At 37.6% G+C, this 1153433-nt stretch overlaps 1 protein-coding gene and 2 long non-coding RNA genes across 4 annotated transcripts; 2 read left to right on the forward strand and 1 right to left on the reverse strand.

The window, feature by feature from the left end:
* The first annotated feature begins 195092 nt into the window (after nt 1-195092).
* Nucleotides 195093-206475, forward strand: BMP2 (bone morphogenetic protein 2). Of its 2 annotated transcripts, none has more exons than XM_027069595.2 (3): nt 195093-195233; nt 196484-196833; nt 204471-206475. In XM_027069595.2, exons 2-3 carry the CDS (start codon nt 196491-196493, stop codon nt 205313-205315), a joined length of 1188 nt encoding a protein of 395 aa, XP_026925396.1. In that variant the 5' UTR covers nt 195093-195233; nt 196484-196490; the 3' UTR covers nt 205316-206475. The 2 variants fall into 2 exon arrangements, with proteins under 2 accessions (XP_026925396.1, XP_053056212.1); XM_053200237.1 differs by lacking the exon at nt 195093-195233 and adding an exon at nt 195920-196159.
* Nucleotides 206476-293560: 87085 nt separating this feature from the next.
* LOC128311152 (uncharacterized) lies at nt 293561-956809 on the forward strand. The gene is made up of 6 exons (XR_008289203.1): nt 293561-293962; nt 445468-445604; nt 483315-483409; nt 679049-679150; nt 778804-778887; nt 954907-956809. It is a non-coding gene; the product is annotated as an uncharacterized LOC128311152 (long non-coding RNA).
* On the reverse strand, nt 394761-396544 carry LOC113602587 (uncharacterized). The gene is made up of 3 exons (XR_003424074.2): nt 396348-396544; nt 395010-395072; nt 394761-394896 (listed from the first exon to the last, which is right to left on the reverse strand). It is a non-coding gene; the product is annotated as an uncharacterized LOC113602587 (long non-coding RNA).
* Nucleotides 956810-1153433: the final 196624 nt, after the last annotated feature.

A 1153433-nucleotide genomic window follows, 5' to 3' on the forward strand; every position in this document is an offset into this window, starting at 1 on the left:
AAACTGCCATGTCCTGAGTATGCATAGTGAAACCAAGAAACAGTCCTGCCTGTTTCATCTCAGATTCACAGGAAAGTCTCTTTCACCCTCCCCTTCCCTTGCGGGTAGATGCTTTGATTAAGGGCAGCATATTAAAACTTTAGGCTGCTATTGTATACTCCGTACTGTGAAGTTTTAAAAGTTGACAAGATGCCATGAATGCCATTGTGTGAAGTCAAACTTGTGTTTGTTTTACTTACTGTACATCACAGTACACTTCCTGATAGCTGAGAGTTTGTGTTGTTTTGACTAACTCTGGACAAATATGCATAAAATGTGTATTCAACAGATACTTCGCTTAAAAACAAAGAAAGGTTTGTGTCTATAGATTGCCCCAGAACCTGAGGGCTACTGAGAATTATAAATAAATTTGGCTTCACAGTCCTGCAGTCATAAATGACATTTTTTTAAATGATGGAAGGAGGGAGATTTCAGTCATACAGGAACCTTCCATTTAACTGCCCTCCTCCCAAATATGTCCAAAATTTAAAGAAAGCTCCTCTAAATATACCTCTCAGTTGAAAAGGAGCTTTTGATTCCTAGTTATTGGGGAAAGACCTGTTTAACTATTTTTACTATTGCTTTGTTTTCTTAAAATCGATGCAGAAGGAACCTGGGTCCAGCCCCTTTAAAATCCTATGTTTTATCACTCTCCGGTTGGTGGGCACAATCCAGCATGAGGAAATTAGAAACAGCTGGGGTAGACACAATACCTTCTTTTTAAAAACAGTCACAATTACTCAAGAAAAATAGAGATGGCACTGGAACAACATATCTCAAAATGTGGTTACTGGACAAGCTGTATCAGCATCACCTGGGAGCTTATTTAAAATGCAGATTCTTGGATCTCACTTGACCTACAGAATAAGATTTCTGGGGTAGGGCCAAGAGTGTGTGTTTACACACACACACACACACACACACACACACACACACACAAATACATACCTTATCCCAGGTTCTGATGCACAAAAAGGGGCTAAACATAAGACTTAGTCCACAGGAAAGAGTAGCAAGCAACAAGAACCCTGAAAGGTCAGAAGCCAGAAAAGAGTGATTTGGGGACAGTTAATGATCAATAACCATGAAAGGTGCTAGTCAGATGTTTAATACCTATACTCCAACATGCGTCTGTTTCTAAATCTGAAATTACAAAACAGACTATAAACAGTTTCTGAAGACAATGGAAAATACCATCCAAACAACTATCTAGACTTAGGAAAAATGTGGTCACAGAGTAACAATAACAGTAATTTCACTTCGACTTAGATTTTTTATCTTGTAAGACTTAATCTGGGTAGTTTTCACATTAGTAAACAAGATACAAAAATAGATGCATATATGTAAATTATTAAAATGTACAAAGTGTACTTTTGCTTCCTATAGGAGGAGCTTGTAGCAGACAAATGTCCTGCTGAAAAAAAAAAAAAAAGCTAGAAACGCTGTCTGAGCAGTCAGATCTTGAAAAGAAGGGAGCTTGCTGAGAGAAGACGAACTTCTGTGTCCAAGTTCCCCCTGAAGGCATACATACCCATGGCCTAGCAGTTTCATTCTTCCATCCGTACCCAACAGAAATACAGACATAAGTGCACCAAAAGACATGTACAGAAATTGTATAAATTTACTATGTGCAGTAGCCCCCAACTGCAAACTACCCAAATGTTCATGAACCACAGAGCAGATGAATGAATTAAAGCATATTTACATTAGATGATAAGCATGAATTAATTACAGCTGTATGCAACAATATGGGTGATTCTCACACAGTGCAATACATCCTACTTACATAAAGTTCAAAATTATTCAGAGATCATCTTTGGTGTTAGATGTCAAGATAATGCTTACCTTTGAAGATGGTGGAAAATGAGAGGGATGATGTTCTGGGTTCTGGTCATGTCCTCATTGCTGAAGCCTGCACTGTGTGTTTGCTTAATGGAACTTTAGCTAGCTGGACACCTGTGATTTGGGCATCTTTCCTTAAGTACTTTTATAAAAAACTTTTTTAGTTTTCTAAGAACTCTTTACAAATGTATTACGAATATTTATTGTGGGGTACTAGAGTGGCTCAGTCGGTTAAGTGTCCGACGTCGGCTCAGGTCATGATCTCACGGTTCATGAGTTTGAGCCCTGAGTTGGGCTCTGGGCTGACAGCTCAGAGCCTGGAGTCTGCTTCAGATTCTGTGTCTCCCTCTTTCTGCCTCTCTACTGCTTGTACTCTGTCTCTCGCATTGTCTCAAAAATAAATAAACATTAAAAAAATTAAAAAAGAATATTTATTGTGACTCTGTCATCTTTGTTTGAAACCCATCAAATGTGTCTGTGCCATCCTGTGATGGAAACACACATTCTCTGTGAGTAACTGGAGGCAGGAGAATGTGGTCATTACAACTCACAGATCAGAAAACAGGCTTGGGGGTGAACTGCTGTGGCTTTGGGAAGCTCTTTAACCAAAGTCACATTTTCCCCTCATTTTAAAAAAATATTTATTTTTCAGAGAGAGAGAGAGAGTGAGAGGGGAGGGGAAGAGAGAGAGAGGGAGACACAGAATCTGAAACAGGTTCCAGACTCTGAGCTGTCTGCACAGAGCCCAATGCGGGGCTCGAACTCACGAACTGTGAGATCATGACCTGAGCTGAAGTCAATTGCTTAACCAGCCAAGCCACCCAGGTACCCCACATTTTCCTCGTTTTTGAAGCCAAGGGTGATCATTCCAGTAGCAGCTAACTTGTAGAATTGAGTGAGGATTAAAAGAGGAACTCCATCTGAAGCACTTAGCTATTAACTGCAGGGTCCTGGTGGAAGTGAGTGCCCTAATGGCCAAGAATGAAGGTTGTTTATCTATGACCCGTTGAAAATAGCCTTTCTAAGACCCCTGTATTTGTGACTACACTCCTAGTGAGTAACAAATATGCTTACTCACTTGGCAGAGTAGATATCTATAAGAAATCAAATGATGTTTTTTTAAGGATAGCCAGAGAGAGAGAGAGAGAGAGAGAGAGAGAGATGGGTGAGGAAGACATGCCACCATGACTAGGAACTCTGTCTGATGGATGGCCATGGAAACTTGATAAAAATATCACCTGTTCTGAACAAACCAGAAGTGCTGAGAAATTAAAGCTCTCTAGGAGAATCCTTCAATGAATGACTGATGGTAGTTGGTGGATACTCCTTTGTCCCTTGAGCAAGAGAACACTGAGGCATGCGTTCCACCTCATTTTCCAGAGATGCCCAGTGGAATTGAGTTCCAGTCGTGTACAATGGTAATTTGCTTGGCAGAGTGCCCAAACTTACTGCCTTCCTTTCCCTGTATCACTTTCCTCTTCCTATAGCACTGTTTTCTGATATCACCTTCCAAATAAATTTCTTGTATTCAAAACCTTGTCTTATTACCAGTTTCTGTGGGAATCTGAACTCAGTCTTTGCCCTTATACAACTAATAGTACACTCTTAGTTGTTTTTTTTTGTTTTTTGTTTTTTTTTTCTGGCAACTTCTGTCAGCCAGCACACCATGGCTGCCTCCTTTGAGGTAATTACCACCATGCTGCTGAGGAGCCTGCACTGTGCACCATGGCTCTGAAAGAGACTTCTGTTGGCCACTGCTCAAACCCACTGTGCAGACCCTTCCCTTCACTCTTCCAGGCATCAGGAGAGGGATAGCTGCCCCTGCACTGCCTAGGCAGTGGCCACATCATTTTACTTCTTTTCTTTGTATCATGAAGATCCAGTAAAGCCAGAAAGAAATAACCTTGTTATCTTTCAGGGACTAAGGCCTCCAGCTGTTTCTCCTTGCATTTATTTCTTTGCTTGGCAAAAACCAAAGAGCAAAAACAAAAACAAACAAACAAAAACAAACAAAAAAAACCCTCCCACCCGCTTGGTAGTAGTTAAAGCCTTCTGCCTCTGCTCACCTCCTCTGAGAAGTTTTGCTTCTTCTCTTCTCTCCAGGTGGACTTGCTCACACTAGATCTGCATATTCTTATTGCTCCTTGTTCACCAGAGTCTCTATCTTGGTCTATAGGATTAGTATTTCTGCTTTTGGATCCTAGACCATGTGTAGAACCAGAAAGTTCCAAAGGAATCCTCCCATGAAGACATTGGGATTTTTCAATACATGATTTTATGCCAAATCTACAATAATCTCTCCAAAAGAATCTTCCATGTTAGGAAGTTTTTGGGGTTTAACTTAACACAAACAACATCTTAACACAACCTAGACTGATGGTAGCTCAAATAGGAAGAATGATCTAAATGTACTAAATAGTCTAATTGGAACCCATGAAAATGCCCCAAATCTTACTTTATCAGCCTCCACCTCTGGTCACAAAATTTATCAAGGTGCCTTTTCAGTAGCAACACAATGACTCACTAGTTTCACTTCTCTCTAGGCATGCTAAACCAGTACAAGAACACTGATAAAGATGTTGGACAGTTGGGTAAAGAAGACCAGGACAGCACTAGCCTGGCATCTTAGCCTTGGAAGGAACCTTGAGGGCATGTAGTCCAACCTGTATTCCTTTGGTGTAAAGCATTTTGTCTCCCAAAAGGCAGGGGAAACTTTGCCTGTAGTGGTGTGGGTTGCAATTCTCCAAGGATGTTTCTAAGAATCACTTTATTAAAATAGCTTCTGAGCAAAAGGCTGCGATTCTCAAAGCCACTTTGAACACGTGTAATAGGCAGGGATGAAGTCATCTCCCTAAAGGTCAGCTGCATCCCCAGATGTGTTCTTACCTCAGCCCTCACCCACAGAGAGCCAAAGAATGGCTCATCTTGGGGAAAGTGCAGGAACGCATGCCCACATGTCTGCAGCAGAACCAGTACCTGGCCAGGCCTGGCAGCCAGGAATGGCCCCACCCCTTGTTCTCTGCCAAACATTGTTCCTTGTACCTGGCCAGTGCCTGGGTTTTGCAGCCTCAGACACTTAACCACCTTTTCCGAAAGGACCTCACCCACTTTACCTCAGCCCCACCCCATCCCATCCCTTGGCCAGACCTGTAATTACTGGACCTGAAAAGCAGCCTCAGAGATACCACACAGGGGCAGGGCAGCCCCCAGCAAGCAGCCAAGCTGTAAGATTTTCTTTCTACAACATCTCTTTACTGTGGCCATCCTGTGTCATCTACTTATTACCTCCCACTAGGGGCTTGCCAGCTACGCCTGCACCTCACACTTTGAGCCCAGAGCAAGGGAAAAATTGACCCCCCTGCCCCCGGCCTGTGGCCCAGATCCTTGTCTTTCTACTTTCTGGCTCTGTCCTCTGGCCCACACTTGTATATACACACCCTATTCCATTTCTCCATGCCCCCGTGCCCTCCTCAAACAGCAGCCTCTTGTCATCCCTTGGGCTTGTACCTGTACGCACCCATAAGAAGACAGAACCTGGAAAAAGACCCCTGCAGGTCCTGAGTGCAGGAGCAGATCTATTTGGTCAGGGAATTCTCAGGTCCTGTGATGCCTAGAGTGTAGTCCAAAAGGAGAGGTGTGGGCTTCTAGAGGGTACATCCACTTGGTCGTGCATATATTTTGCCCTGTGGGGAGGGGTTCAGCCACAGAAAAAGCAGAGTCGAGCTCCCTAAAAGGAGGGATCCTGGGCAGAGAACCCCACTTCCTGTTCTAGGCTTGGTACCATTACCAACTTACTAAGGGGTTTCCTGGCTTCTTGTGTCTTCCTTCTGCCTGCTGGAGTTTGCTCTAGATTCAATCCAAGCTGTTTATGGCTCCCATTGTCCTCTGAGATAAACACAGCTTCTCTGCCAGGTCATCTACAATCTGAACCCAACCTAACTTCGGAAATCCTTTTCTTCCCATGCCCGAACATTCTGTGACCAGCAAACAGGATCTTAGAAGAACCAGAGAGCAAAGGGATATGAATTAAGTGGCTGCTATGTCTTCTGAGAATAAGGAAGTCATCTGCCATCCCTTATGGCCTTCAGCTTCCCTGGTTTTTGCTTCACTTATTGGAATTTGGATAGAAGGAGTTTATGTGGCATATCAAAGTCATGTGTCTTATCTATCTTGCTGGAGATAATATTTTGTGTTTCCTGATAGTTGTGCTGTTTATCCAATTTCTGCCTTCTTCCCACACACACTTTAGCCATGTAGATGTACAGACCACACCTATGAGGACTTGATCTCTCCTTACTGATACTTCTGCTGTAAGAGCTTTGGTCATTGGCAGAGATCGGTTCCCCCAGGACAAGGGGCCAATACCCATTTCATTTACACAGTCAGAGCAGCTGCCCTACCTCATTCTCCTAGGTCATTTCAGAGGTTTCCCTTACCCTCCATTTCTCTGAGGAGGGCATAATTTTCTTCCCAGATTAATCACTATATCTTAACCACTCCCAGCCCATGTAAAGCTCTCCTTACCCATGCCCTGCCCCTCCTGGAGCTTTATGTGTCCAAAAACACAACTCAAGATGGCGAAACCCTGGCCCTTTTTCCTTTCCCTTTCTCAGCTGATGGCCTGGTTTACATGCCCAGTGAGAAGAGGTTGGAGGTTGAGACTCAGCCGCTTCCATCCCTTTTTGCCAGTTTGCATCCCCCTTGATCTTGGTAAAACATCTGTATTTTCCCTCTGGGTGGTCTTCACATATCTCAACAATCATCAATTCTAGGCTGCTTTAGGAGAGCCAGAGGCATCTCTCACAATTCTGTCAGCAGGGACCAGAAAGTTCTCTTGTCCTCTTGTTTCCCACAGGCAAGGAGAGCCATCAGGGAATCTCTCAGAGCCTGGCTCTCACCCAGGTTCCGTCAGCACTGGCCTCAGTTTCCTTCCTCAGTAAAGATCTCTGCCCAAAGCTCTTCCCTCTCCCTTCCTTCCCTTGCTCTCCTGGGAATACCAGTTCCTGACTTCTGTTTAAAACCGTCATTAATCGGTGGGGCAGAATTCCAAGTATTCCCTCAGTAATGGCCTCTTAATCATCAATTATAGACATGCATCGAAATGCTAACTTTCATTATGATTAGAAAATAAAGTGTTTTTTTTATCTGACCTAAGAAGAAGGGGTGAGATCCAGAAGAGTGTTTCTGAAGCTTTGCCGGTAACCTGTGGAGCTGGGGCCAGCAGGCTCCAGGAGTAACAGCCTACACTCATGCCAGCCCTACCACTCAGTATCTAGGTAAATAACTTCTGTGGGCCTTGGTCTTCCCATCTGTGGAATGGGGATAATAGAAATTAGATACCACAGGACATGAGGATGCAATGAGATAGTGTGAGATTCATAGCTAAGGGCCTGATACATAGTAAGTACTCAATGCATACTGTATACGTTATTGTATTTTTCAATTATTTAAATTATTATTGCTGGAAGAGAAAACTGCCCTGAGGGAGAATCATGAATCCTCATATAGGCTCATCTTGCCTTACAGAGAATAATGAAGGGAAGTCTTCACTTACAATAGAATTGTTCCTAAGATGCAGAAAACCAGTAATTGAGAAGGATCTACTGAATCAACCAAAGAATGTGGAAAGCAGTGCTGAAATGGGTCACCATTTTACAAGTAATACTGGCTACATCTTTTGAAAACTTAGCAATGGCCAGGTGCTCTCATAAGAGCTTGACATTAATTCATTTAATCTATGAACCAACAACTCTATGGGGGTGGTACCATTATTATTCCCATATAAGGATGAGGGTGTTGAATGACAGAGGGATTAAGCAGCTCGCTCAAGGTCACATAGCAGTAAGATTCAAGGGCAGGACTTAACCCCAGGTAGTCTGACACAAGAGACATCACTTTTCATAGTACTATAGGCTGCAGATCATAGCCTAGAAGCCAGAGGTTAGACAGATGGAGTCTACTTGTCTTCACATGGAGACTTGCTTTCCATTATGGTCAGCATCTGGACCAATTACATTGCATTTAGGGAAATGTATTTCTTATTTATGTAGACTTAACTTTAGTATCTCTGCAATATTGGTTTGGGAGATATTTGGTCTTATCTCTGAATGACCAGGAAGAATTCTTGTTTGGCTTCTATGATTGGTGGAGAGGTCTTGAAGACAACCAGGCATGGAATCCCATTGTCCACCCTGGACTATCAATCTCCAGCCTTACCACCACCTCCTCCACCTTGTCCCTGACTGAATAACTTAGATTTGGGTGAATGTCCTTTTGAAGATTTACAGTAAACCCCATATGGCCTGGTGTGGGATGACAGTGAACTCAAGCTAGCACAACCTTGTGAGTTGAGGTTAAAATTCCTTTGGTTTGAAGAAGGAAGCACTTTCTCTGAAGGAGCAGATGAGTGTATGTGGCAGCAATACTCAGCACTTTATTTTCTTTGGATGATTGGAATGTTACACAAAGCAGACAGTTTAAACTTCTCTGAATATATACCAACCAAAGTTTTTTACTTACTGAATTTGGTCTATATCATGGAGGACCAAAAGCAAAATGTGTGTTTTTTACTGTCATAAGTGGACAGTATCATTGAAGAGACAAGAAGAATGGATGGAAGAACATTTGGTGTTGGGTCAGAAGATATGTTACCAAATCCTAGTCATTTAGCCTTCCTGAGCCTTTTTTTTCTACCCTATAAAATAAAAGGACTTGATTAAATGACTTCTTAGGTAATTTTGTTCTTAAGAGAATGGGGTAGATGATAAGCACTTGCAATATTATCTTTGATGCAAGTATCATTGTTATATTTCATTTAGTCATTCAACAAAAATTTGTTGAGTGCCTAATGTGTGCCAGATACTCTTCTGGGAACAGAAGACCCAACAGTCAAAAAAGAGGTGAAGAGCTTGTCAAGGATATGACATTACAACAAGGAGAGACAGATAATGAACAATAAGCAGATGGCAGTAAGTAATTATATATTTGAATGTGCCATAAAAATCTATACACAGAGAAGACTGAGTTTGCAATTTTAATTCTGGATAGGCTTTATTGAGAAAATGACATTTGAACAAAGAATTGAAGGAAGTGAGGTAGTTGTATGTGTAGATATCTGAGGGGAGAACTTTTCAAACAGAGGGAACAGCCAGTGAAAAATACCTAAAGTGAGGGTTCATCTGATTAGAGGAAGAGCAGGGAAGTCAGTGTACCTGGAACTGAATAAGCAATGGGGAGAAAATAGGGATGACATGGTACCCATACTGTGTGGGGCTTTGCAGGACATGGTGAGGGTTTTAACTTTCACTCATTGATGAGTGAGATTGGAGGCAAGGGGCTTTGGAAGGTCTTAAGCCCAGCAATTGTAACAGGATGATTCTGGTTGCCATTGCTGAGAATAGCCAAGATTAGAGGCAGAAGGACTAGTTCAGAGGCTACTGTTGGGATCCAGGCAGGGGATTGTGGTGGCGTGGGCCAGGGTGGTAACAGTGTAGGTGGTAAGAAGTGGTCATTATCTGGATATATTTTTAACATATGTTCAATGAGGTTTTCTGACTTTCTCCATTTGGGGGATAATGCTGTCACTCTGGGGTTTAGTCAAGTCACTAGTACTCATCCAGGAACAACAAATAACTGGTGGAAATTTCTTCCTCCAGTGATTGTTATTGATAAGAGGTTAGTGTGAGGCACAGTTCTTCATCTCTCCCTCCACCTCTCAATTCTGGACCTTTCCCTCTCAAAATTCATGCTCTCTATATGCCCACTTTCTCGCCGTTCATCTCATCCATAAATGATTTTGGTGCCACTCATCACCTTATTCCTATTTAGCCATTGTGAATACTTCCTGCAACAAATTGTAATGTGAGTATTTATGTGTATTTCTAGATTGATAGATGCATAGTTCTCAAGTAACCAAAAATGTAGATATAATGATCTCTGCATTTGTTTTGTGTTTATAATATAAACAGTATAATATAGAACACTGCACCAGGATTGAGCAAAGTGTATAGTTCTGATGTTGTTACTTAGTTACTTAGTAGGAAGTAGGAAGTAACCACAGGAAGGTATTCAAATCTCTTGGACTTCTACTTTTTACCCTGCAAAATGGAACAAGTGGGAAGTTGCCCACTAAGGACCATTTAAGTTTATCCATCACACTTTGCTTCCACTATGTCACCTATACCTTTGTTATTTCCTTTTATTTCTCCAGTCCTTACCCCCTTAGCAGCTTAGCTTAAGTAATGTCTTTCATCATTTCTGATTCCTTTTTGTCCTTACTGGCATCATGAGCTTTCTCCACTGTGTGCCTTTTTCTCCCAGTAGATGGCAGTATTCAGTTTTGTTTCCCAGTGGTACTTCTTTCCCCTGCTTGGAAGGACTTGGCCAGCTGCCCTTCTGCAAAGCTTGTGCTCTTTTTCCTTTAGAGGTGATCACAAAAGAGGGAATCAAGGGAGGAATTGATGAGTGGTTTAGAGGATCCCCCCCCGGAAATATTTGGGGAGACCAAGGAGCCTCACCTTGCTTCTCAAGGAGGTTTATTTTATTTTATTTAACTTTTGGGTTAGAGATAAAACAACAGGAACTATTTTCCATATTTCAAAGAGTTATTCCCACTCATTTGGTCCCTTAACCTTGTGAGAGAGCTAACACAGATCTCATATACTTCAGGTCTTGAGGCCAAAAGTTGTAACAGGATGACTCTGATTGCCATTGTTGAAAATAGTCAGGGTTGGAAACAGGAAGACCAGTAAGGAGGCTACTACCATGGTCTAGGCAGGTACAGGCCAAGAGTGGCAGTGGGGAGAAATAGTGTGGAGATGGAGAACAGTAGACTGAGCTCTAGGCTTGTTACCTGGAGAACCAGAGTCTCCTCTAGCACTGCTGTGCACTGACCTCAGGCAACACTCAATTTCTCTGGGCCTCTGAAGTCCTTCCCTGCTCTAGGATTCTATGGAACCATGAAGAAAAAAAAAATAAAAAGATCTACATGTAGCTTTCAAACCACTTGAAAAGGGATACACCATTAGTTAGTGGAGTAAGAACTAGAAGCCGGGTCTTTAGCAGGTGCTTCACCTTGCCACTGATTGAGGATGGTGTGAGAATGAGTATTTCAGCAGTCAGGTTTCCTTTCTTCCCAGAAGAAATTTCAAAGGGGAAAAACAGTACGTATAACAAATCAAAGCAACTTTCTCTGGTTGAAGGTGAGTAGAGTAGTCTTCAGCCCTCTTGGGCCGGGAGACTGTAAGGATCAGAGTAAAAATCCCAGAGAAAAGTAACAGCCCTGCTAATGGGCCTTCACACCTCAAGTGTTGTGCTCTGACCTATGTTAATTGAAGACTTTTGGGATCTCTTTTCTTCAATCACCTTGGGAAGATTTTTCAGGGAGGAGAATATAATAGAGGTGTGAAGAAATTTTATCTGGGGTAGCAGAAGCTGTCTGGGTGTGGGTTATGTTGGAGTGGGCGGTGTCACACTCCAATTTAAAAACACTTTATGGTTCTAAATTGCCTTTATGATCAAGTTCAGACTTGTTAGCAAAGAGATCTTCATAATCTGTCCCCCTTTGACCCCTCCAATCCTGGAGGGCACACTATACTCCTGGCATATACTTGAAGATGCCATGCCCCTCAATACTCCTATTCGTTCTGGAAAATATGGCTCCAAAACCTTTTTTTTTTTTTTTCCCCTTAAGCAATACTCCTGGCAAGCATTCATAGTATTCTGTACATAATTCTGTTGTTATAGCCCATTTCACAGTGTTTGTCTTCCCACCAGCTTCCTCCCTTGTCTGTGACTTGCTTGAGAACAGAGATTGTGTCTTACCCATCTTCAGCATCAAGCATAGTGTCTAATCTAAGAGCAGGTCTCACTGTGATAAACCAGTGAATAACAGGAGATGTTCGGGATTGAATTGTACTGTGAGGGTGAGAGAATGCCAAAAATGAAGAAGCTAAGAGATGATTTAGAAGATTATCACAGAGAACTTAGTCAAATAAGGCCACCATTGCCTCACAAAGAAGTATATACATATACAGTTGACCAAAATATTGACTGTCTGCTGGCTTAGTAACAAAGAGATTTTTATTTGTTGTTTGTAAATGACCTTGTCAGAGTTTCTTTACAATCTGATGAGCAAATAGGGCTTCAGTACAACCAAAAATATTAGAACCCCTGAGTTCGGCATACATGATAAATAAACCAGGACTATTTGATGTTACCATCCTTTTCAGGGAAGAAAAATCATCTTGTTCAAATTAATTGTGAAAACAGGATTATAGTAGAAACTCTGACCTGCTTAAAGAAAATGAGCTAAGCTACCTTATTGCACACTAATGGCACTAGTTTGTATACAAAAAATAATAAGGTTTATTTGCATATCTACATTTAATCACTCATTTGTCTATTCAAAGGTAATGCAATGTTTTATATTGGAGCTTTTAATTATTTTTCCAGTTGCTCCGTTAAATTGGTCTTATGATTAAGGATGATACTTATGATTAAGGATGAACTCCTGGCTAATATTATTACAACTGCTATATCTTATATCCTTTAGAATTTAGATCTTTTTTAAAAATTTAGATATTTCGAATGACTGTTTCAGATTTGAAAATATTCCCTGAATTATTTGAAAATATTAGTTTAATTAGTTTAATATCAGTTTAATCCTAAGTAGTGTTTCTTTAGATAAGCAATTTAAAAAATTTCCTGTGGTCTTAAATTTGTTCATATTTTATGAACAAAAGAAAGTGAAGTGTGGGCTTTAGAGCCCTGTCTCTGCATGACTCTGGACAAGTCACTTTCCCATTTTGTGCTTCATATTCCTCCTCTGTAAAACAGTGGAAATAACTGTACCAACCTCCTGGAGTTACTGGGAGCATTAAATGAGTAGAGATATATAGAGGTTATAGCTAGGAAAGGCAAGGAAATGAGGCCCCTGGAGTCTCAGAAAGGAAACAACACCTCTACGTTAGCCCAGTGAAACTGATTTTGGGATTCTGGACCCCAGAACTGTAAGAGAAGAAACTTAGGTTTTACATTTGTGGTAATTTGTTACAGCGGCTATAGGAAACTAATATCGATTATGGTAACGTTCAGCTAATCACAGGCAGAATTATTCTGTAAGAACAGATCTCTAGCATTACCATAAAAACCAGTAGAAAAATACAAGGTCACTTACAAAAATCCCATTTGAAGTCTAATTTTTAAAAAATCCTATCAGTTTCTGATGAATAGAAATTAAAATTAAAACTATTAAAAATATTAATATCAGTTTAATATTAGCAATATTTAATCAATATTAAAATGTTAAAGACATAAGTATAGGAGTCCCACATCCTCTTATTACAATGGAATATTCCATAAGGAAGATAGTAAAATGTCCCAGTTTAATTTAAAAAAATCTTTCAATTCTTTCATCAACATAGAATTTAGTCTGATGTTCTGAAAGACAAAATGGCCCTTTATTTTGGGGCATTACTGCAGACCACGTTCTGGTCCTTTCATTTTCCACTGAACAGAATTTACCACATGGGAGGGGCAACTGTGTGGCTCAATTGGTTAAGTGTCTGACTTCAGCTCAGGTGATGATCTCTTGGGTTACGGGTTCAAGCCCTGCATTGGGCTCTGCACTGACAGCTCAGGGCCTGGAGCCTGCTTTGGATTCTCTTATCTCCCTTTCTCTTTGCCCCTCCCCAGCTCACGCTCTATCTCTCAAAAATAAATAAAATATTAAAAAAAAAAAAGAATTCACCACATTGGAAAGTAAATCAAAAGAAAGGAAGGAAAGAGAGAAGGGCTCAGGAGGGGAGAGAGAAAGAGAGGGAAAGAAAGAAAGGTAACCCTATTTACAAGTAAGAACAAACTTTACAACCATCACCGACAATTTACAACTCTACCCCCAAATACATGCAGACTTATAATCTTCTTCCATTAAGTCTATAGAAGTTTAACACTACAAAGGATATGAAACATTAAAAAAAATCCTCAAAGTGTATGCACACACATGCACATTCTCCAAGTACACACATGCCCATAACCACTGCTACCATTAAATAGTACTCATTCAAACACTAACCCAGGGGGCATGTGGAAATTATCACCCATCCCCTTTAAGTAATTTCCTTTTCTTCATACTTTCTGCTGCCTGTATATAGCCTTGGTTCATAATCTGTGTTTTTGTTTTGGGGACTTTTTTTTTTTTTTGGCCAAGATACATAAAAATAACCTTTCTAGTGCCAAATACATACAAAATCCCAAATACATGTCAAGGTATCTCAAACTACTTGCAAATAGTTTTCAGTAATGATTTTAATAATATTGTTTAGCTGGCAACATTTGTAACCAGCTCATTGACATGTTCTAATTATCACCTTTTTTGCCTGTGTAAATCATGCTCACAGTATTTGACTGAAGTTGGTGTCAACAATCTGATTAGTGCTAGACAGGCCTGTTTGGGGGAGGGGTCCTTGGAAACAGCTGATTCTTTTCTCACTTCCCAAGCCCATCCAACTCAGCAAAGAAAAACATTATTTATAAGAATCAAGGTAAATATTGTGTATACATCAACACAGGAGTTAAAAGTGTAATTTTAAATTTATATCCTAGCTCTAGGCAAGTTTATAAACACTTTTAGATCCCATATGTACACATGGTAAAATTGGGCAATTTTCTTTCTAAAGAACTAATGAAAATTAAAGGAGCTAATGTACCTATGATCAGTTTTCAACAAAGTTTATTATCTCCATTGCTGAGAAAACCAACCACCAGTAGCAGTGACACTCAATGCACAAGCCAGAATTATCTGAATAATGCTGAATTCATTATCTGTGAAAAGACAGGTAATTCATTTGGGGGTGGGGGGGTGGATGTTGCTATCCACAAATAAAGCAACTGTCCATGTTCTGTGGTCATTTCTGAGACTGTGCATTCACTTAGACTGCTTTCCATTTTAGCATGCCCGTTTTGTCTCTCAACTTGCCAAATTTCTTCCTATTCCTCATGAGTCTACCTCCTGATCCTTGCTCTCATAGGGAACTCCCATTATTGCCCTGCGTGTTGATCATCGCTTTTTCTGAACTGCTGCTCAGTCTGGCATTTGACCAGAGTTTGAATGATGTAGATGTGAATCTTCCAGAGACCCACTGAGCTGGAAGGAGCATTATAAAGCATATAGTCCAACTCCCTTGTTTTATGGATAAAGAAACTGTACTCTAGAGAGTGAGGGCATCTCACCAAAGATCATTCAGAGAAAGTAGCCAAGCTAGAATAAAGATCCTGGCTTCTTGACTCCTAGTCTACACCTCTTAAGAACTTTGCCACTCAGATATGTTGTTGCCACTGTCTATATTTCTTTCTGATCTCTCCTCTTGGTTGTAAAACCCCATTTCTAATATTTTGATCCTGTCCCTTTTGTTGGGGAGTACAGTGAAATATAGCTTCTTTTTGATTATTTGCATATAAATTTGTGTCACATCCATCTCAATATAGAAGTTAAATAATTCCTGCTCTTCCTCAATTTGTCAGTATTTAGGGGGCAATGTAAGCAATAGCTTGTCAAACTGCATTGTTTCCAAAACTACGATCTTGTTATTCTCTCTCTCTTCTTCACATAATATTTTATAAGTGTATGCCTATTTTACAAACTGTATGTTCTGCTGATAATCAAAATGTGCACAAAGACTATACCTATAACTTCCATGTAATATGCACAAACACAGTGAGTTCCATTAAACATATGTATGTTTAAAATTATCCCTACCTCAAACCCCATTCTAATAAAAATTGACCTAGAATCTTAAATAATGTCAATATTGTAAAAGATACACACACACAAAAGAAACTATTTCAGATTAAAGGAGTATGAAAACAGATGACAATAAAGTATAGTGACCCTGGGTTGGGTCCCAGAGCAGGAAAAAATGAGGTATTTCCTTAAGATATTATTTGGACAGTTATGTATGAGAATTAGAGAATGTCCTTTTTCTTAGATACATGATAAAGGTTTTAAGGTAAAGGGGCTTCATGTCTATAGCTTATTCTCAATAGTTTAGATAGATTGGATGGATAGGTAGATGGATGACTAGATAGATAGATAAGATAGATGGATGTTGAAAAAAAGAGGAAAAGAGAAACTGACAAAAAGAGAATTCATGTGATAATGCAAATAGACTAAAGTGCAGAGTTTTTAAATGTTAAAATTCCTACCAATCCATATGCAAATGTGTTTTCCTTCTCCTATGGTCCCAATATGGAGCCCAGCAGCTCTTAAAGCTCTACATGCCTCATTTTTCATGACCATCACAAAGGAGAAAGCATTTTGCTTCAGAATTTCACATCTCCCTCACCTCTTCAAAAAAGTCCTGTGATTGACTCTGGCCTGTCCTTGTTGCAGGACTACCTTTGAACCAAGCACTGTGGCCAAGGAAGGGAATGCATGGATTAGATTAGTTTTAGTTATGTGCTCTGGTCCTTGAACTCTGTATGAGTAGTTGGGTTCTGCAGAACTCCTTAGATCCCCAAACCAGAACAAAAGAAATAAAAACAAATAAGCTAGATTTGGTTTTAACTCCTGGGTAAGATGCTAGTAAATAGTGACAGTGTCTCAAAGTGGGGAACCAAAAGGAATTCAGAAATGAAATGTGCATGGACTATTCATCCATGACTTAAAACTATTCTAAGGGCTGTTGCCTTCCAATATGTTGTCAGTCCCTAGCTCCTTGGTGTTAATGTGTTCCTGATCCTTTTCTGAAAAAGTTTGTAAAGACCAAGGAGATGGAACAGAGGAAAGCCCCTGTGTAGAAATGAGAATCTAGAACCTACCTTCAAGGGCAGGCTTTATACATGCCACAATTTTCCCCAAGACATTCTCTTATAACAAACACTACATTCTGCTTGATTTATCACATAAAACAAATGTAGAAATAAATGACTGAAGATCTTACATTTATTAAAGATATTAGCAGTATTGTCTCCAGACTTTGAAATTGACTGAAATTGTATACTTGACTTGAAATTGACTGAAATTGACTTGAAATTGACTGAAATTGTATAGTTTTTGGTGGTCACCAAAAGTGGTATTCACTTTTACCTAACCCATCTATGTTGACCAAAGGGTCATATTTAAAGGCAGAGCAATGGTCTCCCAATAAATAAATAAAATTAATATGAATGTCCCCTGCTGTCTTTAGCATCCTCTGAGAGAAGGGAAAAGGAAGGGAAAAGGAGGATAAGAGGAAAGTCCCCAGAACTGTAGAGTATTCATTCGCTGAGGCTTTGGGATTTTTTTTTTCCTATCATCAGTTTTGTTTGCCTCCTAATTTCCAGGATCACTCCTATAAATTAGGAGGGAAAAGTACATGCAGAAGATTTTTGATTCAAATCTAGGCTTATCACTGGTTACCTATGGAATTTTAGATCATCTGTTTTCTTTTATGAGCTTATGAACACAGAAGTGGCCCTATTTTGATAACATGGATGTTCCAATAAAAAGAAAAAAATTTACTTTTGGGTAAGTCAATATGTATGAAACTTTGATTGGAGATAGTCAAAGGAGCAGATAACACAAAGATATAAGAATATTTCATGATATTTGTTCATATACTTAGGAAAATTCTGGGTCTGAAATTTACTTTGCATGCTCTAGCCCATTCCTGAACATGCAACAAAATATTCAGATTCCTGGGCTCTATCTAGATTTCTAATAAATCAGCACATCTGGAAGTGTGGCCAGAAGATTTGTATCTTTAAATGATCTTTAGATGATTTTGAACAGCTAGATTTGATATAACCCAGTAGTAGTACTGGCACTTGGCATGGAAATCAGAAACCCCAAATTCTACCCTTGGCTCTGCCATTTATTACATAAAATTGGAAAATTATTAAGTAACTTGGACTCTAATTTCTTCACTTATTAAAAAAAAGAACTAAGATAAGATCATCTCTAAATTTCTCTCAGCAATAATGTTTATGAATTTATGAATGATCCTTCAGTTAGTCTAAAGAAAGTTGTGAATTAGAGAATGAATAAGAGACATTGATACCAATAGGTCCTGAATTAAGAATATGCTCTGAGGCTCACAAACTCTGACATGAAATGTCTCAGAGTTACTCTATCCATATATATCAGCCAAGGCTCCGTGACCACAGCTCAGCAGTTCTCTCGTCAGAAGCTGCCTGGCAACGTTAGTGTTTCTGATCAGTACAAAGAAGGATCATGTAAATATTCAGGGCTCCCACCTCTGACCTGTGCTCAGGGAATTTTCATGGGAAACTCCCATGCCTACAAATTTGGTTAACGTGCGAAAACCCCGCTGTGTTAATGGGGGACAGTCAGTAGAATGGAATGCCAAAAGAGATGAGCCAAACTGATTGACTGGCATATGTGGGGCATAAATTCTACTCCAAATATAGGCACCTAGGTTCCTTCTCCTCCCTTCTCTGCTTTATCTTACCATGGCAAAAACTGTTTAGATAAGACACATTTCCCAGAGCTTATTAACCAATTGCAGTTAATGGCTTCAGGCCAGTTTTTTATCTTCAAGAAATCCCAGTCCTTAGGAAATGATCTTCAGCTCTGACCATCATGCCAATCATCTTGTTTGGGCCCATTTACAATGGGTGATTGAATTAAGAGGGTAAGGGGGATGGAAGAATGCATAAGCTGGGGCTCTTGCCCTTGTCTGCACTATTGAGTCATCACCATAATGTGCCAGATTACTCAAATAAGTCTGGTCATGTTCACATTCAGCAGTAAGGAGGATACTCTGTATGACTTGCATGAGGACATGAAATGCCAGCGGGATCCATATAATCAACATCCTGGCTTGTGCCAAGAAGGGTGGGTGGAGTCGTGTGCCACATGCAAGGGATTCCTAAATGTTTACTCTAATTTGCTGCCTGGTTATATTTGACTTCTGTGGGTTGGCACAGCAACCATTCTATTTAATTCTGGCTCTTCTAATTGTAGGAGGAACAGTCAGGGGCTTTTAAACTAATGTTTAAAAAAAAAACAGTTGTTTGGGGTCATTGTTCCTTCTCCTTTAGAGTAATTGTTGAACATAGTGTTGTGGTTAATAACACAGGTTCCAGAGAAAGATGGGTTTGGATTTCACTTCTGGGTCATACTCCTAAGCTATGCCTGACTTTCCATGCCTCTGCTTCCTTCATTTCCATAATGGGGATAATTAACAGCACCTGCTTCATGGAGTTGTAGGGAAGATTAAATAAATTAATATTTGTTGAGTACTTAGCATGATGCCTGGCCCATAGTAAGCATTCATTTTTTTTGCTGTTGGATTATAAGCACCAATAATTCATTATTTTGAGTTGGCCCATCTTTCTGGATGGCCTAGTTTTTCAAACACTTTTATATAGAAATGACCTTCACTACCCAACAGTCAACAGAAGCCAAGACTCATGAGGTCCCTTCTGTGCTATAACCAAGGAAGCCATTTGACCTTGAGAGTTAATTTCTGGCCCTGACCAGAAGTTTTATTGAAAAGTCTTATGGCAAAATACTTTTGACTATATGCTGCTATATACCTGAACTATAAAAAGACCTGCAAAAAATGATTTAACTTCTGTACTCTATAAAACCATGCTTAATGCTCTCTCTCCTAGGCTAGTGACTCTCAAACTGTAATATGGACACAAATCATCTGGGTATCTAGTTCAAACACAGATTCTGATGGAGCAGTTCTGGATGGAGCTTGAGATTTTGTGTATCCAACAAGCTACCCTTCGGAGAGTACAAACTTTATTTCAGGGACCACATTTGGAATAATGAGATTTTTGGCTGCTAGGCTGGATCTCATGCAGCCCTACCACATTGTCCTGGGGGAGGCTAGAGGCATTGGTAGTGTGGCACTAGACCAGTGCCCATTTTATCAGTAATTTTGTGTGTGTGGTAGGGCTGGAGAGAGGAAATGGAAAATCAAGGATGCATATCAATATCACTTGGGGAGCTCTAAAAAAGTATTCTAGAATCCACACTAACCTAATTGGATAAAAAACTCCAGAGGAGATAGTTCAAGCATTAAAAAAAAATCCAAGCTGATTATAATGCACAGCCAGAGATGAGTACCACTGCTCTAAGACAGTGGTTTTCCAACTTTAGCATGCCTCAGAATCCTAGGATAATCTGCTGAAATTGAGTATTGGGACCTCCTCCCCAAATTTCTGATTCAGTAGATCTTCAGGGGACCTAAGAATTTGCATCTCTAAGTACCCAGTGAAACTGACACTGGTCTGTGGAGCATACTTTGGGAACCTCTGTTCTAGTATATAGAAAGTATTTCACTCATTCATTCATTTATTTATTCAGCAAATATTGGCAGAGCCCTTATTATGTTACATACAGCATCCTGGATGCTGGGAATATAATGGTGAACAAGAGGGTAGCTTAGAAAGGGAGTGTACAGCTAGCAAGCAGTGCTACACATTCAGATATATATACAGGAGAGGCACTAATCTCAGGAAAGTGATGTCCAAGTGGAAAACTTATTTAATGAGTCAGAATTAACCACAGATTAGGTCCATGTTGGGTGAGAGGGGCAGGGTAGGAAAGACTATATCAAGTGGCAGACTCTGTGTGTGTGTGTGTGTGTGTGTGTGTGTGTGTGTGTGTCTGTTGAAGGCAGGTCAGAGTGCATCTAAGCTTTTCAGTGGAGCATTGGGTACTGGGAAGGTGGGAAGCATTTGAGAGACAAGGCTGGGAAGATAAATGGAAGCCAGATCATAAAGAACTTTATTTCAGGGTCAGGAGGGTGCCAATGAAGGCTTTTAAATAGGAGAATGACACAATTAGCATTGCTTCTTGAAAATATCATTCTGGCCTCACAGTGGAGCATGGAATAGAGTGGAAGTAAGGAAACTGGTTAGGTGTAAGAAAGGCAAAGCTATTATTTTAAGATATTTACTTGTAGTGGCACCTGGGTAGCTCGGTTGATTGAGTGTCTGACTTCAGCTCAGGTCATGATCTCACAGTTTGTGAGTTTGAGCTCTGTATCAGGCTCACTGGTGTCAGCTCAGAGTCCACTTTGGATCCTCTCTCTCTCTCTCTCTCTCTCTCTCTCTCTCTCTCTCTCTCTCAAAAATGGATAAATATTAAAAAAAAGATATTTACTTGCAAATAAATACTTACTTAGTGCCTTTTTTCTAGACAACTAGATGTCATCCGGGCCCTCTCAGTGTATGAAGACTGGAATGGGCATAGGAGAGTAATCACAGAAGAATGGGTCCTCTGGGGGCACCTGAGGGGTTTAGTGGATTAAGCATTGGACTTCAGCTCAGGTCGTGATCTCGCGGTTTGTGAGTTCAAGCCCTGAGTCAGGCTCTGTGCTGACAGCTCAGAGCCTGGAGCCTGCTTCAGATTCTGTGTCTCCCTCTCTTGCTGTCCCTCCCCTGTTCATGCTCTCTCTTTCTCTCTCAAAAAAAAAAAAAACATTAAAAAGAGGAAGAGGGAGGAGGAAAGAAGAAGAAAGAAGAATGGAGCCTCTGTAACGGTGGGGAAAAAGGAGTGGGAGTAGAACATCTACATGAGGCGTTTATTTGTGTTTAGGCCAGAGTAGAAGTGAACAGAAAAGAGAAAATTTACTTTCAGTTCAGTGTTTATTTGGAGCTTATTTAGAGGAATTACCAGCTACTTCAACAAACATTTAGCAATAAACTCTTAGTCCAATTCTGTAAGAGTCTCAGGATCATCTGAGCTCAAAAACAAATGGCTGAGATGGGTGTACATTGTAGCTACTTAAGAGTGCAGCCAAGTGAACATGGAAGGTGTCAACAGGGTAACTGGGCAGTGGTCTACCCCAATGCCTATCTCACCCCATGCTCAGAACTAGTGTTCTTTCTGAGATGCTTCCAAATATGATTAAGAGACATGGTGCTGAAGGGGTAATGGAGATCAACTTGTCTTCTTTCCTTGTTCCACAAGGAAATAAGAGTAGTGCACACTTCTCCCTAAGTGTGGAAAACTGCAACAACACTTGCTCTTCCTGAAATTTCTATGGATTCACAAACTCCTGAAGCACCACATTATTTTGAAATTAGAAATTTCTGAACAGATGGAGAATTCAGAGCTCTTACAGCTAAATGCTAAGGAAATATTTATGGATGTCAGGATACTTTAAATTATGGTTTTCTCTCTCCCAAAATATGTCCTTGCCATCAGATTAGCCACTGAAGGAAATCTTTCAGCATTTCCAATGCTTGCTTTACTCCTAGTAGCAATGGACTTTCAGACAGAATTTCAAGCTGCTCTAGAGACAAAGATGTTCTACTTTTATTCCCCACAATTAGAAGGGCAAATGCATTTATTGGCTTATTTAATATATTATTTAATTGAAATACATACTTGATCTGTACATTAGCTTACTTAGGACTCAGAGCATTGCTGTGGGATAGATTTTCATCATTCCAATTTTTACAGACAAGAAAATGACATTTGTAGAAGGGAACTATGATGTCCACAATGACACGGCTGCTATGCCAGAGCACTGGGTTCAGGTCTGCCTGATGGCAAACATTCTCTGTGAATTTACTTCCAGGTAAGGGGGTCACTTGACTTGGAGAAAACTAAAATTAAATTCAACCATCACCTCAGGCCCTTCAGTTGAGAGAAAAGCGAAACCTGGGCTATGGTGAGGAGCTACAACTTGCCACAAGTTTAGATCTGTTAAGGCAGGACTTTCTCGTGCTTTGAATCTCAACCTTGATCTTCATTTTAGTCATATGGAATGGAGCCTTAAAAGGCTACACCCCAGTGAGGGATGTCCCCTTAAATGGACCTGTAATGCCTCCTGATCTTTAAAGTCACCCTGGAACAGAGTTTAGCAAAGAGGAAGTAATCATTATTCCTCTTTACGCTACTAGTACAGCTAGTAAGAAAATTCTCTTCCTCTATCTTTTCACCTTGGAGACACATCTTTCTTACCTGGATTCCTGCCTCTCACTGAGACTATGGGGCTTAAAGCTATATAGTGTGTTGTTCATCACAACACTGAGAGGTAGGTGTTTGAATAACCACCCATTTAGTTGTTTCTTATGTGTTTATTCACACTATATCTGACCCGGTGTCACTGGGCAAGCATATAAGATGCATTGTTGGATAACTTTTGAAGCCAAAGCTCAATTGAGTGGAAATGTAGTTATCTTGTCTTCAAGCAGATTCCCAAAGTGTTTTTTAGCTCCTTGCTACTCAAAATGTGGCCTAAGTATCAGAAGCATTAGCATTACCTGAGAGTTTATTAGAAGCACAGGCTCCACCACTGTGTAGTCAGAATATGCATTTAACAAGGTCCCCACATAATTTAGGCACACAGAAATGGAGGTCTAGAGGAGTTTCAGGGAAGCGGATCTCTCATCCCCTCCAGGATACACAGGCAACAAGAAAGAGCCTTGGCCAGAACCTCTGAAAATGCAGTTCCTTTCAGAGCTTGTTTCCTGTTTGATAACTCACCAAATCTTTATAACTGGAATGTGAAGCGAGGGTTCAGCCAAGGAACTGGGTGAGAGTTAATGGATCAATCTGCTCTCCCCCATCAGTGCTTTTACTGCTGACTTCTGGAATGTGTTTGATGAAAAGAGAGCAACTTCTTCAGACAGAAGATACTGATGTAGCCTGCTGAGGTTAGGACCTACAGGAACAATACACCAATGTTATCAGGACTTTGCTTGCTTCCAACTCCATTCCAAAACTGACAACAGGAGAGAAAGCATTTTTTAAAGCCCTTGCTGTCAGTTGTCCTTATTATAAATAGCCATATGCTCTGCTTATCCCTGTGTGTGTGTGGGGGGGGGGGCAGGGGTGGCAATGTAGACATCATTGTTTAGTTCTTGTTTGGATTAGGAGTTTCTTTTCAGTAGCTTTTTAGAAGTGGATCTGAAAAATGGAACTAGTAGCAAAGTAACATTGCTTCAATTTATCTTTCCAAAAATTTCAATATGTTGAATGTCAAAATCAGAGAAGGAAGTTCCTACCTTTTTTTCTATCACCAGCTTTGAGTGCCCTTTACCAATGGATAATTAACAAAAAAGTTCTATTTAATGCTCTGTGTTCACCCCAGAATTTCAGTAAAATAAGTGAATAAATAAGAAATAAAAATAAGGAGGTCAAAAGAATCCTAAATCACAGATGTCTCCATCAGTCCCACCACTGGTGACCTCTAACACCAGTGGAATTTCCAAATAAACATTTTTCATCTTTCTCACTACATAGCTAAGCAAGGTTATTAATACAAACTAATCTGAGTCTAGGTTTCAGAATGTGGCTATAAGGAGCAAGTCTGACCAATGGTTAGTAGGTATATTACAGGAAAATAACATCTACTGGCTCCATCTGAAAAGGGCAGTTTTTAGAGAAAAGAAGGTCTGGCATCCATAGTGGCAGGTGCAAGTGAGAATTTTGATTATAAAGAAACACCCATGACCCATTCACAAAATAGCACTTACTTTTCAAATTCTATATCTGGAAGTGAAAAAGTATTTGGGTATATTGACCTGTCTCTACCAGATTCCCCTCTTTTGTTAGTTTGGCAAGCATTACAAGGCAACTGGAATCAGTCAGTTAGCAAACCCACTTGGGGTCTGTAAAGATCCCTTTTACTTCATTAGCACTAATAAAACCAACCGGTCAACACCTAAGGTCAGTGAGGAAGTATAAATGTCCCGAAGCCATGGGACATCTAGTGTGAAATTGGGTCCATGTTAGGGCCCAAAGCAAAAACCACCTGAAAGACTCAAGCTCACTAAGGGACCCTGTTGGCTTTAAGAAGGAATTTCAAATTTTCCCACTAGCTAAATCTATTAATGTCAAGTGCTTTATTAGATTAACTGGCCTCTGGTAGAATTTTCAAGTCTCAGGTTCCACAGCCCTCACTGTCAACAAAAGTTTCTGTTGTGAAATGGTTTATTTCTGTGTTTCCTCAACTGTAAAGGTAAATGTGGCTCTTAGAAGGGTGAGGCTGTTGTGAAGGAATTGATGGACAGCATCCTGGTGTTGGGTCTTCCATTGCGTGACTCTTCCTGAGTATAGTCGGGAGCACAGGTATGCCTTTATGTGAAAAAAGAGTTCCTCTAGAAGCACACCTGATCATACTCAACCTGAATTCAAAGAGCCCTGCACCATGTCAAAGGAAAATGTTCTAGCATAAATCTCCAGAAACGGAAAAGGTCAAAGTCACTCTTGGTAATTAGCCTGCTGAAATACAGTGGTTCTGCTTTTTGTTTAACCTTTTAAGAAAAGGGCCACACTCCTACTTGTCTCAACAAGCAGCTTTTTATTAGGCACACCCTCGATACTCTTCTAAACCCCTTCTTCTAAACCCCTTCCCAACCTATTTTTAGTTTGTTGCTTAAATTCCTTAACTTTGGGTGGATCAGTGTTCCCTTCCTAGTACACTCTATGCAATCCTAACTACTTTAAGTTACTTTAATACAGCCCGTAAAGAAAAACTATCATTTTAATCATCCAGAAATATCTTCAGGCACGTACCAGCAGTTAAAAAAATGCTTGGCCACACAGTTTAGTAGTAAGTATGTTAATTTTGGTTATTGTATAGAACTGCTCTGTCCAATAGAATAGCCATTAGTTATGTGAGCACTGGAGGGCTAGTCTGAACTCAGATATCCTGTAAGTATAAAATATACACTGGATTTGTAGACTTCATATGTAGAAAAGAATGTGAGGTCTCTCATTAGTAATTTTCATGTTTATTACATGTTGAAATAATATTTTAGATATATATATATATAGGGTTAAATAAAATGTATAATTAAATTTGATTTTACTTGTTTTTTTTTGTTTTTTATAAAGTAGCTATTAGAAAATTTAAAATTATAAAGGTGGTTTGCATTGTATTTCTGTTGGATAGTGCTGATGTAACAGATCAAATTTTCCATACACAGGCAGAGAAAAAAGAGCAATGTGATAGGTTTGATATGGATATCACATGATTTGGCACATAATTTTGCCCTACTTTGTATTATTTTTGTTGTTTTCTTTAAAAGATTTTTTTTTTGGTATAGTTGACTGTTGTTTCTTGATTCATCCTCTAGTTATATTGAGACTTTTCAGGAGACAGATAACCATTTTAAACTTATCCTGTGACCCGTATTATACCTAGCAGAGTGCTGGGCACATGGTTAGGATGTAATCAGTGCTTGTGAGTGGAGTACAATTCAATGGTAGGAAATTATTTAGATGGGTAGATTTCTTTTGGGGCTAGTGTAAGGGTCAGAATTCAGTTTTGGTATAGCCACTAAATCTCCTGGCTGAATATGTCTAGCTATCCTTGAGATCATGAGTTGTGAATAAAAGTGACGTGCCCATTCCAAGCTGAGTAATTAATTTTCAGAGTAATCTTTTATTTTCTGCCATAGTGATTAGAGAATGTTCCTGGTAGCTTGGGGTCCCCAGTAACCGGCAATAGATGTGTAGCCTGCACAACAAATAATCCCTTATTGTTTTCAGCCATTGAGGTTCAGGGATTCTTCGTCATGGTAGTACAACATGCTGCTGACTTGCCCTTGATTTGATGTGAATGCTTGCCCCTGCTGACTGATAGAGAATGGCTATTTGACTTTAGGTTGGTTTTCAGGCTGCTGCTCCAGCTTTGTATATCTTATATGTTACTAACGTTTATTCTTGATAGCCAGAAAGAAAGAGGGTCAGTATTATATTCATCTCTTGAATCAATGATCTTCAGTTTTAATGTCTGGAGTCAGAGTGCGATTTAAACATTTGTTGAATCTTTAATAATAGTAATAAGTTAAGAATGCCAGTCAAACTGCTCCCCAGGTAGCTTCCCCTTTGAGCAAAGTTGGCAACTGAAAATGAAGCAACACATTTTAAAGGGCGTTGTGTAATTCCTTGGCTGACACCGATTGATGTTTGTTGGATCACTTGGTTCTCCTTAGCCATTATTTTTGAGAACTAATTGTGCCTCCTGACATACCACAACAAACTGATTTAACAGGGATGTAGCACCACCACAGGGGTGTCTTGGTGAAGAGGTATGATTGAGGGATTCTTGAGGATGGAAAAAGTGGTGGAGGAAGATGATAATCCCAGTGAGGTCCCCAGGCAAAAAGTGAAAGACTTTAAGCTAATCTCATCACTTGGCAGGACAGGACAAGTCCTGAACTTTTAGATGACACCTTTTACTTAGAAAGAAACTCCAGTTCCCAAAGATGCCCCTGTTATTGTCTTACTTCTAAATAAAATACTTATTGTTTCTAAGTATTTCAGTTCCTGTGTCTCATCTCAACTTGTAGAAGAGTTTCCATCCAGGGCACTAATTAATAAAGCAGAGATGAATGAATCATTTTACTCTAAACTGGATGGGGCAGTGTGGCTAATGGGCTGTATGTTTAGCCCTGGAAGGTTCTGGGATTCCTCACACTGGAGCCATCACCTAAAACCTATTGTCCTGGAGACTCAGTGAATGGTCACTGTGTCACCAAACCGAAGTGCAAATTCTTCTTTGGACCTACTAAATACACACCTTGTATGACAGTATAGTAAGGAATGAATTTCAGACTCTGTAGGTCTTTTCCTGGCTGAAACAGTGGAGAGAGGAAGAGACAGAATAGAGATATCTTTGGTTATTCTGAGAACAGTCTCCTTCAGGCCAGTTATTAAGTAAGTCAAGAACTTAGTTGCTCATCTTCCCAGTTAATGTCTTGCTTGTCTTAGGTTGGCTTTCCTGGAAGCAGAGTTCAAGACCGAAATTCAGCTACATATAATTTATTGAGGGAGTGTTCTAAAAAGAAAGAAAAGGGGGCACCTGGGTGGCTCAGTCAGTTGAGTGTCTGACTTTGGCTCAGGTTATGATCTCATGGTTTGTGAATTCGAGCCCCCCATCAGGCTCTGCGCTGACAGCTCAGAGCCTGGAGCCTGCTTCGAATTCTGTGTGTGTCTCTCTCTGCTCCTCCTCTGCTCATACTCTGTCTCTCAAAAATAAATAAATGTTAAAAATTTAAAAATAAATAAAAAAGAAAAGTAAGGGAAGAAGGATGATGTAGTGGTAGAGTATGAGCAAAGAAGTGATCTAGCTGTAATCCAGCCTCAACCTGATCCACGGGGAACATAGGATTATGAGTTATACCACAGAAATGAAATGGTTCCACCTTAATGTAAGGAGGGATATTCTTTTGTATTTCTGTCTCAGTCATTAGGTCTGGGCTGCCCTAGAGAGGGTCATAATATCTTTGGCAAGGTGGCTCCCTGTGGTTCATGGAAATTCTCTAGAGAAGATAGAGTGAAAGACAGAGGGGGAGCCATTAGCAGCCAACACTTAGAGTAGCAGGGAGATGCATGCACCTGCCCAGTAAAAGGGCAGGCCACCAACAACCCACCCACTGCCCTGCTCCAGTTATTCCTCTAGTCATGCTCATGAGTTTTCAGGCCACTATATCCCATGCCTCTGTGTCCCTGGCTTTCTGATTTCGATTCACTAATCTAAAACTCAAGCTCCAGCTGCTTTGCCTAAAAATGAGAGGGTAGGGGTGCCCGGGTGGCTCAGTTGGTTAAGCAGCCAACTTCGGCTCAGGTCGTGATCTCATGGTCCATGAGTTCGAGCCCTGCGTCAGGCTCTGTGCTGACAGCTCAGAGCCTGGAGCCTGTTTCAGATTCTGTGTCTCCCTCTCTCTGACCCTCCCCTGTTCATGCTCTGTCTCTCCCTGTCTCAAAAATAAATAAACGTTAAAAAAAAATTAAAAAAAAATGAGAGGGTAGACTCACTGTTCTCTAAAGCTCCTTCCAACTTTGTGAATCTACTGTGTTCTCTTACTAGGCCAAAGGCTAGCAAAAAGCTTATCCTTTCCTAATAACAAATTGACTTTGGTAGAGAGAATGTCACCCCAAATGAACATCTCTCAAAGTAGAGATTTCCAGGCATCATCAGACCAATTAGGTCAAAGAGAACTAGGTGTGGAACCTGGTCAGTGCTGCTCAGACACATCTGTGAATTGCCACCTGTGCTGGTTTGCTGGTGGTCTGACCTTATCAGGCACCTGCACACCATCTGCTCTCTTCTTGATGGTGCTGCACTGAGCTCCGACATTAAGGAAACCTAGTATTGTTGGGGAAAGTTGTGGTAAGGGGAAAGGATGTCTGAGGATGAAGTCAAGAGATGGAGCCGTTTCTGGTCTGCTGTCCTTAACATATGTAGTAACAAGAACCATATCTGCTTCCATCAGTCTGCATCAGCCCCCTTTGGTAATTCTTTTTTGTTTCCTTTTGAACTGTTACTTTTGTCTTTCCATTTCTTCCCTCTACTTTTTTTCTCTTCAAAAGAATGTAGTACCACAATGATCAAAACCCACTGTGTCATCCTTTCTCTGGACAGTGACTTATAAATGGTGAGGGACTTATAAATGGCTAGATTACTGACACCTGCCAAATGCAGATATCCTTAGAATAAGTTGTGTGTAGTCAGTGACTAACCGGCTTAGGACATATCCTGCACAATTCTTCATCAGGATAAACTGTACTGTAGTGACTAGGGGTTGGGTTCTGTAATCAGACAGCAGAATTTAAATCCAGACCCTGCCATATATTATCTGTGTGATCATGAGCAAGTTACTTAACGTCTGTGCATCTTCAGTTTCCTGAAAGTTTCTCTAAGACTTGAATCTTCACATGTAATGGGTACGTGTTGTCCAAAACGAAAATGAAACAACACTAAATAATCAACACTAAGATAAATCTTAATGAAGCTATTAAAACACAAATGTAAGGACAGACTTTCATGAGTATCTAGATAGCAAAAGCAATCACTAATTGGAGAGATGTCAGATTGCTCTCAAAAGTCTATACAGAAAATACTCGAGACACAGTAGGACAAAGTCCTCAGAATTCTGAGGGAAAAAAATATGAGCTGAGAAGTCCAGCGAAATTGTCCTTCAAGGATAAAGTCAACACATGAACATTTTTAAATATGCAATAATTCATGTATTAGAACACCCAAGGGCTCCTCTTGTGGGAAAAAAAAGCCCAAACAAACTACTGAATTATTTAGTCTTGTCAATAAGTCAAAGAAAATATTAAAATATCAGAAATGAAGCAACCATGATAGAAGGTTGGTCATGGGCATTGTGGTGCTATTAACATATAGAAATAAAATGAAACAACTATTGGAATTACTGTCATGGAACAAAGTGTAATGGTCCTAAAACTCCATTATAAACAAGAATATACATAATAAAATTAGGAATGCTACTTTCCACATTTTTCACAGAAGAGTCAGTAGATACTACCTAACACAATGTTTTTCAGATTGTTTCTTTTAGAGAATTTAGGAACTATTTCATTTTTGTGAAGAAACATTTTTGTGTGAAATTAAATAATTCTTTGGCTTTTTCTTCACTTTTAAATTCAAGAAAAATTAAAATGAAATCTTTTATTTCAAAATGCCATCGTAACATAATCCCATGTTCCTATCTTTATATCTATAAATTGATTTATCAATCTGTTGGTGTTCTTCCCTTTCTTCCTCCTTCCCTCCCTCCTTTCCTTCCCCTTTCTCTCCCCTCCTCCTTCTATATATATATATATATATATGTATATATATATATATATATGTATATATATATATATATATACATATATATATATATATATACACATACGTAGAAAGATGTCTATGGTGAAAATCCTCAAATGTTAGTAACCATTATTTCTGGATGAAATAATTTTTAAGTCATTTGAAATTTTGTTGTCTTTTTTAATAACTTGAATGATTTACTATGGATTTGTGGTATTTTTTGGTTTTTTTTTTTTTTTGGTTTTGAAATAACAAATTTATTTGTTACACTTTTGGAGGGATGTGTATCATTTTTACAAACCAATAAAGATAATTTTCAGGGAGAAGGATGAAGAAATATATGTGCTAATATTGTTAAGTACAGTACAACCCCATATGTGTAAAACAATGGATATAAATGTATGTAGATGACTAGATATTTTCAGAAGGACTCAATTAACAGATAACAGTGACTGCTTAAGATGAGGGGTCAGGGCAGTGATACTATAATGAGAAGACTTTTTTTCTTTTTTCCCCAAACTTTCTATAACATTTATATTGTAATAATGTTGGAAACTAAAAAGAATAAAACAAAACTGACAAAGGCCATCTTTGGACTGGCATAAGAAGGCTGTTGAGAAGTCTATTACTTTATTTCCTTGTGTAGTCCTCAAATCTTCACAATCAGTAGATTCTACCAATCAAGGATAACAAGAAAGCCAGTAGTCAAGTAATAGCATTATTTTCAGGTCATTCCTTTTCTTTGCCTTATAAAATCTCTTTAGTCTCAAAATCAAGTTCTTGCTTGTAGTAACTCTTCATATAAGGCATAGTTTTGCCTCTCATATATTAAAATATTCCAGGTCAGTAGCATGTAAGAAGGGCCTAAGACTAAAGAAAATGTGGAAACAGGGACCTATCAGAACAAAGGCAATGATAAATATCAATGGATTGTTTCAATACTGGGGAGCAGTGAGCTCTATGATGGACCAGAGGCATATACTGTTTAGAGAGGACAATCCCACTCAGCTGTGACCATTTGTTTCCATGTTGGAATGTGGCATAGTGTGGTAAGAGCCTCTGGAGAAACTAGAAATGTAGAATTTCCCAGTTTTAAAATGTTGTTCAACAAATTCAGATTTTAAAAAGGGTACTATGAAGATCACTCAACACATCCATGCAGGCTGACTTGGACTGTGGGCTGCTGTTTTTTGACTTCTGCTGTAGTTTATGAAAGGTATGTATTTGAATTTCAGTGGGAATTGTTGCAGACTTATTAGCTCATAGATAGACGTGCCTACTGTCTGGGTAGGCATTAAATTATGTGGCCCTAGAGAAGGATGTTTCCACTCTTCCTCCTTCTAGCACACTGGAAGCCTTTCTTCAGGAGATGGAAGGCAAACCAGTGTCCACAGAGGAGATGACACGTGTTGTCACCTGTGGGTCAGAATCACAGAATTTCTCAGGCTCCTTGGGTAGAAGCAGCACTGACCTTTAGTTGCGGGAAACAACCCTCACCAATGTCTTGGTTGGATCAAACCAAAAATCCATTCTTTCTTTCTGGGGACCTGACATATCCCAAGGGCAGATGTGGCACGCAGTGCTGAATTTGGCTTTGAAGGCTGGGCTTTCCAACTCAAAGCAGAAAAGGAATGATAAGGTAGGGTGAGACGTACATAGAGATGGAAAATGAGTGACCCCTTTGAGCTACACAAAAATAAAGATGCCCATGTCTTCTGGGCATGCAAGTAAATCAGGTACTAATATCAGACACTGACTCAAAGGCAGTGAGAGATGGTGAAGGGATGCAGATACAGCAAACAATAAACCTGTCTCCTGAATATCCTTGGCTTTGCAACTTAACAGTGTTTTCTCCCAGATTTTATGCCACTATCATGAATTGACAGGAATTAGGGCTATTGTTTCTTTCCTTTCTTTTCCAAATGCCCCCACTTTGCTTCCTGCTAGGCCAGTCCTACAGTGGGGAATCAACTTTTCATCCTCTCCTTTTTAATTCCTTCCAGAGAGATAAGAACCCTTGCCATTAAAATGTGGGTGGTATAGTTTTGTATATTAGTTGGCACTTTAGCTTCTACTGGCCCATTTGTGCCACCTAAGGTGTAGCTTCTCTAGGTACTCTGATTTATTGCATTTCTTTCATAAAAATGCCTTGGACATATAGCAAGCAAGGTGTTAGCATGCAGGGCAACATGCATTTCGCCAAGATTTTAGAATCTTATTACAAGATAAGGCCTGGGATGCCTCCTACTTTTAAGGATGTTCTATAAAATGGCCCAACATGCCAACAGCAACTTGATTAATAATCTCATGTGTTTCACTCCTTGAATTTATTCCCAGGGAAAATGTGCCTTTGATCACTAGGTGCTGACGAGGGTATAACCTGGCTCGAGGTGTTTCCCTGGAGTGAAATATGCAGTACTTCTCAACTCCCAATTCCATTTAATTTATTGTTTGTTTTTGCTCAAGAAGAGGCTGTTTTTACAGCTGAGCAGATTTGGAAGCTGGTTTTGGGTGTTTCATTTCCTTACATAAAGAGTTGTAATGTAGGGGATGGTAACCAGCTGTTTCTACCTTCACTAAACACAGAGCAAACAGGAATGAGCCTCTATTGCAGCAAAAGGGATTTAGGTTAGTTGTAAGAAGGAACTTCCTGAGAGAGTACAAAGGGATTCTAGGACTCCACCCTGGAGGGCTCTTAAGGGTATTCTGTTGTTTCTCTCTGAGATGGATTATATGAGACTGAGATTAATAGCATTAAACTCCACTTAACAGCCTGGCTCTGTTCCTTCTAGTATCTAATCTCTGTAAGATAACTATAACTATTAACAGGGGCTGTGCTTTTGTGGATAGTTGAGTGATTGAGAGTAAGAATATTTTAGGGGTTTCTTATGAATCTTGGAAGAGATGTTGTTCCTTTACATCTGATTTTCAAGTAAATTTCATAGTAGTGATAGGCTTGCAGTGGTTCCTGAGGGAGTCAGCTGTTGAATGTTTAGGATTTTTTTTTTTTTTTGGCAAGTCAGTTGTTATACATAGCTGTTATTACAAATTAAATTATACAAACTGACAAATTATATTAAAAACAAAGAGTAAGAAATACATATAACTCACCACTTCCTCATTATTTTGTTTTTATATATGCTTTTGAGGTTATTTATATCTATTGTATCTATGTGGTGGAAATAGTATATAATGGGACAGTACTGCACATTTCTTCTTAACTTCCATGACATTGGGTTGGTATGTATGTGTGTATGTATGTATGTATGTATGTATTTATCTATTTTGAGAGAAACACACCTAGCACATGAGTAGGGGAGGGACAGAGAGAGAGGGAGAGAGGATCACAAGCAGGCTCTGCACTGTTAGCGCATAACCTGATGTGGGGCTCTATCTCACAAACTGTGAGATCATGACCTGAGCTGAAGTCAAGAGCTGGACACTTAACCAATGGAGCCACCCAGGTGCCCCAAGTTGGTACTTTAAAATCTGTCATGGAGATTGACAGACTTTATAAATTGAGCCAAGTATTAAACATTTATTGGCATACCTACATGGATGAAAGAAAGAGGGAGAGAGAAAGGAGGAAAGGAGGGAGAGAAAGAAAGGAAGGACAGAAGGATGTGAAAAGAAAAGATAGAAAAAAGAGGAAAATGAGAGGACAGGAGGGGAGGAAAGGGGAGGGAAAAGAAAGGAGGGAGGGAAGGAGAGAGGAAGGAAGGAAGAAAAGAAGGGAAGGATGGAGGGAGGGGTAAAAGAAAAATATTGCCTTGGTGACCTTTATACTTTCTCAGTATTTTATATTTTCTTAATATTGTTTCAATCTTTTTATTTTATTTTTAAAATTTTTTTAATGTTTATTTTTGAGACAGAGAGAGAGAGAAAGTGATTGAGTGGGGGAGCGGCAGAGAGGGAGGGAGACACAGAATCTGAAGCGGGCTCCAGGTTCTTAGCTGTCAGCACAGAGCCCGATGAGGGGCTTGAATCCAAGAACCATGAGATCATGCCCTGAGCCGAAGTCAGACACTTAACAGACTGAGCCACCCAGGTGCCCCGATTTCAAATCTTTTTAGAGGTAAGCATATGACAAAGCCATTTTTGGAAAAGAAGATGCTCAGAACTTCTTAAGTCCAGAAATGCATTCCCCCTTTTTTAACCTTGAACTAAATTAGCTTGAATAAATATGTCTATGGTGGTACAGTTAATACATCAGAACTTCTTCTGCTTTACCACTTACCATCTAAGCCAGTACTGCCCAATAGAAATATAATGTGGGCCACATAAGCAATTTTAAATTTTCTAGTAACTAAATTAAAAATAAAGTCCAAAGAAATAAGAGATATTAATTTTAGTAATATATTTTATTTAGCTTAATTTTTAAAAATTATTATTTCAACATATAATCAATATAAAAGTATTAGGTGTTTTAACTTTTTTTGTAGTAATATGTCTTTGAAATCTAGTGTGTAGTTTACACTTAACAGCACATCTCAATCAGACTGACCTTATTACAGTATTAAATAGCACAGGTGGCAAATGGCAACCATATAGGACAATTGAAGTCTCTATTCTCAAAGATGCAAAGGCAGGGAGATGGCTATTGCCAGTGTGCATTTTCACACTTTCAGTATGCACAGAAAGTGTACATAGATTCATCTTGCATTGGTGGAGTTCCCATTCTCAATTTGTAGATGCAAGGAAGACTGAATTTCAGGGATATTGTTGACTTGTCCTGGTTTACACATGGGTATGATCAGTGCTTTCAATTGGATCTCAGACCTTGGGTTCTGAATTGTACAGTGCTTATGGACCTGATGCATGAATCAGACTCCCAACTATTATATCTCCAAGGCTCCCTCAGCTACTGGCTAAGTGATCTGGGCAATTACTCAACCTCTCTGTGCCTCAATTTTCTCATAGATGAAATGAGAAAAATAATTGTATATTCCTCACCAGGGTGTTCCTATTTGTATTCATTAAAGATACATTATAGAATACTTAGAATAATTATTGATGCCTAATAAGTATACTATCAATGTTTGTTCATACTGTGAGAATATTATAAAACTAACATTTTAATAACTTGGGTAAGAGAATTCAAGTGCTGGGAATAAAGGGAACACTATTGGACAGTTCTTAATCTGGAAAAGCTAGCTTGCTTTATAATTATTTGGGCAATGTATTTGTGCAAGAATGTATAAGTTACATATTTGATTGTTATTCCTTGAATATTTAGATAATAGTTTTGCCTTTTGTTTAAAAAAGAAGAATTACCTTCTGCTTAGAAGTGTCACTGTTCTTATTAAAGTGGTGAATTTATTTTTTTAATTTTTTTATGTTTTTTATTTTTATATTTGAGAGAGAGAGAGAGACAGAGTGCAAGCTGGAGAGGGGTAGAGAGAGGGAGAAGCACAGAATCTGAAGCAGGCTCCAGGCTCTGAGCTGTCAGCACAGAGCCCAATGTGGGGCTTGAACTCACAAGCAGTGAGATCATGACCTGAGTGGGAGTCAGAGGCTTAACCGACTGAGCCACCCAAGCACCCCTGTATTTTTAATGAGACTTAATGCTGATGCATAATAATGCCAATTTACTATTTATGCAGTTTAAAATTCCAGAACATATCAGAAGTAAGCTGCCACCTATTCTCAACATTTCACCTTCCAGGTTCTCTTGAGACACATGCATAAAAACAGAGTTTCCACTTTACATTGAAAATTTCACAGGGGAGTTTGAAAAGGAAATTGATCAGCAAGCCAAAATGTAAATATACAGCTTCATAACGTTTGTTCACCTTCACCAGAGGTCTCTAGCGTTTGGTAACTGATATTTCTCAGTATACTTTTCATGCTGCTTTGTCGTGTCCGTGTGGGCCACTCTTTATTTGATCAGCACGAGCTTTGGCATGCGTTAAAGGAGCGATGGTAAATGCAGCTAGCATAGTTACTTTAGAAGTGGGATGGCATTTTCATTACACAGGAAGGTGTTGTAATTAATGAGAATACATGCCACAGGAATAAAAATTGTGACAAGGCTAATACTTTAGGATGCTGTCAGTATTTTACTATCAATGTAATTTTTCTGCTAATGCATATTTCAAGTTTGGCCAGGAAATTTTAGAAAACACTGTTTAATTAAATTGGAAAAAAGAACCTGAATTCACTAGTACATTCAGCATTGTTGCAATTAGGGGATACTTTTAAAAATGTAGGGGTGCCTGCCTGGGTGGCTCATTCGGTTAAGCAGCCAACTTTGGCTCAGGTCATGATCTCACAGTTTGTGAGTTTGAGCCCTGCATCCGGCTCTGTGCTGACAATTTGGAGCCTGGAGCCTGCTTTGGATTCTGTGTCTCCCTCTCTGTCTGACCTTCCCTCAGTCACACTCTTTGTCTCTCTCTCCCTCAAAAATAAATAAACATTTAAAAAAATTGTTTAAAAATGTATATAATATAGTTTTTCCATTAAGTACCTTTTTTAAAGTTTATTTATTTGAGAGAGACAGAGATAGTTTATTTCAGAGAGAGATAGTGTAAGTGGGGGAGGGGCAGAAAGAGAGGGAGAGAGAGAATCCAAGCAAGCTCCTTGTTGCCATCGCAGAACCTCACAGGGCTAGAACTCATGAAACCATGAGATCATGACCTGAGCCAAAACCAAGAGTCAGATGCTTAACCAACAGAGTCACTCAGGCACCCCTCCATTAAATACCTTTAAATGTCATTGGGTAAGGCTAGGCATGCAAGAGCTGGGTAACAGGGTAAAATAGTAAGTGATTATGTCCTCAAATGAGTATAGAAAATTAATTGTTTGGGCCTGAGGATGGGGAAATTAGATAATACAGACATCAGTTTATATTTTATAAAGGTATTATGCCTTGAAGGAAAAAAAATTGTATTCATCCCACATGTTGGTAAATAATGAATGAGAGCCAATTTGATGAAAAATACTGCCATTTGAGACTTGAGAGCTTAGAGTTAAGGTCTTTCAAAAACTCATCTACTGACTCCAATCCCGTATGTCCAAACCAAGATGGGTAGATCCCTGAGGCTCACTACTGAGTAGAATTCCAGCTTGGCTTTCTCATTTCTGCATGAAGTTTAGGGAATATTAGATTTAGCAATTGCAATGAAATTAACCAATTGCATTTTCCTTAAGTAACTAAAATATTACTGAATTCATGTCAGAAGCTGATTAATTAAAAAATTTGAGAACTTTAGTTCCATAGGACAAACTAAAGATGTTGGAAGGCAGGTGACTATTTTTTATAGGGTAATAAGGAAGAAGTAGATCTTACATCAAATTTCTTTAGGTTAACCAAGTGTTGTAATTGACTTTTGTTCTTATTATATATGGTGGGTGTATCTTATCTCTGTATTCTGAGATCTATTATGAACTTTCTATCCCTAGATAAATAAAAACACCAAACAGAAGTGTTGAAGTTCTGTATATTATAAATTGAAGAACCTTATAAACAATTGCTTTGAAAAGAAATCTGGTGCCTTTTATTTCATTTGCCTTAGCACACAACAAAGTTATATTCTTTCCCCTTATTTCTTATAATGAGATATATATTCTTTAGAAAACATTAAGTGATATCAATGTGTCTTTTTTACCCCCAAAGATCCTTTAAAAATTTTCATAATTACAAAATAGTCTTGGCATTGTTGGTTTTCTGTGGTCACAGAGGGGCATTTTTCTATGTCTTCATCATACTTGTGGCATGTATCCTTTCCATGTATGGCAGATTCCTAAGGTACTATCTGTCCCCAAAAGATAAAGGTGCCTTCGTTAGGTTTCCATTCCCTTAATATAGGAACGAACAAACCTGGAGCTCTGGGAATTTCCATGTTTCTCATTTCATTTCCCCAGAATCAAAATTTCTAGTGAAAATAATTTATTTGGAAGGTGATCCCAGGAAATACTGGTAGGGGGAAGAAAGATAGTAATGGATACATTATCAAGCAAGTTACACTGTGGACAACTGGAAATTATAACCCTGGGGAATTCTGAGAGACAGTATAGAACATGCACCTCAGAGTTATCTTTTGAGGGAGAAGGATATTTACCTACTCACATTCATTAGTCATTTACAGAGGGGCACTTCTGAGTGGCACTGATTACCGACCAGCTCTGGTCTTCTTTGTGCATGGACAGAACAGATATTGGAGGCAAGGGGGAGCTTAACGCAAAGAGTTGCCAGTACTGAAAGCTGGAAGTTAGGCTGGCGTGCCCAGAAATATTAAATTCCAAGGAGATAGAAGGGGAAGAGATGACTAATAAACTTCTACACAGTGTAGCAGAAGAGACTATTTCCACATAGATTCACAGGTAAATACACATTCAGTAAATACTTCTAGAGGACTTTCGTATACCTTGCACTATGTGTTAAAGAAGTGCACGGTCCTTATGCTCATAGACATGTCGCTCTAACTGACATGCATTTATTGAATGCTATGTGAAGTATTCTCAGAAGACCTGAGAGCTCTCAAGAGTTGCCTAAGGAGAAAAACCTCAAACATTTCTCATAGGCATATTTCTGTCCCCACATTAGTTTTTCTGTCCTTTTTGTTTTTGCTGCATAGTAAATAACTCCAAACACAGTGACTTCAAACAATGACCTTTTTTTAGCTCATTATTCTGCAGGTCACTAATTTGCTAGGTGGCTCCATTGATCTGGATGAGGTTTGGTTGGTCTTGGCTGGGCTCATTTATGCACCAACTGCTTTATGGACTAGGGGTACCTCAATTCTCCATGTGGCTGCTTGTTCTCCAGCAGGCTAGCCAAGTCTTGTTCCCATCTAGAGAGCAACCTTCAATGTATAAGTGTTTGCATCAGGATTGCCACTGTTCCACTGGCCAAACCAAGTTAGGAGGTCAGCCCAGTTTTAGGGCTGAAGAAAGGCTCCAACTCTTGATGAAAGGAGACACAGTCGCATTGCAAAAGATGTGGACATAGAGCAGGGAGGAATGTGTGACTATTTTTGAAACTACCACAAAGTGGAAGGTTTTGCAATCTACTACCAAGGCAACATACATAGCCTTCCATGTAGAGAAAATGTTTAAACAGAGAACATGTATAGGGAACTAATAAACAGAGAACATGTAGTGCCATGAGCACTTGCCCCAGAGAATTTGCTATTGCATTAGCTATTGTGGTCTGTGTGCCTGGCAGCATTTCACAGTTCTTCATTAGAAAATTGTGCTTCCTATAGTGCCTAGCTGACTCAGTTGGAAGAATGTGCAACTGTTGATCTGGAGGTTGTGAGTTCAAACCCCACATTGGGTGTAGAGATTACTTAAATAAATAAAATATTTCAAAAAGTTTTTTTAACGTTTATTTATTTTTGAGAGAGGGTGGGGGAGGGGCAGAGACAGAGGAAGACACAGAATCCTAAGCAGACTCCAGGCTCTGAGCTGTCAGCACAGAGTCTGATGCGGGGCTCAAACCCACGAGCAGTGAGATCATGACCTGAGCCAAAGTCAGACGCTTAACCAACTGAGGCACCCAGGCACCCCCAAAATAATTTTTTTTAATCAATAAAAAAAAAAAAGAAAATTGTGCTTCCTGAATTTCTGGGATTTATACATCTCAAGCACATTTGTGAATCAAATATGCATCAGCACTCTAGGTTGACAATGTCAGGCAGTTTCCAGTGCCTTCCCAGGAGTCATCAAAACTACTACAACAGGATGAGCCTGTAAGATAGCAAATTACATTTGTCTTGCTTCATTGCTAGAGGAAGTGGTGCTGACTGATTAGCTATATATTCATGGAATATGACTTGGAATAATGCCAGCAGATCTACATTTTTTGGTTGCCCTGATAATCACCATCCCATCCTTTTCAGCTTTATGAATAGGAATTCCCCATTAACTGATTTCCTTATTCTGGACATGCATAAGAAATTTGTATTTGTGAGCAATAATTTACTGGTCCTGAAAATGTTTTAACCCCAATAACATTTTTTCTAATGGAAAAGTATTGGATAGTCTCTGTTTTCCTAGATTAAAGGTCTGATATAAATAGCCTTCCTTTCTCTCCCCCACACACCCTGGTGACAGGTGTTTATAAGCAGCTTGGAAAAGAGAGCATGGATCCTGGGCAGATGATCTGAGGTGACAAATGAAGAGTAGTTCATCCCAGGGCTTCAAGCTTTTTTTCTGACAGGCATCTCCCAATCCATTGTCTAAAATCACTAGGAGGAGCATAAGCTAGGGCCTGCCCTAGCCCCTCCCCTAGGTATATATTATTGATATTCTTCAGGGAACTAGATCACAGAAGAGAGGGTATATATTTATATACTTGTAGTTATATTGAAATAGAAATATCAAAAAATATATATGTATGTGTATACAGAGACTACATATGTGAAAAATAAAAGCAGAAAAACAAAACTAACTCAATAGCTTATAGCAAACAAAATAGAATTAATGTATTAGAGCAAGAATTTAAAATAAATTAAATGAATGTGCTCAAAGTGATATGGCAGCGTTTGATAACAAGGAACTGAAACAAGAGGTTATAAGGGAAATCGAAGTATAAATAGGAAGTATAAAAGATAGTTGTGGTAAAGCAGTGGCCCTTAAAGTGTGATCCCCAGACCAACAGCATCAACATCACCCCAAAGCCTGTTAGAAATACAAATTCTTTTATCCACTTGAGATATGCTGAATCAGAAACTCTGGGAGTGGGACTCAGGCATCTATGTGTTAAGATACACACCCAAGTAATTCTGAGTCATTCAAGTGCTATAGAGCACCAAATTCATCACTTGGGTTGAACTACAGAATGGTTAGAGCCAAAGAATTACTAATTGAGCCAGAAAATGAAGTTGAAGAATTCCATCACAGCGTATTAGGAATGGAGAAGGAGATGGAAATATGTATGTGTTAACAGTCATAGTGGATAGAAATAGAAAGGTCAACATCTATATAACAGGATATCCAAAGGAGAGGAAGAAAAACTGGAGGGAAAGGAATAAGCCTGTTGACCAACAATTTTCCAGAATTAAATAAAAACTAGTCCATTTCACATAAAAGTCCAGGTTTTCATCTTTTTCTTGATAAATTGGAAGGTCTGGTAACACCGACCCACATTTTTATATAACAATACACCCAAACTGACTAGCAGTTGTTCCTTTTAAATGAGGCATTCATAGAGGACCAGAATGTGGGGTCTGGTAACAGACTGGCAGGGCTTCTATTCCAGCTCCACCACTTACTGTGTGACTTTCGAAAAACTTTTGAATCTCAATTTCCTCATCTACACAGTGGGGATAATAAGATACCTACCTCATTTTTTTAAGATTAAATGAGTGTGTGTGTGTGTGTGTGTGCGGACACACACACATATATACACACACACACACACACACACACATATAGACTCAGTACAGTGCTTGCTACTTAATGTTTTAAAAATGTTAATTTTGCTTGTCATAGCCCCTACCTGCCTCCAGATGCTTAGGTTTTTACACCTGACTTGGCTTGCTTCCATTTAAGTTACCTGCTTGCTCTCTTTTGGAAACTCAGTTTGTGATATCTGTTCTATCCCTTCATAACCCTGACTTTGGTTGGTTTGTTAACATATTTGGGTCTCAGTTTCCTCTTCAGTAAAATGGAATAATGACCTGCTTTGACCTCACATGTATATACAAGTGAAATAATGTTTGTGGACATGATTTCCATAGAATGGGTACTTAATATATGATTATTAATTTTTTAGTCATTAATCTTTGTATCCTGTGCAGTAACTAGCACAGGATGCTGTGCTGTAGCCAGCCCATAGTGGCTCAGGAGAGCCAGTTGCTAAATTTTTAGGAATTTTGAGAGCTGGTTGTTCAACACAGCCATTATTAAAAACTAAATCCTATAAACTTACAATTAAATTAGTTATGTTCAAAATTAAGGTAATGAATTCTCAAAAAGCTATCTCTTATTTTTACTACATTTTACCATAATCTGTACTATTGAGGTGAATTAAGTCTATTGTGTCTTTATGCTAGAAATCCTAAAGAATGGTGTTCTGCATACTTCTTCCCAAGTCCTGGTTCAGTGACATCATGTTGGTAGATTGAAACTGGCCATGATTGAAGTATTTATCCCATGGAATTTGGCAAATACTTCAAATCAAGGCTGTATTTCCCCTCAAAGGGTCAGTTGTAAAATATTTACCAGGGCATTAGTAAGATCTTTAAAATATCTTTGAAAAACAAAAGAACCATAAAATTATGTTTATTACCAGTGGGCCTTAAAACATTGTGAAGTACTCACAGTGACCATAAAAAAGAGGAGTTTATTATAAGTTTGCCCTAAAATTCACAAGCTAGGTATGGCATTAAATGTCTAATATATTTATCTTTAAAAGGTTAAAGTTGTGAATGTCCTAGAATTCTATGAAATATGCTACTCAAACATGATTTTTTTCTCCTTCTGTAATTAAACCACTGCAAACAGCATTCTCTGTGAAAGAAGGTAGGGAGAATGGCTGTTTTGTTTATGAAGTTCAGAGAATGAGAAAATGGGTTGATACTATGGCATTAAGGATTTGGCTTAAGTTTGTCTGAGTCTGTCCTGTGTGTGCGTGCATTTATGTGTGCCTGAGTTTGTACTGGGAGTTCGGATAAATGGGGATGGAGTGGAATAAGGTTCTCATTAACAATTTGTTGTGTTACATGGAGAAATGAGGGTGTTCATTCCCTGGAGTTCTCTAAAGGATAGAGTGCTGTTTGTGTAAATGGTTTAGATTTTGATCGGCTTAATTGTAAAGAGGATGGTGTATTCAGGATCTTTCTAGCCCTCTGAATTCATAAACCAGGTCTGTCGGACCATCTTTCATTCTGAAACATTTTACGAGGTGATACAGAAACCTAAATAGCTTCTTTTTTTTTTTAATATATGAAATTTATTGTCAAATTGGTTTCCATACAACACCCAGTGCTCATCCCAAAAGGTGCCCTCCTCAATACCCATCACCCACCCTCCCCTCCCTCCCACCCCCCATCAACCCTCAGTTTGTTCTCAGTTTTTAACAGTCTCTTATGCTTTGGCTCTCTCCCACTCTAACCTCTTTTTTTTTTTCTTCCCCTCCCCCATGGGTTTCTGTTAAGTTTTTCAGGATCCACATAAGAATGAAACCATATGGTATCTGTCTTTCTCTGTATGGCTTATTTCACTTAGCATCACACTCTCCAGTTCCATCCACGTTGCTACAAAAGGCCATATTTCATTTTTTCTCATTGCCACGTAGTATTCCATTGTGTATATAAACCACAATTTCTTTATCCATTCATCAGTTGATGGACATTTAGGCTCTTTCCATAATTTGGCTATTGTTGAGAGTGCTGCTATAAACATTGGGGTACAAGTGCCCCTGTGCATCAGTACTCCTGTATCCCTTGGATAAATTCCTAGCAGTGCTATTGCTGGGTCATAGGGTAGGTCTATTTTTAATTTTCTGAGGAACCTCCACACTGCTTTCCAGAGAGGCTGCACCAATTTGCATTCCCACCAACAGTGCAAGAGGGTTCCCGTTTCTCCACATCCTCTCCAGCATCTATAGTCTCCTGATTTGTTCATTTTGGCCACTCTGACTGGCGTGAGGTGATATCTGAGTGTGGTTTTGATTTGTATTTCCCTGATAAGGAGCGACGTTGAGCATCTTTTCATGTGCCTGTTGGCCATCCGAATGTCTTCTTTAGAGAAGTGTCCATTCATGTTTTCTGCCCATTTCTTCACTGGATTATTTGTTTTTCGGGTGTGGAGTTTGGTGAGCTCTTTATAGATTTTGGATACCAGCCCTTTTTCTGATATGTCATTTGCAAATATCTTTTCCCATTCCGTTGGTTGCCTTTTAGTTTTGTTGGTTGTTTCCTTTGCTGTGCAGAAGCTTTTTATCTTTAATGTCCCAGTAATTCACTTTTGCTTTTAATTCCCTTGCCTTTGGGGATGTGTCGAGTAAGAGATTGCTACGGCTGAGGTCAGAGAGGTCTTTTCCTGCTTTCTCCTCTAAGGTTTTGATGGTTTCCTGTCTCACATTCAGGTCCTTTATCCATTTTGAGTTTATTTTTGTGAATGGTGTGAGAAAGTGGTCTAGTTTCAACCTTCTGCATGTTGCTGTCCAGTTCTCCCAGCACCATTTGTTAAAGAGACTGTCTTTTTTTCAATTGGATGTTCTTTCCTGCTTTGTCAAAGATGAGTTGGCCATACGTTTGTGGGTCTAGTTCTGGGGTTTCTATTCTATTCCATTGGTCTATGTGTCTATTTTTGTGCCAATACCATGCTGTCTTGATGATTACAGCTTTGTAGTAGAGGCTAAAGTCTGGGATTGTGATGCCTCCTGCTTTGGTCTTCTTCTTCAAAATTACTTTGGCTATTCGGGGCCTTTTGTGGTTCCATATGAATTTTAGGATTGCTTGTTCTAGTTTCGAGAAGAATGCTGGTGCAATTTTGATTGGGATTGCATTGAATGTGTAGATAGCTTTGGGTAGTATTGACATTTTGACAATATTTATTCTTCCAATCCATGAGCAGGAATGTCTTTCCATTTCTTTAAATCTTCTTCAATTACCTTCATAAGTTTTCTATAGTTTTCAGCATACAGATCCTTTACATCTTTGGTTAGATTTATTCCTAGGTATTTTATGCTTCTTGGTGCAATTGTGAATGGGATCAGTTTCTTTATTTGTCTTTCTGTTGCTTCATTGTTAGTGTACAAGAATGCAACTGATTTCTGTACATTGATTTTGTATCCTGCAACTTTGCTGAATTCATGTATCATTTCTAGCAGACTTTTGGTGGAGTCTATCGGATTTTCCATGTATAATATCATGTCATCTGCAAAAAGCGAAAGCTTGACTTCATCTTTGCCAATTTTGATGCCTTTGATTTCCTTTTGTTGTCTGATTGCTGATGCTAGAACTTCCAGCACTATGTTAAACAACAGCGGTGAGAGTGGGCATCCCTGTCGTGTTCCTGATCTCAGGGAAAAAGCTCTCAGTTTTTCCCCATTGAGGATGATGTTAGCTGTGGGCTTTTCATAAATGGCTTTTATGATCTTTAAGTATGTTCCTTCTATCCCGACTTTCTCAAGGGTTTTTATTAAGAAAGGGTGCTGGATTTTGTCAAAGGCCTTTTCTGCATCGATTGACAGGATCATATGGTTCTTCTCTTTTTTGTTGTTAATGTGATGTATCACGTTGATTGATTTGCGAATGTTGAACCAGCCCTGCATCCCATGGTGAATAATTCTTTTTATATGCCATTGAATTCGATTTGCTAGTATCTTATTGAGAATTTTTGCATCCATATTCATCAGGGATATTGGCCTGTAGTTCTCTTTTTTTACTGGGTCTCTGTCTGGTTTAGGAATCAAAGTAATACTGGCTTCATAGAATGAGTCTGGAAGTTTTCCTTCCCCTTCTATTTCTTGGAATAGCTTGAGAAGGATAGGTATTATCTCTGCTTTAAACGTCTGGTAGAACTCCCCTGGGAAGCCATTTGGTCCTGGACTCTTATTTGTTGGGAGATTTTTGATAACCGATTCAATTTCTTCGCAGGTTATGGGTCTGTTCAAGCTTTCTATTTTCTCCTGATTGAGTTTTGGAAGAGTGTGGGTGTTTAGGAATTTGTCCATTTCTTCCAGGTTGTCCAATTTGTTGGCATATAATTTTTCATAGTATTCCCTGATAATTGTTTGTATCTCTGAGGGATTGGTTGTAATAATTCCATTTTCATTCATGATTTTATCTATTTGGGTCATCTCCCTTTTCTTTTTGAGAAGCCTGGCTAGAGGTTTGTCAATTTTGTTTATTTTTTCAAAAAACCAACTCTTGTTTTCGTTGATCTGCTCTACAGTTTTTTTAGATTCTATATTGTTTATTTCTGCTCTGATCTTTATTATTTCTCCTAAATAGCTTCTAAATTTGCATAAATATATCTTTCTTAGCAAGACTTGTCCTAAATCTACAAGTCATTTCTGTTTGTCATCCAGAATCTATCCCTAACATCAAAATGCCTTTTTTAAAACGTATGTATCCATCACACTGCCCAAAGACAATATAAGGGTATGTATCACCTCATGTCCACGCAGAGTTGAAAGAAGGGTGCAGACAGGGAGTTAACAGTGCATCTTGACAATTTCAGTTCAACTGGCATTTTAGTATGTGCGTACATGTTGGTGGTTGCTTTTGTCCAGGGCTGTGGTGGACTCTGATTTCATCCTAAGGAACATTTGAGCTGTTCTCAAAGGCGAAGAGTCCCAGAAATATGTATTCCCTCCAAACATGTTTTAGGAGGTGGGATCCTTGGGAGGTGAGTAGGTCATGACAGCAGAATCCTCACGCATGGAATTAGTACTCTTAAAAAAGAGGCCCAAGAGAGCTCCTTTGCCCACTTCTGTCATTTGAGAATCCAACAAGAAGTCTAAAACTCAGAAGAGGGCCCTTACCTGAACATAGGTGCTTCTGATCTAGGACTTCCAGCCTTTACAACTGAGTAATAAATATGTGTGGTTTATAAGCCATCCATGCTATGGTAGTTTGTTATAGCAGCTTGAATGGACTCAGACAGTAACCTATTAGTATATGAAAAAAACCACTTCAACTTGGTAGCTTAAAAATCAACACATATTATTTCTCACAGTTCTGGGCATTGGCTGGGCTCATCCCCTTGTGGTTCTTACACTCCATGTAGTGTTATCTGGGATCACTCATGCAGATATATTCAAGTATGAGCTTGGCTTGGACTAGAACATTCAAGATAGTTTCACTCACATGTCTGAAGGTGGCTTTGCTCAGGTTGGGTGTCCAGAACAACTAAAGGCTGGCTAGACCTTTCCTTCTCCACAAGGTCTCTCCAAGCTTATTTATTTACATGGTAGCCGCCAGAAGGGTGAAAAAGAGTGAGAAGGGAAGCTTCCAGGACTCTTAAGTCACAGACTATTAGTTTATCACATTAACTTGGCCAAAGCACATCACAAGGCCAGCCCTGATACAATAGGAAGGAAAATAGAGAGAAGTGACAATCACATACAAGAAACTGTTTGTGGTCATAATTGTAGATATCTACCTCATTACCTATCATCCATTTTCACATTTTTTCTCCTTAGTAGCAGAGCACTGAATTTGCTTAGATATCTGCCCTTCTACTTGTGGTCAAGGGCTTCAGGTAAATCCAAGGGATTCAGGTGAATCTCTAACCCTGGAAGGTGGACATTGATTGTTTTAAGCCACATTTTAGTCTCATTTTTAATGCAAATCTAGGCATAAACGAAGAATAAAACTTTGGCCAGTGAAATTTGAAAGGAAATATGCTGGAAAGTTTCTGGGAGAGGTTTTGTAGCTCTTAAAAGGATATATAAAAAGGACCTAATCTTTTCCATCTCTGGATATTGCTGTGTCTGTTTGATCATCAGTTCTGCCTGCATGAGGATAAAGCTAACACAGAGGAGAGAACAGAGCCAAAAGACCTGCGAGGATTGTCTGTATCTGATAGCCTTCTAATTCTGCAGTTCCTTTATTTTCAAAATTGAGTTTTCTGTTACCTTCAGTTGAAGCCTCCTTATTGATGAAGACCATGTGGAAAGATAGAGCAGTAGAAATGCAGATAAGAAGAATGCTTATCTCAGCTATGTGTGGTGTATGCTTTACATAAGCAAAGAGAGGAGCACAGGCTATCTGCTAAAAATCCTCATTGGATGGCATTTGCTTTCTTGGTGAAAGTACACAATCTGGTGTCTAGCACTCAACTTTGCAAACTAAGAATCCTGAACTTGCTAATTCATCAAGAACAATTCCATCTTTCAGAGCCAAACTTATGTTATCCCAGCTTATAAGATGGATGCATAAACTTTTATGTTACCTTATGAGTTATCCAAATTCATAAAGATGGCATAAAACTAAAATGTCAATCGCAATTTGTAATAAATCCTATAAATATTGAGGAGTGAGAAACTTTGAGGTCATCATGACCTGCACATTCTGGAATCAGAACAAGAGGAACTAGATGAATTAAATTTTAATGGTAGCTAAGATAGTCTGATTCATCTACTTTACAGTGAGAATATTTTTGTCAACAGGATCAAAACATCAAAAGTCTGATGACAGGCCACTCTGTTTATCCATTTTCATGTTAAGAATGTTCTTGCCAGTGGGATGGGATATAGCCAAAGATGACTGATTATGACCCTCTCTTCCTTGGATGGTGCAGGGGTAGACATAACAAATGCTGGTCTCTGTTTCTCATTTAGTCCATGTTTCCATGACTGACCACACTCTTTTGAAAAACCCATTATGTCATCCTGGGGTAATGGTTTTCAAATGGTTCTTTGGGTAGAAATTGATCCTTGATAAAAGTTGTAATGGTCTGTGGCAAAATAAGGACACATTTATACAAACTCCAACACACACACACACACACACACACACACACACACACACACATACATCAGCTTCTTCCCTTTAAGAGTCACCTTTCTTGAGTTTCTGTCCTGAGATATCCACCATCAGCTGCCTTGTCCAGTTCCCATATCCATGTGGACCATGATGTGGGTGGATCATGGATAGAGCCCTTCCTTGGGCTGCCTCTTTCTTTGCACAAATCACAGTTCCCTCTCCTTCTTGGTGTGTTCCATTTTTCTCCCATTGCATCAAAACACCAGGTTGTAGCTGTACATCCATGTATTTGTCCAGGTCAATTAGCTACCAATACCCATCTCAAACTTAACACAATAAAAGTTTTTCACTCCCATAAAGTCTTGGGAAGCTCTACTGATTAGATCTCTTTCATGAGGTACCTCAGGGACTCAGGCTTCTTCCATCCTGTACTCTCCTGGCTTTGAGGTTACTACAGAAGGGAAAAATGAGGAAGAGTCATAAATAGCAGATGCTTTATTAGCCTGGCCTGGAAAGGGCATACTTCACTTCACTTGCATTCCATTAATATGAGCTCAATCTGTGGCCTTCACCTGACTACAGGGGGTCTTTACCAAAAGGGGCTTATAATTAAGTTATGTGCCAAGAAGAGGAGAAAGATGGACATAAGTTAACTTCAGCTGAGTTTTCCTAATGATTTGAGATCTCTAACAATAATAACAGATGAAAAAATTCCCGTAAAATTACCCAGTAAATATGATCATCTGTAGGGAAAAGCTTATTGGTAAATTATTTGTCTGGTCTCTTATGGGCATATGCATTACTTAATATTACTCTCCTGATTTGAAATGGAGGACTTTCTTCAAAATGCTACTTTTTCCAAATTCTATTTTTATAGTTTCCTCTCCGTAATGCATTATGCACTTTCATAGGTCTGATTTATTCAATTTAGAATGCCACCCTGAGGTAAATGCTTTAGTAAGGTGTTCAAGGTGGTCTTTGATACTCCATGTCCAGAGGAAAGTCCAACCAGATGGCTTATAGATACATCCATTTATTCTTCCTGATTGACCAGACTGGTAGTATATATATTCACACACACCTTCAAAGATATATAACATCTTTTAAGATTAAATATTAATTATAAAAAAAAACTATAGTCTAGACCAGAGATTTAGTAAACTGTGGTGCTGGGGCCAGATTTTTGGATATAAAGTTTTATGGGAAAGCAACCACACTCATTTATTCACCTATTGCTATGGCTGTTTTTACACTACAATGCCAAAGTTGAGTATTTCCAACATAGACCATATAGCCCACAAAGTTTAATACATTTATTATCTGGCCCTTTACAGATATAGTTTATCAATCCCTAGTATAGACTAAGGGTAAAAGTGTCACATGCCTAACGGGCCAAATAGGCAATGTTGATGGATAATAAAGTGAAACAGCTATAATACACAAAGCAGTATAATTTTTGTTGAGCTTAAAAGGACATTCATACCTGTCTGAAAGTATTCAATTTTTTAAAAGATTTATTTATTTAAGTAATCTCTGTACCCATCATGAGGCTCTAGCTCACAATCCTGAGATCAAGAGTCACATGCTCTCCTGACTGAGTCATCCAGGCTCCCCTGAAAGTATTCAATTTTTAAAATAATATGAGGGCCAACAAAATACATTTTCACACCAAAATAGACCTACCATCAACCATTTTACAATGGAATTAACTCCATTAAGACAAAGAAAAGTATTTCTTTACTGCTCATAATGAGCAAGGCTGCCCTTCTACAAACAAGCTTGGTCACTAGATTGTTCCTTTATTATGTGAAATAGGGTCACTTCATTTACAACACCAGCACCTGAGCCTCCTGTCCACACCCATCTTCAAATTGTGACTGCTTAGATTTCCTTAAATAAGAAACTGGTTATGCTCAGCCATATCTCATAATTGCTCTTCCAGAAACACAAAGACTAGGCAGAACTCTGACATAATAGCTTGTTAGGATTTGATTAAATGCTTAGCATGGGCCATTTTACTCCTTGATCCCTGGAGAAAGGGATTTCATCCTTCATGATATTTTATTATTTGTTGTTCTAATGTCCTTCCTTGGCAAATTTATAATCTGGCAACCTTGGGTTTTATTTCATTTTGAAATTTTACTTGTCTATAAAATCCCAATGTATGGGAACGATTGACCTAAGTGATATTATAGCATTGTATGATGACTTTGCTAACTTCTGTTCTGATCCATCATTAGTAAATTTATATAGTGTAAACTCTCATTGGCAAGCCTGTTCCTCTTATGTCCAAGTTTTTAGGTGACTTCTCACTGAAATCAGAACTCATTACTAAGAGAAATACCACGAAGATGGTGCTTGTTTCTGGCTCAAGCTTAAGCAAGGGAAACCTGAATCCTGAAATGTCTTGTCTTGAAAGAAATGTCTGACACACAGAAAGACCTTCAGAACTATGTGTGCAGCAAAAACAAGAAGGCAGAAGTTACAGATGTCCTGCTTGTGGGCCAGGAGGGTAGAAACTAGCCTTCAGTTAATTTCTGCTATGTGTAGTTCCTTTAACAAAATGTAAAAAGTAGAGTTTACTATCTCTAATTCATGGATTAATAATTTGAACCCTACCATGGTTAAGCCAACATGTCAAGACTAAGCAAGTAATAAGTAAGTGGTAAATTAAGTATGACTGAAGTAAAAGGTTTTATTTCAAATTAGAGAACCAGCTAACATTTCTTCTTTTTCTCCTTCTCTTTTTTTTCTTTTCTTTTTTTTTTTTAACGTTTATTTATTTTTGAGACAGAGAGAGACAGAGAGAGACAGAGCATGAACGGGGGAGGGGCAGAGAGAGAAGGAGACACAGAATTGGAAGCAGGCTCCAGGCTCTGAGCCATCAGGCCAGAGCCCCATGCGGGGCTCGAGCTCATGGACTGTGAGATCGTGACCTGAGCTGAAGTCGGACGCTTCACTCACTGAGCCACCCAGGCACCCCTCTCTTTTTTTTTCTTGACAAAAATAATAACCTTGAAAGTGTAAAAGACTTATTAAAACTATCCTAAGTCTGCTGAGAGAAGAACTTAGAGAAGAACCTAGGGAAAAAATTACCAAATTTCTTTACACCAACTCATATCTTCAAGTGAAATCCAGGGGTATTGAGACAGCATGTAATGTGCAGAATTCTCTCACCTGCCTTAGGGAAATCATGAATAGTAAAAATGCCTCCTTCCTGAGAGAGATTTCCTAAAGGAAATATTGATTGATATCTACACATTTTCAAGGAGAGAAAAAGATGAGTTAGAGCCACCAGTGAATTAAAGAAAATCCTTGAATAATTTATATTTTTTTATATTGAACAGAATGATCATTTGATCATTGGCAAGCTCTTAGAAAAACAATCTTTCATGTAACCGTTTGTAGGCAATAGAAAGTTGTAGGCCTATCTTATAGAAGGAAAAGCCTCATCTGTGTTGTATAATTTAAAATAGGGCAAGAAACCATACCTTCATCTTAGTATAAACTACTCAAAATTCAAAGTCTTAGGAGAGAAGCTGTGATTAGCCAAGCTTAGTCACATGCCTGCCCCCTTACTCTATAAAGGTGATAAAGGGAGGCTCTGGACCCTTCGATGATTATGGTCTGAGGTAGGAAGTGAGGTTTGCCTGTTTGCCAAAGCTGCAGACACAAGGGGGTTATAGTTCATTCTCTAAAAGAAAATCAGTATGTTTTTTTGAAAAGAAAATGAGATTCTAAACTACAAAAAATTGAAAAATAGATTGGATTCATGACATGTGTACCCCTTTCATTTTTCAAAAGTGTTTTTGGACAAGTAGTTATATGTAGATGGTTCATTATCAAAGTCCTTGGGAGAATCTAGTCTCATGAAAGTCTCAAGATAGAAAAATGGAAGCTGGCAGATGATATGCTCATAGCTAGTAGAATAATATGAAAAACAACATTGAATTGAATCTCAACAAAGATCAAACTTTTGAGAGAGAGTGCTATAATATTTTCTAGTTCAACATGGTAATGAGGCATTTGAGTAGGAAAAATAAAGAGTAAAGCTCTATTAATTGCAAGTGCCAGAAACTCAACGAGAAAATTTCAGGAGTGAGGCTATAAGCACAGTTTGGATTATAAAATTTGACTGATATGATAAAAATACTGTCTTTCTGGGGCGCCTGGGTGGTGCAGTCGGTTAAGCGTCGGACTTCAGCCAGGTCACGATCTCGCGGTCTTTGAGTTCGAGCCCCGCGTCAGGCTCTGGGCTGATGGCTCGGAGCCTGGAGCCTGTTTCCGAGTCTGTGTCTTCCTCTCTCTCTGCCCCTCCCCCGTTCATGCTCTGTCTCTCTCTGTCCCAAAAATAAATTTAAAAAAAGTTGAAAAAAAATTTAAAAAAAATAGTCTTTCTCACCATCTCTTGGTTCTGCTTCCTCTCTATTGGCTTTATATTATATAAGCTTCTCCATATGATGGCAAAGATGACCCACATAATTCCATTTTTACATTCTATCAAGGGAGAATAAATCCCAGCAGAAGCCCTGAGATGATTCTCATGACCTGACTTAGTCATGTATTTAATCCTGAATCAATAATGATAGGCCAGGGTAATAGAGTATTCTGATTAGCCAGGCCAAAATCACATTCCCTTCCATGGAGCCACGGCATTAGATGAGCTCCACCCAAAGTACTTAGAGAATGAAAAAGAATGGTTCTCAAAAAAAAAAAAAAAAAAAAAAGAGATTTTATTACAAAAAAGGGGGAGTGGTTCTGAGCAGGCAAATATAATGAACATCTTTTAAAAACACAAATATCTTTTAATGCATAAAATTGAGAGAAATAATTAATATTGATAGGCTAAAGATTCAAAAGATTTCAATAGGCTAGTGGAGTAGGCTTAAAGTAACAAAATTAAATTTAATTAGGAGATGAAAAATCCAACATTGGCAGCAAAATCTTAGTTCCATAAGTAATTTTGAGGTAATTTACTTTAGTGGTAAATTGTGAAAGTTTTAGTTGTCTATACATTCAATTATTTCTTAATTCAGTTACCTAAAAAGCTAACGCAATTCTAGGCTGCTTTATGAAAACTAACTGCCGAGCAATATTGATCCTATTGTATCATGCACTGCTTGGGTCATTTCTGGGTGTCTGTGTTCAGTTTGGGGCACTGACAATGACAAACTACACAACCAGAAGAAGATGCCCATAAGAAGGACAGACACTTTATCGACAAGGAAATTACTCACATAATATATGCCAAAATCAAATACAAACATTTTCTCCATAATTCATATCCTGTTTATTACATATATTAGTAAGCTATGACACATCTAGAAAGTTACATCCATTAGCGAGTGGTTTATCTAGTTTACTCTCAGATACTTGGTGTAAGAGAAGCAACATATACTTTGATTAAGGTATTTATTATATAAGGTATTTATTGTCAAGGGGAAAAGGCTCTATTAAACACAGACATCAAATTGAGAGTTCTTTTGGCCTTGATTTAAAAGAAACTAGTCATCAAATGCCTTTTTAACACAGACTCACATGTTATATATATGTGGATGAGTGTGGCTATAAATATATGTACAAATGCAAACCAATGCATATACTGTGCATTTGTCTAGCAAAACTTTGGGAAGTTTTTCTGCATAAAAATAACTAGTGCAAAAGCATGGGGACTGTTAAAAACCATGGGAAGGGCTGTGTTATCTTAAATGTTCTCATTCTGAACCTTCCTTTAGCGACACATTAACCTCTGTACTGTTGACTACAGCACAAACCAGTTTCCCTCACTTCCTGTTATCCTGATCCTACTTCAGAGTGAAGCTCAGGGGGTGCCTGAGGGGAGGGAACATTTTGGTACAAAGGCAATTGGCAAACAGGAAAAGCAACCAGCTTGCTAGTTATAGGTTGATAAGGACAACAGAGAAGTTCCTTAGACTGCCCTTGGGCTGGTCACCTTCCCTTGAGGTCAAAATGTCCTAGGGAAGCTTTAATTGATTTTTACAGACAAGGAAAAGTGTTTCTGCGTGCCTGTAAAACAAAAGGAACTTCTGGCTCAATCATAAATGTTCATGATCGACAGAGATCTTCTAGTTGTGGGGACTTGATGAGACTGGTGTTAGAATGCACTTTGTGAGCCATAAAGCTCTACAGAAATAATGTGACTGTCAGCCAAGGGAATTTCTAGGCAACTTCGTATACCACATCCTTTTTAAGTGCCTAAGCAGTTAAATATTGAAGCATGGATGAAAATTAATCTAAAACATATTGCTTATTTTCTTATATTTTTAAATAAAGTATATTTACCAAAAATAGAATCTTTCTTAAATAATATAGTGTGATCATCATGAACAGTAGGTTTTGATATAACAGGCCAATGTACAATAGTTACCATTCGTTGAAAATTTATTGTGTACCAGGCACTGTGTTAAGCATTATATGCAAAACTTAGATGATTTGGTCTGTAAAACAGCCTTGCAAAGTCAGGGTTATGCCCATTTACCCATTTTACATAAATATAAACTAAGATCTAGAAAGTTTAAGTAACTCACATGAAGTTAACCAGTAAATGGTACGCATAGAACTAGAATCCAGTGAACCAAAATGCAAAATCCATGACTGAAATTTCCAGTATTTACCTTACAGCAGTGTTCTCAGAGTAGCACTATGCTGGTGTTTAACAACCAGCTTTTCAGAAAAAAAAGTATATAAACACACACACATGTTTATTATAAATTTTAGTGATATAAATACTGATATCTTTATTACAAAGTCCATATAGCCACTTGACTATCACAAATTGCTTTTTAATTTTTTACCAAACTCTTATATAAACTTTGAGAAGAAAAGATAGGAGAAAATCTTTGTGACATGGAGCAAAGTGGACACCTGGACAAAGAAGTTTTACAGAAGTACAATTCACAAAAGAAAAAGAAATTGGACTTTGACAAAGTCAAAAACATTTTTATTTCAGGAGACAGCATTACAAAAATGAAAAGGTAAGCCATGGATTGGGAAAATAGGTGCAAATAATATATTGACAAAGAATTTATATCCAGAACATAGAGCTCTCAAAACTAAATAGTAGTAAAACAAGTACTGCATTTTAAAAAATGGGCAAAAAAACTTGTCAGACATTTTACTAAAGAGGCTATAGGGATGACAATTAAGCACATGAAAACATTTTCAACACTATTAGTCATTAGGGAAATGACAATTAAAACTATGATGATATACTACTACACAGGTCTGAGACCAAAATTTTAAGCATACTGAAAATACAAGGTGCTGACAAAGATGTAGAACAGCTAAAACTCTCATACATGGCTGGTAAGAATGCAGAATGGTATACCACTTCTAGAAAATAGTTTGGCACTTTCTTACATAATTAAACATACCCTCATTACAAGAGTAGCCATCTTAACTCTTTGGTGCTTATCCTGGAGAAATGAAAACTTACATCATACAAAAATCTGTATCGTAATAATTATGGTGGCTTTAGTCATGATTGCCCCAAACTATAAGCAACCCTAATAGCCTTCAGCAAATGAATGAATAAACAAACTGTGGTATATCCTTATGATGGAATATTACTCAGTAATAAAAAGGAAAAAAACTACCATATGTACAACAATGTGGACGTATTTCAGAGGCACGCTGCTGAGTGAAAGAAACCAGTCTCAAAAGATCACATATGAATTTATTTATATGAAATTATCAAAAAGAGAAAACTATGGAGATGGAAGAACAGATCAGTGGCTGCCAGAAATTATGGGTAGGAGGAAAGTATAACCACAAAGGGGTGGCATGATGGTTTTTTGGGATGATGGAACATCTCTGAATCCTGGTTGTGGTGGTGGTTCCATTAATCTACATATGTGTTACAACTCTCAGAACTGTACACCAAAAGGAAAAAAAGTCAATTTTATTGCATATTTATTTTTAAATTTAGTTAAAATTTAAAAGTTTAATTAAAATTAAATTAAAAGTCAATGCTTAATAATATTAAAGTCTGACCTTTTGAGCAATTCAGACCTATAGCTGCCTAAGTGTTCTGAGCCTTGAAATTTCACCATGCCTTTACTTATAAAACAGAGCAGGAGACATAATAAAAAAAATACTTGTTTCAAGGCAACTATTTGGGATTCTCAGATATAGGAAGAAAATGCACTAAAAGGTGAAATTTTTGACAACTTGTTTTGATGCTTTCTGTTCTGAAAGACTGAAGGAAGAGAATTAGCCACACAGTTGATCTCAGGAAAGGTGTATGAACCTTGCTTTTTGGATTTGGGATCAAGAGCTGAAGTTGCCTGGTACCCCTTTGCTTGTCCTAATTCCCTCTGACCTGTGTTGCATCTGAATTGGGTTAGTGTGTTAGTTAGAGCCTAACTGGGGATTAGAAAACACTTGATTTAAATTATTTAAAGCAGAAGGAATACAGTGCAAGAAATCAGTTATAGAAGTGATAGAAGCTGGAAGAGCCAAACAAGGTACAATGAAACAACTCCAAAATGAGCAATAGTTGGAATCCCCTACCACTCCTATGCTGGAAGGACTGAGGGAAGAGGTGGTTTTATTGGCAGCCAAGGACTGGGATCACTTAGCAGAACATGGAACCATAGCAGGCCACAAGGAAAGAGTGTGAGCCCACCTGCAAGATGCATCCCTTCTTCCTGGGAGAGATGCTGTCCAAGGCAGAGAAAAAGGAGAAATACCCTGATCTTTCTCTTCCTGTCTCCCTCTAATCTCCCATTAATGACTGTCATTGCCCACAGTCATCCAGAAGCCAGCCAATGTGGGATACTAGAAAATGCAGCATGACAGGATCAATTCCCTCCTTCCAAGAGAAAGCATGGAAAATGGAGAAAAATGGATCTGTGGGAAATAGGCCCATGACCAGCCTGGTCAGCCTGAGACTGACCACAAATAAAGGGGTTATGGAGTCTGATTTTTGGACTTCCCTCCAGAAAATGGAGGATTTGTAATCAAGTTGGGAAGTCTTCTATCATCTGCAACAGCTAAAGTGGCAGCTATGAAAGGGATCTATATAGTTTGGGGGAGCTTCGTAAAACAACCTTCAGACTCTCAGCCTTTCCCTATGGGCCACTTCAAGGAAAAGGCCCTCTATTCAGTCTGTAATCTTCTTATGATCCCCCAGGTGAGACATTCTACTCTCACAACATTTGCCTAGTGTGCTCAGAATGACACAGTTCATTTTTATTACTCCCCTGTTACACACTGTGCAAAACCATATGCTTTTGGTACCTAATAGTGTCCCCCACAGGTTGCTTGTTATAGGATGTCAGTCTTTCTTCTTGGTGTGGAAAGCAGAATCCTGAATCCCTTGAACCTCTCATCAGCTCTTCTGTCATTTTTCCCAGTGATCTCTGATGCCTTTCCCAGTACTAACTTCCTTTAAAAGTATGAAAACAATGACTGTAGAATTCTAAACTGCCCTCCATGGCCCCCCTTCCTCCAATTACTCCTGATGGAAATTTTTATGGAGAAATAGCCTGATAACCACATATACTCTAGCAGAAGAAGGGCTTCCTGGTTGTATCAGTCATGGCTCAATCATGAGCAGAGGCCATACAAGGCACTCCAGTGGAAGGAATTTAATATGTGGAACTAGTTACAATGGTGTTGTGAGAACTGAAAAACCAGACAAAAGCCAGTGAGACAATGGCTTGAAGGTGCTACTAGTCCTAGTAGGGCCAGAAGGATAAAGAGAAGAATTGGAGTTATCAGAGCCTAAGAATCAGAGTCACCCACTGGAGCTAATTGACAGCAGAGGCTTCATGATAAGAGCAGGAACCAGGGAGGATGTACAGGCACTGCCAGAGACCCTGGCTGAAGCTGAGAGAAAAGGGAAGAAACACCCCAATTCCCCTTCCTCCTGCTCTCTAGTCTTCCTGGTTCCCTTTATTTGACTAAAACAAGCCAGAAGCCAGTTGGCAAGAGAGTCTAGGAAATGAAGTTTGCAGAGGAAGGATAGGGAAAAGACTTCAGAGCAAACAAACAAATGACCAAGCATACTGGTTGTAATATTCATCCTTAAGCTGTACGCTTTCTGATCACTCCGAGATTTCTGCTGTTCCCCCAAAACTTTTATTGTTCCTGAAGAGTCCATTCTTAATACCTCAGCCTCTTTCTGCTAGTGGTTTAAGAGGCATGCAGATGCAGAATGTCACAGGACTGGGTCTAGAGCATTAATTTGGTTTCTCATCTGATGTTAAGTCACAATTTAACAATCTGTTGTGAACTGTACCCTCCAGCCCTTACCTCTGGCCTGCTACTCCCCACCCAAATATTGCTATGTATTAATGACCATAATATGCGGGAAGACACATTGGTGCAAATGTTGATGGTTAACAAAGCATGCATGTGATTGTTAGCAAAGATTATACAAATTATTGGTATACCTTTCACTTGCAGTCACTGACTGATCCACTGAAGTACTTCTGTAGCTGGTAGACCCCTCTTGCCTTCCTCCTACCTCCTCCATGATCCCTTTATCTTTTCTGTTGTTCACTTCAGGGAGTCATTTTTGGCTCCTTGCTGATTCTAACCATTTGTGAAGAGCAGTTATGACTATGGAAGTGATTTATGTTTACTGTGAAAGCTTATTAAATGTTTATGAATTAACATTCTTGCTAGAATCTTGATCCATACTAATCTCTCTCTCTCCCCCCACTCTGTGTGTATGTGTTTGTGCTTTAGCTTCCTTCAAATGGTATAATGTTGCCAGATTGAGTCTTTCTTACTCAAGAGAAGTTATTAAATTATTCTTGTTTTACTTCTATTTGTGATCTTTTAAGTATTCAGTTTCCTCTAACTGGATTGTGAGTTTCTCTAAGGGTCCTCACTCCTCTTGTACAGAGCACCGTGTTTGGTGGGCTGTAAGACAAAAGAGCTCTACAGGTTCCTGACTTGGTTGATAAATGAGAGGAGAGAGGCAGGAGGGGCAGGAGTTAGTGATGATGAAAGGCTCTCTACCCCAAGCCAGCAGGCACTACCTGGTACCACCCCCACTTCCTACTTTTTCTCAGAAAGAAAACCTGAAGGTGTAGGGGACAGCTCTTGCATTGCCTTCCAGACCCACAACTTCATTTTTGAGAATTGCCAGAACCATCAACTTGCTTCCATGTCTGTTGCTCCCACTCTGTCCAAGCCACTTGGACAATTGCAATGGCTTCCTCTTAGTTATCACACTCAGTGATAAAATTACTCAGTTATCACACTGTAGATTAGTTTTGTATTGTTATATAAATGGAATCCCAAAGTATGAACATTTCTGTCTCCAGAATCTTTTTCTTAACATTGTGCTTATGGAACTTACTATGTAGTTTCATACATCAATAGTTTATTCATTATCTTTGCTGAATATTATTCCATTGCTTTAACTTATTTGAATGGATTTCTATTTCATGCAGTCGAGCAAGCCATGACTAAGGAAGACAATGAAGCATGAAACTGTCCTTCCCGTAGAAACCACAGGCATGGAATAAGAAGTCCCTCAGGAGGCCTTCCCTGTCTTTCCCTTATCAAGCTGGGACATTCCTTTCATATCCAGTGAACTTCAGAGCAACAGCCAAGTTTTGATGAATGGGTAGAGCTCCATATGACAAGTGTCTCAGGTTCTGGCACCAGACCAAAAGGTGACATTTCTTCTTTAATATTTGTCTACCATATGGTTGCTCATATCTGAAAATCTTTCATTGTAATCTTCCATCAGCTGAATGCTATGTAGTATTAATGCTTTGCATCCTGCAGTGTTGAGCTTCAAAATTGCCATTTTCCTGCAGTACTCTAAACTACTAGAGCCATAAAGGTGGGAAAAGGACAGTGTATATTTTCATGTATTATCAACAAACCGTTCACTGAGTCTTTACCAGTGTTTCCAGGATTGTGGGAACTTTGTAAATCAAGATGTCTTCTATTTTTTCATAATTAGTTGAGAAATTTGAGTTGAGATAAAGGATTGGGTGAAGCCACTATGATTTAGGCAAAGATTACTCTCATTATGCATGTGTTTTCAGATTTACAATTCTGCTTGGTAAGAGTAGCACAGTGTGGGTGATACATACTTATATTATGTAATTACATTCTATTTTCCTCAACGGTAATAACATCTTAAAGGGTGCAAGGAAGTTAGGGAATTATATTTCCTAAGCATTTCATAATTTTAAAAAATGGCACTAGGGATATCTGGGTTACTTAGTCACTTAAGTGTCAGACTCTTGATTTCAGCTCAAGTCATGGTCTCACAATTTGCTAAGACTGAGCCCCATGTTGGGCTCTGTGCTGACAACACAGAGCCTGTTTTGGATTCTCTCTTTCTCTGCCCCTCCTTCACTTACTCTCTTTCTCTCTTCCAAATAAATAAGCATTAAAAAAATGACACTGGAAAACAGTGTGGAGGTTCCTCAAAAAATTAAAAATAGATCTACCCTATGATCCAGCAATAGCATTGCTAGGAATTTACCCAAGGGATACAGGAGTGCTGATGCATAGGGGCACTTGTGCCCCAATGTTTATAGCAGCACTTTCAACAATAGCCAAATTATGGAAACAGCCTAAATGTCTATCAACTGATGAATGGATAAAGAAATTGTGGTTTATATACACAATGGAATACTACTTGGCAATGAGAAAGAATGAAATATGGCCTTTTGTAGCAACGTGGATGGAACTGGAGAGTGTTATGCTAAGTGAAATAAGTCAGGCAGAGAAAGACAGATACCATATGTTTTCACTCATATGTGCATCCTGAGAAACTTAACACAAGACCAAGGGGGAGGGGAAAGGGGAAACAAAAGTTACAGAGAGGGAAGGAGGCAAACCATAAGAGACTCTTAAAAACTGAGAACAAACTGAGGGTTGATGGGGGGAGTGGAGGAGGAGGAAGTGGGTGATGGGCATTGAAGAGGGCACCTGTTGGGATGAGCACTGGGTGTTGTATGGAAACCAATTTGACAATAAATTTCATATTAAAAAAAATGACACTAAATAAATTATTCTTGAGAATATACCTGAGAGATGGGTTGGCATTTCCAAAGCCAGTAGAAACTGAGACATGATAATGACACTATTTGTCTTAATATTCTATAGAACTTTAGTTTTGAAGGTCTGCTTGTTAGCAGGCTTAATCTCCTTGGTCCTGCTGTAGCTCTGCTCACGGGATGCTTTGTAATCCTACTCTCACCAGGAAATGGGGACATTTTCTAACTAAGCTAATGTAGCATTTGAGGGTATTCACTCTGAGAGAGTAAAAAGAAAACAATGTCTGTAGTAGAGTAGTGGACTCTCCAACCCATGGACCAAATAAAATGGATGGTATTTGGTGTGTTCTAATTTCTAGTCACAAACTGGCAAAATGAATTCACAGTCAGAATTCTCTGCCTTTTTTTTTTTTTTTTTTTTTTTTTTTTTTTTTTTTAGATAGGGAAAATCAGATACAAAGTAAAGACAAAATAAAAAAGTAAATGGCCATTTGTCTGCTGGGGAATAAGAGACCTACTCAAAGGTGGAGGCAGTTTCAAACTGATTGATCCCCTCATGACCGACTCTTGTCCTTATTGGACCTCTCTTCTTTCCTTCTGTCTCTTTCTTTGTCCCTCCATTTCCTTCCTACCTTCTCTCTCTTTGCCCCAGCCTAAGGTACAGATATAGGTTTTGTAGGACTTAAGTTTATATAATATTTTCTTCAGGTACTAGAGTAGAAAGAGAAATGATGACATAAGTAATTGTGAAATAAACATTTATTTATAATTAAAAACTAGATTACTAGAAATTACAAGTTCTGAAAACCTGAAAATGGCTCAAATATCATACAATCACAAAAAGTAACACAATGTTTTTTAAATTAACTGCTTTATATATTTTCCTACACGTTTGGGTGCATTCCACTTACAACCTCTTCATGTAGCAATGGATTTCGTAATGTTTTTCTTGTAAAGAAAAGAAGAATAATTTAGTCTTTATCTTCACATGGTTGATCAAAATTTATTTTTTATTATTGATGAAATGCATAGAGCATCCCACCTCATACATAAGCACACTTTTTTACTACTGTGACAAGTTTGTACTGTACACACACAGGGATTCTGATAAATTCTATTTCACTTGTTTCCCATCAAGAAAGAAGAAAAAATTATATAGGTGCATTTATCATTGTATAAGCTGAGAAACAGTGTATATTCTGATAGAACTTGCATTCTTGAATTTTTGACAGGTTCTCAGTGAGAACGGAATTCTCCACTTACAACTTCACAAATCCACAGTCTATCTTCTGACTCCCTACACTCAAGCCTTCCTTGTTTCTCCTCCACTGCCATAGCTCCAGTGTCAGGTGCCATATACCATAGGACTATAGGATGCTGTGACATGACTTGGATCCTGTACCTTATTATCATGATACTGGACAAGATTACATAGTGGGCACTGAGAGTATTTCAGGGGTCCATTCCTATGCTGGGGGAGAAAATAATCACATATTATACATTATATAAGTGACTATGAACTGCTTACCAATTTACCACTAAATGAAAATGGAATATATCCCTATTAACCTTTCCTTTATACAGACTCTCGAAACTCCCCTTCAACTCCCATTCCCTAACACAAATGGGAGTGTAATGGAGCAGAAGTCAGAGTGGAAAACAGATATCAGTCTTTATTTATAGTAATTATGATTACTACATCTTGGGGGAAATTTTGCAAAATCAGAAGACAATATGAATCACTTTTGAGGTCTGTCCCAGAGCTTGGAGGGGCCCTGTGGGAATGAGGGCCCTGACACTTAAACTTCCTGGCAAATCTTCCTCTCTTCTTGCTGTCAGCTCCAGGTTTTGTGCCCTATTAGCTGTTCTTCCAACTCCAGCAGTGTGAAGCTCATAGTCTCCGAGGAAGTCCATGTCCTCTGGTAGGATAGTACCATGTGTCCTAGAGCCTGGATGCTCCGGGAAAGATAGGTCTGACAACACACAGAGATGGGCATTGCTCCTGGGATTTCCAGGTGAGGGATGTGTGACTGATGGCCAATGAAGTTGGTGCTTTGGGAGTTTGGTCCTTTAGTGTTTGAAGCTGAGAGAGAGAGACCCATGTAAATAGACTGATAAGAAGCCTTGTGCTGTGCATTTAACTCCTTAAAGCATTTTCCTTTTATCTTATTGGATTGTCCTGCTAGGAGACAGAACTAAAAGCTTAGATACTAGATTTTAGTTCTGAACTGCCTGTCTTGTACCCTTAATACTTCTGAGCCTCGGTTTCATCATCTATTAAGAAAGTGGGTGAACTTGCCTCCCTTACCTTACTCACATTGGATTTTTCTGGGTCTTAATGTTATGCCAATTGCACATGTGATATTGCAATCTGTGAGGTTATGTTCTAACCACTAGGTTATGTTCAATGAATATTAATAAATCAAAGCTATGAAGTATGTGCTATGAACCTGGCACTACACCAAGTGCTTGACCTGTATAATTCCCCAACAATTCATGTCTTGGGGAAAATGTATTGATCACTTCAAATGTCTCAGTTAGTCTGAAGCCCATATCATGCCATTGGACACAAAATGTCATAAAACTGACTGAAGTGTACAATTAAATCCTCTTAAGAGATGAGTGATATTACTGTCTTTCTTATTTTGGAGAAGAGGAAACTGAGGCACAGGAAGTTTGTGGTGACTTGTCAAAGTCACACAGCTAGTGCATGCCATCATTATTGCCTCAGATTATCCCTGTGTCACAGATGAAAGCAATTAAATGATTTACCCAACATTACGCTGCCTCTAGATGTCAGAGATAAAAGCAGAATCTCATGGCCTCTAGATAATGGGACAACTAAGAAAAACCAACTAACCTGAGACCATTTCTATTTGCCACATGAAGTTGGCAATTATTTCTCCAACAGGAAAAATTTTATCCTTGATTTTGGATTTATCTTTTGGATTTAAAAAGGGAAGAGAAGAGTATCTCCTCATAAAAAGGTAGGAAGTAGAAACTTGATTTTGGGGGGCAATCACTTAATTTTTGAATCTGGGTTTGATTGGTTATTTAGTTTAAAAGAATACTTATGCCAAAAAAAATTGAATAAAACTGCTGTCCTGGCATCAAATATGAAAGAAATGGTCAATGCTACCATCTACATCCTAGATATCTTCCCCTTATTTAGGTAGGACTTATTGTGGTGCTCCACCAGGTGGTGCTCTAGTGAAGACATGGCTCTAAAGCTCTCCAACCCCAGTGCTTATGCTTTAAAGTATTTTGAGTAGGTTAAGTCGTTGCTCCCAAGAGGCTCAGTCAAAAGGATATGGTTGCCCACCTTGCCAATAGGACACAACTTGTAGATAGGGGAATGTCCCCAAACAGGAATCATCAGATAAAGGACAATGGTTTTAGAAAAAGGTCATTCCCCAAATATCTTCTAAGGAGGTATTAGGATAGTGGTCTTGGATAAGTCCTATGGTACTAGAATCAGGAATTTGAAGTTGTATCTCTGCCACTAAACTGTGACTTCTTTGGAGACTTTCATGCTTCTCTGGACTTCAGTGTCCTCATCTATAAAATGTGTATGTGTTGGGGGGGGGGTGGAGGCAGTTAGTCTTTATCAGAGTTCCTCAACAGGGGATCATGGACCCAGTCCGTGGAGTTTGTGATCCAACCTCCTAAAGTCTTGTGAAAATCTATATACATGTCTTTTTCTGGAAAGAAGGCCCATTACTTTCACCTGATTTTAGTCAGAGGCAGTGAGTCCCAAAATATAAACCATGTCTGCATGAGGTAATTTCTAAGGTCCCTCTAGCTTCAATATTCTACAAAGCTATAATTTTTCTGGAAAGGAATCTACAGCTGTCAAATTAATTGGATTAAGTCCCTGGACAAGTTCCAGCTACATCCTTTCTTATGCTCTCTCTAATGATTTTGTTGGGGCGGTCACACCTAGGTCCAAGGAGTCCTGCAACACCCTGTCTGGTAGATTAGGTGGCATGTCATGTGACTGACGTGGTTCATTAGGGAAAAGTTGCAAGATGAACCAGAGGAACTATAAGAGCAACATGCCAGATCCCACAGGAGTTCAGTGGTAGAAGCAGGTGCTAATTATCATCCTTTGGATGAACAGGATATGCATTTTTTGGGAGTGGGTAAGAATTTCTGGTTAGACAAGCTCCAAATTCTTTGGCCTACTTAGAAGGCACTGCCAGTTCCATCAGCAAAGATGAGATTTTGTTTCCTGATGAACACCTGCTCAGCCAAGAAGGAAGGCCCAGCAAGGAAGTGGGAATATTATTTTCAAAGGCATTGTCATTCAAATAAATGCTCCTTCCAAAACCAGGCTATAACTGTGAGGGAGTGTCATGGTCTCCTCCTTTCTAGCTCAGGAAAAAATATCTCTTAAGTCTTTTTTACAGGAGTAGGTTTGGTAGCTGAGTAATATAATTATATAGATTACTAACAGAAACTGAGATTTCAACCTGTCCTAGATATACATTACTTGTGAAGGGAGGGACTTGGAGAAGAAGGGCAGAGATATTGATTAGAAATGCAACCAGTGGAGAGCCCCGTTATTAAACAGAGGATACTGTCCATGCCTTGCATCCTCAGGAGAGCTTTGACATATGGAGATGCTGGGAGTCAAGATTTGTGCTCGAGGAAAATAGCTGGGAGATACAGAAATTACTCCAAAGTATCAGTGTTGTCCATAATGTGGGCTGAGTATAGGAAAAGACTTTTTTCATAGGACTTTGGAAGATCTAGACTTGTTACCTTTCACAATGGTCTGACCTACTGCCTCGGCCAGTGGGTCTCTGTCCTGACTACACATTAAGATTACTCTTTTAGGGGCGCCTGGGTGGCGCAGTCGGTTAAGCGTCCGACTTCAGCCAGGTCACGATCTCGCGGTCCGTGGGTTCGAGCCCCGCGTCAGGCTCTGGGTTGATGGCTCGGAGCCTGGAGCCTGTTTCCGATTCTGTGTCTCCCTCTCTCTCTGCCCCTCCCCCGCTCATGCTCTGTCTCTCTCTGTCCCAAAAATAAAAAAAAAAAAAAAAGATTACTCTTTTAAAAAATTACTGATGCCTTGAGGTCACCCAAACTCAATAAATTAGAATCTCTGAGAGTGGGGCCTGGGCATTGCTTTCTTCTTCTTCTTTTTTTTTAAAATCTCTCCTGGTGACTTGAATACACTGAGAACCACTGGCTTGACCACTGATAGAAAATATGGGAGATATATGCCAGTAATCCCTTCCCAATCTCAATGTGTTTAACAATTAAAAATTTCTTTGTGCAATATCAGAATTGTGCACGATGCCTGGTACATAGCAGATGCTCAACAAACATTCACTCAATTGAATGACAGTGGGGGGAAGAGACGGGAGGGCTGGTGATACCTTCCATCTGAGAATCAATGTTTCAATTTAGTCTTTTTCATAAGAAGGCAAATGAAAAATTAGGATTTCTACTGACTATGCTTCTGCTATTTGAATTTTTCTTCCTCTATTTTTTGTTCTTTCTGCTCCTTTCTTCATTTCTCTCCTTTCCTTGATATATACACTAACTCCAGGAGGTTGGGGTAGAAGCCAAATGCCTGAAAAGAAGGAGGAAGAGAAGATCAAGAACAATCTCACAGTTTCCTTGACTATTTGTCTCAGGGGAGCATAAATCTTCCCCCCCCCCCCATACTGCCATGCCAACCTCAAAGAGAAGGAGCTGTGGCTCTCAAGGCTGAACCAATGAGGCTAATTGGCCTGAGTTGGTAGTAACATTTTCAGGGTGATAAGTAAAGGGAATAGAAATAAAATTGGACCATGAAAATGTCTTCTTCTGAAAGAACTCTTCTCTTATTCTACCACGGTGTTGTCAGTGACCGGGCTTGATTGTGAAAGTCCATGTTGGATTCAGGCAAAGGAAATATAGCCTTGAAGAAGGGTAGGCTCACTCCAGACTTTAGGGGAAAGAGGCATTCCTTATGTCATGAGGGTATTCTCTCTGGAGGGTCAAGACCGGTATTTGGAGGGAAGAAAAAAGGTAAACTTTTTAGGTTACTTCTAGTTTAAGTCTTCAGTTAAGAGGACAAAAGAAATCTTTAAGACTTGCACAAGGGCCAATTCAATTCTCCAGGGACTCAGAGACCTCCTAGAAATAGAATGTGCTTTTGTCCTTTGTCCAGTAGATCCTTCAGGAAGGCTTTCCTTTATGCACTTATCACAGGTTAAAAGCATGGATTTATTTATTGTCTACTTCTCTCATTACACTTGTGGTTCCATGAGGGTGGAACTGTGAATATATGTTCACTACGGAATCCTCAATGTCTTGCATACTGGCATGTGGTAGCCACTCAAAATTATGTGTTGAATGAATAAAAAGGTTAATAAATGAGATAAATCTAGTATGGCAACCATCTGCTAGTAGGGATTCAAGGATTTTTTATTTGGCCATGTCTAAATGGAAGACATGATTAATCATCTCCTTCTTCCTACCATGTCCTTTACTTTTTTATATCATTGTGTAAGACATTCTCATGCATTTACTGTCCAAAGAGGCAGAGAATGAGTGGTAGGGTTTACAGTTATCCTAGTTTGTTTTTCATTTTAAAAATAATTTTTTTGGCTTTCTTTCCTTAAGAAAGTTTTCTTAATTTGATATGGATTTTTTGAGCTCCTCTATATGTGTGATGGGAGGAGAAAAATAGAAGGTCCAGGCTAAGTCCTGTGAACCTTCTTGGAGCCCATAGTCTAGAAGGGGAGATCATTGATGGGACACTTTTGAGAGCTTTGCTAGGTTTCAGGGTACTGTAGGGACACACCAAGAGATACCTCACCTAAATAGGAGTGGCTTTCAAACAAATATTTGGGAGGAAAACTCAGGCAAACAATGCTTTGAAAACTAAGGGAAGGGTCACCTCCAAAGAGGAAAAATGCCTCTTCCTGGAGAGTGGGTAGGATTGGATTGGAAAGGAAACTGAAGACTGGTGGGTAGGTTAGGTAACCACTGCAGTAAATAATCAGTAATAAAGATGGAGGCCTAAAATAAGGCAGTATGTGGAAATCAGGAGGAGGGACAGATAAAGTTTGCAGGAAAAGTGAAGGAAAGAGGACTGAGGAGAGAAGCTAGTGATGAGGGGAGCCTGGGTGGCTCAGTCGGTTAAGCGTCTGACTCTTGATTTCGGCTCAGGTCATTATCTCACAGTTCAGGGGATCAAACCCCACATCAGGCTCTGCTCTGGCAGTGTGGAGCCTGCTTGGGATTCTCTCTCTTTCCCTCACTCTCTGCCCCTCCCCCACCCTTGGGCCTGCTTGCTCTCTCTCTCTGTCTCAAAATAAATAAGTAAACTTAAAAATAAAAGAAGCTAGTGATGAGACACATTTTAGGGATAATGGAGAAATAGGAGCCCATAGAGGAGAGACTGAAAAGGAGAATCTGTAGCAGTGAGAAAACCAGGAAAAAAAGGAGCTAGGAAGTTAAATTAGTAAACTGTAATTGGAGGGAGTGGTCAGTAGTGTCAGCTGTTGGTGACTTTGGCAGAAACAACAGCAATAGTGAAATGGAAACAGAAGGCAGATGACAGGTGAGAGAAGAGTGAAGTGCAGACCAAATTTTCTAGATGCTTCGCTAAGAAAAAAAGGAAAGGTAGCATGGTAGTTAGAGGGAGATGTAAGACCAAGGTATGGATTTTAAAATAGAGGAGTATTTTCCATTTGTATAGGCTGAGAGGAAGTGTAAAGAGAGAGCTAGAAGACAGAGGAGAACAGGGTATGTGTCTTATCCTTTTTTTTTTAAATTTTTTTTTAACGTTTATTTATTTTTGAGACAGAGAGAGACAGAGCATGAACGGGGGAGGGGCAGAGAGAGAGGGAGACACAGAATCTGAAACAGGCTCCAGGCTCTGAGCTGTCAGCCCAGAGCCCGACGCGGGGCTTGAACTCACGGACCGCGAGATTGTGACCTGAGCCGAAGTCAGACGCCCAACCGACTGAGCCACCCAGGCGCCCCTGTCTTATCCTTCTTCTATGGGTTCCATTCTTAAACACTTTTGTTATAGCTTTAATGACCCTTCTCTCAAGCAGTTTTAGAGTCTCCTACTGCAACTAATCCTAAATTAGACTGCAAGCATCAGGTAGCATCCAACCAAATCTGATCCGTCATTCCCACTTAGCAGGCTCTGATAGTTGGGTTTCTTTGTCCCTTCTTTCAAGGATTCTTAATCTGGTATTCACAGATTTCCCCAGGTATCCATAGATAGAATTACACTTCAATAGAATTCATTTTTTTTCATAATCATATGTATTTTGTGCTTTTGGAAAAACTGAATCTGTGAGGGAATGTATTACTAGCTTCCCTGTCTGCCAAAGAAGTCTATGGCACAAAGATACTTTGAGTGACAGTCATGACAAGCCTTGTATCTAGAAACACCTTTCTTTGGCCTCCTTTTGCTCACCCATTCACCTCCTTTGTTTCAGATTGATTGATGAAATTGAAGAAATTGATAGATCTGAAAAGCCTTATGCTAGCAGTTCTGCAACGTTGGGTAAGAATCGCCTTGAGAAGGAGGCATAAAACATTAAGAAGCCCATATTTTAAAATCTCACCCCATGTGAGCCTGATTTAGTACATTTAAGAAGACAGCTAAGAATCTGCATTTTAAAACAAGCTCAGTTCTGTTGCATATGGACAACATGAGGAAACTTATTACACACCTTTTTCTAGCTTTTTTGTTTTTGAATATGTCCTAAATACTTTGCAGTTCTATCAAACAGTTGCAGTGACTTTGGGAAATGCCAAGTCCTCAAAATTAAATCTTTTCCAAATTTCTCCAAAGAAATACTGCCATCTCTAATATTTATACACATGTACAAACCACCCGTTACTGGTATCTGTGTTAAGTATTCTGAGAGGCTTGTCACATCATGGTCACAGAACAACATACAAATCACTGGAGATGGAGGAGAAGATGTGTGTGTGGAGACCTGCAGGATGGAAGTGTGAGAAATAAGCACAATGACCCAGTCAAAGGAGGGACATGGAGACTCGGAGCCCAGTGAAGCGAGGCTTTAATCAACATTCTTGCAAGAGCAGTATCTGATGGACAAGCACACTTGTGGCAGACACAGCAGGCAATTTATCTTCTAGCATGCAAGTCCCTCTGCTGATTCCCCATTGGCTGAGTACTACAGCCTTACCTGGGAGTCTCCTATGCCCACGTAAGGCAAAAAATACATCCCTGAGGTGATGAAGAGATTTCAGTTCTTTGGCACATGCTCATTGCAAAGCCCATGAAAATAAGCCCATGAAATGGAGAGGAGGGAAGAAGAACCAGGAAGTGAAGGGTCTAAGGGTTCGGGACTCCATTTGGCAGGGTGTGATGAGGGGTGGGGAGGTGGATGGTTCATACATATTTCCAATAGGTTGTAAACCTACTGTTAACTAGACAGCACTGCCTTTATTTGGTATTTCTGAAAATGAATCTTCTCACTTCTCACAGAAGGAAAAGGGAAAGCTGTCTGTTGAAAAGTAGAGTTTTAAATTTTTGAAAATGGGGTGCCTGGTTGGCTCAGTCATTAAGCATCTGACTGTAGCTCAGGTTATGATCTCATGGTTAGTGAGTTCGAGTCCCACATGGAGTGAGCTTGAACCCCACCTCCAGTCAAGCTAGAGTCCTGCTTGGGTTGAGTACAAGTCCCACTTCAGGTAAATATGAGCCCCATTTTGGTGAGCCCTGATTCTCTCTTTCTCTCTCTCTCTGCTCCCCCTCCCCACCCTTCCTGGGATTCTCTCTCTCTGCCCCTCCCTCACTTGTACCCTTTATCTCTCTTTCAATAAACAAATAAATAAATAAAAATAAAATTTTGAAAATAACAAGGTTTGTAAAATATAGGAAATGAGTTTAAGAGAAGATAAAATATCATAGGTAATGATGAAGCCAAAGCCTAAATAATACATTTGACATTTTTTTTCCTGTGAAAGAGCCACAGAATAATAGATCATGAATCCTGTAATACCAATCACCAAGCAGATTTTCCATCAGGTTACTCCTTTTACCTGCTCAAAATTTCAGATGATCCCAAGGGACATGATGTATAAAGATGTTGCATGCTGAGGAAAGTTAATAATTGCAACACTCTGACAATACTAGTTTGAACTTCAACTGATGGATGAGTTTGCCAGATCTGCTTAATGATTCCAAGGAACAGTGGAGTCACTAATCTTCTGGATCTGGGAAAACCTTGTGTGGGGCCTTCATGGTCTTATCTTTCTGAGTTGAAGAAGAAATTGTTCTTTCATCTTCAAGTCAATGGTATAGGCTGGCTTCTATTCCCAGGTATGTCAAATTCCTGCCAATAAAGCTGAAATGGACTATTTCAGCACTTTGCAGCTAACTGAGGAATTTTTGAATTAAGCTAATAGGAGAGAGGAAGATATGTCTCTCGTATATGCACTTTAAATAACAGCTTATATTCCAGTCATAACATGAGTTGAGTCTTTGCATCTTTTGACTTCTCAATAATGTTGGGTTTTAGTGCACTTATAAAGATATGTCAAATGCTGTACCTAAATTTAAGCAGTCTGTGATCCTTTTGGTTTCCAAAAATGGTCTATTTTATGGTGCTCATTGAAAGTTTTGGTTGATCTGGTAGTTACTTGAAAGCGGCTTTTACATTTGTAAGGAATAAAAGTTAACAAGAGCATGTATACTACTTCTCCAGATCCAACAAAACCATTTTTCTAAAATGACAGCCACATATGGGCAGGAACCATCAGTTACACAACAGCAGCCTATGGATGGCAAGATGAAACAGGATGCATTTCTGCTGCATTTCTCTGACCTAATAGGACTTCAAAATAATCTTTGAAGTCATAATGTTGACAGGGTGGTTTTTTTTTTTAAATATTTTAAGTTATCTCTACACCCAACATGGGGCTTGAACTCAATAACCCTGATATCAAAAGTTGCATGCTCTACTGACTGAGCCAGCCAGGTGCCCTGACAAGGTTCTTTTCTTATCAGGCATTGGATGTCATTTTATAAAGCATTTTTGGATTCTTCTGCTTTTCTGCCTCTTTGGACCAAGGGAAGCTATGTGCAGAACATGTTCTTCCCATGTTCTCATGGTACATCAGGGGTCATATTTTAATTATATATTTTTAAAATATATATATTTTTATAAGAATATATCTTCTATCAAGATAAGAATACAATCTTAAGTCCCTCTGGCAGACTCTTGATTGCTACATAGTAGACACTTGTCTATTCTTTCTTTTTGCTCATAGAGCCCTCCTCTTATTATAGATATGGAAAATGCCAACACTTTATTTTCCCAGCCTTCCTTGCAGGTAGGCTAAGGGCATATCCTGGCTAGTGGGAACTGAGGAAGAAATCTGCTCAGTAGGTCTCTGAGCATTTTCTTCCTTAATAAGAGACTGATGTTTGAGGCGTGATCTTTTCTTTCAGTATTTACAGGTTTAAACCCAGTATTGTGAGGATATGTGCTCCTAATTGTGGCAGCCATCTTGTGATGATAAGGAGGAAAGCAAGAGACTGACAGTGAAGTAGATTCAGTGCCCTGACATGGTTGAGCTGCTCAATTTACCAACTCTGGAAACATCTGGACATCTTATGAAGTTCTGTTGTATATTGTGTTACTTGCAGTCAAAATCTTCCTAACAGTGCAATTATATTATTTAGAAATTAAGGATAGGTTTCTTTCCTTCCTTCCTTCCTTCATTCAATAAATGTTTGCTGAGAGTATTCACTAAAGGTTGGGCATGGGGCTATTATAGTGAATATAATAGACATTGTTTCTGCACTTTTCCCACTTCTTCCATTCTAAGGGAGAGACAAACTGATTAGGGGCTATAATATATAATATTTAGCTTGATTTTGTTGGGGGTTTATGGTCAGAGAAAGCTTCTCTGTGGAAGTATTGGTTGAGCTGCTATCTGAAGAATGGGTGGGAACTCATCAGGTGAACAGGGTTGTTCTCATGGGGACTTGTGAATTAATTAATTTAAAAAATAATCCCTAACAATCAGTGAAGTTAATGAAGAGAATCACAAGAAAGAAAATTTACCCACAGTTGTCACACTGTGTAGCTGACGATCTCTGCAATCAGCGTTGATCAGGCAGGCTTTTTGTAGACTCTTGTCCAGATCCTCCTACCACGGGCCTTCCACAAACCTTATTGTGATCATTTTTATAAATAGAAAACATCATAATGCTTGTGGTAGCTGAGGACAGGGACATCAGTTTTCATTTGCATGTTGTGCTCATTATAAACGATCTAATAAATTATCCCTTTTAGCTAAGAATTTCCATAATTGGTTTTAGCCTAAAGGCACTTTTTTGTTTGTTTTAAACATGCAGCCATTTTGATTTATGTGAATATGAATATATATACTTTTTTCCTGCTTTTAATCCAATCTACAGAATATTATTTTGCACAAGGAAAACTCCAAAATAGCTGAACCTTTCCACTTATTTAGATTTCACCAAAGAGTCCCCAGGGTAGAATGAAAACATCTCCGAGCTGGGGTAATTTTACAAAAACTGCTTAGAGCTCAACAGCTATTTCTGTACTTTCGGAATTCTGTAAACATATGGGGGAAAATCTGTCCACAGTTATGCCGGAGCAGTGCCCGGGTCCTGAATTCTCCTATCGTTTCATTGTTGGGAAGGGCTAGAGCCCGAGGTTCAATGTCTGTGTTGGAAAGGCCCTGGAGATCCTGTACCTTTCTGCTTTTACCCTGTTAGACAAGGTCTGCTGTCCTTTCTTCCTTGAAAAATATAATTGCTTTTTTCTTCTTCCTTTCTTCTTCCCTCTCTGCCTGCTTGCCTTTTTCCCTTCCTTCCTTTGCTCTTCCTCCATTTTCCTTTCCTCCGTTATCTCATTTCCAGATCTTTGATTTCCCCAGCCCTGGTATTACCATTCTCCTGTGATTGGGAATCAGCCTTCTATGTCATAGATCAAACACATTGTTTTATAGGTGGTAATAGAATACTTGCTATTTACATCAGAAGGTGTTGTTATGATTAATGGCAGGAATGATTTCGGTTTATGGGTGAAGAGAGGGAATGCAGAGAGGGAAGTTTGTCTTAACTCTTAAAGACAGGGAGCATTTCTGAAGTAAAATATGCCTTCTTATGTATGCCAGGGCCCTGGGTGGTGACAACTCCAGAATATCAGCCTTTTTTCCTTTTTGACCAGGGCATGTCACGGGCCCCTTCACTGTGACCTCACATTTATACTTTCCACATTCAAATTACTGTATAAATAATATTTTTTACATTTTCTTTAAATGAAGTTGTACACACAAGTGTACTGTTACAGAGGTCAAAGATGAATCCATAGATACCCATCCTATAACATCAAACTCACGTCATTTTAGCTGAACCATATAATTTCTAAGGAACTATAAAATAATATTATTTATAAATATATGTGCAAATTTTATGACCATCATAATTATATTGCATAGTATTTTAAAATTAAAAGTGTTGCCACTTGCCAAGGTGGCAAGGTAAATATCAAGGTAAATATCTAAAATATTTTGTAATTTTTAAAATCAAATGATAACATTGCTTCATTTCTTAATATTATAGGAGCTTATCTTAAGCTTTTCTTGACCTCTTGCATATTTCACCCCCAGAAGTATTCTTTTTGTATTGTGAACATTAGCTTGCTAATTATCTGAAATCTAAAAGGATACTGTTATCAGGTAAGTGCAAAACCCCATTAGGTCAGGCCTTTCTTATCTGAATTTTTAAAAATCTGGGCCTGTTTGGTATAATGTTTATTGAGATAAAATATTATTTATTATGAGACAAAGTAGTATTTATTAAGACAAGTAACATTTCTTCCTCTATGTATTTTTTTCAATCTTATTATTCTTGAAATCTCAACAACATAGCACAATGTTTAGCATATAATGGGAGCTCAGTAACAGTTATTAAAGGGAAAGTTTCAAGGAAGAGAAATGTATTCTAGAACAGGCAGTTTTCATGAACTGAGAAAGACTCAAGGGAAACAAAAGGAATCCCAACTATGTACCTCAAATTTCTAAGTCCATGAGTTCATTTTTAGTGGAAGTATAAGTATGAGACATTTTTGGTTAAAATACATCTTTTACTTTGTAGGACCAACATGATTTTAAATGTCTTCATATTACTTAATAGAAATTACTTGTATCTAGTTTACAATGTGCACTGGGTTTTAAGGAATAAAACTGAATTTTTAAATAATGTAACCTTTTCAGTAAATAGGATACATTGATCAGTATACTTCCAAGTACTTGGTCTAGGAAGAAAAGGGGGGGGGAGAAAAAACATGAAGATATGTTGAAAAAGATTCTTTCTCAAAAGAAAAGGGATATTCTGTACATAAATTTGTCATTGCTTATCCAGCCCTTATGTCTATAAGACCTTCAGCTTTAGAACCAGACACAAGTTGTAAGATACAAAATCAACACACAAAAATCAGTGACATTTATAATATACAATGAACTATCTGAAAAGGAAATTAAGAAAATAATTCATTTGTAATAGCAACAAAAGAATGAAATACTTAGGAATACACTTAGTCAAAGAGGTGAAAGATTTGCACAATGAAATTTATAAAACATAGATGAAGGGAATTAAAGGAGACACAAATAGAAAAACTTTCTATGTTCATGGATTGGAAGACTTAATATTGTTAAAACGTCCATACAAGCCAAAGTGATTTATAGATTCAATGCAACCCTATCAAAATCCCAGTGACACTTTTACAGAACTAGAAAAAGCAATCCTACAATTCATATGGAATTACAAATGACACCAAATAGCAAAACAAACTTGGGCAAGAAGAACAAAGCTGGAGGCATCCCACTTCCTGATTTCAAATGATATTACAAAGCTGTAATAATCAAAACAGGATGGTACTGGCATAAAATCAGACATATAGATCGATGGAACAGAATAGGAAGTACAGAAATCAGTCCACACATTTATGGTCAACTGATTTTCAACAGGGTTGCCAAAAATATACAATGGGGAAGGATAGTGTATCCAATAAATTGTGGTGGGAAAACTGGATATCCACATACAGAAGAATGAAATTGGACCCTTACATCACACTACATAAAAAAATCAACTCAAAATGGATTAAATATTTAAACAGAAGAGCTGAGGGCCACCTGGGTGGCTCCATCAGTTAAGTGTCCGACTTTGGCTCAGGTCATGATCTTGTGGTTTGTGGATTTGAGCCCCACATTGGGCTCTGTGCTGACAGCTCAGAGCCTGGAGCCTGTTTCAGATTTTGTGTCTCCTTCTCTTTCTGCCCCTCCCCCGCTCATTCTTTGTCTGTCTCTCTCAAAAATAAACAAACATAAAAAAAATTTAAAAAGAAGATCTGAAACAGTAACGCTAACTAGAAAAAAACATAGGTAAAAGCTTCTTGATAGTGGTTTATGCAGTGATTTTTAGATAAAACCCAAAAGCATAGGCAACAAAAGAAAAAAAAATGGGATTTCATCATACTAAAAAGATTCTGCACAGTAAAGGAAAAAATAAAGTAAAAGACAAACTACTGAATGTGAGAGAATATTTGTAAGCCATGTATCTGCTAAAGAGTTACTATTAAACATATATAAGAAACTCAACTCAATAGCAAAAAACAAAAACAAAAACAAAAAACCACCCAACCTGAGTAAAAAATGGAAAAGAACTGAATAGGTAGTTCTAAAAAGAAGACATACAGAAGTCCAACAGCTGAATGAAAAAGTGTTCAACATCACTAATCATCAAGGAAATACAAACCAAAATTATTGAGTTATCCCCTCACAACTGTTAGGATGGCCATTATCAAAAAGGCAAAAGATGGCAAGTGTTGGTGATGGTGGAGAAAAGTGAAGAAAAGGGAATGTTTGTACACTATTGATAGGGATGTAAATAGGTACAACCAGGATGGAAAACAGTATGGATATTCCTCAAAAAGTTAAAAATAGAACTAGAGTATATTCCAATGATCCGTCTTCTGGGTATATAATGAAAAGAAATGAAATCAGTATCTCAAAGAGATATCTGCATTCCCATGTTCATTGAAGCATTTTTCACAATAACCAAGATATGGAAACAACACAAGTGTCTGTTGAGAAATAATGGATAAGGAAAATGTGGAATATACATTGGAATATTATTCAGCCTTAAAAAAGAAGGAAATCCTGCTATCTGTGACACTATGGATGAACCTGGAGGAAACTATGCTAAATGAAATAAGCCAGTCGCAAAAAGACAAATACTGCATGATCTCACTTACATGTGGAATCTAAAATAGTTGAACTTGCAGTGCCTGGCTGACTCAGTATGTAGAGCATGTGACTCTTGATCTTGGGGTCGTGAGTTCAGGTCCTATACTGGGTGTAGATCTCACTAAAAATAAAATAAAATAAAATAAAATTGTTGAATTCATAGAAACACAGAGTAGAATCTTGGTTTCCAGAGGTTGAGGGTTGGAGATGTTGTCGAAGGGTACAAAGTTTCAGTTATACAAGATAAATAAGTTCTTGAGATCTAATGTACAGCATGGTTACTCTAGTTAACAATACTGTATTATATACTTGAAATTTGCTGAAAGGGTAGATCTTCATTGTTCTTACCACACACACACACACACACAGACACACACACACACACACAAGTTGCTATGTGAGGTGATGATGTTTTAAGTAGCTTGATTGTGGTGATCATTTCATAGTGCTTATATATATCAAAGCATTGTTCACCTTAAATATATACATTTTTTATTTGTCAATTATACTTCAGTAGAGCTAAACAATAAGAACAACAACAACAACATCAACAACAAAAAAACTAGCCCCAAGGGCACATTGACTAGCTGATTCTTTTACTGAATCCCAGAATATCAAAAATTACTATTTTTGTTTTATCTCTGTATCTGTCTTTTCATGGATGTTTGTCTATCCATTTCTACTTGTCTATCCCTTTATCTGTTTTTCTATCTACCTACATGCATGCATATCTGAAACTAGTAATAATTCCATATGTGAAAGTCTAAAATAAAAAGAGATCTTGAAACAATTCTTTAAATCAAAAAGAATACAATCTAATATTGTCACATTTTTTTCATGATTTTTGAAATTTATTCCAGAAGGGCCTCCTACACAGTAGGCCCTGAGATGTAAATAATAACAATGATAAATGCTATCAAGGAAGAGGTCAAGATGGTCTCAGAGGAGGTAGATTTCTAATCAAGTTTCTCTGGAAGGAAGGGAGGGAAACACATTTTACATTGAGCAAAGTTGATGGAAGTATGAAGTAGCACAGTATTTTCTAATAATACTGAGAAAGAACTTTGGGTGACCTGAATGGAGGATGATTTTAACAAAGAAGATGAGAGAAGATGCTGCCAAATAGGTTCATGTTAGATTTGGAAGGACATATGTGTTATCCTAAAGAATTTGTAGTTTCTTTTTTTTTTTTTTTTTGGTCACTCCAATTATAAGCTCCATATGTGGCTGTTGAGTCCACAGTGACATGGCAATCATGCATTGCATCTTGTAGGTGATCAGGAAATACAGTGTGACTGTATTGACTGTATGACAGATATGTGTTTTTAAAAAGAGAGGTGATGGGATCAGATCAGTGTTTTATTTAGTTATACAAGAAGAAAAAATTTCAGAGAACCTTTATGGAGCAAGTAGGAGCAGCTCTCAAGCAATAATGATGAGAATTGGAAGATAAATACCCCAGCTTCCTCCTCCTCCTCAGCAGTGATGAGCCCTAGTTGCTAAAACACTTTGTATTGATTTTCTTCCTTTTCTGTTTCACTTCCTTACCTCCCCACACATGTTTCCCTGGCTAACCTTGCAGATAGACTGTCCAAACTTGAGTCATTATCTCAAGTTTAGCTTTTGGGAGAATCTACTTGAAGACAGAGTCAGATGGTTATTTTAATGATCTATGCAGAGATTGTTAGGGTCTCAACTAAAGCAATGGGCCGTGGAAAATTAGAAGGCAGAAACTCCTCTCATAATCTCTCCAACACATACATTCCCTCATATACACAAACTTCTCCCAGTATTCTATCAAACATTTTTGTCTTGGTGCTGCCATGAAGGGATTTTGCAGAAATAGTTAAGGTCCCAAATTAGTTCACTTTGAGAAAAGGAGATTATCTTGAGTGAGCCTGACCTAAAAAGTGGCTAGGATCTTCCTGGTGAGAGAGATTCAAACTGTGAGAGGAATTTGATATGAGGGAAATTCCCCATCACTAGCTTTAAATATGGAAGAGCCATAGAGCTTGGAACGTAGGCCTCCAAGAGCTGAAAGCAGCTCCCAGCTTGACTACCAGCAGGGAAATGGGATCTCAGTTCTACAACTGTAAGGAACTGGATTCTGTCAACAGGCTGGAAGGGCTTGGAGGCAGATATTTCCCCAGAACCTTCAGATGAGAACATAGCCACAGTGAGACTGTGATGAAAAGACTTAGCTAACCCAAACTTCTTACCAAGTAAACCATGAGATAATAAACTGTTATTTTAAGCTGCTAAGTTGTTTGGTAATATGTTTTGTCGCAGCTATAAAAAGCAATACATAAAAAAAAGATGTTAGGTGTAAGATATAGGTAGTAGTCAAGTTTAAAATTGCAAGGATTTGGTGGCTGATTGTATGGAGTGGTTGAAAGAAAAAGAGGAGTGACTTTAAGAGTCTAGTCTGGATTCATAATGATGTCATTAATGGAATACAAAATGTGCAAAGAGGAATCTTCTTAAACAGTTTGTGTGTGTGTGTGTGTGTGTGTGTGTGTGTGTGTGTGTGTGTTTAAGTTTTCCATGTTTGAGATGAAGTTGTCTAACAAATGATAGAAAATAGAATCCAGAACTTGGGGAAGATTCTTGGTCTGAAGAATAAACTTTAGAAAGTCACTGGAACATGTTGAATGTTGAAGCCATGGGAGAGCATGAGAGAGCTTACCTCTCTGGTGTCAAGATGTTCTTCACTGATCAGCCTCTCTGATGTTTGCTAATAGGGCTTTCTTGAGTGAGGAAAGATACTAAGTACTTACGGTAATGGGAATATATTAGATAATGTGTTATCTCAGTATTGTGTTTCATCTTATTTACAGTAAAATAATTTTTAATATTCTGGCTGAGGCACTAGGGTGGATGGCAAAGAGATGGCACTAAAACTACATTTCCCAATTCTGAACCTATGGTAGATACTATAACCAATGTTATCATTTTTCCTGAGAACCAGTATCTTTTTCAGTCCAGTGCTCCATGCAGCAACTAACTGGTTATGGTAAAACACACATCTGCCATCCCCGGTTGGTTTCAAAACCATACCTTTTAATAACAGATGAATTGAATTGAAAAGAACTTGATTTTTTTTTAAAAAAAGATTTTGTTTCTATTTTTCTCACACATGATATTATCTCATCTGTCTTCTGAATGATATTAGTTAGCTTATGGTGGAACTTATTAAGATGGCAAAAAGTGGTTCTTGCAGCCTGTAGACTCTGGGTGACAAATTTTACAAATCTAAATTTAAGGGTTAGGGGAAAAAAGTAATTAGGAATTGAATTCATTCAGTTTTTCAAATAGGCTGAATAGTATTGTGTTTACAAGTCATAAAGGTCAAATATTATGATTTCCAGTTCCCATACTGGGGACTAGGGGCAGTTCTTGCTGTTCTAAGAATGATGGCATAAAGTTAAGAGCCAATGTAAATGCAAAGGATTTGATATCTTTCTAACAAAAAATGGTTAAGGGTTACACAAAGTCATCCATTATTAATCATCCATTTGTTGCCCTCATCTGCCACATCATCTCGGAAGACACTGAAAACTCTAGGACACTACCTGAGACACAATTAATATGACCCAGACTAAAAAAGGTTTAGGCAACTCCATTTCTGGATCACAGGGTGTTAACATATTAGTCAACCCATAAAAGCTCCTACTGATTTATATGGAGTTGTATCATTGCATCACAGGCAAAGGGGCCTAAAATTGTTTTCGGAGAAATATAGGCCTCTGTCTTCAGGATCATGACCCATGAGTCACACCCAGGATTCCCAAAGCCAAGACCAGTGGGGACAAGGAAGGACTTGGCTTAGACACAGGCGTATGACTCATTAGAAAAGATGAACTGGTTTTGAAAAATAACAAGAACCACCTTCTATTCTCTGCATATCTACCTTCATTCAATAACTCCCCCCTACACACACACACACACACACACACACACACACACAGAAGCAACCTAGGATATTTGGAAGTATTTATGAGATATATAAAAATATTATTATCATTATTTACTTTTAAAATTCTTGGTCCATGTTGCTATTAGAGGTGTTGTTCAAAGTTAGCCTTTGAATAACAGATTGACAAAATGACACTTGCTCTACTTTAAGAAACTCACTTGCCAAATTTATACATTCAGTTGAGTAAAGTTGTAACTTCATATGATAGCCAGGCCCAACTTCCTAAAGATTTAAAGAACTCTGATTAGTGATTTATAAAGCTCATTAACAAAAAGTCCGAGGTAATTTTTGGTTTACAGCTATAAATGCAGTGATAGGTGACCTGCAGGCAGAGTGTGGTACCTCAAATATGGGCAGGGTGGCCGTTACACATTCCCAAGTGCACACAAGGGGAAGTGTGTAATCTCTCAAAAGGTAAAGTATATATGGTTTGGGCTAAAACCACACTATGATTTCAGGCCACAAGTCTCTTGTTTTGTGATTTCCAAAAATTAGCTTCAAAATAGTTTTAATATTTTAATATTATTTTTGAAATTTAATAATTAATATTTAGTATTGATCAATATTGATGGTTGAATTTTATTCTAAATGTATCTGAGAAACAGTAATACAAAATATCAAAACTTACCATTTCCTTCTTCAATTTTTGGATTTTAGGCCTAGAAATGTCACAGCATAGAAAGAGTGGAAAACTCTAGCCTATAGGAAAGAGGAGAGTGAGTAGAGATGTATCTGACATTCTGGAAACAAGTTCAATTCAACTCTTCTCTCCCTATATAGTTAAGCTGGGTGAGAAGAAAAGTCTACCCACAACCACCTGTCTGCTGGCATGAACCTGTGAGCTTTGGAGTGCCTTTTGCTCCATTCCCACCTTGACCCCTGCCATACCCACCACATCTCCATTAGCCACTCATGGTGGAGGCATTTCCTTCCTTTCTCATTCCTTTGCTTTCCAAGGAGTGGTTCCGATTTCCTCTCTTGCAGTGTTTTTTCCAATGTATAGCTTTTAAGTCTACCTCTCAGATTTTCCATCCCCACCTGAAAGGAAGAAATTCTGCCACTGTTATCTTGCCTGAATTTCTGCCTTAGTGGTCTTTCTAGTTCTACCATTTGCCACCGCCAGCCATTCTATTTCCAGAAGTCAGAAGCACAGTTTAAAAAGCAAACATGATAGTATCTTCCCTGTTTTAAACCCTAAATGATTTTACATTGCCTTCAGCATAGTCTACAAGGCCTTAGATGACCAGCCATGCCACCCACACTGGCCTTCGGACATTTCCTCAGAAGCTGGTTCCCACAGCAGGACTTTTGTACATGCTACTTTTTCTCTCAGCCTAGATAGACCAGTCATGTGCTCTGTCCTCAGCTCTCACAGAGCCTGCAGCACTTAGCACGTGGTGGGTATATTGTTTCCTCTCTGCCTTCACAGTTGCACTGGGAGTGCCCTGAACAAACCAAGAGCTTGTCTGTGTTCCCAGGGCCTAGTACAGAGTTTGCCGCATGCATAGTAGGTACTCAATAAATACTCACTGAATCCTTCCTAGAAATGTGTTGCTTGTTGTTTTCTAATCATTAGATTTCCTTATTTGACCATTTCTAGCAAAGCAATTGCTTTTGTATTTAACTCAGAATTCCACTTGGTTCATAAATTATCTCTTTCCCACTTCACAGCCTTTGCATGCTATCTCCTCCACAAGGACCAACACTGCTCGGGCTCTTGAGGCTAAGCAGTGAAGATGAGTTTCTGGAATTATGAGTATTTCCCCAGGGCTTCTATAGAGCTTTGCAGTTGCATAGGGGAATGTCCTTAGGGTTGTCAGTAAATATCTGTTGGATGGATGCATGGATGGAGGGATGGAGGGATGGAGGGATAACAGACAGACTGAAACATGGTGCTCTGCATTTGTGGACAATTTCCTTAGTCTGTTTATCTCTAAACTGTTTTCCCCTGTCTGTGAATGAATAGTTACATCCCTTATTCTCTAGGGAAACTGTTAGGCAAAACACCCACTAGTACCTGCAAAATAACTAAAACAAAAAGAAATAGCAACAGAAGCTTCTACCCTCAAGGCAGTCTTTAAGAGGATGAATTACTTTGTGTTTCTAAATACTTAAAGGGTCCTTGAGGAAAAACTGAAAAAAAAACTCAATGACGAGATCATCATCTCAGACTGCCTATTGCTCTGTACAGTTCTTTAACTCTCCTTTTAATTGGTGATTTTGAGCATGATCAGAAAGAGCTCTGTCTTCCTCTTCTAATAGTGAATCTTCTCCAACAGATAAATGTATTACCAGAGAGATGCTGAGAACCTCAGCCTACTCTACTTGGGCTTCCCCTCTGCAATTATGATGAAACCTTACTGGTGAGTGAATCCTAAGCTCTCTTCCTCTCTGGTTCCCAAGTAGCAGGAACCCCCCCACCCCCTTCAGACCAAGACTCCCGCAGTTTAGTCCCACTTGGCTTTTCCCAGTTTCTAAGTGAGGTTACATATACACATGGAGCCCAGAACTCCTTGCCTTTTTGGAAAGGGCAAAATAAGAGGGGATTTTCCATATTCACATTTTTCCACAGAAATGTATTCATAAGCTTTAAACTTGCCCAAGCTATGTTAATGTATGTGGTTGGCTTCTGTGCCAATTTTCATTGTGAATAAGATGCTAAATAAAAGGGTTCTTGTCTTTCCTTTCCCTCCTCCTTTCCCATAATTTTAAGTTCATAAGCCCATTTTGTAACTGAATCAGGTCTTAGGAGAGAATCAGAAACGATGTTGTTCTTTTAGCCGCTTACAGTGTTTGCTTTCAACCCTTGATAGGAACATGGGGCTTGTGACAGCAGTGGCTGAGGTAAACAGATGACTTTATATATAATGCTTTTTACAAGGTGGTTCAGTTCATTTCTAACCTTGGTCTTGGCGTCATGGAATGAGCCAGGGAAATTCCACCCCTTAACCCTACCCTGCATCTCCTCCCTTGAAGGTCCAGAAAATGTCCATTTTCATAGCCCTTTCCCTGTAGTAAAGCTTACATCATGCTGTACCCCCAAATACTAGAGAACCCCAATAGTGTGAGCAGGTGGTATTCTTAGCAGTATTGTTTTAACCAAGTGACTGTGAATGTTCACAGTAAGAGTTGCAACCTTTATGAGCCATGAGCTGGCGTGTCCTGGCATGTCCTGGCTGTCAAGTTTCAGTGCGTTTTGGTTCAAATGTTCCCTGCCTGTGTTTATTCCTGGTCACACCACACCTCCTGGGACTCTCTTTGTGGCTTTTGCTCCGCTGCTGACTCAAGTTGCAGAAGACATGAGGGTCAGTAGGGGCAAGTCTGCAAGATTCTGGCCTGAAGAAACAGCCCCAATGGATCCACACTTCTGAGATGTGGAAACCTCCCACTCTCTTTCCCTGGAAGTTTCCATAATCCCAACTAGTGGAGAGTATGTATGTCTAGAAGGGCATTAACATAAGTGGTACAGTGAGGACCAGAAGCCCTGATATAAGGAAGAGAACATGAATTTTCTGTCAGAAGCCTGGATCCAAATCTTCTAAGGAAATATCCAGTTCCTCTGTGGGACCTTCGGCAAATTCTTCAGTCCTTGATTTCTTTATCTACAAAACAGCCATAATAATAGAAGGTTGTATAAAGATTATATGAGGAAATGAGAGTACAATGCACAGTCCATGGTCTGGTACGTGGTAAGATGTACCTCTGGTACATGGCAAGATGCCAAGCCTCTTTTTCTTCATCAAGGAAGTGGAGATATTAACGTGGATCTTGGAAAAAAACCCAACTCTGTAGGTTTTTTGTGAAGATGAGTAAATGGCCTCACACAGTGCTGGCCCATCAGTTTGGAATGAAGCATTGCTGTTTTTAATATGAGGTTTGTGTGCCCTTCTCAGGACCTCTATGAAGGAATTCATCTTTTGCTTGTCAGCAAGTGTGACCATGTCATTCCAGCCTGTGGAAATGTGATGCTTAAGAAGGATGCCTAAGCTGCCTATGAAGGATGCTGCATGAGAAGGATGGCCGGCTAAAGGTAGGCCTGGAGATATGCAGGTGTGAGGCTGGACACTTGGTCTGGTCTCCAGAAGGTGCACCCTCAACCCTACATGTTCTAGTCTGGGCCTACACCATAGTTTCTGTCTGGCAGACTGCTGGCCATAGGGTACAAGCTGCAGTCTATATCAACAGGCACCCAGGAGGAATGGCTTGGATGCTCAGTGCACCTGGAGGGTCCTTCTCTCCCTGTCACCTTTCTTAGCTCCCTCCTGTCTGTGGGAGGGGCACAGGTGGAAGGTGTCAGCCTGGATCTTTCTGGCATATTTGGAAAGACCAGGCTGGCTTCTCCATAGTTTGCCTGTTTCTTTAATCCAGTTTGCTGCAGGTACATGGATCTTTGACAGTCTGGTGAACCCTGTGGCCTTTTTTTCTGAGTAATGTTTTAAATCCATAAAATATAGTATTTATATTACAAAAGAAACTAATTATATACCAAAAAAATTAACTTGCAACATAGTAATAGATGTGTTTCTGTAATAATCTGTTAAATAGCAAGATCTAGCAAGAGACCTAAAAACTATCATCATTTTGAAATAGTCATGAGTGAAAATGGCACTATAAGTTATCTCTGCAATATAAAAACATCTGTGATTTTTTTTAAGAGTCATGGGTCCTGCTAATAATACTTTGGTTCATTGTTAAAGGATTTTACTCAGAGATTAGTACAAACAAGGTGAAATGTTCTCCTTGTCCAGGTTCATAAACCCAATGACAAGGACTTCTGCCTAAGCCTGCTTTGCTCAGCTGATCAACTTGTCTCTGTGCTATTGGAGGTCCTGACCCTAACTTCTCATTGCCCTGCCACCTCCTTTTCATCATGGTCCCCCGTGCAACCTCCACATGCTTCCTAACCTTCAAATAGTACCCCTGGACCTGTCATCCTGGTCACACCAGATCTGTCTTTGCAATCCCAGAATTTGATGACAGAAACTACTTTCTATTTTAGCCCCTTGAAAATCGCTGGATGGGGGTGTCTGGGGGGCTAACCTGGTTGAGTGCCTGACTCTTGATTTTGGCTCTGGTCATGATCTCATGGTTCATGGGATTGAGCCCTGCATTGCACTGACAACACAGAGTTTGTCTGGGATTCTCTCTCCCTCTGTTTCTGCCCCTTCCCTTGCTTGTGCATGCTCTTCTCTCTCAAAGTAAATAAAACAAACCTAAAAAAAAAAGAAAATGGCTGGATGTATTTTTAAAACCACACCATGCACAAAAATCATGTGGAACACCTGCTGAGGTCCAGATTGCTGTCCCAGTACCCTCAGTCTGGTTGCTGAGTGCAAGTTGGGACCTTGGTTTCTGTATTCTAAAGAACTCCCTAAATTCTTCTGAGGCAGGTGCTCTGTGAACAAAAATGATACTTCTGTTATGGGACAAAACTTTTCCATTTTGAAAGCTATTATTTTTATTACTATGTATTCTGAATGGGACGTGAATGGACAGCCAGTGTGCAGTGGTATGATATGCAGACAGCGATGCAGTTGCAAAAGTGTGGAGGAAAGAAAGGAAGGAGGAAAGAAAGGAGGAAAGAAAGGAAGGAAAGGAGGGAGATAAAAAGGCATCTTAAGAACCATTAAACCTATGGGAGAAGAAATTTTTATCAACAGAATCCAGAAATAAATATACAATCACAAGAAGAAGGATGTGTTGATTTCGAAATTCAACAAATATTTATTATGTGTCTATTATATTCTAGGGCAGGGGTTGCAAACTCAAAGCACATACAGGAACCAGGCAAGAAGGTGCTGATATAAAAGATTCAGGCCCTCTCTGTCTTCTGTTTACCCACTTTGAAGCATACAGTTCTGCTGTGTAAGAAAAACAAGAGGCTGGTTTTAACAATTCATACCATCAAACCTTAGTTCATAGTGTCAGGGATAACAACTGTGAAAAACTGGAGAGTACATGTCCATTGACTGTTTTTCCCATCTACTAGCCATTGGGTATGCAGGGAGTTTATCATATCCTCCAATTCTTCAAGAAACTCTGAAATGTTATGGGAAAGCCCTGTGAATAAATGTTGGAAACTATTCTGGTTACTATTTTTGCATAAGGAATTAACTTAAAACTTATTCATTTACAAACAACCATTTTTTATTCTCATGGACTCTCTGAGTTACCATTCACAGGCAAAGTGGTAATGTTTTGTTTTGGTTCCACCATCTTCTCTGATGCCTCAGCTGGGGAGACTGGAAGGCTGGGGGCTGGGATCTCTAAAGGCCTATTTACTTTTGTGTCTAGTTCTTGGGTTGGGAAGACAATGACTAAGACTGCCAGTTGGAGCAAGTACGTGTGGCTTCCCCATGTGGCCTGATTTCCTCACATTATGGTAGCCTCAGGATAGTAACACTTCTTCCATGGTGTCTCAGGGTTTCAAGCACCAGTATCCCCACAAACAGGAAGAAAGCTTCATGGCTTTTTATGGCCCAGTCTTAGAAGTCATGCATATCACTTCAGCCACAGTAAATTGGTTAAAGTAGTCACAAGCCCACCAGATTTAAGTCTCTGCCTCCAGGTGGGGTAGTGACAAAATCACATTCTAGAAGAGCATGTGGGCCAAGAAGTAGTGTCTCACTCATCTTTGAAAAGTAAGATCTGCTGCAGTAGCTAATTCAAAACTTCATTTTATTTAATTTTTTCAAAACTTTATTTTAAAAGTAAGCATTGTATATACTGTATCGTATAAAGCAAGTCTGTAGGCTAGACATAGCAGGGGGCTACTCATTTTAGACCTCTGCTCTAGGGTATAAAAATTCAGATATGGTTAAGATTTGGCTCCTCTCTTTCAGAAACAAAGTATAGTGTTGGGGATTTTAAGAATTTCTATGAATTGCATATTCATATTTTTTGTACCCTTGTTGGAGCTGAAGGGGCATTGGTGGGGGTGTGCTGAGACCAGGTAGTACTGTATATGAGAATACCCTGGAAAGTGAATCCCCCATTTCCAGCTCCAGGAGGTTTATTCTATATCAAGAGAAGGGATATATGTATTTTTTAAACATTTATTTTGAGAGAGAGAGAGAGAGAGAGAGAGAGAGAACAGGGGACAGGGCAAAGAGAGAGCAATCCCAAGCAGGCTCTGTGCTGACAGTGCAGAGGCTCAAACCCACAAACCGTAAGATCATGACCTGAGCGGAAATCAAGAGTCAGACACTTAACTGACTGAGCCACCCATGTGCCCCAGGATATATGCATTTTTATTATTTATTTATTTATTTATTTATTTATTTATTTATTTATTTATGTTTTCACAGAGTACATGTTAACATTTTAATTAATTTATTCACAGAGCACATGTTAACATTTTTATTTATTTATTTATTTATTTATTTATTTTTAATATTAAATTTATTGTCAAATTGGTTTCTATACAACACCCAGTGCTCATTCCAACAGGTGCCCTCAGTGCCCATCACCCACTTTCCTCTCCCTCCCACCCACCATCAACCCTCAGTTTATTCTCAGTTTTTAAGAGTCTCTTATGGTTTGGCTCCCTCCCTCTCTAACTTTGTTTTTTCCTTCCCCTCCCCCATGGTCTTCTGTTAAGTTTCTCAGGATCCACACATGAGTGAAAACATATGGCATCTGTCTTTCTCTGTATGACTTATTTCATTTAGCATAACACTCTCCAGTTCCATCCACATTGCTACAAAAGGCCATATTTCATTCTTTCTCATTGCCAGGTAGTATTCCATTGTATAATAGATATGTGCATTTTTAAAATGCTCTTGAGGCTCAGAAACTTGAGTTCCCTCCTGTACCCTGTTGAGAAGCACTGTTCAAAACAGACTTCCACATTGTAACTGGTACTTGTGAATTCAGAGATCATTCCTATGTGATGTTACCTAAATTCTTAATTTGCTTGTAAATAACATGTAGCTCTGGCTCCAGAATAGCCTGTTCCTTATTTCTCTCCATCCCTTGCCTCCCTCTATCTCTCATGATTGATCATTTCTAAATATATTTGGAAATTGACTTGAGGATTCAAAAATAACTTAATAAGTATCCAGTAGCCCAGATAAGGACATGTGCTTTATAGTTCCATCATTGTTCTCTAGTCCCATTCATAGTAATAGTGGCCTTGGAAAAATTCTAGAGGGCCTCCTTCCCATCTCTTTCTCCCCAGCCACAGTGTATATGGAAAGGTAGAGCTAAAAATCTCTGTCCTTATTGGTTAATAAGGGACCTTTCTCTCTGTTCAGTATTGCTTCTTGTTGTTTTACTTACAACCTGTTCACCAATTCACATAATGTGCCTTGTGAGGTCTGTTCATTCCAGAAGGTGATTCAGAAGGTTATACCTCAAATATACCAGGAATTCTGTGCCCTTCACCATGATCCTGTGTTCTAGGTGTGTTGGTAAGGTTCAGATTTATTGTCCAAACGTTAATTGTATAAACAAAGTGGCAGCCCAGCAGCCCAATCCCAGCCCCCTCTGCGCTGGCAGGCGTCCAGGGAGGTGTGCTCTAGTATAGCTTCTGTCTGAGCTCACCTTTGCAGGTAATGGGGCAGGTATGTGGCATTAAAGAGCAGGAAGGCCAGCAAGGTTGGTAATTGTTTAACTCTTCCAGTGGCACACCTCTGAGTACATGGACCACACCTGCAAACCTGGCAGGACGTGCTGTGCATGACTGGACAGAGGTGCTTGGTACACTCGGAGCCAAAGAATGGGTTTAGGCGGGAGCCCGGAGCTGACAGGGAGCCCAGCCCCTGGCCTGCTTGAAATCTTAGGACTCAAAATGCCTGTGCTTGAGGGAGGCAGCTGCTCATTAGTTAGGTGAAATTAACGAGTCATATCACTTTTTGGCACCTCAGTTTCCTCCTCTCTATAACAAGAGGTGAGCATGTGATCCCTAAGATGCCTTTTCAGTTCTAGCATGCTGTATGTACTGCAGTGATTCTCAAACTAGAGGAACTATCAGAATCACTTGACAAGCTTTATAATACACAAATTGCTTGGCCCCACCCCCAGAATTACTGATTCAGAAGGTCTGGGTGGATCCCAAGAGCTTGCATTTCTAACAAACTTCCAAGTGTGGTTAAGCTCCTGGTTTGGGGACCGTACTTTGAGAACCAGTATTCTGATCTGCGATGTTTGGCTATGTTTTGAAGATCTTCCTGGCTCACTTTACATAGCTTCAGTGTGGTGTGCGGAGGACTCCTCTGTTCACAGAATGAGAGAGGTTTTGTTTTCTCAATTTTCCCAGTCCTTTGCTGTTGCTTCTCCCACTACCTTGACTATTTTTGGAACACTGGAGTTTGAAATAAAAAAGCAAATGAGACATAGCTCATTTGGCCAGGCCAAGGGGTTATATTCTACTCAACTGTATGTCTCATGGCTTGTCTAGCACTGTTTCTTGAACATGAGAAACACTGGAGAAGTATTTGTTGGGTGACAAATAGGCTCAGTGGAAGAGAGGAGATTACAGATAGTGTTCAAATGAGGTTTACCTGCAGATTACAGGCATCAGTGTCAAGGGGTCTTTGATGCAAATCTTGCAGGGACCAGACTGCCAATGTAACAAAGTGAATCTGTTGTATGTCAGGCAAAAGGGAATTGTGAGTCTGTGGTGAAAAGAAGAGGGCAAGTGTTTTAAGGAACTTTAAATATTTTCAGCATTGTACTGGCCATATTGGAGCTCTTACAAGTTGTAGTCTGTAACTGTGCCTTTCCAGTGTGCCCATTCCAAAGAGACAAGGAGGAGAAGAGAGTGGGTGAACATTTACTGAGCTTATTTTTCAGCTTGCATTGCCTTTGTTCATATTGCTTATAATTTATTTTGAAACACTTTCAGCATGGATAATGTGACATATACTTGAGAGATAATTTTCATCTGTACTATAGGGGCTTAGTTGTTTAAAAATAGCTCTCAGTGATTCCCACCTACTGGTATCCACACCCTTGTATAAAACCCTAAATTTTAACGTGGACTGAATCCAGTGATTTGCTTCCAACAAATGAAATATGGTAAAAATGAAGGGATATCACTTCTGACATTAGATTACAAAACAGTATGACTTCAGTCTTTCCTTCACTCTCTCTCTTGCTAGCACTCTCTTTCCTTCTCATTGCCTTTTCTTCCATGCTGGATGTGATAATGAAGCAGGAGACATCAACATGGCAAGGAGCTGTGGGCAGCCTCTAGCTAACTTCCAGCAGAAACTGAGGCCCATACCCTCTAGATTAAACTTAGAAGTGGATCCCTCTCTAGTCAGATCTTCTAGTGAGACCATGAATGAGGCCAATACCTTGATCACAACCTTCTAAGAGACCTCAAAGCAGAGGAATACCAGCTAAGTCCAACCAAGATTCCTGAGCCACAGAAACAGATAATAAATGTGTATTGTATTCAGCTGCCAAGTCTGGTGGTAATTTTTAATGCAACATTAGGTAATGAACACAAAGCTGTTTGTTAACGTTGGATGTTACTTAGAGTAGTCAGCATTTGGAAAACGCAAATCATAAGACCACACTCAGTGGTGTCCAGGAGCTGGCTTGAACCAGCTCATCACAGCTGCTTGTATCCATCTCTTTTTAGCTCTGCCTTCAGGAATGTCATGCTAAGGACTTAAAATCAGTACGGTGGCAGTACTTATTCAGTGAAAATTAGCAAACACTGTTGTTTTGAGATCCAGTACAGATCATACTTCTGTACTTCAAAAGCCTTCTAAGCCCTTGAACTCTCTTTACTTTTAGCAAGTATAAGAAGCCTGGTAAATTAGTGTAATAGGTATCAGAAGTAGTGTTGCATTAGTGGAATTGGGGTTCCACTGTGTTCAAGCCATTTGTGGCTTGTGTGGAGACACTATGCAAGGTTCCCCGCCTTGTATGAACTGGTGGATGAGTCCAGGAGTCTGCAAACTTTTGAATAGCACCTTCAGTTTAGGAATAGATAGGAATATTAGAAAGATTTGTTACCTGACTAGGGCTCACTTCTGCTACTAGAATCTTTTTTCATCTGCTTGAAGTAAAGCTTCTGGACAAGGATCTGTAGAAATATTTAGCAGAACAAAGAAAGAAGTCAAGAATTCATCCGCTTGGCACCTGCTTGCAAATAAATATTTATATCTGGGGCAAATTTCTCTCTGAGAATTGCTTTAATTGTTACATAATACCTGGTGGGGTGATTAGGGGGAGATGGGCTCATTTACCTCTCATTATTAAAGCTACCTACATTACTCAAAAAAGGAGTAGTAATTATGAAAGATCAAACTGACTTAGGTCAGCTTGAGGTATCAATCATTGATAGCATTCATAACATACAGATATTACTATAATCCTCATTTTATAGTTGAGGAATTTGGAGCATAGGCATGGTGGTCATCTAGCTGAATTTATATAGCTCACACATGACAAAATTAAAGAGCTCCAAATCAGCCCTGCCCCCAAAGTCATGTTTCTAACCTCTCTGATAGAACTCGCTCCTCCCTTAGTGTTACAGTCTAAAAACCTTAGAGGGGAACTTCTGGGGAAGGAAACTCCACAGACTCAAATTTCACAGTCTTCCCTGACAGGAAATCCTCACTAACCTTGAACTTCAGGGTCATCTGCTGTGGTTTGACATCCTTTTTTCATTTCCAGTTAAAAGAACAGCTCTGCTCACTGTCCCTTGCATGTTCTGCCCCTAAAACGTCTCAACTTCCCATTGTCGCTACCTGAAAATCTGATCCCCAGATAACAAGTCCTCCAAATTCAGATGATATTGATCCTCCTTAACTAATTGCTACATTGGCATTTGTAATATTAGAAGGTTTTATTTTTTAAGAAAATCTGGGCCAGTGCCTTAGTCAGTCTTCCCATCTGAGAGCACCCCAGAAATATAATTGTGGCTGTTGCCAGAATCTCTACGCATAAATAACCAAACTATAGGTGTTGAGCCCTGGGACCCACACACTGTTCCCAAGGGAAGTAATTATTTCCAGCCTTTTCACTGTGTGTCTGTACATCTCTCTGTCAACTAGGCCTTGGGGAGAAATCCACCTAATTTCATGTATGAGGCATTATAGATAGAAGTAGAAACAATCAATGTTCAAACCATAGTTTTGTCTCTTAAAACCTGGATAATCCTGGACAAATTACTTAACCACTATGCTTGTGTTTCTTATCTATGAAATGGAAGTGTTAGTACTACCCATCTCATAAGTCATTGTAAAAACTAAATGAGTTAAGAAATACAAAGTGCTTGGAACAGTGTGTAACACACAAAAGTGCTCCATTTTTGTTACTTATTATGATAGGTGGTTCTGTTTTTCACTGGTGCTTCCTGGAAGTGCCCATGCATGATGGAAAGGATGGTTTTTTGCTGTCCTACTTGCCATCAATCTGTTTTTCAGTTCATTCGGCTTGTCTTTCATATACCAGGAGTACTGTGACAGCTAGCTATGTCTGTGCAACAAATTTCCCTAAATTTAGCAGTTTAAAACAACACATTTTTTAAATCTCATTTTTTTTTTTTTGTAGGTTGGAAATCCAGGAATAGCTTAACTGGGTAGTTATGGGGTTTGGCCTGTCGTGAGGTCATAGTCAGTCTGTCCTCTTGGTTGCAGTCACCTCAAGGCTTGGCTGGAACATGATCTTTTTCTAGGCTCACTCACATGGATGTTAGCAGGTGTTCATTCCTCACAATTTGAACCACCCCACAGGCTGTCTGAATATCCTTGTGACATGGCAGCTGGCTTTCCCCAGAGCATGTAATGAGAAAAAGGGAGAGAATCCCACATAAAAACCTCATTTTATAACTTAATATCACAAGTGGCATCCTGTAACTTCTGCCATATTCTGTTCACTAGAAGCATGTCACTAAGTCCAACCCATATTGAAGGGGGTGGGGATTAGGCTCCACCTCTGTTGGGACAAGGATAAAAAAAATAGTGAACATATCTTTAAAACCATCACCAGTGTCTTTCACTATCCCAAAGACCTTGGAAATCTGAGACTTCTCACGTACTTGGGAGATCAACTAGCACAACTGCTAGGAAAGAGGGATGCAGTGACTTGTCCAAAGTCACACAACTAGCCAACTACAGAGACGGGATCCAGTTCTCCTATTACTATGCGTAACTGTACGTTGTTTCGAAGTCATGCTGCTGGAGTTACTCCATTGATACTTCATAGCATATCCTGATATCCCAGCATATTGAGAGATTAGAACTTGTATGCAGTTTCTTTAGACCAGTTTGCCAATAACCACATGTGTTGTAAGCAACATGTGGCACAAAATATACATCGTATTCCCAAGACTAGGTATGAATAAAAGAATGTAAACTATTAAGTATTTCTATTTTGATTACATATTGAAATGTGATGATATTTTAGATAGATTGGGCTAAGTAAAATGTTAACATTCACTTTCCCCATTTCTTTTCACTTTTTAAAAATGTGATTCCTGGAAAATTTGAAATTTCATATATGGCTTGCATTGTATTTCTATTACACAGTGCTGTTCTAGACTAGACAAGCCCACATGCTCATTCTCTGCATCTTTGGTCTGTCAGGGTTTTGCCTGTGCTTCTAGGCCCGTTTTTGGCCAAGGTGCTAGAGTCACTGAAACATAGGCTGCTCCCAGGCCTCTCTGTCCCAGTTGAAGTGATTGTAGAGTCTGCAGAGTGGGTGCCTGTGATTTTATAAAACTACACTTTTAGATCTTCCTGAAGCATGCTAATAACTGAGAGTATGCTGGGCAACTTGTGACAAGGGTTTCTGATGTCTTCTATGGTCTGATGAGTCAAAACCTTCCCTAAGGATTGAACTTCCACCCAAAAGCTGGCTTCCAAAACTCTCCTTCCTCTTTTGAAAGACGATGGCAGACGAAGTAACCCCAACTGGATCCATTATATACTGTTCCTTCACTCCTTTCCTTCCTTCCTTCCTTCCTTCCTTCCTTCCTTCCTTCCTTCCTTCCCCCCTTCCTTCCTTCCTTCCTTCCTTCCTTCCTTCCTTCCTTCCTTCCTTCCTTCCTTCCTTTCTTCTTTCTTTTTCTTTCTTTCTTTCTTTCTTTCTTTCTTTCTTTCTTTCTTTCTTTCTTTTGTTCTTTCTTTCTTTCATTCTTTCCTTCCTTCCTTCCTTCCTCCCTCCCTCCCTTCCTCCCTCCCTCCCTCCCTCCCTCCCTCCTTTCCTTCTTTCTTTCCTTCCTTCCTTCCTTCCTTCCCTTCCTTCCTTCCTTCCTTCCTTCATAAATATGAGTCATCATAGAAGAATTCAAGCCCAGATTTGGTCTTGAAGACTATCGTAAATAAAGTGACCAATTGCATTTCCCTGGCTGAACTGAACATTTGGAAGGGTGGGTTAGTGGGAGCTGTTGAAACACAAACAACATAGGGTCTCACCATTCATTGAACACATTTTAAGCCCCATCTTCTGTAGAGTATTGTATTTAGGAGATCTGCTTGCTCAGGACTCTTGGTTGTAATTTGTCCATGTCTGGGGAAGATAAATCTTTCATGCATGTTGATTCAAAGTGAGTTAGTCTGCTTACTCTTTCCAAACAGCTTCCAGTTTTGACTCCTCTCCTTATATTGATCAATGAGTGAGCTATGAAGCCTCTTGCAGGCCTCTGCCCCAAATCACCCTTCTTGTTGACATTCCAAACTGTTAAGCTCACAAATGTACTGGGAGGACAGTAGCTCGAGGACACTTATTCCCTTAGAGAGAATCCTTGACTTTCACGGTATGTGACTTCGTTATTTTCCCATCCTTGTAAGGGCTTGACATTGTTTCAGAAAATAGTGTTTGATTTGGGGAATGTCGTTTCCAGTTGCTCTCTCACTGACCCATGCCATTCAATGTCTTCATTCTCCTCAAAAACCTTTTATGGAACGAAGCAGAATATTAAACAAATAAATAAATAAAACCTCCAATGTAAAAAGAGGTTGGGTAGTTTGAGGATTTGTTCCCTCTTGAACACTAGAAGGAAGATAAGGGCTGAAATCAGAAAAGCTGCTATATTCTAAATATAAACAAGAACACTGACTAGACAAGGACCATCAGGTAAATATAGTAAATCATGAGCAATCATTATTTGATGGCTTATGATTGGATGAAGGCACAAATCAGTACTTCCACTTTTTCCAACTGCCGTTAGAAATTCCACAACAGTGGTTAGGTATCATCTATGGTTGTGGCCACAAGGGATACTGAGATCTGCTAAGAAGGGCCAGGATCAGACCAGGAATTGTGTTCAGTATAAGTAAAAGGAAGGTTAAGTAAGGAAGATGGTTTGGGTAAGAAAACATTTCTCCCCCACAAGAGAATTTTCTGGAAGGTGGCATTTTTGGGGGATCCAATTTGTTAAACCTTTTGGTTACAAAGAATAAAATCATGTCTGTGTCACATAATGGAGGCTGCTTTAATTTACCATGGCAACAAGGCAGGCAGAAGCAAGTGCCTCCCTTAGACTAAGATAGTAGTTTCCAGCTGGGGGATGTTTTGCCCAGGGGGGACACTTGGCAATTTCTGAATATATTTTTGATTGTCACACCTAGGGAGAATGCTGCTGGTATCTAGTGGGTAGAGGCCAGGGATGCTGTTAAACATCCTACAATGCACAGGACAACTCTCGACAGCAAAGGATTAATAGTGCTAAGGTTGAGAAACTATAAACTAGGGAATAAAGTACCCCTGTACTCCCCTTCCTCCCATACCTGTGCTCTGGAAGATTCTGCATATCAAAGATTAAAAGGCAAAGAATGATGTTTTTCTAGCATTCATATGAAAGTTCTTTATTGAACAAAAGGCAGTTTCAAGACAAGAGAAGCTAAGGAGGAATCGCCAACAGAGCTATTAGAATCTCACCTGGAAATAATCATGCAAAGGCAGTATTATTAAGCACTATAACTGAGAGATAAGGACAAGACTCTCTCATCCCTAAAGATCTGAAGTAGTGTGGAAACCCAGCTGCCTGGAATGCTTAAGGGAATGTCCTCCAAGGTAAGCAGGCAGGACAGGAAGTCCTAGAGAGATATACTACGTCTCCACTGGTGACTTCAGTTCCAGATTTTATGTTTCAAAACATTTTAGAAATGACTCAGTAACACACTCTACAGAAAAATTGTGATGCACCATTTAAAGACTTCTCAAAAACACTGTTTATGACATTATTGCTTACTATACTATCTTGACTATAATTTTGCCATGCTTGTGTGTACTCCACTCCCTTCTAGATCCATCAGCCACCCTTCTCTGCCTGCTCTATATCCGTGGGGGCTGATGCTTTCTGACCATCTCATGGGGATTCTTTTGTTCTCTAGCTCCTACCTGGCTCAGCTAATAGGAGGCACTGGCAGGAGAACAGCTGGTAGGAGGAGAAAGAGATCAGGATACTTATTCCCCTGCCTCCACTTGGCCTTGTCACCTCTTTCCTTGGCCATTGCTCTAGGACTCCATGATTATGGCTCCTTCCTGGTTTCAATTCTCCCTGGGCCCTGCCAACCCTGCTTTCCCTCCTTTACCCTTCAGGTCTAGGAGTGGTTACAGCTTCCAGCTATTGCTGGTCTCAGAGTTTCTCAACATCTTTTGTTGCTTCCATTAAAACCACCCACATCTCAAAGAGCAACATGAACCCTCACTGATTGCTGGTGGGAATACAAAATAGTATAGTCGTTTTAGAAGACAGGCAGTTTCTTACAAAGTTAAGCATAATATTACTGTGTGATTCAGTAATTGTGCTCTAATGTATTTATTCAAATGAGTTGAAAACTCATGTCCACGCAAAAACCTGCACATGGAGGTTTATAGCAGCTTTATTCATAATTGCCCCAAATTGGAGGCAACCAAGATGTCCTTTTTAAAAAATTTTTTTAACGTTTTATTTATTTTTGAGACAGGGAGAGACAGAGCATGAACAGGGGAGGGTCAGAGAGAGGGAGACACAGAATCTGAAACAGGCTCCAGGCTCTGAGCTGTCAGCACAGAGCCCGACGAGGGGCTCGAACTCACGGACCGTGAGATCATGACCTGAGCCGAAGTCGGACGCTTAACCGACTGAGCCACCCAGGCGCCCCCCAAGATGTCCTTTATACGTGAATGGATAAACATACTGTTACATTGAGAAAATGGAATATTATTCAGTTATTTTTAAAAAAATGAACTATCAAGTCAGGGAAAGACATGGGGGAAACTTGAACACATATTAGCTAAGTGAAAGAAGCCAATCTTAAAAGGCTATATACACCATGGTTCTAATTATGTGACATTCTGGAAAAGACATAGCTATACAGATAAGCAAAAGATCAGTGGTTGCTAGAGGTAAGAGGAAGAGAGGAAGGGATAATAGGTGGAACACAGGTGATTTTTAGAGCAGTGAACTATTCTTTATGATACTTTAGTGGTAGATACATAGCATTATGTACTTGTCCAAACCCATAGAATGTACAACACAAATGTACATGTGTAAATTTTTAACTTTGGATTTTAGCTAATAATGGTATATTAGTATTGATTCATCAGTTATAACAAATGACCACACTAATGCAAAATGTTACTGGATAAAGTGTACAGGGCATAGGATGTATACAAGAACTCTATATTTTCAGCTCAATTTTTCTCTAAACCTAAAATTGCTCTAAAAAAATGAAGTATATTAGTTAAAATATATTAATTAAATAAAGGAGTATATATAAACATAGATATGTTTATAGAATAAAGTGGATATATACAAAGCAATATATATATATATATATATATATATATATATACACACACACACACACACATATGTGTCTCTCTCTCTCTGTATATATATGTGTATACATACATGCACACACACACACATATATATATACATATATAAAGTTAAAAAAAACCTTAGCCACCTCTCTGTGCACAGTCTCATATTAATTTCTCTTCAGTTAAACACTTTCCAGAGAAATTCTGTTTCTTGCCCAGTCCCTGACTATTATAACTTGCATCAAAAAGACATTGTAAAAATACAGAAAAAAGGTAAAATGAGGACACTAAAAATGTTGCTCATAAAATACATGTTAGAAGCCAAAATACTGGTGGGTCTTTATTTTATCAATCCAGAAAATTTAATTAACAGGTATATGTCTCTGTTTCCTTTAACTCTCTGGGCTTTAGAAAATAAAGAATACAGACATTCAGGTGTACCTGGGACAATCCTGATTTGGGTCTATTTTCCTGGATGTAATTATTAACAGAACTTCATTTTACTCAAAATATCCTGGTTTGGACAATAAATTACATTACAGTTGTGCTTCTAAGTCTTTTCTTGGGAGAGAAGAGGAATTAAAAAGTACTGTGAATGGAGTCTAGTATATTTACCCCAGTTTGTCTGTTTGGACAATGTCTGGAACAAATAGACTAGACTGAGAACAAAGGTGTGTCTGCAAAGACCAACTGTTCCAAAAACAAATAGCTTTATCAGATGAAACTATAACCTAGATCTTACAGTGATTAAATGCAATTTCTGTGGTAAAAAAAAAACAAAAAAACTAGCTTAATAGAGTATAAGGATTTGTTAAAGTTGAACCTCAGGCCATATGAGATTCTCAAGAACTTGAACCATAAGGGGTGGTGCAGGGGAGCTTTGAAGGTCATCTGTGTACTGCCTGCATTATGGAAGAGGTATGGAGCACACAAGACTTGCTTTTGTACCATCATGCTACCAGACAGCCCCAGAAGCTAGTTTCCTGACTTCCAGGACAGAGGATGTCTAATTACTCTTCATTGTTATCCATTCATTTAACAAATACCTACTCTAGCTATTGAAAATCCAATGGTGAATAAAGCAAGAAAGAAAATTCTATTCCAATGGAAAGAGACAACCAATAAACAGTTCATCAGATCAATGAAATAATTCATATAATGGTGAATGCTATGAAGAGTATAGACAGAAAATCCTTGGATAGGAGAGAGAGAGAGGACTTCTCTCGAGAGACAATTGTTCATCTAATTCTGAAGAGGACGGAGAGACAGCTATGTGAGAACTTGGAGGTTCAGCCCACAGTCCCTCTAGAATTAGGGAAACTACTGAATAAAGTGTCCCAACAGGAGACACAATAAGTGTTTGAATGATTTTTCTTGATAATAGAAAAGGAACTCAGCATTGCAAGTCATATGTGTTGGTACCCCAAGCTCTAGAAAAGAACTCTACTGGGGTACCTGGGTATCTCAGTCAGTTAAGCATTGATGATTAACTGATTAATCAGTTGATTTTGGCTCAGATCGTGATCTCTCCCTTTGTGAGTTTAAGCCCCACATTGGGGCCACGCTCTCAGCACAGAGCCTGCTTGGGATTCTCTCTCCATCTCTTTCTGCCCCTCCCTCACTTGCATGCACTCAAATGCATGCATATACACTCTCTTTCTCTCTCAAACTTGAAAAAAAAAGAACTCTCCTGTTAGCAGTCATTTGTTATTGATCATTGTCACCATCATAATGTATCTCTAAAACTAAGCTAAATCATGTTGACCCATTTCCTCTACTCCAAGTCTCTCTCAGCTTGTTCCAGTCACTAAGTCTGCCTAAGAAATTACCCTAAAAAGTAGTTGCTTAAAACAACACAACACATTTTGCTCATGGTTCTGTCATTGGGGCAGGGCTCCTTGGGACCTTCACTTTGCTCCTTTTGCTGTGAGCTAGGGAAGCTTAAAAGAGGGAGTCTGAAATCATCCAAAGCCTTTTTCATTACATGTCTGGTAGTTGGTATTAGCTCTTAGTTGAGCTCCTAGCTAATGCTGTTGGCCAGAAAACCTGCATGTAGCCTTTCTATGTGGTCTGGACCTACCTGGCTGCTAGTTATCCTGAGAGCAAGCCAAATAAAAGCTATATTGATTTGATGACCCAGCTTCAGAAAACCTATCACATCACTTCTGCTATCAGTCATAGCAGTAATAGAACCTGTCCAAATTCAGGGGAAGGGAGCATAGATCCCATCACTCATTGGAAATCACAGTGTAAGAAGAGCATATGGATGGAATAAAAGTAACCATCTTTGGAAAATATAATATTCTAGAAATCTCTATCTTTTGAGCTTATTACCCTTCTATTTTTGCACCTTTCTTCTTGTTCCTACATTAAAGAAGCCCCAAAGAGTACACTGGGCAACTGCAGAGAGTAGAGAAATGGAAGAAACACAGTGGGGAAAATGCAAAATCCTCATTGGTGACCAAGCAGACATGAAAGCCTAGAGACTCATTTTTTAAAATATAATTTATTGTCAAATTGGCTAGCATACATTGTGCACAGTGTGCTCTTGGTTTTGGGGGTTCATCACTTACATACAATACTCAGTGCTCATCCCAACAAGTGCCCTCCTCAATGCCCATCACCCATTTTCCCCTCTCCTCCCCCATACCCCCCTATCAACCCTCAGTTCTCTATATTTAAGTCTCTTGTGGTTTGCTGCCCTCCCTCTCTGTTTGTAACTATTTTTCCCCTTCCCTTCCCCCATGGTTTTCTGTTAAGTTTCTCAAGTTCCACATATTAGTGAAAACATATGATATCTGTCTTTCTCTGACTTACTTATTTCACTTAGCATAATACCTTCCAGTTCTGTCCACGTTGCTGCAAATGGCATGATTTCATTCTTTCTCATTGCCAAGTAGTATTCCATTGTATATATAAATCACATCTTCTTTATCCATTCATCAGTTGATGGGCATTTAGGCTCTTTCCATAGTTTGGCTACTGTTGGAAGCACTGCCATAAACATTGGGGTACATGTGCCCCTATGAATCAGCACTCCTGTATCCTTTGGATAAATTCACAGTAGTGCTATTGCTGGATCATAGGGTAGTTCTATTTTTAATTTTTTGAGGAACCTCCACACTGTTTTCCAGAGCAGCTGCACCAGTTTGCATTCCCACCAACAGTGCAAGATGGTTCCTGTTTCTCCACAATCTCGCCAGCATCTGTTGTTTCCTGAATTGTTCATTTTAGCCACTGTAACCAGTGTGAGGTGGTATCTCAGTGTGGTTTTGATTTGTATTTCCCTGATGATGAGTGATGTTGAGCGTCTTTTCATGTGTCTGTTGGCCATCTGGATGTCTTCTTTGGAAAAGTGTCTATTCATGTCTTCTGCCCATTTCTTCACTGGATTATTTGTTTTTCGGGTGTTGAGTTTGGTAAGTTCTTTATAGATACTAACCCTTTATCCAATATATCATTTGCAAATATCTTTTTCCATTCTGTCAGTTGCCTTTTAGTTTTGTTGATTGTTTCCTTTGCAGTACAGAAGCTTTTCATCTTGATGAGGTCCCAATAGTTCATTTTTGCTTTTAATTCCCTTGCCTTTGGAGATGTGTCGAGCAAGAAATTGCTGTGGCTGAGGTCAAAGAGGTTGTTGCCTGCTTTCTCCACTAGGGTTTTGATAGCTATCTGTCTCACATTTAGGCCTTTCATCCATTTTGAGTTTATTTTTGTGTATGGTGTAAGAAAGTGGTCTAGTTTCATTCTTCTGCATGTTGCTGCCAGTGCCTAGAGATTCATTTATTTGTAATCTATGCCCTGTGTGTTGGTTATAGGTATTAAATTAAAACAAGTCACTGTCAAAGAAGCTTAGAAAAATTTAAAGAAACTAAAATAGTTTTCTATATTTCCTATCTTCTTAGAAACCTTAATATATATGTGTACATTCTCAAAGAAGGAAACATAGTAGGAATTTTTTTCCCATCTTGTTTGCCCATTGAACCCATTTTGCATTCAATCCTTAAACAACTTATAGAACCATTTAGAAAATTTCATTTAGCCAATTTGTCCTAATAGACACACAGAGTGGGATGTCTCATGGGTTTATGAGGGGCTGGAAAAATTAGTCTCTTCTAAGCTGAAGCTGTGAAAGGAATGTAATATCTGATTTTCAACTCTGGTTGGCAGAATATTGTACCCTATGGCACCTGAGTGAAATCACTAAGTTGAGTATGTTCAATAAATATGTTGTTTCTGGTGTGCCAGAATGCAAAACCAGAGCCCATCAGCATGAATGCTTCAAGGGATTACCACTGATGTAACCTTTCAGAAGAAAGGCTGGTTCATCTACAAATGACTCAGGATGTGATCAATGGTAGGAAGCCAAGCCAGTGAGTAAGGAACCTACATATGCTGCTGACTGAGCTCAGGTTCACTCTGCCTCATTTGACCAAGTTCATTACTTGAGAATGATGAAATGAGGCAAAGGAGAATGTCCTCCAAGACCACAGAAATGTACATAAGTACTGTAGGTTAGAAATCTAGACTGACCTCATAATGCCAAGATTCCGCTTAGAGAAAAGGGAAATACATCTGTGAAAATTAATGAGAAATACAGATATTCCATGGGAGTTCAGAACCTGGAAATTAGTAAGGCCAAGAAAAGATCTAGAGGGACATGACAGAGGGCAAATTTCACAGGAGTATGCAACATGATATTTGAGTGGAAAGGAGTTTGGTTTGCTTTCAGCAGCAGGAGGAAAATCTCCATTTCGCATACTACAAAAAGAACATTTTTGCTTTTGGGGATCCTGGTGAGGCCACACCTGGAATACCATCTTTGTATTGGCGCCTTGTTACAGTAGGGAAGTAGATGACCCCACTAAAATTTCAATAAGAGCCAGAGGAGTGCCTTTGGGCCTGGGTACACTGATTAAATAAATCAAATCCTTTTGGCCTTCTGGGCATCTTAGCTCTCAGTGATCACCTTAGATCACATTCAGGAAGACTATGAAAACCCTGGAAGATTCCAAGGGAAATGTTCCTGCCCACAAGTATATGAAGATTGAAACAGCCAAGGAAGGAAGGAGACTATTGCTCTTGGAGAGTGTGGAATTCCAACCAGAGACCAGAGAAGATACTCCATCCTCAAGATACATTAAATTTCACATAAGGCCTCTCATGGACTGCTTGGACACAACCTGCCTCTAGACACTTCAGATTAGCTTCAGTGCTAGAGTGTTTGATGATCTTTCAAAACCCATGAATCCTTCCTGACACTGGCAAAGAATCCTGGAAAAGAGGAAATGCCATATGTTATTCAATAGGGAAATTATTGTTAAGTAGTATTCTTTTTTCTTTCAGTTGAATAAAATATGTTTAAAGAATGAAACATATTAAACAAAAGGTATTTATTCTGAGCCAGAAGTCAGATTTGGGCAAATCTTTACTGCAGTCAGGATTTTAATAACATGTATAAAATTTGTGGCATTAATTAGAAAATCTACCCAAACACTGAAATACTAAGTTTGCTCATTTCTGCCCTCTCTGGATCAGCTTTAAATGACTGATTTTCAACATTCTAATTCCATATTGATGGGACTGTTGTAGGACTGTTCCTATTCCCTACTTGGTAGGGGTTTCCCCCCCCCCCCACTTCCTTCTTTTGTCTGTACTTTTCATCCTTTTCTTTCTTCACCTTCTTCCTCCCCTGGAGACACTACCCTCCTTTTTATTCACCCTTATTTTTGCTCCTAGTTTTTTCCCCTTTGTCTCATATCTTGGTTATAAACAACCCTTTATATGCAAGAAATTTCTTCTACAAAGGAATTTTCTGGCAGCTGTCTTCCCATTCTGAAAGGATCTTGTGTGGATGATGAAATTACTTTATTAATACAGGTTTTTCTCCATGAACTGTTTGGTGTTCATCCCAAATTCTGAAGAAGGGAATTGATGTCTATTAATCCATTTATTTAAAAATTTCAAATTACAATGTAAGTGCTGTGAAGAAATATAAAGATTGGTCTTTTTTTTCTCAAATTCTTCAATTCTGTCGGCTGACAGAATTCATCAAACTCAAATGATAATTTGATGAGATGCCTTCAAAGACAGGTAGATATCACAGCTATGATGGACCAGAAGTAAAGAGATAGGATATGAAGTTATCTTTTGGACAAAGGAGCCAATGTAATATGAAATTACTGGGTCAGAGGGAAAGAGTGATGAATGCTGTTAGAAAGGTGGCTGAGGCCTTAAGTATAATAACAGGTAATGAATACAGAAATACCAGCACATGCTTTGGAATCATATAGAACTGAATTTGAATCTAGACTTCTCCACACATTGGCTAGATTATCTGGTTGAGCCTGAGTTTCTGATCTTTACATTAAGATTAATTAATTATCACTTACCTTTCACTGTCATGAGAGCTAACATTTTTCAAGTTGTAAAAATTAAATTAGGGGATGAATGAAAAATTCTTTGCATGCCTCCCTCCCTCTCTGTAACTTTTTTTCCCCTTCCCCTCCCCCATGGTCTTTTGTTAAGTTTCTCAAGATCCACATGTGAGTGAAAACATATGGTATCTGTCTTTCTCTGCCTGATTTATTTCACTTAGCATAATACCCTCCAGTTCCATCATGTTGCTGCAAATGACCAGATTTCATTCTTTCGCATTGCCAAGTAGTATTCCATTGTATATATAAACCACATCTTCTTTATCCCTTCATCTTTTAGGGACTGAGAACAAACTGAGGATTGATGGGAGGTAGGGGAGGGAGAAAGTGGGTGATGGGCATGGAGGAGGGCACTTGTTGGGATGAGCACTGGGTGTTGTATGGAAACCAATTTGACAATAAATTATATTTAAAAAATAAAATCATAACATTAAAAATAAAAGAAAAATTCTTTGCATTGTGTCTAGTACATGGTAAACTTCTAATACAGAATGGCTATTATTAATATTATGATCACCCTGGGAAGGTAGCACTATTACAGAGAAAAAAAAGAGTGGGCTTTCAAATCATGTTATATGGCCCAGTAATTTCATATTACATTGGCTCCTTTGTCCAATGTGTAGGTATTTGGAAGGAAATGAGATCACACCTGCATACATAAAAGTGTATATTTATAATAAATTGCATTGTTAGTCCCAATTTTCTACCTCTTTGCATATCCAAGCTATTCACCACATATGCAGTATCCTCCTACAGTGGGATGCATGTAATTCTCCACTCGAGATATGCCATAGTCACTGGGTTTGGTGACAGTTATGACATAAGAAGGGTCTTGAAAAATACTTTTACTCTTTCCTCTCTGCCATCTTCATGGGCATAACATGCCAGGCCAGCCCATAATTCCCAGGAAGATGATGAGTCACCTGGTGTAGAAACATACTATACAACCCAGTGGAGACCAGAAGAACTACCCAGCCAAGTGCAGTGTAGATCAGCCATCAGCCTGCAGACATGTTTTAATGAGTTTGAGTGTGACTTGTTATATAGCATTATTGTGACAATAGATAATTGGTACAATATGAAATATATGTATACTATATATACATGTATATAGATGTGTATGCCTGGAAAACTTTAATTATAATCTTTAATTTCCTGCATAGATAATTGCTATACAGTATCATGAATCTTAAACATTTTTTTTTTAATTTTCCCAAGATAGTAAACTGTGTGTTTATAGGATCCTTCCTGGTAGGTAGTAAACATTTACACCTCCATGATTTTTGAAGAGGTATTTATTTGCCTTAGGAAGCTGGGCTATTGTTTACATAGCCTAGGCTAGGCCATTGTGTTGTACTGAGTATGTGTCAATGACTATAATAGTGTGGGTCAAACTATGCAATAGCAAATTATCATTACAACACATTTTCTGTTATGAATTTTTAATTTCTTTCTAAATTCCAAGAGAACAGAAATATTGGCATTCATTTCAATAGGACACCATCTTAATTGCCATTTATAGAGAGAATGCCAGGTACCAAACCATTACTACAAATGTGGCTCCATAATCATCAATATAGTTGCCACTTTTTCTCATCAGAATTCACTCAAAAGTGCACAAAAATGGGCAGTGTCTCCCTATCAAAATACCAACAACATTTTTCACAAAGCTCAAGCAAATAATTCTAAAATTTGAATGAAACCACAAAAACCCTGAATAGCCAACACAAATCTTGAAAAAGAAAGAAACTTGGAGGTATCACAATTCCAGACTTCAAATTAGATTATAAAGCAGTAGTAATCAAAACAGTATGGCACTGGCATAACAATAGATACATAGATCAATGGAACAGAATAGAAAACCCAGAAATAAACCCACAGTTATATATATGGTCAGTCAATCTTTAACAAAGGAGGAAATAATATATGATGGGAAAAGTTCTCTTCAACAAATGGTGTTGAGAAAACTGGACAGCCACATGCAAAAGAATGAAACTGGACCACTTTCTTACACCATACGCAAAAGTAAACTCAAAATGGTTTAAAGACCTAAATGTGAGATCTGAAGCCATAAAAATGCCAGAACAGAGCTATTGGGACTACATCAAAATCAAAAGCTTCTGCACAGCAAAGGAAACAATCAAAAAAACTAAAAGGCAACCTACTGAATGGGTGAAGATATTTGCAAATGACATATCCAATAAGGTGTTAGTATCCAAAATATATTAAAAAACTGATACAACTCAATACCTCAAAACCAAATAATCCAATTAAAAAATGGACAGAAGACATGAATAGAAATTTATCCAAAAAAGACATACAGATGACCAACAGACACTTGAAACCATTCTCAGCATCACTGATGATGATCACTGATGAAATGCAAATCAAAACTAATGAGATACCACCTCACACTTGTCAGAATGGCTAAAATCAAAAACATAAGAAACACCTGTTGATGAGGATGTGGAGAAAAAGGAATCCTCATGCACTATTGGTGGGAATGCAAACTGGTGTATCCACTGTGGAAAACAGTATGGAGGTTCCTCAAAAAGTTAAAAACAGAACTACCCTATGATCACAGTAGTGGGTATTTACCCACAAAATGTAAAAACACTAATTCAAAGGGGAGCATGCATTGCAGAATTATTTGCAATAACCAAATTATGGAAGCAGCCCATTGTCTATTGATAGATAAATGGATAAAGAACATGTGGTACATATATAAGTGGTATATATTTATACAATGGAATATTATTCAGCCATGAAAAAGAATAGAGTCTTGCTGTTTCAACAACATTGATGGAGCTAGAGAGTATAATACTAAGCAAAATAAGTCAGAGAAAGACAAATACCATGTAATTTCACTCATGTGGAATTTAAGAGACAAAACAAATGAACAAAGGGGGAAAATGAGAGAGAGAGAGAGAGAGAAGCCAAGAAACAGACTCTTAAGTATAGAGAACAAACTGATGTTTACAAATGGGGAGGTGGTAGGGGGATGGGTGAAATAGATGATGGGTGTTAAAGAGCACAAATATGATGAGTACTGAGTAATGTATAGAAGTGTAGAATCACTCACTATATTGTACCCCTTGAAACTAATGTAACACTTTATGTTAACTATACCAGAATTATTTTTTTAATAATTAAAAAATGGTCAATGATATGTCAGAAATGGTTCAGGAAGTAGTTAGGAAGGTAAAAATGTGGAGAATAGTTTGAACCATCAGTGGGAAAGGTTTAAGATGGTAAAGAAGGGACTTTGTTAAACTGGGCAATTTTGCAGCAGATCAAATGGGGGCATTGGATAATGCTTTCTAAGTGTCTAGCTATTGGATGAGTCTGAATTTCAAATTTGAAACAAAACAAAGCAAAGATTAATTCCCCTAGAAGTTATCCTTGAAAATGTTTTCTCCTTGTATTTTGACATTTGAAACAAGCCTTTATTATATTCACATATCCTATTTGACCTGAAACCTATATTAAACACAAATGCACAGCCACCATCTTTTAGTCTAATGGTCTCTAAATAGAGATATTTTCTATTCTCTCTCTTCATTTTTCTCCTTCTCCGGGTTTAGCATTTTGACAGTTACCCTTTCTGGGAAACCCTTCCAGGACCATGGAAGATAAGTAAATGTAAAGTTGTTCCCTGCCCTCACCAGGGCTGAGACTCTGGTGTATACTAACCAGACAGGCAAGAACTTCATGAAGGACAAATGAGTAACAGAGCAATCATTTCTAAAGAAAGAGAAATTGTAAGAAATGGGAGGAGTGTTTCATTTTAAGTAATCTTTCTCATATACAATTAAAAATTAATTTGGGAGGCATGGTGGACAGAAACCTGGTTGAGTGTCAGTTGCTTGCTTTCTAAGTAAGAATGTAGTGGACTGAAGAATTGTTCTTTGTCCTCTGTTGGAACTCTGTATTTCATATAAATAAATTAATCTGATGGCAGCTCAGAGGCATCCTGAATTTTGTGAAGATTGCATTCTGCTTTTGCTACTTTGGATATCCAGAACTGTATCTATGACCAAATTCAGCTACTATTTAGCTCCTATTTCGTTTATTTTCAATTCTCTTGTCTTACATCTGTAAATTACCTTACATCCTTATTTATGATGTGTAGGATGACTAGTGAAAACTATAAGGAAGTCATTTATCTTCCCCACCTCTCAGTTTTCTCAATTATAAAATAGAAGGCTTGGATTAAGTTAAACTGAGCTTTTTTTTTTTTTTCTAATGTTAATGCTTAGGATTACATGAATGAAGGCAAGATTTTCCAGGAATGAAGACTAGACTGATTTAGTCAATACTTAGAAGCACTAGACATGGAGACTTCCTATGTAAGAGCATAAATAACTTGATTTAAAGCTGTGAGGAAAGTCAATATACTACAGGGTCTCAATTGTAAACACTTCCTGCATGCTAGAAATCCCCCAAAGAAGACATTTATTCAGTTCTGAGGATGGTTAGAATATATAAATGCATAAATAAAGAAATGTATATAAATAAAGAAATGCATATAAATAAATACATTTAAAAAGTACATATATGGTACATCAAATCTATCAACAGTATTTATTACGGGACATCAAATTAATAATTTCAGTTGGACAAACTTTTAAAAAATAACCAGCAATTTTTAAGGTTTATTGACTATATCAAACATATATTCTTAGAGAAAAAAATAATGTGTTTATTCCTTACCCGAAACAAACAAACAAAACCCTAAAGAGTGCGCCAGTCTTATGTCATTATCCATTGTCATTTGGCAGCCAAAGCTAACAGGGACAACTTCACAAAAAGAAACATTTGTTTGTTCTTGGCGGTGGTTTTTCTGGGAGGGCAGGGAGAGAAATATGAGGTGAAGAGTATGGAGAGGAGAAACTTCACCTAATGAATGGTAACAATAATAGATAGTTTTAAGCAATTAGTAGGGGCTGCAGTGCTAGTAAGTTTCTGAGCTGTTCTCATAACAACCTCACTTTAGATTCTGGATGAAGTACATTTCTGGGCTTTTATAAATTTAATTCAGTTACATTTAGCTTGATGATCTACTATCTCTAAATATAAGACTAAACAAATCTAAAAGAATATCGGAGTAAAAATGCAGAAGTGCTAGTAAATAGAGGCATAAATTAAAGATAATTAGAAAGCAGAGAGAAAAATAGAGACTTTGCTCTGACATCTCACTCCAGCTTGATGTCACTTATAAATTATTCGGATAATCATGCTCTTAGCACAAAATTAAATTTACAATTAGTCCAATCACAACTGAAATTTCTAAATAAACAAAATAAGGTTGCTTCTAAGCCATGAGTAAGGAATTTATTCCTCTAGGAATTAACTAATGTAATCATTACATACTATTACGTTTCGTAGTTCCAAATGCTTCACTTCCCTGGAACAAAAAGGTGATAAAACGAGACAGAAAATAATCTATAATGACTTTGGGTAGAAGCCCTGACCTGAAGTTTTTGTAGATCAGTAAAAAGAATCATCTTTCTGGATAGGGACATCACAGAGAAGAAGCATAATGTTAACTGCAGCAGCATTCATGTTCAAAGGGAGTTGTGTTTGGAAACTATAATAGAGGTTTCCGTAGCTGTGGTTCTTAGGAATAAATGAAAACCCTATTAGGCCAGGTCAGTGGGGAGAAGAGCAGTAAAGGTATTCAACAACTCTAGTTATCTTTGGCTCTGGAATTTATTGGTTTTTTTTCCCAGTAAAATTGCCTTTTGTTTAATATTTAAACTTGTTTTTAAGCTTCATTGAGTAGTGAGTGAATGGTGGGTTTCCAGAATTATGCCGGGGGGAAGTATAGGCAGCCTGGTATTGCTAGATAGCATATCTGTAGGTAATAACTAATTTAATATGCTGGATTTCAACTGTGTATTGAGTATTGGAAACAACCAAGGCAGAAGAACATGTATGTGTTTTAAGATCAAAATTCTGGTTGGTCCTTGGGGCGCCTGGGTGGCTCAGTCTGACTCTTGGTTTCAGCTCAAGTCATGATTTCATAGTTGGTGGGTTTGAGTCCCAAGTTGGGCTCTGTGTGGAGAGTGTGGAGCCTGCTTGGGATTCTCTCTCTCCCTCTCTCTCTGCCCCCCTACCCCCACTCATGCACACATTCTCTCTCTCTCTCACTCTCAAAATAAATAAACATTTTAAAAAAAATTCTAGTTGGTCCTCATTTCATCTCCAGTGATACCACCATTCTAAGAGATATTCAAATCAGGAATTATTTATTTCCTCTGTGTGTCCAAAAGTCCATAATGAAAAATCCAGAGAAGATCGTGCTTCCAAGACTCCCATTCCCTGGTAATCCCTCTGAAGTTTTCTCTCCTGGACAGTTAGAGATTCTGCTAACATAAATCATTTGAACTACCTGTGGTTCAAATAAGAGCGAAAGCCAAGATGAAGTACCCCTGTTTTCTAAACTAACCTTCTTTCCAAGTCATACCTCTGATGCCCATTTCCCAGTGCCTGAAATATGGAGAGTTCATGTGAATGTCTCTTTGCTCCTTAGAAATCAAGGAGGTAGGAAGGGGCCCACATATTCTGACACTCTTCTAGCAAGATGAAACCAAGCCAGCCCCCCCAGTCATAGTGGACCACCCAGAGCCACAGGGAAGGGAAGACGCTTTGCTTGAACAACGTCACCATTTCCTGGAGGCCAAAGGGGGAATTTCTTCTAAAATTCCCTTGCTGGCCCAACAGCAAAGGCAATAAAAGTCAGTAGCAGTGCCTGGCTCCTTTTATTCTATCTCTTTGTTTACTTTTGATTAACATTTTACATTCTTTTATTTATTTTGGATTGCTTTAAAAAAGAAAATAGAATGATCAGCTCCCACCCTAGAGGCTGAGAGGGAAGTAGCAGTGGGGATTTTTGATTGGGTACATTTCTGTTCAGGGATTGGCAAACTAACACATTCTTAGGGGGTTTTCAGAATGGTCTGATATCTTCCAAGTAAAAAATGGGTCACCCTCTCCTGTGACAAAGGGAATTGGAGGATACATAGATTTTTAACTCACGTCTAGACTCTGATTTAAAAGGGAGACCATGGACATCACCTTGAAGGGCTCTTTCAGCTAGTGGACAGACTTCTTTTTTCCTTTGTTTACCTGCTTTGATCTTATTTTCCATAAAGACGTATTTTTTGGCCCTGCCACTTGTCTGCTTAACCTTCTCACATCTCTTCCACCCAGTGGCTTCCCATCTGATCGAAAATAAAATTTGCATTTGATGTTACCCTCCAAGACTCTATGTGACCTGGCCCTTACCTTCATCTCTCACATTACCTAATCCATCCAGCTCAATCCCACCTTAAGGCCTTGGGATTATGGTTCCTTTTTCTTGGAATATTCTTTCCCCTGATCTTTTAAAGTCACATCTCCAAGGTCACCTCTTTGGAGGTGATTTTTTTGTCCCCATCCCTCCTATCTAAACCATCCACATGATCACATCACCTGTTCTATTTCCTTTCCAGAATTTATACTGTAATTTTCTTATTTATTTACTTATTTGTTATCTCTGTTAACAAGCAGAATATAAACTTCAAGATGGCAGGAATATCTGATATAAATGGTTGTATCTTTGGTACCTGAAACACTTCCTAGCACAAAGTCATTACTCAAAGAAAGATTTTTTGGAGTGAATATTACTATCATATCATTTGTACTAAGTCAAACTGAGTAGCCTCAAATATTTTATCCCTTCTTGTAATAAATTCTGTTCTCTTTGCATGTGGCGTTATCCCCCAACCCCTACTATGCCCACACACATGCGTACTTTGTCCACCTTGCCCTTCAAAATTCCATTTGCTTATCATCATCATCATCCCTCTTGGCCATTCCAGAAAGGATGTAGTGCTTCCTTTACCCTTCTTCAGGTGAGAGCACTAGTCATACTAGGTCATCATGTCTCCTGGAGGCAGAAGCAATTCTGTTTCTTTCAGTCTGTGGAGTGTCCAGGGCAGGGCTTGCCTTCTCAGTTGCCTTAATACATATTTGTTGAATACATGAATGTGTAATCAGAATGTTTTCAAATATATCAACTTCATTATCTTTCCATGTTGTGCACAAAATGCCCGTGATACCTATTTGTTGAACACATGCATGCATAATGAGAATCCTAGAATGTTTTCAAATGTGTCAACTTTATTACCATTCCACATTGTATGTAAAATGCCCATGGTGTTCTACAGGAAAGGCAGAAGTCATCAGCCTGGTTCTTTTCTTATCTCCTGTTTCACCTGGTAATTAACACCCTTAGAGTGCTTATGTTTTGTCAGGCTGCAGCTGAGGCCTTTGCCTGGTTAATCTCCCTCAGCAACTGCTCCAGAAGGTAGGAGGTGTTGGAACCACCACCATATACTTGATAAAACCAAAGCTGAATTGCCCAGCATCACACGTCAGTAAATGTTGGGAGATGAACCCAGATAGTCACTGATGGCAGAGACTTCACTGTTAGTTAGCTTTATAGCAGGTTCAATATAAATTATACCAGCATCCTTTTCTGTCCTTGCACACTCAGTATGATTGCCAGTATTTTATTTTAAAAATATGATTATGTTATTTCTGTTTTAAAGAAAATCTCTGTGACCTCATGAAGAACTAATGAATAAATTCTCAGCCTCCTATTGTAGCAGTCAGGCTCTTCTTCCCGCATACTTTTCCCACCATTCATCAACATGAGCAACTCCTCTACCCCAGGTACTCACAGCCTTTTGCTGGTCCTTAAAGACACCTTGATTCTTTATCCTGTTACTTATTCATCTTTTCCTCTGGGTTCTATCCATCCCTCTAACACCAGCTCACATATTATTTATCACCTCCTCTCAGGAGCTGTTGTGCCCCCTTTGAGGCATCTACTGCATTTGATATTACCTTTATTATAGGTCTCACTGCGGTGAATTTCATGTGTTATTTTATTTCTCTATCTCTCTTACAGGACAAATCTCTAAAATCAAGGTCTGGTTCTTTGTGCCTATCCCAGTGTATGGGATATGCCTTGGAACATGCTATATTCTCAAAAGCTGGCTAAAAATAAAAGAATGCACATACCAGAACAGCTAACATGTAAAGATGAAAAACACCAGTGTACAAGCTCTTTGGAGGACTGGCCTATTTACTTAAGCTGAATAAATCATGTGACTCAACAATTCTCCTCCTGAGTATATACACTAAAGAAATAAGTGTTTATGATCATCAAAAGACTTGTTCAATAAGATTTAAAATAGTATTATTTATAGTAGCCAAATGCTGGAAATCACTCAAATACCTATTAATAGTAGAATACATAAATTGTGGTGTATGCATACAAAGGAATACTACACAGCAACGAGAATAAGAGAACCAGAACTTGGATATCATGGATGAATTCCACGGATGAATATTACAAATACTGAACAACAACAAGTCAGACACAGAGTATGTCTGTATAACTCCATTTATGTAGAGTTTAACAACTGGCGAAATGAATCAATGGAGTTAGAAGTCTGGAGAGTAGTTACCATTAGTGGAAGAAGTAGTGACTGGAAGAGGACACAAGGAGGCTTCTTGGGTGCTGGTGATTTTGTGTTCTTAACCTGGGAGCTGGCTATAGAATTGTGTTTAATTTGTGAGAATTAGCTAAGCTGTCATACTTTTCCTGTGTCCATTTTGTGCTCCAATAAAAAGTAGAGATAGTATAAGAGGAAGGGAGGAGAGAGGAAGGAGGGAAGGAAAGAGAGGAGGGGTGGAATTTATGAATAAATGAAGTTGTCAACCAAATAAAATTGATTTTTAAAAAAGTTCTGCCTTTTTATGAAATCCCAAGTCCCATGATTTACTTTATCTCTTTATCCAGTAGAGCCATGAGAACTACACCTGAGTTGGCACAAAATACTATTTAGTTAGCTGGAGAATTTTGCCAAGGCTGATTCTATATCTAAAATTATATTCAAGTGAATTCTCCATGTTTGTAGGGCCCAACATGGCACCTCTGAGAATGGATGTGTCCTTTTAAGCATCCACATAGCCACTGGGGAGCAAATGAGCAATTCTAACTCATTCAGCTTAAAACATACTTGTATTTAGGGGTGGCTGGGTGACTCAGTTAGTTAAGCATTCAACTTTGGCTCAGGTCATGATCTCATCGTTCATGGGTTCAAGCCCCACATGGGGCTTTTTACTGTCAGTGCAGAGCCTGCTTCAGTCCCTCCCACACATGTGCGTGCACTCTTTCTCTCAAAAATAAACATCTCACAACAAAACAAAGCTTACTTTTATTTAGCTTGCCAGAGGATTCCTGATTATCAATTGTGCCTGAAGGAAGTGGGCATGATTAGGTATAGACATTTCTCCCTTTGCAAATGGTAGAAATGATGGGTGCACACATCTGCTAATTTGCGGTGACTGGATTTTATTCACAAGCCAGTGGTTCAGCCTGACAGTATTCACATTGCAATGGCTGCATTTACCTTTTCTTTACGGTAAGTCACAAGGTTATATTTCCTCCCCATGTCACAGAAGTGGGATTGATCTGTGTGTGTTGGCCAGGGGTAGACATGTGAAGATCAAATGTGAGCTTTGTCAAACAGATGCTTGTGCTCTCCTGAGGAAAATGACTTTTTCCCCTTTTCCTAATGCAAGTAAGTGAGAATTTTAGGAGTTATGATAGTGTTGAATTTCAGATCAGGTAAACCGACAAAGGAGCCCTGTTGTGAATCAGAGTGTTTCATTTTGTACGTTTGGCAGCTCCTTGAAAGCAGAAAGTAAGCCTCAGACTGTCAGCCTTTGTGTTTGATATTTCTTGATGTTGATACTGGATATGAAAGAACATTGTGCATTTGACTTGAAAGGTGTGTGTGTGTGTGTGTGTGTGTGTGTGTGTGGTCAGTACATTAGAAATAACTTGAGGATAAACAACCATTAGGAGAATCACAGGTCATAAGTCAGCAAGTAAAAATATTTGAATGACATCCCCTAGCTGCTAACCTTTTCTAGAAAGGTACACACCTTTACTTTTATAGACAGTTAAAAGCAATTGTGTCTGTCCTGTATGCTTATAAGGCTTATAATTGTCTTTGGTGTGCATACGAGGCTGTGTGTTCACATATATATTCAACTGTCAGAGCCTCATCTATGAGATGAAAACCTTCAGCAATGTTTTATTAGTGGAATGCTCAACAACTGACCTGACGCTTTTCCCTTACTGCTTTGATTAAAATTTCACCCAAAGGTATTTAGAATGATTTGGATTCCTTACAGATAGAGAGAATCTATCTCTTCTATTTTGTGCTTCAGTACCACTTCAAGTAAAAAAAAAAAGTGCCTAGAAATTATTTGCCCTTAGTTGTTATCAGTTAAAGCATATAAATGTAAGATTCTTTCCCATAGATTGGTTTTAACTGCAAGGGAGTGATAGTGATAGGCTCCTGGGAGGAGCAAAGTGCAAGGAGGGAGGGAGAAGGAGATTTTCAGAGGAGCAAAAGAATGTGTTAATATGTTCTTAATCATTTGAGAGGACTCACAGACTCCTTTTACAATCTGAGTAAGACTATGGATTCCTTCTTCAGAAAAAAAATGTATGCATGTATGTAAGTATCAAATGTTGATAACCGTCTTAGTTTGGACTCCCCCAGAACTGGACCTAGGGCAAGGATTTGAGGGCAAGTAGTTTATTTGGACAGAACAAGGAACTATACTGAGGTGATGGGAGGGGTTGACATGGGGGTGGGGGTGGGAGTGGGGGTGGGAAACAGGTAGGCATTAAAGGATGTATTATTAAGCTACTTTCCACAAAGGTGACTGAAGTGTAAGTCCATGGAGAAACTCTGAAAAAATGTGCAAAACAGATGCAATAGTATTTTCCCAACCCAAAGACCCCAGCACTCACCAGTCATTGGTTAGGGAAGCCCTTGGTGAATTCATTGGCACATCTGTTGGCAGTGTGTAGGGCAAAGGGGGTTCTGGCAGCCCAAAGGCAGTCCTATGACAGAGATGCAGCTGTTAGTCATGGGCTATCAGGCTCATGTGCACAGAAATGGTAAAAAAGAATGAAAAGAGTATAGATAAGTAGCGTTTGCAGTAGATCTATCTCATGATCTCTTATTCATTTGATCCCCTAAAGTCTTCCTAGACCACTTTCTTAATTCTGATTGTGAGGAAAGAGACGCCTAAAGGCAAGATGGCCAATTTGGAGATGAATTTACCTATTAACATCTTTGAGAAGGGCCAAGTTATATGCTCAACAGTACTTTTAAATTGTAAAGTTATTCTAGAAGGAAGGGATTCAGTGAGTCAGTGGACACCTTCAGAAAGATTGTGAAGAGTCCTGGAGACTCTTTAAACTCCTCTGACTCACTGTGCCTCATAAGGGCCAATCACATGACCCCTCTTTATGAGAAAGTCTCTGTGTAGGGAATGGTATGACAATGGACTTCATCATTCTGGAGACGAAGGGTGCCCAGGCCCATGATGCCATGAGACTAGTAGCTTCAACATCTCTGTATGATGCTCTTCCTATTTGTAATCTCCTTTACCCCAAGCAATGAGTTGAGTCAACAAGACAATCCTATCCCAGACTTAAGGAAACTGAGTCTGGAACATCAAGATGATGTACCAGAATCACCCAGTGAGTCACTGTCACAGTAGGAATTAGGCACTAGAACATCTATATTCCAGGTCATTCTTTAGCTCCCCAGGCCTTACCATCTCCTCCTGGAAATGGGTGTTAATAATAGCCTTGGTTCTTCCATGAGCCAGAATGACTTATTCACAACCTGGGGACAGTGTCATCCAGAAGAGTTGAGTTAACTCTTTCAGGCCATCATTCCATAACAAAGGCCAGTCAAAAAGCACTGGAAAATGGTGGTAGTACATATGTGCATTATTCCTGTGTTCCCTGGACTGGGAGCATGAGTTGTCTGACCCATTATATACTTGTGTCACTGGCACATTGCTGCCAATAATGTCTTTGGCATTCATGGTCAGGATCAGGAATCCTTCTGATGTCTTTTGAAATGTTCAGATGAATGAAGAAATGGCAAATTACCTTTGGAAAAATTTGGAAGTTTCTTACAGTTTTTTTCTATATTTGTACACTTACCATATGACCCATAAATCCTGCTCCTGGGTATTTATGCAAGAGAGATGAAAACTTAAGTTCACACACAAAAAAACTATATGCAACTGTTTATAGCAGCTTTACTTGTAATTGCTAAAATCTAGCAACAATGAATCACTGGTAGGCTACTACTCAGAATGCTTAAAAAAAAAAACAAACTACAGATTGATGCAACAGCAGGGGGAATCTTCAATACATTTTGTTACATCAAAGAACTAGACACAAAAGGCTATATACTGTGTAATTCTGTTTATATGGTATTATAAAAGAAAGAAATAAAAGAAAAGAGAAAGAAAGAAAGAAAGAAAGAAAGAAAGAAAGAAAGAAAGAAAGAAAGAAAGAAAGAAGGAAAAAGAAAAACTATAAGGACAGAAAACAGATTAGTGGTTCCCAGGGCCTGGGGATTAGGGAAGAAGTTGACTACAAAGGAACAGCAGGAGAGATTTAGAGTGAGAGAACTATTCTATATCTTGACTACAGTGATGGTTACATGACTGTATGAATTTGTCAAAATTCATAGAATTATACACTAGAAAAGGTAAATAAATGATCCCTCAGTAAACCTGGCCCACTGTCCCCCACCAAAAATAATTTAGAAGAAATGGTAGATCCATACTAGGTCATGAAGGTGGTCACAGGGGAGGAAATTGGAAATAGAGAAGTGTTAGAAGACCCAGAGAGAGATCTGACAGTAATATAACAATATGTCACGGTTCCTCTTTCAGAGCCAAAACCATGGGCAGTAAGAGCCCAGGAGCTCAGAAGTTTTGGGTTTGACCCTCTCTGGCAATTACTATATTTTCTCAAAAGCCAAGCCTCCCTCCCTCTCTCTCTCCCTCCCTCCCTTCCTCCCCCCCTTCACACACACACACACACACACACACACACACACACACTCACACACTCACATGCTCACACACACATACAGAGAATAACAAGCTTTGCAAAGTGCAAACATTTCCATTGCTGCCAAAGGTCAGGCTGAGGATGAAGCTCGAAACCTCGAATTTGTCCAGCTGTCATCTCCTGGGTTCCGTCAATACTATGAATGTCCAGTTCTATCCCGAACATACCTACAAATACATCTACTTGGAAAATACTGGCACGTAAATTTAGAGAGGTTTAAAGTGGGAATGAATACCTCAACCTACGGAGTGGAAAAAACCTGTGCCCTGCTCCTTGTGGGCAACCCAACCTGTTTGAACTGCTAAAAACACTCAGGGCAAAACAAGGAGAGCTGAAAAAAATAAGCTTTTAAGAAAACAGTTCTCTCAATATTCCTAAGTTTAATGGCTCAATATTTAGCATGTGTTTCATAACTCCAGCTTTTTTTGGGTGGAGGTAGGTAGGGGAAATGGGAATATAGTAAAGGGTTTTCAAAACACTTGCTATTTGTAAGGCTTCTTTTTTTATGTACCATAACGCACGCAGCCTTCTCAGGCATGGGGTCAGGATGTTTCCTTGCAGTGGAATGGAACACAAATGAAGGAAAGTGGGAAACTGGGTTATAGGCTACCATGGAAAATATGAAGAGTCCTGGAAAACGTCAGCCCAGGGTCTGACAGTGGTTCCAGGGTTACTGGAAGAACTCCTTTTCCCTCTTTCCTCCAAGTAACACTGCATTATCAGAAGGTCCTGTACCCAAAAACCTTGCAATCCAGTGGGATGGATAAGACAGGCAGATCAGTAGATACAATTGTCACAATAAGCCAAATGTCACAACAAAATGAGAGGAGGGCTGCTGCTGAGGCAGCTGACACTAGTGGAGACAGTGTCCCTGTTTATCTTTAGCTCTGTTCTTGCTGGCTGTGTGGCTTTGGGCAAGCTACTAAACCTCTCCGAGTCTCAAGTTTTTCATCTGCCAGGTGGAGATAATGGCACCACCCAAAAGTGTGTTTGAGGTTTAATGAGAAATTTGTGCAAAGCACTTTGAACAGTGCCCAACACGTAGTAATTGGTCATAAGTGTCAGCCGTGACAGTGATTTCATAGGAAGGGAGGGGGCTGGGTGGAGGCTTTACAGCAGCAGGAGTGTTACAGCTGAGTGAGTCTTCAAGAAAAAGCAAGCACAACCTAGGCAGACACAGAGTATCTTGGGCTGAAAGGATGTTTCAAACAGGGGAAGAAGAATATGAAAAGGGTTGTAGGTGGGAAACAGCTAGAAATATTCAGCTTAAGACCAGAGAAAGACCTTTGGGGGACCTAAGGAGTGGTGGGACCTCAGTATGTAGCCCTTCCCAAACGTAATGTGATATCAGTTGGTGTTAAACCGTAAAGCAAGTATGAGCCACAGTTCTGATTGACTTTTAACAGATTAGATGCTTTATTTTGAAATTTTAAACCTCAAATTTCTTCAAAAGACAGTTGCCTTTGTTGTTGCTAAGAATGCTGAATCTCTCTATAGGGTCATCCAGGGACCTCATCATTAGCTACGGATGGAGTGGTTGGGGATTCGGAAGGATGAAGATTGAAGCTGGGTTGTGAAGAATTGGGTCTTTGGAAGCTTTGAAGGAGGTGGGCAGGGAAATTTTGGTAAAAAAAATTTCATGTTGGTTGACTGACATATAAAGGGAACTCTGGTGGCCTTGTGAGGAATGAGTTTCAGTGGCAGTTCCCATCAGGAATGGGCAGTCCTGGGGGGAGAGCAAAACTGCCTGAGAAGCCTTTTATAAATACGCAGAAACCTTTGTCTCTTAGGGTGACAGGGATGGGGATCATTGGGTGAGCCATTGAGGAGCTAAGATGAAAGAATCCAGAGACAGAGATTGTTTGGAGGCTATTAAAATATCACGTTGTTAACCTTATTATTTCCTTCTACTCCTGTTCCTGTCAGGTTTAATTTCATCCTGCCCCACTAATATATATAATATTATATATTATATATATATGATATATAATATATTATATTATTATATATATTATATATATAATGATATATATATGATATATATTATATATTATATATATATAATGATATATATCATAATATAATTTCATCCTGCCCCACTAACATATATAATATATATACAATATAATATAATAAATTTCAGAATGTGTACAAGCATTCTGAATGGCTATCTTATACTTACGTCAACTCATACATACCTTCTTTGATCTAAACCAGAAGCTAATCTCCTTTTCATTCTGTGTGAAGTCCAGAATTAGCAGGTTATTCAGGTGAGGGTGGGAGACTTTCCACTCTTGACATGCATCTAGTGCTGTGGGACAAACTTCAAGCCAGCTTTCTGGTCCCACATGTACTTGGTAAGAATTTTGTGATCTCATCTTAGTGTGGACTCAAATCTTTGCTTGTTTTTGGTATCTAGAATTTCTACTTCTGTTTTCACCCCAAGTTTGTTTACTAAGTCAGATGTGCACACACTCATGAGTGTGAACACACACACACACACACACACACACACACTTACAAAACAAGAGTGAAATCAGATTCAAGGAGTATGGCTACCCAAAGACTTCAGGCCTAAGTAAAAGCTAACGGCTATGTATTGTATCTGTGATTTGGTGTGGTGGTTGTTACTATTCCTTTTTGCTGGGAAGCAATATGTGGTACTTTTGTGTCATATTTAATGACTCTCAATTGAACAACCTTGGATATTTAATGGAATCATGGTTTAATCACTGAATATTTTTCAAGATCTGGGAGCATATTTTTGGTACCCTCAGAACTTGATCCAAGACCTGCTTCAGATACCAGACACTCTGTCACATTCTATAAGTCTCTTTGAAATTCACATAGCTTTTATTTTCTGAACTTTCATTTGCTTTGTGTTAACTTTTTGTGAGTTTTAATAGCTTGCCTTCTCATTTTCATCATTACTGATAAATATTTAATATCTGCAACATACAAAACATCATATAAGTGTTCTCTATGTGTGTCCAACTTGGAAACTTCTTTTTAATTCAGAAAAACACAAGAGAATAATATAACAAAGACCCATAGAGTAAGATTCCAGAATTAACATATGTTAACATTTTATCATATTTTCTAAAGATAAATGATGTATGTGTCAAAATAAATAAACATTGCTGGTAGAATTAAATTCCTTTCACTTCCTATGTTTTTATAGATGGATCATAGTTTAAGTTTTTTGAGAGAGTCAAGGCTTAACATGACTTTCAAAAACATCCATAAGTTTATGAATAGCTATGTGACTTTTTAGGCAAGTTACTCTTTCTAGGCCTCGGTTTATTGATCTGTAAATTGGGAATAAAAATCACATCTATCTCAGGGTTGTTGTGGGGATAAACTCAGCTCATACATGTGCGTGATGTCTAGTAAGGTCTAAATAAATGTTAGCTAGTGTTATTCCTTTTTTGTTGTTGTTGTTAATTAATACACTTCCTCCTGGGTTCACAGTCCAGTGCAGAAGCAAACAGAAATCTTTACAACATAATGATAAGTGTTGCAGTAGAGGTTAGTGCGAAGAAATATAGATAAGAGAGTGAACAGGGAGGTGAGGAAGGCTTCACAGAAGAGGGGTGAACTTTGATCCATTTCCTGGAGAAGAAACCTAGTTTCATCAGGTGAAGAAAGGAGAAGTCATCCAGGCAGACAGAAAGGCCATTGCAAAAGAACCACACAGAAATGGGCCTGATGATGGTATGCCTGTGGGGTCCAGTGTGTGGTAGATAGAGGGGAAGGAGGTGTGGCCAAGGGGACGGGTTGGAGCATGTAAAGTTCCATGCAAAACATAGTAGACTATAGATATATACTTCCATGCATTTGTGGATATCTGAGCATCTTTCTTTCTGGGAACTTACATTTCAAAGTTGAAGATTATTGCATTATTTATGAAAAGACTTACAAGTAATGCCCTTCCACCCCCACATGTCCATTCCTGTAACATTGGTAACTCACTGATATGCCTCTAGGGGAAAGACCCTGAAACACAGTCAGGCTACTATGAGTTGTGATGCCATTAACACTGACAACCAGGGCCACCTGGGTATTGGCTGTGAATTTAGGGCTCTGCAAACTTCAGTGGTCCTCTTATAGTCTAGAAGATACAACATTGCTTCTTATGCATCTATCACACAGCTTGACCTAGTGAGAAGGTACAAGATCTCTGGACTCAGAGAGTACTGGGCTGTAATCCTGGCTCTATTCTGCTGCTTATATGCCATTTGGTCCCCAGGCCCATTCTGTCTTCTTTTCTACCCTGCTCTTGCATGAGGGAGCTGACCCTCTGGATTCCACTCCAGGCTTCTTGACCCTCTGGCTTTTGTTGGATTCAGGCAACCAGGGGGTCTGAAAGGAAGTAGGAAGCAAGAAGAGAGAGAGAGAGAGAGAGAGAGAGAGAGAGAGAGAGAGAGAGAGAGTTTGGGATATTTATTCTTCTCCCTTCTTCCAGGCTTCTCTCTGGTTCTGGTGGTGGCTGTGCTTTTTGGTGGTGATAGCTCCTACTTTCATCAGGCTCCAGTGACATCCATTTCTTCCATTTCCCCCTTAACCCTGCTGTTGCCAGTCCCAATGCCTGGGCATCCCCCATGGATTCCTTTAGCTCTGCCCACACTGCCATAACGAGCCCCTTTATTAAATTGTCCTCAGTGAAACTCTTTTGAACATTTCACCTCTCGTCTGCTGAGACCTTGACCAAATAACCTATATACTATTTGTGCATGACTTTGTCCACAGACTTTAACCTCTTGGAGTCTGATTCCTCATATCCAAAATCAGGATGGTGATGTTCTCTACCTCATAAGGTTGTTTGGAGGAAATGAGATCATATTTTTGATAGTGCTTTTAAAGCCTCTAGCATGATGCCTGACACACAGAAGACCCTCAATAAATATGTACAATTGTCATTGTAGCTGTTACTAAAATTGTTATTATTGTTCATTAGAATCGAAGTATGTCAGGTCTAGAAAGTACCTGGGACATTGCCAAGGACAACCCCATCATTTTATATTTGAGGAAACTGAGGCCCAGAATGCTTATGTAAATTCACACAGCTAACTAGTGGTAGAACTAAGGATAGTATCAGCCTATATTGAAAGAAGGCCAGCTGTGTTTGCATCAATTCTGTTTAACTTCTTTAATGAAGGTGTTGATTCCTTCAGTGACGTCGCCCACTTGTTTTAGAAATGAGTTACATAAGCCTGACTCCCTGCGCTAACGCTTTATTTGCTCCCTCTGAGAAGAGCATCATCCCGTCCCAAAATAAGCAAGAATTCAAGAGAAAACCCCTGTTTCATTTGCTCCTGCTCCCTGCTGCTGACTCATTCATTCCTGGGCCTCTGAGCTCTGGCACATCAATCATCCATCCTCAGAAGAATGCTGGTCAGCCTCACAAGCTCAGGCCCTGCTAGAGCTCAGCAGTGCCGCCCTGGGGGCTCTGCTCCACCACAGGGGGGGCCACTTTCAGGTTCTCCTTTCTGCACTGAGGGTGGTACCCAGATAATGATCACATCCAGCGACTGCCCTTTTGCTTTTTAGAATCTATGTCAGGCCATCCTGGAAGAGACAGAACCCAAGCAGATATGCCTTTTAACCCCACACTTTTGAAACAACTAGATTAACAGTGAGCCTTGGCTTCGTCATCCTATTACCAGCAGTCAGGTCTTTCTAAGTTTTAAGTAGGTACACAAATCGCCAAACATTTCAGGGTGATGATGTCTACTCCCAGAGCAGGGGAAGAATTCCCTTCCCAAGCTCAAGTAATAAATGCTTAATTGCCCTTTTTTTCCCCAAAATGGTAATAAACTTTACCTTCTTCTCGTTATCCAAAACATGCTTTTGCCCAGTCTGTGTGTGTCTGTCAATGCCAAGCTGATGTTACCTGATCCTATTGCACAGAAAGCCTGTGTTTGCAAGATGCCCAAATAAGTGGTTGATTCAGGGAAAAAAAATATTAGTCAAACCATTTGTTTCACTGAATTAACGAATCAGTTCAGGTAAAGTAGGCACGCTTGTAGCCCAGAGTAGGCAAAGCTGCGTGTCCTGGGATGATCTCTCCTGCCTGCGTTACAGGGAGGGCTAGTTCTCAGGGCAATCCTGAAGGAACTGCTTTGGGCTCAGGACAACATCCTCTCGCAGCAGCTTGTTCCTCACCATTTCCAGTGGACACTTGAACACCTTCCCAGGCCACCTTCAACCCAGTCACAAGTACTTCTTCATGCATGAATGTGGAAAGAGAAAGCTAAGACCTGAGCTCTCTCTTTTTTCTTTTCCTGATTTGTAACATGTGATCTTTTAAAAACAACCCCCCAAAAGGTATGGGGGTGTTTGCAATGGCATATAAATGGCAGGGATGAAGAGAAAGTTAAAAAGAATAAAGGGATATTGAGAAAACTTGTGTGAAAATTTCAAAAATAGAGGAAGGAAACTACTCCATGTAACATGCCTACTATGTATCAGGCATGTTCACATGGATTATCTTAATTCTTACAGTAACCCTGTTAGGTCTGTGATACCAGAGCACCTACATGCAGTGGTTTATGTTGTTTACTGCACAAGAGGTACCCCAGGAGGAGGAAGGGGCCTTGGAGCCTAGCCTGTGCTCTGCCCAACTTGCTGTGGGCCAGCCTGGAGGATGTTTCTTTCTCTAATTTGCCCAAAGGCATGATATTACTTTGGGCTCCCCAAACGCAGGGTTCGAGCAAGGATTTGGGTGCAGGAAGTTAATTGGGAGGTAATTCCTGGAAGCACAGTAAGGAATTGAGGTGAGAAAGAGAAGGAAAGAAGGAAGGCCAAAAAAGGGTGAGTTGATGAGTGGTTGCTCTTATGAGCCACTGACATGTAATCTCACTGTGGACGCTCTGAGATACTGTGTGGAGCATGCCTCAGAATTGTCCTAATGCAGGGCAAAGAACCTGGGGTATTTCTTCACCCACTCCCATGCCTCATAAGGTAAGGGTTGCTCTGGGGCGTTAATGCCTTGGCCCATTGGTCAAGCACAGTTCTGAGGGAGAGAGACATACAGGAAGCCATCTGTGTGTTTGGGAACTGCCTGCAGGTGACTCCAAGTGGGCCAAAGGGCTCTAGGCAGGTTTAACAGCCAGAATACTCAGAGAAGCAGGCTATCTGCATACAGATATGTTTTGGTCCATTGGACATCTGTCTTTCAAATGTTCCTCTTACAGTTATTAAAATGATTATTAAAATAGCAATTATTTTAATGAAAGGAAAGTAAATGGCAAAAGAGTAATTCCAGAAGGCTGGGAATCTGATCACATTCCAGGTATGGGATTATCATTTCGTATCATTTACATGAATTCTCAATAATGAATAATTCCATTTTAAAATATGAATAGACAACTTCCCCTGCATATGAAAAGTTTTACTAGCATTTTCCATCTCCCTGAATTTGTTCAACATGAAATAGGTTGGTAGTGGTTAAATGAAGATGAGAACTTAAATAACTCTGGCACACCTCAGAAGTTTCCATGCTACCCCTATTTGTTCTGTAGTATTAATGAATCACAACATGGCACACACTGATTAGTCTAAAGAAATATGTCCAGAAATGTTGCACAGATTCAGTGTATGCAGTGTATGGTGGGGTGTGTGTGTGTGTGTGTGTGTGTACTCGCATGACTGTGTTAATGCATTTGGATCCTTCCACCACTTGCCCACTAGCACTGCATGGATCGCCAGCCCTGTCAACCCTTTGGAATCCCCCATGCTCTCCACTAAACACTGAGGCCAGGGCTATGCTGCCCACGGTAGAATCCTACAGCCATGCAAGAACTCCTGGCACCACTCTAAGCAACTAGGAATTCTCTATGTCTGCCAAATGGTGACTTAGAAACTTTCACACTGTGGTGCTGTTTTGTTGTTTCATGTTAACGTGCCCTAAGCATTTCATACTTAAAGATGGAAAAGAAGACAGGAAAGAAATCAATGCTAGTTTCAGCAAGGTACAGCATGAGCAGTGTATCACACCATGATACTAAGGCTAAGAATTGTAAGTATTTGAGTGACAATGGCTTATGGTTATGTCAAGTATCCTATTTTAAGGTGAAAAAAACCAAGCCCCAGGCAACTGAAGTGGCTCATTCAAGGCCACAGAGACCGGGTCTCTTCTGTGCTGGGATGCCTGTGTTCTCTCTCAGGCTCTGTCAGCAAAAACTTAATCTGTGAACTTGGAAGTCACTTACTGTGATGGTTATTCTCTGTGTATCTCCTCACATGCATCCTCTGCCCTTCCTTGCCTTCCTCTGTGTTCAGGAAGCTGGGACCACCCCCTCTACCACCTAGTTTCCAGCTGATGCTGGAAGGCATATTTATCTTCCACATCCCTTCAGGTCAGGCTTTGTTTGTCACAGTGACTGTGCTCCTCAGGAATAGCCATGTCTCCAGGCAGGTGGCCCCCCTCCCATTTCTTATGGAATTCTAGTCACACTGCATGCTCCCTTTTGCTGTAGATCTGGGGGGGGGGGGCAAAGGCTTCCCACTTTTGCTGCCCTCTGGATGGCTCACCTGGCTCTGTTCCTTCATCCTGCCTGTGCATCTGTATGCATTCCCTTCATTAAGATATTTACAAGTAAACCATCTCAGTAAGTGAGGGGCTTCTTGGCAGGCCAGAGGATTCACTTAGAGAAGGGTTTATCCTTTGACAAATGGGGATAAAAACTGTCTAGTCAGGGGACACTTGGGTGGCTCAGTTGGTTAAGCATCCAGCTCTTGGTTTTGGCTCAGTTGTTATCTCGTTGTTCGTGGGATCGAGCCCCACCTCAGGCTCTGCTCTGTGATTCTCTCTCTCCCTGTCTCTACCCCTCCCCTACTTGCACTATTCCTGTCTCTCTCAAAATAGATAAATGAACTTAAAAAAATAAAACTGTCTAGTTGGAGTGAAATAGGTGAAGGAGATTTAGGGTACACATTTTCAGTTTTAAAATAAGTCACGGAGATGAAAAATACAGCATAAGGAATATACTCAATAATATTGTAATAACATTGTATGGTGACAGATGGTTACTACAATGATCATGGTGAGCATTAAATACTGTGTAGACTTGTCAAATTACTATGCCATACACTTAAAACCACTATAACATTGTATGTCTCCTACACCTCAATAATAAATTTTTAAAAACTATCTACTTAGGGTTTTGGTGAGGGTCAAATAAGGTCATGTATGTAAACACATTATGTCTGGTCTAAATGCACACTTGTTTCGACCATCAGTTGGGTCAGAGATTTTGGCCCAACCACTATGCTTTAACTAGTTTTCATATTGACATATGACAGTAGCACCTCAACCGTCCTCCATTTCTCAGGTCAGCTAAATTGATACCTCATGGCAGAGTCTTCCAGCTTTCATTTTGAAGGCAATCAAATCCTTGATCTTGATGCAAAACAGTGAGACATCCTGCCTTTTGGCTTTATACCAGACAGCTGCTCCCATTGATCTGCAGAGGATGCCCTGCAATCTCCTGCCTCCACTTCTTACTTGAAAGCCAAACCAGACTGACTCACTGATGGCCTAATGCAGGAAAGAAGGGAAACAAGTTCTCAGCAAGTGAGGTGTCTCCAACAGTATTCCACTTAGAGTTCTGAGCACAGGATCTGGGACCAGCCTTAGGGAAAAGATAAATGGGGGATGTCTGCTGTAAGGCTCTCTCCATTCCATAGACCTCACCCAACTCTGCCAGTTTCCACCCTCTCCCTTGTCCCTACTCCCGCACCCTTCATCTCCAGAATACTGACTCTCAGTTCTGAGGAATTTGCCGAAGTTTAACCCATGCTCCTCCAATCTCAGTCAGTAAAATTCCACTAACAGCTATGAATACCTACAGCATGCAGGTACCATCTTAGGTGTAGGGAAGACAAAAATGATCAAGACATGTTATTTCATCCGTGCCAACAATACAATTGTGGTTATCTGTGAAATTGCCTGATTAATTGCAATAAACATTCCAAACAACCCGCTAATCAGAGGTGGCCCCTGTAGTTGGTTCTGGCTGTGCTTTGTTAGTGGTTATGAATGTGTATGTGGGAGCCCATCTGCCCTGTGTTCAAAATTCCGCTCTACCATATACTTGCTCTGCAACCTTGACGGGGTAGCTTAACTTCTCTATCCAGCATGTGCTGGAGCGGACTTGAGAAACCCAATTGTGGAGAGCTCTTACCAACCCTGCATTCACTGACATCATGTTGGTAGTTTAAAATCTTTCATGACATAGTGAAGATTTAGCCAACAGAAATTGGTGAATGTTACACACTGGAGCTTTTTCTGCCAGGAGAGTCAATGGTTAGTGTTTACCAGCACAGCACTGCCTCTTTCCTTATATATTCCTTTGCCTCTAGAATAGAACTCAACAGTATTTACCTCATTGGATTGCTGTGAGGATTAAATGATATTGAAGACATGCCTGTCGAATGGTGTTTGCTAAGTATACATGCCCTGCTAATGATGTGGCTAATGATGCCACATTCAGATATACTAGAAATTGCAGGCTGTGCTGGCCAGGAGGGATGAAGCTCCTTCTAAAGTCCTATCTAGACTACTCTAAAACTCAAGTTTTCTAAAACAAAGCCAAATAGGAAAGTAACTCCTTGCTTGGGAATGACTCAGCTCCCTTTTAGGGAAACACGACTCTGCTTCCCAGGAATCAACAGTAACTAGTGATAGAAGGAATAACCCCCTTGACCCTGTGTGATCACCAGACCTCTGGGGAAGGAAGGAGCTTGTTGATTAAGTGCTGACCTGCAAAAACCGCCAGCACAGGTGTCCAACAATTTCACCCTTGAGAAGGTGGAGTTGAGTTTCTGGGGTTGTTTGGGAGGTTCAGGACATACTGCAGGGTAATAGGAAGGACATGGGGTGAGAAAAAGGTTCCTGCCAAGTACTAGGAGACACATGATAGCTCAACTGGGAATGGAGAGTCAGGTTTAATATTGTTTCTGCTCCACACTTAATAATTGAGGTCAATGGTTTATCAAGTCGTCACTGAGGGCCACGGGGAGGCCAGGCTTCTAAGTGCAGAGAGGCAGCCATGAAGTCTGAGGCTGCGAGAAATATAATCAGAGCTAGAGCACTAACCCTTACCTGGTGATGTGATTAGGAGACATTCAGAAGACCCTTGGCCTTTGACTTCTCTCTGTGTCAAAATTCCCACTATTACACTAGGTCTTGAAGAACCTTTAGAAACTTGTGCTTCCTCCCTCCACCCCCCCCCTCAGTTAAGGCAAAGTTACCTAAAGACAAGTATCATATTATAGCACATATCCTCCTATCTGATCAATTACCATCTGTGATCCCATATCTGGAAGCAGGATCTAGAAACTGCACACTGGATAGTCACACTCTCTTTAGATGAGATGTGTGTGTGTGATGAAAAGTGGAAAAAGACTTGATTTAAGGAATGCTTGACACCTAGGACTGTGGGAAGCCAGAAGGTATGTCTTCTTTTGGAGAATAAGGTGCTGGGTACAAGGGGGCAATGTGAGGCAGGGAGCCTGGCCAATATGTGAGATGGGAACTTAAGGTCAGGGGTGGGGCCCACAGGAAGCACAAGGGACACAGCTGCTTGCTGGACCTTTCTTTCTTCTGTGCTAATTGATGAGTTAGAAGGCTCAACAGGAAAGAAACTTCAGATAGCAAGCAGGGTCAAAAACGGGAAGAGCACTCAGAGGGCAGTAACCATGGTGGGTGCTGTCTTGTCGGCAGCAGGGAGAGTGTATTTTTGGCCTGTGGATCTTGTGAGCAGAGAGAAATCAGGAAAGGGAAGCTGAGCATTTAATCCTACATAGATCATGGGCTAATCACACCCTATTTAGTGCTTGTAAATGAGAAGCTGTCAAGGCTTTTCGACAGCCTTGAAACCACAGTCATTAGTAGATGGCCTGAGCTCAGTGGGAGGCCAGTCCATTACCCAGTTCTGCTTTAACACGCTTCCCAGTCATTAATACTCCAAAGTTAAGCAAAATGTTAGTAATAGTGCTCTAATTTAGTCTATATGCAACCCCTGCCCCCACTTCTCTCCCTCTCTCTTGTGCCCCACCCCTCTTGTCCTGAGAGGCATCTGCCATTAGGAGCAGAGGTTTTGAATCTTCCAGAAACCACCTGAGCGTGCAGGAGAGAGATAATCTTTCCTTCGTCAAGTCAATATATATTGAATACACTAGATGCCAGACATATGCCTTGCACTAGGATGTAATAGTGAGGGGCGAGGCCTGGGGGGGGGGTTCCTCATCCTCCTTTCTGTTTTATCATTTGGCTATTTCAGGAAGCTTCAGAGCTGGTCATCTCAACTCTCTGGACTCACCGTCTTCTATCTTTTTCTCTTGCATTTTGGGAAGCAAAGTAAATTCATATCTAAGGTGCTGAGTGTAGAAGTTTCTTTTGTAAGGATTCAAACTTTATTTTTGGCCTCTAAATTTGGCCTGTCACCCACTCCACTTTGAATCAACACCCAGGGAATATTATCTGTAAAACAATGAAAGCTCATGGTTCATGCTCAGTGAAACCAAGTGAGGAGTCAATGAAACTATGAATGCAAAGCACTTATATAGTGCCTAATGCTGAGTGTTGTTGGTGGTGTCAGTATTTAAAATTGACCAAAACTGTATTGGGTATTGGCCCATGAACTATGTATTAACATAGTTAGGGACTGAGTTCATATGGATATTGTTGAATGTCTGAAGAAAGGAGAACTCTTTATATGAAGATTTGCTTATTCCTGGTAGACATGCCTACCTGGTGAAAGGTGAAAATGATACAGTGTTTTGCTTTAAGATAAAGAAGGAAAGAGAGAGAATGTACAAATAAATGTTTGGTGAGCAACATTTTCTCTTGTCCTTAAGATACATGGCAAGATTTTTATGGTTGACCCTTGAACAAAACAGAGGTTGGGACACTGACCCCACACAGCCAAAATTCTGTGTGTAACTTTTGACTTCCCAGAAACTTAACTACTAATAGCCTGCTGTTGACCAGAAGCCCTACCAATAACATAAACAGTCAATAACATATATTTTATATATTGTGTGTATTATATACCATATTCCACAATAAACTAAGCTAGAGAAAAGAAAATCCTATTAAGAAAATCTTAAAGAAAACACATTTACAGTACTATACTGTATTTACTAAAAAAAAAAAAATCCTCATATACATGGACCCATTCAGTTCAAGTCCATGTTCGTCAAGGGTCAAGTGTATTTTGTTTTAGAATTTTCGGTTGTTTTTTCTTTTTAAAGTGCACCTTCCGAGGAAACAAATCTTTCTATTGACATTGAAAATGAGTCATAAAAGAAGTGTTGCTCCTTTCCATTTGAGGGATTTTTTTAGTTTTTCTTTTTCCATTAAGTTTTAGCAACAGGAAAATATGGACTTTCAGCATCCACAGGGATATGATAAAATAGAAACATACGTCCCTTGTTTGTGCATTAGTACAAACTACGAGAAAACTCATGAATCACTCATAGACTTTCTAGAAACGTTGATTGTCAAACAGCCTCCTTCTCCCTTTATTTTTCTAAAACCAAATGAGCATTACTGTTTCAAAAAGGTGAAGTTGATAAAAAGCAGCTGATAAAAGTCCCAAACTGCATGTGGGTCAGTTATTTTTATTGCGGGAACACTAGAGAGTGGATGAGAGATGAAACCATATGCATGGAAGCCTGCCTGCACCTGCACACACTTCTTAGCCTTTATTACTAAGGAAGCCAATATGTCAGCAAGTGATTGAAAACCCCTCCTTGCCTTTTCTTCAACCATGGCCACATTTGGGCAACTGCAAATGAAAGATTGGGCGTAGGCAATAACATATGAGTTAAAGATATTTCTCAAAGCTTTGAAAAATGAGGGGGCTTGCCCAACATTGCTGAGAATGCTCTACAGGGACTCGTTTTTAGAATCGTTCATCTTTGCTTTAGCTTTGTAGCATAGAAAGAGCATATCTAAACTTCTAGACATATTTTGACAAAACCAGATTCCTTTCTGTATCCTCAGCACCTGTAGCATTGCTTGATGTTGAGTGGGGAAGGACATGGTAAACATGTGTGGGCTGGAAGGACTCCATCAGCGACACAGGCACCCAATTAATTTAATGAACCTGATTAAGATGTTCAACCATCATGGCCAAGATGCCTGCTTTCAGTTAAAACACTTGTACCCTGAGGAAGTGAAATAATTTGGCCTCCCTGGCCCTCCATTTCCCCTTCTGCAAACAAAGGGATTGTACTTTATCTGGTTATTTCTAGCTTAGTGAAGGAGAGAGGTCAAATTCACTGTATGTAGTCATGGGATTTCATTTTTCCACATGAGATACATGATTTTTAGGTTCCTTTCCTTTCTTTTTAACTTTTCTCCTGTTCTTTCTGCTTCTTCCTCCTGCTTTCTCAGTATTTTCTTCTTACAATCACCCACTAGAAAATAGGAAAAGGCAGGTGGAAAGCATATCTCAAGCCCTAATTCTGTTCTTTAGTGTATGTTCTGTAAAACCTGATCATGGAAACACTGTTAGGTGTATTGCAACTCTGGCTATAATTTCTATCCTGGATAAGGTGAAGAATAAAACTAATACATGTCCTTTCAGCTGGGCATTAGCAAAACCCACCTGATGTTCCTTGAGACATCTTGCACCAGCCACCTTGCAGCGTGGCTATTTTAAATACTTCATGTGATGATTAATCATGTGCCTAAAGTAAATAGATAAACCTTCAGATACAGTTCAGCTCAGCAAATGTTTATTCATCATCTCCCATGTGCCTGGCTTAGGAACTAGGTGTATAGTGGGTACAAAGATGAATGTGTCTAAGCCTATGATGGAGGAGGCAAGAGAAGCTGAGTGAGAATTTACTCATGTGCAAGTTTACTTATGTATCAGAAGTAAGATACAAAGTGCTTAGAGGATTAAAGCAAGGAAGAAATTATGTATGTTTGGGGGGGTGTTTGGAAAAATCTTTGGGGTTTGACAGGGTGCACAGGTATGGAATTCAAACCTTCCTCTGTTGTTAGTGGGGTGTTGTGGGAGGCTTTTACACCAGGAAACCATGATCCCACTGGCACTTTGGGAAGATAAATCTGGCAGAAGTGTTTGGAGTAGTTGGGGGTCCAGGGTGGGGGTGGGGGCTGGAAGGAAATTTCTCTATGTCTTGCTCCTGGTTGTAATGCTTCTTTGCCAATCCCCACTCCAGTGGTTGGAGCAGCTCACAGCTATAAAAATGTGTTGACCCAGGAGGTTTAATATTAACCAAAGTTATAGTCAAAGTCAATTTGGAGGATTCAAGAAAAAATCTGATGCTAATAGAGAAATAGAAGTCAATATTTGTAATGTGAGTCACAGGCTCAAAATAGAAAAGTAAAACACATCACTGCTACAGCTCCCAGAGGGCTGTGGGTTACACAGTGCAGCAGATCTGTGAACCAGGCCTGACCACCCTCTAGTGCTATTTTAAAATTTCCTCTGGCCCCTTCCTCTAATTCCTAAATTCCAGAGCATGATATTCTAGTGGAACTTACCAGATATCCAGACCTGATGAAGTCATGGCTTGTTTTGAGTGGGTCAATGGAAAAAAGGATATTTTTTCTCCTAGTTGTGTGTAAACTTTCTCTCTAGTGACGTGACATGGAACTAACTTATCATGATTTTATTTTGTAATGCAGCTTCTTTCCATAGTGGCTATCACTGTTTAAGTCCTAATCTCTTGCCTATTGCCTATTTTGGAGAAGGCAAAGAAGAGGTACAGGAAATAGAAATATCCAGAATGACTTATATTTTTTGTTTCATTCAAGATTTGATATATGAATACCAAAAAGGGGGATGTTGTCCACTGAGAGGTTCTGAAAGGTTGAGGAGACTTTGGAATTTTCCTTGGTAAGATGTTCCTTGGGAGCATTGATGTGGCTTTGTTCTGACTCTGATGTGAATTCAGGACTGAAGCTTGAATGTGTTTTACTGAGAACATTTGTTGGAACTAGAGAATTAATGAGGATAAAAGAGAAAAATGGGCAAAGTGTAGGGAGCATACCCTTTGAATGTATGTTACTTTCTTAACATAGTGCTTTACTCAGTTGATGTGGAATGTACAACAATAAAGGCTAAAATTAGCTGCACTTTATCCAATCCAGTGTATTGGAACATCACGGAGCCAGATAACATCTTATCATTAGTGCCCACAGGAAGAGAAACTCATTCAAAACAGAGGCTTCAAGAGCTACAGTGGGTTTCATTTTAGTCTGATGTTTACAGTTCAGAGTGCCTTTAAGTTGAACCCTCTGGAAGGCCTGAGAAATGGTTATACTCAGTTCCCCCTTGATTCCTTTTTATTTGGTTTGAAGTAAGCCCAGCTTATAAAGTTCTGCTTGGACAATCCCCGCTTTAGTAAGGTACTTATATTACCTGGTGATGAGGACAACAGATGACCAGACAAAGAAGAAACAGGGAGCAGTGATGAGTGATGGGGCCAGGGCAGGCTTGCCTGGCAAGTATGGGCAAAGTTAGGCAAATAGCTTGAATGCTCTGTCTTAGAGTTGGCCATTTTTCCTCCTTCCCAATCCAGACCTGGTCAAGATTGGGTGGTTTATCATAAGTCACCGATGCCTGACCTAGCATCTGCTTCCTCATCAGCACAATGGTCATAACTGCATCTCCCTCCCATCATGTTTGGAGAAGTAATTAATGCTTATGAGGTGTTTTGAGATCTCTGATAAAAGACACTCTACCTGCCCAGGGTGTCATTACATTATTTTATTTTCCTCTTTATAGACAGGATCAAGCCAGTGATAATTTAGAAATGGGACAAATTTGTAAAATGTGTAGAGTGAAGGCCACCTTAATTGGATTTATGTTGGACTGGACATTGCAGTTGAACTGCGCACATAAGAAGAGGTGCTGAGATATACTTGGGAAATTGCAATTGCTTTCAGATTGGACTGTCAGGTTATATTTCATGACTTTTATGTAGACTTCCTTAGAAATTATAAATTATTAAGAGCATCTGCACACATCTAAGTCTATCAAAACAGACTTAGTACCTGGCTTCAGAAATGCCCAAACTACACATGACCTTTTGCAGATTTGTTTCTGTTCCTCTAGAAGTTTGTGTTTCTCTTTGGACAATAGACAGGATGTATAGTAACTGGTAATTTCAGTTTATTATGCTCATGTGAAAATTGGATAGTCACCAAACCCTTCAGGATAGGATCCTCCTCTTACAAAACTCAGAACTATGATGCATGTGAGGCACAGATTAAGAGGGCTTTTTTTTTTCCTCCTCAAGGAAGGGGCACTGGCCCAAAAGCTTTCATGGTTATTACAGGATACTTCCATCAGATCTTTCGAAAGAAAGGTGGAGATGACCAAAGGGCAGGAGGTCACCTACGTAATAAGATCCACGTGAGACATTAATTAAAATGGAATGCTGAAGGAGGATACCTGTGTCCTGGCTACATAATTCCCAATAAAATTACTCTAAGTTGATCTTCATTTTCCTTGAGATTTTTCCAAAAGGCCACATCCTATTCCATCTTATTTACAAGAAGTTCATGGATGATAAAACTCAGGGGATTGGCAAATGTCTTGAAATGAATGCAAATGTTATCCACCTGTGCATTTCTTTTTCTGGGAAGATAGTTTATTCTTTTTTCACATTATTTCTAACATGGTCTGGGACCCTTAGGAACCACTGTATCATGTGTACAGTGTAAAAAAATCATGCATATTTGAGCAAAAATGTGAGTGAAACATATGCAGGATAGATTTGTCTCTACATTCAGATTAGGCACATTATTTTCAGACTGTATTTAATTGTATTTTCCTTAATGCCACATCCTGCTTTTTAGTGTCCTGTAATCCTCATCCAATCACAACTGTTCAACCAAAGTCTGAAGTTGCATATGAAGTATGTGACCTTTATCCACTTGTATGTACAAAAAAGCATCCTAGGGGTGTGTCAATCACAGCCCTTCTCAAAAGAGAGCAAAGATCATCTCTTGGAATTTTGCCTAAGGTTGAAGGGGGAGGGGGCAGGGACAAAGGGTCAGTGTCAAGGTGGGGCTGAGACTGTACATTCCAATCAGTTTCCATTTCCCTTTCTCCACCCCATGTAACATGCCACACAGGTGTTTTAACCAAGAGACAGACTTCAGGGAAAGGACAGGTCATAAGCTAACGATAAATCCTGGAACAGGGTAGAGATATACAGAGAAGGAAAAAGGGACATTAAACTCTGAGTTGAGAGAAGAAGTTTGGGGAATACCCTGTGGCCCATGTTGTACAAATGTCTACAGGGTTACCCAGACTGATGATCAGGGCTGGAGGTAGGGAGAGGCAAAGGGGATCACTCCCCAACACAGTTCTCTTACGAAATGTATGTCTTTGAAAGGCATAAGCTTTAAGCTCCCCTTCTACCACATGAATAGTGAATATGCCATGAACATGTACACCCAGAGCATGCCCCAGCCAATGTCTTGAGTGGACTAGGGTTAGCTAGGGCACATTGGGTACCTGATCTGGTGAAGAGAGAAACTGAGTTTAGGCAGGGCAAGAATTTAGAGGCCCTTTATATATCAGCCTGGCTACATAGAGCAGAGGTTGCCAGCAGTCCAAACCACAGGGTCTGTGCTCAATCTAGCATATGGAGATGCCATCCCCAAATTTCCAAAGTCTGCACCGTATGCTACTCCTCCCATCAAGAGAGAGAATGTTTCCTTACCTCTTGAATATGTGTTGATCTAGGGATTTGCTCTGACCACTTGATTGCTGAGGAAGGGAACACTCTGAGATTTCCAAACTCAGGATTGAAGAGACCTTATAACTTCTGCTTTAACACTAGTAACTCTGCATCACCACGTGAAAAAGTTCTGCATCACCACGTGGAGAGAGAGGCTCTGGAGGATGAGAGACCATTTGGTGGTCTCTTGAGGAGAGACCAGGGGGAGAAGAACCAGTGTGTTCTAGCAGACAGCCAGCATGGGGGCCATTTTGGTTCTCCCAGCTCTCAGCCTAACTCAGCCAGCATCTGAGCGCAGCCACATGAATGAGTCCCGCCAACCCCGAAACAGACAAGCTGTACCACTCAGCCCTGCCCGAATTCCTGACCCACAGAATCATGGACAATAAAAAGATGGTTCTTTTAAGTCACTATGTACCAAGGCGATATATAACACACAACTGTAGATAATTACAACAGTGTCTAAGTGGTCCTGGGAAACTCAGGCAGGATGTAAGATTGGATCCTCTCAGATGTGCTAAGTGATGTTTGGAAGTGGGAGACTTAAGCAGAAAACTACCAGCACTGTTATCTTTCTGGTTTAGAATGAAACTCCCGGATTTCTAAAGCATAGCTCTCTGGGGACAAGAGTGGCAAAATTAAGAGCATAAAGGCTGAAGCCCTCAATGTAGACTGTATAATGTTCACAGAGGTCAATCCATCCATCCCACCCCTGCTGTGCTGCTGCTGAGACTTCTAACAGGCTATCTGTCTTGATTGGAACTACTGTGGATGGCTCTGTAGACTGGTCGCTTGGAGTGTTTGCTGGGGTTACCTCAACCAGCTGGTGCTGCTCTTTCTACCAGTTCAAATGCCCACTGCCCAGTGGAAAGCAGAAGAGGAACCCATTCTTGCCAAACAGACACTAAAGAAGGTTTTGTGTCAGACATTTAACTATCACACAAAAAATAACTAAGACATAGTTCCTATTTGCAAAAAGACCTCCGTATTGGGCTGTACTTTATTATTTGTCTTCCTTTCAAATTCTCCCTTGGTATTAACTTTAGTCAGATCTCCCATAGCCAAAGCATGCCAAGGAGATAGAAATCTCCTAGGAGAGCATTCTCTGCTGGCCTCAATGACAGGAATTCAAGCCTGAGTACAGACTCTACAGTTCTGCTTCTCATCAAAGGAGGGCACAAAGCTGCATGGTTTTGTTTGTAAGTCTGATACCCACAGTTTTTTTTTTTATAAGCAGATTTATTCTCAGTGACTCAGTGGATAAAGAAATATTTAAACATTCTGCAAGAAAGTACTGAGTCTGTATTATATGAGCTACAAGCTGAGCCAAATAGCAAAGCCTTCTTGATATATTTTCCTGGGCATAGTATTCATTTGCTGTTGCTGATATTTGTGTTATAACTAATAGGTTTTGATATCTCCATGTTTTGTATTGAATTTCTCAGAAGTGTGGAGAAGTTGAGGCAAGGGTTAGAATTTAGATCATCAATTCAATTCCTCAAATACAGTTTGGTAAGCGTGAAGAGGAAAGGGGGGAAATAGATTATCTATAAACTAATCCCTCTTGCTACTCTTTAACTGAAACCATGAAGAATGAACCCAAGCTTAACACACTTTCATGTCCTATATTATGTTTGTGTGCATGAGTTACAAGGGTATTGATATTGCATGCATCATTGTTCCTTTTAGAGTCCTTAGTGCAATCCCATTAGGTCCCTATTTAGCCCAGCAAATAGTGCCATAGATTTGGAACAGTTTACCTGCCTGGTCTAACTGGGACAGACTTTACTCAGATTAAAAAGGGTTAAAGTTCCAAAGGAATCACTAACTCTCTTTTGTTGGGAAAAATCCTCCTAATCTGACATTTCCTTACATTCCACCCATACCTTATGCTGGAGGAACTAGATTTCCTGGTCTATGGTGTATGATTTAATGATTTGTGGAAGGCAAGAATGTTAACTTAGTTGATTAGTCAAAACTGGCTGATAAGGTATCAGACAGGTTAATTTGCTACTTTTCTAACCTCTCCCAGAGAACTTGAACTGAAGCCTCCTTTTCCATAGATCATCCTTATTGCACTCCACCTGAAAAGCTAAGAATTTATGAAGGAAACAAGCATTTTGTTCCTTGTGCTTCCATTTGTTCCACCATTTCATTCCAGGCCAATAAGCCTTTATTTGTGATAACCTAATCTTTTCTTCAACAATCAATGGTGATGTCACAATTGGAATATTTTTACCTCAGATAGAAAAAGAGCACTGTCAGATAGACCCTGTTTACATTGAGAATAGGGTTTAGCAATAGGGGTAAAGAGGCATTCTAGATTTCATTCAAACACCAACTGCTATCAGAATGTTATCCCAGAGACAAACATCCAGAGATCCTGTGATCTAAGCAAATGCTTTTCTCTTGTGTCCTCATTCCTTGCAACCATCACCTCCATTGAATCCTAGAACCCCAGACCTAGAGGTAACCTCCAAAGAGCAGCTAGGCGGACCTACCCTTTGCCAGTAGAGGTTTATGAATTATTTGCTTAGCGTAGTCTGAAGAGCCTTTTTATATGTATTCTTGAGAAGGTGATAATCTGAAATGAGCTAATAAAGGAGTTGTTGCTTTATACACCTTTATCTCAGGAAATGAGAAGGTTAAAGTCAAAAGGTTTAAAAGTGAATTATAAATTGAGATTATCTTAACTGCATCCTCGAAGTACTTGGCATTTAAGAAACTAAAGACTGTTTCTAAATGATAAAAAAAAAAAAAAGCCCTTTGGGAGTTCACATACTATTCCACAATATATTATAATCTCAGAGATTTTTAAAAAATTCTACCAATAAGATGCAAATATTTATAATAGTACGTACAGAAGATACATTCAAGAGTAATTTAACCTAGACCCCCAATAAATATTCAGACATTTCAAGATAATCTATACTTCTTTTTCTCTGCTAAGGTTTTGTCATTATTAAATCACACATGTGCTTGCATGCTTTTACATGCAAGTACACTTTTTTTTTTCAATTTAAATGGGTGATATACTTGTGAGGAGTGTGGGTATCACATGTGGGCTGAATGGGAAGTAAAACTCAGATTTAAGTATTATCACCTGTAGCATTATGTTGTTAACATTACAATAGGCACAATAATGCCTCAACTTTGAAGACCAGGGTAGGACAGAGTTTGGAAAGAGTGGTGGTCCTACAAAAGGAAATGATAAATATTTAGCATCAAGTCATATAGACTCCAGTAAGAATTGCATTGTAATTCTATGCATTAAGCAAATGTTACTCAATTTAACTGACAATGAGAAAAATGAGAATCAGGCAATCCCTTGATTGTTTTTTTAACCCAATTTCCTCCTAGTTTCAGAGTAGAAGCAGGCTTATATATAAGACAGCCTCTGCAGATATAGGGATAAGGAAGCCCTCCACTTGTGACCAGGTAAAGAAGATTTTCATTCTCCCTGCATTATACATGCATAGAAGGCTTTCCAACAGGGTTATATACGTGGGGCTTCTGATCCCCTGGGATTTCTAATCAGCCCTACTCCTGGGTTTTCATTTATTCCCTGGTACATTTATTCTGCCCTAGAGTGTTGCTAGTGACAAAGGAAGAAAAGAAATGGCCAGTTTAAGTTCAATGTTTCCAACTATCCCAAACTGCATTATAGTAAAAACAACCCACAGAATGCCTCACTCCTAATTATCTAAGACAAAATGTTAAATAGCACTTTATTGCTTACCGATTATTAAGAAATGAATTCTTTCAACCCTTGGGCTTCTTTGAAGCAATTATTACATGTGTAGATCAGATGGACAGCTGTAGAACAGAATGTCACAGACATAACAGTCGTGGTGCTGTGAAATCGGTGAGAGGAGGGGGGTGCTCAAATGGCAGAAGCAAATCATATCAAGGAAAAGCAATGCATGTGACAAAGGAAACAGAGAGACCAGGGACAAGGAAAGAGCAACCAGGAGTTAGAAGGGATGTAATATGTGGTGTTTAGGGCATGAATTTTTCAGCCAGCCTTGGTTAAGTTTCATAAACTAGTTCTGCAACCTCCTGGCTATGTGACATTGGGTATGTTACTTAACCTCTCTGATTCTCAGCTCCTCACCTCTAGAATTATTCTAATAGTGCTACCTTCAGAGTACAGTCATAAGGGGTTAATGGCATAATGTACGTGAAACATTTAACATAGTGCTTAAAACAAACTCAATGCACAGTTGGTGTTGTATCAGAAATTGTGTTATTACTATTATTAGTGTGAGCTTTAAAAGCTTCTGCCAGAGGGGTGCCTGGGTGGCTCAGTCGGTTGGGAGTCCGACTTCAGGTCAGGTCATGATCTCACGGTCCATGAGTTAGAGCCCCACGTCGGGCTCTGTGCTGACAGCTCAGAGCCTGGAGCCTGCTTCAGATTCTGTGTGTGTCTCTCTCTGCCCCTCCCCCGCTCAAGCTCTGTCTCTGTCTCTCTCAAAAATAAATAAACATTAAAAAAAATTTAAAAGCTTCTGCCATAAAATGCATATATGCCCCCAAAAAGGTCTATGAAATGAAGCCATTTGGAACTAAGTTAACATGTGTGCTAATTAATATATTCAGTTGAGGAGGAATTCCTATTCATTATTTCACTCATTTAACTAGTATTTATCAACCACATTATTCCAGGAACTGTTCCAGTTATTTAGAATACAAAAATGAATAAAATAAAAGTTCCTGCCTTCAAGGAACACCTAGTCTACAAGGCAAACAGCCACATAAAATATAGGAGGTAAAATAAGTTTGCCATTGTAACCTTCAGATATAGATGGCAACCTGGAAGGTCATTAATTCATATTGGAAAGTCATGACAGCCTGCTTGGAGACAGCACCCATTTTGAGTCTTTTTTTTTTTTATTCACATTTTTTTAAGTTTATTTATTTATTTTGAGAGAGAATGTGAGCATGGGAACGCCAGAGAGAAAGGGAGAGATAGAATCCCAAGCAGGTTCCATGCTGTCAGCACAAAGCCCAATGTGGGGCTTGATCCTATGAACTGTGAGGTCATGACCTGAGCCTAAACCAAAAGTTGGATGTTTAACTGGCTGAGCCACCCAGACACCCCCCAATTTGAGTCTTCTGAGTAGTTTTCTAGACTGCAGAACAGAGGAAGAATATTCCAGTTAATGGGTCCATCTCAGCAAAATTACCAATGCATAAAATGCCATAGAGTGCCAAAGAGTGGAAATCACCTGAATGTGTGGGCCAGGGAATTGTGGGAGATGAAGATGGATAATAACATAAGAGAATTTCATATAACAAGTTGAAGGGTAGGAAAGGAGGCAAGAGGGAGATAGAGTTTGAAGATGAAGAAGCTGGTGGGAATAACTGATCCAAGCCTGAAAGAAATAGGATGAGACATATCAGGAGTGGTCAATGCAGAAGTGACTGGGTCTGCCCTGAACAGAAGGAGAGACACCTCATCATCTGAGAATGTGGACAAAGAAGGAAGTAAAGATGGGTGTGGGTGAAGATAAGTTTATAGATAGTGGAAGATAGCAGTCCACCTAGGAGAGCTTCTCTAATTTTAATGTAACAGAAGCAAAGCTACTCATTGAGATTAAGAGTGTGAGCTTGTGCTAAACTGGAAATTTGAAGAGGGTGAGAAAGTCTGGAGGAGCAGTTCAAGGAACTAAGAAACTGTGAATGAATGAATTGTCAAGTTGTGCAAGGGCCCAGTAGAGGCTAAGACAATGTGTTTGTATGACACCAGTTGGCACACTGAGTAATTTTCTTTAGCCAGATTCAGTTTCCCAGGTTTAGGAAAAATAAGGGAAAATAAATGATGGTATTGCTCCAGATGCAGCATGAAAAAAAAAAAAAAGAAAGAGAGAACATAAGGAAATTAAGTGTGCTTGTGAGAAAAGAGTTGGGATGATCACACAGATGATCCAGGCTACATAGACAGAGACAAGAGGTCAGGAAACAGTCAAGATATCAAGGATGGAAGCATTAAAAGGTCAAGGGTCACCATAGGGAGAGCAGAAGAGACTTGGAAGGATGGGAGGTCAGAGAGTAGAATGTCAGGGTTTAAATTCTCTGGTATATAGTAGTTCTGAGTAGTGGCCAACTAGGGTGTGGGTCTTGGAATGGGTAGCATCAATGGAGTGGAATTAAAGTTAGTTTTAAAACGTATTAGATGGGCTGGCTATATGGATATTGTAGACTGATCACAAAAGGTAGATTGGAGATTATGGTTACAATTCCAGTGTCAGTCTCCACCAAATGATGGGATAGATCAGATCAAAAATGACAATGACAAGAGCAGGAAGGTGATGATACAGTCATGTGGCTTGAACTTCAAAGAGGGCTTTTTTTGTGCAAGGAAAATAAAAGATGTTTTGGAACCATGAAAAGACTACCTTTATGATTTCACAGCACTGGGGATTTGAGACAATGGAATTTAGGGTCATTCCGTTTTGAAGGAGAATGGAGAGAAGAGAACCACTAGCCAGAGAATACAGTCTAGATGTTGTGGGGAAGGAAATACTGGTAGGCTGGAGAGTTCATGAACACATGGCCACTTTAAGTGTGGTCTAAGACCAGCAGCCTTGGCACTGCCTGAGAGCTTGTTAGAAATGCAGGATCTCAGGCCCTAGCCTAGACCTATGCAATCAAAATCAGCATATTAACAAGATCCTCAGGTAATTTGTATGTCAATAAAAATTCTAGAAACACTACTCTAAACATAGTCAGGAATGATTACAAGTGGGAAAGGTAAGAGTGAAAATAAATTGTTTCTGATGATCTTAGCTCTCTATTTCTGCTCACATGAGAAATTAAACTTCTCCAGGGAGTAATAAAATAGTACTCTCAATTCAGGATGTCAAAGCACCATGAAAATATCAATTTTTATTCCTTGTAGGCTCAATGAATTAGTTCCTGTCTTACATTAATTTATGTGAGGTGAAAGAGTGTCAGTGACCAATAGGTTTCTTCCCTTGGCTTCAGAGAGAGAGAGAGAGAGAGAGAGAGAGAGAGAGAGAGAGAGAGAACAACAAAAAGAGTTTTCTAAGGGGTACATGGCTTTCAGATCGGTATTGGTGGGGGAGCCAGGAGACAGAGCCAGGGCTCAGACTTCTCCACAACTGTGTGTTCTATAAGCATCGCACCACACTTCCTCCTCAGCTAGTCAGTCCCTCCTGGCCAAAAAGCCAAGAAGAAACGATGCCAGGGAACCGGTAATTGTATAGCTTTTCCAGTGTACTGCTCCAGATCCACATAACGGACATGTCAAAGCCTACTCTCCCCTCTGAACATTTAGCAGTGACCAAATGGGCTGGAGGAAGTGGGAAAAATACCGTGAAAAATCCTGGGCTGCACCTCAGAGACTAATAAATAATTACTAATGGGAAAGAAAACAGAGGAAAGAGAAAAGGCAAAGTAGCAGGCAAGACAGGCAGAATGGATTCTGGCCCACAAAAGGGGAATAGACTGGGGGTTAGGTACAATTGAAAAAAATCTAACACACACCAAAAGCAGTGACCCAAAGACAGCAAAAGACAGAGAGTAAAGCTAATTGGGGAAACTTTCTGTTCTCACATTTGATCCCTCTGTTCACAACATTTCAGTGACTTACTGAGGCTTGGAATTGGACTGCTAAATCATTCAGCATATGAGATTTGTCCCAAGTTAAATGGATCACTTCCCCTTGTAGGTTTTTGGATACTGGCTTATTTTTAGGGAGAGAATTTGAGGGACTCTGCTAAATTATTGATGTGAGGGAGACTTTAACCCAGGCATCAGAAATGACCGAATGGAGAAGCATGGGCAGGTGCCATATTGTAATTTGTTCATCTCTTAAATTATGTAGCATATGTATCACAATATATTGAATTTAAAACCTGAAGTATGACATTCAGTGAATAATTCATACTGGCTCTTTCATTAAGTGTGAGATGAGGCTTAGGGTAATGATATCAGATTTTAGCTAGTGCCTCATTTAAATACAGATGTGGAAAAGGAAATTTCTTTATCACTGCTATAGAGAAGGTATTCATGGCTGTGTAGAAAACTGGAACTGAATCATAAACACACACACACACACACACACACACACACACACACACCCCTTCTTCAAGAATGATCCAGGATAAAAGTAGATAATGCATTACTTTTAAAAAACATATTTCATTCATCCTTTTCCTGCCTAACAGTTTCTTTAAAATATAGAACTTAAAGATGATTATCTCACTAGGAATATTGTTTTCTTCTCACAGAAGATTCTGATCCCGAGAAACATGCCTGAGATTTGAGGAATGTCTGTGATTCATAGAGCAAATGTCCATAAAACACATCCTCTAAGTCTTCCTTCTCTGGATCTCACAGGGAACCCACAGCCCAGAGATAAATCTCTAGTGATCTAGTTTGGGAGACTCTGCATGCACATTTGAAAATTGAACTACCATGCATAATAACTATGCATGCAACATTTCAAGCACTATGCATCTTGGCTTCCAGTGACTGATACTACTAAAATGTGTTCTGTGATTTTGTAGAAAGGAAAGAAGTTGGGGTTGATGTGGTTACAAACATCTGAACTGGAAAACTTGGGTGGAAGTTAATGTCCCTTCACTCACTCCTTCTTACATCTGCTTACATTTGCTATTTTAATGCTTTTTCCAATATCTTTTCTTCATAGACTGACCAACCATCGTGGTAACTTTTAAAATTTTATGGAACTTTTGGAGGATATGGTCAAGGGGCATGATTCCTTCCTTTCCTTTATCCTCCCATATCATGTTTGAGATAAAGATATAAGCAATAGAATAATGAATAGAGAAAAGACTTGTCTATAAAGCCAAGGTAAGTTGTTTTTAAGTTTAGTGCACCCAAAGACATGATTTTTTTATCCTGATCTTGATTAATGATTTGGTACATATTTGCATATATGGACAATATGAAATGGGCACAAAGTGCTTCAGTCTTTTAATAGGAAATGAATCCCTTGGGTAAAATAACCATTGTGCATGAACCTGTGCAAGGTGAGGTGTCAACTTCATAAAATACTAAGGGCTGAGAGACAGGAAAGACCACTTCTGGCTGAAATAATTGGAGACAGTTTATGGAAGAAATGTGTTTTGTATGAGTCTTTTTTTTTTCAAATTTTTTTTTAACGTTTATTTATTTTTGAGATGGAGAGAGACAGAGCATGAATGGGGGAGGGTCAGAGAGAGAGGGAGACACAGAATCTGAAACAGGCTCCAGGCTCTGAGCAGTCAGCACAGAGCCTGACGCAGGGCTTGAAATCATGGACCGCGAGATCATGACCTGAGCCAAAGTCAGACACTTAACCGACTGAGCCACCCAGGCGCCCTGTGTATGAGTCTTATTAATTAGACATTGGAAGCAGAAGGTGACATACACAAAGACACAAAACCCTAGAAAGACAAGGAGCATCTGGAAATGTGAAGCTAGAGAATGGGTTTGACATGTAGCAGTGGAGGGGAAACAAAACTAGAAATGTAAGTGGAGGTTGATTTTGAGGGGACTTTGAATCCAGACTAGGGAGGTGAAAGGTATTGGGTGAGTAGTGGAGAGCCTTGGAAAGATGTGAAGTGGAGAAAGATGTAATCAGAATGCACATTCAGAAGATTATTCCAACATAAAGTGTAGAATTTGTTGAGGTAGGGAGGGGCAGTGATTAGGTGGGTCTGTTATGAGGCTACTGCCATGCATTTCAGGTACAAGATAAAAGTACCTGAAGGAACATGGTGATAAAGGGAAATTGCCATCTCTACCTTCTTGCCTCTTCAGTCAGTTCACAACCTACTGCTGTTTGGCTTCCTCTACACAACATATCCCAAATGCAATTTATTGTCTTCTTCATAAACTTGCTCTTCCTCTTATAGTCCACATCTCACTTATGACACCATCTACAGTACCAACCAAACCAGAAACTTTCAGGTTAAGTCTGACTCCTTCCTCTGCTGAGACCTACTTCATCCAATCAACCTCAGGTCCTCCTTATCTAACCACATAAACATTTCCTAAATCTAACCCTTGTGACATCCACACTATCCCAACCTGACCGTGTAACATCTTGCAGTCACTTTCTATTTGGTCTCTCCACATCCAACCATAAGAAATAATGTAGTGGTTCAACATTTGAACTTCTGTGCCAAACTGTCTGGGCTTTCCTATTTCTTAGCTATATGGCCAGGGACAAATTTCTTCATTTCTTTCTGCTTTCTTTGCTTCATATACAGAATGGTAAATAATGGTAATTCATATCTACTAAGCCTGTTAGGAGAATTAAATGAGTACTTAGAAGGGCATCTGGCATGTAATAGGTCCTATTTAATGTTCTCTGTTTTAATTGAAACAAAAAATAATCCACCCTCTACCCTGGGGAGATAAGATTCAACCAAGCCTCTCTTCCCAAACTCTATAGGATGAACTCTAAGCTGTGTGATGTTTACAAATTTTTCCATGGTCTAGACTGGTTAATTTTCCCACCTCACCTCTTACCACACCTAACCTCATAATTTAATCCCAGATATTAAACCACGTGTAGCTATCCAAATCTACCACATTCAGTCACGTCTTTCTGGTTCTTCTCAGAATAGTCTGCCTGCTTACAATGTATCCATCCTCCTTTCCTCGATACTGCTTACTCATTTGTGAAATGCAAGCTCAGGAATCATTTCCCCCAGGCAGCCTTCTGTGAATGCCCAGGTAGGTTAAATGCCTCTCTTCTCCACCTACAAGATAATTTTATCACGGTATGAATTGTATAGTGCTGAAGTCATCTTTATGATCCTACTTCCAGACCAGACTGAAGACTTCTTGAGGGCAGAGGCTATGTCTTATTTACCTTTAAATCCCATGGAGACAAGTACCATTCTAGATCTAGAGTAAGTTTTCATAAACAGTTGTTAAAATAAAGGAAAAAAACAGACTTGGCAGTTAGCTAAATGTGGAAGTACTGAGAAAGAGAGATTGGAAGCTGATTCCAAGGTTTGAAGTCCAAGTTACCACAAGAATCAAGGTCATATTTATAGAAATAGGGAAGTCAGAAGGAGGAACTTCTTTGAGGGAAAAGAAAAAAAAAACCTGATGAGTTAATTTTTAAACAAACTAGGTTTGGGATGCCAGCAAAACACAATGAGAAATATACGCTGTGTGTATTGGAAAGAAGCTATGGTAGATTTGAGAGTGATTGTGTTTGTTCTTTTTTGCTAGATTATGCTGCATAACAAACATCCCCCAAATATCAGTGGCTTATAACAACAAAAGCCTATTCTCACATAACATGTCACCTGTTTGTCAGCTACAGTTCTGTGGTTCTGCTGCTCTGTTCCAGGCTACATGTGGATCTGGTACACACTGTTCTAGTGGTGAAAATTCAGAATAAGAGTGGGCACAGAGCCAACCACACAAGCACACTGAAAGGCTGTGCTCAAATGTGACATATAGAATATGCACTCATATTCCATTAGCCAAAGCAAGTCACATGGCCAAATCTGAAGTCAACGGTGTGGAGAAGCATGGCAAGGGTATGGTGGGGAATAAGATATTATAAATAAATAATGCATTGTTGCACAATGGGAATAGTTGAGATTATGTGTATAGATCAGATCATGGTCTCAATTTCTTTTTTTTTTTTTAAATATAATTTATTGTCAAATTGGCAACATACAGTGTGCTCTTGGTTTGGGGGGTAGATTCCTGTGGTTCATCACTTACATACAACACCAAGTGCTCATCCCAACAAGTGCCCTCCTCAATGCCTATCACCCATTTTCTTTTCTCCCCCACCTCCTACAACCCTGTTTGTTCTCTGTATTTAAGAGTCTCTTATGGTTTGCCCCCCTCTCTCTCTGTTGTAACTATTTTTCCCCTTCCCTTCCCACATGGTTTTCTGTTAAGTTTCTCAAGTTCCACATATGAGTGAAAACATATGATATCTGTCTTTCTCTGACTGACTTATTTCACTTAGCATAATACCTTCCAGTTCCATCCATGTTGCTACAAATGGCATGATTTCATTCTTTCTCATTGCCAAGTAGTATTCCATTGTATATATAAACCGCATCTTCCTCATCTACTCATCAGTTGATGGATATTTAGGCTCTTTCCATAATTTGGCTATTGTTGAAAGCGCTGCTATAAACATTGGGGTGGCATGTCATGCACTCAATTTCTAATTCAAGAGGAAAGAGAAACAAAAAGGAAGAAATTAAACAGCTTAAAGTCAGTCAGAGAGAGATAAAGGGGGAACCAGAATAATCAATTGTAATGCAAATCAAAGGAGGAGACAGTCAAAGGAGAGGAGGAACACTTTGTCTGGTATTACAGATGTCAATGTAAATGAGAAAATGTGAATATGAGGAGACTTGAGAGAGAAGGGATTCATTACCTACGCTGAGCCCATTTCTGCACAGATTTCTGTTCAGGTTCTACTTGGCTAATCTAGGTTTAGGGTGGCACTCATAAGAGATTGCCTAGAACAGTTTCGGACAGTGTCCCACAGCAGCTGAGTTGTATGGATCAGAAGATAGGAAACAAAAGACACATAACATAACACTCATACTCTCATCAAATATTAGGGAGATTACTGGGGGGAGGTTGGCACCTCCAGACCTTGGGCTAGTCTAGAGAACAATATTCCTGAGAAGTAGCTGATGATCCTAGGAGACAGAATTTTTCTCAATTAGAAAAAGAAACTTCTACAGCCTAGAAAGTCCAACAATGGAATAGTAGCCTTCATGAAACAAACGACTCTCAATACCACTGGAGTCTTCAAGCAGAATCTAGATGACCACACAAAAATTACGCTATGTAAAAGTACATACACTGGCTAAAAAGGCCAATAGATCTTCACTGTCCTGTCCCTTTAAAGTATAAATTGTATTGTTTTATGATCATTACATGAAATATGTTGGTTTATCATATATCCACTATTTATTATTTTTGCTTCTCCAACTCCTTGCCATCAGCTTTATATTCCCTATTGAATAGGTGTTTTTAGGTATCTGAATGTAGTGATTTGAGTTAAGTACCCTAGAATATTATTTTGAAATCCTAATCCCTAGTACCTTAGAATGTGATCTTATGTTGAAATAGGGTCTTTGCAATGTAGTTAAGATGAGGTCATACTGGAGTGACATTGACCTTTAATCCAACATGACTTGCATCCTTATAAGAAGAGAAGACACACACACATACACACACACACACACACACACACACACACACACACACAGAGGGCCATGTGATGATAGAGGCAGAGATTAAAGTGCTGTAGCAGCAAGCCATGGAATGTCAAGGATTGTTGGCAACTACCAGAAGCTAGGGAGAAACAAAAGATTCTCCCCTACAGGTTTCAGAGGTAGCATGGCCCTGCCAACATTTTGATTTCAAACTTCTAGCTCCAGAACTGTGAAAGAAATTCCTATTGTCTTAAGCCACCTAGTTTGTGGTACCTCATTAGAGCAGTGTGAGGAAACTAATACACTGTCGAAAAGGGGCAAAGTAGCTTTTGAAGTGTCTGCTGATAACCTTGTTGTGAGTATTTTAATTAAAGTAGGATTCTTTTTCCTGAAGTTTCAAAATTCCAGCAGTATGAGAGATTGATAGAATTCTACCACCTTTGAAAAGGCAAGAAAAATGAGTAATATCTGCCTTCCTGTAACTTGTCACGAATGAAGGAACATCCCTGTTTGTGAAACTTAATTTTAGTAATTGTCTCTACTTGTCTTGTTTTTACTGCAAATCTGATTTGTTTTAAATATCTGAGCTCTAGTTTGAGGTAAATACTTCTCGAAATTCTAAAGAAACTCCCTTGAGATGTTTACTAGTTGTAACTGCTTAAGTGCTTAAGGAGAGAGTGAAAATACAGATTCTCATTTGATTAAATAAAATGCTTAATGCTCATTGTGTGAAACGCAGCTGCAGTGGAAATTTTATATTCCATTATCTGCATTTTCCTGGGAACTGCTTGGCTTCTGGAAGTTACAAAACAAAGGATATTAGGATTTTAATCTAACTGACAGTGTATGTCTTTGGGACAAGTGATTAGTGTTGCAGAATGTGTACTTGGCAGCTATGGTAGGATGCTCATACAAATACATATATGGGCACAGACTCAAAGACAAAGATACAGTGATGTCTGGAAGCAGATTAACCCTTGCAACCATTAATGTTAAATACCTTCATCTTACAGGGAAGGCCAAGAGATGTGCTCAAGGCTAACCAGACCAAGCATAAACTGTCTGAATTTTACTAAACTCAAGTGTTTTTTAAGTACCAACTATGTGCATCTGTTGGCCAGTCACCTGGAGGTTACACATGATAATATCCATAACATTTGAGCACATAGGTGTTGTTCTCACATATTTCCAGGTAAGACAAGTAAGTCCGAGACAGATACTGTTACCTTTCCAGCATCATATAACAAGTAAATGGCAGAAAGGGGTCTGGGACCCAAGTCTCTTTCTTCCTAGTGATTTAAACGTATCCTACACTCAAAAATCATGAACATCATGGTTCATTTTCATATACATTTGTGTGAAAGGCACATCAATGTGTGCAACTTGTACCTCTTCACTCTCATAGAAATAATCCTCAACCCAGACTCCAGTCTGCTAAAGATGTTCTCATCAGCAGCTTTGTTTTATTTTAAGCCAAGACTTTCCTTCCACTTTGAAATGCCACCAACAATTATATGACTAGAAGGAAAATCCATTCCAGTTCAACTGTTGTCATAAAACCTTAATCATTTCGGCAAGTAGCCATTTCCAAACTGCCTACATTCTGCACTGATACTTCCTTTAGAAACATACCAAGACCTGTGTATCCATAGAGAATACAGAAGTTTGCAAACATTTTGAGAGTTTGGAGGCAAATCACAGCTGAGTCATAAGAAAGTTACCTTCCTGGTCCTAACGCCAAGGGTTCTGCCATTAAAAAAAATCTCATTGCTGCTGTATCCTGACGCCATGGAGATCCATGGATTTCCCTTGGATCTTTCAGTTTTATTCAAGAACCCAGTTCAAGAGTCAAGAACCCACATTGGATTCATGGTCATGAGGGCATCCTAAAGGGAGAGTTTTGCCTAGAAAAAAGACAAGGTTAAAACTAGCTAGCTATAGATGTAATCAACAATAATAGAAGTAAAGATTACTGGATTTGGACACTTATTACATGTCAGGAACATTCTATGTATTATTTTTACCATACCCTACAAACTAGGGTTGCTTCTAAACATTTTTTAGAAATTGATGTTGTGAATTTTATAACTTAGAGTCACCAAGCTAGAAAGTGGCACAGCTGAAACTGAAAGATAGGAGTGCCCAACTGTAAAATTCTGTGCTTTTTAAAATACCACATTGCTGCTCTTCAAAGCCAGCTTCAATATATTGAATAGAATGTTAGCAGAATAGAAAGTGTTCAGTACTGTCTTTGCAGCACTGTGCTCACAGCCTCCTGCACACAGGCAGGCATCACCATTTTGCTAGTGGAGATGAGTCTGGAGAGAACCCTTTCATGGTAGTAAGTGAGGATGCTAGCATGCAGAGCCAGGTCTCTAACCACAAATCCTGGCCTCCTGGTTGTCTCTCAATGGAACAATGGAAGGGAAGCTCCACACACTAATGACTGAAATTTCAGTAGTGTTCAGCTAGTGGCCTGAAACAATGATCTGCTCTCGTAAGACCAGATTCCTTTTAGACATACCCTCTTTCCACTCTGATTTCCCTGAGCCCCACAAAAATGGGTGTTGACACCCACCAGTTGTCACTGTCACCAGATTCCCTAAAAGGCCATGGAGACCAGTGTCCTGAGAAATCATCCACATCCTAGACTATTCATCTGAATATCCAATTAGTAAGTATTAATAAAGTGATAAATTTCATGCTTGGCACTTGAAAGCTCATTGTAATTATTCAGTTGTTCTAGTCATAAGAAGATATCTGCACGGAATTGCCTACTCTGCCATGTCAAATCCACATGTTTCTTTTTCTCCCACCTCTTTCTTTAAAAATGCTATCTGGTAAATGTTCAAAGTTAACCCTCATTAAAATACATCATTGTAATGTGCCATCTGACTGGATGCACTGGGGAGGGCCCAACATTATTTTTGGGATATTTTTGACCAAAAAATTATAACTTCAGTCTAATCCTGAGAAAAGAAAACCAGAGAAACCCAAATGAAGAGAAAGAGACACTCTACAAAATGAGCAGTACCCTTCAAAAGTGAAAATATCATGAAAGACAAGGGAGACTAAAGAACTGTCATAGGTTGGGGGAGAATAAGGAGACCACAACTAAATGCCATGTGGGATCCTAGATTAGATCCTGGAACATGAAGGGAACATTATTGGGAAAAGGAGCAAAATCCAAAAATATCTGTAGTTAATATTGTATCAGTCTCCATTCCCCTGTTTTGATCATTGTATCATAGTCATATAAAGAGTTACCATCAGGGGCAGATGGGTGAAGGACATACAGGAACTCCTTGTGCTGTTTTTGAATCTTGTCTGTAAACTTAAAATTATTTCAAAATGGAAGGTTTTTATTTTTTAAGTTATGTTTGTCAAATAGAGGAGGACTCGAAATCAGACTAAGGTGTTGAAAGCAGACTGGTTGATCTGGAATCTTGGCTCCACCACTTCCAAACTGTCTGGCTTCAGACAAATTCTCCAGTCCTCTCTAAGCTTGAGATTCTCATGAGTGCCTCATAGGTTTGTTATAAGCATAGTATAAGATAATGCATTTAAATTGTGTAGCACAGTTCTTAACACATAGTAAGTGCTCACAAATGGAAGCTTTTGTCATTATCTTTTAATGACCTTTTTATGACCTTTTTAATGACCTTTTTAATGACCTTTTTTCCCCCTCTTAGCTGGGTTCCTAATAACCATACCCTCAACAGGACAGTAATGACTAATAGTAATTTATCATATTACCTTTCCACAAATATTTGAATGTTAAAGAAAATGTATAAAGGTGCTGTGAGAGAATTCAGTGGCAGATTGTATTCTCTAAAGATGACACCAACAATATCTCTCATCCTAAAAGCATTTCTAGAACCATGCCACCCTCCATCAAAAGGTAGAGTCTATGTACCTTTCCCTTGTATCCGGACAGCTTTTATAAATGCCATGACCGATAGTGCATGGTGGAAGCGATGCTATGTAATTTCCAAAGACATGTCTGAAAATGCTGTGTACTGACTGATAAATGCCTGTTCTCTTATGATGCTCACTCTTAGAACCTAGATACCATGCTGTGATGAAATCCAAGCAGCTCATGAAAAGGCTCATGTGGAGAGGAACAAAGGGCTGTGGCCCATACCTCCAGCTGCGTTCCCCCTGACAGCCAGCACCAACTTGCCAACATATGAGTGAAGCATCTTGAAAGTACACCTTCCAGCCCTGGTCAAGACACTCAGCTGAAACCACATGGAGGAGAGATGGCCTGCCCCCATCAAGCCCTGTGTAAATGACTGATTTATAAGCTAGAAATATTGCTGATGTTTTAAGCCATTAAGCCTTGGGGTGGTTTATTATACAGCTATAGGTAACATATTTTGATGGCAGAAACTTGTACTAGAGTAGGGACCAGGAACATAAACAAGACTTTTAAAAACGTGGGCATAGTTAAGAAGTGGAGCTGGAAGAGAGCTTGTATAGACATGAGGAATATTCAGTGGACTTCATAGGCATTTACCTCTCCACAATGCAAGGAAACTGTAAAGTAGTGTTTGTCCAACAGACTAGAAAATGGAACAAAGTGCAAACATTTGAAACGGGACGTATAATGTGGGGCAGAGCCTTGCGTACATTCTCAGGAAGATAGTGCCCACCATCAGAGTGGATATGAAAATCAGTCCGCAGGCTGGTCTGCTGTAGTAGATAAAGTTTGAGGTTTAGGCTACCAATTAGTCATGCCTCTTCTTCTCTCTTGGTTTAAATCAGCTGAGAACAGAGCCAAGTGACAAGAATTCAATCCACTTTCAGAGTTTTGACCTCCAAATGGGGGGAGGGGGGTTTCTGGTATTTTGTGTCTGAGAAAGACGTGGCTTGGACCTAAAATCAGAAGGGAGCTATCCACCCACTCTCACACCTCCTCATCTAGAATGCACCTGCAGGAAGGCCTGGGTTCATGGAACAGACATTGGCTGGGTGGATGCAGTGTGGTCACTGCCTGTCTAGCTCACATCTCAGGGAGGGGCCCTCAAATTTCTAGGCCTGACTCTAAAAGGCCATCATCACCTGACCTGCACCAGATGTGCTTGCTATAAGGAAGCAAAACAAATTCGAAGAGTAGCTGTGAGCAGGGAAATCTCAGAACCAGAGCCAAGAGGGCCCAGTCCACATGGAGAACTGACTGCCTTATCTCATCATCAAGTAAGTGATTCCCCCACCCCCTCATGGAAAAATCAGGGAGGATCCAGGAGAGAAAGACAGAAGCTTTCTTCCCAGACTTTGTGAAAAGGCAAGTACTCAACTTAGGATCTGAGACTAAACCTTGGGAGACAAGAGTAATTTTCTAATTAAAATCAAGCATGTGTCTGAGAAAAACAGTGGCTCTAACATTTGATAGAGCATCAGAATCACCTGGAGGGCTCATTAAAACAGATTCTTGGGCCCCATCACCTGAGTTTCCAATTTAGTAGGTCTGTGATGGGGTGGAGAAATTGCATTTCTAACAAATTCCAGGTATGATGCTATTGCTGGTCCAGAGGCCACACTGTGAGAGCCCTGATGGAATTATTTTTCAGTTCATAAGATACCTGTACACAGGTTGTCTCATTTATGTCATTCATCATTGACAAATGGGGGCTTTGGGGCTGGCAGGGCCTAAAGGTCTTCTCTAGCTCACACCATACTAACTTAAGACCAAGATTTCAAATCCAAATCTTTGGATGCCAACTTGGGGATTCTTTTCACTGACCTATAGCTGTTTAGGGGAGTAGAAGCAAAACAAAAAGAGAAGCAGGAATCCTTTAGGTATTTAAGAATTAGAGGTGGGTATTTTGTATACTCATGTTTAAATATTTTTGTAATTTCTTTAATTTTATAGCTCCTTATGAAACATTTTGAAGTGTCTTGCATATATTAAAGGAAAAAAAGATAGGAAGAAGTTGTGTGTTCATCTGTTTGTTTTATATGCACCTAGGCCAGCAGAGGTAGGTGAGTTGAATACCTCCAGAAACAACCATGGTTGTGGTAACAGCTGCCATTTTGCCTGGTGACTAGGTCAAATGGGGTGCCTTTGGAGTAAGGAGTGGGAGTGTGGGCAAGTTATGACTGGTAATTCTTTTCAAAATGGAAACAGCTTTTTATGGATGAAAAGCCTGAACCAAAATGAATTGACAACAGTGCTATTTCATACAATATTGGGAGGTATTTTAAAGAATGAGTACTTTACATTCCCTTCATATTTGTTCCATTTAGCTTACAAACATGACTGCAAACTCTGTTATCCTGAAACCCTTTTAATTGTTGAAAACCAGGACCAAAGACCAACTGGCATGAGGGATTAATGAAGACCATGAGCTGATGGGTTCGATTTACCACATTTCCTTTTTTATGCTGCTAAAATGAATCTTTATGGACATTTCCAAAGATTCACACTAAGTTTTATGATACATAGTTATTTAGTTGTCATAGGTATCTTCCCTTAAAAGTATGTCTTGATGGCTTATCTAGTACACCTCTATTTGGTTTCACAATTATTTTAGCCTCCTTGACAATGACTTGGACTGCCAGGCACCTGCTCCTGCCCCATGACCCCATTTTATGAACTGCAGTTGGCAGCATGCCTGGCCAACAATTTTCTCAGTTCCCTTAATGTGTGTGTATGTGTGTTTGTAAGTGAGGGTGGGGAATTGAGAATATAAAAGCTTTCCTACTTTTTGATTCTCTTTATTGAATAACATATTTACAGAAAAAAATGCACAGATTATTAAGTGCAGAGTTTGAGGAGTTTTTACAAACTAACACACCCAAGTAACCAGATCAATAAACAGAGCATTACCAGCCTTATGAAAGTTCCTGTTATATGTACTCTCCTCCTGTCCCTACGCTTGCTAAGGGCAACCACAATCCCAAGTTTTAACACTATACATGAGTTTTAGAAATGTACATAAATGGATCATATGGTATGTACTCTTTTTTTTTTAATTTTTTTAACGTTTATTTATTTTTGAGACAGAGAGAGACAGAGCATGAACGGGGGAGGGGCAGAGAGAGAGGGAGACACAGAATCGGAAGCAGGCTCCAGGCTCTGAGCCATCAGCCCAGAGCCCGACGCGGGGCTCGAACTCACGGACCGTGAGATCGTGACCTGAGCCGAAGTCGGACGCTTAACTGACTGAGCCACCCAGGCGCCCCTGGGTATGTACTCTTTTTTGATCTAGCTTCTTTGGCTTAACATAATGTTAATGAAATATCCACATTTTTATGTCTTATATGTGCTATTATGTGTATAATCTTTATTCCAATTGCTGTGTGGTAGTCTGTGGTATAAATTTACCACAGAGCATTTATCTACTCTACTATGGATGGATACTTAGATAATTTTCTGCTTGGAGTTATTACGAATAGTTCTGCTGTGAACATTTTAGTACGTGTCCCTTCATACACATATGTATGTGTTTCTACTATGCAGAAACCTATAAGCAAAATTGCCAGATCACAGATTTAGGTGTGTTATCTTTTAGTTCATAGTCCTAGTTTTCAAAAATGATGATATCAGTTATACTACTCTAAGACAGCACGAGAGTTTTGTCTGATCTACATCCTTGCCAATGCTAGGAATTATGAGTGTTTTTCATTTCAGCCATTTTAGTAAGGATATGATGGTAACTCATTTTAGTTTTAATATGCAGATGTTGGATATTTGGATAATGTATCTGTGAAGTGCCAGTTTAAGTCTTTTGCCCATATTTCTATGACCATCTTAACCTCTCCTGTCTTCTTTACTGTCTTTGCCCCTTATAAGGCTGTGTCTTATTGCCATTAAAAAAATGCAAGAGTCCAACAGCAGGTAAATGGATAAATACACTGTAGCATACTCGTACACTGAGATATTACCCAGCAACAAAAGTAAATAATATCCTAATACCCATAACATCAATGAAACTCAAAAGCATCTTGCTGAGCAAAAGAAGCCAAATACAAAAGAATACATACTGTATGATTTTACTTGTATGACATTCTAGAAGAGCAAATTAGCTTATAGTGACAGAAAACAGGTTTCTTGGGGTTGGAAGACAGTATTGACTGAAAATGAAGGAATGTTTTAGAGTGATGGAAATGCCCTGTCTTGATTTCAGCAGTGCTTACATGGATGTAGACATTTATCAAAACTCTTTGAACTCTACATTTAAAATGGGTAATTTAATTGGTTAAATTGTACTTCCATAAAATTGACTAAAAAGAAAACTTGTACTGAGCTCTACCATGTGTAACCCATAGGATATGGTCAAATTAGGGCTTTTTTTTTTTCTTTTGGCCACAGTGATCAGTCAAGATGCCCAAAGATCCATATGTACTCCATTGGAGAGTCATATCACCCTAGAAGGAAATGCAGAGTTGCCAACATCTTCTGAAATAACTGTTTTGATTGAAGACATCACAAAAGCCTGGTTCTGGCTACTTTGGCCACCTCATACCCCAAAATGGTTTAGTTTCCGCTCACTTACGACTGCTTGCCAGTCACCCAGCAATCCAGCCAGCACACTTAACAAGCTGGCCCATCACCACGTTTAAAATATACAAGGAGAACATAGGCATGCCCAACCCTGGGCCGGGGAGAGAAACCTCCCCAGCTAGTTTTCCCAACACTTTACCTCGTAGGAGCCAAACTGCAATCACTTTTTCCTTTGACTCTCAAGGGAAACCTGACAGGGACCACGTTTCAGAAAGCTCCTCTTCCATTGAGCACCAGAGCTGTGGTATTTTAATAGCCTCTCCCAGCCCCTCCCCTGGGAACATATTATTATGTGATCATTAGTGATGGGCAAACCTCCCTGGGTTTCCAGGTTTGAGTCTATGCCAGAAGTTGAAAGTTCCTCCTTTCTGACAATTCCAAATCTCCCCCATTTCTCCCTATTTATTTATATTTATTTTTGTCTTCTTGACCTAAGCATGCTCTCTAACCCTTACCTACTTTTCACCACAGAAAAAGGAAAGAGAAGGAGATAGGGCAGAAGGGCAAGAGTTCCCTGCTGCTCTCTGACCTGGCAAGCATGCCACCTCTCTCTGCTGATATGTCCTATACCCAACAGAACTGTAATCAGGCCCCAATTGTTGGTGAGCCAGAAAAGAATGACTGGAAACTCATTGTGTGCCCACAGCCATACTGCTGGAGGTTCCCAGTGAATTTGCAGGCAAAGAATGAGGTCTATCCTTAGAAGGCCAATAGATGTAATTGACAGAGGCATGCCAATATCATTCTAAAATAATATCATTCTAAAATAAATCAAGGCTATGGGCAGGCTGAAAAGGGAGCTTCAAGAAGTTGTGAGACGTATGGGCACATTCCTCATTTGAAGCAACAATTTCTGTTCCTGGAATACGAGAGTAATGCCTTAAATGTATTATATCTAAACTCAAACACTGCTGATTCCTGTCAATATTTTTGTACTTTAGAAAACAGGAACATTAATATTTATTTCATGAGCTATTTTGTTTTTAAGGAGCTGAGTGGAGCACTGGATTTTTAATTAGGGATTATATTTAATTCAGATCCATAGAGCTTCGATCACAGAACTGGCAGTCAAATCACCTGTGTTTGTAAGCTCGACCCACCAGCCAGGGACTCTTAGGGTCATGGGGACAGTGGGGGACATGTAATTTCAAGCCTTTCCCATCTTCCATTAGAAGAATCCCAGAATACAGCATGTCCCGTGACCTTGTAGAAGGCTGGGAATGTCAGGTCAGAGGCAGCAGCTGGCCTAGGAGGGCTGCCAGAATTTCCAGGACACTGATGCATTCAGAATAGGAGAAAAGGGAACATGGGAGGGGGTGCCTGATGGTGGGGGAAAAAGGGAAAGAAAGCATAGAGGGCCCTGAACTGATAAATTCTGATTTGCGTATTTCTCTCAGTCTGAAAACACAGATGAGTCATTTATGCTAATATGTATTTTCTTTTAACACATTTTCCCAAGTTGGTCTGAAACTATACCGTGTCTACTATGAGTAATTTCACACACTCGCAACACAAAATTTGTTTTTCTGCCCAAAGAGCAGCCACTTGTTTTTGGACCAGATTCCCCCAGTGTGTAGCTAAATCAAGGAGACCATTTCTGCCACAGTTAAGGACCTTCCGCTGCTTTCTGTGAAGCTGCCTTGAATGTACATGTTTCTTAAGGAATTTTTCTAACACACCAAAGAGATTTGTGCCCTATTAATTTTCTTGGTCCACTTTGAAAAGTAATTTTGATTCTGCTTGAGCCTTTGTTTATCACGTTATATTGCCATCTCTAGATAGTGTCAGGCAAAAAAAAATGGAATGCATATTCAGAATATTATCTGTTTTCTAATTTTTTCCTTTATTATTGCATTGATTTTCTTTTAAAACTGGTTTTACAAACTGGAAATTGACAAAGTAGAATATTCATACAACAAATGATGTCAGAAATACATGGTCAAGCAAGCTAACTAATTATCATCTCGGGCAGCAACTTCATCGATTAGCAGTGACTGCTGGCAATATTGTGCTAAGAAGGAACCTGAGGCCACTTCTAGGCTTAGCAAGAAAGAGGGCAAGGAGCTGATTAGTAATGTCTGCCATGGTGATGCCTTCTTGGATAATGGGGGAGGGAATGGTCCCGGGAGTATCAGCACAGACATTATGAATTTGCCATTTCCAGTCTTGGCAAAAATGTTCATTCAAGCAACGAATACATCAAAGGAGTTCTATAGTAATTGATTACATTGACTGGAGACCTGAGCACTTCATTTTGAGTCTGTAGCTGGATCAAAATATATCTAAGGGCACTTCTAACCCAAAGATTCCTTATCTACATAATAAAATTTTTACCCAGACACAGAAATAAAGGACTTGAAGACTGCCTTCTAGTTTAAGGCATAAACAGTAGAAACACATTTGTAATTTGCTTCAGGAATTCTGAAGTCCTTTTTTTTTTTTAACGTTTATTTATTTTTGAGACAGAGAGAGACAGAGCATGAAAGGGGGAGGGTCAGAGAGAGAGGAAGACACAGAATCTGAAACAGGCTCCGGGCTCTGAGCTGTCAGCACAGGGCCCGACGTGGGGCTCAAGCTCACGGACCGTGAGATCATGACCTGAGCCGAAGTCGGACGCTTAACTGACTGAGCCACCCAGGTGCCCCTGAAGTCCCTTTAATGTAAGTATATTGAACATAGTTCCTACCCTCCTTTCAGCCTTGTTTCTAGCTCCATGTTTCTTATGTGTCTCAAACAGAAGCTGTGTGAGTGATGCTCAAGAGAAAGAGAGACATTTGAATGAGAAATAATGGCATCATTCTTTTTAAACTTGGATTTGTTTCTCTTGTTTACCTAGAAATCAGATAGAGAATTGAGCAGAGATTTTTGGTCTTAGCCGGGACTGAGAAATCAGGTCTAACTGGTGAGTCAGAAGAGAAATGGTTCCTCTTTTGCAGTACGTAGTCCATGAGTGCATGACCTGTAGGAAAAGTCCTTGGACAAGCCTTAAATCTTTAACTTTAATAAATGTGGTTATTGGTCTGAAGAAAATGAATCACAGATTTTTGGCGTTAAACAGTAACTTTTTTTCCTCATGTATGATATGATTTCCTTAGCTTTGCTAGCTAGAGAGGATGTAGGTTACCCTTTAGTCTAAATCAGGGGTTATTTACTCATGGGCTAAAACAATAATAATATGCTGTATTAAATGTTCATAGTAGGTGTTCAAAAAGGGCAGATATATACGATTGTGCTAAATAGCAAAATATTTGCTTTTCAGCACTGTATTATTAGTCAGCTCTTGCCACAATGAAGGTATATAACAAACCACTGTCAGGGGCTTATAACAGCATTTAAGTTGCTTACTAATGGTCTCTAGGTCAGCCAAGACTCTTCTGCTTCAGGCTGGGGGTTGACTAAGCTTGGCTTGGGGCTTGGGTTGGGTTCAAATATACTCCATGTGTCACATTTTGGGTCTCAGGCTGCTAATGCAGTTGCTACCTGGGTAGTACTTTTCTTGCTGTGATCATAGGAGTGGAAGGGGTAAGTGAAACAGCATTTTCTGAGAACTGGCACACAGTCATTTCCACCCACATTTCATTGATTAAAGTTAGTCATGCGGCCAACTTTACCATCAATGGATACAGAAATTGACCCCACCTCTAGGGAGATGAAATGCAAAGTTACATGGCAAAGTGTGTGAATATATAATTTTAAAACAGGAAGGGCATGGGAATTGAGAACAATGAACCAATTTACCAAAAATACTATTAAGCTCTGTCAAAAACATTGAGGGAGGTAGTATAATGAGGTAAAAAAAAAATGTGTATATATATCAGGCTTTAGAGCCAGGGAGATCTGAGTTTGAATCTTGGCTCCATTCTTTTCTGACTGTGACTTCAACAACAAGAAGGTCTTGCACATGCTAAGACTAGGAAAGTGCTCTCCAGCAGGACTTTGTGGAAATCTCTCCCTTGCTCTGCCACGGATGAGACTCCATTTCTTTTTGCTTGTCTTTTCCACTTGTCTATCTTCTTTTCATATTTGGCAGTTCAGATTCCTGAAATAAGGCGTCTACTTGACTCAGCTAAAAGTCATTGTGCCAGTTGGAGTGTATCATTTTGCAATGGGCCACATCTGTTCTAATGGCCAGTCTGTGATCAGGGCAAGTGCATACTTGGTTCAATCAACCATGGCTGCTGGGGAGTCACACTTAACTTCCTTTGGGAGGCATGGCTAGTTTTCCTCCAATTGAGTCATGCTTTTAGTGCAAAGCTGCTGTTAGGCTGGAAATTCTTTTCCTAGAGAGGTGCCACATTTCCAAGTCCTTCTTGAGTATAGGTTGAGCCATGTGACTGTTTTCCCAATGGAATACGAGAAGATTATGAGTACCACTTCCAAACAAAGAGGCTGAGATGCTGGTTTCTTACTGTCTATTTTCCCATTTAGTACTTCAACAGTGAAGAATGCAAGACCCTAAATAAGGAAAGAGCTACAAAATGGAAAGAGCCTGGGTGGCTGACTTATCATGTAGAGGGCTTCCTATGAGTGAGAAATAGACATTTAGGGGTTAATATTTTAGGGTTGTTTTTCTATCAATTAACAAAGACTGTCCATTCTGCCAGATTGAAAGAGAGCAAATGTCCTTTAAAGGGGCTGATGGCATGGTAGTCACTGGGATTAGAGTGTGGAATGGAGAAAAGAAATAAAGGCTAATTAACTGAGCAAAGACTTCAGCTGGAGAGGCCCAGTGTGCCCCCGTGGCGTGGCTTTGCTGATACCACACTCAGCTGAGAAGGTTGAGTTCAATAAGAAGTCAACTATAACTGTTAGGGAACATGGCCTTTGAGAAGGATGAGCTCCAAATCCAAACAGTTGTCCACATTTCAACTCACACTCATGAAAGAGAGTTTTCATTCAATACAGGAAAGTAAGGATTTCCTTTGTGAGCCCACTGACCCCCTGGACATGGTTCCTGAATTATCTTTCTTAAGAACTAAGCTTCTCTCTTTCTTTTAGTGGCTCTGATCACCTGAATCAACCAGTTTTAACCAAATTTGAAAATCCATTGTCTCTCAGTGTAAGGCCCACTTCCCTCTTGGCCTCCATTAGTAACCAACATTGGCACCAATTATTCTTACTTACACTCACTGATAAGGAGGAGGACCAGGGAGCCGTTCCCTCATTGCTGGTCATACCTTGACCTTCCTTGATAATAGTCTCAAATTTGGAAGCCTCGTGGAAGGTGGGGGATGATGGTATCCTGGGTCAGAAGATTCTGTTAGACGAAGACCAAACAGGAGTGAGGAAGAAGAAAGTCCCCTCTCTTGAAGTTCTCTTTCTCTCTGTCTCTCCTTGTCTCTCTCTCTCTCCCTCTCCCTCTCCCTCTCCCTCTCCCTCTCCCTCTCCCTCTCCCTCTTCTCTCTCTCTTTTTCCTGACACAAATCCAGTTATTCAGTTGCTGCCCACATCCAGCTGGCACACCATGCACCACAGTTGAATTTGGTCCATGCTCCAACACTTTCTCTGTGAGCTGCACTACAATTGCTTCTGCTTCTCTGGTTAAAGAAGGTTCCTGTCTCCCCTTGCTGGATCTATACTGCTTGCCTCTCATTGATAGAGTCTGACTTCAGCCTGTGTGTTGCTTCCACCCCACTCAGCCAGTTCTGTTCTGTCCTTTGTCAGATACACCTTTTTACCATGGGACTGACTTCCTTTTGGCCCCAAGAGTCTGCTAGCTTGGTAGGTACTAGTCATAAGAACAAAAGCAGAGACCCTCTTTTGGATCTCTGTGGCATAGTCATAAGCAAGGACCCCACAACATCAGTAGAGGAATTGTATCCATTCAGCTGTTCAAAACAAAGGTTTCAATTCTGAATCTTCTTTCCCCAGCTGATAACCAGTCTGTCACGGCAACTTGGGAGGGTGGGGGTGGCAAGGCATGGAAGAAAGGGAGGGGAGTGCAGAGCGGCAAGCTTATTAACCTTTCCAAGAGGCTTGTGATTCAAGCTTGTGGAGCTTAACATTTTTTTTCTCTCCCAATTATTTTAATGATGCTGCAGAAAGTTCTAACTTCTGTGCTGAGACTGTGTTGCTGCCACGGTCTGGGCTGATCACATGGTAACATTCCGACCGAGGCTGGGTCACCCCGTAAGGAAAATCAGCTTGGGAAAACCACTCCTCCCGCTGAGTGCAGTGCTCTCTCTCTCTCTCTCTCTCTCTCTCTTGCTCTCTCTGTGGGCAGGGTAGGGGGGAGCCTCTTTTTTAAGACCTTTGAAGCTTAAATCTCAGATGTGAGCTTTGCCTCAGAGTTTATTAGTTATTTTTTATCCCCATTCACCACCCCCCTCAAAAAAGTTTATGTTCACTCAGAATGGCAATTATTTGACTCTAATTCAAACCATTTTTGTGTCATTTAGATCCAGGCACATTGCTTGATCTCAATAATAAGGGAACGTACCAAATATTTTTGTTTCTAAAGGAACTATAGTCATATAAGCCAGTTCATCAATCATGCTTTTTTTTTCCTTTCACAGTCTTAATGTATTCCTCATTTCATTTGAGCAAGAAAATTAAGCCTATAACATAAACTTAAAAGCCAACTACTGTAGTCTGTACTTTGAACCCAGATACAAAAGCAAACATTCCTTCCTATTAGGTTCAGATCAAGATGTATTGATTTAGGAGGTTAACTAATACTTAGCAGGAGGCTGATTAGTGGCTGGAAATGTGGGAGAAAGAAGGCAGGGGAAGTAGAAGAGGAAGTGACTTCTTGTATATGCATATACACACTTTATCTGGAGGCACTGCTAATTTTCAGTAACCCTCCATGAATGTCATCATGGCTGTGGGGATTGCAAAGACAGAGAACATCTTTCTGCAAGGCCACCCTCCCTTCCCATTTAACAGTAGCAACTAGATACTGCTGGGGATTAGAGATCCATTCTAGTCTGGATGTCACCTAAGAATTTGTAATTTTTTAACCTTTTACTGGCATATCACCTACAGAGGAAGAAGTGCACTTACTGTAAGTGTACAGTTTGGTGAATTTTAACAAACTTAACACACCTGTGTGATAAGCATCCAGATTATGAAATGAAATATCAGAAGCACCTTAGAAGCCACACAACCACCCAGTCACTATCTCCCCAAAGAAAATCTAAGTTCTAATATCATAGATAAACTTTTTTTTGAAATTTCTATAAATGGAATCCCATGGAATGTAATTTTTTATATCTGGCTTATTTCATTCAATATTATATTTGAGAGGTTCATCCTTGTTTTTGTGTGTAGTTGTAGATAGTCTACTGTCTTTGCTATTCATATTCTATTGTGTGAGTACACCAAAAATTACAAAATTTTGAGGGGTATTAGGGTAAATTCCTGTCAGGCTATTATGAATAGTACCATACATTCTGATATATATCTTTTTGTGAACATATGTACACATCTTTTCTGGGTTTATTCCTAGGACAGGAATTGCTGTGTATAGGCTGTGCATGAGTTTTAGTAGAAAATACCAGTTTTGCAGTGTCTGTAACCAATGGATATTTTTGTGTGAGAGTTCTAGTTGCTCCTCATTCTTGTCAGTATTTGATATTTCCGTGTTTATTTTAGTTCTTCTGGAGGGTATGTGGTGATAATCACATTGTCAACTTACTGTGAATGTCCCACGCCCATTAATTTTCATTTCCTATCATCCTTAAGCTCACAAGAACTAACCTGACCATCAAGTCTTCCCTCTACAGAGACTATATTTTCTATACTGATATGCCCACATCACTTCCTCCACTCACCCATGTGGACTTTTCCTTTTGTTGAGCTTTTGTTGAACTTACGCATGGAGCCACCCCTTTTATACTTTTTTTAAAAATAAAATTTAATTAATTAATTTACATCCAAGTTAGTTAGCATATAGTGCTATAATGATTTCAGGAGTAGGTTCCAGTGATTCATCCCCTCTCTATAATACCTAGTGCTCATCCCAATAAGTGTCCTCCCTAATGCTCCTTACCCATTTAGTCCATCCCCCCACCCACAACCCCTCTGGCAACCCTCAGTTTGTTCCCTGTATTTAAGAGTCTCTTATGTTTTGTTCCCCTCCTTGTTTTTATATTATTTTCATTTCCCTTCCCCATATGTTCATCTGTTTTGTCCATCTTAAAGTCCTCATATGAGTGAAGTCATATGATATTTGTCTTTCTCTGACTGGCTAATTTCACTTAACATAATACCCTCCAGTTCCACCCATGTAGTTGCAAATGGCAAGATTTCATTCTTTTTGATTGCTGAGTAATACTCCATTATGTGTGTGTATCCATTGTATATATGGAATATAGATACAGATATATAGATTATAGATATAGATATAGATATAGATATAGATATAGATATAGATATAGATATAGATATACACACACCATATCTTCTTTATCCATTCATCCGCCAGTGGACATTTGGGCTCTTTCCATACTTTGGCTATTGTTGATAGTGCTGCTATAAACATTGGGGTACATGTGCCCCTTCGAAACAGCATACCTGTATCCCTTGGATAAATACTTAGTAGTGCAATTGCTGGGTCGTAGGGTAGTTCTATTTTTAATTTTTTGAGAAACTGCCATATTGTTTTCCAGAGTGGCTATACCAGTTTGCGTTCCCACCAACAGTGCAAAAGAGATCCTCTTTCTCCGCATCCTCACCAACATCTGTTGTTGTCTGAGTTGTCAATGTTAGCCATTCTGACAGGTGTGAGGTGGTATCTCATTGTGGTTTTAATCCATTTATACTTGATTAGCCCCCTGAGTAGTATTATGCTCCAAGTGTTTCTCCTGTGCTATTCTATCTTCCCAACTGAAGACTTAGTCTGTTGAAGATAGAGTCCAGCTCAGCAGGCCATGGGGACCCACACAAACCCACCAGGCTGAGTTCAGATGGATGTGGGCTATGCCCCAATTAGACTGGACTTTGCACTTTTTGCTCTATCATTATCATGCCCATGGGATTTAGCCTAGATGCCTGACATTGATTAAAACCACCGAAGTCTCAAGGAGCCTGGCTCAGTCTGCTAAGTATCTGACCTCAGCTCAGGTTATGATCTCCCAGTTCATGGGGTCAGGCTCCACATCGAACTCTATGCTGACAGCCTGGAGCCTGGAACCTACTTTGGATTCTGTGTCTCCTATCTCTTTGCCCACCCATCCCCCTCAAAATAAATAAACATTAAAAAAAAACACTGAAGACTCAAGAAGTTAAATAGGGCAGGAAGATGAGTAATGTAAAATAAGTTATGATTTGGAACCTCAGTTCCCACATATACAGAGGGAGAAGAATAGAGTTGTAAGGAGAGTTCAACAAGGAAACATATCAAAGTATCTGGCATGCTGCAGGTGCTGGAAAAGTCCATTTCTTTGTCAAGGTATCAATCTCTCAGTCTTGTAAGAGGGTGAAACTCAAACGGCTTTGTACACCTTTTGGTCTGGGATTGCCCAATCCTATTTTGTTCCCCCAGCCTCTCTGAAATCAAGCAGTATCCTAAATTAGGTGATGACATAACTGATTTTTGACATAACTGATTTTTTTTTTGAAAAAAAAAATTAAGGAGAATTTCTTTTCTGAAGTCTAACTTGGTCCCTTGATAGCAAAACCTTCTTTGAACCAAGGCAAATGAAGAGCCTTCTATGTAATGCCCATCTTTCTATCTGCTCAGACCACTATGTCTAGAGGGAGATACCTTAAGTACAGATGATACAAGTGGCATCCAACTCTGCTCTTAGGTATGTGGTTAAAGTTCAGGCATCTCTGCTTCCAAAAGGGCTCTTAGAAAAGGGAATGAGGGAAAAGATTGGTTCTAGGTCTTTTTGTTCTTCCCTGGAGGTTTTTAGCAGCCCTTCTCCATGGGCAGGCAAGCTCTGGAGTCACCTACTAACTTTGCCCTGTTATACTGACTCAGGGCTTGGAATGGTGGCCTCTATTTTTCTTCTTGAACACTACTGCTCTGTGCCAGGGTGGGTTGGTGTGGCCAAAACTAATTTGGCAGGTCGTTCATTTGTTTCCTCTGATAGTGCTACACTGAAGGCAGGGTTACAAAACACTTTCCAGCTGGCTGGACTTCTGATAAGAGTATCTCAAAAAGGTTCCATGGCCTTTCGTTACATTTAGTGGTCAAGGTTTTCATAGGCTTACCTTTCTCTCTCCTTTTTAATTTCCAGCCAATTTCAGTAGAACCATGTTATAATAGAGCTCAATGTATTACAAAGAATTTTTAATACCAAAGGTCCAACTATCAAGTGGGGATCTTGGATGTTAATCCTGTAACCAAATTTGTGTATAAAGTGATTTCCATATAGATGCTTTTTTTTTTATTTGTTTGTTTTGTTTTGTTTTGCCCCTGGTTGATGACGAATGGGAATGTTAGAAGGAGAGACATGGAAAGTGAATTTCATGACTTGTCCAAGGAAGTAATCATGTACCAAGAGAAAGCAATATTATTATCTCTGTTTTACAGAGATGAGAAAAAAAAAAACAAAACAGAGCGGCTTAATATCTTGTTCAAGGTCACATAGTCTTTTGAAATTGGGATCAGAATCTTGGGTTTATCTAGCTCCAAAGCCTGAACTCTGTCTTCTCTCTTTCTTTTCTCCTCTCCACCTAGAATAAATGCCACTTTGACACAAACCTTTCAGTATTAGAGTTACGTATGACTTAAGAGGTCCACTCAAGCCCTATTATGTATAGGCATTCCCTCTATAAGGTCCACAGAAGCTCATTGAGCTCCTGGTGACCTACAATAATGAATACCTCATTCCTCCACAGGGCAACTGATGGCTATTTTGGATGACTCTTCCTCTTATTCAGACAAAATTCACTTCCTTGAGACTTCCGCCCAGTGCCACACTGGAGCAAGTTGATACTTACTCACACCAGCTCAAGAGCTGACTGTGCACATCTGTTCCCAACTTCACACTTAGTGACCTCAAGATGAAACCTTGAAATCATCTATAGGTGGTTTACAGCACAGACATTTGCCAAAAGTTACAAGTCAAGCCATATCCTCCTACCTCCCATACTAAGAGCCCAAATGATAAGCATTTATCAGCATACCACCACTTCTCCCCTCTGGGGTTGATTCCACCCTTTGTCCTTCTAAAGGAAAAGCCCAAATCTTCTTCCACAACAGCCCCTCAGAGATTTTGGGACAGTTCTTTTGTCCACTCTGTCTCTGTCTGATAGATTCAGAGAGACCTGAGTTTGAGTCTTAAGTGGATCGCTAAGTTGCTATGGAACCATGAACAAATTAGCTAATCATTCTAAGTTTCAATTTCCTTGTATGCAAAATAGGCATGATAAAAACCATATCTTACCTCTAGGGTAAATGTGAAACTTAAATGAGACAATGAATATAGAATACACTGCCTGATTTACGGAAAGGTCTCAATTAACTTTGTTATCCGAATGATCATTGTTCATAATGTCATAAGCATTTAAAGAGTTACTCAGGACTTCTAGCAAATGAAATTATACCTGTCAGGATCCCATCAGGAGCAGATAACCCATACAAAGGGTTTGATTCCAGAGAGTTTAATGTCCAGACCATGTGCAGAAGAGTGAAGTACTTAGATAGTTGAGGGAACTGTTAAGGTTTAATGAGATGTCCAGGATCTACCAACAGGAAGAGATTGTTCCCACCCCATTTCTGATGGAACAAGGGAAGGGAGTAGTAATGCCAATAGGGGCTGCTACCTAGGCAGCACAGGTACAGGAACATACTCCCAAACATGAGACCCAGCAGGAAGAGGCAGGGGAATTAATACTGTGACTTCATCTCTCTCCTGCCCTCCAACCTCCTGCCAGTACCCTCCCCTCCCAGAAGCCAGAGGACACAAGGGATGGGATGATTCCATCCATAGATATCACCTCATGGGACACAAAGCAGGAGAGAGCAAAGAGGAATATGGATTGAAGGATGGGGTGGAGTGGACATGCATATAAACAGAGAATAACCAACGAGTATTTGAATTTTCAATCTTATATTCCGTCTTCTGGATCCACCTCTAACTTCTTTTTGCTGTAGAAGATCCAGGTGAAGAAATCGTACAAAAACATAGTTGTCAAGAGTGGTGGAAAGATCTCAGTGTGAGGAAGTGTGCTTGCTTCTTGGACTTAATTATGCATTAGATTTGATGTGATCCATTGAAAAAATGTTTAAACCTGGGACTGGCAGAATGCCTATTATCCTGTGATTTTAGAATGCCCCAAACCCTCCAGGGAGGAAGGTCCCATGTTACCTTATTGACTTATAGTATAGTATCCCATTCATTGGTCTTATCCAGTGCTTGCCTTTATTTTCTTTTCCTTTGAAAATGTGTCTCTTGGTAGATGTCATTGCTGTTTACTATGCATGTGTGTGTTTCATATTTTAGGGGACTTTAATTGTTCCATTCTAATAGCATTTCCCTCCCCTTTGAACTACCTCTGTAGTCTATTAAAAAAAATCTGCAGGACCTGAAATGTATTAAAGTCTTCAGAGATCTCCAGTACAATGTTTCCATCTGTTTTTTAAAAGAGACACTTTATAGCTCTGGGAGAGCCACTTAAAAACTTCATCTGCTGAAGCAACACATACCCCTGTGTGCTGAGAAGCCTTGACTGACAGAAACAGCTTTCCCTCTCACCTGGATCTCTCTAAACCTTTCTAAACCTGACTCTTCCCTCAGCGTACTGTTTACACAAAGTCCTGTGGTCCTTCACACAGTTCATTAAGGGTAGTGTCAATTAACTCTTAAAGGCTATTTCCAGGAATAATTTCTTATGAAAATGCAAGAGGAGGTTTGGTGGTTCAAATGAAACCCAATGATCTGAGCAGAGAGACTTTTGAGCTGTCTTCTAGGCTACATTTTTTTAAAAGGTTTATTCATTTTTTAGAGACAGAGACAGAGCATGAGTGGGGGAGGGGTAGAGAGAGAGGAAGACACAGAATGCCAAGCAGGCTCCAGGCTCTGAGCTGTCAGCACAGAGACGAATGCAGGGCTCAAACCCACGAACTGTGAGATCATGACCTGAGCTGAAGTCAGACACTCAACCAACTGAGCCACCCAGGAGCCCCTAAGCTACATTTGTGATGTTTATTTCCACATGGCTCTCTGCAGAACAATGACAGAAGTAATGACACTTTCCTAACTGATCATATTTGTACCACAGATTGACCACTGTCACACTTACTGTAATTTACACTCTTCTGTAATAAATAAGTCTAATTCAAGGGCACCTGGGTGACTCAGTCAGTTGAGCATCAGACTCTTGATTTTGGTTCAGGTCATGATCTCACAGTTTGTGAGTTTAAGCCACAAGTCGGGCTCTGTGCCTATAGTGCGGAGCCTTCTTGGGATTCACTCTCTCTCCCTCTTTCTCTGCCCCTCCCCTGCTTGTGTGTGCACTCTCAAAATAAATAGTCTAATTCAGGCTCTCTAACTCAAGCGCCTACAGCAGCCATGCAGGTAACATATATGAGCGAAATAAAACAGGTATTAGGAAAACACTCCTTAGCATGCATGGATGCTCTGTGCCTATCTCTGTTTCCTACATTTGATGCAGTTGTTTGTACAAGATGCATTTTACTTTTATTCTGTATTAAGAAAAACAGTATTGTAAGTGTAATGATAAATGGCAAGACAGACTGAGGAGACAACAGGAAGTGATGGAGTCTGGAACACTAGGGAAAACATATCCCAATAGGGGGACACCTCTCTGCTTTGGCCCAGCACACTGATGTTATATGGGAATGAAAAGTTGGTGTTGTCAAATCTTTATCTTTCAAAAAGAATTCCATGTTTTTATGGAAAATTTTTAAATTTTAAATATTGGTAACAAACATGAAAAAATTAAAAAGTATTTTATAATCCATATCTAATCATTTTTAAGCTAGAAATCACCTACTAGCCACCAGACAGCAGCTGCTAGACTTGACAAGTCCGTGAATGAAAGGCCACTGGGCAGAGTTTTACATGGAGTAAGAAGAGGGATGGTTGCTCCAATTTCTTTCCTTCTTTACTTGGTAAAAGTACAGAAACTGTGGGGGGGAGCTGGGGGGCTCAGTCAGTTGAGCATCTGACTCATGATTTCGGCTCAGGTCATGATCCCAGGGGTGTGGGATCCAGCCCCACAGTAGGCTCTATGCTGAGCATGGAGCCTACTTAAACTCTCTCTCTCTCTCTCTCTCTCTCTCTCTCTCTCTTTCTCTCTCTGTCTCCCTCTTCCTCTCTCTCTCTCAAATTAAAAATTAGAAATTAAAAATAGAAGTATAGAAAGTAGCATGTTCTAAAAGCCAGTAAGAAGGTACTCAACTGCTTTCAAGGCAATCCTGACTCCTTGTTGTCTTCTTTCTACCCCCAGAATCACCTCTTCCCCATCACCCCCATGCACAGACACTCTACTCTGACACACACACACACACATACATACACACACACACACAGTTACACATTCTGCATGGTTATCTAAGACTGTCCTTTTTGGACATTCAGTCTATATTTGGATGATGTCCCTTCTTGTGCATTTTACTATTAGGGTGTGAAAATATCTCAATAACTATATTGCCAAATTCTAATTTGTCCTTGATTCAAAGTCATCTAAGCACTGCTGTGGAAAACCTCTGGCTCACGTGATCTATTAGCATTTCCCAAGTGCCTCTTTGCTAGCACTGTAAGTTGATTGCCGATTTGTCAGCACTCACTTAGATCTCCATGAGAACAACACAAGGTGTACTAAACACTATGGAGAATGTTAGGATTGCACAATTCATTGATCTGGTAAGAAAATTCATCTAAATTATTGTTTATTATTGTGTGGATAAAGGCTCCCCAAACAGGATCAACATGGAGAATTGGGGATGCCAGAAAACATCCTTCAAGACTTTAAGACATTTCAGAGAAGCCCTGTGGCTCCTGCTTGGAGGAGGGGCATTTCACAACCTTACGGTATCTGAGTGCAGATTACAGAAATGGGATAACTTGAAGTTAGGCCAGGGTCAAGGGAAGAAGAAAACTCCTCCAAAGGCAGCCTTCCCCTGAGCTTAGCTCTCTTCTGGTGCAGCCCACTTACAGCTCACGAGCCAGTCTGCTGCCTCTGTCTCTTCTTCTACCTCTGCACTGTCTGCTTGGTTCTGACATTGGCTTGCTGGCTGGATTCACATCCTCTGGCTTTCTGAAATGGTCTGTGCCCTGTTTGCTGCATCTGCTTTCCTCAGGTTCTGCTGTCAGTGTTTCCAACAAGAGTGCATTAACTTTGAACCCTTGACTCCTTTGCTAAGAGGATGCTGTCCTTGGCAGCATAGGGCCAATTTCCCACCCCCTCCAAGACCATCTACCTCATGGAAGGATACACAAGTTCCTTCCCCTGACAACAACCCCTCTTGCCAGATGCCATGCCTTGGAAACCTTGCCTTATTTAAACCTGAACATCACCCATTGTTTGCACTGAGTTTCGTTGGCTGACTACTTGTTCACAGGACATACCAGAGTCACAGCATTGGAATTATTATTTTACGTCTTTCCCTCTAGTTTAAAAAGGAGATTTAAAAAAACTGGTTCCATAATGAACAGAAAGCATGACGTTATTGACCTGAAAATAAAAAGGCAAATGCTTATTAAGGCGTGTTGGTCACTATGTGTTAGAGGACAGGAATTCCTGGTGATGCAATCTGCCTCATCCAGAAACTGAGCACAGAAAACCTTTTCATATGTGCTAAGTCTGCAGCTGCAATAAAGCCTCCGTGCAAACAGTCAGCTCTGACTGCAAGTCTAGCTTTTCTACTGAGGTTCACATCCCTGGGGGTGCAGTGGCATTTCCTGATGGAACCTGGCACCCAAATTCTATATCCAGTCCCCCAAATTGATATCATGAAAGTAAATTAATGGTTTATGGGGAAGGATTTCTACTAGTTGTGGTGGCCCTGAGATCAGTAAAAATGTTACTTGAGGAAGAGAATCATCAATGTTAAAGATTATCTATTAAATCATAATAGTGAGAGTAGCTTTTATAATGGATAATGAGCTTTTATGCACCACATGCCATGCATGAGTTTGACATACTGCCCATTTGGTATGACAAAACAGAATGTGTAGTGAAATGCCCATAGGGAGGTGAATTAAAGAGAATTTGATTGCATCTGAGTAGATAATTCCCTCTCTTGAGCAACTCAACTCTCATGTCCTCTAAGTAAGCAATTACAGTTACTCCTATGTATATCATAAATGCAGCTCAGCTCAGGAAAATAAAAATTAGCATGAGTGTCATAACATCCTGCACTATATAACTAGTGCAGTTTTTCTACAAAACATCAGGTCAATAAAACACTGCTACTCCTATATAGTTTAGGTCAGAAACAAACAAAAACACTGCTTATGGGTATTTGTGAGGGTCCAGTCAGGAAAACTGGAATTACTCCAGGTGTTTCAAACAGAAGGGATTTAATAGAGGGATTTGACAGAGATGTGAAGTAGGGAAGGAGCCCTATGGAGGATGGTGAGGCAATCCAGAGATTAGTAACAGCAAGAAATAGATACCACCCCTAAGGTTAGCAGAAGGAATGTGGTTAGCAAGACCAGAATCTGCGTGCATCTGTTGGAAACTACAACCAGGCTGAGGTCTCCTCCATGAATGTTGAAATCATAGAGGAGATGATATGGTCTGAAGCGGAGAGAGTAGGGGAGAAATATCCTGGCTTCTCCCATATTCCATCCCCAGATCTTCCATCAAGGTCTCCCTTTGGCTGAATCTACCAGGAAGCCATGGTGCAAGAGGGCCTGGGAAATGTAGTTTTCACAGCACAATGTGGGAAGTATTGCAGACCAGCAAATGACTAGCACATTTGGCATCTCTGAAGACATGTATATTTGTATATTTGCATTAGCTAATTGACCTGTAAGTGGATGTTAACAAGCAACTTTTAGCTTCTTTTTTTTTTCATTTATTTTCAGCTGAAAAATGAGTGAAAGAAAACCACGGATGATCAGGCTATGATGTGTTTGCCAGTAATTTACCCTGTGAGATATGTAGTTCGGTCTCTCTGTACCAATATATCTTCATTTTTCCTTAAATGTTCTTTGCTGCCTCCCCTGCTTCTTTTTATTTTAGCTTTGGGATTATCCAGTAAACAGGAATGATGATTTCATTCATTTTTATAACCTAATCCCTCACAGGGTGAGGCAAACTGCGGAGTGGGGGAGTACATGTTGGTAACTATTTTAGACTTGTAAATTTTATAAGTTCAAATATCTTACTCAACACTAGAACATGAGTAGGAAAATGCCTGGTTCAATGATGTAAACACAGCAAACATCATGCTAGAATGGAAGAAGGGAAATAGAAGCAAAAGAGGTTTTTCAGGAGCATCCCTGCTTTTCAGACATTAACTTTTTTTTTTTTTTGTCTGAATTGCTCGTGTACATCAGAGCTAAAACAACCTTTTCACTTGTGGTGATGGGGATCTGTTCTCTGAAATATAAAATGCAGGATGATTTTGAACTGTATTAAGTGCAATCTGCTTGTAAACTTGTGAGGCACATCTTAAAGGACATGTATGTTTTATTTAACAAATACTTCCATAATGTGCCTTATTTGCCAGCACTAATCTAAGCTACTAATACATTTGACCATTTAAACAACTGCATAAGGTGCAGATAAGACCACAGGTGGTATGTAGCAAACTACTTTTTATCCTTATTTTATAAATTAGGAAACTGAAGCACAGAAGGATTAAGGTTACTATGCAGCTGGTAGTTGGTAGAGTGAGGATTTGAACCCATGTAGTTTAGCTCTAGAGTCTGTGTTTTTAACCAGCAAGCTATGCCATCATCTTCAATGTGGCAGCCTTGGGATAGAATCATTCCTTGTCTACTCAGGGCTCCACAAGTGAGTGGAGTTGGTGCTACCTGGCCTTTTGTGTTTTGGCCTCAGATGTCACCTAGTGTAACTTCCTCTGTAATCTCTTGGCCAAAGCAGTGGCAGTCCCACTCAAATCCAGGAGTGTGACAGGGATGTCAAAGTGTCAAGCAATTTGCAGCAATGCTTTGAAGCCATGAAGCAGCAATAACCACAATATATGATACCCAGATATACCCAAAATACCAGCAGCAATAACCACAATATATGATACCCAGAATGGTGGGTTGGTTTTTATTTGCTGAAATGACCTTATGGTTTCCTTTATTTGGTCTTCATTTATCTACAGCAGGAAATGGAAGGAAATAGAGTCTTTCCTTAAGGCAGATCTCTGTTCCAAGTAGTATTCTTCTAACGCCTCCCTTAGCTCTGACAGCCTTCTAAATGGCATCGGACAAGACTTCCACCGACTCAAGTTTCATTGATGTAGTTGTACCCAAATAGAAAATGTTCTGTTGCCTATATTCAAAACACATTGCTAAGCCAATTTTCTTTAAATTCTCCTGAATTTCCTCCCCTGGGAGGATTATACAACTGCCAAGTTTGAATTTTAAACTTTCAGATACTTTTGAGTAATACTCAGCGGACAGGGGGAAAAAAGTATTTTGGTAAGGTGGTGTGTGTGTGTGTGTGTGTGTGTGTGTGTTGTCCTCAGAGAAAATTGCAGGTTTTCTACTTCAACTTAACTGTAAAATGCTGAACTAATTTAGCTCAAATCTTTTGGATACAGGTTCAATTTATGGGTCCAGTGACTATCAAAAAATTTAAGCTGAAAAATATTGGAAAACCACTCAACTCACCAGAATTCTGGTTTTGATTAAAATCTGAGTTTGTGACCAATGTTGCTTTTAAAAAAATAGCTCTGGTGAATGCCACAATTAGAGTATTCAATGACATTTCTTTATGATGTGTCCTGAGGGAACAATTTGATTGGTATATAGGGAAAAATTTCAAAAGAGGAACATTTCCTTCTGTGCCATGGTCTAAGACAGGAGTTCCACATGCAGACAGGCAAATATTGTAGTGATCGGGCTGGTTCCTCTGTCATGCCTTCATGGCCAAGGTTAATTCTAATTACATGGCTGGTGGCCAAATTTGTCCTTTTCTCTCTCACCAACGCATAAATAGACAAAAGATGGCCTACTGCAACATAACTGCCCTCTGGTAGTATTTTCTGTGACTACCTCTAAATGTGTAAACAAAAAATGTTAAAGGGACTATCGGTGAAATTGTTTTTATTGATTAAGGATGGGCCAGTATGAAATCAAGTCATTTAACCAATTCAGTAAGAACTTGAATAAACACAATTGTGAGAAGTGCTTTCCAATTAGGTCAACTCTGCAGCTTTCCTAGGGCAACCAAACTTCTTTTAAAGTCCACGTGTATAATATAGAAAGCTTAATATGTCTTGGACTATGGTTTAAGCAGCATAATGTCGGAGTTAAAACCACCATTTCTGGGATTGGACCTCCAATATTTGAAACCTGTTTCTACTACTTGGAGCTGAGTGGCTTTGGACAAAGTACTTAACTACTCTGTCCTTTATATTTTCCCTCTATAAAATGAGGATAACAGAAGTGCACGATTGTTGCCATGAGGATAAAATGAGTCAATCTATGCTCAGTGTTTAGAAGAGTAATTGGTGCATTGGGAGTGCTCAATAAACATGGCTATCGTTTATGCTATTGTCTGATTCTGATATTCTTACCAATTTATCAGTATAACTTCTCTAGCCATCACAACTGAGAAAGTAGGGTAAGTCCTACCTTCAACATAATCATCTGGTGCCCTTGGGAAAGTCATTTACTTTCAATGAACCTTGTGGGATTATCAGGCTGTTCTTTCATGGTGGCATCTGCTTTTAAACCAAGCTAGCTAAAACATGTGAACCTGGGCCCAGTAAATAGTTGATATTCATAGACCAAAGTAAAATGGCAGAGTGAATCCATTCTTTGCTTAAGGAAAAGAATGGATGAGAAAGGGAAAGAAAGAAATATACTTCTAGGAATCAAATAAAGGAAAGGGTACATTACTCAAATCAACACCTTTGAAATGTGACAGAGTCACAGAGAAACTAGAGACTTTGGTGTCCCCCACATCCAAAATGCACCCCTAATTTCTACTCTACCTCAAACAGATGGAGGAAAGATTGTGAAGGGTCATCTACCTCCAATTTAGAGAGACGTACAATCAGAGGTTATGAAGGCAACCTGAGGTAAGTGTAAATAAACTTGTTCGTAAATAACCTTACAAGTAATTCCAACAAATGGAAAAGAGAAGGGGATTAAAATATATAACACAAGAAAATGTTACGTGAATGAAAAATTATTTAAATTAACAAGTCTGTTAAATGTGTTATATAATGTGTTCTAGGATAAACTAATAAGTAATGACAAACACAGATACATCCTGCTAAAATTTCAACTTCAAGGATCAAGATGATTTTCTTTAGAAATACAAGTAGAAAAAGCAAGTTGGATATTAGGATGAAAATCAAGCTAGCCTCATACTTCTATCTGGCAAATATCTATTGCCAGAAGCAGTGGAGCAATGTCTTCAAGTTATTTGGGAGAGAGATAGGATAAAGGGGGTTGACAATAATGCTAAGCTGAGCCAAGAGGGCATATAGGTTTAATGCCAACTGAACTACATGCCAAAATTCAAGAACTATAAGTTTTATGAATAAATTACTTCAGATTTGTAAAACACTTAGAACTGTGCCTGATATACAGAAAGCAAAATATAAATGTTAGTTAATTAATTAAATGGGAATGAATTGAATCTCATGAAATCTATGAGTTCCTCTTAATAAAACCTGTATTAGGAGAAGCCCTGATAGGACTACAGGTGGATACACTAAACCTCTTTACACCTAAAACTAAAATTAAGTTAATGTGGGAAATAAGATTTCAGAAAGTCCATATTCGAGTTATTAAAATTTTTAAATAATAATAAAGCAACAGGAAATCAGGAGGTAAAGAGCACAGTTGAGAAGATGTGTCAGTGTACTAATTTCTCCATTTTTTTCATATGGTGAATCAGTAATTATACCTAAAGTTGATGAATGAAGATATAGATCTTTTTATTAATTATGTACACAACTAATATTTTTCAAAATATACTCTGGGTCAGGCACTGTTGTAAGTAGTATGAATTTAACTACAAACAAGGCATATCTAATAGGAGGAGATTAGTCCATGCAATTAGATAAGAAAAAAGAAAAAAAAAGAGAGATGGACAGATCAATGAAAGAGTCCCAAATATAAATGGGATAAAGATGATACATGACACATGATAAAGATGTCATTTCAAACCAGTAATAATAGATGGATAATTTAATAAATGTAATGGGACACTGGCAAGCCAAAATAAATTCCCAATGAGTCAAAGATTTAAAGAAAAATAATGACTCCATTCAAATATTATAGGAAAACATTAGTGTATTTATGACCTTGGAGTATGAAAAGTCCTTTTGAAGTAAGACATACAGCATGAAAGTCACAAAAGTAAAGATTAATACATTTAATTACAAACATATTTAAAATTTCTATATAGAAAAAATTGCATCATAAAGTCATAAGTCAGCCATCAGATGGAGAAATATTCATAACACATCTCTGACAAAGGACTCATTTCTTTAATATGTAGAGATCCTGCAAAAATTAATAAGAAAAAATTTAGGAGTGAACATAGTATTATGATATTTTTGATTTTCTGCTTTTCAAGTCAGAGAAAAGCAAGCAACCTAGAAAAATGAGTAAAGGATCTGATCAAGAACTGAAATACAATGACCAGTAAGTATAAGATTTCTCTCATTAATAATAAAAATAAATGCAAATTAAAATGAGGAACCATTTTTACTTTACCACTTAATGTTTGATGACACACAAGGTTGGTGATGATTCTATTGCTGTTAGAATAAATCAGTACACACTTTTTTGAGGGACAGTTCAGCTATCATCTTTAAAATTTTTTTTAAATGCACATATACTAACTCAGAAAATCTATTATTAGAAGTGTACCCTCTGGATATAGTTAAACATTTTTTATACAAATTTATTGAGGTATTTTTATAAAAGAAAAAAAAGACTGGAAATATCTAAATGTCCATCCGGAGGGACAAATTAACTTTTAAATACTACCTTTAAAAACAATAAGACATATCTGGGTGGAAAGATCTCTAAGACATATATATATATATATATATATATATATATATATATATATATATACACACACATATATATATACACACACACACACACACACACACATATACATATATACATATATATGTATATGTATATATTTAAAAAGCAAAATAACTAGGAAGATGTGGCTATCTGTCCTTTGTGCAAAATATTGCATACAAATATACACATATGCATATGTGCATATGCTAGCAGGCATGTAATATCTTGATTTTCATAAGGTAATATATGTATCTGTAACCCGGATTACCTTTAGCAAAAGTCATTCTGGGCAGAAAAAAAGGAGGGAGACCTTTATTTTCATTTTGTGTGTTTTTGTACTGTTTAAATTTTTTAACATGTGTGGATTATTGTTTTTGAAGTTAACAGAGGTTATCTGGGTAACAGAATCTTGAGTCATAATTTTCTTTCTTTCTTGACTAAAAATATTTCAAAACATCATTTAAAATATAATGTGATATCCTTATTCAGTTTTTAATAGTTTTTAAACTCATGTTAAAATGAAAGTGAATTCCTGAAAATATTCAGATATTTTATAAATGGGAGCAATGCCTCTAGTTTACCGTGTGAGGGGTTTCTGGGGGCTAAGCAAAGCTAGCATTTGCCATTTGCATGTTCCTTCTCTCCTAATTGGCCTTTTTCCTTGCTTCTTCCCTGAACCTACCTTCTCCAAAGTGAGATCTTTAAACTCTATTTAAGGGGCGCCTGGGTGGCGCAGTCGGTTGGGCGTCCGACTTCAGCCAGGTCACGATCTCGCGGTCCGTGAGTTCGAGCCCCGCGTCAGGCTCTGGGCTGATGGCTCAGAGCCTGGAGCCTGTTTCCGATTCTGTGTCTCCCTCTCTCTCTGCCCCTCCCCCGTTCATGCTCTGTCTCTCTCTGTCCCAAAAATAAATAAACGTTGAAAAAAAAAATTAAAAAAAAAATAAACTCTGTTTAAAAACACATATCCCTGGAGGCTTCCCTGTTGGGTAGAGTTGGAGGAGAGACCATAGAACTCAGAAACAGCATGAAGCACATGAGGTTTTCCATGTAACTTAGGTTATAGTTTGAAGTGTTCATTAAAGTGGGATTTAATAGAAGAATTCATTAGTTGTTTGTTTTTTTTAATATACGAAATTTATTGTCAAATTGGTTTCCATACAACACCCAGTGCTCATCCCAAAAGATGACTCTTCAATGCCCATCACCTACCCTACCCTCCCTCCCACCCCTCATCAACCCTCAGTTTGTTCTGTTTTTCGTTTTTAAGGTTAGTCCACCTAACACATTTCAAAAAGAGGTAGACAATTGGAGAAGAGCTCTTACCTTTCAGTTTCTTTTGTGGCTTAATTAAAGCCAAATTAACACAATGGGAGAAGCACCCAGTTGCAACTTTTAATTACTGATGTAGGACATGAAACAAGAGTCAACTGATCTAAAAGTTACTTCCTATGAAAATGAAGGAAGACATGTGGGAATGCAATTCAGACATCTCCCAGTAGCTCCATAATGATAATCACTTAAAATACGTAAATGAAGTAAACTATAGCAAAGGTACTTATACTAAACATAGCCAAATAATTAGCATTCTGTCTGATTCTGATTTGGCACTTTGGATACTGTATTAACTCTCTAGCTAAAGTGAAGCTAAAATTCACTGAATTCAAACTTATTCTGAATTCAAATAACAAATAATTCTCAAATAACCAGAGAACTTGATTCCTTATACTACTTTTATGACAAACGAACAAAAAACAGGTAGAACTAATTTCTTTCCCCTTCCCTTTCTCCATTCCTTCCTCCTTTCCTCCTCCCTTCCTTCTTTGAAACAACCATTCTATAGTGTCTCAAATAGTCATGACAAATATGATACAACTTCTATATATTTTAAAATAGCTGTGCAAGGACTTGGTCATAAACATGATCCTGAGGTTTCCATTATAGGAACCTAACCAAATGTAAAATATTCAAAGACAGATTAAATTGTGTTCAGTGACATTTTTCTTATAATTATGTGTAATATATAAGTAAAATGTAAAATTGTATTTTGATTTCATGTTTGAATTGCTACATATGCTAGTTCCATTCATCAGTATATTAAAATTACCAACTCCCTTAAATCCCTATCTTTTCTGTATACGTAATAGTTTACTTGTCTAATAAGATGCTAAAACTGTAATTTGCTGAATCAATACCAAGTTAGCAAAAATTAATTGTTAGAAAAGCAGGAGGTCTATTGTCAACATTAATTCTTTAGGCATTTAGTGTAATGATAGCTTAATCGTTTTATAGCTTTTTCTGCTCTGGATTACACCAAATATTGTCCATCTGTTAGCTCCTTTGTGTATGTAAATTGGTCTTTTATTAATTAATTGTTCAAACATGAAATTGCACCCTCATAACTTAAAATGATTCCTTTCCCATTGTAAGCAGACTTAGTTTACTCTTTGATATACACTGACTAGCATGCATGAACTTGGGGAAATAATCTTAAGGACATAATCATTGACAGTTGGGAATTGAAATTTTGAATTCTAGAAGCCACATGAGTTTTCTCAAGAATTTTCTCCATGTCTATACACTTGTAAATTGAGCAGGTTCCTTCTTCTGCACTATGCTGGTTAATGTCATGTAATCCTTTTTCATTCCCTGTGGACCGTTAAGTGCCATCAGATCTTATCTTTTCAATCTCTTATAGCCTTCTCCTTTGCTCCATGTTTCTGCCGAGTTCAAGGACTTCTCATCTCTTGCTTGAATAATTACAACAACCTTTTAATTTGTCCTTCTGCCTCTAATCTGGCACTACTCCAAACCATGATCGTGCTCACTTCTACCAAAGAGATTTTTCTCAAAGTACATCCTATAAGGAAAAGTCCAAATTCCTTTGCCCAGCAAAACGCTGGTACCCCCTGTCCTCTTCTGTCCAGTCACACTAAATTGCCAACCATTCCTTTAATGCATCTTGATGTTTCATGCTTTTCTGCCTTTACCCCTGCTGTTCCTCCTGCCTGGAATCCCCTTCCCCCTTGCCTATCTGCCCAACACCTGCTCAGTTTTCATGATTTGATTCAACTATTATGTCCTCCCAGGAAACCTTCTCTGACCTCCAAGGGAAGGTGGTAACTCTGTTGGTTCAATTTTTGTACCTTATGTAAACTTCTGTTTGATGGATTTGTGTAGATTGCAGTGTTCGTCTTTGTAGCCCCAGAAACTTAGCAGTGCCTGGAAAAGTAAAAGTCGTTAAAGGAACAAATGAAAAAAGTGCAGGAAACAGATCTCCAAAGCCAATGATGTTGTTTCATTCTTGGCGGAGTGCCATTTAAATCCAAGGCCCTTCCGATAGGTACTATCTCAGGTCACTAGATATTCTACTGAATATCACCCAGTGTGTATTTTGAGTTCCACCAGAAGCTGATTCTAAAACAAGGATTTGAATACCGGTAGGGTATAGGGAGGTGGAGGAACACAATTAGGGGAATAAAGAAGTGAGGCAAGGAAGGGAAGGCAGCCAATAAAGGATGCATTACCAAGCCCTTATCACTGTAGGTGACTAGAATTTGGGGAATCAGTTCAGATCATGCACCATCCAGGAGCTGTTGTTAATGTACCAGCACTTAAGGCTGTGGACCTGCCTTGCTCTGGAAACTCCTTCTTAGGCATTCTAAGACAAATTAATGTGGTCTGCTTTTCACTTCTCTAAAACTTTTTCTGCAATATCTTCTACACCTTCCTTGGCAATCTCTTCCTTTCTAAATGGTTAAGACTTAGCTCAGAAAACTGCAATCCAATCCCCTAATCCTTTTCCTGAACTCCAGGCTGGTGTCTAATTATCTGCTGTGTACTTCTATGAGCATATTTAACCACACCCAAAAGAACCACGCCCAGTATCTCCCATCTGGCTCCTGTTCACACTCCTTACTGTTAATAGCACCATGGTTTTTTGTCACCCAACCTCTAAAAGCTGCAGATATTGATTCTTACCCTCCCCAGCCCTACTGTCCATCTCAAGGCCACACCTCTGAGCTCCTTTACAGCTTTCATGTTGGCTTATTATTCATGTGGACTTTAGGCCTCCATTAACACTCCATCACTATTACATGTATAACTACAAGAGGTACTATCTGGTCCCTTTACCTACAGTCCCTCTATTCTCCCTATTCTTCACCACTATACTCTACCAAACGTGAGATGTTAAGGTGTTTTCTTAACATGCATCTCCAGCTCTACCATTCCTCTGGTAAAATTATTTCACAGTGATCCATGTATATAGGACAGAGGCCAAAGGCCTTAGAGTAGCAGTCAAGAGTCTTGAGGTCCTGAAGTCGGCTTACCTTTCAAACCTTACTACATTGGATATTCTCTCCTTGTACTCAAGGTCTACTCTGTACCTTGCTCTGGGCCTGAGAAGTTGATTTCTATGGGCTGCATAGAATGAGATTCTCAGCCTCTGCATAGTCCCCTCCACTTGTGTATGATCTGGATCCATGAATATAATGGAAATATTACTCCTCTTACTAGGTTATATTGTATAGCAACAAGTGATGGGATTTTTTTTTAATTTTTTTTTAATGTTTATTTATTTTGGAGACATAGAGAGACAAACCATGAACAGGGGAAGGGCAGAGAGAGAGGAAGACACAGAATCTGAAATGGGCTCCAGACTCTGAGCTGTCAGCACAGAGCCCGACGTGGGGCTCGAACTCACGGACCGTGAGATCATGACCTGAGCCGAAGTCAGACACTTAACCGACTGAGCCACCCAGGCGCCCCTCTGCAGATGTAATTAAGGTCCCTAAGCAATTGAATTTGAGTTAATGAAAAGGGAGTCAGGCCTATCCTGGATGGGCCTATAATCAGTTGAGTCTTTTAGAAGAGGGTCTAGTAATCAGAGAGATGTTTTTCTGTTGGAGCTGATGAAAGAAGTGATCATGAGTGAGTTTTTTAGCTGCAAGGAAATGAATTCTGCTGACAGCCCCATATGCTTCAAAGAGTACCTTGAGCCTTAAATGAGACTGCAGCCTTGTGAGAACCAGCCAAGCCACACCTGGATTTGTGACCCACCAAAACTGTGAGATAATAAAGGGGCATCAAGCCACCAAGTTTGTGGCAACTTGTTACACAGCAATAGAGAACCAATATACCTGTCCTTCTAGTTAAATTAGGTCAATGGGATATTTCAACAGATGTTCAGAAAGTAGGAGAAAAGAAAATTTGAGATATTTGTTTTCCCTGCCAGCTCCTCCCCAGCTGACCTTGAACCAGAGGTGCCTTACTTCTGCCAAAGGCTGGCTCCTACAACTGCAGCTTTCTCAGGGCCCTGTAATGGTTGCTTCTGGGCCCCCGTAAGCCTTAGGGTTGTGCCTTGGTTTGGCTTCCTAATGTAGGGCCAAGGTGCTTCACTATCTCTTGTCATTTTCCCTCAACTCTGCCCACGCCTTTGTACAATGGCTTTGTTAAACTTCCTTAAAATTTTTTAAATGTATGTTTGTTTGTTTGTTTGTTTGTTTGTTTTTGAGAGAGGAGAGAGAGAGAGAGAGAGAGAGAGAGAGTGAATGGGTGAAGGGCAGAGAGAGAGGGAGACACAGAATCCAAAGCAGGCTTAGGCTCTGAGCTGTCAGCACAGAGCCCTATGCGGCACTTGGGCTCATGAAACTGATAATCATGATCTAAGCTGAAGTTGGACACTTAACCAACTGAGCCACCCAGGTGCCCCAAACTTCCTTAAATTTTTTCTTAAAAAATATGCCCTCACTTTCCTGCTGGGACCCTGCCTGAAGAATAGACTTACCTGTAATATTACCTTATCCCCATCCAAGCACACATCCAAATATGAACTACCACCCATACTGCTCAAAACACTACCCTATATTTTCTTATCTCATGTTTTGGCTTTGGGTTGTTCCTACTGTCTGGAATTGAGACCATTAGCATGGTAGGGGTAGAACATGGCATGGGGGCATAGTAGGGAGAAATACCCAAAGGAACAAAAACAAGAACTCTAGAATAGACTACTCCCTCACTGTGTGACCTTGGAAAAATGGCTTAACCTCCTCAAGCACATTTTCTTCATCTGTAAAATGTGGTAGTAACACCCATGAGCAAGGTACTTGTGAGGGTCAGGTGGAATAACAGGTAGAAAGCAGCTAGTGTATGAAATGCAGTAACTAACAACATTGGTGGCCATCTACTGCTGTTAATGCTGACATTCATGAAGACACCTACCATTCCTACAGAAATTCTTGCCCTAAATGTTCCTCTGTCCAATGTCCTCCCTTCTATGAATGTAATGACTCTACATTTCAGAAGTGAAATTGTTCTTTCTCCATTAAACCTACAGCAATTGTTTTTTACTTCTGACACTGTTTTGTTTTGTTTTGTTTTGTTTTGTTTTGTTTTGTTTTGAGAGAGAGAGGTGCATGTATGAATTAGGGCAGAGGGAGAGGGAAAGAGAATCTTAAGCAGGCTCCATGCCCAATGGGTGCTAGATGTGGGACTCAATCCCACAGCTGTGAAATCATGACCTGAGCTGAAATCAATGGCAAGATGTTCAACCAACTGAGCCACCCAGGTGCCCCTTATTCTTATTCAGATATCTTATATTTATTAATCTGCAAATATGTTTGATCTCTTCTGCTGAATTCTAAATGTATTACATGCAGAGACTGTGTATTTTGTATTACCTGGGACTTAAATAAATAGTGCTATGGGCATAATAGTTTCTCAAGGGGCGCCTGGGTGGCTCAGTCAGTTAAGCGTCTGACTTTGGCATGATCTCACAGTTGGTGGGTTTGAGCCCATGTCAGGCTCTGTGCTGACAGCTCAGAGTCTGGAGCCTGCTTCAGATTCTGTGTTTCCTTCTCCCTCTGCCCCTCTCTTGCTCGTGCTCTGTCTCTGTCTCTCAATAATAAATAAATGTGAAAAAAATGTCAAAAAATAGCTACTCAATAAATATTTTGAGACTGGATATGTAAAGAGAAATTCTACATTTAATGCCTGTGGTGACTCTTCACAACCTAATTAACACAAGATCAAAATATTTGAGTATCATTGACAAGATAGGAAATATGTTGATATATGCTAATAAAATGATATCTAATGGATATCCAATACATTTTTGATATCTACCAAGTACAAAATAACATAAAGCAAATTTAATTTCAGAAGAACCAATGACCTTAATTTGCATGTGTATAGTAATTCAAATTCTGCAACATTTCTTTTGACACATTATCTTCTCATTTATTTTTCACAACAGCTTTGTGAAGAGATCAGCTGCTAATCTCTGCATGTTATTCATGAAAGAGCTGAGACTATGAAAATTTGTTATTGTCTAAGATCAACCCAAGTGCTGACCTTTCTGACAAAATATCCACTGTTGGCAATATGATAAAAGCTGTTAGAGGAAAAAAAAAAAAAAAAAAGAAAAGAAAAAAGGCATGCAAAGTCCTATCTCTCAAAATCAGGCCATAATGTTTCCGGCAGAAAGATGAAAAACACATTTCAAGATACATCAAGTAGCAATCAGGATCTTGTGTTTGTAGGGCATTTTTCAATTCTCCAATTCCACATGTTTTATGCATTTGAGCTTCATGCTGAGGCAGGCAGAACATATATTTATTTACTCTGATCAATAGATGAGGCCAAGAGATGACCATTTAAAATATTTTTTAAAAGTTTATTTTTATTTATTTTGAAAGAGAGATAGAGAGCAAGTGGGGGAGGGGCAGAGAGAGAGGGAAACAGAATCCCAAGCAGGCTCTCCACTGTCAGCTTAGAGCCCAAAGGAGGGCTCAAACTCATGAAATCTGAGACCATGCCTGAGCTGAAATTAAGGGCCAGATGCTTAACCAGCCACCCAAGCACCCCAAGAGATGACCATTTTAAATTCCACCATGCACAGCTGAAACAGAATTAGAACATAATATCACCCAGTTAGGTCTTGGGTTGTAATCAATTTGCTTCTAGACATAATGTCTATAATAATAGACATATAATGTCAACATAATAGACATAATGTCACCCAATTAGGTCTTGGGTTGTAATCAATTTGCTTATAGAATACCTACTGTGCGCATCCTAAAATACAATCTAGTCGATTCACAAAACTCATTCTCACTTAATTTTTAAGACATAGTCGTCAGTATTTGCTTGAAAGCAATAACACTGATTAGGCCTCATAGGCCTAGTTTTGCAAATAAATCACTCCAGCTTCCTGACCCCTTCTACCATATGTAATCATACACCAAACAGGTACGTGTTTGATTGACTAGATGCTGCTTTTTTTCCTCATCCAGTTGAAGTAAGTTGGAATTGGTGTTGGGTGTCACACTAGTAACAAAGTGATAAGTATGGTAAAAAGCCAAGAGGTTTGTCAGGGGAGTTGCCACAGGTTTCAGTGGAATGACAATTACAAGGTAGATGGATCATTTAATGCCTGCTGTGACCTTTACAATAGTAAGGATCATTATTTTAATGTTAATTTGCATAATGGTTGACCTAGCAAGAACAATGGTGAATGCTAATAGCTGCAGGATGCAATAAAATTAAACATTATCTGGGCTGAACTGCTAAAGGAAAAGTTGCCAAAGTATGACTCTTTAAGCACTTAATTTCATCCTAAGTCATGTCCACACATAATCGAATGTGGATTTCCAGTATCTCTTTAAAAAACTGGTGAGAAATGACTGGAAGGGAATAACAGCAACCTCCTTTATACAGAGTTCTTACTTGATAGCCTTTGTTCTTTGTTTTTTTGTTGTTCTTTGTTTGTTTTTAACATAACTTGCCTGTGCCCTCTTGAAACTACCATCAGCCTTTCCCCCAAACAACTCCACACCCCCACTCTGGCCACTCCCCACATTTGGCAGGTACATCAAATTTGATATGTCCACAAAGAATGACTATTACCTTATGGGCTGAAGAACTTATAATGAACCTTTGAAAAAGGTAGGGTTGGCCACAGTTAGTAGTAAGTGATATGTTCAAGGCACACAGACACTGGCACCTAAAGTAATCTTGCATTCTGACTTGCGGGTGGACGGTGGCTACTGGAGAGAATAAAAGGAGAGATAGGTCATCTCCACTTGTATTTATCATTTTTAATTATTTCTATTGCTTGGAAAATGAGCAGGTATGATCACCCTGTAGTTTGTATCCCAATGCAGCCTGTGGAGATTATTTACTTATTTACTTATTTATTTATGAACTTTTTTCTCCCAAGAGTTGGAATTCATTTCCACCACAAGAGGGCAGCCATCTCTAAAAAACAACCAGAGAGCCTGGATCTTGGACACATAGGGCCAAAATTTAGGAAGTTATGTTTCAGAAAGGCCTTCAGTAGCCTCTCAGAAATCCTATATCACACATAAAAAAGATCCTGTGATGGCAACACTGAAATAAAATGGAGGGTCCAGAGGTGTCCATTTTCTCTCAGAGTCTTGACTATCGAAGACCATTTCATAAACCGACAAGGTTCCTGTTTCTCAAGTTGATGGCCTAAAGCTGCAAGACATTCTTGATGTCATCATCAGAGATTTATTTTCCATCTTTACTCGAGGAGCATCCAACAGCCATCATCTTTCCCCTCCTCTTTAAAAGCTACATATGATTCAGGTCTCATAAGTTATTTTGTTTTCTAAATCTCACTTATGACAGAAACAATTGTTAATTTCTCAGTTAAACTTGATATGGAAGGAAATCACTTTGGAAGCACAATAAACATTTTTTAACATAAGTGTCTATCAGTAGACTATGTTCTATTGCCGACTTGTTTGGTGGCCAATGATTTGAGGGACAATCAGCTTCCATAACACTTTATTTTCAAGGAGAAAAAAGTAGCACGTTCCTGAATACTTTACCCTCCCCCACCCCATTTATTTTCCTAGTAGGCAGGCTTCCTCTGAAATACCTTATTTGACCTTTATACTTTCAGAAACAGCAAGTGCCTAATTCCCCTCTGTGGGTTGCTAATCCGATTTACGTGAGCAGAACCTAGAATTATTTTAGCTTCCCAACTGAAAAAATAATACACATGGATAATACGCTGTTATGAGCTCCTGCTTCAGACTTTTTCTGCTTTGCAGGCTGTAGGTTCTGTGCAGGCAGAGTTGATTTTGCTGATCTGGTGTTTCCAAAAATTTTCTGCCCTTGGTTTCTGGGATCATTTGGGCAACCTGGATGTGTTATGCATGGAGGATCCTGGAATCCTGGGAGGGACAGAAAGGCTTAAACTGGAGACTCCATGGTGCAGCAGATTTGGGGAATATTCAGCTGAGGAAGACAAATGACCATATGTTATATACTTGCTGCTGGGGCCTGGTGGGTCAGAGGTTCTAAGGTCTCAAACCAGAATAGTCTTGTATGCTTCGTTCACACTGTGCATTATTTTACCTTCCTCTGAGCTGCTAATCGCCTGCTTATGAGCTGGGCAAGATAAATATCACAAAGCATGAAGTGAAATAGAAGGAAATAATATCCTGTCCTCGCACTACCACACACACACAAGAGTCAACGTTGTGAGTATGTATGGCAGGATGACATCTGTTTCGCATATATAGGTATATAGACGTATAGAAATGTGCTTTGGTTAGCACATACATTTACATATATGTATATATTGACAGAGACATATACGAGTATTTTTGTATATTACATGTATATTTGAATAAAATAGTGTATTTACATAAACATAAATGTATACATATATAAATCTAAATGCGGACTCATGCATTTTCATACGTACTTATGTATATCTGTATGTGTTACAATTTAAAGGACACCTAGTTTGCAACCTCCAGTGTTCTTTTAATTCTCCTACCCAGGGGAAACACACAAGTGTCTACCCAAGCCTATGTCAAGATGACTTGTAACTTGGTTGAGGACTTCTAAAAAAATTTTTTGGTCGTCTATTACCGAAAAACTTCAAACTGAAAGTTGAATAACGGGCCAGGTGGGAAATAAAGACTCCGTGTTTGTTATGAATTTCGCCCCTGCAGTCCCAGCGAGCTTCCAGGCGCTCTAGTTGCTCTCGCCTTAGAGTGCAGGGGCTGGAGGCGCGAGCGCCCCCCTCGGCAGCCACGCGTCCCCGCCCTCGGCCCCACCCCGCCGCGGCTGCCCCGGCGCGCCGTCCACACCCCTGCGCGCCGCTCCCGCCCGCTCGGGGATCCCCGGCGGGCCGCGCCACCGAGGGGGAGGTGTTCGGCCTCCGCGGAGAGGGAGACGGCAGGCTGCGTCCCCTTTAAAAGCCGCGAGCGCCGCGCCACGGCGCCGCCGCCGCCGCCGTCGCCGCCGGAGTCCTCGCCCCGCCGCGCTGCGCCCGGCTTGCGCTGCGCCCGCCGCTCCGCTTCCCACACCCCGCCGGGGATTGGCAGCCGCCGCCGGACATCAGCAGCCACAGGCTCCGCCACCGACCCGAACGACCTCGCGGCGAGCGGCGAGCGTCTCGCGGATTACTGGGGGCTCCGAGGCACCAGCGCGCCGCAGACCTCGCGCGGGCTGGAGCGCCCGGCCGTGCGCGCCACTGCGCCGTGGCCTCAGCTGCCCGGGCCGCGCCAGAGCCGAGGACCGGCGCGCAGAGCGCCGGGGAGCCGGGAGCCGAGCCGGAGCGCCGCGATGCCGATCACCTACTGCCGGAGCTCGGGGGCCTGCGACGCGCCGGCCGACGTGTGAGCGGACCCCAGGCTGGCCACAAAGCGCACCGCAGCTTGGCCCGGGGGCTAGGAGAGCTAGGGGAAAGCGCGGCCACCCGCCTTGGCGGCCCGGGACTCGGCTCCACTCGCCGGAGAATGCGCCCGAGGACGCCGGAGCGCCGGAGCCGCGGGGGTTTCAGCTGGCTAGCGCTAATGGGGGTGCGCTGGAGTAAGGCAGAGTGATGCGGGGGGGCAACTCGCCCGGCACCGAGATCGCCGCTGCGCCCTTGCCCGGACCTGGCGTCTCCCAGGATGGCTGCCCCGAGCCATGGGCCGCGGCGGAGCTAGCGCGGAGCGCCCGACCCTCGCCCCCCGAGTGCCGCAGCCGGCCCCGCGCGGGGCCACGCGTCCCGCGGGCGCTGGTTCCTAAGGACAACGACAGCACCAGCTTTTCCTCTCTCCCTTCCCTTCCCTTCCCCGCACTCCTCCCCCTGCTCGCTGTTGTGTGTCAGCACTTGGCTGGAGACTTCTTGAACTTGCAGGGAGAATAGCTTGCGCTCCCCACTTCGCTTTGGTGCCTTTGCCCCAGCGGACCCAGCCTCGCCGTCTCTGAACCCCGCGCACCTCCACTCCGCCGCCGGGCCCGACCCCGAGACGCCGTTCCCTGCGCGAGGAGAAGGACTGCCCCGCCGGCACCCGGGAGGAGGAGGTGGCAAAGGAAGGGAACCCAGTCCCTGCGCCAGGTCCTTCGACCAGAGCTTTTTCCATGTGGAGGCTCTTTCAATGGACGTGTCCCCGCGTGCTTCTTAGACGGTCTGCGGTCTCCTAAAGGTAGAGGACGTGGGCCCCGGGCTGGGACTGGGGGGTTGGGCGCGGGGCCCGGGCGGCCCCTGCAGCCGAGCCCGTCCGGGGGCCGGGCCTGGCCGGACGTAAACAGACCCCCTCCAGGTCCACGTGCTGCTGAGCCCCTGCGGGAATGCCCACATCCTACCGCCCCAGGCGACCGTCAGCCTGGCCCTCCTGGCTCGCACTCTTCCGCCCCTCCTCCCTTCCCTCTTTTCAGTATTTTATTAGGGCTGTTAACACTTAGATGACTTAAAAAAAAAATCAAAGAAATCCCTTCGAGAAGGTGGCCCCTGGATTTCACCCGTTAGTTGCCAACCTTTAAGCTCTACCATGGCTGTCTTTTCTCCCTTCTTCAAGTTTCTCAGGAAGACCGGCTTTCTACTCAGTCAAGTCCCATTTAGGAGAATACTAGAAGTTGGGGTTCTCTCTGTTTGTTTCCAAGAATGCGAGGCGGATAGTACTTCAATGTCACCTTCTACTGATACGTGAATTAATAGATATTAATTATTTACGTAACTCCAGGAATATATATGTGTATCTTGACTGCATGGGGGAGGGGGGAGGGCGAAGGGGTTGCAGTGGCCTGTCCTGACACCTCGGAGGTTAGAGGCAGGGGTGGGGGGGCACAAGTTGCAAGTGGCTTGGGAAGTTGTGGCCTTGAGTTAACTGGGTCTGGAAGTTATAGACTCTGTGTGTGTGTGTGTGTGTGTGTGTGTGTGTGCGCGCGCGCGCGTGTATCAGGAAGTTCTATACAGTGCCTGTAAGGAAGTCACATGCACCATTAGTGCGTGTTTATATTCGAGCTGGGCAATGTGTTTGGGTTTGTTTAGGGAACGGAGAGGTGTCAGACCAAGCGGTGGTTTCCCCAGGTTCCCTGCACTGGCTGTCAGCGCCAGTGTCACAGAAAAAAGGTGACAGTCATTGATTCTGGTGTGTGTGTATGTGTGTGTGTTATGTATGTATGTGTGTGTGTGTGTGTGTGTGTGTGTGCAAATCGTGTCAGATGGGTGAGAGTGGGATGGAAGAGGAAAAGCCTTCGGGCTCAGGAACTCGGGGCTTTTTATTCTCCCAAACGTTCAAGCTTCAGCCCCTTTGAAGTATCCCCACGAGTGTTGCAAACCAAGTGGGCACCCTGGAGGAGGAGGCAACAGACCCAGCGGGAGCTGGGGACGCGGGGGCGGAAGGGGTGAGGGTTGGGCGGGGAACTCGGTGACTCACGTCGGCCCTGTCCGCAGGTCGACCATGGTGGCCGGGACCCGCTGTCTTCTAGCGTTGCTGCTTCCCCAGGTCCTCCTGGGCGGCGCGGCCGGCCTCATTCCCGAGCTGGGCCGGAGGAAGTTCGCGGCATCAACTGGCCGCTCCTCGTCCCAGCCCTCGGACGAAGTCCTGAGCGAGTTTGAGTTGCGGCTGCTCAGCATGTTCGGCCTGAAGCGGAGACCCACCCCCAGCAGGGACGCCGTGGTGCCCCCCTACATGCTGGACCTGTATCGCCGGCACTCGGGCCAGCCGGGCGCCCCCGCCCCCGACCACCGGCTGGAGAGGGCAGCCAGCCTCGCCAACACCGTGCGCAGTTTCCACCACGAAGGTGAGGTGTGGAGTTGAGAGTGGGGGCGGAGATGCGGGCGGAGAGTCACCTCCCAACGCTCCCCACCGTGGGTTGAGCGTTGGCATCCCTGGAAAGGCAGCTTGGCCAGGACTCTGCAGACGTTTCCATTCTTGACTTTGTAAGAACCTTTCGGAACCTGGCTTTAACGCACTGCCTGTGTGGTTCGGGAGCCAGGGATTCCCCTTTGGTAAATCCGCACCCTTTTCCTGGCTTGCAGCCAGAAAAACGACTCCTCCTCCAGGAACTGGAGAGAAATCAAGTGATGGGGAAGATGAAGGCAAAAGGCATGCCCCTAGTCAGCTAAACGTGCAAGAATTTCATAGGGGGAGAATGGAAAGAAGGGGGGCAGATTGGGATCTCTTTAAGTCTGTTTGGAAGCCCTTGCCCTGTAAATCTGCTTCCCCTGCTTAAGCCAGGGTTTTAGGCCAGACACAGCCAAGGGCAGAATTTTCAGAGATACTATTGAAAAATCAAAGCCCAGGCCCCAAAGTCTTTCTAATTTACAGTTGATCTGGGCCTGCTTTGGAAGATTTGGAATCCCTATCTAATCCCCGTGGGAGATCAATCCCACAATCAATCTTATTGTTTCCACAATGACTTTCTTGTTTTGTGCTTAAATCTGAGATGAACTCCCTAGTAGAGACAAGGCAAGCCTTCAGATAAAAGTTTTGCAGCAGCTGCCTGTTTTTTTTTTTCATGTGCATTGAAATGTGGATTTTTTTTTTCTTTTATGGTACTGGATGTGGTTTTCCTAAGGTAGGATATTTCTGCTTGTTTCATCAGAAAAACGTTTAGTGGATTTGAAATGTCTTAGAGCAGCTATTGACATCTGTTGTACCCAAGTTAGAACAATTAGTAAAAATATGTTTCACTTTAGTTCTTTTTCTACACTTCTAAATGCCACTTTGGCTTAATACATTCCAAATCGAGAACAGGTTTCGTCAAATACTAGAGAATGGTCCAAAGCTGTGTATCAGACAGCAGCCACTTGTAGGTTACTGGAGACTTGGGAGTAAAGCTCCTTTTTCTTGCCTAGCCCTGTTGAGGTGGTAAATTTCAAGTGGAAATCTGTGATCTGTTGTAAACAAATAAGAAATGTTACAGCCAGGCCTTTTCTGCCAGCGTGAAGGGCGACTACACTTGTGAGAACAGCACTTGGCATTGGGAAGAAGTCCCAAAGGCAAGTTGCATAACAAAATGTACTTCATCAAAGCAGCTGTATGTTCTGAAGGGGACATTGAATTGATAATCAGTTCATTTTTCAGCACGTTCCAAGTGAGGTGCTTTTTGCAGTAGCAATCCAATGGGAAAAGACAGAAGATAGCCTTCTACTCCCTCAGGAGTCATTCACTGAAGCGGAAGTTGTCTGTTGTCATATGTAGAAATGTTTTCATTCCTGTACATTCTGTCAACATAACCTTGGGATGATTATAGATGCAGCTCGTCATTCCCAGCTGATACTGCTTAGAACTGTTTTTCTGCATAGAAAAGTAACAAGAATAGCTATTTCAGCCACCTCTCCTGGACATTTAGCCTGGAATCATTCTTAACTTTATTTTTAAGGCCAGGAAGGTATTGTGTGCCTTCTTCTAACTTAAAAGGAAGAACATTTAAGTCTTTTGACACTTAAAACATTGAGTTGCAGGATTCCATTAGTGAAGTCTGTGCCTTTCTCCTTCTTCCTCCAGAAGTGGCTTCATCAAAACTAAACAGGCTACAAATTATTTGAGTGTTATTTTAGCTTAAATAGCATGCTTGAGTTTATAAGTCAGAATTTATATCTTTAAAAGCATAAATGTTATGTGCAAAATAATACAGAAGTTACCAACCTGCTTAAAGTCAATTTATAGTAATGTCAGATCTTAGTGCAGTTAGATGATACAGAAAAGCCATGTAATTTTTGCCTCAAATTTCATCAAATCCATTTCTTTTCTTGTTATGACTAGTATATCACTATTAGACCACATAATGCACTTTTTGAAGCCATTTCATTTTGTTGTTACCCAGAATTTGGTTTTTATAAACATCCTTGTGCCGTGCGTGGCACCAAAAATCTTCTAATAAACCATGCAATTAAGGCAGCTGGCTTCAGAGCAGAACTTGGCTCATGCTGCCTTAATGGGCATTTGTTTGGTAGGGGAGTAAGGGCTCGATTCCAGGAATTACCTGTTGGTTTCATTTGTGGGTGAGATCTGGATGATTTGGTGAACTTACAACACAAGAGATATCATGGTTTTTACATCTCAACCACTGTATGAAGATAATGGGACCACATGGTAGGCGATCTGAGACAAAAATTACCTGTTGTCATTTCTCCTATTAAACTTGGCCTAGTCCTCTGTACAATACTTTTCACTCAGGAGAGCCCAAGTGCTGCAATAATTTTCTCTTTTTCAGTCATTAAAAAGTGCTTTGGCCACATAGACCTTGCACTACTGCCACTGAGGATAGAAAAATCACTTCTCCAACTGGAAAGACTGTTCTGTGCTTGCTTTAGTTAGAAACACATTGAAATTGGTTGCTTTCATTGGCCCTGCAAAAAGTCTGTATGCTTTCCTGTCAGGAGGGAATACAGAAGGACCATGTGCTTGCTCTCTAGACCCTGAAGGACACAGACTTCTTTTTTCATGAAACAATGGAATTATGACTAAAGGCTTCAAATAGAGATTAGCCCTTTTCCCACAAATGTAATTATCTTGAAAATATCCAACCATTACCCTGTGAGAGAGAACTTGTATCATAAATGCCCAGTGTAAGCACAGGATTTGGCACGTACAGCCCACAAACCAGTGCTTAGCTGATGTGCTTTCCTAGGATCCCCAGGTATTTAGTCTTGTTAAGAAAGGCCCCATCGAGTAGAACAGGCATTCTCTTTAGAAATCCTCATGGAGATTGAGGATTTGGTGCCCAATAATTGTTCTTACGCTAATATTTTCTGTCCTCTTTTAGTGGCTTCTGTGTATTCTTCCTTGATCCCTTCTCATTGAGCTATTTTGTCTTTTTCTTAGACTTGCCTTTGTGTATTTCACCAAGTAGTCAGAGGACAGTAAGAGGGCACATGATCATTCCAAGGGCGTTGGAGTTAAGGGTGGGCAGAAGCCAGATCAGGGTCAGTGAGGGTGACCATACTTTCCCTATATTTGCCATTTCTTTTGTTATCTTTTTTTTAAAGACTGTTTCCTTTTAACCTTTTTATCTTATATTATTTTCTCCTTGATGTATCAATTTTCTTGCCCTTATTTTATATTCTAGAAAGTAGTGTTTCTTATTCTTAGCTACTTTCACTGAAGGGCAGTGATTTCCAACCATACTGATTAGCTACAACATTCCCAGGTTAATAGTCATTTTTGGTCCAAAGAATGTTGCAGACTTCTCAAAACTTAATGATAACTCACTTTTTTGCTAAATTCCCCATTCTTTAGGACAAAAAGGCAGCTGCAAAATATCAGTGGTTCCAAATAAAATCTGCATGACCGAGTAGTCTGTGCCACTTTACTTTCCTGATCTTTAGTTCTTTCTTCTTTCCACCATACTTGGGTGGTAGTATATTTCTATCCCCTTTGGTGGGGAAAGAACTCACCCTATGGTTATTATTGTATTAAATTTAAAGTTTCCCCTGATGGCTTTGACTTTTGCTTGAGTTTTTGACTCTTCCCTCATGTTAGGTAGTGTCATCTAGTGGCCAGAAACTTGGAAACTACAGTAGACTCAAGCTCATAACCCTGCTCTTCATTTACTAGCTCTGTGACCTTAGGAAAGTCACACAACCTCTGTGAGGTCCAACTATTTCATTTCCAAAATGGAGATAAGAGTTCCTCTCTAATTGATCCGTTATGAGATAATTCATGTCAAAGATCTTAGTGTCAGATATGGCACAAAGAAGCATTAAGCACACTAATTACATTATCATGATGATTTATTTCTCTTATGTCCTATATTCCCCCTTGTCTAGGGAAGAGGAAGCCAGAGGGAACCCAGTGTGGCTAAGAGAATTCAGCCTCATCTTTTGTTACTTTGATGTAGATGAATAATTGACAGTGTATATGATTAAGTTAGAACTTCACTTTTAGAGGAGAGGTCAAATGTCACTGGTGCCTTATTTTTCTTTACCAGCCCCACATTTTTGCAGCCATAGCTCCATCTATTTAGATAAGAACTTAGAGGTTTAGAAGTTCAGGTCTAAACTTCACCCATATGAGGACTTCAAGAAACAAAACAGATGAACATAAGGGAAGGGAAACAAAAATAATATAAAAACAGGGAGGGGGACAAAGCATAAGAGACTTAAAAGTATGGAGAACAAACAGAGGGTTACTGGAGGGGGTGTGGGAGGGGGGATGTGCTAAATGGGTAAGGGGCATTAAGGAATCTACTCCTGAAATCATTTGTTGCACTATATGCTAACTAATTTGGATGTAAATAAAAAAAATTAAATTAAAAATAAATAGAAATAAATAAATAAATAAAGGTCTAAAATAGGCCAAAATAACCAAAGCCCTTGACAAATTCAGCTTATTCAACAAGAGAATTAACAACTATATAAGCCTCCAAAAAGCATACATCACCTGTTTCGGTAAATATATTTTCAGAATCTCTAGGCTTGGATGATTTTCAGCTTTTTTTCCTTTTCCTTTACTTTATTTGAAATAGGTTTTGATTTTTCTACCCTCAAGAATTAATTCATTCCTTGCAGATCAAAGGACATGGTGGTAGGTGCCCCAAACTTGAATAGTTTTTTTTTCCTGGGTTTGGGGTTTTCTGTGACTTTCTGACTTGCCTCTGTAGCCTGAATCTACAGGGGCATCACCACAGCATCCTTTGTATTAAGGACAAATAGGGGTTCTTGATGAAGCTTGGCAAGTCAGGGAAGGGTCTTCACATTACTTCACAGTACTGTTGTTTAATAGTGCTGTTCTTCCCTTTGGTAAGGTTGCTAAATGATATCCTTTTTTGCCACATAACCTCCAGTGAGATTTTGAAGTATGTTAAATTGCTGGCTTTTTTTTTTTCCCTGTCAAATCAAATCTGGTCAAACGGTGGCAATTTTATATGATTCAGTCTTACATATATCTTCAGGAGGGTTATTCTGTTTTATTCCTCTTCTATACCCATCTTTACTTATTTTACCAGTCTTTCATGCTGGTCTTGGTGATTGCCCCTTCATTATCATCCACTGGCTGTGTGTGCGTGTACGTGTGTGTGTGTGTGTGTGTGTGTGTCCATGTGTCTGTGTATGTTCATTACTTCTTTCTTTTTCATTTATGGATTTGGATTCAGAGTTTTTGTTTGGTATTTCTCTGGACACCTTCTTATGACAGCTGTTCAGCAAATACCCTGAATAATTTGCCTTTCCTTCCTCCTCTTTAAAAGAAAAGAGAGCATTCTTAGGTGTGCTGGTTATCAGAGAAGTCAGTAGCTCAAACCAGATATGGCCTTATGTCATTAAATCTGGGGGACATTGCTGAGTTTTATGTCATTCCTTTTTCTTTGGTATCTGTTGGCTTCTCTGCTGAAAGAACGCCTTCAGTGGAAACATTGGAGGGCTCCTGAATTAGAGGAAAGGAAAGAAGGAAAGAAGCTAAACACAATCCTTGATACTTGTTGGATCCACTAAGGAGAGCCCTGATCTGATTGGTTGTTGAAAATAGTGCGTGGTCCGAAGTACCATTAGCTTAGAGTGAGGTTTAGAGTGTGGATGGCTCCCCAAAGGTATTCCTGACAGGTGTAGACTGGCAGCCACGAGGGGACCATGGAGGGTTTACTTCTTGTCCTGATAGCCTCCACATCCCAAATAGATGAGCTTTGGAAGATCTTTCTGTTCCATGGGCCCACCTCTTACTCCTTGGCCAACACTAGTGTTTCTTCTTATTTTTGTATTATTTGACCAAAAGTCACTTTAAAATATGCTCCTGGAATTTACACTTGAATGTGAAAAGCATCCTTTAAAATCTTGACCCCCTAGGGGTAGTCCATGAGCTCCCAGCATCACCTCACTTGGGAGCTTGCTAGAAATGCTGCATCACAGGTTCCACCCAGGCCCACTGAATCAGAATCTGCATTTGGAGATTGAAGGTGTCTTAGGAGTTTTGTGTGAAGACTAAAATTTGAGAAGCATCACATTAAAGCATTACTCCGTAATTTCTTGTAAACTGTCCCTCTTGAACTTGGCGCTTCCACTTACCTTGCCTTGATGAATGGTGATTTGATGATGAAGGTTTACACAAGTAGAACCTTTGAGTGAGTGATCTGAAGTGATTCTGCTCTGCTAACACATCTAGATTCTCTGTGTTCAGCTTATAGCTATTTGACTTAGGGGAAATATAACCATGATTTCCTCTTATGAGAAAGATAGGGCCAAACAGATTTTGGTAGCACTTAGGTTGGATCCTGAATGAAGCAGGTTAGGTTTTTAGATAATGAAAGGGCAAGGATGTGGTAAAGCTAGAAGAAAATAAACCCAAATGGCTCAAATCCTATTGGTATTTACTGCCAATTTAATGATAACGTGTACCTTTGATGATTTGCAGATAAAAACATTCAAGGTGCTATGGTATATTTTATTGTTTGCTTGGAAAACAGTACTCCTTAAAATTTAAATTCAGGAATCTTAAATCAGAAAGACATTTTATGCACAGCCCACTTCAATGGCTGTTTTGAAATGATGATAGTAGATATAGAATGTTTATTCTGTCATAGGATGACATTATCCCTTATGTCACAAATATAATGGTATTTTTTGTAAATTTTCATAATTTTTTTGGTTTTGTGTCTATTTGGTAGGTGTATGTTTTTAATATGGCTTATTATTATTTTTATAAGGACAAAGGAATTAAAAACAGAAGAGAGTCCTTCCCCCCCCCCCCCAAAAGTATCTAAAATGAGATTTGGCTTTTGAGGTCATAAGGAGGTGAGAGAACAGACAACAGTTGGGAAGTTCCTTCTCTTGAAATTGTCTGGCCTTAATTACTACGGGTGTCGTAGTACCACCCTTATGCTTCCAAAGAAGTCGATCCCTGTAAATGCCTTTGTCTCTGGACTTGGAGTAAAATAGTAGGGTGTGCTTTGCAAAATGTCATCGTTGATGTTGAGTTTCAGACTCTTTAATTAGGAAACTGAAATCTGTATATCGAGATTTGTAAATCATCTAAATTGCAGAGTAATGATTTAGAATACCGCTTAAGGGATTGACATTAAAGCCTTTTTCTTTTTAAGAAATGCAATAATTTCCTCAAATCCTCACTCATTAGACCTCTACTAACTATAGTGCTGACTTTTTTTTTTTTGCCCTAAAGTCTGTGAATTCCAAAGAAATGCTTCACCATTTCCCCCATTATTATAGCCACCTGGAAGCAGTATTCATGTATTGGATTAAAAACATAATAATGAATTGTGAAGTTTTGCTTCATGGTATGCATGTTGACATAAACACACAGAAAAAGGAGGATTCCTTTTTATTGAAAGGGGAGTTTTTTTATTTTCTGGTTGCAAACTTTTACGTGGGTTGAATCAAACCCTGAAATGAGGTTTACAAATTCTCATATATCATCAGATTGTTGTTACTTATTTTACTGAATGAGTTTTTTCTTCTCCTTTTCCACCTTTCTCTATCAAATTAGAATCTGTGGAAGAACTGCCTGAAATGAGTGGAAAAACAACCCGGAGATTCTTCTTTAATTTAACTTCTATCCCCACCGATGAGTTTATCACCTCAGCAGAACTTCAGGTTTTTCGGGAACAGATGCAGGAAACTTTGGAAAACAATAGCAGTTTCCATCACCGAATTAATATTTATGAAATTATAAAACCTGCAACAGCCAACTTGAAGTTCCCTATGACCAGACTTTTGGACACCAGGTTGGTGAATCAGAACACAAGCAGGTGGGAGAGTTTTGACGTCACCCCTGCTGTGATGAGGTGGACCGCACAGGGACTCACCAACCACGGATTTGTGGTGGAAGTGACCCACTTGGAGGAGAACCAAGGTGTCTCCAAGAGACACGTCAGGATTAGCAGGTCTTTGCACCAAGATGAGCACAGCTGGTCACAGATCAGGCCACTGCTAGTAACTTTTGGCCACGACGGGAAAGGGCACCCTCTCCACAAAAGAGAAAAGCGTCAAGCAAAACACAAACAGCGCAAACGCCTTAAGTCCAGCTGTAAGAGACACCCTTTGTATGTGGACTTCAGTGACGTGGGGTGGAATGACTGGATCGTAGCTCCCCCAGGGTACCATGCCTTTTATTGCCACGGGGAATGCCCTTTTCCCCTGGCAGATCACCTGAACTCCACTAATCACGCCATTGTTCAGACGTTGGTCAACTCTGTTAATTCTAAAATTCCTAAGGCGTGCTGTGTACCAACGGAACTCAGTGCTATCTCCATGCTGTACCTTGATGAAAATGAAAAGGTCGTATTAAAGAACTATCAGGACATGGTTGTGGAGGGTTGTGGGTGTCGTTAGCACAGCAAAATAAAATAAATAAATATATATATATATATATATATATATATTTTAGAAAAAAGCAAAAAAAAAAAAAAACCAAGTTGACACTTTAATATTTCCCAATGAAGACTTTATTTATGGAATGGAATGGAGAAAAAAAAACAGCTATTTTGAAAATATATTTATATCTACGAAAAGAAGTTGGGAAAACAAATATTTTAATCAGAGAATTATTCCTTAAAGATTTTAAAATGTATTTAGTTGTACATTTTATATGGGTTCAACCCCAGCACATGAAGTATAATGGTCAGATTTATTTTGTATTTATTTACTATTATAACCACTTTTTAGGAAAGATAGCTAATTTGTATTTATATGTAATCAAAAGAAGTATTGGGTTTGTACATAATTTTCCAAAAATTGTAGTTGTTTCCAGTTGTGTGTATTTAAGATGAAAAGTCTACATGGAAGGTTACTCTGGCAAAGTGCTTAGCACATTTGCTTTTTTGCAGTGCTACTGTTAAGGTCACAAGTTCAAGTCCAGAAAAAAAAAAGTGGATAATCCACTCTGCTGACTTTCAAGATTATTATATTATTCAATTCTCAGGAATGTTGCAGAGTGGTTGTCCAATCCATGAGAACTTACGTCCTTATTAGGTGGAATATTTGGATAAGAACCAGACATTGCTGATCTAATATCGAAACACTTTCCTACCCCTTAATTTGCAGAAAGAATAAAGCAGGACCAATAGAAATAATTGGGAAAATGATGAACCTGCAGGAAAGTGAATGATGGTTTGTTATTCTTCTTTCCTAAAGTAGTGACCCCTTCAAAGGGGCTGGTCTGGCCAAAGTATTAAATAAAACATAAGATTTCTTTGTTATTAATATTGTGGTCATGTATATTTAAAATTGATATATAATGGCTCTCATGAAGAATTGGAAATTGATTTGTTTGTATTTAACTTTTACCTCATCTGGAAGCTCTTTATGCTCAGAAGGGCCCAGTTTTCTAAATTTGTCCAACACACAGAAAAATTGTGCCCATCATGTTTTCCGCCCACTGCCTATTCTCTGTTCGATCAGCTTGCTTTTCTTTCCAAGGTTATGTGTTTGAACACATTTCTCCAAATGTTAAACCTATTTTAGATAATAAATATCAGAGCTCTGGCATTTCATTTTATAAAGTCCAACCTGTAAGAAAATGGTGCATTTGTATAGCATTCATGATGATTACCTTGTGTTTGCATTTTTTTGCTTCTGAAGTTACTCATTTTGGAGGGGGGTGGGGAAAAGGGAAGGAATGGTTGGAAATTTGCAAGCAAGTCACTTGATAATTCATATTTGCCTCAAAGGAATTACCAATGATTTAGTATTTCACATGAACGTCTTTGGGGGTTCATGATTTAAGAGAAAGATTTAAGAGAAAAACCAAAGCTCCAAAACAAGCAAAACCTGGGGAACCCAAGATAAAGTTTCAGAGATGATATCCCATGCAACAGAGGCAAGGGTGCCAAAAAATTAGAAAGGGAAAGTGTCTGAGATCAGCTTCTGCAAGGACATCTGCCAATTGGATGGAAGCCCAAGCAGAATGAAGTCAAATTAGGCCGCTCAGAGTGAACTCTCACAGTGGCAGAGCTTCTGTGCTCTTGTGTTGAAATCAGACCCAAAGAAGGGTTCGGTGGGTATGTCTGTATGGCCAGGGGACCCACAACTCCCCACTGTTGTACTGGAAGTATTTTAGGTCAATTTCTAGGGCTCTGTGTCACCTCTGATCCTGCTGTGATTGGTGAGGCCTGGTTCTAAACTTTCCTAGCCTTCTTGGAATTGGCTGAAAAAATCGCATGCTCATAAAGGAACAGACGGTTACAATCAGATTCTCCTCAGGAATTAACTTGGAATGGATATAGTAACATTTTGATTGTGATAGATTTAACCCTTGTCTTGAGATTGCGTAGATTATGTTTTTAAATTTATGTTAGTTATCCTTTACTCCTTCCACTTTTAAAAACCTTTCCATTCCTTTTTAGCCCTATCCCTGTTGCTTTTGGGTGAGAATCATTAGTCTTAGAACCAAGTTTGGAGGGCAGGATGGTCTCTCCTCCAGCCATCCTTCACCCTTGTTTGCCATGGATAGGAGGGACAACGTGCACTGTCTTAACATCTTAAGAAATAATAACCATGTTTTCTCATCTCCAAATACTCTAGATGAGAGATTATAGTACAAGAGTTTCCAGCCATTTGGCAGTTCAATCCATTCTTTTCGATTTTTCTGCTTCATTGGTTCTGATTTTCTTTGTTAAAATGGTTTTCAATGGTATCAATTCAAATGTGTTCTCTTGCATGTTTTATATGTATATAAAATGTACACAAACGTAAATATACACACGTAATATGTAATATGTATAAAAACATATGAAAATATGTGATATATATTACATATGTCAAGATGATGGTATTTTCAGCTTCAGTTTAGTTGAGGACTCTGACCTTGGCAGTTCATTTGAGAAACAGAATATTCTTACATACATTCTACATTCTTACAGACCTTTTGGCTCACATTTTTCATTCTGAGAAAAAGTGTCATAACTCCATGACATGGAATCTTTTGAATCCTCAGTGACTATTCTGTAGGAATCCTTGAATCCTTTTACAGTTGGCTTTAAAAAAATGTATCAGTTTCTGAATTTTGGAGGATCGCCTTTCAAAATTGATTAAATTGTGTCATCTGTTTTTGTGCTTGTCTGGGCTGTGTGCTCGCCCTGGCATGGTTTCAACCTGTATGGCAGGTCCCAATTGCTCTGTTCATTTTTTGCATTCAAAATTGGAGTGGGGGAGGGTGAAAGTTTACAAATTTATCTGTGCTTCCACCCTCTCTTAATTTGTACTCCAATTGCTACTTTAAATTGTACCTCAAGAGGCCAAGATTATCACTAGATAATCTAAACGTTCCATGTCTTTTCCCTCAATTTTTTATTGGGGATGGAGAAATCTTTTGTGCAACTCAAAGCACTTTTTAAAAGAGTGTGTTTCTATTCTGCAGTCATATTAGTGTTAGATGCCACAGCCCCCAATCTGTTATAAGGCAAAAGAAACATAACCTTGCAATAAAGAATAATTTAAGTGTAGAATAAGTATGATATACGTGGGCAATTACAAAGAAGTAAGATTGCTCTATTCCTCTCCTTGCCTTCTTTTTTTTTTTTTTTTTCCAGGGGGCAAGTAGGGTGAGATGGATAAAATGCAAGTCTGCTTTACTCAGGTAAAATGCTTTTCCTTTTTTCTCTACTTTGTTGCCATAAGTTACAACTTTACTATATTCTTTGGGGCAGAGTTTTTGACTATCTCCCTCCTGTGCAAATTTCAAAGTGAATTTCTACCTAACTTGGGGGACCGATGCTGTAAATAAAACATCTTAGATTTTAATGTGCATACGATTCACCAGTACTGACTCAAGGGGAATACAAGTTGATGTGTATACAGACCCCTTGGGATCATAACATAGGTTCTGTTTCAGTGAAACTGTGGTGGGGCCTGAGAGTCTGAATTTCTGAGACGCTCCCAGGTGAAGCTGTTACCTCTGGCCCATGGACTACACTTTGAGTAGCAAGGCTCTGATAATTCTTTCTCAATCACAACGGCAGAAAGTTGCACTGAGTTTAGGCCCCTCTCTAAGAAGTAGCCATTAAAGGAAAAAAACAAAACCTGTGTACAGGATGGTATTTGAATACATTTCACCATATCTGAAATGATGTTCTACATATTTTTTTCAAAGGCATTCTTTTCCCCCACAAGATGACTGGCAATTTTGTGTTCCAGCCACCCTCAGACATGAAAACACTTGGTTGCTTATCTTGTAAAATCTGCTCTGCGTGCTTGCTTGGGCATGTACGCAGTCAGTTTAGTCAAATACATGTCAGTACATCTATGTGGATGGGGGAGCAGGTGCAAGCCCTTAACGTACTTTAAAAAAGTTTAACACTCAAGTCAGTCCACTGACTTGATCCTGTGTGATCTTAGTGCCAAGCGTCTGAGTTAAAAGTTTTCCCTTTGAAGGCAGCAAATAGATGTCATACATTTGAAGCATTTGTTTATACTAAAAATGATACTTGATTTTTTTTTTTTAAGTTCTAAGGCAGTTCATTGTATAACACCACTGAGCCTAGAGGGTGATATAAAGCTTCGCAAGCTGGTATTTGAGATTAGATTTAATGGATACTGGAATTTGTGATGCTGCAGTTGGCTTCAAATAAGGTGGTGAGGTGAATGGGCTCAGGCTAGAAAAAGCAAAAGGAAGTGATTTCCCTCTGTAGTGGGGGTTAGCAAAGAAATATCTCTGTGTTGGTGCCTCCTTTTTAGCAAAATGTCCTATGAGGGTCATCTGTTTTGCAGCCTCGTTTTTACTTTTTAGGGGACTACTATTAAGATTTCTTATAAGCAGCACAGATCTGAATATTTGTTGAAATGCTGAGATGAAAGAATTCCTAATCTTCAAACACACACACACACACACATATATATAAAAATATATATATAATACATATATATAAATATATATAAATATATATAAATATATATTATACATATATATAAATATATATAAATATATATAAATATATATTATACATATATATAAATATATATAAATATATATATTTAATACTAGACACATACATATGTGTATATTTAATACTAGACACACTAATAATATGTCAACATATACTATATATATGTGCATAACATATACGTACACATATACATATATATTTTTCCCATATATCCAAAGGAAAAATCTTGATTTGCCCTTGTCTGGAGTCCATATGCTGAGTGTAGGGCACCTAGTGTTTTTGTTGTTGTTGGGTTTATCATTTCATTTATGTTTCTACATTTTGAATTGAGTTCCTCTGAGATGCTTAAGCGGTATGCCAGATGCTGACATGAACACCCACTTCAAGGCTGTGTTTGCCTTGTACCCTGGGCCCCACTCTAAGGCAGGGCCAGGAGTACATTATTGTTGTCGTGTGTTCTGATGGGGAGATCTCTCTGCAAACCACCGATTTGCTTAAAGCTTCCCTCATAAGGAGCGGGATCTCATCTGGACTGCATTTACACTGGAACCACTTGGCCACAACACTATGAGAGAATAATTATTGAACTATTTTACTGTACAACTATTTCCAAATTGTTGATTTTTTATTGATTTCAGGAGGCAAGCTAATTGCCCCATGGCAACTTGATGTGAACGTTTAATGAAGATCAGGAAACAGAGTTTATGAAAAGCTTTTGTATAGTAACTGCAAAGTTTCAAGAACTGTTTTATACTTCCTGACAGTGCTGGGCCTAGCTTAATGGTTTGTTTTTATTACTTAAGAGTGTAAACCTTGCTTTAGCCCGGTGTGTGGAAACTATACCCTCATCCCGCATTACGCATTTTCAAGTTGCTTTTTACTCACTCCTGATTTCCTTTCCTGCCATCTACAATCAGGACTTTTTCTGTTTTAATTGTCTGAAAGGGAGTTTCTATCTTTGCACGCTGAGAATCTTAACACGCGCACACACTCATGAAGTTAAGTGTCTGTATTGTTTCACTTTGTTTTGGGTGGAGTTTCTTTTCGGCACTTGGTTGCTAGACAACCAAGCAGACAAAAGTTAAAGATTGAAAAGGCATTTTTAAAGATGTCGAATCTTGGCGGCTGAAGTATTTTATCTTTGTCTTAATATGGAAGGCTTAGTTTTCTTACCAGGTTACCCTTCCTTTTGTTGGGTAGAAGGCTGGTATCAGATTTTTTGAAGTCAAGCTCTTTAGGTATTATCTGTTTGAGAACTTGCTAAAGGTTTCCCCTTTGCTGGAACACACTTCCCACCTGAATGGACAAGAAAAAGACAGCTCAGTTTCCAAGCGTGTGTTTTAAATCATTAATAAAGTTGAACTTGAGCACTCAGCCACTTCGATTTTTGTGAGGCAAAGAGGTAGAGAAGAGATCACTTTTTGAGGCAACATTCAGAAACTCAAGACTTTGGTTTGTGGAGAACACTGTCTCTGAGAAACTGCTTTTGCTTTTTCGGTGGATCTATTGGAAGTGTTTTTAAAAAATTCTTAAAAGCCTACTTTTAAATCAAAGTCATTTAAATTGCTCATTTCAGTAAGATGTTTCAGGAGCGTGTTATAAATACATGATCTTTATACATCTGCCAAGTTGGACGTGTGTTCACAAGTTCGTCTCGCATGTGTACACAATTTGTAGCTGACGTGCTTTCCTCATTCTGGGTCTGCCCCTTTCCCTTGTTCATCCTCTGAGATGCTGCCTTTCTGTCTCTCCTCTTCACAGGGTTCCCTATGCTGGAATTCAGTCAAATCCATGGAAAACTTTACCAACTTTACTGATTCATTTACAGGCAGGATTTCCTGGCATGGGGATCAAACAGGGAGTCCTGAAGTTTGTTCATCATAGCCTGTCTTGGAAACGAGGATCTTCTGAAGCCTGTCTGGCCTGTACATATAAATTTGACAAAATGTTCTCCTATAAAGAAATCTTACTACTGACTTAAAAATTGCTCAATCACTTGGTTTAACCAGTAAAGCTACAAGTCCTCACCAGCACATGAGTATTGTCAATATTATAAGGCACAATATTTAAAGACCAAAGCCCTGGAATGAATCAGGTTTCAAACCTCATGACAATCAATAGGTGAGCTACAAAGAAATAGGAAAATAGCCCCAGGAGAAGATTCTAGTATTTTCTAATCTCCTAGGATTAAGTGCGTGTTTGCTGCCTGAAGATAGCTTGGCTGAATAAAAGAAAATGGAGAACAATGGAGAACTTTGGGGTTATTCGTGGTTTAAAAAATTTACATATTTGTGCATATATATGTGTATATATATATATAAGATCAATTATATATATATAAGATCAATTATATATATGTGTGTGTGTATATACACACACACACACACACACACACACACACATATATATATATATATATATATATAGTCAATTGGTCAATGCAGCTTTCATGAGCAGAAGAGTGATTTTTAAATACTATCATAGCATAATAACTCCTTGGTGATATTATGGAACATTTTGCCTGTGTGGAGAAGGGCTTAGAAGTTACTTTTGATGGCTCCCTTTTTATATACCTGGGAAGAAAGAACAGTTTTTCAGCTGAGGAATTCTATTTTTTAAAAATGTTTATTTATATATTTTTGAGAAACAGAACATAGGGGAGGGGCAGAGAGAGAGGGAGACAGAGAATCTGAAGCAGGCTCCGCACTGTCAGCACAGAGCCTGACATAGGGCTCGAAGTCACTCAGATGGCAACCTGAGCCTAACTTGAATGCTTAACTGACTGAACCACCAGGCCCTCCAACCTGAAGAATTCTAGAATCCATTTACAACAACAGCAACCCTAAAGAAAATATAACTCTGCCTTGTTGGGGAAGGTTATTGTTATATAATATAATGATATATATAATATGGAAGTGAGCTCCAGATCCTCTCTCTCTTTTGTGAGCACTTTTCTTGCCTGAATATTACTTTCACTGATGAGGCCAGGTTGAGGTCTGGATGTCAGAAGGATACTTCCTTTGTGCTTTTATTTAAAATTTTTTTTCAATGTTTATTTATTTTTGAGAGATAGAGACAGAGCATAAGTGGGGGGTGGGGGGAGGAGGAGGGAGGCAGAGACAGAGAGAGACACAGAATCCAAAGCAGGCTCCAGGCTCCGAGCTGTCAGTACAGACAAATTCACAAACCAGAGATCATGTCCTGAGCAGAAATCGGATGCTCAACTGACTGAGCCACCCAGGTGCCCCTCTTTGCGCTTTTGTTTAACCTCACCCCTTTATATACTTGTGGGTTCACTAAGGTAATTTTAAGGACACAGTGTGAAGGAGTAGAGGGAGTGTTGATAGACATTACTAAAGCATAATGAAGTGCATTCTCATAGCATGGTGCTCAGTGTCCCAAACAGTTCCCATTCTCAGAACCATTAATGTTAGAGGACACTGAAACTGTAACACTGCTGTTCATCTTAGGGATATTAATTAAGGAACTTCCAGGGATGGGGACAAGTCCATGTATTACATGCCATTTCCAGGAAGTTCAGGGGGATGGCGATGTTTCAGCCCCATTGGTGTAAAATAAGAACCTCCCTCCATGGCAGCTGTTGCCAAAACATAACTCTCAGGAAGGCGCTTGCCTTAGTAGATCTGTGAGGCTTTGACCTCTGGGTCCCAAAGGAGTTGGGACTTACAAGGCTGTCAGGCGATGAGGTAAGGTAAATGGTGGTCCTTCTCTGGCAGAAGTACAAATTGGTACTTTAAAAAAATTTTTTTTAATGTTTATTTAATTTTTACAGAGAGAGAGAGAGACAGAGCATGAGTGGGGAAGGGGCAGAGACAGAGAGAGGTAGACACAGAATCCGAAGCAGGCTCCAGGCTCTGAGCTGTCAGCACAGAACCCAAAGCAGGGCTCGAACTCACAGACTGCAAGATTGTGACCTGAGCCGAAGTCGGATGCTCAATCGACTGAGCTACCCAGGCACCTCACAAATTGGTACTATTAATTTGGTACCTATCAGTTACCCAATCCTCAAAAAACCAATTAGAATTTTCCTATAGTTCTATTTTACATTCAGCTCTCTTTCTCTCTCCCTTCCTCTGGGTATCAGGACCTTCCATGGAGATAAGGAAATAGGTAAAGAGGAGCTGGAAAAGTCAGCCTGATTGGAGAGGGAGAGGGATTTGGTCCTATGTCATCACAAACTTGAGAGTTTGTTGAACACAACTGAAACTGTGCTGAAAGTCTCTTCTAAGATGCCAACTTGGAGAAGGCACAAAATCCCATTGTTATTTTTCATTTCCATGGTGACGGGCTTGCGTTTTGGGAGAGGAGTAACTCCACAGACTTACCTTGTGGAAAATGCTTGTTGGGGGCGGGGGAGATATTGTTCTTCTATTCACAACCCAGCTTCTGAGCTGCTGGGGAGAAGGGCCGCTCCAGAGGGTGGGGGTGTGGTGGTGGGGCAGGGAGCAGGCAGCCAGTTGGCCTTCCTCAGAGTGTAAGCCCAGAGCAAAGTGCTCTGCTTTGCAGCCAGAAACAGTGATTCATTTGATTTTAATTTTGACGTTAGCATTTTTCTCATGACTCATTTGATAATTTCATATGGAATTTAAAAGGCTGAAACAGTTATTTACTTTTTAGGAACTTAAAACATTCACTGGGTAGAACACAGTATTATCCTCTGAAACAGAAGATGCCCTTAAGACTTCATTAAAAAAAAAAAAAAGAGGGGGCATTACTCCCATCTTTCCCCTCCCAGCTGCAACATAAGTCTCTACCGTAGATGATCTCACTAATGTTGACCGACTGTCAGACTGTCAGGCAGCCTGTTTCATCTTAATGTTTTCCTTATCTTGACTTCCTTTCATCACCATATAGGAGATTTGCTGTAGGTATTTTTAAAAAGATGTTTCCTTATTACATTGAAGAAATTCTCCTCTATTTCTGTGTTTTGAGAGCTTTTAACACGCATGAAAAATGCATTTTACGCTTCAATGGCTGTGATCAATGATTTTTCTGTTTTAGTCTGTTAATATGGTACATTACATTGATTTATTTTCAAATATTCAGTCAGCCTTGTATCACTGAAATAATCCCTACTTGGTCATGGCACAATAGTTTTTATACATTGCTGAATTCTATCTGCTAATGTATTATTAAAAATTTGTGCATTCATATTCATGAGGGATATTGGTCTACAGTGGGTTTTTTTTGTACTATTTTTGTCTGGTTTTGTTATAAGGATAATACTGGCTTCATGGAATGAATTAGAAAGCGTTCCTTCTTGAATTTTCTGGAAGAGATTGTATAAATTTGGCTTTAAGTCTTTGAGCATTGGTAGAATTCTTCAGTGAACATCTGGGTTGAAGATTTCTGCAGAGATTTTTAATTATGAATTCAATTTCAATTTTTAAAATAGTTCTAGGGTTATTCAAATTACCTATTATATATTAGATGATTTATGATAGTTTGTGCTTCTGAGGAATTGGTTCACTTTATTTACGTTTTCAAATATATGTGTAGAGATGTTTGTAATATTCCCTTATTCTTTTGGTGTCTGCAGGGTCTATAGTGGTATCTTGTTCTACTGTAGATAATATTAGTTATGCCTTTTCTCTTTTTTCTTTGTCAGTCTTGCTAGAGGTTTGTAGATTTATATTCAAAGAACCAGACTTTCTGCTCATTGATTCTCTAATTTTTTCCTGTTTTCAATGTCATTAATTTCTATTCTTTGTTATTTCCTTCCTTCTTATTTGGGTTTATTTTTGCTCTTCATTTTCTGTGCTCCTGAGGTGAGAGCTTAGTTCCTTTATTGATTCAAGACTTTTCCTCTTCATGAAAGCAATCTAGTACTACGATATTTCCCTCTCAACACTACTTTATCTATGTCTTGCAAATTTTGATATATTTTCTTTTTCAGGGTTTTTTTTTTTTTTTTTTTTTGCCAGTGAGAATTTCCCTTTGACTCAGCGTTTATTTAGAAGTGTTGTTTGTTTCCAAGGGTTAAAATATTTTCTTTCTGCCTTCGGAATGCTGTTGATTTCTAGTTTGATTACATTGTGGTCAGAGAACATACTCTATACAATTTCAAATCTTTTAAATTTGTTGCCATTTGTTCTGTGGACAAGTTTGGTCTATCTTGGTATATATCATGTGAAGAATTGAAGATGATGTGATTTCTGCTGTTGTGTGGAGTGTTCTGTGAATGACTTTAGAATTTGTTGGTTGATAATGTTGTTGGATTTTCTAAATCCTTGCTGACTTTCTGTCTTTTTATTCTATAAATTACTGATAGAGGGGTGTTGAAGTATTCAGCTATAACAGTGGATTTTTCGATTTTTCCTTTTAGTTCTATCAATTTTTGCTTTAAATATGCATTCACATAAAATATACAGCATCATATTATCTTTTTTTTTTCATCTTTTTACTTTCAACCTACCTAAATCTTTATATTTGAAGTTACTTTCTTGTAGGCAGCACATAGTTGGGTCATATTTCTCAATCCACTCTGCAAACCCTTGTCTTTTAATTGCTACGACGTCTTTTTAATGACATGTAATACATGGTTGATAATTGCCTAAGTCTTCCTTTTTATTATTTCTCTTTGCTCTCATTGCCTTTTATTTTCTTTCTCCTGCCGGTCTTGAACATTTTTTAGAATTCTAGTTTATCTACAGTTTGTGTGTGTGTGTGTGTGTGTGTGCATCTCTTTGTAAAAGGCATTTTTGGTATATAACTCTGTACTACAGAAACTAATACCTTCCCTCAGGTGCCTTTACCCATCTCCGCTGAGAACATGGGTGTCCCAAATAATTTCTCTGCATTCATTGCCAACCACATTAGACAAGGTTACAATTTTTGCTTCAATCGTTAAAACGTAATTTAGAAAAGTCAGGAAGAGCAGGACAGTTGATTGTGCTTAACCCATATATCTGTTCCTCCTGTGGACCTTTTTCATTGCTGACATCCCAGGAGTCCTTGAATCACTACGTGGGTTCACAGCTGCAGCCTGGGAGGCGGCTGGATGCGCATGCGCACTGAGAATGGCGCGCGGCGCCCTAGAGAGCAGGAGGCCCATAGAGTTCTCGGCGGTGGCAGCAGCGGCGGCGGAGGCGGCAGTAGCAGCAGCAGCATGGTGCAAACTCCGTGGCGGGCGGCCTGGCGGCTTGGGCCGCATTCCCCGTCCCTGTGGTGGTTTGCGCCACTCTTTAGCTACTCTTTTAAGGTAGGTTGGCTGGCAACAAATTCTTGTAGGTTTTCTTCACCTGAGAATGTGTTGGTTTCACCTTTATTCTTGAAGGATCCTGTCAACTGGGTATAGGATTCTGGGTTGATTTTTTTTTCCAGCTCTTAAAAAACATTGTGCTATTTTCCTTGCCTTCTGTGGTTTCTGGTGACAGATGCTCTGCTCTTTGAATTGTTTTTTTACGTCTAAAAGCAATGTGTCATTTTTCTTAGGCGCTTTTGATATTTTCTTTGTCTTTAGTTTTCAAAATTTTGACTATGGTGTGTCTTGTTAATAGATTTCTTTGGCTTTTTAAGTTTATTCTGCTTGAATCTGTAGGCTGCCCCTGCCCCTGCTACTTGGCCTTTTTTTTTTTTTCCAAAATTTAGGAGATTTTTTTGCTGTATTTATTTTTTCAGTCTTCCTTCCTCTTTCTAGGGCTTTGATGACAAGGTCTTTTGTTGCAGTTCACATATCCCTGAGACTGTCCATTTCTTTTAGTCTGTGTATACTCTTGTGCTTGGATTGAGTAATTTCGATTATGTTTAGGTTCACTGATTCTCTCCTCTGCCTTGTTCATTCTGGTGTCAAGCCCATATGTGTAGTTTTTTTTTATATCAATTATTTTGTTTTTTAGTTCTAAAATTTCCATTTGGTTTTTCCTTATATCTTCTGTTTCTTTGCCAGGACTTTCTGTGTATTAATTTATTTTAAGTATGTTTGTAACTATTCTGAGCAGTTTTATGAAGCCTGCTTTAAAATCCTTGTGAGATAATTCCAATGTATGTATATCATCTTGGGGCAATCTTATGATTGTCTTTTTCTCATTTAGTATGAGTTCTTCCTGGTTCTTGGTATAACAAATGATTTTTTTATTGAAACCTGGACAGTTTGGGTTATTAACAGATTCTAGGTCTTATTTAAATCTTGTGTAGCAGTCCTCTCTGATAGTGTTCTGGTGAGTGAAGTAGGGTTGCCACCTCCTGCTGCCAGGTGCAGGTGGAAGTCCAGGTTCTCCACTCTGCCTCCATTGACACCCAGGGAGTAAGGGACTTCTTGATGGAAGTTCAGGGTCCCCTTATGGCTTCCACTGACACTTATGAGTTGTAGTATTCTTGTTACACTGAATACTGGTGAAAATTTACTCTTCATTAGGCTTCTTTTGACATACTCCCAAGGAAGAGAGAATTGAGGCACCTTGTTACAGCCTGCCAAGGGTGCCTGTGTAGCTAGGTTCTCCATGTGGCTTTTGCTGTCAGAGGTAGGGGTTCGGCTGCAGTTCGTTTCTGTGTTGTTTGGCTGGAGTAGACTTTGTGTTATCTAAACGTTTTTGTATTTCTGGAGTAGACTTTGTATTATCTAAACGTTTTTGTATTTTCCTGGTTCTTTGGCCAGAGAGGGCAGGCTTTCCTTTGGGCTGCTTCTTCCTCCCCTTCCTTCCTCCCTCACTCCCTCTCTCTTTCTCTTCCTGCCTCTCTCTTTCTTTTTTCCTTTGTGTCTATGACCATAGGGTGCCAGTTCTACAGTCTACTCTGGAATATATGAAGCAGAAAAAATCCCCAGAGAACTCACTACCTATGTTCTTCTGGCCCAAGGTCCCTAGATGGACTGCCTTCCTCTAATTAACCTTTCAGATATGCTTGTGTTTGTTTTATATATAACATCCGGGGTTTTTAGTAGAACTTAGCAGGAGGAATAGGGAAAAGTACGTCTGCTCCATCTTCTTGGAAACAAATACCAGCAGGTAAGTTTCATTCAATCTTTAAATGCCCTCACAAATTTGCAGATCAAAGGTGATAAATTATTTCAATTTTCTGAGGGAAAAATTGAGACACTTAGAGGTAATTTACCTGATCAAAGTTGCTTAGAAATGTGGCCTTGGCTTGAAGTAAAATCTTGGAATTTTAACAGTTATTATTTTGCTTTTCCTTTTTCTTTCTATGTTTGTTAGAAAGAAAAATCTGGGTGTAGGGGTGGTGAGAGTGGGGAAGGAAGGAATAGTTACTAAAGAGAAGACTAAAGGATACTTACTTGTTCATAAGCAGCAACTGTTTAGAATTATAAAACTAGGACTTTTTAGGTGGGTTTTAATTGACCTATGAAATGTTGTTAATTTCCACAAATTGACTCCATGATCTTCATAGTTACTCATTTATGCCTCATTTGTAAATGAATGGCTTCAATTATTTATACCGTGTCCTGAAACTCAAGTGGCAAGGTACATATTTAGTAATCACTGCCACCTCCTTAATTAAAAATTTGCATAGACATGGGAAGGATGGGGAAAATTTTCATCACTTTGCAGTGATGAAAGCATGTATAAAACTTGCATCTGAACACTTTTGGTCCTGTAAATTTTCTAGATTGCTTAGTATTTCAAAGAAGATTTTATTTTGGAATGCTATCTTAAAGCCCATTATTTAGAGTTCCTGAAAAGTTTCCAATGCTGCAAAGGCAACAATGAGCTCAGAGAATTAACTTCCCTAAGCACATTTTCCTAATTCTAATATGTTTCCTAATAGATAGAGCATTCACAGCTTCCTCTTTTCCTATTTTAGTCTTGATCACTAACACCACTCTTCAGAATTCCTGAGTCTGAAATTAAGAAGGGATAGGAAATGGGGAAGACCTTTTAGAAACTAGTGAACTGACCTATCTGCTTGATCCTTTTGTGGCCATTTTAGTTCAGCCAATTCTTAGGAGTTCAGACCTGGCATATATTCTAGGAAGAGGGTGAGCAAAACTCTGTAAATTCTTGAGAAGAATGTGGGGCACAACAGAGGGAAGTTGGGAGGGTAGAATGAAGTAAGGGTATAGTCATTACTATGGAAAACTATCCTTGCTTCTGAGTCAAGAGTTATGACAGTTCTGGTTTTACGAAGGAATTTGGGGTTCCATTTAAACTACCTACTATTCAGGAATCTCCTGGAGTGCCTCCATCTTCCATCCAGTCTCCTGGTCTTCCCATAGAGCTCGGTGGGAAAAATGTCTCTTTGAATGTAGCAACTTCTAGTTTTTTGTGGAAATTTTAGCTGTAGGGATTTTTTCCCCCCTAAGTTGTTTATAGTATGTTCCAGCCTCTCAGCTCTAGAACCACCTCCACTGAGGCTTTCAAATTTGTCTCAACTTTGGTTCAAGATGCTTTTTTGTTACTTTAATTGTCAGGGAAGGCAGTGAGCCTTGCTCCCTACACTTTCTTTGTTGGAGGGGATAGGCTGATTGCTGCTTGGAGAAGGGAAAAGTGGGTGATAAGATCTGTCTCCTGCTTCCTCTTTTCATTTTCCACGCTATACTTCTCTCATGAAAAAAGACAGCCACACATAAACTACTTGGACATAGAGGAACCCATGAACTTGGCTGGAGGCAGGCTTAGAGTTTAGGGGCAGCTGAAAAATCTGTTATAAGTTTGCAGTCATTTCCATGAGACTAATTGTCACCTCCAGAAATCAGACCAGAAGGAATAAATATGTGTTTTTCCCTGGTAAGGGAAGGGGAATGAGGAATTGGGGATTGGGGATTAGCCCTTTCACAGGAAATGACTGTGCCCCTAAAGATCATCTGAGGTCTGCTACCCAGCAGAAAAATGAGATAGGTGGACCATGTAGAGTTTATGTTGGCCACTGGCATTGCCTGCTGTAAAGGTGGTTATTCTTTGTAATACCAGAAAAATTGCTTTGTTAGGGTATCAGAGGTCAAAAGTCTGTTTTGCTTTTTTTTTTTTTTTAATGTTTTACAGTCTTCCATTTGAAATTTTTCTTCTCAAGATAATGGTTTCTCTTAAGACCTGTCATTCTCGGTGAATGTGTAGAATTCCAGAAGAATCTGTGTCTTTGCTCCCTCTCTAGAACACAAAGCTAGTGCTACAAACAGTAAGAATGAATATTTTCTAATTAGAGAATATTATGTGAACAAGAGTATCTTATATCAACATTCATTTCTGTATCTCAGTTTAAATTTGGATACTTTGTGTCATTTTTAATTTTTTTTCAAATGCCACTTATCCTTGTTCCATACCAGAGGCCGTCCTAAGAAGTTTGCAAAGAATAATGCAGTTTACTTCTAAGCTCAAATATTTAGTGATCTTTGTATATAATACTTCTAATTGCAAAATTTTGTGCACCTGGAAAGGAGATCCGTGTTTCTAAATATTGATGTTTCAATAGGGTTATTGAGCTTATCTCTTACACATGTTCTCAAGGAAAGACAACTTCTGTAACTTTTCAGTTTCAAAGTACAAGTGTTCTATCATTTATTCATTTTTAGATTTCAGAATCTATTGAGTGTTTTATTTTTTATATATATTTGTAAAAGTTTATTTTTGACAGGTAGAGAGAGGAGAGAGAGGAGAGAGAGAGAGAGAGAAAGAAAGAAAGAAAGAAAGAAAGAAAGAAAGAAAGAAAAGAGCACAAGCAGGGGAGGGGCAGAGAGAGACAGAGACAGAGGATCTGAAGTGGGCTCTACACTGAGAGTGGAGAGTCCGATATGGGGCTTGAACTCACTAATGGAGAGATCATGACCTGAACTGAAGTCAGAGGCTTAACCAACTGAGCCACCCAGGCGCCCCTATAATTTTTTTTAAAGTTTCATTATTTATTTTGTGTGTGTGAGAGAGGGTGTGCTTGCATGAGTGGGAAAGGGGCAGAGAGAGAGGGAGAGAGGGAATCCCAAGCAGTCTCCACACTGTCAGTGCAGAGCCCAACACAGGGCTCAGTCCCACAAACCACAAGACCATGACCTGAGCCAAAATCAAGAATTGGCCGCTTAACTGAATGAGCCACCTAGGTGCCCCTAATGAGTGTTTTAAATAATAGTGAAAGGCTCAGAAGTTGACAGTTGTGTCTGAAGAGGAGTAATGGATTACAAAGATCTGTTAACTGGCTACGTATCATTTTCCCAGTTTTTGGCAGATACTCTTCAAAATTTAACAGATATTTGTAGGATACATTTTGGGCACTGAGTAATATTGTAGGCCCTGTGAATTCAATGGTGGATGAAAGCTTACAGGCCCTTCCCTATCTAGTCCACATGCCCACTATTCCTTTGTACTCGAAGTGCAGACTACCAGTGTTACCTGGGATACTAGAAATGCAGAATCTTAGACTTCATTCAAAATTTCCTGAACCAGAACCTGCATTTTACCAAGATTCTCAGAGTTTTCATGTGGACATGAAATCCTGAGAAGTTTGCTAGTGGTCAATTGAAGAATTCAGGCTGTAGCCAACCATTGTGTGCCATTCCTTGGACCACAGGAATTGGCTCAGAAATGGGTATCTTTTCAAGGAGATGATGGTAAAGGAAGTTCTTTTTTCTGTAGAGAGAGCCAGAGGAAGGAATAGTCCCTTTCTCCCTCTGTCTACTATGCTGTTGAGGTACAATTCCTGAAACTGCTGCAGCCTGTTGATGAATGTGAGGATGGGCAGAGGCAAGAGTATCACAGGAACATGGAGCAGAACCCTGATTGAACCATATTTGATCCCCATCCTCCCCTTGGGCCTTGTCAGTTATGGAAGCCAATATATCCTCTAACATCCTAACTGATTCACTCAAAGAGGCTATATTCTAGAGCCTTAGTGGAAAGGCCCATATGTCAGAAAACAACATATACCAGAACAGGTAAACTTGGTCAACAGCATGTCAGTCCTTAGTGCTGCCTGCCAAGGGGGATAAATGAGACACAGTTTTGGGAAATCTCTGGGCTTGGGACCAATTTGGGAGGCAAGGAGGAGGAGTGAAACTACATGTTTTGCTGATAGAGGAGAGTGGTGAGTCATAGAGATATACAGATGCTTGGGGTTGTTGTGAAAGAGAAGGGAGAAGTCCTTGGATTCCTAAAATGGGATCTGTGAGGTGGCCTCAGGCGGAATCAGTCTTCTCTGCTCATTTTGCCACCTTCAATTGCTCTCACCTTCTTTCTACTACCACCTAAGGCAAATCAGTGGCTTTCTCTACCTTCTGTTCAGTGCCCTCTCCCTTCTCACCTTTCCTACTTCCCCTCCCACCTCATCTAGTGGCACTTTTTCCAAATCCAATAGGGTTGTGAGGCTACAGTGAGTCCTTGATGTTTGTTTTTTAGGAGTGCTTCCTTAGCATGACTTATCCTAGCATAAGTCCAATAAAGGGGAGGGATATTGGGTGTGGATTCCCACCTTCACTCACACAAATACCTCCATTGTCAACCCAGAGGACATCCCCTGGGCATATGAAATAATTATAACTATGACAATTGATGGAGCATTTATATTCCAGGCTCTGTGTTATATATTTGAAATGCCATATCTGAATCACTGAGGAACAAGGAATAAGGCATGAAACAAAGAAAACAAAAAAGCAAAGTGGCATGTAAATGAAACCATATCAATAACTACACTAAATGTGAATGAGTTAAAAATTCTAGTCAAAGGTAGAGATTGTCAGACGGGATAAAACTTTAAGCTCCAGCTGTATGCTATCTATAAGGCATTTTTTATCCAAATAGGTAAAAATCAAAAGCATGGCAGTGATACACCATGTAAATGATAACCTTATTATCAGAAAAAATAGAACTTAAGATCACATGTGTTACTAGAGACCAAGAGGGGCATTTTATAATGTAAAAGGGCCCATTATCAGGAAGATATAACACTTATCTAAGTGTAAACACTTAATAACAGATCCCCAAAATATGTGAAGCAAAAATAGAAAGAATTGGAAGAAAAAATGGCCAGTAATAATAGTTGGAAACTTCAATACCCTATGCTCAATAATTTGTAAAGTGGTATTGTGTATGACAGGAAAATTTACAAACATGCAGAAGACTTAAATAACACTATCATCCCTGTGGGATACTTCACCCAGCAGTAGCACACATGGAACATTCTCCAGGGTAGACCATATGTTAAGCCATAAACAAGGCTCACTAAATTTAAAATGATTGAAATCATACAATTACATCCTCAGACCATAACACAATTAGAAATCAACAACAGAAACAAATTTAGGAAATCCCCTATTTGAAATTAACATATTTCAAATAATCCATGGGTCAAAAAGAAATCATATGGAAATCAAAGTATTTTAAACTGAATAAAAACCAAAGCATGGCAAATCAAGATTTGTGGGGTACTGCAAAAGCAGATTAAAGAGAAGCAGGTTAAAGAGAAGCAGGTTAAAGAGATTTAAAGCTTTAAACACCTACCTTTGAAGTGAAGATAGAGCTCAAATCAATAAGCTAGCTCTTTGTCTTAAGAAATAGGAAGAGAAGAACAAATTAAATGCAAATCAAGCAGAATGATGGAAACAATAAAGATTGAAGTGGAAATCAATGAATGGAAAACAGAAAAGCAGTAGAGAGTATTAATGAAGACAAACATTGAAAAATCAACAAAATTGACAATCACTTAGCTAGTGTGACAAAAAAAAAGACACAATCAAAATCAGGAAGAGGGGAGTATTATTAGTGCTAACCCTGAGAATTTAAAGGGCTTATAAGGGAATATTATGAAGAATTTGATGTCAACAAATTGGCCAATTTAGCAAACCAAACGCAGCAACATATATAAAGGATTATAATCCACTGGCAGCACAGAGCCTGAAGCCTGCTTCAGGTTCTGTGTCTGTCTCTCTCTGCCCCTCCCCTGCTCATGCTCTCTCTCTCTCTCAAAAATAAACACTAAAATAAATTTGTAAATACAAATTAAAAAAACTTATAGAAGAAAACATAAGGGGAAATGTTCATGATCTTGGGCTAGGCAAATGATTCTTAGATATGAAACCAAAATTAAGATCCATAAAATAAAAACTTCATAAAGTGGACTTAATCTAAATTAAAAACTTTTGCATCTCAAAACAAAGATTTTTGCACCTCAAAAGACACCATTAATAAAATAAAGACAAGTCACAAACTGGATGAAAATATTTTTAAATCATATCTGATAAAGGATCTGTATTCATAACATATAAAGAGCTCTCACAGTTCAATGCAGTTGACCCTTGAATAACATGAGTTTGAACTGCACAAGTCCACTTATACATAGATTTTTTTACATTACTGCAAATATATTTCTCTTATGATTTTCATAATGTTTTGTTTTCTCTGGCTTTATCATAAGAATACTATTATAACATACAAAATATGTGTTAATTGGATGTTTATGTTATCAGTAAGGCTTATGGCCAACAGGAGGCTATTAGTAAAATTTTTAGGGAGGGGAATCGAAAGTTATATATGGATTTTGATTTTGAAGGGGGTTGGTGCCTCTAACTCTTGTGGTGTTCAAGGGTCAACTGTACTGAGAGTAACAACCTAATTTAAAAAAATGAACAAACTATTTGAATAGGTATTTTACCAAGAGGATATACAAATAGCTTATAAGCATATGAAAAGATGTTCAACATCATTGCTCCTTTAGGAAATTCAAATTAAAATCACAGTGAGATACCACTGGAAAGATGACCATAAAGAAAGCAGATTAAAGCAAATATTGGCAAGGATGTAGAAAAACTGGAACACTCATACATTGCTAATGAGAATGTAAAGTGGTGCAGATACTTTGGGAATAATTTGACAGTTTCTTAAAAAGTTAAATATAAATTTGCCATACAACCCAGTAATTCCACTCCTAAGAATCTACCCAAGAGAACTGAAAACATATGTTCTCCCAAAGACTTTTGTTATGAATGTTTGTAGTAGCATTATGCATAATAGCCCCAAAGTGGAAACCCTCTGAGTGCCCATCAACTAATGAATGGATAAACAAAACGTGGTGTATTCATATGATGGAATATTATTCAGCAATAAAACAAACTACTGATGCATTCTATAACATGGGTGGATTTTTAAAACACTATGCAAAATTAAAGAAGCCAGAGGCAATAAGCAATATATATTGTATGACTCCCAGTATATGAATCGTATATTTTATATGAAATGTCCAGTAAAGGGAAATCTATGGAGACAGAAAGCAGTTCAGAGGTTGTCTGCAGTAGAGACTGACTGCAGATGGGCCTAAGGGATCTTTTGGGGTGATGGTAATGTTCTAACCCTGGATTGTGGCAATGGTTGCACAACTCTATAAATTCACGGTAATTTGTTGAAATACTTAAAATGAAGAGTTTCTGGTATGTAAGTTATGCTTCACTAAAACTGTTAAAAAAAAAAAAAAAAAAAAAACAAAACCTCCCAAGTAAAGCCAACCAACAAGCAAAGCAAGCAAACCAAATACAAAAATACATATACAAAAAAAAACTAAAAAAACAAAACAAAAACAAAAACAAAAAAAAGTCAGCCTCGCCTTGAACTTCTTGGTTAATGTTGAAATAGTGTCCCAGAAACAAGGCTAATTTTTCAGAGTAAGGATTAATACAAGTACCCTGCCCTTTGAAAATGGTAGGTGCATCATGTAGTGTGCATTCCTAAAAAGCCGTAAGCTTTAGATACTTCTTTCTTTCATTTATTTGCTATCACCTGCCTTTCTCCGCCCCCCTCCCCACCTCGAAATCCCCAGTCAGAGCTCAGTCACTATTGACTGATGTCCCTGAAAGAGCTTGTTGTCTCCTCCCTGTCAGGGGAGAACTACATGTAATCCTTTCTCAACCTAAATTCTTGTGGGAGGACAGGGAGGGCACAGAGCTATGACCTGATCAGGACTGAGCTTCCTGTATGGGCCAGCAAAGATGATTCTGATCTATAACGACAATTGTCACATGTCCTTACTCCAGAAGGGTTCTTAGAGGGCTCCTGGCTGAACTCACTTCTTCCCAGCTGGTGACCACCTGTTTTAGGGTCTCTAACACTTTGAATTCCAGATAGTAAAAATATGTGCTCTTATTTCTGTGGCTCAAGGCGAATTTTAAAGATTTAAAGTGTCCTGGGTTCTTTGGGAAGGATTTCTTCCTGTAAATATAAAGGATTCTTATCATTACCAAAACATTCTGAAAACAATAATGTTCCTGGCATTTGACCCAATTTCATATCTGTATACAAAATACTCGTGCATTGAAGCCTTGCTATCTTATGTTTTCAAGGTTCCAGAAAGCAAGAAAGTGGTAAATAAAGGGCATATTACAAATGGAATTTCTCTACAGTCTCACAGTTAGTCTTCTGAGAATATCATAAGCAAAAATGCTAAGTGAAAGAAGCCTATAAAATCTGCATTGTTCCCACTTTTCTGTTCCATGTTTCCTTAGAGTCCTCAGGCTTAGAGACCCCAGGGAACTGGCAGGTGCAGATTTCCATGGAAACCAGCCCTAAAAGAATGAAATCCAAAGAGAGAATTGTGTGAAGTGCCCTTGCTCCTGTGTAATTTCCTTGCCAACAGTTTTCGAGGTCAACCTAGCTTATTTCATGAAATTAGAGGCCCTGCTGTCAGGATTTCCCCAGCAAGGAGGGTTTGCTCAGTTCTGTTGGTTGGAAGTCCACAGATTAGGGTTAGTTCTCTGCTTCTAGAAGAACAGGCCTCATTACTTGGCCTGACTTTCAAATACCTTTTATTCTAGCCTCATTTTAGTTAAACAGAGCCATGCTTTTTTTTGTTTACTTTCTTCATTACAAAATAGAGAGGTGTATTTTTAAAGAACCAACGAGAAGAGGTTTTTATTATTACACATGTATGAATTTTATATATGTGTTCACATATATATGTATTTTATATATGTATTTTACATATATATGTATAGTTATAGTTAAAATTTCTGACACTATAAAAAGTCAAAAAGGAAAATACCTGTGAATCCTTCTTCCCAAAAGCAAAATGGGTGTAAGTTGTAGGAGTGAGTGTGATTCCTCCAACATTGGCCAGAGGAACACTCTTTACTAGTATCTGCCAGGGTGGAGAAATGGGCCTCAATTCTAGAAAATCTCAGCTTGAAATCAGTTTGGGAAATGTCTTACACCTTGCTTTATGATTTAATAAAAATACAGCTTAGAAGACTTTCTTCATCCACTTACAGATCCAGCTCATGTAGTACATCAGTGGTTCTCAAACTTGAGAGCATATCAGAATCACCTGGAGGGCTTGGTACCCCGCCCCAGATGAGAAGGTGCTACCCTCAGAGTTCTTTATTTAATAGGTCTGGGCTGGGGTCTGATAGTTTGCTTTTCTAACCAGCTTTCAGGTGATGCTGTTGCTTCCACCTGTGTACCATTCTTTAGTGCTGTGATTGAGTGCTCTGAGCAAATGTAGAGATCCATGTTAGCAAAGCAGTACTGTATGAATTTATCATCCTATTTTTTAACCAACTCTGTGTCATTAAACATTGCGGAGTTCTTTTTGTTATCTCATTGTCATCCTCACAACGATCTTATAATGCAGTAAGACGAATAGTCACCATTTTTAAGTATATACTATGGCCAAACACTGTGAATTGTTTTATCCTCACAGCAACCCTGTCTTGAAGGTACTTCCATTATTCCCATTCTATAGATGAGAAGACTGAGTCTGAAAAATTACATAATGCGATTGAGTTCATACAATTAATAACTTAAGATAGATTTGCCTGATTCCAGAACCCATGTTCTTTTCAGAGTGTCTGTCTACAAGGAATTTACAGGCTAGTGGGAGAGTTAAGGATGAAACACAAAGGACTAAGAATAATAGAGAGTGCTAAGTAACTAAGAAATACAGAGAAGTTGACTTAATCAAAGAAGGGATCAGGGTGTATAGTCTCTTGTGGTCCCAACCTTAGAAGTGCTGGCTCTTGTTTCATGCTTTACTGTCACTAAATTTTTAAACAAAGTTAAAGCATGTTTTCACTTTGCACTTGGTCATACAAATTATATAGCCACTCCTGGAATGGTTAGTCTTCAAAAGCTTTAACAGGGGGCGCCTGGGTGGCGCAGTCGGTTGGGCGTCCGACTTCAGCCAGGTCACGATCTCGTGGTCCGTGAGTTCGAGCCCTGCGTCAGGCTCTGGGCTGATGGCTTGGAGCCTGGAGTCTGTTTCAGATTCTGTGTCTCCCTCTCTCTCTGCCCCTCCCCCGTTCATGCTCTGTCTCTCTCTGTCCCAAAAATAAAACAAAACAAAACAAAAAAAAAAAAACAAAAGAAAAAGCTTTAACAGTACCTTTAATAACCACTAAACTGGGGCACCTAGGTGGCTCGGTCAGTTAAGCATCTGACTCTTGATTTTGGCTCAAGTCATGATACCATGGCTCATGAGTTCGAGCGCTACATGGAGCCTCATGTGGAGCCCTGCATGGAGCCACTTGGGATTCTCTCTCTCTCCCTGTTTCTCTACCCCTCCGTCATGCACGAGTGTTCTCTCTCTCTCTCTCTCTCTCTCAATAATAAATAAATAAAAAAACTTAAATAAACACTAAAATGATATGCCCACAAAGTTCACTCTTCACTGTTCATTCACTGTTTACTGTACCTTCATGGAGGGAGGGAGCATTTTCAAATGATTTGTGCAACTTTTTATTCTATACTGCTTTGATTTTGATCTCCAAGTAGACACCCTCCTGAGATATAGATATATATAGATATATAGATATATATATAATTTTTTTTTACCTGAATACATTCAGAGAGGCATTCATTTGCCAAGCAAAAACATCACTGGGACAGTAAATCTGAAGGAAGATAATGCCAAACACAGCTTTCCAAAATCAGCCAGAAAGGATGTTTTGGGGGAGATGGAGGGGAAGGGAAGAATCATTTTTTATTTCCCATCTCCTGGTCCACATTTATTTATTAGAATATTGTTATCTTAACTATAGTTTGCAGCCTCTGAAATTTATTATTCTTATGTCAAGCAAAGTAGAGATTCTGAAATTTTTCTACATTAGCTAGTTTTCATATATTTTGCAGGGAGTAAAAATTATTTCCACTTCTGTACACTGGGAAAATTCCATTGTGAACACAGTGCACATCAGCTATGCCCCAGGGGAGTGCTGCCTTGTGTATTTCATATTTCATGCCATAACAATGTTATCCGATTTTATAATTAACATTAAATTTTTATAGGAAAAAGTACCTTGTTATACTAGTTGTTAACCTTTCGATGTATTTAAAGCTCATTTCATAAGGAGCCATATGCTTCTTCATCACCATCCTAAGTGGGCTCTGTTGCTAAGTGTTATGGGATCTGGTAATGAAAGATATATACACAATGTGTTTGCCCAATACCAGGGGCAGAATTAAGGGAGCAGTGGGAGCCTTAATTCTTGAATTTCCTGACTTCTGTGGGTTTCATTTGCAATTTCAGCATTCCAGTGATATTTCCTTTCTCACACCCATTCTTTTTTTAGTTTCTTCCTCAACATCCCTACCTCCTCTCCAACCCAGATAACAACTACTTAAACATTCATACTCACTTTCCTACCACATCTGAGTTATATGATTCATTATACCATAGATTAATGTATTAGTGCCATCTCTCATGGGGCTTAATTATTGCTTCAGTGTTCCCAAACTATGGCTCAGTGACACAAATCCATCTAGGACAAGACATGTAATAAGCAAGCAATGGTGAACCTAACAAGTTTTTATATACTTTTCCAAAAATGTAAGTGGGTAACAGCTTACGTGAGAATAGGTTTTCAAGCTTGTATTTAAAGTAAAAATAGAGAATGGTAAAATTTGCCATTGAAAATCTTTTATGTCATTCCTTAAGAATATGGGAGCATGTGTGTTTAATGTAACAATAATTCTTACTAAAGCTAAAGTTAAACAACAACCAAGTCACACCAAAAGAAGAAATTAAAGAAGAATCTTTATGCAGACAACTGGGCAGCCAAACTATTTGTGTTCTGACACCTACCTAGTGGAGGGAGAGGAATGGATGGAGAGGCTAATGTGGTCTTCTTGTTTGCTGGTTTATTTCTTTCTGTTTTAATATTAAGCATCTCCAAACTAGTTTATAGTAATTGCTTGCTCATGAGGATTAAGAGAAATGGTAGAGTCTCATCTTACAGAGGATGAAGTTTTGAAGTCAGCAGCTGAATTAAATTTGCAGGTGGTGCAAACATACATTTCTAGCATTAATTTGAATTTTTGTAACATGCATACTCAGAAAGGTAAGTAAGACATTTGGGATTGCACTATCATTGAACTTATAGAAAAAAGTGATGTTCCATTTAGGTGGTATGTGGCCTAAAATAGTGCTTCTCAAACCTCATTGAGCCTGTGAATCCCTTGAGGGATCACGTGGATTTAAAAGGTCTGAGGTGGGATCTGAAATTCTGAATTTCCAAGTTCCTGAGTCACCCTGCTGCTCTTGGTCTGCAGACTATACATTGAGAAGTCAGAGTGTAATGGATTAAGTGTTGGGAACTGAGGAAAGAGTGGTCATGACATTTACCTTCACCTCTGCCTTTGTGTGCTAATTACTGAAAATGCCTTAATTCTAGTTTCTTCACCTGAAAACAGTGTCAGGAGAACTTTATGTTAGTAAGTTTCTGCAACAAGTAGATGTTTAAGTTAGTTGGAACAGATGTACAGGTACTTTCAACTTGAAAATATTTGTTGCTTTTTATAATTTATACATTATATTTTTGGTTTAATATTAAAAAAAACAGTGTTGCAACTTGGTAGGTTCCAAGGAGGTTCCAAACTTAGAAGACCAAACACATGCAGGTAAAAGCATCTCTGGTGAGTAAATCAACTCCTGCTTGCCCGCCTTCCATGACTGGTGGCTGTCACTTTTACTTTGAAGGTATTCCCCTAGCCTGAAATTTTATAACCTTATTTAATATAGCCCCCTCAGTATTTAAGTATCTTTTTGATTAAAACCAATTCTTTGTGTTTAATTTAAGCTCTGCAATTGAGAAGTTTTTGTCCCTGAACTTAGTTGAGTTACAGATATAAATCCACTGCCCATTTAAAGGAATCACGGTAGGGTAGGGTTTATTTCCCATAAGCCATGTGATTTCCTTTCAAATTAGCAAGACATTTTTGGCTTAAAGGGGAATTTTTTTTTTAATGATGCAAACTCTGTATAAAAATAATATCATGGTCTATAATCCTAAGCACTGTCATTTTTCTGTAGAATAGGCATTTCAGTGGATTCGTCTAATAACTAGAGCTTCATCCTCATCCTTTATTCTGTAAAACAGTGTCTATTGCAAACAGTGTACTTTGACTAGACTCTTTAAAATTGAAAGCATATCATGAAACTTTGATAATTCAAAGATTCACATTTTAAAAATATTTACACTTATTTAAAAAAAATCTAGACTGGATTTCCTACCCACTGAGATAACTTGGAAAATAATAGTACAACTGGTAGTGAAGTTTTAAAATTTCAGTTAACCAATGTGATAAAAATAAATGGTTCTTTCCTTCATGGGCAAAATAGAGTCAGAAACCCAGGGTATTTCTTTAGAAGAAGCTGCTTTTGGATATTTGGTTTCTCCAGCATCCTTTCACCAGGAGGATTGGAGACAGGGTCCCTGGTGAGGTTAGGGTGAGAACTAAGGGTATTGAGAGCAGTGGGAGTTCAGGGTGAGGCCGCTGACCAGGGTGCTGAGAGCGGAGATTGTTAAGAGTGTAGCTGTGTGTCCATTCCAGTGAGCAGTGGAGATGGATAAAGCTTGGCATTGACTCTGTGGCTCTTCCTGTTGGGGTGTCCAGTGTGGAGTCCACTGGGTGATGTAACAGGGGTAGTTGCTTTTGCACAGCAGTAATTTAGAAAAGAATTGGAATTATTGTGATCAGTGTAAGACTTCCCTGTGTGGAATACTAGTTGATATTTTATTTGTCCAATGAAGTTAAAAAGATGTTTTAAAATACATTTTAGTTCATGCCTTTTCACAATCTTGAATTATTTTTCATGTGACTGGATGGAAACTCAATGAAACTTTTCCTTTGGTCCAATTCCTTTGCTATATATAATTGAAAAATCTCTGTTGCTAACCATGATACTTTTAGGATGTATCATTTGGTAATTGCAGTTTTCAAATACTTGTATTTTATTTAATTTTTTAATTTTTTTTCAATATATGAAATTTATTGTCAAATTTGTTTCCATACAACACCCAGTGCTCATCCCAAAAGATGCCCTTCTCAATACCCATCACCCACCCTCCCCTCCCTCCCACCCCCCATCAACCCTCAGTTTGTTCTCAGTTTTTAACAGTCTCTTATGCTTTGGCTCTCTCCCACTCTAACCTCTTTTTTTTTTCCTTCCCCTCCCCCATGGGTTTCTGTTAAGTTTCTCAGGATCCACATAAGAGTGAAAACATATGGTATTTGTCTTTCTCTGTATGGCTTATTTCACTTAGCATCACACTCTCCAGTTCCATCCACGTAGCTACAAAGGGCCGTATTTCATTCTTTCTCATTGCCATGTAGTACTCCATTGTGTATATAAACCACAATTTCCTTATCCATTCATCAGTTGATGGACATTTAAGCTCTTTCCATAATTTGGCTATTGTTGAGAGTGCTGCTATAAACATTGGGGTACAAGTGCCCCTATGCATCAGTACTCCTGTATCCCTTGGGTAAATTCCTAGCAGTGCTATTGCTGGGTCATAGGGTAGGTCTATTTTTAATTTTCTGAGGAACCTCCACACTGTTTTCCAGAGCGGCTGCACCAATTTGCATTCCCACCAACAGTGCAAGAGGGTTCCCGTTTCTCCACATCCTCTCCAGCATCTATAGTCTCCTGATTTGTTCATTTTGGCCCCTCTGACTGGTGTGAGGTGATATCTGAGTGTGGTTTTGATTTGTATTTCCCTGATAAGGAGTGACGTTGAGCATCTTTTCATGTGTCTGTTGGCCATCTGGATGTCTTCTTTAGAGAAGTGTCTGTTCATGTTTTCTGCCCATTTCTTCACTGGATTATTTGTTTTTCGGGTGTGGAGTTTGGTGAGCTCTTTATAGATTTTGGATACTAGCCCTTTGTCCGATATGTCATTTGCAAATATCTTTTCCCATTCCGTTGGTTGCCTTTTAATTTTGTTGGTTGTTTCCTTTGCTGTGCAGAAGCTTTTTATCTTCATAAGGTCCCAGTAATTCATTTTTGCTTTTAATTCCCTTGCCTTTGGGGATGTGCCGAGTAAGAGATTGCTACGGCTGAGGTCAGAGAGGTCTTTTCCTGCTTTCGTCTCTAGGGTTTTGATGGTTTCCTGTCTCACATTCAGGTCCTTTATCCATTTTGAGTTTATTTTTGTGAATGGTGTGAGAAAGTGGTCTAGTTTCAACCTTCTGCATGTTGCTATCCAGTTCTCCCAGCACCATTTGTTAAAGAGACTGTCTTTTTTTCAATTGGATGTTCTTTCCTGCTTTGTCAAAGATTAGTTGGCCATACGTTTGTGGGTCTAGTTCTGGGGTTTCTATTCTATTCCATTGGTCTATGTGTCTGTTTTTGTGCCAATACCATACTGTATTGTTGATTACAACTTTGTAGTAGAGGCTAAAGTCTGGGATTGTGATGCCTCCTGCTTTGGTCTTCTTCTTCAAAATTACTTTGGCTATTCGGGGCCTTTTGTGGTTCCATATGAATTTTAGGATTGCTTGTTCTAGTTTCGAGAAGAATGCTGGTGCAATTTTGATTGGGATTGCATTGAATGTGTAGATAGCTTTGGGTAGTATTGACATTTTGACAATATTTATTCTTCTAACCCATGAGCAAGGAACGTCTTTCCATTTCTTTATATCTTTTTCAATTACCTTCATAAGCTTTCTATAGTTTTCAGCATACAGATCTTTTACATCTTTGGTTAGATTTATTCCTAGGTATTTCATGCTTCTTGGTGCAATTGTGAATGGGATCAGTTTCTTTATTTGTCTTTCTGTTGCTTCATTGTTAGTGTATAAGAATGCAACTGATTTCTGTACATTGATTTTGTATCCTGCAACTTTGCTGAATTCATGTATTAGTTCTTGCAGACTTTTGGTGGAGTCTATCGGATTTTCAAATACTTGTATTTTAAAGCTTCAGAGACCCAAGTCATAGGGAACTGAACCAGAGAAGAATTTTTTCCTTTCTTTCTCATAACATGAAGTTTGGAAGAAGATAGTGCAGGGATGTAGTGAAAATTCTATAGCCCTACCAAGGTCTTAGGCTTGTTCTTTCTTTCTGTTCTGCCATCTTTTCAGAATTAATGGCTGTTATAGCACTAGCTATGGCATTTACTCTCTAGGCATGAAGAAGGAGTAAGGGAAAAAGGAGTCTTACAGTTCAGCAACTCCCCCCTTTGGATAATTCTCCCAGATGTGCCGCATAATGAGGACTTTCCCTCTGTTTCATTATCCACACTATTCTTTTAGAGTCACTGGGAAATGTAGTTTGTAGCTGCCTCCAGCAATATAGGGATTTTGTTAGTAAGAAGGAAGGGTATTATGAATATTGAGTAGAGAACTAGTAGACTCTTGTCCCAGATGTTTGGCATTTTAGTGAAACATGCTCTTTCATGATGCTATGACATGTATACTCTTCATTCAAGATGGTTTTGTTCATGGGCAGGATGAATTTTCCCTCATGTGACCAGAGTAGCTAGACATATTCCTTACATGTATTAAAAAAGAAAAAGAAAGAAAAGAAAGGAAGAAAGAAAGTAAGTGCTACAATATGATAGAGTGAAAGGTGAACACTTAGGTGTCACAGTTCCAGTGTGGCAGATGGAATTGTTCACTCCTTCAGTGCCCCCTTGTGCCCAATATACTGTAACAGGATAATAAAGTTAAGCACTGTAGAAAGAGACCTGTTGAAAAGTTTTCTCCATTACAGTTACAGTGTAGCAATGTGTGGTTTTAGCTACTAGGAAAGTAAAAAGAGAAATATATATCTTCATGATATTGGACAAAAAGTCACAGTGTTGAGGTGTATCAATTTATTTAAAATTTCTAGCATTTGTTATTTTTGAGAGAGAAATAGAGTGCAAATGGGGGAGGAGCAGAGACAGTGGGAGACACAGAATCCAAAGCAGGCTCCAGGCTCTGAGCTGTCAGCACAGAGCCCTATGTGGAGCTCGATCCCATGAACCTTGGGATCATGACCTCAGCCAAAGTCAGATGCTTAACCAACTGAACCACCCAGGCTCCCTGAGGTGTATCTTTATTATGCTAAATGGTTTTCTCATCAAAATAGTAAATTTTACTTACATTTAAATTAGGAGTATTTTCCCCCCTGAAATTTATGCATAGACTGACTATATTTATATTTATTCTATAATCTGCTAATCTATGAATGAACTTGGATAATAGTTTACAAACAGATTTGATCATTTGGAATTCAAGAGGGATTTTTTGAAAATAAAATACTCATTTGGTTTGATGGACAACAAACTTTATTAAAGAGGGTGTGGATCAGAGACTTTCTGATGGACTTAACAGGAATTGAATAAATCTTTGTTATACTGACACAAACCATGAAAGACTATGAGCATCATTACTGTTTGTTTACTTTATAATTTACCTTATAGTATATGTTATAACTAAAGATACTTTTTTTTGAGACAAAATGGACACTACTTGATTGCATCCAGATAGTAGTGTTTCATCCTTGATGTGTTGATACCAGGTGTTTAAACTTGACTTGTTCATTCCATAGAAGAAAAACTGGCAACAGACCTCTAACGTAGTCTGCCAGAGATAAAGCATCAGTATAAATTCCAAATAATTTTTGTTCTCTATTTTAATGCAAACTCAATTTAAGCTAGATGCAAGAGTTTTTATTTGTTTTTTTGGTTTTCTGTAACTGTCCGAAAGACATTGGAACATGTGCTGCAAAATTTACCAGAAGCACTGTCAACTGATAATTGATAAAAGTGGGTATCAAAACGAAAGCACCCCACACCTTTGTTATGGGTAGGCACCCACTAAGCATTGAATTGGTCTTGCTGATTTGGATTCTCTAATTGCCCCTAGGCAGATTCCACTGGAAGCAATATTTAGAGCTATAATCATCAGTAGTGACCATCTAGCACAATTCTCTCTTTATACTGAAGAAGAAGCTGAAGTTACAGAGGAGAAACAAATCTTTTCATAGTCTCATGGGCCAGAGCAGGAGCTTGAATCAAGGTTTCATCCAGAGTTCATGTTAACTTCAAACTACTGCTACCATCTGCAGAGGCTCATAGGGGTAGCTGCTTCCATATGTGTGTGACTACTCCGAAGTAGGACTGGGAGTAAATCTTACATTTTTTCCTGTCTGCTGCTACATTGTCATTGTCACTCTGTTTTCCTTCCCTAATTTGAAGACTTGACCCATTGCAGACCTCCATTGGAAGAAAATGGGTCAGTGTATAAGAATGCCATTGGACTAACACTGTCAATAGGAAAATTAAAATTTTTATTCCACTTGAAATAAAGTGTTCGCAATTTAAAGAAATTTACCATAGGCAAAGAGGATGGGGAACCTTTGGAATTTATTTTCAATAAAAGATCCTGCAAGTAGAAGAAAACCCCTGAAACTCTGGTTTTATTAAGGCCTATTAACATGTGTACTTGAAACAAGAGTATGAAGCTTTTAAAATTTGCCCTTTCAAAAACTTCGACAAGTTATGTAGGGAGTTACAAGTACTTAAGATGAAAATGAACACCTTCCCTTGGTAAATGTATTTCAGGAACATTGAGAAACCATAAAGAGAAAGTTGAGGGTAATAGAACCTCACCTTGTAATTTTCTGGGGTGAGAAGACAAGGCAAAATGGCCCTGGGCTGAAAGGAAAAGGAGAAAGAAGGACAACTCATTCCTAAATAATGTGTATAAATTTCTGCCCTGAAATTCTTATTTTGGGTAAGAACTTTTACTTTCCCTAACAATATGATCAGACTTAAGAGTTTGATATAATGTTTAAATAGTCTTTGTGTTTCTAGTCAGTAAAAACCTAAATACAAGTGAAATATCTTTGCTTATTCTATACCAGTATTTAGATGGAGAATGGGAAAATCCCATCAATGTCTTACTATACAGTTCATCTAATATTGCTTTCAACTGGATTGTAGAGAATATTCTTTATTTCTGCATGAGAGTCTATTTGCTCTATTGTGGACTTTTTCCTTACCTTAAATCCATCCACAAGTGGCCATTATATCCTGGTCCCAAATGTAGTGAGGAAGTGAGTAGGAAATCCTTAACATCCATTTCCTCTGTTCTCTATGTCTTTGCTTCTGTAATTGCTGTCTGAAAGCTGGTCACATCAGTATCACCTGGGAGCTTGCTTGAAATGCAGATCTCAGGCCCTCATGCCAACCTGCTGAATTAGAACCAACGTTTTTAAAAGATCCTTGGGTAAATTGTAAGCCCATTAGAGTTTGAGAGGCTGCCACGATATATATATATATAAATAACACTTCTTCAGATCTAAATGTTGATTATGAAGTTGATAAAGTGTAAAATAATCTTCACATGATTTAAATGCCTACTCTTGAGAGATACCTGGGAAATAAAATTAATGAGATGATCTGTGTGTATATAGCTTTCTATGGCTCAGCTTGATGTTTCTCCTCTTTTTTATGCCAATGACTATTCTACCGAACCAACTTGGCTTTTGAATGGTTACTTGACTTATGCATTTCATAAATCTGTATTAAACACTCTAAGTATCAAGAATAATAAAAAGATGATGAATACGTCCCTTTCTTCTTGAGAAATTTAGACTATGGCCAGGGGAGCAAATTTGTGTTTCAAGGAGCCCTAGCTCAGATATTCTTAACTTCAAGTGGGTCACAGACCCCCTTGATAGAATGGTGGAAGCTAAGGAAACTTTCTCAGGAAAATGTCCACAATTTGGGGTGTTAAAGTAACCAGATTAGACCCAAGATGGAGTTGCTTATGCTATACCTTCTGTTGCAAACCAGAAAACTTAAATAAGTTTCTATGCTCAGCTCTCCCGGAATAGGAAGGCTTTAGGTCAACTAATCAGCACTTGCCTGCTTAGCACAAGTTACCTGACCTAGTTCCAGGACTTCTCTTTGTTCCATATAAGGAAATCTCCCCTGCTTTAACCAGTCAGCAAATGCCCAGTATAACTTCCTTGATCCTGCTCACTTTGGTCTATAAAAATCTGTTATCTTGAACAGCTCTTTCGACATCCTTTCTGTCTGCTAGATTGGATGCTGCCCGATTTATGAACCACTGAATAAAAGCCTGTGAGATCAATAAATTGTTTATGGAATATTTTTCTACATGAGGAATTTGTGGTACCACTGAAGCCCATCCGTAGGCCTCCTCAGATAGTTTTCCTTATCTGGTTCACTTTGGTCACGGTGTCTAGGATTCATGAATCTCAGAGATATTTCAGACCTCTGATATCTTATATAAAATTCTGTTTATGTGAATTTTTTTGTGTGAAAAGAAACCATGATAATAATCTGGTTACCAAGAAGTCCAATTCTCAAAAAGCAGGTTTAGTAGATTTACACAGGTTTTTACATAGAAAATCCTTCACCTGTGTTATCTTTAGTAACTCAACAGAAGCAGTAAACAGGAGATTCAGAGGTGGGACCCAAAGAAAAAGGTGAATTGGTCTAATTTCACACCCCGTCTCCCTTTCCTGGCTATTGAGCTTTAGGAAAAGCTTTAGGGGCCTTCTCCAAACCCCATATACACCATTTTCACAGGTGTTCCCAGAGAAGTAGTCCTCCATGGCATCATCAGCCCTCACATGTCAGGAGGCCAATTGTGTCCTTGAACAAGAAGCAGACTCCCAAGGTTCCTATAGTGAGCAGGGAGAGCAGGTTTAATTTGGAAGATCTTCATGGAAATTAAGAAAACAAAGTAAGGAAATGGAGGAAAAGGAAGGAAATTAGCTTGGAAGAGTAGAGGAAGGACATGCAATGCGATGACATTATCTTTCATGGATAGTATCAAGGCAATAAAATGGAAAAAAAATGTTTGCTTAAAATGCAGCTAAGATGTAGGCAAGATATCTCTTTTGGCAGGGTGGATTAAAAGTTATTTGAAGTTTAATATAATAAAGCTCTTTAAATGGAGAGCCTTAGCTTGCCTGAAGTAATCCAGTTAGTAGAGCTTCAGCTTTATGTGATAGTGTTGGTATTTCAAAATATAACTTCGCATTCTCTTTTTCTTGAATAGTCTTAGATGTCCTCACAAATTTAAAAAATTGTAATACATTTTTCTTTGATATATTTGTGCTTTAAAATATTTATTTTCCCTTTGTTTTTTAAGGATAAGATGAAGTAGGCAATGGGCTAAAATATATTTTTTTCTTTAATGATAAATTTGTGAATTGTAATCTTAGTTACATATATAGAACTAGATGTGACAACTGGGGAACATCCTGGGTTAGGAAAAGTTGGCATGTTGCTTCTTTGAGCTACTTTTCAGATGATTAAAATTTTGGAAAAACTTCTTTTGAGTAGAGTGTTTTGTGGATTGCTTTAGAATATATGTGACGGTTCTAATTTTTTAAAGCTGGAATTCATGTATGAATTATAGTGCCTAGAACAGTCTTGTTATTTCATTTACCTACTAGTAACAATTTACTCTAATTGAATCTTTTAATCGAGAAATACCAGAGCAGTTTACAAGCATTAATTAATGTTCCCAACTCCCCAATGCGGTAGGTACGTGTTAGTCTTGTTTTATAAATGCAGAATTAAAGAAAGAGTTAAGTGACTTGCCCAGGGCCACCCAGGAAGCCAAGAGGTGAAAGGTAGAGAGAAACTAACCATTCTTGGCTCTGAGGGAGCATCCTTGTGGTTCTTGAGCTGGAGGAAGGCCTGCTTTTTGGTTTATGTGGTGGTATGAGAGAATAGGGAGAAAACGTGGAGATCCTCTTATCTTCATTCCTTTATTTCATAGATGAGGAAATTAAGTCACAGAGCAGTGATGTGACTTCACTGCCCAAGATAAATTCATTCATTCATTCATTCATTCATTCATTCAGCAAGTATTCACTGAGTACCTATTGCATGACAAGCATGCTTTAAATTCTGGAAACACACTGAACAAAGTCCCTGTTTTCAAGGAGCTTATATGACAATGGGAGGGAGACAGTCAATAAACAAGTAGACAAATAAATTTTATGCTGTATCTTTTGGGAAAAAAAAAGTCCAAAAAAGGAGAGGAAGTGTGTGTGTACTGGAGGGGAGGTGTTGCTGTTTTATACATGGTGTGCAATAAAGGTAATAAAGCATTTGAGCAGAGATAATATGTATTGTGGGATCAGAATATTTAGGTAGCTGGAGGAACAGCTTTCCGAGGAGAAGGAAAAGTATAAATGGAGGCAAAATCCCTGAGGTAGAAGAGTTCTTGGCTTACTTGAGAAAGAGCAAGAAGGCCAATTTACCTAAGAAAAGCAAGCAAAGGGAAGAGTCTCAGGCAGTGAGATCAGAATGCAAAAGGGGGCAGTATTTGAGAGGACCTGGTCAGCCATTGTAAGGACTTCAGCTTTTACCCTGACATGTGAAGCCATGAGACAGTTTGGGAACAGGAGTGATGTAATCTGACTTACGTATAAGAAGGATCACTCTGGCTGTTATGTGGGGAAGAGTTACAGGGGTTTGGGGGAAGTGTAAAAATAGGGAGATCAGTTAAATGAGCAATTTTATGCTAAAATCGAATATTGACCAAGACAGATGTCAGGGAATAGGAAAAGCTGTCATGAGCTGAATGGCTAGGACATTAAATTCCAACTTTAAAGCACAAGCTTTACTCCTTGTGATGCTAGGTATTTAATTAGGTTCAGAAGGTTTAAAAATATTCTTTCTGTGTGAGTAACAGCAACTGTATCTAAATTTTCTCTAATGTGCCCTCTTTAAGATATAGATGCCAAATGATGGCCACTGAGCAAGCTGTACATTGGTGTGGATATACAGGTCACTCAAGTGAGACACTTCCTAAGATACTTACTGGGTAGAGAGCTAATGATGGGCCCAGCCCTACCTGGAGGCTAGGGGTGGTGCTAGAAATAAGCCTGTGAACATCATGTCAGTGGACGTGGGTTCAAGTCTCAGGTCTGTCTTGTAAGCTGGGTAACCTTGGATAAACTTACCTCTCAGAACTTCAGTTTCCTCATCTATGAAATGGGTTAACAATACCAGCTCTTTCATTAGGTCAAATCATTCACAGGCTCAGATTATTGAGGTAAAATGCTTAATACTATTTTTCATTAGTCAGCCTCATTAAAGATTAATTTTTATTATTTTTCAGTTCATTAAAAGAAACTTTTCCATGGAAATGCTTATAAAACAAGTCACTTTTATACTTCAGCCTTCATTGTTACTGCTAAAGATCTTCAAGAAAGTTTAGCAAGAAGATTATAGGCCTCAGTAACTCTGTTGGTTCTTTGTCATCAGGTATTTTTAAGTGGACGCTACATTATAGAGTCGAAGATTTTTAATGAGTGAGCCATCATCATTTAGCAGGAAGATTCTGTGTGAGTGAACATATCAATTAGGAATACTTTGTGCTGAATGTAACAGAAAGATATGATGAGCAGGGTCTTAAATGATAAGGTTATGTGATAATTTTTTACACCAACGAATCTAGAGGTTGGTTGTTGGACCAGGAGCAGTGTAGTGGTTCAAAGATCAGAGTCTGATTTGTATCTTACTATTTTATCATTCTTGGTGTATTAGGTTTTCATTATCATGCTGTTTATCTCACATCACAAGATGGTTGCTTATCTAATAGCTCTGGACTTATATCCTTATGGTAGTTACATTTGGAGAAGTAGTGATGGGAGAAGAAGATGTTGTTCTTACCAAGATTACTCTTTTTATTTTAGAAAGGAAGCTCCCAGTAAATATCCTCCTACCTCTCATTAGTTGGTGTAGGACCACATGATAGTTCTAGACCCTTTTGCTTCATCATTGAAGGAAAGGATTACTGTGTCTGCAATAGAGTAATCATGTGTCATTTCGTATAGATGAGAGGAGCCTGCATTCCCTAATACTGAGATCTCTAGGGGCATCTGGGTGGCTCAGGCTGGTGGGTTCTAGCCCTGCATTGGGCTTTGTGCTGAGAGCAGGGAGATGGCTTGGGATTCTCTTTCTCGCTGCTCCTCCCCACTCATGCACTTTTTCTGTTTTTCAAAATAAATAAACTTCTAAATAAAAAAGTAAAATGAAAAAAGAAAAGATCTCTTTGCCTGTTCTTTTTTAAAGTTTATTTATTTATTTTGAGAGAGAGAGAGAGAGAGAGAGCGAGCATGAGTGAGGGAGGGGCAGAGCGAGGGGGAGAGAGAGAGAGGGAGGGAGGGAGGGAGGGAATCCCAAGCAGGTTCCACACTGTCAGCACAGAGCCTGATGTGGGGCTCGAACTCACAAATCATGAGATCATGACTTGAACTGAAATCAAGAATCAGATGCTTAGCCAACTGAGCCACCCAGGTGTCCCCTGCCTGTTCTTTAAAAAAAAAAAAAAAAAGTTTATTTTGAGAGAGAGAGAAAGCATGAGTGGGGGAGGGGCATAGGGAGAGGTAATTCTAAGCAGTCTCCATGCTCAACATGGAGATCATGATCTGAGCTGAAATCAAGAGTCGGACGCTTAACTGACTGAGTCACCCAGGTGCCCCTTGCCTGCTCTTAAAGAGTCAGGATGCTTTTAGCAGGTAAGACGTGCACTTGTGTTCGCATATGGGGCTGGGGCAAGAATGACAGCTGGGCAGGGGAGTATCTGAATGAGTACTGTATCTAAGATACAGTAAAGCCAGTGGTTTTTCTGGAAGTGACATTTAAGCTGTGGTCTAAATTCTCCCAGGGAAGAGGAACCCAACCTGGTATGTTGGAGGAACAAGCATCTGTCTATGGTGGCTGGGTTTGATGGGAAATGAACTTTATAGGTAGGCAAGGCCAGGTTAAGAGTTTGGATCTTACTCTATGTAAAATGGGAAGCCATTGGAGGGTTCTAAGTACAAGAATGACAAGATCTGATTTCTGGCTTCTGAGTGGTTAATGAATGGAGATGGCAAGAGGAGAAGCAGGGATGTGGATCAGTGGGCTCTTTCAGGCCCCTAAGCAGTTGTGTGTAGAGGGTTAGGCTAGGATGAAATGGTAGCCAGCTTTCACATTTGCCTACAGTGATTCTCTATTGATATTCACAGTCTTCTGTTAGCTCCCACATTTTGCCATGGTTAGTCAGAATGACTAGTAGAATATAGCAGAAGTGATGTTCTGTTGCTTCTGAGATTAGGTTATAAAAGACTATTGCTTCCACGTTGGTCTCTCTCTTTCTTGATATCTCACTCTGGGAGAAATGGGCTACCATGTTCTGAGTTACCACAGAGAGAAGCTCATGTAGTAAAGAACTGAAACCTCCAGCTAGTGGCCTTCAGGGAACTGAGCATGCCAACAACTTCCTGTTTGACCTTGACATGACTGCAGCCCTGCTCAATGCTGCAGCCCTCTTGAGTTTGCAGCCTCATGAGAGACTCTGAGCCAGAACCACCCAGCAAAGTCTGTCCCAGATTCCCGACTCTCAGAAACCATGTGATATAATAAATCCTTGTTGTTTTATGGCACTATGTTCTGGAATTATTTATTATGCCAAAATAGATGGCTAACATAGGTGGCATCAGTGGAGATGGAGAGAAATAGAATTTTAGAGAATTTTAATTCAGCAAGAATTTCAGATGGATTATGTGTAAGGAGTGAGAGAAAAGAGTCTGATCAAAGTTAGCTTTCAGATTTTTTACTTGAGCAAATGGGAGTGTTTTTGTGCTGTTTACAAAAATGAAGGCATTTAGAGAGAAGAGCAAGTTTGGGTAACATAATTAAGAGTTTTGCTTTGGGGTATGTCACGTTTGAGATGCTGGTTATTTCTCAGATGGTCAGTTGGCTATGAGTCGAGTTCTGGGGAGAAATCAGGAATGGAGAAATGGATTGAACAGTGTCTAGAATACAGGTGGCATTTACAGGCTGTAGAACTGGATGAGATAACCTAGAGAGAGTGTAAAAAGAAAATAAGGGTGCAGGGCATAGCCTTGGGCCCCTTAACATTGGTGTTCTTATTGTGAGCATTGACAAGGGAATGAAAAATGAATTTTAAAACACAGCTCACTTTACAAATTAAAACTCAAAATACGTATAAGTATTGAGTTGTTCATGCTGGGCCTATTCAATATTGGGCATGTCTACTGAAGAAACCTTTTAAACCTCTTTATGATGTGGCATTTGTACATTGTGGGTATGTTAAGACTACTAGGGGACTTTAACTCTTGAACTTCCTGATACTTGGTATACTTTCATTTGAAACTTTCCTATTGTATGACCATAAATTTGAAAGTTAAACATGTATAGCTATGCACAATGACTTCTGATGTGTCTAAATTTCCAAGAAACATGTACCATGGTATTGGCTATTTATGAGTGTGGAGAAATTTAAGGAAATATATTTCTATTTCATGTTGTATAGCAAATTACAGCTCAGTATGGGCCTTTAAAAAATAGATTTGCTTTACTTCAAACAACATGCTTACCCTGAATTTTTCCAGGAGTGTTTGGTACATACACTTCTGATGGTTCTTTTATAAATGATGTGGTGTACCAGAACCTTGTCACCCCCCAGGCTCCTTGGAAACAGGCAGAAGAGGTTATCTTTTGCCTTTGGGGTTTGCCTAGGGAAAATTGAAAAGCAGTCTTCCATTTGAGGTCAAGTTCCTCAAGATACACAGCAGGATAAAACTTATAGTCTTCAAGATACACAGCAGGATACAAAATTATATCTCCAGCGGTCAGGGGAATGCATGTCCAATATAGCTTGTAGAGGGAAAGGTAATGGCAGGTTAACTGAATCTCTTGTATTGGTGGAATAATAGGACTGAAACATACCCAGAACTTCTTGAAAGTTGACTGTGAATAGGATCTTTTCCCTTTGCTTTCTGGACTTTTCTTTTCCCCTGTCAAGAAAGACTGAGTCCCCATGAAATGAAGACTTTTGATTTTGGCCTAAAGCTTACAACTTGCGTTTCCCATGAGAATACCAACACCATGCCTTGTACGTCAATCATGATATGTCACCAGCAGGTGGCAACAGCGGGTGCAATAGAATGAAAACCCTAGGTCAGTATCTCTGTGGATAACTAAGAAGGGTGGCATGCCAGTGTATGCAGAAGGGAAACAACTGCTATTTGTTTAAAAATAAATGTGTTTTACCACTTTATCTCACCTCTCCAAAAGCCCATTTTCTTTCTTCCACCAACATTGATTTGGACCAGAGGTCAGTACTCTATTAACCAGAGGGAGGTCCTTTTAACAGCCTGTAGATCTTTTCCTCTACATCAAGGGGAGGGTGGTTTGCCAGCGTTTGTTAAAGAGTTCTCATTTTTGACTTGCCTGCCCCTATGGGCCTCTTAAAACAACTCTGAAAACAAGTGGCAAAGAATAATTTATTACTTAGAAGACTTAGTGAGAGCCAACTAATTTGACCCCGTTAAGTGGGGTATTACAAAGCTAGGAAGGGATGACTGAGTTATTTGCCAACATGAGAGAACAACAGAATTCATTGGCTTTTAAAGCTGGCACAGCTGTGGTCAAAGGGGTTTGCTGTCATCGACTCCCAGCCTGTTGGTGAAGAGTTCCATTTCATTGCGGATGCCAACTCAGAGAGAGGCACTTGCCCCTTGCAGTGGCTTCTGTGTGATTTCAGAACTGGTGTTTTGACAAACACACTATGGCAGGGTGGACATGCTTGGACTTGCCACAAACACAATGAGGATCTCAAGTTTTCTTTCAGATCCAAAGAAAAAGGCTATTTGAAGAATGAGGTCAACGGAGTGAATGTTCTTGAGGGTACATCTGCTCCATAGGGGTGTAGATCCTTGGAAGGGCATCCTTTGCAGACTGAGGATGGGACAAGCCATAAATGAGGATAAGCTTGCCCTGTGCTTTAGTCTACTCTGAGCTCAAAATTACCGTATATGCTTAATAAATTAGTTAGGCCTCAGGTATCACAATATGTCAAGGAAAAGAAATACAAAACTATGAGGACATGGTTGTAGGCACAGTCATAGCAGGGCAACTGTAAAAATGATCCCTTTACATTCCTCTGAAAGCCAGCCTGTGAGCATTTTGCAGAAACCTCTTGCCTCCTATCTCACTCAGAATCTGAACTGTTAGTAGCTTCCCGAGATGCAGTTTTAATCATCCATGAAGTCTTTTCCCACTTCACTGTCTCTAAGAGCAACAACTTTTCATGTTTTTAAGAAGGTGGGATCTGTATTTACCTTACCACATAAAAGAAGCTCAGTGTAGGAAGTTGGGCTATGGCTTTGGTCTGGCCTGAAACTGACATTTTAACTTCTTATAAGTAAAAAATGTATACATTTCCATTTAATCATCTATCAAATAGGGTAATAATCCTACCTGGGAGACATTATAGAATATATAATAATAATAACTAATTACGATTATAGCTTATTTATGTGCTAATTGCTAGACCATGTGGCTTGACACTTCACCCGTCTATCTCAGAGAAAAGCCGAAATCCTACCATTGCTTCCAGGGCTGTGTGCAATCCCACTCCCTTACCTCTGACCTCATTCCCTCCTGGTTTCCTTTCATTCTTCAGGTCACTGTGCTGGCCCCCTTTCTATGTTTTGAGTATACTGGGGTCTTTGCATTGCTGTACCACCTGGCTGGACTGCCCTTCACACAGATATGTACAGGGTGAAATTTCTCACTGCCTTCTGTTCTGTCAAGTGCCACCTTCTCAAGGAAGTCTACCTGGATCATGCTTTTTAAAAATGCAACCTGCCCCCTACTGACACTCCTAACACTATTGATAACCCATGTCTGACTCTGTGTTTTCTACATTTCAAAACACTTCTCTGTTAATTATGATTATTTTTTTGTTGTCTGTCTCCCTCAATTAGAACATAAATTCTTTGAGTGCAATAATTTTTAACTTTTTCTTAGTGGAGTATTTTAAGTACCTTGAATGTGGCTAATATACAAAGGCATTCAATTTAACTTTTGGTTGAATGAGTGACAATACAACAATCCTGCAGTTAGGTACACACACACTCTCATCCATACTCACATGTACATTTACTCACAAACTCGTACTTCCACACACCCCTCACACTCTCCTATTCATACACACTAATACACGCTTACATACAGGATTTATTTTTGATATTGATAAATTTGGTTTATAACCTATTTTGTGTTCCTATTACAAAGGTAACATAATTAGAGCTGCTCGAATATACATTTAGGTGAATTGGGTAACCTTTTTCCCCTAGAATCACTTCTATAAAAGAAAATACTTGTATATTATACAAGATAATATCTTATTATGCAGGTATTTGTTAGTATTGTTTTTCTAATATGAAAAATTATGAGATGGTCGGTATAAATATGAAAAATCAGAATCTATGAATACTTTACAGATACACAGTTTTAATGTTAAAGTAATAGTAAGGAAGCTACTAAACTATTCCAGATAAACACTCTGCTAGATGTAGTTGAATGAATAGATAAGGATCATTTACAATTAACACACTGTTGGATAATTGTAAATGTGTTTGAAAACAATTTGCTCCCTTAAGTAAATTTTAACGCCTCCCACCTCCACTTTTGTTTACATTAATTTGTTTAATCAATCTATTTTTTTTTATAATGGAAAAGTAAACTGTAGAGACATAGACAGTAGACAAAGTTGTATTTAGATTGTCACAAATTGTAAATTACAAATCTTAATTTAAGGTACTTTTTTTTTCTCTTGAACAAGTGCTTTTCTATAATATAACTACCATTTGATTTGTTTTGATGGTTACTTTTGACCCACATTCATACTTCTTTATCCAGAATCTTCCCAAATCACACTTCGTTACCCAAATCCTCATTCAGAAAATGATTGAGCCACAAAAATATGGGTTTTATTTTGTTTGCAAAGGAATATTGGTAGTAGAGAGGAATGATGATTTTTAAGGTGTATTTTAGTTCATCTGATATTTGGTTTGATAAATTTCTCAATTTTGGTGGGGAGGGAGGAGGCATTGTATCCAGGAAGCCTAGCTCCTTCCATTGGGTACTTTCCCTTATTTGGAGTTCTGTGAATCTGTGTCTTCTGCAGCTGCTCAGAGTGACCATCTGGTTTTGGTTGGAACATTCCTGCAGGGCCTTACTATTTTCCCAAATAGAGCATTACAGGATTGCATAGTTATAGGTGTTACAGAGTTCCTCCTCATGTATAGCTAAAATTTGGTTTCTTGGGGTTTCCCCAACTGGTGGTAGATCTAACACTGTGGTAAGGTCCTAGCTACTACTTCTTTTTTCCTCTACATGTCAAGATCCTTTTCTCAAGAAAACTAAGAGTGACATTATTCCTGTTTTTTCTTCTGCAGGAGAGACCAAATATATCCACTTTCTTAATTTTTTTAAGAAGGTGAGTATCTATACACACACATACACACATATGGTTTGTGCCATCATTTTTTGAGGTTTACCTCATTTTTAAATGAGATCCTGTACTTTTTGCCTCCAGGAAGAAATCTTCTCCGATTGGTGCAAAGTCATAGGGAAAAGGAAACAGTATTTGCATTGAAGAGACTCTTGTCCAGACAGCTTCACCCTGTCCAGACAGGGTACATGCCTTCTGTAAAATGAGGCACAACTATTTCCTGGTGAAGTCTACATGTGCACCCTGTTACTGCTGTTTATTTCTTTCAGGTTGGATTGTAGGCATTCTTCATTGGCCCTCAGAACATCCCCGAGACTCGTCATTGCTTCTACTGTTCTAGGGAGGATAATCTGGAGGTACACATTGACTGGGAACCTGCCCAAATATTACACAAATCTAACCAAGAATCAAATCCAAATCTTTGGACATATGTGAAAAACAGAAAGAGAAGACAAATGGAGTGCATGTGTCTGCATCAGCGAACTACATTATTGTAAGTGATGGTGACTTTTAGTCTTAGTTGTAATGCCTTAACCTTTTCTAATTGATCAAAAAGCAAGGGGATGTGGAAGAAATTGCTAACCTTGACAGTGTCTTAGGCCCAAGTTTGATCTCCAAATTCTGGATTGCTTTGAGAAATAGCTGAACATATAGCAATGACCAGTTTAAGAATTATAATTGTGGAATTATGTATTTTTTTCTCAGACCCAGATAACAGAATCTTCTGGAGAAGATTAATATCAAAATAGAGTAGGGTAAAAAAAAATCACGAAGGAAAGTCATCTTCAACTTAAAATTAAATACGATGACATCTAACATCAAAGAGGATTCTTGCAGTGTCTAATTGTTTAGTTGTTAGTATAGTCATTTTCAAAACCAAATTTTCTATTTTATCTCTGTAGTAGTTTTTGTCTACTGGCAACTGAGGTGAAGGCCTCTGGGCTGTTGGAAAGATTCAAGCTGTTTTACAGAAGTGCTTGTGGAGGGCAGGAGAGAATGGACTTGTAAACAAATGGCTATTTTCAACTATCACTGAATTGTTAGTAAAGGTGTCTGAGCATTTTGATTTCCCTGATGTACCCAGACCTGTGCTTCTCACTACTTATTTCCAAACTTTGGGAAATAGAGTTCGGTTTCAAAGTATATCAAATGTTTTGTAAACTATGGAGGGAAAATCTGTGATAGGATGTGGTTATCAAATGTCGCCATTGGGAACATTTAATCAGAATAAACAGATAATGTGCCCTTGGATCACATTTTAATTAGGAAGGTCTTAATTGAAAGCTGAGAAGCTGTCGCTGAATTTATATTCAATTTGTGTATTAAGTATATCACCTATGATATTATGCAAAAGAGGATGTTTTGCATCCTCAGGTTTTTCCAGATTTGCTTAATTGAAGTTTTACAGAATTGGTGCTTATTAAAGTTATAAAATGTGCCACACTATTATATTATAAAGACTATAGCTTTTATTTTATGTTTTTCATTTCTTAATGGCTTCTGATTATTTGACTAAAGTCATTTGACCATTGTTAAACAGAAGATGAAATAAGCATGACACTTGCTGGACACAGTCCCCTCACCTCCCTGCACCATTCAAGTTTAAAATAACATTTATGATTTTTTACACTTACACACTATCTCTGTGATAGACATCATATAAATTTGTAAAAAGTATAAGAAGAAAATACTAGCCTGATCTTATTGCTCAGAAATTAGCAGTTAATATTTTAATGTTTCTTTCCTGTCTTCTACTTCTGTGTGTTACATAGCTTATATCCTTTTGTGTGTGTGTGTGTGTTTTACAGCACATATTGTTTTGTGTATTACGAGCTCTTCGTAAACATATTTTGTAATATCCTGTTAGGATGGATAATTAATAGCACTAATTACCAAGCCTTTCTGTATTTCAACAATATTGTTTAGGAAAAACATACTTTTAGATGATGAAAACCATGAGACTTAAAAAGCAGAGCTTTGTTTATGATTGATCACTAACATGAGAATATTAAGTGCCCATTAAATGCCCCTTAGTTTCTTAATTCTCCAGCTCTCTTGGGACAGTGGTTTAAAGCCTTCATTTAGATATTGGGAGTAAATTTTTGAAAGCCAGACTTGAGACTGGTAGACTTACTGGGAAATAAAACCACTAAGGAAAAACTTAGAAATTCATGGATCTCCTAGAGAAAAAATGATGTATTTTGTGTTATTTTAAATTAATGTTAGGCCTAAAGGAAGGCTGCAAATGATGAACTTTTAGGGACTATATTTTGTGCTATGATGTTAAATGAAATGGAAAATACTCCCAACTTCTGGAAAACATACATATATCACAGTTTATGTCTTGGTAACATTTATAAAGGAAAAGATGCTATTTTCTGAATTTCTCTATGATAGTCATTTATATTTTCCTTCTGATTTAATTTTCTTTGTGGAGGGGGGTATGGGGACTATTAGTACAGTTTCCAAGTCAGCTGAAACTTTTTAAGTAGGCTGAAAACCTTTGAACATATCGATACCCTCCACCTTATCACACAACTCTTGTTTATGTAACAGGAAAAAACAAAACAAAACCAAACCAAAACCTCGAACCAAACACCAGTACACCACTCTTCGACCAAATTGTTCTCTTTGCTGTTTCTCAAAGAGTCTAACACATGGTTAGTGGGATATTTTAGCTGCTGACACAGCATTCTTTTTTTGTACCCAGGACTTTGAGAATTTTGGATTTTCAGGACTTTACCCTGAACATTCTATCCCCCAGGTTGATGTCCCAAGAACATCAGATGCATTTTTGGGTTCAGGAAGACATTTAAAAATGCAGTGGCACGATTGAGAGGTAAATTAATTCCTCTTTAAATTTAGAGTTAGAAAAAAAGAACTAGCCATGAGTACTTGCTGGAAATTTTTAGGGTTTCTTGTTATAAAAATTTCAGACCTGGAAGACACTTGAGACTTCTTTATCTTGTCCATACCAGTCCTAAAGCGTAAAGTGTTAGTTTGCCTAGGACAGTCCCAATTTATGTCTGTTGTCCCTGTGTAATTATAAAAGTACCTCCTGCTGCTCTCAAGAGTTTGTGGTTTAAATAATAAATTATATATTTACTAACCTTACTAGGAAGGGAACAGAATCTCAAGTCTTGATAGGGCTGCACAGGTTTTTCAGCTAGACCAAGCTAAGTTTACAAGAAAGTAGAATGAACTCTTCTAACTTCTAAAATAGGGTTAGGTTATTATACTCATGGTATTCATGATTTAGGATGAATTGAATAAATGCAAAACCCGTGGATTTTTGACTAAGCAGTGCATGTGCCCAGTGGTTCTCAAAACGTTAGCTTGCATTAGGATTACCTGGGGGGCTTGTTAAAACAGATTACTGGGCCCCACCCCTAGAGTTTCTTATTTCAGAGGTCTAGAAATTTGTATTTCTAATAAGCTCTCAAGTGATTCTGGTGCTGTTTATGCAGTGTGCTCACATTTTGAGAACCTCTGACATAGTATTAAAGTGGCATTTTCATGAATGTCATGACTGTGAACCTTCCCTAGCTGTAAATGTTCACTTTTTCTTCTCAATATATAATTTATGTTATATGTGCCAGAATTTTCTTACAGTGAAAACTAGAGGGGTGTAAATGAAAAATTAATTTGAAATACAAAATTAATGGAAAAACGTAGGGTGATTTGGGATTGGGCTGGTTGTTTTTTCATCAGCAGGCCCAGAACCAGTCTGTGAGGGCAGAACTGGATGGTTATCCAACTGGAAGGGAGAAAATTGCTTCTACATGTATGCTCAAGAAGCTTGCTACTCAGAGTGTGTTCATGATCCATCAGTATCATCTGGAGATTGTAGGAAATGCAGTTAGGAGCTGCTGGGGCTCCTCTGAGACCTTCCTAAATCAGTCTTGGTTAACTGGTACAGTGAGTGAGTGCAGAAGTTTACCTGGAGATCATGGAGACATCAAGAAAGTCTCAATTGCAGAAATTCCTTCCCATTGAAACATTAGCTTCAATATTAGCAGACAATCTCTGCTTTCAAACCACTGTGAAGTAAGGTTAAAGTTTACTGTAAATTTATCTGAAATAGTTTTGTATTTTCAACACTTTATAAAATCCTGAACCTGACAGAAATCTAGGGAGAAAGACCTGCTCCACTCCTACTTGGAGAAATACCTAACTGGAAATAGATGGGAAACTAACATCAAGGTAAGAAGCTAAAGGAAGGCTGAGTTTAGAATCATAAGCATCATGTCAGTCAGGGAAGAGCATGTCTCAGTGGTTGCCTTAGCCTAGGTTAGAGGAATTTAGTTGGTAAGAATGAGGTTATGTATTCTTGTATCCTTTGGGTAAATATCTAGCAGTGCAATTGCTGGATTGTAGGGTAGTTGTGTTTTTAACTTTTTGAGGAACCTCCATACTGTTCTCTAGAGTGGCTGCACCAGTTTTCATTCCCCCCAACAGTGCAAGAGGGTTCCCCTTTCTCTGTATCCTCACCAACACCTGTTGTTTCTTGTGTTGTTGATTTTATCTGTTCTGACAGGTCTGAGGTGATATTGTGATTTTGATTTGTATTTCTCTGATGATGAGTGATGTTGAGCATCTTTTCACGTGTCTGTTAGCCATTGAAGGTTGATGGAGGGAGGTGGTGGGAGATGGGCTAGATGGGTGATGGGTACTAAGGAGGGGACTTGTAATGATGAGCACTGGGTGTTGTAGGTAAGTGATGAATCACTGAATTCTATCCCTGAAACATTTTGCACTGTATGTTAACTAAAATTTAAATTAAAAAACAATGAAGTTATGTATGGATAACACCATTGAAATCAAATTCACCTGGAAGTTCTGAAGGTGGAATTAATAAGAATTTCCAGTAATGTTATGTCAAATACTTTGGGTTTTCCGGGAATTAGACCCAAATGATAAGACATTGACATTGGATTTTCATTCCCTGCCTTTTCTTCAACAACAACAACAAAATGGGAAAACTGTTTTTCTGTAAAATACATGTTAAAAACAGAATTTTGTGTGAGTCAAGCAGAATCACCTTTGCAACTGTAGCAATGGTGAGTCACCATTTTAAATTACTTGTCAACTCTCAAAACCCTGTGGTTGCTATGAATGACATCGCCTTTCCTGGAGCAGGCCTTGAAGATAGCCCCAAAGAGCACCATTTTCTCTCTTTTAAGAGGCCAAACGTTCAAAATGCACTTCTCCTTTGTGCACCTGCGGTTTTGAGTCAACAAAAATTGCCAACCCAGGGTGATAAGCTCCATATAAATAATTAATGACATGGAACTAATTACTCCTGCATTAGGCCACCTGCACCCTCAAAGCTCAAGAGCCCCAGGTGTGAAAATTGCAGGGGCAGCTAATTGTGAGCTGCATTTCATCACGTAAACCCTGCAGATGAGGCCCTGGCTGTTTCCTGCTCATGGTTTTTCAGGGTTCAGTAGGCTGAGCATGGGTGGGACTGGCTGCATTGGTAACTATCTCAGAAGGCAAACCAGACAACACAGTGACTTGAAAACCGAGCCCTTAGAGGCCTCCAGGAGGTAATAGGGATTAGGTTTAATTAGAGGAAAATACGCCTTGAAGGATATGGCTGGAAATTGTCCCTTGAGGTATGTGAAACCTCCTGCAACAACTCTAGGTGAGAATGTTACATTTAGGAGCTAGGAGACATCTGTTTGATTATTCAAGTAGATTATTCAACTAGAGGACTTTAGAATTTCCGTCTGGAAATATGTGAATTAAATTATGTATCTATACATCTGAGTTTCAAGTGTACTTTTTGGTGGGGATCTTTGTTTGAGTGCATTAGTGCTGCGTGTGTGTGTGTGTGTGTGTGTGTGTGTGTATGTGTGTATGTGGTGTAGACTCCCCCAACCAAGATCTTAAAATCTTGTTTAGAAGGAAATCTAAAGCAGAGAACTCTATGCTCACTTAAATACCTGTAGAAATTCTCAGGCTGTCTTGCAGAGTACTCATTATTTTATGTTGGCTTTGGAATGAGGAATAACAGAAAAAAATAATTAAAGTTACTATGTCTAGCAGCTTCAAATGCACTGTTGAATTTTGCTTGATCGTAAAGCATGGTCTGAAGATCCAGCTTCTCACTTACTTATCAATTATTATTCCTATCTCATGGTTTGAAGGTGAGCTGAGGAAAGGAGTATTTATAAAGTGATAGGATTAAGTATTATAAAAGTAGTTGGAAAAAAAATTCCAGCCAAGATTGTTCAGCTGTATATTTTTCCTTCTATACACACACACACACACACACACACACACACACACACACACAGAGTTTTACATGAATTAGATCATAGAATACATACTGTTTTCATCTTGTAAATTGAAAAATTTGAAAAAAACACCTTTTTGGGGGCTTAACTCCCTTATCCAACAACCTACAGTGTTTTTCTATGCCTATTATAACATTTAATAAATGGAGAGTGGTCTCTAACCATTTTTTTAATGAATAGACTTTTGTTGATAAGTTGTAGGTTTACATAAAAATTGAGTAGAAGCATAGACATATTCCATAAACCCCTCAACTCTTCTCCCCCAGTTTTTCCTATTCTTCAGTCTTACGTTGATGTGGCACATTTGTTACAATTGATGATCCAATAGTGACACTTATTACACATTAATTAAAATCCATAGTTAGGGTTCTTTCTTGTGTTGTACTTTGTGTGTGGTTTGACAAATATGTAATGACACAGTATCCACCATAACAATATCCAGAAGAGTCCCACTATTTCTAAAATTTCTAATCATGTCTTCACAAAGTTTGGATATATCTTCCTTCTTTTCTCTTAGCATCTCTTGAGTAAACTGACTGGGCAAATCTATCTCTTTTACTTTCTTTGTTGTTTTCCATGGTAGGACTATGCCACAGTTTATTCAACATTTTCCCTTGTGGAGTAGAATTTAGCATTATACCCTTGTACATATTATGCTTTTATACCTCAGGATTAACTCCCAGGAGTACGGCTGCAAGATCAAAGGCTGTGTGCACTAATACTTTTAATAAGCACATGGCTTATTGTCACATGGCTTTTAAAGATAGCTGCATCAGGTGACATTTCTATGAGTAATATGTGTGTACTTTTTTGGATCTAATCCCCATCAGGAGCAGGTGTTTTTTTTTTTAACATTCAGTTTTATTAGTATTTTTTAAATTTATTTTTGAGATAGACAGCTCCATTGAGGGAGGGAGACAGCTCCATTGAGCTCTCTCTCCAGAGAGAGAGGGGTAAAGAGTACCTGAAGCAGGCTCTGTGCTGACAGTAGCAAGCCCAATGCAGGCTCGAACTCATGAACTGTGAGATCACAACCTGAGCTGAAGTCACTCAACAGACTGAGCCACACAGGTGCTCCTAATATTTGTGGTTTTGTGTGTGTGTGTGTGTGTGTGTGTGTGTGTGTGTGTGTTTTTGCAACAGTTGGTATTTTTAAAAACTTGGTAATTCTTGTTTGAGAAGGAGGCATGATATACTAGTTAACTTATATTGGCTCTGAATTGTGATTGGCTTAGAGTTCCAGTTCTATCACTTTTTGCTCTTCGACCTCAGGCAATTCACTTCACTCCTAGTGTCTCAGTTTCCTCATCTGTAAAGTATGGATGGTGATTAATTTTTTTTTTTTTTTTTTAGAGAGAGCAGGCAAGGGAGAGGGGTAGAGGTAGAGAGAGAGAATCTTAAACAGGCTCCATGTTCAGCATGAAGCCTGACACAGGGCTTGATCCCACGACCCTGGAATCATAAGCTGAGCTGAAGGTTGCTCAACTGACTAAGCCACCCAGGTGCCCCTGGATGGTTGTATTACATCATAGGGTTCATTGGGTGATTCGACTTAGACTAAGCATTCAGGTAATGATAGTTTTTGTTGTTGCGGTGTTACAGATTGATCATCAGACCGTTTGAGCAGTATCCAGGAATACTGCTTCATTATGATATTCCTGGATAAATTCTAGAGTTCTGTCAAATTTGATGATAATTAGTGGGATACAGAGCAGGTGCAGCATTCCCTTTTAATACCAAACCACAGAATATAGTGACCTGAAACAGAAGGCTGTCTCTGATCATAGTTCCTCTGTACACATGCAAAAAAAGATTAATTGAAAGCCAGGTTGTTATAGAACCTTGCTCTGTATAAGCATGAACCTTTTGTTGGAGTTGAAGCTACCTGGCATATCAAATTTATTCAAGTGTTAGTTCTCCTTCTCCATTTTTAAAGATAATATAGAAGCTGTTACTCTTAAATTATTAAGTAGCTTATTTCTTTACAGATTTTATTTAAAATCTTTTGTTTAGGCAGTTTGTAGACTGTACCTCAGAGCACATTTTACGTTCCCTGTGATTCTTGGGGCCTATGACTCTCTCTGACTCTCACCATAGCCCATGCTATTTTTGCTACTCACTCACCAAAAATTATTCCTTAAAAGAAGTTGGGAGCATCCTTTGGGGAGAAATATAGGGGAAGGAGGAGGGATGGGTATTTATCTCTATATTTGAAACAGAATCATTATCCTCCAGAAGCCTCCAGACCAATGGCAGCCAGGTGACAGGGAAGGTGTTCCATTCTAGTCCCAGGTGAAGTGGCCCCTCCCTCAAATGAGAATTCTTGTGATAGACTGAGAAATTATGAACATGCTGAAGGTATAGATCCTGGTCTTATGCTGGGCAATGTTAGTTGTGACAGAAAGTTGGTTGTAGTGGATAAAGACCTTGAAGAACCGTGAGGAATTTTTCTTGTTTCTCTGGGGGCTTTTGTTCTGTACTGAAGCAGGAAATATGGCTTATGAACTGGATGACCTCCTAGGAAGCATGCGCTGCTACATCAACCCTTATTTCTGAACCAGAAGGCAGGACATGTTGTCAGACAAAGGCGTTTTCATTAGCTGTTGTGAGTAATGCCAAACATTGAAATTTTCAAGACCTTTTTGCTATTTTATGGGATTTGTGAAAAAGAGTATTCTAACCAAATTGGTAGTGACTTGAAGAATCAGTAAAGTTCAGTTTCTGAACAGTAAAATTGAAAATCAGTTGTGCTTTTTTTATCTAGCCAATTTTTATACGACTCCATACCAAAAATCAATTTATGTTCTGTACATTTTAAATTATTAATTTAATAACACTCACTGAATTCCCATTATATGAAAAAAAAGGCATCAAAAGTCTAATAGGCCTGACCTAACTCCCTTCTAAGCTTACTGTCAATGGGAAATACAACACTTGTCAGTAATTATATGTGTAAACCTCTGAGCAAGAACTGACCCTGAGTGAGTGTGAGAAGAAGGAATAACTTCTGTTTGGAAAGTCAGCAGCCATATCTCATGGGCAAAGAAAAGGGGCCAGGCTTTCCAAGATGGGTATAGATTCCAACATCTTTAGGAATCCTTCCTAAGAAGCTGTGATGTGTAGGCTAAGAGTGCGAGGAACACTTAATTAATTAATTATATTAAATATAATTTATTGTCAGATTGGTTTCCATACAACATCCCGTTTTCATCCCAACAGGTGCCCTCCTCAATGCCCATCACCCACTTTCCCCTCTCCCCACCCCCCACCAGCCCTAAGTTTGTTCTCAGTATTTAAGTCTCTTATGGTTTACCTCCCTCCCTCTCTGTAACTCCCCCACCCCATGGTTCTGTTAAGTTTCTCAGGATCCATATATGAGTGAAAACATATGGTAACTGTCTTTCTCTGCCTGACTTATTTTGCTTAGTATAATACCCTCCAGTTCCATTCACGTTGCTACAAATAACCAGATTTCATTCTTTCTCATTGCCAAGTAGTTTTCCATTGTGTGTGTGTGTGTGTGTGTGTGTGTGTGTGTGTATCTGTGTATGTGTGTATACACCACATCTTCTTTATCCATTCGTCAGTTGATGGACATTTAGGCTCTTTCCATAATTTGACTATTGTTGAAAGTGTTGCTATAAACATTGGTGTACAAGTGCCCCTATGCATCAGCACACCTGTATCCCTTGGGTAAATTCCTAACAGTGCTATTGCTATTGCTGGGTCATAGGGTAGATATAGTTTTATTTTATTTTTTCATTTATTTATTTTTGAGAGAGCACAAGTGGGGGAGGGGCAGAGAGAGAAGGAGAGAATCCAAAGCAGGCTCCAGGCTCTGAGCTGTCAGCACAGAGCCCAGCGCAGGGCTCAAACCCACAAACCGTGAGATCACGACCTGAGCTAAAGGAGGATGCTTAACTGACTGAGCCACCCAGGGGCCCCTATTGTTAGTTTTTTGAGGAACCTCCACACTGTTTTCCAGAGCAGCTGCACCAGTTTGCATTCCCACCAACAGTGCAAGAGGGTTCCCATTTCTCGACATCCTCTCCAGCATCTATAGTCTCCTGATTTGTTCATTTTAGCCACTCTGACTGGCGTAAGGTGGTATCTCAGTATGCTTTTGATTTGTATTTCCCTGATGAGGAGTGACGTTGAACATCTTTTCATGTGTCTGTTGGCCATCTGGATGTCTTCTTTGGAAAAGCATCTATTCATGTCTTCTGCCCATTTCTTCACTGGATTATTTGTTTTTCAGGTGTGGAGTTTGGTGAGTTCTTTATACATTTTGGATACCGGCCCTTTATCCGATATGTCATTTGCAAATATCTTTTCCCATTCCGTCGGTTGCCTTTTAGTTTTGTTGATGGTTTCTTTTGCAGTGCAGAAGCTTTTTATCTTGCTGAGGTCCCAATAGTTCATTTTTGCTTTTAATTCCCTTGCCTTTGGAGATGTGTCAAGTAAGAAACTGCTGCGGCTGAGGTCAAAAAGGTTTTTTCCTGCTTTTTCCTCTAGGGTTTTGATGGTTTCCTGTCTCACATTCAGGTCCTTCAACCACTTTGAGTTTATTTTTGTGAATGGTGTAAGAAAGTGGTCTAGTTTCATTCTTCTACATGTTGCTGCCCAGTTCTCCCAGCACCATTTGTTAAAGAGACTGTCTTTTTTCCATTGGATACTCTTTCCTGCTTTGTCAAAGATTAGTTGGCTATACATTTGTGGGTCCAATTCTGGGGTCTCTATTCCATTGGTCTATGTGTCTGTTTTTGTGCCAATACCATACTGTCTTGATGATTACAGCTTTGTAGTAGAGGTTAAAGTCTGGGATTGTGATGCCTCCCACTTTGGTTTCCTTCTTCAATATTACTTTGGCTATTCGGGGTCTTTTGTGGTTCCATACAAATCTTAGGATTGCTTGTTCTAGCTTCAAGAAGAATGCTGGTGCAATTTTGATTGGGATTGCATGGAATGTGTAGATAGCTTTGGGTAGTATTGACATTTTGACAGTATTTATTCTTCTAATCCATGAGCACGGAATGTTTTTCCATTTCTTTGTATCTTCTTCAATTCCCTTCATAAGCTTTCTATAGTTTTCAGCATACAGATCTTGTACATCTTTGGTTAGATTTATTCCTAGGTATTTTATGATTCTTGGTGCAGTTGTGAATGGAATCAGATTCTTTATTTCTCTTTCTGTTGCTTCATTATTGGTGTATAAAAATGCAGCCGATTTCTGTACATTGATTTTGTATCCTGCGACTTTGCTGAATTCATGTATCAGTTCTAGCAGACTTTTGGTGGAGTCTGTCGGGTTTTCCATGTAGAGTATCATGTCGTCTGCGAATAGTGAAAGTTTGACTTCATCTTTGCCAGTTTTGATGCCTTTGATTTCCTTTTGTTGTCTGATTGCTGATGCTAGGACTTCCAACACTATGTTAAACAACAGTGGTGAGAGTGGACATCCCTGTTGTGTTCCTGATCTTGGGGGGAAAGCTCTCAGTTTTTCCCCTTTGAGGATGATATTAGCTGTGGGCTTTTCATAAATGGCTTTTATGATGTTTAAGTATGTTCCTTCTATCCTGACTTTCTTCAGGGTTTTTATTAAGAAAGGATGCTGTATTTTGTCAAATGCTTTTTTTGCATCCATTGACAGGATCATATGGTTCTTTCCTTTTATTAATGTGATGTTTCACATTGATTGATTTGCAAATATTGAACCAGCCCTGCAGCCCAGGAATGAATCCTACTTGAACATGGTGAATAGTTCTTTTTATATGCTGTTGAATTCTATTTGCTAGTCTCTTGTTGAGAATTTTTGCATTCATATTCATCAGGGATATTGGCCTGTAGTTCTCTTTTTTTGCTGGGTTTCTATCTGGTTTGGGAATCAAAGTAATGCTGGCTTCATAGAATGAGTCTGGAAGTTTTCTTTGCAAAGAAAAGGGGCCAGGCTTTAAAAGATGGGTATAGATTCCCAACGTCTTTAGGAAGCCTTCCTAAGAAGCTGTGATGTATAGGCTAAGAGTGTGAGGAACATTCTAGAGAGATTGAACAGGTTGATTTGGATCCCAGATGCATGGGGCCAGTGTTAATTTCAAATATTCCCATTTGTTGTCTTTTCATGAAAATAAATTTGTGAATCAGTAAAAAGAAAAATGCCTTGTCATGCCATGTGTCTCCACTCAGGGCTGGCAAAGTCAGTTCATCCAAATGCAAGAAAAATGGTGGATAGTGACTCTCAATTTATGGAGGAACTGTAATGTGGAGGATTTTGAATAACAGATGTTAATGGACCACCATTCTGGAGTCCATAGGGAATTATTAAAAAGTTTTGAGCAGGCATGGTGGTGGAATTGTCAAAGTTGAGACTGTACCTGAGAGAGTCAGAGCAGAAACAAGACTTGCCAGTCACTTATATGGAAGGAACAATGGAATGGGAGAAACCAGAGATGAATCTGAAGTTTTAAACTGTTGTGGATTGAATGAAAGGTAATGTAATGATTGATTGCTTGAGCTGTGGAATGCACAGATATAGCTTGAAACTCATTTTTCTCACTTCCTAAGAACAACTTTGGGAAAGTTTTCTTATCTTTAAAACAGGAAACCTAATAGAATGGCATTATAAAGTTGTCTAAAAAAAAGTCTGTGCTCCAAAAATTATAGTTATTTATATCATTTGGACAATATTTCAGGTAAGAAATCGTAGGCATTCTGACTGAACTGCCCAAGTCCCTTCCCTTTGTGGAGTCAGTATATCAGAGGCAGAAATCAAAATTAGCATAAAATAATGTGTAGGATTTTGCATTGGTTTTCCATTTGTAAATTGCCTGTAGAATGTCCTGGATTATTTATAGAAGTTCTTCTAGTGAAGGATAGAGAGGAAAAAGAAAGGATAGGAATGGTAGGGTGGGATGTCCTTAAACCAAAGCAGAGAATTACTAGGAAAAGGATATGTGATGGGGGGATGGGAAACTGGCAGGAGGAAGCCTGGATCATGTGTGTACTCATTACACTGCTTATTTTGGAAAAGATGTGGAAAATTGCATGCAGAGTTTGAAAATGACTGTCCCAGCTATGATTCACTAGAGAAGTCACTCTCAGCCTCATCGACCTTGGCATTTTTTCAGAGGTCATGTTTACACATAATTTATAAAGTTATAACATGTGGTTGAAAGTTTCTCTGGCATATTTATAAATGTCAGGGAGGGCATTTCTCACTATTTCACTCTGCCTGCCTTCAGTTTCTGCCTATGTTTTAATTCAGTAAGTATTTATTGTGCTTAAAGCAAAGAAGGGCTCTAGTTTTGTGTGCTGTGAACCACAAATCTGGAGCCCTCTGGAGACTAAGTTCTCAGCTGGCCACCTTTAAACGGTGAAGAAATGTCTGTGCTGTGGACTCTGAGAACATCGTTCATCTGGCCCCTCACATTGGTCCTCTTGATTTTCTGGGTCATAACTGAAGAGACATTTTTTTAAATGCTTTGAAGAAAAGTCATCAGGTTAGGTGTATTAGTGAGTTCCACCTGGCTTCTGCTTTTCCCTTGTGATTGGATACCATTAAAGGGAGGTCACTTCTTTAAAAGGTCCATCTCATTCCTAGGCAGTTCCAGTTGCTAACTTACTCTTCCTTAAAATCTGTGTCTATCTTTGCTTGTTGCTTCTGGAACTAATTAGAATAAATCTATTCCCTCTTTTGCATTAAGAGAGATTAATTTGGATGGTATTGTGTTTCCATAATCTCTCCTCATTTTTTTTGTCTTTTATAAGCTAGACCTACCTCAGTGTTTTCAATAAGTTCTCTTTGACATGGTCAACACTGTTTTACATTCCCCCTTTCTAATATTTGAAGTTTGTTCTACCAGTAATTAGCAATATAGTATTATGTCTTTAAGATAACTTATCTTGATAGGTGTACTAGGTTTTCACATAGATGAGCAACTAATTTTTAAAATTAGTTTCTCTCTGAAAGTTAACATGTTGACTTGTGGAGGTGATAATTTCAGTTATGTGGCCAAATTCCTGAGGAAAACTCCTTTGGCCTAATTTTGAGGGTTTGCCACTCTGCTTTCCAAAGAGGTTGCTGGTGACCAAGTCAGATTTGAACTTGCTTCAGATTTTTTTAAAAAAGGAGTTTCTAGTGTTTGGAGCAAAATTATTTTGTATTATTAATTCTTTTATAGCAATGTAAAGTGGGCTTCTTTATTCATTTATTCATCAAACCTTTATTGAGTGCCTGATAAATATTAGGTGAGAAGTTGTGAAAGATGGATAATGTTCCTGCCAGTCACCAAAAGCTCTCTTGGTGTCAGTTGGTCTTGCTCTTCCATTGATAAAGCTCATTATGCTGTTCAAAGTGCTTTCACGTGCACTATGCCATTTGAACCATGGACTCTGGAATCTGGAAGAGTAGAGAGAAGCCAGAGGTCACACTCTCATTGAGAGCTGAGGTACCTGAAACTCAGAGTGGAAATGTCGTTTGACTTTGTCTCATCCTGTTCACCAGGCTCTACAAACAAGTACGAAGTCAACAAAGTCAATTTGGGATTGAACAACATTGTCCTTATTTTGAAGCCATAAGTGATATGAGAAGTTTTAAAAGTTATGTGAGTTATTTTTCATATTTTTGAGTGGAATATGTTACTTTTTGTAGATCTTAGAGACTATATCTGGAGTTAACCTGAAAGGGACAATGCTCAGGGAGATGTTTAGAGGCCATTATTAAACTTCCTGATACCTCTGAGTTGATAACACATATTTATTGTGATTTAGCAACAAATTTATCTATAGGACATTTTTCTAGCCACCTCAACTTTGGGAAATATAGACAAAAACCCAGAGGGAATAATAAAAATTCTTTGAGCAGCCAAACAGATGTTGCAAGTTCTATAATTAAGCTTTAACAAGAAGATTTTGTAAATTCAAGAAATAGCTAAATGTTGTTTATACATTATCCTTAAGATGGAAGGGAAGAGTTTAATCAGTTTTAGAAAGATCGCTAACAGGTAGAAATCTTCAGTTACGTGGAAAGTGACATTGGATACATGAGTTATTATTAGCTGTTTAGTGGAGTATAAAAAAAAGTTGAATTTGAAATTGAAGATGGCTTTGGAGAGAACAATTAATACAGGCCCAGGAGGGAGGGGTGTGTGTGTGTGTGTGTGTGTGTGTGCGTGTGTGTGTGTTTTAGTAATATTGTTAAATAAAAAGACATTAGAATATAAGCCTTAAGAATGTTCCTCAGCCCTTTGAAGCTGTGATTTTAGCTTTCGGCTATGTGATGCATGTCTCTTACCTCCATTTCATTACCATCTTTGGACCCCATAATTAAGCACATTATTTAGAAGTGTAGGTCAAATTCTTTTCAAACAAATGCTACTAAAATGAAAAAAAGATTCCCAAATGTCACTAATTTTACATGGCATTGCATGTAATAAAATTCCAGAACTATAAAATAACTTAGTTAAACCTGAGAGTTTATTGTATAAGAGAATTTGGATTGTGCCCAAGTATCTGAAGTGTAATACTGGTATCCACCTGGGTTGAGCTTGACTTCCCATGAGCTTTGGTACTGAGGTGGGGGGGGGGGGGTCTTGAGCTAATTAGTCACTTTTTGCCAGAAGCCAGGGATTAAATCATGTTTACTGGAAATTGTATAATTCTGTAGATGTGTTTGCAAAGTTTTGTACCTCTCACCAGTGTCACTCATCTGCAAAGTTTCATGGTATTTTTTCCACCAGTATTTGACCATATGGATGTAAAAAGAGAGAAAGCTCATGGTTGTTGATCTAGGTTTGGAGGTGTGGCAAAAGGACAAGACACTAGGAGTTAATAGGTAAAGTAGAAGTTGAAAGAGCAAACCAGGGTGACAAGACTGCTTAGTAAAGGAAGCCAGGAGGAGGGTCTTGGAATGGAGGGAAAGGGAAGCTCCTAGAACTGGAGGACATAGTGAGTGAAGGAGGAAAATGGAAGAATGTGCTCAGAGGGAAGGGTATATGGAATTAAAATTTCAGAAGTGGAACAATCCTGAAATTCAAGTTATGGCCATGAAGTGGATTAGCAAAGACAGTAGAAATTTTAGAATTGGGTTCAGGCAGACAGGGCATCATAGGTATCTGATAATGGCTGTGCTGTCTACTTGGGTGTTGCCAATTGGCAAGAGCTATAGTGATCTAAGAATATTGTGATCCAAGTACCAAAGTATTCAGTTGATGGAGGGATTCTAGGAGCCAGTAGATATCAACCCTGTGGAGGGACAGGCAGTGATGGAGTTAGGTGTCATGAGCTTTTGTGGAGAGGGAGTTTTGCAGGAGCTTAGAAGACCATGAGGAGCAAGGAGAATGCTGATGTTGAATTCATCCATCAGTGGTGGGAGATTGAATGTCTTCCATTAGGAAAGTTGCAAGGGGGGAGTGGAGTGACTACGTGAAAGGGCAGATTTTGCTTAGCAGGGGGATACGTGTTGAGCTTCAGTTTCCTTAATCTGTAAGACTCTTGGAATCTGTTTTCCACATTTAGAATTCTTACCACCATCTTTGGCAAAGTGACCAATGCTACAACCTGCATTAAAGAGATCTGGTGGCTTGGTTTTAACACCTTGTTTGAAAATCAGCAGCCTGAATCGGCAAGCCTCATCCTTCCCCCATAATGTCCCACAGCTGTGAATTCTCCAGTTAATTATATGTTGGGTAATGAGGATTGCTTTTATCTGTACTAAATTTCAGTTTTAAGCTTTATTAATGGGCTTTCATTTTGGCCCTTGTGGGAAAAGGGCAGTAAAGAGGCCTATTAAATATTCTCTTGGGTTTTTATACATCTTCCTTCCTTCCAAGTAGAATAATAAATATTTGCTTCCTTTCTTCTGTAACATTCTCTTCATCTCTTTTAACCCAGATGCCTTGTCCAACATTTCTGGATCCCAGGTATGCCGCTTATTAGTTCTTGAGCATCTCTGTGCCTCAGTTTCCTCATTTGTAAATTGATTATAATGTTATTTATACCTCAGAGGCTTGTTACGAGGGATAAGTGAACTGGTAACATTTGGAAAGCAAGAATAACAGGATCTGGCAATAATAAGCCTGATGAAAAGTATTTGTTAAATAAAAATACTGTGTGTGGGATTCTTTAATAGTAATACTTGCTGCGAACTTGGCCATAGAAGACAGCAATGTAAAGCCATTGACTGGTGTTGTCCTCTTTTAAAGATGAAATTCTTCTTTTTCTTGGAGTTCCCCATTGTGGTTCTGCATATTTGTATATCTCTAGAAGAATCTTGTGAATAGACACATCCTCAGTATCAACTTCATAACTTCCTTTAACTCTGTCACCATGGGCCACTTATCTCTCCACTGTCTCACACTTGTTCCAGCCAAAGATTAGGAATTTCACTCAAAGCCTTGGTAGTGGATTAGAAAGCCTTCTCTGCTTTGGTGCTCTATACCAAAGCCTTTCAAGGCTAGTGGTTGGGCCATTACAGGGCCTGAGCTGAACTTAATTGTTAACCCACTTCCTAACCAAACCTCTAACTCAATTAGCACTTATTTGACTGTCTAAATCTTTGGCTTGAAGCACCCTGCCAGTTTGGGTGGGAGCTTTTGGTATGAAAAGACACCCTTTTCCTGGGAACTCAGCCCGGACAAACCAATTCATTTCACACTTCTTTCCAACCGCCTACAAATGGGAAGCAAATCTTCATCCCAGTTCATCTCTTGGGATTGCAGCCAGAAAGCTGATAGATCCCATCAGCCAGTCCATCTCTGAAGTTTCCTGGCCTTTTTAATACTTATAATGGCTTTTGAGTAACACCTTTACTTTAAATAACCTTTTCATTGGGAGGCTTCTGTGCTTGCTGGCAACTCCTTTGGGGAGAGCAGCAATTTTGAAGATGATATTTGTGTCCCTCTTAATGCCATTTTATAACTTGAGCGTTAAAGATTGTTAAGCAAACAAGTACAGCCTTTGGTTTTGTACTAACATTTTATGACTGGTGAATTCAGTGACCTTCTACTTTGGCTTTGATCTTAATTATTTTAAATATCATAGGGTCTGATTCACAAGGCAGTAACGGCAGCTCATTATTCCTGGCATGATTAGTCTAGGTTAGAAATTAGCTTTGAGGCCCCCGGCACTATGCTCTAATACTTTCTGAAATGGAACACCTGTGTAATGGCTGCACAAATCATTTGGTTAAATCAGTCTCTAATTTAATGAGCTCTGACTTCACATTTGTGTTGTGATCTTTAAGAGTTAAATATGTATGCATAGTTTTGAATTTGCCATCCTGTACAATTATGTGCATGCTCATCTTGTGTAACTTATTGCTACTAATTCATGTAAGAAACCTTTGCATAGATAAACATCAGTAAATTGAAAATCAGCCTTTAGTTTAGAAGGAATGAAATAGAAAACCATAGTAATCTATCTATACTTCAACCCACTTGCCAAAATGTAAAGAGCAGCAACAGAATGTCCTCATGATTTATCCTCAGAAACTGGATAAAGTCATAAGTGAATATGAGATTTTTAGTGTCCGCATCAGAGGTTCAAGATTGTATGTACATGGCCAGTTGCTATTTAGTAGGTTACCCTTTCATTTTGTGGTCTTTGGATCATCACATCACTTGGGAACTTAGAAATGCAGAATCTCAGGCCCACTCTCGGTCTGCTCAAACAGAACCTACATTTTAATAAGATCCTCAGTTAATTTATCTTTTAAATAAGATAAATTTATATTAAATCTATTTAAATAAGATAGATACAGTGAAGTTTGAGAAACACTAATTAGCTTATTCGCATTAAGCTGATACTGACTCTGCCCCCACTGTTGGTATTTAGGGTCAAAAGTCCTGGGGAGATCAAATGAGACAGCACTAACAAAAGCTAATAATATAATGTGGATTTCTAGTGACATTAGAAAATCCTGAACTCAGCCTGGACCATCCTACCATCCTTTTCTAAGCCCTCATCACCCTTTGCCTAGATTATTACAAGAGCCTCTGAAGTATTCTTCTTGCTTCTACTTTATCTGTTACTCCCTCCAGCTTCACTATTTGATCATAATCTGTTCTCCACAATGCCAAGTAATTCTTTCAAAACTTTAGATCCATTCCTCTCTTCCTAAATCCTTCTATTGAGTCCTTACGTCACTCAGAGTAAAAGCTACTGTTACATGTAGATTCAGTCTGCTCAAACATTATGAGCCAATGGGCATGCTTAGAGCCATGTGAATTCTTCCTGGAGTGGGTGAATATTGGGCATCATATGGTGTCCACTTCTGTAATCATATTTTAATACAGAATTATTTTTCACTTCCCCAAATCTTTGAAACCACGAGTGTTTATGTCACAGAGCTTCCTTCACTGAACAAGGGAAGGGACTGCTATTGGCTGCCCAGTTCTCCTTGCTCAGAATTCTAGGAAATCAGGCTATGGGAAGGAAAGGTGGCATGCTGAAAGACAGCATGTTTGAAGTGTGGTGCCTAGAATTTGGCAGCTGTTCAAAAGAGTACCTGGTGAAATCTTGTGTTATGCCAATAAAATTGCATATCTTGCCCTCCCCTCTTGCTGCCTTTCTCTTTCTCTCTTGCCATCTAATTTTTCTTTTTTCTAATTTTCTCTCCCTCTGTCTCTCCCTCATGTCTTCCTCATGTTCCTTTGAGATCTGAAGCATATTGTAGGTTGCCGGCTATATTCAATTGTCTTCATTTTCTTTTCTTATTTAAAAGATAATTTGTTACTGTTCATATTTGTTTAAATATATGCCCTAGCACTCAAAGATCAAGAATTTTTTGGTAGCAATTTAATGGATATTCAAAGAGGAAAACCCACACCTTTGCTCTGAATGTTCAACTGCATTTGAGCAATGCTACTCAATTAGTTCACTTGCAAATACCTGTCTGTGGCTGATTTCTTTTTATGGGCTAAAGTTTTTGCAATCGGGTTTTATAAACATACCTTGAGATTTGTTCAGATTGTATTTTTCATGGATGGCAGCAATGATATCTCTTATATTTTCTGGTGCCTTGACAAGCTGCTGTCAAGAGGTAAAGTCCACATCCCCTCTCCTTGAACCTGGATGGGCCATTTTAATTGTGTCAGTGAATGAAGTAAAATGAAAGCAAGTACTCTGTGATTTCTGAGGCTGGATCACAAAAATGTGTACTTCAGAACATTTGGGATGTTGATCTGTGAGAAAGCCAAGGTTGCCCATGGTGAGACCACATTGAAAAGGAACCATGGCCCCTGGCCCCTAGCTCCAGCTAAGCTATTAGCCAGTATGCAGCACAAACTGAGCATGGCAGTCAGCCATCTTAAAAATGGCTCCTTCACCCCCTAGTTGAGTTTCTGGAAGCACAGATGAATAGTCTCTACCAAACCATCTCAAATTGTATATTCATGAACATAAGAAATAATTGTGATTGTCTTAAATTTTAGTGCTGACTTATCTATGTTGCTTAGATATTTATTTTTGTATTTAGTCAAAGTTTGAAAAACACTTAATGATCAAATAGTACAACCCACTTATTTTAAAACAGTACCAACACCCCACATAGACTAGCCATTGTTTCACCTTTTCTGAAGCATTTACTTTGTCCCAGGGCCATAATTTGAATGCAAAAGTCTCTGGAACTCTGCCCAAGATTAGTTTAAATTCTAACAACTTATCACATTAGGAAATTATGCACTACTGTTTTCATGCCTATTTCAGACTCCTAGGAGCAGTGATGGATGACCCTAGAGAGGCTTTACATCAGGAATGAAAGTAGCAAGTGTGAATTCCAAGCCCAATCACAACCATCATCTGAGAGGCTTTATAGATTTGTCAGAGGGCAGGGAATGAAGACATGATATAAAAAGGGAGTGAGTTTTGGGGGAGGAGCAAGATTGAGGCTAGTGGGACTAAGGTCTTCAGAGCTGGTCCCCAAAGAACTTGGATAGCAACTAAGTTAAGAGAAGGGTTGTTGTATATTAAACATTTTGACAGTTCTTAGTAGCCTAAGAATCCAACCTGCTAGGTATGGCTGGGAAGTTCTGGGCAGAAGCAGTGCTCAGTGCCAGGCAACTCCTAAGCAAAATCTCCCCATGTCAAGGTTGAGGCCCTCTCTAGTGTCTTCAGTCCAGCCTTTCTAGGAGAGAGGCCAGCCTGTCTGAGCCCCCTCAGTCTGAAGGGGAACTGAATCACCAGCCAGTGAGGAAGCCAGACAGAACTGGCTTCCCTCAAGGGGGCTAATTTGTGTTATTATTGTTGCTCTATTTATTGCATAATATTGTTCAGAATATTTCTCAGGCTCTAAAAAGCAAAATGGAAAAGTATATTCATTCGTAACACTGTTAACCTATTTCCGAAGATGTTTGCCTGTCATTTTTTTTTCTTAACGTTTTACTGATTTCAACACAAGCTCTAAATTGCTCATTTATTTGTCCTTGCAAACTGCACAGACCCATCTTAATTATAGATCTGCAAAAATTTTGGAGGTCATCCCTTAGGTAAATTGATCCTTCTGCCAGTTTGCAGAGGTGTGGGGGGGAAGCAGGCTAAAAGCAGGTGAGCTGCAAAGAGGATTATCGGGTGATTCTATGGGAGGAAGAAGCATGGGAACGAGGCCTGAGAACATTGAAGCAGCCTTAAGAGCAACTTGGGACAGTTTGGTTCCTATAGAAGAAAATTAAAAATGAAAAAAAAAAGTTCATGTATGTGTCTTTTATTTACTGTTTTATTTCCAGAAATTAGGGCAGTTCCTGGCATAAGGTAAATGCTCAAAAATATTTACTGGGAGAAAAAAACACACACAAACCCTACAGCTTCCCCAGCATATTTCTGGGATAAGCCCAGGCCACTGGCCTTAAATTTTCAGTCCCTGTAGCCATCTTCCAAAGTCTCTTCTGCCTCTTTCTTTAAAATTATTAGTGATAAAGAATAGCAAGAGCCCTTTTAATCAGAAATTCTTGTCAGTATTAGGAACAAATTATTTTGACCATCTTCTAATTGATTAATTGGATCTTCCAAATGTATTGGGATAGAGACTGTGAATTCTAAGGCATAAAAACCAAAGTGTCCCTGGTTTCCTGCCTCTCTAATAAAGCCGCTTCTAATTTCCTGCTTTTAATACAGGTTATAATCAGACACTATTAGTTTGGGATCCTTAGTCTTCTGTGGTAGAGGCTTCTTCCTCTTGATTCAAATGTCCAAAGAGTAGAGACCTGCCCTACCTCCCGTCCCCCCTTAAATAAAGAAAAACAGAAGTTAATTCATTGGAGAGATCTGTGGACATGGCCAGGTTACAGCTTCCCGGGGGCAAGGAAACATGACTCTCTCTTTAATAAGCAGATGGTTGACCTTGGTGACATCCACTTACCACTTTTCCTTTCTCATTTGAAGCCCGGGAGGTGGGTTTCCTCTCTTCTCTAACAGATATGTTATGAAATTCCAAACATAGACAGTTTCAGGACAGAGAGTAAGTATTAAAATGAAGCAGATTTCTTTCACGTGTTGAAATATTCATAGGTCATCCTGTTGACTGAAATGGTCCTGGCCTTGTGGTTCCATATCCCAAGAACAGAAGTGTCTGCATATCAAGTTCATTTTTTCCCAGGTCTGGGAAGATCCTAGTGAGTAAGAATTTTGTGCCTCCTGCCACATTTCCTCTGTAGACCTTGTGTTTCACCCTCAGCACATTCTACACTGTTTTTGAGAGGGTCCCCACAAGATGGAGCCCCACTATGCACAGTGAAAACAGATCAATTCACTTGTGAATTGGCTGTCTCTCATGCCTTATTACATCATTCTGGGATCATTCCTACTTCCTATGGGATCATCTCTCATATATGCTAGTTGCACACAAGTCCTTATCTCAGGCTGTACTTTTGAGAGAACCCAAACTAGCACTGACAGTATTGCAACACACACACACACACACACACACACACACACACACACGCACACATATATAGCACATGGAAAGTGATGTGCTAGTTATCAGCTCTCCCAAAGAAAAGCCCCTGATTTGTAGCATTTGCCAGTTTCTGTGGTGTAAATATTTCCACTCTGGCCGATATCAAGCCACCAGCATGCTATTGCTAAACTCAGAGTGGGCTGAGACATGCACCATCAGCCCTTCAAATGCAGTTTGGCTCCAGCACATCACTGCCAGGAAGCCCAGATCAATATAATCCACATAGCTGGTCATCAAGGAATATCAGTTAAGACTACAGATACTACTAATGTTCTGTTTTCTATTAGGTGCTCTAACCCATTGTATTAAATATTGCTTTATTAAAAAATAGATTGCTTTATTTATTTTAAACATTAAAAATACATATTTTACCCATACACCTATAATCAGAATGTAAGTCACTGACATTTGGAACTGCCTTTGTGTAATCATGTTGCACAAAGGGCAGTTGCCATCTCCTTAGAGGGAAACAGGTGGCACCCTTACATTGAGATAATTTGAAGAGAGTTTAGTGAAAGGGCTCTTTACAAAGAAGTAGGCAGGGGATAGAGAAAGGATTTATGCAGTACCTCTGGGTCTATGTTATTAATCCTAGGCCTGAAGGGGCAGAGAAGGAAGATATAGTTATCAGAACTGAGGACAGGGCTGTGTGGAAAGAGCTAGCTGACAGAAATCAAAAATTTGCAAAAGACGTAGCCAGCCCACAGTAACTCATGGTGGTTGCAGGGATAATTATTCCAGCAGCTCTGTCCTCCTTCCTTCCAGTCTCCTACGCGGGCAATCCATTGGCAAAACCATCTCTGCCCTTAAGAAGCTTACATTCTGGTTCTAGTAGGGTCTGTACTTTCATTTGAGCCTCAAGCTTAAGAACCCATTTTCATAAAATGAACTAATTGAGGCCTTTAAGAATTAAGTTACCATAACATTAGGTTGCAGTTTGAAATAATAATAGCACTTGGGCTGTTTGGAATGATCAGGAGAAGTAGAATCAAATGCAATGCTGATCTGTTTGCTGGGAAAGCTGTACTTTAACTAATGAAAGTACCACAATTGAAATTGGAAGAGTGGAAATTTATGAGGCAAGTATGCCAGGGAACATTCTGAAGGAAGTCCAAGGGAAAGGTGTCTAGACAATATTAAGGAGTGGCTGGACAACGCCGTCAGCTGGTGACACAAATAACTATCCGTAAAGTTCGCAGCTCAAAATGGTTGCCATAGATACTCCTGGAATGGAACAATAGGGTTTCTAGCAATGCTTTTTTCCAACATACTAAAATGCTTTAAGGAAATCTCCTTGATTTTATTTTTTAATTCTTGACTGCTGACCCCTCCACGTGGAAAGCCCCAGTAAGGTTTTAGATATGGGCCTAGGAGCACTGTTCTACCCTGACCTAGATTTTGACCTCATTTTCCTTTTTAAACATTGGTCAATAAGTTTCGAAGAAATTACGAAGTTCAAGACTTGGATTTTGATCTTCAGCATTGGTTTCTATTAGTGAGAATTTGTGGGTAGGGTGAGGTGCAAGAAGAGTTACTTTCAGTAGGAACCTTTTGAAAGATGTTCAAGGAATTGAGCTTAGTGCCAGTGATCCTTAACTTGGAGTCAAGGGACTCCTCGCAGCTGAAGTTTCTATTTGAGTTTCAACCAGTGTTGCTTATAGGGCATAAAACTTCCTAGAGCCTGAATGACACATACCAGACTGTCATACTGCATGGCCCTTCCATTCTGGGACCACAGCTGTAGTATGACATATTTCTGGAGGGCACTAGGAATGTGGTTTGGGCTAATATTTATAACAGAGAAGGAAGGAAGTGAATGATGATGTGCTGAACAAAAAAGCAGAGGGTTTATCAGGATGCTTTGGTTATAATTAAGACAAGAGCCAACCCAAACTGGCTTTAACAATATGGAGTTGTATTGGTTTTCACATCTGGAAAGTTTATAAACTTCAGCATGGTTTGTTTTTGGTTTGTTGTTAAAAAGTTCAAGCTCTTCTTTTTAATGAATCTCTCATTTCAGCTCTCTACTGTGAGTTGTTTTTATATTCATGGTAGCAGAAGAGCTACTGTGGACTAGCTGCATCACCTAGAGCATAACAGTCACTGTTTCAGAATTTCAGGAGTTCCCAGAAGTCACTATGATTAGTTTGATGTAAGTCACACACCCACCCCGGATCAGTCTTGTGTCAGCGTAGTAGAGAGTATATCTTCTTGAACTTCAGTCTGTGCCTCTGGAACCACATTCACACAAAAGGAGGCATGAAATGGGCAGTAGAGAGATCAGCATGGCACTCATTGCAAAGAGTGATGGACAAATGATAACAATAATTTATTTCTACTATTATATACTCCCAAGGTGGTAGTTACTATATTTTAGAGTAGTTTTGGTGATTATAAAAGATAGTATCACTAAAGGATTTGGAATAAATGGGAAGAGAAGTAATATTAGAATTAATGATAACAATACTGCATAGTTTATTTAACATTATATAGCATATAATTATTATTTATCCCTAATACTGTATTACTAATTTTATAACGTAAATAATTCCAAGATACAGATTTGAAGGGCAGCACTCCCTTGATTATTTAAATTTTGTAATAGAAGCTTATAAGATTTGCCTTATTACTGCATGGCTCCATATCATAGTCATTGCAAAAGACCAATAAATAGTGCTGTAGTGATGGCTAGGATTCATAATTATGATTTGTTAGTAGTTATTACTAAAAGGTTAACTTTATGATGTATTCACTTGATAACAATTCTGTGTAATTTCCCCCTTTTAGTATTCAACACCTAATGTGTACAAAGATATCATTTTGAGAAAACAAGGTACGGATGGCCTTGCTAGGTTATGCTTTCAATTACATTCTCAGTCACCTCTCTTAGCAATCTTATTCTCATAATCTACTTTTATAAGCTTAGGGGTTTTAGGTGGTAGGTAAGATGAAAACTATATATAATGGCAGCATTTAGTGTATTTATATTCTGAATTGTCTTGCCTTGCAACACTCAAAATTGTAACATTTCTCACATTGTATTCTCCCATATTCACTGCTAGTTGGTCATTTATCTCTGGTACTTTTAGTGTTTAATTCCTATGGCAGTCTTGTTTTTAGTTCCAACTGTTATCTTTCTTCAAATGTTTCTGTCATATTCGGTGGTTAATTTCAGTCTTATAAGTGACATGAACTTTCCTCTAATCTTTTCTAAGTCTATCTTACATGACTTTCTGGTTTCTTTTCCATCTTCCAACTATTTTAATACATCCTAAAACAATTAAACCTTTGCTTAAGTCTCAGAAACACATACAAATATTTGGTCAGGTAAATAAATGATTAGAAACTCATAGTATTCTTAAAAATATGTCTGTGCTGTATTAAATTTCAAATGAGACATGAGTTTGCTATTAGACAATATTAAAAATTCTACCTTACTTATAATGATTAAGTAAATAAATGTTCAGAAATGCATATAGTTCCTACTAAATGCCATTACCTGTCTCCTTTAAGCATTGATATTTATCAACTGACTGACTTGTTTTATCAAGTAGTCACTGTATGTGTAGACATGTTTTGCTAGTCACTTCATGTGAAAATCACTGCTACTGAATCTTAAGAATGCACACATACATGTACACATATTCTCCTTATAGGTTATAGATCAGATGAAAAATGATTTACATTAAGAGATTCATGATAAAGTGCATTTACTTTTCTTGGAATTTGATCACCAATTAAATGAAACTTTGAGGGCTTTGTGATACTAGGAAGTAATAAAGGATGATAAGTTCTTTGCACAGAGTACATTTTAGAGTGAGGTATGCCTTACAAAACATGAAAACTTAATTCTAAAATGAAACCATTAAAAGAAGAAAAAAAATCCTAGGGCTGATGAAATGATAGCCCCAGTAAGCATAGGGACTGTAAACATGACTAATCAGAAATTATTTACAACAGAACAGAGGAGATAGCAGGAAAGACATTCCTTGGTTAATGCCTCCAAACTCATGGAGTAGGACCAGATTTTTCTCTAAAAAAGTCTGCTGTAAAAAATTCTTGGAGACTTACTTTCAATGTGATGCATTTGGTGAAGGATGCGCTTTTTCAGGCAGGAGGAAGGTTGGGTTTTGGCGGGAAGGATGCTCTTTTAACCTCTAATCTATTTCAGTAAAATTACAGCAGTATATTAAGGAAAGAGTAAATAAAAAATAATTGAAATAAAATTAAAATAAAATTATCTTTATATAGAATATTATAATTATATATTATATGATGTACAATATCATGTACTTGAAACCAGAATTGCCTTGCTTAATCAATTTAGATACATCTTAGAGTGCTTTATGCTTAGAGCATATAAGTAACACATTTATGGTTATTGGCATTTAGTATTTGGCATCAGACCCCTACTACACTAGTGATCCATGACTACTACACTAGTTATCCATTGTGACTTACAGGCTTGTCCTTTTGGGTAACATTTTAAGGAATCTAATGTGCCTTGGGTAAGAAGATTGTATTTATTCATTCACATCCACTGGTATCATCTGTGTGTTGACTGATTTATAAATATTAAGGAGGAGTTTTGTTTCTGTGGGGTTGACATTAGCTATTAAAGTGGTAGGTTTGTGGAAATCTTATGTAGTTTTTTCCATTTACCAGTGAGTTGAGTAGAAAGACTACTGAAGGGTCCTGATTTTTTTGTTGTATGATTTGGGGCAAGTTGCTTTCCCTTTCTGAATCTGTCACTTAATCTGTAAAATGAGAGGGTTTGAAGTAGATTATCTTTAAAATGTCCTATTTGAAATTTTAATCTCACTGGGTGAATTAGCAAAGTAGAACTTACTCATTGGTAGCACACTGATATGGGAAAGGTAACTAACATGGGGCACAACTGTGTACCTCCTGTCTCAATCCAGTGCGTGGAGATGTAGTTCACTTGGTTTGTAGGTATTTGCTGACCATGAGCATCTCAGCTCAAGTGAGCATACATGGAATTAGAAAACAGGGGGCTCTCATTTCTTATTTGAGCTTTCTTCATGTGGAATAATATTTCCTGGGTCTCCTTGTGAGCTAATATGAATAGGGACAGGAAACCCAATTAAACTGAACTCCTCAGAAACTTTCCTTATCCTAATAAACCTTCACTCCCAGCCCAAAAATAACCATTTTAGGTTTTTGACTAAAATGTTACAAGTGCCTTTAGAGTTTTAGAACTTTTCTTTAATGTTAAACCTCAGCTTTCACACACACACACACACACACACATATATATATATATATACACACACACACACACATACATACGTATATATAATGTATATATATATGTATATATATGTATATATACACACGCACATATATATATTTATTTATTTTTTTGCCTATATATTTTTGATACATTATTTTTATGGGAACCCTACTTTCAATATTTTATTTTTCCCAGAACATTTCTGAGGATTTTCTCACCTACTTTTCTCTGTCTCAATCTTGACTTTTTTCCTTTATGATGTTTGCATTTATTTTATGTAGGTGTGTTCACTCATTTTTCGGTTATTTTCCTGTTAGAAAAGAATTTCCATGAAGACAGAACCATAACTATGTTGTTTTTCTTATATATCCAGTGCCTAACATTTAAAGGAAGCATAATAAGTATTTATTGAATAAATAAATGAAATAAAGTTTATTGTCCAACATTCCAGGGAAACATTATGTTAAGGATTATCTAATATCCTCCAATCATTTTGAGGTGGGTTAAATTATGATATCCTTTTTGATGGATGGAGGAACTAAAGATCTAGAATATATTAAACTCTCCTTTAAAAATTATTAGGCTTGGGCACCTGGGTGTCTCAGTCAGTTGAGCATCTGACTCTTGATTTAGGCTCAGGTCATGATCCCAGGGTCATGGGATCAGGCCTCATGTAGGGCTCCTCAAGAGTGTGGAGCCTGATTGAGATCTATATACACATATATAATACATATTATATATTATTATATTATATATTACATTATATATGATATGTTATTATAAAGAATTATATATTAAATACAATATATACATATGATGTGATATATACACATATATAATATATATATGCATATATAGCTTGAATATTTAAAACAAGGATGTGACAGTGATAAAAAAAACAGCCAATTTAGTAATATATCTTATGAGAGACCAAGCAAAATGATAAAACAGGTTGAAAAACTGAGAGATGGAAAAACATCCACTGGAAACTACCAGAAAAAAATGGATAAATCTACAATTTAAAGAGATATTTTTACACATTTCTCTTAGAAGCTGACACATCAAGCCAACAAAGGATTATCATGGATACAAAAGTTTCAGCAATTAACAAGCTTGATATTAAGCTTATACGCCAACTTGGCTGTTGCTTCTGTCAACTCTTTTTCTTTAAAAATACATTATTGAAGCATACTTTATCTAGAGTAAGATGCAGAGATATAAGCTGTACTGTTGGAAGTACTTTGACAAATACATACACACATGCAACAATCACCACAATTTATTAGAGCATTTCCTTTACCAGAGAGTTCTTTTGTGATTCTTTCCAGTCAGCTCCCAAACCCCACCCTCCAAAGGCAACCCTGATCTGATTTCTGTCCCTAAAGATGAGATTTTTCTGTTCTTGAACTTCATGGAAATGACTCATATAGTATGTTCTTTTACCAGTTTGGCTGCTTTCACTGCACATACTATTTTTCAGATTCATTAATATTGTTGCATGTATTAGTAGTTCATTCTTCTTTATGGCTAAATAGACTTGTATGGATTTACCACAGTTTGTTTATTCCTTCACTTGTTGATAAACATTTGGATTGTTTCTAGGTCTTGGGTGTTATCAATAACATCTTTATGAACATATCTATGAACAAATCTTTTTGTAGATACATGCTTTCATTTCTTCTAGGTAAGTACCTAGGGAAGGAGTTGCCAGATCATATAACAAGTGTAAGTTTAACAAAATTGCCAAACTGTTTTTCAAAGTGATTGTATTATTTTACATGCTGACCAGCAGTATATGAGCATTCCAGTTGTTCGACATTCTCACCAACCTTGTTTTAATCATTATAGTGGGTGTGGAGTGGGGTGTAAAGTAGTATCTTAGTGTAGTTTTAATTTACATTTCCTTCATGGTAAATGATGCTGATGATATTTCCATGTGCTAATTCAAAGGTTATGTCAAGATTAGAATCTTTTGTCCCCTTTAAAAACACTGGGTTGTTTGTTTTATTAAGTAGCATATGATTTTTATATATTTTGGATATAAGTCTATAGTAGGCAGAATGCTTCCTTCCTCTAAATATCCATGCCCCCATTCTTGAATTCTATGTATATGTTACATTACATAGTGAAAGGGATTTTGCAGATAGAATTAAGGGCAGGGACCTGAAATAGGGAGATTACTTTAGATTACTGTGGTGGGCCCAGTCTCATGTGCCAGTATAAGCAGAGAACTTTCTCTGGCTAGAGGCAGAAGAGATGAGGCAGAAAGAAAAATCAGAGAGATTGGAACAATGAGAAGTATTTGATACACTGTTGTTGGCTTAAAGGTAGAGGGGACAATGTGACAAAGAAATAGGCAGCCTTAAGGATCTAAAAGAGGCTCCTGGGTGACAGCCAGCAAGGAAATGAGGACTTCAGCTTAAAAGTCTCAAGGAACTGAACGCTGCCAACAACCTGAATTAGTTTGGAAGTGGATTTTCCCCGAGAGCCTCCAGTAAGAGTTCTGGATGGCTGACACCTTGATTTTGGCCATGTGAGACCCAGAGTAGAGGAACCAGTCCAGCCCACCTGGACTTCCAACCTTCAGAGCTGTGAGATAATACATTTATGTTGCTTTAAGTCATCAAATTTGTGGTAATTTGTTAAAGCAGCAATAGAAAACTAACATAAGAGTCGAGTCATTTGTCAGATGAATGCATTGCAGATACTTTCTTGAAATCCTGATTTGGCTTTTCATTTTTTTAATGGTGCCTTTTGATGACCATTTTTAGCAGTTTTAAATTCAGGTGAAGTCTGGTTGTGTGTGTGTGTGTGTGTGTGTGTGTGTGTGTGTGTGTGTGTTTTCATTTCTTTCATCTGTCTTCAGTAATCCTTATTTTGTTCTTTGGAACTTACCTCTTTTGTTAGATCTCCTCTTCCAAGAGATTTTGGACTTTTTCAGAGTTGTTAAGATTTGTCCTGCAGCTCCCAGTATTGCTTAAGAACAGTTAAAATGTATGAGATCACTGGTTAACCCAGGGACCCTAAACATCACACACACACATTTATGGGCCAAGTTCTCCCTATATACAGAATCATTTATTCTTATTTTATGAAGTTGATTTTTATCTATTTTTCCCAAAACATTCTCTTCTCTCATAATTTTATAATGGACTGTTTCAATTCTGACAGAAAGTAAACCATCTTCAACATATATTTCCATTTACTGAGTCTTGTAATGTGGCAGGTACTCTACTGGGGACGTGATAAACCTCTAGTCTTCATAATAACCGTGAAATGTAGGTATGATCGCACCACTTTAAAAAATAATACTGTAGCTTAGTATTTGAAAGAAAACACAAACATTCTAAAAGTTTATTGCGCAGAGTTTTGCCACTTTTCAGTTCTGATATCCACTAGGATATTAATCTATGTCCATAAATTTCTCTTCAGAGTAGAGAGTTAGCAGTTTTTGTTCTTTAAATAACATAATTATGTATAGATATTTTTGAATTCTAAGATATTTCTGTTTACATATTTAAGAAGAAAAGTGATAGGGAAAATTTAATGGGGAGAGGGATCTTAACATGGTCTTTAGATAAGGAGCAGAATAGTAAGTGTATAGTAGAGCAGTCATTTAATACCTTGACACAGTGATCAAAAATAACATTGTAAATATGGAGCAGCTGGACATTATGTGCCCTCCAGGTGTGATACCCTGGAAAATAACACATTATATGTGATATTCTAACTGGGAGTGTATCAACTGAATATTAACAGGGAATATCAGATCTCAAAAGGGGAACATAATTTTTTTTTTTAAAAAGGACCATATTCTTAAAAAAATGTCATTGTCTGAAGGAGATACTGAAGAACATTCCCAGATTAAAGCAGACTAAAAGAGATATGTACTCATATCTCTTTCCAATTGGTGTTCAAAAGCCAGATGTACATCTGGCTTATCTCTTTCCAATTGCACATTCAGTGATTTAATTTTGGTAGATTGAAATTGGTTATGGTGAGAGTGTTTACATCGCAGAAATGACAAATGTTACGAATGGGCGTAGTTATCCACTGGAGCACTGGTTGTTAAACTTTTACCAGCACACCACTAGAGACTGGACAATCAAGCACAATATGTGATACTAGACTGGATCTTGAACTGGAGGGAAAGATATGCTATAAAGGATATTACTGTGTCAGTTGAGAAAATTGGAATATAGATGGTAGAAGAAAAAGAATATTGTATCAATATTAAATTTACTGAAGTTGGTAATTGACTGTGGTTATGTAAGAGAATATTTTTATATTCTTGGTAAATACACATTGAAGTATTTAGTACTAAAGCACTCTATGTATGTGACTGACATGTTTTATGTCAGTATATATAAAGTATATAAAAAGCGTGTATATAAAGAGCAAATAATAAAACAAATGAGAAAAGGACAATATGCAAACTAGATAAAGATTATATGAGTTATTATTTTACTCTTCTTGCAACTTTTCTGTAAGCTTAAACTTACATTAAAATAATAGTTAAAAAATATCCTAAAAGGCAAAAAAAAAAAGTTCTGGATGTCTGACACCTTGATTTTGGCCATGTGAGACCCAGAGTAGAGGAACCAGTCCAGCCCACCTGGACTTCCAACCTTCAGAGCTGTGAGATAATACATTTATGTTGCTTTAAATCATCAAACTTGTGGTAATTTGTTAAAGCAGCAATAGAAAACTAATGCAAGAGTCGAGTCATTTGTCAGATGAATGCATTGCAGATATTTTCTTCACTATGAGAATAAGTTTAAAAAAATCAGAAGATCTACATATGCTTTTCGTTTCATGACATCTCTTTTTTAAAACAAGGCAGTATTCTCCTCAGTTATACATGGAAAAGATAGGGAATTTTATCACCTGGAAATTTTACTTCCCTTGGCAAATTCTTTCTTTTGGCAAGTTTAAGATGTGCCCTGGCCGTTGTGGTTTTATTGTATCAATGCCACTTGGATCAAAGATTGTTCAGACTCTCACCTGCATTGGGCAAACACTGCTACATGAAACTCAATCCACTCCATTCATTCTCTTGAAATCTTTATAAAGAAGTTTCAGGGGAAATGCATGGATAATTACTGTTTATGCTCAAGGACCAAATTTACCCCTTTCATTGGGTTTGAAGAAGATGGTAATGAGCTTCTTTTGTGGCCCTGCCATTCACCAGAAGACAGCTCTTTCAAGCTGAAAACTGGTTTAATTCTTTCTCACTGAATAGCAGTTCAGCAAGGTTTCTAGGAGAATTATATTTTTGTTATTATTTTTTTTTTAGTAAAGGCATTACATACTAACATTTAAAAAGTCAAACTATACTAGAAAGGAACCAGATGAAAAATAGCAATTATATCCACTAACTGCACCCCCATACTCATTATGAGCTATTTCTTATATATTTCTGGGGAAAGAGGATATACACATACACTGATATGTATGTTCTTTAAAAAATATACAAATGATTCCTTTATACAGTACATTTTTTCTCTATATCTTTTTTTTTAATTTTTAAAAAATGTTGACTTATTTTTGACAAAGAAAGAGAAACAGAGCATGAGCAGGGGAGGGGCAGAGAGAGAGCGAGACACAGAATCCAAAGCAAGCTCCAGGCTCTGAGCTGTCAGCACAGAGCCCGATGCAGGGCTTGAACTCACAGACGGCGAGATCATTACCTGAGCCGAAGTCAGACGCCCAACCGACTGAGCCACCCAGGTGCCCCCATTTTTTCTCTATATCTTATATTTTCCCCACTTCTAGTAATATATCTGGGACATCTTATCTATTAGATAAGTATGATATGCTATATGAAATTGCTGTCCTGGTGGTTTGACCTAATATCTCAGGATATTTTAAAAAATTATAAATTATATAGAATATATATTCATATAAAATTTACACATTCATATAAATTCATATAAATTATATGTTGATATTTTTGTGACTTTATCAGTTTGATAAATTCTTATACTAGGAGAATTCTACGTCAGAGAAAATGTACATTTTTAGTCTCAATTTTGTCAAATTTCCCTCTAACAATGTACCACTTACAGGGACCCTAGCAGTGCAGGACTCTGCCTCAACGCTGTTGTAACTTAGGAATTTAAATTTTTGCCAATCTTAATTTTAGTTAAAAATTTTAGTTTTTATTTGTTTTGATTGACTTTGAGCATCTTCTTTATTTGCTTTTTTATCTTTACAAAAAGATCTTTTGTATCTTTGCTTTTTGCTTTTTGTAGCTTTACTTGCTTTTTGTATCTTTTTTAAATAAAAGTTGCCTGTTTTGAATCTTTTAGAGATCATTATTTGACTCATTTCCATTGATTTGTGGGTGTACTGTGTAAGTTCAAGAAAATAGCTATTTATCATATGTTCTGCAAGTATTGAAGGGGAGTGAGGAGCATAAGTAAAATGTTAACATGGTAAAAGTAATGCTGAGACTATGTCACAGCTTACATATAGAACTTTCTTTTTTTTTTCAATTTTCATTTTTTAATTTAATAAAAATTTTGTTAATATTTAAAACAATTTTGAATTGCTTAGTAGATTTAACATTTTTCTGGCTTCTCTATTTTGTGTCTAACTTACAATGACTTTCTCCAAAATTATTAAAATTTCATCCCTATTTTCTTCTAAAATTTCTAGGACTTCCTTGTTTACCTTCAAAGAAGCACATGTGTCTATGCTTTTCTAGGAGAGTTTTGATTACAAATATTCCATTTTAGTATCAGACTATGCCACCAGAGTTAAATTCAGGAAAAAAGAAAGCGTATCTCCAGTGACTCTTTACTACAACATAGTTGTGTCATGGTCTGTTATTAAGCATCCCTTAAAACTGCTTTTACCTGCTCCTCTAGCTCCTGCCTGATTTATGCTCCCTAAACAACTTTCCAATCATTATTTTAGTTTTTTTTGGAAGGTGATGCTTTGGAGTAGGAATGTAGCTGAAAACCCACCTGTAAATGATGAATTTGTATTCTGATGCAAAGGAATGTTTTCTGAAAGCCAGGTTTCCCCTTGACATTGCAGACTTGCAAAGATGAAAACTAGCTCACTCTGGAAGCTAGAGGTAAGAGTGACTTGGAATTACACGTTTAGAAAGGAGTTAGAGCCTGTTTCTGATTTAGGTTCCCATTTGAAAGATGGCTCAGATACTTATCCCACATAAGCCAAAAAATAAAAATAAAAATAAAAAGGTGTCCAGGTAACAAGATCTTCACTGGGGCAAGCAAAAGTTAAGGCAACAACGTTGGGGGGTTTGTTGTTGTTTTTGTATGTATGATTTGTTGCTGGCTTGTTTTTTCTAGGAGTTCATTGGACTTAGGCAGCTCAGCCTTCATTTAAGAAAAGGTTCATGGGTGTCTTGTGGGCTTCACTCCACATACCTCTGCTCTGCATCTATGACTTGCGAAAACAAGCATGTGGGATGCTAATTCAGTCTTTGGTTTCTTTCTTGTATCGAATACTGCCAACTTGGCCTTAAATGTGTGCCAGATGTGCTATGGTTTTATGATGTGATACTGTTAGGAAGTCTGGGTTAAGTATGGATGTGAGCTGGCTTCTGTTCCCGGAGTGGTTCCTGTCGCTGATGGCTGGAGCATAAGTTTGGGATCCCCTCTTTGCTAGGCATCTTAGCGAGAAGTGCCTGGCAGCAAATGGTCATCAAATCCATGGTGACAACTGCAGATTCCCTGGTTAGTTCTCTCCTCTCTGGTGGCTGATTTCTGAGTCTTAGGAGAACTTGCAGAGTGCTTGCCTGGAGGAGGGATGCTAAAGCTTCACCAGAATGCAGCACACACTGTGGAAGGCTTGTCCCAAATATCCTAGGGTAACCTCATGATGTGCACAACTAAGGCACTGTTGCCTTGCCAACTAATATTTTAAGGACATTGTCATTGCTGATGGGCCTGAAAACTAAAACATATTTAACTTCTGAGTAAGAATCGAAAATCAAATGAGAGTTACCCAAATTAATAACTAGGAAGTTTAAGGAAAGTAAGATCTCTTTCAGATCTCTTTCAGATCATCTGATTTGAACTGAAATGGTCTCTTTTGGATGCTGAAATATATGGACAGTTTTCCCAGTTCTGTATATACACTTTTACAAGAAACATATCCCAAACATTATAAGTGCTTATCATTTACATTTTTCCACTTTTCATTCTGTTGCTTGCAATCAGACAAAACCATGGTTACAATTTGGTGCTTTGTTTCTGATTTTGACAAAACCTGGTATCTCTCATGAACAATTGTGATCAAAGATACTACCAAATTATGTTAAAAATTTATACACTTTAAAACTAAACTATCTTATGAATCAGTGAAATGCTCACATTTTTAAATCTTGAAAATCCAGGTTTGGTTGATCACTGGGAAGACTTGAATATTTTATTTCTGAAATCTGCTTAATCCTCAGTTTAGGGTATATTAGGTTGTACATGAATATTAGTGGTTCTGATAATAGTAATAACAGACGAGAGGAAATCATAGAGGAAAGCATTGATGTATCTTAGGCATTATGTACCTAATAAGGTGTTTCCAAAATGCAGGGCAACAAAAGAGATTTTTACATTGCATCAAAATGAAGTACCAAAGACCAATTTGTTTTCAGGATGTGGCAGGCAGCGACTCCCATTTCCTGTAATAGGGTCATAACCTCTTGCTAACAGCCTACCTTCTCCTACTCGTTGTGGCTCCAAAACGATTTATGACTCTTGCTGTCCAGAACTGTATTTACTAAAGGGAGCATATACTTGTAAATGTGGGATAGAGGTAGAGAATATAGTGTATTTCCTTCATTTCCTTCTCTGTTTTTTCAAGCACTTCTGTTAGGGCAGAGCTGTCCAATAGAACTTGCTGATGGAAATGCTCTAAATCTGTACTAATATGGTAGACAATGGCCACATGTGGCTCTTGAGCCTTTGAAATGTGGCTAGTGTGACAAAACAACTGCATTTTAAATCTTAATGAAATTTTAATTAGTTTAAGTTTAGATAGGTAAATGTGGCCAGTGTTGCTTTGGACAGTGCAGCCCTAGACTAGAGTTTACATAAATTTTCCAGTGACATTGGACTTAGGCAGAATACCACTGTGCTTCCTAAATAACAGCACAAGTGTAAAAAAAGTCAAGTAAATATTTACATTTTTCAGAATTTGGCTTCAGCAAGATTTCATAGGACCCTAGTTCCCTCTAATGGCTTTAGGGAAAAGTCATTGATTATATAAAAAAAAGCTCCAATGCTGGTTTATAAAATGTTCAAACAAAAATGCATTATTTGATAAATCTATTACTTAGATCTTAGGGATTTTCTTCTTCTGTGAAACACGTTTAAGTTATTCTGATGTGACCTTGTATCAGGTTGGGTATTAATTTGGAAGTCTCTTGTATTTATCCCAAACTGTCTCAATAGAAATCTTATGTGACAAGATGTACAAAAGATTCATCTTTTTTTTCTATGTTTTGGTGATTTGTTTTCTTTTAAATCATGAGGAGGTGGATGAAATTACTCTCAGAAAAATATTCTTTATTTGACTTTGCTTCACAGCTCTGGGAGGAGCTAAGTTTTTGTTTATGTGTGATCCAAGATGATCGATATCATCCCAAACAGGATACCACCCAAAGTAGGTTTTCTGTTTCCAAGTGAGTGATTTTTAAGCATGTAAACTAGTGGTCACCAAGAAACATGGTCTGCATCATTATTTTCCTATAAGGGACGTAATATGATAAAAGGTGATACTGAGGCACAGAATTTAAGAGATATCAAACATCTGTAAACAAAATTACATGCAATAAATTTAGTTTGACTTCCTGGGAACAAACTTTATTCATTAACCTCTTTTGTCATATGGAAATGCTCTTACTTCTTTCCTGTGAAATCACTGTCTAAATACGATTTCCATTTCCTGTGTGCGTATGTGTGTATGTGTATATAAAAGCACTGGACTTTGTATGTGACTTCTTAGTTGTGTGACAAGTATCTTCATTCTTCAGTTCTCCAGGACTCTTTTTAATCATATGTGTGTGTGTGTGTGTGTGTGTGTGTGTATACATTTATATTTTATTATATATGTATTATTATGTATATGTATTGAGTATTATGTAGTATGCACATACTACTATGTGTATATACACATATAATATGTGTGTATTATATATGTATGTATGTATACATATATGTGTATTATAAGTGTATGTGTATCAGATATATACATGTATCCATATTGCATATGTATAATTTATTATTTATTATATATATAATTTTATACATATATTTAAAACTTTAAATTTACTAAACAAATTTAAGGCTACCTTCTCAAAATTCTTTGAAGAGTAATAATGCGGTAGGAATACTTGAAGGTCATTGATCACAGAATTTTAAATATTAGTTGCTGGTTGGGGTTCGAGTGCAAGGAAGTGGAAAGGTGACGGGGGAAGAAAGTGAAAAGAAGGCAAGGTCATGAATAGTTACCCACTGTTAGCAACTAGAGCTTATTCTTGGGAGATCTGGAAAGCTATGTAGAACATACCTTAGGGTTGTCCCATCTGAAGGACAAGGAAACTGATGTATCTGTCCATCAATTTATCACAGCATCACAACATCAGTGCTTGAACATTGCTCTGCAGGTCTGTTCATTGCCAAGTACTACAATTAATGGGCAACTAATGAGCAGAGTGGTCTTCGATGGCATTGGAAAATGCCTGCAAGCAAAAAGATGCAAATACTGGCAGTTGGAAATAAGATGCACAATGAATTGATAAAGCTAGGGTTATAGGTGGAGCAACACCATCATTTGCTACATGGGAGTAGAGGGGTCCATAAAGTCCAAAGAAGAGTCTTATTGGGTTTCTTGTAAACAGCCCCTGTGGTGTACTGTACTTCAGATCAACTTTGCTATTCACTCCTGAGTGATCTTGGACAAACCATTTGATATTCCTCTTCTGTAAAATTCAGCTTTTTATAAATACAGGGTCTCAGGTCCCAATCCAGAACTAATGGGTCAGAATCTTCATTTAGCAAAATGCCAAGGAGATTCATACCCACATTGAACCCACATTGAGAAGTAGTAGGCTAGGGTATTGTTTCTCATGCTTCTTTCCTTTGTAGTGGGAGGGTGGAAGAAATTTTCTGATGGAATGGCTACACAGCTGGAGCTTAAGTGAGTGTGGCAAGAGTGGTCTGCCACTTACAGCTTCCATCTCTACAGCCTCAGAGAGAGTAACTGTCTTGATCACTCAGCTGGCTCATCCACCCAAAAGCAAGAGAGAGTGTTCTTTCCTAAGACTTCATTCAGCTTTGTTATTTTACAGTTCTAAGAGCAGATGATGAAGGGATCAGATAGACATGTAGAGGACATGACAGCTTGGAAGGGTCTTTGTTCATTTGAAATTTATTTTCTCCCCAATTTGTTAGAAAAAACTGTGGAGTTTGAATAATGCTAAATGACAGGATACAAAAATAAATCTACATTATGAATCAAGTAATATAAGAATCATTTTTACAAGTAGACATAACATTTAATTCAGTTGTTGAGATTAGTAAAACTAGGGGTAAACATTTTTTGCTAGCAGCTTTTTTTTTGCATATGCATTTATTTTATTAATGGTAATAGTGTTCTTTATTTTAATAAACCCTTATTGAACAACAAACCCATGTAAGATATAGTCTTTAGATCTGAAACAGTAGGGAAAATGGGTACATATGCAATAGTCTGGTAAGAGAGAAAGATGAAAAAAGCCAATAACTATAACATGAGGTGTTACCGTTAGAGAGATGTGTCCACTGTGCTTTGGGAGATGATTATGATTTCTGGAAATCTCCATAAAAATGTTAGGAAGTTCAGCTTTTCTATATAATGTATGATTTAGTAGGAAAAGATTTTACCAAATTCTACACAGTGCTGAATACTCGAAAGAAAACCTGACAACAGTGGCCTATGGCCATGTCAAGCCCACACTTGGCTTTTGTTAGTAAAGTTTAATTGGAACATGGGCACATTTATTTGTTTATGTATTATCTGTGGCTGCTTATATGTTACAGTGCCAAAGTTGAGTAACTGTGACTGACTCCATATGGCCTGAAAAGTCTAAAATATTTAGTATTTTACTCTTAAAAGAAAAATTTTGCTGACCTCTGCTTTATAAATGTAACATCTAGAAGGTCACCATAACAAGCCCTTGCTAGAGACCAACTCCCTGGAAGTCATCAAGACGAGCCCAGGAAGGAGAAACCTCTGATCACAGTTGGGCATTTTAAAGACATTGGTTCTTCTTGATTGCCTGCCTCTTTCTTGGCATGATCTAGGTTCCTGCTCATTACTGGTATGCACCCAGAATTTCACAGAAAGAGTTCTCTTCCTGTGTATATCTGGAGTGATACATGTACTCATTTCTATATTAAGGAAAACATTTAACAAGACTCCAGTCCTGTTCCCACTTGGAAGCTTAGTGGCATCAGGTATGAATCCTCCTTTGGTGCCTAATGCTTTAGGAAGTCTCAGTCTACTTAACATTTGGAATGGAGGACCCTGGTTTTAAGGGGTGGCAGAGTAGAAGGATGAACTAGGTGTGAAAATACCTTCTCTGTTAGATAATAGCATCTTCCAGATGGCAGTGGCCCTATCACTTTGTACCCATTTACGGTGCAAAAACTCGATAAAGTCCTTCAGCCCTTTCACTGACATGAAAAGCTTTCTCCAGTATTCCTTCTATTGACCAAAATAACAGAAATGTGTTTGTCTTCAGAGAGAACTAATCAGAAGCTCCTTTAAGTATCTGATAGATTTTCCCCATTTTATGTTTCATTTGTTATAGCTTGACTTCTTTACCCTTGAACAATGTTCTTCCACCACTTGTACTACTTTTATTTTTTCTTTAGCAAAATATAGAGGTTATATCCACTGGATTTCTAAAGGAAATAAGCATTTGCCAGTCAGGTTTTAGAAACTGTCTTAGATTTTTGACTTCTGACAGTATTCAACAAAACTGTAGCCTGGCACAGCCTGTCAAATTGTATAGCTAGCCTTTTAATTTGGAAGGACCCCACTTTATAGAGGGAAGAGCCTTATAAAATTCTTAACTTCACACATATTGCTGGATTTGGGCATCTCTGAGGCCAGAGGCAGACTTGGCCATGAGGGATGCCTAGAAATTAAAAGTTAGGACAAACCAGAGAGAATGGAAGAATAGATAAGAGGCTATAACTTGGACTTGTGAGTCCCCAAGTAATCAAATATTTCATTCACCCATTTGTAGCTTTTTACTCTAGAGTAATAACAAATTGGCTGTGTTTTTCTCACACACATTATGCTGTTTCATATCTCAGTGGCCTGACCAGGCTATTTTAATCCATTTATCTATTCATCTACTAACCACAATGTGCTCCACACTCTAAAGAGAGCCAGTGGTTATTGATTACCTACCATAGTCCAGGCACTGTGCTAAAGCACTTTGCTTGCTGGCTCATTTCCTTTGGAAATATACCCTGTGAGATACATAGTACAGTAATCTGCATTTTTCAAATATGGGAATCAAAGCAAAGAGGTTAAGAAACCTTCCCAAAGTCATATAGCTAGTGGGTAAATGACCTACTGGTTTCAGGTCACTCTACTATTACTAACTCCTTACCTTCCTTCCCAGATATAATATGTTAGTCATTCCAGGCCCTAAAAATATAAAAAATTGTCATATATTCTTTCTGTCCTAACAGAGGCACAATGAGTGAGAAAGATAAACAGATACATGTGATCAAAAAATGTTAAGTATGACAACAAAGACATACATGGAATACAAGAGGAGGAGAGTGGAGCAGTATGTGGCACTGCAGGAGGTGAAAACAGAGAGCACAGGTCAGAGAAAAGCTCTGGAGAAAGTAATTTTTCAGTAATTTTTGAGTTTTCTGAATGGTTAGGAACTGATCAAAGGGAGGTGGGGTGGGGAGAAAGGCATTTAAGACTCAGAGAACCTCAAGAGCATAGAACAGAGATAAGGAACACCTTGCAAGCTGCCAGAATGTAGAATGTATTGCATGTAGGGAGGGATGCACAACAGAACATCAATGTCTGTACGGGTGATTTCAGGAGAGTGTTATAGGCATTACTATGATGATTGCAGCTAGTGGGGAGCCATGAAGGTCTGTAGATAGTGGAGATGCATGTCTTGTTTGCATTTCAGACAAATCACACTAGAAGCTGGGTGGATGATGAATTTGAGGAAGGAAACCAGTCAGGGAGCTGCCGTGGTTGGTGCAGGTGAGAAATGATGAAGAGCTTGGTGAGCAACAAGGAAGCGTTGGTTGTGGTGATGGGAAGGAGAAGAGTAAGCTGGACAGTATTCATGAGTCAAAGTTAGCACTTGGGGATTTCCTGGATGTGAGGTACAATGGAGTACGAGGGGCAATACAAAAATAGGATTCAGTGTTCTACTTTGGGTGGCTGGGCAACCAACAACTGTGTCGGAACTGTGTGGAGGATAAATGAGATTCAGGGAGAGATAATGGGCTAGAAGTGCACCTGGGATATATCTTCAGGAAATTGACCAGAAAGCTGTGAGATACATAAGTTGAGGTTATTGAAGATGTCTGGGTAGGAAAAAGAGATTTAAGAAGAATTATTCTGGCAAGTTAGTTACCCATATATGGGGAGTGATGGACCAAGATCATCAACTTGTAAAATAAGTCAAAGTAAAAGCAGCCTGTGGAGGATACAAGGAAGGAATAAGGCGGATGAAAAAGAGTGTAGCATCATGGATAGGAAATAAGTAGTTTCCAGGTCACCATGGTACATAGAAGATAGAAGAGAATGAAACTGTTCTCTTGACCTTGTGGTTAATGGGGAGTGGGCAGGAGGGGAAAGTGGGTGATGGGCACCTGTTGGGATGAGCAGTGGGTGTTGTATGGAAACCAATTTGACAATAAATTTCATATAAAAAACATGATAAGCATGTAGCCCCACTGTTGACTGTTCCTTTGTCTCTCTGACTCTTTCTATGTTGTATCCCTGCATATTCTACACATTCTTCAAAACTCAGTTTAGTGGCATTGCTTCCTTAGAGCTCCACTGGTCTAAGCCACAGTAGGTGCTTCTCCATCTGCTTGACCTCTGTCACTGCAAGACAGTACTTTACAAACTTTTCTCTCTGTCCTGCAAGCTCCTCAGGGCCATTGTGGTAGACTGATGTGCACTAAGGACCCCACTTTTTCATGTTTCTCTGTATCCACTCCCTTTGGTAGTGTCCTCTCATACTTGGAGTTGACTGTGTGTCTTGATGTGTCTTTTGGGGGGCAGTGGAATAGTAGCAAACTTGATTTACGTAAGCAGAGGCTTGAAAAGTGTCTGTGCATTTTCATTTTCCCTTTTAGAATCTTGCTACCACAAGGTGACAAGTCTAGGCTAACATGCTAGAGGAAAAGAGATGGCTTGTAGCTGAACCAAAGCCATCCTATACCATCCAGCCCCTAGCTGACCCCTTTGTTGCACAGCAATGTCTGACACAATTAGAAACCCTGTCTTACACATCTTTTTACACATTAACTGAATACTTAACACAGAATGAGTGGTCCATAAATATATGTTGAACTGGAAAGCATAGAAGAAATGGGACGAGAATTCCAATCTATTGCAAAGCATTTTCCCTCTTCTTTCTACCAAACATCATGACTGAACCCCAACTTACTTACTTTTACCTCTGAGATCTCAGGAGCTAAGACTGTAGGGGAGGCTGTGGGAATTCCAGCATGCACAGTGTGGTTTGAAATCCACAGACAAGGGAGCATGGCTTCCTTCCTTGGCCTGCTGCCCCACGCGCGGTGAGCAGAGCAGCCAAGCCAAAGTGGCAGCCACAGTGTGGGAGCCCAGCTCTGCTGCCATAAATTAGCCAGGGGCAGGAAGGAGCAGTGAGAGTCAGCGGTTTCAGCTACCTAGTAGTTCATTTTTGTTCTTGTTTTTCAGTTAGCAATCTGTAAAATTTATTGCAAAATTAAGCTCCCTGCTCCAGAGTCAATAATATTCCTGGTGCCAGGTGGTGTAATAATTCACAAAAAGGGCAGGAGCTGGAGAGAATGAGACTGATTTAGGAAGTAGACTTCCAAGCCCGATTTGCTGCTGCCTACTCCCTGCTGCTAAAGGTCAGGTAAGTAGAGGGCTAAGATTACAGACTCATAATATCCTTGGAGGGCTAGAATTTCTATTGGGTATAAAATTTAAAACAAAATTTTCTTTTGCGTGATGGATTCCTTTTATCCTTCCCACCTCTGTTTCCATTTTAGCATAAAAATAGAAACAATCAATTTTCATATTCTGTTTCTGGCATCACAAGGAAGAGGTGCTTGTTATAGAAAACTTGGCCTGGTGCAAGCTTCCTATAGTGCTTTCTAATACCCTGACATCAGCCTCTCTAACTGGAGGGGCAACTGGAGATTGCTCTATTCTAGCATCTTCATTTATAGATGCAGACACCAAGTTTTGGTGTCATTAATGACTTTTCATCTCCTACCTGGCTACCTACCTGGGATCAGAACCTAGATCTGATCCCCAGGTCATACACCAGCTGCTTCATTAGACATTCTGCTGCTGAAGGAATTTCAGGTTGTCACTTTGGCTTTTCTTGATCATATCTAGTATCTTCAAAAAATTGTCTCTTCATTTGCTGTTCTCTTTTTTTTTCTTGTTTTGAAAAATGATCACCACAACATGTCTAGTTACTATTATGTAAGTTATTATTATTAAGCCTTATTATTTCTCAAAGACTCTAAATTACATGTCTGATTACAAAAAGGACCAAAAAGCCATATTTTCATTTCAGTTGCAAAGCACAAGATATTATCATTAATTTGCTTTTAATTATCTTTATAAAGTAAGTCCCTGAAAGATAATCAGAGAAATATTATATTTGGTTATTCCTCATGATTTCTTCCTTGAAATGTCTATAAAATCATATTTTCAGTCTGGGGTGCAAGGTTAGTATTTCTTGGGAGACATTTAGCAGTTGGGAATTATACTCTACAAATTAAGTGTCTATGCATTTTGTGTTCCACATCACCATTTGCTCTTTTAGAAAATTTAGGTGGAATTTCTTTCTTTCAAATCTTTGTTCTTTTTTATTGGTGTTGGCGCTTTAGCTACTGCTCAGGGCTGGCTGTAATGCTTAGATTAGAAGGAATTGCTTTGATGTTTTTCAAAGTCAAGAAAGTCTCTGGGTATCCCTTGACTGCAGGTAAAGAATGTACTTCTCTGGACAGGTACCAATTAAAGCTAATTGTATATGACCTGATTGATCCATGGAGCGCTTAGAGTTTCTAATTGAATTTGCTATTGTCTTCATAAAATGAAGATTTGGTTTAGTTGCAAGTTGTGGATTGGAGGACCTGGCTGCATTCTCTATCTGACTGCAATGATACTGTCAATATAATGACCTAAAGGGGGCTGTGCACATCCACCCTGTCACAGAATTCCTCCTCTATTACCCTTGTAAATTAGGGATAGTTTAGAACTGGCTCCCAGCACCTGAGAGGGAATACTAGTTCCACTTCTTAAGAGCTGATACTTTTTTTTCAGTTACTTGTATGGGGGAAAGGAATGGGAGGGGTAAGAGTGTTGTGAAATTTTTGTAACCTGACCTGGGACTGAGCAAGAGGAGCCTGGCTTTAAGTTCCACCAAGACCTTGAAACTCAGCCCAAGCTGATTAAAACTCCTGAGTCCTTTCAAGTACGCTAATTGTGTTACATTGTGGACAGAAACCATGAAAAATGGGTGTTTTAAAATTCCCCAGGTTGTGGTGCATTTTACTTCTAAGATGATTAAATATCTGTTCCATTCTGAGATTTGGGTCAAATCTCAAGTGAATGAACGGTTGGAAAACAACCGTTTTTAAATAGGCATAGTTAGTGGTCAATAAAATGGATACACATTCTGGTGACGTTTATTCTAATCTAGTTAAAAATAAATGCCTGAAATGGGTATCATCTTTCCAGTCTGTCTACCAGTATGTTCAATAAAATAACTGTTGTTTTTAAGAAAATTGGATGTGAAACTTACTGCATATCCCAAGTTGTTTCAAAATAGGAATTTTCTTAGCCAGACTTTCTTAAAATTACTTTCTCTTTGTGTGTGTGTGTGTGTGTATACATACATATATATATATATATATATATATATATATACACACACATACACACACACACGTGTGTGTGTGTGTATGTGTGTGTATGTGTGTGTATAACATTCTGTGATCTTCCATGAAAAGTAAGATTAAATGTAAGGATATTATCCCCCCTTGCAAAATAGTCAGTTGCCTTCCTTACCTCACACACATAGATACACTTCATTCATTCATCTATGGACTCCCTGGACATTGAGTTACAGTGTCAGCCTTTCAGAATTCATGTCACACAATGAAGAGCAAAAAGAAAAAAGGCATTTCCTGAACTAGCCATTTTCCCCTCAATTTGCATAACAACAAACTGTCCACAATTGATTGTACATGGAGCAGATGTACAGGCAGTATATAATGTTGTGGTGAAAGATATGTACTTTGAAACTGCCTGAGCTCAAATTTCTGCTCTGCCACTTATTAGCTATATGACCTAGGGCAAGTTATTTAAACTGTTTGAGCCCCAGTTGGCTCATCTACAAAGTGGGATAATAATTCCACCTATCTCAGGGGATGTGGATGAAACAAATCAATCTACGTCAAGTCTTTAAAATAGTGCCTCGGTGCTTTTACTCTTATATATACAGTATACATGTTTCTTTTATAATACCCTAAGTGTCTTAGGTATATTTGTGAATTCAGGTAGTCTTGAAGTAAATTGAAGCCAGACTTACCTAATTAAAGTGCTCCAATTTGAGGTTGTTTTGTATCGACATGCCACCTTTCCCTTGAAATCAAGGATCTTTTGCTTGTGACTTAGAGCCCTTCTTGTAAGGCACACATCATGAATCCACACTTTAGAGATTTAAAAAAAATCCCTGCTTTTTCTTGGGGAATAATAATTTTATTTTTGTTACCATCACAAAGGAGAAGAAAAGCTGATGCACTTGTTGGAATAATTTTAGTTAGGGAATGAATGGAAATGAACTTGTTTTAGCTGACTAGCCTCTTCTGGCATCTTCTCACCCTCCATACAACCCCTTAAAATAGTAAAATGCTATTTTTGTAGAGTTATTCTCTTTGAAAGTTTTAAAAGACCCTATTGGAAGCTCATTTGAAAGCTCATGGTACTCAGGGTGATGAGGTTTTCTTGGTGTAAGGATTTGTTTCAGGTTGTGCCATAAATCAACAAATGTGCTGCTTTTTCTGGTCCTCTTTATGATCCTGATGGGGGCTAAGCCATTCTTTAACTTGAAGCTTAAAGATGGTATAAAAGAAAGGAAAGGAAAGAAAAGAAAAAAGAAAAACTAAGCCCTCAGGTTTTAAGGAAACCCACCTACCTACCTCAGCTCTCTTCTCTAGTCTTTCACTAAGATAAACTTTGATAAGTTGCCTCTCTGTTAAGCAACAGGATGAATGAATTCACAGGTTTCCATGTCATAGGACTTTTATTCTTTCATACTGCAAAGTGGATGGATGATCTCTCCTAGCCCTTTCTTGATGTGTGAACTTTTAAATTTTGATCTCAAATATTGATTTTACTCCTGTATGGGTAATGGCTCCATTTGTTCCCCCTAGTTTGAAGTTTGTCCTCATAAATTCAGGTATAATTGTTATTTATTTATGCTAATTCAATAGCTTTTGGTAATTTGATCAGTTTATTGGATAGAAACACCAAGAATTCTTGAAGCGTAGGGCCCTTGGCTTAGATGATATGCCATTCCACTGCTTGAATCTTGATTTCCTGACATTTACTCCAACCTAAAGAACCAGCATAATCTGTATGTGGGACACATTTGCAGAAAGTACTTTGGCCTTGTGCCTCAACACTGATGGGTCATTAGTGGAGTGACTCTATCATTTATCATTAAGGCCAGAGCATTTTTGAGAGTGAAAGGAAGAGCTAGTAATAACTATCCAGGACAGCATAAATTGGGATTATTTCACACAAATAATTAAGTGGGCTAAATTATCAAGAATTTACTGGGCAGTACTGCCAGTACTGGGCAGTAAATAAAAACTTATTCCAAAGAAAGGGAGAAAATCAAGAGGAATTACTGTCTTGCTTTAATGTTGAGAAATTGTACTGTGTACTTAGTATCTATTAACTCATCATAGTAACTGTCTTAGATAAATGTATACTTTTATGGAAGCACTGTCATTTTCCCAAGGACACAGCATATTATATGTTGGAGATACTATTGACTTTAAAGAGGTTAGAAATCATGAAAGGAACTATCCACATGAATGAGTGTGTGAATGAATGAATAAAATGATGAAAAGTCCAGCATATCTCATTCATGAGGTGAAGAGAATCCTGTGCATATTACCGTATGGGTTTTCAGAAATCTGCCAATTTGAAAAATATTTTTAGCTCATTTAGACTTCCTACACCTATTTTATAACATCATAAAGATGATAGCAAGTTCCAGCAAGTAAGAAAGCTTAGGACCATTGCTGTGGATAATTTCTCCAAATGGTAAAATACATAAAGCTTTCCAGTCATATATTTGACTGGTTGAAAAGAGTTCTTACACTTTTATTTAGTAATTTTATTTCTAATAATATATTTTATGGAAATAGAGCTGGGCCTTTTTACCCTTTGCATGGGCCTATTGTTGGAACCCAGGGCAGCAGTTGAACCTTCAGCCGGAGGCTTTCTTTAGCCAATGATAAGCTCCAGCCAGGGACTCAGGTAGGTAGCTGTATGACCTTGAGCAAGTTACTTTATCCTCTCTGGTTATCTGCTTTTTTATATTAAAATGTGGATTATTAGTAACCACTGTGTTTGCTGTGCATGGTTATTGTGGGAATCCGTGAATTGCCACCGTGTCTCAAAGCATCTCAGAAATGTAAAACATGAAACAGAAGAGACATTGTTGTCAGTCCCGTAGCCCTGAATGATTTTTTGCTTTCCAGTTTGACTGTTGGTAAGTACCTGATCTTTTTAAATGAGCTCCTTCAGTGGCACATTTTGGCTTTGCAAAGGCAGGCATATTGAACACATTTCTTCTCTTTATGTTCTAGGAGAGACTATATACATTTTTTGTTCAATTTATTTTTAGTTTATTGATTTATTCTGAGAGAGAGAGAGAGAAAGAGAGAGCGAGCACAAGTGGGGGAAGGGCAGAGAGGAGAGAAAAATCCCAAGTAGGCTCTGTGCCATCAGTGCGGAGATCCTGATGCGGGGCTCAAACTCACAAACTATAAGATCATGACCCAAGCCGAGATCAAGAATTAGATGCTTAACTGACTGCGCCACACAGGTTCCCCTGGAGAGACTATCTTTAGAAAGGTAAATATGGTGGTAGTAACAATCCATCACTATCCTTACCTCCTAGACTTCCTGCCCATATGTAATTTCCTTTCCTTGAATGTAGGCAAGAAATGTGATTTGCTCCTAACTGATAAAATCTGGCAAAGAGGGGGATGCCTGGGTGGGCTCAGTAAGTTAAGCATCCAACTCTTGATTTCAGTTCAGTCATGATCTTGTAGTTCATGAGATTGAGCCCCGTGTTGGGCTCTGCATTGACAGCGGGGAGACTACTTGGGGTTCTCTCTCTCCCTCTCTCTCTGCCTCTCCCCTGCTCATGCACTCTTTTTGTCTCTCCCTTTCAAAATAAATAAATTTTAAAAATCTGGCAAAGAGGATGGTTTGTCACTTATGTGATTATGTTACATTAGATTGTAACTTCCATCTTGCTAGTGGACTCTCTTCCTTGAATCTCTTCCTTGCTGGCTTAATGAGGTAGGCTGCCATGTTGGAGAAGGCCACATAGCAAGGAACTGAGGATAGCCACTGTCTAATAGTTAGCAAGAAACTGAAGCCTTCAGTCTGATAACCCAAAAGGAATTGAATTTTGTCATCATCCATGTGAGCTTAAAAGCAGATCCTTCCCCAGTTGAACCTCAGATGAGAGTGTAGCCCTAGCTACCACCTTGATTACAGCCTTGCAGAGGACCCAGTTAAGCCATGGATTTGTGATCAACAGAAACTGAGATAATATGTGTTGTTTTAAGCTGCTGAGTTTGTTGTAACATGGTTATACAGTCACAGATAATTTAAGACACTTGAGTAATAATAATACACTTTCAAAGGTGTATATTCCTTAGTTGTTTCTCAGAAATTGGCATTTTATAAACCAAGTCAGTTTTTTATTCACTTAAATTGTGACCATATCACTGACTACCAGTACAAGAGAGTTTACTACAAGAGTATTGGGGAAAGGTGCATGTATCTCAAACCTAGGAATGAATTCTGTCTATCTGTAGTACTCAGTAGCTGTGTGACTCTGAGAAGGTCACATAACCATTCTGGGCTGTAGCTTCTTTATATTTCTGGTGAGATAATATTTACCGTACAGGTTTTATGAGGATTAAATGAGATGATGCATGTAAAGTGTGTGACATAGTCCTCAGTTGATTCCAGTTTCTCTCATTTATCTCAAAGGTTGAATGAAATTTAATTGAACTAACACACTCAATAGACAATGTCAGAGGAAGAGCATTCATTCATGAAACTGAGAGAAACTGACTTTAGTAAAGGATGTTTCCCTTATTTCATTGTGATTAGATTAACCAAGTTAGCTGGACATTAGCTACATTGGTTTTGTCCACTAAGGCAAGTTTTGCTAATAAAAATGATAAGAAGTTTGGAAGTAAAATTTTGGGTGTTATTCAGGCTTCTGAAAGGTCTAAAGAGATACCACATTAGTGACTCCTATGTGCGTGTTCTCTAGGTAGAAAATGTCTTTATTCATTTAGCAAGTATTTATTGAGTACTTATTATGTACTCGGTACTCTCTGTGATGTTAGAATTTTAATTTTATTTGGATATCTGGATATATTACTCTTCACTGAAGGTCGACAGACTTAAATTTTCAGAGATAGACGTTCCTTAAGCCGCATTGTACAAGATGATTTTTTAAAAGTTAGGATTATTGTGGTATTTATATAGAATGGTATACAATACCATCAAGAAGAGCAAACCAGTGATATATACAACAACCTGGGTGAATCTCAACATCATTATGCTGAGTGAAAGAAGCCGAAAAAAGATAGTACATATTGTACAATTCCATTCATACAAAATTCTACAAAGTGCAAGCAAACTGGTAGTGGTTACCTGGGAATGAGAGGGACAGAGAGATAGTTTGACCTGGGCTTGAAGATAATTTGGAAGTAACAACAAATATTTGATATTTTTATTGATGGTGGTGATGGTTTCATAGATGTATAGATATGTTAAAATTCTTCAGAATATACATGTTATATATGTAGTTTATCATTATAAATAACATCCCAATAAATTTGTAAGAATGTTTCTACAGCATTTGAGGGATAAGTGATGTTTATTAAGTTAGCTGAATAAATAATTTATATCTAATGTAATTTAATACCTATTTTTATAGTGGAATTTTAGTACCGTCTAGGGCAAGAAACAAAAATACAATATTGCTTTTTTAGCTTTTTAATGTTTATTTTTGAGAGAGAGAGAGAGAGAGAGAGAGTGAGCACACACATAGTGGGATGGGGAAGCAGAGAGAGAGGGAGACACGGAATCTGAAGCAGGTTCCAGGCTCTGAGCTGTTAGTGCAAAGCCTGATGCAGGGCTTGAACCCACGAACTGTGAGATCATGACCTGAGTCCAAGTCTGATGCTTAACCAGCTGAGCCACCCAGGCATCCCTGCAATATCTTTTTGACTGTAGATCACATCAACTGATAAACAATTTGTGAACACAGTGTGCAACAGTGTGCAAAGCCATCAAAAGATATGAAGCACTGTTTCTGGGGACATATAGCATATTTTTTTAATGGACATATAGCATATTTCTCTTGATTTGAGCAAATTAATTGTCCTACCATAAAGTTTGGCTGGTGACTGAGTACAGAAACATACATGGTGATTTCATAGAATCTGTAGTAATTATAAACCAATTTTAAATCTTTCTATTGTCCATGATTCCTCTTGGGGATTTGTAAAAACAAAACAAAACAAAACACAGTTTTAGGTCTCATTCAGCTAAACCTTCTTTGTCTGAACATAATTTTTGAATTTACAGTTGGGCTTAGATCAATATGAACATAAATATGAACATCTGAACGGGCTTATAATAACCTAGCAAAGGCAAAGAGTAGACATTAAAAATTTAAATACTCTTCATTGAAATGTTTTTGAATATTTTTCTACTTTTGCATTATTTGTTTTTCTTTAGGTTGAAGATGTGTAGTATTTCATAGAATTCTTTTTCTAATAGAGGAAATAACCCATCTGATGTGACTACTTGACTTTGGAAAAGAAACAACCTAAACAACTTAGAAATAATTATTGTTCATTATCTGTGCCATTCAGAATGACTTATTTTTTCCCTTCTGTTTTTTTATGACTTCTATATATTTATCTTTTCCTTTGTGTATATAATATCTCAAGATTATTTTCTAATCCAGTTAATTGATTTTTTGCAACAGCTAATCTGCTCTTCCCTGTTTCCAATGACTTAATTAGACAGTTTTATTTCTCATCCTAAAGAGGGGCCTCCTACTCTGTTCAGAGTAACACCTTTTCAGACCTGTTCCGGTCTTACAGATATGTTACTTTGGGAGACATAATAAGGTAATAAATTCAAGACCTTTAAGATCTTCTCCCTTTCTTACACTGTGTTACAAAGTATTAATTATTCTCCTTTCTCAGGTTCATCTTTTTCCATCTACATTTGATTTATTTATTTTTAATCTGTTCTATGAATATATCACAATTTATTTTTCTGTTTTACTATTGTTGGACCTTTAAGTTTCTTCTAGTTTGGGGCTATTACAATAATGCTATTATGGCCGTTCTTTTAATGTTTATCTGGTTCATATAAGCTTTTTATCCTGGTTATAAAAAAGGGAGTGGAATTGTGGGGTCATGTGTATGCACATCTTCAACTATACTAGATAATGCACAGCTGTTTTCCAGAGCAGTTGTACCAATTTATAGTCATATCAGTAATGTTTGTCTTCAGTTGATAGACTTTGTAGCAGAAATTGTTGGTTCCCTACCCAGATACTCTGACCCTCGCCATTTTCATGCATGGCCAAATCAGGGGCTTTGAACTACAAATACTTGCAATTCTTTGCTTGAATTTTTTTTTTTTTTAACTGCCAGAGCTCACTTATCTCACAAATGGAGCAGTTTGGAAATGTCCAGGAGTTAATCTTCTCTCCACCCACTCCTGAAAGCTGCCCTCAACAAACCCTAACCAGCAGGGTGTACAACTCCAATTTCCTCTTCTCACTGCTGGGATAATTCTGAGATGTATTTGCCACCTTTGGTGTTTTTCATGGGATATTTCTCAGAGATAGCTTGCTTAATAATACTTTTTTGGCTTCGTTCTCCTTCTTATCTCTCTTCTCTACCTTGTATATTAAAGTTTACTAGGATCATCTCCCAAATAAACTGTTTACACTTGAATCCTTTACTGATATTTCTCAACATTTATGGAATGAGCTTCCCTCTTGTTTTTTCACACAGCCTTATAGCCTTACTGTAGATACTTCTCACACTGCACTGTCTTCCATTGAGAATGTAAGCTCAGTGAAGGAAAGGACTTGAAGTGTTTGCTTCACAGCTTTATTGCTAGTATCTAGCAAAGTTTCTGGCATGTAGAAGGGGCTCAGCATTTCCTAGAGGAATGACTCTCTCCAACAGTATCAGGAGACCGAAGGAGCCAGGATGAAAAATAAAGCATTGAAAGGTGATAGTGAATATAAGGAAGTAGTAATACGGAGTATCTCAGAGAATATCTCTGAGGAGGGATATTTGACCTCAGTGGAGTATAGGAGCAAGCTACGCAGATATCTGGGGAGAGAGCATTCCAGAAGATAGGAAGAGCATGTGCAAAGGCCCTGAAATGGAAGCATGCTTGACACATTCGAGTATAAGCTTATAGGCTCCTATGGCTAGAGCAGAACAAGGAGAGAGTGGTAGGAAACGAGGCAGGAGAAGTAGCCAGTGATAAATGTAAAGTGATAAATGAGTGAATAAATGAGTAACTGCGTAGGATAAATGTCTGAATAAACATACGCTGAGAAGCAGCAGGTATAGTGAAAAGGTAACAGATTTGAGTTAGACTTAGATCTTCTTGTGAATAAACTTCTTAATTTGTAATATGGGAATATTAATGTTTAACAGAAAGGGGTAGAGGATAAAAAGACAGTGAGCAAATTGCTTAGTCAGAATAGGCTTTCGATAGAACTTAGTAGGAGTGGAGTAGTAGTAATAGTAGAAGTAGTTAGTAGTCATTCTGGTGTATAGTTAGTACTAAAATACTCATAACTGTGGTAGAAATAATTAACCTTCCCAAAATTTTCAAGGACGGCTACTGAAAGCAGCTAATATTTGAACTAGGTCGTAACACAAAGAAATTATGAAAATAAATCCGCCAAAAAAGAAGATTGGCTTTCTAGAGATTACATTTTGCTCATGTAAGTAAGTAAAGTCATTTCTGTTTTCCTAACAGGATACTGACTGAGTAACTTTGATTTCATGGACAAGTCTGGGATGTATCGTATATATTTCCTCCAGTTATTTTAAGTTGGAATCTATTACTTTCAACATAGTAACCCAGGTGATGCATATGGTTTATAATAGAAACTCAAGAATTGATATCCCTAAATAAAGTACATCATAGTAAGCCCTATGGAGACAAAATCAGGCAATGTAAAAAATATTTGATAACATTGGGCACAGATATTTCATATAAATTGCTCAGAAAATTAGGAGTCTCTCTTTCCTGCTCATCTTTTCTCCTGTCTGCCTCACATATCTTCATTCCAACACCTGGATTTTACAAATATATCACTCAAAGCATTACCCTTGCATTGCATTAATACGCATTATTAATGTTGTTAATGTGAGCTGGGTGTTGTCTGCTGGTTCTAAATGTTTACCTGCTCTTTGACTGACTGACAAGTACATCGACAAAGAATGTTGAATCAAAACCACTTGACGCTTAGGTAGAAGAGACAGGCTGATGAATTATGGACAAGTTAATACTTCGGGAATTCATGTATCATAAAACCTGTGGCATTTGGAAGTTATTACTATTTTAGATGTTTAAAAAGTCCTGCATGCATCATTATCTATTGCTTACAGAATCCAAATTAACGTATCAGTGAAAGAATTAGTTACACAGTTGATGGAACAGCCAAGAAGCCAAACACTGTATATTGAGATAACCTAGATAATTGCAACAGCAGGAAGCTATTACCATCCCAGTGACTGGAAGAACAAGAGAGGGATGTTATTACCAGAACTCAGGGACCAGGTTCACTCGGTAGAAGCTAGAACCATGGTGGGCTTGCCTGATAAGGGCTGGAGTGGTGGAAGAGATATAGCCACTGCCAGAGATGTCACCTGAGGCAGGAGTAGACATGGGCAGGGAGAGATACCCTGGTTTTTCTAGCATACTCCCACTCCATTCTTCCGCGAGTGCCTCCTGTGGGTTGAACCCAGAAGGAAAAGTGCTGATATGGAATCCTAGGAAACAGTCTACAGAGGTTAGCCCCACCATGGCACAGAGCAGAGAAAGCAGAAAAAGAGCAAGAAATGTATCTGAAGACAAGTTCGGGGACCAGTACACCAAGGAATAGTTGAACAAAGTTCGAGGACCTTAGAGAGGGGAATCTTCTTTTACGAACTCTGTTAAAAGTAACTTTCAGCTCCCAATTCAGTCTGATTTTCAAGGGAGAGAATCTAAGTTGTTTCAAGTCTTCACTCTTATCCAAGCACCCATGGTCAAAGAGAAGGATGAGCTAATACAAATGTGGCAGACTGGCAACTAATCGCTATGGATTCCGTTTCGGAGATGGGTGGTTCAGGGGCTGGGCATACACTACACACTTTGCCTGACTACTAGATTTCAGTTACCTAATACCTTCCTCAGGGTTTTTGAATCTGTATTCTTAAGTGAGATTGGCCTATTCCAGGATGTATTTGTCACATTTGGGTATCAGTATTATACTTGTAATATGATATTAATTGGCTAGTTTTGAGTATTTTGTTGTTTATTCCAATAGTTTATTGGAAATCAGCAGTAAAATAGTCAGAATCTCATTTTAGAAACAAGCCTTGAATAACTCTTCAATTTTATTCTTATTTTTGGCCCTTCATTTGCCAACATTTTTACCTTCCCCGCAAATATAAATATTTTTAAGTTTTACATATGGCTGTGTGTATTCTTTTTTAAATTAAAAAATATTGTCTCAGTTATATCTATGTTTTCATTTCTTCAGGGTTTAACATTTGTTAAGAGTTCTTCGAGTTAATAAGAAATCAGTTACACATTTTTTTCTACTTTACTAGCTCACTAAAATTTATGTACCGAGTTTTTCCTACTGCCTATGCATTGTGTAAATTTTGTTTATTTTTCAATTCAGAAATTTGCCAGGACATGTTTATGTATCACTTAATCTCTCTTCACTAAACTTGACACACTGTTTCAATATGCTTGCTTATTTTTCCCCCTAAAGCTGTGCGTTTTTAATGCTTTTTGTGATTGCTTATGTTTTAATTTTACTAGTTTTCCTTTTGAGAATACACTGAAATTGTTGGTTAGATAATCATTTCTTCATTTTTCATTTTTTTCCTTGCCTTCCACATTGAGGTAAAGTGTGAAAATTTGTCCTCCCCTTTGTGTGACCAACTGTCCCAGTTAGCCCTGGATTGATAGGTTTGTGATTCATAGAATTTTCAATGTGAAAACTAAGAAAGTCCTGGGCAACCAGAGACAATCTGGTTACCTTGACTGCATATCACTGAGTCAGTGTCTCATAGTATCAGTCCGAATTTTACCCTTTCCAGCATTCCGGTATGAGTTTTAATTATCTTATTTTCTTCCTCTCCTCTCCTCTCCTCTCCTCTCCTCTCCTCTCCTCTCCTCTCCTCTCCTCTCCTCTCCTCTCCTTCCCTCTCTTCATTCATTCATTCATTCAGTTTTAAATCCAGTTAGTCTGCAGTGTTATATTAGTTTCAAGTGTACAATATAGTGATTCAACAGTTACATACAATATCCAATGCTCATCACAAGTACAATCCTTAATCCCTTATCATGTATTTCATCCATCCCCACATTCACCTTCCCACTGGTAACCATCAGTCTGTTTTTTTGGTTTCTCTTTTTTTTCCTTTGTTTGTTTTATTTCTTAAATTCTACATATGAGTGAAATCATATGGTACTTATATTTCTCTGACTGGCTTATTTCACTTAGCATTATATTCTTTAGATCCATCAATGTTGTTGGAACTGGCAAACTTTTTTAGGGCGCGCGCGTGCACACACACACACACACACACACACCCCTCATCTTCTTTATCCATTTCTCTATCGACAGACACTTGGACTGCTTCCATGATTTGGCTTCTTGTAAATAATGCTGCAGTAAACATAGGGTTGCATCTATCTTTGAGAATTAGTGTTTTTGTATTCTTTGGGTAAATATGCAGAAGTGGAATTTCTGGATCATATGGTAGTTCTGTTTTTAATTGTTTGAGGAACCTCCATTCTGTTTTCCACAGTGGCTGCACTGGTTTGCATTCCCACCAGCAGTGTACATCCTTGCCAACACTTGTTTCTTGTGTTTTTGATTTTAGCCATTCTGACAAGTGTGAGATGATATCATTATGGTTTTGATTTGCATTTTTCTGATGAGTGATGTTGAGCATCTTTTCATGTGTCTGTTGGCCACCTATACGTCTTCTTTGGAGAAATGTCTTTTCATGCCTTCTCCCATTTTTAAATTAATTATCTTATTTAAAAAATTGTTTCCTCTCATGGTTCCTTACCTCAGTGCTCTCCCTTTCCATCATATCCTATATTCTTTGACTTCAGTCTGTCAAATTCTTTTGTCTTCTGTTTTCAACAGTTTTTTCATCCATCTAGTAGTGATGCCACCAGTTTTGTTTAAATGCTATTTTTGTTTTCTATAGTAATTCTCAGTGATGGTATCTTGAAATTGTAGCCTGATGTTCCTTTTCTATTAGTATGAATATGCAAACAACATTTTTAAGACCAAAAATAGCCAAATATCCAAATTTCCATAAGATTCAACAAAATTTTATCATGTAGTCATTTTCTTAGACCCTATTTATTCCTTTAATTCATCCTTGAGAAGTACAGTTCATTCGTGTTTGCTTTCACCAAAGATAAAGAATGTGAATTTAACCTTGACTGTTTAGGTGCTATCCATTCTCAGATCCAAAGGTAAAGAATGGACTTCTATCTATGCACATGGTATAGGCTAAGCTATTCTGCTTCCTTTTATGGTCTAGGCTCTGCTGTACTCTCTGTCTCTTCCTTGACTACAAAAGGAGTTGTAATGCCTGTAAGTAGTCCTTCCAGTGCCTCTCATAACTTACTTTTGTGAATTACCTTTTTGCCTTCCTTTTTTATCTTCCCCTTCTGTACCAAGTTTTCTTTTATAGCAACTTCTGTTTTGTTTTCTGAGAACCAGAAATAAATGCAGAACTAGAAGGGTTGTACTAAACTTAGTCTATCTTCCTTAAGTACAAGCAAGAATGTAACAACAATAATAATAACAGCAGCATTCACTGAGCACTTGCTATGTGTTAGACATTGTGGTAAATGCCTTAGATAGTGTGTCACTTTATCCACTGAGTAGCCCTCTTTTCTTGTTAATAAGGAAACTATGGACAGATAGTAAAGTAGGGTAAAATTTATTCCTACCTTTTTTTCAGGTAAGCAGATCACTAATTCTTTTTGTCTAACCAACTTCAACATTCTAGTTAGTGACAGTTTCTTCTACCAGCTTGCTTATCAATTTTCATTATCAAAATTTTTGAGGGTTGTAATATTTTCAACTGTCTTTTCAAATATTTTGATGAGAATTTAAAAATTATTCTTTAATACTTGTAACTGTATAACCTTGTTTATAAATTGGAATCCTAGGAGACTTTAACAGATGGAAATACTATGATTTTTTTTTTTATTGCAAGTAGTACAACATATAACTCATAAATAATAAAAGGATTTATTGGATCATGTTATTTTAGAGTCAAAATTAGGATGGATGTCAAGTGCAGTTTAACTATGGTTCTGTTTTTTAGTGATTCTTTTGGCTTTTCCCTCACCTATGTTCATTCCTTGTTCTCAGACTTGCTTCGCTAATATTGGCAAATTTGTGTATTAAATTCTGAACATTAAGTCATGCAGAAAGAAAAGGTTGTTCTGTCAAATCCTTGAAAAAATGTCCTAAGCTGTGTTCTACTTCTACAACTCCTGAATTACTCTTTGTTTCTGGGATGGATCACCCAGGTTTACCCTGGAACTATAACTGTGGTCAGTCATTCCCAAACCCCTTGGTAGCTACTCACACAAGATAGGGGGAGGGGGCTGGCCCCAGGAAGACAAGTTCATGGTTACATATTCATCTACATTTTCTCAGAAGTTGAGAATACACTATAATGGCCAAGGCCATGCCTCCTCTTTCTGAAACAAATATCCAATAGGTGGATTTGCACTTTTGAAAATTTGGACTAAAATATTTCTGGGGTGAGAATATATTGTTCTTTGATTTGGAAAACTCTTCCTCCTTTGACTTTGAGTTTTCAGTTCTTCCTTATCTCTTCAAAGGTCCTTCCTTTGTCTTACCAAATCATGTAATGAAATAAGTCATATTAGTCTTACTTTCTACATTTCTTACTTTTACATCTAGGATATTTACTCTATATCTTTTTGTACTGTTACTAGATGAATAAGACATGATTTCTCACAATGTTTTCACTACTAAAGCTTTGCATGACTGGTCTGTTATTCTTATCTTTCCTATTAAATTAAAAGTACATAGGAAGTGAGTCTGATGGATTCTTGCCCTCACACCTTTTGCTTTATGCACACAGCAGACACTAAATAAAAACTCGTTAAATAAAAGAAATAAAAATATTCCACTGGGTTGGAAAAATTTGCTCCAACACAATCACTACCTACATAAGAGCCTCCTATCTGTTCTCTCATCTCCATCCAAATTACATACTCAGCCTTATCTCTTCCCTCTAATTACACCCCTCTTGACCTGTAAATGATGGGAATACCTCGCTGACCTTTGCTGAACTGGTTTTAAGTTTCTTTCCTGTTTGCAAATGTAATGCATTGAATTTTTTTTCTCTGTAAGTTCTTGGAAGGCTGTGTCAAAGTCTATATTTTTTGAGTTATAATACACCAACCCTGATATTAAGCCCAATTTGGTTCATAAAAATTGGTTTATGATTATATGGTTATTTATTATTTATATGGTGTGATTATATTGTGTGGCTCTGAACAAAGTCACATAAAATGGAAGTACATAATATCAAGGAATGCACCTTAAAAAAAACCTGCATTAATTTGAACCTTATGTAAAAGAACAGAAATACAGAGGGTACTAAAATAGGGGAATTTAAATGCACTTTAATATTTTGAAAGGAAAACCAAATTCTTCCTCTTTTTATACATTGTATATGTGTATATCTATACCATTATTGGGTGAAGAAGAACAAAAATTATACTCAGGCATGAATATTTTTGCATCCTTAGAAATAAGCTGACTCTTAAATCTCATTCCTGAAACTAATCTTCTGTTTCATTTTTAAAAAATGTTTATTTATTTTTGAGAGAGAGAGAGAGAGAGAATTCAAGAATGGGGATGGGCAGGGAAAGAAGGAGACAGAAGATCTGAAGTGGGCTCTATGTTGACAGCAGAGAGACTGATGCAGGGCTTAAACTCACGAACTGTGAGATCATGACCTGAACTGAAGTCGGATGCTTAACCAACTGAGCCACCCAGGTGCCCCACTAATCTTCCATTTCAAATTGGAAAGATCTATGAGTTTTATTAAATTTTTAAAATAGTTCAGAATAATAAATAGCAATTTTGAGATTGATTTAATCTTTTACTTTTACTCCCATAGCAACAACACTGTTGATTTACAACAGTCATCATTTTTCTCTTCTTGTCCAATAGACCTGTGAATTATTCTGGTGTATCTTAGAAAGGTGGGCTATAATATGAAGTATGCCGTCTCCTCTTCCATTTCCACTAAGGGAAAAATGCAGTGAATCAAAATGAAATTAAATTATTGAATAGATATAAACTAAAAGTAAGTAAAAACTTCTTATTTTTGTCACAATATTTAGATGAATGAGAAACTCCAATGGTTTAAGTAGTCCAAAGGAGATATTAGTATTCTGAATTTAAGAGCATTGAATTCTCTTAAATTCTGAAGTGCTAACAATTAAATTAACCCAAACCAGAGGAGACTATTTAAATAGAAGCTGGGGGCTCCTGGGTGGCTCAGTAGGTTGGGCATCTACTTCGGCTCAGGTCATGATCTTATAGTTCGTGAGTTCGAGCCCTGTGCTCACAGCTCAGAGCCTGGAGCCTGCTTGGGATTCTGTGTCTCCCTCTCCCTCTGACCCTCCCTGGCTCACTCTCACTCTCTCTCAAAAATAAATAAACATTAAAAAAATAAAAAAAAAAATAAATAGAAGCTGAATAACCCTCAACTTTGGCACTATCTCTAAATGTTGCATGGATATTAACTTATGTTGTATTTTTTACTTTAGATTTTGTGGATGTTGGTTTTAAAAAAATCAACTAATCTCTATAAAAGCTGCATTGAAAGCTAACCTGGATTGATTACCCGGTAGAACAGATAGCTCACATTCAAATGAAACTGACAAGATGTCCTGTTGCAAGGATAGTTTTAACACACTGAACATGGAAAATTGATGCTTAGTGTCAAGGGATGAAGTAAGATATTATGGAAATGATATTTATTGCAGACATACTCTTCTGTGACTAAACTAAAAAAAATACCATGTTCAACATAATTCCTACTACCCCTGAAAATGATGTTAGACAAAATCCATGGCACACTCCATGTACAATGTGGCAGATAATTTCACTTTATTCTCAAGCTATCAAATGAATTCACAAAGTTGGTCTTTGCAAATGTCAATTGAAAACACCGAACTGTGTAAATCTACCTCTCTTGTTTTTGTTTTTTGTTTTTTTTTAACTTAGAGCTTATCATATGAATCAGTAGAGTTCATATAGATTTAACAGTTAAGTGATATATTTTATGATCATCTATCAGTCACCCATGATTCCATGGGGTGGTAGTGAGGCTGTGTATGTGGAGTATACACTGTCGTCTAAAGAATGCCCTTTATCAATTGGGGAGGTTGCTTTCTCAATTTGAGTTGTAGTGGGAAAAAATAACCACAGTTTTAAGGGAGGAAAGGAAGTATATTAACAGAGTATTAACAATGAACATATTTATCTAATAGTTACTTGCTCCAAACACTGTGTTTTACATGGATTAGTCCTCATAGCTCTGTGGCTTAGGAGGAGTAGATGCCCCATTTTGTGGCGGAGGAAACTGGGTCATAGATTATTCAAATCTACAGAACTAATACATGGCAGGGATGGTATTCAGACCTATGCTTTCTGACTTAAGAGCCTTTTCCTTACATACTGGTATTTCAGTAAAGGTTGCCTTACTTCCAAGAAGTGGAATGTACACTAACTTACACAAGGACAGAAAGCCCAGCTGGGGTTCATTGGAAACTGAAATATAGACCTGGAAAGCCATTGGGAGCTCAGTCTCTTTGATAATATCAGATATCTCTCTCCAGGTCTGTCTTCTTTCTTACTTTGCTCAGTAGGTTTTCTCTTTTAAATTTCCACATGGTCCAGCATTAGCAAACAACATTTTAGTGTTTCTTAATTAAAATTCTCAAGAGACATACCCCAGTTGATTGAGCCCATCTCTCACAAGTTTCTGGATAGACAGTGACTTGTCTTATTAAGATTTACAGTCTCCACCCATAAATGAGAGAGTGCAAGAGCCATATGGACTAGACTAGAGCAGCCATGGACCAGGTGAAGGATAGAGACATTGCAGGCTATTGACATTGACCTTCAGTCAACTCCCAATGTTTTGGTTCTCTGCAGCTTTGGGGTTGCTCTCATCAACTGTGTAAGGACCAGAGCCCAGGAAGGAGCTACCTAAGCCCCCAGTTCACTTCTCTGTGTATGATGAGGGATCATTAAACATTAGGCTGCCTGGAATTACAGTCACTTTTAGTTAGTCTCGGCAGGAAAGAAGTCATATGCCCATTTTTTGTTTTTTTTACATTTGTGCGAAGGAACTGGGTCTAGGAGGTGAGTGGGAAGTGGAAGGAATACCTCTAAACCTCTCAGTGAGAGAAGAAATTTTTTTTTTGCTGGGTTCATACCTGGAGATTTCAAAGGATCCAAGTAATTGCAGTGAGGTAGGTCTCTTTTCCTCTTACTCTATCCTCTGCCCCTTTATGGGGCACCTCTACTCACCTTCATGCTGATACAGTATCCCTCAGGGAGATCCCTCAGGGCAGCTCATACTTCTTCGTCTTTGTCCTTCTTTACAGAACCCTTTTCCAGTCTCCGAGAGTTCTCTGCTATTCTAGAACCACCATTGCCTCAAAGGTGTGAGCTGAAAAACTTCACTTTTGTTGGCGTCATAGTGAAATTATTCCTGTGTAGTTTTAGATTCCCCAAAGTAAAACATTATTGTGTTATGATTCTAAGCATTAGCCTCTTCATTCTGGTATATGCCTTTGCTGGCAGAAAAATACTGGTAACATTATGGATCCTTAAAATTCTTTATACATAGTTGAGGAAATTATGGAGTAACTTCTTTGTCACCTTTGGTTAGCTTTCTTAAGTTGGCTTTAGGATTTGTTGGCTTGGCCTCTGAAGAATTAGGAAAGTTTGACCTTGCCTACAATTAACTCTCTCAGTGCATGGAGTTTAAAGCCAGACCCCCATTTTTCACTGCAGCCCCCTCAGCCTGCTCTTGGACCAGCAGAGGCACCAGCTCTTGCAAGGAAAAGACAACTTTTGATGTAGCAAGGTCAGAACTAGGATCCCAGGAAGCAAGTTTGACTGCACATGGTCCCTGTAATTTCAAAGCAAAGCAATGTAAGGAGACAGCTTAGTAGTTGTTTTATTTTCTCTTGAGTGGACTTATGTTGTCAGTGGCAGAAAGCCATGAACCACGAAGATAAAATAATGCTAACCAGAGTGCTAAGTAAAGAAAACAAAGATGGCTTCACAATTAGTAGCCTTATATATGTTAGTGCTAAGTAACAACAGATGTGTCTACAGGGAGTGAAGCATTCCTTGCAATCCATCAGAAACCAAAGTTCTCTGACATCACAAACCATTATGGTTGTCTTGGGCTTGGAGGAATGATGGCTGGGTCCATTGGGTCAGCAAAGTGAGGATGCATTGGAGGGTGTTTCAGTCTACCTGTGTCATCCTTACCATGCTGCACACTTGTGCTGAGTTAACAGTGTGATGCGTGCTGTAAATCCGGTTCTGTAAAGACATGCACTAGCCATGAGTCATTAGCAAGCATGCGGAGCTAATTGGCAAAATACTCATAAAAGATTTTGAAGGTGGGTTAATTACAATTCATTACACTGTAAACTGTCCCCAGGCTATTGTTAAAAAATGCAGGAGTTTCAGGGCCCATTATTTTATGATTCATTTTGCCATGTTGTGAAAAACAGACTCTAAATCAAACTACATTTATTATAGGTCAGACCACAAAATCTTTATTGGTTTTTCCAACATTCCACCCTCGTTATATGAATTCATATGGACTGCACATTTCTGTCAATTGGCAAGAAAGCATGAAATAAAATTTATGATATTTTCTTACTTTATCCTCAGTGCAGCCTTAAAAATCACAAGATCTAATTGCTTCCCCTATTTCCCCAAGTTCATGAGAAAAATAAGTATTTCAAAATCAGCCCTAAAGTTCTGATTATTGGAAGCAACTAAAGGATAATGAAGTTTGTCTTCTAAAGGAAATATTTTAAAGAATAACCAAAGAAGCATCATCCAGTTGAAATGTATTAAAGCTGTTTTCCCCCCACATCTACAAAAATGACTAGAATGACCTTTTCGTTTGGGGATAATTTGAAGTCCATTGGCATCCTAAGCATTAATCTTGTTATCCTCATCCCTACCTTTGGAAGTATCTTTTTTTTTTTTTTTTAACAAAACAAGACCCCATTTATTTCTGAAAAAACTGTGATACAATTGTATGCCTCCTGTTATTACTACAGACAGACTTGGTAAAAATCATGTAAGGTCTCATAAGTAGTCATTCTGTACCATTATATGTAATTGTTTGTTGATTAATGCTTTCAATTATGTCGATTTTCACTATGTGACCCAAACCACCTTGACAGCGACAGCCTGGTATACTCATTACTGGGGATGAGCAAAGAACAAAATGCTAGGTTCACTTCCAGCCCTCAAGAGCTGAACAACTCACTTGAACCTTATCTGAACTATCAAAAAGTTTCGACTCTGCAAAAACCCGTGTTTGAGGAAGGGCAGGGAATGTGTGGTGCGAGGAAGGCTTGAGGGTGGAATGGGAGGGGGATTGTTGTTGGAAATTGTGCAAGAATGAGTTTCCTTGTGAGTGATCTGGTACTTCCTGATTCTGGCTGGGCCAGAAATACCACAAAAGGCTTTCTTGAAACTTCCAAGATCTTTGGAAAGCCTTCCTCCAAGCAGTTTGCCACTTCTGCATGCCTGGGCTTTGGCCAGGGCTGGAGACAGAAGTATGTGCAAGGGGAAACAGTTTAATAGAAAGTTACCTGGATACTTGAGAGTTGTCAAAAGAGGTTTACCTCTAATGGAATAAAACCTGAGTGGTTCGGCCAGGGTCAATGATCTTAACCATTCCATTTTTTATAAAAAGATGGAGCTTAGAAGGCAACAGTAGAAATTACTAGAGTGACCTGCTTATTTTATAGAGAGAGTCAGGATACCCAGAGGAGCCATGTGACTGAAGCTATACAGATGTGGACTAGAGTGAAGTTAGAGTCAGTGGAGGAGTAAGAGGGAAGGAGTGAGCTGAACAGATTTCCAGAGGCTTGAGTTCTATCTGTATTATGCCACTAGTGGTATGATATTGAGCAAGTCATTTCACTTCTCTGACACTTTGTGCAACATTTCAAATACAAAATACTAAATTAAGCATTTCTGTGGGATGATAGTGCTAGAAAGAAGTGATTTAGAAGCAAGACCCAGCTGCATAAGAACATGTCAGATAGGGAAGAGAAAGAATGACATCCAGGGAAGGCTAGTGAATAAGGAGAAGACTTTAATGAAAACGTAAGGAACCTGATGAGGAGTGTTATATTGGGTAATAGGCAGATAATTACTGAAACAAAACAAAACAAGAAAAAAAAACCTAGAGAAGAAGTAAAGTTGTTTGATGTAGTTTTTAATGAAGTCATAAGAATCTAAGTTTTGTGAAATAAACAGAAGAATCTGAAGACAGGCATGAAAGGAACATGTTCCCCAGAGGGGGCAGCACTAGGACAAATTAGTTTCCTAAACCATGCTTTGTGGAACATAAGGCAAAAAGCATGGGGTACCCTAAGTTTCTCCAACCAGAGTGATCTCCAGTTTATCTCTTGAGAGTAAGTTTTTTGTTAAAGTTTTCTAAGGCTAAAAAGAAGCTTTGCTAATTGCTGAGCTTGCATTTAGTCAAGAACACTAGTGGCGTGTTTATGAGTTCATTTCCTGTGACTCTTTAAAATTTTTTTTAATGTTTATTTTTGAGAGAGACAGAGCATGAGTGGGGGAGGGGCAGAGAGAGAGAGAGAGAGAGAGAGAGAGAGAGAGAGAATATGAAGCAGGCTCCAGGCTCTGAGCTGCCAGCACAGACCCCAAGATCATGACCTGAGCCGAAATCAGACGCTTAACTGACTGAGCTACCCAGCCGCCTCTACTATGACTCTTTCAAAAGATAAAATTCCATGGTCTTGAGTGGGTAAAGTTCTGAAGTGGCTGTCCTGTATAAAATACTAATGAAAGTTGCAACACTACCATTCTCATTGGGAGGTAACTTTGGAACTAGAAATCTCTGAGCTGGGCTGTCCAAAGGAGAGGAACTGGCCATCTTACAGGACTGACACTCCAGTTTGGTCATGGTCTCTTGACCAAGTGTTGCTCAGTGTGTGAAGGGGAAGTCAAAAACCAGGATCCACATCCCTCCTACCTGTCTGGCCTGCAGTGAGGTTGACCTCCAGAAGTATCTGATTAGAGTAGAGTAGGGAAAGACAACTATAATCAGTAGCTCAAGAGTATAAACATGGAGAAGGAAGACCATCCAGGAAAACAGAAACAACAAACATAAATAGTATGATAGAGAATCATGGATACTCATCAGTGCAAAATTGGTCTGGTAGGGAGCAGTGTTGACCCTGGAGTCTGGTCAACAAGCCTTCTTGTGTTGACATGGTAACTGCATGCTGGAAGCAGGTTCTGAGAAGGGATCCCTGTGTGGCACCATTAACATTAGGATGCTTCTCCCAGGTATGGAGGTCATTTCTTTTTAATCATTAAGTGAAACAAAATCATCTTCTTTTCTTTCTCTTCTGCCCACAGGGCCTTCTCAGTTGCAGCTTCAAAACTGCTTCCTCAGTGTGCTTTTACTCTGAGGCATGAAAGTGTTAGCCAGTACCTCATTTTGCCCCCTGCTGGGGGTGCCTCAACTGAATAGAGCAGAGGGACTTGCAGATTTAAGAGTTAAGTCCAAAAAGCAGCTGGCTCCTAACTTTTTGTTCAAGGGAGCCAAGCAGAGCAGAGCTGATGATTGCCCTGGCCAGTGGGAGCAAGAGCCAGGCACCTGTCAAATGCTGCGCTGCCCACTTTCCTCTGCACTGTTCCCCAGCGTGCCTGCCTTGAGAATGACAGTTCACACCACCACTGTCTCCCTCCACAGAAAGCCAACTGCCAGCATCCTCTTAAATTCCTTCTCTAGCAGATATTTTGATTCCTAAACAAGTTTCTTTCTTTCTCCGCTCCCCCCACCATTTGGCAGGAAAAATAATGCCCAAAAGGGAAAATGATGATGTCTTTCTTCTTAAATGAGGTTATTAAACACAACATGCCCATTCTTTTGCTTTGGGAATGAGGGAGGGCACATGGTATCAACTGTGTGTGTGTGTGTGAGGTATAGTGGGGGAGGGGATTTGCACGTGCACATTTGTCTGTTATCTGGGTCTTGAGAAGCTTGAAATCTGTATCTAGAAGGGCTAACTCTCCTCTTTCCTCAGTCCTAAGTTTTTTTTAATGTTTATTTATTTTTGAGAGAGAGAGCGCAAGCAGTGGAGGAGCAGAGAGAGAGGGAGACACAGAATCCGAAGAAGGCTCCAGGCTCCGAGCTGTGAGCATGGAGCCTGATGTGGGGCTTGAACTCATGAACCACGAGATCATGACCTGAGCCAAAGTCAGACTTGACCGACTGAGCCTCCCAGGTGCCCCCTCAGTCCTAAGTTAAAATGTTAATAAATACTCTGTGGATTTTTTCACTTCTGGGTGTGCTGGTTACAGGGCTGACCCCCGTAAGAAGACATTGTAAATGGCCCCCAAGGTTCTGGGTGTAAATTGAAATGAGCACTTCACAGGTTCAGGATGAAAAGGATGGTTTTCTCTCCTACATCAGAAAATGCTGCCCACTGGACTGACCCTTTGGTTTAGGACACAGGCACTGGCTTGAGCATCAAAAGAACTAAATTCAAGATCAACTCTGTTGCTAACTCACTTGGGACTCCAGCAATCTTTTTTCCTTTGCTGGATTTCAGTGCCGTCGTTTGTAAAATGAGAGGGTTAGACATCACCTCCAAACTGCTATGATTTTCATGAATTTGGCTGTACTTAATCTGTGGAGCCTGTGGTCCTAACCTGAAGCCTATGAACCAAGTAAGCCTACTTCAGTTTAGTTCCTTTCTTGACACAGGAAACAAACAGAACACAGTGTTGCAGAGAGCCCAGAGACTAGGTCTTGTTTTAGGAGAGAGCCTAGAGATGACAGCAGCATGCATGCATGCCTGGCACATTCCTGCACCATAACCACAAAGAGCCTGCATATATTTGTTGTTGTTTTTAATTGCAAACTTTTCTAACAATCTGCCCTTTAGAAATGATTGCCCCTCTCCGAGGATCAGATCACAGCCTAGGCAGTTCTCAGAGAAAATTAAATGAAGAATGCTGAGCCTGGAATCTATGATTAGGGTGCCTGGCTAAGTAAAGATGATCATGTACTTTCGCAAATGGGTCAGCTGTGGCCCCGGATATCCACAGTAGAGCGGCAAATGATTCATGCTGGCTTGATAGCCTCTCTAATGGTAGATTTACAGCTGGATTTAGGGCTAAATGTTGCAGGTAAATCTAAAGGAGCAGAAAGAGGCTAGGGAGGGAATTGGGAATCACGGGAATTTCCATCAAAGCTTTTCAGAAGCAGGAATCCATTTTACCTTTGTCGATGACTGTGGTTTGCTAGGATCAAGATCAAAGGAATCACCGTGGGCAGAGCCATGACAAATGCGAGGCACAGTCTGGTGAAACCTAGCATTAGCCCCTCTCTTAGGCTGCCGTCTAGACTGGAAGTGGGTGCTTGTGCCAGACCAGGCTGAGTGTGTAGTCAGGGTGCTCCTTCATGACTGGGCAGAGGAGGTATAAAAGTTCTTCTTGATCCCCACAGGGAAGTTCACAGCCAGGGCCAGTCCAGTGAGGCCCAACACAGCTGTAGCTCCAATCAGAAGAGTAGTTTTGTAGGAAAATGGGGGACATGATGTAAGCATAGAGCTAAGTAGTTGATGGAGATGCAGAGCTGTTTGTTAATGAAATCCAACTGCCTTGAGTTGTGCTTCTCCTTTTCCCTTTCTGATAGCTTTGGAAGACTCCTTCGAAAGTCTAAGAAGTTGTTCACTTGCAGGACCAGAGACATTTGAACTGACATTAACCAAGAAGAGCAACTACTGGAGACTTTTTTTCTTTCTGATGGTCCATATGGTTTTCCAGAGCTTCAGTTACTGTTTTAAGACAGCTCAAGTAGCTGATGAAGGGATATTCTGGACTCTGAATGGGCAATGATGCGACACGTTCCATATTGTCTTTTCCATAGCATGCTAGCATTGACCAGTGTTTAAATCTTTATTTGCCTTTTGGGAACACCAGCATAGAAAACACCCAGCACCACCCCCCCCCAGAAAAAAAAAAGATACCAATGACATTTTCCAAGATTTAGTGCATACATTATCTCATGTGGCAATTACATTGACCTGAAAGGTGGGCAGAGGGTATCCTTCTGAACATTTTAAGAGTGGAGCTAAGAGAACTAGAAAAAGAGTCAGGACTCAGTGCTTTCAGGACTCAGTGTTTTCATTTTCTTTGGGTAAATACCCAGTAGTGGAGTTACTAGATCATGATAATTCTACTTTTAATTTTTAAAAGAGCCTCCATACTGTTTGCCACATTGACTGCCCCAATTCACATTCTCACCAACAGTGCGAGTGTTCCTTTTTCTGCACATCCTCTCCAACACTTGTTATTTCTTGTCTTCATGTCTCTAGCTTTCCTGACAGATATGAGGTGATATCTTTTTGTGGTAGTGATTTGCAATTCCCTGATGATGAGTGATGTTGAACATCTTTTCATGTGTCTGTTGGCCATTTGTATATCTTTGAAACAATGGTTATTAAGGTTCTCTCCCATTTTTTAAATTGGATTATTTGTATTTTGGGTGTTGAGTTTTTATTTATTTTGGAAAACAAAAACACTAATTTGAAAAGATAAATGCACCCCTGTGTTTATTGCAGCATTATTTATCATAGCCAAGGTATGGAAGCAACCCAAGTGTTCATCCATAGATGAATGGATAAAAAAAGATGTGGTATATAAATACAATGATCTGTTACTCAGCCATAAAAAATAATGAGATCTTGCTATTTGCAACATGAATGAATTTAGAGGTTATGATTCTAAGTGAAATAAGTCAGAGAAAGACAAATACCATATGACTTCACTTACATGTGGAATTTAAGAAACAAATCATAAACAAAGAAAAAAAGAGAAAGACAAAAAACCAGACTCTTAAATACAGAGAACAAATTGGTAGTTGCCAGAGGGGAGGTGGGTCGGGGGATGGGTGAAACAGGTGAGGGGATTAACAGTATACTTAACTTGAAGAGCAGTGAGTAATGTATAGAATTGTTGAATCATTATATTGTACACCTGAAACTAATATAGTACTATTAGTTATACTTTGATTGAAACAAATAAGTAAATAAAAGTCAGGAATCAAAGTTTCAGTTCTGCTTCTAGTAATCGTTGTGGTGTCATTCAAGGCAAGTCTCATTTTCCTTTTCTATGAACTTGTGTTTAAATTGGGAGTGCTAAGATGGGGATGAGGGTAGCAGTGTACGAATCCCAAAATAATTATGCCCATTATGGATGTTTACCAGAAAGAATAATTTGTAGCCTTGAAAAATGACAGTTGTGGATATAATGCAAAAATGATCATGATATAATGCTAAATAAAATGTCAACCACAAGATTGTATATGGAGCTTACAGTTTTGCAAAACAATGCATGTGGAGAAAGGGAAAAGGAAACAATGTAAATTTTAGCCAAGGTTACAGTAGGGTAATTATTCAGTATTTTCATATTTTTCCCCCCTTTTTTAGAGAGACCAGGAAAGAGGAGCAGAGGGAGAGAGAAAGAATCTTAAGCAGGCTCCATGCTCAGCACAGAACCTGATACAGGGCTCAATCCCATAACCTTGGGGTCATGATCTGAGCCAAAATCAGGAGTTGGATGCCAAACCGACGGAGCCACCCAAGTGCCCCTTATATTTCTATAATATGATTAGTTATATCATTTTTTACATATCTAAACATAAGTGAGTCTGTGAAGTGAAAAAGAGATACTTACCCCCTCCACACACCAAATCTCACCAGCCCTACAAGGGGATTTTCCACTTATTAAAGTCTTGAGCAAGTTATCAATTCTGAGCTTCAGTTTCCTTAACTATAAGAGGACCATAAAAATTTTAACTTCTATGTATTAATTTCTTACTTTGTGCCAGACAGTCATCCTGAGCATTTTCACTTGTACTAACACATTAAATCCTCATTATAACACAAAAAGCAGGTCTTATTATTTTCTGTATTTTAAAGATCAGGAAACAGAGGCACAAAGAGGTTAAATTAGGTCACCCAGCTGAGGGTGGAGGATTTCTTAGCAAATCAGGACAGAATAATACCAAACCCCCTAGTGTCAACCACTGAGCCAGACTACTTTAAGGAAGAATGGTTACAAAATTGAATCCTGTTTCTTGGGAAGGCCCCTCTTGCAGAACTGGTACATCACACATACTAAACAGATCTAGTTCTTTCTTAGATTAATTTATTCCTAAGGCTCACATGTACATTTGTTAAATTACAAAGCTGAAGATTTAGAGACTGGGTGCTGAAGATATCAGTGTAAATTCATCATTTGGTTAACTTCATTGGGGTTAATCAAGTGGGGCTAGAGATGATGAAGAGATACTTTTGGGAATCATGTGGCTGAATTTAAAAATGCATGTTTTTCTCTAAAGCAAAGTCATCTTGAACATGTTTTGATATTATCTAATATTCCTGATTTGTTTCCATAAATATCTAAGACTCAGAGAAAACCTGAGCCCACCATACCTAGAAAATCTTTTAAAACTTTTTTCTTCTCCAGTAGTTTCCCTCAATTATTTGAAAAGTCATTTTTCTCCTTGCTCTAGCTTCCCTCCCTTTAGGTTTAAGCTCCTCTGAATTTTATGACTCATCCAGTTCTATATCTGTCTAAAAGACTGAAGCAAAGGTTGGTACTCTCTCAGGACTAGCGTGCTGATGTTCATTTGTTCATTGGAATTTAAGCCTTCCTTTGCCAGGAGTAATAACCTTCCGTGTCCTTCAGACCTCTGTGGCTGTAGAACCTTGATGCCAGCCTGGGGCAAGGGAAGGGAGAAAAGGAAAGAATAGGGGGAAATTTAATTTTTCATAGACTTGTTAATATTTTCTATGGGGAATTCTGATGCTTAGAAAAAGTGCACTCTTCAGGTCACTCTTTAGGGAAGATAATCCTGGAAAAAGAAAGGAGGGTTTGTAGTTTTGGAGCATCCTTACATTAAGAAATAGAGGAAAAAATAGAGAAAAAAAACCAAAAGGCAAAAACAAAACTAGGGAAAACCAGGAGCAACTTGAAGAACAGACGAAACAGTGCGTCAGGAAAAGAGGATGAGAAGACTGTTCTCTCTGTCCTCCTTTCCCTTCTCTTTATTATCAATCTTCATTGAATAAACAAATATGTGTATAAAGACCCAGTGAATGAGTAAATTTTTGAATGAATAAATGAATGAATCAATCATAGGTTCATTTTCTCAACTTGGCTTATCCTCAGAATCAGCTGGAAGCCATTTTTATAATACAAATCCCTGGGATATCCCCCTGAAATCTGCTTCATTAAGTCACAAATGGAGCCCAACAATCTATTTTTCAGCAGCTTCCCAAATGATTCCAATGGTCAGCGACATTTGGGAACCCAAGGTCTAGAACCCAGCTATAATCTAGATTCTGTTTTTATTCCCACTCTGAATGAGGGCACCACACTGATTGTCCCCATAGTGAACGTAGTTGAAGATTAATTAATCAATCGTTACTCCCTTCTTGATCAAAGCAGCTGATTCCCCTGCTTGTCATCCTTATGTTGCCAATGAAACTTAGTGATAATTTGCAAGAATTTGTCTTAGAAGCTTTTTGAAATTAAGCTTTTCATTTTAATTCCACTAATTAACATACAATGTTTTATTAGTTTCAGGTGTATGATATAGTGATTCAACAATTCTGTACCTAACTCAGTGTTCATCATGATAAGTATACTTTTTAATCCCCATCATCTGTTCACCCATCCTCCCACCCACCTCCCCTTTGGTAACCATAATTTTAGAACTTTTAAATTAAAATAATCATAAGAGTCTCCATCCTATTCTATATCTATTTTTTGAAATTGTCCATTCCCAAACCAAGAATCCTCTTGCTTAGTTTACTTTTCATTTCTGGTTAAAAATGAGGATGCTTCTAAGATCCATAGGTTTTAGAAATGTCTGAACTCATCTCTCTCTCCCTGCTTAATCATATGTATTTTTTTGATAAATATGTATTGAACATCTCTAGGTTGCTAGGAACACTGAAGATACAGAGATGACCGATACCATCCCTTTCTTAAGGAATTTATAGACTAGTAGGTAAATTGCATAAGAAAATGATTATTCTACAATCCAGGTATGGTGAAAATATGCATAGATTAGGAAAGTAGGAATATATGTTGGGTCAGGAGGGTGATAGGTATTGATGAACAAAACAAAAACCAAGATTTATATGATTAAGGAGGACTAAAGCATTGTGTCCACTGTTTTAGAGATGATGCCCTTAAACCCTTGGATAACTAAAAGCAGTGCTGTGTGTATGTTGGAGATGGTGGTGAGCATGATGTTGGAGATGCAAATAGAGACCATTTTATGATGTATCTTGAATATCTTCCTAAAATTTTGGATTGTAGACTGAAGTAGTGGGACTCTCATAAGGGACTCAAGCATGAGATAGACACAAACATGTAAACGTTTGAAGAAATGCTGTCTCATTGTTGCGAGAGGTTTGCCTAATCTGAAATTTGTCAGACTGGAAGCTTCAGGACTACGGAGGAAGTGATAGGGACCTGAAGAAGTTACCCTCAGGAAATCTAGAGAGAGGGGACAAGGGAAGAAATGAAGTGGTAGAAATAATCACTGAACATTGATGATTGGGTATGTTTATATGTGTCATGGGTAGTAGTGACAAAGTAGGGGGATGTTAGAATGGCCCTTAATGCTTTTAAACCTTGGCCATTTAGAGAATAGTGGTATGATTCATAGAACCATTTGTTTAGCTGATTTTTATTCATTTTACTGTGGTATCTAGAGAAAATGCTGAGAGCATCACAATGCAAGGACCCAAATCCAAGCACTTGAGCAACTGGCTTTCTTTCTTTCTTTCTTTCTTTCTTTCTTTCTTTCTTTCTTTCTTTCAGTTCTTATCAAGGCTGAAAGATCTTCTAAGCACACTTGAAAGAAACAGCAGGGCCAAGACTACTTTGAACTTACTGCACATGATTCCTTTCATATAAGACATGCTTGACAAACATTAATTAAATCTCCAAGCACCTCTTTGAAGTAATGTAGGAAATATGTACAGGTGGGTAAACTGAGGCCCTGGGAACTAGAAGGAGAGCCTGAGGACATACTAGGGCAGGTGCAGCATTTGAAAAGACCCTCATATGAGGCCCTTGTTTCTCTGATGAGGCCAGATGGAGGTTCTTGTTTCCAAGCAAAGATCTTCCAGAAAGTCCTCTAAACCAGGCAGGATGAGGCAGGCTGGTTAATTTACTCCAGTGGCCACATTGTCTGAGGTCAGACTTGGCAGCCATGGGCTTTATAGCACACCCTGTCTACTTATAATCCAGATGCATCATCTCCTTCCTCAAATCTATAGCTATGTTGTATCCCTTCTGATGTTTGCTTTGTCTTGTAACTTGCTGGTGGTCATGAGAGTCAGAAGGTGAGGGCACTTGACTTTATGGCCAAAAGAAGTAACCTGAGTCATTTTTGTACCTGAGTTCCTGATTTTTAGATTTTTTTTTTTTGCAGGGCATTACAGAGTAGGAGTGGGCACATGGAAGAGTCGAGCTGTGATGCAGGCCTGCCAGCAGCAGCCTTGGCCAAACTTATGGGGAGCTCTGGAGCTAAAATGGCCCTTCAGAGTTGTTCCAAGTGGTTATGATGGGCAAGCCCTTTGTACTTCCACACTGACCAGTCATTGGACATGCCTATCCTGAGAAGGGCTTCTGCTGACCCAACCTCTGAAAAGACTGATAATGGTGGAAGGCTGTGCACAGACCATATGAAGAACCTCATCTTCTGTTTAGTAAACTGGATACATCCAAATTATGGGCCTTGGTCACTTGTATCTGCTGCCTAACTATTGATTCTACTCAGAGAGTTATTCTGTATATCCATCTGTCTATTGCACCTGTAGCACCTATGATGCCAGAAATGATGTTAGGTGATATAATGATAAAAGAATAAGTACCTGTGGTCAGGAAGCTCTCAGTCTAGTGAAGGAGACACAAAATAAATAGACAAACAGAATCAACTCAGAAATAGCTAAATGCTTCAGGAAATAGGAGAATCAGATAGAGAGGAAATACCAAAAAATAAATATATGCACATATGTTGTTGAAGAGAAAAATATGGGAAGGACTTTTGCTCTCATCCAGTGGCATAAAAAGCCTTCCTCATGATAATGCAACAATATATGCAGATCATCACCAATTTAGGAGGTTACAAAGTTAGGAGACATGCTTGAAATTTATGGCAGGTAATTGAAAACTGATTTTTATAGTGCAGTAGACCTTCCTGGCAAAGGGAATGAATTAAAAATAATCACTCAGAGGGAAAAAAAAAACATGTTTTTAAACAGGAGGATTTGGAGTTAGTGGAATTGTAAACAGTTTTCTGCGTAATACATCAGTAATATGAAGTGAATATTTCTTCACTGACTCTTTTTATTTCTAATATATTCTTCTAAATCCATTGTCCTTTATTGTGTGTGTGTTAGAAGTTTTAATTTTTTTTCCAGAAGCATTTCTCAAAGAAATCTTTGACTACAAATATATTCAGTTGCCTTACTGTATGTAATGGTCCCTTGAAAATCCTGTTGCAGTTAAAATTTCTAAGGAATCCATTCAGAGATGAGAGGCATCTAGACATTTTGTTCATTAGTTTGGTTAACCATTGGTTTTCCATTTTATTTACTACATTTTCCTCTTTCTGTATGATTTAGTTCTCTAAAACATTTGGGCGGTTTGCATGAAAGGGGCTATATCATAAATGCTTTTAAGGTTTATATGATTTATACGTACAGCACTCATGATTCATGTCTCAAATGGCCATGTTGGTGGATTTTTTTTATTAAATTCTTGATTTATGTGAAATAGATAAATACACGGATCATTCAGAACAAGGGTGTCTGTGTTTGGGGGTGGAGAGGGAAAGGACTGGAGGGATTTGGATGCATGAATAACTCCCTATGGGTCCTAATGGGATTTGCACAAGGAAGACTCCTGTATTCCAAGATACACTCTTTCTTCATCCTAACATGTGGTTAGGTATATGTTATTGATATCATAACTTTAATTTCCGAGCCATGTTAAATAGATATGTGTTTTAGATGTCCCCCTTAAGGAATGAAACATGAAAGAATATGTCTTTTTTCTTTTTCCTCTCCCCATGTTACATATGATAGATTACCTTGACATTCTAAAATGTCTATCTACCTGATTTTTAAATCCCTTGAAGGCTGCTTGTTGGTCTTTCTTTGTATTATGAACAATCTATGTTTCATCAGTATTTACCATCATAATAGCTGCAAATGGAACCAAGAATGCTTCTTAACAATGGGAGCATTTCATAAAGACGATACTTAAATAGGGTTTCCTGTAATAGTAATAAAACATTTTCAGGTTCACTCTCAGCTGAAGAAAGGAACTTTCACCCTGCTTAAAGCTGGAGTTGTGTGAGAAAGTGTGCATGTGCATGTTTCAAATAACCAAACCAATAAGTCCTATTTCTCTCCTTATTATAATCAAGGGAACAAGCATTCTAATAAAATTGTGTTCAACAGTTCCTCTATAAACTCCCTCCCTCATCCTAGCTCCACCTGGTATAATATAAAATGTAATATACTTTGGAGGCGTTTTTAATAAAACTTTTTCAGATGACTCTATGTGGCAACACAATTCATTTATAGTTTCCTATTAGTTCACCTTTATAGAGGTTTTAGTCTTTCCTATCTCATGGGGTAAAAGAGTCACTTTTTTTTTTTCGTAACCAACATGTATTTCCATTGATTTAATCTCTCCATTTCTTAATGTTTCACATGTAAGACAAAGGTGGGGGCAGGGGGAACAATTAACTTGCCCCTACCCCTTTGACATTAAGATTGATATTTTATGTGACTCCTACCTTTCCCTGATACTTTTTATTATAAGGCTCTATATTAACTCTGTTATTTATAAAGATGGAGAAAGAGGAGGGAGGAGCTAATTCATGATTTGTTTTTATTAAAATAACTGCACGATTATTCTTTGTTATCCCCAGGGTCAAAATAGTGTTATTCATTCAGACCTTTTTTTTTGATTTATTTATTTTGAGAGAGAGAGAATGTAAGCTTGGGAGGGGCAGAGAGAGAGAGAATCCCAAGCAGGCTTTACAGTCAGTGCAGAGCCCTTTGCAGGGCTTGAACCCACGAGTTGTGAGATCATGACCTGAGCCAAAACCAAGAGACTGACACTTAACCAACTGAGCCACCCAGGTACCCCATTCAGAATGACTTCTTATGTAGATAAGATGATTTAGGTATGGTGAGAATTTGGAATGCCTCCATGGCAATAAAGATTTGTGTGAGTCATGATGTGAGCATGGGATAAGGAGTATCCAAATTAAGAAAGGTCACTCTAGCAATGGCTGAAACCCAACTGCAGACAATTTGCACATCACTCCCTTCTAGTCTTTAAGGGCACGGTTTAGTCCAAGAGAGGGGAAATTAGTTCTTTAGGGAACCTCATAGCTTCTTAAACTTTTCACCAGTTCTGCTTTTATTCTTTCCCTCAGCCCAACGTTAGTGGGGCTGGAATTGCATGGAGGTACCATTGGATCTGTTTGACTCATGACCATGTTTCAACTGTCATCTTAATATTCTGATTCTTGGTCCCATGGACTGTTCTAAGTGATAGCCAACAGAGTGGAAAACTGAGAAGCAACTCACTACGTATAGAAGAATCTCCCCAAGCTTAGGAATTGGAGGCACTAGATACCTCCACAAGACTGGCTAGATAGTTTGGGGGATGTTCAGTGCAAAATGAAAGAGTAGAGCCTCTTGTTAAACAATCATGAGGGATTCGAAAATTGTGAGAGTAGATCATTAAACCAATTATGGGGACCTTTTAAATGCGGAGCCCTAGTTCTCCGCACAGGTTGCTCCCAAGAAAGCACCCCTGCCCTGCCTCCAGATACTTCTATATGTGAGAGTAAAAATCAGGCTAAAAGTCAGGAATTTTGACTAAATATCTATTTAAGGAGAAGTTAGACACCAAATTCCCATTTCTACTCCACAGAACTGGGCTGCTGTTCCCTTGCCCTCCCAAGCAGGATGGTGAAGGTGAACATGCAGGATATGGACTTTGATACCCCACTAGTTTGCTGCATGTAATTGAATCAGTGAAATTACTTCCCTAAGCCCTCGATGCCTCAGTTTTAATATAATAAAGTAGATTTTTAAGGTATTTAAAAACTTTAATACATAACAGTATTCAAAAGCAAGATAAAAAAAACTTCAAAAGCAATCATATGGGGTTTGAAGCAGCCTCTTGGAAATTTTGGGGCAAGAAGAGATTCTTGGGATTACTGATCATTAACATTTTTCTGTAAGGATAGTTGTGATTTTCTTCAAAAGGTAGTAGTGTGTTGGAACACTCTTGAATGAATGATGGCTCTTTTATTAGCTGTGTGATCTTGGGCAAGCATCTTACTTCAGTGAGCCTCTTATAAAATGTGATCAGTGGTAAGTACTGGTATCAGAGGGTTGTTCATGGGTTCAGTAGATAATAGCTGGATGGTACTTCTTAAAGTACTTGGCACATAGTAAACATTCAGTAAATGTAATTGGATATGGATGGCAAAGAAGAACATGATGATGGTGGTGGTGGTGGTGGTGATGAAAGTCATAGTTGTTAAAAAGGTGGGAACTGAAATGAAACCAATCTGTGCTGAGTCTTACCACTGCTACCTGTGAGAACTTTGGCAAGTAACTTAACCTCTTGGTGCCTGTATCAGTTAAGGTATCACTGAGTAACAAACCAATCCAGAACTCAGTGACCTAAAATAGCTATAATTTATTCTTGCTCATGTGATTACACAGGAGTCAGGTGAGCTAGGCTGGGCAGCTGTGCTTCAAGTTGAATATTTAGTTGGTTGGCCTATTTTTGGAAGTTTTGGCAATTTGCTATCCCTCTGGGATTAGCAGTCTGGCTAGAACATAATACTTTCATGTTATTGGTGGAAGCATAAGAGTAAAAGCTCCCTATATGTAAATCCATTTTAAGGTTCTGCTCACTTATGGCTATGAACATCCCGTTGGCCAAATTAAGGCACATGGCTGAGCCTAAACACAATGGGCAAGGAAAACATTTCACTCTGGTAGTGGGAACAACTCATATGGCCAAGAGTGTGCATATAGAGAGGGAAAAGATCTTGGTCCAATAATTCAACTTCCTTATATGTAATATGGGGTTAATAAAATGACCTCCCTCATAGGCTTGTTTTGAGGATTAAATGAGATAATCCATGTAAAGTGTTTAGCACAGTGCAGGCACATAATTAGCACTTAATAAATGTCAGCTATGTTTATAATGATGACTCTGATCACTCTATGACCCAAATATAATGAAAGATTTTTGATGAGAAAGGCATATGTGGGTAGGGGTAGTTGGAAAAGATTTAGTTGTTGAGCTTTTAGCTAGACCTTAGAAGAAAAGAAGTTCCTGGATAGGGAGGAACAAAAGCAAAAAGTCTAAAGGCAAAATAACGTGGACTTAGAATGTTGATTGTATTTAGGGTTTTAGGTGAATTAACTACCTTTCATTTTCATAATTTTTCTTTTAAAATCCTCAAGGTGAATTGTCATTCACAATCATGCTGTTTGTCTGGAAAGAGAACAGAGCATGTGTATATAATAAACCAGCTGTAAACCTGTGTTCTCTGCTTGAAACTTCCTTGAGCATTTTCCTTCTCTGAGCAGGTGCTGCTTCCCATGGGTCTGTTTCCATTCTGAATGGAAGGCTTGTCCACATGAATCCAGGATACTAGAAATTATGAAATGTTCCTTGAGGGCTCAGTCTTATATTGTAGCCTTTGAGAATGGCTGTTGCTTTCTATGCAAGGTTCTCGTGAGGACCTTGGGTCTCTGGGAATTGTATTGTTCATGAGGCAGAAGACCCTGTGAGCAATTAATATTGTAAGCTATTTTATTCCAGCTTCTTGCACATGCCATGCCTGATCCCCTCAGTTCCACCATCCTGCTACTTTGATTGCACTGGGGTGTACTGATGAACTAACAGGGGCAGAGAGCCTGCTGCTCACACAGCCCAGGTTGTCCAGGTCTGTTGGCATCCTTGTGAGTAGCCACAGCCTGAAAAAAGAGCTTTCTTCCCCTACTAGGTAATATATGTGTACTCTGAGGGTACTCTTTTCTTTAGAAAAATCATACATACAATAAAGTCAAGCATAGAGGTGGAGCTTGGAACTCTTTCAGCTATGATGTTGTCCCTTTGGCTCTCTTCTCATCTCACCCGACCCTACTGTAAGAAGCATAGTTTGAAAACCTCTCTTCAAACGCCTTATGGCTTTTAACTCTAGCCTTATAAATCACTTTTGAGAAATCGCTATGCAAAAAAACATTTTATCTGGTTATCCCAGTTGATATTGGTGCTCTCCAACGTTGTTGTGCCCTCACACACTTCTTAAGAGATGCAAATCAAAAGAGACAGTTATGGCAGCCAGAAGTTATTTAACAAATATTCAGTGTAGTGGATAATGTGGTGTGCTGATTAGAGTTCCCCTCCAGGACCCTGAGGAGGAACTCATTTCTCCATTTATTGGGACTTTTGGCAGCTAACATCTCTCAGCTGCATTACCTCTCTTGTCTTTCTGCCCTCAGATTGAGAGGGGCACTCCTTCTGGGGGCAGCCCACATCCATGATTGGGCGTCAGTGGTAAACAGACACCCCTTTTGCCTCAAAGTGGGACAACTCAGAAGGACTGTTTCAGCTCCAGAGATGCCCTTGGGGTTCTCTAGGACTTTTGTTACACCTTATGCCTCTGCTCAGTCCTGTGCCCCTCACTCCTCCATATGTGTTAATACTGAGAACATTCTGCAATACCTTCTTTACAAAAGTCTCGTAGAGTGGCTATACTCAGGAATCTGACCTATTCCATCTGCCAACTGCCATTTGGCTCTTGGACCTTTTCACACCTTAGCTCATTTAATTTTCACGGCCACCATCCTAAGCCCTTGAGGAAACTGGGATTGGATAGTAACTTGCCCAAGATTTCTCTCTTGGTAAGTGGCAGAAATACCTAGTTTTCTCCAAATTCCATAGTCTGTATACTGTCTCATAGTTAAGAGCACAGGCAGCTGAAAGTACACACAAATGTGAATTACTTGGTGAATGACTGAATAAATGAGATGTCAGAGCAGACAAAAAAGAAGGGTGTCAAATGTACTCAGTGAAATGATCTTTCTGTATGAATGTCAGGGATGAGTGCCAGTGATTCTATACTGTGACTCAGGTATGTCTGGGTGTGTCTGATGTATGGATAGGTCTGCAGCCATGGGAGAAATCAGCCCTGTGAGGAAACTGCATTCTTGTATGTAACCAGGGTGGGGGTGAGAGGAGGAAGTGGGGCATTTACATCCTACGTACATGTGTGGGGTATTTGAGGAGAGTTTAGGGAAGGGACTATTTACAGAAGTGTGGGAAGATTTAGAAGAGAACAAGGGATGGTGAAGCTCTTTGGGTATAATGACAGTGGAGAGCTGTTGCCCCCATAAGGTTAAAAAGGCAAGGTTGGGGAGCAGCTGTTGGGTGGAGTTGCTTAGATGGTAGGAGAGGGTTGCCTGACAGCCTTGAGTGGCGGATTGTGTTCAAACTACAGACTGATGGAAGGAGAAAGGAGAAGAAATACTCCAACTACTCTCCTCTCCTGCCCTCTCATTGCCTATTGACCAAAGAGTATAAGCCAGAGGGCATGGGAGCGAGTTTCTGCAGTCCATTCATGCTAGCCTCCCAGGGCACAAAGCAGGGTGGACTGGAGAGAAGGAGTCTCATGGGGGCAAGTGGAAGGTTCTGGCACAGCACTGAAATGAAGGAGTTGGTTTCTAGAGACACTGAAATAAGGGCACCAAGTAATACTTATTTCATGGTCAGATGCCAAAACATGAGCCAAAGTTGGGGAGAGTGTATCTTCTCCACTATAAAAAGGAATGTGGCCTGAAAGTGGATGAAAGAGACAGCAGCCTCACCATGGCCCCTGAGGGTTGGCATGTTAGGGAGCACTGGGAAGCATCGCCCTTGGCATGAATCTCAGCTTGAGCAGAAGCCACAAGTTATGATCCTTAAGTGGCTTCTCAAGCCACATTTATCAACAAGGAGAGGCCAGGAAGGAAGAAGAGGTTAGCATTATTTCTGGTTTCACATGAAACAAATCTGGGGACCCTCAGAAATGACAGAAAAATCTGAGATGGAGTCTCGAATGTATTGGGTTGCGGTGGGGCATGGGAATTAGTAAAATGAGATGTTACAAATAATGCGATGCCTTTGTACCCATAAGCCAGTGAAATCTGGGGAGCAATTTAAACATAAAATCATGGAAATTTAGAGAAAGAGGAACTTGAGGTCCAGGCCAGAAGCCCTTTCATTCAGCCTACAGAAAGAGAGGCAGCTCATTCAGTAAATATGTTTGAACACCTTTTGTAAGCCAGGTACATGCTGCTAGTGCCTCTTAACCTGAGGTCCACTGAAGTATAAGGGTCTGTGTATATTATAGGTGGTGCCATGGGCTGAGAAGTAAAAATGTCACATTTATTTTCCCTAACCTCTACCTGAGATTTATCATCCTTTCCTTCAATTATAAATGTAGGTAACAAGGGGCGCGGGGGTGGCTCAGCCGGTTGGGGATCTGACTTTGGCTCAGGTCATGATCTCACAGTTTGTGAGTTTGAGTCCCGCATTGGGATCTGTGTTGACAGCCCAGAGCCTGGAGCCTAGTTCAGATTCTGTGTCTCCTTCTCTTTCTGCTCCTCCCCTACTCACGCTCTGTCTCTCCCTCTCTCTCTCAAAAATAAAATAAAAACATTTTAAAAAATTAAAAAAAATAAATGTAGGTAACAAAACACAGTAGGAGTTATTGAGGATATATTCATGTATCACATTATGATTATTAATAGTGTTTATGTTCATCACTATTTGAAAAAATGGTAATTTGATTAATGTATTAATAAAGAAGCATTGTATTCCTGTATCATACTTTTTGGAAAATAACTTTAATAATACTGTTTCGATATGTTTGTTTCCTTTTTAATCCTGTGCATTTTACTTTACACATTTAAAACATTATTTGGAGAAGGAGTTAGAAGCTTCACCATACTGCCAAAGGGGTTCATGACACAGAAAATGTTAAGAACTCCTATGCAAGGTACTGGAGACACTGTATCTACTTTTGAGGGGCTTTCTTCAGTGTGGGGGAGACCTTCAGAATTATGCACAGGGCACACTGAGAGCCACAAAGCATGGCAGGACTAGCCTACCTAAGGGGCAGAGAAAGACTTCATAGAGGAGGCGATTTCTAAGTTAAGGTTTAGAAGATAAGAACAAACCCACCAGGTGGGCAGTGGGGTGGGGTCAAGGGAGGAGATGACCAAGGAGGGGGAGCAAGGAAAAGGAGAGTTCTTGGCACAGTATGCAAGGTACTGAGGAATGAAAGAGCATCCATGTGGGAAAGAGAGGTGGCAGAAGGTGCAGTGAGCTGGGCAGAAATCAGGTGAGAAAGTTTGCAGTATTTCCATGAGTTCTTGGAGAGCCGTTAAAGGACTCCATGCTGAGCAGGGAATGCTCACACCCAGCAGCTGTGTGGAGGTTGAAGGGAAGTGTGTGATGGGAAATAAGGAGACACATTAGGACGCTCTTGCCAGTATCTAGACCAGATATCACGAGGGTCTGGCATAGGGTACAACAGGCCAGCATGGTTGGCCCATTTGGAAGTCACTGAGTAAAGTTCTAAAACACCCCAAAGGCTTCCTATGACTTTCTTCTAAAGGCATTTTCTGGAAGAAGGAAAATTCTTGGCCTGTGTACATACTCTGAAGGTGCTAAGAGAGATAATGTCCCAGGAGCTGCCATTGACAACGAGGGATGGAAGTTGGTTGGTTGATAATTCAGCTCCCTCACCCCCAGGCACACTGTTCTAAGGTGTGTCCTGTGTAGCCTCTCAGAGGGCAGCTTTAGCTGCCCATAGCAATGACCTGCTGTCCTCCTCCTCCACATTCACACTGTTCTTCCTGGGGTCACATCCCAGATAAACCACTTGCACCCAAATCCGGTCTCAAGAACTGCTTTGAGAGAACCCCAGACTAAGACAGGGAGTTTCGCTGGGTGTGGAGAGATGAGAACATAGAAGAAAAACAGCTATGAAAGAGGTGGGATTGCAGAACCTAATCATTCATCAGATATAAAGGTGAAAGAATAGGGTTATCGAGGATGGTGTTAATTTTCCTCTTTGCCTTGTGTGGCTGGCTCATAGAATGATCTGCAGTTCTCTGAAATAAGGATGACAGGACGAAGAACAAATTGGGAAGGTCATGGTGACTTTGACACTGGACATGGGACATAGACAGGATACCTAGTAGGAACTGGGAAATGCAGAGGTAGAGTTTATGGAGGGAGGGTTAGGCTGGTGGGCCTTACTTAAAATCATCAAGGATTTGGGTGATATTTTACACTGCAAATTTAGGTAACTTGAACCTAGTCCTTTAGAATAGAACATCTGTGGAAGCTGCTGTCTTCCAAATTGGTCTTTATCTTACCCTAATCCTGATTCTGCTGCATACCCCTAAACGCTGCTTGCTCTGACTTAGTGGAAGGTAGTTTCCTGCCTAAAATTTCTGCCAGTAATAGAAAGTCAAAAATATTTTAATTTTTTGGAGAGATGGTCAGCTGTAGGTGTGTTGACCAGAGTGTATGCCTGCCTCTTTATTCTTTCAGTTTCTACAAAATCAAGTATTATTTGTACAGTCATGTTGTTTATCATCCAAATCAAGACACTTTTGAGAGTAAAAGGAATCAGTATTTCTACCTGGGTAGTAGACATAAATTGGAACTATTTTAGATGAGTGAAGGTATATGGTTACACTAATTACCTCATTAAACATGTAGACCACGAATCTTTTTAGAAGTATGTAGATGTAGAAATGAGAAAGTGAGAGACAAGAACAGAGAGCAACAGAGAAAAAGAGAGCAAAAAATAAAGGAGAGGGAAAGAGACACAGATAATGAGGATAAGTCATGTATCTGTTTTAAGAGTTCTTTGTGACGTACCGCTACCTGGAACATCCTTTTACTATTTCTCTACCTATTTTTTCGTATGTATGTAAGGTATGTATGTATGTATGTATGAGGGGGGAGAGAGAGAATCCTAAGCAGGCACCATACTGTCAGTGCAGCACCCAACACGGGGCTCAAACTCAGGAACCATGAGATCATGATCTGAGCTGAAATCAAGACTTGGATGCTTAACCAACTGAGCCACCCAGGCACCCCTGTAGTGTTTATATTTTCTGTTACTCAGTTTTTTATCTCTAACCTATACCCACTTCCCAGTACACACCAGTCAGTAAATGATTTTTTAATATATGAATTAGCAGATTATCTTTTAAAATGCTCATAAAAATTCCATTTCCCAACCATTCTGGCCCATATGGAATTTTTCTTCCACTGGAGTCCTGTGTTACCACTAGTTTTAATCATTCAAATATTTGATGAAATACTTTCCTGTTCTATTGATCATTTTAGATCAGCATCTCTACTACTCTGTTGCACTGATCCTATTAAAATGTCCTGATTTGGGTTTTTTTCTTTTCTGTAAAATGAGGATAATTATAGTGCCCACCTTGTAAGATTGTGGTGACAATTAAGTGAGCTAATAAATACAAAGAGTCTGACCCATAGTAAGGGCTAATTTGATATTAATTATTGTTGTTGTTGCTTTTATTATCTCTTCAAGGTAGAGATGGGGCCGTTGCACTTATTACTATTTGGGCAAAAAATAGAGACTCCATTTTTGAACGGCTTAAAAATACGTTAACCCGTATTTGGTAAAGTGGTTTCACTGAACTCAATTCTTCATATATGATCTACTCATGAATGGTATTCAGTGAGCAGTGATCCCAGATTTTAAAACTCTGTGTGTGTGTGTGTGTGTGAGCATGAGCAAAATAATCTAATTTCAATATTTGAAGCTATGTTTCTGGATCATTCAGTTATTTCTTCCCTTAATATAGGAGCATATTGGCTGTAGCAAAGTGGGTGGGGGAAAATGCCTGGAATTTACATTAAAAAAACCTCATCCAAATTGAACTTCCATGAGTTTTCTAAGAGTGAGAAAACCTTTTTCTAGTATTATTGTTTTTATTTTTCTGGATTTCATAGCATAAATATTAAAATTAAAATGTGACTTTCAACAGGTCATATTAGCAGAATGTCTAACTTCTGCAGATACATGAAACTTAGCTGATCTTAGGCAAGTATGTCAAAAGGGCACCTGTAATAGGGTTGTCTCCCTGCTTGAAGAAACCCTCTAACCCTCATGTCAGAGCTTGAACTTAAAAGACCTTGCATTCTTTGTCGCTAGTTTGCAAGTTTCTCAATCCAACTTTGTGCCCTTTCCCCTTTGAATACATTCTGAAACACATTCATCATCTGCCCCAGTTCTCTCATCTCTAATGGAGACAAATGCCATGTTTTATGTTCTTTTTGGCCCTTGTCATCCTCTCTTCTCCTGACTTCCTCACCTAAAATGTGGACAGTGTTTTAATACTTCGGACATTGCTTCATTTTTGGCTCACTTAATCATGGCTCCTTATTGATACAGGAGAATCTTAAGACTAGGCTGTCCAATAGAACTATTATATAATGATGGAAATGTTCTATATCTGCGGTGTCCAAAATGGTAGCCACTAGGCACATGGTGCTGCTGAGCATGTGAAATGGTGGTTACTGCAACTGAATGCTGAATTTTTAACCTAATATTATTTTATTTTATTTTAATTAATTTAAATCCATAACCATATTTGATGGTGAACTTAGACTGTTTTTTCCTTTAAAGATTTCATCCAAATTATAGTTCCTAGGGAAAACACAAACACAAACAAAAATGAACAAAAATGCTGTTTATTTATAGTCACAGTTACTGTTTAAACCATGTGTCTAGGTAACCACAAAGAAATTTACTGAAATTGTGAGGTGCGCTGGGACTTTGGCTTAATTCAAAGTTTTCCCTTGACTTTGGTGATGCTGTTATTAAACTTTTGCTTTTCCTTCCACTTCTGTCATTTCTTGTTAGGTAAATATTGCTGTTTTTTTTTTTTTTTTAATGTTGGAAGTCCTCAGGAATGAGTCAAAGACTCTCTCTTTTTTAGCTCCATATTCTGTTTCTAGGTGACCTTATCCATGCCTAAGTTTCAGTAATCTCTACATCAGTGACTCCCAAATGTATACCCCTGGTACACACTCTTTGAGGCTTTCTCAATTACAGCATGTTCAAAACTGAATGTGTGACTCTTTTCACAATCCAATTGTTCTTTAGATCGTTGAATGGCATCAGTCTAGTCAGGCAAGCCTGCAATCCAGAGACTATCCTGGAAACCTCCATCTCCTTGCATTAATTTCCCACATATAAGCCATCTACAAGTCTAATTAATTTAATTTGGAAAATAGCTTTCAAATTCATTTACCTCCCTTTATTCCCACTGTTGCCACTATAGTCCAAGTTGTCATCATCTTTTTCCTGGACATTTTGCTGAAGGTTTCTACATGGCCATAGTTACACAGACTTTCTTTTGAATTTTATAAATGTGACATGCTCCTTTCAGTCATGGAGCCATTGCAGTGTCTCTAGAACTAATGCTGCCTGGACTGTTCTCCAACCTCACTTTCCCAGCTATCCTGTCCTATTCAACACCTGGTTGATCTGCCTGAGGATTTACTGAGAACTTAGCTCAAATTCCACTTTCTTAAGGATACCTTTCCTAATATCCTAGACCATATCTAAACTCATTATACATTTTCATATCACCCTGTATTTTCCCTTCAGAGAATTCACCATAATTGTAATTAATTGTTCTTTGACATTGTCTGTGCTGCTAAAAAAGTAACTTCCATGAGGTCAGGAACGTGTGTATTCACCACTATTCTCCGTGTTTACCTCAGTATAGTTGACCCTTGAAAACACAGGTTTGAACAGTGCAGGTTCATTTATATGTGCATTTTTTTTCAATAAATACAGGATAGTACTGTGAATGTATTTTCTCTTCCTTATGACTTTCTTTTGTCTAGCTTACTTTCTTGTAAGAATACAGTATATAATACATATAACATACAAAATATGTGTTAGTTGATTATGTTATCAGTAAGGCTTCCTGTCAGCAATAGGCTATCAGTAGTTAAGTTTTAGGGGAGTCAAAGGTTATATGCAAGTTTTGACTTCATTGGGTGATTGGCACCTCTAGCCCCAGCATTGTTCAAGGGTCAACTGTAAATGCACTTAGTAGGTGCTTAATCAATATATGTTGATTACATAGTTACTTACTTAACTGGAATTTAAACTTATACTCTTACTTTGTGGGATTAGTAAGCTGAACTATCACTCAATATCTGAATCAGGAAATTGGTAGGGAAGTGAGTTTGGTAACTTGTCATTTCCATGTGATCTCAGCTCTCAAAACAGTGAGTTTCTCTGTGAATAAAACAATAAGTTACTAGAATCTTGGAGTTATAAAAACAAATGCTTGATGTAAACCTTTATGCTTTTGTTATTGCAGCTGCAAACTGTCCAGCTGTTCTGTAATATTTTAAATGTGTTTCGAATTATTCATCTACTACTTTGAGTATTCTTCCAGAATACATTTTTGTTTTTTAAAAAATTTCAGTTATTTACTAACATTACTCTAATTGTTATTATTTTGTAGAACAGTGTTCTTCTAAGAGTTCATGTCAGAGACTCTCACCAACACCATTAACTGCTCATGGTTACTGATTTCCAAGAGCCACCCATCCTTCAGGAATAATCTTTGGAATCAGTTGTCTTTATATATCTGGCATGACACAAGTCTACTAATTGTATTATTCAAAAGTGGCACTTTTAAATTTCCTTTGTTATTGTTCCCAAACATGGATTTGATACTTTCCATGAAGGAAGGGAAAATGAATACTTCTGAATTTGTATGAGACTTTTTGTCTTTGCCTATTAATTGCACAACTGACCTTGTAACTAACTTCCTCTCTTTGATCTGATACTTTCTTATTTCGCGCTTGCAGATGTTTTAAAATGTTCCAATATTTTTCCCCCTGGGAAAACTGGATGCTTTGTGGTAGTTACTGACGTAGTTTGCTTGGCCACCAAGGCTTAATTTGATAACTTTTCCTAGCAAGTAGGACCTTTAGATTGAGGATGAGAAGGAATACCAGGCTACACGAATCTGAATTTTAGATATTCTTCATTGGATTGCCTCGTTAGTGAGTTAAATGATTTTTTTGGGGGGGGGGAGGAAGAAATTGTTATGTATATCCTGCAAAACATCTGATTTTACAAGTTCACAATAAATATTTATACAAATTAAGGCTGTTTAAATATAAATTGCTTACAGGAATTTATAGGCTTTTAAATATTCAGAAAATTGACTTTAAATCATAATTGTTCCGTTTCTTCAGAATATTTGAGACAGGTCATATCAAAGTTGGAAAAGTTAACCATGTAGCAAACATCCAAAAAGTTATCAAAGTACATTAATTTTATTGAATTTAATAATTAAGGTTATAAAAAGGTCAAATATTTATACTCATTTATTTTATTTTTGAGAGAGAGAGAGAGCGAGGGAGTGCATGAAGGGGGAGAGGGTCAGAGAGAGAGGGAGACACAGAATTTGAAGAAGGATCTAGGCTCTGAGCAGTCAGCACAGAGCCTGACATGGGGCCCAAACCTACAAACCGCAAGATCATGACCTGAGCTGAAGTCAGAAGCTTAATGGACTGAGCCACCCACGTGCCCCTATACTCCTTTATTATTAATAACTATTTTGAATGATCATTTTCTAAGGCCATAGAAACCTGTAGTTATATTGATGAATGAATTAATAATGTTCAACTTTTGTTTTTAGAAACATGCCTTCTTTTTTTCATTTCTGAGACAAATAGTGATTTATTGTAGTTTTGTCAAGGGTCAGACTTTAACTATCATCATGAAATAACAATTAAGAGATTTAATATAATTCTTTGAGTTGAGGAGAAGCTGTTTACAGATGATGATGATGATAAAGATAGTCACACATACTTCTTCTGTTAGAAGAAAAAATAGGAAAATGAAACCAAATTATATCTAAAGCAAAAGTACAGCTTTTACATGAGCATGTGAAATAACTTCCTAGATGCTAACTCCAACGCAGACTGGAATGTTCCAGTGTGAGAATCAGAGGGCGTAGGGCACCACATGGTGTAGCCACTCTAGAGCCTTCTCTGGAGATGGGTCTTAGGCATTAAAGTTGTACACCCAAAAGGATAATTACTAGCTTCAGGAAATCTATGCCATTAAAACCTGAGCTGTTGTAAATTTTCAAATGGCTATAAAAAAGTAGGTTCTAATTTCTTTTCTCTATTAAAGTGTACCTGATCAGTGTCTCAGGCTGCATCTTGTCCCTATTCTGGTATCTGTGTTCTGCACGCCTTTTGGGAAGGCCTGCTATTCCACATGGGGTTTGAGAACTCAGCTCTGTGCCTCAGGTGAAATCCTGACCTTGTCCCTTCTTACCTTGGGTATGTCACTTAACCTCTCTGAAGTTTAGCTACCACCTCTATAAACCATAAGGATAATTACACCTAATTCTTCAGATTCCCGTGTGGATTAAATGAGATAATGCATGGAAGTGCACCAAGACTGTTCAATAAATGCTGGCTTTTGTTAGTTCTAGTATTCCCTCCATGGACTTTGAGTGAACTTTCTTGGTCAGGCCTCAGAGCCCTTCCATCTCTTATTATCTTTTTATCATCAGAAAGGGATGGAGTGTTAGCCTCTCTAAGTCGGCATTTGCTAGTGGAGGGTCTGGTATGCAGGGCACCTGGATTTCTCAGAAGAATAGCCATTAGCACCAGATTTGGTGCTTCTGCCAACAGAAGCAAACTACTTTAACTTCATTAGCACAGCCCTGCAAATAGCTTATTAAGTGGTCAGGACAGTATTCAGTTGGGGCACTTTTTCCCTGGAGAGGTGACTTACATCTTACAACTTGAGAGGGTCTCTGGACCCAGTCTTGGAGCTTCCACACAGCTGCTGATGCCAGACCCACATTTCTCCTTGCATTTGGCATTACAAACAGAGCTTCATAGTCAAGGGGAGGGCCTTCCTGTCATCTTGTTGACAAGTGACCTCTTTTCCCCTAGGCTTCCCCAAGATTTTCATTAGGCTTCAAGTGGGAATCAGCAAGCACAACACAATCAGAATGGACGGTATTTTTTTCTTTCTTTCTTTTTTTGATTGCAGGTTTTTTTAAAGTTTATTTACTTTGAGAGAGAGATACGGCGGGAGGGGGGAGAGAGAGAGAGAGAGAGAGAGAGAGAGAGAGAGAGAGAGAGAGAGAATCTCAAGCAGACTCTGTGCTGACAGTGCAGAGCCTGACATGGGTCTTGAACTCACAAAGTATGAGATCATGACCTGAGCTGAAACCAAGAATCAGATGCTTAACTGACTGAGCCACCCAGACACCCCTGCAGTCTTTTTTTTCAGTTAAACTGTTTATTTGAGGTCATAATAGATTTATGTGTAGTCATAAGAAATAATACTGAGTAATGCTGTGTACTGCATAACTTATAACCTTTACCCGGTTTCCCCCAATGGCAACACCTTGAAAAACTGAAGTACAATGTCTAGAATATTGACACTGATCCAGTCAAGGTACAGAACAAATCCATCACTGCACGGATTCCTCTTATTGACATTTGTGCCACATCCTTTCCACTTCACCCCTTTCATCTATGACCTCTGGCAACTACTAATTTGTTTCCATTTCTAAAATAATTTTGTAATTTTAAGAATATTATATAAGAATATTATATAATAATCATACAGTATGTGACCTTTTGGCATTGTGTTTTTCAACATTTTGCATGATGCCCTGGAGATTCATCAGAGATGCTGTGTATATCATTAGCTTGTTCCTTGTTATTGCTGAGTGGTATTCTGTGGTATGAATATACTATGGTTTGTTTAACCATTCATGCATTGAAGACATCAGAGCTGCTTCCAATTTTAAGCTAATATGAATAAATCTGATATGAATAGCGATACACAGGTTTCTATGTAAACCTACATTTTCATTTCTCTATAATGTCCAGTTGCAGAGGTATATTGTGGTTGCATGTTTAGTTTTATGAGAAACGGCCAAACTGTTTTCTAGAGCTACTGTACTATGTAGTATCCTACCAACAGTGTATAAATGATCACATTTATGTGCATTCTTTCCCACATTTGGTGGTGTTACTATTTTTTTAGTTTGGCTATTCTGACAGGTGTGTGGTCATAGCTCATTATTGGTTTTTTTGTTTCGTTTTTGGTTTTTTTTGTTTTTTTTTTTTGCATTTCCTCAATACCTAATGATGCAGAGTATCTTTTGCAGTAGTCTTTTAAAATGGTATAACTGAAGAGCTGGAAAGGACTGGGGGGACCCATTTCAATGATTGAACCCAAAATTAATCTATTTGGATATGAGGTCTTAGCAAGATTGGGGGATTGGGGGCACTTCATTCTGAACTCGAGTGTCTTAAATTCCAGCCCAGTGATGTTTGCACAAGATCCTGATTTTCTTGCTCTGAGTGGTAAGGTAGACCAGAATTGGGTGATAAGGCTAATTAATAATGTATGTAAGTATTCTAGCAATTGTGCTTGTAGCAGTTAACACATATCTGGCACCTACTAGAAACTCAACAAATGGTTGAAAATTTTTGCATGGATTCAATAGTTGAATATTTTGCATGCATATATCTCATATTCTCCTAGGAGGTAAGTATTTTTCCTTTCCTTAAAGTAGGCACATTCAAGTTTATCTCATACTTTCAGAGCAGGGAATAAAGAAAATATCCTTTTTGTCATTTCAAATATTATCAAAAGAAAAAGAGAAACGATAAAACCATGTCCATTCAATCTGTGCCGTAGGTCTCATGTATGATTAGGATTAGTAATGTGGGTGCCTTGATGATGAAGGCATTTACTCTCCTGGTTTGCAGATGCCATTAACTTAGAGGCACTTTAAATCTCTCTTGACCATTTGCACTGGTTACCAGAGGGAAAGGAGCAACCTATGGCACTGGGAGAGGGTTTGGGAATATGCTAAGGAGATAAGGTTCCAGCTTCTGAAGCATCATAGAATACGTTACAGAAGCAACAACCTCCTGAAGTGAAGTGAGGGATTCCTAGAGGCCAAGGGAAATGCCTTTGTTTGGGGTTTTGAAAGATGTACTTTTGAGCATCTGTATCTGACTGTTAAAAGAATCAAGAGCTCAGTGTTCAAGAGGCTTGCTGACTTTCTTAGTGCTCTTACTGGAGGAGGAAGAGGTGAGTAGATAGTGTGAACCACAGAGAATCATCTTCCATCACCATCTTCCTGGAGAAAGCTGCACAGCAAGGCTGTTATTCCGCTCAATTTATTCCTTGATAACAATTGTGTTTGTTACTTCATGTCCTGAAGCAAAACTACCAAATGTAATAGCTGTTGAAAAAAAAATTAACTGGTATGATGACTGATTTATAGCTTCATCATAACATAAATTATAACAGGAGATGGAGGGAATGGCTTTTTGGAAGCACTGCTTTTCTGTAGAAGTGCAAAGCCCTTCTTTTCCAGCTATTGTTAAGTTTGCTAAAAATAAGGTCTGTGAGATATAGAAACACTATCCCCTCCCCCAGAATGAAAATTGTGAATTATTCAGATACTAGAGGCAGGAAAGGGTCAGTTGTTGGCCTAAAGTCTTAAGTTCATGTCCCTGACAGGCTTAGGGTTTGTCAAAACTGCCCTTCAATCTCCTTGCTAATCGTATGGTATACTTCAGTTACTGAACCGGTCACATAATTAGAAGCATACTCCTCTGGCTGGGAAGAAATCTGCTGGTACACTCTAAATTAAAGAAAACTGACGAGTTGTGCCAGGTTATATAATTTAATGAAGAAACTGTAGAAGGAGCCCTTTAAAAAGTGTGATGGTGCACTCATTTCTGGTATAATATTAAGTACTCAAGCAGAACATTTCTCTTTTAACTCCCAGCCAAGACTCATCACTGTTGTGTAAATGAATTAAATGCAGCCAAAAGCCCCATCTGGTTGACAGGACAGAGTCCAGTGCGACCTGAACACGCAGGGTCTGTGTGCACTTGCTTTGTCACATCTTGGGCAAACCAGCACTGATGTCCAGTGCAAGAGGCAGGAATTTCTGGTTTCATCATTGCTACAAGCCCGATTTTTCTTTTTTAACCTCTTCTCTATTTGTTCTTTAAACAACAACAAAAAATCTGGTGGTAGATCCATCTGACCTCATTGAATCCAAAACAGCATCTCCCTCTCCTTGTTCTTTCTCTCTGGCCACTCCTTTATTTTTCTTCTTCTCTTTTTCTCTTTCATCTGGCTTCTCCACCCAAAAAGCCAAGGGAAGTGAGGTAACAATAACTTTGTTGCATTTCACCTGGCCCACCCAGAGAAGAGCTATTTCTAGGCAAATGCGGAAAACCGAAACCTTGTGGAACGAGACTGGCCCTTTAATCTAACATCCTCTGTGTGCTGCAGAGCCTAATGTTTAATTTGAAAAACAATCTGAAAATAGCATGAAAGGAAACGTGGAATTTGCATAGCTATATATATGTTTAAGATAGTCATAGTCGTTTTCGAAAACACTGTGTTTGAGAGCTGACCCTTTACTTGAAGTTGCCCGAATTTCATGGACTCTTCTGAGATAAGGAGTGTAATTTTCACTTGAGTGATGGTTGCTTTTTTGCAGTCTTCTTGGTATTAAGGAGACAGATGTCAAACCCTGACATTCTGGAAAACTGATAGAGCTGTTTGACTAAAGCTGAAGTAACAATAATGATGAAGATGTGGTTATTTCTGATATCTGTTGAATTGTCACACTTTTGAGAATCTAAAATCTGTTTTTCTTTCTTTGTATTTCTACCTCTCTCGCTTTTTTTCTTTGCCATTATTTTGGCCTTTTTTCCTTTTTTCTTTTTTAAAAAAATATTTTTCTATGTATTCTTTATTTTCAAAGTTTAAATTGCACCAAAACCTTTCTTTTTGCAGGCAAAGCTTTGATTTGGTTTATTCTGGTTGCTTACATGTGGACTTTTTTTTTTTTTTTAACCATCAGGCCCTTTGGAGACTGACTCCTGTTTCCAAAGCTCTAAATTTAATAGCTGGAGAAGACAACAAAAATCTCCATCATTTCAGGATTTCTAGAGGTTCCATCATATTCAAGGTGCCTTTTAAAACAATCTTACCAATAGGTGCTAAAAATCCATGTGGGAAGCATAAGATCCTTACTAAAAGAGGTTTGCTGTACAGGCCCAGGGTGTAAGGCAGAAAGGGTGCAGAGCTCATAGTGGGAATAATTTAAGGAAGATTTGTAACCAGTATGTAGGTCTTTACACAAAGGATTCTTATTTTGAGATCCACCAAAGTACCCATGGATGGAAGTATGGGCCCATGAACTTAGATAGGAAAAAAATTACTTACTTATATTACCTGTGCTTTTGTTGAAATGTAGCTTTTCCATCAATTATAAATATGGAAAAAATCCCATGGTAATACTACCATTCTGTCATATTACATTGAAATTGTGATAAATATTAAATCTACCACTATATTTTTATTTAAAGCTTGAATAAAAGAGCACATACATTACTTAAACATAATTTAAAATATTACAATTATTTCAATATAACTGTTTTTCTTAATAATCCTATACATTTTATTAAATGTACTTAAAATCATTATTCTGATAAGGTGTCAGTGGGTCTCACCAGATTGCCAGATGAGTCCATGGCACAGTAAAGGTTAAGAATCTTGGTTTGGAGGTTAAATGATTCCTCCAGCTGGACATTTTGCAGTCTTAGATTTTGGAGAAGGGAAGTGGTGTAGAAGAAGAGGAGAGAGGGGACCATGGAGTTTGGTTTGGGTCTAGTAGAGCTTGTGTTTGCCTCTGTTGGACCTGCACCCAGAGGTGAACATCTGACTAGCCTTCACAGAATGTAAAGAGAAGGGAAAAAGTGCATGCTGGATAGTAGCAGGTAGGGAAAATAACAAAACAAAACAAAAATTTAAAAACCCACTGTTAAGTCCCATATCAAAATGGGTTCCTTATCATTTCTTCCCACCTTTTTTTGTATAAACTTTTCCTGGTTCCAAATCCCCAAACTCCTTTTCTCCCCCAAACATCTTTAAAAATTTTTTTTAATATTTATTTATTTTTGAGAGAGAGACAGAGTGTGAGCAGGGGAGGAGCAGAGAGAGAGGGAGACAGAATCTGAAGCAGGCTCCAGGCCCCAAGCTATCAGCACAGAGCCTGATGTGGGGCTTGAACTCACGAACCGGGAGATCATGACCTGAGCTGAAGTTGGACACTCAACCGACTGAGCCACCCAGGCACCCCAAATGCCTTTTTTTTAAAAAAAAGCAGTTTTAGATACACTAGGAGATACTCATCCCCTGTGACATCACTTTGCATAAGCACTTGTAGCTTGTAGTCAGGCACTGGTGCTGTACCAGCGACTGAGACTTTTATGGAACCTTTGCACACTCCCAGTTGCCATGCATAACTCGTTATTAATATTGTGGCAGTAACACAAGGCCAGCTTGCTCCAGGAGGTAGTATGATCCATGGGGATAGTTGGTTTCTTTGCAAGACCTACATCAGCAGGGGCGAGAGATGTAAGTTGGTAGCCGTTACGTGTGCTAAATTAACTGGGGGAGTTAATTGAAATAAGGTGAGTCCAATGTGACATAATGTTTCCCTAGAGTTTCTGTTAAAATAGTCTCTTCAGAATAATATTGAGAAGAGGAAGCCTTGTCAGAAAAAAAAAAGCTATTTTTTGCTTCTATGTTAACTTCTGATTCTGCAAGGTGGTAAGAAGAGAAAAAAGGAAGGAAGGAAGGAGGAAAGTGGGCAGTAAATGCAGAAAGTGAAGTTTATGGGGACTGGCAGGTAGGAACAGATTTTAGAGTCAAATGGAGATAGGTTCAAATCCCAGCTCTGCAACTTGCCTGTCTGTGTGATTTTGGGCATGTCGCTTAACTTCTCTGAGCTTCACTTCTACATTTGTGAAATAGTATTGCAGTACCAACTTATGGAGTTATTGTGAGAATTTGATGACACATGATATGCAAGGCGTTTGGCTCTGTGCCTGGTACCAAGTAATAAGAACTCAATAGAGGATAGCTCCTGCATGGGAGGTGCCAAGATTAGATGAGTATGTCAACAGGAAGAAGAGAGAAGCATATGAGCAGCTGCTGTCTTGACCCATCTGCTGGGTTTTTCTTTGTGATCACCCATCCAGTTCTATACCACTAGAGTGTCCTCTACATTGGGCTGCCAGCAGCTGGGCTTTCTTTCTTTGCTCTTAATGATCTTGGTTGCTTTATTGAATAACTGGCTTGACTCAGTTTTTCTAGCTACGAAATAAGTGTCCTAATGATAGTTAATATCTGCCTATCTCACACGCTGGATTAACTAGTGTGTGTGTGTGAAGTCATCATATTTCTTAAAGTCAAGAGAGTGACTTCACTACTCTTGTAATGAGGGTGTGAGCACTGAGGTAAATGCATTTATAGATGCATATCTGTACCTGGGTTTTTCTCTCAATGTAGTACTACCTAGGTAATGTTTTAAATTGGATAATCATTTAACTGGTAAATAAGATAGTCATGTGAAAGTCTTTGTACATAGTAGAGCATTATGAAAAGCCAAGGTTTTACTATTATTTAAAAAAAAAATTTTTTTTCAACGTTTTTTATTTATTTTTGGGACAGAGAGAGACAGAGCATGAACGGGGGAGGGGCAGAGAGAGAGGGAGACACAGAATCGGAAACAGGCTCCAGGCTCTGAGCCATCAGCCCAGAGCCTGACGCGGGGCTCGAACTCACGGACCGTGAGATCGTGACCTGGCTGAAGTCGGACGCTTAACTGACTGCGCCACCCAGGCGCCCCTATTTTTTAAAAAATTTTTTAAATTTATTTTTTAAATTTCCATCCAAGTTAGTTAGCATATAGTGCACCAATGATCTCAGGAGTAGATTCTTTGATGCCCCTTACCCATATAGTCCCCCTCCCACAACCCCTCCAACAACCCTCTGTTTGTTCTCCATATTTAAGAGTCTCTTATGTTTTGTCCCCCTCCCTGTTTTTATATTATTTTTGCTTCCCTTCCTTTATGTTCATCTGTTTTGTATCTTAAAGGCTTCATACGAATGAAGTCATGTGATATTTGTCTTTCTCTGACTAATTTCTTGTTGTTGAAAATTAAAATAATTTGGTCTTTGGAAAATGCCCTCTAGAATCCTTTTGCCCACTTTCAAGGAAGAAGTTAAGTCCCTCAGAGGATATGAGATCTCTAAGCTTTAGCCTTGGCTGATCACTGAGGAACCAGGATAGTTCCTGAATGATTTAGAATCTCATCTTGCTCTTTTGTGGGATAATATCCTAGGCTTAACCCATGGTTAGCCTTCTTAATAATCATTCTTGGAAAATGATGCTGCAAAGTGGTTGACGGAGAGTATGACAGATGAAATTTTGAGTGATCCTGCTTATACCCCCTGCTTCTCCCAATAATTGAAGATATGTCTTATTTGTAGAATAACACCTTTCTTGAATCTATTTATTACTTAGTAAGGCCTTTCTAAAAAGTCCAGAGAGTGGTTGTAAACCCCCATAATAATGCTAGGCTCCTACAACAGTACTGTTTGGACCTGGACTAACTTGAAAAGGAAGCTTGCCTTGCCTCTAATCACCCCGTGTGTTTTACTTAAATAAATAAATAAATATACTTTACACCTGTTATTTTATAGCTTAGGTTAAGCTGTTTTGTTTTTGTTGCTATTGTTGTTAAAAGAATTCCACAAGGAAAGGCATAGCTCATTTTCTCTTGGACTGAGATATTCATGTGGTTTGATCATAGAGATAGAAACCTATAAATTTTGCCACTTATTGTATACAAAACTGGGTTAGATACTGGAAGGGAAACAGGGAATTAAGACATAACTCTGCCTTTAAGAATAAAATGATCAACTATGTTTAACTGTCAGCACTTCATCAAGCCAGTGAGAAGAAATCAACTGGCTGTCCAATATGGGATTTTTACTTGTTTGTATCTGTACTGGCATCCGAAGCGGCAGCTGGGCATATGTGCCCATGCCCACAAGGTGATTCAGCCAGTACTAGTTTTCATGATAGCTATTATTAATAGTACTAGGCTAGTTTGCATTAACAGTTCCTTATTCAAAGTGATATTGTGCCTGTTTTAAAGACAGTTTGGAGTGATAACTTACTGGCAGAGTAACTCTTGAGAAAGGCAAAGAAAGCTCTTTACCAAATTGGTTGCCAATATCCAGGCTTGGTTTGAAAACCATATTTTGAGGGAGACTCATTTCTTCTGCTTGGCTAGAACAGCTTAGAGATGCTGAATTATAATTTGCTCCTTTTAAATCCAAGATTTGGCTATCCATTTAGGTTAGTACATGCAAAACTGGCAGACATTGATTTCTAGCTTCTTTTTTAATGTTCAGGTTTGATCATTTCCCTCTGGTTAGTGTAGAGAGGACTAAAGCCTTCTGTTCTGACCAAAGAACCACAACCCAAATAGGCCAAGACACTTGGAAAATACCAGGGCAAATGAAATGAGGAGTGCCATTTAGAGCCGCCAAACTGAGGCATAGAGCTTAAAACCAATGCTAGGGCATGCCTGGGAGATTTCTGAGGAGGCCTGATGGCACTTCTTATACGAAGATCTAAAGTCGGAGCTGTTTACATTAAGTCAGAGAAAAATTCAAATTCTCTATAAGTCTGTTATGCTCTTATGTTCTCTACCTCTGTGTACCATTTTGGTAAAAGTGTCTTTATTTTATGAGGATCAATTTCTTCTTCACGTTCAGTCCCTAAAGTTGGATGACACTGATTCTCTCTCTCTCTATCTCCACCAGCTCCATTGATGGTAACATAGCCCATATCTAACCTGACTACTAGTCAAATCAATCATAATCTACCATTGGATCAGAGAAAGTTAGTTTCAGGACTTTTGCTAAAGATTTTAGAAAAGAGATGCTATCCTTCTTCTAGGGTAGATACACTGTAACATGTAAACTTGCCACTTCTGGAGGCTGTCTTTGTCACCACATGGAGGGGGTTTATCTGAGAATGAAGCCAACCCAGAGGAAAGCAGAGTTGAGAGCTGGTGACAGGTATACTTCTGATGACACCATTTGAATCATGTTAAATGAGGATCTAAGTCCAGCTTTGCCTAGAGCCATACTTATAATTAATTGTTTTATTATTATTTTTTTTTACATAAGCCAGTTTGAGTTGGGTTCCTGTTGCTTGCAGTGGAGGGTACTCTGAATAAGATACCATCTTTTACAGACCCTGTGTATCTGTCAGCTATTGCTACAATAATGCTGAATAACAAAATACTTAAAAACTCAGAGGCATCCAACATAGTCATTCTTTCTTTATTATGTATTTGTAAGTTATCTTGGATTGGGTTAGTCTAAGCTGGGTTCAGCTGGGCTTGATTTTGAGGTTGGGTCAAATTTACTCCATGTATCTCTTATCCATTTTGGGCCAGTGGCTATTTGGGGAACATTGCTCTTTTCATGGTGCTGTCAGGAATGCCAGTCAGCAATGCCAACCACACGAGTTCAAGTTTTTGCTTGTGTCATGTTTACTAACATTGTATTAGCCAAAAGAATAACTTGCAAGTCCAATGCCAAAGGGAAGGGCAAACGTCACCTTCAATGGAGGCGGGGAGGCAAGAGGGGATATTTGGTGAATAATAGCCCTACCTACCATAGCCTGAACTGAAACCAGAAGAAATAAGGACTACTTATAAAACAATATAATTCTAAATCTACAGGGCTATAAATATAGTGATAAATAAACAATGTAAAATATTTTAAACAAATTAATGTAACAATTGACAATTTTTTTATCTCTGAGAGCTGCGTTTTACTGTAAGATCCAAGCTTCTAATTTATTTAATAATATGAATGATGTCAAAATTAGTTTTGAAACAAGTAGAACATCATAATAGGTGCCTCCTTCTAAGGAATTATTACAGCCATATATGGCACATATAGCTATTAATTGATGCAGACATTCAATGAGAATTTGTTTAATTTGATTTTGAAATTCTTATATCACACAGTGCACAAATATTATGAATACCATACAGTATACAATTAAAAGAGAGTATCTAAATGCAAAATAATAATATATAATAGTAATAATAATAACAATGCCATCCATTTAATTGTCTCTTATGTTTCATGTACTTTGTTAAGTGAGGCTTAGTGATCTAAGAAATTTGTTCAAAATTCCCAAATTTTGGCGAGGGCCAGAGAAAGGGAATCAACCTGAGTCTGTCTTGGGTGAAAACTCAAGCCATTATTTCATTATATTATAGGAAGTTTTGGTCAGACAATGAGGTTGAGTTGGCAGCTTACTAATGGTGGTTATGAATCTTCAGTTTTAGAAAATGCTACTGCATTGATAAACAAAACCATTGTTCCAGTCCTGTTTTAAGCAGGGGGTTGGGTTAGGCGAAGAGGCATTTGGTTAGAGAAGATAACTTGGGGATGCAGCTTGGTGCAATAGTGAAGAGTATAAGATCTTGTGAGACTCACCTGGGGTTTTCTGTGACACAAGGAAAGACAGTTGTCCCAACCTATAGATTCGTTGTGAAGAATTGATGCCATACTGTGTGACAAGGTGTTTATGCAACCTGTAGCTGAGGGAGCACAGTTGTAAATTTCAATTAAAAAAATACAAAAGCTAGTTCTCCCTCCTGGTGATTCTATAACTGACTGCTCTAGAGACTGAATATGATAATCTCTTGAAATCACTTTCAACCTTTAGTTTTTGGGGTTGTTTAGATTTTAGGACTTTTCTAACCACTTGTAAGATAAATTTTAACGGGAGGCACTGTGCCTGGTTTTGTGGGAATCCTGACAGTTGGTGTCCAGGCTGCCTAAATGACCACAGTTGAGCAAAAAAAAGTTCCTGAGGAAGTAGAAACATTAGGTTTCAGATTCCACTTGAATTCTTATATCTGAATGCAAGTTTTCATAGTAAAATCTTTGGATTGCAAACGGGATTTTTTTTTTACCTTTACTTTGAAGAGAGGTAACACTGGACTGAGGGATGAGAGTAAAGTAGCTGGAGGCAGTAATATAGTTTCCTCCCACTCAAGAAAATGAAGAGTGAAAAATACCTTCTCAGAATTTGTCATGTCTCTGTTGTACTGTTTAATAGTTTATGAGTGATAATGTGGATGACAGCCATGATAACATCTAGGATACAGTTAATATGTGAATATGATTTTGTTTATAAGGCACTTTTCAAACTAGGTAAGCACAGCTTGAAAATAATTGCATGGGGAGGGATGATTCCAGACACGTGGAGGCATGATTCTGGATTCTAATTTGAGAGTGGAGATGATTAGATTTAAAGCATGTGCCCACTTTTCCTGGGGTTGTCAAGGGGAAGGAAATCTTGATATATTTTTGTAAATCTCCTTCTCTTTTATTTTTAGGATGGGAGGGTTGCTTTACCGCTTGGGTGAAGGTACTGAGCAAACACACGGGATTGGTAGCAATAAAAAGCCCGGAAAACTGAGTCAGACACTACCCTATGGCAAAAATCCTAAGTGAATAGATGGGTGCGCTGAGTGGCAGCAAGGAGGTGATCTGTCAGAACACGAAATGAGAGGAATTCCGAAGTTACAGCCTTGCTCAGAGAATATCCAGCTTCCCACTTCTGAAGATTAATGCTGAGAACCCAGAAGGAGAGCACTGCATTACTCCTGAGAGATCTGTTCAAAAAGAGAGAAAGGTGGTTGAGAGCTTCAACTATTCTGAGTTTCATAGGCAGAGTGACATGACCCAGCCATGCTATTATTTTGTGGACTGTAGCAACTTTAACCCTTCTTTCTGTGTGTGTGTGTGTGTGTGTGTGTGTGTGTGTGTGTGTGTTTTCATTTGAGGAAATATAGTGATGGGTCAAATCAATAGCTTTAAAATTGTGAGCCTTGGAGCCCTTGCAGTTCTTGGAAACCTCAGATCTCAACACTGCTACAGATTTGGCAGACAAGTAGGGCACATGAGGACTCTGCTCCCTGTACCCCTTTCACTTAGAATTCTTTCACATTTTGAGTTTGGTTTATGACTCTGAACAACTTATGCATTTAACTTCTTGGGAAGCCAGGGTATTATATGGCTTTAAATTTTCCCATTAGCTTTACTGTCCTTGCTGGCCCAGGTTCAGAATTTATTCATTCTCAGAAGAAACAAAGTCCAGCATTATGAGTATCACATTAGGCTGTAGGGATAAAGGAACAAAAAGATATGATCCCGTCCCTCAAGGATATTATGGTCAAATGAAGAGAAGGACAGGCAAATTCATGATTGTGCTACACCAAAGCTATTGACTAAATGGAGGTTGATGCCAAGAAGAGAGAGAACATTGTGGGTAGCTTGCTCAAGTCTGAGAGAGTAAGAGGAAGCTTCAAAGAGGAGACCTCTGAGCTGTGACTTGATAGATAAAGAGAAGTTGTACAAGCAGGTGTGTAGGATTTAAAAGTATAATTCAGATATGTCAGACCTCTGCTTGAAATTCTCCAAGTGCTTTCCATTGGATTGTAAAATCCAAACTCTTTAGTATGGCGTTAAGGCTGTTATGATATGGTCTTCTGTCTTCCTTAGACACCTACTCCTGTTCTCCTCCATGCTCGTTATTCTTTCATTTCCATTCCCTAGCACTCCATGCTCATTTTCACCTGTGGCTTTTAACTCAGCTGTTCCCTCTTCATGAAATGATTTTCCTTCAGATTCCTCAGTAATTACTTCCTCATCACTTTCATGTCAGTATAAATGCAGCAGCCACTTGTGAATGTTTCCAGTTTTCCTCCTTCTGGTTCCAAGGGATTGATCATAACTTAGTGTCCTCTTGAGGTTAGGAAACACTAAGTGACTCTTGGTGAATGTATTGCAAGTGGAAATGCATTCCAGGCTGAAGCATTTACTTTCTAGTGTGAAACTCTGGAGTGCTGCCTTCTGCCATCAGGACGCTGGAAATCTGTGCCGATATGGAGGAACAGTGCTGAGCCATTACATATTGGACAAGTTGCCGCACAGTTTTCAAGACGCATAGGAGACTCTACTTACCTGAGAAATAAATGTTTATTGATTTTTTTGCCATTGACATTATAGGTTTTTTTTTTTTTATCACAGTATAAGCTAGCCCATTCTGACTGATACAGATCCTTTGTAACTACTGGTCTTTAAGTTGCCACTTCCCCTTGACTACAGATTACTTTCTATGTGTATTTGTATTTTGTATTGCACCTATCTGAAAAACTATGCTGCTTGTACATTTGTTTGCTATCTTTCTGTCTCTATGAAAATATAAACCTCATAAGAACAGGTGTCTTATCTGTCTTGTTCTATATCTCCAGTCATTAGACAAGTTCCAGGTATAAAGAACTCAAAAGTTTTTGGACAAATGGAGAACACAAAGTCTATCAGTGTCACATGGGATGATGTGGCTAGCCTCTGGAGAAAGGCAGCATATTTAGAAAGGCATGTGTGAGAAAGCTTGAATCAATGCCTCCCCCAACCAAAGAAACTAAGAAAACACGTATAAGGGATATAAGTTATTTATATAGTATTTCTCAATCTGAGTTTTTTAGGTCTTAGACTCCAGATGTAACAATGATGAAAGACGGTGGGATTTACCCTAAAATCTTAATTATTTATTGATAAAGAAGATATAAATTTTGTGCCTCGTTTACAACGTAGAATTCCAATGTTATAGTGAGCTTAGTGCTTTTTGTTGTTTGTTTGGAAAATAAGCCTTATTAAAGTTTACTACTCTGGTGCAGCAGAAAGACTATGATGGCGCCAGGGTCTTATATGATCTTTCTTTAAGAACTGAGAATTGGAAACTGAGTCTTCATTTGTTTCATTCATGTTGAGATTGTTTACCTCTAGTACATTACTTGAAAAATAAATCACATATAAGAACACAAAAATAGAACAGTTGAGAAGTTCAGTTGGGTAAGATAGTGATTATAAATAATTTCAAAACTGAGTAACTTGTAGCAAAAACTTATTTTAAGAAGAGGCATTTAATTGTCTGTATGACAAAGGAATTAAAATTACTTTGAAATAAAGTATTCCATTGCAGTGGAATTGAATTGCTAACCTTTCTGAAATTACTGTGGCACTTTGAAGCCTGTGGTGTCTGTTATGATCATTAGAACTTCTAATGCAACACAGAGTGGTTTCCAGAAGAAAGCTCTAGTTTATTTTTCAGTAGTAATGAGATGAAAGATCTTAAGGGTGAAGACCTTAAGGATGACTTTTCGGAAGGTGTACTCGAATTATTGGCTTTGCACTTACCTAGCTTTATAAGCTGAACTCTTTTTAGAGTTAGATCATCGTCCATTTGGGAGCTTAAGGTACTGTCCATTTCCACCTGTATTAAAAAATTTTAGGATGATTAAAACCTTATGGAATTAGTGAAATTAAATCATTTGCATCATTGCCCAGAAAATCTCAGTATTACCAAGATAATTCTCTTAAGAAATCCGGAGTCAAAAAATGATATTATCATACTTTTCATAATTGCAAACACTACCAAGTGGATTCCTTTGTTCCAATACAAACTTTGGGCATCTTTGATATGTCTTTCCCTCATATCATCATTCCAATTTGTCAACAAGGAGCTATACAACATGGTAATATTAGTCAGACCTGCTTTTGCTTGTACCCATAACAGAGATAAACTATGGAAGCCATCTCCACTTTGCTTATCTGATCTTTTGCACTAGTGAGAATTTCAGTCTTTCTTTTCATCAAATGTATAAACTGCTGAAAGGAGTAAAATTATCCTCAGGCAGTATGAAATATGCAAGGGCATGGGGAAGGTCTTTGTGCATATTGGACAGGGATAGACTCAGGGTTTGCTCAGAGCCAGCAGTCTGTTATTATTTTTTCTTTTATAGGATTCTTTATGTGAAGGTGCTGTTTTCTTTTAAGATAATCCTTGCAGTGAAATGGTAGAGAAGAGAAATCCTGCCCAAGGGAACTCACAATATGAGAGATTCACAAGAGAGTACGTAGCCATGCATATGGGTAATTACACTGGCTGTGCAGAGCGTAGGCAGATCATTTCATGAGAATATTGCCTTGTTTGTGAAGGCAGGAATGGATGTTCACTGTGGTAACCTGGCAACCAAAGAGATAAAGTGGGGGTAAAACATGGGCTAGTCATGGTGGCAGAGGCTATGTATTCTTAGACATATTTGGAAGTTTTCCTGGGCTTTGTCACCTTCTTTGGAGGTGCCGCAAAGCTGCTCCTGAAGGGAAAGGCCTATGTGGACATGTTTACACCAGATGGCCTTGCTCCAATGGTTAAACTAACATTAATTGGACTAAAAAGGACCTGTGATCCAAGCTGACCAATCATATTCAAATTTGAACTAAGATACACAATACCTAAAAGCAGTAAATATTAGATGCTGTCATGTGCCATCCAAAACCATGGGACCTTACCACTGTAGAGTAGTGTGACTGTATATCCCAAAGCTTGAGAGTTTTTTCTGAGTCAAAGGTGACTTTACCCGTGATCATACCAGGCCAGAAGCACCAGATAATTGATACTCCCTAGGAGGTGCTCTTCAGGAAAGACTTACAGGAGTCGATGCATAAACACCCAGCTTTTTTCTCCTTGGATGGGGCAACTCTGAGGTACATATTTTACACTGATCCCTAGAGTTTCCCAGCAAGATTCAGTTCTAGTTACCCACAGTGGTAACTAGCTTGATAATACACATTTAATTGGTTGGCTTCTCTTTCCTGTGTCACTTTCCCACACCTTTATTGATATTTTCTGGGGTCCCCTCTCAAGTAAAATCTTACACCGTGTCAGAGTACACTTCTCAGGAAACCTAAATTAAGACAGAAGCAATAAAGTCAGGGAGATTGAGGTGAGTGTTCAGTTAGAGCAACACAAAATCACAGATGTTCAAGTTGAAGTCCTGGGGGAAGTAAAATTAAAAAACCCCTTAAACTGGTTTGATAGCAGAGAGAATGGCAAAAGGAGCAGAGGGTGGAGATGAGAGACCATACAATACAGGGAACCAACCTGTAAGTCAGATAGACTGCCTGATAACCTTCTAGCATTTGGGTTCTGTGACAAGCCTCCTTTTCTTGAGATAGTATGAAACATATGTATTTATTGCTTTTTAAATATCCCTAACTGAGACCAAGGTCAACAGCCAACTATGGGGGAAGATTTAGGATCAAGAAAAGTGTTTGTAAGGAAATGCTAATATGTTGTCCCTATGTTGAATGCAAAGAATATACAAAATACCAGCACCGAGAGCTTAATAGGGAGGAGCGAAGGATCTGAAGGAATTGGTGCAGGAGGTGAGAAAATTAAGTTGAGGTAGGAAATAGGATGACACATATAAAACTTGGAATATAGTAATGGAGAAAATGGCTAAAAGAGCTTTGAGCCTTTGTTGAGGTGGATGGAAAATGTAGGTGAAAACCTTCATGTCACATGGAGTGTTGTGTTGGGTGTCTTTATAGTTCTTGCTTTTCAGGTTCTACAGGGATGGGATTGTGCAGAGTTCTGAGTTTTGTGTTTTTATTTTTTTTATTAAAATGTTTTTTAATGTTTATTTTTTTTGAGAGAGAGAGAGACAGAGTACCAGTGAGGGAGGGGCAGAGAGAGAGGGAGACAAAGAATGCAAAGCAGGCTCCAGGCTTTGAGCTGTCAGCACAGAGACCAATGCAGGGCTGGAACTCATGAACCACGAGATCATGGCCTGAGCCAAAGTCAGCTGTTCAACTGACTGAGCCACCCAGGTGCTCCTATTCTTGTTTTTGAAACAGATGCTCACACTGTCAGTTTCAGGAACGGAGAATATTAGGAAGATGGAGTTGGACGATAGGCTTGAGAAGGGCATGCCAATGTTCAGCCAGCACAGGGCTGGAGCACTTCTGAGGGCTAAATGGAAGTTATCAGAGCAATGAGTTTTAAGAATGATGAAGAAGTGATGGGAGTCACTAGATTATGGCTTTTTTAAGATCAGCTATAGGAGGAGAATTTGGAACAAACTTGTCACTACCAGGAGATTCTCCTGAAGCTAACCAGTACTTGAATTAAATAAGTAAAAATCAAAGGACACCTGGGAAAAGGAAAGGAAAAGGACAGGGATGTGAAAATAGCAAAGAAAAATCAAAGATGGAGATCCTCTATGGTAAAATTCTCTTAATAGATCATTCCTAAACCGGCTGATCATGACAGATTTTTCTCCTTGTCAACTCTTTTATTTTCCTTGTGTTTTTGTTACTCACACCCCACCCCAACCGTCTTTATTAGAATTTATTAGAATTTAATTTTTTTTCAAAATTTATCCACGGGCAACAACTTTATGAATTATTTCCATTAGAATACACAAATGGATTAAAAACCCCTTCAAAGGGAATTTAAGGGGGTTCTGGTAGATAGTCCTATTGGTTTGTTACTGTAGGAGGCTTAGAAAGAGGAAAAAGAGAGTATCAAGAAATGGTTTGAGCCCCAATATACCTTCTTTATGTATCTAAGAATTGTGATGTAATAAGGAGTTAAAAAGGAAACGTATATCGAGTATTGAATTCATTCAAATTCCAGTGTTTTACTAAAGCGAGGAGTGTCTAGAATTAACTGAATATTCAGTTATAACAATAACGTTGATGAAAACTAGCAATACCTTTTGGAGTGTCTCTTGTAAAAAACATGATTATATGTGAAAAAATACATTCTGCACTATTTGCATTTGTCAGGGATGTATAATTCAGTTTCATTTGTAGTTATCACTGCTATATTTGGACTAACTTCTTAAACTTCTGATTGGTAGGTTTTCCCCTTACCTCAAATTTTTCTTTTTGTTATTTCTTGATTTGAATCTGGATAACCAAGATTTCTTTATTTTTCTATTAATTCGTTTTATTTTTTCTTCCTTTAATGTGGATATTATACATTATTTTTTGGTTAATTTTGCTGTGGTTACCCTTGTGTTTTGAACATGTTGTTTTGCTCAAGTGACAAATCTAGAGTTAACCAATATTGCAATCCTCCTCCAAAACAATACGAGGAACTAAAGGCGCACATCAACTCACCATCATCCTCCTTGCTTTTGTTTAGTTTTTTCTTGATTTCAAATGCACTTAAATGACTAAGTGCACAATTGTTGTTGTTTGTATTGGTATATGTTCACCAATCTGTATATAATCCTGCTTTTTATCTGAGTCAATTTTCCTTTTTTATCTGTAGAGTTTCCTTTTAATGCTTCTTAAACTATATTTGTGCTATATTCATATAATCTCTTTTTTCATTATATTTTTATTTCTATATGTAGTTCTTTAACACTTCAAAAAATTTATTTTGTAGACAATTAGATTGCTTTATAATTTCTCCTTTTCACGATGCTGATTGTTCTGTTTGGTACTTCCAGTGACCCCCAGTTAATGGTGAGTGTTTTTCTTATCATTTATGATTTTTTGTGAGCTCACCTTTGAGAGAGACCATGGACCGTGGATGTGTCTCTGTGTCAGCCAGGGGCCCAGCAGCTTCATGGTTTGGACCAATATTATGGATTAGGATTCTACCAATTTGCCTTGGATATAAATCAAAATTTGATACTTATACATGTCCTATATTTGTGGTTTTGATATCATGTTGAGACTTGATTTCCACCAAGAGCCCAAGACAAGCCAAAAACTTTTATTACCACTTTTCTAGGCTATCAGACAGTATTTTTCTAGTATTCTCTTCATTTAAAAAATTACTAATGAATATCACTTGTTATGGTGTGCTTAAGAGGAATATAAGTGATAAATATTAATATATTTATACAACATTTATTTAGTAATCTGTTAGCTCTCCAAGATCAGAGATAAAATCTTATTTTCTTTATGTATAAGTAATTATCAACAACTGAGAAAATAATTTGTTGCAGATATTGTTCTGGGTTCATTAAATATATCGATGCTTACCTTTATACCGTATACTCAGTGTGGTTGTTATTCTCCCCATTTAACAGATTAAAAAATTAAAACTCAGAAGGACATGTATGATGTCTGTGTTCACATTCTTTGCTAACTTCTCACAGAAGAGGAACTGAGCGGGTTAAGGGAAACAACATACCACAGAATTTTAAGTAACAACTTGTCATACATTATTTTACTTCAGTATTATTCAATGGGATTTCTACAGAATAGGGAATTCTGTAAAATGCTGTATCAAAAAAATAAAAAGATTACCTGTTCAAAAAAGTGCAGGAAGGCTGGAGCTACCATTATTTGAGCTGTATCTTCATCCCTTCTTTTTAGATTTTTAACATACTGCAGGTGGGTGAACGGACCCATAATTTCCTATTTTTTGTTAAACATAACACCTGTACTGGTGCCTGGGTGGTTCAGTCAGTTAAGTGTCCGACTTCGGCTTAGGACATGGTCTCATAGTTTGTGGGTTCGAGCCCCACATCGGGCTCTGTGCTAACAGCTCAGAGCTGGAGCCTGCTTCAGATTCAGTCTCCCTGTCTCTGTCCTTCCCCTGCTCATGCTCTGTCTCTCTCCCTCAAAAATAAATAAACATTTAAGAAATTAAAAAAAAATAAAAAATAAACATAATACCTGTAAACATCACTGAAGCTAGCATTTTGAAGAATTAATTTTTGGAAATGCTATGTTTCCCCTATTCTTCCACTCTCAAACTCTCCTGTGATATTGAAAGGACAAGTTGATATTTGGCAGACATTATAAAACTGAGGGTGAAAGATGCAAGATTATATAATGATTGTTCTCAAATGAAAATTCAGAACTCCATACAGCCAACTCAGTACTACTTCAGCTACCTAATGGTTATCAACAGTATTAAGTGATATCTGACATAAATTATCAGCTTATTTAAAAATGTGCAACTGTATTTTTTATATATATTGTGAAGATTTAGGATAGTGGTAGGGAATTGCAGAGTCTACAGAGATGTGGGCTGATTGTATTTCCAAATATGGCCAGTATAATATCTCTTGTTCTATGTACTATTCTTAAAATGTAACTTACTTACTCTTCCTGTTGAGCTCTGGGGGTCTTTCTCCTCCCCTTGAATCTGTGAGCATGTGACTATGGCAAAAGTGATAATCCGTGATTTGTAAGTCCATATCATAAAAGGAGATAGAACTTTCTCCTGGTTGCAGTGGGATTCTTGCTCTTGAATTCCAGCTTCCATGCTGTGAGGATGCCCAAGAGACATGGAGAGGCCATGTGTAGATTTCTGGCCAATAACTTCCAGTTAATAGCCAGCATCAACTGCCAGACATGTGAGTGAGGGATCCTTGGAGATAAGTCCACCAGCCGCTATCTAACTGCAACAGCATGAGAAACCATGAGTAAGAACTTCTTGCTGAAAATGGCCAACCCTCAGAACTGGGGAAAGATAACAAATTGATCTTTGTTGTTTTCTGCTATTGGGTTTAGGTTTGTTATGCAGTAAGATAACTAATACAGAGTTTAAATCTTCAATATAGATATTTGCCTAGATCAACTGAGAGGCTATTCTAATAAGACCCTCATACCATTTAAGATCTTAGAAATAGGGAGCGTGTAAGTAGATTCTAGAAAAGAGACATTTTGAATTTAATTGATTTTAAAATGGTACATATTTAGTAGACATGAAAAATTCAGGAATGTACACAAAGGAATTTTTAAAAACTTAAATTTGGACAGTATTACAGATATCAGTTTATATTGTGATTTTCTCTATTATTATTTCTGTGGTCTTCAGTAATGTAAAATATCATATTTAATGGCTATTCATGTTTATGTAGTTCCTATAATGGCAATACCATGTTTAATGCTCTTGTTTTGTAGATTTATTCTTCCAGTAAACATTTTCTGAGCCCTTTTTAAAATATTTTTGAAAAATTTTTTCAACGTTTATTTATTTTTGAGACACAGAGACAGAGCACCAACAGCGGAGGGGCAGAGAGAAAGGGACACACAGAATCCAAAGCAGGCTTCAGGCTGTGAGCTATCAGCACAGAGCCCGATGCAGGGCTTGAACCCATGAACTGTAAGATCATGACCTGAGCTGAAGTCAGACACTTAATCAACTGAGCCACCAGGCATCCCTTCTGAGCCTTTTGTATGGGACAGATGATAGTGTGGACATAAGACATATTCTAGTGGATGTGGCCCTGGCCATCATGGAGGTGTCAGCTATTAGGTAGAATTGGTCAATAGACACTCAAACAAAAGCATAGATGTGCACTTAGAATGAGCAAAAATATTGTGAAGTGAGCGTACTTAACACTGGGTTGGATAATTAATGGGGAAGAAGTAAGAAAGCACGAACCTGAGACTGGAAAGATGAGAAGGAATGGCTACACAGTTATGGGACAGAACATTTGAGGAAGAGGTACTTGGGAGTCCTGAAGCTCCTTAAGGGGACTAGTTAAGTGGATGGAGGTTACTGTGAAGAGAGTAGCTACCATGAGGGAGGAGGAGTCAGCACAGGCTTATAGCATAGTTCTGTTAACCCTGCTAGTTAGATATCCACGTTGTTTCTAGTTATCACCATTACAAGCAATGCCACAGGAAAGATTATTATCCATAATGTGTGTCTATGTTTTCTACATATTCCTCTTTCTATAGAATAAGTTACTGGAAGTGAAACTGATGAGCCAAAGATTTTGGTTTTTGTATGGCTTTGATACACAGGATCCTTCAGAGCTTTTATTCAAATTTAACTTTAGCTTTATCCCCTCTCTTCCTCCTTCTCTTCCTTCCTTTATTCCTTCCTATCTCTTTCTTCCTCCTCCTTTTCTTTCTTCTCATCTTCATCTCTACTTAGTCTTCATTAGAAGAAATATTAAGATTAAATTTAATAATAAATTTAATGGGAAGAAATGAGCTTTGATTTTCTGTTATGGCAATATTGACATCCTTTAACTCTCCTTTAAAATACCAACCATAGGGGTGCCTGAGTGGCTCAGTGGGTTAAGTGTCTGACTTCGGCTCAGGTCATGATCTCATGGTTTGGGAGTTCGAGCTCTGTGTCAGGCTCTGTGCTGACAGCTCAGAGCCTGGAGCCTGCTTCAGCTTCTGTGTCTCCTTCTCTCTCTGTTCCTCCCCCACTTGTACTCTATCTGTCTGTTTCTCTTTCAAAAATAAATAAAGATTAAAAGAAAAGAAAGAAAAGAAAAGAAAAGAAAAGAAAAGAAAAGAAAAGAAAAGAAAAGAAAAGAAAAGAAAATACCAACCATAGGGGCACCAGGGTGGCTTAGTTGGTTGAGCATCCAACTTTGTCCCAGGTCACCATCTCACAGGTCATGAGTTTGAACCCTGTGTTGTGCTCTGTGCAGACAGCTCATAGCCTGGAGTCTGCTTGGGATTCTGTGTCTCCCTCTCTCTCTGTCCCCTCCTCCACTTGTGCTCTGTCTCTTTCTCTCAAAAATAAATAAACATTAATTTTTTAAAAATACCAACCCTATATTTAACATATATGAAACTTACCTACCAATGTCCTTGGCCCTTTTTTCTTTTGGTCAAGACTTTTTTGGCCTTTGTGTTAATTTTTCTTTCTCCTGATTTATGTCTATGTCCTTTTGACAGTGAAGGGCAGGTGCCTCTCAATACAGAGATCTTGGGGATTTTGGTAGGTTCTCAATGCGACATACATGGACTTTGGTTGATTCCTAGAGGGTAGTGATTTTTTAGGCCATACACATACATTTTTGGAAAAGCACTGGACAATCCTGCTTGTGCACAAGATGTATAAATGCATTTTAGAAACCTCACAAGAATATTTGCTAAAACCCCAGACAGAAACATTTCAGGGAGATGGGCATAAAGAAAGGGAGACTTTTGAGTCACAATTGATCTGTGGGCATGTTTACAAAATTGTCTGCTATCTAGCTAAGCTTCCTCTCAAACAAATAATTGCTTTTCCACAATGAATGGGATAAACATTTTCACATTGGAAATGTTTGCAAGTAAAACAAACCGTTCTTGGAAGGGAATAGACAAACTTAGGAACTGTTTGCTGAAATGTTTTGGAATCATTTGCCATTGTAGGCAAATTCATTGTCTGACCTGTATTGTTGATTCTTGTGAGCAAACAGGGGAGGAGCAGAGATTTTTGTACTAAGTCAAAGAAACAAAAGGGGAGATATGTAATCTGTTGAGCATTGGACACATGCAATTAATTCTTTCAAAATTAATTATTCTGATGTAAAGTGTTTTTTGTTTTTGTTTTTGTTTTTATTTTTTAAATAAATGTAGGTGTTGTATGTCAGTGTGAAAATTCCTGATGTTTCCTATGATCATATACAGGGATTTATTAATAAATATGTAGTGTTTTCATTTGACTAAAATATGGACCTAATTCTTAAAGAGTGAAAAATCTTAAACTGCATTATGGTCTATTCTTTGCTTAAAATTCAGTCCAGTGAGAAATCAGCCCTGCCCTGGGGCAAATGCATGAATTAGAGATTGGGGCCCTTTTCTCAGGACCCTGTACTGCTATCTGCCAGAAAATCATCATACTAATAAGAATACAAACCAATGATTGTGCCACGGATGGTGCCCACTATGGTTGTACAGTGCGTAACTTGCACGATCATATACAGTGGGCCTGTAGGGGATAAAATGGGCTTCATTAAATCATCTGGTAGAGTTTGACATTTATGAAATAGTGATGGTAATACGAATTTTGAACTGAGAGGGTTGGATTTCCCCACTGATCCAGGCTGTAGGTAACATTATTCCATTTTGTGGGGTGCTAATGATTTGAGGTGAATCGCTCACAATTTTTCCATATTTAATTATTGACCTATATGAAAACTACTGTGGGAAACAGAGAAGGATTTTCGGGGGTCAGGTAAGGGTCATCTTTGTCAACACCCCTGCAGAAACCTTGGGTTGTGTTGGCCAGTATCTGTGCTAATAATATATAAACTGTAGTGTTGGCAGCAGGATGGGGAGTCTCCAGGAAGACAACTTCTGCTAACCATTTTTTTTTCCTTTACCAAATGCTAGACTGTAGGTAAATGTATAGATCTGAAAATGGAGCCTGGTTAAATTAGGCAGAACTTTCAGGAAATGACAACTTAATTAAATATAATTAAAACATTTTAGACCTTTTTGAGGCCTCTTTCAGCAGGCGATGATTGCAGCATGGGGAAAGACCATGAGGAAAAGAGAGGCAAGGTGCTTTCATTTTCCTTTTTTCTTACTTTTTGGTTTCAGCTCTTTTTTTCTCTTCACTATTAGAAATGCAGCTGGATCCTATTTATAATCCATTTTCACATTTGTTTGAATTAAAATCCCAGATTGTTGTGCTTTCAAGGTTGAATGTGCACGGCAGCCAACGTTTATCCAGCCATTTCTAGAGTTACTGGGTAACTGGGCTCCAGGAAGGGAAACTACGCCACGCGTTTGAGCCACAGGGAGGAGAGAGAGAAAACAGACCCAAACCAAAAACCTCTGACATCACTGTTGTTTGGAGAGAGATTGTTCTGCTCAGAACATGTGCTGCCTACTTAAGACTCTAATTATTCTAAATGACTTAAATTGGCTCTAATACCTAGGTTTTATTATTTGATATTAAAGAACAAACCCTTTTAAAAAGAAATTCATAATGCAATCAAAATATTGGCAACAGATTCTCTCAGTAGTAAGCTTGGGCTTGGAAATACCTATGCTCTGTACTCTACCACCTGAATTCTAATCTGAGGGCTGCCGTGTGCTCTCCCTAAGTCTTTTCCAGTATCCTGTTTATGTCTAAATCCAATAGTCCAGCCATGCCAGCTTGTTACCACATGGAAAACTCCATTGCTCAGAGAAAGTTATGAATCCCTATATTCTTTATGCTTTAAGATCCACCATGACATCGCAAAGTAATTGCCAGGTAAACCTACCAGATGGTTTTTGGGGGACGAGAAATAGACTAATAATTTCCATTAGCATAATATTGTTATTATAAAGATTTAACGACATCGGCGATGTGGTGTCCTGTCCTGGTGGAAAGTTTATGAGCCAGAAATAAAATAATACTTATGCGTACCCCTGAGGCCATTTGAAAGAAGTGCTAGAGAGGTTAATGAGATCTCATGTCTCTTCTGTTCCTAACAGAAATGTTCTTATTTGAGCTAAGTGATCTGGGATGGGACATGGTGGCTGCAAGGTGACTAAACAGAGGTAAAGAGCAGTTCATTTCCAATCCCAGCTCTACTGCTGCAGTTCAGGTTACAACTGGGGCTCTGATCCAGTTTCAGACTGTACGGGATTTCAGTTCTGGCTCCATTCTTCACCAGGCTGGAGTACATTGGGCATGTTGCTTAAGCTTTCTGTGCTCCAGTTTTGTTTTGTTTTTTTATGGATATAATAACACTACCTCAATTAATTAATGGTTGCCATGGGGGATGAGGTAATCTTGACAAAAGTGGTAATAACACTACCAGTAATATAGTAAACACATAGCAAATATTATTATTTTTATTATTAGGATTATAGGGTTTTAAGCAAGTCCTCTAACTGTGCTGGACTTCAGTTTCTTTAACAGTCAAATGAGAGAAGTTGGTATAACTTTGAAATTTTGTGACTCTATGACCTAGAATTCTGATATAATTAAAACCCACTCTGTTTTGAAATTAGAGTGTGGATTTTGTTGAGACCTATCACCACACATTTTAGAAACCAGGTGTGCTACACAGTAGGTGTTAACTGTTGGAACAAGAGTTCAGAAGAAGGATCATTGAGAGGAAGAGACTGCTATGTAGGGGGCAGAAGAGATGGTGGGTATCTGCCTTGTACTCACCTGCTTGGGAGGTTGTTGCCTGGGGGGTCATGGAGAGGAGAAGAAGTGATTAGTTTTCACAGGGGCCTAAAAATGAATTGTTTAGGTTGGTCATGTTTAGTCAGCAGATATAAGCACACATCATTTTTCTCTAACATGGAAGCAGCATCCTCTGTTTTGCTATTTTGTCTACAGAAAAGGAGAAGACCTTTTGGAAATAAGGGAAATGAATCAAGTGGCTGCTATTCCTGGGCTGGATAACTCTGTCTTTTGAGTTCTGCCAGTCGTTTGTGTCTTATAGTACAAGTAACATATGCCCCTTGTTTTTACAAGGATTATTTTGGTTTCTAGTTGTCTGACCATAATCAATCTATGTAGTTGATTATACTCTGGGGATACAATTGAACAATCCATTAAGCCATTGACTCCTCTGCCTTCTACCCACAGAGCAATTGTTCTTTTTCCCATGAGGAAGAGAAAGTGCCCTTTGCCTCCCATGTGGCTTCAATATGCAAGTTCTCTGTCCTGTTATCTGTAGCTATCCTGGTGAAGAACATAAGTGTTTTTGTCTTTGGATTAGGGTATTCATCTTAAGGAGGACTGAGCTTCGAACCTCTGCACTGGTGGGATAGATGGAACCACACTCCTTTGGAAAAACAGTCTCTCTTGTTTTGGGGCAAAAACACAAGTTGGTATCTCTTTTCTCTGTCAAAAATGCCCTTCTCTTGCCCTATGGCCTGAGCCTGTGGGGATGTGCATGTACACAGCAAACACAGAATTTCTCTCCAAAACCCAAATTTCCCGGAAAGCCACACATTAATAAATGAATGCAAGGGTCATTAAAATTTCTCTAAATCACACTGCCTGATTTCCTTAAGAAGCAGTGCTAATTTTTTTTATTATTTTATTTATAAGCTACGTGTAATTCATGTGGATAACTTACATACCTTTAAACCAGCTGATTTGGAATAAATAGTACCAAGTCTTTAGCTATAGGAGTAGGACTCAAAAATCTCCTCTTTTAAGTCAACATCAGCATTTCAGCATTTGCAGTTTAGTCTGTGTGGTTCTGTTCAAGTTAAACACTCAGCCCCATGAAATTGGAGCAGTTCACTTCCTATTCAAACAAGCTAAATATGAGAGATACAAGAGACAGAATAATGATAAATTCCTCAGTAGACCAAGCAGGATAAACTGGTTGGTAAGGGGAAAGATAATTAGTCTCAAGCCAGTTCTGATTCTTTCAGGTTTTATCTTTGTGGCTCTTCGGTTCTTCAAGATGGACCTTCTGTCTCTAAAGTTGCGTGATTTCTGTCTTTCTCTCACACCTGGGGCATTTCAGTAACAAGGTCATTGGTAGCTGTAAATTCCCCCCAATAATCTCTTCATTGTGTGCATGTCCTGGGTATATTAGGAGGCAGGAAGAGGTGTAGAAGGGATGGCCTTAGAGGGAAGCAGGGTGAGGGTTCTTTTTGTGAGAAAACACTAACAACATGAAGAATCTTACTGAAGTGCTTACTGGGAAACAATTAAAACTAGTGCCTCCAGTATGCTTCATATGAGGGGATTGGTATGTAGGTTTGGAAGAATACTAGTAAATCAGCCCCTCTTTTTCAGATGTATAAATGTAAATCAAAAACCAATGTGAAGTTTTTATATTTACTTCTGTTCTCCTGAGTGGCCTGTTCCACTTATCTCCCATGTTTTTTACTCTATTCTCTTTCCTCATCTCACATACTATTCTCATCCTATCTGACTGATAAAGACCAGCAAGGACTACTCTGGTCTACAGGCATTCCTGAAAGGTCAACTGACACCTTGTTAAGCAAACTGCAGACCTACAGCATTGACATCACCTTCTGGGAGCTTGTTAGAAATGCAGAATCTCTGGACCTCTTGAATCAGAATCCTCTTTCTTTCTTTCTTTTTCTTTCTTTCTTTCTTTCTTTCTTTCTTTCTTTCTTTCTTTCTTTCTTTCTATTCTACAGGATCTCTGCATGATCTCTAGGCAGACTGAATTTTCATTACCCTTGCATCATCATTGGTTGATGGTTGCAGTATTTGACATTTGATAGACCTCAGATCCTTAATGTCAGATTCTGGCATTTAAAGAAATAGTGGACTATAATAAGTAGATAAGTTAACAGAAATATATGGAATGTAGATTTAGGGAAAAGTAATTTCTTTTCCCCTCTCTGCCTCCAATCAGCTGGGTGGCTTGAGAAAGTCACTTCTCTCTAGATCTTAGGATATTGGTAGATGACTTCTAATGATTCTGACCATAACATTGGGTGGTTGTGTGAATATAGGACTTGGTATTTATGGAGCAAGAAAAGTTCACTTAAGAATTCATTGTACATCATACAGTTAAAATAATAATAAACCAACGGAGTGAGGACTCTTCCTGTCAGTAAACTTTAATTTCATGGCTTCCAATTTTCATGGCGCACAACCAAAACTTTAAGTGTAGAGTGACTACTTGGTTGAATTGCAAAAATGATCCAAATGATTTCAGAAATAAAAATTGCAGCCAGAGTCTATAAAGAAGTGACTCAGGACTAGAGGATTAAAACTGTTTTTGTTTCCAGGAGGGCTCTTGAAATGTGCAGGTATACATGGTAAAATGTGGCTGAAATTTTAAATATTTAGGTCTGGATAATCAAGTGCTTTAAAGAACCTGAGGCTTGAATCTTTCAGCTGAATCTTTCACATGTTTTGTGTAATGTAAATTGTGATAAGGCATAATAAAGTCCTATGCGTCCAGATACAGAAAGGTAAGCAAGTTTTATATGTTTATATAGTTTTGAATATATAGTTATGAATATATGTATATATATATTTATACATGAACTACATTTTTTCAAATTTCAAAAACCTGTTTTATTCACATGATCTTCAGAAGAATCTTTGGTTTGTTAAGATGCATATTATTTTATAGCCCAACTTAATGATATTTCATCTATGAAAACTTTCCCAAACCTATTGAGACACGGTCTCTGTTTTCTTCTAACAAAGTGTTCCTTTTATTCCGACTAGCATCATAATGATTCATTTCTCAGTTATCTCGTTCACTGTGTTGTAAAATACATAGGGAAATTTCTTCTTTAATCTTTGCATTACAAGTGTCTGGTGTAGTCCCTGAACCATTGGGAGTATGTGGCAAACATTTATTAAATTGAATGGGACTAGTATTCTGTGATCTCTGGCCCTTATTGTTGCTTTAGTTAATTTTTAAATGGTCCCAGATTTTCAATGATGAAACTAAGACTAAACTACATTTAGGGATAATGGAAATGGGATAGGATCTAGAAGATTCAGAACTAGTGCAAACCTCTGAAAATTATCTCCTGCATGTACAGAAAAAAAATTTCAGGAAATTTTAATCCTCTGTAGAATCTAAGAAGACATGATTTCCACGATGCTTGAATATAGCCTGATTATGAAAGGCAACTGGTATAAGGAGAAGGAGACATGATAAAGTAGGATTAACAAAACAAACATACAAAATCTTCAACATCAGAAACAAATGTTAACTTGTGCAATGCAAGTGGTGTTAAGAATTATCTCTGGATTAGCAAATACATACATTTGCAGAGCTTCCTTAGAAATTAGAGGAAAAAGGCACAATATGAAAATTATGAGAAAACAGGTAGATCAATAAGGGTACTGAATTGAAAGATGTCTTCTGGAAGATGGGAGTTCTTGAATGAGCCACTGGGGGATATAGATCAGAAGCATTGATCAAAGGAAAAGGAGTTGAGGATCGAAGTTTGCAGAGTTATAGAAACCACTGTTTTCCTTCTCATGAAGAACAATCATGTTCTGGGCAAAACCATTGCAAAGAGGTCCCACACCTTGTTTCATCTGGGCAAAAGTGAAAGAACTTTAAAGAATTCTGCAAGCATCCAGACATGGAAAGAGGACAACGGATGAGATTATAAAATTCAAGGTGGTCTCAGGCACCTTACTGATAATCACACTAAATGTTAGAAGATAATTGTGAACAATAGATAGCTTATAAAAGAAGAAAGTCAAATTATGAAAATAGATCAATTATTAGTGATAATAAAAAACTTTAAAATAAGTAAATGTAGTATAGTCATGTGAAAAGTATTATGTAGCATGGAAAAGAGAAAAACAATGTGGAGAGTTTTAAAGCTTGTTGCAACATAGAAACAGTTGCAAAAATTGAAAACAATACAGCGTGTAGCTTTGAATTCATATACACAAGGTAAAAATAGAAAAAAAAATAGGAAAGCATACAACACACACCACTCATTACACCTATGCTTGCACCTGGGAAGGAGGGAAAGAGGATTGCACCTGGGAAGGAGGGAAAGGGAAAGAGGGACTATAAAGGACTTTATTTTCTAATGCAATATTTTATTTTAAAAATATCTAAAGCACATGTGACCCAATTTCTTTCATTTTTGAATGGCAGATAAACAGCATGTTATACTATCTTTATTAACATTCTAATTGTCTTAATTTTATTTAAATTTTTTAAAAAGTATTTGTTTATTTTAGAGAGAGACAGAGACAGAGTGCTAGCAGGGGAGGGGCAGAGAGAGAGAGGGAGACACAGAATCTGAAACAGGCTCTAGGCTCTGAGCTGTCAGCACAGAGCCTGGTGCAGGACTCAAAATCAGGAATAGTGAGATCATGACCTGAACCAAAGTCAGACGCTTAACCGACTGAGTCACCCAAGTGCCCCCTAATTGTGTTAATCTTAAAAAGAAAAGAAATTGTAGCCAAATTGAGATATTAGTTATCACATTACAAGTTAACAGTACGTGTGTGTGTGTGTATACACATACATATATATATACACATACACACATACACACACACACACATATATATATACACACACACACACATATATATACATATATATATGGGTGTGGTGTGTGAATGTATAAACATGTATGTGTAATATATATACATATTATTCATATATATGTTACTGTATACATATATATGGATTATATGTGTGTATATATATATATATATACATATATATATGTATATATATATATATAGTTGTACACACACAGACAATACACACATAAAGATGACATAACATCTCATATTGATGAGAGTTAGCTTAAGGAAGCTGTGGTCCTCTACACTTTGAGATGAAATCTATCTTGGCAAAGGAGGTGTCAAAAGCCTTAATTCCCATGCCTTTACGACTTTATCCTAAAGAAATAAATATTTAGCAGAAACATAATTTTTCATTGTATTTAATACTTTTTATTCATTTAGCGAATCTTTATTGAGCTGTATTTTTATGAAATATGTTTATGGAGTTGTCTCAATGTGCAGAGTTTTAGATCTCAGAAAGTATCATATTTATAGAAAGGAAAAGCTTGAATTAGAAATCATGAAAATGCTGAACAATAATTGGTTGGTTTATTCACTGTGTATCTATACATTTGAGAGAACAATTTTGCTATTTAAAATAATATCACAAATATAAAATTTAAAATATGTTTATAACGACTTTCCAGTAAATTCTACAAAAACACAAAATAGCTACAAACCACGTTATGGTAAAATTAGTATGTCTACTAATACATTTACTAGTATGTTTGCTAAGTATGTGTTAGAAAAAGATATTATTGGGGCGCCTGGGTGGCTCAGTTGGTTGAGTGTCTGACTTTGGCTCAGGTCATGATCTCACTATTCCTGAATTTGAGCCCTGTGTCAGGCTCTGTGCTGACAGCTCGGAGCCTGGAGCCTGCTTCAGATTCTTTTTCCTTCTCTCTCTGTCCCTCCCCCACTCATGCTCTGTCTCTCTCTCAAAAATAAATAAACTTTCAAAACTAAAAAAAAAAAAGAAAAATATTTTATTGGTGGTTATTTGGTGGGATGTTGTAAAATTTCAGGTCTTTATCTAACTATATTTTCTAGTTTTTTCAATAATTACAAATATTGTAATAGTAGATATAGTGTTTTCAAAATTAAGTATGAAAAACATAGCACATGATTTTTAAGTGGGAAAAATCAGTTCATTCTATATTTGGGCAATAAGCATAAGAGTTTTAAATTGCACACATCATTTGACCCAGGAATTGTGTCTCTTTTGAGCAACTCCTTAGAGATATTTGTATGTGCACACAAATAATCTTCACTTCAGCATTTGTTACCAAGTTAGACATTATTTTTGATACAAGTTTTATGAAGTTAAATAGGAGGTTTTTTTATTTCTAGATTTAAGTGTAAGAGCTGTAATTTTATTTAAATTTTATTTTCTTTCATAAAAATGGTATATATTAAAAAATATTTTTTTAATGTTTATTTTTGAGAGAGAGACACAGAGCATAAGCGCGGGAGGAGCAGAGAGAGAGAGGGAGACACAGAATCTGAAGCAGGTTCCAGGCTCCGAGCTGTCGGCACAGAACCTGACATGGGGCTCAAACCCATGAACTGTGAGATGGTGACCTGAGCTGAAGTTGGCGCTTAACCAATTAAGCCACCCAGGCACCCATGTACATTAGCTTTCAAGACTTAGGCATCCTACATAACTGTAACTTTGCATTTGCATTTGACCAAAACCTCCTCATGTCTCCCACCCCTGGTAGCCACTGTTCTCCCCTCTGCTTCTATGTGTACTTGACTTTTTTAGATTCCACATATAAGATCATGTGTTGTTTTTCTTTCTGGCTGGTTTATTTTACTTAATACATGTCTTTCTGGTTCATCTATGTTGTAAAAGGTAGGATATCCTTTTTTAAGGCTGAATAATACTCCATTATTATTTTTTTTTTCCATTTTGGCGTTACAGTAAAACCTTGGATTGGGAGTAACTTGTTCTGCAAGACAAGCAAACATTTCTAATAAATTTTAACTTGATAAACGAGGGATGCTTTGTAATATGAGTAGTACATGACACTGAATGTCACATGATCACAGCTGAGCCAATGGTTCTTCTCTCTCTCTCTCTCTCTCTCTCTCTCTCTCTCTCTCTCTGTTGCTGAGGGCTCGTAGCCGATCGTCTCCTATGGTCAGATGCTCAGTTTCAGGCCATAGTGTTTGGCAGAAATCAGTGATTTTTTTCAGAGTGTTGGAAGGTTCCCACAACTGGCGCTAGTGTATTTTTTGTCACTTTAAAGCACCTATGGACAGTCTTTGCTTTTCCATACAAGAGTAAGATTGGGAATGCTTTGCTTCATTCTAGGTCAGGCTGTCTGCAGATATAGACCCTTTCCTCTGCTGCCTTATTGCCAGTTACATTACAGTATATAACAAGAGTTTATTAATACTGCACTTAGGTCAACATCCGTGTGAGCACATACAATGGGCCCCATGTAGAAAATGATTGAAAAGAAAGGCGTTAAGAAGAAGGATATGATTACAGTGGGAGTTAAGAAGGGAATCATTGCGAAGTACAAATGAGGTATGCGAGTGGCCGAAATTGCAAGATTTTATAAGAAGTCTACATCTGCATCTTGTCTGCAGAGGAGGAAGAGAAAAAGGCAGAGGAATCCCTCACTTCAAATGAGATTAGGAGATGTGTAAAATGTGAGAAACATGGGAAAATTTTATAGGAAAGTACCACCCAAATTAGGCTATAACAGTGTGAGCAATGTATCTATTTAAAGACAATGCAATGTCACATTTCTGTGAAATCCTCAAAAGGAGGCAAAATCAAGTGTCATTGGATAGGGTCCTTGTTAAAGTTTCATGAAAAGAAAAAGATTCCACTGAGCCAGTAGATAGCAGTGATTTCGTTAGTGAGAGTGAAATTCATCCTACACAATAACCCTCCTCTCTCTTGTCTCCCTCACACCAGCCACGAAGGTTTTCAAAGTGCAGGTTAACTTATTTTTCTTTATGTTTTATATTTTCTTTACTATTTTTTATTATATTTCAGTATTGTAATCATTTTTATATGAATATTTTTAGGTTGTGGAACGAATCATTGTGAGTTTCCATTATTTCTTGTGGGGAAATTTGCTTTGATATAGAAGTATTTTGGATTACAAGCATGTTTCCAGAATGAATTATACTTGCAAGCTAAGGTTTTACTGTATTGCACTGACACAAATTGTATAAAATTAAATGCAAGTTTTTTAATTCTAAATTTTTTAGTGTAAGAGGTGTAACTTTATTTTTTAAATTTTTTCATGAAATTATAGTATTTAAGGTGTAAAATATGAATTACAAATATATACTATATATAGACATAAGTATATACCCTCATAAGGGAGAAGGTGTATACATATGGGAGGTGTATACATAAGGGAGAAGGTAAAGAAGAATAAACAATTTCTTTATTCTGTAGGTGGACACTTAGGTTGTTTGTATAGCTTGTTTATTGTGACTAACATTTCAACATTATTTGAAATAGCAAAAACTATAAATAGTATAAATATCCATTGATTAAGGGATTGATTGAACACAATCCACATAATGGAATATTTTGTAGCAATGCAGTGAATGAAGCAGCTCCATATAAACTAATAGGGAAGTGCAAAAAAAGTAAGATACAGAAAAATATTTTTATGATGACATATTTTACTAATTTATCTATGCTTATGTATGTATGCATGGAAGGATTCATAAGAATTTGTGCTTTTCATGAGGATAAAGAGATTTTATACTTTTCATTTTATACCATGTGGTATTATTAAATTTATTTATAATGGTTTTTATTTTATTTTTATGGTTTATCATTAAAAGCTTTTCAATATATTTGAGAAGCAATCTGAAATAAAAAATATTATTAGTATTCTCTTTCCATGTGTTCATGGCTTAGGTACATGTACATTTTATTTTATTTTTTATACATTTTATTATATTTTATATAATGTTATATAATTAAATTATAAATAATACTAAAACTCCATTCAAAGTTCTTTTGTAGTTAGTTATTTTCACTTTGTATAATAAACATTTTGAGACAGCAATAGGAAAACAGTCATAAGGATAACTTACCCCTTTTCTTTCTAAAGTATGAGCGCAGGAACTAACTTACACATAATCTATGGACACCTTCCCTTTACTCATCTTTGAGATAAGTGTATGTACCTTTTGAAAAACTTATTTCTTCAATCATTTGGAGCAAAATGAATCAGAAAGTTGTGTTTACGTTACTCCTTAGTAACTTCTTCTGCATAATAAAGTGTGCAAACTAGAATCTTTGGGCCATATGTAGCTTTCATATGGCTCTACTTTTTGGCTAAGCATAGTGCTTAACATAAAACTAAAAAAAAAAGAAGTAATTCATTGCCAACAAACTAACATCTTAAAATTGGGAGATTTCTGATAAAAACCTGTAATATTGGACCTACATTTCCACTGTGAAACAATTGGGCTGAAGCTGACGAGCAGCTGTTTCCTTTAGTTTGGGCATGCAGAAAACTATTATTTTCCGTAGTTTCCACCATTCCCTACTACCTAAGCCCTGTCAGCATCACTCATTTGCGACCATATATGCACCCCAAGTTTATAGGCCATGGATTAAAAGAAGAATCTAGACACAAGGAGAAAGTACCCCTACTAGGAGTTAAGTATAACATAAAGCTCATAAAATTAAAGCAGCATGGTAATAAACCACGGACAGACAAATTAGTTAGTGGGAATAGAGTATTAAGCATGAAATAGACCGAAGTACATGTGGAATGTTAGTACATGATAAAAATGGCATCTCAAACCACTGGGGCAAAAACTAAGTTTTTGATGTGTGAGAACAACTGGTCAACCATTTGAAAAAATGAAAAGTTGTGTTCAAATCTCTTACCATACATAAGAGTAAACTCCAAATGGGTTGGATATCTAACCACAAAGTAATGAAATCACATATATACTATAAGAAAGCGTGGATGGATTTCTTCTTAACCTCACCCTAAGGAAAGACTTTCTACCCAAGACTCAGAATCCGTATGTAATAAATGATTGATCAGTTTGACTACATAAAAAATCATGGACTAGTCAACAGACAAGTGAAAAACTAGAAGTGAATACTTGCAGTATATACCCCCAAACAGTTAATATCCTTTAATCAATAAAGGACAGAGGGCTAGAGACTTGATAGAAAAAATGGTTAATAGATACAGACACTTAAAAATGGCAATGAAAATGGTTCTTAAATATATGAAAAATGTTCACACTCCTAGTTAGAAAAATACAAATTAAAATTGTACCTTCTCTCACCTGTTGGATTGATTAAAATTGGTAGAACACGTACTGTTGGCAAGTCTGTGGGGAAGCATGCATTCCCTTATGTTGCTGGTAGGAATGCAAACTAGAAGAACCTTCTAGAGGCATCTTGGCAATATGTAACAAAACTACATGTTCCCTTATCTTTTGACCCACAATTCTACCACAAGGAAATCTACCCTAAGGTACACTTTCAACAGTACAAAAATGATTACAAACAGCGTTATTCATCTTGTATTGTTTGTGATTTTAAAATATTAGAACAACCAAATGCCCATCTGTAATAGTTGAATAAACTATGCTACAGCCTCACAGTGGAATACTGTGTAGCTGTAAATAAGAATGAGGAAGATCTCTAAAAACTTACATGCGGTAATTTCCAGGATTTCCATACTGTTAGGTGAAAAAAACAAAGTACCAAAGATACCTGTAGTGTGAACCCTTCATGTAAGAAAGAATAGGATATTGGAAAATATGCATGTAGAAAATATGCTTATTTGTGCCCAAAAGTAATACGGGAAAGATAAACCAGGAGGGAAAAAAAAGACCAATTACCTATAATGTGTGTGTGTATGTGTGTGTGTGTGTGTGTGTACAGAAAGTAGTGAAGAAAATGGGACAGTAGAGATGATAAGTGAGTGACACTTCTCTGGGTTTATCTTGTATAGCTCTGACTCTTTGAACCATGATAATGCTTGTATGACCAAAAAGTAAAAGAATAATTATAGTTATTAATTTGAATTAGTTTGTGTGTGTGCATGTACATGCATGTGTGTGTACTGGAATACATATAATGAATTAACCTAACTGTATTTCAGACATAATCTTGCAGAGGGGTGGAAAAGCAGAGAGCTATGTAACTTTAAAAGACAATATTTTGTTTAGGGGCACCTGGGTGGCTCAGTCGGTTAAGCCTCTGACTTGGCCTCAGGTCATGATCTCACAGTTCATGGGTTCCAGCCCTGTGTCAGGCTGTATGCTGACAACTTAGAGGCTGAGCCTGCTTCAGATTCTGTGTCTTCCTCTCTTTGCCCCTCCCCCACTCATGCTTGTGTGCGCTCTCTCTCTCTCTCTCTCTCTCAAAAATGAGTAAACATTAAAAAAATAATAAAACAAAAGGTAGTATTTTGTTTTTTATACTTAAGGTGAAAGGAAAAAAGAACTACTCACAAAGGATGTGCTACAGTTAGTGACTTTGTTTTGGACATATGTGTAGGTTAGCAGCTCTGGAACTACTATATGTGTATACTAGGACCAAGCCAGTAAGTAAATAAACTGGTTATTGAGAGCCAGGTTCCTCACTGGCAGAGAAAGAAGCTACAAACCAGGGAAAAGGGAAGGCTAGAATGAACACTGTGGTGGTGGGTTGAACTGAGAGGTATTAGTATAAATTTGTGGTTTTACATACATATAATTAGATGGATAGATAAAAAAATAAATATACATGTTTGTGTAGATGTGGGTTAATATATATTTCTCCTAAGTAGCAATACACGTTACCTTTCATCAAATTTTAGTTTTTAAGTATTCTTCAATAAAGGAAAAAGGGCTCCTTGGTTGATTCCGAGGTTGGGGTAGAGAAAATACAAGATGGATTTGGAATCTCTTTCTGGTGCCAGATGTTAGGAAGTGTTGAAAAAATGATAGCATGTCAGAAAGACACAGGATCTACCTTGTAGGAGCTTTTGGCCAAAACTGGGACTAATTTGAACCAAAATATGATACTATTTAATTAGAATCCTAATCCATAGAATCAAATAAATATCTGTGTATCTGATATAAATAAATAATTGAATAATAAAATGGGAGAAGGGACAGCTCTCTTGCAGTAGAATTTCAATCAACAAATAGATAAAGAATGAGGGAAATAAAAAATCACCTATAGCAATCATGGTAATAATAATTGCAGCCAAGAACCATTGATGGATGCTAAAATTAGGGGACAAAATATGATTTGCATGGTCTCAAGTACCTCCCCACAAGATACTTATTAATTACAAAGAGAAAGATAGTGAGTTTATAATGGAGAAATTTGGCAGACACCATGGTAACCAAAAGATCAAGGTTTACATGATCAATTATAAGACCTGTTGGCATCATGTACCTCCTGGTGTGATGCACTGAGAAGGGTGCAGTACCACTTCTGTGGTATTCTTGCAAAAAATGCATAAAATCAACCTAATCATGAGAAAACATCAGATAGATTGATGTTATAGAGACATTCCATGAAAAAAACCTGATTTAAAAAAAGTCAGAGTCATAAAAGATAAGGAACAGTGAAGGAACTGTCATAAACCTGAGATGAGAAGGGATAAGTCACCTAAAAATGCAATATGGGATCTTTGGATCCTGGACAGAAAGAAAAAAAAAACAGTGGAAAAATTGGTAAAATTTGAATAAATTTTATAGATTAGTTAATTGTATTAAGAATATTAATTTCTTTGTTTTGATAGTTATACTATAATGAAATAAGTTGTTAATATTTGGGAAAGCTGTGTGAAGGGTATGCAAGAACTGTCTGTGCTATTTTTGCAGCTTTTTAAAAACCTAAATGTATTTCAAAAGTTGAAAATCAGTTCTCAGTTGATCAGACTCAGACGTTGGTTTCCTAGAGTAGGTCTAAACCATTCAAGAAGGGAATTATTGAGGGGAAATGATAATAATATAAAATCAGAAAGAATGCATTGTTAATATTTTAAAGAAGGGGTAGGTTGAAACTATCTTTCAAATCATAAGGGAAAATAACTGTTATATTTAAATGAAAACAGGTGGAAAGGGAAAGCAAGAGAAAAGAGTAAAATACTAAGTTCTCAAGTTGAAAAGGAACATAAAATAGGTGTAAATGTGACCGATTTGAAGGATTTATTTTGAAAGGTAAAGTTCAGCTGGCCTGAAGAAATTGGTTTCTATATTTTTAAACATACTGTCTTGTCATCTCTCTTATTGAAGTGGACAACACTAAATAAAAATAAAGACCAGTGTTTGTTTGATAAAATTCCAAAGATGGCTGCTGGATCCCAGAAACCACATGATGTTTTAAAGATGTCAAAGTTTGGCCTTTATTCATGGCAGTGGGCTGTGAATGTTCACCTTTAGCTCTGGGTCTGTAATTAGATCACAGAGTTCATTTTTATTGTTTAAATTTCATTTCTCTGTTACCACCCAGTTGTGTAGGTAAAGCAGGTTTTATCACACTTTGCAAGTTCCTCACTTTTAATTCTATTCCTACCACGCTAGATTAAATTTAAGGGTCACCCAAGTCAGGAGCCACTGACCTTTGCCTTCTTAATGGTTCTCACCATTAATACTTGACCCTAAAAGCTATGTATACAATAAACTATATTTATAGGGGTGGAGGGAAGGGAAAAGCAGAAACAGAATGAGCCGGGTGATTATTTATTTTGCCATGCTCTTCTGAGATTAGGAATGTTCACACAGTCTACACTTGAGCTGATGAACTTGGACTGGCTGCCTTTTATGGTGTCTGAACAGAATGTTAGGATGGAATTACATTTGAGGGTTAATACTCAAAATGACACCCTTAGCTTGTTTCAACCACTCAGAGATTGCTCATACTTTACCTTCATTAGGTTCGAACTTGAGATCTCTCTTTGTTTTGTTTTTGGTTTTGTTTTGCATATGGAAGAAGGAAAATAAAGGACACATATTACATGTAAGATTATCCTCTCAGAACAAAAGGTTGAAATGGTTTATTTTCAAAGATTAGAATTGTGGAAACTGAGAACATTATATAGGAATTTTGTGAAATATCTGTCATTATTCTGTCTGATGGAAGAGAACAAAAATGAAAAGTTTTTATGGATTGAAATCCCTAGGATTTTGTTCTCATAAACTTTCCCCACCTAGTAGTTTCTAGAGTTATTTTTTTTTCTTACATTTTGGGCGAATTAAGTGATTTTGTTTGCTGCTTTTGCTTTGTTTTCTTCTTCTTAACATATCTACATGTCTAGTTTCCAGGACATTTGTTATTTGTATGATCAATTAGAAGCCGTTAACTTTTTTTTTTTTTTTTTTTTTTTTTTTTTTTTTTTTTTTTTTTTTTTTTTTTTTTTGGTGAGCACAGCATCTGAGCTGGGCAAGGGGATTCAATTCCTAGGAACAGAACTTTTAGAGCATCCAGGCTGACTATCATTTTTAGATTTACAGAAAACTTGGCTTTCAATGGCCTGTGTGAGGTTGTGTGTGCACACATGTACACTTGAAATAGTGCATTATTAGGAGTTGCTTAAAAATACACACATGCAAATATTGTGAGAAGGGACAAAGTTCATTATTGATTTACACACAGGAGAATACTACTTCCCAACTGTTAAAACCTTTTGGGGAATGACTAGACAAAATCTTTTCTTAAGCCTGGGATAATTATTTTGGTAATATACTAGCTATCTGAAAGGAATGTATGGTGATTAAGGCAAAGAATTTCTCTTTGCCTCAGATTGACAGAGAGACCTGGACTTATAAAATACTCTATTTCCTCCATTAATTGTGTCCGTGTGGAGTTGTAACCAAGTAGCTGAAACAAATAAAACTTAAGTAATATTGTTTCCTTTTAAAATATTTCACTTAATTTGTGGAAGAGGTTTGAACTCATTAAACATGCACAATTTCCCACCCCCTCTCCAGCAAGTTCCTCCCTCCCCAACCTTATCCTTCTTTTGAAACATTCCAGCAATGCCCATAGCAACACCATCCTTCTTCCCAGTGGAGGAGGCTCCTTTAGCCACCTCTAATTGGGGACTATAGGTGGAAAGGAAAGCAGAGTGCACAGTTAGCTTGGGGCCCTTACAAACCTCTCTTCTTTTACCTGGAACTGAAGGTAATAGTTGATTCTTTCTTACTGTAGTCTTCATGATAATTCTCATCTTGTAGTCTTCATAATAATTCTCATCTTTATATGCTTCTGAATAATTCACTTTGGTGAGAATTCCTAATGCTTTGAGTAGGATTCTTTATACAAAAGGATGAGGTGGTTTTATGAGGATATATTTCCCTACACAGTAAAGTAGGAAATCAGTGGATTAGTATAGAAAAGCTTTGAGACAGGCAGAGGAAAAACTAGAAAGTTTGTGTGTTTGTTTGCGTGTGTGTGTTTAAGTGGAGGGTTTGGACATTGCCTTATGCGGGTTTATTGTCTCTGTCCATTCCCTAGAGTTGAAAGCACACCAGAGTTAACATATATAGAAGCCTACTCAGAAGCAAATCCCCTCATATCACATATACATGGAGCAAAAGCTTTCTACTTCCTTCTTTTTCTTTCCCATTTTGTGAGAGAAGCCACAGAAATGGGTAATTACTGCCGCTCTTATTGTGGACACAAAAGTATACTGTCAGATGAAATGGTAAAGGCCAGTTTTAGCAATTATTTTCCTTCCATCTTTTGTCTACTGTGTACAGTCAAACTAAGTGATGAGACATGCACTTATTTAGGAACTTTGGGCAGTGTCATTTAGACAAAAGCAAGCTAAGAAACCTTCATGTGGATGGAATTACCTTTGGGTTTTATAAATTTAGTTGGAGATTATTTAATAATATATTTCTTAAATATCAATATAAATATATTTTCAGCTCCATAAAATATCAATATTATGATGCATTCATCTTTTCCTTTCATGCAATTTCCTTAATAATTGAATTCATCATTTTGATTCACTGACATGTGAGATCAGTTCTTCATTTATTCTCTTCTAAGGATCAGCATCAAGAATTTGCCCCAAACACCTCCTGGAGGAGTCAGGACTTTGAATTTAATGAGTCAGGTTTTTCCTGTCAAGCTGAGTCAAACTTTATTTTTGTCCATCACCACTAGGAAGTGTAGAACTATGGTACAGTCCTATGGGCTTAGGATGGGTTTATGGATGCATGGAAAATAATAAATACTATTAACTTTCAATATGATTCACTTCTAAATTTGAAATTTTTTTCTCTCTAATCTCTCCAATGTGAGGGAACAACATAGCTATAAATGTATTACAGACAGTGCATACTGAATGAATCTATTTTAAGTGTATAATTGTCCCTCTTTGTGGTAACATTATAATTTAAATGCACAGAGAACAAGCAAGTAGACTGTGTTAGATAGTTCAAGATTTCTTTATTCAGTGAACAGCTGAATTTCTCAACTGGAAGTATTTTAGCCGTCTATATGGCCAGAATTTAAGAAAATATAAGATTTTGAATTAGAGGATATTATTTTAATTATTTCAAAAGGAATCTTTGCAAGAATATTCACCATTATTTCATTTTATTGTGGTAAAATATAAAAGATTTATTGCATTAACCATTTTTATGTGTACAATTCAGTAGGATTAAGGTACATTCACAGTGTTGTATAATCAACACCACTATCCATTCCCAGAACTTTTAAAGGACTCTCTGTACCATTAGGCAATAACTCCTTATACCTGTACTCCCCACTTGCTGGCAACCACCATTCTACTTTTCCTGCCTATGAATTTTCCCATTCTAGGTATCTCATATAAGTGGAATCATACAGTATTTGTCCCTTTATGTCTGGACTGTTTGCTTGTCATACTATTTGCAAAGCTCATTCATGTTTTACTTTGTATCAGAACTTTATTCATTTTATGGCTATATAATATTCCATTCCATAATATTCCATTATATATGATATAATGATCCATATATATGATATATGAATGGATATGTGTATATGTATATGTATTTTATATATTTCCTATATAAATATTATATATATATGTGTGTATATATATATATATATATATATATATGTATATCTCCATGCATCCCACATTCTTTAATCTGTTTGTCTGTAGATAGGCATTTGGGTTGTTTTTACCTTTTGGCTGTGCTGATATGTGCATTGATGTTTGAATCCCTGTGTTCAATTCTTTTGAGTATACCCAAAAGTGGAATTTCTGTATCATATTGATACTTCTACATTTAATTTTTTTGCAGAACCACCAAACTGTTTTCCACAAAAGCTATGTCAATTTATATCCCCAACAGTAAGTGTCCCAATTTCTCCACATCCTCTCCAACACTTACTATTTTCTGTTTATGTTTTCATAATAGCCATTTTAATGGATGTGAAATGGTATCCCATTGTGGTTTTGATTTGCGTTTCCCTAATGACTAGAAATGTTGAGCATCATTTTTTTTTCTTTTGACTTTGATTTTATTAAAGGCATGGGATACAGGAAACAAATATCTATTCTATGGAACAATTTTCAGAATTCACATGAATTTTTCAGATAGGTCTTGAAGAAAATTTACACTGGGACATGGCTTCCAAAATCTTCTCTTAGAGACCCAAACTATTTCTCTCTATTCCTTTGCCCTAGATGTATTCAGATGAAAAATTTTATAAGTCCTTCCCTGTATTTTGAAAGTAATTTAATTTCTATTTTTTTCTTTTTCTTTCTTTCTTTCTTTCTTTCTTTCTTTCTTTCTTTCTTTCTGATTCCCACCCCCCCCCCCCAACTCACCTCCCCTCTAGTAACCATCAGTTTGTTCTCTATAGTTAAGAGTCTGTTTCTTGGTATGTCTCTCTTTCTTTCCTTTGATCATTTGTTTTGCTTCTTAAATTCCACATATGAGTGAAATAATATGGTATTTGTCCTCTTTGACTGACTTATTTCACTTAGCACTGTACTCTCTAGTTCTACCCATGTTGTTGCAAATGGCAAGACTTTATTCTCTTTATGGCTGAATAGTGTTCCTCTGTGTGTGTGTGTGTGTGTGTGTGTGTGTGTATGTGTGTGTGTACCACATCTTTATCCATTCATCTATGGATGGACACTTGTGTTGCTTCCATAGTTTGACTATTGTAAATAATGTTGCAGTAAACATAGGGGTGAATGTATCCCTTTGTATTAGTGTTTTTGTATTTTGGGGGTAAATAGCTGTAGTGTGATTCCTGGACCATAGGAGAGTTTTAATTTTTAATTTTTTGAGGAACTGTTTTCCACAGTGGTTGTACCAGTTTGAATTCTCATCAAAGTGCACGAGCGTTCCTTTTTCTCCACATGCTCACCAACACTTGTTGTTTTTTGTGTTTTTGAATTTAGCCACTCTGTGTGAGGTGGTATCTCATTGTAGTTTTGGTTTGATTTCCCTAATCATGAGTGACATTGAGCATCTTTTCATGTGTCTGTTGGCTTTCTAGATGTCTTCTTTGGAGACATGTCTGTTCATGTGTTCTGCTCATTTTTTAATTGTAATAATTGTTTTTTGGGTACTGAGTTGTATTAGTTCTTTCTTTTTGGATACCAGCCCAAACTATAATCTGAAAATATATTTGCAGATATATTTTCCCATTCAGTAGATTGCTTTTTAGTTTTATTGATTGTCTTTCACTGTGCAGAAACTTTTTATTTTGATGTAGACCCAATAATTTATTTTTGCTTTTATTTCCCCTGCCTCAGGTGACATATATAGAAAAATGTTGCTGCAACTGATGTTGGAGAGATTACTGTCTGTGCTCTCTTCTAGGATTTTTATGGTTTCATGTCTCACATATAGTTCTTTAATCCATTTTGAGTTTATTTTTGCATGGGACTGTCCAGTTTTCCCAACACCATTTGTTGAAGAGACTGTCTTTTTTCTGTTAAGTATTCATTGCTCCTTTGTCAAATATTAATTGACTATATAATTGTGGATTTATTTCAGGGTTTTCTGTTCAATTCTCTTTTTAACTCAGTATTATACTGTTTTAATTAACTACTGCTTTGTAATATATCTTGAAACCTAGAATTGTGACACCTCTGGTTTTATTTTTCATTTTTAAGATTGCTTTGGCTGTTTGAGGTCTTTTGTGGTTCTAAACAAATTTTTAGGATTCTTTGTTCTGTGAGAAATGCTGTTGATATTTTGATAGGAATTACATTAAATCTGTAGATTTTGGGGGGTAGTGTACACATTTTAACAATACTTGTTCTTCTGACCCATAAGCATGGAATGTCTTTCCGTTTTTTTTTGCATTGTCTTAAGTTTCTTTCATTTGTTTTTTATAGATTCTAGAGTACAGGTCTTTCACCTCTTTGGTTAAGTTCATTCCTAGATATTTTACTGTTTTTGCTGCAACTGTATATGGGATTGTTTTCTTAATTTTACTTTCTGCTGTTTCATTATTAGCATATAGGATTGCAGTAGATTTCTGTACATTGATTTTGCATCCTGTGACTTTAGTGAATTCATTTATCAATTCTAGTAGTTTTTTGGTGGAGTATTTAGTATTTTCTATATACAGTATCATGTCATCTGCAAATAGTGAAAATTTTACTTCTTCCTTAGGATGCCCTTTATTCCTTTTTCTTGTCTGATTGCTGTGGCTAGGACTTCCAGTACTATGTTGAGTAAAAGTGGTGAAAGTGGACATCTTTGTCTTGTTTTTGACTTTAGGGGAAAAGCTCTCAGTTTTTCCCCATTGAGTATGATGTTGGTTGTCCGTTTTTCATATAAGTCCTTTATTATGTTGTGATATGTTCTCTCTAGACCTACTTTGTTTTGGGTTTTTATTATGACTTGATGTTGTGCTTTGTCAAATGCTTTTTCTGCATTTTTTGGAGTGATTCATATAGTTTTTTTATCCTTTCTCTTATTGATGTGATGTATCACGCTGTTTTGCAAATAATGAACCACCTTGCATCCCAGGAATAAATCCCACTGGATCATGTTGTATGATTTTTTAAATTTATTGTTGGATTTAGTTTGATAATATTTTTGTTGAGGATTTTTGCATCTATATTCATGAAAGATACTTGCTTGTAGTTCTTATTTTGTGGTGTCTTTATCTAGTTTTGGCATCAGGGTGATGATACTGGCCTCAAAGTGAATTTGGAGGTTTTTTTTCCTCTTGTATTTTTTGGAATAGTTTGAGAAGAATGGGTATTAACTCTTTTTAAAAAAATTTGGTAGAATTTGCCTGTGAAGCCATATGGTCCTGGACTTGTTTTTTGGGGAATTTTTTGATTACTAATATAATTTCATTGCTGCTAACTGATCTGTTCAAATTTTCTATTTCTTCCTGTTTCGGTTTTGGTACGTTTTATGTTTCTACGTATTTATCCATTTCTGCTAAGTTGTCCAATTTGGTGGCATACAGGTTTTCATAATATTCTGCTATGTTGGTGGTTATTTCTATTATTTCAACAGTAATTTTATTTGGATATTTTCTCATTAAAAAAAATTCTTCATGGGGCGCCTGGGTGGCACAGTCGGTTAAGCGTCCGACTTCAGCCAGGTCATGATCTCGCGGTCCATGAGTTCGAGCCCCGCGTCAGGCTCTGGGCTGATGGCTCAGAGCCTGGAGCCTGTTTCCGATTCTGTGTCTCCCTCTCTCTCTGCCCCTCCCCCGTTCATGCTCTGTCTCTCTCTGTCCCAAAAATAAATAAAAACGTTGAGAAAAAAAAATTAAAAAAAAATTCTTAATGTTTATTTTTGAGAGAGAGAGAGACAGAGAGAGAGAGAGAGAGAGAGAGCGAGCAGTTAGGGAGGGGCAGAGAGAGAGGGAGACACAGGATCTGAAGCAGGCCCCAGGCTCTGAACTGTCAACACAGAGCTCGATGCAGGGCTTGAACCAATGAACTGTAAGATCATGACCTGAGCCGAAGTTTAATCAGTTTGGCTTGTTTAATCTCTCTAAATCTCACCTTTCTCATCTGAAAATTGGGATGACAATAGATAACAATAGGCTGTTCTAAAGATTAAATGAATAAACCTAGTGAAGTGATGTATACAGTTTTCAGCCCCTAAGAAGAATTATTTCATTAGTTAAGGAAGTTAACAATACTTAGGGATGATTGCCAGAATATTGCTGGGTGAAGATCACAACCCCTCAGAGGTCAAGAAATGGGTAGTCAGTTTCTATGGTTTAAGACTCCTGATATAATTGAAAATGAGGTGGTGCCAATTCAGGATCACAGCAGTTATGGGATGTTTAAATGTTTGTGTTTAACAAATTAACACTTAACACACATAGACATGGACACACACAAACACAACAGTTACATGTGACTTCACTTGCTGATAACATTAAAAGCTTAAACTTACAGACTTTAATGAATGGGAGACGTAAGCCAAGGGCACACCTTTTGCCCACTACCACCATCCCATGATAATCCCTGGTAATCATATAAAAATAAAAGATGATGGGAGTTTAAAGCTCAAAGAAACATGGATATTATTTAGTTCAGTGATTTTCTACTCTGATACCCAAATTAGAAAACAGATATAAGTAGATTTTCTGTGGTTGAGGTAGGAGAGGATGTGGAGATTTGACCCACTAGCCTCATCTCTAGGAAGCTTTGGAGACCCAAGAATAATACATGGCTTCATAGAACAAGATTAGAAACCTTTGCTTTAGTCTGATTTTATTTTATATGTATTTTCCTCTATCCCATACTCTAAAAAATAGGATTTAGAAAGGAGTAGTGCAGAAAAGTAGAAATTGTGAATTAATGACCATATACATAACATGTGGCCCTAGAGAATAAATTAAAATCAACATTAAAACCCTAAATCACAGAGAATGATCAGTTCTATTGGCTTATGTAAATTTAATTGTAAAGCATGTCTAAAGTCAAGAAAGTCTTAAAGAATCAACACAAAAATACAGAAACACAAGTAGATCTGTATTAGCACAATTATTTTAAATAGTTTTAAATTGTTCTTTTTTATTTTCTTCTCTTCTCCTTAGCTTCCCTCTCCTTTCTTAATTTCCTCTTCCTCCTCTTTCTGAAAATATTTTTTTTACAAAACTATACAGGTCAGGTTAGATTTTATTAGTTTTAGCTAAAGGTGGTTGTAAGAATAAGGAGCAAAGAGCAAGTAGACTTACCTTCATGCTGTGTAACAGCGTATGTAAATATATAGGATATCATAAGAAATTTTAGAGATCGAGTTATCATAGCAATGACAAACTATACAGATGATGCTCTCCTTAGGCATTTATTCATTTTTGTATGATGAATGGATGCAAGAAGTCATCATTAGAGAACATAATAGTCTCTGATGATGTATTTATGACATGGAAAGATGTCATGTGATGAAGTGTTTACAACATGTAATGAGGTTGTGTAACAGTCTCTTTACAGCTTGCAATTACATTGACTAATTCCTTATAAAAATACTCAACAATATGCTCTCCCTGTGCACGTGTTTGATATCACTACAATTTAGTAACTGACGCCTCTAAACTGCAAAATCAAGCAGCTTGGATGACTCAATACTGTTTCCTATCCAAGGCATATAAAAGATCCTGGGTGTTTAGTTAGTACAGTCCACGAATTGCCTTTTATTGGAGGTGACTAAGGTAACTAATATAATGCATATGTGTCACATGTTCTTATGGGTTGGAGAACTTGAGGGGCACCTTTACACCTGAAATAACCAGTCTTAATATAAGTACTCTTTCATTGTAGCAAAATAAAAAGTATGTACACCTACTCTCTGACATCCAGGGTAGTGTTCACATCTGACCCTCCACTCAGCCCTTAATTTCTCCCTTGTTTTATTTCACTAATTAGTGAGGAACATTACTTAAATGAGGTCCTCCAGATGTTAAATTGGGACAGGAAGCACCTTCTGTATGAAGTTTAGGATAATCTATATTATTAGGCAACTAGGGAGCAAGCGCTGTTCAGGGGCTAAGGGTTTGAGGTACAGAACCTGAAATGAGACCTTAAATCTCTTGCTGGGAAATGAGCTCCAAGATGTAAGTGAGAAAATTCTAGATCCATCCTTCATATGTGTGAGAATATGAATGAAAATGAGGAAATAGGATGATGAATAAAGAGAAATACAATTTAGAAATATCTACTAAACTTTGATCAGAATATGAATGAGCGGGTGAAAAGGATTCTACTTTGAAGAAAATGAATGGTATGCTAGACTGATAGAAATATTAGTCTCAGTGCATTGAACAGAAAGAAGGACAAAGCAGGGTTGAAATGTTTAATTTGTAGAAATTCAAAAAGGTATGTTGTAAAGGCTGATTTTAGAGTAATTTTAGTTGAAATTTCATCATGTCAAAAATACTTGCTTCTTTCATATAGTGAATCCTAACAGGATTTTAACATTACATAGAATATGGCTAATCCTTTTTGTAATAAGACTAAATAATATAACATTGACAGGAAGTCAATATGACCAAGTGATATATTCATATCTTGCATTTACATAAGTCTTTATAATTTCCGAAACATTTTCTGTAACTCAGTCAAGCTTCAGAACAATTCAGCACATGGGCTGGAAGAAATGTATTTGTTTGCAATTTCTCAGATAGGAAATAGAAATTAAGACCGTAAGAAGTTAAATGATCAAGGTCTTGGAATGAATTAACGGGAGGTCATGGGCTCTTCTTTCCTCATCCAGAGCTGTTTCTGAGAAAAATCACCATTTCCTCAGGCATGGTAGAGGTACCAAGTGGCCTATGGCCAAAGTAACATACCAACTAGAAGCAGTTAACTCCACACAGAGATGCCACTACATGGACTGTTTCGGCTTTTGTTTTTCTCAGCTTGTTCTATGGGCAACAATTAATGTGGAAGCAAAACAGAACTGAAAGAGAATATCTGCCACCAGAATGGTGTGGAAGCTGAGTACTAGGGTTAAGGGCCTGCTAGCTAGGCATGTCCTTTAACATGATTTCACAGAACAGAAACATCTTATTTGCTTCATCACTTCACATAAAGTTTCTTGTCTTCACCAGGAAAGAATTTACTTCAGTAATTCCAGAGATGTAATTGTGTTTAGAGAGTTATTATCCTGCTCCTCTGAGTCCTGCTGTTTCCTCTAGTTCCCGACCTCCAAAGAACTTCAAAAAGAACTCTACATGAAGAGTAGCAAAGGGATTTGAACAGATAAATTGGATTTGAAGACGAACAAGCTTTGTCAGTGATACATTAGGGAAATTTAGTTGAAATGCTGTGGCTGTTATTTTGTTTCTGCTATGAAAGTTTTATTAAATAATTTTACTTTGGTTAGTTCCAGGAAACTAGGATTCACACAGAAAGGACCATAGAGTGGTCGCTGATGGCTTAGTGACACAGTTACCATGATAGATTTTAGTCCGGGTTGTGTGCTATATTCATTTCTGGGTTATAATAATCAGTGGGTGAATTTTGATGGCATCTTGTGGTGAGGTGGGACAATGTCTTAGGTAGGGATGGAAGGGATGCTGGTACTCCAGACTTAGATGTGCAAACCTGATATTCCAGATCACAATAAGGTCAACCATTGGTTTGCTGAGAGGGAATTTTCAGTTGGTTTCTTTTCTTCTGTCAACAAGCAATGAGGAGCAATAAGATTTGCTGCTTGACCAGTTATCCCAGCAGTAGGAAAAATGTGGTGGTAGAGAAAAAATAATAGGGAGAAGTGAGAGATAAAATTCAAATAGCATTAACAGTATCTGTGATTAGCAAGGCAATCTAGGGAAAAGATGCACTGATAGGTATGTTGACAAAGCCACATTCTAGAAAATAATTTCTTTCTGGCAGAGACTTGGGCAGATTCTTCCTGATTTTAAATGTCATCTCAAAGATGTGTTTTATCTTCCATATGAATATGGAAATTGGTGGAAGCTGTTTTCCATTTACATTGGAGTAGAAGTAATTTTAAAAAATTGACATTGACTTTTGACTGTCACCCTCATCTTAAACTTCAGAGGGACATTTAATTTCCTCTTCAAAGTGAACATTCAGTTATGACAACTACAGAGTATCTCACTAACACTGTACCATATCCAGTAAGCATTCTGGAATTCTGAGTTATGAAGATAATATTTTTTTATAGTTATGCTTATAGCACCTTGAAAAGGAATAAATGTAGCACAACTTTTAACCTGTGGGAGTTATGAGAGTCTCAAAAACAATCCTGCTTAAGATGGTGAAAAGTGGAAAAGAGAGAAAAAGATGACTTGAATTAATAGAAATGACTATTTAAAAAACACAAGATATTTATGATTGGGTATTAATCTGTCCAAAATATTTATTAAGAATCCTTTTACATACCATATGATAGATGCTAATTAAAAATAATTTAAAAACAGGGGTGCCTGGGTGGCTTAGTCAGTTGAGTGTCCCAACTCTTGATTTCAGCTTAGGTCATGATCCCAGGGTCGTGGAATCTATCACTGGGGTGGGCTCCATTCTGAGTGTGGAGTCTGCTTAAGATATTTCTCTCTCTCCCTCTGCCCCTCTCCCTTGCTTGTGCTCTCTGTCTCTAAGATAATAATAATAATAAAAAGACACAGGTAAAGTGAGGTTTAAAAATAAATTTCATTAGGGCATCTGGGTGGCTCAGTCACTTAAGTCTTAAGAGTCTTGATTTCAACTCAGGTCATGATCTCACAGTTCGTGAGATCGAGCCCCATGTCAGGCTCTGCGCTTATAGCATAGAGCCTGCTTGGGATTCTCTGTCTCCCTCTCTCTCTGCCCCTCCCCAACTCTCACACATGCATTCCTTTTCTCTCTCTCTTTCAAAATAAATAAACATTAAAAAAATAAAAATGATCAAAAACAGTGTTTGAGACTTGCAGCCTATATTGCCATTACATAAGGAGATATGAGTACTTCATTTATTTTTCATTTAACTAGAATGATATTTACCAAGATCCATTTCTTTACCTCTATGATCCCTCCAAAATAAAATTGAATATTGAACGACTTCTATAATTTCTTTGAAGAATACAACCCATAAGTCAGTATTTTTATAATAAACACAAGAAGAGTCTGTTTTGTCTTGACTTGGGAGATTGAAGTGTGCCTCCATGGGTGTAGGTGCTGTTGTGTCATTTTAAATTATTCTCCATTGTCAGGTCCTTTTTCTAAAAACTTTATTTATTTTGCGGCATCTCGGTGTCTCAATCAGTTAAGCATCCGACTTCAGCACAGGTCATGATCTCACAGTTGGGTTTGAGCCCCACGTCGGGCTCTGTGCTGACAGCTCAGAGCCAGGAGCCTGCTTCAAGATTCTGTGTCTCCCTCTCTCTCTGCCAATCTCTCTCTCAAAAGTAAAGCATTAAAGAAAAAAAAGAAAAAAATTATTTTGAGAGAAAGAACAAGTGCGGGAGGGACAGAGAGAGGGAGACACAGAATCTGAAGCAGGCTCCAGGCTCTGCACTGAGAGCAGAGAGCCCAGCATGGGGTTCCAACCCACAAATTGTGATATCATGACCTGAGCTGAAGTCAGACGCTTAACTGACTGAACCACCCAGGTGCCTCCATTGTCAGGTCTTTTGTTCATAACACACTTTATAGTTCCAACAGATAACACCCATATACTCCTTTACAACAGTGTAAAAAATACAAAGTGCTTTTCTCATTACTTTATACTCATGTGTGTTATTATTGTCTTCCCATGGATGAGTAAACTGAGGTTTGAGAAACCTAACTTTCTTAAAGATTAACAATTAGTAAGTTGTTGACCCAGGAATCTATTTATGGTTTTGGAGTCTTTACTACACCTTATTGCATGCATGTAATACAAATGTATTCTACACCTCACATTTTGCTTCAGCTTGCTCTTATTTCTTATTATTCACCCTTTGAAAAATACATCTTTAAGAAATAGATAAAAGCAACATTGGGGTAGAAAGTTTGAGGGACTGAAGAAATAAGTGTCAGAGTTATTTTAACTGAATCTTGAATCAGTGACCTGTACTATGTAGATATTTGCCTTGGAAGAAATTTCAGTTAAAAATTTATTTTTGACTTTCCATGTCTAGGTATCGAGAATAGGTTGGAGGGTTTTATTGCTTGCTTTAGTTGTCATAGAATCAATAAAATTGACTTTCATTGTGTTTTTTTTTCTTTTATTCTGGAAGAAAAAAAAGAGGAAAGAAAATAAATTATTTGTGTTTCAAAGATAAGAGCTTGGGTCTTAGAGCAAATTAAACCTCCAACACTGGTGAAGGAAAGGGGTCTCCTCACCTCTGGTGGAACCTGCTTGTTAGGCTTATTTCCCAACCTCGGGGCATGGCCTCTTGATGTGACCTGCGGGAAGATGAGGGACAGTGGGAGAGACACAGGCCAGAGGGCAGAGAAATTACACTCTGGCCAGTCCCAGGACAAGAAGTGAAATGAAGCTGTCTAAGTCCAAAGGTCTGACTTTTTACAGGTCACTGAGCCCAGCCAGAGCTATTGCAACAAAGAAAATAAGATTCACATTAGGCATGACTTATATATTTTTAATTAAAAAAAAAGGTAAAAGAAAAAAGAGGCCAGAATCCGGAGTTCTAAGTAGCAGAAATTGTGTGATTTGATTTTTCCTTATAGTTTAAAATGTTCATGCATTATATTTTAATAAAAGTTTAATGCTCAGTTGAGAACTTAAAAGTGTTATTGTCATATTTGGTATCCATCAGTCCACAAAAATAGTTAAAATATCATTAAGATTTTTGCAGGACAACTGAGGCAAACGTAGTTTAGAATGATTCCTTGATTTATTTATTGCTTTTGAGGAAGTAGATTCTAATCAGGTAGGTATTACCCTAATAGAAAGGAATATATATATCACTGGAGCATGAAAATATATTTTTTGGTTTTCCCGGGATTTATTGCAATAATTAGATTTATCATAATCAATAAAATGTGTGAGCCAAGTTTACTGAAGTGTCAATTTCCCATTGCATGATTTCCCCTGGGAACTTTAATTTTTAATTCAAAAAGAAAAGTGGAAGATTTGTCTTACAGATGCCAGTGAATGTGTGAGGTTAAGGAAAGCACAAGGGTCCTTACAGAGATCAAAGTTGGGCTTAAAACAATTATCTTCCCATTCCTTCTCACATCCCTTGGCTGACCATTAATTTTCTAGGAGAATGAGATCTTGAAATGGCCCAGTTACAGATCTCTTTCCTTAGATTGCAGAAAGATGTATTGGACAGTAAGATTTGATGATTTTTACTTCATCATCCCCAACAGTCAAGAGCACTCAGGGGTGGAGAATGCTATGATTGGCTTACATTGAACAATACAAGGAAATGAGTTCATGTGTTAGGCTATTGGCATAATTTACAACCATGCATATACTAGTATTTGGAATGAAATGTTAGTCCTTCTGGATTAAAAAAAAATGAGGTTGGAAGCTCCACTAATGAAGATGAAGACATTTCTTGGCAGTATGTAGATTTTTTGTAATGGTTATATAATGCATGGATTAGATTGATTGTAGAAATAAATATCCCTGATTCTCCACCCTTCCCTGTATCCAAGCTCTTTACAGTATGTACTGGTATCTCCACTCATCAAGAGTGGAATCTGTTTTCTTACCTCTTAAGTCTGGGTTGACTTTGTGACTTGTTTTGGCCAAAAGAATGCAGTGGAGGTGATGATGGACCAATTGGCCGAACTGGCCAAGCCTAAAGCGTCCAAAGACCTTATGCATTTTCACAAAATAAAGCATTACTTTATTCACGGGGCTTAAGGACCAGAGAGAATTGTAGAGATGTCAAAATAGGGTCATTATGACGTTTCATTGGAGTGCTCATGGAGTCCTATCTTTAAGAACCACATGCACCTTTCCCCACATGCTCACTTCCTGTTCTGGGAACACTCAGTTGATATATCATTAGAACTCGAAGAGATTATAAAGGTTATCTAATCTAATCTAACACCCTCATTTTACAGATTAGGAAATAGATGGAGAACCTTTTTAAGGTTTTCTTAAGTCATATGGAAAGTGTTATTTTATTTTGTCTATGTTAGTGCACGTGTGCATTGCACATATGCGTGTGTGTGTGTGTGATATGAAGTATGGGATGTTGCTAGATTAAAACAAATATAAAACAAATTGCTAATTCTCTAAGAGTTGATGATCTTGTCTTTCCTAAATTTTGTTGAACATCAGGTGGTATCTTATCTAGAATGCCAAGTCTTAGATACTGGGTCCAATGTCCTTCTGTAGCAGTAATGGAAATGGAGAAATATTTTCAAAGGTGTCTTGGTTGCTAATGTCATAGCCCTATCATGCTACTGCGCAGAAGAGTCTAGCGCATAGATTGTACATTCACAGCAGATATGAGTCCAGTAGTACCAGTTTCCATCCACTTCCACTGTGATAAATTATTTTTTTATTTCTAATTGTGTTTCCCACTTCCTTTTCCATGGAGAACAGGATCAACTGCTTGCCAATCACTATAGGACAGCTCTTCAGATCATAAAGCCCTGTGTCGTACTCTGCACTGAGTGTGAAGCCTGCTTGGAATTCTCTCTTGCTCTCTCTCTGCTTTTCTCCCACTCATGCTTTTTCTGTCTCTCTCAAAATAAATAAATGTTAAAAAATAAAATCTGATAGAAGAAGAGATGTTTTCCCATTCTGGTGGGGAGTGGGGAGCTAATTATGTTAAATGCCCAATATCCTCAAGTGAAGCAGAATGAGGTTCTTTTTCCAAGAGCCTTTCTCTCAAGGCTCTTACATTGTGTACAGGCCAAGTAGCAAGCTGGCCTCTGTCAAGGGGTTCTAACTTGGCATCCATGAAAAGTTCAGGAGGACTAGGTACTGGTGAGAGGCACCACTCAGAAATTTGCTGCAGCACAGACCATGGATCCATGGACCCTGATTGACCTCTCCCATAGATCCTAGAATCTTGAACAATGTTATATCATTGATGTTTTACTAAGAAATATGTGAAATAATTTTTTAATGTTTATTTTTGAGAGACAGAGACAGAGCATGAGCGGGGGGAGGGGCAGAGAGAGAGAGAGAGAGAGAGAGATACAGAATCTGAAGCAGGCTCTAGGCTCTGAGCTGTCAGCACGGAGCCCAACATGGAGCCCAAACCCACAAACTATGAGATCATGACCTGAGCTGAAGTCAGATGCTTAACTTACTGAGCCACCCAGGCACCCCTGAAACAATTTTTAACAATATATGCAAGTGAGAGGCAGGATCAGAATGTAAACTGGTAATAATTGAGAAAGAAAAGAAAAGACATGTTGAAAAATCAATGATATGTGTATAATGTAGATTGAAGAATGAGTCCTTTTTAATAAAATGTAACTATTTTTCTCCCAAGTGCAAAGCAATTGATCAACAAAGGACAATTCTTCCTGATAAATGTCCAAAAAGAATTATCTGAAGAGCTCTCAAAAACCCAATTTTAGGAATAACATAATCATATATGGATGCTTGTTGCCCAAGTGCTTCTTGTATCAACATCACTGGCCTCACCTGGGAGCTTGTTAAAAATTCAGAATCTGCAACCCTTTTGAACCAGAATCAGAACTTTAACAAGATTCTCTTGGGGATTTGTGCACATCACCTTAAAGTGTCAGATGGCCTGGACCAGAGCATCCCTAAATTAGACACACTTCTTCCTGACACTTGATTCTCTCAGAGCAATATGGTGATGGATCCTTGATGAAAACCACATTATGAACTTTGTTGGTATGGCTTAATTCAGAGGTAGATGTCAAAGATTATCCATTTACATGAATGGTCTACCTATTCTTCATATAATCTCCACAAGTGTAGCTTCTTACAAGATTTTTTATAATGAATAACAGTGATTTTCTACTTGTATTTTCAGTTAAGGTCCTAGGTTATGCTTAGACTTCTTAGGGTCCTGAACATAATGAGGTTCCTGACAGGGACATAAGTGTGTATGGAAGGCCTTTCCTCCCCCATCAGAGAGTTAGCCAGGGCCCAGATTTTTCTTAGAGAAGTGTTTTGCAAACTCTGGGTGGGGAACCATGGATGGTTCATAAAATTAATATTGTGGGTCATATCCAGCATGCAAAAGTAAAACAGAATAACTGATAGCAGAAATAAATGGAGTGAAGAACCGGGGAGTTTTACTTTGTCAAACTTATGTTTCATTTATACATATACATGTGTGTGTGTACCCAGTTCCAAAGTAAAATGCAGGGTTGTTTTTTTGGGGGGAGGGAGTTGGTGGGCCACCAGTCAAAAGTTTGAAAAGTAATGCCTTAGAGCGTATTTCTGAATACATGCTTATGGAAGAACATACAAGGGAGGTTCGCTTTCTACAAAAGGTCAAGAGGAAAAATATCTTAATTTCCAGTAATCATAAGCTATATTGTATAATAAATCTTTGAGATGAAAATCCATAATATTATGTGTTACGATTTCTACACAAAAACCAATATTTACAATTTATATAAAGATCATAAAAAGAAATCCACCATTAGCACAATGTTTCTTTAGGTACATGGGTTTAGTTTTTGGAAATAATGGGATTTTGTGTATGCCGTAGAATTGTACAAATGTTGCTAGTCATAACTCCTGACTTGCCATAGCCATCCATTATTTGGACATTCTTCTGACACAAGTATGTCTAATTTGTACAAAGAAAGTCAGACCTAAGACTTTACCCGTAAAACTTATTGAGCATAAAATCTCTCCTACAAATCAGCAAATCAACATTTTATTAATTTCATGTAGAAGGATTGGCAACATACTTATTTGATTGATCATCACATTCACATGGACTTGCTGCATTTAATATCAAGAAGTATTTTTTTCCAAACCAAAATATGAAGAGAACAGTACAGAGAATTCTCTTTTACTGTAGTCAGGTTCTTCCTCAGAAAAATAAAGTGGAATAATTTATGCCTATAGCTTTGAATTAATATGCCAGAATATTTTAAGTTATGCAGTTTATTCAGATTTTCATTCCATTTTCCTTAGAAGAGCAGTTTTACAGAAATATATATGGACTTATTTATGGACTTAATTAAGGACTTAAAGCCCTTATGGTATCATGTTTATAACGAGAACTTGTACATAAAAAGTTGTTTTAAAAATAGAATAATAATTTATTATATATTATCAGAATCAGTTATTATGATGTGACTACATGAATTAAGATTCACTGGGTGTTCCCTAAGCTATAATATTTGTAGTAATCATTTTCTTTCGTTTTTCTAAAAGTTCATTCCTTTTTGTGAACAGTCTATTTTAATATATATGAGTTCATTTTATGTATCCCTTTATATATATCTAAAGTCATTCCTAAAACAATTTGTGCATACTTTCAGTTGGTCAAAATCAGTAAAGATGTTGTATACACTTGATTTTTTTAAGCAGTTAATAACTTTAGAAAAGTTTCCAGAGGATAGATACTACAGTCAAGTGTTTGTTGTTGTTATTTTGTTTTGTTTTGTTTTTGCATTATATGTGTCAAGGTGACATCAGAGAGATTTCTATGCAATATGCAGACAAATAATATTTGAATAAATTTCATTCATATTGGCTGGTTAAATGCTACCAGAAATGACCTTCCATATGGCACATGGAAAGGAACAATGCAGCTGATTAATGATGCAGAAATATAAACAGTTAAGAAGAGGTATGTTAAAACAATCTGATTTGGGATTTGCATAATAGAGAAACTCTAAGAGAGCAAAAGTGTAATTGCACACCTCAGAATAGAGGAGATCATCTGATTATCTAGTCACTGTTTAAAATAATTTAAGGTACTTAATAAAACACATAATTTAGAACTTTACCATCTAGGCACAAACACAAACACTTTTGTCCTTTGGCAAGGCAAAAAAAGTTCTGGTACTACACAACTCTGTGACATCTGAGGCCTAAAATAGCCAACTGTAATCCTTTCTGTTAGATTTACAAATAAATTATGTTTACTATATTAGAAGAAAGATTGCCTTTCTGATTAGAAGTGAAAGGAGTGTTATGTAATAAGTATGAAGAGTTGATTCTTGAAGATAAATGCCAGTTGTTTTTAAATGTAGGGTGTGTGTGTGTGTGTGTGTGTGTGTGTGCATACGCGCACGTGCATGCGTGCCTGCATGCATGCATGCGTTATATACGACCAGATGCTTTTCTGGGTTTCCCCAAAAGAGCAGTTTAATTTTTTTAAGTGCTTAAGTTAAACTGGGCTCCTGTACTTCATGGAGCTGTGGAGACATAATTGTGCCTGTGCCATGATGTGTAATTTTTAGGTTTAAGTCTCCTTTGAGTGTTTGGATGCATTGGTGATTATAATTGCTGCTCACAGCTGAAAGGTTGAAAAGTTCCAATGAACAATTCATTCATTGTCTTGTTCACATCTGGGTTAATGTTTCCTTCTTGGAGAACTCTGTACCACTCTGTTCTTTGCTTCTTGCCACAAGATAGCAATGCCAACTTCCCTCTGTTTACTTGGAAGCTCTTAAGGCTGATGTATCAGTGCTAGCCACAAATTAATGGAATTCTTTCCAGCTGCAATGCTTTAAGATATTCAAACAATAAGCCAAAAACACTGAACTACTTTGGCTGTTTTTCTCTAAACTACGTGCCATTCTCAGAGATGATGTAAAAACACAATTACTGGTTGAAATAGCCATAGCATTTACGATATTTCAAAGAAATAGATAAAACTTAAAGAAACAGTGGGTCAAAAAAAAAAGGTGGTTTTGTGTGTGTGTGTGTGATATGAAGCCAGAAGGCATATTGTCTCAGAAGAAGGAGCATTACAAAATGCAAAATACAAGGGTTCACATTGAGTAGAATGGTACGGAGGTCAAGATCTGAAGTTGAGAGCCCAGTTTCTTTCTTGGGTTTGTTTCTGGCCTGTGTTGTTAGAGTTAGCAGTATTGTTTCAGCTCTGCTATGATTTTAACCTTTGGAAAAGGACTGTAGGTTGAGGAGATGCTTTGGCAGGCTACCAGTGTGCATCTTGACATGGAGAGTGAGTCTGATGCCAGATCACCTGGTTAATCTGAGAACAGAACATCTGGTGAATTCAGCCATTTTGTTTAAATTTAAAAGAATCAGACAACTGGGGAAGTCTGGGTGCTATGGCCTTAAATTGAGAGAACAAGTGGACTGATAATGGCTAAAGAGAGACTTTTCGAAATGATAATTTGAAATCTTGGTCTTAAAGTTCCTGTTGACTCACTCTGTAACTTGGCAATCTCAACATATTTGTTGGATGTGTCAATACAAAAATTAATTTAAATATCAGCTTATTTTATTTGAATAAGTTAAAATCTTTTAAAAAGATTGGTAGAAGGCTAATTCAGTAATTTTGACTGATCCTACAATTGCCTTTTAGAATTACCTTAGGAGATTTGTAAAATATTCATGCTGGGACTTCCCTGCATATATTTAGATTCAGTTGTTTGGGGCGAGGCTTGAGTATAGGTATTTTTTTTAATTTTTAAATGTTTATTTATTAATTTTTTTTTAACATTTATTCATTTTTGAGAGTGAGAAAGAGCATAAGCAGGGGAGGAGCAGAGAGAGTGGGAGACACAGAATCCGAAGCAGGCTCCAGGCTCTGAGCTATCAGTACAGAGCCCAACGTGGGGCTCGAACTCACCGATCACGAGATCATGACCTGAGCTGAAGTTGGATGCTTAACCCACTGAGCCACCCAGGCACCCCAATGTTTATTTAAAAAATTTTTTTTTCAATATTTATTTTTGAGAGACAGAGACCGAGCATGAGTGGGGGAGGGGCAGAAAGAGAGGGAGACACAGAATCCGAAGCAGGCTCCAGGCTCCAAGCTGTTGGCACAGGGCCCGACGTGGGGCTCGAACCCATGAACCGTGAGATCATGACCTGAGCTGAAGTCGGACACTTAACTGACTGAGCCACCCAGGCGCCCCAATGTTTATTTATTTTTGAGAGAGAGAGAGAATGTGAGCAGAGGAGGGGCAGAGACAGAGGGAGACACAGAATCTGAAGCAGGCTCCAGGCTCTGAGCTGTCAGCAGAGAGTCCAACTTGGGGCTCAAACCCACAAGCTGTCAGATCATGACCTGATCCAAAGTCGGATGCTCAACTGACTGAGCCACCCAGGTGCCCCTGAGTACTTTTTAATAGCATCTCAAATGATTCCCATGTCCAGCAAAGATTAGAAACTACTGCGGTAAAGAAAATAAAAAACAAGTGAAATACAGAAGTAATTAAAAAGCCATTTAAAGAAAGAACTTTAAATTACTTGGCATGCACATTACTTTGTGTGTGTGCCCCTTTATTTTATTTTATTTTATTTTATTTTATTTTATTTCATCCTCTTTTTACATAATTCCCTCAAAAGTCATCTTTCTGTCAAGGAAGATAATTAGTTTTAGATGCAAATGTACCTGGAAACTGATATTTTTTAATGGGAATTGAAGTTAAAAACTTTATTAAGAAGTTGAAAATGTTGGGACATTCAAATCAAAACCACAATGAGATGTAACTTCACACCTGTCAGAATGGCTAAAATGAACAACACAAGAAATGAGGTGTTGGCTAGGTGTGGAGAAAGAGGAACACTCATGCACTGTTGGTGGGAATGCAAACTGGTGCAGCCTCTCTGGAAAACTGTATGGAGGTTTCTCAAAAAGTTCAAAATAGAACTATCCTATCATCCAGCAATTGTACTACTGGTTATTTATCCAAAAACTACCAAATCACTAATTCAAAGTGATACATCGGTCCCTATGTTTTTATTATAGCATTATTTACAATAGCCAAACTATGTAAGTAGCTCAAGTGTCCACTGATGGATGAGTGGATGAAGAAGATGTGATGTGTACACACACACACACACACACAGAGGAATATTATTCAGCCATAAAAAAAGAATGAAATCTTTCCATTTGCAATGATATGGATGGAACTAGAGAGTATAGTGCTAAGTGAAATATGTTAGACAAAGAAAAAAATATATATACACCACATCTTCTTTATTCATCAGTCAATGGACATTTGGGCTCTTTACATAATTTGGCTATTGTTGATAGTGTCGCTATAAACTTTAGGGTGTAGGTACCCCTTCGAAACAGCATTTTTGTATCCTTTGGATAAATACCTAGTAGTGTAATTTCTAGATCATAGGGTAGTTCTAGTTTTAATTTTTTTCTTAAATATTTATTTATTTTTGGAACAGTGCACATGGGGGAGCAGAAGATAGAGGAGGCAGAGGATCTGAAGCAGGCTCTCTGCTGACAAACTGACAGCAGTGAGTCCAATGTGAGGCTCGAGCTCATAAACTGCGAGATCATGACTTGAGATGAAGTCGGCTGCTCAACCAACTGAGCCACCCAGGTGCCACTATGTTTAATTTCTTTGAAGAACCTCCATACTGTTTTCCAGAGTGGCTGCACCAGTTTTTATTCCCACCAACAGTGCAAAGGGTTCCCCTTTCTCCACATCCTCACAAACATCTGTTGTTTGGTGAGTTGTTAATTTTAGCTAGTAAATGATGAATCTTTTGCAAGGGGGAGGTAAGATATATACAGGAAATAATTAGAAATCAAATATAAATTACCTAGAATTAAGATGATTTGTGTCAAAATTTACAGCATAATCTCAACTTTGCCTTTCAGATCACATTCTTTCTATTAATGTTATTGATTGAGGAGAGAAGCAAAATGTGCTTGAGTTTATGAAACATTGGATGTCTAAAAAGTTCAAATTTATGTACTAACACAAGAAAATAATCACCTACAAAACTTCTAGGAGAAGAAAGAAAAAAAAAAAAACCAATGAGTACATGCAAAGTGTGGATGAATAGGATAGTTGCTGGAAGATGTAACAATACTGAAATTTGATGATATATGGCAATCTGGTCTGGTCTAAAATATCTGCCTGGAAGAAATTCTTCTCTCAGGCTTGAATTTGATGAAATCATATGGTTATAAATCAAATCCAGAAATGGAAATCGTAAATGGACCATATCCTCCCAATGGCTTTGAAAAACTCTATCCTTTCTTTCCCAAGAAGAAACGTCTTGATTATGAGTGACCTGTCACTTTCAAATCTGAAATGTTAAATCAGCAGTCTTTTCAGTAGCTACCTAACATTTTCAGTGCTGAATCAGACATTTAATTAAGGACCACAAGAATGTGAACACTTGATTTACAATTATTTCTTCAGTAGCATAAATCTATGATACTCAACTCTCACTTAGTAAAACATGCTGTCTTTTCCTTCATTGGTACCTCCTCTATTACAAAATGCATTGATTTTGGCCAAGATTTTGGTAGTGAAAATTTCATAAATGTGTTCAAGTCTTCTTTGGTCCCTTAGTCTCACTAACGGTTTTTGAATAATGATGGCAATTCTTTTCTAAAACCTTAACTGCTCATTATTTCTACAAAGTATTCCCTTCTACCAGCAACACACAGTCTCACTGCCCTTTCTTTTCCTGGGAGGCTTCTGTACATCCTTCCAGATTTAGATCTAATAGAATTTTCACTGTAAGGATTTTGTAGGATTGACCCATTCCAGATAGTTTCTTTATATTTGGGGTATAGCAAACTGTTATGAACCAAAGTACACTGTTTTATTTATTTCCTTATGTGTTATTGGCATACTTAATTGTTTCAGTTCTTTTTTTAAAGTTTATTTATTTTGAGAGAGACAGAGAGAGTGAGTGGGGGAGGGGCAGAGAGATGAGGGCGGGAGAGAGAGAGAGAATCCCAAGTAGGCTTGACTGTGCAGAGCCCATCGCAGGGCTTGAAATCATGAATGGTGGGATCATGATCTGAGCCGAAACCAATATTCGGTTACTTAACCAACTGAACCATCCAGGTGCCCCAATGTTTTAGTTCTAAACAAACTATAATTCAAGTTCTGTTTCTTTAGTCATATTTTAAAATTTATTTTTATGTAAGTTCTTCCTGTTCATTGTAGACAAAATAGACACAAAACAGAAACAAGAAGAAAACTATTGTTTATGTTTCTGTCTTACCTGAAGGACAGGGAACAGTGTATTAATTTTGCATTTCCAATGCCTATAGTATTGTTTGACCTTGTAGTCTCTTAAGATTTGTTAGAAGGGTGGATAAACAGATGGATAAATGGCATGAAGAAAGGTGAGTTTACTTTACTGTCAAAGCAGTGTACCTGATCTCTTATTTTTAAATCAGAGTATACTTAGAAAACAACATTTTAGAAAGAAGAATAAATTGCTGGCTCTATTTCTTCACCTCTCCTGGATCTTCACCTAGTAATTGCCTCTTTGAGGACATAGTACATTTTTCCTTTTGATTTGGGACTCAGCCCTGGCTTTGTCCAATGTCATGTAGGTGGAAGTAGCAATGTGCCATTTCTAGACTTTTCCTTAAAGCTCATGAATTTTTATTTCCCTTCTTATGTCTCTGTCATTGTCATGAGAAACACATCCAAGTCATAGTTGCCCCTTTAGCCTGAACTGCAGAATAAAACAGGGAAAAACTTTGAGCAAGCTGGACTTTCACCCTGCAGCTGAATTGCCTCAGGTGACCTGTCCCATAAAGCAGAATCTCCTAAGATACTAAAAGCATTTCTGCCCTGAGACCAGCCTAGATTAGCCAAGCCCCAGCTGACCTGAAGTCATGTATGAGCTGTAATAACGTATTGTTCCTTTAAACTACTGAGTTTGGGGGTGACTTGTTACACAGTATTGTAGCTTTCCTGATGTAATTCTCCCCATGGCTATAGAAATCTCTCAAACCTGTTTCCCCTTTGAGTTAATCCAACTATAAAAAAATGACATAGACAGCAGTGGTGACATTTTCACCTCTGTTATTTGGATTCATGGACTCATGACATGATTCAGATGTCAAGGTTCATGGACTGCACAGTGGGAAGAGGAGTGAAGTTCTTGAAAGATACTGTTTCAAATCTTGAATCTGCTCGTTGTAGTTATGTGACACATTTCACTTAATATGTCTGAATTTTAGTTTCCTCTGCTCTAAAGTGAGGATAATGAGACCTGTCTCATGGTGCTAGAGTTAAAATCAAAATATATCATACACAAGTATTCTTGAATGCTAGTCAATTCATCTCTATGTGCTTTCCTTGAAATTTGATATTCAGTAATGTGTACTTAGGGCATTTACACATTTGCATAATAGGTTAAATAATTTCTCACTCTCTGTTTTTTTTTCGGACTCTTCCCATGACTCTCTTAGATCTTAGATGTTTCCTTGGTTTCATCCTCGAATATTCATCAACTAAAATATTGGTCAAATATCGGCTATCTGACTTTAATGACAAAGCTTAAATAATATAAAAGACAGTAAATTATTGTGATTCTTGCTTTGTATACTGCTGAGAAGTGTGAATTGTTAGTTTGAGAAGTCTTTTAAGTGTTGAATGTTCTTAAGGTTTTCGAAAGTAAATATGACCACAACAATAAGAGACATCTGCAAAAAACATTTTTAAATGTCATTTTTCAGGAAATCCTGCAATTAAAAAAATAGCTAGAAATACAAAAGTATTTTTTAGACTTGAGATAAGATGGAGAAGAAAAATCTTAAAGTCAAAATGTGGCTTAAAAAGAATAGGATATATTTAAAAATTTTTAGATGTCTAAGGGATCTTAATTTATAGATGAATTGGTATTAGGGAAAGTGGCTGTTAAAAACCAGCCTAGAGCCAGGGTGAAGGGTGCTTCAGGCTAAGGTTTCTATAGCTTGTGGTAATTCCATAGGCTAGGGAACAGGAGGAACGTGTGTTTAGGAATCTGTAGATAGCCCAACAGGAATTGAGCATAGAGATTGGGTTGGAGCAAGACAGGAAGTACAGAAGCAGTTAAGGAGTTGGGATTCATCCTGGGAGGAATGGGGCACCATCTAAGGAAGTTAAGTAGATGAGAGGCAGAGACCATTGTGGCTGTGATGTGGAGCATGGACTAGGGAAGCAAGTACAGAGGTGTGAGCTGTGTGCAAGCTTTCATAATCTGTCATGTCACAGGTGATGGTACTGTGATGAAGCAAGTGGTTCAGAGGAATCTATTCAGGCTGAAAGGAGACCTCTGCTGACTGTCTGAGAAATCTATCAAGAAAAAATACCTCATCCAAAAGAGGACCTCAGCTAGTGCAAGGAGTGGGAACTCATCTCCAAGGAAATGGGGCTGAGGGGAGCTGGTTGGGATAATCAGTGCCCTCATTAAGCTCCAGAGAGGGAGTCCAGCACCAGAGCAGAGACCCTAACTGAGTGTGAGTCCAGGGAAAAGGCTGCACCAAAGACAGTTCCAGGTTGTACCCACTGGTGGGGGAAGAGACTCCTGGTATACCAAGAGGGCCATGGAGTCTTGCTGGCTTTGGACCAGAGAAGGGCTGAGTAAAACAGGTTGTAGTCTTTGAGTCTCAGACTTGGGCAGGCAGGCATGAAGGTATGTGATTGATCTTCCGCATCTTCTCTGTAAGAATCTTTCTGAGGCAACACGGTTGTTCCACATTTCTGGCAGCATGCTGGGGTTGGCGTCACTGTGTGGCTGTTAGGTTTAGAGAGAGATGGTTTATGGTACAATCAAGAACTACCCATACTGAAAGAATAATCATTTCCATTGTAACACAACTCCTTTATAATTTGAAAATATTATTCTTCCTCTCTTCTTCACATTGAATTTTTAGTTCTCTGTATTTTCTTTACTAAGTTTCAATTCAGAGCTTTAATAGTAGACCACATTTTCCAAAAATCTGATCCAAATTCTGGCTCGTGCAGGCAATTGAATGATTTTGAATCCAGTGATTTTCATTCAGCTATGAAGTTCATGGTATAGTCTTACATTCAAGAAATTATTCTTTGGATTTGAATCATTAAAATTGTAAGTGTTCTTTAAAATAGACACACAATTAAAGCAAAATACATGATGAGGCTGTGTTTTAATGTGTAACCAAATTTAATTATATTTGCCCCAGCAATGTAATACTTTCAAAGAGTATGAACACATAACATTTTAAACTATCAGAAATTTTTGCAATTAAAATGCTTTAATTAAAATATATTTAATGTTCTAGGGTGGGAATTACAGATGCCAGGAAATAGACATCTGGCTTAATGTGAAAAATACCTTGGAGTTTTAAACTCAACAGTGCTATGAAGAATATATTATATGGAAGAATCATGTGGCTGATAAACAAGAGGTTAAGACAAGCCCAGATTATTCTTAATTCTTCTGTTTTATTTTTCTCAAATATATTTAAAAAAAAACATACTTTATTATCTCATGCCTCAGTTTGTCCATTCAAAAACTAGAATGACCGCAGTGGTATTCTGAAGGGCTAATTATAAATCTGTGAAGTAATGAAAGCAACTGTCAGAACTATTTAATAACATGGAATATATTTTAATTGATTTTTTTATTACTGACACTGTGGAACTTATAATTTGCCTTGTACAGTTTCCAAAGCAATGGATAAAATGCATAATTGTGATGGATGGAAGTGAAGTCTATTTTTATTGTTAAACTTATCCCAGAAACTTGTACTCAGACCAGTTGAGTCCTGCTTGGTTTGTTACAATTCATTGAGCATACATACTGTGATGCTCCATTAGGTATTTCTAAAGGTTTAAAACACCAAGGAAAATTTTGTGGGAATTAGTTTAATATTTAATGAGTGTCTGGTAGACCTGGATATATATAGTAATCTCTTTTTTTCTCCCCTTCCTTTGAGTATTTTGCTGTGAGTAGTGTTTAGTTAATCTATTTTGAATGTTGTATTATTGAAAGTTATTTATCCCCAAAGGAATAGGCATCGTTTTAAAAGTAGGGGAGAGATAAGAGGCAATTTGGAGCAGATGGATAAAATTTAACTTAATCCTATTTGAGGAAATAAGAAACTGAATATTATTTCAGTATGAGAAATACAGGTCAAAGGGGATTTTAGGGGGAAAAATGGGCCTCTAAAAGTTTGGGGATAATAATGGGAAAGGCTATCTTTTTAGAAGAAATAAAATAAAACGTTTGTCTTAAAAGATCAGAGAGATCTTAAAACTCTTAAGATCTTTTAAGATCGATTCAGGACTGAATAGATAAGGGTTTTTATTTCCAAATGGTGGAGTAAATAAGGCATTATCTGACATCTTCTTTTCTAGAGTTTCTAAAAAAGAAAAAAATAATAGTAAGAAACTCAATCTTTGAGTAAACTGGTAGACTTCTGGAATACTAGAGATGTAGTAGGCAAAGAAAATAGCAAATATTTGTAAGTGGTAGACAGTAAGTGCATGAAGTAGGTAGAAATGACTTAGAAAGATAGACCAAAATAACTTTGGGGCCAGGGCTGGGAGATGGTGGTATTGAAATAGATGCCACCCAATGCAGTTTGTTTGCAAATGAGAAAATGGCTAAGTAATTGGCAGGAATGAAGAGGGTAGTGGCAAACTTTGGAGCTGAAAATAGATTTGTTTGAAAATAAGTCAAAGGAACAGGCAACTTCTTGGTTCTCCCACCATTTACAGTAAAAAGACAAAATTCTCCCAACTCTTCATGCTTGCAAGAGCCTGGAAGTTTATTCTTGAGAGAAATTGAACCAGATAAATCTCAGAGATTAGGGATAAGGGCCCAGAGGAAGATGAGCTTGGGGTGTTATATTGATCATAATAGGATTAGGTAGAAGTCTATAAACCAAAAGGTGAGAAACAACCTTCCTACCTCTAGTCTGGCCTTAGATATACCCTTACTTAGGCATAACATTGGAAATTCTCTTTGCGGAGAACCAAAACAATCCCCAGAAAGAAGACCAGCAGATAAGTTTGTTTGGCCTGAGATGTATTTGGCCTTGTAGAAACTCTATAAAAACACATAAAACTTCTATTCACGTATTTAGTTTTTTGCTGTAAAATGTAAATGATAACCAAGCAACATCAGCCATTTGAGGAAATCCTATTAAATACCAAAAGAAATGGGAGAAAAGAAATCAGAGGAATAAGAGGCAATAGATATGAGAGAGGAAAACTTGAAGAAATTATTAATCATCTCGAAAAGATACATGGAGATATTATAACCATTGCATCTTAAGTTTATTCCTAAAAATGGAATAGGCTGAGAATAAGAGCTTGTAGAAGTTAAAAAGAGGATAACTGAAATTTTTAAAACAGTAGAACTGTTAGAAGAAAATTCTGAGGAAAGTATACAGAATATAGAAATAAAAAGACAAGGAGATGAGTGATAGCACAGAGGTTATTAAGAATGTTATCAGATTATTCCGGGTCATCTAACATCTAACTTATAGGTGTTTGAGAAAATAAGAACAGAAAAAATAGGACATTATTCACCAAATAATATAAGAAAATTTTTTAGAACTAAGGATGTTGAACTGTCCTACCAAGCATTCAGTATAATGAATACAAAAAAACTCATACCAAAGCAACATCATCATGATATTTTAATAAACCAGGCATAAAGAAAAAAATGCAAAAGCTTCATAAGATAAAAAAAAATGAGATCATGTAAAATAATTAAGGATAAAAATGGTATCAGATAGCAATAATGGGGCATATAATGCAATTCAAGAGGCCTTTAAAATTATGACTGAAAATGATTTTCAGACCATACTAGTATACCCAGCAAACCTATCCTTCACATGTTATGAGGGAATAAAGTCATTTTTAGATGTGTTAGTGTGGAGACAGCAAAGAGAGGTGCAGCCACAAGCCAAGGAATAGTGGCTTCTCCACTGAAACCACCAGGGGGGAGTGTGGCTTTACTAACGCCTTGATTTTGTATTTCTGGCCTCCAGAACTGTGAGAGAATACATTTCTGTTGTTTTAAGCAACAAAGGTGGTGTTAATTCATTATGGCAGTCCTAGGAAACCTATATACATGATATACAAAATAGTTCATATTTAAAACCAAATAAGGATTCACTCATTCTCCCTGGACCAGGTAGGGAGACTTGGGAAATATTTCACAAAGGTAGTGATGTTTGAATTGAATTTTGAAGGATTTCACCAATTAGAAAGTAAATAAGAATACACTCAAGAAGAAGAAACTGTGCAAATAAAGGCACAGGAGAGTGAAATGCAGTGGCTTCAGGGAATAGAAGGTAGTTTGGTATACCTGTATTGAAGACATGGAAAGGAATTTTGATAAATGGGCCTGGAAAGTGAGAAGATGTGAAGAGGCCTCGAATGCTGTGCTGAAACCTTTCATGTGGTCTGATAGGTAGTATCAATTAACCAAGGCTCTCTAAGATAGAGATGAGTGGTGGAATACAATCATAGAGGGGCCCTGTAGGGATGGGTACTAGGAGGTCAGTTAAAACAATGTTGAAGTGGTCTGGCAAGACATAAGAGAGGATGAGTGGTCTCCATGGATGTAGAATAGACTACATGTAAGAGACTTTGGTTAGATGTTGGTAGTGAAGGAGAAGAAGGTCAAGAATGACTTGGAAGACTCCAGTTCCTGACCTTGGGTGGAGAGAGGGTGATGTTGCAAAGGCATATTGCAAGTGTAGGAGAAGAAACTATTTTTGAAGAGATAAAAAGGCCTCCCTGTCATACACTGGGATGAGTAAGAAACTGGGATGCTGAATAGTGGACATGTTTGCAATTTATCAACTTAGTGACCTTGAGCACTTCACCTTTATGTGTCTCAGCTTCCTTAGCTGCAGGATAGGGAAACACTATTACTTATCTCATAAGGATGTTGTGAAGATTTAAAGAGATAATATCTATGAGAACATTTTCTAAAGAATTGTTTATGAAAGCTATGTGAAGATCAGGTATTTTTACCATTGGCTCTGTTTGGGAAATGAGAATCTTCTGGTTGTGCAGGTGGCTAGTGTCACACAGATCTGGACCCAGGAGGGGCTGCAGGTCCAGATTTGGGAGTCCTTAGCTGCCAGAGCAACAAGGGCAAAGAAGTCCTCTGAAATCCTGCAGGGAAGGGAAAGAGAGAGGGCTAATAATGCAGAGTGCCTGAGGGATACCAGCTCTTTAGGTGCACTCAAAAAATGCAAGGAAATGAAAAAAGCTGCACACTGTGGGGAGACAGAGTCTGGTGGAAAGATCTTCAAGAAGGGAGAGGGATGGTCATTGAATCTTTATGTAGTTCTGTTAATAGAGACAGATGCATGAGGTCTAAATAGGAGTAGGCAATTTTGATTACATAATTAAATGTAAGAAATTGTTGGAAGTCCTGTGTTTCTTTCAGAAAATAGGCTCTGGGGTTCATTTTTAGGGCGGCTCAGTATCACATATAGACTTGACCTGAGTGGAGCTTGCAAGTCACATGTGCAGTAAGCCCATGATGATGATCCAGTTTTTTCCCTTTTTAATCGAAGTGATGTTCGTACACATGACATTAACCATTATACATAAGATGCATAATACAGTGGCATTTATTTAGTACATTCACAGTATTGTACATCCATCATCTCTGTCTAGTTCCAAAACATTTTCATCACCACAAAAGGAAACCTCATTCCCATTAAGCACTCATGCTTTGCCCCCAGCACCTGGCAACCACCAATCTGTTTTCTAGCTCTATAGATTTATTTAGATTATGTACCCAAAAGAATTGAAAACAGGTATTCAAACAAATGCTAGTACATAAATGAAGATGCAGTTTTGAATGGGCATCTTTGATTAAGGGCAGTCTCTAGGCAATTTACCTTAGAAAGTGAGTCCTGTAAAAATAAAGGCCACATGGTGACAATGCCAATTGAGTAATTGAGTTTATTAAGACTGTGTGTGTGTATACTTTAGTTCAGACTGCTCAGTGCCAAAAGCAGAATCAATGGATGACAATGGTTTTGGTAAATTAGGTGAATTAATGTGAAAGGTGAGTTCTGGGTTAGCCATATAAGAACTTTGAATAATAGAGGCACAGAATCTAAGCTTCATTGTTTTCAGGGATTTTTTAATGGTTTTATAATCGGGGAAATTTTGTCCCTAAATGAATACTATTTGTAAATAATCCTCTGTAATTGTAGGCTTCAAATGTCTGGGCAAACCCAAAAATGACTCCCTGCTCAAGGTTTAGTAACAGTTAAGGTATTTAAACAGGAGCAGCCTGAAGAATCGTAGTGGGGTTTGATCTTAGTAAACCTGCAATTACTCATCTCCCCAGATAGACTTTTCCTGAGCAAAGTGAAGGGCAACCAAAGTGCATTAATTGTTCACCGATGACTCAAGATAAACAAAAACCTTATAATCTTTGTTTCAAATAGTGTGAGTTGTAGATAGAAAAAAAAAAAAAAAGAAGTCCCTCTTTAGTGGTGAGTAACAGTTTGCCCATCAGATTTTCTCCAAGCCCAAGTTCTACTGCCTGTGTCAGGCTTTTGAAAACTGCATATAAAACAAATGAAGCTTTACAAACGTAGTGGAATATTATGAAATACTAATTTTACAGGTGCATAAGAGCAAACTGCAGTTCCAAATACCAGAATGCCATTAAATATAATGCACTCCGTATGCAGGGGCAGTTAATTTAATATTAAACCAATAAAACATTTACCAGTGCCAGTGAAGATTTTGGTTGTTGACAGCAAGCTAGGTGTCCCACAGCCATGCCGTCTTTCTGTTTGTAGGCCAATTTTACACAGCTGCTTTCTTCTGGAAATCATGCCTCATTTAAAGCCTTTGCAAGTATGACAAATAGCCTCTCTAAGCCTTAGCGACGGTGGGGAAGCTTGAAAATATTTAGGAGCATTTATTAGCTAGGATATGAAACAAGATTTAGTTCAACTACAACCTTTGACTGTGTGGAAGCCTCATTATTAGAGGAAACGCTATCTGCTCTGGTATGTATATCTTTTGTAGGGCACTGTATAAAATTATCACCCTGAGGGCAATCCCAAATTCAAACTGCATAGAAATTCTAATGCCAATCCATTAAATGGACAAAATTAGAATAAAATATTTACTTTGAAACTCAGCTGTCTGGTGACATTGCTGATCTATGACTGGCTGCCATTCTAGGCAAAGCAGATGTAAGATAGAGCTCCTTTTACAGTGAACTTTGAGTCTGTGCAAGAATAATAGGATTTATAGGAAAAAGGTAAATAGCAATACAAGGAAAGGAAAGCTAAGGGCTACATTGTTCAAACGAAACTTCAGGTATGCAAAGCATACGGGGGCAAAAGCAGTCAGGGAAGTCTACCCAGAAGTTGGACTTTTGGATGAACAGTGGAGGAGGGTAGGGCATAGGAAACTGGCAGCATACAGGAATGAGGTGGGGTGGCATTGTGTACAGAGGATGGCATACTTTGAGAAAAAGTGGACCAGCATGACTGAGGAGTTCATGGAGGTGGGTAGAAGGAGGGAAGTTTGAATAGATTGAATAGTTGTGATTACAAAGTCTCTTGAACAGGATTAGAGATTATTATTGCTGTAGGAAATGGTATGATGAAGGCTTTGGGAACATGAGGGTGACATAAGAAGGAGGGGTTTTGGGAAATTCCATTACAGTAGCTTCTTGGATTAATTGACATGGAGAGAATTAAAAAATCTTCTATGCTTAGAAGATTAAGTAATAAGACTGGGTTGGAATTGGCAGTGATAAAAAGGAATGGAATGTTTAGAGAAACATTTTGAAGGAAGTATTTATGGGGTCTGAGAACTTATTGGGTGTACAGAGTGACATGTGGTCAGGTCCAGGCTGATTCCAGGACCTTGAGCCTAGGTAACTTGAAGAACAAAATAAGAAACTCAAAGAGGAAACTGACTTAGGTGAGGAACGGATGAGATCAGCTTTAGGACTGTTGAGAAAACTCATGTGGAGATGCCTAGTAGGCTTTTGGGAAAGTAGGACTGAAACTTAAACGGGAAATAGATTTGAGTGTCATCACTCACAAGAGAAGTGTTTGCTGAAGCAAGGTAACTCGAGATATCTGAGGAAGACTGGAGAGAGAAAGCTGTAGGGTACTAGAGACAAAACTCCTCTTTGGGTTCTAGATATTTAGTGGTGGAAGGAGAAGCAAAACCAAAGATATAAATGAGGAGTGGGCCAGGAGCCAGTGGAAAGTAAAACCTTTTGTTTCCAAGCATCTAATCAATAGTAATTACTGCACTGAGAACTGAGAAAAAGTCATTGAATTTCCTGAATAAATACCTGTGACACATCATTGCTAGAGTGGTGGGTAAGGAAACCGATTTCTTGAGGTTAAGAATGAATGGCTTCTTTGAATATGGAAGCCCTGAATACAGACTCCATTTTGGGGGGTGGGGGGTGGGTAAAAGTCAAAGCAAAGAGAAACAAGACAGTAATTTTGATGTAACGGCGCATCAAGAGTACTGGTTTTTGAGATAAGAGATATAAACTTATTTCAGATAAGGGAGAAATAAAATATCAAAGACATTAAGTAGGGTATGTATTCTCTTAGAAGGTAAAAATCTTAATAAAGCAGAATATGACTTAGAGACAAGAAATAATGAGAGATGATGGTTGAAACATAGAGGAATAAATGGGTTTATCAGAATTCACAAGGTTACTTGGAAGAAGGAATTGAGTAGCCATATGAACTGAATATTCTCAGGTATATAGAAAGCCTGATTATCTATTTGCATTAAAGAGCAGGAAAAGTTTAATTTCTGGTGAAGTTTAGTGTAACCATTTTGGAAGATTTATTTGTACAAAGAGAGACAGCCAGTTTGGTCTCAACTCTGCTGGGATTTGTTAGTGGCCGCCTGGCACAGGTGCTCTGAAAAGCTTTGAGGCTACATTCAGACTTCAGGATTGCCATGATGAAATCACTGATGTCCACCTTGAGTGTGGAGTAGGGGGATGGTAGCTCTGATGCTAACTAGTAGGAAGAACTCTTAGGCAACGATTAGTGTGGAGAGTCCAGTTCCTTAGCAGATCTTAGGAAACCTTCTTAGAATGACACAGGATTGAAAATAAGTAAGGGGGAAATTAAGGCAAAGAAGTCTAGGGTGGTATTACCTCGAGTGTGGAGTGTGTCACCTAGGATGGTTATTAGAAATGCAGATTATCAAGCTGTACTCCAGACTCACTGATTACAACTACTCATGTGAACAATATCCCAATAATTCACATGCACACTAGATTTTATAAAGGGCATTGCTGGCATCTATGCTGAAGTAACCAACCATGGGGTTCGGGTAGGTGGATTAGGAATCCAAGAAACCAAGAAGAGTTCTTAAAGTCTAGGTTAGTGGTTCTCAAAATGTGGTGGCCCAGCAAGCTGCATCTTCAGCACCTGGGAACTTGTTAGAAATGCAGATTCTCTGACTTCACCCTGACCTACTGGGTCAGAAACTCTGGGGTTAGGACCCAGGAATCTGTGTTTAACAAGCCTTCCAGGTAATGATTCCCATGTGCCTTTAAGTTTGAGAACCTTTGTTCTAGATAATATGCTGAAGTTGTACCTACATGGGTCAACAACAGGTGTAAGAAATAGGTAAAGAAAACTTTTAAAGGTTGGAATCAAGGTGGGGAGGCACTTGGGTGGCTTGGTCAGTTAAGCATCTGACTCTTGATTTTGGCTCAGATCAAGATCTCACAGTTCGTGAGTTCGAGCCCCATGTTGGTCTGTGCGCTGACAGTGCAGAGCCTGCTTGGGATTTCCTTTCTCCCTCTCTCCTTGCCTCTCTCCCTCTTGTGCTTGTACTCTCTCTCTCCCTCAAAATAAATAAATATTTTTTTAAAGGTTGGAATCAAGGAAGTTGCTACAAGTTCAAGAAGCAAAAACATGAAAAAGCAAAAGTCATCAACAATACTATATATACCATTAGGAACTTAGCTTAATCAACCAAGAAAAGATCATGGCTGTTTGGTGTTAAAGACAAAGCAAGCTGTATTTGTGGAAATTAGTGGACATAACCTTCACTTCAAGAGATGCATAGTATAAGAGAAACTGGATTATGAGAAGATAAAAGTACCATAAAACAATTTACAGGTAGACAGTGAAACTGCAAAGTAAGCAAGTCAAGTCCAGTTGGGGTGTTTAAAAAGCTAATTGCAAATAACAATGCTTCTGTTATCAAAAGTGCAGAATTGGACCTTTAGTAAACTAGCCACTCTTGTGGCAGTTATCATATATATCTGAAAGTAGTGTGGATTACATTCTTTTAGAAAATATATTGCAATTCTAACTTCTTTTTCATTTACTGCTGGAAAGCCCTTCCAAACTAATCCAAAAGTATTTAAAATGGGACTGATGGGCATTGATATCTTTGGAGTTGCCACTATCAAGGAAAGCCAACTGGTGTTCTCTGTGCTGTTGCAGTCCCATGTGGTAGCCTCTAGCTATGTGTGGTTGTTTAAATTTCAATTAATTAAATAACATTAAGAATTTTTCAGAGAAGCCACATGTACTCGCTTCATAATTTTATTTGCACAGTTCTATTTTTGCCAAGGCCTTTCATCAAGAAGGTGGCTATACCCAGTTATTTTGTCTGTGTCTATCTATCTTTTTTTTTCCTGGAGCCCTAGAAAGACAAATGAATTTTGAACAGTGACTCTGGTGAGTAGTCAACAGAGTCGGATGCCTGGCTGAGGCTGGCTTTACAGGTTAGGTTAGAGGGCCTTGTAAATTTTCAGTAATTTTTAACCTGCCTTTCTTGAAAGCAGGCTAGAAAGAGAATTGTTTTCATCCAGTCTTGCTACATAAATCTCTTTTGGGGGATTTGTTAGGTACCTTTTCCTTTGACTGAATCAAACATGCCAGAAAAGGTGGGGGAAGGACAGCAAATTATTGATTTGAAGCTAGAAAAAAGTGTTATCACCTGAAGCTGAGGGAGTCAGACCTAAGGTAAAGAAATCTGAACTGACAGGAGGGCCTCTGGAGATTTTCATCCCTCTTGGTAAGATGAAGTTTTATATAAACCTCAGGGCTAATGTTCTGATTTTATAATAACTCACTTGGTATCTAACGAAATAAATTTTCTCAGCCAATACAGCGCCACATTTATATAAACTACATAGATATAAATCTGTGAATATTCTGAAGTTCGGTAAGTGACTTTTTCCACGACAAATGTATGTACACATACACACACACACACACACACACACACACACACACACACACAGGAACTCTAAGGTTAGAAAAAGGATGGTGCCTTGGGAGACATATGAGCTGTCGATGGAGTTTAACTTAAGGGTTTATGGCAGCATTTCTTGTTTATCCTTTGGTGCCACTTGGGTAAACATACATACCTCTGTGCCTCCTTGTGCTTATGTTCCCGGGCAAAATTTTTTCTCACCCTTGTCCTAGGAAGATAAATGTTCTAAGCCTTTCTGATGAGGCTTCCAAAATCTTCCCAATGAATCTCTGTGAAAAGCTAAGAGGTCTTTTCCGGGCAATTAGCCACATATAATTTTCCAAATTACATGTTGGGCTCTGACGTGTGTCTCTCCAAAGCTGGTGTGCTATTTGTTTATTTGGTTCTGAACCCAGGGTAGAAAGGAGTCTCTCCTATTGCAGGTGACCTCCTGTGAGTCACATTGTGAGCAAATGTAGCCCAGAGAAGAGCTGCTTTGCTGGCAGGTCCTCTGTAGGCATTTTCTAAAACCTTTATGGAAGTGGAAAGCTAGCTTTCTTCTTAATTCTCATTGTCGTTTCTTTTTAAAAATATAAATACGATGGGGTGTCTGAGTCCCTCAATAGATTGAGTGTCCAGCCTTTGATTTCAGCTCAGGTCATGATCCCAGGGTCATGGGATTGAGCCCCACTATGAGTATGGAGCCTGCTTAAGATTCTGTCTCCCTCTGCCCCTCTTCCCTGCTGGTGCTGTCTCTCTCTCTTAAAACACACACACACACACACACACACACACACACACACACACACGAATTGACACCAAAGTTGTCTGTATGGAATCCTCTCAGTTTAGTACCTTTACTAACATTGTTTGGCTTCAGTTCAAAGCCAGTTGAAGGCCTTGCATGGGTAGAGAGTCCTTTTGTAGCATGTTTGTGCTCAGAATCTCTGGCTTCCATTTGGAGAACACTAGGTAAAACTTTATCCTGCTGCCACCCAGCAAAATCTGGTCAGAATCTGAGAGCTCATCAAGCTTCTTTATCTTTCTTCAAATTAAACATTTACTTAGCTTTAATTTTTCAGTGTCCTGATCCTCCTGGTGACAATGTGTCCATCAAAGATTAATTAGATACACTTACCCATGCTGATGTGGTAACCAGGTAATCTATTCTTCTTCCCCCATAAACCTTAACTCAGTTCACACAAACATGTTTCTAAGAATACTTAGGACTAATGGCAAGAGCAGGCATTCCATCCAGCAGCCCATGGGAGGAGGCACGAGGTGGGTTTGCAGGATCATATGATACTTCTAATGTAAATTTTTTTTAATGTTTTATGTATTTTTGAGGGGGTGGGAAGGGCGGAGAGAGAGAAGGAGGCACAGAATCCGAAGCAGGCTCATCAGCACAGAGCCCGATGCAGGGCTCAAACTCACGAACTATGAGATCATAACTTGAGCTGAAGTTGGATGCTCAACCAACTGAGCCACCCAGGAGCCCCTCAGTACTTCTATTTTTAATTTGCTGAGGAACTTCCATACTGTTTTCTATAGTGGCTGTACCAATTTACATTCCCACCAACAGTGCACAAGAGTTTTCTTTTCTCTACATCTTCACCAACACTTGTTATTTCTTGTCTTTTTGGTAATAGCCACTCTGAGAGGTGTGAGGTGATACGTCATTGTGATTTTGATTTGCATTTCCCTGATGATTAGTGATACTGAGTATCTTTTTATGTATGTGTTGGCCATTTGTATGTTGTATGTTGTCTTTGGAAAAGTGTTCAAGTCCTCTGCCCATTTTAAAATAAGATTTTTTTGTTGTTACTGAGTTGTATGGGTTCCTTATATAATTGTAACATCACATATCATACCACATCACTATCAGGATATTGACATTGATGCAATCCACTGAACTTACTCAGATTTCCTAAATTTCCTGATGATGATGTGTAATAAATTATGTGTGAGTGTGCATGAGCACATGTGTGTGTGTGTGTCAAGGTCTATCCAGTTTTATCACATGTAAAGTGATACCTCTGCAGCCAAGATACAGAACAGTTCCATTACTATAGGATCCTTAATGTTGTTCATGGTTTCTTAGTTGTTTGCTTTTACTGCTGAATTTTCAAACTTTGTCATATATTCTAGATACTGGACATTTGTTGGCTTCATAGTTTGCAAATATTCTCTCCTAGTCTGGAGCCAGTGTGTTTGCAGAGCAAAAGTGTTTAATTTTGATGAGGTCCAGTTTCTTTCATGGGTTGTGCTTTTGGTGTCATCTAAGTATTTTTTGCCTAGTCCTAGATTCTGAAGATTTTCTTCTAAGTCCTTTTATGAAAGTTTTTATAGGTGTATGTTTTACATTTAAGTCCATGATTTATTTTTAGTAAATTTTTGTGTAAGTCCTAAAGTTTAGATTGAGGTTCATTTATTGCCTACGGATGTCTAGTTGCTCCATCACCATTTGTCGTAAACACAATCTTACAAATTGTTTTTGTACTTTGTCAAAATTTAGTTGGACTTATTTGTGTGAGTCTGTTTCTGAATTCTCTATTTTGTTTTATTGATCTGTGTGTCTATCCCTCTGCCAGTATCACATTGTCTTGATTACTGTGGCTATAGAATAAGCCTAAACATTGGGTGTAGTTTTTCCTTTTACTTTACTCTCCTTTGTTAAGGTTGTCTTAGCTATGATAGGATCTGTGTCATTTTATATAAATTTTAGAATAATCTTGCTATGTCTATAAAAAATCTTACTGGAAGAATTTCATTAAACCTACAGATGAGGTGAATTGACATCTTCACTATGTCAAGTCATCAAATCTATGAACATTTATTTAAATTTCTTTCTTTCTTTCTTTCTTTCTTTCTTTCTTTCTTTCTTTCTTTCCTTCCTTCCTTCCTTCCTTCCTTCCTTCCTTCCTTCCTTCCTTCCTTCCTTCCTTCCTTCTTTCTTTCTTTCTTTCTTTCTTTCTTTCTTTCTTTCTTTCTTTCTTTCTTTCTTTCTTTTAAGTAGGCTTAACCCCAATGCAGAGTCCAATTCAGGGTCTAAACTCATAACCCTGAGCTGAGGTCAAGAGTCATTTGCTTAACCAACTGAGCCACCCAGGTGTCCCGAAATTCTCTTTTCTTTCTTTTATCAGCATACTAAGTCCTATGTATGTTTTGATAACTTTATACCGAAGCATTTGATTTTCTTTGAAGTGATTGCAAATGGTATTGCGTTTTTAATTCCTGCTTCCATGTATCTATTGCTACTATATAGAAATATTAATTTTTATGCATTGATCCTGTATCCAGTGATCTTGCTGAAGTCACTTATTAATTATTTTATTAATTAGTTATTTTCTCTGCCCTAAACTAGAGTATAATTTATCTGTTATTATAATTTAGGTGACATTAATATAACCACTCCTACTTCAAAAAATATTATGGTATATTTTTTCCATCCTTTTACTTTCAATATACCTATGTCATCATTTAAAAAAAATCTTTTTTAATGTTTGTTTATTTTTTGAGAGAGAGAGAGAGAGAGAGTGAGCACAAGTAGAGGAGGGGCAAAGAGAGAGGGAGACAGGAATCCGAAGTAGGCTCCAGCCTCTGAGCTGTTAGCACAGAGCCTGACCTGTGGCTCGAACTCAGTGAACTGCAAGATCATGATCTGAGCCGAAGTCAGACGCTTACCCAACTGAGCCACCCAGGCACCCCTCTATGTCATCATTTTTGAAGTGAGTTTCTTGTAGACAGTATATAATTGATTATGATTTTTTAAATCCAGTCTGCTAATCTCTGCCTTTTAATTGGTTTTAGACTGTATTTCAGGTAATCATTGATATGTTAAGGCTTAAACCTGCTATTTTATGATTTGTTTCTGTTGGGTTCTGTTTGTTTCTTCTGTTTCTTGTTTTTCTGCCTCTCAACTATTGCCTTCCTGTGGATTACTTATTTTTTAGCATTCCGTTTTTATTTATTTATGGCATTTTTGAGATTGAGTATATCTCTTTGTGTAGTTTTCTTCACGGTTGCTCTGGGAAATACAATATACATGTATGACCTATCACTGTCTACTGGTATCAACATTTAACCACTTTGAGTGAAGTATGGAAATTTTTCTTGCATTTAATTTCTTTTACCATCTCTATTTTAAATATTGTTGTCTTGAGTATCACATAGTATGACAAATTTTAACTCAGTCATAAAATATGTTTTGTAAAACTTATAAGCAGAAATATAAGTGTATTATGCGCCCATGCTTCTGTTCTTTCTGTTGTAATTTCTTCCTTCCTCATCTTCCAAATTCCTTCTTTTATCACTGCCTTTCTTCTTGAAGAACTCTACTACCTAATCTGGCTTCTAGTGACAAATTCTTTTAGTTTTCATTCACCTGTGAGGGTGTTTTTATAGTCTCTAACTTTCTTAGGAAAAGTTTCATTGGATATAGAATTTGTGGTTAATAATTCTTTCCTTTCAGTACTTGAAAAGTGTTTATCACTTCCTCTTGGACTCCATGATTTCATATGAGAAATATGCTGTCATTCACATTGGCGTTTCCTATACAAAATGCATTGTTTCTCTCTAGCTGCTTTCCAGATTTTTCACTTTCTATTAATTTTCTCAAATTAGACTATGCTGTGTTTTTGGATTTCTTTGGATTTATATTTTTTGTGTCATTCACCTTTTTAAACCTAAGTTTATGTCTTTAACCAAATTTAGAAATTTTCAGACATTATTTCTTCAAATCCCCCTTTAACCCCACTTTTTTTCCCTCTTTTCATTCTATAGCTCTGATGATACAAATATTGGCTTTCTTGTTATCCTACAGGTCCCTGATACTCTGGAGTTTTGTCTGTTTTTTTTTTATATATTTTTTTTCTCTTTTGTTTGAATTGGGTAATTTTTTTTATCTGTCCTCAAGCCCTGGAGATCCCTGATTCTATCCTCTTTCATCTTGACTTTCCTATTGAACCAATCCAGCAAGTTTTTAAAACTTTTCAGTTCCTGTGTTTTACAGTTTGTTAAGTTCTGTTTGGTTTATTTTTGATTTTTTTAAAGCAACTCTTTTCTCTTTGCTGACATTTTCTATTTTTTTCATTTGTTTTAAGAGAATTTTCAAGTGCTTGTTGAGGCATTTTTAGGATGGCTTTTCAGATAATTCCAGCATGCGATTCATCTCAGTATTGGCATCAGTTGGTTGTCTTTTCTCATTGAAGTTGTGATTTATCTGTTTCTTGATATGAGAGATAAAATTTTCATTGTGTTCTGAACATTTTGGCTATTACAATTGGAGAATCTGGGTCTTACATACATCTTTTATTTTAGTAGGCAGTCACTATGTTTAGGCTTGGCACATAGGAGCTGACCTAATTTATGAGCTGTGGTTGTAATAATAATTTAATTTTTAGAACTTTTGCAATGCTATTTTGTTCTGCTTGGTTAGTCTGGTGTTTCTGGGGCTCCCGTTGGTCCTTTTGGTGTCATCTAAGGTGGTGAAAGGGTTATCTCCAGGCTAGGATATTTGGTGCCTTTAGTTGGGGGAGGAGAGTTAAGCCTGTGGGGACAAAGCAGTTTCCTGGCCAGGCTCTTGTGAGATCCTCCTTGCTGATGCTGTCCAGTTACCTTATTGTCTCTCACTGGGGCAGGGGAGTGTCAGACCCATGGGAAAAAAACATTGTCCACTTAGACCACTTGTCCTAGAATTCCACAATCCTTCCTGTGTACCTGACCTTTCAATGTCTCCAGGTGGATGAAGGAGTCTTGATACAAAGAGGCTTCCCAGGCCAGGTGTATTTGAGGTGGCATACCTTTGCTGGTGCCATTTGTTCACTTTGTGTTTCTCTGTAAGGGAATAAACTCTCCAGGCCTGTGGAGGATCAGGCCCTTGTTATGAGGGCTCTCTATTACTCCTCTTATCAGTGGTGCTGAACTCACATCATTTTCTTAGAGGGATTCTTGTTCAATCTGGTGAAGTTATGAGCCTCCTTGGACTACTTTCTGTTGCTAGATTGGAGGTCAGGAAACACTGGGCCTTGCTTACATTCTTCTATTGGGTCAGTGAGTGGGGCAGATATACCTAAGAGACTTCCTGCTGTTTTGCTGTTCCTTCAGTGATTAGATCCCTTACCAGTCTTTCTCTTTTTACCTTTCCAAGCCCTCCTTCAGTTGCCTCTTAGACTACTTTCAGGGTTTATATCTGTATTTAGCAGGGAGCAACAGGTAGAAACAAGTCTATGCCATCTTGTGCAGACCAGAATAGTCTCAGGATTTGCTGTAACATTTTAAGGGGAATGCAAAAGTACATCCCTGCCCAAGTAATCTTTATGATTTCTTATTGCCTATATTAGAAGTTCCTTCCTAACTAGCATTAGTAATTTTTCTTTAAATGGGGTCATGTCTGAATGAAAGATGTGGCAAACAATATTGAAGCTCTTTCGAGTATTCTTCGAATTTACACACCCAGTGCATTTCCAGGCGATTAAATTCCTCTCCCAATTCACATAGTAGGTAAGTCACATTTGAAAAGAGGGAAATAGAAGAGAAACAAAATTCCCAGTAATGATCTTTTTCCTTTTTCCTCTCCACCTTGCAAATGCATACATGATGTTCCTCATAGTCTACATGGACTGAAAAGCAAACTTCCAGCCATGCTGACAAAGCCCACAACCAGCAACATGGTCTCATTTTGATCCGTTCTTTGGTATAGTATCTCTCATTTCCATTTCCTGAAACTCCTAATCTCAGTACAGCAGTTTCTTATCAGGAGGAGCTCCAGAAGTCTGCTTGCCTCACAAGAGGATTCGAACACAGCCTTGAGTATTAGGCGAGAACTGGCTTAGGCTGGCCGCCTGGGTATATCAGCTTGCTGCAAGACAGGAACCCCTGCAGGTGAGGAAATACAGTTGACTCAGCAAACTTTGGAGCACAGGAAAGAGTTGAAATGTTCCTTCTTTCTAGAGCACATAGTCAAAGGCCTGATTTTTTTTTCAAGTACCAGCGCGTAAATGTTAGTTTAGATTATTGTTACCATGCTGTTTTGCTGCAGTCAAAATTACCCTTTTCCCTCCTGGTCGCCTTTAGATAGCTAATGTTTATTGAGCACTTATATGTTAACCAGTATTCTAACCAGTATTCTAACATACAGTTTAGGTCTGTTAATAATAACAATAGTGGTAGTAGTAGTAATAATGATTTTATTGTATTAACAGTAACTAGTGTTTATTGAGCCCTTATGCTATGCAGATTGCTTTTTATGGATTAACTCATTTTGTCTGCCAACAACACTGTGACGTGGTGACTACTCTTCTCCCTATTTTACAAATTAGGAAATTGAAGCAATGATACTAATTAAGTTGATCAAGACTACACAGCTATTAAGCAGAGGGTTGGGATTCAAACTTAGGTGGGGTGGCATCAGGACAGATACTCTTGGTCATTAAGGTATAGCTACTTGACACTTCTTAGACTGCTTAATCTTCAATAAGATAAAGAAGGTGGGTCATACCACAGCAATAACAACACACACGGTAACAACACAATCACAATTAATATATCAGCAATATCAAGTACAACTATGGTTCAAAGTTTGTGCTATACGTATGTCTTCTGTTTTTTCATAACCCTTATTACAGCCTGTAGGGGGAAGAACTATTCTTACCCTTATAGTTCTGTAGACATCAGGGGACTTGTTGAGTATCATACGACTAAGAAGTGGTGGAACCATGATGGAAGCCATTCCATTTTTAGCCATTCCATTTTTAGGCATTCCATTTTTCTGTGAGTTGGAAAAAAATTCCTCAAAAATAGTCATTTATTCCTTGTAGAACTTTTGCCACAGCACACATGCATACACAGACACGTAGACACACACACACACACACACACACACACACACATACACAAACACACACACACACTCCAGTTTGGAATATATTCCTACAGATTGAAGCAGCATTCTCTCTTGAGCCATTTATCTAAGATTAGGAGCATGGAAGCAGAAGGCAACTACCATGTGAGATAATCGGAGATAGAGGTTGGTAAACTTCATTCAGCTTGTTTTTCCCCACATGCAAGATGGATTTGTTAGGCTGACAACTAAATCACAGTTTGACACTTAAGTTAACCTCCCCCTGGCCCTTGATCACGCCTTCAAAACATGCTAGGCAGTGATTTTATTTTTAAGATACATTTTTTAAAGGAGATATTCTTTTCTTTTTTTTTAATGTTTATTTTTGAGAGAGAGAGAGAGAGAGAGAGAGAGACAGAGCACAAGTGGGGGAGGGGCAAAAAAGAGAGGGAGACACAGAATCCAAAGCAAGCTCCAGGCTCTGAGCTGTCAGCACAGAGCCCAACGTGGGTCCCAAACCCACAAACCTCACGATCATTACCTGAACCCATTGGACACTTAACCAAATGAGCCAGCCAGGGATCCCATAGGGTACATTTTTCTTTATAAGTGGTTTAAACTGGATTGCTTTTTCACAGAGGATTTGAAAATAAAAAATGCTGACATAAATCACAGCATTGTAAGAACAAATACATATTTTCAAATCTTTCTATTCTAATTTCCAAAAAAGAACAGGAGCCACAAGCTGATTAGCTGAAAACTTGATTATGTCATTCCAAAGGCAGCACAGTTAATAATCTGCTAAAGTAATTCATGTTTTATTTGAACCCAGAAGAGAACATCTTTAAAATTATAAGTTATGAAAACCTGTCCATAAATTTACATTATATAAAAATAGCGTTTGTATGGCTGAAGAGATATGCAGCTTAAACTTAATTAACAGCATAGTTTCTCAGATTATGACCCATTTAACAAGGAGTTTCAGGTATTCAGATTTAATTATATGCACAAATCTCATCATGAAATTCTTTGTCCTATTTAAGATTCAGTTTAAAGTGTGAAAAAAAGACCTAAATTTTTTTTTATTTTGGTGGATTAATCACACAGTGAATTTTGATTATGTATCACACTTTTAAAAAGTTGCTTTAATCACATCTACCAGATTCATTCCCTTTCATTTACTTTTTTATCATAGAAGTTCAAATACCTCTATTATTGTGTTAGTTATATTTCAAAAGAACAATAATAATAGTAACCTAGAATTTCATGATATTATTCTTTAAAATCTCATGAGTAGGGGGTCAAACATTTGGTGACCCAAATGGAATGGGAAATTTCTAAAAGGTCTCCAAACTCTAGGCTTTCCATTGAGCTTCTTGCTCTTTGCCCAACAAATATTTACTGTGTTTCTACTGTGTGTAAAACACTGTGGGGGGCTTTCAAGGTGAATGAATCAGACAGGATCTAATCTCACAACCTGGTTAAAGAGAAGGGGTGATAAAGTACATTCACAAACAAACATGATTTAGGGAGGTATGTGATAAGTCCCGTAGAAAAGATACAGATAAAATACTAAGGGAATCTTGAGAAAGGAGACCAGCCTGGGTGGCCAGAAGAACTTCATGGAGTAAGGAGATACTAGAATAGAGGCTTAAAAGATGGCCTGGATTTCACAAAGTAGAGACACTGACAGATGCATTTCAAGCAGAGATAGTTGTAGCTGAAGCCACCATACCGAGGAGAGAAAACACAAATTGTGCTTGGGTAAGACAGTGTCAGTAGTCTAAACTAGAATTGGGTAAAAAGAGGTAACAATAGAGAATTGAGTGGAAAAGCCTAATTAGAAGTTTAGAAGTTTTGTCTCTAGGCACTGGAGAACTACTGAAGTATCAGATCATGAGCCTGGCATATTTGAAGAATGATTTGCTAAGAGAATCTCAGAACAGGGCTGGAGAAACTAGAGACAGGGAGACAAATTATGTGGCTGTTGACAATAGAATGATGACATTGGGAACAATATAAAGAGCAAATATAAGAGATACAACAAAAGCAGTATAAATAGAACTTGGTAGGATATTTGTTGGTGTGTGTGTGTGTGTGTGTGTGTGTGTGTGTGTGTGTGCTAGTTAGGGGTGGGCAGACTTAGGGAGAATGATAAAACTCTTTATGGAAATAGGAGAGTCTCTGGAGGTGAGCTGGTTGTGGTGGAAGGATGTGGTGGTGTTGAACTTGAACTGATGGGAAACAAGGGCATTGAGGAAACAGGCCTCTGAAAGGGAGTTGAGGAGACCAAATTTGATTGGACACAGAGTAATTAATTCCCTCAGGTCTCAGATCTCAAGTTGTGCAGATCATTTAGTCAATTTAAGTATACTTTTCACATAGGGCTAAGACTATATTTCAGAGCCTGCTTATGAAAAGAACTTAGCCCTCTAATTAGAATTTAGAGGGCAGGGGGCCTGGATGGCTCAGTCAGTTAAGCGTCTGACTCTTGATTTCAGCTCAGGTCATAATCTTATGGTTTGTGAGATTGAGCTCCATTTGAGCTCTTCTCTGTGCTATCAGCACAGAGCCTGCTTGGGATATTCTCTCTCTCTCTCTCTCTCTCTCTCTCTCTCTCTCTCTCTTTCTCTCTCTCTGCCCCCCATCCCCTTTCTGTCCCTCCCTTGCTTGCACATTCTTTCTTTCTCTCTCAAATAAATAAACTTAAGAAAAAGAATATAGAAGGCAATGACTACGGTTTGCGTTGTACCGAAGGCAAGAATGGAGCCAAAATCACAGACACCATACTGGATCATTGATGAGGCCAAAAGAGCTTTGAACCCTCATTCTTAATATGTATGACTGCATGTGTTTTTATTTTCCCTGAAAATCTAGAATGTTTCTTCTGGCCTGGACTGAAACAAACTCACTAATTAGCTCATACAGAAATCTACTTCTTGCTTCTTTGCATCCATCTCCTTTGCATTTATTTATTTATTTAGAAACCTTTTTTTTTTTAGGAAGTTTTAAGTTTACAACAAAACTGAGAGGAAGGTAGAAAGATTTCTCATATATTCTCAGCACCCACACATGCTTAACCTCTTCCATTATCAACATTATTCACCAGAATGGTAACTTTTTTTCTTTTTAACCAAGGATGAACTTACATTGACACATAATAATCATTCAAATTCATAGTTTACCTTAGGATTCATTATGGGTGTTATATATCCTATGGATTTAGAGACATGCATAATGAAAAATATCTGTCATTATAATAATACAGATGTAAAAATCCTAAAAATTGTCTGTTCTGCCTATTCATCTCTGATCACACTGACCACACTCCCTGGTAAACCACTGATCTTTTTAGTGTCTCCATACTTTTGCCACTTCCAGAATGCCATATAGGTGGAATCATACACAATGTAGCCTTTTCACATTGGTTTCTTTCACTTAATGATATGCATCTGAGTGTCAGTGTTTATTCGCTTGTGAAATTATCAACAACATGTTTGACTTCTAGTCCTCTTGGTACTGAGGATATTTACACATTCTTCTTTTAAACTTTCAGTAATTTTTATACTGGATTTAGCAAAATATAATAAATATAAATACATAATTTTAATATTTAAAAGCTAAATTGTTTTAAAAATTTGCCTCAAGGCAAACTTGCATCATAACTTCCTATTAACACAGATAAATGAAAATTGACTATAACGTTGAAAATTAAAAGTGTCTTACAAAAACTAGGTTTTTTCAACCTCAGGTAAACAGTAATACACTACAAATTTTTGAGGTAAGACTTACTCAGTTTGGTCTCAAATTGATAGATTTTTTTTCTTTCTCAGAACTAGATTTCAAAACTTCTAACTACAACCCTCAAATTTACCGTGTGGCACTTTCTCTTGTTTTCTTCCCATTATATCAGCTTTCCATTTTGTGATCTGTATGCCCAAAGTTGTTTAAAAAGGAGCCCAGACTTCTAGCCTATAAACATCACTTCCTCTGTCTCCTGAATTTATTTCAATGGCTGATACTTGAGCCCAGGGGATTGTTTATACTAACACCATGGAGTCAAGAGTACTTATTACCTCTACCTCAAGCTATCCATAGGTCAACAGCATATGGCAAGACCCTTGTATTTCATTACTTCAAAACCAGATTTCCTTTCTGAAACTTGGCTTTACAGGCTTTATGTTTTGGGTCCTCACTCACCCACTTTGTTGATGAGTACATTAAAATTTATGTTTGCAGCCCAGTCAAAGTGTATTTCCTTTTCCTTCCAGCTCATTGTATTCATTTACATGTTCTCTGACATTGTAGAAATGACAAATTGGCACTGATTATTTTTTAACCAACTCTGAATGTTTGTGTGCTTTCCTTTTGCAAAGAGAGATTCCCCAATCGTCCATGTCTTTAACACCTGGAAAAATGTATTGAGAACAAGCTGGATAGGATTATTTTTCTAACTTAAAAAAAAGTGGCATTTATTTGCAGCCTAAGTAGCTATGGAAGCCAATTAACAGTCTGTGCATCATATTATCTCCTAATGATACTCTCTACATGACAGATGATTTTATAATTTAAAGTTAAAAATTACATTAATATCAATTTATGAAACTGATTACCATGAAAAAAGGTAACCTAGACCATTTATTTTTAACAGACATTTCCTCTCACTGGTTAACAAAATGTTTACCATAAACTCATTTTCATTTTGGAAATGTTTCTCTTAAATTTCATCTACTCCAGAGGATCCTGAATTATAAAAGCCTATAGTAGAAACTATTAATGATGTTGCAAGTAGTTATATTTTAGTTCATCAGTGGTATGCTTTGCCTTTGGGGCATAAGCACATGCTGATTATCTAGAGGTTTCCCTAACAGTTGCAAAGGATTCAGTCCTTCTCAAAAGCCATTTTCACCTACAGACATGCCATCCCCTGGCAGTAGTTTTTGCTGTGTAGTATCTATCATTTGACCTGTTGGCATGATCTTGGACTCTTAGGGTTTTTCCTAATTCCTGATTCCCTGCCAAAGATGTGCTGGTATTTTATTCTCCAGTCCAGTGTCTCATGTAGAAACAGGACTGATTGCTTTTCAGAGATTAAGGTTGAGGAGAGATCAGTTCTCAGAATTTACCCATGAACAGTTCACTTAGGGTAGGCCAAGTGGAAAGCCAACTCCCATAATGTTATTTAGAAGGGCTGGGCCTTGCTGTTCTTGCCCTGTTCTCTTGTCTCGTTTATGAGTCAATATAAATAATAAAAAAGTCGTTTCTATATCACTTGTCCCCCACACTCCTCCCCAGTTGGGTGAGTGGTAAATGAGAGATGAAGGAGTGAGCATCACTGAGAATATACAACCTCATTTGTGTCATAGGTGGTTTTTAAGGACACCTTGACATAGTTAATTCAGAGAATTGTAGCTACCTTTGTTGAGTCCCTGAAATGCATCTGGACATGTACTTGTCACACTTACCCTGCCATTCTACACACACACACTTTAAACACGCATTCCCTTTTAAAATCCCATTGTCTAACTAGTATCAAGATTATAGTAGGTGTTTTACAAATATTTACTGAATAAATGCTTGAATGCATAACATTGTAGGACTATCTCAGATACTTGTAGGTTGACTGATGGGTTTTTAAAATGTTGATGTACAAAAGTGGAATAGGCTTAAGGATTAAAGCCAAAGGGCCAAAATCTTGATTTGTGCTTACTTTCACTCCATGACTCAGACTCTACTGTTCTATTTTGAAGGTGTAACCAACCTCATACATTCAGATAATTCTTATTTTAAATGTGTGACAATCAGGCTTTGAAAGATTTTAAATTACCATGAACTAACTAGGAATACAAAAGAGAAGTCTAGAGGGATCATTTTATGTATGTATGTATGTATGTATGTATGTATTTACTTTTTGATTTATATCCAAGTTAGTTAGCGTATAGTGCAATAATGATTTCAGGAGTACAATCCAGTGATTCATTCCCTAGATATAACACCCAGTGCTCATCCCAAGTGTCCTCCTTAATGCTCTTTGCCCATTTAGCCCATCCCCCCACCCATGGCCCCTCCAGCAACCCTCAGTTTGTTCTCTGTATTTAAGGGTCTTTTGTGTTTTGTCTCTTTCCCTCTTTTTATATTGTTTTTGCTTCCATTCCCTTATGTTCATCTGTTTTATATCTTAAATTCCACATGAATAAAGTCATATGATATTTGTCTTTCTCTGACTAATTTTGCTTAGCATAATGCACTCTAGTTCCATCCACGTTGTTGTAAATGGCAAGATTTCATTCTTTTTTATTGCAGAGTAATACTCCATTGTGTACACATACCACATCTTCTTTATCCATTCATCATTCGGTGGACATTTGGGCTCTTTCCATACTTTGGCTATTGTTGATAGTGCTGGTATAAACATGGGGGTGCATGTGTCCCTTCAAAACAGCACATCTGTATCCCTTGGATAAATGCCTAGTAGTGCAATTGCTGGATAGTAGGGTAGTTCTATTTTTAATTTTTTGAGGAACCTCCACACTGTTTTGCAGAGTGGCTGCACCGCTTTTGCATTCCCACCAGCAGTGCAAAAGGGTTCCTCTTTCTCCACATCCTGGCCAACATCTGTCATTGCCTGAGTTGTTAATGTTAGCCATTCTGACAGGTGTGAGGTGGTATCTAATTGTGGTTTTGATTTTTATTTCCCTGATGATGAGTGATGTTGAGCATTTTTTCATGTGTCGGGTGGCCATCTGGATGTCTTCTTTGGAGAAGTGTCTATTCATGTCTTTTGCCCATTTCTTCACTGGATTATTTGTTTTTTGGGTGTTGAGTTTGATAACTTCTTTATAGATTTTGGATGATAACCCTTTATCTGATATGTCATTTGGAAATATCTTCTCCCATTCTGTCAGTTGTCTTTTAGTTTTGCTCATTGTTTCCTTTGCTGTGCAGAAGCTTTTTTTCTTGATGAGGTCCCAATAGTTCCTTTTATTTCCCTTGCCTCCAGAGACATGTTGAGTAAGAAGTTGCTGTGGCCGAGGTCAAAGAGGTTTTTGCCTGTTTTCTCCTCTAGGATTTTGATGGTTTCCTCTCTTACATTTAGGTCTTTCATCCATTTTGAGTTTATTTTTGTGTATGGTGTAAGAAATTGGTCCAGGTTCATTCATTTGCATGCCACGGTCCAGTTTTCCCAGCACCATTTGCTGAAGAGACTGTCTTTATTCCATTGGATATTTTTTCCGGCTTTGTCACAGATTAGTTGGCCATACGTTTGTGGGTCTATTTCTGGGTTCTCTATTCTGTTCCATTGATCTGAGTATCTGTTTTTGTGCCAGTACTGTACTGTCTTGATGATTACCACTTTGTAATACATCTTGAAGTCCTGAATTGTGATGCCTCCAGCTTTGGCTTTCTTCTTTAACATTTCTTTGGCTATTCGGGGTCTTTTATGGTTCTATACAAATTTTAGGAGTGTTTGTTCTAGCTCTGTGAAGAATGCTGGTGTTATTTAGATAGGGATTGCATTGAACATGTAGATTGCTTTGGGTAGTATCAACATTTTAACAGTATTTGTTCTTCCAATCCATGAGCATCGAATATTTTTCCATTTTCTTGTGTGTCTTTTTCAATTTCTTTCATGAGCTTTTGTGTAGTTTTCAATGTATAGATTTTCACTTCTTTGGCTAGGTTTATTCCTGGGTATTTTATAGTTTTTGGTGCAATCGTAAATGGTAACAATTCCTTGATTTCTCTTTCTGCTGCTTCATTATAGAAATGCAACCAATTTCTGTGCTTTGATTTTATATTCTGCAACTTTGCTGAATTTATGGATCAGTTCTAGCAGTTTTTTGGTGGACTCTCTTGGGTTTTCCATATAGAGTATCATGTCTTCAAGCAGTGAAAGTTTCACTTCCTCTTTGCTGATTTGGATACCTTTTATTTCTTTGTATTGTCTGATTGCTGAGGCTAGGACTTTCAATATCATGTTGAATAACAGTGCTGAGAGTGGGCATCCCTGTCATGTTCCTGACCTTAGGGGGAAAGTTCCCAGTTTTTCCCCATTGAGGATGATATTAGTGGTGGGTGTTTCATATATGTTTTGTATGATCTTGAGGTATGATCCTTTAGAGGGGTCATTTTAAATCTCTCTGCCTATACTATCTAGTAAGAGGTTGGCTTTACGTTATTTTTTTAATTGAAGGAATTAATGAAATAGGGCTCCAGGGCTAATAAAACAGAGAAGGAGAACAAACCATTTTCAAACACATTCACATACTTTGAGAATGTTAGAAGAATTACTAACTACTTTTACTTAAATTAGAATAATTACTCAGAAAATTTTTAGGTTATTTAAGTTTGGCTAATACTAGTATTTTAAAAATAACAATAAAAATAACTTCATTTATGTAAGTTTTCATCGTTAGCCTTTTCATTACTTCAGAACGCTTTTCTATATCTTATAATATGAGTTAGGAGTTTGGGACAGAACATGGATAGAACACAGCACTCAGTGGTACATGTTGTACTGTTTTTAGGCTGCTTTTAAAGGATGCTTTTCTTTCCTGAGACTTGGTCTCAGATTTGATCTAAACAAAATTGTTGCTACTACTCTCCTAGAATCAGGATTTCTGAGCATCACCCCTCAACATTTGTTTGGAACATTTGTACTAAAGTCTAGCTTATCTGCTGTCAACTTTTCACTACCAACCCCTTTGAATAAACACCCACCCAGACAGAGAACAAGCACCTTACCTCACAAATCTCTGTGGGGAGAGTCATAAATGAGAGCTTATTTAAGCAAACTCTTACTCATTTTTATCCTACCTGGGATATTTTTTTTTTTTTTTGCAATCTTTCAGATGCTAGAAAATCCTGGCAGTGTGTATATGAGTGTGTTTTGGAGGAGGATCGGTCTCATTGAGCAGAAGACAATCCTGACACAGAAGTTTTTCACATTAATGTGATGAGGGCTGAACTAATCTAAGTAAAATGAGAGAATCAAATTAGTCTTATTTTCCCAGGATCATGAAGGACCACGACTTAAGCTCAAATGAAAATTAATTGTTTCAATTATTTTAGAATCAGAAGAGACATTGGCCACCCACTTGGTTCTTCTGAGTTCCTAAATTCCACTCTGTTAGGAACACAACAACTTTTCAGCTTTGTATGGGCAACACTTAATGCACACTGGAGTTTGGAGTGGTTTCTGGAAAATAATACTTTGCTGTGTAGAAGACTCAGTTGACCCATGCAATATACTGGGGTTTGTCCACATAAATAGTGATTAGCATTGGAATAATTTTCATCTTTATTAATTGTCATCTGCCATAAGTTGAGGAATGTTATATCTGAGGCTTTAACTTACAACTAATACATGGGGAAATTGAGAGTTTGCTTAAATATAAAATATTAGTAATGGGTATTATTTAAAAATTTTTAAGCACCAAGACAAACTCATAAGTGCATTATAGAAGAAAATGTATATGTATATAATGTGTATGTATATACGTAATTAGAAAATGTGGAAGGCATATATTATAAGCATAAATTCATAATAGCGAAAAAGCTTCCAAATCATAAATATGGGTCAATGTCTGCTTTAGATTCTGGGTACAATCCTGGGAGCCAGATTCTCTTTGTACTACTTGAAGAGTAGCCACATTTCCATGAGAATTTCCTCCTAAGTCTCAGTGTAGATTTTGATAGCACTGTTTGCATTTCCTTCCTATATGTAAGGAAGCGTTTAAAAAAGAGGAAATGTTGCATTAGGCAAAATATCAACTTGCCCTACAGATAGATATAGCAGTGCTTAAATGATAATTATGCTGCAAATAAAAAATAAAAATAGCATACAAGTAATTTGTCACCTTTAAAAGAGTTTGACTTCTTTGAAAATGTCTGTTGATATACTCATGCAGTTACTACATTTGTTCATATCTAAGGGTCTTTCCTCTAAGGGGTCTAGGAGGGTCAACAATCTTACATTACTTTTTTAAAAGGATAACCATTGTCCTGTTATACCATTCCAATTAATTTTTTTTCTCATGAAGTTTCTGGAATTTTTCTCTCCTCCCAGTTAATGCAGGTCTAAGCTCCAGACCCAACAGCTAATTTTGTTTTTTCTAATTAAATATTAAGTTGTTGCATGATCTCTTGTCTATTGGGTGAAGCTTATTTGTTCATTTTGACATGCAACTGCCTATCTGTCAACAGATAAATGAAGCCATGTGCCAAGTTATTCTATTTAATTAATTGTTTATCCTAAACTTTTCATGGAATGATATATTTCAGAGAACAAATTAACTTATTTGAACTATATGTTGAAGTCTAATATTAGCCATGAATATAAACCTTAGAGTGTGACCATATAGGAGAATACTGTTGAAAAATAGATATTGACTAGGCCCTCTGGACATCAACCAGAACTTTGATTGGGTGAATCTAAGACACATGTTAAACTTAGTTTTAGTTAATGAATATTATGATAAGCTAGCCATTTGGAACCCAGTTGATAGGTATTTTTCTTCATATTTGTGGTTTTTAATGTAATTTGAAGGATAAGAGTGTATTCAGACAATTCTCCAAGATTGAGCAGCTTTTATCCTATTTATGTACCAGACAGAAAAACAGATGACAACAATACAGGCTTTTCTGTCAAAGAAAAATAATACTCAAGGGTGCTGATTATGTCCATGGACTGGATCACTCACTAGCTGTTAGCAGTCTTTGGAGAATCGCAAAGCAGAGGAAAGGTGGCAAATGATTGATGAGAGTTAATACTGTAGACTTGGAATTGATGGACTAGCAGGTTTTACATTAAGTTTAAAAATTAATCCCCATGCAGATGGCTATTAGAAAGTCAGAGCTATAAGCACTTAGGGTTTATAAAAGCAATAGTAATGTCTACCACTGATGGCACAACAAAAACTAGAACTGCATTGTGTTTGACTTCTGCTAATCTTTATAACGAGGTTACCCATTACCATCCTCATTTTACAAATAAAGAGTAAAATACACTTCATTTTCATTTATTTATTGAGAAGTATAATTAACATACAATGTTATGTTAGTTTCAGGTGTATAATATAATTATTCAACAGTCTTGTACATTTCTCAGTGCTCATCAAGACGAATGTGCTCTTGGGGCACCTGGGTGGCTCAGGCAATTGAGCATCCAACTTCGTTTCAGGTCATGATTTCATGGTTCACATGTTTGAGCCCCACATTGGGCTCGCTGCTGTCAGTGCAAAGTCCACTTTGGATCCTCTTCCCCTCTCTGTCTATGCTCTCTCAAAACTAAATAAACATTAAAAAAAAAAAAAAAAGGTAAATGTGCTCTTAATCCCATCTATCTATTTCACTGGCTCCCCCACCTCCTGTCTGGCCACCACCAGTTTGTCTTCTGGAAATACACTCACTTTAAATAATTTGCAAGAGATCACATAAGCACAAAGTGACCTAGCTAAGAATTAGACCCTTCCTCTCCCAAATTATCTTCAACATACAACATATACACCCCTCACTGATACTTAAAAATTTTTAATTATACAATATGTGCTTACATAGATCATATGATAGTATTCGCAATTTTACATACTTTAAATAACATATTAATTATTATGATTACATAGTTACTTTAAAAATGTCAAACAGTGCACACATGTATAGAATAAAATGTCTAATAAAAAAAGTAGAAGACAGTGGATTAGGTATTGCTTTTAAATTTGTAAATAGTAAGGAAACTATTCCATAATAATTCAGGTTGGACTTGTCTTCAATATTAATGTTTCTCAGTCTGATAAGAAGATCACTCGTGGTCTATTTCAGAAAGCAATTGGAAAGCATTATTTTATCAAATGGTGCTATAGGACATCACACCAAACTAATAGCACACACATAGGAGGGCAGTGAGCCATTGGGCATATTCAGATATGTAGGGTCAGATCAGCTCTGCACATGTGTGGTAAATATGTGATGGCAAAGTGTTCCACTGAAAATCCCTTTATGGAAGAAAGGATTTTCAAATGTTCTTGCAGGATTCTTTTGAAGAACCCTAATGTAGATTAGTGTATATCCTGACAGTGACCTGCTGATATGTGAAGCAAGGAAGACACATTGATTATGTGGAACAACCAAGCAAAAACAAAGCCTATACCTGACTTCTATCCTGCGATCCATCCATCCCTTTCAATAAGATGTCTCTTGATTTACTTTTGAAAGAAACTGCTAATATGGAAATAGATATGGGAATATGATCAAATATCTATCATAGGCTGAGCCTGTAACTTCAGGGCCAAAATACCATGGCTTTTATAAAGGAGTCTAAAACAGCAAGCTTTCTTAATAATCTTGAATACTGATGAAAATGGCTAGGACCCTATGAATTTAACTTTCCCCCAGGACTTTATTTTCTTTGCTCATCAGGTAAAACTATGGAAGATACGTTATTGACCATACTTTAAAAATCATGAGCAAGTGTTACAGTAGAATTTCAAGAAACGCTTTTCAAAGACAAATAAAACTAACTTGAAGGTTAGGATTCGGTTTGCTTCTTTCTCCTAAGACAAAATATTTCAATCTCCCAGCTTTTCAATGTTACATGATCCTGGACTTAGCATCTATGGAGTGCTTGGATTATTAAGAAACCTAACATTGCAAATGGGTCTTGGAGAAAGAGAAGACAGCACAGTGGACTCAACAAAAGGTGTGTCCAGTGATAGAGTTTGCATTTTGTGCTTATTTTTCCTTTCTTCCTTTTTTTGTCTGTGGGTGGGAGGAGGGCATGGATGGGTAGGATGTATAATCAGCTGTTATCAATCAACTTTGGAAATTCCCTTGTGGTTTGACATTTTTGAGGACTGGCCTGGTCTTCCTGTTGGAACACATCCAAACCCCAGAGGAGGGCTCTTTGTCTCAATTGTAGATACTAATAAACAGAAATACACATGGTATTTTTATTTTTCTTATTCTTATTCTTGGATGAGGTTAATTAGTTGGTTTGAATTTGTAACTATGTCTTCTTTTAAAAAGTGGACTGCTATATACAGTAATTATTAGTATTTGTTAGATTTTGTTTTGTACAACAGATTTTGAGAATGAAGCCCATTATGGAAATTTATACCTTTGCTAAAGCAGTACATTGAATTCAAGAACCATTTTCTTGATTTAAAAGAGTAAGGTTGGAAAAACAGTTCATAACCAGTATAGAGTTTTGCAATTGATTTTATCCCCATATTTAAAACTAAATATTAGTTTTTGGGGGGTAAGTCTGCATAAGACTTAGCTTTTATACCATTCCTGTGAAGTACACACACACACACACACACACACACACACACACACACACACTCTTATCAATACTTATTTTGTAGGGTAAGGAGACATAGCCTTAGGAAGATTCTTTAAAAAACTGGCCCAAGTTTTTACAGCTAAAAATGGGAAGAGTCAGAATTTAAACCCAGGTCTGCTTGACTCCAAAGTTCTGCTGCTCATTTTTGACACCAAACATTGCCATCCTCCCCAGTTTTTACCCGCTGTCAGTGACAGTAATGATCACCAGTTATTTGATTTTTTACAAATGGTTGACTCTAGCCACTTTTTTATGTGAGGGACAAGTCATAGATAGATGCAGGTATAAAACCTCAAAGTTTCAAGGAAACAAAAGATATAAAGGAGGTCAGAGCAACTGTTGAATGTACACAACACAGAGGCAGTATGTGCAACCTTTTTTCTCTATTAGGATTCCTTTTAAAAGGTAGAAAGAACATAGGCTTTTCCATCACTAAACATCCAGCATTTAATCCGAGTCATTTTTAGTTCAGCAAAATTGGCACAAGCCAACAATTGCCTATGTATAGAGTTTATAGTGTGGAGAGTTTGCCAATATAGTATTACAGATTTTTTTTTCTTTTAGATTCCTTACCTTCTCACCTTCCAGAAAAATGTTTAAGTGGTTTTAAAGCCTGCACCACTTGACCTTCTTCCCTTTTCGTGTGTGTGTGTGTGTGTGTGTGTGTGTGTGTGTGGTATTTGGTATGAGGTGTCACCTTTGGGAATTAAGTTTTCATAGGGCCAGGTGCAGGACTTTTAGAATGTGATAACTCCTGAGAAAATGATAAGAAGGTTTTATTCTTCCTCTTCTCTTTCTTGTCAAGCATGAGAGGGTCTGACTTGAGGCATTTCTCTTTATTGGTTTTTCCTCCAGCATGATCAAGAAACTGATTTGTGCCAAAATCAGAATGAGTCAGACAGTCTGAAACCAACATATATTTGGACCAGTGAGCATGGATGTACTGAAATGAGCCGTAGCAAACTCTCTTTCTGGATGTTTGACCACATGCAAACAGGATGAGATGGTGGCTTCACAATGGGTGTGGTTCTTCCACCTCTCCTCCCACAAACTCCCCTTCCTCTCTTTCCCTGCATGTGTTTCAAATTGGAGCAGTGGTGGGTGGGAGAAGCAAGAGCTGCCCTGCAACTATAAATAGTAAAGCCAAGAATTCTGAGTGTTCGGAAGGGGAGGTAGAGGGAGATAGAGTGGGAGAGGTGGGAAGCTACCCAAACTTAATCACTTGCATTGCCTCAAACCAAATCAGCTTCTGTAGCATACTAAGAGTATTGAGTAAATATGTGGCCAACCTCAAGCCCAATCTTAAAACAAAATAAAACATCAACAATGATAAAAAAAAAGACATAATAGAGATGGTCCCTGATAGATAGTCACCTCTGTTAACTGTTTGGAAAAATACAGTTATAGTCAGGACTAATGTGGACCAAAACTCATGGAAAGATTGATGGAAATTCATTTTAAAAAGCCACACACATGAAAATAATTTACACAGGAGGTTTTTCTGCACCACAGCTGTGCTGGTTATTTATTTTGGACCAGTTTGTGCAAAAAGTGGTACCAAAAATGGACTTAGTTCTTGCTTGATAACCATACAGATGTCAAATTAGTCCCCTGAACTCAACAGCCCCATTACTGCATAAGTTGCTGTTTAAAGGCAGACGGTCTTTAGAGTGTCCAGGTATTCATTTCCTTAGAGCTTTCTTTAAGACTCCACCCCTGGATCTCATCGTTTGTAATCTCTATCTCTTGGTGCTGTTTCTCCTACAACTTAAATACACCAGAAGATATAGAATGGAAGACAGAAGACTGAATAGAACCACTGTTAGTATATGAACTGCCTCTGCCTTGGAGTGGGAAATGTGCTTATAAAGAGTACTTCCAGACCCATAAAAGTTAAAGAAAGGAATTGTCCAGAGCATTGTTGCTCCACCCCTAGACCCTAGATATCAGAGGATTGAGTCACATCTGCTTTAATGCTCCCTGATTTTCCTTTAAACCCCTGAACTAGGATGAGACAAGTGGTTCATAGCAGTTCCAGTGCACCTTGCAGGGTGGCACTATCATTGCACCTTGAAATGTGATACAGCTTGGTGCCTCGAAGCCAGCCAACACATGTGCAAGGGTGTGACATTTATTTAAGGGATTTGGAGAACAAGGTCTCATGCACATGCAATCAGAGGCTTCTGGTGTCGGTATTCATTAAATTAGCCTCTTGCAAAAGGATCTGGGGATTGATACATCAAAACTCTGCCTTTGTGAAAGGGGCATGTTTGTATAGTTCTGATCTGATTCATAACCATATTCATTATTTGGATTTGTACACTGTCTTTCTTTCCATGTTGCCAAAGTGCTTCTTTACTAATCTAGAATTATAGTGAATTAAATTTTTTAGGTTAATGCAAAGTTCACCTCTTAGGCCACCTCCCAATGGAATATATTTGTTTTGAAGAAGAACTTATTTCCTGAAAAGAAGGCCTTAATTTATTATGAGTGCCTTTGTTATATTTCTGACGGGAGGGGTGGTTGTTGAGATTATTTCCCAGTGCCGAACACACAGCCTTGGACATAATAGACTTAAAGTTGATGCATTTCTTTTATAGATCAATGTGTTGAAACACAAGGAATCAAAATATTGCTCCAAGACTCAGAGCTGTCTGGAATAAAATTTAAAATGATGCTAAATCCATTAACTAACACCACCCTCTCCTCACTGAAAATGCTGCATGTTGCTAAAAATCAATTTTGGCAGGCACTGAAACTCTCACTGACCCAGACCAATATATTTAATTTAGCTATGTTCTTTTCTCTGATTTTTTAATTTCCTTTCCTTTGCCAAGTTTATATTAAAATGACTAGAAGCATAAAAATTAAAATTTTACAAAGCAAATATTTTTTTCTCCCACATTAACCTACCACAATACAGATGTCAAATTCTGTTTAATGAGCAGAATCCATGATAGCACAATAGCAGAAGGGTCAATTTGCTGTTAGCTCATAAAGGATTTTTTACTGATCTAATATTTGGTAGGCTCAGTTTTACCACAATTGGAACAATGGCCCTTGATTCTTTTTTCTAATTTATTAGAATGTTTTTAAAGAAAGAGAATAAAGTTGACCTAACGAGACCTGTGAAATGTACTGTCTGTTCTTGTCAGTGCATTTTTAATTTTAATTTTGTAATTAAAAAATGAGAACACAGACACTGGATCAACACTTGACCTTAACCTTATTCTTGATTCAAAGATAAAACATGTCAAACATGTCACTTTTTGAAATGTGGAAAATCAGTGCAACCATTTGCCAAAATAAGCAATGCCTCACTTCACTCTGGCCTGATCTTTTTCTTGGGGAAAAAAATAGATGACATCCTCCTGCTGGCTTCTTGACAGAGTTGATATAAAACAGCCTTGAAAATAAGTCCTAGCCACTCAAAGTAGAAGTCCAAAGTAAAAGCAGAATGCAATAGGTTATCTTACCACTAGGGGGCGATAGATACTCCAGCAAACTGTCCCCAGGGAAAGGGATTGGTTGTGCTGCTATTTCTCTTGTATTCTTTTTCTTGTTGGTGTCCTTGGGACATTTTGTATCCATGGATATGCATTGTCCTTTATTAAATGGTACTGGAAAGAGAAATAAAGAATGACAAAAAGGCTTTGAGATTGAAAGGGAGGAAGAGGGCCAAGGCTGGTAGTATAAATGAGACAGGGATAGAGAAATTTAACCAAACATTTTGCAGATTTATGTAACCTTTGAAAGTCATATGTGAAGCTTAAATATATATCAGGAAAAATACATTTTAATCCTTTCATAGTCATGATTCTTGTAGTTACTATTTGCCATGGGCTAAATGTTTGCATCCCCTTCCAGAATTCATATGTAGAAGCCCTAATCCCTGATGTAATGGTATTTGGAGGTGGGGCCCTGAGAGGTGATTACATCATTATGGTAGAGCTCTCGTGAATGGGATTAGTGCCCTTGTAAGAAGAGATATGGGAGAGATAGTCTCTCTGCCATCAGAGGAAACAGCAAGAGGGTGTCTGTCTGCAGAGGAGAAAGAGGTTCTCATTAAGAACCAATCAACTGGCACCTTGATCTTGGGTTTCATAGCCCCCAGAACTCTGAGAAATAAATGTTTATTGTATGGTATTTGTTATAGTAGCCCTCATGGATTAAGGCATGATTGATGCCCTTAGTTTTGTTTTCTGAATTTTGTAACACTTACCTTCTAAGGCCATAAACAGTTTTTTTTTTAAATTATGAATTCTAGGCATTTTTTCTAGTTTAATTTTATGCTGTTCATTGACTGAATTAGTTTTAATGGAACCAAATAAAAAGAGTACATATTAGAAATAAAAACCTTAGACAAAAAGGTTATTCTTTTCAAACTGTTTTTGATCAGATTTGTAGTTCTTTTTTTTAAAAAAAAATTATACATTTATTTATTTTTGAGAAACAGAGTGAGACAAAGTGTGAGTAGGGGAGGGGCAGAGAGAGAAGGAGACACAGAACCTGAAGCAGGCTCCAGGCTCTGAGCAAGCAGTGAGCACAGAGCCTGACGTGGGGCTCGAACCCACAAAGTGTGAGATCATGACCTGAGCTGAAGTTGGAAGCTCAACCGACTGAGCCACCCAGGTGCCCCCAGATCTCTAGTTCTTAACCAGGATACTCCCATTCCCCCTGACTTATAGGACATTTGGGAATGTTTGGAGACATTTTTGAATGTCACTACTTAGGGGAGGAGTGTAGCTACTGGTATCTAGTAGGTAAAGACCAGAAATATTACTTTGCACAGGACATCTCTCCAAAAAGAATGACCTGATTCAAAATGTACTGAGATTGAGAAACCCTGCTTCAGAGCAAGACAGATAAGGGAATGCATCTTTCTTTTCCTTTGGTGTAATTAGTATTAGATTTATTTACTTACTTACTTACTCATTTAAAAGATTTTATTTTTTTAAAGTAATCTCTACACCCAGTCTGGGGCTCGAATTTACAACCCTAAGGATCAAGAGTCGTATGTTCTGCTGACTGAGCCAGCCAGGCACCCTAGTAGTACTGGTTTTAAAGATGATGTTCAACTAACATTTCCTGCTCCATCACAAAGAAAACATTGTCATTCAGGGTAAGAATAAAGATATGGTTGCTACAGGTGAAAAGAGACCCATGATATTAAGAGAACATGGAGGCAGGATGGCAGAAACACTGTCAGTAATTTCGCCAAATCATGGAGAATAAGAGAAAAGTTAGAATTCGACAGATAGATGTGGTGTGCCCATTTTCAGAGAGGAAAAGGCAAAATTCTGAGTCCTATTGAAAGCTGAGTGGTATCGAGTGAGGAGCCAACCAGATAGAGCTTTGACTAGCTATGTTATAGCCTTTATCTTTCTTTTCTTGGCCCAGTGGGGCAGAAGTAGTATAAGTAGATTTGAGTGAACCTTAGTTTCTTACAATTCATGTAGGCTAGGTGATTCCTTTTGGTAGATAAATAACATTTGAGTAATCCCTGGATTAACTGCATCTTGAACAGGAATATCTGATTCCCATTGCAAGGTTTTGAGTTAGTCTTTCCTATCTGATATTTTATCCAGTCTCAGGTGAAGACTGCTGAAGACAACCTGGTAGACTCGAGATAAAAAAGATTATTGCAGAAAAAGAAGGATACGCAAGTGGTAAAAGATACACTTTAACAAGGTCCTGAAAGTCGGCAACATAGGAAGAAGTTGGGGTGAGTAGACGTTTATTTAGAAAATTATTTAAGTAATTTAATGGATCATAGCTTCATATTAAATTCAAGTTAACCCCAGTGGCTTCTGCTTGTGGTAATAGATGCAGAATGTTCAGAATTTGGAGTTTAAATCTTAGCTCAGGCCACACTGGGAGGGATGCGTGTCAGACAACCTGGAGTATCCAGGCAGTAATAGCTATGCTGGTGAGGGCATAGGAGCTGTGCCATGTGATGAACAATGGAAAGAACTAGGAAAAGAGAAACAAAGGGGACATAAAGTAATTGTTTCAAACTACATAAAGGGCTCCAGGGGAGGAGAAGGTTTGGGCTTTTAGTGATTGCCCCTAAAGAAGGACCTAGCAAGTTCAGGAAAACAGATTTGGACTCAAAACAATAAACTCTGAAAATGAATGGGTTCCTTTGGTTGAGTTCCTGTCACCAGAGGCTAGACAATGAAATAATGTGGCTTTTGGTTTGTTTATTATGAGACCATTCAAACCTCTGAGCACCAGATGGACTTTAAATTATCTTCCAATTTAGGATTTAGTCATTTTTATATCATCCATAATAAGTATAAAGCCAAATACCTTTTACGCTATTCTGATTCTGTTAATAAATATTAATGCTATCACATTCATTATGAAGTAGTTTCAAATTCCCCAAAATAGGGTTTTTCTAAGTGTATGTCATGAATGGGCAAGGGTCTCTTTACATCTCATACACAAATTTTCATGAGTAAAAAATTTCAGATTATGGCATACTATATTCTTTTTTAGGGAGTCACAATGCATATTAGCATGTTAGAGGTGCTGAGAAGTAGTGCAGTTAAAAATAAGCCTTAAATTCCTTGATGAGGCACTCAGTCCTCCATTAGACCTTTCCTGACTTGTCAGCCTCAATGTCCATAACTCTCCTTAGGAACTCTTCTCTCTGGCCACCCAGTAAATTCTCCCTTGCCTTTTCCACCCTTTGGCCCTGGTCATTTTCTTTATTTGGAAGATTTTAGTGCCTGTGTCTGCCCAGGGATCACCCTTCCTGAAGTCAAAACCTAAAAGAATCCCTCTCACATTTGCACTCATATCGCAGTCTAGAAGTGGTTGCATTTCATGTGCTTTAGTTATTAGCCCCTGACAATACATTAGAACATAATATGTTCTGACGTTTGTTATAACACCTGGTATCAGGTTTCTTCCCAAGTAGGTATTCAATAAATCTTTCTGGAATTGTTGCAGGAACCATAAGGCAGTTGGAACTCAATTCTCTCATACTCAGGTCAATGTAAATGTAAATATTCTTAATATTAAGAGCATAGTCTGTGATAATCCTGAAAACTTTTTTTTTTATTTTTTGGCAAAGCATCCATATGGTTCATAGTGATTTTTTTAAACAAATTACTTTCACTTTGTTACTCTTGTTCCAAACTAGATGAGTGCCTGCCAGATGAAGGGGTGGCTTTGTAAAGATCACTGTATTTCAGTGAACAAGCCCTGTTTTCTGTTTTCGTTATTCCATTTTTAATATTTTGTTTTTATTAAAGATTCATGGCTACACCTTTGTAGCTAGATACCTGGTTTCTCACCACAGATTGCAATAATGTAGTGGTTTTGCTCTTGGGATAAATGTAATATATTCTTGATCATCTTGCAAACTTCATCTAGAAAGAGAGGAAGGTTTTTGTCTCAGGTTGTTGGAAGTCTTGTCCTGGGAACCTATGTAAGGCTCTCTAAACAAATGAAGTTACAGACCGTAAGGCTGGCAATGATTGTCCCTTTATAACTCAACAAGCAAGGGAGATTTGCAAATAAATAAACAAGCAATGCTTTTCTCTCCATTCTGGACCCCCAGCTTCTTTCTTTCCAGAAGAATGTAGTCAAAATTTCCCAAACCAGATACTTTCGACAACTGACCCAGAATCACAAATAGAATAGTCTTAGCTATATTTAAGTGGGAAGTCCATCTAAATGGAAGAGATAATTCAGAAAGGGAGGGATTATTTTCAAGGAAAGGCAGTTGAAATGCTTTACCAAATAAGATCTCTGTGTTATAATTTCCTTCTCTACAGAATTTTGGCTCTCTCAAAATTTCATCTTCCATATTTCATAACTTAGAGCTCAAATCAGCAATTAAGGAGGTTAATTTTCTAATAAACAACAGTTTAGGATAACTAAAATTACTCTAAAGTTTAAGAAAAAGGTGAAGATATTTATTTGGAAAATATTTCATCTATCTCAAAGAGCTTTCTTATCAAAATAAAGTTAGAAAATAATTGAAGTTTAAAAAGTTACTTAAGTTTGTGCATACAGAATATATACATTGTGTCTTTTCTTTAAAAAGAATTCATTGGACAATTACTTAGTTAGATTTTATTTTTCCTTTTACCTTCTTTGTCTGTGGCATAATACCAGAATTAAGGAGCATAGTTGTAATTAGCTTACCATTTCTTAGCCCTTTAGTGGTTAACATCAAATCCCTGAAAAGCTGTGATTCAGTATCCAGAAATGTCTAGTCAAATGCCAAGTGCACCAAAGGTAAACAGAAATAGAAAGAAAATTACCTTGTTTTCATTGGGTTATGAAATAAATCTTCTACAAGGATGTACATATGAAGAAATTCAAGAGTTCAATTCTAACTCTTTGAAGGATTTTACCGTCTATTTCTTCCTTGACAACTTTTAGCCAGAAGTTCATTTACTTTTCCAGGTGAGGAGTGGAAATGTGCTGTGCCCTGCTGAATTGCTCTTATCATATGATCAAGTTCTAGTTAAAGATTTTAGCTAACAAATGCCCAAGCATCTGGAAAAAGTGTGGGGCTCTCATTAAGACATTTGCATTTTTCAACATGCAACATCTAAGTCAGTTGCTACTTAGGCTATTGGGGCCTTTTCCTCTTTGCCTCAATTGGATGGTTGATTATTCACCTTCATAATTCTCCCACTCCCTCAGTAGCCTGAATGACTGAGTGTCCCCAAAGTCCTCCCAGTATTTCTCTGACTACTTTTTATCCACCTTCTTTTAAGAGACTTACCAGGCATGCTTCACATCTGGCCTTCTTTCTGCTTTTCTTTGATAAACACATGAATTTCAAGTGCAAGGTAGGGAAAAAATTTTATCCTTTTTCCTTTTAGGTTCAATACCTAGGGCTGTGTAAATTAAACTGACAAAAGACAGACTAACAAGGGAAAAAGCATACAAATTGTATTTGAAGTTAATATCTTAATTTTACATATGGATGGGATTCTCGCAGAAAAGAAAATGAAAAACCTAAAGAAGCAGTTAAACTCAAGAGCTTATATACCATTTGAAAGAAGAGTGACAAATCTGTGGAGAAGCGACAGTACAAAAGAAAAAGGGTTGGGCTTCTAGGAGTGGTAACTTGTGATGAAATAAATATATGAGGGAAATTAATGGAAGATAAGGGTTATTTCAGTAAGGTTTGCTGATGAGATTCAAATTGGTGCTGTCTCTAACTCCATAGGAATTGACCTCCTCTTCCTGGTATGGGGGAAGAGAGATACCTCTAGAAAGGGGAATCTGTGCCCTGCCTTTAGGCAGAAAGCGGAAGGATAGAGAGCTTTCCTCTTTCTGCTGTTTTTCAGTTGCCTTCACCTCAAAATAATTCTCATGCCAAAATGACATACTTTAGAATGGCATGTTCTGATTGCCTTCTGAAGCGTTCCTGGGAAGTCATTTTGAGACACATCTCCAAACTCGCATCAAATCCGGCGCTTAGGGAAGAGGCTTCTCTTCACACATTGGCACACATTGGGCAGAACTTCGAGCTTCTGCATTATCAGTAAAATTCTAGGCTCACATTTATATGCCCCTCCCTCCCTCTACCCACCGGGTCTTGTTCTCTGTCCCAGTGTCTAGTGACCCACCCCAAAGACATTCCTTCTTCCTGTTTTCTCTTGTCCCTCGTGGCCCAGGGCACTGTCATCTAGTTTCATCCTGGGAGTGAACTGGAGCATTCCTCTGCTGTCTTTCCAGTGTGCCACGATTATAGTATAAAGTCTTCATCTTGCTTCCTTCAGAACTTTCCTTTTTCATTTTCAGCCATCCTACCCCCCCTGCTCCTGCTCCTTTTTTTTTTTTTTTAATCTGTATCTTCAAAATACAAGCTTTGAGTTTCAAATGTATAATTTTTTTTTCTCATACGGGCTTCAGGAGCAACTTTTGGATATTGAAAAGTTAAATATTAACTTATTCTTTCTCTTTGAAGCTATAACAATACTAAATTATGATACTGTGGTTGCTGATGAATGACTAAGTGGTTTATATTCAAGCAAGTTGGGAGTAGGAAAGCATGAAAATAGATGTTAAATTGCTATAGTTTGTTGGGAAAATAAAAGCCACTAGTTGGAAACCCCCTCTTACTCTGTCTACCAAACCTACAGCCTTGCTTACATCTGTCTCCATGATCTTCCTTTCTATTAATATCTATATATTTTTAAATTCTCTAGCTCCTATCAAAGGTATGTGTTACCTTTCTGATTTTTTTTACTTACAGACTTCATCCTTTAAATTATTTCCTCTCATTTATGCGTTGCCAAGTTCCCCCTTTGTTAGATTTTTCCCTTTTGCATACAAACATGATTACATCTTACAAATAAATAAGAAGTTAAATATCTCCCTCCAATCACTTTCCTTTGTAGATCTCACATTACACTGCCCCCATTTCCTGTTTTCCTTCCCATCAATATTTCTCAAAAAGGAAATGTGGCCACTCTGTCTCCACTTCTTCCCTGTCCTTTTATTCCTAAATTCACTTTGATATGATGCCCATTCTCAAGCTCCACTGGAATTGCTTTTGTCAAGACTAATGAGAACCTCCAATGGCCCAAGCAAAGAACACTTTCTGCCTTCCAGTTACTTTATCTCACATTAGCAGTTGCTCTAATTGTCCATTCTCACCTTTTTTCTAGTTAACATCCCCTGACATCATAGTCCTAGCCATGGACCAAGCCTTTTCTGGTTCTTGTTTATGTGCTTGAACTTTAAACTTTGGAGTCTTAGTGAGGCCTTCTTTTCTTTTCATCTGTCTTCCCTTTCTACTTCACTGCTCTCCTCTCCTCCCTCCTTTTTCTCCTCTGATCTATTTGCCTGCTTTGCTTCCTTATAGAAAATTTCTTTGTAGGTGATCTCATCCACATTCATGACTTCAAGCAACATTCTATACACATTCTGTGAGAGTAAGGACTTGTTTATATTACTTGTTTATTAGTGCCTCACTATCTATTGCAATGCCTAGAAAATAGTAGGTTCTTGTATTAGTCAGCTTACGCTGCCATAACAAAATATGATAGACTGGGTGTCTTAACAGAAATTCATTTCTCAGTTCTGGAGGTTGGGAAGTCCCAAGATTAAGGGGCCAGCAAGGTAGATTTCATTCTGAGTCCTCTTCTCTTGGCTTGTAGGCAGGTGCCGTATCCCTGTGTGCACATCTGACCTCCTCTCTGTGCTGGTGCAGAAAGATAAGCTCTCTGGTGTCTTTTTAATAACAGTACCAATCTCATGAGACCAGGGCCCCACCTGATCTTATCTAACCCTTTTCACCTCTCAGGGGCCCCATCACTAAATTTCATCATGTTAGGGGTTAATGCTCCAATATATCAATTTTGGAGGGATAAAAACATTCAGTCTATAATAGCTCTTAACAAATATTTTTGAATAAACTATTGACTATTTAAATTTACTTATTATTGTTTTAATTACACATTTTTTTAATATTTTAATGGAAATATATTTGACATATGTCATGCAGATTTAAGGTATACAACATGTTAATTTGATACATTTATATGTTGTGATATGATTGCCATTGAAGTGATAATTAGCACCTCTGTCATGTTACATAATTATCATTTCTTTCTCGTGGTTGGAATAGTAAAGTTCTGGTATCTTAGTAAGCTTTATGATGATAATACAATATTGTCTATATTTACTATATTTTGCATTAGACTCCCAAGGCTTATTTACTACTCATTGTAAGTTTATACCCTTAAACAGCATGTAAGCTATTCCCCCAGACTTCATCCCCTGATAACCACCATTTTACTCTTTATTTCTATGAGTTTGGCTTTTAGATTCTGCATATGAGTGATACAATATGGTATTTGTCTTTATCTGCCTGGCTTATCTCACTTAGCATAATGTCCTCAAGGTCCATCCATGTTGTTGCAAATGACCAGATGCCCTTCTTTCTCATGGCAGAATAATATTCCAATAATATATAGTATATAAATATAGTGGTAGAAGATATATACTACATCTTATTTGTCCATTCATCTGTTGATGGGCAAGATAGTATGGCATTGGCATAAAAATAAATACATAGATCAGTGGAACAGAATGGAGAACCCAGAATTAAACCCCCACATATATGGTCAACTAACATTTAACAAGGGAGCCAAAAACACCAAGAGGGAAAGATAATTTCTTCTACAGATGGTACTGGGAAAACTGGATAAACACATGCAGAACAATAAAATTGGACCCCTGTTTTACACCACTTATAAAATTAACTCCAAACAGATCAAAGACTTAAACATTAGACCTGATATACCATAAAACTCCTAGAAGAAAACGTGGGAAGAAACTCCTTGACATTGGTCTTGGAAATGATTTATTACTATGATACCAAATGCACAAACAACAAAAGCAAAAATCAGCAAGAGGGACTATGTCAAACTAAAAAGCTGTACAGGAAAAGAAATAATCAACATAATGAAAAGGCAGCCTATAGATTGGGAGAATATATTTGGAAATCATGTATCTGATAAGGGGTTAATGTCTAATATACATGAAGAAGTTATATAACTCAGTAGCAAAAACAAAACAAAAATAAAATTCAAATAATCCAATTTAAAAATGGGCAAAGGGCCTGAATAGACATTTTTCCAAAGAAGACATACAAGTCAACAGGTACATGAAAAGATATTCAACACTACTAATCATCTGGGAAACGGAGATCAAAGCCACAGTAAAATACCACTTTATACCTGTTACAATGTCTAGTATCAAAAAGGCAAGTGATAACAAATGCTGGTGAGGAAATGGCGAAAAGGGTACCTTTGTGCACTGTTAGTGGGAATGCAAACTGGTGCAGCCACTATGAAAAACAGTATGGAGGTTTCTCAAAAAATTAAAAATAGAATTACCATATGATTCAGCAATCCCCTTCTGGGTATATATCCTAAGGAATAATACTATGTTAAAGATATATTCCCATGTTCGTTGCAGCATTATTTACAATGGCCAAGACATGGAAATAACCTAAATGTCCATGATGAATGAATGGATAAAGAATTTGTTATTTATCTATCTAAAATGAAGTATTTTTCAGCCTAAAGAAGAAGGAAATCCTGCCATTTGCTACAACATGGGTGAACTTTCAAGGCATTATGCTAAATGAAATAAGCCCGAGAAAGACAGATGCTCTATGATCTCACTCATATGTGGAATCTGAAAAAAATACCAAACTCGTGGAAACACATAGGAGGTTGGTCATTGCCAGGGACAGGGGTGTGGGAGAAATGGGTGAAGGTCAAAGTGTACAAACGTTTAGTTATAAGATGATTAAATTCTGGAGATCTGTACAGCATGGTGACTGTAGTTAATAATACTGTATTATATACTTGAGAGTTGCTGAGACAATAGATCTTAAAACTTCTTACTATATACATACAATAAAAAAGGTAACTGTGTGGGAGCCTGGGTGGCTTAGTCGTAAAGCATCTGACTTCAGCTCAGGTCATGATCTCATGGTTTGTGAGTTGAGTCCCACATCCGGTGAGCTCAAGCCCCGCTTAGAGTGAGCTCAAGCAGCCCTTTGGGTGAGCTTGTGCCCTACATTGGGTAAAACAAGAGCCCCATTTTGGGGTAAAACATGAGCCCCACTTAGGGTGAGCCCTGCTTCTCTCTCTCTCTCTCTCTCTCTCTTCTTCTGCCCCTCCTGGGATTCTTTCTCTCTCTCTCTCTCTGCCCCTCACTCACTTGTACCCTCCCTCTCTCTGAAAAAAAGATGAAACAACTGTGAGATGATACATGTCATCTAACCTTATTGTGGTAATCCTTTCACAATAGATACATATATCACATTATGTCATATACCTTAAACTAACACAATGTTATATGTCAACTATATCTCCATAATGCCGGGGGGGGGGGAGATGACTTTAGTGCAGTTTTTGAGATTTATGCCTCCTTTTAAAAATGATTTTGAATCTGGTCTTGAAAAGTCTTAAATACTATTTTGGTCTTCTCTTCTTGAGGTCCGTGTGTGACTTAGATATAAAGGCCACTATAGCTTTATTATGATTGTGGATGTTCTGAATAATCCTAAACAGTATTTTTAAACTATTGATAATTTGGACCAATAATTCTTTATTGAGGGGAGGCATGGGGATGAGAAAGGCTGTCCTGGGCAATGTAGCATCTTTAGATTCGTCCCTGACCCATAGGATGCCAGTAGCACATCCATCTGCTAGTTTTTACCACCAGAAATATATTCAGTCATTGTCAGTGTCCTTGGAATGGGTGGTGGTGGTGACAAATCGTCTCCCACTGAGAACCATGGTACTGAAAGATATTCTAGTCAGGGACGTCTGAGTGGCTCAGTCAGTTAAGCATCCACCTCCTGATTTTGACTCAGCTCATGATCTTAGAGTTTGTGAGTTTGAGCCCCACAGCTCTGTAGGGCTCTGTACTGAAGCATTGGAGCCTGCTTAGAATTTTCTCTCTCCCTGTCTGTCCCTTCCTCCCTCCTTCCCTCTCTCCCTCCCTCCCTCTCTCTCTCTCTCTCAAAATAAACTTAAAAAAAAAAAGAAAGATTAAGATCCAAAACATAATTAAATAAAGGATATTCTTCTCAGAAAAACTGGGCTGAGGGGCGCCTGGGTGGCTCAGTCGGTTGAGCGTCCGACTTCGGCTCAGGTCATGATCTCAGGGGCCGTGGTTTCGAGCCCCGCGTCGGGCTCTGGGCTGACAGCTCAGAGTCTGGAGCCTGCTTCTGATTCTGTGTCTCCTTCTCTCTCTGCCCCTCCCCCGCTCATGCTCTGTGTTTCTCTGTCTCAAAAATAAAGATAAATATTAAAAAAAAAAGAAGGAAAGAAAAAAGAAAAACTGGCCTGAGAATCAAAAGTAAAAGTTCCTTTTCTCTGTTAGAGGTCAGCTCAAAATTGACCTTCTCTCACAAGAGTGTTTGCTATACTCTAAACTCATTGTTCCTTCATTCTCTATTTAGCATTTTTTACAACTTCGATTACAATTATGTAAACACTTCTCAGGTTTTTATTGTCATTGTTGTTTAAGTATGTATATATTATTTATCCTAATGCCCTCTGACTTTGTGGAGGTCTGGGACTATTACAAGTTCATTTATTTAATTTCATAAAGCAGGTAGGCACTGAAACAAGTCTTTTATTTAACTAACAAAAGCTAGTGTAAAATATCCACAAAAGATCTGAGTTCACCTTATCAAGTGTGAAATTATAAGTCAACAGGCAAAATACTATCCTGTAAGAATCCCTTCATTTTTTCTCCTTTAACTGTGGAAGCTGATTATTTTTATTAGACTGTTCTAATTGCTTTACACTCCAATCAAGTGAGCTTTGGAAAAGTTTAATATTAGAACAGTCCACCTATGCTATTTCAATAGAGAAAAATAGATGTGTGGGTGTTGCTTTAAATTCAGGCACAATAGATTATGTCTGAGTGAGTAGAGGTTATTGGTTTTTAACCTGGTCTTAATTTGGGAAGTTAAATTATACAGCTCTGAAAATAGGAGTAGGTAATGGAAAGACAAGCACACTTAAAATGTGAAAGGAGTTGGATATGATTCTTCCCTGTTCTGCCCTGGGAAGTCCCTCTGAAGTCACAGGGAGGTCCCTGAACCCAGCTGGGACAGGAGCAGCCTCGAGACTTCCATGGAGACATCCACTTGGATGGCTGTAAAGTGGGGCCAGTGAACTCATTCCTAATAACCAGTCAACTCCTTTTAGTTCATTTTCCAGGGCAAGATTAGATCATGTTGGAAACCTCACCAAATAACCTTATAAAAAGAGATGAACTCACTCCCAATTTTCATCAGGTTTTGAAGCAAAACCATAAAAACCACTATCCCACCTCGGGCTACTGGAAACAAATTTGCATTTCATTCTCAGGAACAGAAATATCTCTAGGCAAATATTTCAGTGAGAGGAGTGCCTGTGTTTCTTCTTGCCTTCTCAAGAAACCACCTTGTCAGGCACTTGATCTGGAGACTAATGTAGCCCATTCCCATGCAGGCTGGATGAGGTTTAAAAGCAATTTGGGGGATTTTTGTTCCCAGCTTTGAGGAGTCAGAGCTCTTCAAACTTTTTGTTCCAATAAGAATTGATATAATTTGATTACATTGCAGCCAGCTTTTCAGTTAGTCTATATGCTTTTTCTTTAAGAGATAATAGTAACTTTTCCAATGGAAACTTCTTGTAAATGTAGCACTTCCTTGATTTACTAGGCAATTGTGTCACATAATGAAGGCACTTGTTTACGAAGTGTCATGAGGAGAACCAGTGAGTCTGAAGGGCAAAGATCAGATGGCTAGACATCCAGAGGCTTTTATTCATGTTAACACTATTTTATTGGCACTTAATTTACATTCAGTAAAATGCATACATCTTCAGCATACAGTTTGATGAATTTTGACCCGTATATATCCCTGTGACCCAGATCATAAGGGACATTTCCATCAGCTCAGAAAGTTCCTTTGCACTCTTTCTCATCACTGTGTCCCCCCTTCCCTCCAAAGTCAACCAGTATTCTGAATTTTTATCTTCATTGTGATGAGTTTTGTTTTCTTCTTAAACTTCATACAAGTGGAATAATACACTATATACTCTTTTTTATCTGGCTTCTTCTGTTCAGCATAATATTTGTGAGATTAATCTATGCCATTGCTGTATTTATCGTTTATCATTTATTGCTGAGTTGTATTTCATTGCATGAATATATCACAATTAGTTGATCCATTTTCCTGTTGTTAGACATTTTTTTTCTTCAGTTTGGGGCTTTTCTGAATAGTACTGCTGTGAACATTCATGTATGTACAAGTCAGTTTGTGGAATATATGTACTCATTTCTCTAGGGTCATTGTCTAGGAGTGCAATAACTTGGTCACAGAGTAAGTGTATGTTTAGCTTTATTAGAAGCTGCCAAACATTTTTCCAAAGCGATTGTTACTATTTTACATTCTTGAACCAGAAGTGCATGAATTCTGGTTGCTTCGTATCTTCACCAATACTCGGTATTATCTATTTTTTTGATAGACATACAGAGTGATTTAATAAATCTCCAGTGCCCATTCTACTGTAGACATTCCTAAACACCTGCCATTAAATTTATGTTTTACAAATTATAACAAACTAGCTGCTGCACTAGTAAGTTTCCTGATAAAAAATATTCCCCAATCAGTGTTCATTGATACCAAGGTTCCTGTTGTTAAATTAAAAGATGATCTATTTTGGGGCACCTGGGTGGCTCCGACGGTTAAGCATCTGACTCTTGGTTTTGGCCTAGGTCATGATCTCATGGTTTGTGAGTTTGAGCCCGACACTGTCAGCACAGAGCCTGCTTGGGCTTCTCTGTCTCCCTCTCTCTCCCCCCACCCTCCCACCAACCCCCAATTGTAGTCTCTACCTCTCTCAAATTAAGTAAATAGGGGCGCCTGGGTGGCGCAGTCGGTTAAGCGTCCGACTTCAGCCAGGTCACGATCTCGCGGTCGGTGAGTTCGAGCCCCGCGTCAGGCTCTGGGCTGATGGCTCAGAGCCTGGAGCCTGTTTCCGATTCTGTGTCTCCCTCTCTCTCTGCCCCTCCCCCGTTCATGCTCTGTCTCTCTCTGTCCCCAAAATAAATAAACGTTGAAAAAAAATTAAAAAAAAATTAAGTAAATAAACATAAAAAAAGATAATGTATATTTAATTAAGAATATATCACATGCTATACTGGTACTTGTTTCAAATGATACTTATTTCAAATTGTAATTCTGTAGGGTGAAAATAACAATCACCTTCTTTAATGATTTATTTTTTACTTTTAATTTTGAAATAGTTTTAGTCTTATGTAAAACTTGAAGACTTTGAAAAAAAATCCTATATCCCCTCAATCTCATTCACCAAATTTTAGTATTTTATCACATTTGTCTTACCATTTTATTTACCTATGTACATGCATATTAATGTTTTCTGAATAATTTGAGAGTAATACATGATACCCATTTAGTCCTAAATATTTATTTCCTAAAACTAGGATATTCTTTTACACAACTACACTGCAGTTAGGAAACTAAAGAAATGATCATTAATATAATGGTAATCTCTAATATAGACTGTATTAAGGTTTTGCCAGTGTTTTCTTAATGATTTTTTTAAATTGCAAAATGAAAGAGTTTTTCCTTATCCAGGATCCCATCTTGGCTAACTTGTTGCAATAATTGGCCCTGTGTCTTTCTTTTCTTTTAATTTGGAACAATTCTGCTATCTTTCTTTTATCATGTTGGCATTTTTGAGGAGTGTGAACCATTGCTTTTGTCTGTGAATTTGGATTTGTCTAATGCTTCTCTAAAGTTAAATTTATGTTATGATTTGTGGGAAAAAAATGCCACAGATGGGATACTGTGTCCTTCTCAGTGTATAATGTTAGGAAGCCAATGTGCATATTTTTCCAAATATTGGTGATAACTTTGATCATTTGTTTAAGGTCATGACTGCCAACTTTCTCCATACTGAAGGTATTCTTTCCCCTCTGTAGTTAAATGTCTTGAGAGGAAATACTTGAGACCATATAAATATCCTTTGTTGTTCATCACCCAATAGATTTAGCACCCAGTAATGATATTTTCATGAGATTACTATTACTAAGTTGATTGCTACATGCTGAATCACTATATCTTTCATATATTTCACCCTTGTTACTTGGTATTCTATTCTAAGGAAAGGCTTTTTCTTCCCCTCCATTTATTTGTTTATTCTTCATTTTCATATGAACTCATAGATTCTTACTTTATACTGTGGCTTATGATTTTCATTTTCATTACTTCTTTTAATGGTCAAACTAGCCTAAATCCATTGATGATTTTATTCTTGATACCATTGTGAAATCATATGCTTTACATTAAATTGTTGTCATTAGATGCTGTGTAACTGAGCCAGTTTAGATGAATGAAAAATCAATACATAATAAATACATAGATAACTTAAGTAGATTGTATGTAAATATTTTATTCTATTAAAATCTGTTAGGCAGAGTAATGGCAACCCATAGATGTCAGTGCCCTAATATCCTAAGTATGGGGATATGTTAACATTGCATGGCAACAGGGATTTTGCAGATGGAATTAAATTTGCTAATCAGCTGACCCCCAAAAAGATTATCCTGGATTATTTGGGTGGATGAATGTAATCTGATGGGCCTTTTAAAACAGAAGAGGAGAGGGGGGCAGAGTCAGAGAGAGATGAGACATGAGAAGTAATCAACTTGCCATTGCTACCTCAGAATATGAAAGGGGCTACAAGCCAAGGAATACAAGTGGCCTCTAAGAAACAGCTCTCAGTTGACAGCCAGGAAGTAAATGGGAATCTCAGACCCAAAACCTCCAGACAGATTTCTGCCAACAAGCAAGGAAACATACTCTCCCCCGACAGCCTCCAGAAAGGATTGTAACCCTGATTTTAGCCTGGTGAGGTCATGTCAGACTTCTCACCTACAGAGCCATAAAATTATATATGTATATGTGTGTGTGTGTGTATATATATATATATATGCATTTTTTTTATTATATATATATGTTTTATTATATATATTTGTTTTAAGCCACTAAGTTGTGATAGTTTCTTATCACAGCAATAGAAAATTAACACATAGACTTTATATATGTATATGAGCTATGGTCCCATCTTTACACAATTAGTTATATATTCTCACTCTTTCTCATTGTTTCACTCTGTCTGTCATTCTTTCCATCTCTCTATCTCCTTTCTGTTTCAGTCCCTTTCTACTTACTGTATCTTGATTTTTCCCTCTCTCTTTTCTCTAGTGTGTGTGTGTGTGTGTGTGTGTGTGTGTGTGTGTGCATGTGCACTACTTAAAGGGGCTAAAGAGTAAAACATAAACTCTTACTGTAGAAACCAAGAAGATAGTAACACGGTAGGAGAAAGCCAATAAACACAAATTGGCAGCAGCCAATCTTTGAAAGCTGCACTCCTAACCTTTCTGTTTTTTAGCAATGTGTTTTTGCTGCTTCCTTAGGGGGGAATCACCTAAAATGATTTTGACTTGAGTATTACATAAAATATCTCCAAAGAGTTGTTTTGCCAAGCCACACATAACATGCTAATATTTTTCTCAAAAGATTTTAACATAGCAGTCAGTCTTCTTAAAAAATAGCATGTTTCCCCCTATAACTTGGCTTCATGACTGAAGCTTGTGGTAAACAAAATTAAGTAGTCTGTAACAGATTTGAATACTTAATGGTATTCTGGACACAAGCCAATACTTCTTCTAGGTGAGATTGGTTGGTTGGGCAGGTATCTCTAACTTTGTGTAATTACCATATTCTGGAGAAGTTGTGGTCAAATTATATTTTCATAAATAAAACTATGTTTTAGAGTGATGAGTGGAGTTTGCTGTATAAAGAAATCTTATGGTGAATTGTTTGTGAACCATCAGTTATAATGTTGGTATGTGTGTGTGTGTGGGGGGGGGGTGGTTTCCAGGTAGTTTCACTGTACAAGCATACTTCAGGGATGTTGCAGGTTTACTTCCAGACCACCACAATAAAGCAAATATTGAAATAAAGTAAGTCAGATGAAGCTTTTGGTTTCTCCATGCATATAAAAATTATGTTTATACTGTTGTGTTTCTATACACTAATAATGAAATAGCAAAAAGGGAAATTAAGAAAACAATTCCATTTACAGTTGCACGAAAAATAATAAAATATCTAGGGTAAATTTAACCAAGGAGGTGAAAGACCTGTAATCTGAAAACTGTAAAACATTGATGAAAGAAATGAAGATGACACAAACAAATGGAAAGATATTCCATGCTCATGGATTGGGAGAACAAATATTGTTAAAATGTCCATACTACTCAAAGCAATCTACAGATTTAATGCAATTCCTATCAAAATATCAACAGTATTTTTCACAGAACTAGAACAAAGAATCCTAAAATTTGTATAGAACCACAAAAGACCCTGAATCACCAAAAAAATCTTGAAAAAGAAGAATAAAGCTGGAGGTATCACAATTCCAGATTTCAAGACGTACTAGAAAGCTGTAGTAATCAAAACAGAATGGTACTGGCACAACAGTAGACAAATATATCAATAGAACAGGATAGAAAGCCCAGAAATAAACTACCCCATTATATATTCAATTAGTCTTTCACAAAGGAGGCAAGAATATACAATTCAATCTTTTTAAAAAATGGTGCTGGGAAACCTGGAGAGCTACATGCAAAAGAATGAAACTAGACCACTGTCTTACACTGTACCTGAAAATAAACTCAAAATGGATTAAAAATCTAAATATGAGACATGAAACCAAAAAAATCCTAGAAGAGAGCATAGGTAGTAACTTCTCTGACATCAGCCATGTATGTCTCCTGATACAACAGAAACAAAGGCAAAAATAAATTGTTGAGACTACATCAGAATAAAAAGCTTCTTGGGTCACCTGGTGGCTCAATCAGTTAAGCATCTGACTCCTGATTTTGGCTCAGGTCATGATCTCATGGTTCATGAATTCAAGCAGTGCATTGAACCACTGTCAGCACAGAACCTTCTTGGGTTCATTCACTCCTCTCTCTCTCTCTCTCTCTCTCTCACTCTCTCACTCTCTCTGCCCCTCCCCCACTCACCTAGTATGTACATGTTCTCTCTCTCTCAAAAATAAATAAACATTAAAAAATAAATAAAAATCTTGTCCACAGCAAAAGAAACAGTCAACAAAACTACAAAACAACCTACTGTATAGGAGAAGATATTTGCAAATGACATATCCAATAAGGGGTTAGTATCCAAAATATATAAAGAACTTCTGCAACTCAACACCAAAAAAACAAATAATCCGATTAAAAATGGGCAGAAGACATGAACAGACCTTTCTCCAAAGAACTACAGCTTGCCAAAAAACACATGAAAAGATGCTCAACATCACTCATCATCAGGGAAGTGCAAATCAAAACCACAATGAGATAGCACCTCACACTTGTCAGAATGGCTAAAATCAAAACACAAGAAACAGCAAGTTTTGACGAAGATGTGGAAGAAAGGGAATCCTTATGTACTGTTGGTGGGAATGCAAACTGGTGCAGCTACTGTGGAAAACAGTATGGAGGTTTCTCAAAAAATTAAAAATAGAATTACCATATGATCCAGTAATTCCATTACTGGCTATTTACCCATAGAATGCAAAAACACTAATTCAAACAATGGATACACTCTGATGTTTATTGCAGCATTATTTAGAATAGTCAAATTATGGAAGCAAACCAAGTGTTCGTCAGTAGATGAATGAATGGATAAAGGAGATGTGGGTATGTTTATATGCAATGGAATGTTACTCGGCCATGAAAAAGAATGAAATCTTGCTATTTACAACAACATGGATGGATCTAGAGGGTATAAGGCTAAGTGAAGTAAGTCAGTCATAGAAAAACAAATTATAGTATTTCAGTCATATGTGGAATTTAAGAAACAAAATGAACAAAGAAAAAGAAAAACCAAAAAAATAGACTCTTAACTATAGAGAACAAACTGATGGTTACCAGAGGGGAAGTAGATGGAGGGAATGGGTGAAATAGGTGGAGGGGATTAAGAATACACTTACTGCGATGATTACTGAATAATGTACAGAGTTGTTGAATCAGTATATTGAATACCTGAAACTAATATAACACTGTATGTTAATTATACTGGAATTAAAGTTTTTTAAAAATTATGTTTATACTCTACTGTAGTCTTTTTTTTTTTCTTTTTAGATAGTGCATGTGAGCAGGGGAGAAGGACAGAGGGAGAGAGAGAAAGAATCTTAAGCAGGTTCCACACTCAGCATGGAGCCTGACATGGGGCTCAGTCCCATGACCCTAGGATTATGACCTAAGATGAAATCAAGAGTCCAATGCCCAACCAACTGAGCCAACCTATACTATAGTCTTTTAAGTGTTCAATACCATCATGTCTAAAAAAACAAAAACAAAAACAAAAAACAGCAACAACAAAAAAACAATGTACATACCTAAATTTAAAAATACTTTATTGCTAAAAAATGTCACCATCATCTGAGCTTTCAGTGAGTTCTGCCTAATTTTTTTGCTAGTGGAGGTTTTAGCTGCTGATTCATCAGGATGGTAATTGCTGAAGTTTTGAGTGGCTGTGGCAACCTTTAATTTTTTTTTTTAACGTTTATTTATTTATTTTTGAGACAGAGAGAGACAGAGCATGAACGGGGGAGGGTCAGAGAGAGGGAGACACAGAATCGGAAACAGGCTCCAGGCTCTGAGCTGTCAGCACAGAGCCCGACGCAGGGCTTGAACTCATGGACCGCAAGATCATGACCTGAGCCGAAGTCGGCCGCTTAACCGACTGAGCCACCCAGGCGCCCCTGTGGCAACCTTTAAAAATAAGACAAAAGTAAGTTTGCCACATTGATTGAGTGTTCCTTTCATGAACAATTTCTCTGTTGTATGTGATGCTGTTTGATAGAATTTTACCCACAGTAGAACTTCTTTCAGAATTGGAGTCAATCCTCTTAAGCCCTGCCACTGCTGTATCCAGTAAGGTTATGTAATATTGCAAAATTTTTGTTGTCATTACAGTAGTCTACACGGCATCTTCACCAGGAGTAATTTCCATCTTGAGAAACCCCTTTCTTTGCTTATCCATAGAAACAATTCCTCATGCTTTCAAGGTTTATCATGAGATTGCAACAATTCAGTCACATCTTCAGGCTCCACTTCCAATTCTAGTTCTCTTGTTTCCACCACATCTGCAGATACTTCCTCCACTGAATTCTTGAATCCCTCAAAGTCCTCCATAAGGGTTGGAATCAATTTCTTCTAAACTCCTGTTCATTTTGATGTTTTTACATCTTCCCATGAATCACAAATTTTCTTAATGCCATCTAGAATGATTTTTTTTTCCAGAAGCTTTTTAATTTACATTGCCCAGATCCATCAGTATCTATGGTGGCAGCAGAAACCTTATGAAATGTATTTTTTAAATACAACTTGAAAGTTGAAATGACTCCTTGATCCATGGGCTGCTGAATGGATGTTGCATTAACAGGCATGAAACAAAACAAAACATTAATATCATTGTACCTCTCCACCAGAACTCTTAGGTGACCATGTGCATTGTCAGTGAGCAGTAATAGTTTGAAAAGAGTTGTTTTTTTTTCTTTTTTTTTCTGAGCGATAGGTTTCAACAGTGGGCTTAAAATATTAGTAAACCAAGTTATAAGCAGATGTGCTGTCATCCAGGTGGTGTTCCATTTATACAGCATAGGCAGAGAGATGTAGCATAATTCTTAAGGGCCCTGGAATTTTCAGAATGGTAAATGAGCACTGGCTTCAACTTGAAGTCACCATTTGTGAAGACACTATAGTAGTCCCAGGGGATAGGTCCATGTAGCAAGGAAATGAGGTCCCTTGCCAATAGGCAGTGAGTTGAAATCTCTAGTCAACTGCCATGAGTGAGCCATCTTGGAAGCATATTTTCTTTCCAGTCTCAGTCAAGCCTTTAGATGATTGCAACCTCATGAGAGATCCTGAGCCACCAGTGACCCAACTAAACTGTTCCCAGATTCCCAGCCCTTAGAAACTATGTGAGATAATAAGTATTTGTTGTTATCAGCTGTTAAATTTTGGAGCTATTTGTTACATAGTGATAAATTTTACACTTTATATAAATGGAACCATATTGTATGGGTCCTTTTGCATCTGGCTTCCTTCACACAATATTATGTTTCTGATATTCTTCCAAGTTGTTTTGTGAAGTAATGGTTTCATGATTTCCCACTGCCATATGGTATTTTGTTGTATAAATATAATGCAACTATTGCTACTCTATTATCGATGGGCATTTGTATTGTTTTCCTTCTGAGTTTTCCATGGATATAATTTTTTGCTCATTTCTATACTGACTTTTTGTATTTCTCTATGGTACATACCTATGAGTGGACTTGCTGGGCCATAAATTATACATTTGGTATGTATAAATTCAGATTGTTTCCTGAAGTGGTTATATCAATCTGTACTTTTATATATTTCCTTGATGATTAATGAGGTTGAACATTTTAATATTTTGATCATTTGGATATCCTCTTTTTTGAAAGTGATCTGTGTTTTTCTTATAGACTGGCAGGAATCCCTCCTACATCTCATATAAAGTCCTTTGTCAGTTACATGTAGTGTATGCATCTTTTCTCATTCTGTGGTTTTAGTATTCATGATCTGTGTCTTCTAATTAGCAGGAGTTTATAATTTTAATGTAGCCTAAATGGTTCTAGGTTTTCTCTCTTTGGTTAGTGATTGTTGCATCTCCTTTAAGACATTTTAATCTACTTCAAAATCACAAATATGTTTTCTTTTAAAAGTACTTTACAGTTCATATTTAGTTATAAAATCTATCTGGCATTAATTTGTTAAATAGTGTGGAATAGTAGTCAAAATTTGTTTTCTTCTGGGATTCCTGGGTGGCTCACTCTATTAAGCATCTGACTCTTGATTTTGGCTCAGGTCATGATCTCCATGTCATAAGATTGAGTCCTGTGTCAGGCTCTTTGCTGAGCATGGAGTCTGCTTAAGATTCTCTCTATCCTTCTGCCCTTCTCCCCTCTCTCTCTCTCACACACAGTCTCTCTCAAAATAAATAAATAAATACATATTTAAAAAATTAATTTCTCTGTATAAATATGCAGTTAATCCAATAACACTAATTGAAAAAGACTATCATTTTCCCACTACTTTGCCTTTGTCTTAAGTGTCCATATACATATGCATGGATGTCTTTTTTGATTTCTCTGTGCTGTTACATTAGTTTGTATATTGTTGTGCCAATATCACTCTATATTGTATATTGTAGCTTCATAATATCCTTAAATCTAGTAGTAAAAGGATTTCAAATTTGTTCTTCATCTATACTGTGTTATATATTCTTGAACTTTTGCATTTCAGTATACATTTTAGAATGTTTCTTAATATACACACATACACACCTATGCAAATACATGCAATTTAAAGGGATTTTGACGAAGATTGTATTAAATCTGTAGAATAATTTGAATGGTCTAATATATTAAGTATGGTGTATTTCTCCATTTATGGTATTCTTCTCAATATTTTTTTCCATGTTTCAGGGCTGCTTATTTCTAGTTAGCTTTATTCTAATTTACTTGATTTTAAAGCTAAACTTCTTTTTATCAATTTGTTGCTGAAAAATTGAAAACACTTCATTTTTATAAATTGATCTATACCTGGAAGTCATGATAAATTTACTTAATAATAATAATGTGTAGTGTCTAAATAAAGACAAGATTATTTCTTTCTTTCTCCAACCTTTTACTTACTTTCTTGTTTGGTTTACTGGAATGTAGGACCTCTACCTCAATGTTCAATAGAAATGGGGATGTTAACTTCTTTTTCTGTTCCCAGTCTTAATAGAAATCTTTTAATATTTCACCATTAGGTATATACAAGTATATGCTTGCTATAAGATTTTGTATCATCTCTTAAAATGATCACATTTTCTCCTTATTTTGTTAATATATTTCATTGATAGATGCTGACTGGTAAACCCTATATTCACAGAATAAAGCCAACTTGACTATAATGTATCTTCTGAATTTGGATCACTGAATATGAGCTTGTAATATTTTGTCTACATTTTTGAACCTGTGCTTAGAGAAATTGGCTTATAGTTTTCCTTTCTTCTAATTGTCCTTAGCGGGTTTTATTATCAAAATTATGCTGGCCTCAGAAAACTGGTTAGGAAATAGCTGTCTTTGCTTATTCTCTTAACAAGTTTGTCTAAAATTGGACTTATTTCTTCCTTAAATATTTATAAAATTTTCTGGTAAAAGTATCTGACTCTGGAGTTTCTATGTGGGAAGGTTGTCTAAAATACAAATTTAAGTAATTTAACAGACACAGTATTATTTAGATTTTTAATTTCTCTTTAGGTATTTTTGTATGTTGTATTTTTCTAGGGACTATTAACATTTCTTAAAAATTTTTAAATGTATTCAAATAATACTTTAAATGATATAGAATCTAGAGATAAATCCTTTGTGTTTCTGATGTTGGCAATTTGTGCATTTTCTCATAATTCTTATCAGAAGTTTATTAGCCTTTGCAAAGACACAATTTTTTCTTTTTTTTCTATTATACAATTGTTTTCATATATATATAAAATATATATATATACATATATTATATATATTTGCATATATATAATATACATGTATATGTGTATATATATAATATATATATATATATATATATATATATATATATATATATATAATTTATTGTCAAATTGGTTTCCATACAACACCCAGTGCTCATCCCAACAGGTGCCCTCCTCAATGCCCATCACCCACTTTCCCCTCTCCCCGCTCCCCCCCTCCTCCACCCGTCAACCCTCAGTTTGTTCTCAGTATTTAAGAGTCTTTTATGGTTTGCCTCCTTCCCTCTCTGTAACTTTTTATTTTTCCCCTTCCCCTCCTCCATAGTCTTCTGTTAAGTTTCTCAGGATCAACATATGAGTGAAAACATATGGTATCTGTCTTTCTCTGCCTGACTTATTTCACTTAGCATAATACCCTCCAGTTCCATCCACGTTGCTACAAATGGCCAGATTTCATTCTTTCTCATTGCCAAGTAGTATTCCATTGTGTATATAAACCACATCTTCTTTATCCATTTGTCAGTTTATGGACATTTAGGCTCTTTCCATAATTTGGCTATTGTTGAAAGTGCTGCTATAAATATTGGGGTACAAGTGGCCCTATACATCAGCACTCCTGTATCCCATGGGTAAATTCCTGGAAGTACTATTTCTGGGTTGTAGGGTAGATCTATTTTTAATTTTTTGAGGAACCTCCATACTATTTTCCAGAGTGGCTGCATCAGTTTGCATTCCCACCAACAGTGCAAGAGGGTTCCTGTTTCTCCACATCCTCTCCAGCATCTATAGTCTCCTGATTTGTTCATTTTAGCTACTCTGACCGGTGTGAGGTGGTATCTCAGTGTGGTTTTGATTTCTATTTCTCTGTTGAGGAATGACATTGAGCATCTTTTCATGTGTCTGTTGGCCATCTGGATGTCTTCTTTGGAAAAGCATCTATTCATTTCTTCTGACTATTTCTTCACTGGATTATTTGTTTCTCGGGTGTGGAGTTTGGTGAGTTCTTTATAGATTTTGGATACTAGCCCTTTACCTGATATGTCATTTGCAAATATTTTTTCCCATTCCATCGGTAGCCTTTTAGTTTTGTTGTTTCCTTTGCGGTGCAGAGGCTTTTTATCTTGATGAGGTCCCAATAATTCATTTTTGCTTTTAATTCCCTTGCCTTTGGAGATGTGTTGAGTAAGAAATTGCTGTGGCTGAGGTCAGAGAGGTTTTTTTCTGCTTTCTCCTCTAGGGTTTTGATGGTTTCCTGTCTCACACTCAGGTCCTTTATCCATTTTGAGTTTATTTTTGTGAATGGTGTAAGAAAGTGGTCTAGTTTCATTCTTCTGCATGTTGGCATCCAGTTCTCTCAGCACCATTTGTTAAAGAGACTATCTTTTTTCAATTGGATATTCTTTCCTACTTTGTCAAAGATTAGTTGGTCATACATTTGTAGGTCTAATTCTGGAGTCTCTATTCTATTCCATTGGTCTATGTGTCTGTTTTTGTGCCAATACCATACTGTCTTGATGATTACAGCTTTGTAGTAGAGGCTAAAGTCTGGGATTGTGATGCCTCCCGCTTTTGCTTTCTTCTTCAATATTACTTTGGCTATTCAGGGTCTTTTGTGGTTCCATACAAATTTTAGGGTTGCTTGTTCTAGCTTCAAGAAGAATGCTGGTGCATATACATTGTTTTCTATTTAATTAAATTCAACTTTTGTATTTATTTCATAAATTCTATGTTTCTTTTTGTCTAATTTGCTATTGTTTTTAACTTTTTGAGATGCAAGCTGAGATCATTCTCAAATATGTTCCTTTTTAAAATAAATGCAAAAGTCTATGAATTTACCTCTGAACAGGACATCAACCTATCATTTTTATGTCTTTTTTTCCATATATTTCATTTTAAGGTATTTTCTGATTTCCTTTTTGATTTTGTCTTTGACCCATGGAGTTATTTATAAGTCTATTAATTGATTTCCCAATATTTGAACACCTTACATCGTTCTTGTCTTTCGTTGATTTCAGACAATACCATTTTGGTCACAGAATAATACTGGTGTTATTTTAACCCATGAAATTTGTTAAGAATTTGTTTATGAGCCAAGATTGCTGTGTGTATTTCTAAGAAATAAGCAAAGGAAAAAGTATGATTTTCAAACTTTGAGGGCAATGCTCTCTATATGCCAGTTAGATTAAGTTTGTTAATCATGTTGCTTATTCTACGTTCTTGGTAATTTTTGTCTGCTTTTTCCATCAGTTACTAAGAGAAGTATGTTAAAATATCTCACCATGAGTTTGGTTTTGTCTGTTTCTCCTTTTAGTTCTTTTTTATGCTGTATGTATTTTCAGGCAATGTAATTAGATCTATGCACATAGACAATTGTTTTAATTTCCTTAAGGATCAAACTCTTAACATATGAAACATTCCTCTTCATCTTCAGCACCTCTTTTTACTTAAAGTCTAATTTGTTCCTTAGTGTAGTAATGCCACATTTCTTTTAATTACGTTTTTCCCGATGCATATTTGTCCTTACATTTTCTCATAGGCTGCCTTTATTGTTACACTTCAGGTGTGCTTCTTGTGAGCTATGTATTGTATGGTTTCATTGCTGTTTTTAACCAGGCTGATCATTATGTTTGGATTATTTAATCCAATTATATTGAGTGAATTATTTATCTGTTTGGTTTATACCTACCATCTCATTACTTACCATGTATTTGTCTCCCCTATTTTATAGTTTGTAATCTTTTTTCTCTGCTTTTTTTTTTGTCTTCTTTGGATGAATCAATTTATTTTTCTTAATTTTTGTTCACCTTTTTACCATGTTAGGTATATACTGTTGAGATAACAGTATGCATTTTTGATTTATTGTAGTCTATTGGAATGTATTCCTTTACCACTTACCAGGTATTCAAAGACCTTATAACATTGAACTCCAGTTACTTCTTTACCACTTTTTTGCTATTTTTAAAAATATTTTAATTATATATGTATTTTGAACCCCAAAAGATAATCGTTCTTGGAGCACCTGGGTGGCTCAGTCAGTTAACTTCAGCTCAGGGCATGATCTCACAGTTCCTGAGTTTGAGCCCCGCCTCAGATGAGCTCCAGCCCTGCTTCAGATGAGCCCTTCTTCTCTTTCTCCCTCTCTCTCTGCCCCTTGCTCACTTGCACCCTGTCTCTCAAAAAAAAAAAAGATAACTATCCTTTTTATCTCTATAATCAATATTCATTTATCCTTACCCACACATTCAGCTTTTCCCTTGCTTTTTAAGTGTTCCATTGATCTCCATATTTCCATTTAGGATCATTGTTCTCCAAAACAACTCCTTTTAACAGTAGTATTAATACTTAGTACAGATATGTTGATGGCAAATAATCTCTGGCCTTGTAATGCTTTAATTTGACTTCTTTTTAAAGAAGACTTACAGAATTCTAGTTTAGTGGTTATTTTCTTTTGGCACTCAGAAATTGTCATTGTTTTATGTTAATTCATTAATATATCAGACTCATTTTAGTTTTCTCTTTGTCCTTGGTTTTACACCAATTTTAATATGATATACTATGTTAATGTTATCCTCCTTGGGGCCCTTATCTCTTCTTGAACCTTGGCTTGATATCTTTCATTATTTTGGAAAACTCTTAGTCATTATATATTCATGTGTTGCTTCTTGATTATTTTTCTCCCTCTCTCTTTCTGGGACTTCAATTATATGAATTAGTAATTCTTCAATTAGTAAGCCCTATATGTCTATTATACTCTTTTGCATAGTCTTATTCTTTTTCTCTGTGCTTCAGTCTGGGTATTTTTTATAGCCAGTCTTTCATAATTTTATATGATTATTTGTTAGATGCATCTATTGGATTGAATTTGTTATGTTAGTGTGTTCTTCAGTTCTAGAATTTCCATTTAGTTTTTGATAGCTCATGAATGCCTGTGTTAATACTTCATTTTGTATTACATTTTCTTAAAAATATTAATAACTTCAATATCTAGGACTCTTACGGGTTTTTCCTAATATTTGTATTTTCTCTTTGTTTCTAATTATTTGGATTTGTCCTAAAGTGTGAAAAATAATTCTTGTCTTATGGTATACAAAATCATTTAGGAATCTATGTATGAAAAAATACAGACATAAATGGAGGTGATGTTAATTTTCTCCAGATGGGATTTACATTTGCCTCTGGCAATCAGTTTGGATAGATGTGGTTAAACTTAATCCCAGCTGAGATTGGGTGGAGTTGGCCTGCGCTTAATCTTTGTTAATGGCTTGTGTTTTTATAATCTGGATTAACTACTAGGTTTTAACCCTTCTGGGCCTCACCTGAAAGTCTGTGGCAGATGTCAGGTTTCTTCCTTGTTGGTAGGACCTGAATTCTAAATTGTTACACCTAATCTTGCCAGATTGCCTAAAGCACTGATTGGCTTCTTAATTAAGAAGCTTTGCCACCATTTCCTCTTGGTTCTCTGACTCCTGGCTTCTTTCTGCTTGGAATTATAGTCTGGCTCAGAGACAAGGTCCTAGATAATAATGTAATCATTAAGTCTAGATGACAGTCTCCTCCTAATTTCCAGAAAGCTTCTCTCTCCTGCATTCACCATTTATGGTCCTCAAACTCATCCCTCCTCCATTTATCCTCTGGGACCTCACTTCATTGAGTTTAGGATTTTGCAAAAAGACAAATAGAGCTTTCACTGTTTCCTACTACATGTCTCAATAAAGTATCCTACCATCTTATTTGTAAGCATTTGATTGGGGGCATATTTTAGAAAGCTATAACATGTGTTGGGATACCATATTTGATTAAACCATGTAGTAAATCACATTTGTTACTATTTCTGTTACAGACTTGGCACCAAGCCCTTGATCTCGAGAATAACACTGAATAATCTACTTCTATAAGCATGGAGTCCAGTTCTAACATTTAGATTTCAAGGCCTTTTTACACTTGATCTTAGCCAAAAGGCCAAGAAGCAGTAGATTTCAAAGCCTTTTTTAAAAAGTTTAATTTTCTGAGATTGAATAGAAGGCTTTGGCATTACATTTAAATGCTCTAGGTTAAAATTAATATTTAAACTATTTAGGAAAAGGAGCGCCTGGGTGGCTCAGTCGGTTGAGCATCTGACTTCGGCTCAGGTCATGATCTCATAGTTTGTGAGTTCAAGCGCCGCATCAGGCTCTGTGCTGACAGCATGGAGCCTGGAGCCTGCTTCAGATTCTGTCCCTCTCTCTCTCTCTTCTCTTCCCTGCTCATGCTCTCTCTCTGTCTGTCTCAAAAATAAATAAACATTAAAAAATTTTTAAACAATTTAGGGAAAGTATGCAGAAGACTTTTGTTCTCTTAGCAAGGATAGCCAGACTCCACCGCTACACTGTAAGATAGGTTCCTGAGTGCAAAAGGAGTTAGAGTATTATGAGTCTGAGGGAAGAGCTTACACAAGCACCTAGGAGTGGGTGAGAACTTGTGTCTGTGTCAAGCCACACAGGCTGGAGTCCCAAGTGCAAAAGGGAGAGAGAAGCCAGAGGCATGATTGGGTCAAAAGACCTTCCTTGTATATCAGGTTTTAACAGAAGACAGAACAAGTCAAATCCTACTGGTAGCAAGGGGGCTGGATGATAAGAATGAAACTGACACAGACATTAGTGGGAAATGTGTGTGATTTAAACAAAATGGCAGTGGGATGTCTGGAAGTGGACTAATTCCACTTCAGACTAATTCTCCTCTCAGAGAGACTCAGAGGTAGAATGTATAGGACTCAGTGCTGATTGGACTTGGGTGTATAAGAGGACCCAGGTCTTTAGGACCAGAATAAGCAGCCAGTCTCTAAATATGTATGAACCAGCTGCTTTGCTGACCATGGATATGGGCCCCTTTCTGATATTATGTGTGGATGAAGTAGATGCATTGTGATCACTGGGTTGTGGAATATATGTGACTAGTGAGATGTCAGCTATGCAGACAGGCACCCTAATGTCCTGGATCCTGGGAAGTAGGCAAGAGAAGTGTTTTTCCTCCTTACCCCACTGTCCTCTTGCCAGGGAAAAACCAGGAGAGGACTCCCTTCTTTGTTATACAGGAAGTGAGGTCTTCCTGTATTAGATCTTTAGGCAGTGTCTGTTATTGCCCTCTTTTTCTCTGTAATGTAGGCATTTCTGTATTGATAGTATTGTTTTGGCATTTAGTTTCTCTGGTGTTATTAGCATATGTCTGTGGGGAAGGCTGGTGCCTCTCCAGCCTAGCTTCAGGAGAGGAGGTGTGGAACCCTGAGGACTGTGTTCTCTTATACCAGAGCATCACTGAACTCTAAGTGAGAATAGCGCTTGAAGCCTGACTAAACTTTGTGCACAAAGATAAGCTTGTAGAAAGGTATAAGACAATCTGTATATTTTTAGACCTCTGGAAAAATTCATTCTGGACTTTTTTTGAACTTGGAGCCTTAACTTTTAGGAGTGAAATTTGAGATTTTTGAAAACTAAGGACCAGCTGATAAGTTCAGTCTAGGGAAAAGCCAAGTCAAAGGCTGAAAGGAATGAGAGCAGTTCTCATAGGTCAAATGGGTGGGTATTGTTGGCCATCCTTCTTTCTTTTCCCTCAGCTTACCAGAGCCAAGTATTTCAGAACTCTTTTGGTCCTCTTCCTCCATTCAAGGGAATTAGATGTGGTATCCAGGTAGGATTGTCAAATAAAGCACAGGATACATAGATAAATTTCAATTTCAGATAAACAACAAACAAATTATATATTTGTCCTAAATATTACATCAGATATACTAAATAATTATTCATTGCATTGTATGATATTCAAATTTAATCTGCCATCCTGTTTCTTTATCTTTCCTTTGAAATAATTCTAGCTCTACAGGAAGTTGTAAATTTGTACTCACAGAAAATTCCTATGTACACTTCCCTCATTTTCTCCCAGTGGTTGCACTTATATTGTTATAGTATAATGTCCAAACCAGGAATTTGATACTGGTACAATGTGTTTGTGTGGTTCTCTGTCATTCTATCACATTCAAGGTACAGATCTATTCCATTACCACAAAAATCTTTCTCATGCTATCTCTTTGTTATCATACCCCACCACTCAAGTATATCTAACGTCTGGTAACCACTAATCTGTTTTCCATCTCTTTAATTTTGTCATTTGAAGGATGTTATACAAATGGAATCATATAATATGTGACCTTTTGAAGTTGACTTTTATTTTCATTTAGCATACATAATGCCCTTAAGATTTATCCAAGCTATTGTGTGTATCAAACAACAGAGCTACAAAATATACGAAACACTTATGTTTCAACAGTTGATAGAACAACCAGATAGAAAATCAGCAAGGTATAGAAGAATTCAACACTTTCATCAACCAATAGGATCGAATCAATATTTGCTGAGTGCTTCATCCAACATCAGCAGACTACACATTCTTTTCAAACACCTGTAGAATATGCACCAAGATAGAACATGTCCTGTTCCTTAAAACAATCCTTAACAAATTAAAAAAAATGAAATACTACTAAATATATTTTCTGACCACAGTGGAATCAAACTGGAAATCAGTAACACAAAGATAACGGAAACATCTCCAAACATTTAGAAATGAAATAACACATTTCCAAATAATCTTTGGGTCAAAGAGGGAGTTTCAAGGGAAATAAATTAGGAAAGTTGATGAAAATAAAGCAGTAAGAGGAAAGGAAATGATAATGACAAGAGCAGAAATCAATGAAATTAAAAACAAACAACAACAAAAAAAACCCAGTAAAACGAAAAACAATTCCTTCTGAAGATTAATAAAGTTGACAAGCCTCTAGCAAGAATGACAAAAACAAAAGAGAGAAGACACAAATTACTAATATCAGGAAAGAAGCAGGAGATATCACTACAGATGCTATAGACCTCAAAATGATAATAAGGGAATACCACAAGAAAACCTCTGTACACATAAATTTGACGACTTAGATAAAATGGAACAATTCTTTGTGAAGTACAAGCTATCACAACTCACCTAATATGAAATAGGTAATTTTAACAGCCATATAAAATATAAAAATTATGCAATATAAAGTAGGTGAGTATTTTTACCAGAGAACATTAACACCCAAACTAAGTAAAAAAGGGGAGGATGTGACTTTGGGTAGCAACCAGCAGTGTCAGCCACATCTTTAAGCCTACTAGTGATATACTGAAGAAACTATTAAGAGGCCATATATTTCTTTTGCTCTGATATCCAAGAAATCGTTTTAATCTATAGGTTGCTCTTATTGTTTCTTTCTCCTTCAGGACTGATATCATCGTATTCATTCATCTCCTTTCACCTCTGACATTGACATTAATGGAATGTAAACCTCAAATATGGTTTTATCTTTCTTGTAAGGATGGGCTTTTGAAATGGAGTCTTTGGTCTGTGCTGTGGATGATGACATGATGTGCTGTGGATGATTTTTTATCTCTTGGATTATCTTTCTGTTGCCATAGCAAGGCTGAGTATGGATGTAGCTAGCCTAGCACTCTGTTAGAAATTTACCCTTGAAAGAGAAAGCTTTTCCAACTTTGAATTTCCTTTGTCAGTCATTAGAAGTTGGTGGGAAATTCCAGCCCTATGAGAAATGCTGACGTTAATTTCTGTAAAATATCTAGAACAACTGATGTTGTAACATGAACCAGACCCAATCAGCTCTCAGTATAAGAAGCTCCTCAGAATAGGGGTGGAAACACAGACCCATAGTAAAAGGAAGCCAATCAAGTGTTTCTTCTTTTAATCTGGGAGTTTCCAAAGATAAAGTCATGAGTGCATCAAAGACTAGTTTGGAACAGAAAGGCATGACAGAAATTTATTTTCCTCATACTGTAACTAATGGATCCCAAATCTCCAACCCAAGGAAACCTTCAGTCATTTACCTTGTCCAGTGTCAGCAGTGAACATCTACCACCCCATACGACCCTGCTACATTAAAAAAAAAAATTATCTCATGTTGTTGAACCGCTGAGATAATGATAGAGAATAAACCTAATCAGCCTTGTTTAGAGAGCCTAATTTGTGAAAATTTACGAAAAGACATTATATCAGCTAAGGCTATATACACAAATACATTCCACTCAAATCACAATTTACCTACTGTACTTATAATTATAGGTATTCTCTGTCTAGTCAAAGTTGATTTTCAAACAGATGAGCTTTAATTTTATGGATTCTCTTAACTAGCTGCGCTGCTTGCTCTGTTTTCTTGATTCTTTGTGTAGTATAATGAGTAACTTGATATCCGCCTCATATTTTATGGGCACATAATTCATCTCAATTCCAGATGCAGGAGAATTATCCCTGCTTGACTTCCCACTGTCCTCTCCACAGTCTCAATTAGATGATTATTTAACAGCCAGTCGAATTCCCAGACCAAGCCATCAAGGGCTAGATCTTTAATTGCCCAAACTGTTTGTTCTAACATGTGGCTTTCAAACATCCTGCTGGGTCAAATTTAATTGAAAAAAGATGGCTTTCCTATCCTGAGCATATTTTAGAAGACAGAATATAAGCAGTAAGTCAGTGAGATAACAAAACATTTCAAATATATATTTACCTAAAATATGTATGTATTAAATCTCGTATACATATAAACATTTTTAAAAAACTCTGTGAAACTAGATTCTCTCCATTATTAAAAGCATTGGGAATTTAGTTTCCCTCAATGCCAAAATCTGTCTTTAATCATAACTTAAGTTGATGAAGAGGCAAAATAGATACATAGAATGTTAGAAGATTAACACTTTCTGGTATAAAGCTGTAACCTGAGTCTGATGTTGCAGCCAGTGATTTTTAAAATCCCCATTAAGTATCCAGTTATCCCAAAGGTGAACAATGGCAAAACAGAAGGGATATTGGGGGGATCATTATATTTATGATAAGAAGAATAAATATTTAACAGTATTTTAGTTCTTTGGGAAATGGTAATATCTACCCAGGATATGGTGCATCAAATGAAAATGTCGCATAGTTAAAAGGCTATAATAGGTAATCTTATGAAAGGGCTGGAAAACTCCCAAAAAGAATTTGGGAAAGGATGGAGGAGGGGCTTAAATAATGTCCATCAGTTATGCTCTTATGTGGAAGAAAAGCCAAATAAGCAGAAATGAAACCATTTCAAAGTTATTTGAACTTAAGTCTCAAAAAACATAAGAAAGGAGCTTTAATCCCAGCGCCGACCAGACTTCCTTTTGCAAATCTGAACAAATGCTGCTGTCTTTAACTTCATTGCTAAGTTTCTAAAATGTGAAAGATTGGACTTTGTTTCCTCAAGTGCCCTTGAAGTGATTCATTGGCTAATGGTTTCCAAAGACCTTTGAAAACGTAAGGGCTAAGATTTAACATATTATGGTGTTTCCCCCTTGATCATTGCATTTATGTTAATTTCTCTGTAATTCAATTTCCATTCCCCCCTCACTTTTTTTTAGATTACTGATTATTTTTCTTGAGATGTGTTTTACTGAGAAAAGGGCTGAAAGAGTCGCTCACCAGCACTTCGGAGGAGATAACTGATTTCAGTTTTATTTTCTAAAATGTAGAGCCACCTTCTCTCTTTTTCATTTCTTTTTTCTCTTTTTTTCTTTATTCCTTTGTTTTTTTTTTTCTTCTCCTTTCCTCCTTCTATGACATACTTCCAACATATAGAAAAATGCAGAGAATAATGTAAAATTTCCAGTGCATGCAGCCATGACACAGATGTTGTAGAGAATAATGTTTAGTCGGATTTGCTTCAGGTGTATTTTTAATAGAAATAAAATGTTACATATGGGTGAAGCTGCAGATGTGCCTCTTCCCAGTGCCACTTGTTTCTCTCCTTCTGTGAGTTAACCACTGTCTTCAAGATTTGTGTCTCTCCCCCAGTCAGGTTTTAAATATCTATGTAATATTTTAGAGGGCTTTAAAAATGTATGTAGTACTTTTGGGGGATTTAAATGGACACAAATGGTATGATACAGTATATAACAATCCATATTTAATTTTTTTAACTCAATGATACATTTAAAAATGTAGTTAACTTGTTGCAGGTGGATCTAGTCCATTTATTTTAACTGATACATTAATGGTCTATTGATGCACAGTAATTTATTGTCTTTTTCCACATAAATGGACATTTATGTTGTTTTCAAAATTTACTATTAAGAATTGTAATGGGGCTACCTGGGTGGTTCAGTGGCTCAGTTGACTCTTGATTTTGGCTCAGGTCATGACTCATGGTTCATGAGTTTGAACCCTGTGTCAGGGCCTGCGCTGAAGCGTGGAGCCTGCTTGGGATTCTTTCTCTCTCTCTCTCTCTCTCTCTCTCTCTCTCTCTCTCTGCCCCTCCCCCACTCATCTCCCTCTCTCTCTCTCAAAATAAATAAACATTAAAAAATTGTAATGAACATATTTGTGTACTTACTTTCTTCTGAACAGGTGTGAGGTTTCCTAGACTGTGTACCCTTGCAGGGAAATTCTTAACTCATAGGTAATCATATATTCAACTAACCTCAATATTTTCAAATTGTTTTCTATGAGTTATAATGCTACTGGTGGATTATAAGGCTCATTCTGTCCCCACAATTTCTGTAATTCTTGAGGTTGTCAGTCTTCCTACTCATTGTTCACCTGATAAATATTAATTAGTATCTTATTTTTATGTATATGTATACTTCAGAGGTATGATTTATGTATAGTAAAATTTCACCCTTTTGAATGTACAGTTTTATGAGTTTTGGCAAATGTATTCAGTTGCATAACCACCACCACAGTCAAGGTAAAGAACATTTACACCACTCTAGGAAGTTTCCATGAGCCAAACCCGCTGTTCACTCCCAGCCTTGGCAATCACTGATCAGTTTTCCATTATTTGTATATACCTTTAAAAATCAGTGAAAATATAGTTGTGCATATTTTCATGGTTCATTTTCCTTCTACAGTGTGAGTTTTCTGTTATGTAATATACCTGCTTTGAATCCATTTGGCTATAAATAACTGGAATACTTATTTATCATGACCTAAATAAAAAGTCATTTAATTTTATGAGCTAAGCAGCCTATGACTAGTAGTTGGTCAAAGATATCAAGAATCTAAATTGTTTCTAGTTTTTTCTCCATCATCCTTGAACTATTATGTTTTTATCATCAAGAACATTGTTTCATGGATGTAAGGTGGCTGATACACATCCAGGCAACATGTCTATATTCAAGACAGAAGGAATGGGTATGGGAATGTCATCTGTATCCATCTCTTTTATTAATAAAGTGATTTTAAAAAGGCTTCATCAGGTGCCCCCTTATGTCTTCTTGGTCAAAATTAGTTGTGTGTTTTGAGGCAGGAGGCTGGGACCATCGTCTGGGAGTTTACTTGGAAATGCATTGATTTTATAGATTATGGTGGAAAAATAAATATGGTATAACTGTATGCAATAGGGTATTTTTATGTATTTTGGTCAAATTTTATATTTTACCTATGTGTAAAACATTATTAGATTTATTTTTATATACACTGTCAATTTATTGCTCAATTACCAATGAATTTTTATGATTACATTTTATAAATGACATCTATGTTTGCCGAAATCTCCAACTGATTATACTTATTTTCTAATGAATCTCCTGAATTTTTTGTTCAGATGAATATTTAATCTGTGAACATTACTACACTTTGGACTCTTCTTTGGCAATTCTTTTAGTTTTCTTTCTATCCTTCCTACCCACCTACTTTGCCCCCTTTTTCAGACTTATTTTAATATTTCTCATCTATAAATACATCTGTTCTTAGTGTTATTTTTTGAAGGAGTTTCTTTATTTTAAGTAAACTCTACCCCCAATGTGGGGTGCAAACTCACAATCCTGAGATCAAGAGTCCCTTGGTCTACTAACTGAGCCAGCCAAATGCCCCTTTTTTGAAGTAGTTTTAGCATCTGTTTCTCTTGTGAATTAAAAGAACTCTTAAGCATATATTCATTTTCATATTTGTATGAGAGCCATGATTTCACACTTTTTTAAATTTTAAATATTATCATTTAACTGTTTATACCTTAGAATTTCTTTAGAAAGTTTTTGAATCTGTTTTTCCTTCATATTATTCTAAGGTTTTTTTTCTCATATTTTTGTTGGGATTTTTTTATTATTAAAAAATTCCAGATTTTCTTAATTTTTCTAATTCTTGGAAGTGCTATTTCTTCTGCTTTTTGCATCCCCTGCCTTTCCCTTTGGGAATACGATTCCTGGTGTAGTTTGGGATTTTTAATGTGCTACTGCCTTCAGCACAATTTGCTTTTATTGTGCAATTTCTAAATGCCATGGGTTGTGGAGGCATCTCTATAGAATAATTTTTGTTTTTGTTAGGGTTTGGGTAGTTTTATTGGCTGTGAATGAATTCTGATGCTAAGGTTCGGACTTGATGTTCCTACATATGAATATGGTGCTGGCTTTGGGTTTCCATTTCTCATAGGGGAGTCTTATGGTCCTGCCTTGTTTATATGTTTCTTATTATTTCTCTGACATATCAATCAGATTAATTGTAAGGTACAGGGAAGGGTTTAATAGAATGAATTAGGTTGCAGGAATTGAAGATGTGAGTTCTACAAATGGCCCCCAGACTAACAAAGTCATCCTAGCCTGAAAATCACCATCAATGTGATGGTAGAATCATGAAGCTACTGCCAGTGTTCCTGTTACTTCTGATGGTGCTGCTCTCCTCCTATGAAGCCAAAGAACAGTCAGACTCTAGACTAGTACTGCAGGAATCCCACAGTTCTTCGGCTTTGCTTACTAAAGTAGTTGAAAAGTCAGCCCAACTCTTTTTCACCTTCCGGTCTCTTCTGACTGCAGTGGTCAGTAGAACTCAATTCTCCAGATCCCTTGCTGCATGGACATCTGGGAAATGTAGTTGATTTTGGTTTTGTTTCTGATTTATTTTGTTTCAGTATGCTTTCAACACCTCTAGTTGGAACAAGGGTGTAAGGGAGCTTGAGTAATTCAGTCAGCAGTGACCACAGCTAGACTAAAGGGGGGACGGTCCTTTCAGGGAGTAGGTTTTGCCTCCCACTTCTCAGGCATTGATGGCCAAGTATCAGTTGAGTCTTCTGGGATGCCAATGCTGAGATGGAGGTGGGAGTGCAAACATTAACCCTTGTGAAATAAACAGGGGAAACTGACTGGGAGAAGGAGTCATCTGCCTTTGGTACAGATCTAAAAAAGTAACAAAGTCTATGCTAATCCAACAGGGGACTCTAGGGCATGGATGACCCATTAGAAGATTCCCCTACTGCATGAGATGGCCAGGCCCTTGAACCACTGGCTGGCTGGGTCACTGGCTGGGGCTGCCCTAGGGTATACAGCTGAGGGGGGCTTGATGGAGTTTACACATAAAGGCTGTTGGCTAATGATACTCCTTGCAGCTGGGAAGTAGGCTTTTTTTGAAGGGAGATCTTGGCAGTACCTCACTGGGTCTTCCAGAGATCACTTGTTCTGTCACTGAGTTGGTGTAAAAACCCTTACACCCACAAAGGCATAAATCTGCTCTAATACCCACATGCATTGCCACAGCCTCACCTCTTATTTACTACCTTGTTCCTTCTTCATTCTGACCACAGGAAAATCATTTTTTCTTTCTTTCAAGTATAGGTACATTATCCAGAATTTCTAAGTGTTAATAGGAGGAGGGCAGCTATTTCTTTTCACCTCAATCTTTTTACTTGACTCAATTTATCTGCCTCCCAAGACATCACTTCTTTGAGACTAGAGTCAGCACATGTGACACAATTATGATTGTCACTGAGGCAATAAGTAAAAATAATTCTGTACTTGCCACAAATCTACCTACAAACTGCCCAGGTTGCTCTGATGGTTAAATACTGTGCTATTTCTAGCTGAGCCAAATGACAAATACTTATTTTCCCTGACATTGGTGATGATCATTATGCTAGCAGATGGAGGCAAATAGAAATGGAAAGGAAATTGTTTCTGTATTCAATAGACTCTTTGTTGGATATACTAATCTCAAGGAATAGTAGAAAAACAATAAAAATTTATGGCTTGGGCCCTTCCTACTCAATGTGTGGATTGTGGACTATTGACTACACCTAAGAAATGCACATAAGAAATGCATATTCTCAGGCCACACTTTAAACCTATTGAATCATAAACTGTAGTACTTCAACAAGATCCCCATTTTGGGGTGCCTAGGTAGCTCAGTCAGTTAAGTGTCTGACTCTTGATTTTGGCTCAGGTCAGAATCTCACATTTGTGAGATCAAGCCCTGCATTGGGCTCTGTGCTGAGTGTGGAGCCTGCTTAGGATTCTCTCTCTCCCCTTCTCTCTGCCCCTCCCCTGCTCATGAACATTTATATTCTCTCTCTCTCTCTCTCTCTCTCTCTCTCTCTCTCTCTCTCTATCTCAAAATATTATTAAACACACATGCACAGAAGATACCCAGTGATTCATATATACTTTAAGGTTTGGAAAGCAGTAACTTATTTATATAAGAAAGCTATAGCTAATAGAGAAAATAATTCATTATTAAGAGAAAAACAGAGGGCCCTTAAATGGTTGCATGATAACTCATCTTAAAAGGAGAATGAACAGAATTACAAGGAAGGGACTTCAGTTTTCTGGAACAAACTGTGATAATACAATTTTAAAATCTGTCAGAGAAATCTCCATTATTAACCCAAGAATCCACTGTGCTATTCTCCTAGTAATATTTTATGGCATATCTAATAAAAAACAATTTGACTTGGTATTGACATTTATGGGGTATGTCTTCTGTGCTTCATAAGTTTTCTTTAAACACGTGAACTTCTTTGGTAATTTATTAGCTATAACTAGAATGGTTGAGTTTATAATCAATTTCACTATATAGTAAATTTTGCTATTGTAAGGTGTTTTCTGACCACAGTAAGTAGTTTTAGTTTTTGAAGTGCGGTTTTCATGAATTCCATTACATGTATACCTCCAGATTACAGAGAGGCTGGCAGTTTTATAACATGGATTCACCTTGCAGAATTTTGTAAGTGCTTTTCCCCTCTATTCCTCTCTCTTCTGAGAAGTGGAATGTATGTAATTTGCAAAGCAGATCCACATGCTCTGAAACTGTGGAAACAGGAGCTTTTGTTATAAATTAAAGTGTTCTCTTTGATTTCTACTCATATTATTAAGACAGGTAAGTTATATTTTCATGAAATGTTTCCATTTTTAAAAGCTCTGCTGATAAATAATGTAATTTCAGAGGGTCTTTCTGTGGCTGTCATCCTTTTATTTCTAATTACAGATCAGAGAGAGAAGACAAGCAAACCTTGAACTGACACTACTGATTCACAGCCTTAACATTGTGGAGACAAGAATGCCTCCAGGTAGGACTCTAAGGTAATTTTTAAAAATTATCCATAGGGATTCATATTCTATAGCATGAGTTGGAAGGTGCCTGAGGTAATCGAGGTACCTCAGAAGGAGTTAACTACAAAGAGGAATCTCACAGTTACAGAGTGTATTTTAAAACTCAGTGTATTAGGAGTGAGAACATTTGCTAAATTCCACCTTGTCTATTTAAGTGCTTCTCATCTCCTTTTTTTAATGCCCTGAGTTCCCTATTTCATAGGCAAGTTCAGATATTCAGTGATAATGAAAAAAAGAGAAGCTTTAGATAAACGAGTTTAGGCTTTATTTTAACAACTTTGTTGAAATATAATTCATATAACATAAAATTCATCCATTTAAAACATGCAATGCACCATGTATATTTAGCTGCAATATATTTAGCACATTAGTTGTGCAACTATCATCACAATGAATTTTAAAACACTTCAATCACCCCCAAAATAAGCCCAGTACCGTGTAGCAATCCCTATCTATTCCCTCTCACCCAAGCCCTGGAAAATACTAGTCTACATTCTGTCCCTATGGATTTACATTTTCTGGACTTTCCATGTAAATAGAATATTACATGACATGATATTTTGTGACCAGCTTCTTTCATTTATCATATTTTCAAAGTTTGTCTATGTGGTAGTATGTAAAAGAATGTATTCACAGAAGAACATAACTTGTCTTTCTTTAGGAAAAATAATAGATTTTTGGCAGATTAAATTATTCTTCAAGATTTAAGAAAGTCTTTTTTTCAAGTTCTTATTTCATACAAGGGGCTATCTCCTGGGTAATGTGTGTGTGTGTGTGTGTGTGTGTGTGTGTGTGTGTGTGTCTGTGTGTGTCTATGTCTGTCTATATATGTCTGTGCATACCATCATTGGGAATTACCTTTTAACTGAGCTTATTTAGTTTTAGCGAACCTCATACTTTCCTCCAGGGATCTACTCTCTCTCTCTGTCTCTGTTCCATTCTCTGGTGAGCCAGTTGATGATTGGAAAGCTAATGTTCATGTCTGAGGGCTTGGAGTTGTCTGGTTGTGTCCACTTGTCATCAGTAGAGTTTGAGGCCATAGCAAGATTTGAGGACTGATCCATACAGCATCAGTCATTTATGAGAAAAAAATGATATTTATACAAAAGAATGAAATACTTTGCATTGATCCTTGCTAGCTTCTTCCTTTTAGTTTTCCTGGCTCTTTGTATCAATTACCTTAGTTGTATGGTGATAAATGCACACAGTGACTTAGTCTTAGAATATCCTTAGAAAAAGGGTTTCAAGCAAACTAGTAACAGCAAGGAAAAGTAATTATTTAGGAGAAAGTAGAACAACTGTTTTCTTAGGAACTGTTTCTTAGGAGTTAGCTATCAAGGGTACCTATAATACTGGCTTTAAAAATGTTCCTGGCTCCTAAATGTCATAGGAAAGGGTGAAATATTTTTGCAAATTAAAGTATTGTGAGGAAGCAGTTGTTTTGTCTGAATTTCAGTTAAGGACATTTAGCTGTTTCTAGTTAATTGAGATAGATAGATAGATAGATGATAGATAGATAGATAGATAGATAGATAGATAGATAGATAATAGAATTGAGGCTTCATTTTTTTTAACTCACCAAAGATGTTCAGATTCCCAAATAATTGTGTAAATGAATTTAGCATAGCAAGGTTCTTCATGTGTCTTGTATGATGAACTTTCTGTAGCAACTATCTCTGCTTTCTTATTTCTCATTTGCCATCCATTGTCTCCAATGTATTTTCATTGTCTACTACTGAACTATGCAAATAAATGAACTTTATCAAATAAGAGATGCATAAAAGAAAGGCAGTCTAACCAAAACATGATGAGTCCTAAGGTTATCCTCCTTACTGTCTTCCTTGATGTTGTATCTTCTGTGGCTCCACAAGCCCTCTGCATTTACTTATATATTTGGCAACATATTATTTTATATTTTTTATCTTTATTTGGAAGAATTCTTGTATCTTCTTCCTTTGTATTTGTCTGGTCTCATTCACTAAGCTAAAAACTATTTCAAGGGACTTGATTTTCCCCAGGGTTGAGAGTGCCAGCACTTGTGGAGTCATGGGCTGCTCATCTGTTATATGGTGTTATATGGTGACCAACAGGCAGACCATACATTGCTGTTGTTATTTTTAATCAGGATGATGAATTCCAGAAGTTATTATCCTATGTGTGACATCCTCCTGTGTACCCTGTCATCAAGTTTCCCATCTCTGTTGATAGGAGGAGCAGTAGGCAGTCCTGCCCTGAGAATTGAGTTACTTATCTCAGCTAGAGAATGGGGCCACAGAAGAGATACTGTGCAGTTGTGTGGAGGACAAAAACGTTTGAGACCAGTGGTAATAGGAAGACAGAACCGATGTCAGTCTGAAAGCAAAGGTCTAGATTCTAATTCTAGTCTACACATTCTATTTCTGCCAAATCTTTGTGAGCACTCAACATTCAAAAGGGTCTTGACACAACATCAAATCATGGTTGCGGTGGGCTGCATTTATTTATTACTTTTCCAATCCTGCCATATTTAAGGCAGTATAAATATGACCATTATCTAACAAGTATCTTTGGAAATCATGGAGCAGAATTAAGTGAGGTAGAAATGGGAAGATTCTTAAAGAAAATTCAAAGCCAGTGGAAGCTACACTATTTGAAACACTTAAACTCTCCCATCTTTACTAATGTAAGGTGCAGCATATTTTAGGTTATAATTTGTGTTTTTATTTTTGGGAATTTTTACCCTCCCTTGGCCAAATCCTCATTTATTTGCTTGCTCTAATCTTTCCTAGAACATCCATATTTTATAGCGAGTAAAATGGCTGGTTAACCAAAGCTGCTAATCCAAGGGGAAGAGTTCCAGCAGGAAGCATTTCTAGACAGGGTCAGAAACAGACAAAATGAGCAAAGAAGCAGACTGGCTGAGCAACTTTTTGGCTAATACTGTTGGAAACAACACTCACAACCAATTTACAGCTTTTCAGAGTTTGGGTTTTAAAGCAATCCTTGTCTCCTCATTCGTTAGTAAGGTTGTAGGGTTAACAACCAAGTGATCGTTCAGGGTACATGTGTGTCAGTTCCAGAGGCAAGACTCTGTGTTCTGAGAGTATCTACTATATAACAGGAAAAAAAATCATTTTTAATATTTTAAAGTGCTTCATTTTAATTTGTATAGCTACTAACTGCCTCCTCAGTCAAGGATAGTCTAACAAGAAGTGTATAGGGGCTGGAACTGTTGTAAAGGGCTATTTCTCAAGTTAATAGTGAGACAGCTCTTTTAGAGTGGGTGAATTGAAATATCTCAAAATAAATTAGAAAGATGTAATTCCATATTCCACTTCACTTTTAAATGTTTTATTCTTATGAAATACACATAACATAACATAAAACATAAGGAAACACCTTAACCATTTTTAGGTGTGCTGAAGTTCAGTGGCATGAAGGACATTCACATTGTCGTGTGGCCATCGCCATCATCCGTCTCCAGAACTCCTTTTGTCTTGTGAAATTGAAAGTTTGTTCCTATTAAACAACAACTCCCCATTCCTCCCTACCCCTCAGTCCTTGGCGAGCACCATTCTACTTCCTACTCTATGAATTTGAATACTCTAGGTACCTCATATAAGTGGAAGCATGTAGTATTTGTCCTTTACTGAGTGGCTTATTTCACTTAGCATCATGTCTTCAACTTTCAGCCATGTGATAATGTGTGTCAGAATTGCCTTCCTTCTAAAAAAACTGAATAATATTTCAGTATGTGTGTATTCTATGTTTTGTGTATCAATTCATCTACCTATGAACATTTGGGTTGCTTTCACCTTTTGACTATTATGAGTAATGATATATCCACTTCATTTTGAAAGGAAGAGTTCTCTGCATCCAAAAAGGTACAGTTTCATCATAGTATTTCATGGTAGAGTTGGGGATAGTGAAATCCATTGAAAAACTGAGATCCAGATACATTGTATTGAAATCATAGATATTATTATTTTTTGGGGGGGTTTTTTGTCCATAAAATATTCCTGGAAGCCTTTATGTGGTGCAGAATATCTAGTCTTTCAAGCTTTGTGTTTCTGGATCTACTAACTGTATCTGTTTACAAGAGAAAGGTTGATTGCATTATCTTCCAGAATGGAGGGCTACATGTTCCGTTTGCCTGTGATATTTATGGGGAAGACTCTGTTCCAAGGATTTGGGGTTTTATGAGATTCCCCTCAGCAGGATGCCTTTTAATTGCTTGAGTTATATTAGTGCTTGAGGTAAGATCCTTTTCTCAAGTGTCCAGCCAAAGCCCCACTGATCAACCCTCCGCAAAGCCACAGTAAAATTGGCATGCTTAAATAGGGCAGGAATGCTAACATCTCTGATCTGAGAGAGGTAATTTGGTCCAAAATGCACTCCAGTGATGTTTATGTTTCGGATAAAGTGCTTACAACACTGTTGCTGCCCTTTTGACCCCCATTTCCTTGTTCGTGTGCTTCTAGGAGAAAGTGATACTTAAATTCAGATCTTTACTTTTATTAGCTCCCAGAGTAAACTAGGATTTCAGTCCAGTCTTATCTCTGCTATAAACATCCTGCTACCATTCATATCTTGAGGAAAATGATTAAATACATTCCATCAAAGGAACAAATGGAAACTCATCACAATCTCTTCCTCCCTCCCTCCCCTTTTTCCTATTTCCCTCTTTCCTTCCTTCCTTTTCCTTCATTCCCTTCCTCCCTCCTTTCTTCACCCCTCCCCTTCCTTCCTTCATTCCTTCCTTCCTTCCTTCCTTCCTTCCTTCCTTCCTTCCTTTTCAGATTTACGAGCATATGTGTTGCAAACTCAAGGCAAAGCATTTTCATGGTTTGGAATATCAGGGAGAGCACTCTGAAGTGGTTGTTGTAGGGAGGAGCAGCGTGTGAGGTGGGAACAGGGGAAGGGGAGTGAGGACTGGAGTTACAGCCTGTGTGCTGAGCTTATTTCTCAAGCTGAACCCTCCTGTGTGGACAGCATTGTCATCTCAGCCTTATAGACTGGAAAACAGCACTTCAACATGTTGCAGAACAACTCAGAGAAGATATACTTCCCAGTTGTCTTAGAGGCAAAATCTTCATGAGCCTTTTGAGGTTTGTTATTTCAGATAAGTAGGATTATACTTCCTGTCGTTGGCTCCATTCCCCTAACTCCTTATCACCTCAGTGTAACAAGCAAAGGGGTGTGAATAGAAAGGGAAGATAGCTTCAGGTCACTTAGCTGGTGTAGCCTTTGAAGGTATGATGGGAAGTCTTAGGTGGAGGTCAAAAGACAGTTAAAACCTAATATCTGGGAAAAGGCTTGTTCAGGTCAAGTCAGTAGTGAACATTTTATTTATTTGAAGATATTAGAATGGTTTAGACAAGTAGATTAAACAGCTTAATGAAGCAGAACTCTACACATAAATTTCCATTCCACAAAAAAACTTATCTGTTTGACAGAAATCAATGAGCTAATCAATGTGAAAGCATGAAGGGAACTAGAGCAAAATGCTATAGAATAATTGTCAGCACCTAGCGCTCAGTTGGTGCTTTTCACATTCGAAGTATGAGACAGGGAGCCAACAGCCTCACTGCAAATGCAGATTTTCACGAAACCTAGTCCACCCAGAGTGTTTCATAAATCAGATCCAAAGATAAGGGGCTTTGTAAAATGAAAACTGCCAGGATCTTACTGTGACCTTCTGAAGGTCCTTTTATTTTTTATTACATAGTAATATTCATTATTTACTTGAACAAAGGAAGGATCATATGTTCAGCTTCTGGCTGTAGGGGAGTCTCTTGTGCAAACAGAACTATCCTTTTTTTTTTCCCAGTTGTGAATATTTCTTGTGTTAACATCTGGACATAATCTTTGCACATTGAAATTGTTTTTATTTTCATATCTAATAAAAATACTCAGAGGAATACGCAAAAATGCAATCAAGAATGTAAATGGGAATGTATTTAGAAGACATAGAGGAAAAATAAAGATCGAATAAATCTTATTTCGTAGAACAATGAGAACACTTAAATTACTTAAATTAATAGAGGTGAGGTTGCTTTGGACTTTTCGAGTGCAGTGGAACTGAGTGTATCTAATCCAAGAACAGTTTTAAAGCACTGGCTCCATTTATAAACATGCTGATTATGTGAAATCTTCTTTATTATCAGAATCACAGTATTCATTCGGATGCTCCTCTCTAAATCCCTTACAGGCTTTCACCTGTTCTTAGAATAATAACAGTTTCTGGAAACTGCCATTTACTCATGTAAAGGACTCTACTATGTGCTATCTGTGTAAACGTCTTTCTTCCTGTGCTTCCTATGTGCTATCTGTGTAAACATCTTATTTAACTTCTGAATGATGATTAATACCCAAAAGAGACAAGAACTGTTCCATGATGAGTTATCCGTTTACATATCTGTTTCTGAGGTGAGTTGTTAAAGTGAAAGTTTCTTCCTAGGTTAATAAATCTTTGCCAAAGAAAACCATAGGATGTTTGAACATATAAAGTTTGGCATTTCATTCCAGAAAACCAGATGCATCAAACATTGCCCGATAACAACAGTAAATTTGAAGTCAGTAAGCACTCAAAACTTGGTAGTTTAGGGGTGCCTGGGTGGCTTAGTTGGTTAAGCATCCGCAGTTCATGAGTTCAAGCCCCACATCAGGCTCTGTGCTGACAGCTCAGAGCCTGGAGCCTGCTTTGGATTCTGTGTCTCCCTCTCTCTATGCCCGTATCCTGCTAGTACTCTGTCTCTTTCTCTCTCTCTCTCTCAAAAATTACTAAAAACATTAAAAAGGTTAAAAAAAACTTAGTGGTGTAAAAGAACAACAATTACTGAATGTCTCATAGTTTCTGTGGGTCAGGAATTCAGGAATTGTTTGGCTGAGTGATTCTGTCTCAGAGTTTCTCATGAGTTTTATGAGGATGAGTCTCATGAGGATGTTGGCCAGGCTGCAGTCATCTGAAGGCTTGACTGGAGCTGGAAGATCAGCCACTCAAATGGCTGGCAAGTAGGGGCTGGCTGTTAACAGGAGGTATCAGTTCATCATAATGGGGGCCTCTCCAGAGGGTGGCTTGAGTGTCCTCACTGCATGATGACTGGTTCTCCCAAAGCAAGTAATCCAAGAAGCCACAGTGGAAGTTTTAATGTTTTTTATGACCTAGACTCAAAAGTGATACACTCTCACTGTTACCGTTTTCTCTTGATCACCTGGCCAGCCTGTTTTAATGTGGCAGAAGACTATTCAAAGGCATGAAGATTGGGGAGCCTGGGTGGTTCAGCCCATTAAGCATTTGACTCTTGATTTTGGCTCAGGTCATGTTCTTATTGTTGTGGGATCGAGCCCTACATTAGACTCTGTGTTGAGCATGGAGCCAGTTTAAGATTCTTTCTCCCTCTTGCTCTCTGCCCCTTCCCTGCTCATGTGCCTAGGCTTGCTGTCTCTCAAAATAAACATTAAAAAAACCACATACACACAAAGGCATGAAGACCAAGAGCCAGGGGTTAGTAGAAAGTGTCTTGGAGGGTGGCTACCATTATAGGTATGTTTTTTCAATAATTAATATGTGTATACGTTGCATGCCCATCATATATATGCACTGAGAGAAAAGCATCATATATAATAGGCTCATTGTAAATGTATGTTGAATGGCTTCAGTGAGATATTTATTTGAACATTTAATCCATGAAGAGTAAAAGTGGATACTTTATTAGTAGTAGTTATTTGTTATTAGAATCTGAGATTAACTCCATAAACAAATTAGAACTATATAACCATGTTTAAGAAACTGAAGGGTTGACTCACCAGGTAGCCATTTATGTATGCCTGAGGAAGACTTGGCAAAGTTACTCAGAGGGATGAGTTTGACCAAGGAAACAAATGAGAGGTTTGGAGGGCAGTCTAACACCTGGCTGTGGAATTTGATTTCCATCCTAAACTCCAGTAGACCTTTTCCTTTTATGTTTTTAATCCCAAATGCAAACAATATGATAGTATTACTTCATGTTTGTACTTACTGGACTACTGTTGATCATTTTCTCCATGGATTTATTGGTTATATCTAGTTTCTCTTCTGTGAGATTTCCGGTCATAGCTTTTTGCCCATTTTTCTATTCAATTGGTTGTCTTTTTATATCAGTTTCTTTGTGTATGATTTTTGCAAACTCTTCATTAACTATATTATTTATGCAAGTTTTTAGATGGATTTGGTTGTTAATATTTTGCTAAAAATAATCAGTTTTTAATGTTTATTTTTGAGAGGGGGAAAGAGACACAGAACATGGATGGGGGAGGGGTAGAGAGAGAGGGAGACACAGAATCTCTCCAGCAGGCTCCAGGCTTCGAGCTGTCAGCACAGAACCTGATGTAGGGCTCGAACTCATGAACCACGAGATCAAGACCTGAACTGAAGTCAGACGCTCAACTGACTGAGCCACCCAGGCACCCCCGTTTTTAGATGTATTAACATACAATTATATATTCTATCTCATTCTAATCTAATCTTAATGATCTCCCCCTTTCATGAAGTCTAAAATGCTTTCTATTTTATTAACTGTCCTTTGAAATTTATTTTTTTCTTCTATTTCTTTAAACTTCTATTATCTTGCTTTTCTTTTTAAAAAAATGTTTTAATGTTTATTTATTTTGAGAGAAAGACAGAGTGTGAGTGGGGAGGAGCATAGAGAGAGGGAGACATAAAATCCAAAGCAGGCTCCAGGCTCTGAGCTGTCAGCACAGAGCCCAATGCTAGGCTTGAACTCATGAACTATGAGATCATGACCTGAACAGAAGTCAGATACCTAACCAACTGAGCCACCCAGGCGCCTCAGCTTTTCTTAGCTTCTTGAGTAGATTCTTACTTTGTTTATAAGTATTTTTTCCAATGAATGTATTAAAGATTCTAGGGTCTCCTGGGTGGCTCAGTCGGTTGAGCACCCAACTCTTGATTTTGGCTCAGGTCATGATCCCATGGTCGTGGGACTGAGTCCTTGCATTGAGCTCCACACTGAGTGTGGAGCCTGCTTGAGATTCTCTCTCTCTCTCTCTCTCTCTCTCTCTCTCTCTCTCTCTCTCTCTCCTTTCCTCTGCCTCTCTCCCTGCCCATGCTCTTTCAAATAAAAAATAATAAAATAAAATAAAATAAAATAAAATAAAATAATGATTCTAAGTGTTTCTGAGTGTTGCTCTGATGATACCTCTAGAGTTTTTGTATATATTACATTCACTGACACTTATTTCTAAATGATACTTAAATTCCATTTTTAATTTTCTCCTTATGCCTAATGATATACATAAAAGAATACTTTTTAAATTGGGTAGTTAATAGATTTGAAACGTTCTTTTAATGACAATTTCCAGTTTTATAGCATTATAAATAGAATGTGGCCTCTGTAATTTCTAATATTTGGCACTAGGTAACATTTTCTCCGTCGATTAATTAACAGGTGGTCTTTTTAAAATGTCTAACAAATGTTTAAATGCGATTCTATATTTAGTATAGAATATATTCTGTTCTCCAGTAGTCTCCCCTGTCTCCATTCTTGATTTCTTTAGTACAACTAAAGAGCCTCTTGAAGTTTCCCAAATATGTCATGCTCTTTGGCAGTTTTGGAGGCCTTTGCTCAGAGATTTGCTATTCCTGGAGTGTTCTCTTTCTTTACCTTATTATGGCTAACATCTATTCTCCTTTATAGTCATTTTAGAAAACACAAGAAATGCTATTTTCTCTTCAAAGGATTCTCTAAACTTCCTCAAGACTACACTAGGTCCACCTGTGGGGCTCTCCCCTACTGTTCTCCTCTTCCTCTTCTTATTATGGTACCTGCATATCTCCTTGATGTCTTGTCATTAGGCTGCAGACAACTTTGGGGGTCCTAGCAGGGTGACTGGCACCTGGAAGGCGGTAAATAAATATGTGTTGAATAACTCAGGAAAAAAAGTAACTATACAGATCATGAAGGAGATTTGATATTACCATATAATGGAGAGCTATTGAACTTTTTCACCATGCCAGATATTGTGCTAAGCATCATACAAATATAACCTCTAATCCTCAAAACTTTGAAATAGAAGTGGTTGTACAATACAGATAGGGAAATGGAAAATCAGAGAGGTAAGCCATTATCGATGAAAAGTACACATGTGTTAAAAGGGCAAAACTAGAATAATTGGCAATAATCTTAACATCACAAAGAATAAAAATAGTTCACTGGTGAAGTGACATCAGCCAATCAGTGAAAATGATGGAGAAACACCAAAAAAAACTGAGCAAAAAAGTCACAGTATACTTTATCAGACCTCTTGTCAGAGGTTTACAATGAAAAGAACACTCAGTAAAGAAAAAGACAACCCATGACTAGGGTCAAATCTCAGCATGGTCCACGATGACTGTTAGACACTGTAACCCAGGACAAAATAGCAGGACCTTGCTATCATGTATTGGCAGAAACCTGGGGAATGTGTGTGGGAATGTTTTCTAAAGCTGTTAGAACAGAAAGGAAGGAATATAACACTGAAAGACTGTGGTGAAGAAAAATCCTCATAGGAGGCAGGAATGTATTTCATAGAGTACATTGGTTGTCCACAACATCTGGAGTGAGAACTGGCTGAAGTGAAGAGCTATACTGATTTATGGGGCTTGCTAATGTTTTGGCTGAATGGTTGGGGATTTGAGAAAATAAAATTGGAAGATCAGTGACAAGTATCAGGAAGAAATATGTGAATGGATCTCAGAATGGACACAGAATATGAAGATATTTCTGTCCCATATAAATGTTAAAAAGGACGCCCACTGCATAGAAGACACGTAGTGATAAGTAGACAGAGTAATGCCACTGTGGATATCAGTCAGCCTCTTTTCCCAGCCAAACTAGTTCTTGCTCAATGGACCCATGAACAGAGTAGCCTTGATGGTAGGAATGTAGATTATGCATAGACCAACATGAACTTCCTTTTACTAAGACTGAGCTGGCTACCATTAATCTGTAGTTTAATCTGCCAACACTATAGATCACCACTGAGTTCCCAATATGGCACCATTCCTGGGTACCACCCTGCCACCTAGTGGCAGGTTAATTGCATTGGCCCTGTTCCATTATGGAAGCAAAAGAATTTGCCCTCACTAAAAAGAAATCTTTTGGATATGGATTTGTCTTCCCTGCCAGTAGTATTTTTTCTAACACCACCATCTATGGATTCACAGAATGCCTGATCCACCATCCTAGCATTCCACAGAGCATTGTATGAGATCAAGAAATGTATTTCACAATCAAGGTAGTGCACTAATGGGCTCTTGCCTGCAAATCAACTAGCCTTACTATGTACTTCATCATCCAAAAGTAGTTGGCTTATTTGAAAGATGAAATGGCTTACTGAAGACTCAGTTATAGTGTCATCTGTGAAATAACACTCTGAAAGGACAAAGTTCTGTTTTAAGAGTGCAGCTTTTGCTATGAATCAGAGACCATTGCATGGTATGGTTTTTCCCACAGTCCAAATCAAGGGGTGGAAATGAAAGTGGCTATTCTCACATAAAACCCCTTGCAGATTTTTTGCTTCTCATTCTGGCAACTTTGGGTTGTGCTGGGTTACCACAAGTGGGTGATGCTTCCACTAGTGGATATGATGGCTCCACAAGAGTGGCTCCACCAAATTGGAAAATGAGAATCCCACCTGAATGCTTTGGGCTCTTCCTGCCACAAAACCAGGAAGGAAAAAGGTGAAAGGTGTGTGTGAAAAAAGGTGAAAGGTGTGTGTTAAAAAGGAGAAGACCTACTGGTTGGAGTGATTGATTTTGATTACCAAGGGTAAAAGGTAAATCTGGTTGCTGCTATATAGTAAAGACAAGGAGAGGTATGTCTGAAAAATCATAGGACTCTCTAGGGTGCCACTTAGCACTTCCATATCCGATTTTTAAAGGTTAATGGAAAACTACATCAGCTGAAAATTAATAGGATGACTGGTGACTCAGAAATGAAGGTTTGGGTCACCTATCACGTAAAGAACCCAGAACAGCTGAAGTTCTGGCTGAGGTCAAAGGAATATGTGATGGTAGAAAAGATGCCATAGATATCAACTCTGACCTTGTGACCAATTACAGAAATGAGGACTGTGGTAGCCTCAAAAATGTTCTTTATGCTTATTATATGTGTATGTTTATTTGCATATGTTAATCACTCTTTTTCTTCTTCCCATTAAAAAAGTTCATATAGAGTTATTGGAGGTGAACACATTTATTGGAGGTAATAAATCAGTGGAGTTTTTGTAGCTAACAGTTATAAATCAACTGAAATTTAGGTAACAATATTTTGTAAGACTATGACTGCATATAAAGAGTGATTAATATATCCCATCATGGACACACTGAGTTGGGACTGCGTGCCTTCCTGCTTGGGGAAAGAGGGGGAACTTCCTCATTTGTGAAAAGGATAGCTGTGTCTTGTTGCAGGAAGGTTTGAATGTGCGTGGAAGAATACAAGTAAGAAGCTGAGTAGCCAAGGGTGTGAACTGTATCAGTTTTCAATTATTTGTTTCTCATCTCTGAATATACCTTCTAGTGACAGACATACTTTGACAGTATGATTTTGTGAGTTCCAATAATTTCAAGATTTTGAAATTACTGTTAGCCCTCACTATGCCTTTGCTAATATTAAATATATTTTCATTTGTGCATTCCTGATAACTCAGATATCCTCAAATAGAAATTAGGTATTTTTTTAATACACTTTTTACCATTCCATGTTCAACAAACTGCATGTTTCTTTAGTGATACATCTTGAATTCCAAAGCCCTAAATGGGGCATGTAGTTCTGGTCAAATTCAGACAGTAACAGTCAACATGAGGCCACTTCTTCATTCACAAATAATGTTCTCATTTCTGTATTTTTTTTAAGAAAGACAGGCAGCAGTTCCTTCTTTCTTTTTTAAGAATTCAATTACCAAAGTATGTCTGTATAACATCAACATTCAAAGTTGAATTCCTGATATAACAAGGCAAATCATAATAAGCCCTTCAGAAAATGATTTATCTCTTTTTCCATATATGTCTTTAATTTCATATTATCTTTGATTAAACAGCCACAGCCCTATGAAAAATATATCAGATTGAAATTTCACTGCATGAGCAGGTGGCCAAGCCTAAGTCTTCATATTATTCCATCATCATTTTAATAGGAATACTCATTTCAATTCCAAGGTATGTAAAAATCAGATGCAAAATAGTGATTACTGTGAATTCTGCATTTAAAAAAAATTAATGTTTTATTTATTCTTGAGAGAGAGGGAGACAGAGCGTGAGCAGGGGAGGGACAAAAGGAGAAGGAGACAGAATCTGAAGCAGGCTCCAGGCTCTGGGCTGTCAGCACAGAGCCTGACGTGGGGCTTGAACTCACATACCGTGAGATCATGACCTGAGCCAAAGCTGGATGCTCAACTGACTGAGCCACCCAGGTGCTTCCTGTGAATTCTGCATTTTAACTGGATTCCCTATTAGTTGGTAACTCTGGGGGAAAAAATTAGAGAATTCAACAATTTCCACATTACTTAGGTATTTAACTTCATTGTCCTTTTTCCTTCCTAATTTTCTCGTAGACAGACTTCCTTGGGGACTTTCCTTAAAGTGAATTCCAATACTCGATTTGTAGGCTTCCCTAAAACATTCTAGGAAAAAACAATATTTTGTTGATACTTAATCTAGAATTTCCAGATGTCCAGACTTTTAACCTAGTGTAATAGTAATGCATCTGTGCATTCCTGTGTGTGTATGTGTGTGAGAGTCCTATGTGTGTTTGCATTCCTGTGTAATGAAGGTGGTATGCCAGAGATGAAAATGAAAAATTGTATGATGATCTTACAACAAGTATTAAATGTAGAAAAATGTGAACTCTTTTTAAAACGACTGAAACCACATTAATAATGATTAATTCAGTATTTTTTAAGATGATATTTTATTGAGGGAGTGATAAAAATTACATTTAAAAAACTTTTGCTACCCAAGTCTTGAGAAAAGCTTAATAATAGGCACACAGGCTGAGAAGTGATGACCATCAGTCTTCCCAATAGATCTGCCTCTGGCATTATGCTGCAGAGAAGTGTTTAGTTTAGGCTTATCTTCACTTAAAAGTTACAGATAGATCAGATTAGCAATGTGACAAATAATACCCAGAAGTAAAATTGATAAGTGAATGTAAATAGGTCTTGTTGAATATAATAATAAATTATAGCCCTTTATAACTAGGTTCAAAATGACTGTATACATATTTATTTAACAAAATATTTTTTATTATTTCAAGAATAACAGCTTTTAACTTAAAGTTTTTGAATTTGAGACAAACTAAGAAAGATGATGATCAGATAGGTAGAAGGTGTGGAAATACAATGGGGATGTGGCAGCATTTCTAGCGGGAGAGACATAATAAAAAAAAATAAAAAGAAAACAAGACAATATGTAACGAATTGTTAATTATGTTTCATGTATTGAGACATAATTTTTTTTACATTTAATATAAATCTTTTTCACCATAATTAACAACCACTTCTTTATAGGCATCGATTGATGAAAATGGATGTTGTCCATTAAAAGCAGCATTATGGCTTATACTTTTCTCATCTGCAAAATAATTCAATAATATTTGTCTCCCAGGGTAGTTTGAGGGTGGAATTGACCCAGTATCAATCAAGTGAGGCAAGGAAGTCATGTTTCAGTTTCATAGCCTGTGCAACTCCAATACAGGCCTTATCTGGTGGGGTATTGAACACCCACCAGAATGGCCAATGTGGTTCAGAATATAGCGTATCTGGAACTCATATATTACCAGCCAGAGTGTTAAAAGGTACAGCCCCTTTGGAAAGCTTATAGTAAGTATACCCACCCTATGGAACTCAATTCCTACACATATATCAAAGAGTTCGTGCACAAATCTATGAGTACTATACAAAATAACTTGTACAAAAATGTTCATAGAAGCCTTAGCCAAGTAACAAACAAATATTCATTAATAAACATATTCATCAACAGAAGAAAGAAAAACTGTGATATGCTCCTATAATTGGATGTAACAGAGCAATAAAGAGAACAAACTAGTGATAGATGCAACATGGATAAATAAATAAACCTTAAAAAATTAATGTTGAAAGACAAGCCAGTCACGTAAGTTGGCATACTGAAGGCTTCTACAACTGTGAATTGGAAAAGCAGAACAAATTAATCTGTGGTGACAGGAGACAGACTGATGGTTGCTTGAGTCTTGAGGATGGCCTGGGGATTGACTGGGATGGATACAAAGAAACTTTGTGGGGTTCCTAGAAGGATTCTGTATCTTGATCAGAGTGACAATTATATGGGCATATACATTTGTCTCAAATTCTAGAGCTATACTACTCATAGATTTGTGCATTTGCTATATGTAAATTATATTTCAATAAAGTATTATTATATAAATAAATGGATAAAATAATATAGAGCATCAATTTTAAAAATATTTGATAATTGTACTATTAGTACTAATTATTATTAGTAGTAGTAGTAGTAGTGTTTTTCCATACTGGATGCCAAATGTCTATGTCATATCTATGAGGGGGATGGGAGTGGCTTGAGGTAAAAAGAAGGTAGTAGTCTGTATTGTGTAATATGATGAGCTCTAGACGTCCACTGTGGTTGAATCCAGGCTCAGTTCTTTTCTGGCTCTGTGAATTTAGGCAAGTCTGCCTAAGTTTCCTAAACCTTCATCCCCATTCTTAATGCATGGATGATAATTATACCTGCTGTAGTTTTATGAGGACTGAAACATCTGTAAGATAACATATTACATATAAAACAATATCTAACATTTTTATTTTGATCATTAGAATCCTTGGTAATTTTTGACAGGCTATGTTGAAAATGAATTTTTGGTATTATACTTTTATAGCCTTGCCAAAATACTTTTTTATGTTTTTTATTTAAGAGATTTATAAAAAATCACTTTCAAATTAATTCATGTTATCTTTTGATTACTGTTTATGGTTAATCACTCTGGTGACTAGTTGGCTTTTCTAAAGGGTTATCATTGCTATAATCAACATGATTAGTATAATCTCCTCAGAAATTAAATGCTGGTTTTACTAAAATGCTGCTTGAATGGAGAAACTTTGTTGCATCCGTGGCAATAGCCATCTGTTATGCACATGGTCCAATATATAGTACATGCATGCTTAATAAATGAATCAATAATTTAATGTATTTGGTAACAAAAAACTTAACTCCTTAGACCTGTAACATGCCCAAACTCTACTCTTGTGAAAATAAAGAAGGCTGCAATTTCAAAAGACTGGTAGTATATATATTTCATGCAATGTACGAGGAGTTGCTAAAATAGAAGTCTCAAAATAAAATAGACTTTGCTTCCAGGAAAGGATTTTATACCTGGGTCAGAAATAATTTCCTTTGGATGCGTGAGACTTTGGATGATCATAGGACAGCAATGGCCTTGAGATGTGTTGGCATGACTGGAGAGATGTGAGCAGGAGCTCAGTGGGGAGAGAGAGAGAGAAAGAGAGAGAGAAAACAACTCTATTACTAGTGGCAGCAAGCCAGTAAAGGGTGTTGGACTAACTTCTGGGCTCCTCCAAATTTCTATGAAGTTTGTCAGATTATTTTTCCACAAGTATTGTAGTTGTTTGAATGGAGCTCAAAGTCAAAACCACTCTGTTGCACCTCTGACACCCTTGCTTTTCTTTACTTTTTCCCCTGTTTTGATGTTAATGGAATTTTATCCAGTGCTTTACTTCCATAGCAGATGACAAAATCCAGACTTAAAATACAGCCACAGATTAATGTGGAAGAGTTCTGGATTAAATATCCTGTCAAAAAGCATAATTGAAATGTTAATTCTATGAAAGTATTTGGACCTATGAGTCACAAGGAAAATAGGCTGAGTTGTGAGATATGTTAAAATAAGAAAATGTTTATTTTCGCTGAATGGAAACTAGAATGGAAAGGAAAGGTCATGGAAAGTAGTTTTAAGAAGCAAATATTTGTGGAATTAGTTTTTATGTTGTAAATAGTGGGAAATAATTACAAAATCAGATTGTGTCTATACCTATTCACTGACTTGTTCATTCAGGGGGGTAGTGTCTGCCCACCTCTGGTGGAATTTGAGAATGTGTAGTATGTTTATTTAACAAAATGTGGGATACTGCTGGGATTGAGGGTGAGAGTGTGTGTATTTGATACCAATTTTTCTTTCAAAATGCTAATATTCTTGAGAAACATGGTATTATGGAAAGCAGTGCTATACATAGCTTTGAAAATGATATTGAATATAATCACAAGGAAACTGGCATACATGCCCAAATGGAGAGTCATTCTACAAAATAACTAGCATGTACTCAGTAATATAAATTCTATGAAAGATGGAGAAATGTAGGGACTGATGCAGATTGAAAGAGAATAAGGAGACACACCAACTTTATGAAATGTATGATCCTAGGCTGGATTCTGAACCATTGGGGAGAAAAATGATACTATTGGAATAATTGGCAAAAAATGAATTTGGATTATATATTAGATAATAATATTGTAACAATGCCAAATTTCCTAAATTTGATCATTGTATCAAATGAAAAATTTGAAAAAAATGCTCTTGTTCTTAGAAAATATATACTTTTGATATGAAATACAATGAACTTTTTAAAGTCATATAAATGTATAAAGGCCTATATTTGAGGCATATGAAAATATGAGTAATTTTTATAAATTTTTAATATAATTTATTTAAATATATATATATATAAATATATATATTTATATATAAATAATATAATTTATGTGCACTTATATACATTTTTAATGTTTATTTTTGAGAGAGGAAAGGGCGCGTGAGTGGGGGGGTAGAGGGGGAGAACAGTGAGAGAGGGAGACAGAGGATCTGAGGCAGAGAGCCTGATGCGGGGCTCTAACCCACAAACTAACTACAAGATCATGACCTGAGCCTAAGTCGGATGTTTAACCAACTGAACCATTCAGGCACCCCAGAAATATATGAAGTATTTAAAGTCAAAGAGTAATGGTAAATTCAACTTACTTTCAAATACAAACCATAAAACCTAAGAATGGGTATATGATAAGTTGGTACCCACATTGATACTGATATCTATATGCATACCTATATCTATCTATATAGAGAAAAAGTAAAACAAGTTGATAAAATAGTAACAATTTGCAACTCTAGGTGAAAAGTATATGGTACTTTGTTGTATTCTTCTTGGAAATTTTTCTGTAAGTTTAATTAATTTATTTACTTATTTATTTATTTTTAGTAAAAAGGTTTTTTAAAAGAATGAGATTGGGAGATAGCTAAGGGCTCCAGGGATACCTATAGAGTAAATCTACTTCTGAAACAGGACAGTTGATATGTCATATGAAATATGATGGTTTTAATTAAATAGGCTTTTGTCATATTCTATTTGTTCTGGAATATACTATTAACCAGTGATATTTCTGAGACCTAAGGAAGTGACTATGACTCATTGCCAATGTTTAAAAAAAAATTTTAAACACAAGTCAATATGACCCAAACCTATGCAATTAAAACTCAGTAATATAATACAACAATTTGTGACTGCCTTCCACCTTAACCAAAATAACAACATCTTGATTGAATTTTTCGGTTTCTGAAATGCTGTTTGGAATTAGGTAGCCCATAAAACCAATCCAGATTATTGAGTTGAGTTGAGTTGAACTGAACTTGTAATTAAACTTGTACTATCTGCCTAGTGTAGACACAACCAGACCTTCTGGTTACATTTTGATTCATGGTCAGGGTATCACTGTTTGTGGTTAAATATGAGAAAAAAAATACTAAAAACAATTTATAATTACTCTCTCTCTCCTACTGTATTGTTCTCTTATGAGGGTGTGCTCTTTGTTTTTATATACCGCTAAAAGTATATTTGAAGTGTCACTGTCACTTTGTGCTTTTTGTTGCTCAGGAGTGTACCTATACCACTTCTGACCCTTGCTGTGTCCCTGAGATGTTGTAGCCTTTACAGTTAAGGGTAATTGGCAGTTAGAATACACTTTGTTCTGTACAGTGTTAAAAAATGGACCCCTTTGTTTGGCCAACCTTCATGAACTTCCGTTTACTTTAATGGCAAATGAAACATTTGTGTAAGAAAGAAATATTGTCTTCAATGGGAAATGCATTCCATGTGTGTTATATTTCATATCATGACAGATTTTTCTCGAGCTTATACTATTTTTATTCACAATGTGAATACATGACTTTTTTCAAGGCTCTGCATTTTAAGGCAACCATTATTTGTATTTATGGGAATAAATGATAAATATTAAATATTTTTATAGTTAAAGATCGTTATTCATTTAAGTTCCAAATAAAACACTCTCATTCTTTTTACATGAAAAGAACTTGAACAATTCTTTTTTAAATAAAACATGAGACATGTTTTCATGAGACATAGGAACTGGATCTTAAGGATGGAAGGTGAAAGATCATGTCGATGTCCATATCCCACCACTCTCATGAATTTTGCTGGTTAATGTCAGCTTTGTCTTTCCCCTTTAATCTAGCCTTACTCAGCAGGTGATATTCCAGGGTGTACAATTCCAGAGGGACATGGCTAGTGGTGTTGCTAACTGGTCTGACATACTTACAATTTAGAGAATTTCTGAGCCATAGGGTAGAGTCCTGGAGACTGACATTTGTAGTGAGAATAGAAGTCTTGTAGTTACATATGTCACAGGAGAGGGGGGAGCTATAGGAGTTGGAATGGCATTGATTAGTTGTTAACAGATAGAACCACAGAATTTACAAGAGAAGAAGAAAAGTGAGAAACAAGGAGCAGACCCACTTTTATACTCTAATGAGATTTATGGATTCTCTTTTCAGAGATGTGTGTGTGTGCACATGCTGATTGGAGAATTTGCAGGTATCTGAGGACTCCATGTTTGCAACCTTGGTGACAATGCAGCAGTAGGTTTATAGAAGCCTCTGGCCTTTCTTTCTGCCTTCCTTTCTTTCTTATGAAGTGTCACCGTCTTCCCAGTCATTTTAAGAAGTCAACCTTTAGCCCTTTGGGACTTTTTTAAGTACAATAATTCCATTGCCCTAAACGTAAACCCTTTGACACATCCCCTGACAGTAATCCATTCCTTGCAGAGCTTAGGGCCTTGAGCAGCCACAGAATGTTTTCATTATAGAGCTCTGAGCTTCCTCTTGTCTGGAGCTTTAAGTACTGATGTTCAGCCACTTAACAAAGACCGCATTGCAGTCTTGGCCAAGTTTGCGACAAGGGAGTACAGTGTCCTGGGCTTATGGTCTGGCTGTATCTAAGGAATCTTGGGTTTAATGTTTCTTCTTCTTTTCAATTCCCCTGCCCCCCACTAAAAGATTCTGAACCTATTTTCTTAACTGTTTCAATATAAGTCTAGAAAGTTGAACTTCACTACCCAGAAGGAGGTCAGCATTTGTGTATATTCAACCATTATGTGAGGTAAGGGTCTAGTGTTAACAGATTCTGTGTGTAACTCAAAGAGCATCTCCTATTTATTTATCTGTGCTTTAGCAATTCTTGTTCTCAGAGATTTGCATCCAAAGTGTAATCCAGGACCAGCAGAGGTATCTCCTTAAAGATCACTACAAATGTAATATCTCAGGTGGTGCGCCAGACATGTTGACTCAGAATCTGCCCTTTAACAAAATTCACAGGTGATTTTAGTGCATTTTAAAGTTTGGGGAGTTCTAGTTAGAGAGGATTTGGTCAATGCTTCTGAATTACTATCTTATGAAGTAAGGATCTAATATGTTTTTCTACACACAAATAACTGGATGGCGTAGCATACAAATTATTCTGATAAATGGATTTTTTTTTATTTTTCCCAAATTTATTTGGTAAACTGTTTTGTAATTTTTTTGTGTGTCAAACTGCTAAAGTAAGTCAGAAAATATTTTATCCACTGGACATAAATCTTTAAGAAATAAGGCTCTGATAATCCTGACTGACAAGAAAAGTACTCAGCACACAGGATTGTGACAGATACATGCATTATGCTTGGTGCTTCCTATATTTATTCTAAACAAAAGCTACATGAAGTGAGTCTCACTCATCATATTTCCCACAGGAACACAAGAAGCCCAATGAGGTTATGATCTCACAACAAAACACTGAGTCCTCGCTCAGTGAGTCCCACTCTGCATGGGAGACAAGTCAGAAAAATGAGAACACTTTAATTCTAAGCCATCAACTAGAGCAGCTTTCTCAACCTCAGTGCTATTGACTTTTGAAGCTGGATAATTTTTTGTTGTGCATTGTGGAGTGTTTAGCAGCACCCTACACTTCTACTTATTAGATGCCAGTAGCAAGCCACCCAACTCTCAAATCATCTTCCTTCCTTCACCTCTCCCCTTGTCCCCTCCCTCACCAGCCCTACCTCCCACCACTGTGAAAACTAAAAGTGTTTCCAGACAATGCAGAATGTTCCCTGGGACCCAAATCACCCCTCGTTGGGAGCCATTGGCCTAGAAGTATGTGTAATTTTATTTATTCCTATCTTTAATCTGAGTTTCTCTGTTGTGTAAGTCTTCTTTATGAGACTGCCCCCTTCTGTTTAATTAAAAGTTCCAGGTATCGGAGGCTTTTAAGCCTTCCATAATTGCTGCCAGTTTGTTTTCTCCACTTACTTAGAGTTCCATACTTTCACAAAAAAGGACATTCATCTTCTGCTTAATTATCCTAACAGGTGAGCCCACAAGTTTGAGTCTTACTATTCTTCAGTGGTTGCATTATGAGCATTGCCTATAGGAAGATACAGAGATGCTCATATCATGGAGACAGTTCTAGTTTAGTGGATGAACAAGAAGGCTCCTGAGCCCACATGTCTCTCCACCACTTCCAATGATCCTTAGAATAGTATCTAACACAGAGAATATCAGGAATTGTTCATTATTATTTCTTTGGACATTATCTGTACTTCAGGATCTTGTCAAGGACAGAAAGAGGTCTAGGCTTTCTCTCATTAATACATTCTGTGTGTTTTTAAAACTTTATTCAGATCAAAATATTAGCCCATCTTTTACATATTTAAATTGTTTAACATATTCAGCTTCCATCACAGAATTTTCTATATAGGATGTGGGAATATTATTGAAACATGTGAGCTGATTGTTAAAATTGGCTGCTATGGATTTAATTCATAAAAAGTTCAAAAGTGGGTTGAGTGTCCGACTTTTGGTCATGATCTCATGGTTGTGAGTTCAAGCCCAGTTTGTCAGTTTGAGCCTCATGTTGGGGTCTGTGCTGACACACAGAGCCTTCTTGGGATTCCCTCTCTCTCCCTCTCTCTATGCCCCTCCCCTGTGTGTGCACATTCTCTCTCTCTCTCAAAAAAAAAAAAATCAAAAGTGAAAAAAACTAATCAGTGTGAAAGAGGGTTATCTTTGGTGCTTGGGGATGGTGGTAAATTGATCAGAGCCCAACACAATTTCTGGAGGTGTTCATGTTCCATTTTTTTTTAATCTGGGAGTTGGTTACACACAAGTGTTTAATTGTGTGTTTAATTGTGAAAATCCATCGATTTATTCTCTTATTATTTAGGCACTTTTCTTTATTTATAATTTAGTAAAAGTTCAGAAAGACACCCAGATCAATTATGGAAAAATAAACACCTTGTACACCTAAGAATATTGTTTATGAGAATAGTTAACACTCTCAGAGATAATACATTTTTGTTATTTCATTGCATTATGATTCCTGCATTATTCTAGTGGTTTTCTAGGGAGGCCTAATTTCATAAACTCTGTCTGTGTTTATGTTATAAATATGGAATGGAGCATGAAAAGAAGTTATTCTATGGTTGTTTACATTCATGTAGCCAAATACAAACCTGAATTTTTTTAACCCAGACATAATATTGAGAAGTGCTACTTGGATGACTTCAACTGTAATTTTAGCCACTCATGCTATTGTTAATGTGAAAAATATAAAACTAAATTATAGGTCCCCCTATTTTCATTATGGGACAATTTTATAGCTGTCAAACAAGTTGTATTTCACACTTCCCACATTGACAAGGCTGCATTGGTACCAAAGTTTATAAGTTTTTCTTTGGCTTTTTCCTCAGTAGGTGGAAGGTTGACATAGCAATGATTGTCTTGTAAAGTTGTCAAAATAAATAGATCACACAAAGCAAAGATGGGAAATTTAACTCCCAGGAAAAGATAAAATGTGGGTTATAACCATGGGTGGTAAATAGAGGAGCTAGGGGGGAATCACCATTTCATGCCCAGACCTCTTTCAGGCCAAGATTTTCAACACTTTAACCCTATTCCTATTCCCCCCACCCTGGCCTAGCATTGCTGAAAAGGAGGCAATTTGACTGGTAAGGTCCATGTCTTTTTATTGCTTCTGCCCTCTTTCTCCTATGGAAGCACCAGTATGCATAGAACCACAGTAAAGCCCAAGGGCATGGAATTGGTGGAGGAGGGGAGTAGAAAAAGGAGCAGTTACAGTCCTGGGTATGCCATAAAATGATTTAGAATAGATCACTTGTGAAAGAAAAGTCAATCAATATGACAACATCTTTAAATGAATAAAATTCTCTAGGATGATTTGGACAATATAATACTATTCATCATTCCAGCAAAAAACATACTTCCACAGCATAAAAACAATTAGAAAATTTCTAGTAGTGATGCTGAAACATCCTTAGTCCTTTTTTATTATGCTTGCATTTAACAGGAGGCAGTTTTAGGATTTATTTACTGAATCCTATCTTTACATATAAGCAACAAATGTTAATTTCACTGATGGGAAAAAATCATCCTAAGTTTCAAGGCGGGTTCTTGTTGAGGCTTAGATCAGTTAAGGTATCATCACAGATATCCCTTGTCTTCTCCTAAATATAAGCCATCTCTTTTTCCTCAAAGAGCCTGGTGGTTTGGCATATGGGGTTCTCACTGGTCGAGTCAAATAATAATGCCTCTAACTAAGTTTTCTTTTAAAAATTTCTTTGTCTTTTCCCATTCTGTGTGAGGTAGACCAGGCCTCTTCAAGCCCTTTTCACAAGGGAAGGCAAAGTGGTTAGTAAGAAACTGCACATTCATTGACTGGGGTTCAAAGGCTAAGAACTGGCTTCATCCCTGGGGTGGGAGGTGGAATTCTGGTGACAACATTGGGCATGTCTTTTGTTTCCTCTGTTCACTCAGAGTCTTTGAAAGGTTCTCATTAAATGCTATTAACAGGCATTAATACAAAGAATGACTAGGAAATTCCAGGGAGAATCAAACAGCAGAATGAACAGTGAGGAGAATGTGAGACAAGCAAAGTAACTAAAGTCAGACATCCTTAGTGAAATAAAACTGCCAATGACAGACATGTCTTGAGGGTAGCAAGATTGTTTCTGAATTTGACATAGAGACTGTAAAGGGATCGGGACCACCAACTACTACTGCACATGCATCTGTACCATAGAAACTCCCACATGTGAGTTTATGTATTAGAAACAAGTGCTATACACATAACCATAGAACTCAAGGTAGCAACTGCGAAGAAAGGCACCAGCCACACAAATGAATAAAAATAGACAGATAAGGGAAGGGGTTTGGAAAGGGGCATCTTTAATAACCAAGCCCGATAACAAGTTATCCTCTGATGGAAATTATACCAGTTATGCTATTTGGGAGAAGATTTCACACGACATTCCCAGGATTATTCTCTTCTGGGTCTCTTGGTTCTGTCAGTTCTTCCACCTCAGCCCAGAGCTTCTTCATTCCTGAATTTGGTGTTGCCCCTCTGTCTCAAATACCAGATCACTGTACATTTGCAGTTAATTCTTTGAAAATAAGGATCAACATAAAACAAAGTGGACAAGAGGCTAACTTTCCTCCCAAAGTCAAGTTGCCTACTGACCTCACAATTTTGGGGTAGCTTAGAGCTCCACAGTCAGCCAGCCCCTGGAGCAGGCACTATGAAGCTGAATAACCTCTGTCTTGTCCTGCCAAAAGGTTTCTCAGCTCAGTGCTACCCTTGAATGGCACTCTGTCATTATGCTATATTTAGGCCATGGAAGTTGTAATTAGCTTTGTTCTGCTGCAAACTGATCCAGCCTCACATGCGGTATAAAAGGTAATAAAATAGGTAGGCATATATAAAAACCTAAATAAGCATCCTATGCAGGAAAATTTCATGATTCCCAAACTGATGAAAGAAACAAGGAAATGGAACTTTGATGGCCTCAAAAGCAGCAGAAACCATCTAAGAAGCTGCATCTAGGTATAGTCAGCATGCAGCAGGATGTTTAGTTAATTCCCGCACATCACCTCCACACCACCCCCAACTCCCACCCACTGAAATAACTGTTCTGTAACTTGATAATATCTGCTGGAAACTGCTTTTTCTTTTTTTAATTTTTTTAACGTTTTATTTATTTTTGAGACAGGGAGAGACAGAGCATGAACAGGGGAGGGTCAGAGAGAGGGAGACACAAAATCTGAAACAGGCTCCATGCTCTGAGCTATCAGCACAGAGCCCGACGCGGGGCTCGAACTCACGGACTGCGAGATCATGACCTGAGCCGAAGTGGGCCACTTAACCGACTGAGCCACCCAGGCGCCCCAGGAAGCTGCTTTTTCTAATATGACATTTTACATCTCTTTAAGAGGCCAAATGTGTGTACGAGTGGACTTTTACAATTGTTCAATATCCCTGTGTTATCTGGTCTGGGATCTGAGCCATCTGTTTTTATCACACATGGCCATGTGTGCTTACAAGAATGGATGCTATTTATGAGAAAAAAGCTGGTAGGAAGGTATCAAAACATGTGGTCCACAGTACCAAAATCACCATTATGAGTTGATGTATCTCCTTTCGCTCTCCATCTGGTTATAAGCTCCTTGAAGATGAGACCTTCTATTATGTCTTTCATGTGTTTTAATTAAACATGGGTCAGCTGTAGATTATCAATCAGTACTCATTGAGTCATCCAGGGGATGCACTGATATATATATCAGTGCACACATATATATATACATATGTGTGTGTGTGTGCGTGTATATATATATATATATATATATACGCACACACACACACATATGTATATATATACACACACACATATATACATATGTATGTATATATGTATGTGTGTGTGTATATACACACACACACACATATATATGTGTATATATATATATATATACACACACATATATACATATGTATGTGTGTGTGTGTATATATATATATATATATATATATATATATATATGACATATGTACACACATACACACACACACACACACACTACACTTCCTCCAGACCCAGGATAAACATTTTTCAGAGCATCTTTATTCAGCCTCTTTATTCAGGTATATTGAGGTATTATTCAGCTATTTTATTACCTATTGAGCATCTTTATTCAGTGGCTTTGCTTTTCAACATCATGTAGGACTTGGGGAGCCCTTTATATATGTCAGTTTGTTCAGTGAATAAAAATCTAAATAAAAGTGATGGATGAATTTAAGGAAAGAGTTTTAAAGAAAGAACAAGTATGAATTTTATTTATCCACAGGTATAAAGAGACAGAAGAGTGGAACAAAGAAAGGAGGCCCAAAAGAAAGTAATGAGAATATGTTAATTAATTGGTACATAATGCATAACAGTGAACTGTAGGGCAGGCCATGTCTTCAGGGGCTGAGTATAGAGTGAGCATTATTTCTTGTATTTTATGGGTTACGAGAGGTGAAGTGGGTGGGGAAGGACCCTTCATCCAACCTAAAGGAGGATCCCAAGGGTAAAAAGAGCATATGGTATCATGCAGACAAGAAGGGACTTAGATACCAGGAGATGTAGAAATTTTCCCTCTGTCCTCTTCTAACATTGGGTTTGTATGTAGTAAGGTAAGCTAGACACAGGAAAACTTCTAAGACAAAAAAATCAGACAATACCTTGTATCCATGCAGCTTTTAAGAGTTTACTTGAATATTTTTGCATTAATGTTCATATTCAGTCTACATAGCTCTTTGGAATGGGAATGCCCAAGCTCATTTTTCAGATGAATGGACTGAGTCTAGAAGTCAAGAAACTCACTTGACTAAGTTCTCAGCTAGGTCAAAGCAGAGGCAAGATTCAAACCTAAATTGGCCTCCTCACTTACTGCTCATAAGTTCTTCACTTCCTGTCTTAAAAAGAGCTTAAACAGTCTTGTAAGGAAACCAGATATCGAGGATGTTTATAATTTCCAATAGGGCTCTTAAAGAGTACTTGCAATCCACAGCCAAAATTTCTTCTGCATTTTTATAGCCAGAGTGTGCAAAATCCCAGTGCTAACAGTGTCAGCTTCCGTTTCTTCATCAGCTTTAGGAGGCAAAAATACCTGTGTTCTTCCTTTTGGCCACTAATTAGAAAGCATAGAGTTTGGGGCTGACAAAGTAATTATAAAGGGAATTCAAAGGCTTTGAGAAGTTGAAAGTTAAATAAAGACATTTGGTAATTTCTGCTCATTTCCCTAATGATTTGACAATGTTGCCATTGTCTCAAAGGGAAGTTACCCAAAGTTTTAGTGCAAATTTCATCATGTTAATTGTGTGCATTCATGTCATTATAATAAATGTTTTTTTTTTGGGGGGGGAGCAAGAGGCTTAAATATTATTTTTCTTTTCTGAATATTGCATTTTCTCAGTTTAGACATTGACTATGGTCAGTTTATAAGAAAAAGAAAAGGAAAAAGTAGGATATATAAAATATTTAATTACAATTATTCTGTGGAGCTTAGCCTTGAATTTTGTTTATGGAATTTTAAAATCAATGTGTGCTTTTTTAAAGACAATATGTATTTCTTTTATGCCATATCACTATAACCAAAAGTCCAGTTCTAAGTATTTATACTGTTCATAACAAGTGATATATGAAGCAGAGGGTTTCATTTGCTTCCCCAAAGTTGACTTTTTAATACTCAGAACCAGGCATTTGACGGATTTGACATTTTACAGTTGATGACAGAAAATGGAAAAAACACAAGCCTCCTACCCCTTCTTCTGCGTTCATAATTCTGTCCTGGCTCAACATAATTTTTTTTCTCCGTTTCAAAATTTCCAAAACTTTTTATACTGTTGAGATAAGACCAAAGTCAGTGTGTTTAAGACTGGAAAGAATTCCCCTTAGGAAATGTTGAAAATGTGATTGGAAGGAAAATGGGTGGGAGGAGACTGAACACTTGTGATGCTATTTCTTTGACAAGGGGTCAGCTCAGCTCCCTCAGTACCATTCTAAAGAACAGAAAGCCAAACAAGCCATACTTTTTCACTCCAGCTCAGATTTCAACGTTGTATGCTTTTTCTTTAAAGAGGTGTGAAGGTTCTCTTTAAGAGGACTCTATCTGTCTGTACACACACATACAGGTAACTCATGAACACTTTCAGCCAATATCCAAAGGAAACCAATTTTAAAAATGCGAGAGGTGTTTGGAAAGCCTTATTATCAGGCCGAAAGCAAATAAAATTAGCCTTAAGATCAAATCTTGTAATCATCGTGAACATTAGCTTTCATTCTCTCTTTCTTTTTTGACACAAAATTCTCACAGGTGGTTCTAATTAGACATAAGTAGTGACAGTGGCCAGTTTGACTAAATCCAGATCCCAGCCAAGAGTAATGGAAAAAAGTCTCAGCTTGCCTTCTTAAAAATGGAATCTATATTGAGGCGGTTCAAGGAAATGACGCCTACAACAAGATGTAAAAGCCATGGCTTGAGCCCCTTTGTGTTCTCTTCCTTTAGAGTCAAAGCAGCCTAAAATACCTAATGCCATGTTTCTTGCTGCTCCTAATAAATTTCACGCTTCTTAGAGAAAGTTTATATTCCTCTAAGACAAATTCTGTCCACTTTGCAAACTAGTAGGAAAAACATAAGCCATGTATGTTATATATATTGTCAGTCATTTCTGTTCTTTGTTTGGCATAGGTGAATTGCCATTTGATAATACTGTCTAGTCATTTCCTAAGTAATCACTGTTTTCTTAAAACTCTCTATCATCTTTAGTTTAGCTGAGCCACACAGAACAGGAAAAATCTTTTTGGAAACAGTTTCCAAAAATCAATAGGTTAGTAAAACTTGGATTGCTTTGCCTACATGTTCTATGATAGTAAAGTTTTACCTTAGTCATGTTCTCTTCCTAATTTACACTAGTATTCTAAGAAGCAAACACTCATCCCTGGCTAAGAAATGTGTTTGAAAATCCATGCATATATTTAATGGATGTCCTGAGTAATTTTTGTATTTTCTTAAGCAAGAGCACTGCATACAGTTGTGCCACTGCATCAGGACACCCAGTCAATGGGATGAGTGAGGTTTGAAATTTAGCCCACGTGCCATTCACCCAGCCATAATTTCATCCTGACTAAGCACTGGTCTGCCTGGAAAAGAAGGTGCAGATTTTCTAAATTGCAGAGGCCAAGATTGCTCCATCTCACTCATAGGTCATTCTTGCAAATCCAATCAAAAGGTAATGAGAAGCAATTACTTATGTAATTACTTATTTTTGCCTTTTCTCTAAATATCTGAATATCAGTCAATGAATCTGAACACTTAACGCCCCCCCCCCCATTATGGTAAGACATGGTATATATAAGTCCCTGACATCTCACTTTGTGATTTCTTAAGCATGGACACCCTAGCTTGCTGAAACACGGGTGTTCTTGGTTGACTGACTCAACGCACCTTGACAGGTAGATTAAAAATTTAGAGGATGAAGGAGCAAGAAGAAATACCCAGAGAAGCCCACCATCCTCCATATGGTAGTAAATTGCTCTTGACCAAACAATTTTCAGAGCATTTGGTGATGATCTGTTTCCACTTTCTGTATACCTGTCCCTAAGATACAAAGTCAAATAGCAACAGTGTAAGCAAATAGCCTTTTATGAAACATGTCTGCATTTTTGACACCGTGTATTATAATTACTAGTATTTTATCTCATACAAAACTGTACTTGAATTTATAGTGCTCAAAATTCCTGGATATTACCTTTGAGAAGATGATTTCTCCTCATTCAGCAAGATTCAATGTGTGAAGGAAAACAAATCAAAACAGAGTCAGCGGTTTATAGACAACATACACTTATAAATTTTACTTTTTAGTAGCTCAAGTTAATCTCAGCTGAATACCCCTTGAAGTTCTTTTTCAACTCTTGCTGTTTGTAGGCATAAAATATTTTTTCATATCAGTGCAAAAATGACTGCTTTTTATCGGAGATTAGATTCCTAATGAGGCTCATCTCTTGCAGCAGAAAGCCTGGGATGTCAGTCCCACTATTTCAACTAATAGTGACAAACTAGGTATTCCTGTTCTTTGCTTTGGGGGAGTGCCTTTGATCTTAGCAGGGGATCCACTGATAATGAGAGGTATCCTAGAGAGAAATATCAGTCTGAAAAGGTAGAACATGTTATCCATTTTGCTCAAATCACTACCAATCTAAGGAATCCCAAGAGGCCTAGAGGAGTTATAAAAGATTCAGCAGCTTATCTACCAAGGCTTTCCCAATTCAGGAGAGGCGCTATATATATAGAAGAACGAATTGTCCTGAGATATTATCAGGATTTAAAGAATATTTTTTCAAGTGAGGTTCAAATTAAACACTTGCAGACAGGAATCGTTTTGAGCAGACTTGTTTCTTAACTCCAGTTGGCCTCACGGTGGATCTGCAGTGCCCCCTGGAAGAAACTTCAGATTCGTAATTCAGTTTGCCTCTATCTCAAGTCTTCACGCAAATTTCCCCTTAACAAATAAGAAAAACTTTTAAGCAGTTGATTTTGGAATAAGAAATCTTGGCTAGGAATTGTAGGGAGCCAAAGCCACCTTGGTCACATTTTTAGTTTCTACTCCCTCATCCTGCCTACCCCTCTTTATCTTGATCCTCTTCTCTGATTGTTGCTTTCTGGTTTGATTATTTGTTCGTTTGTTTGTTCGTTCATTCATTCATTCATTCATTCATTCTCTCTAGTCAGTAACAGCAGCTAGAAAAATCCCTAGACCATGTGGTGACCTTCTGCATCACCATACAGACAGCTTTGGCCAGGGTTCCTCCCTGCTTTTCTCCTAGCAAGCAGGACACCTACTGGCCCAACCAACCAGTCTAACAAGATAGATGCTCAGCTTCCCTTGGCTGCAGTTTAGATATTCATTCTTTTATCTGTGGAGCTACCTATTAGAGTCTAAACTTACTGACTTTAGAGTCTTATATTGCCACTTTTAACTTTATCACATCAGTTCAGCTTTCTCTTTTCTAGTGCTGGAAACTGCCAGTCAGGACCTCTGTTTTCTTGTTGGCATTCCTATTATCTCATGCAAGGAAGTGAGGAGGGGACTTTACCCTCACACCAAAATCTTAGACCTACTCCTAGTGTCACTTACAGTGATTGGCTTTTTCACTGGTAAGTTAACCATAGATTCTCCTCCTCAATTTTGTCATGAGCTCACCTAAAAACAAAAACAAAAACAAAACAACAACAACCAAAACAACAAACTTCATCTCTCTTTTCAAAACATAAAAAAACCAGACTATTCACAATAGGTTGCTATAGGTAATGCAAAAGGACAGTTAATAAGATGGGATCCCCAAGCACAGTAATTAAATCGTCTTCCCCATGGTGTGCTGGGAGATGACAAAGTGAACAACTCTAGGTGCTGGCTCTGAACTCTTTGGGAGTCCCACCTCTGCTCTGCTCCTAGTGTTTCCCATTTGGAATCACAGTGGTTGATGGTGATTATCTCATAGATCTCTTCCAGTTCTAATGTGATGTGTAATTCTAGATTTCAAGTGTGTACTTTTCATTTGAATAACTCTCAGAAGATGAGATGACATGATATTTTAACTGGATCACAATGGCAGCAGCCTTTTAAACTATTGTGTAAATATTTCTACTGGTAAGGTGATCCTAATAATGAAGAATAAAATCCATGGAATTGGAACAGAGCAGCTTGGGGAAATCAGTGTTCTCTCTGTCCTAGGGGTTTTATTGGCTGAGAGGAGATGAGTGGGTAGTAGCCAACCATCAGTATGCTTAGTAGACAGAACTAGTCAGGTTGTGATATAAGGGAAACAACTGAATGTGTCTTTCATCTGTTATATTTGTGTAGTGTACTCATCCTCTATGAGGTGTGAGTATTGCTCAGGAAAGAATGAGCTGATTACTAAGCTGACTTCCAGACTCCATGCCTCATGCTGGGGTCCCAGTCCCCATCAGCATTGGAAATGATGCAGAGGGCAAAGAGCTGGGAGCTAGTATAGGGCCCTAAGTCCATAGTGGAAAATTCCCTACTACCAAATAGGGAGGGCTTGGAGAGCAGGGACAGGAGCATTCCCAGAGGATGAGTGGATACAAATACCACGCACACACGCCCTCCTGTTCACTCTTCTTCTTCCTTTAGTCCTAGGCAAGCTTCATCTTCTCCTATGCCTCTGCCAATCATCTGGCCACTGAGCCAAAGTCACAACCAGCGTTTTAAAGCTAGAGTAAAGAGAAAGAGGCAAGTGAATCCTTCTCCTTGTAGTCTCTTTTTTCTCTACTTAGAAATACATTAAAAAGAATGTTTTTCTTTTTAGCAGCTAGTGGGAAGTTATATAAACTCTTACCATTTAGGAGCCCCAGGTGTCTGTCACCGCAACACCTGGTCTTAGAATTAACACATAAATGTATTAGGAAGGGAGGATGGAAAGGTCCTCAGATAAATTGGTTTTGTAACTCTTGGAAGTTTAGGGAAAAGGGAAGTGAAATCAACTCTAAAAGTTGTGGAAGTAGAGACAAGATTCTTGCTCATAGATGTTTCATTAAAACTGAACATTAAAAACTCACTATTCCCACTTGCCAGAGTTCTCTGCTGCCCTAAACATTTTAGGTGTCTGGAAGGAAGGCCTGGGTCCAGCAGGCTGGTGTTAGTGCATGAGGTTTGAGAGCTGCCTTGTATTGCCTGACAAAGAGGATAAACTCCATAAATTCTTGTTGAATAAATGAATGATTAAATGCTCGTTGAAAGAATTGATGCCAAGTGATCAGCCAATAAATGATGTATGTAGAATCTGACTCAAGGACCTTACAGGATGAGAAAAGTGGACTCAATATGAACAGTTTGGAAATGATGCAGAAATCCTATGTGTGAAAATAAATGAAACAGAGCAAAACACAGAGGCATCTTTTCCAGGAAACCTTTGTTTAATGCAGAAGTTATCTGCCTATGTGTACCAAAAGGCTGATGACAGTATCTACATAAAAAGATTTGAAAGCCAGGGTGCCTGTGTGGCTCAGTTGGTTGATCATCCGACTCTTGGTTCTGGCTCCAGTCATGATCTGTCAGTTCATGGGTTTGAGCCCCGTGTCGGCCTCTGCACTGTCAGTGTGGAGCCTGCTTGGGATTCTCTCTCTTCCTCTCTCTGTCCCTCCCCTGCTTGTGCTCTCTCTCTCTCAAAATAAATAAATAAACTAAAAAAAAAAGTTTGGAAAGTCATTTTTTCCAGTGATTTTCCATTAGCTTTTTTTCCCTCCACGGTTAACCTGTCCCATACATGCTCTGTGAATATAGAAGTCTGTCTGTTCTTTCTGGACTGTTCTTTTCAATTAGGTGGATGTCTGGGGAGCTGCATGTAATCTTAATAATACTCAGATTTGATATAAGCCATTTTAATAGAGAAAGATTCTTTGAAAGTAAGCGAAAGGGATAATAACTCTTGGCAGTATTGTTGTTCAGGAAATTTCAATTTTTTTCATAGGAAACTGAAAATACTTAGAGGATTAAAGTGAATACAAAACACAGATGAAAATCCCCATTTGGAACCTGGCTTTTCTCAGACAGTTCTTCTTTGTGGACTATTCTAACAGTTGTCCCACTTAGCCTTAGGCTCTCCATGCTGTAGGGTCCAGCAAGGTTTAAAAGATCCTTTAGCCTGATAAATCAAGTGTTGAGATAAAGCATTATGTGTGATATGCTCCCAGGTAGTATTCCCAGGTACTCTGTTGAAAGCTAACTTCTGGCCAAGTATTTTACAAGTACTGTAGTCTTTTACTTGTGTTTCAAGACCCCAAATTTCCCTGCCATCTCAGCAGAGAACACTATACACAGAGACAATGATAAACGATCCAAAGACTGAACGAACATGTGTGCTATTTACAGCAAGTCAGTCTCCACACTGCTGATCCTTAAATCTCTTTGGGCTCAACATTCAATGGAACAGTGCATTATTTGTGCTTTCTCAGAATTTCAGAATATTTTAATTTCTTACCTTTATTTGTATTGCATGAGATGTATGAAACCCAGGAACTGCACTTGAAATACAATCAAGAGTCTTTAGCTTGGGAGATTTTAAAGATGATCTAAGACTGTGATTATAAACGTTAATGTACACAAGAAATCCCTGATAATCATATTTAATTATAGATACTTGGCACTCACACCCAAACTTATTTCCATGATATGTACTATTATTGATCTGCAGAGACTGATTACATTTATTTTATAGTTATCTTCTTTGCTTTGGCTTCTTCCTTTTCTCTTGAGTTAGTTCATTAGTGTAGTTTATGTCTCTCTTGCATACCAGTTTCTTCAATTGATTATTCTGGCATATCTGTTTACACTTGCAAATGATGGCTTAATTTATCAGTATCAGTGACTGAAGTAGGTATTTGTGACACAAATGGGAAAAGATTATACCCTGAGTGTAATTACAAGCTCTCTGGCTCTGAAGAGAAGCAGGTAGGGTAGGAGGGAGGGAGGTTGGGAGCAGGTGATGTAGGTAGGTAGGCTCTCCTTTAGGGCAGAGAGAGAATTTGCCTTCTGGAGTGTTAAGGGACAAGTCTTCTTATCCTTAGTCTTGACAGAAACTTGCCTGCAGTACTGCTTCCCTTCTCACAGTCCCAGTACATCTCTGGAATTATTGCTGGGCAGATTCTCAACTTTGCTCAGAAAGACTGAATGCCCCTGAGGGCAAATGCCTTAGTTGTCAGCTACCATGGGGGCCAGACTGCCCTGTTGTCTACTAACATACCCTACTGCTCCTTATCACAGTTTCCTTCTGAAGCTTCATTATCAGATTAATGTGAAGTTGTAGTCAGAACTTTTCACTGGTTTAAAAACCAATTCTGTCCAAGCCTGTGTTGTGCTGTGAGTTCTTCACCATTTTGGCTTCACATCAGCTGTTGTATCTTCTGGACGTTTCTCATTGTTTAAGCCAGTTGATGTAATTCTCTCAGTTTTCCACTGCTGCCTTAAATTTATTCTTTTTATTTTTCTTTTCATATGGGTTTTTGGGCAGGAGAAGAGATAAATGTATGTGTTTAATAGCCAACTTAAATATGAAACTGTCAACTGACCTTGATATATGGCTGTTCCTTTACTCAGAATAATTTCTCACACTCTAGGATTTCCTACTGTGGTCTGCAATTCTATAATACTGCTGATTCTGTAGTTCAGGCCCAGTGCTAGCTGCATCTAACACAATAGTCCACTGATAATCATCTGCTAGTTGCCATGTTCCACCTCAATGCCTAGGCTCTCAGGTCAGATCAGAACTAACATGGCCAAAACAAGCTGCCTACACTTTCCAGTTAACCTTATTTTAAAAATTTTGTCAGGAGTGGAGTTGGAGGTGGGTGCTATAGACTTAGAATTTGCCCAGCAGTAATTGTCGTTGAAATGTCTGATGCAGGAAAGCCACAAGTTAAATAGCTGCTGATATCATAAAGACTCCAATAAAAGAATGGGATGGGGGAATTATAATGTTTTGACTTTGACAACGATGTCAAAGGAATTTCATTCTGAATCCTCTTCAGGTGTGCCTTTAACGTTACAGTGTGTATTGGCTGCCTTCAGTGAAAAGAATAAAATTATCTTATAATTTGTGTGTCAGAAAAGTCTCTTAGCTTTTGAAGTTTCTCTTTTAAACTCATGCAGAGAAGAAGCAGAATATAGTAAGAGAAATATATTATAAAATAAAATAATACAGATTGTTATATAGTTTGTTATCATATTCTATATTATACTATAATATATGGTAATCTATGTAAATCACAAATACATATAGTGATATAGAATGATAATGTAGAATATAGTAATATGAATATAATGTAGAAATGCAAATCAACATTAAACAATTTTGGCATTTTAGAGCTATGAGTGCTAATTAATATTTCTAGCCTCAATTTGTAATACAGCATGTGTATATATATTTTTTTCCTTCCTTATTCTGCATTGTTGATATGGAAAGGGAGCCCCTTTACATGAACAGTTCTAAACATTAATTTTGTGCAAGAACTGTGATTCTAAAGCACTATGAATTCTTCTGCTCTTTCCTGTAACTTACAATATTGTAACTTGACACATGATGACAGTAAGACGTATCACAAATATATGGGATACACATGGTTAAATCCATTTCACAGAGCCAGTTGCTTGCCACTGACTGACATGTGGAGTTGCCATTCTCTGGCATGTGAGTTATTTTTTCTCCTTTGATTACACTTACTTCTATATTGGAAACTCCTTGTTCTTGTGTTTCTTAGAACAACATCGATCTTTTAATAATTTTGTTGATAGTAGCATCGAGCTTCCTTTGTGACCCTGTGTTCTTTTTCTCAGCAATTACCCATCCTTTTTCTTTAGACCAAAGGCATTATCATCTTGGTGTATGATGAAATAGAGGTACAGGAGTTAGGCAGTCACCAGCCTCATGCACAGTATCATGGATGTTGTCATTTAGGAGACGGGCTTTGACCCCTGGGCATTTATGAATCTATGCACTGCAATGATAGGCCAAATATTAAGTGGGTCTCACCAAGGACTGTGCTAGCAAATCTCCAAAGAATGAAAAGGAAGCCCAGATTAATAGGAGATGTGGCCAGTGAAGGCTGCTTGGGAGGAGTTGGATGTTGACATTTGCAGCTGTGCCTGGTATAGCAGGATGAAGAAGAGAATTGTATTATATTCTCATCACCTCTGGCTGACTCCTAAATTTGTTATATGGCTTCTAAATAACTTTTGAGCTTTAGATGGGAACTGTGAATTTCAGCGGAATTTAACATGGGACTTTATGAGATCTTGAAAATGATGACTCCTTCATACAGTGTTGGAGAATTATCCATCTTAATTTTAAGATTCCTTTTATCTTTCTGCTTTAGGAAGATAGATTTGTAACCTGTGTGGGAAGTGAACTCTAAATGAGTGACATGGTCAAAACAACTTACAGCCTTCTCACTTCCTATATCAGTAATTCAAGAATGACTGCTCTGAAACTTGCTCTCTGGACCCTCTGCCACCAAATGCAAGAGGTATTTTGGGGTGACTCATGAAATAGTAACTGTGTCCTCATTGATAAAGACACGACTTCAGTCTTATAAGTTCATCATGATCTCAGTCATTGTCATTATTCCAGCATCTGAGAATTAGTAGAGTGTGGGATATGACTAACTGAAGACTGGAAGGACTTCAGTCATCCAGGAAACTCGGAGAAGGTAAAAATAGTGTGTGTGAATCTAAATGTTGAGGAGTTAAAATTTGAAATGTCTTCAACACGGCACATAACATGGCTGTATAAGAATAAGTCTCCTCAATATTATTCTGCCTGAGAAGGTGCTGACACAGTTTTCTGGATTACTTTTGTTGGGTATGTGAGTATTTTGGCAATGATTTACTAAATCTTTGGATATTTTAGATGTTTTTAGAGGATTATGTGATGAAGGTTTCATCATGCTTTACTGGCAAGCAGTTAGATATAATTATAAACCAAAAAAGTGCTATTTACTAACCACGGTGTGTGTCCTTCCATCAACCTTATCAGTGGCAGAGGAGAATATCTCATGTTTTTCAGCAACTAAATTTCTTTTTACAATATGTGCTGTGCTGTGCAGGGGCTGAACATGTTCTCAATTTATAGGATTATTTTGCTAGAGTATGGTATATTGCTCAAAATTTTCACTTCTCTCCATGCCAGTGTATTTTTTTTGATGGCTTCTTTTTTACCATATGCATTGAGACTAAGATGATTTAATACCCAATTTAACTCCACATGAGACATTTGGAGTTTTTCCACCATTGACTCATTTAATAATAGGGATGGGAGAGATGGAGAAAACTAGAAACAAAGGTCCCAGAAATGGATGACAGGTTATTTATTGATTTCTTTTTGTAAGTTATTTTTGAAGTTTTCCCTCTGCTGACAAAATAGAAACCAACAAAGGCAGTGATTCACTTCCTGGGCTGTTAGCTGCCACCCTATTACCTTTGGCAGTGCTCATACACATACAGACCTCTTTTCATATCCTAGGTGGTTTTCCAAGGGGAGGTCCTCAGTTTAGTACCTCTCAGGCAAAAAGAAAAAAAAAAATAAAATCACAGGAAATATTCCATTTAGGGCATATTGACTCCAAGAAAACAAAATCAGTGTGAATAAATCTGTGCTTGGTTCGTCCACCCTAGGGTCAAAGGTAGAAATTGTCTACATTTAAATGAAAATGAGTGTGTGCTTTCCTTTCCTTCCTGTTCTTAGACAATTAGATAAAATTCCCTGAAGTCCTGCCAATCAACAGGACAGTTAGTTTCAAGATGCTACTAGTACTGTGATAGTGGTATTTGCAAGTCTGGCTAGATTTGCTCTGGAGACAGCAGGGCTGTGGGTGGTCAGTCTTCTCTCCTTCTTGAAATCTTATCATTGTCAGCCTGGCTGAGATAAAGTTCATTCCTAACTTCTTTAAGTTGTGGACATAGATTTTGTCTGTAGGGAAGATTTCTGTAGTCCTTGATTTATATGTGCCACTTGAGAGCCAAAAAATCACACAGTCATTTAGCTTGAAGAGCTTAAGTTTGATGATGGAGAAGGCTACACTAATTACATTAAGGTTTCTGAGTTTTTAAGATAACCTGTTTAATTTTCCATTTAATTTCTAAAGCTACATAGTTTTAAATATATGGATGTGAAATATTTCTATAGCCATAGATTTACATAAAAGTTACATGTTTGCCTTTTTTATATGACGATTAAGACCAAGTATACTTTTTAAAAGTCTGAAATGCTACATTATTTTGAGTGTCAAAATCCAAATCTAAAGGCTGTTCATGGATGTATTCTGTAAACTTCGTTGGACATAAGGCATATGGATGGTTTTAGAACTGGGCCCTTCGGTGGATAATAAAAGAATAAAGATAAAGCCATTGTGAATCATTTCTGAAGAATAGCTAATATAAAGACTAGAAATTAGAGGACAGATCAGACTTGAAAACATAAGACAATAACTCTCTAAAATTTTTGGAATACTGAATAAAAAAGTAAAATTAACATTTAGAGTTGGATGGTAAGTGGAACACTGTATCATATATTAGGGAAAACAGTTATTTTTTGCTAGCATTTGTGAGGCAAATGTAAAACTTGCAAAGAGTAAGTGAAATGGTTTAGGAATTAAAAATTTGCCTCCAGGCAGCCATACTTTACAGTGTTACCTTAGAAATAAATATGATCAACTTCTTCCACATGAAAGACTCAATAATAGCTTTCCCTTACACCTCACCATTAGATTGCCTAAAATTCTCCTTGGAAGACATCCAGGATTTTGTCTTCAAATCCAGGTAGCAGTATCAGAACAAAACATATGGCAGCCCTGCTTAAAAGATTGAAGTCAGTTCAGATGGCCTCGCCACTTGATAGGAAGTCAGAGGTAAAGTATGTGACAAACTGCCCAAATTGCAATTTTTTTCCACATAAACCCTGATTCTCTACTTCTTCAGTTTTATTTCAGTCTAAAAGAATTTAGAAAGAACTGGGTGTCTACTTTATATTAGTGGAGATGTATGAATGAATAAATGAATCAAGAAACTAGGGTTTTCCTGGAATGACTACAATGTGCCAGACATTCTATCAGGTCCTTTTCTTTTCTTTTTATTTATTTTTTAAAGTTTATTTATTTTTTTGAGAGGTAGAGAGAGAGAGAGAAAGCCAGGGAGGGGCAGAGAGAGGGAGAAAGAAATCCCAAGCAGGCTCTATGCCCTCAGCTCAGAGCCAGATGTGGGGCTCAAACTCATGAATTGTGAGATCATCACCTGAGCCAAAACCAAGAGTCAGATGCCTAATGACTGAGCCCCTCCCCTTCCCTTCCCTTCCCTTCCCTTCCCTTCCCTTCCCTTCCCTTTCTTTCCCTTCCCTTCCCTTCCCTTCCCTTCCCTTCCCTTCCCTTCCCTTCCCTTCCCTTCCCTTCCCTTCCCTTTCTTTCCCTTCCCTTCCCTTCCCTTCCCTTCCTTCCTTCCCTTCCCTTCCCTTCCCTTTCTTTCCCTTCCCTTCCCTTCCCTTCCCTTCCCTTCCCTTCCTTTCTTCCCTTCCCTTCCCTTCCCTTCCCTTCCCTTCCCTTCCCTTCCCTTCCTTCCTTCCCTCCCTCCCTTCCCTTCTCTTTCCTTTCATTTTCTTTTCTTCCCTTTTTCTTTCTCTTTTTCTTTTTCTTTTCTTTTCTAATGTTTATTTATTTATTTTGAGAGAGAAGGAGCATGTGAGAGTGAGCAAGAGATAGAGTGAGTGAGGGAAGGGCAAAAGGAGAGGGAGAGAGAATCTAAAGAAAGCTCCATGCTCAGCACAGAGCTTCATGCAGGGCTTGATCTCACGACCCTGGGACCATGACCTGAGCCAAAATAAAGAGTTGGACACTCAACTGATTGAGCCACCCAGGTGTCCCTGTAAGGCCCCTTTTTTAATATAAATGTTTTATTTAATCTTCACTACAATTGTTTATACTTTACTGATTAGGAAACTGGCCTCCAGAGTGGTGGGCCCAAGTTTATATAACCTAATTAATGGAAAAACTGGAATTCAAATCTAGGGCTATTTACTCCTAGGCCTATTTAATTACACCTTAGTTGCCAAAGATCCTATGAGATCTAAAAGTTTCTTTTCAATTTTGTACTATTTTCTTAATGTAAGTATCTGTCTACCAACCTCCTTGAGATGTTATTGGCCATTTGATTTTGAATGGAGAGGTGGGAGATAAGCTGAAAAATAAATTTTTAGAGAGTCATTAAACATCTTTTTGGATGCAGTGAAAAAAATGCATTAATATCGTATATTTGTGGCTCTTGTATAGCTGATGTCATGTCAGTTAGAAAGGCTGGGCTTGAAGCTGCGTACAGGAAGCCTTTCTTTTAAATCAAAAGCAGATTGGCTACAATTTTTTAAATCCTACGTGGCACATGTAAGCTTGATTCTGCAAAGGTTTATAGTAAAATGAGGAACCCAGGTATCCTACTGCAGACAGGTTTGAAAAAACAAAAATGTAAAATACATTTAAAATATATACTTCATATAAGAAAAGGATAAACTGAAGTTTTGCATATATCCATAGAAATTTGTGAAATTGACATAAATTGACGTATGTGCTACGTAGCTATCTAAAGCAAGCATAAAGCTAATTGAAAAATAAAATAATTAAATGTTCGATACTTGCATTAAATTCTTACTTTCCAAGAAACATTATTCCTAAAATGATTTAGACTTGCCAGATATCTTAACTGGCTGTGTACATCACTTGACTAGTGGAAAACAGTTTATCTGTATCAGTAGGTGTCTACTAAATGTTCTTTTGTGTATGACCTGTAGTTTATCGAAATTCCCAACAGTTGTCTTGCCCTCCTCCTCCTCCTTCTGGTGCAGCATCTCCAGAGGTTTTTTATTTATTTCTGCTTATCTAGGCTTATTCTTCTCCATGCAATCTTTCCTACTGCACCTATCCTTTATGGACTCTTAACTTTATTATACACAGAGCCATAGGCCAGGCCCCTTCCAGTAGCTAACTTTCCTGATTGCTAATTCTGCCTTTCTCCTTAGATTGCATCTTTCTTAGATGCTATAATCATGTTATATACTTGTTCTATGTTTGCTATAGCTATTCTTAAGGGTCTAGAATGAGGGATTATCTTTGTACCTTATTTACGAAGAACAAAGTCCAAGGAATATATTTTATATGTAGAAACCGTTGGACTCAACGTAAGTTAAAACTTTCTAATGAATAGAGCTCTCTATGAAAGAGGAAAACAAAAACAAAAACTATGTTGAGAGGCAATAAGGGTGTTCAAGTAGAGATTGAAGAACATTTAGAAGAGATTTAGGGAAACAGGCCTGCAATTGGCAATCAGTGGATTCTTCTGAGCCTGGGGGCCTAGAAGTGTTATTATTATAATGGATATTCCAAGGAAAGAGAAGAATAAAGAAAAGGTAAACTCAGGTCCATCGACTTCTTATTAAAATGCAGCTTCTTCTCCCCAGAGCAATTCCTAATGCAAGGTCATGGTCTCAAATTAGAAATTGATTATTACTTTGCATTGCAGAGAATATTTATGAATGGAAATGTTTTTATTTAACACATATTAGAGAGTATAGGTTGTTGCCCCAGATAGTGGAAACCAAATAAAACTTGCCACCAGATTCAAACTCATTTAACTTCAGTCTCTTTCTTCCTTCACTGAAAATATGATTCTTTGATATATCAAGTTTTTCCTTATGAAAATAATTATTAATTTTAACATTTAGAAAAAGGATGCTGGGTTTGTGGCTGTGTGCTTCCTTTAGGAATGAACTGAAGGTAAGCATGGATGCCTTGCCTTATCTCTGCATTAAGGCAGAATGTGGTCTCTTGGCCTATCTGCAAGCCTCAGATGCTGGTTCCATGTGTACTTGCATTCTGGTAGCTTCCTTCATGGGAATGGAAGTGGAAAGAAGGAAATCCTCAATCTAACCCACCATGAACACATATACAACTGCCTAAAGAGATGTATAATGAGCATAAAATGTATTCAAATAGCCTTTAAAAGCATGAAGTATACTTCCACAGGAAAAGGGAGAATATACAATAATCTCCCCCAGCCAAGTAAATTCGCTACCGTATTAAGTTTTTACTCTGCAAACCTCCTGTTCCTTGTGAAATGCATCTACAATAAAGCAAAAAGCTCTAAAACAATGGCTAATGGCTCACTCTAAATCCTACTATGTATGTATGCATGTATATATTCATTCATTCATTCATTCATTCATTTACTAAAATGTTGGTTGAGAAAAACAAATGTGCCTAATTTTATGTCTTTATTATTCATTTATTTACCTGTTAGCCTGAGGATGCCAAACATTGTTTCTGACTTATTATCAGTCTTTTATTACCTTCTTTAAGAGTGTTCGAGGCTTTGGAAAATTTAGCTGTGTTCCTAGAAAATGCATTTTCACTGATCACACTCTACAAAAAGAAGAGTGTGTCCAGTCTAAAAGTCATGATTTATCACTGAAAACAACCATAAATTATTCCTCTACTCTGTGGAAGTTTCTGTCCCTGTGACACCATTCTTTCTTGTTTTTTTTTCAGAGTGATTAATTCCAAAGTTTCCATGCATTTGTTTTCTTCTTAAATCAATACATTGTCAGCAAGAGTTACTGCAGTTTTAATAAATTGTAATTGTAAAGATGATGTTAAGGCTGATTTTGGAAAAACAATTATGTTGGTATCATCAGTTAATGTCACCTTGCATGAGAAGTTCACAAAGCCTCTTAGCTTGCAAAGATGTTGGTCATGAGGCCCATGTGGGGTGCTGATGATACTGATACAGAGCCTCCATGTGGGGAGGCATTTACTATTTACTTGTAGGCCATATCTGCCCTTACAGTGGTGCCAAAGGATTCATGTCATCTCCCTGCAACCTGGAAGTACCAAAATGCCTCTTTTGGCATCCAGCTGCTATCTGGTCCTACAGATTCTCTTCCTTGAGACACACTAGGTATAATCATTTAAATATGGAAGGGTAAGTTCAGGCATAGATGTTCAGTAGCTCTGAAAAATACTTTAGAGATAGTTTTATTGTCCCTTTGCAACTTCATCCTTAAAAATAGATAAAATAAATAAAATAAAATCATCAGCTTTTAATTTTTCTTTTTTTTTCTGTGCCCCTTTTTTTCAGTTTCAAGTGTAATAAAGCAAAGAACTGAAACTGAAAAACATAGTCCAAATGAAGCCATGAGTTATTAAAATGTGGCTGTATTTTCTCAAAGGTCCAGGTTGCCATTCTTAACACTCTATTATGATCTTTTAGGCAGTTAGTAGTTGCCTGTTTATGAACTACCAGTATTTCATGTCTATGATGTGACATCAGTTATCTTCTTTTTGGATATTTGAAAGCCAATTGTTGCTGACAGGAGATTATATATATTCAAGGGCTATGATGCCTAATGCATCAGCCATTAGCCACATGTGGCTTATAAACACTTGAAATTTGACTAGTCCAACTAGATTATTATATATCAGATTTCAAAGTATTAGTTTGAAGAAAAGAATGTAAAATATATCATTAACAATTTTCATGTTGATCACATGTTGAAATGATTTTATCTCAGATACATTGGGATAAATATAATATTTTATTAAAATTAATTTCTTTTTTTAAATGTAAATTTACAAATGTGGTTCACTTTATGTTCCTACCAGACAACACTGCTCTAGAGAGCTTGCCATGTGGTCAGGCAACAAATAAAGCTTTTTGGAAACATCTGCCTTGTTCAAAAGGTGTCAGAGCACCTTCCCATCCAGAGACTCCTCAGAGATCCAAGCTACACATATATTTCTTTTACAGTGCAGGTTTGCATAGCATGTCCTCTGTGCTGATCAGCTCTATGTGAAGACCATTTTCCAATTTCCACAATTTATGGTCAGAGTAAGCATCATTTTGGTTTTCTTCCTGCTCAACACAATGTCATTTAAAGGAACATATTGGGAGATGAAATTGCTTGTGTCTTGTGATGACTGCCAAGCTTTTATTTGAAAAATTTAAACAGCCACATAAATCATGGTATTTTATTGTCCTAAGAGAAGCATACCATTCTTATTTGAAATGTGAGGTAAAGGATGTGAAATTCTCTTGAAATATAGACTGGTAAGCACTAAGGGAAAGATTTTATGAATGCAATTTCATTAACTTTTCTTCTGTCAGTGGGTAGAATAAGCAGAATAAATTAGGTAGAAGAGAATCAAATAGTCCTTGCCAAGCATGAAATCTTTAAATGCTCCTTCCCTTCACATGTGACTTCCTATTTATCAACAAAAAGTTACTTTTGTTATTAAGAAAAGTATGTCCTACATACATTGGCTCATACTTTTCATTGCCCTCGTTCCTGTACACGCACCATCTTTTCTTGCCTGGACCACTGTGATAGCCTTTTCTTTAGTCCAACATGTCCCCTTCAATACACTCTGGCACAGCAGCCTGAGTAATATTCCAAAATTGTAAATCATATGCCGTTTTTCAAATTCAAACCCTCTGTTACTTGTCATGGTGCTTAAAACAAAAGTCATGCCATTACCTACGCTAATGAGGCTGTGTATGCCCTGGTCCTTCCTTATCTCTGGTATCATCTCTCCTTTCTCACAAGGCACCCCACACTCTTTATTCCCAGAATGAACCAAGCTCATTCCTGCCTTTTAGCCTGTTTCCTTTGCCTGCCCTGCCACCTCAGTTCTTCATGTGGCTTACATTTGCTTGTCATTCAGATCTCAGCTGAAATGTCACCTCCCAGGAGAGGCCTTCCATGACTACCCATCCATAGCAGTCATCAATCAAGTCACTTTCTGTCACATGATTCTGTTTCCAATAGTGCAAATCATGATATGATTTGATCTTATGGGCATATTTATTTTCTATTGAATGTCTTTGTCTTATTCTCTAGCAAATTATCATCAAATAGAATAGTACTTGGATGTATAATGCATGCCCAGTGATTGTGAAATAAATGAGAGTATTCTTGCTTCCACACCCACAAGCTGCTCTTAGTAGTTTGAAGATGTCAGGCTTCAGAAGCTTTCATTTATTTATCACAAACTGATGAAATTTTTCTTAGAGGAGATCTCTTGCCAAAAAATAACAATGTGTAGAGATTTTGTTCAATGTCAAATGTCCATCTTGAAAAATGGGTGATGCATGGGTCAAAGAAGGACAGAAACTTTAGCTCTCTCTTGACTTTTACCCTCCATTTGCCATACTCAAGATCTACATCTCTACGGTAGACCTGACCCTGTCTGCCTGGGATTTACAGTCTCCACAGTGTGAGTCAAGACCAGTGGTTATGCTCTAATATTTTTATCCAACTTTAAATGATATACACCTTCTGATTCTTGGCTTATCTCATAGACTTAACCAGTAGCCCTCCTCCTTTGCTGTTTAAATAGTGAATTGTTAAATATATACTAAGTTCAGGGCACCCAGGTGAGGGAACAATGAATTCAGCTTCATCCTCTCCTCTACTCTGACTATGAGTGGTTTGTAGTGAGTTCCAAGTCTTCTTCTTACCCACTCCCTCTAAGAAAAAAAATTATAAATAGAAATTAAGAAGGTAGGTCTTTCATGACAGGAATGCCTCATTGGACATGAATACCTTGAATAAGTTGTATGTATTCAACTACTTTTATTAGTCTGTGTAATTGATAATAAATTCAGTTCAGTCATTTTCAGGGATTTTTTTTCAGACTACTTTAAAGAATTTCTTTAGTGAGATTTTTTTTTTCAGAGCAGAGAATTCTGTACTTCAAATAGCTGACCCATTTTTGTATTCTGTGAGTTCAAATTTAGAGATGTGATGCCAGCATCAGTCTTCATGGGCACCTGGGAATAGAAAACAGGAAATAAATAAGTTGAAAAAGTTGTACCAATCAACAAATTCAGTTTGAATAGTCTTATTTGAACTTTGTTGTATATATATATATATATATATATATATATATATATATATATATAATGCAGCACTTTCATTCTAATTTTACTTTTGAATTGTTGTTGTGCTATTTGTGAAAGCATTTAGTTCTATTTCTACAGAATCATTTTCTCCCCAAATTAGTAAACCTTCTTTTCAAACATGTCCTGCCTGTAATGGTTTGTGAAGTCACAAAGCAGACTTGATTTACAGAAAGAATGGCTGCTCATAAAACCTAAGCATAAAGAAGTCTCTTAGATACAAATGAGGTTTGCATTTTTGAGATTGTTGAAAAGATGCTACGAGGAGAAACATGTCATTTTATTCAGATTCCTAGATGGAGGCAGTGAAACCGATTTCTAAGAGGAACAAGATTTTTAACTTTGGAGTGTAGCCCAATTTTAGCAACATCATTCTTAAAATGTAGGGAATATAAAAAAGTGTCTTGTTTTAGGCAACCTGTTGATTAGGCACAAAGAAAACTTCTGGCTTATTTATAGACATCTTGAAATGTTCAGTACAGCTGAGGAATTCAACTACCTCTCAATTAAAAGAAAAAACAAAGTCCATAAAAATAAAGACTTGGCTAAAGGAAAAGAGATGTCCTCTCAAACATATATCTATCTTTTAAATGTTTTCTAAGGTGTTTTGTTTCATGTTTAATGAGCACCAACAGTGGAGCTGGATTCCAGGCTGTGAATAGATTCATAGAACAAAAGCCAAAACAAAACAATAAATTTTAAAAAATATGTATAATATATGTGTATTTATAATTGGTATATTGGCTTAATAACTGAGAATTAAATGGAAGCATCTTTTAAAGGTTATATTTAGCTTTAATCCCACCTTGTACTCTGACAAGTCTAGTCTGCCTCCTGCTGAAGAATGCTCTGGCAACCTCAGGCTGAGAGGGAGCAGATCCACTCATTCCCCACAAACCCTAAAAATGTGCATCTGAAAAAAAAAATAGTGACAGGGACTAAGTCCCAGAGATATTCCCCAGGAACTCTACCCAATATGTGGTACAATATGTGGTCTGATCCAGCTGGGCACAAGGCCGGCCGTGGTCACCATCTCTTCTGGCTGGACTCCTCCTCAAGGTAGGGTTTACCATCACAAAATTGCCAACCAGGGCCCACGTGGGTATAGAACTAATTTAGCCTCCTGTACACTTGATGAATGAAGAATTTCCTCTTGGGACTAAATTATAGGGCTTGTTGGAGTTGCTCTTTCGTGATCTGTTATTTGGAGGTAATTTTCCAAAAGAGCTGGAACATATGGCCATGAGCTAGAATAGGACTCACGGTGAACAGCTGCCATGCGCTGGCCAGCACATCCCACTGGGCTCATCCTCTCCACCAGCCTTCCCCGCCTCTACCCTTGCTTCTCCAGAGGAGGCCCAGTTAAGAAAGCTGGACTTAGGTTAGATCTTTACTTTCCTTCTTAATTAAACCACAAGAATGGCATCTGCCGACCTTTTTCTGCATCTGGGTTTCTAGAAATGTAACATCTTGTCCTAACACGCTTAAAAACAGATGAGCAGGTCTTCCCCTCAGCCCCCAATGTGGATGATTACAACCTTCTGTCAAATTCCACTTATCCTCCCTCCCCTGTTGGCTGGAAGATAAGCTTCTGATCTTCCCTTGGCTTTTTGAACTGTTGGAAGCTGTGTAAACACAAGCTGCAGGTTAGTCAGATTCTGTTTGACCCAGGGCCTGCTGAGTGCAAAGAGATTACATTTGAAAACTCCCTTGTCTAATTAAGCAATGGTGACCTATTGTGGGGTGGTTGCTGATGAGGTCAAGTAGCAAGAGGTTTCAGGCCAACCTGTTGCAGCTGGTCATTCGCTGATAAATAAGGAACAACTAATTTTTAGTGAGCCAGCTTTCTTACAGAGCTTTCATTTCATAAAACTCTTGAATTTGGTTCTTTCTGACAATTTCACATGTGCATTTCAGCCCCTTAAAGAAATCTTCAACATCAAGAATGATGAAGACTTGTTCTATAATGGCAACCTTTCTTTCCTTGGTCTTTGCACAGCAGTGCCCCATTCAGTGATTCACAAACTGATGTGCTGTGCCTCTAGCTCTATTTGAACCACTGACTTCTTCCACACCCTGAAAGTCAGATGACGGCCACTTTGAATATTGACATTTGGATGGGGTGTAGTGGTAAGGGTGGGAGAGGAAGCCCCAGGAAATAACTTACAAGACCTGGACCAAACTGTGTAGAGTAATCATGATCACTTATTGAGTATCCACTGCCGATCAGACCCAGTTGTAGGGTCTTCTTACATCTCTAGTGCTTACCATAATCCTCTGAAAAAGGGTTATTATTACTGTTTTACTGCTAAGATTTCTGTATAGAGGTCAGCAACTTTCACAGGGGCAAACAGCTAAATTAAAGGTGTGGGATATGACCCCACATGGCTTTGACTTTAGGGCTTGCCCAGTCCAGGAATCTGCACAGCTTCCTTGTGGAACTGAAAGTGTCTAGAGACTCCTGATGAGGGGCAACATTTGATGGATGCAGATTCTCCTTGTGAGTAAGTGATAAAATTAAAGATAAGAACTTTGGAACATAAGCCCTGGAAAAGTTATCAAAGAAGCCCTCCCCATTCACATTCATGGCCCTAGATAGGTTTATCCCTAAATCTCTTATAGTGGGTATCTATTGTTTCCCCACCAGAATCTATTACCCAGAATTCTAGAAAAACATATGCAGAATTCCTTTGGGAGGCCTCCAAAATTTAGCTCATATGTTTTGATAGAATCACAGTCCCTCAGATGCCCTGTTTGTTCTGATTACATTTGGACCAATCAGAATCAATGAAAAAAATATATATATTTTTATGGAAAGTTGTGGGACAGTTTCCCTTCCCCTCTGTCTTTGAGTCAGGAGGGCAGACTGGAGTTACTTCTGCCATCCTGCCACCATATGTAGTCATCTGGATGTATCTAAAAGACAGAAAGAAACTGGATCTTAGTGACTTTGCTAGAATCCTGATACAGCTATTTGTGATCTCTCTCTGTGCTTCACTTTAGGAATTTGAGAATGTTTTAGATACTTTCAAACTAAAGAGTTCAAGAAATTGTGTATTAATACCTTTTCAGATCCACACAAGCACCCATCTTGTCATGGGACAAGAGTATAATGATGTCTCTGTGTCTCCAAAGCCACTCCTTTTCCATGGAATCACACTGCTTTCTGAATTAGAAAGAGGACATTGCCATAAGTTTTCAACAATGGAGTTTTCCTTTGTGAGCAAAGGAGGATGGAGTGTGACAATTCTAAAATAAGATAAGAACAGAGAGGGAGGCAAACCATAAGAGACTCTTAAATACAGGGAACAAACTGAGGATTGCTGAGGGGTGTTGGGTGGGGGATGGGCTAAATGGGTGATGGGCATTAAGGAGGGCACTTTTTGGCATGAGCACTGAGTGTTATATGCAAGTAATGAATCACTAAATTCTACTCCTGAAACCATTATTACACTATATGTTGACTTGGATTTAAATTAAAAAAAAATAAAATACAATAAAAATAAAATCACATCTTTTGTGAAATCTTTCAACTTGTTCCTCAGTTCATTTATTGGGTATCTCATAGGTTGACCATATAACAAGTTGTAAATATTTGTGTTAATCATCCCCAAGAAAATAGTGCAAACTCTCTGATGAAAACATTTTCTTTCGCCTTGCAGCTTTAGTTTTAGACAATTCTGTACAGTATCATACATACATTTTTCTGGCTGTGTTTTCAGCTAATGCTCCCTCTTCAACACATATGTAAAATAATTTTTCATATCCCTTAAAAGCTATAGCAAAATTTCCCTAAAATTTTCCCCCTAATTTTCATCAGTGTTGGGGCATAGTGAAAAGTATCTTGTCCCCTGATTTTTCATTAGAGGGCCTAATTTCTAAACATCACAGACATTTATTTTTGCTCTCCTTGAAATTCTTGCCAGTTTCTCTGGCATCCACTCTCTATTATGGGATCAAAAACTAGATACAGGACTAACACAAATGCCACATTAATTCTGGGTATAAGTGGAACATCACAACTCTTTCATGCTGCACTCCTAAATGTATTAAAATTACTAAGCTTCCTTAGAGGCAGCTCGTTGTTCAACAAAAAAAGAAAAACAAAACAATGTGTGTCTGTTCTATTGAGTTATTGATCAATATACATCATATACATTTCAAATCTAATGATAATATGTTTTATTTGTCCAGGTTTATAAGGTTTACAGTTTCATACAATTGATCTCATTTATTCCTCTTTTCAACCCTATACATTTGATATTATTATCCACATTTTAGATAATATTATTAAACGGTTTAGAGATTAAGTGATTTGCTTAAATCTCCCTAATCCCTCCAATGGTTAGACTGTATTTTACACTCCAGTGTTCCAACCTAAGTTCGGACTTTCTATGGTTCCAGATAGCATATCAGTATCTGGAAACCTTCTTTGAATAGAGAGGAGGGGTTTGAAGTAAGAATGCCACCATGTTGCTTCTTTTCTCTAGGTTAAAGTGAGCTGGTTCTCTAAACATTTGAGAATGGCTTGTAATGTTTTCTGTTCATAGTTATCCCTTTTGGGAACCACAGGAATTTTGATTTTCCTGACCATTTGTCCTCCATTGGACCCAAATGTTTAAAGGACATTATTTTTATGTGCCAATGATTGCAGTATTTGCATGTGCAAATCAAGTAATTACTTAACTACCCAAATTGTGCATGCAACTAAGGTAATTATGAACCTAGAAAATTGCTATAAGAATCTGACCCTGGAAAAATTATGATAGCAGAAAATGAGTCTTGGAGTGGAAATTTCTTGCAAGGCTGATTTTGTTGTTGTCAGTGTTGTTTAGTGGAAATCTAAGGCTGATTAAGTTGCTTTCTTTGCCTCAACTTTGACATCTGAAGAATGAAAATAATAATGTTTGCACTACCTACTTCCAATGCATAATTTACACATGAAGGAAGTTGGGACAGTGTAGACAAGTGATTTGAGAAAAAAAAAATGGCAAAATGTTTACAAGGGGGATATTATTTTTAAGTGGACTCACTAACCTGCACTTTTGGCATAAATAGATATTAATATTTTTATATGAATCTTTGTCTCATCCACCCAAAATATGTCATATTGTGATTAAATATATGCAAAATATTTAAATTGTCAAAAAATAAAATAAGTGTTATCTGTCTTTAGGTTGCATAACAATTTCTCATATGGCTCTACTAACAATTATTATGTGGCACATGGAGACAGAAAGACTAACCATGGTTACGTATGAGGAAACTGAAGCTCACTGCATTGAAAGGGCTTGTGCCAGTTATAGGAGCTTCTAAGAGGCAGTGAGAATTTGGCACTGGGATGTCTGACTCCAATTATCTTTTTTAAATAATTTGGACACTCCTATTAGATCATATTGCCTTGACATTGGTAGCTATAGACATGAATAGGTCAAGCTACCAAATGAGTTTAGAAATGGATCTGCTTCCCAATAATTTGGTAAATGTGATAATTTGTGTTGGATTGACTTGCAGACTACTGTTGCATCATAGGTAGGAAAAGGACTTACTAAGAAAACCAATGATGTTATTAAAAACATGGAGGCTCTTAAAATTGACTTAAAAAATAAATAAATCAGTGGGTTGTGATTGTACTTTGTTAAAAGAGGTACAAAGGGATAGAGACTAGATCTAGCCCTTTGAGCAGTTAGCTTAGGTTCCTGTCCCACAAGAGGAAACTCACTTGACTTTTGTTTCCTATAATTCACCTAACCTTTGCCTCCCAATGACCCAAGTGAGGTCATTATTGTGATTGTTAGAGTACTATCTGATAAAAACATGCATGCATTTATAGTTCTCCAAACCATACTTAGATTCCGAAGCCTTTGTGCTGGTATGGAGGTTCTAAAGAGCATAAAAGATTAAAGGAGTTTGAAGTCTCCAAATCTAAATGATGTTTTGAAAGTGATTCTGAGAATGTGTTTCAGGAGTGGAGCATCAGTCATTGAGCCTGACTCTACATTCTGTTTTCCAGTCATGTGGTGTTGCCAACTCTGTCAGCAAAGATGGCTCCAAACATAAAAGGACCAGACATATCTTGGGCAGTAAATTCAAAGAAAATAAGCCACTAAGTTATTTATACCCAGCGACTTGTCAGGAAGTAGAATCATCACCTCTGTTTTAAGAGTGACCATATATCTCAAATTGTGTTTATTATGGTAAAATCAACAGTCATTAACATGATTCACATTTTCTCCAGCGTTGGAACATGACAGATATATTATCTACCATTATCCTACTCTGTCTTTTACTCATCTTTTAAGGAGCAAACATGTTTATAGCTACCCTTGCCTGAGCATTTACCAGGTGCTCATCCCCTGCTCATCCCCCCTAAACATGTGATCTTTGCCTTATCTAATTTGGCCTCAACAATAGTCCTATGAGTTAAGCATTACTGTATTCTTTCCCTAAGTTTACAGATAAGGAAATGGAGGCTTAAAGAGCTTAAGTAACTTGTCTAAACTCACACTGATTGTTTTTTTTATTTGTAAGTACTCCTGTGAGGTACTTCTGTAGGGTAAGAACAACACATCTATGGAATGAATTTTCTTTTAATTGAAGGGACACGAAATTCTGCTTCTTCCACTCATATTTATAGATTCTAATTAGCTCAGGTCAGTGTAACAGACATTTACAGGCACATATCAAGAGATAGCTACGTGCAGTGTGCTGTGGATACAAGTTGATGGAACAATCCATCAGGGGAGACATCATCATAGAGGATAGATGGAATTTGAAAGCTAGTGCTGAGAAGAGGCTCCCAGGCAAGGTTCTCCAGCTGTGGCCAGGTAAAAGAAATTCAGCCTAGATCTGTTCTATATAAACACCTTAATTTCTCTAATTTGGGGTTTCTCCATTTAATTTCTACATTGCAACTTTTTGATGAAAATTAGGAGGTAAAGGTTCTTCACCAACTCCCTAGGGGATCAGTGGTGAGGAGGAGGTCAGTGTGCTCCATTGTCCTATTATGGTAGCACAAGGGTCTTGACTACCTCTAAAGTAGTACTGCAGTGCTAGCAAACTCATGATTTATCACAATCATCTAGAGCTCTGTCACATCATAGGAGAGCTTATGAACACTTGGAAGGTGGCTAGCATGAGTGGAAATGTGCTGGGGATATAAAATACACACCAGATTTCTGGTTTAATGTGTAAAAATAATGTATAATATCTCCAACAATTTTATAATGATTACATGGTGAAATAAGAATATGTTGGATGTATTGGTGTAAGTAAAATATACTATTACAATTAATTTCATCTGTTTCTTGTAACTTTTTTAATGTAACCATTAAAATGTTTAAAATTACATATATAGCTCACAGGGTATTTCTGTTGGATAAGGCCAATTCAGAGCTTACTTACTCTCACTGATATAGATCTTTTTAAAGATACTTTCTTGGAGGACAGAATTTATATTTTACATTAAATGGCCTCCCAAATAGCCGAGAAACATTTTGAATCAATGATGTTTTCCTCCTCTTCTTGTCCAAATGCCATCCAGATTTAATAAAATGTTTTAAACATTATCTATGAAATGCAAGAAATTGCGGAAATGACCAAAGAAGGATATTTTGAAAAAATGGTGAAAATTTTTGAAAAATGGTGAAAAAATGGTGTAAATTCTTACAATTTACAAAATTGGTGAGAAACAAAATTAGCAGACAACATTAATTCTTCCTTGGCCACAACTTTCTAAATTGTTCAAAACTGAATTTTACCTAAGAAAAATAACAGAACATGGGATTTTCCTAATGTTACCATCTTTTTAATTCTGTTGATTTTAAAGTACATTAACTTAAATGATTATGATTAGAGGCTTAGTGTTCGGTAAAGACTTCACTCATGCCCTGAACCTATTTTTCTCTGTCATTCACTCTGTTCCCTTAACTTTTACAAGGAGGGACTGGAATGAAACAGTCTATGTTCATTTCGTATTTAGATGAGCTGTGTTTCTATATGCACTGTAACCTACACTTACAAAAAAATTATGAATCACTGGAATGAAATTTCTAGTCATTGTATCATTTTGCTTCATGAAAGTGATCTGATTCAGTGTTTTCCTTTTTCTCCAAAATGTTGTGTTTGTTTAACTTTGCTCTGTAGCCATGGAAAAGATGTGTAATTTATAGATTAGAATGTGTGAAATAGTAATTTTATTTCTGTACATTGAATGTTTTCCTCACAAGAAATAGGGGAATAAACTATTCCCCAAAATATTTTCGAAACTTTTTAAAAAGAGGATTTGAAATTGTAAGGGAAACAGGAGATTGCTGCCATGATTAATAAAATGTATAATTAATCAAAACTCTGTTAAGTAGGAAGCCTTTTATTATTTTTGTTACCAACCTAAATCTTTCATATTTTTAAAAACACAACAAAATCAAACTTTTGCAGCTTAAAATTGCTGAGAATTATAATAGAAAATAAGTAAGATGGTAGAACTATATTTTAAATGTATTTCATATCACTCATTATTAGTATTGTTGTTAGTAATAATAATAATAATAATAATTTTATAAGATTATATTAATTATCACCTTTCCATTGACCCACTTTGTGAATGCTTAATACTTCATGATCTCATAGTCCTATAATAACTATTGTATTAGAAACACTAGTAATTCAGGTCTATAAAGCCAATGAAAGATTGTTATAGCTGTAATTTTGTTTCTTAAACTTGCCACTTTTTAAATGTAGACATTAAACCTATGACTCAGGTGTCTACAATATTATGCTTTTGTCATTCCTTATATATTATATGTACATAGGGAAAAAGCATTTTAAAATAGTAGTTTCCTAGTAAAAAGGTGACTCTGTCTTCATAAATATACATCAAAATATTTTTTAAAAGATTTGTAAACAGTGTGACACATTTTGATAGCTTACAATCATAACAGTTTAATTAAAAGAAAATTAAGATGATGGCTTCAGTGTTTCTAAAGGGGTTTTCTCTTTAAATGTTGATGAATGCCAGAAAAAGTATTGTCTTTTGCCTTCTTGTTCCAACTATCTGGTTCTAACTTGCTAAAATGAATAAGAGGACTCGTAACAGAGTAAATAGAGGATTGGGCCTGGGTGAGGTTGTTGCAGTTTTCAGCCACATTTGAATGGTAACTGTTGCATATAATTTCACTGACTATGAAATGCTTCGTCCTACTACACAAGGGTACAGGCATGCCCCCTTGCTCAGCTCAAGCCCCCTGGTTTTAGTATGTGTTCTAAAGTTGCTAAACTGAACTTCTGTATCAAAGCTCTGCATTAACTGTACAATTGAGAGGCTTGGCCTATTATGTTAGCTCGAATTGAAGTAGTTTTAACAACTTATGACCATTTGGGCAATAACCAAGTGATAAAATCAGAATAAAGACTGAGAGTGTTAAGCTGAATTTACTGGTGGCTAAGACAGGAAAATTTTATCCAACAAACAGGAGGTTTGTCTACGCTGGACGAACCTTAGAGTATCAGATAATATGAGAGAATTGCCAGTTGGCTTGTAAATGGGTATATGCACAGGAAAACAATTCCTGAAAATACCATGTCCCCAACCAAGGTAAGGAAGTTATTTACAAAGGCTTAAGATCTCACAAGGGAAAGAGACTAGTTGGTTCAAACAGGTCTTTGGCTTGTCACTTCTGGATTGGATGGTTGTAGGGTAGTTTGGCACTGGCCAGTTGCTGAACCCCAGATCTGTTTGTGGTTTTCAGGAGCTGTGTCAACCTGCAAAACCCAAGGTTAAGTGTGGGTGGTTCAGTTGAGTAACAAACTACAAGGAGTGGTCAACCATCAGGCCACTTTTTTTTGTTGCTTTTCATCCGTTTATTAGAAACGACTGCTCTGTGAGTGCCTGGGTGGCTCTGTCGGTTAAGCATCCAACTCTTGGTTTTGGCTCAGGTCGTGATCTCACAGTTCATGAGATCAAGCCCCCACATTGGGCTATGGGCTGACAGTGTGGAACCTGCTTGACATTTTCTCTCTCCCTCTCTTTCTTCCTCTCCCCTGCTCTCTTGTTCTCTCCCAAAGTAAAGAAATACATAGAAGGGGGGTATTCTGGTTTCATCTGGAGTCAGTAACACTCACTGGTTTACAATATCATTCTTCCCAGGCACAAGGTCAAATCACAGGCTCATTGGTAGGTCCTCAAATCACAGCAAAGATTTTCTATATCACAGGTGAAATAATGGCTTTTTCTGAGCTTGCTGAGAAATAGCCATATGGAGAGGTAAATGTTAATGATGGAAGATAAAGTCACTCAAGGTTAAACCAGTACCAGAGAAATGAAATGTGATTAGTTCCTCTTATAAATATTATCTGCGGGAAGCGGGGGGCACCTAGGTGGCTCAGTCAGTTGAGCCTCTAACTTCAGCTCAGGTCATGATCTCGTGGTTCGTGAGTTTGAGCCCCACATCAGGCTCTGTGCTGACAGCTCAGAGCCTGGAGCCTGCTTCAGAGTCTGTGTCTCCCTCTCTCTCTCTGCCCTCCCCTACTCATGCTCTCTCTCTTTCAAAAATAAATAGATATTTTTAAGAAAGAAATATTATCTGGGCACCTGGGTGGTGCAATCAGTTTAGTGATTGACTTTTGATTTCAGCTCAGGTCATGAAACCAGGGTCCTGGGATCAAGCCCCTCATTGAGCCACACATCAGGCTCCCTACTGTGTTGATCCTGCTTAAGATTCTCTCTCTCCTTCTGCCCCTCTCCCCTGCTGATGCTCTCTCTCTCTCTCTCTCTCCCTTTCTCTCTCTCAAAAATAAAATAAAATAAAATAAAATAAAATAAAATAAAATAAAATAAAATAAAATGTACCATAAGCACTGTGACCAGAACCCTGTATGTGGAGGAATAGGTCCACTGTTTCAGATATCATTTTGGTTCTTGAATACTCTGATTTTAGTTGTTTAAATGAAATAATGGGACAATAAGCACATCTGTGCTTTAGTTAGCATGGGGTAGAAACATTCTGAAAGTAATTTTCATTCTGCATTATTAAAACAAAGTAATTTTTCTCAGCCACCTTGTCAAACCTTGGGGAAATATGTCAGTACTTTTATGGGACATTTTTGAGTCTTTTATTTTTGGTCTTTGCTGTTTCATTTATTTAAAGATTTATTCATCTATTCAAACATTCAAGTAATGGCAATTGTGCTAATTAATATCTTACATAAAGCATAGTTCTCTTTACTACAAAGTGGAAAAGATGTGTAAAGTTTAGTCTCTGCTCTTAAGGAATTTAAAATCTTTGGGCACCAGGGTGGCTTATTCAGGTAACCTTCTAGCACTTGACTTCGGTTTAGGTCAGGATTTCACAGTTTCATGAGTTGGAGCCCCGCATCAGACTCTGTGCTGACAGGGCAGAGCCTGCTTGGAATTCTGCCTCTCTTTCTGCCCCTACCCCTCTCTGTTAAAGAAAATAAATAAGTAAACTTAAAAAATTAAAAAAAAAAGGAATTTAAAATCTGAGTGGAAAAGTAACACAAGTTATAATATGATACTTATTATCATTGTGGTGTTAGGTATAAAGGATGCTAGTAAAAATTTTACCTGGTGCAGTTAGAAAAGTCCTCACAGAATAAAAAAGCAAATTTTTGAACTGTCTCAAAGTAGAGATTTGGTAGGTGGAGACAAAATGAAACTCTTTCCTGGCAGAAGATACTCCATTGAGATATGGAACTGAATACTATGGCCTGGAAATTGTGAGCAGGAACATGCAGCATAAACAAGGTCTGTGGGAGAGAAAAAATTGGGAAAGATAGGAATAGAAGGGGAAAAGAGAGTTTTAGATACCAGACTAAACATTCCCTTTGTTTTATTGTTGTCGTCTTGTGTGTGTGTGTGTGTGTGTGTGTGTGTGTTTATTTTTGTAACAGAGAGCCCCAGATAAATTGGGTTGTTCCTTCTTGCGGATTAGGTAGATCCCACTGTCAACATTGTGAAAGATGAATTAGAGAACATTAAACCTGACTGAAAGCCATCACAACAGTCTAGGAAGAAGACCATGAAAGTCTAGATGCTGGTGGGTGATAAGGGCCATGGGAGGAGGGAGACTGATTTTTGAGGCATCTTGGAAGGAGAAGAGACAGAAATTGATCATCAGATGAATATCTCTGGGGAGAAGACAGAAGGGAGAAGGGGAGGTCAAAGTAAAGTTGCTGTTTCTATCAGGGGCCCCCAGTAAGGATTGAAAAACAATTCTTTTTGTTGTTGATGATGATACCACTCAACACAGCTTAAGAAAAAAAAATAATGTATTGGGGCAAACACATAATGTGTCTGTTCATAACTGAAAAGTTCAGGGGTAACATTTGGCTGAGATGTACACATTCAAAACATGCCACTATTTCCTGCCCTCTCTTCATCTCTTGGCTTTATATCCTCCATAGTGGATTTATTCTCAGGCTATAGGTAATGGCCACAAGCCTGACAGTATCACCAGTCCTACATCTCCAAGTGTCAAGATCAGCAGAAAAGAGAGAGTTTCCTTCCCCTTCCCTGAAAAGTTTAGTTGGACACCACCTCTGAAATCATCACTGTGCCAATAAACATTAATTCTCTGATTGAATCTTGTGAATGAGAATAATGGAGAGGGGTTCCTTAGAGAAAAGTTGGGGTCCTGTTTCCAAGAGAAAGGGAAATGGATTTTGACTGAGCAAAGCACTGCAAGTCTTATCTTACAGTTTGTGAAACCACTAAGGTAGTGAATACAGAAGGAAGGAATGTTCAGGTGGGTGGATGAGGAAGGAGGGAAAAGGTGGTAAAAATGGTTTGCGTCTATTGCTTTTCATAGCACAATAATTATTAACAATTATCATTGAGGACCATAGTCCCTGTTCAGAGCCTGATTCTACCCAAACCAGGCAATATATAGTTTTAGCTAGATACAGCATGCAAGATATTATATTGTTTTGTACTTTCCCAAAGCAAGTGTTTTCACCCCCAAAAGATTTTGATGTGCACAGGGCAGGCACTTCATTATTAATCCATCATAAATCAGACAATTATGTGCAGATGCATTATAATGATATAATATGTTTATGAACATATGTAAGGATGGTCACATGTATTATATCAACTTTATTAACATGACATTTTTGTTTTTGTTTAAATGTCTGAAGATTTTGCCAGGTAAGAATTTTTCACTTTTTTTTCTTTCTTTGTCATATTTCTGGAAATTTCAGTTAAGTGTATCATATAGGATAGAATGCATATTGGCACACTTTATGATCAAGACTTTTATAGAAATTTTTCATTACACAGAATATTTGGAAGCATATATTTTAATTGGATACTCAATTCAGCTAATGGATAATTTCTTCAGGTACTATGTACAGTGTACTTCATGTACATTTCTTCATGTATGAATCTAAACAATGTGAATATGAGTTCATACACTTTAAAGTACATACACTTTACACTAATAATGCTAAATATTTATTTTTAAAAATCTTGCAATACTAAGTTGCTATCACTATAGATATATTTTGAAATGCCTGTACAATAATTTAAAATGTAGAAGTTACAAGTCAGGGGGGGATTTCTTTGTGTTGATCATGTGATATAACCTGACAAGTGAAGTTTAATTTGATTCTCAATATTTATTATATAATAATCTAGGCACAACTTTTATTTTTTTATTTTTTTTCAGTATATGAAATTTATTGTCAAATTGGTTTCCATACAACACCCAGTGCTCATCCCAAAAGGTGCCCTCCTCAATACCCATCACCCACCCTCCCCTCCCTCCCACCTCCCATCAACCCTCAGTTTGTTCTTAGTTTTTAAGAGTCTTATGCTTTGGCTCTCTCCCACTCTAACCTCTTTTTTTTTTTCCTTCCCCTCCCCCATGGGTTTCTGTTAAGTTTCTCAGGATCCACATAAGAGTGAAAACATATGGTATCTGTCTTTCTCTGTATGGCTTATTTCACTTAGCATCACACTCTCCGGTTCCATCCACGTTGCTACAAAGGGCCATATTTCATTCTTTCTCATTGCCACATAGTACTCCATTGTGTATATAAACCACAATTTCTTTATCCATTCATCAGTTGATGGACATTTAGGCTCTTTCCATAATTTGGCTATTGTTGAGAGTGTTGCTATAAACGTTGGGGTACAAGTGCCCCTATGCATCAGTACTCCTGTATCCCTTGGGTAAATTCCTAGCAGTACTATTGCTGGGTCATAGGGTAGGTCTATTTTTAATTTTCTGAGGAACCTCCACACTGTTTTCCAGAGTGGCTGCACCAATTTGCATTCCCGCCAACAGTGCAAGAGGGTTCCCGTTTCTCCACATCCTCACCAGCATCTATAGTCTCCTGATTTGTTCATTTTGGCCACTCTGACTGGCATGAGGTGGTATCTCAGTGTGGTTTTGATTTGTATTTCCCTGATGAGGAGCGATGTTGAGCATCTTTTTATGTACCTGTTGGCCATCCAAATGTCTTCTTTAGAGAAGTGTCTATTCATGTCTTCTGACTATTTCTTCACTGGGTTATTTGTTTTTCGGGTGTGGAGTTTGGTGAGCTCTTTATAGATTTTGGATACTAGCCCTTTGTCCGGTATGTCATTTGCAAATATCTTTTCCCATTCCGTTGGTTGCCTTTTAGTTTTGTTGGTTGTTTCCTTTGCTGTGCAGAAGCTTTTTATCTTCATAAGGTCCCAGTAATTCATTTTTGCTTTTAATTCCCTTGCCTTTGGGGATGTGTTGAGTAAGAGATTGCTACGGCTGAGGTCAGAGAGGTCTTTTCCTGCTTTCTCCTCTAGGGTTTTGATGGTTTCCTGTCTCACATTCAGGTCCTTTATCCATTTTGAGTTTCTTTTTGTGAATGGTGTGAGAAAGTGGTCTAGTTTTAACCTTCTGCATGTTGCTGTCCAGTTCTCCCAGCACCATTTGTTAAAGAGACTGTCTTTTTTCCATTGGATGTTCTTTCCTGCTTTGTCAAAGATTAGTTGGCCATATGTTTGTGGGTCTAGTTCTGGGGTTTCTATTCTATTCCATTGGTCTATGTGTCTGTTTTTGTAGGCACAACTTTTAGACTTTCACTATTCTTATAGAAAATTTGCATTTGAAGTTAAATGTAGTTCTGAAATACTCGAGTAATGTTAATAAAACTCTGTTGAAAGTTACAGAGATATCACATAGGAGAAGCACTGGATTCGGAAGGTACAAATTCAAGTTCTAATATTCTTATATTTTTAGTAGTGTACTGTGGGGTGAATCCTTCACATGCTTAGAACCTCAATTCCTTTTTAATAAAATGGGGACAGTGGGACTTATTAGGGAGGGTAGATATAAGGTGATAGACTCAAGTGAGTTTACTTGGAAAGGGGAGGGAGGCCAGCAATAAGCCCACTCAACAGCTGCAGATGGGAACTCACAGTTGTTAAATTGGAGGAGGGATGGGTCAGAGGCACAGTTTCCTTGGAAAGTTATGGAATGAATGGGGTATGGCAACACCAAGCCCCTCTGATTTTTATCCTGTACACCTTGTCCCAAACTCGTTTTCAGAATGAGATGTTAAGTTGTGTGTGAATATACTTGGCAAATTGTAAAGCATTCTGTGAATGTATGATGATACAAGAGCTGTTATTATTTTACAGCTTTTTAGAGAGAGATTGACATTTTTCTGTATAAGATAAACTGACCTACTTTCTTTTTTTTCATTCACATCGACTAAAAAAAAACAAAAACAAAAGACAAACCAGCCTTCATTTTGTTTTCATTAGATAATCTTAATGTATAGAATAAAAGAATATAGTGCCAGGCATATATTAACGTAGGGAATAAAATAGTTTGAACCATGGATAATGCCTAGTAAGTACATGAGAAAGACACAGGTTCCTAAAGGAATATAGAATTTACATAATGGGGAGAAATATATTTTGTGGGGAGTGAGAGACAGATATATACACACACACGTGCACAGATTTTTCTAGATGTAGATATATGCGTATATATATGTATATATGTATATATATACATACTTATTCTTTGTCAGGGTTCTGAATAGGATGCTAGACAGCATTTCTAATGGGTCTGTCAGGAATCAAAGCTAGCCATATGGATGGGGCATTTTTTGTTTGTTTGTTTGTTTGATCTGGCATCAATGGGTCTACATTCTGGCAGGTATCCACTGGCCATTTATTTATTTATGTATTTATTTATTTTTATTTGAGAGAGAGAGAGAGTGAGGGTGAGGTGCAAAGAGAGTGAGAGAACCATAAGCAGGCTCCATGCTCAGCACACAGCCTGTGGGGCTCAGCCCCACAACCCTGGGATCATGACCTGAGTCAAAGTCAAGAGTCAGATGCTTAATTGAGCCACCCAGGAGCTCCTAGATGGAGTGTTTAATTAAAATTAGGGCGTATGTTCAGAAAAAAATAATAACCTATTGATATAATCATTTTAGACAATTTAGTGAAAAGGTTTGGCAGACTGGTATTTGGTTTCACACTGACACAGACATCTATGTAGGTATTTTTAGTAAACCTGTAGAGTTTGATGAAACGTGGAAGTGATTGAGAAAATAATAGTTTGTGGATTCTCAAGAGTTTGGTAATCTTATTCTCTCTGTGTAGCATGGAAGCAGCTAAGCATGGCTTGAGTGACTAATATGAACAGAGAGAAAGAGAAAAATAATCTATTCTCTGTGGAAAAAGAAAATTCCCTAAAGGTTGCTGATTGTAGATAGATTAATAAAGCAATCAGTTAATAGAGTCTCTTGAAAAAAAATGATACTGAATTTTGGTAACATATTTTAAAGAATACTTTTATATATATATCAGAATTAAGAAGCCGCCTGGAAGAATTCATTGACACATTAATTGAAATAATTTTGTTGAAAATTAAGAAGATAATAAATTTTTATTTAAAGTTTTTTACTTATCAGTTTAGATGAGATATTTGAGAAGGATAATGTCCAATGCTGGATGAGGGCACTTTGAAATGAAAACTCTGACATTACTGTTGTATAGCATGATGTGGCAATGCGTATTAAAAGCTTAAAAGATGTTCTCTTACAAATTTGTCCCCATAAAATGATGTTTAAAGATGCAGGTACATACAAGAGTAAACCAAAATTTAATATCACAATAGGGGGATGTTTTGTAAATTAGTTATAGTTACTTGACAAAATAATATGCAGCATTAAAAATCACATTCTGGAGACACCTGGATGGCTCAGTTGATTAAGCATCCAACTTTGGCTCAGGTCATGAACTCACAGTTTGTGAGTTCAAGCCCCACTTTGGGCTCTGTGCTGACAGCTCTGAGCCTGGAGCCTACTTAAGATTCTGTGTTTCCCTCTCTCTCAGCCCCTCCCCCCACCTCCCTCCCTCTCCCTCTCCCTCTCCCTCTCCCTCTTCTTCTCTCTCTCTCTCTCTCTCTCTCTCAAAAATAAACATTTAAAATTTTTTTTAAAAAAATCACATTCTGGAATAGTTTGTGAAGATAATTGAAAACGTTGACTTTATACTGAGTTTTCTAAGTATAAGGGCAAGTAACAAAAGAGCACATTGAGTAGAACAGTCTAGAATGCACAATGAACAGAAAAACACTGAAATACTGGGAAAAACATGGTTATTTCTGAGTAATGGTAAAAAGAGGAATTTTTATTTTGTGTGGGTTTTACTGCAACTTCTAAATTTTGTGAAGTGTGTAATGTTACCATTGTAGTTAGGAAATAAATATTATAAAAACTGATTCTGGACCATTTTTTTGGTTAAATATCTGACCTCCAGCTGTCTACCTTTAGACTTAAACTCCTGTTTTCTCAGTGTACCTCAATTCATAGAATTTTATTCAAAGGAGTTTCCTTACAAACACACCAAAAAGAAAGAAAAAAGACTAAGGCAGGCAATAATCAGACATCATTATCACAAAACCTAATAGTTTTCTACCCTGCTTTTTCTTATTTTCAACAGTCTGAAAATTCCTGTCAACTTCTGCCTCTCATTGGTCAAATACAGCACTCACATTTCATCCCAAAACCCAAATCCTCATAGATTTCTGAGAGCCAAAAAATAGTCCACTGAGACAAGAGGACTTATTCCACAGGATTAAGAGAGGGAATCATTCCGACTAAATGCCTTAGCATGCTCAGCTCGCCCCCCTTTCGCCCTCCCCCCTCAACAGTTTACTATTCAAGATCTTTTGAGACTGTGAACATTTTTTTTTTAGTTTTCTATCCAGCTCCACCTGCTGGAGCTAACCTGTGTTTCTTTATAATCTGTACCCTTGTCTCAGATAATGTAGGGGTTTTCCTCAAAATTTGACCTCCTTTTCATATTTTCTTTTTCTGCATCACTCAGTTCCTGGCAGGAGAAGAAAGGGGGTCAGATGTTTTAGAATATTTCCTTTTGGTTTTTAAACTGTGTCTTATTTGAGTCACATTTAATTGTTTTCAGGTAAATGGATGAGCAATCCTAGAAAATACACCTCAGAAGAGTATGCCGAGGTTAGGTTTTGGAGGGATGAACTGCCAATTACCTTCTAGGCCTCCCTGAGGATAAACTTAGTAAGACTCTACTTTTTGGAGAACAGAATATTTTATTTGGGAATTCAAGAGACAGTGACTCAGATTTTGAGTTTCTTGGATCTTTTATGATGCTTGACAAGCAGGTATGAGGTTCATACCTGCTTTGGAAAGGTCGGCTGGTTATTTTCAGAAGCTTCTTGTTCTCTCTTGATTTCAACTGAATGGTTCTAGCCATATTTCTGATGATTGTTTATCTAGGCATCTCTCAGGGGTCTTTATAAACTTACCACCCTCCACCTTCATCTCTGAAAAGTCTAAACCAGTGTTAAAATACTTATCGGAAATTCGTTTGAGAAACAAGAAAAGGGGAGAAAAAAAGCATAGTAAGTGAGTGTTCTGAAGGAGTTGATATTTGGCGCACTGGCTGTTGTTTCTCGTATGGGCCCATTGATAATAATCACTCATTCATTTTTAGCATCCTTTTGCCCCATGCACTGTGAGCCAGTAGTTGGCTTTGGGCTTGATACTGTTGGCTGGATTAGCATGTGCCTGGTGAGATAGCAAGGGGAAGGTGCCAAGAAGCTGGGAGAGAGGCTGTATTTCCCAATGTTTACTCTTTGATCTAACTCTTCATGTTCTCAACTCTTTACTTGAAGGGGAAAAAGTTTGTTGTAGTCAATCCAAAGCTTCCTTCCTGGTTATTTTCCCAGAGACTTGGCCTCAAAAATTTGCTCTAGACATATTTATTTGGCATATGGTGTATTTGTTCAGGGCCCTTTAGCAAAGATGTTCAGGTACATGCATGCTTACGTACACACACACATACACACACAGAATATTCAACTCTTGGTTTGCTATGGATTTCAAGATCATGAATCATATTGAGTTATATCTACTAACAATTAATTATGGGCCTTTTCTTCACATTCCTCTGCCTAGGATTATCCTGGATTTTTAAATAGAATCTCTGCAATTTTTGATGCACAGAGCATAAGAGGACCCAAGTGAGAAGGACTGAAGATGTAACACTTGGTTACTGACATGGCTTTTGGTCACTTTTTGACTGTTTACTATTTCATATTTAAGTGTTAGCACCTATGTGTAATGAATTCTGAATCTATTATCCACTGTAACGTTTTTAAACCTAGGCAGACCTTACAACAATTCCTGAAAGACATGCAGTGTTTTTGTCCTTTTCTCCAAATTTTTGAAGTCATTTTTGCCTATGTGAAGGTAATAAGTAAAGAAAGATACCAAGACCAAGTTATTTCTGAATTCTTCCTAACACATGTGCACATTTCCCCCAATCTTCCTCTATTTACTAATGAAAGGAAGGATCAGCTGCCGGTGGTGGACAAATTCATTTCAGATATCTTCGAGTGCTCACTAGGAATGATACCAACAAAGTTAACCAGTTCTAGATATCTTCAGGTCTATGCATGTTGTTAGTATAGGGATAGTAGAGTATTGGTTTATGTCTTAGTTTGACATAGGAAGTCCTCTGCAGGCTTCTTAATATCTTTATAACATTTTCTATTTGTTTTCTCTGATCATTTTGCAGAATAGGTTCTCTCACACTGTCCCTTCTGAATTCAATTGCTTTTTTTCCACAGCCACCTGGTTTTCTGCTGGAAATAAGTATTTGCTTTAATCTCTCTTACTTTCTAAATTCCAGTGTGCTTAGCTCTACCATTTGGTTTTAAATAGTTTTACCTAAGGATATATTCATGTTCTGAGTTTCTCCAATTAAGTTATTTTAGGGTTATCATTTTCGAAGTGGATGTAATTATAGATGTTATACATTTATAGGGTTTATTCTATATTCACTAAAGCATATACTTAACTCTCTCCTTGATCTGAGGAGCTATTTTAATGCCATTTAATGATGATACTTTTACTTTATTTAAAAAAAAAATACACCACTCTATTTCAAATGAAAAAATCATACTTGAATAACTAAGAGATTGTGTAAAAGTTCAGAGTTAAAATCAGCAACATTAGCTTCATTTCTCAACATTACCAGCTATAAACTCTGTATAGTGGAACTGTTTAACAACCAACTCTGAAACAAAAACGGGCCTTGATTTATGGAGTTTGCCAATTTCCATGTAGTGTTTTCACATCCACTGTCATTAATTTTAAGTGACAGACCAGAAATTGGTAAACTGAAGTTAGGAAACAACATGTATAATTGGCTCTCTCCAGCCTGTGGGAGCCTGGTCTAACATATGACCTTGGGTGTGACACTTAACTTCCCTGAGTCTTAGTTCTGCTATGGAAAATGGATTATGTTAGGACATAATGAAATGGTCTAGGAGAAAAATGTGAAAGACTGTAGCACCAAAGATATTTTTCTTGAAATTGTCCTTTAATGTAACTACTGTATTTCAGGAATATATTGTATCTATAAAACATGCTATTGTTCTCTAAACCTTTGTTTGTTGTAAAATGTCATTTTTTGCCTCAGTGACAAACTTTATCTACCTTAGTAATAATCGTATTTTAGTGTTTTATCTTGAAATAAACTATACCTAAAATATATAAAAGCAGAATTCTATAATTATCAAGCACACTCTGTTCCTCAAGCAGTTTTATTCTGCAGCAGCTCTTACTGGTTCTGCATTAATAACGGTATTACAACTGAGTTTGCAACCTTACTCCTAAATCATAGAGAACGAATAAGATATAAGAGTCAAAATTAAGCCTGTATTTTGCCCATTGGCAATTCTAGATACCAGCGATTTGGGGCAAGACTAATATATCTGAACTATACTACCGAGGAGACTTATTTTATTGAGTCATAAAATGTTTGCCATAAATCTCTAATCAATATTGTTAAGTTTTACTTTACATTAATTGCTAATTTTTTTAAGACAAATCTGTTCTTTCTTTATTTTAACCACTGAAGATTAGGGATAATTTTCCAAGTTGAGTCATTTGTCCTTGCTCCTTTCTGTTCAGCAGCACCAATGATATGAGTATCCTTTGCTCTAATACATCTTTTTCCTTGACTTGACTGCTGACTTTGTTTCAGTTATCTGTCTCTTCCTTTCCAAAGAAAATGGTGAAGGATAAGTAAGACAGTAACAAGAGTAGTGGGCTAAGCTGGTCAAAAATAAATCAAGTACTGGGGTGCCTGGGTGGCTCAGTGTGTTGGGCATCTGACTTAGGTTCAGGTCATTATCTCCCGATTGGTGGGTTCGAGCTCCACATCAGGCTCTGTGCTGACAGCTCAGAGCCTGGAGCCTGCTTCAGATTCTGTGCCTCTCTCTATCTTTTCCCCTCCCCCTCTCACACACACACACTCTCTCTCTTTCAAAAATAAATAAACACTAAAAAAATAAATCAAGTACTTATCTAACACCTTCTAAATCACATAGACTATGGTATAAGCTCATAAAATTCTCAGAGGTAGAGGATAAGAAAGAAGCCAAGTAAGGAAATATGGAAGGATGATACTTAAGAAGAGGTCCACAAGTGCAAGATGCAAAAATAAACATTAAGAGATCCATATAGTCTGCGGCTGCTATTGTACTACAGTGGTGGAGTTGAGTACTTGCAGCATGTACCACAAAACTGTAAGTATTTATTATCTGGCCCTTTTGTTGACGTTCTTGTCCCATTTATTTATTACTCCATCCTATTGTAAATTCTTTTCTTCTTTTAATTCATTAGAGTTACTTCTCCTTGGATATTTACATGCTATCCTTTTGAGTTTTTCATGGCTTTGACTGACTTTGTGGTGCTGGTTCTCAGGTCCTGACAATGATATATTCAGTTATTTGTGCGTGTGTTTTTAAAATAAAATTATGTTGTACATGTGCGACAACTTGCCCACATCTTCCTCTCTCCCCCACTCAGTGTATCATTGACCGTTTTCCAAGTTGGTACATTCTTTTAATTTTAACAGTTGTGGAACATTTTGTCTTTTAGAGAGCCTGTGAATTTAACCAGTCTGTGGTTGGTTTGTTTCTTTTCTTAGCAACTGTAAATGATTAAAAGGGAACATCTTTATAGGTATATGTTAGTGTCACTATTTTTATGAGAAAAAAATTATAAGAAGTGGAATTGCTGGGTCCAATTAGATCTGTTTTAAAATATTCATAATGATTGCTAAAATGATCCTCATCTTCTCTCATCTTCATTTCCATTTTCTTCCAGCCCTATGCCACTGGAAACTGCTACAAGAAAAAGAAAGAAAAGAAAGAAAGAAGAAGAGAGGGAGAGAGAGAAGAAGGGAGGAGGGGAGGAAAGAAAGGAGAGAAAGGACATTAAAAATAAAAGAAGGTAGGGCACCTGGGTGGATCAGTCAGTTGGGTGTTCAACTTTGGGTCAAGCTGTGATCTCCCAGTACGTGACATTGAGCCCCATTGGGAGCTCTGTGCTGACAACACAGAGACTGCTTGGGATTCTCCCTCTCCCTCTCTTTGCCCCTCTCCCTTTCATGTGTGTGTGTGGGTGTGTGTGTGTGCACATACTCTCTCTCTAAATAAATAATGTTTTTAAAAAAGAATAAAAGAAGGCACAAAATATATAAAATAGCTTAAAATAAAGCTTACGTATTTATTTCAGATTAAGTAAAATGTATACAATATTCACAGTACCCCAAAGTGGATATAATGTACAGTCAATACTGTTTTGGTTTTTTTTTTTGTTTTTTATTTATATTTCACAAGGTAGTATTTCTTCTTGGAAAGCCAATTAGGAATCTGTCTGTCTGCTTTTTCTTTATCCAGGTTTGGAAGCTTCCCATCCATTCAAAGTTCCATTTAGTTAAATTCCATGAAATTGTAATGAAATAAATGTAATGGCAGTAGACATATTCCCCTAGCTTAATTCTCTCCCACTCTGACATACTAAAAGATTACTTCATGGATATTTATTTGATGTTAGGGCTGTGGGATTTGGATTTTGCAATTTTATATTTTTTCTTTCAACCAACAGTGAAAATTAGAGGAGGCAGATGACACAACAGTTAGGAATCAAACATCTCAATGTAGGTAAGCATCTTTTTAGATTTCAGCAAATTACTCAATCCTGCAAAGCCACAAATAGTGTTGTTTCAGTGTCAAGTTTCTGGGATATCCCTTGACCTTTTAAACTCCACAGAAGGTACATATTTATATTTGCATAGTTCTCAAAATGAAGATTTTTTGTTTCATGATAAAATTTCAGTCTTCATTTTATACAAAGATATTAGTTTTCATAAGTTGGGGGAATTGATTAGTACCATAGTTGTGAGGCTGGAAAAATCTGGGGGTATCTGAAAGGTTTCTGAAAGGTATTATCTATCTACTAATCTACCAATTATCTATCCCTAATAGATTCCATTTGATTCAAGTAACATTAAACCTAGGTTAATAAATTCATTTGTTATAATTTATATATTTTTTATGCTTCACAAAATCTGAAACTAATTATAAGCATAATTTGAATGTTTTCTTATCTATCTCTCTCTTATGCTATAGAGGCTCTGTCTACTTCTTTGACCTTCTAATTCAAGCTAACCCTAAAAAAGGTATTAAATGCCTAGCTTTGGGGATTTAATCAATATCTTGAAAATTGGTATGGATAGTGTACATAGACAGTGTGATACTTGAGTCATACAGGTCTGGGTCCAAATGGCAATATCTCTATTTACTAATATATAACTTGACAAAATTACTAAATTCTCTGGGCTTTGGTTGATTTATCAAGAAAATGAGATTGATTATATCATGTGTGCATGATTGTACTGGGAAAAAAGATGATCAACAAATAGGAGTGATTTCAAGTCTCTTCCTTACTAGTTCCTTACAGAATTTTCCTTGCAGAAATTTATTCTTGAGATTTCTTTTCCATCCAGAAAGATGGCCAGGAAAGGGCATCTCCTGGAGTATGGTTGATATAAAGCCATGTGGGTGTTGTCATTTCTGACTTGAGGCTCTTCCAGTCGAGATTCTCAGAGATGACAGAGCAGAGCTCAAATAAAAATAGCTGCTTCTGTGTACCTTCTGATGTGATGTGGCTGTTTGCATCAACCTTTTTTTTTCCTCCCAAATTTTTATTTGAAGTCTAATTAGTTAACATATAGAGTAATATTTATTTCAAGAATAGGATTTAGTGATTCATTACTTACATATAACAGTGCTCATCGTAACAAGTGCCCTCTTCAATATCCATCACCCATTTAGCCCATCCCCCCCCACTTCCCTCCATCAACCCACATTTTGTTCTCTATCATTAAGAGTTTCTTAAGGTTTTCTTTCTCTCTTCCCACCATATGTTCATCTGTTTTGTTTCCTGTATTCCACATATGAGTGAAATCACATGGTATTTATCTTTATCTGACTTATTTCACTTAGCATAATATACTCTAGCTCCATCCATGTCATTGCAAATGGCAAGATTTCATTTCTTTTGATGGCTGAGTAATAGTCCATCAGATTATACACACACACACACACACACACACACAGATACACCTTACATTTTCTTTATACAATCATCAATTGATGGACATTTGGGCTCTTTCTGTAGTTTGGCTATTGTTTATAATGTTTCTATAAACATTGAAGTGCATCTACCCCTTCAAATCTGTGTTTTTGTATTTTTGTATCCTTTGGGTAAATACCTAGTAGTGTAAATGCTGTATTGTAGGGTAGTTACTATTTTTAACTTTTTGAGGACCTCCATTCCACACCTCCTTGCAGTGTGGCTACGCCAGTTTGCACTCTCACCAACAGTGCAATCAACCTCTTTTTATAGTGAACAGACCTCTTCAAGAAATGGCAGGGGTTTGGCTTTAAGATAAGAGTAGAAAGGTACAAGAGTTCTCATGTATTTTGTGTAACATTTATATACTGAAAGATGTAAGCCCATGACAAATGGCTCCTACCACAAGATTAAGAAAATATTTCCATCCCAAACAGAAGCAATGTAACAATAAGAAAGGTCTACAAGTGATGGTGTTGTGGTTTTCATCTCATTAAACTTTAGGTCCATATTCCATCAGTAGACAGAAAAGGATTTGATGATTGACAAATGTGCATAGAGCTTATGAATGCCAAAAGCCAACAGTGAATCTTATGAGGGCATGAAATGTCAATTTATTATATGCATGCTCTGTCAGTTATTGTAAGGCACTTTATATCCACTGCGGTGTACGTAACATTATTTGTAATGAGGATATTGATGCTCATAAAGGTTGTACAACTCGATTAATAGATTTGGACTGACTAGTCTCAGAGTCTGGGATCCTTTCTATTATATTTGGGTATAATAGTGCAGCAGGTGAATGCTTTAGGATCTTTATAATTAAATAAGCATATGCATGAACAGTTCATAAAGAAATCACATTGAATGTTGTCTTAAGTTGGCTTTTCTAGAAGCAGAGCTTGAGACAGGGATTGGGTATACGTGATTTTTTGAGGGAGTACTCTCAGGTGAATGATTTAAGGCAGTGAAGAAAGCAGAAGGCAGGAAAATGTAATAAGCAAGAATATGGGTTCATGGCCTTGTCCAGCATGAGGAGCCCTCAAGCCTAAATGGCACCTCAGAGATGGTCTCAGTTTGAGGCAAGGGAGCCAGATTCTGTACTCCCTGTGTTAGTCATTGGCTGTGGGGTAGGGACAGAGGCTAGCCTCCTCGTCACAGTGGCTCCTGTTTGGTCAAGGGCAAAACTATGATGTTAAGGAGTAGCAGTTTAGTTGGCAGCAGGAGCCTGGGTCACCAAGAGTGACCACTGCATGTCATAGGTGTTGTACACCTGTACCAGACCCAGAAATTCGATGCTATTTAGTACATTTTCTACAACATAGAGCTACTAACCAAGCTGGTTTCAAGCTGAGTCTCCAAGTCACAAGTATAAATCTTAAAATTTATCTCAAGGCCACAATGGTAAAAATCAGGAATTTGAATGGCCACTAACAGCACCTACTGTGGCATTCTCCCATGTTTAACTGACTTAAATCTCATAGCATTCTCCCAGAGAGGTGTAATTCTGCCATTCGTTAAGTGTGAAACCACTTAAAAAATTATTTGGTGGTAAAGTCTGACCTGTATCAATATGGATTCATTTATTTTATAGATGATTTCTTTGAATTCATAGGAATACTTGGCAAATTATGAATGGGTTTTATTAGCACATACTGCCTCAGTTCCCACTAGCAGTATTATCTGATATACACAAAGTGTACTTTTTGACTTTGCAATATCTGGAAATTTCTGAATTCAAAACCATGTGGCCATGAGGGTTTTAGAGAAGAGATTGTGGCCCTACCCTGTTATTCCTTAAACTGAGTGAGAAATGGAAGCTCTGAAATTTTAAGCGTCTTGTTCAAGACCAAATAGCCAGTACAGGATCCTCTATTCAAATTGTATCTATGTGAAAACACAATTCCCTATCAGGGCCCAGAGATGCTAAACTATATCAGGGCCCAGAGATGCTAAACCAAGTCCTAATTCAAAAGAATATGCCGGTTTTCCTTCCCGGAAGACAAACTATAAAAGCACTGAATCTTGAAGTTGGACAGGACCTCTTAGAATCCATTAAGTAGTGTGACTAGCTTAATATAGGAATTTGTTTCACAACATCCAACCAAAAGACATTTTGCACACATCCAAAATTCATTGCTTTGTAAGGCCAGTCATTTCATAATTCAGGGAACTCCAGAATTTAGAAAGATCCTATATTGAATCAGAAAACATCTTGTACACCTTACCGATAGGCCCTAGTCTTGATCTTCAGAAGACTGTAGACCATGTTTCTTCTTCCACATTTTACCCTGCAAATATGTGAATATTTACCCTGAAAATATCTGAATAAATAGATCCTTTAACGTTTTCAATTAAGTATTTTGTAAAATAGATGCTTAAGCTCAGTTTTATGTGAATATTTCCAATTGGAAAGAAAAAGATGGCACAGCAGATTATAAACTGAACACCTTCATATAAAAAGTAAAAGCTGAATTTAATTAAGTTTAGTCTTTAACATATGTAAAGCTGTGTAAGACTTTATGTACTCTATGTTATGCATTATCATCATTTAAAATATTCTTCCTGTCTCTTCTGTGATAAATATGCATATAATAGCTTATTAACGTATTGTGTTAGATATTGCTGTTTGTGTTCCCAAAAGCCATCATGTGCCCCACAACTTTCTTTGTGCTCATTGAGAGAGCGCATTAGAAAGACTTCAAGGTGGGAACGGGGAAAGAGATTTTGTAACATTAGGATAATTTCAGATAACTCTTTTAATCTGATATCTACTACATATTTGTTGTAACATTCAGGAGAATAGTCACACTTACTTGGATTTAATTGTGGCTATATCCTTTTAATATAGAAATCTGGAATTTTAGTGCCAAAAGAGACTTAGCTTAGACTAGCGTCTTCCAGTTATAAATAGCAATTTGTATGTCATTTTTCTTCACTCTTTGAGATTAATAATAACAGTAAACAGATTTAATTTTATAATAAAATAATAAATGTTCACGTAGAAAAATTGAGAAATGCAAAACAAAAAAATCACCTTATTTTTATTTACGTTTTTAAAGTTTGTTTTAATGTTTATTTATTTTGAGAGAGAGGGGCAAGCATGAGAGAGGCAGAGAGAGAGAAAGAGAGAATCCCAACCAGGCTCCACACAATGTCAGCACAGAGCATGACACAGGGCTCAATCCCATGAACCATGAGGTCATGACCTGAGCTGAAACTAAGAGTTGGATGCTTAATCAACTGAGCCACCCAGGCACCCCTGAATTCATTTATTTTTAAAATCACTTTAGTCATCACTTGTACAATCCAGGCATAACTACTATGACTATATGGATTCCCAGCCTTTTACTGTCTTTTAAAAATATATTCTATCTTTAAAATATAAAAATGCAAATACATGTGTAAAAATAGAATATAGAAGGTTATAAAGTGAAATATTAAAATTCTCTTTCCCTCTCCTCAGTTGACCTCCACTTTTCCTGGTCATAGTTTTCTCTGTTACTATCTTTGCAAATGTGAAATATTATATCTCTTGATTTGTCTTCTTTAGCCTGTATGTTTTAATTATTTACTAAGGAGAGGAGTTTTTTCATTTTTTATCACAACTACTCTCTCTTTGTACCGATGATTTTTGCATATATTGTTAGGTTTCTGATGGGGTCAAGGAATTTGATTACCTTTTTAAGTCTTTGAATCTAAAATTCATGAATGATTTCTAATTTTATTTTAGGGTTTATTTCTAATTATTGAGGATGATGGTGCAAGCACTCATGCAAACTAGATTCTTATCTCTGCTAGTTGGCCCATAATTAATGGAGGGGGAGCCTTGGAAGATCACTTATATTCTCTGGTTCTTAGTTTTTTTTTTTTTTTTTTACTTATGAAATGTGAGATGTGAATTGAGTTCCTTGTGGCTCTGAAATTTTACTATCCATAAGTTGTTGGGGAGGGAACCACTCTTATTCCACATGTTCAGTTAGAACAGGCAGTCATGGAGACTGTAGGGTTGTCTCTAATGTCTAAGGTTTCCAACTCATTTTCTCTTTTTAATTTAACTTCAGTTGACTACACACACACACACACACACACACTCCACACACACACACACACACATAGATATATATATATATGTGTATATATATATATATATATATATATATATTCCAGTGATTGATGAAGAGTTTATTATAGGCACATACTCTTAGGAATTATGTCATAAATAATGGTATTTCCAGCAGTGTGCTGGAGACAGTTTGTACCATCTCATGGACAGCCAATTATTTGAATCTCTTCCCAACTCCACATTCAGTATCATCGTGTTAGTAAGTTGAACTTGTCCCTGATAGGAGTATTTACACCATGAAATTAGCAAACAATACAAGTCAGTGGGTTTTTTTCCTCTTTTTCCTAGAGAGCTAGTATCCAGAAGAGTCAGCATAGCAGGCCTATAATTACAATTCTTACCTAGTGTCTGGGAAGCCGGATTTTAGGAGGGTTGTCACCATTCCCTAACTTATAATAGCCTATATTGTGCCTAAACTGTTTGTGCAAATGATGTGGATTATAGAGAATACCTGCTTTCTTTCTGAGAGTCTGGAATCTTAATATGTGCTAGGCATAAGGTTATCTACCTGACCAGTTTCAAATAAAAATTTTGGGAACTGAGTTTCTAAAGAGCTTTGCAGGTAGATAATGTTTCACATATATTGTCAGAATTCAATATTAGAGGAATTATGTGTATTGTCTTTGACTCTACTGAGAGAGGACTCTTGGAAGCTGGCCCTTAGTTTCTTCTGAAACTTGCCCCATGTACCTTTTTTCTTTACTCACTTGGTCTGGTTTACTTTTGCTGTAATATATCACTGCTCTAAATAGGTTCAACTATGTGCTGAGTCCTATAAGTATTCCTAGCAAATCACCAAACTTGGAGGTGGTCTTGGGGACCCTCAACATGACCAGTTTATGAGCACATCAGTGGTCATACCATGAAATTTTTTTCAGTCATTACTATGAAATATCACTGTGTGTAATATCTGGAAAAAGGCTCATGACACTGTTAAGGAGGAAACACACAAAGTTGTAATTTATTAAGTGTGAAATGCACCTGTGTGTATGTCTTTGAAGCTATAGGAAATTATATGAAAGATTACTTGTGAAACCATTAATATGATTACTTTTGGATGATGATACTGAATACAGAAAATACAGTACTTCCTCTTCATGTTTTGTGTAATAATAATCAAAAAATAAAATAGTAGAATTTATAAATGACTCATTTTATTTTCCAATAATATTTAAAGAAAATACAGATTAGGAAAATCTATATTGCTGAATAACCTATTCATAATGTATTTTTTAGAGATCTGTATCATGGGAAACTCCAAATTTTAGTCAGATATAACAAAATTTGATAGGTTAAGGAGCCCCCAAAGCTGATGATAAATGACTAATAACATTGCTAATGAATATTTTGGGTATATGGCCTTTGTTGGTTCTGTAATTTGTCATGGTTTTCTATTCCAAACATCAAGGGAATCTTCATGCCCTATGTTTAATATTCATGCACAAGTTGTGAAATTTGTCTTCTCAAATAGTCTTGGTACAAATTTATCAAGTCTGCTCCATTTGACTTATGGTTGTTCAGCAATTTTTCTTTGGTATAGATTTGTGAATAGAGATAGTTAATCACAGGTCACTTCAGTATCAGCATGAAAGGCATTTGAGTAATTGATATAGACGTATTAAAAACAAAAAGTAGAAACATGCTATGTATAGAACTGAAGCTTGGGATTGAACCTAATGGCACTATTAGGAATATTATGATCTAGAGTTTTTTCTAGATTTTCTTCAATTCACTAATAAATAATTCAAAAGGTATTGTTTTCTCTATTTAACTCAAATACTTATTGGTAAAATCACCCCCACCTACAAACCTCAAGGAGCTATGGTGTTCTAAGTAAATATTAGGTCATTAGAGTTGCATTCATGCATATTTGCACAGTAGACAGTTAAACCAGCTCCGTTACTGTGTTCTATAAAACTACATAATTACAGACCTTTCAGAGTGCATCTTATTATAACTTGGTGCATGACTACTTCAAAGTGGACATGCTGCCGATCAGTTGAGTCAATATTCACATGGTATTTTTCAGCTTTCAGTCTTGGGAGGAAGTAAAAATACAGAGGCTTCTGCATATGTTTTAATGAGGAATTGGGCATTGAACTAAAAATTTCACACAATCATCCAGGATTTTTAACTATCCAGGTGTTGGATGCTCTGTTTTATAGCATTATATGTAAACAGAATATCCAATGATGTCCTGGATGTATCATTTTTATATACATTTGAATCAATTTATAAATACACTGTAGCTAAGTTCAGGAGAAGCCGATTGACAAATCAGAATGTAGGTTTGTTTTATCACAATAAAGAATACACATTTTAGTGTATCCACACCTAGATCCATGACATACAAACCTGATACTCTGATGGTTTCCAATTTTTGGCACCTGAGTTGCTAGAAAACTGGATTAGCCTGCAGAGGATTCTTTGGACTTTGTGGACTAAGAACAAAGGGATACGAATAAGGTTAGAGACTTTAGTGCAGACTCAGGTAAACCTGAGGAAACAGCTTCACCTTCATGAGGGAACACCTTTCTCATTCTCAAGTTCTTCCCATCCCCATAATTGGGACTGTTTGGGAAACACCAGGGGTAGGTATATTGTTGGCTTTTTCTTTGTTTCCAGGTTGATCACCTTTCTTCAGTTTGATGCATATTTCCTTTAAAAGTCTCATCAGTTAGATTGTTTTTGTGATGGCACTACCCTCTTCAGCTAAATATGCCTCTCCCCATGAGGGACAGAGAAGTTGATTATCCCCTCACTTGCTAATGCCATGTCCAGACCAGGACTTTACCACCGGATATCTAACTCTATTGTTGCTGTCCCATTTTCATTCCTTTTCTTCTTTCATTAAGAGTGTGTGTGTTGTCTCCTTCACCCCAAGTCCTGCAATCATCCTTGGGGACTTCAGCATACATGTGTATAGCTCATTCAACCTCCTGACCCAAATCCATGACCTCATTTTCAATAACTTGCCCCCATCCTAACTCAGCCACACTGTCCCATGGCTGAGCAGGCCACTAGCAATGCCTGGTTTATTTCTCAACTGTTGAATTAAAATGTTCACTTTTAGTGACCATATGCCACCATTCCATCTTCAACTCCCTGCTTCATTGATGTCCTTAACACCCATCTGACAAAACTGTAAGGCTAGACCAATCCCGACGTGTGTGTGTGTGTGTGTGTGTGTGTGTGTGTGTGTGTGTGTGTTAATGTTTACAGTTAGACAGCTGATTGTTCTGGAAACATACCACATATGCTCAAGCACACAAAGATATGTACACATGCAACTCTATAAATGAGTCATCTTAAAATCATTTGGGTCCTCAGCTCTTATGTGATTTCATATGCGGCTCTCTCTTCCCTTCTCTATTAGAGCATTTCAAATGTTCTTAAACACTTCTCTTTGAACTTGGTACCCATCTCTTCACAGATATTTTTACTTATTTCAAAGATAAAATGAGTCCTGCCAAGTGGGAACAACCCCCACTCTCAATCATTGTTCTATATTCATAGTTACTTCTATAACTGACTTTGTTGACTATTTCTTCTCTGCCTTGTTTCCCTTGCCTTCTCTCTCTTATTTCCTGTCCAACAGTATTTCACCAAGTTCAAATCACTCCTAGATGAGTACTTAAAAAGGAAATAACAACCTACTTCAGGCACCAATTGCCCCACAATAAAAGCTCTATTTCTCTCTTCACTGAAGCCAAGCTTCTTCTCTGCCCCCCCTTTTTTTTTACTGAGATTAAATTCACATAGCACAAAATTAACCATCTTAATGTGAACAATTTTGTGGCTATTTGTACATTAACAAAATTGAGCAACCACACCTCTGCCTAGTTTCCAAATATTTTCATCATATGAAAAGAAAACCATGTATCCTATTACTCCTTATGGCCCCCTTTTCCAAGCTTATGACAACCAATGATCTGTCTTCTGTCTGTATCAATTTACCTATTCTGGATATTTAAGGTAAATTCACACAATTTACAAGATATGTGACCTTTGGTGTCTTATTTACTTTACTTTGCACAATGTTTTTAAGGTTCATCCTTGTTTTAGCAACTGTTAGTACACCCATTACTTTTTATGCCCAAATAATATTTTGTTGTATGTACAAAACACAATTTGTTATCCATTTATCCATCGATGACCATTTGGGCTGTTTCCATCTTTTGGGTATTGTGAATACTGTTACTATGAACCTGAATGCATGTGTATTTGTTTGAGCACCAATTTTTAACTTGGGGGTGATATGTACCTTGGGGTTGAATTGCTGGATCATATGGTAATTCTATGTTTAACTTTTTGAAAAATTTCCAAGCTGTTTTCCAGAGTGACTGAATCACTTTACATTCCCATAGTCAATGTGATATATCAGGTTTCCAAATTTCTCCAAATCCCACTGAAACTCTTTATTTTCAAGATTTTATTGTAGGCATCCTGGATAGTGTGAAGTAGTTCTTTATGACAGTGTGGTAGCTCAGGAGATCAGATTCTCCCCTTTCCTCAGAATTTGCTGTTAATATTTGGTTAGCTATAGATGTACATTTGTTCAGTGACTTTTCCAGATAGTTTTTGCAAGACTGTAATCCTTGCTTACATGTGGTCACTAAAGTGGTTATTCTGTTATCTCAATGATCACCAGTGGCCCAACATAGATTTCCTCAAATGACTTCCTCAAACTCTGCCTTTGGCTGTGCCTTGGAGTCATACCCACTGCTTGCACAGAGTCCACAGACCCACCACAGGTGGAAGCCTAGGGTCCTCTGAGTCTTTTCGGTGCATGTGTTGGGTACTGGGCATTTTGGTTTTGTTCTGTCTGGGTGATGTGATGCAATGTCATAAGGCCTTCTCACTGAATTTTAGCCATCCTGCCCTTCATTCAGCCGTCTCCAGCTACCTGAAGATTTCTCATTAGATCCCATAGTTCCAAAACAGTTGATTCTCTTAATCTTTGTCAGTTTATGATTGTTTCAGTGGAGGGACCAGTATTTTTAGGCCTTATTCCATTATTTTCTGTGATGTTACTTGTGAAACAAAACTTGTTTTATATGTTGTCCAATACAGTGCTATTCAAAGTGTGATCTGTGGACCAGTACCAATATGCAAAATATTAGAAACATGGAGAATATTAATAAAATATTATAATGTTCAAACAGCAATCAGCTTATCTCCTTAAAAACAATATAAATCATTGCTGCACAATAGAAATGCAATGCACCCCATATATATGATTTTATATTTTATAGAAGCCTCTTTAAGAAAAATCAAGTATCATTTAGAAATACCATAATTTCAACATGAAATCAAGTGAAATTGGTATTTTACATTCATTTTTATACTAAATCTTTGGAATACAGAGATAGATAAATAAATTTGTGCATCAACACACACACACACACATACACACACACACAAATCTATATATGTATACATAAAGAACATGTCACTTTGAACAGCCACATCTCAAATGCTCAATACTAGCAGCTACAGCATTGGACAGTGAGATACAGATCACCTGGAGAGTTGTCCAATTTGTGAATTGAGTTCCATGTGACATGAGCTGCATATTTATAGCAGTTCACAAACAGCTTGAGAGGCATCGGATTAATTAACTGTTTCTAGTTTCTTATATTCTATTCAATTATTAACTCATTGTATTCTGGCATCTAACCCCACAACTCTCTGAAATGGCTCTTTTCAAGATCTCCGTGTATAACAAAATGCTATTTAAATCTCGTCATGCGTAGATATTATAAAGTCTCTCCCTTTGCTTGGCTACTCAACTACATTTAACTATATTGAACAATTCCTCCTCCTTGAAACCCTCTCCTTACCTGGGTTTTATCAATTCATTGATTTTCTCATTCATTAAATGAAGGTTTATTAAACAGCTGTTATTGACCCAGCAGCGTACAAGGTGCTGAGGATACAATGGTAGGTGAAAATAGACCAGCAAAGGTTTTACCTAATGGTGGAGGTTGCCATTATCAGAAAATAATCAAAAAAATATAAAAATTGAAATTGGCAAGTGCTGCAAAGGTGAGATACATGGTGCAAATGGCAGAAGATAATATTGGTAGCTAATATTCATCTAGTGCTTATAATGTGCCAGACCTTTTTCTAAACATTTTACATTTATGAATTCATTGAATCTCCCTAACAAGCCTATGAAATATATACTATTATTAGTCACACTTTACAAGGAAGGAAACTTAACAACAAAGTTAGATAATATACACCAGGTCACATAGTACCAAGTGTGGTATAGGAGTTCAAACTCAGGCATTTTGGTGCTATCAGCCACACACATGACCATATCACTAAAGGGGTTAGCTGGAATGGAGAGGGAGATTTTTATCTTCTAGGAGTGATGATTAAATCGTACAGACGTACAGAGCCCTGGAGGCCTGATTACAAACTTGTTCTTTATCTTTAAGAAGAAAAATTATTAAAGTGCTTTAAAAACCAGTATAATTTATAGTACAATAGTGGGTGGACTACGATGAGGATAATGTATTATAAAAGTATGAGGACAGTTGGAGGAAGACCAATTAAAAGCCAATGCAGTTGTCCCAGAAAGAGAGGTTGCTTGAAATAAAAACAGTGCTTTAAAGAGATGGATAGAAATGGACATACTTCAGAAATGTGTAGGCTATAAAAAATCATCAGTACTTAGTACTTGGGTAAATACAGTTCATGAAAAAAATGTCAAAGATTACTTCTAATCACATGATTTGCATTACTAGTGAAAAGTTGAGATGAAAGAACTCTTGAAAAGAAACAGGTGGCAGGACACGGGTGGCTCAGTCAGTTGAGCCTCAGACTCTTGATTTTGGCTCAGGTCACCATCCCAGGGTTGTGGGATCAATCCCCATGCCAGGCTCTGCCCTGAGTGTGGAGCCTGCTTGAGATTCTCTCTCTCTCCCTCTGCTCCTCCCCAGCTCGCATGGTGTGCTCACTCGTGCTCTCACACACTCTCTCTCTCCAAAAAATAAAAATAAAGAAAAGAAATAGGGGGATGGGACTTTGGTTTTAGACATGGTACATTTGTGGGACCCTTCAGACATGTAAGTAGAGCCTAGTGGAGATCTCCTAGGAATAAAATATATGATCTTTATAGGCAGTTGAAACCATGAGGATGCAGTCACCTGAGAAAATACAGAAAGAGAAGGGGCAGGCACCTGGGTGGCTCAGTTGATGGGGCTTCTGGCTTCAGCTCAGGTCATGATCTCATGGCTCGTGGGATTGAGTCCCCCATTGGGCTCTGTGCTGGCAGTGCAGAACCTGCTTAGGATCCTCTCTCTCTCTCCTCTCTCTGTCCCTCCCCTGCTCATGCTTTCTCTCTCAAAATAAATAAACTTTAAAAATTAAAAATAGAGAAAGAGGAGACAGAAGGGTCTAAGGTCACCCTCAAAGAGCATCAGCATTTAATAGCAAGATAAAGAAGGTTGATTAAGTGAAGGAGAGAGGTAATGAGAAGCATAAAGAGTAAGAGTAAAAATGGGATTTTGTTGTGCCACTAGAGCCAAGGAAAGAAGATGTTTCAACACAGTAGTGGTCATCACTGCCTGAGAGGTCATTGAGGGTGAAGACTGAAACTGTCCACTAGACAGAAGGACACCAAGTTCACTGGAGGTTTTACTCAGATCTTCCGTGAAACTTCCATGAAACAGAGGTTCTAAGTTGAGAATCTCTTTTGGTAACATTTACCACAGTTATAACTTCAGTTTGTTCCTGTGATTTTTAAATTTTTAAAATGTTTATTTTTGAGGGAGAGAGAGAGTGTGTGTGTGTGAGCGGGAGAGGGGCAAAGAGAGAGGGAGACACAGAATGTGAAGCAGGCTCCAGGCTCTGAGCTGTCAGCACAGAGGCTGATGTGGGGCTTGAACTCACAAAACCATGAGATCATGACCTGAGCCAAGTCAGTTGCTGAACCAACTGAGCCACCCAGGTGCCCCTATTCCTGTGATTTTTGATTACTGTGTATGCACCTCTAGACCTGAAGTTCCACAAGTGCAGGGACTGCTTTTTCTTTAACAACATGTGTGTTTTATCTGCCACACATCAGCACTTACCCTGCTATCTGTTTTACTGTGAGAATAGTGTAAGGGTGTATCAGGTAAATGAGTGACTTGGAAAATAAAGATTAACTGTTAAAACAGCAGCTCAAAATCCCATTCCATTTTGCTTTCTCTTTTATATTAGGCTAAAGTTCATTTGATCACTATTAAAAGTTACTAAAAGGCCTCCATCATTCCATGTGATGGTATAGGTCATTGCTGTGTGAGTAACTTTTCCTGGATATTTAGGGAAAACTTTCTAATTTCATAAGTGAACTAAAAAAATTCTGTTTGTTTATGCTAAATGCTGTTTTATACATGATGTAGTCTTCCCAATTTTCTAGAACTTCCTTTCTGAACATAAATACTACCTCAGTGTGACTGAACTTTGATTGGACTATTACGGACTTTTCGGTATTTTATTTTCCCAACAAAGTTGTATTCTAAATAAATTTCCCAGATCTCCAGAGAAGATGGCAGCATAGGAGGACGCTGGCCTCACCTCATCCTGGGAGTCACTTAGATTCCACCCACACCTGCCTAAATAACCCAGAAAACCACCAGAAGACTAGCAGAACAGACTCTCCGGAGCCAAGCATAGACAAGAGGCCCACAGAAGAGGGTAGGAAGGGCAGAGAGGCAGTGCGTGCTACCCAGACTGGCAGGAGGGAGCTGGGGCGGTGGAGTGGTAGCCCGCCCTGCAAGACAGAGCCCCCTGGTCTGACTTGCAAAAGCAGAGGGGCTAGCGTGCGTGAGTTCTGACAGCCAGCAGGACTTAACATCTGGAATGTTATGTCAATAGCTCTGCTCAGAGAGCGGGAGGGCGAGAGGACAACTGGAGGGAGAGTTGTTGAGACCCGGAAGACAGAGCTCAGCTTGGCGGGGAACAAAGGCGCTGGGAAGTGCCATCTCCCTCTCCCATCCCCCAGCTGAATATCCAAAGGAAACCAGTTCCCATCACTGAACTTGCTTGTGCCATGCAAACACCCAAAGCTGTGCTCCTGTGGATTCATCCCTCTGACTGGTCTGCCTCCCTCCCAGTGCTGCAGGGCCCCTCCTGCAGGGGACCACTGACGGCAAAGCAGCAAAGCAAGCTAAGCCTGCCCCTCCTGCCTCTGTGCACATTGCAGATCCACCCCAGCTAATACACCAGATCCCATCAAAGCAGTACCACAAGTCTGGCAGTGTGCAAGTAGCCCAGACAGGGTCACACCACTCCACAGTGAGTCCTGCCCCTGGGAGAGGGGAAGATAAGGTACACACTAGTCTGATTGTGGCCCCAGGGGTGGGCTGGGGACAGACATCAGGTCTGACTTGGCCCCACCCACCAACACAAGTTACTCCAGACAGCACAGGGGAAGTGCCCTGAAGTTCCACACCACCCCAAGGACTATCCAAAATGATGAAACAGAAGAATTCTCCTCAAAAGAAACTCCAGGAAGTAGTGACAGCTAATGAATTGATCAAAAACGATTTAAGCAATATAACGGAACAAGAATTTAGAATAATAGTCATAAAATTAATCGCTGGGCTTGAAAAAAGGATAGAGGATAGCAGAGAATCTATTGCTACAGAGAGCAAGGGACTAAGAAATACTCACGAGGAGCTAAAAAATGCTATAAATGAGATGCAAAATAAAGTGGAGGCGACCACAGCTCGGATTGAAGAGACAGAGGAGAGAATAGGTGAATTAGAAGATAAAATTATGGAAAAAGAAGAAGCTAAGAAAAACAGAAATAAAAAAATCCAGGAGTATGAGGGGAGAATTAAAGAACTAAGTGATGCAATCAAATGGAACAATATCTGTATAATAGGAATTCCAGAAGAGGAGGAGAGAGAGAAAGGGGCTGAAGGTGTACTTGAACAACTCATAGTTGAGAACTCCCCTGATCTGGGGAAGGCATTGAAATCCAAGAGGCACAGAGAACTCCCTTCAGATGTAACTTGAATCGATCTTCTGCATGACATATCATAGTGAAACTGGCAAAATACAAGGATAAAGAGAAAATTCTGAAAGCAGCTAGGGATAAACACGCTCTAACATATAAAGGGAGACCCATAAAACTAGTGGCAGACTTATTTACTGAAACTTGGCAGGCCAGAAAGGAATGGGAGGAAATCTTCAATGTGATGAACAGAAAAAATATGCAGCCGAGAATTCTTTATCCAGCAAGTCTGTCATTCAGAATAGGAGAGATAAAGGTCTTCCCAAACAAAAACTGAAGGAATTCATCATCACTAAACCAGCCCTACAAGAGAGTCTAAGGGGGATTCTGTGAGTGAAATGTTGCACGGACCACAAAGTATCAGAGACATCACTACAAGCATGAAACCTATAGACATCACAATGACTCTAAACCTGTATCTTTCAATAATAACACTGAATGTAAATGGACTAAATGCTCCAACCAAAAGACACAGGGTATCAGAATGGATAAAAAAAAAACAAGACCCATATATTTGCTGTCTACAAGAGACTCATTTTAGACCTGAGGACACCTTCAGATTGAAAGTGAGGGGATGGAGAACTATCTGTCATGCTACTGGAACTCAAAAGAAAGCTGGAGTAGCCATACTTATATCAGACAAACTAGACTTTAAATTAAAGGCTGTAACAAAAGGTGAAGAAGGGCATTATATAATAATTACAGGGTCTATCCATCAGGAAGAGCTAACAATGATAAATGTCTATGCACCAAATATGGGAGTCCCCAAATATATAAAACAATTAATCACAAACATAAGCAACCTTATTAATAAGAATGTGGTAATTGCAGGGGACTTTAATACTCCACTTACAACATTGGATAGATCATCTAGACACAAGATTAATAAAGAAACAAGGGCTCTGAATGATACACTGGATCAGATGGTCTTGACAGATATATTTAGAACTCTGCATCCCAAATCAACAGAATATACTTTCTTCTTGAGTGCACATGGAGCTTTCTACAAGATAGATCACATACTGGGTCACAAAACAGCCCTTCATAAGTATACAAGAATTGAGATCATTCCATGCATACTTTCAGACCACAATGCGATGAAGCTTGAACTCAACCACAAGAAAAAGTCTGGAAAACCTCCAAAAGCATGGAGGTTAAAGAACACCCTACTAAAGAATGAATGGGTCAACCAGGCAATTAGAGAAGAAATTAAAAAATATATGGAAACAAATGAAAATGAAAAGACAACAATCCAAATGCTTTGGGCTGCAGCAAAGGCAGTCCTGAGAGGAAAATACATTGCAATCCAGGCCTATCTCAAGAAACAAGAAAAATCCCAAATACAAAATCTAACAGCACACCTGAAGGAAATAGAAGCAGAACAGCAAAGACACCCCAAACCCAGCAGAAGAAGAGAAATAATAAAGATCAGAGCAGAAATAAACAATATAGAATCTAAAAAAAAATGTAGAGCAGATTAGTGAAAACAAGAGTTTGTTTTTGGAAAAAAATAAACAAAATTGATAAGCCTCTAGCCAGGCTTCTCAAAAAAGAAAAGGGAGATGACCCAAATAGATAAAACCATGAATGAAAATGGAATTATTACAACAAATCCCTCATTAATACAAGCAATTATCAGGCAATACTATGAAAAAATTATATGCCAACAAACTGGACAACCTGGAAGAAATGGACAAATTCCTAAGCACCCACACATTTCCAAAACTCAAACAGGAATTGAAAAGTTGAACAGACCCATAACCAGCAAAGAAATTGATTCAGTTATCAAAAATCTCCCAACAAATAAGAGTCCACGACCAGATGGCTTCCCAGGGGAATTCTACCAGACATTTAAAGCAGAGATAATACCTATCCTTCTCAAGCTGTTCCAAGAAATAGAAAGGGAAGGAAAACTTCCAGACTCATTCTATGAAGCCAGCATTACTTTCATTTCTAAACCAGACAGAGACCCAGCAAAAAAAAAAACAAAAAACAACAACAACAAAAAAAACAAAACAAAGAGAACTACAGGCCAATATCCCTGATGAATATGGACTCAAAAATTCTTAATAAGATATTAGCAAATAGAATTCAACAGCATATAAAAAGAATTATTCACCATGATCAAGGGGGATTCATTCCTGGGCTATAGGGCTGGTTCAACATTTGCAAATCAATCAATGTGATACAACACATTAATAAGAGAAAAGATACAAACCATATGATCCTGTCAATCGATGCAGAAAAAGCATTTGACAAAATTCAGCATCTTTCTTAATAAAAACCCTGAAGAGTCAGGATAGAAGGAACATACTTAAACATCATAAAAGCCATTTACGAAAAGTGCACGGCTAATATCATCCTCAATGGGAAAAAACTGAGAGCTTTCCCCTGAGATCAGGAACATGACAGGGATGTCCACTCTCACCGCTGTTGTTTAACAGTGTTGGAAGTGCTAGCATCAGCAATCAGACTACAAGAGGATATCAAAGGCATCAAAACTGACAAAGATGAAGTCAAGCTTTCACTTTTTGCAGCTGACATGATATTATACATGGAAAACCCGATAGACTCCACCAAAAGTCTGCTAGAACTGATACATGAATTCAGCAAAGTCGCAGCATACAAAATCAATGTACAGAAATCAATTGCATTCTTATACATTAATAATGTAGCAATAGAAAGACAAAGAAATTGATCCCATTCACAATTGCACCAAGAAGCATAAAATACCTAGGAATAAACCTAACCAAAGATGTAAAAGATTTGTATGCTGAAAACTATAGAAACCTTATGAAGGAAATTGAAGAAGATATAAAGAAATGGAAAAACATTCCGTGCTTATGGATTGGAAGAATAAATATTGTTAAAATGTCAACACTACCCAAAGCTATCTACACATTCAATACAAGCCCAATCAAAATTGCACCAGCATTCTTCTTGAAGCTAGAACAAGCAATCCTAAAATTTGTATGGAACCACAAAAGACCTGAATAGCCAAAGTAATTTTGAAGAAGACCAAAGCAGGAGGCATACAATCACAGACTTTAGCCTCTACTACAAAGCTGTAATCAGCAAGACAGCATGGTATTGGCACAAAAACAGACACATAGAGCAATGGAATAGAATAGAAACCCCAGAATTGGACGCACAACAGTATGACCAACTAATCTTTGACAAAGCAGTAAAGAATATCCAATGGAAAAAAGACAGTCTCTTTAACAAATGGTGCTGGGAGAACTGGATAGCAACATGCAGAATGATGAAACTAGACCACTTTCTTACACCATTCACAAAAATAAACTCAAAATGGATAAAGGATCTGAATGTGAGGCAGGAAACCATCAAAACCCTAGAGGAGAAAGCAGGAAAAACCTCGCTGACCTCAGCCACAGAAATTTCTTACTTGACACTGCCCCAAAGGCAAGGGAATTAAAAGCAAAAATGAACTATTGGGACCTCATGAAGATAAAAAGCTTCTGCACTGCAAAGGAAACAATCAACAAAACTAAAAGGCAACCGGCGGAATGGGAAAAGATATTTGCAAATGACATATCGGACAAAGGGCTAGTATCCAAAATCTATAAAGAGCTCACCAAACTCCACACTCGAAAAATAAATAATCCAGTGAAGAAATGGGCAGAAAACATGAATAGACACTTCTTTAAAGAAGACATCTGGATGGCCAACAGGCACATGAAAAGATGCTCAATGTCGCCCCTCATCAGTGAAATACAAATCAAAACCACACTCAGATACCACCTCACACCTGTCAGAGTGGCTAAAATGAACAAATCAGGAGACTATAGATGCTGCAGAGGATGTGGAGAAACGTAACCGTCTTGCACTGTTGGTGGAAAGGCAAACTGATGCAGCCACTCTGGAAAACTGTGGAGGTTCCTCAAAAAATTAAAAATGGATCTACCCTATGACCCAGAAATAGCACTGCTAGGAATTTACCCAAGGGATACAGGAGTGTTGATGCATAGGGGCACTTGTACCCCAATGTTTATAGCAGCACTTTCAACAAGAGCCAAATTATGGAAAGAGCCTAAATGTCCATCAACTGGTGAATTGATAAAGAAATTGTGGTTATATACACAATGGAATACTACATGGCAATGAGAAAGAAATATGGCCTTTTGCAGCAACGTGGATGGAACTGGAGAGTGTTAATGCTAAGTGAAATAAGTCATACAGAGAAAGCCAGATACCATATGTTTTCACTCTTACGTGGATCCTGAGAAATAACAGAAGACCATGGGGGAGGGGAAGGGAAAAAAAGTTACAGAGGGAGGGAGTCAAAACATAAGAGACTCTTAAAAACTGAGAACAAACTGAGGGTTGATGGGGGGTGGGAGGGAGGGTCCACCCCCCATCAACCTTTGGGTATTTTCAATACCTTTGGGTATTGAAGAGGACACCTTTTGGGGTGAGCACTGGGTGTGTATGGAAACCAATGTGACAATAAATTTCATATTAAAAAAAAGACTGTCTCCAAATACAGTCACATTCTGAGGTCCTGGACCTCAACATATGAATTTTGGGGTGACACAACTTTTCCCTGAACACACTGTTGCCTAGTTTGGACTGAGGCCACCATATGTAGCAAGTCTCTGTGTCCTGCAGTGACCGTTGCCAACATCCAGCCTGAAAGAAGTTGGAGATCCAGAGGAATATTGATTTGGGACAAGGACATGGGGGGTGATGACACTTGCCCTGGGTCCCATGGATTGGGCTGCTGTGGGCTGGTGGATGGCTGCATGCGAAACTGTCTAAAGGGCACCCGTGCTCTCGCCAGCACTATTCAGTCACCAAATGATGGAACTACCCATATGTCCACCCATGGATAAATGGATAAACCCACACAATGGAGAATTATTTGGCCATTAAAAAAGTGTGATGAAAATGTTTTGGAAGCAGGTTGAAGTGATGATCAGCATTTGTGCCAGACCCTTAGTCCACCCTCACTAGTGCTCCTTGATAGGTTCACTCTTCGAGCACTGAAATACATTTATTTAAACGGGAAACTCTATATGACTATCCAAATGGAATGCCTGTATCATATGCAGGACCTTGAAAAAATAAATACAATAAAAACAAAAAAGCAAACAAAGAAACAAACAATAAATAAGTAACTTTCCCAAAGAACTGAGTTTACAAGAATTCTATTAAGCCCATCATACCTTTCGATTACTTCCCCCACTTATTCTGTCTTCCTCATTCTCATCATCAAACCTGTTTTTGTCTCTACCAATTACTGCCATTCACCAGGATGCTGGATAGAAGACAAACTATAGATCTTAAAAGTTCTTTTTCTGGTGCATATTGGCATTTATATTTATTTTCTTCTGGCTACTAATGCCTAGATTTCTCTCTCTCTCTCTCTCTCTCTCTCTCTCTCTCTCTCTCTCTGTGTGTGTGTGTGTGTGTGTGTGTGTGTGTTGCAAGTATATTGGGAATAGGGCATTGTGCAAGTTCTATTCTACTTGACTCATAAAAGAAGAACAATGTGCTCAGTGGCCTAACTCTGTAAATCATTCTCATCGTACAAACCATCAATGTCTAAACTGAAAAAGAAGGTAAATAATGCAAAAGAGAAAAGGTTCATCTTAGATTGAATAAAAGCTTAGAGACTCATGATTATAGAGTGAGGAAGTACCATAAGGAAAATTACACACTGAAAACCAGGTTCTTAAACCTTGCACATTGCTTTTTCCACAGAAACAAGTGGCTTTGTTTATAGCTCCCAGTGATGTACATTGCTCTACATATAGTTCATCCTTTACCGTGCTGGTAACTTGGATTCTGTAAAGGCTTCTGACTCTCACCCACTCTTGTGCTGTCATAGTAGTCTCTCCTTCCTCTGTTCTTTTTCTCATCACCCTAATATTTAACGTGAACATTAGGGAGGCTTGATTTCAGATTTGTTCAGTGCTGGCACACTGGGAAAGTCTCATTTTCATGGCAAGCAGTTTGGATTGCTCTAAGACAGGATTTATTTTTAAAGTTCCACATTGCACATTGTTGGCTCTCCAATATCTTCTGGCAATAAGGCGCCAACAAGACAGAGCACATAAAAAAGAAGAAAAACACCCAAACATTTTCTTTCCTCTTTTCCATATTCTCCCCAAGCCAAGTTTGGAATGGCTTAAAGGAGGGGTTTTTCTTTTCCCTTTTTTCTTTGCCTAGAACTGGCCGCTATTAAGCACCTTTTTGGATTCAGACACTTTCCTGTTGGCCTTTCCTGAGGGAATCTACCATTGAGTTCTAGCACATTTTACTTACCCAAGAAACACTGCTTAAGGGGGAAACAAGCCTTTGGTTGAAGAACAACAGGCTCTACATTTTAAGGATTTTCTCTGTTGAGTGGAACTAACCACATACCTTAAGATTTAAGGCTCGGCTAAGTCTTTAACCCATTCTGACCATCTCCAAGACCACACACACAAAATAAAAATGTCATTGTGGATGTAATATTTTGTCACTGTGTAAAATGAATCACCACTAGTGGAAGGCAAGTGTTTGGGCTTTGAAATGGTTATGAGCAACAAACCTAAAGTTTCTGCTAAAGGTCTTGAGTCTTTCATTGAAAATAACTGTTCCCTTGGAGAAGGAGTCTAAATATACAATTCATCAGAGTTACCAATGAAGTACTTCTCCTTTGTTTCCCCTTTCTTTCATCATGGCAGACATCTGCAGTCCTAAGTACATGAACACTCGTGATGTATAGTTCCCTCCCTCAACCATTCCAGCTCATTATCACAAAGGAAGTTGTATTTTGTAGATAAAATTTTCCCCAATAAGTAGTGCACAGGTCATTTCACTCTACAGTTTTGCTCCAGTCTGTGGGCTGTAGAATGAAAGTATATGGAATACTGTTTACCCATTTTCCTTCTTAATAAAACAGAAGGAGAAGAAATAAATGCTGTTCTGTTCACTTAGAAAAATTAGCCAGTCAGAACAGATATCAAAAGTAGTGGTGTTTTCGTGGAACTGAGCTGAGACTTTGAATTATAAAGTAAGTTGGCAGAGGCTGAGAAGTAAAATTTAGTTGGGATTCTACCACTGAGAGAACATCTTCTATGTGTTTCCAACAGAGTCTAGGAATTTGGCAACATGTGAAGCCCCTAGTTACTTTTTTAAAGCATCAAAAACAACAACAACAAAGTAAACTCATATACCCACATACACAAACACAGCAAAGAAATAGATGTATATTACATGAGTATTACGAACAGTTATATCTATTAATAATGATGAAAAAGCCCTTCTCTGATTTATTTGAGATTTGGATATAGAGATGTTGGGGTCAATTTTAGTGAGCCCCTCCACAGCCAATCTGATGTAAGCAGATCATGAGCCAACATTCACAGGCTACACAAAGGAAAGATTTATTAAGCAGCCAGAAATCTAGACAGCTAGCAGATTTGGCATTATTCTGCTCACCACAGTAGAAATCACCCCAGACTTCATTAATGCCTGCTTGGTTGCAAATCTCTTACTGCTGCTTCTATGGTGCTCCTTGGGCAATGATCCTCATTTGGAGGAGCTGTTGGCAACAGACATTTTTTTTTTTAAAGAGTAAACTGCCAAGCACCAAATACATGCATCATCACCAAGTAACAATGATGACAGCAAAAGAAAAAGGAATTATAATCATCTGATAATCACTTTCTTTTTGGCCGACAGGGTCCTTTCTGTATACATTTATAGATAGGGTCTCTATGTTTTTGCCATAACTCTCTTTTAATTATTTTATTCCAGTAGGCACCAATTATGTTTGTGCTGTCATAAATAATACTCCCTACTCTCCAGTTGTTGTAGAATTGTATTTTCTTGACCAAGGATTACCAGAGGAATAAGACTTATGAGAGCACCAGCCCCATCGTCATGCCCTTGAAGACAGTGGATACACTTCCAGAACTCAACTCAAGTGCTAAGAATAATGATCCATATCTTTATCAGGATCAAGCTGGGTTTCTTTTTCTTAACCTCTCATTTACTGCATAGAACCAGACTCCACATTGCAAGACTTACATTGAGAAAGCACAATTCAGGTTTCAGTTAAGTGAACATCTCTTGCTTTTGGCTGTCAAAGAACCTTTTGCCCTTTTTCTTGGGGACAGCACCCAGTTTTCCTTTGTGAGCACCATCCCTCCTCTACTCATTGGATATGGTTTGAATGAGGCTAACACAATAATTTCTGTATTCTCTTAACAGGAGGTGGGGACAGGACCTATAGCTGACTCTGTTGGTGGTCTACCCATAACCCTTCACATCCCCTCTCCATTTCCATGCCTATAATCCTGGCTTCCAACAGCCAACAAAAGTATGATTGTTGGATGACTAAGGCTTTATGCTGATGAAACCTACTGTGCCCACACACAAGGCCCACACCAAAGTCCCCCTGCAGGTAGCCCTCACCCAGTAACTAGTGGACACGGGGGTATTAATACCCCAAATACACTCCAAATACCTTACTTCTTAGCAGAGGTAATTCTTACATATTTGTTTTGCCAGGGAGTATTCCTGCATTATTAAGCTCCAATTTTTCACTGGTATCTGATTTAACATCACTTGTTGGTTGCCTTCCCTGTCACCCACCTATGTTCCTTGCAACTTCCAATAAACTGTTTTCACTGAAATCCTTGGCTCGGGATCTGCTTCTGGGGGAACCGGAACTAAGACAAAACCAAAGCCTGGCACCTCAAAGCATTCCATCCCCTGGCTTCAGTGACTGATTATGGATGCAAACCTGACCCACGCCAGAGCAATGACAGACCCAAGCCTTTTCCTGGAACTATTAAATGAGAAGTACTTTCTGTCTGTTGAGATTTCTTAATGTATGAAATGTAAGCTGGTATTGTTCCTCATCTTTTCTATGACACAAGCAGAGCCCTTTTGAGAACAGTCAGCACTCAAGAAAATAGTGCCAGCAAGTATAGAGGAAGATTTTCTTGATGGATTCAGCCATGCCCAAAACTCTGATCTACTTCATTGCTTATTGTCCCCTCTCACCATTTTGAAAGTCAGTTTGAGTTAAGTTTCTTTTTCTTGAAACTGAAAGAGTTCTAGTTAATTCAGATATGGAATTAAAGATTCAATTTCCACTTGCTTTCAATGTAGTGCTAGCCAGAAAGTTGGGGGTCAGGTACCATAGTCTCCCAATTTATGATACATATGGTGGTCAGCATTAGCTGTGAATGGAAAGCATGGGCTCTGGAATCTGAATCCGGCAGAGCTTTATTTTTTTATTTTTTGTTTTTTCTGTTTTTACCACAAGAGTTGAAACAGGCCTTCCTCCAATTTTGGTTGGCAAAGAAGAAAAAAAAATCTTAAATATTTCACTGTCTTTCTTCTTACATGAGAATTTTTGTAAGATATGGGCAAATGGTCTTTGAGGACAAAGTGTTATATAGTGAAGAACTTTGTCCACATGACATAAATAATTGTCTTAAATTTTGCTGTGTAAATTGCAGGCTACATTTTTTGTTTTAATTAAGCAATGGCAAAAATGGTTTTGTGGCATTTTCCTTTTAGGATTGGGAACCTACACACATCAGCTTTGTGCATGAGAACCAGAAATTAAAACTGACCACAGCTAATGGGAACCTGCTCAGGCCCATTTTATAGGCTCTGCTGAGGGAAGTGTAAAGAGAAAACAGGCTAAGCAAAGAAGGAAAAACCCAATTCTGCCTTTTCAATAAGCTTTAATAATGTACAATCTCCCAGAAAGTAACATATGATTGGAATTACAAATTCTGGGTTTGTTGCCTTTCTACCATTAAGGATTTGTTAAATACCCAAAGGGATTTGTTGGTTCTTTATATGTTTAATTCAACTCCAGTGTCTTCAATTAGAGCATGCTGTCAGAGTAAATAACACTCTGAAAATATGTGGTTGAGAAGGCCTGATGCCAAATCTTGAGATGTACCCCCCAAGTGGAAATTCAAGGGTAGGTGGTTACTGAGGGAATCCTTGTCGTCAAAGTGGCCTCTTCTGGAATGGTCTGTTGAATGTGTGCAATCTTGCTATTCTGTGCATATTCTGTGTTTGAATCAACATATAAACAAATGGGTTTCTGGGAGATACTTGTCATGGTTATTAGCCTTTTTCAGTGGTCCCAGAAGATATGTTCTGCTTACTTTGGGTCTCTTGTTCTGGGTTCTATCTCTTTTTAGGCTAATTTTTATAGAGTGTTATGAAATAGCTCTTATTTGAAGGCACATGGCAGCTCCTAGGTATTCCAGCGCTCTCAGGAGGGGCCCAAAATATGCAGAGAGAGAACTTTTATTAACAACTGTAGTGACTTTACAGCAAGAAGGGGCTAGCAAATGTACTTCTAGTCTGATCTCCAGAGACTGCTCTTGTCTTTAGGATTTTTTCAGAATTCACTCAGGGTGGGGGCGAAGCCTGGGTGGCTCAGTTGGTGAAGCATCCAACTCTTGATTTCGGCTCAATTCTTGATCTCATGAGATCTAGCTCCACATATCAGCTTGCCACGCTGGGCATGGAGCCTGCTTAAGATTTCCCCTCCCTTTGCCCCTCCCTGCTTGTCTTCTCTCTCTCTCTCTCTCTCTCTCAAAAAAAAAATCACTCAGGAGACTGGTGACCAGCTGTATTGTGTATGTTTATTTTTTAAAGCTTCCCTATTTATTCAGTTGGCTCTCTTACATTAGATTTCACTCCATTACATGCTGTGAGCACTATTCTCTTTTTTTAAATCTCCTAGCTCTCTCTATGACTGAATCTTCCCAAAGATGAGTTCCTTAAAAAATGTGAGAAACTTAACAGATGACCATAGGGGAGGGGAAGGAAAAAAAAAGTTAGAGAGGGAGGGAGCCAAATCATAAGAGACTCTTAACAACTGAGAATAAACTGAGGGTTGATGGTGGGTGGGAGGGAGGGGCAAGTGGGTGATGGGCATTGAGGAAGGCACCACCTGTTTGGATGAACACTGTTGTATAGAAACCAACTTGACAATAAATTTCATTTAAAAAAATGATATGCTCAAAACCAGAGAAAATAGCCAAGAGTTGTTCATAATTAAGTTATAAATTAGTTGAGTGGAGAGACTCTGTATCAGTTTTCCACTGATATGTGACAAACCACCTCAAAACTTGGCGCACTTAAACAAGGATGTATTGCTTATCAAGGTTAAGTAAGCTATGGAGTAATTCTTCTATTGATTTTACCAGAGCTTACTTTAGTGGCTGTATTTATCTGTGGATTGACAGGAGTTAGAACATCTATAATAGCCTCATCCTTCTCAGTATTAAGGAAAATGCAAATGCTAAATTCAGGCCAAACTCCTGGCAAGCTGTTTTCCTTGAGGTATTAACAGGTATGAGCCTGGAGAACACAGCCCAAGTACATCTTTCTCACTCTGATTTAGGGAACAGAGGAATGTCTAGGCTGAGTCAGAAGAACAATTGCAAAATAATTACACTATTGGAGGTATTGTAAGGTAGAGTCTCATCCTAAGCTTTCAGTAAAGGTGAACAAAGTCGTTTGGAACAAAGAGACTTGCTTTTTTCTATGGAGCAGAAAGAGTAGTGTGTAGGAAAATGAAATGGTTACTAGTTGGCTCTCTGCAAATTATATCTTGATATAAATAAAGCTGTTACTAAGAAAATGAAAAAAAATCAGCTTAAAAATGATTTGAAGCATTTGCCAATTTTCTTTGTGTAAACTTAAACGCTTCAACTGTAACTAATAAGAAGCTTTTGATCAAGTTGGGGAAGCCTGCACCCAATGGACTCTTGTGAGCCTGTGCAAGCCTACTCTAGCACACTGAACAGGAATAATGAAAGAAAAAAAAACCAAAGCATGATCAGGAAATGAAAGATAGAAAGTCTCCAGTTTTGAAACAGATTGAAACAATGAGATATGAATGTAAGAATGGAGTATGGGGCAGAATCATTGGTGAGAACTGCTACCTATGCAGGAATATCTCAAGTGTTCTTGAAATGCTTGCATAGGTCCAAATGCACTAAAATATATGTATATATAATAGAAGACAATGGCAGGAAAATTGAAATTGCTTAGTTTGGCACCAAAGTCATTATTAAAACAGGAAGTAGACAAATCAGTCTGTGGGTTTGGTTTACATATCAGCACCTCTGGGAGATTTGACCTGAAGTGGAGTGTGGAATAAGATGAACACTTCACTGAAGGATGTCTAAGGAGGCTGGTGGAATGGAAAGAGACTGATGAAGAATTTAAGAATCTGGGCATGGTTCTGGTTCTGTTCTTAGCCCAATTCTTTGGCCTTGAACATTCAATTTATGTAAGTTCTAAGTTTTCTGAGTCACTTCTCTGCCCACCTTTGCTATGTAAATGTATCTCAAGGTAACCGCGATCACATGAGAAAAAAGTATAAAATACTATTAAGACAACCACGGTAAAACAATAATGACATCCCCTATTTGTGGCATAGAATCCATGGTGATCACTCAGGGAAGGGGAGGGTCCCACTGGCTTGAATTAAACAATGAGGAGACAGAATATACAGTTCTCAAAAACATCTTTGTCAGATGTTGGTCCCAGAAGAACACACGATGCCCTTAGCTGCAAGCCAGCATGCGATAGGAGGAGATGTTGCCTTCACCTGGTACTGGGTCAGGTGGTGATAGCTCACAAACAGAAGAGGAGTGCCACTCCCTCAGGGAAACAGCAGTAGAGGTGTTAATTGAAGCCCACCCCACCCTCACTCCTGCCTCCTCCACTGGTGTTTCCTCACTTGTCAAATGGGAGTTAGTATTCATAGGGATCGGGTGACAATTTTTTAACAATAGAAACTTATTCCTACTAAGGTATTTCTCTTAGGAGCATATGTATATAGATATAGATGCATATATATATATGCATCTGAGTCACTTATCTGAGTCATCTATCATCTATCTATCTGTCTCCCTTCCTCCCTCCCTCCCTCCCTTCTGTAATGTCTGTGCCTAGAACAGCTTATTAAGCAACAACAAAGAAGGACCCTGACTCAAGTTTGAGGACTGTACCATATGAAATTACCCAAAATCAATTAATTGCAAAAGTCAAATATTTGCAATACCATAAGGTTTGGACAAAATTTATCAAATATTTATTCAGCTTAGTAGGGTTCCTTAAAAATATCAGTAAATGCCAAAGTGGTTCCTTTCAGTATATATGTTCTATTTCTAGAACATGTCATGAACTGGTCTTTGCAAACTGTGAATTACATTAAATTTTCTTCTTCATTTCCCTGTATTCATTTCTCTGGACCCATGACTCACTGTACTCTCCTTGATTATTTTTGTGGAGGCAAAGGCATAAATCCTCTGACCTTCCAGTTCTGCCTTCAGAGATTCAAATGGGTTCCAGGGATACCCGCCAAACCCATTTATTCATGCAACAAATATATATGCTTCTGTTTCTCCAGCATATGTTTTTATGGCCACCTTGTGGTTCTTGGGTGTCACTGAGTACATGGCATTTTGGTTTCTTGTTTGACACATTGGTTAAAGAAACAGTTGTATGCATATAAAGTCCATCAACTCTGGAGACTGCTTACTCTCCTGAGTGTCCAGGAAAACTATGAGAATTTAAGACACTCCATAAAAGTGGAGTATACCTGTTTATTTGCCTAATGCCTCTGATAGAGGAGGAGAGGTCAGCCATGAGAGATTTAAATTTCAACTCTAGACTATTGGGACTTTACTTGAAAGGATATCGTTTGGAAGGCAATTTCAAAAAGGTTATCTTTTCTCATGAGCTGGCCAAGATCTAAACCAGATGGTCTATTTGGGTCAGTGACCTGACGAGTGTAGGGGGCTGGCCATAACCAATCCCCTTATGTTTTTTATTTTTGAGTTCAAGTCCTTTGACTTCTCAAGCAGAGAATTAGCCTACACTTCTATGGGGAAGGATTTCTCCACCCCCACTCAAGGAGGAAGAGGAAGACATCCAGTCCAAATTTCATTCCTTGTCTTACCCTAAAGTATATATTGACCACCCATGGTGTTGGTATTTGGGTCCTGCCTCTGTATCCTATTGATAATAGACTAGTAAAACAAGTACAATGGTGACTATAAAACCTAGTTGTTTATCTATATCTTCATGTTGTCACAGTTAGTGTCCACATGCCCATGACCCTGCCACTGGGTGTCCAAATAGAGTTCTGTGCACAGAGTGTTGATGTTTGAGATGCCTGGCTTGAGGTCCATGAACTAGAGGACTTTACTGTGAGTAGAAAGTACTTTGGCCAATTGTACTGAAGCTAGATAATTGGCTGCCTGAGAAATTCTCTAGCTCACCAGTCAAGCAGTTCGCATGTCATTTAAGCACATGGCCTAAAGCAAACAGAAAAAGAATTGCATCTAATTGTGCTAAGGGTGTGATTGTGATCTTATGTTGGAACTGGAATTCTTCAAAAGTACAAACTCTATCTTAGAGCCAGAGGCCTGAGCTATAGGCAATTCACCCATAAAGTTTAGAGTATGACACTGTTCAGCAGCACTTATCTCTCTCCTTTGAAACTAAGGTTCTATAAATATCGTGATTGCTGTAAAAGTCTGAAAGAGTGTCAGGTGTTCACAAGAAATTAGTGCCAGGACCTCAAAAGAGAGATGAATGGAAAGTCATTGTCAGTTCAAATTCATTTCATCTTGGTTTTTATAATTTTATCTTGTCTGTGCAGCATCCCCGCAGTGTCACATCCTCTCATGAGTCACATCTTCTATTATCCTTAGGTTAAGAGATAATTATCTATTTCAAAGATAGGTTGATTTGAAGATAGTTTTCCCTAAGCTCACAATCTTGGATGTAATAGCTAAACTGCATTGCAAATGTTGGGATGATGTGTAATTAGAACCAGGATTGGGTAAGCCAATACCATGTCCTTGCAGGTCTGGCTTCAATCCAGGACTCAGAGCCTTGATAATATACACATTAAAAGGAATCCTCCTGAGTTGGGGACTGGAAGTTGCAGTGAGGTCAAACCCAGATGCTCACAGAAGGAAGGTTAAGATTTGAATTTAAATAAGAGTAGTAAAAGTCAGTAGGGTTAGGGATAGAAACCTTTGGTTTAGTTATAGAAAACTAAGGAAGAGACTAGTAATTCTGAAAACTTGTCATGGGTTAAGAGATGGGACACGTGGTCTCGCTGCATCCATTTAGTAGGGTCTTTCTCAAGGGAGGTATGTGGGACCTGATACCTGAAAGGAAGATGGTGTGTCTATAGATGAGTTCTTCATTTTGTGTAAAGGCATGGAGTTATTTATTATGAGTAAAGACATGGGGTGACTCAGATGCCAAGGAGATTACTAAATAAGCAAATTTGGATTCTTCAATGGAGAGTAAGGAATGCCACATCAGGATGAAAACAGCCATGACAATTACAGTTTATCTTTTCTGGCATTCTTAAATCTACATAAATATTGCAAAGTGCAAACAACCAAGTGCAGAATATATATAAAACAAGAGAAAACATGTTAGTGATGAATGGTGGTCCCTTTCTGTGAGTCTTGTCAAATATAACTCTTTGTTTCAACTATTCTCCTTGGTTTGGTCCTGTTGCTCTCCAACTTAGTTTCAAGTTTCATGAAGCTTTATACTTACTTTAGAGAATGTAAAGCTACTATAAAGAACAAGAGGGATGTCAAATGCACAAGGCATTGGGGTCTGAATTGTATTTCTAAAATGTTAACTGCTCTGTTACCTTCTTTATATATTAATGTTACAGTTTTGGAGGAAAAGTTATGTTATTAAAAGTAACCACTAGCTAAGTTATTACCACCTGAAAAAATTGCATGCTTTAATTTTCCCAGAAAATATGAATATTACAAACTATCATTTAAAAAAATTGTTTTTGGTCCCAGCCCCAGTTAGTACCTTCAAAGAACAGCAATTGTCCCCAAGAAACAAAGTCTTGTGTATTGAAGAAGGCTGTATTTTTTATACAATATACCTACAAATAAGACCTGGGTGGATAAATTTCCTCTAAATATTGTTTCAATAGAAGCAGCTTATTAGATGATGAGGGAAGTGATTAAACAAGTTAAAGACAAGCTATAAATAGAAGGCTATCATTGGTGAACATGTCCTGGAGACCCTTACCTTTCCATCTTAGCCTTTCTTTCACACTGCTCCTCTTGATACAATTAGGCATGTAGAGAGCAGAATTACTTTTTTACCTGGTGAGATGACCATAGAGTGCAAACAGTATGCTGTCTAGGTAAGACCCAGTATGTTATCTTTGACTATATCATGAGGACAGAGCCTACAGAGGAACTAGGATCATCATATGCTGATGTTCACTTAAAAGAAATTGTTAAGTGATTCTGAAACCAAAGAGGCTGATGTTTAAAACTAAAAGTGTTTCCCCACCCCACCCCTACCAAAATGTAAGGCCCTTTAGAAAATCACAGTAGTCTTGGGGAAAGAGGCTGTGAATTTCCAGAGGACATGAACTGGGGCCTCAAATGATTATCAGCTAGATGTCAAGGTGTTTGAAGACCCTAACAAGGATCTGAGTTATAACAAAAATCATTTGGGTCTAAAACTTATAATTTTAAATATTATGAATTAATATGATTGAAATGTAGTTACTGGCAGCTGTTTTTACAAAGGTATCATTGCAGTGGTTTCAAATGGAGCTACCAAACAAATATGCCACTTTGTATTCCATGCTGATCTTCACCACTGATCACACTGTATGATTGTGCACACCTTCAACGTATCAAAAAGATTAACTTTGAATTCCTAATTTTTCCTACTGCCATTCACAGTTTTATTTTTGGCAGATGGAGTGGGGTAGGAGATTAACATATAACTTAGATTTGCCAGACTTCTAGTTCCCAAACTTCATATAAGGTAATTTAATAAATAATTAAATGAAAATAAAACAAAAACAAAAATAAATATCTTTCTGCTTTCTTAGCTTATTCTGAAGTTAGATTAGTCTATAGTCAAGCTGAATGTGAAGTGGCCTTAACACTATTTCCCCAAATACTCAATAATATACATCATCATACAAATTTATAGCTGTCTCTGAATACTTAGCAGGACTCTGTTTATTTGTATGTTTTTATGTGGGAGCCAACTTTTCAAGCAAGGGGAGTTTCTTGTATTTAAAATAACTTTATGTTGCCATATTTTCAATTGACTGCTTAATTTCTAACAAAAATAAAGAAATTGTCAGACTGACTATGGCAAAGAGATCAGACTATAGCTCTCAAATATGAGATGCCTGAAGGGGTCCTTATCCCAAGCCTGAGACAGACAGAAATGAAAAATTATCAAACATAAGTAGCTGGAAATGGATTTACCTTTGATAACCAGCTACCTTCCTCCTTCAAATATGGCAACTTTGCCTTCTCTTCATTCTTTAAAGAGATGTGCTTTTTACCCTGAGTTAAAATGTTTATAGGATATGGATCCAGAGGGAGCATAAATTAGAACCAATTACAAGAGCAGGACCAAGCCCTTAGGGCATTATTCCCTTTAAAGTGTGGTTTTGAGAGGAGAAGGCCAAGTGTGGGGAACATTAGCAGTGCCATTAAAGGCTCAGCAGCCTTTCATTTAGCAGATCTTCTGGCTCTGCTTTTGGAAGATGGTGAGATGAGATTCTATCTGAAGCAGTACCCATAACAGGGGGTGGAAGTGACTCAATGGTCATGGCCACACAATAGCAAAACTCTTGTTGCAAGAGGAGCCATGCTTGAATGGGGCTGCCTAAGTGACGTCTCCACATGATTCAGGCTTAGAAAGTCAATCTAACTTTTACTGGCTGACTAATAACACCCCATGAAGCTCTTCCAAGCTAAGACTGAGGAATGGATATTGAGATAGTGAAATTCTCCTTGAGACACATATGGAAACTGGGATCACAGTATAAACGGGACCTGCTTGTCACATCGAGTTTGGGAAGGCAGGCATTTCACTATTAGTGTTAAATTCACTCTGTACCCTTGGGCAGAACACCTCTATGCTCTATTTCTTTGTTTTTAAAGATAATTATGAAATTTAAGTAACACTTATTTGAGGCAGATTCTTATTTTCTTCTAAAAAAATACTGGAAAAGTTTTTATGTTTTCCTATTAGCATACAATTAGTTTCCATAAATTAAGTGCCCTTAGAAATCAATAAATACTCTTGGCAAAACAAAGCAGTGCCCGAATTTCGTTCAGAAGCCTTGTCTTTATTATTAAAGCAGAGTACCGCAGTACAGAACTTCGATTATTTGCAACTCATGCAGCAAATATCTCTGAGGATTTACTACATGCTGAGCATGCTGAGGGTATGAAGCAGATACAACATGGTCTTTGCATTTAAGAAATTTACTGTCCTGTGGAGGGGGAGGGGTAGGCAGGCAGAATCATTGTGAGTGATTGGGGCAGAAAGAAGGAAAAGATAAAGGGCACGGGTGAAGGGCAGGGGACAGCAAGGTCAGATGACAAATCCAAAAACTGCAGAAGATGAGCAGGGAATACTGAGTAGAAATGATCAGGAACACAGATAATAAAACAAGCAGCACAAAATACTAGAATAATAGAGAGCATGGCACACTGGAGGAAACTCATGTGGTCCAGTTCGCCTGCAGTAGAAGATGCAGGTGAAACACAAAATGAGACTGGAGGGGTAGGGTGGGGTCTCTCTCCTTTTATAAACCCTAAAGTCGTGGGGAAATTCTTGGCAAGGAACATCACAAGAGGAGGTGGGTAATAAGTAGTTTCTTTCAGGATAACAAGCTGTTAAAGTGGTTCTACTGGGCTTCCAAGCCATGTTTTCTGCCCATATTATTTTATGAAACTAGTGTTTCTATCCTTAGCATTATTGATAAATACCTAGATTTTTATTGAGAAAGAAAACTAAAATCATGTCAAGGAAGATCACACACAGATCTCTGAGGCTATATACCTTCATGTTTTTGCCTTGTTTTTCCATTAAAACCATACATGATATAATCATGGCTATGTTTATTTTACATGACTCCATGTTATAATCCAGATGATAGCATGTGATCTTGAAGAATAAAGGGAAAGGTTTTTGTGTGAGCCACAGAGACTGAAAATTTGGGAAATTCTAAGATCAGAGGTTATGCTTTGAGAATTAAGCTTGTTTCAGTGTCTTCAAGACTTCTTTTTCCATTCCATGCCCATCAGTTTGTGGAACCTGTGAATTGTCACTCCCAGGAACCTAGATTTGAGAGTAACATCTCATACATCCTAAGTAATTCTCCTTCCTCCTATAATGTTTTCATTTTGTATTCTGCATTTCATTTTACTTTGACTCTTAATTCTTCTGAAGTTTTTTTAAAGAGACAAAAATCAGCATGAACCAGGTAGAGTAGTGTTTCATATTTTATCATTAGACACTCACATCACACACTTGTGGAAGTGTTGGTAAGATCACCCTCTTGTTCTTGTGTTGTTCCTCATAGTAAGGCAGAGTTGTGATTTTAATTTTTCTAGCAATTTTATTCTGACAAGCAGAAGCACATAAGGGGCTTTGGCTCTCTGAATCATAGATTCATGAAAAAAATTAGATTTTTGAAGAAAAGAAGACTCTCTACAACAAGGAAATGGGGGACTTTGCTTACCAGTGGTGAAATTTGGATGAGTTCATTTCTTAGTTGGGAACTATAGGCATGGGAAGGACATGGCAAGTATGGAGAGAGGATATGGGTTTTGAAATCAGAAAGACCTCATTTCAAATCTAATTCAGCCATTGACTGCTTATGCTAGATAATATATATATGTATATAGTATACTATACATAGTATACATAGTATATATGTGTATATAGTATACTATACATACATATATGGTATATAGTATACTATAGATACAGTATACTATAGATACATATATAGTATGTATGTAAGATGAAGATTATATTCTTTTTGTAGGACTGTTCAATTATTTGTAAGTATTAATAATTACATGTGCACATATTGTCTGACATATAGTAGGGATCACTAAATAGTAGTTACTCAGGGCTCCTGGGTGGCTCAGTCAGTTAAGCTTGTGACTTGATTTCAGCTCAGGTCATGATCTCATGGTTTGTGAATTCAAGCCCTTCATAAGGCTCCATACCAAAAGAACGGAGCCTGCTTGGGATTCTTTTTCTCCCTCTCTCTCTGCCCCTCCCCTTCTCCCTCTCTCCCTCTCTCTCAAAAAGTAAATAAACTGGAAAAAAAAATAAATAGTAGTTATTAAGCTATCCTGAAGACTGCAACTGGGAACATAAAGTAGGAATATTATAAATAGCAAAACTCAGCTTTGCTTTCTCATGTGCCTCCTATATATGGGAAAGTTCAGTCATATCAATTAGAAATTGAAATAAAGCAATGATGCTGTTTGGTACTGTTTAGGGGAGTGATCAAGCTAACTGCTGGTCTAAGCTCAGAGGATAGGGCATAGAACAAAATACATGAGAAGTGGGGTGCCTGGTAGCTCAGTTGGTTGAACATCAGACTCTTGATTTAGGCTCAGGTCATGATCTCACAATTGGTGAGATCAAGCTCCATGTGGGGCTCTGCCTAGAAAATGCAGAGACTGCTTGGGAGTTTCTCTCTCACTCTCAAAAAAAAATTCTCTCCTTTCCCAACTCCCTCCCCATCTCTCTCAAAAACAAAAACAAAAACAGATAAGAGGTGTATGTAATCATTTGCCTTTATGGTAAATGGTCCTATGTGGCTATTTTAATGGTTAAAATCAACCTTTTTATAATTGCTCTGCTTTCTCTCCACCATTCCTTCTTGCTGTCTTAGTGGTTCCTCCTATCTTCAAGGTGACTTAAAGTAGAAATGCAATTAAGAAACTTGGTTTTTGACAACATTGTTATGCTAATTATACTCCATACTCATGCTAACATGCAACATGCAAATCATATGCATTTGAAACACAGTAAAATTGCTAACATTAAGCGATAAGATCTATAGCTTTCATCAAATTTCTTTTTTAATTTTTTTAATTTAAATTCAAGTTAGTTTACATACAATGTAGTCTTGCATTCTGGGGTAGAACCCAGGGATGCATCTCTTACATGTGACACCCAGTACTCATCCTGAAAAGTGCCCTCCTTAATGCCTATCTCCAATTTAACCCATCCCCCTGCCTACCTCCCCTCCAGTAACCCTGTTTGTTCTCTGTATTTAAGAGTCTCTTATGATTTGTCTCCCTCCCCGTTTTTATTTTTCTTTCCCTTCATTTATGTTCATGTGTTGAGTTTCTCAAATAATTTATTTCTAATCTATTTCTTCTTTTAAAAAAATTTTTTTTACATTTATTTTCGAGAAACAGAGTGAGACAAAGCGTGAATGGGGGAGGGGCAGAGAGAGTAGGAGACACAGAATCTGAAGCAGGCTCCAGGCTCTGAGCAAGAGGTCAGCACAGAGCCTGATGCGGGGCTCGAACCCAAGAACTGTGAGATCATGACCTGAGCCGAAGTCAGAAACTCAACCGACTGAGCCACCCAGGCGCCCCATCTAATTTATTTCTTCTAAGATGCTGGGTGCCCAATGAGTGACTAGAGAGTGCTAGATGAAATCATAAGCATTGCTATAGAGAATTTTAAGAACATGAATTTTGATTGCTCTGATGATTTCTTTCCTCTGAACTTATAATTTTCCCTAGGGACTTGAATTCCTATTTCAGAGTAAGATAGGAATTACCACATATCTTTTAAACCTGCAAAGGGAAGTGTCATTGCAAAGTAAGACCTTCAAAATTATCTATAAACTAACCAAATTATCAGCCCAGATACCTCATTTCTCTAAGAGTAAGATTACCCATGAAAATGAGAGTCCATGAATTTTAAAGGGAGCTCATGTATTGGAAATGCAGATTTCTACAGAAGAGAAATCTAGGGTTCATTCTAATTAAATGTTTCTTTGATCCATTACTGTTTAGACATGAATCCATTCATTATAGGAGGTAGAGGGCAGCTTAGGCCAAGAGGGATAGAACTGTTCTAGCCACTGTTCTCTGTTAGATATTGGCCTTTCTGTTGTTGACACATCCTAGACACCAGACAAGAGCCTGCAAATGTCATTGTGGTACTTAGCAATATCTAAGTGTTCTTCTATCACAGGATTTCTTAACACTGCAGAATAATTAGTGGAGAAAGATAGTATTTCATCACTGGCCTATGGGTCTTATAAACTCTTACTCTCTTCCCACTAGGACACTAGCAAATCCATTGGGATTTTTATTTGTTTTTGTTTTTGTTTGGATGATGATGGAGTTAAGGAGGGGATTCTAGGGAAATATCTGGCCATGATCTAACTTCCTGTCTCCCATATCTAGCACTCATTATTTCCATATTTCAAAACCAATATATATTATTTTTTCAGAATACCTGTATCTTGAAATCCTCAGTCTATTGGAATTTTGGGATTACTTACCACTCGATTCCCTTTTCCTGTGGTTTCACTACAGTGAGAGGAGTTTTAAAAATATTTAGTCTTCACATAGGACAACTTTAATGTTAAATGTTTAAATCAATGACTGTCACACAACAATTGAGAAAGGATTTACTGAGAATATATGGAAATTATTGCATTGGCGGAGGAAGACTGAATCCACTAACATGTTTTAGAGAGTAATATAAAAAGATAGGATTGATTTTTTTTTCTTTTTAGTCAAAATGTGGCCATTATACTCTACAATAGCCCTTCTAATACTTTATTGCATTTATGTTTTTACAAGTCTTTCTTTCTCACCACAGGATATTTTCTTGTGTTCCACTCACTTTGTACCTCTATCACCTAGCACAGAGCCTGGTATATATGGGATGTGTTTAATAAATAAGTAGGTCTCAAGTAGAGGAGTAACAGTTAATGGACTGAGAAAACATGATCTGGGCTTTGAAAGAAGTTGAAGAATTTTCTGTGATGAAGGTGAGTTGAGAGATCATGCTAAATAGAACATATATAAAGACATAAAAAGTATGTTAGGGTATATTCAGATCATCATGTTGGATTGAGTATCAGCACTTCAATACATTTTTTAATGTTTACCATAGATTGATTCTAAAGTATGTTCAAAAGACTCCTTTTCTACCCTGAGGATAGTGTGAGGTTTTTCTCTATCAGTCTACCATCAAGGTTATAATTAAGTCATTGAGTCTTGGCCTATATTTATGATTACAATATATGATCAAGGATTATAAACACCAGGAAAACTGTATTATCACACTGTCTAATTATCACGTTAAGAGAATGACAGCAGACAAACGTTTCATCTCTTACTAGAAAGAAGAAATCTGACAGAACCTGGGAGTTCACTTTGATGTTGGATTTGTATATGAAAGTATCAAAGATTGAACTATTTTCAAACAGAACTTATAATGTTGGTTTCATCCAGGCGGTTAGTTTTCTGCTCCACTACCATATTTTACTTTGAAGTGGCATAGCCTAGAGATTGTTATTAGGATATATTTACTGTAGGCAAAGCAGTGAAATTGAAGAAGGTGAAAGAAAAATCAGAAGACCCCAAAGCCATCAGCAGGTGTTATAAGTTGATCTGTGAAATGTGTAAGTTGCCAACAGAGCCAGTCAGTTAGTGTGAATGACCCAGAAAATCAGTGGTTACTAAAGTGTGGTCCTCATATTAGTAGTATCAGCAGTAGCTGGGATATGCATTCTCAGGCTGCACTCCAGACCTACTGAATCAGAAACTCTAGGAATGGAGCTTAGCAATCTGTTTTAATGGGCCTTATCTCAGGTGATTCTGTTGTCTGCAAAGTTTCAGAACCACTGGCCTAAGATAATGCATCAAATGGATCTCATGGATCCTTGTTACTTTTCTAATCCTAATGGCTCTCACTGTGGCATGATATCTTCCATAGTTATTCCATTCCATTTGTAAATACATGTTTCTGAACAGTTTGTCACTTAAGTATGTTCTGGATTCTGCTGCTCTCTAATTGCTTTATATGTGTTTGTAATGCATCCCTAAAGTCTGTAAATGCCACCACAAATTAGTGTATCGTATAGAACTGTACCTTCCTGACTGCAGAAACAGCAACAGACAAGGAATAAACTCTGAAAAACTTACTGACACTGCCAAGCAGCATCCATAATGGGCTCCAGAAATGATTACAGAAGAAGATAATACTGCAGAGAAAAACGTCCTTTTATTTTTCTCTTTCATCAATAGTGAAGAAGTCCCAAGTATCTTTTGGTACTCAAGTTTACAGTTAGGAAGATGAAAGAAAAGCGAATAGGATAAACTTTCATATTGAATTACTCTCTAGGACAGAGACCACGTGTAGTTCATCTGTGCATGTGCATTACATGGCACAAACCTGGAGTTAAGTGCCTCATGGTCATGACTTAGGTGTTTAAGGCTGATAGAAAAGATAATACAACTTTAGTGTTGTTACCAAGTAGTTTTGAATGCCAGTCAAGTTTTGTGTAGTGATTTTTAAAGACTTTGGAATCAGCACATTTGTATTCAAATCAAATGTTAGTATCTCATCAGCAAATTACTTAGCTTCTTTTAAACTCAGTTTTCTCATTTTAAAGGTAAAAATAGTAATGCTTTTCTCATACAGTAATTTTGAAATTTAAATAGGGAATCTAAATCTCTTAGCATAGTGAATGTAGCAGACATCCAGTCAATGATATTTGTTACTATTTACCTCTCTGCTAGGTTCTCTAGAGAAACAGAAGCAATAGTGTGTGTGTGTGTGTGTGTGTGTGTGTGTGTGTGTGTACAAAGAGAGAAACAAAGAGAAGTCTAAATTCCTTCTTCCTTTAGAGGACCTCAGTTTTTTCTTTTAAGGCTTTCAACTAATCAGTTGAGGCTTACCCACATTACAAAAGAAAAACTACTTTATGCAGTCTAGTAATTTAAATGTTAATTACATCTAAAAAATACTTTCACAGCAACATCTAGACTGGTGTTTGACCAAATATCTGGACACCGTAGCCTAGCCAAATTGACACATAAAATTAACTATCACACTGGGTGACTCACTTGACTGCAAGGTTTAGCAGGTGATAGATGTGGGGACAAAATAGAAACAAGACTTGGAGCCTGGACAGATCTACCAAATATAGTAGACCTCCAGGAAGGTCTGAATTGAAGAAGGTTTGAGAGAATTATGTCTTCCATTGTTCTCTCTCCATGCTTCAATGACTCTGGAAGCCACATGTTGAGATGGCCATGTCCAAAAATGGTGGACTTTTTATATTGGCATCAATAAGACATAATAGGGTAGTGGGAGATGGGGATAGCATGTGCTCCATTTCCTCCTCTCTCCTCCTTTGGTGCCAGAAACTCCCAGAAGGAACAGAGATTTTGCTCTCACCTTTCAGAAAAAGGTCAGTATGAGTCAGCTTTCTTTTCCCAGGTGTTAGCGAGGCCTAGCATTGAAGTAAAAGTCTCCAGCACCTCCACTGGGAGTCAAGAGGGAAATTTGGGTTGGTACCCCCACTTTTAGTGGCATGGTTTGTTCTGTAGGACCTAGTAGGAAGTAAAAGTCTTCAGCATGGAACATTCAGTCAAATTTTCTGGTTCTCACAGTGCAGTCCCCAGACCTGTAGTATCATTATCACTTGGAAACTTGTTATAAACTCAACTAGCTCACCCCATCCACCTGGTCCTCAGGCTACACTTCAATAGGTGGACTATCTGCTAAGAAAAATTAAGTAAATGGGATCTAGATTCTCACAAACAATATCCAAAATGCCCAGGATATAGAAGATCACTCCTAATATGAAGCACCGACTGGGAAAATCATAACTACAATGAAACAAATCATTTAACAGAGATGACTCAAAAGTTGTAATTCTCCAATAAGAATATTAAAGCAGCCTCATAGAAGTGCCTCAACAAGCAATTACAAGTTCTCTTGAAACAAATTAAAAATTAGAGAAATACCGGCAAAGAATTAAAAATAATAAACAGAACCAGATGTGAATTTAAGACTGAAAAATAAAACAATTGAAAAAAACTCACTAGATGAACCCAACCATAGACTGGAGGTGACAGAGGATGGAATCAGTGAACTTGAGGAAGAATCAGTGGAATTTACCCAAACTGAGCAACAGAGAGAAAAGACTCTCCCAAAGGATGAACAATCTCATAGACTTGTGGTACAACAACAAAAACACTAACATTCGTTCACATTATCAGAGTTGCGAAGGAGAGGAGAGAGTGCAATTGAAAAGGGACTTGAAGGGGCATCTGGGTGGCTCAGTCGGTGAAACTTCTGACTTCAGCTCAGGTCATGATCTCATAGCCTGTGAGTTAAAGCCCCACATCGGGCTCTGTGCTAATAGCTCAGAGCCTGGAGCCTGTTTCGGATTCTGTGTGTCTCTCACTCTCTGCCCCTCCCCTGCTCACATTCTGTCTCTCTTTCTCTCAAAAAAGCTGAGGTCCAGTCCCAGCAGGTCCAGGGGTTCCCAAAGGATGAACGGCGTCAACGAAAATAACAAATGGACACAGACAACAACAGTGTGTTAGACTGGCCGCTTTATTGTGGCAAACGTAGCATTATATTCGTTAGCAAATTCCTTATAGCGTGTGTCATCTATGTTTTCTGGCATTACCTAATTCTAAAAATGTTCCTTTGTGTAATCACCCATTAAGGAACAACAGTTATTTTCTTGTAACATTCCCTCCTGTCCTTTCAAGGTCATCTAGCTCTCAACACCTCAAGTGGAACATTTACGGGGACATGACTTCTTAATTGTTCCTTTGAACCATTTGCAGTACGAGGAACAAAAGTATTCACTTTGGTCTGGGGTGCCAGGAGGGAGCCAAGCGGGCCCTGGGAACCCACGCCTTATGTGCTCCCAGAGAGACAATGTATACCTAGGAGCTAACGAACCATTCTGTACCTTAACCCAACAGGTCCAGTTATCATCTGGAATGCCTCCAGGGGGCGAAGTGGGTCTAGGGGTTGGAGTAACTAGTACCCATAGATACGTTCCTTTGTTGCTGGAGTAGGGATTTCAAATCCATTTGTCCCCTCCTTGACTGGGAAAATATATGGGGCTATCCTTCCTTTAGGTAGAGGAGTCTTTATAGGGGGTGGCAAGGGCTGGATGTAGGGCTGCATAATTTCCCTGCGGAATCTTATTTCTTTCCCCAATGGTTCTTTTCCCGGGGTCCTATCGTGGGCAATTCCCCAACTGACAAATCCCCAGGTACTTTCATTGGTTGGGGGGCTGCCTTGACCAACGCTAAGGCCAAATTACATAAAAGCAGGAGTACAAGAAGCTTCACTTTCAGTGGACTGCCATGCAGTCCCAATCCATCCACTGCCCGGGCCCTGCCATCAGGCTGGTTGGATAGCTTGGCTTCTGGCACAAAAATAAATAAACATTAAAAAAAAATTAAAGAAAAATAAAAAGGACTTGAATAAATAATTTCTGAAAAATTCCCAAATTTGACAAAAGATATAAACCTAGAGGCTGAATGAATCCTAGTAGAATAAACCCTAAGAAATCTATGCTAAGACACATCATAATGAAAACTTTTGAAAACTAAAGACCAAGGAAATATCTTTAAAGTAGCCACAGAGTAACAAAACATTATGTGTAGGGGAATACCACCTACAAAGACAGCATTTTTTTTCATCTGATATCATAAAATCCAGAAGGAAGTGGTACATTTTTTCAAGTGCTGAAAGAAAAGACCTGCCAACTATAAAGTTTGTATCCAAGGAATATACCCTTTAGGAATGAAAGGGATATTAAGATATTCTCAGATTAAGGAACGCTAAGACAATTTATTGCTGGCAAACCAACTTGTAAAGAATGACTAAAGGAATTTTTCTAAATAGAAAGTAAATTTTGCAGAGACTGGCTAACTCGTTTCAGTACCTAACTTGACTTCATTGCTAAGCCTACAGCTAAAATACATTTCCAGCATTCCTTGCTTTTAAGTGCGATCATGTAACTGAGTTCAAGCTAATGGTATATCATCCTTATTAGTTTAAGGACTATCTTATGAAAGTCTTCCATGTTTGGTTTTTTCATGTTCTCTCTTCTTTCATTGGACTGAGTTGAAGATATTGGAAGAACAATATAAAAGAAGCTTGCATGCATCAACTGCCACTTGGAATAGAGCTTTCTACCTTCAGGACGAGCTGATTTGGAAGTAGAAATAAATTGCTGCCATTGGCTATCAGCCATTGTACATGTTCCATTCATTGTTACAGCAGCTGGCATTACCTTGACTAATAAACTATCACTTAAGAGGCAGAGAGGACTAAATAAAGTATACTTGTACTGTTTTATCATTCAGTGTTTCATTCCTTCATCTTTTGTAAGTGCAGATAATCTTTAAAGAATCAGGAAAGCAGATTTTTGGTTTATGTTTTAGTAGCAGAGATTAAAATAAAGTCGTTTTTCTCCTAACATGGAAGTGTGATTAATTTTATTTACGAAAAAAAAAGTTGGAGCACCTGAGCGGCTCAGTCAGTTGAGCATCCAACTTTGGCTCAGGTCGTGATCTCGTGGTTCATGGGTTTGAGCCCTGTATCAGGCTGGCTCCATGTCCGCGCAAAGGCCACTTGGGATCCTCTGTCCCCCTCTCTCTCTCTGCAAAAATCAGAATAAACATTAAAAAAAAGTTGTGTTCAGATTGAAGGGACAAGTAATTTAACTTTCAGGGAAGTTAGACAAGAGTACGATGTCAGAATAAAGGGACATGAGGTCACCAGGCTTCTGTAGCACAGTGGAATGGGGTGGCAGGAAAGAGAGAAGAGAATCCTAGAACTGGTTTAGGTTATAACTGGTTGGTATTGCCTCCAGTGGGAGTGGTGAGAAAAATTCTATAATTGTAAATATCAAGAAGGTGTAGGTCAGAGAGGCGGGGAGTGAATGGGAATGAGAATAAATACAGGATATATTTATAAGTAATCAAAATGCATTGTCTTAATAAATTAATGCACAGTAAATGAAAATTGTCTCTAGGTGCACTAGTATATAGATTGATGGGAAAGTCACTAGGGTTTCAGATTCTAATAAAAGAGCTCACTGTTTGGACCTGTCTGATATTTTTGGAAGAGATTTGAGGGTTGTGTCTCTTATGTGTTTGTTTTTAATGTACAGCTTCCTGCAAATGTATGTGCATATGTGTTGCATGTTTATGTGTTTGAAAGAGAGAGAAACAACAATGGAGAGAGAAAAAGAGATTATTAGGTTACCTTTCTCTTCTTCCTTTCAAATATATATATATATATATATATATACACATATGTATATATGTATATATATGTATATATATGTATATGTATATGTATATGTGTGTATATATATATATGTATATATGTATATATATGTATATATATGTATATGTATATGTATATGTGTGTATATATATATATATATATATATATATATATACAGAGAGAGAGAGAGAGAGAGAGAGAGAGAGAGACAATATAAGGAATATAAGGTTGTGTGTTTAGTTTTTAACTTAGCCTGAAGAGGAGATACTTGCTTCTTGTGAAGAATATAAGACATTGGAGGAGAACAGAGGGACTGTTTTCTGAACAGCCCAGAAAGGACTTAACCATCAAATGAAGTTAATGATTCCTGTCCTTTCTGCAGTAAGCTCAACAGTAATGTTGGGAAATATTTTCTCTGACCTTGAATGCATTTGCTAAGCCATTGCCTGAGTAGAATTTCCTCGAGATGTTAAATGGAATTCTTCCAAGTTGTGCCAGAATGAGCAACAGGGATGTGCTTCCCTGTGGGACTTGTGTAGTGAATCCGAGATGTTTCTGTGAGGTCCTGAGAATTATCGTTTTGTATCAACAGGGGGAAATCCACAGAGCTTCTGTTTTAAGACATTGTGTTCAGTAGTTAAGCATTTCTTTCAAGCCTTACCATACTGCTTTCATTTAGGCATCCCTTTTCTTTTGGAAGGCATAGTGATGGGCAGACAATATGCGGAAGCCACATCAAAGATGATAGTGATCATGGCCAGGGGGCATTTCAGATTATGTGAATGAGTAAAAGCTGCTTTTCAAAAACACCCGTTGATGTTCTGCCATAGATAGAGAGTGGCAACATTTTGTTTCCTGTTGCTGAAATTGTGGGATTGTGGTGGGGCAGAAGAAGTAGAATTGTGTGTATGAAGGAATGGCTTGGCAATTTGTTTTTTGACCAGCTCTGTTCAAATTAAAGACTTTGTTTCTGAGAAATTCTTGGTTGTTCAGAAGTAATGCCTTGCTCTGGGTTTTGAAACACGTTCTGTAATAATTTAATTTGTCCTAGGAACAAGAGCCTTGTTGGAAAGAAGTGTGGGTGGTCACCATGAATGGAGCACAGCAGTGGCCAAATATGGCAGCAGAGAGCCTGGGGCCTCAGAACTCAACATTGGGATACTGTTATTCATAAGAAGCAAATATAGCTCCTCTTCAGGCCAAGTTAAAAACTAAACATACACTCTGAATATCTTAATAATCTATGCATTACAATTCAGGCTGTGGAAACAGAGGATTGTCACTGACCCCTATTGCCTCTCCTACTTTCTACATAGAGTTTGGTATTCGTTGGGCCCCTAAGGAAAGATTTAACGATGTGGTGATTAATAACCGGTTGGACCTTACATATAGAATGTCCATATTCACTTAAGGTAACTATTCTTAATTCATTGAACATTTCACACACAGACACAATAGATCACAGTGTAGTAAATACTCAGATACCCATCACTCAACATTAAAATACTACAAATACACTTAAAGCCCTCGTGTCACCTTTTTTATTCACATTCCCCCTTCTCTTTCCCCTTCTTGAGAGTAAGAGCTATGTTATCCAATCTTAGCAGTCAACTCTATAAGTTCTATTACCCTGTTACTCACCAAAACTAGAAAAGTTTAAGTGAACTTTTGTACGTAATGTAGGTAAACTAAAATTGTTGAAATGGAACTTAAATACCTACTTAGGAGTCTGAAGTCTCATGCTCCTTATCTTATAACACAAACTTGTCTCTTTAGGTGCCAAAGCATTTCTAGGAGGATCCTAGTGTGGCTCAAAAATGTGGACAGGCTATAAAAAGATGAAAGACCACCAAGAATTTCTGTGAAAATCTGTTTTGAACCTCACAGTTTATTAAAACCATAACCCTTCAAAACTACTGTTTGATGGACCAAAAACTAAATTAATTTATTATATATTAGGACAAGAAAACAGGGGAGTAGCAGTATTCTGTCATCTACAAAATAATAATACTAACAGTTAAGAAGATTGAGTACAAACCATGTACTACTTCCTGTACTAATTACTTTATAAGGATATCTCACGTCAATAGTCATATCACTTTTTTGACATAATTAGTACTATGATTACTCCTATTTTATAGATTAGTAACCTGAGGCACAAGGTAAATGACTTACAAATGACTTAAAACAGGCCAACTTTCCTGATCATGCTGTGAGCCTAATTGTTCTTATCATTCTGTCTTTTACCGAATATAGATTGATCACCTACCACATGCCAAGCCCTTATTCCAGAGCAGTTAAAATCTTATTCCTACTAGTTAAAATCTGTTGAATCCTTCAGTGAGTTGTTTTTGCAGTTTTTATTTAAATTCCAGCTAGTTAACACACAGTGTAATATTTGTTTCAGGTGTACAATTTAGTTCAATTCAGACTTACATGCAACACCTGGTGCTCATCATGACACATGTACCCCTTAATCCCTATCAGTTATTTAACCCATCTCCCTCCCACCTCCCTTCTGGAAACCATCAGTTTAATCTCTCTAATTAAGAGTCTGTTTCTTGGTTTTCCTAACCCGCTCCCATGATCGCTTGTTTTGTTTCTTAAATTCTACACATGAATGAAATCATATGGTATTTGTCTTTCTCCAATTGACTTATTTTGCTTACCATAATATTCTAGCTCCATGTCATTGCAAATGGCAAGATTTCATTCTCTTTTATGGCTGAGTAATATTCCATTATACATTTTCTTTATCCATTCATCAGTCAATGAACATTTGGGCTCTTTCCATAATTTAGCTATTGTTGATAATGCTGCTGTAAACATTGGATGCACATATTACTGCAAATTAGTATTATTATATTCTTTGGGTAAATACCTACTAGCATAATTGCTATGTTATAAGATAGTTCTATTTTTAACTTTTTGAGGAATCTCCACACTGTTTTCCAGAGTGGCTGCACCAGGTTGTATTCCCACCAACAGTGTAAGAGGGTTCCCCTTTCTCCACATCCTTGCCAAAACCTGTTGTTTCCCGTGTTGTTAATTTTAGCCATTCCCCTTTAGTGAAATTTTAACTGTAGTTATATTTTCCAACTCCAGAACTTCCATTTTGTTCTTCTTTTAGAATTTCTATCTCTTTATTGTTATTCTCTATTTGATGCAACATTGTCATCATATGTTCCTTTATTTCTATAATTATGGTTTCCTTTAGTTCTGTAAACATATTTATAATGACTACCTTGAAGACTTTTTCTGTTAAATCTGACATCTGTTTGCTCTCACTTTCAGGTACTTTTAGTTGCCTGCTTTTTTAGAGTATAGGTCATACTTTCCTGTTTCTTTGCATGTCTCATAATATTTTTTTTGGAAACTAGAAATTTTAGATAGTGTATTCTAGCAACACTGGGTACTCATTCCCACTCCAAGGCTTGTTATTGCTATCTGGTTGTTTATTTGATTAGTGACTGGCTAAATTATTTTAGTAAAGTCCATTCCATCCTTCCCCCTACCCCTACAGTGTGATGCCTTGTTACTCCTCAGGCATGCAGTCTAGGGAATACCCAGTCACCCTAGGTGACCATGGCTTTGCTAAGGCTCTGTGATTGTCTTGTTCTCTGACCACACCCAGCTTTCAAGATCTACTAACTGCCTGCTGATTGCTCTCTTGTTTTCAATAAAGCTATGGAGGTATTACTTGCTCCAGGGATTTATCCAGTCAAATTTTGGTTCATTTGAAGGAATAGTTCCTAAGGTTACTGTTTGAGATTTGTTCCTATCTCAGGAAGGCTCCTTTCAGATGACACTTTCCCTAGCTCTCTTTGGCAAACTAGCCAGCCTACAGTTTAGACTGTATCTCAAATGAATCTACCAATCTTCTCACAATCTCTGTTCAATAAAACTGCATTGTATTTGAGAGGTTTTTTTAAGATTAAAAAAATGTTTATTTATTTATTTTGAGAGAGTGGGTGTGTGTGTATGTGTGCAGGGGAGGGGCAGAGAGAGAGAGAGAGAGAGAGGGAGAGAGAGACCCAAGCAGGCTCTGTACTGTCACATGAACATGTCATCTTGTTCCTATGAACATGATCTGAGCCAAAATCAAGAGTTGTACTGAGCCACCCAGGTGCCCCAAGGGCTTTTTAAGCCTTGAACTTCTCCATACACTGTTTCAATTGAAGTCAGTTCCATTGGGAAGAGATTCAGAGCAATCAGGGCAGTACATTTACAACCTGCAGAGGCCTAGGAGATGTTCTTCTTTTCCTGCCTTGATTAATAAAAAAAATGCAAAATTACTATGTGCCTTGGCACACCTTTCTCCTTTTGTGTTTATTTTATTTCTCTAAACATACATTTTGAGAAAGGTTTCTAAGTCCTAGGCACTGTTCAAGGTTCTTGAAAAATATTAACTTACCTACTCTTCATGCAACCTGAGAGGTATACACAGTGAGTGGTATGGTTGGGTTTAACACAGGAAGTCAGATTTCAAAGGCCCAGCTTTTAATCACTATACTATGCTACATATATGCATGGGGTGATGCAGAATGTATGTATATGGTGACATGGTGATGCACAATTATGGCTACTTTTGCAGAGAAAAAGTTATCATTCACACACTTACAAATTTGACCAGTACTTACCAACTGGAGCCCCCATGTTCTCATCTGTGAAAGAGCAAGAGTAACTACCTAGTCATGTTTTTGAGGTGATTAAATGAGATCATGTGTATGAAGTATCTGATAAGATGTCTGGCATAGTAAGTATTACTTTATCTTTAAGAGGGTATTTTGCTATTAATTTTATGGACATTCCTATAATTTGTCCTTACCTATTTGCCACAACTTAAAGAAGATCACTTTCTGATACAGGAATCAGAAGCTAAAGAAAAGATGTCTCCTTAAAATGTCAAAATCATTGCATATCAGGGTCTAATTTTAGTGATAAGACATCAGGGAAGAAACAAGGAATAAGGACTATAGAGCAATTATATAACACTCGGATATTGCAAAGGGAAAAGGAAATCTGTGGTATTGATAGATAAGGACTAGAATCAAAGACCCCTGCTCTCTGGGTTGCTCTCCTTCACAGGATACCTGTTTTTCTAGATTATTGGCTATACTATCTTGGTGTTGCTTCCTAGTAACCTGTTTTCTCATCTCTAAAACACTCAGGGATCTAGCTTGATTTTTCTAGACTTACAGTTCTTAAAGAGTGGTCCATGGATGAGCAACTTCAGCATCACTTGAGAACTTTTTAGAACTACAAACATACTAAGGGAGAAACATCGGTGGGCAGAGCCTAGCAATCTCCTTCAACAAATCCCTCAGGTGATTGTGATGACATCTGCAGTTTGAGAACACTGTCTTAGACAATTACCACTGCTGCCACTGGGCAGAGCTCATTATGCATAGATTCTTGGCCAGGAGGCTCTAAGAAGGGTTCCTTTGAGGCACCTTTGAATCAAGTGCCTACCCGTGGTCATAGGAATTGTCAAGTGTGGCATTGGTGAACACTACATTAATTCAGTATTGCCAGAACCCCAACAGAAGGAAATCTGATAATTTTCCTTCCAGTCTTCCAGTCCAAACAAGAGTATGTATTACCATAGAGCATTTAGGAGGTGACCATCATCTTCCATTCTCTAGATTCTTAACTAATTAGCTTCTTGGATTCATTGAAGTCGTCTTGATATTGCCCTTGGCCTTTTCCCAGCCTGTTCCCTGTGCCTGAAATTCTTTTTCTCTTTTTACCTTGTTAACACTTTGTCCTTAGATTTCAATTTACACTTCAATTCCTTGTGTATGGCATTTTCTGAGCCCATAATTAAAGTTGAGTTAGTCCTTCCTTCCTTTCTTCCATCCATCCTCGTAGAACTATTTCAGTTTGTAATCATCATACTCCCATTACACTTTTATTTTTAGGGTATTTGGATTCATATATGTGTCCCTGGGGAGACTGTAGTCTCCATGAGAATTAAGAGTGAAATGATTTTTGTTCACAGATACATTCTCAGTTGGGACACTCAACAAATACACACAGATAAACAAAGAGAAAGACAAACTTCTAGTTTACCAACATTTTGTGTTATCTACTAGTTAATTTGTGCCCATGTGAAGAAATACCATTTAGTTTCTGATTATTTAAGTTTGGCAATTTCTGTGCCAGGCATTATTTTCGTGCTGGAGATGAAGCAGTAAATAAAACAGACATAATACCATTTCTCTTGGAGCTTCCTCCTAATTTCTTTCAAAGACATGTAAGTAAAGAACTTTTTTTTAATGTTTATTTTTTTATTGAAAAAAATTTTTTAATGTTTATTTATTTTTGAGAGGGGCAGAAAGAGAAGGAGACACAGAATCTGAAACAGGCTCCAGGCTCTGAACTGTCAGCATAGAGCCTGATGTGGGGCTTGAACTCAGGAACCATGAGATCATGACCTGAGCTGAAGTTGGATGCTTAACCAACTGAGTCACCCACGCACCCTGATAACAGAACTTTTAAAATTTGAATTAAAATTAAGTCGAAGAGAATATAGTTAGTATAGTTAAAGAGAATATGTAGAACTGTATAAATTAGAGTAATTCTTAATTTGAGATTCCTTGTTACAAAAATTATTCTGAAACTGACAAGGGTACTTGGTCTCCAACATACTTTTCTAAAATGTAAAAGATGTCTTCACACAATCCCAATGACCTCAGTGGAAAAAATATATTTATATCTCAGAAATAAAATTTTAATTTACAATATAATTCTGTTTTCTGGCAATGGATTGCTAATGGTTGGTTGTTGAGGGGAGAGATTTAAAATGAATGGGAGCAAGTTTTTGATTCATTTGGCAAACTGTTTTTAAAGGGAATTAACTGCTCTTCAGGAGGCGAGCTACGAGAGGAGATAGGAGAGGAAAACTGCTGATCTCGCTGGCAAATGCATGCTTACATAATTTACACAAACAAATACATGACCTTGGGTCAACAGAGCAGAATAGTTAATGTCTCTAGAAATGGGTTATCCTGGCATTGGTTGTTCCTGCCCTATTCCAGATTGCTCAGGTATTAGTCTTCATGACTAATGGAGACTCAGAGATTTAAAACAAAACAAAACAAAACAAAACAAGGTGCTTGGAAGATATTAGACCCACTGTTTTCTAGAGTTGTAACTTGTTAAAGTGCTTGATAACTCCCTACGACTATATTTGGTCATCCCTGATTATTCCCACATCCATGTAGCTAGCAGCTGAGATGCAAGCAGAAATTCAGCTGAACTCTCTTAACTAAATTAAGTTCGTCATACCTGATTACAATTTCTTCCTTCTTCCTTTCCTCTGTTTGGAAGTGATTTAATGTTCTTAATTAGTTCAAATATAATATGTGGCACCCCATTTTCCACCACCAACAAGGAATTCTCCAAACCAAGGACTGATTCCTACTTCATGAAAATTAAAGATTAAAAAAATTATCTAGGAGGGATGCCTGGGTGGCTCAGTCAGTTAAACATCCAAATTCAGCTTAGATCATGATCACATGGTTTGTGGGTTCAAGTCCCACATCGGGCTCTGTGCTGACAGCTCGGAGCCTGGAACCTGCTTCAGATTCTATGTCTCTGTCTCTCTGCCCCTCCCCTACTCATGCTCTGTCTGTCTCTCTCAAAAGTAAACATTAAAAAAATTGTTAAATTATCTAGGATACTTTAATCTTTCCTAAGTGAGGGTCATTTTTAGTTTTTAAACTTGTCACATTGGAAATGTGTCACTGTTGGTTGTCAGTCATTGTTAATTCAGATACACCAGAAAGGAAAATGGAAGGAAGGAAGGAAGGAGGGAGGGAGGGGAGGAGGGACGGACCCCCTGACCACACCTTTGTGTTAGTCCAAGCCCTTTAGGGAGATTTTGTAAGCTTTAATGTAATCCCTCCTCTTATTGTAACTCCCCCATCCCCCTTTAACAAATAAAAACCTGGCGTGTCTTTGAAGTCTTAACTGCATCAAAGACTAGCTCCCATTAATTTTAAATTACCCTCCTAAAAGCCTGTCTACAGTTAGCAGTTCATGAAAAGGATGCCCTGTTTTGCTGTCCCCAGAAAGCAGAAGAACCTCTTAATTGATCTTACTGTATTTTTGCATAAAATAATAGCAGAAAAATGCCACATCTATTAGAGAACCTTGAGGCAGATAGAACAGAAGAAACGTACCTGGCTCACACTCTGGGGTTCTAGATTTAGAAGAGAACTAGAAATCTAAGAACTGAATTTACACTTGAACCCAAAAACGTACTGACTTTTGGCAGAGTAACAGCAAAATATTCTTGAACATAAACTAGCATTTTTAGGGTATTTTTAAAATTCAGTGTTATAACACAGAACATTGTTAGACTTGAAGATTTGAAGTATTTGAAAAAATTAATATCCTCTCTAAATCTTCACTAGATTTATTAAATCAATTTGTTTCATATTTTTATATTCTTTTATGAAGTATCTATATTTGTTTGTACCATTATGTAATTATTCTTCATATCAGGAAATTTCCCCTATATCTTAATTATCACATAGCTGAAGGCCAGTATTAAGCAACCCTTTAATTTTCTTCTCTTTCACCATTAGATACAAATAAATTCAGGGGAATGATGATAAAATCACCAGACTTGTGAGATTCTATCAAAATGATTATTCAGAAAAATAAATCAGCTTCATTCATTCTTTAGAAGACAATAAATTAAATTGTGCTATTTAGGTCTAACTTTTTATTTAGCAAATTAATCATGTTAAACTGTAATTGGTTGCCTAACAAGTTGAGGAAATTAAATTACTTTTTTTTTACATCTGTAGTTTTCTAAAATGTATTGTCCCTATTGCTTCATTTGTTTGAAAAATATGAAATTGAAATTAAGTGCAGTGATGCCACATATCAGAAATTATATTTCCTAAAGTCTCCTTTTTGGTAACACTTAATAAAATTCTGGGAACAGCAAGTCTAATGGAATAATATTTCCTTCAGTATGTTATTATCAATAGCAAGAACCCAGATGATAAGGAAAATTTATGTTATTAGAGCAGCTTGTCCATACTGAGCCCAGAATAGCTACTTAATCTCTTTAAACAAGGGTTGTAAAAGAAAATTAGAGTTAGCGCAGGGTAGCATGTGGCTTCCTTGCCAATCAATTGCTGCCATGAGAATAGTTATCCAAATAACTAAACTAAACAAGCAATTTATCACTAATGGAGTCCCTCTTTAATATTCAAAAATTTTTGGCTTCACCCAGCATAAAGTAAGACAAAACATTCTGAAAAAAATTTCTGAAAAAAATCTCTTCGGGTATTATTTAACCATGGTGATGTTTTATAATAACACCTAGGGGGCCACACTACAAGTATTTGGAAAGGAAGCATAAGTATTTTAATATTGGCAAATATTTTGGTGGCCATTTTGTTTAAATGATTCATTTTAGACACAGTAAAACTAAGAGTCAAAAGGATTGGTGCCTTGCCCAAAGACAGCAAATTTAAGCATAAACAGATTAAGAATATGGCGTGGCTAAGGTTGGAAACTGAATGTTAGCCATTGAGTAGCAGAGGCAAGTTTTGAGTGGTACAAAGAACCAATGGAATACAGAGGAAATCTGAGTCCAGGACCAATAAGGTAACAAGAGCAAAAACAGTGAATGGGAATAAGGAATATTGCCAAAAGATCCCATGGAATTTCTCTCTTCGCATTGAGCAGCAGTTTGATTAATTTTGAAGGTCCGTGTGTTAGTTCCATGGGGATGATTCTACTGACTTGAAACAGGCCAGAGGAGAGTCAAGAGATACACCAGCACTACTGATATGAGTTATTAATGTGATCTTTGTTTTCCAGCCAGTTTATTACTATCTTCAATTCCATAGCAAAGCTTTTTTTTTTTTTTTTTTTTTTTTTGCTGTCTTCCACCCTGACTTACATAAAGCAGTGGAAATGATTGATTAGAAACAAAAGACTCAGGCACAACTAAATTCAGTGATAAATCCCACTGAAGGTGAGAGTGTATATCTAACAGAGGAGGTTTAACATCCTGGTTAAGAGCATAGGACCTGGGGGAAAGAGTATCAGGGTTCAAATCCCAGCTCTGTCCCTAGCAATTTGACCTTGTGCAAATTGTTTCCCCTAGTTTTGGTTCTTTGAATACATCTATAAAATGGGAATAAGTAATAATAAGGCTGTAACTTAGATGAGATAACAAATATAAAATGAATAAAGCCAGGCCCACAGTAAATGATGCTATGATAGCTAAGTGATTCCTATGGAATCTATCTCACTGTAGACTCAGAAAGCACTTAAGTTTTTCTTTTTTTTAATGCTTTTTTAAAAGTTTATTTATTTTTGAGAGAGAGAGAGAGAGAGAGAGAGAGGCAGAGAAAGAGGGAGAGAGAGAGTATCCCAAGCAGGCAACAGACGTTCAACCCATTGAGCCACCTAGGTGCCCCACTTTTTTTTTTAAGGTAACTCCATATTTTCATCTAAGAAACTTAATCTATTTGGCATTATACAAAGTTTAAAAAATTTGAAAAGATAGTTTATCCATAGCTTCTATAGATGCCGTTATGAAGGAAAATTTTCTGGGGCGCCTGGGTGGCTCTGTCGTTAAGCTTCCGACTTCCGCTCAGGTCATGATCTCACGGTCCGTGAGTTCGAGCCCACGTAGGGCTCTGTGCTGACAGCTCAGAGACTGGAGTTTGTTTCAGATTCTGTGTCTCCCTCTCTCTGACACTCCCCGGTTCATGCTCTGTCTCTCTGTCTCAAAAATAAATAAACGTTAAAAAAAAATTAAAAAAAAAAGAGAATTTTCTGAAAAATGGATATTTTCTTATAATGAAAGTCAGAAAAAGTTGAAATCCAGATTTTTTGATTATTAAAATATTGGAATAAGTCCTCTTGGGTCCAAACTTAAAAGGATTTGGTTTTGTTTAAGGATTTACAAACCTTGAAAATAAGGAGATATTAAAGTTAGCAATTATGTCACACCAATTGTATACTGCTGACTATTTTAAGTATTTTAAAATCAGACCCATAAACAACTTGAGTATATTTTACAAACATAACTGTCATTGAAGAAAATAAAGTTGCAAAATATTACATACAGTACAATTACAATTAGATAAAGTTAAAAATAGGAAAAGATAATATTTTTAGTATTATATACCAAATTGATTAAAATATATTTTTAGGGGCGCCTGGGTGACTCAGTTGGTTAAGCGTCCGCCTTTGGCTCCGGTCATGATCTTGTGATCTGTGAGTTTAAGCCCGCATCAGCCTCTGTGCAGACAGCTGGGAGCCTGGAGCCTGCTTTGGATTTTGTGTCTCCCTCTCTCACTGAGTACCCACCCCCATCCCCCGCTTATGCTCTCTCTCTCTCTCTCTCTAAAATAAACAAACGGTAACAAAATTTTAAATAAATATATTTTTTAAAAATCCACGGAAGTGATTATCATGAGAAGCAGGATAGTAGCTATGTAAGGAAATGAGGGGAAGAGCGTGTGTAATAGAGCAGGGATGGATGGGGAGCCATGATTTCAGGATTGCTGGTAGATTTGAGGTATACACTTATACCACTGTACAGTTATGACAGTTATGTTTATTCAGTTTTCTAGTGTAGTATTACATTTCAGAATAAAAAGTAAACAACAGGGGTGCCTGGGTGATTCAGTTGGTTAAGCATCTGACTCTTGGTTTCAGCTCAGGTCATGATGTCATGGTTTGTGGGTTCGAGCCCTGCATCAGGCTCTGTGCTGACAGCATGGAGCCTCCTTGAGATTCTGTCTCCTCTCTCTGACCCTCCCCTGCTTGCTCTCTCTCTCTCTCTCTCTCTGTCTCTAAAATAAATATATAAACATTAAAAAGTAAACACAATTTTGAGAAATAAACATTTACAAAATTGTCATAGTTTCCAGATACTATATACTGCCTTGCTAGAAATGCTAACAATTGTGGTAAATGGGACCTGATTCAACCTGCATATGCAATCTCCATCTCACCTGCAAATGCCTGATTCCACACGCAATTTGTAGACAGGAAATACATAGCAAATTGGTGCTCAGCAGATACACCTGACAACAAGTCTAATGAAGATGGCAATGTTTCAGTACCAAATGAGGAATGAAACTTGTCAGAATCATGGTGTCTATAAAGAGGAATGATACATGAAGCATGTCATCATGCTCATCATGTCTTACTAAAATAATTTTGTGTCTTTTAAATTGAGCAATTGACTTGGAAGCAGTGTTTCAACTTGTGGCCTTGTATTAATAGAAGCCAAGAGAGTAATGGGGCAAAATATACTCAGTGATGAGTCAAAAGTGAAACTGGTTTGGCAGATCTAGCCCATCTCAGTGGCAAATAATTAATTTACAATGAAAACTGGATCCAACTACACTGGGGTGTAACTGAAGGTCAGATTTTGAAGGCATCAGCTAACTGTGAATGGGTTTATGGATTTCATGGGCTTTTGATTTATTATGGGGGATCACAGGTACTTTTTAGGTCTTCATTGAGTGATATATTTAATACATCAACCCCCAAGATTCCTAATGTTTGTTAATGAGGTTTCTAATTGGGTGCCAGATTGTATTTTCTGCAGTGGCTGCAACATTATCCCCATTCACATACGCTCTTCTAAAACCTTACTATTCCTCCATCATGACATAGAATCTGATTCTCTCCATAAGAAATGGGGTGGGTTTATGACTTTTTTTGTAATCAATAAACATTGGTAAGTATGGTGCTGTATAATTTTTGAAGCTAAGGCATAAAATGTGGTGTTATCTCTATCTTACTGGTTAGAATACTCATTATTGAAGCCTTCAAAGGCCAGATAAACCATCGATTGCCACGAGGCTGCAATGTTGTGAGGCAGCCTAAATATCCATCACATAAAGATCACATGGTGAGGACATGAAACTAAATGAAAAGAAAGAGATGCCCAATTAGATGGTTGCCGTTTCAGCCCCCCAACTTTGGATGTTGTAGCTACAACCATCATCTGACTGCAACCACAATTCAAAACCAAAATCATTTACAAAATCTTTACCCACAAAGTTCATGAACAATAACGTGTTTGTTGTTGTCTTAAGTAAATAAGATTTAGGTTGATTTGTAATATGCAGTAGTCACCTGACCAACTATCTGGGTTATTCCCTTGATCATCAGGGCTATTTGTTCTCATTGAAAGATCACATACAATATTTAGGACACTTCATACAAATATCCATGTGATATTTTTAATGGACTAGCTCAAGCTATTTGACCAATCCGTGAAAGTTCAATATCATGTATTTAATTTCTGAGGTGGCTATTTATGATAATTTTGATAAACTCATAAATGCAGACTCTTGGTCTACAATATATAATCTAAAGTGGCATCAGCAAAAATGCCAGAGTAAAAAACTTCAGAAAATCCTCTCCTCCATATAAACAATGAGAACACTGGCAATAATTGTCAGGGTTAAATCTTTCACAACTGTGGAAATTAACCAAAAGATTGCAGCAATTCCTGAAACATTTATTTAAGACAAACACTGCATCTTGGTAAGAATAATGAGTTTTTTGGCATCTTAATTTGCCTTATTCCCACCCCAGCTCCACAGAAGCCTTAAAAACCAATAGCTTGCGATCATCCCAAAAATGAGCCTGCCAATCACTGGTGGCAAAATGCATTTAGAGTTTCTTCAAAATCCCATTCTTAGAGGAAGATCAGTATTTGACCTGTTTAGTGGTTCATCGGCATACACTACTTACAAGGCTGTCTTGTTTGACCTGACTGTGAGTTTGCCTCATATAAACTGCTTTTTCATTAGAGGCATTTGTTGCAACAATCAGAGGCAGTTGTATAACATCACAGTTGCCTGAATGGGATAGTAGATAAAGGTAAGGACAAACAATAAGCAAACCAAAAAATTTAAAAGGAAAAGTTGGGGAATGAGATGCCCTTAAAGGATTTTGAAAAGCTCAGATTTGTTCCTGAGAATCTCAGATTACCCACATATGTAGGGCTATGCACATATCCAGGACTCTGAGCACGCTCATTAAAGACCTGAGAGCCTAAATGCTAACCTTTGACTAACTTTGAGGTTTGTCAGGTACCTTGAGGTAAGCAGGAAGTGAAGGCTATGGCAGTGTTGTTAAGTTGGCTGATTGAATGTTGAGGCTTACCCCAAGCACAAAGACAATCCTTCAGCAAACACGGGAAGATTATTGATTGCAAGCATTTAAGGAATCTCTGTTCAATCATTAGCTGACTATTAAGATAACTGAATAGAGACTTCAGTGAACCACAACAAAAAATATAGGCTAGAAGAGTTTTAAAGTTTTACTCTGATCTATCAGAGTATCTTGATATATCTAAGGTATCTTGAGATATCTGTTTCATTCCTAGTTAGATGGCCTTTTTTGCCCCCTTTTCCTCTTGTAAATGATATCTTTTGGGGGGACAATACTTTCATAGCTATTTTTTTTGTTTGTTTTATCAAAAGGAGCAATATAGGGGCACCTGGGTGGCTCATGTAGTTAAGTGTCCCATTTCATTCAGCTCAGGTCATGATCTTGCAGTCTGTGAGTTCAAGCCCCAGATCTGGCTCTGTGCTGACAGCTCAGAGCCTGGATCCTGCCTCAGATTCTGTGTCTCCCTCTCTGTTACTCCCCAACTTATATTCTGTCTCTCTGTCTCTCAGGGATAAATAAATGTTAAAAATATTTTAAAGGAAGGAACCATGTATTTATTTCTATTAAATTATTTCAACTACTTTCATAATTCATATTTTTATGTTTTTAATTTACTCTGTTTCATAGGCAAATAATTCTATAATCTTAGAATAAAAATAGTTTCAGTTCTTCTGTCTTGAGTGTATGTCTCCTTTTTTAATCTTTTGTTTATATGAGTTGCTAGTTCTGCAAAAAAAAAAAAAATTAGGTAATGAGAATGATGGTATCCGGTCTTGTGATTTATGTGGATGCTTTCAATATTTCATCATTTCACCAAGTGCTGACTTTGTATATCCAACAAGTATATTGTTGGATTTTATTGTTGACTTGATTTGAGTCATTTTTATCAATGGTGAATTTATAGACATATAAATGATTGTTTTAATTGTGTTGTCTTATTTTATATGATATCCTTTACTACTTCCTCTGTTTTCTCACTTTGCTGCATTGGCTGTCCTCCTTCTTCCCCCTGCCAAACAGTCACACTTGGAAATTTGGATGCATTTATTTTGTATTTTTTTTATATGGTTAATTTTATAACTGTAAATAGCCTATATAAATCATTATTCTTCATTTATTAACTTAAAAACAAGACAATATGTATGAAAAATAATGATTTTTAAATTGGTTTCTGGATTTTTGCCCTGAACCATAACTGTAGTTTACATTATGAAGCTTTTCTTCAAGGACAATGATGTTTACACTCCTTTCTGCAATGAAACTTCTCATCACCTTTGCCTAAAAATCTGTATCTAATGGAATTCGTGCTTACCACTGATTATGTGTATTTAAGCAATTACCATTCTTGGTGCATTCCTTTTGCTTACATCCTGGTTAGCTGAATTCCTTCATCAGGTAGTTTCTTTAAAAAAGCAAAAATCTCAGGGTGCCTGGGTGGCTCAGTTAGTTAAGCATCTGACTTAGGCTCAGGTCATGATCTCACAGTTTGTGAGTTTGAGCCCTGCATCGGGTTCTGCACTGACAGTACAGAGCCTGCTTCAGATTCTCTTTCTCCCTCTCTCTGCCCTCCCCTCCCTGACCGCTCTCTCTCTCAAAAATAAATATTTTTAAAAGTTAAAACAAAACAAAAACAAACAAATATCTCATGCAATTTCTGGTGCCCTTACTTGTTTGAGAATACATTTGTGGGTGTAAAATTTGTGTACAACCTTCATTTTTTGTCTCAGAACTCTAACAATATTCTGTGACCTCTGAATTTTAATTTTGCTGCAGAGAAATCTGAGGTCAACCCAATTTATCCACCTGTACAAGGTTGCTTTTTCTGTTTAAATGACTGTGGGATTATTCTGTTGTCTTGATAGTAGGAATTTCATTAGGGTACTTTGCAGCGTTCCTCATTATGCATCATTCCTTCCCAGAAAACAATATACTCCTTCAAATTGTACATTCACATCTTCTTTAAAAAAATCCTTAATATATCACCATACATAGTGAGTCTCCAAAATATACTGATTTATAGCAGTATGTTAAGTACCCATATAATTATCACTTATTTGTTTTAATTAAAGTATGACTGACATAAAATGTTCTATTAGTTTCAGGTATACAAGTTAACATATTGATACAACAATTCTATATATTATTCAGTGCTCACCATGGCAGGTGTGGTCACCATTTGTCATCATACAATGTTATTACAGTATTCTTGACTATATTCCCTATGCTCTATTTTTCATCTATTTTATAGCTGGAAGTTTGTACCTCTTAATATACTTTATCTATTTTGCCCCTCCCCCCTCACCATTTCCCCTCTGGCAACTACCAGTTTGTTCTCTGTATTTAAGTCTGTGTATTTTATGTGTTCATTTGTTTTGTTCTTTTAGATTCCACATACACTTAAAATCATAGGTATTTATCTTTAGCTGTCTGACTTATTTCACTTAGCACAATACCCTCTAGGTCCATCCATGTTATATAGCAAATGGCAGAATCTCATTTTTCTTTATAGCTGAGTAATATCCTGTTGTCTGTCTGTCTATCCAACATCTTCTTTGTCCATTCATATATTGATGGACATTTAAGTTGTTCCTTATCTTAGCTAGTGCAAATAGTGCTGCAATAAACATAGGAAGGTGTATATCTTTCTGAATTGGTGTTTTTGTTTTCTTGGGGTAAATATCTATAGTGGAATTAGTGGAATATATGATAATTCTATTTTTAATTTTATGAGGAACCTCCATACTATTTTCTACAGTTTACATTCCCACCAGTAGTGCATGAGGGTTCCTTTTTCTCCATATCCTCACCAACATCTGTGATTTCTTATAATTTTGTTACTAACCATTCTATTTTGAGGTGATGTCTCACTGTGGTTTTGATTTGCATTTCCCTGATGATTAGTGATACTGAGTATCTTTTCATGAGTCTGTTGGCCATCTGTATGTCTTCTTTAGAAAAATGTCTATATCCTCTGCCAATTTCTTATTTGGATTGGTGTGTGTTTGTTTGTGTGTGTGTGTGTGTGTGTGTGTGTGTGTGTGTTGAGTTGTATAAGTTCTTTATATATTTTAGAAATGAACCCCCTATTGGATACATCCATTGCAAATATCTTCTCCCACTCAGTAACTTGCCTTTTTGTTTTATTGATGATTTTTTTTCTGTACAAATGCTTTTTTATTTTGGTGTAGTGTCAGTAGTTTATTTTTGCTTTTATTTCCCTGACCTGAGGAGAAACTACCATAAATATGTTCCTAAGGCCAATATCTGTGAGATTACTGCCTGTTTTTTCTCTTAGGAGTTTATGGTTTCATGTTTCACATTTAGGTCTCTAATCCATTTTAAGTTTATTTTTGTGTATGGTGTAAGAAAGTAGTCTAGTTTCATTTTTTTTGCATGTATCTGTCCATTTATTAAAAAACTGTGTTCCCCCATTTATGTATTTATGTCTCCTTTGTCATAGATTAATTAACCATAGACGTGTGGGTTTATTTCTGGGCTCTGTATCCTATTACACTGATCTGTGTCTGTTTTTTTTCTAATACTATACTGTTCTGATCACCATAGCTTTTGTAATGTATCTTGAAACCTGGAATTGTGGTACCTCCAGCTTTGTTCTTCCTTTTCAAGATTGCTTTAGCAATTTGGGATCTTTTGTGGTTCCACACAAATTTTAGGATTGCTTGTTCTAATTCTGTGAAAAATTCTGTTGATATTTTGATAGGGACTACATTGAATTTGTAGATTGCTTTGGGTAATATGAACATTTTAATGATATTTTTCCAATCCATGAGCATGGAACATCTTTTCATTTCTTTGTGTCCTCTTCAATTTCTTTCATCAGTGTTTTAGTATATGTTTCTCATCCCCTTGATTATATTTATTCCTAGATAGTTTATTATTTTTGGTGCAGTTGTAAATGGGGTTGTTTTCTTAACTTCTTTTTTTGCTACTTGTTATTAGTGTGCTAGAATACAGATTTCTGGGGGCGCCTGGGTGGCTCAGTCGGTTAAGCATCTGACTTCGGCTCCAGTCATGATCTCACGGTCCATGGGTTCAAGCCCCGCGTTGGGCTCTGTGCTGGCAGCTCAGAGCCTGGAACCTGCTTCAGATTCTGTGTCTCCCTCTCTCTCTGACCCTCCCCCATTAATGCTCTGTCTCTCTCTGTCTCAAAAATAAATAAATATTAAAAAAAAGAATACAGATTTCTGTATAGTAGTTTTATATCCTGCAGTTTTACTGAATTCATTTATCAGTTCTAATAGTTTTTTTTGGTGGAGTCCTTAAGGTTTTCTATATATAGTGTCATGTCATCTACAAATAGTGACCGTTTTATTTTTTTCTTAACAATCTGCATGCCTTTTACTTATTTTTCTTGTCTGATTACTGCCGCTATGATTTCTAGTACTATGCAGAGTAAAAGTGGTAAGAGTAGACATCCTTTTCTTGTTCTTGATCTTTGAGTAGAAACAACTATTTTCTTAATTAAGAAATAATTATCATTTAAAAATAATTTTATGTCGATTTATTTTAAGTGCATCAAACATCCATGTGTTAGGTCTGTTTTCTATTCTCTGCTTTTATAATATTTTTAGAATTGCATTCTCATCCTTTTCTCTTTCTATACACAATTTATATATTTACAAATATATAAATTTATATATACATATATATGTAAATATCTGTATGTAAATTTATATATATGTATATATATGTAAATTTGTGTCATAAATTTCCTCTACCACTTTCTCGAGTTTTTGCCTTCGATAGGCTTCCTTTTCTCTTAATCATTCCCTTTTGATTAATTTAGTTGTATTATCAAGTTTATAGATTTCATGTTTGCTTTTATTGTTTTTGAAGGAGAAATTTGTTACAAGTAATTTTCTCATTTCCAAGGGTATACTGACTTCCTGAGTTGAGTATTCAGCTTTTTCTCCCTTCTTCCCTCTTTTCCTCCCTTGTGTACTTTCTTCCTCTTTCTATTTTTGTAGTCTATTTGCATGACTGCCATGCCATTTTATTTAATCGTACTCATCTGTTTTATAAATCTTCTTTGCTGGCCCAGATTTACTCCCTAACCTTCTCCCTCATGCTCAGTGCTCTGACAGTCTGGCCCATATGGATGGCATCAGTGGACTCTCTACTCTCTAGCTTCCTATAAAATTTGAACAGTGGTGAGCCCTCTCCAGTTCTGATAACCATATATTCATTCTCTTTGTCCTTTCAGGTCTTGCAGTAGCAACAATTCCAGTGTTACTAGTTTGCAGGTACTACACTATTTCTTATAGTGTTTTTACATCCTGCCCACATCTCTGTATATCATGTCTTTATTAAGTTCTCTGCATATTACCCAGTTTGAATATGCCATATATTTCCTTCTGGATATAGCAATTAGAATGAAGAATGTTCCCAGAAAACAGACCCTATATTTGAAGAGTATACTGATAATATAGGCAGAGGGAAGGAAATAAGACTCTGGAAATTCATTGAGTTCAATGGCATCACAATTGCTCAAATGATTGCTGATGGTTAGATGGAATACACTGTGGGTGGAAGCAAAGTGTTATGAGTTCAAATGACTAGTATACTTGGTCACTGTAGAAATCGTAGTGATGGTAAAATTGTGGGTCAGGTCATTGTTTTTATGGTTTTAGCACTCTCAGTGAGAAGAAGTAATTGAAATGTCTGAATATCCAGTTGAGAATGTGAGTGGACAATCAGAAAGCCTTGATAGCAGCTGTAAAGGAGTTTCTCATTTTCTGTGGTTTCAGGGCAAATATGTCTAAGACCCTAGCTTGGGGTCTGATTTTAAGGGTTACAGAGGAGTAGTATACATGTTCAACCCACCATATCTCTTACACTAAAGTACCACCTCCAGAGAAGAAAGACTGGTACTCTGAAACATGAGAGGAACCAGTTGGGAAAATAACATGGCCTGAGAACTTTGATTCCCTCAGTTTTCTCTGACCCATTCTTTCTGGTTGAGAAAGCCCCTTCTGTCTCTACTGAGAATCCATCCATCCTTTACATAAAAGCCTTACATTGACTACAAGACTTGCACATAAGGGGCATTTGTCTCCCAAGCTGATGTTAGTTCTTTTCAGGACACACCTATACCATTCCTCATTGCCTTCAGTCCTGTAATGTGCTTTAGATGCCAACATAGCCCAGACAGAAAGAACATAAGACCTGGTCTGGAAAGAGAGGAGTCTGTACACCAAAGGTGTTATAAGATTTCTGTATTGGCCAAGGTCTGAGTATCCTATATGACAGTGTAATCTAAGCATCTTAGATAAAGAGAAATACAACCCTTGAGTAAGACAAATTATTGGCATGAGTACACTCACCTAGAATTTAGGAATTAATGCATTGACTTGAATACTTAAAATGTCATTCACATTCTAATAGGTTAGCTAACTGAAGTTTGACCAAATGAGATTGAAATGCTAGAATATCCCTGGTATCCTGGAAAAAAAAAAAACTGAGACATCAGGGAGATGGAAATATCGGTGGATATATCTGTGTGTAACCTACTTCTATTGCAGTCAATCATCTGGTTTGTCCACAACTGAGGCGTTTCTAGGACATGGGATTTTTAATACTAACAACAGGATAGTCCAGGTAAACTGGGATGGTTGGTTACTCTAACTTCTGCCCTCTAACTGTGCCCTTGAGAAGCCTGGAAAACACTCTTTAAGAGGCATGAAGCAATCCATTGGTGGTGGCAGTGGTGTGGGAGGTGCTACAGCACTTTAAATTCTCTGTAGTGATTGCTTTCTCTAGAACAGAGATGATTATCAGGAACACTTTAGTGGAATTAGGTTTCTGAATGGCAGTAAGGATACTGGGATCCCACAGTCATAGAAACAGGTAGTGACCCATGAGAGAGCAGACCCATCCTGTGTTTATTTCCTGAGTCCTGGATAGAAAAGCAGAAATAGATTACTTAATAACTCACAGAATCCAGACATCGACTCTCTGACTTATAGATTGAGAGCTGTTATGGCAGGTCCTATAGAATTTCCCCTTTGTCCAAATTTTGTCCCTCATATTCTCTCATATTATAAAGCAAAAGCAATGACACATCTCTAGGCAATCTCTCAGTGACAGAGATTGGTGTTTCCACAAAACAGTTGCATGATGCTGAGATTATGATTCTTACAAGTTCACCATTTAACTTTTCTGTTTGACCTGTGCAAAAATCAGATGGGTAAATTATTATAAATTTCTGAATGTAGGTAGAAATGTCAATCAGAATTGTAGTTTTGGAGTGGTATCTTGGAACAAATCAGTAGTTTCCCTAATAACTAATATGCAACTATTGACTTAGTGTTTTCTCTCTCCTAACTAGTAACAAGATAATAGGAAGTAGTTTGCCTACACTTGTCAGAAACAAGTGTTTCTTTTACTATCTTACTTCAAGGATATGTGCTCTCTCCTGCTTTCTAAAATAAGAAACATATTTTCTTAATAACTGTTAATCCATCCATGCCAACCCTGCTAATGAATGAAAGCTATCACTATATATATATATATATAATTACATTATACATAAATTTCAATGAGAAAATTATTCACTTCACCCCCAAATCAATATAACTGATAATTGTCAGAAATAGAAAAATATACTAATTCAACAATAAAACAGATTAATGGCAGTAATAAATTAGAATTGGAAAGTAAATAAATACAGGTTGTAAATAATATTGTAGTCAGCAAATGAGGAAGAGAAGACTTGATAGTGGATGGTGGATAAGGGTATGAGGGAGTTGTTCTTTGAAAGGTAAAGAGGTTGGTGGATGTTTAGGAAGGTATTTGATAGCGGAACCACGTGTGCTTATAAAAATATTCTTTCCCTTGAAAATGTGACAATGGAAGAAGCATCTAATGTGCAAGGCTTTGGTATTTCTGTAGAAAGAATTGAATCTGTGGGTGGAAAAACTGTTTATTTGAAACATATGGAAACACTATAATACTGTTTCTTCCTGAAGCAAAGGGGCTTTATCACTCTCATTCAGCCTACAGAAGGAAAACAACACCCTTGGTTCATGTAAATGTGGTGTGCAAGTCAAATGTATTTCAGATGATATTATCTGGATATTATTGGCTAATTTAAATTGGTTGGTGTGTGTTTGCCTGAAATTTTATTGTTGGGTATCACTTCTTACGGCATATTTATGTAGTGTGTTTGGGCTGAAAAATATTTTTTTATGACCGCACCAAAAAGAAGAAATCATTGTTCACAGGTTGTTCTAACATTTTCAGAGCCATGATAGCAAAAGGTCATTAATTTATTACACATTCCATGAGTTGAGCTTCTATAGTCTAGAAGGACCCTGATCATCTTCGTATCTCAAAGAATATCACACTGGTCCAATACGTTGATGACGCTGTGCTAATTCAACCTAGTGAGCTGGAAGTTGTAAGTTATCTTGGATGCCTTAGTAAGTAAGTTACATGCATGTCCAAAAGTAGAAAATAAACCCTCAAAATCTCAGGAACCTGTGATCTGGGGGATTTCAAACATCTTTTCTCAAGTGAGAGATAAGTTATTGCATTTACATTGCAAAACATCAAGAAAGAGGCCAAGAGCACACTGTATACAATGTATATAAGCTAACTTGACAATAAATTATATTTTTTTAAAAAAAGGAACATTAAGTTGTGATGATTTACTTTGGCTAAATCATTTTGAAGCCCATTTGATGTCAAATTTTCCTAATCTATTAAATGGAATTTGCTTTAAAAGTATAAATAAATAAATAAATAAATAAATAAATAAGAGGCACAATGCTTAATGGAGCTTTTTTTTAGAGAGAGGCAATATGCCTAAATCATTGGACCCGTTTCCTAAGTTATCTTTAAGGCTGTCTTTTTGGTGGGGTCTGGAATAAAAAGAATTCTGCAGCAGGTCAGATTCTGGCTGTTATCTGAGTTGCCATGCTACTTGGGCCTTATGACCCACCAGACCCAATAAAGCTGGCATGTTTGAGGCCAGAAGAGATTTTGTGAAATCTCTGGCAAGTCCCAACAGGAGAATCACACAATAGATTGCTAGAGTTTTAGAGTAAGGCCATTTTGTCTTCAGGGAACAGATACTCTCTATTTGAAAAGCAACTTCTGGCTTGCTACTGGGCCCTGATAGACTGAATACTTGATTATAGAACATCAAGTGATTATACAGTCTGAATTACCTGTCATGCACTGAGCAATATCTGATCCACTGAACCATAAAATTGGATGTGCACAGCTGCATTCCATCATAAAAGAGGAATAATATTTATGAGACCATGACTGAGCAGGCTTGGAAGGCACAAATAAAATGGCATGAGTAGATAGTGACATTTTACCTCTCCTTTTGCTGTGCTGCCTCTCCCTCATTATACAAATATGAACTCAAGATAAGCTCATTATGACCAAGTGGCAGATGAGTAAAAAAGCTCAAGCTTCATTTTTTTTATAGGTTTACATGGCATGCTGGCACCAACCAGAAGTAGAAAGTTTTTGCTTTCAAATCTGCTCAAGAATGGCCCTCATACATAGTAATGACTGTCATATAGTGCCTACTTTTTATAGCCTGGGTGGAAAGATCTAAGAATCAAGTATTTGAAATGGAAGTGACTTTTCTATTATATATGAGACCCACATAAAGAATTTTTGCTTCCTGGCCCCATCTACTTTGGACTTGGGAGCTTTGGAGGTCCTGCTCATCACGGGAAAGCTTCTTCCAGGCATCTGGCCATAGTTCAGATGAATGGACATTATCCTCTTCATACCTGCATTTTGGACTTCCTGTGTCATTGAGCCAACAAACAGAAAAGGGGAATATTATTCTGGGTAGAGTGGTTGAATTTTATTACAATTTTATTATTTTCTGGTAGCACCTTTTAGTACTTTCTTTGCAAATACACCTAATCAGTGAAAAATTATGTAACCCAAGATTCAGATCCCACAGGAATAAGGATTGGGTCAACACTCTACTAAAATATCCCACCCAGCCAAGGTACTGGTGTAAGACAAGCAAAATAAAAAGTGAGTTGAAGGACAGTTAATTAGTACTTTAAATCACATGCATGTCTACCTATAAACCAGCTAGCTCTAAGGACTGCAACAGTGTTTTTCCTGCCATATATCTAGCTAATTCTGCATCATATTTGACATGGGCATCTCTCTTTGGGCCTTTAATTTTCACAAACAGCATAGCTGGACCTCCTGGACTACCTGCATGCCTTATCTGGGCACTGTTTTTTATCTCCCTTCAGTCCTGAGTTTACAGTCTGGATATTGATGGTGGTGTTAACTGAGCTTTCCGGTTGTCTCTGGATGGGGGATCCTAACTGGAGTTTAAAGTAGCTGTGGTTTACAGATTGAGTGAAAACTTTTTTGATACATGTTTAAATTTTCTTATAATGGAGCTCATTTAACCCACTTTGTAGTTCAGTTAGCATGTTGCCTTGGTTGTGGTGTTTGTCAATCATTACTATTATTCTCAAATTCAAGAATTCTACCTAGATTTGCTTCTGGCAATGAAAATTAACATAGTGCTCTTGTAATGTTGCTTAAATATCCTTTCCCAGAAATCAAACTCATTGTCAGACTGTCCAGGATAGGAGGAGAAATGGGTGAATCTTTTGTAAAATATGAGTTTTAATTACTGTGTTACTTGTGGATATTAAGTGTCAGATTTGTATGAGGGATTCCCTTAATGGAGTTCACATTTATTTTCGTTTTGGTACTTCTTGGTTTTAATTCCTCTTGGTTATTGGGTAAAATTGTTTTTTTTTTTTTTTGCATCCTTTCAGACATAGAAACACAATACACATTGTCCAGATAAGAAACCAAAAATTGAGTAAACATACAGTTGAAAAATTGAATAAGGAAATAAGTGGAATAAATATTATCAAAATGTGTCTTTCCCAAAATACCGTATGTCATCTGGCTCTTTTCCAATTATTGAAAGTATTCCTTAGCATACAAAAATATTTCCAGTTGATTTCATAAAGGGAATATAGCCATGATATTGAAATTATTATTCACTGTGTAGTTCACCATTGGGCAACATTATACATATTATCTCATTATTTCACAACTCAACCATTAAGTATCAGATAATATTTTATGCATACATTATAGATGAGAAAAGTAAGGTTTAAAGAGATTGAGAAACTTAAGAGTATGACTCAGTATGTCAACTTAGATATACTTGATTTCAAAAACCAAATTCTTTCTCATTGTACAAATTTGTATTCCCATTTACCACAGTGGTTCATTCCTTCACTCTTGAAATTCTCTCCATTTCCTGATTTGTATGTCACCAAACTCTTTTGACTTTTTAAAAAATCTCTGTTTCATTTCTCTGTTCTTCCTCACAGTTCATCTTCTTTTCCTGTCTCTTTAATGTTCATGTTCCACAGGATCCTGTCTTTAATCTTTCTTTACTCTTATTGTATAAACCCATCTGGACCATCTCATCTCAATTATTATATTTTATTTATAGTTTCAGGACACAGTTGTTAGATATTAGTTAAGGATTATCATCCCTATTTTCCTTTTGTCTAATTTTTCCCTTTTTCTCTCCATCTTAATATGTAACCAGAGGCATTCCATACATAAGAGGGCTTCCACTAAGTGATGATGCAACAAGAAGAAAAGGTCAAATTCTTGTTTTGAATTGTAGAATGATTTCCTGGAAAATAGGAAATAGTTTTAAAAATATAGGCTATTGATTAGCAAAAGCCAGATATTTTGTAGGTCCAAAAACAAGACCTTAAGGCAAATTAGCACAGAGATTATGCCCTAAACAATATTGCATGAGACAATTGATAAAAAGCCTGTGCTCCCTGACTAATAAATAAAAGTTCATTTGGTTGAAGTGAGATGCAATTTCAAAAAGAGGAGAATTTAAACATGAGTGAGTTCTTGAATTAGAGAATCTGTATCTTGACTGACTCCTGGATCACAGGCTAATGAACAGAAAAAGTCTATACAGAAATGGGGGCCTTCCAATGGCAGAAGAAACTTATTCCCAAGCATAGGCTTGTAATCCTGAAATTATAGCAATAGAAAGTACCATACAAATATCCTCTGTGCCAGAATGATACAGAGAGTAGAGATGGAAACTAGACAGGTATAGCTCATATGTAATGAAGTTGTTCTCACTCTCACATTCTGGTCTCCTGATGTCTCAGAGAGGTGTGGGAAAAGATGTAAATTTTCCCATGCCAGAAGATGCATGACAGCAGACCTAAAGAATCCTTATGGTGTGGAAAAAGAGAAGGTAGAGATTTGCATGATTTCTTGAAGCTGAGAACATCTTGGCAAAAAGCATCATGAATAGGCGGTGACCAAAGGTGGATGTGATAAACTACATTACAGAAAATGGTAATAGAGGAGAGAGGGCTTTAACTGCCCGAATAAATACTCTACATAGACATAACACAAGCCATCCAGTAAATAAGATTTTGCATCAGGGAGGAAGGCAGAGGGGAATAACACTAAATTAATAAGGTTTCCTTTCAAAGAGGCACCTAGCTACTTGCAAGTTGGTTAGGTGGCACTGTTGATCTTGGCTGTGTTGGTTCATATGTCTGGGTGTTAGCTAGCTATTGACTGATCTAGTATGGACTTGGCTGGAGTGTCAGTAATGGATGATACAGTTCTGCTCCATATCTCTCATGCTCTAGTAGGCTAGCTCAGACGTGTTTTCATGACAGTCATATAAAGGAAAGAGAAGAAGCAGAAATACATATGCTGTTTTGCAATTCTGTGCAAACATCACATCTGCTAACATCCAATGGGCAAAACAAATCACATGACTACATTCAGAATCAAGGAGTAGGGGAAATAGACTCCTCCTTTTCAGGGAGAAAAACTGAGAAGTAATGTGAGTCATGGGCAAGTCTGGGGGAAGAGACTACAAAGAATGGTGAGAAATTGGAACCATTAAGTACTCATTCTACCACAGGAGGGAAAGGAAAGGATGGGTGGGTGGAACTGAAAGACCTGCCAGGAGTGGTAGTACATAAGGATTTAATTAAAGAACAAACAGTAATAAAGAACAGTGAACATTTTCAGATGGAGAGATCAAAAATTTTTAATTTCCATTCCCATTAGAAACCTAGATCTAGAGGAAATCCTCAGAACCATTCAGTTCTCTCCTAATTAAATACCCATTAGGAGAAAATTTGTATCCTCTGCCTCCCTCAGAGTTTTCATTGTCAATTTTTTCCTATATTAAACTGTCATTATTTGATTCCTTTAAGCACATTCTTTTTCTCTGCTAAGCTGGAGAAAATAGGTTTGTAATCCTCTATTGACACACAAAAAACATTTCCCTTCTCGATTGGCTACACCAATTTTTTAGCTAGTCTATTTCCCAGAAATATCTGTCTGAAAAACTTTGATCATTTATATAAATGTGCCTAATTCGTAAAAAAATTCTCACAAATCCTTTCTAGTTGCAAGAAGAAAAATTAGTCTTCATAAACGAATAAGAATCTGATCACGTGGGTGAGAAGTTGAAAGATTACTTCCAGTCTTTCTTGGCATATTCCTCTTCACATAACCTAGAATCAAATTAACATATTAGTGGTCTCGTTACCAGGCTGTTTATAAAACCTTGGGTCCAATCTGGCTCCTGGATCCTTTCCTGTTGTCTTTATGCCCAGGCAGGCACTCCTCATCTTGACTGATACAATTTCTCCTGAAAATGAGGGAAACATTGACTTAACCTTCCATTCTTCAGATTCCAGTTTACTATAGACAGCTGTGAAATTCATGCTGAATTACCTGTTTTATAACCTAAATCCTGAAGAAAAATAAAGGCTGATATTAACTTTGATGGAGATATGTCTTTGGAACAGCCACTTCCAGACAATTTTAAAAGCTCTACTTTCCCTATTTTTTGGAGCATAGTAACTTTGCTATTGTTTTGTCTTTATTCAGTTATCAACCTCTCAATTCCAATGGAAAAATAAGTGTCCTAAAAATGTCTTTTGGCTAGGGAAGGTATATACTTTTTGAATTGTTTTTGTCTGATTTTGGTATTAGAGTAATGCTGGCTTCATAAAATGATTTGGGGAGTATTCCTTCATCTTCTATTTCTAGAAGGCTATCTAAAATTGGTATTATTTCTAAAATTTTTATAACATTCACCAGTAACACCATTTGGGCCTAAAAAATTTCTTACTAGAGCTGTAAAGTATGGATTAAATAAATATCTTTAATAGCTGTAAGACTATTCATGTTATCTATTTCATCTTGCATGAGTTTTGAACATTTGTGGGTTTTGAGGAGTTGGTTCATTTCATATAGGTTTTCACATTTATGTGTATAGAATTGTTCATAGTATTACTTTTATCTTTTTAAGTCTATGGGTATTTATATCATATCTCTTATTTCATTACTAATTCATTGATAATTTATGTCCTCTGTGTGTCTGTCTTATCATTCTTGCCAGAAGTTCATCCATTTTATTTATTTTTTCAGAAGACTAGCTTTTTATTTCTTTGATTTTTTGTCTGCTTTTTCCATTTGTTTTATAATTTCTGTAATTTTTGTACTTTTTAATTATTATTTTCTTCCTTCTTTTTTTGAGTTTATTTTGCTCTCATATGGTTAAACAGTGAGAAGACTGGAAGGAAAAAATGGAAACTTAATCTTCCATCTTGGTGGTACTTTAAATTATGATCTTCTTGCTGATCTGCCTATTACTTACTTATGTATTAGAGTCCTCAAATATCTGACCTATGTATTTTTCCTAGGGTTTTGGTTGTATTCAATGAAGGAGAATATAGTGTGTACTTTTATTGACTATTCAGACACCATGAGGTGGTATTTCTGTTCACGATGTAATTTTGAAAACATCAACCAAAGTAGATTAATTTACTAAGTACCTGAATTCACATGGTAAGTTCATTCCAGGGAACATAGTATATATTTAGAACTGTTTTTGATATATGTTTTACAAAGTTCAGTTTTATACTCAGATTATTACAAATAGGTTCTTTTGTCTGTTTAACTATTATACAGGATAATAAAAGATATGAGAAAATATAACTGTTCTCCATTGTACAAGATTATCTTTGACAATCATTTTAACAACTGAAAAGGCCCTAACAGATTTATAACATGCCCCCTGGGCCCACTAAAATGCACTTCCCTACATCAGTGCTGCTCAATAGAACTGTCTACAAAATGCAGTGATATCTGCACTATTCAGTATGGGGGCCACTAGCCCCATGTTGCTATTGATTAATTAAAACCTGGTTGGTGTGTCTGAGGAACTAAAATTTTTAATTTAATTTAATTTTTATTTAATTTAATTTATTTCTAATTCACTTGAATTTAAGTTGAAATCACCATATGTTGCTAGTGAATACTCTCATTCAGAGCATAACTCTTAGAGGTATGAGATAACATCCTTGAAAGTCTCAGAAGGCAAACACAGGGGAGTGACAATGGTAGAAAAAGCATGAACTTTGGGTCAGAAAGTTCTAAACTAGATCTCAGCACAGTCAATTCTAAGCTAATGATGGTAAAAATTAGTGGCGGTAATACAAAGGCCTATTTTACAAAGATGAGCCATGACAAAAGGCTTGCTCACTTCTATACTTTTTGTAATGTATTAGCTGACCTTGTCTTTGTTAAATAGTATCTTATTTATCTGGGTATATCACTTATATCTGTTAATATCATGTGGAGTCTCAAATATGTTGTCTAAACAATTAGCTATTCTTCTAGTTTTGTGCCATGCAAGCACTTAATAATCTCATCACTTAATCCTCTTATTTAAGAAGTTTAGAAACTTGTTGTATGGGAAAAAAACAGGAATAGATCCCCTTATAATAGTGTGAGGAGCCTTTTTCAAGTGAGCTCTCTTTATTGGGTAGCCCCAAATCATCCACTTTTCTTCTTGTCCTCAAAGGTATTAAGGAATTCTTGGTTAAATACCTTGTTGAAATAAAAGTTCTGATTGTCTGCCTATCTACTTACCTACCAATATATATATATATTTACCTATATATATTTATATATACATATATGTATATGTGTGTGTCTAGATATAGATAGATATAGATATAGATATAGATATAGATATAGATATAGATATAGATATAGATAGATATAAACTGGCTAATATGCTTAGAAAAAGAAATGAGATTAATTTGGTAGGATTTATTACAGAGAAGTAGTATCATCCCAATTTACAAATGAGGAAAGTGAGACACAATGAAAGTAATAAGCTTACTCAAGGTCAACTAGCTAAGAAGTAGTGAACCAAAAATGAGAAATCAGGAATTCTGACTATGAGACCACTGTAATAAGCAGCCTTTAAGATGGCTTTCAATGATCCCCTTCTTATGGTATTCACAACCTTTTAGAATCCCCTTCTCTTGAGTAACTTGCTTCTAAACAATAGAATACAGTGCCACCACACTAGCAGCTGGTATACAAGATGCTTAGTCCAATTTGACACTTAAAGCAATTGATGTTCACAGGTCTTATATATGATTTCTGAAATTTCATTCAACTTGTGTAGCTGATTTGGAATCAAATCTAGATTTAATATTTTCAGAACTTATGCTCTCTCCTCATGTACCAACTCTACCATGCTACTTATTATGAGATCACAGTTCCTTTCTTGTGTTAAAATTTTATAGGTTCTTATTTATTATGCATATTCTGATTTTGGTACATACATATCCACATTAGTCCTTTCTGTCTAGGTTTTCTCTGTAGTGCTTCTTAATGTGAATTACTGAATACCTCCTTTCTATGTTGAGACTGTTCTCTTTCATAGATGGGAGTTTTATAGTTTTGTCTATATTGAGCAAAGTGTTAGACACATGTGCATGTCCATTATGACATACAGTTCTTCATGCATCTGCTTCACAGTAGGATGCTGTAGTAACATCAGTGGAAAGAATGTTTGGAGGATTGAGTGGACCCTGGAGGATATTTTCTCCAAGACACTTTTGATAAAAGCAGCTTTATAGGAGTGGCTCTGGAAGGTCAGTTTTTATCAGAGGTATAATTTACACAAACACTGTGCCAAGAAATTAAGGCTTAATCACTGGTCAGTTGGTTCACTAAGAAGAGAAACCCATTACAGTACCATTAGATTGCCAGTTAGAAAGGTTATGGCAGCTTCCCTTCTGAATAAGGGCTCAAGTCAGTAGGAAGGATATAACAAAAGAAAAGTGAGGGTGGGTACTCCAGGGCTGGAATTGAGCTACTCTCATGTTTGAGACACCGTGTTCCTGAAAACTAGAAGCAGGCAGTGGACTTATCTGAACCAGTCCAGATACAATCAATTCAGCATGTATTTAGAGACTATTCTAGGTGCACATTTGGGAACATCTACTTATGTTTCTCGGCACCCCCCACCTCCCTTTAACTTATTACTCCTCAAGGCTATAGAACATTGAAATTTGCCTTTCAATTGATGTGGTTAAAGAGGAAAAACAGCCAACCTTAATTATATTAGAAATCTAGGCAGAACCTAGTTTTAACTGGTCTTCTCTTCTTCAACTTTTGTAGGCTAGATTTTTTTCAGTAACCCTCATGAAACTGTGCATCACATACAGATTTTATAGTCTACAGCAAATTTCTTTTCTTTTCATTTTAGCTGGAGATAGTAATCTGTGAGCAACCTGAATACATAAGAATGAGAAACTACTTCTGTTTTGATGTTTTTTTTTCCCTTAAATGATCTAACTGAATAGGACTATGGCAAAGAGCTCATCCTACCAAGGCCAACTTGGTAGTAGGCCACCTTGATGCTATCAATTTTGCATTCCCAGCTGGTGTCCTTGTGTGGTTTTAATAGGACGTCCTGCGCGTGGCCCTTACAAACTCCCCACTGCTTGCTGAGATGGATTAAAAGATGCAAACTCACTGAAATACGCCAAGGAATATAATGGTCTCTACAGAAGATCTGGCTGTGTCAACCAACAAAAAGTTCCAGCTGTGGCAGCCGTGTGGAACAAAGGGAACTCTTGGCTTAATGTGGAGTACATGCTTCTGACGTTCCAGTTCAGGCAAGAAATAAATAAAGCTATTACAAAGCCCTTGACCAGATGTGTCTAACATAGTCTAAAATGTGTTTGCACAGAAACTTCCCTATCAACGTGGCTCATTCTTATAGCAATGGACATCTGTTTCTGAAGGCTAATGGGGGGTGCAGTCCATAATCACAGTAAAGACCTGATCTGGCTGGCCTCAGAACTGCCTTTTCCCCAGCCGCTGTTGTTCACATTAATCTGCATAGTCTCAGTCATGTGTGGGTCAATGATTTATTTAACACAGAATCTAAATGCTTCTGTGTCATGGAATCAAACTCTGTCCAATAGTCAAAGACTTGAAATTTTTCATGTGTTTTCCAGGAGCAATTGTGCACATTCCCCACAGATAACTTGACACTGTTATGCCCTGTCACAGTTTACATCTGTCTTTGACTTACATTGTTCCTAAGGTTAGCTATTGATCATTGTTCTCACATGAATCCTTCATTACTCTAATTGGAACCATTTATAAACACATTCCTTGGACAGATGACAAAAGGATCCATGATGGACAGCTTCTTATTCAAAACAGCTGCCCAATATGTAAATCAAAAGCTGTTAAAGATTGTATTGAGCTGAGAACAATTATACAAGGTTCTAGCCTGTTGTGAATTAAAATGACTGCATTAGAGCTTAAGGGATTTGTAAAGAGAGTCTTTCTTTTCAAGAATGCCAGTTCAAATTCAACTCAGGTCACTGACAAGTAATGTTATGTGAAAATAATGTAAAACAAATCTATGCTTTCAGCTTTATTGTTAATAGACAGATAATATCTTTCAAAAGCACTATTTACCATAGTCAATCCTTTGGTTACCCTATCTGAAAACCCACGACTGAAAGGTCTTAACTAAATTAAGGAACTACTTAGAATTGATTTGAAATGTCAGAATTTACAATTTAGGAACTTTTCATCATTTTAGGCACATTATCAGATTTTCTTTAACTTAATCTAGTTCTGCTTACACACACACACACACACACACACACACACACACGTGTGTGTGCCCAGAGTTTCTTCTTCCCATTTTCATCTGAAAATAAAAGTCAAAACTGACTTATCATTTAGGGGACTATGGAAACAATGATAACCAATACTTATTGACTCTTTGCTACATGCCAATTACTATTCTAAGTATTCCAGTAAGTATTAGCTCATTTATTCTTCACAATAACCCCGAGAGGTAAGAATTATTATTACCCTCATTTCATAGATAAGAAAATGAAGCCAGTGAGATTAAATACATTCACTCACGAAATGTAAATGTCACATAGTCCATATTCAAACTCAGAATGTCCAACTCAAAGTCCATACTCCTTTGCTATAATTTCTCTAAGGAAGGCACATTGAATGCCAATACTTAATCATGTAAATTAAGATTGGTTACCAATCTACGATTATAAAGAAGATACATAGGTAAATGATAGATACAAAGGCAGATGAGGGACACTAATATTTACTGAATGCTTCATTATCTCCATACATTTTATCATTTAATGTCCCATTTTTTAAAGTAATTTTTTAATGTTTTTCTTTAAGTTTATTTATTTTTGAAGAGACAGAGATAGAGCAAGAAGGGGAGGGGCAGAGAGAGAGAGAGAGGGAGACAGAATCCCAAGCAGGTCCTGCACTGACAATGAGTGCAGTGGCCCATGCAGGGCTTGAACCCAATAAACTGTGAGATCATGACTTGGGCCAGAACCAAGAGTCAGATGCTTAACTGGCTGAGCCACCCAGGTGCCCCTAATGTCCCATTTTTAAAGGTAAATTTTATTAGCCCCATTTGTTTTAACATGAAGACATTGACCTACATACAGCATCTAAGAGCTGAATTTCTAATTGCTCTCACCTATTCTAAACCACACTGCAGGACTGCAGCAGGTTCACTAGGTCTTTGGCGGCAATTGATGTCTTTGTGTGACTCATCTCAAACATAATTTAGGCATATGCAGTCAGCATCCTGTGTAATACAAAAAGTCAATAAACATTTAAATTTGACTTCAAAATGTTTTTATCATTATATATTTTTTACTTTTGTGTGGTGTAGCAGAGGAAGAACAAAGAGGGTCTTGTTCAGAGTTCAGTTCCAATAGTAAAGCTGACGTTAGTGTCAGAATTATACCAGTTTTGTCAGGGTCTAGGCTTAAAACAACGTTCTCATCTCCACCTTCTCTCCCAAAAGAGACAGTGGGGTGAGGGGAAAAAAACACACACACACACAAACCAGCTTGGAATTAGAAAGACAGAAACATTTTGAGAGATTTTTTTTAAGTGAATGCATTTGATTTGATATACCTGATTATGTAATGCTACCATTTCAGTAATTACCTATGTAGCCTATTTAAGCACATAAAAAACTATGTGATGGGGGCACCTGGGTGGCTCAGTTGGTTAAGCATCCGACTTCACCTCAGGTAATGATCTCCCGGTTCATGGGTTCGAGCCCTGTGTCAGGTTCTGTGCCGACAGCTCAGAGCCTGGAGCCTGCTTTGGATTCTGTGTCTCCCTCTCTCTCTGCCCACCCCCACTCACACTCTGTCTCTGTCTCTCTCAAAAATAAATAAACATTAAGAAAAACTATGTGATGAATATTTTAAAAATATTTGTGATAAATATTTATGATATGTATGTGATAAATGTTTTATAAAAAATACTTGTGATAAAAACTCCAGGTGACAGAATACTTCAAGGATTCAAGGAAAAGTAGAAATAGCCAACTAAATAGTAGAGATATTTGATCACTGTTCTTCCTTGTCTTTTCCACTGAATTTATTTCTTTTTTCTTAGTTAACTTGCCCCGATCCTAATTAAGTGGTATAACAGACATGCTCTCTTGACATCAAGAATTCGTTCTCTCAGCTTTCTTCATAAATGACTAATAATTCTGTTTCTCTCTCTTTCTAACGACTGAATTTTTAAGATTTAACTGGGCTCACTCATTCATTCATTATTTTGGCAATGCCTACTACATGCTAAGCGCTGGGGTTGCTAACAAGAGAAGCCTACTTTCAGAGAAATCAGTGGAGGAGGAGGACAGGGAGATTGTGTGAACACCGCAACATTAAAAAGCCATAAAATTTTTTATCGTTGTTACAGAAGCTTAGAGGAGAGAAAGACCACTTATCCGCGATTGTTAAGAAAGGCTTCAGGGAAGATGTGGTGCTTAAGTATTAAAGAATTTACCAAGCATAGAAGAGAGGGGAGGCTATTCCAGACAGAGGTATAGCAAATACAGATGTCTTTTCAGGATCAATCATCTTCTGCAAAATAATAATTCAACTTAAAATATGCATTCAGAGAGGAAATGGAGACTCTATTCCTAAAGTATTGATATAGTGTAATATTTTAACTATAAAATACTTATAATCAACTCTTAATCTCCAGTTAAAGAGAGGTGGGATAACAAATAGATTAAGCCTACTTTGATCAGTATATCATAACTTCTTTCTCTCACCCTTTAAGTGGTTATTAACTGAAAATTTCAGTTTTTCAATTAATTACGTGTGTCGTAAAATACTGTTTCAATCACTATGTCAGTCTATTAGTTAAAAATGTGAGTAGATAACTTCTGTGTATGTGTTACCTTATTTTGCCTCCACTACCATATTAGAAGCACCCTGTCAGAAGAGACCATGCCTGAGGTCTCCTCCTATTTCACACAGGGTGTTACTTAGCCTGTTTCAATCAAATATTTTCATTTAACTTGGTAAGTTAAACTAAAGAACAGAAAAAGTAAATTAAGTGAATTGATATCTCCTGAGTACTTACTACATACCAGGGACAATGACAGACACATTCAGCTACCTCTGGATGAATGAAGCAATGTAAAATACAGGCTTTGGAAACACAAAGATTGGAGTCAAGTCTTATTTTGAAGATCTCTTTTCCTCTCTGTGTCTCTCTTTTTATATGTGTAAAATAGGGTATGAGTAGTGACTGATTTACAGGCTTATGGTAAGACTGAAGTGAAGTATCATATGTTACAGTATCTACATGTAGAAGAAGTGCCTAAAAGTAAAATGGTATTGGTTTATGACTAGGTGTATTGGTGTGCTAGTTTCCTAATAATGCTGCATAACAAAACCCACAACACTCAGTGGCATATAGCAATAAATGCTAATATTCTGTTCTCATCTTTTTAGACCAGCATGAAATCTGTCAATGTACATTGTGTTTGACTGGGCTTGTGTCAGAACTGCAGGCTGAGTACAGGCCTGCTCCAGCTGTTTCTTGTCTTCCTTGCCAAAATCAGTGGCAACTGAGATATGTTGTTCTTATTGCAGAAAATAGTAGAGCTAGAGAGCAAGCCCAAATTCACAAGCACATTTCAAACCCCTGCTTAAGGAACACCTGCTAACATCCCATTGACCAAAGCAAGTTACACGGCCAAGTTGAGAGTCAAAATGTGAACATGGGGGAAAACAGAAAATATTTGCTAAAAAGTGATTCAATCTGCTATAATAGTTATTTTGGAATATAGTTTCAATCTGTGTTTAAAATTCAATTTCTAAATATAATCTGAGCTATCTCTATCTGAAAATCTATAATTTAATTTTTTTAAAAAAGCTATACAATTGACTAATTTTAAAATTGATTAAGCTAACTTATTATGAAATCCCCAAAGATGAACAACAATGTCAAAAGATTAACAAATGCCAGTTATGAATAATACATTTAATAAATGACTCACCAGTCCAAACATTTGTTTTGTGCCATGTGAGAAACATTGTTACTATGTATTCTGGAGAGTCAAAGGAAAAGAAGAAAGAGACCCGGTTTTCTATGTCATTATGGCAGTTGGAAGCCAATTGTTTATCTCTTTATTTCTGTAATATTCATATGTGATTGGGCCTTTTCATACCCATTGGCTTTACCTAGTAATTTAATCATTCTTTTGAAAAATTAGTTTTCAGTGCCTACTCTATGCCAGGCTCTGTGCTAGTTCTTGGAGAAATAACCATCGACTCTGAATGGCTTTCCAAATTGGAAACTTCCATTACATGAGTGTAACAAATAATTGATTTCTTAAATTCCACAAAGCCATGAAGAACAAAAGACATAATTTAGAAAAGGTTACATGCAACCCCAAGCATTCTGCATGTATACATGTGTAACATATTCACAGGAGAACATGAGATGAGACAAAACTGAGGAGTCCTAGATGGATACTAGGTTGCTTCTACCGTGTTGTGTAAAGAGCAGGCATTTCTTATAGTGTGCGTACACTGTTACTTCTCTCAGTTGGGTTTTTAATGAGATGTTTCACTGATTTAGAATGCTTGTAATTTTTGCTTCTTTTGAAAAATGTGAATTAACAGGTACTTATTGATTTGGAGGCTTTGTGTTAAGTGTTTCTACACACTTTAATCCAAATGAGTCTAGAATCACCACACTTAGGCTACAAACAGGTGCTCAGAGAAGACTTCTGCCTCTGCTTTCCAAGTTCATAGGTGTGTGTGTGTGTGTGAAGATAGGAAGGGTCATTCCTCCCTATGATAAAGTACATTCTAAAGATGTTCTGTGAGACTCAGCTCATCTGGGCAAAGGCACAGAAATGAAGTGATTGCTCTACTGATATTGATAAAATGAAGTGATTGCTCTACTGATATTGATATATAATGACCTCGAAACTCACATGGAAATGTTGAATGGGGTACTATGATTTTTACTAGTTCCTTCTTTTTTCTTTTAAATAGCTTTAAACACATTTTAGTTGTTCGGTGACCATCATGGAGGGTATGAAAATGTGCACCTTAAAACTCTAAGCCCTGTGTAGATTTCTGTCTTATCGTTAACCTCAGAGCTCCTTGAAGAGAGAAAAGAAGAGGGTTGGTACAGAGTGTCTTCTAGAACTGTGATTAATGGCATACGTTCATCTATCATCTTACCACCTTAAACCCACAACCTGACTTTAAGTGCACCCTACATGCACACACCCAATGCTGCATTTCTGCAAGTTTCACCAAAAAAGACTACATTTCTCTTCTAATTACCATCACAACAGCTCCCATTATGGTTTGACCCTAGTAATTTAGTTATATTTATGCTGCTACAATGCACCAAATAGATAATAATGAATACTGATGCAGCCTAGGGTTGAAGCAGACTGTAATTACACAGGCTTAATGAAGTTACCAGAAAAGGCAGTATGTAAAAAACATACTCAGATTAAGCAAAGCAAAAGAGAGAGAAAAAAAAACAACCCTGAATGTTTCACATTCCTAAAGCTCTGCCTTATACTTGGAAATTCCTGGACACCTGGACATGTGCTGTTCAGTTCTCTTCCTTGATTTCTGGTCTGTGATTTCCGGACTTACACCATCACATTCTGAGCTTTCATCTTTTATTTCTCAGCATCTAACTGTATTTGACAAATCAAGACAAACAGTTGTATGACTTATAGAGTAAATCAAATGAGACACTTATTTGGCAATCCAACTTTGTCCTAAGTGTGCTAAATTAAAATTTAAAATCAGGAGTTTGGTCAAGATGTCGGCAGCCAGATCCATCAAATGAGGCAGAGCTCATGGCTGGAGCTCCTGAGAATAGCAGTTAACAAGGTTACTGCACTTGTAAATTAAAGTCATAGCCAGTTAGCATCTCAGGATCAATGAACTTGAGCCAGAAATTGCTTTTGTAAAAGTCAACATTTAACAAGAAGTGTATGGTAGGAAGAAGCAAAGGGGGTGGTGGTAGGGTTATCATGTGTTCAACACTAGAGGTGCACTGCTGGAAAGATTTAGAATATATTTGGGAATCAGTGAGACAGGACTAAAAGAATCTTACATTCCCTTGTGTTTAGACAGCAGTTTCAGTTCATTGAATAATGAGCTATGATACAGAAAAAAAGACATGCATCTGTCTCAATATTTTATATTTTTATAATTATTGTGGCACTTTTCCTGCTTTTCATTTGTACCTGATGGAAATGGGGAAGCAAGAAGAAATATGGTTTCCACGAATTGGCCATGAGTTTGAGAATTCTTCTTTGAGAAGGAGATCCTGTGGGCTTCATATTCTTCACCTCATGCTTATCCATCGTAATCTCTTTTAAACCTGAAGAATAGTCATTCTTGTATCTCATAAAGTACTTCCACAGTTACCAGTCTCTAGGAAGGATGACATCCTTAATACAGAGTCAAATCCTTATAATAAAAATTCTCCTAATGGCGTAGGGGTCATGTTAAATTATCTGTGGCTACTCAGGTTCAACTGGCTTAAATTCCAAAGATCCTTCTGAAGAGATTTCTCTCATTCTCCTCATTGTTGAATAGGTCTCAACTATTTCATGCCCCAGTAGGCCCACATTCCTATTTTAAGTGCATATCTGGGTAGCAGATTAAGAGGAAAAGGATAGAGGCAATGTTTAAACTTGCCAAAAGGATTTTTTTTTAATTTGACTTCTCCCCGTCCCATGTCTCCTCATCAATGCATAACTAGAAATAACTCTTGGCCAAACTGCATTTTTATGCTCCCTGATGTATTTCATATCTACATCACTCACTCTCTGTTATCTCTGTTACTTTGATCCATCAACTGCCCTTTTCTCTGTACCAGGTGAGTTAGCTTTCTAGCTATAGAGGGTCCAACTGTTCATCTGGTAGTCATTTGAGTCCCCGGTGTTAAGAGGTGGAGCTGCTGTGTTTTACTTCACCTGCTATATTTTTTTCTGTCTTTGTAATTGGAATTCCTGATGAGAATGAAGCTTCAGTAGGGGCAGATGTTCTTAAAATTAAAAAAGAAAAAAGATTAAGGACCAGAAAGAGCATATAAACATGAAGGTGATTTGCATTGTTAAAAATTAAGTTTGTGTGCTCTGGATTTCATACACATTTCTGATGAAAACAAACCACAGTGAACCCTGGACTCCAACAAAACATTGCTGTCTTGCAGAGAGGAGAGAAGTGGGCATGAGGGAGATGTGCTTGTTATCTCTCAAAAGTATTTTCTGAAGCTGGTCCCAAGAGTATGAGGGACTCTTCAGGAAAGTATCCCTGCTGACCTCCATCAAGGAGTTACAACAAAGAGAGGTCTGTGACTAGATAGAGTTAAGAAATGTAGGTTCTTTCTTCATTTCAAATGTTTTGACTCTGGACCAAATAGGATACATTTGCCCTCAGTCAGATTCTGATTGCTATGCATAAATAAAATAAAATAAAATATAGTAAAACAGAGTAAAGTAAAAAATGAAATAAAACAAAAGTCCCCTTGTGATCTCCCAATCATGAGATACATATCTCAATTATTAATCTTCCTCACCTATACACATTGGCTCATCCATCAGTTTTATCATGAAGTTGGCTTAAAACTGAAGATACATCTTGTCTTTCACTACGCATGATGGATTCCAGATGTTCAGATTAAATAATGGTGCTCCCCTGTAGACATAACGGACCATAGCAGCAAAGTAACTAGGCAAAATGAACAAACCAGGCACTGCAAATGATCTTAATTATTTCAACTATGAGAGAACAGAAAAGCATTGGGTAATACAACAAACAGCCCTTTGAAAGAGCAAACAAAAAGCCCTGGTAATTTACAGTTAAGTCAAACCTGCTTCCTGCAAAATATAATGTGTGTGGAATAATACAAGAAGAACTCTAGCACCATACCATTTTCATAATTGGTATTCTATGCCAAGTCTCCAGCAGCAAGTAGCATATGAATCATAATGCTAATATTCGTCCACTTTTCGATTTTTTAAAAATGATGTCCTTACACTCAAAGTATTATTGCTGAAAATGTGAATTTGCCTTTATATCATTCAAGATGTCCCTTGTGCTTCCAGCATTTGAGAAGGAAGTTACAAATGCCATAACTGAGGTGAGTCAGATTTACACAGCATACGGATATATAGAGATATATGGAATCAAATCTGTATCTTTATTCCTACTTTCCATGATTAAGAGAAAGTACATCTGATATTCTACGTGGCATAAAATTACCCAAATGCAGTCTTCTAGGCCTTGGAAAATGGTATAAAATTGTAGTTCATGTCAATGCTGGACCAAAGGGTGAGTTCTACCCCAGCAATCTTTTGTGGTTCTGTATTACGCTGTAAATTAATCTGTCTGAATCATTGACACTCTTCCACAAAGCACAGGTGGCAGTCTCCTTTCATGCACACCAAAGAGAGTGAGATAAAAATAAATTGTGCTGCCATTAAAAACATGCCAAAATAATATTTTTCCCATCTGCTAAGCCGAGCCCCTGTGGTAAGTGAACTAACAGGTTTCCATGCTCACACTTGATGAACAGACACCACAAGCAATTAATTAACATTAACATGACAGGAGTCAATTGGATTTATCTCTTTTAGACATTAATCAAAGCCAAAAACAGAATGTGTACCTTGTATAACACTCAGACTTGTGGGTCTTCAGATGTGGCTACTCTAAAGCCCATTTCTGTCTAAACATTTGCAACAAAGTTGGTCTGGTCAACAGTCCTATCAAGAGGGACTCTATGTCCTAGGTTCCATTGCTGCCAAAGCCATGGCCAGCAGACCCATCTCCACTTGGCCTGCCTCATTTTCCTCATATGCACACTACAAACAAGGACAATCCAAGGGTAAAGTTTATTTTTGCAATTTACTAGTTAGTTAAAAATAAACTTTACAGTTTCTTTCCCATTAAAAAAATATGCTAGACAAATATGTATGTTTTAAAATGTCGCTGTGGGGAGTATTAGGAAATTCAACAAATGATGAATCTTGGAATTCAAAAGCTACTAATTATCTTTAATCTCATCATAATTAGAGTATCATATTCTCATCATTACTTAGGGTAATGTTAAACTTGTATAGAAACAGTTGGTCTATTTCTATGCAAAGTTTGAACAAATGGACATATTAAAAATAGGAAATCTAGCAAAGTATCCTCTAAAACGTCCAGGCCAGAAGAATGTTACTGGTAAATTATTTCAAAATTCCAGGATAGAAATACTTCTTCTATTTACTTAAAAGAAAAACAGAGAAATAAGTTAACTCTTAAGGATCTTTTTAGAAATACAGCATAACAGTGAGGCTTCATGACTTCTAAACTGGAAAGAAATCAAGATTAAAATATTAGTGATAATGGATAAAAACAAATGAATTGTTCCCTCTCTGTATTTATGGCTTTTCATTTTGGGTTGAGTCTCAGCAGGTACACCTAGATGAAGGAGTGGAGAAACAGTAGACTCAAAAACTTGCTAATGGAAAAAAGGAGTAAATAACAGAGATGTGACATGTGATTCCACTGTATAAATAGGATGTCTAAGGATCATTAAAAATAGAGACATGAGTCCCTGTTCAATTAATTTGTTGTGTCCTGGTGTTGTTCTGGTAGGACCAAAGGACACCTCAGGGAAGCCAGATGGTGGCAGAAAGTGGTCTCTAGATATTATTTCCCCTCCCTTCCTTTTCCCTTTTCCTCCCTTCCCTCTCCCTCACACCTTCCTTCTGGCTCTCCATCTCTCCTTTCCTTTCTTTCCTAAACTTTTTCCAGAATGCTCATAGTGATCATTGACCCTGTGACTAGAATAATCTCTCCCTGATTGCTTATGCCAACTCTTCTTGTGGAATCGATGTCACAAGGGGAATGCATCTTAGTTGAGGCTCAACCCAGAGGAATCACTACAGGCAGATTTTCAATAGCTGTTATGCAAATAATTTAACCGAATCCTATCTATATCTATTTTCATATCTATCTATCTATCTATCTATCTTGCTATCTATATGTCCATTCAGATTCATTCTATTTTAGTTACTCGCATGAGCATCTGTGGCAGATAGTATTTTGCAAAGATGGCTATAATAATATCTCTAGTGCCACCTGTTCTCCTAGAACCTTGCCATTCCCCCATGAAGAGATAAAGTCTAATTCTCCTCCCCTTGTATCTGTGACTTCCAGCTAACCAACAGAATATGGCAGAAGTAACACTGTGTGAATTCCAATGCTATATCATAAAAGGTGTTACGGCTGGGATACTTGCTTTTGGAAACCACGTAAGAACCCCAGCTATCCTGAGATTGTCCTGCTGGAGAGGCCACATGTAGTAGACATGTAATTAATAGCCTCCACTGAATCTCAGCCAACAATCATAACCAACTGCAAGCTAGATGAGAGAACCTTCTTGAACATTTAACCCCGTTGAGCCTGAAGATAAATAACTGCAGCTCCAAGTGATATCTACTGCAACCATATGTAAGACTCAAAGCTAGAACTGCCTAGCAGATGCTTTCTTACCCACACAATGATGAGCATGTTTTAAGTCACAAAGTTTTGGGGTTAATTTGTTATTCAGCAACAGGAACTGGAACTGTATTCAACATTGCATGGAATGACTTCTAATTAAAGCGTATTGAAATGAAGCACACACAACTTTAGGGACAAGATTGTACAGAGAAAGTTAAATGTATTTTATAGGAGGCAAGTTTGGGGTCATATACTTTTCTGAAAGCATCTTCTTCAATGTCAAAAGTACGTAGTCATGACAGCTGTATTTCCTGTTTTCAGTTAATCTCTTCTAGACTCTGGTCTTCTTCTAGAGAAAACATTGAGTTTCCTATCTTACAATATTCCTTATCCAGGCTGATTAATATATTCTGGTATCCACTCAAGACATTCTTACTTCTTTCTAAACTGGCCATATTGATCTCTGGTTAAAAATATAAGGGAAGGAAGGAGATGAGAATCTAAGAAATATAGGTGAAGAATTTGGATACTTGAGAATGTCTCAGTTTTCACTTTAAGAGACTATCAAAAAGAACTGTACTTGGCCATTTTACATTATCTTGCACATTTTTATAATAAATATATACATATAAGTATTACTATGAGTTTTCTAAATTGACTTTTTAAAATATGTTTTGTTTTGAGTATTATTCATATATTAACCTAATCCCTATTTTCTTAGCAAATAATTTGGAGTATCACAGTTATTGAGTATATAAGAGTTTCTTTCTATAAATACTCTTTTTTCACTTTTTAACCAATTGTCTCAGTATATGGTCTTGAGTTCAGGAAAATAATCGCATTAACCTTTGAGTCTGTTATTTTATTAGCTATAAGCTGTGAAGTAATCTATGATTCAGCTTGCTTATACTGCTCTGCCCTTGTTGGGGGATGATCTAGCTGATGACAATCTGGCAGATTTATGTCCAGGGAGAATCAGTCCCACCCTGTGTGGGTGTTGGCTTGAATGGCTCTAGTCCCCATGGGGCAAAGAGGTCTTGTCACCTCAGCAAGCAAGGAGGGCAAGTTGGAGCCAGCTAACATCCGTCAGGAACTCCACAGCCAAAGGCATGATCTGAAGGGAAGAACTGAGTTCACTGTCAAATATACTAAATTGAAAGGGAAAAATAATGTAAGTTAGGTCATCTACTTGGTCCCAATCATAAGGAGAAAATTGCTAGCTGTAAAATAGCACTAGTAATTTATCTTTTAATTGTGAAGCCACTTTAGCATTTTTATGCTAATAAATATACTATAGCAGTTAGTTACTATAGCAAGAATAGTATGCATATCGTTTTGATTCGGAAATGTAAGGGAATTTAGTCGTTGAATGCTCTCATGGAGTCTTGATAGGGGAAGTCACTAGAGCCAGAGGATCCACAGTCTTAACTCTCCGTCATCTTATTTTCTCCGTCATCTTTCTCTCTTTTCTAACTACAAAATGAAAGACCTTTAAAGACATGTCTAGATATAAGATTCTGAATCCTAAAAAATTTTTTAATTGAAAAATGATTTTGAGTCCTGAAGAACATCTTCATTTATTTAGAATGCTTTTGAATTTATTGGGTTCAAGTGAAACAGCTGCTTTTTAGATTGAATTCTTAATTAACTTTAATCTAACAAACTTGTATGAGAAAGGATGGTACTGTCTTGTACAGCAAACATCACTTACCAAATAGTGCCTTAGTGAGTTTACTGTAAATGAACTGGAAGCATTTAATTTCATATTAGGTATGGGGTGGTGATATACACTTAGGTTTTGATCAAAACCCTGGTAATTGGAACAAGAGGTGGTTATGTTTGAGAAGACCAAAATTGATTTTAGAGTCACATGTTTTCAGACAAATGCATTTGTGATGTGTAGTGTGAACATTGCAAAAGGCTTGGTGTTTATTTTTATAATTGGATTTACCTTGAAATCAGAGTGGGTAGCTAAATGTTGTTTGATAAGTTATGGCTTAGAGCATAATAATGTTTAGGCTTAAGGCATCTTATGAAGATCCTGAAATGCTATACTTTTAAATTTGGAAAGGTTAAAAGTAATTTATTTTAATAGCACTAACAAAAATAGATAGATGGATGGGTGGATGAATAGATAGATAGATAGATAGATGCCATCTATGTATTTCTGTTTGAAAGACAAGAGGTCCTTAGTGTCTGTGAAGGACCAGTTAATCAGCTAAGGTAAGGAGGCCCTGCCCCACAGGCAGGAGTATATTTGCATAGACAGGTCAGGTCTGAGTCACCATTTTGGGGTTGCTGGCAGGCTGATGAAATCAGCCCAGCTCTGTGCTCTGACTAGAGCAAAATTTGGGTCAAAATCCAGGCTCTGCTTATGTAAAGAAGAAAGCAGGCATGGGCAGGTCAAGTAGTGAGCAGAAGTCTAGTATGAGCTCAAACCCATGGCTCTCAAAAAGAGTAGGGGCATTTTAGCTTAGGGCTGGGGTGAAAAGTAGAAGCAACCAGTTTTCTTGCCAGAAGTGTAACCACACCATTCCTGTAGCTTCGAAGAACTTGGGGACACATTTTAATTTGTGCAGCAACTTCTAGATTTTCTGATCTTGGCTGGGATGGTTGGAAGATTCATGAAAATTTTGTGGTAGATCATTGAGGTATTGCTTTTCAGACTTTAATGTGCACATGAGTGCTTGAGGATTTTGTTAAAATATGGTTTTGGTGCAGCAGGCATGGGGTGGGTCTCCAGCATTTACATTTCTAACAAGTTCCTAGGTGAAGCTGATGCACCTGATGTAGGGCCCATACTATGAGTCTGGCTGCATATTGTAATCACATGTGTAGGGTTACCAGATTTGGCATATAAAAATACAGGATACCCAGTTAAATTTGAATATCAGATAAGCAACAAATAATATTTTAGTATGTGCCATGCAAATATTTAGGACATATTTGGTCTAAAAAATTATTTCTTGTTTATCTGAAATTCACAATGACCTTAGCATTATGCATTTTATCTGCCAATCCTACATGAGGAATGTTTTTAAATATCAGTGCTGGAGTTCCTGCCATAGATATTTTTATTTAATTGGTCTAGTGTGCAGCCTGGGCCTGTGAACTTAACAAAACACCCTAAATAATGTGCAGCCATGGTTGAGAGTTACTGATTAAAAACTCCCTCTGTTATTAATTAATCAGATGAGAAAACCAAAACCTAAGTGGTTGTATAGTTTGGCCAGTGATGGAATGGGGATGAAAATTTAGGCTTTCAGTCACTCTTTGCCCTATACTCCCTCCATCTTGTATAGAGAGCATATTGCTTTCTTAGGAGCTTAAAGGGCAGCCTCACTTGGGAGCTTTACTTGTTTCTAGGTCCCTGAGGTTGGGGGGTTGTCTTCCTTCATTTTAGTTACCCCCATAAGCCCCCACAGGCCTCATCATAGCTAAGCATTCAGAATGCATGTCAAGATTTGCCCATTATGAATCTTAATTCCATCGATGCTTTAAAATTCATTTATTCTCATACTTAACCTCACATCTGGGAAATTTAAAAAACACTGGTATCTGGCTACCACCCCTGGAGATTGTGATTTGATTGATTTGGGATGCAGCCTAGGCATTGAAATTTTCGGAAAGTTCCCTGTGTGATTCTAATGTACATACTGGGATGAATAGTACTGTTCTATCAGACCCTTTAAATTCAGTGGACTTGGGGCCTGTGACTCTGAAGTTGTCTGTAAGTGGTGGGTCCAGCTGAGCCCATCACAGATGTGTGTAAATCAGCAACTTCAAAGGCTGGAAATACTGAGCTTGACTTCAGGGTAAACCTGGAATGCCTCATATGTTATTCTTTCAAGACTTGTCAAAGCATCTGAATCTGTTCTAATTAAAATATACATAGTTTCCTTAGATTCCGACATCTTAAAATACCTATATGAGCCCTGTATGTATTTCCACTGGCCCTGGGATATCCTGTTTCTCTGATGGAATGCAGAGTAAATAGTTATTTTTAAAAAATAATTTAAAAAATAGTAGGGAATGGGAGGGGAAGAGAAAGCCAGCATTTTCTTAATCTGAGCTTCTAACAACAGTTTCAAGGTCCTAGAAATATCTCCCCCATCCCTAGACCTTCCCTGTGATCTTGTACTTTTCCCACTCATCAGAAGAAAGTAGATCAGTTTCCTGATTTAGAAACAGCTGCATATCAGGCCTTACATGAGAAAGAAAGATTTTTTAGGCAAAGTGTTTGGCAGGAACTTGGACAATAAACAGTAAGACTGTTCTTTCTTCCTGTTTTTTCCTTCAAGAATGGAAATGCGCTCAGAGAAAGCCATGGATGAATCACTCCTATTTAAGACAGACATATGAGGGTCTTCTGAAGTCTTGAAATTCCAGAGTATTATTTCTTACATTTGTGAAGGACATTGATGGTTTTTCTATACGAAAACACATTCTTCCCACCCATCAGGGAGTGGTGAATCATTAGAGTGCTTATTAATTAGCCTGATCCCATTATATTAAACTACCCCATTACATCTCTATAAGCTTGTTGAATTTACTTAGGTTTAGAAGACTAGATCACATGATTGGAGGTTCACCAACTTGTCCCACCCAGATTTCCCAACTCCCAATTTAAATGTTCTTCACAACTGAGACAGACCACCACCCATGATTTTGTTGCATGGTTCTAGTTTTATTTAAAAAAAATAGACTTTGATTCTCCCCCTAGGTAAATTGAGAGAAAACTAGGCTAGATAGATGGGAAGATTTATTGACTCAGTACAAGGCAAGTACAATCTCCCCATCAGCTTCAACCCACCTGCAGGTTCTTACAACCATCCTGTAAAGCTATGAAATATGGAGACTCTACAGTGGTTTATTCAAGAGTGTTGTGATTTTTACTGAATTATGATATGTGCTTTGTAAATACAATGAGAAAGACAAAAAAGAAAGATGTCCACATTTATTAGATGGGGCTTCTCTTTAAATTGCTATTTGTCAGAAAGCTATATTGAGATATTAATTTGCGTTATGATCCCTTTTATTTTTCCTTTCCTCTCTTCCAATTCTCAAACACTTTGTTGTCTCCAGAGTGGTTTATGTGACAGAATTAAAAGTAGAAGTTTTCTTTGGGCTATCTGGATTCTAAGCACATGTTTTATGGAAACCTTGAAGACTCCCAGACAAGTATGGATAGAATGTGACCATTAAAGAAGCTAAGACCAACTAAAACTACTCTGTGTTGTATCCAAGAGGATAGAAGACAAGCCTGGGTTGTGTCTCCTAGAATTTGCAAAATCTGAGTTTGGGGCAGAACAGCCTTCACAGTTTGGAACCAACGCTTATCAATAGGATTTGCAGGCTCAGGCAACAAGTAGGGTTGTAAGATTTAGTACATAAAAATATAGGACACTCAATAAAATTTGAATTTCTGGTGCACATTGAATTGCTTTTTAGTACAAGTATGCCAATGCAATATTTGTGACGTATTTTTGCTAAAAATTACTCATTGCTTACCTGAAATTCAAAATTAGCTAGTTGCCCTGCATTTAATCTGGCAGACCTAGCAAGGGGGTTGATTATTATTGATTATGATGAAGTGACAGGGACATATCCTGGCTTCCATTTTCCAAATACCACACAAGCCTCCTGGATTCTTAGGTAACACTAGATGAGAGGAAGGGCTCTCTTTTAATGGCTAAAGATATATTCTCTACCAGCAGGACCTGATGAAGTCTCAGAGCAAGATTTAATTGATTTTATTTTATTATTTTTTTAAAAAGTGTTTATTTTGAGAGAGAGAGAAACAGAGAGGGAAGAGAGAATCCCAAGCACAGAGCCCAATGCCTGGCTCAATTTCATGAACCAAACCTTAAGGTCATGACCTGAGCTGAAATCAAGAGTTGGACCCTTAACCAACTGAGCCACCCAGGTGCCTTGATTTAATTGATTTTAAAGAAAAAACTTTAAAAATGCTATTTCTTGCATGTTGAACCCTGATTGTAGATGCATACTCAATATAATCATAATCCCTATCTATTGTAGACATGCTTCCTAGGAGATATGAGGCAGGGTATTTGATCACTTTCCTGTAGGGAAATGAGGCAGAGAAAAGCTTCAAAGTTTGCTTTTCTTTTTCCTCAACCTGACAAGAGGTCATTGTCATGATCTAAAAAGAGATTGAGAGACTTTTGGTGCTGTATTTCTAAAAGAGATAATGCCTGTTGTTACCAGAATATTGGTTTCAATGGAAAGTGAACTTTATAATACTTCTCTTCAAAGAATGAATGGTGGGTTTTGTCTTGCAAAGTGTATCATGTCATGTAAGTATACAGCAAATGCGTTAAAGTCAGGATGACCAGGTTGTCATGAAGAGCCAAATATTGTTAAGATTCTGAGGGAAATGGCTTACCCTTTCCACATATGTCTAGGTCTACCCATATAAGGAAAAGAACTAACACAAGATATTTATGAGACCCACTAAACCAACTGTGGCTCACACTTTCATTTGCAAGACAGTAAGGGAGCAATACTGGATGAGCCTTTCGTTTCTGGGATGGAGCACAGCTGCTAATGGGTCTAATGGGTTAGGGAGGATAGGAAGTGAAGAGGGATCCTGTTCAGGTCAATTTAAAGGTGAAATGGAGGGAAGCAGATTATAAAGTTCCAACAAAAGTTCCAGACCAAACAAAAGGATTAACATTCCTTCTCTGAATGACATTATGCAAAAGACTTGTTTTGTTTTATTATTATTATTATTAGTAGTAGTAGTAGTAGTATATTTGTTTAAATGAGCAACTGCCTGCATATCCTGAGTTTAAACGCCTGATCCAGACCTGAGTCATTGGCCCCACTCCCTAACTCCTCTACTGCAGGTGTGCTGCAGATTTCCATCTAGCTCACACAGAACCCTGCCCCTATCTCCCACCTGACAATTGTAAAATTTAAGGAGATCCTCTCAGGGTGGTATAGCTTCAGGCAAATCTGTTCCTTCCGGGGCTGTTTGAGCTTGGAAACAGTTTAAAGGTAAGAAGGTTTAAAAAGTGAATGAATTCCCAAGAATAAACATGTTTCAAAAGAACCTGAATGAGGGACTTTGTTTTTGCAGGTTTTTTTTTATGACATTTGCTTACTTAATGTAGTAACTCCTTGAACATATTGCTTTGTATGATATAATTTATTTACATAATTCTGGATTGGAAAATTATGAGCAAATCCAAAGAAAACTTCTGGAAAGAAGAAAATTTAGTTTCGTGAGGATTTTAGAATGAAATATATATGTATGTATATATGGATATATTCATACATCATATATGATGGCAATGTGTGAGGCCATATTTCTAGCAACTGACAGCGTTTACAAACAAGTGATTGTTGAATGGAGAAGTGTTTGCCTCTCTCCAAAGTGTTAACTTTGGCCTCTTTAAATGCTACTTGAATTGACCCTTGGGTGTACAGTCCACTTATTATTTGAAAAAAGTATGTTTCAATCCAAAGAGTTAATGTCAAGTATACTAATCTAAGTGGAATAATTCACAGATAACTTTTCTTTAATATATGAATTCCTTTTTTCCCTAAAAATCAAAACAAAAATACATAAATACATACATCTATGTATATGTATACAGGTATAGATTATATACATATATATGTATGTGTGTGGGTGTGTATATATATATATATATAGAGAGAGAGAGAGAGAGAGAGAGAGAGATACAGATATTTGAAAAAGACAGCAAAAATAAACTTAAATCATGAGATAATTTCCAGCCTGTTTTATGGCAAATTATTTCTTATGGGATTCAAAAGAAGATGGTGGTTTGTAATAATTCCAGTCCAAGTTTTTGCTTTTTTAAACATTCAACTTTTGCTACATTGATGTATTATAAAATGGGGGAAGCCATTTAAGTACTGAACAGGAGAGTTGGCAACTCTCATAGCAGAATCATGGTAAGGGAGAGTTTACCTTTTGTGCCTCCTAGAAAGAGAATTCCTTATCACTGTGTGGAGAGTTGAAAAATAGGAGAAGAGAGTCTTTCTTTCTGGAAGAGTAAGAGTGACTTGTTCACTTTCTAAAAAATGTTTTTTGGGTCACCCAAAATAGATTGTAAGCTTCTTTGTTTTATTTATCTATTTGTTCCCTAACTTTACCTACAATGAGATTTTTTCCCCCCTAAATCTCAAACTTTGGAAATTTAGGTAGTAGCACAGGGGTTAAAGGAAATAAAGGAAAGATGGTGGTGTTGGTGGGGGGGATCAGGTTAAATTTTCAATTATAAAAGTGCTGGAACACATTATCTAAAATGCCAAGGCCAACAGCACAGCAAGATTGAAGATTTTGGTTGTCTAGGGAAAGGGCTGTGTCATGTTGCTGAAATAATTCACATTGTGAGAGAGAAAGCTAGAATGATTGGTATAGACATTCTACCATCCAGGTTAATCCTAAATTTTTTAAATATCCCTTTTTAAAATTACTCACTATCTCATAACTGACAAACAAATTCCTAGGTAACAGGTACCTAAGGATAATTGCCATGAGAAAGCTTTCTGTTTAGGATGCTGGAATCTTTCTTATTAAGAGGTGGGAGTGGCAGTGGTTTGGCCAACAGTCCCTAAGAATAAGTATGGGACATTTAAAGTGCAATCTAAAAAAAGGAAGTGACTTTCAAATCAAGTCACTGGCTATGTTGATTTTCCCAAATCCCTTGAAGAAGCTTAGAATGAGGTCTTATTATTTTTTCCCATATTTTGATTTGACTTATGATCCTCCCATTCTCAGTCTAACAGAATTAAGCTACACTGGGATACCAGGATAATTGTTTAATCATTGTCTATTCATTGAACATAAAATAGGATTTTTAATGAGAAACCTAGAAATTACCTGTTCCACCAGATTTGATTACAAAAAAAAGACCATATAGTGACTTTGTTCTCAGTTTGATTTTGAGGAGATTATATTACCAAACCACTCTGGAAGCCTCCAGAGTCACAAAGGGTTATCTACTGGGAGTCTCTGTCTGTCTAGAGGTGGATCATCCATTGGTAGCCTCCTGCTTCAACATTTTTTTCCAAAGTTTCATTTCCCATGTCAGAATTCTCACCTGGATTCTGTCTACAACAAATATCTCAGACACACAGAAATAGTTGGTAGCATTTCCTATTCAGATATTGGAATAGGAATAATAGAATAAAAGTAATGAAGACAGTTTAATAATTAAAACAATCTGTATCAGAGTTCTTTCCTATATGAATCCAACCTTTCTAGAAATCCAGTAAGATGAGAGTATTATTCACTAGAAATTATCTACTAGATGTCTTTTGGGGGTTGGGAGTAGAGGAAGTAGTGAGAGAGAGTGAAGAACTAGACTTCTCATAAGACATTGTGTGTTTACTTCTAAATGTATTAAAGAATAGTTTCATGTTACTGCTAAGTTTCTGACTATCCTGGAGTGTCCCAGTATGAGTAGCACACATACTCTTCCTGGAATAAGAGTATCAAGAAGGAAATTCAATGAGAGACTGAGAAGTGTTGAGAAAGAGAGGCACTAGAGCTCCTGAGAGATACAAGAATTGTAGAAAAAGATGAGCTGAATTTGTTTTCAGAAGTGCTCTTATAGGGGGTAAAATGTACACCCATTTAATAATCTTGTAGGGGCGCAAGTACTTTTTTATTGTATTTAATATCCCGTGTTTCTACAAATGAGATCCTAATGTGAGGCTGAGCCATTTAACATATCCTGATTATTTGGGTTACATAGACATATTCTATAAGCCCATAAGGAATGTGAATTTTGTAAAAATAAGTTATCTTTCCTCTCTGAAACTTCACATCCTGTTGGTTCATGCTCAATGAGTAATGGTGGATTGATTTCTAAGCTTGTTGTTCAGATATAATGCTACTAAGTAAAATCCCTCAAAAATATTAACAATAGGAATAGTTACATATTTATATTGGTAGAGTATTTTCAGTTTATAAAATGATATCCCAATTTGTTATCTTTATAATGCATCACTTTATTTCTTCCTTGCAATATCTTGAAGCATGTGCAAATGTCATCCTATCCAGAAAGTATAGTCTATTTGGTTAACATGAACTCACACCAAACTCCAAGTTGTTTTGGGGTCCAAATGGAACCATCCTTAGATGAGGAGTGGTCTTCCTTTCCCTTCCTTTTTCAGCCATCTCTTCAATCTCTGGCTCCATCTGGTGGAATATTGTGAGGTCATGACCACAGGCATCATTGTTCCTAAATCTACGTTATGGGGCCAGTACTGTGTCTTTATGATCCTCCAAGGAAATAAAAGTAAGTCTGTCAGAATCTGAAGATTGGATTACCTATCGTCTCTTGTTAATGTGACTGCCTTGGAGCAGAATGTCTATTTTGCAAAAGACCACTTCCCAGTAGGGTTAAAGAAGAAAAGTCACAGGGTAGAAGAAAATCCCATCCTACTTACAAAAATAACTTATACTTTTCTTTTATATTCCTCCCCTCTTCAAATATTTTGACCATAAAGCATCCTCCATGAAGTAGGGAGGGCTGAGGATCATTTAGAAGGAAAATACTGAAAGTTATACTAATTGACTTTCCCAAAGTCAAAAAGTTAAGGAGGCAGAGAGAAGACCAAAAGCCAAATGTCATATGATCATACATGCCATGTTTTTAACACACATCACATTATTTAAAACTAACAAATAAACCTTTGTTGTATGTTCCACAATATACATTTTATGTATTTTTGAATGTCTTAGATATTATGCAGTGAAAAATATTTAGAAGAAAATTTCCTTCTCCAAAAGGACAAAACAAAATAAAAGTAAAATCAAGGAACAATATTAAAGTGAGTCTGTTTAAGATAATAAAATAAATAATAAAAATGTACTTATTTAAAAAAAGTTGATAAATTCCACCAGAATCACAAAATATATAGAAAAATATACAGAGAAAATAAGATAATATTTTTATTATTTAACTGTCAGATGCATCTCAATCGTACCCCCCACTCCATGTTTATTCTAGCTATAGTTTTATACAACTAAATATTGGGAGAGTCTTGGCACAGGCCAGCATCTGACTACATACACTTCTAATCTTATTTCTCCTCCACTATGTACATAGGTTCAGTACTAGAAACCATAGGATAGATTTATGGCCTAATATGACCTCTGGCCCTGCAGTGTGGGAACTAAACCAGTGTTCTTAGATGTGACTCCTACACCAGAATTCAGCCACACATTAACAATGCTTGAAACAAACTGCAAAGACAAGCATGTATCTCAGTATTCCCAAAGTAAATGTATCCTCCAACTCAACCATCTCTTAACCCCATTCCCCTAACCCTTATGGCACTCCAGTGCCACTCCACATGAGAAGTGTGACAAAGAGGTTGGAAAGGAAACAAATAGTTATAATCAATGTTAATTAAATGTCTTTAAATGTCTTGTTTCTAAAAATTAAAAAAGAGAAGCACATATGACTTTGTGAGAACACTCTGAGCCTTGAAAGAGTTTGTATAAAGTGAAGGACCCTGAACTTAACCTTCATTAGCTTTATGGCATATCCATCTTTTTTTAAGTTTATTTACTTTGAAAGAGAGAGTGAGAGAGAGCGAGAGCATGCATGTGTTCATGGGGGAGGGGCAGACAGAAAGGCAGAGAGAGAATATCAAGCAGGCTCTGCATCGCCAGCACAGAGCCTGACACAGGGCTCGATCTCATGAACCATAACCTGAGCTGAAATCCAGAGTCAGATACTTAACTTAATGAGCCACCCAGGCACCCTGACATAACCATCTTTGATTGCCACTAAACACCCTAACTTAAAGAAGTTTATTTCAAGTTGGTTTGATCATCACTATCTTTTTGGGGTCTCGCTGATCTTCTCCTTCAATTTCCAAGATTGTATTAGGGATATTTTTGAAAGTAAGTACTTTTGAGTAATGTGACTTTTTGTTTTTTCATAACTACCCATTGCCATGTAGGAGAAAGACCACAACTCATTCGAGATTTCAAGTGTTTTCTGTTGGTGCATTTCCAGAGTTTGGATATGGGTATCATTGGAGAAGAAAGTATGACTCATGTGACAGCAACTGGGTTAGCCACATAGTAGTCCATGTAAATGATGGTCTGTCTTCAGGCAGCAGTTGGGCATGAAAAGCATTTCATGTTTAGCACACACATGTTTTCCTCTCTAAAGTTTCTGTTCTGTCTTTTCTCCCTCACACTTTCCGTCCATCCCTTTCTCTCAGGCAGTAAATAATAAGTTGGGTCTGTCTGGCTATGGCAACCATTACTCTCGGTCCTAATTGTAACTCATATTTCTGATAGGTTTTAATATTGTAAAAACACTTTTTCGGTTCTTATCAACTACTCCACAGCCACTTCTTCTCTTGATGGTTGGAGGAAAGGCTCATCCTGTTCTAACCAGTTATGGAACTTCCCACACGTAGTATATGGAAAGTAGTCTTATGGAAGAAGCAGTGAGAGACTGTGATGTAGGATGACAAGCCCTGAGAAGCCTTGTGAATCTTTTGAGAACCCCAGTAGGCTGCTCTCTCTGGAACTAGGACTTTTAATTTCCATATGTTTTTTTAAACAGACCTTGGTTTTGGGTCAGTTGGAAGTTCACAGAAAAATTGAAAATATACAGAAATTTCTTATAAAACCCTCGCCCTCACACATATACAACCTCCCCCAGTATTAACGTTTCCCAGAAAAATGGTACATTTGTAACTATTGATGAACCTATATTCACTCATCATTATCACCCAGAGTCCATAGTTTGTATTAGGTTTCACTCTTGGTATTGTACATTCTGCATTTGGACAAATGTATAATGACATGCATTTACCACTATAGTATTTACAGAGTGGTTTCATTTCCCTGAAAATTCTCTGTACTTTGCCTAATCCTTCCTCTCCACTTTACCCTCGCCTACTGGAAACCAATAGTATTTATACTGTCTCATAGTTTTGCCTATTCCAGAATGTCATATAGTTGGAATCATACAGTATGCAGCCTTTTCATAGTGGCTTCTTTCACTTGTTAATATGCATTTAAGTTTGTCCCATATATTTTCATGGCTTGATAGCTCTTTTCTTTTTATTGCTGAATAATATTTCATCGTCTGGATGTACCAAAATTTATTTATTAATTCAATTACTGAAGAATATCTTGGTTCCCAGTTTTGGCAATTATAGTTGCTATAAACATTTGTGTGCAGAGTTTTGTGTGGACATCAGTGTTCATCTCAATTGGGTAAACCGAGGAATGAATTTTGTGGCTAGAGTATGTTTAGTTTTGTAAGAAACTATCAAACTGTCTTCCATAGTGGCTGTACCATTTTGATTTCCCATCAACAGTAAGTGGGAGTTTCTGTTTAGGATCTGGGCCATTTTAATAGGTGTGTAGTAGTATCTGATTACTGTTTTACCATGTGATTTCAAAAAGAAACTTGCAAGGTAGAGAGCAGTCACATTTCAGGGGATACATGACATCTTATGGTGTGTCCAAATCTCTGTGCTAAAGAGAGGTTTCTTTTCTTTCTCTGCCACTAGCTATGCCCTAAAGGCCAAATAGCTGATAGCTTTGGATTTAAATCTTATTACCCAGATTAAGAAGGAATTGGGATAGGTTTCCAACCATGATTACACATTAAAATCACCCAAGAAGCTTTTCAAAATATTGTTCCCTAGCTACCACAACATGTTAAGTAAACCAAAACCTCTGGGAGTGAGACTTCAGTATGGTATTTTTACTGTAAAGGTTCCCATGAAATTCTAATGTGCAGCCTTGGTTCAGGCTTACCAGGCTAAGGACCTATAATGTTTCTTTTAGTCCTTAAATTCAGTGGCCAAACAATTCTGTATGACACAATCTCCATTATACTCCTCTTTGGTAGTATATAGCTGACCCTTGAATAATATGGGGGTTAAGGATCACCAACACATTCTCTACCCCAGCATGCAGTTGAAAATCAGCATTTAACTTTTGACTCCCCCCAGACTCAACTACTAATAGTTTGTTGACTGAAAGCCTTACCAATAATATAGTGGATTAATACATATTTTGTATGCTATATGTATTATACACTGTATTTTTACAATACAGTAAGCTAGAGAAAAGAGAATTACTAAGAAAATCATAAGGAAGAGAGAAGATCTTTATAGTGCTATGCTCTATTTACCGAAAAAAATCTATGTGAAAGTAGACCCGTGCGGTTCAAACCCATGTTATTTAAGAGTCAACTGGATCTCCATTCTCAGGTACCATGGCACAAGTCTTTGAATTCCCAATTTCTTATTTCTTTATGCAGCATCATATTGTCTCCTGCCTTACTATTGAGGATAGGGTGGAGAGGAAATCTATAGATCCCTTAAGATGTCTTAAATATACATTTTATATGGAGAGATAAATGACAGTTTATTTAGAAGACTTGTGGTTCTGTTTAATGAAAAGAAGTCAGTGAATTTAGTATTCTTACCTCTTACACACAAAATCGAGTTGGAACAGGACAAATTAATTACCATGGCAAATATTACTTGTTACCCTTTAATACAGCTTTGTAGTGCTGCTGCAAATGTGTGTGTGCCCAGCGAAGTGCAGCCCTCAACACTGAATACCAATAATTTGTTTCTCTGTGAATAGCTTTCCTTTCCCTTTGGAAGCTATTCCCAAAACTTTACTTTTATTCTTTTGGCCCTTACACGTATATTATACTGCATTCTAATCATGTAACCTTGCAGCCTTTTTATGAGAAACTTGATGTAGTCTACCATTAAATTTCTGACCCTTTCCACCCACTCACCTGTCTGCTTCTGCGTAGTTTGATCTCTGTTGTATCTGTTGAAGAAAGTTACTTTTTTGCTCTGGATTGCTTATCATTCATCCTATGCCCTCAATCATATACTCATCTACCTTTTTCAGAGCTTTGATATAATTCACTCATTTATTTCCAAATGTGGCTCAGGAGAAACCTATGTATTGACCTTCAGCATCTTACTGATGCTTACCTCCACTTGGTTGTTTCACTGGCACCTCAGATAATAGCTCCAGAATACCACCCCATTCTGCTTTAATTGTGGCCCGAACTGAAGCAGATACAAGAAATAAGGGTCCCCCATTCAGGAACTCCTATCGGCCATTAGATATGTAAAGATGCATGTGACACAGCCCTTACCCTCGAGGAAGTCACAGAACTCTTTGTTAATTAGGCAGATAGGATATATGGTATATATTTATCCCACACTCACCCCTGTACAGTCACCAAAAAAGCAAACAAACAATGCAGTGTAAAGATCTGATACACGGTAGACATTCCATCCTAGTACTTATGCAAAAAGTGAACTTCAAGTGAAGCCTTAAATTGTTAAACAAATTCTAGGTAGTTTCAGGGGTTGGCAGTTTGGGTAAGCAAACAGCACTGAATAAATGTAGAACATACAGGCTTGTAGAAGAAAAGGTTTGGGCGGTAGTGAGCAAGTGTCTTTGTAGGGAGTTCCTTCAAGATCTTAAGTATGACTCACTCCTTAATCTCCTATAAACTAATTCACAATGAGGTGTCAATGGCTTAATAATACCTCTCCTAGGACATTAAAGGATTTTTTGAGATTAATGTTACCATTCAAAGGGCTACATTTCTAATGTTGGGGGTTTCACATCAGATGATAGGATGACTTTGGGGATATTTGAGGATAGGGGAACCTTTCTGGATCATCACTTAAATCACACCACAAAAGCAACTGGGGCAAGTTCCAGTGAAAGATGAGCTGATAAAATGCTGTTGGTTTTGGAGTTGCTTTGTTATTATTGTTATTGTTACTTTTAACTGTTTGGAAATTGCAGTGCTTCTATGGAGAGGTGGATGAATTTTAAATAACATGGTTATTGTATGTGAGTATGTGTGCTTGTGTGTGTTACTGTGTTTGTGCCCTGGGGCGTCCTAGGTGAAGGGCTTCCTTGAAAAATTCGAAACAAATAAATAAAATGAGAGCTGACCTAAATTTTTGCCTCAAACTGGAATGGAGTTCAAACTTTTGAGGAGGATCAAAAGCTTGATTAACTGTTGTTTATTTGTTTTTAAAGGCTTTGCTTCCCTCCAACTCAAAAAAGTAAAAGTGATCAAACACTACACTCTGAGAGAGACTCTTGTCTCAATATTTCCAACCGGGTTGAAACCAGAAAGTACTTGTGAGGCAACTGGGAAACCCAAGCGACTTGCAGCCCAAAGTCCAAGATGCAAGGGGTTAGGAGGAGTTCAGCTAAATTTCATGTTGGCATCCAAGGAAAACACAGCAGTACTGTTGTGCTCAGTGGAACTGAGATCCTAGAGGGCAGAAAACATCATTATATGAAACAGAAAAAGTGCACGTATTTGGTTTTTCACCAATGTCTGGGAGAAAGCGTATATATGGATTGATTAAAAGGTAAAAAAAAAAATACCCATGGGATATGCTGAGACCTGTGGGTCAACTTGAGGCAGCTGTTGTAAGGCAAAAGTCACAAGGGAGAAGTCAGGGGACTTGGAAGTGAGGCCCTCCTCTCACAGCTGTGTGACCTTGGGCATGCTGTGTAGCTCCTACAGAACTTGGTGTTTGAATCTGTAAAATATTCACTTGTTCAGAAATACCAGTGGCCTTGTCTTTCATACACTGAAATAGTGGTTTGGATCTTTCTGAATGGGTAAGAACCAATCATACCCTTGAGAATGGTAAAATTCAGGAGAGGAACTTAAGACACATACCAAAATCATTTTTTTTGATGTTTTATTATTTGTTTTTGAGAGAGAGAGAGAGAGAGACAGACAGACAGCAAAAGCTGGGGAGGGGCAGAGAGAGAGGGAGACATGAATCTGAAGGAGGCTCCAGTCTCTGAGCTGTCAGCACAGAGCCCAACATGAGGCTCGAACCCATGAACTACAAGATCATGACCTGAGCTGAAGTCAGACACTTAACCAACTGAGCCACCCAGGCACCCACCAAAATAATTTTTTTTTAAAGAAATAAAAGGCTATGGGAGTTTGGGGAAAGAAAGAGTCCATTTGGCTTAACTTCAATGCCTTGGAAGGCTTTATAAAATAGAATTGAAAATAGGTAGTGTTTTGGCATAGAGATAGTCATTGGATGGCAGACATTCCAAATAGAGGTAATAACCATCCAGAAAGGTACCTTGACAAGAAAAAGTAGAACTTAACATATCAAATAGCAGATAGGCAAGATCGGGTGCAGAGTCTGGAGAAAGGTTAGGGGATAATTTTGGAAACATTACTGAGGCCAAAGGATGGATATTATTGAATCCCAAGCTGCTAGTTTGGATTTTATTTTATATTGTATATTTATTTTATTTTATATATTTTATGTGGAGTAGGGGTTAATTTTGAGGGTTTTTTTGGGGGGGTCTCTGAATAATTATAACCATTTATCAAGAGTACATTCACAATAGGTTTTAAAGCGAATTAGGAAGGAAAGATAATAGAGAAAGGTTAACTAAGAGGCCATCACATCAATAGGTGAGAAGTGATATGGCCCCAACCAAGATAACAACCATGCTTATAGAAAGGAGGTTGTGCATCTCAGAGTTAAGATAGACGTAGGATCGGGACACCTGGGTGGCTCAGTCAGTTGGGTGTCTGACTTTGGCTCGGGTCATGATCTCACTGCTTGTGGGTTCAAGCCCCATGTCGGGCTCTGTGCTGACAGCTCGGAGCCTGGAGCCTGCTTTGGATTCTGTGTCTCCCCCTGTCTCTGCCCCTCCCATGCTCATGCTCTGGCTCTCTCTGTCTCTCAATAATGACTAAATGTTAAAAAAAAATTTTTTTTAAAGATAGACGTAGGATCAAGAGGATCTGGCAATTGAATGTGGCTTACAAGGAGTCAAAGAGCTAAGGCTTCACACTTGAATGATGTGGGAACTAACTTAAGGAACTTGGATAGTAATAGGCTTGAGAGAGAAAATGGTGAGTCCAGTTGAGTTTGAGGTAGGGCATCTTGCGATGAAGAGCTAGATGGTGGCTGGAGACAAAGATGGAGAGTCATCTGCATAGATATCACTGTTGAAATCATGGAAGCACTAGACGTTGATTGACATTCTTCAGTATCTTTTCCTGAGTGTGATACCAGCGGTACAGGTATTTTCTGGGCTTTGTTGACAAGCTTCCATGTGTGAGCCTGACTTTTTGCATCACTTTGTCCCTAAGAACTTAAACCCATCTCTACTGAGCTGAATTTCAACCCCTACATGAGTTCTTTAAGCCTAATCCAACATCTGCTACTCACTGTATGTTTTGACCTCCCTAGTTTTTATCATGTCCTCCATCCATTAAGTCCATGAACTGCAACTGTCATGCTGACAAGACTTAGAAATGCCTGTAAACATTTTCCAAAGAAAAATGATTTAGGCTTTCGTTTGTTCTTTATTTTTGTGATTTCACTCTTCAACTAAAACCTGTGGCTTAAGGATCTGAATGTATTGTTTAAATACTTTCCATAAGCAGTGTGCATTTTAATAATGCATTTCCAAAGAACATTCCAGGAAAGTTTCCATGCCAAGAAAACATGAGAAATTCCTTCCCTGTGTATATCACATTTTTCCTGCTTTATACTCCTCTACAAGGCCTCATATAGATCACACAGATGTCTCTTTAATATTCAGAGACATACAAAGGTAAGATGATAAAATTCTATAAAGCAGATCACCTGCATTGAGGCCAGGCTTTCAAACTTTGCAGTTGTGTGATGTTGGATAAATCATGCAAGGTTTCTGAGTGGTACCTGAGTAACATGAGAATTCAGTGATGTTCAGCATCATTCTCTGAAAGCTATGAAGAACTAAGAAATGTAAGTACTGTACCATTGGATAAAGGTATAATAAAGAAAAAATAATCACCATAGTCTAGTATATTAGAAGTGGTACTTACCATAGTAACTTTATCTTTATTTTTATGATTAGTTGATTAATTCTTATAATCAGTATTAGATTGCTAGTTACATGATGAAGAGTCTACGTCAGCTTTTGCTCATCATAACCCTAGTAGCTAGTGCTGAGTTTACCATACATACCAAAGCTGCCAGGTAAAAACTTTTGAGTGAATAATTGAATACTTTGCAGCTTCAATGCCCTCATTAGTGTAGTTAAATGAACAATTGGAATTATGAAAGGAATTTCTGTAACACATACAGAGAGAGGATGGTACACATTGATACAAAGGGGGATTTGGATACAATTTATGGATGAAAATCCATGGTAGCAAAATGAGGAAAGATAGAGATGATTGAAAAAACTGCAGCCCTAACCCTGTTTTCCTTTGGCCCCACAGCTAGAATATGCCAGTACTGAATCAATTTGCTACTAAACAGTCTTTCTTGCATTATATGTTACATTCCCTTTGCTTTGTTCTTTGTGTGCTTCTATTAAAGAGCAAACAACACTCACACTTCTTTCCTATTATTCCTTGAAGTTCTGTCTTTATCTACAGACTACTATTGGATTTGCTATCACAGAGTTCACCAGCAGCTTTATAGAACATTGCTCTTGACTGTGCTGATGACCTCTACTTGTTTTTTTGAATCTCACTTCTTTGGCTTCTATAATCAATATTTTCTTCTTCTCTTATACTTTCTTTGTTACTACGTTTTTTGGCCCCATCTACAACAACCTCAAATAGAGAGATATTCTGGAAGTTTTCAGTCTCTTTTAGTTTTTCTATAGTCTTTAGTGTTTTGTTTTGTTTTGTTTTTTACCTTCCTTCACTTGTATGGAGCCAGTTTCCATAGGTGCTTGGACATTGTGGCATGGATATATTCATAATACTCCAAACTCAAGTTATTCAAAACTTAATTTATTCAAAGTAAACCTATCCTTCTTATATTTATCCAAATTATTCTTATATTTATCCAAAGCTGAATATATGAATTTCTTACATTTTTTATCCTCCATCCCAATTTAAAAATTACAGTTTATCCAAAGCTTATCAATTTTTTACATTTTTTCATTTCCACCTCCCATCCTGATAAATTCAGTTTATTCAAAGCAGAATCTATCAACTTCTTATGTTTTTCCACTCCCATTCTTTATACCATCTGTCTATACCATTGGACTATAAAATTACCATTCAGCACTCAAACTTGCCTCTTTAAATCAATTTCTCTTTCTCTGTCTCTCCCTCCCCACTCCTTCTCTCTGTCTGTCTTATTTTCCACACCCAATAAGACTCTTCTCAGTTTTACTTCCTAGTACCCACTATGTCACTCTCACTTTTCTGCTCCAACCATTGCAGTCCTGGTTACATTTGGTTTCATTATATTAATACCGTCTTATTATTCCGCTTCTACATCATATGATACACTACTGCCAAAATGATCTTTCTAAAATTTACATCTGCATATGACACCCCTCTCTCCTCTGTTTCTAAAGTGAAAGGCCTTTTCTAACATTCATGATCTTTTAAAATAAGGATCTGAGCTATCTTGCAAATATTTTTTTTAATTTTTAATTTGTAAATGGCATGATGTATAATTCACATACCATGCAATTCACCCATTTGGGGTGTATAATTCAATGGTTTTTAGTATTTTCACAGAGTTGTGCAACCATAACCACCATAAATTTTAGAATATGTTTATCACTTCCAAAAAGAAACTCCGTAGCGTTTATTGGTCATTCCTGCCTGCCTGAAATCCCCCATCCCACCTACATCTTTGGAGACCTTTGTAGCTATTTACTTCCTCTCTCTACAGATTTTTCTATTTTGGACATTCTATATAGAAATGGAGTCCTTCAATATGTGGTTTTCTTTCACTCAGCATAATGTTTTTAATGTTCATTCATTTTGTAGCATGTATATGTACTTTTTAGTGCAAAAAATATTTCATTGTATCTATTCACCAGTTTCTAGTCTCCTTTTGCACTATTTTTTCCTCGTGCCATGTATTGTTCTCTTATTTTTACAATCTGAAATTTTTTTCTCAAGTTATTGAGTTTTTTGTACCAGATATGTTTCAGAATTGATTGTTTAAACTTCCTAATTTCCAATAGATTTTAAGATTGTTCTTTGCTCTTCATTTTATTGTTACATTCCTAGAGTTAATTTTTTCCCATAAATACTCAATTCCATTCAATGAAAATGTATTAGATCTACTGCTTTAAGTGTTTTGAAACTTAGACACGTAGGGCATATACATTACTATTCTCTCTCCCTCTCTCTCTGTCTCTCCCTCTCTCTCTGTCTCTCCCTCTCTCTCTGTCTTTCTCTGTTTCTCTCTATATACATAGTACATAGTGCCACACACACAGTTGTAGTATATATGTATGCTAGTATACTATACTATACTATATATTAGCTATATAGCATAATAACTATATACTATACAATACTATAGTTTGTACAAAAATGAATATAACCTTTTATATATACACACACACTATGTATGGTATCCATGATGCCAATATTTAAGCCTACCATCATACACCATATGGTAATTATGCTTCTACATTTGATTCAATGGCCTTTATTTATACATTGAACAACATTATTATTGGCATCCTTGATGGCAGATTATCTGAATCAGTTATTTGGAATTCCTTTGCACAAAGATTTGTCTAGTCTCTTTATTTATTTATTTATTTATTTATTCATTAATTCATTCATTCAAATCAGTATGAATACATGCATATTTATTTTGTATTTTGTCTTATAATTTGATACCATTTTGTTTTGGTTTTGCTCAAATTTTTCCACTACTGGCTATTGAGGACTTTTTCAGATGATGTTTGTGCCCCTTTGGCATTTCCCATCTTTTTTTTTTTTTCTTGTTTATTTTAACACTTCCTTACTTTCCAGTACTAAGAGATGCTCCAGGCTCATTTTGTATATTTCCTGCTGTTGCCATATAATCAGCCATTTCTCCAGGGATCCCTGGTTCCTTTGGAGAATAGCATTGGAAACTAACATTTGGGTGCTGGATGTCCTTGTTGCTTCTGAGGTGTGACTGTTTCTAGGTTATCTCAGCTGACAATTCAAGAAAGTATTTGTGTGTGTATTAATTCATGTATATATACATACGTAAAAAATTTATATACGTCCATATTGTCTATCTATATTAAACTAAATGTAAGCTCAGACATGTCAAAGACATTAGCAATGATATTTAAAGGGTTTGCAAGAAGATGCCAGAATTGTCTAGAAATGAGCAGGTTACACGTACTGTTATAAATGTTCACACCTGTTGCATTTATATTATTTCTGCTTGCTACCATGTCAGTGAAACTCTGGGAGTACTTTCTTTGCAACTAGTGTTAACATTTTCCATTGTTTAGGTTTTACTGATTAGACTTGTGAGCCAATCAAAATAAATTTTGATTGTTTTATGATCCTTATTACTACTGATTTCACCCTTGGAACAAACCTAATAAAACAAGTTGAAAACTGAAGAGAGAGAGAAAGAGAGAGAGAGAGAGAGAGAGAGAGAGAGAGAGAGAGAGAGAGAGATACAGATGTCTCTAACTCAAATCCAGTACCACGTCATTCTGTCCTCTCCACTGCCTTGCTTGTATGTAACCTCCCACCCTAACACACCTGTAGTGACAAACCATCCTCTATGAATTATACAATCCTTGTGTATATATATAGTGGTTTCAAAAATTGTATCTCAGGGGTGCCTGGATGGCTCAGTGGGTTAAGTGTCTGACTTCGGCTCAGGTCATCATCTTGCAGTTCGTAGGTTTGAGCCCTGCATCAGGCTCTGTGCTGACAGTTCAGAGCCCGAGACTACTTCAGATTCTGTGTCTCTGTTTCTCTCTGCCCCTCCCTTGCTTGTGCTCTGTCTCTCTTTCTCTCAAAAATAAATAAACATCGGGGCACCTGGGTGGCTCAGTCAGTTGAGCTTCCGACTTCGGCTCAGGTCATGATCTAATGGTCCGTGAGTTCGAGCCCAGCATTGGGCTCTGTGCTGACAGCTAGAAACCTGGAGCCTGCTTCAGATTCTGTGTCTCCCTCTTTCTCTGACCCTCCCCTGTTCATGCTCTGTCTCTCTCTGTCTCAAAAATAAATAAACATTAAAATAAACAAACAAACATTTAAAAAAATTGTATCCCATACCTCTACTGGAAACAGCCTTGCCAACTAGAGTTTGATATTCTCTGTAGAGAGTATTTTCCACTGATTGTTGGAGTGGCAACCCAAATAAAGCTTCGTCTTCAGCATTTCATAATCTAGAAAAACAAGTCCTTCAAGAAACTCTAGGCTATAACATCCTGAACTTGTTTTTTTTTTTAAAGGGGGAAAATGTAATACATAAAAGTATAAAGGATATAGAATTATAAAGACATCAGAGGTAGATAAGACCCTGGAAAAAAATGGAGTGCATTTTTTCTTCCTAACTTAGTGCATTGCAGCAACTGCCAGTACATGTGCAAGACCTTTTTTGTTAAATCTTATCGCTTATCATTTTGTGTCTTATCACTATGGTTCCTCCTAAACTGAAAGAGGACCACCAAGCAGAGCTTCAGGTCCTTACAAAACCAGCAGTGTACAGAGAACCCAGGGTGTCCTGAGTTTTGGCCCATTTCCTCTTCTTAGGAAAGTACATGGCAGTACGTAAGGGGCTGGAGAGCCAGAGAGAATGGTGAAGCTGGCCACACCACTGAGAGGGGCTTACCTAAAGTTCCTAGTGGTCCAAGAGCTTTTTTTGATGGATTTTTCCAGAAATGGTACCCATTCAAAATAACTGGCAGCTTTGGGGGTTTGTTTTGTGTTTTAGCAAATGACTTCCTACTCATAATTTCGTATTAAAAACATGTTACTTCTTTCTGCTAAGGAGGAAACCAAAATTGCCCCATGTCAGAATGCATCACTGTTTTTTATCTCTTAAAACTCTTTCTATGTTTCTTCCACACATTCAGTTACATATGGTCTATATTATAATTTCTTGTTTATAATGTTGCTTATGTTTTACTGTCTAATCTGTACTAGGTACCCTTTTTGAGGATGAGGACTTGGTCTCATTGTTAGAGTGCCTGTTGTGTAGTACGTGGTTAATAGATATTGAATGGAAAGTTCAATAACATCATAGGAAAGAATGATTCAGCATTATGGTTTTTAACTGACAGATTTTTCTAATGAAACTCAATTTCCTTGAGTTTATTTAGATAAATGGCTTTTGTTATAAACATTCATACTCATAAAAGCAAGTTTTCAAGAGGTAGTCTGAGGAATGATAGTGTCCTTTGAGTTTCTGAGAGCTAAGTTACTCGTGCTTCCTGCCAGCTTTTTTTTCTTTTTTAATATCATAATATTCTTCATTAAGTTGTTGGAACTTGGTTATATTGCTTAGAAGTTCTTCCTGTCAAGTAATGGATCAGCAGTATCAGAGTCTACATGAGGAGATTAAAAAATACAAGTTCCAGATTCATACCCCCAAATTTTTGGATGCAACAGATTTGAGGTAAATCTTGGAAATCTGTCACTTTAAGATACTTTCTCAGGTGTTTCTGATGGGAAACACTGCTTCCCATTCTGGAATAGGTGGTTAAAAACTTTCAAAGCTATATTCTTGAATTAGCAACAAGTGTCAGTACTGAATCAAAAGTCATCTTCCACATGTGTGTGACATCAAAAGTCTATTCACCTCAGACCTCCCCTGGAAACCAAGTTTGGTTTGCCTTATCACCGGTAGTAGCACAGAGCTGTATGAAAGCACCAAATGGCTGAAAAGCAAATGTATATTTGGAAACCATATTAAAAACATAGGTCAAAAGAGAAAGCCAATTTAAACACAGACAAGTGTTAAGCTTTTCATAGCATAGATTTATCAGGACTTCTCCTTTTTCAGTTAACAAAACTGCCTGGCCAGTTCTTAATGGCAAATAAATCTGGGGTTTCCAGCATTTAGGAAAGGTGACTTATTGCTTCTTACACTCTACCTATATGCCTTGTGAAACACAATCCAGTATTAAGAAACTGGCTACTCTTGACAAACTCTGAGCCTCAGGGAACAGCGCCATCTGCTGATTACCTGGGACATAGCTTACAGGAAAACTGGAGTTGAGTATTTGGGAAAGTGGTGAACGTTAATTATATATTTCCTGGCTTTCTTACCACTGTTGCTGTAACACCCTACTGCCAAGCGCCAGGCGTTCTTTCAGCTCATTGTCTGAAATGAGCCGGTATTAATTGGTGGGTGTTTTTGTTACTTAAGGGTGCACACCTCTCTTTGAGTGCCTTGGCTTTCACTAATTTGTATTTCAATATATTTTTAAGCCTTAGTAGATAACTCTGCCTGTAGGTGCTCATTCATGATCTAGGGAAGCTCAGCACTTGGGAGTATCTAGAATCAGAGCTATCAGGCAAGGCATAGCACCTTTGCCCAAGGAACCTTTGCTGGTTTATGGAGAATGTTCCAGGAGTCTGGCTACAATGGGGCTACGGGGAATTTCATTTCCTAAACAGTTTTTCTTTAGGTCCCAACAACAGCAATCCAAAGAGTAAGTGCTGCAATACTTTGAAGTTCCTGTACGTGCCATTTCCTGCTGGAACAGGTCTAACAGGGCAAAGCAGACCCCAGGGAAGCCCAATTTTGGTCAGGTTAAGTCCTTTAAGAAATGAGGTGCTATTTTTCCCATTGGTAGTTTATTTGTTTGTTTTAATGTTAGGGCATATCCCTTATAATATCCTCCCCAAGACCAGGAAAGGGAATGTTAAAAAGCATTACTGCATGTGTGTGTGTGTGTGTGTGTGTGTGTGTGTGTGTGTGTGTGTTCTAAACCAGGCCTTTGAAAGATAAACATCTGATGTAGGGAAATGTTGAAAGTAAGAAAGTCATAAGCAGGTTTCATTACATTTTTCTAAAAATATTTGGCTTTCAAAATCAAGCCCACTTAAAGTTTTCCTCCTTCTATTTTCTTTTCTTAGTCATTTCGACATATTGTAGGGGGTTTCACTGTGCCATAATAATGTTATTTTTATACAAGTTTTAATAGTGAAAATAAAGTCAGCAGACCTCATTGCCCTCCACACAGCTGAAAGTGCATTTCTCTGCCCAATTCTTCCCATACTCATGAAAAAAATACCAGACTTAAAATTAAAGTTCAGCACTTAAGCTCTTGTGAGGTCCTGTAATATTTGATCACTGTTAAAGAAAAAAGTCTATGGCCTATATTATAAATAATAGAGGGGAATAAGTGCAGATGGGACTAATTAGACTTTTCCAGTTTGATTTTACCATTTTCAAAATAAAACACTTTATTTTTGAACTAAGTTTGTTTTGTTCTGTATTCAAAGAGTGTATAATCCAATTTTCACTGCTGCAAGGACAGAAGTGGCATAAACACACTCTATTTTCTAGACTAATTTTGGGCCACCTAACTCCAGGTGCTTCAACTTAAAACTTGGCTAGTTTAAGTAAATCAAATTTGATGTTATTGTAATAATGATTATTAATAATAGTGAAATGTATTGAGAACATATGTTCAGCAATGTTTTTTTGTATGTTATGTACAATAATTCATTGAATCCGAACAACAACACTGTGAGTTAGGTACTATTACTTCTCCAATGACGTAGAGAGGCGAAGTAATTTGCATAGGAGTGTATATATCCAGTAAATGGTACACCAGAAAGAGACAAAGAGAGATACACAGATATAGATACATAGGGATAAGGCTGGGACTAGATCCCTTTGTATGCCCTGAGGATACTGCCTTAAATTTTGGCCCTTAGATGTCTCATCTATATCATCCTAGTCCTGGTCTTGAGATACCTATCAGTATCTATCTATCTATCAATCTATTTATCTATATAGACAGATGTAGATACATATGTGGGGGTTATGTGTGTATTTAGAGGAAGGGAGCAAGAGAGAGGGAATCAATATGGAGAGGGCAAATGATGTGAATAACATTAATTTGCTGTTCTCTCTTCTCTTTCTGCCTGGGAGGTTCTTGGTCACTAGCTTCTTGATTACTCATCTCCTGGAGGCTGGTGATAAGATTTGGCTCTTGCTCTCCAAGAACTTTCAATTTCATAAGCTAAGTAACACACACCCACACACACACACACACAAATGTCTTTAAAGTGAAAGAAAATGTACCCTTCAGTCATTGACATGTGGAGCAGGATCTTCCACACTTGGTGTGGAGGAAAAAGGAAAGGCTTTGGTAGAAGAGATAGCATTGTGGACCATTGGAAAGTGGAAATAGAAGAACATTTCACCAAGATGGATGAGCCCATGGTACTCTCTGTGCAGGGAACATGGGGGTATATATGAAATACAGAAACCCCATTCTATGTTTTCTTCCACTTCTTGCTATTACCTGTCTTTTTTGCAACTTAGATAATTTACCTGTAACAAGGTTTCTTTCTCTTTTCCTTTGGTGTGGGTTACTTCCAACATGACTAGTAATACAACACAATATTCAAGCGTTTCAGCTCTGGAGAGATACTGCCTGCTGTATGGTTCCCACTGCCATTTCCTAGCAGCTGTGATTTAAGGGATGACAAGAAGGTAAGAAAGGAGACAGGAGTAGGTCTTTGCAGCAAACAAGAAAACAGAGACAGAATTTCAAGGAAGGCAGGAGGGTACTGGAGAGCCATTAAGAGTGTCAGATCCTGCAGGAAGACCAAGAAAGAAAATGGCTGAGAAAAGACCTTTGGTACATCATATTGTTCAATATGTGAGCCCAACATGTGATTTTAAATTTCCTCATAACCACATCAAAAAGACACAGGTAAAGTTAGGTTTAAAATAAATTTCATTTAGGGGCACCTGGGTGGCTCAGTCAGTTGAGTGTCCAATTCTTGGTTTTGGCTCAGGTCGTGATCTCATGGTTTGTGAATTTGAGCCCATACTAGGCTCTGTGCTGACAGTTTGGAGCCTGCTTGGGATTCTCTCTCTCCCTCTCTCTCTGTCTCTCCCCCATTCACTCTGTCTCTCTCAAAATAAATTAATTTTTTTTCATTTAATCCAACATATCACAGGAATGATTTAACATGTAATCAGTATAAAAAATTACATTTTACATTCTTGATTTCACACTGCCTTTGAGGTCCAGCATGTATTTTACACTCACAACACATCTCAATTCAAATGAACCCCATTTCAAGTTCTCAGTGGCTCCCTGTGGTTTATGGCTGCTGAGTTGGATGACACAGACTTAGACAACAGTGAGAAAGTGTAGGTGGAGAAGTGGGCCCAGTCATCAAGTTCTAAAGAGTTAGCATAGAGTGGATGGTAAGGACCCAGTTGCTAAGAGTGTGAGAGCTTGGGCACATTTTTAGAAGGCAAAGAGTTGAGACCATTTTCTAAATTAATGCTTTAAAAAGACAACTGAGATGAGGATTCATTTCATGGAGACAGTCAACAAATGAAGAAAGAGAACTTGGAGATGTGAGGAAAAAGTTACAAAACAAGCATTTCCCACTGAGGGTGAGACCTGGAGGGCCCACGATGGTAACAGCATTGTGTTCTGTGTCGGGGAACAGACTTTCAGTTCTGAGGGTCATGTTTGGCCCTTGTCTTCCACAGGCCCACTGCCCATCCAAGTTAACTAGACACCTTCCTAGAGGCATTAGTGTTTGCACTTCTTAAGGGCACCAGTGGCAGGTGTAACTGGACAAATGAGATAGTCTTTTCTATGATACTAGAAGAGAATTGGTTATAAATGTATAGGCTTTCTTCTAAAATCCCAGTGTTTCAGTGGATATTTCCTGTTTTCATTAACTCCTAACATCCATTTGTCATTCATTAACCTATCCACTCTTCAATGGAAAATGTTTATTGAATTTCTACTAATTTTTTCTTGAAACTTTGAATCAGTGCATTAATTCTTTCATTCACAAACCTTCATTGAGTCCCTCACTCTCCTTTTCCATGAGTAGGACCAACCTAAGGCAAATTTTTACATGGGTGAAATTGATTTGGGGAATTTTTCCATCTTGCTTTATGAGTTCTCAGATTTCTAGTACTGACTTACACTTTTTTGACCTTGCCCAAAGATCCACGTCATCTAAACACAATGATTCACCACCAAGGTCAACACTGCCACCACCATCTTTCCCACCACCACCACCACTATCAACAACAACAATTAAACTTCTGGTTCTATTCTAAACTGTCCTGCTTATTAGTAGACAAAACAAAGTTAAAGCTCTTAACTTTTCCAGAAGCATTGGTGTTATAAAAAGAGAATGGTTATTAACACAAATGAATCTCTATTTTTTTAAGTTTATTTATTCTGAGAGAGAGAGTATGCATGAGCAGGGGAGGGACAGAGAGAGAGAAAGAATCCCAAGCAGGCTCTACACTGACAGCACAGAGCCCCATGCAGGGCTTGAACTCACCCATGAGATCATGACCTGAGCTGAGATCAAGAGTCGGCCAGTTAACCAGCTGAGCCACCCAAGCACCCCTCTATTTGTTGAAAAGTAAAATGAGTGAAAATATCTTCTTCTCCAACATTTTTAGATACAGACAATTTGAATATATTTTATAGTAAATACCTATACACCTACCACCTAAATTCTACAAATATTATTTTGTTATATTGCTTTCTCATGTATCTATCCATTTATTACTACCTCTATTCTTTCATTAACCCATAGCATTTGTTTACATATTTCAAAGTAAATTGCTTTATGCAGACATTCGGATATTTTTCATTAAACACTTTAGCAAGCATATCATTAAGTAGATTTTGATATTTCTTTTGAGATAAATTTGAAATTCAGTGCAGTGGAATGGAATCCTTAGTGTATTTTGCTGAATTCTGATAAATGCAAACAACTGTGTAACCCACACCTCTATCGAGATGGAGACTATTACCACCATCAGAAACTTCTCTAAGAGCAACAAGTCTTCTGATTTTATTTCTCCCATAGGTTTGTTTCATGTCACAAAAATGACATGAAAATAACTTAGGAAGAAAGGATACATGTGATAAAACAGTGGCCTGATGATGTGACTTCATGGAGGCTGGAAACATTAGGGGTTTAATGATGGTCTGGTTCCTCATGGGCAGAGCAGCAGTACACATCCTCTCAAAACCAAATACATTATCACTTGTCTGTGGTAAGAATTGGCCAAGATCTTGGGATAGGTAATAGGTGCTGCCAAGCTCCTATGCAGATGTATGGAAATGTGGCAAGGAGCCATTCCTCTCTGCTAACATGAGTTAGGAAAGGGCCACGGGAGACATGCTCTGAGCCCAGCTGTAATTCCAATCTGCCTTCAGTGGCAAGAGAATACTTCTGACATCATAGACCCAATCAGTGTCTTCATGATGCTGTAACCCTCTAACATAGTGTTAGGCCATTGTGTCAAGAAAAGCACAGATTGAATAAGGGGAAATTGGGGATAAGCAACTATTAAGAAACAACCTGTGGTCTCAACAAGTGAAAATAAAAATATCAGAAAAGAGTCAGAATATTCAGGAGCCTTAAGCCTGATCTTTTCTTGAGTGTCTTGTTTTCCATTTAAATCTAATTATCATGGATCCAAGATTATATTTTGCAAAAGGATTTAATGACATATTTTTAAATCTTATATATATATATATATATATATGTTTATATATTTTCATTTTTTCTTCTTTTTAATTTGTTGGCATGACATAAAAGACTATCGTAAGAATATCTTTCATTTGGGGTAAGAGCAGGTGTATTTGTTGTCTTTCTTGATCTCCTCTGTTCAGAGGAGTGAAATCATAGCCTTGTTAGTCATATCTTAACATTAGAAATGGCCATGCCCCTGTGATGGCTAGGAAGAATGGAGATTATGCTTAAAGCCCAAACCTCAGACTTGTGGGTATTTTCTCTTCTAGGTTAAAAAAAAATACCAGAAAGGAAAGATTTAACTCACTAGTTATTTTGAGAAAATCAATTTCCATACATACATTTAATTGCCCACTCATAAATTTATATTTCCCTTTCCCTCTCTGCATAATTGGTTTCCTGAATTCAGTTTAGCCCCTTGCCCCATGTTTTCATAAGAGTTTTTTATTCCTGACATTTGTCTGGTCAAGCCATTCTTTTGCTGAAAGAGCTGGTAACTTTTCATTGCCTTAAGGATGAAATCCAAAATTCTTAGTGAGACATTCAAGGCTTGTCAAAAGCTGGTCCCAAACTGATTTTCTAGCTGTACTTTCCCTGAGGATTCCTTCCCAATTTCCTCCCCTTTCCTTTCCATTTCCCACAATTCTTGCATTCCTTGTTGTTACCCTATGTGCATAAAATTTTGAGGGGTGGGCATGTGCAATTTTATGTTACCACATTTAGATGAGTGTGTGCCTATCTACCTATGTTACTGGCGACTCCTTTGTCAGAATATGATCTCCAATTTACCCTTCATTTGCTTTTTTAGGCTTTAAAACATAGTAAAATATAGGTAATATAAAATTTACTATATTAGCCATTTTTAAATGCTGCACAGTTCATTGACATTAGGTATATTCACATTATTGTGCAACCATCACCACTATCCATCTCTGGAATTTTGCATCATTCCATACTGAAACTCTGTATCCATTAAACAATAACTCCCCAATCTCCCCTCCTTCCAGCCCCTGGTAGCCTTCATTATACTTTCTGTCTCTATGAATTTGACTACTTTAGGTATCTCCTATAAGTGGAATCATACAGTGTTTGTCCTTTTGTGTCTGGCTTATTTTACTTCGTGCAGTTTCTTCAAGGTTTATTTGTATTGTAGCATGTATCAGAATTCACTTTCTTTTTAAGGATCAGTAATGTTTTATTGTAGGGATACAATACATTTTGTTTATCCATTTATCTGTTGATAGACATTAGGGTAGTTTCCATTTTAAGGCTATTATGAATAATACTGTTATGAAAATTGGTGTGCAAATATTTGAGTATCTTCTGGCAATTCTTTTGTGTATATATCCAGGATGGAATTGCTGGGTCAAATGACATTTCCATGTTTAATTTTTTGAGGAACTGCTATACCATTTCTACAGTGGTTGTTTCTACATACTATTTCTATAGTTTTACCTTCCTGCCAAAAATGTACAAAGGTTTCCATTTCCTCACATCCATGCCATCCATCCACGTTTTCTGTTTTTTGTTTTGTTTTGTTTTATAATAACCATGTTAAATGGGTGTGAAATGGTATCTGATTATGGGTTTAATATGCACTTCCTTAATAATTAGTGATGTTGAGGATCCTTTTATGTACCTATTGGCCATTTGTATGGCTTCTTTGAAGAAATGTCTATTCATGTTTGTACCCATTTTTTTCAATTAAGTTGTTTGCTTTTTCGTTGTTGAGTTTTAAGAGTTTTGTATACATTATGGATATTAAATCCTCATAAGATAGGTGATTTGCAAATATTCTCTCCCATTGTGAGAGTTGTCTTTTTAAGCTGTTGACAATGTCCTTTGATGCAAAGTTGTTAATTTTGATGAAGTGTCATTTATCTATTACTTTTCCTTTGTTGCCTGTGCTCTGGTATCACAGCCAAGAAATCATTGCCACATACTTTGTCATGAAGCTTTCCCAGTGTTTTCTTCTAAAAGTGGTATAGTTTTAGACTTCACTTTTTGGTCTTTGATCCATTTTCAGTTTTTTTTTTTATATGATGTAAGGTAAGGATCCAACTTTGTTCTTTTACATGTAGACATCCAGTTTTCCCAAGACTACTGTTGGAAAGAGTCCTTTCCCCCCATTAAATGGTCTTGGCACTCTTGCTGAAAATTATTTGATCATATAAGCAAGAGTTTATTTATGGGTTCTCTATTCTTTTCCATTGGTCATATGTCTTCCTTTATGCAAGTTTTGATTATGCACTGTTTTGATTATTATAGGTTTATAGTAAATTTTGAAATCACTAAGTGTCAGTTCTGCAACTTTGTTCTTTTACACGATTGTTTTGGCTATTAGAGGATCTCTTGAGATTCCATATGAATTTTAGGATGGGTTTTTCTATTTCTGCCAATAAAATATTGTTGAGCTTTTCATAGGTATGGAATTGAATCTGCAGATTTCTTTGTGTAGTACTGGCATTCTAATAACAGTATGTCTTTTAATCCATGAACATGGGATGTCTATTCATTTATTTATGTCTTCGTTAATTTATTTCAACAGTGTTTTATAGTTTTCTGCATGTAAGTCTTTCACCTCCTTAGTAAGTTGATTCCTAAGTAGTTTATTCTTTTTGATGCTTTATAAGTGAATTGTTTTCTTAATTTTCTTTTCAGATTATTCATCATTTCTTTTCTGATTGTTCAGATTGTTCATCAATATAAAAATGCAACTGATTTTTTTTGTTGATCTTGAATCCTGCTACATTGCTGAATTTGTTTATTCATTCTAACAGTTATGTGTGCTGCATGTGTGTTTTTTCTACATAGAAAATCATGTCATCTGTGAACAGAGATAATTTTACTTCTCCCTTTCCAGTTTGAATGTCATTTATTCCTTTTCCTTGACTAATTATTCTGGTTAGTACCTCCAATACTCATTTAACTAGAAGTGATAAAAGGAGACATCTGTTTTTATTTTCTCCCTTATGTTAGAGGAAAAGCTTTTAGTCCTTCAACATTAAATATAACGTTAGCTGTGAGTTTTTCAGAAATTACCTGTATTATGTTGAGATAGTCTCTTTCTATTCCTAATTTGCTGAGCCTTTTTTTAATCATAAAAAAGGTATCGAATTTTGTCAAGTGCTTTTTCTGTATCTACTGAGATGATATTACAGTGTTTTTTCTACATTCTATTAATGTTATATATTACATTGATTTATTTTTGTATGTTGAATCTTCCTTACATTCCAGAAATAGATTCCACATTGTCCTGGTGTATAATTGCTTTCATGTGCTGTCATATTAAGTGTTATAGTATTTGGTTGAGGATTTTTTACATCAATATTTATAATATATATTGGTCTTCCGTTTTCTTTCCTTGTACTGTCTTTGTGTGCCTTTGGTATTAGGGCAATGCTAGCCTCACAGAGTGAGTTAGGGATCCATCCCTTCTGCTCAAGTTCTGGAAAAGACTGAGGAGGGATTGGTGTTAGTTCTTCTTTACATAAGTGTTAAGTAAAATTCACTAATGAAACCATCAAGTCTAGATCTTTTCTTTGTTGAGAGATTCTTGATTATTGATTCAATCTCCTAACTAACCATGAGTCTATTCTTATTTTCTATTTCTATTTCTATTCAGTCTTGGTATATTTCTAGGAATTTATCCATTTCATCTAGGTTACCCAATGCATTAGCCTACAGTTTTTCATAGTACTCTGTTATACTGTTTTCATTTCTATAGATTTGGTAGTACTGTCCTTGCTTTCAATTCTGATTTTAGTAATTTGAGAGAAAACATGATAGCTTATAAAGTATTTGTCCAGAAAGGAAATTATAAAGGATGAGAAAGTAAAAAGGGAGAAAGAGAACATTTGGCCCTGAAGAACCATCTGAACTCAAATGACATCCCAAAAGTTTGTATCCACGTACATATCACAAAATAAGTACCTTTGAACCCAACATGTGAGATGGATCAAAGGCCAGTTGTTCATGATTGTGTGTCACTGTGGTCACCTTTTGTCACTGAAATACTGTGACTTGAAATGATGGCTTTTTCTATCCAGTATATTTCCCTAAGTATTTTGGAACCAAAGCATGGCTGAGACAACCCATGGCTGGTTGGCTTGCTGGTTATTCCTTAAAGAGGGAAAAATGAAGGGGACTTGAGTTTTTTCCTTCTGTTTTCCATAAGATTTCCATTTCTGCCTCCTGTTTGTACTTCACACAGTACTTAGAGGGCATCACTGAAACTCCCAATAAATACCCAGTATTTTTGTACATCAAAAGTTTCACAACTCAACACTTCAGGAAGTCTGATTTTATTACTTGTTTATACATTTTTCCCTTTGGCCTGAACCAAAGCTGTCTTTTGCCAAATTTAAATGAAATTTGCCCCTCATTGAATTTCAGTTTGATACTGAATTCAGAAGCCAGAAAGAGGGAAGTATGCATTTTAAATGTATCTATTTTTTTAATGTATGTTTCATAATATTCCAAGCCAGGTATATACAACAAATTGCAACACATTTCCTCAAGCAACCACTTACAGATCATACTAAATGAAGTTAATAATTATGTATTACATTTTTTAATGAGCAGTGAGGAATGTGCCTGAATGGTCCAGTTTATTAGAAACTTTTCCAGGAAAACTTCCTACCAGCGTCTCCCAGTAGAGATCACTTTCTTATTTTAAAGGCATCTGAGTTTACTCGTCTCCACTTCTCTGTCTCTCTCTCTCTCTCCCTTTCCCTCTCCTCTTTCAGGTGGTGGAGAGTCTGAGGATCATTTGCACTAATTATTTTTAGTTCCTCCTCACATAACACCTGAAGAGGGCATTCTATTTATGGGAACCAAATTACTTAGAAATATTTCCAAGCTCCTTAGCAGAGGTCAGTACACATATTAGCTGGGGGCAAAAGGAATATTCAAGCTCAGGCACCCCTTTTGAATTCACGGCTGGGATTTTTGCAGCTCCATGCTATCAGTCTGGTCCCCTTGGTTACCCTTTACCTTGCTCATAATATCCAGACAGCATGTCAGGACCCATCTCATCTCCACGTATCAACAAATGTTTGTGGAGGATCAGCTGTTCCCATGGTACCTGGGCTCAGGGATTTGTGTTGGAATGTGTGGTGTTTCCCAGACCCTGGGTTCCCAGCAACTGCTTATATACAATCTTGATTCTCTGCACCTACTGAGTCCTTCTACGATTTCATGGTGCTGCTCTGACACTTTCACACTCTGGGTCCTAACTCCCTATTACAAGCCACAGGGATTAATGAATTCCTTCCCTGAGATCTGACTGCACTCGCCTTAATAGGCCATTTGTTCCTCCCTGCTTTTTTCTCCATTAGGGTAATTTTCAAAGAAGCACTAGTAATCACTTTCCTCATTCTGAATCCATATTATAAAACTTGAATTGGGATACTTCCACTGGAGAAAATGTAGAACTTTATCTTGGTGGAAAGACTCCCTCCTTCTGTGTGTGTGTGTGTGTGTGTGTGTGTGTGTGTGTGTGTGCGCGCGCGCGCGCGCGCGCACGCTCGCGTGTTTAAGTTTATTTAGAGAGAGAGAGAGAGAGAGCGCGAAAGCACAAGCAGGGGAAAGGCAGAGAGAGAGGGAGACAAAGAATCCAAGAATCCGAAGCAGGCTCTAGGCTCTGAGCTGTCAGCAGAGTCCCATGCAGGGCCCAAACCCACAAACTTTGATATCATGATCTGAGTCAAAGTCAGATGCTTAACTGACTGAGTTGCCCAGGCACCCCCCTTCTGTGTGTTTTTTTATCCTATTTTCTTAGCTGTGTGTTTAATAGCATGTAAAAAACCCAAACTGGGTGGCCATGGATTTCATATAACAATAGACATAGTGTGGAAATATTTTTGAATAAAAATAAAATGGTGGCTACAATCTGTGTAAGTTAAGTGACATCTAAATAATAAGACATTTGAAACAAACATTTTATGAAAAAAATTCAAATGCTTCCCTTGAATCATGAATAAATTTATGGTAATGTTTCTTACATAATACTCAACTCCCCAACTTTAAAATATATATACCTTGTGTGATAGCTCTTCATTCTAAGTCTAAAGTGTGGATTTGAAAAAGAAGAATAAACAAAGAAAAAAAAACTTGAGAAAAATAAAAGACCAACTTGAACAGAACTAGCTTGGAAACTATAGATGATACAGATTCCTTTCTGCTACCCTTGGTAGGAGTCCCAGATTTACTAAAAAGAAGAAAAGACCCCCCGCCCCAAAAAAACACCCCAGAAAACTGAGATGCCAGTTAAATTTGAATTTCATATAAACAATGAATAATTTTTATCCTAAGTATGTCCCAAATATGGCAGGAGGTGTACCTGGTTTAAAAGAATTATTTGTTGTTTATTTGAAATTCAGATCTCACTGGATGTCTTGTATTTTATCTGTCTGCCTTAACCTTTAGAAGTTCCAATTCAGTTGAAGGTGAGTGGTGGAGGCCCAAATGACTAAATTTTTCATACCGTAAGCTCTGCATGGAATTCTATAAGTCAGGTTTGGAAGTCACCAAATTGTCATTTTAAGACATAACACAGACACACACACACACACAATATAACAGAGACATGATGGTGGTCTCAAATTCTGTTTCTGATAGATTTCTACTACAAATGAAGACAAAATTTTATCTGAAGTAAAAGAGAGAACATCTGAGAACATCAGAGAACATCTGAACTTGCCTTTGGGGATCCTGGCACAGGTGAGAAAATACTTGGGCATTTTTCTTTTCTTTTTTTTTTTTAATATGAAATTTATTGTCAGATAGGTTTCCATACAACACCCAGAGCTCATCCCAACAGGTGCCCTCCTCAATGCCCATCACCCACCCTCCCCTCCCTCCCACCCCCATCAACCCTCAGTTTATTCTCAATTTTTAAGACTTAGGCATTTTTCAAACCATAGTCTGAGCTATAAACTGGTAGGATTATAATCATGATGATCAATATTGTTTTGGCTGGCTAGCTTGAACTTTTGTTATCAAATATGGTTGGTTGGTATTAGATATTCTCATTAGCTTTTATTATTGATAGTGAAGTACAAGTTATAAGTAAAACCCAAAAAACTATATATATATAGTAAGTGCCTGGTATGGGGCAGTGCTGTCAGAAAATGGTAAATGAGATAGAGCCCCGCCTCTTCAGGTGCTTAAATGAGTGGTTTAGGATCACATCAATTTCCAACAGGCCTTTAAGTTTATTATGATAAGCTGATTAATATAGAGCTTTATATGCAAAATGCCAGAGTAATAGAATACCTGATTTCACAGAGCTTACAACATTAAAAAAAGTCTTTGCATTTTCAAATGTAGCAGCCTCAATATAAAGCTTTATAAAGGTGAAATCCCTTTATGGACGGTTGAGGCTATGTGATTTGGTGAGAAGATGACATTAAAGCTCTTTGTACTAACTGGGTTTATTTAATTAAGAATCAGTTATGGCATTTAATACTAGCTGATATGTTTTTATTGGTCATTGTCACATGAGACCTTTCTGGATTTTTTTTTCCTGTTAAGAATGTCTGTTGTAACCAGCCTGGACATGGGAGGCTGTGCTATGTGATGTGAAATAATGCTCCTCAGACACATGGGGGAATTTCGGGCTTTTTAGTGTAGAAAATCCAGCTCAGTTCCCAACTGTTTCATGATGTCTTTTCTGATGGTTACCGCCCACTTTGGGCTCTCATTTTCCAGATGACCACAGCACTCCATGCTGGACCATGTACTGCTCCAGCAATCTCTTCATAATGTTTAAGTCTGGTAGTCTTACAGTATTTGGGGAGGAAGGGGGGCAAGCACTATGTCATGGGCTTATGGACTTATTAAGAATTATGGACTTATTTAGAATAGTGTCTCCAGAAGAAGCCTGTAAGTATTTTATCACTTAGTTGTTTGACCTGGAAGTAATTTTGAAGATCACAACACCAAAGCAAGCAGTGTAGATAGTGAGCATCATTTGTAGCACCAAGGGTGTGTCCTGAGAAAGAGCCTAAACAAAAGTAAAACCTCAGTATGCCGGGATGAGTGAGGATTTAGGGGTAATTATTCTTTCTGGTTGGCTGGAAAATGTCTTTCTGAAAATTAAGTCCAGTATGCTACGAAAGTTGCTGTGCTTAGTATTCAGGTTTGTACAAAGAGTACTAATGCAGAGCACCTGCTCTCAAGGATCAGCTAATCCAGGTGAGGAGTTAAGAAATGTGTATGAAAACTTAATTAACAGGATAAATGGGCAGCACAGGAAGGTTATTTCTTGGCTCCAAAGGGGAGCTATTAAATGTGAGCTTCTCATTCTCTAGACTAGCTTATTTTCCTGTCCTGGTAAATACAAGATGGTGGATGGAACTGGGTCATTCTTTGGACATATTTCTTGTGGTCAATAGTCATAATAAAAAGAAAATAATAGCAGCCACTTAAGAAGTGATTAATACTTTCCAGATACTCTTGTAAGAGCTTTTTAAAATTTAACAGTTTTAATCCCCTCGACAACCCTGTGAACTAAGAGCTTGCAGAAAAAGAGAGGTGAGGTAACTTGGCCTAGTTTGCATAGCCATTAGGTAGCTGAGTCAGGCTGGTGGGTAGAGTCCATGCTGAACAGTAGTTCTGCTCTGCCTTCTTTGTTTCTGCCTATCAACTCCTAGGGTGCCTTCTAAAAAGTTACATTCCAGAAAATGTTTCCTTTTCTTTTTTCTGTTTATGATACGAAGTTGAAAGGAAAACCATCTGGTTAATGCATGGTACTTATCAGACATTCTTTCCTGGATCATTGAAATTTTGCATTGATGAGGCTGATACCTAGTCAAGGCCATTTTATGAGAGCTGGAAGAAACAGCAAGACAAACATTAACATCCACCTAACAGCCCATGATCCACAAAGAAGTTGTGTGGGATGCCAGAAGAAAGTACAGTTACCTGGAGAAATACACTGTAGTAGATAGGAAAGGGATATTTTTCTGTGAGGAACCAAGGTGATTTCTGTGAAGGAACTCTTCAGTTAACAACAAACAGGGGAAGCAATGAGCTGTCTCAGGCTTTGTAACATCTGTTATAACTGCACCTGCCTCAAAGATTTCCTGGTTCCTATTCCGGAGAGAGAAAGTCAGCAGGAAATGAGGCAAGTGCATAATGACTTCACGGAAAAAGATGGCTTTTAACTTCTTGGGTTTAATTCCTGACAGTGTTACATATCCCCCTTGTTGTTTGCTGTACTTTACAAGGTGGCAGTTTGTATAACGGAAGATGGGGGAGAAGAAAGGGACCTGTGCTTGGAAACTGTGTTTAAGGAGCACAGGAATGTCTGGAGCCATTGGTCAATTGGGTGACATCATTGCACCTGGCCAGTTAGTCCTCACTCTGACTCAGTGGGTCACAGGTGGAAATAAAGCATATCCCTACTTACCAGAACAATTTAAAGACTCACCACTTTGTCTCTCCTTTCTTTCTCTAATCAGTTTTTCTCAAACTTTAGAGTGAATCAGAATCACCTGGAAGGCTTGTTAAAACAGATTTCTGGACCTGATGCCCAGAGTTTCTGACTCAGTGTGTCTGGTGTTGTGCATGGGAATTTGCACTCCTACAAGTTACCAGGTGATGCTGATGCTGCTGGTCTGGAATTACATTTGAGAGCCATTGCTCTAATTGATTTAGACAGAAGTCCTCTATTCTAGGGCCTTTCTCCTATCAGGATTATCCAGCACCCGGAGATTTCCATCTTTTCTTCCTATCAGTACGAATGATGAGAACCTGCCTTCACTTTCCTCCTCATCCTAGCCCCAACCCCAGCCTAGCTCAGCCCCAGCATTCCTTTCCAACTTAAAGAAATTAATTAAATCACATTCCACTGGTTCCGGAAAGAAGTTGAGTGGCTGTGGCCTTCCCAAGCTAGTAGAATGAAGCAGACTTTTCCCCCAAAGGCCTCACTACACTGGTGATCGTACTTTAGATCTTTTTCGGGAATCAGATTACTGCAGATGGAATGCAAATAGCTTTATCCATCATTATTTATGAGACTTTGAACAAGTACCTAACCTTTCTGTGTTTTATGTGAAGACTATGGAAGAGTACTGGCAAATAGAAAGCTGCTTAAAAAAAAACAGTTATTACAATCAGAAACTCCTTGAATAGAATATATGCAGCACCATTCAAAGAAATAAAAAGATTATAATCTTATATGTGAACTGTTTATTATATTACTATGATTACAGGGTTTACTACCTTAATTGAATTTATATTGATCATTATAATGATCCAGATTATTTATTCTTACATTGTTTTATTCAGATATAATTAATATATAGTGTTATATTAGTTTCAGGTGTACAATGATTCAAACTTATTCAGTGATCATCAAGTTAAGTGGACTCTTAATCCCTTTTAGCTATTTACCCATCCCTCCCCTCTGTGAAGCACCAGTTTTCCATATTTAAGAGTCTGGGGTTTTGTTTGTTTGTTTCTTTTTTTCTTTGTTCATTTGCTTTGTTTCTTAAACTCCACATATGTGTGAAATCATATGGTTATTTGTCTTTCTCTGACTCATTTATTTCCATTAGTGTTACACTCTCTAGATCCATCGATGTAGTTGCAAATGGCAAGATTTCATTTTTCTTTATACTGAGTAATATCCCATTGTGTGTGTGTGTGTGTGTGTGCGCACGCACACACACACACATACACATATATATACACCACATCTTCTTTATTCATTCATCTATGGATGGACATTTGGGTCACTTCCATAATTTGGCAATTGTAAATAACACTGCAATAAGCATAAGGATGCATATATCTTTTATAATTAGTGTTTTCATTTTCTTTGGGTAAATACCCAGTTGTAGAATAACTAGATCATATGGTAATTTGATTTTTAAATTTTTGAGGAAACTCCACACTGTTTTCCAGTGACTGAACCAATTTTCATTCCTAACAACAGTACACACAGGTTCCTTTTCTTCCACATCCTCACCAATGCTTGTTATTTCTTATGTTTTTGATTTTAGCCATTCTGACAGGTGTGAGGTGGTATCTCATTGTGGTTTTGATTTGCATTTCCCTGATGATGAGTGATGTTGGGCATCTTTTCATGTGTCTTTTGGCCATCTGTATGTCTTCTTGGGAAAAATATCTGTTCAGGTCCATTGCCCATTTTTTTTAATGAGATCACTTGTTTTCTTTGGTGTTGAGTTGTATAAGTTCCTTATATATTTTGGATATTAACCCATGTACTCTGAAAGCTACAATTGTTTAAAGAAATTGAAGAGGACACAAATAAATTGAAAGTACTCCTTTCTCATGATTGGAAGAATCAATATTGTTAAAATGTTCATACTACCCAAAGAAATCCACAGAATTAATACAATCTCTACTAAATTATCAACAACATATTTCACAGAACCAGAACAAATAATCCTACAGTTTTTATGGAGCCACAAAAGACCCCAGATAACCAAAGCAATCTTGAAAAAAATAACAAATCTGGAGATATCACAAGCCCAGGTTTCAAAATATACCACAAATACGTAGTAATCAAAATAGTATGGTTCTGGCACAAAAAATGACACATAGATCAATAGAACAGAAAAGAGAGTCCAGAAGTAAACTCATGCATATATGGTCAATTAATCTACGACAGAGGAGGCAAGAACATACAATGAGGAAAAGACCATCTCTTCACCAAATAGAGCTGGGAAACCTGGACAGCTACATGCAAAAGAATGGAACTCTACCACTTTCTTACACTATTCACAAAAATAAGCTCAAAATAGATTAAAGGCCTAAATGTGAGACCTGTAACCATAATATTCCTGGAAGAAAACATAAGCCAGTAATTTCTTTAACATTGACCATAACAACAATTTTGTAGATATGTCTTCTGAGGCAAGGGAAACAAAAGCAAAATTAAACTATTTGAACCACACCAAAAAGAGGGCTTTTACACAGCAAAAGAAACCATCAATAAAACATAAAAGCAGCCTTCTCAGTGGGAGAAGATATTTGCAAATGGTATATCCAATAAAGGGTTAATATCCACATAATTTTCTCAAACTAAAAAAGTAAAATTCTATATGTAAGGCATATATAATATTTTAGTTACTTAAATATTTTTAAAGGAATATTATAGTAACAAAATGCATATTATACAAATACAATATATATTTATATCAGAAACTATAACAAATATCAATATTATATTAGGTATAAAATATATAATATACAATATCTTAAAATACATAATTAAATATATTTTAATAATATATTAATTGTATTCATGTTGGCATATGTAGAGTCCTTTAAAAAGTACCTATATTGGGACACCTGGGTGGCTCAGTCAGTTGAGCATGCAACTCTTGATTTCAGCTCAGGTCATGATCCCAGAGTTGTGGGGTTAAGCCCCATGTCTCCACACTGAGCATGGAGCCTGCTTAAGATTCTCTCTCCCTCTGCCCCTCTCCCCTGCTAGTGCTCTCTCTCTCTCTCAAATAAAAATAAATAAATAAAATGTACCTATATGCAAGGTGTACATTAAATATATTAAAATGTTACATATAGAATTAACATTAATATAGGAAAATGTTGAAAAAGGAAAATATCCAGAAGATATATTTGTATATAATATGTAATGTATATAATTTATTATATATGTTATTTACTATTTCTAAACAGTTAGTTGGTTCATTATTCACATTTAATCTATTCTGCTACATTAGTGTTAATAAAGTTATCCTCATTAATCTTATTGGAAAAATGACTCAAATTAACAAGTGTCATTAGATAATGGAAAGCTTATTTCATTTCCTTGGTACATTAACAAATGGAAACTGTGGTCTTGAAGGTCTTTGGTATGTATTTAGTGCTTTTCTTTAAGTGCATGTTTTAAATACGGAATGGTAATTAACATTATTTTTCACTTCTAAAGCAATATGTTAACTACAAAGGCTTTAAAAATTTGATATTTTCTGGGCTCTTGTTGAAAAGAGCAGTGTCAGCGTCATAGGGATCATTTTTAGGCTTCTATAATGTCTTACTGTTTTATCTTCTCTATCTTCCCACCATGGTGCCTGAAATTCCACTATTCCAGCATTCTTGATTTAATCACTATGGTTATTCTTCTAAGGAGCAGCCTTCTCCAAAATGCTTCCATTTCTTTTTTTAAGCTTATTTATTTATTTTGAGAAAGAAGGAGAGAGGAGAGAGAGAATCTCAAGCAGCTTCCACCATGTCAGCACAGAGCCCCATGTGTATCAGGAACTGTGAGATCATGACCTGAGCCAAAATCAAGAGTCTGATGCTTAACTGACTGAGCCACCCAGGTGCCCCAAAATGCTTCCATTTCTAAGAGGAATAGCTTCCTGTGAGTCCCATTATCAAAAGGTCATTTTCTGATGGCCTGTGATAGCTTTGGGTATTTAGAGTTTAGAGGCACCAAAAATACAAGAAAAGGAAGCTGGGGACAATTTTTTCCTGCTTCAGGCATCTATATGGCTCCAAAAAAAGGAAAAAAAATCAACATTGAGATCCTTATTAAGTCAGTCTTATTCTTTAATATTTTGCCAAACTGAAAGCTGATATCATAAGTTATATGGCCCTACTGAGATGTGTGACTTACAGAAGTTAATCTAAAGGCATGTGCTATTGGATATTGAACTAAAAGTTAATAATCATGCCTTGTGGAAAAAGCCATGTGCACAGAGAATTTAGTCTATTTTGAATCACCATTCAAAAGACACTGATTTAAAGTTGGTTCTATTTAAATCTCCATGTGTTTTAAGTGGACAACTATTTAAAATCAAATACACAGTGTTGATTATAATAATCCCTTCCATTTGTTCAAAGCCTGACCATATACAAAGGCTTTTCAGGGCATCTTCAGATGTTATCAAGGATGTTCTCTTATTTAAGACTTAGCTTAGACCAACACTGATTTGTAGGAGGTGATTAATAGACTTATTTTACCCAAGTAGAAACCAAGGCTCAGACTGAGGAGTCAAATAATATAAGCTTATGCAGATGATAGGTTGTGGATCCACAACTAAAATCAACCCCTTTGTGGCCAGTGCACTTTCCACCCCACTGTGCTCTCTTTGAAGACATTTGGGGTCATGGGATAAATAATATGTGCTTCCCGAGATCTGCAGATCTATCTGCACTATCTGAGTTCCAATCAAAGAAAAATTGGGACTGAGCAAGTGTAGCCAGATATTCTCTCTAGATGATTTTGGTACTCCCTCTGCATCTTTTAATGGGCTGAATTGAATGTGTCTTCCCCAAGTTTATATGTTAAAATCCCAACCCCTCATTACCTCAGACTATAATGGTATTTGGAGAAAAGGTCTTGAAAGAGGTGATAAAGTAAAAATGAGGCTGTTAGGATGGGCCCTAATTCAGTTTGATTGGTGTCTTTATAAGAAGAGGCACAGGGAACACGTGTGCAGAGGGACAACCATGATGAAGAGGCAGCAAGGGGGTAGTCATCTGCAAGCCAGGAGAGAGGCCTGTAACAGATCCTTCCTTCATGGCCTTCACAGTGACAACTCTGCTGGCACCTTGAACTTGGAATTCCAGCCACCCAGTTTGTGGTACTTTTTCATGGCACAACTAACTAACTAACACAACAACCCAAAACAATCTCTCTGAACCCCCACCTAGAAGAAGTAATGAGAGGGCAGCTTTTGGAAACCTCTCCTCAGTGAAGCTCTTCATTAACATATTAACCCCTAGAAAGTAGACCTTCCATCCCTTATGAACGTGTTTTCTTGCTTATTTACATTAAAACTTTTCTTTAGCCATTTGCACGTGGCATGTACTGAGCATTTTTATTCTGTATGGAGATGTCCCGTCTGCTGCCTCTTCCTCTTCATCGGTCTTTCCTTTGCCCCCCCTTTTTCCTCTTCTGTCACTGCTTACCCATCCCCTCTCTTGTTTCTCTCCTGTCTCCCTTCTCTCTGGTCTTTCCCATCCTCTGTCACTTTGTCTTCTGTTTTCTCCTCTCTCATTTCCCCGCTCTTATATATTCTGACATCCTTACCTAACCTCTCTTCTTCCTTTCAAAAAAATTTCTTAAAAAAAGAAAGATGTTCAATCCTTTTTACCCTAGTGTAAACATTCTTCGAAATAAATTATCCCATGGGTATTTTCTCTGAATTCAGCAGGCACTTACATGAACTGAATTGCTGATCCAACCTCTAGCTGGATGGTAGCCATCAGTGAATAGGTGTGAAGGCATTTCTGGGTTGGCACAGGCTTTCCATGTCCCCAGAGTCATACTATCAAGCAGACATCAACTCTTAACTATTCAAAAGTCCTCCTGCAGCCACTTTTATGCTAAATGTTGAGATCCCTGACCTGTTTCAGTTTTAAATATATTTAAGAGAGTGTGAGTTAGTGGGTCCAGCAAGGAGGAGGCTTCAAGCATTGACTAGCAGAAATGACTGAAATGAACAGAGATTTTTGAACTTATTGGTATACGATCAAATTGGAATTTGAAGGTTAAAGGACAGAGTGTCAAGCACACATCATGTCTTAGATACCTGTCTGTCTCCTCCAGAGCATTTCTTGCTGTATTTATGTGGGCATCACAAAATGGAGCATTGAAATATCAACACTGAAATCAACATTGCAGATTCCCCCATTCTGTTTGACACCTTCTTTGTAGGAAACAAATGGAGAAGAGCTTCTCGGCTTGTCGTAAAAACAGCACTCTCAACTCTCCCTTTCAGCTTTTTGGATTTCATCTTATATATAGAATAACATACTTGTAATCCATAAAAAGATTTCTTAAATTGCAGGAGAAATATGGCTTAACACTTCTTCTCTGGCCCAAAGAAAATAATTGGTATCCCAATAAAGTCATTATTAAAGGTAATGGATGGGCAAAGCCTGGAAAAATCATTTTTGAAAATTTCCAAACAGGCTGAAACAGGAAAATGTCTGGGTTTCACAGTGTTATTTAACAAACACACACTGTCTGCTCAGGGGACCTGCATCTCCTCAGTCATGAATTAAACATCATCTCATGGTGCCCCTTCTTGTAATGGTGGTAAAATCCATGACTTCCACATGTGGTTTCAGAATAGAAATAATAATTAAAAAAAAAAAGGAAACCAGTGAAGCTTTCTACAGTTTTAAATACTATAGGTGTTAATTACCAGCTTATATCTAGAGTGACATGAATACAGAAAGACAAGGCTTAATAAGGTTTTCAGACCATTAGAAGGTACCATTTGATAAAGGCAAACAAGAATCCTGCTCTTTTGATGGACATAGGTATCTTCCATATAAAGGTGGAATTTCAGTTATAAATCCCAGGAGGGATACAGTTGATATATTCATTGTCTAGCAATTATGGAGCTTCCTTGTGTCAACCATCCCTGAAAAAAGACTGCATATAACTACACCACTGCAATGCCCACACCTTTCTTAGGGAATCTATATTTACAGCTATTGCTGTAAGTCTAGAGAAGTGAGCTCTTTCTGCAAAGGGCCTTGCAGAAGCCTCATTTTTGTTCTACCTAGAATCAAAGTGCAACTGTTTGTTCATTTTAAAAAAAGAGAGAAAGAAGGGTGCCTGGGTGACTCAGCTGGTTAAGCATCCAACTTGATTTTGGCTCAGGTCATGATCTCATGGTCATGAGATCGAGGCCTGCATCAGCTCCGTGCTGAGCATGGAGTTTACTTGCGATTCTCTCTCTCCCTCTCTCTCTCTCTGTGCTTCCCTTGTACTCTCCCTCTCTCCTCTCTCTCTCTTTCTCCAAATAAATAAATAAACATTAATTTTTTTATTTAAAAAAGAGAGCAAAACATAACTACATCTTTTCAGAATGTCACAGCCTGAGCAATCTTTTCAGAGCAATTCACAAATTGAAATTGAAATGTATATCTAGCTCTCTATAGATCTGTGCTGAATTGTATAAAATATGAATTTTGGAAATGGGTGTTTTGGAAATATGAGTAAAGAAGGGCTTATAAGAACTCTAAATATAACAAAAATGTGCACTGAATTATCTTGAGACTACCTGATTCACATATTTGTCCATTGTTGCTCTAAGTATACTTGCTGTTGTCCACTGTTTTTCTTGCTTTGATTCTAAAAGTTGTGATGGAAAAGAATCAATGACCAATCAGGAGAGATGTAGAAGAATTATGTCTCACAGTTATTTCAGCTGTACACATGTTTCTCTGCTCACATTCACATGAGATTTGAGCTTTCATTCTATAATATCTACAGCACCAAGTCACATTTGAAAGGTTGAATGGAAGATACCTCTCTTTCGAAAACTTTAAATCATTACTCCTTCATATAATCTGAACCTCTGTTCCTCAGTTTACTCTGTATCAAATGACCATGTTAGGTTGTGTGATAGTTAAGTTTCCTCATAATCATTTTGTGAAACCAATCTGGATCAAAGGTACTCTACACTAGCCCTAGTACAGGGAGAAAAATCTACACAATATAGCAAAGAGAACACAAAGTTAGCTGTATCTCCTTTTCTGGTTGCACTGTCATGTGAGGATCTGGTTTTGCCTCTCCAGGACCTGTGACCCAGAGAGAATGGGCAGAAAATAAGTGTGAGACCATACAGAGTTTACAAGGCAGCAGATATTTTGAGCTTTTTCAAGAGTTTACAAGACTTATACAAGTAGAAGCTTATTGAAATTAATGAAAGTTACATAGGAATCCATTGTTCAGGTGTTGTATATTCCAGGGAAACATTGTCTAGGCCTTTGTTTATCTTCCCTCTCTATCAATGTATGACTATTCAGTTATTTGGAATATCATGATTTCTAATCCCAAGAGGCGTGTAGTAGAAGTGAGAGATACACTATATATGTTTGTATCTATGTCTATCCTCCCCATATGTGAATATGTGGATACTATATATATATATATCATATAGATAACTATTACTCCTGGGTAACATACCCTGAGGGGAAATGTTGAAGTACACATACAGACGGAGCTTTGGGACTTATCTGATGGCTTTATGCCTCTGTACTTTGACTTCCCAACTTCCTTCTTATTCATTGGCTTTGAACAATTGTGGAGTCTGTTGTGTAAGGTAAAGAGATAGTTATTTGAGAATAGGATAGGCTGGTTTTTAAATTATAGACAAATATTTTTTTGCTAATGAAATTTGTTTCACTGGGATTTTTAATGAATTTTCTGAACCTACTTGCTTCCTCTTGGAGGAGCTTTGTCATTATGAAGACAGGAGTGCTGATGCATAGGGGCACTTGTACCCCAATGTTTATAGCAGCACTCTCAACAATAGCCAAATTATGGAAGGAGCCTAAATGTCCATCAACTGATGAATGGATAGAGAAATTGTGGTTTATATACACAATGGAGTGCTACATGGCAATGAGAAAGAACGAAATATGGCCCTTTGTAGCAACGTGGATGGAACTGGAGAGTGTGATGCTAAGTGAAATAAGCCATACAGAGAAAGACAGATACCATATGTTTTCACTCTTATGTGGATCCTGAGAAACTTAACAGAAACCCATGGAGGAGGGGAAGGAAAAAAAAAAGAGGTTAGAGTGGGAGAGAGCCAAAGCATAAGAGACTCTTAAAAACTGAGAACAAACTGAGGGTTGATGGGGGGTGGGAGGGAGGGGAGGGTGGGTGATGGGTATCGAAGAGGGCACCTTTTGGGATGAGCACTGGGTGTTGTGTGGAAACCAATTTGACAATAAATTTCATATATTGAAAAAAAATAAAAAAAATAAAATGCAAAAAAAAAAAAAAAAAAGGGCCCTCCTGGATGGTCAGTAAATAGGTGATCATGTAAAACAAAGAATGGTTAGAAAGTCCAGATACAGGCTGTGAATTTGGCAACTAGAATTGGGTAAGCCAGGAGAGAGGTTTAGTCTTGGCTGAGTAAAAACTAAATAGGAGTTAATTAAGGTTTTAGAGAAGTGGATGGAATAAGGTGGATGGAAACCATGATCAAAGAATTTATTGGGATGTGAATTGGAGTAAGGAGATACTAATACCTGTGTTATTGTAATGTCAAGAAAGCTATTATACTTCACTGAAGAGTGAATGATCACAATGTTGATGAAAAATAGATCTTTAGTAGATTATTGATAAATGTACATAAAAAATCAGCTTGTCCAGTGGTTTCCACAATCATCTGGACAGCTTTATTCATACTGTGCACATCTATGTCTGCCCATTGTTGTCACTGAAAATTCTTGATCTAAGGCAATAGTTTATTTTATACATGGAGAGACAGTAACTCAGAAAGATTAGTGACTCGCTGCAAATCAAAGTTATTATATATAAACATACTGGCAGCAGCAGAAGGACTTCTGCATTGTATCATCCTAGGACATATGAGAATGCCTTTATTTGGGGAGGGAGGTATTGTTTTTCTTTCACAGTTATAGAATTAGGGACCCATTTGATTCTTATTGTGTCATTCTTAAATCTCAGGAGTTCAGCACTCCTTCCTTCTCCTTCCCTTTCAAAGTGTACCCACATGCTACCCATGTTTTATATCCACATCACTCAGAAGATAAAGGTTTTTAACTCTGGTTCTACCTAGGAAACACAGTCCTTCTCAGTAGTGTCTCTTACAGCCTCTGGAAAAGCCAACCATCTTTTTTTGTTGAACTGAATTGGTTGCTTTGTTTTCTTTCCTCTAGCTCTGTGAACCATGTATATTTGTCTTCATATTTTCTGTTTTGGTTCTTTTTATATTTTCATGAGAAATCCAGTCGATAATTCCTTATTACCTATATTTAGCAGGCCTCAAATGCTTCCTCCAAACACAGGCTGGTGGAGCTTTAGCCTCAAGCAAACTTCAGGTGGTTGTGGCCAAAACATTAATTCTCATCCGAGTGAGTTACAAGGTAAACAGACTGTATTTGGAATCTTAAAAGCCTTATTAGAATATTGTCTGGGAATCCAGCTTTGTTCTATTGAGCCTGCAAAAGGACTCCTGAACTGTTACTCAGGTGTTCGTCAAAATGGATTGCCATTCAGCAGGAGGAAGTGCAGGTGTCACACTGAAGAGTTGCAAAGGGAGCCATTTGGTACCAACAACAAGAGAGGTTTATTACAAACACTAGTACGTTATGGTTAAAAACACATACTGTGATTTTTTTAAACCCCTTCAGTGTTTGGATTCCAATTTTTTTCTTATGCATCCATGAAACTACTTTACAATCAAGAGTGAACATATCCGTCAACCCTAAAAGTTTCCTCATGGCTGTTTGTAATTCCTTTCTTCCAGCTCTTTTCCAGACACCCTGCAAAGCAACCCCTGATCTTTTTTCTGCCTCTCTACATTAGTTAGCTTTTCCTAGAATTGTATATAAATGGAATCACACAGTATGCATTCTTTTAAAAAAAAATATCCTTTGCTGCCTCCTTAGCTATAACTTTTTTTTTTAGTGGTTGCTTTAGGGTTTATAGTAACACATCTTTACCTTCAAAATATTTTATGCTACTTTAGGTATAGTATAAAAATCTTATAATTCTTCTATTTCTCCCCTCCCATGCTTTATGCTGTTATCACACATTTTACCTATACATGTTATACCCCCACAACAGATACTATTTTTGTTTGAAAAGCCAGTATCTTTAAAGAGATGTAAATAGTAAGAAAAATATATGTTTTTCTGTATAGTTACTACTTATAGTGCTCTTTATTCCCTTGGGTAGGTTCATATTTTCATCTAGTCTTATTTTCTTTCTGCCTAAAGGACTTCCTTTAACATTTGTTAGAGTACAGATCTGCGTTGATGAATTGGCATTTCTATTTTCCATTTTTCCTTTTTTGGCAAGCCCTACTTGAACCTCTCCTCTATTATGCATTCAAGGTCAACTGACCTGGTCTTAGATGTTTAGTTCCTCAATATGTTATTCCATATTTCACCATCTTTTTCAGAATAACTTGGTTATTCAATTTTCTTTGACTTCTCATATGAGTTGTTGATATTTACAAAAAAGTTTACTGGAATTTTTATTGAGATTGTATTATCAAATCTGTACATCAAATGGGAGAGATAACATCGTGATATTAAGTCTCCCAACCCTTGAGCAAGTATAGCTCCTTATTTTATAGGTTTTCTTTGATTTCCTTCACTAGTGTTTTGTAGGGTTTTTTTTAATACAGATATTGTACCTATTTAGATTTATACCTAAGTAATTCAGTTTGGGGTGCTATTGTAAATTGTATTATTATTATGTTTCAGATTTCAATTTATCATGCAATATAATAGTACAATTGACTTTTGTAGGTTGACATTATATTCTGAGACCATGTAAAACTCATTTATTAGTTCTAGGAATAGTTTGTGAATCCTTTGGGATTTTCTGTGTAGACAATTATATTATCTCTAAGTAAAGATATATTTATTTCTTCCTTCCCAATGTATTACTTTTCTTTTTCTTGCTTTACTGCACTAGCTAAAACTTCCAGTATGATGTTGAATAGGAATTGTGAGAGAGGACATCCTTGATTTGTTGTAGAGCTGAGGAGAAAACATTTAGTCTCCCACCATTAAATATCATGGTTTCTGTAGTTTTTATTTTTTCTTTCTTTCTTTTTTTTTTTTTAGTAAATATCCTATATTGAGTTAAAGGGTTTGCTTGCAGAGCATTGCAGTTGTTAATATATGAGACTGTGTCACAAATGAGTGTATGTTGGACTTTGTTGGAAGCTTTATCTGCATGTACTCATATGGTCATATAGATTTCTTATTTAGTCTAATAATAAAGTGAATTGCAGTGATTGAATTTTGAATGTTGAACCAGCCTTGCATTTCTGGGATGAATTCCATTTGAATTTGATGTATTATGCTATCTTTTTATTGCTGGGTTCTACTTATTAATATTTGTTAAGAATTTTTGTGTCTGTTCATGGGAGATAATGGCGTATGGTGTTCTTTTGTTGTAATGCTCTGATTTTGGTATCAGAATAATGCTGACCTCATAGAATTATTTTACTTTATTTTATTTTATTTTAATTTTTTTAATGTTTTTATTTATTTTTGAGACACAGAGAGACAGAGCATGAGCAGGGGAGCGGCAGAGAGAGAGGGAGACACAGAATCTGAAGCAGGCTCCAGGCTCTGAGCTGTCAGCACAGAGCCCAATGCGGGGCTTGAACTCATGGGCCATGAGATCATGACCTGAGCTGAAGTCGGATGCTCATCCGACTGAGCCACCCAGGCGCCCCTCATAGAATGATTTTAAAACAATCCCTCTTCTTTCATTTTCTGGAAGAGAATATATGGGTTAGTATTATTTCTTCCTCAGATGTTGGTAGAACACATCAGTGAAACTATCTGGGCTTGGAGAATTTTGTTTTGTTTTGTTTTAGCATATTTAAAACTACAAATTTAATTCTTTTAATAGATATGCAATTATTCAGTTATGTCACTATCATGGTAGATTTGTCTGTTTATCCTTTTGGATCCATCAGTTTTTGCCTCAAGCTCTGTTGTTAGGTGCATGATGTATAAAATTGTTATGTATTCTTGGAGAATTAGTCCTTCTATTATTACATAATGTCCTTCTTTATACCTGACAGTCTTCTTTGTTATGCCTTGTTTGGAGTTAATATAGCCACTTCAACCTTCTGGTTAGTGTTTGTATATCTTGATTTTAAAAAGTGTTGTTTTGGGGGCACCTGGGTGGCTCAGTCTGTTGGGCCACCGACTTTGGCTCAGGTCATGATCTCATGGTTTGTGAGTTCCAGCCCCGCGTCGGGCTCTGTGCTGACAGCTCAGAGCCTGGAGCCTGCTTCGGATTCTGTCTCCCTCTCTCTCTGCCCCTCCCCGGCTCATGCTCTGTCTCAGAAATAAATAAACATTAAAAAAATTTTAAAAAGTGTTGTTTTGGTAGAATACAGATGAGTCTTGTTTTCTACTATTGTTGTTTTTGTTTCTTTTTTATCCAATATGACAATCTCTGTCATTTAACAGGTACATTTAAATCACAGACATTTAAAGTAATTATCAGTATATTTGCATTCAAATTTATGTGGCTATCTGTTATCTATATGTTACACTTTTCCATGTGTCTTGTTTCTGCTTATTTCATCTTTTCTGAGTTGTGTATTTTTCCTTCAATTTTATCTTCTTTATACACTTATTATTTATACTTAAAAAACCTTGTTAGTGCTTGTGCTAGAATTTAAAATATACTTTTTAAAATTATTTGAGTCTATTTTTGAATAATATGATACCACTTTACATGTAGTAACAGTACCTTATAACAGTACATTCTCAATATCTTGCTCCCATCTTTATGCCAGTGTGTCATGTATTTCACTTCCATACACGTTGTAAGTATGAACGCTCTATCCATTTTTGCAGTTATCACTTTAAATAGACAGGTCTTTTTTAGGTGGGTTAAAAATAAGAAAAATAAAGTTGTATTTAACCTCATTTATTCTATTTCCAACACTCAATTCTTCATGTAGATCTAAGTTCCTGGCCTTTATCATATCCCTTCTGCCTGAAGAGCTTCCTTTAATGTTTGTCATAGGAGTGGTCTACTGACAATTAATTCTTTCAGATTTTGTTTGCTGATAAAGTCTTTATTGACTGCTTTTGCCAAACAGAGAATTCTGGGTTGACAGGGCTTTTACTTCTCTTTCAATGCTTTAAAGTTCTCACTCTACTATTTCTTACTTGCGTGGTTTCTGATCAGAAATCTGCTGTAATTCTTCTTCATGTGCCTCTGTAGATAAAGTATCTTTTTTCCTCTCTGACTTTAATTTCCTTTTTTCTTTGGTTTTCTTCGGTTTGAATATGATATCCCCAGGTTTTGTGTTTGGAGTATTTATTATACTTGAATTTCTGGTTTTGTGTCACTTGTTTTGGAAAATTTTCTGCATTATTTCTTCAAATATTTCACCTACTTTGTTTTTTCTTCATCTGGCATTCCAATTACCCATATTATTCCATTTGATATAATCCTATACCTCCTGCATGCTCTGTTCTTTTTTTTTTCTCCACAGTTTACTTGTATGCTTCAGCTTATGTAATTTTTTAATTTTTTAAAAATTTATTTTGACAGCAAAAGAGAGAGAGACAGAGAGAGTGCAAGTGAGCTAGCAGGGGAGGGGCAGAAAGAGAGAGAGAGAGAGAGAGAGAGAGAGAGAGAATCCCAAGTGGGCTCCACACTGTCAGCACAGAGCCAGGTGTGGAGCTCCATCTCATGAACCATGAGACTGTCACCAAAATCAACAGTCAGATGCTTAACCAACTGAGCCACCTAGGTACCCCTCAGCTTATGCAATTTTTATTGCCTTTCCTTCAAATTCACTGATTGCTTTCTCAGCTCTGTCAAATCTACTAATGAGTCCATTGAAGGTCTTCTTTTCTGTTATAGTATTTTATGTTTCTAGCATTTCCATTTGATTCTTTTTCATAGTTTCTATATCTCTGCTGAAATAACCTGGTTTTGCATGTTTACCTTTTCATTGACCCTTTAACATGTCTACATCGGGTTCTGAGGTCTCTTCAGAGTTTGTGTTTATTATCTTTTGACATGTAATTTTTGGTTGGAGGCTGGATGTATTATGTAGAACAGTAGATAATGAGGTAAATCTATTTATATTAATCTATCCAGGGTTAGGCTGTGTTTGAAATTTGTTGTTCCTCTGGTTCCCAGTGTTGAGGGCTATTGTTGCTATATGTACCACAGACTTTGAACTTCTCTTGTTTACTTGATTTTGTCTTTCTTCTTGGCTCTTTGTGCTCTTACTCAGAGTCTGTCTTGTTCATCTCTCTTGGCTGAAATACATTGCTACTGTTATGGGAGTTTTGATAGTGTGGGATGTAGGGAAGGAAACCAGTCTTAATGTCTGATTAAATGTTAATGTTTGGTATCTGCAGTGGGTCTGTTTTTTAGGGTATGACCTTTATAAGTGATTGTGACCCTCATCCAAGAATGGAGTTTCTTCCTTCTCCTTCTATTTCCTTCTCTCAGACATCCTCCAGTGTTTTCAGTCTATGCATCAGATGCATTCCACCCTATAAATTAAGTGCTCTTTTTGTTTTTTTTTTTCTTTTTCTTTTTTTAAGTGAGACAGGGCAGCTGAGGATAGAAGGAGTTTCCTTCTTTCAGCTGCAGTGCTTCAGTCTGGCAGTATATACCTCTGAAGATTGAATCTTTTGTTCCATCAGGGAGATGGGTCTGGGAGGATTCAGCAGTGGCTATTTTCTCTCCTCCAGAAAGCACCATGGCAAAGCTTTCTCCATATTCTCCCTGATTTTCCTTGTGAGAGCCTGGTGGGGTTTCTCAGGGAAAGCTTGCGGTATTGTGGCACCACCCCTATGATTGTGATCCCCAGGGGTTCTATATTTTTGCACTAGTCACTCTTAGCTTCCAAAAATTCATTAATCAAAATCTCTAGTTTAATGTTTTTACCAGCTTATATGGCTTCCAGTGGCTTCTACCCTAAGCAAGCAAATGCTTGGGTACCATTTCTCACTAGAGGTACCTTTTCCTCTAGGTTTCACCGTCTGTTCTAGGATCTTTCTAGGATCACCATGTATTCTGAGACCTTGTTTTCTGATGGGTTCATGAAACTTTATTAAGTAAGTATCTGTCCAGCTTGTTCTTTCTTAAGGATGGGAGCTTCTTTTTCTTCACTCTTTACATGTCTAAGCTAAAAATCAGATGTCCACCTACATTCATGATATTGGAAGGTTTTTGTTTTTTTTAAATATGTATTTATTTTTGAGAGAGAGAGAGAGAGAGAGAGAGAGAGAGAGAGAGCATGAGCAGGTGAAGAGCAGAGAGAGAGGGAGACACAGAATCCAAAGCAGGCTCCGGGCTCCCGAGCTGTCAACACAGAGCCTGAGGTGGGGCTGGGATTCAGAAACCATGAGATCATGACCTGAACTGAAGTCAGACTCTCAACAGACTGAGCCACCCAGGCGACCCAATAATTGAAGTTTTAAAATATTTTCCATCTTCTAGTTATACAAGTGTGCATTAGTTTTCTCTGTTTTCTTTGTTGTTCTATATAGGTTTTGTTGGAAGGTATGTGGACATATTTGAATTAAGAAGTCATCATTCACTCACAGACCTTTTTCCAATCCTGAAAAACAGTTCTGGCTGATAGCATACTTCTCTATAGGTTTTGATTTACCAGAATTAGAATGATTCTCCCTGGAATTTTATGGTATAGGCTCTCTGCTTCATCTAGATTCATTCTAATTTGACTTTCCCTCCCAAAGAGAGCTAACTTTAATTATATAGAATATTGTGAATCTGATCTGACTATAACAGAACTCTATAAGATGGGTTCATCTTGGGGCACATACATCAAATTTCCATGGTTAAAATTTAATTTGAATTGGCATTAATGATTATTACTACTGCCTTTTATAAGCTTTTGTGATGATTGGTTCATAAGCTCTAGTCATAGTAAGAATTTCTCATTTTTGCAAGTGACCTTTTCAGCTAACTTTGCAACTTTGCTCTTAATTATATTAAATATCTTAATGTTTTGAGTGTGGCATTCTTTTTTTTTTAAGTTTACTTATTTATTTTGAGATAAAGAGAGTTCATGTTCTGAAGGGACAGAGAGAAAGGGGGAAGGAGAGAATCCAAAGCAGTCTCTGCACTTTTAGGGGCCTGAACCCATGAAACTAAGCTGAAATCAAGATTCAGTCATCTAACTGACTGAGCCACCCAGGCAACCCTTGGGTATGGATTCTTGATTGTCAAGATTACTTTATATGATTTCAATTACACAAGGTATTAACTATCATCTACAAAGTTGCTAAACATTCCATCAACCTCTTTATCACAATTATTGAGAAAAATCTATAAAATGATATCAAGACAGAACCACAGAAATTTCCATCCAGGTTGGCATTAATCAATGCTCTGTGCATTAGTTATTAACCTATCTGTGAACCTATATAATTAATTTTGATATGAGTTCAATCCCAACGTTGTATCTGCAATATCTCATTAAGGCTGCTGGATGTTTCTTTGATATAGTGAAAAAAAAATTACCTCTATGCTTTCAGAATCCTAGGATTTATTCTTACCAAATCCCTTGATTTCCACTGATTACAATACTATTTTGAAATTTCTTATATTTTCAATAATCTCTTATGGAAATTTACCCAAGTGTAAATTAGTGATCTCTAATCTCTAGAATCTACACTTCCTTCCCTCCTTCCCTCTCTTACTTCATTATTCTTTCTTTTAATTAAATATCTACCAAACTTTGGACTATTGACAACTTTGCTATTATCTAAGTAGTTAGCAAGAGTTCTGAGATGACATCTTCATGACTTATTAGGACTATAAATGGAAATTTATCTCTGCTTTTGTAGTACCTATATACATTCATGGTAATTAGAAATTTGTTAGTATGAACGCACCTTGAGTTGTAATATTTTCTTAAATTATTACATTTTTAACTTGAAAATTAATTTATTTGATGAAATATATGGAAGAATTAAACTTTTCTTATTTTCTCAGGATAACTTTGTTAAAAATAAGGAACATTTAAAAAGCATTTATTTGAATTTCTAAATGCCCTTTAGATTTGCAAAGGCAAAAACTGAAAGGGTCCAACTCTTCCTATAGCTCAGAATTTTTCTCTATGTTAAAGAACTACAACAATTAAGCCCATAAAGAAAATATTATGGAGGATTGATCTGAAGTTGTACAAATTGAGTAATAATCAAAATTGGTAGTCACTACATATATCCCCACAGCTCTGCTACTAAACTTAATTGGTATAGTCCAATAGCATATTCACAGAAATCTTCATTCCAAAATACAATTTAAAATGAAAATTATCATGTTTAAAATGGCATCTTTAGTGGAGGATATTTAACCACAGTATCAAAAATTGTGATCATGTCTCATACCCCCAGTTTGTCTAGGAAAGTATAGATAATATAGTAATGATAAGTCCATGAATATAAAGCATAGGAGAATTAAGACTATGTGTTGAATGTACCTTTTTATTTATGAATGATCCAATGAACATGCAATGCAATATAAGAAATCTAATAGACATTTGAGTTATGAGTGCTTAGGCAATTTGAATCTTATGTTCAGATTATATACATTTAAATATTGACCTTGAAACATAACTGTATATAGCTTTGCTCACTAAAATTATTAATATATGTTTAACATTATATATACATATATATATATATATATATTCTTATGAATGTATTCTATGAAGAAAGGGAGCAAAGAAAAAACCCTCTTAAAATAAAAAAAACTAATAGTGAGCTCATTTATGACGCTACGTTCAGGCTTTGGCTATGTTGTCTTTATGTTCTTTCCTTTCCTTCCTTCTTTCCTTTCTTCATTCTTTTGTTTCTGAGTGGTTATGCCCCATATATTCTGACTATAAACTTCCTAGCAGCCTGAACAGTCTATGCCTGTGTTAGGTGGAAAGTTTACCTTTGAGATCCACATCTTCAAGGCAACACTAAGCCCTCACTTTGTTGTGTTTGAGACTGTTGAACTTCTTACTCTTAACTTCACATCTACCATATCATGTATCTCTGTGTTTTCCTTTTGCCCCTTTGATTCATTTTTTGTTTATATGTGTTCCTTTTCCTTCATACAGTCTCACATGTTGTAAAATCTAAAGTTCTCTTTGTGTCCCTCATCTTAAATTCAGTCTTCATAGGCCCACTGGGTGACCTCATCCATTCTCAATGTCCCAGAATGATAGATGAATTACTAGCTCACTAGCTTAGATAGGTATTCTGGTTTCAGATCAATATTTTCAAATGCCTTCTGAATGCCCTCCACTATATGCCCCAAACTCATCCATTCCCTTACTCATATATTTAAAAAAAGAATAATTGAGTTGTACTCTGTGCTGGAATTAAGTGCTTGATACTTCAGTTTACAAATAAACAAAGGTCTTTGCCCTCAAAAAAGTTATATTGTGTGTGTGTGTGTGTGTGTGTGTGTGTGCACGCGCATGTGTGTGACAGAGAAAGAGAAACTAATTCACAAAATAAACATTATGCTATGGTGGTTAATGTACACCCTAGGGTAAGGTAATGGGGAGTGCCTGGGAAAAGTGTGGGACTTACAGTTTGACATAGACATATCAGGGTAGGCTTTATTTTGAAGGTTTTATTCCAGCAAAATGCTGAAGGAGAGGTAGGAGTTAGGTATTCCACATCATGGGGAGAAGCATTCAAGTTAGAGGAAATACTATGCAAAAGTTTTATTGCAGGTGTAAGCCTATGCATTCTAGGACAGGAAGGCAGGAAGGAGAATGGTGCTCTTCAGAGCAGTGTGAATAAGGAGATGAGAAGTCAGAAAGGCAATAGAGGCCACATCCTGCAAGTCCACATAAGCTGTTATAAATACTTTGTCTGTTATTATAAATGAAAGGAGGAAGTCATTGCATTGTTCTCAGCAAGGGAGTCACTACTCCAGCTGCTGTGTCTTTTTTACCACAAAAAGACTTAATAATTCAACTTAAATAAATAATTCAACTTAAATAATTAAATAAAACAAATAATTCATTTCATTTACTTAGTCCTCCAACTCAACCCTACTTTACTTTCTTATGAAATTCCCCCTGTCTCCCAGGCCAGAAATACTAGAAGTTTATTTCTTGCTTATATATAATCAATGAAGGTATTCCCATCAGCAGGTGACTCTGTCTTCATTGATTCAAGGACCAAGGTTTTTGCATATTAGGGTTATTCCATCCCTTGAGGTCTCAGTCAGCAAAAGGAGGAAGGCATGCAGGAGCCCTCTCCTCTAAAGATAGCATGCATCACTTCTGTCATATGCCATTAATAAGAACTCAAGGGTATGTTCCCACTTAAATGTAACAGAGGCTGGGAAATGCAGTCTAGCTGGATGCCCAGAGAAAAAAGATCTGAATCAACAGCTAAACATTCTTTTCCTCATCAAATAATTATTAAATTGATTGATTCTACCAATTAAATACCTCCCAAAAGTATGTTACTTTTATCTCTGCCAAAACTTTTCTACTTTATTCAAGTTTTATCCTCTCTACCTGAATTTATTGAAAAATCTACTAACTGTTCTCTAAGGTTTCAGGATCTTCTACAGATGTCCTGTTTCTAATATGCAAATTTGGTCATTTTCACACTTCTTCAGGAACTCTCCATAACTACTTACCCTGGTACTCATGACTTTTTTGGATCAGATTTCAAGACTGGTCTGCTCTCGTATTCTGCTGTACTGAGGGTATGTGTTTCTATCGTGCCATGTTATCTGCTATTCCCCAAAATCATCTGTGTCCTGTCACATGCTCTGAGTGCCTAAGTCACACTGCACCATATGCACATGGCAAATTCCAACTTTTAAAGCAGCTGATCTGTCCTCTGCAAAACCACCTCTGATCTTATGAGAAAACCCCAGGAAATGAGCAATGTACTTGATGCCTCACACCTACTTAGTTATGACCTGGGACATAGACCATGGCTCTGGAAAACAGGCATATATTATAGTTTTTACAACAGAATTGATTATTAAATCAATGTCTCATTTCCTTTTCTTTCGCCTTTCTCTTTCTCTCTTTTCTTTCTTTCTTTTTCTCTCTCTCCTGTTATTTCTTTCTTCTGATAGTGTTTTACAGTGTTTGGGCTAGAGTACCTCATATTTTCAATGTGTGATTTGAATAAAATAACATCCAAGATTTCTTTTAGCACTAGAAATGATGGATTCTAAAGGTCATGAACATGAGGCCTCATCTTTTATAGAACCTGCCTTATGATTCCTGGATTGAATTTGTGAGGGCAGTGTTCCCTACAGACCCCAGAATATTCTCCAGAAACCACTATCTATGCACAACACATTTGTTGGACACAAACCATCTGATCAATATTAGATATCCGGGGGGGTAAGGAATTCAGATGCTATTTAAACAGCAAGACCTTTTCAGGTCAAACTAAGATGTCTATTCCTATCTCATTCTCTAACCCATCTGAAAAATATTTGGAAATTAAGCAGGTGCATAACATGTGAGTTTTCTTTAAGATGGAATTTACTACCTCTCTTGGTTCAGACTGCCAACAGCATTACTTTCAATTAATTTAACATTAGATAGACATGAAGAAACATTTCTCACAGGAGACTGTAGAAGATAATTGGGGACAGATTACTCTTTTATTCTAAACTGGTAATATTTTTCATGTCTTGCATCAGTATTTTTCTTATATCAAATGAAGGGCAGAAGTGTGTGCGCCTGCACCTCTGTTATCTAACCTTGATGTGTCTCCAGAAGTGGTTGAAAGTATATTATCAGTGTCTTCATCTTACTTTCCCCCCATTAAATAACAGTTATTAAATCATGTTTAAAACCAATTATTTTTAAATTACATTTACATTAGAATGATTCTTTTGTGAGAGCAGAGAATTTCATATCATAAACACAATAACTAGCACATACTGGTCAATAAATACTTGTTAACTGTGTTCTACCCCTTTAGTGGGATAAGACAAAACCCACTAAAATAAGAAAAAAAACTAACAAAAACAATAAAACAGTTTTAACTACAAAATATGATCAATTTTTAAATATTTTTTATAACCAGTTTTTGGAAATTTTAATTCATATTTTCTCCTCCATTAAAGAGATTGTCTCAAGAATAAAAAATAGCTTTGTTATAAAATAATATCTAACCTATAATGAATATTCATGAGAGAGGGATATTGACTTCATAAGCATAGGATAAACTGCCACAGATTCAAGGTTTAGTTTCATTATGTTGATACCAGAAACATACAACTATAAGACACACTATTTATACTCTCTCAATACTAAAAACTTCAAATTTACTTCTGGGATAAATTATCTTTTTTCTTTATTATAAAACCCTTTTGAGGTTTTAAATGTCATTAATATGTTCATGGATCTATACTTACATGTTGAACTGTGTGTTTATAATCTCCACCTGAGTTTTTTGCAGGTATATTAAAGGTAAAGTTAAAACTGAATTTCTTAGGTTGCTTGCTCATGTTGGTTATTGTGAATAATTCTGTGATGAACATGAGTGTACAAACATCTCTTCAAGATCCTGATTTCAATTCTTTTCGTTAAATACCCAGAAGCAGAATTGCTGGATCATATGGTAATTCTGTTTTTAATTTTTTGAGGAACCTCCATACTGATTTTCACAGTGGCTCCATGATTTTATATTCCCATTGACAGTGTACAGGATTTCATTTTCTCCACATCCTCATCAGTGCTTATTATGTTTTTTTTTCCTCCTTATAATTGCCATCCTAGCAAGTGTGAGGTAATATCTCATTGTGGTTTGATTTGCATTTTCCTGATGATTAGTGTTGTTGAATATTTTTCATTTACCTGTTGGTCATTTCTATGTCTTCTTTGGACAAATGTCTATTCAAAATGTGGTGTATAAGGGGCACCTGGGTGGCTCAGTTGGTTAAGTGTCCAACTCTTCATTTCACCTCAGGTCATGATCTCACACTTTGTGAGATCGAGCCCCATGTGGGGCTGTGCTCTGGCAGCGTGGTACCTGCTTGGGATTCTCTGTCTCCCTCTCTCTCTGCCCCTCCCCCACTTGTGTGCTCTCTCAAGCTCTCTCTCTCTCTCAAAATAAATAAGTAAATTTTTTTTTAAAGAAGTGGTATATAAATACAGTGGAATATTGTTCAGCCTTAAAAAAGAAAGAAGTCCCTCCATATACAGCAACATGTATGAGCCTTGAGCATATTATACTAAATAAAGTAAACCAGTCACAGAAAGACAATTACTGCATGATTCCATTTACACGAGGAATCTAAAATAGTCTAATTCATAGAAGCAGAGAGTAGGATCATGATTGATAAGGCACAGAGTGGGGAATTGGGAGTTGTTCAGCAAGTATAAAATTTCAGTTACACAAGATGAGTAAATCTTAGAGATCTGCAGCACAACATTTTGCCTATAATTAATAATGCTTTACTGCACAATATATAGGTGGGTAGATTGCATGTCAAGTGTTCTTAGCAAATTAAAAAAAACTAAATTCCTTAATTCTTTCTCTAGTCATTCACTTCTGAGGAAATTGCTTTATTAGTTAAAGTATTGCTAAAGCATAGCAAAACAAAAGAAAGCAAAAGGCAAACAAACAAAAATATCAAATTGCCTTGACCATCCCCTGTTTCTCACCCTCACATTCAGTCCCTGACCTATTAATTTCAGCTCCAGATTTACCTAGGATACACCCACAGTTTTACATCACCACTTTTATGACATTGGACCAATCTACCACTTTTGAATTTCTAGACTACCTCAAAATCTTCTAACAAAATTTTCATTTCACTGTTGTCTTCTCTAATATATTCTCTAGAGAATATCCAAAGCGTTCTTTTTTAACCTGAAAGATAACATATACTGTCCCATGGCTTAAAGTCCACTGTGGCTTCTCAGTCCACTTACAGTAAAATTAAAATTTCCCACCATGGCAACTGGTCTGTGCTCTGGCCTGGCTGGCCTCTGGCCTCTCTGCTCACTTCTCTCTTAAGTCACCACAATTTGACCTACTTTCATATCTTCACAAAGCTGAGTTCTTTTGTTCTTTGTTCAGGCTGTTCTGTGTGTCTGGGCTACCCTTATGCTGACTTCTGTCAATACCATCTATCACCTTCCCAGGCTCTAGTTCTCTGATTTAATGCTGAGTTTTTAGAAAGAGCTTCTGTGATCAACCTAACTATATTAATGTCCATAACCCACTAGTCCTTCCCCCACCCAGTCTGTTTTTTTATCTTAACACTACAGTTAACTATAACTTCATGAGAAGCTTTATCATTTCATATGATTAGACGCAGTAGTTGATTAGATAATTGAAATCACAACAAAAAGATAGTTCAAGACTAAAATTGATAAAAGAGTATGTCTATAAATTAACATTTTATTTAACTTAAAACATAGATACGTGCTTTCTTTTATTGATCTTTTTACATAGGGTCAAGGACTTAAGTATGTTGTTGAATGATTGGAGTTATTCTAGATCTTTCTTGCATTAGTATAACCCATACTTCTTTGGCTATGATTTCTAGTTTCAACTGCATAATTTAGATCAAATGAGACATCTAAAGACACCTAAAGACACGTGTGAAAACAACCAGAATGTTTCTAGATTTTGATATTTCTTTTTTAATTGTAGATGTGTCTCCCACACTTTATTTGGCAGGGTTTTGTTTTATTTTGCTTTTGATTGTTTTGTTTTTGGTGAATTGTTTGTATTGTTTTTCCAAATATTTTACTCATTTTTTTTTACATAGTAGTAACACAAGGACTCGGACTCCTTCCATCCTGTCCTTTGCCTTCCTCAAATGACATACTTATATTGCTCAGACCTGGAAATAGCACAGATTACCTTTACTCACATTCTATTGGCTAGTCCTCACATGATCACAGTTAACTGTGAGAGAAGCAGGAAATGTAGTTTAAATGTGTGCTCAGGAAGAAGAGGAAATGGGTTTGGTTTGCAGCTAGCCAGTCTTGGCAAGCTCTCCTTTAAGTCCACTTTAATATTGTTACACAACATGGCCCTATTTAATATAGTAAATTAAAAAAAGAAGATGACTAGATTTTGTAAGTATTATTTGTTTTTGAATGGTCCATGTAATAGTTTGTTTATTCTACTTATCCAAATCTCCTAACAGATATTGCCTGAAAATGCAAGTCAGTAGGAGACATTGTATCTTATTAATGATATCCCCCTTTAGAAATTACTCAGCACTTAGGCAGACAGGATCAGGAAAAAAATGAGGTCATAAGGACCATAATATAAGTTGGCATTATAAGTAGGATAATGTTATAAACATTGAAATATTAAAATAGTCTCTACTATTTCCTGGCCTACCCAGTCAGTTCTTTTGGCTCTCACTTACCTACTTAGGTGTCAGCAAAATATCCACGAGATTGAAAGTAATAAAAGGTACTGGTGGCTATATCAGGATTGCTTCGTTGGTCAGGAATAGCTTCCACACAGATGGATTGAGCCTGTATAGAACTGCTTAGAGGTATTGAAAATACCACCTCACTAAATATATCCTATTAGTTATCAACAGCTGTAATTCCAAAAGCCCACTATTAAAGAGACTTTACTGGTGGTGCCTGGGTGGCTCAGTTGGCTAAACATCTGATTCTTGATTTTGGCTCAGGTCATGATCTCACTGTTCATGAGATTGAGCCCCACGTCTGGCTCTGCACTTACAGTGCAAAGCCTGCTTGGGATTCTCTCTCCCTTTCTCTCTGCCCCTCCCCTGCTTGCACTTGCTCTCTCTCTGAAAATAAATAAGCATTTTAAAGTAAGTAAGCAAGTAAGTAAGGAAATAAGTAAAAATAAAGAGAATTTGCTGGATTAATCATTATCTTCACAAGACTCCTAACAAAATATTAGTATCCTAACTGGAAAGAGTAACAAATTATTGTTATTCATACATAATGAATGAATGTATTAAATTACCTAACTCTATGCAAACGGCAGAAGGTATGCGATATAGGGCAGGTGAAATTTTAATGGCAAAGGTTGGGGAGAATAGAAAACTCTGGATATAGGTACTAAATTAAATGCTTTTGGCAGGTAGGGGGCAGGCCTAATGGCATTAGGGGAGTGGAAAGGTAACACTAACTTATAAACATATATTTGTCCCTAGACATAGTGTGCATTTCTTGTACAGGGTCTGCCTGCTGCGAGTATTACTCTACTAGTTCTGTAAAGAGCATTTATAAAGTCTTTTATATTATTCAGTTGCCACTTCCATATAATATAAAATGATATCTTCTGCTATCTGAAGCCAACACCAAACATTAGACCAATCATAAGTAAATTGAAAATCAAAATAGAGTGTTGTAACAGCGTTGAGTTATGATATATTGATATAAAAACAACTATACAGATTTAATGTATATAGTTTGGTGAATATGGAGATTATATGTATACATTTCTCCATGAAACTATCACTCAAAGTCAAAGTAACAGACATATCCATCATCTCCAAATTTTTCTTGCATTCTTTCGGGTGTTGTTTTTTGGTTTTATTATTTTTATTTTTTTTAAGTTTATTTATTTTGAGAGAGAGCATGTGAACAAGTGGGGAAGGGCATAGAGAGAATCTCAAACAGGCTCTGCGCTCTCAGTGCAGAGCCCGACACAAGACTCAATCTTATGATCCACTGTCAGTGCAGAGCCCAATGTGGGACTGGAACTCAGGAACATTGAGATTATGACCTGAGCCAAAATCAGTAGTTGGACACTTAACCGACTAAGCCACCCAGGTGCTCCTGTTGTGAGAACTATTAACATGAAATCTACCCTCCTCACAAAATTTTAAGTGCACAAAACAATATTGTTGACTATAGGCAGTAGGCTGTATAGCAGATCTCTAGAGCCTATTCTCTGCTTCTATGAGTTTGACTGTTTTTAAGTACCTCTTATAAGTGAAATCATACAGTATTTTGTGATTGGTTTATTTCACTTAACATAAATGCCACACAGCAATAAAAACATCATCTGTTGGCAGACACAAATATGGTTAAACCTTAAAAAATATATATTGAGTAAAATAACACAGACACAAAGGAGTACATACCCACTGATAGAATAATCCAAGTACAAACAAAATTGCCCATGGTGATAGAAGTCAGCATAGTGGTTGTATTGGAGTTGGTCAAATAACCAGAAAGGTGCACAAGAGGATTTTCTGGAGTGATAATAATATTCTATATCTTTATCTGGAAAATGGTTACATGTTTGGTGCATTAGTCAAAGGTCATAGAACTATCCACTCGTGTTTTGGGCATTTTCATGCACATAAATTGTACTAAATACTGGTAGACTAAAAAACATTGTGTCACTTCTACATAACAGTATTATTTTTTGGTATCTTTAAAGATGCCAAAAAATAATAATTTCTCAATATGAAACAGAGAAATCAAAACTTCATCTGAATCATTTTCTATATGGCACTTTTTTCTAATAGCTCCCCAGAGAGAATGAAAGAAGAAAATGTAGAGTGAGAATATTTTCATTTCCTTTTAAGTCTGTGAGTGTAACCAAAATCTAAATTGAAACACCAAAGACATGAAAAAGAAAATTAATAACAGTAGAGAATTCAGAAGTACTGGTGAATTTGAAGCAGGTGCTCCTATAAATAGTCACCCATGGTTGCTGTGAATTTAGCACCTTGCATGTGATTCTGGAAAATATGTATACATCTGGCTTGCTGCTATTGGGCATGAGTTATAAAATTTTTGTTCAGATATATAAATCAATGCACTTAAATCCAAAAGATTAACAGTAAGAGCTCAGAGCTCACATTGGCCCCTTGGCTCTCTCTTCTGATGAACTAAAGTGGAAGGTTTGACTTAGCTTTCAGAGAACTTTAAAAGTCTTAGATGTAATATACTTAAATAAGTCTCTTAGCATTTTGTCAAGTTCAGTAAAGTCAGCCAAGTTAAACTCAGAGGTATGTCTGGGACTGATGCAGTTTTCCCCCAGATAGTTGTAGGGATTGTGCACATAAATTAATGAACTAATCATGACAATGTCACAACACAGACTTCTAATAGCTCTCCAGTTGCATAGTTCCAAAACTATTCATTTAAATTTTTCAGAAACAAAAATTATGGCCAAAGAAATTGTAAAAGCTTAGTAAAATGTTACATGGTCCTGTTTAATAGTTCTGATTAAATAAAAAACAGAGGCAAAATAAACCAATACAAATATTCTAAATTAACAGTTACAGAAAAATATGTATTCATTGGAGGACTACTTGATGGGTTAGAAAGCGCTGAGTGATCATATCCAGAAGTTGCCTGTTAATGAATAGATATCAATCTGGAAGGGATTTTTCAAGATAATCTACAAGCATTAAACCTTGGTCCTCTTTTGAACTATTTAGAATTTGGGCAGATATTCTAGATACCAGTACCATTAAATGTATGTGTCAATGCTAAGATTTAAGTCACTTTCTGTCACAACACTGCTACATAAAAAAGTGTTCCTTTATTAGATATCTATTGCTGTATAAACAAACTTAAAAATTGTGGTCACTGAAAACCACTATATACATACACACACACATATATATATAGACATATGTATACACACATATATATATACATACATATATATAGACATATGTATATATACATACATATATGTGTGTATACATATGTCTATATATATGTGTATATTTTTTCTTTTTTCTTTTTCTTTCTTTTTTTTTTTTTTTTTTGCTTATGAAACTGTGGGTCAGCAATTTGAGCTGGGCTTAGATGGACAGTTTTTCTTCTGACCTCTCCTAGGGAGAATGGGCCTCAACTGGACAACTCCAGTTGGCTAGCCTGAGCTTACTCACATGGCAACAGCATGTTCAAAGAGAGAAAAGGGAAGTGGCAAGGCCCCTTGAGGCCCATAGTCAGAAATCACACAATGTGTCTTCTACTTCTATTCTGTTGTTTAAACAAGTCATTAGGCCAGCCCAGATTTAAGGGGTAAGGAAATAGATTCCACCTGTCAAAGGGAAACACTAGAAATAATTTGTGGTTGTTTTAAATTTAGCATAGTTCTCTCCTTGGGCATAATTATTTAGATTCCTCTGATGAAAAATACACTTACCACCTCCTAGCCACCAAAAGTAGTAGTGTATGAAAACCAACTCTCTAAAGGTGAAAGAAAGAACCCTAATCTGGAGCATTTGCTCACTTCTGTGTTATCAATACTATGAGCATGCATAATTTCAAGATACAGTATTTCTATATCACTGAGTGTGAGCTGGCAAAAGATGCACACACCTCTCACAAGCTGGTATGAAGTGGCCCAGGCACATCACTGCCTGAAAGTCTCAGCCAATTATGGCATTAGACCCAAATACAATATATCCAAATCTTTATCAAGTCCAGATAGAGATGGGGCTTCTTGAGTGTGGTTTCTCTTGATCCATAGGCCTGTAAAAACATACATTATCTGCTTCCCATGTTCCCAATGCATAATTTTGAGATAGTGACAAGACAACTGTGTAAAAAGGAGAAGAATAAACATCACATAATAGACACTGGTGCACAGCAGTTTTTATACAGTGCGTATTTTCTGGTTTCCCTACCCTGGCAGCTGGCAGTAGTCCTTGGTTAGAGCCCTGATCTGTTCCATGACAGTAACTCTCTAGTCCATTGCTGTCCTTAGGTCTTGACATTACTCTTTAGGTATTTGCCTTTTCTCTGTAGGATTTTTGCTTTCCCTCTGAGATGTCTCTTTTTTTTTCCTATAAGAAATGCTGCCTTTTTCCCGAAGAGAAGTTTTCTCATCCTGGTTCTTGCTTAGTAAAATTGGGAGCCTAGGGGTATGTTTTCATTTTTCACTGTCTGTGCCACTTATAGATCAAGGTGCTGAATATCTCATGTAATGTACTGAATGCTGTACTGAAAGTGAAAAACAGGATGGGTGGATGGGTACAGAATGGTTGTAAGTGTATCAGTTGTTTACAGTTGTAATCACGTGGCTGATTGGGAGCTATGGCAGCCACTGCCCCACATCACGAGAGTACCTACCACACCTCACCAGCCAGGGAAGAAATCAAAACTGAAAGTTCAAAGTATGGTTTCTATTCAGTATGTATTATATTCATATCATATTAAAGTCAAAAAATTGAAAGTCAGGGACTGTGTGTAGTGTGATTTGGTATTATAGTGACTCCTTTTTCCTGCTCAGTCTGTGATTTGAATCCTTGGTCTTGCAAATAGAGTTCTAATATTCACCCCCATAGCCTGGATAGGAGCTGGCATTTCTGAAATATACACATTTAAAGAATGTATTTACTCCAAGCCACTAAAATTGCATTTGAAGAGAATATTTCGAGATTAGATAACTCACTAGTTTTTGTTCAGATCCAAGGAACAATAAGGAGACCACAAGATTTATAAACACACATTTGACTTACAAACATACAAACACTCTGCTCCAAGTGAGGGAACAGAGACAGGCTCACAGTAAACCATATGCATAACAAAAAGAAAGAAATGCCTTCCAAACCCAACCAACTTTTTGGCAGTCTGAAAAGTCTTGTCTACCAAGGCCGGTGGGGAAAAATGAATGCTTCCTAGGCCTCCTTTAATGGGTCAGGGAGTTGAATGCCCAGCTGAAAGAGGAAGATAGTGAGCCATTTGTCAAGGAAGGGATATTATTCTGCTGGATAACCTAGATAGATTCCGTTTCCCAGACCCCTTTTCATTTTGTATCTTGTGGTACCAGTGCTGAGCTGGGTTACCAGCAATGGATTTAAAATTTATACTCAAACTTGTCACTTGTATACAAACTCTAGGTGACAGAAGTTTAAGCTGGAAGTCATTTCACCTAACCAAATAGCAACTAACTTTTCTGTAAACATGGAAAAAAAAAGAGGTCAACAGAGGTCTGAGACCTCTGTCCTGGATCATAATCCACAGTGTATTCATGCTTGCCTGTCAAGTATGCTTCTCTATAAAACAGCTAGACAGTGAGTTTGGCTTCTGTTTTGCTGACTCTGCCTTCATATATTCCCCAATAAACTTCTATAGATTTCTATATTGTGTGAGATTAGTGGTACCACCTTTCAGGCTTAAGAGTCCGGGGTGTATATCTAAAAATTAATTTATGTAGCTGTCTCTCCCTCCTTCAAATTCTCTTCTAGTTTTGATTCAGTCTATTTATTGCTAAGCATAGGATGCCCACCTAGAGGTTTGGGAGTAGCACTAATTGGTAGAAACCAAGCAAATTTCTATTTATTTTCCATAAAATATTTTTTAGAAAATTCTAAGTGTTAAGCTCTATACTGTGTCCTAGAACAGTATTTCTGAAATGGGGATGATTTTGGCACCAGGGTTGCTTTGACAATGACTGGAAGAATTTTTGGTTGTCACAAAGGAAGGAGGGAGGGTACTATTCACATCCAGTAGTTTGAGATCAAGGTAGTTGATAATAATCCTGCAAAGCCTAGGACAACTTCCCACAACAAAGAATTATCCCATCTAAAAAGTTGATAGTACATTATAGTTATGAAACCCAGCACTAGAGATAAAATGATGCCGCAACAGTGATATCATTGGCTTGTGGCCATGACAGATAATCTTCAAAGAAGTGCCTTAGAATGTGTAAATTTACACAGCTGCAAAAGTCAAAAATCAGTATCAGAAGATCATGTAGGAAGACATGTCCAAGGAAGTCTTACTTGAAATAAAACCTGAATGTTGAGTAGAAATCAGCTATGTGCAGGGAGGAAGGAAGAACATTCCACAGAAAGGGAACATTGTGTGGGAAGGCCCTGTGGAAGGAGTAAACAGAAAGAAGCCAAAGGGCAGTGTTGATGGAGTGTCAAAGTGGAGGTGGAACTTGGTATGGAGTGAGTCTGAGAAGTGGGAAGATAGCTACATCATGTGGGGCCTTATAGGGAATGTTAGTGAACTATGACTTTATCCTAAGTGCAATGGGAAATGACATTTTTGAACTAAAGAGGTAGTGGTGGTAGTGGGTGATCATTCTGTGTACATTTAAAAATGGTTAAAATGGTCAATTTTATGTCATATATATATATATTTACCATAATACAAAAATAAGTGGTGGTATGCCATTTATTATGGTATATAAATGAAAGAACTTGAATGTGTGATTAAATTCAGAAGTCCAAAATAGCCATAAAGATTTTGAGATAGCTCTAGACTATTATTGGCATCAACAAGGCTAGTAATATGTGTGTGAACAGTTTTGGTTGCTTCTCAGCCAAGAACTTCCTTTTCCTATCTAGACCCATGAAACATCTTCCTTTGAATGTCAAAGCAGGTGTTTACTTGAACCTTGTTAAAATTTCCAGTTGATGGATTTTCTTTCCCAGATGGAAATTCTTCTAGTTCAAGTAATCTTTCAAGGAGAAAAATTTCTGCTATGAAGTTACTTAGGGTTGGGTCCTTTTTTTTCAGTATAAAAATATTTATGTCTGAGGGGAGGAGGCTGAATAATGAGGAGATGAGGCTGCCACCACTTGGGTGTTAGTGACCCAAGCAGTCCCATCTGGGGCCTGTTACTATATTTTATAGTTGTTTTTCAGAGATCGGTATATTCATTGGTGCTCAGCAATCCTAGACATCTGGCTTGTTCAGATGAAATCCTAGAAGAAATATACAACTTTTAATGAAAATCAATACTAGCACTGTTTTTCTTTCTTTTCACTTTAATGTTTTTAGTATAGTAAACCTCAAAGTATTTCATCACAGAAAAAAAAAACTGAGTTTTCCTTCTTCATGAGCATATTTTCCCAATAGACATATTTTTTAAAATACTTTTAAATGTTTATTGTATTTTTTAAATAAAATAGAGTATTTTCTTATTTGTAAGGGAGAATGGCAATGGGATTGTAAGATTAATGTATTTTTCTTTGTTTACCTAATGAAAGCTGAGACTTGTAACAGGTAATAGTGGGTGCAAACTGAACCTGATCTATGAGGGACTATTCTGTACTTTGCATTTTAGAAAGGGAGGAAAATGAGTCCTGGTACTTCTGATGTATGCCTTACTGAAGTGCTGTCCAATAAAATGTTCTAAAAATGAAGAAATACTATAAAATATTCTATAATATTTGCTGCCCAGTATGCAGTCAATAGCCCCAATGTGACTGCTGAGCCCTTGAAATATGGTTAATGCGACTGAGCAACTGAATTCTTGATTTTATTTCATTTTAATTAATGTAAATTTAAATAATTATATGTGGGTAATAGCTACAGTGTTGGAGGGGAAAATGTCTGATTGAATCATTTTAGGAGGGAAAAAGCTTCCTTTGTACTTCTAAAGCTTGTGGCACATTGATTAGCCACATTATTGATGGTGGTAAAAATTTGCCTTTTAAAACATCTTTTTTATTCATTTTTATTTTTTACTTTAATTCCAGTGTAGTTAATAAATTGTGTTATATTAGTTTCAGACATACAATATAGTGATAAACACTACATCACCCAGCGCTCATCACAAGTGCATTTCCTAATCTCCATCACCTATTTCAGTCATCCCCCCATCCCCTCTCCTCTGGTAACCATCAGTTTGTTCTCTATAGGTAAGAGTCTGTTTCTTCATTTCTCTCTCTCTGTTTTTTTTCCCTTTGCTCATTTTTTTTCTCTTAAGTTCCACATATGAGTGAAATCATATGGTATTTGTCTTTCTCTGACTTATTCTGCTTAGCATTATACTCTCTAGCTTCATCCACGTTGTTGCAAATGGCAAGATTTCATTCTCTTTCATCACCAAGTAGGATTCCATTGTGTGTGTGTGTGTGTGTGTGTGTGTATCATGTCTTCTTTATCCATTCATCTATCAGTGGACACTTGAGCTGCTTCCATAATATGGCTACTATAAATAATGCTGCAGTAAACATAAGAGTGTCTGCATCCCTTTGAATTAGTGTTTTGTATTTTTTTATAGATAGTAGTACAATTACTGGATCATAGGAAAATTCTATTTTTAACTTTTTGAGGAACTGTGTACTGTTTTCCAAAGTGGCTTCACCAGTTTGCATTCCCATCAACAATGCACAAGAGTTCCTTTTTCTCTACATCCTCACCAACACTTGTTTTTTGTGTTTTCTATTTTAGCCATTCTGACAGATGTGAGGTGATATCTCATTGTGTTTTTGATTTGCATTTCCATGATGAGTGATACCGAACATCTTTTCATTTTCTGTTGGCTAAAACATCTTCAATTAACTTTCAAATGTCAATACATTTTTTAAGAAAGCAATAAAATCTAAGTATGGATTAGTGTTAGAAAAAAACAGAAGAACCTAGTCAACAAGAAATCTACAGGAGCTAATGTTTAAAAGACACATTCTCAGTCTGCAAAACATTATAAAACAGAAATTGTAGATTCAATTCACTGGGGCTGAGTATGCAAGCATTCATGGAAATATGTGCACAATCTCAGTGAACTTCTACTGTGTAAAATACAGGGATTACAGGACACAAATGAGTAAGAGGTTAACAACTTGCTTTCTTGTTCAAACTAAAGGTCTGAACAGCAGTCCATAGGATGACCAAAAAAAAATGATTATCATAGATCTTGATGTTTAAAACTACAGATTTAGGGGTGCCTGGGGTGGCTTAGTCAGTTAAGCATCCAACTTCAGCTCAGATCACATTCTTGTGGTTCATGAGTTCAAGCCCTGCACCAGGCTCTGTGTTGACAGCTTGGAGCCTGGAGCCTGCTTCATATTCCATATCTCCCTCTCTCTCTGCCCCTCCCCTGCTGTGCACGCTCTCTCTCTCTCTCTGAAAAATAATAAATAAACTTAAAAAATAAAAACAAAACTACAAAACAGTGCTTATAACCAGTATGAAATAAATGGATCCAGGTTATGAACAAACAATTCATAGTTGAGGAAACCATACTAACCCTTACGAATAGATGTTGAACTGCACTAGTAATCAGAGCAAAAGTGAGATACTATTTCCACCCACAAAATTGGCCAAGCTTAGGAAGGATAGCAAAGATATGCTGATGGAAGTTTGAATTGATGCCATTTTGGAGATAAGTTTATAACGATGCTCTACAATATAAAAATCTCAATTTTAGGTATCTGTCAGGGCTAGAAAGCTTAACTGTTGCACATGTGCATAAGGAAGCCTATACGAGAATACCGATACATGAATTATTGTAACAAGTATTGATTGACCACCTATTATAAGCTAGATACTATTTCAGGTCCTGGGGATTCATTTATCAATGACATTTAGACAAAGTATCTCCTCTTAATGAACTTACATTTCATCCGTGGGAAGACATACCAAGAAAATAAGGATTAAGCAGGTGTATGTGGCAAGAAAAGACTTCTCTGATATGCAGAGAATAGAACACCATCTTCAAAAAAGTGAGTGGGCAATTTAGGGAAGATATTTGGGAGGGGGGAGGACAAACTTCTGAGGCAGATGCCATTCTAGAAACAGACAGGAGGAACAGAATTGTTGACAAATGTGATAAGAGATCAGGATGGTTGATGAAAAGGCTTGTAAATCATGATAATGACTTTGGATTTTATTCTCAATGATATGGGAAATTAGAGGAAAGAACTAAGTAGAAAAGTGGTATGGCTTGTCTTCTATATCACGCTGGCTGCTATGTGTAGATTTTGAAAGGCGTGAGAAGAAGGAAGGAGATGAGTTAACTGGAAGCTCTTGACATTAATCTAGCAGAGACAGAGAGATGATGATGGCTTTGATTAGCATGGATTTAGTCTGAAGACAGAGTCTAAAGAATTGGCCAATTGGTTGATAGTGAATGGGAATAGAAAGAGAAGAATCAAGGATAGAAACAGAGGGGTCAAGGATGATTCCTTCATTCTGGTCCTACTTTCAGTATTCACATTAAGTTGAAAATTGCAAACAACCTAAATGACTGTTAACAGAGGAATGAATAACCCAATGGTACATATTTGTATATTATATTATGATTCTAGAGTTAAATGATGGAATTTTATCTCTCTGTATCAATCTAAATAAATTGTGAAATCATAATTTTGAATAAAAAGGTAAGTCGTAAAATAACACCCATAATATTATTATATATCATATATCAATATAGATTGATACAATATTATTAGTATCATTAAAATATTATGTTATTAATGTAAACTTCATAAGATATAAAATAATATATTTATTATGGGTATATATATTGTGAAAATAAAGAGATCTGAATAGAGAATGGCAGTTTTCTTGGGTCAGGGAGTTGGGGATAAAAGAAGTTGCAAGGGTTTTGTTAGCCACTGCAGTCCCTTTATACAGATGTTTAAAATTTAAAAATCTTAAAACCACTCCTTGAAGCAGATGCAGCCCCACACCAGAATATATGGCTGGATTCAACACACCAACTCCCTCAGCTGAACGTTCTTAGGTGGCACCCCTGGGAAATGGGAAGTGGGACAGAGGAAGGGTTGAGAAAAAGACCATCTGTGTCTACACTTGCTTTATTTTTCTTAAAATAAAAGAGAACATCATCTGGAGAAAATATGTCAAATGTTGGGAGTATATGACCATTCTTGGTGTTGAGGAGATTAGAAATTGCTACATTGATCACTGTATCTTTTCATATGTTAGGAATACTTTAAAAAAAAATTCAAATTTTTAAGAGCTACCAACTCTTAAGTCCTCAAGTTGGCAGTGAGGGCCAACTATGTAGATCGCAGTATCAGTTTTCATTCACTCTAGGAATTTGACAGACTCCTTGGGGTCAAGCTAGGCAATTCAGTTACTAAGGCACCCTTTTCTCATCTGCAAAATGGGATAATAAACTCATCTGCCCTGCAAAGTTGCTGATGACTCATGATCTACCATTATTATTGCCATCAATGATACGACTATATATTCCCAAAAATGTGACAGAGATAAGACTAGTTGTATTTCCAATGTTAGAAAAAAGAATGACAAAGTTTAGTAAGTTAAATACTTTAGTTTTCACAGATGGTAAGAGACAGGATTCCAATTCAGATCTGCCTGATACAAAAATGTGTGATTTTACACAAACACGTGCACTAAAAGGTCATTAATTGAATGTATCATACACTGGGTGAAAGACTTAAAAATCACAAGGAAAGGAAGTGTAGTGCTCATGTGTTGTAATGCATAAACACCGTGAAGAGTGGATAAATGCATAAAGATAAGCTAGCAAAATACTGCCTTCAATTAAAAAAGGAAGTACACAGTTACATAGGTGTAAGTATGAAGGCCAGAGCCAAGAAATCACTTACCCTGGGGGTAAGTGCCTGTTTCCCATGAGGGTGCCACGCCAGTGTTTTATGAGTTCATTATCACTAAGTGGGGAAAATGTGATGGACAGGTCTTACTTTTTAACTGTATTCATAATATCTTTGTTGTATAACTTTTAATGTTATCATTTCATGGTTTCTGAGGGTTAGGAATGTTGGGGCAGCTTTTCTGTGTTATTCTGGCTTACTCTCTATCCTGAAATCACAGTCAAGCTGTTAGCCAGGACTGCAGTCATCTGAGTTCAACTGGGGCTGAAGAATGTGCTTCTGCACTCACACACGTGGCTACTGGAAGGTCTTAGTTCCTTCCTGGCTTTCTGAAGATCTCAATTTTTTGCCACACAGTTCTCTTCATTTGTTGCCTGAGAGTCCTCGTGACATATCAGGTGGCTTCTCCCAGTATACATGATTCAAGACAGATTGAGCCTAATATTTAGCTGTTATATTTTATAATCTAATTTTAGAGGTGGTATACCTTCACTTTTGCTATTTTCTATCAGTCACACAAACCAACCTTCATAGAATGTGGCATGGATTTACATGAGGGTATGAATACATGGAGCAAGAATCATTGGAAACCTGCTTATGGGCTGCCTACTGCAGGTGATCTCTGAATTAGTGTTAGAAGAACTCAGTTATTTATTCACTTTCTATTTTTAATGAACACAGAATCAGTTAGGGTAGAGATTCTTAACCAGTGGTGATTTTTGCCCCCAGCAAACATCTGGCAGTATCTGGAGATACTTTTGATGGTCACAACTATGCAGAGGAAGGCACTATTGGCATCTAGTGGGTACATGCCAGATATATTGTTAAGTATACAGAATACCCACTCATGATAATTAACCAGCACAAAATACCAATAGTGCTGATGTTGAGAAGTCCTAAATTAGAGAAAGTCTAAATAAATAGCAGACATCTTGGTTACTAAATAGATTTTTCAGCTAATTGTATTCAAATGATGTTAAATATACAAAGCAGTTTACAGTCACACTTACACACACATATCTGCAGTTGATTACATCAAACCAAAGAGTTATAACCCATAGAAGATCCCATCAATTAAAATAAAATTTGGGAGAATTTCAGGATGGTAGCTGGCAATTAGCTATTAATATCCACTGGGCCAGTGTGCTATGGTCACAGAGGTCATTGAAAAGATACGAGCTTGAGCAGAAGGTGTGATGGTGTTTCTCTAATTTCTCGCATAGTTGATTTTTTTTTGTAGTTCTCTTCCCTGTTATGTGTCGTAAGATTATTGAGTCAATGACTAACCTCCCAGGCTCATTTAAGCTATGTAAATAACTGGTAGGAAACTGAATGGCTGGAGAAGAGACGTTGGATTGTTTCCTTCTCTGTCTTCTCATTTTTCTAGCACCTAGAGTCCAGCCAGTGATGGTGTCCTTCCACGACAGCAGCTCCTTTTGGGCCGTCCCCCTTCTACAACTTCAGTTCTCAGTGATGTGATTTCCCATCTTTGCTGCTCTCAGCTCTTGAAGTAATGATGGATTTCTACTGTTATTAGTCACTGTCTCACATCTTTTGTGGGATCTCTGAATCCTGGGATCTCTCTGTACATAGGCCCATCATTATAATTTTTTTTTTGAATGCCATATTAAACTATCTTTGGCTCCTTGCTTGACCTGACATATATCTGAACAATATAATGTGGACAGAAGATCCTGACACTGGATCCCATCCAGGGTTGGGGTGAGTTTGGATAGGGAGAGGTGGAGTGAGCAGAGCTCCACCTGCATGTTTTGTAAAGTTTGTTAGAGGTTGTGTCAGAGAGAATAAATCTTTATCATTAATTTCCTGGCTGCATGCTTGTACCTTTGTGGTATAGTGAAAAATATATATTTGGTCTTTATTCCAGATTTCTGGCACAGAGCTTCTAAAACTTCCTAGAATTTCTTGAGTGAAGGAATGTCTCTGGTTATTCGTAATGAGTGCCATTCAACCACACTTGAGTTTATACTAATGAGGTGACTCAAGGCAGGGCCCCTAGATTGCTTCAGGATAGAAGCTGGTCACCATAAAGCCTATGAGGGTTGGAACTTTCAGGCCCACCTCTAGATCTCTGGAGAGGGGAAGGGGACTGGAGATGGAATTCAGTCACCAGTGGCTGATGATTTAATCAGTTGTGCCTATATTAGTGAAATTTCAATAAAATTTTTTGAACAGTGAGATTTGGGGTGCTTTTAGGTTGTTGAACATGTCTATGTTCTAAGAGCCAGCTGTAACCAGAAGGGCAATGTCTGATCCATTCACCATTAAATATCCAGGACTAGATCATGACATATATACAATAAATAATTATTTTATAAACCATGGTGGTCCCACACAGGTTAGAGAAATAAGTTAGAGTAGTGCAGTATTAACTTAGAGAATCACATAATCTAAAGGACTGTTACAGTCCAAGAAGATTGTACCATCACTGGGATGGAATTCTTTCTTAAATATCCTTCAATACCTTGCTGATCTGGATAAATAACAGAATTATGCCAAGTGTCTATTTGCCATTAATCTTAGATATCTAAATGGGAACCATAACTGATGATTATTTAACCTGGGAAAGGACAAGGAGGAAAAAGGAGGAGGATGCTAAAGAAGAATGGAAGATGATGATATTTAATTTTAGTCCTCAGAAAACACAACATGGCTACTGAGATTGCAAAACAACTGTTTATCACTTGCCCTGACATTGATGTTAGGTAACAGAACACAGAGAAATCCTGAATTGATGTAAGAACAATTGTTTATTTAACAGTTTATGCTTCTATATATGTTTGTAGGCTAGCCTTTCACTTTATGTTTCATTTGATCTATCTGCAAAATGGAGGTAATCATGACTGTCTTTTTCTATCAAGATTCATAAACTTAAAAAAAAATTAATGTTTATTTTTGAGAGAGAGACAGAGTGTGAACTGTGGAGGGTCAAAGAGAGAGGGAGACACAGAATCTGAAGCAGGCTCCAGGCTCTGAGCTGTCAGCACAGAGCCCTAGGTGCGGCTCGAACTCATGAACTGCAAGATCATGACCTGAGCCAAAGTCAGTCACTTAACCAACTTTCCCCATCCAAAAATTCTCTTAAATATGCTGTGCACCCTAATATTTGTCACTTGTTGCTTCTTGTTGCTAATATTTAATAGTCACAAAACCTATGTCCACTTACCTCTCTTTTCTCACAGACGAGTTGGTGGTTGTAAGTTATAAGTTCAGTTGTTTCCATGTCTCTGAATTAAATGGCCTCCTCCCTTCTCACTATTGGCCACATCATTCAAGAACATGTTTCCTCTCACTGGACTAATAATGAATCCTCCCACCTTGTCACCCGTTTCTTTCTGTTTCTAATCATTTTATATTATGCCCTTGGAATGTATCCAGATACAGACATGGGACAAACCTTTCAGAAATACTCAATCACTCCCCATTTTCTATCAGTTAATTAATTGATTATCCATCACCTAAAAATGAAGTGCCAGACTATCATGTGTGTGATTCCAGCCTACCTTTTAAAACTTCTTTCTCATTTCTTCTTTCCTTTTACCTACATTGAAGCCAAGTGGACCCACTTTTAGATCTTTACTATTCCCCAGACATTACCATTCCCATGTTTTTGCTTCTCCCATTTCCTTCACCTAGAACACCTTTCTTTCCTACTGTGTCAACCTGCAAAAACTCTGTCTATACTTGCTCATATTTAAGAATGATTCTTAAAATTATTTCTGACCCTACACAAAGATCCCCGAACGCAGTTGTGCCTTGCACTTGCTTAGTGAGTATGTCATTCTTTGAGGCACAATTATCTGTGTTCTCAGAAGTCAGGGTTATGTAGTGATTGAATTTGGGGGCCTAGAGTCACTGTCTAGGTTTGGAATCTGGCTGAGCCACTTACTCTGTGACTGGGAAAGTTATGTAATTTCTCTGTACTTTAGTTTTCTCATTTGTAAAATAGGTATAGTAATAGAACTTTCTTCATAAAGTTGTGGCCAGAGTTAATTGAGATAATATCTGTATAGTTTGCCTGGCACATAGTAAATGTCATCTGCTGTTGTTACTTGTTTTCTCCCTGTCTTCCCAGACCATCACTATTTTGACTTTTCTTCCTTAGTATTGCCAACTCCTGAGTCCAGGTTAAAATCATCTTTCACCCAGATGGTTTCAGTCATCTTCTCACTGGTTTCCTTGTGGTCAGTTCTGGACTTCCTCCAACCTATTTTCCACAAAAGCCAAGTGATATCTTAAATGCAAAACCACTCATATCACCTCCTTGTGAAAATGCTTCAGTGGTTTCCCAATACATACAGGATGAAGATTCAGCCTCCTAGGATCCAAAATCCCATGTGGTCTAGCTCGGCACTGTTCAATAAAATTTTCTGTGAAGATGAAAAAGTTCTATTATCTGTGCTGTCCTATAAAGTGGTCAATAATTGTATAGCCATTGATCACTTAAAATATGACTGGTGACACTGAGGAATGGAAGGTTTATTTTCATTTCATTTTAATTAATATAAATTTAAATTTAAGTCTGAATAGCCACATGTGGCCAGTGGCTATCTTATTGGACAGCACAGCTTCAGCCTCTGCCTGGCCACCTTTTCAGCTTTGTATTCGTCTTCACTTTCTGAAGTCCAGACACATTATGTTTCTCCAATGTCTCATTGCTTCCTCTTGACTTTGCAAATATTGCGTCATGTGATGGCTAATTTTGTGTGTCAACTTGGCTAGGCTATGGTATTTAGTTGTTTGGTCAAAGACCAGTCTAGATGTTGCTATGAAGATATTTTCAGATGTGGTTAACATTTAAACTGGTAGACTTGAAATAAAGCAGAGTAACTTCTGTATTGTGGGCGTACCTCATTCAATCAGTCAAAGACCTTAATAGTAAAGACTAAGCCTTCCCAAAAGAAGCATTTCTGCCTCAGGCCTTCAAGGTAGAACTTGAGTTTTCAGTCTATATTTTAGCTTAAGACTGAAACATCAACTCTTACCTGAATTGCCAGCCTGCCAGCCTGTCCTACAGATTTCAGAATTACCAGCCCCCAGAATGACTAGCTCAAGTGAATCACTTGAGCCAATTCCTTAAAATAAAATAACTGTCTCTGTAGCTTCCTGTGTGTGTGTGTGTGTGTGTGTGTGTGTGTGTGTGTGTGTGTGTCTGTGTACGTACACAGGATTCATTCTGTTTCTTTGGAGAACCCTAATTTACTCCCTTTCTTCTTCTTTTTTTTAATGTTTATTTTTGAGAGAAAGACACAGAGCATGAGTGGGGGAGGAGCAGAGAGAGAGAGGGAGACACAGAATCTGAAGCAGACTTCAGGCTCTGAGCTGTCAGCACAGAGCCCGATGCGGGGCTTGAACTCGAGACCAGTGAGATTATGACCTAGGCTGAAGCCGGACATCCAACTGACTTGAGCCACCCAGGTGCCCCTATACTCCCTTTCTATAGCACCCATTCCCAGGAAACATTTTCTTGATTATTTTCCAATTATCTTTCAGGTTTTAGTATGAGATGAGTTCTTTTGCTCCATTCTCAAAATCAAACTGAATACTTATTTCAGTTTCAGTCAATCAGCATTCATTCATTTATTCATTCAGCAAATATTTCTTGAATTTTTGTGCTGTACACATGTCCTAGCATGGAGCACACAGCAGCAGCACAGCCTCATAATTATTTATTTATTAGTGTAATTTCTTGATTAATATCTATCTGTACCTTTAGATCATAAGTTCATGAAAGCAAGTACTTAATTGTGCTTTGGTCACCAATGTATCACAGACTCCTAATTCAGTGTTTCAAGCATGTAAGTGTTAATAAATGAATAAAGTTCTGAAAAGCCGGGATATTGTGTTAACCTTCCTTATATCTGTCATAGGATTGTGCACATGGGAACACCAAGATGTTCTATAGTTAAAATAGAGTTTTATACATTTTTAACACACATAATGTTTTTTATGTTACTCTCAGATAAAACAACACCCATCTATAATGGAGCGCTTCAAAAGCAAATAGTATTTAAAAATAAGTGGAAGAGTTAATTTGGGGGTCAAATTTTTCGATTGGGAAAATGATCTAAATAATATTATTCTAGGTAAAATTTCTCTGTTCAGATGAGCAGCTCTTTCTCAATAAGGGTAAGAATTAATACTACTTTAAAAGATGCTATAAGTCTTATGTTCCACAAGCAACATGGGAAAGAATCCAACAGCTGTAAGAACCTGCTATTATCTGGGCACCTCAGGCATTAGTTCTCACAAAACCTGCAGGAGATTGGTATTTATATTAGCTCATTTTAAGAGATGAGAAGACACAGGCTTAGGGATGTTACATAACCTGCCCTGCCCAGCTCCTTAGAGACATCTGGTAGAATTGGGAGTTAGAAACCAAGCCTGTTGGGCTGAAGCCATGACCCATCCCAGTCAACAGAATGGGAGGGGTGACACACCATTGTGTCTGCATCCAGATAAGTTGATTTGGGTCAGGATCACCTAGATCCTCTAGAGAAAAGGTGGTGTAGGAGATCTTTTGCGAGATCCTATAAAAAGATATGTATGTGTTAGTATATATTTTTTTAGGATCTATATGTGTATATATATTACATATATAATATATAATATGTGTATTAATATTATGTGTGTTAATATTATTAATAAATGTGTATACAATATATATGATATATAATATATAAAATAATTATATATATTGTTTGGAATATATATTCATGTTATGAACTAAGAGATAAAAGTTGGGAATGTGTAAAAATGGACATGCTCTCTTTTTGGTCTATATTTCTGGCTGAAAACCCTGAGATGGATTGCCTCTAAACTAGGATAATATGATACAAGCAGTCCCTTGCCCTTTCTTGTTAACCCCTACCCACTAGACTTTTCCTCTCAAAGCCTTTTCTTAGCTTCTGATGTAGCAGATATGGTTCCTTTTGCTTCCTTCCCAATACAGTGTATATACCTGTTGAATTGTTGAGCTGAATATTCAGCAAGCATTAGCTGGAAAAACTCACTCTGTAGGGAACCAAAACAACAACAACCTCATGACAAAAACAGATCTGAATAAATTTGTCTGGATTTTCAGACCCTACCTCTCAGAATGTTGACAGTGAACTAAAACCAAAAACACAAGGCAACATTAGATATTTGCTGAATCAGGCCAAGAGACAGAAATGTACCTATAATACATATCTGAATATAAAGGTGATATAAGCGATCAAAAGAGAGGGAGAGTGAAAGGTCAAAGGAGAAACTCTCAGCTTGTAGAGATTGAACTACTTCCTTGAAAGCAGCTACATTCCAAAGTGGTTGCAGCAGTGGATGGGGTGCATGTAGAGGCAGGTTGCATAACCCAAGAGAGTCTTTGAAGGTTTGTGCTCACACTCACTTTCTGGAGATTTATGAGGCCATTCTAAACTCTATCTTTCCAGTGCTACATCAAAACCCTACATCTACATTTTTTAAAAGAAAGAATAGACACTACTATATTATGAATTGGGTACCAGTTGAGCAGATTTCACTCTTTATGGAAAGATTGCTTTGGTAATTATAACACAAGGGGGGAGGATTAATTCCTGATTTTTGACAATTGGATTCTGGAGCCTGAAAATATCATCATTTTTATTCCATGTGGTTTTCTCCCTTCTTTCCCTCCTGTCTCCCTCACTTCTCCCTCTCTCCCTTCCTTTTCCACTCTCTTTCCTCCTTCATTCAACAAGTGTTTATTGATGCTTATTCTGCCAGATATTACTTTAGGTGCTGGGAATGCATTAGTGAATAAGATAGATACAGCCCCTGACATTATAGAACTCAATCAGAGTGAAAGGAAGGATTGTGTGAAGGATTTCTTTGAAATTCTTATATGCTTATTTGTCTAAGAATCATCTAAGAGTTTATAGATAAGAATACAGTAGAGTTTAAATATTTCAGAATTAAGAGTATATGTCAGGGGGTACCTATGTGGCTCAGTTGGTTAAGCATCCAACTCTTGATTTCAGCTCAGGTCATGATCTCACAGCTTCCTGAGTTCGAGCCCCATATTGGGCCCTGCACTGACCCTGCAGAACCTGCTTGGGATTCTATCTTTCTCCCTTTCTCTCTGCCCCTCCCCTGTTCGTGCTCTCTCTGTTTCAAAATAAATAAATAAACTTTAAAAATTAAAAAAAAAGGAATGTGTCAAAATCAGGGTATTTTTGATGGCAAACTGAGACCAGCTGATTTGTAGAAACTATGAAGACAAGACAGTAAAGCGAATGGCTGGAAGAAGTTCTAGCAATAGATAGCAAAGAAGAATCCAGATGGGTGGGTATTCAGCTTTCAGAAGGTGCTATAGTACATGAGAGGTGATGTTCCTGCCCAGAGAAATAGCAAGTGGCTGGGAGTTGGCAGCTATCACTCTTCTGGAGGTGTGACTTATAGCAAGAACATGCATGGGAAGTTCAAGGAACTGAAGAAAAGGTCAGAGTGGCTAGATGGCAGAGTAGGGGGATGTTTGAATGAGGTTGCAAAAAATAGGTAGTTACAAGAACAAATCTTGGAAGTCATCTTAACAATCTTGATTTTTAGGGGCACCTGGTGGCTCAGTTGGTTAAGTGACTGACATCGGCTTGGGTCACAATCTCATGGTCCATGAGTTTGAGCCTCAAGTCGGGCTCTGTGGGAACAGCTCAGAGCCTGGAGCCTGCTTCAGATTCTGTGTCTCCCTGTCTCTGCCCCTCCCCCTCTCACACTCTGCCTCTCTCTCAAAAATAAATAAATATTAAAAAAAAGAATTTTGATTTTTATTCCAAGTGAAATGAAAACTTAGATGTTTTCAAACATAACTGTGCATGAAAGAGAGGATAATTTTTATACATTCTGAGTCTACTTTGTTGGCAGTGAGACTACTGTGAGACAGTAATCTAATCAAGAGAAGCTGGTAGTTTAGAATAAGGTAATGGCCCCAGATGGGAAGAGAATGGCCATCGTTGACTGCTGTTCAGAAGATAAAATCCACAGGACTTGTCGCTGGCTGCATATGATAGGTTGTAAAGGATGACTCCAAGATTTATGGTTTTGTAGCCATATGGAGGTAGCCATGATGATGATATCTCATTCTCTGAGATAGTTAACCCTGAAGGTAGAATCAATTTGGGGAGGGGGAGGATAATGAACGTTATTTTGAAACTGCTGAATTTGAGGTGCCTTAGTGATATCCAAACGACATATCAAAGAGGCAGCTGAGTAAATGGGTTTGGAGTTCAGAGGTGAGGTCTGTGATAGAGACACTAATTTGTGAGTTCTCTGTAGTGAGGTGAAAATTGAAGCCATTGGCCCAGATGGAATCTCATTGTTTTATTTTTAATTTTTTTAAGTTATTTGTTTATTTATTTAGAGAGACAGAGAGAGGGAGACAGCATGTGCACACGTGTACATGAGTGGGGGAGGAGCAGAGAGAGAGAATCCTAAGCAGGCTTCACACTATCAGTGCAGAGCCTGATGCAGGGCTTTATCCTATGAACCATGAGATCATGACCTGAACTGAAATTGAGTCAGATGCTTAACAGACTCAGCCACTCAGGCGCCCAGAGATCTCCTTGTTTTCATGTAGAATATACGATGGCCTAGGGAAAAACCTTTAAAGATAACATTTCTTGGCATGATAAATGAGATTAAATCTGAAGTGAAGATATAAGAGATATAAACATTTAAGGGGGCGGGGAACAAAGTAGCCTATGTCATAGAAACAAAGACAAGAGAATATTTTAAGAATCAAAATTCTGTAGTCTTAAGTATTGAGTTCTGTAGTATTGAGTTCTTCTGAAAGGTAAATTAAGGTAAGAATTGAAAAAAGTTTTGATTTAGGGGTCACTGGTAACCCAAGTAAAATTTTTACATAGAAGGAAGGGGCTAACGGCCAGATAGATATGAATTGAGGGGTGAAGATACCATGTTCATAAGGAAAGGCTGAGCACATATAAGACAGAACACATGATAATAGTAAGGGATTGGATCTAAAGTATAGATTGCATGGACAACAAAAAGTCAGCTCTCTTTTGAGATTGGAGAGACACAGGGACAGGATGATATAGATGCTAGAATGTTTGTAGATTTTATGGAAAGAAGTTGAGGGAGTTAGGATTAGATGGCCTCTGTTCTCTCTGAAGCATGTGGCTATTTTTTGAAAATGAGGAGAAGAAACCAATTATTTTGGGAATTAGGGCACAAGTATATCAGATAAACATAGCTTATAGTATTAGTTATCTATTGCCACAGCAGTGCTATGTAACAAACCAACCCAAAGGTGAGTGACCTAAAACAATAGGCTTTTATTTAGCTTGTGAGTCTGTGGACTAGCTTGATAATTCTTCTATAGTTGTCTGAGCTTCCTCATGTATTTTGAGATTGGCTGACTGTCACTAGGCTGGCTTCCACTGGGTCACTGGGAGGAATTATTCCTCTCCCATGTGTCTGTCATCTTCAGCAGGCTATCCCAGGCATGTTCTCATGACCAAGGCAGAGATGCAAGAGCAGAAATAGAAGTATGCAAGATGTTCTCAAGACTCTGCGTTCATCACATCTGCTAACATTCTGTTGGCAAGACCCAGTTAAATGCCCAAACTCAGGATCAAAGAATAAGGAAAGTGACTGTTCCTCTTTAGTAGGAGAACCTCTCATGCTGTACAGTTGTATGCAAGGGTGGGGGTGGGTGGTGTAGATACAGTTGAAGGGCAAGGCATTGGGCCCTTAAAGCAATGAATCCACAAGTCCCCAATAGTATTGAGAGCTCATTCATAACAATTATCATCTTTTGGTAGTAGAATCCAAAAGCCCTATCGTGTGAATTTCTTCTGAAAAATTTGAATGCTTGGGTGGAGCACCAAAAAATACGTTAAACTCTGTTTGGGAATTTCCAGAAAGTGTGAAGAAAATACAGACAGACAGAGAGGCAGGGCCATTTATGAAATAAGTTAGGTATTGTTGTGTAAAGCATCTTAAAGTATATATTGGTTACCGAGGAATATGAAGGTGTGGGAAAATGGAAAGTGTGAGGGCATTGTGAAGCCAAAAGCAAGTCATAACAAAAATAGTTAAAATATAATCTTGACAAGGAAGAGGTCAAATCAGGAAGAGGATGCTTAAATTTTCAAGGTAGAGCATTTACATAAGATAACAAGGTTCATGGAGTTAGTTGTTATGAGTGGGGAAGTGAGGTGGAGAGTAGGAAAAAGAGAAGGGTGAGCAGATGAAGTGAGAGTGGGATGTGGGTAGTGGGTCATTCCTGTAATAGGAGAAAAGATGAAAAATACTAGCCCAGTGTCAGAGTGTTGGATGAATGAGAGGGCGTGACCAGGAGGTTAGTAGATGAGACTGTGGAAAGAAGAAAAACACAGTAGAGGCAAACAGCATGGGATGCAAGAGGTGGATTTTTTGATCAGATTAGTACTATTGTTATTGTCATTGAGAATGAAGGTGAATGCAATAAAAACAGCAACTAGAAGCAAAGAAGTCAAGCTTTTCTCTCAACCTTGAAATACATGGATAGTGATAAAAACAACCAACCAATACCTGGGAGAGCAGCAACCTAGACTGCAGATTAGACCGCATTGAGGGGCCTGCAAAATTTCTTTTGGAACCAGTAGTGTCCCATATTCACTAATGCTTGCCTGGCAGTTGTAACCTAGATTAATTCTAGTCAAACTGGCATGGGTATTCCAGGTTAGGCCAGAGAACAATAAGGGTGGGAAAGGGACTGAGTTAAGGAAAGGAGGTAGGAGAAGGTAACAGAGAAACATTCATTCTCCCTCCCTGTCATCTCAGTGGTTCCTTGACAAGAAGTCAGTGCCTCCTGAAAGTAACCCCTTTTCTGCCCTCAGAAGGACAGAAACCATTCTGACAATTGATGATCTCAAAGCCTTTGTGGGAATAAATTAACCATTGTGGAGAGGATGGGAAGTAACACATGGGAATTATACAGAGATAGGGTTGCTATTTATTTTCTCCATGTGAGAAAGAAATGAGGAAAAATATAAGAAAAACATATATAGGTAAATATACATTTATTTAAATGTACATGCATTTATTTATTTAAAGATACATACATCTATTTAAAGATAACATGAGTGTCCAGGATAATGATTATAAGTGGATATAATGATCTAAGATCAGTGAGTTAACTGATCACGTAAGGAATAAATAATATATAGTATTGCACATGACTTGAGTTCGTATCCCAGTCATCTTGCTCATAATTGTGCTCATCTGGTTGGCGCTTAGATTGTGATACATAGTAAGTATTAAATTTATATATTTGAAAAAAATAATAGTCTGTCTCTTGAGGAAGTATAGTTAAGCCTTTCTGAACCTTAACTTCTGCATTTCTAGTTTCCTAATTGACAGTTTCTCTATAAGAGATTATTATCAGTATTAAATGAGATGGGAGATGTGGACGTGGTCTACAATAAAAGTTAGCAAATATTAATTGGAATCTAAATTTGCCAATGTGAAGAGAATCCTTTCCTTAGTCATCATTCAAAGGTCTCTTGCTGTCTTCCTGCATTTGCATTTTAACCCAAGCCTGGTATATAAATACTAGTGATTCTTCTTAAAGGGTTGACCTGTTATATTTACATACACATGTACTTTTTGAGGTAATCTTGAGCCAGGCTCTTGCTGATTATATTTCAGCTTTTCATGCTGTTGTCCCAGAAGACGTTGACTTCATCTGGAGACATAGTAGCGCCATCGGTCTTCAGAGGTCCAATTCATTCTGCCATCCGGAAATTCTGTCGACAAGGCGGCCAGTGTTAGAAATTAAGCTTGTGACATGCAGGACATGGCGGAGTGCAAACATTGGTCAGTGCTTCCTCCCCCAGCCACAGAGGAAAGCCACACTGATTGGTATTCAGGAAAGGGACCTCCTGTTTCGAAGGATTCCTTCATGCTGTTCAGCAATGCTGTTTAGGGTGGATTTTCCCATTTGAACTGCAAAGCTTAAACACAAATATTAACTACCTGAAGCTGCAAATAGCAGCATAGTACATTAAAAAAATAATGAATATTTTAACCAGCCTTTGCCCAACCAAGAAAAATATTATGCAGAAACGAGGCTGATTTTAGAAAAATGCCCAAGGAAACATTAAAAAAAAAGTTGAGTTTCCTTTCAAAGTTTGTTTTTGCTAAACATTCATAATTTTGCTTTTTTCCAATCCAATTTTATTATAAGAAAGGTCTCCCACATGTGTACCTGGCATTCCTTTCAAAATGATTAGTAATACACAAAACCTTTGGAAATGGTGGGTGAGTTCTTAAATGTGACAGAAAGGACAAAATGTATTATAAATAAGGGAAGGTGCTGCTTTGCATGCATATATGTTTGTAGCCCCTTTGGTTTGTAGCCCCTTTCATGTTCTCATCATTTTGACTACTTAACATTTTAATTTTGCTCATTTAGAGAATCCAAATGTAACTGCCTCTTCACTGCAAATTTTCTCCCCAGTGAAATCACTGAAGGTACCAATCACTCGTGGTCAATGGAAGACTTTGGTGTTTTGGATCTGTAATTCTGGATAGACATTCTGTTACACCTGTTGGATAGCTTCCTTGGCATTCATTTCTGTCTGTGGTGAAGATCAAAATGAAATTATCAAAACATGCTCTTCATGAATTCTCATTCTCAATCATTAAAATAGAAATTTTAAACCGATTTTAGTGAATAACAGAATGCTTTTAAAGCATTTTCTCTTTTTTACAAGCTCTTTTTTCTCAGCACATAACATTATCTCATTAACTCCTCATAACAATCCTATGAGGTTGGTATTGGTATGAATCCATTTTCCAGATGAGGAAAATATCACACAGAGATTAAAAACTGCCCAGATGGTCAAGTCAGGATTCACGTATAGTCCAGATCCTTTGCTTTTTAACCTCCCTGTTCTGCTGTAAGTAAAATTCAGTTAAAAATTAGCTAAAATGGCTTTCCTTGGCTCCTGTTACTCTGTTGTCATTCAAGGTTTGGGATGGTTTGTTTATTTTGTTTTTGTTTGTTTAATTTTGTGGATTATACATTTTATTGTTATAACGGTAATAAAACTTGGGTCAAAGCACCTAGATTCTAGTTACAGCTTACCTACTGGCTCTAAATGACTATGAGTATAGGAAACTCTCAGTCTCCCTCCTGTAAAGCAGACACAATGGCAGGTAGTTTCCTATCTTTCTCAGGGTTTTGTCCTCCAAATCCGCTGGCAATAGATTTAAAATATTATTGCTGATGCTTCTCTCCCTACACAAGAAAAATACATCAAGCTAAAGTTCATAACTGTTCAAGTTAACACTTGAATATTAAACTTCTAAATTTTTTTGCCCTAAAGGATGTTGAACCTTTTGGGGAAAGGGAAATTCTAAATTATTGGTGAATTTTTATCAAAGTTTTTGCTCTACATCAAGAATTACTACCAAGAATAAGTTGTGACGGGGCATCTGGTGGCTCAGTTGGTTAAACATCCCACTTCAGCTCAGGTCATGATCTCATGGTTCCTGAGTTGGAGCCCCATGTGCAACTCTGTGCTGACAGTTCATAGCCTAGAGCCTGCTTCGAAATCTGTGTGTGCCTCCCTCCCTCTCTGCCCTTCCCCTGCTTGCACTCTCTCTCTCTCTCTCTCTTTTTCTCTCTCCAAAATAGATAAACATTAAAAAACAAACTTTTAAATAGAAATTAAAAAAAGAATAAGTTGTGACATGCCTTTGGAACAATAAAAAACAAAACCACCTATGTTTCAGTAATATCACAAATGTGGGAACATCTACAATAATAGTCCAATGGTGAACTTAGTTTTGACTGCCAACAGATTCCTTATGCCACTCTTTAGGGATTGCTGAATCTATTTATAGGGAACCATACCCAGAAAAATGCCACAGTTGGAAAGGCCATCACAATATCTGTGAACCCTTGGCATAAATGAATTTTCAGACTATTTTAAGGCAATTTATTATTTTTATTCCCAAAGCTGTTTCTTTTAACCCACATAAGAGTATTTATCTCTATCACTAAGTTCCTGTTTTAGTCCTTTAGTCCTTATACAGCTTTCTTCTTTCTTCTTACCCCAACCTTGGAATCCAATTCCTCAGTTTTACATTGTTTAAAATAAGTCTTTCTCCTATCCTTCTCTCTCTAGGCCAGTGTTGTCCCATAAAAGATGAAATTGTACTGTAAATGAAGGAAAAACCCAAATTTAAATATCCTACTCTGTTATTTTAAAGGGATCATTCTTCGCTTTTTTCCTTTAGTACAAGCATCTTGAAAGGATGTGGTCTTCATGCCTGGAAAGCCAGAATGGTTTTATTTGAAAAACTGGAGCCCCCTCAGTTTGTATTACTAAGCACTGTGCTTGTGGTTTTTGTAATTCCTTCCCTTGGGGATGTCCTGACCCCTACCATACTTAATAATTTCACTCTTCTTCTCCCTTCTTTGAGGTCTGATAGTGACAATGGAGCAGCAGGAAAAACGATAGTGAATTAAATGATTTATTTATTAAATGATTATATAAATATTTAGTGAGCACTTTCTATATGCCAGGAACTATTTTATGTACTAGAGATATTATAGTCAAAAGTCAAATACTACTGATCACACAGCACTTATATTCGAAGTGTATTGGACAGAGAAACAGAAAAAAATTTTCTATCTTAGTATTTGTCTATCTTAATAAGCAAATAGATAATTAATAGATAATTTTGTATTATGGTATAAAAATAGAGGAAATAAAATGTGATAGAGTTTGGGTTGAGAGAGAGATGCCTTATTGTGGTCAAGATGCTGAGAGATAACAGGGGATACCGTAATTATGAGAACTAGCCATGCGAGGAACATTCTAAACAGAACAACACCACATACAAGTGAGGTGAGATGATAATTACTTGGAATGTTGAGAATTAGAAGATTAAATGATCAAGGTAAAGATGACACAGATGAGGTCTAAGAGATAGAGAGGATCATGTAGTATATATGTGGCTTTGTGGATTGTGGAAAGGAGGTGTGGATTTTGTTCCAAGTATGATGGCACAGAGAAGTGATTCTCAAACTTCGTGCACATCAGAATCACCTGGATGACTTGGTAAAGCATGCATTACTGGGTCCCCAGAGTTTCTGACTCAGCAACCATATGTTAGAGCCTAAGACTTTGCATTTCTAACAGGTAGTCCTGACACTGCTGGTGTGCAGCCAACACTTTGAGAACCATTGCCATCACAGGCATCTGTTATTTGTGCCTGCCCAGAACAGATTTCACCACAGTTTTGTAACTGAATTTGATTTTCTTGTGGGAAAAGCCCCTTCTCTACTCTTAGCCAACCCTGTGTATTCCATTACTTTGGTCACAGTGAAGACATTCAAGGATGGACATATGACTTGGCAGTAGTAGTCAAAAGTCAAATACTGGTGAAACCCAATCCAGAGCCACTCTTGTAAGTCTTGGGAGATGGAAGTTCTCAAGCCACTGGATGAGAAGCTGGTAGGCAGGGGAAATCTCCCTAAGAGGTAAGCCATGGCAGAGGAGCACTGAGCTGAAAGATGGCAAGACACCGAGCTCTGATATTCTCAGATGAGCTCCTGGATCCATCCATCCCTAAATCAACTCTATTCCTGTACTTTTCAGTTACAGGACTAATTTTCCCATTTTATAATTTAGGCAGTTTCTCTTTGGTTTCTAAAACTTATAAACCAAAAGTAATTATAAATAAAAAGCTATTGTAGATACACCACTTATTTTTATTTAAATGTACCTTAGTTCATCACAGAGATTCAGACAAGAGAGTTTACATGGCTTAGTACTGCTCTGCATATTTATGAAATAAATAACCTTTTTACAAGCCAGACTTGAGGTGTTTTAACATAGAAAGTAGCATAAAAATGGGACATGGTGGCATCACATCCCTGCCAGCAGCACTGTTACCCCATATTTCCATAATCTGACCTTAAATAGAATTTATAATTTTATGGAAACCTCATGTTCTTCACAAGCTGATGCAAGTTTTTTGTTTTTGTCTTGTTTTGTTTGTTTTGTTTTTGTCTCTTTTTTACCTCTGGCCCCTTTCAGCCATGGTTTTTCATTATAATTATATATGGCAACTTCTCATTCAGTTTTGGTCTAAACGTGATCCTTTCAAATAGCCTTGCTTGGCTGTCCTATTTCAAGTAGCATCTCCATACTCAAGTCCAACTCTGTCAAATCATTCTATTTCATTACTTTCTGAGAATTTAACATTTTCTCAGATTATCTTGTTTATTTGCTCATTATCCATCCCTTATAATAGACGATAAGCTACATGAAAGCAGTGGTGTCTCCTGTCTTATTTATCCGTAGGTCTCTGTCATCCAATTGATGAATGAATTAGTTACACATTTTCTAGAATGTAAAAAATAATGAAATAATTGCACATTTTTACTTTTTCTGAAATAACCTTTGCAAATAATAGACTGTATATTTTTAAAATTTTTTAAATGTTATTTATTTTTGAGACAATGCAAGAGACAGAGTGCAAGCAGCGGAGGGGCAGACAGAGGGAGACACAGAATCCGAAGCGGGCTCCAGGCTCTGAGCTGTCAGCCCAGAGCCTGATGCAGGACTTGAACTCATGAACTGTGAGATCATGACCTGAGCCGAAGTTGGATGCTTAACCAACTAAGCCACGCAGGTGCCCCTAGAGTGTATATTTTTTAGAGCAGTTTTAGGTTCACAGCAAAATTGAGAGGAAGGTACAGGGATTTCCCATATACTCCCCAGCTCTGTACATGCATAGCTTCCCCATTATCAATATCCTGCACCAGAGTGGTACATTCGTTACAATTAGTGAACAGTTACTGAACTTACATTGTCACATCATTATTACCCAAAGTCCAAAATTGACATTAGGGTTTCCTCTATGAGCCTGGAAAAAATATAATGACCTATATTCATGATTACAATATCATACAGAATATTTTCACTGCCCTAAAAGTCTTTTGTGCTTCTCCTATTCACTGTCTCCCCACCCACCTTGGCATCCACTGATCTTTTTAATGTCTCCACAGTTTTGAATGCCATACAGCTGAGACCATACAGTATTGTAGACTTCTCATATTGGCTTCTTTCACTTAGTAATACGCATTTAAGTTTCCTCCATGTCTTCTCGTGGTTTGATAGCTCATTACTTTTTAGTGCTGAATAATATTCCATTGTCTGGATGTACCACAGTTTATTTAAACATTCATCTACTGAAGGACATCTTGATTGCTTCCAAGTCTTTATTCAGTCAGGTGGGGGGGGAAATATGAGGACTGTCTATAATTTTGTAATTATATGTAACCTTTATGATTTCAAGATGTTGCTAGTGACCCACTGGCCATATGTGGATCAAAGTGTTTTTCTGCAGTGGTGAAGGATTTGTGCCAACCTGTCTATGCTTCCTCTCTTGTTCAACCTCATGACCACTTTGGCATTGGTTTGTGGGACAGGGTGTGGGCATTGGCAGACCTCAAACATTTTGGAAAGGAAGTTGTTTTTTGGGGGCAGTGGTAAATCTGTTTTTAGACATGTTATTTTTGAGGTGACAGCAGGCTACCAAGCATGACATCTACATGTATGGAATTGTATATGGTTAGAAATAAGGTATTGCAGATAAAAGAGATCATAGTTTGTCCTAAATATTTGAGAGTCCTAAGCCTAAAAATCTTAAAGAAAAATTGTGGATGATCACAAAGTACAGGTTGATGGTCATTTTTGAGGAGAGGCAAAGGCAGATGAGGTTATATGTGGGGAGGATCACTGAGGGGCAATCTTAAAAATTATTGGTAATCTTTTCTTCCATAATCTTGTTGGTATGTTTTCTATTATATTCAAATATCATATATTTTAAGTTAATTAAATTTTTAAAAAAGAATAAACATGGATTGCCTTTCTAAAAAAATGTGCAGTACCAGAGTAAATTTTCAATACTTTAGATGTCTTTTTAAATTTCATAAAATGTTGTTGCTTAGTTGAGAGAATTCAAGTGAGTGCAATATTTTTCCTTAGTTTCCAGCTATTTCAAGAACACTGTTTTAGTTATGAATGGATTGATGATGATGTTTTTCTCAATTCTGTTACTCTTGTGTAAACAAACATAATTCATTGAACTTTTTTTCATACTAATGCTCACTCCTCTACAAAAGACAATTTCCAAATACCTACAGCATAAAGAATAGAATTAGAGCCTATGTTAATTAACACACGATTTAAAGCATGACCTATGTATCGGTTCCTTATTGCCATAATAATGCTGTATAGCAAATCACCTCAAAATTTATTTGTTTAAAATGTAAGGATCTTTATATCATAGTTTTAGGCTGGGTGGCAGGATTGTTGTAGTCTTGGATGGGTTCATTCTTGTGTCTGCAGTGTGCTGTGGATGAGCTAGAGTGCTCTGCTGATCTTAGATAGGCTCTCTCCTATGACAGGGATACACCAACTGTTAGTTTGTCTAGAAGGAATCCGACTGGAAACACTGGGACAATTCTGCTGTGCCTTGCATGTCTTATCCTCTAGCAGGCTAATCTGAGCATCTTTCTTATGGCAGAGATAGAGGAGGGATGTAGAAGAGACATTTAAGGACTTTTCTGGAGCTTTAGTATATTTTTACAGCCTCTGTTGATGCCATGTTTGCTAACAGTTGTGGCCAAAGTAAGAATTAGTATACAGCAGAACACTCTTCCCAAAGTGGGAGGACATTACACATTATAGGGCAAAGGGCACGGATTCAGGATAGAGTAAACGTGGGGCTGTTGATGCAATTCATATACCACTACATGGCCTTGCCCTTCCCTTCCCCATGCCCTTCTGCATCCTCTCCCTGCCAATCCACGTCCTGCATCCTAGCCTTCCTCTGAGTCTCAGGTCTTGTCTTCCTGACTGTGCAAGTGATTATTCCAGCCTTTTTTCCCACCGAAGACCTTAAGTTTCTCACTGTTAGCTTCCATTGTTTCTCCTTCTGTATCTACATTCTTGAATGTTACATCATAAAAGAGTATATCCAATCAGACATGAAGGATTAAGGAAGGGTTTTGTTTCACAACCCTATAGAGTCTGATAGAAGCTGGGCAGTAATTAGACCATAATCAATAGTTTTTATTCTTTGTTCATTGATTTGTTTTTGTTAATGTATTCATTCATAAATCCTCACTGTCTCTTTCTGGAGTTCTAGTATATTAACATCTATTTTTGTTGGTAATTGAATATAACCCATCAATTCCTTCCTTCCTTTTATTGCCTTTTTTCCTTCTTCCCTTCCTCCCCTGTTTATTTCCTTCTTTATTTAGTTCTTTTTTTTTCCTTTCTTAATTTTTGAAAACTTTTCTCTAGATATAAGGATTTTAACTTATTGAAGATAAAGAGGCTCAAAACCCTTTTCATCACAGTTAATTAGATTTCTGACTCAGTCTCCATAGCTAGTATTTCTCCAGGCATATTGCTTGTGCATACCTCCCAAAACAGGTGTCAAAACACATTAAAGGCACAGCCTCCTAAAACATCAAAGTCTTGTGTTCTTTATTTTTTTTAAGTGCCACCACAAAGCTACAAGCCTGTCTAAATTAGTCATGTGAACTGTATTACTGTCAAGATGTAGTTAATTCAGGTGCTGCCCTCAGTATTGATCTCATTATCTCATTTATATATGTGTAAAATTCTGCTTTAATCCACATTCCAAATCTGAATAATTTATGCAGAGACCAAAGGTATGGCAGGCTAGCAAATAATTTCAGGACCTTTACAGAGATGCCAGGTAAAAGCAAAGAGCTGGAAAGTAGAAAAGAAACAAAACAAGTCTTGTTAGGTGGACAGTTCAAGAGGCAGGCACACTAGATATTAAATACAAGCCTCCAATTTCTCAGTGAAAGGTTCAACAAGAACCTCCAGAGTCTAGATTTTCCACCATGGAGATGACTTTAGCCTAGGCCACCAGCAACAAAGGTTTGAAAAATACTGAAAGCAAAATCCACATTAAATTTATCACAATTAAGTGGTATGTTGGAGTAGGAAAGGAAACCCTAAAACACACTTTTGAACCTAGGATCAGTTGGGCAAGAAATGTAATAAGGCATTATTACCCTCATTATATAGTTGGAGAAACTTAACTGTGTAACAAACAAAGCAGCTGAGTGACTTGTGCTACCAAATTCACACAACTAGCAGGTGCAGGAGAATCTGAGTCACTTTCCTTTGCCTCCTCAACAGAAGACTGAAAGCATCATCTTATCCTATATGTAAAATATCCCCAGATTTACTGCAAAAGGACTTCCTCACAGCAAACGTGAGTCCACTGGAGAGTAAATACAGAGAGCCTTCCTTGGTTTTTAAAGATTTTGTAATCCAAGTTAATTAAGTATCTCATTACCATCTGTTACTATTTTTTGAGACAAGTAAGAAAAACAAAATGAAAGTGATAAGCTTGGGAGAAATGGGGTCCATTTTTAAGCAAGCCCTCTATTTAAGACTCTTCTCCTTTCCTCTTTATTCTCCCACTTAAAACCAACTGTGACATTTAACTCAGTGCCTTATGATAGAATATCTCTTTCCCTTATTTTCTTTTCTTTTGATTTCTTTCTTTCTTTTTTTTTTTCCTTGAATAAACTGCTGCGTGAGCTTTCCCCCCACCTCCCTGTAGTCCTAATATACCCAGGACATTCTCTCACATGAAATCTGCCAGGTTGGTCTGCCTGCTCATGTTCCCACTGTTCTCATAAGAAAAGAGAGGAAGGGGGCTCAATGCCTGGAGTGTGTGAAAATGGGAGTAAGGTGAAGGCAGAGTGTGGCAGGTATTGTCCCGAGGGCATGAATGGATAATCACTCCTGTCACGGCAAATAGACTCTGTCACAAGGAATTCCGTGGTTTTCCAGAGGAAATGAGCTTTCCCTGCAGGCTGCCAAGCCCAAATGAGCTCCTTACAGCACCTGCAGATCTGAGCATCAAGCAATTATTCCACTATCTTGCCTAAAAACAAAGACTGTGCTACCCTTTGACAACCTCTGACCTTTTCCAGCTAACATAAACTAATTATATTTGCAGCAGGAGGGGAGGAAGGCTTTCGTAGTCCTCTGTGGGAGTTGTCCTTCATGCTTTGTGCCATGTTGTCAGTTCTGGCAATCCAAAAAATGACCACCCTTCAATCAAGGAGGTTGTTGGATGAAGCGCTTAAAGAGATACAGGGAGGCCCTTATCACAAATAAATCTCACTGCCCAGGATTTAGCAATGTGCCTGAGTGGCCCACACTGTCCATTTTGTAGTGGTACAAGGGAGCCATTGTTAAGTGTCACTTAGCAGCAATTACAGCCTGGTCAAAACAGTTTTGTTTTGTTTTGTTTTGTTTTGTTTTGTTTTTGCACAACTTATTAATGGGCTCACCATTAGGTGTAAGGAATAACCCAAGCCACGGGCACTGAAACAAGGTTAGAGGTTAATTGAGACTTTCTATCTCAACAGCCTGAGATTTTGCAACCTTATGCTGAGAAGACAGTCTTGAACAAAAAGGAGATAATATGATACAATTAGTTGGAAAGGAAGAGGGTCAAAATTCCCAGATGAGAAAGGAAAACTGGCCAAGGAAATCAGGCCAGAGGGACCACCTGGACCACTTTGGATGCCAAGAATATCTGTGGCCATTCATCTGGTGGATGAGGCGGAAAGTGGTGTGCCCGCCATTCATCACATCTCTCTTCTCTACCAAAGAAAATACAAGGTCAATGCTGTAAACAGTAGGCACCCCAGAGTAATTGAAATTCCAGAAACTGCCTCATTAGAAGAGCTCACAGGCAATCAGGTTTTTCTTTTCCTGCTAAAGGTATATTCATCCCTTGAAATTGCATGGCTGGCCTTCTTCATGGTGACTAAAGCTGCCAGGGAGGTTTTCTGAGAGTTTTTGAAGGACTGTGTCTAAATAAATGGATGCCTTCATAGTTGAGAGAAAGTGGCCGATCAGGACTTCTTGGGCTTGCTTGCTAGGCCATGGCATGCCCGAAGTCCACAACTGCTCATTCCTTCTTCTCTATCAACAGGGCTCCTCTTTCTCCATTCCTTCTAGGTCAGAGTCAACATATTGTGTCTTAAATTCAGCAGCAGCAGCAGCTCTTTATCTAGAAACCCAGGCCTTGAAAATATTGTTGTAGGTCTCTGGGATTTAGTATTTCTTAGCTTTTTTTTTAAAAAACCCCTCCCTCAGACCCACCCCCAACACAAACTTTGACACATCCAGCTGGCAGACCCCTCTGACTGGAAGTTGACTAAAAATTGCCAACTCATTTTCTTTCTTTCATTTTTTTTTCTTTCCAGTGCAGCTGGTGCCAAAATGTGATGATTTGTTTTGCTCCAGTCACTGAAGTTTTTGTTTTCTTTTATTTCAACCCCCTGCTGGCTTCCCAACTTGGTGCTGAGTCATCTGGTGCAGGTGTTCTGAGCGGCTGGTATTTATGTCACTCGCAGATGGTTTGGGTAAATTACACGATGTTCCTGCAGCCCCGTCGAGGCTCTCTCAGCTCTCTTTGATCCAAGGGCTTCCTGTGGCTCCTGCACATGTGCAGGACTTCAGGGCACTGGGTGAACTCTTGGATGGATTCTATCCAAAGATGGTTAGGTTGCTCTGAGCCCCACAGACTGATGGGCTCCAATTCAGGCTAAAAGAAGTTGACTAGGACAGAGAATTCTGAAATCACAAGGCACCACAGCTTAACCTGCACAGGGAATTACGTGCCCAGTGTTCAATAGAACATGATTAAGTTTACTATACAGCTGCCTAAGGTAATTGGGACAAAAGGGACCTCATTCTGTCTGTGAAGAAGGGTGGAAGTCATCTTAGAAAAATTAGACCTGTTATGTGGCACTGTCAAATCTTAGAAATACACGTTTAGTGTTCTTTTTCTTGCGTCTTGTTTAACCCCACTGTGTCTCTAGCTTCTATTCCCATGCTTGATGCAAAGGCTGGTCACATAAGAATCTTAAAACTTCATTCATTTATGCTTTAGACACAGAGCATTGGTGAGGAGCTTACAGATCCTTGATCCCTTCCATCTGAAAAGACTCATCACTGTACAATACTACATTGATTTTCCTGGAGTGACCACCCTTCCAAAGAGTTTCTCAGAAAGAATGACTTTCGGTGCTAAAACCAAAACAGTCCTGGGCAAGTGATGATCACCTTAATGTATGTGGAGGATTACCTGGAAAACTTGTTAAAATGCACATTTCTGGGCTTCTCTGGTACCCAGGGGTAATGATTCCGTTGGTCTGGAGTGGGGCCTGAGGATTTGCATTTGGAACAAGCACCAAGGTGATGGTAAAAGTGCCAGATCAGGGCTGTATTTTCAGTTGCAAGCAGCTAGACAATCCTTTGCTATTTTCTAGCAACTTTAGAAGAGGAGATCACATGTAGGCGAGGGTAATTGTGAAGAACACAGATGCTAGAGCAGGGCACAGACTACAGAAAGGCATTATTTCTTTAAAAAGTGACTTACCCTGAATGTAGCAGACAGCTGTTGCCATAAGAAACACCAACCAAACAATCTGGATGGCATACAACAATAAACATATCCTCACATTCACAGAATGGCAGGCCCAATGTGGCTCAGCAGATCTGGGCTCTGCTGGGGGGGCTGTGTTTCACTCTGTAGGTTGAGTGCAGGTGTCTTCAGCATACCTCATTCTGGCAACCTGACACATGTTTTTTTCTGAAGGTGGAGGTCACAAGTAGAAATATGAAAAGTTTCTGAACACTCAGACTCGGAACTGGCACAACAGTACTTTCACACACATTCCACTGAATATAGCCAGTCAAGCCCAAAGTCAATGGAGTGGGGCAGTACGTTCTTCCACTGAAATGGGTGAACAAGTAAATATTTGCTGAATAATAATCTAATCTATACAGTGAACTCAAAGTTTGAAAATTATCCAGCCTGGTGACTGAAATGTAATTGCTACGTGTCTCATAACGTGCAACTGACTTTCAGGTTCTCTTAGCACAGATGTAGAGATAGTAGCTGAAATAGTTACTAAATCCTGTCATACAGATCCCAGTTACTCTCATTTAAAAAAAAATGTTTAACATTAATTATTTCTGAGAGACAGAGAGAGCATGAGCAGGGGAGCAGGGGAGGGGCAGAGAGAGAGAGACAGAGACAGAATCCAAAGCAGGCTCCAGGCTCTGAGTTGTCAGCACAGAGCCCGACACGGGGCTCGAACTCACAAACCGCGAGATCATAACCTGAGCTGAAGTTGGTCACTTAACCAACTGAGCCACCCAGGAACCCCCCAGTTATTCTCATTTTTAAAAGAAATCTCCTTGATATTTTAATATATTTGATTATTTTGTAGGAAACCAAAGGGAATATAGAATAAACAATGTTAACCCAGTTGTAAGTTTTGTTTAGGAATAAGGGTTCTGTAATTTATTTTATTTTACTTTATTTTATCTGAAATATTTTATATCTCATTTTCATTACCTTTCCTCTGAAGTCCTTAACCAGTTTGCATTCAATTAAATAAAAGTATAGATTCAGTGGCTTTTCCCTACATAAACATTATAATATTTCATGTTATAATAAGGTATCATGTAAAAGATTTAGAGAGAAAACACAAATAACTATCAAAATAAGTAGATAAATTAAGAAATCATTTTGACTACACTAGAACTACCTTGTTCTTTAAACAAATAAGCTATTCTTGATTTTTAGCAAAGGGCTTTAAATGGGATTTATTTGTATACTAGGAGTATTTATCATTGGTAGGACCTTCTGGAGGATCAGTGTTTCCAGAATGTTGGTGGTATCATCCATTGCTCACTGATTAGGTCTTTTCCAGCAGAGCATGAGGTTGTCATTGGTTTAGCAAAGGAATGTCTTTGTCAAAGTTAAGGAAATCAATTTGTTATTTGTATGGCTCATAAAACAAAAACATTTGTTACTGAGCCCCTGAAAAGTCTCTATTATAAAAAGACTAGCTAATTTTGTAAGCTATCTTCAATCAGGATCCAGGTTATACACCATGGTATCTGTAGCTTTTTGGCTGGGTCACAGTGACCTGCACATAACCCTGGCAGCAGGCCACTGGACACAGTGTTTTCATCCTTTTGGTGTGCCAGTGTATCAAGAATCCACAGTTCTCATTGAAATGACCAATGGAAGACTAGTGCAAATAGGTCATCAGTTGGGATTGTTTCTACAAAGGGGACTAATTTTCTTGCAACTGCTATAAAGGATCAAAGGTAAATTCCATTTTGTGCTGCTAACCACTCCACTAAATTTTATGTAGGAAAAACCCGGTTAAAATGAATTACTGTGGCAGCTTTGAAGGGGAAAAAACAAGGAAAGGATTATATAAAAGTACACTATGCAACCTAATAAATATGCAGGAAAGTGGGGATGGATATTGTTAACAAGTATCTGCTACTCAAGATGACCCCTCTACTACTATGGTATTCAATTTCATAGTCACTAGCAATATGGGACTATTTAAAATAAAATTTAATTAACATTTAAAATTCAGGTCCTCAGCCACATTAGCCACATTTCAAATGCCCAGTAGCCCCATGTGACTAGTGGCTACCATATTGGAGAGTACAGATATGCAACATTTTCATCACTGCCAAAATGTCTATTGTTCAGCAATGATCTAGAGGAGGTGTTGGACTTAGTGCTTGTATACTGAAGACATAATTTATTTTAGTAGTGCTATAAAACTCTTTCTCAGCTCCTGCTCTATAGTAAAGATTACCCTAAAAGACAAACCTAGAGAATTGACTTGCCATTAATGAACAAACTGCTAGTACTGATATTAATATTTCTGCTCCTGATGAGCACTTGCTATGTGCCACAAATATGCAACATTAACTATGTCCAAAGGAGGAAGCAGGAGCAGGCTGCTGTCTGGAAAGAAGATGACTTTGTTCCATGCTTCCCATGCTTACTTTGTCATCCAAGGTTCCCTCCCCACAATTTAGGAGATCTGAGTTTTAATGAAATATAGGGTGTAACAATCTAAGGGTATTAACTAGCTTTTTTTTTTCCTTCCCTATATTTCTTTATGGATATACAGAGTGAGAGACTTCTGTATATCCATACAGATGGATGGATGGATATACAGATGAAGTGAAAAATTGTGTCTCCAAAAATTGTAAATACCTATTAGACTCCTCCATCTTGATGATATATGATAACTAAAAAGCCAAACCAATTCTTAAATGCCACGACTCCCAGGTTCCAAAGGATGTATGTAGATTGGGACTCAGATTCAGTTCTTACCTCTGTCAGAGAGGATATGGCTCCTGTTACTCTTATAAAGAATCTATGTTCCAGAATCTGCTCTACTGCACACCACTGAATTCTGGCATTTTCAAATATTGTATCATTTCGTTCTCATATTAGGGAGTAAGAACTATCTGTGGGTTACTTTGAGAAAAATTACGTTAAGAGAAAAAAGCTGACTCAAGATCACAATTAAATAAATTTATTTGAACCTAGGGCGTTTGCTTCTGTTTGTCATTTTTTTTTTACTCACAGTAAAAATTTTTTACTGGGATAACTATCTAGAATAAGACAGTAGACTCTGCCAGAAATTGGGGTTTGGGGAACGAGGGGGAATGAGGATAAGAATAAGGACTGTATCCAAGAGGAAAGGAGAAAAGAAAGTGTAGAGTATTTAAGCTCTCACCAAAGAGGCTGAGATTTAATAGGAACAGTGGGAGCAGATCCAGGAAACCAAGGCAGAAATTCAGTTATAGGATCCAAGCAATCAGAGGAAGGTTGAAGTTAGGAGATTTCTGGGTTCCCAAGCTCACCCCAGAAACAAAGGCACAAGACTGATGCCACTAAATGGGCAGATTAGGATCCTAGTTTCCTTCCAAGATTAAGTAAAATTATACAGTTTGGATATGGATTGCCATTCTCAAAGTTTTTGAAGAAAGAAAATCTGTACCCTCGTCATTTCACTTACTGAATTTAAGGTTAGCCATAAAATTTCAGAGGAAGAAGATGTCATGTATTCATTGTTTTGAATGAGATATTACTATTTACAGTCAGAATAAAATAAAGTCATAGAAATACAAACAGAACATAAGAAATTGTTGAGTGTTGTACTTCAGGATAGTTAGTAATCAAAATATGCTATTCTACTCAGTTGATAGTAAATTACTCTCATATAGGACACAGAACCTAAGTCTTAGAACACCAAGGATTGTCCAGCCCTGTTGTACTGCAGAGAAAATTTGCCATAGTTTTTGCATTTGGAAACTTTTTCTTATGTTACACAAGGTAAAAATATAAGCTCTTTAGCACCTGGAATTGTTAGTGAGGTATAACTAGGGTGACAGTATAATTTATCGTCCAAATAGAGACACTTTTGAGAATGGATGTAATTATTTATAATTACACTAAAACCACAGGTGTAAACCAGAACCATCCAAGGCAAAGCAGGGCACACTGTCACTCTAGGTATAGACCACATCTGCATGCAATTGGATTCATGACATTTTCCCACCTCAGTTGCCGAATATGACCCAAAGGCTGCTCTTTTCTGTCAGCTGATATACACGGTGATTGAAATAATAATGTAAATACACAGTGATGAAGACGTCTAACACTCACTTTAAGTAAAAATAATGAGGGTAAAGAAAAATGTAACTGATCATTGTTGTTGAGTTTTTATTTTTTAAAAAGCAGTCACTTGACATAGTACATCTTAAAAAAGGATGTCGGATAACCGATGCCCATTCAGCATGGAAGAGTATCTCTCTTTAATTTTTAAAAAATTATCAATTTCCTACAATCTTCAAGGCACCGTGTTTGATATTCTATTTTGGATGTGTCCTTAGTCACCACGGGAATTTGGAGGTTGTCACAGTGTTTGGGTGGTATTTACTCGGTGGGGACCTGCAATTGTAGATGCCCTGCACTGTGTTGGATAGTCTTGCACAGCAAAGAAGTGTCTCAGGTCCCATCTGACATTTATGTGCATGAAAAATGTGTTTATAAATACCTATGCCTAAAACTTAACTCCATTTTATATATAAATGCAAAATATCTTTTTTACACTGTTTTAATTGTAACTACCATACACATTGAAGGAATATGCCTTTTGTTTTATTTGGCACTTTACCAAGAATTGTTTATTATTTTAGAGAATCACCTCACAGAAGGCAACCCCAGTCATCACAGTTGAGTGGCGACACAACACACCTGCATTTGTAACTGACATTCAAGGTGACCCTTGAATGAGTAAAGACTGACAATTTAATTATATCTTACAATGTAGGTATGCCTAAGCAATTACGTGTTGGAATACTTACTTTATCATAAATTATTTTCCTCATAATTTTTTTTACAATTTATTTTACAACATATTTAGAGCATTATGTTGACTTAAAATAAGTGTGTGGAAGGCTCATATTATCTATGAATTTAAGTGCAGTATAGTAAATGCTATGTTATAAAATCTCTGATATAAATACAGGCCTTTGAGTTGTATTGGGCTTTGGACCAGGGATCCAAAGCAGTGTTCCCCACAGTATAGCCCTAGAATTGGCAAGGAGTTCATTAGAAATGCAGATTTTTAAGTTTTACTCCAGATCAACAGAATCATAGTCTCTTAGGTGGTATCCAAGTGATCTGTGGTTTAACAAGTGTTATAGGTGTTATACATGCTATTATTGTGCAAATTTGTGGATTACTGTTCCAGGTAAGACAAAGATGAATGATAACTTGTCTTCAAAGAATATATAGTCTAACAGGCGGCATAAAGATATCTTCCTACTTGAGTTAGTGATAGACTGAACATGACATATCAACAGCATAAAGCTAGATTCTGAGACAAGTTTAAACTACACAACCCCGATTAAAATGAACAGGACTCATGCTGTTAAGACTCGGTACAGTCCTAAAAACATACCCAGCAGAGTATTTAAGCTGTTCCAAAACACGTCATTCTCTACTTTTTAACAGGGAGTGAACAGCTGGGATGTGTTATTAGTAAGCCATGTTTTCATAGGCTTTCTGGTTTTCTTTAGCCAAAGTCTTACAACAGTCTTTGGACAAATTAGTGCCTGAAGCTATAGGAAGTCTTTAGTCGTTTTGGAGAATTGCTGAGTAAGTCAAGTCTCAAAGACAGCATGCCCACACGGACTGACTTTGCCACCTTTGGCCTCTCCACCTTGGAAATGCCTTCACAACCAATTACACTATTCTCAAATGTCTATTTACTTTTAATGACTCTAGTTAAATGTTAAGAGTTATTCCGATGACCCAGTTCAAGACTAGCAGGAAAAGCTTAAACAAATCAATAGACTAAACTGAGAAGCTCTCAAATGAATGAGCAAGAATCAAATCATCATTTTAATAAAAGAGCAACACATTGTTGAATGTCAATATGCCTTGGTGGTACTGAACCAGATCTTACCTTTCAAAAGACAATAAAGAGATCAATATGGAAGCAACGTTGGAACATGGAACACGGAAGCTTTCTGTTTCTAGACAGTCTCACATTCACTTTGGCTCCACAGCATTGTTTTTTTGTTCCAAATTGTCAGCACAGTGATCTAGCCTCTCCCATGTTAACCAAAACAACTCCCAGAGATATTCTTCCTGTATTTTTTTGTTGGGAAAAATCCTGAAACATTTTCTCCTCCTGTCATACACAAGAAACTGCCTAAGGTTCTTCCTTGTGTTGCCTCTTATTGTTGGGATCTGCATGGGTATTCAGTTTTAACTTTGTTTTATTTTCAGTGCTGCTGGTCAGTCATTACTGAATCTCAGCAAGCCCATTTATGTCAGATTCTACACCTGAACGTGTATTCAAAATATTGTTACATGCCCTTTTTTCACAACATCTAGTGTCCATTTTTTATGGCCTGTAGGCAACTTCTGTAACTGTATAACTCCCACTTGGGAGTGAGAGAGAGAGAATGGTGCCAATTCTTTTGATAATTCAGGATGCAAAAATCTATATGCTAAAGTCATCTGGATAAAAGTATAAACTCCTCACCTTACTTTGGCTGGAAACAACTTCACATTAACATTCACATCCCCTTTGGTACTGAGAGCTGCTCAAGGAAGCATTTAGCAACAGGTGGTCCTGGTTGCACTTAAGCAATTCCCCCTAGGGAACAACACATGCTTACACTGTAGATTCCCAGGCCAGTAAACCCAAGACAAAATTACAACTCCCAGTAGTCAGCTCATTTAGTTTTACACAATGGAGTCCATCCTCTTTGTTGGGAATGGAAAATGTATTCCTTTTAGAAAAAAAGTATAGTGTAATAGAAGAGGGGGAAACTCATTGGAAATTAACAGACTCAGGAGATAATAAAAGTTCTGCCAATGATCAGCCCTGGGATTTTAGTCAAGAATTTAAAATTTCTGTTCATTAACAGTGTCAGTGTGTATAAAAATTAAAAGTTTAAAAATCCTAGATGGCCTGTGAAAGGACTTTAGGAGGTGCACATATGCATTCATTTGGATAAAAATTTGGTGCTTCTCAGCATATGCTTTCTACAGATTTTTACAAGGGTAGATATGACCCCCAAAATTAAAAATCATGGGATTAAACTTCTCCAAGGAAACTTTACTACCCTAATGTTCTATTTAGTTCATTTCAGCAAAAATTTATTGAAAACTTTTAATAAGCCAGTATGCTGTGTCAGGCTCTTAAAATATATGGACAGACAATACATAGACCTTGCCTTGCAGTTTTTTTTTTTTACCATGAGTTTACAGTCCCCGACTATAAAGAGATCAATTGCACCAGATTTATCTGGTCTCTTATAATCTGGGTTTCATCTCATTCCCAGCTAAAATTTTATACTTAGTCCACGGGTGACTCTTATTCAAAAAACCAAATGTTATCACCTAAAAGTACCTGCATCCTCTGATTGTTTATTACAAATGCAGCATATCTGACTTCACCCTAGATCTCTCCCTCTTTTTTAAAAATATTTATTTAATTTTGAGAGAGAGAGAGACAGAGCATGAGCAGAGGAGGGGCAGACAGAGAGGGAGACACAGAATCCGAAGTAGGCTCCAGGCTTTGAGCTGTGAGCACAGAGCCTGATGTGGAGCTCAAACTCACAAACTGTGAGATCATGACCTGAGCTGAAGCCGGACGCTTAACTGACTGAGCCACCCAGGCGCCCCACACCATAGATCTCTTGAACGAGAATTCACATTTTAACGAAAAGTGATTCATATACATGTTAAAGTTTGAGAAGCTCTGTCTATAATACCCAATAGTTTGATTTCACCCCTCTAAACTAAAGAAATAAATGATACAATCTGTATTCTAAAGAAGCCTTAACTTTAATGTCATCATTACTTTTGTTAACATAAAATATTCAGAATTCTTATAATCACTTAGAATAATGAAAAAAAAAAGTAGAACTAGTGTGTAGGAAGAAAATCTACCTCCTTATTTCTTTGTCTAATATCTGGGCTTAATTTGTTGAGTTAGGGGATAGAATTGATATCCTTAGTATTGTGATTCATAGCAACTGCTCTATAAATTTTGAATGGACAAATATCAAAGAACAAACAACAAAAGAAGTCAGGAATATTGGTTAAAAAGAAAGGAAGTGCCTGCTACTTCTGGGCAAGGTGGAATACATCATGTTTACCCTCCCGTCTGGAACAAGAGAAAAACAGACAAAACATATGAAACACCAGTTTTCAAGACACTGGAAAGGAGACAACATCAGTGATGCCTGAGAGCTGGTAAAAAAAAAAAAAAAAAAAAAAAATTAGATGAGCTTTTCCATTACCCTAGATGACTGCCTTAAGATAGTTGCCAGAGGATAGCGTAGTGAGGGGTGCTCAGAAAGAGCCCAGCAGACTCTTTACTATTAGGAGACAGAGCTGAGAGTCTACAGAGAACAGCGTAGTTGTATACTGATCAGTCCATTTATATGACGAAACTATTTGAAGCTGAGGAAGAAATCACTGAAAGGATTAGACACAGTTCTAAGTGGACCCACAGGTACTAGAAATACTGCCTGTTCCTATTAGCCAGACTAGAAAACCTCAAGATTTCCTGGGGCACTGGGTGGGGTACACAAAAACATGTTGCCTCAGTAGTGGAGAATAATTAGTCTAGATTGAGCACTGTGTTGGTCTTACTGAACAAATCTTAAAAGCAAGAAAGAAGGATTAAACTTCCAATTAATTATCCTTAAACAAAATTCAAGAGTATTTAGAGAAATACAAAATTATTCAGCACTCAAGAAGGTAAAATTCACAATGTGTGATATCCAATCAATTATTAGCTTACATGCAAAGAACAAGGAAGAAAAGCTCATAATGAGGAAACAAATAAATCATGCCAGACCAACCCTGTACTGATCCAGATGTTAGAATTAGCAGATGAGGGCACTATTAAATTTTGAATGAATTGGGGCACTTGGATGCCTCAGTTGGTTAAGTCTCTGACTTTGGCTCAGGTCATAATCTCATGGCTCTTGAGTTTGAGCCCTGTGTCAGGCTCTGTGCTGACAGCTCAGACCCTGGAGCCTGCTTTGGATTCTGTGTTTCCCTCTCTATCTGCCCCTCCCATGCTCATGCTGTGTTTGTCTCTCTCTCTCCCTCTCTCTCTTAAATAAACATTAAAAAATTAAAAAATATTTTGGGAATAAATTAATTACTATCTTAAAAACAAAAACAAAAACAGGAAATGTCATGCTTTTACAAGAAACATCACCACCTGGTGGTATTTCCAGGTTTTGCCAGTAAAGACACTTAAAAAGAGGAAGTCTTTGTGTGGTTTTTCTTGGGGTTCACAAATACTTGCATAAATAATACAATCACTTGTGTAAATAAACATTTTAACAATTACATAGACTATTTATACTAGTAGTGTTCAACCACTTATATAAGTTATATATTCATACATTATTGTATTACTATACAGACACATATATGTATATGTAGACACATTTATGAGTTTTCAGAACTATGTAAATTATATATGCAGCTAGTAAATAGACTTTTTGAAACAGTTGTTGTACTGAAAGTTAAGTGTAATTCATTATCCAGTAAGAAAGGCCTTGTCTTCCTTATAGCATTGCATTCTTAGACATAATTTACAAAAAAAATTTTAATGTAATTTAAATATCCTATCATAACCACTCTGTATCCTATTACCTGGATTATTATTTTCATATAAGTAACTTCCATCTCATTTTCTCATATATTCATTTATGTGTTGATTGTTTAATCTCTTGCCATTAAAAAGTAAGTTCTTTGAAGTTTTATCTCCCCACTGTATCCCCAATACCTAGAATAATCTCTAGTATGTAGTAAGTACTCAATAAACAAAGTTTAAATAATTGCTTCACATTCAAAGCATGAGATGAGTTTAATGAGTCCTGAGGTTTCAACAATCAGATATAACTAGGGTATATGTAAAACATATTTATGCATTTTTTGTGCAGTTATGTGCATATTTATTATAATCCCAAATCCATTTTATAGTAAGTTTTGCATAATCAGATATCAACTTTATTGGCCAATTTTAGTTTCTAGCCAGGCAGTTATTTATTTGGCAATTTGATATTTGATATTCTAAAATAATGGTTAAAAATATGCCTATGGAGCCAGCCTGGGGTCAAACCTTGATTCTACTTCTTGTTTGCTATGTACATTGATTAACCCATTGATCAGGAAACAGAAACTATTCTAGGTATTTTCAACAGGGAGATTATAATACAGGCATTTGATTACCCTGGGAGTAGAAGGTTTAAGAAGCCAAAAGGGGTACTGAGTTCTCTAAAAGATCAGCAAAAACAGGAAGACATCACCACAGTTAACATGAAAATTCAATATATAGACTGTGTTGCAGGAGCTCAAGAGTCAGGGTCGAAGACAAGATTATCAGACTTCTGGGGACCATGGGCAGAGGGGCTGTCAGGTGAGAGCTGGAGCCATACAGGGTACACAACTACTGACAGAGATGCAGTCAAGATAGATAGAAGTAAAGGGAGAAATACATTGGTTTGCTCCTTTCTTCTGCCCTCTGTTCACTTGCTCTTATAACTCATTGGACATAACAGCCATAAGCTGTTTGGCAAGGAAATCTGAGAAAAATAGTTCTCAAAACTCTGTAGGCTCTGGTTAACCCATCTTTAAGTTGCCTAAATGAACATTTTGTCCTCTAGCTTTGCTTCAGTGTCTTTCCACAAACTTTCTCTTACACTGGAATAATCTTCCTTCACCTCTTCTCTTGGTTACCTGTTCCTAATCCTTCAGATTTTACTGTCTGTGTCACCTCTGTAAGAAGCTTCCTCTGATTCATCAGATCAGGTTAAGCTTTTCTGTTTTACATACTCTTGGAGAATTTACTACATCCCTGAAAATAGCATCAGAATTTGAGATTATGAATTTACTTGAGCTCTTGTGTTGAGAATGTCTTTCTTTCTCACTAGGTAACATGCTCCATGAGGTCATTTTTCCTCACTGTAGACTCTTCAGAATCTAACACAAAGCTGGCACTCATATATTTGTTGAAGGACATTTCTCTACCCATATCCTCATCCCTGTTTTTGAAGCATGATCAGGTCCCAGGCTTCCCAAACAAACCAAGTGCAGCCTTGAAATTTTATCTCAAATTCCTAGACATGTAGAGTACCAAGTTACCACTCAAATCAGCTTGCTTAATGGAAATTCCAAAATGAAAACCCACAAACACTTCTCAACTCCATAGCATCTTCTCTACAAAAATCCTGACTGAAATACTTAACTCTGTCTAATTCAGTTTCAGAGATAATTTTGACAATTGTGTTAGAGTTCTCCAGAGAAACAGAACCAATAGAATCTCACATATATAATTTATATGTATTAAATTAAAAAATATAAGAACATTGGCATACATGATTACAGGGGCTGACAAGCCCCAAGATCTGAAATTGGCAGGCTGGAGATCTAAGAGGGGTGATAGTACAGTTCCAGAACAAGCCTGAAGGCCTAAGAACTAGGAGAACTGATGGTGTGATTCCAGACCAAATGCCAGCAGGCTTGAGACACAGGAAGAGCCAATGTCTTAGTTCAATTCTGAAGGCATGGAAAACAAAACAAAACAACATAAAACAATGTCCCAACTTGACAGCAATCAAGCAGGAGGGATTTCCTCATACTCATGGAAGAGCCAGTGTTTTTTAAATTTTATTCAGGCTTGCAACTGATTGGAAGAGGCCCAGCCACATTAGGGAGGGTAATCTGCTTTACTCAGTTTCCTGATTCAAATGCCATCTCATCCAGAAACACCCTCACAGACACACCCAGAATGGTTTTTGATAAAATGTCTGGGCACCCCATGACTCAGTCAAATAGATGCTTTAAATTAAACATCACAAGTTCATCTCTTGTCAACTTGGCACCTATACACATCTCCTTAAACTGTACTTAATCTCAAAATAAAAACAACAGCAAAGTCCTAATATGGCCTAACATGATTCAGCTATTCTGGGTACAGCTGAAAACACACTAACTCCTTCCCCAGTAGAGGAAGTAAAGTACGCCATGACCTAAATACTACAATGTAAAACTAATAATATTTAAAAACTATGACATAAAGTCAATACATCTTATATTACATGATAAGGGAAAGAGAAGGAAGCAAAGATATTGTTCTCTTATAGTCACACACACAAATATATTCATAACAACAACAACAAAAGGAAATACTCATAACAATTACTGTCCTCATTTCTGTAACTGGTCACAAGGTCATAGCTAGCATTTACAGCTACCTTCTTCCACTACCAATTCTGTATTCCCTTTGTATTCAGCAAGCACCTCAGCTGATCATCATCCTTTTCCTGTTAGAGTGACAATAACTTTCATTCCTAAAGGGTCTGGGCCATTAGCACTCCTGCCTAGATTGGGATGTCTCCCAGCATGGTAAATACTAAGAGTCTCCTGTATTGTTCACAACTCTTCCTTAGGTCCATCATGCAGTAGTGGTTTAATCTTCCATTGTGAACTGAGCCAGCACAGGAACTCCCTTTTTGCCTTTTGATTCAGAGGAATGAAGAACCCAGCATGGCCTGGTGGCAGTCTTGATTTCCAGTTCATTTAAATCATTGTTGTATCTCCTGGTAGAAGAATTTCTCCCTTTGGAACTAAAAGCACTAGGCCACGGAATTATAACGTCACAAGAACAGAAACCAAACGTATTTGCTTGTGGGTCACTAAGGTAATAGTGAGTGGTGCCTCTTCCATTTCCACTGCTTGATTTCTGGACACATGAATCCTGGCTGTTGTGGAAATAGTACTACATTCATATATTAGACACTGACTCAGTCCTTTTGGGGAAAACAGATGTATACATGATCAAATATTGTGAAAATCACAGTATACATTCCTGATGAAAGTGTAAGTGGGACACTTCACAGAGTATGTGGCATTTGAAAATGACAGAAAGCTAGGGGCTGATTGCAAATGACATTAATGTCATATGTTTTTTCTTGGCCTGTCCCAGAAGTAGACTTCCAACTAAGAATTCAATTGCAAGTGCTTATTTAAAAAGTCATCCAGAAACAGGGGCACCTGGGTGGCTCAGTTGGTTAAGTGTCCAACTTCAGCTCTGGTCATGATCTTGTAGTTCATGAGTTTTGAGCCCCACATTGGGCTCTGCACTGTCAGCACAGAGCCCACTTCCAATCCTCTGTCTCCCTCTTTCTCTGTACCACCCTTGCTCGCTCACTCTCTCTCTCAAAAATAAATAAACATTAAGAAAAAAAAAAGTGGTCCAGAAACAGTAATAATGGTAATAATGGCATGAGGAAGTTAAGACTGGGAAGGAGAAGCCATTGTAGGGTGAACTGCCAAGCTACTCTGGGCAACTAGAGCCTAATCTCACTGGGGATCTCTGAGAAACAGTGCTGAACATGTTCCTCAGGTATTTTGCTCCTGAGAGGTGAAGGGACTGAAGTAATTACCTTCAGTAATTCCTTGAGTGTTGCTTCTGTGGTAAGTGTTATTAATTCCTTGACATTTCTGCCTTTCCATGTGCACCAACAGAGATGGCTAGAAAAAAGCTTTCAGGCGAACAGATGCACAGACTAGTATTTGATACCCAGATATACATTCTGAAATGGCAGAGTCGGGGAGAGGGGCATCAGAGGAAGACCAACAGATTTTCTACAACAGAGAAGGGAATTTGGACTTTATTCAGTGGACATTGGGAGGCCATCAAAGGCTCTCAGAATGTAGGATAGAGAGGAAGTAAAAGATGACTTTTACCACGGGTGTTGAAGAGGACAGTGGTACTATTAAACTAGTAACTCAGAGTCAACTTGATACTCCCTTTCTTTCACCCTTCACATTTGACTATTCACTTAGTTTCATTTTGTTTTTTGTGTTGTTTTTTTAGTTCATGAATATTCTCAGCTTTCTTTTATACTAATTTTTGGACACTAAAACCATGATCTCCCCTAGATATTTACTTTAGTTTCACAATTGCAATTGAACATTCCTATACCTAGCTGTTAGCTATTGTCCTAACAAATTTAACCCTCAGCTTCACTAAGGTCTCCATTTTAAATTTCAGATCTCATCAGGGGTCATTTCAGGGCCTTCATAATGTGAGTCTACACTTCCTTTCTCCTGCTACAGTAGCCACACTAATTAATCTCACATAGCTCCTCCATTCCATTCCCACTGAAATTCTCTATTTTTGATTCACTGCATATCCATTTATGCCATGGTGACTTTGGACATGTTCTAACATTTGCTGAAAAAGTCAGTTTTCCAAGTACTTATCTCTTGAGGCATTCACAGTGTGTGTGTGTGTGTGTGTGTGTGTGTGTGTCCCCAAATTCTAGCAGAGGGCATATTATGTAGTACATGTAATGAATACTTGTTTAATGAAGAACACAAGAGACAATAGATACTTTCAGGAGAGAGTTAATGAGTCCAAATTTATTCCGGTTTTATCCCAGTTGATCCTGAAGTAACTGTCATTTATTAAAAAGTGTGTAGCAAAAAGTTGGAAAGGAGTCTCTTGATACCTGGAGGAAAGTGAGGTCTGAAGCAGCATACACCTGTTTGAATTTTATTCTGAAAAAGAACATATGATTTAAATCACAAAGCACATGAGTCTTGTTTCCTGTTGCCCCCACACCTTGTTCCATTTAGAAAACAAAGGATTACTTACAAGAACAAGCAAGAACACATATGGTGGCAAAGGATAGACTATTGTAGGACATCTTCAAAGTGTAATAATTGGGAAACAAATAAGAGAACTTGAAATTCAAACTAAAGAAAAAAAATCCTCATCTGCCCCTTTGAAATCTTCCATATTCAAGTAGGACCAATTTGTGAAAGCAATAAAGATTCTACTTTCCTTCTTTCCTCACTTTCCAGTGACATTCCACATGCATCATGCTCCCAAAGCTGGGCTGATTCCTAAGTTATAGACCAAATAATTGTTGGGTAAACTAAGAGTATATATGTCTGTAACTAAGGAAGAGTAACTTGGAATGGCTTCTTCATAGAACCATATAACCACATTAGTCAGCCTTGGAGTAAAGCACTATTGTATGGTCAGTAAATTGAATATCTGTGTGTCTATTATTTCATGGTCCAGAATGAGATTCAGTATTTATCTACATGAGGAGATCTGTTGGATTTTTATGTTTTGTTTTGTAGAGATAGCCTTTCTTCAGCAACACAACAACAACCAAACTTCATGACAAGCAAACACACACCACTTTTCTTATGTTCTTTTTGGACATTTCAGGAACAATCCTTATCCAGTGACTCAGTTTGTCAGTTCCCTCTGTCTAACTTGAATTTACCAGCATGTAAAGAAACTACCTCCCAGGGTCAGAGTGTGCTGACATATGAACTCACTCAACTAACCATCTGATTTTCAGAGACAAATATAAATAATAATACATTTTTTCTTGTTGTTAATGGGCAATAAGAACCTCCAGTGTTTGAGAATTGTCTAGATCACAGATCCTAACATAAAAAGACTTCTGGAAACTGATGGGGCACTCTGTGCAGAAGAACAATAAATTAAGCCTAACCAAGAGCAAGGTGAGTGCCCAGAAGCACAACTACACAGGTGTGGATTTCTCCACTGAAAAGACATATGGGAATCAAGAGTGGAGGCAGGAGGTGCCTCTGATGAAAAGGATGTGGGAGTCTTTAGTTCACTGATAACTGTGACAAGATGTCATAAAGATGCTTTGATATTAAGGAGAACCATTCCTATAAGAGCTGGTCATTTAGCTTTGATTTCAAAGCTTACACATAATTCTTTAGAATATCCAGGGAGGAAATCTGCTAAATTCAGGTCGAGGGACTATCGGGGAATTTGTAGTATTAGGACTAAATGTTGGAAACTACTTTATGCTATCACATAAAGATCTGTTAAAGATATACCTGTTAAGGATATACCTGTTTCTACCTCAACATAAGAATTTCCACACAGCATCTATTAGTCACTTGGTCTATCAGTTCCAACAAGGATGACATTTTCTCTCCATTTTATTACATGGGAAATATCTTTTAAAAATATGCAGACTTTTTTACTCTAAAGATCTCTTTTAAAGATTTTTATTTAAGACTATGATGTTGATTACTGAGTAACTAAGATGAACATGTAATAGGATTTTCATACTTTATCTCACTAAAAAAAAAGTTAAGGAACATTTCATAGAAATGTTAGATCTTCCGTCAATAGGAGCAGTTATTCTCTCTTCATACTTTTTTTTTTTAATCCATCAGCACCACAAGGTCATGGTACAAATGATCAAACATATAATGAAAAATTAGTTCCTTAGAGCTCTACTTTCATTACTCTTGAGTGTCTACTCCAGTAAATCTTTGAGATTTCCAATCTATGTGCACTCAAAGCCAGCTTAGTGACTAGTGACCAAGTCTGAGCTGACCAGCTGATGTAGTAAACCAGCCAATTTTTCTTGTTGCCTGGATTCACCAGTTATTTGACTGGTATTATTGAATACTGAGGTAGAACTTGAAAGACTGTGCATAAATGCAAATTCAGAGTTTGCAAAGTGACAACTCATATGTATCTCCCCTCAACTATATGATACCTTTATTTCATCTCTTTGTACCATTGCAAACTCAGCTCTGCTTTAGGTCAAGGGACTGTGTGACACAGAAGCCCACATTCATTTATCTTGTATTTACTAAGTACCCATAATGTCCCAAACATTCTGCTGGGCCCTTTGAGGTACAGCAGTGAGCCAGGAGAGACACATGGACCATACACCCATTCTGAAGTCATTTTCTCTGTTGTTCATCTCCATCTTTCTATAATCCTGTTTCCTGACAGAAAAAAATATGTCCTTCTTATTTAAGCATGCAACTCTTGTTTTCTTCTGTCATACACTGGTCAGGTTGGTCCCCTATAGAACCAGCCCCTGCTAAAGTGATATGGTCTCCAACACTGTTAAATCCCACATCACTTTCCCCTTTGCTGCATGCCATGCCTTAGAGCCTGCCATTGAAGAATCACAAATCTACAGTTTGGAAGAAAAGCTGCTTCCGTGACAGGCATTAAAAAGAAGGGGAGATTTGTGGTTAGTTTAGTGAATTTGATCTTTTCACACCAATAATTTAATTTGATCTTTGTGAATATTCTAGAAGTTATGGTATCATTGAATTCAGGGCAGGAAGAGTTCCCATGAATACTTCTACTCCCTTACTTTTTCACACAAAGAACTCTGATACCAAGTGGATAAGTAAGTGTTTGTCTTTACACAGTCTGCTTGCTTGGGAATTGAAAAAAAAACAGTGAAAAAAGTAGAGATAAAATCTAAGCATAACTCATATCTAGAGTCTAATTCATTATTATGAAAACGCAAGTTTAATTAGAGTGATAAATTATTATTATTCTAAAGGGTCAAGCCTCCTTAGATTCTTTCAATTACTTCACTTAGGAAAATAACTATAATTTCTTCTTTAAAACACCAAATTAACAAAACTACTACTAATTCTCTGGGAACCAGGGGAAAGGGAGTCTAGAGCACAATCACATATAAGCATGTGTAGTTAATATATTTTTAGCATCTATAAGGAAATAAGTTTTTTTTTTCCCTTGGACAAAAGAGTCTGTATGATATAATCTGTTTCCACTTTTTCAATAAAAATATGTTGGGTCTTTTTTTTTTTTTAACACTTTTACCTTCTTTCTATTTCTAAAATTGTCCAAAGGCAATGTGATTTTTGTAAAATGTCCTAACGGTTCAAAATCATTCTACTGCCAATGTCTAATTCTAAACCTGATGTTCTGGAGAAATGTGTGGCCTAAACCATGCCAGAATGTCTCGTTTTATGTTTAAATGGTCACAGATTTAATAATGGTCTGAAAAAAAGAGGCTTGCATTTAACTACATCCTTTAGTTTTTAAGCACTCATCCAAGCATGCACAAACACAGGGGAATGCCATGCTCTTTAAATCCATGAGCATCATGGAAAAGGCCCACTCTGGGCTCTGTACACATTAACAAATTATTACCCATTAGGTCAATGCAGAAATTAATTGTGGGATTCTTTTCAAATCCACATTGTTTCCTGGCTCCGTTGCGGGCCACTCAATTAGACACCTCTCAAGGCCTTTGTGCTGGACTAAACGCAGCTAATTGTTGTATTTCTGCATGGAGTGATTCATCTCCCAGATGTCTCAGACCTTTCAGCAGCTCTGCTCCACCAATATCTCGACATATGAAAATAGAGTCATTTGGGACCTAGGCAGAGGGGAGAGATTGGGAAGCAAATAGAGCAGGGTATTCTTTACCCCTGCCCTTTGGTATGATTAATCTTCAGTGAGAAAGGACTCCTGAATCATTCTCTTGACAGGACAGCCCCCTTGCCCTATCTGGCTTCCCATGTGAGGAGAGATGGATGAATGCTTCCTTTTTTCTCTTCCTCCAGGTGCAGCCCTATTCACACTCAAGCCTGACAGCACATAATACAACAGTTTCTACTTGCCCGTTGCCTCAGCTCTGTATTCTTTTCTCCTCCATTGATTCTCATTTGTTCATCCCAGTGACAAAGCCAGTCGAACTGAAAATGCACGAAGACCCAAGGACAGTCACTTATTTCCTTGGAGCGCTGGAGTAAATGTGTGTGTGTATTTTCTTACAGGAAACATAACTTCAGAGTAAATTTATGTAAAAAAGGTCCTTACACGTCTGAGTTACTGGGTTAGCTTGATTTTTTTTTTTTACTTTGACTTTGAATTTTTGCTTTGTCTTTGTATTGTTTTCTTCAACTCTTTCCTTTGCCCATAGCAAATAATGTCTGTCGTTCATCCATTGCAATAGTTGACTATACAAGAATGAAGTTGTGGAGTAGAGAGAGGTATCCAACCCTGTTATTTCTGTGGTTTCAACCATATTTAAAAGAACCAATAACTTATCATCATCAAATATATTTTTTAGATTTAAATCAGATTGACAAAAATGCTCTGATTAAAAAGTGAGATGAAAAACTGGTACTTAAAACAATGTTTTAACTTTATATGGACACACACCTAGAGTTAGGCTGAGCCCTACCAATAATAACTAAGCTAAACATTAGTCTTAGTTTGAGTTCCCTGAAAACAGACATTGAGACCAGGATACAAGTGTACATAGCTTATTTGGGAGGTGATTGCAGGAAGTGAGGTTGGAATAATTGATGAAAGGTAAGGCAACCTAAAAGACAGCCTAACTTATCAAGCAAGTTATCACCATGGGCAGCTCAAGCTCAGTCGCAATAGGGAACTCTGGGAACCCCTATAGAACATGCAACTCAAGAGTGATCCCATCTACAGAGCAAGGGAGCTATAGTATTTATACACTAATTTCCAACAGTAGTGGTCAAAGGTTGGTCCCACAAGACTTAATTAAACCAGTGTATCAAGTAGATTATACTTGATTACTAAACAGTCTTCAGGCAAGTAAATGGAGATGTGGCTATTGAAAGACTGCCGTAGAGCACAAACATGGCAGGGCATCAGCAGAGTAGTGTCTCCTCCATTATTGTACTTTCTAAAGCTAGGACAGGAATGATCACTGGCCTTGATCTAATTAAAATCCTGCAGTGTTGTAGCATCTATGAAAACTCTTTGAACTGTAAGGCCTTCCTTGACTCTTCATTTTGTTACATCAACATTTCTAGCTGAACTTCTCTGTCCTCTGCTTCACTAGACAAACAGCATGGCTAGTTAGTCTGACATCACAACCTTAGGAGAACCTATTTGTTTATTTTTGTAAGCACAGTAAAGATTTTTTCCCCTGAACCATTTGAGAGTAATTGCTAACCTGTTGTCCCAATACTTCTGGGTATTTTAGTATATTTTATATATACTATGTGTATATATATACATATATATATATATATATATATACTATATATATATACTATATATATGTATACATATGTATATGTATATATGTATATGTATATATATTTGTATATATACACTATATATATACACTATATATATGTGTGTATATATATGTGTGTATATATATATGTATATGTAAGAGAATGTCCTTGTTTTTTATAATGTCCTTGATTATGCAAAATTAGGAAATTAACATTAATGCATTTCTACCATCTAATCATCAAATCCCATTCAAGTTTCACCAGTTACCTCAGTAATGACCAAAGCCCATCCCTGCTGCTCATCTTTTCCTTGAGATCCTCTTTCCTCTTTTCCTTGAGGCCACCAAGAGAAGTAAACACATATTGATCAATAGCCAATGGAAAACAAGAGTACATTTTGATCAAGTCAATTGCCTATGATCTACTAGCAAAGAGGTTTTTGAGGAAACAGAGTCTCCTGCTTCCCACCTCTCATTCCGTATCTTAAGAATTACTGGCTGTTCACAGTGGTGCATACTATATGAAACAATGCCCAGCATATTGAAAAATACAGAGATAAGAAAGAAAGATGCCCAAGCTTCAAGAGTTATTGCTTGCTTTGCATGGAGTGAATGAAGAGAGAAACAGAGACCCTATTTAACCCACAGTCATGCTGCCACTCATAGCAGTAGTGTAGTAAAGGTCCTAAACTCAACACAATGATTAGTAAATCCTTCTCAAACTTTTGGTAGGATATGGTACATAGTGCTGAACTGAGAGGTTAACAGAAAGTGCTTCCTTTTCTACATATTCATTTTGATAGAGTCTAAGAGAGTTACAGCATGGCTCATTCAAAGATCCTGCCTTTAATGGGGCAAAACAAAATTTAGTTCAACAAATAAAATAGAAGATAAGTGTAAAGTTCCATGTGAAAGGGACAGAAAAGTGGGCAAATGACAGTGTATGAATAAGTTTCCTTTAAAAATTGTGTGAATTTAAAGAGCTTTACAAATGAGATTTTTTGTTGTTGTTGATCTCCCCTGTATGAAGAGTTGGGAGTTTTGTCTCAGGTCATTACACAAAGACCAATTCTCACCAGGTGCTTAGGGTCATGGGTTCAGTTCACTCCTTGGTTACACTTCCTTTCGGCTCAGTCAACTAAATCAGTGCAGAAGAGAACTTAATAAAGGAAAGGAAATCCTACCAGGACCTGCTCTAAGGCATCTTAGAGTTTTAAACCTAATGCTTGGCCTCCGTATGCCTTCAGGTTAACCATATGTAAACAATTGCTACTTTTCACACCAGAAGCAGGTTACCTTTCAGTGGTGGACTGATTCCTTGGCCATAAAGTTTATAAGTCCACTGGCTAAGTTTATGAAGTGCTCAGGCATCCTTTGGAAATGAAAGGCACTGTGTAGTGGCAAGGGCTCTAGGGTGCGAAAGAAAGGAAACACAGCCAAAGAGCCTAAGTCTTATTAGCCAAATACATTACTTTTGCAATGAAATTAGACACATTCTCAGAGAATTAAGACTGACCCACAGCACTGAAATGCCCTTGAGCTGGTAAAGCAGAGAGCTGTCACATGCTCAGCCTCTGAGGGCTCTTAAGCATGGGAAAACCCAGCGGAGAGTTGAATGGAGTAAAAATAAAACATCTTTGGCTACAGTAAGTCTTGTCCCTTCTGTAAACTTAAAGCAACTCATCACTGAATGGTTCTTCCCTTGAAGTTAGTGGGAATACTATCAAGACGTAGAGAAGGCTTTGAATCAAATTTCCTCAGTTTTCAGTCTTTTTGTAAGAACTTTGACTTTCTCCCAGGGCTGCTAATTGTGCGTCTGCTTCAGAAGCAGATGAGACTTCCCTTCCTTAGTCATACATCTTTCCTGAAGCCTTTATTCCTTGTAAAGATAAATCAGATACTATTCCCTTTCAAGTTAAGCACGTAGTTTTGCCATGTAACACACCATCCCAAAACTAGTGGCTGAAACAATCTTTCTTTTCTCATGATAACGTAAACTGGCACTTTGGGCTGGGCTTAACTAGGACTGCTTGTCTCCACTTAATAAAGTGGTGGAGTTCACCCATTTGTTTGTGATCAGTTGGTGGTTGATGGCCTCATTCACATGCGTGGTGGTGAATAGCTGGCTTCAGGGTCAATGGAAGTAGCTAGACCATGTGTCATTCATCCTCCAGCAGGCTAGCGGAGATTCAGTCACATGATGGTAGTCAGAGCTCCTAAGAATAGCAAGACAGGAAAAGCCCCAGTGCTCAAGCAATTGTCATGCCTCTGTTTATATCAGGTTTTCTAATTTCTCATTGGCCAACACCTGTCACAGGTCTAAATCTAGATTCAAAAAATAGAAGAAATAAACTTCCCTTTCTTTGAGAGAAGCTGCTAAGTCTCATTGCAAAAAAGGCATGGATACAGGAAGAGAAAGAATTTGTGGTCAGCCTTGCAATTGACCATATAAGGCAAAAAATGAAAAGAAAGCTGAATATGTTCTCACTGTAAATTCATTCTGATCCAAAGAAAATGCTAGAAGACAATACCAGTGGGAAGTAGGGATGCCATATTTATTTTGGTATATAATTGTCATTATTGGAACCTTTCAGCTTATGCATGGAGAGATTTTTGAGTCTCACAGTATGACATTTTTTTCTTTAAAACTTCCCTCTCACATTATGTGCACATTGAGGAAGCATAGTTATTTCTGGACAAAGAAGCTCAGTATTCATTCTCCCCCCTCCCCCTCCCCCCCCCCCTCTCTCTCTCACACACACACACACACACACACACACACACACAGAGTGGGGGGGTAATAAAAGAAGATAAAAGAAAGTAAAGGAAAATTTCAACTAGATTTTTTCCTCCTTTTTTCCTTCCTTTAATTATTCTTTAGACTTGCTTATAAAACAAAATGAAGCATGTGGTGAACCTGTTCATACTTTCTCACTTTTAGTGACTAACTTCATACCTTTATTTCTGTATATTGATGGCACTTAGGATACATTACCCCAAAATATGACAACTTGGCATATTGACTATTTTCAGCTGAAGGAGTTTCAGAAAACAGCAGAAGAGGAAGGTCACTCTGACTTTCCCTCCGCTCTTCTTCCCTGTAACAGGTCATGAAACCCTCATATGAGAGGTGCCTTCCCTCTACCCAAAGAAAGGAACCTCCTCACCCCTAAAGATAAAGGGAACGCAAGACGAATCCTAACAAACTCCCTAACCTATACAACTAATCTATACAACTGACAACTCTTTATCAATCCTAGCATAAAAATATATTTGTCTGTGTATACGGGTCTTCATTTCCTGATGAAGCCTCCTGTGTCACTTAAAACTTATACCAAATACGTGTATATGTGTCTCTCATGTTAATGCATTTTTGTCAGTTCAATGTTCAGGTGCAGGCAGAGACCCTAAAAGGATCAAGAAAAACCTTTGTCCTCCCCTACAATGCCAGTTAATACAGTTATTCCAATACTACCACTTAAAGCTGTGTGGCCTGGGCAAGTTACTTAAATAACTGATATCTCAGTCACTTCATCAGAAAAATGAGAATAATGAAGGAGTCTCCTTCAAAAGTTGTCATAGGAACTGAAGGATTTGTTATTTTTAAAGCATGTTGAACAGTGCCTGAATCATAACTAAAGTTACGCCACTTTAAAAAAGTGTTTATTAAATAAAAGCAAGTTTGTGTTTATCATAACCATGTCAACTGAAGGCTGAAGAGGTGACCAATACATTAACCCCATTTTAGAGCAAACTCAGTTTTATTTATGAAAATTATTTAGGCAGACCCTACCATCACTGCCTACTCTTGGTTTGCTGTTGCTAATGTGGAGCAGTGTTGTTAGGATGTAGCAACAACAATGCCAGCCCCACAGGCTTGCAGAATGTTCTTCTGCCTCTAAAGCACTTTCCCACAAATTGTGTTTGATCCTTGTGTGGAGATTTACCTCAGTGGTATGTGAGGGCTACTTCAAAATATTGGCCTTACGACCAAAAGAACAGACAGAAAGCTAAGGAAAAGGGAAGGAAAGAATTAATTCTTCATGTTTTGGGGACCCACTAGCCATGCCCCTTGGAAAACTGCCAGAATTTTTTCTAGCAGTTTGGAGTCAGCAACTGTACTTACAAAATCAGGGAAGCCACAATAATCAGAAACAATTACACTTCATATAAAATTCATGAATTGTGATAGAACCATTGTAAAAAGAAGGAAATTACCAGAAATTCTTCATGACTGTAAAATAGCCCACATTTTTTTATATTAACCAAAAAGGACAACACCCTTGAAAATTTTGGATTGATATGTTCTAGTTGGGAACTTTGGATGTCTGATACATTTATGCAGTTTACATTCAGATGCTTTTTGCTGCAAAGAACAGAATGCCCAAATAACAAAGGAGCTTAAACAGTAGAAGGTTCTTTTTTTTTTAATCATATATTGAAAACTATGTAGGAAGGCATTTGTTAGCTTTCCTCAAATTTCTGGCTCTTTTCCTGATTTCAAGATGGCTGTAGTAACTTTAAGTCTCACATCCTTACAGGAGAACTTCCACATGTAGGACAGGAAATACGTCTGCTCTTCATACATTTCTCTCTTCTGGAGAGATCAGTCTTTCTCTGAGCCACCAGTTTTCCCCTCTGACATCTCCGTGACCAAGAGTGGATCGCATGGCCATGTTGTAGCAGGAAAGGAAATTGGGAAATCAAGTTTCAGCTGCTATCTTTGCTTTTACTGATGTAGAATTGCGAGGGGCAGGTGACAGGGTGAGGATCTCTCTGACTGGCAAGAAGGAAAGAGGAAACTCACACGGTATGTCCCAGTTTGCTGGGACATATATTTTGATCCCAACATATATATGAGTTTTCTCATTCTTCCCCCATATTCAGTTATATCCACATTCACAAACAATACACACTCTTTATAATATTTTAGGAATGACTATGTCTGAATTAGCACTAAGATAAGTGGATCTATCCAGGCCTAAGGAAGCTCTGAGGACCACCCCAAAAGTGGTGGATAATATAACCAATTTGTCCACATAGTGCCCCCTGGCTTAGCTGGATGTGCTATCACCTTAAAGAAACAGCTTCAGTTCTTGTCTTTGCACATGAATATTTTGATCTATGTCTCCATGTGAAATTGAGTAGAAAGCTACCCAACTAAGAGTTGTGAGTAGCAGTATTTTATGTTACCATCTTTTAAAACTTAACACTAACTCAAACCATTTTTACCATTTTCAAATACAGTATGGTATAGGACAGTGATTTTTAAAATTATTTCTTATGCCCTAGGATTCTGTTGAGGCCAAGTGGGTGGGGTGGGACTAAGGATTGCCCAAACTCTGGCACATCCATCTAGATATCTCAGCTTTTGTCATCTCTTTGATTTGGAGCTGAGAGAGTTCTGCATAAAAATTTATTTGTAAAATGAGTTCTATAGCTAAGAAAATTTCTTTAGTGAAAAGAATTTATGATTCGGTGTTAGAACTGGGCTTGGACATTAATATTCACATTTATTAGTATGCCATCAAATTATGGGCAAGTTCAATTCCTTCCCCCTGTAATACTATTTTAATGATATTGAACCCATGAATTTTGAGACATAATATAGTTCACAAAATCACCGATGCTATCTAAGTACACATTACGTTCCCGGGAACTATCAATATCTTTCCTCATTCACATTTTTCATGCTTTGATCACAGTATAGTGCCCCATTAAGTTTGTGTTCAACAAATTTCTTACTCAAATTGGATTGTTTCAAATGCTTTGTTGCAATAACCATCATTCATGCAGAAGATATTTCTTTACTCTAATATTCCCATGGAACAAATTCTAGGAAATGAGTTTGTGGATCCAAGGATATAAACATCTCTTTGCTACTCAGGAAATTTTCCCAGATTTTATTTTTTTAACAGAATCATGATTTATACTCCCACTAACAATATATCATTGTACCAGGTTTAAAAAAAACCTTGCTAATTTGGGTATTTCTTTTATTTAATTTTGGCAAATATAGCAGGTGTAAAATAATATCAAAGAGTTGTTAAATTTGTAATGGTTCTATTACTAGGGAAGATACACATTTTTCTTCATTTTTAAGGATGACTATGGTTTCTGTAAAGTGAGACAATGGTCATTATAAAAATGGAAGCAACTAATAAACTTATAGACAAGAAATTTAGAAACCATTCCAAATCCCACCATCCAGATATATTTCATTTCAAAATCAGGTAAATGTTATTCCAGAAATCTCATAGTTATCACCCTCTCACCCTCTGTCTCTCTCTCTCTCTCTGTCTCTTTCTCTCATATATTTTCACATAAAATATTGATTGAGGGTAAATAAAAATATAAGGAAAGAGATACACATCAGATCTTATATCTATATTTTATAATTAAAAGTATGATTTTTGATGAATGGTGAATAATAATGAATAATAATAATGAATTTCTCATTTCATCAGATTTAGAAAAGATGTGTTTTTCACCATTGGTGTAAAATTAAATCAAAATATTTTAAGAACCATTTTTATTATTTTTAAATCTATGTATTTTACTCTCCTTTTTGGTTTTGTATATTATTTTAAGTTTTAAAGTTTGCTAATAAGATTTAGATGTTCACATGTTGCTTTATTACTTCAGATAACTTTTTTAAGGAATTAAAATTAAGGCCAGCATTTGATTCATTTCCCTTTCCTTCCTCCATCCTTCATTAGAGGAAACCATTATTTTGAAATGAGTGTTGTTTTTTATCTCCATGCAAATGTTTGTAATTTTATTACACACATAAGGCCATAAACAGTACACCATTGTTTCCTGTGTATAGTGGACACTGGCATGCCCCTTCCAGACCCCTTTCACTGCTGGTATACTCCAGCTCCAGCTACAGTACGTGTTGGCTACTAATGGCTCTCAGCTGTCCTAGTCTCTGAGGGATTATCCTGGGCTAAATGGAAGATATTCCACTGGGAGGATGTTTCTCACAGGTCAGCCCACAGCCAGTGATGGATTGACTGGCAAGTGTGTGTGCCTGAGGTGGGGTGTGGGGAGGGAGAGTCAATGAGATCAGCCCCTTGCTCCAAGGTAAGACCAGTGCTGTGGTTCAGTTAATTCTCCAGAGCTGTTTTTGGGATCAGGCCTCAGTGAGACTCCAGCCAAGAGCACAACCTTGCTCTCCTGTTTCTTCTGCCTTGCCCTGATCCTGCTCTTTTTCTGAGAGTTGTCCCCTGATTAATCACATGTACCATGATCCCTGTATCAGGCTCTGCTTTTAGAGAGTTCCCACAGAAGAGGATGTGATATCTAAATTTACATATATTATATAAATTATATCTTGTTTCACTTGTTGTTTAGCAATTTTGCTTTCTTCACTTTATATGATATTTTGTGAGATTTATCTTTCTTCATATTTGAAACAATGTCTTTAACTGATATTATTTTATTTTAAATAAGTTTATTCCTCTAGTTCCCATCTAAGAAACTGTTAAATGTTTGTTTTCTCTCTCTTTTTTTTAAAATCTCTTGCAAACATTGAACAATTTTATGTATGTTCATCTTCATATACTTTAAAATTTCTCCATGGTTGATGCCCAAGATGAGAACTGCTGGCCCATAGGGTGGGTGGGTCATCACCATTCTTAGGTATTCCCAATTTACCTTCTGAAGTGGGATTCCAAATAGCTGTTAGTCTGAGGGTTTTTTGTTTGTTTTTGATTTTTTAAAATTTTTTATTTATTTTTTAGAGAGAGAGAGAGAGAGAGAAAACATAAGTAAGGGAGGGGCAGAGAGAGAGGAGACACAGAACCTGAAGCAGGCTGTCAGAATCTAAGCTGTCAGCTCAGAGCCTGACGCAGGGCTTGAACTCATGAACCACGAGATCATGACCTGAGCTGAAGTCAGACATTTAACCAACTGAGTCACCCAGGAACCCCAGCTTACATTACTGTTTTGTAGCATTCTTGCCAACACTTGAGGTTTTCAAATTTATTATTATTACTTCTATTATTATCACTTTGGATCTGAATTGGTGGATTATTGTTTTGATATGTATTTCTTCAGTTACCAGTAATATTGTATTTATTTAATATATGAATAAGCAATTAAAAACTTTTAATGTTTATTTATCTTTGAAAGAGAGAGAGCGTGAGCAGGGAAGGGGTAAAGAGAGAGGGGGACAGAGGATCTGAAGCAGGCTCTGTGCTGAGAGCAGAGACCCAACACAGGGCTTCAACTCATGAATTGTGAGATCATGACCTGAGCCAAAGTCAGAGACTCAACTGACTGAACCACCCAGGTGCCCCTAAATAACCAATTTGGGTTGATAACCAAGCTAGCTATTCTCCATTTCTGTTCAAATCTTTTCTCCATCTTTTTCTACCTTGCTGTCTACCTGAGAGGCTGACCTTACTGAGGCTGATCTACAGGGACATATTTTCCTGTTTAGTTTGGCCAACTAGAATAGCATCAAGAGATAGAGAGGGAATTAGGGATTTTTATTTTGGCTCTCCCTGTGTGCAGATACCATCATCTGGCTGTGTCTCTTTAATGAAAAGTCCTTGCTCCTGTTAGACACTTTTCTCCACAAAACTATTATCCCTACCCTCTTCTCTTGGCTTGCTGGACAAATGGAATATGGCAGAAATGATATGAAACTTCTGATACTAAACTTCAAGAGGGTTACATGCAAGTAGGATGGTATAGGAAGCAGCATCAATATTGGAGAAAAAGAAAATCCCTGAGAACCTTAACTGAAGCACCAAAGTTGGCAGTCCCCAAAAGCTTCATGGGGAAAGCCTACAGCTGTATAGTCTTTGGCAAAGCCCCCGCTACTCTCTAAGCCAGCAACATCAAAGAAGGTGTTTGTGAGAAGGCTGAAGCTGATGAAGATAGTGACATCCCTTCTGCCTTCCAGATGTCATGCCAGTTTCTCCTGTGGCAACCTTTAACCCAGAAACAGACAATGAAGAGCAGCTTTTCTAGCAGCTGTTCTGGAATTGGCAGGTGATATTGACAAGAAGTTTGGTTTTATTGTTTTGTTGGATTTTATGTTTAGCTTGAAAATGTTGAGACTGTCATAGGTCAGCAAACTTTCTCTGTACTGGGCCTAAGAATGAATATTTTAGGTTTTGAGGGCCAAGGTTTCAGTGGCTACTCCTCTCCTACCTCCTTCCTCATTCTTTTCAATAACTCTTTAAAAACGCAAAACTCATTCTTTGTTCTTGGGCTGTGCAAAATGTGACTGCAAGCCTTTGACCCAGTCCATAATGTTCCAAACTCTAATCTACATCTGGTATCATTGTTGAGACATTTAGATCAACTATACATCAGTTTTTTGTTGTTCTTCTTTCTACTTAGAAAATTTCAGTTTTTATCTTTACTGATTCCAAATGGATTGTATTTTAGTATACTGTACCTTCACCTCATTTGAAAGTTACACATTCTATTTTAATTCTTTTTTTAATGAGATATGATACATAGCATAAAATTAATTCACTACTTAAAAGTGTACAAGTCACTTATTTCTTTTTATATCCACAAGGCTGTGTAATCATCACAACTATTTGATCTAGAACATTTTCATCACTCCCAAAAGAAACTGCCTCAACCAGCAGTCACTCCCCATTCCTGTACTCAGAGGCCCTGGAAACCACTACTCTAGTATCTGTCTCTATTGGATTTGCCTGCTCTGTACATTTCATATAAATGGAATCATATAATCCATATTGTAGCATCTAATTGTGCTTTATTTCTTTTTATGTCATTTTATACAATACTCCGTTGTATGAATATACTATGTTTTCTCTTTACCACTTGATGGACTTTTGGGTTGTTTTCACTATTGCGCTATTGTGAATAATACTGCTATTCACAATACATTATTCATAATACTGTTAGGATTAGTGTACATGTTTTGGGGCACCTGGATGGCTCAGTCAGTTAAGCGTCTGACTTCAGCTCAGGTCATGATCTCACGGTCTGTGAGTTCGAGCCCCGCGTCAGGCTCTGTGCTGACAGTTCAGAGCCTGGAGCCTGCTTCAGGTTCTGTGTCTCCCTCTCTCTCTGCCCCTCCCCTGCTCATGCTCTGTGTCTCTCTCTCTCTTAAAAATAAATAAATGTTAAAATATTAAAAAAAATAGTATACAAGTTTTAATGTGAACAGATGTTTTCACATGTAGGATATATGTGTAAACTGCTGGGATATATGGTTGGTAACTTTTTAAGGAACTGCCAGATTATTTTCCACAACCATATATATGATATATCCATTGGTAGTGAGTGAGGTGCCCCAAATTCTATATATCTTCACTAACACTTTTTACTATCTGTATTTTTTATTATAGTTCCCATACAGGTTGTGGAGTGGTATCCCATTCAGGTTTTGAATTGCATTTTCCTAATTACTAATGATGTAGAGCATCTTTTCATGTGCTTATTGGCCCTTTGTATATCTTCTTTGGAGATATGTGTATTCAGAGCTTTTGCCTAGTTTTAAATTGTGCTATTTGTCTTTATATTATTGAATTATATGTCTTCTATATATATTCTGCACCCAGATTCTTATCAGATATGTGCTTTGCAAATGTTTTTTCCCATTGCGTGGACTATTTCCATTTCTTGATAGTGTTTTTAACATTCAAAAGTTTTTAATTTTGATGAAGCCCAATTTCTCTCTCTCTCTCTCTCTCTCTCTCTCTCTCGGTTGTGCTATAGTCTGACTGTGTGTGGGGGTTACTTAAGTCATGAAGATGGAGCCCTCATGAACAGAATCTGTGCCTCATAAAAGAGACTTCCCACAGATTCCTAGTCCTTTCCCATGTGAGAATACAGTGAGAAGGCCTCGTGTATGAAACAGGAAGCAAGCTGTCACAAACCAACACTGTATCTGCCAGCACCATGATCTTGGACTTAGCAGTCTACTGAACAGTGAAAAATAAATTTCTGTTCGTTATAAACTACCCAGTCTGTGGTATTTGTTATAACAGCCCAAACAGACTAAAACAGATTGCTTGTATTTTGGGAGGACTGTAAGACTCCCAAAAAACCCCTATGTTTTCTTTTCTTACATTTAAGTCTTTGATCCATTCTGATTTAAGTTTTATATACCGTGTGAGTTAGGACTCCAAATTCATTCTTTACATGTGGATATCCAGATGTCTCAGCACCATTTATTGAAAAGACTCTTCTTTCCCCATTGTGTAATCTTGTCACGATTGGCAAAAATCAATTGTCAATAGATGATAGTTTTATTTTGGGGCTCTTCAATTCTATTCCATTAATTTATTTGTTCTTATACCAGTACCACACACTTTTTTCCTATTTATCAACTTATGTGTGTTTTTTTTTTTTAGATTTAGTCTTACTTTATTTTTTTATTGTTTATTTTAATGCTAGTATAGTTAACATACAGTGTCATATTATTTTGGGTATACAGTATAGTGATTTAACAATTCTGTACATTATTCAGTGCTCATCGTGATAAGTGTACTCTTTAATCCCCATCACCTATTTCACTCATTCCCTTACCCACCTGTCTCTGGTAACCATCAGTTTGTTCTCTATAGTTAAAAGTCTGTTTCTTGGTTTCTCTCTCTCTCTTTCTTTTTTTCTTTTGTTCATTTGTTTTGTTTCTTAAATTCCACATATGAGTGAATTCATATGGTATTTATCTTTCTCCGACTTATTTTGCTTAGTGTTAAACTCTCTAGATCCTTCCAGGTTATCCCAAATGTCAAGAATTCATTATTTTTTACAGCTGAGCAATATTACATTGTACATATAGACCATGTCTTCTTTATCCATTCTTCTATCAATGGATGGACAGTTGGGCTTCTTCCATGTCTTGGCTATTGTAAATAATGCTACAATAAACATAGGGGTGCATGCATCCCTTTGAGTTAGTGTTTTTATATTTTTTAAGGAAATATCCAGTGGTGTGATTACTGGACTATAGGGCAGTTTTATTTTGAACATTTTGAGGAAGCTCTATACTGTTTTCCACAGTGGATGCACCAGTTTGCATCCCCACCCACAGTGTAAGAAACTAGCTGTTTCTTGTGTTGTCAATTTTTGCCATTCCAACAGGTGTGAAGTGGCATCTCGTTGTGGTTTTGATTTGCATTTCCCTGATGATGAGTGATATTGAGCATCTTTTCATGTGTCTGATGGCCATCTGTATGTCTTCTTTGGAGAAATATCTGTTCATGTCTTCCGCTCATTTTTTAATTGGGTTATTTGTTGTTTGGACATTGATTCCTGTAGCTTTATAGTAAGTTTTGAAATCAAATAGTGTTGAGTCCTCTAACGCTACTGTTTTTGAAGATACTTTTGGCTATTTTGTGTCCCTTGTACTCCCATATGACTTTTGGTATCAGCAGTCCAATTCTGGGGGAAGTCTTTGGAAACTTTGATGCATTAAATCTATAGCTCATTTTGGGGAACAATACCATCTTAACTGTATTAAATATTCCAATCTCTGAACATGGCAAGTCTTCCCATTTATTTACGTCTTCTTTAATTTCTTTTCTGAAGCATGCACACAGTCTCGCACATATGCATAGGCCTCTAGATTCCTAGGACTATGTCAAAGCTTTTCAAAGCCCCTGTGGGACATGTCATTGCTCAGCTTTTCCTTTTATGCTTTTCCATTAGTCTATGGTTTACCCCAAATGTTATGCATTGCCTCAGGCAGCCATGACATTAAAACATTTGCCTGTAAATGTTTCTGACAAATGCCCCCCAGGAGGGGCTTTCAGCATGAGATGAGCATAGAATCAGGTTAGATAAAGACAATTCTTTTGAGTGGTCTTTCATGGACTATTAGTTCAAATAATGGCAATTCTTTGAGAAAGAGAATTTGAAAGAGCTACAGTTCTGTTCTGTTCCCATCAGTACTGAGAATATTAGCTTTTTTTTTTTGATGGCTACTGTGAGTTGGAGAATGGGAAATGGGACTAGGGTAAGTTAAAACACTACAAAACTCTGTTCTTACTGGCATTCAGCTGTTTTTCTTAAATACTCCCTGGATTGCTGCAAGCCTATGGCTAAGTTCCAGAGTTCTGAAAAAACTAGATTCTGACAATTTTGCCAGTTTCTCATTGCTTTTAGAGGATGATAGAATTTTTGGAGGTCCTTACTGTGCCATTTTTACCAACATCAGTTGCCCTTAACTCACCTTAATTCTCAACATGAATTCTTTTTCTGAACAAAAATTGAAAGTAATAAAAGACTTTGTCTTCTTAATGTTGTAGGAATTTTATAATTCCTTAACTCCTATCACGCTTTTTTCTTACATCGTATTGTGAGCATGTTGTATATGTTATTTTATATAAAGACATTCTCCTAAGATCTCTCCTTACTATCAAAGCAGAAATTTTCTTTACTTATTCTGGTTACATCTCATCCTTCTTGAATATCATATCTTCCTTTTAAAAATTAATTCCAGGGCACCTACATGGCTCAGTTGCTTAAGTGTCCAACTTCCACTTAGGTCATGATCCCCACAGGTCGTGAGTTCAAGGTCCTCATCGTGCTCTCTGCTGTCAGCACAGAGCCCACTTCAGATCTTCCGTCTTCCTCTCTCTCTTCCCCTCCTCCACTCATTCTCTTTGTCCCAAAATAAATGAATAAACTTAAAAAAATTAATCCCCTTTTTATGTTGGGGCACATTCTGCAACATTCTTTTTAAGAATACATAACAACAAATTTTTGAGAACTTACAGTTCTAGTATTTTAGTTCCACCTTGTTTTAATAATCACTAAATATGTCATTATTTTCTCGTTTTCCAGCATTCAATCATTTTTTTGATTTACTTAGTAAATGTCTTTGACTACCATTCTTTCTTCTACCCTCCTCTTTCCCTTTTATTTTCAGTTTTTTCTTTCCTGAGCATATCCTTTATTCTTCATTTTGCCCTCATAATTTGGTATCCTCTTATTTACTATTCTAATAATATTCTAATATATTCTAATAATAATATTCTAATAGTGGCATTGCTCAGTTTAAGTGTGTTGTTACTGTTTTCTTTTTTCGTTTGTTCAGTTTAAGTGTTTAGACATGTTTAATTTTAATAAAAGTTGCTGATTGTTGATCCAAAAGCCTGTAAAAATTACATTTCCACCTAGCCTCATGAGGGATGAGAGGTAACATGGAGCAGAGATGAGCCATACTAATTGAAGACAGTCTAGACCAACCCACACTGAAGCTGTCCTCAGACACAGCTCAGCCTAGACCAGAAGAATCAGCTGACTGGCACACAGACTCTTGAACTGACAATATGCTTAATATATAAGCCACTGTTAAAAAAACAAGACAACAGACCCAAAATGGAGTTATTTATGCAAAGCCCCATATCACCAAATCAAGACTTAATTACAGTTTCAACTCTCCCGGAAATGGTATTTTAAACTAGTCAATCAGAAATTCCTTAATCAGCACTAGTTAGGTATCTGCGTGATAGACCCTTGCTATCTCCTAAAGTAAAGTGACATTGCCATAACCAGTCAGCTTTTTTGGTCTAGTATAACTTCTTTGTTTTTGCTTGTGAAAGTCTTTCATTTTGTATGGTTCCTCTCAGCTCCTTTCTATCTGCTGGATTGGGTTCAATAATTCAATAATTCAATTCAATGATTGAATAAATTGAATAAAGCCAATGAGCTCTTCAAAATTTACTAAGTTAATTTTGCTTAACAGCAGTAGGTTTTGAAGTTATTTATTAGGCAATATCAAAATGATACATATGGACTATAAAAAGTATCTCAAAAGCAAGATTGTAACCTAATATTTCAAATCAGGTAAATTAAGCCACAGTTTGGCTATAAGCATGGCCATAAGCATGGTTACAGTGTAGGATACAGATTTTATAGGCATTTTTGCCCTTGGAGCTGAGCCTGCAAGTGGTGCTATAAAGAGGTGGACACCTAGGGAGCAAGCTAAGACCAGTTCTCCAAAGATCTAACTCCTTATAGGTTTAATGGATACCTCCTTATTGCCAGGCATAATGCTAGTGTCCTAAACAAGGAGAGGAGTAACAGATCTTCAAAACTGGGATCAAAACTGTCAGGTAAACACTCTATCCCAAGCATTTGGTGCACATAGCTACAGGACCTCAAAAGTAATCCAAATGATAAGTTTGAAGTAAGTGTATGCATAGGCACACTTAATAATTTCCATGACAGCCCCTCCTAAAAGATAGATACTCTATGCTTTACCTAAGTACAATTAAACTATGTTCTCTGAAATTTATATTTCAAAGCAGATGGAGTCTTCCTCTTCTGGATCCATGGAGGCTGCTCTAGACTGATGAAGGTTTCCCCATCTGGATTTCTATCTTCATAGACCTGTGAGTACTGTTGGAGTTGAGAGTGGCAGAAGGTGTTTGTTCCTTCTGAACACTTGTATGGACAGGTTGCCACATCCACCTAGGATTCTAGAAGACATCTGTGGTAAGTAACTGTGGACAATACACATAAGTGTGTCTAACTGGACTAGTGCCTGATGGCAGTGTCTGCTTATCATATATTATATATAATATATAAACATAAGGTCAGTTTGGGGTAATTTTTATAATTATGGTTATAATAGTATGCATACTCAAAGGCTAAATTATATATGCAGTTTTAGGTTAAGAAAATTGTCTCCTACTTTGCCCATGCTCTAAAAGAAAATATCCCATCAATAACAATAAATAGCAAAGCTCAACATGCTCACATTGGAGAGCTACCATTACCTTAGATGCTTTCCCTTTTTTTTAGTAGAGGCTTTTTTCCCCTTTCCTGCCAACTGTACTATTATAAAGTATATTTTATGCACTTAATTACATTTCCACCAACGTCATGTCTAATGTGTGAGCATGCCAAAAAGCCATGAGAATATTCCCTGTCTTGTTGTCATGCCAAGTCAAGTATAAATTAATTTTCTGAGGATCTTGCAAATGTCTCATTTAACATTCTTTCAGCCTAAACCTGCCTAATATAAATGTACACAAGTGGTAATTCTCTGTTGGGAGGTGGATTGAGCAAAGATGTCATTTTGGAAGGAACTCTTAACTTTAAGCGATTCCCTTTAAAAGTATGCTACATATTACCTGCTCTGCTTAGCTCTCAAACAAATAGCCAGCAATTTCAAATGACTACTTTCCAAAGCAAATTACTCACACCTTCCTACTCATCAGAAAGTCTCAGCTGAACTAACATTTTAAAAGACTGTTCTCAATTCACAATTCTTATGGAACGAAATTGGATTTTTCTCCACCCCTCATTTTTGCTGTAACACTTTGGCTACCTTTACCACATGTCACTGTAGTATGCTACCAAAAATAAAGTCTTAAGTTGGTGACATGAGATCAATTCTGGTATTCATCACTGTTATTCTCTAATGCTCCATCTATTACAAACCATGGAATGTTAAATAATCAAACTTTTTTTTTTTTTTTTGCCTATCTTATTTTGGCAAGATGTTTTAGTCTTTCAAGAAAAAAAAAATGAAAGCCATGTGTTTTGAATGGGTTCCATTGCAGCATGATTACTGCAATGAAGACATTTTATTGTGCTAATTTTCATTAAATAAAACCTTGTTGAAAGCCAGTAGTTTTCCAAAACCCATATGATTTATGACATGCTAATGTTTGTAGGAATACACTCTTTTTCAATTATATGGAGTAAGTAACGCCTTTCAGAACAACTCAATAATAATATCACCTACGACAACTTTAATTTTAGACCTACAGCATGGGTGTGAGACCTAGGAACCTATCAACAAAATTGTCAGCTTCTGCACAAATTTAATCTTCATCACCTCTATGCTGTGTTTAACATCAGATGGTTGTGCTTGCCAGAGACTCCAATAATATGCTTCCAGAAGGCAGGCACTTCATAAACATTGAAAACTGGGTTTTCTATAACTCAAATATTTTTTTAAACAGCCAGCAGAATGAGGGGTTCTAGGGCCCTAAGGGAAATATGGGTGCACCTGTAGGAAATGGGCTGGATATTCCAGATATTCTCCCTGTACATTCTTTCTTTCTGTTTGATGTACCTATTTCCCACACACTGACTTTTATCCCTTCCTTAAAGACCCTGACTCTAAGTGCAAATACGTGAAATGAAAACAATATATTTTCCCATTAATTTTATGGGGAAAATGATATGTTCTATTCTAACCCCAAAATATGCATAAATTTATCACAGATAAAAATATATCAAATGACAAAAATATCAAGTTTACATAATTAATAAACAACAATTTGGAAGTACATAAGTGGTATGTACATAAAATTTAATGAAATAAATATTTATTTTACTTTTCAAATTATGAAGTGAAGAGTCGAGACTAAATAATAGTAGTTGAAGGTAGGCTCCAGGGAATCATTTTTTGGAAGTTTCATTCTTTGTGTACCATTATTTTCACTAATATATGAACCTTTCTGAGGCTTATTATTTTCTTGCATTCAAATTGAAATTTAAAATAAAATTGAGACACAGAAGAATATCGTTAGTCAAATGAAATGCTAAGCCTTTCATTGAAGTGTTCAAAATAGATGGAAATAGGGGATACATACAATAGCCTGAGGAGGCTTTTGTATGAGATACTTCTCATTGCTTCCTCTTGGTGTGAGGACGCAAAGCAACACTGTTGGTGTTGTCTAAACACAACATGCAATTCTAATTCATTCCATATGATATCCTCTGACTATTGTATTAAGGGAGTGAGTGTGATTTTGCCTGAAACTGTAATGTCAAATACCATTTTTAAAGAGTCATTAGGGTGAAAATTCATTACCTGAGCAATCATTATTGAGCTGGTCTGTATTTGGAGGGATGGGATATCCTTGGCTGTTGCAGTTATACAGTAAAAATAGTTCCTTGGCTTCTTTCTCTTCTGATTGATACTGTGCCCAGATGATGGATGCTTCAGGAAAACTTGTGAAACATGTAGGAAACAACATTCTCCATCTAAATGGAGAAATTGGACATTCCATTAAGCATATCCAATATTCAATAAGATCACTTTGGTCCTAAAATATGCTATTGCTATGAGAGGACCATTAACTAGAATGTATTTGGCACTCAATATGAATGACAGTTCTTGGTCATGTAAAAAATGAAGAAAATTAATTCTAAATTTTGCTTCTGTTTACTGATCAAAGAGCAATCCCAAGAAATAATGAATGAATTAATAACATGCTAACCAAATGAATAGAATAAAGATTCATTTTAAAATTTGGATAGTGAATTGGAGTACATTCTATTAAAGTTAAAATAAAACACCAGGATTTCAGTTTATTATTATTATACTCTTACCATATGATCCAACAATAATGCTCCTTGGTATTTATCAAAGGAGTTGAAAACTCATGTTCACACAAAAATATGTGCATGGATATTTATAGCAGTTTTATTCATAATTGCCAAAATTTGGAAGCATCCATAGATAAGTAAACTATGGTACATCCAGACAATGAAATATTATTCAGCACAAAAAGAATAAACCTGCCAAACTCCAAGTTCATACTCTTCCCTATCTCCTTCATGGTCTCCAGAAATAGTAGATGCTGAGATAGTTATTTAGAGAAGGTAATGCAGTGGTACCTAAAATAAATGTTATATATGAGGAGAGGAAGACTGTACTGAAATAATTCTGATTGATCCTCTGAAATCAGATGACTAGGTTTCTCAAAATTTCATTACATTCTGCTTACTTATAGACTTAAGCCAATGGAAACATCAGTAGCTTTCAGCCTTGCATTTGAAGCCAACTAAAACTTTCTGCGTCTTTTACGTCCTTAGAATTAACTCTCCCAAAGAGAAAAATAATCAACAATTTAAAAACATTGCATTTAATGCATTCCAAGCAATAAAAAGAAAAGGGCATCAAGACAGTCCCAATAATTAAGTACTAACACCCAACCACTACATCATTCTGACTTCATAATTAAAAGGATATGTTTGAACCTGCTTTATGTGAGTCCTTGCTCTTTAAGCCCCTATATGCACTAATGGTTATCAAATGGGTGCCTGTTTATTTTGCAAGGGAAGGCCAACCCTACAGACCGGGTTGTTTAAGTATTTTAAATAAACATTCTCTATAAACTCTAAAATGGTGCATTTACCATGACTTCTATAAAGGACTCATTTACATTTATGTGGAAAAAATAAATAGAACAAAGGATCATTTAAACCTGGTCTTTGCTCAAATTCAATCTCCAGGTTCAAGCCCCTGGTACTCCCTTTCAGATCAGGTACTTTGTGGTCAGAGTATAAATTGAGTTGGGCGTGCTAAACCTGCAGTCAGATTACACAGGATTTCTAGAATGTGCTGGGAATCCCTTTGGATTCTAAGCATCCCCAAGGTGGAGCTGTTTATAGTTCCCATTTCTTACACCATACACCCTATTTGCAAACATTCCTGGTGCTGCAGAAAGATAATCATTTGTAAAAATAAGCAGTATAATTGTATCCTTAAAAACCTAATGGAGAGAAAGTCTTCACACCCATTTGTCAGTGAATGATGTTGATATTGCTAATAGATCCTGAAATCTGCCTGTTTTAGGCACTGAAATATTCCCAGGGACAGAATACCATTGTGTGAAAATACCATGCTTTCTTTCAAATTGGATGCCCTTTGCCTATGTATACAAATTAAGAAGGAGCATGAAATGGTTTTTCTTCTTAGATCCTGCTTATCTATAGTGGTGACAAACTTTTCATTTTCTTTTTTTTTGTTTGTTTTGTTTTGTTTTGCTTTTTAAATTGAACAGCAGTCAGCATTTTCTAATAAGTTGTAGGAGTTACTCTTTGCTTTGACTATATGACATTTTATGACATAGTAAAAAAAAGTCATTTTATGACTTTTTCATGGGCTGCTCAGAAAATATAATCATTATTATATACTTTAAAATACCATATATCATCATAATGTTACAATATCTGGCATAACAAAGAGACTTCAATTGGGTGAGGGTTTGTGAGTTTACAAATATTTGGAAATAAAAGGAATTATCATTAATTCCCTAAGAGTACTCTGCTTGGGGTGAAGCTAACCAACAGTGAACAATTAGTTGAAAAGTGAAAAACTCCATTAATGGATGATTTTGCCTACACAATATTAATAATTAGCTATGCTTTTTTAACTCAGCTGAATAATTGCATCTATGATAGGTGGGCAGTGACATAGAGTAGGATGGTCACATGGGAAGAGTGCTGAGCAGTGATTTGTTCAAACTTTGCCTAAAAAATTAATCTTGAGATAGTTTTAAATGTAAATATAAATTTTATTTGTAAAGATGAAAATTAAAAAAATAATATGGAGTTCACAGATTTTCTTGGTCACCCAGATTTTTCTAATTTGAACATCCTGCTTGCATGAAGTACGACTAATAAGTTAACATTAGTGTAATACTAATAACTAAGTAAAAGACTTCATTAGAGTTTCAGTAGTATTTCCACTAATGCTCTTTTTCTGGTCCAGGATCCCACATTGCATTTAGTTTTTGTGTCCGTTTTAGTTTCTTCTATCTGTGATAATTCCTTAGTCTTTCCTTGTCTTTCATGACCTTGAGGCTTTTGAAAGAGTGCTTAACTAGATATTTTGTAGAGTGACTTTCAATTAATTTTTCTTTGATGTGTTCTCATGATTAGGTTGAACTCATGCATGAGGTTGAGATTTCTCAATACTAATGATATTAGCTCTGGTTACTTGATCATTTTTCTATACATTTACTATTTTTCTCTTTGTAACAAATAAATATCTTGAGAGAATACTTTGAGATTATGCCAATATTACTGTTTCTCAAATATTCTGTTTCTTTATGCCCAATAATTTTAGTAGTCTTTGGTGAATGTTGCCTACAACAGTTATGATCTTGGTACCACCATTTCTTGTTCTACTTGGGCTGTATTAGCTGATGAAGCCTCGTACCTTGATCTGAGTATGGAAACATAAGTTTTTTTTTTTTCTGTCAGAATATGACACGATAAATTGAATATTAAAAATGCTTGCTCAAAACTGTTGAATATCATATTCCTACCTTAGGCTCAACAGGGATAAAAACACTGCCATCTAACTTATAATCACCTGCCACACATGTATTTGATTAGACAGCTGTCAGGTATCTTTAAAATTAAGGTATTTTCCCTTAATCTCTACTCTAGAAATTGGGGTAACTAATGTTTTCAACTAGGTTGAATGTGAACTTTTTTTTGTTGATTTATTATACCCTTTTAACAATAAACATTTAACAGCAGATCTATTCAGGGGACTTTAGGTAACAGAGAAAGTGAAGACAGCTAGGAAATATAGTTTATCAAATTAAATGGAGAGCTTTGTATTGTTCAGTACAGTAACCACTAGCCACATGCAGCTAGTGAAATATGGCTGACCAAACTGGGATATGCTGTAAATGTAAAAGACCAACCAGATTTCAAAAACTTAGTATGAAGAAAGGAATACAAAAGATTTTCGTTAGTAATTTTTATGTCTGTTACATGTTGAAATGATAATATTCTTTATATGTTGGGTTAAATTAAACATATTATTGAATTCCTTTTCTTATTTTTTAATGCATCTTTGAAAATTTTAAATTACATAGTTTACATTATATTTCTGTTTGACAGTGCTTAATTTGAACTTTATATGGAATTCTCTTAGCTCCTTGAAATACAGCAAAGCAAAGTTCAAAGGTCATGGGCACTGTAGCTAAGAGACCTGAGTTCAAAACCAGGCTTTATTACCTAGTAACTATGGAAATTGGAAAGTTACTTAATCTCTTTGAAGTTTCTATTCTCCTCATCAGCAAAATGAGAACAGGATATATACATCGTATGGGTTTTGTGAGGATTAAAGAAAGATAATTTATGTCCATATTGTAGACCAGCAATTGACACACACTACGTATTTAGTAAATGGCAGCTAGAGTTGTTATTACACACTGACTAACTGAAAAGAATTTCAGATCTTTGAACTGACAACCAAGGTACATATAATGTGTACTCTATTTCTTTGTTGTTTATTGTTTAATCCTCTGGGAAAATTACAGTTAATAGCCTACTAAAGAGTCTAGTCACAGGGTAACATAAATCCATATTTGAAATTATTTTAATTTTCTCTTTTAATTATACCTATCATAATATTTTCTACCAAGATCTGTTTATTCAATAAATATTTTCTTGAGCAAATTACAAAATGCCAAGCAGGATGGACCTCCTGGGGATGCAAAACTTAACTTAAAAGAAATTTCCCTGTTTTCCTGGAGCTTACACTTTAGCTGGGGAACACAGATAATAAGTAAATTAATAAATGTCAGGTAATGATATGTGTAAGAAGTGATTAGACTCCATCCACTGGAAAACTAAATTTAAAAATAATTCTAAAAAATGGTTACTTATAGAAAAAGGGATCCAACAGGGTGGCATAAACCATAGAGGGGAAAAAAAAAAGAAAAAAGAAAAGGTGATGATGTGAGGCAGGAAGAAGGTTTCTTTGAAGGAGGAACAGTAAGAAGTCCAGTGTTCCTGAAGCAGAATGGCCAAGGGCAACAAGCGACAGATGAGGTTTGAGAGGCAATTATGGACCAGATGTGAGGATGTATATGACATGATAAAACTTTATTCTTTCACATTTAATAATGTACTTGATTATTCACCCAGCAATTTCTACTAGTAGAATTCAGAGGATTTTAGGCCCATTGTCCTAGTTCATCTTGATATGATATGACTGACTTAACTGAAACAATTTCTCTGAATACTTTGCGAATAGACAAAAGCTAGTCAGGAATAGGTTGTGGGAACTGATTAGATAGTTCTAATAATTAATATCTGGGAGGAAGAGAAAAGTGGTAGGATTTCAGATTGATTTTGAAGATAGAGCAGGCAAGACTTGTTTTCAATTTCACATGGTTTGTAGAAAAAAATGAGGAATCAAGACTGTCTCCTTTTGACACAGGAAACTGGGAGAATAGTGTGGTAACATAGAAAAATTAGAATTTTCTTGGGTGGGTGGGTGAATAGGATTTCTAGGTAGACATCTTATGTTTGAGATTCTCATTAGACATTCAGGTAGAGAAGGTAAATAGAAAGGTGTCCAGATTAGGGGCACCTGGGTGGTTCAGTCAGTTGAGCATCTGAGGTTCAAGAGGGAGAGAGGTATGTGAAATGCCCATAATTTTTGTTCCTTTCCATAACTTAGGCTTAACTTGTATGCGAGTTATATGAATATCGATCCAGCTTTGTGCATCCTTGGTGGCCTTGCTTTAATATGTAGGGCTAAGTCACCAGCCAATCCAGCATGGGAAAGAGGCAGGGCAAAGCAAGGCTTAGGAAGTAGCATCTTTGTAAAATATCCAAGAAAATCACTCATAGTTGATGCAATTAAAGACTGCAACATTTCAGTAATATAATGAAAACCCAAATCATACTTTAAAAATATCTGAACACCCTGTTGATAACTTAATTGAACCTGATGAACCCTCTATCTAGACTTTTTAAAAAATGAATGGAAATTAATTATATGGGAAGTGTAAAAGGAGTCTGACTGTTTTTTGATATTTCACTGCTAACAGATTGTAAGCCTCACCCCACCCTCTTCCCCTTCTGCCATATTCCGAGAAGCTAAAAAGTACCCTGGGTATCCCCTCTTTTGGTGCCAGTGGGAGATTCAGTGTACACAAACCCTTGCTGCACATTAGAAGACTCACCTTGACCCCACCCACTAGCACCATAAAAACTACCAGCCTTTCCTTGCTTTCTCAAGCCGGTTTTGGACCTGCTTGAGAGGCCCATCTGCATCTCCCCAAAATAATCATTATATAAGCAGTAAACATTTTCATGCCTCTTGCTGTGTGTGGTATTAGTCTCAGTAATCTGAACCATGTTTTGGGTAGAGGTCCGTTCTGTTTACATAGGAGGACTGCAATAGAAAGTGCACCTGTCAGAGAGATTTTTATGGCTATTGGAGTTGGGCTCTAACAAAATAAAATAAACTACTCGATGAACTTGCTTAATGGAAACCATAGGATATACTGGGAATCTGCATTGAGAGACATCCCCTTTTTAAGAATTCCTTTCTTAAAAATAGATTAGTGATTATGGGTACACAATGAGGATCATCGGCCAACTTAAAGCTAATCATCTATTTCAAAGCTTCTTATAAATAACGAACATTTTATATTTGCTTTCAGCTCTAATTATTCAGTGGAGATTATAAGATACATCACAGGGTATATATTTATATATTTGAAATGTATTAAATCCTCGCACCTCCCTTGGCCTTTCTTAAAACACCCTTACTGAAAAATACTGAGTGAAGATGCTTGGAAGGTTTGAATCTCCTACAGGGGCACCTGGGTGGCCCAGTTGATTAGGTGTCTGACTTCGGTGCAGGTCATGATCTCACTGTTCATGAGTTTGAGCCCCACATAGGGCTCCATGCTGAAAGCTCAGAGCTGGAGCCTGCTTCAGATTCTGTGTGTCTCTTTCTGTGCCCCTCCTCTGCTCATGCTCTCTCTCTGTCTCGCTCTCGCTCACTTGCTCAAAAATAAACAACCATTTAACATTTTTTTTAATCTCCTACATGCTTTAATGCTATTTCAGGTCTTGATTTTTATACCTACGATACAATTCCCTCCTTAATAAAACTATTGTGTAGTGTTCCACCAATTATAAACTCCAAGTCTAAATGAAACACAGTGAGATCGAGAAAGAAGTCTAATCTCTTCTTTTTATAGATGAGGAGAGGGAGGCCCATATACACTAAGTTACCTGCCCCATTTCTCACAGCCAATTAGTGGTAAAGCTGGGACTGGTCTTCTCCAGGGCTATTTGTCTTCTCTGCAACCATTCCTCTACTTCATCCCCAACATTATCAGACATTCATCTTTCATACCTCTCAGTGAATAGAAGATAGGAGGTGAACTGTCTCATGTCGTCCTCACATATCTCCACGTGTTCACAAACACTGAAATCTTAGTTTATCTTTTGAGGGCAGAGAGATGCCATATATTTTCTTTGACTGAAAATGTAAGTAGCCATTTCCAACATGCATAGCTGGGGTTGTGCAAGCTGATTCTGGACATAAAATAGAGCAAAGGCTACAAAAGCCAAGTCCAGTTGAACCTTTCCTTTCTCTGTCAGATAAATTAATCTGAGGTATTTAACATATGGCCACTAGTGCAGGAGTCCAAACACAAAGACCTCCAAATCTTATAAATACTGTTTGTTGATATGTTATGTTTTTTAAATGGTAACATGCTACAGTATCGGAAGCCTTCTTTTTTCCTTTAATTTTTTTTTTTAAATCTACATCTTCACTGAAAAATCAAAGGACTTTTGATTCACTGCCAGTGACATTAAGTTCTGTTAACAGATAACTTTATTTATTTTGGCCATATAAATAGAGACACTAGAAACAATAATACAATAGCATAGTACGCTAAGTGTGGTGCCAACCTCTTCATCTCTATCATACTATTATTCCATTTAGCCTCCCTAATAAATCTACTCCTTATAGTGAAGAAGCCATTATCCTACCAGTTTTATTATACAATAACTGAGTCTCACAGAAATTATAATTTATGGTAGAATCTGGCTACAGAACCAGGAAGGCTGGATCCAGATCCCAGGATCCAGTATCTGTGGATCCTCTCCCTACTTTAATATCCTGCCAGTCTTGTTTACTAGTTGAAGTCCAAGATCTCCCATCATACCCAATACATAATAGAGGCTCAGTAGATAGATGTTAACATGAAAAGATGAATGCACAGGCATATTTAGTTTTCTGCCTGAACTAAACAAACAGGCCAAACCTCACTTTGCAGGCAGATGTAACTCAGAAGAATGCAAGAATCTAGTGTTCATTAGTGTACCTGAGAAAGACAATACAAGTCCCTTGGATAAGGGAGTTGGTATTAATGTAATTCACCTTGAAACCAGGGGGGAATTGAGCAAAAAATCATTATGGACATAGATTGGCTGTAGAGAAGTTTGTGTAGTTCCAAGACAATAATTAAAAACACCCTCCATTTGATTGCTTTGGTAAGAATTCTGTCAGTTTAACTGCCTCCTGCCATGTCCACACCACAGGATATTAAAAAGCCACTTTACTTGGTTATGCCCACTATCAATGCTGTGATTTTTTTTTATGTTGTTTTAACATGAGAATGCAATTATTCTGCTTCTGTGAAGGGATCAGACTTCTGGGAGTTTAAACAAATTAATAAATGTGTTGATTAGGAAAGAGAATTCACCAGCTTCCTGTGTATATTTTTATTCGGCACAATACACACATAGAGCTGTGTTGTTATTTTTGTCTACTGGCTAATGAGAAAGAGAAGGATGGTTGCCAACTGTTCTCCATCACCTGTGGTGATAGGAAGGAACAAGCTTTAGCTCTAGCATGAAGTCATTAGGTTCATCACAGGGAAGCTTAACTTTTCCATGGGGTTTTAAGCCTTTGGAATGGATTGGTGAGGGAGATGGAAGCTTTTGCCAGGTAGGGAAGGTGTAATTTTTTTTTGCTGAGGTATCACACAAGAGGTACTCCTTTTCCAGTATAACAGTCTTCTGCTCCCCCCCCCCCCCCCGACACACACACTTCTTTATACATTGGTAGTTCTCAGGTGATGCACAGAGATAAAATGGAATCCTTTAAGGAGCTTTTAAAAATCCCAAGAGCTAGGCCATTCCCCAAATTAAATCAGAAACATTAGGGATAGGACCCTGTCACCAGTACTTTTTGAAGCTCCTCTGTGATTCTACACCTAACTGTAAACTAAGGGAAGCTGCTTAAGGAGAAGTTCTCCTAAACCAACTTTGGTGACTGAAGATTGTGTAAAGGACATTTCCATTGAGCCATGAGCCTGCATGTCAGGACTTGCCCATAACCTGACCCTAAATAACCTTGGGGGCTGTGGGAGCTTCTAAGCCTGTAGAAGAAAGTAACAAGAGAAACCACTTCTTTCAAAAGAGTTGATTATGATCAGTATAAAACACAGGAAGAGCAAACTATTTGAAGTCTGTGACCCCATAAGAAATTTGGGTTCATGCTAACGGATTTGTTGGGTCATTACGGTTCCTAAAACAGTGGATTTGGGGTGCAACGGCCATGCAACACCAAGTTCCATCACAACCAACAATCTTGAGCTGACGGTCCCAAGTATTACTTAAAGCAACTGGTCATCTTTTCCCATGAGATGCTGTGGCCTTTGCCTTTATCAGTCCCACAGCTGTTGAAGTCTAGGACATAGACTTGTGAGATGCTGTTCTTCCTCTTATAAAGAAGTTGTGGTTGGGGCGCCTGGGTGGCGCAGTCGGTTAAGCGTCCGACTTCAGCCAGGTCACGATCTCTCGGTCCGTGAGTTCGAGCCCTGCATCAGGCTCTGGGCTGATGGCTCAGAGCCTGGAGCCTGTTTCCGATTCTGTGTCTCCCTCTCTCTCTGCCCCTCCCCCATTCATGCTCTGTCTCTCTCTGTCCCAAAAATAAATAAACGTTGAAAAAAAAATCTTAAAAAAAAAAAAAAAGAAGTTGTGGTTTATATATACAATGGAATACTACTTGGCAATGAGAAAGGATGAAATATGGCCTATTGCAGCAATGTGGATGGAACTGGAGAGTGTTATGCTAAGTGAAATAAGTCATACAGAGAAAGACAGATACCATATGTTTCACTCTTATGTGGATCCTGAGAAACTTAACAGAATACCATGGGGGAGGGGAAGGAAAAAAAAAGGAGGTTAGAGAGGGAGGGAGCCAAAACATAAGAGACTCTTAAAAACTGAGAACAAACTGAGGGTTGATGGGGGGCGGGGGAGGGAGGGGAAGGTGGGTGATGGGTATTGAGGAGGGCACCTGTTGGGATGAGCACTGGGTGTTGTATGGAAATCAATTTGACAATAAATTTCATATTTAAAAAAAAACTATATATGAGTAAAATTTCAATGCTTTCAACTAATTGTGTCTGGTTTAATTTTTTCCATGTTTTCTCCTCCTTCTGCCTTTTCCCCCCTGCCTTTTCAAACTTTTTATTTTGAGATAATTTTGGCCTTTTTATTGTGACAAAAATGTACAAAACAAAATTTTCCATTTTAACCATTTTTTAAGTATACAATTTAATGGCATTGAGTAAATTTACATAGTTTTGCAACAATGACTGCATCCATCTCCAGAACTTTTTTGCCATCCCAAACTAGAGCTCTTTATCCATTAAGTAATAATTCCTTGTTACCTCCTCTTCCCAGTCCCCGGGAATCACTGCTCTACTTTCTTTTTCTATTAATTTCATTCTTCTAGTTACTTCATATGGTGTAATCATATATTTGTCCTTTCATGTCTGGTTTATTTAATTTGCCCTAATGTGTTCAAAGTTCACCCATGTTGTGGCATGTATCAGAATTTCTTTCTTTTTCAAGGCTGCATCATACTGTGTGTGTGTACATAAGATAACTGTAGATTCACATGCAGTTTAAGAAACAGATGAACATAAGGTCTCCCTCTCTGAGGGAGACAAAACAGAGACTTATAAATATGGAGAACAAACTGAGGGTTACTAGAGGGGTTGTGGGAGGGGGGATGGGCTAAATGGGTAAGGGACACTAAGGAATCTACTCCTGAAATCATTGTGGCACTATATGCTAACTAATTTGGATGTAAATTTTAAAAAATAAAAAATAAAATAAAAAAAAGAAATACTACAGAGATCTTGTATAATCTTTACCCAATTTCCCCCAAAGGTAACATTTTGCTATTCTTTAGTACAGTATTATAATCAGGAAATTAATACTGATACAATCTATTGACTTTATTCAGATTTCACCACCTTACTTGTACTCATCTGTGTGTGTGTGTGTGTGTGTGTGTGTATGTGTGTGTGTGAGAGAGAGAGAGAGAGAGAGAGAGAAAGAGAGAGGGAGAAATAGAGAGGGAGAGAGAGAATATCTCTATTCAATTTGATCATATGTGAATAATAGCGTGACCAACACCCGAGTTACAACATAAGGATCCCTCATGCTGCAGTTTAATATCCACAGCCATCTTCCAACCTCTCCTTCTCACTAACTCCTGGCAACCATTCATATGTTCTCCATCTCTGTAATTTTGTTATTTCAAGAATGCTATGTATATGGAATCATATAATATGTAATAATTTGAGATTGGCTTTTTCCAGTTAGCATAAGTCTCTGGTGATCCATCCCAAGTTGTCACATGTATTAAGGGTTTGATCCTTTTTTATTTTTGAGTAGTATTCTATGGTATAAATGTACCCCATCTTGTTTAACTATTCATATGTAAAAGAGCATTGGAGTTTCCAGTTTGTGGCTATTTAGAATAACACTGCTATGAATATTTACATACAGGTTTTTATATAAATATATGTTTTTGTTCCTGAAATAAAAGCACAAGAGTGCATTTGCTGGGTTGTATAGTAAAAGCATGGCTAGTTTTGTTAGAAGATGGCATATATATTCAAGCATAGCAGCGTCATTTTCCGTTCTCACCAGCAATGTATATGTGATCTAGTTTCTCTGCATCCTTGCCAGAATTTGGTTTTGCTACTTTTCCTTATTTTGTCCATTTTGATAGGTGTGTAGCGATAGCACATCATAATCTTAAACTATGTTTTCCTAATAGCTAACGAGCTAATAAGTTCAGCATCTTCTTGTGTGCTTATTTGCCATTGGCATATTATTCTTGATGACATTTATTTTTTATGTCCATTTATTTATTTATTTATTTATTTATTTTGAGAGAGAGTGAGTGAGGGAAGCAGAGATTCCCAAGCAGGCTCTGTGCTGTTAGTGCAGAGTCTGGTGTGGGGCTCAGTCCCATGACCTGACACAGTGAGATCATGACCTGAGCCAAAATCAAAAGTCAGGTGCTTAAACAACTGAGCCACTCAGGTGCCCCATTTTTGGTGAAATTTCTGTTTTTCATGTTGTTTGTCCATTTTCATATTGGATTTTCTGGTTTTGTTTTTACTTTTGAGTTTTGAAAGTTATTTTTTATATTCCAGATACAAGTTTTTGTCAGGTAAAAGGTTAGAAAGGAATATTATGAAAACCTCTATGCCCACCACTTTGATAAGTTATGTAAATGGACTAATTCCAAGAAAGACACAATCTACCAAAACTCACATAAGAAGAAACAGATACTCTGAATAGCCTCATATCTATTAAATGTATTGAATCAATAATAACCTTTTATAACAAAAGGTACCAGAGCCAGTTGAGTTCACTGGTAAATTCTACTGAATATTTAAAGAAGAAAGTATACCAATTCCCTATAATCTCTTTGAGAAAATAGGAGCAGAAGGAGTACTTCCTTAGTTATCTATGAGGTTAGCATTACCCAAACACCAAAACCATGCAAAGACACTATAAATGAGAAAACTACAAACCAATATCTTATGAATATAGATGCAAAGTTTTTCAAAAATATATTGGCCAACTGAATTCAGCAGTGTATAAAAAGAATTATACACTATGATTAAGTGGAATTTATCCCAAGTATGAGAAGCTGAATCAACATTAAAAAATCACATCACTAGGGGTGACAGCGTGTCTCAGTCTGTTAAGAGTGACTTCAGCTCAGGTCATGATCTCACGGTTCATGGGTTCGAGCCCCACATTGGGCTCTGTGCTGGCAGCTCAGAGCCTGGAGCCTGCTTCTGATTCTGTGTCTCTATGTCCCTCCTCCACTCACTCTCTCTCTCTCTCTCTCTCTCTCTCTCAAAAATGAACATTAAAAAATATTTTTAAAAAATCACATCAACAGATCAATCGGATAATGGAAACATTCAATTAGCCTTCTACCATAGAGTTATTTTTTAGGGGTCCACTGGTGTGGGGCAAGTCAAAATATCCCTTCTAGGGTATGTTGTTGCATCTTCTCCCTCTTATAACAACAACAGTAACAAAAAAAGGCACAATGCTTATCAAGTCTCTTTGGATTTTAGAAGAAGCCCATTTCTCATATGGATGTGATACTCAGGCACATTTACTGAGTAATCCAAAAATTTAAAAGTTTAGAGTGGTATGCCAAACAGGAGAAGGCCATGCCACAAGTCCAGGCTGCCACACAAGCTGCTGTCACTTGGGCTATATGATCTAGTAGATCCAATGGTACTTGAGGGCAATGGCCCATAGAGTTGTTTGGAGACTTTGGCTGATTCCTATAAGTTAATTAGAGCACAAGACCTTAAGATTTGGAGCAGGCCCTGCCATTAACTAAAGATGTCTCCTTTTGAGAAATAGCTTTTGGCCTGCTAATGGGCCATGGGCCACCAAGTTAGCATGAAACCTGAATTGTGTTTACAGCAGCACTCCGTCATCAAATAGAAGTGGTATATACAAGATTAGACCCCAACATGCCTGAAGATACAAGTAAGTTACATAAAGAAGTGACCCAAATGCCTGTGGTCTCCACTTCCATTATACTACCTTTTCACTCCCAACCTGCACCTTTGGCCTCATGGGGAGTTCCCTATGAACAGCTTTCAGGGGAAGAGAAAAGTTTCACCTTGTGTACAGATGGTTCGGCATGATACACAGGCACCCCCAGAAAATGGACAGCTGTGCACTACCACCCCTTTCTGAGACCTCCCTGAAGGACAGTGCTGGAAGGAAATCCTCCCCATGGGCAGAACGTCAAGCAGTACACCTGGTTTTTAAATTTTCTTAGACAAAGAAATGGCCAAATGTGTGATTTATATTGATTCATGGACTGTGACCAGTGGTTTGGCAGGATGATCAGGGACTTAATGAACCTGATTGGGCAATTGGTGACAAGAATGTCTGAGGAACAGATATATATTGCCCTCTGAGTGGGCAAAAAATGTGAGTATGTTTGTGTCACGTGTCAGTGCCCACTAAAAAGTGACATTATCAGAGGAATATCTTAATAATTTACCCAGCCACCCTTGTCGATACCCTCCACACTCTTGAGCAATGTATGCATACGCAGGGCTGGGACTATGTATGGGCAACATGGACTTCCTTCCACTCATTAAGGCTGATCTGACTATAGCAGCTGGTGAGTGCCCAATCTTTCAGTAGCAGAGACTAACACTGAGTCTGGAGATTTCTGGCTAATGCAGAGGAAAGCTTTCTTAAGTTTATAAAAGCGTTTATAGAAAACCTTCTACGAACATCATATATAATGGTGAAAAACTGAATGCCTCCTCACTAAGATCAGGAAGAAGGCAAATGTGCCTGTCTCACCACTCCTATATGATATTATAGTAGATGTTCTAGTTAATGCATTAAGACAAGACAAGACAAGAAAAGGTTTACAGATTTTGAAGAAAGGGGTAACACTTTCTTTATAGACAGCATGATTGCCTATAGAAAAATTCCAAAGAATTGACCAAAAAAATTCTGGAAGCTAATAAGCAATTAAAGCACAATTGCTAGAGGTAAATTAAATTATAAAAGTCACTTGCTTTTCTGTGCACCAGAAATTAACAGGTGAATTTTGAAATTAAAAACACAATATTACTTTCATTAGCACCAGAACAGAGGGAGCAGGTACTCAGAAATGAATCTAACAAAATATGTGCTATACGTACATATATATTGTATTGCAGATATTGATAAATTGATTTTAAAATTTATATGAAAAGTAAAAAAAAATCCAGAATAGCCCATACAACTCTGAAAAAGAACAAATTTGAAGGATGGAAGTTTCCTAAATCCAAGACATATTATAAAGTTATATCAATAAAGACAGTGTCGTATTGGTAAAAGAATAGACAGATAAATCAATGGAACAGAATGGAGTCCAGATACAATCACAGAAAAATGGCCAACTTATCTTTGATAAAGAAGTAAAGATAATTCAATAGGAGAGAGGATAGTCTTTTCAAGCACTGTTGCCAGAACAATAGGATGTCCACCTGCAAAAAATAAATAAGTAAGTCTAGACACTGACTTTACACCTTTCACAAACATTGACCAAAAATGGATTACAAATCTCAATGTAAAACACAAAACTATAAAAGCTTCTAGAAGGCAATATAGGAAAAAATCTGGGTGACATTAGGATTGGCAGTGAGTTTTTAGATCTACCAAAACTGTAATCTATGAAAAAAAATTGACTAAATTTGTTAAAATACATTTAAAATTGATAAAATTTAAGAAGTTGAAATCGATAAAATTAAAAACCTCTGCTTTGTGAAAGACACTTAAGAGAATGAAAAGAGAAGCCACAAACTGGGAGTAACATTTGCCAAACATATTTGCTAAGGACTGTATCCAAAATATACAAAGAATACTTAAACATCAACTGTAAGAAAACAAAAAAAAACTTAGTTAATAAATGAGTAAAAAAAATTAAGACATATATGGCAAAGGAAAAGATATTTGGAATATTTATTCCAAATATACATATCCATACATGCATACACAAACACACACAGGGAAGAAATCATCTCTGCGACAAACTTCCCAAGAAGAGTTTATCCCTCTTGTAAAAGGTATTACTATAGTGATAAACATATGCCTTAATTTGGGCCAAGAAATTTTGATTACTTGGTATCTTATACAAAATAATCATACGCCTGTGGATGTCATGATTTTAAGTATTTGTCCCTTATAAACTCCTCCATCCTCACAAATGGCATTTAAGAGACATCTTTGACTTGTCTTCATCACCCATGTTTTCAGTCACTTATATCAGTATCCTAAAGATCTTTCCTGTTTGTTCTCTCTTCTCATCCTTTGGATCCCACCAACTTCCACCTTCCTAGCCCTGACCCCTTTTACCTCATCCGTTCATGTTGTCACCATAATTACTCTGCTTTGGTTTTTAATTCCTCATTTTCAATTTGTATTTCATACTGCTGATGCAGACGGATCTCTAAAACCCAAGTAACAGTTTGATTATCTCATTCCCTTGTTCAGACATTCTTCAGTGTCTACTAGTTCTTCGTGCAAATTCTTTAAACTATCATATTAAGACTGCATGATTGTAGTAGTGTTGTATGATGACAGATGGTAGCTATACTTGCCCTGAGCATAGCATAAGGTATAAACTTGTTGAATCACTATGTTGTACACCTGGAACTAATGTAACATTGTGTGTCAACTATATTTAAAAAGGGTGGGGAGCACCTGGGTGGCTCAGTCTGTCAAGTGTCTGACTCTTGATTTTGGCTCAGGTCATGTTCTCACTGTTCGTGGAATCAAGCCCTACGTTGGGCTCCACGCTTACGGCACAGGGCCTAAATGGGATCCTCTCTTTCCTCTCTCTCTGCCCTACACCTGCTGACATGCGTTCTCTCAATTTCTCTCTCTCTCTCTCAAAATAAGTAAATAAACATAAAAAAGACCCTGAATTATTTTACTGTATAATATTTAGCTTGCTACTAGCCTTCAGATTGCTGGTGCTATAATCACACTAGAATGCACTGAGTTTTGTAAACAAGAGTTATTTTATTTTGTGTCTGATAAACCAACTTCCATCTTACCTAGATTAATACAACTAATGTATTTTTTTTAGCTTTTAGATAATTTCTTCTCTTAAACCTTTCTCTGAAGAAAAAATACATAATGCTTTCTTTCCTTGTCAATAGACACTCAGTAATTATTTTGAAAAGTGGATAGATGGATGAGTGGATGACTGAATGAATTTTAGTTATTCTCTAAGCTTGTGGAAATAGGCCTTCTTTCTACTCTATGCCCATAGAGTAAATTGGGCACTTATTTACTAAATAATTGAGAATGAATAAATGAGTATCTTCCTGAATGTATGAAAGACTGTGGGCTAAATACTGCCTTCCAAGACAATTATTTTGATAGTCCTTGTTTGAGGAATCAAGTAGTGATATTTGATAGTCTCTTCTTTAATAAGAACAACTCAGAGTTATTCTTTCTTTTGAAAGTTTGTATTTGACATCCAAAGTAGACAAAATTCTGCCCAAGTAAGTCTCTGGCCATTTTTCTCTCCTTAATGGAGTATGTCTATCATATTTTTTTTCCTTTCATCATGAAAAAAAAAGTTATGTAGTTAAATAAGTTCTGGGCAAAGCATTAATTACACAATATGTACTGTTTAGACATTTAAATCTTGTAATTTTATATGTCCTAGAGCTGAGACTCATCTTACTGACAAGCAACGTGTATCTAATGAAGATCATTTTAGGCAAAATGTTCTCCTAAGAGACAAAACCTTGCTTCTAAGCCTCAGGTAATCTGCAGCAAACACTAAAGTATGCAGAGGGTAGAGAGGAAGAAATCTAAGAAAAATAAGAAACTGGCCTCCTCTGTGGAATCCAATTTAAATCCAGAGAATTCTCAATCAGGTTGTCACGGTGAGCCACATATATATGAAAACCAAATCATTGCACTCATATTAATTAAACTCTTCATGAGAATTCAAATTACATTTATTTAGTAGACTCTAGAAACTCTAAATAATATGCCAGTCATTTTGCTTCTCATCTTCACCTTTGAGGTATTTTAAAAGAGATTATCTCTTGTGAAACATGTTGGCACTCATATCTGAGAAGATTTTGTATAAGTATATGGCTAGAGTTCTTTCAGAAGGAGAAATGGAAAATAGCCATTTGACTGCAATTCTGAAAAGATCTTACAAAACCTCTCCCTGTGTTCCGATTCCCAGAGGGATAATTCTCTTCTCTGTCCATCAATTTTTGGATATACAACTCATGGGGAAAAAAGAAATGTCTTCATTTTCAGATGAGCACATTTCCATTCTCCTTATTTTTTGTCAGTATTGTGTTTTGAGCAGGGATTAATTCATTAAGGTCAAAATTCATTCAGCTGCAGGTATGCATAGGTAATCCTTTGTCCACTTCATTTGAAGATGAAAGGACATGCGGTCCTTCTTACTCAGTTATGACCAGGCACTGCTTTCTGCTCTTTGAGGGAGCTTTGGAAGAGGATGGCTGCCATGGAGTAAATATTGGTTCTGTACATTCCATGGCTGGGCAGCTTATATTATGGCTGACTGGAAAATCTGATCCTTCTTTTTCCTTTCATGTATCTCTGCATGAATAGTAATATGCAACTAATAAAGTAACTAGGCCAGGACAGAATGAAGACAAGCCCCAAACAAACATTACAACTAATTCATCCTAATTAAAAATTGGCCTCATTTCTGCCACATGGAAAAATGCTGGTAGTGAAAACAAATACATATGCCACTTAGATACTGAGTTATTGGTTTACCTTACTTTTCTTTGACCAATGAATGTATAGGATTTGGGGCTTTTTATTTTTAATTTTATTTTACTTTAATTTGGGGGAGGGTCATCTACAGCATCAATCTGATTTATCAGCCTACTATTTGGTGAGGGCTGAAACTTGTAACTTTTTTTTTAACTTCTTTCCCTTCTGTTGTCTTTTGGATGGTGTCAACCCCTCTGTAGAAAATGAAAACAATAACAGTGGAACTGTAGGGCCATAAAAAGAAATTAGTCAAATTTGTTATGATTTTGCTTTGGTAGAAATTTAGAGAAGATAAATAATGGGATGTTCATGCTCTATTCATGCTCTTGCACTAATAGTGTTGTCATTTTCCTCCTGATTTTCCTTCCTCATTGCACCAGTATTCCACACCAGATCCATTTCTATATGCATTTAGATTTTAAATATGGAAAAAACAATAATTTATCTTAAGGGTGAGATCTTCATTTTTGTGGTTTAAAATAAAATACACACAAACATGAATAAATATGCATGACTTTTTTTTTCTAGTCACAATCTGCTACAATTTGTGTTAGTAATCCAGCCAGCCTACCACCTGAATGCAAAGGCATAAGTGAGCCCAGACAAGATTGACTGAGACCAATCCAGATCACCAGAACCCAGCTGACCCAAGCATTTGTGAAATAATAAATGGTGGTTAAAGGTTTTAAGCCACTAATTTGAAAATTCATTTCATTTGTATGCAACACATACTGACTCTTTGCTGTTGGTATTTTGTTTGTATCTTCTAAATTAAGTATCAGTACAAAATCTGCTGGGTACAAATGCTAATGGAAACAATAGATAGTTCACTGTGTTTATTTCTTCACTTGCTTTTTTTTTTTTTTTTTTTACAGAGCATACACTCTGAAAAGGACTAGCAGTAGATTTAAAAGATATGAAATATAACAAGTGATCTATAATTAGTAGTAACTTAAAAGTGGTAAGTAAGAAAAGCAAAAATGAGGATAGTAAATGAAACAAGAGGTAGAAATGAAGCATACATTTTAAAATAATGCTAATATAGTAAAACCTTGGACTGTGAATAACTTGTCCACAGGTGTTCTGCAAGATGAGAAAACATTTCTAATAAATTTTAACTTGATAAACGAATGATGTCTTGCAATACAAGTAGTACATGACATCAAATGTCACATGATCACAACTGAGCCCATGGTTCTTGAAATTTGCTTTAATATTTGAGTGATTTGGATTGCAAGCATATTTCTGGAATGAATTATGTTCACAAACCAAGGTTTTACTGTATATTCTTCATAATTAATAAGAAAAGACCACTAGCTTACATTTAAGCCCTTTTAGCACCCAATTGAAGCGTGCAAACCTGAACCAGTTACACAACTCGTCACAACCATAGCTTAACAGATGTACAATTATTCCTCTATTGGAAAGACCATTTGAATCCTAAACAGATGAACAAACAAAAACTGGCATATGTGAGATGTCTGATTGTTGAAAACATTAGAAGAAAGCAAATGTAATAAATGACTGCCTAAGAAAGGTAATACTTGTACTAAAAAAAAAAAGAGAGAAAGGAAAAAAATAAATGATGCAATGAACAAAGAACATCCAGAGAACATGAAAGTGATCTTAGAAATTAAAAATATAACTCTTCAAAGGAAAAGAAAATATAATTTCATAGAAGAAACAAAAAATAAATTTGAGCAAGTTTTCCAGTGTGTGTATGTGTGTGTGTGACAGAAAGCATACAACCAAAAAGACACAAAATTTGACATATCTAGCAGTTACAACATGTGATAAAAGAAATCTCTGAGAAAGAAAATAAAACAAAACATAGAGATGAAACAATAGTTATCAAGGAAATTGGTTTTGAAAACTCACCTGTCAAGAGCTGAATAACTGAGTGACATAAGCATTAAGATTTAAGGTGCCATTAACTGCTGAACAAAATATACATTTTTTAAATGCCTTCTATAATTCATGAATTTGCAGAACATCAAGGATATGCAGAGCCATTAAAATTTCTGGAAAGAAAGTGGTGACCTCTTACAAAGAAACAAATATCAGACTGAAACCTACTTAATTGGCCACTCTGGATCTCAGAAAGAAATGTTTTCAGTAATGTTTTCTCTGGTCTTAGAACAGATATATACATACGTATTTGTTCTAAGAATATATATATTAGAAATATCTATATATTTGTTCTATATTCTAAAACCAGCCAAAGTTTCAATCAGGGCAAAATTAGAGAGATTTTTTGATAATTCAAGGACTCAGAGTTACTTCCATATGCTCTTTGTTACACTGTATATATACTTGGCAGTAATAAAAGATTAAGAAAAAAATATACCCTAAAATGAGTTAGTTTTTCCTGCCTTCTAAGTCTGACCTAACCTGATGCTTCTAGATTTACAGAAAATACCCCACATCTTCTATATAGATTCATGAACATGGGCAATTTTATGTATCTGACATAATATGTCAGCATTCATAACATCTGGGGGAGAAATGTACTTTCTAAAGGAAATCTTGATTTAAAAGATATTTGGGGTGCAGAAAAGGAATATTTAACTTGCTTAATAAACCACTATTCTTAAGCACTTTTAAAACCACCTCAGCTATACCATCAATAATTAACAGAGTTCTAAGAAAGTATTTTCTGTTCACTATAATGGGCTCAGCAGGACTCCTGCTTACACATACTATTGTGAGGAGCTCCCATTACTGCCCCTAGTTGAAAGTAAACATATGGTGCCTCTTTTAACATTTCCTTTGTTTCCAGATTCAGGCCAACTCTCCATGTAATTATTTCAAATTGGTGGAATTGTAGTCCATTTGTTTCTTGAGCATTCTATTAATTTTTTTCATTATGGAAAAGAATGTGACTGCACATATCCTGGGAGTAAAAATTCAAGGAAATAATCTCATTTAAGTTATTTCTGATGTCAAATCACACAATCACACAATCCAGAAGTTAGGCTATAGTAAAACATAAAAAGAATAAGCTTTATTAAAAGCCACTCTAAGTTACAGGAAATTGCAATTAGTTGGATGTATTACTAGACATTTCATAAGACATTTCCATGAGATGTAAAGCCGTATTTCCGGCCTTTTTATGACCAAGTACACTCTGAATACCCTATATCTTAGTTAACAGATTTAAAGTTAAAATATGTTAATAGCAAATGTTATTAAAGTGTGTCCAGCCTGTTTTTACAGAAAATGGTGAAGCAAAACAGAGTAGAACAAAATCATGGGTTTGCTTTGGCCAATGGGTGGAGAAAAAACGTATAGTGTCTGTGAGAAAAGTTATGGCAAGAATCTATCAATAAAATCTGTTAAAATAATTAAGTGGCTTTGCAATGTCAAGGGCAAGGCAGAAAACATTTTTCAAAATTAATGCAACATTGCCTTTTGTAAAAATTCAAAATAATTTGCAGTTAGAAGGAAGAGCAGGGCACAATTCACTGTGCATATGGTATGAATATAGGAGGGTGTGCTATATATATATATTACAGATACATATATAATATATATAGCATTATGTATGCATATCCATGTGTCCATATGTGTATCATATCCTTTCTATAATGCTGCGTGTGTAGTAAATACAAACATATGCTCTCCCATCCACATGCCCATTGTCCGGAAAGAATTTAAGGCAGTTGGAGGTTTTTCATAGTTTTTTTTTAATAGTTTATTTGTGTATTTTTATGACCATACAAACAGACAAATTCAGAGATCAATATTGTCAACACCTATACCTACCACCCAGATTTAATAAATGATGTTGACATTTGGACACACTTGCTTTCACATCATCTCTTCTCTTAAATAAATCCAGTGTGGCAGATACAGTTGATGCCACCCTTACTCTCCATTTCTTTCCAGACTTTACTTTTACACTGTAACTGGTGAATATCAATCCCATCTAGGGTTATATACTTTACTACCTTCATATAGTCTGCAAACAGTGGTATTTATTTTTATGTGTTTTGGCATCCTTATGTATTCTTGTGTTACTCATTTTGTTCCCTTGAAATTCAGTTGCTCCATGATACTCCATTATATAAGCAGACCACAGTTTACGCATCCACTGGTTTCCTGGTAGCATTTAGGTTGTTAGCAATTATTGATCTTTTATATAATGACACAATGCATACTTTTGAGCAGGCCTTCTTGGGCACATGTTTAAGAGTGTTTCTACAATATATAACTCAAAGTAGAATTGCTGCATCATAGGCCATAAATGCCTTTGTTGTGTGTGTGTGTGTGTGTGTGTGTGTGTGTGTGTTTTGGAAATTGCCATAATGCTTTCAAAATAGTTATAACCATTTACATTCCCACAAAAAGATAGTTTGTCTTTCCTCCACATATTTACCAACACTTGCTATTGGTTTTCCCAGTGTGTACAGCACAATATAGGAAGAATGTTATTCCTCTCTCCCTTTCTGTCTCTCTGTCTTTCTCTCTCTTCTCTCTCTTTGGACAGTTGGGCAGTATAATACAAAAAAGTTTTAACAAGAGAAATTACAGGATTTAATAGGTATGAAATATAAATCAACCTTTGCAGACTCCGTCAAATTTTATTCTCCATCTAGATTTAGAAATGGTTTTTATTACAACAGTGTATCAGCAAATAAGTTAAATTTTAAGAAAAATAGGAGATTTATCCAGGCTTTACTGTTTGTATGAAGATATTTGGGTCAGAATCTGTTTGTTCTCAGAGCTTATTGGCTTTTCACACTATCTTAGTGTGTGTGTACCATGTTTAGTTTATGAAACACTTTCGTATATCATATTTACCTTGTAGGGAAGACACTCTATGTATATTTAAATTATGTTTCTAGTGTAAGGCTTACACATATTATCATGTAATCTAATTTTCAGAATCTTAAATATATTAACTCTCATTTTTAAAAATCAGGAAAACAAAACCTGGGGGTATGAAGTCACTGCAAAACATAATCAGAGAAACATAAGTAATGATACAAGATTCAAACATAGTTGTGCTTCCAAGTCTATTGCTCTGAGCTTTTAGTTCATTATGTTGGTTTTGTTTTGTTTTGACTGAGAAAACTAAGACAGTAATCTATAGGGACTTTGTTACATCAGAGGAACGTTAGTTAAAATTGAATTTAGGCTAATTTTAGAAAGGGCAAAGGACAGGGAATTATTGGCTTTCTAGGTCGGTGGCCTAGAAAAAAATTGTGTCAGAGCTTTTGACTGGCCAACGGGCTTGTAAGAGGCCATCCTTATAAGTAAGGGGAGGGAAATAGAGCTCAAGGTACATTTCTGAGGTTAAAAAGAAAGGGCATTTGCTTATCTAGACATGATATCAAGAACTGACCCAGATAAACAAAAGAAATAGCAAAGCACTGTTTTTTCCTCATGAAATCATTAGAAAACTATCCCACCCAGAGACACTATGGTAAATCTCCATGCTGCAATTTGCAATTTATACTTCACTCTGAGTTACTGGATTTTTTCCCACATGCAATTTGTTTTGCCACTTAATGTTTGGCTGTTCAATGCAGATGTCTCCAAGAGTCTTTGTGTTTCTTCTTTTTCAATACGTGTGAGGACATGAGGTCTTCACTACTGTTTGCATAATTAACTGTAAACGCACGGGAGCAGCAATATAACAGAGTTTTTACAAGTGCTAGTTCTGGAATCCCAGTCCTGGGTGTAATCCTGGCTCTGATTCTCATGTGCCTAGAGACCCTGAGCTGTTTACTTAAACTCAACCTTGATTTCCCCATTTATAAAATGAAGAATTTTTGTAGTTCATGGTTCATGAAGAGTAAGACAATTAAGCAGATGGAGTAATTAACAAAATTTCAGGCACCTAATAAGTATCTGATACATGTTAAACATCATTATTAACATCCTTTAGAACTACATATATCCATTGTAGAGCTTTAAGTAATAAGCTAACAGACACACAAACACATGCAATTAGCCACTAGAGTGCATGAAATTACTGAAGAGGGTAGAACACTCAGAACTATAAACCACAACTTGGCAAAACCCATGTAGGTGGTGCCTGAAGAAAGAGGATTGGGGAATGTGTCAAGAGTTTTCAGTATCGAAGGAATTCAAGAGGAAAGTTTCTAATAACAGGAAAATTGTTTGGAACAAGATGATAAATTGTATGAAGTTTAAAAAATTTGAATTTATTAAATAAGGGTGCCTGGATGGCTCAGTCAGTTAAGATTCTTGATTTCAGCTCAGGTCATGATCTCTCACAATTGTGATATCAAACCTGTGTGGGGCTCTGCCCTGGGTGTGGAGCCTGCTTAGGATTCTCTTTTCTCTCCCTCTATCCCTCCCCCACTCACACGTTCACTCTCTCTCAGAAAAAATAAAAATTAAAAAACAAAAAACATCCAAAATCTATAAAGAACTTATCAAACTCAACACCCAAAAAACAAATAATCCAGTGAAGAAATGGGCAAAAGACATGAATAGACACTTCTCCAAAGAAGACACCCAGATGGGCAACTGACACATGAAAAAATGCTCAACATCACTCATCATCAGGTAAATACAAATCAAAACCACAATGAGATACCACGTTACACCTGTCAGAATGGCTAACATTAACAACTCAGGCAACAACAGATGTTGGTGAAGAGGTGGAGACAGAGGATCTCTTTTGCACTGTTGGTGGGAATGCAAACTGGTGCAAACACTCTGGAAAACAGTATGGAGGTTCCTCAAAAAACTAAAAATAGAACTACCCTGTGACCCAGCAATTGCACTACTAGACATTTATCCACGGGATACAGGTGTGCTGTTTTGAAGGGACACATGCACCCCCATGTTTATTGCAGCACTATCAACAATAGCCAAAGTATGGAAAGAGTCCGTTGATGGATGAATGGATAAAGATGTGGTATACATATACAATGGAGTATTACTTGGCAATCAAAAAGAATTAAATCTTGCCATTTGCAACTACATAGATGGAACTGGAGGGTATTATGCTAAGTGAAATTAGTCAGTCAGAGAAAGACACAAATCATATGACTTCACTCATATGAGGACTTTAAGAGGCAAAAGAGATGAACATAAGGGGAGGGAAACAAAAATAATATAAAAACAGGGAGGGGGACAATACAGAAGAGATTGACTCATAAATATGGACAACAAACTGAAGGTTACTGGAGGGGTTGTCGGAGGGGGGATGGGCTAAATGGGTAAGGGGCACTAAGGAATCTACTCCTGAAATTTTTTGACATTTGTTCCTAGTAGCCTCATGTAATTCCCAGTGAATATAAAGTCTAAGATATGTCATTAATGACAGTAAATGTTTGGGTTTACCTAGCAAAGACGGGACTCTGAACTAAGAAAAACATACCTGTGCACAAACTAGCAAGTAAAACATCTAAATGTATTACTATGCTGTTTAGAAGAGGCACATCTCAGAAATCAATGTATGGATGAAGTTATGAAAGTTATAAAAGAAGGTAATGGTGATGATAAGAGAATTCAAAGTGAAAGTTATTAAATAGATTAAAAATGATATAACATGAAATACAAATTAAGTCAACATTTTTGCAACAGAATATTGTATATAATTCCAAACTAAAATTTTGAAAACTTGAATAATTGATTTTTATGAAAAATGTTACCCAGAAGTACTCAAGAAGGAATAGAAAACATGAATGGAACACAGAAGGAGTTGCAAAAGTTGCCAAAGAGATATACACAAGGATGTGCATTACTGCTCTGTGTATAGCACTGAAGTGTTGGTCCCTCAAGAGGAGACTGGATAAATACACTTTGATGTATTTATGTGACACCAACATGAAATAGACAATAAATTAACGAATCACATGGATATGTGCCATAAAATATATTTCAATAAAAATAGCATAATATATATGACATATTGTCATTTGCCTTAAATGTCATAACATATAAACAATTATGCACATGTATCTATTTTTGTAATTGTATAGAAATGAATAAAAATTGTAACTCCCAATTTCTTGACAATGAATACTGCTAACACAGTGTTGGAATTCAATTTTGATACACATGGGGCTTCAACAATATTTTCTCTTAAAAAATAAAGCAGAAAGATACAAGGTGAAGATGTTATAAAGCTGATTAGTAGACATTTTTATTATATTATTTTCTATTAATTTTTGTCAGTTTAAGATATTTACAAAGAAGTAATACCTAACCTAAGAGAATCACTTATAAAATATTAGAAGTAATAAGCAGTTCAATAAAGTGACCAGATAGAAGCACAACATACACACAAAATTAATGGCTTTCCTAGTAAGCAGAAGTGAGTAGAAAATGTAATGAAAACAATAAGTCCATTTTCAATGGAAAAAAAAAACTTGAATTATTAGTAACTACTCAAGCAGAAATCTACAGCTAATAAGAAAGAATATACACAGTTTTATGAAAAAAATTTATTTTGAGATGGGGAAAAATTATGTTATAAAATTTTCAATTTTTATCCAAAAAAATCTTTCAATACAATGCAACTCCAAAATTTTTTGTTTTGTTTTGTGGAATTCAATATATTTTTCTGAAGTGAATAAAGAAAAGCAAAGTGCAAGAATCAAAATCATATTTTCAAAAGGACTTTATCCTTTTAGTGTAATTGATAATCTCATTCTAAATTTTGCCTGAAGGAAAAATGTTCAACAACAAAGACATTTTTTTATAAACATGCATGCTATGGGACCTGACTTACAAGGTACATATTTTTTTTAATGTTTATTTACTTTTGAGAGTTAGAGAGACAGAGCACAAGTGGGGGAGGGGCAGAGAGAGAAGGAGACAATCTGAGGCAGGCTCCAGGCTCTGAGCAATCAGCACAGAGCCCCACATAGGGCTCCAACTCACAAGCAAGCCTTGAGATCATGACCTGAGCCAAAGTCGGAGGCTCAACCGACTGAGCCACCCAGGTGCCCCTGTAAGGTACACATTTTTGAAAACAACAATAATTGAGAGAGTGTTTATCAAACATAGATAGAATGGTGGGAGCGCCTGGGTGGTTCTGTTGGTTGAGCATCCAACTTCAGCTCAGGTCTTGATCTCACTGACCGTGAGTTCAAGCCCCACGTGGGGCTCTGTGCTGACAGCTCGGAGCCTGGAACCTGTTTCAGATTCTGTGTCTCCCTGTCTGTCTACCCCTCCCTCATTCATGCTCTCTCTCTCTCTCTCTCTCTCTCTCTCTCTCTCTCTGTCAAAAATAAATAAATATAAAAAAAAACATATATAGAATGTTGAAACAAAAGTAGCAATCAAAAAAGACCTATGTACTTATTGGAAAATTGCCTTTAGCATTAAATATATGTCATTAATATAAATCTCTTCTTGGCACTATACTTAAAAATAAATTCATAAGAGAATAACTGTAAAAGCAAAATCTTTTGAGTAGATTAGGGAGGGGATGTGACAGAAGAAAATGTGTAAGCATTCACCTTTGATTTTACAAGATATTTTTCCATTGTAATAAGAGAAAAGAATTAAGATATAAGAACAATTTTAGATTCAGTGGTAGAAAAATGAGGAATCAAGGGGGCATATCTGAACCACAAACACCCTCATACCCTAATCTCATGTTGTATCTGGCCTCAAAGGCAACACATTCAGTCAAGATTCACAACTTTCCTCTTTAGTCACGTGCAGGAGCCATATGTCTGCACTGCCATGGACCACAGGTGAGAAGCCATAGATACTTTTGATCCACAAGTTTATTTGTAAGCTCTGGAAGAACTAATAATTAACTTCCTGTGACTCAAAAGGTAATACTTGAATTATGGTGCATTTCCTTTTCCTTTTAGCCAAGTTTTGTTTTATTTTATGTCTTCTCTTTCTTTCTCAACAGTAAAGTGTTTATTTCATTGGCTTTGGTCTTGTAAGTTTAGTTATAAAATTATAACTGGCCTGAAAATCACTTCAAATCTAAATCTAAAAAAAAATTTTCAAGGTTCAAATAAGTTCAGTTGTACTTTTTTGTTTAATCGTATGCCTTGGTGTATGGTGGTTTCAGCCTGGGACAGAAGCAGGGCTATCCAGATATATGAAGAGAGCCTGTTTCCTTGTTGTTTATGACTTATGATGGTTGGAAGGATAAGAAACCTTGCATGAGCGTGGGATCATGTGTGACTTCCAGACTAGAGAGGTTTGGATACTGTTCAGAGAAATATTTAAACCTTGTGATGGGTCTTCATGGGTTAACCTTCATAGAACCATTCATCTCCAATGATAGCATTCATCCTACCCAATTTATTTAAAGGATTTCTATGGAATACACTGTTCTTGGTAGCTTTTCTGAAGTAAATACTCTGTTTGGGAATAAATACTTAGACAAAATCAAGGATGAGAGTTCCATCAAAGAATTTTAAGGGAAGTTAGAAATATTTGGGAAAAGAGGCCACATCTGTTGAAACTGATATTATCAGGTTGATTTTCTAACATGATTATATCAGTACCACTGATAATCTAGCCATTCACAAGCCCATATGTTGTATAGTAGATGGTTCAATCCAGTGGTTGCTATATCTCTGTCCACTTAATAGAGATTGTCTTAAAGTGGTGTAGGTGTATCATAAATTGCATAACCCTATAGCTAGCCCAGTAATGGGGTTTGATTTAGTCTTTTGGTTACTTTTCACAATGTGTTCCATACTTTTCAAAGAAGCAAGAGAACCAGGCAAGTAATAACTTTCTTAATCAAGAACAGAAAGATAAAAGAAACATTATTAGTTGAGGCTTTTTTTTAATGTTTTATTATTTAGTTTTGAGAGAGAGAGCGAGAGAGAGCGAGAGAGCATGAGCGGAGGAGGGGCAGAGAGGGCAAGCGAGACAGAATCCGAAGCAGGCTCCAGGCTCTGAGCTATCAGCACAGAGCCTGACACAGGGCCCAAACCCACAGACTGCACAGGTCAGACCCATGACCTGATCATGACCTGAGCTGAAGTTGGATGCTTCACCAACTGAGCCACCCAGGTGCCCCTAAAGATTTTTTTTTTTAATTTAAATGTAAAGATGAGGCATTTTGAAGACAAAGTTCTAGAGATGGCAGTCTATGGAATCATTTGATCAACTCTCCAAATAATCAGTGTCTGAAAACCTGTTTCAGTCACCAACATAATAGTGCAGCCCAAATATTTGTGTGATAAAATTAATTTTTTTCAGTCAATTTGGTTTTTATAAATACTTGGGCAAAATAATACAGAAATATCATATCACCAGCACTCATTATAAAGTTTGAAATTATTGCTTTAAAATTTTTTTATTATTGGGGTACCTAGGTGGCTCAGTCAGTTGACCGTCTGACTCTTGGTTTTGGCTCAGGTCCTGATCTCACAGTTTGTGGGATTGAGGCCCGCATTGGGCTCCATGCTGACATTGTATATCCTACTTGGGATTCTGTCTCTCCCTCTCTCTCTGTCTCTTCCCCCGCTTATGCATGCTCTCTCTCTCTCTCAAATAAATAAGCATTTAAAAATTATTATTTCTAAGACACATTTAGTTCTCAAGTTAGTTCCTTGAAAATAATTTAATTTGATTCTCAAATTCATAGTTTTACTCTGTTTTTTGAAATCCTACCTACTCTTAAAGGCAGAATTCATGATCTGTCTTTTACCTCAAATCCTCCCTAACTTCTCAAACCTACAGTAATTTCTCTCTCATTTGAACTTTTATAATGCTTCATATTCTATTCTGCAAAGGATGGATTTTTTAAAATTTTTTTACTGTTTATTTATTTTTGAGAGAGAGAGAGAGAGAGAGAGCGTGAGGGAGGGAGGGGCAGAGAGAGGGACACACAGAATTGGAAGCAGGCTCCAGGCTCTGAGCTGTCAGCACAAAGCCGGACGCAGGGCTTGAACCATGAACCGTGAGAACATGACCTGAGCTGAAGTCAGATGCCTAACCGACTGAGCCACCCAGGCACCCCTGCAAAGGATGGATTTTAAGTGCAATCTTTCTCATTATTTTTATATAACCCCCCCCCCCCCCAGAGGAAGACTTCAGGAATAATTCTTCTTCTTCACCCAAGGAACATACTGGGCAAAACCCATACAAAACATACATTTTTCATCAATTTCTGGCTGGCTTTTATGTGATCTTAGAATTAGAAGTCAAACTAAAAAATATTCTTTTCTGTTAGCAAATAGATATCAAATAATGGCAAAAGACCTCTCAGTAATACTATGTTAATCCCTAGATACAGAAAATTAGATAAATTCCACACCCTTCAATGTGATTAAGTTATTAATTGGCTTCTAGTAGTGAGTCCTCAACTAAAAGCAAAAAGCAACTTCTTTCTTTTATTTTTCTTGTTGGAGAGCCTTTGGGGCTCTCCAGTTTTATTGTCTGACTCTACTGGTGCCTAAGCACATTATCTGTGCTATTCTTGTGTTATCTGTGCTTTTTTTTCCATCTTTAATTTATTTAAATTCAAGTTAGTTAACATACAGTGTAGTACTGGTTTCTGGAGTAGAACCCAGTGATTCATCTCTTACATTTGACACCCAGTGCTCATCCAGACAAGTGCCCTCCTCAATGCCCATCACCCATTTAGCCCATCCCCTCACCCACCTCTCCTCCAGTACCCCTAGTTTGTTCACTGTCTCTAAGAGTTTCCTATGGTTTGCCTCCCTCTCTGTTTTTATCTTATTTTTCCTTCTGTTCCCCTGTGTTCATCTGTTTTGTTTCTTAAATTCCACATATGAGTGAAATCATATATTTGTTTCTCTGACTTACTTCACTTAGCATAATACACTCTAATTCCATCCATGTTGTTGCAAAAAGCAAGATTTCATTCTTTTTAATTACCAAGTAGTATTAATATATATATTATATAATTATATAATTAATTATAATTAATTATATATATATAATTATATATTCTAATTAATTATATAATTAATATATGTATATAATTAATATATATATAAATATCACATCTTTATCCATTCATCAGTTGATGAACATGGACATTTGGGATTTGGGCTCTTTCCATTATTTGGCTATTGTTGATAGCACTGCTGTAAACATTGGGGGTGCATGTGCCCCTTGAAATCAGCATTCTTATATCCTTTGGATAAATAACTAGTAGTGCGATTGCTGGGTCATAGGTAGTTCTATTTTTAATTTTTTGAGGAAACTCCATACTGTTTTTCAGAGTGATTGCACCAGTTTGCATTCCCAACAGCAGTGCAAAAGTGCTCCCCTTGCTCTGCATCCTTGCCAACATCTGTTATTCCCTAAGTTGTTAATTTTAGCCATTTTAACAGGTGTGAGGTGGTATTTCATTGTGGTTTTGATTTGTATTTCCCTGATGGTGAGTGATGTAGAGCATCATTTCATATGTCTGTTAGCCATCTGGATGTCTTCTTTGGAAAATTGTCTACTCATGTCTTCTGCCCATTTCTTCACTGGATTATGTGGTTTTTGGGTGTTGTGATAATGTCTTTATAGATATTTGTTTCCTTCACTGAGCAGAAGTTCCAAAAGCAACTTCTATTTTAGATATTCGTATATGTATTTCTTGTTTGATAATAATACCTCATCTTTTTTCTCTGCTGAAGAAATAATAGCAAATACAGTACGGTTTTATTAGCAGGGTTTAAAACTCATCACTAGATTCTTGTGTGGGTTGTATGTGTCTGCTCAGCATCTATCTTTCATCTATGAAGACAATGATGTCCTGTGGGGAACAACAGCTCTCCCCTCGAGACCACTCCCAGATGTAGGAATTGGTTGGACACCTGCTGACCACTGTGATTGATTCCTAAATTGACTTATTTTGAATGATTAGAGAAATATCAGGACTTTTTTGGAAATATCAGGAAAAAGGCATGTCCTTTCCTGTAAGGTTACCAAGAAGATAGGATATAAGCTCATTGTCATTTTGCCAAAACACTTGAAGGACCTGTATGGAAATGGGGCCAACAGAACAAAGAAAATTGAGAAAGGTGGAAATACATAATACCCTGGAAATACATAATCCCCTGTATCTAGCTGTACCTGAAGTCAGTCCTGAGGTTCTGCTGTTATTTGAGAAATATTGTGCCTTTTCTCCTTTAAGACATACTGGGTATGACTTCCATCACTTGAAACTGAAATTGTCCTAAGTCATAGAGATCATAGAGATATGAAATACTGAAATGTTTACATAAAAGAATTTACCATGCAATTTTTGCAGTTAAATGTAACTAACAGAAAAAATTTTAAATGTCAACCCTTAAGCTCTGGGTTGAAATAAAGGAGAATGGATATTTGGGCTGTACTTCTTCTCCAAACAAAGGATTACATGGGCAGAAAAATTTGAATTATGTTAAGAAAAACACATCATTTAAAAAGTCCTGCCTGTGCTTTGTGAGGCTCAGGGGCAATGATTAGACGGCCTTTTGTTTGGGAAAAACACTTAAAGGAGTTGGTGCTGTACAGGAATAACCAGGAGTTAAAATATGGGGAGACATAAACTTCTAATCAAAGTAAATAACAGAAATTTGGTTTTGGAATCAAGCAGATAGGAATCAGGGGAAGGAATTGGGAGTAAGGATTTAGAAGATTAAGGCAAATGTAACCTACAGACAGTCTGCCATGGCTGGGAAGAATTAATGGATTTTTAGGACAGGGAGATCCAATGTTCAATTATAAGGAATTTCTTTTTTTTTTTTTCTATAATCCACTACATTAACTCAAAATTGAGTAAAAGACTGTTAAATGTAAGAGGCTTGTGTGTTAAGTTCTTTGGGGGAGATGAACTGATGGGGTGTTGACCTTTGTGGGCAAAGCAAGCTGGAGAGAAGAGACGGCAGTCAGAAGGACTGAGAGCAGGTGACAGGCAAGTGACAGGGAGGTGGGGCTACAGGGCACACCAACTCACAAGGCTGCAAACTTCCCTCCTACTCCCTGAGAAATGCTGAGACATTTCAAAGGGTGAAGACCGGTTTGTTTGAGTATGAAAAGACAGAATGATTCTGGAAAGCTGAGGGTCTTGGTGTGGTGGTAGGGGGCAGGAGGAAGGCATCTGTTTGGCTAAAACCTAAATTTATCTGGTTTCTTAATCAGGGCAATAATCCCTGAAGGGCAGCAGAATATCTCATCCCTATATATGCTATTTTGTCATATTATTTGGAACTGAAGATAATGGAGAAGAAACAGATACAGGAAAGGTTCTCTGCCCTCCCTATTTGCCTAAAAGCAGGACATAAATTTGTGAAGATGTCCTCCCTGTCCTCCCTACCAGGAAGGACTAAAGTTAATCACTGGAGACAACTCTCCACAGCCCAGAGATGGTACCAGAGGTATCTATGTAACAAACCTTGCTAAACCAACCTTTATCTTTTATTAATTTTCCCATATGCTTATCTCCCTGAAAATTTCCATCCCTAAAATCTTGAAGTTCTTTTTCTTCATCTTGTCACTTCTCTACAAATTTATCATCCTTTGGTAAGATGCTATATATAAGCTCAGGTTCTGACCACCCCATTGAGTTTCTCATCACTGGGTACTCCCACGTGTCTGTGCCATGAATGTGTTGATGAATTTGTGTTTGTTTTTTCTTTTCTTTTGCTAATCCGTCTTTTGTCAGTCCAATTCACAGGACACAAGCCAGGAAGAAAGATTGTTTCCCTCCCCTGCACCCCCACAGCTGGACTGAGACCAGGATTCGTTGCAAGTAGCTTGCTTGAGAGTGATCCCAGAAAACCAAGGCAAGGAAAGAGAAGGGCAAGAAGACCAATAAAGGGTGTGTTAATGGGTAGGTTACCACCATGGATAACTGGAGTTTGGCCCCTCTGAGGACCCTTTGAGAGAGAGTCCATAGAATGCCGTCCGTGCAAAGGTTCAGGAACCTGGGGAGCCTCTGTTCCTAGTTTGTCAAGAGTAGCTCTTAGGGAATTTAGTGTACTGGCACTTTCAGTCTGCCACTGTGGATCAGTCGTGCTCCTAAAGCCAGAGGCGACCTGTAGGCAGAGATGTGACACTTAAAGGAAAACAAAAAATTGGTACATGTGGGAATTGTTTACAACCTCAAGAAGCTCCAGTAGGCTGAGGAACATGGTAGAAGGTCATTAACCACATCTTCTCTATCCAGTAATATTTCAAAGGCAGCAAAGAAAATGTTTTTTCATCAGGTATTTGTACTGGTAGAAGTCCTTAGTGGTTAGAGGAGAAAATAATAGAGGAACATGTGTGAACATTCAGAAGAAAACTTCTATATCACTCTATATAAATTATTTAACTGTATCTATATTGTTTTAAAAGGTTATGACAATAGATTCAGGGATTCTTCACGTCAACTTGCTTCTGTGGGCCTTCTCTTAATTTTCTTTTACTTTTAAAAATATTCTTATGTATAAATTAAATTAGTTAAGTATGAAGAAAGCGTTTCAATTATGCAAAATATACATGGACAAGTATAATGAATACCCATGTTAATGGCACCCAGAGTTACTATTTCCAAAGAAACCTGATAATAACATGTGCAGTGTTATATTACTGTATAGATAACAATATGTGGAGAATCAGAAAATCCTATGCATTGCTGGTAAGAGTAAATTTGTACTTTGTGGAAAAAAAAATTGGCAAGATCTAGTAAAGATGCATCTGAAACTACTTCCTAGCAATCACATTTCCAGGTGTTCATCTTAGAGAAACTCTTGCAAATATCTCCAAGGAAACATTCGTAAGCACCGTTTATAACAATAAAATGCAAAATAGTATTACTGTTTCTCCATTGATTAATAGATAAGTAAGTTATTTTATTCACGGAGTAGAAGGCAATAAGTAGCACTTAAAACACCTATAGTAGCATGTGGTATTATTCTTAAATGTTTGCTGTCCATCCCTATAAGGGGATCATGCTCCCTCATCTGGCAGCTGATGCTGACACCTGTGTTAGGTATCCTTCCCTTTGGGGAGATTAAAACTCCCCATTCCACTGAAGTCAGGTATGACAATATGACCTGTTTGGGCCAGTGAAATGTGGGCAGGAGTGATTATGCCACTCCAAGCAGCGGTGAAGAGCCATTGTGGGTCTGTTGCCTGTTCCCTTGGCCATTAGCACACCAGTGCCCCCAGACAGAGACTAGTCATTCTGTCCAGGCCCAGAATAAGGAGAAATGAAACATCCAGAACTCAGAGAGCCTGTGAGTGAGACCTAAACCTGTTGATTGTAAATTTAATCAGAGGAGAATGGGAAATAGTATAGTTTTGTAGTGAGGCTGCAAAGGCTAGAGAACCAGGCTTTATTCATTAGTATTGCAGTTGTATCAACTTCTTATGGCAATATTGGCCATCTCCAACTGATGGAAAATTAAATATCCTTGATTAATAAATGTGGGAAAATAGTTCTTTCTAGAAAATAAATTTCGGTGATCTGTGGAAGGTTTTATAGGTTGTGGATATTGGAATCAGATCTTAGTGTGGGTACTAGGCTTGCCATTCAAGGCTCTGTATCCTTTAGCTTAAATCGCTGATCCTGAAGTGGTCCTGACACAGAGGAAGCTCTCCATGTGTTATAGCTCTTATTAAGTAAAGTACTTCAAATCACCAAGTCCTCAGTGTAGATGCTAAATTAGTAAGCTTGGAAAAATATAAATACAGATGTTGTTCAATGTACATAATACTAATAATCACAAATACGTATGTTAAACCAGCCTCTGGGTCTATATGTGTGCATCACTCCATAGGTTCATACATTTTCTAAAAATTGAAGTACATACAAAAAAAAAGCATATATATGAGTTTCATGATTTTTTTACAAACTAAATCAGTAGCTACGTGGAGAAACAAAACATCACTGGCACCCCCAGAAGTGCCCCCAGTGATGCCATCCAGCACTGTGCCCCACTCAAGTTCAGTCACTCTCCAGACTTCTAGCAGCAAAAATTAGTTCTGCCAGTTTTTGTACTTTACATAAATGGAAAAATACAGCATGCATTCTTTGTGGCTGGCTTCTCTCAGACAGCATCCTGTTTGTGAAATTCATCCATATTGTTGCATGTAGTTGTTGATCATTCTTTCTCATTTCACTGCTTGGATTCTTATGATTTAGTTATCCATTCCATTGTTGTTGAATTTGGGCATTGTCGAGCTTTCGGCTTTATGGAGAGCAGCCATTCTCATACATGTCTTTTGCTAACATGTGCATGTTTCTGTTGTGCACACACTTAGGAGTGCTGTTGCTGCCTCTGTCAGAGGGCATGCATATGTTCAGTATTAGTAACAGCCAAACGGTTTTCAGATGGAGCTGTGCTGGTTTGTACTTCTAGCAGCTGTGTGCGAAAGTTCTGACTGTTCTACATTTTAGCCAAAACTTGGTGTTTTTTATTTTCTATTTTTATTTTAGCTCTTGTGGTATGTTTGTAGTACCATTTCACTGTGGTTTTAATTTTATTTCCTGATGACTAGTGAACTTTCAATATTTAGTTTTTCCCAGTCAGTGTACGTCTTGGCTTTATCAGGCTTATTGGGTATTTCTAAGCAGTATGGAGTTAGCAGATAGGTAATAGGGTGAAATGCAAGGAAGACTTAACATTTGACATATGTGACATGGTCACATAATCTTGGCATTATTTTCTAAAGACAATCAAATATAAAAACAAGCACAGCAGAACTGTGATGTACCAGGCACCGCTTTGGGAGTGAGGGATAAAATAATTCAGTAACACACAATCCTTGGCAACTCCAGAGTACAGTTGAGAAATAATCAAGTGTTAAAAAATCAAAATTCAACTGAGTGGGTTTTAAAAATCTTATCGGCTTTAATCAGAAATGAATCAGGCAGTGTCCAATATAACAGATAGAAAAAAGCTCAGAGCTGCTGTACAAAATAAAAGACTTTTATAGGAAGAACGGAGCAGGAAGTTATACTAGCAAAAAACAGACCTGTCATGGTCGTGGAGAAGTCACTTCCGTTTAGGTGATGGCTGGGTTCTGTCACGAAGATTACCTCACTAGTGCTGATCAGGTGATTCCTGATCAACTGGTTTGAGATTCCATTTCTGGGAGAGCTGAAAGTGTAATTAAGTCTGCTTAGCATGAAGTGACTCCATTTGGGGACTGCCTTCTTGCTTGGTAACACAAGGAAAACTCAGTTACCAAGTATCTTAGTTTGGGCTTCTGTAACAAACTACCATAGACTGAGTGACTTACAATGCATTTCCTGCAGTTGGAGGCATGGGAGGTCCAAGATCAAGGTGCTGACAGATCAGTGTCTGGTGAGAGGCCCTGTCTTGGTTTGCAGATGGCCATTCTTCTCTTTGTATCTTCTCCTGGCAGAGAATACCCTGGTACTGGGGATTAGATTTCAACATAGGAATCCTGAGTGGACACATTTAGCCCATAGTACCATGCAATGGTAAATGCTAAACTACACGTATTTACAGAGTTCTATAAAAGCACAGAGAAGGGAAGTCTTGAAATCTATGTGGCATAAGTATGGAGTGTGTGTGTATGGCAGGGGGCGGGGGGAGCTGGAATGGCACCAAGGAAGGGATAAAAAGTCATGCTGAATACTGAAAGAAATGTAGAATTTACTAGGCAGAGTTGGAAAGAAAATTTTTTCTAGGAATAACAGCAACACGTCAATAAGACCAGACAAGGAAGAGAGACTCTCTCCTGGAAAGGAGTAACAAGTTTGGCATCAGTGGAGCATAGGGTGCCCATGTGGGAATGCGAAAGCTGTGGAAATAGGCAGTGCCAAGTACTTGGAAACCAACCCCCAGCCCCAAGCCTGTCAAGAGGATTTTAACATCCTCCTATAGTAGAAACAGAGGATCTGTTGATGAGATCCATGCCACACAAGAACAAGATGTAATATACAGTGGCCTTTGTTTTAAGAAAATTTATTATTCAAAACCCACATTCATACAATAATCATTTTATCAGGTTGATTCACATTTTTAAAAAAGACAATTCTGAATAGAATTCTATTAATAAGCAGACGTCTTAGTGCCCTTAAGGTGAGAATTTTTCTTATAACTTATCAGGATGACATCTATTACATTACTATTGCCTTTTTCCCTTCTTAGAACATGTGTATGCATGTTGGAATTCTGTCTTGTTTTTCCTCCATAAATCCTAAGAATACAATTTCTATAATATCCAGATTTGCTTTCTTAAGAGTGGAGTAAGAATTTAGCTACCTGCAAAGTAATGATAGTGCTGAATCCTTCTATACATAAACAATTTTCCCAGTTTTTTCATAGTTTAATCTATCCTTACTTCAATTATATCACTTTAATGCACTCATATTCAAATTCATTTTTGTAGAAACAGCATTTCTCCCTTCATTTATCTGTGTCTTACCTGTGGAGTTGGGGTGTGTCACCCTCCTAGTGTGGATGTCTTCACCCACCTGGAAACTCTCTGATCCACCTACTATTAGGATTTTATGGAGGTTTCCTCATGTAGGCACAATCAATTACTAACTTCATTTCCAGCCTCTCTCCCTGCTTTGGAGGATGAGGAATGAGGCTGAAAATCCAAGCTTTATTCATGGCTTGGTCTTTCTAGTGACAGCCTTTCCTAACCACCCCCCCCACCCCCACCTGGGAGCTATCCAGGAGCCCGCCAGAGCCCCTCATCAGGACAAAAGATGCTTCTTTGTAGTGCTCTTATCACTTGGGAATTTACAAGGCTTTTAGGAGCCCTGTGTGAGGGATGGAACCAAAGACAAATACTACAGCAAGAGATGTTCCTAATGTTCTACTCGCTTAGGAAACTACAAACGTTGTAGGAACTCTGTGCCAGAAACCAGGGCAAAGAAGAGTTAGGGAAAACTATGAGGATGAAAGCAATTACAGTCAAACAGATGTGATGAAGACACTGTGAAAATGTGAGGGAAATTTTAGTACCTGAGGTAGCACCCACCTCTCATCATCTCCTTCATTTCCCTGCCTGCTGTGTAGCTAGAAAGTCACAGTTGAGCTCCCATCATGCACTTGGCAGTAATAACGAGGATGAAAGTAATAATTAAAGATGAGCAGGAAGATGAAAGAGACTGAGGCACTGACATCATAGAGCTGCCCAGTCCTGGACTCTGTAAGAAAATTAAACCCTGATTTGATTCAACTATGATAGCTGGATGTTTGCTATATGTAGCCAAATGCAATCCCTAACTGTTACAACATGTAAGCCTCTAAGAAATCTTGTTTCAAAATATAACAAAAGAATTATATCAAGGTCCAGACAGGACATGTGGGAACATAAGGCAGAATCAAATTAGGAAATGAGGAAGGCAGTTGAATGCAATCAATTGATAAAGGTAATTGGGAGCAACCAGGGAGATAAAACATTGAATTAGAGTGCACAATTAAAGAGAGGCATATACAGTCCCAGTGGGTACATACACATGGATGTTGGAACCTGTGTTCATGTAGCAAAAAGAAACAGACCAGAAGAAAGGGAACAGTGTGTTCACCCATAATGCCTGCTGATTCATCCTGGAAGCTCATAATTGCTGGATCCTGTATTGTGGTATGGGATCTTATCAATTAGCTACTATCTCATCATCCCAGTATTCTATTGAATAACTTTTGAGATGGCAAATTATTTGAGTATATCACTATGCAATCACTTGGAATATTTAAAACTAAATTATGAGATGACTAAATTAATCAAATCCTCATATTAATACTTTTCTTGTGGGACACCTGGCTGGCTTAGTCCATTGGAGCTTATGACTCTTGATCTCAGGGTCATGAGTTCAAGCCCCACAATGGGTGTGGAGCCTATTTAAACTAAAAATATTAAAAAACAAGACCTTTCTTGTCAAATTTATGAATTTCCTAAGTGTTTGTCATAAAGAGGTTTACAATTTTAAGAAAATCTGGCATTGAGAGCACCTGGTAGATTTACTTTATTATTTCAGTTGGAAATGAATAAATGATTTAGAATTATGACTTTAAATCAAAAGGTGTAATAAAATTTAATTGTTTATAAACAATAACAGAATGCTTAAAGAACCTAATTCACCATATTTATAAGTTTGAGTTTATATATTTCAAAGAGTTACTTCAGAACTTAGAGGCATTTTGCTTTAAATACGTAGTTTGTCCTGACATGCAGTAGAAGTACTTAATTAAATTAAGTGTGTTTAATTGAGGATTGATTGTAGTTTAAAATGTTTAAAGGCATTTAATTAAGCAAGGCTAATCATTATTAATATTTAACATGATAAACTTTAGTTAATTGAACATTTATAAATTAACAGTGCAGGTGATTGGAGTTGTCACAAAAATAGCTTTATGTAAAAATAAGTTTTGAAAGGTGCACTTGACATTATAAAAATAATGTGGCTTTTGAACTTGCAACCCTAATTAATGGAATATTATTTAGAACCAAAATAATTATAAGGAGCTATTTCCACACAATAGGGTTCCCTCAGACTATACGTCACATTAACATTTTTCAGTGAAGATACAGAGAGTAGAAGTGTCAGAACAGGGTTCAGGAGAAAAGGATCTGATTTTATCTTACTGTATCTTATTTTAGTAGGGTAGAAGCAATATAAACATGTTTAAATGAAGAAGGGAAAGAAAAAGATGATAGAGAAAGGGAGATGAACACACACACACACACACACACACTCCACCACCACCACCACATACACATATACAACTTTCCTTTCCTATATAATAGACATAAATGTTTGAACCAAGAGTATTGTGACTGAATATGACTTTTGAGGAAGCATTGACCTGTCTCTAACAGGAGGTGGCAACTCAAGTTAAACTATAAATGCAAATTCTGATTATTGCATTTTTATGGCAGGAGCTTACTATACTGGAAGCTGAAGAACAGTGAAATAGTTTTAATGCCTTCAGGCTGACCATTCTGAGAGTCATTTCTTATATTCTTATATACTCTAGAGGGATAGAAGCTTTAGGACAAATGATTTAGCATTTATAGATCAAGAATATAACTTCTAATAAAAATAAAGAATCTCTAATATCATCTTAACAGTAATATCACTTAGGGGCACCTGGGTGGCTCAGTCGGTTAAGTGTCCGACTCTTGGTTTCAGCTCAGAGGATGATCTCACGGTTCGTGGGTTCAAGCCCTGCATGGGGCTTTGTGCTGACAGCTGGGAGCCTGGAGCCTGCTTCAGATTCTGTGTTTTTCTCTCTCTCTCTCTGCCCCTCCCCCACATCACTCTGTCACTCTCTCAAAAATAAACACACATTAAAAAATTTTTAAAAATATATTTTGGGGGGCACCTGGGTGGCTCAGTCAGTTAAGCGTCCAACTTTGGCTCAGGTCATGATCTCATGGTTCATGGGTTCGAGCCCCATGTCGGGCTCTGTGCTGACAGGTGGGAGCCTGGAGACTGCTTCAGATTCTGTGTCTCCCTCTGTCTCTGCCCCTCCCTGACTCATTTGTTTTCTCTCTCTCTCTCTCTCTCTCTCTCTCTCTCTCTCTTTCTCTCAAAAATAAACATTAACAAAATTTTAAAAATACTTAAAAAATAGTAATATCATTTATATGGACTAGGCACAAAGCATATGAAAATTTATTTTATTGATTCTTGTTTATATAAAGGTATATCTTCCCCCATATGTGACATATCTGCTAAAAATAAAAAGATGTTAAATTAGATGGACTGTATAATCTAATATCATGTCATCACATCATCTCATTTAGAGATCATATCTAAAAGTGTTTTCTTTTTTTTCTTTTCTGCACTTCCTTTTTACTGACCCTCTCCCTCCTTAGTCAGATGAAATCACACTATCTCAAGGAGAATTAGGATTGCTTTAAAAAAAAAAATAGAATAAAGAGGAAGACTCAGTTGTATTGACTTCCAGTCTGGGCTCCTAAACTGCCAAAGAAGAGGCCCTGGCAGGAACAGCATACGGATAACATGGAGAGGAAGAGGCTGATGGACTTGCTCCTGGCCTTTCCCCCAAACCCAACCCATGTGTTACCTGGGCTGACAGAAAGTCATGCATGAGTTGAGACAATGGTGCTTTAACATGTGTTAGAATTGCTTGGATGAGTCGCTAAAATACAGGCTGTGTGGGCCTATCTCTACAGTTTCTGAGGTAAATCTGATGTGACACTCAAGAATTTGCATTTTTAACTAATTCCCAGCTGAAGCTGTTGTGGCTAGCCTGTGGAACTGAGAACCAGTGACTAAGGAGATGGGGGAATGGCCCAGAGGCAACAAGAGGATTCGATAAATCCGTTTCCAGATGGAAGTCTTTCTTCTGGCTAGCTCTGGGAAGCCATGTGGAAGTAGAGCCAATGTATGCAGATCATCCCATAGCCAATCACGTAAGAACTTACAGCATCTGGTCAGTGAAGATACTCACCAGGGCCCATCAGAGTTGCCAACTACAAGCCTATGGTTCTTTCAGCAAAAATACTTGGCCCTATTTTGAAATTTCACTAAATCCCAAGTAAACAAATTCTTGGGCTCCCACTGTTTTTAAGAGCTCAGTTATTTGTAAATACAAAAGCAAAGGATGGGGCTCTTAATAAAAAGAGATACTGATACCCATGTGATAAAGAAAGTCTTAGCACCATACCTGGATGGGACCATATGTGGACAGTCTTCTCCCACATTACTCCAATATTCCTTTCACATTTTTGGTATTATGATTCTTTATCTTATTTATGAATACTTTATAAATACTTAATTTTTCTCTTTTTTTCATGTATGTTTTCCCTTATAATCTCTCCTGGTGCTTTTATGAGACCCACCCCTCTCTGACATTAGCCAGAACCACCTAAATGTTCTGCAAGTGGAGGATATTTAGCAGCAATTACTTCTTTAAAAACATTGCTGTTGTTTCCTACAAACACATTTCTAAACTCCTCTGTATCCTACTGCATCATCTCCTTCGATGATTGTATTAGCACAGAGAGGATGCCTCTAAATATTTTTCAAGTCTAAGGTATCCAAAATAGTCCTTTGATTTTTATCCAAACATATTCACCAGTCTTGATCTGTAGGGAACAGTCAGCTCACTGCTGCTCCGCAGATGTGAAAGAACAAGTTATGCCAGAGAAATCTCCATGCTAGTCCATATGGAGCTAAATGTAAACATAAAGTCTATGTTTCATAACATCGCCTTCCAATCACATGACAAACTTGGATCTGGATGTAACATGTGAGCATCAAGCATTGAACAAATCCTGATGGCCTGTTTGGCAGTCATCATTCTGGATAAAGTTTGGGAGGGAAAACAGGCCATGAGGAAGCTGTACTGTGTCAGAGCTTAGCCCACCCCTTAATCAAGGCCCATGCCAAGCCATGCAACCGCTTTCAAAGAGTGAGCCTGGTCCTGCAAAGAATCTGGAATATCTTGATTTGGAATGTATTCATGCCTCTGCACTAGGTACGTTTTTATCAGTATGACTGAGGGTGAAACCATGTTGAAGGTGAGATAAATCCTAAGATTTATGGTTTTCCCACAACCTTTTGGAGCCACCGACTGTAGTCACCATATTATCTGATCAGACCAGGAACTAACAGTGAGTTAAAGGAATGGGGCAACATATAATTTTTCAAATAGCTTTCTTTTGTAGAAATGTAGGAAACACTGTGAAGAGAAAGAAAAACTTTGCATGGTAAATGTCAGCCACTTCCCTGTAAACACATTTTGTGTGTATTTGAGTGTCTTTTACAGAAAAGGACACTTCCAGCTAACATGGATGCATGACAGACCACCCAATAAAGCAACAATCATATCATTAGGCTCATCGATTCTGTGAGTCAGGAATGTGGAAAGAGCACAGTGAGGCATTGTGTTTCTTTGATACTTGGGACTTCAACTTTGAATCTCCAAAGGCTGGGGGTGACTTGATGGCCGGGAGCTTAAATCATCGACAGGCTCACTTACTCATCTGTCTGATGGCTAATGTGAGCTCTCAACAGGCTTATTGGCCTGAAGCACCTACACAGGTGCCCTTCATGTGGCTGCTTGTTGGGCTTTCTCACAGCATAGTGGTTGTGTTCCAAGAACAGGTACCCAAAAAGATCCAGGAAGAACCTGTATCACTTCTTATGAACTAGCATTGGAAGTCACCTTGCTTTACTTTGGTCAAAGTCACAAGCCACATTTAAGGAGAAGAAATGTAGAATCCCACTTCTCAATGGGAGGAGGGTAGAAGTCTCGCTGTAAGAGTATGTGAGATAGAAAATATTTTTCTGTGATCTTTGGAAAATGCAATTTGTCATAAAAATTATCACAGATCTCTGAATCAGACGTTTTGCCATTTGGTTGATTTACTTCTCTTGTCTCAAGATTGGGACTGCTTTTTTGTAGCATGACATGTCTCATTCTGAAGATAGGATCTTTACTTCTACATGTTAAATTGTTTTGGAGGACATAGTTACAATTCTAAAAAAAATACATACTGGATGTAAGAAGGTGGATCTTAATGGAAGAAGAGAAGAGCCTATTTTGAGTAGGAGCAAAGAGGAAGTTGACTTATTTCTATGGCTCAAAAATGAAAACCTCTATGATTTTTCTGGACCTGTGGCCCATCAACCTTATCTTGAATTCAGTGGAAAAGTATAGGTAAGATGAAGAGGTCAGGTTGAAAACTGCTTTGACTGCCCTGCTGCTAATGGTTGAAAGAAGAATACTTCATGATCAAAGCAATTATAAAACTAGAATTGGGTCCATTTGTGCCCATCTGTTCCATTCTCTGATTAGCATGGATATTTCATAGAAACTGGACAAATAAATCATGAGAGGTTGCCTAGTGACCCTGGGCAAGTCTATGGCTACTGACCATTTGAAGATATTCCTTAATGCCCCAAGTTTCTAATGACTTTGAATTTGGGGTTCCTGAGTACAGGCTTTGGTCTCATTTGCATATTTTTCCATCTTCCCCTACTCTACTGATAATTCTAAAGCTCCTCACCTTTCTGTGAACTTTATTAAAATGAATGTGCAAGAGTGAGCTGGGCCCCTTTCCTGAGTTGCCCTCTCCTCTTTCAGCTGCCTTGGAGATGAGACAATGGGTTAATTGAAGTAGCTACCTGTATTTGGGCCCTGTACAAACCTATCTCTGTGTTGCTTTTGGAGAGTAGTCTAAGCAAACTGCCTCCAAAATATTTTTTCAGAAACTTTTGCCAATATTGCAATTTTCCACCAAAGCTTTTGAGGAAAAAAGAAAGCCTTAGTGGATTGTTTATAAAAAAGCAAAAGTAATGCACCAGGCCCTTTATATATTGTATTTTATAATATGCTTATTTATTATGTGTTATGTGGAGATAATTTATAATTATGCAATAATTATACTTTTTCTCTTCTCCCATTAAGATATACCTTCTAACATCTAATGTGTACTTGTGAAATCTTAATGCCTATGTTCCAATGCAATGGAGCTGTAAGAAGTAAGGGTCCTAGGGGTGCCTGGGTGGCTCAGTTGGTTAGGCGACCGACTTCAGTTCAGGTCATGATCTCGCAGTTTGTGAGTTCAAGCCCCACATTGGGCTTTGTCCTGACAGCTCAGAGCCTAGAGCCTACTTCGGGTTCTGTGTCTCCTCCTCTCTCTGCCCCTCCCCTGCTCACGTTCTGTGTCTCTCTGTCTCTCAATAATAAATAAACATTAAAAAAAATTTAATAAAGAAGTAAGCATCCTATCTCCATAGTGGGACATGTCATGCTACAGTAAAGCAATCCCAGTCTTATTTATTTCTATATATGCCATAAGGAGAAGTGAATAACATGCTCCTCCATGACAGCATTAAAGTTACTTCAAGGAGAAGCTGTTTGGCAAGGAAAACTAACTTCTTCCTTGTCCCATAGAACAACTATTTTAAGGCATTCATTTATGGACATTGGATGATGTCTTTGCTTTCTTTCATCTTTAATGAAGGGTGAACAGTTGGATTGGGGTCTTGAGAACATAAATACTTCTATTGTTAGAGCAGAGTTTTTAAGATTTAGGGTATATCAAAATCACCCCAGTGCTTATTAAAATGCACATTGCCTCCAGGGAGCCCACACTCAGAACCACTGCTCTTCAGCTTTACTCTCAAAGTGTGCAGTGTGGGCCAGCAGCATTAGTAATAACCTGGGAGCTTATTGAGACACAAAACCCCAGGCTGTAGTCTAGACACAGAAAATCAGAATCTCTAGTTTAACAAGATCCCCAAGTGATCTGCATACACATTTAAGATGGAGAAGGAGAAACACTCTGCTAGAAGAGTAGTTTGTAGCCATTCTCTGCTATTGTTATTTATAAGTGTAATACAAGCCCTTGATCATACCTAATGTTAAAATTAATTTCCAGATGGGGCGCCTGGGTGGCTCAGTTGGTTAAGCGTCTGACTTCTGCTCGGGTCATGATCTTGTGGTTCGTGGGTTCGAGCCCTACACAGCTCAGAGCCTGGAGATTGCTTTGGATTCTGTGTGCCCCTCCCCTGCTCCCACTCTGTCTTTTTCTCTCTCTCAAAAGTAAATAAACATAAAAAAATTTTAAATAAAAATTTAAAAATGTAATTTCCAGGCAATTTTAATTGCTCTCTTTTTTTTTCTTAAAGATTATGTACTGTTTAAAAATAATCTCTAAAGCTAATGTGGGGCTTAAACTCATGAACCTGAGATCAAGAGTCACATGCTCTTCCAACTGAATCAGCCAGGTGCCCCTCAATTATACCCCTCTTAAAAAGGCAAAGCAAGTCTGTTCTTAAGCTACAAATTTAATGACATTATTATATGGATAACTATTCTAATTTTCAAAAATAATTGTTCTAATATTATGACAAATATTATGACTGGTAGTCATTTCCAATACCAGAGTCAAAACCTATAAGAGGTCCAAAGATTTTTTTGTCCCAAATAAGAATTGGAAAATGAGTATGGATAGTACTGATTTATAAGTTGTACTCAGAATAGGAATTTACAAAAATAAATGGTCAATAAGTAAATCTCAGAAATATCTGGACAGAAGAGTATGAGTTCTATGTAGATCACATCAATCTAATCATGGAGAAAGTGAGCATCATTATCCTTACTTCTCCATTAGATGGAATGACCAATAATGTGACATGGCTAACTTAGCTTAAAATACCAAAATCATCATCATCCTCATCGTCGTCGTCATCATCATCATCATCATCAAGGTTTAGTTTCCTGAGACAATTTGGAATTAGTCAAAATCTAAAAAGCTTTTAATACAAAATTCTTTTGCCTGAATATGATCTGGAATTTCAAGGAGAGTTTCAGTATAAATTCAACACAACTGATATATATATATAATCAATATTAACTAGACAAGGTAGCATATAATTCTAAAATTATTGCTTTAGGAACTAAAAAGAACATTATTTGATTGCATTGACTTTACTGGATTTAATATATTTAGAAGACTTCTGATTCCAGATGGCTGCTGGACTCTCATGTATATTCCTTCTTTCACATATCCCATTAATATTATAAAAATAAGTTATTAAATAAAAGTTTTAGGAAATAGAGACTCTGAAATATCTAAGAAGTTGAGAAAAATTTATACAATGCATGTAAAATCAGATGACAAGCAATATCTCATAGGACTAAAAATCTGCAATCCCATATAGATTTTAAAAGTGCATTTTCCTAGAAAAATCCCATGGAGGGGATTCAAGAATAGATCTGAGATAGCAAAGACTCAGAGCAGAAGAGAAAGTGCTGAGGGACAATTGGACCACAGACTCCATTCTGCTATGGAAGTTTTTCTTTCTAGGAGAAAATTAATAGAACCATTCTCTAAGTCAAGTTTCTCTGTACTAACATTTCTCAGCTTTTATGTCCATGTGAATCAGCTGAAGGTTTGTGGAAAGAGAACGTCTGATTGACTAGGTGTAGAGTGATGCTAGGGGTTGGGACTTTCTAAGAATTTTTCAGGTGACGTTGATGCTGCTCACCAAGGTCTGTACCACAAAGATGTACACCAGCAACAATCAAGTAGAAATTATAATAGAAAAAAAAAAGGTCTTCAGAATAACAAAGCTCCAGAGTGTCTGGAATAAGTCTAAAAATAATTTTTAAAAAGAGATATTTAAAACTTTCACTTTAGTATTGTAAAAGAAAATTTGCATAAATGGAGACAGAGCAAAACATGCTGATGTGTGGGACAAGGGAAAAAGTGCTAATTTTGTTGATAAGACCCTATACCTCTGCACTCAATGACTTGAATCTCTCATCTGAGCTGAAAAATGCTCTAAATGGTTCTTTGGTGCTAACTATTAAAACAAAGCAACAGAAAACCCTTAGGGGAAAGAGGGGAAATTTAAGAAATAATTTCCCCCATAATTTAAATTAGAATATAATTTCTTCCAGGCTTATGGGTTATGTGACATGATAGTGTTCTGAAAAACTTAAGCATTTCCACCTTACATGTAACTTTCTGGATGCTAATTGTCAATAATCAGTGGCTATCTCAAGAACACAGACATGGTGCTTAGCAGTATGGAAAAACACTGACTCTGATTCAAAGGATGAATATTTGTGGAATTCACAAAATATTTGTGAAAGGGCTCTCATTCCTCTTCCCAGCAACCTATCCGTATCTGGCATTGAAGACTGAAAAAATTAAGTCTACAAGTTCAGAAAGTAGAACAACTTTCAAGTGTTCTGAATAAAAATATGGAAAGCCAAGGGGAAGAAGGTAATTTCGGAAGAGAAGCATGACCAAGAGCCATGACCAGAAGCCATGAAAATCTTCTATGGTGTTATGAATTGAAAGTTTATCTCCCTCCCAAGCTCATAGACTGACATCCTAAACCTAGTGTGATGGTATTAGGAGGTGGGCCTTTGGGAGATAATTAGGCCGTGAAGTTAGAATCCCCATGAATGGGACTAATGCCTTTATCAAATGGACCCTAGAGAGTTCTCTTATCCTCTTTCCAGCATTGGGGAGTACAGCAGGAAGTAGACATTCTGAAACCTGCTGGAGGGTACTCACCAGTATCTGACCAGGCTGGCATCCTGATCTTGAACTCCTGGTCTCCAGAACCAGGAGAAATAAATTTTTCTGTAGCAGCCTGAACTAAGAAGTATGGGGTTCCTACCTTCTTATTCCCCCAGAGGCTCTGAAGAAATTGGCATCTGGTCATATTTTTGTTTGGATCCTCCTTATTTTTATATCCATAAGCTCCATGTAAAGCAAAGGATTCACCATGAATAGAAGCTATGTTAGCTTGGAAGGACTGTGCTATAAAATCAACATGTTGTCAGCCACTTCTTCTCTACTAATCCTTGCCTTCAGTTTATTATAAGTCTAAAACTCAAAGGAAACTTCTTCCAACCTAGTTACCGTGATCACAGGAAACCTTTAGAATGGTACTGTATAATTTACAAAGCACTCTTGTGCTGCGTGTGTGTGTGTGTGTGTGTGTGTGTGTGTGTGTGTGTTTATTTGATTCATAAAGGCAAAGTCTTTGGAGTTATCTTATGAAATACTGAGGAGGGGAAGTGAGACATTGAAATAGGGACACTACCTTGTTTTCAAGGAACTCATTCATTGAAGTAGGAAAGGCAAGTACTGCATTAGTGTCTTTGGCAACTAACTGATTTCTGCTCTTTCAACTGAACTGGTCTCTCTGTTGCATTTGTATTACTTACTACCCCCTTTCACCCCACACTCTTCACCCCCTATTGCTGAGATTATCTCCTCCAAGGACTCCTACCTCAGTTCTCTCTTCTGGCTCATATCCTATATGTGGATTTGTGTGTGTGACTCACTTTTCTTTGCCCAGGATGAAATGTTAGTGTTGCCCAGGTCATCACAGAAATATTTCATGATCCAGTATTGCAAAGAATGGTCAGATTAAAGATTTATATGCTTTTGTCTTAAATCCATAAAAATGCGTGTTGATGGTTGGAAAAGAGGTGGTTGTTAATGTCTTGACTTGGGCCTCTGTACCTCAGTTTCCTCAAATAGTGATGCAAATAACATTACTTCATATGGATGCTGTAAGGATTATAGAAGTATTCACTAGGTACTTAAAAGAGTTCATAGTTTGTAAAAAGTGTGTGCAAGTAGTCACAATTATTGTAGAGCATAAAAGACTGAACTCAGAACTGTCATAGGTAGAATAGGTCAGCTGCAATGTCAAATTCACAAAGAAAGGGGGGAAAAACATCAAGTCTAATGAGCCCTACAAGCAGCAGTTACAGAAGGACTGGTCATAGGTACAGAATTTGAGAAATACAAATAACAGAGTGACCTTATCTACTTCATTGGTACGAGACTAATACGTCTGACAGCATACCTTTAACTATGAAGCATACTGTTAGACACAGCCAGCCTTTCAAACACTAAGGCAGAATTCAGTTCTTAATCAAGCTTATTCATGCCTAGAGGCTTTCCACAGACAGTCTCGTTCTTCCCATAGAAAGTCCAGGAATTTATTTTCAAAGCAGGTGTCCAGCTTCTGCTAATCATTTTACAGTGACTAGACTATAACCTCTAAAAAAATAAAACACCTTGGGCTTAATGTCAGCTGTCACACAAATGTTTTCTTCATGTTCCAATGGCAGGTTATTGCACCCTGTCCCATCATATAATACACAGCTGCTATGGGAATAGATGTGTGAATTCCCAAGGAGAAGCTGAGAACAAGGACATGAGGTATTGTGTAATAATAGTAGGTGGACAAGACATCTTAAGGACAAATCATTGAAGAAATTTTTTAGGATATCAGAAGTTACATTATATTGTAACATGCCATCCTTATATGTCTGGTTCTCTTCCCTCAAATTCATCCATAGTAGTGATGCTAAGCGGGAAGATATATGGAGCCCTTTCCTCTCCTCCAATGTATGCATCACAATATATCCAAAATAGCAGGCCATCCCTGTGTGGTAATAGGTTTAACAAGAAATGCATTTTCTTTTTAGTTTGATGACCACTTATATCAAAATGCTAAAATGACTTTTTTGTGTTTATGTCTAGTTAAAATTTATAGGGCAGTTGGTCTAAGTTAGAAAGTCCTACAAATTTAATGAGTATATTTATAAAATGTACATATTGGGACAATCTTTTATGGGAATGAGGACTGGTCAAAAAGTGGCCCCATGTAAACTTGAAGAGGAGTGGAGTTTGGGAACTTACTCCCATGCCTGTTCAAGACTAGGGAGAGGTCACAGCAAAACCAAGGCTATAAAATGTTTTTCTTATTTCCAGGAATGCACAGGAGCCTTCATTTTTGTAAGTGAGCTACTAAGAGCCAGCATGTATTTGCTTTTTTACTTACCCTTTTCTCTTTCAAATGACTTGTCAGCCTTCCCTGATTTTATCTCTTTTTTATTCATCTGGCTTGTAGAGGAAAGAAAAGATCCTTTTTAAAAAAGTCATTTGATACCTACATTACCAAAAGAATGCTGTATTTGACTTCAAGCATTCTATAAAATCTGTTAATTTTTGTGGAAATAATATTTCAGAATTAGGGGACAATATAAAGGAGACCAAATAATAGATTTGAGCTATGCATTTGATGAAACAGGTACACCCCACTCATTTTCATAGGTGAGGCTTTGCCCCTATACCACCTTAAAAATGGCTCACTATATATGCTAGAAGCCAAGACAGAAAATATGGTTACAAGAACAATAGACAAAAAAAGAAAGTGAGTTTGTGGCATCAAGGTCCTTACCCAAGAGAGGAAAAAAAATTAAATTTTGAAATTGCATATACTACTGTTATTATATTATTGTTAATATTTATATATGAACAGTAGCCATAGGTAAACTATAGAAGCAATACTTTATAGGTTTTCTGAATTAGAAAATTAATTATTGCTATTGCAATTTTAATAGACAATGACACTTCTGATTCTTTTTTAAAATGTTTATTTACTTATTTTGAGAGAGAGAGAGAGAGAGAGAGAGATAGCAGGGGAGGAGCAGAGGGAGAGGGAGAGACAGAATACCAAGCAGGCTCCATGCCATCAGCACAGAGCCCGACACAGGGCTCAATCTCATGAACTATGAGATCATGACCTGAGCTGAAATCAAGAGTTAGGTTTAACAGACTGAGCCACCCAGGCACCCCAACATTTCTGATTCTAAACTGAACAGAAATAATGCTTAGACAGAATATCACCAACTGAGCTATAGATATAATGTTTTAAAATTTCTGTCTGAATTTTTTCTGAAGAACCTGCTAAGGGAAAATAATGTTATCAATACTATTATATTGGTATAAATATAATTATTATATATCTATAATATTAATACTTGTACCAATTGTATCATGTTCATATTTTAGTAATTCCTATGGGGAAGGGAATTGGGAGAGTAAATGATAGGTAGCTACAGAACCAACTGAAGACTGAAGAAGGCATTTCCAAGGTAATTTGGTCTATTCACACTGAAATGGATTTTGGGGAAAATGAACTGTGAATATACCAGTTTGTCCATTGGAAAGTCATTGAGATTTACATCCTTCCATGAGCCAGATTCTCTGTCCTTACCTAATCAAACTGTATACAGAAAAACACAAGAAAATTCATTCCCTCAGAGACCATTGGTTCCACCTTGAATGTGATAGCTGTGAACCTCCTGCGACACTGTCAGTCTTCCAGGGACATACTTAATCTCTGCTCAAGATTTTACCTGACTTTATTCTGACTTTCTAGGAAATGCTCTGCTTTTACTCTTTGAACAAACCAGTAAATCTCAGATAATACCATGGGACTCAGATTGACAAATTACACAGTGTTCCTCATGATAAGTGTAGTCTTAATGCCCATCACCTGTTTTACCCATCCCCCACCTACTTCCCCTCTGGTAACCACCAGTTCTTTTTTTTTAACTTGTTTTATTTTTTATTTTTTTCAATTTACATCCAAATTAGTATATATTGCAACAATGATTTCAGGAGTAGATTCCTTAGTGCCCCTTACCCATTTAGCCCATCCCCCCTTTCCACAACCCTTCCCATAACCCTCAGTTTGTTCTCCATAGTTATGAGACTCTTCTGTTTTGCCCCTCTCCCTGTTTTTATATTATTTTTGTTTCCCTTCCCTTATGTTTATCTCTTTTGTCTCTTTTCACATCTCAGAAGTCATATGATTTTTATCTTTCTGTGACTAATTTCACTTAGCATAATACCCTCCAGTTCCATCCATGTAGTTGCAAATTGCAAGATTTCATTCTTTTTGATTGCTGAGTAATAATACTCCATTGTATATATATATATACAACATCTTCTTTATCCATCCATCCCTCGATGGACATTTGGGCTCTTTCCATACTTTGGCTATTGTTGATAGGGCTACTATAAACATGGGGGTGCATGTGTCCCTTCGAAACAGCACACCTGTATCCCTTGAATAAATGCCTAGTAGTGAAATTGCTGGGTCACAGGGTAGTTCTATTTTTAGTTTTTTGAGGAACCTCCATACTGTTTTCCAGAGTGGCTGCACCAGCTTGCATTGCCACCAACAATGCAAAAGAGATCCTCTTTCTCTGCATCCTTGCCAACATCTGTTGTTGCCTGAGTTGTTTATGTTAGCCATTCTGACAGGTGTAACGTGGTATCTCATTGTGGTTTTGATTTGTATTTCCCTGATGATGAGTGATGTTGAGCATTTTTTCATGTGTCAGTTGCCCATCTGGATGTCTTCTTTGGAGAAGTGTCTATTCATGTCTTTTGCCCATCTCTTCACTGGATTATTTGTTTTTTGGGTGTTGAGTTTGATAAGTTCTTTATAGATTTTGGATACTAACCTTTTATCTGATATGTTGTTTGCAAATATCTTCTCCCATTCCATTGGTTGCCTTTTAGTTTTGCTGATTGTTTCCTTTGCTGTGCAGAAGCTTTTTATTTTGATGAGGTCCCAGTAGTTCATTTTTGCTTTTGTTTCCCTTGCCTCCAGAGATGTGTTGAGTAAGAAGTTGCTGCGGCCAAGATCAAAGAGGTTTTTGTCTGCTTTCTCCTCGAGGATTTTGATGGCTTCCTGTATTACATTTAGGTCTTTCATCCATTTTGAGTTTATTTTTGTGTATGGTGTAAGAAACTGGTTCATGTTCATTCTTCTGCATGTCCCTGTCCAGTTTTCCCAGCACCACTTGCTAAAGAGACTGTCTTTATTCCATTGGATATTCTTTTCTGCTCTGTGTAAGATTAGTTAGCCATACGTTTGTGGGTCCATTTCTGGGTTCTCTATTCTGTTCCATTGATCTGGGTGTCTGTTCTCGTGCCAGTACCATACTGTCTTGATGATTACAGCTTTGTAGTACAGCTTGAAGTCTGGGATTGTGATACGTCCTACTTTGGTTTTCTTTTTCAAGATCGCTTTCAAGATCTTTTTCAAGATCAGGGTCTTTCTGGTTCCATACAAATTTTAGGATTCTTTGTTCTAGCTCTGTGAAGAATGCTGGTGTTATTTTGATAGGGACTGCATTGAATATGTAGATTGCTTTGGGTAGTATCGACATTTTAACAATATTTGTTCTTCCTATCCAGGAACATGGAATCTTTTTCCATTTTTTGTGTGTCTTCTTCAATTTCTTTCATAAGCTTTCTATAGTTTTCAGTGTATAGATTTTTCACCTCTTTGGTTAGATTTATTCCGAGGTATTTTATGGTTTTTTGTGCAGCTATAAATGGGATCGATTCCTTGATTTCTCTGTCACTTCATTGTTAGTGTATAGGAATGCAATTTCTGTGTGTTGACTTTATATCCTGCAAATTTGCTGAATTTATGAATAAATTCTAGCAGTTTTTTGGTGGACTCCTTTGGGTTTTCCATATAGACTATCATGTCATCTGCAAAGAGTGAAAATTTGACCTCCTCCTGGCCGATTTGGATGCCTTTTATTTCTTTGTGTTGTCTGATTGCAGAGGCTAAGACTTCCAATACTATGTTGAATGACAGTGGTGAGAGTGGACATCACTGTCTTGTTCCTGACCTTAGGGGGAAACCTCTCAGTCTTTCCCCATTGAGGATGATATTAGCGTTGGGTCATTCATATATGGCTTTTATGATCTCAAGGTATGCTCCTTCTATCCCTACTTTCTTGAGGGTTTTTATCAAGAAAGGATGCTGTATCTTGTCAAATGCTTTCTCTGCATCTATTGAGAGAATCATGTTGTTCATGTCCTTTCTTTTATTAATGTGATGAATCACATTAATTGTTTTGCAGATATTGAACCAGCCCTGCATCCCAGGTATAAATCCCATTTGGTTGTGGTGAATAATTTTTTTAATGTATTATTGGATCCAGTTGGCTAATATCTTGTTGAGGATTTTTGCATCCATATTCATCAGGGAAATTGGTCTATAGTTCTCCTGTTTAGTGAGGTCTCTGTCTGGTTTTGGAATCAGGGTAATACTGGCTTCATAGAAAGAGTTTGGAAGTTTTCCTTCCATTTCTATTTTTTGGAACACCTTCAAGAGGATAGATGTTAACTCTTCCTTAAATGTTTGGTAGAATTCCCCCTGGAAAGCTATCTGGCCCTGGACTCTTATTTTTTGGCAGATTTTTGATTACTGATTCAATTGCCTTACTGGCTATGGGTCTGTTCAAATTTTCTATTTCTTCCTGTTTCAGTTTTGGTAGTGTATATGTTTCTAGGAATTTGTCCATTTCTTCCAGATTGCACATTTTATTGACATATAATTGCTCATAATATTCTCTTATTATTGTTTTTATTTCTGCTGTGTTAGTTGTGATCTCTCTTTCATTCTTGATTTTACTTATTTGGGTCCTTTCCTTTTTCTTTTTGATCAAACTGGCTAGTGGTTTATCAATTTTGTTAATTCTTTCAAAGAACCAGCTTCTGGTTTCATTAATCTGTTCTATTGTTTTTTTTTGGTTTCAGTAGCATTAATTTCTGCTCCAATATTTATTATTTCCTGCCTTCTGCTGATATGAGGTTTTACTTGCTATTCTTTTTCCAGCTCCTTAAGGTGTAAGGTTAGGTTGTGTATCTGAGATCTTTCTTCCTTCTTTAGGAAGGCCTGGATTGCTATATACTTTCCTCTTATGAGCGCCTTTGCTGCCTTCCAGAGGTCTTGGTTTGTGGTGTTATCATTTTCATTGACTTCCATATACTTTTTAATTTCCTCTTTAACTTCTTGGTTAGCCTATTCATTCTTTAGTAGGATGTTCTTCAGTCTCCCAAGTATTTGTTACCTTTCCAAATTTTTTCTTGTGGTTGATTTCGAGTTTCATAGCATTGTGGCCTGAAAATATGCACAGTATGATCTCGATCTTAGGGCTGATTTGTGTCCCAGTATATGGTCTATTCTGGCGAACATTCCATGTGCACTGGAGAAGAATGTATATTCTGCTGCTTTAGGATGAAATGTTCTGAATATATCTGTTAAATCCATCTGGTCCTGTGTGTCAAAGCCATTGTTTCCTTGTTGATTTTCTGATTAGATGATCTGTCCATTGCTGTGAGCAGGGTGTTGAAGTCTCCTACTATTATGGTATTACTATCAATGAGTTTCTTTATGTTTGTGATTAATTGATTTATGTATTTGGGTGCTCTCACATTTGGCACATCATTGTTTACAATTGTTAGGTCTTCTTGGTGGATAGACCCCTTGATTATGATATAATACCCTTCTGCATCTCTTGATACAGTCTTTATTTTAAAGTCTAGGTTGTCTGATATAAGTATGGCTACTCCGGCTTTCTTTTGTTGACCATTAGCATGATAGATGGTTCTCCATCCCCTTATTTTCAACCTGAAGGTTTCTTTAGGTCTAACGTGGGTCTGTTGTAAACAGCATATAGATGGGTCTTGTTTTCTTATCCATTCTGTTACCCTATGTCTTTTGATTGGAGCATTGAGTCCACTGACATTTTGAGTGAGTACTGAAAGATAGGAATTTATTGTCATTATGATGCTCGTAGAGTTGGAGTTTCTGGTGGTGTTCTCTGGTCCTTTCTAATCTTTGTTCCTTTTGGTATTTATATATATAAAGGACTGCAGCTTTGACCTGTTCTTCCCCTCTGCAAGAGGGTCTCACCGAGCAATGGACAAATGTTGGCTGCACCCAGGAATGCTTGCAGGACCCTGCTGCTGCCAGTGCCCCAAGACTGCAGCCAGGTGCCAGCCCACCCCAGAAAAAGTTCACGAGATGGATAGTGTGTGTGTGTGTGTGTGTGTGTGTGTGTGTGTGTATTTTTTTTCATCTTTTCTCCCCTCAGAGAGTCCCCCTTAAAATTTCTTGCAGGGCTGGTTTAGTGGTCACAAATTCCTTTAATTTTTGTTTGACTGGGAAGCTTTTATCTCTCCTTATATTTTGAATGACAGCCTTGCTGGATAAAGAATTCTTGGATGCATATTTTTCTGATTCGGCACATTGAATATATCCTGCCACTCCTTGCTGGCCTGCCAAGTTTCTGTGGATAGGTCTGCTGCAATCCTGATCTGTCTTTCCTTGTAGGTTAGGGACTTTATCCCTTGCTGCTTTCATGATTCTCTCCTTACCTGAGTACTTTGTGAATTTGACTATGATATGCCTTGTTGATGGTCAGTTTTTGTTGAATCTAATGGGGGTCCTCTGTGCTTCCTGGATTTTGAGGTCTGTGTCTTTCCCCAGGTTAGGAAAGTTTTCTGTTATGATTTGCTTACATAACCCTTCTACCCCTATTTCTCTCTCTTCCTTTTCTGGGACCCCTATAATTCTGATGTTCCTTTTTTATGAGTCACTGATTTCTCTAATTCTTAAACCATGCTCTTTTGCCTTAATCTCTCTCTTTTTTTCTGTTTCATTATTCTGTATAAGTTTGTCCCCTATATTGCTGATTCTCTGTTCTCCCTCATCCATCCTTGCCGCTGCTGCATCCATCTGTGATTGTGGCTCAGTTATAGAATTTTTAATTTCATTCTATTTTTTACTTCTTTTATCTCTGTAGAAAGGGATTCTAATCTATTTTCGACTCCAGCTAGTATTTTTATTATCGTGATTCTAAATTCTGGTTCAGACATCTTGCTTGTATTTGTGTTGGTTAAATCCCTAGCTGTTGTTTCTTCATGCTCTTTCTTTTGGGGTGAATTCTTTCGTTTTGTCATTTTGAAGTCAGAAAAGGAATTAATGAGGTAGAAAAAGTAAAATTAAAAATATTAAAATTAAAAAAATATTAAAATTAAAAAATTAAATACACAAACAGACACACACACAAAATCTAGTCTTGATCCTAGGTGTGTTTTGGTCTGGGTTTGAAAGTGGATAGAGAAAAAAAAGGGGGAAAAAAAAAGGAAAACATTTGAGGATTTGAAAAAATGAATACACTGAAGTAGATTAAATGAGATGATGGGAGTAAAATAGAATTTGAAAAAGTTTAACAAAAGTGAAGAATACAGTAGAAAAAAATGAAAGAAAAATATTTTAATAAAAATTAAATACAAAAATGAATTTTTTCTCTTTCTGTATTCAAGAAAAAGAAAAGAAAAAGAAAAATAGAGAAAATAAGGTAATTGTTTGAAAATTTGAAAAAGTGAATACACTGTAGTAGACTAAAATAAAATGATGAAAGTAAAATCGAATTTGAAAAAATTTACATAAAAGCAAAAAATATAGTAGAAAATATAAAGAAAAATATTTTTAATATAAATTGAAAGTAAAAATGAAGTTTTTCTCTTTCTGCATTCAAGAAAAAGAAAAGAAACAAAAAAAGAAAAAAGGAAAGTGTTTGAAAAATTGAAAAGGTGAATACACTGAAGTAGACTAAAATAGAATGATGGAAGTAAGATAGAATTTGAAAAAAATTACACAAAAGTAAAAAATATAGAAAAAAATTAAAGAAAAATATTTTTAATAAAAATTGAAAATAAAAATGACTTTTTTCTCTTTCTGTATTCAAGAAAAAGAAGAGTAGTGTAAAAGAGAAAAAAAAAGAAAACTGAATAGATGGACCTGCTAACAGATTGAAATAGGACTGAAATTACTTCATTTTCCCCTAGAAGTCAGACTATGTAGCGCTTTATAGCCCATAAACTAAGTAGGCGGTGAGACTTCTGTTCTTAAAGAGCGAGGTTGGCCCAGTTGGGCAGGGCTCAGTGTAATGGCTCCATTCTTCACTAGATGGCGCTGCTAGCCTACTGGGGTGGATTGTTGTGGCGCTCCTAGGTGCGTATGTGCATGCACGGGAGTGGTGAAAATGGTGAAAATTGCATCACCCAGCTACCCAGTCTCTAGTATCAGAACTCTGTTCTCCCTGATCAGCAATCGCACACCCGTCCTCTCTGTCTTCAGCTTTCTTTAACTCCCCGCTTCTTCACTGTCCATGACCAAGCCCCAGGCAGTACCTCTCTCCCAAGTTTTGTCTCAGATGTGGCTATTTTCCCTGGCCCCTTTCTTCTGAAGGATTGCAGCTTTGACCCATTCCGCCCCTCTGCAAGAGGGTCTCACCGAGCAATGGCCAAATGTCGGCTGTACCCAGGAACGCTTGCCGGACCCTGCTGCCGCCAGTGCACCGAGACTGCAGCCAGGTGCCAGCCCGCCCCAGAAAAAGTTCGCAAGATAGCGTAGCAGCAGCTTTTCAGGGATTATGGAAAATCACAGCACACATCTGGCACCAGGCTTCACCCTTAACGACTTTGTTCCAGCACCAGTGAATGTGGCCGTTTTCTGGGGTCTGCTGGGACCAGGTGGCTTCAACAGTCTCTACCAAATATCCTTCCAGCAGTGGAGCTGCTTTTCCCCATGTGGCCCAAGAACCTTCTGGACCCCACTCTGTTCCTGGGGATTCACGCTTCCCACCAGAGCACTGCCAAGTATCGAGCTGCAGAGTTGCAGACTTTGTGCTCCCCTTGATTACAGTCTTAATGGAATTTAAACCCTCTCCTTTCTCCCTTTTCAGTTTAGTCCCTGTGGCTGTTTCCAATTTTCCACTTTCTCTCCAGCTGCTTTTGGGGAGGGGTGCTTTTCCTGTATTCTCCCTCCCCCTTACCCCCAGTTTCTGTCCTCTCTCCACCTGCAAAAGCGGCTCCCTGCCTGCTGCTGGCTTCTCTGTCCCCAAGTTCACCTCTCCGCACCACGTACCTGCTGAATTCTGTGGTTCAGATTGTGCAGATTGTTGGGTTAATCCTCCAGTCAGTTTTCTAGGTGTGTAGGATGGTTTAGTGTTGGTCTGGCTGTTTTTCATGGACATGAGACACAAAAAACTTCCATGCTGTTCCGCCATCTTGACTCCTCCTCCCCAACCAGTTTGTTCTGTATAGCTAACAATCTGATGATTTGGTTTGCCTTTTTTTTTTTCCCCCTTGAATTACACATATGAGTGAAATCATATGGTATTTGCCTTTTTCTGACATTTTTCACTTAGTATTATACTGACTAGATCCATCTATGTTGTTGTAAATGGCAAGACTTCATTCTTTTTTATGGCTGAGTAATATTCCATTATGTATATATATATATATATATACACATATATATACATATGTCTTATATGTATGTGTGTATACATATATTTACACATGTATGTGAACATAGATATATATACATGTATGTGTATACACACACACATACATACCATATTTTCTTCATTCATCTATCAATGAACACTTGGGGCTACTTCCATAATTTGGCTATCATAATGCTACAATAAACATAGGGGTGCATATATCTTTTCAAATTAGTGTTCTTTGTATTCTTGGGATCAATACCCAGTATGGAATTACTGGATCATATGGCAGTTTTACTTTTAATATTTTGAGGAACGTGCATATTGTTTTCCACTATGGCTCCACAAGGTTGCATTCCCACCAATAGTGCATGAGGGTTCCTTTTTCTCCATATCCTCATGAACACTTTTTGCTTCTTGTTTTTTTTTAATTTTAGCCATTCTAACAGGTAGGAAGTGGTATCTCATTGTAGTTTTGATTTGTATTTCCCTTATTGTCAATGATGTTGAGCATCTTTTCATGTGTTTTTGGCCATTTGTATGTCTTCTTTGGAGAAATGTCTATGTCCTCTGCACGCTTTTTTTTTTTTTTACTTGAGAGAGTGGGAGGGGGGAGAAAAAGAGGGAGGGAGGGAGGAAGAGAAAGAGAGAGAAAGAGAGAGAATTTTAAGCAGGCTCCATGCTCAGTGCAGAGCTCAATGTGGGACTCGACCCCACAACCCTAGGATAGTGACCTGAGCCGAAATCAAGATTTGGACAATCAACTGACTGAACCATCCAGGTGCCCCTCCTCTATTCAGTTTTTAATTGTTTTAATTAGATTATTTTTTGGTGTTGAGTTGTATAAATTCTTTACATATTTTGGATACTAACCCTTCATTAGATATGTCATTTCCAAATATCTTTTCCCATTCAGTAAGTTATCTTTTTGTTTTGTTGATTATTTCCTTTGCTGTGAAGAACGTTTTTATTTTGTTATAGTCCAAATAGTTTATATTTGCTTTTGTTTCCCTTGCCTCAGAAGACATATCTGGAAAATGTTGCTACCGCTGATGTCACAGTCTCTACCAAATATCCTTTGGTAGAGAACACAGCCTGTGTTCTCTTCTTTTTTTTTAAGTTGATTTATTTTATTTATTTATTTTTCTTTGGAGGAGGGAAGGGGCAGAGGGAGATGGAGAGAGAGAATCCCAAGCAGGCTCTGTGCTGTCAGCACTGAGCTTGATGTGGGGGCTCAAACTCACAGAACTGTGAGATCATGACCTGAGCCAGAATCAAGAGTTGCACACTTAACTGATTGAGCCACGCATTCTTATTTTTGTGCTAGAAAGTGGTCAGGTTTCATTCTTTTTATATAGTTGTCCAGTTTTCCCAACACCGTTTGTTAAAGAGACTATTTTTCTGATTGATATTCTTGCCTCCTTTCTTAAAGATTAATCGACCACATAATCTTGGGTTTATTTGTGGGCTCTTTGTTTTGTTCTGTTGATCTATGTGTCTGTTTTTCTGCCAGTACCATACTGTTTTGAGTCCTCCAGCTTTGTAGTATATCATAAAATCTGGGATTGTGATACCACCAGTTTTGTTCTTCCTTTTCAAGAATAATTTGGCTATTTGGGTGTTTTGTGTTCCACTCAAATGTTAGGACTATTTGTTCTAGTTCTGTGAAAAATACTGTTGGTATTTTGATAGGGATTGCGTTAATTCTGTAGATTGATATGGGTGGTATGGACATTTTAACAATATTTGTTCTTCCAATCCATGAGCATGGAATATCTTCCCATTTGTTTGCATCATCTTCAATTTCTTTCATCACTGGTTTATCGTTTTCAGAGTGCATGTCTTTCACCTCCTTGAAGTTTGTTCCTAAATATTTTATTATTTTTGGTACAATAATAAAGGAGATTGTTTTCCTAATTTCTCTTTCTGCTGCTTTATTATTATTGTATAGATATGCAGTGGATTTCTGTGTATTGATTTTTGTATCCTAAAACCTTACTGAATACATTTATCAGTTCTAGTAATTTTTTTGTGGAGTCTTTTAAGTTTTCTACATATAGTATAATGTCATCTGCAAACAGTGAAAGTTTTACTTCTTCCTTACTGATATGGATGCCTTATATTTCTCTTATTCTTATCTGATTGCTATAGTTACAATTTTCAGTACTATGTTGAACAAGAGGGTGAGACTGGACATCCTTGTCTTGTTCCTGATCTTAGGGGCAAAGCTTTCAGTTTTTAACCACTGAGTATGATGATAGCTGTGGTTTTTCATATATGGCCTTTTTATGTTAGGTATCTTCACTAAACCTACTTTGTTGAGGGTTTTTATCATGACTGGATGTTGTACTTTGTCAGATGCCTTTTCTGCATCTATTGAAATGATCATAGGGTTTTTATCCTTTCTTTTATTGATGTGATGTATCACATTGATTGATTTGTGAACATTGAACTACTCTTGTATCCCTGGAATAAATCCCACTTAAAAGTGGTGAATGATTTTTTTAGTGTATTGTTGGGTTCAGTTTGCTATTATTTTATTGAGGGCTTTTGCATCTATATTCATCAGAGATGTTGGCCTGTAGTTCTCTTATTTTGTAGTGTCTGTATCTTATTTTGATATCAAGGTAAGGCTGGTATAATAGAATGAATTTGGAAGTTTTCCTCCCTCTTCTACTTTTTGGAATAATTTGAGAAGAATAGGTATTAACTCTTCTTTAAATGTTAGGTAGAATTTGCCTGTGAAGCTGTCTGGTCTTGGACTTTTATTTGTTGGGAATTTTTTTTTTTTATTGATTCCATTTCATTGTTGGAAATCACTCTGTCCAAACTTTCTATTCCTTCCTGATTCATTTTTGAGGAGTTATGTGTTTCTAGGAATTTATCCATTTATTCTAGGTTGTCCAATTTGTTGGCATAATTTTTTCATAATATTTTCTTACAATCTGTTGTGTTTCTGTGATGTCGATTGTTATTTATCCTCTTTCATTTCGGATTTGTTTATTTGAGTTTTCTCTGTCTCTTTCTTTCTTTTGATGCATTTGGCTAAAGGTTTATCAATTTTGTTAATGTTTTCAAAGAAACAGTTCCTGGTTTCATTGATGTATTGTTTTTTGTTTGTTTGTTTTAGTTTTGTATTTCTGCTCTACTTTTTATTATTTCCTTCCTTCTACTAATATTGAATTTTGTGTGTCCTTGTTTTTCTAGCTCCTTTAGGTATAAGGTTAGGTGGTTTATTGGAGGTTTTTTTTTTTTTTTTTTTTTTTTTTGCCTCTGTAGGTAGGCCTGTATTGCTATAAACTTTCTCTCAGAAAAGTTTTGCTCCATTCCAAAAATTTGAACCATTATATTTTCATTTTCATTTTTCTTCATGTATTTTTTAATTTTCTCTTTGATGTATTGATTGACCCATTAATTATTTAGTAGCATATTACATAACCTCCACATATTTGTGTTCTTTCCAGACTTTTTCTTGTGGTTGATTTCTAGTTTCATGCTTTGTGGTCAGGAAAGATGCATGGTATGATTTCAATCTTTTTGAATTTGTTGAGACTTGTTTTGTGGCCTAATATGTGGTCTATTCTGGAGAATGTTCCATATGCACTTGAAAAGAATGTGTATTGTGCTGTTTTATGATCTAAATATATGTTAGATCCATCTGGTCCAATGTGTCATTCAAAGCCACTGTTTCTTTGCTTTCTGTTTGGATCATCTATCCTTTGATGTAAGTGGACTGTTAAAATCCCCTACTTCTGTTGTATTGCTATCACTTACTTCCTTTATGTTCCTTTACCTGCTTTATGTATTTGGGTGCTATCGTGTTAGGTGCATAAATATTTATAATTGTTATACCTTCTTGTTGGATTATTCCCTTTATGAAACATAGTGTCCTCCTTTGTCTCTTGTTACAGTCTGTCTTCAAGTCTATTTTTTCTGATATAAGTATTGCTACCTTGGCTTTCTTCTCACTTCCATTTGCATGATACATTCTTCACTTTCAATCTTCATGTGTCTTTAGGTTTAAAATGATTCTCTTCTAGGCAGCATATAGATGGGTCTTTTTTGTACACTCTGTCACCCTATGTCTTTTGATTAGAACATTTAGTCCATTCACATTCAAAGTAATTATTGATAGGTATGTACTTATTGCCATTTTGTTACTTTTTTGTGGTTGTTTTTGTAGTTCTTCTATATTCCTCTCTTCTCTTCATCTCTTCTCTCATGATTTGTTGACTTTCTTTAGTGATGTACTTGGATTCCTTTCTTTTCATGCATATCTATTACTGGTTTTTGATTTGTGATTGCCATTAGGCTTATATGTAACAACTTACATATATAGCAGCCTATATTAAGTTGATAGTCACTTAAATTTGAACCCATTCTTTATTCCTCTCCCCTCCACATTTTAGGTATAAGGTGTCATACTTTGCATCCTTTTATTTTGTAAATCCCTTAACTGATTTTTATAGATATACTTAATTTTACTGCTGTTGTGCTTCCTACTTTTCTTATTCCTGCTTGTGGTCTTTCTTTTCTACTCAGAACCCCCTTGATACTTGTTATAGGGCTGGTTTAGTGGTCATGAATTCCTTTAATTTCTGTTTGTCTGGGAAACTCTTTACCTCTCCTATTCTGAATGGTAGCGGTGCTAGATAGAGTATTCTTGGCTGAAGGTTTTTTTTTTCTTTCAGTACTTTGAATATATCATGCCACTCCCTTCTCGCCTGCAAAGTTTCTGCTCCAAAATCAGTTAATAGCATTGTGGGGGTTCTCTCTTGCTACTTTTAAATTACACTTTATCATTGCTTTTTTCCATTTTAATTACTATATGTTTTAGTGTGAACCTCCTTGGGTTGATTCTGTTGGGGGCGCTTTGTGCCTCCTGGATCTGGATTTCTGTTTCCTTCTACAGATTAGGGAAGTTTTCAACTATTATTTCAAGTAAATTTTATGCCCCTCTTTTATTTTTCTGGGATTCCTATAATGCAAATATTACACTTGATAGTGTCACCAAGTTCCCTGTGTCTATTTTTGCTTTTTATTCTCATTTTTTTCTCAATCTTGTTCAGCTTGATTACTTTCCATTACTTTGTCCTCCAGGCCACTGATCCATTCGTTTCCACTAGTCTACTGTTTCCTCTGGTGTATTTTTACTTTCAGTTATTGAGTTCTTCATCTCTGATTGGTTCTTTGTTATGTTCTCTATCTCTTTGTTAAGGGTCTCATTGAGGTCCTCCACTCTTTTCTCAAGCCCAGTGAGTATCTTTATGACCATTAATTTAAATTCTCTATCAAGCATATTATTTATCTCTATTTTGTTTAGCTGTCTTGTGGTTTTTCCTGTTTTTGGTTGTTTGTTTTTTTTCTTTCCATTTGGGATATATTCCTCTTTTATTTTGTCTCTCTGTTTCTGTTTCTATGTATTAGGAAAGATGGCTGTGTTTCCTGCTCTTGAAAGTAGTGGTCTTATGAAGAAGAGGTCCTATAATGCCCTGCATTGCAATGTCCCCTGTTCATAAGAACCTAATGCATCAGGGTGTTTCCTATGTATGTTGCATGTGTCCTGCTTTTGTGGCTAAGCTGGGTTTGCCTTCAATCCAGTCTTGTGCAATGGTTCTTTTTGCCTGTTGTAGTCAGTTTGGTCCCTGTGTTGTTAGTGGGCCAGTTTGGGACCACCTTGGTCTTGAGTCAAGACCATGTGTTTGCCAGAGATACAGTAGCACCAACCTGTAGGTCACTTTCCCTGTGTTGTCCACTACAAAGCTTTTGTTGGTGGGCAGGGCCTGCAGTGAGACCAAATGTCTGCTCCAGCCCACTGCTGGGCTGCAAACTGGTGTGCAAACTGGTCTTCTCCTCTCCCTGAGGCAGGAGTCACTTTGGAGTGGTGCTGGCCTGTCTTGGGATTGCTTGTACACTGCCAGGCTTGTGACACCACTTTGGATGTGCTCCAGCCCAGGGAATATTAGAGGGAGTGGATCCACAGAAGTGCACAGGGTCAGAGTGTATGGTGTTAGCACAGTCCACACTGGTCCACTGCAGAAGGGGACCTACAGTAACACAAAACTGAGGTCAGCCATGTTGGAGGGGTAGATCCACAGAAGCACTCAGGGACAGGGTGTGTGGTGTTAGCTATTGTTTGCACTGGTCTGCTGTGGGAGGAGACTTGGAACTGAAGCCTCGCTGGAGGAGATATTTCTACAGGAGAACACAGGGGCAGGGTGCACTGTTAGCAAGCTAGGTGGAGACTGTTGGCACTGCACTGGTTCCCACAGGTATCCATGTGTCAAGGTCAGGAGGGCAGGGAAGGGAAATGATGATTTCCAACTCCTTTGTTCCTGGAGAAGTCTCCCCACAATCTGTGCCTCTCTCTGTAACATGCTCTGAGATTCATAAGCAAATTTCCCTCTCATATACCCCAAGCATTTTTCAAAGTGCTACTTCTATGCTGTATCTCAGCGGGGCTGTTTCTTGTTTCTGAGAGTGGGACTCAGTTTCCTCTCACCCTTCTGGCTCTCCCAGAGTTGAGCCTGCTGATTTTTAAAATTCCAAGTGTTAAGCCCTACTGTGTATAAGAACTCATGAAATTCAGTCCCTCTGGTTTTCAAAGCCAAATGTTATATGGGGATTTGTCTTCCATGTGAGGGTACTTGGCATGAAGGTCTATTTCTCTCCCCTCTCCTTGCCTGAGGTCTCCCTCCTTCCTTAGGATAGTCCCACAGCTCCATTTATCTCCTGACCACCTCTCAATCCTTCCACCCTCTTCTTCTTCTCTATATTTAGCTGCAGAGTCTGTTCTGGCAGGAGTTGGGTCATTTTCTGGGTTATTCACACTGATGTTGGTGTTATCTAGATATACCTGTGGGACACAGTGAGCTTAGGGTCCTATTTTGCCATCTTCCCCAGAGGTCTCCCAAGGACTTCACTGTTTTTGAATCATCAGTGACAAAGAAATTTTGAGTTGGAAAGAACTATTCACTTCAGTTCTACTTAATTAAACAATTATTGTGTACCACCTGTATGCCAGAAAAATCTTCTAGGTTCTTGGAATGTGGGAATAATCAAGCAGACATGATCCATCATGGATTTAAAAATGTACATCCACTTAAATATTATGTTCAATATTCTCATTATTTACACAGAGAACTAGAATTCAGATAGCTTAACTATCTTTTTATAATTCTCTACCAAGTGCTTTTATTGGCTATCATTAGGAAATAATTGTCTCAAGTGGGAAAGAAAAGCAGAAATCAAAACCTATCAAGCAGAGATCCAGATATATTGCAGGATAAAACAACTTTGAACTTGCTAGATCCCACTCTCTGGTAGGCAGGCTCATGGGCTCACAAAGATGTTTACATCCCTAATCCCATGAACCTGTGATTGTGTCACCTTACATAACAAAAGGGATTTTATACATGTGATTAAATTAAGGCACTTGAGATGGGAAGATTAGTCTGGGGGATTTTGAGTTGGCCCAATGTAATCACAGGGGACCTAATAAGAGGGAGGCAGGAGGATCAGAATGAGAGAAGGAGATATGAAAGAAGCAGGGGTCAGGGTGATGCAAAGGATGCAAGTGGCCTCCAGAAAGTGGAACAGATAAGGAAACAGATGATCCCCTAAAGCCTCCAGAAGGAATACAGCCCTGCTGACCATTTTGGACTTCTTGCTTTCATAAACAGAATGATAATCATTTATGTTGCTGTAAACCACTAGATTTATGATGATTTCTTATAAAAGGAGTAGGAAATTACTACATACAAGGGGTGGGGCTCAGCATCCTGTATTTTAACAAGCCTTACAGGTAGCTCTGATGCATGATAAAGTTTGAGTACCACTGCTCTATACCATTCAGTAAAAGTTTTAATGTGCCAATAAGGTTTATACTCCTCCTAAGGTTATACATTAGGAAGAGTTTTTCAGTGGAATTGATCCATGGAATTAAAAAAGCAAGTGTTGAGGCACTCAGTCAGTTAAGCGTCCAACTTGGGCTTAGGTCATGGTCTCGCGGTTTGTGAGTTGGAGCCCCAAGTTGGGCTCTGTGCTGACAGCTCAGAGCCTGGAACCTGCTTCAGATTCTTTGTCTCCCCTCTCTCTGCCCCTTCCCTAACTCACGCTCTATCTCTGTCTCTCAAAAATAAATAAACATCAAAAAAGAAAAAGTGTAAATGGAACTCAGATGAGGCTCAAGGGCAGTCAGTCAGAAGAGATGAGAGGCCCATTTAGCAAATAGAGAAAGAATCCCCATAGATGTAGAGGTGAAGAAGGATGTGCATAATGGGCAGTGGTGAGGTGTGGGAGAAATGGACTGAGGACAACTATCTCTACTGAGGTGTGGCCCTGCATACTTGCTGTGGGTCTTTATTTCATCATCTAAGAAAAAAAAAAAAAAAACCTCATGGTCTTTAAGATCTCCAGAAGTCAAATAACTACTATTTCTTAACTTGGAATCCATGGAAAGAGGCCTGGAGACATGGATGGGGAAAAAATCTTTATTTTTACTAAACTCTAATTGAAATATAACATTTCCTTCAATTATGAATGTAAGTAATAGACCATAATGATAACGGCAGAAACTGTTACTTAGTCATCAATAGAAACCACAGATATTTTTCTATTACATTACAGTTATGACAGATGTCTTTCAATATCATTTACACTCATCACTACTTTAAAATTATGATAGTAATTAGATGCACCATTGGATCCTTATTATACAATGTGGGTAATATAAAAATATATTACTTTATCACCAACTTATGTTTTTAAATTTTTATGACTAACTTTCAAAAGTTTGTTTTTCAGTGTGTGGCTATGTGTGTATGTGTGTGTATAATATAATATATACATAATATATACATATATATGCATTATATATATATTAAAATCCTTATATATATCCTTATATATATATATATAAATAATCCATATATATATATATAAAATCCATATATATATATATATATATATTAAAATCCTTTTCTGAGAAACATTTTATAGGCTCCATCACAATGCCCAAAAGATTCATTGCAAGAAAACTAATGGCAAACCCTTGATATAATTTGTGCCTCATAACATAATATGATATAAATAAAACAGGTATCCTTCTAACACACTTTTAAATAATGAAACAGAGAAAAGGAAAGCAAAATCTCATTTAATGTCATATACATTAACCTTCAGACCTCTTTTAAGTTTTCTCACACATCCACCTGAGCGTCTTTGACACCAGGTGCCAAACTGGTACCTTGTCACATGTCTTTAAAGTCCCACTTTGTCTTTGAATTATACTAATCTATACATCTCAAAAACTTGAGGAACAGACTCTAAATACATACCTTGAGAACCAGGCTATGCCAAATTTCTGTACTTCCTCAGTTGCACTGGCTTCAAAGTCAATTAATGGTTTGTATAATCCCACAGAATAAGCTTACCTCTCAGTTAAGGATGAGGGAGAAGGGGAAACAGCAAAGTCTAACGTACGCAATACAATTGAAAAAGAAAGCTTTGAAATAGGATACAATCCTCTGAACAGCTTCCCACAGTGTATTTGTTCCTATCATACTATATGGTTTGAGGGAACTTTGAAGTCCACATTTAAAACTGCAACTGTTTGAATGTGGTGCAACAAGATATTCTATGAAATTAGGGTGGATGGATGCATGAGTCTCATGGATACCCAATGATAGATGAACCATGTATGCTTGCGAGTTCAGAATTAGTTCATATGAGCCTCCAAATTGTTATCTGTTCATCCAGAACTTATCCACACAATCTGAATTTCTTCACCATCCAAAATCCAGCTGACACTCATGTGAGGATTTACTTTCCCATGAGATCTCTCTTTCTACTCTCAGCCAGAAATACTCCACACACTTTCTCAAGGTCACACAGCTGACAGGTCCCAAATGGACTGGAAAACAAAAACAGATGCAAAAGTAAATAGCAGTAAATTCAATATGGAATCTAGTTGTGGAGAATTAACTTTCTACGTGAATACTGCAGGTCTCTGTTAACATCTGTGAGGGATGGCTACAGGTGAGATTACTTTAATGTGCTAGTACTAGAGAATAATAAGGCCTTACTCATTTTCATTGCATTGTCTAAAATCTAGAGTCTACCATGAAATAGCAAAATGGGAGAGGTAGAGCAGTAAGAAGAAAGAGCTGCAAAAGTGATTCAGGTCTAAGGATGTAAATCTAGAAGGAAAGATTCAGAGAACAAGGAAGAAGGAAAAAAAAGAGAGGGTAGCTGAGAAACATGATACATTAGAATAAATGAAATAAACAAAGATGAAAAAATATCCCAGGCAAGGATAGAGATCAACTGTGGTTCACTTACTCTGAGATCAAAACCAAAGGAAAACATTGTAGCTGATCTGAGAAAAATACTAACTTTCAGCTTGCTCAGTTTCAAGGGGAATTACTATGGGAAAGTGTGTAATCTCCTTTCTGAAAATCTTGATTGAAATATTATTCACTAACATCATTCCAGTGTCTCTGTCTTGATTTAATAAGAAGAGGGACAATAAGATATTGTCAAGCTCTTTTCCTGTTAATGAATCCTGATATTCTCTGCATTATCCTATGACGAGACTAAGTGCAGTCATCAAGAAACTGCTTATAGAAATTGTCATGTTCAAAGAGGTACTCTACTGAGAAGTTATGATATTTAATGGGTATCCCCACTAGTGATGGCTGGAAACTTTTGCACCAGGAAAGGGAGAAAGTGGCTCCCCAAATCATATCTCAGATCCATGTTCGAATTTGCTGAAGTTGTGCATAACTTTTAGGTTTAATATAAAATGTGATATACCCTCCATATCCCTGCCTTATTGAGAGACTTTAAAGATGACATCGGAGTTGCGATATAGCAGTGATAGTTAATGTTCTTCTGTTACCCAAATATCTATGAGCTTCTTCATATTTCATAGCCCCCATTGCTCTTCCATTGGGCCTTGTGGCTGATACTGGTCAAAAAAACCTATGAGCAATTTTGTATCCTTTGGGCAAATACCTAGTAATGCAACTGCTGAGTCTAGGGTAGTTCTATTTTTAACATTTTGAGGAACCTCCATACGGTCTTCCACAATGGCTGCACCAGTTTGCATTTCCACTAACAGTGTACGAGGGTTCTTCTTTCTCTGCATCCTCACCAAAACCTTGTTGTTTCCTGTGTTAAGTCACAGGTGTTTATAGTGGCATTAACAATAGCCAAATTATGGAAAGAGCCCAAATGTCCATCCACTGATGAATGGATAAAGAAAATGTGGTATCTATATTCAATAAAATATTATTCACCTATAAAAAGGAATGAAATCTTGCCATTTGCAATGCTGTGGATGGAGGTAGAGAGTATTATGTTAAGCAAAATCAAGGAGCTGCTTTTTTATTGGATCATGGAAACTTGAAATCACCTATCAGTCAAAGCCCTACACTGATTATACCTACCACAGAGATTTTTTTGTAATTTTTAAAAATTAAAAAAAAATCACATGCTATATTTAAATACTTACAAGAAAGGAGTCCATATGAAAACACACACAAACACATACACAATACACATATAGATTCCTAAATTTTCCTAGTATTAAGGAAATAGTTAATACTATTTTTAGCATTTTTTCTATTTATGGGTTGTATAAACTCATTTACACACAGAATTAGGGTGTGTGTGTGTACACACAATCATTAGTTAGGGATTCTATTACTTTATATAACAATCATTTGTATAGGCCTTACTATGGAACTAAAAGAATGGATTTTTTTTGGCCATAATAGAAAAAAATATTTAAGCTTTCTGAGCCTTATTTTTCTGGAATAAATAATATTCAGGGAACTGGGAAGCACTAAGACTCTGCTTAAACAAACTAACATGCACATAAGAGTTTTATAAACAAAGTACTCACCACCACCACTTTACCTCTTTGCCTCCCAATTTCTTGAGGTGGATATCTTTATTCTCACTTTATAACAGATAAAATAAAGCTTGAACAGCAAGAAAAAAATGAAATTAGAACTTAAACTTAGATCTCCATCCTTTATTTATGGTGTACATCCACCAAGCACAAAAATGTTTCCTTATCATGTCATCTGGATCCTAATGGCAGGTTAGGGAGGGTTCCAATAGAGATAAGGTAAATAGAGGCAAGCTCAAATGAAGCTTAATGAATTGACTCTTTGAGGATACAGTGTGGTTAAAGGAAACCACAGGGGTGATGAAGCACCCAGGAGCTTGAAAGAGCAGAGAAGACTTGACAACCATTTGACATGAAGGGACAAAGGAGGAAAGCGGTCATAGGGACCCAGCAAAAGCCCTTAGCTGTAACGAGGACTGTCCTATATCACTTGTGGTCTTCAATAAGAGAATGACAACCACTAACCTGTGTTTTCTTCTCATTTAAGAGTCCTTGCTTGTGGATTCCATTGACCAAACCCAACTAAGGCCAGGAAGCAAGGAAACCTGGTTTATGCAGTCTATTCAGGGCACAGACTAAGGGTGGAGAAAGAGAGGGACAGTGGACCTGGAAAGGCAAAGAGAGATTATCCTGCCCATGTGCCAATCACTTCTACAGACGGAGAAGCCACTTGGACATACCCGTATTGGGAAGAAACTTAAAATGCTGTTAAAAATGGAATTGAGTCAGTGATAAAGTACCATTTCCTAGGCAAGGGGTTTTCCCATGTTAGTCAGAAAGAGAACACTTCTGAATGTGCGTAGGTGTGCGTTCTGGTGAGGACAGAGATATGAGTCAAGAAAAACAGCTGAATAAAAGAAAAATGATTAAGGAGGAGGTAAGGGATTGAAGCAGAGTTTGGTTGCATGATGTGAGAAAGACAGACTAGTGGCTGCCACCATCATAATAGAATGACCTCTGGAGATAAGACCTAGTTAATAATCAGTGCACAAACAAATTTTTCTTTAATTGTTATTCACAGCTTTCCGGAAAAAAAAAAGTCTGTATCTATTAACCATAATAGAGCATCTGGCTTTTTAAATAATAATGAATTCTGAGTGAATGAGATGAATGAATACAGTTAAGATAGAGGTGGGCAAAAATTCTGTTACTCACATTGGCTCTTTTCTCTTTTTCTTTAATACAGCCCTATTCTATTTGCAAGAGTATATAATGAGATCAAAGATCTTGTTTTAAAAAGCAGAAACAGACCCATAAACTGAGAGAACAAACTGATGGTTGCCAGAGGGGAGGGGGTGGGAAGATGGGCAAAATGTGTGAAGGGAAGAGGGAGGTACAGGCTCCCAGTTATGGAATGGTTAAGCTACAGAGATGAAAGGTACAGCAAAGGGAATATAGTCAATGGTATTGTAATAGCCTTGTATGGTGACACATGGTAGCTGCACTTGCGAGCGTAACATCACTATGTTGTACGTCTAAAACCAGTGTTACATTTTGCATCAATTATACTTCAATTAAAAAAACAACTGTTAAGGGCAAAAAGTCATTCTCTTTCCTTCTAGTGAAAAACAAATCTTGTTAGAGAGAAAGAGAGAGAGACTGAAAGAGACGGGATATCCCTTCAGCAAAAATCTGGGGAATATAAAGATGAATACAAGCTTTGACTCAGTTGCCTACCTGCAAACTACAGGCAGAAAATCTGACAGCAATTACTTGATCATTTAAGCACCTTCAGAATAGAATCAATTTGAACTAAGCCAATATTTCCAGATTAGGGCTAGTTCTGGGTTCTTAGGCCTTTGCCTTTAAAAACTAACCACTATACCTCTTTGTTACATCAAAAATAAATCACCATACATGCTTGCAAGTTCTGTGTTAGTTCAGATGTTAGCCCAAACATTTACCTGTTTGTCCAAATCATGTTAAAATGATCAGAATTTTGTCAGCTATCTCAAATCCCCCAGAGTAACCAACACATCATAGCTTCTTCTGAATGCTGATGGGCATTCTCCTAATAAGTGATCCTGGTGGCTTTAGTTGTAGTTGTGATCCTCCTCTTCTTCCTCCTCCTTCTTTTTCTTTCTTTCTTATCTTTTATTTCTTCCTTCCTTCCTTTTTTCTTTTCTCTTTTCTTTTCTTTTCTTTCTTTTTGAGGTAAAACTCTGGAAAGGTACAACTTTCAAGAGTTTAGTTTAACCAGAGAGCTTTCCTTCTCATCAATGTCTTTAGCCATCCTCTGCAAGGAGGAAAATATTTTGAGTCACGGTACACTCAGAAGAGCCATGGATGGAAGAGTTAGAAAGGAAGTGCTGAAAACTAGTCCCATGCCCCAGTTTGGTTAATGGTTTGTTGAATGTTCTAGCAGCAGCCTCTGCAAGGCAGACTTTACAACCCAGAAGTAAGTAAGGTTAGGCCTTTAGACATAGTTACTTGGCACAAAGAGTGTTTTAAAAGAATTGCAACTTGGTCAATTACTCTAAAAATTGGGCAGCATCCTATCAAACCCTCATTGCCAGCTTTTCTTGATAAGTTGGTAGATTTGGCAGAAGTGGACCAGCGTTCCTGATCTAGAAACCCTGGGAGAAATTTAGGTTGCTGAACCTTATTTTTAATTTTTTAATGTTTATTTTTGAGACAGAGAGAGAGAAAGAGAGACAGAGCACAAAGGGGTAAGGGCAGTGGGGTGGGGGGGCGGGACACAGAATCTGAAGCAAGCTCCAGGCTCTGAGTTGTCAGCACAGAGCCCAATGTGGGGATCTCCATGAACCGTGAGATCATGACCTGAGCTGAAGCTGGATGCTTAATCGACTGAGCCACCCAGGCGCCCCTGCTGTACTTTTTAGGTGGTTCATGTTCTCTACTATAGTCTCAGCCCTTCAATATTAATGGTCTTATTCTGTTCATGTTCAGTTCAATTTCCTGCCTGATACCTAATGACAGTTGATTTTGTTGACAGGGATGAGTTTGTTAAAATGTGTGGTGTGTAGTGTATCATAATCACATATTATATTATGGACACACTCATACTTTTAGGGAATCCATACAGGGTTCTGCATAGAGAATCTACACCAGAGTTCTATAAGATTCCACTAAGACTTAAGTAAACAAATTGCAGTGTTGCCCAACAATTTCAATGACCTACACAGGAAAAGGCAGGCACAGTGGCCTGTTATTGTTATTTTTTAATTTTTATTTTTTACTAATACTTGTTTGGTTCAGTATACCACTGAAGTAATCTGAACATGGAGTTCCCTTTGAAACCAATGGATGATCCAAGGACAGATGAATTTATGTGTGAAATGGGCCAGTTTTTCTCTGTGTAAGTGGTATTACCAAATAATGTTTTCTGTTCCCAAATAATTGCTACCCAATTAAGCATCAAGCTGACAATAGCCATTTGGCTGTCATTTGCTTTCCAGAATCATCTGGCACTGTGTTTGTTCATTGTGTCTGGGTGTTCCTGTCACCCTGACATCAAGGCCAGCCCTAAAGTTGCACAACACAAATTGAGGAAGTAAAAGAACCTCTACTTAAATTAGTCCATTCAGATTTCTCCTTAACCATTCTGGCTTTTTGTTAGGATTTTCCATGGCCTGGGATCTCTTTGCTTGGACTTGACCACTGACCAGGATTGTATGACTGCCCTGAAAAATAAATTTAGTTTCTCTATCAGTAGCCACATTATAGGCTATCAAGAGTTCTTAACCTTTTTTGGTGCCATGGCCCCATGCCATTGGTTAAAGCCTATGTAACTATCTTAGGATAATTTTTTAATGAGTGAAATGAAGTACACAGAATTACAAAGGAAACAATTATACTGAAATGTAGTCATCAGGATAGTAAAATGTGATATATATGCTTATTTATGAGTTCATTGAATATAAGCATTTTAAATATATTATCATAACTATCATAATTTCAAGGTCTGGGTGTGCTGAAGTAATGCTGAGACAGCTGCAGCAACCTTTCTATGGTTTGACAGAATCAGGGGTCCTCTTAATATGCACTTTGCTACCTATGTTAAAATAATTGAAGGATGTGCTTAAGTTTCAGTTAGATTCTAGTGAAAATAAGGCTGTAATTTTTTTCTATTCAGGTTTGTAGAAACCTTAAATTCCTTTCACAGACCCTTTTGAGGTCCATGGACCCCAGGTTAACAATAGTCCAGTCTAGGCTAATGCTGTAAAAATTAAGCACCTCTGCTGTACAAGTTCATTTTGGTGAGAACAGAAGACAGATGTGGGGTAATTTTGGAAAACAGCTCAATCCACTGAGCCATGTAGGGGATTAAAACATATGTTAAATATATTAACTATATTATTAAACTATAATATTGAGCATCCTGTTATCTATATAAGCAAGACAAAGAACTACTGTCATTTCCCAGTTAGTTGACTGATCTTCCTTCCACTGAACTGGCCAATGTCTTGGTCTCAAAGAAATAGAAGCCTGGCTTCCTAAATAGGGCTCACCGACTGGCTTACAGAATAAGTGTTAACCTAGCAACAGGTTGAACAAGGCTCCATCTGTCCAGCAAGCAGTCTTCATGTGTTCACAAACAGCTGACACACTGTAGTGACATCGATGTACATTAGTACTCTTCACCTGATTTGGGAGACAAGTAATTATGAACAGGAACTGCAGTTGGTCATTCCCTCTAGCCTTGCTTGCCCTTCACAAATCTGCCATGTCTGAGCTTTCTCTTAGCTACTTCCAGACGAATCATGACAGACGTGGGATAAGGTGAAGCGGCAGGGAGAACCCTGGTAGGAGAGCAGTACGTTTATGTTTTGTTTTGTTTTGTTTTCTTTCGTTTTGTTCTGAGAGAGCACTCATGAGCGAGTGGGGACGGGCACAGAGAAAGAGAGAATTCCACACTGTCAGCGTGGAGCCTGACATGGGGCTTGATCCCACAAACTGGGAGATCATGACCTGAGCTGAAACCAAGTCAGGCGTTCAACCAACTGAGCCACCCATGTGTCCCAGAGAGCAGTACTTTTTATTTTGCTTATGACCCATACAAATAAATTGTATACTATTTAATAGCCAAAAGAATTAGAAACCCTTTATGGAAAAGAAGAAACCTAAATAGGTGTTTTTGAGTAAGATTCTTTCAAACAAAACATTTTTAGAACAGTTACCATATCGCAGCATTCAATAAATGTTTATTTTTTTTTTCAATAATAACAACAACTTGTTAAAATGCTGTCCAACCAATCTGAAAGCTGAGCCCAGGAGGAAGGGGATGCTTGTCATTGCCTTCTCTCCTTTCCAGCCACCACAAATATTATGCTCTTGCTATTTTGTTTAACTTGGGCCAAATTCACTTCATAGAGTAACAGGGAGAGAGAGTTGGGTCCATTAAGAATAAACTTCAAAAACCCTCTGGCTTTGGGGCTTTCTTGTGTTATTCCACCTCAAACCCAGAGGATATGAAAGATGGGAAGATTAGTGAGGGTTTTGCCCTGGCTGTTCTTTTACTGAATGGCTTCAGAAATGCCAATTGAAATAATTATCAAGCCATTATGATGATTTGCATTAAAAATGGTAACTTAAGCAAGCAGTCCCTGGGCTTGGAGGAGGGTAGCATTTAATGTTATAAAAGGCCCATTGAAGCCATACTAGCTTTCTGGCTTTAGGAGGATTACCGCACAGTAGTTCACAAAAAGGTTATTCTTCCAGCTCTATTTATACTCACAGTACTTACAGTGCATGCTCCCAGTGCACCCATTCCTGGTATTGATTTGTGCCTGTGCCCAAATTATCATCTGGCACAGACAAGGCAGCAGCTTCTGGAGATGATGATGCAATGCTTGGAGCATGGAAGAACAAAGAAAGGGCCTCTTATCGACACTTCCCTTTGCTGTTTAAGTGAAAATACCAGAGTACTGGTACCATTTCCTACTCCCTACCCCCTCAACTGTCTCATCAAAGCCAATAGCTTACCCTGGATCCCCTTTCAGAGACTACTTAAAAGTACAAGGCAGGATATTATGAGGTCTAATTCTCATCAAACTCACCACTTTTCTCAGTGAAGGAGGTAGTTACCTTATAAAAGATGCCATCTTTGTTTTGTAAACATCACAGACCCTAAAGGGTTTGGCGGAAGAGAGGAGGGTGTAGTATCTGACAACTGCCAGTGCTAGAGGCGACAGTTTTGAAAGTGATAGGGGGAGGGACACAACCCATATGCAGGATCATGAAGCCCTGGAAGCCATCTCACAGGTGACGGTGTTCAAGACATGCTACTCCAAAATATTATACCTTAGAATATTGACTATTTCAAGCTGAAAGAATCTGAGAAATGGCATGTGCAGAAACGACTTTCTGACCTTCCCCTGAAGCAGGTCATAAAACCCTCATGTGAGTAGTACCCTCCCTATATCGAGAGGAGAAGGGCACCCTTATCTCTGAAGACAAAGGGACACAGAGAGAAATCAGAATTAACAGGACTTGCCAAATTTTCCCATTTACTACACTCAGCTCAGACTCTTTGCCCTATCTTATCTTTTCATGACTTTCCACTCTTAGAATCTACCATAAAAACAGGTTTAACCATTTCTTTGGGTCTTCATTTCCTTATGAAGCCTCCCATGTCATGTAAAACTTATATTAAATAAATCTGTATGCTTTTCTCCTGTTAATCTGCCTTTGTCAGTTCAATTTTCAGACCTAGCCAGGGACCCAAAGAAGGCCGAGGAGAACTTTCTCTTCCCCTACACAGGCCATGCCTTAAAAATTTGTTGAAAGTAACCAAAGTTATACCATGGAGCAATTCAACCTAACTGGCACCACTGAGTTCTCAAACTTTAGTGTGCCCCAGTTTGCCCAAGGAGATGGATAATAATTTGGATTTATACACTCATCCCCAAATAATCTGATTTAACAAATCTGTTGTGGACCCAGAGATCTGTACTTTTAATAAAGCACAAGGGTAATTCTGATGCGTGTAGAAGAATGAAGATTACCCCAAGGGTTAGCTGGAATACAATAATTTTTGGACATTTCATAACAAACCAAAAGAAAATGCACAAATTGGAAGTGTACAGCTCCATGAATTCTCACAAAACAAACCTTTCTGCTACCTAGCGACCATATAAAGAAGAATATTATGAGCACCTCAGAAGCCCTTTATGCTCATTTCTAGCAACTGCCCCACCCAGGGGTATCCTGACTTCTTCTAATACCATATATACCTCTGACCTGTTTCTGAACCTCATATAAATGAAACCATAAAGGACTTTTTACATCTTCTTTTGTTCAACATTATATTTGTGAAATTTATCCACAAGTTGGGTGTAGTTACAATTCATCACTTCTTGTCTTAAAATATATATTTTCTCAATATTTGCTTTTTTATAGGTAGGTCTTGCAGTGGTGAGCACTTGAGAGCTTTTTAAACTATTATTTTAAAATTTTTGGATATTGTTATCTTTTGGTATTAAGGCCTCGCAGAGCAGTCCACACAGATTGGAAGAAAGGAAGATGGAAAAGGACTAATGATCAAAATCATAATTCCAGGGTCACCTGTGTGGCTCAGTTGGTTAAGCATCCAACTCTTGATTTCAGTTCAGGTTGTGATCTCACAGTTCATGAGTTTAAGTGCCGCATTGGGCTCTATACTGACACTGAGGAGCCTGCTTGGGATTTTCTCTCTCTCTTTCTCTCTGCCTCTCCCTGCTTACACTCATGCCTGCTCTCTCTCTAAAATAAATAAAACACTTAAAATAACTAATAATTCCATGATCACCCATACTAGAATACAATGGTAAATAAGTGAATCATTTTATATTATTCTGAGATTTATGTTGTTAGAAATACATTATGTACCAGATAGATTTTAAATTTCTTTGACATTTATCAGCCATTTCCTGCATAGTGATGTCTACTATTCTCAGTAAGCGCACCAAAACACTTAAGATGAACCGATATGCAATGTGAACATGTATACCTGCTGGGTGACAGGGACAGATCCCCTTGTCAGACTCAACTTGACATTTTTCTTCAATGGTTTGGGCTTTCACAATGATCCTGTCAGATTCTCCCAGAAACAGTCCCTGAACCAAGTGATTTATTAATGAAGAGCTCCCAAGAGAAGCCAGAAAGAGATTGAGGTGAAAAGGACAGGGAATGGGAAGAAGCCAAGTAACTGCTTGATATTTCAGACACAGCTTAAGACCCTGGAGAACTCTGGAGGGTAAATAACATCTCAAGTACTTCTGTTTTCCAAACCAGTGAGGCAATTCCTTTTCCCATGAGCAGTCATCTGAAGAGCAAGCAGCAAAAGCTGAGAGAACAGGTTTATAGAACTGGTCAAAGAAATGCAAGAAAATTTCAGCAGGACACCAAATTATCTCATTATTTAATCATGGTTATCATTTCAATAGTAATAGCTAAACAAAAGTATCTCTATAATTTCACCAGGATACCAGAGAGCAGAAATCCATTTTAGAATTCACACAAAATAAGGGCGCCTGGGTGGCTCAGTCAATTGAGCGTCTGACTTCAGTTCAGGTCATGATCTCACAGTTCATGAGTTCCAGCCATGCACTGGGCTCTGTGCTGACAGTGCTAAAACTGCTTGGCATTCCCTCTCTCTCTGTCTCTTTTCCCCTCCTCTGCTTGCACTCATTCATTCTCTCTCTCTCTCTCTCTCCCTCCCTCTCCCTTCAAAATAAATAAATAAGCTTAAAAAATTCACACAAAATATGGATGAATCAGCCATGATGTAATCTAATACCCCAGAAGCAAAGCTAATGTTACAGGGAATCTGCCATGTACTATAACATTGCATGCCATGGCATTTCTTGGAATTAAATTACAAAGGATTCGAATATTAGAAAAAGAACAAATCTATCAAGAAAGAGGAAGCAAGAAAGATTTTAGCCAATGGGGGGAGGGGGGGGATGAGAACTCAGTGGTTTTATGTCCTATTTCAGTCCTTTAGTTGGATCTTCAATTTTTGAAGAAATGAGAAGGATGTGAAGTTCATAGGACTGAATGCACCCTGATGCCATTCCTGTTTCCACCCCACCCCAGATCCTCTTTTTGACTTGTCAGTTGGTCTCACCTGGTGATGAAGTTTAAGTTGCAAGTAGGAACATTGGACAAGCTACTTCACTTCTCCTTAACCTTAATGTGTTCATCAATGCTAAGGAGGTAGTAAAACTTAATTCCCAGGAATTATAGTTAGAAGAGTAAGGAAAGTACATAGCAAAATATTTGGCTCATGGTGGGTATTCAATAAGGTAGCAATTATTAATATTGGTAAAATTGTCAAAAACCTTAATTTATGGGGCCAATGCTCCAGTTACCATGCTAGATAATAAAGCACACCATCACTTTGTGATGTGAAATAATCATTTCATTATGCTCATGGATTCTGTGGGTTAGGAATTCAGACAGCACAGAGGAGATGGCTTTCTCTGCTCCATAATATCAGAGACTTTAGGTAAGAACACGAGATTGCTTGAAATGATTCAAGAACAGGGGCAGGAATCTTCTGGAGGCAACTTCACTCACATATCTGGCAGTAGATGCTGCCTGTTATCTGGCATGTCAGTTGGATCAAATCACATAACCTCTCCATGTGGTCTGGGTTCCCTCAGAGCACGGTAAGTTCAGGACAGTCAGACTTCCTACATGGCATTCAAGACTCCAAAGGAGAGCATCCCAGCTAAGCAGGCTCAAGGTGGATCACCTTTGTGATCAAGCCTCACAAGTCATACAGTCACTTATAGCTCCACTCAGTTACTAGTGAGTCACAGACTCACCCAGATTAAATCGAAGAGGACATAAACTCCACCTCACAAAAGAAGACATGTCAAATTATATGAAGCTATTATTTTTTTAACCACCAGAGCCATAATAAACTAAAAGATACTCTCTAGGTTCTCTATAGTGGTGCCTATATAAATAATGCTTATTGTATAATTTTAGGCTATACCTAAACATTTTCTAACAACCCAAGGCAATCAAAGGAATTCAATGGCATCCAGACTCAGTATTCTGGCAGATAACTCCACTTTTACCTAGTTCTCCCGACTTAAATATAAACTTGGCCACAGGGCACTTTGCTCATTGATAGGATCTTGCCTAATGTATAGAATTTTAGCTTTTTCCACTAATTTTCAGCAAGAAAAGGTCTATAGTACACGGAATTTCTAAGTGAAAAGTATGCTTCAAAAAGTCTGAATTTCTGTGAAAAAGAATAAAAACTAGATTTTTAGCATTTTCCACACTGCATTCCATGGAAAAAATACTTTCTGATAACATTGTAATAGTTGCTCCTTGAAAAACATATGCATGTCAAATAGATTTAAAAAGTTATGAAAGTAAATCATACAAAGCTAAATTGGATTTTCTATTGCAGGACGTTTCAGAATCTCTGCTTTGGTAATGGCACCAGGAAACTCCACGTGCTACGTAGATATAGTTTGCAGCTTGTTTCAAATTTACTTAACGATATACAAAGTTATTATCTAACAGAATAAGCTTTGTGAAGTGTAAGATGAGACAGTTGCTATGGATCATAAAAGAGTTGACCAAACAGAGAAGGGGGAAGGGTATTCCAAGTAGCAAAGCTCTATCATTAGCCCCACCCCCACCCCCACATGTCTAATGAGATCAAGGCTACTAATTGTGTAACAAGTTACTTGGTTGGTAAGACTGATACAACGGGAAGCTTGCCGCGGTATCTTTTTTAAGGGCATTTGTAGGTATAGGAATGTGTATGCTTACTCATTCTTTACTGGCAAAATCAGTAGGATTTATAAAATAAATAAAGCCCACTTTATATCATTCAGCTCCCCACAGGTTTTTACCCCATGTTGAGTCTGTTTTTCTGTTTTCTAAGCCTCATCCCCTTTTCATTCCTTCTCTTTGCGATATATTAATGAGTAAGAGGTAGTTAAGGTAGTACAACACTTAGGAACTTCAACTACCAAATGGTACACATCATTTCATAGATTGCTGACAAGCACATTGATTATTGAACAACAATCAAAACCAAACAAAACAGTGGGCTTCCTAGGAGAAAAACAGGTTCCCGTTCATAATTTGGTACGAACGCTTCACAGTTGAACTACAAAAACACAAGGGCTGAGAATAGTGCTGGGAAAAAAATGGAGGAATGTTTTGTTTTGTTTTGTTTTTCACTTTCATTTTACACAACTATGTCTTGACCCAATTTCTTATGGTGTGTGTGTGTGTCTCACAGTGCAAATTAAAAATAGAAAACAAAATTATTCAGTTAAATATCAGTCCATAATATCCCAGTACTTGAAGGGATCTTAGTAGACTCCAAAAATGGCCAAGACTTCACCCCTCCTTATAATCATGTTTTTGTCATGTAAACTTTTAGGGCCCTCCCAACACAAATCTGGTGGCAGCCATGTAACTTGATTTGACCACTGAAATGTTCACAAATACGACACAAGAGGAGTCTGGAAAAGTACTTGTGAAGCTGGGATTGTTTTCTCTCTCCCTCTTTTGCCTCTGTCATCACCCAGGCAAATCTGCTTAAGGATGAGAGATATGAGGGGCAGACTTGAGTCATCTCAGTCCCCTCAGCCAAAACCAGCCTAGATTAGCTGACAGCCAGTGATCCCCAGACACGAGTGCCCCCAGCCAAGATCAGCAGTACTATTGTTCTGTGTGAACAATACATACTACTGAGCTTTGTGTGGTAACTTATTCTTCGTTAATGAGGTAATAGATAACTGATGCAGGATATTTGAAGTAATTCTGACTAGCCCTCTTTTTAAACACAGGTTTAGTCAATTAAGTAAATTTTCCTTGAAGATTGGAATTGACTTCCAGGTCTTTGTCTAAATAGCTGTGCAGCTATGGACAAGTCACAACCTCTTCCTGTTTTGTCATCCTCTGTAAAATCAGGTACCTTCCTTAATTACTTCTGATTGATCATCTAAAGCATCATCTAAAATATTTACTATTATGGTAAATTTTGGTTTATTTTTGATTTCCAAAAATTTTTTTGAGAGAGAGGTAGAGAATAAGTGGGGGAGGGGCAGAAAGAGGGAGGCAGAATCCCAAACAGGCTCTGCAATGTCAGTGCAGAGCCCAATGTGGGGCTTGAACTCATGAACCATGAGATCATGACCTGAGCCAAAATCAAGAGTCAGATGCTTAACAACTGAGCCACCCAGGTGCCCCTGTTATGGTAAATTTTGACCAGCTAGAAAACTTTGATAAAAAGTCAGCTGTGAAAAGCCCTAGGCTGGGAATCTCTGAGGGCAAGAAATGTACTGTTTGGTTTATAACATGTTCTCAGCAGCAAATAAATAAGTGAAACACTGCTTGTCAAATTTTCCAGATCCTAAGTGTTAGGACTTTAACGGAGGCTGTTATTAGCATATAGATAGCTAAAGCTTTACCATATAAAAATAAAAGGAGAAAATAGACAGCCAAGCCACCTGGAAGATCATTTTGTGGTAGAGAAATATGGAGGAATGTGGAAGGATTGGTAACACACATAAATATAACCTTCTTGAGAGAATTAACACTGATGGAAATACCTATAAAAGGGTTGGGTGGAATGCAAATTACAATAAACACTACATTGTTGTGATTTTAATACCAGATTTAAATAAAATAATTCTTTTATGAGATGAAACAGTTACAATTTTAGCAGAACAGTAAAGGTGTCTGGCATGCACACTATATTCTTCTGGTACTTTATACCCAGTGACACCGTATTGGTACAATCTTAATATTTACTCTTATGAAACTTGCTCTTTTATACTTAAAATATGGCACGGAAGCATTTTTTTTTATAACAGAACATATAAATCTACTTCATTCCTTTTAACTGTTGACAAGTATTTTGTAGTAAGAATCTACCATTGTTTCATTTGTTCATTACTTAGGGACAATTTATTAAACATCTATTAGGTGCCAGGTATGATTCTGGATTCTAGGAATCAAAAAGCAGACATTCCATCTTCAAGAGTTTATTATTGGTCTCCCACTTCTCCCCAAAGTAAACACTCAGTATAATTTCTGATAATGGCAATTGTTATGAAGCTATAAAAGATGGGCTAGGGACCCACAGGTAGGTGGAAAGATGCTCAGCATTACGAAGCATCAATGAATGTAAATCAAAACCACAAGGGCACCTGGGTGGCTCAGTCAGGTTGATTTCGGCTCAGGTCATGATCTCACGGTCCATGAGATTGAGCCCTGCGTTTGGCTCTTCCCTGACGGTTCAGAGCCTGCCTGCAATTCTCTCTCTCCTTCTCTCTCTACCCCAACCCCGCTTGTGCATGCTCTCTCTCTCTCTCTTGCTCTCAGTCTCTCTTGCTCTCTCTCACACACGCACACATACACACAAATATAAATAAATAAATACACATTTAAAAATAAAACCAAACCATGAGATACCACCTCACACCTTTTAGAATAGCTATTATCTAAAAGATAAGAAGTAACAAGTGCTGGCAAAGATGTGGAAAAAAGAGAACCCTCATGCTCAGTAGCCAGGAATATAAATTGGTACAGCCACTATGGAAAACAGTATGGAAATTCCATAAAAAATTAAAAATAAAAATACAATATGATTCAGCAGTTCCACTTCTGGGTATTTATCCAAAGAAAATGAAAACACTAACTTGAAAAAAATATCTGAACCCCCATGTTCACTGCAGCATTATTTACAATACCCAAGAGATAGAAACAACCTAAGTGTCTGTCAACAGATGAATAGATAAATAAAATGTGATATATATGTATATTATTTATTATTCAGCCATAGAAAGATATATATATAGCCATAAAGAAGAATGAAATCTTGCCATTTGTGACAACCTAGATAATGGACCTCAAAGGCATTATGCTAAGTGAAATAAGTCAGACGAAGAAGTATCATATGATCTCATTTATATGTGGGATCTAAAAAAAAACAAAAAACAACAACAAAAACATGCTGGTGAATACAGAGAACAGATGGGTAGTTGCCAGAGATAGGGGGTGGGGAATGAGTGAAATAGGTGGAAAAAGACAAAAGGTACAATGTACCACATGGCAGATATAGTTGATAATACCGTAATTGTATATTTGAAAGTTGCTGAGGGTAGATCTTAAAAGCTCTCATCACACGAAAAGAAATTCTGTCACTCTGTATGGTGATGGATGTTAACTAGATTTATTGTGGTGATCGTTTCACAATATTTACAAATATTGCGTCATGTACACTTTAAACTAATAGAATGTCATATGTAGGTTATATCTTAATAATAGCAATAAGAAAACTGGTCCAGCGAACAGGAGGTTTACAGGATTTGTTGGGTTATTTGGTAAAGGTGCTTAGGAGTGGCTGGATGAGGATGACATTTGAGCAAGACATGAATGATGTAATGGAGAGTGAGACACAACAGTCTCAAGGCAAGGCACTGCTGACTGTGGCAACGACTAATCTGAGCTCCCCACAACATGCCAGGCACTAAGTGCTGTGTATTAGCTCCTGTAATCCTCACCATGTCTCTGTGGACGAGGTACTGCCCCTACTATCAGCATCATCCCCTCTTTTCAAATGAGGAAACAGAAGCTTAGCCAGGTAACCATCCTGGCCCCACAAGTGAGTGAGGGAGTGACACTGAAACCCCAGAAGCCTGGTTTCGACTCAGTACTCTTAACCCTTACTGTGTACTGCCTCCAGCTCTAAGTGAGGTCCAACCTAGCCTGGTCAGGGCCAGTGTGACTGGACCACAGTTAGCAACAGGGACTCCCTCTAAGAAGGAAATTTCTTTTAATTTATAAAAAAAAATCACCCAAAACACTTAGCCTCCACTTTATACTTCACTCCCCCGCTCTTGACTTGTAATGATTCCATGCTGACAGACTGGCAACCCTCCTTGACAGAAATCAAAAGAGCTATTTTATTTTAAAGAAACTGATCTTTCCTCAGTATCTCAGGATGCCTGCCAGTTTATCAAATGCAGTGGGTACGATTTAAACCACCAGGTGGGATGTTAGGTGGTAAGAAGCTTATTCTTATTCATCACCCAAGTTGCTGTTCCCAGAAAAGGATCTATAAATACATTGATTTTCAACCGTATTTAAATCTAGGTGGTAGGGAAATATTACCGAAACTTCAGTAGTCCTTGATCCAAAGCATTGCCACTACATTTGCAAGTGGCCTGAGGCTGAAAGTGCAAGCTTCCAAATCCCCAGAAACTGTTAAGCAGTGCCTCTTCTAGAAGATACTACAATAATTTTCATTATTCATTCTTCTGGGATGAGTCTGCATGAGGTTCAGAGGAGAAAAAAAGACATTTTGCTAATGTGTGAGCCACTATCTAGGAAACAAGAACCACCCCATCACCAAGTCATTTAGGAGCCCCATTTGGAATCAGAAGACTGCAGCTTAGAATCATAATGTGCCAAATGACCTCCCCAGGCCCTCAGTAGGGAGTGGTATTCCTTCTTCTGATGTTGATGCAATTTCAAGCTTCTATATGGAGAGAATTATTTTCCCTCAAAACATGATAAATATCTCTGCTGATAGCATTTCCGTGACAAATTCCTTCCAGAATTTCTGCCTTCCTCATTTTTTAGACCTCTACTGGTTTGATCTCTTAAATAATTTTGCTTCCACTGTCTTTATGACAAGCATATTACAAAAATACATCATTTCACTGTGTTAATGCTGCAATGCATATTTTTGAAAACCCTTTTTTGTATTTTTGGAAATGTTTCTTATGAATGGGTCAAGGAGTGTGCACATTATTTTTTAATTTAATCATGCCAAATTCCCTTTCATAAAGACTTTACTGACTTCTAGTCATATATTATAAAATACTTCATATTTATCCAGAGAGTGATCAAAAATATGCACAAAATTATTACCAAGTATTAGTGCAGTTGCATAGTTTTTCATATCCATATTAGCCATTTATAGTTCTTTTGTAAATTACTTGTACATGTTTTGCTCAGTTATTAGAGAACTCTTCTACAAAACCAATAAGGCATTATGCTTTAATTAGGAAATAATTGACTATATTTTAATTCCTTGTGTGGTTATTAATGTATCAATATTTTCTATGTTTTCTAAAGACAGCCTCTTTTTTTTATATTTTCCTAGAAGAATCATTGATCATTGAAAACACTTATTTGGTGTTAGTGAGCTAATAAGAATCCTGGGTACTAGCAACCTAGGCTATGCTAAAAGTATAGGTTTTAAGAATATGCTGTTCTATGTGTACAGGATCTGTTTAAGCCCAACTGTTAAAAATTTTGAAGTTGGTCTCAGTCTTTCTGTGTTCCTAGGTTGTTTACTCTTACAAAAGAAACAAAACAAAAAACAAAACAAAGAACAATTTCCTGTTTCTAAATAAAAAAAAAATGGGCTTTAAAAGACATTTGGACATCAAATAGCCCTTACAAAACATTTTGATGAGTTAAGTGTAAACGATTCTGAAACATATGGATTAAATTTCCCTAGGAATCACTTGGGTTTAAAAATTGAGAGAAAAACACTCAACCAAACTAGGTTTGGGGTTTGCCAACTCCAAGGCATTTGGCAAATAGTTCAAGACAAATGACAAATCCCAAACTGGCCCTCCCTTAATAAGAGGATGTGTGCAAGCCCCTTGAGAAGATTCACTCTGCCTTATCTCCTCCTGTAATAGACACAAGTTATCACAGACTTCTCTAATTCTAGCTATTACATCTGGAATTATGTCTGGCTCTAAAAGATATTAATGACAATAAAGATTAATTAAATAAAATTTATAATAATTATTATTACTTTTTATAAACAGTATTCAGGATCATCTTCTTTTACCACTAAGCCTATCACTATTTTTTTTTAAGTATAATTAAATGTTCTGGGCTGAAATTTACTAATTTCAGTGAAATACAAATTGTACACCATCTGGTCTCTTGGGACAGTCCTAAATCTGATTGAAAAGTCTTTCTTGGGGCACCTGAATGGCTCAGTCAGTTAAGCATATGACTTCGGCTTAAGTCACGATCTCACAGTTCGTGAGTTCAAGCCCCACATCCGGCTCTGTGCTGACAGCTCAGAGCCTGGAACCTGCTTCAGATTCTGTGTCTCCCTCTCTCTGACCCTCTCTCGTTCTTGCTCTTTCTCTTTCTCTGTCTCAAAAATAAATAAACATTATATTTGTTTAAAAAAAAAGACTTTTCTTTTTAAAAAAAATTAGATCAGATCTAAATCTCATTAATTTGAACATCTCTCCAGCTTCAACCCTGGATCACTTATTTGGACACTTGTCATTATACTTTGTAGAAAAGTGAAAGTTGAACTAGATCTTCTAGTGTTGACTCTCGAGGAGTAAACAAATTCTTTTCCATCTGCATAGACTCTTCCAGACCAATATATCAGTATCAGAACTCAAGACATAAGATGTACACAAGGCTTAGTATGTTCAGGATATTCTTGGAAATTGATTTAGTATACAAGATGGGACTCTGTGAAATAAGACAGGAAGGCACTTATTAATTTTTATTTTAAGGGGTTTAAGAGTAGGACTGTAACATAACCCAAAGGCAGATGTCTTCAGGGTTAGTCACTAGGGATGGCCAAGCAGATAGATTGGAGGGTCATTATTTGTAATAAAATAGTTTTTCTTTAGTATTGAATCAACCCACATGAGCCTTTCCTCCAAATATATTTTATAAATGACACATTTCATAAATATTTTAGAGAACCTGCTTGAAGCTTTTATATTAAGGTTTTCTTGCTTCAAACTCATCATGTCTAAAACAAAAGCCCTTATATTTTTGTCCAAATCAATACCACTTCTTTCCCTCTGAACCACCTTCTTCCTCCAAGGTACACAGGGCAGTGGAAAGGACACAGAATGTAGGATCAGAGCACTGAGTTTGTATGCTGGCTTTGACCATTTATGTTCTACACCCTTGGACAAATTATGACTTCTCTGATTCTCATTTTCTACTTCTGAAAAATAAAAAACAGAAGCAACAAGTACAGCCTAAAAAGTGAAACACAGATGTTATCCTCATGCTTATGTTTATTCTCCAATTCTGGTAATAACATTCCTATTCTCCAGCGGCCTCAACTTCAATCATTGCCTTTTTTTTTTTTTTTAATTTGCATCCTTCCCCTCCTTCAGGCCATAGTAGATTGCCTTGGTTACCTCTTCTTAATTCATCCTGCATACTACCTCAAGATATGTCTTATGTAATATTAATAGACTTATTGATTATATTACCAATTTCTGAAGCATAATCTTGGAGGAGGATAGCGTCTACTTTTAAACCTTTCTTGACTCCCTGTGATTTCAAATCCTGTAGACTGATCATCTTGACCAGAGATGAGAGTAACAGGTGTATTTCTGGGAGGCCTAAAAACGCTAAATTCTGAACTGCTGAAATTTGAACAATAGACTTACTATAACATATGCTTATTTTACATATATATATATATATACTTATATATTATTTATAAAATATATTATTTTTAAAATATATATATGTACATATATAATATTATTTATAAAATAAGAATAAGGGGTCCTTAATGCTTTCCAAAGGAACTTGGAGCAATGACAATTGGTTGAACTGCTTAAACAAATTTACCAATTATCAAAACAGCCAATACTCATGATATGTACCAGGTATTATTTTAAATTCTGGGTATAAGTTAGTGAGCATTGCTTCCATGGAGCTAACAGTATAGAAGACTGAAAAACATTAATCCAACAACCATGTGAGTAAATGCAAATTACAAATGAGATATGCAACATCAATATGTTAAAGATATTCACAGGGGAATGTGATGTAGTCAGGGAGATCAGACAAGTTTTAGAACAAGTAATGACTGAGGTGAGTAATATAACAATAGCAGAAATAATACATTGGGTTTGGGAGAGGGAGGTGAGAATAAAGCATCCCAGACAGAGGGAAAAACAAGCGCAAAGGGCCTGTGGTAGTCAGAATGGGAAGCTGGAGGAACCATAAAAAGTTGACTATAGTTGGAGCACAAAGAGTGACATAAACTGTGGTATTAAAAAGGCTGGAGAAGAAATCTGGGGCTTATCTCTATGAAGATTCAGTTCTAGGTAACAGAAACCACTTTAGTAGGTTAAAAAGAAGGCACTTATTAGATGGGCTTAATCAGTTGCCAGAATTTCTGGAAGGCAGGGAGCCAAAACTGAATGCCACAGTTGAGAGAGACCCAGCAAGGGGAAATTTCACAGAAAAACCCCCGTGTTCCCCACCACCCCCTCCCCCGCCACTGACTGCTTAATATCCAGCCAGCCAGAAGCTGGACATCAGAACCTCTAGTATAGCTGGTTAATCACCTGGGGTGTAGCAGAAGAATTGCACAACCTTACAACATTCCTGTGCACCTTCAAATACCATGAGGAAGGATGTATCTATAAACCAGTAACATGAGGACCCGGGATACGCTGGTTGGGAATTCTACCTACGTTGGGAAGGCAGGATTGACAAAAGGAAAAATAATTCTAATGGAAAAAGAGGAGGTGTTCAAAAGGCTTAGGCCATTAAAAAATGACCAATGTCAGGGGTGCCTAGGTGGCTCAGTCAGTTAAGCATTTCACTTTGGCTAGCTCATAATGTCACTGCTCGTGAGTTCGAGCCCTGCGTCGGGCTCTGTGCTGACAGCTCAGAGCCTGGAGCCTGCTTTGGATTCTGTGTCTGTCTCTCTACCCCACCCCTACTCATGCTCTGTCTCTCTGTCTCTTCTCTAATATAAAACAAAAAACATTTAAAATTTTTAAAAATAATACAAAATAATTTAAAAAATGACAGGTGTCAGAGAGATGAGGTCTGGTGTGAGATACATATTTGTGAATCACTGATGCTACTGTAATTAGAGCTGAGGACATGGATGCAGATACACAGTGAGATCACAGATGGAAGAGGGAGATGGGAGAATATGCTTTCTGTGGACATTTGACAAGCACTGCATAAGGTGCCGTGAGTGAGCTTCCAAATAGATAGTTTCCAAATTTATAGCTTCCAAATAGATAATTATGACATAGTATAACAAAGTCACAAAAACGTCTTGTATAGAATACTATAGAGTAATGGACAGCATTGCTCAGGCAGAGTACTCACAGAAGAAAGGAAACAAGTCTGTCTCTCCTCTTCCTCATTTTTCCAGCTGCCAACTCAAGATCAGCCTTGAGGTCTTGCATCAGCGCTTCACTCTCAACATGTTCAAAATTGGGCTTATTATCCATTTGCCTCCTTGCCTCTCATCTATTCCTTTTTCTGCATTTACCGTCACTATCAACTATCCAAGTCATTGTGCAAGTTGAAATCTGTAAGTCACACTTGGCGTCTCTTCCTCACATCTAGTCAGTCAACAGGGATTAAAAATTCCATCACAGAAGTATCTCCCAAATTGGGCATCTCCTCTAAGCACCAAATCTCTCCTTCCTCTAATCTCCTTCCTCTCATCTCTCCTTCCTCCTTAACTCTCCTTTAGACTTCCTCTAAAGTCCACAAACTTTTTTTTTTCTGTAAAGGGCAAAACAGTAAATATTTTCAGCTTTGTGAGCCATAGGTTCTTGTCATAAGTATTCAACTCTGAGGCTGTTTTGTGAAAGCAGGCACAGCAACCTATAAACAGATGGGTGTGGTTGTGTTCAATAAAGCTATTTTTCAAGTTTGCTGACCCCTGCTGACTCTAGGAAAAACATCAGAGTCATTGTCCAAAAAACAAATCAACTTACACGCCTTTATTGTTCCGTTTCCTTCAGAAGAAAATCTTGTATGCCTTTGCCTCTTGAAAAGAGCGTTATGATTTGTTCCTAAGCTTATGCTGCTTTCATCGCCTGCTTCCCCCTCATTGTATGCAGTCTTTTCTATCATTTGTATGTTTCTGAGCCTTTGTACATACATTTTCTGCCTTTTTATTGCTTTCCTGGCAAATCCTACTCATATTTCTAGACCCCACTCAAATGTGAGCGCCCTCTGCTTAGCAGTGCTCCCCATTATACTTGTCCAGGATTCCCTACCAAGCTCTGTTGTAGCTTTGTTATATTATGTTCTGATTATCTGCTTGGAAGCTGTTTCTCACACTTGAATGAGCCATTTACTCACTTAATGCAGCACTTGTCAAATGTCTACTAGAAGAAGAGATGATAAATACAAAATGGTAAATGAAGGAATAAGTGAGAGTGGCCTGAAAGGGGAGAAAAAGAGTACATTGGTTTTTGTTTTTAATTTGGGTAGTATAAAATAAGTGTGGGGAGAGAGAGATTTTATTCTCACAATCACTATATAAAACTAGCTACTATAAGCTCAGTTTTTAAAATATAATTATCTCAGTTTCCAAGCTTAAATAATAAACATGCAGAGAAATATGGAAATTGAGACCAGTGCCCCAACTCTGGATTCCTACAGTGTTTATTTCACTCTGCCCACTTTGGTGCACAGCTACAATTCTGCCTAGCACATTTCTATTTTAAAATAGTGCTGTTGTGGCAACAAAACCTTAAATCATAGAAAGAAATCTGGAGTGTTGGAAATTCTAGCAGTATGGATGAGACAGTTTGCAAAGAAGGGTCCATCTCACACTTCCCTTGAAATCATTTCAAGCAGGTAATTCAGAGTGAGCTGCACTTGGTGCTGTCTTTGTGAGGGTTATGTGAGGCTATTATTCACACCCTCCTTCTCTGGTACACAGCAAACCCTAACCTGGCTTTAGACAAGGGAGCGTGGACAGTTTAAGAGAACACATGCTACAAGCCAAAACAGTTTAATGCTCAAGAGCAGTGAGCAGTTGTTGGGGGGGGGGGGGGCGTCAGACTCATCTCCTTGAACCTTGGGCACTTCTGTGTTTCCTGGGTCTGACACCTGGCTAGGTCGCCTCAGAGTTGTCAGCACTGCAGAAATACTTGGAAAGAAGACAGGAAGAAAACCTGGGAATTCAACATGATATTATCAAATGGTTACATATCTGGACATTGAGGGTGAAGTTTCTTTCAGTGGATTGTTTTTAGACTGTCTTTTCTCTCATACAAAACACATTGTGTCATTGGACACAATGGGTGGCCGATCCCCTTCAGAGGTCCTGTGCTGTTCCTCTAATGGCTGTCCAGATCAGCTGCTAAAGGCTCATGTCTCCCCTCTTCTCTAGAGGATTGTCCTCAGCTGAGCAGGAGCTCAGCTCCCCTTTGCAGGGGAGATTATATGCATGACTTCCCTGCTCCCTTGCCCCAAGTGGGGCCAGCGCTGAGGTACAATTGATACTCCAGAGCTCCCTGTGGGATCAGACTGAAGCCAGACTCCATGTTAGGGTCTTTGCTCAGTTCCCTTCCCTGACCTGCTTTCTTCACTCCTTTTTCCCTGAGGATGCTTATTTAATGAATCACATGCACCTGAATCTCAGTCTCAGGCTTCTTCACTTCTAGAACACCTGGAAGAACAGGGATAATAAGGAGAACCTAGTCAATAGGGAAAATTTATGAGGAACTGCAGGTAGCATGTTAAGAAATGAAATATCATTTATGTCTTTAAACACATCTATCAATATCAAATGCTATTAAATGCTCAATATTTGGACTTTAAAATGAAACAATGGATTTCTAAAATTAAAAATATTATATCAAGGGGCTCCTGGGTGCCTCACTTGGTTAAGTATCCAACACTTGATTTCAGCTCAGGTCATGATCTCGCCATTGGTGGGATTGAGCCCCATGTTGTGCTCTGTGCTGACAGTGCAGAGCCTGCCTGGCAATTTCTATCTCCCTCTCTCTCTCTGCCCTCTCCTGCTAGTGCTTGCTTGCTCTCTCCCCCTCAAAATAAAATTAAAAAAATAAAAAAAAGTATATAAAAATGCAGCACACACACACTAACGAAATCATGAAGATTTAGAATATTCTGGAACTCTTTCTTCTTTCCTTCTTTTCCTCTTATTTTAAAACTTGCAATAGCTAGAGCACTGGCTACTCCCAAAAGAGGCAAAATCTCCTCAACTCAATTTCATCCTCCCAGGAACTTTAAAGGACTCAGTTATCCGGCTTCTTATTAATTACAAAATGTTGTAGCATGAAATAATTTTTAAAGGACCTGGTCTATCTTTTTGCATTGAAAGAGTCCCTGTAAGTAAAGAGAGAAACCATTTCTATCCAAACTTTTGGTCTACTCAGAACTAATGGAGTTTCTTTGTTTCTCCACAAAACCTTTCGCCCTCAGACCAGCTGCTAAAGTTGAACACCACAAATGACTCTTTCAAAGTGATTCTGAAGAGCGATTCTGATTCCATATGCTGGAATCCAAATTTCTTCAACTTTACACACAAGATCAGAGCTCCACATCTTAATAGCCATATAACTCCATAAAGAATTATCCTTGATTTCTCTGATAGATCATCACTGCAGAAGGAACTAAAAAAGGCTCCATGAAAGCATTCCACCTGTATTGCTGGCAGATGACTTATAAATGTCGCACAGACACGGGCCTACTACTGGCTCAGAGAAGAAGCATTAAATAAACGGCTGAACATCTGCTGGTAAATACACAGCAAACAAAAAATGCAATCCAGTGCCAAACATGTGCACAGTGTGGGCCTCATCTCTGCTCATAAACCAAGCAATGTGTTCTGCTAATCATTAGCAGAGTTATTGATTTTAGATGTGTATCACACAGCTATAATTTTGTCAGAGAGTAGACCACATAAGTTGTTCTTTTTCTGGTTGTTTCATTTTGTCTTATTCCAAGAGTCTGTAAATTGACGACCGGGACAAAAATTATAATTGACATCATCTGTGGGAAATATTTCATAAAACAACAGGCCCAGATGTAGGATTAAAGCCATGTGGTAGTAAAATACCCCACTGAAAAAGGGCCAGGTTCCATGATTTCTTACGAAAACAGATGTGCTCCTACTCCCCTCTGCTTGTTTTTCAATGCCTTTTTTTTTTTACTCCAAATAATTCCTCCCCCCAAACTTTTTTTTCCCTCTCTCTTTGCGATTGCACTGGAGAGAGTTCATAAATGGATTACAGATGCAGGCTTGTACTTCAAAATCCTAACTGTCACAGTCTCTGAAATAAAAGAAATGAAACATTTGGGGAAATTATATTGAACTATGGGAAAGGTAATGCAGATTATGCAAACATGTCTGCTTGTCGCGTATCTAGCATCTTTGGGCATGAACATATGATTTCCTGGACAATGAAGACTGAAGCCTAGGGAGTAGGAAGTATGTCCAAGATGCAGCTAGAAGGGTGATTCCTTCTGAAAGCCTCCTGTTCTGATGGGGAAGTTTTTACCTTTGGGGTTGAGATGAGCTGGTGGAAGGCCTCACATGTTCTTCCTATCTTCCCTGAGGTGAGATTTCTGGAAAAAGAGACGGTGCAGAAAAAGCAAGAACCCATCATATCTGAACCCACCATATGTACTGGTTCAAGTGCCTTTTAGCTACATTATTGCTCTACAGTTTCCCCTTTGGAAATGTTGGGAACCACAGGAGTGAGGTCCTGTGGCACAAACACAGGCTATGTTGTTTGAAGACTAATCTATAAGTGCTGTGAAGAACTACACACAACTTTCTACCAAAGACTTTAGTGTCATATGGAATCCACTGTAGTATCACTGATTATAATTAATTAACTAAGCATTTATACTGCTTCTCAGCCTCGACCTCCAGTAATGTGCCAAGATGGTGTAGTGTTAGGAGGCTATAATACAGTGTAGAGGAAACTAAATTACCATCATCACTGCTGAGATTTCAACAGAATATCTACACTTAACATCCCTTTCAACTCCTCAAATACTGAAGCAAACAAAAAGTACATAAATTTGTTTAGAACCAAGAGAGTCCGTGTCCAATTTTCCTGTATTATTTCTTTAATCCATCTTTTTAGGGTTGAATGAACACTAGAACTCAAAATACCAGCTGGACTCCAGAAGACCAGGGCTAAATAATAACCCAAGATCATTTTTAGAATCTTCTCTTCTGCCAGTTCCTCACATACCCAGCTCACTACTACACTAGTGTTTGGGTTCTAACTATATTGAGTGAAATGCTGCTGGACACCTCTGAGTTTGTGTTGACAGTAAATGTTTTTACTTCTTGATTTTATTGTGATATAATAATGTATAACATTAAAAAGCCAGTTTTATGCCATTCTAAGCATTTGAAAGTAAGCCATTCGGTGGCATTAATTATGTATATTCACAATGTTGTATAAGCACATTGCCACTATCTGAAGCTTTTCTACCATCCCAAACAGAAACTCTCTCCCATTAAAGCCATAACTCCCCATTTTCCCCTCTTTCCATCTTCTAGTAACCTTTAATCTACTTTATGGCTCCATGAATTTGCCTATTCTAGATAGTTCATGCAAATGAATTTTTTTCCGGCTTATTTAACTTTGAATGGTTCATCCAAGTTGTAGCCTGTGTCAGAGATTTCAGTTCTTCTTATGTCTGAATAATATTCCCTGTATAGATATACCACTTTTGTTTACTCATTCATCTGTTGATGAACACAGGAGCCACCTTCTGGCTATCTTGAATAATGCTGCAACATTGGCACACAGGTACCTGTTTCAGTCCCTGTTTTCAATTCTTGTAGATATATACTTAGGAGTGGAATTGTTGGGTTATATGGTAATTCTATATTTAACTTTTTTTAAAAAAGTAATGTTCATTTATTTTTGAGAGAGAGAGAGAGAGAGAGAGAGAGAGAGAGAGACAGAGAGAGAGAGAATGTGAGTGGGGGAGGAGAAGGAAGAGAGGGAGACACAGAATCCGAAGCAGGCTCCAGGCTCTGAGCTGTTAGCACAAAGCCCAACACAGGGCTCAAACTCACGTACTGTGAGATCATGACCTAAACCGAGTTCGTACACTTAGCTGACTGATCCACCCAGACACCCCTATTTAACTTTTTGAAGAACTGTCAAATATGTTTTCCACAGAAGCTGGACCATTTTCCACAGAAGCCCACCATCAGTGTACAAGGTTCCCAATTTCTCTACACCTTTGCCAACATTTGTTATTTCCCCCAAATTTGTATAACCTTCCTACTGGGTGTGCAGTGGTATCTCATTGTGGATTTCATTTGTATTTCCCTGATGAGTAATGAGGTTGAGCATCTTCTCATATGCTTGTTGGATATTTGTAAATCTTCTTTGGAAACATGTTTATTCAAGCCCTTGCTTCATTTTTTGAGTTGTCTTTTTGTTGAGTTGTAGGAGGTATTGATTTTATTCTAGATATGAAGTGTTTTTCAAGTATATAACTTGCAAATATTTTCTCTCATCCTGTTTTCACTTTCTTGACAATATCCTTTGATGCACAGAACTTTTAAATTTTGATGAAGTCCAATTTATTTATTTTTCTTTTTGGAATCATATGTAAGAATTCATTGCCAAATCCAAGGTCATGAATACTTACCCTTTTTTACCTGTAAGACTTTTATGACTTTGGTCTTATTTATAGGTTGCTAATGTATTTTGGATTAATTTTTGTATATGGTGTAAGGTAAGAGTTCAAGTTAATTTTTTTTTGTAAGTGAATATCCAGGTGTCTGCTGATAGTGCATTTTGATTCAGGTCTCAAATCAGGACCTTAGGATCAAATTTATGGTATCAGGATTAAAGTTGCTATGTCTTTAAGGAGTTCTTTATTAACCAGCTGGGCTGTATTGACAGACCCCTATTTGATGCAAAATTATTTAATTCATATACCTACTCCATTCAAACATGCAGTTTTACTTATTTTCTCTCAAAAGATTACTAGAGAACATTGTAGTTATTGAACCACATCCACAAAGTGTTTCTGTAGTCACAAATGGTTGATTATTGGGGAGTTAGAAAATGAGAAAAGTATTTGTAAGGAAGAGAGAAAATAACCTGTTAGTGACTATATAGGGAAATGGTCACCTCTGTGGGGCCACTGGTTGGGACCTCAGTAGCAGAGCAGGAGAGACTCAGGAGAAGTTCTAGGGGGGAAAGCACTTCCTGTGTCAGCCACCTCCAATTCTTATTTCATAAGAAGAATATATAAAATTAGACCTGACATGAACTGCTGAAAAGTTGGCCTTTTCAGTAAGGAAGGACAGCTGAAGTGGGGAGATAGCTAAGCACATAAGCCACTGAATCCCTACTAATCAACAATTTAGGAGGAAAATTACAGCCTTGTGTGGGAGGATGGAGAGAGGAATCTCACCTGACCTGAGAGGAAGATGAAGAAAAGGCCACACCTCAGTGACACTGTTCATATCATGTCTATATTTCTGATGTAGCACTGAAGCATCAAATCAAGAAACCGAGGTGGGAACCACATGGACTAGAAAAATGCTTTCCAAGGATCATTCCAGGAATATGGGTTAGCAAATCTTGAATGGCAAGACTGACCCAAACTATATCTGATGTTAGGATTGGGCCTTCCCTGCAATTGGCTCAGAATCACAAGTGCTTGAGCCTGAACATAAAGGGAGGCGGGTCTGGTGGCCCTGCTGGGCTGGCATAGCAGAAGCACACAAAGGAGGGTTCAGCCCTGATAGAAAGAAGAAACACCTTTATCCCTGCAGCCATAGTGACTCTTTACCCCATTTCTCTGTGGAAAGGGAAGTCAGGTAAGAGCTTTTATTTATGAAGTAGCCTGACATTACATTTATAACTTCTGTTTTCCTAGAGTTAGGGATTTCAAAAATGAAGTAACAAGAATGTAAAAACAAAACTAATAATTAAAACTACCATAGAATTTGGTGGCAGTTTATTTCATGAAAATATCCATAGAAGGAAGTTTCAAATTCTATCTGTAGTCTCATGGTCATCCCACATGGAGATCTATTATGTCAGTCTTATAGCAAAAAAAAAAAAAAAAAAAAAAAAAAAATTAAGCAACAAAGAATCAACGAATCCCATGATGTGACTCTCTTAGACATAGGATTCTGATATCCTAGGATGTATTCTTCCAGTCCATTCTGTATCTGAATCAGGCAGTTAACTATTCTGGGAAAAATTAAAAGTGTTAGAAATAAAAGAAAAATTGATGGAGTTGTCAGAAAGAGAAAGATTTTCCAGGACAAGAAGTGGCTAAACTACTATCTTTGCATCAAACCTTAATGTTCCATTTACTTAGATTGGACCCTCCTTGAAGCTTCCTTGTCAGCTTCAGATTTTCACTAAGGGATTAGTGGATATAGAGATATAGGAGAAAAAAGTTATCACTTCTGAAAGCTTAGAGTATTATGTTTGTCATCAGCTTTTAAATGTAAATAAAAGTATATTTTTATTTTCAGTGCTTGAGGGCTGCATTTGATGAGGCATTCTGATGAAATACATTCATATGTCATTTGCCATCTATAGGAACAAACTGTGTCAAATACATTTGTGTGTTAGTAGGGCTTCAATATAGGCCCTCATTTAAAAACCAAGTGGCAAATTAAAAAAAAAAAAGTGAAAGAAGCAGGGTTACTTTTGTGTTTGCTCCTTCAAAATGTAATGGGAAGTGACCTCAGAGGAAACATTTTTATTTTCTCTTCATCATTGGCTAAGATGAAAATATGGTTGTAAGAATTGTTGAGCCCTGAAACATAGCTCCTCTGTCCCCTGCTCTCTATGTTCACACATGCAGCAGAATAAGACAAGATTTACTTGCTTGGAATGCTGTTTTCATGTTACTACTTCCCAATTCAAAACTCTTAATTGCCTCCCTATTGGTCACTGGAAAATGGCATTGAATAATACATCACAGGGTTAGTTGCTGAAGGATCCATGTCCACAACTGGCTCTGGCTTCCATTCCCATGCTCTTTGTGGAACTGTATCACTGCCAGCTCTGCACGGCCCCCCAGTGTTTCTTTTCAGCTTCAGTGAAGGTGCTTATGGCCTCTAAATTGCCCTCCTTAAATTCTTCAAATGTCCCACAGGCCGGAGATACCCTCATTTTCTTTCTCTACTTGAGATTAGGCTGCATTTCCTAGGAATTCTTCCTGAGCAACAGCAGGCTCAAACCATTAATAGTTGTACTCATTTGTCATATTTCCCTATGTACTTACTTGTTTGTCTATCACTTTGATTTATATTTAAAAGCTTATGATGAACAGAACACTCTAAGCTTTCAGAAGTGATGACTTTTTTCTTATATATCTCTTTATCCACTAAGCACGCCATCATGTTATTTGAAAATTTATTATTGCACTGATGTTTGCCAAAGGACACAAATGGATGGATAATATTGTGGATTTCTCATATTGCATAGATATAAGAAATCTCAAAAGTCTGTAAAATGCAAAGTTATGATACAGACAATGTCACTCTATCTTCTGGACTAAAGTTAAGATGATTCTGGACTAAAAATTAAGGAATTTTTAAACAAAAAGTTGAGATGGGTATAAGTAAGGAGCACTTTTGAGGGGAAGGATCTGAGATTGAAAGGTTAAGAGACTCAGCCAGGATCTAATTTGTCAGGTAGCATAACTGAAAAAGAAATCCAAGGCTTTTTGGTCTTTCTGTTTTTTCTCCCAACACTCAAACTTTTTTTTCTTAAATCATGTCTGCATTTTTTTTTTTACCGAAGTGTAGCTGACACACAATGTTACATTAGTTTCAAGTGTACAACACAGTGAAGTCTATATGGGTTTTTGTGTGTGTCTGTGTGTTTTTTAATGTTTTATTTATGTTTGAGAGAGAGAGAGAGAGAGAATGAGCCAGGGAGGGGCAATGAGAAAGGGGGACAGAATCTGAAGCAGGCTCCACGTTGTCAGTGCAAAGCCCAGTGTGGGGCTTGAACCCACAAACCGTGAGATCGTGACCTGAGCTGAAGTCAGACGCTCAACTGGCTGGGCCACCCAGGTGCCCCTAGTGAAGTCTATATGTTATGCTGTCCTCACCACAAGTGTAGCTACTACCATCTGTTACTGTACGACACTACTACAATATCATTGATTATATTCCCTATGCTGTACCTTTTCTTCCTGTGACTTATTCATTGCGTAACTGGAAGCTGGTATCTCCTACTTTCCTTCACCCATTTTGCCCAAATCCCACTCCCCTCTTCTCTGGCAACCATCAATTTGTTCTCTGTATTTGCAGGTCTGTTTCTGCTTTTTCTTTTTTTTATTCATTTGTTTTGTTATTTAGATTCCACATATAAGTGAAATCATATGGTACCAAACTTACTTTTGTATGTTCTTCTTTGACAGAATTAGGATCAGAGTATCCTTTTGAAACCCAGTGTTTGTGTGGCAATGGTTCACTCTCACTATATGTTCCATTGATACCTCTCCAGTGTCCTCTATTTGAACTGAGGTTGTACACACAGATTCCAAATGAATGGCGATTTCACTAGTTTCACTGGTTTGGCCAAAGTTCTTAGCACCAGTCTTGCTCTTTTATCTGGCACTATGGTTCAGTTCCTATCGTTACCTAAGATGAAAATCCCATCGTTACCTAAGATGAAAATCAGCTGCACACATATTACATATTTTCAGCAGACTATTTATATGAACTAGAGCCAACGTACACATTAAAATCTCTTTATAAATTGTCCACTGCCTTATTCAACAAAGTGGCTTCATCTCTGGGGAAAAAAAGAGAATAAATTTTACAGGAGAATAGGGAATGTTGGTGACCAAATGAATTCCACAGCAGAGAGAACTGGGAGAGTGACAAGTCTGTAAAATGGCTTTTAAAGTAAGTCTTATCAAGGGAAGGAACAGTAGCACATTCTTATCAGGAAAAGGGAAGAATGGATAGAGGAATTCATTGGAGTGTCTGTAGAGTTTTGACAAAAGGAAAGAATTTAGCTCTTTAATGGAATATATACATTCCAGTAAAATAATCTGAGCATGGTTTCCTCAAGGTTTAGCTGGGATTGGTTTACTAATATTTCTCCCATGATCCATGTGATTTTCACATCACTACATTATTCAGTGATCACATGGGAACCAGCTGAACCCTGAGGAAAGAGGCCTAGACATGTTATACAGTGAAGATCTGTTGGGGGATATTAACTAATCTGCTTTTCTTCACTTCCTGTTTGCATGCAACCAACAACAACTTGAGCTGCTGGACATTACCTTCAATTGCCCCAAAGAGAAGCAAAGGGAAAAAAAATATCAGTCTCTCAGTAGATCAACCAGGTTCCCAGCAGAAAACATACTATTTGAACAGAGTCTTGTGATGAACCTAACTCAGAGGTCTGGGTAGGGCTCAGGAGACCAACAAGGAATGTGAAAGCACCAGGAACTGTGAGGAGGCTGAATGAGCTCCAGACTTATTACTCTGTTATGCAGGAGTAAGTGGGGCTACTGGTACCCAGAAAGTGTGGTGACCACGAGTAGTGAATGGAGTGACTGCTAAAATTGTAGCCTGGCAGGGAGTAAGCAAGCAAGGAAGATATGTACCCTAATATCTTTCTCTTAGGAACTTCTAGTCTTGTAAAGATGCATTCCATAGCTAAACCCAGTGAGAAGTCAGAGGGCTTGGAAGCACAGGTGTTGTAATTTGTAGAGGACAATTTTCTGTGGTGAAGACCAGCAGAGATAATTTGTCAGGAGTGGCAAATGGAGAATAAATAGCACACCTGGCTTTTAGGTTCTACAGCTTCTAAAAATTCAGGCTTCAACTTCTGGGAAAATGGAATAAATATATTTTTCCCTATTCCTCCCACTAAGTACAATTTTAAAGCCTGGACATCTCTCTCTCTCTCTCTCTCTGTAAACTAGGGAACTCAGGACACAAGAAATTGCAAATTTTCTTAGCCAAGCTCTTTTATAATAGTCTTTACATATCAAGTAAAATTACTTAACCAAGGAAGAAAGGCAACATCACATAGAAGCTTGTATAACTGACATATTGGTAATTCTGAATTTATTGAGACATAAATTTAAAATGATTTTTTTCTCCCAATCTCTGCATGCTAATAATCAACCCCTTGAACACATCCTATACCTTTCTGGTCAAGATAAATAATTGAAAAGTCAGCTTAATTTAATTTAAAACTTTGGTCTAATGTTTTATTTACATCCGTTCTACCCTTCCAGGATGATAGAGCTTGTGGAGATAGAGTGAACAGATACTGTGATCTGTGTTACCACTTCTCTTTCCAATACAGAACTTTGGAGTAAAGGAGAGAGTAGTCTAACTTTTCATTCTTCTTCCCTCTCTTCCATCTTGGAACAATCCCTCTGGTGTGGAGGGGAAATAGAAGACAACATATACCTAGAAAGGGGTAGCCACACCTTACTTTCCACCTCTGCAGGTGATCAATGCCAGTATTTACCTCTACAGATTAGATTGGGTATCTCTTAGCTGCATTGGTAGCTTCCTTGGTAATCTTATGGTTTATACCTTGCCCCTCACCTTTTATTTTTCACACAGAGTCATAAGAACTATAGAAATCCTTTTCTATGCCATCCGGGGTCTGGTGTGTGAGTTGGCTTGGGAGGCAGTCTTCTTCTCAAGCACAACACACATGATCATTCCTCATCTGTCTGCTTACGGATAACTATTCAATACTTTAGCTTTTTAGAGATCTAAAAATGAGACATAGGCACACATCTTTGTGTTATATACCCCCTGAAAACTGCCAGGTTACTTATCCAAACTCTTCCTAGAATTTTTTCACTATAAATCATTCTAATGGCAATACCAGAATATACCAGTATAGGAAATCAATCTGAAGAGAGGGAGGCCAGTTAATGAAGATGTGCTCTACTTCTAGAGTGATCCTTCTAAAGCCCTCTCTTATTTGTTTTTGACGGAATTTGGCGAGAAAATGCTATTCTTGCATAAACATTGACCTCCTTGCAACTCTAACACCTTTCCCTCCCTTCTTCAGTAAGTGGATTTCAGGGAAGAAGAAGGAGATTGGAGAAGGAACAAAAAGGTAGGGTACTGGGGTAAAAGCTGGGATAGCAGGGCAGATCCAGCTGCTTCTTAGTAAAATCTAACGAACATGCCTAATACCAATTATTCATGGATCTTTTTAGAAAGTGAAATATTTAATGGCTCTCTGATTTCAGCTTTGGAACCTAGGTACCAATTCATTCTACAGCGAAAGTTCCAGTTAATTTATTTTCATACTAGATGTATCCAAGTTTTAGAAGCAGAAAACATGATTGTATACTCCTATTCCATTATCCCTCCCTCCAATTCGTTACCTCTTCCCAACCCAAGAAAACCTCTACTCTATTCTTCTATAATCTCACCCTATGTTCTGAATTGCCTTTGTGCATTCATTTTGGAGCTAATCCATCATATATTGCTTAAAGGTCAAAGTTTTTGTGACACTTGTGGATGATGTCAGATGACTTCACAGGGACCTTGATTCAGAAAGCATGCTTCTTTGGGATACTTGAGTGGCTCAGTGGGTTAAGTATCTGACTCTTGGTTTTGTCTCAGGTCATGACCTCATGGTTTCATGGGTTCAAACCCCGTGTTTGGCTCTGTGCTGGCAGAGTGGATCCTGCTTGGTATTCTCTCTCTCCCTCTCTCTCTGCCCCTCCCTGATTCATGCTGTCTCTCTCTCAAAATAAATAAATAAACTTAAAAATGAAAAAAAAATGTTTAAAAGTATACTTCTTTGAGTGAATGGATAGGAATCAACTCAGTCTTAAATAAAGATCTTACCAAACAATGGTAAGAGAATAATCTGCAAACTGGTATCTTTGGTTGTAATTTTTCTTCTCTTTTCTTTTTCTTGGTGGGGGAGGCATTTTCTCTTCAAATAGTTCTCTGTCATATTTTCTCCTCTCCTTCTAGGACTCTAATTATATTGTCATGATTGGAATAGAAAAGAGGGAAGGAACTATTCATTATAACTCACAAGTCGTTTATGCTCTTTTTCTGTATTTTCTATTTTATGCTTTCTTGAATTATTAATTTTACTTATTTTAAAATCCTTGTCAGTTAATGGTAATTTCTGAATCTTCCTTAGATTTGATTCTAGTTTTTCCTTTGATTTTTGGTCATAAGTTATTATTAATTTGTTCAAAAATATAGAGGAAAAGGTGAATAATATGAAAATAAGGAGGGAGTATTTTACATGAGTATCAGAATCCAGTGGAATTGAAATTCTAGTTGATGTGTCAAAATGTAAGATGTAGCTAAGATGTAGCAAAGCTTGAAATGCATATATTAGAAAATTCACATTTCAAAAGCTTGAAGACAAAAACAAAAAACAACTCAACAAATTAAAATAGAAAGTGATGATTAAGGGAATAGTAGAAATCTGTTATATGTATGTGTGTATATACACACATCCATAAAACCAAATACTAAACAAAACTAATGAATCCAAAAGTTGTTTGTCTGGAAAGATGAAGAATACTAATAAACGTCTAAAAAGACTGATAAGGAGAGAGAGTGAGAAAGGTAACAGAAACTATTAATGTCAGAACTGAAAAGTGGGACATCATTACAGGTCTTTTAGGCAACAAAAACATAAAGTATATAAATAATTTTATGACAATCAAGATGAAGTAGGCAAATTCCTTAAAGAACACAAATTACTAAAACTTACACAATAAAAAAGGGAAAACAACCCTGAATGTGCCTGTAACTAAATATTTAAGAAGTAGACTCTGTTATCCCAAACCTCATAAAAAGAAACTCCAGGTCCAGATGGATTGACTGGTAAACTTTTCCAAACATTTAAGGCAGAAATAATATCACTCTTTTACAAATACTTTGAGAGAAAAGAAAAAACACTTCCCAAGTCATTTTAAGATGTCAGCGTAATCTTGATACTAAAACCTGGCAAAGACATTACAAGAAAAAAAGTTACAGATCAATCTTTCCTAAACATTGCTAGACAAGATTACCATAGATACAAATATCAGCATGTCAAATCCAGTTGTAGATATGCAGGACCTGAAGTCCAGCATTCACCTATCAAACTGTAGTTAACATTCAAAAATCATGCTATTTTATTGCCAAATTAACAAAAAAAAATAGGGAAATCACTTAATATTTTTAGGAATATGGCAAAAGCATTTGTAAAATTCAACTACTCATTCACAAATTTAAATAGCTTCCTGAAATCTAAGAGTAGAACACAATTTCCTTAATGTGATAAAAGATATAGATGAAATATTTAAAGCATTTTCTGTAAGTTAGGGGACAAAGATTACTACTGTCACCACTATATGTTACTAACTTTATACTACTTGGAGTATCCAATGAAATAAGGTAGGTAGACAGATAGATAGATAGGAAAGGAAATACACAAATATTATTTATAAAAGAGATATTTATGCATATACAAATATTAAATTATTTATAAATTATTAGATTAACAAATTTATCAAGGTCACTGGATATAAGACCAATATGTGAGAAATAATTATATTTATATACCAACAACAGAAATAGAAAATGAATTTTTAAAGGACCAGCAGCACCAAAAAATATCAGTTTCTAGGAATAAGTCTAATGAAAGGTGAATATAAAATCTGCACTAAAAGCTATAAAATATTATTGAGAAAAACTGAAGAAACTCTAAATAAGTGAAGGAATGTACAGATAAGTTTTGTCATTTGATATCATAAAAATGTCAGTTCTCTCCAGATTATCTAGAAATTTAGTACAATCTGATAAAAATCTGGATTTTTGGTGGAAATTAAAAAGCGGACTCAAAAATTCATGTGGAAATTTACAAAATGAACTAGAATATGTAAGACTGATACTGAAGAACAGTGAAGCCGAAGGATTTACCGCACCAGATATTTATACTTGTTTTACTATGGTAATTAAGGCAGTGTGAGAATTCCAACCAAGACAGTGAAATAGAATAGCGATGGAAAAAACAGAATCCAGAAATGGACCCACATGTATATAATCACTCAATTACGTCAAAGATGGTGTTAGAGTGCACTTGGGAAAGAAGCTCTTTTCAACGAAGGGTGCTGGATCAACAGTCTATCCAGATGAGAAAAAAAAATCAATCTTGACTTCTACCTCATGTCGTACACACAAAACAATTCTAGATTGGTTATAAAAGTAAATATAAAAGGTAAAAAATAGTAACACTCTTAGAAGAAAACAGGAGAACGAGTCCATGATTTTGGTGTAGGCAAATTTTCTTCAGTGGGACAAAAAAGCACTTACCATAAAAGAAATCACTGATAAAGTTTAGTCTATTGAAAAGAAAAATCTATTTATCAAATCAGAACTGAGAGATTCAAAAAGCAGGCTACAGATATGTAGATGATACTTCAATGCATATATATTTTTTATTTATTTTGAGAGAGAGAGAAAGAGCGCACACAAATGGGAGGGGGGCAGAGGGAGAGGGAGGGAGAGAGAGTCCCATGCTGATAGCAGGCAGCCCAGCACAGGACTCATCCCACGAACCATGAGATGGTGACCAGAGCCGAAATCAAGAGTCAGACACTCACCGACTGAGCCACCCAGGTGCCCCATAAATGCATATATTTTATAAAAGGTTTAGATGTAGGGGCACCTGGGTGGCTCAGTCAGTTAAGTGTCCGAGATTCAGCTCAGGTCATGATCTCGCGGTTTGTGGGTTCAAGCTCCGCGTCAGGTTCTGTGCTGACAGCTCAGAGCCTGGAGCCTGCTTTGGATTCCGTGTCTCCCTCTCTCTCTCTCCCCTCCCCTACTCATGCTCTGTCTCTCTCTCTCTCTCTCTCAAAAATAAACAAACATTAAAAAATTTAAAAAGGTTTAGATCTAGAATATGTGAAATACTCCTATAAATCAGTAAGAAAAAAACAGGCAGTACATTGCACAAAATGGGCAAAATCCTTGAAATAAAATAAATTTTCTAAATGGTCAATAAACATGTGAAAAGTTATTCAACACCATCAGTCATAATATAAATGGGAATGAAATCTAACATGTACCAACCAGCATGGTAAAATGAAAAAGAAAATATAAAAATGTAGATATGAAGTAACGACTTTGATCCACTGAACATGGGTATAAAATTGCGCAGCCATCTTGCAAAACTATTCTCCAGTGCTTCATTAGATATGAGCATATGTGTATACCCTACAACCTGGCAATATCACTCCTAGCCAGATACAAAAAACAGGAATGTATATATAATCACTAAAAGACAGATATTGACATGTTCATACCTACATTATTGATAATGGCTACAAAATGTCAACAATCGGGGCGCCTGGGTGGCGCAGTCGGTTGAGCATCCGACTTCAGCCAGGTCACGATCTTGCGGTCCGTGAGTTCGAGCCCTGCATCGGGCTCTGGGCTGATGGCTTGGAGCCTGGAGCCTGTTTCTGATTCTGTGTCTCCCTCTCTCTCTGCCCCTCCCCCGTTCATGCTCTGTCTCTCTCTGTCCCAAAAATAAATAAACGTTGAAAACAACAACAACAACAACAAAATGTCAACAATCAAGTGTTAAATACCAAAACTGTGGTATATTTCTACAATAAAATAGAAATGAAGTGAATAAATCTCAAAACATAATGTTGAGTTAAAAAATCTAAGTACAAAAGAACTTGTACTTTGGTTTCCATTTATAAAAGTTAAAAAAACAAAAACAAAAACACCTAAGCTCTGCTCTTAAATGAGGGTGGTTGTTAACTTTGGGAAGAAGAAGGGGTATAGAGCCTGGAAGGGAGAGCCAGGTGGGGTCATGTGGTTCTGGTTTCTTGTTCTACATGATGGATATACAAGGGAGTCTGCAATAGTTCATTCGTCTACACATTGGAGTACAGGTAGGAGGGACAGGTAGGAGTCAGATTGTCTGAAGTTTTCTTAAGGATTTGGATTTTAACCCTGAGAGCAAGGGGTAGCAAATAAAGACGCTATAGAAGACAGTGTGGTATAATCTGATTTGCAGGTCAGATGACTTCTTCTACTCCTCTGAATGGGATGAAGCTGAAAGCAGATGGGTTAAACTGGGGTGTAGGTGGTAGAAATGGAAAGAAATTGAAAGATTTGGGATCTATTTGGAAGGTAACCTTGCTGATATATTAGATATAGGGGTAAGGTTGATGGAGTTGCCGAAGATAAGTCCCAGACTGCTGACTAGCAGAAAGAGGAGTCTGGGGATTTCATTCACAGAGAGGGAACACTGAAATTTGACCTACGTTTGAAGAGACAACGTGAATTTCCTTGGGCATGTGTTTAGTTCAAGATGCCTGTCAGACATAAAAGCAGAAGTATCCCCAGGTCAGTTGTGTTTAAAAATGTGGAGCTCAGATAAATCTGACAATAAGAATAAAATCTAACATAATTTGGTGCTTTTTTATTTGCCAAGGACTATTTTCTGTGCTTTACGTATCTGAATGTATTTATTCTGCACCAGAACTCCATGTCATTGATGTTATTATTAGCCTAATTTTCCAGATTAGGGAACAGAGGTACAGAGAAGTTACCTAACCTGCACATAGTACCTGATGGTATTCAGACACATGTTGTCTGGCTCAAGAGGCTGTGCCCTGAATCACTAATTTAATGAATATTTCAATCACTCAAAAGTACAGAAAATTCATTCTTGCCTAATAGCAAATCCTGACCCAATATGACATCATATTTTTTTTCCTTAAATTCAATACATGGAACACTGTCCCTTAAAGTATTCCATTCTCTGCACCTCAAAGTGTGCATATCTCCTCTCAGAAGAGAATGGGCCTCTGCCATGGGCTGTGCTTTTTTTTTTTTTTCTTCCTTTCCTTTCCTTTTCCTTCCCTTCCGTCCCCTCCTTTCCTTTCCTTTTCTACAACTCTTGTTCTGGTCCGGTCTGAATATCATCAAAACAGATTCCATCAATATGAGATTCATTCCTAGTCCCTGCTCCTGTTTGTTGTTTTTTGTTTTGCAATGCTATGCATTTGTTCCATTTTGAACACTTCCAATCTGTAATTTCAATAGGATTTGGAGATGTTAACAAGCTTCCTGAACAAGCTTTAAACCACCTTAATGCTTTAAGATTTCATGATGGAGAATAGAAGTTGTGCTCCAATGCCATTATTCTGAATGACTCTAATGTCTGGACACTAAATCCAAAGTTTTTGTAATAGCAGAAAAAAAGCCCCACAAAAACTAATACTTATATCCTTACTGGGTGGGGAAAGACTGATTTCTAAAACTCAGACCTAAGTATTGCAAGTTACTTTTTTTTTTTTTTTTTTATGATTCCTGTTTTACATCCCGTTTTAGATCGGTGCTCATCATCCTTCCCCCATGTTCATTTCCACTTGGAGCCATGGCAAAATGAGAGGGAAAAAAATACATCAGGTCATCAAAGTGGCAGATTCCTCATAATTGTTAGAGTAAATATCCATGTAGTTTCACAAAATTACAATCCCACATGATATCTAAGATGAAGATTGTTGTTCTTATGTTTGTTTTAATGCTTTTTCTGTGAAGCAGTAAGCTGGAATTCATCAAACTCCTCATTTGATGAAAGAAGAGACTTAATATATTTATATTACCAAGAGACCCAAACAACGATTCCAAATAGCAGAGAAGGTAGAAGTGGAACCCAAAGCTTCATGAGTTTTCAGTGGTCACTGCATTTCCAGTTCATAATCTGGATGTGAATCTCCTAAACTAGCCTCGGAGAGAAAACTTGACCAAGGGCTTCCCAATTTGATGCTGCATTAATTTGGGTTTCCAAAGGAGCAGATCTTCAGACAAACATCTGAGTGAAAATCATTTAATTTGAAGGTCCAGGAACACATGAATAGGAGAGTTGGGAAGAGATACAAAAAAGAGAAGGTAGTGAATAAAGGATGTGTTATGAAGCTACCTATCAGAGTAGTTAACAACAGCATACTCTGCAGGGAAACTCTCCCCTTTCATCAAGATGTGAGGTAAATAGAGTGTTTACATATTCACTTTTAGTCATTGATTTATGACTGCATGGGATCTTGACAACAAGAATGGATGTTAATATCCTGGCACTTCTGGTCTGCTACTTCCATAGACAGAGCAACCTTTACGGTTACAGAAGAGAAAAACGATTATACACACAGAGATACAGATACTGTTAGCTGGAAACTAGCTGGAGCACACTGAAAGATCTAAGCGATACAAGCTGGTCACCTACAATAATGTCTCTAGAGTTACCAAGAGTTCTCTTATAAACTTAAGCCCTGTTTGGAAAATTGAAGAAATAGCCCAAATCCAGAAACCAAATACTGTTATAAACCATTTGACTTTTCCCCAGACTCTTACAGACTCCTAGAACCAAAATTCTTGCTTAGGTACTACCTTGAAAATACAAGTATGTTTTGAAAAATACTCTAAAATACTCAAAATACAAGAGCTGTCTACATTCATAAAGCATAGCGTCGAAATCTAGTGTGGGTTGCTCTTATTCTTTCAACAAATTGACGAAGGGCTTGTTAAATGTCAGACACTAGAAAACGCTGGGGCACAGCAATTAATAAGACAAATGAACAGGGCACAAGTATTAACACCTTATAAAAGGGAAGTATAGGGGATGATATAAAATGAACAACCTTTCTGGTTTTATTTTTAGAATGTAGAGTTGAGGTACTAACTTGAATGTAGAACTGTAGTAAGTTATGTAATTTTAATAATTAGCTTTCTTTTCTCTGCTGCCTTTCAGTCTCTAGTTAGTTAGTCCCCTCTCTGCTGGAGGATTTTTCACAGACCACACTTGTAGGTCTTGGTTTGAGATATGATGGAAGAAGACTCTACTTCAGTCGTATTTGCATGTAATGTTAATACAAATACATAGGCTGAGCAAAATTAGCGATAGTAGTTACTGGAATTTTCAAACTGAAAAATTGTAAGTGTAAAACTATTGAAGTAGTCATTTTTATCATGCTGAAATTGTAAAGTTGTCACAAAATTTTCTATGGTCTTCAAAAGTCTTAACTTCAGAGTGCATCTCCCAAACTCTTTAGCAATGTGATCTCAATTGACCTTGAGGATGCATCTCTCACCATTTCCTAAATAAGTTACTGTTCTTATCAAACTGGTGCACCATGGCTACCAAACATTCATTTTACAGCTGTTCCCACCATGCACCTCCCAGGTTAAGTCAAAAAAATGCCCTTTCATCTTCAGTGTTCAGCTTGTCACCTCTCTCAAATAGAACTTACTCTCGTTCAAATGTTTCTAAAATCATTATTGTATCTTTCATTTGTTACAGTAAGTATAGTGTTATAGTAAGTGTATCTTTCACTTGTTATATATATTATTACACATGACATTTATTTACATACACAGGCACACACAGCAGCAGTTAAATCCTACATTTCTTTATAATCCTATTGCATTTGGCAATACCTGACAGACCCTAAAGATAATTATTGTTGTTATTACTATTGTTATTACCTGAGTGATTAAAATAAAAATACTGAATAACAATTGCAGTAGATGTTAAGGCTATGCATTGTGGATGTGGATAGCTAATAAGCAGTTCGTAGGCTACATGTCTTTTCAAGTGGGTCCTTTGGAATATTTGCCCAAACATAGTGCTTATTACTGATGAATGTGACAAAATTCCATTAAATTTGATTCAGGTGATTGGCAGAAGGAGAGCGCTTGAGTGCTCTTTTAAATCCGGCTTGCAGTTTAAGAAATTAGAACCTTTTGCCATCTGAAGACACAAGGTTTTGCTTATCCCATTATCCAAGTTTAAATTTTTTCTGTTCAGATGTGCTACCTCATATTACAACCTCTGCTCAATTTCCTGCAATATTCAGTCTGCCTGTAGATCTCTCAGAAATCCCAAACCTATAAAATTATTCAAAACAAGGTTTTCTAAGAAAAAAAAAGTCCCCTCACTTTACATGGAAAAATAAGTTGTTTTCATTTGCATCTACCCTCTGATTGGAATCTCTGGACCGTATTGAGATCTTGGAGACAATTTTTTCAAAGGCAGAAGCTGCTCCTCGTTTTCTTAGGAATTTCTGTTCCCCTTAGATTTGCTACTTAATGGCTGCCATTTTGGATTAGATCCCACAGGCACTGTTTCTGTTATCAAAAGATAGGCTAAATTAGGAAAAAAGAAAGGCTACAATTTAACTGTGTATCTTGCACTGATAATAGCTGAAGCAGATCCTCTTTCTGCATTCAAAATAAAGACCACTAGTCATTCATTTCAACTTGACTTGAGGCTTTTCAAACTTCTATTTTAATCTGAAACACATTTCTAAACGTTACTGATATTCCATTCGTGTTTTGAATTCTATAAACGGTTTCAAAACCTTAAAACTGCTGTGAAGCGTTGTTTCTTCTGTGGTGCACATCTGAAATACTGGCAGGGGTCAGAGGAATGATTTCATGGGTTTTTGTTTTTTTTTTTTTTGCAAGAGTTCAAGGGAGATTTCGCTCTTAAATATCTAAAATATTGGGAGATTTTAGTTAGCCTGAATCAAGTCAGTGAACATGACCTAAAATGATAGTCAAGGTTTCTGTAATATCCTGATGAGGAAAATATAATACAGTATATTTTAAATTATTTATTGAAATCACATCACAAAATATTTTATTATATATTATCAATAATGGAATTTTAAATAGAATTTGTAAAGGCCTGTGCAGTATTTCACGTGAATATGCCACTGACATCACAACCTCAAGTTTGAAATAGTTAACAGGCCTCACCTAAATTATTTCTTACTTCTAAAATAAAACAATACATACGTCTGACTTCGGCTCAGGTCATGATCTCGCAGTCTGTGAGTTTGAGCCCCACGTCGGGCTCTGTGCTGACAGCTCAGAGCCTGAAGCCTGCTTCGGATTCTGTGTCTCCCTCTCTCTCTGCCCCTCCCCCACTCACCTCTGTCTCTCTCTCCTTCAAAAATAAATAAACATTAAAAAAATTTTTAAATAAAACAATGCATGTGTGTGTGTCTGTGTGTTTTATGATGCCAGTATCCTTTCAATCACTCAGGCTGAGAATGTTTAAGTTACATTTTATTTCCTTTATCATCCTTGGGCCCCATTCCAATCGGCCTCAAGATTCTAGCCTCTCTCTATATATATATTTTAAATGTTTATTTATTTATTTTGTGGGGCAGATAAAGAGAGAGAGAGAGAACCCCAAGCAGGCTCTGTGGTGTCAGAGCAGAGCCTAACACAGGGCTTGATCCTACCGACTATGAGATCATGACCTAAGCCAAGACCAAGAGTTAGATGCTTAACTGATGGAGCCACCCAGATGCCCCTCAAAATTCTAGTCTATATTAATGTGCACATTATTTTTCTCTAATTTATTCTCTCTTCCACTGAAATAGTTTAAGCATTCATTTATCTCCTAAAAATTAAAATATTTGTTTTTGTGATTAGACTGGAAAAATAATCCATATGCCTCCTTGAATATTTGGAAAACACAGAAAAGAAGCAAACAGAACTATGTGTCCTCCACAACCAAGAAACAAAACACAGGCATTTTGTTTTAAGTTTTTATTTAGATTCCAGTTAGTTAACATACAACATTATATTAGTTTCAGGTGTACAATATGGTGATTCAACATTTCCATACAACACCCAGTGCTCATTACAAGAAGTGTACTCCCTTAATCCCCATCACCTATTTAACCCACTCCCCCACCCATCTCCCCTCTGGTAATCATCAGTCTGTTCTCTGTAGTTAAGTCTGTTTCTTAGTTTGCATCTCTCTCTTTTTCCTCCCTTTGCTTGTTAGTTTTGTTTCTTAAATTCCACAGACTAGTGCAATCATAGTGCAATCTGTCTTTCTCTGACTTATTTCACTTAGTTTAATACTATGTAAGCTCCATCAACATTCTCGTGAATGGCAAGAATTCATTCTTTTCTATGGCTGAGTAATACTCCATTTGTGTGTGTGTGTGTGTGTGTGCACTCACGTACACATCTTCTTTATCCATTCATCAGTCGATGGACCTTTGGGCTGTTTTCATAATTTGGCTATTATTGATAATGCTGCTGTAAACATTGGGGTGCATGTACCCCTTTGAGTTAGTAGTGTTTTTTGTTTTAATGTTTGAGAGAGAGTATGAACACGCATGTGCAGAAGCAGGGGGAGGGGCAGAGAGAGAAGAGGAAAGACAGAATCGCAAGCCAGCTCCACACTGTTGCCATCAGCTCAGAGCCCAATGTGGGGCTCAGCTCAAGCTCACAAACCTGTAAGATCATGACTGAGCCAAAATCAAGAGTCAGACACGAACTGAGCCACCCAGGCAACCCTGAATTAGTATTTTTGTATTCTTTGGGTTCATACCTAGTAGTGCAATTGCTGGATTGTAGGGTCGTTCTATTTTTAACTTTCTGAGGAACCTCCATACTGTTTTCCAAAGTGGCTGCACCAGTTTGCATTCCCATCAACAGTGCAAGAGGATTCCTTTTTCTCCACATCCTCGCCAACACTTGGCTGTTTCTTGTGTTGTTGATTTTTGCCATTCTTACAGCTGTGAGGTGATCTCTCAGTTTTGATTTGTATTTCCCTGATGATCAGTGATGTTGAGCATCTTTTCATGTGCCTGTTGGCCATCTGTATGTCTTGTTTGGATAAATGTCTGTTCATGTCTTCTGCCCATTTTTAAATTGTGTTTTATTATCCTCTTGTCTCGGTTATGCATATTTATATTTGTAATGATTGCATAGTATCACATACTGTGGGTGTGTCAACATTTAACCATTCTCCTATTATAAGACATGTAGACTGTTTCCAATAATCCCCTATTGCCCATGGTGCCAAAATGCACAATATTATATGTACAAATTTTTCCACATCTTTATGTCATATCTAGACTACTTAAAGTAGGTTACTTTGATAAGATAATATTCTATTCTCGTACTTTAAACTTCTCTTTTTGTTCCTTTCAAAGAAAATATTCAGACATCTAAAATTTATTTTGGTGTATAATTTGAGGGTTATTTGTAGGAGTTATTTTTTCTTCCATTATTTATTGTATAATCCATTACCTTGTGACTTGTTCTTTGTGATGTTTTTTTGTATTATGCATGTATATATTGCAGGTCTTTTTTATGAGTATGTATTTGACTTTGTTGATCTGCTTACGATTGCACAAAAACAATTCTTCCTTGACTTACAATGGGATTACATCACGATAAACCCATTGTAAATTGAAAAGATCATTAGTCAAAAATGCATTTGATGCACCTAACCTAGTGAACATCATAGCTTAGTCAAGGCAAACTTCAGTGTGTTGAGAACACTTACATTAGTCTGCAGTTGTGCACAATCATCTAGTACAAAGCCTATCGTATAATAAAGCCTATCATGTAATGTACTGAATACTATACCATAAGTGAAAGACAGATGGCTGTATGGGTACGGAATGGTTGTAAGTGTGACGGTTGTTTACTCTTGTGATCACATGGCTCACTGCAAGCTGCAGCTCACTGACGCTGCCCAGCATTATGAAAGAGTATCATACTATATATCACTGGCCCAAGAAAAGATCAAAAGGCAAAGGACAAAGGTACAAAGTGAATGTGTATCACTTTTGTACCACCGCCAAATCCAAAAATTGTTAAGTTGAATCATCATAAGTTGAGAACTGTCTGTATAGCACCATTTTGTTGATATTTCCTAGGAATATGTTTTAGTGTTTGCTGGGGAAAGTACTCATTAATATTTTTATTTTTCTTATTCACTCTTACTCTTTGAGATTTTTTTTTTAATTTTAGAAAAAGAGAAAAAATGCCTGAGTCAGGGAGAGGGGTAGGGGGAGACAGAGAGAAACCCAAGCAGGCTCCATACTCAGTGCGGAGCCTGAAACAGAGTTCATTCCCACATCCCTGGGATCATGACCTGAGCTGAAATCAAGAGTTGGATGCTTAACTGATTGAGCCACCCAGGCACCACTCTCCTTGAGATTATTTTGGCTTCATTCTGTCAAGTTCATGTGTAAGAGGAAAAACTCTTATTAGGAACTGATTTTTTTTTTTTTTGGAAAATAGACTTTATATTTTAGAGCAAGTTTTAGATTTACAACAAAATTGAGCAGAAAATACAGAGTTCCCATGTACTCCCTGCCCTCACACATTGATAGCCTCCTCCATTTATCAATATCCCCCACCAGAGTGATACATTTGTTATAGGTGATAAACTCACATTGACACATTATTATCACCCAAACTCTGTAGTTTACATTAGGGTTAACTCTTAGTGTTGTACACTCTATGGATGTTGAAAAATGTATAATGACATGTATCCATCATTATAGTTTTATACAGAGTATTTTCACTGCTCTAAAAATCCTCTGTGTTCTGCCTGTTCATCCCTCCCTTTCTCCAACCCCTGGAAACCGCTCTTTTTACTGTCTCCATAGTTTGCCTTTTCCACAATGCCATACAGTTAGAATCGTACAGTATTTAGCCTTTTAAGATCAGTTTCTTTCTTCGTAATATGCACTTAAATTTCCTCCATGTCTTTTAATGGCTTGATAGCTCATTTCTTTCTAGTGCTTTGTAATATTCAATTGTTTGAATATACCAGAATTTATCCATTCACCCACTGAAAGACATCTTTGTTGCTTCTAAGTTTTGGCAATTATGAAGCTTCTGTGAACATCAATGTGCAGGTTTTTGTGTTTACAGAACTTTTCAAATAATTTGGGTTAGATACCTAGGAATACAATTGCTTGATTGTATGGGCAGACTATGGTTAGCTCGTAAAACTAGTGCTATATTGTTTTAAGTGGCGGTATCATTTTGCATTTCCAGAAGAAATGATGAGAGTTTCTGAAAGTCCATGTCCTTGCCAGCAATTTGGTGCTACTACAGTTTGGGGATTTTAGCTATTCTAATAGATAAATAATAATATCTCATTGCTGTTTCGATTTGTAATGTCCTAATGGCATAGGACACTGAGAATCTTTTCATATATTATTTGCTTTCTGTATGTATTTTTAAGTGAGTTGTTCATTCAGATCTTTTGCTTATTTTTACACTGAGTTGTCTGTTTTATTATTACTGAATTTTAAGAGTTATTTGTATCTTTTGATATTTCTTTTATGGGATATGTGTTTTGCAACTACTGTCTCCCAATCTGTAGCTTCTCTCTTCATTCTCATAATGGTGTCTTTCACAAGGCAGGTCCCCCCCCCAGCTTTTTTGACTTTAATGATGTTTACCTTATCATATTTTCTTTAATGGATCAGGCTTTTAGTGTTGTATCTAAGAACTCATCACCAAAACCCAAGGTCACACTAATATTATTTTATTTTCTAGAGGTTTTATGGTTTTGCATTTTACACTTAGGTCTAGGATCCATTTTGAGTTAATTTTATATCTATATTCATTTATTTCTGAATATGAATGCCCAGGTGTTCCAGTACCATTTGTTGAAAAGACTGTCCTTTCTGCAAATAATCACCCTTGATCCTTTATCAAAGGGCAGTTACCTATATTTGTGGGGTCTATTTCTGAGGTCTCCATTCTGTTCCATTTACTACTTTTATATTCTTTGGCCAATGCCATACTGTATTGATTATTGTATGTTTACAGTAAGTTATAAAGTTGGGTAGCAATGGTCCTTTCACATTGATCTTGATATTTTTTTGTTTGCTATTCAGACTCTCATTGGATTGGATGATGCCCACCTGCTTTACTGAGCAGATTAATACATGCTAATGTCACACAGAAACACCCTCACAGATATACCCAGAAATAATTTTTAATCTGGGATCCTTGTAGTTAGTCAAGTTGACACCTAAAATTAACCATCATAGACATAAAGCAACTAGTTTCTCATCTGTACGTATGATGTTAACTATGGGTTTTATGAAGTTGCTTTTATCAAGATCCAGATGTTCTTCCCTATTCTTAGTTTGTTAAGAGTTTTATCATGAATATGTGCTGGACTATTTAAAACACTTTTCTGCATCTACTGATAGAATCATAGATTTTTCTTTATTCTCTTTATGTGATAAATTATATTACTTGATTTTCTAATATTGAATCAGTCTTGTATCACTTAGATAAATCCCACTTAGTCATGGCAAATACTTCTTTTAATACATTGTTGGGTTCAGTTCATCAATATTTGCTAAGAATTTTTGCATCCATGTTCATGACAGATACTGGTGTTTTGCTTTCTTCTAGTGCTTTGTCTGGTTTAGCCTCACAAACGAGTTAGGAAATATATTCTTTTTCCTTTTATTTTCTGGAAAATATTGCAGAATTTTTGGTGTATTTCTTTTTTAAAAAATTTTTTTATGTTTATTTATTTTTGAGAGAGAGAAAGAGAGAGCATGAGTGAGGGAAGGGCAGAGAGAGAGAGGGGGAGAGAGGATCCAAAGCAGGCTCTGCACTGACAGCAGAAAGCCTGACGCAGGGCTTGAGCTCATGGACTGTGGAATCATCACCTGAGCTAGAGTCAGACACATAACTGACTGAGCCAGATAGGTGGTGTAATTTCTTAAATGTCTTGTAGAATTCACCAGTGAACTTATATAAGCCTAGTGATTTCTGTTTTAGAAAGTCATTACTTATTCAAAAATTTTAATGCATATGAGACAATTCAGATTGTTTCCCCTTTTTTGAGTTTTGTCAGATAGTGTTTTTCAAGGAATTGGTTCATTTTATCTAGGTTTTCAAATTTGTGGACATATAGGCATTCATAATATTCTTTTATTAAGTTTTTTATATTCATGGGTTCAGTGGTTATGGCCCCTCTTTCCTTTCTGATATTAGTAATTTCTGTCTTCTTTATTTTTTTCATAGTTAGCCTGGACAGAGGTTCATCAATTACTGAACTTTGAAAGGAACAAATCTTTGCTTTTGTTGATTTCTCTATTGTTTTCCTGGTTTCAATTTAATTGAATGCCACTCTAATGTGTCTTCTCTGTTCTCTTCTGCTTGCTTTAAGTTTATATTGCTTTTTGTTATTTTTTTTTTTTTTTAGTTTCCTAAATTGGAAACTTACTGATTTTAGATCTTTCTTCTTTTCTAATATATTTTCAGTACTATGCATTTCCCTCTTAGAACTGCTTTGACTGTATCCTCCAAATTTTGATAAACTGTATCCTCCTTTAATTTCATTATAATTATTTCTTCAGACAACTTAATTGACCCATGTGTTACTTAGAAGTATTTTATTTTCAGGTATTTTAGGATTTTTCAGCTATTTTTATGTTATTTATTTCTAGTTTAATTCCACTCTGGTCTGAGAACATAATTTATTTGATTTCTATCCTTTTAAATTAATTGAGGTGTGTTTTATGGCTCAGAATGTGGTATATCTTATAAAATGTTTCATGTGAGCTTGAGAAGAATTTGATGTGTATTATGCTGCTAGTGATGAAGTATTCTATAAATATCCATTAGATATATTTGTGCACATATATAGTAAAAGACAATGGAAGCTGTAATATGCCAATAAATAGTATATAGTTTGTTATAACATACAGTAACAGTGAAGGATATTTTGAAGGAACTTAGGGCAAGAAGGAAAATTTATGGGTTTCACAGTGTTTTTGAAGAAAGTACTAAGAAACTAGGCTATTAGACTTCTGTGTGAAATATACTTTGCTAAGGATATTATGAAAACACAAAGAAGGTATACTTTACAGGGCTAATGACATTCAAAATAAGATCTACTTTATAAGCAATAAATGACAAGGAAAAGAGGGTAGGGAGAGTGTTTCAGTCTAAGAGAAGAGCGTCTGGGCAAATTCTTAAGCAACAGCAAGCATGGTAAAGTTAAGAAGCTGGAAGGAGATTCCTGATGTGGAGAGGGCAGTAGATAGAAGCAAGGCTAGAGAAGAGATCTGGAACTGAGTCAGTCTAAATATAATAAAAAGATATTTACAGGTTTAAATGTAGGAGTTAACATGTTAGGAATTTGACTTCAAGAAGGTTATTCTGGCTGTTGATGAAAGAGTGGACTGGAGGTGAAAATAGACTGGAGTGAAGGAAACTAACTAAACAATTATTTAAGTAGTCCCAGTGAGACATGGTGGGAATCTGGACAAGAATAATGGCAGCAGTGAATGTGGACTTCTTAGTTAGTATCCTATTGCTTTGAAACATTTCTCTATGGCCTTTGTGGTAGTTTAATCTTTTCCACAAGTCACTGCAGCACTGTGTCCCATGCTTCATGTTCTGCAGTGTGGCCTTGTCCCTCCCTTATCAAAGGTAGAGTCTTCTTCCCTCCAGTTGAATTTGGGTTGGCCTTAGTGACTTGCTTGACCAACAGAATATGATAGTAATTTCTTGGCCTTCGAGGTTAGGTCATAAGAAGCTTCGTGGCTTCTCCCTGGGTCTCTTAGAATGCTTGCTCTTGATACATTCCCTCTCAGAGCCCATGTCTTGCTGACAGAATCCCAAACTACATAGAGAGGTATCTGACACCCCTAGTGACAGGTTAGTTTTAGCTGAAATCCTGATTGACCTACAACTGCCAGACATTCTTAGTACCTAGTCCAGTTGAACCTTCAGATGAATGCAGTCCGTGCTGACTACTGACTGCACTGCATAAGAGACCCTATGAAAGAACTGTCCAACTGACCCCAGTTAGCCCTCAGAAATCTGAAGGATATTAATCAAGTATTATTTTAAGCCACTAAGGCTTGAGATGCTTTGTTCCATAGTAAAAGCAACAAAAAAATGTCTTCAACATTTGCTATAGGCAGGTCTTAACCTTTCCTATCCAAATGTACTTCCTATACCTCTTTTCTGTTGCTGATCAACTGTAACTGACTTCATTTGGCCAAATGATTCTTCTCCTTAAACTTTCAACCTTAAACTTTCTCTCAAGATAATTTGTTCTTTTCCCCTACTAGACAGTAAAAAGAAAAATTCACTTCTGAGAAAACAGTATTGAAAAGAGTGAATTTATTAATCATGTGTTCTTGCTGGGTATCTTTTGTTCTCAGAATAATGTATTTGATTATTTTATTTTAAATTACTTTTAATGCTCATTATGAGACAGGAGTAAGCTTAATTAGAGACACAAAGATAAGTACAGGAACTCAAACTAGGAATGAACTAAATTACAATAAAAACAACATCTTTGAAGCTTAATATTCCACAAGTTTAGGCCAATTTCTTTATTTACTTGATTTTCCATTTAACATTCCAGTTTGAGAGAAATGCTGAACTGTATCCAATATGGATTACATATTCTTCATCTAATTATAACTTGGTATCTAACATTACTGTCAAAATTTAATGCTAGGGGATTTTTTTGTGGTTAAATTAAAAACACAGAAATTGTGAAGTTCTGAGGAAAAGAGGAGCTTATAAAATGAAAGCCAAAATTTGCATAACAATTGCATATACATGCACACAGTTATTACACCATATTTATTCCTATGCAGTTTTCACTGTCTAGGCAAAGCTTAAGACTTTATTGATTTCTAAGAAACTGGAATTAATTGATAATATGATATTAAATACTGAAAAATGAATTTGTTCATGAATATTTAGTACTCTAGAGACTGGGAGGATAAAATAATTACTAAGATATCATCTGTACACTTGAAAAACATCTGGTCCTGGGTGGGAGACAGACATATTAAGCAATAATGTGCTATGGCAAAGCCAAGTACTAAGCCAAGCTCAAAGGTTAAGGGGCACATAGAAAAGAAAATAACCAGCTCTACCTTGGGAATAAATGGGGATGGGTGGAGCATGAGCTACATTTAATTAAGTATAGAAAAGGGGGAAAAGGCATTCCAGGAAAGAGAACTAACCAGGCAAAGACAAGGAGTTACAAATGTGTCTATGGTGTTAGGACAAAGCTGAGAAATTAGGTTCACCTGGAACTTACACTGTGTGGAATCATGGGAGTGGTCAGAGATGAGTCTGTGAAGGTAAGCTTGAGGCCAATCAGGGGACACTGTTCAACATGTGAAGGAGTCTGAGTTTTACCCTGTACTTAACTGTAGTTAATTAGGATCCAAAAGAACATTTCCTTAGCATAAAAGTGGTAGAAACTGATTGCTGTTTTAAAATCACAATTCTAGGACTATTAAGGAGGAAGAGATCAGTCCCAGAAGTATATGTGAGTGAATGGTACACTGAAATCTTTTCCAATTCCAATTTCACTCTCAATTCCCTAGAAGACTATTTCATGCCATCTTTTTTTCTCCTCTAATTTTTAATACTGATCAGCTTTCCTAGATGACAATTTTGCCTGTTACTGAACAGAGAAAAACAGAGCATTCTGAATAGAGAAGTTCCACAATATCTGTCCTCCACCTACACTTGCACCCATGCCTTCTCCCATCTCTTCCATCTCAGGACAAACTATCCATACTCTTAACAAAGGCCAAAACTTCTACTTGTGCACTAGATTCTATCTTATGTGCCCTACTCAAATGCTTTTCTCTTATTTAAGCATAATCAAATTATCCTGTTACCAGCTCTTTTCTACCAACACAAAATGCTCATTTCTCCCATTTTAAGATACAAACATCCTTTGAGTGCACTTCTTTATTTTCCTATTTCCCCTAACAACAAAGTTCCTCAAAAAAATTGTCTATACTCAAAAGTCTCCAATTTCTCTCTTCTCTTTCATCAAACCACCCAAGCAGGTTTTCTGCCATTCCACTGAAATGAAACTCTCTTAGCTCTGTCATATTTTACCCTCTATCCTCATTTTACTTTTCAGCATCACATCAGTTGATCATTCATTGATACTGGAGTCACTTTCTTAACTTGTGTTCTGAGACTCCAGTCTCTCATTGGCAGATCCTTTTTAGGTTTTCTTTATCTAACCTGGCCTTTGAAATTTGGAATCTTTTGTGATTCGGTCCTTGAACATTTTCTCTTTCCTATTTATGACCACTGTCTTGGTGTTAGATTTACTGCCATTAGACTAAATGATATCTATATACTAAAGACACCCAAATTCCTATCTGTCCAGGACAAAAGAACCACAAATCCAACAACCTACTCAATAGCTCCACCTAGAAATCTAAGAGTAATCTCAAACTTAGGTACAAGGTTAGGACTCTTGATCTCCCCTACTGAAACCTATCTAGTCACAGTCTTCCCTCATCTCACTTATTGACAACTCCATCTCGTTTCTCAGACCCCAAACTAAACTAAAATTGTTAATAATCTAAACTTCTCACTTACTTCAATAGTCCATAATACAGCCCATCTGCAAATAGTAGTGACTTTACCTTCAAAATATACACATAATCTGACCACTATCACCACCTTCACTGCGAACACACTGGTGTTACAACAAATTAGTCCAATCCACCCTCATCTCTGGTGAAAATTACTGCAGTTTTCTAACCAGCCTCGTTGCTTTGGATGTTAGCCCCCCAAAAGCTCTTCTCAAAAAAGCAATTGGGATTTTACAGTTAAAACATAGTCAGATCATAGCTCATCTCTACTCAAAAATCTTATCCCATTCCAGGTAGACACTAAAGTTCGTAGAATAGCCAGCAAAGCCCTGTATGCTGAGATTTTCCCTCCAGCCCGTTGCCACTTAGACCTCATATTCTCTTACATTGTTTCTTTAAAATCTTTTTCATCTCTATTGGTCCTTTACCTGTTCCTTAAACTTTCCATATGTGCTCTTGCCTCTAGACCTTTGCCTTGATGTTCCTTTTACCTTGAATCTGGTATCCACAAGGTTCCCATACCTTCTTTAGGACTTTAATCAGAGCTCATTTTCTCAAAGAAATTTTGAGTAATCCTCTCTAAAATTGTGACTCCTACCTGTTGACCCTTTTAAAATCTTTTCCTGGTTTAATTATGTTAATAATACTTATAACCACCCAATGTTCTACTTATATTACTTATTTTATATCACTAAATGTTTATTTACCCACCCATCCTCATAAATGCAATGTAAACTCCAGGAAGGCAGTAATTTTCATCTGTTTTGATTATTGCTTTGTTCCCATAACTTGATTGGTTTCCAGACAAATAATAGTCATTCAATAAATACCTGCTTAATGAATTAAAAAATATGCAACTGCAAAAGAATAATAAACACAGATGACAGGTTGAGAAAAATAAAACATATATGTTGTGGAGAAGAGATTAATTTTACTACTTTTGAAGAGATCTTATAAATTGCCAAGGCAAAGACCATATACCAGTAGAAAAATAAACACATGTAGCCTTAAAACAGAAAAAAAAAACAATTAAAATCATGAGTAATTAAAATATACAAAGTAAAACAATTACACACAATATTTATACTTGCAAAGATTTAAAAGAAATACAAGTCTATGGTAGATGAAACTAAGAACTGAGAATTCTGTTTAACTGAAAAGAGAAAATATAAATGAGTTCAAATAGGGGAAATTGAAAACATGCATAACAATCTTAATAAGGGTATACCTTTCTTTTTTTTTCAAAAATTTTTAATGATTATTTATTTTAGAGAGAGAGAGAGACAGTGCAAACAGTGGAGGGACAGACAGAGAAGGAGACATGCAATCTGAAGCAGGCTCCAGGCACCAACCTGTCTGCCCAGAGCCTGATGCGGGGCTCAAAATCATGAACCATGAGATCCTGACCTGAGCCAAAGTTGGAGCCTCAACCAACTGAGCTACCCAAATGCCCCAAGGGTATACCTTTCAATGTAGAAAACCACTTCTTGGAAGTTCTTTAGTTCTCCTTCATTCACTAATATACAAAGTATGTGGGCAGAATGGAGAGCAAAAACAAAAGTTCTCTTCCCCTATCAAATTTAATGTTGTTACAGAAAATAATATAAATTATAACTGGGACACTTTTAGAAAAGAAACACATTTATACATGGTGCTGTAAGCATTTATGAATAGGTATCTGATCTACTTTAGAGGTCAGGAAGAACTTTCAAAAATAAATTATTTTTAACCTCATATCATTTGATAAGTAGCATTAGAAGTCCAAGCAAGAGATGAGGGTGATTAGATACACGTTGTGGACTATTTATTGTCAGGCACTGTGCCAAGCACTGGGGCAAAATTATGAATAAAGCAGTTATGGCTTCAGCCCTCATGGTACCCACATTTATTGGGGGTAATTGTGGTTTGGGTAGGAGACAGCTGTTGAGATTACAAGCAGAATGTAGATTTGAGATATATTTTTGGATCATTATACAAAGGGCTTGATAAGAAATTTGACTGTCAGTAAAGGAAAGGCAGGAATCCTAGATCACCTTAATGATTTTAAATTACCCCTAGGTGATGGTATGCCATTTACTGGGATAGGAAGACAGGTGTTAGTGGAGGGGGATAGCAATGGTTCTATTTCAGATGTATCAATTTTGTACTGTTTCTGAGACATCAATACCAGTTGACAAGAGCCATTTTTCTAAGAGTCTAAAGCTAAGAAAAAAAGACTAGTTTGGTTGTGTGAATCTGGAAGATGCTTAAAGAGGTAACACTTAGAAAACCTAAGGAAAACATGGGAACAGAAAAGTGAAGGAAACCTTAGAGAAGTGAAGAGAAGAGAGCATGAGAGACAGGGAGGGAAAAGAGTAGAGAAGCCAAGGAGAAGAAAAAGGAAAATTCAAGATGAAGGGAATTAACAAGGCTCCGGATACATTAATACACTTGGAGTCTGGCCAGCAGACACAGTAAAGGAGAGGGAGAAGAGGAGTGGCCAAAAAAGAGATGGGGTAATGAGATTCAAAGTTTGGCTGCTAGAACTGACCTTCAATAGAGAAGTGGAACAGTGTGGGAGAGCACCTTCTTTATTTTCAGAGAAGCAAAGACAGGCCAGGAGTGTGTGTGTGTGTGTGTAAGTTTCTCGCTGGCAGTGGAGGTTGGAGGGATTACCTTCTGATGGCTATTGTATTCTCTATGAACTGTGAGGTTCAGTCATCTGCTGAGAGTCTGGAGGGAAGTGGGGAAAGATTTGATGGTTCAAGGAGGCTGAAGATTTAAAATAATCAGTGTGTAGAGGGGATAAAGTATTGCCAAATAGAAGAGTTTGAGAGCCTATGTGATATAACTATGAATATTTTGTGAAATCAACTTTTCTGTCATGATTTTCACTAGCAGACCTCATCTGCAACCAAGAAGGAGCAGAAATAAAATAAGCTATGCTGGATTTGGGGCACTTGAATGTGATGAAGAATACAGAGTACCAAACAAGGGATTTAATTTGTTGACAAGAATTATATTGAATTATGAGCTATGCATACAAAGAATTACATAATCAACTTTGTTCATAAAACAAAAAATGAAAATTCCATAGAAAGATTCATCAATAAGGGATTACACATATTTAGATATACAGTATGAAAGATGATCAAACAGCAATTTCAAATGATGATGATCTCTTTGTTTACTGACATGGAAATACATCCAACATATATGGTTAGGTATGAAATTCAGGCTACCAAGGTACATATAAAGAATTATTTCATTTCTATTTAAAAACAATTCTTTGATACCAAGTGTTGGCAAGGAAGTAGAGCAACTGGGACTTTCATGTCCTGCCGGGGAAAGTGTAAATTATTATAGTAATTTTGGAAACTCATTGTCAGTGTTTATTAAAAAAATATATATACACACTCCTAGAATCCAGCTAGCAATTCTCTTCAGTATATAACAAACAGATACAGGTTCCTAAGCTCTGCATAAAGCATGCACTAAACTATCATAGCCCTAAACACGAAACAGTCCAATGACAAAATGGTTAAAAAAACTGTGGCACATTACATAATGCAAATACATATCAGTGAGAAGAAACAGATTACAATGAGAAGTAACACTATGAGTATATCTTATGAGCATAATCTTCTACAACATTAGCCAACATGAAAGAATACATAATGTGTGATTCCATCCATATAATATTCAGAAACAGGAAAAATTTCTCAGTGGTGTTAGGAATTGGAAAATTTACCTTTGGTAGAGAAAGGTAGTTATGGGAGAAATGCTGGAGTGCAAAACTGTTCTGTCTCTAGTTTCAAAAATGTTTATGTGTTCACTTTCTGTATCATGCTATGCTTTATAACGATTACATAAAGATAGTCCTCACATAAAAAAATCTGCAAAGAAATATATCCATAGGTTAATAGCTGTGTGATCTGTATGATAAGTTTATTGGTGATTTCTATATTTTCTTTATACATTTTGTTCCACGTGGATTTTTATATTACAAGTGTATTACTTTTATATGCAGAAAAACAATGAAGCCCTTTGCTTTTTTTTTTATATGTGCTAAATGTGGTTTGAAGAATAGCCACTCTAAAAGTATGTAGTTCATTTTTCATATTCAGAAAAAAAAACTTTACCTCTTCAAATACTTCTAGGATACTGAAAAAGAAAGTTAATATCAATTCTTATTATTTCAGTCTGTTGTCAACATTAGACCTTAATAATTTAATTTCTAACACATTTAAAGTTTAGTCTAATACTAAAACAAATTGTTTGCCTATTTCTGGCATTAATTTTTTAAATAGGGCAGGTCCATCTATTAAAACTGAGCTAATCTCCTTAAATTCTTTACTGTGAACTCATTTTTTAAGACACCTACTTATATTTCACCTCTAATGGAACGGGAGAGGATACTGCAGAAAATACTCAATTATTGTTAATCCCCTTCTTTCCCATGCAAGTCATATCAATCTTGTTAAGTTTTTTTTTCCTCCATAGTGCAAGGGTCTATTTAACGAAATGCATGTGGTTAAGTCTGTTGCTCTAATAAAGTTCAAGAGGATGGAGTTAAATTAGTACAGGGTAATTACTTATAATTAGATATTCTTAATGGAAACTGAGTAAGTCCTAAGTTATTCTGAAAACTTGCTTGCTTAAATGTGCTGTTCCATTGGCAACTCCTCTATGCCCTCCCCACATGGAAAGAAAAAAACTGCTTTCCAGTTTTCAAGGCAGAATTCCATTTGCCATAGAAAATACTCCAAGGCACACTCTGAGAAAGTTTCTAAACAGTTATTGTTCGTTAAACTAAAGAACAGCTAACTAAAACCTTGAAATTTAGACTATGCAGATACCTATCCCTTACAAAAAAAGGGTGGAAAACAGGAGTCCACACTACAGAAATATGACTGTACTTTAAAGGGCAGTGAGGATGGAGGGCGAAGTAGAGGACATACAATCTCTGAGGATCAAGTGTGATTATCTGTTGTCTACTGAGTTAGACACCTGGTTGTGAAGCTGTCTTGAAAACTCATCAGGTGTCTATCCATATTTGCTGCTGGGCAAAAAAACTACCTCTGGGTAATGGCCAGCTACATGAGGGTACCTTGTGAACCCCAGAGCTCTACAAGCAATGTGGTGTTCAGCAGGCCATGCCAAAGGGACCACATCTGTTTTCAGTTGGAGATGTCTTCACACCAAAGAAGTGGAAGAGATAGCCAAAGACACAAGCAGCCAGCACGCCTATAAAATCACCAGGACTTCGATTTTTATCTTTCTCTCATCAAAACAGCAGAGAGGTTAACTTCTCCAATTGACAGATGTGTAAAAGCCTAGTGCAAAAAGAAGCCTGACATGCTTTATGAAACTCCATGGCAGAAGAATGTTTTCTTCCCTGCCATGTGAAACATGTAAGTTTAAATGACTTCCACATGGGGAATTTTGGTTACTCCACGTGAGACCCTGACTTTTGTCTTCTACATGCTTTTGCTCTCCAAATTAGATTTGTTCATATGCTTAAACCTGTGTGTGTGTGTGTGTGTGTGTGTGTGTGTGTGTGTGTGAGAGAGAGAGAGAGAGAGAGAGAGAGAGAGAGAGAGAGAGAATTCTAAATAATAGGCTCCCCCTGGTCCCAATGTAATGAAACTTTTGATCAGTAACTCAAACTCAGGCAAAAGTAAGTTTCGTCAGAATAGAACATCTAGGGATCTTATCTAACCTGAAAAGTTGAGACTGCATTTTAGTTAAATATCTTGTAAGTGTTTTCCTGAGATTATGGAGCAGGGACATGAGAGAAAAAAAAGAGATATTAAATAATACTACCATGACTTAGCCATGCCTATTCACTGGGCCACAGTGAATTTTCTTTTTGGCTTACTACATAGATTGAGTTTGTGGTACTTGCACTGTTTCTTAAGGAAAAATCAAATTGCCAATCAAATCCTAATGTATCTTTAAATTATGCATAAATAAATTATAGAAACCAGTGAGTGAAGTGAAGAAGGTATTAAAACACTATTGTAACATTAATAGAATACAAGGCATATGTACTATCTTCAGTTCTGAAATAGGTATCAATCTTCTCCTTTTGCAGAGAAGGTCACTGACCAGAGACTTTAAATAATTTTTCCAAGTTAATACAGATAATAAGTGATGGAAGAAGTTCAAATTATGACCTCATTTCAAAGCCCACTTTCTTTCCTTACATCATCTCTAGAGATACCTGGATCCTAGGATAATAAAGCCTTATGTTTTAAAAACATGGCTACAAATTCTTTGACACTTCTGTCAAAAGGAGGGGTCTTTATTTCCTCCCCTTGAGTATGGCTCTACCTCAGTGATGCATTTGTAACCAATAGACTACAGTGGAAGTAACTCTATATAGTTTGTAAGTAGGCCAAAGAAGACCCTCTGGCTCCACCCAGTTCTTATGGCCTGCTCACTACTCTGATATTACCATGTTGGAAATGACAGAGGCAGGTGTCCTAATTGATAGTCTGTCTAGCCGAGTACAAAGCCAGTAGCCAAAGTCAATTGCCAGTCATATTACTGAGCCATCTTAAGTGTTCAATCCAGTTGAGCTTTGAGATGACTGCATCCCTAGGGGACAACTAAATTCAACTACACGAGATCCTATGAAAGAGTAGCCTAGTCAAGATGTTTCTAAATCCATGAACCATAAAATTGTTAGCAAAATAAAGCAATTGCCATTTTATGCTGCTCAATTTTGGGATAATTGTTACACAGCAACAGTAATTAAAACACAATTCAGAAACAGGCAATGAAGCATCAGCAAGAGATATGGGAGGTGGTTCTTTTGGTTTTTGATTCATCTTCTGGTTCATAAGCAGAATTCAAGTACAGCACAGGGGATAGGAACATGGACATTAGAGGCAGACAAACCTGGCTATATTTCATCATGGCCAATTACTAGTTTTAGTATGGCTTAAGGTACTTAGGTTTTCTAAGACTCATCTGTGTAATGAAGGTGATAATAGCATATTAGAGAAATAGTCTGCTTCTCTGTTCTAGAGAAACAGAACCAATAGGAAAGATGTGTGTGTGTACACACACATATATAACTAATATATTACTATAGTTATGTATGATTTTATTATAAGGAAAGATTTATTATAAGAAATTGGCTCATGCAGTTATGGAGACTGAGAAGTCCTAAGATCTGCAGCTGGCAAGGTGGAGACACAAGAGAGCCAAAGATATAGATTTAGTTCCAGCCCAAGTCTGAAGGTCTTAGAATAAGAGAGCCAATGGTATAAGTTCCAGTCCGAAAGCTGACAGGCTCCACACTCAAGAGTTTTTGTTTCAGTTTGGGTCTGAAGGCAGGAAAAGACCAGTACTAATGTTCCAGCTCAAGTAATCAGGCAGGAAAAATCTCAACTTCTTATGCCCTCCTTTTTATTCTTGCAGGGTCTCCAATTGATTGGATGAGAGCACCCACATTAGGGAGGACAATATACAGGTCCAAATATTAATTCCAAAAAACCTTTACAGTCATACCCAGAGTAATGTTTGACAAAAATCTTAGCACATCACAGCCTGGTAAAGTTGACAAATAAAATTAACCATCACAAGTCCACACTTTATAACTGGATACCCATATGCATCTCCTTAAATGATACTTAATCTCCAAATAGATAATAACAAAGTCATAATTCCACTTAACATGATACAACTATCCTGAATACAACTGAAAACATTCTAACTCTTTCTCTACAAAAGGAGACAAAATTCTTGAGTGATGTTTACTCTTCTTCTTGATAACCCCAAGACTTAAATACAATAATTTAAAATAAACAATATTTGAATACTATGATATCAAGTCAGTACATTTTGAGATGCCTGGGTGGCTCAGTTGGTTAAGCATCTGACTCTTGGTTTCAGCTCAGGTCATGAACTCACAGTTCATGGGTTCAAGCCCTGCTTCAGGCTCTGTGCTGACAGTGTGGACCCTGCTTGGGAATCTCTGCCTCTCCCCCCACTCATATGTGTGCTCTCCCTCTCTCAAAATAAATAAACTTTACAAAATAAAGTCAATGCATCTTATGTTACATGATAAGGAATAAGAGAGGGAAGAAAACAAAGACATAAAACTATGTATTCATATTCACACAAACATTCATAATAAAGTAAGTAGGAAATACTCATGACAATTGTAGTCCTCATTTCTGTAATTAGTTATTTGGTCACTTAAAAAAACTTTTTTAATGTTTGTTTATTTTTGAGAGAGACAGAACACAAGCGGGGGGGGGGGCAGATAGAGAGAGCGAGACACAGAATCTGAAACAGGCTTCAGGCTCCGAGCTGTCAGCACAGAGCCCAATATGGGGCTTGAACTCAGGAATGGTTAAGATCATGACTTGAGCCTAAGTGGAAACTTAGCCGACTGAACCACCCAGGTGACTCTGGCCACTTTTTTTTTTTTTTTTTATGACTATCTTCTTCTACTACCAACTCTGGATTCCTCTGTCTTCTGAAAACATATAAAATAGTACTGCGCCTAGTCAGGTGACCCAGACTTTCATTTCAGAAGGGTCTGGCACTATTAGTGGTCCTGCCAGGATTAGGTGTCATACTCTTCCACTGACTGTAATCACGTGGCATCTTAATACTAATAGATGCATTAAAATATTTCTTGTATTTCAGACATAATCTTTATCTTTGTTGTGAAGTAGTAGTCCAATCGGCCCTTGGCGATCAGAGTCCATTAATCCAACCAGCACAGTAATTCCCTTCCTTGCTTGTTGGTTCAGAAACAGGAGATACCCAAAATGACCTGGAGGCAATCTTAACCTTGACGTTGATGGAATGACTGTTGTGTCTCCTGGTAGAAGCATTCCTTCCTTTGGATCTAAGACCTAAAGGCCAGCAGAGCATATGGTCATTGCAACAGGAAGCAAAAATTTTACTAGTGAGTCACTAGAGGGTTATGGTGGGTAGTTCCACTCCCATCTCCACCTCTGATGCCTGGACCTATGAATCCTGGCTTTCAGAGAAATAGCACCACATAATGGATCTGATACAGAGCATACACAGCCTTCTGAAGAACCCTGCTATGGTCCAGCAAAGTACTGCCACCACTTGCATTGTACCTGAGTCTTCAAAGGGCCATTTCACCATTTTATTAAGCCACCTGCTTCAGAATGGTGGACACATGGAAAGGCCTGTAAATTCTATGAGCAGGGGCCCATTGCTACACGTTATTTTCTGTGAAGTTCCTTAATCAGAAGCAATGCTGTATGGAATAGCATGATGGTGGGTAAGGCATCTTAAGTCCACATATGGCAGAAACTTTGCTTGCAGGGAAGGCAAATTCATATCCAGAGCATCTATTCCAATAAGAGCAAAATGCTGCCCTTCCATGATGGATGTGGTCCAATGTAATCAACGTGCCACCAGGTTACTGGCTGAGCACCCTGGGAAATAATGCCATATTGTCATATCCCAGACTCAATATTGGTCTTTGCTGCTGGCAATCTGAGCATTCAGCAATGGCTTTAGTCAGGTTGGCTTTAGTGAGTAGAAGTTCATACTGCTGATTCCAAGCATTCTCTTCATCTCTGCCACCATCACCCTTTGTTCATTAACTCTTTGGGCAGTAACAGGAGTATCTGGGGAAAGAAGCTGACTGGTATCCACACAAGACATTTTATTCACTTAATTAAAATAGTCCTGTGTTGAGGTCACCCCTTGATGAGCATTCTCATGCAAAACATTTTTTTCCCATTCTGAGAGAACTATCCACTAACTTCCCCAAATTTCCTTATCACCAATTTTCTAATCATGTTCCTTCCAAATCTCTGACATACAGACAAACCATTGGCCACCACCCATGAATTTGTATATAATCACGTATCTGACATGTCTTTCTCCAAGCAAAGTGAACATTAAGGTTCATTGGGATGATCTCCCTTCATATCTGTCTGTCAGGGATGTCCCAGGAAGGGACTGTGTACAGATATCCATTTTCTGGCATAAACATCTATAAACCAGGCTCAAGTCTTCTCTTCCTCTGTCAAATGATCTTAGGGAACTTCCCATGAAGCCAAAAGCACAGTCTGGGAGAGAGGAGTTAGTGTAACAAGAGTGAGGACTATGGGCATTTGGGCCACTTATTCAAATAACTTGTACCTTAAAGGCCTACTCTGGCACCATTTCCTATATATCCCCTCTGCTTGATGGTGTGGCGCAACTGTGCTGCAGGGTCAGATAACACCCAGTTCGTGACAGGCAGGACAGGTTATGTGGAAACTTGGTGACCCATAAAGTCTCTGTTAAGGCCCTGCAGCAGGCCAAGAGCTAGTCTCAAAAGGAGAGTAGGTTTTTTTGCAGAGGATGGTAGTGCTTTGCTCCAACAACCTAAGGGCCATTGCTGTGATTCACCTGTAGGGGCCTGCCAAAGGCTCCAAACAACCCCCCTATTACAAGTGACACATCAAATGCCATTGGAACTGCTGGATCCTATGGCCCAAGTGTCAGAAAGTTTGCTTGGAAGCCTGGACCTATTACAGAGCATTCTCCTATTCTGAGCCCCACTCAAAACTATGCTTTTTGGGTCACTTAGCAAATGGGTTGGAGTAAAACACTCAAGTGAGGAATAAGTGGTGTCCAAAAACCAAAGCAGCCCACTAGGCATTGTGCCTCCTTCTTGGTTGTAGGAGGTGCCAGATGTGGCAACTATCTTGTCTTTCCCCTTAGAAGGCCTATCTTGACATGCCCCACAGCACTGGAACCCTAGAAATTTCACTGATGTAGAAGGCCTCTGAATTTCTGTCGTATTTATTTCCCACCCTCTGACATGCAGATGTATTACTAATAAATCTAGAATAGTTGCTACTTCTTGCTCACTAGGTCTTATAATGTCATCAATATAATGGATTGGTGTGGTATCTTGTGGAAGGAAAAGGCAATCAATATTCCTTTGAGCTAAATTATGACACAGATCTCAAGAACTGATATACTTCTGAGATAGGAAAGCGATGATGTATTGCTGGCCTTGGCAGCTGACAGCAAAATGGCCTCTAGTGACCCTTATAGACAGGGATGGAGAAAAGGGCATTTTCCAGATCAATAGCTGCATACCAGGTAGCAGAGGATGTGTTAATTTGTTCAAATGATGTAACCACATCTGGAACAGCTGAAATTGTAGTCACTACCTGGTTAAGCTTTATGACAACTCATTGTCATTCTCCAAAATCCAGCTGCCTTCTGCATAGACCAAATAGGCAAGTTGAAGAGGGAGGCAGTGAGAATCACTACACCTACATCTTTCAAGTCCTTGATGGTGGCAGTAATCTCTGCAGTCCCTCCAAGAACACAGTATTGTTTCTGTTTTGCTATTTTCCTAGGTAGAGGTGGTTCTAGTAGTTTTCACGTGGCCTTTCCCATAATAGCCCTCACTTCACTGGCCAGGGAACCACTCTGGTGATTCTGGCAGCTGCTGAGTATGGCTATTCCAGTTGTGCATTCCAGAACTGGGGACATAACTACAGGATGTGTTCCCACTGGGCCCATTGTGAGACAAGCTTCACCTAAATCTCCATTGATCATTTGATTTCCAGAAACCCCTACTCTGACTAGTGGGCCACAGTGATATTTTGGGTGTTCTGGAATTAGTTCAGAGGCAGTGGCCAGTAGTCCCTGAAAATTCTGATTATTTGTGTTTCACCCATGGACAGCTGCCCCGGTAAAAGGCCATAGGTCCCTTTGGGGAAGTCTGGGAGAAAGATTAACAGTATAAATTTTGGCAGTGTACTGAGATCCTTCCTCAAGGGGACCCAGCTTCCTCTTCATTCAAGAGGTTCTGGTTCTATAAACTGGCTCAAATATGGGAACTGATGGAGAGGCTGTGACTTTCTGTTTTTATGATTCAAGTTAGACTTTTTGTTCATTGACCTAAAACATTCTTGTTTATACAGATCAAGTAAGAATTTAATAGACTTCCTACCTATTTCACTTTTAGGAACACAATGATTAGCCAGAGCCATAGGTCTGCATGGGTCAGAGTATTCTGATTGCTGCTTTGACTCTGTTGTTCATTATGGTAACCATGTCCATCTTGCCCTTGATGGTTACATGCTGCCACCTGGCCCCTGCTACTATGGGATCTAATTACTTTCACTGCATTTAGGTTCCCTAATTCAGTAACTGCAATTCCCACTGTAAGATGTGACCTACAGATAAGAGTGAGCATAGAGCTCTTCAAGGATAAGGATGACTAGGTCTAAAGTGAGAATTCACACAAATTTTAAAACCTGAATCACATAACTAGTTTCTCAGCATAAGTGAGTGTAAACTTACTTGTGCCTTCTCCTAGCAAGAATGACATCATGGATCTGATAGTGACACATATGTACTAATGGGTAGATTTCCAAGCATGTCTGGTATCAACAGTGATAGCATTGATTAGGAACATGCACACAGACATCCTTATTATAGCTTTTAAAGCCTTTGTGTTAAAGCTTTGCCCCAGCATTTATGCACATATGTTGTTCTGTGTTGTCATAACATAACCATGCTCATGTGATTATTTTTCAGCTTTAAATTGTGTACTATTTTAGTCATTTTGGGGCACTATAATAGTACTATAGATAGACTGGGTGGCTTATTAACAACAGACATTTTTTTCTCACATCTCTGGAGACTGGAAATCCAGGATCAGGGTGCCTGCATGGTTAGATTTTGCTGAGGATCCATTTTTGTAGGTTGCAGACTGCTAACATCTCCTTGTATCTTCACATGATGATGGAAGAAGAGAGAGCTGTTTGGGGTCCCTTTTAAGAGGGCACTAACCCTACTTATAAGGGCTTCATCCTCTTGACTTAATTACTTCTCCAAATTCCCACCTCTGAATACCATCACACTGGTGGTTAGGATGTCAATGTGTGAATTCAGGGGAGACACAAACATTCAGTCCATAACATGCACTGAAGCCTTAAGTGCACATATCATGAATGTACAGCTCATTTAATCTTACTGGCAGATAAAAAATGCTCATGTAATTTTAATAATTATTTTCTTACTGCTTCACAAATATAGTTCTTAATCCCTAGAATTAGAGCAAACAGCCATTCTACAGTAAAGAGTGCCAGGATCGAGGTTAGATTATCAGGGTTAACTTGTCAACTCTACCATTGCCCAACCTCTCTGTGAACGACTTTTCTCATCTATAAAATTGTTATAATAATATACCTACCTCATAGATATATTAAATGAGTTAATACATGCAAAGAGCTTAGAAAGTGGCCCATAAGAAGCTCTCAATAAATATAAGCCTTTTTTAATGCTTATTTCATTTCCCCTTATAGTACCTATTACCCACCAGATGGTGCCTGAAGTGAAGTGCTTGCTGAATGAATAGGAAGGAAAAATTAGAGACCTTTACCTAACAGAATATAATGTTTCAATGAAGTTACACCATTCAGAGAAAGCAATTTGTCCTTGTTTATATGGAAGACAAACAAGGAGCTGGACTTTGACTTCAAGCTGTGTGAATAGAAGATGGCATTGCTACCGTGACCCACATTCACAGCGAATAAGACCAGAGAAAAACAGCTTTTAGGAGCCCAACAGGAATTGTCACCTAAGACTCGCTGTTTGACCAAACAGCCACTCCATTCTTTTCTTCTACACAGCCGTTCCTTACACATTTCAGCTGTTTGGCAATACGACTCTCCTGAGATTGAGAAACAGTGTGTCAGGTTCCATTGATCCTTAACATAACACAGGAGTGGTGGCCACAGTATACCAGAAAGGGTGCTTTCATTGATCTGGAGCACTCTGTTTCCATCACAGGGAAGAATCTTCTCAGAACCAAAGTGCTAGAGGACAGATGGCCAAGTAAAATCTTGGGCAAGGTGGGGTCACCACATAACCAGAGAGTCTTAATTTACTATAAGAGTAAAGCTCACAAAACAAGACCATCACTAAAAATTTACCAAAAAAAAAGGCCAACTTTTCTGCTTCATTTGTTAAGTGTTTACAAAACACTCAATGCTAATTCTCTCATTGATTTAAACAAATCATAACAACTTCTTCCATGCCAAATAGAGAAATCTGCAATTTACTGAGCTATTTTTAACTAGAAATGTTCCCTTCTGAAATCTCTGGAGTTAAAAATCCAGTAGACAAAAGTATATTAAACAAGGATCATGTGAATTATGAAGTGTATGAAAAGGATAATTTGCTGATGTGTTGACATTATGTGAGTACTATACCCAGCCAGAAGTTCTTCTGTGTACTTTGTTATTAAAGATTATTCTAGAATTAGTCTTTTCATATATAAATGATGAATGAGCACTTAATTCTGTGATTTTTTTCATTTTCATACTCCATTAAGCCACTATGCTATTTCAGAAAAAAAAAACAGGCAAACAAAATATTTAATAGGCTAATTTTTTAGTTCCCCTCACTAAACAGGTGTTCATTCTGTGAGATCATAAAATTGAAATCATGATATAAATTACATCATTATTTAGCACGGAATACCGGCCAGAGGGCACTACAGAGATTCATACAGTCACTGGTGGACATGTGATACAAATTACCTGTCATGACTCTCCAGAACTGAAATGTAATGAAAGAGAACAAGAAAAATCTTAGAATTGAGTGCAAATGCTCCTGAATTTTAACACTGTTAGTTGCTTTTTCTAGGATGTGGGTTTTCAACTTCTCTCTGAAGCTAGATTAGATACAGTCATGTTCTTGTTTATTGAACCTAGTGCATTTGCCACAGTTAGACAGTCCCCAAGCCTCTCAATGGCAAACTACCTCATTTTCTGGCAGAAAGCAAAGCATAAGGATTGAAGCAATAGACTTTACATAAAGTACACTCTGTACTTCCTCCCTAGGGTAAGAATAGTTTCCATCCCAGACTCACTCCAAAACCTTTCATGATTTTGATGACAGTAGCAGTTAAAAATTATTTCACATGTACCAAAATGCGCAACCATAAATCTCAAGTTTCTTTTCACAGCTTTGAAAATCTTAATTTACCAATTGAGAAATTTACTTAGTGGGAGTATTTGGGAACTAAGAAGGTACATTTGGATGTGCTTTTATTCTGCCAGACTGAATTCATTTCTAGAAGTACCACTGCATTATGTGGGATAATAGTGAAAAAAATATTGGCAATAGAACTCCCTTGAATTTGTAAAACAAAGTGTGTGTGTGTGTGTGTGTGTCTGTGAGAGAGAGAGAGAGAGAAAGACAGAAAGACAGAGAGAGAAATAAGCTTTTAAGAAATAAAGTAGGTTTAGAGTTACACACTTTTTCACTTGCATATACGAAAACATAATTGTCTGAAAAGAAAAAAGAAAGATTAAACATGCAACTGATAGGGACATTTTCACAATAAGGGGGATAATAATATAGAGGTGTAAAAAGGAGCCAGTTGTGTGCTAGACTCCTTCATTTATATTTCTTTTATTTAATTCTTAGAACAAACTGCAATTTAAAAATGAGGAAACCGGGGTTGTCATCAGTTCAGTAATTAAGACTCACAGTCTCACAGTGAGTAGTTAAGTGAAAGCACAGGTTTGAAATATATATATTTGTAGACTCTGGTGGCAGAGTATGAACTAGGAATAGAATAGTTACACACTGCTAAGGAGGCTATGATGGAGTGCTGCCAGGTTAACAACACCCTGACAGAGAGGTGCACTCACAGGGTCTGCTGCTCACCTACAGAGAACTCAGCTGGCTTTGTCCTTGCATGAGGGGAGCTATGCTGGTATTTCAACCTGAGGGAGTCGAGGGTGTGGTGGGGGGAGTCATTTGATGATATCTCTATCAACACAGAAAAACGACAGGTGGGGAAGAGGTGAAGGTGATCCTTTATAATATCTTCCAGTTTAACACATTTATAACTTTCTGATTTCTCCTCATACTTAAATTACCTGTCTTTATCATCCACATCAGTCATGATGAAAAACCAGGGCAGATTCCCAGGATTCTCTGTACTTGGACTTCTCTTGGTTTTGAAGTGAAGGCTAGACTAGAGTGGGAGTGGGTCCAAGCTTACATCCCTCTCTGGCTTTGGTGTCTCTAGTACAGGAGGACTTTACACAGCTCAGCTTGAAAATGGTATAGGATCCAAAAAAGCTTAAGGACCTCTATTATAGGTAGTTTTAACTATAGGGCAAATCAGCTAGATATTAATGCATTTCTACTTGTTCTTTTTAGAATATTTTATTTTATTTTTTGATTTATTTAACTCAGTCTGTTAGGTTGAAGATAATCTTGAATTTAGAATTTTCCCTTGAACTCAAAATCCCTCTGTAATTGAGGTGAGTATCTTAAGGTCTCTTTTTGACCATTGTGTTGCCATTAAGCAGGTGTTTATTTTGTTCCCAGTTACTTGCAAAAGAAAAATGAATCTCCTAGCCTCACTCAGGTCATCCCACTGGTCACATCTTTAGAAACAGACAGTTATCAAAATATCCTCTGGCACATCTGACTCATCACAACCAAGTCAGGGCTGTTGAAAATTCAAGCTCTATCAAACACACATAATGCATAAAATGATTATGTTGTCTTACCTGTTGTATGAAATACACAAAATGTATAAAAAAAGAATACATGTAATTTCCAGTAAGCATTTATTCCATACATTTTACACACCAGGAACTATGTTAGATTCTAGTAGTGCTAATAGAATCTAAAGTGCTTCTGAAGAGGAGTGCCCAGGTGGCTCAGTCGAGTAAGCGTCCAACTTCAGCTCAGGTCATGATCTCATGGTTTGTGGGTTTGAGCCCCGCATCAGGCTCTGTGCTGACATCTCAGAACCTGGAGCATGCTTTGGATTCTGTGTCTACCTTTCTTACCCTCCCCTGCTCACATTGTCTCTCTCTCTGTCCCTTCTCAAAAATAAACATTAAAAAATAAAGTGCTTATGAAGAAAAAATACATATAAACAGAAAAATTATAAGGAACTAAAGATATTTACCTATTAATTTAATATTTATTGAGCCTGTACTGTATATTCTAGGCACTATTCTTGGGAGATAGCAGAAAAGAATGGGTAAAGTCCCTCCCCACATGCAGTTTACAATATAAGGGGAAGAAATAGACTGTAAGCAAATGAATAAAGCACAATTCAATATTAGGCAGAGCTCTGAGCTATGATAAAATATTTATAAATGAGAGCAATGGATGCAGGAGGACCTGTGTTAGAACTTACACAGAAGTCCTTGCTATAATTCTGATTTCAATTAAAATTTCAATTTTAAATTAAATTGTAATAGAGATCTTGAATTGTAATGGAGATATGAATGAAGTACTATAAACAAACAAGGAAGTTTCTGTTTTGGCCCAGGAGAAATATCAGAAGCTTTGTTGAAGAAATAATACATAATCACAATAACAAGTGAAGAATGAAAATCAAAGCAACAGAGAATGAGTAGGCCAACACTTAATATGGTGAGAAGGACTACTTTCCTTAAATCTAAAGGTGCATCAGGGGTGCCTGGGTGGTTCAGTCGGTTAAGTGTCTGACTTCGGCTCAGGTCATGATCTCAGGATTTGTGAGTTCGAGCCCCGCATTGGGCTCTGTGCTGACAGCTCAGAGCCTGGAGCCTGCTTTGGATTCTGTATCTCCCTTTCTCTCTGCCCCTCCCCTGCTTGCAGTCTGTCTCTCTCTCTCAAAAATAAACAAACATTAGAAGATTTTAAGAAAGTTAAAAAAAATAAAGGCGCATCAAATATAGTTTGAGAAAACTTCAGAGATGAAAACAGATTTTGTAGTAAGAGATGAGAGATTGGTCAACACAAAAACTTAGGCATCTTTCATTGAAGATGCAGATGTCACAAAGATGCAGTATGAAATGCTGATTAGGTGGGATTTTCTAGTAGGTCTGTTATTTCTTTCAAGCTAAAGCTGAGTCCTCAGGGACAATGTCTTCCCCAGAACTTATTCCCATGGATGTGGAGGAAGTCTCCTCCGCGCTTGTAAGAACTGCAATTGCACCATTTAAGAATTTGAAATTAGGGCTCTTCATTGTGTGTACATGTACTGTCTACATCAGTACTATCCCAAGTTCCTATTAAAATGAAAATTTTTTGTCTCACTTCAGACTAATGAATCAGAATTTCTGAGGGAAACCAGAAAGTCTAAACTATCAACAGAACTGAAGATGAGGAAGAACCAATCTTAAGAAGAGAGATCTTTCCAGGTAGAATGAACAGCAGATCTACAAAGCTTCTGAGTTGGCAGGTTCTGAGGACTAAAAAGTTCATTGTGGTTAAAATATAGTAATCAAAAGGGAGAGTGATGCAAGATAAGAGCAAGAAATAGGTTGAACAAATCAACAGTGTCTTCTTAGCCATGGCATAGAATTTTACTTGTGTGTGTGTGTGCGTGTGTGTGTGTGTGTGTGTGTGTGTGTGTGTGTGAAGTGTTATGGGAAGTCATTTGCAGATTCAAAATATAAAAGGGTCATTTTCAAAGGCAATGACACCAGTAGAGTTTCTAAAGGTTTTCAGATGGTTTCTAAAGGGTTTTCAGAGACCCTTAAGATGCATATATCCCTTTGCATTAATGTTTTTATATTTTCTAGGTTAATACTCAGCAGTGTAATTGCTGGATATTATGGTAGTCCTATTTTTAAATATTTGAGGAAACTCCATACTATTTTACAGAGTGGCTGTACCACTTTGCATTCCCATCAACAGTGCATGTGGGTGCCTTTTTCTCCACATTCTCACCAACACTTGTTGCTCTTTGTGTTGCTGATTTTACCAATCCTGACAGGTGTGAAGTGATATCTCATTGTAGTTTTGATTTGAATTTCCCTGATGGTAAGTGATAATGAACATCTTTTCAACTGTCTGTTGGTCAACTAGATGTCTCCTTTGGAGAAATGTCTTTTCATTTCTTCAGCCCTTATTTATTTTTTTGCCTCGTTTTAAATTAGATTGATTTTTGGGTGTTCAGTTTTATGAGTTTTTATATGTTTTGGATACTAACCTTTCAGTAGTATGTCATTTGCAAATATCTTCTTCCATTCCAAAGGTTTCCTTTTAGTTTTGTTGACTGTATCCTTTGCTGTACAGAAGCTTTTTATTTTGATGCAGTACCAGTAGTTTATTTTTGTTTCCCTTGCCTCAGGACACATATGTAGAAAAAGGTTGATAGGGCCTTACTGCCTACGTTGTCCTCCAAGATTTTTATGGTTTAAGGTCTCATATTTAGATCTTTAATCCGTTTTGGTTTTATTTTTGTGTATGGTGTAAGAAAGTGATCCAGTTTCTTTCTTTTGCATGTAGCTGTCCAGTTTTCCCAACACTATTTGTAGAAGATACTGCCCTTTTCTTATTGGATATTCCTTCTTGTTTTGTTGAAAATTAATTGACCACATAGCTGTGGGTTTATTTCTGAGTTTTTTATTCTCTTCCATTGATCAATGTGTCTGTTTTTGTGCAGGAACCATACTGTTTTGATCACTACAGGTTTGTAATACAACTTGAAGTCCGGAATTGTGAATCCTCCAGCTTTGCTTTTCTTTTCAACAATTGTTTTGTCTATTTGGAATCTTTTGTGGTTCCATACAAATTGCTTGTTCTAGTTCTGTGAAAAATGTTGTTGGTATTTTTATAGGGATTGCTCTGGGTAGTATAAACATTTTAATACTATTTGTTCTTCCAATCCATGAGCATGGAATGTCTTTCCATTTCTCTGTGTCATCTTCAACTTCTTTCATCACCATTTTACAGTTTTCAGAATACAGGTCTTTCATCACTTTGGTTAGGTTTATTCCTAGGTATCTTATTATTTTCTTGCAATTTTTAAATGGGATTATTTTCTTAAATTCTTTTTCTGCTGCTTCATTATTGGTATATAGAAATGCAACAAATTTCTGCACATTGCTTTTGTACCCTGTGGCTTTACTGAATTCATTTATCAGTACTAGCAGTTTTTTGGTGGAGTCTTTCAGGTTTTCTATATACAGTATCATGTCATCTGCAGATAGTCTTACTTCTTCCTTGCCAATTCGGATGCCTTTTGTTTCTTTTTGTTGTCTATTTGCCGTGGCTAGGACCTTCAATACTAATACTAGTACTGTTTCATGGAAGTGGTGAGAGTGAACATCCTTGTCTTCTTCCTGACCTTAGGGGAAAGGCTCTCAGTTTTTCACCATTGAGTATGATGTTCCCTGTGGGCTTTTAATATATGGCCTTTATTATGTTGAGGTGTATTCTCTTGAAATCTATTTTGTTTAGGGTTTTTATGATGAATAGATGTTGTACTTTCTCAAATGCTTTTTCTGCATCTACTGAAATGATCACATGGTTCTTATCCTTTCTCTTATTAATGTGATATATCACATTGATTGATTTGTGAATATTGAACAATGCTTGCAACCCAGGAATAAATCTCACATGATTGTGGTGAATGATTTTTTCTGCAGTTGTCTTCAGGATTTTTGTATCTCTGTTCATCAGGGATACTGGCCTGTAGGTCTCTTTTTTAGTGGTGTCTTTATCATGTTTTAGTATTAGGAGAATCCTGGCCTCATAAAATTAGTTTGGATTTTTTCCCTATTTTTTTGGACTAGTTTGAGAATAAGTATTAACTCTTCTTTAAATGTTTGGTAGAATTCATCTGTGAAACCATCTGGTCTTGGTCTTTTGTTTGTTGATAGTTTTTTGATAACTGATTCAATTCCTTTGCTGGTTATTAGTCTGTTCAAATTTTCTATTTTTTCCTACTTCAGTTTTGATAGATTATATGTTTCTAGCAATTAATCCGTATCTTCTAGGTTGTCCAATTTGTTGGCATATAGTTTTTCATAATATTCTCTTAGAATTGTTTGTATTTCTGTGGTGTTGGCTTATATTTCTCCTCTCTGATTTGTGATTTTATTTGAGTCTTTTCTCTTTTTATTTCTTGAAGTCTGTTTAGAGGTGTATAAATTTTATTGTTTTTTTTTTCAAAGAACCAGAGAAAATGGATGTCAATACGAGGTCCAGTAATCTTAGAGGACTCCATGAAGGAAGTATAATTTGTACTGGAATATAGGATGAGAAGCATTTAGATTGGTATAAAGGAGAAGGAATAACATTTTAGAAGTCATGGATAATTTAATTGAGTGGAATTTATAATATGGGAAGAAAGCCAACTTTTGGTGAGGAATTATCTGATGGGGTCATATTTCAGAGGGTTTTGAAAGCCAGCCTAAGGTATTTATATTTTTATTGCTAGGAGTTAGGAAGAGTTAGAACTTTTGAATCATTAAGTGTTGTAAAAAATATTAAATATTTTCCACAGCATCACTCTGGTAGGAAACGGTAGAGTCAGGGTTCAAACCCAGGAGCTCTGGCTCTAAAGCCTATCATTTTAGCCTCTAACATTGAATTTCCAGCAGGTCCACTGAATGGTAAGTCCATTTGGGCAAAAGTGGTTTAATAGACAATCTGAAAATATGGATGATAGGTTTCCTTGCAATGGCTTACACCTGGGAGAACGTGAAAGCTTAGACATGGATATTTTGGAAGCTATGCACCAAGCAAGTTACATATCTGTATCCTGGTCATATTTGAGGGAGCTCCATTAGCTCACTGTGTTCACAGACCTGACATTGAAGGAATTCATCCAGTTGAAATAAAAAAAAAAAATAGAAGCTACAGAATTAGCACCAAAAGACAGAAATGTAACCAAGCCCAGAGCTTTCCTGCCAAGAATAAAGGGTTATGGAAAACTCATCTCCTGCTTGTCCGGTCTAGTAAAACCTGACTGAATTATTAGAGAAAGGTAAAAAATTAGAATAAAAAGATCCATTTGTAGGATTCCTACCAAGGGAACTTTTTCTTGGATTGAACCAAACAGCAAAGAAGTGAGGTACAGCTGATTCCAAAACAGTAGACAAGTTATGAAACCACTTGGATAATTATGGCTGGCCACTGCAGTTCCATGTGGATCATAAACTGAAGTATACTCCTGCTAAATGCACAGAGAGTTCCCTAGTTTGTCAGACTATGCTCATATTTCTGCTGGAGTGATTGGAGACAAAACAGAACGAGAGCCTCAGTAATAGTTTAAAATTTGTTTAGTTTGCTAATTCTTTCCTCCTTTTTCTTCTCATCAGAAAAATAAACTTTATTACACTCAAAGAAACAAAATGGGCCAAGTTATTAATATAAAGTCCAGGTCATCCACATTGGTCAATACTAATCGCAAACTGTGTTGACCATGTGTGAAACAAATGCATATAAGAAAGAGAGAGTTTGAGAACCACTAGTTTAGGACTCATTGTTTATTCTGAAGATATATTGTTTATTCTGAAGATATATTTTCTCTTTGTATTTAAATAAACCATATTTGTTACAAAACAGATTAATGAAAACATTTTCTAGTAACTTGGTATTAAGAATTGTGTAGTGAGGACTTTATTTCTTCTTTGTCTAAAATTCTCATTAAAATAAAACTGGATTATTTTGAAATAGCAAATATGTGAAAATCCTTGAAAACAAAAAAAGGTACTATCAGCAGATCATAATTTTCAGCAACTTCTTTTTCTTTAAAAGCAGCAAGGAGCAAAGAGAAAGGGAGAGAGGATCATAAACACAGGCTCTGCCCTCTCAGCACAGAGCCTGACGTGAGGGTGGATCTCATGAACAAAGAGATCATGACCTGAGCCAAAATCAAGAGTTGGATGCTTAACTGACTGAGCCACCCATGTACCCCATAATTCTAAGCAATTTCTTATTTCATGTCCCTCCCCATATATTCAGAGTGACTGCCATTAATGTCTTATTCCCAAGTCAGAGAGACTCAACTCCCAACTATTATATCCTTTAAAAATGCAGGGTCTTATCTTGGGCATTGGTCTTGGTAAAGAAGGCAAGCAGAGCCTGAATAAATGTTACTATAAAAGAGAATAAATAAAACAAGAGGATTTTGGGGGAGGGGATTTAAATTATTAATGTATTTAATCAAAAGGCTAAATAATATAATGAACAACATTGGAAGATAATTAATAATTTAGAAGAATAAATCAGTTAAGTCCCATAAAATGAAGGGTGACAAGATGAATCACTGGCAAATAGGAGAAAAAACTTCACAGAATTGGAAGGTATGCATAACAATAATAGGTATGCATAACATCTAATAGGTATGCATAACATCTAATAGGAATTCAGGAAGCAAACAAAATAGCAGAAAAATAAAACAGAGAAGGAAGGACCCTGTCAGAAACTGTGAACTTTGGATTATACCCTACTTTCAAGCTAAGAAGTTAGCCTGCCATGGTTTTATGAATGCTGGCAGAAGACATAAGTCTCCAGGGTCAGAGATAAAAGCCTTTGATGCTCATGGCACAGCAAACAGCATGAGCATATTATTTGCATCATTTCTCCTTTTCCCCAAATCCTACAGGGTGACACAGATGGGTCCAGATGGATCCCTGTTAATGAAGAACCTGAGGTTAAGTAACCCATATCTTTTATAAAGGCAGTAAGTATGCAGGTCTCTTATGCTGGAAAGACACTATCCCTGCCTTCCTAAACTGTATGCAAATTTGCTTTTTGTTCTGAAAGGAGACACTGTCTTCACATTCTAGGTTTGTTATAAAAGATAGTATGCAACAAATGGCAGTGTTCCTGTTCATAAAATGTACAGAAAAGTGAGAGACCCATGGGAAATGTTCTTCCAACTGAGATGAAATAATCAAAGATATGCTAGAAAAAAATTTCCATAACATGAAGTAAACATCAAAACTTCAGCCAAGAAGGACCACCAAGAAATTATTAGGAAAACTGGTAACATTTCTGGGTTCCAAGAATAGAGAATCCTTAACACCCCTCATTTGTGTTGGAAACTTGTGCTGGAAAGTTCTATTGTCAACTTAGTTAAGGGGGAAACCATATATCCCAGAGTATCTTTTTCTGTTTGATAGTACAGTTTGGAGTTAACCAAAAAAAAAAAGGGACTCACAAAAGATTAGGGAGATAGAGGCAAGGCATCAACCATTACTCTGTGAAGACGGCCATGATTAGGTGGGGTGACAGATGCAAAGTCGTTTGAAAGTCTAGTTTACCTTCAATCTATTCTCAAAGTTCAATTCTTCTTCACTACTGCAATTCCTACTAATTAACAGCTATTCCATTCGCATCACCAAACTCTTGCCTTCAGATTAGAAAAAGCAAGGATTTCTTGTAACCTTCTCAACTAGCTTCCCTTTCATTATACCAGTTGCTGTCTGGATATACATGGCTTATTAGACACAATGGTTGGTGATTCTATGATCTTCCGATTACTCCTTTCAACCTTTCAATTCTTTTTTTTAAATTTTTTAATGTTTATTTACTTTTGAGAGAAAGAGAGAGACAGACAGACAGACAGACAGAAGCATGAGCAGGGTAGGGGCAGAGAGAGGGAGAGACAGAATCCGAAGCAAGCTCCAGGCTCTGAGCTGTCATCACAGAGCCTGACATGGGGCTCGAACTCACAGACCATGAAATCATGACCTGAGCTGAAGTTGGACACTCAACTAACTGAGCCATGCAGGTGTCCCTCAGCCTTTTAATTCTTTAGCTTCTCCCACAAATATTTACCATCAAATTCTTTAATAATGCTCTTCTCTCATGACTTGTAGTAGTTTTGCTTTCCTCATTGAGCCCTGACTAATAAAATTATAAAGGTTTGGAACCTTACAGGCTACAGTTAGTAGTTCTTCATAATGACTGCAGCTCAGTTTCAAGTAATCTTAGTCTCAGAAATCTGATTAAGATGATCCTTGCGACTAATATTCTTAGGGATCTAGCAGGAAGTCACCAACAAAAACTACAAAACCTAATTTAAATTCCTTCTAGGGAGAGAACACCATCTGTCATCTGAGGTCTCAAATTATTTTGCAGACCCATTTTCAAATCTCCTCACAATAAAAAGTTAATCACATGAAGAGATATGCTAACATGGAAGAAAGACAACACTCAAAAGAAAAAGACCCATAGAGGCTTAAGATTTTGCAGTTATCAGGCACAGACTTTAAAAGAACTATGTTTATTATGTTGAATTACATAAAAACAAGATTAAAATTTCAAGTAAGAACTTACACTTTAAATGAAACCAAATGAAAAGTATAGAATTTAAAAATACAATAACTAAAAGGAAGAACTAAATAGGTAAAAAACAATAATTACACATGCATGAAGACAGAAATAGTAAAATGTACAATAAGTAAAAAAAAATTTACAGAAGGAATCACAGAGAGACAAAAAGATGCAAAATACAGAAGATTAAACGATACAGAGGATACCACAAGAAATGCCAACTACTTAGAATTGGAGTCCTAGGATGGTGAAAGAAGAAAATAAGTAGACACAATGTAAGGGGAGATAATGGCTGAGAATTTTATAATACCATTGAAAGATATTAAGTCATAGATTCAAGAATCAGAATGAACAATGAGCAGGATAAGTAAGAAAGAAAATCTGTAGGCCCATCATAGATAATTAAAAGATAATTATGAAATACCAAAATAAATTGAGAAAAAAGACAAATTACCTTCAAAGGCACAGATAAAAATCTCACTTCTCAACAGAAAAACTAAAACCAAAAAAAAAAAAAGTGGAATGCCATTTAACTGTGTTGCAAAAAAAAAACCCCTACAATGCTAAAATTATGTACCCAGAAAGTATCTTTCAAAAACGAAAGTGAAAAAAAGATATTTTTTGCTCCAACTAAACTTAAAGAGTTGTCACCAGCATATTCCCCTAAAGGAAATAATAAATGGTACTACTCTTCAGCCAAAAAAAAAAAAAATGATCCCAGGTGCGAGTTTTACAATATAGGACATTATGAAGAGCAATGGAAAAGATAAAAATCAATATTAGAAAATAGTAACAATCCTTTATAGAATATGTAGAGAATTAAAACATATTAAAACATTGCAAGTATCAGAAAAGGGGTAAATGGAGAGTGAGATTTATAATATCCTTGAAGTATTCTTGGAAAGCGATAAAATTATTAATATCATACTTTGACTACCAAAACTGAAACAACAAGAAAAAGAAAATTTGAACAGACCCATAACCAGTAATGAAATTGAACAGTAATCAAAAATCTCCCAACAAACAAGAGTCTAGGGCTGATGTCTTTACAGGGGAATTCTATCAAACATTTAAAGAAGAGTTAACACCTATTCTTTTGAAATTGTTCCAAAAAATAGAAATGGAAGGAAAACTTCCAAACTCATTCTATATGGCCAGCATTACCTTGATTCCAAAACCAGACAAAGAACCCACTAAAAAGAAGAACTACAGACCAATTTCCCTGATGAACATGGATGAAAAATTCTCAACAAGGTACTAGCAAACTGAATCCAACAATACATTAAAAGAACTATTCACCATAATCAGTGGGATTTATTCCTGGGATACAGGGCTGGTTCAATATCCACAAATCAATCAATATGTTACATCACATTAATAAAAGAAAGGACAAGAACCACATGATCCTATCAATAGACGCAGAGAAAGCATCTGACAAAATACAGCATCCTTTCTTGACAAAAACTCTCAAGAAAGTAGTGATAGAAGAAACATATCTCAAGATCATAAAGGCCATAGACCCATAGCTAATATCATCCTCAATGGGGAAAAACTGAGAGCTTTCCCCCTAAGATCAGAAACACGACAGGGATGCCCACTCTTTCCACTGTTATTCAACATAGTGTTGGGTGTTCTAGCCTCAGCAATCAGAAATAAAAGGCATCCAAATCAGCAAGGAAGAAGTCAAACTTTCACTTTTCACAGACAACAGGATATTCTATGGGGAAAATCCAAAAGACTCCACCAAAAATCTGCTAGAACTGATCCATGAATTCAGCAAAGTTGCAGGATATAAAATCAATACACAGAAATCAGTTGCATTCCTATACACCAATAATGAAGCAACAGAAAGAAAAATCAAGGAATTGACCCCATTTACAATTGCACCAAAACCGTAAAATACCTATGAATAAGCATAACCAAAGAGGTGAAAAATTTATACACTGAAAACTATAGAAAGCTTATGAAAGAAATTGAAGAAGACATAAAGAAATGGGAAAATATTCCATGCCCATGGATTGGAAGAATATTGTTAAAATGTCCATACTACTCAAAGCAATATACATATTCAATGCAATTCCTATAAAAATAACACCAGCATTCTTCACAGAGCTAGAACAAACAATCCTAAAATAGCCAAAGTAATGTTGAAAAAGAAAACCAAAGCTGGGGACATCACAACTCTGGACTTCAAGCTGTATTATAAAGCTGTAATCATCAAGACAGTATGGTACAGGCACAAACACAGACACATAGACCAATGGGACAGAATATAGAACCCAGAAATGGACCCACAAATGTATGACCAACTAATCTTCGACAAAGCAGGAAAGAATATCCAATGGAAAAAAGACAGTCTCTTCAGCATATAGTGTTGGGAAAACTGGACAACAGCATGCAAAAGAATGAACCTGGACCACTTTCTTACACCATACACAAAAATAAATTCATAATGGACGAAAGACTTAAATGTAAGACAGAAAACCATCAAAATCCTAGAGGAGAAAACAGGCAACAACCTATTTGACCTCAGCCACAGGAACTTCTTACATGACATGTGTCTGGAGGCAAGAGAAGCAAAAGCAAAAATGAACTACTGGGACCTCATCAAGATAAAAAGCTTCTGCACAGCAAACAGTCAGCAAAACTAAAAGTCAACCAATGGAATGGGAGAAGATATTTGCAAATGACATATCAGATAAAGGGTTAGTATCCAAAATCTACAAAGAACTTATCAAACTCAACACCCAAAAAAACAAATAATCCAGCAAAAGACATGAATAGACACTTGTCCAAAAAAGGCATCCAGATGGCTAACATCCACATGGCTCACACAATGAGATACTACCTCCACCTGTCAGAATGGCTAAAATTAAAAACTCAGGAAACAACAGATGTTGGTGAGGATGTGAAAAAAGAGGAACTCTTTTGCTTTTGCACTGGTGGTGGGGATGCAAACTAGTATAGCCACTATGGAAAGCAGTATGGAGGTTTCTCAAAAAAATTAAAAATAGAACTACCCTACAACCTAGCAATTGCACTACTAGTTATTTATCCAAAGGATACAGGAGTGCTGTTTTGAAGGGACACATGCACCCCAGTGTTTAGAGCAGCACTATCAACAATAGCCAAAATATGGAAAGAGCCTAATGTCCACTGACTGATGAATGGATAAAGATGATGTGGTGTGTGTATTTATATATACTCATTGATCAAAAATAATGAAATCTTACCATTTGCAACAACATGGGTGGAACTATAGTGGATTATGCTAAGTGAAATAAGTCAAAGACAAATACATGATTTCACTCATATATGGAATTTAACAAATAAAACAGATGAACACAGGGGAAGGGAAGGAAAAATAAAAACAGAGGAAGACAAACCATAAGAGACTCTTAAATACAGAGAACAAACTGAGGGTTGCTAGTGGTGTGTTGGGGGGGAATGGGCTAAATGGGCAATGGGCGTTAAGAAGAGCACTCACTGGGATGAGTATTGGGTATTATATGTAAGTGATGAATCACTAAATTCTATTCCTGAAATCATTACTACACTATATGTTAACTAACTTGGAGTTAAATTTTAAAAATGTTATAAGTAAAAAGAAAAATAAATAAATAATAAAAAATAAAGAACTTAAAAATATATCATATTTTGATAAGGGAAGAATACCTGATAGTTACTGAAAGAATAATAAAAGAACATATAATAAGCTAATCCATAAAATGCAATGATAAGAATGAACAGTGCAAAAGAGGACAAAAAGTATATAAAATATTACAAGGAACATACAGAATAAAGAGAAAGCACTTGATAAGATCATTAATTTGAAGGAAAATCTATGAAGAACTTCTCAAACTCAACACCCCCAAAAAATAATCCAGTTAAGAAATGGGCAGAAGACACAAACAGGCATTTTTCCAGAGAAAATATACAAATGACCAACAAAACACATGAAAAGATGCTCAATATCACTCATCATTAGAGAAATATAAATCAAAACCATGATAAGATAGCATCTCACATGTGTTAGAATGGCTAAAATTAACAACAAAGGAAAACAACAGATGTTGGTGAGGATGCAGAGAAAGGGGAACCCTCTTACACTGTTGGTAGGAATGCAAACTGGTGCAGCCACTGTGGAAAATGGTTCCTCAAAAAATTAAAAATACAACTACCCTACAGTTAGCAATTGCATTACTAGATATTTACCCAAAGGATACAAAGTACTGATTCAAAGGGACACATACAACCCGATGCTTACAGCAGCATTATCAACAATAGCCAAATTATGGAAAGAGCCTAAATGTCCATCAGTTCATAAATGCATAAAGAAGATGTGGTGTGTATATATAATGGAATATTACTCACCCGTCAAAATAATGAAATCTTGCCATTTGCAATGATGTGGATGGAGCTAGAGTGTATTATGCTAAGCAAAATAAATCAGCCAAAAGACAAATACCATATGATTTCACTCGTATGTGGAACTTAAGAAACAAAGAAGATGAGCACAGGAGGGGACAGAAGAGAGAGAAGCCAACCATAAGAGACTCTTAACTATAAAGAACAAAGTGAGGGTTGATAGAGGGAGGTGGATGGAGAATGGACTAAATGGATGATGGGCATTACAGAAGGTACTTGTTAGGATAAGTACTAGGTGTTGTATGTAAGTGATGAATCACTGAATTCTATTCCTGAAACCAATAATATTACTCTATATGTTAACTAACTAGAATTTAAATAAAAACTTGAAAAAATAAAAATAAAACATAATACTAAAATTGAAAGGCAAATGCTTTAATACTATTTATAAATGAATATATCTAAAATCTAGGAAAACAAAAAGCTGCAATTTAAAGGACAGAAAAGTCTGGTATAGCTTTATTAACATCAAAAATGAAGAATAAGTCATTAAGGAGAAAGCCTTCCTGGAGTTTTAGAGGGCACATCAAAATGAGAAAAGGCTAAATACAGGAGGAAAATGTAAAAAATAAATCTGTATACATCTAATAATATGGCTTCAAATATATAAAACAAAACATCTGAAGAACTTCAGGGAGGGAAAATAAAGCTGCAATGATACAGCTTGATTGTAACACATTTCTGCCAATAAATAAGAGATCAAAAAAGATTAAAAATTCATCATTCATTTCTCCTCATCTCCTAAATACTCAATTATAAGTTATGTATGTCCTTCAGTATGTGTAAAATATATGGTTTTCTGTCTGTGTGCAGTTATTATTAAATTATTTGATAAAGAATTATGTGCACTTCCATTTCCAGAATTATGATAGGCTAGCTTATTCAGACCAATCTTCGTGTACAGTCAACTAAATGTTTAAATAGAGTTGATAGTTCAGTAAAGGATTGCCAGTCCAGCATCCAATTTAAAGTCAGAATACAAAAGCATTCTGGGAGTTTTGCCTGAAATCTGAGTAACTTGATCATTGTTTTATAATACCTAACGGGGACCATGAGACAGAAATCAAAGCCCCTAGGTGTGGACTCTCTAGGAACTTTGTTCTTATAAATCTGGGAACTAAAAGAGCTGTACCCCTAGGATAAGTGAAAGTCAGAAATAAACCTACCCCAGGATCACCTCCATCCCTACCATGCCAGAAATCTACAATGGGTCTGTTGGACAAAAAGGAAATATCCCTGACGAACCATAATTGCAAGTTGTGCTCCCTGGGTTTGCAAACCTAAATTTACATCATCTTTGTGATTCACAATACCCCTATATTACAAATTTAAATTGGTCCCAGAGCAGACACCTGGCAGAAGCAAATGCAGGACCTCTTGAAGAAATGCACTCTCATCCCAGGCCTCAAAGAATTCCCAGCTGGCATTTTCCAAGGAGAATAAGCTCACAATGAAACAATAGCTCATGAGGGAAAAGGCACTATGAGTAAAAACCCATAGAATCCACAGGGAACAAATAATTACCATCCCTAAACTAAAAACTGTACTTTTCTCTGAAATTCTTTCCAAGAACAACAACAACAAAAAATTAGATGGCTGGATTCAGATTTGTGAAGAGTCAAAGAGAAGTTACCAAACAGGCTCACTTAGCATACTCCATTTGCTCAAAGTGCCAGTTAACTGAAACGACAAGTGTATCTCAATTTTCTTCAGACAAGTTGTTGATTCTTAAATTTTTTGTCATCATATATAAGTTACTTTTCAGGGATGAGTGAAATATCTAATAAATACATAGAAATCTGTAGTGAGGATATTAGGAGAGGTTAAAAACCAAAACAAAATGTGATCAAGTGAAATACACAAATAGTAAAAATATATAATAAAAATCATAAAAATACAACACTTTCCTTTGCAGATCCATTTTAGTAGCATTTTAAGGTTTCAAACTCTTGTGCTATGGCTTAGATGTCTCCTAGGTCATTACTGATAGAATGCTGTGGTCCTAACATAAATGGTTATTCTTACATTGTTTGTCAGAACTCCTGAAGTGATTATGTTCAATGCCTTGTTTCAGAAAAGAAGGTCCAGCCAAAAACACAATTCCTTCCTCCTTTTTTTCCCCTCTTTCTCCTTCCTAATTCAGTTTAGTTCAGTTCAACAAACTCAGTTTGAAAGCCTTTCATATACCAAACAATATAACACAAGTTATATTTAAACTTTTCTTGTTTTTTGCCAGCTAATGGTCAGGTGGGAAAAAATAACATCATTTCTTATATCATCAAATTTGGATTTCTTTTCCTACATTTAAGTGGTTTATCTAACTATGGCTTTGTGTCTGGTGTTCACCATTGTTTTGGAGACAATCCCTCTATGCCCATAAGTTACTATTGCTCTCTTATTTATGCATCTTGTTTTTGCTATTGGTCGATGTAAATGTCTACATAAGAAAGGAAGCTTGGGACAATGTATGAAAGCAATGGAGTAGATTTCTGTTAGGGCTGAGAATCTTTCTGCTGCAAGGGAGGGAAACCTCAAACTCAGTCTCAACAGGATATATATTGGCCTAAATAACTAATACATCTAGGAATTAGGTGGATGTAATTAGAACTTTAATCAGCAGATCTCATGTCTCTCTCATTTGTTTTTTCTTTGTCCACATGTGAGTGCTGCCCTATGCAGTAGAAAAAAATGGACCCCAGAATTGCCAAATAACATCATTCTTGGCAGACAGATCTCCGAAGTAAAAAAAAAATCCTTCTCCCAAGAATACATCAAAAGTTATGTAGTTAGTGTGTATTAACCCAACTTGGACCATATGTCTTTCTCTGCTCATCACTATGGCTTTGATTGGCCAGACATGGGCATATGCCCATTCCAGAAATGAGCAGTAAGATAAGTCTTATATGAACCAAAGAAAGAGAAAGTGAAAGAAAAGTGATTCCCCTAAAGGAAGAGACTAGCCCTGCCCCAGAAGAAGAGAGGCTGGCTGTTAAAAATCATCAATATTTATACCAATTATAATCTAGTTCATTTCATATGGACTCTTCAGCTGCCAAGATTTAATATCTGGAAGAGATACTATATTATACAGTACATAATTAGTTCATTTGGACATACTTACCACGTGAATTAGTAAATCAGCATGTGTTTTATAACAACGAACTTATAACTATCTTTATCACTTTGACTTCTGCAGAATTCACAAGATGAATTTCTCTAATTGGAAATTCTCTTTGTGAAAAATGTGCTATAGATAGCCATCAGAATACAAAGCAGGATAATTCCTTACACCTACTTCAGAGCTATCCTAGGAAAAAAGTAAGCAAACAACATTCGTTACATTTTTTTTCATGTTTAGTCATTTCTGAGAGAGACAGAGTGAAAGTGGGGAGGGGGAGAGAGAGGGAGACACAGAATCTGAAGCAGGCTTCAGGTTCTGAGCTCTCAGCACAGCGCCCAACAAGGGGCTTGGACCTACTAACCTTAAGATCATGACCTGAGCTGAAGTCAGATGCTCAACTGATTGAGCCACCCAGGTGTCCCTCCTTACATTTTTATAAGTGAATAGTAAGAACAATTTTACATCACAAGAGAATGAAGGAAAATGTGCCAGATTACTATCTGTTTAGGTGAGGAGGCAGGCCCTAATATCACAGTACATTTAAATAACATAGGTCACATTTTGTATATCATGAGACTAGCATTAAACAGAATAAAATCTTGTGGACCCCTGTGTACAATTTCCCCCAGACTATGTTTTTGTTTTTTGGGTTTCCCCTCCTTTCTTCAAGAACTTTGTGCTCTGGCCGTGGTGCTGAATGTTTGAGGGCCACACTTTGGGCAGCCTGAGCAGACTTGAAGAATGCAGGTTCATATTATAGATTCAGAGCCACAGTGGATACTTACTTTTTGAAGGGAAGAAGTATTACATTCTCTGACTTTGTTAAAGAAAACGAGGAGTTGTGACAAAGGATAAGGCAGAGACTTTAGCCCAAAGGAATATTACATTACTAACTCAATTAGAGAACATTTATCACTGTCTTCCTGTAAACCTATGATTAATACTTCTTACTTAGTACCTCACAGAATCATGAATTAGTTTGGAGAAAAAATTAATTCTAGGAACTACATGCATTAGTGATAAACAAGACTCTCACTACCTTGATGAGTCAAATAATAATAATAATTTCTTTACTAGGATATAAGTTCCATGAGGGCAATGTTTTGTTTTTGTTGGTTTTTTTGTTTGTTTCTTTTGTGTTCCCCTATTATATCCCTAGAGTGTTAAACTGCACCTCACACACAGCACTAAAATTTATTTATTTATTTATTTATTTATTTATTTATTTATTTATTTATTTTTAATTTTTTTAACGTTTATTTATTTTTGAGACAGAGAGAGACAGAGCATGAATGGGGGAGGGTCAGAGAGAGAGGGAAACACAGAATCTGAAACAGGCTCCAGGCTCTGAGCTGTCAGCATAGAGCCCGATGTGGGGCTCGAACTCACGGACTGCGAGATCATGACCTGAGCCGAAGTCGGCCGCTTAACCGACTGAGCCACCCAGGCGCCCCTAAAAATTTCTTTTTAAATTAAAAAAACATTTCTTCAACTTTCTCTCTCTGATATTCAACAATTTACTATTCTGCCTCATTTACTTTATATGTAAACTATAGCTGGACCATCACAAGATATGTGATGATTAAGTGACCTAAAACACATGAAGTATGTTAGAGTCCCATGAAATTGTCACTAAAGAATGACTTATCATTCAATAAAACAAAAAAAGAGAAGTTACTCAAATATGAAATACATTTCCAAGATCAAGACTTCTCAAAATAGGTACACCTGGGTGGCTCTGACTCTTGATTTAAGTTCAGGTCATGATTTCACAGTGGTTTATGAGATCAAGCCCCGCATCAGGCTCTGTGCTGACATTATGAAGCTTGCTTGGGATTCTCTCTGTGCACCTCTCTCTCCCTCTCTCTCCTTCTGAAAATAAAAAAGCAAACATAAAAAAGACTTCTTTAAATAAAAATATCTTTCTTAATATTTAGAGTTTTTAATTCATTCAGAGTCCCAAATTCCAAAAGATGAAAACATCAATGCGTAACATCATTAACATTATGAAACTGACTGCTAAGCCCATTCACTCAACCCTACTCTAAAGGTATTGAGGGAAAAACATGGGTCTCAACTTTTATACATATATTCACCATAACCTGCACTATGAGGCAACAGGAACAATACCTTAGAGAAAATTTAAAATAAATTTTGAGAGCTACCAGCTAAGACAGAAATACCTTAAATAATTCACCTAGATATTAAATAGCATAAAAACCATGGAAAGAATAGTAAGAAAAGAATGATGCCAGAAGAAATCACGGTGTTAAAACAAATTAAATGTTAGTTAAAATCATTTTCATGGAAAAATGTTGGTAACAAAATTTTTGGTACATTCAACACATATTTATCCATGCCTGAATGACTACATTCAAAAATAATAATCTGTTAATGTGGTTTCATGTAACATGAAAAATTATATATATTTTGTATCTGTAAGATTTTTTTAAATGTTTATTTTTGAGAGAGCAAGAGACAGAACACAAGTAGAGGAGAGACAGAGAGAGGGGGAGTCACAGAATCAAGGCAGGCTCCAGGTTCTGAGCTGTCAGCGTAGAACCTGACATGGGGCTCGAACCCATGAACTGTGAGATCATGATCTGAGCCGAAGTCAGATGCTTAACTGACTGAGCCACCCAGGTGCCCCTGTAAGATCTATTTTGAAATTTAGTTACTGCTTAAAGGAAATTTCCATCTATAATGTTACCAAATTATTCAGCAGTTCTAGATTTAGTATATTTTAATTCACTTGAAAATACATTAGTTATATTTTTCTATTATAAGAAAGACACTATATTTAAGCTCTACTTTATATAGAGTAACAGGAAGTTTTACACACACACACACACACACGACCCATACACTTTTTATCCTCCCTCCACCACCCTTTCATAACTGTAGTACCATAGCAACACCATGGAATTGTTACTGGTATAACCCACAGACCCTTTTCATATTTTACCAGTTACACAGCCTTTCACGCGTGTGTGTGTGTGTGTGTGTGTGTGTGTGTAGTTCTATACAATTTTATTAAATGTATAGCTTTAGGAACTACTACCACAATCAAGATTTATCACGTTATAATTTTAAAGCCACTCATATACCCCCTCTAAAGCTCTATCCTCTAGAAACCACTAATCTGTTTTCCATCCCTATAACTAAATTATTTCAAGAATATTATATACATTAGTTCATACACTATGTAAACTTTTATGATTGACTTTTTTCAGTCAATATAATTATATGACAATCCCAAATTATGTGTGTAATAAGAGCTGTTATTCTATTGTTAAGCAATATTCTATTTCATGGTATAAATATGCCATCATTTGTGTAACCATTCTCTCAAAGAAATTTGGGTTGTTTCAGGTTTTTGGTCTATTACAAATAAAGTTGGTAAGAACATTCATGCACAAGTTTTATGAGAGTGTAAATATTATTTTTTTGTTTAAAGACTTTTTTTAAAGAATAATTTTGATTCAAAGTAAAATTCAGCAGAAAGTACAAGATCTTCCTTATACTCCCTACCTTCAAAAATGTATGTTCTCCTTCATTACTGACATTTTCCACTAGCAAGAGACATTTCTAACAATTGATAAACCTACACTGATACATCATAATAACCTAAAGTCTATAGTTTACATTATGGCTCACTCTTGGTGTTGTAAATTCTATGGGTTTGGACAAATGTAAAAATGACATATATACATCATTATATTTTCACTGTCTTAAAATCCTCTATTTTCCACCTATTCATTCCTCTCCACGAACCCCAGAAAATCACTGATCTTTTCACTGTCTCCTTGGTTTTTGCCTTTTCCAGAATGTTATATAGTTGAAATCATACAGCATGTAGCCTTTTCAGATTGGCTTCTTTCACTTAGTAACATACAGTTAAGTTTCCTCTATGTCTTTTCATAGCTTAATACCATACTTCCTTTTAGCCCCAAATAACATTTTACTATCTGGGTGTACCATGGTTTACTTATCCCTTCACCTACTGAAGGACAATTTTGTGGCTTCCAAGTTTCAGCAATTATGAATAAAGCTGCTATAAACATCAATGTGCAGGTTCTTGTGTGGACATAAGTTTGTATCCAGTGTCATTGCTGGTTCATATGATAAGAGTATGTTTTGTTTTTTTAAGAAACCACCAACTGTCTTCCAAAGTGTCTGTACCATTTTGCGTTCACATCAGCAATAAATGAGAATTCCTGTTGCTCCTCATCCTTGCCAGCATTTGGTAGTGTAACCCCAGATTTTGGCCATTGTAATGGGTGTGCAGTGAATGGTATCCCACTGTTTAAATTTTATTTCTCTGATGACATATGGTAGTGACCATCTTTGCATATGCTTATTTGACATCTGTATAATCTTTTTTAGTGAGGTATCAGTTAAGGTCTTTGGCTGATTTTTAAATCAAGTTGTTTGTTTTCTTATGGTTGAATTTCAAGAACTTTTTTTATATTTTGGCTAACAGTCCTTTACCAGATGTGCCTTTTAAAACTATTTCCTCCCAGTCTGTGGCTTGTCTGCTTATTCTCTTGACATTGTCTTTTGCAGAGCACAAGTTTTTAATTTTACTGAAATGCAGCTTATCAATTATTTCTTTCATGGATTGTGTTTCAGTGTTGTATCTAAAAGGTCATTGCCATCCATAAGTTCATTTAGGTTTTCTATGCTGTTTTCTAGGAGTTTCATCATTTTGCGTTTTGCATTTAGTCTTAGTGTGTATTCTGAGATAGTTATTGTGAAAGGTTCTGTATCTACACTGATTTTCTTTTTGTATCTGGATGTCTAGTTGTTCTAGAACCATTTATTATAAAGACTGTACTTGCTCTATTGTATTGCCTTTGCTCCTTTGTAAAAGACCAGCTGATTGTATTTATGTGGGTCTATTTCTGGGTTCTATTCTGTCCATTGATCTGTTTATCTATTCTTTCACTAATACCAGAACGTTTTGATTACTGTAGCTTTATCGTAAAGCTATAAAGGTAGTATCAGCCCTTCAGCTTTATTCTTCTCCTCAGTATTGTGTTGGCCTTCCTGGGTCTTTTGCTTCTCCACTTAAACTTTATAATAAGTTTTTCCATATCCACAAAATACCTTGCTAGGATTTGGATTGGGATTGCATTGAAACTTGGATCAAATTGAGAAAATCTGACAATACTCAGTCCTCCCATCCATGAATATACAATATCTGCCCATTTATTTGGGTCTTCTTTAATTTCATTCATCAAAATTTTTAAATGTTCTCCATATACAAGCTGCACATGTTTTGTTAGATTTATACCTACATTTCATTTATGGGGGGGTGCTTATGTAAATGGTATTGTATTTTCAATTTCAAATTCCAGTTGTTTCTGGCTATTGGCTAAACATCACTTTTCATTTCTCAAAGATAAATACCCCAGATTAAAATATTGGGCTGTATGAAAAGTGCATTTTTAGTTTTAAAAGAAAATCCCAAGCTAATCTCCACCCTGGTTGTTCCATTTTACATTCCCACTAACAATGAGATCCAGTTTTTCTACATCCTTACTAGTTTTGATATTTATTTTTTTTTTATTTTAGCCATTGTGATAGATGTGTAACAATATACTGTTATTCTTTAAATTTGCATTTTTCTAATGGACAGTTATGTTGAGTACCTTTCATGTGCTTATTGGAAATATGCATATCTTCTTTGGTTAAAAGTCTAGTCATATCATTAACCCACATTATATATTATTGGGCTGTTTGTTTTTTAATTGTTGTGTTTTGAGAGTCATTTATGTATTCCAGATACAAGATTTTTGTCAGATATGTGCTTTGCAAACACTTTCTCCAAGTCTGTAGCTTCTCTTTTTATTCCCTAGACAGGGTTTTCACAGAGCAGATATTTTTAGAGAGGTTTAATACATCGATTTTCCTTTTATGGACCATGCCTATATTTGGATTATTACCTATATAACTATTTAGGACATATAGTGTGTACGTATAGTGGCTTTCACTGTTAGGTTGTTTAGAGTGCCATGATGGGCAGAGAATTTTTTGGAAAGCCTTAATTAAATGTCCGTAGTAGTCATGCAACTAAGTTTTTTTGTTTCTTGAGTCAATTTCTGACAGATACATTTTTCACAGAAATTAAATCTTGTCCTCCAAATTGTCAGAGAATTTGATGAGGTTATTAGTTCAATCTTCTAGTTTTCTTTTTATTTATGCTGTATTATTAAAATTTTTGTATGTTTGTGCTTTCTCTTTTCACAGTTCACTTTGCCAGACTTCTATGCATTTCATTAATCTTTTAAAAAACTTTAGTATTTTACGTGCTTCTTTCATATTTCATTAATTTTTGCTCTCATATTTATTATATCCTTTCTCCTATTTGAGGATTTGTTCTATTCTTTCCACCTTTTTAAGTAACTAATGATTAACCTTCCTTCTTTTGACCATAAAAATGTAAGGCTACATATTTCCTTTGAAACATTCTGTTGACTTCCAGAGGGATGTGTGTGTGTGTGTGTGTGTGTGTGTGTGTGTGTGTTAAACTAATAGACTATAGTTTCTGGAAGTTGTCTTAGGTTTGCAGATAAATTGAACACATAGTACAGAGAATTCCCATATATTCCCTTTCCCCCAACAAAGTTTCTATTATTAATATCTTGCATTAGATAACATACATTTGTTACAACTTATGAGCCAATATTAATATATAATTTTTAGCTGATGCTCATAGTTTACATTAGGTTTTAAATCCTACCAGATTCTTCTCTCAAAGAAAACCCTAATCTCCAAGGCTGTGGAATTCACCAGAGTGCAATTCTGAAACATATTCCCATTTGGGGAAGGAAATACTGCCCCAGCCATAGCATTTGTTTCATATAAGAGAAAAAATTTTTAAACCCCAAATCATTTGTCAAGGAAACAGACTGGGAACACTGTAGTCAGAGAAAGGATTAGAGGGCATGGGAAAGTACAGAAACACTTGTGAATACAGTGCCCCCAAGTCTGAGAATCATAAGACCAAAAATGCTCCTCCCGTACACCCTACCCACACTTCAAAAAACCTCTAGTATAACTGAATCACAGCTAAAATTGCTGGAAGACACAGATTATCTCTTTGGAGAAGTAAAAAGAGAAGCCTCAAAACCCAGAGAAGAGACAACAGCAAGGAAATAGAAAGAATTTGAAGCCTCTGTTACCTATAGCGACAACAAACATTAAACACAATCTAATTTCTATTACAAGATACCACATGTCCCTCTTAAAAAAAAATCACAAGCCATGCCAAAAGAGCAAGAAAAAAGATCCATTCTGAAGAGACAAAATAAACATCAGAATTAGATTTAGATATGACACAGATGTTGGAATTATCAGACAGAGAATTTAAATAGCTATGATTATATGTTAAGAGTTCTAGTGGAAAAGTAGACATCATGCAAGGCCAGATGTGTTATGTTACCAGAGAAATGGAAGGTCTAAGAAAGAATCAAAATGATATGCTAAAAATAAATTTAACAAAAACATAGTAGAAATAAAGAATGTCTTTGACAGGATCATCTCAGTAGACTCAATAGAGCTAAGAATAGATCAGCAGCATCTTTCCAAACTAAAATGCATGGAGTAAAAAAAAAATTGTAAAACAAACAAACAAACACAGAAAAGAACATCTAAGAACTATGAGACAGTATCAAAGATATAATATACACATAATTAGAATACTGAAAGGAGAAGAAAAAGAGAACAGGGCAAAAGAAATATTTGAAGTAATAATGTCCACAAACTTTCCAAAATTAATGACAGACACCAACCTGTAAATCCAAGGAGATATAGAACACCAAAGAGACAAATATTGAGAAAGAAAAACACCTAGGGATGTCATATTTAAACTGTGGAAGACTAAATTTAAAAAAAAGAGTATTTTGAAGGAAGCCAGAGAGAGAGAAGGAAATACCCTATGAAGGTAAATACATGACAGAAGTGTCACAGGGATGGGAGGGAGAAATTAACATTACACTCTTCTAAAATCCTATACCACACCTGAACAGTATAATGGTATCTGAAAGTGAATATGGATTAAAAAATCTATATTGTAAACCTGAGGGAAACCACTAAAAATATTTTTTAAATATGACCAAGAGAGAAAATAAAAACTGCTTTATATAAAAGGCTCAATAAAAAAGAGAAGGCAGAAAATAAAAGAACGAAAGGAAGAAAGGGCATGAATAGAAAGTAGCTACGCATATGTAACAATTTAAACCACCATCAGCAATAGTCATTTAAAATGTGTATTTCTTAAATACACCTGTTAAAAGACAGAGATTGTCATATTAGTTAATAAAGAAAAAAATCCAATTTTATGCCATCTACAAGAAACTCCCATTAAATACGAAGATTCAGCTTAAAGGTAAAGGAATGGGGAGGGCCTGGGTGGCTCAGCTGGTTAAGCGTCCATCTTGATTTAAGCTCAGGCCATGATCTCACAGGTTTGTGGGATCAAGCCCCGTGCTGACAGCACAGAGCCTGCCTGGGATTATTTCTCTCCGCCCCTCCCCTGCTTACACTCTCTCTCTCAAAATAAATAAATAAACACTTAAAAGAAGTAAAGGAATGAGAAATATATACTATGCTAATAATAAAAGAAAGATAAAGTAGCTATGTTAAGTTCAAAGTATACTTCTAAAAAGGAAAATTATCAGGAGTAAGACTATTATATAATGACAAAGGAGGCAATGCTCTAAGAAGACATAACAATCCTAAACATTCATGTATCTAACGATAAAGTGATAAAACATGTGAGACAAAACATGATATAACTGAAAGGAGATATATAAAGAAATCCACTATTAGAGCTGGAGATTTCAATATCCGTTTGTCAATAACTGATAAATTAAGCAGAAGACCAGTAAGGATATAGATGATTTGAACACTATCAATGAACTTGACCTAGTTGACAGTTACAGAATATTCTATCTGACAGCAGCAGAAAACACATTTTTCTCATGAACACATAAAACTTTTGCCAATGAAGATCACTTTCTGGCCCATAAAACTTACATTACAAATTTTAAAAATAAAAATCATATAAAGTATGTTCTTACACCATATAGAAATAAACTATAAGTAAACAAAAGAGCTGGAAAATTCCAAAATATTTGGAAATCAAACAACACACTTGTAAATAACTCATGTGCCTGATAGGAAGTCTTGAGTAAAGTTTTAAAATATTTCGAATTAAATAAAGATGAAAACACAACTTACCAAAATTTGTGGCATGCAACTATAGCAGTACTTAGAGGGAAATTAATAACATTAAAAACATCCCTCTAAGCACTACAGGAAGAAAAGCCAAACATTAATTAAGCTAAGCTTCTACATTAAGAATATAGGGAAGGAAGAAAATTTAAGGAAGTACATAATAAAACTTAGAATTGAGTACATGAAAAAAAATAGAGAAAAATCAATAAAACCAAAAGCTGGATCTTTTGGAAGATATAAATGGATAAAATAATAATAAAATTGATAAAATCTGGCCAGGACATCAATGAAAAAAAAAATGACACAAATTAGCAATATCTGAATTGAAAGAAGGATCATCACTGCTGATTCCATGGACATTAAAAAGAGTAATAAGGGAATATTATGAACACTTTTATATCCACATATTTGATAGAATAAATAGACCAAACCTTTGAAGAACACAAACTACAAAAACTTTTCAAGGATAAATAAACTTAATATCTCTACATCTACTAAAGGAATTTAATTACCAGTTATGAAACTCTCCAAAAAGAAAATACTAGGTCAAGATGGCTTCACTAGTGAATTCCATCTTACAGTTAATAAAGAAAAAAAAACAATTTTACACAATTTCTTTAAAAAAAATAAATGCTGACAAATACATTTCATGTGTTTCTAAAATGTGTTCTCACATATTCTAACATCATAACCAGATAAAGTCATTTCAAAAAATGAAAATTACCCACATGTCTCCATGAAGACAAACGAAAAATCCCTTAACAAATACTAACAAATAGGATCCAGCAATATACAAAAACAATACAGTAAGTCCAAGTGTGGTTCATTCGAGGATTGCAAGGCTGCTTCAACATTCATAAGTTATTCAATGCAGTATAACACAATAACACACTGAATAAGAAAAATGATTACATCTACAGATGCAGAAAGCACATTTGACAAAATTCAACACCTGTTCATGATTAAAAAAAATTCTCAACAAACTAGGAATTGCAGGGAACATTCTGAACTTAAGGGGTATATATAAAACATCTGCAGCTATTATCATATGTAATGGTGGGAGACTGAATGCTTTCCCCCTAATGTGTTCCCTAAGACTGGGAACAAGACAAAGATGGTCCTCTCTAACCGCTCCCATTCAAACATCATACTAGAAGTCCTACTAGTTCTATAGTACAAGGGAAGGAAATAAGAGGTATACAGCCGAAAAGGAAGAGACAAAACTGTCTGTACTCACAGAAAACGTTATTGTCTACATAGAAAATCCCGAGAATTTACACAAAGGACCTCCCAGAACCAGTAAATGACTAGAGCAAGTTGGCAGCAGACAAGGCCCATACACAAAAGTTAATTCCATTTCTGAATACCAGCAATCAATCACTGACGTTTAAAATGCAAAAACAAATACTATTTATAACATAAAAAATGAAATAAATTTGCAAATCACACATGTGAGAACATATTTGTATCCTGAATGCATAAAGAACTCTTACAACTTGATGCTAAAGAGATTAATGACCCAAATTTTAAAATGAGCAAAAGATCTAAATAGACATTTGTCTAAAGAAGGTATACAAATATCTAATACAGCATGCAAAGTGCTCAATATCATGAATCATCAGAGAAGCACAAATCAAAACAACAATGAGACACCACTTCATACTGACTCAGATGAGTATAATATAAAGATGGACAATAACAAGGGTTGACAAGCATGTAGAGAAACTGGAATCCTCATACACTGCCCCATGCATATAAAATGGGGAGTCACTTTGCAAAAGTTTGGCAATTCTTCATAAAGTGAAACACAGAGTTACCATATAACACAAGTAATTCAATTCATAGGTATATACCCAAGGGGTTTAAAAAAACACAAGTCCACACAAAAACTTGTACACCAAAGTTTAGAGCAGCATTAGTCACATTAGCCGAAAAGTGGAAATAACCCAAATACCCATTAACTGATGAATGGATAAACAAAATGTTTTATAAAGTAGTATATAAATACAATGGAGTAATATTTGGCAATAAAAATAAGTGAATTATTAATATATGCTACAACATGGATGAATTTTGAAAACATTATGTATGTGTGAAATCCAATATAAGCACGTCTATAGAGACAGAAAGCAGATTAGTGGTTGTCTAAAACCTAAGTGAGGAAAATAGAGAATGACTAGCAATGGTTACAGGGTTTCTTTTTGAGGTCACAAAAATCTTCTAAAGTTGATTGTGGCAATGACCGCAAAACTATGTAAAATACTACAAAACACAGAAATTGAGCTTCAAGTTGGTGAATTCTATATATCTTAATAAAAGTTTTTTCTTTAAGTATTTAGGGAAAAAATCTAACAAAATGGGCACACAAAATGTATGTAAAGTCACAAAACATGGACAAAAAATTAATCAAAGAATATATAAGTTAATGATGAGATATTATTAAGATATCAATTCTTCCCAGCTTAATCTACAAAATTAGAGTGATCCTGATTAAAACCCAAGACTCTTTTTTGAGAAAACTGACAAACTGATTCTAAAATTTATATGGAAATTCGAAGGGTGTAAACTAACCTATACAATAATGAAAAACACAGTTGGAGGACTCACATTACCCAATATTGAGACTCTAATTAAGATAACATAGTCTTGGCAGAAGATGAGACATATTGATGAATGGAATAGAATACAGACCAGAAGCAGAACCACACAAATATAGTAAACTATTTTTTGACAAGTGTGCAAAGAACAATTCAATGGATAAGGAATAGTTTTTTCAAAAATTGTACTAGGGCAATTGGTCAGCCATATGAAAAAAATAAAAAAGGAACCTAGACTCACACTTCACACTTTACGCAAAAATAAACTCAAAATGAATCTAAATTCTAAATGTAAAATGCCAAATGATAAAATTTGTAGAGGAAAACACAAGATAAAACCTGAGAGATCTTCGTTTTGGTGATGAGTTTTTTATATACAGCAACAAAACATAACCCATGAAAGAAAAAATCAATAAGGTAGATTTTATTGAAATTAAAACTTTTGCTCGACGCAAGACAATGCTAAGACAAGCCACAGTTTGTGAGAAATATTTGCAAAATACTCATCTGCTAAAGGACTTGTTCTACAATACACAGAGAACACTTAAGACTCAGTCATAAGAAAACAATTTAAAAATGGGCAAAAGACCTGAATGGATGCATCACCAAAAAACGATACACAGATAGCAAGTAGCATGTGAAAGATGCTTAACATCATTTGTCACTAAGGATGCACAAATTAAAATGAAATCGCTCTTAGAATGTATCTCTTACTCCTTAGAGACACACCTCTTGGAATGGCTAACATTGAGGGGAAAAGTTGATAGTACCAAAACTTGGTGAGAAAGTGAAGTAACAGGAATTCTCATTCATTGGTGGATAGAATGAAAAATGGAACAACCCCTTTGGAAGACAGTTTGACAGTTTCTATAAAACTAAAAACATGATTTTACCATATACTCCAGCAGTTGTACACTTAGGTATTCATTCAACTGATTGAAAACATATGCCCGTGCAAAAACCTGCACACAATGTTTACCAAAGCTTATATGACCACAGTAATGCTAACAATAGGGGAAACTGGGTGTAGGCTGGATGGAGGTTCTTCTATATTCTTAAGCCTTTTCTGTAAATCTACTATTTTAAATTTATTAAAGTTTTAACAAAAAAAATTTTAAATAACAAAATTATTAATTTAGAAAAAATGTATTCTTATACTTCTTAAATCTTGGCACCAGACAGACACAATTGGTTTTGAAGTGTGGAAAAAAGGTTGGGGCCAGCTCATTAGGAAGAAGCCTATATTTCTTACTGATATAAGCTTCTCTTCTAACATGTCCTTTGTACTTGTTCAAGTTACCTGCCAGTGAAAGATTTGTTTTGCTGTTGTTCAGGAATAAGTATAGCCACAAATCTGCCCACTAGATGTGATGTGTTGTTCAATAATTTATTTTTGCATATCTTAGGTCAGCCTGTCATTGCATCAACAAGCCTGGGAGGCTCCAGACTCACTACTATGAATATGATTCCAGCCCAATACAAACTAGGCTTTACAAAATATGAGAATGCATTCATGTAATAAACACATATAAAGTGCTTACTATTTGCCAAAATTTCTTCAACAATTTACATGTACTGAATTATTAGAATCCTTATGAAATCTTTCTGGGGTAGGTATTAATATTATCTACATGTTAGTATTAACTAAATACTAGTACATCCATTCTCTATTTGAATGTTACCTATATTTTTTAATAAAGGTTCATGGACACAGAAAGAGTTCAGTTCACTTGTCCAAGTGCAGGTAGTTTTCTTCCCAAATCCCTCTCCTTATCAGGCTGCTATGATACTCCTTAATCTGAGGCAGTTCCTTTGCAAACTCAACCTTTTGCCTTGCTGTCTTTGAGCACTTTTTCTGGTGATAATGACTTTTCAGTGCCAGCAAATTTAAACTCCTGAAAATTAAGTTAGAAATGTATTGACTAACTTAGTAGAAACCACATTATTAGAACTCACAACCTCAAGGAAATATAAATGGATCTAAATAAGCTTTTAAAAGACACAGCAAAGCAGCTGAAACAACCTAAAAGTTAAGGGTTGTCATGAAGGAGCATTCACTCACCAAGTCAGAGACACTCATAGGAATCTGAAAACAGCAGCCTCCAATATTTAGATGGTTTGTAAATAGCTAGATGGCTCCATGTGACATACTGAAATGATATTATAAATGATATGATACATTTTAAAGTATTAAGACAGGATCACTTTATTGCCACTCAGTAACTACATTAGCTATTGTTTATTGATAAGTTCCTAACTTTCGTATTGTGAGTAGTAGGAGAGCAGGAGAGCAAAAAATCAATTAAACATCTGCTGTGATACTGTGATTCATAATAACAAATATATTTGTTTCTGGCACAGAGCTCCTAAAACCCTTGGAATTTCCTAAGTGTGGATAGTAATAAACGTGTCTTTTGTTATGTTAATGAGGTGACTTTTGGACATAACTTAAGGATGGAGGCTGGTTGCCAGGGGAGCCAACCACGCAAGTAATTAGGGTGTTGGAATTTTCAGTCCCACCCCCTGACCTCATGGGAGGAGATAGGGGCTTTGCGTTCAACCACCAAATGGCCAGTTATCTAATCAATCTCATCTATGTAATGACTTTTCCATAAAAACCCAAAAGATCTGCCTTTATCAAAACATTGTAATTATGGGTTTTTAAAATTTTTAGATAATGTGTTTTCCGTTTCATTTGCTGAAAAGATCTTCCTTTTAAAATTATACTGAAATCTGATTGTTTCATATTATTTACCTACTGCAATATGTGGAAGTATGTTAAGTTTTAAAATAACTTGAGAATGGTGATGGACTAGTCACTAACTAGCAGTTACTGGTCATCTTTTATGTATTTTTTCACTTTATTTTCAGAATAATTTCATTCATATGCATTTCAAATATACATCAGCGGAGCATATAACAGATACCTTTGTATGCAAAATCCAGCACATGGTAATATTTTGCCAGATTTGCTTCAGATCTTTTTTCTTTTTTAAGAAATCAAATAATCTTTCTTGTCATATCATCCCCAGAGCTTACTACAATCCTGACTGGGGCATGTCATTCCCTGCATGTTTTTATACTACTGACATATGCACATACTCATGAACAATGGGAATTGTTTTGTAGAATTTAGATTTTTGCATGCATGGTTTTGCACTTACGGTATCATTTACTATTTTATATTAACATTTTCAAATGTATCAACATTAATATTTAATTTTAAAATTAATTTTATCTACCCTATAATGTTCCATTATATAAATAAATCATAATCCACATTTCCATTCTTCAACAGACAGAAAATTAGGCTGCTTCCTGTTTATTAAAATAAAAATCATTATTGAAAGGAATGTTTTTTAAAAATCGATGTACATGTTCCTTTGAATATGTAAGATTTTTCTATTTTTGTAACTACAACATTGTTAAAAATTGTTATCCAAAATGAGTTCACTGATATATATTCTTACCAGAAATGCTCAAGTTTTTTATTGTGTGGCAAGAGATATGATACTATTTACCAAGTCCCATTTCCTTTTCCTCCTGAGCATAAAACTTGACTCCATTTCCTATCTTCCTTGCAGTAAGGTGTTGCCAATGACCTGAGCCCTGGTGACATGTGAACAGAAGAGATGTGTAGTCCTTTAAAGTTGCTGTGACCAAGAAGTGAGACTTCCCATGGTCTCTTTCCCGTCTTCCAGCTGCACTGAGAGTTCTCTAAGGACTCTGAACAGAGCTGAGCTACAAGAAGAGAGGGATTGGGCTTCCTGAATGACCTCATCAGAGGCTGTATGACCAGGAACATATCCCCTGGACTGGGACATGAACAGTAAATGAACTTTCATTGTATTAAGCCACTGAGATTATAAATTTCTGATTCAACTGAGATTGCTACCCATTACCTATCACTGATACGTTACATAAACATTTCCTTCCATCCTCACTTCCTTTTAAGTTATCTGACTTATAATATTTTATGTGTTTTAACTTTTATAAGGTAGTTATACAGATCTTAGCAGTGTGCCAAGTTGTATAAATCTGTACTAATCAGGTTAAGTAGTACTTCCCGGGTTTACTGGCATTTGTTTTTCTCCTTCTTAGACTTACCCATTCATCTCTTGTCCATTTTCTATCAGGCTATTAATTTTTTCCTATTGTTTTCAAGGACTACCTTCTTTATTTTGGCTGTTGCCAGAGTGTACTGGCATCAGAGCACTTGTAAGAATTAATTTATCCCTTTGCATGCCACATGCAACTTCTTCCTATCTGCTCAACCATCTCTCTGTACATGGAGTCTCTTACTATGATTTCCTAATACCTCTCAATGAGGGTTTGTACGTTCCCTAGGAACACAATCTGACATCTCTCTCTCTCCCTCCCTTTCCCTGTGTGTGTGTGTGTGTGTGAAAGAGAGAGAGAGAGAGAGAGAGAGAGAGAGAGAGAGATCAACTGATTGAGATTTACTAAGAGAGTGCACTGAGGAGAAACCTATAGGGAAATAAGGAAAACAGAAAAAAGAGAAAGAACATGTACAGGTAGCTGGCTCAGCTGAAGTCTAACTTCAGCCTAATCCCACTGGGAGCTTTAGAATGTGAGGGGCACCATAGGCTTGGCTAAACCTTGAGGCGAGAGGATAGAGCTTTTGCACCCTTCATTACTTGGTCATTGACTACCAGCCATCTTTTCTGGAAGGAGTGTAACTTTTTAAGCATTGCTGGGTACATTGGCTCCCAGTGGCCAAGGGGAAGTTTTGAAAAGACATGGCAGCTGTCAACCATGAGCAGCAAATTCTCAAGAGTAGCTGGGAGATAAGTGTACTAGAAGGTAATGGAATCTTGATCAGGCACCAACAGTATCTACAATAGTATGATACATTTTTGTGTCACTGTAAGACAGTAAGAACAAGATAGGATGGAGCCAAGTGTCTGGTTCCTTTCTTTGGGCTTTGCTCTAAGTATTCAGAACTACCAATACTTAAATGCATTTTTAAAAGACACATGTTTAAGAAAACATTCAAAGACAAATGTTTATTTAAACACTCTTGCATCTTGCATTTCCATTTCTCTATTTGGCTTTTACTGTATTTGATGCCCTGGATATATCTGGAACTACAGCTATGAAGTAGAAAGGACTCATAGCAACTCAAGAAGCAGCTGCTCCCTGGCTTCCTGCAAGGTCAAGGTAGGCCACACTGCAGGTCCACACCTTGGCCCAGGACTTTCCATACTGATCTTTGAATCACCCAAAAGAAGCCAGAGTCCTACTTTTTGGGCTATTACATCAGATGTGACAAAATCCTTACTCTGCAGAAAGAAGAGAGACATTCTGATATACAGAAGCCTGGAGCCAGACAGAGTGGGATATGAATGTGTTTCTATTAGATCTAAGTTCTGTGACTTGAGGCATTGGAAGTTACCAGCTGGGTGAAGTGCAGGAAATAGTTCTGATTGATATTCTGTCCTCCAAACTTTTTTTTAACGTTTATGCATTTTTTTTAAATTATGAAATTTATTGTCAAATTGGTTTCCATACAACACCCAGTGCTCATCCCAAAAGGTGCCCTCCTCAATACCCATCACCCACCCTCTCCTCCCTCCCACCCCCCATCAACCCTCAGTTTGTTCTCAGTTTTTAAGAGTCTCTTATGCTTTGGCTCTCTCCCACTCTAACCTTTTTTTTTTTTCTTTTTTCCTCCCCCTCCCCCATGGGTTCCTGTTAAGTTTCTCAGGATCCACATAAGAGTGAAACCATATGGTATCTGTCTTTCTCTGTATGGCTTATTTCACTTAGCATCACACTCTCCAGTTCCATCCACGTTGCTACAAAAGGCCATATTTCATTTTTTCTCATTGCCACGTAGTATTCCATTGTGTATATAAACCACAATTTCTTTATCCATTCATCAGTTGATGGACATTTAGGCTCTTTCCATAATTTGGCTATTGTTGAGAGTGCTGCTATGAACATTGGGGTACAAGTGCCCCTATGCATCAGTACTCCTGTATCCCTTGGATAAATTCCTAGCAGTGCTATTGCTGGGTCATAAGGTAGGTCTATTTTTAATTTTCTGAGGAACCTCCACACTGCTTTCCAGAGCGGCTGCACCAATTTGCATTCCCACCAACAGTGCAAGAGGGTTCCCGTTTCTCCACATCCTCTCCAGCATCTATAGTCTCCTGATTTGTTCATTTTGGCCACTCTGACTGGCGTGAGGTGATACCTGAGTGTGGTTTTGATTTGTATTTCCCTGATAAGGAGCGACGCTGAACATCTTTTCATGTGCCTGTTGGCCATCCGGATGTCTTCTTTAGAGAAGTGTCTATTCATGTTTTCTGCCCATTTCTTCACTGGGTTATTTGTTTTTCGGGTGTGGAGTTTGGTGAGCTCTTTATAGATTTTGGATACTAGCCCTTTGTCCGATATGTCATTTGCAAATATCTTTTCCCATTCCGTTGGTTGCCTTTTAGTTTTGTTGGTTGTTTCCTTTGCTGTGCAGACGCTTTTTATCTTCATAAGGTCCCAGTAATTCACTTTTGCTTTTAATTCCCTTGCCTTTGGGGATGTGTCGAGTAAGAGATTGCTACGGCTGAGGTCAGAGAGGTCTTTTCCTGCTTTCTCCTCTAAGGTTTTGATGGTTTCCTGTCTCACATTCAGGTCCTTTATCCATTTTCAGTTTATTTTTGTGAATGGTGTGAGAAAGTGGTCTAGTTTCAACCTTCTGCATGTTGCTGTCCAGTTCTTCCAGCACCATTTGTTAAAGAGACTGTCTTTTTTCCATTGGATGTTCTTTCCTGCTTTGTCAAAGATGAGTTGGCCATACGTTTGTGGGTCTAGTTCCGGGGTTTCTATTCTATTCCATTGGTCTATGTGTCTGTTTTTGTGCCAACACCATGCTGTCTTGATGATTACAGCTTTGTAGTAGAGGCTAAAGTCTGGGATTGTGATGCCTCCTGCTTTGGTCTTCTTCTTCAAAATTCCTTTGGCTATTCGGGGCCTTTTGTGGTTCCATATGAATTTTAGAATTGCTTGTTCTAGTTTCGAGAAGAATGCTGGTGCAATTTTGATTGGGATTGCATTGAATGTGTAGATAGCTTTGGGTAGTATTGACATTTTGACAATATTTATTTTTCCAATCCATGAGCAGGGAATGTCTTTCCATTTCTTTAAATCTTCTTCAATTACTTTCATAAGCTTTCTATAGTTTTCAGCATACAGATCCTTTACATCTTTGGTTAGATTTATTCCTAGGTATTTTATGCTTCTTGGTGCAATTGTGAATGGGATCAGTTTCTTTATTTGTCTTTCTGTTGCTTCATTGTTAGTGTTAACGTTTATGCATTTTTGAGAGACAGAGCATGAGCGGGGAAGGGGCAGAGAGAGAGAGAGACACAGAATCTGAAGCAAGTTCCAGGCTGTGAGCTGTCAGCACAGAGCCTGACACGGGGCTTGAACTCACAAACTGTGAGATCCTGACCTGAGCAGAAGTCGGACGCTCAACCGACTGAGCCACCCAGGTGCCGCTGTCCTCCAAACTTTTTAAAGCTGGACTTCAAAATATGAGTTCATCAGGTAAGTCTTTTGAGAACTAGCCTGTCTTCAAGAGATCACTAAAATACAGCACTCCTTTCTTCCTTTCAGCAACAAATAACAACTATGAGCACTCTCCCATCTGCCTGTGACTACAAAGTAAAAGTTTTTGTTTGCAAAAAAAAGAAAAGGTTATAAGAAAAATAAAATGCCAAGTCTATATCTTCACACTCAGACAGAAAAAAACTATAAAAGTAAGCCATGTATTTGCTCATTTTCTTAATCAACCTGTATTATTCATATCCTCCTGAAATCCCTGAAACACCATGGTAGGCTTCCTTTGCACAAGCAATAATTTCTAATAGTCTCCACATAATGAGGACCAGAAGCCAATATTCCATGCATAAATTCTGTGACATGAAATAGTGTTCATAAATTACTACACTGCTAATTAATACTAATTAAGTGCCAAAAGCATTTTAATTTTCAGGCATTTTTTTTCTGGGTTACATTTTCTTCATTCTGTATTGTGAAACAAATTTGAATGAGCCTACTTTAGCTTCCTAATTTACACACTGCAGAAATCTCTCCATTGTTCTTAAATATAGTACACACTATTTACAGAAGAGGAAAATAATAATAAAGACACAAACTATACATTTTTGTTTAATCAATTTCACCTTAATTCTTTTGGCTTGTCATTTCACATCAAGATTCTAATATACCAGTTTAATGAACTCGAAGCCGGGTGAACTTTGAGCTGTGACCGGAGATAAAACTTAATGATTTTCTATTTCAGGAAAACCTTTAGTTAGGGTAGGAGAGATTAGTGAGATATGCTTTTTTGAGGACATAAAGCTATAGCATAGCATTTATAAGAACAGAATCTAGATCCCAGCTTCCTAAATTCAAATTCCCACCACCACTGTATGATCTTAGAAAAGTACTTAGTACTTAGTCTCTGTGCCTCAGTTCTCTGGTTTTAAAATGGGATTAATCATAGCATCTAACTCATAAGGCTACCAAGAGGATTAATAAAAGTGAAACACTCAGAGTAGTGCCTAAAAAAGTTAATACTCAGTAAATGTTCTTTCCTCATTACTGTCTTTGTTAGATGCACTGCAGGCTCCCATTGGACCATCTGTGTTGGTTTTGTGACATTTTCCTTATGACAAAAATCATTGCTACCACTTCAAGATGAAGAGAGAACAGGTTAGCATAATTGTGCCATTTCCTCATTTTCTACCCAGCTCACAGGTCAATGCATTCTGCCTTCTTTTTGTGGTTCTATTAAAACCTGCCTTCCTCTGGGGATCACTAATCTGTCCTCCATTTCTATAATATTTTCATTTCAAGATTGTTATGTAAATGGAATCATAGAGTGTGTAACCCTTTGAGATTAGCTTTCACATTCAGCATAATTCACTGAGCATCCATCCACACAATTGTATCAATGGTTTGTTTGTTTGTTTGTTTGTTTATTCCTGAGTAGTACCCCCATGCCATGTATGGACCACAGTTTGCTCAACTTTTCACCAACTGAAGAACATGTATGCTCTTTTCACTATGGGCCATTATGAACAAAGCTGCTATGAGTCTTTATGTCAACGTAAGTTTGAATTTCTGTGAGATAAATGTCCAACAATATAATGCTGGATCATACAGTAAATACATGCTTAGTTTTGTAAGCAACAGCCATACTCTCTTCCAGGTTAGCTGTACAATTTTATATTTCTACCAGTGACATATGAGTGATCCCGTTTTTCTGCATCCTCACAAGCATTTGGCATTATCACTATTTTTTTATTTTATCTTTTCTAATAGTATACACTGATACCTCATTGTGGTTTCAATTTGCATTCTCCAAATGTTTGATGATATCTTTTCATGTATTTATTTGCCATCTGCACATTCTCTGGCAAAATGTTCAGGATTGTTTTTCTTTAAAATTGAGCTTTGAGAGTTCTTTATATACCCTCTATACTAGTCCTTTGTCAGATAGGTGGTTTGCAAATATTTTCTCCTGGTTTCTAGCTTGTCTCTCAATTCTCTGAAGAGGGTCTTTCAAAGAAGAGAAGTTTTTTGGGGAGGGAAGATAAATTGATGAGATACAATTTATCTATATCTGATATACATCAGAAAATCCTAGATATCAAAAAACAAAAATTGGAAAAAATAGCATCCCATTATAATACATATTTTACCCAAAACTGCACAAAAACATGTTTCTGGTTAATTGAAGTCAAATGAATTCACATTATCTAAACATAGTTCAAGAAACAGAAATCAAGTTTAGTTTTGCTCATCTATTTTTAATAAAAGTGTAGTTAATACTTCCTGCTTTCCAACCACAGTTGGAATCCTAGAGAATTTTTTAGAGAAGAGAAGCTAGTGATTTGAAGAACACCCAACTTTATCAGATAGCCAACTTCATATACCACAGCTGTGACATGACAGCCAGGATTTAAAGGGAAGCTATTCTTCATGCATCTCAGACTCAGGACAAGCAGGCAGGAAGGGCAGGCAAATTGGAGGTAAGACTAAAAAAGGAGTCACTCTCAAGACTTCTTAAAACTCCACGACTCCCTGAAGTTGGAGTGTCCCCCACTTACATTGGTTAGAAATCCCCAAACTTGATTTGTGCTCAACCATGAAATAAAAACTTCCAATATTAATAGTCTTACAGACTTCTATACCACACTTCTACACCTGGCTAGCTCTTACATTTACTTTTAGATAGAACCCCTTTCTTCTGAGTGGGAGAAGAAATGAGTGGCAGAAGCATAATACCCAGATCCTGGAAGTAAAATATACTTTGTTAAGAGCAAAGGTTTAAAAATCAAGCTCTCTTTTTGAATCCTACTCCTGCCAGTCACTTGTTCTGTGTGCAGAGAATATTACCATATCTAAGGTTCTCACTTGTAAAATGGGGATAATTATACTCACATGGTAGTAATGGTTTTTTTTAAGTTTATTTATTTATTTTGAGAGAGAGATAAAGTATGAGTAGGGGAGGGGCAAAAAGAGACAGCAGAGAGCAAGAATCCCCAGTAGGCTTCATACCAGTGGAGCCCAGTGTGGGGCTTGAACCCAAAAACCGTGAGATGGTGACCTGAGCCAAAGTCAGACGCTTACCCGACTGAGCCACCTAGGCACCCCCTGATAGTGATGTTTTGATCGTTAAGTGAGAAAATGCATGCACAGGCCCTGGCATATTTTAAGGACTCATGAAATTATAGTTATTTTATTATAGCCAAGGTACCTATGCCCCATCAACAGGTGATCAGGAGTACATCACCTATTAACCCCACCTAAGGAATGAGCCAAATAGTGAGGGTGCCAAGATAATTTGCCTGCCTTCAAAATTTGGGTGCTCTTCTAAAACCAAGCTAGCCCTATCAGATTTGCAAGTTGAACTGTCATCCAAGAACATGGCTTGAAATACCTACATAAATGGAAAATGGAAGAGAGAAGTTCAAGTAGTAAATATAATAAACAGAAGGTAGATAGACCATAATTCCATTTCTGGTTAACTTGAAAATGTGAAATTATCCTTATTTAGAGTTGGTCATAATAGCAGTTGCCACCCACAGTTTATGTCCAAGATGTTATTTCTATTTCCAAGTAAACAGGCCAAGAAAATATTCAAGAGTATCATGATGAAAGCTTTTACACTATTCACAGAAATAATTTGAGGTTAATGGTCTCATACAGTGGTCCCCATTAGACGAGTATCTCTGTGAGACGATCAGCCACATTAAATTAGTTTAAGTGTTCAGGAGCATGGGCTACTGTTTCAAGTTGGGTTCTACAAAAGCAGAGCCTAAGAAAGGGATTCAGGTACTCTCAGAAAAAGGGGAATACAAGAAGCAGAATGGGGCAGAAGGAGAAACTAAGCAAGGATGCGGTCTCAACTGGAGTTGAACTTTAGCCTGATCCCACAGAGCTCACTGGAGTATGAACTGCACCATAGACTTGGGACCTTCTTTAAGCACGGGGCAAGCCTTTGGTACTCTGTGGCCATGGTTATTAGATGTGGGCTGTTCTCATACTGTGAGCAGAAGACACAGTTAGATGAATGATAATTCTCTGGAGAAGGAGGCAGTCTTAAGTTGATAGCTGTCAATACCCATGACAAGTAGGGGTTGGTTGTTCCTGCCCCTAACAGGGGTCTGGACCAGTAAGGGAGGTAGGTATTCCTATCAGAACCAAAAAAACCCTTGTCCCTTATTAAGGGATGTATTGGCTTAATAGGAAGCCAAACATTAAAAAGGAGATACAGAATAAAAGTATCTAAATCATGCCAAAAACAATCTATGGTTATAGTGTTCAACTTTGGGAAGGGTTTATGGACATCTGAAAGACTGTGATAAATGTTAGAGCCCTGCTTTCAAGAAAATGCACCAGTGTGTCTATAAATATTCGCACAGTTTCAGTGGTTCTTGGATCCCCTGATGATGCTTACTTACAGACTGAATTATAAATTTCTGCTTTGAACCACCTGATCTTGTACTGGCCTTGACACCAGCATTAGCATGGTGACCAGAGTCCTGAAGAATGAAGGAAGCCAGTGGAGAAGCAAGATACAGACCTGGGTCACCAGGACAATTGAAAGACAACAGTTGAAAGAAATCAGTCATAGCCCATAATGAGAAGTTCACCAGACTGGTTATCTCAAGAGACACATGGGATAGGAAAGTGATTTCAGGAGCAATGAAAAAAAAAAAGGGTTTCTAGATCTTATCCCCTGCAATGTGTTTTTGCATAGCTGTCCACATTCTGCTCACACATAATGGGGACATTCCCGCCTTTCTAGTAATAAGTGATAATGGCAGTTCTTAACAGCACTGCAAGCAGCCACTGCAGTGAGCACAAAGTGAAATTGCTGTCATATTCATCATACTTTGAGAGGTCTCTTTCAATACCCTGACTCTTCAGTATGTAAAAACAATGAGATCCAACAAAGTCCCCATGACTCATCTTCTTTCCATTTTTCCCAACAGATACTGCCAAAATTTTAGGAATGGACGCCACCCAGAGGCTACTCCAAAATCCAGTTCTTGGGGGGAGAGGGATGTTGAGGGACATAACTGAGGAGTAGGTGTTGAGTAGGATATGAAATGGATCATTGTTTTGAGATGTTTAGTGACAATTTCCTGTAGTTGTTCCAGTTAACAGATTTTTTTATTAACATATGACATAAATACATAAAGATGTACATATTATAAGCTCAGTGAATTTTCTCTAACTCAGCATACCTATGTAACTGCTCCAGGATCGAGAAACAGAATTTTACCTGCCATCCTAAAGCCCTGTTTTGTGGTCACAGTTATATCTGATAACCTTTTTGAAGTAGGGTACAGCTGATCTAGAGTTAATACCACAGAAGGTACTCTTTTTGTAACTAATTCATTCTGACTCTACCCCACTATCTCTGAAAGCTTTTCCTGATAGCTATCCTTCAATCTGAGTGATGTATGAGTCTCACAATGATACCTCATGATAAGAAGTTTCTCACCTTCACTTCCAATTAATTCTTTGTTATTTTAGCTTCTCAGCATCTGGAACTCTGGCCACTAAAATGTCCTTCATGAGAAACAACAAGGACACATTTCATCCTGACCTCTATTTTAAGGATCAGTTAAGAGGTAGGAAGCAATATATCTACAAACAGGATGGGAAGTACTGATCACACACTGATATCCACACACTTGGACAGGCAAAGTGCAAATCTAGGAAATATTACAGTGACTTAGGCAAGAAAACAAGCTGAGATGTTCATTGAATCTTCTCCAATGATTTAGAATCTAAGAGTAGATGTTCTTTCATTGCTGTGAAATCTAATGACAGGCAGGGCTTCAGATAACCATCCCCTAATCCGGATGCTTATCTAAACCAAACCTGCCTGCCTAGAATCCTTTGACTTTCAAAAATAGAGCCTGGATTCATGGGGAGCCCTGTTTCCCAGGCAATTTGGGGCAGTTACTGTGTTTAGTAAGGAATATTTTTCAAGAAAAGACATAATTTCCTCCCTCCCTTTCCTCCAGGTTAAGCCCAGACCGTGAAGACAAACGTAGGGCAAAGTTTAACAAATAAAGATTATACAAGCAATAGCCGGGAGGGGTGTTGCAGAAGGGTAGAAGTAGAAAATCCGGGATTTCATTTGTGACTGTTCTATTTTTAAATACAACTCTTTCTCCATCTTATACCTATATGACTAGCCATTAAATTTTTCTTCTCTTTTTTTTCCTTTTATTATTTTAATGACCTGGGATACTTCCAATAGCTGAAGGATAGAAAGTATTTTTACATAGCAGGATTGGCTTCAGCAAATCTGTAAAAAGATAGGAATTGAAGCTCAGAACCTGATTACTTTCTTTCTCAGAGACAATGGCTGCCCCTGCCAATACCCCCTCCCAATACCCATACATTTCTTCTAATTCATTCCTGTCTTCATTTGTTCATTTAAAGATTAACTGAATACCTAATTTGTGCCATAACCTGAGTGTCTTTATGTCATTTAGTATATTCCTTTAAGGAATTAGGGAAATATTTGTTAAATTCACTCTCCCAAGGCAAAAGATCTCAAAAGTGTCACATAGTGTTCCATAGAAAGCAAATCCTTAAGGTCACAAAATGGTTCTATGACATAAGCCAATCAGAGCCCAGCACTATTAGTGAAGGAAACTGTCTTAGGTCCCAGCTTAAGTCTTAGAATCTCTTAAACCATAAGGAGTGGATTCCCTACTCGGTCTATTTACAAGGTTAGTCCCATTTAAGAGAGAATGTGAACATAAACAAATTGGAACCGGAAACCTGAGTTCAAGTCTCTGACCTCAGTCTCTTTTCTCTAATTTTCCACAAGGCAGCCACAATTCGATCTACCATCTATACATCGATATGGATTTTGTCCTGAAAATCTAGTCATGACAATCACTACTTAAAAACCTCCCTCGAGAGAGTTAAAAGGTCAGCTGAAGCTTGCTTACTAAATATTTGAAGAATGTATTTGAGCAAAAATCAGTTTGAATCTGGAAGTGCCAAATGGGAAGTGGTTAGCAGCACTCCACTGACAGGACCTTCCAGGAGAGACTGATATTGAGTAGTGTGGAAGCAAAGCATGAAGTTATTTGTTTGGCTATAGTTTAAAGCCTAGTCAGCTGTCTGTGACTGGTTGTCCTTAGCATTTCAACTTCGAAACCTTGAGACATTTATAGTCTTAGATTTTGGTTTGCTTATGCCGGCCACCACAGCATCACAACCTCCTCAGTCTAATGGCCTCCTTGCATAATGAATTTGACAAGAAAAAGCTCAAAGTTTCAGATGATCTTAAGATCCTGCAGGACTTGGCTACTCCCCACCTCTTGATCCTTCTTTCTCCCAGTTTCCTTGCTCCAGAATTCAGAGCTGAGATTTGGTGCTATGGAGAACAGAGGTGAACACATGCAGTCCTGAAAAGCCCACAAAACAGGAGGCTCCCATGTGAGGTCAACAGATATTAAAAGGCACTGGGGAACTGGCTCACACAGTTAAGTGTCAGACTCTTGATTTCAGTTCATGTCATGATGTTACAACCTGGGAGATTGAACCTCACATTGAGCTCTGGCTGACAGTGCGGAGCCTGCTTGGGATTCTCTCCCTCTCTCTCCGCCATTCCCCTGCTCATGCTAGTTCATTCTTGTGCTCTCTCTCAAAATAAATAAATAAACTTCAGAAAAAAACAAGGCATCAGAACTGTGATAAAGATAAAGGGGCTTAAAGGTCCATCACCAATTTCTCTTTCAGATCAAAAACTGAAGGAAACAAACTCCTAATGAATGCAGTTTGAGGAGACTCTTTGTTTACTTTTCATCCTGAGGTAATGCTAAAACTTTTGGCTGGATATTTATCAACATAAAGGTAATAAGTATATTCATAAAAACTAAGGACTAACAAAAATACACACAAACACCAATTTTCTTGGATTCTAAGATTTTTCATATTTTAATATTTCTGAAATAAAAGAATCACTATTTAAAAGTATAATAATATCAAAATCTGTGATGTGTCTTAATTTCACTGGCACAGTTATTTCTTTTTATTATTACCTGGAATACTTATATGTCTTATAATAGATGGCGACTGATTTGCTGAGATCTGATAGCCAAGCTTTTCTCCCACCCTAAGTCTTTAGCCCCCACTCCAAAAATAACCATTTCTTCCCCCAAATTTTCATGCATTTAGCTGTATAAACAAAATGTGAGTATGTGTGATGTATATTTCAATACCTTACATTACATGTACTATTATATTTGCGGAATAATTCTGGGTAATGATGTTGTCAGTGGACAGCTTTGCCTTTATTGATTGGATAATCCTACTTAGAGTATTACTATTTTTTTTAATATTTTTAAAGTTTATTTATTTTGACAGAAGCAAGAGTGGGGGAGGAGCAGAGAGAGAGGGAGGGTGGGAGAATCCTAAATAGGCTCTGTGGTGCCAGCACAGAGCCTGACATGGGGTTCAAACCCACGAAACCATGAGATCATGACCTGAGCCAAAACCAAGAGTTGAATGCTTAACAGGCTAAGCCACCCAGGCTCCCCTACTATTTTTTTTTATATAATTTATTGTCAAATTGGCTAACATACAGTGTGTAAAGTGTGCTCTTGGTTTTTGGGGTAGATTCCCGTGGTTCATCGCTTACATACCCTACAATTTTTTTAAAGTGCTCCTTGGGTGCCTGAGTGGCTCAGTCCGTTAAGCATCAGACTTTGGCTCAGGCTTGTCTGTACTAAATAAGAGTCTGCTTCAGATTCTGTGTCTGAATCTCTCTCTCTCTGCCCCTCCGTCGCTCACACTCTCTCTCAAAAATAAACATTAAAAAAACTAAAAAATAAAGTGCCACAGATTTTGTTAATGGTGTAGCACTTTATTTTGGTGTGTAATCATTCGTATTTGTAACTATCCATAGTTTCCATAATTTTATTGTTTATTTTACCTTTTCTATGTTATTTTGATGTCATAGTAGCAATTTAGAAGTTCTCTTTCTCTAAGGTCTAAAACAGTGTAAACAACCTTTAAGTTGTTTCTCAATGGTTTGAAAGAATTTGCATATTTATAATGATAAATTAATTAAGCAAGGAGACCATTAGATTGGGGTGGCTTTAATGCCATAGTATCATACATAAGCAAACCAAAACCTGACCCTGTATGCCTGAAGGTTGAGAAATCAAACTCTCAAGACAACTAGTAAAAAACAGCCAACTAGGCTTTCCCAACTAAGGCAACTGCTTATGTTACAGGCAATCAAATAATTTACTTGCTTTGCTTCCACCTTTTCTGTTTGACTCTTCTAGCTCCTGTCAGGTACAGTACTTCTAACCACTTCTGGTTTGAAGCTACCCATTTACTCAAATAAACTTAAATTTTTAATGAGCCTCAGTTTACCTTTTAAAGTAAGCAAAATCATTTGGTCTAGTACTTGTGAGGGAGAGACAGGGAAGGTACATAGTAACTTTTTGTCAACTGCAGAAATTTATTCTACAGAAATTGGCCTATCGCTTCTGAAGTCACTCTTTTCCTTTCCTTAGAAAAACACGCATTTCATCCCAATATTCAAGTGTATTTGCATAAAATTGAGTTAAGTATTCTCTAAAGTTCTTGTGATTTTCTCCCTATCAATGGTTATTTCTCAATTTTTTATAACTTAATATATTTCTATTTTCTTCATATTTTAATTAATGGATTATCTCTTTTATTAGCTTTTTCAAAGAATCAGCTCTGAAATTTGTTCACGTTTGTAAAGTTGTATTTGTTTTTATTTGGATCTCCTTTTAAAAACTTTATTGGGTTGGGGCACCTGGATGGCTCAGTTGGTTAAGCGTCCGACTTAGGCTTAGGTCATGATCTCACCATTCATGAGTTGGAGCTCCAACGTGGGCTCTCTGCTCTCAGGGCAGAGCCAGCTTTGGCTTTGGATCCTGTCTCCTTCTCTCTCTGCCCCTCCCCCACTCACTCAGTCACTCTCTCTCTTGAGTTTTGTTTTTTCCATTCTTTCTGGTTTACTGTGCTGAATAATTAACACAGAGGATTTTACCTCTGATGATTGCTTTAACCACCCTCTTTTAGTTTTGACACATAGATTTTTACTATCCCTAATTTCTAGGTGTGCTGATAATTTCTAATATTATATTTGATCTTAGACTTAATGAGAAAATTTTTTAACATTTTGTTGGTATGGTTGATCTCTCTTTTGTTATAAATTTCTAGGCTTATTACATTATGAGCACAGAATGCCACTGAGATTTTGCTGTGAACTAATATAAGGTGCAATTTTGTAAATATTTCATGGGTACATGAAAAAGAGATGTTTGTTTTCCTGATTATGTATCTCAATACATTTTATTAATTATGTTACTTATATGCTTGTATTTTAAATATCTTTACTATTTCATACAGTTAGTATGTTTTTCTCTGAATGAAGTAGATAAAAGTCCTATACCAATATTCCCCTCCCCTGTTATACTTGGGTTTTGCCTTCAGATTTTGAGGCTGTTGTTTGGTTGAAAAACTTGTGACACACCTTCATTGTGATTTGTTGCTACTTTCATTTTATAATGACCACCCTTATCACTTGAATTCAACACTGTTAGATATTATAATCCCTGCTCTTGCTTTGCCTTTTTATGTGTCTTTGCCCATTGTCTACTTTTGATCTGTGTCGTTAAATGCATTTCATTTAAAGAGTTTAATAAGGTTCCGATTTTTGAGAATATCTTTTCTTTTGTTAACAAGTATGTTTATTTTTATATATATTTATTGCTAAGATGAATGTGTTTTCTTAGTCCCACCATTGTATTTATGCTCTAATTTCTGTTTTTAATGCTTCCTTTGTATTTTTAAATTTCTCAATTATTGGTGCATTTCTTTGTTCTGTAGTCTGAATGCATTCTTTCTGAGAGTTTGGAGCACTCAGGATCTTCAGTTTTCTGCTTCTTCTATTTATTTGCAGATGGTTTCAGAGAATAGAGCAACACAGAGATGTTTTGTTCTGCCATATATAAAGTGCCCACTGATTTAAAGCATTGATATTTGCTCACGGAACTCTCTTTTTCCTTTTCTCCCCCAACTTTGTTGGGATATAACTGGCAAATAAAAACTGCATATATTTATGATGTACAACTTGATGTTTTCATATACATGTACATTGTGAAATAATCACAATCAAGCTATTTAACACGCCCATCACCTTATAGTTAACACCATGTGTTTTCTTTTTCTTTTGTGTATTTTGGTTGGAACACCTTACAAATTTCAAGCAAACAACATAGTACTGCAATACAATACAATATAGTCACATTGCCCTATATTAGATCTCCAAAACGTATTCATCTTGCATAACGAAACTTTTTACTCTTTAATCAATATTTTCATATCGTCTCTTATACCGCAGGGTCTTTATACTGAATGCTATGAAGGTTGGGTTTCTTTGGAGCCAACAGAATGTCACCAAAAGCACTATCACTTAAAACCTGCTTTCACTGGTTTTGTATATTCATCTATGAAAGCTCCTAATTAACAAAGAGATTAGAGCTAAAATAAGTTTCAAAATCAATGGCATAGGTAACCTAAAGCTATCATTTTCTGTTCAAATGTGGACATATAAAATATCACTTTAAAAGTACATATAACGGTTCCTTCTATTGTCTAACATGAGCAATCACATTCTGATCCCTAGCCCTGTTTCCAGGAAATAATAAGATCAGTCACTCCTAATTTCTAAAGGTCAACAATTTCAATTCACTCTGAGAGACTCAAATTATGTTTCCCATGTGTGGTGCTCTCCAGGTCAGTTACTTAAGAGGAAGAAGAGAAAAGCATCAACTACTCTAAATTGACTCTATCTTTTGCCCAGGGATTTTCTGTTCTTCACACAACTCTGAAGATTCTGGCAGATCATTCATTTCTCAGAAAACTGCTATATTTTCTCTTCAATTACCACAAATATAAACCTCAGCGCTTATCCATTCATCAAATTTACTGAATATGTACCACGTGCCAGACACAGAAAAACGGAAACAAACAGGAAACAAAAGGAAGGTGGCTTCTGTCATCAAGAAGACCATTTGCTAATCTTCTAGTGGGAAAAACAAGGTTGATTTTGAGAACAAAAAAGTACCCATTAGATTAAAAGACAAGTAGTTCATTGTTGGGAGTTTGTGCATTTTTATATCTCTAACATCTAGCCCAGTATCCAGCTCATGATAAGCACTAAATAAACGTATGTTAAAGAAAGACAGGCTGGGAGAGATGAGGGAAGGAAGCTTTGAACTAAGACTCACAAATTATTTCCTTAAAAGTGAGGTAAGATTTCATGACAATTTAAGGAATCCTTGTGAAAAGAACAACCAACAACAAAAGTGATGAAAAACACAATTAATAGAAGATCCAAGCAGAGACATGTCAGGATCCATGACAAAACTAGAAAAGAGTCAGATGGAAAGGTCTTTGAATACCAATACAGGGTTACATGGTAGACAGCTGAAATCTGTTGAGCACGTACAGAGTGACTGAAACCCTGGTATCGGGGAAAGTATGCTGGTAGCATTTCCTAATCAGACATTAAAGTTCCCAGAACCACTGGGGGAACCTCACAGCCACAGTATGAGCTCTATTCAGCAGCTCTAAAAGAGAGTCAGTGCTGACCTTGCCTTCTCCAAAGGTCCAAATGAAGAATCACTCATGGAAAAAAGCATCATCCTCATTTATTTAAATCTCTGTAAATGGCAGAATTGATAACAAAAAATACTGACTTTGAAAGAGGGACAGGGGTGCCTGGGTGGCTCAGTTGGTTAACCTTCCTACCTCGGCTCAGGTCATGATGTCGTGGTTGGTGAGTTCCAGCCCCACACTGGGCTCTGTGCTGACAGCTCAGAGCCTGGAGCCTGCTTTGGATTCTGTGTCTCCCTCTCTCTGTGCCCCTCCCCTACTCATATATTCATTCTCTCCCTCCCTCTCTCTCTATTTCTCTCTCTCTCTCTCTCTCTCCCTCATAAAAAAAAACAGTAAAAAAATTTAATTATATTTCCAGTGCCATCCTTTGAAAATGAACCTCCTAGTGACATCCATTTCCACTCCAACTTTCTCTCTAATGCCCTCCCCTCACCTTCACTCCCCACCTCTCTAGCAGATGAAGTTGCCTGGGTTCCTGTATCATTTTCCCATCCTATTCCTTTACAAAGTACCTAATTACACATTTCTTCCTCCTCTGGTATGTGAACTCATCAGGAGCAGCAACCTTCTCATTTATTTTTGCTTCAGTAGTGGCTCATACAGTTTGTAGTAGGTGGTAAAGATAAAAATTACAGACTGCCCTTCATGTAGGCATCTCATACCCTAATCCAGTTTCCTTAGAGCATAAGCCTCACCATTAGCAGTCTCTGCTCTGATTAAGCTTTCTTTGCCTACTGGTTTGTTACTGGGATTTTTGCCCAGCAAAATCACAGTCTCTGCCTCTTCACACAAGGCCGTGATGTGGTCAACTCTGCTAGTGTCCTAGGACTGCTGTGACAAATTATCACAACTTTGTGGCTTAAAAGTCAATAGGAATTCATTTAGTGACAATTCTGGAGGCTAAAAATTCACAATCAAGGTGTGGGCAGAGCTGCGCTCCCTCAGGAGGGAGGATTCTGTTTCTTGCCTCTTCCAGCATCTGGTGGTTGCAAAGACTCCTTTTCAAAATAAGGAGACATTTACAGATTCCCGATTTTTGATAAAGATCTGTCTTTTGTGGAGGGAGGGCACTATATAACGCACTATGATGTCCATCTCAAGGTTCTGAAACATTTTTCACCACTCATTTCAACAGTAAGTAGAACCTGCTGAATCTAAATTCATCTTACCCACTTTTGTTACAACTAACCCTCAGAGCCCTACATGTGGGAAACACTGATTATCATTTTTATGTAAGTCCAAAACACCTTCTGAGAAAATATAAACATATAAAAACATATATATAATACATATATATAACATATAATATATAAAAATATATATAATATATATAAACATATATATATAAAACATATATATTAATGTTTATTTTTGAGAGAGAGAGAGAGGGAAAGGGAGAGAGACAAGAGTATGGGCAGGGGAAGGGCATAAAGAGAGGGACACACAGAATCTGAGCTGTCAGCACAGAGTCCAATGCAGGGCTTGAACTCACGAACCTTGAGACCGTGACCTAAGCCAAAGTCGGATGCTTAACCAGCTGAGCCACCAACCGCCTCTAAATATATATATTTATGAGAAAAGTTTTCTCTGGTAGAGTTTCTCTCTTTTTGAAAATTAGGCATTTACTGAGGAAAAAAATGGTAACTTTTCAAATAGTTCTGGCACTGCATATATACATTTAGATACATTTAAATTCCCTCTTTTGTCTATGCTTCTCTTTGTAGACTTCCTTGGTTTTAATTATACACTGGCCATGTGAATCTGCAAGTTAGGTTTAGGATTAGTGTCAGAGCTAGGATTAGAACCAGGGCTATGATTAGGGGCTAGGGGTATGTTGAGAAGCAGGATTAGGACTGTTGTTAGTTAGGGCTAGGAAACTAGGATTAGGATTAGAGCTAGTGTTAGGTTAAAGGGAGGTTAGGATTAGGTTTAGGGGTAAGCCTAGGGTTTGGGTTAAGTCTGGGGTTAGACCTAGAATAGGGTGAGGATTAGGGTAAATCAAGCTTGGGTTAGTTCAGGATTAATGTTAAGATGATCCTGGCTACAGGTTTGATTAGAGCATGATCCTGACCAAATCACATAACTAAAACAAAATTTCTCTTTTGTGAAATAATGATAAAATTTACCTGATCATACTTCCATGTATAAAAGTATACTACTGCATGGTAAAAGCTCTTAGCAAACTCCAAAATGCAGTGAAAAATAATAAAAATTTCTTTCAGTATTATTATATACAAAAGTCAAAACTCTATTTTTCCAGAGTAAAACTATGTTTGACACCATTTGGTTATTGTGATATTCTTTTTTAGGAATATTCAATTTATAGTTAACCTAATTTATTCCAAAATTAGCATTACTCAAACCCTATATACTATATATTGCTTTATGATAGTTATTTTAGAGCATATATGAGTAAATTAATTTTTATAGCATGGTCACTGTCTTCAAAGAATATTCCTTCTTTAATTGGTCAGACGTATCCATCTGAAAACAATATATGTGTGTAATGTGTTTGAGATTATCAGTGGTGAAAAGTTTTTCACAGAAACACATAAATGACCACTAGTGTTATCATAGCAGGCTTCACGAAGACTGAGTTTTATTTGAGTCTAAAATTGGTAAGTATTTAGAAAAGCAATGGAAGATGACATTTTGTTGCAAGAAAGGAGAATGTGGGAGGTTAGGCAGAAATGATCATCTCGTGTCCATGAGTTGTTGAACAAACATAGACTGCAACAATAGTGTGTGTGGTGTGTGTTAAGACAGTAGTAGAAACAAAGTTGGCACCATTGTAGTGAAAGCAAACAATAAGGGGCTTTGAAAACCAGGCCAACAATACTGAACGAGGTGTTGCACAAAATATGAAGTGACAGATAATTTCTCAGTAGAAGATTAACATGTGCAAAGACAGGGATTTATACATCATTATTATGATCTGAGAACTGAGTAAAAGATTTGAAGCTTGGGAAATTGAGGAAGGGACACCCAGCCGAATGTTGCAAGGGTTGAGTTATGTGTCTGAGCTGGTTGATAATGATTTAAATGGAAAGAGGAATGGCTACAGGGACACTTGGAAGAAAAAAAGTATAAAACCCACTCGCTAACTGAAAGGGAAAGAGGATGGTACGGAAGAATCAAAGATTGCCTTTTGGTTCGGATTGGGTTGGGAGGAGGAACATGGTAAAACAGGTGGAGAAGATATCTTGGATTTATCAGATACCTTCACCTGGATTAATCGATTTTTAACTTCCAAAACACAATAAATTAATCCTAGAATGCAAACTGCAAAAACACAAAACAAAACAAAAAACCCAAATGCAGATCTTGGTGTTTCAGAAAACTCTCCAAAACCATGGCTACACAGGTATCTTTTTGCTTACAGTCTATATTCAGATTACACAATCTTTTGGAGGAAAGACTGTTTTTCAATTACTATGTTCCTCTTTATCTTGCATATATGATGTGGAGTAACATTATGTTTACATATATGTATTCACATGTATCTATAATTGTCATACAGTCTTATACCTACTTCTTAGAATTAATTCCTGGTTGAATGCGCGCGCGCGTGTGTGTGTGTGTGCGTGCACATGCACTTAACGAAGGGATAAACAGTACACCCCTCAGATGAAGAGAAGATTATGCTATTTCCTTTGTGTATTAAAATGAATAGCAGTTATGGGAAATGGCCTTTTCTTTATTTTGATTCCAAATTAAAATGGACTTTCTCATCAGGCTACAACTCGAGAACCTCATTCTATCCTGGATGTTGAGATGTGGTATGGCCAATGTGAGTTAAAACCACCTCCCCTCATTCTTCAGATTCTCAATTCAAGGAAAAAGCGGGAGGCTGGAACAATATTGTGCAGTCACCACCCTCCCCAACCCTGGGGAAGATGAAAGGGTCCATAGCTCCTTTCCATTCTTTGTGACAGTTAAGCCCTGTTCTGCTTTTCTTTAATACGGATTTATCCTAAGGCCTGTTCTTTTTCAATGTGATCCCCTTGGCCGCACCCATTTGGAAGAGTCTATTACTAAGGTCAGGGTTGGTTTGGCTTGCAGCAAGCTCATTGCTACATTCTTTTTTTAGGGACTGCCAATGTGGGACAGTGGGTGTGCCTTGTTGACATCCTGTGGTTCATCAGATACGTAGGATCACTCTTCAGTGCAACCTCTGTAGAAGTCCACAGCTGTGCTGGAGGCATAAGTCAGCATGTCCAAGGGCAAGCCCAAGCTCTGATTCGCATTTAACCAAAATGCTTGTGGGGAATGGGAGCACCGGCCTTGCTTTATGAAATACATAGGGCCCTCCCCTTACCTAGATTAGTGATTTGTGGTTGCAAATATTTGCCTATTTCTCCAAACCATAATTGATCCCAGAGAGATGGCTATGTCACTTAGACATTTAGATAGAAGAACCGCACACAAAATGGACTTCCTGGATCAGTTTGGATTTTCAAAGTCCATGCCCCACTTTTTGATTTGTCACATGCAGACCACAGAGCCGCTTTCAAGGATAAGTTAGGAATACAGGGAACATTAGTGTGTAGTTAAAATGCCTAGCCCATGGCAGGGATGGCCCAAAAGATAATTTTGGACTGGAAGAGGCTAGTATCACCAGAAATTTGTTCCTCAAACATATCATCTAACATCCCTATCCTCTGTTGTGGATTTAAGTAGATTAACAAATTCATCTTATTAAGTGCAAATGCTCCCTCAGATGGTTAGAATTCATCCACATTTTAGTATAAAATACTTCAGTGAGGTTTTCTAGTTCTTTCTCTCTGAGCACTTGGAACTCCTGGAAGATGGGGGTCGGGGGAAGATTTGCTTCATGTCCCCAGTCTCTTGCAGGAAGTGTTATCATTAACTTGAAAGAATAAAAATATAATCAAAGTTTATGTTCAGGCTCCAATGAATATGTTTCACATGAAAAATGGACTCTTAGAGAGTTAAATCAAATATGATAAAAGTTTAGAAGTTGGTAAATCTTGGTCAAAGATTGGTACACTTTACCACTTTTGCAGCCTTTCTGTAGGTTTATAATTTTTCAAAATAAATAGTTGGAAAAAGATTTTAAATAATTAACTCTCATACCTGAAGAATCAGGTTGAAATCATTGATCTAGTCAACTGATGACGGATACCATTCATGCTCATATGTTTCCTAGGGCAATAAGAATGGGAGTGGTATTTATAGAAGGGAAGAAGGCAGTGTTAGAGATTCAGAAGGTAAACTAAGAAATAAGGGGGTGGGCGATAGGAGACTGAAAATGAAAATGAGAGGAAAAGAAAACCCTTAGATAGGATGTCAATTTTGACAAATTCCTGTCAGGATTTCTAAAAAAGAATCAAGCAATTTAACTCATCAAATATTATCAGAATAAAGGAAAGTTCTCAAATTCAATTTCACCATGGTCTGTTAGAAACCTTCCAACAGACACATCCATAGTAAGCCTTTTGGAAGCCAGTGAACTTGTGGACAGATTAAGAGTAAAGGTCCCCCACCAACATGAAGTATCTGACCACTTTCACCCCAGAAGTTCCAGTCAAGTCCACTTCATAAACTGCCTCATTTGAGTCTTCCCTGCTTTCTTAAAGAGCTTTGTTTGTATCTCATGACTGTTTCAAAGAAAGCCTTACTCAACCCCTTTACATCCTGTCATGGGCTCTACAACCAGTTAGTAAATAAATATACGTCTCAGTTTAGCTGCTCCTGTCTAAAATAAAGGAAGGAAACCTAAATTTCAGGATTTTTCCTCTGTGTTTGCTTTTGTGATATCTTCCTTTTTTTTGATAAAACTAACTGGAGGAAATACTGATTCCTCTAAAGAAGAGGCAGATTAATGCAGAGGAAACATCCTTAAAGTACTCTGTCCTATTTTTCTCATTTGAAAAGATAAGAATATGGCAGATGAAAATATCATTATTGTGTCTTTTCCCCTGATATTTACCCATGTATTTGAGAACATGTTTTCTGAGAACTATGATGTGAAAACATTCTTGACATATAAGTTATTCACCTGTGCTATTCAAAACTTGGGAATTCAAAAGGAAATAAAAAGAATACATTAATTTGGGGGGAGAATTCAGCCTTCACTTAGGGAAAGAATTTCAAGAGGAAATCAAGTCTCTTTGGAAACTGGATGAAGTCATGGACTGAAAATGTCTTTCAGTAAATGTAAGGTATTAAAAATGTAAGAAAATAGGTCTAAAAATACGTATCACTATCTCCTTCTAAGGTGGAAGTGCTAAGTGGCATCTTTCTGTTCCTCTGAGCATGTCCAAGATTCCACACTTGGGACATTTCTTATCACATAGGTCCAGTCCCTGAGGTCATGCCCTGTAGTCATTCTTCTCTGCCTCTAAAGTAATTTGCAGAACTGGGTGTAGTCTAGTGTGTGCTCATTCTTCATTATTCTCTATCCCAAAAGGTCAAAGCATAATATGGAATGTCTTGAACTTAAAAGAGACACTAAGCCTAGATAACCAGCTGTGCTCAAATTAAAACATCCAAAAATAACATTTATTCTCCCAACAGCAAAGACTGACGGTAAATCTGGGGGAGGAGGAATACCTCCTAACCAGACTTTAAAATTGTACTAAGTCACTCACTCCAATTTTGTAGGTTTCAAGAAGATTCCTTCAGAACTAAAATAAATTTTGCTCTACAGAGTCTGTAAAGAGGTAAGTCTTCCAAACCCAATAATAAATCTTCAGAGGATCTCCTACTATTTGACTAAACAGACTAGGAAGTCAGAGAACTGAGTTTGGTTCATTGGAAAATCATAAAACTGTATCACCAGTTTTCACCACGCTTTACCACTGATTGGCAAAAATTTCCTCAGTTCTTGTGACAGTGAAATAAAACATTAGCACACGGGATAATCTGAGAAAAATGAGAAAGCACAATTAGTATTTTGGCCAAGATGAGGAAACTGGTCCATATTTTACAAAGGCCAGCAATGCACATAGCTAATCATAGTTCTTCAATACCTACAGTCTAAGAACTTTCACTTACAAGAATGAATAAAAGTCCTTCTGAAGTGGGATCTATGTCTATGAATTTTCTTATACCAAAAAAAAATAACAAGTTAAAAGTCTGATAGCATTACCAGCACTTCCCAATAAAATACATGGTTTTGGGCTTTCCTGGCACAATTACAGGAGCTGTCTTGCATTTTTATCACTCAATAGATCAAAATTGATGGATCTTGACATTGGTTTTAAGTGTATCTTACTTTTCCTGTTTGAACAGAACCTGGTGCTGTGAATACAGAGGAAGATACAATCATCCATGTAATAAAGCTCCGTATGTAAACAGGAGCAGATAAACAAAACCTGTAAATAACTACCATAATATGCAGTCTCAATTACAGGGCCCACTATTTCCATCTTGAGCACAACTCACAAGAATATGAGCCCATCCAAGGTAAGGCATCACATCTCATTCATCTTTCATATCCAGCTAGCAGTTTGCCCAATACCAAGCAGAACCTCCATAACTGCTAACTGTTCAGTTCTATGAAAATGAGTCTATCATATATGGTCCATCATAGCAAAGAGCCTAGAACACAAGGGGGTTCATTAAATATATGTGATATAAATAGATTGGGTAAATGAATGAATTAATCAATGGTTTGACCTAGCTAATTAGTAAACAAAAACAAAAATGTTCCAGGCAGAAATAATGTCATAGAGGCTGTGGTTAGCAGGTTGAATCTCAAGTATTGTAGGTAGGCAGACTGTTGGTTATAGGAAACCATTAAATATTCTTGAGGGAAGCGTGGGTTGGTGGAACTGTTACTTGAGAAATACTGTGGTGGTTTTTAATATGATGTACTGGGGCAAAGAGAGAATCAAGGGAGAAGGCAAATATACCCATAGGCTTTAGACAAATGAAGTAGGTAGAGAACATCACCTTCCAAGTATTTCTCATTTTCCTACCTCTCACTCTCCTTGTGATTCTCTATAAGATTATTTAAATATCTTCTTAGCTTGGGTTCTTTATCCTTAGGTTCTTTCTCCTTTGGTCAATCCCATACTATTCCACTGGATTTATATTCCTAACTTTCAATTACTTTTCTCCCACTCAGCTAATCAGAAACATTCAACTGTCCTTCACATCCTACTACATACAACATGTTAAAACCTAGAGTCTGGTATTGAAGGTTCTGAATATGGTGCCATGAGAAAAGTACTACATTGCTGTTAGGGAAGAAAGTTCAAGTCCATCAGGACCAACCACTTTTTATCTAGTTTTCTCAACCAAATGTCAAGTTAGACAGTTCCTAAGGACTTTTTAAAATTAGCATTCTATTTTTTGTTTGATATGATCTTTGAAGATACTCTCCATGCATCCTGAACCAGAGCTTCTTAAGCTTCAGTGTAAATATGACTCACCAGGAAATCTTATTAAAACGTAGATTCTAAGTCTATGGGACTGGAGATACTCTGATTTTGCTGGTCTGTGGACCACACTTTGAGTGGCAATGCCCTACATTATGGCTGTTATCGAGCTTCACATTGGCAAAACATCTATTGTTTCCCTCCAAATTTTGCTGACTTTCTTGGTCAACTGGAATGTCCTCCCATCCACATTTACCTGTCAGAAACTGTCTTATCTTTCAAATCTTTCTCATTACAGCTAAAATACTGTCATGTCAATAAAGTTCATCTTAATCCAATTCCTTACCCCCAGGAGAAGACATCTTGTTTTCTCTGATTTTTCCCAAGTTCTTGTGTATCTCTTACAGCATCATGAAAACCCTGTGTTATCATTATTGATGCATGTGTGTTGTCTTTCCCTTCCTAGTTGTAAGCTTCCTGGCAATACAAATGATAGCTGCCACTTTTAACTAACGGAGTAGGAAGAGCATTCTGAAGCGGGGGCAGAGGGGACATGATCAGTCTAGTGTCAGGGAAATTCAAACCTAGTACATCTGACCCCAAAACACATTTCTTTCAACCTGGCAGGTACTGCAATATCCACTAGAACACAACACCTGACACATTGTTAGACTTACGTCATTGTTTGTATTTGACAATAAGGACCGAGTAGAAGAAGGGGCAGTCCTGTTTTTTGCATGCTTAACTTTCACGTATTGGCAAAAAGCCTCATAAAGCAGTTCTCCCTGACTCTGGAACTTGAGAGGTTGGGAGACTTATCCAGAGCAGGGAGTGGTCCATTTGGAGAATATGCTGCTTATTCTAACTGCAGAGCTTCACAATTAATGTAGCCACCCTCGTTGGCTCAAGGCACTTTTTAAAGACATTTTTATTTCTTGAGGCACAAGTGTGGTAATGCAATACATCCAAGTGCCCTTTTATATTACTGGGTCTTTAGATTTGGCATATTATATAAAGGCAAGAGGCCATTTGATGTATTTTTTAGCCTGATGCCAGTTACATCTAAAACACTAAGGCATTAGTCAGGGCAACATGATGTTTTACAAATCATGAAAAAAAAATGCACTGCACTTGTAACTTGTCTTTACTCCATGATCTATTTCTTTTGTAATACATTTTATTGCTTCGGATTTATAGGGTCATTTCTCTGAGTGGTTTATGCAACAACACACATGAATGTGTCTGCCTTCAATTATCAAAGGGCAAAAATTCAGGTCAGACATCAGTCATTTGTTAAGCTCATCTGGATTAATGAAGGTCTAGAGCTTGCATTCAGAATACACAAAGAGCAATGTAACATATCTCTAAGTAATGTCAACTTACTTTTGAACTTGTAATGCCCAAATTTATGTCTGCCATGTTCTTAAATCAAAACATTATTGACTATTGTGACACCAAATATTTGTTCCCACTTGCAGCTGCTGTTCCAACTACAGCCCTGTTCGTTTTCACAGAATAATCAAGCAATAGACTTCTTCATAAATCTTATTAATTTCTGATTTGGGCATTAGGGGAGAGTTTCTTTGGGTAACTCTTAAGTGGAAATGAATATTGATGCTTCTCTTGGTTCCATCCTGAGCACTTGGCCTTAGAAAGGGAAAACCGTCAAAGGCCTCCGCACAGAAGGACTCTGCAATAAAATAAAATCCCTGTACTGAAAAGCTATTTGTAATTTTTCCCAAAGCACACAATTTAGAATATTTAATACTCACAATCACCTTGTGAGGTCAGCAGAGTAGCCGACATTATGCCAAATCAACACATATACAAACTGAGCCCCTGTGATGTACCCAAGGTTCAAAAGATTCGAAACAACAAAACAAAGGTAATTCAGGTTTCCCTTATGATAGACTGGTGCACTCTTCATAGTGTGATTTTTTTAAGACAATCATAGGCCAGGAAGAAGTCAATGACACAATAACTTAACAATACAGAATGAGCTTAAAAATTCTTAAAAGTATTAAATGCCTGTGAAGGAAAAGTTTTCTTAGCTAATGAGGTAATTGTGGAAATGAGTTAGTGAATAAGCATTTACTGCATCCTAAGAGAAGAAATACTCAGCATCAGCAAGTCCTCCAGTGAGTACCTAAGAACTCAGTTCACCTCAGCTTTATTCAGTGTCTCAGAAGCTTCAAATAAGGAACCTGAGATGACAAAGTACCCCAAATTTTTAGTTAATATATTTAGGTCATGTTACTCTTCAAGTAAATCATTTCAATGTTTCTTCAAATGATGACTGGATAAGTACCTTAAAAAGTAAAAGCAATAATAAGAGGTGATACATCTGAGTGCACAGAAACACAAACTTGTAGATTTGGTTCTTAGAAAGATTTAAACTCTATAGGCATGAAATTTCTGGTCTGTAAAATGGGGCTGGTATGAGTTTTAAATCAGTGAACACAGATCTCCTGTGTTTTGCCCAATAGTCAGTCCTCAATGCATTTTAACCAAATAGTCTTCCTTGCACCTCTGACTTTCTTGTATGTGTCTCTGGTACTCAAATGAATCACTGCTATCTATCCTATGAGACAATACTGAGAGAGGAGAACCAGATTTCAGTGAGTACTTTCCCTCCTGCTTCATCAGGGAACTATCAGGTAGGCAGAATTAAAAGATCAAACAAAAGCCTGGTTGTATGGCTTTCCTCCAGAAGAAATCAGAAGCAGAGTCCCAGCATAATTGTCAAAGTGAATGAAACCATAAATTGTGCCCAAAGAAGGGAAGGCATCTGCCATAACTATTCATTACAAATAGTGGTGACCTACAAGAATCCTTTTTAAATTTTACCTCCAGAATCAAGGAGAAAGAAGAGAGAGAGAGAGAGAGAAAGAGATGGGGATGAAAGAGGCGGGGAGGGAAGGGAAGATAAAGGGAAGAAGGGGAAGGGGAGAGAAAAGAAATAAAGTAAATTTGGAAAATTGAATAGTATTGCGTTGACTTTCAGGACAAGAGCAATGACATTTCCAAGAGAAGTTCAGACAAAGAGAAATCAAAAGCAAAACAAAGTACAAACAAATGTTTTGAAAGCAAAATGTATTTATATTAGTCTTTCAAACTCTGTTTTGTTATTTCTTTTCCAGGGACTCCAATAAAGTAAGTGACAACAAAGGAAGACAAATAACACTCTAAGGCTGACTATTTTCTCCTGTGATGTGGTCAAGGCTTTTGGCCACAAGTAGACACTGTGTTCTACTGGAGAAGTTAGCAAATGTGCTGGCAGGTGAGGTTCATTCACTTTAAGGAAGGATGGAAAAAAGTTTGAGCTCCTTGCTCATGATACGGAATTTCATTCTTGAATGACTGATTTGGAGATTTTGCTGTGGGCTTTTTGGATGATGTGTGCACAGTTTGCTCTTCCTTTAGAGACTAACCCCAGCATGTTTCTGAAAATGCCTTGTGCCATCACAGAGTAGAAAAATAATGGAAATTAGATCTAGATCCATGAACAATTCATCTTACAGACTTGGAGATTTTGATTATTTGAGATGAGCAAAGAGTGCTGTTATTAAACAGATTGGACAGCCCTATTCATAAAGTCCTTTTGTTTAGGCTTTCATGGGAGGCATGCTGCAGGCAGGTACTTAGGTTTTCTCAGTCAAGATATGGGCACTATAGAATATTTTCTAGGGTTTAGAAAACTGAAATAATTCTGTGCTCTATAAATCTGGGTCCCTCAATAGGAATAATGATAACAATATCAGTGATGATGGTGAAATAGCATTTACTGACTGCATTTTTGAGCCAAGTATCATTTTCAGGGTATTGTATGCAATATCTCATTTAACAGTCATGAAAACCCAAAGACATGGTATTAACTTCACTGGACAGGTGAGGAAATTGAGCAGGAAATCATGATGCAATACATGGCACAGGTAAGGTAGAAGTGCTGACAGAGGGTACACACCAAAAATGGTGTATCATGCAGGTACTTCATAGGTGAAACCTCAAGGGTGTTTTGGTGTGGAATGAGTATTTCAGATACATCAACAACTGAAACTGTGGCTATAAATGACCTTGAACAGCCTGCACAAAGACATGGCACTGATAAAGACAGTGGCCTCTTAGCTGGCTGCCCATCACTCTAATGATAATAACAAAAATGTTAAAGCAAGATTTACTGTTACTAGGCTGTCTGCAATTTTCCCTTCCCCCTCTCTCTTAGAATCCCTTTATTTTCACTTTCTCATTGACAACCATCTACTAATGTCTCTCCCTTATGAGCACATTTGCAAGTACACAATTCAAATTTTCTGAGTTATTCTTTGACATGAGTCCTAGAGAGGTTAAGTGTCTTGCACAAGGTCAAATATGCCTAATAAGTGCAGGAACATGTATTTGAACCCAGGCTTTCTTATTTGTATGAACCTCCTCCGGAAAAGATATGAAGTTTATGTGCTTACAATTAGAATATAAACGGAGTTCCAGTGAAAAAAATGGTGGCAGCACTGGCTCCAAAACAGCAATATTCATTCATTCATTCATTCATTCATTCATTCATTCTCTCTCTCTCTCTCTCACCCTCTCTCTCTCTCTCACACACACACACACACACACACACTCAGACACTTTCCTCACATATAATAAATTAGGCTTCACGTGACCTTCCTTTTGTGATTCCTTTTCCATTTCAGGGATTCCTTTGATATTCATTTCAGCAAGATTCTGCACAGGCAAACAGTGTCATGTTAAAGGGGTTGTCCTTACAGCAGCAGAGGATTGCAGTGATCCCTATAGTGTGGGAGGGGCGGCCCCAAGGAGAGGAGAAAGAGGAACTATGGCTGGAGCTGAAGCACTAGGTCACGTCCAACAGAGAAGCACCACCAGGCGCCTCTGCAGTCAGAGAAGCACTGCTCATTAGGTCTACTCTTCCCTGAAGTTTCACCACATCTTCCTCCCTAGTCATCTCCAAAGGCCTTTATCTCCACCATGAAGGCCCTCTGGCCTCTAGAAATCTTATCGTGACTGAACTGGATGCACACTATACCCTACCCCCCTCTAGCTTCAGAGCTCCAAGTGCAACACCAGTGTCTCATACCACAGCCACATTCTCTTCTGGGCCTGACATATGGCATGTGCTTGATAAATATTTATAGATAATAGAAATCTGAGGCCTATGCCCAGTGGTCTTCTAGCTAATTTAGTAACTCTTCCCATATTTCCTTAAACATAAACAAAGACAAGTCAGCAGGAACCAACCAGAAGTATGTGACCAAATCTGTTTGATGGCAGAAGTTGATCTTTCCAAATGGAAAATAGTCTTGAATTTCTGCTAGTTATCTTTTCCATTCTCCATATGTGCCAATTATTTTTTCCATTTACATACATATTCTTGGTGACCTCTAAGTGAATGTCAGAAAACATTCCACAGAAGAAAGAATTGCCAAGATATGTTCAGGTGCTGTAGGAGTAAGAAGGAGCATTGTATAAAGGCAGAGAAATTAGCACAGGACCTGCCTTGATCTTTATTCACAAAACTCACAATATAGAGATTAAAAATCCTACCCAGGCAATGGTTAATGTCTGGGCCAAGTTAGAATAACATTTTTACACCGATCCTAGACCTGTGCAATTAAACATGCTTTAGAAAAATCTAGCCCAACTCCTTGTATCATTCATCCCCAAGACTATCCTTCAAAGTAACATCCCCTTTAAATGTAATTTGATAATGAACTACAGATCTTCTAAAAAGTGTAATGCAGACTTTCTGTTATTTAAAAGTAAGAGTGAATAAGCCAATCAAATGAAATAATAGCAGAGCTAGAAATAGAATTCACAACTCAAGATGGCTCTCCTTGCACTCCATTAACATATCTCAGCCTCCTGAATATAGAGCCCTGATGTCTGATCAGCCCATGTTGTGGGACTTCTGTCTGAGAGAGGGTCCTTTTAGTTCTCAATTCTATACACAAACTTATTGGCCTCTTCTGAACTGTCTCTTTGCTCTGGGAAACCTAGACTATCCTCACCCAGTAAACCCTTGGTAGTTTATATGACCATGTTCTTTAAAGTATCAAACATATTTACCATCATCTTCCAGATTAATACAAATAATTACAAATTTACTTGCTGGTAAACTACACCCTGAATTACTGCATTAAGGCCCATTAGAGTTTTATTGCAACCTCAATAGAAAAATCCCTGAGGTCTAGTATACTGAGATTTCAAGGGGAAAAAATGTTTTTAAAACTCTGGTTTGTTAAAAAAAATATATATGTTTAATTATAAATGCTATTGTAATATTAGTTCAATTAAAATAAATATTCCTTTTCTTCAGAAAGATAACTAACTGGAGTTTTACTAAGAAACACAAAATCCAGCCTAGAGTGTGCTAAATTTGCTGCAATTTAATTAGTCTGCCCATTTACCTCTTAATCAGAGGCTTGGGGTGTGAAACAAGAGCGTTTACTACACTCCTAGGTGTATGATCCCAATCTGACTGCCTGAGAGTCAAAATAAGCAACAAAATCACAGAAAATTACACAGACACACAACACACAGAGTCAGATGTTGGGTTTCTGCTTTAGAAGAGCTGGCAACGCTGAGTTCACAGTCCCACAAAACTGCCAATTTGTAGTAGCTGACGTATTTTGGTAACGTCTGGGCTTTTTGAGTATGCCACAGGCTATACCACTCGCAGTTGTCCTCAACTCACTGGTTTGAGGAGCCTGCCTCACCTGCAGAGGCACTGAGTGTGGGCCTTTATCACTGTTCATACACATGTATAATGCATATATATTTACATATATTTATTTACATGCTTTTTTTTTGAACATGGAACTAACCTTTGCCAGTTTTTTAAAAAAATTTTTTAAGTTTGTTTTGATAAAGAGAAAGAATGAGCAGGGAAGTGGAGAGAGAAGGAGAGAGAGAGAGAATCCCAAGCAGGCTCTGCACTGTCAGTGCAGGGCTCGAATCCACAAACCGGGAGATCATGACCTGAGCTAAAATCAGGAGTCAGACGCTTAACTGAGCCACCTGGGTGCCCCAAACCTTTGCCAGTCTTTGACTGTCATTCTTAGACAGTATAACTATGACCCTCCTTTGTACTAAAAAATATTCCATTTTATCTGCTTTGTGCTAAACCTGAAAATCAGCAAAGTAATGTGCAAAAAAGAGTGCGAAGTGAAAGGGTCAACCGCGTTCAAAGCAGCCCACGACTGTTTATGCTGGCATCATTTTGCCCTGAAGATTTTTCCTACTCCTTGCTGGGAGCATTCTAACATAAAACATTTATTCTGGTTTTCAGATTCAAACACATTCTAGTCTAACCACCTGTGTATGCAATTGATTTGGTTTTCACTTTGAGCTTCATCCCTGAACCAGACCTGGCACCTGTGGAAGAAAATACCGGGGGCTAAAATAGAGTGAGGAAGGCCACAAAATAGTGTAATATCCTCTCACTGTGGTTCATAGGGGATGCTGTTTCAGGGTGTGCATTTCATCTCACGAGACTCCAGACAACAGAAGAGCTAGACAAAAGGAAAACATGTGATGAAGCAGTATTTATATTGCAATCTTTCCAACATTTCAGAAGGGAATGGTTTACAGATGTATACCCTCCAATGACATTTACACATCTATTGTTTTCTTAACCCCCTTCTCCATCCTATTACAAGGTTCTTTTTGTGAAAAAGATTACAAACTTCCCTGTGCTTTTCTGAGATAAAGAACCCATTTCCTCCTGATTACAAGAGAAGACATGATGAGCTATATGATAGGCCAAGTGTTAATGTAAAATCAGCCTCAGAAAATGGAATACTTTTATGATTACTTAAGCATTTGTATTTCACGCCATAAATTTTTCCCTGTCTGAGACAGACCACTTAACCCAGTCTTAGAACATCAAGCTGCTAATTTACACAGTTTTCTGACAGGAAACCATCTACAGCAATGAGTGCACAGTAGGAAATTTTAATAGGAGCCCATCTGGACTTCTGGCTATTGAACACAATTTCTTCTTAATCATCTATTAAAGAGAGATGCCATAAAGATGAGTTACCATCTCTTGGTCATAAATTTCAGGAGTTTTATAAAGAGCCACTTATTTTTTCACCTTTTTTCATCTATTTTCAACAAGGTAATTCATCAACATTTAACTTAGTGTTTTCCTGCCTCATTATGACTCTCCAAGAATTTAAAGTGCTGTTAAGGATCATAGTTGTTGCCTTCAGAAAAGGGTATCTGTCCTGGACACATGCTTTCTATTAATTGAGGCCTCTGGATTCCTTTATGATGAAATCTATCTTCTTCCAAAAATCAGATTTCAGAGTTTTGTGTGTGTTTAAAGATTTTTTTTTCAAAATAATCCTTTTCTGGTCATCCAAAATTCATATAATAAAAATGAAATTCTGATTATTTAGCAAATTGAGAATTTTTGTTGTTGAACTATGTTAAGTAACTTAAAGACATGAGCATCTGAAGACTTCTTTCTTTCCTCTAGCCCTTTGCTCCCTTACTTCCTTCATTCAAGTCTTGGTTCAAATCACCTCAGTAAAGCCTTCCTTGATATACCCTATCTTATATTATAATTGTGCCCCACCCTCATTTTTTCTGAGTCTTTCCCCACACTTCATTTCATTCTGATACACTATGTATTTAATTATTTCTTTTCCTGTCTTTTTCTAACCGTTAGAATGTGAGCTCCATGAGAACAGGGGTTTTCCATTGGTTCTCTCCCTTCTGTTCTCCAGAGCATGATACACAATAGTTGTTGAAAAACATTTGTTGAATAAATGCATACAGAGGAAATTATTTGGCAAATCCATAAAACAAAACAGTAATAATAGATTAGAATCAAGAATTATGCATGACACATAGTAAGTACTCAAATAGATTTTTGTTAAATGAGTGATAAATGGACACAAAAATGATAAAAAAGAAAGAAAAAAAACACAGGCAAAGAACTAAATCAGAGGGAAAGAGCTAGGATAATTACATGGTCACTTTCTGAAAAGAAGTTGAGATATTAAAGATAGGTTATGAACATTGGTTTTCTGTACAGAGCAAATTTGCTAAGGAAGAAAAGAAGAAAAATAGAAAATCCCATGGAAGAAATGTTATAATGTTAAAATAGTGTTTAAAAGCTCCTTTAAGTGGCACCTGAGTGGCTCAGTCAGTTGAGTGTCTGACTCTTTTTTTTAATGTTTATTTTATTTTTGTGACAGAGAGAGAGAGAACAAGCAAGAGCATGAGTGGGGGAGGGGCAGAGAGCAAGAGAAAAGGGGACACTCAGAATCTGAAACAGGCTCCAGGCTTCAGCTGTCAGCACAGAGCCCAACGAGGGGCTCGAACCCACCAACAGTGAGATCATGACCTGAGCCAAAGTAGGATGCTTAACCGACTGAGCCACCCAGGTAACCTGAGGGTCTGACTCTTGATCTCCACTCAGGTCTTAATGTCATGTTTTATGAGGTGGAGCCCCATGCCGGGTTTCATGCTAACAGCACTGAGCCTGCTTGGGATTCTCTCTCTCACTCTCTCTGCCCCTCCCCTGCTCTCTCTCTGTCAGCATAAACAAACATTTTAAAAATAAAAAATAGGGGCACCTGGGTGGCTCAGTTGGTTGGGTGGCCAACTTTGGCTCAGGTCATGATCTCATGGTTCATGGGTTCCAGCCCCGCGTCGGGCTATGTGCTGACAGCTCAGAGCCTGGAGCCTGCTTTGGATTCTGTGTCTCCCTCTCTCTTTGCCCCTCCCCTGCTCACTGTCTCTCTCTCTCGCTCTCAAAAATAAATAAACATTAAACTTTTTTTTAATAAAAAATAAAATCTCCTTTAAATAAAATATTTTAAATATGATTTTCAAAAATGTCTACTACCTAAAAATGGTTAGTACATAAAGGACATAAATACATGATTTATGTGGGTATATATATGTATTTATATGTATATATATGTATATATGTGGGTATATATATGTATATATGTATACATATATGTATATATATGTATACATATATATTTATGTGGGTATATTCTGTAACTATGTGGGTATACTGAATATACTTAGAGTATTTTTCTATGAAGTTTACATACAAATTCTAATAAACAGGAGCAAAAAATTATGTACTGTGATGGTTCATTTTAGGTCAACCTGACTGCCCAGACATTTGGTAAAACATGATTTCTGAGAGTGTCTGTGAAGGTGTTCCTGAAGAGATTAGCTTCTGAATCAGCAGACCACATAAGGAAGATCACTGTCACCAGTGAAGGGGGGCACCAGCCAGTATATTTGAGGGCCTAAAAAGAACATCATGGTGGAGGAAGGGCAAATTCTCTTTCTGCTTGAGCCGAGACATCCATCTTCTACTGCCTTAAGACAGCGGGCTTTCAGGCTCAGACTGAGACTTAAAAGATCGGTACCTAGATTCTCAGCCCATCAGACTCAAATGAATTCCACTACTGGCTTTCCTTGTTCCAGCTTGTACTCAGCAGATAGTGGGACTTCTTGGCCTCCATAACCACATGACCCAATCCTTTAATAAATCTCCTTTTCTATATCTACATCTGTATCACCTATTTCTTTTTTGTTGTTGTTTGTTTGCTTTTAACTAGGCTCCATGCCCAAGGTAGGAATTGAACTCATGATCCCGAGATGAAGAGTTGCATGCTTGGGGTACATGGGTGGCTCCATCAGTTGAGCATCGGACTTCGGCTCAGGTCATGATCTCACAGTTAGTGGGTTCAAGCCCCGTGACAGGCTCTGTGCTGACAGTTCAGAGCATGGAGCCTACTTCAGATTCTGTGTCTCCCTCTGTCTCTGCCCTTCCTTGCTTGCACTGTCTCTGTCTCTGTCTCTCTCTCTCTCTCTCTCTCAAATAAATAAACATTAAAAATTAAAAATTAAAAAAAAGTCACATTCTCTACCCACTGAGCCAGCTAGGCGCCCCTATGCCATCTATTTCTATATCATCTCTATCCATACCATCTATTTCTATCTATCCTATTGGTGCTGTTTCTCTGGAAAATCCTAATGTGTATGCATTTTTTTTCTTACAAGGACAATATATTATGATCATTGGATAGTCTTCTGTGCATCCTGTCAACTCAATTTCTTGGTACTTCTTTGTGCACAGATACACCTTAATTTTTCTAGGCAGTTTTCTCTTGTTAAATATTTAGATTAGTGCAAATGTTTGCCTTTTCTAAATTAGATCATAACCATTCTTTGGGATAATTCTTTGCCTGTATCTGTGATAGTTTTAAGATCTTAAAAATGAAAAATAAAAAATACTTTAAAAATTTTTATAGAGAAAAAAAAACTTTTATAGAGATTACTGTATTTCCTCCAGAAGTATCAAACCATTTTGAACTTCCATTAGCAATATTTGCCTATGCCCAGTTCCTTGTGATTTCTTAATCATGACTTAAAAACACATATATTTCCCACTTTGATAAATGAAAAATAAAATGGAAGTTTGGTTATAGCAAGACAGTGGAGAGATGGATATTCAGGGAGACCAAACAACACAATTTGGGATGAAATTCCACAACAGTACATTTAATTTGCATTTTTTCATTTGGTTACTTTATATATTAAATAGACCATCAAGGTTGCAGCCCCCCTAGACTAATTTGTAATCATAAACCGTGCCATCTGTACTATCAGTGCCTTGTGCATAGAGATTTTATGTAATAAACAGTCCTCTACTTTTCTACAAATCACCTGGGCAATTTATAAACATTAATGGCAGTTCATGCTCCCCTGTTTTTAATATCTCTCTGCAGAAGAACAGACTTTATGCCAGAGCGTGAGTGTGCTAGACAGGAAGAGAGTCAAAATGTAATAGATACGTTCAAATTTAACACAATATCTAAGAGCAAACTGAAGCTGAAGCAGAGGGTAGATTTATTTTTTAGTATGTTATGATGATAAGTCTTGCTATTTAAGGTATTTGCCAATCCCAGTGAGCATATAAACCCACAATGCTATTAATGATTACTGATAATAACCAATTTATTATAATGATATCTGATTCACGATTATCATTTATATGTTGGTGAGTTGCTTTTCATCCAAGAGTAAAACTCATCTCTCTTTCAATTAAATTTCTACTTCTTTTTAATTTTAGGGTGTTCTAAGCCTATGCTCCTCAAAGTGGACCAGCAGTATCCATACCAACTGGAAATATTGGAAGTATAGACTTTTAGAAACCACCCTAGACCTACAGATCAGAATCTGCATTTTCACCAGATCCCCAGGTGATTTATGTGCACAGTGAAGCTTGAGAAGCATGGGGCATTAATTCATATTGAGAATGTAGTGCAAGCATGGTCAAATTGCCAGGCTCTCAACTGTCCATTTCTTGCTACATATAGCACATTATGCTTAGGTGCCAATGGAGTCCATCTTCAGAAGGTGAAGAACAAGAATAATATAGGAATTTGCATAAATATCTCAAGAGCAAGCTTGTTAGAAAAACTGCCAAACAAAAAATTATCTGAAAATAATAATAGCCCAGGATTAAGTAAACTTATAATAAGCTTATCATTAAAATTTGTTTCTAAATAATTTGGGTGAAAAGTAGTAATTTGAAACTAAATCCTAAAGTTAGTTCTCAACATCATTGATAGAACAAATGATCACTGGTCATTTTCCACAAGCTTTCCAGTAATTATGAAACTCTTTCCTTGAGGTTTTCTTCTACTTATCTGTTGCTGGGTAACAAACCACTCCAGAACACAGTGGCTTCAAACTACAATTTCTTATTTTCTTTCATGATTCTGTGTGTTGGCAAGGCTCAACTAGGAAGCTGTTATTTGAGGTCTCCCAGGCAGCTGCAGTAGGATGGCAAGTGTACCTCCAGTCACCTGAGGGCTCTCCTGGTTAGATGTCAAAGATGGTTGGCTCTTGTGGCTGGGAGCTGGTATGGGCTATGGTTGACAGCTACACTCTGGAGTATACTCTGACTAGAGTACCTACACATGGGCTGCACATGTGGCTAGGTTCTTCTCAAAGTATGGTGCTGCGTTTGGAGAGGGAGTGTCCCAAGAGCAAAAATTCCAAGAAAACCAGAAGAAAACTGCAAGGCTCCTTATGTCTGAGCCTCAGAAGCCCCAAACATAACTTCTTCCATGTTCTATTGATCTTGTAGGTCACTAAGTCCAGCCCAGATTCAAGGGAGAGGGGAAGTCAATATCACCCCGTGAGAACCATTTTTAGTCTACCACAAGTTTTTTCAAAAGTAGAGTAACTTTCTTGACAAGCCCCATTTTCTGCCTACCATACCACACCCAGACCCACCATACACCTATCCAATACAGAAAAGCATTCAGTGGAACCAGAGCTTCGGTCCTGTATAGTCCACTTAAAAAATTATCAAAAACACCATCATCCTGTGTTGGGTGACATAGGCCTTTGTGTATATGTTAATATTTGAGGAGAACTCAGAAGTATCCTTTACCTAAAAGAGATGTTTCTCTATGTGATGGTTATACAATTTCTCCCTTCCTCAAGTTCCGTTCTCTGTGCTACTCCAACCCACTTCAGTGTCAGTTGAGCTACAGGTTCTACCATCTGGACCTTCTGGCTTTGGGGTCCCAACTGGGTTTGACCAATGGCAGCCACTTACCTACTGTTTCTTCCCTTCCTCCTCCCACCTTCCACAGTGCTTTTCTGGCAGCAGCTGCACCTACTACCCCTGCCTCTCATGGGGTAGCTCCACCTCCCACTTGACTGTCACCTCTTTACTCCTTCTCTTCAGTTCTTCTATGTGTGATAATGACTTCCTACTGTTGCTAGATTCTGAATAACCCACCATCCAGACATTAGGGGAAAAATGTTTTATTTAAAAATAGTTTTTCCCTACCTCAGGGCACCTGGGTGGCCTAGTCAGTTAAGTATCTCTTTTTTTTTTTTTAACGTTTATTTATTTTTGAGACAGAGAGACACAGAGCATGAACAGGGGAGGGGCAGAGACAGAGGGAGACACAGAATTGGAAGTAGGCTCCAGGCTCCAAGCCATCAGCCCAGAGCCCGACGCGAGGCTCTAACTCACGGACCGCGAGATCATGACCTGAGTCGAAGTCGGATGCTTAACTGACTGAGCCACCCAGGCGCCCCAGTATCTGACTCTTGACTTCAGCTCAGGTCATGATCCCATGGTTCCTGAGATCAAGCCCTGTGTCAGGTTCTGCACTTGATGTGGAACCTGTTTAGGATTCTCTCTCTTCCTCTCTCTCTGCTCCTCCCCTGTGCATTCTTTCTCACTCTCTCAGACTAAAAACATTTTTAAAAAGGAAATTCCCAGAGAATTAAAAACTTTTTTTAATGTTTTTTTTCTCAAAAGAATATTTTCCTGTCCAGCTACTAGTGAAATAATAAAAAACAAAATTATAATATGTGAATATAAATATGTACATAAGTCTGGAACTTTTGTTGCTGGGAGAAAAAGTATAGTGTTTTAAGTGAGTAAAATCCCACCCATCATAAGTGGAGCCCAGAAAAAAAAGATCACTGGAGACTTCCTTCACTTGTGTGCCTGACAGGCTCTTCATTTTGCTATAAAATATTTTCAAAGAATTATTTCCCTTGTAAAAACTAAGGGAGGGCTCAGAGTGGCTCTCAGAGGCCAAAACCTGCTAGGACTATAAAAATGGCTGCACACAACTCTTTGGTCAGAATTATGTTGCTTGACCATTTGGCTTTAAGAGAATATTTAATACTCTTTTCTAATCTGGCAGCTAAATGGTCATGTTATGAAATGAAATACTGTGGAATGACATTATCAAGATGGCAAAACAGGAGATCCCCTGCCAGTTGCCTCCCTTGTTTTTTAAAGAGCTATTAATTTTTGACAATTCACATTTAGTGATAATGTAATGAGCTATTAGTTATATTGTTAAGCCCCTAATATTTTCACCATTAAATAACATATAAAGGATATGCACAGTAAATGAGCAACATACTGATAACTATTATTACTATTATTCTTTGCTCAGAAGATGTTTTAAGAATCTCTTTTCATTACTTAATAGAAAATGAAACCATAATAGTGTTTACACTGTAATCACAGAAGAAAATAGTATATGGAAAGCCGGCATAACTATAATTAACACTGTTTCGTAAAATATATTTTGTGGTGAAATAACTTCAATATTGGGGCCATTTTAAAATGTAAGTTCAAAAGGAAAACCATAGATTTCCCACTTATTTTTCTTTGATGAATTCTGTATTCACAGATGGTACAGATATTTTAGCATTCTAAACTAAAGCATCTCTATTTATGATTTTGTCTTGGAAGTCTCTTTCGTGGTTAGACCACATTTTGTATACTTCCGACAATGGACATATGATCTGAGCTTAGCCAAGGCAAGGGGTAGGCCACATGAAACATCATCAAGGCAGCAAGCTGTTGCTGCCAAGAAGTTGGAAAAGACAATTTAACAGGTCATGAAGAAAATTAGGACCCAGATTAACCAACAAAGCATTCAGTGAATAGAAAAATAAGTATGTGATGCTCATACAGAGTCAATATGGGCCTCAAAGGAAACTTATTTATATGGAAGAGTGAAATAGGAATGTCATATTTAATTTTTTTTTTTTTTTTACCACGAGGGGAGGAAAATGGTTAGGGAAGAATTAACCTGTTTGGAATAATCACATTTCTAAAAATAAATTTACAATTTCCTTAAGTGACATGTTTTTGCATAACATTGCCAAAATACTTATTCTTCCTCCTTATTTAAAGACATTCCCCTTGCACCAAGGATAAGCCTCTTGTTGAAACACAGCATAAAGAATGATATCGTTTCATGTTTTTTAATTTTCAAATATTTTGGTTGAAAATTTACAAATGGATTTGGTGAAAATTCTTGAGCCAAAAACTGGAATTATTCACCATGAAAAAACAAAATCGGCACCTTATTATACAGATGTGACATTCTTATAAAATTTACACTGACTTAGAAAATAGAAACATTAAGAAATTAACTGATTATGACACAATTTTCAAATCAACCTTGATTAATCCAAATCCTTCTGGGAAAAGCCTGATACAAAAATTATTAGTAGAGTCTTCCACCTTGCCATGTTAGCATATCTGGAACTGAACTTGTCCTCTCATGAGAAACAACCGGAAGACTGGACAACATACATAAAAGAGTCATTCTGAACACTGAACAACTAGCAGTACAAGACTGCAAGGTAAGAAAGAATATAAAACAAACGAGATAAGCCCCACAATCCACCAGCTCTTTTGCCAGGAGGCAGGTCACAGACTGTGGCACAGCCAGAGAGTTCAAGAAGAGCTGGAAGCTCCCACTGGATGAGAAGATAAGAGATCAGATTTGGGAAGATGCAGAAGGCTAGATTTTGTGGGGCAGAGTACTACAGATGAAAGAGCTCCAGGAATCAATATACAGGATCTTTTTGAGTCTGTTTCTAAATACTAAGGCCCACGTGAATAGGGTAAAATTTCCTGATGCTGGGCAAAGAATTCTCATGAAGATTTAATTTAAATAATTGCAAGAATGTAGACAAGGCTAGTGGATATTCAAGCAAGAGGTCAGTGACCTTAACAGATACATGGAACATTCATTAGAGACCTCAGAGTTAAATTTAGAGTAAGGCTAACTCAGTACTATGATAACCAGTAGTATGGATATGCCCTAACAAATATTAAAAACAAACATGGAAAGAACTGAGCTGATTTGAAAGTTACTTAACTTCCTGCCAAAACAAAGCTCAACATTTTCTAAGATAAACAACAAAATCTAGACAGTCAAAAACATTATGCTCACAATGTCTATTATCTAATCAAAAATGACGAGACATATAAAGAAGCAAGAAACTGTAACACATCACCTATTAATCTATTAATATAAGTAGAAATAAAGATGATAGTTATAGGAGACAAGGGTTTTAAAAGAGCTATTACAAATAAGCTCAAATACTTAAAGGAAAACATGAGTATCAGGTTGAAAGAAACAGACAATATAAAAACAAACCAAATGGAACTACTAAGATAAAAATTACCATCTATGAAAAATTTAAAACTCACAAGATGAGTTTAACAGATTAGACACTGAAAAAGGAACTTCAAAACATTGCCATAGAAGCCATCTAACATAAAACAGAGTAAAAAAATTTTTTAAAAGAATGAACAGGGTCTCAGTGACCTATGAGACACTGTCAAGTGGTCTAATATACTTAAAATTGGAGTCTATATTAGTTTCCTATAAAAAATTAAACTTAATGGCATAAAAAACCCACAAATTTATTCTTACTGCTCTAAAGGTCAGAAGTCAGAAATGGGTCTGATGGGTTAAAATTAAGGTATAGGCAGAATTGCATTCTTTCTGGAGACTCTAGCATAAAGAATCCATTTCCTTCCCCTTTCCAGCTCCTGGAGGTGGTCTGCATTCCTTGGCTTGTGCCCAATCTTCCCTTTTCAAAGCATAGGACTCTAACTTCTCCCTCCATTATCATATCACAGTCTCACTCTGACCCTCCTACCTCCCTCTCCAAGGAATCCTTATTATTATACTGGATATCTGTCTGGATAATCAGGAGTCATTTTCTCATCTTAAAATCATTATGTCTGCAAATGTGAGGTAACATATGCCAGGTTCCAGGGATTAGGGCATGGACATCTTTAGGAGGGCCATTATTCAGCCTACCCTAGAGTCCTGGAAGAAAAAGACAGGGAGGATAGGCAAGAAAACCAAATTCTTTAAAAAACAAGAATAGCTTACCTTTCTCTAAATTTTATAAAAATTATAAACTCACAAATCCAAGAAGCACAATAAAGCAGAGAAGATAAACTACATCAAGAAACATTATAATCAAATTTCTAGAAATCATTGATGAAGAGGAGATCTTAAAAGCAGGAACAAGGTAAGACGAATGGGTGAAGAGGGAAGGCACATGACTTATATAAAAACAAAGACTAGGGGTGCCTGAGTGGCTCAGTCAGTTAAGCATCCAACTTCAGCTCAGGTCATGATCTCGTGGTTTGTGGGTTCAAGCCCCACGTCGGGTTCTGTGCTGACAGCTCAGAGCCTGGAGCCTGCTTTGGATTCTGTGTCTCCCTCTCTCTCTGCCCCTCCCCTGCTTGTGCTCTAGCTCTCTCTCTCGAAAATAAACAAACATTAAAAAAAAAAAAGACTAGAGTCTCCCCAGCCCTTTTGTCAGAAACAATACAAGCCAGTAAACAAAAGAATCTTTGAAATACTGGGGAAAATTTTTACTATGCAAAAACTTCTTAACTTCCTGAAAGTATAATTTTAAAATTAAGATAAAATAAACTCATTTTCAACATAAAAATGCTGAGAATTTTATGTTTGTTATTGGGGGGGATTGCAGCAAAAGTGCATGATAAGAAATATTAAAGGAAATTCTGCAGGTAGATGGAAAATTATATCAGATAAAAATTCAAATACATTCAAAGAAATGGAAAGCCAAAAATGGTAAATGTTTTTTTTTTCTTTTTGTTTTAATGTCAATAAGAGAGAATTAGTTGTTTAAGGCAGGGGTCAGCAAACAATGGCCCATATGCTAAATATGAGCGCCTGCCTCTTTTTGAAAATAAACTATACTGGAACATAGCCATAATAGTTTGTTTGTATTGTCTATGGCTGCTTTCATACCACAATGGCAGAGTTCAGTAGTTTTGATGGAGACATTATGGCCTGCACAGCCTAAAATATTTACTATATAGCCCTTTAGGAAAGAAAAAAAATTGCCCTGGTTTAAAGAAAAGTAGTAGCAATCCATTGTGTAGTTTATAATATATGCAGAAACAAAATGTATGTCAAGTAACACAAAGAACAAGAGAGAAGAAATGGTGGTTTATTATGTGTAAGGTTCTAACATTACACTTGAAGTGGTATAATATTATTTGAAGGTAAACTATATATAAGAATGCATATTATATACCCCCACAAAACCATTACTCAAAAATAGAGCAAAGATGTATAGCAATTAAGCCAATAGTGGCAATAAAATGGAACATGAAAGTTACTCATTAAGCTAAAAAAAGGCAGGACCTAAATTTAATGCACCCAATTAAGGAGTTTCAAATGCATGTGACAAAAATTGATAGAACTAAAAGGAAAATAAAATTAACCCATTAATATTAGTGATGTCAGGGAAAAAAATAGAGAAAACAGTAAGAATATGTATATGTGAACAACATTTGCAACTAATGTAAATAAACTGACATTTAAAGAACACTCCACCCAACAACAAAAAATACATAGTTTTTTCAAGTGTAAATATGGGACACATGAAGACATAATAGGTCAGAGGCAAATCTCAATAAACGTGAAATAACCGAAAGTACAGAGTACGTTTTGCTATCCAGTAAAAGCACACTTTCAGAACAAGTTTAATAAAATATGCAGCCATTAAAATAAGTTTGAGATAATGAATACCCTGTTTGGTTTGGAGGGCTTAGGCAAAACAAAAACCCTGAGTATTAGTCCTTAAAATTAACCTTAATTAACAATCTCCATTTGTTTAATTAAAAAATGTTACAATATTGGGGCACTTGGGTGACTCAGTTGGTGAAACATTTGACTTCAGCTCAGGTCATGATTTCACGGTTTGTGGTTAGAACCCTGCGTCGGACTCTGTGCTGACAGCTCAGAGCCTACAGCCTGCTTCAGATTTTGTGTCTTCCTCTCTCTGCCCCTCCCCTGCCCATGCTCTGTCTCTCTTTCATAAATTAAATAAAAACATTAAAAAAATGTTACAATACTGAGTGGAAGTACTTAATCCATTTTTAAAAGCCAAGAATTATGTAAGTTATTTAAGTTTTCCTTTTATTTTGATCAACTGGTAGAGACAGAGAAAACTGCCTTTTGACAGAGCAGAAAATACTCAGTCACCATCTAGCAGCTTGCCTTTTACCCAGATGTGATGCAGCCACATGTATTATTAGAAAGGCAGATGGAACTAGAGCCACCAACTGCCATTCAATTATTTTACAATGTACAGACATTGCCGCACATGCAGTTGGAGCTTGAGAACCATATTATTCTGTCAGGAACTATGTCACACAGAGAAAAGAATCCCAGCAACAAATTATTCGCATGTGTTTTTGCTTTCTCTCTCTCTCTCCCTTCCTCTCTGACTAGAATATGTAGGGGTGTGTGTGTATAAAATATTCATATGTATATTCATACATAGATAGGTATACAGTGTGTGTATACATGTATGTATGTGTGTGTGAGTGTGTGTGTGTGTGTGTGTGTATATATATATATATATAAACTTCAAGAGAATATAGATATTTAGAGGAAATAGAAAAAAATTAGTTGAAAGAAGTCAGTCTTAGGGAGCCTAAGGGATTTTAGTTCAGAGAATGCAAAGTTTAGGAAAAGAAAATAAAACCAGGTTCGGTTTTTTTAAAAAGAAATTATATAATTATATGCAGTATTAATATACATTATTACATATTTTATATATTACACATAATAAATGTTCACTTATCACTATAAATATGTAATCAGAATAAAACATTTATGTGAAATATTTAGAGTAAGATTTCTGGCCCAAGAGTATAAAGTAGATGCAAAGTACCGTATTAGGGAAAGAAGGTAGGATCCAGGCCAAAACCTGAGTATAACAAGATAGCATCAGTTTAAAAAACCCAAAGATTAGAATACTAATGAAGCATTTTATCCACCTCCTGCCTCCAACAGTGGTCACATCCAAATCTAATAGAAAGAAGTTATATTAGGGGCACCTGGGTGACTCAGTCGGTTAAGTGTACGACTTTGGCTCAGGTCATGATCTCATGGCTCATGAGTTCAAGTCCCCTATTGATCTCTGTGCATCAGATTAGAGCTTGGAGCCTGCTTTGGATTCTGTCTCCCTCTCTCTCTGCCCCTCCCCCACTTGCGTGCACACGCTCGTGCTCTCTCTCTCTCTCTTAAAAATAAACATTAAAAAAACATTTTTAAAAGCCTTAATAGTGACCCCAATTTCTAGAAAATACTGAGTGGACTCAAGCAAAATCATTTTTTTTTCTTTTAGTTTAGTTTATTTATTTTGAGAGAGAGAGAGAGAGAGAATGCACCCGCCCAGGAGTGGGGAGGAGCAAAGAGAGAGGCAGTGAAAAATCTCAAGCAGACTCCACGATGTCAGCACAGAGACACGATGTCAACTCAGAGCTCGAACCCAGGAACCATGAGATCATGAGCTGAGCCAAAATCAAGAGTCAGATGCTTAACGGACTGAGCCACCCAGGTGCCCTTCAAGTAAAATCATTCTTTTTTTTTTTTTTAAATCTTTTTTTTTTTTAACGTTTATTTATTTTTGGGACAGAGAGAGACAGAGCATGAACGGGGGAGGGGCAGAGAGAGAGGGAGACACAGAATCGGAAACAGGCTCCAGGCTCTGAGCCATCAGCCCAGAGCCTGACGCGGGGCTCGAACTCACGGACAGCGAGATCGTGACCTGGCTGAAGTCAGACGCTTAACCGACTATGCCACCCAGGCACCCCTCAAGTAAAATCATTCTTAAGAGAATGTAAATATCTCCCTTTGTTCTACATTTTCATATTTGTGGAAATTACACAAGACTGAAGTTATCCAACTTCCTCTTCAAATCTGGCACATTTTCACCAATGTGCCAGCTGGGGTGCTCAACTATTATGAGAATTATGACCCCCACAGCTGCTTAGGTATGTTATTAAACAGCACAGTCTAGAGATGGAGAATGTCAGCTGCCAGCATTCAGATCTCAGCTCCGCCACAACCTAGCTGTGTGACCCTGAGCAAGTTACTGTATGAGTCTGTGCCTCAGTTTGCTTATGGTTGAAATGAGGGTACCATAGAGATATTATAAGGATTAGATGACATATCTGCAGAGTGCTCAAAACAATACCTGGAAAATAGTAAGTCCTATATAACCCTTGTTAAAAATTATAAAAGAAAAGCTCATTCAGGTAGATTCTTATTTCAAAGATTTAGAGGGGCACCTGGGTGGCTTAGTCAGTTAAGCTTCCGACTCCATCTCAGGTCATGATCTCACGGTCCATGAGTTTGAGCCCCGCGTCAGGCTCTGTGCTGTCAGCTCAGAGCATGGAGCCTGTTTCAGATTCTGTGTCTCCCTCTCTCTCTGACCCTTCCCTGTTCATGCTCTGTCTCTCTCTGTCTCAAAAATAAATAAACGTTAAAAAAAAAAAATTTAGAGACTAATATTTTCCCTCCTCTTTTCTCCCTTGGGGAGAAAAAAAAACATTTTAAGATGAGCCTTAAAATAGAAAAACACTCCAGTGATGATAATGGAGGTTTATTCTTCTACAAATCATGGCAAAATAATTTCTGAAGACTAGAGAGGAAAAAAAGCATTATTTTTCTGTCAGAAACGTGAAGGGTTTCTCTGCCACTACAACCACAAAGGCAACGTTAACCAAAAAACTTAGTTGGTGTGGGCTCTGAGATTACATAACTATCAATTTATATCATTTCCTGTCCTAGTTTTCAGACATAAATAAAAGTCTTCTACTCACATATTTAAAATATCATCCCGTTACATGATGTTTGTAAATGAGAATTTTGTATCTTCTTGGACAATTTTTATGTAACTTTTTACACTTTAATTTAGTTAAATGATATGATCAGATAATAGATATTTTAAGTTTTCTTTAGGTAATAAACTTGCAATAGAGTAATATGAAGTCAAATGTTTAAGACAAGTTAAAGAAAAAAGAACAAAAAAAAATTTTTAAGTCAAACGTTCCTATGGGAATAAGCCATTAAGTTGGTGGTCCTATCAAGATATGTTAACTAATGGCCACATAACAATGAGAGGAGTATTTTATAAATATTATTTCAGAAACATCTACACTTTGGGAGTATTCCGTCCCATGTTCTTACTGAAACACTGACTTTTTAAGATAGAATTGTTAGGAAAATACAGACTGTTGAGGTTAGTAATATTGAGTTGGTGTGAAATAATTAAAATGCTTACATGAGAATATCCTTTACCACCATCAATTTCTCCCCCATAGACATAATATTTTGGATTCAGAAGCACATTGTGGAATAATGTTCACCATGTCTTTTTCCTTTCAAATACTAATCATGCCTTTCCATCCTCTTTCATTCAGGTTGGTTCATTCAGATATCATCATCTTCCTTTTTGTATGTATCATGTTTCTGTTTCCAAAAAAGGTGAGACTAATATTTGGAGAATCTATAAGAGCTAAACTGGAAGAAAAAGAGAGGAGATTGGTGGTTGTCAGGGGCTGGAGGGTAGAGGAAACGGTGAGATGTTGGTCAAAGGACCCAAACTTCCAGTTATAAATGAGTAAGTTCCAGGGATGTCATATATAACACGTGATTATAGTTGACAATAGTACCTTGTATACTTGGAAGTCTGTAATGTAACTGGGGCTCCGGGGTTCCCACACAGACCAGGTTTGGCCACTCGCAGCTGACAAAATCCAAAGGCAGAGAGACAGTGGAGGTGAAACAAGAAAGGAATTGATTTCAGTGAGACCAACACCAGGAAGACAGAGAACTAATGTCTCCAAAGTGCTGAAAATACTTCTAGGTGTATATAAGGAAAATATGGGACAAAGGGCGGTGGGTACATGCAGGTGGGCAGTAAAGGTCAGGTTGATCATTGCCCTGGGGTCAATCACTGCAGGTCTTGCTGGCTTAGAACAGTTCTTATTGTTTGAGGGGGCAGTTTCCATTCCCTTTACGGGATGCTTTACCTGAGCTAATAGATAAGCTGGCAAGAACAACCAATTAGCAAGTAGAAACTGAGGTCAAAATGAAGGTCGTTGAAGTCTTCTTTCTCTAACGGAGCAAATCTTAAATGTTCTCATCACACATCAAAAAGGTAGCTATGTGAGGTGATGGATGTGTTAACTAACCTTATCATAGCAATCATTTCACCATATATACATGTATTAAATCAACACATTATATACCTTAAATTTATACAATGTTATATATTAATTTTATGTCAATCAAACAGGAAGAAAATAAAAGAGGTCAGATAATTTTCAGTATAAGGAAGAAAAGTAAACTGGATTTCACACAGTTTCAAGTGACCCAAAAAATTAGTATCAGACATACTTAGGACAGTACAAGAAGCGCAGTCATTAATGATATTCTTTGTAGCAATAAATGGTTGAAAACAAATATCCATCAAAAGAGGAATGGATAAAGTTACTGTGTTAAAATTATATAATAAAATATTATGTAACATTTAAAAAAATGAAACCTGCGTATTTATGGATATATATATCAACTTGAGAATTCAAAACTTAACATACAGTATGATAGCATGTATATAAAATTTAAAGAGAAATTTAAAGAGAATGTGTTATTTATAAATACATTTATGAATCTATCTAGAAAAAATACAAAAGTGTTGCCAGGTGAACTGAGGTGACCCCAGGCCCTGAAGCCTCGACCCACCCATCCCAAAGATGTTGCCAAATGTTCTTGATCTCCAGGGGCTCCTGGCTGGCTCAGTTGGTTAAACATCCAACTCTTGCTTTCGGCTCAGGTCATGATCTCATGGTTTCATGAGTTCAAGCCCCACATCTGGCCCTGTGCTGGCAGCACAGAGCCTGCTTGGGATTCTCTCTCTCGCCCTACTCCTCCCCGACTCACAATGTCTCTCTCTCCAAATAAATAAATAAACTTTAAAAAAAAAAAAAAGGCTCTTGGTCTCCTCATGAGAAAAGAATTCCAGGGCAGGCACAACACAGAAGATGAGGAACACAAGTGGGAACGTTTATTAAAGTGAAAGTACACTCTCAAGATGTCAGAGTGGGTGCACCCAAGAGAGAGCTGTGTGCTCTGGGGTTTGGGTTTCTATCTTTTATTGACAGTTGTTAACTAGGCGGCAGAATAGTCATTATTTGGGACAGGGACTTCTTACCAACAGGATTTCCTGCCTTTTCTTCCCTGTTTGGCCAGGGGTTTCCTGTCATGGCACCCACCATCTTGGGCCTGTCTGGTTTGATCCAGCTTCTTGTGGAGTGCAACAGACAGGCCTCTGACTAGCCTGTAAGCTGGCCATGACTTTCTCTTTGCTGGCTTCCTGTTAGGCCCTCACTAACTCTAACAAAAGAGTTTATACCAGATGTATTATTATTGTTACTTCCAAGAAAGGGACCAGGAGTAAAAGGCTGCAACAGTATCTGTAACAACTTAATTATTTAAAAAATATGTAAGTGACAAAATATTAACATTTGTTAAATCTGGATAGTGTGTATATGTATTTGTTTCACTATTTGCTGTGGTTTTCTATACCTGACTGCACCACAAGCAAGCTAATTAACATGTCCATCACCTCACATAGTTATCTTTTGTTTTGCTTTGTTTTTACTGCATACATGAAAATCCCCAGAACTGCCACTTTGTTAGTTACAACTTTGATTTGAAGAGCCCATATCTGGTTAGCACATGAGCCACATGTTATGGTGGAGCAGCTCACTGTTCTTGGGGAAGACGTAATCGCTAATATTGCTATTTCACCAAAAATCACTGCAAGCTAGAGCAAGGATTTGTTAAGTGGTCACTGTGTGAAAGCTTTGCTTCAAAATAATTTCCTTAAGTCCAAAAATGTGCAATAGCACTTTGTACTTTCAATAAAAATAATATTTACTCTAAATAAGTAACTTTTAAAAATAGGGGGACACTTGGGTGGCTCAGTTGGTTAAGTGTCTCACTCTTGATTTCAGATCAGGTCATGATCCCTGAGATCAGGTTCCCCACTGACGGCGAGGAGCCTGCCTGAGATTCTCTCTTTCCCTTTCTCTCTGCCCCCTCCCTGCATGCACATTCACTCTTGTTCTTTCTCTCAAAATAAATAAATTTAAAGAAATTTTTGAAAATTTTAAAAAGAGTAACATTTATGCTTATTATTAACACCAGGCTTGAAGTTAAGCCAATATTTATCCTTAACTGATGAAAATAATATATCTTAGATTTGCATATGCCCTTGTTAGCATCCCCATCCAGCTTGAACTCTCAGGCAGATGTGGTAGTGTCTAGTAATTAGCCTCCATTCAGAAGAGACACTTCAGCCTACATAACATTGAATATGGCAAGTTATGTGACCCAAGACAATGGAGTAGGGAAGTGCCCACCACACACGGGGAGGTAAAGAAGAACTGTGAACAAATACTATGATGACAAACCACACCAGCATTCATTATATTGAATGCATCTGTGTTAGTATGGGTAAAAGAAGTGTAGGATACAAAAATAGGAGAAATTTCACAATGCAAACTCATTTTCTGTGTTGTAAAATAGAGGTAATAACTATACCATGTTACTTTGGGTAAGAACCTAATTTGACTAAAAATTGTTGTTCAGAGAGGTTTAGTAACTTCCTTAAGTTACCACAGCCAGCAAATGGTAAATGATGGATTTGAACACAAACTGGCCATCATTAAAAAACTCTGCTATTGATACAGAATATGCTTGTAAGATCATATCTATAAAATACTATAGTGTTTCAACATGATCTTTTGCTTCACAATCTATTAATCTGTGTACCCAGGACAGTTTCTAAAAGCTATGTCCAGACATGGAGACTTGCTTTATAGTCTTTTAAAGCTTTGCTTCTGAACCCCATGTTCAGCTGGCACCAAGCCTCCTGCCACTGATAACATTTACTACCAAAAGGACTTTACTAAGATTTGAAAATGTCTTGTGATAAAGATCCTTTAGTTAGATTATATCTTAGCCTCTGCCAGTGATAACAGGATTACAGTATTTTAGGTAGCAGAGGAGAAAAGGGTCAAATATAATGTACACGAATGACAGTTCAAGAGAAATGTGCTTAGGAAAAAAAGAAAATATTAGCATGACATGTCATTGCTCTTACATAATACCTTTGGCACACACTATTATGAGAGACTATCTAATACAATTCTTACTTAAGAAAATTTAAAAAAAATTCAGTTAGAAAAAGTGTAACAGTTTTCAAAGATGCCAATGTGTTTTCTTCTGGGAATCTCAAGTTCAAGTCTGACCATGTACCTGGCCATTTTGCTGGAAAAAAAATAATTAATGACAGTTGGTTTACTTAAATAAATTAAAAACAAAACTTAAAAATAAATCAATAAAATAATGTGAGTTTCCAAAATTCTACTGCCAAAATAAACTTCTCTCAACATTTTGGTCATCACATTCAACTGCCCTCTCTTCCCCCCTTATAAATACTTAACTTTTGGAGGGAATATTCTTTATTGTATATTTTAACCCAGAAAAAATACACACTAAAGAATTTTTTTAGTTTCTTGGGATAGATGGAAGGGGGAGAAAAAGCAACAATAAACATCAAATGTCTTCCATGAGCTGACATTGTGCTAAATGCTTATCAAAACCTTTCCTTATATAATGCTTACCAAAAACTCCAGAATGTAAAACAAAATGATGATCAGAGTGTTCAAACGGCTTATCCCAGGGCTGGATGGAGAAATTAGGGCTTACATTAATTCAGTTTAAGTCCTGAGCTAGTCTTTGTTCAATTAAGACACATCCACAAACCTATAATAGCCCCCAATCCACCATTTATGATCCCAGAAATCTGAAATCTGGAAATTATTATTGCAGAACATTCACTATTGGAATCAACTAATCACAAATAAACTGACAAACCCATCAGTATTAACTTGAGCCTCTAAATGCTCTACAAAATCCAGGCCTTCAGGCCACTGTGAAGGCAGTTTGTTAGAGAAAGGCAGGTTAATTGCCAAAGATCATCTGATCCCTTTTTTTCTTGGGCATCCTGGTGGTCAATGGGAGGAACTGTCTTGACTTCTTAGTCTTAGCAAGGCAGACAAGAGAAATCAATATATTTCCTACATTAACCTATACAAAAATGAACTGGTCTTGCAGATTTCATTCATACTGTCTTTTTCCCCATCTTCTAAAATTATCAATGAATTTCAATGAAAATGTCCTTAAGTACATGATGTTCTTCAAAATCAGTGTCCCCTTCTGGGTCCCCTTTCTGGGATTTCTCTACTTCATCATCCCTGTAGCATCAAGGTTTACAAAGGATGGCAAGATGCAGCTAAATATGCACAAATTCAGTATCCTGTACCATCAGGTCTCAGTTCTTTATTTGCATTAGGAAACAATGATTTCATGATGGTTCCCGAAAAAAGGAGAGGAAGAAACATCCTTAGAAGGAACATGAAATCAGGAATTTAGGTAGAATGACTCAGAATGTTCAAGTTGTAGTGATCTGAGAGGTCCAACCCTTTCATTTATATGTAAGGACTCCATGGACCAAAAGGATTGGGTGATTCAGGCATGATTATACAACAGATCCTACAGAGCCACGGCTCTATCCCACTACAGTAAACTCAATAATACAAGATAAAAAAAAAGACGATATTTGCTCTTGAAACTGTGCTACTAGAATGGGTCATTCAAGCTATCTTCACATATTAGCTAATATGTTGAAGTTAAAAGAAAATGCAGCTTTGCATGAATGTCATATAGGTCTTAAAACAATTTTATGTGACACAGATATATGTACATAGATACATTTTCTTTTTATAAGGTCTAAGCTTTTTAAATACAAAGATATTAATGAGACAAATAAGTTCTATAGCTCAAGCAGAGCATTTATGGGCCTTCTGCTTTGCATTACCTTCCAAAACATGTTCCATCTCTTGTCCTCAAAAAATGGAAAGTTAAGCTGGAAACATCTTTTGGAGACCAGTGGCTCAAATAACTTTCTTCCAAGTGCAAAAGAGACTCATTAAAATTTCTGGCACTCTGCTCCTATTATGCGTAAAGGAATTGACAAATTGCATAAGAGTTCCCATAAAATCATACTCCAGTGCAAATTCTAGCTAATATTGTGAGATGGTAGACTTTGGAAGTACTACAAAGGGTCACCCTGATGCTACAAAGGAGTCTTTGATCCTACCTCATAGAGCAAGATGACTTTCCTGCAGACTGGTTCATATTTATTCAGTCAACTGGTTCATATTTAATCAGTCAACTAATATGTCAACAAGACATAGTTCTTGTGTCCAGTTGGGCATATGAAGAAATAAGAATTGCATGCAGCCTATATCAATCAGGACCTGGCCAAGAAAACTGGAAGTTTAACAGAAGCATTTTAGTATTGAGAGTTAGTTCAAAAGAAAGAGCTGTAAGGGGGGCCTATAGGGCAACTCAGAGATTAACAATAGCAGAAAGCCACCATTACCACTAGGATCAGAGGGTTAATGGGAGGTTGTTGCCAGAGACCAGAAGCTGACACCTCAAGGTACTTTTTAAAACCATTTCAAGGGCTGCATGGCAGGATCTGGGATAATAAAACAGACATAATCACACAACACACTGCCTGATACAGAGACAGAGATGGAGACAGAGACAGAGAGAGAGAGAGAGAGAGAGAGAGAGAGAGAGAGAGAGAGAGAGAGAGAGAGAGAAAGGAGAAATACCTCAGTCTGCCCCCACTCTTCCCTCCAGTTATCCACTAATGCTTCCTATTGGCTGAAACTACCTTCCAACCAATGGGAAATGTACCTTCTAGTTCTTCTCTTATACTCTGGTTATTTATTGCTGTGTAATAAACTACACAAATCCATGGTGTGGTAAAACTACAACCACTGCATTATGCTCACAGGTGTGGCAGCTATGGCTGGTGTCTGCTCTGTGATGTTTGGAGCCTCAGCTAGGACAACTCTAAGGATTCTCTGTGCCTGCATCAGGATAGCTAAAGAATGAATTCAGCATGGACTGTCAATTGGAGTACCTATATGTGGCTTCTACTGTACTGTGGTTTCAGAGTGGCCAGACATGGTTATCACATGGTTATCTCTTAGGGATCCAAGAGTGAATCTGACCAGCAAACCAGGCTGAGTCTTTGATGAGCCATCATGGGAAGTGAGTTGTGGTTTTATAGCCTTGTGTTTTTGGTAGTATGGCATCACTTCTGCTGTACTCTATAGACTGAAGAGGTCACAGCCCACATAGATTCACTGACAGGGGGCATGCAGCCCATCTCTGAATGAGAAGCATATAAAAGAATGCACTGCCATGTTTTGAAACAAACTCTCCTGAGCACAGACAAAACCAACATAAATAAAGAACAAAATTCAAAAAGGAATGCAAGGACTAAACAACAATACCAGAAGACAATACAAATGATGTACATCACCATGCACTCAGAATAACTGCCAAATGAGTACCACAGACAATAAAAGTTTCACAAGGTCTAGAAGGATAAATCAGTGAGGAGAAGTAAGCATGGCTTCCAAAAACATTTTCTAGCTTTCCTAAAGCTGAAGTATATAAGTATAGGGAAATCCTCTATTTCCCCCAAACTTTAGAAGAGCATGTCACATACAAGGTAGGTCCAAACCAAGGTGAATTCTGAATTCTTGGGAGGCCAGTCCTTCTGCTGACCTACCATACACACAATTTTATCTTCAGGAGCAGTAATCTGCACTGATGGCTGGACTTCCATCCTCACCAGGAAGTTACCTCCGCTTTTTCCAGGTATGCTAGAGAACTTCGGACCCTCTGTTATTCAAATATAAAGCTCTCCTGCTTCCTGCTGGCTCAGCCTCTACACTTGGCATGGTTCTTCCTTGTTCCTCCCTCCTCTCTTTCCTTTTCTCCTTCAGTCAACTCATGCCCTGCCTTGAAGACCTTTTAGTTTGGGGCTTACTTTGCATTCTTAGCCTCACATTCCAGTGGAACCTTTCAGCCTAAAGCAACTATTACGTTCTTTTGTAGGATGTGGTGAGTCCAGCAGTCTTCAGTTACCACTTGTAGACCTCCAGACCTCTCTGTGGTAAGGGGGGAGGAGCCTGGCCCATTTCTGCCTGGGACAGATGACTAAAGCAAAGCACATGACCCAAATTAGCAAAGGATGGAGCAGGGACACATGGAAAGAATTTCCTTCAAACAAATACAAGTTTTTTTGGACTTTTCTTTTATGATTCAACTCTTCTGTTGTTTGGCTAGAAGTTGGAGTCATGGAAAAGAGAAATGGCTGCTGGGTGGATGGGAAAAGTTTGAAACTGAAGCTGATCACCTGAGTGTGAAGAAAATACAAAATTAATGCATATTCAAGAGGCATCATAGAGGTCTGTCATGTAACTGTATACCATTAAACCATCCCTGTGCCCTCTGTTCCATTTGGGTTTCTATTTTGGTTAACACAAAAGCACTTGTGACCGCAAAGGTTTTATTTTATGTGCAAACAGAAGGCTCTGGTGAGTGTCCATCTCTATAACAACCTCACAGAGATGGAGCAGTAAGCTTTGCTAGGAAGCAGGCTTCCACTCAATTACATACTGAGAAAAACGTCCAGATCTTAAAGCCTATAACTGACTTCCGCAGTGGATTAGGAAAGGGTGAAGGCTCACATCAAGAATTCCTTTAGATTTAGTAGTATTTGACAGGTCTCAGTTGTTGACAATAACTGTGAACTAAATTCCCGAAAAAATAGAAATAATTTCTAAAATGATCATGTGTTTTAAAGAAACTGGACAAAGTTCAGTCTGTACTCAGCTCTTCAGAAACACACCCTCTCCACACAGTATACAGTGAGATTAATATATGTAAATTCTAGTACTTTACAACTGAAGTCCTCTGCTTCTGAGCCAACAATATTACAACTCAATTCTTTGGCCCTACCTAAGACTCTGTGCCTATTGTCAAGGGTAGTAATTCTCTGTGGCCTTCTATTTTATAAGGCCAGGTAAAATAAAAAGGAAACAGAACCACTGTCTTCAACTCCACAGCTTTGTCTTTGAATATACTCTTCCCACATTTTTACTTTTTAATTTTTATCTTACTTTCTCTTCACAGTGATAACTATATTTATCTGAGTGTTCATTGCTTTTGAATTAGAGTTTCCTTGAATAAGAGTTATCAGTTTCCTTTAACCTGAGGAAGCATTATGTTTTGTGCCTGCCCTTCATCTTTACGTAGGATAGTAGAAAACCCAAGTGTCACTCCTTGGCAAGAATCATCAATTCTCCGTGTCCTGGTAAGCAAGGACAGCAGACATAACTGAAGAAATCAAGTGTGCAACACCTCCTAGAAGAGATACAGGCCAACTTGGACAGAGAACTGTAAGTGTCACAAAGAAAATTATCTCCAGAGGGGTTATCATAATACATAAATTCAGGTGAGCTTATTATAGCTGAAGATGTTTACTCTGACACTGTTGCACTGACCCCCAAGGACAACCAAGACTCATAAATTCTGACTGTCCTGAAAGCACATGGTACACTCCTACCCCACGCACACTTGATTTCTAAGATCTTGCTGTGTGGAGTGTGGTTTGTAGATTAGTAGCATCGGCATCACCTGGATGGAAATGCCTCACCCCGGACTTAATTATTCCACAAGTTTTCCGGAAGATTTCTGTGATTGGTATGCACATTAGCACTGGAGAAGTTCTGGTCTAAAAGATTCCCTCCAAATTTGCTGTCTGGAGGAAAAGTGTAAAAAGTTCCCCCACCTGCTCATTAAAGGAAGGGTCTGCTCACTTGTGAAGTGGAAGAGACAGCATTAATATATATAAACCAAGGCCCCTGTTAAGTCACTTTGGAAATTCCCAAACTGTGAGTTGGATTAGTCCAGAAGCTGTGGTTACCAGGCAAGTCAAGGGCCCAAACCACCTCAGAAAGATTCCAAAAACACACTTGGTGTCACAGTTTCAAAACAAAGCTAGTAATATTTTAATCCCTTCACCACAGGGCATGTCTAATATAGCCTGTCATGAGGCCAGTGATTTAGAGAAAAGGATCTGGATTTCCCCTGTACCACTAGCTTTTTAATATTGAAAAAAAAATAAAATGTGTATTGGAAATAGCTGCAAATGAGAGCATTTCAAACAGATTGCAGGCCTGCCTCCAACACTAATGATAATTCAAGATCATTCAATGGGTTTTAATGTTAGGCTTTCTAGATTGTTCACTTGATGATATCACCACATACTTTGAAAATCCTTTTAAAAATTACCATAACATTTATGGAAAAAATAAACAGAGCTGAAACTTATCCCACTCCAAAGGATTTAAGATTGTTAAACCCAGACTTCATATTCGTATGAATATGGGACACTAAGACACACTCTCTCCCTGTGTCTTAGGATTGCAAGATCAAAATTCTGCTCCGGAGGAATTTCCTATTTTATCCATAACAGTTTTATATTAAGAAGTTAATGACTATAGCAAGGTCTGATCTAGTGATAATACCCAAGGTAAATGAAGAAATCGAAATCAATGATGGGGCCAAGGAGACATGCTAATTTAGCCGCTTCTCATCAAGAGCACCAGAAGTCCGGAGGAATAGCACCCATGGCCTGTTCAAACATGACGACCCATTTGCAGTTGTCCTTGGGACTGCCTCACAAAGGATTGAGGATTAACCCCTTGGGTCCTCACGTACCTGGCTTGAACCTGATCATCCTAGCACTGTAGCACGAGGCTGCTCCTCATGTTCAGATGAGAATAATTCTTTGACCACAAATCGGTCAGGAGAGACTCCCTTTCATCTGAGTTCCTTTTTATGGAAAATGATTCTAGCTTCCATCCTTACAGGATTTATCATAATTTTTCCCTTAAGTATCAACAACCAGTGGTTTGAATTTCTGAATCCACCCTCCAAAACAACCAGCTCATTGCCTTATGATTCAGTTTCTTGTTACTGAATTTGGCTCACTGTATCTCCATTGCACCTAAGGTAACCAACTCATCACACTTGACATTGAGTGTCTCCTGGCCCAAGAAACCCCTCAATCTCAGGCCAACTGGGTCTGTTGGTCACCTTAAGTACATCTTTCTTCCTATCACTGTCTACTTCCACCTGTATCTCCAGCTCCTACTGACAAATACATATGTATACATTCTCTATCTTCCATGATGTCCATATTGTGTTGGCTTTCTCTTCCTGCAAACCACATCCCCCACATACAACATACACACCATCTATCTTTTCATTTAAATTTTGTTTGCTAAATGTTTCTTCAACCCTAACCAACAGAGGGTCAGCTGAGTAAATAGAGAAACATTAGAACATATAAGGATTTTATACAAACCAAAATAATTAGCCAGGAATAGGATAATGCCTGGAGTAAGATAAAAGCTTTAAAGGAAGAGCATGTTCTCTCCAAGCACAGTAGTATATTTTGCACTGGGTAAGATATGAACAATTTTAGTGGGGAGAGGTCTGAGGGAGAACATGTAAGTATGAATTTTGAAATACCTGGGCAAAGAGATCCCTATGCATGTTTCATGCTGTCACTTTATTTCCAGATAGGAGAAGTGAGGTAAGTACTAATACAAAATTTAGTGACAAAGACTTTGAGCTGCAGGAAAATTAGGTAATTTGTAAATTTTCTGATTCAGCCATTAAGCTAATGTGGCAGAATCGAGATTCTGGAAGTAGATCTCTTACAGAATTACTACTCTTATTTAGAAGACAGAGGACGTGAGCAGCTATGCATACGAAAAGTATTTGGCAAATTTTCAAAAGGTAAATCAGCTCCTCTAGACTACATGCTAGGAGAGATCAGCTTATAGACCGGTTGGCTGAATGAAGGACTGGACATTGCATATCTGCACGGGTAGGTTAGGGTATAGAGGCCTAGAAAAGCCATACTCAGAAAGTGTGGATACCTCCTGGATTGAGGGCTGGGAAGAGAAGAATGGCATCCTGGGTAGTAAGACTGTGGAGGAGTCACTAGTGTGAATTGACAACATCCCTCCATACAGGTAAAGGGAAAGTGCTGAACCCAGCATATTTCAGTTTCTAGATGCCTTGAGGAAGGCATAAGGCAGGGGAGACTGTTGATATGAATCTGTTAAGTTTGGTGAGTTAAGTACATCCGTGGAAAAACATTAAATATAATACTCTATTTATAATGAGAAAGCTATTAGTGGAAATGTTACAAATTAGGTGTAACTATATGAGCTAAAACCCAAATGAATTATAAACCATATTTTAAAACCAAAATGAGAAATACCAAAATGGGATAGTAGAATTTCTCACTGGCTTTGCTTCAAGGAATCTATTTAAAGTACTTATAACTATCTTAATAATTAATCCATATTTGTCGAGTTTCTTTGCTCTTTGGTCTAGACCAAGAATTGGAGCCAGGGCAATGGGGCACACCAGAAATATGAGATATGAATTTTCAATCTTGTTAAGAAGCCAGAAAAAAAAAATTAAAAAATTAAAAATTAAAAATTAAAAAAAAGCCAGAACATATACAGGAAACCAATAGAGAAAGAGAACACAGTAATAAGAACCTAAATAAACTACTCAGAAAATTGGTCCTCCAGAGATAGAAAGGAGCAGATCACTATAGTCTAGTTGGTGCTTGAAGAAAATCTTACTCTAAGCAAGTTGTCACTAATGTTGTATAAACGTTCACAGAAAAATGATAATAAAATATGAGTTCTTATTGTCTGCCAAGAACTGTGCCAATGGTGTTAAATGTATCACCTCACTTACTCCTTCCAACAATTATAGAAAAGGGTGCCATTTTTTAAGAGAGGAAATTTAGGAACCGGTAAGTTAATAATTGAGAGAGAAGGGTTAATTTGTCCAAGACTGACCCCTGAAGCCTGGCCTCTCCTAAAAGGAGTTTTCCTTCTGCAGTGCTCTGTGAGAAACCCACAATGGTTAGTGTGCAAGCCAATCAATGCTTGGTAACAGCTTGGTAACAGTTAAGGCCTGAAACGCAACCCCTCTTCCCCTCCACCCTCAGTCTTGCCAATGGAGGCGTCTATGCTTTACCAACCAAGAATTCCAACATGGCTGACCATGCTGCTAACTCATGTGATCCAGTTGCAATTACAAGTCTTGCAATCCAACTTCTTGATAATGCCAGAGCAGGGGCTTGTGTCTCCTTTCCATCCTCATCACAGGACTAAGCCGACTGCAGAAGGTCAGCACTAAGTTTCTGCTCTTCATTTTACTATCATATCCTGGTCCTTGATCACATCACAGTCTAGTCATATAGTATCAAAGATCCACAGCCCAAGGGTCAGAAGCTCTCCTGCAAAGTCAGAAGTCAGGCCCTGCCAAATCCTACCTAGGTCACTGCCCCATACTCAATGAGGGTACCAGGAGACATGTATATATGTCTGCAAGTGATCTGGGGCAGTGAGTTTCTCCAATGAGGTACTGCTCCTGCAATGAGCATTGTTTGGCCCCTGACGTTGTTTGTGCTACAATCATTTACCCAAGGATCAACCTTTAGTAACATCAGACCCAATAAATAAGCATTTCAAATTAATGGTGGCCAAATAAATCAGCGAATGCAATCCAGATGGTTGTTATCAATGAGTGGATAATATATCAATGAGTTGATAGATAGCATTTACATCATTTACATGACCCTTGAAGGAAAGCCTATCTTAAAAAGACATTTGAATAAGCTTTTACAAGTAGAATTGGTGATTTAAATGTCTGAAAACAATAAAAACTACAATTCTTTGGGGAGTAGGGCTCAGATTATTTATACTTTAAAAAATCTTAACATTTATTTAATTTTTGAGAGACAGAAGAGACAGAATGTGAGTGGGGGAGAGGCAGAGAGAAAGAGGGAGTCACAGATTCCAAAGCAAGCTCCAGGCTCTGAGTTGTCAGTACAGAGCCCAACGTGAGGCTCAAACTCACGAACCGTAAGATCATGACCTGAGCCAAAGTCGATGCTTAACTGACTGAGCCACCCAGGCACCCCAGACTATTTATACTTTTAAAAACATAACTAGACCTCTAAAAGCTCAACCTAATGCCACAGCTATATATGGAAACCCCTCTGCTGGGAATAGGGAAATGATAAGCAGATAGACCTGACTTCATAAAGCTTATATATAGTGACAATCCATAGATGAAAAACAGTTGGTTCCAATCCAGGGTGGTACATGCTATAAAGGGACAGCTCTGTATGCCATGGGGACAGAGAAAGAGCTTAGCACAGGCTGCAGGGCCAGGAAGAGCAGGTGGAAATATCAAGGGGTCTTCCCTTTAGGGTTATGAACTTGGAATGTGAAAAATATTACATCTTTACTTTCAATAACTCTAACTGAAAATTTAGTATGTCTTTCTATAATGATTGTAAGGCAACAAACCACAGCAGCAAAAATGGACTCTGTGGTCACAAAGTAGGAATCATAGATATTTTCACATCATATCACAGTTACTGAAGATATCTTAAAATGTCCTTTATGCTTATCATCACTTCAAAATGATAGAGGTTACTAAACCCATCACTGTATTTTGTCATTTAACACACGAATAAAGAAGCACATTTAACACATGAATAAAGAAGAATAAATTTATTTCCTCTTAAATTTTGATAGATGTATTTCAAAAGAACTGTTCTCCTTGCTCATACACTTTATTGTATGTATTGAAGCATGACTAAATGGGTCCGTGGTCCCAAAGGAGGAAAAATCCTTCCCCTGGTCTCAAGAAGTGGGTAAGTTTGTGAAAGCAGGTAGGGGAGCCCATACGGTTGTTGGTGGAGGTATGGGTGAGGGAGACTAGGGAGGTTGGCTTCTGTCTGGAGGAAATGAACAGTGTTCCAGGTAGAGACACCAGCACATACACATGCAACCCTGGAGCAACGTGAAGTGGGAGCGAGGCACAAATATTGGTAATCTCTGGATCTGGCAGGACAGGAAGAAAGTGGAGGGAAACAATGCAGTTTAGAAAGACAATCAGGTGACAGGCCCCGTGACATCTGGAGGGGCATGCATAAAAATTTGAATTTCATCCTAAGGGGTCTGGGTGGTAAACAAAAGTTTTCAGGCAAAGTGTTCAAAAGTATTCTTTCTGTAGTTAAAAAGAAAAAGCCCTCCTCCCAGATAGCTTCCCTTTCTCAATCTTACTTCTTTAATACTTGAAAGGATCCTGTGGCAAAGAGTCATAAATTTCCTTCTATTACATACAGATGGGCAAAGACAACATAGCATTTTATGTGATTTTTTTCCTACACTGGTCTAATCTTTGTACAATTTTATATACAAATGTTGACTTAAATATGACATAGAGGAATATCACCTTCTCCTTTAATTTTACACATGCTGTAACTATCCAGCCTGGTGATTCATCTCTTTCCCTCCTCCTTCCCGTGGTGGGGACAGGTCCTCTGTCCCATGGTGACTGCGGGTAGAGGAAGGTATATGAGTGTGTTGGGGGGAAGTCTTGTGATGCTGTCCTGACCAAGGCATCCATGGGCCATTACTGGCAATGGGTCCTGTATCTACCTTTTCACTGCTCTCCTAGGTAACATCATTGTGATATTTACTGCTTGTGACCGTACGGTCTTACTCTCTCTGGTCTTAGGCGACGATGTCCCTTCCTGTTGAGTTAGGTTAGGTCCTCCCTGACTCTTGCTGGCAATCCATATCCTACTCCCCCAAGTGTCCACCATGACTTCTACCCAATCCCAACCAGGCAGTCAAACCTGAAACATTCAGCTCGAAAGCTCTCGGTGTCTCCACCATGTTAACCCTTCTCTCCAGCTGTCATCAGTAGCAACCTCCACTCTACAATGGAACACGTAGGAAATTCCAGATGCCCCCAGATCATGCTTGTCTCCACACACACATCCCAAGCAAGCCACACTGCAGACTTAGCCATATATATAAATATATATATATATTTATATTTATATATTTATATATGATATACATAAGATATGTATACATATATGTCTTCATATAAGATATATATAAAATATATATAAGATATACACACACACATATGTGTGTCTGTGTGTGTGTGTGTATCTTGATTGAAGAACTGCACCTTCTTTCTTCATTTAACTGATCTGAGAAAAAATACCCTACAGGATTTAAAACTAGATCACCAGCTCTTCTCCCTCCTTATTGGCGCTCTTCTCCTTCCTACAATCCACCAGGCAGAAGGACTGAGAGTTCCCATTCTATCCTGCTCTGGCTGGTACTTCCCCTGTATCATATCCTCCTTACTACCTGCTACAAGAGAATTTAAGGCTTACCCTGCATTGTGAAACAACCAGTGATCTGAGTCTGCCAGACATAAGTCTTATAAAAAATTACCCAGTCATCTTGAAAATAAAACAGGGACATGAGAGGATTAAAACCTATGTAATGTTCTAAAAATAATGCCACTGGATCATCATTTTTCTTTAAAACCATTTCTTTCAATGTGCCATTCAGAATGGCCTGGACCCATCCCCAACCGATGGATCTGAAAGCCTCAAACTTTTTGTGTCTCATGGTGGATGGAGATGTCTGCACAAGGCATTAGTTTGATGCTCTAATTTGAGAGCAGACATAAGTTAAGAAGGCAGATTTTTACACTTTCATACTGTCACACTGCCAAATCCATAAGCCAACTTATTGGAGGGTCTCACCCCCCTCCTATCTTCTCTCTTGTCTCTGTTTCCCTCTCTCTTTCCCTTTCTCTGCTTCTCCCTTATTCAATCCTCTAGCTGGCTGCCTCGTGCTTGTCCACATAGAAAACTCTATTCTAGAAAACTGTACTCAGGGAGCCTTCAACGATAATGCATTACACGTGGTAATACAAACAATTGTTAGAACAATTATGCTCTTTAAAACATGACTCCCATTCAGTGCTTTGGTTTCCCTGCCTTTGTGCTTCAGGCTAAATATTACTCAGACTCCTGCAAAGCTGGGTGCTTTCTCACCAATTATCTGAAAGGCCCAGAGAACAGGACTTACATCAAAGCCAGGCCTAATGACAAAGGACACCTGGCCACTGCAAACACAGGCATCTCTCAGCTCCTCGCTCCATTTGGCAAAAAGCTATTTCCATCTCAGTCACGATGTAACAAAGGACTAATTGATGAGAGCATTTTTTTCCATCTTTCAAAAAATAAATTGAGCCAACCCCACAAGCTCATCTAGAGGAATTAATTAGGGAATAGGAAATCTCCAAAGCCATCCTTAAATTCAGATTGAACAAAGCCCAGGGAACAGATGGCTTTTCATCTGAATTCTTTAAAACCTTTAGCACTCTGCTAATTCCCCTACAGGAATGAAAAAAATAAATTGCTAAATGAATTTGAGCAAACCATTTCACCAGGTGTTCATTTCCCCTAAGGTTCCTTCTGCTCTAGGAAAAAAAAAGAAAGAAAGAAAGAAACCCAACAGGTATCCTCTCTACTGATATTATTGTAATTTCATTTGTACATCTGAGTCCTTCCCTAAGGGCCCATTGTAAACTTCCCCAGCATTTCTGACTACCAAGCTGGGGGACTGATTCCCTTAATTGATGCAGCTGATCAGAGACAACTGCTCAGAGCACAAGGATGATGTCAGCACACAGAAAACAAAGTCCAGAATGAGGTCGCTGTTCAAGCAAAACTGAGAAATAGGAAACGATTTTGTTATTCTGCTTCAGATACCTGGAGATTTCTGGAGTAAGGGCTGGTGACGTTTGATTGCATTATCCCAATAGTTAAGAGATTTGTTTCTCCTACACACAAGTGTGCCCATGTAGAAATACAGTGAGGGAGAAGGGCATTGCCTCTCATTTACATGGTTCACAAGAAGCTGTCACACACAGGACCCTGGAAGGGATGAACTGCTCACATGTACACATTTTCTATTCCAAGGATATCTAAATATCACTTCTCACGAGAATCTAGTATACATTTTTAAAGCAGTTTTTACACATTTATTATAATTTATTTTGATTAACATTTTAAACTGAATAATTATATTTAGAATTCTGATACTATACTAGAATATCAGAACATTCTGGTATCCATCCTTTTGTTTTTTTTTTTTTAATAAAAATTTACACTAAATACAATCTACCCACAGAATGGACCATTCCAGAGAAAATGCAATAGACCATTAAAACTCCGAGGTGCCTGGGTGGCGCAGTCGGTTAAGCGTCCGACTTCAGCCAGGTCACGATCTCGCGGTCCGTGAGTTCGAGCCCCGCGTCAGGCTCTGGGCTGATGGCTCAGAGCCTGGAGCCTGTTTCCGATTCTGTGTCTCCCTCTCTCTCTGCCCCTCCCTCGTTCATGCTCTGTCTCTCTCTGTCCCAAAAATAAATAAAAAACGTTGAAAAAAAAATTAAAAAAAAAACTCAAAGACGACGCAATTCTGATACAGGTAAGTTCTTTTTATTTTTTTAAATGTTTATTTTTGAGAGATAGAGATTGCAGGGAGGGGCAGAGACAGAGGGAGACAGAGAATCCCAAGCAGCCTCTGCGCTGTCAGCACAGAGCCTGATGCCGGGAATAGAACTGTGAAATCATGACTGGAGCCGAAATCGAGTTGGACACTTAACCAACTTAGCCACCCACGCACCCCATAAGATCTGATACATGGATTAAGATGTGCACTGAGAAATCCTTGGATGGGGGTCATAAAAGGGAACTGAACCCCTAAAAGGAAAATACCTTAAGCCTCTCAGCAAAATGGAGGGGATTTTTGTTTTCCAGAGCTCACCTCCAGCCCAGGACACTCCACGGACTGACCCCAAAGGTTCAAGCCTTCACTGGCAGCAGCTTCTGGGTCACTTCCTTCTCACCTGCCTACCACAGCTGCTGTAACAGCTCCTATCTCCACCCCAGTCTACTCTACTCTAGAAAGAGTTCTGACGATACAGAGCTCCACTTCCATCATGGTGGATGTGAGAGAATTTTAGTCCCAGGAGCATTTTGTTCTAAGGGGAAGGGCTGATAAGTGAAACTTCTGGAAGCAGATGTTACGTTAAAAATAAAGGAACAGATACAATTACACACACACACACACACACACACACACACCCTCACACTTATTCATTCAATAAAGAGTCAATAAGCACTCTGCCAGGACTTAAGGGAAAAAAATAGAGAGTAAAATAGAAATGATCCTTGCCCTCTTAGAGTTCTACATTCCTTTTGGGGAGGCAGACAGTGGAATGTCCCCACATGTATATAATTACAAACTGTAATAAACGCTAGGAAGATTAAAGGATAAGAAGTATACAGAGGTAGAAACCAGTCTAGGCAGGGATGCCAGTCTTTCCTGAACACTGAATTTTTGAACTGATACCAGAAAAATGAACACACATAAACTGCTGTGAACATTATGATAAAGGGTAAAATGTGTCCCAGTGAGGGAAACAGCATGAGCAAAGGCCCTGAGAGAGCATGCGGCTGAGCATATTTGAGGGACTGAAACAGATCCAGGGGCTGGCAGGAAGTCGGCAAAGGCTCAAGTGGCATAGGAGGGTTTTAAGCCTGCTGGGCCTTGAGGGACAGTGGAAGTGTCTCGTTTGTTTGCACCTCCCAGAAGCAGCCTCTGAGATCAGGGCTCTGCAAGGAGGTGAGCCCAAAAAGCACCAGTAGGGGGGATATGACACAAAACAGGGAAGACAGCAGACAGAGGATGGGGTACCAATTAAACTACCACTGTGGGCTAGTGGAGCTTCACCAGCTGCCAGGGAACTGGGAGACCATGTAGAACACGTATCTCAGGACCATCGCACCCAAGGGGCAAAGGAGTTAGCGTCCTTACTAACCAATTCTCATTAACCCTGGATGGAGGACGCTGGGCCGGCACCTCAGGACCTCAGTACCTGGTGTGGGGCCTGCTGCGTGATAGCCCAACAGAGGAAGCCCTCAGGCAGGGGGAGGCTGGGCCGAGGCTAAAGGCACCTGGCAGGTCACTCATGTTATCAGCTACATCACCACAGATCTACACGTGTACACTCCTTCCTGCTTACAGAGCAGCATTCGTCACCTCAGAAAGCAGCAGAATTCATGTCTCCACTTTTAATATTTGTATGTCCACACTTCTGTAAGGCAATGCACCTTACATGCATGAGCAGTTAAGTCTCAAGTACATCCATCTGATGCTCTCCAAAGTGCTCTGTGGTAGGTTAGGGTCACTGCTTACATTTTACACACTAGAAAATGGGGGATCACTGAGACAGAGCAAACTGTTCAAGGCCATTTAAAGGAGAAGTACCTTTGGGGCACCTGGGTAGCTCAGTTGGTTAAGCATCTGACTTTGGCTAGGTCATGATCTCACGGCTCGTTGAGTTCAAGCCCCACGCTGGGCTCTGTGCTGGTAGCTCAGGGACTGGAGCCTGCTTCAGATTCTCTCTCTCTCTCTCTCTCTCTCTCTCTCTATCTCTGCCCCTCCCCTTCCCACTCTGTCTCTCAAAAATAAATAAAATAAATAAAATAAATAAAGGAGAAGTACCTTCAATTCAAATTCAAGGCAACAGTTTCAACAGCCATTTTTATTCCTGCCACGCCATAATGACACAAGTGACATATGACAAGATGAGGTCTACAAATCCAATTAAACCTAATCATACAATGGACTAGGACCAGGGCATATAGGAACTACTGAAGAAAAAAAAGACAGAGAGAGAGAGAGATTCCTATAATTTACCTTAGTGTATCTAATTCTAAAATGTAACAGAACCATTTTATTATCAAATGATAATAAAAGGCAGCAATACAGTAAAAATAAAAGGTATATCTTCTCCAACAGATCAATATTTAATATATTTTAATTGATGAGCAAGAAGATTAATTATAAAAAGGATGAAAGATAAAGAAGAGAGTCCAATATGATTGACTTCAACACCATCTGTAAATGGAGAACAATTAGGTAAGCCAACTCTCTTAAGCGTGAAGATAAATTATCACCGGGAAGATACTATTATACTCCTTTTAAACTTAACTTCTAGTTCTTGGGCTTTACAGATAAGAATGAATGAAACTGAATGCAGGGAGAAGACTGCCTTTCTGAAATTCTATCCCTGCATGGAAAAGTGAGACAGTTCCCCTCATATCAATTTCTGAAACATACTTTTGGGCAGCAGAAAATCATTTTTCATATGCAAGTATGAGAGGTCAAATGTCAGCTTCAGGGCATAGGTTGTGTTTTATAGACATGTGTTTTAATGTGATTCTCATACTTTGGTTTATGATATCCCTTTTCAAAGTGAATATTTCCACTCTGTTGGCCAGGGCGCCAGTCTTACTGCTGATTATGTGTCAAGTCTTGAACATCATCCCACATTGTCTGAAAAATGAGCCCCACCATGGCTTTGCACTATGCAATGAGATGGGAACGTAAAGGATAACCTGGTGGGAGAACGTCCACTATTAAAAAAAAAAGACAGAGAGAGAAAATCTGTAAGTAAGAAAGCAGATTTTTCAGAGTACCTATTTTCTGGGGGAATTTCTGCTGACCACACAGCCCAGATCTGTAGTTCCCAACACGCCTGACTCCATTTCCTGCAGTGCACCATTTCTAGGTAATTGTTGTCCCATAAGGATGGGAAGTATGTATTTTTTTTCTCAAGATGACAAAATATTGCTTTCAAAGGAGACATTGCAATAATAAGAATTGTTGCAGGTTCTTACAGGGGAAATGTCTGGGGTTGAGGCGGACATTCTTTAGCATTTTTTATTTATATTCACCTTAGTTTTGAAGCACGATCTATTTTCAATATCCTCTGCATCTGGCCATTAAAGCTAATGTCAGTGTGGTGGGAGAAATCTTGTATTATTGATAAATGCCAAAAGCCTCTCTTCCCAACTCAGGAACAGCTTACACCAGCTTTAGAAATTCTAGTTCCTTTTCAAGTAGTTTTACTCCAATTTCACAGAAAGATCATACATGTAATGACATTCCCAATAATAATGCAATCTAAATTTCTCTAACGAACCCAGATTCAAATTTTTAGAACTTGTGTATACTGGACCTGTGAGAAACTCTGAAGAACACCATCTTGGTACTTGTAGAACACTTAACCCAAATCATCAACAGCTTATTTATTTATCTTTTCAAATATAAAATGGTTCCCTTTAGTGCTTTCTTTCCTACTGTGCCTTTGACAATTAGGTTCTTATCCTACAGAAGATTAAAAGGTTCTTTAAAGATGTTAAGTCCTAAAGCTTTGACTTCACCCACAGTGGAGGATTCCCTAAGAGGTCCTGAGTAGCTGTCTTCTCTCCACACCCATGTCTATGTCATGTGTTATAAAGGTGGACATAACACATAGAAATTCATAGTGCTAAAAAAACAATGATGGATACCTCCTTTTTGAAAAGAAATAACAGTGCCTGCTGATTTTTAAATATCTTTTTACTATTTTGTGGGAAGATCTCAAAAAAAAAAACCAATTACAGTTCTAGATGCTTTTGGATATTGTTAGGGTTTTGCCATTAGCCACAAACCACATTTAAAAAAAATTCTTGAGACTTTTACTGTCATTGGTTTGGTGAGACTTTTAGCAAACAAATTGTTTCAGAATGCTGACGTCAATACAGTATGGTATGCTAGGTGATGAGATACTTCTCTTATAAAGAGGGCCCAACATATTAATCACTCTCCTGAGTCAATAAACATTTTTACTGTTCTTAGTAACAAAAAAGACATGTGAGAATTTTTTTAAATCAGGATTTTCAATATGACTATTGACATTAATATTTCTGACTTACCAAAGACTTAAGAAGATATAAAATATTTTGGTCTTAGAAGATATAAAACTCAGGCCTCTCTAAATAAATTTAAATCATTTAAAGCACTGTTCACTGAGCCCATAGTTATATATGATACTTAGAACTTTGTTTACAAATCTCTTATTTAATTCTAAACTCTACCTTTTCATAAATGTGCCATTACTTCCATTTTACAAATAAAGATACTAAATGCCAGATAAGGATGCTATGTATTAGAGTAGGGGGTTTCTACATTTATTGGAATCACCTGGATGGCTCCAACTACTGATGCTTCCGTCCCAAGCCCAGAGATTGTAGTTTAGTTGCTCTAGAGTGTGACCTAGGCTTTGTAATTTTTAAGAGACCCTTACGTGCTTCAAATATGAAGAAAGGTTTGGAAACTCCTTGGTGACAAAATAGAACCACTTACTCTTTTATGTCAGGGTTCTTGGAAGTTATTAATTTTCTATATTACATTGCATGTAGCCTGGGGTATTTAATCAGATAATTCTAAAAACCGAAAATATGTGACTAATATTCTCAACGCCATTCTTTCATAAGAGAGATTTTCTTTCTGGGTTGGTGATCAACTCTAATATACAGTGTTATCATATGTGATATATAATATATATGTGATAATAATATTTAAATTTAAAATTAATGAGTGTAGTTCCTATATGCCAGGTTTGTTTCACAAGTACTGTTACATGTGTTTTCCATAGTGCTGTAAGAATCTTTTACACTTTTAGAAGTGAGGAATCTGGGACACAGAATAGTGATATAGCTTGCTGGAGGTTCCATAGCCAATAAATGGCAAAGACAAGATTCAGACCCAGACCTGCCAGAACCCAGGGCTTATGCTCTTCTTGATCACCACAGTATCTAATATGACCTCAACATTCGTGGATGATAATAATGACACAGTTTCAACTAAGGGTGAGATGCACAGCTAACAGTCCATTATTCTTGTCAAATTTATCCTTGAAACTATTTTGTCTTAAGTTTCTTTGTTGAGGCCCCTGGCTTTCCTTCATTCTATCTCAAAAACCATACTGGATGCCTGATCCTACCTCTTCCTTTCTCAAGATACAGTATGTCTCCACTGAGCATCCTTCATTCAACAATGAAAGAAAAATGTAACCTGTTTATTGCTATTGTTACTTGGGATTTGTCACATGCAGCTGAAGTGTTTTTTAATTATGCACAGAGATGGAGAATATACACAAGGGTCTATCAATAGAAAGCACAAAAACTTCACAAACAATTTTGGGAACTACACCCACAGGTACAGAGTAGCTAAGGAGAAGAACAGAAGGCATCTCATGAACTTCTCAACTACACACTGGATTCCTAGAGTGTTTCCACTATTTCTCAGGGCCCATTAAATCCCAGGTTTTTTTTTTTAAACATTTATTTATTTTTGAGACAGAGAGAGACAGAGCATGAATGGGGGAGGGGCAGAGAGAGAGGGAGACACAGAATCAGAAGGAGGCTCCAGGCTCTGAGCCATCAGCCCAGAGCCCGACGCAGGGCTCGAACTCACGGACCGCGAGATCGCGACCTGAGCCGAAGTCGGACGCTCAACCGACTGAGCCACCCAGGCACCCCTAAATCCCAGTTTTAAAAGAAACCATATAGGCACCTGGTTGGCTCAGTTAAAACATATGACTCTTGGTCTTGGATCAGGTCATGATCTCATGGTTGGTGGGATCGAGTCCTGCATCAAGCTCTGTGCTGGCAGCACCAAGGGTGCTTGGGCTTCTCTCTCTCCCTCTCTCTCTGCCCCTCCCCTGCTCATGTGCGCACACTTGCTCTCTCTCAGAATAAATAAGTAAACCTTAAAAAAAAGAAACTGTAAAAAAAGAAACATTTTTTCCTCTTTGGGGATTGTTTGCTTGTTTTAATGACTCAAATGACATCTAACAGAATGCATTTCAAATCACATACTGTATTATCATAGACTATAATTGTGTGTGTGTGTGTGTGTGTGTTGAAAATTCAATGAAATATGAAAAATACAGCAATTCAATATAAAGGACTCTTTTAAGGCATGAGAACCTGTGATGTCCATGGAATAACTTTTTCTTTAAGAATTCTCTAATCCCTATTCCTAATACAATCTGAAAGGACCTAACATTCATGTAAAGGAAAGCCTGCTATTAGGAATTATTTTTGCAGGTGAAAAATAATTATCAGCAAATAGTAAAAGTCAATAAAATAAATGGTATACTATAGTCCACAGAAAGCTAAAAGCAACATTTAGAAGATGGATTATAGAAATTCAGCCCAAATTCATAGATTAAAGGATATGAGGAGAAAGACAATGATCAAGTACATGAGAAGCAAGGCATATAGAACCAGGGGATTGAAAAAGTATGAATTAGAATACTATAAAGCAAGGAGATGCAATAATCAAAGTAATCTGAAAAGTTTCTGAGCTAAAGAAAGTTTTGAGCATTTAGTATAAGGGTCTAAGAATACTAGATATTAATAAAGATCAATCTGCAATTAAACAATAATGATATATTTTGTATTTTTCTGGGTATAAATACATATTCTCAAAGCTTCCAGGCAGAAGAGAGTAAAGTAAGAGCTATGAAGATACCATCAGACTTTTCTCAGTGGTGTATGAAATATGGCAATGGAAAGGTGTTTTCAAGGTTTTAGGGGGAATGTTTATGACTCCAAAATTCCAATCTCATCCAAGTCCACATTCATTAGTGAGGACAGAAGGACCTTCTCAGACATGAAGTGACTCAGGAAATATACTACTTAGTTATCTGTCTTGAAAAAAATTACTTAAGGAAGTATTTCACCCAACCAAGAAATGAATCAAAACCAAGAAATTAACTTGATTTGAAGGCATGTGTGGCTCAAAAGAAAAGGCAGTGAGTAATGAACTTAACACAAGGTTGGTGTCTAAGTAACTGTTACAAACACAGTTATGAATCTTGACAAATGTCAAAAGTAATTCTTGGTGGATAAAAAAATACCGTTTTTTTTTTAAATACTGAAAGTACCTAGTTTTATTTCAATAGAAACAGGGCAGTAGCAGGACTGAAGAAGAGGAGAGAAATAAAGGTATTCTAAACTTCTCTTATTCAGATACAGCAAATCAGTTCTGTTTTATTAACAATGTCTATTTATTTATTTATTCATTTGTCTTTTGTGTGCAAGTACCTGGCTCCATGCTAGTGTGCAGAGATCAATGATCAGATCTGGGTCCCTGCTTCCCAGTGTGTATACTCTAATCAACATAGATCATTTTTTTTTAAAAGTTCATTTATTTATTTTGAGAGAGAGGCAGAGAGAAAGGGAAAGAGAGAATCCCAATCAGGCTCCATGCTGAGAACACGGAGCTGGATGCAGGGCTTGAACCCATGAACCATGAGATCATGACGTACGCCAAAACCAAGAGTCGGACGCTTAACCGACTGACTGAGTCACCCAGGTGCCCCAACAAATAGATAATTTTTAATATGAAAACAACCAAAGGGACTAAAAATAACATATATTACTTAATACCACTATATGAAGAAAAAAGAGAATTTAAGCAATATTTCAAAATGAACAAAAATATTTCAGTATGAACAAAAGACACTGATAAAATTTAATGACACAATTTTTTTAATAGAGGGCAATTGACCAGAAACTATAGACAAACAATAGGGATATTGACGTGAATATAAGAAGTAGATTTTTAGGTAAAACTAGTAAGTTTTAAGATCAGGGATATTTTATGTTGATAAAGATGTAGTTCACAGTGAAGTTAGTTGTCTTGAACTTGTAAGCATGAAATAACATTCCAAACATGTAAAATATAAATGTTTAGACTTATGTAATGAAAAATAAAATTATGATTCAGATATAATTATAATTACTTAACATATCTTCAACGTTTATTTTTTTTGGGGGGGACAGAGAGAGACACAGCATGAACGGGGGAGGGGCAGAGAGAGAGGGAGACACAGAATCGGAAACAGGCTCCAGGCTCCGAGCCATCAGCCCAGAGCCTGACGTGGGGCTCGAACTCACAGACCGCGAGATCGTGACCTGGCTGAAGTCGGACGCTTAACCGACTGCGCCACCCAGGCGCCCCACTTAACATATCTTCATAGATAAGGAAGACATAAATTATATGGTAAAACAAATAAATTTAATAATTTTAAGATTAAGCTAATTTAATAGATACATACACACACTATGCACAATTTCATGAAAAAAATTCAACTGTAAACCATTCTCAGTATATTTGAAAGAGCATAACTTGGGGTACCTGGATAGCTCAGTCATTTGAGCATCTGACTCGCTCAGGTCATGATCTTGTGGTTTAAGGGATGGAGTCCCACCTTGGGATGCTGTTAGCATGGAGCCACTTGGGATTCTCTCTCTCCCTCCCGTACTCCCACTGTGTCTCAAAATAAACTTTTTAAAAAAATGTATTAAAAAAAAAAGAGGAACTTCCTCAGGCTACATACTTTGATCACACTGAAATAAAACTAGAACTTCAAACCAAAGAAACCATATTTAAGAGTTAAACCTTTGGAAATTGGAAAAAAAAATCTCGTAAGTAACTATTTGACAGGGATAATGCTACCCATTAAGTTGTATCTATAAAAATGTATGAAAATTTTCTAAACCTATACTCAGGGAAATAGTAATTTCCATGATAACCAATATTAAATAATCTAAGCATTCAATTCAAAAACCTAGAAAAAATCTAAATTTGACATTTCTATGATCTGGACAAATAATAAACATTTTTTTTTATTTTGAGAGAGTGATAGAGAGCAAGCAGGGGAGGGGCAGAGAGACAAAGGCTGCACTGTTAGGGCAGAACCCAATGCAGGGCTCGAACTCACAAACCAGGAGGTAATGACCTGAGCCAAAATTGAGTTGGATGCTTAATCGACTGAACCACCCAGAAGGCCCATAAATGACATATATTTTTAAATAGTATAACTTTAGCCTTTATAGCCCATCAAAGAACTGTCCATTTCAAAAGTGTCTCTTATAACACTAAAAAAGAAAATGTGGCCCTTTCTTAGTTCAGTTCCAAGGAAATATTTTTTCTTTTTCTCAGATTTATAGGTTTATAATTTTTAAATCAAACATGGGCTCAGTTGACAGCTTTAGTAAATTTCTCATTATCCTCAAGTTTATCATCTTATTTTCACTATGTTTAATTTTTAAACCAACCCCAAGTGGAGTTACTGGCAAGACAGCACTGCACTAGTAAATGTTTAACAACCAGTTCACTGTAGGGGAGTGCAGGGAGGTGATGATTTACAACATTTGCTACTTTCTATGGTGTAAAAAGTCTTACCATAGCCAATTTCAACCTATCACCTTAGGGTCACTGAATGTGAAGTTGGTTAAAGGTGCACAGAATCAGGTCTCTTTATCCAGTGCATGTTGGGTCCCATCACACCGTTATTTAGATGCCATTAATGAGTCTATGAACACCTTATTATGAACAGATGGGTGGATGAATGGATGGATGGGTGGGTAGATGGGTGATAGATGGATACATGGATGGGTAGGTAGAAAGGGCATATAAAATATTTACATGATAGAGATATATTAGCCAGTGTATTTTTTGTTGATTTATTTAATTCTTCAGCTCTATTTTTTAAATGGATAGGAAGCAAGAATGGGGTGGGCATATCGGTCTTTCAGGGCCGTTTCTGAATGCAGAAATGCAGTAACTTGGAAAACTTTAAACAACCAATGGTGACCATGAAAATATTAATATCAGGGGCGCCTGGGTGGCGCAGTCAGTTAAGCGTCCGACTTCAGCCAGGTCACGATCTCGCGGTCCGGGAGTTCGAGCCCCGCGTCAGGCTCTGGGCTGATGGCTCAGAGCCTGGAGCCTGTTTCCGATTCTGTGTCTCCCTCTCTCTCTCTGCCCCTCCCCCGTTCATGCTCTGTCTCTCTCTGTCCCAAAAATAAATAAACGTTGAAAAAAAAATTAAAAAAAAAAAGAAAATATTAATATCAGAAAACCCAGAATAGGAATTTTGTTAATACCAGCTATGAATTTCAAATGGAAATGGAAATTTCTCTTAATAATACTCATTAGTATTCTGCCCATTTCTTCAGCAGCCTCAACTCATTGCGCTTTCACATTTCTCAATTAACATTTATGTGCTTGGGTGATCTTAGCTATTAAATGAGATGGTTACAATTGATCAACCAAAGTTCTAAAATGTTATGGTTCTATGAAGTGAAGCAATTTCCTCATCATCTCACTCTCTCCTTTCACTCATTTAAGGATACGAAAGTAATCAGCATGGCTTCGGTGGCTCAATCGGTTAAGTGTTCAACTCTTGATTTCGGCTCAGGTCATGATCTCATGATTTGTGGAAGCCCTCAGCATGGAGCCTTCTTGGGATTCTCTCTCTCCTTCTCTCTCTCTGCCCTCCCTTGCTCACTTGCACTCTTTCAAAATTAATAAGTTTTTTAAAATATAGGAAAGTAATGATTTTAATCCTGATACTATTTTTTAAGTACTAGCCTTTGAAATTTAAAATTTTAGTTATGTGATAATATTTTGCATTTTGTCATCATTATATATTTATAAGAAGATGGAGGATTTGGAAGAGATTACCTTGCCTAGTTGAATGATGGTGTTCCTGGACTCAAAACTGGGAGATGATTTATTTAGTCCAGTAAAGAAGCTTCATAAATGCTTTTGAAGAGATGTTATTACTAAAAAATATTAATTAGCCTTTATGCTAACTGTATTAAAGATATGTATATATATCTTTATATATATATATATTTATATATATATACATATATCTGAGCTCAATTTTGTGTATGTATACAAACACACACACACACATATATGTATGTATATATATAAATCCTATTGCAACACAAGCATTACAAGCTACAATATTTATTTCATTTGTCAAGTCCTAGTCCTGGCTTGAAATTTTAAAAGAGGAAAACACATTGAGATGTTTCATACTACTAAAATTTTTAAGTTCAACTAGGTAACAGAAGTTCTCTTTGACTGTAATTATGGCTCTTGGTGAGGAACAGCAATAATCATTTTGTCTAATTCCTGTTAACTACACTTGCTTCTCTTAGAGTTTTTCCCTCCAGATTTCCTCTTACCACTCTTAAGATAGCACCAAAAAGTAAAGAGAAGACATTCTACCAACTAAAAGACGAAATCTCAAAAGTGGCGAAGTCCACTACGTCTTATTTTTAATTACATCTCCAGCATCTAAATGGTTAATATTCTGCCTGCTTTACAAGCCACATGCAAATCTTCCAATTGTATAAAGGATTTATGGCAACTGCACTGTATCTGCAAAGAAATGGAAGAGGTAGTAAAACAGCTGCTTTGTCATCAAAATAGATAAACACACACATCACAGCAAATCTTTGTGGTGTCCTACACTACAACCCTTCTACCAGACTGAAGTCATCTGTTGTGCGGGATAATTACACGTCCTTTCCACCTCCAGCACATGAGCTGTACCTGTCTGCTTTTCTGCCTTGAAACTTTCTCCAAAGCTATGGTAGGCTGTTCACTCTTTGCAGCCTCAGACATTTAAGGAAGTTAACACCCATGGGAACAACCCTCAACCGCTGGTCCCTGACTTCACTGGGTTAACAGTTCACCTCCCTCTCCCTCTCATCTGATAAAACAGCCTGAGGAATGTTTTTTCACAATTACTCAGCGAGTCCCAGATGGATTGATCCTCAGTTGCCCACAGTGGCAACCTGCTGAACAGTGCACCTCTATATCCCCGATGCCCCCTCCATCTTACTCTCTTCGCCCCTTCACTTCTCTTTCCCGGACCATCTCAAACGACCGGCACCCAAGTTCTCCCATCAGGTTCTACCTTTGCAGGAGCTCAAAGACACACAGTAGATCTATAGATATCATGTTTTTCTAATGTTTTATTGTTATAATTTTCAAACACAAAATTACATAGAATTATAAAATAAATGCCCACTTAGTCATCACCAAGATTGAGCAAAGTTCTGCCATGCATGTTTCATGGAGCCATTTTCTGAGGATATTCTCGATAAGATTTAGTCAGAAAGATAAAAGTATCAGAGTACCTCAACCTCAATCTTGTTCCAGTTCTAAGGAGGAAGTACTTCTCATTACATAGAATTTAATTACCCAATGAATATGAGATGTTTTCAGAAGCATTTAATAACCACTAACTACCTATTATTAAAATCTGCTGGGCTGAAGCAAAAGATGTGGTAAACAGATCTCTTGACAAAAAGTCCCAAATCCTTGAGGTAATATCTGTAATTCAGCAAATGTGTATTGAGCCCTTACTTGGTCTGCCTACTATGCTAGGTGCTGGAGATCCCGTCAAATAAATCCTGAACTCTGGCCCATGAAGCCCACAAGAGAAAACCAGATGAACAATAACCAGTTTAGCAAATGAATGAACAAGATTATTACAAATTTTAATTAGTGCTGATAAAGAAAGAGACAGTCCCTTGTAGAGGGTCTTTGAGGAGAAGGGAGGGATGACGGCCACTGAGGAGGTCAAGTTTGGGCTGAGGCTTGAAGGCTAAGAGTGAGGCAACTTGAGAAAACAGCCAGTGTGGCCTTGGTGCAGTGGACTCCTATCTGAGGCAAGGGTGGAGGGAGTGTGGCAGGGCTTAGAACATGCAGAGCCTTGCAGATGAAGATAATGAATTAGGATGTTATTCTTTTTTTTTTTTTTTTCAACGTTTTTATTTATTTTTGGGACAGAGAGAGACAGAGCATGAACGGGGGAGGGGCAGAGAGAGAGGGAGACACAGAATCGGAAACAGGCTCCAGGCTCCGAGCCATCAGCCCAGAGCCTGACGCGGGGCTCGAACTCCCGGACCGCGAGATCGTGACCTGGCTGAAGTCGGACGCTTAACCGACTGCGCCACCCAGGCACCCCAGGATGTTATTCTTAAAGCAATGTGATATTCCTGAAAGACTTAAAATAGCAGATATGTGAGATGGCTCCCATTTTTGAAAGATTGCCTTGACTGTTAAGTGTGAAATGACTTGTGGTTTTATCCCCAACTCATAAACAACTAGGCCTTGAGGACAAGCACAAGTAAGCAGTTCCATAGCTTTCCCCTTTATAAAACATGGCTTTAAGAACCCACTGCCACTCTCTGAACTCAGGCCCTCATTTCCTTTTTCCTAGATAATTTCCAGAATTATCTGGAATCTTTTGTCTGAATCCCTCTGTCCAAATTATCTTCCTGCAGCTGATTTCTTAACATAACATCCCTCTGCTAAAAGGCGTCAATGATTCTCCCCTATACAAAAGGAGGTACAGATTCTTTAGTTTCTTCTTGTAATGTAACTTCCCAGGTTTTATCTCCAGTTATTCCATCATGTTTCTTTTTAAAAATTTTCTTGCTTTGATGTTTATTTATTTTTGAGACAGAGAGAGACAGAGCATGAATGGGGGAGGGGCAAAGAGGGGAAGACACAGAATCTGAAGCAGGCTCCAGGCTCCGAGCTGTCAGCACAGAGCCTGACTCGGGGCTCAAACTCACGGACCGCGAGATCATGACCTGAGCCAAAGTCAGATGCTTAACCAACTGAGCCACCCAGGTGCCCCTGTCATGTTTCTTTCTTATATACTACCCAAGCTGGATCACTTACTAATATTCAAATGGGTATACTTTATATAAATATATATAACATACAAAATATGTAAGTATATAATATATAGAATATATAAATAGATATTATAATAGGAATATGAACCAGGAAAGAGAGAATAGAAACCATATTGCAAATAATTAACAAAAACAGCTTAAAAGAGTGAAAAAATAAGAAGTAGGAAGTAATCCGAATATCAGTATAAAAACTGATAACATGACAAGTTATCTTTGCTTCTCTGTCAACTCCATATTCTAAGCACTAGCATTACCTGGGAGACTATATGTAATGTAAAACATAGCCCAAAGGTGATCACTCCCACCACTGCCGCTTTGGCCCACAGCCTGCCTGGCTGCAATATTAGCTTAGCTTAGTTCCTCTCCTTCTAAACTTGCAAATTTCCTTTCTATTCTCCACATGGTAGTTAGAATAACCTCATGCAACCTATACCAGATGCAATTTTTCCTCTGGTTGAGACAGATCATATTCAGAATTACTTACTCACTCTGCTCTGGAATGACCTGTTTCTTTCACTATCTTTCTGACCTCATCTGCAACCCTTATCTCCCTTTCTCTTTGCAATTCAATCACATGGGTTTCTTCATTATTTCTTGAATGGACCAAGACTGCCCCTACCTTTCCATCTTTGTAACTATCAGTCCCTCTTGATACATTCTTCTCCCAAGTACCTGTGGAACTACCTTATTTTAATCCAGGTTTGCTGAGATGTCCCCTTATCAGACAATCCTTTACGGACTCCACTATCAAAAACATCCCAATCACTCTCTATTCCCTTATCCAGCTTTATTTTCTTTAAAGGACATTCTAGCTGATATAGGGTATGTGGATTGGTTCATTATTTGCCTGTGCTCTTTTCTCAATAAGAATGCAAGCTCAGTGACAGTCAGAACTTCATCTGTTTCACTCCTGTATCCCCAAAACCTGGTACCCTAACTAAAGTGGGTACTCAGTACATTCCTTAGTGAATGAATGAAGAAATAAGCAAGCGATATATTCACATAGTGGAAAGCTATACAGCAGTTAACATTAATAAACTTGGTAAGTACTATCAACATGGAAAATGTTTCAAACCAAAATGTTGAGTTCAAAAAGCAAGTTGATGGGACACCTGAATGGCTCAATCAGTTAAGTGTCAGACTCTTGATTTCAGCTCAGGTCATGCCTGAGATTGAGTCCCACATTAGGCTCCATGCTGATAGCATAGAGCCTGCTTGGGATTCTCTCTCTTCTCTCTCTCTGCCCCTCCCTCCTTCTCTCCCTCTCTAAATAAATAGACATTTTAAAAAAAAAAAAAGCAAGTTGAAGAAAGTTATATTGAAGACATTTAAATCAATGTGGCCTATTCTGGAAAATCAGAATTACCTCCTCTAGCAAAACATCATAAATTACAAATTATATATTAAGTATTCTTATTTTTAAGCTGAGTCCCATAGTGTTTCATTGCTTGCTCTAAATCACAGATCAGTGAGTAGTGGAATGGGGCAGGAGGGGACAATCACCAATTCACTGGTCTCTTCTTCCTTCCAGCACCCTTCAATGTGCTAAGAATAACCTCAATCATGACACAACTCAAATGTGAGATTCCTGCAGGCTCCTCAATGAGAGCAGGGCCACCACTATTTCTTCTTTTCTTCTTTCTCACCATTACCATAAGTGCAGTGGGTATGAGTATCACTCCAAAAATGTGAGTGCAGAAAGTGAAACATTTGTTTTCTTTATATCTCAGAGTATACCCCATGCTGCCTAGATGGTGAAAAAAAATCACTCGGTTCTCCCCAGTGTCCACCATCCCCTCCCAACAATGGTTTATGAAGGGCTCAGGGATGGTACATAAAGCAGAATATTCACTCGGACCCCTCAGTTCATCCCTTGGTCACACAAATCACTATGGAATGGCTTACTGTCCAGACTTGCATATTCCTTTCAGCCCCCAATTAAGGACCATGGTTGAACAGCACACCATCTCTATATTCTGGGGAGCCTTCAAATAACTCAAGCCCTCCACATGGGCTTCTGTGACAGCTATTCTTCTACCATTTTCCACGGGTTCCCATCACTCACAAATCCACCATATTATTAGTGTTGTCTTGGGGAGCCTCTTCTCTTCTTGTCCCACCTTGTTCTATCACCTTCCACTCCTATCATGCTGTCAGTGACCCTGGGCTAATGGGAAAAAAGACTGGTTGGAATGGAAAGGATTTGTGGGAAGGTAAATGGAGGGAAGATCTTGAGTGCAATGGTACATGAAGCTTACATTAACCACACAAACAAATGCCAAGCTACAGCTATGAGGGAAGCTAGGAAGGAACAGTTCATGACGCTATGGGGGAGTTTGAGAAGACTTCCTGAAAGACTGCCAGTGAACCTGAAGTATGAATAAGGGTTAAGAAACCCAAGATGAGGCCAGCAAGCATCCCAGGGGAAGAACAAATCCTGTGCTATGGAACTAAAGGGAAGGGACACGGTACACATGAGCTCCTGTTATATAGTAAGTGCTCAGTAAATGGACATTGTAGTAACAGAATAATTATTATTCACAGTGTTTGCCCAAATAAGGCATTTTTTCCCAACTCAGAACAGAGACAGTTGGAAAAGTTAATCACAGAAAGGAATGACCATATGAGAAAGAGCATCAAATACAGGAAGCCAAAAGAGAAAGGACCAAAGCCACAAATGTAAGCCTAATATGTTTCACCTGCACTAAGGTTGGCAAAGTGCAGCATTCAGGAGCAGTCAGATCATAAGCAAAAAAAAAAAAAAAAAAGTGTTCTCTCTGGAAAGGCTATTTGTGAAGAAACACTAGAGGGAAAAAAAGGGGGGCCCACACAATAAGCTGCATTCTCATATATTTAGGCTACAACTACCATCTCACCCCAAATCTTGGACCTTCTTGAAAGAAGCAGTATGGACACCGCCATGTTTCCTCAGTTCCTCAAGTGGGAGTTAAATCAAACGAATACTGTTATCTTATTTTTGTTGTTGTTGTTGTTCAATTAGTGTAGAAGTGGTTCCTGACCAGTCTCTACTCAGTGATAGACAAAGCTGTGAAATTTTAATTCTCGAATAAATGCTATCAACTTCCCCCCTTCCATCCCCCAACAGCCACAGCTACCACACCATGAGAAAATAGAAAACTTAAAATCACTAATCAATGAGGCCTCAATCCATTCAAACAGAAAATAGTTCACTGTAATCTGTAGCATAATCTGGTTATTAAAACTTCAGTCTCCTTTAAATGGATATTTGGTAGCATTCAGGTCCCCAGTTTCTCTTCTGCTTGAAACTTGGGCAGAATGGGCCTGATTTCTCCATTCTGCCCTCTCTCACTCCCTCCCATTCCCTTTCCCCTAACCACAGCTCCTGCTCACCCTCAAGGCAGTATAGCTTGCAACAGAGGGAAAGAGAAACTTTTAAAGGTAAATATGGAGACTCTTTCATCTGTGATTGGACCCCTGCTTTCTGGCTAGCACCACTGAAATCTGTGTTTAGTAGAACCTCAGACTGTACATTTTGAAATTTCTCAAGTAACTGAAGTAGGTGACAATCCAAACATGTAAACACTTAGAAATGGCAGTTATCATTTTGAAACAGTGTTCCTTTTGTTGCAGCAATTCACAATGAATTAGATCAATTTCGCTATGAGACTACAACTTGCCTGCCAGTGGCCTCCAGACATCCTTCAATGCTGCCTCAAAATAAAACCAGACCTCAGCCCCAGGAAAAGATCAACATTTCTACAGGACCCAGCATGGTGTGTATTTGCTCAGGATTTCTGTCTTCTTAATTAAATATTTTTCAGTCCCTGTCTCAGAAACTGGAAAACACAATTGAAATGCTACAAGATACATAGTATTCTAAGCTTGTATGTGAAATGGTAGCTAGAGGCCATGAAATAACACCACAGCTATTACAGATAATTATCAAGGATATTCTGTGAGAACATAAACAATGGACTAAAAAACCATAGACTGTATTACTTTTGTTAAATAAAAACAACTGTGTCACATTTTCTAAAAGTGATATTATTATCATATAACCCTCACTGATAATAGCAGATGGGTGGATTTTTTAAAAATATATTTTAAACAAAAGAGTGGTCAGCCCTGATTTAATATGGGATATATTCAATACCAGAGTGAATCACTCCTATTTGTCACGCCACCTATGTCTGCCCCAAGAATGTTGCCAAAGGAAGTAATACTGGTTACTCCCAGTAACCTGGATTTTCTCCAAAATGTTTTACAGAGCCATACTTCCAAAAGCTGAATTTTCTGGAAAGTAATTGTCATGCTTCTTACTGAATGACAATAGAGTCTATCTATAATTAAACGTGAAATAAAAATAGAAGCCTTTATGGAAGTTTAGTGAAACTTGGGACTTGGGTCAAAGGCACAGACATATGTGATAACACTACCCAAAAGATTTTTTTTTTAATAAATTGTTTGGACATGTGATTCTACTAAGTAATAAATGCCAATCATAGATTCACGTATTTAAATTCTAAATTCACTCCAAGATAAGCAGGATTTTGTTTTTTGTTGTTACTAATTTGTTGACATTAATTTACAACTTATTTATTTCCTAAATAATATTTGGACAATTGTGCAACAATTAAAAAATGTATAAGACTTTTTATTTCCTAAAATACTAATGGAATCTCTTTGAGAAATACCGTGCTACTTGAAAAAAATTAGGGTGATGTTAATAAGGACAGAGAGGTGAGAGATCATAACTTGGGGAGTAGAGTGGAATGCAGGAGATGTCTGCTAGTTAGGCTATGAGCAGTGACGGCCATGTTGAAGGTTATAAAGATATTCCAGAACTGACAGAAAAATAGAACACAGTCTTGGTCCAGCTGAAGTCCTATATTCTGTTGATTTCTGAATAGGACATGCTTCTCAATTATTTCAAACAAGGTGAATCAAACTTGAGCACTGTTTTCTGGTGGGTGGGAGCAACTTTTGCATTTGGATCCCACTTACTACAGCAACTACACTTTTTACATATAGAATTTAATGTATACATCTTAAGTAAACTTCATAATTACACATCTTTGTTTACTTTGCACTACATGATTAATTATGACTTGACAGGAGTGAGTTATAATTCTCCCAACTATTAAAATGCCATATAATGTAACAATTAAAAAAAAAGTGTCTGGAATCCAATTGCCTGAGTTCAAATCCCTACCTATGTAACTCTGAACAAATTCTTTAGTATCTAGAACCTCATTATCTTCAAGTATAAAACTGGAAGTAATAAAAAGTAATTAAATATGTGGACTCTGGAGCAAACTGCCTGGTTTTAATGGTGTTCCCTACTTATATTCTATGTGACCTATGGCCAATTACTTACTTTTTCTGTGTCTGAATTTTCTCATCTATTAAATGGTTATCAACAGTACCTAGATCAAACAGTTCCTGATTAAAGTACAGTTTAAATTACATACTATGCTAAATTTCCTTCCTGGAAGATTATAAAAATTTTTAACTAGCCCTGGATATTACCAAGCTAGTTGATTTTTTTTTTAATTGTAGTAAGTACAGTTGGTTCCCAATATATGCTGGTGTGACTTACAATTTTTTCACTCCAAGATGGTGCAAAAGTAATAAGCATTCAAGAGAAACTATCCTTCAAATTTTGAATTTTAATCTTTTCCTGGGCTAGTGATCTGCAGTACCATGCTCCTTCATGATGCTGGCCAGTGGTAGCAGCCACAGCTCCCAGTCAGCCATGTGACCATAGGGTAAACAACTGATACAACCATTCGGTACCCAAACAATAATTCTATTTTTCACTTTCAGTACAGTATTCAATAAATTACATGACATACTCAACACTATTCTGAAACAGGCTTTCCCTTTATGTTAGATGACTTTGCCCAACTATAGGTTAATGTAAGTGTTCTGAGTACATTTAAGGTTGTGTACACAGACCAAGGTAGGATGTTCGGTAGGTTAAGTGTATTAAATGAATTTTCAACTTACAATATTTTCAACTTACATTGGGTTTATAGGGATGCAACCCCATCAATACATTGAAGAAGATCTGTACTGAGACCAGGACATAGTTTTATTGCACTCACATTGACTCTGAACATGATTCTCCACTGATCTGAACCAATTAAATATAGCCTACTGCTCAGCAAAAGCATTATGTAATTACAGTTGACCCTTGAACAACTGTCAGGGGCACTGATCTGCGCACAGTCAAAAATACACACATAATGTTTGATGACCCCAAAACTTAACAACTAAGAGCCTACTGTTGACTGGACACCTTACTAAAAACAGTCAATTAACACATATTTTGTATGTTATATGTATTACGGTATTATGTACTGTATTCTTACAACAAAGTCAGAGAAATGAAAATGTTACGAAAATCACAAAAGAAAATACATTTACAGCACTGTGCTGTATTTATAAAAAAAAATCTGCATATAAGTGGCCTCTGCAATTCAAACCCCATGTTGTTTGAGGGGCAACTGTATATGCTTTCTTTTTGGTAGTATGGAGGAGCAAAGGTAAAAGGAATATTTCACATGTTTCTGACTGCCCAGCATCATTTAAACAATCTTTCACACTGTGAGTCAAAATTTGCTTTCCAGCTGCCTTTGCAGCTAGAGCACACGTAGAACCACCCTTCACCAAACAGATGCACATGTGTGAGACTTCAATTTATAAGAGAGCAGTGTGAGAAAGCAATCGCTAGATAGAGTCCATCTTTTATGAAGGGTATCAAGGACAGTAAAGTGATTTCATCCTACAGCATCCCGGGTAGGAGTTACTGGTTTCTGGGTCCCACACGGCACTGGGATCTTTGCTTCAGTGACTCCCACAGTTTTTCCTGGACATGTAACCTCTATTTCTATTTGGCCCTCTTGGAAATCTCTAAACTATCAAAACCCCTTTAGCAAATCCCATGTCTGTTTACACCACTCAAAGTGGATTCTGTTGTTTGCCAGTAGAAACTCTGACACAAGTGAAACAAGGCAGACAGCAACCTCTCCCATATGAGAATCTATATTTCAGACCATGACAAAGGGACAGCAGAAATCCATCGTGGACGTTCCAATGCTGCCTACTTCGGGTTCAACTAGGAGTTCAAATTATCTTTATTTGTATTTTTTGTTAATAGAAAACAATTGCCTCTTCTAAAACTACAGCTTCTAGTTTTACTTAGATATTAAGCAACTAAAAATGTAGGGGAAGGAAAAAAAATAAGACAATGTAGTTATGTGTGGCAGGAATAGCTGAGAAGTTTCCTCAACTTTAGCATTATTGACACTTAGGACCAGATAATTACTTATTGTGGGTAGCTGCCCCATGCCTGTCACTCACTGGCCTATCCATTTAATGCCAGTAGAGTCCTTACCCCTAGTTGTTACACCTAAAAACATCTCCAAACACAGCCAAATATCCCCAGAGTAGGGAAGGGGCCAAAGGTTGAAAACTATGGATATAGGAACAAAGAATGTTAAATTTTTGACAAGAACATTGCCTATTGTTCTTCCCATGCACACTGGAATTATTAATAGTGTTTCAAAGCACTATTTCCTCTTAAGTCTGATTTGGTTCAGTATCCTTCTCAACACAGCACTCCAAGCAGCTACTATTAATTAAGAGGAGCTGACACATAAAGCAAACTCCTATTGATATCCCTTTTGCAGTTTACTTCTTCACCAGTGCCTGACTTTCCTAACTCCCACTTCTATGCATTATACTCTTTTCCTAAAACCAAAATTTGTCTTGGGCCCCAATTTTTTAGTCAAGTTGGGAAAAGAATATTTAGGATTTACTGATTCTCCAGTTGCTTCCTTGTGACCTGTTCTGCTTTTCTTATATATTCAGGCAACAAATTAGTGAAAGAAAACCTGCAAGACAGTGGGATAGGTAAGGACAAGTTAACTGAAACTCCATCACAATGGATTCAATATAACTGACGGCTGTGAGCTAGGCAGTATTTGAAAAGTTTGACAGCAGAGAATAACCAAAAAAGGAATAACCAAGAGAGTAATTAAGGAAGATCTACAGGAGTAGTGATAATAATCTTTTGGCAACAGAGTGCCATCTCTTGTCATTACAGTCTTATATTTTGAACTTCTAATCCGTTAGTCAATTTTATAATATCAGATACAAATGTGTATATTCATTTCACAAAACAGCCAGATGTCCATACATACGTATACAATGAATGCACATAGATGGATGTAATATACCCACACACACCTCGCTTTGTGAAATGAAAATAAAAATGTTTTCACAGTGCATCATCTTCAAATATTTCCTCTAGTACACTTTTAGAACATTCCTCTAGTATGCAAGTTGGATTCCTTAAGCTTTTAAAATCCCATGGCAAACTTGCCACTGGGATGAACTACAAAAACAGAGCCATCTGGACCAGACCTATAGTCTTTGTTAGAATCTGGCTCAAATTTCGTTACCAATTAAAACATCATATATAATTCTTTCATGGCTTGAGTAACAGGAATTTTTGGCCCATTGCAACTCTATTTTATACAGGAATATTAATTTCTTGACTTAGCATGGCAGTTTTTTCATATTTCCTTTAAAAATTTATAAAACAAATTTAAATTTCTTCATTCTTTTTCCCGCTGCCACTTGATTTACAGAGGGCATTTTACATCTTTACGCACACAATTCTTGTTTTATTGTCTGTATAACAATCAATGACCTGATATAAACTTCTACTTTTAATATAAAATTTTATCAATGATTTGCACAAATCATCTGAAAACTGACAAGTTCTAGGTTTTGTGAGAGAAGGATGTTTAGAAAGAAATCAGGTCAGGGGCGCCAGGCTGGCTCAGTTGGTTAAGTGACCACCTTTGGCTCAGGTCATGATCTCACGGTTCGTTAGTTCGAGCCCCGTGTCAGGCTGTACTGACAGTTCAGAGCCTGGAGCCTGCTTCGATTCTGTATCTCCCTCTCTCTCTGCCCCTCCCCCACTCATTCTCGCTCTTTCTCTCTCTCTCAAAACTAAATAAACGTTAAAAAAATTTTAGAAAGAAACCAGATCATAATAAGCACCACAAAGCAATTATCATCTGTCACTGCCTGAAACCCACACCATCTCTCCATCTTCATTAGCAACAACCTCAAGTGTCAAGCGTCAACCTAGAAACACAGGGTAGAGGTGGAATGCCAGTGGGTAACTGAGGAGCCAGCTTCTTTCTGTATCACCTCCTGGCCTCTCACTAACCACTCCAGCCAAGAAACCCTGCTGAGACTTAACAGATGAAAAAGAATAGAAAAACTGGAAGACAATAGGCTTTTTTGACTTGTCACCAACCCTGGAATATCTATTGTTGATCCACAACTTTTATAGATGCTGGTGTGAATGTTTTTGAGAAGGCACTCACTAGTCCATTCCCTTGTCCATTTCATGAGAATGTATCTAGTTCTAGCTGCATGTCAAGTTTGGCACTCTGTTTTATTACCTAGGTGCTGAGAGAGAGAGAATTGTCCCTGCCTTCACTGAAGTGAAACTCTTGTTAATGATGTGTTACTGCACTGATGTGCTATTAGGTAAGGCTATGACAGGAAAGATCATGTTTCATATTATTTAATGTGTGAAAATTCTCAGGAGAGGAATATGAAGGTCTGGGGTCCATCGTCAGTACCCAGAAAATTTCAAAGGACCCTAATGCAGCACTGTTCTCCAGTGTGTGTGTACCATATGCCTTCTTACCTGAGAAGGTGTTCAATCTTCAGTTGTGTCTACTTGTCTGATAGTAGCTGAGGGAACAGTGCTAAGGCCATTGACTTATTAGAGATGAAGATCACTAGAGTAAGTGAAGTAAGTAAACAAGAAAACAAAATGAAACATGTAGAACAATAGACCGCTGAAGATGGTGAACAGAAGGATGTGCCAATGTGATAAGGAAAGTCTGAATAATCAGAGAATTAGACATGGGACTCTACCCGGAAAGAATATATTTGAATCTTCTGAGAAATAAAAGCAAGCGTTTCCCAACATTTAGCTATTTAGCAGTGGAACCATAGACCTCCCAAAGCAATTCGCTTCTTTCCAACAGTCTGTTTACAAAGCATTGGGAAAGGAATTGACTGTTGACCTCTAAAATTCCTAATATCAAAATTATATTATACTAATCAAATTGAACAGACAAGCGGTAACTAGAATAGTCATGAAATGTGGTAAAATACACTATTGTCCTTAGGTATGCAAAACTTTTTCTCTGTTTCACCTTAATGTGGAATAGAAAAGTAGAATTTTTAGTCACTTTCAGTCAATGATATAAATCCATGAGGATGGATGATAACTATCAGAGTTTCATGAAGTTGATTTTCTAAACTAATCTAAGTTACGTTTGTTCCCTTGTGTAGAACAGTCTACTGAAAAATACACAAATTTATGTTATAATTAATGTATGAAAAAATAGATGGACAATGATTAAGGCAATCAATGTGACTAGAATATGAGCCATCTCATTAATCATAGTCCAGCCAGATTTCAACATTAACAAAATGCATCATCTTTAATTTCATAGTTACCGTCCAATCCAAATAGAACAAAACATACAATTAAGCCATTTAAAATAGTTGGATTAGGTCATTGCATTTTTTGGTCAAACCCTTTCCTTTAAAAGACAATGGATTTCTTCATAGGAAACTCCTGTTGGCAGGCCTACATCTGAATACTGCCCATTGATTTTTGCATCTCCTATAAAGAGAAAGTGCCCAACTGCCCTTAAATAGACATTTCTTCTTGAGATAGCACTATTAGAATATAAAATAAAAGATTTTCCACTGTTCTTGATCTCAGAGGGCAGGCTTTCAACATTTCATGTGGCTGGCATTAGCGCTGTTGGATTTTTGGACTTATACTTTATCAGATTAAGGAAGTTCCCTTTCATTCCTGGTTTACTCAGAGTTTCTTTTATATATAGATCTCTTATATATATGGAGTTTCTTTTATGTATGGATTACATATGGGGTTTCTTTTATATATGGGTTTTTCTAATGTGGATTCTTTTATATATTTTTTCTCATATTTTATTCCTTTATCTGTTAATTAATATGATTAGTATTTGTTAATAATAAAATCATTGATTTTAAAATTTTAAATGGTCCTTGTAATATTGATATGAACCCAACTTGGTCATGATATGTTTCATTTTGATAAATCACTGGATATCATTTCGTTTAAATATTTTGTTGAGGGTTTTTTGAATCAGAGGCTGGCTCATAGTTTCTCCTATGTGCACTTTTTAAAAATCAGGTATCGGTGGGGTGCCTGGGTGGCTCAGTTGGTTAAGCGTCCCACTTCAGCTCAGGTCATGATCTCGTGGTTCAGGAGTTCAAGCCCCACATGGGACTCTGCTAACAGCTCAGAGCCTGGAGCCTGTTTCAGATTCTGTGTCCCCCTCTCTCTCTGCCCTCCCCCACTTGCACTCTGTCTCTCTCTCTCAAAAATGAATAAATGTTAAAAAAAATTTTTAAAAATTAGATATTGGTATAAAGATGATACTGGCCTCATGAACAAAGTTGGGATGTGATGACTCTGCTCCATTCTCTGGAGCATTCTCTGGAGGTTTATGTAAGATTTCCATTATTTTTTTTTCTTTAACTTTGATAAAAATTCACTGGTGACATGTCTGTATTTGGGGAAATGGGGTGAATAATACAGAGGATTTTAATATTTTTTGCAACTTCCTGCATGTCTATAGTTATTTCAAAATATTTTTAAAAAATTTTAATGTTATTTTTGAGAGACAGAGCACAAGACGGGGAGGGGCAGAGAGAAAGGGAGATACAAAATCCGAAGCAGGTTCCAGGCTCTGAGCTGTCAGCACAGAGTCTGATGTAGGGCTCGAACCCACAAGCCATGAGATCATGACCTGAGCTGAAGTAGGATGCTTAACTGACTGAGCCACCAGGAGCCCCTTAATTTTTCTGAATGTTTCTTTATTTTTGAGAGAGAGTGCGAGCAGAGGAGGGTCAGAGAGAGAGGGAGACACAAAATCTGAAGCAGGCTCCAGGCTCTGAGTTTTCAGAAGAGTCTGACACAGGGCTCAAACCCACAAGCCATGAGATCATGACCTGAGCTAAAGTAGGATGCTTAACCGACTGAGCCACCGAGGCACCCCTCAAAATATTTTTTTTTAATTCACTGGTGATACTTCCGGTTTCCAGTTCACATGTAACAACAAATAAAAAGCTAATGGGACTGAAAAATCAGTAACTCTTTTTAGATATTCAAGTGAAGGGGTGTCACAGGGCAAACCTCTACCCCCAAAAGTGGAAAGGCACACAACTACAGTGAATTGCAGATTACCAGAGTGAGCAAAAACTCACAAGCAGAAACCACCTCTGGATCCAGTGTAGGGACAGAAAACCCTGAACTATAGTTGATTGACAAATTGCTGGAGCCTCAATGTAGACAAGCATAAGAGTTAAACACTCCAAAGTGACCCAGTTATTAGGAGGCAGACTTACAATGTTGTGAAATTTACTTCCAGAAGCCTGACTGGGTTCCCACAGTAAGCATCAGTGAAAAATTCACTCTTGTTTTCAGCAGGGGGAGGGAAAATGGAACCATTTTGCAATACAGCAAAATATTCTTTTCTTCCTAACAAAGACTGACCTCAAGGGAAACTGGCTAACAAGAGTCTAACTTGCTAGGGTAGTGTCTGAGCCTAACTAATGTGGGGAAAAAGAAATATGCAACTCCAACTCATCCCATCTGAGGGACAGGAAGAAAATGAAAAAGTCTTGTGAAGTCCATAGTCCAAAGGTATAGGTCACTAAAAGACTAAGACCTAATCATAGAACTATAGAATGCTTTCCTTCCCCCCATACTTCACCATATTACTAAAGTCCTATTTATAGGAGTTAGTTTTACCCTGTACATCACATCTGGCTATCAAGAAAAAAATTACGAGACATTTCATAAAACAAAAACAAAAAACCATTTGGTAGAGACAGAGCAAGCATCAGAACCCAATGATGCTAAAATTATCAGACCAGGAATTTAAAATAACTATGATTGATATGCTAAGGGCTCTAATGGATAAAGTAGATAGATACAAGAACAGATGAGAAATGTAAGTACAAAAGATGGAAATACTAAGAAAAATCAAGAAGAAATATTACAGATAAAATACACTGCAATGAAAAAGAATGGCTGATTAGTAAACCAGATATGCTTGAGAAAACAATCTCTAAGTGAGAGGATATATCAATGGAGTCCTTGAAAACCAAAAACAACAACAACAAAACCCACAAACAAACAAACAAAAAAGAACAGAGTATCCAACAACTGTGAGATATCTACAAAAGGTATAACATATGCAGAGTGGCAATGCCAGAAGGAGAAGAAAGAGAAAAGAACAGAAGACATATTTGAAACAATGACTAAAAATTTCCCTGAACTAATATCAGACACCAAACCACAGATCCAAGAAGCTCAGAGGACAACCAGTAAGATAAACACCGAAAACAAAAATAAAAAACAAAACTATACATTTGCATATAATTTTTAAACAGAAAATCAAAGATAAAGAAAAACTCCGGAAGGAATTAAGAGAGAAAAAAAACACCTTATCTACAGAGGAACAAAGAAAAGAAACACATCCCCAGACAGCATACAAAAGCAAGGAAAAACTGGAGTAAAATACTTAAAGTATTGAGAAAGAAAAAACCCAACAACCTAGAATTCTGTATCCTGGGAAACTATCCTTCAAAAGTGAAGAAAAAATAAACACACTCTCAGACCAAAAAATGTTGAGGAAATCTGTTGTCAGTATACCAGCCTTTGAAAGATCAGTAAAATTGATAAGCCTCTAACCAAGCTAAGAGAAAGAAAAGTGAGGACACAAATTACTAATACCAGAAATTAAAGGGGAGACATCACTCTAGAGACCATGGACATTAACAGAATCACAAAGAAAAAATCGTAAATAAATATTATGAACCATAATATTATGCCCACAAATTTGATAAGCTAGATAGAATGGGTCCATTTCTTGAAATACACACTATGCCAAAATTCCCACAAGAAATTGATAATCTGAACAGGCTTACATCTACTAAAGACATTGCTTCAAGAATTTAAAACCTTTTAAAACAGAAAGCATCAGTCCCAGATAGGTTCACTGGTGAATTCCACCAAACATTTAAGGAGGAAATTATACCAACTCCTTACAATCTTCCAGAGGTTAGAAGCAAAAGAAATACTTCCCAAATCATTCTATGAAGCCAGCATTATCCTAATAATAAAAACAAGCAAAGATTTACAAGAAATCTACAGACCAATATCTGTCATGAACAAAGATGCAAAATTTCTCAACAAACATTTCCAAATTGAGCCCAAAATATATATAAAAAAGAATTACATACCACAACCAAGTGGGGTTTATCCTGGACATCCAAGGCTGGCTCAACATTTGAAAATTAATGAATGTAATCCATGACACTGACAGACTAAAAAAGAAATATCACACCATCTTATCAAGAGACGTGGAAAAAGCATTTGACAACATCTAATATTCATTCATGATAAAAACTCTCAGCAAAGTAGAAACAGAGTGAAACTCCCTAAACTTTATAAAGAATACCTACAAAAACCTACAGCTAACATCGTACTTAATAGTGAGAAACCTGAATATTTGCTACTATATTAGGCACAAGGAAAGATGTCCCCTTTTCCAAATCCTTTTTTTGTTTAATGTTTATCTTTGAAAGAGAGAAAGGGAAAGCACCAGCAGGGGAGAGGCAGAGAGAAAGGACGACAGAGGATCCTAAGTGTGCTCTGTGCTGACAGCAGAGAGCCCAATGCAGAGCTTGAACTCATGAACCCTGAGAATTCAGCCAAAACAAACTCCTAGGACTAATAAGTGATAATAGCAAGGTTACAGGATACAACGTTAATATACAAAACTCAAAATTCAGTACATCAGCAATGAATAAGTAGAATTTGTGACGAAAAACAAATACCATTTATACTAGCACCCCCAGATGAAATATTTAGGTGTAAATCTAACAAAAATGTACAAGATCTATATGAGAAAAACAATAAAATTTTGATGAATGAAGTCAAAGAAGAACTAAATAAGTGGAGAGATTTTCTACCTTCATGGATAAAAAGATTCAATACTGTCAAGATGTCAGTTCTCAACTTGATCTAAGATTCAATGTAATCCTAATAAAAATTCCATTAAGTTCATTATGTGGATATTGACAAATTAATTCTAAAGTTTTTATAGAGAGTCAGAAGACCAAGTACAGGCAACACAATAGTGATGAAAAAGTACAAAGATGAAGGACTGACACTACTAGACTTCAAGACTTACTATAAAGCTACAGTAACCAAGACACTATGATGTTGATGAAAAAACAGATAAGTAGATCATGGAACCAAATAAAGAGTTCAGAAATAGACCTATACAAATATAGTCAACCATTATATATGTATATGTGTGTGTGACAGAGAGAGAGAGAGAGAGAGAGAGAGAGAGAGAGAGAGAGAGAAGCAAAGGCAATGCAAAGGAGCAAACAGTGTTTTCAACAAATGGTGCCAGAACAACTGGACATCCACATGCAAAAATCAATCAGTCAAAACACAGACCTTACACCCTCCACACAAATTAATGGATCTACACAAAATGAATCACAGACCTAAGTGTAAAGTGCAAAACATTAAACCTCCTAGGAGATAACATACAAGAAACATGGGTATGGCAATGCAGCTTTACAAAACCAAGGGCAAGATGCATGACAGAAGGAACTGATAAACTGGACTTCACTAAAATTCAAAATTTCGACTTTGTAAAGAGACTGCCAGGGGTGCCTGAGTGAATCAGTCAGTTAAGCATCCAACTTCAGCTCAGGTCATGATCTCATGGCTTGTGGGTTCGAGCCCAGCATAGGGCTCTGTGCTGACAGCTCAGAGTTTGGGGCCTGCTTCAGATTCTGTGTTTCCCCCTCTCTCTGCTTTGTCTCTGTCTCTCAATAATAACAAATAAACATTAACAAAAAATTGAAAAAAAAATACACTTCCAGGAGAATAAGACAAGCCACAGATTGGGAGAAAGTATTTGCATAAGACCTATCTGTTAAAGGACTGTTACCAAAATGTACAAAGAACTCTTAAAACTCAACAAGAAAACAACCTTATTTTTTAAATGGACAAAAGACCTACTAGACAAGCCCAAATCCAAAACACTGACACCACCAAACACTGGCGAGAATGTGGAACAGCAGGAACTCTTATTCGCTGCTGGTGGAAATGCAAAATGGAACAGTCACTGTGGAAGATAGTTTGGCAGTTTCTTAGAAAACTAAACATACTCTTATGATACTATCCAGCAACTGAGCTCTTTGGCATTTACCCAAAGGAGCTGAAAACTTATGTCCACACAAAAACCTGTTAATGGATGTTAATAGTAGTTTATTCATAACTGCCAAAACTTGAAGGCAACCAAGATGCCCTTCAGTTGGTAAATGAATAAAGTATAGTACGTCCAGACAATGGAATATTATTCAGTGCTAAAAAGAAATGAGCTATCAAGCCATCAAATTTTAAAACTGGACTTATTCTGCATTCTAATAGGCTACATATTCTTAAATATCACAAAATTATAAAATACTAAACTAGTATGGATTTCTTAATTTCTTAATGAAATTATATTGATGCTATGGTTTTGAACCTTCTAAATAGTTGACACTTTAAAACACTTTATACTTTCTTATACTCTGAATCACACTGAAAGTAAGATACCTGAAATTAAAAGGGAAAGAATCCCCCCCCCACCCCTGATCTAGTTAACTGGAGTTATTTTCCACTAAAGATTTTCCCACTAAAGATGTAGGCCAAGCATAGTATTTGGAACTATATAAAATATTATATCATACTATATAACTTCCGTGGTTGCCTCTCTAGTACCCTTGAGGATAGTAAGAATGAGAGTTTTGATGAAGGGTTTGACTGGATTCTTACTGGAGGCATGAATGGATGTTCTAAACTCCATCTATAATTGCTATGTCAATTAATCCACAATTACAAGAGGAAGTAGCCTTAGTCCAAGAGATCACTAGATTCATAACATATGAAGAAGTCTGCAACCCCAAACTTGGTTGATCTCTGATATAGATTTTGCCATTTCTTAGGCAAGAGTTCGGTCTTCTGCCTAGACTTTAAATTTGGTGGAATCCAGCATACCTACCATTCTATCTTGGGACTGTACATACAAACATTCTAGATTTTAAATTATATCCTGTTGAACTCAGTACCTTTCATGGCTTTATCTGATAATTCAGTGGCAATGTTCATGGTCATTATAATAAGAGTCTATCATCAGTAACTTGAAGATAACTGGAGTTGCACATTATAAAGAAATAGATGGATGTATCATTTCTACTACAGTTCTTCCCACCTGAATTTGAATGTAGATACTCATTTGTATGTTGACATACCCAGATACCTAAGTAATTTTTTTAAATCCCCCATTGAAATGCCAAGATAGGAGCCAAATTCTTAATTTGCCTGCCTCACTTAACAATTGTATACCTGGTAAAAGCTCCATGCCACTATTACTATGAAAGTTCCTAGTAGTCTCGGATTAGGGTTCACATTTAAAACCTAGGGTAGAGCATTTACTTTGGAAAACTCGTAAATTCTGTTTGAAATGTGGGAATATCTTTTTAAAAGCTAAATAGCCTCTTGCTAACTTTAACATACAAGAATGTCTTTCTCAAGGACCTGGGAACTATCTCCTAGAAATGTAATCTTCAAAGAAGATAATGCACCAGTCTCTCGGTTTCTTTGGTGGGGGCTGGGAGGAAGTGTGTAAGAGCCTAACTTCAGTGAGTGCTTTGCTCCAAGATGCAGAACTATCTCCTGTTATAGAAAAGTGAGAAGTTTATTTCCCTTTGGATTAAGCCAATTAGCAAACACAGATGGCCACCCAAAGACCAAGAGAATATAGGATGAACTCCATGTGAAAAATGGTGCTACCAAGTCCTCTTATTTGAGGACTAGTTATTGTTTTATCTTGAGAATGTATATGTAATGGGTCATGTCTGCTTGGCTACACGAAAGGATGAGACTTCTCTCTGTCTTTACAATCTCTTACTCGATTGCTTCTGATACAAATAAGAATCTGCTTTAGTGCCTATTGAAAAATAACTGTTTTCTCTTGTGTCTTCTCTTATTTTCAACAGTGAGAATTAAGCCTTTTATTTTTTAATTGTATTTGCCTTTACATTCCATATAGATTATGTACTCAGAGACTGGATTTTCCACATTTTTTTCTATTAAATAATGCGATGTGGTGAAAGCTCAATGTTCGACCATGTTTCTGACAGGCTAGTGTTTGTTCTTGGAAATACATTCTTTACTTTTTCTATTAACTACTCTTTGTCATTAGTAACTAGTAGTAACTCTAACAACTCTTCAAAACTTGATGGGGTGATGGTGGGGGAGTCGGGGGAAGGAGGAGGCATCAACAATATCAATGATCTTACTTTCAACAGGCAAATAGAAACAACAGGCAAATGCAAGCGCCACACAGAGTCTGCTCTTTTAGTGTTAAATCATACGATTACCTCAGAGACTCTTCTTTAAAGACTATATTTTAGCCTATCATAGTTATCTAGAGGATTTGATTTCCTCATCATCTCTACTGCCACCCTGCAGTTTGTTTATATGTGTACTTTTGCACATGCATTCAGCAATCATAAATGAAATTCTGTGCCTCTTCATTCATTTTCCAGAGAGAGGGAGGGAGACTGCACTGAGCTTGAAGTATTAAGCCCAAACACTGTAAATATTCACATTATTTTTAAGGTGATTATTTACTTGCTTTCATTTTGTAATTAAATTACTTTTGAAAAAAATAAATTAAGAACAAAACCTAGGGTACCTTCAAGTATCCTAAAAATGGTGCATGACCTCCATACCTTAGAGACAGAGGCTTATCTATGCTTCTTTTGTTGCACAATAATATATTTTATTATGATTTTCAAGTGAAATGAATACATGTTTATGTAAATGCCACAATTTTTATTGTGATAAAATAATACATAACACAAAATCTACCTACTAAACAAGAAGTTTAAAGCACAATATCATTAAGTATACGCGCGTTGTTGTACAATGGATCTCTAGAAGTTTTTCATCTTGCATGACTGAAACTCTATACCCACTGAACAGCAACTTCTCTTTTCCCCCTGCTCCTAGGCCCTGACAACCATCATTCTACTTTCTCCCTCTTTAACTACTTTAGATACATACAGCATTGAATTATGCACTATTTGTCTTTCTGTGACTGATTCATTTCACTTAGCACAGCCTCACCAAGGTTCATCCATGTTGTAGCATATGACAGGATCTCCTCTTTTAAGGCTGAATATTACTCCATTGTTTGTTTATACCACATCCATCATGGACATTTAGCCTGTTTCAATCTCTCCAGCATTATTTTTAAATATGTTTATAAGAATATACAATAAAAATGCAACGCAAAGTGAAAACAATGGTACTGCTGGTGATGGCAGCTAATGCTTGAAGCATCAAGCTCAGGTAAGAAAGAGAATCATGTTCTCAATGATTTTTGATCTGTTAAATTCTAGAAAAGCCAATGTTGTCCTGCCTCACAAGAATGTAAGTGGTGATTCCATTTTGTTGAAGAGCAGGTTCCTTGTTCCTTCTGGAGGGAAAAATGTATTATTTGAAGTATACTGCAGATTTAGGTGAAGTGGGGTTTCATCCAGTCTCAGTCTCTATTACAGAACTGGGTGGGCTTTTTGTCTCCCAAGCAAATGGACACTGAGCCTAAATTCAGTGTTTCTGTGGGCAGAACTTGTGGTTCATCTCTGAGGCCATTTCTGAGAAGGGAGGTGATGAGTGTCTGAGGAGCTGAAAACAGAGGTCACCCTGGACCCAAACTAAATACAAACCTCAAAACAATGAGCCTCTGTCAGAATGCAGGTCTCCTGGCTCTGAGAGTGGTACCTTAGCCAAGTTGTTTTCCATGGCTATCCTGAGATGCTGGGTCTGGAGTAAGGAACTAATATCCACACTCTTAGCTTTTAGTATTAGATACTCAGGGCAGGTGTCTAAGGCAGAGATACAGAAAATCTGCTCTTTGTCTCTTTCCTCAATCTATCCTTTCACCCTCAATGCCCCCTGTCTCTCTCTCTCTCCCTTTCCCTTTCTTTCTCATTCTTTCTCAACACAAGCATATACAAAGAAACTGGTATACTTAAAACTCGATCATGACAGGGAGCCAGGAGATGACTCCTGACTTTTCCAATCAGTATGCAAGGTAATTTGGACTCTGCTGTTCCCCATTCTCATGGAATTATACAAAATTTCTACTGCCAAGATTTCCATTCTTTTCTCTTGTTGAAATTGTGCAAAATGTTAACATTGGCAAAAGGATAATTGCACATTCATGTTAATTGTTTAACGGCCCAACCAAGGATTATTTCATTCTCTAGTGCAGGAGTCAGCAAACTTTTCCTTTAAAGGGCCAGACAGAACATATTTTAGGCTTTAGGGGCCACATATGACACTCAGTCACAACAGTCTGTTGTAGCACAAAACAGCCAAAGCAGCCATGGCTCTGTTCCAAAGAAACTTAATTTATTAAAAATTTTATTTATAAAAATGGGTGGCCTGTGGATTTTGGCCCACTGTAACTTGCCAACTTTTGCCCTAATAAAGGAGAAGAACCATTGTCTGACTTGCTAACTGCACTCAGTAAGGGTCCAGGTCACAAGTTAACTTGTAGATATTGAAAGGTACATATTGATCCTTTAGAGCTGTAAATTATTATCATTATTATTTTATAGAATAGATATCCCAAAAGGTTAGCATAGTACTGTCCCATAGGGCTTTAAACAGTTTTGATTCTACCTTCAAAAGTAAACTCTAAGTTCCGTCTGCCTCTCCTAATGGACTGACTCTCTAGACCCTAGATCCTCAAAGCGTCTTCACATCAGCTTTGCCATCCTTCCTGTCCCTCAGTTAATGAGTCACTTAAGCCAATTAATGTTAAACTCTATATTCATCTGAAAATTACGCTTTTAACTTTCTGAAAATTAAAACATTGACAATCTAGCTCTGAGGCAAACATGACAGCATTCTATACTCAGGACCGAGGACAAGCAGCACAAACACCTAAGGAAAAACAAGACAAGAAGTGTGAGGCCTTTCTCTTCACTACAGGCGAGTCCACAAGTCTCTTGGTGAGACTACTTGACCCTACCTCGATTCCCGATGCCACCTCCCACATCCAACACTCCCTATGTCTTCAGAGTCCATGGAAAGAAAAACTTCCTCTTTGCATCCATAAAATGGGCCAATTCACCAATATAAAGCTCTTGGGTATTTCCCAGCTCTGCTAGTCTGCAGTAACTATCTGCCTGTAGCACAGATGATGGCTCAGAATCCTCCCCTCTCATCCACCCCATCAACATATAAGAGAGTTCTATAAAATAATCATGAATTCAATTAAGGAGAGAGATGTATGCAAATTATCTGAAATCTTTCAAGCCTGAAACATAAAATATGTGGTGAGTGGTTTAAAAACTAGAAGAACATTTCTGTAAGAAAATAGCTTTCAATGAGCTCTGACTTGTACGCACAATCAGGGTTGGATCGGATTAACTTTAGGGCATATTTCAAAGCTGCAGCCACACTCATGCAATCATTTCTCACTTCTGTCAACTCAACAGCTCACCTGCCCGACTCCTGTCACGTCTTCAAGCATCATTTCCACACAGGGGATTGTCCATCTCCTACATCCAGGACACACCACTCTGACGCGCACCACTCCCCCATTTGCAAAGGCCTTTGAACATTTCCATCCTCCTCCAACCTTGTCTCTCTTCCTGACGTGTCCAGGCATCAACCTGCCTCCTTTGACATCTCCCTCACTCTTCCCGCCACCCCTACATCATTCAGTATCTGAAACCTATCAGGGTTCCTCCACTCTTGCTGACTGCTTCCTAGCATAGGCCTTCAGCGGCCTCATCTTTCACCTGTTCAACCATATGGCCGGCTTATTTCTCTCCCAAAGCCCCTACTCACTCCATTGATGCTGTACACAGCAAGAGACTAATTTTCTTAAACAGACTCCCTTATGCCTCCCCTGCTTAGTAGCCTTGATCAAAAACTGTTGACAGTTTCCTATTATTAGGCAAATAAAATCCAACCCAAGACCCCACCTAGGCTACATACCGACCTTTCCATCATAGATTCATTTGAACTGCCTCTAAGCCCTCATTCACTCATTCTATCACTCCCTGAAATACATTTTGCCACACCCTTTCCTTGGATTACAGTGTTTCCATATGTGCCAAACCTGCCTCAAGGTCTTCCCAATTCCCCCAAAGGAAGCAATTTTCCCTCCTTTAATACCTATCACCTTTCACTGGATTCTCTCTCATATTAACATTCTCCAGCTTCTTAGGTGTTAGTAAGCACAAAGGTGTGTGATGATAAAGTCCAACGGTTTTCAGTTTGCACTCAGCATTGCCATTTGTCACTTCTGTGACCTTGCCAACTAACCAAATGGCTCCATGCCCTACTTTTCAATGTCCCTAAAAATCTAAGACAATAGCGTTTACTTCTTCAGGCTTTTGTAGGAATAAATGAATGAAACTGGCCCATAGTAAGTAGCTTTTACATGATCCCTAAACATTACATCTTATATATCTGAGTATGCCTTCTAATTAAAATTATTTAATGAGAGACTAAATAAGTTTTATTTCATTTCATTTCATTTTATTTTATTTTATTATTGGCTGCCCAGCATCCTTTCCACCTTCTTTTGGTAACAGCATTCTGGGGGAATATTTCCCCTCATTAGGCCTAGTCCTGGAGAGGCTATAAATCAAGGTGCCTGGCCTTCCCTGCCAAACCTGTGGGCACATTACTTAAGCAGGACAAATTGGAGTTTCTGTTTTGGGACTTTCTACCTTGAACTGAGTAATGAAAGGTTGAAAAAAAAATAATTGGAGGACTTTCATTTCAACCTTAGATCCCTAACAGAACTGTTGTATGGGTGCTCTTACTGAGATCACGGGAATACCTGGCTTTAGCCCTTGTAATTCTGATTTTTCTTCCATTTCTTCTTTTGTCTTTCCTTTCAACCTGTACCCCATTCCAAATCCCCCCAAAAAATGCCATTTCTTCTTTAGTGAGAAGAAATGAATTCTGTTGCTTGAACCAAAGAACCCTAACACAGGATTATGTCATCTTTTAACCTTCACCAGCCAAAACCTAATGCCTAACACTTAAGTAAATTTTTGCCACTTAAAAGAATTCTTCAGTTTCTCTTTGTCTATATGCACTTTATGTTCACTCTCTTAATTCCATTACAAATCAGAATTCTTGTGTGCTTCATTCAGCTTCTGTTCTAAAAATTCTAATGTTTATGCTCATCTTGTTCCAAAAATAATTTAAGATCACTTTATTTACATTAGCATATAAAGTTAAAACAATGGAGAAAAACAAAGTAAAAGAGGTAGAGCTGTTGCTCACAAAGGATGTTATAAAATGAATAGACTAAAAATGCCCATTACTTTGGCCATTAAATTAATTAATTTCAGTCCAGTATTTTCTGCCTTGGCTATCCCACAGACTTACCTGGGAAGATTTTAAAAAGAAGAAAAGAAGGAGGAGGAGGAGGAGGAGGAGGAGGAGGAGGAGGGGGAGGAGGAGGAGGAGGAGGAGGAGGAGAAGACAACGACGACGACAACGACGACGACGACAGGTGACTAGCTCACCAAAGACTAATTTGACCTGAAGGTTGGAGTGTGGGACCTGAGATACAGTATTTTTTCAAATGCCCCCAGTTGATTCTGATGCACAATTAGGATAGAAGCATTGAGCCAATCGATGATGTAATATGCTTAAAATGGAATGTTGATCTTCAAATGATACTTGTTAACTGTAGAAAACTGTGTGTAGATTTCAGAACAAAAATGCAAGCATGAAAGATTTAGTAAAATAAACTCTCTTGAAAAATACTAATACTCTACAATTATTTTTCCATCAAAATAAAATGGTGCCAAGTACACAGCCTCTTCCAAGTAACAAATCTTTAAAACCAAAATGAAAATTTAAAACCACTCCTTCAAATAGCATCTGTCCGGTAGGCAGGTGGCCTGTTTTAGTTCATTTCCCGTTTCTCCTTGGTGGAGTTCATAGGATATTTCGAGAATCAATGGGTAATTAGAAATTGGGGTGCCAATTTAGATATTTGATTTGGAAATTGAGCCTTTGAAAACCATCAATTCCAAATACAGGGCAAGCCCTCCTTGTTATGCTACCCCAGAAACTGGCAATAAGAAAATTCTAACAACATTTATAAACGCAGAAGCTGGGATTCTTTGGGCTACAGGTGGTGCATACACAGCTGGGCAGGAAAAGTAAGACACCTGCTATGTCCTTGAGTACCCTTTAATGGGTGGGGAAATGAGAACAATAGGGTCTGCTGTGGTAAAAATCTAGGGTATGGTTATAAATAAGTGTGATTACAGAGCTCTGTTGGAAAACCTTTCTGAAAGGGCATGTACAAGTGAGGTCCCTGGTAGTAAGAAATCAAGGCTGGTAGCCCGAGGCAGCTTTTGTTAAATGTAAAAGACCACTGGGAAAGTTACACACCTGCCATAATCAGTCAAGAGACATTACTTCATCAGACACGTAATTAGCCACTCACTCCAGTCAGTTCAGCAGAGAGCTACGGAAGTCTACTATCTCCGTGGCATTGTGTTAGGCTGAGATGCATCAATTTCAAACCGAAATGTGAAAAAGGAATACTAGAATATATTAAAAAGCAGATCTCTGAGGCTTGACCCCATATATTCTGATTTACAAAGACTGTGGAGGAGTCAGGAATCTGCATATTAATAAGCACTCCAGGAATGCTATAAACACAAGACTGAGATACCTATAAAAGATTTATACTATGCTTCCATTGAGAGTAACTTAATTTGAGGGGAGAGGAGTATTTAGGAAAGAACTGAGTATAGCAGGACCCTGGCAGGAGTTTCTGGCTGCAGTAAAGCCTCACAGAACAGGGAGTGACAGGAAACTCTTGAGTATAAAATACTCCAGAAAAGTAGTGAAAGACCAAAAAGGAGGAGTGGTTGCTGAGGAAAAAAAAAACTCTCAGAATTTCAAAACTTTGCCTAAGACCCATCTGGGGAAGAACAGCACTTTGGAAAATACAAGACCATAAGAAAATTCCAGGCCAGCAAACAATCACCAGGTTACAACTATCTGCCAGGCATTGCACTAGTGGTTTGGATATGGCACCTTCACTAGGAGGCAGCTGTCTCCTGTTGGTTAGGAGCATGGACTCTAGAGCAGTGGTTGTCAATCCTGGCTATGCCTGAGATCAACTGGAAGCTTTGAAAAATGCTGATACCAAGGCCCCAAGCAAAGTTTCAGATGTAACTGGTTAGGGGTATAGCCTGAGCAAGTGTGTTTCTTAAATGTTCTCTAGTAAGGGTTGAGTACTAATTCTCTACAACAGTGCCTCATAAAATGTGGGGTGTATCAAAACCACTTGGAGAGCTCTTGGGACCACAGAGGCCCAGGCTCCTTGAAGTAAGCTAGGGCCTGGGCTCTTCTATTTATCTAGTGCCCTAGGTGATTCTGCTACCCACCAAGTTTGAGAACCATGGACCTAGAGTGAGACTGTGGGTTTGAGTCAGGATTTCACCACCCCTCAACAGGGTGCCTTAAGGCAAGGTAGGCATTCCATCTGTGCTTTATTTTCCACATCTATAGAGCAAGGAGGGTAGGATACATCTGATGAGGGATGGATGTGGATAGCTGTGGTGACTCTCTTCCTCTCCCTTTTTGGCTAGCTCACCGGAGAGCTGGTTCAGCGGCTCTGAGTTATCTCAGTAGAACAACAGGCTGACACTACAACCAGCCCCCATCCTACCCACTTCTAACAATGCCACTTCACCAATGAGGGAGTTTCTATTGGTTTATAATCCCACAGACATTCCTTGCATGTTCTCCCCAACCCTATTCTCACCAAAATTATGTAGAGTTATGATTTTGAAATTTCAACGTGCACTGAACCCATTGGAGGACTTGATAAAATGCAAATTTCTGGGTCCTACCCCTAGAACTTCCAAGTCCTTAGGGACTGACTATGGTTCCTAATTTGCATTTATAACAAGTTTTCAAGTAGTCCTGATGCTAGCCTGAGAACCACTGATGTAGAACACTTTGGAGACAGGGTTCCTCTCTACAGAACCATTGGGCTCTGGGTGGAGAGAGTCTTAGGATTATGTATACTTCACTACTTGTCTGTAACATTTTCCCAATAACCTCTCTTTTTTATCCGTATTGCCTAATGCTAATGGAGTGTGTCTGTGGCTATAATGGGGATTACATGTGCAATCACATGTGAAATTGTTTAGAAATGCACCTAACAAAGAGTTTGGGCTCTTAAATAGAAGGCAACATTATTTTTCATTTATCAGGCCCCTACTATAGACCAGATATTTGGTGAGATGCCAGAATATATCTATTCTTTATATACTATGATGAATAAGACGCATACCTTAAACTCTCTGAATTGATAGTTGAAAATAAAAGCATGTCCACAAATAATTATAATGCTATAATAAACACAACAATATACATAGTCTCTAACATGTGCAGGATCCCATTTAGTCAGTTCTCATTAGAGAAGGGCAAATGCCATGATCAGTTTTTTTTGCTACCACTCAACCCCCACAGGAAGCATAGAAAGCCACTCCCTGACACCTCCATTCCCCCTACTCCCTCTAGCCCCCACCCCTGACTTCCAGAATTCACTGCATATGTGTGGTATTAGACTGGATTAGATTCATCTAAGATAAATATAGTTCAGGAAACAGCATTTAAGAAATACCTATAGATGTGGTTTCATCCTAAATTACTTTTGCCCACATTCAGATGCTTGACGTTTTTATCATTCTTATTTATTATCTGATGTTTACATACAATATTTCTTCAAAGAGTGGCCACTACTTCAAGTGTTACCTTCATGTACATTATATTACTGAGAGACTGAGAAGAGTCACTGACTACCTTCACTTGTGGAGGAGACATAACATGGAAAGACACTAACGGTCCATCCCAGAACAGGGACCAGAAGCCAGAACTTCTGACTGAGGGGCTCAGGGTTACACATTCTGTTGTATCATAAGAAGTAAAAGATACATATTCCACCCAGAGGCACGTGTCCCAATTGCCTCAACTGACAAAAATCTGGGGCAAAAAATAATAAATGAAACCAGAGGAGAGGCATTATTTTTCAGAATGCCTCATCATCTGAGAGAAGAACCTTGTCTTCTTCAGGGTATCATCACAAACAGGCTACTTTAAAGCAAGATATAAATTTCCATTTTTACCCACAGGATACAGCAGCTCCTATACCTGATTCCTGTTCCTGCCAAGAAGTGTTTATCCTCACTTAATCGTCTCCAATAATGTTTAACAAATGGTCTGGGCTGGACCACCCAGCTGCTGGTAAGAAGAAAGAAACAAGCATTCCCAGTATCCATGTTTTTCTATGCTGACAATGTCTGGAAAGAATGAGAACTGTGTGTTAAAATATCAGGACTTTCCTCATTTAAAATAAATTGCATCCAGAGTCTTACAACATTAATGTTAGTAGGTCTGGCGAAGTTGGTCAGAAAAATGGTTGGGTTTTCCCTCTGAGGTACTTTCACCTAGCAGTGAAACTATCCAGGGGATATATTACCCAATCAGAATTAAAAATAAGGACTTGGTTGGGGTGCCTGGATAGCTCAGTTGGTTAAGTGTCCAAATCTTGATGTCTGCTCAGATCATGATCTGTTGGTTAACTGTCTGACTCTTGATTTTGGCTCAGGTCATGACCTCACGGTTTGTGAGTTCAAGCCCCACCATTGGCACCACGCTGATGGTGCAGAGCTTCCTTGGGATTCTCCCTCTCCTTCTCTGCCCCTCCCCTGCTTAAGCATGTGCTCTTTCACTCTCTCACACGCATGCTCTCTCTCACAAATAATTTAATTAATTTAAAAAAATAAGGCCTGAGTCAACCACCCTCCTGCTGGAACTCATGTGAGAGAAAGCCAGGCCTCCTGCTCAGCTCCCACTATATCACAAATGCAGCCAACAATTCAGCAGCTGAGCTGTGCCACCTAGAATATCTTCTTCCAAATTTGCTCATTTCCAGGAAATCCTACAAATATTTACAATCTGAGGTCACTTGGGAATAACATTTTCTACATGCTGATGGAAAACATGTCTGGCTTGCTTTAACCATATCAACTTCTATACTGAGTCAGAACATCTTTACTGTGAGAGACTCTTGTAAAACCCAGAAGTTACAATCCTTGAAAGCTTGGACAGGGAGTAAAATGAAAGCCCATTTCTTGGGGAGTCCAAGAGGAGTTCTACATGAATTCAGTTGTATCTAGCTAGGTTTGTGGTCATATTTTTCTGGCTCAGGGCCAACCCACATTTGAAGAATCCTAGTATAACAGCATAATTTCTAGATTTCTATACCATCTCCACTAAACAACTCAAGAATAAGGATTTATACCTTTGAAATTTGGCATACGCTTAGGCAGCCAATACCTGCTTATGTAAATAATGTAGTCATCATGATTTTCATGTTTATATAACCTATAAACGTTCATCAAATGCCTATAAGTATCTCTGGCTAAAGAAAAACCCTTACTTAGGTAACTAATGGCTGAATCCCAATAGAGAGAACTGATGAAGACAGCTGTTTTGTCTCCTTAGAAATTCATATTAACATTAACAAATACCCAGCCTGGAAAGAGAAATCATCAAGGCATTTGCCATTGGGTCATCTTGATCAAGATCCAGACTAGTTCTCCAATATACACAGAAGACTAGACATACCTTGCAAAGTGGCATTTCTTTTCCCTCATCAACCTACACCACTCAGAGCCTTATTAGAGTTACTCATGACCACTGGGAATGGGGACTTTAAAGGGAGAGAAAGGTTAACTAGTCTGACCTTTAGAGTCTTAGGAAATTGTATTGCTGTTGTGATAGAGATGCCGGACTACTCTTGCTTGCAAAATCTTAGTAGGATGTTTTGTTTGTGGCTTCCAGGAATGGTAAGGATGTTCCAAGACTATCTCAACACACTACAATTCTCAATAAAATTCATATAAATTACAGAAACATGCCTTCCATCACACCTGTTTACAACCCTTTCTTGGCTTCAGTCCCTTCTCTTCACCCGAACAACAGAGGTGTTATCAAGGTAAGAATTAGTTAAGCAACTTCAGCAAATTTCCCCTTTCATTCAGATAGCTTGTAATCAGAGAGTTCACAAATGTGTAAACTGAACATTTTGTGACTCTAGCTATCAACCCATTAGCAGAAAACAGGCCTTCCTCCATATCTTGATTTTTAAGGTATCGGTGGGTCTCCACCCCCACCCACCATTTCCCACCAAAAAATCTCTCTTATAGCCAGGGAAAAGTAAAACATTCTAACACAAAGGAAACAAGAGTTATTGGTTGAGTCTTGGTTTAAATTTTTTTTTCAACGTTTTTATTTATTTTTGGGACAGAGAGAGACAGAGCATGAACGGGGGAGGGGCAGAGAGAGAGAGACACAGAATCGGAAACAGGCTCCAGGCTCCGAGCCATCAGCCCAGAGCCTGATGCGGGGCTCGAACTCACGGACCGCGAGATCGTGACCTGGCTGAAGTCGGACGCTTAACTGACTGCGCCACCCAGGCGCCCCTTGAGTCTTGGTTTAAATGAGGAATCTGAAGATAATAGGGGCCTACAGCATTGCTTCACTTTAAAGAACCAGATGCAAAAGTACAAACCTGAGTAACACTCTCTCCAGATTCTCTATACCTAGGAAGGATCTAGAATTGATATCTCTTTCTGACTGAAGTTCTCTAATCAAGAGGCTTACTTTATAATATCCTGTCATGTATACCACTGAATGAGCTACTTGTATTTTTCTTAAATGAAGGATTTTCTGCTAAATGGGAAAAAAGGAGTCATTTCTAACACTCGATAGTCCATTTGCTTTCTGGTAGTACTTAATTTTCTGAGTTGGACTCAGATGAAGACAGGAACATTATCCAAGACTTATCTCAAAATGCAAGTGATAGCTTCCAGGTCTTACTCCATCCAGTGACCAACAATTAGCAAGCCTAGGATGCTATTTCTTTTGATCCTGTTAAACAAATAGTTTTCAACTTTGGCCACACATTAGAATCACCTCAGGGCATTTAAAAAATCCCAAAGCCCATACTACCTTGGCCTATTTAAATAGGAATTCTGGAGGTGGGACTCAGGGATCAGTATTCTCTGAAATCACATTGGTGACCCTAATGTATGGCCAGGATTAAAAACCCATGTATTAAGCTACAGTTCAAGCTTCAGAGTACATCTGAATCACCTGGAGAACATGTTAAAATACAGATTACTGGGTCTCAACCGCAAAGTTTCTGATTCAGTAGGTATGGGGTGAAGCCCAAGAATCTGCATCTCCAACAATCCCCAAGTGACACTGAAACTGATGCTTTTAATATGGGACCACACCTTGAGAACCAATGTCTTACATGAATTGTTGATCTGCCAGTTTTAGGCAAAAGAAATAAAGCTCATTTGTTTACATTTTAGAGAAGTTGGTTTAATACAAACAGCTGTTTTTAATAGCATTATATAATCTTTAATTTGACAAACTAATGGAAATAGTGGTGACAGTGCCAAAGAGTAAGTCTTAATGGCTTCATTTCCCTCCCAATTATAGAAGAAATCCAGCTCATAAAATATAACTGAGATGTTTAAACAAACCACTTATGCAGTACTTAGGTGAAACTGTAACCCTTGTAAATACCACAGATTATAATCAATTTCATGAAGTATCTGGTTTGTTTCACCCAATTCACTTGAAAATGTGAGCAGCTAGGCATCACAGAAAGAGAACTGTGTAACTGCACCTTGATTAGCAAAAAGGCAATAATCCAAAATACTTATCTAATTCATGATGTTTTTCTCATTCCTTAGCAAACAACTTTCTTCTAATTTTTTGAAAACTCCCAACATCTCTGGCCTTCATACCAGGTGAGGGACATCACACTAAATCCCTCATGTGACAATTATAGGTCTTGGTATCAAGGTATCAAATCCATTTATCCCTTTTTAGGTTTTTGATTTTTGCTGGCTGGCTAGGTATGCACCAATGCTTTTATAAAATAATTTTTTAAACAATTATATGTGGATGTTCATATCGGCTTTATTCATAACAGAAAAAAGACTGAAAACAGTTCATCAACAATAGAATAAATGATGACATATCTATACAATAAAGTATTAAAAAAGCAATTTAAAAAGTGTAGAGGCACCTGGGTGGCTTCAGTAGGTTATGCACTCAACTTTTGATCTCAGCTCAGGTCATGATCTCACAGTTTGTGGAATCAAGCCCTGCATTGGGTTCTGCACTGATGGCACAGAGCCTGCTTGGGATTCTCTCTCTCTCCCTCTCTCTTTGCCCCTCCCTTGCTCTCTCTCTCTCTGTCCCAAAATAAATAAACAAACAAACAAAAAAAAGTGTACCACGTAACAACATGATGACTCTCATCTCAACCTAGATGCAATACTCAAATAAGCCAGACATAAAGAGTTCATACTCTATGGTTCCATTTATATGAAGTTCAAGAGCAAACAAAACTAATTGATAGCCATAAAATTCAGAAAAGTAGTTGTCTTTGACTGAAAGGAGGCATAAAAAAGCCTTCTGCAATTCTGAAATGTTCTGTATCTTACCCTAGGTAGTAAAGTGGACACATGCATAAGTAAACATTGAGTTTATGATGTGTACACTTTACATGCTATAACTTAACTGACAATTTTAATTTCAAAATTGCTTAATATGACCAACTACATTTGGTCATGTACATGGTCAACATGTACATATTCCTCATACCCAAATTCAAAAGCTGCTCCCATGCTGGAATTTAAGAATTGTTAATGATGATTATGGAAATGATATGGAAAACAGCCCAAAGATTTGATTATAAAGTCAAATGTATAAGACATCCATCTAAAAATTATTTATGTATTATTCTTCAAATATTTTTAAAAGATTATTCATTTCTTCTTGTTTTTAGTGGGACTTCTTTTAGAGGCCTACCAGAGTAAGAGTAAGGTATAAAATGCTTAAATCAAGGACAAAAGAGATTGGGGAGGAGAGAGTCTTCATTAGCAGACAAAATATTTCAACAGTTTTGAAAGGCAGAAAAGCAGATGGAAGATGACAATGATGTTTAAAGATGCAGAAAAATGAAGACTTGGGTCACTATAAAGGAGACAGGTGAGGGATAGTGGTAGGAATAATTTTCCTCAAGAACCCCAGAAAAGCATGGCATTCACAGGTACCAAATATGGTTGAAGTATACAAAAGGGGCAAGATGTGGGATTAAAAAAATAAAAGAAATTTATTCACTCAAAGTCTATACACAGAATGCCAGAGACCAGATTTCCAGCCCCCATTCAAGTGATAAATTTTTTTTTCCTGACAGAACTTAGTGTTCCCAATAAAAAAAAAATACTGCTTGCATACTACCATGTGAATCACACAATTAAATGTCCTACTCACAACCCAAACAATCACCCTAATGTAAATCCCATCCAAAGCCCCACCAAAGCATATACAGTGGCCAATACGTTTTAGTGCCTCACTCTTACTATGAAATATGCTCCCAACATACAGGAAAGATGAAAATGAGCAGGAAAAAAAAAAACACTCCAGAAAACATCAAGCAAAACTTCATGAGAAATGCTAATTGGTTTGCAACAGTGAAAAAAAAAATACTGTATTTGCAAAACAAGACAGTATGCTATTTTTAAAATAGAGAATAATTTTTAGAAATTAAAAATGTGAGCATCAAAATAAAAATTCCAAAACAGATTGAGAAGATAATATCAAGGAGATATCTGAGACAATAGAAGAAGGATAAAAGGAAAAATAGAGAAATAATAAAAGGTCTGAAAATTAATGTGGGAAATAGGCATTTCAGATGGACAAAAAAGGGAAAAGGGAAGAAATTATTTTAAAAAATCACATGAGAAATATTGCCAATGGTAAAATACATGCATTTCTGAATTGGAATAGCCCAGGACAATAAAGGGATAATTAAAAGGCACTGTATGCTAACTAACTTGGATATAAATTAAATTATTTTAAAAAATAAAAATTAAAAATTAAAAAAAAATTTTAAAGGTCACACTAATGCATATCATCATGAAGTTTAAGAACCCAGGAATATATAGATTTATGGAATGGTGGAGTGAGGATGCCCATGAAACTGCACTCCTACAAAAACAATGAAAATACTGGCAAAGCAATTAAAACCAGTAATTTCAGAACTCTTGAAATTAGCCCAACCCACTGAACAAACTAAAAAGTGCTTGTCCAAGAGAAATGACTGACATACCTAAGACAGACAGTAGACTGTATGGCATTTAAACTTCAGGCTATTCCAGCCATCCTACTCTCCCTTATCAGCGCAGTGGCACTATAGCCATGAAAAAGCAGCAGCCTCATGGCTGAAAGACGGCTGGCCCTTTTGGAATTCTATTAAAAGCCTCATGCTTAGAACATCTCAATTATTTCGTCCAAACTGGTAGCTCCCTAGAAAATCTCTCATTTTCATGTTTGTATAGCTATTTGATTTGATTCAGAGCTCACCTTACAAAAAAATAAAATAAAAAAGCCTCACCCCTAGGCGATTGGTATAAACAATAGCAATCTTTCAGTTAGTTTGCAGATGCCTAAAGGTGTGATTTGAGTTAGGGAATGTTAGATCCTAGACAAAATTTTAAAAAGGAGTCCTGGAGAACTGCAGGACCAGAAGTCACTTCGAAAGGCTCCAACATATTCCCAGGGATCTAAAAGCACCCTCTCCCATGTACAGGGTGCTATGTGCATGCCACAAAAACATGGGAAAGTACAAACCTCATTCATTCACCTCTTGCAGACCTTGAGGCATCTCATCATCGGAAGTGAAACCAAAAACAGTCTTGTAAATTTCCTGAATTTTGAAGGTGGGCTTTCACACACACAGCCCCTTGACAAGGAGTGGAAGACATAAAAGCAAGGTATTTAAGCATATATTTTGGTTGATCATTGGCTAACTACTACATTATATTGACCAAGTATTAGGAAGCCAAAAACAGCTTCTTAATTGGAGTCATGAATGAGTGTGTAAGCTCCAAGAGGACAGGGACTTTGTTTTGTTCACCAAAGCGTTCCTAATCCTTTGTCTATTTGCTGAGTTCAACGTGCATATGAATACCCAATTAATATGAAGTAACAGGATCGAGTAACTATAATTTTATTAAAAAGAAAAAGTTATCTATCAGCACTTTTGATCATTGTTCAATGCTTTGAGATAGGAGGTGGCAGAACTAACACCTATGGATTAGAAAATTAGGTTGTAAGAAAAAAATAGAATGGTGAGGTCGTACAGCGGTGTGATGTCCAAATCCCCCTTCAGGAATGAAGTATTTATCCCTCCATTTGTTGGAAATGCTGCAAGAAGATGGCATCCACTGCCAACCCTCCTTGGGGACTGCTTCAGCTGAATACACAGCTTGTCCAAGATTGTGCCTCCTTCCAGAGCAGCCTATACCCAAAGACTGGTCACACTGGGGTTCTGGTCTTGGCATGTCCTGCTTCATTGAGACATGGTGTTCTCCATGTCCAATCCTGCTTCTCTTCCTCACTTCCACAGGTGTTCATCATGAGAACATCTCTACTTAATGAGATGCTCTATGAATCTCTATCTCTGAGAATTAGGAGTCAAGCCTCCTATCAATTTCTTCAACTTTGTCAGGCTGCCTCATGCATGAGCCCAGGCAAGAAGGTGCTCCCTGTTAATTTTATTCTTGCATAAACAGTACTCCTAGAGTTAGTACTTCCTTCCTAGTCTTCCATTATTTGGCAAAGTTTAGTTAATATATTTTTGCTTTTTTCGAGCCTTGGATAGAGGTTTAACACGTTCTTATAAAAATATAAAGAAGTAAAGTGGCTTCTTATTATAGATTTACTATGTCTTTCTATCTTTATCATTTGTTTTCAGAGATCGGTGAGCCCAGTCATGTTTACACATATTAACAAACCAGTTCCCAAGTGCTCTGGCAGATTTCTAACCAACCTTGCTTGGAAAACACCTGGTAAAACATATTTTCATTCAACTTCAGGCAATTTCAAAGCAGCTGAAAGTCACTTAAGTGGAAACCCAACTATGATGCTGCTTTTCAAATCAAAAGAAAGACCTCAGCTACACAGGATGTGGCAGATTGCCAGGTGTTTAATATTCGAGGGCCAAGTACACTGTTGGGAGCATCTTTACATAATTGACAAACCAAACCCAAAGTACCAAGGTTAACAATTTGCTTCTCTTTGACCACAGAACTGGTATTGTGATATTCCTCTACTGCATATAAATCATTTTCATAGAGCCATTAAAGGGTTGTTTTGTGTTTCTAGAAGACTAGCAGCAAGCCTCTGGGTAGCTGAGCAATGTTAGAACAAGGTACATAGTGGGTTTAGGGTCACTTTGGAGCCACCAATTTTTTTTCTTCTTCCTTACTCCTGAGTCTGCCAGATTATTTTGCAGCAAGTGCTGTGTATTTGAATTCTATGCGGACAGTACAGACACGTGGTTTTCTCCACAAGGTCTTTGATGGATTGGATTAAGACATCAAACATCAGCATATCTCCAGATGTCACAAAAGCCTTGACAGAGGGTTTGCAAATTGTTTTGCCAACCATCTGGGCTGTGAAACAGACACATCAGGTAGAGGATGTCACATGAGCCGATCAGCATTTTCACAAATCACTGGTGGTCAGAGGTCAGGGTGCCTCATTTCTCCCTGTGTATGCACCACAAAGCACATAAGTGATCTGTTATCAGAGGAGTGCCAGAATAGAAATAATTCAAAAATGAATAATCCCAACAACATGAAATCTCTCAAGGAAATATTAAATTATAAGTTTTCTTTTTTAAATATTTACTTCTTTTGAGAGAGGGAGAGGAAGACAGGGAATCCCAAGTAGGCTATGCACTGTCAGCGCAGAATCTGACATGGGGCTTGGACTCACGAACGGCAAGATCATGACCTGAGCCAAAATTAAGAGTTGACGCTTAACTGACTTAGCCACCAAGGCGCCTCTATAAGTTGTTTTATATAATTTTGCTTCTTTTTTATTGAAAGATTTAGAAAAGAAATTGTAATGTTGTGCCAGTTGCCCTACATCATTTATATACCTCATTTAATTTTTCCGATACATTATGAAAGGATAAGGCAGTGAAATTCTCAGAAAGTCTATAATCTGCCTAAATTTCCACAAAGAATACAGTGAAAATATGAGGATTTGAACATAGGTTGTAGTGACCTCAGAATGTAGGATATTTCCAGTCTAACAATCCCTATATCAATTACGATCCAAGCCCTAGATAAAGATTCAAATTTGTTCCCTTTTGATGATTTGTTGATTTTTTTTTAACTCCTAAAACAAGTGAAAATTTGTGCCATCCAGTTCACATTGTTAATACTTGACCTCAGAGATGAGCCTCTTGGCAGGGCCTTTTATTCATAAACTTTCCCATGCTATTCTCAAGATTCTATTTGTCCAAAGCATGGTTCGTTATACTATGATGAAACAGACACTGACCCTGCCTCTTATTTGTTGTTTGCAATGAGGCACCACACACAAATATCTGCCATACAGAGGGAAAGCCTCATGTACATTTCAGCTAGACTTTATAGGATTAGTAGAGGAAGGGAGAAGAACACCCTCAGCAGAGGGACAGGGAGAATGAGCATGCAGGAATAGAAGATGATTCAGGATTTCCAGGACAGAGGCTGCATGAGGGGAATCATTAAAAAAAAAAAAAAAAAAAAAAGGAAAGAAATTGTGACAACATCACACTATTTCATAAAGGTTAAAACATAAGTCTGCGAAAGAGAAGTGCTGAAGATTGCAAAGATTATCTTAGGTCTTCACCCCTCTTTGTATACCCTTTGCCATGTAACCTTGCTGGATCTTCCACCTGGGGATAGGGTGAGCTCCTCTGCCCCTTGGCTTTGGCTCAGCCATGGAACTTGCCTAGGCCAATGGGAGGTTAGCAGGTGTGACACAAACAGAAGCTTGACATGGGCCTGCTCATGGTGGCTTGCTTTATTATTCCTCTGTCATTACCAGGAGAAAATGCCTTGAGATAGCTTCTTGAAGGATTGAAGGCACATGAAGCAACGATGTGGCTCCAGCTGTCACAGCTGCCCAGCCAAACAGTCTAGCTCAGGTGACCACCAGGCAACTCTAGACATGTAAGTTCAGCACAGTTCAGTAGGGCCACCCACTCGACACCCAGATGACTCCAGACATGTGAGCAATAAACTCAAATTTTTGTGTGACACTGAATTCTTATTGTTTATTATACAAAAATGGAAAAAAAGAAAGTACTACCATGAGAAATGACAAAAAAAAAAAAAAACCCAGACAAGTAAGTGATACAAGGGAGTGTTGAGAATCTGTGACAAAACGAACCATCATCCATATAGGTGGTATAGAATTTTCGAAGAAACCATCTCAACGGGCAATCCCCCAAATCTCTGTGGGACATTCAAACAATTCGGGTTCTGAGAAGGAATGTTGTCAGCACTCCCTCCATACCATAAAAGCTCTCCCAGTCAAACCCTGATGCTTGGTAGACTTTTACTAATCCTGCAATATGAAGACCTCATCCCTCTGTACCCTTCCTTCATTTTATCCCTTAAGGTATTTCTCTTCATGTCTATTTCTTCCTAAGAAAAATGAACATCTTCAAAGAGAGGCATTTCGGTTTTCTCCTCTTTGCATCTACTGGAGTGTCTAGCATAGTTTTTGCAAGTGGAAAACAAGTATATAACAACTTTCTAAAACAGAAAGAGGAATTGGAGGCAAGAAACAAGGTCATTTATGTAACAATCTCTTACCTATAATTCCAAAATCCCAGTTCATTGGCAACTCATTCATGGCAAAAGGTGACCTAAACTGACAGGAGGCTTTTTATAATATATACCCCAATTAGTTTCACTGCAGAAATATCAATGTTTGAAAATGGAGTACTGACTCAAACCCTACTAATATATGACATGTGGCTCATACTTACACACACACACTTACACACACACACACACACACACACACACACACACAAATCTGAAATAAATCTGAGCCCAAGGATTTCAGATACAGTTTTGTGGATTGTATTCTAAAATACAGATGAAATATGGGGAGTAATTGGAGACCGAACTGAAAACACCTCAGTGGGAACAGAGGAGAGAGTACAGAAGGACTGCTGAAGTAGAGTTAGAGAAGTCTTAGTCAATAAATAGAGTCATGAGAAAAGGGAGATTTAAAAAGAGAAAACATAATTAGATCCACTTTAGTAAAAATACTGCAGCTGAGGAACCAGAAAATATGGAAGCAAAAGTGCATGCCCTATCTGTGAAGAACCAGGGAACCATTTTCATTCTGGCTTTATTGCCAGGTAGCTGAACTTCTCTTGTTTAACTTACTCCCTTTTAATCTCACAGACACTTTTTCATGGGAAAATTTTAAATGGTAGTTTCCAAACTTAGCAGGGCTTTGTAACTATCAGAAGGACTATTTAATATGCAGATTCCTGGTCCCTGTCAAAGATTCTGAATTTTTAGGTAAGGGATTGAATCAAGTTTTCGATCTTCTGTAATGAGCTTTCCAGTGATTCTGATACAGATGATCCATGAGCCATATTTTGAGAAAACGCTGACCTAAAACAAAGTCAAGGACTTTTAAATTTGCACTGCTACAATAAACTTTTACCAAGCTTCACATTATCTGATTATTTTTTTCAAATCCTCTAAATTGGCTATGTATTTTTTTTTCCTACCCAGGAAGCTTCCTTTCTTCTGGGAGTAACACCCATAGGGAACATTTTCTCCATCTTTTTCAGTCATGGAGTTCTACTAAAGACTTTCAATCATAATACACCACTTCAAGGCAGAGTTGATTAGCCTGAAGTTGAGCATGTGACATCAGGTGGTCCAATCAAGAGTCCTTAACCGGGAATTTTCTATCTGGAAACAAAGAGGTGAGGAAGTCTCTCCCTGGTTGCAATGCTTTAATATATGCTTTGAGAGGCTACCCAAGGCCTTGTAGATGGTTCACAGTAAGAGAAAAGGAAGTCAAGATGCAGTAAGGAAAGCAGAGGCAAAAGTCTGAGCAAAAGTATTCTGGTATAATTCAAGCTTCTGGTTCTAGTTGTTCAAGACAACCATATGTCTCTTTGTTCTTCAAAAATTATATGAGACCCCATATTCTCCAAATAGCCAAACCATTTAGGCCATGGAAAAAACTGAGTTTCTTGCAACCCAATTTGTTTTACTTCTTAATCTATAAATTCATATTTTATTTTTATTATTACAGAAAATTCATTCTGAAGCAACAACCATATATGTTGTTACATTTCCAATCTTTGTTTTTCTTAGTACATCTTAACAGGTACGTTCTTTAAAGTTTCCAGAAGGCAGAACAATCTACTTCTATTCAATCTAAAATTATTCATTGGTGCAAAGAAAACTAAAAAATATTCTTGTGCAAAGAAAAATCTTAATTACAAAATTTACCATGGATAAATGATTTTTGACAATTAGTACCAAAGTTCTAGGTATAGTACTAAATATTTGTTGCAGTAATAAACTATTCCAAAACTTCAGCAGTTTGCAACAGCAAACCTCTCCTTCTTGCTAATGGATCAGCAGATTAGCTGCAGTACCCCTGCTCCAAAAGCAGGTCAAGTTTAGGACCTATATACCCCTATTGGGAAAAGAAAACACAAATCTTTGTTAGAGTCTCTGTGGGAGCTGTCATACTTGCAAACGTTTCATTCGACAACTCAAGTCACATGACTACCAAGCCCCAAATTAATATGACAGACGAGTGTTCTCCACCCACATTGAAACACACAAAGACAGAAGAGAATGGATAATGTGACCAAATAATATAAGCTACCACATAAGATTTGAAAACAAAAAATATCTCTCACTTTTTAAATATGTTTGCCAATTAGTGAAATTTAATACTTATCTTTTAATCATATATATACACACACACACACACACACACATACATACACAAACATATATATATATATGATAAAATGAAAAATGAAAGATCTCTAGGACCTCAGTAGATGTTATTTGTGTATTGTGCACTCTGAAGCATGCACACACATAATCTCATAAAGATCTTAATGACATTTTGCTTTCAGTTTGACATTCAGCTGTGCATTTTTCTCAGTTCATCAAATGAAATGCTTTCCTCACAATCCTCTAGTCTTAAAAACTATATGGAGAAGATCACGGCCATATTTTGTCTGGTTTTTAAATGAGATCACTCATGACTGAATATATCTAGCAAAACGTTTGGAATATATAAAATAATTTTTAAAATCTAAATATTATTGGTTCCTGATTCTGCCCAAGTCTTTGTTATAAAGCACGTTAGTATGATCTTGCTAATATCATTCACACATTATCTCACAGCTAATTTTTGCCTTTATCCTGCCAAAGTCTCTTTGGCTCACAGAAGATCTGTTCACTACCTGCTTATTCCTTTTCTTCACCTTTCTCACGTATGCTTACTCTGAAACTACATATGACGTAACAGTAGAGAACAGGTTCTGGAGCCAGCAACAGCTGGCTATCCTTATAACTTCCTTTGCAAAGAGACTATTATCTCAAGACCAAATCAGGTTAATTTTAATCCCATTGTCATAGCAAATTATAACTCTACCCTGATTTCAAGTCAATTATTGGAGTCACCAGTTTTACTTACTAAATCGACTCATACAAAGGGATATGCTTTTAGACATGGTTCTAATTTTAAGGAGGAGTAAGAGCTGATAATATCCTAAGCACCTAATTATCACCAAGCTTGGTGTGAAAAATCTGTATCCCATACAGAGTTTGCAACTTTAAGGAAATAAACATAAATCTTACAGCCAACATCCTGACAAATATGGTTTGCTCAAATAAACATAGCCTAGTTTCAATTTTAAATTTTTTTAAATGTTTTTATTTTATTTTTGGAGAGACAGACAGAACGTGAGTGGGGGAGGGGCAGAGAGAGAGGGAGACACAGAATCCGAAGCAGACTCCAGGCTCTGAGCTATCTGCACAGAGCTGGACACGGAGCTCGAATTCACGAACCGGGAGATCATGACCTGAGCTGAAGTCAGATGCTCAACCGACTGAGCCACTCAGGTACACCCTAGTTTCAATTTTAAAAGCCAATCATCTTTAGGAGCACCTGGGTGGCTCAGCTGAGCTGGTTGAGCATCTGACTTCAGCTCAGGTCATGATCTCCCGGTTCATGAATTCGAGCTCCGTGTCCAGCTCTGTGCAGATAGCTTGGAGCCTGGAGTCTGCTTCGGATTCTGCGTCTCCGTCTCTCTCTACCCCTGCCCCATTCTTTCTCTCTTTCTTTCCTTCTCTCTCTCTCTCTCTCAAAATAAATAAACATCAAAAAATTAAAATAAAAGAACCATCTTTCAAACTATAATAAAAAATTCTCAATATTAAGAAAATTGTCTTTTTAGCAAATGAACTCAAACTCGACTTTATGTTGACAAGATACATAACTAGTACAGATCTAATTTTTATGTTTTACTACCAAGAAAATAACTAGTTGCTAAACTTTAATTCTTCAACATAATGTAATAGAAACTCGAGTTCTCACTTAGATTATTTCAGATTTTCTTATTAAAGTACTGGTTGAGGTTCATGTCTTTCCTGCAGTTGTATTTGTCATTCTAATCAAGACTGAATTAAATTAATTTCTGTTTATACTTTTCACAACTCATCTTTGGTAAACCACTATCTACAACAATGGTCTCATGCTTTTGGTAACTATAACATCTTTTTAAATATTGAATCTTTGGGCAACGTGCTTAAAGGGATTAAAAGACCAAAAATCATACAAACAAGCTAGCAATAAATAAAATCTAATCATGGCTGCAGGGAAGAAATGCCTGTCTAAGTCTATAAAAGCACCTATTAACCACATTGTAGTATATTCCAGTAAAAACACAACCATTAGCAACTTCATGTTTGGTCTCTTCTTATTTATAGAGATTGCCATTTTTCTTGTCATCCTATCATACAATCCACTCACCTAAAAATTTCATCTAACAGGTGTTATCCTAACTATACATACCCTAAGCTAGAGCAAAAATGATGTTTATTCATTGCCCAAGATTTGGAACCCCACCTGTGAATAATTCTCTGTACACTACAGCACGAGTAAATTGTGAATCAGTCATAAACAGAGTTCATTGTCTAATACAGTGCTCAGCCAGTATCTCCCAGGCTTGGTTGGGAAAATCCAGACTCACACACAACAAACTATCTTGTACTAAAACCCATTATCTTTGAAATTCTGACAACCTGTTCTTGGACACAAGATTTAATTTGATAAGCATATGTTGAGAGCCTATTTCTAATAATGAGGTGCTATGGCATATATGAGGAAGTCCCTGTCATGGTGGCCATCACAAGCTGCTTAAAGAAAAGAAGGCATAGAATAAAAGACATTAAATGATCAAACATTAGGTTGTCTTATTTAAGGAGACATAACATATAATGGAAGGACTATGTTGGAAATTCTAGCCCTGAAAACCAATCAATCTTTAGTTCTATGACTTAACATCATTCGGCTTCAGTTTCCTAAGGTGAAAAATGAGGAGGTTCAGAAAGGTCATCTCAGATCCCTTCAAGTTCTCCAGTCCACAGAGGGTCAGAGAACAGGGTTTAACTGTGGCTGAGAGGAAGTGAAGAATCCCCCAGGAGACACACACACACAAACACACACAAATTAGGCATTAGCAGATGATTTGGCATCAAGTGTTTAAAGAAGGAGATAGTTTCAAATGGGCCAAACTATAAGAGTAAAAGGGCAAAAAGATGTTGCTCCTTTTAATAGCCCCCTGAAGATGCTGTGTAACAACTCGCAGGGATGTCTCAACTCAACCAATGTAATCACTTATGCCACATGGAAAGTACACAGGTTTTGAGGCATATAAAAGTTTGGCCTAACTCTCAGCTCAGGATGTTAATGCTGCCTAAATTTGGAAATATCAATTTCTCAATGCCTCAATTTTCTTAGATTTAAAAAGGAGATAATAAGAAAAGTTCAATATGGTTTCTTTGAGAATATAATAGGCTGATACATTTAAAACTCTTAGCATGTCACCTAGTGCATAGAGGTTTTCAGTAAGAGTTTTCTAATAATTGTGGCTTGAGTAGCAGTAACAGTCATAGTTGAAATACTTCAGATCTTATAAGTATAGATTTTGGCTCACATTTGGTATCTCCCGAAAACACAAATTTGAGATAGTGTAAAAAAGTAGTTACTGCCTTCTCAATACACAATCACAGCCAAAACCCCACTTTTCCTTAGATAAAAATTCAGAGTAGTAGAAAGGAAGGCTAAAGAAAGCTCTTTTCCTTGATCCTTTGACCATCCATAACACACACACACACACACACACACACACACACACACACACACAAATTTAGGACTAAGACACTAGTCCCAGCCTCCAGATTTGTAGGTGTAAATAAAGAGTAAGCCTTACATCATTTTTTAGTGATTTGAAAATTGAGCCTGAGAAAGCCTAAATACATAACCAAAATCATACAGGTGCATTAGAAATTATGGACAAACTCAATTCTACCTACCACTTACCTACACTTAATTTCCTAATTATCAAAACCCATTAATATTATATATGGAAAGACATTCTGCATTTAAGGATGGGAAGGCAATACCATTAATACGGTGTCTCTGTTCAGACTTATATAATAGAATACTATAGAAAGGGTGGCTTACACACAACAGAAATTTATTTCTCACAGTTGTGAAGACTGGGAATTCTAAGATCAAGGCATCATCCCTTTACAGTGAAAAGTTTCCTGACCTCTATCCTAAAATAATGGCCCTGAAGAAGTTGCCAATAGATCTGGGCCCTTGTTCATTTTATTAGAAGGTATGCAGGCAGAGAAGTCTTCAAACATCTATTCATATGCACTCTGTCATTTACTTTGTGGTCTTGTGGACATTTCTAAACATATCTGAACTTTTTCTTAATCATTAACTATAAGTATTTCATGGGAAAGAATTAAGTGACCTAATCAAGGAAATGAAAAGTAGTCTAACTAGAAAGAGATAAAACTGCTTTTGTTCATAGATGGCATGACTGTCTACCTAGAAAATCTGAAAAAAAAATGACACACAAAAAACCTCGTGGAAGGGATTATAGCAAGATTGCAGGATACAAAGTTAATATATAAAAGTCAATCACTTTCTTATACACTAACAATGAACAAGTGGAATTTGAAATTAAAAATATAATACCCTCAGGGTGCCTGGGTGTCTCAGTCAGGTAAGCATCTGACTTCAGCTCAGGTCATGATCTCACAGTTTGTGGGTTCGAGCCCCATGTTGGGCTCTGTGCTGACAGCTCAGAGCCTGGAGCTTGCTTCAGATTCTGTGTCTCCCTCTCTCTCTGCTCCTCCCCTGCTCATGCTCTGTCTCTCTCTGTCTCTCAAAAATAAATAAGCCTTAAAAAAAATTTTTAATTATACACAGTATCTGCATAAGAAAAACTATAAAACTCTGATAAAAGAAATCAAAGAGAAACTAAATAAAAAGAGAAATATTCCATGTTCATGGATAAGAAGATTAAATTTTTCAAGATGTCAGTTCTTCCCAATTCAAACTACAGATTCAATGCAATCCATCAAAATCCTATCAGGTTATTTTGTGGGTATTGACAGACTATAAATCTAAAATTTATGAGGAGAGGCAAAAGATCCAGAGTAACCAACATAATACTGAGGAGAACAAAGTCAGAGGACTGAAACTACTCAATTCCAAGAATTATTATAAAACTACACTAATCAAAGCAGAGTGGTATTGGTGAAAGAATAGACAAACAGATCAAAGGAACAGAACAGACAGCCCAGAAATATCCACATAAATAAAGTCAACTAAATCTTTGACAAAAGATTAAAGGCAATAGAATGCAGAAATAACATTTTAACAAATGATGATAGAACTGGACATATATACACACACACAAATAATGAATCTAGTCACAAACCTTAACCCTTCTCTCTCTCTCTCTCTCTCTCTCTCTCTCTCTCTCTCTCACACACACACACACACACACACACACACACACACCCCTACCTCAAAATGGATCACAGACTTTAATGTAAAATGCAAAACTATAAACATCCCAGAAGATAAGGTAGGAGCAATCTTAGATGTCTGAGTGTGGTGATAACTTTTCAGATACAGCACCAAAAGCATAATTCATGAAAGTATTGATGAACCTGACTTCTATTTTGCAAACAACACTGTCAAGACAAAAGCCACAGACTGGGGAAGAATGTTTGCAAAAGACACATCTGATAAAGGACTGTTATCTAAAAGGCACAAAGAACTATTAAAACTCAATAATAAAACTAACAACATTATTTTTTAAATGGGCAAAAACCTATTAGAATAGCCAAAATCCAAACCACTGGCAAAACCAAATGCCAAGGAGGATAGGGAATGACAGGAGTTTTCCTTTTTTGCTGGTGGGAATTCAGCCACTTTGGAAGATAATTTAGCAGTTTCTTACAAAGTAGGCCTACAAAACTAAACATACTCTAACATGTAGTTCAGCTTTCAACTGCTTAGTATTTGCCCAAATGATCTGAAAACATCCACACAAAAGCTCGTACATAGGTGTTTAAAGCAACTTTATTCATAATTTCAAAAATATTACAGCAACCAAGATGTCCTTCAGTAGGTTAATTGATAAAGCGTAGCATACCCAGATCGTGTAATATTATTCAGTGCTAAAAAACAAAACAAAACAAAAAAACCTGAATTATCAAACCATGAAAGACATGGAGGAACCCTAAATATTACTCTGTGCAAGAAGCCAATCAGAAAAGGCTATGTAATGTATAATTCTGAAAAAGTTAAAACTATGGAGACAGTGAAAGGATTGGCAGTTGCCAGAGGTTGGGGGGATAGAGAGATGAATAAACAGAGCACAGGGGCTAAAATTTTTAGGGCAGTGAAACTATCCTGTGTGATTCTATAATGGCAGATACAAGTCATCACACATTTGTCAAAACCCACAGAGTCTGGATTTTCACTAAGAGTGAACCTTAGTGGGAACCATGGACTTTGGGTGATAATGATGGACCTATGCAAACTCATCAACTATAGCAAACATGACTCCTGTAGAGGATTCTGATAAAGAGAGAAGTTATGCATATAATATTGGGGCAAGGGATAGATAGGAAATCTCTGTGCCTTCTGCTTTATTTTGCTATGAATCTAAAACTGCTCTAAAAAATAACGTCTGTCTAAAACAACAACAAAAACAAAAACAAACAGAAAGTTTAGACCAAGATGATTTCCTCTTAGTTAGAAGATAATTCATCACTTTAAAAAATAAAGTTCCACTAGATGAAATGAATGTGGTTAAATGTGCATCTCTTCTCTTTTGGCTGGTTCCTCAAATAGTCAGATCTACCACCCCCATCTTCCCCCTTCCCTTTCATTCACATTTTGGCTCATTGATGCTGAGTGGGAAATGAATTTTACATTAACTGTATTGCTGGATTATGACTTAAAGCCCGAGTTTCCATGAGTTATCATGGACAGGGTTAGTCTGCTGAACTGAATGATTCAGTTAATCCTAAATTTTACATGAAACAATAATTGTAGCCACTTTTTCTTCCTCCTAAATGTTTTGCCAAAACGATAAATCACAAGGATTCTATTGCTTTCTTGGTGAGATACTAGGGAATCTAGATACCAGTTACCATAATTTCTGAAGGCCTACTTATGTCCATCTTCTAAGATAGAGGTAATAATTACTAATACTTGTTAAGCAATTCATATATACAAGATATTGCACTATGTCATTTACCACGTTATATAATTTCCTAGAAACAGTGTGGGATTCATATGGATATTCCCATTTTGCAGAAAATGAAACTGAAATTCAGATAAGTTATATAATTTTCCCCAGGTCACACTGCCTGATATTTTGGTTTCTAAATTCAAAATCCATTCTCCAGGTATGATTCACCAAAAGACACTCAGAATTGCTTCTGAGGATTCCTATAAGGAATGCATAGCCAGAGTCTGATTATGAGGAAGCAGCATGCCTGAATTGAGGGCACATTACAAGGTGATTGTGTTGTACCCTCCAGGGATACTGGGGTCATGGAAGGCCATGGAAGGCCACGGAAGACCCGGCGGGACCAGACATAATTCCAGATGAACTATTACCAGAGAGCATGAAAGTGCAAGACCTTGGATTGGATCTTGGGCCAGAAAAGTAACATTGAGAGGGCAGTTGACAAGATCTGAAGAGGTCTGTATATTAGATAATATTACTGTTGCCCATGTTGATTTCCCAGATATTGGTAACGATAACTGTGCTTATATCGCAGAATGTCCTTGCTTTTGGGAAACACACAGTGAAATGATTAGCAGTAAGAGAAAATCATTTCTGGAACAGAAAAGAAACATGAATGTTAACACACAGACACACACAGACCCACACATACATACACACACATGAAAAGACCTTGCATCTATTATCCCTATCTTTGAAGGCTCCTAAAACAATTAACAACACCAATTTAATCTCCAACTTACAGTCCTTAAATGTGGCAAATGAAGAAACAGAGCCAGGACAATCTTCCTAAAAGCAAGAAAAAAGATCTGTTTTATTTGTTTCATATTTATTCTTTGCCTCCCTATTATAATATTAAAAGCTAAAAAATTCAAATTCATAACCCTTACCTTTGAGGAATATATATAGTATTTCAATGTTAATTGAGTATGGCCAGAAATACAAAGGATTTGTCTAAGGCTACATGATTTTATAAACCTCCACCAGAATCACTGTCATACAAAATTAAAGTAATAAAATACCAAAGAATTCTAATTTAGCCATTTTATTCATAAGTAGGTATTTCCAAACTAACATTCAGACTAAAGTCAAATAAATCCTTAACACTTTAATAACGCTTACAGTTTTGTTTGTCCTTAAGGCCAATTATCTGAGACAACTAACCTATAGGAATCACTTATTCCGGTGAAGACCATCTTACATATTCACTGCCATACCCCAATACTTACATTAGAACCCGAGATATATGATGTTTGATGGAAATGGGGTGAATAGATGGAGTTTGGGACAGGTGAAATCTTGTCAGGGCATTAAAACAGACACAAGGTGAACTACTGGGACCTTATCAAAATAAAAAGCTTCTGCACAGCAAAAGAAACAATCACAAAACTAAAAGGGAACCAACAGAATGGGAGAAGATATTTGCAAATGACATATCAGATAAAGGGTTAGTATCCAAAATCTATAAAGAACTTATCAAACTCAACAACCAAAAAACAAATAATCCAGTGAAGAAATGGGCAAAAGACATGAATAGACACTTCTCCAAAGAAGACATCCAGATGGACAACTGACACATGAAATAATGCTCAACATCACTCATCATCAGGGAAATATAAATTAAAACCACACCTGTCACAATGGCTAGCATTAACAGCTCAGGCAATAACAGATTTTGGCGAGGATGAGGAGAAAGAGGATCTCTTTTGCATTGTTGGTGGGAATGCAAGCTGGTGCAGCCACTCTGGAAAACAGTATGGAGGTTCCTCAAAAAACTAAAACTAGAACTACCCTATGACCCAGAAATTGCACTAGTAGGCATTTATCCACGGGATACAGGTGTGCTGTTTCGAAGGGACACATGCACCCCCATGTTTATAGCAGCACTATCAACAATAGCCAAAGTATGGAAAGAGCCCAAATGTCCATTGATGGATGAATGGATAAGGAAAATGTGGCATATATATACACAATGAAGTATTACTTGGCAGTCAAAGAGAATGAAATCTTGCCATTTGCAACTACGTGGATGGAACTTGAGGGTAGTATGCTAAGTGAAATTAGTCAGAGAAAGACAAAAATCATATGACTTCACTCATATGAGGACTTTAAGAGACAAAACAGATGAACATAAGGAAAGGGAAACAAAATAATATAAAAACAGGGAGGGAGACAAAACAGAAGAGACTCAGATATGGAGAAAAAACTGAAGGTTACTGGAGGGGTTGTGGAAGGGGGGATGGAATAAATGAGTAAGGGGCACTAAGGAATCTACTCCTGAAATCATTGCTGCACTATATGCCAACTAATTTGGATGTAAATTTTAAAAAATAAAAAAATAAAATTAAAAAAAGATAAAATAAAATAAAACAGACACAAGGTTTTATGTTTCTAATCATGAAAAGCCAATCTGTATTCATTATACTCCAGTGACAGACAATCCTTATTTCCAGCCTCCTAAAGTCATCCTTGGGTAAGTGACATGTGACAATGCATTTCCCCATGTGACTTAGTAGTACAAATAATTAGGCAGAAATAACTTTCTCAAATAGCACCAGTCCCCCAACATTTGGCTCTATAGCTACCTGGCGACATGACACTCAAATGGCACCATGGTTTTATTTGTTATCTGAGACAAGACTGCATTCATTTTGGTCCTGAATGAATGGCTTCCATTCCCGATATGAAGGTTGCCCCCACTGTATTTTAGGATGGAACATAAATTCTATTTTACATATTTCTGCTGTTTCTGAAATCCCTTTTCTCAACTAAGTGGGCATGGCTGGACTGAGGTCTCATCAATCATCAGTCATCTGGACTCTGTGTGAATGTGTCTGGGCTGCTTGCAAAGTAATCCCATTAAGAAACCACTCCAGCAGGTCATTTCTCTATCTTCATGTAAGTAATATTTGCCATCACCTGGCATCTCAGATTATAAGTGTTATGTGACTCCCCTGGTGCTGGAAGGAGGTTTGGAAGCAACTGTGTAGATCCTGTTAGTCATGTGTTTCTATGGTTATTTATAAATATTATGAATAACCTTAGTCAATATATGATGATTACAAATTATTCTTTTTTAATTGCCAGGAGCTGTTTTCTTCCAGAGGTCATTTAGAAGGGTTTTCAAATTCAGTTGACTCTGATTAATGTAACTTACCAGACAGAAAATAATAACGGAGCCAAGATTTTGGTAATTAGGTTAAGAGTTAGACTCTAGCTTACTGTGAAGAGTGAGAAAATAATGAGTAAGTGTAGAAAGGAATCCTTGGTTGACTATGTCTTTGAGGAGGTACTTATTTACAAACATTGGAAAAATAACTCTCATAAGAAAATTCTCTATGCCTTGTGGATCCAGGGGAAGTCTGTTGACTTTTCCAGATCAGAAGTTACACAAGATAGAATCAGAAAGTTTCTTGTATACTCATAGACTATACTACTGGCAAAGACCATTATACATGCTCAATAGAGAGTAACACTGGGCAAAATGCAAACACTAGGATGGGAAGGAAATTAAGCAATGTGTGCTGAGAAATCCAGCTGATTCTTACGTAGAATATGCAAAGTTAGCTTTGAACCATTGGCCAGGCTCAAGTTAGTTCAAGGTTCTCAGACCACATCTTGGAGCTAAGGGTGCTAACTGAATTACTAAGTACCAGAGGAAAAGAAACTCTTAGGAGGCAGGCTTGTTTGTACCATAAACATAAGGCAGAGAAAAATAATTCAGTCCAAATTTAATCATAGTAGTGTAAAGACTCTCATGGCTATTCTGTTAAGCATCCATTTCTGTAAATATACCTCTTGTTGCTAAATATAACAGATGCAACCACGTAAGTATTAACAGCTTTAATAAGATGCTCTTATAAATAGCTGCAATGACAATGCAATTTTTTAAGGTCACAATTGCTGCTTTTGCACATTGAGTTTGTGATGCATCTCTTAGTTGTTTAACATGTTTTCCAGGAGGCATGACAAGAGACAGAACTCCCACCTCCCCCCAATCTTTCTCTCTTTCTCTCTGTCTCTGTCTCTATTAGGTTCTCTGACACAGCAAGAAAAAGTACTCAAAACACACAATAAAGGAGTAATTAACTGAATTCTCTTTTGCCAGTTATCCCTTCTTCTGATCCTGTTTGTCTATTTATGTATATATCTCTGTTGCTGAAAAAAATAAGGCTCAAGAAGTGTGTTCCAATTTCTCCAACTTTGATTTGAAAGAGATAGGATTTTAACCCATCTTTTAACTTGGGATTTAAATCATGTCCTTCTAGGGGCGCCTGGGTGGTGCAGTCGGTTAAGCGTCCCACTTCAGCCAGGTCACGATCTCGCGGTCCATGAGTTCGAGCCCCGCGTCAGGCTCTGGGCTGATGGCTCAGAGCCTGGAGCCTGTTTCCGATTCTGTGTCTCCCTCTCTCTCTGCCCCTCCCCCATTCATGCTCTGTCTCTCTCTGTCCCAAAAATAAATAAACGTTGAAAAAAAAATTAAAAAAAAAATAAATCGTGTCCTTCTAGCATACCAGATATTAAGAATAAAATTATTATTGCAGGGACACAAAAATCATTATATTTAATTTCAAAAATATATTTTTAAATTAAATTCTAATTATTACCACTGATTCTGTGTTTGCATATATGGCGGTAATATTGTAACCAAAACAAAACTGAATCAATTTTAAAATGTTGTCTACCAGTAACTGTATAGGTAAGAAGCATACATGACAAAAAAAAATCAGAGGAAGTAAGTAAGTGCAATAAGGTTTGGAAACACCATACTAAGTGCCTCCTACTTGTAGTTAAGAGGGAATAAATTCATCTCCTGCAATCAAAAAAATTGAAAGTAACCTGAGGAAAAATTGTTTCCAAACCTTTCTCCCTCTGTATTATTTTATAGATAAGAAAATTGAGGATTGGAGAGTCACTGGCTGCTGAAGTTATTACACAAATACTTTGGAGAAAAGCTGGATTTAGAATCGTGTTCCATCTCCCACCCAGGGGCTAGTAGAAGGGTTCGTATTTCACACACAGATTTCAGGAGCAAAACAGTGGGCCAAGAATTCCTGTGAGAAAATACAGGTGTCACTATTGATCTGGAATTCATTCCAATCAGCACACACTGTACAAATAAAGGTCTGAAAATAGACTAATGACAGTTTTTTTTTTCCTTCAGCTAAACTCTCTAAAGGTTATATATCCAACTGAAAATTATTTTCAAATATTATTCTCCATCCTGTGATAGTGCCATGGTCAAAAATGTTTTTAGTTTTCCACTGGTTGAGGTCGAAGCCTGCATATCTATCCATGCATTTGGCAAAGACTGATCAGGTGCCTATTAGTAGCCAGGCACCATGTAGGCCCTGTGGATCCAAGGAAGGCAAAGGTCCTATCTGCTGAGAGCTCACATACAAGAGGGTGAGACTGGCTATTCACAATTCAATAAATCAATAAATAGTAATAACTGACTGATACTAATGATTAAAGAAAAATTAACAAGGTGTCACGGTGCAGAATGAGAGAAAGCTCTACTTTTCAGGAAACTGGTCACAGTAAGGCCATTTTGATAAAGTGAAATTTCAGCTGAAGACTGAAAGGCAAACCACAATGAGATGTGATCCATGGGAAGAAATATCCCAAGTAGAGGAAAAGTAGAGAAAGGTCTTGTGACCTAAATAAACGGATAGGCTTTAAAACTCAGTAAGAAGCTAGATCTTTTGGATATTTCAAAGGACAGAATAGTAGCTAGAGATGCAGAGTAGAATGAACAAGATCACATAGGCACTCATAGTCCACAGACAGGAACAGTTTTTATTCTGAGAACAATGGATTTAAGCAGACAAGTGTCATACTTTTAAAAGATCCCTCTAGCTGTGATGTAGACAATAAATTGCAGGGGCAAGAGCAGACATGAAGGAACCAATCAATCTGGAGGCTGCTGCAGAGGTCTGGGTAAAACGTAATAGTGATTTTGATACAGTGGGAGTTCTCAAGATTGAGAAAATTGATGGAAATGAGGTATATTTTGGAGAGAAAATGGACAGCATTTACTGATGAACTGGACGTGGGGATCAGGGAAACGGAGGGAGGAATCAAGAATGACTCTCAGGCTTCTGGCTTTGGTAACTGGGTCGATGGTGGTGCCATTTACAGAGATGGAAAAGGCTGAGGAGAGCCAGATTTAAGGGGTAGATTAAGGGCTCTGTTTTGGCCATATTAATAATAGTTTGAGATGCCTATGAGACATCCAAACAGAAATGCCAAATGGATAATTGGATGTTTGAGTGTCAGGCTTATAGGAACCACGTGGTCTGAAGATAGAAAGTTGAGCATTGTTGCCAATGGATGGGTTAAGCTTTGGGAGAAAATGTATGTATGTCTTCCCCAAACTATCTCCACACATAGTGCTTTCCATTTATCTTCAGACTCTAAGAATTTGGATAACTAACCACTCAACTCTGGGTGTTCCCACACACACTTTACCTTCTTGGTTCCTCTCCTCTACAGAGCTGTGTCTTATAAAAATTTCCACTTGTCCTTTCAAGTTGACCAGAAAACAGTCATACAGGCCATTCCCATTTAGGTGTTTTTAACTACAGTGGAAAAACCCACTGCAAACAACAATAAAAACACTAAGGATAGTTTTCAGTGGAAACTGCAAGGTTTTTTTCTTATTTTAAATAGAGCTAACCATGGGACTCTTTGTTGCTGATTTGTTTCTTGCTGTTTGGAAAGAAGGTTCTATTTCTCTTTCATCTATAATTCTATCATTCCTGTGAGTGTTCCAAGAGTCTTTTAATGGTGCAATTTGTATCAAATCAGAATTCCAGACACTGAGATCTAGAGAAGTCCTCAAAGATTAATCCAACCTTTTCATATTACATAAAACCAAAATGTGATAAACATGGTGACTCAGATACATATTTTATGTTGTTTATATTCTCTAATTTACATATTAAATACAAACATGAATATAAATATAAACATATTCTCACTGCTAAGTAGATTATTCTTTCCTCTGACTCATTTCACCTGGTGGGTTCCTGGACAAGGAACAGCTGCAATTTCACTTGTAATTACACTTTCTTAAAACTATAAAGAGCTGCCTGCAAATTTACATACTACCAGTACCAGAATCATCTAATTGAACTTGACATCTTCCATAAGTCGAAGACATGCTCACAGAGGTTTCGCAGGACAAGGGCTTCCAAAATACAGCTTTATCTCACTCTCTTACTAGGGGCTCTTGTGACTCCAGTAGAACAACTCATGAGATAATGTATATAACAGACTTTAAAACCTTATAATATTATGCATATTTGGGATCTATAGTATCTTCCACATTTTTTTTGTTCTTTTAATGATTAAATCAATATATGCTCATCTAGGAAGTTTTAAACATGCAGAAAACTATGAAGAACACAAAAGTACCTACAGTCCCATGAACTTTAGACAATCATAGTTTATATTTTTTTCCAGACCTTATTCTATACACGTAGGTTTGTATGTTTTGTGTATCTATGTACATTGTTTACATATAATTCAAATACATGTATACATTTTTCTATATGTATATATAAACATTATATATATATACACACAAAATTACACACATATATACAATATATATAATATATAAAATGTATATATATTTTTATACACACATATTGTATATATTGTATATAATACATATATATAAGCAAACGCATGGCACATTTTAAGTATCCAGTAACAGTTGGCTCTGTTACTATAATTAGATACAGAGTGGGTGTCAAAAGTGGTGACAAGTATTCTTTGGACAGAGCTGTAGAATGCATTCACAGAGCACAAGTCAAGGCCAGCAGACTTTAGGACTCTCACAATCCTGTACTGGAACCTGCAGTGGATTTCCATAATGACTAGTGTTTATATCACCCAAAACCGTGAACCACAACCAGGAATGACAACAAACCCAACTATGTTTGTATTCCTACTTTGAGAATGATCAGTAGAGCAGAACATGCTTTCCTCAAGAGAGACAGAAAACTCATCATGGTTTCAATTCTCATTCTCCAGGCTTTAAAATAATAAAATAATTGACTCTTCTCCTACAAACTACCATCATCCTCCAAATACTCATAGTTCTATGAACCCTTACTTGTCTAAGTTTTGCATTTTAGAAAAATGCTAGGTGATGTTCCAGACAGAAAGGGGAGTTTACTGAGGTAGAGAAGAAGGAACATTAGCCTTTAAGTTCAGAAACCTACTTTCTCATGTGATTTTTGGCCTCCAGTTGAATTCCTTTCCCTGCTGTCTGTAAAGCTTCTTTTTTTTTTAACAGAAACACAAGAATATTCAACATCACTAAGAAAAGGTCAAAATGGTTATATGTCAATCAGAGAAAGCAAATGAACATAAGATTATTCTGTAAACCAGAAGGGACGAAGGTTAAGGAGTACTAACAGCCATGATTACATGGTAGCCAAATTTCTCATCTCTACCAGGGCAAAATAGTGAAAGGAGCAGGCTTCAAAAGTTAAACACAAGAAAGAAATCCTTAACAAGGTGCGGGGGGCAGGGGGGGGGGTCACTTGACATAACAATGAATGGCTGAATTTGTGAAACATTCTGCAGAGAGCACTCAGAACAGACATGGTTCTCATCATCTGTCTCTGGTTGACCAGGTGGACATGGTCCCACTTTTCACTGGAAGAGATGAATTCACTAGTTAACCAGGTTTCATTCAGTCCCGACTCCAATCGCTTCTCAGCCTTTTGGCTAAGATCAAGTGCAGTCCTGACTCCATGAAGCTGACATTGGTCCATGGACACTGGAAACAATGATGTCTTGGGAGTATGTGCCTCCTAGGAATCACATTTGGGGCCAATACTGTGACAACTGCCTAGCATTGTCCAGACTATAAGGATAAACTCATGGATGTTGATCTTTTCAATGCTACATATGAACACTAGACATGCTTACAAATCATCTGGTGGGAATTCTCAAAGTATGAGTTATGGTGTACCCAACCTCCCTGAAAAACTTCACTATTTAAGCACTTGGTTAGATAAAAGCTTTGAGTATGAGTCTTTATTTCTCTTTCTCTTCCTTTATTTAAAAGAATATGTGTGTGTATGTCATTTCTTTTTAATGATGCTGCTTTCCAAAAACTCAATACTCCTAATTTTGTATTGATGAAGCTCAAAAAAAATGGATTCACTCTTCCCCATGATACCTACTCAATTCATTATTCCATTCACTTAACCAAGATTTATTGACTATATCAAATGTCAAATGCTATTCTAAGAATACAGTGATAAGTAAATAAAGACATTATATCTGCCCTTAAGATACTTACTGGGGAAAAGGCAACTAGCAAATAAATCATCATATAAATGTGAAATTACCAGGGCACCTGAGTGACTCGGTTGAGCATCCAACTTCTGCTCAGGTCATGATCTCATGGTTCGTGGGTTTGGGCCCCACATCAGGCTTTGTGCTGATGGCACGGAGCCTGCTCCAGATTCTGTCCCCCTCTCTCTCTGCCCCTCCCCACTCACACTCGCTCTCAAAAAAATTGAAATAAACATTAAAAAATTAAGAAACAATTTGCATTTAAAAAAATTAGAAATTACCACAGTGCTACATATTTCACAGGAAAGAAGCTCTGGGAGCCTGTAATAGGAGGATGTGACCTCGTAAGAGATCAGAAGAATGAAAGGCATTATTTTAACTAGTCAAAGGGAGAGGAAAATGAATTCCAACAAAGGAAACTGTATGTGCTTTTTGACAGGAAGCACAATGCATGTGAGGAACTAACATCCATCCACGTGGCCAAATCAGAGAAAGTCAAGAGTACATGGTATGAGTTAAGACTGGAGATATAGGTAGTGACCAATCCACACAAGGCTGCATAGGTAACCTAAGGATACCAAGGGCAAAGAGAACTATACAGGAGTTTTAAGCTAAACAATGTTATCAGATTTGCATTTTTTTTTAATGTTACTCTGACATATGATTGGAGATCATAGGGGCAAGGAGCAGCAGGAGAGAGAGAACCAGAGACTACTTACTGCCTGCCAAATACGATGATGACTTGGAAAAAAAGGCACTAGAGATAGAAAGTGAACAAATTTAACATACTGTTGGAAAGTAAAACAAATAGGACTTGTTGATAGTTTGGGTGAGGAGGGAAAGAAAAGGAAAGAAAAGGAAAATGACATTTATAGGATGATTTTTTGCTAATTTCCTTTCCCAACATCTATCTTCCCCCTTCCCTCCTAACAATATAACCCTACATTTATTTGTTGGGCCACGACTTCCAGCTAAGATTTGTATTTTTCTATATTACTTTCAGCTACATTTGGTTATCACATACAGAGCTAAACACTGGCCAATAAAATATAAGCGGAAGTGCTGGGACCTTCTGAGAGGTGTCCTTAAAAGAGAGATGTCATGGCCTTACTCTTCCTAAACCCTACTGTCGAGAACTCAGATATAAAACTATAACCTCAGAAGTCAACTCGGACCATGGAGACAAGGGCCAAATGCTAGAAAAAAGTAGGCACTCACATGTCAGCCAGACCTGCATACCTCCAGACTTCTTTTTCATGAGAAAATCAAACGTTTTATGTCTAAATCACCTACAACCAAAAGAACATGACCTGACACACAGCATAATCCACTAGGTTAAAAGGAGTGTCATTTACAGGGAGGGGGAAGGCTAAATGAAGTCCAGGTGATGGGGAGAAACACCAAGTTACTTTGAATGGGATGAGTTTGCGATGCCTCACAGACAGCCAACTGGGCAGGTAGACATACAAGACTAGAATTTCTAACATACCTGGATTAAGTACAGATATTTGAGATTTCTTGGCATAGTAAACATTTACAATCACACATGAAAATAAAGTGTATCTATAATTTCAATACAACCTATCAAAACCTCACATGGCTTTTGTGCAGAAATCGGAAAGCAGATCCTAAAATTCATATGGAAATGCAAGGAACCCAGTGTGGCTACGTTCTTGAAACAGATAAAGAAAAATGTAAATAAAAATTACCACAAAGCTACAGTAATCAAGACAGCATGATATTGGCATAAAATGACATATTCATATTAACCAATAGAATGGTATTCAGTGTCCAAAAGTAAACCTTTACATTTGTAGTCAATTGATTTTTGATAGGTGTGCCAAGAAAATTCAGGGGGAAATAAAAGTCTTTCAAAAAATGGCGCTAAGCCAACAGGACAGCAATATGCAAAATAATAAAATTATGCACCTACCTCAGACCATGCATGTCACTCTGTGTCCTCCAGAAGTCCCAGACAGTGGCCGTGTCCCAGAGTACCTGGGAACCTGAATGCTAAGTCACACCACAGGTCCATGCGCAGATCAATCCCACGTACCTGCCCTCAGGATTCTCAGGCCTATTGGAAAGGTACCGCCATCACCCAGATCCATTATCCAGCAGCCAGAGGTTTCCAAACCACTCCTTGATGAGGATACTTGAGGGGTGGTTACCCTCAGACTCCACAAGGACCTGCAGTTCATACAGGACTTACAGACTGGCCTCATGATAGACAGGTGTCTCTCATCCCACATGCCCCTGGTCAGGCACAGAATGGCCTCTGAGATCCCGGTGAGATCTGGCTTCCGGGAAATTAGCAACTCTGTTCTGGAGCAGAAGGGACCCTGGGAGCAGAATGTCTGGCTCTTAAGGGTCTCTACTCAGCAGACGTGGAGACTCAGCTCAGAGATCCTGGATTCCGAGTTGGCGGCAGGCACATGAAGAGTTCTCCCTCAGGCATTCAGAACCTCTATGGCTGTGCAGATGGGGCTGCACCCCCTCACCCCAGTCTAGCAGACCATCTTCCTGGGGCCAGCAGTTCCCCCATGCTGCATTCCTGAGACCAAGCAAAGAAGGTCGTTTGAGCCAGCCCTCTTTGGCTCAGTGCAGGAAAGATATTTAGGACCTTCTGTGGGAGTCGGGACTCCCACCTGTCTCTCATCAGTGGACTCCTCCGCACTGCTCAGGATGGCACGGCTGAGCTCCCGTGAGTCTGTCTGGGAGTGGGCCTGAACTTGGCAGTCCGCTGTGCCCCTCAGAAATCCCAGCCTGCCTCTGGCCTATCCCAAGTGGGAGGGACCCTAGCCCCATATGCAGGAAGCAGATGCTGAGTCATGCTGCAGGTGCATGCGCAGTTTCCTCCCGTGCACTGCCCTGCGGCTTCAGGCCCACCTGGCCAGTTGCTTAGGGAATGTCCTTGCCCACCTGAGGATCATCTTCCGGACCCAAACTGACCAATGATGAGGAAGTTTGCATTCATGATGAAGTGTAAATTGTACTTCATCCATGAAAACCCTATAACTGAGAAGAGACTTGTACCCAGATTTTAGAAAACTATCAAAAATCAATGCTAAAAATATTGAAAGTTGTGAATTAGGATTTCTCAAAAAAAACAAAAAAAACAAAAAAACATACAAATGGCCAGAAGGCACATGAAAACATCATTAGTCATTAGGAAGATGCAAATCCAAACCACAATGAGATACACTTGATATTCTCAGGAATGGCTATAATCACAAAGAGATTCAATAATAAGTGTTGGCAGGAATGTGGAGAAATTGGAACCCTCCTACAATGGCGGTGAGAATGTAAAATGATGGACCAATGTTATTTGAATACAGTCTGGCAGTTTCTCAAAAGATTAAGCATAGTTACCATATGACCCAACAACCCCACTCCTAAGTCTATATCCAAGAGAAATGGAAACCTATGTCCACAAAAAACATGTTCATAAATATTTATGACAAACTTTATCCATAGTAGCCAAAAAGTAGAAACAACCCAAATGTTCCTCAAATGACGAATGGATTAATAAAAGCTGTTGTATCTGTACAATGGCATATTATTTGGCAATAAAAGGTAATGAAGTACTGATAACATCCAATATCATGGATGAACATTTGAAAATGTGCAAAGTGAAAGAAGCCAATACGAAAGATAGGGAAGGACATATAGCATATGATCCCACTTATATGAAAAGACTGGAATTTTCAGGGTATGGGTGTTTCTTTGCAGGATGATGAAAATGTTCTAAAATTAGGTAGTGGTGATGGTTACACAACTCTTTGAGTATACTTAAAAACACCAAATTATACACTTGAAATGGGTGAATTTTATGGCATGTGAATTAAATCTCAATAAAGTGGCTACAAAATCAAAAGGAAAGAAGCTGACTTTTCTTTGCCCATCAGAGTACAAAATCACACCATCAATGGCTGTGTAATTCCTAGGTGGTCAATGCCTTGCTGCCTCTACTTGGAAGCTCCATAATTATCTCCACCCTTGCCAGGGGTTGATACTATGTATCTGATGCACCTTTTGCCTGGTTCTCAGACCCCAGCAGTCTCTTTTCTTGCCTTTTCCTCCCACCAAACTGTGAGCAACTACACAGAAGTCATGAGTTTTTATCTCAGAATTTCCAGACATTTTGATCCAGATTTCTGTTTGAAATATACTTAGCTATTTGTAAAATAATAATAATAATAATAATTTAAAATATCAAATTTAAATACATTCTATAAAATTAGTATATTGGAATAATCATTTGAATTCAAGTTAATTAATTTAATTTAAATGCATCTCCTTCTTCTCTTTCTCTCAGATATTTGAAATGTTATAAATGAGTCATTAATAAGACCTGCACTACACTAAAAGTTGCACTGGACTGACCTTTTATGTGATTTCTGACCTACGCACATCTATATAAGTACAAGTGTGTGTCCAAGTGTATGTCTATCAGGCCCAACACCTCCCAATCTTGAACTACATAAGAATCACACAAGTGGCTTGTTAAAATAGACTGCTGGGCCCCACCCTCAGGAGTTCTGATTCAGTGGTCTCTGTAAGGCCTGAGATTCTGCATTTCTGATTGGCTCCCAGGCCGCGCTGATGTTGCCATCCACACATCACACTTGCCATCCACAGATCAAACAGCTAAAGCACTGTCATACGTGTGTTTTACTCAAATGCCAGTCAAAGCTTAGGTGTGTCATTCATGGGAGGCTTCTGCCAGGGCAATTATTCAATTATAAGCTCACATATAGCAGTCTACCATTTATTAATAAGTGCATATCACTATTAATATGATTTTTGTCTCCATTGTCTAACTTTCATAATTATAGTAAAGAATATTAACAATTGTGACATACTGTTTGTTGTAACTATAACAAAAAAAGTCCTAGTAATTCATTTTAGGGCTTCTAGATTAAAGATAATCGTTAACACTGTAAAACAAGATTTAAAAAATGAACTGATGCTTGTATTTACTATTCTAAATGACTGAAATTTTCTTCATTCTATTCAACTGAAACAAAAAATATAAATACATTGAATGCTGAAACATTTAATAAGTTGAATGCTAATAACCATTCTGTGCTTACATTATAACTCTATTATTTATACCTAAAATCGATTAATTTTTACTTCAATTTATATGAGGAAATTATAGTAATAAAATGTTCCTTTTTAACGTATACACAAGACTAAGCTAAACATCAAATGGTGAGGAAATATCACAGGTAGGGAATAGCAGGGAGTAAATATTTTCTAAAAAGTAATCTAGTCTACCACTGTTCTTAACATATGTTTAAATTGTATTCATAAATGATAGTTGACTGAAATCAAGGCAAAGAAATATCAATTATAATAGGGAGATTACACAAATTCTAGTAATTATATTAAATTTTTCCACATGATCAGCACACTGAATTCTTCTGATTAAAATCCCTGCAGGTCAAATCAAGATAGCTTTAGATATAAGAAAATCAGAGACTAAAAGGAGAAAATACAGCAGGCTGATCTAATCCAGGATGATCTTATCTTGAGATTCTTATCATAATTACATGAGCAACCCCCCTTTTTCAGATAGTTAGATTCTGGTGTTCTAGATAGACATGTATTTTAGGACCCACAATTCAATTCACTGCAATTGTGAAAGAAGTTTGAGAATTAACAACAATTGGTAGCAGCCCAAGTGTCCACTGACTGATGAATGAATAAAGAAGATGTGATACACGCACACACACACACACACACACACACACACACACACAGGAATATTATTCAGCCATAAAAAAGAATTAAATCTTGCCACTTGCAACAACATGGATGACTCTAGAGTATAATGGTAAGCAAAATAAGTCAGTCAGAGATAAACAAATGCCATATGATTTCACTCATATGTGGAATTTAAGAAACAAAGTAAAGTAAAAGAGAGAGAGAGAGAGAGAAATCAAAAACAGACTCTTAACTACAGAGAACAAACAGAGGGTTACCAGAGGGGAAGTGGGTGGGGGAATGGGTAAAATATGTGAAGGGGATTAAGCTCAGGGGATTAAGGGGATTAAGTACTCAGGATGAGTACTGAGTAATGGATAGAATTACTGAATTGCTATATTGTACACTTGAAATTAATATAATACTGTATATTAAGTACATTGAATTAATTTTTTATAATAAATTAAAATAAAAATAATGGGTAAAATAGCAGTAATCCGTTGCTTAGCCTTTTACCCATGCATTGCTTCATTCACCCATTAATTTATTTTAAACTTATTTATTTGAATTCAAGTTAGTTAACATACAGTGTAATATTGGTTTCAGGAGTAGAACCCAGTGACTCCTCACTTACATGTAACACCCAGTGCTTATGCCAACAAGTGCCCTCCTTAATGCCCATTACCTATTTAGGCCACCCCCCCCACTTCCTCTCAAGCAACCCCCAGTTTGTCCTCTGTATTTAAGAGTCTCATAGTGTCCCTTCCTTTCTGTTTTTATCTTATTTTTCTTTCTCTTCCCCTATGTTCACCTGTTGTGTTTCTTAAATTCCACATGAGTGAAATCATATATTTGTCTTTCTCTAATATCACTTAGTATAATATACTCTAGTTCCATCCACATTATTGCAAATGTCAAGATTTCATTTTTTTTGACCATCAAGTAATATTCTATTGTATATTTATACCACATCTTCTTTATCCATTCATCAGTTGATGGACATTTGAGCTCTTTCCATACTTCGGCTATTGTTGGTAGTGCTGCTCTAAACATTGGGGTACATGTGCCCCTTCAAGATAACACTCCTGTATCCTTTGGGTAAATACCTAGAAGTGCAACTGCTGGGTCAGAGGGTAGATCTATTTTTAATTTTTTGAGGCATTCATCCATTTATTTTGTCCAATAATTGAATACCTACTATGGGCCAGGCTTTGAGTTAGGCCCTTGGAAGATAAGAGTGACCAAAACAATTTGTAAGAAGGCAGTCATGTGCTGGTTTCCACACAGGGCTGGGCCACAGCAGATTTTTCAGCACTCTGAGACAAAATGAAATAAATTTTTAAAGATTTTGAATTTATTTCATTTAAATATATTTGTTTATTCCTGGAGTATGCTCTGCCTACTCTTTTGTACAGATACTTGTATTCAACAAGCAGGAATAAATGAAGGAATAGCAGATGATAGCTGTACTTTGTAATATTCTTCCTTGGAAAAGTAAAAAATATATGGAAATTCTATTAGATTCTTCCAAAATTTACATTAACTGATTTTTTTTAAGCATTAAGTCTGGGAACCACTGCTTCAAAGTGCACCAGCCATGCTTGGCCAATTTCTCTATTGTGCAAGAGGAGAATGAGATTCCCAAGAATTTTCAGAAATTGACACTAGTTTGATATCGCTGGGACCAACCTTCCAATGTCAACTGTTACCTCTGCCCACATATCAGGTGATCAGAAAAAGGAAGAGCTGCCAGCCAGCAGCTGCATGAGGTGAAAAAATCTGTAGGGAGGAAAGGTTGCTGGGATGACTGTGCTGACTCTGCTCCATGGATGTTAATCTGAACCTTGTGGAGATGGGTTGTGGGCAGAATAAGAGAGCCGTGTTGCACCAAGGACTGTGAGAGATTAGGGCACCAAGTAAAGATGCTTTGGTGCTCAATTGGATTACATGTGACGTAAACTATAGAGCAAACATTCTCCCCATGTCTGTGTGGAACTAAAGATAACTTGGACTCATTCATATCTCCCCGGGGCATAGCCCCCTCCAACAATTCAAAGGCATTTCTGCTCCTAGACTCAGCAGAAACAGATTCTGATAGAAATTGGTGTGGGTGTGGGATGGAGGCAGATCCTGAATTCATGAGGTCAAGAACACTAACATTGGTTTTTATTATTGATAATAATAATTTTAATATCAGTATCCACAGGCTGTTAACAATCATTTTTCTAACATGTGTGAGACAAGCAGGCAAAAGAGAAGATACATCCTAGAGGAGGAGATTCTTAATAAGGGAAGCTGAGAAGTAACATTTTCCTTTACAGGCATAGTTTAGAGAGGGGTGAATTTTAGAAGTAGATTAATGACCAATTGTGGGTTAATACTCCTGTGAAAATAACTTGCTAAACTTTTATTTATTTTTCACAGCCTGTGTGCAAGAAAGGGTTAACTCAGCAGGACTGGGCTGCTCAAATCCACACATTCCAAAGAAAGGCCAGTCTTCAGGACCAGCTCTTGACTGGATCCTGGGAGATAATCTCTGAACCTTTAGAATATCCTGCTGGATAAGAGTGTTTTTTGTATGCCTGAAACCTTGGGCCATGCTATGTCAGTTTGACCTCTGGGCAGCTAGAGTCCAAGTAGTTGAAGTCAGTTACTTGGGCACTGAGTAACTGTGTGTATATGAGTAACCCACAATAGAACTCAGATTTGCTGAGATTCCTAGAAAAAAAAATCAATTAAAATGTAGTCACAAAAGAAGGGGGAACAAAACAATTCTAAGCTGGAAAAATACCAAGGAGAAAAAGTGAAAACTGATTTGAACACCCAAGCAACACACGTCATTATATGTAAAAGGATCAAACATTTAAAGAGGTTCATATTGGTCAAATTTAAGCTAATTTGATCATCAAAAATAACCCTGTCTGCAACACAAACACTTGAAGATGTAAAAATTCCTAACCATATGATGCTAATAATAATGATGTAAAATGAAACAGTAGACTCCAAATACTACCTTGATAACTATCTAATACACCAATTCCTTCCTCTCAAAATGGTACCTAAAGGAAAAGATTAAATAATCTTTAAAATTAATTCTGCCTTATACATTTAGAATTATTTAACCTTATTCTGAGTTGGCCCTCTTCATACTGAAGTCTATTAAATGCGATACTTCTATAACTATTATCATTTTCTTTTGTATTTCCATGATTAATCTTTTTCCCTATCCTTTTATTTCAACCTTTACACATATTTCCTTTAGGTGAATCTTTCATAAATATCACATGAATTTTTTTTCCAATCTGTTAATCTTTGTCTTTTAATAGAACAACTAATTGATTTATGTATTTTTAAGTTTTATTATGAAAATGTCAAACATAAATAAGAGGAAAAATAGTACAATAGCCCTAATGCCCACGAAGAAAATCATCAGTTGTTGACATTTTGTAGTATTTGTTTCATCTATAGCTATTATTATTTCCCTAATCATCAAAAAATGAAAACATCAAAACTGTGGTTATTCATCCATAATAATCATTAAATTCAGAGGTAACAAGAGTTTGTGTATTCTTAAATTTATTCAGTTTTAAAGGCCCTTTATAAGTGAAAAAAGGCCCTTTATAAGGCCCTTTATAAGTGAAAAAATACATGAATACAAAATTGCTAGGCTCCTTCTCCCGTTCTCAAAATTACTAGTTCCTTTTCCCACGTTCAAGAAAGAAGGGAAGGAAGAAAGAAAGGAAGAAAGAAAAGTAAAAAGAAACAAAGATATAAAAAAACAACAATATAAGAAGTGCTATTATTAACAGATAATATGATTATACATAGAAAATCCAAAAACTCTACCAACGTACTGTTCAAATAAGTGAAAGAATTTAGGAATATTGCTGGATGCGAATTAATATACAAAGTCAAATTATATTCTGTTTACAAGCAACAAACTGGAAAAGAAGTTAAAAGATACTGCTTTCAATTAAAGATACTAAAACATAAATCTTTTTTTAAGTTTTACTTATTTATTTATTTATTTTGGGGGGAAGGGAAGGGGCAGAGAGAGAGGGAGAGAGAGAGAGAGAGAGAGAGAGAGAATCCCAACAAGCATGAAACAGGCCTTGAACTCGGGAACCATGAGATCCTGACTTGAGCCAAAATCAAGAGTTGGACACTTAACCCACTGAGCCACGCGGGCGCCCCTAAAACATAAATCTAACATAAGATATGAAAAATTTCTAGGGGTGCTTGGGTGGCTCAGTTGGTTGACAGTGTGACTTCGGCTCACATGTTCGAGCCCGGTACTGACAGCACAGAGCCTGATTTGGATTCTCTAAGCCTGCTTTGGACTCCCTTATCCTGCTTTGGATCCTGTTCCCTCTCTCTATGCTTGTCCTCTTCTCTCTGTCCTTCCCCCGCTCAAGCACTGGTATGCTAGCTCTCTTTTCTCAAAGATAATAAAAAAGAAAAAAGAAATGCAAAATTTCTAAAGGAAAAACGATAAAAAATTTTCATTCATAGACTTTAAAGAAGATCTATATAATAATGGAGATAATATTATGCTCATGGTTTGGAAGATTCAATATTGTAAAGGTACCAATCATCTCCAAGCTGATCTATGGATTCAAAGCAATTACAATCAAAATCCTAACAGATAGTGTATTCATGTATGTGAATGTGGCGTGTGTGTGTGTGTGTGTGTATATATATATATATATATATATATATATATATGTGTGTGTGTGTATGTATATATATATATATATATGGCTTGGCATGCTTATTCTAAAACTGATAAGAAAATTCAAAAAATCCAAGAAAATCTTGAAGAAGAATCATGCTAGGGAACTTGCCCACAACCCCCACCTGTCCCAAAGACTTCTTTAAAGACTTCCCTATAAAGATACTGAAACTAAAATAATGTGGTATCAGTGCAAAAATAAACAAATAGATCAATGGAATAGGACAGGACCAACATGTCTGTTTGAAGGACAATGGAAAGGATCCAAGTAAGAGTGAGTGACTAAATACTCATGGGGAAAAGGGTTAAATAGCTGAAGTTAACTAGATGGCTGGGAAAGACAGGATACAAACTCTGGGAGGAAAGATATCATGCAGAGTAAGAGTGAGCTGACTACGAACTGTAACAACATGGCTAAGCATATGGAAGAATTAGTGAGACTCATCACCAGGAATGTGCAACTCATGAAATAAAACATGAGTGCAGTGTTTATCTGTCCAAGTGCAAGCACAGAGAAGGTAAATTACATGGGCTCAATAAGGATTAGTGTAGTACCAGGTAATTACGGATAAACGGAGAATAAGTAGGTAAGGATGGCAAGGATGTTATGAAATTCTAACCTTTGGAATATAAGTTGTAAATGGAGAGAAATGAAGAAAAAATAGATGGATTGCAAGAAAAGGATGGATGGGAGTCTCTATGGGAGTTTTGTCCAACTTTATCTGGTATTTCTTATCACCTTTCCACCTGAAGATGTCTTTATACTTGGCCTGAGGACAGAAATCAGATTTCCCACCAAGCCTCTCACACTATGCCATCAACACAGTGATTCTACTAGAATTGCTGATGATGAGTTGATTGCCTTCCACTGAACTCAATAAAAAATAAAATAAAATAAGTAAAACAAATGCAGAGTTCAAACAGAAGGCAAAAAGAAACCCAGGACCTGCCCTAATGTATACCAGGTAATAGAATTTCTCCCCAAAGGTCTGTTTTAACCAAAATTCAAAATCTTGAGTTCTTTTGCACAGCTTGTAAGCAAATGTTAGTGTGTGGATTAGATTTACATCTTACTCACAAAGAAAGAGAAACGGTGGTGAGGCCAAGAAGAAGGCATAACAAAGGTATATTTTGTAGCAATGGAATCACAACTTCCTGGTTAGAGATGAACTTGACTGATGGGTTTTCCGTGGTAGCCTCCCAGCACTTAATCTTAGCCAAATATTAATGTGCTGAATTTATTACATTTGAGCTCTGAAATTGAAAGTGACCATCTGTGGCACATGTGTGTGGTACAAAGAACAGTAATATATTGTGGACTAGCCCAACATGAAGCAAGGGATATGGCAATTGTGACATGGCAGCAAATTCACTCATACACCAAGACCACTAAATGAATCTGATGGACACTGGTGTCATTCCTCTCCACAGGTATCTGCTTTCTGAAACAATGCACAATAAACAGGAGATATTTATTAATAATTCCTTCAACATATCGCTATAACAGACTGTGCAGTATAAATCTGGAAATGCACTTTACTTCACTGAAACAGAGCAATCAATTGAACAAAACTAAATTCTAGAGGAAAAAGATCACAAATGTCAAATAAAAGACATACAAAAGAAAAAGTTTCCTTTTTTCTGGCGAGCAAGACTACAGTGAAGGTCAGCATTGCAAACCTTGTTCCACTGGGATTTTCAGGCAGATGTTAGGATCAAATTAGGGAGGCATATGTATACATTTTGTGACCAAAGGAAAAACAATTCATGTTTTCACTAGGAAATAGAATCCATAGGAAATTAACTTTTGCTACAAATCCAGAAGAATAGGATTTACATTACAAGGCTGAAGATGTAAAAGTTTAATAAGAAACTCATCTTTTGGTAAATTATATAGTGAGCACCCTTATAGAAGGGAAGGGTGCAATTTGCCAAGAAGTGAGAACTACTGAGCATGGAGAAATTTGCTTGTTTTGAATGAATTTTTATTCACATTTTGTGTCCAGAGAAAAGAAAACAATTAGGTTAAAATTAATTTTGGGAATACCATGCCATCAGTATTGTAGCAAGGACTTGGCTATGGGTTTGGGTTGTGTATACATGACTGAGTTTAATTTAAAGTTTCACATGTGAGATCCATAGCTAGATAAGATATGTTGTGTCAGAATTCTAAAAAATTAGGTGACCTGGTAATTGTTTCATAGCCATAAATTCTAGAATGTCCAAACACTGGTCTGTTGGTTATATGAATCTCCTTGACAGATTCCCAAGGACACTCTATGGAAGGAAAATTAGTGGAGTAGGAATCAAAATATTACCTTATTACTAGCTTCTGAAGAACTTTAATATCCTCAGGTTCAGTGAACTTGGCACTTCTAGAATGTTTTGGAGAAAGGAGAGCGGCTCAGAGATCCAGAGTAAAAGAGAGAATTCAATGTCTGTGTAGCAGAACAAAGCTGAATTTACTCATTATTTGCATTATTCAGTACCCTTTCAATTATAAGTGATAGAAACCCAACTCACACTGAACAGAGAATATGAATAGGTGACTAGAAATATAAATGGCTAGGAGTCAATGGAAGTATTTTATCCTTAGAGAAGAAATTAAAATTAAAACAATGAGCAATGAGATCTTATTGCCTCTAAAATTCGGAAGCTACGTATAACAGAGAACGTTCACTTTTGTGTAGTGTGGTATAAAATCTGCAGATCAATTTGGCCTGACAATGATAAATTTTAGGAATGTATCTTAGCATTTCATTCATTCATTAAACAAATATTTTACCAAGTATCTATTATATGCCCAGCACACTGAAAATATCTACCTCTCACAGTGGTTATGATCAATAAGACAAGATAGACATTACCAAAAATCAGGCATACTAAAAAAGTAAACAGGAGCTCCTGGGAGCCTCAGTTGATTAAGTGTCCAACTTCAGCTCAGGTCATGATGTCTTGAATTCGAGCCTTACATTGGGCTCTGTGCTGACAGCTCAGAGCCTGAAGCCTGCTTCAGATTCTGTGTCTCCCTCTGTCTCTGACCCTCCCCTACTTGGTCTCTGTATCTCTTGCTCTTTCGCTCTCAAAAATAAATACACATTAAGAAAAAAACTTCAAAAAAGTAAACAAGGTAAAATTGCAATTGTGGCAAACACTGAAAAAGATTTATATGGAGTTAGAGGTGCCTAGAAGGGTAAACTGAGCAGTCCCAGAATTCTAACAAAATTTCCTAAGATTCACCTATCTATAAATCATTGAGTAAGTAAATGCTTACTAGGTAAAGAAAAGAAGCACCTGGAAAATGTAATCATATGTACAAAAACAAAAGAAGGAAAGGGAATGCAGAATATAAAGGCCAGTATTTCAGTTAGCATAGGCTCTGCTATGCGACAGTAACAAATCACCCCAAAGCCTCAGTGATTTTAACCAACAAAGATTTATTTCTCACTCAATGTGAATTGATTTTGCTCCAGTCATCTCTGCTCCTTGTTCATCTCACCAGGGAACACAGTCTAATAAAAAAGCCACTATCTGGAATGTTAGTTACCAATCACCATGGGAAGAAGAAAAGGCTAAAAGGTCATAACTAGTCACATGGCCTCAACCAACCACAGAGGGGCCCAGGGAGTGCACTCTTGCCAGGTACAAAGATGCCAGAAAGCTGGAATACTTCAAGAGCACACTAATCACATGCCCAGTGTGGTTGGAGCTGAGAGGGTGAGGAAAATATGAGCCAGAGTAAGGAAACCTATCTTTATCCTATTAGTGGTAGAGAGTCACTGAAGGTTTTACACTCGGAGGAATTTTCCTTAAGAAAAAAATCATGTAGTTACATAAAACTTAATCTACAAGCTTATTTACTACAGTAGTGTTCATTAAAAATTTTTAATGATAGAAAGCCCTAAGTATTCAACAGTAGGTTCTTCTCATCCTTATCATGGAACACCATATAACCAATGGAAATTATGTATTCATAAAAATGTGACATGAAAAATATGTCTGAAGAGTATGCATAAACTATGGTACAACGTGACATCTATATGTTTCTAAGTACTCTATATTTAGAGTATGTGGGTAAAAACTTACATATATATAAAAAATCAATTCTTACTTCATCTACACTCATGGTTTTTTTTTTTTACTTTTATTGTTCTTTTCTTTCTTATTATATGTGTTTTATCCATATGCTAATTTTTGCAAAGAAAATACATCCTTTTTCAGAACTTTTTTTTTAATTGGCCATGACCTTATTTGCCACTGTTCAAAAATAAAGATCTTCTCTTTTTCCATTGGTGAACATGACTAGACTTTCTGTTCATCTCTTGTAAAGCACGTAAGTTATGTTTTTGTTGTTTCAATTCATCTGAACACTCCCGAAATTGTATTTACATTATCACATGCTCACATACTGTTTTTAGTTAGAGAAGGTTCAACAGTTGTTCCCATTTTTTCGATTACCTCTTACCATGAACCACCCCATCATTTGGGTTCTGGGTTCTGGGCTGCCCTGGGGCAATGGAATGGCAAACTGTTCCCCTGTCCAAAGTAACCAAACAGCCTTCAGGTAGCAATTCTTGAGTCCAGTCAAGCACCCCCACTTCTTGAGCAATAATGACCTCATGAGAACCTGTTCTGCATCCACCTTTTTGACATTCTTTTGGCTAGGGTGATAGAATGGTCATAACTGCCAGTAATGGATCAAGAATAATACAGCATATGTATCACTGACACCATAATAATAGTACATATATCCGTGAAGAACAGGCTGCCTTATTTTACTTTCTTACTCCATTGCTGGACATTTTACAGGAGAAAGTTCTCCGATTTTTCAAGGAAAAAGTTGGCACAAGATCTCAAACCATATTTCATCTCTGCTTCAGCTTCCAAAAAAATAAATAATCTATTTGACCAGACTTTACAGACATTGGCCAAATGTTGGTCTGAATGCTGAGCTTATACCTGGATGGGCTGATACATCTGACACAATTGGGTTACCTCAAACTGGGCCATACATGAAAGACTTGAAAATGTTTAAAATCAGCCTGGGATGGGAACACTCCCCTGGGAAGTGTGTTGGTGAAGGAGTAGATTTGCACTTCTTGCAGGGATTGTTTTGTACCTTTGTTGTAAATGAGTTTGTTTTTATTCTTTAAAGGAAAAAAAAAGTTAAAGAATAAGGCAAGAGTCTCATTACCATCCTTGGAACCCAGCATTTTATTTATCCAAATTACTATTTATGAATTCCCATCCATAGGGCCTGTGAGGTCTGCTATTTTGGCTTTCATGACTCTTCACAGCATTTTGGATATCAAGAGGCTTCTGTTTGAGCTGGTATCTTGCGATGAAAGAGAATTTGGTTTTGTTTCTGTTTTTTAATGGGTTGTTCTTTTCACACACAGGTCTCCTATTTTGGTCTGGTGAATGAAAATTAGATTTGAAATAAAATTAAAGTAAAAAATACAGAGTATTTGCTAGACAGAGTAGCAGAATATTTTTTTAAGTAGGCTTCATGCCCAGCATGGAGCTCAAAACAGGGCTTGAACTCACGACCTTGAGATCAAGACTGAACATTTTTCAAATGACATCTTTTTTGAAAATACTGTCTGAATCCTCTTTGTGCGGTACAAAATAGATATTTACTTAATTTTATTACAGTAAAGCAACAGCTAAAGCTTTTGCAAATATTTCCAAAAACAAACAAACAGACACTAATCAATGTGACAAAAAGATAATGAAAGTTTGAGCCAAGGAAATTAAGGTTAGGAAAGGCAAGTTTTCAATTTCTATTTCTATTTTCTTTCATCATAAGAATAGAAAAAAATCAGGAGAAACTTCAATAAAATATTATGATTAGCTCTATCAAAATTTATAGTTGTTTAGAGGCTATTCTGTGAAAGCATAGATGTTGTTCCTCGAATGAAAAGAAACAAAACTCCAAAAATTATGAGAAGCAAATCCCTTTGCTAAAATCTCAGAAGGGGAGTAGGTGGATCTCAGCAATGTGATGAACATGGGTAGATTTGTCAATGTTTGATAAGGACAACAAGACAAAGTCAGGTTCACGGCAGGGGTCAGATACCATTAGAAAGTAGACAGAATGTTAAAAATCTAGTTGTTGTGGCAGAAATAGAGTAAGGGTATGTTCTGGCTTAGATATCAGGAGAATCCCAAGGCATAGCAAATTTCTGTGGGCAAATGAAAGCAATAGTTAGCCCCTGGTACAGGATCTGAGGAGATATCAAGAAGATAATTGATAGGAACCAGCATACACACACACACACACACACACACACACACACACACACGCACAGAGAGAGAGAGAGAGAGAGAGAGAGAGAGAGAGAGAGAGTCTTCAGAGATTATTTGAACTGAGATTCTGTAAGGGCCCCTCCATCCTGATGAAAATAACTCTATCAGCCTGTATGGCACAATACTCTAAGTTTATCTGTCACCAAACACAGTGTTTAAATTCAAATTTTTATTTTCATAGCTGTTTCAACCCAGCAAGACAAGTGTAGAAACCTCAAATTCTGTAAGCTTGTTAATGGCATGCCTGTCTTACCATGATCTCTCTACTGGACTAAGTTAGCCAAACTCTCCTGTTTTATCACATTGTTTTAGATTTTTATTTTCATATTTATATTTATAATATCCAATAAATTATTTGGGTGAATTTATAATTTTAATAGTGTGTTTCTCATAATATCTATTCTGTGTGTGTGTATGAAATCAAACTAAAAATTCTTTCTTTGATAATACCAATGAATAATTTCAAAACAGCCCAGCTTTCGACACCAAATTTTTGTAAGAAGATACCAAAATCCCCTATCTCTCTTAAAATCTCACTGTACAGCAATAAGTTTCATAAAATCAAAGGCTTCAAATTGGAGGTTACTTAAGAACTCACCTGTGGTGTTTTTAAATATCCACAAATTTTGTATATTTTTCCATCAAAAATGGGATTTGTATCTCCCTTCCTTGCATCTACATAGGATTCTCACTCCCTTGCAAATACTCTGATGTAGGGAAAGTAATGTTTCCTGACTTCTACGACAATACAACTTCTACCTTGAATACTACGGCACGTGGGATTTATATCACCATGTAAGAGGCCCAACTATTATGATGCAACCATGCTGTGAGGTCTAAAACACATAAAGACATAAAGAAGCTACAAATACATGCTCTAGTAGGCAGCCCCAACTGAGCTCCCAACCAATTACCAGCAAAACCTGTCAGCCAGGTGAATAAGCCACCTTGGACATCCAACTAGTAAAGCCTTCCTAAGGTTGCAATTGGTACATAACTTCATATGGTTGCAATTGGTATTAATGCAACTGTATGAGAAACCCCAAGTGAGAATTGCCCAGCCAAGCAAGCCCTTCTGAGTTCCTGACCCACTAAAGGATGAAGAAAATAAAATTGTTTTTCTGCCTCTGTGTTTTGGGGTAATTTGTTAATGTGATGATAGATAATTAGTATGCCACCTGATCCAAAATCTCCACTCTGAGATGAAACTTTGGGCTTAAATGACTCTAGTAAAGGGGACACCCTTCACCTATTAGCCATGTTTAGGATAACTCTAGTCTGTTTCTCATATCAGACCAAAATTGTCATCCCTCTAACTTCAAACTATTATTCTAGATTAACCTTCTAGGTCGGCATAAAACAAATGTTTGTTTCTCCAACAGGGAAGTTTGCCGCGTAGACAAAAACATTCTGCAAATATCTTCTTGGTCTTTTCTCCTGTGGGAAAACAATGCCCCATTCTTTCAGACTTGCCTCAAAAGATATGATTTTCTGAATTCTGTGTACCTTCCTTTGAACATACTCCAACTGTCTTAAAATATAACGCAAGAAGTTTGACACTTTATTCTATAAGTCATCACACTTGAACAGAATTTGGTGAAATTGTTATTTTTTATTGTCTCTGTTGTGCTAGACCCAATATTTCATGACTGCAACTGATGATCCTGCTAGCCTATTTTTCTAACAGCCACATCACACTCTTGGCTTATTTTATGGTTGTCATCAAATGGAAGTCCCACAACTTTGCCATCTGTACTGTAGCCAAGCCAGCTCACTCTCATGCAGCTGACTTTCTGAACCTAAACAGAACTTGAAATTGGTTTCTGCTTAGTTTCATTTCATTGGTTTTGGACCAGTGTGTCTCTGTCAGTTGACATCACTTTTATGCTTGGGTGTATCACTTATAGTTTCAGCTATGCATCCCACCTATGCATCTCCACATCTAAATTCTGTCAGAATTATCTGTATAAAGACAGAGCCAACAGGACTAAGAGTATAGCCTAGTCAGATTCCATTAGAAAACTATTTGCCAATACATAGCAGGCACAAGGCACTAAATATCAATAACTTTGTCATTCAAAGTACTTCTTAATCATGATGTTCTTGCAAAAGGCATTGTCACATGTAGTGATGGAACTGAAATAATTAAAATGTATTTTATCCATGGAATTTTCTGTTTTCTAGAGATCCTAACAAAATGAGAAACTGTGTGAATTTAGCATGATTTATCTTTAGTGAATGTATCCTAGCTACTAGAGATTATCTATATAGTATTTCCTTTGGGAGATAAACTACAGACATGGTGATGCATTCTAGAATATTGTATTAAGCTAAAAATGAAAAGGCAATGATTTCCATAATAACTTTATAAGTTTACTACCATTTTTAAGACCAAGATATAATGTTCCTAGTTCAGACTTCTACCAGCAATTTTGTTCCTATATATTTCTTAAAAAGTAGAGTGTAGCTATCTTACACTAGCAAATAATATTTATTAAATGAATGAACTGATTAATGAATGAATGAAAAATACATGAACTATGACATCCTTTGGTTTCCTTTTCTCCACAGAACATTATGAAGTTATCCCATTCATTTATTGTTCACTTTACGTACAGTTCTCTGTCTACCCCTTGCCAATAAATGCTTAAGACCATGTCTGCCTTTCCTCAGTATTGTATCCACAGCGCCTAAAATATTGCCCCAAGCATAATACACCCACTGCATGAAGGATACTAAGTGAAGAACTAAGAAATAATCAAGTCCTTAGGTCTCAAATTCACTCAGTTACTCACTCAATATTACAATTATAAGTCTATTCTTCTCAGTTAGAAAAACCTTTTCCTTAGTGAAGATTGATAGGAAATAGGACTTGAGTTTTCTGTTACTCGTCAATGTATTTCTGAGAAACACCAAATTTGATCTTACTCCTATGCCAAATGTCCTTTCAAAAGTAGGTGTTTTGATTTCCCCCAGAAGCAGTATTGTAATGCAATCAGTTTGTTTTGGAGGAAACCTCATGAAACACCAGGAGGGAAGTTGGGGAAGTAAGACAGGCAAAGGTAGGATGAAGAATTTAACCCTTCCATCCCCACAACATTGAAAAATGCATCTTTGCATCTTTGCAACTGGAGCAGTCATTCAGATTGACTTCAAGACCATGAAATAACAAATGTTTCAGTGACTTCATGTTTCAAGTGTTTCCCCCACTTTCCCAAACAAAATCATGTACTCTCCTCAGCGCTCTGGAAAAGACTGACTTTCCCCAGACATAGCAGCAGGTTGACAGAGATTTAAATGGAACATCTGTGTGTATCTGACTTTGACATCTATTGTTTTCCTCACTTTGCCTCATGATTTGTAGTAGACATGCTTCTGGAATTCGTGGATTAGAAGTAGAATGCAAATATACACAAACGTATATCAAACATTCTATAAAAATTATAAATAATTTATAATTATAAATAATTATTCATTTCAGTGTTCTGTAAAATAACTATAGGACATCCAACAGCATAAAAATATGATATTTAGGGGTGTTTTATGGTAAAATAAAAAATAATTTCAAGGCAGTATGCATGATATGAACTCATTTTTATAAAGATGTGTGTATATAAATATAGAGTATATAGGTGGTCAGATTTGGGGTGATTTTTTTCCTTCTTTTAATTATGTGCCTGATTTACATTTCCAAAAACAAAATCATTTTATTTTTGTAATAATAAACAAGCAAAAAAAAGTGTGGCAATTGGTATAAACAGATACCCAAAATAAGAAAGCAGATAAATTAAAAGATATCATTCATAGGCACCTATATGACAAAAAATATCCTTAGTTGATTAAAGAACATGTGATCTATCACTGATTACTATAATAAGAAGTTACCATTTTTCTATTAAACTATGACTAAATGATCATAAAATGGGACTAGTTCATGTGTATTTTTAAATAAAATTCAGGTTGCACAATTTAGCCTACCCACAATTTTTCACATAAAACATGTTTGGAAATTTTGGATAAGGCAGAGGGCAAAAAAAAAAAAGGTGCTAGGAATTTCTATTTACTTATTTCTGGTCCCCTGATTTTGAGTGTTTTCTCTGATTAAATAAAAAAAAAAGTACAAGAGACTAGGTAAACATAATAAGTTAGTTTCCTCCTAACCAGTAATTGATATTTATTTTTTAAGTAGGCTTCATGCCCAGCACAGAGTCCAACACAGGGCTTGAACTCATGACCCAGAGATCAAGATCTAAGGTGAGATCAAGAGTCAGACATTTAACCAACTTAGCCCCTCAGGTGCCCCATAGTAATGGATATTTAATAGTCATTATCATCATCATACCCATCATCATCCCATCATCGCAAATGAACAACAACATTCCCAGATAATAGACACTATAAATAGTGTAGTATGGAGCCGTCCAACAACATGGAGCAAACGGAGTAAGATGGCAGCTGGCAGGACCAGTACCTTTATGGAAAACAACTCAGCAGTTTACCATGCAGACAACTGTGTTTGAAAACATCCCAAAATACCTCTCAAATTCCAATATAGCCCCCTTTATCATTAGAGAGCCTGAAATCAATTACATCTTGGATACAACAGGTATCCTTTATGACCTGCTTCTTTGTCAGCACTCACTCCAAGAGACATGTATTTAGGGGTTAAAAGGGGAGAAAAAGCATTTTAACTGATATACCATAGGTAAACTGTATCCATCACTGGCTTTTCCACTGATTCTCAATTCACAACTTACAAACCAACACAGAATATTTTTGTCATCTCCATATTCTTCCCAGAAATTATATAAACTATTCTGTCAACATTCTAGCAACAATTCAAAATTAAATACATTAGAAATTCAGCTCAGTTACACCAGCCAAGTTTCAAGTGTTCAATAGGCAACTGTAGCTAGTGGCTACCACACTGTACAATGCAGATATAGAACATTTCCATAACTTCAGAAAGTTATATTCGACAGTGCTAATCTGTATATCAAATACTGTCTAGCTACATGTTAAAACCTAATGAAAAGCTAAGATTTTAATGACATCACTAGTTTGCCGCAAATTTCAGTATCTGACTTTCAAAGTAGTTAGTATAATTTAAGACAGAATGGTATGCAACTTGTTGCTAAAAAATTCAGCTCTGTCACCATGCTCTCAAAGTCTTCTATAAATATGCCCAAACTCTGAGTAACCAGAGTTTGGATGAGCAAACAAATCATTCCAAATATATAACAAATCATTCCAAAATGTAGTAGCCTAAAAAAGCAGTAATCACTAATTCTCTCTCATGGATTCTGTAGAATAGAATTCTGGGAGCACCTAAACTGGGTCAGAGTCTCCAGTGAAGTTGCTGTCAAATGTCACCTGGGGCTGAAGTTATCTGAAGACTTAGTTGACTTGGATAATCACTCCTAAGGCGACTTGCTCAAATAGCTGGCAAGCTGATTCATCTCCATGAGACTTTGTTAGTGGCTTCACAGCATGGCAGCTGGCTTCTGGTAAAGCTAGAGATCCAAGATACTGAAGCAAAAGTTGTAATACTTTCTATGGCCTAGCCTTGTGTATCACAGATCATTGCTTCAATCATATTCTATTGATTACACAGGTCAGCCCTGAGTGATTCAATGTGGAAAAGGAGTTCATTAGAGCATGACTATTAGGAACCATCTTAGAGGCTGGCTACCATACTCAGCCAGCACCATTTCTTGCTAGATTACAGGGGTTGAGAAGAGCAAGCAGAAAACATTACCAAGAGGAAGTTAATCACACTGTCTCTGGTGCCTGGGAATATTCTGCCTAGTGGTCCCCAAAGGAAGCCTCATGTCTCATTCAGCCTTAGCTTTCCTCAAATGATCAAAAAGTTGGAACACTTCCTGCCTACTAACCTTCCCACATAGAACATATTTACCACATAAAGGGAGGAAACTTTACAGACTTAGACCTTCAGTGGTTCTTAATCTTAGTCACAAAATGGAATGAGTGAGATCTTAAAAAAAAAAAAAGACAAAACAAGGCAATTGATACTTAGGTCCCACCAGAGATTCTAATGTTACTGATCTAGGTGCATCCAAAGAAGTAGAAATTTTAAAATCTTCCCAGTTGGTTCTAATGTGCAGCAAAAAGTTGAGAACCTCAGAGACAACCTCTTCTGAATGTTCTCTCTCATGACTATCTTTCTTCCTTAATTTCTCCATCCCATTCTTACAACCCTTATTTTTATTTATTTTGTTTCAATATTCCTTTTTCTTGTTTGTTTTTGAGTTTAGTTGGCAATGCTACATTACTTTCAGGTGTATACCATATAGAATTTCAACTTCTCTATGCATCATGCTATGCTCACCACATGTATAGCTACCCAGTAAGGGGTTAAAGTCAAACTATGAAAAGAATTTTGACAACTCAACACCAAAAATCAACCCTTATTTTTAAACTCCAGGTCCTTGCTTCTCAACCCACTCCCTGAGTAAATTCATCATTTCCCACAGAAGTTGGAGAATTTCTTAGTATCTTTCAGGGCCAGCTTAACTCCATTAAACCCCAGATGCTGGCCCTTATAGATCCCTAAAGAGTAGAAATTTGCTCTGTTTCCAAGACCAGGGGAGAAAGTAGAATGTGTGAATCTGCTTTATTTTTTTTTAAGTTTATGTATTTATTTCAAGAGAGAGAGAGAGAGAGAGAGAGAGGTGGGGAGGGTCAGAGAGAGAGAATCCCATGCAAGCTCTGCACTGGCAGCTCAGAGACCAAAGCAGGGCTGGAATTCAGGAACTGTGAGATCATGACCTGAGCCTAAACCAAGAGTCAGGTGCTTAACCAACTGAGCCTCCCAGGTGCCCCGGATCCACTTTAGGTTCGTGACTATGAAGTGCTGCAGTTAACTTCCTCACTAATTACCTAAGATGCAAGCACACCTTGTCAAAGGAAAAAATTAATATTTTCCAGAAACAACATGGTCAAATCTAACCTGAGAAAACAACTTCCAGTGAACACAACCGTCACTCGGCTCCTTGAGAAAATAAGTAAATAAATAACTTCAGCACAGTGGTGTGGAGTCACATCTAACCCTTCAGGATGTGACTTATGGAACAACAGCCACCCCAATGGTAGAGAAGGACTCCTATTTTCGCTGTCTGGTCTGGTGCTAGCGTTCCACCCTGACGCTTTTAGACCCTCTGTCTCTCCTCCTATAGTAAGGCGAGAGATGTCTCACTTTTGCACATCATCAAACAGACAAACTCCATATGTTTTCCTCTGTAGACATTTACAAGGAGAAAAGCTCTATATATCAGCAATTCTCGAAATTCAGCATGCATATGAATTACTTGGGGATCTTGTTAAAATGCAGCTGTGAATCTACTGTGGAAACTGAGATTCTTCATTTCTAACCAGTTCCTAGAAGACGCAGATGTTGGCCACACTTTGAGTCTCAAGGATCTAGATATTCCAGAAAATTTTTTAAAATGACTAAAAGGAACTTTCATCTCTCCCCTTTGATCTCATGCTTGTCTGCAGGACTGACAGTCTTCTGCCCTTCTTTTTTTTAGTGACATAGTCTATAATATTCAAAGAATTCCATTATTCTTATACCTTGAATTTCATCTGCTTTTATTATAGAACATAGACCTCTGAATGTCTTTAAATTACAAGGTTACAAGATTTCCATGAAAGAAAGACTGACAGGAAACAAATTTGTATCATAATAAAATCTATTCTGTTTCTAATGAGCATTACTATAGTCACTGCTGCAATTACCCATACCAACACAAACTCCTTTCTCTTACTCTTTGAGAAGGAAAAAAAAGTCCTACAAAATATAATTAAATCTACTTACCACCCAGACTAAATATTGCGCAAATACATGTTCTCTTAGAATTGTTATAAAACACACAGGACGTAATACTTATAATGCCAATATGATTCATGCCCGGTGGTATTGTGGTTACATGTTAGTCGGGAGTGCACTGAGCTGAGCTTCTTTATCCTCTTAGTCAATCTATTATTCAGGTCTTCAGGACACAAGAAAAAAAACACACTCATTTGAAACATCTCAACTTTGGGAGGAAAAACAACCTATATGTAGTCTAATCATCTTTAATCACTTACAGAAATTATCCTCATTGTTCTACTATTTCTTTGAAGCACACATTGACATTATGAACCCTTGGCCATTCCAATGTGTTATCTTCAATGACAAAGCCGATGAAAAGACTTTCACCTTCTATGAAATAATGCCAGTTCAAGACAAAAACTACTAACATACTTTGAAAATTTACTTCCCTGGGTTAATAACAAGACAATGAATAAGATCATGGCTTTCTTTTTCTTTGATAGAGAAAAAGTCCACCATAAAAAGAAAGAATGGGGCACCTGGGTGGCTCACTCGGTTGAGTTTCTGGCTCTTGATTTCAGGTCCAGTCATGATCTCTCATGGTCCACAGGATTGAGCCCCACATAGGGCTCTGTGCTGATAGCATGGAACCTGCTTGAGATTCTCTTTCTCTCCCTCTGCCCCCTCCCTGCTCGTGCTCTCTCTCTCTCAAAAATAAATAAATAAACATTAAAAGAAGAAAGAATAAAATATTGAAAACAATTCAAACTACATAGAATGTGTCCTTATAATCCAGCTACTTCAAATGAAACTTTAAGAAATTCTACGTTCATCACAAAACTCTTTTAACTTTATGAAAGACACCAACCAAATATCACTCAGTGTGTAACAAACTGTATTCTTCTCGAAACTGTGTTGTTAGTATTATTCCAACTTTTTTCCAATTAATATTTCTTTGATTGACTCACATTTGGGTACAAAAGGAAAATGTACCCCAAAATTTCTATAAAAGTAGGATTGTGCACATTGCATCATTCTGGAAGGGAAAAAAAAAAAACACTGTTCTTTGCCTCTCCGATATCAACCAGTCTAATCGTACAATATTTCCAAACTCCGCCAAGGTCAGAATAAATAAATGTATGAAAAGACATTGCAACTTGGAAGCCCAATATTTGTAATAGCTGACTCCTTCATAGGAGTCACCCTTACCACAATCTTTACCTTGGAAATCACATCTGAAGTAGCTGGATCAATCCCTCCAAGCAGCATATGTTGAAATTTTTGTCTAACACCATGGTAACCATAGTAATGTTTATTTCATTACTAACTTTTATAATGAACATAAAGAACGTTGGACATAAATGTTTGGCAGCAATAATGAAATTGCCTAACTCTGGTGGCTTTTGTTCCATTGGCTCCTGGGAGACCATACTGAAATATAAAGATCAAGTAACTATGTTCTCAATTAGACTCCATAATTAAACTATGGTTTAATGGAGTGATTTCCATTTGCCTAGTCTGGAAGATGTGGATTCCTGTCCTGTTTCATCACTGGCCAATTATTTGAATTTGAATAAGACAATCAATCTCTTAGTTATTTTATCTATTAAAATAAGAAATGGTTTATCTAGATAACTCTGAAGTGATTTTCATAAAAAATATAAATTATTAGTCTAATTCTATTTTCAAGGTGAAAAAGAAAATTTACTTAAATGTTGAAGCTTTTTGGAAAATTTCAGCCATAACTTTGGCTCACTAATTAAGCTCGGGGCTGCCCATCCCCGACAAAGGAATATACAATAGCTTACAAAAGTGGCAAATACTTAGGCAGCAAATATTCACTGAGAGGCTGTGAGAGGACAAGTGCTACATAAAACTGATTAGTTTTAGAGCCTCATTGAGAATCAGCTATGGGGCAAGTGGGTGGTGGTCCTTCCTATAACTGGGAATATAATTAAACAGTGAGGCCCACAGGTAATGATCAAAGCAGAGATATGCCGAGTCCTCTTAAAGAGGCAGAAAAGCCCCCATCTAAGCCTGGATAGTAACCAGATGCATGGTGCTCACATGTTTGAAAAAGAAACGTGTCTGATGGGAACAGCATTTGTCTGCCTTACAAATTCAGAGATACAACCATGAGAACCCGTCTCTAGGACAATTCACATCTATAAACACTCTTTAAGAGAGGTCCTCAAGAATAGAAGACACAAAACTACTATGCTAAATTGTAATCAGCATTTAGACCTTCCAACTAATTCCACCCACTAAACTACCTCCTGATTCCAATTTGACTTCCCATGTATCTGTCACTGCTAGGCAGGAAAAATTTGGTCCCACTCCAGAATGACGGTAATGTTTTTCTGACTGGGATTGATGGCTCTTGATACACTGATAAATCTAATTTTCTGAGCTTTTCAAAATGTTGAAGGGAGCAGGGGAGTGTCTATAATGCATTCCTTAGGCTAAAGACAGACTTTTCCAAGGAGCATCACACATCACAACAGAGCTTTTCTCTCCCCTGAAACGTCAATACATTTATTCTTTCCCTCTGTCCACATCCTTCTTCTCCTTCTTCTTCTCACCCAATAAACATAATGAGCTGAGATAGGTCTGAGTTTTAAGAATGGTTGGGATTAGGAAGATTTTAGAAGAGGGAATTTCAAAGATAGGAGTGATTAAATTGGGTTGGGGGATTAAGTAGACCAGTCCAGCCAATTTAAAGAGGAGTAGTGATGCCAGGTGAGATGAAACTAGAAACTTAAGCCAGATCTAGATCAGGAAGATTTCCAAAGAGTATTAAGGCATCTGGTCCTGAATAATTGACTATGAGAGTTTTTAGGGTTTCTTGAAAGGTAGTGACAGATCATTTTGAATATTAGGAAGATTATGCATAGATACACAATCATACATGAGGAAACCACACTGTAGACTATATTTACCACAGAAGTATACAGTTCAATACTTCTGACTTCAAAGAGGCTACATGTTTCTCTTTGGTACCTGGAGGTAAGACACTTAGAAGGAAATGACTAATGTTTACTCACAGAGAGACAACTGAAAGGGGAAAGGGAGGGATGTGGGCCTTTCTATGAGTAATGGAAGGGGAAAAGAAAAGGAAGAATGGAGGTCTCTAATTCATCCAGTACCTTCCCTCAGGGGTGGAATTTGCCTTCCAAAATGACCAGCAAGTCAACACTGGCAGCAACTCAGCCATGAGAGCAGTATCCAGGAAGCTAACAGAACTACAGAGAACTTGAAACACATGCTTCTGGGTTTCAGTGTTATTCCCAAGAAATGTCTATAGCCTTCCTCCAACACCCCCTTGCATGAGGAATGGAAACTAGGTGACACATGGCAAGAAGGGATAAATAGACACTCCAGCTGAATTGTAACATCGAGTGAGGACTTTTCTGATATCACAGAACACTAGAGAGGCTTACCAATCATTCCAGATTCCAAGAGTAGCTTTTTCTACAGGAGGGTACAACAGCCTCAGAACTCCAGCTTGGAGAGAAAGGTGTCTGAGTGTAAGAGAAAGGAAACGTGTGTGTCCATGCACACATGTGTGTGTTTTCAAAGCAGAGCATGAACAGAAAATCACACAGCCTTCTGGTGTTATGGGTTCCCCTGAGTTGAATGTCTCAGTGATGCAGTTTGGCACTGGAGCCTTCATCTGAGCTGTGGTTCCCTCCCTCTCTTTTTGCTTCAGCTCAGTGTTTTGCTTGAATCTGAGTCATAAGCTCCTTAAGCTGGCAGGAAGCGGATAGTCGGGCTGGCAGCTCCGTCTCCCCCAAACAGAAGGAGTGTCTTGGCTGACACCTAAGCAACCTTTTCCATCCCCAGACCCAGTAACAGAACCAATGAACATCATCAGAACAGAAGGCTGGGCTATACACACAGAGTGGGAGAATGGAGAAACCCTCCTGGAGAAAGCCATTAGTTCAAGCCATGGTTTAAGAAAGAAGAAGAAGGAGGAGGGGGAGGAGGAGGAGGAGAAGAAGGAGAAGGAGGAGGAGGAGGAGAAGGAGGAGGAGGAGGAGGAGAAGAAGAAGGAGAAGGAGGAGGACGAGGGGGGAGGAGGAGGGGGAGGAGGGGAAGAAGAAGAAGAAGAAGAAGAAGAAGAAGAAGAAGAAGAAGAAGAAGAAGAAGAAGAAGAAGAAGAAGAAGAAGAAGAAGACTTTATGGAATTACCTCAGCCACACACCAGGGCCTTCCAATATTTTGTGCTTATCTCCCAAAACTGGCCAACAGACACTCTGATCTAGCCCCTGCTCAGATCCCACAGGTTTTCTGTCTCCATCAAGCTTCTGACTGACTCCTTCCCCTAGTAATTTCCATCCTTCCCTGCATTTCTCCTAAAACACAGCTGCTCTAACAATTAAGTTCACACTCTCACGGTTGACCCTTACTCGTGAGTAAAGCAGTAAGTTATCTGAAGGAATTAAGAAAAGGCCATATTCCTGCCCAACTCCATCAAATTCCCTCTTTCCTGTGTTAGAAGTCCAAATGTAACCAGGGAGGGAAGAAACACTGAGACGACATCAGCCATTGACACCCTGGATCCAATCAGTTGTCAAATTAGCTCCAGCAGGGATCAAGGGCATGAGCAAGGAGGGAACCAGATTCAGGGGAAGCAGAAAATCTGGGAAGAAAAGTTTGGAATAAGAAGGTTGTCCAATGATTACTACAATGTGGGTGACCCCGTACGCTATAGTTCAGGAGAAGGGAGGGTGGGGGCCTGAACACCTGGATGGAGACAGTCTGCCAAAAGAGCTACAGGGTGTTGAAAAGTAATGGCAGAATGTTGGAAACAACCCTTACCTCCTTCATAGTTTTTCCTTCAGTCAACCTGGTTACTTATGCTTAGCACTGGGCCTTGGCAGGTTTTCTGCATGCAGACCCCAACAGAAGAAGTCTGTCTCACGCCAAACAGTTCCAATGTTTCATATGCCCCTCTCCCAACTCCCTCTGTCTCCTTCACAACCTGCCACCATCATTTGTCTTTCTTTGGCTCTCATCCACCTCATCTTCAGCCTCCTCGAACTCCACTTCTGACATGTGGCAAGACTCCCAGGCCCAGAGCCCCTGGCCTGTTTTCTACCCGATGTTCCTCTGTTTCTTCCTGTCTACACCATTGCCTGATGCCTTCTGATTGCTCAAACCAGAGCTCAGCTGTCCATCAAGTGCTTGACCTCCAGAAGGCAGTCTTTGGCCATCCAATTTAAGGAAAGTAAAAATAAAACAGAACAAAAAAAAATCTCTAAAATATTTGAAATAGGTTCTGTTTGGAAAGTTAAAACTAGTGAATGCTGAGTGTGTAAAATAACATCTCCCACTGTCCTAGAGAGAACTTTGCAAAGCAGCTATATTTCCTATATTAGAAATATATGCAATTTTGTTATGAATTGAGCTCTTTCTTTCCACAGACACTAGCTCTTTGTTTATTTCAGATATGAGCAGGCACACAGCTGCTCCCCAGTTCAATATTTGCAGCATATTAGTTATGAGAGATAACATTGAATTATTAATATAAATAATGTGTTAATACTGCCCCACCTGTATGTGTAAGAGGTCTTAGAAAATAGTCTCCATACCTAGTTGAAAATGACTTTCAGGACCAAGTTTGCATAGAGGAGAAGAAGGCACACTCATAACCACCAAGCTCAAGTAAGTTCATTATTCCCCTTCCAGTTGGTTCAGACAAGATGTGTCCGTCGGTCTTTCTCTATGTGCCCATTCTGAACATTTGAATGCCAAGCTTCTTGCACACAGATCCATGGTAGAGTAACTCAACCAAACCAAAATTCTCATGGATCAGTACTTGAGCATTACAGACTTTACCTAACATCTTTCGTGTAGGAATATAAAGCAGTAGAAACAACCAATCGTGGAACAAAGAACTTACTAAGAAAGGCTGGTAGGACATGGAAGACACTGGAGGGAAAATCAATTGACTCAAAGAGTTGAGGAAAGACCAATCTGATGAAATGTACCTACAGAAAAAAGAGATAGATGAGAATCCCCTGAGACTCCAAATTCTTATCATAATTCTCTCATGGCCACCTGAAGCAGGATTAAATGTTTTCTGAAGTCCCATAACATCAGAATTATAATACAGTCCTAATTAAACAGTGAGATCTAAATGTTTTCTAAAGTCCTATGATATACTGTACCTCCCTGAGTTCAGGCTCAGAAAAGTCAAATGAACACAGTTCATGAAACAATAACTCTCAAAGTGACCTAAATCACTTATTTTTAAGGTAGAATTATGTAATTGGCTTTGGTAAGCCAGTCATGCATTGGTTAGCACCCCTTCTAGCAAGTAAAGAGATGTTCCCCCTAAATTCTTTATTTACATTTTTTAACTCCTTGAAGAGAGGACAGAGAGTCTTTAGTAATAAACTTGAAGAAAAATAAATTTTCTGCTCTCATCCATTGACTTCAGCATGGAAGCCACTCTTAAGGAACTTTCTTCAAAATAGCAAGACCACATTACCCTCTAAACCTCCTGTCATCCAGATGTTTACTCCTACTTCCCATTGTACCCCTTCATCCTGTTATTATGATCATTGATTGCCTTTGTTAATCCTTTCCCTCCTCCTTTCAGCTTTCAGTCCTGCTCATCTACCGGCCCCCGTCACAAATGTCAGAAGGACTGGTCAGACCCTTCTTGGCTGGCAGAACTAAAGGTGCTAAGAGTTCTCTTCAGCCTGCAGGGGCTGACAGAGACAGAATATGCATAGAGGAATGGTTCTTACCATTACGGTCATACGAATTCTCTTCAGTAGAAATGACATGAAGAAATATGTAGTATGCACCAAAAGTTTGCCCAGATAGAAGTGCTAAACTTTGAGGAATTACTGTGAAGAACTACATCGAAGCAGATCATACAGCATTTGATGACAATTAATGTGCTAGAGCTCTATGCACCAAGGTGCATGATTCTCAAGCGTATGCCCCTTTCTCCTCCAGAGAAAAGCATATGCCCCACACTTGTTTCTCTCTCAGGTATCACCGTCCTGCTTTACCTGAGGACTAATGTCCTAAAAAATTTTCTTTTTTTTTTCTTTTGTATATTTGGTCTGATTCCTTTGTTTTGTTTTTGTATATTTGGTCTGATTTTTTGGTTATTTCAGGTAAGCAGGTAAATACATTTCCTCTTAATGCCCTGTTAGCCAGAAGGGTATTTCCCACCAGCTATATAGATTTAACAGAAACTCAGGCTGTACCTGGTGAATTAAATTGCTAAAAATCCACAGCTTCAGACTCATAATGCTCCTTCTTCCCCAAAATCAGACCTCAAGAAAGATCTGATATACATCATTACGCTTTATACTTTTAAAACACCGTATAACCTCTCCCAGGGTATATTAGTTTCCTAAGGCTTCTATAACAAATTACCATAAACGTGGTTCCTTAGAAGAACAGAAATTTATTCTCTCATAGTTCTGAAGGCTAGAAGTTCAAAATCAAGTTGTCAATTTGTAATTACCTTGGGAGTAAAATGGAGTCACATTTTATTCTAACCCACAGTACCTAGCTTTGTACTGAGCTCCTAAAATAAGCTCTATAGTGTTTACATAAAGTTTAATTTAATTGCAATGGTGAAGAGAATTTTCTATGAAGGTAATTTCAGGCACCAGTTTTAAGTGTAGGGTTCCTAAAAATAATGCCAGATATGCAATTCTAATATGCCTATAAGTGACACCTGGCTCCAGAACAAACAGTATTTTTTCCACCGTAAAGAAGTTACTGGAATGCCAAATGGGAGAGATTTCACTATTTTATATGCCACAGAGAAATACAAAATGGTGTATCTAAAACTTTCCACTAATGCTAAGATAGCATCAATTATAAAATTCATCCCTGATTTCATAGATAATTAAAATGTGAAAGATACTTGTCTTAGAATCAAATATATGCACTGCGGATGTGTGTTTTGTATGTGGATAAATGTAAACATACTTACATGCAATAATTATTTCATGGGGTTGCTCTCCTGCAAGCTACCATTTAGCCTGTCCAGAAAATTTCCCCAGCTTCCTACACTATGACATCTGCCTCATCTACTAACCCCTCTACCCCCACACATCTAGCTACACTGAAGCTCACTGGCCCAATCCAGCTTTGCCAATCATATTTGAAATTTAAAACAGAAATACCAGAGGCTAGGAAACTTCGTAGCCAAGTCACATCAACAGCAATCGTCTGACTTACGGTGCTGGGATGTCTCCTAACTTTCCCTTAACCTACCATTTCCAAAGACTTAGGGATTTAAGCCTGCTTCAATTCCGCAAAATACCCCAGCAACCTTCCAGTAAATTCTTCTTTGTGGCTTAAGTCAGCTGGAGTTTATTTTTGTGGCCTGAAACCAAAAGAACCTTAACTAATGCAGTGTACTAAGAACAGTTTTGGAAAGATACATGAGAAATTAACACTAATTACCTCTGAGAAATGAATGGGATGTGGGTCCTGAAGGTACAGAGGAGCACTTCCATCATCACATTACAACACACTGTACAATTAAATGTTGTGTTGTCATAAATTGCTTTAGGTGGATTTGGGATGTTCAGTTTTATACCACGAACTTGTATTCTTGGATATTATACTTTTTACAGTTGGTTTCATTTTTCTTTTTGTTATTGTCACATTTGAAAGAGGTTAATATGATAAAAGCCTTCTAAGTTTTCTCAGCTCACCTTTATCCTTACTCCATCAATAGGTATGAGATGGCCAACCATTGCACTGCAACAGAATCATGAGGTCATTGTTTTAGATCAGCTCTGAATTATTCCCAACTTGTCATAGGGTGAATAATGATTTTATGTTCATGCTGCAGTGTTATTAATTGATCAAACATATTATTCTTAATCTGCTTTATGTTCTCTTCTTCTACTTAATACCCAGAATTTATTCAATTTGAGATTTTTTCTGCTTAATAATCTCCTACTTCGAAAACTACAGCAAGGGGCACCTGGGTGGCTCAGTTGGTTGGACGCCTGACTCTTAATTTCAGCTCAGGTCATGATCTCGTGGTCTGTGAGATCGAGCCCTGCATTGGCTCTAGGCTGACAGTCTGGAGACTGCTTGGGATTCTCTCTCCCTCTCTCTCTCTGCCGCTCCCCTCCCCATTCTTTCACTTTAAGTAAATAAATAAATATTAAAAAAAACAAAAGAGCAGCAAGCTTAGATGGGTTGGTTATTAATAATTTTACACTTTAATGTAAATTGTCTTAATCAGATTAAATTTATCCAAACCCTTGGATAAAATCACTTCCTGAATGAGTTGGGAGTTCTGAGGGCACTGTGATAAATTTAGAGTGTTGGAAGTTACATAAGAATACCCTTCTAGCCCCTTCCTCTATCTTTCCCCACAATATTAAAAAAATTAATATTGTCAGAAAAATCTCACCCCCTAGAGAGGAAATTAGCAAAAGTCAAGACAAATGGACCAAATTAGCCATCTGCGGAAATAACCCATCGTGGGAGGTGACCTGTAAATGCCTTGTCAATGGAAGCAAAGGATTTCCAGTCCTGAGAGGGATCAGGAAAAACGGAATGGCATGTAATAATTATAAAGCAGAAAACAGCAGTTGTATTTTACCTTGCTTAGGATGATGTCATGGTGCTTCAACAACTGATTTTAAAATAAGAATAGAAGACTAGGAATGTGTCAGTGTTTGTCCAGAAATGTCTTGAAAATCAGAGCACCTCCCAGAATCACTCTGACTCTACATGAGGGATCACAGTATGTTAGACACGCAACAGGTGTTTCCTAGAGTGCTAAACTGCAGGGAAACAGGGTCATAAAGAAAGAGGGAGGAAGGAAAATGCAGAAGGAGGGATACATGAGTGAAGGAATGAAGGTGAAGAAAGGGAAAAGATTGGGAGCAATGAAAAGATGCAGAAAAGCAGGGGAAGCCCCCCTCTCTAAAAACAACCAACCAACCTACCAACAAAACAAACATAATGTGGCTGATCAAAATGTTAGAATGTTTGGGGGGAGGGAGTGGAGTCTGGGTCCTTGCCTCTCTCATCTATTGTAACAACATCTTAACTTATTATTCTGATACTACCTTACACTATTTCAAAGTGTGATCTGAAATACTGAAATTATTAGCTCTTTTCTGCTGAAGAGTCATTAGTCCTTACCTCCTTTAGCATAATGTGATTTATCAGTTCATTCTGCCTTACCCACGTGAGGGGCTTCATCTTCCAGTCCCAACCCCCTCACCCGAGTACCCTGTTCTCTTATCAGAACTTGTAGTTCCCATAAATATGCTTTGCTTTTTTACACTAGCTTTTTTGCACTTGAGAACCTTCCATATGCTGTTCCTTCTAGGTGGGATGGAGAGCCTACCATTCCATCTCCAACCATCACCCCCCCTTTTTACCAGCTGGTGAGCATTGCAACTAGTGAAATTTGCTCAAACAATATATCTTCAGTAAAGCCATGAATGCCTTTCATGCTTTAACACTATAACAAATATTTTCATTTAATATGTGCATAAACTACCAAATAGCATAGGCTGACTGTGTGTTGATAGAATATAGAGAATGTTTTCTATTAAACAACTCAACATAATAGTTGTACGGCAATTTGAAAGTGAAATGAATATATCTGTTAAAATAATACCACTAAATAAAACACCAACAGAATAATACAATAGAGCCCTTTAAAGCAGATAGTTGCCTGGTATGAATACACATGTAATATGGATACATATGTACTTACATGTCTTAAAATGTAACTGATATATTGTAGCCAATATATTTTCCATACAGTAATCCTGACTTTATATGCTTCTGCATCACAAGTATGTATCACACTCTATTAAACATGTGGTCATAAGGGCACAATGTTAACAGTGTTGCTTAACTTTTTTAATCACTATTACTCACTCTTGCCTGTTATTTGCTTTTCCATCATTCTCCCTAACTAAGACATATGTATCATCCCCCCCTCCCAGACATGGTCCCACTCATTCAAGTGGAAATAGGAGCTTTTCCCCATAAAGGCAGCTGAGCAGACCACATTAAGCAAAAGATTCCAAATCTAATGACCCATTAGTCATAGTCAACTGATGATCCACTGAAATGATTGACCAGGTAACTGGGTCAGCTACCTCAAGGGAAGCATTTACTAAGCCAATAAAGCATGTCACTGAGCCACTCGGGGAGCCCTTCCCCCACCTCACCCCCAAACATACCTATCCAGTCAGATATGTGCATTTAGTAGGGCTTCCCACACCATTCCCTGGAACCATGACAGCTCTCACTTTTCCAAATGCAAGTACTCCAGTTTTAGCCTCCATCCCCAAAGACAGCATGTGGCCCAGGAGCCACATCATTGCCTGTGCAGTGTGGGTTTCTCATGGAGATGTGTACACTTTAAAGAACTGGGAGTACCTTCTCTTCCTAAGACTGAAGTTCAGAGTCCCTCTAAGAGAAGGGCAGAGGGGCATTGCAATATCATAGTCTGGCTCTCAAGTTAAAAAAAAAAAACAAACACGCATCACTTCTTAAGATACATATTATGTATAGTTATAACTTTATTCTATTTTTCTGTCTTAGCTAGCATTTCTTGGGAGTGGAAAAAATACATCAAAGGCATTCCTACACAAAAGTCCACATTGAATCATGTTTAAGTGTCAGATTAAAATTAACAAAAGACAGGAAACAGGGAGTTAAGACTTTACTCAATCCTGAACTCACCCTATTGTGCCTAGGTACCAAGAGGTCAGGAAAGAACTCTTAGGTTCAGAATTAGCTGCTTCTGTTTCCTTTCACTGTTGAGATATTAAACTTCAAAAAATATTAAATGGACAAGAAATCCCCAAGTGCCCATAACCCATACAGGGCGGTAATCGATGTATATCTCTACCTTTGAAAGTCAAGTTTCAACTTTTTACTTTTACAAAATTAGAAAAACATCTGTTCCTTTGGTAAATTTCCTTCCCCATATATCTGTTTTCTGATTGTCTTGAGTCCTTTCCCTTTCATTTAGTAAATAAGTAAATAGGAAAAGAAAATATGGCAGGAGTAGAGAAAAGCAGGGATTTCTTACCAGATAATGACCAAGCAACTTAGTTTCAGTTTTCTTACATTCAAGCTTAATTTTCTAATCCAGGTGAACTCCAATACCAGATATGATTCTGACTCCTCTGGGTCATTTTTCATATATGTCCGGGAGTAATAATTTTTAAATGTCTCCAGCTTATCTACAGGTGGGGACGCCCACCTCCTCTGCAAAGGTAGTCTGTCCTTGGGGACTCATACCTTTGCCTAGCGTTTCTTTACCCCATGGTTGAGATAGACAGATATATGCTACTCCAGGATGTATACAACTCAGTTATTTGGAACTGAGAATGCCTTTTTATCTTGTGTAATGATAAACTGTGATTAGCCTTCCTTAATCCATAATATTGAGGAAGAAATTCAGGAAGTTAGCAGGGGTTAATAATACTACAAGCACATGGATATCAACGGGCACACTTGGGAAGAGATACTCAGGGTTCTAACAACCCAGGTCTCTGGAACTCTTCTCCTTGGATGCTCTTCATGCTCTGTGACTTACAACAGATTTTCCAGAAGATTTGTCTCTCCAGGTGTGGGAAACTCCTGCTAATACAAATCTCTCAGGTGAATTTGCAGAGCCTGCCACCCAAGAGGGACCTGGGACCAATCATCCTCTCCCACCACACCTATCAATTTGCCTTCTTTTTCAACCCCAAAAGAAGTGAGCATATCAACACCCTCCCTCTGGCCAAGAATCACAAGGCTCTTCCTTACATCTAATAACAATAGGAGCAATGTGGAGTCAAAGTGGCAAATATCAGGATGATCGCAAAGTTTACACAAGAAATAAGTTATGCCCCTTGTCTCCTTCAGAGGGGCAAAAGTTTAAAATTGTTTCCTGCATACTAGGTAACACTGCTCATGCCCCTCTTCCTATGTGAAAACACACACTTCATTTTCACTTAAATCTTACAAAGAGAGAAGCTCAGGCATTGGGGAGAATGTTATGCTTTAGTTCTTCAGAGAAATAGCTCAGTCCTTGCAAACAATGATAAAGGCCAGTAAACAAACAAACAAAAAGTAGAGAGAGTGATCATGTAGTATACCATCCAAGCTGGTTCAGTCTGAAGGGTGGTACAAATGCCAAATTGGACTGAGCGCTAGGACAAGAGGCTTAGAGGGACTATCTCAGGCAGATGTGGATGTGGGGTCTCCCTAAAGGGCAAGTCATGGAAGTGTCTGCGGTCATTTTCAGGCATCTGTACATGGAGAGGCAGTGCAGAAAAAGAGGGTCTTAAGCCAGACAGTGCTTGACTGACCTGAGTTTTAGAAAGAGCCTTACAGAATTCAGATGCAGAATGGATTTGAGAAGTCTCCAGGAAACAGATCAACATTTAGGTTAGTGCACTAGATGTCGGAGAGGTCACGGAAACTTAAATTGGCTGATACCAATGGGATTAATGTGAGATATTATTGATGTAAAATGAGTGGGCTTTTGCAAATTATTAGAGATAGGGAACCTCACATAAGGTAAATTAGAGGTGATTTTTCTGGATAACTGAGTGATGCCATTAGCAGCATTTGGGGGGGGGGGTAGGGAACTAAGACCATGGTGTTAAGTAATGTGCACAAGTTCACCAACTAATAATATGGCCTTCAGGTCTAGAGATGACTGTATTTCAATGTGATAAGGGCCATACAGAAGATATGTACAGGAAATTCTGAGATCACAGGACTTGCCTCTATTTTTGCAAGGTGTGGTAGAAATCTGAAGACATACCTTTGAGTCCTGCTCAATCAATCTCTGGCTTTATTACTTTTGGCAAGTACTCTTTGGCAGGACGTTGCTCTTTTATGAATCTGGAGGCACTGGTAGGCTGGCTTTCCTGGGAAGGCCTCCGTTAGGACAACTGTTCTGTGCTTCATGTTATCTCCCATCCTCTACCTGGCTAGCCCAGACTTTTGCAGATAAAAGTAGTAGAGTTTTGAGAAAAAGTGGAGCATTACAGGTCTCCACTTCCGTTGGCCAAAACAAGTCACAAGGTTAGCCAGATGCAAGGAGAGGAGAGAATTTGGAGCCATTAGTGCATTAAATCTATCATATAAATATAGAGTATGAGGGTTTAAGGGCTGGGATTGTGAGATTATTTGTAGTTCCTATATAGGAAGCCATCACTAAATTTATTTTTAGCCAAATGTTTGCTCTTCTTAATTCACAGAACGGATGAAGGAACACTTTGTTTTTTATTCCACTGTAGATTAAAGGGGAGGCCTTTGGAGAGACAAAGAAATAAATACTTTACCACTAACAGAACTGCTGCTGGTATAATTAGGTCTTTGAATACGCACTTGCAGGACAAGATTTTCACTGTCTTTGGGGACTTTGAAAGGAAAGAAGGGTGGGGGTGGGGTGGGGTGGAGGGACAATTGACAGAAGATCTTCAGCTCCCAGTTGATATTGAAAGTTGAGTTAACACAGAGCTGTCCTTATCTTTAACCTTATCCTTGGCATCCAATAATGACCACTTATTACCAATGGGCAGGGGGTTTACTTCATTTTAGTGGGGAGCATACGTATTGCCTAGAAGGAAAGTTTCCCATGTGAAACTCTCAGAACCATCTCAAGCTATCCCCACTTAGAAAACATGTGAGATGATGTTTTTTTAGAGGAGTATTCTTGACATTGACCAAGAGTAGACTGGATCATAGCATGTTCATGTTTCAAAAACATCAGTGAACCTTCTAGCCCTGATATGTGACATTTTAGAGACTAGCTAGATGCTAACCAAATAGTTTCCTCTTCTTAAGCACACAAACTACATCCCCCTGACACCCTCCATCAGGTCAGGACATGTGATGGGTTCTTGCCAATGAAATATGAACTGAAGATATTTCTTTTGGTTTAATGCAGGGATCAGCAAACTATAGCCCATAGGCCAGATTTGGCTCACCAAGTCTTTGTAAATAAAGGGTTTTGTTTTGTTTTTGTTTTTGTTTTTGTTCTTGTACATAGCCACCTCTATTCATTTACAGGTGGTCTATGGTTGCTTTCACCCTGTAACAGCAGAATTGAGTAGTTGTAAGAGGCAGTATGTGGTCAGCAGAGCCTAAAATATGTATTATCTATCTCTTTACAGAAAATGTGCTCCAACACTTGATTTAAGGCATCTTAAATCTGAGCACCTATCTCACTCTCTTTTCTACTTATCTGCTGGCTAGAAGGTGTCAGGGCAATTTTTGAAGTCATGATTTGACTTTGCAGAGGTCCATCATGAAAAAACTTGGGTACACGAATGACTGTCTAAACAACCAGTCTACCCCAACTCTTTTGGACTATGATATGGGTGAAAAATAAAACTTTATTGTGTTCAGGTACTGCAATCTGGGGGTTTTTCCTACAGCACCAGAATTATTTACCTTAACAAATCTAAAGAGGAAAAACAGAGTACTCTGTACAAATAAGATATTACAAATTTAGGTAATTGCAGTACAAAATAAAAGCATTGGTCCCAAGCATATATCAAAGTTTGGAAAAGATAGAACTCATTATCACTCCCAATATCAAGATGAGATAAATTGGCATAGAACCACCAGAAACCAACTCTAGCACCAACCCTAAGGTCTTCCTTATATAATGTGACTTGAGGAAAGTTGGAGGTTCAGTCCTAAAAGAACATCTCCCTGCTGGCTTCTCATTAATGTCTGTCTGGTTGTCATTTTATTATTAAAAGCTGCCTCTTTTTGTTGAAATACAAAGATCCCAGAGAAGTGTATCAAAATCATTAGTTACTCCATATTAAGAAAGACTTTACTGAGGTGCCTGGGTGGCTCAGTCGGTTAAGCATCCGACTTCAGCTCAGGTCATTATCCCGTGGTTTGTGGGTTTGAGCCCTGCCTTGGGCTCTGTGCTGACAGCTCAGAGCCTGGAGCTTGCTTTGGATTCTGTGTCTCCCTTGCTCTCTGCCCCTCCCCCACTCACTCTCTGCCTCTCAAAAATAAACGTTAAATTTTTTTTTAAAAGAAAGACTTTACTACATACCTTTTAAAAAGGAAACTAGATAAACAAGAAAGAAATATATTGTTATGATCTCATGGACAATTAAAACTCTAGACACCTAGAAGGGAAGACCTTGAAAAGAAATGTAGGTACCTCTTGGAAAAATGGAAGATTGACTAACTTTTCCCTCTTTAGTGGGTATAAGAAAAACTGTGGACTCTGAGTTCTTCTAAATAGGTATTAGGAACCCCTGAAGTCAGAGGCCAAGACTGTCCTCACTGTCCACAGTGTACTCTGTCCTTCATATACATTGTCATCCCTCTTTACCAGGAGTCACTTTCTCTGGGAATTCTTCCCTAATCACTCCAGGTCTGTTCTTCTTTTGTCTTCTGCAACCCCTGCAAATAGTAGATGCCTCAGGAAAGCATTAATTATACCACATTACAAGTATAACTTTATATATCTGTTTATCTTACCAGGCATTGGGCTGAGGTCATTCCTTGGTATAATTTCCAGGATACAGAGTATGTTCAATAAATATTTGCTGAATTAATGGCAAACTGTTCTCGAGGCCCGTGGGTCTCCATATCTGTTTACAAGTTAAAATCACTTGGGGAACACATAAAAATATGGATTCTCAGGGGCTCCTGGGTGGGTCAGTCAGTTAAGTGTATGATGTAGGCTCAGGTCATGATCTCATGGTTTGTGAGTTCAAGCCCCGCATCAGGCTCTCTGCTGTCAGCACAGAGCCTGCTGTGGATCCTCTGTCTTCCTCTCTTTCTCTGCCCCTCCACCCCTCTCTCCTTCTCTCAAAAACAAGTAAACATTTAAAAAATATATATGGATCTGAATCTCCAGGAGTAGGAACACAAAACTGGATTATTCATAAAATGATTGCAGGGCATTTAATTCCATGCTCCAGTTCTTCAAGCCAGGAAATCTAGCTGTAGTTCTTTTTTGCCGATTCTGCCAAGGCCTCATACCATGGAAGTGTGTTGGGGAATGTCAGTCAATCAGTCAGTCATAGTTATTGAGCGCCTCCTATGCGTCAAGCACTATTCTAGGCTTTGGGTATACATAGGGAATAAAATGGACAAGAATCCCTGACCTCGAGTTTATACTCTAGGAGATAGAGGGTGATGGTGAGCAGAATTAATAAGCACAGATTAAGTGGGTATCTGGGTGGTTCAGTCAGTTGAGTGTCCAACTTTGGCTCAGGTCATGATACCATGGGTGGTGAGTTTGAGCCCAGCAATGGGCTCTGTGCTGACAGCTCAGAGCCTGGAGCCTGCTTCAGATTCTGTGTCTCCCTCTCTCTCTGTCCTTTCCCAATTCACAATCTTTCTCTCTCAAAAATAAATAAATATTTAAAAAAAATTTGTTTTAGTACAGATTAAGTGCTGAAGGGAGAAATTAAACCAGGAAAGGAATAGGAAGTGGTTAGAGAGGAGTATAATTTTAAACGGAACTGCCAGGGAAGGCCACAATAAGAAGGTGACATTGAATGAAGATGTGAAGGAAATGAGAGTGAGGATGGTATCTGGGCAAGGAGAAAGAGAAAGTAAAGAGATCCCAAGGCAGGAGCATTTTTGGCAAGTTTGAGAAACAGTAGGAGACTATGAGTGACAGGATTAGTGACACAAAACCAGATCCCAAAGTTACGAGGTACTACATCACACAGGGTTTTTGTAAGTTGTTTGCCCTTCTTCAGTGTACAATGGAGAGCCATCGGAAGGTTCTGGGCAAAGGAGTGACAATGGCTATATTGTGCATATATAGTGACAAGTGACTATATTGAGATCAGATTGAAATGGGGACAAAGGTTGAAACAGGGAAATCTGTTAGAAAACTTTGTCCTGATTCAAGCAAGAGGGAATGATGGGTCAGACCAGGGTGTATTGAGGTGGTGAGAAGTGGTCAGAATATGAATATATCGATATAGATGATATAGATAGATAGAGATAGAGATAGAGATAGAGATAGAGATAGAGATGATAGAGGGAGAGAGAGAGAAGCAGAAGGAGAGAGAGAGAAGGGACTTGATCCCACGACCCTAGGATCATGACCTGAGCTGAAATCAAGAGTCTGACGTTCAACTGACTGAGCCACTCAGTGCCCCAAATTCTGAATATATATTTAAGGTAGAGCCAACAGGTTTTTCTTGTAGATCAGGTATAGAGTAAAAAGGAGGGGAGTCAAGGACAACTCCAAAGTTTGGACGCTAAGAACTGGAAGGATGACATTGCCATTTACTGAGATAGAGAAAACAGGAAAGTGAGTGGACTGGATCAGAAGCTCAGTTTTGGATTTGCAAAACTGCAACACCCAAGTGGAGATCTAAGTAAGGTTAGAGGCCATCAGCAACTTCTGCATGCCTTTCTCACTGGCCTTCTCTGGCTTGGACCTCCAATGCCCTAATGTGAACCTCCATTTTCTAAGGAAAGGGATAATTACACATGTTTGTAAAGTTGCTTTGTGAAACCATAAAGCACCATAAAGTGGACCTTATTACTGTTTATACACAGAAACCCCAGGACGATGCCATCAAGCCCAAGAAGGGCCTTTTATTTTGCTTTTGGAAAACCAGGCTATAGGAAACATAAAAGAGTCCATAGCCCCTTGGGGTGTTGGGGCCAAAAGAGTAAAGGCTGAGTTATTTGGAAGCAAATAGAGTGCCCTTTCTGGAAACCTTCACAGTTTGCTAAACTTTGGGAAAATTAAACACCCACCATTAGATCATAACCTAAGGGGACATGAAGTAACAACTGACCATGCACACCCACCTCTTCTCGTCCAGGAAGTGAAAGCATGATGTACAGCTAAAGGAAATAGGAGTTCAATTGAGAATATCTGAGACCCATGGGTTTCCTTTTTAAAGAAACCATAGTCCATTCTTTCAATCCATCTCCCACTTCCATCCCATCTTGCAACCACCAGGTTGGCCCTCCCTCCCACCCATCGAATCTTGGTAGAAACAGCTGTCACCACAAAAGTCATAGCTGGGCCAGGACAGCCAGCTGGCTCAGTGATTCACAGACAAATTAACCTTGGGATTTTATTTTGAGCAAAGGGTCTTCCTATCCTATGTTCTTAGCAGTCATCCATATTTTTGCTCTTGGATAAATAAATACTATCTCGAATGTCACACAAGCCTGAGCCACACTGTGGGTTTTCAGGGCCACTACCCACCACTGCTTTTTAAAAAATGTCCTTCTTAATCAAAAGTTTTTATCTCTTGACAACTTTTCCAATGAAGCAGTATACCTCATGTAGGTGACCTGATCCAATGCCTGGGGTTTTGCTTCTTTAAGGGGCAGAGGTGTGAACATCATTGTTCCATTAACGATTTAACAATCATTTCTCAAAGTGTAAGCATAAGGCGTGGACTTAACAGATGACATAATAGGATCTTTAAAAATTTTAAGAACCCGGCAAATAGATGTGTTGCAGCACAGCACCATCTACTGTCCACATGGTGAAGGAATGTAGGGGAGAGAGAAGGAGAAAAGAGACAGGGGAGAGGAAGAGGGTGAGAAGGAAGGAGAAGGTTGGAGGGGAAGGGAAAAAAGAAAAGAAAAAGAAATGAAAGCGGGGGGGGGGAAGATTTAGATTTAGATTTCCACTAATCCAATTCCTCATTCCATTAATAAAGAATCTGAGCTCAGAACGTTTAGTTGAATTCACCAAGGATGCAAAAGACTCTCAAGGCATCTACTTATTTAAAAAAAAAAAAATCACTTTCACATTTTCAAGGTTTAAAAAATAGTTAGCCTGCTGTGGTATTAGAGAATGAATAGACATATAGATCAAAGGAACATAATAAAGAAACCAGAAATAGACTCATGCATTCAGTCTATTATTTGCTATAAAGGTGCAAAAGCAATTCAATAGAAAAGTGATAGTCTTTTCAATAAATTGTGCTGGAACAATTACACAAAATATATGCAAACTCAACACACATTTTGTACCTTATATAAAATTTAACTAAATAAATGGACCATAATTCTGAAAAAGAACCTTACAACTGTAAAATTTCCAGAAAAGAAACATAGGAGAGAATTTTTGTGACCTTGGATTGGGCAGAGAAATCTCAGATATGAAACCACAAACACAATCACTAAGGGAAAAAATATAAAATGGACACTATCAAAAAATAAAAATGTCTATTCTTTGACAGACACTGTTAAGAGATTGAAAAGACAAATCATAGACTGAGACAAAATATTTGCAAGTCACATGTCTGATAAGAGCCTGTACCTAGAATAAATACAATTTGAACACAGTAATTAGAAAGCAAACAACTGAACTTAAAACTGATCACAATACTTGAGTAGACAAAATGCTTAACATCAGTATTCAAAAGAAAAATGAATGGATATTGAGGAGGGCACCTTTTGGGATGAGCACTGGGTGTTGTATGGAAACCATTTTGACAATACATTTCATATATTGAAAAAAAAAAGAAAAATGAAAACCACAGTGAGATACCACTACACACCTATTAAAATGTCTAAAATTTAAAAATAAGTGAAAATACCAAAGGATGCAAAGTGATAAGAAATCTTTTATATCTCTGGTGAGAATAAAAAAATTGCACAGCCATTTTGGACAATAGTTTGGCAATTTCTTTATATAACTAAATATGTACTTGCCATATGGAACAGCAATTCTACACCTAGGTATTTATCAAAGTGAAATAAAAATTTATGTTTAAAAAAACTATGTACAAATGTTTATAGTGATTTATTTATAATCAGCAAAACATGGAACATACATAAACATTACTCAGTAGGTAAGTGAGTAAACAAACTATGACAGCACGCTACTCAGCAAGAGAAATCAAGGGAAACCAGAAATGAAATGGAAAGTGCATATAGATCTTATGGACATTAAAAGGGTAATAAAAACATATTATGAACAACTCTATGAACACAAATTTGATAATCTAGATGAAAATGACCAATTTCTTGAAAGACACAATTTTATCAAAACCCACACAAGGAGAAATAGACAATACCAATAGGTTATATCTATTAAAGAAATTAAATCAATAATCAAAATTTTTCCAAAACAGAAAGCATCAGGTCCATAAAGTTTCACTGGTGAATTCTACAATTAAGGATGAAATTACACCAACTCTCTACAATCTCTTTCTTAGAAGAAAGGCAGAGGGAATACTTCCTACTTCATTTTATGAGACCCTAATACCAAAACTAGACAAAAACATTACAAGAAAACCACAGACCCATATCTTTCATAAATATAGAAATAAAATTACTTAACAACATATCAAATAAAATACAACAATGTATAAAAAGAATTACACAAGTGGACCAAGACCAAAAATATTTGAAAATATTACCATGATTGTAATCCATCCATCCTATCAACTGATTAGAAAAATAAATAAATAAATAAATAAATAAATAAATAAATGAAATCACACCATCATATCAATAGATACGGGAAAAAAAACTTGACAAAATCCAACATCCTTTCATGATAAAAACTCTCAGGAAACTAGGAATAGAGGAAAACTTCCTCAACGTGATAAAGAATATTCACAAAAACCTACAACTAACGTCATACTTAATGTTGAGAAACTAGAAGCTTTCTCACAAAGATAGGAACAAGTCAAGGATGATTCAACATCACTACTTTTCACTACTCACTAATTTTTAACATCATGCTGGAAATTTTAGCTAATGCAATAAGACGAGAAAAGGAAATATAAGGTATACTGATTGGGAAGGAATAAACAAAACTGTTATTGTTAAAAGATGACATTATTGCATATGTAGAAAATCTAAAAGAATAAAAAATATTTTTCTGGAACTATTTAGCAATTTTATCAAGATTGTAGGATACAAGGTTAATATATAAAAGTCAATTGCTTTCCTATAAACCAGCAATAAAGAAATGCAATTTCAGAGTAAAAATGGAATATCACTCACATTAGCACCTTAAAACTGAAGTGCTTTGATAGAAATCTACTAAATATACACAAGTCTAGATGAGGAAAATTATAAAATTCTGGTGAACAAAATCAAAGAACTGAATAAATAGGGACATACTCCATGTCCATGGATAGGAAAACTCAACATTGTCAAGATGTCAGTTCTTTAAAATTCTATCTATAGATTCAATGAAATCTCAATCAAAATACAAGCAAATTAATTTCGTGGATATTGGCAAATTGATTCTAAAGTTTATATGGAGAGGCAAAAGACCCCAAATATCCAACGCGATATTGAGGGAGAAAAGCAAAGTTGGAGGACTAACACTACCAGACATCAGGTCTTACTGTTAAATAACCATAATCAAGATGATGTGGTTTTGGTGAAAGAATGAACAAATAGATCAATGCAACAGAATGGAGAACCTAGAAATAGACTCACATAAATTTAGGCAACTGATCTTTTTAAGTTTATTTATTTTGAGAGAGAGGGAGAGAAAGCATGAGTGGGGGAGGTGGCAGAGCGAGAGAAGAGAGAATCCCAAATAGGTTCCGCATTGTTAGTGTGGAGCCTGATGCAAGGCTTGAAGTCATGAACCTTGAGATCATGATCTGAGCCAAAGTTATATGCTCAACCACTGAGCCACCCAGTTGCCTCTAGGCAACTGATCTTTGACAAATGAGTAAAGGCAATACAGTGGAGCAAAGTAGTCTCTTCAACAAATTGTTCTAGAACATCTGGACTTCCACATTTTAAAAAAGTGAATATAGATACATATCTTACACCATTCACAAAAATTAACTCATAATGAATCACAGACCTAAATATAAAAAGAATTATAAAATTCTTAAAAATATAATAGAGCAAAAAATCTATATGACTTTCGGAATGGTGATGGTTTCTTAGAAAAATACCAAAGACACAATCCATGAAAGAAGTAATTAATAAGCTGAACTTCAGTAAAATTAAAAACATCTGCTCTGCAAAAGACAATATCCACAGAATGAGAAGACAAGTCACAGAATGGGAAAAATATTTTCAGATGATACATCTGATAAAGGACTATTATCCAAAATATTCAAAGAACTCTTAGAGTTCAACAGTAAGAAGATAAACAGAAGAAGAAGAAGAAGAAGAAGAAGAAGAAGAAGAAGAAGAAGGAGAAAGACGAGGAGAAGGAGGAGAAGGAGGAGGAGGAAGAGAAGGAGAAGAAGAAGGGAATAAGGGGAAGAAGGAGAAGGAGGAGAAAGAGAAGAAGGGGGGAGGAGGAGGAGGAGGAGGAGGAAAGAAGAAGAAGATTAAAAGTGTGCCAAAGACCTTAACAGACACCCCACCAAAGAAGACATATATATGACAAAAGGCATATGAAAATATGGTCCAAAAAATAAAAACAAAGAAAAGATTTCCACACCATATGTTATCAGAGATAACAACAATGAGAGATACTACAACACACCTATTAGAATGCCAAATTTTGGAACACTGACAACACCAAATGCTGGCATGGAAGTGGAGCAAAAGGAACTCTCATTCACTGATGGTAGTGAAGCAAAATGGTACAGCCACTCTAGAGGATAATTTGACAGTGTCTTAAAAAACTAAGCATATTTTCTTATCACATGATACAATCATCATGTTCTTTGGTATTTATCCAAAGGAGTTGAAACTTATGTCCACTAAAAGAAGTGAATGAAAGAAGATGATCTGAAAAGGCTATATACTGTATGATCTCAACTAAGACATCTTGTAAAAGGACAAACTTTTGGGACAGAAAATGTGTCATTAGTTGCTGGGGTGGGAGGAAAAGGTGACTGCAAGGGGACATATGGAAGATTTGGGGGATGAGTAAACTGTTTTATATCTTAACTGAGGTTGTGATTCTAAGACTGTATGCATGTGCCAAAGCTCTTGGAATGTAGAATTGAAAGAATAGATTTTATGTAAATTATAACTTGATAAAAAATATAAAAAGTAATTAACTTATAGGAACACCTGGGTGGCTATTGGTTAAGCATCAGAATCTTTTTTAAAAAACAATTTTAATGTTTATTTTTATTTTTGAGAGAGAGAGAAAGAGAAAGAGAGCGAGAGAAAGAGAGAGAATCCAAAACAAGCTCCAAGCTCAGGGCTGTCAGCACAGAGCCAATGATTGACCTGAAGCCAGCAGCCGTGAGATTGTGACCTAAGCAGAAGTTGGACACTTAACTGACTGAGCCACCCAGGCGCCCCAAGCATTAGACTCTTGATTTCTGCTTAGGTCATAATCTCACCGCTTGTAGAATCAAGCCCCACATCAGGATCTGTGCTGACAGTGTGGAGCTTGCTTGGGATTTTCTCTTTCCCTCTCTCTCTCTGCCCCTCCACTCCCTCTCAAAATAAATAAATAAACTTTAAAAAAAAGTAATTAACCTGTAATTCAATATAAAACTTATGATGAAAAAGGATTGTATTAAAAGTATTTTCTACCCTCGCACATTATTTGTTTAAGCAAATCAATTTATTTGTAAAAGAAAGCAATTGTTTAAATAAAAACTAATCCTGGCTCCTAAGATATCCTACATTTAAAAATAATAGTATCTGAATTGGTCAGTTTTTGGTATAATGTGAACAGTTACATCATCCACATTTTAATGATCAAAATTCATTATAGAGAGTGGATTGTATTGTCATTTAGTGGAATCCTTGAGTACATTTTGAGCCTGAATATTTATCTGTGTGAAATGCCTTCAGAAATTCTTTCTGGTAGCTTACATTATACAAATAAATGAATACACAGCTCTGAATGCAATGCCTTTCTTTTCAAGCTCCAAATTACACTTTTATCTGTCTTCCTGGAGCCATACATTTGTTGCTACTACCCAAGTGACTTCTTAGCTACAAATGGAAGAATTCAAAGCTTACCACCTATGACAGAACAGTTACTGTATTGAATTTATGATGCCAGGAGTAAAGGTCAATGAAAGGGGGAGGGGAAAAGAAAAAAATCTGAAAACTCTCACAGCACTGAAGACTATTTTGCCAAAATAACATTCATTTCATCAGTGGTTTGATCACTACTTCTCTTTAGATCCTTTGTCCACTAATATGATTCTTGGGCTAGCTACAATTAATTCATTTAACAACTATTTCTTGCATGTCTGTTACATATGCTATGTTGCTAAAAACAAACTTAAGGAAATAGTTGTGAACAGAAAGACAAAGGAACATTTTAGGGAGGATACAGATAATAAAGTTGGAAATTATGCACAGTAGGATCTGAGTTGTGATTGGTGTCTCCAGGAATACAGAGGAAAGGCAAATTCTTCAAAGGAGGCTCCAAACCAGGGGGCAGGGGTAGGGTTTGTAAGGAAAAAAATTACGAGGGCATGGGCAGTAAGTCATTTGATGCCTCCTGACCAGGTTGATGGGGTACATGGGAGTAAAAGAAGAAAATATGAGCAAACCCTAAAAACCTAGAAGTTGTGTAGCTTTATATAGTCATGTAATTAAAGCTTTCCCATGTGGGAAGAAAAATTTTATAAAATATGAAGACTCAGTAAAAAAAAAATATTCAAATCTCTGTTTAACTGATCTGTAGGTATCTAATTGAAGTAATCCATTGACACTAAGTGGGAACAGAGGGAGCAAAAGTAACTTGGAGAAAATTCTATCCCCAAATAATATAATTAATTTGTTTTTAATTGGGGAAAATATTTTGCCATAAGACTGACTTATGCTAGACAACTAACCTCTCATAGAATGTTGTCAGTTGAGTGAAAAGCAAAGTGCGCTGAACAGTCTCCATACCTTTCCTAGCTCTGAGACGGTATGCACTTGGAGGTACAGTGTGATCAGACTGATTTCTGATCAATGTTATTTTAGAAATTGACACTAATTTTTACTTTTCATGAATTTCCAGCAACAGATGTGTTTTGCACATTTAATCTTACTATTTCTTGGCATAAAAAGTTAATTGTTCATAGAAAAATCCATTCATTCATTCAACAAATCTTTACCTAGTTCCCATATTGTACCATGACCCAGAATCCTCATTTGGGTTATGCAGTTGGGTAACTGCTCTCACCAGTCATATAAGGTCTGAAGATACACATAAAATTACTTAACCAATGACTTAAATGCTTAGGTAAGCTCTCCCTCAAATCTCAAGACCTATAATGAAATGATGGCTAAAATGTCACAAATCCAGCCTTTTTTTTTATCTGTACCATTTTTAGGATAGAGTTTCAATAAATATTATTCCTTTAACATGCTATAAATTCACTTCTCTATTGCTTCAAAAGCTTAGTCATAGTTCTATGGCTCTCAATTTTAGTGAATTTGTCCATCCTCAGCCATCAGTCTTTGCCCTTTCAAAATATTCACACTAAATCATTCAGAAATAGCACACCCCTATTTTTTTCATGTATAACATTTTGTTGTTGCTATTGTTATGTCCCCTTCTCCTTTAATCAGATCTCATTTCTCCCCTCTTTATGCAAAGACCATTTTGATGTTTAATTGTGGTGCTAAGTTGGCAATAGGCTAAGGTACAATTTTTGAAGAAGTGCCCTGATAGTTTAAACTCATGACCAAACAGTAACCAGTAACCTGGCTGATATTTAGAAAAGGTTTGAGAATTACCAAGAAGCCAAACCCTCCATTGTTTTCTCAAAGAACAAAGCAATGTTGGATGCCCATTTTTTTTTTGCATGCCCCTATAATATTCTGCCAGATAGTTCTTTTGTTTTTAAGAGACAGAGAAGGAGCTCACATGAGTGGGGAAGAGGGGCAGAGGGAAAGAGAGAGAGAAGATCTTAAGCAGACTCCACACTCAGTGCAGAGCCTGACAAGGGGCTCAATGCGGGGCTCAATCCCATGACCCTGAGATCATGACCTGAGCTGAAATCAAGAGTCGTTCATTCAGTTGACCGAGCCACCCAGCTGCCCCTCTGCCAGATAGTTTTATACCTATTTATCTGGCAACCATTTCTCAGATTCCCTGTGTCTCCTAAACAGTGACACAAAGTAGGTTGTCTGAGACATCCTTTTATGTGGATAATGGATTGCTTCAGGAAGAAGGAAGCACTCCTATAATAAATCCTCTGGGTGGGTCTGCTCCACAAGGGTTTTGAAAAGCTGAGAAAAATAACACAAGAACCAAGTGTGAAACGTGAAGCAGTTGTTACTGCCAACTCACGAAGTCAAAAACACTCACGCCATTTACCAAATATACCTACTCTAGTTAGTAAACTGACCTTCTCACTCACTCTTTTATTTTTATAAACCAGGAGGAACACAAGAAAAAAATACTCTCATTTTTATGCTTACAACCTAAGGAAAGAATGCAAGAAAATGGTACAGTTTGCAGATTTTTCAGTATTTACTTTGGGCAGTTATTGTTAACTCTTAAAGGTTAAATCAGAAGAGATATAGGATTCCATCAATCTTGGGCAGTGCTAGAGAATATTCAACTCCTGTCTTCACCACATATATGTGATATACCTTCACAGTTAGACACCACAGCATCATGGGAAGCAGCATGTTGAAAGGAAGTCACTGCTGGCCGCAGCTGCTTATATACCCTCCCCCTATAATATCTATAGGTATTTTGTTCACGTACACTCTGTGAATTTCTAACTTGTGGGTTGGTACCTAATTCCTTCAAGCGTTAATACTCTCTTCAATGAATCTGCTTGTGAGTCTTCCATAGGGCTGAACCTATATGCCATAGCTCTTATGTCTCACACAACAAAGAACTTTATGTGGAGGATGAACTGAATACCTTACCTGAAGTTCCTGCCTTCAATCTCCCATCTAAAATAATCACTATCAATACATAGTTGTTGCTTTGAGAACTGGTTATAGGAAGTGACAGTTGTAGGGGACACAGCTGAGCTCCACCCAGAGGCCCTCGAGTTCCATGTTCCCTGTCTGTATGCCAATCCACAAGCTGCTGTGGGCCTTGCTTCCTGTGGCATGAACTTGTGACTTTCTTCAGAAGGCTGACCTTGGACTTCTAGAGCAACTTCGCTGTTCAGAGAGCCAGAAATGCCTGGGAATTTGTATCCTTCAAGTGGGACCAACCAACCCAGTTTGCTTGAGACCATTTCTCAAGATGTGGAAATTTCATTGCCAAAGGCAAGAAAGTCTCAGGCAAACTGAGATCGTTGGTCACCAAGTACAGCCCCCATACCACTAGTGGGCAGTACTTAGCCCATATCTGACTAGTGGAGGAGTTTGAAAGCCCAGGTCCCTTGCCTAACATTGGTACAAATATTCAGGCATAATTAGGTTCTAGAGTTCCTTGCAGGATCCAGGTATCTTTCCCTTTATGTCTTATTCCCCCTCTCTCACATCCCCATGTCTCCTGGGAGCACTTGCTTTATAAATCACTTACATCTCCTCCTCATCTCAGTGAAACACTTCTGGGTATCCCTTCTGAAGAAACCTGCCTTTCTGTGAGTGTTAGAAAATCACCGGATGTTCTCTGTATTGAGGGTTGCTGGAGGGGAGGTGGGTTGGGGGATGGGTTAAATGGGTGATGGGAATTAAGGAGGGCACTTTTGGGATGAGCACTGGGTGTCATATGTAAGAGATAAATCACTGGGTTCTACTCCTGAAGCCAAGACTAAACTGTACATTAACTAACTTGAATTTAGATGAAGAAGAAGAAGAAGAAGAAGAAGAAGAAGAAGAAGAAGGGAAAAGAAAAGACAAGAAAGTAAAAAAAAGAGAAAAGAATAGAAGAAAAGAAAAGAAAAAAGAAAAGAAAAGAAAATCACAGGATTTGTCTGTCATTGGCAGACAATCCTCAAGGCAGCCAAATTTCCTTTTAGCCAAATCTTCAAGCTTCCTTTCCTGAACAGAAACTGATAATAGAGATATTATATTATATATATATATATATATATATGTATATAATATATATATATAATATATATATTGAGATATATTATATATATTGAACTATATATTTAAAGGCTCCCCTTCACTGATTTGCTCTCTCTTTGAACCATCAGAGTTACCATATGATGAGGAGTGATTTGCAAAAAAAAAAGAATACCTAATAATAAGGTAGCTGTATATCCTGCATGTTTGATTTAAGGAAAAGGGTTTCCCTTTCAAGACCCTATGAATGTACAAGGTTCAAACAAAGTGCGGGGCACTAATGAACAGACTCTGTTTTCCTGTGCAGGGCCCCTGGACAGAATGACTTCATTCAGGGCTACCGCTCGCGCATGGAAAGTGTTGGTAAAAAATCCCACAGAGTTCAGACGACCTTTTCCTAACTTTCGTTTTTTTTTCCCCTGTTTGTCTTTCGGGTCTCAGCCAGGGATAACATAAATATTCATCAGCTGATATTTGCAGTAGCTGTGAAGTTATGAATGAGGCCATGCGGCTTCCCTCCTATCCCATCTACCAAATGGCAGCTTCTCCACTCAGCTCCCAGCCAAACGACACTTTCCAAAATCCCCAAAGTGTACTAGTAGGCTTTTCAAATTCAGTCTTTTTTTTCTTCTTTAATGCTCAAAGCAGAAATGCTGTCTGCTTAACGTTTACCCTAGGATTATAGAAGAAGAAAAAGAAAAACATTACTTTGCCAAGCTTGAAACTTTCGGGTGCCTTGACATAACAGGCAAACGTGTTAGTAGCTCAACGTACTGGTAGCATATATATCAACAGTTATGATGGTGGCAGGTTTCCTTTTTATATTAAATACCAGACAGATACCTGAGACATGTATTGTGTGAAGAACAGGGAAAATAACCATAGCTTTGATCTGTTTCTGCTGCTTTGTTAGCCAACCTGGGCAGGTGTTGGAGAGAGATGCTGGAAAATACTTGTGAATGAAAATTTTAAATAGGTCCTTGACGTTGAGATATAAAAACGTGAAAATTGTGCCTGTCACAGAGCCTGGAATGGAGCTGGTCTTCCTGTAATCCAGATTTCCCACCAATCAGCACTTCACACTTCAGAATCTGTTGTTGTTGTTTAATCTTCTGGATTCTCTCACTCAAATAAAACCTAAGTTGAAGGTGAGTTGTAAATGGATACAAGGGACTATGGCAGCAAATAGTCCATCGATGAATCATCCCCCAGTGGTTAATAAATATAAATAAAACATGTTTTTATAGATATACATGTCAACGTACAATATTCTTTTTTTTTACTTTGGTTATCAGTGTGTTGTATTCAATACCCAACATTTGGTCTGTCCTTGTCTCTATAGAAATGTTACCTACATATATGCATTAGCTGAGTTATTCTAGAACACGAGGATCATTTTTAATAAGTGTTACTCCAAGTGCTGTACTTGGAAGAATCTTCTTGGGAATGTTCTCTATTTCTGAATTTTAAATAACAATTGCAGACCAAAATCTTCTATAATCATGGTTCTGTATTTTTGTGTATTCAGCCATCTTACCCACACCTGACAGTGGAAATAATTGTCTAAACCACCACACCATAGAGCTGAAGAGCAGGATCTCAGGTGTTCGAATAAGGACCAGATCCCAGTCTGGCGAGAATGTGACTGGAACAGATACTTATGGCTGGATTCCTATTTCTGCCTTCATCCTGGAGTCTAGCCTTGCCAGGGCCAGAACAGGAGCCAGAGGCAAATGCTCAACTGTATTCTCCCTGGCTCCAGCCCTTACCAGAGTAAGACTTGATGAGGAGCTGTTGGAGGGAATCAAAGGCAATGAACTTCTGCAGGAAAAACTAGATGGTAGACAGGAATGATAGATGGTCACACTTGCCCAGAGACATTTGGGAGGCCAGATGAGTTAGAGCAGGCAGGAAAGCCTCTCCCTTCATCCATTCCCCATTTTGAGGATTCTGACCTTGAAGTAGCAGAGAGGAGAATTAGATGTTTATCTTTCTCTATGAAACTCTTTTTTTTCAAAGCACATCAAATTACAATGTCAAAAAGGATTCCAACTAGTTACTCATTATTCTTATGTCATCAGGGCAGAATATAACCCGATTCGATAGTGGCCTATAAAATCTTGTGTACAAGTGATTCCGTGTTTTGATTTTGGTCACAAGCAAGCAAAGGTTTTTGTTTATTTATTTTTCTTCATTCTTAAAGGACCGTTTACCTATTAAAAATGACTTCCTTGGGTTCTAGCCTTTCTTTCATCCCTCTGGATTCTCCAGAAACACTGCATTTTTCCCATCAATACTTCATCTGTTCAGGTACACAGCTAGGATTTTCAACAGTACGAGAGAACCTCAGATCAGTTGAGGTATATCATAATATAGTTTATATTGTTCCACCCATGGACCCATGTAATTTATAATCCAAACTGGGAGGTTCTGGGAGTGAATGGAGTATTTACACTGGGAGAATGAGTATAAAATTGGGACTGTTGTGGACAAACTGAAGCATATGATCACCCTGTGAAGCATAGAGTCTTCTGATTCTCTCTACTTATCTTCAGTCTTCACTTCTGTTCTCTGGATAAGGAGTTGCTTTCCTATTAGGAGATTTAATGCCACTTTATTTGGCGGCTATACTTACTCATCCTGCATCCCCCTGAAGTTGCTTTGGGAGATGTCATCCTCTTTCTGTCTTCCCCTTGATGATTTTAATGATTTCTAAGGCATATCACATAAACAACTATGTGCTCTTCCTGCATGTAGGGCCAGTACTATCTAAAGAAAAACAGATTAGGGGCACCTGGGTGGCTCAGTTGGTTGAGCATCCGACTCTTGATTTCAGGTCAGATCATGATCTTGCAGTTCATGAGATCAAGTCCTGCATCAGGCTCTATGCTGACAGCGTGGGATTCTCTCTCTCCTTTTCCTACTGCCCCTCCCCTGCTCATTCTCTCTCTCTCTCTCTCTCTCTCTCTCTCTCTCTCTCTCTCTCTCTTTCATCTCTCTCTCAAAATAAATAAATCAACTTAGGGAAAAAAAGAAAAAGAGAAGATCAGATTATTTTCCTTTCTTCTGACAGACTACTTGGTGTATACTAGACAGCCAACTGTTGGTTCTCTGTACTGAAGTATGCTTAGCTCCTGATAGCAGGATCAAGATAATTAACAGCATATAAATGGCCCTTGGACTACTTTCATGGGGTCAGTGTCCACAGATGTTAGAAAAGGACACCTTAATAGAATGACAACTTCAACACATTGGTTTGTGCTCCACGATGCCAGCTGACTTCTATCTCCTCTGTGGTGAATTCCTTTTACTATTTGGCGATCTTGAAGAATCACTGTTATCTCTCTTGCTTCATGCACTTCCTTCAGCATTGTGATGTGGAAAATAAAATTGTGCCACTTCAAAGTTTATTAATTATTTGAAATAACAATTACCTGAAGTCTACAAATATTATTTCAACTGATGAGGAGTATTCTGGCAGAGATTTGCATTAAACAAGTTCTTAAATTTCTTGCCATTACACTTTGATTTATTTTGTTATTAAAACTTTATCAATGGGGTGCCTGGGTGGCTCAGCTGTTTGAGCGTCTGACTTCGGCTCAGGTCACGATCTCACAGTTTGTGAGTTCCAGCCCCGCATTGGGCTCTGTGCTGACAGCTCACAGCCTGGAGTCTGCTTCAGATTCTGTGTCTCCCTCTCTCTCTCTGCCCCTCTTCCACTCGCTCTCTCTCTCTCAAAAATAAATAAACATTAAAAAAATTTTTTTTAACTTTATCAGTTATCTCTAGCTCTGGGCTACTGTTAGTTGACTGACTTTGGATTAGTTGTAATCCTTCTGGGTCAACTTTCTACACTAAAAATGAAACGGCTGGATTTTTAGCATTCCACAGAATTTTAGTTCTTTATTATATATTTTTCAAAATGTTTATTTATTTATTTATTTATTTATTTATTTAGAGAGCACACTAGAGTGGGAGGGGCAGAGAGAGAGGAAGAGATGGAATCCCAAGCAGACTTCATGCTCTTAGCTTAGAGCCTGACATAGGGATTCATCTCACAAACCATGAGATCATGACCTGAGCCGAGATCAAGAATTCAACGTTTAATCTGCTGAGCCACCCAAGTGCCCCATTTATTATATTAATTATAGACATACACAAAGTGTTTATGGAAAATACCTGGTTTCACAAAAGTAACTAGACGTCTTTAACATAAGACTTGAAATACATTAATAGGCAGATGTGTCTTATTAAACCACAAGACTCAACTTTAAGTTTATATGATTAATTTATGAACTTCAACAATAAAGCAATCAAGAAGTTAAATTTGCAAGACTGGACACACTAGCTCTGAAATAACATGTTAAATTTCCATCAAACATTCTGTGGTCTTAAACTGACAGTATGGTTCTGGATCATTGACGCATGGTCAAGCAAACAAAGTAACACACTGCTCACAGTGGGATTCGAGGCAATCTCTGGCCTGCATCAAATTTCCCAGTTGCCAATTGATTGTGTACCCTTCAGATGTCATAAGATTAAGGTCAAATAACTCATATGTTTCCTGTTTCTATTTTTTAATTGAAATATGACTATAAAACATTGTTAATTTGTAAAGATGTGCACAACTTTAGTGCATGCGCACACACACACACACACACACACACACACAAAGAAAACAAAGTGCCAAGTTGAAATCGAATATCAGATAAAAAAAACAATCTTTTGAGATAAGTATGTAACAAATATTGCATGGGATAAACTTATACTATGAAAGCATTTGTTTCTAAAAGGAACACTTATTGTTTTGTTCCCAATTAAACTTCCTTACTCTGGAAACAGTAGGAATTCTTTTCTTCCCTCTTCTCTGTATTGTAGCATTTGAGGTTCAGTGTGGCTTTATGTTCCTACCGGACCTTTTCTCTAACCATGTTTGTTTGGTCAAGGAATGCACAAGTGACCCAATTAGCATTCTGCTCTCAGATAATCTTGAATTGGAGCTGGAACAAGAGCATGAATTCTTCTTGATAGCAGAGCCAAGAGATGTGAATCTAGTGAGCAACAGGTAGCCATATGACCCATCATCTGGAAGTTGCCTATCTGTAGTGAGAAAGCAATAAAGCCAACATTCTGAGAGAACCAAAATGAAAAAAAAAAGCAAGAGGAGTCCTTGTTGCTTTCAAATTCCTGGACCCAAGTTTTTCAAGGCTGAACTGTACTCATGTTTTTCCTGTGGCTTGGTGTTTAACACTTCCTATGATTTAGTGAGATTTTAAAAACCCCTACTTTTGCTTGACCTAATTCAAGTTGTGTTTTGTTTTTTCCAATAGTGTCATGAGTTATAAAATCTCAATGGGACATTTTTAGGATGATTAAGCAAAAATTCATTTTCTCAGAAGGACTAAATAAATATTAATTACTCACCCTGTTTTAAGGTCCAACTATTGCATGATTGAGATATGGCACACCTGCATCACCTAACTTATTTGGCTATAGAGTCATTATTCAGAGTGGATCATAGGGCTTGCCTACTAAATACATCTAATATTTGGCCACATGATCTGACATATTCCAAGCAACTCTAAAGTTCTATGACTTTGCAACATTTCAACAATTTATCAAACTCAGTTTGGTAGTTATTTATTATAAAATGTGATAAAAAATTTGAAATTATGAAATATATCCTTGAGAAAATTATACTTCTTAATTGTATAATATCTCCTGTTTAATTTCTATTTTGAAAATCAAACACAACTTCACAATAGCTATTCATGATCATAAAATACATGTAAAATCAGTATTCTTAGAATTTTCCATTACATACTTCAGTTTTAAACTTCTAAATAAAATTTCACTAAGTATTTGCTATATCTGATGCCAAACACAGAATGTCAGAGTTGGTTCTAAAAAAAAATCTCTATAATATCCCCAACAAATTTTCAATGATTAATTTAACACACATTTATCAAATACAATTCCAAATAGTGTGCTGATAATATTCTACCAAAAACAAGACAGAGAGATTCTCTGCTCTCATGGACATGAAAATTTAGCTTCTAGCACTATTTCCTCATGATTTTTCCTTATTGGTGTTTGTTTTGTACTTAGGACAATGTGGCATAAGTTTACCCATGTATTTACTTAATAGCATGTAAGAAAGTAAAGATTATCATGTCAACCCCAAGACTGTGGTACCTTCCATAAGCATGACTTGATGTCCAGACATCTTTACCATATTGTTTGCTTTCCCCTGAATGCACTCAGTGTGGCAAGATCTGGAAGCAATGCTACGTGAGTAGAAAGAACACATTTGAGAGATACTGTCTATTGTTCTTGACACTGCATTTCTGTCATACTAAAGGGTTAATAAGTATTACAGTTAGTGATAATAGAACTCTGACCTCTCTGAGATGAATATTCAAAGCACCAAAGAGCAGTGCAGAAAGCAGTGTGCCATAACAGAAGGAGGTCTCTGTCACAAGCCCAGAGATCTGGATGGCATCCCTTACTCCAGTATTCATCATGGCATGACCTCAATGTTCAGAGAAATATCTGATGGCATCTAGGGTCTTCTAGGAAATTAAAGATTATGTCCACAAAATTCCACTCTCCTAATGCTTCACACCTTTCACATAAAGCTAGTTAAAAGTTTTTTTTTTAATAACATATTGTTTTGGTAACTGATATGTTATCATGTGATAGCCAGTAACAAGCATAATTATTCATTTTACTGAACTGCTTCAATAGCAGACAAGGTATGATTATGAGCATTTTCTAACAGGGTCCCATATTTCTCAGTTTCATTCTTAATTCTTAGTTTGGTGGAAGCAAAAATGTAAATGAGTCTATACTAGAAACAATGTTGTCTCTTATACTGGATTGGACCACTGAGAAAACATGATGTATGCTTTATTTCTGAATGAGAGTTAAAAAACTCAGAAGGGTCAGCAGCCCATAACATAAATTGAAATTGATATGGAGAATTTGATTCTTGCATGATGCGAGTCTTCTCTTGTTGTTGCAGCTCTATCATCTCTCATTCCCCTCTATTGGGCAAGATAAAAAATATCCCAGGACCTCGTGAACCTTCATCATCAGGAAGGTTTGGATAAGCAACAAGAATGTGAACATTTATGAAAATTACTAGAGACTACATCATCTTAATTAATTCATCATATATCATTATTAATTAACTTTAAAAAATATGTGTTGCTACGTTTTTACTTACCTGAAGTCTTTGAAGCATTTTGTAAGTAGGGGTGCTAACAGAGAGGATATTTAGAGGCAGAGAGAAGCTCCTTAGAGTAGGCATCTCAAATGTAGAGGCAGTTTGGGCATGAACCTCCCATGCCCTTTTAACCATGCCCTTCCTGTGAAAGAGCCAACAAGGAGTGTCAGGCTTTCCAAAGACCTTTCTTTCTATGTTTATTTACTTACACTTGCATCAATAAAGGATGGACAAGAGGTGGCAAAAGAAGTAAAAGCCAATCAAATCATGCTGGATAAATTGTTAACAGACCTGGAATAAGATTAGCCAAGAAACATTTAGCTAAAATAAGGTTTTGGGGGGGGAAATCTGTGGATTTCATTTAGATTGTGTTTACATGACAACAAAGCATCTGGTCAATTTAGTGGAAAGTAGGCAAATTGTTTATGCAGTTGTGCAGACAAAACCACCAGTTGATCCAATGATTGCATTTTCAAAGTTATGGATTCTGGTTTTCATATACACTGCCTTGCCATAATCACGGATATTTAATAATCACATAAATTAAAACTTTTCTTCTCTTTTGCAGATTAACAGTTTACTAATGCCTGAATCTTCTAATATTTTCTTGGTTTAGAAGGTTGTTGCCTTTGTGTGTGTGTGTGTGTGTGTGTGTGTGTGTGTGTGTGGTTGGAGTGCTGGAAATAGTGAATGTTAACCTTACTCAGTTAGACTATTGAAGAATATCTTAAAAGAGTTTCTTCCTGACTGCTTTTTTAGTGCATTTAAAAAATTACTCTTTAGGGCGCCTGGGTGGCTCAGTTGGTTCAGCATCTGACTTCAGCTCAGGTCATGATCTCACAGTCCATGGGTTTGAGCCCTGAATCGGGCTCTGTGCCAACAGCTCAGCCTGGAGGCTGCTTCGGATTCTGTGTCTCCCTCTCTCTGTGCCTCCGTCGCTTGTGCTGTCTCTCTCAAAATAAATAAACATTAAAAAAATAATAAATAAAAAATAGAAAAATAAAAAATCACTACTTAAAACAGGAATGTTCACATTATAACACATATTAAATTATTGTTATTTAGAAATTCTCAAAAATTTAAGTCATTGCTTATTAATGTTTAAAATAAGAAGCATTGCTATAATGTTAATTAACATTGAAACCAAAACCATATTCTTGAATGTGTTAAACCTATTGTCTACTATTATTCAGAAATTTTCCAAAAATCTGAGAGGTTTGCTCATTAATATTAAAACCAGATAATCTGGTATCAACAACAATAAAGGAAAATCAGAACCAAAGTGTGTTCTTGACTTTGGCAATGCTACTTGTTCATATGGCAAAGAAATTTGTGCTCCTGGATCAA

The sequence above is a fragment of the Acinonyx jubatus genome, chromosome A3 (genome assembly GCF_027475565.1).
Source record: "Acinonyx jubatus isolate Ajub_Pintada_27869175 chromosome A3, VMU_Ajub_asm_v1.0, whole genome shotgun sequence".
Lineage (NCBI taxonomy): Eukaryota > Metazoa > Chordata > Mammalia > Carnivora > Felidae > Acinonyx > Acinonyx jubatus.

Bases quoted from the DNA above. Each gene is read 5' to 3' on its own strand.
- BMP2 (XM_053200237.1), top strand. From the start codon at position 196,059: ATGTGTTTGGGTTTGTTTAGGGAACGGAGAGGTGTCAGACCAAGCGGT. The intron at 196,160-196,483 runs GTGACAGTCATT...CCCTGTCCGCAG, and splicing joins GCCAGTGTCACAGAAAAAAG to GTCGACCATGGTGGCCGGGA. The intron at 196,834-204,470 runs GTGAGGTGTGGA...CTATCAAATTAG, and splicing joins GCGCAGTTTCCACCACGAAG to AATCTGTGGAAGAACTGCCT.